This window comes from Panthera onca, chromosome D2 (genome assembly GCF_046562875.1).
Source record: "Panthera onca isolate mPanOnc1 chromosome D2, mPanOnc1 haplotype 2, whole genome shotgun sequence".
NCBI lineage: Eukaryota > Metazoa > Chordata > Mammalia > Carnivora > Felidae > Panthera > Panthera onca.
This window is the reverse complement of record NC_138349.1, coordinates 52517793-53480597: the sequence shown is the minus strand read 5'-3', so window position 1 is coordinate 53480597 and position 962805 is coordinate 52517793. Positions and strand designations below refer to the sequence as shown.

The following is a 962805-nucleotide window of genomic DNA, read 5'->3' as shown; positions in this document are numbered from 1 at the left end:
ACACACAGGGGATGCCTTAGTGGCTCAGTCGGTTAAGCGTCTGACTCTTAATTTTGGCTCAGGTCGTGGTCTCACGATTTGTGAAATCGAGCCCGCATCAGGCTGCACACTGACAGCATGGAGCCTACTTGGGATTCTCTCCCTCTCTCTCTCTCTGCCCCTCCCCTGCTCACTTTCTCTCTCTCTCTCAAAAATAAATAAAAACATTAATAATAATGATAATAAGTATTTGAAAAAAAATACAAACAGAAAAATCTTTGGAAAATAAAAGGGGGTACCTGGCAGGCTCAGTTGGTGGAGCATACGACTCTTGATCTCAGGGTTGCAAGTTCGAGCCCCACATTGGGTGTAAATATGACTTAAAAATAAAATCTTTGGGGCGCCTGGTGGCTCAGTCAGTTAAGCGGCCGACTTCGGCTCAGGTCATGATCTCGCGGTCCGTGAGTTCAAGCCCCGCGTCGGGCTCTGTGCTGACAGCTCAGAGCCTGGAGCCTGTTTCGGATTCTGTGTCTCCCTCTCTCTGACCCTTCCCCATTCATGCTCTGTCTCTCTCTGTCTCAAAAATAAATAAACATTAAAAAAAAAAATTTAAAAAAAATAAATAAATAAAAATAAAATCTTTAAAAAAAGAAAAAGTAGAATACAGAAATAGAGTTTTGTGTACGAGTTTAAAGGAAGTATGAGTCCTCTGAAATTTGTTTAGGTTGTAAAGGGAAATGATCAAGGTAAATGTTATGTGACCCAAGGTCCATGAAAATTAGATTAGTCTATGCAAAGTTTAGCAACTTAATAAAATCATTAATGGCTCATGGAGTTGGCTGAATTCAGCCAGCTCTCCTCAGAAGTTATTTTCCCAGATCCTATTAAGCCATCTTCTTATTCTTCCTGGTCCTCATCTCTTATTTTGTGGAACACAGAGGTAACTAAGTCTGGGAATCTAAAGAAACCACATGCTTGAAATAAAAATTAAAAATTTTTAAAAATAGGGGCACCTGGGTGGCTCAGTCGGTTAAGCACCGACTTCAGCTCAGGTCATGATCTCACAGCTCATGAGTTCAAGCCCCACATTGGACTCTCACAGCTGAGAGCCTGGAGCCTGCTTTGGATTCTGTGTCTCCCTCTTCCTCTCTGCACCTCCCCCACTCACACTCTGTCTTAAGAGAGTCTCTCAAAAATAAACATTTAAAAAATTTAGGGGGGTGGGGGAGAGGGAAAATGGGCGATGGGCACTGAGGAGGGCACTTGTTGGGATGAACACTGGGTGTTCTATGTAAGGCAATTTGACAAATTATATTCATAAAAAATGAAAATTTAAAAAAATGTTTTAAATAAAATATTGTTGTTCATTCCTATTGGGCTGTCACAGTTTTTTCCCCTAGTTACAGTGCTTTCTGAATACCACTGAAGTGCCCTCGTGAACCTTAGATCTTTTCTGACTATGCTCACACAGAACCAGCCATACTATAACTGCACCTTGTTTCTCCCACTTTCTTCTGGATTCTAACTTGGTATGCCATCCTTTCAGGAATCTGTAACCTTTGATTTATATATTCCTCAGCCCATTCTGGTGTCATCTGGAAACTTTTTGGCATGTTCTACTTTTGTGATAATTGGATAATCCTGATCATCCCAATCTCTAATCAGCTACACAAAGAGAACTAACACTAAGGACACCAACACCTACTTCCTAACCACTGCACACAATAGCTTCTTAGTTTTGCCCACATATGGACCAACACATGTGTTTGTGCATGATTGTCTTATGTACCATTGAATAAGTATGTCTTTGTATACACCTATGAATATGGTATTGTGGGTGTGGACATGGGTGTGGTATGTAAGCAACCAGAGCTCAGGTCTGGTCTTGAAGTCTGAATAATGAACGTTTAGTACTTGACTTTAATTAGTCTCTGTGCATTGTTAGCCTTAGTTTTTATCTGCCCTCAAGTATCAGAGGAAGAATGAGTTCATTTCTTCAAAGTTTATTGACTGTTACCAGTGGCAGAGCAAATTCCATAAAAGAGAAGGTTCCATACAGAGCAAGTTGGAGAGAAAGGATGCTTGGAGTGGGGACTTGGAGTGAAGACTGGAAAGGCAGATCTCTCCCTCCTTTTCCCCCTCCATTCTCACAAGGATACTGGATTTACAGTGAGGGCATCCTGCTTAACATTCTCTCTCCAAATTAGAACCTGAGAAGAGAAATTTAATTCAAAGTAGAGGAGGAAACACCTCACAGCTCTTCTGTTTCTCCATCCAAGGGGATGCCAATATCCACATTGTAGTCTACTGGCTCCCCAGAGCTCAGCCAGGGAATAGGGGTTCGATTAAAAGAAGGCCTGTTGGAGAGATTCTGGTTGTAAAGGACCAGGGGTTCACTCAGTAGGGGCCCCAGGTCAAACTTGGGCATCTGGAAGGTCATGCGTTTGGAGGCCTTCTCATATCCACCATAAGGCATTGCCGTCCTGAAAAGAGAAGATATTATTTGATTAAAAACCAGAACAAAAGGAACAGCTTTATCAGTGAGATGTTACCCTTTTTTGAGGATGGGGAAGTCTGTGAATTTTAATTTAGGTTGCTTCTGCACTCCTTTTTCTCCCTTAGTGCTCCATTCCCCATTCCTGGTTTGCTTTTTCTCCAGAGCTAATGAAGAGAAAAGGAGTCTAGTGGGGTACTAGATAAAGAGGTTCATGGATGTTGTGACTTAGACACTATAGACCCAAGGGTCTGAGACTACCTTAAAATACAATGTAGACCCCCCCCCACACACACACACACACAACTCCTACCCCACCTCCAGTGGATAGCACATGGCTTGGTGAGAGGAATTAACATTGCCTGGAGAATTCAGGCTTCTTAGGACCAAATGCAAAAGAATGGTGCTTCCCCATTCTGCTTTCACACAGATCTCCTGTTCACAGTCTAGAGAAGCCCAATTCCAAAAGAATAGATACTTAAGCCTTACTAGAGAATAAGGAAATAGAATCCTCCTACAGGGACAGTAATGAAATCCTAACCTTGAATGAAGGGAACTTCAAGAGTCCTTTAAACATGTAATATATTATTCCCATTTTAGAGCAAGGCAACCAAGGCTCAGAAGTAGGGTGACTGTCCCATGCCCACTCTGCTAATAAGTGGTGAAGTGAACTAAAATTCAAATCTTGCCTCACAGCAAATGTTTCCTCCATCATACTCCACTATTTCTCTGAGTTAGAGTGAAAAAAGCAAAGGCTTTCAATTTGGGTCCCCATATTCCTTCCTTCCCTCCTCAGCCTCCTTCTGAAACATTTGAACCAAAGTCTCCATTCCAACTAAGCACATTGTGCCACACACTGGAATGCATCTGGTTGCTTCCTCATACCCCTTACCTGTTGAAGGACTTATATTTGGGAAGCTCAGCTTTGGCCCCATAGGCCAGCAGGTCGATGCCAAGTTCCACTTTTTGCTGAGGGTCAACCCCCATAGCTCGCTCCCATGGGGAAATATAGGTCTTGAACACAGTGATATGTTTTCCTTCTCCACCTGTCTGGTCTCCTGGCAGCCATGGGAGAGAAAATTGAGTCAATAATAGCAGTTAGCAGCCAGTGGAAGTTAGTCTTACACCTCTGTACTAGGGAAGTTGCTGGGGCCAATCTTGGTAATTGTGCTAGTTTTGTGGAATCCTGACAGCCCAAGGGCAGATCTGTGACTGAAACTGAAAAGCCAGAAAGGTGACAGAAAGATCAAGCTCCTGGGTGAAATAGACATATTTTGGCATTCTCCTGGGGTAAGAGAGTCCATCTAGGTACCTCAGCAGGCCTCCCTTGCTCCCTAAACCCAGTCTAGGCCTCATTCCTGGGGATATCTCTACTCTAAGAACCAGATAACATTACTCTTGCATAAGGATACTTGCCTGTTCCTGTCTCGCCAACCCCTGCTGTTCCAGCAGTTCTTCCTTTGCCATTCTGGCCCCCAGGACCACTTGTACCCCCAGATCCAGACCCAGAGCCCTGATGGTGCTGCTGGTCAGAGCCATACTGTCTGGCAGAGCCACTTCCCCCTGCCTGGCCTCCACTGCTGCCTTTGCTGTAGGAGAATCCCTGACCAGCTGTGCCCAGCTGTCCCCCAACTGTGGGAAGGAACTTTTGGAAGTGATCCTGGAAAGAAAGAACAAAGTAAGGGGAAGGTTATGCAATGGGTATGGGAAATATACAAAGACAAAGGTGGTGTGCATAGCAAGGAGGAGATGATCAGAGAAAATGGCCAACCAGAAGACACTGAACCCTCTGAGATCTCCCCTCCAATAGGTGGATAGTGATAGTGGATAGCCTGACAGAGAAGAACTGAACTCTCCTAATGGATAGGACCCCCCCTTGGCTCAGTTCCTCCAGTTACACCTTAAGGTAGGGACAATTCATTCTCCACACTTTCCTTTCCCATCCTTACCAAGGCAAAGAGGACCAAGACTTGCACCCCACTATAATTTGAAAGGATGGGGTTGGGACAGAGAACCCAGGCTTAATTTGAAAAGCTAGAGAGATGTCTGCCTCTTCTTTTTCTTTATCTTGTCTAACAGACAGAACTCTCTTCTTTGTCTTTCTCTTCCTCTCCCTCTCTGCTCTTGGTGCCTGTTGAACCAGGACTTCCTGACCGTGAAACTGTAGCAGGTAGGGGGAAGGGTGACCAAAAGGGCAACCCTGGATTCAGCCCCAAAGCCTAAAAATAACCCCACCAACTCCTTCAGGAGGCTCTCCTAGCCACCCCACCATACACACCCCTATGATCCAACCAGTGTAACCAGACCCAGCCAGGGAGGAGGGCTTTTGGCCTCCTAAAGTTAGATATGACCGGCTCAGCATTTTTGCTCTGCTCCTACATAAGGGCCAATGACAGAAAGTCCTGCCTCTGGCCCCATGTAGGCATCTATTTCCACTTTCCCCTGGCTGCCCAGTGAAGGTAGAGGGGGAGGAAAGGTAATGGAGAAGATCCCCTCCTTCTCGGCTATAACATCTTGTGCCTGGCACCCTTCCAATCCCTCCTTCTCTTTGGAGAATGATTCTCACTAGAGAATTCTCACTATCTTAGAAGACAGTTTCAATTCCCACATCCAGAGTCCTTAGATCCTATAGATAAAAGAATGGCTCAAGAAGGAGATGTTTATAAAAATTCACTTAACTCATTGTAGGCTTACCAGATTCATCAAATAAAATAGGGCATCAGTTAAATTTGAATCTTAGAGACACAACGAATACTTTTTTACTATAAATACACTTCAAATATTGCATAGGACATATTTACATACAAGAGAGTATTCGTCACATATCTGAAATTAAAATTTAACTGTTATCTTGTATTTTTTAAATTGAACTAAATTTTTATGTCCCAAATACTTCATGGGACATACTTTACTAAAAAATTATTCATGCATATCTCAACTTTAAAATACAGGACTGGGTGTCCTGTCTTATCTGGCAGCCCTATCTTTAACACTTAGCCATACTGGGAAGGAATTTCCCCCCTGAGGGTGTGTACTCTTCACCCCCACCTCCCCTTCACTGGCTCTAAGATAGAGACTGAGTTTCAGAAGTGGGCTGTAACTCACCCTGGACGTTTAATATATCTGGGGACTTAATAAGCTTATAAATTTGCAGAGAGGGGAGGTTGGTGGTATTTTGGAGATTCAGGGCCCACCAAAAAACTGTCAGAAGAGGCACTAGGCTGTGAGAGTTATAAAGTTCCGAACTCACCATTGAGCTGTCAGAGAAGACATCAGGGTGGTTCTCATAAATAAATTTCTCTACCCTCATCTGCCGCAGTTTGAACATCTTGGAGCCCCTATTAGTGAGCAGCGACAGCTCTTCCAACATCACATCCCTTGGGACACTGATCTTCTTGCCCAGGTTCAGGCCTGAGCTCTCCTGTCGACCTTCCAGGGAGGTGGGGAGGAAGAGACAAGGAGAAAAGTAAGGTTTTCTAGGTTCAGAATACAGATGCCAACCACAACTAAGTGTGTGTGTCTCCTGCAGAGATCCCAGAGGTAAGCAGATACTGTCTGATGAAGTTCTATGTAGTTTGTGAGAAATTTTTATTTCCTGGGTTTGGAGTTGGAGACAATGCACAGGAACTGGGGTGCAAAGTGGAATCAGTATACCAGAGTGGAGAGAGTAAATAAGGCAGAAGGGGCAGAGGCATGAGGTGCAGGGCAAAAAGACTAAAGGAACATCATAGATGGAGACCAATGGGGAGACTGTAGCCTGGGGGAAAGCCCAAAGGCCAACACTGTGTGGAGTTGACCACATCTAAATACAGATTTCTGTCTTAACTACTTTCCTTTCTCTTCCCCTCAGTGAACCCTGGCTGCAGACAGACTTTGGGCATTGGGAGAGCTCTTCATATGCATATACTCCTACCACCCCCCAGGAAAAAAAAAAAGTCTAAGTATTTTTCCATTTTATGTGTTTCCACAGGTTCCCTAGCACTGAAGGGGTGGAGGGAGGAGAAGTAAGGAAATTAACTATTTACTGAGACTTTACTCTGTGCCAGTCTCCATCATATATATTTTTTTCCTCAAACATACCTCATTGACCTGTGAGTCCTGTTGTCCTGGACCTGCATTGGGTGATATGGCAAGGATATTATTGTCTCAGATTACAAGGTGAAAAGGGTGGAAGGGTGTGTGATCAGTGTTGAATCCTTTCTCCACCTTTCTCCCTGCCCCCCCCCCCCCCCGAATTTCTCTTGTCTCTTCATATCTCTTCACGTTATTTAACTTTATGATTTTTCTGGGACTTCTGAGGCTGAGATGCTCTTAACAAGAAGTCCCTACACTAGGTAGGTGCAAATATGCCATACCTCCAGTTAGTTCCATGATCAGCTTACTGGATTTCCTCTTCTTGTTTGGGGCTGGGGTTCCTGAGAGTGGCATTGTGGAGGCAGATTCAGCCTGAATAGGGTGAGAAGGGGGAGTTGGAGCATGGACAGGGACTGGAAGGTATCTGCAGTAAGGTAGTACTTCTTAACTTGGGGTTAAGGGCTTCAGGTTAAGGGTGTGTGTGTGTATATATTATATATATATATATATATATATATATATATATATATATATAATATACATATATAATAAACGTATATTTTTCCCTAAAAAGGGGGAAAAACAATGGGTGAAAACCCATTGTTCTAGGGCTTCTCCTTTCTTGGAGGTGAGGAAGAAAGTATAGATGCACCCTCTGCCCCTACCTTCTATAAACCTCCTTTCTACTGTTAAAATAGAGCTGGTGCAGGGATTAGGAACACGGTATGTGTTGGGGGCAGTGAGTAAAACAAACAAATAACACACAGGCTGGGCACTGCACCCAGGTTTCATTGGCTTGGCATGACTTCAAGTTTTTATTTTCATGGGGATCTCAGATTGGGGCTGTCATTCCCAACTCTGGGTCTTTCCTCAGTCTTCCTCAAGCCCTGGCAGGGGCGCAGAGGGCAGTGGCACAGAAAAATATTCTGCCAGGGTCAAGGAGATTCGGCCCAAAACATTCTCCATAGGAAGGAGAGGTTGTTGCTCCTCTATTGGGCCAGCTGGAGTGTGGCCTGGGAGGTCACAGCAGTGATCCTTGCTCCCTTTCAGTAGCTCCCGCCCCAGACCCCAGAGCTGGGGTGGAGAGGAAGGCCGGGGGCATTTGAACCTTGATGCACATCAATTCAGCAATATCATAGCGGTAGGGAATTGAGGGGGGATAGGAACATAATAATAGAATCTGGCAGTGGAGGGGGACAAGCTGGGAAAAGATGCAGACTCCAGCCCTTCCTTAACAGAAGTTGGCACTCAGCAAAACACTGTCTTTCTGCTGAGTCCTATTTCACAACACATCTGCATTTCTACTAACTTAATGGGGTATGCTGAGACAAGACCCCCGGAACTGATAAATGGGCATTTACTATACTTTTTTCAGCCCTAACTAGGTTCTTTTTCCCACCCAGCCTCTCAGATCCCCTTCTTATTACTCCAGTGCCTCCTTCAACATCTCCATTTCCCCCACCCTCCTAAGCCCCTCTTCTTCCAACTCTGTGGCTCCCCTGAACTGGACAGCTGAGAGCAGAGCATAGACAGGGGAGGGAGACAAGTCTCCCAGGATCAAGGGTCACTCTTGCAGACACAGACACAGCAGTCAACAGAGTGGGCTCCAGCCCCTCTGGCGATAGAGCTGGAACTTACCGGCTGCAGAGGTGGTGGTCAGCTCTCCTGGGGGTCCAGCAGCTTTGGAGGACTGAGCTGCTGTGACTGGAGAACCCGAGCTGGGCAGGCGTGGGGGCAGCACTGGCAGTGGGGGAGGGAGGGTAGTTATTAATAGAGATGATGAGTACAAGCAGCTCAAATGGCACTGGGGGTACTGAGACCCTGGAACCAAGATCCCGCCCTCCTTGCCCAGAGGCTCAGGAAGGAGAGGAAAAGCCTTTGGGATTCTCCCACTAAGCTGTCTGAGCCAGGGATCAGTCTGCCCAGAGACTCCCCTTTCTTGGCATCTAGAGTCTGAGATCCAAAGAAGCATTCAGGGAAAAATTGAAAACTGTGAGGGAAAGAGGAAGCAAACAGAAAACCGTGGACAAGAATTTGGAGAGCAAGAATTTGGAGAACATGTCTGGAGAGTCACTCAGAACCAATCCAGGCTGGAGCTGGAAGGACTATATGGGTACATTTTGGGAGTGGGAGGGCTTAAGGGGCTATGTTTGGGGAAAGGAAATCTGTTCAGAATGTTTTAAAAGTTCCTCGATGAGTTGATCTTTTCTCTGGGAAAGCTAGATCTTGGCAGGACAAGGGACCAAATTAACCAAATCCAGTGCTTCCTATGCTGTCAGAGATGAGGTGGGGAAGACTTGACCAATTTCTCCCTTTTCGTCCCCATTTGCTGTTGGGGTGCTCAGTTCAGCCTGTTTTGCAGGATAAATGTTGGTGTCTGAGATGTACAGGTAGGCTTCTAACCTGCCAGGTCCTTACTCTCTAGGGTTTCCACTTGGGATTTTCCTCAAAAGGAGCACACACCCAATAGGATCTAGATTGTCCCATTCATACTATTCCAGAGGAGCCCTTGGGCAAGGGTATAAGTTTGAGAGCTTCCTTAAAAGAATCCTGTCGGGGCGCCTGGGTGGCTCAGTCGGTTGAGCGTCTGACTTCGGCTCAGGTCACGATCTCGCGGTCCGTGAGTTCAAGCCCCGCGTCAGGCTCTGGGCTGATGGCTCAGAGCCTGGAGCCTGCTTCCGATTCTGTGTCTCCCTCTCTCTCTGCCCCTCCCCCATTCATGCTCTGTCTTTCTCTGTCTCAAAAATAAATAAATGTTAAAAAAAAAATTAAAAAAAAAATAAATAAAATAAAAAAAAAGAATCCTGTCATTTGCCCAGTCCCTTCCTCAGTAGCTGCATGAACATCCTACATCCTCTTCCACCTCCTGCTCAGATTCTGGAACCAGCTGCTGCTGCATGCTGCACCTCTGTTGCAGCCACCACCATCCTATTGTGGCTGCTTTAGTAAGTGACTTTCCAGCTTCTGGAATGCCCTTCTGTCACTCTGTGAGTTCTCCACTCTTCCTGATCTTGTCTTTTCCTGTCCTGAACTTTTCAGGCTCAGCCTAGGGGCTGAAAGATCATCCTACTCCCCTCTAGTTGGCCTCTGCCCAGACCAGTTTAACATCCAGATCTCTCTCATCTTTTGTCCTCCTTCTCCATGCCCTCCCAACCCAAAGAAGCAATTAGAAGAAAAAACATGAACGGCAAACTTGTGATTTTGTCATCACCACCATCCTACTCTCAAAAACAAACAACAACAACAACAAAAAAAGAAAACCCAAAATTTTTGTCTGCTATGATTGAGTACCTAGAACTATCAGGTGGATGAAGACAAAATTCAACCTATGCTCACTGGGCCCTTCCTTTGGAATTCTAAGACTGTACTTGGGAGCATCAGGGTCCTGGGCCTGGTTATTTGCACAAATATGCCCCCTGCTGGAGTAATGGCACTTACCTTCTCAGAAGTCCTTAATTTCTAGCCTACCTCTAGTGCCTTCTGCTATATATGAAACTCAATCCACACTGATCCACCCTCTCTTCTTCCTTTTCCCATCCCATCTTCACCTCCAGGCATTGCTTTCCCATGGAAATATCATCGTTTCCTCCAGAGAGGTAGGACATGATGGCAAAAGCTCGGAGGGACTTTCCACTCCTCTTGGTTCTCAAATTGTGGCCTTGATTGGGAAGTATGGAGCAGGAGATGGAAAAGGGGAGTATCTGGATGGAGAATGCAGGCAGTGAGAACCAAGGGGAATGGTGGAGGTGGCTAAATTGGAGTGGGACAGAACTGGTTAAAGAAGAGCAAAAGACTAGGGGGTGAAGGGTAAAGGATGAAAAATAGGGCAGGAATGGAGAAAGAGATCAGGAATCAGGAGATCAGGGTTAGAAAAGATGGAAGAGAATTAGGATTTAGGAATAAAACCAGAAGAGATGACAGCAACAGAAGATTTGGAGCTTAAGTTTATTCTTGTGCACAAACCAAAGTACTGTGACTCACACCCAATATGCAAAGGAAGCGATCAATCCAGATCAAGCAGCAAACGTGATTGACTGGTGGTGGTCGTGGTGAAAAGGGAGTCCATACCCATCTAGGATCAGAGATCAGGACCAGAAGCTGGAAAGGAACAAAAGCTAGGGTTCGGGGTATGGGGTAGGACTGAAAAGAGGTTTTGGCTCTGGGTATTTCCTTGCCCTTTCCCAGGTCATCATGACAAGTTGCAGAAGGCAGAAGGCCAGACTCAAAGGAAGTAGCACAGACACCACGTATTCCTCCAACACTCAGTACACACTCTCACATCCCCCTACCATCATCCATCTTCACTCTGACAAATGCATTCTTCTCTCTCAAATTTTTCCCCAATCCCCCTCTTGTACACAGTGAGTTTCTTGAAACCCACCTCTACTGTCTCTCTTTCCCTCCCCATGCTCCTCTCTGTGGCTCAATTAATTTCATTCATTCTGCTCTGCTCCTGGTTTCTGCGTCACTTCTCACACCATGGCACTTTTCTCCCTCCTTTCTGTCTTAGGTGCATGAGGCAATGAAGCCAATGATTTTTTTTCATTCTCAGAAGAAATTCTTTGTCTTTCTTTTCCACTTCCTGGATCCTTATAGCTTAGTATGGGTCTCTTAAGTTGCTCTTAAATCCTGATGAATAGAATTCGGTTTTTTTTTCAAGTTTTTTATTTATTTAAGTAATCTCTACACCCAATGTGGGGCTCAAACTCATGACTCTGAGATCAAGAGTTGCTTGCTACTCCAACTGAGCCAGCCAGGCACCCCCTGATGAATAGAATTCTTAATTCTATTCCTGGTCTAGCTGGTATAACTCAGCCCTTACAAACTGCTCTGGCCCTTCAAGTCTTCTCATAATCTGTGAGTTTCACAAGATGCTGTACCCCTGCTACAGACACTGATCTTTGAGTCCAGTCCATCTTTCTCCCCACTATCTGGCTATCTGACCATTCTTTCATCAATACAGGGGGAAGACCCAGATTTGGTCTTTATTTAGACCTCTCCTCTTACTCTTGCCTCAGACATAAGAACACATCTGTGCTCACACACATTTGCACATACACAAATGTACACATACATGCCTAGATATATGCCAGCCAAGCTTGGAAAATGAGAGGGAGGAGTAGAGAGCGATTTAGTGCAGGGATCAATTTAGTCCTTTTGAAGCCTGCCTGATGGTAAGCTTGCTTGAGGTCTCACTGGTAACTTCTCTGTGTGCTTCTCATTGAATGTTAAAATGAGGCTCACAGAGAAAAGCACAAATGTAGAGAAAGAGAGACCAGTGGAGGAGTGTGGGTCGAGAGACTGAGATAAAGACAAAGACCCACAAAAGGAGCTACAGAGACAAAGGGAAGCACAGATAACAAAGCAGAGATAGTAGGTTGGAAAGCAGCAGGGAGGTTGGGAGCCAGGAGGATGGGATACCAACTCCAAAACTATCTCTGGCAGGAGGGAATTTAGCCTCCGGATGCCTGAGAGAGGGCATGGGATAGGTTGGAGAAGCAACTTTATGAACAGGATGTTCCACCTCTCCTTGGTCCTGGGAGCTGTACCCCACTCAGTGGTGGCCTGCCCCTGGCCTCCACACATGAGCCTGCAATCCAGTTCTGGTGGCTGAGAACCGAGGCCTGGCTACCTGGAAGCCACAGGAGCTAGGGGAAGTTCCAAGACCCCTGGGAGACTCTGGAGGAGGGCCTGGGCTAAGAACAGGGGCTGAGGCCAGCTCTGACCTCCAGATGGGCTCATCCAATGTAGTGGCTGCTCGTGGGGCAAGAACAGTGGGGGCCAGGGGTTCTGCAGTGGGCTGGGGTGCTGGAGTGGAAAATCGGCGGATCTCCTGGACTCGGGCAGTTTTGGGGGGCCCTGAAGAGGCGGGGCCAGGAGTCTGGGGAACCTCATCAAAACAGAACATGGCAGTTTTAAGTTGGTAGGGCTGGTGCCGCATGAAATCCAGAGCCTTGATACCCTGTTTAGGGGTTGCCCGAGGACCCTGGGATTGGGCCTTATTAGGGAGAGTTCGAGCACCCTGGGGGAAAAAGGGTGATAGCAGTGGGTTGTAAGCAATAGGAGGTGGGGCACGGATGTTGGGTGAATATTTCCAGGAAGAGGGCAGTGATGGTGTAGGGGAAGGGCTTCTGGGCCTAGGGCCAGGGCTAAAGCCAGGACTAGGTGTAGCTTCTACCACATACCTGTCTGCTCGGCTCTGCCGCTTGGCAAACAGCTCCCCACCCCTGCCCTGAAGCCTTGCTGGTTCAGGGATTCCAGCCGAATGGGCTGACCCATTCACTAGCCCATCAAGGAACCCACGAGAAGGGGGCTTAGGAGCCACTGGAGGTGGAGTCTTAGGAGTCATTGGGGGCGGCGTCTTGGCAGCCATTGGAGGAGCGGTTTTAGGCGTCACGTGAGACAGAGCCTTGTAACTCCTGCCCCCTGGTGGCTGCATGAAATTGCAGGCTTCAGCTCCAAGGCTCAGAGCATCTTCCTCTGGACCAGATTCCGCTCCCCCGGCTCGGGGTTTTTCATCCAGGTTCTGCACCAACGACAAGAGCTCGGGGTTGGGCGAGTTCTTCGTCTCCTCGTTTCCCGACCGGAACATCTGCTTCCGGGTCCCCCGTCGCCGGGCCTCCTGGAGGATGCCAGTGCGGGCAGCTGGCACGGAAATGCGCTGCTCCCGAGCGCTGGGTGGCTCAGGCGCCCCGGGGCCTGGGGCGGGAGCCTCTGGACGCGCAGCTGGTCTCAGAGGTCCCGATAGGAAGATAGAAGCGGTGGAGGTCATGGCAGCGGCACTAGGGGGAGCGGGGGGCTCCGAGGCTCCGCTTGGCGTTACGGGACGGTTGGGGGCTGGGATGTACAGGGAACTTGTAGCTGTCACGGGGCCTGAGGTGCGTGGAGTGCTGGGGGAACCGGAGGCCGGCACGTGGCTGGGCAGAGGGGTGGGCCCCTGAGAGGACAGGAAGGGCGGTGCGACGGGGCTGAGACCTCCCAGGCTTTCATTCACCCTCTTGGGGGCTAGGGGTCGAAAAATAACCGAGGTGGTACCTGGCCGCTGCCCTTGTAAGCCTGGAGTAAAGGGCCTAGCTGACCGGTTAAAGATGTTTGAAGCCGGGGTTGGAGCTCCACTGCCTGGGAAGAAGGGGGTGGGGCTGGCTACAGGGGCTGGGGAAGGACTGGATGCGAGTATAGCTGCTTCCGGAGGAGCACTCTGGGCCCGAGGTGGTGATTGCAGGCCCTGCCCATTGAGCACGGCTGCTGGACCATCCCGTGCCAGCTCCTGGGTGCTGGAGGCTGTGCGCTGGCGCTGCTGTTCAAAGAGCTGGACCCCTCTGCCGGAGGCCTCACTCAGCTGCCCTCCCAGCCCCCGGCCCTGGCCCTCTCCTGCAGCTGAGCCTGGCCTGGCCAGCTCCATGTCCAGATAGGGGCTGTCCCAGTCGCACTGGTTGGTGAGGCTGCGGGCGTCGGAGAAGGCCTCTTCGTCCAGCTCCGACTCGCTGGTTGGAGGAACCCCGTCTTCTTCCTCAGCACCTGTCCCAGCCGCAGCCCCAAAGCTCACTAGGGTGTACTTCTTGGCTCTCTGCCGTCGTTTCTTAAACATAAGCACCCCCTTGGAGTGGGGGTTGGGGGCTGCAGTTAGAAGGGATGCGATCGTGCGGCATTTGGTCTTAGCCTCCTTCACACTCTTCTCTTGGAGGCTCTCTGCCCGTTGGAGTTCTGAGGAAGCCAGGAGGGAAAATGGTCAGTGAAAGTCTTCTAGTCCTATTCCCCACACCCCAGCCAGTTTCCTCAGCCCTCCCACCTACTCTCTTTTCACTGGCCTGATCTACAATGTCTTTTGTCTGTGGCAAAGTCCTCTGACTTGGGGGCAGAGTGGTAGGTGAAAGGTGAAACCAAGGACAGTTGAAGGGAAGGCAGATTCTGGTTGGCTGTCCTCACACCGCTCTGACCACATCTCTCCTATCCTCTCTCCCCTCTACTCTGCTTCTATTTTCCTGGAGATGAGCTCTTACCCACCCCCCACCCCCACATTCTTCCCCTGCCTCCCACCATTCCTGGCTGGCAATGGAGGTGAGGGACAGTCACTTCCCATGGCAGCCAGGGAGATGAGGCAGGTCCCAGGAAGAGACAAAATGAGAAGGGACACTTCCTTCTACTACAGAGACCATGTTAGGGAGCTTCTCAGAAACTTAGGGACTTATCTCCTCTTCTTACCCCTACCCCTATGGTAGGGACACAAAGGACCCTTAGGAACAAGGATCTTCATTCACATTTCCACCTCCATTATGTAGTCCACATCATACACATTCATAGAAATAACCACCACACATTTCAGCAAGAATGTGGGTCTAGTGAAGGCCAGCTATGGGCATATTTTCTCATATGTACTCTTCTCTCTCATTCGTATATACCCCAGCTTATGTATACCCTAGTTCACATAAACATATGTAAATACACATGAACCCACACAAAAGCACAGTCACTCAAATACATTCACACACATGCATATTCCTTCTTCACAGAGCTCCCCCTGCAGAGACCCTGTTACTAGTAGTTTGGACAAAATTTTAGAGCTGATATTGGCCTTCCAACCACCAGGGCACTATTCTGTGCCTCACACCCCTGATACTCACAGCCAGGGATAGCCTCACATCTGAGATGCAGGAAAAGCCAGAGTGCTGCTCACCAAGGCAACCCTCCAAATCTTTAGGATACCTCGAGGTCATCCGCTAAATATATCCTCCCCCCACCACCACCACCCAACTGTGGTGGGAGTGGGGTGGGCTTCTTTGGGGGTCAGCCTTGTAGGTAGAGAGCTCAGGCAGTCACTAAGAGGCAGGCACACAAGGACTATGTACTAAGGGCAACCTGGGCAGGGCTTCCTATGCCATGTGGGGCCCAGGAGGTGGGGCCAGGAAATGGGAGAGGATGCCCTGCTGCTACGACCCTGCCTTGGACACAGATACACTCTGATCCATGATCCCCAGTTCCTCCTGAAAAATTCTTGAAATTCCATCCGCTTTCCACTCAAGATACCAAGCTTCTTTCTAATTAGGGCTTTCATTCCACCCATCCCAACGTTTATACCACAGAATAGCACTGTGCATGAGAGATAGGCACTGGAACCAGAGTTCAGTTCAGGTTTTTGGTTCTTGGGAGAGTTACTTCATTTCACTGAAGTTCAGTTTCCTCATCTGTAAATGAGCATGATAATGGCTATCTCATAGGATTGCTATGAGGATTAAGTGAGATAGTGTAGGTAAATTTAGCATTTAATGGCAGCCCTAAGGCCCACTGTGAGTAACCATTACTATTAAAGCCTTCTTGACACCAGCTACACATGTATACAGACACTTTTGTGTTCACACATATATCCTCCCATGGACTCCCATATACATGCCTTCATGTATTTATAGATTACTCATACTTCTTTCTTTCACACACATTCCCTCCCCATGAGTTTTCTAAAGCTCATGTGGTCACAAACCCCTTTGACATGTAGCCATAGCATCAGCCCATTCTGAGAAAGGGGCAGTGAAACTCTCCTGAGAAGAGAAGAAAGAAGTCAAAAAGGAGGAAGGAATAAGGAATAAGACCTTTCCCAAAGACACCCCTTCCTAAGCTGTTGATGTATTCCCTTCCAGTCTAGATCCCAGAACTCTCTTGGCTATGGGAGGGTAGTACCTGCGTAGAATGGGTCCTGGAGCTCAGGAGTTGGGTCTGGGGCTTTGTTGTAGCTGGCTTGGCTGAAGGGCTCTTGGCTGATGGGCTCAAAGTTCTCCATGCTGAGAAATGCAGTGTTGGCTGGAGCAGGACCAGCTTGAGCCACCCCCCACGCCTTTTAAAGCCCCTTTGTCTTGTCCCTAGAGCTGGCAGCTGAATGAGCTCACTGTGCTATTTTTTGAGCCTGGCCCCCTCCCTCCCTTCTCTCTGCTGCCCCACAAGCCCCGGTGTGATGGACATGGACACCTGCCTACCCTTCCCCCAACCCCACCCCACTGGACAATGAGGTCTGCTTGGCTAAAAATATCTTGAGCCACTAACTGCAGTCTAACCCAGCATGATAGGAAGGGAGGGGTGCTAAAATGAGAATTGGGGATAAGCATGGGATCCTGGGCATGCATCTGGAATTTCTTTGTGGGATATTGGACATTCTCAGGGATGTCAGTCTCTATTTTATCAATGTCCTTAGCCTCTGTCCCAGACTGAGGCACACAAAGTTCTATGGACCAGGAATCAGAACGGTAGAGGGAAGAAATGAGAGATGAGAACTAGAGGGGTAATCCTAGATTTTCAAGGTGACAACAAAGGTCTCTGGGGTAGAGGCACGGGACAGGGAAAAAGCTCACCCTTAGACCTTGTTCTGTAGCTCACATCAAAAATAGCAAAGAGCTTGAGATAAGTGGAACAGGCTTTTTCTGCCCAGGCCCACATTCTTGCCTGAGATAAGGAGTCGAAGATCCCTCCCTCTGCCACTTCCTAGGGATCTCATGACTATCCCATAGTCTCCCAGTCCCAGGAATCCTAACTGAATTTACAAATGTCAAAGGTGGCTCTGATGTTATGCCTGGAGTTAACACTGAAAAGCTCCTGCCCTGCTTCCAGATACTCCCCTGCATCATGTCTTCACTCTGCCCTCACCCTGTCTGCCTGACACTTAGCAAAATCATAGCAACAACAACAACAACAACAACAACAACAAGCAAACCCTTTGTTGATTTCATGTCCCTTTCCAGCTTCCCTACTTTGTTCCTGGGTTGGGTTGAACCACCTGCACATTTTGCCACACTGGTTCGAACAGTAAAAATAATGGGGACTATGAGAATAATTATTTTTCCCTCCTACTCATCACTCTTCTCCACTTGTCCCCAAGCCTATATCCAAAAGAAGCATAAAGCATGGTTACGGAGGGGTAGATTTAGGGTTCAGATTGAAGGATTCTGGCTAGGGAAAAAGGGTTCAGGCACTCACTGGCTTGCTTGGCCTTCTGGGTGTAGGTGGTAGTGAGGTCTTCTGCCACTGGGTGGGGAACAGGCCCCACCATAGGGATAAGATGAGGGCCAGGCCTGAGGGGGCCATGGGGCAACAGCAGGGCCTCAGCTGGGGGTGGCTGAAGGGCTGCCCCATCCTCCCAAGATGGGGAGCTCACGCGGCTGTCACCATGACTGGGAGGGCCAGCTACGGCAGGCGCTGGCTCTGCAGGGCTGTCAGATAGGTAGACCTCATCAGGTAGGGCTCCTGGAGGGGAGGGCCTTGTGGGGCCTCTGCGGCGGGGTCGGCGGGGTTTCTCCTGGGTGGCAGGTCCATCAGCATCACTGTCTGTCTCTCCGTAGTAAGCCTCACTGTCAGGGGGTGAGAGGAGGCTCCCAGGTTGAAGAGGCTGGGGAACTGGAGCGCCAGGAGGCTCAGGACTCAGTGGAGATAAGGGTGACAACACTTGAAGCTCACCCGGGGATGGAGACCGCACAGGCCCCTCATCCTCTACCCTGGATGGAAAGAGGACAGTACTTAAGAACTGGGCTGGATAACTGACAGCTAGAGAGATCTAGAGGGGATGGGAGAAGGAAGGAAAGGAGGAGAGAGGTGACTGGCCTATAGGTTGAACGAGTGGGCTGGGAAGAGTGGGGATATGAAGACAAACTGGGAGGCATATGTGCTTGAAGGGCTGTAAGTGGACAGGGGCTTAGAGGGAGATGTGATGACGAGGAGACAGGCAAGGGGTTGAAGTAGGCCTACACACTCAAATACCTGCTCGACACCCCCATCCCTTAATTGCAGATACACTGGAGCCCTCTGGGAGGCATATACAAACATTTATACTCCAGCCCAGACTTACAAGAAGTGGGTACTTAATAGTAGCTGAAGCCAGGGCAGTGAGACACAAAGCTGGGATAGACATTGGAAACCCTGGACTAGGGGGATGAGGGTGGGCTGAGGTGAGAGGGTTCCATACCGCCGCACAGTGAGAACAAGCTGATTCCCTGAGGCATCAATGAGGCTCATGGCACTGGCATGAGAGAGGCTGGTACAGGAGACCCCATTGATGGCCAAAAGCTGGTCCCTCTCTCGGAGTCCTGCTCTGCCAGCCTGGCTCCGTCTTCGGATCTGAGAAGGTGTTGGGAGGAGAGATAGCAGATGAGGGAGGGCTCCAAGTGGGAATAGAATGAAAGGAATCAGGATAGGAAGGACCTATGTGTGGAGGGGATATATTTTGCAGGGTAAGAAATGGGAGGGGTATGGAGCTATAGTTGAGGAAGCCTATCAAGAGGGAAGAAGGTGCAGACTGGAGGGAGTAATACATCATATTACTCCATCAAAGAGGCTGGGGGCAAACTACAGAGGGGAGGTACTGGGAATGGCAGTTGTATCACCTAAAGATTTCCCTCCAAGGGCAATATCTTTACTAGCCAGTAGTTCTCTTCTAGGCCTTGGAATCTCAGGGGCCATTACCTACATGGTCAAGATTTTAGAACAGTGTTCCAGATTGGAGGGAGTCCAGCAGATTCTGGGAGAATGTGGTTGTGTATATGTGTGCCATGCGTGCACACACATGTACATATGTGAAAATAATAATACTAGTAATAATGGCTATCATTTATTGAGTGCTTGCTAAATGTTAGGTATGGTGCCAAGCACTCCACATGTGTTATTGCATTTAATCCTTAGAATGAAGTAGGTACGTTATTACCCACATTTTATGGTTGAGAAAACTAAGCCTGTGAGGTGAAACCAAACAGATAACAGCTTCATCTGACAGGCCAGATCATGCCATAATCCTCCTAGCACCTAAAAAGTCTTGCATAGGGAGAGAAAGGGTCTGGTGAAGGGAAAGAGGGGCAGTGAGGGCCTGGGCAGGGCAGGGTAGGGCAGGGCAGGGCAGGGTAGGGTAGGGCTGGGTAAGACAGCCTCAGCTCGTCACATATCAATTTAAAGAAAAATTAGAACCTTCCCTATATTCCTGGAATTTGGAGTAGAGGCACAGACTCAGGAGAGCAAAGAGTGGATGGTCAGAACAGGACCTCTGCTACTATGGTGCCTCAGGAACTTTCTTTTTTTCTGCTCCCAGAAACCAGGAATTCTTTTCTAGTAGCCCCCTACAAGAAACTTGTGCTCAGACACTACTCCTCCCACCAGATGAGCATGCTTCCCTGCCCACCTGCCCACCTGCCCACCCCCACTCCTCTTCTTCACAGCCTCCCACTTCTCCCCTAAAGGCCACCACACGACACTTCCCACATTCCCCTGGGTTCCCCTTTCCCTGAAACCTCAATAATAGGGGCTCTCCCTTACCTTGGACACCTGTAAAGGTTTCCTCTGCTCGGCCCCCCCCTGAAGTCGGAAGCCCCAGGGGGCTCCCCCTGACAATGTGACCAGCACCTCCTCCTCAGCACCCATCGCTCAGCTTGGCCTATGGCCCTCGGAGTTTGGACAGTGTCCCAGGGAGAGAAGTCGAGGCGCTGGTACCCCGTCCGGCCTGTCTGTATGGCTGTCCTGCTCCTGCTGCCCCAGGCCTTCCCCCCCACACCACACACCACAGGCAGGCAACTTGGCCCTGGGATCAGTACAGTCCAGTACACGTGTCCTGTCAATCGGAGCTGTGCTCAAAATAGTTGCCGGCTGTACTCCCATCCCTCCCCCAGCTGTATTACTCCCAAAGCTAATTATAGTCAAAACTTATGCCCTCACCTTTCCCCAGTTCTCCTACATGAGCCTTTTACTCAGGACTCAGAGTACTAGCTCTAACTAATATATACACTTTCAGGGACTGTGCCTTCCCTAATAGGATCACGGACTAATCCCAACTGCTTTCCTCCAAAGCTCATTTTCAAGTGGCAGCAGCAGCGTGGGCTTCAGTTCCATGGCGAGAAATGGCTGGGCTTGTTCCACAATTTCACAAGATCCCCAGAAGAGCGCCTCCTTCATCTTGCTGTATGAATTTACCTGTTAATCAAAATGGAGATCCATATCCCGTTGCAGTGCTGAGGGCAATGCAGCTTTTTAAAACTAAAACTACTGGTTTCCTAAAATAACAGGCAGCATATAGGATTAGATGATTGTATAATGAAATAATCTATTAACGTATATATATATAATGATTCCCAGGCCTCAGCTTTAGGAATTCAGATTTTATTGGTCTGGTACCTAGTATTGTCATTTTATTTTTTTCCCCACTTTCAGCAACGGTTGCAATTGTCCATTTTGTGATTCCCTGTTCATTTAGCCCCTGAATTTTTGGGACTTGCCAAAACTTGGAAATAACTGTCTTGTCTAGTGTAAGCCAAAATATACTTAAAAAATTTTTTTTAATGTTTATTTTTGACAGAGAGAGAGAGAAAGAGAGACAGAGCATGAGTGGGGGAGGGGCAGAGAGAGGGAGACACAGAATCCGAAGCAGGCTCCAGGATCTGAGCTGTCAGCAGAGTCTGATGCGGCGCTCGAACCTACCGACCATGAGATCATGACCTGAGCCGAAGTCAGACACTCAACCGACGGAGCCACCCAGGCGCCCCTAAATATACTGTTTAAATAAACAATCAGGCAAGAATGTTTAGACAGCAAGAGTTTTACAGAACAAAATACAATGCTTATGCCATACCTTTATTTTATGTAAACCAGTACTACAAAACACTAAGATGGTCTAATAATGGGTTCTGAATGCTCTATGTCTATGCTTTTCCATTTCTTTTCTTTTCTTTTTTTCTTTTCTTTTCTTTTCTTTTCTTTTCTTTTCTTTTCTTTTCTTCCCTCTCTCCTTCCCTCTCTTTCTTCTTTTTTTCCTTTGGTGTAGCCAAGCAGATCCAGACTCTGACTAATGTCTGGGAGGCAGACACAGAGGCTTTGCCAACCTTCCTACTCCAGGCTCATGCTTCCGGGGTATCTGGTTCTTTTTATAATCCCTCTTGGGGAGGAACGATTGGTAGTGTAATACTGAGTCATAACTCCAATGCCTCACTCAGGGCAGGCTCTCTATTCTTTAATAGCAATGTTAAACAGGTATACTTTGGGAACACAATTAAAAAAATTTTTTTAATGTTTATTTATTTTTGAGAGAGAGAGACAGAGTGTGAGCGGGGGAGGGTCAGAGAGAGACGGAGATACAGAATCCAAAGCAGGCTCCAGGCTCCGAGCTGTCAGCACAGAACCTGACACGGGGACGTAAGTCACAAAGCACAATATCACGACCTAACCCGAAGTCGGCTGCCCAACTGACTGAGCCACTCAGGTACCCCTGGGGACACATTTTTTTTTTTTTTACAGCATCTTTGCAAGGATAAATGTTCCATTTTTGCAATATTATTAAATATATCTTGGGCCTGAAAGAATCTTACTGGCATTTTTATTGGTATTGTGAACTTTACAGATTAACATAGGGAGAATTGACATATTTTTGATGCTAGGTTTTGCTACCCACTGGAATATTAGTTCCTAACTGGCAAGGATTTCTCTGTTGTGTTCAATTTTGTATCTCCAAAACCTGGAACAATGCCTGGCATATAGTAAGTGCTTGGTTTTTATTGAATGAATGAATGGAATGCCTTTAGACTTGTTTTGATCTTATATTCCTCAGAAGTGTTTTAAAGTTTCTTTGTATAAATTCTATACATTTTTCTCTTTTTTAAAAAATGTTTAATTTATTTTTTTGGTTTATTTTTATTCTAGTATAGTTAACATACAGTTTTATAATAATTTCAGGTGTACAATATAGTGATTCAGCAATTCTATACATTACTCAGTGCTCATCATTTCATCTATTTCACCTATTCCTCCACCCACCTCCCTTCTGACAACAATTATTTTGTTCTCTATATTTATTTTTGAGAGAGGGAGAGACAGAGCACGAGCAGGGGAGGGGGCAGAGAGCGAGGGGGAGACACAGAATCCGAAGCAGGCTCCAGGCTCTGAGCTGTCAGCACAGAGCCCGACGCGGGGCTGAACTCACGAACCATGAGATCATGACCTGAGCCAAAGTCCGACGACGCTCAACCGACTGAGCCATCCAGGCGCCCCCAGTTTGTTCTCTATATTTAAGAGTCTGTGTTCTTGTTTGACTTTTTGTTCTGTTCATTTATTTTGCTTCTTTTTTTTTTAAAGTTTTTATTTATTTATTTTGAAAAGAGCAGGGGAAGAGCAGAGAGAGTGAGGAAGACAATCCCAAGCAGGCTCTGTGCTATTAGTGCTGAGCCCATTGTGTGGCTCAGTCTCACAAACTGTGAGAGCATGACCTGAGCTGAAATCAAGAGTCAGACTCTGAACCCACTGAGCCACCCAGACGCCCCTGTTTCGCTTCTTAAATTCCACATATGAGTAAGATCATATGGTATTTGTCCTTCCCTGATTGACTTACTTCATTTAGCATTATACCCTCTAGATCCATCCATGTTGTTGCATCTAGTATTGCCATTTTATTTTTTATTTTACTTTTAATGTTTATTTATTTTTGAGAGAGAGAGCGTGCGAGTAGAGGGGCAGAGAGAGAGGTGGACAGAGGATCCGAAATGGGCTCTGCACTGAGATTAGAGAGCCCAGTGTGGGACCCCAACTCACAAACTGTTGAGATCATGACCTGAGCTGAAGTTGGATGCTCAACCAACTGAGCCACCCGAGTGCCCCTAGTATTGCCATTTTAAAAAGCACCACAGATGATTCTTAATGTGCAGTGCTGGGCAACGTAGAGGAATTCTAATTTCTGCCCATCTCTCCACTTCCTTCATATAGAATTAATCCTTCCTTCCTTTGGCAACATATGTACCTTGTTCATATATTTTTTTAACTGCATTCCTCAGCCAATATTGTAGTTTGTTTATATGCCTGTCTTCCTCATAGACTGTGAGAAATTTGAAAGGACTATGTGCAACAGTCCGTCAACAGTCCAGAGAGCAATGCCTGATGTGAAGGGTGCTCAATGAATGTTGGCTAAATTAAATAACGTCTTACAGTGCACAGGTGGTCATGGAAAGATGGACAGATAGTGTGCATAAACATGCCAACACATGTTAATAATAAAATCTCTACTTATTTTTAGGTTTCCATCGTATGAATGTACTCTAAGAGATCTTTTTGTTATAAATCATAACATTACGGTGGTGTAAGAATAGTTATCAAAGGCTACAGAGTTTCCTGGAATAGCTGTTCTACTCACGTGCTAAATGCGGTTTGCCCTGGTGTATGATGTAGTCATAGAAAACACTGGGATTTAGTGTCTAAAATGGACTTGGAATCTTGTTTCACCATTTATTAGTTGTGTGATCTCAGGCAGATACTTGACCTCATCAGTAAAAAGAGTATCTAAAATATCCTTTCACTCACTATTCAAATACACTTATTGAGTGCTAGCTACAAATCAGCCATTGTGCTATACCAGTGGCTTTCAATTAACCTTGAGTGCACATTAGAATCATCTGGAAAAAAATTTTTTTAAAGATTTTATGTTTAAGAATCTCTACACCCAATGTGGGGCTTGAATTTACAATCCCAAGATGAAGACTTGCATGCTTTACCGACTGAGCTAGCCAGGTGCCCCTCACCTGGAAAAAATTTAAAGCTACTGGTTCCCTAAAATAAGACAGTAGGATTAATGATTGTATATGAAATGACCTACATTTATTTACTTATTTATTTATGATCTATATATAGTAATTCCCAGGCCTCAGCCTTAGGGATTATGATTTTATTGCTTTGACACCTAGTATTGACATTTTATTTATTTAAAAAAAATTTTTTTTAACGTTTATTTATTTTTGAGACAGAGAGAGACAGAGCACGAACGGGGGAGGGTCAGAGAGAGAGGGAGACACAGAATCTGAAACAGGCTCCAGGCTCTGAGCAGTCAGCACAGAGCCCGACGCGGGGCTTGAACTCACATACCGCGAGATCATGACCTGAGCCGAAGTCGGACGCTTAACCGACTGAGCCACCCAGGCGCCCCAGTATTGACATTTTAAAAAGCACCAGATGATTCTAATGTGCAGCCAATTGAGAAACAAGAGTGGGGACACAGAAACCAGTATAATGCAACACATCAGCCTCTATCCTCAAGAAACTATGGATTTAGACTTTACCACATACTAGGAGTGCAACCTTTTTTTTTTAAGTTTAATTATTTTGAGAGAAAGAGAGAGAGAGAGCGTGAACAGGGGAGGTGCAGAGAGAAAGAGAATGCCAAGTAGGCTCTGCACTGTCAGCACAGAGCCCCATGTGGGGCTTAAACTCACGAATCATGAGATCATGACCTGAGCCAAAATCAAGAGTCAGATGCTTAGCCAACTGAGACACCCTGGTGCCCCTGGGAGTGCAACTTTAAGCAAGACAGAAGATACCTCCTTTCCTATGTTGGTATGAGAGTTGGTGTCAGAGGATAAATTTTGTGAAAACACTTAGTAGAGGGCACAGCCTAAGACAAGGTGCTCAACACATGTTAACAGAATTTGGCAAATGACTAATCTAGATTAGTAAGTCTCAATCTTCAGTGTGCTATGGAGTCATTTGGAGGGCCTATTAAGCCATGGCTCACTGGGTCTCACCTCCAAAATTTGATTCTGTATGTCTAAGGCAAGTCTGATATTTGTGTTTCTAACAGGTTTCCAAGTGATACTGATACTGTTGATCTCAGGATCACACTTGGAGAACCACTGACCTCAACTTCTGAGGACAAAAACAACCTTCCTGTTTATTAAAGCATGCTCAATGCCTAATATAGCTTCCAGCACAGACTATAAGTGCATTTTTTTCAATGAATGAACCACTCCCTGCTTCAGAATAGCTGTTATTTACTGTCAACAAGAGAGCAAGAACTTTTGTTCACTATGTAGTCCCAGAACCAAGAACATGGCTTAGTACACAGCAGTGCTAAAAAAAAAAAAAAAAAAAAAAAAAAAAAAAAAAAAAAAAAAAATTAAATGAACTATTATTGAAAGGATTAAGTGAGGCCACATATATTTTTAAAAACCCTACAAGTAGGGATGCCTGGGTGACTCTTGATATAGGCTCAGGTCATGATCTCGCCTTCATGAGTTTGAGCCCCGCTTCCGGCTCTGTGCTGACAGTGTGGAGTCTGCTTGTGATTCTCTCTCCCTCTGCCCCTCTCCCACTCTCTCTCTCAAAATAAATAAACGTAAAAAAAAAAAAAAAAAAAAAAGTTAACTGGGGCACCCGGGTAGCTCAGTCAATTGGGTGTGGGACTCAAAAAAAATTTTTTTAATTTTATTTATTTTTGAGAGAGAGAGCGCGAGCAGGGGAGGAACAGAAAGAGAAGGAGACACAGCATCCAAACCAGCCTCCAGGCTCTGAGCTGTCAGCACAGAGCCCGACGCAGGGACGCAAGGCTTGAAGCCACGAACTGCGAGATCATGACCTGAGCCAAAGTCGGACGCTTAACCCACTAAGCCACCCAGGCGCCCCAGATGTGGGACTCTTGATTTCAGCTCAGGTCATGGTCTCACCATTGGTTAAGTTTGAGCCCTACATGGGGCTTTCTGCTGTCAGCACGGAGCCTGCTTCAGATCTCTGTTCTCCCACCCTGCCACTCCCCCCCTCATGCTCTCTCAAAATAAATAAACATAAAAAAAGTTAACTAGTAATATCTGACATTTACTGAGTGATTGCTATGGTGCCAAGCAACCTGTGTGACGTGTCTAATTACATTCTCTCAAGAAGCTATTAATATAAGGGCATTCAGTATTCTCTCATTTAAAAAATGAAAGAAACTAAGGCAGAGATAGTTGCCTAAGCTGGTCAGCAGCTAAGCCAGAACACGAACACATGAAGCCTGAAAGCCGAGTTAGAACTCTTTACCATAATAGTTCCGCACATCTTATGACCAGCGAAAGTCATAAGAGCAACTTCATAGACGGAAATCAATAGGGCCAGGGGTCAGCAGGAAGTGACTGCAGGATCTAGATTAGAGGTCACTAATGCGTCACTCTCAATCGCATCTCAGCTAGTGGGACCATAACGTGATCAGAACCGGGAGCGGGGTAAAAAGGCAGAAATGCACTAGAACCTGCGGAGGCTCTCAGGCTGCAGCCACGACGGGAGAGGCCGTGGCGCATGCGCGGCATCCGGGTTCTTGCGCGCGCATCTACTGCAGACGTGGCAGAAGGAGTGTCCGGCCCTGGAGCGTGGGGGAGGAGCTTCCGGGGGCGACGCTCAGGCCCCCTCGGAACCGGAAGTTGGGCCTGGGATCCTTGACGTTAGGAACGAAGTCGAACCTGGATCTGGAGCCGGGTGAGGAGTGGCATCGGGAGGTTGGTGGGTAGGACAGCAGGGGAGAAGCCGGGGTATCACTGGCCTCATCGGGGTCCCGTCCGAGAAGGAAGGGAGGAGCCTGGGGGCGGGGCACGGAGAGAGACCCTCACCTCACGCATCCACAATCCTGAATCAGTCCTAGACCCTCCCTTCTCTCCTCCTGGCCCAGATTCCGGCTCCCGCTTCCTGCCCCAAGCCTGTTGAAGGGCGCGAGACGCTCGATCTCCATGCTTAATGGACCAGCCCTCTCGTCGTGGCCCGAGAAGCTAGCTTGACTTCTTGGTCTTGATTCCCGGCGCTCCCAGCCTCCACAGCTCGACTACCTTCAGAGTTCTAGGAAGCTTGCCCCGCCCCCTGGGTTGTCACCCTCGGCTGTCTACCCAGAATGAAGTCCAGACTTGAGCCTTACTCCAAACTCTTGGGTGTGAGATTATTTCCTGGCGAAGAAGCTCCTTTCCTCCGCTCCCCGCCCCCACACTGATTTAGGAAGATACAGGGGCAGGGGACATCTGTCAAGCTTAGTGTTTGTGACCTGTGCAAGGTTTAGGATTTGGAAGAACAGCTCCTGAGATGGGTTTAAGATTAAAGAATTCTAGCCCAGGAGCAGCTCAGCTTTTCTATTATCAAGATGACCCTCTTTAGCAAATGGGAGAGGCCCATTGTTCCACTACAGCATCTGTGAACTCTCCTGCTTCCTGTGCCCCATCTGTGTATAGGGTAGTTGAATGAATGATAAGGCGTTCAGATGTGATCAGATAGTCTTGTTCTTGGAAGGACCCCGGAAAGGCTCTCACATTCATTCCTCTGTTGCTGGGTGAGATTGTCATAATTTTAGTGGTGGCCTATATTCATGACAAACACAAGGAGAGCAGAAACGGGATAGTTGGGAGAAGTGATGGGATTTGGAATACTCCAAATCTGCTTGAACTCCCTCTGCTTGAAGGATAGGTGAATGATCTTTTTACATGAAATCTTTGTCATTGATCCTTGAACTGTTTTCCTAGGTTATTGTGAGAAGTTTTTGTTCCTGGCCTGCACTTACTGGTGTCTGTTACCTTGCTAGAGTTTTGGGTGTCCTTTGCATTTAATGATTTTAATGCTTTAGTTTTCAAATCCATACATTCTTTTGGTGGAAAGACGGGATGGAGTAGCATTTGAATTATTGCAGTTCAGCCAAAGAATTTATTTCTCTGATCAGTTACTCTAGAATTTGTCTTTTGAGAAGGAGGGAATTTAACTGATCTGTTTTGTATGTGTAGCCTGAGTGATGGAAAATGACTAGCACTTTAGAGGGTATTCAGTGTTTGTTGAATGAATGGATGCTAGGGTGAATGAATGGAAAGTGGGAACACTGTTTCATTTACTTATAATATCACAGTAGTTCATCAGTGGCAGGACTCCTTGTGTGACTAGACACTAGAAATCATACCACTGGGGAATGCAGGCTATTCCCCATTCCAATGGGGCCTATCTGAAGTTGAAATTTATACCATCCTGGCAGTGACAAAGCATGGGGTTCACAGTAACAAATCCTTACTTTGAGGAGGTAATGTGGCTACTGGCTGGGGCAGAAAATTACAAAGATCTTGTAGTAGTATGGGAACAATTAGGCTGATAACTGCCTGATAAGGTCAGTCCTTTTTTTATCTATACTTTCTACCCTGAATAGTTGTTCTCTCTTTAGGAAGTTGATTTTGACTAATATCTCTCTTCTCTCTCATCTATTAGGTGAGACCAAGTTGGGGATGCACTCATAATGAACGTCAACCAGTCAGCTCCACCTGTGCCGCCATTTGGGCAGCCCCAGCCTGTCTACCCAGGGTATCATCAGTCTAGCTATGGTGGGCAACCAGGGTCCACAGCACCTCCAACTTCCTATGGAGCCTACAATGGCCCAGTACCAGGCTATCAGCAAACACCTCCCCCAGGTATGTTTCCAAGTTTCCTTTGAGCTTAGGAGGGGAATCAGTAGTGTTCAAGCTGGGTGGTATTGCCTTATGGAAGCTGCCTAGAGAGTTGGGATGACTGGGATTGAGGAACATGCCTCTGGCTCTCAGTTACGAGAACTCTGTGGGCAGTCTTCCCTTCCCTGTTTTTACATAAGTTCTGCCTTAAGACATCTAATGGAAGCACATCTTCCAGATTCAGTGGCAGTTCATTTCATGTGAGTGTCATCCTGTATGTATAGCCTCAACTGGCTGCTTTGTTCACAGCTGGATGGAAAGGTTGTGGTCACAGCTCTTTCAGAGCCTGTGACCAGGATTGAATATTTCCTGTTGACCTAAAGTCTCCCTGAAATCACTTGTTCTTCATGTATATTGGTAATACCTGTCATTGGATTAATGGTTCTATTTATAAATGACTCTGGGACATGGGAAACTAATTCGTGGATAAAAAGTGTGGTGTTTGTGTGTCTAAATTTTGGTGCTTCTCATATCTTTCTGTTGATACCATTTTTTGCCTTTGCTTGAGTTTCCTCTGCTTCTTAGATGCTCTGTAATATCAGGACAATAAGAGAAGACTAATCTGCTGCCTTAGGATCAGTGTTTGCCTTTTACATTGCTTTTTCAAGAAGAGCAGCTGGTACTCTACAGACTGTCCATAAGGCTTTTTGGAAAATGGTTAACAGCAGATCTTTGGTTAGGCTAGCTGAAGAGTTAATGCCAAATGCTTTATGCATAACTTTTTAAGATAGTAAATTCCATACAAGGATATGGGAAAAAGAAGGCACCGAGAAAGCATAGGTAAGATTTGGGAAATGAATGAAGTATTACCGTTTTAATTATGATTTTGAGAAAAAAAAATTGTCAAGTGGTGAGATTAGGTCTCAGGTCTTTGGAAGAGCCTTATTCTGGGTTGAGACTTTGGCTGGACAGAGTCCACCTCTGATCTGTCATTTCCTGGCTTATCAGGATGGAGTTTGGCATTGCCTCAATGGGAAGTTTTATTATTGAAAGGAAAACCTATCTGGTTCTGGGATGGCTAGTGAACGGGTTCAGATTAATTAACCTGTAGGCAGGTTCTAAATTGTCTAATTGTCTAATCTCTATTGAGTAACAAAGCAAAAGAAAAACAATTGTTTGAACAGGGGTCAGCAACATTTCCAAAGTGATGTGCCGAGTAACTAATTCCCTGCATTTCATGTGGGAAGGATGGTTGGGGATAGTATTCAGAAAGGATGGTCGGGAGTAGTAGAAATAGCTTTGATAGGAGCTCTGAGGAGCAAAAGGGCTGGGGTACAGCTTTTGTGAAGACAAAGGTGGCAGCACTAGTGAGATGGCAAGTCAGCTGTCCTGACTGAACCACTGGGCAGAATCTCCAACCTGAGATTACTTTCCTGAGCCATGTAATATTGGGAATGTCAACACTTAGAAGTGGATGGTTAGGATAAGTAGAATATATGAAAAAGAGGTTGGCAGAATAGTCTCTCCAACAGGAGCCTGTCTTTACAAATTAGTTCAGTTTATTACTTGATCACCTTCTGTACTACCTTTCTCATATGTTCAAAGTTTCTGAGTTCTGGAGTAGGATCTTTTCCTTAAAAGAGTTGACTTTTTGGGGCACCTGGCTGACTCAGTCAGTGGAGCATGCGACTCTTGATCTTGAGGTTGTGACTTTGAGCCCCATGTTGGGTATAGAGATTACTTAAAAATAAAATCTTTTTTTTTTTTTTTTTTTTAAAGAGTTGACTTTTTGTCTAGGGCAAGAACATTAGACTGTCCTGGATTGTATGAAAGTGTATGGTGATTGCAGGAAGCCCTTATGTTCTTGTGGCTCTAGTTACAGCTTCACGTATAGTATATCTGTCTAGAAGAATGGAGACTCTCTGACTGGGCGTCCATGTTCAGAATCTGCTGTAGCTGGAGTTGCATGTTCATGGTATCCTTTTGATATCAAAGCTGTGGCACTGGGCCAGTGAAGCTCTGAGCTTATTAATTCTTGCTTTATATTCCTTGCTCAGGGTGGAGAAGAAAGTTATTTCCCAATTGCTTAGTTTCTGTCCTTTACCCTCAGGTGTGTCAAGAGCCCCACCTTCTTCAGAGGCACCTCCAGCCTCAACAGCACAGGCCCCTTGTGGCCAGGCTGCTTATGGCCAGTTTGGCCAAGGAGATGTACAGAATGGGCCGAGCTCCACTGTTCAGATGCAGAGGTATGTATTTGGGTCAACCTAAAATCGGTCTGATGAAATTAGAAGGATTAGGAATGGATGAGGGCCTGTTTCTTTTTTCTTGACTTTCTCTTAGATCCTTTTTTCTCTTCCCTCTACTTTTTTGTATTTTGTTTTCATTTTTCCAGATTATGGGTGCTGCTGTTGTCTCCTCCATAGATCATTAACCCATCTTCGTACCTGAGTTCTTTTGTATATTCTTTCTGTGAACTTGAGTTTTTTTCTTGACTAGACATATATCTTCAATAATTGTTGCAATCATACTGAGCCTGCCCTCAGGGAGAAACAGGAAGAAAGGATCTCAGAATTATTTATGTCTCTTCTGACTTCTCCCTTTCCTCTAGATCAGGCAATTAGTAGGACTTACTGGATAAGTTTGGGTGTGACCAGTTTTGAAAAGAAAGATACTCAAAGAAAAACCACATAAATGATAAAAACTTTGGTGGTACATGATCCAATAAACACCTGTCTTTGTATGGAAGTCCATTAAGGGAAGGCAAGTCATCTCTGTTGGACTATTGTTTGTTTCTTGGTAAACAAAGGATAAAGTATAACTGCAAGTAGGGTGTGTGGTAATGGAAGTCACTTTCTGACATTTTTATTGGGTGTCCAGAATATACATTTTTAGCATCAGATGTTAGCATCAGAAAGACCCTGGGAAGTGCTCCCTAATCTTGTGTGTTAGAAAACACTGAGAAGCAGTATAAGAAATTCATTCATTCATTCAGCCACTCAAAAATATTTATTTTGTATTATTATGTGTTGGGTGTTGTTCTACAGGTTGGAGATAAAGCAGCAAACAAAACAGACCGAATCTCTGCCCTGGTGGAATTTATAGTCTAGTGGAGTACACAGAAGATAACAAGTAGACAAATATAAATAAATAAAACAGAGTAAGGATATACAGAATGTCTGGTGAGGAGGTAGGGAGCTGTTTTAAATACATTGGTCAAGGAAAGCCTCTCTGAAGTGATGTTTGAAACTTCTGTGAAATGACTCAGGGAGCTATCCAAAGATCTGGGAGAAGAATGTCTTGGATAGAGGAAACAAGTGTAAAGGCTCTGATGGAGAAATTAATTTAGTGGGTGTGAGAAAGAGCAAGAATGCCACCGTGACCTGAGCAGAATGGAGTGTGGAGGAGATAAGGTAGAAATATAGTCAAGAGCCGTATCATGTAGTGCTTTGTAAGTCATAGTAGGAAGTATAAATTCGATTTTAGTTGGAGTGAGAAGCCATTGGAGAGTTTTAAGCTGGGGAGTAATACATTTACATTTATTTGTTTGTTTATGCAATAGGTCTTTTCATTATAATATAAAACACATACAGAAAAATCCATACAAACAAATGTATGGCTTAGGAAATTACTGTAAAGTGAATACCCTTGTAACTACAACCCAGATGAAGAAATAGAAAGAACTCTGCCACACGCCCCAAAAGCCCCTTCCACGTGCCTCAATTCAGTCATAACTCTCTCCTTATCCTCATGAGTAGTGATTATCCTCTTATAGTAACCACTTTGTTGTGTTTTTAAAAATAGTTTACACCCAAATATACATCCCTAGATACCACAGTTTAGTTTTGCCTGTTTAAAAAACCAAAAAAACAATTTGATGTGTCTTTAAGTTGATAGGTTCCCTTTCTTTCTTTCTTTCTTTCTTTCTTTCTTTCTTTTTCTTTCTTTCTTTCTTTCTTTCTTATTTAGAGAAAGAGCAAGCGAGGGAGGGGCAGAGAGAGAGGGAGATAGAGAATCCCAAGACTTGGGGCTCAATCTCACAAACCATGAGATCATGATCAAAGCCGAGATCAAGAGTCAGATGCTTAACTGACTGAGCCACCCAGGCACCCGCCATCCTCCATCTCTTTCTTTTCTTTCTATTTATCTGTTGAAGAACTGAAGCCAGTTGACCTGAAGAGTTTCCCACAGTCTTGATTCTTCTGGTTCCAAATTCATATTACAGTTCAACATGTTCCTCTTTTCTCTGTATTCTCTGCAAATTGGCAGCTGGATCCAGGGACTTGCTTTCTTAATATCTTGTCTTTTTTTTGTAATGTTAGCAATTGTTGGAGCTTAATACATATGTATATTAATTCATTGGGTTTTCAAAATGGTGATACTTTTGAATTCTTTTGTTTTTCATTTAATTGTTTGAATACTGTTACAGTTTTCCTCTTGTGTTGTTTGGTTACTTGTGCAGCTCATATAGGTTAAATGCTTGCTTCTTTACCTTTATTTCCAAGTTTATAAGGGAATGAATTGGTCCTTTGTTACCTACTGAAGGTGACCTCTTCTTTTTTAATGTTATTTCGAATTTACAAATTTAAACATACATATTTTTATTTATTTAAAATGTTTATTCATTTTTGAGAGAGAGAGAGAGAGAGTAGGGGAGGGGCAGAGAGAGGGGGGGACCAAGGATCTGAAGCAGGCTCTGTGCTTACAGCAGCCCTGTGCGAGCTCTATGCTGGGCTCGAACTCGTGAACCATGAGATCGTGACCTGAGCCGAAGTTGGACGCTTAACCAACTGAGCCACCTAGATGCTCCTAAACATATATATTTTTTAAAGTTTTTATTTATTTATTTTGAGGGAGAGAGTGAGGAAGAGAAAGAATCCCAAGCAGGCTCCATGCTGTCAGCCAGAGCTGAACACGGGGCTCTATCACACAAAACATGATATCATACCTGAGCCGAAATCAAGAGTGAGGTGTTTAACCAACCGAGCCACCCAGGCACCCTGAATTTAAACAAATTTGATGGGTTTTGGGGCACTTGGGTGGTTGAGTCGGTTAAGCATCCCGACTTCAGCTCAGGTCATGATCTTGCATTCATGAGTTCTGCACTGGTGGCACAGAGCCTGCTTGGGATTCTCTCTCTCTCTCTCTCTCTCTCTCTCTCTCTCTGCCACTCCCCACTCAGGTTCTTTCTCTCTCTGTTTTTCTCAAAATAAACTTTAAAAAAAACATATTTGATGGGTTTCAACCCACTGCAATTATCATCATTATTGAAGTTTAGAGTGTTCCATCTTTGACCAATGGGAGCTTCTTCAAGTTGACTCCTGAGTACTTCTGACATGGCCCTAGTAGTCTTTGGGAATGATAAGATGTCTTAGGATTGTCTTACACATTTTAAGCCCCAGACCAGGAATTAGGCATTTTTCCAAGAAATCCTTTATTTTGGTGGTGATAAATGACATTTTGTGCCCGTAATCTGGGCACTAGGCATGTTCACTGATTGGTCACTCCTGGGCCTTTACAGTAAGCATAGCTAGGAAACACATATCTACATATCTATAGATATCTACATATACATGTTTAAATTTGTACTTCCAATTCAAGACTACAGAGCCTTTACTTAACCTATTATACCTGTATCTCTTCTTTTTCTTAAGGCTATGGGGATGATGGAATTAGAATACTGAAATATGCCATAATTTCTCATTTACTTTATCCCTTATTGTACACAGCAGTCTCAGTACAACAATACTAACACTATCACAAATGTGATTACTAAAAACAGTTATCTTTTTAAAATTTTGCATATACTCTCCTCATTCTGTAATAATTTAAAAACATATACTATATATATTTATACTAGATATATATATATGTCTTTCTTTCAAAAATAAAAATAAACATCAAAAAAAATTTTTTTAATTGGATTCTGGTGATGGTTGCACAGCTCTAAATTTACTAAAAATCGTTGAATTGTACACTTAAAAGGAATGAATTTAATGGTATACAAATTGTGTTTCAAAGCTTTTTTATTTTTATTATCGTTATTTTTTTAATGTTTATTTATTTTTGAGAGAGAGAGAGAGAGAGAGAGAGCATGAGAGGGGGAGGGGCAGAGAGAGAGGGAGACACAGAATCTGAAGCGGGCTCCAGGCTCTGAGCTGTCAGCACAGAGCCCGATGGGGGGCTCACACTCACGAATCATGAGATCATGACCTGAGGTGAAGTTGGACGCTCAACCTACTGAGCCACCCAGGTGCCCCATGTCAAAGTTTTTTTATTTTATTTTATTAAAAAAAAATTTTTTTAATGTTTATTTATTTTTGAGAGAGACAGAGACAGAATGCAAGTGGGTTGGGGCAGAGAGAGAGGGGGGCACAGAATCTGAAGCAGGCTCCAGGCTCCGTGCTGTCAGCACAGAGCCTGACGCAGGGCTCTAACTCACAAGCTGTGAGATCATGACCTGAGCTGAAGTCGGACGCTCAACCGACTGAGCCACCCAGGTACCCCTTTCAAAGCTTTTTTTTTTTAATTTTTTTTTTAATGTTTATTTATTTTTGAGACAGAGAGAGACAGAGCATGAACGAGGGAGGGTCAGAGAGAGAGGGAGTCACAGAATCTGAAGCAGGCTCCAGGCTCTGAGCCGTCAGCACAGAGCCTGACGCGGGGCTCGAACTCACGGACTGTGAGATCATGACCTGAGCCGGAGTTGGCCGCTTAACCGACTGAGCCACTCAGGTGCCCCTCAAAGCTTTTTTAAAAAATGTCATCTTGGGTGGTGATATCATTGGAGTATCTTCCAGAAGCAAATGTGAAACAACCACACTCCCTCAACCCAGGCTGTAAAGGATTCTCAGAGAGAAAAAAAAAAAAAAAATTGATTAGACTAAATAGAGAATATTAAAAGAGAGCAGATAGTAGACTAGTGCCTTGAAAGGACTAAGGGAATGTAATTGTCAATGTAGAATTATGTACCTGGCTAAGAGAGAGTACAAATACAGACATTTACAAACTGACTGAGAGTTTACCATGTATCGACCTTGGATGAGAAAATTATCAAGGGATAGACTAAGAAAAGAAAGGAAAATTAACCCAGAAAGAAGAATCTTTAAAGAGAAAGGGAATAGGAACTAAAGACATGGAGATAGAATATAGACCAATTCTTTTGTAATGCTTGGCTAAAGAAGGAGCAAAAGCTTGAGGGAGGTCTGAGGTTTTAGTGCAATTTTATTTGATTGCATTTTTGAAAACAATTGAGATATAATTCACATATCATGTAGTTCATCCATTTAAAGTGTACAATTCAGAGGCATCTGGGTGGCTCAGTTGAGTGTCTGACTCTTGATTTCAGCTGAGGTCATGATCTCACAGTCTGTGAGTTTGAATCCCCACATCAGGCTATGCTCACAGCGTGGAGCCTGCTTGGGATTCTCTGACCCCCTCTCTCTCTGCCCCTCCCCGCTTGTGCTCTCTCTCTCTCAAAAATAAATAAACTTAAAAAAAAAATAAAGTGTACAGTTGAATGGCTTTTAATATATTCGCAGATAATGTGCAACCATTACAATTTAGAATATTTTCATCACCTCAAGAAAAAACACCATATCCTTTAGCTCAGTAGCTACCATTATTTAGCTATTTCTTCAGTCCCCCACTCTCTCAACCTTAAGCAACCATTACAGTAGTCTCCCTTTCTGCAATCCAGAAGCAGATGATCCTCTTTCTGACATACTGTCAGAGGGTCAATAGTAGCTCAATACTTCTTCACAATGCCTACATCATTCACTTCACTTCATCTCATCGCGTAGGGACTTTATCATCTCACATCATCACAAGTAGCGTGACTACAATATAAGATATTTTGAAAAAGAGAGGAAACATATTAAAAAGCTATCCAACCTCATAAATAATGAGAAAAGTACAAATCAAAAGCCGTAACAAGATTCTAATCTATTATGTATCCATCAAAGTGGCAAAATTAAAAAGTCTGAGAGTCCCAAATATTGCTGGACTATCAGAATAACAGGAACTCTTTTTTTTTTTTTTTTTAATTTTTTTTTTTAACATTTATTTATTTTTGAGACAGAGAGAGACAGAGCATGAACAGGGGAGGGGCAGAGAGAGAGGGAGACACAGAATCTGAAACAGGCTCCAGGCTCTGAGCTGTCAGCACAGAGCCCGACGCGGGGCTCGAACTCACGGACCGCGAGATCGTGACCTGAGCCGAAGTCGGACGCTCAACCGACTGAGCCACCCAGGCGCCCCAGAATAACAGGAACTCTTTATCCACCGGTGATCAGATGCAAATTAGAACAACTACTTTGGGAAAATAGCTTGGAATTATTTGTTAAAATTAAAGATAACAGGGGTACCTGGGTGGCTAAGTTGGTTGAGTGACTTCAGCCCAGGTCATGATCTCACAGTGTGTGAGTTTGAGCCCTGCACTGGGCTTTCTGCTGTCAGAATGGAGCCCACTTGGGATCCTCTGTCCCCCTTTCTGTACCTCCCCCACTTGTGCTCGCTTGCTCTCTCTCTGTCTCTCAAAAATAAACATTAAAAAAAAATAAAGATATACATACCTTATGACCCAGCAACTCATTCATAGATACATGCCTTAGAAAAATTCATGAATATATATATATGAAAAATTCATGTATATAAACAGGTATATGAGTGTTCATAGCAACATTGTTTGTAATATTAAAAAATTAGAAAAACCTAGATATCTACATTAAAATACTTAAGTAAATCATGGCATATTTATTTAGTGGACTAACATTTAGTGATGAAAGGAAATGCTACATGCAACAGCATAGATGAATTTCATAATCATGGTTGAACAAAAGGAGCAAAACTCAAGGAGTATATGTGAAGTGATTCCGTTTACAAAAGTGTAAAAAAGTGACAGAACTGGTACCTGGGTGGCTCAGTTGGTTGAGCGTCCAACTCTTGATTTTGGCTCAGGTCATGATCTTGCTGTTTGTGAGATTGAGCCCCATATTGGGCTCTGTGCTGACAGTGTGGAGCCTACTTGGGATTCTCTCTCTCTCCCTCTCTCCCCACCCCCCCCACCCCCCACTTGTGCTCCATCTCAAAATAAATAAAATAAATATTTTTTTAAAAAGTGACAGAACTGAACTATGTTGTTTTAAAGACAAGGGAATGATTATTAGGAAGTTAGGAAAGTGGTTACCTCTAGGAGAAGAGAGAGGGAGGGCTGTGATGGAGGGGAGGAGCACTGGGCCTTTGGGTGCTAATGTATTCTATTTCTTGACCTGGTTTTTAGTTACATTGGTATTTGTATTATAATTATTTAACAGTAAATACTTGTTTTATGTTTTTTTTTTTTTTCCTATTTATGTTACACTTCATAATTAAACAGTAAAGTACATTGAACTAAGATCAGGTCTGGGCTCTAGTTCTAGCCTAGTTTGCCACTTATACTCTTCATGTCTTACTTTTCTATCTGCTGTGTCCTCATTTTGCTGTGAGGATTACATTAAATAAAGCACTTAGAGATGCTTTATAAGTTGTAACGCTACTTAGAGATAAGGTGGTATTTTATTATTACTCAGGCATGTGATGGAATAACATTGGGTAGTTGATAGTATTATCCATATTAATGGAGTAGTAACCATGAAATATAATTATTCTGACAAGGATTTATGGGCTTAGGCTATGGAGCTAACAGTATGTTTGGTGCTATAGAAGACAAAAAGTGCAGAGCCCAACAAAGGACAACAAATGCAGAGCTCCTCTCTCAGGGAGATAAGGTTCACTAGCATAACACTCAGAAAATAGTAGTTGAATGAATGAATGAAAGAAAAGTGTTAAACTACAAGACTAATATAATAAATATGTTATATTTATTATACAAAATATAATAAAGTACAAGTTGTTTAGTAGAGACAAAATAAGCAGGAAGAATAAATCAGAATTTAAGTGTAACTGATTATTGTTGTGAAGAGTTTGATTCACTCTTGAAATCTCATATGGGGCTTTTATGTATAATCTATGTTGTAGATTTCTGCAGTAATATCAACATAAAACACCACTTTAGTTACTAGTTGATATGCAATGCTACGGGAATGATTTTGTATTTATATTTTAATGTGCCATCTGATACCGTGGGAATGTCCAGTGTCGCTATCCAAGTAATGAGGCTTTGCTAGATAAACCTGGCTAGAAGGCTCTCTGGTTTGTGTCCTGTTTTCCTAGTCCCTTTCTGGTAGAGCAGGCATCATCTTTCTGATTAGTACAGAATGTCAAACTCAGATGACTTACTCTGCTCTTAACACCTTTAGCCAGGATAAAGTAATAAGTACTTTGATTGTTTAACTCTGTTGAGTCAGAGGAGGTGATAATCTAACTAGTAGAATAAATAATACCTGATCTGAGGGTGCTTGGCATATGTTTGTGGAGTGAACCTAATGGAAAACAAGATTTTCCATGAATAATCATAGTGTGGATCATCAGGAATGTAATACATCTACAAATATACAAAAACATGAAGCCATAAAAGAGCCCAGGATGACAGGAAGATGCTGTAGAACAGTATAGTTTCCTGTATGATGTGGAGCTCCTGCCAACTTTGAAGGGTCTCCCGGCCTACTTGTTACCTCTGCCTTCCTTGTATTTACAGGTTCCCTGGGTCTCAGCCATTTGGGTCAGTCCCATTGGCCCCTGTGGTCAGCCAGCCAGCTGTGCTTCAGCCCTTTGGCCCTCCCCCGACAAGTGCACAGGTGACTGGTCAGCTGGCAGGAATGCAGATCAGTGGTGCTGTGGCTCCAGCCCTTCCCCCTGTGGGGCTGGGCTATGGTGAGTACTGATGACCCCAGGATTGTTATTTTCCCCTTCTTTTTAAATATATATATATTTTTAATGTTTATTTATTTTTGAGAGAGAGAGACAGACAGAGTGTGAGTGGGGAGGGGCAGACAGAGAGGGAGACACAGAGTCCAAAGCAGGCTCCAGGCCCCGAGCTGTCAGCACAGCCTGATTTGGGGCTTGAACTCACAAACCGTGAGATCATGACCTGAGCCGAAGTTGGACACTTAACCGACAGCCACTCAGGTACCCCTACCTTCCCCTTCTTTTTAAAAGCATCAGACTCTGGTGTATACCCGAATCCCTTTTATTTCTTGTGCTTCTGAGGGCCAGCTGATAGGAGTGGTCATTCCTGCCCCTCTCATGTGGAAAGGGGAAGGCAAAATGACTAGGGTTCTGACTGTATCTCTTCTACTTCTCAGGCCCACCAACATCGCTGGCCTCAGCCTCAGGAAGTTTCCCCAACTCTGGTCTGTATGGCTCCTATCCTCAGGGCCAGGCTCCTCCCCTTAGCCAGGGCCAGGGTCATCTTGGGGCCCAGCCTCCCCAGCGATCTGCCCCACCACAGGCCTCCAGCTTCACATCCCCAGCTTCAGGGGGTCCTCGGATGCCTTCGATGACTGGTCCACTCCTGCCTGGACAGGGTTTTGGGGGGCCCTCTGTGAGCCAGCCCAACCATGTGTCCTCACCTCCTCCTCAAGCTCTGCCTCCTGGCAGCCAGATGACTGGGCCCCCAGGACCACCACCACCTATGCACTCCTCCCAGCAGCCAGGCTATCAGCTGCAACAAAATGGTAAGTTTTTCCCAAGGTCTGTCTAGAAGCCAAAGGCTTCAACTATTCAGGTGTTTTTGTTTGTTTAATATTGCTTGCTAAGCGGTGAACTAGATGGGTAGCTTCAGGGTATTATTACTAGGATGCAGGATTTATAAGACATTCTTTTTTCTTTTAGTTCAGATAGTGTGGTCTTTCTCTGAATGGTCATTACCTCTATACTTATAGGAGTCTAGTCATTTCCCTGAGGCCTTAAGAAGAGATCGGGGATTTTGAATTTATCAACCTGTGCCCTTGTCTTTCAGGTTCCTTTGGACCAGCCAGGGGCCCTCAGCCCAATTATGGAAGTCCCTACCCAGGAGCATCCACTTTTGGCAGTCAGCCTGGGCCTCCTCAACCACTGCCTCCTAAGCGCCTGGATCCTGATGCCATCCCAAGCCCTGTAAGTAGATACTTATGTGGTCCTAGGCAAGGAGTTTGTGGCTGCCAGATAAGTGAGTCAACCTAGATGAGATGTTTGCCTAGCGTTTTCTGATTATTTTCCCTTTTCATTTATCTTCTGTTAGGTATAGAACCTAGATGTAATTTTTGATTCTTTGAACTGGAACTTGAGGCCCCAGAAATCTTTTGGGGGCACTTTTACTCTATAGCTGGGCAGGGAAGAAAGCAAAGCTAAGAGTGATCAGTAGTGTCAGTAGACAGCTGGGTTGAGTACTGCCTTCTGTCACTATTGGACATGGCATGGTAACCTCTACCCTTCTGTGGAGTAGTAGCTGGGTCCAGGTCTTGTCCTTTTAGATTTAGTAGGATAGCAGTCTTCTTAATGGGTAGATCTGGTAGGAATTCTCTGATGGTAGGTGTTAAGAGAAGGAAAGCCTCATTGGTTTCTCTGTGCCCCTAGTTGGACAGTGTTTTAGGAAGAAACCTCCAGTACTTTTGTTGGCTAGAATCCTGCTGTGTGGATGGGGGAAAAGTGATCTACAGTTTATAAGGGCAGTGTGGGGAAGCTGCTTCTCCCAGGAGGGGGGTGAATTTCACTCTTAGAGCCATCATCAGAATCCTTAGGGCTTCCTTGTCCTACTTGGAATAGAGGCTGGGACTGTACTCCCAAGTGGGGGCTATTTTATAGTTCTGTCTGCAACATTTGCTATGTCAGTTACCTCACCATGCTTAGCCATTGTCATATTCCATTCTGTTCTCTTTCCTCTTCCTTTGGGGAATTACCATGGTGAAGGACCCTTTTGGCTAAGAGCGACCCTAGAGGATTAAGCAGCCCCTCCTTTTCGTCTCCTTCAGGGAGAAGTAGAATCTGGGTTGGATGTGAGGAAAGGCTTCTTTAAGCATAAGCACGGTCCTTAGATGGGAGTTTGGCCTTTTGGGGGGAACATCCCTCTTCTTCCTTCTTAAGATTTCTCCCATTCAGCCCCTCTCTCTAAAACTTGCTTCCTATTTGCCACTTTATCTTTCTACATCATAGTCTGAGCCATTAAAGCCTCTGTGTTGGGCCAGAGAGCCCTGGAATTTCTGACCTAGAGGGGGCCTGATTTCAGCAGTATGAGCTGGGCTCCAGCTATTCATGTCTAATTCATCTGGGTCAAGAGAAGTAACATCTGCTTCTTGTTCTTTTGTCTCCCTCCCTGTATTCCCCTGCTGCCTTTATTATTAAAACACTAAAAGCAACTCAATGAGCTGCCTCCTCAGCAGAAAACCAGGCACAGAATAGACCCTGATGCCATTCCTAGTCCAGTAAGTGCAGGGGGTGGTGTGTGTGTGCGTGTCATCCCTGTGTTAATGCCACCCATGCATGCCTGTGACCTCATCTTCACCTCATCCACCATGTCCATCCCTCTCCACCCTCTTCCCTTAGTCCTTCTAGACCCTCGCTTTTACAAACCAGAAGGATGTGCATGTCTCAAGTCACCATGTAATGAAATAACAAGCTGTTTGGCAGTGCCTTGAGTATGGGGTGGTAGAAGACCAGGCTGTAAGGTGGCATGTTAAGCTTTGATTTTAGTTCTGCTGGGTCCTCCAGGAGCCTGCATGTGACATTTGAAGGAACAGGACAAAGTTGAGTAGTAGGTCCTTCCCCTTTGGGACTGATATGTCTACAGCTTGTGGAAAAACTTTGGGTAGGTGACTACTAATGTACAAGTTTGGGATACTGGTATTTCTCACAGGGGAAGAGACTACTGGTTTGGGAAAGTGTGGGCCACTTTCTCATCTGGAGAATCTATTTGATTCTGATATATTTCTAAGCTTCAACTCTTTCTCCTATGTAATATGGAGTCTTATTCTCCCTTTACTTTTTCTGGTTTTACAAACCATCTTGAAGTACTGACCAAAGGTCATCAGCCTACACAAAGATCTGATTACCAGCTTTGCAAAATCTTTTTTTTTTTCCTTTCCTTTGCTGGATCTGTCAAAATGTGGGGGACTGAGGATTGGGTTTGTAAGGATTGGGTACTTAATCCTCTTCTCCCATATTTACACACGGATGCTTACCTGAAAATAAGGCAGCATCTGCTTCCTCACCTTACCTGTTCATTTCTGTTTAATCCTCTCCTCACCCTGTCCCTTCTACTTTCATTGAGTGTAGAGTCATTCCAGGTAGATTTCATTTTTACATGGTTATCGTTGTCTGTTTTCCTGCTCTGACTCAGAATGTGTCTTGGTGAGAGGAGTGGGGGGGGGGGCATGTAATGTGGGAGGGAAGTGAAATCTGATATATTTGAAGGTTTGTGATGAGAGCTGGAACTTTCCTGGAGTGGGGGGAATAATGGGGTGGTCACCACTGATTGGGGGTCAGGGCAATTTATATAGAAGCCCTTTCTCAGTGTTGACTGTACAGCATCTTGCTACTGATTATAGAGCGGAAGATTGGCATTGTAGCATTTTATGTGATCTCCAGAACGAGAGCAGGCCTGGTGCATGAGGTGTTCTTAGCAAATTACTAGTTTCTGTGCAGTAGCTCTAGCCTTTCTTTCTCCTGGTTTTCTAGGACCTGGTACTTCCCTTTCTTGTGTCACCCTCACTCATTTCATTTCTTCCCTACAGATTCAGGTTATTGAGGATGACAGGAACAACCGGGGTTCAGAGCCATTTGTTACTGGAGTACGGGGCCAGGTGCCACCCTTAGTCACCACCAACTTCCTGGTGAAAGACCAAGGTAAGAAGGGTATTAATTCCTTCCTGTGAGGGCCTTTTCTCCAAGATTATCAGCTTATGGATAGGGCTTCTGTTAGTCTTTAATCAGAGACCAGTCCCTCTAGGGGAAAAGCCGCCATCAGCTCTAGCATATGTCGGGGTGATGAGGTGGATCAGCAATGGAGAGCTGGTGTCTAGAGGGATTCTGTGATCTGACTTAGGTTTTCTACCTCCTACTTCAGGGAATGCAAGTCCCCGATACATCCGATGCACATCCTATAATATCCCTTGCACATCTGACATGGCTAAACAGGCCCAGGTGCCTCTAGCAGCTGTCATCAAGCCACTGGCAAGGCTGCCACCAGAGGAGGTGAGTCAGGGAAGGGACTGGAGTATAATGAAAGGGAGGAAGAGAGGGGGGAGGAAAAGAGGGGGCATAAGACTTCTTCCTGAAGGTGATTCTAGCAGTCACAATGAAAGAAGTCCTGGTTGGGCAGGAAGGGAGAGTATCTCAATAGCTTTCTACCCAAGGGCCCATGCCTGATGGGTGTGGTTGTGATGAGAGTAAAAGCCCAAGAAGTTGTTGGGTGGGAGCATGGTCCATATGGGAAACAAACTGAAAAGAGGCAGGGCCAACTTGTAGGGGAGGAGACAGCTGAATGCAGAAGCCTTACGGTCATCTCCAGATGATTACAGGTACATTATTCTATTTTTATTCTATACTGTCCTAACATCCCTGGTGAGTTAGGGAATGTTAGAAATCATATAAGGGAAAAAGGTAGATCAGGGTCCAATAGTCCTTCTCTTATCTGGCTTGGGCCCTGATTTTTCACCTCAATACCTGAAATCAGCAAGAAAAGAGAGAGAGAGAACTTGTCAGCTGCTCTGCCAGGCTTTGGCAGGAAAGTCTGTTTATGCCTGGCTTAATGAATTTAGAGTGGATTTCTCTATAACTGGCTCACTTTACATCTTGCTTCTCTGTCTTGCTCTGTGTTCTCTCTCTCTGGATCTCAGTGGGGATGGTTAGACATTTAGCTGCTGGTCTCTTATCTGTAGCATGGCATCTAGTTGAGACACTGGTAGATGTCACAGATATCCAGGGATGGGGAGGATCAGTGTCATAAATACCTGGTTGGGGAAGGAAGCAGAGTTAAGATCCCTAGGGCAAGAGTGAAGAGAATTGAAGATAGGGCCTGAAACGAGAATCCTAGGGAATCTTTGGCTTTCTCCTTATATGCTTATAGCAGCCCCTGATTTGTTAGGGCCACTTTCACAGTTCTCTTTCAAGAAGGGGAGTTGTGGAGATGAGGAGTAAGAAGAGGGGACTATAGAATTTGAACTCTTAGGGACATTCCTCTGCCTGGTACCCTCATCGTTTGTCTTCATTCCCTTTCACTGTATTCCCTCCTCAGGCAAGGTATCTCAACCATGCCCTTCTCCCCTCCAGTTGTTCTTCTTCATCTACTGCCACATGTCTCAACCCGCTGTAGCTTTCCTTTGTCTGAGCCCCTTCCCTTTGCTCCTTAGGCTTCACCGTATGTCGTGGACCATGGGGAATCTGGCCCTTTGCGCTGCAATCGCTGCAAAGCATATATGTGCCCCTTCATGCAATTCATTGAGGGAGGGAGGCGCTTCCAGTGCTGCTTTTGCAGTTGTATCAATGATGGTATGTTCATAGAGGCTGGGATTGGGGGGGGGGGGGGTGTTATGAATTGCATCTTCATTATTCTCTTTCTAGTTAGATAGGTAAGGTTCCCTTATTCAGGAACTGTGGAAGTAGGGCACATATGGGGATGTGGGGTGGTAGAGTGAGCTTAGCCAGTGCAAGACTACTAAGATTGAGAGTGGATATTTGAGTAATATTCTGACGTACTCCCCACAGTTCCCCCCCAGTATTTTCAACATTTGGATCATACCGGCAAACGTGTGGATGCTTATGACCGTCCTGAGCTATCGTTGGGCTCTTATGAATTCTTGGCCACTGTAGATTACTGCAAGGTAAGAGAAAGTAGCATGGGGAGGAGAAGTGGGTGGAAGACAGTGAGACAGCTGAGAATTGCTGTGTTCATTTTCCTCACCCTTTCATTGTCCCCTCTGATATTGACTTCTCTGTAGTCAACTAGCCTGCTTACCAATGCCCTTCCCTCCCCAACATTTCCTTCCTTTGCAGAACAATAAGTTTCCCAGCCCTCCTGCCTTTATCTTCATGATTGATGTCTCCTACAATGCCATCAGAAGTGGTCTTGTTAGGCTCCTCTGTGAGGAGCTCAAGTCACTGTTAGATTTTCTACCTAGGTGAGACTTATGGAGCCAGGGTTCTTTTTTTGGATAATCACTGGGGTGGGGGTGGGTTCTGGTTGACTCAGTAGGTGGAGAAGGTGGCCAAGTGTGTGTGGGTAACAATGTTACCTTCTACAGGGAGGGTGGAGCAGAAGAGTCAGCAATCCGTGTTGGCTTTGTCACCTATAATAAGGTGCTCCACTTCTACAATGTGAAAAGCTCACTGGCCCAGCCACAGATGATGGTTGTATCGGATGTGGCTGACATGTTTGTGCCACTGCTGGATGGCTTCCTGGTCAATGTCAGTGAGTCTCGGGCAGTCATCACCAGGTAAGAGCCAGATTGTGGGGATAAAGTGAGAATGGGGTAGAGACAATCAGAGAAAGTCAGTCGAGCAGAGGGCTCCGCAGATGGACAGGGACTGTGCCTCAGGAGTTTTCAGTCTGGGGTAGGGGGAACATGATTCTTCAGTGAATTGAGGGCTAAGGCATTGAATCTGGATAGCAATTTTGATTGCCTCCCATCATCTATCTTTTCAGCTTATTGGACCAGATTCCTGAAATGTTTGCAGACACAAGAGAGACAGAGACAGTATTTGCTCCAGTTATCCAGGCTGGGATGGAGGCTCTAAAGGTAAGGCTAGAACCCTGGCAACTTCTCTGCCTCACTTTCTTCTGACCATCTTACTCCCTGGGATATAACTTTCTTTAGTGATTGATGACTGCCCAATGAGTCAGCGTATCTGACATAATTGGCACCAAATAAATGATGAGGGAAGGGATGAATGAATAGCTGAATAAAGGAAAGAATGAACAAGTAGTCCTCTCTTTCCTAGGCTGCTGAGTGTGCAGGGAAGCTGTTTCTGTTCCACACCTCCCTGCCCATTGCAGAGGCCCCAGGGAAACTGAAGAACAGAGACGACAGGAAGTTGATCAACACAGACAAGGAGAAGGTGTGGGATTGGGAGATGGGGGGAGAACTTTCTATTACAGAGGAAGGTGGTGACTCTTCATAATGTAGTACTTTTTTTTTTTTTTTATGTGTATTTATTTTTGAGAGAGAGAGTGTGAGCATGAGAGGGGGAGGGGCAGAGAGAGGGAGACAGAGGATCCGAAGATGGCTCTGCGATGACAGCAGAGAGCTCTACATGGGGCTGATGCTCACAAACCATGAGACCATGACCTGAGCTGAAGTCGGACACTCAGGGGCCCCCACAATGCAATACTCTCAACTTTCTTGAGGGGGACTGGGATGAGACACTCTCCCCTTTCACATGTCAGGTCCATGACTGCCAACCTTCTCCAGTGCTCCACACCTCTCTACCCCATCTCATCCCAAAGCGCTCGATAGATTCTTCTTCTTTTTTTAATGTTTATTTATTTTTGAGAGAAAGAGGGAGACAGAGTGTGAGTGGGGGAGGGGCAGAGAGAGAGACACAGAATTTGAAGCAGGCTCCAGCTCTGAGCTGTAAGCACAGAGCCTGATGTGGGGTGCAGACTCATGAACCATGAGATCATGACCTGAGCCAAAGTCGGATGCTCAACTGATTGAGCCACCCAGGTGCCCCTTGATAGATTCTTCTTTTTAAGAGAATGTTCTACTACTACTGCAAATGCTTATGAGGTAGATCTGAAGTCTTACATATATTTGAATATCCCATATTAAATATACAGTTTTCAAATAGGGTAGAGCTGAGATATTCGAATGTTTTCTCCTGTTCCTCCCCAGACTCTGTTCCAGCCTCAGACAGGTGCCTATCAGACCCTGGCCAAAGAGTGTGTGGCCCAAGGCTGCTGTGTAGACCTCTTCCTCTTCCCTAACCAGTATGTGGATGTGGCCACGCTCTCTGTTGTACCCCAGCTCACTGGTGGCTCTGTCTACAAATATGCTTGCTTTCAGGTAGGGCATGGGACTCTGGGTGGCAGGTGGAAGCCGGACAGATAATGTCTGCCTACGTGTGGAGCAGCTCTTTAGCTGCTGACTCATTAATAGGAATACTGTTGGAGGAGAAGACCCCATAATGTAAAGAAAAGAGTAACAAGGGTAGTGGTTAGGAGCATGGGGTTGGAATCAGTCTTCAGTTGTTATTCTGGCCCTCCCAGAATACTCACTATATAACCTAGGAGAAATTACTTATTTTTTGTTTGTTTCTTCATCTGTGAAATGGGATTTCTATCCAACCTCCCATTTTTCTGAGCGATAGAGAGGCAAATGGAGAGGGAGAGAGAGAATCCCAAGCAGGTTCCATGTCCAGCGTGGAGCCTGATGCAGGGCTCAATCCCATGACCGTGAGGTCACACCCAAGCCAAAATCAAGAGTCGAGCCCTCAACTGACTGAGCCACCCAGGTGCCCCTATAAAATGGGATTTTAATACTTAAGATTTATTATCAGGAATAAGTAGTTATATGTAAAATACTTAATGTAGTACTGGGCTTGTAGCAAATGCTTAAAAGCTATCATTATTATCATCGTCACTGTTACTATGATTCAGCAGCTTGTAGAGTGGAGGGGATGCAGGGAGATAATCTGCAGGGTGTTATGTAGTCAGTGATGTGACTCTGGGCCTGGGGGGGCTGCAGGTGGAGAATGACCAGGAACGGTTCCTGAGTGACCTGCGTCGGGACGTACAGAAGGTTGTTGGCTTTGATGCTGTGATGCGTGTTCGGACAAGCACTGGTCAGTCCTGGTTGGAGAAGAGCAGATTGGGGGCTAAATCTGGAAGGGAGGCAAGTGGCACCTGTCGTATTTGTAGCCCTGACTCTATCCATGTGGCTTCAGGTATCCGTGCTGTAGATTTCTTTGGGGCTTTCTACATGAGCAACACAACAGATGTGGAGCTGGCTGGGCTGGACGGGGACAAGACGGTGACTGTGGAGTTCAAGCATGATGATCGGCTCAATGAAGAGAGTGGAGCCCTCCTGCAGGTAGCAGGCAGGCAGGGGTTGGGGAGGAACTGTCAAGTTCATTGTACTGGATATAAATAGGCTGCAGGGAAGAGGATAAGAGGTGGGTGGAGAGGACTAGAAGAGGCTGGGGAAGGGATGGCTCATGTCTTTCCTCTATCTTACTAATATAGCAAAGGAGCAGTTTTTCAGAGGGCTTTGGTGAGGGAGGGGTATGAATTCTCCTTTTCTCCCTTCTCCTAGTGTGCTCTGCTCTACACCAGCTGTGCAGGGCAGCGACGGCTCCGCATCCACAACCTGGCCCTGAACTGCTGCACCCAGCTGGCTGATCTGTATCGAAACTGTGAGACTGACACACTCATCAACTACATGGCCAAGTTTGGTGAGGGTAGAGGCAGGGCGAGGGGGGGATTGGGGCTGAGAGAAAGGTGGTTGTCGGTGATTCAGCATTCCCGGGTAGGTGTGATGGTGGGAAAGCACATGTGATGGGGTGGCTAGCCAGTGACTGTGCTGTCTCCCTTTCACATCCAGCATACCGGGGGGTCCTAAATAGCCCTGTGAAGACTGTTCGTGACACTCTCATCACTCAGTGTGCCCAGATCCTGGCCTGTTACAGAAAGAATTGTGCCAGCCCCTCCTCTGCAGGACAGGTGGGACAAGCATGTTGCAGGAATTGTTAGGACAAATTTTTGCATTTGGGAGAGATTTCTCATGATTAACTTTACTTTGATAACCCCTGCAGTTGATCCTTCCTGAGTGCATGAAGCTACTCCCAGTTTACCTGAACTGTGTGTTGAAGAGTGATGTCCTGCAGCCTGGAGCTGAAGTCACTACTGATGACCGTGCCTACGTCCGACAGCTGGTTACCTCCATGGATGTGGCTGAGACCAATGTCTTCTTTTATCCTCGGCTCCTACCATTGGTGCGACTAAGGGCTGGGGTGTGAGACGTTGCACTGAGAAAGGGGCATCATAGAAGGAGGAAGGGAAAGGTTAATATTATCTGTGGTTGACTCTAGTGAATTTGTTTCTAACCTACATTATCTGATGTAATTTTCACACTGAAAGAGTTACTGATTTAGCTTTCTGAAATTTCATGTGTGTGTGGTGAGGGGCAAACTTGTCTTATGGCCCTTGGTAAATAACCTCTTGCCCCTTCCTTTTGTCTAGACAAAGTCTCCCATTGAGAGTGCCACTGAACCACCAGCAGTTCGAGCATCTGAAGAGCGTCTGAGCAATGGGGATATATACTTGTTGGAGAATGGGCTCAACCTCTTCCTGTGGGTGGGAGCAAGTGTCCAACAGGGTGTTGTCCAGAGCCTCTTCAGTGTCTCCTCCTTCAGTCAGATCACCAGTGGCTTGGTGAGGGCAGGAAGTCAAGGGGAATATGGGTGTGGAAAAGCATTTTGTGATATAAGTGGGAGTCAGTAAAGTTTGTATGCTAGTCCCCTTTAATAGCAGGGAATCCTTGGAGGGGATGGGGGATGCTGTCATTATTCCGAGGCTTGTTTCAGATAATGCATAAATCTTTGCTGCCCCATTTTGCCTTGACTCAGAGAATTTTACCATAAGGATAAATGAATTTTGTATTGCAGAGTGTTCTGCCAGTTCTGGATAATCCACTGTCCAAGAAGGTGCGAGGCCTCATTGATAGCTTAAGGGCACAGAGGTCACGGTACATGAAGGTAACACTGATCTAAACTCTGCATTTCTTACCTTGTTCAGTCCTCCCCTGGAATGGGGGGTGGGAGTAAGTGATGGGATAATGGGATTTTAGGGCATGTTTAATTCCTTTTGGCCCTGCCTCATGACCCTGTCTTCTGGCCATAGCTTATCGTGGTGAAACAGGAGGACAAGCTGGAGATGCTGTTCAAGCACTTCCTGGTGGAAGACAAGAGCTTGAGCGGGGGAGCATCCTATGTGGACTTTCTCTGTCATATGCACAAGGAAATTCGGCAGCTACTGAGCTAGAGCAAGTGGGTAAATGGCATAGGGTCCCAGGCCAGCTTCCAGAAAGTACACCAGGATGGCAGAGAAATTGGAACAGTTCCATTATCTTATAAGTCATGTAAGCTGACCTCAATCTCTCTGGGGGGAGGGGGAGGTATAAGGAGACACCTTTCTGGAATCAAGTATCCTACCACTCTGTCATGTCCTGCTGATGGAAGGTGCCCCTATCCCCTCACTTTACCCTCCTTTTCCTGCTAATCCTGTCGTAATGAATGTAGTTTCTCAGTTCACTGTATATGATTCGGTATTGGGGGATTTGGAGGCACCCAGACTCTGGCAATATTATGTGTCCCCTTAGACCAGCCTCCAAGAAGAGAGGGGCAGGCAGGAAGGAGTGGGAATCCCAGGGGTACTATGCGGGGGTGGGTAGGGGCTAATTCAGCTCAGTGTCATCAAAAACTTCCTATATTAGGGACGAAACATTCAGGTGCACAAGAGCTGGGGTATAGACCATAGATGGTGGAGAGAAAAGTGGTTGGTCAGTCCTTTTTGGGCCTGGAAGTCAGCAGCCAAGTCAAAGTTGGAGAGTGGTTGATTAGCTCTTCTGTCTCCTGCAATGATTGGTGATCACTAAGTGGATAGAGGCACATTGTCAGGGATGAATGAGCCTGGGAAGTGAGTTGCAAAGAATATTAAGACCTGGGAGAGGTAACAGCCTCTTTCCCAGCTGGAAAGGCTCCAACACTGGATGGTTCTGTTGGGAGCCTGGTCATCAATTTGCAATACCTCACAGAGCCAGCCCCATCCCACTCTGAGCTCCCACTGGAAACACTGCTTCTCCAAGCTGGGAGTTGTTGAGAGGGGAGAGGCAGAGGTGGCTGGAGCTCTGTTCTCTCCTGCCGGGACACCACTCAAGCTCTGGTATTGACAGAGTGGCCGACCGTTATCTTCCAACCTGAACTGGCTGGGGCAGGACAAGGGCTAGGCTTGATGGTGGCCAGGCTTGCCTGCTCCCAGCCTGGGATGCCCCTGCTCCGGACCTCTCATTTCTCTTCATTGGTTTATTTTTCAATGCATCTTTAATTTGTAAAGAAATAAAATAAATTAAGATGTAACAATTAGCCTCATTTTTACTTGTGACTTACCATTTTCCGTCCCATTTGTTGCTGCTAGGCCTAGCACTTCCCAGGAAGTGGTGGGCTGAGCAGAACTACGCATGCGCCACACGCACCATGGGCGTAGGACTTCGTCAGGTCGCTACTCCCTGCGGGGCGGAGGCCTGATGCTGCCGGGAGGGGAGCGGGGCAACTGCCAGTGGACATGGCGGCGTGCAGCAGCGGGGCTGTGCTCGCTGCCCTGGGAGTGCTTAGCATTTGTGCGGTCAGCGGCTCTGGGCCCATGGCTGAGGGGGAGACCGGCGGAGAGGCGGGCTGGGCAGAGCCGTGGGATGGTGCAGTTTTCCGGCCGCCCTCGGCGCTGGGCGCGGTGGGGGTGGCGCGCAGTCCCGGGCCCTCGCAGCCAGGGAGGGAGGAGGCCGTGGACTTGCCGGTGCTGCTGTGGTGGAGCCCAGGGCTATTTCCCCACTTCCCGGGCGACTCAGAGCGCATCGAGTGCGCGCGCGGCGCGTGCGTGGCGTCCCGGGACCGACGGGTGCGAGGGCACTCGCGGACGCGCGCGCTGCTCTTCTACGGCACTGACTTTCGAGCCTCCGAGGCGCCGCTGCCGCGCCTGGCGCATCAGAATTGGGCGCTCCTGCACGAGGAGTCGCCCCTCAACAACTTCCTGCTGAGCCACGGGCCGGGCATCCGCCTCTTCAATCTTACTGCCACGTTCAGCCGCCATTCCGACTACCCGTTGCCGCTTCAGTGGCTGCCCGGGACCGCTTATCTGCGCCGCGCGGCGCCTCCGCTACAGGAGCGCGCTGAGTGGCGCCGACGCGGCTACGCGCCGCTGCTCTATCTGCAGTCCCACTGCGACGTGCCTGCGGACCGGGACCGCTACGTGCGCGAGCTGATGCGTTACATCCCGGTGGGTGGGGCCGGGGCGGGCCTGGGGGTTGAGGGGGGCGCGCGGGGCGGAGGCCAGGACCCCGGGTGTCCAGGTCGGCTCGCCGCACCCACTTCACGGCGGTATTCTACCCCGAACAGGTGGACTCCTACGGGAAATGCCTACAAAATCGGGAGCTGCCCACTCCGCGGTTACAGGACACAGCCACAGCCACCACCGAGGATCCAGAGCTCTTGGCCTTCTTGTCTCGCTATAAGTTCCACTTGGCCCTTGAAAATGCCATCTGTGACGACTACATGACAGAGAAGCTGTGGCGCCCCATGCATCTTGGTGCTGTGCCTGTGTATCGCGGCTCTCCCTCTGTGAGGGACTGGATGCCCAACAATCACTCCATCATCCTCATTGATGACTTTGAGTCACCTCAAAAGCTGGCAGAATTTATTGATTTTCTGGACAGGAACGATGAGGAATATATGAAATATCTGGCGTACAAACAACCTGGGGGCATCACCAACCAGTTCCTTCTGGATAGTCTGAAGTATCGGGAGTGGGGAGTGAATGATCCTTTGCTGCCTAACTACCTCAATGGCTTTGAGTGTTTTGTCTGTGACCATGAACTGGCTCGGCTGGAGGCCGAGAAAGCACACGCAGCCTCTCCTGGGGACATCCCTGTCCCTGAGCCTCACATTGCCCAGCCCTCACACATGGACTGCCCAGTGCCCACACCTGGATTTGGCAGTGTGGAAGAGATTCCTGAGAATGACAGGTAAGGATAGCTGGGTCCCTGTGGCCATCAAATCAAGCGATTTACTTACTTGCTCACTGTGGGCAGTGAAGTAGCAGTAGGTGCTGAGGGGATTGTTGTATAGGGAAATTATGACATGGGCTTACTCTGCCTTTAAAGTGTCAAGAGTCTAATTGGGAGAGTCTAATTCCTGAAAAAGCTCAGGAAAAGATGCAAAGTGGAATTCAGGGCAACAACCTATGAAAATCAGCTTATGTGAGCAATGTTTGCAATAGTGATTCAAAAAAGGCTTCAACCAGAGCAGAGGGGGCCTGTTTAGGGAAGTGATGAGGGAGAGACAAAGTTGGGCAGATAAACTCGGGCCAGGCTATACATAGCCTGAATACCAGGCTTAGGAGTTGGACTGTCTCGAAAACCAACTCAGCTGTTTATTTAGCACCTTTGAAATGTTGGGGTTGGGGATGAGCAATACATGGATGGGTATTTTGAGAGAGGTTTGTCTGCAGTAGGGTTTGTATCTATTAACCTGGCACAATTATTAATAGTACCTCCTTTCACTCTTTAATTTTTTTTTAATGTTTATTTATTCTTGAGGGAGAGAGACACAGAGTGTGAGTGAGGGAGGTCCAGAGAAAGGATCCAAAGCAGGCTCCAGGCTCTGAGCTGTCAGCACAAGAGTCCGACGCAGGGCTTGAACTCATGAGCCATGAGCCGTGAGATCATGACCTGAGCTGAAGTCAGACACTTAACTGACTGAGTCATCCAGGCGCCCCATATAGTACCTCCTTTCACTCCTAGAAGTACCCTGATTTGGGTGATAAATTATATGTTCACCCCAAACAGAATGGAAGGAATGTTTTCAATAGATAGAATAAACACTGCTGGGCAGTGTGGATTGGAAGAGAAGTGAGGAAGCTACTGCAGTAGGTGGCAGAAAGTGGTGCATTGGGAAACAAGGTCAGCACGGGAGGTGGGGTGGGAAAATGCTGAAGCCACTTGCAGCAAACCACACCTGTTTGGGGAGAGGTGATAAAAGATTATTAAGCTTCATAAAGCAAGACTGCTAGAATGGCCTGCAGAGACTAACTTGCACAGTGGATGGCAGCAGAGGGCTGTTTATATATACTGCTGGCACAGTTTGATTCTGGGAATGGAGTCTTCCATCAAATAATTTGTTTCTAGTTTATGCTGAACATATTATGATTTACTAGGAAAAAAAGTGTAAAACGTTAAAAAAAAGAAAATGTGTTTTATCTAGACTTTGGATAGCACTGCACCTTCATTTTGATTATTGAAATTGCAGCTTATAAGGTAACCATCTAAATATTAGACTACTTGGTTCCATAGTCTGCCCCACTGCCCTGCCTTCTTCTAAACTCCCACCACATTTGGGAACCAGGAGCGGGCAAGTCAGGAAGTTTAACTCATTGGGGGTGGGATGTGTGATAGATTTGTGTTTGCAGCTGTCACCTGTACTATTACTAGACTACTAGATTTACTTCACATTCCCTTTCCTTCAAAGCAGAGCCCTGTCTTAGCCAGAGACTGCTATATCTGCTTAAAATTTCAGAAGGCAGGACTTGTAGCTGTGCAGAGGTTCCATAATCCAACTCCCATTTTGATGTTTCAGCTGGAAGGAGATGTGGCTGCAAGATTATTGGCAAGGTCTGGACCAGGGGGAAGCTCTCACTGCCATGATCCACAACAATGAGACAAAGCAGAGGAAATTTTGGGACTACCTACATGAGATCTTCATGAAAAGGAACCAAAATCTCTAATTATCCTTGCAAGAGCCTTTAAATTGGTAGAGTTAAGGAGATGGAAGTCCTTATTCTACCATGGGACATGAGGGGCATCTACTGCATATCCCTTAACGAACACTGTCTTATTATGAGTTCAAGGAATTCCAGTTATATCCACTGATATTTTACCCTAATGATGTGTATCCAGTGTCTCAGTTTGTGGTATTAGGGCCTCTCCTCAATGAGAGATGGAGGCCTCTAGTTCTTGGATTAATGGAAAACAGAAGCCTGAAACACCCACTTGTTTTAAAGTGCTGATCCAACAGAATCTTTAAAGAATTGCATCTTTCTCTAGCCATTTCATCCTCTTAACTGTGATTGGAACAACACCTTGGTACTTGGCTTAAGAATGAGGTAAAATGGACCACGTTTAGTAGGGTCTTAAAATTTCCGTGCTCTTCTTTAAACTCTTTATTATTCAGTACCTTTCCTTTATTTATTTTTTTTACATTAAAAAAAAATTTACTTTGAGAGAGAAAGCACAAGTCAGGGAGGGGCAGAGAGAGAGGAGAGAGAGAGAGAGAGAGAGAGAGAGAGAATCCTAAGCAGGCTCTGCATCGTCAGTGCAGAGCCCAAAGTAGAGCTCAAAGCCATGAACTGCAAGATCACCACCAGAGCCGAAGTCAGACACTCAACTGACTGAGCCACCCAGGCGCACCTATTCAATACCTTTCCTAATCTCTTTTCATCTCCTGCTTTATAAATGGTTACATTGGTGGTGAAGCAAAACTCCTGGTGGGTTGTGTTATGGTTCTTTGGAATTGCATTTTTTATATCATTTACTTGCTCTTGATGTCAAACTTTTTAACTTTTTTTGGTTCAGGTCATGATCTTGTAGTTCATGAGTTTGAGCCCCATGTCAGGCTTTGTGCTGACAGCTTGGAGCCTGAAGCCTGTATCCGTTTCTGTGTCTTCCTTTCTCTCTGCCCCTCCCTGCTAACGCTCTGTCTCTCTCTTTCTCAAAAGTAAACATTAAAAAAAATTGTTTTAATGGTTTTTTCTTTCCTGGTTTTCCGTAATCTGACGAAGATGCCACCATCCCCACATTCATTCTCCTCTACATTAAACTGGCTGTAGATTTTTGACAGCTTTGCTTACTGCTGGTTTGCTTCTTTTTTAGGGAATAACTGTAATTCTTTCTCATCTCATGAACAGAAAGATCCGATGGTTAATATATACCATGTCAATTTAATGAATTGTCCTGCTCTATTTTAGGTTAGAGATAGAGACTATGGCTGGAAATGATGGCAGAAAAACAAATTTAATATTTAAATGATTTTTTAAATGTTTTTATTTATTTTTGAGACAGAGCATGAGCAGGGGAGGGGCAGAGAGAGAGAGGGAGACACAGAATCTGAACCGGGCTCTAGGCTCTGAGCTGTCAGCACAGAGCCTGATGTAGGGCTTGAACTCATCAACTGTGAGATCGTGACCTGAGCTGAAGTCCGTCGCTTAACCGACTGAGCCACCCAGGCGCCCCTAAATGATTTTTAAATGTTAAAATAGACCAGGGTGAATCAAACTGCAGGTTTTAATAGGTCTTTGGTCTTTTCTGTCTGCCTAATGAACTCTTCTCTATATTTTATTATTTAAAAAAATTTTTTTTTAACGTTTATTCATTTTTGAGAGACAGAGACAGAGTGCAAGTGGGGGAGGGGCAGAGAGAGGGAGACACAGAATCCGAAGCGGGCTCCAGGATCTGAGCTGTCAGCACAGAGCCCGATATGGGGCTTGAACCCACAGACCAAGAGATCATGACCTGAGCTGGAGTCGGCTGCTTAACCGACTGAGCCACCCAGGTGCCCCTATATTTTATTATTTTTAAATGCTACAAAAGTCCTATTTCCTCCATAGAGTCATGAAAATTACGTTGGAAAAAACAGCCCAGCAATAGTTGTAATAATTACTTCATACTGTGGAACACTTTTCAGTTCCTGTGGGATGAATATTCCAACTTGACTCATTCTATTACTGATATCCTTCTGTTCAACTTTATAGTACTTAGTGAGACTACATTTTGATGGAACATACCTAAACTCAAGGGGCTGAGAGGTGAGGCAAGACTTATGTTGGTGGTGAAGCAAAACTCCTGGTGGGTTGTATTATGGTTCTTTGGAATTGTATTTTTTATAACATTTACTTGCCCTTGATGTCAAGGGGCTGAGAGGTGAGGCAAGAGTTAGCCACCACAAGTGGCTGGTTCAGTAAAAAGCTGTTAGGCAGATTTGGGGATATAGCCAAACCTTTATATTGCTGTGGCTTGAAAATAAAGCTTAAAGGGCAGGGAGACCATTAGGTTTTTCAGGGCCAGTGGAACAAGAAATACCTTGGACCTTAGAGCTACTCTGGTTGTAATGTGTAGTATTAATGAATTATCACTAAAGAAGTTCTATAGCTTATCAGTGTATCTATAAATTAATATGTATATGTACTTATATATATACACATACATACACTAATTTACAACCAGATGTGTGTGTGTGTGTTTATGTATGTAAGGTGCTTCAACAACTAGGGTCCCACACTTAATATTGTGACATCTAAGGATGTGGCCAAGGAGAGCTCTAATTTAGACTGGATTTCACGGTCATAATGGTTCTATTTTCATTTTATTTTTTAGTAAAAAATACCCTCACAACAGCATGGAAAGTTTGCTTAACGTGTTTGGGCTTTTGCAGAAAAGCACAAGAGGGGAAGATAGACCTTCAAATATACTATTAAAATTGGGTATAATGTAGACCCACAAAAAGAAGTCAAATTCAGGACTCTGATTTCTAAACTTGAAATCTATTTTTTTTTGGAGTAGTTTTTGTTTTTGTTTTTAACGTTTATTCATTTTTAAGAGACAGACAGAGTGTGAGTTGGGGAAGGGCAGAGAGAGAGAGGAAGACAGTCTATGAAGCAGGCTCCAGGCTCTGAGGTATCAGCACAGAGTCTGATGTGGGGCTCAAACCAATGAGTCGTGAGATCATGACCTGCACTGAAGTCGGGCACTCAACCGACTGAGCCACCCAGGTGCCCCTAAACTTCCAATCTACTTAAATGCAGGTGCTGATTTATAGTGCAAAATACACATTACTCAAATGCAAACTAAGGTTAGGACTCAAGTTTATGTGCAATAAAAAGGGTAAGTGATGGTTATGCAAAATGTAGAATCATCCTTACTTCTCCTAATTACACCAGTTCAGGTTGGCATTCCTTTAGCACTTTTATGTACAAAATGGGCCAATTGTTTGTGAATGGTTGTGGCTGGAGACTCAGGCCTGCTTTGTGGACAGGGCTTTTTAGACGTTCTCCTTTAATCCTATTACCATAAAAGTATTCGTAAAAGAGCAAGATAAGCCAGGTGCTACATTTCCACAAGAGCAAGCAGAACCAATATGAAGAGAAAGCAAACAATGTGAATTTTCTCTGGTTTGGGGCTCAGTTTGCTCTGTCAACCGCAGCAGGCTTGGGGTTATTGGTGGTAGAAGTGCTTGATTAGGAATCTGTTTTATTGGACTGGGGGTGGAGCATGGGGCTGATGCCTTTATTACTCCATGTGTTGCAATATCCTATAATCTCAGGTTTCATTTTGTATAATAAATGGCTTCTTTTTAAACAGTGTCTGCTGCTTGATTATATTTCTGGGCTGAGTATGATACACTTGGAGACTTGGAAAAATATGTGAAACACTTGTTCACTTAACAAGTATTTATTATCACTATTCTAGGTACTAGGAATTCAGTAAGACAAGGTCCTGTCTCTCATGGCACTTACATTTTAAATGGGTGTCGGTGGTAAGTGAGGCCATAAACACACATTAAATGAACAAGTTAATTCAGACTGTGATATGTGCTATGAGGAAAATAAAACAGCTTGATAATGGAGAGATATGGGAAGTCAGGGAAGGCCTCTCTGACAGGAACTGAGAACAGAAGAAGAACCAGTCATGCAGAGATCAATGGGAAGATTAAACGTCTGTGATAAATGATTTTAGCACACTAAATTTTACACAACCAAATACATATTGCTCCTCCAAAGTAGTCATCTTATGAACTAAAAGCTTGCTCAAGTTATGCTTCCGTTACCAGAAACATTTCTTGAAGTTGTTATAAATGCCTTGAGAATCCTTGGCACATCTTTGAACTGAGTTGTTTGTTTCTTTTTGAATGTTTCATTTATTTTTGAGAGAGGGAGACAGAATTTGAAGCAGGCTCCAGCCCAATACGGGGCTGGAACCCACCAGCCATGAGATCATGACCTGAGATCATGAAGTCAGAGGGTTAACCAACTGGGCCACCCAGGTGCCCCTAAAGTGCCTTTTGTAAACACCTAAAAGTCACTTAGAGCCAAGTCTGATGAACCTAGGCATCACAACTGAAGAGCCAAGTCTAATAATAGGAATGATACCACCAAGTATCTTCACAGGATTGGAAAGAGTCTTAAATTAGACAATGAACGCCAAAGCGCTTAAACTTCACCCTACCCAGTGAGATCATTACAAAGAAGAAACGATATGTAAGTGGTCGCTACTGTTTATATGAGCATAATTTTTCTTTATGGCTTCGGGGTGGTTTTAAAGGTAGTAAAATCCAACAGTTCTTGAAGACTTATTAAAAACATAATAATAGTCTGTCCCAGCCTAACATCTTAAGGTCTCATATTTTGATTCGGTCCCATCCTCTGCCCTTGCTTTTGTCAATCACCCTCGAGTTCGGCCAGCTACCACGATAATTGAGTGTCCATTTATCGGGCCCTTTCTTGGATGTTTCCGGCCTAAGACCGGAACTTCAGGGCCTGGAACGGCCTAGGTCAGCACACGAGCCCCAAAGACTCTCCTCCCAACCTGCACACAGGTCTTGAACGACCGGTGCCCGAACCCAGCAGCCGGGTTACGAGGCGAAGAAAAGCAAGCACGCAGGCAGCCGAGCTTTCGGCAGGCTGCGCGCCAAGCCTCGTCGAGCTCTTAGGGGTCACGCAGGGTCACGCACGGTGACGCAGAGCCTGCCGGGAGCTCGGTGCGTAATGGCGACGCCCAGCCTGCGGGGTCGGCTAGCGCGGCTGGGAAACCCACGGAAACCTATACTGAAGCCCAACAAGCCGCTCATCCTAGCTAATCGTGTCGGAGAACGACGCCGGGAGAGAGGCGGTGAGCAGTTGGAGCCAAGGAGGCTCCCAGAGCAGAAGTCCGAGGGATGAACGGGGCGGCTGGGTGGGAGGGCTACAAGATAAGGTAAGGGTGACTGAGGGTCTTCCCGTTCTGCTCCTCCAGAGGCAACTTGTATCACAGAAATGTCGGTGATGATGGCATGTTGGAAGCAGAATGAATTCCGCGACGAAGCGTGCAGAAAAGAGATCAAGGAATTCTTCGATTGTGCTTCGAGGGCCGAGGTGACAGAAGGCTCTTAGGGTGTCATCTTGGGAGAGAATGGGGGTGAGGGGATACAAGCAATTATACAAGGCAAGGAAAGTTGTGGGAGCGATTTCACTAACGCCCAAGTGGAAAAGGTTATGGTTTTGAAGGCATTGTGATCTTGAGCGATTTGTTTCACTGCTCTAAGCTTTAGCTATACCAGTTGTAAAATAAGGTTAATATTAATACCTTACAGAATTTTGTATTACATAAAGGGAAATTACATGGGAAAAAATCACTTGGTAAAATTTAACGTGCTGCTCAAATAGATATTATTGTCTGAAATAGAACTAAAGATAGATAGTGAAAGGCAGGTTGTTTGGATTTTAACCTAGAATTAATTGCTAGCTGGCATGGTAGCTTCAGGTCATACAGTCATCTGTAGATCTCAAGTCCCTTTGTTGAAAGGGGACTGGGAAGATGACACAGCTATTTCCAGGCTGGTTAATGTATTAGTGTGCTTTGTGGTATTGTGAGAACTGTTGGCCTAGGTCAGGACAAACTTAAGAGCTGTCATTTTTGTTTTTGTTCTGTCTTTTCAGGCAGCGCGAAAGATGAGATCAATCCATGACACGTTGGGAGAATCTGGGGGTTTATCCCCCAAGAAACTGAATAAATTGTTACAGAGGTTTCCTAACAAATCTCATGTCAGTTGAAAATGAAGAAGCATTTTCTATGACTGGACTGTTAGCTACTGAGAACTATGTGTAGATGTTTTGGAAACGTTTGCACTGCCATGCACTATTTGCAGGGTGAAAGGAGGCAAGACACTTTTTCATCCTTTGGAATCATTGTCATGGTGGAAGTTATGCTTTATTTTGAAATAAAATCCTCTGAAGATAAATTGGCCTTTGTTGTAGATTAGGTTCTCCCTCCATACTTGAACTCTGTATCCTTCCCTAGATTCTGGAAGTTCTTTGCTTCTTGATTTGCCTGAGGATCAGGATAAAAACTTTCATCTTGTTCTGCCTTTGAAGTCCTTACACCATTTAGTGCCCTTGCCTTTGGATGCAATAAGGATGTTCAAGTCTGCCTATATGCAGAGTTTTTCGGTATCATCTGTATTTAGTGACTACCCATTTTGTGCAAAATAGTCCCTGCAAAATGCTCACAGAATAATCAGAAGTTCACAAACTGATGAACTGCAGATGTATTTTATTTAGCCAACACAATTGGAAATTCGTTTTTAAATTAAATGATCACCTTCAAAAATATGAAAAATGTCATTTAAAAAAAATCCACTTTTTAGCTTTCAATTACAAAAATAAAAGGATCTGTAAACCCCAGTTTCTTATCCCTGCATGGCAATAACCAAGTAGAGCTGATTATCTTTTGTCTCCATTCTCTAGGGACCTGGCCATTGGCCTCTTCCACATGGTGAAACTGAAACTTATTTGGCAGTTATCTTCTTTGTGTATCACCTGTTCACTTCTCTCATTAAGTTATCCACCTAGTTGCTGAAGGCATTAACTTTTGTGACCCTTTGATATTAGAAACAGTTGTATGGCATTTTATATATACTCTGCCCTTCCAGGTTTAATTCACTTAACCTTTTCTATATACCTTGCAGCATTAGATAGACAAAGATCAGTGGGGTTTCTAAGGCTCCAGTGGGATAATTATTAAGATAAAGAAGTGGTCTTGCCTCCCTGACCCACACAGCTACTTCTTCCAATAGTCCTCAGACCTCATGGGTAGAGCGCTGGGCAGTTGCCTTGTTCTGAAAGCTGAGGCTTTTAGTTACAGGAAGAAGCTCAATACCTAGGCACTTTGGACTGGACTTAGGAGTTCTTAACCTAGGGTCAATAGATTCTCAGTAGGAGGTCTGTGGACGTGGATGGGAAAAATTTTTTATCTTTAACCACAACTGAAATTTAGCATTTCAGTTAGGACCATGGAAAACAAACCACAGTATCAATTAGCAATACCTATATGAGATTATAATATTTTCATATAGTAGGTTGCAGGTACCTCAATATCCTTTATACCCATCACTAGCTTCAAAATTATGGTAGTTACCCTTGCTGCTGGACTTTACTTAATGTGTAAATAAAGCAGTATTACTACGTTACAAATTTGTTAATATTTTGATAATCGTATTTCAATATAATTCATTTCCTTTGTAAGTTATATATTTTGTGCATTTATAAACAATCTGAGAAGGAGGTCCAGGGACTTCACCAGGCTGCCAAGGTGCCCGTACCACAAAAAAAGGCTAAGAACTCCTGGATTCAAAGGACCCACTGACAAAACAGTACAACCATTTCCCGAAATCAAATGCATTCTTTTCAGGGTGCTTTCCTGATCAGATCTTAGAAAAAAATCTAATGGAATGCAGGCTTCTGGACTACAACTCCCAGAAGGTGATGCGGCCCCAGGGCCTATCCGGAGTTGAGACAATGACTCCACCCAGTTGTCCTGTGTACCGCTTGACAGCCTACGATTCCCGGCATTCATGGCGGCTGTTTATTCCTTGGGGACATTATGGACGCCGAGTTATTGCTGGGATTTGTAGTCATTTCATGTATCGCTGGTAGTCGGTTCCCTCTTACAGTATCTGGGGTGGCTTCGAGAAAAAAGAGGCAGGAAATGTAGCAATTAAACAAACGGGTCCTCTACATCTGCCGGTACCGGGTCTGGTTCCCAAGCGCGTGAGGCGGAAGTGGTGGTGGCCGGCGCGGCCGGAAGTTCAGATCAGCTGATGGGGGAGGCGGCGCCGCAGCCGCGGAGAGGCCCCGGCTGCCGAGCGCTTCGTCCGGGCCCAGAGTCTCGGATACTGGCCACGATCCCCGTTCGCACCTCGCAGTTGGGCGAGGCCCGGTCCCATATCCCTTCCAGGCTTGAGATCCTCGTCCGGCACGGCCGCCCTGAGCGCCCCGGCCACCCCCAGCCCCGGCTCGCCCCTCAGGCCCCGGGCCTCCCCTCAGCCCCCGGCCGGCGGCCCAGGCCCCGGATCCGCGGGGGGGGACCCGGCCCCGGGGGGTGCAGGCCCCATGGAGCTGATGTTCGCGGAGTGGGAGGACGGAGAGCGCTTTTCATTCGAAGATTCGGACCGCTTTGAGGAGGATTCGCTCTGTTCCTTCATCTCCGAGGCCGAGAGTCTCTGCCAGAACTGGCGGGGATGGCGCAAACAGTCAGCGGGGCCCAATTCCCCCACTGGCGGCGGTGGCGGAGGTGGCAGTGGCGGTACCAGAATGCGAGGTAAGGGTGAGCTGGGGGGAAGGGAACGGGCTGGCTCTGCTCAGGCCTTGCTGGGGAGCTGTCCCCGCTCGGGAGCTGTCCCGGACCGCGAGCTGTCCCGAGCAGCTTGGAACGGACTTCTGGACTCGCTTTTCCAGTCTTCCTGGGGTTGGCTTCTCCACATCAGCGTGTGTGTGTGTGTGTGTGTGTGTGTGTGTGTGTGTGTGTGTTGGAGTGATGGCTGGGAAATTCTGGGTTGGATACGATTAGCGACAGAAAGTAGATTTTTTTTGTGGTTCATTTGCCTTAGTAATGGAATAGAAGAAAAAACTCCTCTGACTTGGGAATACTTACCTAGTTAAGCCCGCGGCAAGCCAGAAAATAGAAGAGAAGGAGGGTAGGGAGTGGATTGTGAAGAAGGGACCACTTGAGGCGTGTCACCCCCATTGCAAAGTGCATTGGGAGCTTCTTGTTAGGGGTGATGATGATCTCTGATTCTGGCTACACCAAGAAGGGATTCCACTCATAGGAAAGTGGAGGTGAACTGGAGATTCCATAGTCACATAGGTTCAAATCAGAGGCTTGTTTCTTGTCCATATTGAACAGCTGTCAGAAGCTGGGACCACTGGATTAGAGCCTTAGATTTCTATCATCTGGGGCCTGGGGAAGAGTGTAGGAAACTGTCTCTAGAGTCTCCTTATGAAATGCTCTTCCTGCTTTGTACTGTGAGTTTCTTTCATCCTGGGGTCTTTCAGTGAATTAACTGATTAGTGCTGTGAATAATTTTGCTTTTATTAAAGGGGATTGAGGGAAGAGTGATGATAAGTGAAGCTCCACAGGCTCAAGACTTACCACATCCTTTCCCTGCCTTCCTCATGGCACAGTTTTTGTTCTGGGCCTCAATGCAAGCTGACCTTTTTCAGCAGTTGGGATTGTGATTGTACTCCGGCCATTCCAAACTCCCGTTTTCCAAACTTCCCTGCAGAGATTTCTAGCACCCTTTTGGGACAAAGAAAAGTGTACAAATGTCACTTGTTAGGAGTGGTAGTGTTCAACTTCAGTTGGAGAGGTAGCATATGTTCTGTGCACATACACCCACACATGCACAAAGATCATAGGCAGTTTCACTGTGGGTCTTCTGTGGTCTCTTTGCTTTTTCACATTTGCATGTGTGGGTAGCCTTGGGGCTTAGAGCTCCTTCACTTTGAGGGAAGTAACTGAAGTAATGTCGGTGAAAATTTTCAACATACTGGTATCTTCCTGAATAGGTTAAAATCTAGAAAAGCATGTCATTCCCCAAACCCGCTGCCATCCCGGGGTACTCTCAGTCTCTCACTTGTAAAATAAGGAGATTAACTTTTTTTTTAAAAAAAGAGGTTTCTTTCAGCTCCATGATTTTCTGATCTGTCTTCTAATTTGACTAGCAATTTGGTGAGATATGTATGCAGTCTGTCGCGTTTCACCTTTTAAAAAATTTATTTATTTTTGAGAGAGAGAGAGAGAGCAAGCAGGGAAGGGGTGGAGAGAGGAGAGAAAGAATCCCAAGCAGGCATCATGCTGTCAGTGCAGAGCCTATGTGGGGCTCGAACTCACGAACCACGAAAATCTTGACCTGAGCTGAAACTAAGAGACGTGTAACCGACTAAGCCACCTGGGCGCCCCTCACCATTTATTGATTAAAACAGTGTGGGAAACCTTGAGTGGTAACTCCATCCTACTCCAGGTGTTTTCAGGAGCAGCAGCTAGGTTCCCTTGGGATAACCCATCTTCCTCCCCATCCCCCTTCCCAGGCTTCCAATTGTAGGAAGCCAAGGATCAGGTGTGCCAAGGGACATGCAGCCTCTCTTGCTACTGGAGGTCCCTCTCTTAACTCCTTTGGGCTCTGGCCTGTCTCCTCTCCTTAGTTAGAGGCCTAGAATAATCTAGAGAAAAAGGGATAGTAAAAAGCAGTTGGAGAAGAGAATGTCAGGGGAGAGACATTAACAATGTAATATAAATCTAAAGTGCTAGGTGTAAGGGAAATTAGATGCCAAGCCATGTGAGAGGGTTGCTTGCTAGGATCCTGGAACACACCTGTTTGGCCAGGAGTTTCTGGGATATCTGTGGTATCTTCTGTTCTAGACCTTAGGTAGCAAGTTATGGGCTGCAGTTGGTTAGCTCCCCTCCCCCAGATGAAATCTTAAGAGTTAATGTATCCTAACAGGAGGGTCCCTTGGTTTTTCATCCAGATCTCCCTTTTCTTTCATAGTGAAGGTGGGGCCCAAGATGTTAGGCGCTGGCATTGGTGCCAGGTAATCATGACCCTTTTCATTTCCCCTTCTCTTTACCCTCACCTAAACCTTTGTTTCCAAAGATGGACTTGTGATCCCATTGGTGGAGCTCTCAGCAAAGCAGGTGGCATTTCATATCCCATTTGAAGTGGTGGAGAAAGTTTATCCCCCAGTGCCTGAGCAGCTACAGCTCCGAATTGCTTTTTGGAGCTTCCCTGAGAATGAAGAGGATATCCGGTGAGGCTAAAGGACTGATGGTGGGGAGTGGGTCCTGATATTCCACACTGTGTGCTGGGTTTCCTCCAGAACAAAGGAGCTACTGTGTTTGGGGTTGTGGTAAGAAGAAGACAAGGGGAGGAGTGCCTGGGATTTTCCCCAAGAGGGAGCGACACTGGGGAGAGCGTGTCCAGGGCATTATGGTCTCTGACAGGTTATTTGCTGAGTTGTGGCTGTGTCCTCTTCTTCACTCCCAGGCTGTATTCGTGCCTGGCCAATGGCAGTGCCGATGAGTTCCAGCGAGGGGACCAGCTGTTCCGCATGAGGGCTGTGAAAGACCCACTGCAGATAGGTAAGGGTCCCATCATGCCCTGTGGCACCCCCTGCTGTGCCCATCCCCTGTGTTATGAATTAAGGACCTACTGCAAGAAGCTGGAGCAGGTTGTCGGAATAACTGCAGGGCCAGGGTTGAGGGCAGAGAATTATGTCTTGATGGCTCTCCCTGACCATACCCATGTTTCTCCCCAGGGTTCCACCTGAGTGCTACAGTGGTGCCACCTCAGATGGTCCCCCCCAAAGGGGCCTACAACGTGGCTGTGATGTTTGACCGCTGCCGGGTCACTTCCTGCAGCTGCACCTGTGGGGCTGGGGCCAAATGGTGCACTCACGTCGTGGCACTCTGTCTCTTCCGCATCCACAACGTGAGGCCCTCCCAATTTATCCTGGCCCTATCCTACGCTCCATCCCCCCCTTCTCTGCTGCATGCCTGGCCACAATGTGAGCCTCCTCGCCTCCCTTAATCTGCCTGTCTTTCCCTTGCTCCAGTGTCAGCAAACCTTTTCCAGCTTGTTCTGTTTCTCTCTGTTTCTCCTTCAGGCTTCTGCAGTCTGCTTGCGTGCCCCAGTCTCAGAGTCCCTGTCTCGGCTGCAGAGGGACCAGCTGCAGAAGTTTGCTCAGTACCTCATCAGTGAGCTCCCTCAGCAGGTGAGTGAGGTTGGGACACCCTTCTCCAACTCTAAGCTCCAGGACTGCATATTAGTCTTCATGTTAGTCCAAGGCCAACTTGGGTCACTTATGCCTTTGTCCCTTTCCCCCTCAGATCCTCCCCACGGCCCAGCGTCTTCTGGATGAACTCCTCTCTTCCCAGTCAACAGCCATCAATACAGTGTGTGGAGCCCCGGGTGAGTGTGGAGAGAAGGAAGGGCAGTCGGAAGGAAGAAAGCTGGTGGTGCAGAGCACCACTTACTAAAAGCTTGCTGTTGTCAGGTGAATCCAGGCCCCTATCTCTATGTAACTGACTACCTATCATCCCCAGACCCCACAGCAGGGCCCTCTGCCTCTGACCAGAGTACATGGTATTTGGATGAGTCAACACTCACTGATAACATCAAGAAGACACTACACAAGTTCTGTGGACCCTCGCCTGTGGTCTTCAGGTAAATTGGATCTCTCTATGTCTGTGTCTGTGGTGGAAGGGAACAACCCTCAGGCTGTTAATCGATCCTTTGCTCTGTTAATACCTGTTCCTCAAAAATTTTTGTCTCAGACATCTTTTGTCTCCTACACTCTGTATTTTGGGTCAGGGTCTCTTTTGTGTCAAAGCCCTGGTGCACTTTCACCTGTCGTATGCAGCCCCATCTCAGAGTAATCATTTTCCACTCCATTACCTTCACAGTGATGTGAACTCCATGTATCTGTCTTCCACGGAGCCTCCAGCTGCTGCTGAATGGGCATGTCTGCTGCGCCCTCTGAGGGGCCGCGAGCCAGAGGGTGTCTGGAACCTACTTAGCATTGTGCGGGAGATGTTCAAACGGAGAGACAGCAATGCTGCCCCTTTGTTGGAAATCCTCACTGACCAGTGCCTCACCTATGAACAGGTAACCCTCCAGAGTTGGGTAGCCCCACTGTGGTTCATTTTCCCCTTCCCTTAACTTCATTTACCTCTTGCTGACAGGGACACTGGGGAGGGCTGCTCTTCCTTTCTCTAAACTATTAGGTGCATCTCAGAGCTCTCTGTTTCCAGATAACAGGTTGGTGGTACAGCGTGCGCACCTCAGCCTCACACAGCAGCGCCAGCGGACACACGGGCCGTAGCAATGGGCAGTCAGAGGTAGCGGCCCATGCATGTGCCAGCATGTGTGATGAGATGGTCACACTGTGGAGGCTAGCTGTTTTGGACCCTGCACTCAGCCCCCAGCGGTGAGTCTCCCCCTAGGCTCATCACAGCACGGATATTGGGCCAGCCCAGGACAGTCCAAGGCCTCATATCATGTGCACATAGAAACGTACTATTCTTCTAGTCCTAGGGAAATGGGAGGTACTGAGCGTTAAGGTTACCAGTGATTTAGGCGTCCTTTTTCTGAGAAGCTCTCTTCCTTTCCTCCCTTAAATAGCTCCCACTTTCCCAAATACCTGAGTATTGGAGTGATGTGTATGAGCTGGCTCAAGAAGTTCCTCCCTGGGTCCCTTCCTGTACCCTCCTTCTGGGGGTTATGCCTGCTCTATCTCCTTCCATCCCTTCTCAGAGAGCAGAATGTAGCCCCCCAGCAACCTCCCCCAACTTTGTTCCCACAGCCGCCGGGAATTGTGTGCCCAGCTACGCCAGTGGCAACTGAAGGTGATTGAGAATGTGAAGCGGGGACAGCACAAAAAGACCCTGGAGCGGCTCTTCCCTGGCTTCCGGCCAGCGGTGGAGGCCTGCTACTTCAACTGGGAAGAGGCCTATCCACTCCCTGGTGTCACCTACAGTGGCACCGACCGGAAGTTGGCACTGTGCTGGGCCCGAGCCCTGCCCCCTCGGCCAGGTGCCTCCCGATCTGGGGGCCTGGAGGAATCCCGGGAGCGGCCCCGATCTCTTCCTTCTGAGCCAGCTGTGCGGCCCAAGGAGCCTGGGGCCAAGCGCAAGGGATTGGGTGAGGGGGTCCCCTCATCGCAGCGGGGTCCCCGCCGCCTCTCTGCTGAGGGGGGAGATAAGTCTCTGCATAAGATGGGTCCAGGTGGGGGCAAAGCCAAGGCACTGGGTGGGGCTGGCATTGGGGGCAAGGGATCAGCAGGCGGTGGGAGCAAGCGACGGCTGAGCAGTGAAGACAGCTCCCTGGAGCCGGATCTGGCTGAGATGAGCCTGGATGACAGCAGCCTGGCCCTCGGTGCAGAGGCCAGCACCTTTGGTGGATTCCCTGAGAGCCCGCCACCCTGCCCTCCTCCTGGTGGCTCCCGTGGTCCTTCCACCTTCCTTCCTGAACCCCCAGATACTTATGAAGAAGATGGTGGTGTGTACTTCTCAGAAGGGCCTGAGCCTCCCACAGCCTCTGCTGGCCCCCATGGCCTACTGCCTGGGGAGGTCTGTACCCGGGATGACCTCCCTTCCACAGATGAGAGTGGCAATGGGCTCCCCAAAACCAAAGAGGCAGCCGCTGCAGTTGGAGAGGAGGATGATGACTACCAGGCATATTATCTGAATGCCCAGGATGGGGCTGGAGGCGAGGAAGAGAAGGCTGAGGGCGGGGCTGGGGAGGAGCACGACCTGTTTGCTGGGCTGAAGCCACTGGAACAGGAGAGCCGCATGGAGGTGAGGGGACTCTGAGGGGACACTGAGGGTGCTCTTTCGCTACAGCTGGGAGAGGGGCCATCTAGCTCTAATTGGGAATGTCAGGACTGTAGTGAGGCTGTTAGAAGCCTTTAGCGGCTCCTGTCTGGACTCCCTGCCTACAGTCCATTCTTTTCACTGCTTCCATATTGATATTCCTGAAATGTCTGATTGTGTCCCTCTGCTGCTTAAAAGTCTTCAGTGGTTTCCCACTGCCCTTGGCATGACCTGTGAGGCCTCACTTGGTCTGATCTTTGTATGCTTTTTCAGCCTCATCTAGGCATTCTGCCCTTTCTACTACAGTCAGTCGAACCATTCCTCTAGCTTGCCATGCTCTCTCTCGCATCCTTACATTTGCACAGATTGGCCTGTCTGCCTAGAATCTTCTTCCCTCACCTTTCCTGGCTAGCTTCTGTTCTTTCTGCAGGTCTCAGGTATCTTAGAGATCACTTCCTCTAGGAAGTCTTCCCTGAGCTTGCCCCTTTGCCCTAGGTCCCAGTGAAGTATCTTACTCACTTATGCCCCTCTTGGTCTTTCCCAGTGGTAGCTGGCTTCACGCTGGTTTGTGTGTTTGTGTGTCTGTTTCTCTAATCAGACTATGAGTTCCTGTGGTATACCCAGGACCAGCATAGGGCCTAGCATATAGCAGGTACTCATGGGATGTTTGCTGCTTGAGTATGAATATGGTGTCCTGCCCCTGGAAGTTGGGGCTTCAACCTGTGTGGTGCCCGTCCTCTCCAGATATTGTTTGCCTGTGCTGAGGCCCTGCATGCGCACGGCTACAGCAGTGAGGCCTCCCGCCTCACTGTGGAGCTTGCCCAGGACCTGCTAGCCAACCCACCTGACCTCAAGGTAGAGCCGCCCCCTGCCAAGGTGAGAGACCCCCCATTCCCCTCTCCCCCCATTTATTGCTAACCCTCTTCTATGCCCCACCCCAAGTGAGAGCCTCCTCACTCCACCAAGATGAGTCAGACTCATATGTCTGCTTCCTTGTACTTCCCCTCTTTAGGGCAAGAAGAACAAGGTATCTACGAGCCGTCAGACCTGGGTGGCTACCAACACCCTGACGAAGGCAGCTTTCCTGTTGACAGTGCTAAGTGAACGCCCAGAGCACCACAACCTGGCCTTCCGAGTTGGCATGTTTGCCTTGGAGCTACAGCGGCCCCCAGCTTCTACCAAGGCCTTGGAGGTCGGAGGTTCCATCAGCCTTGTACTGCAGTCTCCTCAGAGACTCCTCAGAGACTTACAGCTTGATCTCTACTGAAGTGTTAGGGGTCTGAGCTTCTTCCTGTATTCTTAGGTGAAGCTGGCATACCAGGAGTCTGAGGTGGCTGCCCTGCTCAAGAAGATTCCTCTGGGTCCAAGTGAGATGAGTACCATGCGGTGCCGGGCAGAGGAGCTTCGGGAGGGGACACTCTGTGACTATCGGCCCGTTTTGCCTCTCATGCTGGCCAGTTTCATCTTTGACGTTCTCTGTGCTCCAGGTATGGTGCATGACTCTACTCGAGTGGGGATCTTGGGTAGGAGTAGTTTTCTCTAAGGAGAAACCAAGAGGCCCAAGGCTCTGAATTATCCTTAGGACCCATCAGGCAACTTCATGAGTGGTCTGGAATGATGAGGGTCTTGGGTTGCCTACATTTCATTCTTTCCAGTGACACTTCTTTCTGCCTGACTTATTCCACCTTTCATCCAGTGGTTTCTCCCACGGGTTCCCGGCCACCAAGTCGTAACTGGAACAACGAGATGCCTGGGGATGAGGAGCTGGGATTTGAAGCAGCAGTTGCTGCCTTAGGTGAGTCTGGAGTATCTTGAGCACTTCTGTGAGCTAGTTGGCCCAGGCCTTGAAGGGCATGAGACATGGTCCCTGTTTGAAGGGGTGGTATGGTAGTGGGACAGCCAGAATGTGACATGTTTGAACCAGGTAGTACAGTCAAGAATTTAGGGACAAAAGGTGTGCTATGGCACACAAAATGTAAGAAAAGGATTCAGGAAGGGTATAGAATACGGAATGTAGGTCAAAAGATCAGTTAAGTTTTTGGTAAGGGGACAAAACACCATGAATAAAGACAGGGACCATCAAGTCTTAATGAGGGCAAGGAGTCAAACTTCCTTGAAGTGATGGGTATGCCATGAAGGTAGAGTGGGCCAATTATGAAGGTCTTAAAAAGCAGATCAGAGCTAAGGCCGGATGTAATAGGCAATTGGGACCTTCCACGGGGGATGTGGGTTGGACCAGGAGAACTCCTTATCTCACATATGCTGGTGGCTGGGCAGCCCTGGCCTGTTCACTTTTGCTGTCTTGGGAGTTATGGCCATTCTCAGTCCCTATGAGACCCTTCTTCTCACAGGTATGAAGACAACAGTGAGCGAGGCAGAGCATCCCCTCCTGTGTGAAGGCACACGTCGGGAGAAGGGTGACCTGGCACTGGCACTAATGATCACTTACAAGGATGATCAAGCCAAGCTCAAAAAGGTAGGGACTGAAGTACTAGGATTTTGACAGGCAGAGAGCAAAATTTTACCCTTTCTCAGAGGATTGCAGTCCAATGAGGAAAGGGCTATACTGCCCATAGGGGATAAGTGGAAAATCTTGGGGACACCTGATAAAGAATAAGACCAATGGTTCTCGTAGGAGTGCTTGGGCAGGGGATGAAAGAAAAGAAGCAGTTACTCATTTATTTCAATATTTACTGAATATCAATTTAGTCAGTCCTGTGTTAAGTGTTAGGATATCAAGATACGTAAGCCGGTGCCTATCATCCAGGAGGTTCTCCTATGGTTGTGACTGGGGAAGGCTTCCCGAAGAGGTAGTATTAAGCTGTTTCAAAGAGAAAGTAAGGTAATAGAAATAGAAGTGAGGATATAAAGGGCATCCTGTCACTGCTTCTCTCTTCTTCAGATCTTAGACAAACTCTTGGACCGAGAGAGCCAGACGCATAAGCCCCAGACACTGAGTTCATTCTACTCATCCAGCCGCCCAGCCACAGCCAGCCAGAGGTCTCCTTCAAAGCATGGGGGCCCATCTGCCCCAGGGGCCCTGCAACCCCTGACCTCGGGCTCTGCAGGGCCTCCTCAGCCAGGGAATGTGGCAGGGGCTGGGCCAGGCCCCACTGAGGGCTTCACAGAGAAGAATGTGCCTGGTGAGGTGGGGGCACTGGGCAGGGGGGGATGAATGGTATGGATTCATGTTGGGGTCCCCTTTCCTTGGCTTATCCCAATGTCCTATTTTCCCCACCTAGAAAGTTCCCCACATTCTCCCTGTGAGGGCCTCCCATCTGAGGCAGCTTTGACCCCAAGGGCGGAAGGGAAGGTTCCCAGCCGCCTGGCACTTGGCAGTCGTGGAGGCTACAATGGACGGGGTTGGGGCTCCCCAGGGCGGCCTAAGAAGAAACACACAGGTATGACAGCCTGTGGGATGACATGGAGGGAGGGATTTCCTGAAGTGTGAATTCTGTAACTTCTAGCTTCTGAGACTGATTTGTCTTGGGGAGTTAGGCATGGCCAGCATTGACAGCAGTGCCCCTGAAACAACATCGGATAGTTCTCCCACCTTAAGCCGGAGGCCACTTCGAGGGGGCTGGGCCCCCACCTCCTGGGGCCGAGGACAGGACAGTGACAGCATTAGCAGCTCTTCCTCGGACTCTCTGGGCTCCTCATCCTCCAGTGGAAGTCGCCGGGCCAGTGCCAGTGGAGGGGCCCGGGCAAAGACCGTTGAAGTTGGCAGGTCAGTGGAAGAAATACTCCTCTCATCTGGCCCACCCTCAGAGTCACATCCCTGGTGTAATCCAACTATTGTCCCCCCAGCGACACCACTTATCCTGCTCTTTTCTGCCTACCTGGACACCCATTTCAGAGAAACCCCAATCCCCGTCCCTACCCCATTGCCCCCTCAGGTACAAGGGCCGCCGTCCCGAGAGTCATGCCCCTCATGTACCCAATCAGCCATCAGAGGCAGCTGCACACTTCTACTTCGAACTGGCGAAGACGGTGCTGATCAAGGCAGGGGGCAACAGCAGCACTTCCATTTTCACACATCCATCTTCCTCAGGGGGCCATCAGGGTCCTCACCGCAACCTGCACCTTTGCGCCTTCGAGATTGGGCTTTATGCCCTTGGCCTGCACAACTTTGTTTCTCCCAACTGGCTCTCACGTACTTATTCTTCGCACGTTTCCTGGATTACAGGTAAACCCAGTATCTTGATTTGGGAATGGGTTGGGGATTAATTGATAGAAATGAGAGTCTTATCCTTGTGGAGTTACTGATCTGACAGAAGACACCATACTAACCACCACCCCCCCCTTTTTTTTTTTTTTGCTCCTTTCCTTGAAGGTCAGGCAATGGAGATTGGTAGTGCAGCCCTGACTATACTGGTAGAATGCTGGGATGGACACCTGACGCCCCCTGAGGTTGCATCCCTGGCTGACAGGGCATCACGGGCACGAGACTCCAATATGGTGAGGGCAGCAGCGGAGTTAGCCCTAAGCTGCCTGCCTCATGCCCATGCATTGAACCCCAATGAGATCCAGCGGGCCCTGGTGCAGTGCAAGGAGCAGGTATTTCTAGGGGCAATCTGGGGACTTGCTTTCAGGTATCTAGGAAGGGACATGGGGAAAACTAACAGCCCAGCTCGATTTCCAAATCTTAAAGTTCACAAATTTTCTAGTTTGTGCTATTATGGTGACACTTGACATATTAATGCACTTTCACATCCATTACTTCTTTTGCCTTACGACTCTGAGGTTAGGATTATTCCTGTTTTATAGATAAGGAAATGGAGATCTATAGGTTAGGGACCAAGGTGGTCACCAGGTTGGAATACTTGGGGAAGGCCTTGGGGAGATAGTGGGAACTGGATGGGAGGGAGTGGCTAGGTTAGTTTGGAACTGGGACTGTAAGTAGTTTGGAACTGGTCACCAAGTGTTTGTTCAGTGTGTGAGGCATTCATTGCTCTGACTCTGACCTCTGATGCCTCCCTGGGAACCAGCCAACTCAGAGGGAGATGTTGGAATGTCATTTACAACCATGCTTGAGTAAAGCCCCTCCCCTTAACTTCTGTGCCCCTTCCTTCCAGGATAACCTGATGTTGGAGAAGGCCTGCATGGCAGTGGAAGAAGCGGCTAAGGGTGGGGGTGTATACCCTGAAGTGTTGTTTGAGGTTGCTCACCAGTGGTTCTGGCTATATGAGCAAACAGCAGGTGGCTCATCCACAGCCCGTGAAGGGGCTACAAGCTGTAGTGCCAGTGGGATCAGGGCAGCTGGGGAGGCTGGGCGGGGGCTGCCTGAGGGCAGGGGGGGCCCAGGCACTGAGCCGGTTACAGTGGCAGCAGCAGCAGTGACAGCAGCAGCCACAGTGGTGCCAGTCATCTCAGTGGGGTCCAGTTTATATCCAGGTCCAGGACTGGGGCATGGTCATTCCCCTGGCCTGCACCCCTACACTGCTCTACAGCCCCACCTGCCCTGCAGCCCTCAATACCTCACCCACCCAGCTCACCCTGCCCACCCAATGCCTCATATGCCCCGGCCTGCCGTCTTCCCTGTGCCCAGCTCTGCATACCCACAGGTGAGATCAGTGTTTTGTTGGGGAGTTGGGCACGTGGGAGAACATTAGGAGTTCATGTGGGGTTGGAGTGTGGGGTACTCTGGGAGAATAATAGGACTGTCTTGGTGAGGTGGTGGGGGTCTGGGGGGACTCAGGCCAACCAAGATAAGAAATGTAGGGATACCCACTTGTGGGATGAAGGGGGAGAACCACATCTTAATATAATTTCCTACACTCTTCCCTGTCTCTAGGGTGTGCATCCTGCCTTCTTGGGGGCTCAGTACCCTTACTCAGTGACTCCCCCCTCACTTGCTGCCACTGCTGTGTCTTTCCCCGTCCCTTCCATGGCACCCATCACAGTACATCCCTACCACACAGAGCCAGGGCTCCCACTGCCCACCAGTGTGGCCTGTGAGTTGTGGGGACAGGGAACAGGTGAATGGAGGGGAGGTACACTGGGCAGGGGAGATGGGGGGAGGAACCCTCTCCATCCCTCTTTGGGCTGTGAATTCCTCATATAGCTTTCATCCCACCCTCAGTGAGCAGTGTCCATCCAGCATCCACGTTTCCAGCCATCCAGGGTGCCTCGTTGCCTGCTCTGACTACACAGCCCAGTCCTCTGGTGAGCGGAGGGTTTCCACCACCCGAGGAGGAGACCCACAGTCAGCCTGTCAACCCACACAGCCTACACCACCTGCACGCTGCCTACCGTGTTGGTGAGAAGTCTTTTTTTTGTGCCCCCACCTGCAGTTGTGCCAGAGGCTCTTTAGTGATGCCTCCCTCCCCACGGCTCTTACTTTGTTTGTTGTGGGGTCCGATGTACCAGATTGAGGTGCAGGGTGAAAAGGATGTACCTTCACCATGTGCCCACCCTTTTCTCCCAGGAATGCTGGCACTGGAGATGCTGGGTCGCCGGGCACACAATGATCACCCCAACAACTTCTCCCGCTCCCCCCCCTACACTGATGATGTCAAATGGTTGCTGGGGCTGGCAGCAAAGCTGGGTAACACCTCCCCTCCCCAGGACCATTGTCCGCCCCCACCCACTTTCCCCACCTTCCTGTCCCAGACCTCCTTCCTAGCTCTTGCTCAGAGTTGAGGCCTTGGTCGGGTATGTGTGCGTGCGCGGGGGGTGGGGGGTTACCTCAGCTCCTGGGGTGGAGGGAGGCTCTCTGCCAGGCCAGAGCTGAGAGATAAAAGTTGGGTCCCTAGGGCAGAGGTGGCCACCCCCGTCTCATGCCCCTCCCCCTGCCCCCCAGGAGTGAACTACGTGCACCAGTTCTGTGTGGGGGCAGCCAAGGGGGTGCTGAGCCCGTTTGTGCTGCAGGAGATCGTCATGGAGACGCTGCAGCGGCTGAGCCCTGCTCATGCCCACAACCACCTGCGTGCCCCGGCCTTCCACCAACTGGTGCAGCGCTGCCAGCAGGCATACATGCAGGTGACAACCCTGGAAGTATGGAGTAGGGTGGAGCACCTCCTGGGCAGGCATGGAACCGATTACCCCGCATGCTAGGGAGGACGGGCCTGGTTCTGTGCTTAGTGGCTCATCCTCTTCCAGTACATTCACCACCGTTTGATTCACCTGACCCCTGCCGACTACGACGACTTTGTGAATGCGATCCGCAGTGCCCGCAGCGCCTTCTGTCTGACACCCATGGGCATGATGCAGTTCAACGACATCCTGCAGAACCTCAAGCGCAGCAAACAGACCAAGGAGCTGTGGCAGCGGGTCTCACTCGAGATGACCACCTTCTCCCCATGAGTCTGGCCCCTCTACGGTCCTATACAGGGATACAGGCCTGTGGCTATGGGGGCCCCTCACACAGAGGGAGTGAATCTTGGCTGGACAGATCATCCCCACTCAGTTCTCTGGTAGCCCAGACTGGCAGCTGCTCTTGGGCTGTAGCTTGGGGCCAAGATGTCTCAAACCCTAGAAGCCTAGGGTTGGGGGAGACAGCCCTATCTGGGAGGGGGCATTGGGTGGCCTCTGGTATTTATTTGGCATTTATAAATATATAAACTCCTTTTTTACTCTAGTCTGCCTGGGCCTTTGCCTTCTTTCCCTCCATGTGCAGATGAACTTTGAACCGGGGTGGGGGAAAAGACTGATACTTCCTTTATTCTAAGTTTCTCCCACTCCAGTGAGGCAGACAAAACAGAAAAATAAGGATGTTTATTAAGGACATTTCTAGCCCACAGCTAGGGCTCATACTCAGCTCTATGAGCCACTGTCCGGCCTCATCCCCATTCAATGTGAATGACATTAGGGAGGCCGGGCCACAGGTAGATCCCATTGATCCCACAGTAGGGGGGGGGGTCCCTCCCATAGCCAGGTATAGATAGATATACTGCTGAGAATGAAGAGGGAAATCACTGGATTAATAAGTTCCTCTACACCTTGCCTGGACCCTTTCATTCTCACCCACCTTCAAAGACCATGGGTTGAAGGTGCCTAGTACCATGATGTGGGGTATCAAGGGAAGCCCCTTTATAAGACCCTAGAGGTATGGGAAAGGACTGCCCTTTCCTTCTCAGCCATCCCAGGCCTGGGGGCCACTGAGGTAGAAGGGGCAGGGGCTGGGCCACTCTAATACCCCTTGTGGGCCCTGCTCTGGGCTTGCCCTTTAGGGTAGTGGGGCGCTTTTGCTGGTACAGGAGGCCTGGACATCAGCCCAGACTGGAATGTTGCAGTTCTTCCCGAAGCCATGAGGGCACTGGCTGTCCAAGCCGGCTTAGCAGCTTCGACAGATCCAAATTGTGGTTCCGGAAAAAATCCATAAGAAAAAGGCGGGACTGAGAGGAGAAAAATGGAGGCAGAAATGGTAAGGAGTGGGACGTAGGATGAGACCTCAGAGGTAGAGAGGGATACCTTGTCTGAGGCTTTACTCACCTCAGTGTCCATATCCGGATACCTCCGGCCTTTGCTTTTGCCCAGACAACGAGTCTTCCCACCTTCAAGTCCCTGGCACCAGAATCCCTTATCTTCATCAAACCTGCTCAATAGCAAAAGGGCATTAATTGGTAGGGAGAAAAGAAAATTCAAGCCCCATAAATGTATATTACCTCTCCCAGCTCACAGGGACACATGTCTCTTCCAAACAGACATGGTCAACCTGTTTCCCCATTTCCCCGATTCCTCCTCCCCTGGGTCATGCTCTCCCACCTGAGGGTCCGTGTGTAGTTCAGAAAGGGTGTGATACCCAGGAACTTCTGGATGCTCTCCATTGAGGCAGCTGGGTTGGTACGCAGCTCTTGCCCATCCACAATCAGCAACTAAAGGGACAGAGATGTAGTTCCCTCTGTATTCCTTAGAAGCCTCTAGGCTGAAGGGACAAAGAAGGGAAGGGGGACCCCAACAAAGGCTACTGGGGGGCATGTACCTGTCCAGAGGGGTAGTAAGTCAGCCAGCGCTGCAGATGGGTGGAATAGTAGCCAGGGACAAGACAGCGGTTCTGCAGGGAGCGAAGTGCCAGAGGGGCCTGAGAGGAGGCTGAAATCACCTGGTAGAAAGTATAATTCAGAGCAGCTGGGTCTCCATGTGCTCGCTGGTGCTGAAGGACAAGGAATAGGAAAGGATGGGTGATTTGATAGAATTATTCTGCCCTACTCTTGATCTGATGAATACACAGCATAGGAATCCCACACCAAAGCAATCTAGTTTCCCTACCCTCTTCCTTTCTGTCTCTAGCAGTCACCACCTCCCTCACTTAAGCCCTAATGTATCCCTAGCTTCAGGCTCACCTGATACCAGGAGTAGGCCCTGTCAGCAGGGTTGGTGAGCACAGTGATGATCTTGGCTCGTGGCAGAAGGGCAGCCCCCCGACGTGGTACAACCTCTGAGTCAAAGTAGGTGGCACTTTTTTCAAAGAGAAAGTCAGTGCTGGCATTGGAAGGGACAGGGAAGAAGTCCATGTACCTAGGAAGTAGCACAGAGGAGAGGCAGAGAATTTGCAGCATGAAGGGGCCAGATACCTGCACTGGTGGAAGCTGGAATGAGGATTTGGAGGGAAGGGAATGTTCCTCTGAGAAGCATTACAAAGGGTCCCAGTCTCACCAATCAATACCCTTGTGGTAATTAGGGCCGTTGAAGAACTGAATCTCCTCAAAGGTGCTGGGGCTAGGGAAGCTGCTAGTCACAGCTGGGTGCAGGCTCAGGAAGAAGTGAATAGCTGTGGTCCCTAAATGGGAGAGAAGGTCGAGGCTATTTTGGGAAAGAAGCCAGATCAACAATATGAATTTTAAGGAGGTGAGAAAATAACCACTCTGAGTAGTAATATCCCCTTTGGACAAACTAGAGTGAGAGAAGGAAAAGACAGTGAGACCCAGGGAAGTTAAAATAGTTCTCAGCCTTGACTGCATCAGAATCACTTGTGGATCTTTAAAAAAAACAAACCACAGATGATTCTGATTCAGGATTAAGAATCACTGTCTCAAGAGACTGGATTAAGGAGAGGTGGGTATGAGAAGGGAATTCCTTGGCCAAAGAATCCTTTGGGCTTAAGGCAGGGCAAGAGAAGTTGGCTAAGGACGATTCACCTGTTTTCTGGGGTCCCACAATCAAGAACTTGGGTAGCCGATCACAGGTTTTCTCCTTGGACCAGATATCTTTGTGCCTCTTGTCATCACAGGGATTCTGAAGGTGAGGCCAAGAATCAGATGTTTCATCTTTTCTTCAACTCTCTCCACCCCCATCATGTCTCTGGTCAGCCTGAGCTCCAACCATACCTGCCAAAGGGGGCTTCGCTCTTGAGGGAACAGTTCAAAGTACTTTCGTGCAAGAGGGACAGGAGGAAGGGTCTGTAGGCGCAGCCGTGTCCAGCATTGAAGGAAACGCACCAGGCTCTCAAAGGTATACAGGCCCAGCCGATCATTTCCATAATTTGACAGATGGGTCATAAAAATGCTGATCTGCAAGAGGGAGCCTGCGTGTCAGAATTAGAGAGCCTACCCCACCTCAGAATCAGGCTTGGTGAGCAAAGTTCCCAGCCTACATACACTTCAGCTCTCCAATCTTCTAGCCCTTCCTCTCAGCACCTTACCGGATTAAGCAGCACTGTCAGAAAGAGCTCTCCACCTCGGATGCTCCGGTCTAGTTCACGAGAGCCTCCAGGATATTCATTATAGAAGATTGTGTGAGTGAAGAGTCCACACGTCTGCCGTGGTAATACCTAGAAGAAGGAAAAAACAAACTAACATGAGATTTGAAAGGCAGAATGAAAAATAAATAAGGGACAAAAGACCTAAGGCATTAGGATTCCCTGGGTTTGTAAAGTACTGAGTTACACCAATAAAACTCTTACTATGTGCATTATGACTTTTCACCCCTTTACCCCCTATTATGTGAACTTGGACTGGCAGTTGAGAGGACACAGGTCAGTGCAGGTTGGTGGCTGTCTAAATGTAGGAGTTTGATTCAGGTTTGTATCAGGGGTCCCTCACCATAATGCCATTGTGAATGAAGCCACGGCGGTAGCGGGCAGGGCGGAGATGGGGATATTCCTCAGTGCTGGTCACCTGGATGCCCCACACAGATTTCCAGGCCTCATAGAGTTGCGTGTGGATGGGGTATACACCCGAGTGGTGGGGGGCCACAGCATACCCCAGATCCGTGGGAATCCCATGTTCCTGGGAATGGCATAGATTCTCACCAGGACCTGGTGAGGTTCAGGGAGTAGAGGGTAAAGAGGGTGGGGATACCTCCACAGAAAGAAAAATGGAAAGGGTAGGGAAAGGGCAGCCCATTAGGGGAAGGTTGAAAAGGAATCATTATCTCTGGGAAAAAGTATGGGGAACAGATCCAAGGGTCTCACCAGAGCAAACTGTTTGTTGAGCCTCATCTGGTCAGCCAGCACGGAGCGATTGTGGAACAGGTGTGGCTGCATGTGGCTCCACATGTGGGGGAACCACCAGAACTCTTTGCGGTGCTTCAGCAGCATGTCGTCCCCTGCATCCTCCTCCTCTGTCCCTATGACCACACACTGACCACTGACCACAGCCAGTCAGGCCCTGTGCCCTCCTCTGTTCTGTAACAACACTGACCATCTTCCATTCTTGGGATAAGATTGCTGACCTCTGCCCACCTGAGACTATTTTGCCCCACTGCTGACTTGCTCTTCAGCCACCCATGCTAACCTAAGTTCATATCCACCGCTAGCTCCTCACCATATTTTGACCCCAAACCCTGCCCCTTTTCTCCAACTTGCCTGCCCAGGAAGATGAACAGTGAAGGAACAGTCCAAACTAAGACAGATATGCTGAAGGAACAGGGGAATACACTCACCAGTATGATAGAACTTGCCCGAGAAGCCCAAGTTGAAAGTGAAGTTGGGGACTAAGGTCCTGAGTTTGTTCTGGGTGGTCAACAGAGCCTGGGAAGAGTAGCAGGAACACAAGAAATCATGAGAGCAGACTGATCAGGAGAAAAATGAAAAGTAATGTTCTTCCTGCCTGAAAAGGGCAGGGAGTATACCTATGACAAGCTCAGAATCAAGGGAGTCTGATAGGACAGAGCTTGAAACAACTTCTAAGGAAAGAAATTTGAGTCAGGAAAAAGACTGACCTCAACATCAGCCACCTTCATGCGGGTACCTTCCTTGCCCACAAAGATGTCATCAATGTCTACCAAGATGTAGCGGTCAAGGTCTAGGCAGAGGCGCTTGCCAGTGAGGTATGCAACAGCATCAACAAAAACAAGTTTGTGGAGCCAGAAGGAAAGGCCATGGCCAAAGAGCACCCGCTGGATGCCATCATGAAGCCCCAGGTCTTGTACGACAGTGGGAAGCCGGGTCCGGCGAGGCACTGGTCCTGGCACAGGGGATTCAGCTGGCCGAAGGCTGGCAAGAAGCACTGGTTCATATGTGCTATGATTGGATTGGAAGATGGTCCAGTCATCACCAGGCAGCGGCCCAGGTTCCAGGCGGCTGGGGCGTGTGAGATGCAGTAAGGGGGCAGAAGGATTCACTTGGTAGTCCCGGAGCCCCAAGTTTGAGTGTAGGAAAAGGGGAAAACCCTTGAGCTGGGCACTCAGTAGGCTATGTTCATGGGCTCGGAAAAAGCCAATGATGCCCACACCGTACTCCACACAGTACCGGTCTAACAGTTCCCGACTCCAGGCATCCAGGTTGACATACTTGAGCAGGTTTTCATAAATGACCAAGACATAGCGGCCACGGGTATGATCAGTCAGTGTGGGCATGTCCCCTCGGCCGGGTGCTAGCTCAGTGCTATAACGAAAACGACTAGACTCCAAGATGGCCACAATCTCCTGCCCCAGCTGTGAGTATGCACTCTCCACAAACACAAGGACCACAGGTTCAGTTCGAGCTGTCTCTGGTGGCCTGGGGGGCCGTGGTGGGACTGGTGGACGTACAGGGCCAGGGCCAGCTGCTCCACCACTGCTGCAGTCTCCCAAGGGCAGGGGCAAGGGTTCCTTGGCCTTGGGGCTGGTGGATACGTAGTAAGCCAGGAAGCCCATGGAGCCCAGACTGAAAGCGATCAGCAGCAGTATGAGGCGGTGCAGTTCCAGCTGCCGAGCTGGGCGTACCACCTTCCACAGCTTGAGCATGGCGGGGAAGGGGAGGCAGGGATGGGGTCTACCTCAGGGGATGGGAGGTAGGAGTTCTATAGGCTGGGCTCTCTTAAGAGGGTAGGATAGGAAAGTAAGGGAAAATGATTTCCTCAGGGTCAGTTCCCTGAAAAGTTGGAGCCAACTCCCCTTACTTTAGGGTAGGGGAGTTAGAAGGGGCAACGAGGGGCAACTGGACACAGTCCACTGGTCTCAAGTCACCATGGCCCCCTGGCCCATGGCTTCAGGATGCAAATCTAGCCAGGCTCCACTCTTGGTCCTGCTGAGCTCCTCACATTAGAGGTCAACAAAGTTCATAATCCCTGCCCTCACTATCTGTAACACAGAAAAATCAATGGGTTACTTCTCCACCTGAAAGTGTATCATTAACCCATTCCCCTCTTCACCCATCTCTCTTACCTCCTGCTCACAGGATGATTTGTTCTCCAAAAAAAAAAAACTCCTGTAGAAGAACAACACAATCTGAGTCTCATATCTTCACTTCATAGCTTGTTGCCTTTCTTAGAATATAAATTCTCCTTCCTGAGCTAAGCTCAGAGCTAGAACAGTATATTCAAGGGCTGGAAGGGAACAAATCTCCCATCAAAAGGAGACCAAACAGCTTAGGAGGGTGAAAATGAACCTGCTCTGGAAGAAGTTCCCAGCCCACGACTAAGCAGTTGGCCAGCCAGCAGGAGCTCTGGTCGTTCTGTGAGGAAGGGACAGAAAGCCCCACAAGTCCCGTGCTCCAATGAAATATCAGATAAGAGGAAAGTCATGAGTCTGTTAATCTTCCTCATCAATCAAACCCAACATCACAAGCTAGAAGCACTAATGAACTTGTAGTGAGGAGAACACTATGGTGGGGGGTGGGGAGATTCGAAAGGTAAAAGAAATGGTGCTACCTAATCATTCGATTCACTTCCAAACCCAGAAACTCTCTTTTCTATTACTTGTGAAAAATTACTCATCCCCTGTCCTTCATCTCACCTGCACGAGTGTCAGAGAGTGATAAAAATGTAGCCACATCACTGGGGCCTGAGAGAAGCCAGAGGGCTGAGTCCAGTCTGTCTTCCTATCACTTCAGTTCACCTTCCTAACTTAGCCTAGGTGATACTATATCCTCATCACTGAACAGCTCAGAAGGGTCCTGAGCTAGCCTATGGAGACATGAGGGATTGAATCCTGTTACAAAAAGATAGCAAACTTAGTGGGGCTGGATGAGAGCTACAACAGCTTAAGTCATACCCAACCAGTAAGAAAGGGGTAAGGACAGTGTGATCAGAAAACAGTTTCAGGGAGACCTAATTTTGGAGACTGTTTTCTTAAATATATGGACTGCTTCTAGAAGCTTTATTGTTGTTCTCTCCAGCTTAGCCATTCCTAGTAAGGCCAGGGACTGGCAATCCTTCTCTGCTATTCACTCCCAGGCATATACATCTCAGGGGTGAGATCAGGCAGAGACAGGGTTCCTCAGAATTGAGAGAGATGATTTAAGAACAGTTCAGCTTTGGCCTGGGTAAAATTGACATGAAAAGAAAGCTGGGGAGAGGACTGAAATAGTGATGGGAAGGGGTGAATCCTAAGAATTAAAGGAAACTCTTTAGGGAAAACACAGTAGTGAGAAGTCCTCACTGACACGAAGTGGACACTCAGGGTGTCTCCCCCATTACTGTTAAGAATAATTGTAAATAGTGAGAGCTTACTCTTTGTCAGACATTCTTCCAAGAGCTTTCCATATATTTAATGCTCACATCAGCCCTGGAAGGTAGGTAAGAGGCAGACACTATTATTATCCCCATTTTACATGTGAGTAATTTGAGGTCCAGAGAAGCTTAGTCACTTGCCCAGGATCACACAGCTCAGTCAGTCAGTGGAGGAACTGGGATTCAAAGTCAGGCCTGTCGAGCTCCACAGCCCGGGTTCTTAACCACTGCATGTTGGCTTCACACCTAGAAGAAGCAGCAATATTTAGGGAAGGGGTGCTGAGGGAGCTATTGGGGTCGAGTGTGGGATGGGATGACAGATGCCGAAGTAGGAACGCGGGGAAAGGGTTGCTGTACGTGTGAGCAGCAGCGGGAGGTTTCTGAGGCAGAAACCAAAGGGGTCCCCCAGGCCTGGGCTGGGCGACAGCACTAGTGAGAGGAACCAGGGAAGGCGGGGAGACAAGTGGTGCAGATGCCGCGGGAGGGGGGGGGGGTGGGTGGTGGCTACCGAGGAGCGAGCGACGTGGGAATGTGGGGCTGCCATACCAGGAGTCACGGGTAGAGGGTCCCTGCTGAGGGGGACATGGGGTCACAGGTGGATATGAAGGGAGCGCCAGATGGGGACCGGGCAAGGGACACGCCAAGGAGAGCTTGGGGTGACATCGAGGCAGGCATTGGGCTGGGAGAGCCCCGAGGGGAGGAGGAGCCCCCTACTGAGGGAAATGAAGCAACTAGGACGGAGACTAGTGGAGGGGACGCAGGAGAGGGGAGCGCTGGGCCGCGCTGAGGGCCGCCCGGGACAACCCCGCGGGTGGTTATGGTGGCAACACTGAGGGGAAGTCTGTGAGGGGAGGGACTGCGGGCGACCGTGGGTGGGGGCCACCCTCTGAGTGGGGGGTGGTTACCCTCAAGGGCGGCTCACCCGGCGGACTAGGCGGCGTCCCCGCTGTCCCCGGGCTCCGCCGCGTCCCGGGGCTGCCCGGCTTCCCAGCTCTCGGGGCCTTGGGCCGCGTCGCGGCGGCTCCGCCATCTCCGAGAGAACGCTCTGCCGCAGCCGGGCCCAACCACCGCTCCCACCCGGGGTGGGGGGAGGCGGCTCGCTGCCGCTCGTGACGCCCCTCAGGTCCCCGCAGAGTCCGGGCCTGGCAGCTGCACTGCCGAGGTGCTGGGCGGCCGAACAGTCCTCCGTAGCGCTCGGTCGAGCCTCGGCCTCCGAGACGGCGGGCTGCGCGCCCCGCCCGCAGAGGCGCACCCCCTCCTCCCCGCCCGGTGGCACAGTCTGGCGAGCGTCGGGCGCCGCGGCTCCCGGGGTAGGGGCGGGCCCAGGGTTCGGGCTCGTCCACTCAGCCCTGCGAAGGGGGAGCCGAGTCGGGCCACTGAGGGGCGAAGGGGGCGGGGCAGCCCGTGACGCGGGCGGGGCCCGGGGGCGGGGCGAGACCCCTAGCCCGCCAGCTAAGGGTCCACATCTTTTCTCTCCACCCCAAACTCGCCTCAGCAGCCCAGTGGACCAGTTGGAGGTTGATGAGTTTGAGGAAGTTTTATTTTAAAGTGGGCCCAAAGGGAGTGGGAGAAGCTACTTCTCCTCATCTGAAGGCTTGTAACCCAGGCTGCTCAAATCAGCCTTTGGCCATAAGCTTCCAACAGCAGTAACACAATGGACTGTTTAAAGGTTATTTTATTAAATATCTTCAGTTCAAGGTTTCATTGTAACAAAGCTATGAAGGGTCTACCAACATTCAGAACAAACACTAACTATTTTTAAATTATTTCTATGTCATCATGCAAAAATTCTGCATCAAATGCCTTCCATTTCCTGTTTAAAAGGTGATTTTTTTTTTTTTTTTTATAGTCTATTGTCTATAGATGCTGACATTAGCCCCAGAAGAGGAATAAGAATGCTAAGAAGTGGGGCTGGAGCAGCCATATGAAGCTATGGGTCTTAATGAACTCTAAGACCATTTGTCTTCAAGCCAGCAAAACCAAACCCTGTGGTGAAGGCGTCTGCGTGCTGGTACTGCAGGCTGCAGGGCAAGAAAGGGCTGGGGCCCAGGGGCTGAGGCATGCATGAGGTGCTCAGAGGAGCCTGGCTAAACCCAAGCACCAGCACCTGTGAGTCTGCTCTCTTCTCAGCTGGCTCCAAGGTAAACCTGTAGCTCTGCCTCTTCTCCCAGCTCCTGTGCCTCCTGAAGATAGTTCAGGAAGCTGGGATTTACCCACCTTTCCCCCAATAGTGCAGATATTTGTGCAGATAAGTCTGCATAGTTGTTCTGGGGGAAACCAAGGCCATGACCAGTTGCTCCTCCATTATCTTCTCTGCTATCTGCTTAGGGTATAGATCTTTCCTTCCTGGAATGGAACTCCTTGAGCACAGAGAGGGACAATGAATGTAGGAGCCTTGGCTCTGGACACCTCTTTTGGGTACATGCAGGTGAGGGGGGGTGATGCCCATGCAGATTGTCCAGCAGTAAGTCATATACTTCAGTTGGTCAGTAGAGAGGCCTCTTTAAAGAGAACATCTCTTCTTGCCAGAGCAGTCAGGTCAATCTCAAAGACAGGTAAAGAGATGGGCGTGCAGCAAGGGAAGAGTAAGAAGGGAGGCAGTCCTGAGGGCAGCCTGAATGCATAGAAACAACCATCAACTCAATCCCGCTGCCTCACTCCTCCCATCCCACAGGGGCACTTGGCAGAGGGCCCAGGCCCAGATGAGGGTCAGCACGGGGACCACCACAATGAAAAGTCAAGACAAAGATGGTCCAAATCAGCACAGAAACAGAACTGCCAAAGGCAGCAAGGGGAGCCCTGACCAGGGCCTGGCTCTCTCCTTGCTAAGTTATAAGAAAACAAACACAAAGCAAAGCAGCAACCCCTCCCCTTTCCCAGCTGCAGGTATTGGGCCTCAGTATCAGGGCCCACGTGCATTGTGCATCCTATAGAAATGGATGAGTAAGTGAGTACATGTCAGACTAACACGAGGTTTCTCAACAGCTTTGTGGCGGACACACTTCTGCAGCACCAATTCTCTTCCTTTCTACACTAAATGGAACAGTACAGCAATGTCCAGGCCCTCAGTCCCGAGGCCACTGCTTCTCAGCTGCCTCCACAGCAGGCTGGGAGCTCTGTGTTCTCTCACAAGTAGGTCTGATGGCCACGATGTTCTCATCAGCCTCATTCTAGGCGCTATGCAAGTTCAGAAGAAGTCCATTCCTAGACCTGGGGCAGGCAGGCCACCTCAGGGGCTGCAATCACATCATAGCCCCTAAAGCTCTGTCAGAGTTCTTGCCTGGTCCCCTGAGTCCACGGAGGCCAGAGGCCGAGCTCACCTCTTCAGGGCTGGTGGGTGAGCCAGCTGCTCATGCCAGGATGGGTGTCACACAAACTCCTGCCTTCTTGCCAGCCCAAGGGCTATCGGTGGTTTTAAAACGCATCATGGTATGGATTCCATTTTTTTTTAAACAATCTTTTTTTCTTTTTTTTTCTTAAATGTAAAAAACACCTCGGTACAGCAGAGACAGACACGAAGGGCGGGCGGGAGGGCTGCATGCAGGGGCGTGCATTGGCTGCTGCCGCTTTGTAATTTAATTGTTTTAAACCTCAAACGAACAGGACTGCCGCTGTCACTCAGGCCCTCCAGAGCCACTGGCTGCGAAGGTTTGACCTCCGGCTGGGATCTCCTAATGCCCCTGTCAAAGAGGACAGACGTGGTAACAGAACAAAGGACAATAAGCACACAGATGAGTTCCAGGGACTTAAACACACTAGACACGTGGCCAAGTCTGCCTGAGAAGGTGGAGGATGGGGGAGAAGCTAGCATTTAAATATAACATTGCTTCACATTTGCTAAGCAAATGCTTTACTTCTGAGTATCTTATTTAATCCTTACAACTCAATGAAGTAGGTACCACTCTTTCTCTCTTTTTTGACAGCTAAGGAAACAGGCTTAGGGTAGGGAAGTAACCTGTCCAAAGTCACCCAACTTAGAGTCCTAGGGCCAGACACAAGTCTGTCTGACAGCCTTTGCCACTCCCCTGGGATGATCCATATCTCTTCCCCTAGTGCCACTTCTCAACCTCCTCTTCCTCCTCTGATCCCATCTGTCCCCCTCCTCACCCCCCCCACCAGGTGCACCTGTGGCTGAGCTCACTGCAGCGGTGCAGCAGGGGCTCCTGAGCAGTGATAGTGGACATTGAGCCACTTGCCATCCCGGCGGTGCCAGACCCGGGTCTCCTCCGACTGGCTGGTGCGAGGCCGACCCTGCCCATCGATGTACTGGGTGAGGCGGATGTAGGCGATGCAAGCTGCGTCCTCCCCAATCACGTGGACGTGCGGGTTCAGGATGGTGGTGTGGATGGGCTTGCTGTTCTTGGATAGAACTGCAGGGGGCAAGGCAGAGTGCAGTAGGTAGGAGGGCATCAGGCCTGGGCACTGACATTTTCCTCCCAGCCTGCTCTTCCAGGTCTCACCCTCTTTTCCAGCAACCGTTCTGGGAGTCCCTAAGTCCCCCATACACCAAAGGCCAGGAAACCCCATAACAGTAGTCTCAGTTATCCAAATGGAAGAAAGAGGTGGAGAACAATGATAATAGCAACTACTACTTTAATCAGACATTGCACTAGGGGTTTTACATACATAAACTATTATTTCTTGGTCAATATTATTTTCTTTATTATGAAATAATGAAGCAGGCTCAAGGAAGTTAAGTAATTTTCCCAAATCACACAACATTTGAACTCAGGACCATCTGACTCCTAACTAAAGCCTATGATCTTTCCATTCTTCCAGGCCGATGTTTAGATTTCGTAAGGGTTGGCTTGTCCCTAACTGGCTGCAGAGCAAAATCAAGAGCTTAAGATTTCAAAATTGATTTGTGATTTGGAAAAAAAAAAATGTCCAAAGTTAAAATAGAATCACCAAAGCACCAAGCTCAGGATATTCCTAGGGTTCCCAGATTCTGCTGCGGGAAGGCCAAAAGAAGTTGGATTGCCATTATCAGCGAACACTGTGAACTGTGTTGCTTTTAATGAGATTCACATTTTAATTCATTTCAAATGTTAGACAGGGTCTACCTGAGACCCTCCCTAGGGCTTCTATAATCTCTGAAACTGCTTCTGGCTAACAGAATTACTTAGATAGCCAAGGGTTTACATTTGCAGCCGACATGGAGAGGATGGTAGTTAGTAGAAAAAAACTGTGACAAAAAAAAAAGCCACAAAAAAACAAAAAAAACAAAAAAACAAAAAAACAAAACCTCAGGGCAGGATGGGGGAAGGCCCAGGATAAAATGGGAAAGAAAAGAAAAAAAAAAAAAAAAAAAAATAGGGAGGAGGAGGGTGCTAGAAAGTGGAGAGAAAGACAGGAGGAGGTGGTGATTCATCTTCTTATTCCCTGGAACTTCCACGAACTGTCCAGAGTCCAGAGTGTACAGCCCCTCAGCCAGGACTACTTCCCTCCATATTCAGGAGGCCCCTAGCCACAACTTCTGATCTCACAAATCACCCACAGTGCCCTGCTACTTGCTTGTACATTCTTATCCTGGTTTTAATTTCCTCTACTGTGAAATCTATACATACAGAGCTTCATTACTACTTGCTGACGTCATCTCAACCTAATTTCAGTGGTTTCCAGTCATTGTGGAAAGAGGTGAGGCTTAAAGAAATCGTGACCCTGATTGTGCCACAAAGCAGCTGCAGAATGACGGGGCACGTGGGGCTCTGAAGCAAGTCCTTCAAAGGTGTCAGTTTAAGACTATCCTCAGGGCACAAGGAAGCAAACACATAGAACAAGGTGCAGCCAAGCAGGTCAAATAAGGGAAAAGCAGGCAACTGGGAAGAGGAGATGGTGAGCAGGGACAGAGGCAAAGGGGGTAAAGGGTCAGGCAGGAGTATATCAGCAGCACGAACCCACTCACGATTCTCAAAGTAAAACTTATGGAAATCCATCCCCTCCACGAGGTTACCAAGGGCCTCGGGTTCAAAGGAAGTGAGGCCTGGATCGCAAATCTTCCTGCAGAAAAAAAAAATAGCCTGTCAGTCTCCTATAGGATTACTTGTCTTTCTTCCTTGTCAGTGATGTCTGTCCTGCAGCATGTTAGCTGCGGGCTAGGTCTGACAAGATGGCTAAGATCTTAGGGTCTTACCCTCTCAGCCCACCACCAAGACACCATGGCAGGGGTGGGGAATGGGGGTGGGTGGGGGTGGGGTATTATCATAGGGTATCTATCTGGGAGGGATTCCAGCCCAAGGGCCTGGTATTTAATTCAAGCATTGTGTCCAAGGCCCAGCCTTCCCTTTTCCCAGGGTCCAAGCTGATTTTGGGGAAGAGGGAAGGCTTCTAGAGTTGACTTGGGTCTCAAGGAAATGGGTCTCTACTCACGTGTAGGCTTCAAAGTCCCCATTGTTGATGGCCTCAATCAGTTGTTCTGTGATCTTAATGATCTCCTGTTTCCGCACTGCAGGGGGGAAAAATCCAGCAATTTACCTGCACGGGATTGAGGAGCTCCCAAGTGACAGAGAACCCTCCCCAATCCTTCAGAGAATCCCCTGTGATCTCTGTGACAAAGACATCCCTCTTCTCTGTCTTTAACATTAAGGCCCTCTGCAGAAGAGTGAGCCCACTTTTCTCTTCATTCCTTCTCTGTTGTCTGTAGAGCTAATGGCCCCCTCCTCCTGAAGCCCACCCACTGGTTATGGCTCCCTGGCCTTTGTCTCCCTCTCCATCAACAACCAGGATGCAAAAAACACTCTTGTCTTTTACAGTTGAGGAGCCTAGCCATCATGAATACTCTGACCAGACTCTCTACCCCATCCCCAGCACATTCAGCCTAAGAAGCATCTCCTGATATGGCTGTTTCCACCACCCACTTACTTCTCTCACCTGAAGGGGCTCAGTCAGGTCTCAATTACCACCACCACTACACCACCCCAGCCCTCATTCAGTGGTCCAGAACCTAGTCGTGGGCAACAGCCAGCCTGAGAGCAGAACCTAGCCAAGGATGAGGGCTCCACAAGGATGAACAGAGCCCTGGGACAGATGCTTAATTCTCTTTACCCTGCTCATCTCCTCCACAGGGCTTTTCTGGGATAAAGGATCTTGGAACTATAAACACTCTTTTTAAACAGAGCCTCTCACCAGAGAGATGGCTCCATTTACCCTGGACGAGCCTTAGAATAGCTCTAAATCTCGTACCAGCTCTCATGCCAGGATGCGTCCCCCAAGAAAACTGAGACGAGGTTCAGAATGACAGCAGGCAGAACTGGTGCCCAAAGAGCCCCCCACCTCCACCCTATCCAAAGTCAAGGGACTTTTGGTGGCATCCTACACTCACAGGCAGCTCACTGACAGGGAGCACCACTATCAGCAGAGGCCACCAGGGTAAGAGAGGGCTCAGGCTGAGCTCAGGCCAACCCTGACCAGAGCCCCGGGCTGGCCCAGGCCACAAGCCTTTCCTCACAGGAGCGAGAGGCTGCAAGACAAATGCGAGCATTAGAACAGCACAGCCAAGAGGCACAGCTGGGAGAGGGCAGTGCAGCCAAAGATACAGCTAGGTGGTGGCCCCATAGCCACCAGTACTGTCACGGAGGCAGCTCCAGGTGAGTAAGCAGCATCTTAGGGGAACAAACGAGCTGTATCCACTTTCTAGAGGCAAGCAGGTATGTGAACACACACACACACACACACACACACACACACACACACACACACTCATACACACCCCCTCTCCAACCCACCAAACCCATTTGCAGGACCTGACTGGGGCCCTAAGGGTGAAGAGGATTGTGTTTAGAAACTTTAAAAGGACAGATAATAGAAGGAAAAGAAGCAGACAAAGGCATCCCCTACACAGACACAACTTAAAAATATGAGCTACCATTAATCCAGCAAGGCATCATATCAAGACATTCTACTATCTCATTTATTTTCATAACAGTGCTATCAGGTAGGTGCTATTTTATTCCCATTATACAGATAAAGAAGCTGAGGCTCTGGGAGGTTTAAGCTACTTCACACATTTTGAAGCTGGGATTTAAACTCAGTCTGTCTCACTCCAAGCCTCATGCTCTTAATATGATGTGCTGAGCCTCAGGAAACACCAAATCCCAACACGGTTCTTGGCTTATGGCAATTTCACCATCATCCCCGCTCCCACCACCTTTGACCTGATTTCTGACTCAGCCTTTCTTCCTGGCTCGTTGCTGAGGCAAGGCCCACTGAATATCCCAGTGGCTTTCTATTCCTTCCCACAATGCCATGTTCTTCCACCCACTCTTCTTTATGTCTTTGGGCCCTGGTCCCAGGGGCCCCTGCCTGGTATTAACAGCACCTCCAATCAGCTCCCCCACCCAGCAGAGGCCGAGCTCCCCAAGCTTACTAAGACAGATAGCTGGGCTGGGCTGACAGCTCTGGGGGGTATCCCTGAGGGGCTTCAGGACGAGCCAGGGAGACAGAAGCCAGATTGTGCCTCCCTCACACTTACTGGCTGAGGAGCAGAGAGAAGGCTGGGGCTGCATGCCTGCAGAGGGGGCTGTTCTGTCCCGGGAGCTCCGTCCTTCAGGCACCGAGCTGCCATTCCCAGTGCGGAGCGGGGCAGCTAGCCAGCCAGGGCAGGGCAGGGCAAGGCAGAGCAGCCAAAACAAACAGAACAAGGCAGGTGAGCGAGCAAGCCAGACAGGACCCAAGCCCGTGGCACTGCAGAGCCGGGGCAAGGCAACGCCTCGGGCTGCTGTGGACACTGGACCACATCCCACGCTGCCGCCTCTGCCAGAGAGGCCTCCCAGCTGAGAGCCCCGGGAAGGTGCACAGACTTGGGCTTGTGGCTTACAGAGGAGCCTTCAAACAGACTGTACAAGGACCCCTGCTCCCAGGGAAGATGTTCTAGGGCGCTAGGCTACAAGGTCAAGAGCCCAGCAGTGAAGGAGCCACTGACTCCACCAGCATCACCAGAACTGAATTGCTCTGGCCTTAATCCCAGCAGCCCTAGAGGTACTGTTGTTTATTGCTTTATACATTTATGCTCTCTATTTTTTTTTTCGTTCCCAAAGGTTTATTGCCCCCTTACTGCTCCTGTGTGTGTTCTCTTAGCTCTGTCCTGCAGCATTTCTCCATCTTTTCTGAGAGCCTGGCCTCAGGCCACTTACTGTGGCAAAGGGAACAATTCCAGGAGGCCAAACCAAAGAGCAGGGCAGAGATTCCCAGGGGTCTGGCCTGCCACGCCCTCCCACACCCCGTGGCCCTCCTGGCCAGGCCCAAGCTTAGGGTGGTGGTCCTCACAGGACCACCTGGATATGGCCAAATGTGGTTCTGGCTCCATCATTCATGTCAAGACTTTGTGATGAGAGTGACTGATCCCAACGTGCCCAGGACCGTTCTAGTTTTAAAACTGAAAGTTCCACATTCTGGGAATCACCTCAGTCCTAGGGAAATTGGGACCATTGGTCACCCTACTAATGACTCACTATATTTAAGGGCTACTTCTGCAGGGGCTCAGGATGTCCCTGTACAGCGATGTCACATCATTATCAGCAACAGGAACAGTTCTCTGAGCCCTGGCCCTGGAAAGGCTTAGGAAAACCTCTAGGTTAGCTATTCCAGACCTGGGGTCAAAAAAGAGAAGCCTCTTGCCTAGCCCAGCCAGGCCAGACAGGGACCTCACAACCCACAGAGAGTAGCTTTTATTCCAAGCCCTCTCCTAGAGTCTAAGGAGTCACCATTCTCAGTTCTGGGGACAGACAAGACAGGTGCCCCACTGGAGCCAAGGTACCAGGGACACTGCTAGGGTCCCTTCCCAACCCTGCCAGCACCTACCTTTGAGGTCTTCATCTTCTGTGGTGGTGTTGCAGCTCTCTGTGGAGCCCTGTAGGCCAAAAAGAACATGTTTCTATAACACTCAGGCCCTTGGAAACCAGAGAAACTGAGCAAAACAGAAGCAGAGTATGTGCTCCTACAGGAGGTACAAGGAAGAATCATAGGAAGTTCTATTTTCACCCTTGCCATCTGACTTTTATAACACCCTGGGTTCCCAGATCCCCTCCCAAGTCTTCCCCAACTCAGTAAATGACAATATCTATCTTGTTGTTAAAACCTACAGTCACCTTCTAGGTTTGATTCTAGGTTGAATCTTTGCTTTCTATTTTTTTAAAATGTTTATTCATTTATTTTGAGAGAGAGAGAGAGAGAGAGAGAGAGAGAGAGAGAACGCACAAGTAGAGAGGGGTGGTGAGAGAGGAGAGAGAGAATCCCAAGCAGGCTCTGAGCTGTCATGAGCTGTCAGCACAGGGCCCGATGCGGGGCTCGAACTCACAACCCCTGAGATTGTGACCTGAGCTGAAATCAAGTAGGAAGCTTAACCAACTGAGCCACCCAGGCACCCCTCTTTCTCTTATATCTTAATTATCCAATCTAAATTCAAATCTCTTAGTTCTACCTCCAAAGTAAGTCCTGTCTCTTAACTCTTCATTTTTTTTTTTTAAAAGATTTTATGTTTAAGTAACTCTACACCCAATATGGGACTCGAACTCACTACCCCAAGATCAAGAGTCACATGCTCCACCAACTGAGCCAGCCAGCCTGGCACCTCTACCCCTTCTCTTTAAATGCACAGCTACTATTTGATTCCAAGTTACCAACATCTGGGACCTGAACTACAATAGCTTCCTGGGCCCCCTGCATCCATACTTGCCTACCTCCCTAAAGCTCTTGCCCATAACACAGCCAGAGGGGCTTTTCAAAGTGTAAATTACACTATATGACTCTCCTGCTAAGAACCTCCAATAACTTCTCCTGACTGCTGGAATAAAATGCAAACTACTATGAAGTCCTACGAAGCAGGCCTGCCTGCTTCTCCAACATCATCACCCTGCCCCCCTTCCCCCTGCCCCTGCCACTCCCTTCCCTCTTCCCTGTGCCACCCGCATCCTCCGCCCCCCCCCCGCCCCTTCCCCCCCTCCCCCCCATGCCACTCTCCCCTGGCTCCATGCTCTAGGCTCTGCTTCATTTCCTCTGTTCTGCATACATGCTAAGCTCCTACACTTGCAGCCTGCCTGTCTAGGGCATTCTGCTCCAGTCAGCCCAGCTGTCTCCTTCCTATTGTTTAGTTTTTAGCTCAAAAATCACCTCTTGAGGGAAGTTCTTCCCTGACCACTTAATTAAAGGCCTTGTTCACCCCCCCTTTTTTTACTTTGTATCATTTTCTTCATAGCATTTACCACTACTGGATTTTATCTTACTTATTTGGTTTTTGGTTTATTATCTGCCTCCCCCACACCTGTGGAGAGAGATTTTTATCTTGTCATGAGTAGTGAAAATAAGACAAAGTTACTGAGGGCATAGAGGGGGAGGCAATGGAGGATGTTCTAAGGGTCTGGTTATACTCTAGTCTGTTTTTCTAGCTAATTGCTGCCATTTAAGCCTCACAAGTCATGGAGTAAGATTTAATTATTATTATCCTCAATTTACAGAGAAGCAAATTGAAGTGCAGAGCACCAGAGTGACAGTGGCCCCAGATTCAAACCCAGGCCTGCCTGACTATAGAGCCTGAAGTATACTGCTGTCCAGGAAACAAACAGATGCACGGTATTCCCAGCCTGGACTCCACACATACTGTGGCCTCAAGGTGTGGCCTGTCATCTGCCATCTGCAGGACCCATAGACCCTGTGATCCAGCCCACCTGTTTCCTGCTGATCCATAAAGCAGGAGACCAGCTCAGGAGCCACTCACCTTGATCCCATCTGTAGCATTGTGCACCACGGTGGTTTGTGGCTCCTGTGAGAGAAGATGAAAATTACCCTCTTGACCTCAGGACAGACCTACAGCTTTTCCCTGAGGGACCCTATCCTTATCCCATCACAGACCCTATGATGACCACTGAGGCCTGCCCACCAGCCATTCCCACAAGACAAAATATCCTGGCTCAACTGGGTCCCAGACAGCTGGGAAACCCCAGATTTAGGGGACAGCACTGGCTGAGAAAGAAGGAGAGGCCTGGCACTTAACAAAAGCAGGTACCAGGGAAGCTGAGAGGTCAAGGGCCTCTGTCCCTGATTCCTTGATTCCTGCTAGATCTGAGTGTTCTTTCCCACGGGACAGGTACACTGGAGGAGCTGTGGGGCTGAGGGTCCAGGCCAGGCGCTGCCAACAGCATTCATCAAGGAGTATGTAGGAGGAAGGGACACAGGGAGAGTAGACTAGTCTCCCAGAAAGACCCAGGATGGCCCCTCAGCAAGCTGAGCCCAGAGAGCTGCTTGCTTTACCACCTTTCCCCAGAGTTCCTGTCCCTGTTGTGCCATAAGGCAGCACGAGGGTCCGGGTCTGCAGGCACAATTATCCCTCCTTCTCTCCCAGTCACCCCCCATGCTAACTCTCTAGTTAGCCACCACTAGCAGAAGGTGCTCTGGGAGCACACAGTGCCCCCAGCATGGGGCTCTCCAGGAACTCAGAGACCTCAGCACCATCCAGAGGTAAGGGACCCCAGCCCTCCTTCTTGTTCAAGGCTTTGCAAAGGAGAAGCCGAGGCAGATTTTACAAGGAGCCTCTAAGAACCGAAGTGCAGGTCCGAAGAAAGCTCCTACCCTCTTCTTTTATAAGCCACTCACCTTCCCGGCTCCCACAGCAGACCCATGGGGGCCCAGCCTGGGGCTGAGAGGTTTAGCTGAGAGCCCTGACCACTCTTCCCCCCCCGAAAAGCGAAAGGAGCAGGAGCAGCAGTTGTGCAGTGCAGGAAGGAGCATGGCCACATGGGACAATGAGGGGAAGGGGCCCACAGGGCAGTACACAAAGCAGCCTGCTCTATAGGGACTAGAAGGAAAGGGCCAAGGAGGCCTGGGAGGGAGGGCAAGAAGAGGAAGGGAGAAGGAGCGGGAGGCAGCCAGGGGCAGGGGCGGAGAAGCCGTAGTCAGGAGGTACCATGGCCGTCTGCAAGGGCGCGGGCTCTTGGGCTGGGCTTACGAGACTGTTTTTGTTGTTGCTCTGTGGCTGAGACAAGAAAACAGATGGTTTAGTTCCTCTAGAGTTACCAAAGCTGCTCAGGTTCGACTCCCAGACCTCCCTTGCCCCCCGGCCTGGCCCGGAGGAGCTAGGCCTGAGGTGGCCTCCATAATACTATGTGGATGGGAGCAATGGTCGGAGAGATGATCAATCCGAGGAGGGGAGTATTGGGAGAGGCCCAGAGACCTAGCTCTGGAAGCATCCTTAAGGTGGGATTAGCCCAGAGGCTTGTTTTAAAGCATCTCTCCAGAAATCTCTGCTTATGTCAGATGCCACGTCACTGCACAATCATACTTCGCTCAAAGAAATTCAGGATCTTCTTATTTTACAGGGAAAAAGAAGGGTGGTTTATAAGAGAGCAGAACAAAATTCAGAAACTCTGGGTCCCCTATCTGTGGGCAGTCTCCTGCTGCCCTTTCAACCTGCCACCTGCATTTCCTTTCCCTTAAAACATCAGCTCGGAGCCTGATCTGAAAAGAGGAGGAACATGAAGAGAAAAAAAAAAAACCTCGCCTAGAAGATGGTGGCGAGATTTCCTCGCCTAGAGGAAAGGGGGGGAATGTGACTTTGGATACAGAATGCACCCACTGCCCCCAGGGAGCAGAGACAAGGCTATGCAGTTGGCACAGATATATTTTCTGCCTGATAAATCTTGGATTTGCTCAACTGGGAGTGAGAGCAGAACTCCAAGGCAGGGCAGGTGAATCCAGGGTGGGTGGCTGTGGCTATGGTCCCAGAACCCAGCCCCCGGGAGAGTAGGCTGCCTAGCGGGCCAACATTCCTAACAGCAGCAGACCACTGGGATATCTCCTTGCCTTTTGAAATCTTATACTGAATGGCACAGCAAGGAAGGTGGGGGAGGATGGTGAGGAAGGAAGGAGGCTGATCTCCGGGGTGGGGGAGCCATATCTATAAGAGGCTCTTTTGCCTCTTACAATCCCCTCTGCTTCTTATGATACCCTCACCAATGTACTCAGTATCACTGGGAGTCCCAGTGGAGCCAGTGGCCACCAAAGAGCAGCCTGATGCCTGCATGTTCTTCAAAAGACAGAGAGACAAACATGTAGCTACCATCTCTGTGCAGGGCACAAATGAGGACACATTGGCAGTTAGGATGTGCTTCTTCCTTCCTAGGACACACACAGAAAGCTAGCAAGACTGTCCTACTTCTTCTTGACTGGAGGCTTCTTTTATGGCTCCTTAGACCAGACCTGAAGGCATCCAACCCTAGCTTGCTGTCAATGGCTGACATGTCCCCAAACCCAGTGCTAGGCATGGAACCTTAAGCCAGGTACCAAGTACTACCAGACTCCACTGAACTCTGCAGGCTGGAAGAGAGGGGTCCCAGGAATAGTCAGGACGTGGGTCTAAACTCACATAAACTCTGCTCTCTTCTATTCCCCACCCCCCTAGCTCAGCTACTAAGTCTGACCTGTTTGGGACTCATTGGATAAGGCTGCCCTCCCTGCAAAGCCTAGCTGAGACAGAGATCTTGGCAGGGAGCAAGAACTCCAGGGTGCCCTTAAGCCTGCCATATCTGCAGAAGGCTGAGATGTCACCCAGGTGGACCGACCTCTGGCTTTAATGGATGGTTTCATAACAATTCAGGCTGCTGTGCTCCCTCCCCTTGGTGGTCTGTGTCCCATGAGAAAGAAAGGTACGCTCTCTGGATTCTTTCAGCTGCTCCTCCTGAGGGGTGGGTGGGGAAGGATGAAATGTTGGGCACAGCCTGTTAATGGGCACTTGCATAGGGGAAAAGGCCGAGAGTAAGGCTCAGGGCTGTGAGCCTACAACCAGGTCCTCTGCCCACCACACAGATGCCCACCAGCTGCCAGTCTGTAGCAGGAGGCCCCAGTGAGCAGGGCCTCTCCTCCTGAGCAATAGCGAGTGAGGGTCTCTCCCTGTGACTGCCACCTGGCTCCGAGTCCCTCCTAGCTTCACTTCCTGCCCTGGGCTGCTGGAGGCAGTCCAAGCTCTGCAGCAGGGGGTGCCATACCATACATTCCGATGCCCGTTTTTTAGGTCACCGGGAAACCTTGGGCAATGGCCCCTGCTTGGCAGGACAGGCCACACTTGCCCACACAGCACAGACATGCAGTGAGGATGAGTGAAGCACACGCACATGGCAGAATGGGTTTGCGTGGCTGGCAGGCGGGCACGCAGGCAGCATGGAGGAGGCAGATGGGTGGGCAGGCAAGGCTCACCATTAGGTGCACGCTGGAACTCGACTTCCTTTTCTGGACACACCACAGCGAAAGGGAAAGAGAAGGGGAAAGAGGAGGTAAGAAGAGAAGCACAGAGACGCCGCAGGTTAGTGCAGCAGCGCGGGCTCTGCCTCAGGAGGAAAGAGTGGAAGAAGGAGACCTGGAGCCCAGCACCAGAAGGATTAAAACAGCACCTAGACCACCAGGCACACAAATCCCTCCAGACCCTGGGAGAAGACCTCCTTTGCTGTCAGGTTCACAAACACAGATTTAGTATATTCTAAAATGTCTCAGCATTGCTCAAAGCTTTGTGAAGAGATTAACTCACAAGTTTATGAAGGTAACATTTTGCTGCAAATTGATAGGTTTGGGCTTACAAGGCTGGCTCTCCTATAAGGTTATTTATTTTCTCTCATTACTAGGTCTGCCCAAAATTTGGGCAAGCAGCTACCAGGTAAATAGCAAAAGCCACTCGGGGCCATCCTCAGCTTTAGAGACATTATACTTCTGAACCTAGTTTTTTTGTTTGTTTGTTTGTTTTTTGCCGCACCCCTATACTGCTTTTCAGATAAAAATGTTGAGCTTCTGAAAATCATCTGGTAAACAGTGAATTGGTAGCATCCCTTTCTTTGTCAGTGTGGCCATGCTCATTTATAAGACTACAGTATCTCACTGCATTTTGGAATTAGTGGGAAATGGGAAAATAGGAGTGCTGGTGATTAAAAGTGCGGTGATGACAAAGACATCAAGATGTGAACCAGGGGGAATGTTGAAAGCAGTGATTCTTTAGCCCTCAGCCAGATGCTCATGGACTTTATGCTCAGATGTGAAACAAGAGCATAAACATAAAGACCACATGGAACACTGAAAGTACATCTCAGAAGGCTGTGTCTAAAAGGTGAAAGCACTTTATAATTAGCTTGCTGGGAGACAGAAGTACCCTTGGAACATGTCCTATCTGTTGTCTGACTACTATTCTAGGCACAGTGAACATGTCAGATAAATGCTCCTTTCCTCAAAAGCCTGCATTCTACTTTAGAAGACATCTTCAGGACGGTATTAAATTGAAAAGAAAGGGACTACAAGTATTGAAAAGAATTGAAAATTACATCTAAAGGAAAAGAAAGCCTAAATATAATTGGGCTGCTTCTGTTTCTTTTTTAAATTTATTTTAAATTAAAAAATTTTTTTTAAGTTTTATTTATTTATTTTTGAGAGAGAGACAGAGTGAGTGAGTGGGGGAGGGGCAGAGGGAAAGGGAGAGAGAGAATCCCAAGCAGGCTCTGTGCTGTCAGCACGGAGCCTGACGCAGGCCTCGAACTCACACACCGTGAGATCATGACCTGAGCCGAAACCAAGAGTTGGACTGTTAACTGACTGAGCCACCCAGGGGCCCCTCTTCTTCTTTTTTTAAAAAAATCATCTCTGTGCCCAATGTGGGGCTAAACTCACGATCCTGAGATCAAGAGTTGCATGCTCTACTGACTGAGCCAGTCAGAAACCCCTAATTGGACTTCTTTTGCATTAGTCTTTCATTTATGCCCAAAAATGAGATTTTACTTCCAAAATTATTCCTCAAAAAGAGGAAGGTGCGCTACATCCATACTTATCCTTTTATCCAACTAGAGTGTTTACAATGTGAGGGAAGGTCCATCTTTTTAATCTCCTCTGCGCCTAGCAAAATGCCTTAAAGTTAGCATATGATCAACAAACTTTTGCTGAGTTGAACTGGGTTTGTGGACACTGGTTTCTCCCAGGCTAAAGCAGAGCACAGGTTTCTAACTTGCCCAGAATCACTGGAGTGAAAACTGCAGGAACACTGACCAGGCCTAATCTTGGTTCTTGTGATTTTCAGGAACATGCTGTCAAGCTTTCACCTGGACTTCACCTTAGGTAGAGCACTTTCTATTGTCTGCTTCACCTAATGGGGAGTAAGTTCTCAATTCCAGCTGCCTCTCTTTTTCCTAAACTGTCCTGCAGGAAAACCTAAGATAATCCTCTTCTACCCAAGGGCTAGTTTCTACTGGGTTAGTAGACTTCTTTCAGTTCCTCTCTCCATCCTTTCAGGGCTTTGCCCTCAACCATGTATAGTTGAGCTCCTCTCAACCAGCACACTGCAGCACTGTTTCTTTTTTTTTTTTTTTTTTTAATTTTTTTTTTCAACGTTTTTTATTTATTTTTGGGACAGAGAGAGACAGAGCATGAACGGGGGAGGGGCAGAGAGAGAGGGAGACACAGAATCGGAAACAGGCTCCAGGCTCCGAGCCATCAGCCCAGAGCCTGACGCGGGGCTCGAACTCACAGACCGCGAGATCGTGACCTGGCTGAAGTCGGACGCTTAACCGACTGCGCCACCCAGGCGCCCCTGCAGCACTGTTTCAATACCAGATCATTTTTAAAGAATCACATCTCACTTTTATTTAAAAATTAAATATTTATTTAAAATTTGAAATCAGAAAAGGGTTCAAACCTACTTTCCATACTTAAACAAATATTCAAATAGTACTTAAGGAAATGGCTATATCCCTTGTTTTTTTCTTTTCTTCCTTTATTTTTTTAAAGACTGGATGGCCATTCTGGCCTTGGGGCTAGTCCTCAACTAGAGGCCTCTCAGGATCTGAGAGTTTGTGCCCTCCCCCACCCCAGAGTCTTGTCCTCACAAGTGGCTGTCATTCTTCTACAGACCCTGGGTCCCTATACCACTATTAAATAAGTCTAACCAGAACCTGGGGTCCCTAAATTCAAGAAGAGTCGATGCTCAAACCAATGCTAATAGCTCAGCATCTTGTGAAAACTTCTGGACAGTGAGAAACAAACCTCTCTACAGATCTTAAACACCAGGAATTGGGAAGGGGAAGCTGGGAAAGAAAGGTGGGTCTATAAGAGCCCAGGATGCTCACAGGTCAGCATCTTTTGAGCAACTTCATAGGCCTCCCTCATATACACATGTGGTGACCTTGACCTTCAATAGAGTCCAGAAAAGTTGAACCCCGCATATCTTGTGTTGCCCTCCCCTCTGCCTTTGCCAGTACTTCCATCCAGCCACGCCATTCATTGTTATATACACGTTCCTGATTCTAAAAGGTCTGTAGCCACATTATAAGCAACTTGGAAAACAAAGAAGGAAAAAAACCCACCTAATCCTATTTGTCTTGCTAGTCTTTTTTCTTACACAATTAAAAAAAACATCATTATAAGCTACATACAAGTTGATGCCTTACTTTTTGAAACAAACAGTATTTTGATTTTTACTCTGATTATCAAAGTAATGCACGGTCTAGGTAAAACAGGTAGAAAACACAGAAAAATATATAAAATAAAAGTTTCCCAAATTCCCATCATCCAGTAAAGTTACTATTAATACTTCATGGGGTTTCTTCCAGTTCTTTTTCTATCCACATGATATATACCAAATATAATAAAAAACATATCACTTTTTCAAACAAAATTTAGATGATAGTGTATGAATTGCTTTATATCCCACTTTTTTTCACTTAATATAAAACATTATATAGTCATGAAAATTAATAACTTTGTAAAGTCTAGTAAATGGATTTCTTGTAATTATTTGGTCATTATCTTATTGACTTTTGAAATTGTCTCCAATTTTTTCAATTACAAATGTCATGTTGAACACCCTTCCACTTTCAGTTTTTTTATTTTGAATTATTTTTTTTTCTAAAGTTTATTTATTTTTTTTAGTCATCTCTCCACCCAGCATGGGGCTCAAACTCACAACCCTGAGATCAAGAGTCATACGCTCTACTGCTCAACCAACTGAGCCAGCCAGGTGCTCCTTGAATTCTTTCTTTAGGACAAATTCCCAGAAGTAAAATTAAAGGGTAAAAACAGCAGGAACATTTTTATGGCTTTTGACATGCAGACTGTTTCAGAAAGGGCCACTGTTATTTATGCTACTATCACAAACTTAAGAGTCAAAAAATGGCACCTCATTTCAACCTGCATTTCTTTGTTACTAGCAAGGCTAAACATCCACATTTATTAACCAGTTCTACCTCCTCTTTATGGGGTTGTCAGTGCATCTTCTCTGACCACTTATTTACTGGATTTTAGGGGGGATTCTTATTTGTTAGAGAAAGCTTTTTTGTATAAAAATAATATTAACCCTTCCCATCATACCTGCTGTGAATATTTTCCTCAACTTGTTGCTGGCCATTTAATTTTGGATGATTATTCCCTTCTTAAACATTTGCATCTTTGCCTCTGATCCAGCTACTATATTCAAAGTCTTCTCTCAAGCACAAAACTCATGTACTGAGCACATAGCAGGATCAGGCACTGGGTTCCCCACATACGTTCTCATTTAAAGCAATTTATTTAACGATTTTTTTTTTTGCCTAGCCCTCCTCCTTCTCAGTGCTCTGTAAGGTCAGACATTGTTGTACACATCTGTTCTTCTCCCACCTCTTCTGTGTTTTCTGTTTCCTTTGATGATTCCTCTTCTTCCAGCCTCTCAATGACAGATAGCCCTGAAAATATGCATTTACTGAACTTTTAAACCTTCATGCGCTTTAGATTCATATGGGAGAAGGGGAGTATTATTAAATTCAGATTCCACCTCCCACCCAAAGCTTCCTGAATCTGAATTCCAGGGTGGATCCTGGAATCTATATCTTTTTAATTAGCTCCTTAAGCTAATATTACAAGGCTATGCCTAACACTCATCCTTGGAGGCAGCCATCTAGAAAGTTCCATCAGAAACCTGTCCTTCAATGTCTCCTTTATCCATCTTTTCACTATCACCTCGGCTGTTACTGCTTTATTTCAGGTCCTACGTCATGCAATCACTTTTTCCTTCAGGCTTTCAGAGCTACTGAAGTTCCCAGAATCACCATACTGTTTCAAACCTATACATCTTGTGCTATTTCCTCTGCCTGGAATATCCCCCCCATCTCCTGCCCACTTCAACCTAGCAAGATCAAAGGAGTTCTTCAAACTCAGGTCATGGGCCATCTCCTTCAGGAAGATTTCCTGTTTTGGCTCAGATGCTGGCCTCTGCTCCCCCAGAACCTGCCCTATATACACCTCCCTCATAGACCTTACCAGACTATGGGCACTGCTGGTTTCTCTGTCTCTCTCCAACTCTGAACACCTTACAGGGTGGACTATGGTGTTATCTTCCCAGTTCCTGAAGCACAGAATTTGGCTGAATGAGTGAACTCCTGTGATTCACTCATATGAGCCCTATCTGCAGGTCCAGTACTGACCTCTTCCCTGGGCTACCCCAGGTACTTCCCAGCACCTTAAAAGTCCTCTCCACCCAGATCTTCACCTGTCTCTCAATCTCAGTGTGGTCAAAATAAAACTCTGGCCATCAAAATGGGCATTCCTTCACAATTACTCCCATTTTTAGCAGAGTTACTACCAATTCTTCCAATCTTCAAGGAACTGTGACATTATCTTTGATGGGTCCTTTTTAACATATTCAGTGTCAACTTCCTTTGAAGTTGGGGCAGCCAACCTCTAATCACAGCCTCCCATTCTTGGATACAGCTGGACCAATTATCTACAGGCACTGCCTATTCTTAATATTTGTTTATTTTTGAGAGAGAAACAGAGTGTGAGTGGGGGAGGGGCAGAGAGAGAGGGAGACACAGAGTCCGAAGCAAGCTCCAGGCTCTGAGCTGTCAGCACAGAGCCCGATTCAGGTGTCGAACTTGTGAACGGCAAGATCATGACCTGAGCCAAAGTCAGATGCTTTACCAACTAAGCCACCCAGGTGCCCCTAGGCAGTGCCTATTCTGATTAGTTGGTGCCTGTGCTCTTCTGGTAGTTAAGTATTTTCAATATTAGCTCTTTCTATTTCTAATCACCTTTTCTTCACTCTATGCCCAGATCATTCTAATTGATACCTCTGTGTCTAGTTCCCACCCTCTTCTATTCATCCTTATACCCTTAGCCAAATCTTTTGAAAGCATAGCTCTTGCTGTAGCTTCCCTGCTCAGTGGCCTATATTTCCTGTGGTCTGACACACAAACCTCTAATCCCTCTGCCCAACCAGACCAGTCCAGCTGTATTTTAGATATCCTTCTACCACAAACCCCATGTTCCAGTTGAGCAGAGAACATCAATATGCATGACAGAACCCATACAATTACTTTGTTGTTTTTAAGTTATAGAAGGAATGCCTTTTCATTTTAAGGAAAAATACATGTGTACAAACTAAAAAATGAAAGATATGTCTTTCCACTCTGTCCTCACCACCAATACCATTCACTAGAGGCAATCAGTGACTGGGTTCCAGTCTTCCTACATCCTTTAAGCTTTCTCCAATAAGCTTTTGCCCAGAAGCTTCTTGGACTGAACCATGCAATGCAGGGTCCAGAATCAATACCATTCAGTGCCTAGCTGATTTCAGGTATGTCCATTTTCCTATTCTATTAACTTTGCAACTTCTCAAAGCTAGATGAAAACTACATCACCCCTTCTATCTCTTGTGTGCCCCTAGAATTGAGTACAGCACTGGGCCTCTGATAGGTCCTTATTAAATACTTTGCAAAGAACAATTGATTCTAGCTTCTTTCCCAGATAGAAATATGCAAACTTTCTCTCCAACTAAACCTTCCACCTTTTCCTAACTTGGCTCCACCCATCCAGTTCATGTCCCTATAACTGGGGGACTGCTGGTCACCCCCAACTCTATGTCAGCAGGTGTGTGTGGAGCCCAAGATCCCCTCCTCGGGGCAGAAGTACACAGAAGCAGGCATGCAGAGAATGAAAAAGAAGAAGGGGAGGGGGAGGGAAACGGGGCACACATATATATCTCAGCGGGGACATAAGATCCAGGGGAAAGGCCCAATTTAAACTTTTGTTGGAATTTAAGTTTGGATAATTTCATAGTTTGAAATACCCTATGGTGTAAATTGGTAGGCTTCAGGATAGTATGAACTCCTGCCCCAGCCCCAGGACCTGTTCTGCCCCCAAACATTTACAGAACACTCTGGGACCTGTGAAGACCTCTAGCCACCTCTCTTCCACCTTTCCCAAGCAGCCACTCCCACTAGGGCTTTCTGCTGGTCCCTGTGGCCCCCTGTTCTTTTGCCACAATCCCGTAGGGAAAGCTCCCTAAATGGGAACAAGCTGTGATACACCATGTCCTTCATCTGTTTTCTGAGGAGGCTATGCCCTCAAGAGAGTACAAGACACTTTCACTTAGCGGTATTTGAGCTGGGTTCTGGAAGTGCTTTGGAGATAAGGACAAAAAACTAAAAGGATAGTGGCTTCCAGTTCCAAGCCCTGGTACCCTGAGTTAACCAGGCAAACTTTGCTTTCATTTGTTAAAAAGGATCTGCACTCTAAAAAGAAAAAGAAAATGAGAAGACTGACCCAAATGACCTAAAAAAAAACCCTGAGAGTCAAGCCATGGAGATGAGGCATGTGTCTGTAGTCAGGTTCAGGATTCAGCTTTAGTAAACTATAATTTAGATCACTTCCTCTGAGTCTTCATGATCAAACTAGGGTCAAAAGAAACACATCTTCCTCCTGCCCTCTCAGGCCAATGGAACCTGCTGTTCTGAGCACAAAGGTTTCCGGTTTTAAAGCAGAAAAGCAAGGATAGGAGGGTTTCTGGGAAAGGAGGAACAAAGTGCCAAGAACCCCCCATAGAGACATTGGGAGAGAGACCAGTCTCAGGCCAGAGGGGTGGAGACACCTACCTTGACACCACCGTCCGACTTCTTGTTCAGTAGGCTTTTGGCAGCTGTGAAAACAAAAAGGAAAATCAAGTCTCCTGCATTGTACTCTCTCCCTAACCTGAAGTCTGGCAGCCGGATCCGCAAGAGTCCGCTGTGTCTGACAAGGGGGCCAGGAGTCTCCTGAAGCCCCTGGAAAAGGGCCCTCCTGGTAGCCTCAAAGCAAGAAGGGCATCTCAAGCTGCGTCAGACCCTCAGGGTGGCACCCTGGGATCTCTTCTGCCACGGAAGTGGGCTCAGCAGAAACAGGGACACACTGCACTTAGGAGGAGAAACCACATTCAATACTGGAGCTGCCTGGGGTACTAGGAACTCTGCCTTCAACAACTTCACCCAGGTCTGGAAGCAGAGTGCCAGGGTGAAAGGTGAGGGCTCCGTCCCTAGATGCCATGAAATTCCTCAGAACGGCCAAGCTGGAAGGATGCAAGACATCTCCTGAGAGCTCTTAAGAAACAAGAGTGTCACAGTTCACAAAGGAGACCAGACGTGAGGACAGACAGACACAGACACAGAGACCAGGACCACCTACAGGAGGGTTTTGCCAGGGGGTTGAAGCCTTGACTGGGCAGGTCCTTACCAGGCTTACTGGGTCCTATCTGCCCCTCTTTCCTCAGTCTACTCTCTGGACCCACTGAGCAGGAAGGAGTGGGCAGAATAATGAGGTATTAAACAGATTCTAGCCAGGCACAGGATGAGGCTCAAGGCTGATGAGCTTCATGTAGGAAGGCTGGTGATGCCTGCTGGTCACCAAGGCCACAGGAAGGTAGCAGACAGTGGATGGCAGAGTCTGGGAGGCACAGGGGGATGGAATCAGCTGTCTGATCCACCATGACAACTGGCTCTCCCGGTTGCTACCTGTATGACCTTGAGTGAGTTAACCTCCCTGAACTTCAGTTTCTTCATCTATAAAATGGGATAAAATAGGGCCTAGGTCACAGGACAGTGGTGAGGATCTAATGGGACCATGCATGAAAAGCACTAAGCAGAGTCCTTGACACATAGCAAGTACTCACTAAGTGTAAACCATTGTCACTGTTACTGCTGCCATTCTTCCCTTCAGGTGGCCACCCTAGTTGGGTCCCATCTAAGACTAGGGATCTCTCCATCACAAGAATTCTGACGTCCCAGAAGTGGCCTATGGTCCTATCTCCATGCTGGGGCGACTTAAAATTTATTTATTTTTCATGTGTTTACTACTATGCCCGACCACCTACTGTGTTAAGTGCTTTATATACACCAGAGTTTTCAACCCTGGCTGCCCATTAGAATCACTTGGGGAGCTTAAAAAAATCATTATGCCTATCCCCTGCCTAGGATTCTGATTTTATTTGTCTGGGGTGGGGGGTGTAGGCATCAGGGTGTTTTACAAGCTGTCCTATATAGGCAGGGTTGAAAGCCTTCGACATACATGATCGGAATCATCGCCACGTGATTTATTATCCCCACCAGAGAAATGAGGAAACTAAGGCTGGGAGGGCTGACATGACTTGTTCAGGATGTGGCAGGGCTATCATCCAAAACCAGGGATGGCTCTCTCTACGGCTTCTGCACTCTACAGCCTTTCAGACCTGGAGGCCTGCAAATGCCAGACTTCACAATTTTGAGAGGCATGGCTTCCTCTGTGGGGTCTGCCAACAGTGCTGACAAAGCCTAGTTCTAGCATTGGGCAGCTCCAGCCATGCCCGGGACTATCTCTGGGGGCTCCCGCTGGCCTTCGCCCTCAGGCAGGCCAGGCTCTCAGCCGTCTGGAGGAAAGCCTCCTGCTGCCCAGCTCCACGTCCCCAGGCTATTGCCTCCTGAGAGTTGGCAAGCGCCCAGCATGCACGGCTGGTTAGGGGGCTCTGTGACACCAATGCGCTCGCAGATGCCAAGTTAGGTGGTCCGTCCGGCATGCCCATCTCAGCCCGCAAGCATGGGACTCGCCTCCCTGGTGAGTGGGCCTGGCATGCTGGCCCTCCTGGTGGGGTGGCAGGGAGCCGAGGCAGGCGGTCGGGGGACTCATGCCACGTACCTTGCCCGGCCAGGCCGGCGGCGCTCGCGGCAGGCGAGGCGGGGGCGGAGCTCTGCCTGCCAACTGAGGGGATACAATCTCTCAGTGCACAGAGCTGCCGCAAAGCCACAGGGGCCAGTCAGCAGCGAGCATGCCCCAGCACGAGGCGCGGGAACCGCTGGCCGCCCACGCACAGCAAGGCCCAGGCGGCGTGGCCAAGCCAGCCGAGCTGGGGGAGCGAAGGCGCCAGGGGCAGGCTGATGAGCAGGTGCAGCCAGCCCTGCAGCAGTCTGGGGATCTGAGAGGACTGGGTTCGGTCAGGGTGTGGGGATTACCACAGCTCCAGCACCTGTCCCATAAGCACCTCAGGCGAGGGTCTAAAGCCTGAATCGGTGAGAGATGGTGTCCTTTCTGAGGCAGCCGGGCCCTCGCTTGAGGCTGTTGAGGAAACTGAGCCTCACCTTCAGACCTTCCCTCCTTAGGGGACTTACATGAGGATATTATCAGAGAGCCCTTTTCCTCTGGCCATATTCCAAACAGGAGGGACACTGGCACTCGGGGCCAGGGGTGGGTGCATGGCCCTTGTGCAGCTCGGTTCACTGATGGGCCCTAGCTGCCTATCCCTCTCTTATTCCTCTAGCTCCTTAGAGACACAGGTTGCTTGCCCTCTTCAAGGGAGGCAGCCAGCTTTTCTCAGCCTGTATTTCAGTATTCTGAGGGTGAAGATGCCCAAGAAATGAGCCTCAAGAAAGAAAACAAAGGCTGCTGAAGCAATACATTCTAGAAGCCCTGATTCCACTATTAGCTAACCTGCTAGAGTCTAGGGCTAAGCTGCACCCTCTATTTGGGGTAAATTCAGAAAATGGCCTAGTTCATGCCCAAAAAAACACACAGGTGCCCTTCCTTCTTGATTATACCTGGTGACACCATTTTCTGCAGCAGCTTTTAGAGACAGGCTCTATCCCCAGATGTCCCAGAGTCATACTAGAGTGCTTGCAGCACTTTTTTGGGTCTCCTCTGACCCAGGGCAAAGTGAGCTCAAAGGCTGACAAGGTCTGGGCAGCAAGGACAGGAAGCTCTTTAGGGATGAGTGAAAGTGCTCTGTCCTAACAGAGAGACCAATTTCCTGAAACCAGGATACCAATTTTCTGAAATGGGACGGGGGAGGGAGGTTGATGTGGAGGCCTTGGGACAGGGCACATGCTACTGATTTCCTGGTCTAGAAGAAACGCAGTGGCCTGTCTTCACATTTCTTCTACTCGGAGAGACAACAGATCACCATTCTAGGTCAGCACAGAAATGCCCTTGACCGTCCTCCAGAAAGCTCTCACACTGAGAAAGTAGAAGCTTCAAGTAATTGGAAGACAAGAAGCCTGATGTGGAACTACAGGTCCATCTCTGTTGGAGGCAGCCAAGCTGTGCTGTCCTGCTCTCATTTGTGAGAGTTGAATCCAGAACCAAAGTCTTCCCTTTATGGATATCTACATAAGAATGAGTCCCAAACCAGCAACACAGGGGATGGGCCTGAGGTGGGACACTTCCCTGGTTCACTTTCCAGTCCTGACCCCCCCAGGGCCCTATGGCTCTCACTTGGATAGAGCTCATGAAGACCCAGGACTTCCCACCTGCAGTATCCTCAGACTCAGGGCCCTTAGGTTATCCTGAATCAGCACAGACAAGCCCCTCCTGATCAAGGGGGCAACCCTGGCCCAGAGTGGCTGTCTACAGGAGTGCTGCCACACAACTCTGTCTCCACGTCAGCACAGGAAAGCAAGGGAAGGAATCTTTCTATGAGAACAAGAGAAAGGGTCTTCAGCCAAAACAGTGGGGCTGGGGGTTGCGAGGCTGTGGAGGCCGGAGGGGAAAAGGCAAGCTGGGAAGAGACCTTCTTTCTTCAGTTAAGTTCTGACATTAACCTTTTCCTCACAGAAAGCCACTGGGCTTCCCCACTGAGGGCAAACAATGATGGGGTTGGGTTGGGGTGGGGTGGAGTGTCTTGCATCTTAAAAAGACATGCCAAGTGTGATTTACAAATTACTGGTCCCAACTATCCCAATTTCTCAGGCAAATTTAAGCAAGTTGCTTTCCCTTCATCCTGCTGGTCTCTATTTCTTTACTTTTACACAACTAGTATCACAGAGCATATTTTAAGCACAGTCTCTACAAAATGTTTAAGCATCTGGAAAAATTTCTATTAGTCATCCCTACTTAGACACAATAAAGTAGAGATGGTCCCAGTAGGCAAATTAATGGTGGTGATTGAGAAGATTCACTACATCTCATCTCTTTCTTTTCCCCAGCACATTGTCCAATACCCTAGTGACTGGCTAAAAGCTTAAAGTGCTAAGAGTCTTTAGAGAACTAAATAAGAATCCCCAGGGACAAGGTAAATGGGAGGCTGGGCAGTTTACTCTTTGGGAGGGTTTAGGGAATAGAATTCGTAAATGTGAACCCAAGAGAAGTCCCCCAGAATCTCATGTAATAGGACCCAGCAGCAGCAGCCCCTCAAAACAGGGTCATCTTCATATTGGTCAAGGTATTGCCTCAGACACCCACCACTGGGATGACAACACCCTGTTCTGACCCACTCACCTCAGTGGAATTAAAGTGCACGGCTGGGAAAACATACCTGAGAAGTTTCTGGAGACAAGCATGGTCGTGAGGATGGCACCCTGGGGAAAGAAGAAGGGCCTGTCAATTCAGCTGGAACTCTCGAAAAGCATAGCCTGGTCTCAGGCAGAGGGCAGCTGCTGTCCAGAGCCTCAAGGCCTCAGGTCTTTGGGGCTTCCCAACATGTACAACTTTCACAGCTCAGCTCCAGCCAGAAGGGGAGCTTCCTTTTTGATGGGGTAGGACAGGTTTTTGTCCTGTCAAAAGCCATGATTCCAGGATGCTGGCAGCCTGGAAAGGCAAGACTCACCTTCAGTTTTCTCCGTGCGTTGAACTTGCGCAAGCACTCCACAGTCTCTTGACGATGCATCATGGACGCCACCGTGGATCGTTGCTGGAACCCAAACAGACAGGCCTGTGAGCCCTCCTGCCAGGTCCTCTGCCCCTCACCCTAGTCCTAGCACTGTTGGCTCTGTGCTCAGCCACCCCTGAGTTGATCTGAAGATAAAATGAGGTCATAGATGTGAAATGCTTTTACAACAAAAGCACTATCCCGAACTCAAGGTTATATAAGGACAAAAATCCGAACATGAAAACATCACTGATAACTGATGCTAGATTAGGAGGGTGCATGAGACAGCACTCTCCCCTTCCTTGGGAAATGGGAGGCTACGGAATGGAAGAGAGTATCCTGTGTGTTGTGATCCTCATGCAGTAACTCCTTCAGCAACTGCTGGCTGAGCACGTACTGCACTCCTGAGCAGTGAGAGAACAGGCAGTGTTCCTGCTCTCTACAGAGAATGTTCATCCCTTCCAAGAGCCCCTCTCATCACACCCCCACAAAGACCTGAAAGCTGATCTGAGAAGCTAAGGGTCTTCACCTTGAAGTATCAATTCTTTTCATCATTTTGGATGGTAATTTCTCTTCAGTGTATCACTGCTAACTTCCTTCCTCCTTAAAGAGTCCACTGGAAATGATTTACAATTATGATGATTTACAATGATTTCCTTGATGACTCAGGGTCATCAATACAAGCATCAATTATTATGTAATATTTTAATAGAGTGATGTCCTCAGGAGCTACTGAGTTATATAGGATGGTGGAGGGTGGGGCCTATGAGAATGACTCCCAGGACATAGTATAATCCCCAGTTCTTGAGTATCTGTTTTAAGTTGCTCACTGCCCCCCTCCTCCCTTTGCTGTTGCTGTCTTGGCTAGTCTGCTAGAAAAATAAATCCCACAACATGCAGCCTGGTGCCCCTCCATGGGGCTGCCCCATAATCCTTCCCCTCATCCCTGGCCCACTCCTTTTCCTGGTTCCCAAAGCAAGTCTGCCAACCTCCTCTTCCCTTTCCTGAGTCTTATAACTTCACTTCCTCCTCCACAGCATAAATTGTTCCACAAAGAGAAATGAGAGATCATCACACAAGAACTCCTTCAACTTCAGACCCCCATCCACAAAGTGATTTTCATCTGATATCAACCTCTTTTTACTAGCCCAACATTTGCTTCTTCAATTAGTCAATATTTTTAATCCTTTATTCTAGACTATATTCTTCTCTATACATTATACTCAAGCCTCTCCTTAAACAAAAATATAAAACTCCCCTGACTCATCATCTTCTGTATACAGTACCATTTCTTTCTCTCCTCACCCTCATTCCCTCTTCCCTCACTGAAGAAAGGGTTCAGTTTCTCACTCCACTGCCTCTGTCAGTGAAATAATGAAACAATGGCTTCTGATTGGTCAGAGTATATGGATTCTTCTCCATCTTTATCATGGACTCTCTGTGGCAGACCATCCCTTATTGAGACCTCGTTTCTTAGGATCTCCTGCTCCTGAACCTCCTTCGGCCACAGAAGTTCTCATTCCCAGCCCTCTTTGCTGGCTCCTCTAACTGTGTCTTTACTTGCTGGTGTTCAGTGGCCATCTCTTTTCTTATCGAAGCAAATACAAGCCATAATGGGAATTCGATCAGCATTGAAACAATCCCATTTATTTCAACACCACCCACACAGAAATGACTGCAACCCGCATTTCCAATTTTTAACTTCTTTTCTAATCTTTGGAACCACATTTCTAACTACCCATCTGATGTCTCCAGCTAGAGGTCCCCAGACACCACACTCAACATGTATAAAACTAACATCATCATCTTTTCTCACAAACTGGCTCTTCCTCTGGGTTTCCTCTGAATCAGTGAATGGTACAACCCTCTGCTTATTACCAACTCAAAATCTGGCAGTCCCCATAGATACCTCTCTCCTTCACTCCCTAAATCCAACTGCTCACTTAATCCTTTTGATTCTGTCTACCAAATATCTCCCAAATCTGTGCACTCTTTGCCACACCACTCAGTCTCCTATCATTACCCTTAGCTAAGACCTCATCGGGTCTTGCTTAGACAATTACGACAGCTTCCTGAGCTCTCTGCCCCAGCCTCCTTTCTTCCTCAATTTCATTTTCTACAAAGCTTCCAAAGTGACCTTTATTAACTGTGTACTTCATTGCCTCTTTATTTTTTTGTAATTTATTGTCTTCAGATTTTATTTTTTTCTAAGCAATCTCTACACCCAACATAGATCTTGAACTTACAGCCCTGAGATCAAGAGTCACATGCTCCACTGACCAAGCCAGCCAGACGCCCCTTCGTTCCCTCTTTAAATCCCTTAAATGGTTCCCTGTGCTCTCAGAATAAAATCCAAACTCATTAGGCAGAGACGTGTATGTCATGGAATCTTTTTGGCCTTGTTCTCTTGCATTTTTGTAGGCATATCTTCATCTACAACCAAACTACTTAACATTCCTTAAACTTGCCACAATTTCCCATGGCCTTTCACCCTGGCCCATGCTAACCTCTGTCTTCAGGTTGTTATCCTGAGGAACTCCCAGCCAGCTGTCAAGAACCAGGACAGAGGTCACCTCCTCCATGCAGCCTTCAGTAACCTCACTACTCACCAGACAACAAGAGTTCCTGTGCACTCATTAGATTTTTTTATGTACTTGTCACATTGCAGAATGGCTGCTGTTTGAGTGCCTACGTCCCCAGATAATTTTTAAGATCTCTGGGGGGAAGGGACCATGCTTTACTCATCTTTTTATCTTCAGTACCCACACAGTGACTGGCACTGAAGAGGCACTCAGTAAACACAGGAAAAGCAAATACATAAATGCACCATGGTTGTCAGGAGGCCTAACTGTACCAGATCCTCTTCTTTGTTTGAAAACAGATTTCAGGGGTGCCTGAGTGGCTCAATCAGTTGAGCATCCAACTTGGGCTCAGGTCATGATCTCACGGCTTGTGGGTTCAAGCCCCGCATCGGGCTCTGTACTGACAGCTCAGAGCCTGGAGCCTTCTTTGGATTCTGTGTATCCCTCTCTCTCCTCCCCTCCCCCGCTTTCACTTGCACTCTCTCTCTCTCAAAAGTAAATAAAAATTAAAAAATATTAAAAAAAAGAAAACAGATTTCAGCTTTATAGAAGTGTTCATGGAAAAAGAATATGTTGATCCACATTGACAGCCAGGAGGCTCTCCTAGCTTTATGACTGAACTTCAAGATGCTCTTTTTAACTGCCCAGAGGCCCCTTTTGTTTATTTGTTGGGTCTTGGTCACATTTCCATTAGAGTTGTGTGACAGCTGAGAGCTGAATATGCACCCTAAGCTTGGTAATTCACTTTGGGTTGTGCCAGCTGCTTTCTACCATCAACTCTCTAGAGTCTGCAAGGGTCAACCTAAGCGTTCATTCAAGATCAGAAATCACACCTGACAAGTAAGTGGGGGAGAGACAGGTTGAAGCCAATTAGGCCACTGCCTCCTTGAATCCCTCCTGGGCCCCACCCAGTCCCCCTCCCTCTCTGCTGGGTCTTTGCTCAGGGCCCAGAATTATTCTTTGTTCATAAAAAGGAGGGTGAGGAGAGTACTAAGGGCACATTGAGGGCTGACATCTCTGAGATCCTCCACCCCAGGCGAAGACACTTACGCAGACCCATGGATGCTTGAGAGCCTGGTCAGCTGTGATGCGCTTCGCAGGGTTTATGGTCAGCATCTGGTTGATTAAGTTCTTGGCTTCAGGAGTCACCGTGTCCCACTCTGGTGATGGGAACTAAGCAGGAAGAGGGAAAGGAGACATATGAAATCTGTGAGCCCCACACTCTGAAAGGGAGGCTCTGTGTTCGTTCCAACGCCTATAAATGGGATATTCTGTGCTATCTAAACCTCCCTGGCAGAGAGATGGAGAAGCCCTGGGGCATCCCAGCACCTGTGTCAAAACTTAAACACTAGGAGAGGAAGATAGAATCATGGTTAGAATGCCAGGATATCAGATCAGAGTGGGAAGGGGATTCCAGCAATCCCATCTCCTGGTTCAACCCCATCTCCTTACTAGAAAGAAACAGTGGCTCAACAATGTGCCCAAGGCTGCACTGCAGTGGACACTTCTTGTCCCTATGTTATGTACCACATCACATCTCTCAGGCCATTCTCTGCAAATAACGGATCAAAGAGCTTCCATGCGCTCCTCAATTTTATAACTACCAAGAAAGGCTGTGCAAAAAAGTTGTTCCTGGGATAGGGGGTGGCAGGAATTGAGACCTGTATGCCCATCCTTGGGTCCTCAAAGTCCCCAGACACTCCCCATATCCCATGACATACTAAACATGTCCCTTCCTGTGGACAGAGCCCGAGGGTCATGAACAAACCAGTCCTTACATCATAGGCCCCAGCCTTGATCTGCTGATACAACTTGTGCTGATCCTCATCCCAGAAGGGAGGGTATCCCACCAGGAGGATATACAGGATGACCCCTACGAGACAGAACACAGGTCATCGGGGTCACTCACCTACTTCACTGAGGAACCAAGAAAAGCCACACAGGGCTCAGCCACGCAGAAAGTCAAGGTTATATCAGAGATGGAAGTGGATGGCAGACGATAATGCTGTGCCACTAGCCCCCTCCTGCTATCCTTCGCTCCCAGTGTCACCGCCCACATCAGGGATTTCTTTAGGCATAAGCCATCCTCTAAGGCGTGGGTAAATCCCTCTTCAGGAAGAATGCAGTATAATCCAGGAAGTACTTGGGGAGGAGCGAGTGATGAGAACAGCCATCCCAGGGGCACTAGAGCAAACACCGTGATTTCACACACACCAGACACTTGTGGGGCCCACGAGGAATAGCGATGCCTCTTTCTCACCATCACTGGAAGTTGAGGGCCCTTAACATCAAAAAGCTGAGAGTGTGGAATGGGCTTACCGCAGGCCCAGATATCCACAGGTTTTCCATAGGGATCTTTCCTCAAGACCTCAGGGGACAAGTAACCCGGGGTGCCAGCAAAACCTGTAGCAGAAGAGAGGGCAGAGGCACACTGAACCCACTTTCTCTCTCATTAAAACCACATCAGCAATTTCCCCCAAGTCCCTTCTCATTCCTGCTGCTTTTGCTACATAAGCTCTCAGCACGTGGGCAGCAAGAGATGGCAGGCTGGGTTTCTTGTAGTGCCCAGAATAAAAATCAGAGGGCAACTCCGTGTGCCTACCAGGAGCTCCCATTCCTCCCCAGAGGCAGCAAGAATGCTGTGCTGACAACAGCTAGACTCACTGTACTGAGTCACGTAGGGCCAGGGGGACGCTCTGTACCCTCCCCCTTCTCCAGTCTCTGAGGAGACCAGGACCATTAAGGGTCTGGCTTCTAGTTCTGAAAGAGGAAAGCAGATCAGGAAGAGGAGGAAGGGCGGGGGCCACATTCCAGGAAGACAGGGTCACTCTTACCAAACCAAGCCTGCTGCTCTCCCTGTACTTCAATGGCTAGGCCAAAATCAGCCAGCTTGACGGCGGCACCCTTGCATTTACTCGCCAGCAGCAGGTTTTCAGGCTGTATAAGGGAAAAAAACCTTATGAGGCACCCACCCTCTGGCCCTGAGGAAGCCTTGTTTGGGTCCTCGCAGTACCACACCCTGGCACCAGGTGGCGCCTATGCTTCACAAGCAGAAGGCAAAGGGGGAGCCTGGGTAGTAGTACCTTCAGGTCCCGGTGGACGATGTCATGCTGGTGGATGTGGTTAACACTCTCCAGGATCTGATGTATACAGTGGCTGTAAAAGCACAAGGAAAAGAAATGTCAGTGCAGGGTTAAACTACTCATCCACGACCACACACTACAGATTAAAGCATGTAAGTCTGGGTTACAGATTCACAGGGAATCACTGAACAATAGCTAAAACCTTGGACTCTGGACATCATCTAGTTCAACCTATTTTACAGAAGAAACTGAGGTCCAGGCATATTAACAGGTTTGTCCAGGGATTCCCACTAGATAATGGCAGACGACAGACCAGAACAGAGTCCACCAGGCCTCCCTAGACTGCAAAGGCCCAATACAACCAGTCCATTTCCAGGAAATTGGGGACACTCCTGAGAAAGAGAGACCATCCAATCCCTTCCTTCTTTTTTCCCCCTATAGAAACTCTGTTCTTGGAGAAGAGACTTGTGGTGGCATCTTAGGAAAGCTAGTACAACTATACCTAAGTTGTTTTGTTGGAGGTACACTCACTCATTTAAACATTTATTGACAACCTACAGGCACTGTGCTTGGTAGCACACAGACTATAAAGATAAAACCCAGGACGCAGACACCTTTAAGAAATGATGTGCTTAACTACTGGGCATTTATCCAAGGGATACAGGTATGCTGTTTCAAAGGGACACTTGCACCCCAATGTTTATAGCAGCACTATCAACAATACCTAAAGTATGAAAAGAGCTCAAATGTCCATTGATGGATGAATGGATAAAGAAGATGTGGTATACATATACAATGGAGTATTATTCAGCAATCAAAAAGAATGAAATCTTGCCATTTGCAACCACGTGGATGGAACTAGCGGGCATTATGCTAAGTGAAATTAGTCAGAGAAAGACAAATATCATATGACTTCACTCATATGAGGACTTTAAGACACAAAACAGATGAACATAAGGGAAGGGAAGCAAAAATAATATAAAAACAGGGAGGGGGACAAAACAGAAGAGACTCTTAAATATGGAGAACAAATAGAGGGTTACTGGAGGGGTTGTGGGAGGGGGGATGGGCTAAATGGGTAAGGGGCATTAAGGAATCTACTTATGAAATCATTGTTGCACTATATGCTAACAAATTTGGATGTAAATGAAAAAAGTAAAATAAAAAAAAAAAAAGAAACGATGTGCTTAAGAAGGTTCCAAACAGGGCAACTGAGGAACATTTCTGGTGATGATTTTCCACAGAAAAAAAACAAACTAACCCAGAGTCACCTTCACCTACTATTTCTTTTCTTTCTTTTCTTTTTTTTTTAAATAAGGTCCACGCCCAACATGGCGTACTCAACGTGGGGCTTGAATACATGACCCTGAGACCTCAAGAGTCTCATGCTTTATCACTGGAGCCAGCCAGGCACTGTAACTGCTATTTCTTGAATCAGGCTGTCCACCTTCCAAAATATCCTGCCACACTTGCAGTCAAACTCCTGACAGAGAGCATTGGTGATCTAGAGCAATGGTGAAAAGTGGGGGATGATTTTGCCCACAGGGGACATCTGGTAACGTCTGGAGACATTGCTGGTTTTCACAAGCCATCCTCTAAGGTGTGGGTAAATCCCTTTTCAGCGGGGGGAGATGCTACTGGCATCTAGTGGGTAGAGCCCAGGGATACTTCTAACATGCTACAATGCACAGGAGAGGCCCTCACAACAAAAAATTATCTGGTCCCAAACATCAGTAGTGTTGAAGTTGAGGATCACTGGCCTAGAGAATGAGACCCCAGCCAGCCGGGAGGTACCACCAGGTATGCAGAGCAGGCTTGCAGAGTGTCGGGGGGTGCTGGTCTGATGTCCTGGACTTCTTATTCCTTCCTCTAAAATCTGATTCTGGGGCTTCCACAAGAGCCAAGGGGTCTTACCAGGCTCCTGGAGGCTGAGGCTCAGGCCTCCCTTCAGGACACAGCCCATGAGTAGGCCAAAGAGACTTCAAGACTGAGCTGAAGAGGCGAGTCTCCACAGAAATGTATAATTAGAACAGAGCCAGGCTAGCAGGGAGAGCCTTCTGGCCAAAAATGGCAAAAGTGCGAAGTGTCCCAGCAGAGCCAGGCCAAGCCCACTGGTACAGTCACACACAACCCCTCCCCTCCCCCTAGCCAGCTCTCCCTCCTCCCCGTCAGGCTCCCAGAGCTATCACCGCCTCCTCCTGCCCCAGAGTCTGGTCCTCCCCTGCTGGCACTGGAATTCATCTCCCCACTTGAGAATTTTTCCCCGAGGCCGAAGCATCTGAAATTGATCAGCAAACGCTGGCCTCTCAGGGTTGAGAAATTTGTGAGGAAGCTGCACTCCCCCACTCTCCAGAGGCAGCCAGAGCTGCCACAAATGCCAGATAAACTGTAGGCAGGAAGATCAAAACCAGGTTGTATGGACATCACCCTCAGAGAAATCTCAGGGCTGGGGGAGGAGCCAAGGCAGGAAATACAGGTCACACAAGCACCTAAGAGCTTTGTGGGCTTCCGTGGGGGGGCGGGTGAAGGCTGAGGGATATGACCAAGGAACAGTCCTCCAGCCTGAGGAGCCCCACATCAGGGCTGGTCATGGTGGTCAAGAGACTAAGTGATCCAGGATGGAATCTCTGCCAAGAAGGTTCCTGGTTGGATTATTAGCCCAGATGTTTACACTCCTTCAGAACACAAGCCATGTTTCCGCCATCTCTGGATCATTCCCAGGATGCCTTGCACACAGTAAAATTCGTCAAAGGAAAGAAGCAGGGTAGGGAGGGCCCTTGGGCAGACTTGCAAGTACACAGTAGTGCAAAGAAAAGGTATTTCCAGAGTGAAAGGATAAAGGAGACTTGCAAATGCTTCGCAAAAACACAGATCTGGGAGTATTGAACTTTTAACTTCTAACATCACCTATCAAATGCAACCCAGGTCCAGCTTACAGAATCTCTGTCCAGATAAGAGCTCTTCTGATCTTCCCCAAAGACTATTCAAATAGGCAAAATGCCTGCTCCCCCTAACGTGGCCAAGGCTCACACTGAACTCTAGGGCGCCCATCTCACCTGGCATCAGCTTCACTATAGTACTCTCTGGCCACGATGTCTTCAAACAGCTCCCCGCCGGTAACACTGCAACCAACAGACAGAGAGAGTCAAAGGGGGTAGGTCAGTTGGCCAATACCAGCATCCAACAGGTAACAGGTCACACCAAGGAACAGCTTTTAAAGAAATCCAAACTCTACATGCATTTCATCTGAGAGCCCAGAACATGCTCGATCCTTCAATGACATGGGGCTTCACCTTGGGGTAATGTGGGCCCTCCTTTTCTCCAGCACATTTGTTTCTATAACCTACAGATTAGTTAACACTCAGGCAAAGAAGAATATACAGAGATCTAAGAGAAAATAATCAATCTACTCAGAAAGTCATAGCTTTGAGACCAATATGAATACTAAGATACACAGCTACCCAAGAAGGACAGACCTATTCTTAAAGTTGAAGAATAATGAGACCAAGGACACAGAGACCCAATCCTGAAAATACCAGAGAGGCATTTCCAGGAGGTAAAGAGCCACTTTTAAGATATTAAACCACAACCAAAGTGGAGGAGAGACCAATTGGAGTCCAGTTTATGACTAATAAAAGCCACCTTCAATTTCCGAGAATTTTTAAGGTCATGTGAAGAGCTGTATTCTATTTCTCCACTAAGGACAACACACCAAGAAACAAGAAAAAAGCATTTGCACAAGGTGTGCTGCTGAACAGAAATGCAAGAGTAATGCCATCCGGGGGTTCAGAGCCCTGGGGAGATACTGAGTGAGCAATGAGGTCCCCTGAGCAACCTGCCCATTACTAGAGGAAGTTCAAACTCAAACCCTTTCTTTTGGCTAAAGGAGAGGGACTCTCAGCAGAGGCTGAAGACCCAGTTTAGGTCTTTTTCCAAGCCTTCATCTTGAGCCAGCTGGAGGGAAAGGCCCCCACACCCTCAGAAAGTGGAACTTACAGGTCAAACACGAGGTAGTGAAACCCTTCTTCAGAAATACTGTCATGGAGGCGCACTGCAAGAGAGGAGATGGGGACAGAGATTAACAGAGAGAAACCTTGGAAACCTACTCCTCTCCTCTTCAGCAATCCCACCCCTGTCCCAGCCTGTCAGCCTCACTGGACGGTCTTCTGAAGGAGTGGCAGTAAGAAGTGGCGACATGCCCATCACCCCCCAAGACCAGGTGACACAGCCACAGAACAGAGAAACAACCAGACCTCAGGTCCAGTGCTCTGGCTGCCATCTCATACTGCCTCAAACATAGGCAAGAGATAGAAGCTTTGTGGCTAAGAAATAAGACAGAAAAGCAGGAACCTTCCCAGAGGTGCTAGTCCCAGAGGAGGTGGTCCTGGGATATGATGCGTGACAGTGTAACATAGAGCAAGAGCAAGGACCACCTGGGGATGCTGACCGCAGAGGAACAAAGAATGACAAGATGGACGAGCCCGAGAGCTCTTTTACGGGAGTAGATGGGAAAAGGGGAATTAAAGGCAAGGGGAAAAGCTGGAAAGGTAGAGCCCAGCAGGAAGGCACGTGGAGGAGGCTAATGGATGGTAAGCATGGGAGGCAACATGCAAACTCAGGCAATGACAATAATAATTGTTTATTAAAGTGCTTATTACATGCCAGGCCTTGGGTTAGGCTCTTTGCATACATTACGTATTTCTACAAGCATTCATTGAGTGCCTACTATGTGTCAGATTCTGTGCTGGATGGTGGGATTTAGGGACATAGCAGCTGCCTCCGAGGAGTTTATTCTTCTGGACAACCACTCCCATTCTACAGATGAGGACGCTGGAGGCTCAGAGATGTTGTATCTTACCAAAGGCCAAAGATATAATAGGTCAAGATGTAAATCCAGCTCTTTCTGAGTCCAAAGACTGGTCTACACCACTGCTTCCCATAAGAGATGCAGTGTAGCCCACACAGCCAGGCAATAGAGCAATGGAGACTGTGAGAGAGACTACTCGCGAACGCACTTATGACAGCAGCATAGACGGGTCCAGGAGGCCACTGCAATGAGCAGACTAGGGCAACTCACCCGCTGCAGGAAAAGGCTGGCAAGCAGAATCCCTTCCCACTTCCCGCCTCCAGAGCTCCTGGGCAAAAAACCAATCTAATGTCTTCTGAGGTCTCCTTTTCAAGCTTCTGCCCACAAAGCCACCTGTGGCCTAAATGCCAACCCCTGAGCACCATTCTAATGCAAACACAAGGAGATGCTTTGGCTGAATGTCCCAGATGCTCCCGTCCCTTCCCTCACCTGATCTCTCCTGATGGGGAACCTCTGTCTGACCCTTGCCAATCCTCGGGGGTTTCAGGAGCAACTCGCAGAGCACGTTAGGAATGGCCTGACACCAAACCAGCCAGTGAAGATCTTGGATACACAGAAGTCATTGTGTCTCTTCCTTGGTGGCTCCATGTTGCCAACCACCCCAAATGACAGATTCCACTTCCAGTATCAGACTGTTTCCTCAGGGCCAAGGGGCTTCCCTACATCCTCTCCCACCACAGCAAGATCAGCCAGAACATAAAATATAGGCACTTAGCCGTTACTACAGCTCTGTGGTTCTTCTCAGTTGACAAATGAGGACACAGACCTGCCAGAGCCAGATCCAGGGCCCAACAACTGTCATATCGCCTACTTTATTTGATCTGATCCGGTTACCCAAAGTTCTACCCCAAACTCAGTATCTCTGTGATTTACCAATGGGATCAAAGGCAGGTGGTACTACCAGGATCCCTCCTCCTCCAACTGCTCCCTCCTGTACTTGGGCAAACAAGCTCATACTTCTCTAGGCCCCCAGATGACAGAAGGAAGGAGCTACAGCCAGACCCGTTCTTCCCTCCCACGCTATTCAACCCAGGCGTGCTCAAGTGAGCTCCCCCAAAGCCCAGCCAGCCCCCTCCTCACTTGTGCTTCTCTGGTCTAAGTTGGGACTGCACACAAAGTCCTGCTGCAGCTGCTGCTCCCTTGCTTCCAAAAGGACTTTCCATTTAATTAAAAATTCACTATTAAAAAGCATTAAATTGTGTAATACAAATAATCCCCTGGAAATCAGCTGTCCCAGAAGCTAAAGACCAGCTTCATTAGGGAGGTGACTGACAGTAGCAGGACAGTAAGCTAATAGTACAGCAGGTACGATGTTAACAACCACTCCCAGGGGAATCCTGCCACCCGGCCCTGCCTCTCCCAGCCCCTGGCCCCTGTGCCTGCCTCTTAGACTAGCACAGCAGGGCTGAGAATGGGGCAGAAAGTACAGGCACCCATGCCCATGCTGAGATATGGAGGCACTGGCGCTTGCTCTTCTCCAGGAAGGCCACACACAGAGCCCAGGTGGGAGGAAGCAGGGGAGGGGAATCAGAAGAGAAGAGCAGTAATGGAAAATTAATCCAGCCCAGAGAATGGCTTTGATGTGTGCCCCAGAGCAAGGTACCACTGAGACAAGAAGGGACAGGTGCACAAGTCCCCATACCTGAACGAGATACTTTTTTTTCTCTTGCAAAGAAAATTAGGAGAACTGAGAACGAGGGAAAAACTTGACTGCACAACTCTAAGTGCCTCCCTAGCAGAATCTTGATAATAACGATCCAAGTTATAACAGCTAATATTTACTTGGGCTGTTTCTATGTGTTAGACATTGTGCAAGTGCTTCACATATGTTATGTTATTGAACTCTAAGAAAGGTACTTTTACTACCCCCATTTGACAGGCGAGAAGACTGAGGTTCCGAAAGGAACTCATCCAAGCTCATACTAAGTGGCAGAACTGAGACTGGAAGCCAAAACAAACTGACATCAAGATTCTTGACATTGTAGAATTGCCTGCAAGAGAGTCACTTTTTCTGTCCTCTTAGGCTAAGGAGCTCCAACCTGTCCCCACTAACTCCAGCCATTCCGACCTGCTCCCCTGAAACGGGCATGGCTGAACAGGCCATGGATATGGCTGTGAGGAAGAGAAACCCAGCCATGCTGCTGCAGAGCTTCCAGGCCAGTGGGGAAGACGGGTGTTAAACCAGCACTTACACAAATATGTAACTAAGCACTACTGTGTTAAGGGCTATGAAGTAGAAGTAAAGGACGCTACAGAATAAAATAATCACCCAGCCCGTTCCACAGTAATTAGATGGTCGAAGGCCAAGGAGGGCTAGACTAAGTCCACAGACGGGAAGACCTGGAAAAGGACTATAAAGCATTTACTGCATTTCAGTGATATAAACCTAATTACTGCTTTTTAAAAACTGCGGAAAGAAAAAACAGCCCAAACACCTAAATACCTTTACTTGATGTTTCGTACCTCCAAGCACTCACAAAGCCATAACCCAAGTGCTGTGGCTATTTCCAATTCCTTAAAAACCACCCCAAAACATGCCATATTTTAACTAGCAAATCTTGGCTTGGATAAAGCGTCACTGTTAAAAGTGTCTGCAGCAACAGCAGAGTGGGAAGGAGGTCCTGCTTCCCGGGGGACTGATGGGAGACTCTGGCTGCCCTCCCCATCTAGGAGCAGGTGGGCAAGAACCCCCTTGGAGCAGAGATTTAGGAGCTGCTTGGTCATGATGCAATGTTTTCTTCTTTTTCTTTGCACCTGTTTTTGCCACACTTCCTGTTAGCTAAATGGCCCTGGGTCCAAGGTAAATGGCAGCCTGGCTTAAATAATCTGCAAACTGAACTGGGGCTGAGGATTTAGGGAAGATCACTCCTGGGGGCTAGAATCCCCATTTTCATCACTTCCATTTATTTCCTAGGCCTCCTTTGCTCACGGAGCCCTCTCACAACTCCACGAAGAGGCACAGATAACAAAATGGAGGTGCAGGCAGGCTAAATAATTCGCTGCAGGTCACAGCTACAGACCAACACATCCCAGATTCAAACCTGGAAGACATGATACCAAAGCCACACACTTTGCTTCTCCATATATGGTTCACAGACCAGCAGTGTGGGCATACCCTGGAGACTACACACACGAGGAAGCTCAGGTCCACCCCAGACCTCCTGAATCAGAATCTGAATTTAACACGATCCCTCGATGATTCATGAGCACATGAAAGTTTGAGTAGTGCTGCTTTAAACCATAATCCTAGACTGTGATTGAACCTCCCAGGGCAGCTCAGCACGAAGGAAGACAGAGTCTATTCATTAGAGGAATTTAGAGCAGGGAGCAAGCAGATCACAGGTAGCACACATTCCACTCAGACTAGACAGTACTGCTGCCGGCTCCTCCTCTCAACTCCACACCTCTGGCCACTCTTCCAAAGATGTTTTAGGTTCTGCAGTTAATGCCTCATAACCAACAGGCTTTTTTTTTCATCAATAAACTTTATTGTTTTGAGCAGTTTAGGGTTCACAGCACAACTGGGTAGGAAGTACAGAGAGCATCCACATACCAACTGCCCTACACACTCATGGCCTCCCCTACTGTCAATATCTCCCACCAGCACGGCACATTTGTTATCATCGATGAGCCTATACTGACACATCATCGTCTCCCAGACTCCACAGTTTACAGTAGGGTTCATTCTTCCAGCAGGCTTTTAACCTCTGGGATAGAATATCTATTAGGGAGGAAAACTGGGGATGCCTGGCTCCTTGCACCAAATATCCTTCTGAATTCAAGGGTCTCCGAGTCTGACAGCAACCAGAGGGTGATCATGTGCTCTCTGTTCTCAGCATCCTCAACTCTGCACCACTCTCGGGCTGGTCCACTTGTATCCCTGCGGGATGGAGTTAAAGAGGCTGGAGCCAAAAGGGCCAAAGCTCTGAAGGAGGGGGCAGCGAAGAGAGGAGAAGAATAGTGAATTAGGGCACAAAACTGCCTCCTCTCCCGCCACAAGCCAGATCAGGATCCATGGCAACCCCCGCCTCCTGGATCCACAGTTCCACCACATCTCTAGCAGCCCTGGTTCCCACCGGAAGCCAGAGAGCCTGGCCAGCCAGCTCTGCCAGGACACCATCCTGACTCACCCTTCCCTCTCCCTGCTCTTGACCCCAGAATAAGGCCTCAGACCAACATCCCTCAGGATCTGGGAACATTAATGACACGAAGCACAATTCTAGGCAATCAGATGCTGATGAAGTGAGGATGCCTTTCCTGGGTTGGGTCTCGCTGGCCCCCTAACAGAGCAGATGGCTGAGGCAGACGGTCTCCAGGTAGAGCTGGGGGCAGGTAGATAAAAAGGAAAGAGCTACCAAACCAAAGTAAGGTCTAAAAGGTCAAAAGTATATATTTCATTTCTAGAAATGCATAAAAAGAAGGGTATGACTGTTTTCAGCTAGAATCCCATTTTTGTCCTTGGTCATTTCTCAATTGTCTTCATCTTACCTCAACCCTTCTAGGGTCAACCAGGTCAACCAGGAGGTGGTTCCGCCTCCTGCCTCCTTTATCCCACCCTATATTCTCCTCCCTACATGAGAACAGTTCATCATTACTCTATGAGTTGGTCACAAGTAGCATAAGGAAAGGAAGTGGCTGTCCTCAGACCCTGAGACCTGGGACTGGAACATCAAAATGCTTCTGTGTTTGTGGATGGCTTTAGCTACCAACACACTTTTTCTTCCTGTTCTGGAACTTCTAGGTTAGAGGTCACAAGCTCAAAAGCCTATGGCAATCAGTGAAAACATGAGGTACCAGAGAGTGGCAAACGACGGTGACCAGCAGGCTCAAGAGACAGCCGCTGCCCAGCCCGAGCAGATGGAGGCTCAGGAGAGCCACAATGTCTGATTCGAAAGACTGGGAAACAGAATTTTTTTTTTCTTCAAAATGTAAAATCTCGTTTTTAAATATTGGCAAATAATGAAATATTTTTAGACCACTGAGCTGGCCAAACAAAACACGCCTGAATTTGCGACTGCTGTTCTAGTTATTCCTCTCATTGTCTCTTCTCTCCTACCCAAGGTGATACATTGGTCCCAACTGTGCTGTTTTCAGGTGAGGGTCTAACATGAGAGCTCACCCAGGGAGCTCCAGTAGTTCCAAGCCCAGGACCCATCAGCTGAGAGGTGTTGGCTCGATGGAGCACACTGCACCAGCAGAGTCGAGCACCGGCTCTGCCAATCTGCTTCAGGTGTAATCCAAGCTGCCGATTGCGATCTGTAAAGCCCTGCATGGTTGGAGTTCTGGTTACCTCAGAGCTGCTCCTCTCCCCCTTGGGCCGGAGTACGACCTCGGCTCTCCCATGTAAGGGCTCACGTTAAGCATTCCAGCCTGAGGTCTGGGAAACCAGAGGCTGGGTAGCTCCGGAGGAAGCATCCAGCTTCGGCATGTCACCTCACAGCCCCGGCCGCCAACAGAGCAGAGGGGGAGGCCTCCGGGGCACTGTGGGAGCCCCGATATTTAGGCCATGCCTGAGGAGCAGGGAACACGTGTTGTTCTTTGTGATGACTCAGGGCTTTCAGGGAAAACCTAGGAGATGCTCCCTGCTCTGCCTCAAGTCAAGACTGGGGTTTCTGCTCAGATGCTGCAGCCAGCCCAATTTCTGTCCCCTCTGCAAGAAGCACCAAATCAGGGCCAATGCTTTTGGCAAAGGCTATTTCAGCTGAACAATATAAAACTGAGCCGGGGTGGGTTGTGGCAGGCAAACCTCCTCAGGCTTTAGAACAACCAACAATGTGCTCTTGTCCCCCAAGTTGGGGTGGGAGCAGGGAGAAATCCTCTTAATTTTTTCTCCTTCCCCATGAGAGTGGCCCCTGCCATCCCTTCTCCAGAGAAGCCAGGCGGGTGGGCAGCTTGCTTTCCTGGCTCTGGGGAATACAAACGGGAGCACCATGGAAACCCCCAGAGTGTGCATGACACCGTTAACAGGAACAAAACTCTTTCAAGTCCAGGAACAAAATCCGGACCCTTTTATGATGGCTGTGGAAGGCCCCTGGTGAGGGATGCTGGCAGGCTACTAGCCCAGTGCCTCACACGCTGAGGATCCTGGACCTCAGCCCAAAGACGGAAGGAGAAAGGGAAGAAAGGGAGTCCAAAACCTGTTCCAATCCTCACATCCTAGCCCTGAAATAACACTGCAGGGATGGAGACCCTCAGGTCTCTAAACTAGAACGCCCCAGAATTCTTAGCAAGACACAGTTGCTATCCCACTTGGACAAAAAAATTACACCAGGCAAAGGCCCAGGGGCAGAAGTGGTTTCATACACAAAAGCAGTGCACCTCTGTTCTCCCTGCCTTCTACAACATGCCCGGTAAATACCCTAAGCACTTACCAATGTTTGGATGTTTCAAAAGTCGGCATATCCGGGCCTCACGTTCTAGTTTTTGGTGATCTAAAAGCAGAAGAGAGGAAACAAAAACCATCAACCATCCATTCTCTTTGTGGCCACCTTGCTATTCACACTCTTCCAACTATGCACTTTTTACAATTTGCTGAATTAATGCAGCAAGTCACAGCAATCCCAGGGATAGGTATTATGACCACTTTTTCCAAATGAATTAATGCTCTAGGAAAGCACCTTAAGTTAGTGAGAGGTGGAGTTGGGATTTGAATCCAGGTCTTCAACTAAAACTCTGGTACCCTTTTCACTATAGCAGGGATTTCACTGGGCCAGGGTGTCCAGAATTTCTTTCTTGATAGAAATACTAATAATAGCTAAGTTTTATTGAACACCTACTATATGACCAGGCACTGTGCTAGGAGTTTTACGTATATTCTCTAATTGAATCTTCATAGCATCCCTGAAACATAATGCTGCTGACAACCAAGATGATGATGAAGATGATAATGATTTGATAAAATAATCATAGCTAACATTTCTTGAGAGTTTACTTCTACACCAGGCAGAAACAGCTTTTAATTGATTCTCGTAACAACTCCATGAGGCTGGCACTATTATGAGGCCCATATTACGGTAATCCTGCTTCTCCCCAGGATCTGCTTGGCCATACACTGCTATGAGCTCTCACCTCTTCACACTCAGGCACTGGGGTTACTCTGCTTTGGTGAAATGACCAGGGTCTAGGAGATCTCAGATGCAAGCAAGCAACATTGGTCAATTCCTTCCATAGGAAGGCAGAGCTCCAAGAAGTAGAAAGAGAGGATGTTACTATGCAAAGCAAGGTGGCCTAGAAGCCCTCTCCACCCCACCTGCTGGAATTCTGCCAGACAGTCCCCTCCTACACAAAGTCTCCCCTGTTCCTCTCAGTAGATGGGACTTCTCCTCCCCCTGACCATCCCCCCACCTTCCACTGCACTTCTTATAATGTTCACATCATACATTATGTCCACCATCTTTTGGTCACAAGCTCTTTAAAGGGTGGGATCTTTTTGAGTGATGCTTCCTAGAGTTCCTTCCATAACAGAGGCTTCATAAGGGTTTATCAATAGCATCAATAGTAGTAACAACCATTATTTACTAAGGATTTACTATTTGCCAGGCAGAGGCATAGATTATCTTATGTCATCCCCACCAAACCCCTATGAAGTAAAGGATCTGATTAACTCTATTACATTACAAGTGAAGAAATGAGGAAACTGAGGCTTAAAAAGTTGAGGGAACCTGCTCAAGGTCGCAGGCAGTGGATGCAGGTGGTCTGAGCCTAGAGCCCTTTCTCCAGCATGATGCTATGATGACAGGATAAAGAAAAGTAAGAGCAACCCGTAAAAACTCCAGGCTTTGTGGGGGCATAGCTCAGTTCACCTCGACTTCTCCAGGCCCAGGCAGGTGACTTCACATCTCCATCTGCCAAACAATTCCTGCCTCCCTTGGTAAGGGCTTCTCCCCACCCTACCTCTACCTTAATAGCAAAGAGCCTCTGTAGAGCTTGCCATGACTCCCACAACCATCCTACCAGGTAGGTGCTATGACGGTCACCATTTCACAGAAAATGACACTGAAGCCCAGAGAAGTTAAATAACTTGCCCGAGATCACACATCTGGAAAGGGAGGAACTAGGATTCAGACCCAGGCCTGCCAAGATAATGTAGTCTGTGATAATGCAGGGATTATAGACTAAAAGGAATTCCTAATTGTTGTTTCACCAATCACCCCTAGTTTTGTCCTAAACGTTCCCTCTAGCAACAGCTCTGCTTTGTGGAAAAAGGAGGTGGGGACAGGCAGAGATTAGTTCCTGCTGCCCAGGCTAATCCATCCCAGCTGCCCAAAGATCTGGGTCAGGCCCTCCTTCCTATCCTCAGGTTTGGCATTACCTCTAACCGGGATGCAGCCAGAAAACCACAGGTAACCCCACACTCCCACATTACCTGGGACCCATCAGTCCCAGGGACTTTCAGACCCTAGAGTTAGTTGAGAAAGTAGTGCTAGCCCAGCCCAGTTGGCAGGGGGCTTGCTTTTTCCAGATATGGCTGGAAGGATGTCAGGGCTACCCCACCTTCCTCTCAGCCCCTGAAATTGGGATGGGAGTACCCAGCTAGCCAGCCCCAAAGCTTCCCTCTCTCTGACCACTTACCTCACCACCCTCCAACCCACAACCCTTGGGCATGGCTGCCCAGGCAGGTGCAGAGGAACAGCATCTTGCAATGCGGAGATGACTGCTAAGGGGAAGGCCTGTAAGATTAATGTTTATCTCCTCCCATAAGTCTCTTACTGGCTAATGGTTCCAGTCCCACAAGAGCAACAGCACTAAAAATAAGGGTGCTCTGGCTTTACCAGTGACTCAGAAGGAGGAGAGACACAGATTCATCCTTCCAGCTCCTTGAAGGAGCTTCCCAGCGTCCAGAGGGTCCTTGTTAGCCACTTAATTCAGCCCTGTCTCCAAGAAGCTGAGTCCCCATGTCTTCTCTGAACCCCAGGCTGCTCCTTCGTCTTTGCTCTGATCCTTAGCCATGCAGTCCATCCATGAACACAACAGTTCTGGAGCCAGACAGCCCCGGGTTGAGTCCAAGCCCTGCTATATCAGGTAAGCTATTAAACTCATCTGAGCCTCATTCATGCATTCAAAAAAATATTTACTGAGGCCTTCTATGTGACATGCACTGTTCTAAATGCTGTAGATACAGCAGTGAACAAAACAGGACAAAAATCCCTGCCTTGATAGAGGTGATATTCTAGTGGGGCTGGGTTGGGGGAGGGACAGACAATAAGAACTAGATGGCACATTAAATGTCTTGGCAAGTGCAATGTAGAAAAATAAAGCAGGGAAGGGGAATAGTACATATCTAAATAGGATGATCACAGAAAGCCTCAGCAAGGAAATGACATTTGATTAGGACCTAATGGAGGTGATAAAAGGAGCCAGATAGATACCTTGGGAAAGAGTGTCCTCACTTCTAAAACAGAGGCAGTCAGGGGCGCCTGGGTGGCTCAGACAGTTAAGTGTCGGAGTCTAGATGTCGGCTCAGGTCATGATCTCGCGGTTTGTGAATTCCAGCTCTGCATCCACACACTGCCAGTGTGGAGCCTGCTTGGGATTCTTTCTCTCCCTCTCTCTCTGCCCCTTCCCAGCTCACACTCTCCCTCTCAAAACAGTAGATGAATAAACTTAAAACAAAGAAAGAAAGAAAACAGAGGCAGTGATATCTGCAGATTAAATGAGGTAATCAGGTAAATGCTCGGCACGGTGCCTGGCACATGGAGAACCTCAGCCGTGGCTATCACCAGAGACACTGAGAGAGTTGGACCCATTCTCTCTCAGCTCGGGCACCCAGAGAGTCCACAACACACCAGCGGAGCCCTCTGACTCAGCTCTGTTGCAGCCCCCCTGGGCATCGAGGTATTCCCTCCTGTTTTGGTGGGGCCCGCCTGTGTCTACAGCCTGCAGGTGAAAGGTTAGCAACAGGGGCTTCTCAGAGAGAGGAAAGCCTAAGGAAGTGCCACTGCCTGCAGGATCCCTCCTCTTCCTCAGCCTCACCTTTGTTGGCTGTGGCGTCCTGCCATGCAGAAGCTCTGCTCAATGAACCATGTGGTTTTTGCCAACCATTCTCTCTCTGCCTCCTCACACCATACACAGCCAGCCGGTACCCCGGCCTCTCTGCTATTGTCTCCTGTCTCTTTCCTCCACACACCTCCTGGCCTGTAGTCCCCTCCAGGACTGGTCTACGTCTGGGGAAAAAGCAGAGGGCTCCACCCTAGCAGAGGCTGTGGTATTTCAGGAACAAATATGGTTTGTAGAGCATCTTTCCCAATTGCAAGGGCTGTCCTGGCTAACGCACAGTATCACAACCCCAAAGGAGGTGAGGCCACTGAACTGACTTGGTCCACAGTGGTAGGTCAAGGGCCTGGCTGGGCATCCTAAGGTGACAACACACCAGCTGGTGCTCTTGTCACAAAGGTGGCCTTCTCCCTTGATACACCCCTCCTCCCACTGACCATGGAGCTCACTGTTCCTAGGCCTTCCAAGGCTGACCCTCTTCCCACCCACCTTTCAAGCGGGCTATTCCCCGCCCCCTCACGTGGCCCAGCCCCCCCTTCCTGTTTGACAACAGCCACTTCCCGCTTTTGCACAGGGCCACTTCCTGCCTGCCTGTGTGCTGCTGCCATGGAGAGACCCACCCCTGCCGACCTTCAGCCCAGCTCCAACCACATCTCTCTGCAAAGTTCTCCCCCTCAATAGCAGAGGTAGCAACAGGAGCAGAAAGCAGAAGTGGCTGTTATCAGGGATCTGCTTGGGCCTTCCCCAACAGCCCCTCCAGACAGAGCCAGGCCCGAGAAACAGGCATCCCTGGAGGCTCTGCCTCTCCTGCCTTTTGCCCAAGTATGTCCAGACCTGGTCCCGGCCAAGTACCCATCACAGGAAGAGCAGCAAGGAGTGACCAGAGGGTCAGTGCCAAGCGAGACAGAAAAGAGGAAGCAGTGAGGAGACAGCATACGGCAAAGGGGAGGCAGAGTTCTAGAACCACCTCTCCCCTAAACCCAAAAGAGAAGCCTACTCCAAATGCACTTTCCTTCCATCACGGGATCAGGGGCCAGGGAAGGCTGGCCATTGATCCTCCATGGCCCTGTAGGGATATGACTGATTTAGCGACTTTTCTCTATAACCACAAGTGCCAGCACTAATTTAAAAAAAGATTTTTTTTAACGTTTATTTATTTTTGAGAGAGGCAAAGACAGAGTGTGAGCTGGGGAGGGGCAGAGAGAGAGGGAGACACAGAATCCAAAGTAGACTCCAGGCTCTGAGCTGTCAGCACAGGGCCTGATGTGGGGCTCGAACTCACGAACCGTGTGAGATCATGACCTGAGCCAAAGTGGGAAGTTTAACCGACTGAGCCAACCAGGCACCCCGCCGGCACTAGTTTCACATAAGATCCTATTGCCACCTAAATACACAACCCTCTATCATGGAAAGGACACAGAGCCCTACTCTGGCTATGAGAACACTCTCCAAGTTCCAATCCCAATGACATCCTTGACTTTTCAAAGGGTATTTCAAGGGTCTGTGCCTATGATCCCAACATGAACGATGAGAAGATTCCTACAGTTTCCTAAAGCCCAATTTCAGATGCTTCAAGTGGAATGTCTCCTCTTGCTGCCCTCCTGAGTGCCCTCCTCTTCCTTACTAAGCAGCAGAGACCTCCGTCTGGCCTCTGGGGCATCACCTGGAGGAGAAGAAACAAGGGCACCAGAGGGATCTGGTGTCATCCGCATTTCCAGCTGCTTATTAACAGTCCCTGGCCTTGGGCACTGACCAGTGGGAATCCCAAGTCACAATCCCATTGACCTCATCCTGACACTGTGATGCCACATCCCTTCCTGTTTGAATCTCACTCTAAAGGTGCAAAGAGTCTCCAATTAAGAGCAAAGTCCATCCACCATGTAAGAGCAGGGGTCATGGCTTCCAATTCCTTCACACTCACACACCCGGGACCAGCTGAGGGCTATGAGTACAGTGGGATAGGCCCTGAAATGTGCTCATGTGAACCTCCAAGGTTCTGTCCCTTAATCTGGTATTCTCCCTTTCTCTTCAGTCCTAACTCAAGCAGGTTTAACCAGGTGACACAAAAAGCCAAGCCCTACTTTGCCCGTTGTGTCGTAAGATAAGAGAAGCTTTAAGGAGGGAAAGGAGAGAGGAACCAAGAAGTTGTTCCATAGCAAAGGTCTCCCAAACCAGCTTGGGTGGAGAAAATCCCCATGGGGTCACTAGCAAGGTCAAAGAAGGCAGGGCTCTGCCTCTGGACACTCTGGATGCTCTCAGGGCCAGAACAGGGTCAGCCGCTGAGTTCTCCATGCCCCCGGCACGGCTCTGGGTGCCTGCAGCCTTTGCCCACTGTTTTGGTGACATTTCCTTCATGGTAACCAGCCCCAAGTAAAACATCCCAGGAAGCAGCCCCTAAAAATAGCTCCTCCCAGGGCAGCAGCAAGCGGGGGGGGGGGGGGGGGGGGGGGGGGGGGAAGAGAGAGAGGAGAAAAGAGGGGAGCAGATGGGAAGCTGTTGCTGCTGCTGATAGGACCCAGGAAGCAGAGACGGTGTTGGTGGGGAGTGGCTGGAAATGTCCCCACCACAAAGGGTCTGTACCCAGAGAGGGGGGGTACAGATGAGACCGAGGCCTCAGCCAGCAGAACGGAGGGATTTGCTCCACTGGGCTTAGAGCTCTGGGCCTAGATGGAGGTGTGGGGATGATATATCAACATTCATCACAGGAACAAAATGCCCAGAATCTGATTTAAAGGGAGGAGCCAAGTGAAGACCACACTGCTTGAGGATGCTGGGGTCTGAGCACTAGCAAAATCACGGCATACCTACAGCTCAAAAGAAACAAACCAACCTTCTGTGCCTTGGTTTCCCCACTGGCCCTGGGGCAGATCTTTTCGGCCCTGGGAAGATGACAAAGGCCTCTGCTAAGAGGCACTCAAGAGGTGCAAAGTGCCCATCTCTTCCTGTCATCACCCTTTTGGCACCCATGGGATCAGGCCCTTGTTGGCCTGCCAAGGCTGTCCAGAGAGCGAGCACAGAGATGGGGACGGGAGCCCGTCATACCCACGCCTCCCCTTCCCTGCCTGTAGCCTCACCAGAGAATGGGGTCAGCCACTCACCTCTAGGGTTTCAGCATAGCCTCAAAGCTTGGAACACAGCTTCTGACAAGAGACCAGCGCAAGCAGCAGGAAGAGATCAAGGATGGGGCCACCTTCCAACCTCCATCCCCACCCCATGAGGCCAGCACCCGAAGTCACTCTGGGAAGGTGGACAGGATGGCAGGGTGACAGGCCAGTGTTGTATGAACTAAGCCACACAGCTCACAGCGTGACTGTATGACAAAACCGGCCCAGCATAAGCCTTGGCACAGAGAAGGGACCTCCAGGCAGTTTTCTCATCCACTTAGGGGGACGAGTCAGTGGAGCTCAGTCACTTATATACAGGATGCCCATCTCTCTGTCAACAGAAACTGACTGGCCTATTATCCTCAGGAGGAAAACACAGTTCTGCATACAACCTCCTTAAATGCTTCCTCAAGTCGCAGAGTCCTGGCATTCCAGTGCTGCATAGATCTCTCTTCCTTCTACCCCTCCCGCACTGCTGCTTCACCCTCCTCTCTCTGCCTCCCCTCACTTCACCCAGATCCTTAACAGGAAAGTCTCATTTGGAGATACCACAGGGGACACAAATGTCATGGGGGCTACTCAGGCCAACACTAAGGGGGTGGGGACTTACAGCTGGCACCACCCAGGGGGATCCTATTTCAGTCCCCAGAGCCAGCTGGACCCAGAAAGGGACAGCCTTTGCCCTTCTGGTGGCCAACATGCCACAATCTCAGCCACTCAGCTTGCCACAGGCTTGGACACAGACTGACACCTCAATCTGGGGGCTCAGAAGGAGGCCCCTAATCACAGAAAAGCCCATGTGCACAGATGGCCACATACGGGCAGAGATGCCACCTAGAAAAGGCTGGGCCAAGGTTTGTCTGGTAATCTCGGAGAATGTGGCAAGAGTGATTGTTGATGCTGTTACTGATTTTAGATGGCATTTCTTAAAGCATGGCTGAGGGACCACCTGCATGAAATTCACTAGGGCACCTGTGTAAAATTTAGATTCTGGGACCCAACCCCAGACCTTCTGTGGATGGAGACTAGGAATCTGTATTTTTTAACCAGTACTCAGGTGATCCTTACACATACTAAAATTGAAAATTGTGGCTGAGAGGAAGTCCCAACATTGCCCTATAAGGTCATTTCTGAAGGGAAGAAAGAATCATAAGCTACACTATCTTCCTACATCGCCCACCTACCATACATGCCCCAAGCACGGTCTATAACTTCATGTGTCCTCTCCAACAGTCATGTCAGGCTTACAGCCTGGCTCCATGGATTCACAAAGGGGGAACCCAAGCCAGCCACAAGGTACGAGGGTTCCTACAACTTGGCTCCGAGTTTCCTGACAGCCAAAGCCAAGAAGCAACCATGACCGGTTATGTGGTCCTTTGAATCCATTCATTCAACATGTATAGGCTAGGTATGTGTCAGGCACTTTGTTGGGCCCTGCCTGCACAGAAGTGAAGACATAGATATGGTTCCTACCCTCACTTCACAGGTCCTCAGGAAGAGGAAAGCTTGCTTACATTTAGCCTCAATAGAAATTTCTTCACGGGGGTAGGGGGTATACAGACTAAATAAATAGACATAGCAAGTGCTATAACAGATTTCAAAATACTGTTTCTGGTAGCATCTCTTAGTAAGGCCAAGTATCCACTGTAGTAAAAGCAACTGGAATCCAGATAAATGGTCCAAATACAGAGATTTCTTATAATGCTAACTGTTCCAAGGATAAATCCTAAACTACAGAAGAAGAAAGGACCATTTGCCCTTCAACTATAGCAATATGGGGAAACGCTTTGGATGTAAGCAAGAGAGCAGGATATAAAATGTTAGGCTCCACGAGGTGAAAATCTATATGCATATGAATAAAGATAAGAAGGGAATATGAAGATTTAAAAATAAAAAAAGACATAAGGGCTCAGGCTCCTTGGGGGGTGCTCTTAAATCTTAAAATAACGACTTATCATTGCCATCACCTGGCCCACTAGCTCCTGCATCCAAGCCTATTTTAAATGCCTCCTTCAGCCTAGTGGAGAGCTAAGCTTGGAACCACAGGCTCCCTTCAGAGCCCCAACTCCACACCTATCACTGTTCCAAGCAAAGGGAGTGACGTTATGTGACTTCCAGTGACTTTATGCAGACAGGCCAGCAGACAAAGACGGTGCTCAATGCACAGGCACACGCACGCCCTACCTTGTAACACAGCTATGAACATGGGCCTCTGAAGCCGCAATGACAAGAAACAACAGAGCAAAAGAAGGATTCCCATCCAGATCAGATCCCCCATACGACCAGGTGATCTCTCCCCATGCCTCCTGAACACTTCACCATGGATGCCAAGGAGAAGCAGCTTGATACCCTTTTCTTTCCTTTCGACTTACAGCACAGAAATCACAAACAAGAAAGGAAAAGGCAGAGAGACTCAGCAAACAGAGCAAGCCCCTTCGGACCCTCATGGATGACTCCAGTGGGCCCACCACATTCCCAGACACAGAAATCCAACACCTGCGGAGCCCTAGACAGACAGACAGTGACGAGTGAAACCCAGCCCCAGCTGCTGCACCTTTATAAAATATACAGCGTAAACTGAGAGGCTGCAGGGAAGCCATGGCCTTCACTCCCTAACCCCATGGGCACCAGCCTAGTGGGCACCCTGGCCCAACTCTCCACAAGCTCACATCCCCTGTGCCCACACCTATAGCACAGCCCCCAGCTTGGTCCCTCCATCTCCAAGACAACACCCTCCCACTCTCCCACCTCCAAACGGTACTGGCACCGACAGATTCCTGACCCGTCTTTTTGGCACCTGTGCCTATCAGCCAGGACCAGGCCTCTGTCCCTAAGTTAACCTGGCACGCATGCCATACAACAGAGCCCCAGTCTTGGCATAACCATCTCGAGAGAGGGGGAGTTGATGTCTGAAGCATATGATCTTACACAAGAATCCTTTTCTTGAGGAAAAAAAAAAAATCAAAGAGAAACCAAACCTCATCCAGTTTGGGCAGGGAAAGAAAGATGTCAGTCAGAAAACCAAGACAAGGTTGAAAGGAGGTGAGGAAGGGAATAGAACATGATGACACAGGTCAGGAAAGTTCAGGTGGGTAGGAAAGGAGAAGGAAATGACAACCAAAGGCAGGCAGCTCCACAAAGTCACCACAACAGCTATCTTCACATCCTAGAGTTTGGTTCCTAGAGTCCCTCCCTCTCTTACGCCTGGGTCGGAGGACACTGGTGAGATGAGGAACGCTAAGCATTGCATCACTAACTGGAGACACCAGACACCAGCCCCATTTCTGATGCACCAGGGCTATGCTGCGTGGGCACAGGGAGGTATCCACTCTAGAACTGTCGTCTCTGCCTGCACCCTGCACCCTTGGCCAGAGGATGTCTGCCGAAGAGCCCAGCCCACTGTGTCATCCCCTACCCCAGGGGAGGAGGGCATCTGACTGCCCACATATCTCTATGGCAACCATCGCCTCCGACTCAAGGTACCCAGAGAGAAAGAAAACAAACAAATAAGTCAACTTCATAGCCAATTAGAGGAATGGCAAGAAGTGGAAGCTGGGAAGGAGACAGCAAGACAAGCTCTGTTTTGGGGGATAAAGAGAAGCCCTCCCAGCCAGGAGGCAGACACAGCCTTGGTAAACAGGTCCCAGAACAACTGTACACATAACAGAAGCCCACTGTCATCTCTGTGGAATTTAACAGCTTCTCTGATGCTGAGGGACATTTACTGTATCTCTTACCCAGAGACGCCTGGGTCACTATTAACCACAGTCCTCACCTTCCCCAGGGTGTTTGTCCTGGCTCCTAATATATTTGTGGCATCCCATTGCCCCATACTAATTCCTTTCTCTGAGTCTAATAACCTTTGTCGCCCTCGATGACAATCCATCCACATTACCTCTGTACTCACTAGACCTGTTCACATAGCACTTCACACATTGCTGGGTCTATACCTATCAGATGAGGTGAGTTTGGCAAGCACCCAATACAAGGTTCAGGGAGTGTAGGTTCGAGGTGTGAAAGACAGGGCCTCACCCTCCTGGCCTCAGGTACTTGGGAGGATCTCACAAAGCAGGCTCCAAGGCCTGGGCCTTCACAATCCTCAGATCTGGATGCAATGCTGCTCCCACCCGGGCCAGGCAATTGAGATTTCCAGACCATGAGGCATCACCCTCTCCCCAGGACAGGCTGCATCTGCTGCTGCACCACCAACTTTGTAATTTGATCAAAAAAGCAATCAAGTTCATCTGGCAGGATTTGTTCCCGAGAAGCCCTCGCCAGTAGCAGCCTCCCCTGATGTTTACAGATTCCCTTCCCTTGGGAGTCTGTTCTGCCGCCTGGTGGGCAGGGGGAGGCTGGATTTGTCAGAGCTGTTCACTTACTGCATTTCCATCCTAACTCACCACTGGGGCACAGGGAATAGGACAGGCCTGGGGTGGCTACCACTACCCCCAACACAGAGACTCCAAATTTAGAGCTCCCCATTCCATGCTACCACCACTCCCCACATCTCCTCCTCCCTTAAAAACCAAACTCCCTTGAGCCTTCAGGTTCTGTTCCTTCTCATAGCTATCTCCATGTCTTACATCTTTCTCATTCTTTTCTACCTGAGCACTTCTGGTTCCCCATGCAACTCCTTGCCTGGCTTCCAAGTCAACCAACCCTGAAATCTCAATTCTTCTGCAGGGGCTAAAATGCACAACTCCTAATTCCTGGAACATCTTCAGAAGCTATAGCCCTTCAAAGCAGTCTAATGAGAGGCCAAGATGGGGGAACACTCACCCCGGGCAGATAACTTCTTGGTATTGATGATTTTTGCTGCATACTCTTGCGTGGAGGTTTTCTTCACACACCTGCGGACCACAGAGAAAGCACCCCTGGAGGGAGAAGGGGGAAAGAACTGGGACACGGAGCAGAGCAGAGTGACACAGACACGCTTCGGGTCTGAGAACAGCGATGATCGCATTACCACCCCTTTAGTCAAAATCACACACACCAGCATAGTGACCATCGCCATCCAACGTGGGGCAGAAGGATGAGGCCACTGCATGACACTGAACAGATGTGACGGAGGACCACCACATCCCACTCCCACATCTAGTCACTGGACAAAGCAACACCCCAACCTCAGGCTGTACATCAGGAGCTGGTGGGCAATGCTTAAAACACACACCTGCTGCATCTCACAGACAGCTCTGCAGTCCCAACCAGGAGAACCAGGAGAAGGGACAGAGACCCTGCCCTTCTCTCAGCGGGAATAGTTGAGGGTAGGGGAAGGGAAGATTAGACAGAAGGTATAATCCGGAGAGGGAAATCTCCCTCAATCATAGGGGAAGATGAGGAAAGTGAGCCCCCACAACTGGCTTCATCCCACTGCATCCCGGCTCAACTGACAGCACGGAAAGAGAGGATCTCAGACATCAATAGCTCCCCAACCCTATGATATTTTCCACTACTTTCCCCCCAAATGGGAACTCGCACTCTCTAGCTCTGGAAACGTCTAGGGGGGCGGGCAGGGCGGGGGCTGCAGTGGCCGGGCTCGGCGCCGCGGGTGGGGGTGGGGGGGGCCGGGGCTGCTGCAGCGGCCAGCTCAGTGCAGAGGGGAGGGGGATGCTGCGGGCTGCGCGCGCGGCTCCCGGGACCACTGCAGGGATAGGGGGAGGGGATAAGGGGGTGCTGCAGCACTGCCCAGAAGCGGGGCTGGGATCCTGGAAGCATCACTAGCGGGGGGCGGGGCCGGGCACCAAACATCCCCCCCACACTCGGGCACCGCAGCGGGGTTGGAGCCGCAGGGCCAGGGAGGGTCCTGAGTGCCAGGCGCGTGGGACCTGAGACAGGGTGCTGAGTGAGCTCTTGAGTAGGGTGAGGATGGGGCGCGGCGAGCAGGCGGGGTCAGAATGGGGGGCGCCTGATGGATGAGGGAGGGGCGGGGCTGGAGGGCTCCGAGGAGCGGTCCGGGGGCTGCAGTCCCCGCGACAGCGCGGTGTGCAGCAGCCTGGGCAGCTGCTGCAGGGCGCGGAGGGGGCTGCGGGGCAGAGAGCTGGGGACGAGGGGGCCCCGGAGGCGGCAGGCGGGAAAGGCTGGGGGTGGGGCGGGCCGAGGGGGCGCTGCAGCGGCCGGTGCAGGGCCGGGGGGCGGGGCGAGGAGCCGCATAGCGCCCGGGCGGCGGGGACAGGGTGGGGGGCCGCGGCGGGCGGCGTGAGGGCCGTACTTGCCGAGCTCCTCGAAGAGCTGGTAGTCGTCGGTGAAGCGGGTGCAGGTGGCTGTGGTGGCCATGCTGGCGGGCGGGCGGACGCGGCGGTGCAGCCCGCGCCGACGTCGGTGCACAGTCACCGCCGCCCGGCTGAGGGAGCAAGAGGAGGAGACGGGGCTGAGCCCGGCAGCACCGCGAGACTTTACCGGGGAGAGCGAGGGAGGGAGGGACACCCCCGCGCCCGCCCGCCTGCCCCGCCCCCAGTCCCGCCGGCCCCCCGCCCGGCCCCTGGACCGCCTCCGGGGAGGGGCCTCCTGCCGCCGGCTCCGCCCCGCCCCGGGAGCCGCCCGGGTCTGGCCGCGCGCTCAGGGGAGCAGAGGGGAGCAGAGAGGAGCGGGGGTCCCAGCCCCAGGCCACCTCGAGGGAGCCGAAAGCCTCGCGACCTGTGGGTTTGTCCCAGGGCAGACCCTGCAAGGGCTCGGAATGTGCGTGCTATGTGTGTGTTTTGGGAATATGTACCGGTCTGGACCACCGAGTTTTCTAGCAGTCTTTAGCCCCCAGACCGGCTCATACGACGTGGAGAAGAGGCCAAGGTCAACAAGTCGGCGTCAGACTGCACACGCGGGCGGCGCCCCCAGCCTGTGCAGAGCCAGTGCTCTCAGCAGCCTTCCCTCTGGAAGCTGATAGTCTAGACTTGTGTAAGCATCAGGGCCATTATTAGATAAAACCCTTCAGGCACGGTTTGTTCAGGGAGACCAGGCCAGAGCCAAGGATGCAGGTGGAACTTTGCCTTCCTGCACTCCAACCCTGGAGATAAGACAATGTTCTCTCTCAGGCTAGTAACGGCAGGGATGAAGTGGGAATGATTAGAAACGTTTTGTGCGGTTGTGGGCTGGAAGAGCAAGTGGAAGGAAGGAGAAAATATCCCCATTTTCTTTCAGCACACCCTGTATTTTTATTTTATGGCATCCATCACAATTTGTAATGATATATTTACTGCTATGAGAGGCAGTAGAGCTAGAATGTGGTTGTCTAAAGAGTGAATTCTGATGTCAGACCGCCTGCTTGGATTTATGGGCAATTCATTGACCAGCTGTGTGATGTTGGGCAAGTCACTTAATCTTTCTGTGCTTCAGTACCTTATCTGAAAACTGAGAAGAATAATATTATCTACCTCGCAGGGTTGTGAGTATTAAATGGGCTAAATCACATAAAGTACTTTGAAGAGCTCCTGGCACCTAATTAGAACAGAGGTAGCTATTATTATTTAATATTTGTCTTCCCACTAAATTGTAGGCTCCAATAGGGCAGGGCCCCTGCCTCCTCTGTTCATCATTGTGTACTTAGCCCCAGACCCTCAGGAAATATTTGTGGAATGAAGGAACTACTTAGGGCTGTGGTAGGGGGAGGGAGCTACCATTCCCTCCTCTGTCCCCACTGTCAGAGGAATGGTAGGACTGAGGCACATAACTGTCTCAGTGGAGGAGAAACACACTGGGCAGGTTCCCGACCTGCCCTCCCCGGGCAAGTGTACCCCAAGTCCTGGGCCAGCCCCAACTGGGCAGGATGGAGTTGGGCCAACTGCTGCAGTTCAGTCTTGATTACAGCAGGACGCCCACTGGGAGTCAGGCCTCCATTGTCAGCAGGCTGGCTCACAGAGAAGGCAGCTGAGAGGCTGAGAGGCTTTCCAGTCTCCCTGGCTGCCTCCCTGAGGGGTGGGTGGAGCAAATCTCCCAGGGAGGGCTCCCCTCCTCTCCTTAAGCAACAGCCCTGGGAGCTGAGGAGAGCCAGACTGCCCAGTGGGGGCGATTTAAGGAATAGGAGAGGAAAAGCATTAACAGATTGTCTAGGAAGGGGTCAGAGAGGGCCAGAGGAAAGGGCTGAGGTGACAGTACACCATGCTCCACCCCTCCCCAGGGCAACAGGAAGTAAGGCGCTGGGGAGTAAGGCCACTTCCTATCTCAAAGCACTGGGGTGAAAGCCAGGTTCCAAGTCCCGGCGTGGGACTTGGGCAGGGCAATGCAATGAGATTATATATGGGGATGACAATCAGTCCTGAGTTTCTGTCATCTACCTTAAATGCAGAAGTGACAGCTAGTCTGCACTCCAGAAATAGGGGCTGCATATTAATCATCAATATGCCCTTCCCGAGCCCTCAGGACAACTTGGTTCCTGACCTCCTCATGTTGAAACTTAATATTCATTAATATAAGGTGGAGTGAGAAGATGGAGGGAGATCTGAACAAGCACAGACTAGGGCTACTGGAAAGTCCCCTAGGGTATCCCAGGAAAAAATGTTAAAACAGCACTACAACTGCCAGGTACCTACTGTGAGAGTGGGGGCTATCTTCTCCACTGAGCATGAGGGTTCTACCCTGGATATTTGAGGGTAACCATATAAAGCACTTTGCAATGAGCCTCTGGGTAAAAGGAAGAGTGATGAAAAAAATAGTGGGGGGAAGCCTTGGGGATGACTCACAGTACTGTGTAAGGGGAACTAGCTATCTTTCAACAAATGTTTATCAACTGCCTACTATGTGCTTGGCACTGCTTCTCATTTTGAGAAACATCCAAATAAAGTGGAAAATTAGACTTCACAATCAAAACAAAACTCAAATCATTCTCTCCTTTTTCCTTTCTATGTTTCTCTCTCTCTCCTCCTTCTCTCACTACTTCTGTCAACAAGTCAGACTCTGACATGGCCAGAGTGGCAATTCGGAGCCTATAGACACCTTTGTGTGCACACACAAATACACACCCTCATACACACCCTCCTGATTCCCATTGCTGTAGTACCTACGCAACCTCCAGCTACCCCACAGAAATTAGGAGGAAGATACATATAAATAATAACGAGTTCACCAGCTCCCTGCGCATCAGTATCTATGGCAACCTCATGGGGTCCTCGAGCTGTGCTGTTCTGGTTGCAGCAAGTCCCCTGGGCAGCACCAGCACTCAGGCTGTGCCCACAGCACGGGGAACAGGGAATTACACAGGAAATTGATGCCCTGATAATCACCAGAGGGGTTCCACTGGGTGGGACCCTCTGTCATTCCTCTGCTCTTTCTCTTTCGAGGCTCCAAAAATTGCACCATGGGACTTGCTCCCTGAATGAGAGAAGCCTCCCTTCCTAATTTTGGAATGCAATTTTAGAGTAGAAAGGTACTTATTCTTCAGACCTGAGGAAAATGGGGCAGTTGAAAGTGAGGTGTTTAAATGCAAGGAGGATGACACTTTTGGAAACAAACAATAGTTACCTACTTGTTGGGGGATGTTGTAAAATAAATTTGGAGAGAATTTAGCCTTGTGCCCATGAGGAGTTTTCAATCCATATTCCACAGAAATGTACAGGTTACATGGTCATGCCACAGCAGCTACTCAACATATATATTGAGGTTCAATGTAAGGTTTTGTTGAAGAAGAGTCCCTGGTTTAAAGACGTCCCTGAAAGAAGTTTGAAACTCACTGGACCAGTGGCTTCCGAAGTCCCCTCTAACTCTAAGATTCTATGGCTAGTTTTGGAGAATTAGGGGTGATGAGGTAATGGTCTCTCTCCAAGGACTCTGAGAAAATTATTAGTGGTGAGGTATTTGAACCAGTGACAACATATGAAAATGGGGATAAGAAAGAGGGAGAAAGACAAATGAAAACATTTAAATAAACAGTTCCTAAGCTAGGGGGCCTGGTGAGGGTTGCCCCTCTCTCCTCTGGAAGACACATCAAATCACAACAATGCACAGAGTAGTTGCAACCAACCTCAGTAACTACTCCTGATAGCAATCGTCCTTAGTAGGAGTGTTTTCCCATCCCTGCTGTGTCTAAGAACTGAAAAAAGGGTTAGGAACCACAGATTTAACCAATGACTACAGTATTTCTTAACAGAGGATCTGAGGAATGTAAGGTGAGGGGCTGAGCTCTGAAGGATTGGCCACAGGGGATGAGATTTTGGAGGGGATGTGATATATATAATGTGAGGAGCTGTAGTATTTGGAGTGAGGGGCTGAGGGACTGGCAGGAAGGAACTCCCTTCCATTTCCCAGCTAGAGGGCTGATTCCAAAGGACAATCTGATTTCCTTCTGCCTTCCCACCCCCAGTCCAGGTCAGGGCTCTCTCTCACCCCTCCACCATCCTCCTAGAGACTATGCATTCCTTGAAGATAGAGGGTACCTGATCTTTCTCCTCGTATCCTTAACACAGAGCACAAAGCCTGGCATATAGTAGGTACTCAGTAACTATTTGTAGAATGAATGGAGTATTGGGGGCAGGAAACTGAGACATTTAGGATGAAGAGGGAGCACAAGAGGAGAGGTGACAAAGCTGTTATCAGAGACGGAAGGGAGATACTGAGGTAAGGGGCCGGCTGCCTGCACCATTGGGGATGGATGGTCAGGGCTGGAAGAGTGGCATGTGGGGCCCCCTGGTGGGCAGACCTGAGGCACACAGGATGCTAGAGGGAGGGGATGGAGAGCCAGAGGCCTATGAATGAGAAAGAGAGGTGTGGTGACAATAATAAAACCATAATTGTAGTTAACCTTTAGGGAGAGCTTGCTACCAGAAAGTCATAGGCACTAGGTACTCTAACCTATGCTATTCCATGTAACCCTCACCACCACACTGTGAGTGTAGGGGCCGGGCCATCAGCCCCATTTTATAGAAGAGGAAACTGGAGTTTAGAAAAGCAAAGTAGGGGCACCTGGCTGGCTCAGTTGGTAGAGCATCTGACTCTTGATCTTGGGGTCTTGAGTTCAAGCCCCATGTTGGGTGTAGACATTAGTTAGAAAGAAAACAAGGAAGGAAGGAGAGAGGGAGGGAAGAAGGAAGGGAGGAAGAGAGGGAGAAAGAAAAGGAAAGTTGCTTGCCTAGGAGCAAACAACTAATATGTTGTAGGGGATGATGTGACTGAAGAGAAGTGAAAAAAAAGTGGGTATTGAGGTGGAAGAGAAGTAAATGGCATGCAGGGTTCAATATAGATATGATCATACTAGCAATGGGATCCAGATTGGAATCTTAAACCCAAGGTGGATTTATCCCAATCTAATCCTAGTCCTGAATCCAGATACTTACTCAGAGGAGATACTCATTCATTCATTCATTGATTCATTTCTTTAATCTTGTTGCTCACTATTCTGTTCCAGTCACTTGGGAACCTAAGAGAACAATCTGACAAAATTCTTGCCCTCATGGTACTTACATTGGACTGTAATGTAGTCCTGTATGGACTGTAATGCAGTCTGTACTGTTGGCAAGCAATTAGCCTAGAAAGTGGTCCCTTTAGACTGGAGTAAGTTCCACAGAGAAAATAAAATAAAGCAATGGGATAGAGTGAGGGAGGAATGGAGAATTTCTTTAACTGAGGTACTCAAACATGGATACTGGATACTCTTGGAAAGGGACTTTTAAGGGAGACCTAAAGGATAAAGAGGCAGTCATTTGAAGACGTGGGGCAAGAGCATACCTGGTGGAAGGAACTGCAGCAAAAGGCTGAAACAAAATTGGTCACGATATATTGGAGGAGTGGAAAGAAGGACTGTGTGGCAGGAACAAAAGGGCAAGTGGGAAGCAGTAGGTTAACAGGACCTGGAGACCCCAGTAAACCCCACTGTCCTGGTACAACTACCCTGGTGCTCCTTCCAAGCTGTGGGTCACAGGTAGTCCTCAGGGGCAGGCTGCCTTCATGCTCACAAAGGCATGAGACCTGAAACCCCAGCTCAATGCCAGAAGATACCTTCATCAAGAGTGGACATGAAAATGGGCCTGAAGCTGGAGATGATGCTGTTCCTTATTTACCACAATAGAGGGCGGTGAAGGGGGGCTCAGGGTGACCTCTTAGTGCCCCTGAGGTTTTGAGGATGTTGTGCTGAGGGGTTCTGCACACAGCCAATGTCCTCAGTTCTGCTGAGGGGTTCTGGGACAGCCAATATCCCCTCAGTCCATTTAGACAATATCTTACAGCCCTAGGTAGGCATCAGTCCTAACTCTTATAGGGGACAAAAAGATGGGCCAGAAGTAGGCCCTGCCTCGAAGGAGCTTTACTCACTGGAGGCAAGAAGATAATAAAACAATGATACAACAAAAGATAAGTACCATAGTACAAATGGCTACCTGCATCACATTTCCCTTCCCTTGCCTAACCTCCAGTTCTCTGTTCAGGTGCCACTTTCTCCGAGTAGCTTTCCCTGGCCTTTTGACTACATCAGATCCCTGAATGGCAGCCGCAAAGTTCCATCCACCACTTCTTCAAAGCGCTTGTCCCAAGTGTAATCTTACATGTGTTTGTGTGACTACAGACTTCATGAGGGTAGGGTCTGTGTCTGTTTATGTTTATCCTGTATCCTCTAAAGTGCCTGGGGCATTGTAGTTACTCAATAATAAATGCATGGGGGATAAAAAGCAAAGTACTATGGGATTTTAATGGGGGAGCAATCAGATCAGTTGGAACAATTGGAAAAGCTGGATGAGCTAAAAGGAAAGGAAGGATGTTGGCAGATGGAGTTGTAGGTGAGGGGTCATTGCTAGTAAAAAAGAGAGTGTGAATCAGACCCTGAGATATTGAGTGCTTGGCAGGTGTTTGGGAAACTGGGTGATCAGGTGAGCTGGAGGGGAGGGTGGAGTGGAGGAAAAGAACATAAATCTGGGGACCAGCAAGATGTAAATAGTATCTGGCTCTGGGCCAGGCAGGCTAGGCCTCAGGAAGGACCAATGTCCAACTGTCTGACCAGACCAACTCCAGAGGGTCTTAGATCCCAGATCTGGGCTAGAGATGATTACTTACCAGATAATTCCGCTTGAATGTCTTGCTGTCCCCTCAAATTTAACATGATCCATAGCCAAATTAATCAGATTGAGAGAGAGTATAACATAGTGGTTAAGAACAATAAAGTCAAATAAATCCTGGCTCCTCCTCTTACTAACTATGGGAGTCTGTGCATTTTGTGACTTCTCTCTGCCTCAGTTTTCTCATCTGCAAAATAGGGATGATGATAGAACTCACCTCACAGGGTTTTATGAGGAGTACATTATTTGTACATGAGAAAAGTAAAACAGTGCCTTTCATATTAAGGGCTCAGTAAATATTAATTATTATAATTACTTCTCTTGCCTTGACCAGTTTTTCTCTCCAGTTCCTTTGGCTGTGACAGTGACATGACTATCCTGCCAATGACCTATGTTCAGAATCTTGGAGTCAACTTTGACTCATCCCTTATCTCACTTAGAGGCAGTGTGGGTGTGGATTCTGCCACTTACTAGTTGTGTGACCTTGGGCAAGTTTCTCAAAGTCCCTGAGCTTCATGCTCCTTCCTGGTAAAATAAAGACGTCATAATTTTCACTATAGGGTCCTTATAACAATTTAATGATAATATTTGTAGGTTAATGGCTCAATTCCTGATGCTAAATAAATGGTAGTTATTATTATTTTCATCATGTGTGTCATCAGGAACCAGCACCAGTATATTTCACCCTTTAAATGTCTTTGTGTCTATTCCTTCTTCTGCATTTCCCTCCCACCACCCTAGACTTGGCTTACCTCACCCTCCAGAGTTACTTCAGTAGCTCTCCTACCTTTGTCAACTTCATTTTATATTTCACTTTTCTTTCCTTCTCTTTCTTTCTTTTCTCTTCCTTTCTTTTCCCAGTGCTGGGGGTAGAGCAGTGAACACAATAGAGGCTATCCTTGCCCTCAGGAAGCCTACCTTCTTGTGAGAGGGACAACCTATAAACAAATAAATATTTAATATGTCAGGTGGCGATAAATACTACAAAGGAAATCAAAGTAGGGGAAGGGGATGGAGGTGCTGTTTAATGTAGGGTAATGAAGTAATGTCCCTCTGATAAGATGAACATATGTGCAGAAATCTGCAGGGAATAATATCGCTTTCATTAGGTCACATCTTGGCTGAAATGCTGTTTCCTTCAGAATTATGTATGAATGCTTATGTATAACTTCTTAGCCAATTCTAGCCAATCTTGTGATTTCATACCACTCACAGAATGCCCCTGCTTCTGTAGACATGCTGAACACATTAAGAATGTATATCATTGGATTAATAGTACTCTGATCATGATATCAGTGTGAACATTTTACTCTTCCTTAAATGTGCTAAGTTTTTTATGATGAACGTAGATTACTTGAATAAGAGCAAGAACAATAACACCATATTTTCTCCTCATCATCTTATTATAAACTTCATGTAACTCTGCAAGGTAAATTTTATATCCCTGTTTTACAGATGGGAAAACTGAGGCACAGAGAGGTTAAGCTAAATCTCTGAATTCAGCTCTTGAAATGTTTGGCACCTGATTACAGGCTCGCTGTTTGCTTACTTTAAATTTTAGTTTTGCCTTCTTAGAGCATAGGTTTCTTAAGGGCAGAGTCCTTGCTTATTCCTGTATCTCCTTCTTCCCCCTCCTCATGCTTTTATGTACTGTACATAATGGGTGCTTTTTTTTTTTAATGTTTTTATTTATTTTTGAGACAGAGAGAGACAGAGCATGAACGGGGGAGGGGCAGAGAGAGAGGGAGACACAGAATCGGAAGCAGGCTCCAGGCTCTGAGCCATCAGCCCAGAGCCTGACGCGGGGCTCGAACTCACGGACTGCGAGATCGTGACCTGAGCTGAAGTCGGACGCCCAACAGACTGAGCCACCCAGGCGCCCCTAATGGGTGCTTTTTAATGGATTGGCGTGTTTGATGTCTCTTGTCTATTGCTGTGATATGGTTCATTATCTTGCTGATTGTGCCATGGTGTATACTCTTGACCCTGGGTCCAAGGATGGAGAACCTGAAGCTCCTGGTTTCAAAGATGTGAGGGAGCTGGACCTCCACCCCAAAAGGGTAGTGATTCTGCTTGTCCACTAGGGGCCGCAGTAGGCCTGGGTTTAGAGAGACATCAGGGCTGTGGATTACTCAGCAGACCCCACCCCAGGAGTCATTTCCAACACCAAGTCTGTCCTAGAGCCCAAAGCCCCAGAGACAGCCTATCAGTGTACCTGGCTTCAGTTTCTTCCAATAGACCATCAGATTCCAGGACCTGGAATGAGTTAGCTCCAGAATAAAAGCTGCTGATGGCAGCTAGATAGCAGGAGTATGCTGGCAGTTTCCAGATGCCCCTCAATTAGCCAAATCAAGAAACATGCATGGAGCACACTACTGAGCGCCTGCTGTGTACCACGTAGCATGCTAGACCCTGGGACTAGCTTGGTCAACAAAACAGACTCTTATGATCCCAGCTCTTATGATCTAAGGAGGTATGCAGACAAGCCTAAAAATATTGTATTGTGTGATAAGCTGCTAACATGATTTCTGTTCCAGGGTTAGTTAGCTCTCCTTGGGTCTCATTTCAAAGTAGGTTATCCCATGGGATATCTACCTGCTTTAGAGAAATGAAATAAATAAAGATGAGAGACAGAGACAAGAACCTTTGTCCACATTTGGAGAATCACTGTGGAGTCCCCTCCTCTCTCAAGGTGGAATGGTTCCCAGTGGCTCCTGGGAGATCTGAGGGTGTCTGGGGTTGGGGTGGGTGCTGGGGGAAAGGAAGTGCCAAGCCACCTCTCCACAGCTTTTTTGCTCTCCTTTCTCCAAGTGGCCTGGGAGCTTTGCTTAGGAAGGAAAGATTCCCCAGATTTTGAGGTGTGACCCAGACTGCTGGTTTTCTCACTGATTTCTCTTTGCCTCTTTCTTTCCTTTGCTCCTTTTTCTCAGATGATTTGTCAATCAATGTATTTATCAAATGAATGTTCTGTTTAGGGTACTCCTTTTTATCCAGAAACATTAGGTCAAGGAAATTACAACAGTTAGAGAAAGAATATAACTAGAGAGGTAAAGACAGACACCCATGCAATGCAGCATTTTGACAAGTGCAAATTGGTAGCCACAGACACTCATCCCTGGGGGCTATCCCTGGGGCTGATGTGGTCTTGAGGAGACTTCCTTCCTGGACAAGGTGACCAAGACCTTCCAGGATGAGCCTTCAATCTATTCCAGTGGGGTTTCTCTGGGAGAGATATCCTCAGAGAACAGAGGGGAGGGTAAAACATCCCCCACACCCCAGCTGTTCCTTGTTCATTCCCTTGTGCCTGGACAAGGGGCTCAGAGGCCCATGTGCTCAACATTCCTGAGAAGCAGCTTCTGAGTCAGAGCCCCAGAAACAGCTGAGGCAGCTTCAGGCTGGAGTCTTGGCTCTCTTTTCCCCTTTTCGGTCCAAAAGCAACTCCCTCCCTAGCTATTTGGATGTGACCAGAAACCCAAGCAGGGCTGTGGGGTAGCAGCCTGGCTCAGCCAGTCTATAAAATTTATTTGGTCCCTGAATCCCCTTTGAGACTGTGGCCCTTAGGTAAAGGTGTATGCCCAATGCCACCTATGCCAGGAAGTCCAAGGGGTGAGGAAGACTCACCCATGCCTACAAGTCAAAGCTCCCCATGTGGCCATTGTTGGGCTGCCTCTGGGAAGGGGTCGTAACTAGGACTTGGCTTGAGTTAAGACAGCAGCATTCCCCAGGCAGTGTGCCAGCACCTCCTTACTGCCTGGGCGTGGGGCCCAGGACATGCCAGGGCAATGCCAGAGAGCTGACTCAGGGGGCGGCATAAGGGGAACAGAAAAACCCTTCGCACCCACCAGCTAGGAGAGGAGAGGAAGCTGCCCTGAGGCCTGCTGTGATTGCCCTATAGTGTAGACCACCAACAGGTTCTGTGGATGGGTCTGTTTCTCAGCCACTGATCCATGAAGTGCCACATTTCCTGGGGCCACCAGCAGAAGGCCAAGGCTCTCCCACTTTCCCTGAGTTCCTCTCTTCCTACGAAGACCTCTAGATGTGCAAATCTAGGTTCCCAAACCCCTTTATGCGATTGATTCAGGCCCCACCATTGTCACTTTCTTAAGACTGTGATCTTGGGCAGGTCACTTACTTTGACTTTTGTGAGTCTCAGATTCCTTCTATTTAAGGTGGGATGGGTAAGACCTGCTTGTCCATAGGACTGCAGTAAGGATCAAATAAGATCACATCTATGAAGGTAATGTATATACTCTAAAGTACATTTATAAGCAGGTATTATTAATTGTCATGGTTATTCCCAAGATGGGAATGATAGCTGCTAGCCCTTGAAACTCAAGGTCCTCCTCTTTGCCTATTTCGTCAGACAAGTAGCTCTGAAGCCAGTGCTGGAATCCTAACCCAGTCCTGGGCCTCAGAAGAAGCTTTTCTGCCTGGTGCTATGGTGCCAACTCAGGGAAGCAACCTCCACCAGCCCAGCTCTGTTAAACCGGTTCTTTCTCTCCTAATCAGACTCCTCCAGTCCAGTTTGCCTGCAGTGATGACAAAGGAACCTAAAATAGCACAGGCTCTGCAAACACCGCTGGAGATGGCTTGGGGCATAAGGTGTTGCCTGTCACCCGTGGGCCTGTCTGGGCATCCCAGCCAGCTGCAGCCCTCTACCCTCCAGGGCCTGGTGTGTCTTCCTCTATGCAGCAGAGGATGACAGTGCCTCCTGTCAGCACTTTAGGTGGCTGAATTGGATGACTACTAGAAAGTTGGCTTGGCTAGAGGTGCCAGTGTGGGGAGGGGGACTCACAGCTCTCCCCACCCCCCACTGACTCCTCGAACACATACTCTGGGGGCCCCTCCTTGCACCAAGAGGCCAGGTGAACTGGGCTCAGATCATGCAGAATAGCAGCTGTCTTGCAGTTTTCGGAAGGGTTGCTGACTGGGAACCAAGAGAGTCTCACTCTGAGGACCCTGCAGCTGCAGGCCCTGGCTTGCCACTCTTGCTGCAGAACCAGTTTGGTACAGGCAGCTGCTGGGTCTGCCTCTGCTCTGAGACTTCGCATAGGACGTTTGTGTAACTCAGGTGGGAGCCATAACTGCTAGCTGCGAGGGGGCTTGCAGCAGGGAACCATGGGCAGGAGCTGCCAACCTCGCAGTAGCATTCATTATTGCTGAGGCCTCTCTAATTCCCCATATTTTAAGCAGTCATTTTCCCACAGCACTAGTCTCACTCTTAGAATTTTCTCATCAGACTCTTCCTTAAGCACTTTTTCTTGACATGTGTATTCCTTTCCTGGGTGATTGCTATAAGAAAGATGAAGTCTTAGTTAATGTCAGGAATCCTAAACTTATGGTCTGTTGGCCAAATCCAGCCCTTAAACCTGTTTTTTTGTTGACTTGCATAATTTCAATTGGGAAGTTTTAACATTAAAAAAATCCAGATTTCAGACATTTCTTAACATTTTGTGTCCTACATAGGTTTCTCCCAGAACAAGTCTTCAGTTGCAAGTAGTTTATTTGGAAGGTGATCCTAGGAAACTCTAGTTAGGGAGTGAGGGAGTCAGACAGGGAAGGGATGGTAGAAGGGCAAGGTTACCCAGGAAGTTACCATATGGGCATCTGGAGCTTACTTATGCTGGGGCATTCGGGGAACCAGTGTAGAACACGCGTCTCACAGTTGTCTCACCTGAGAGGCAAAAGCATTAGCATATTTATCCACCAAAACCAGCAGTTATTGGCTGGGAGCTGCTACAGTGTGGGGGAGAAGGGACAATGGTGGTGTTAATGCATAAGGAACATCCAGCCTGTTGTACAGCAGAGAAGAGTGGGCTCCAAAAGCCAGAAGACGCTGGAACTGACAGCATCTGCCACAATATGGAAGATTTAGCAAAACTGCTCCTCAGTTCTCACTTGGCAACAATTGGCAGGAGCTCGATGGCAGGTGCCCCTTTAAACAAGATAAGAGCTCTCCTTTCTGCCATAGTCGTTCCACTCCCTTCCCCACGTTGTCCTACACTCAGCCTGCTTTACTCTTTATGTTACCTACTTAGCCTCTGGGGTGTTGGCGTTTGTGACCCCTGGTGTATGTCTAGTTATAGCTGTGAGTCCCACTGACTCTGTTTCCAATAACTTCTTAGTCTTCTTTGAATCTCACAGGGCAGCTAGCCCAGTGATTCCAAAAGATGTTGACTGATTACTTCTGTTTCTCTAGCCCTGTACTCTGAATTATTTAATTCTCTGAATTTCAGACCATCTTCCCTCTCTGCTTCCGAGCGTGTAGAGTAGGTCTTCACTTTGTGGACTGGCTTGGGGAGGCCCTTTCTTATCTTTTTAACATCAACCTAATTGGCTTTCAGTTTCTAAGACGCATGAAGCTCCTTCCTGCCTCATGTCAATATCCCTGCCTGAAAAGTTCTTTTTTTTCCTTTATGACAGGCTAACTCATATTCATCCTCTAGGACTAAGTGTCACCTCCTCAGTGGAACCTTCCATATCATTCAGTCCCTTACAAGGGTTATGTCCCTCTACTATACATTGTCACAGTGCACTGTATTCCTCCTTAACATATTTATAATAATAATTACATATATATTGGTATAATTTGTATTTACACTGGAGTTCCCTCATTAATGCAGTTATCTTATGCAAACCCGACTATACACACTCAACTGAAAGAGAAAGAAACAAAGAAATTCCTTTATTTAAAGCATGCTCTTCCCTCAAAGCCAGATCTGGACATCTACTGTCTCAGGTGATACCTGAAATGCTAAGAGAAATAGCTGTTATTTCTTGGTTTTTGTGCTTCTAAATGCCAAAGTCCTGGTGACTTAACATATTTTCAGGAGTAATTTTGCAATCTTTGGGGCGTCTAGGTGGCTCAGTCAGTTAAGTGTCCAACTCTTGATTTCGAGTCAGGTCATGAACTCACGGTTTGTGAGTTCGAGCCCCCTGTCCGGCTTTGAGATAACAGTGAAGAGCCTGCTTGGGATTCTCTCTCTCCCTCTCTTTCTCTGCCCCTCTCCTGCTCGTGCTTGCTCACTCTCTTGCTCTCTCTCTCAAAATAAATAAATAAACTCAAAAAAAGAATAATTTTGCAATCTTTGCCTTTGAACTGATTTTAGAAACTGCCTCCACTCACTAACACACACAAATATAGAAGATTGAAATTTCAACTGCATTATCTGCCTCTCCGTCTAGACTGAAGCTCCATGAGGACAGACAACATTCTTGCCTCCATCATTATTGCATCCTCAGGATCTGGCAAAGTGCTGGACACATAGTGAGTATCCAATAAATCTTTGTTGACTGGATGATGATGGGTAGGTAGGTGGTGGATGATGGAAGATGTGGAGGGATGATGAGAGCCGTGAGGACCAGCGCTGTGCAGGACACGCCTGGAGATGGGATGGTACTTAATATGACAGCTCATTAGGGGGAGAAGGATGAAGGAGATGAGGTCACTGAACTACTGCAGTTGACTATCTGCCTAAAGGCCTACTCTTCTATAAGTCTCTCGGGATTTGTTAAATCCTGCATTCTACTTTCCCCCAAACCAAATTCTCTGGATTAGTGCCTTATCCCAGGTAGTGCAGCCGCCTCTGAGTCACTGCACAGAACTGCTGTATCCCTCAGGGCTCAGACAGAGTGCACCATCCGGCCTGAATTCCTAGCCCAAACTAAAAACTCCACCCAACTCCCTACTGTGATCCTGCTCATGACTCCCTCCCTATTTTAGCCCAAAAGTTTATTTTGACCCCTAAGGCCAACACTCATCTTGATCAGTTTGTTTTTATTTTAAGTTTCTTTATCTATTTTGAGGATGGGGGAGAAGGGGCAGAGAGAAAGGGAGAGAGAGAGTCTCAAGCAGACTCTGTGCTGCTGATGCAGAGCCTACTTGGGGCTCTGGCTCACAAACCGTGAAATCATGACCTGAGCTAAAATCAAGAGTCAGCCGCCACCCAGGTGCCCTTATCATAATTGTTTTTTATAGCCCTCATGCCAATCCCACCCTTGATTCCCATCTTGACCCTAACCTTGGCCCTGAAATAGGCTTGCTTCTGATTCTGAGTACATTACATACATCCATGCTTTTTGGTTGTTGTTGTTATTTTAAAGCCTTTACAGATAGTATTTGATTTGAAATTTACAACTCTATGTAATCATCCCCATCTTATAAATGAGGAAACCAAGAGTATGGAAAATGCCCAAGGTCACACAGTTAATAAATTGAGGATCCCAGATCAGATTCAGGTCTTCCTGCTCTAAATCCAGGGTTACAGGCGTCTGGATTACTGAAGTTCCAGAATAAGGTTCCATTGCCCTTGGGGCAAAGCAATCCTAGATAATCAAAGACCTCAGGGTACTAATAGTAGTGATAATAATAATAACCTTAACTCACTGAGCAATTTCTTTGTGACAAGCAAAGTGCTGAGAAGCTCTTTATACATGAGCTCATCTAATCCCCCCACCAAGGCTACAGAGCTCCATAGTTGCATTTGACAAGTGAAGAAACCATGGCTTTCAGAGGTTTAAGTAATTTGCCCAAGGACACATAGCTAGTAAGGGGCAAGACAGAATTCAGACTCAAGTCTCTCTGATTTTAAATGTAGCTCACTTCAATCTTTACAAAGAAATGGAATAGCAACAGGAAGCAGCTTGGAGCCTGGATCTTGCAACCATATACCCACCATACCTTTTGAGCCATGGTGCCAAATTCTAGAGTATTGTGTTTGATTACTAAAATTGGGTCAAAAATGAGTCAGGTCTTGGTAGGACTGACTCACTGTGGTGTCTGTCAGCTCTAAAAGGAGACAGGAAGCCTCAGAGGGCAACAGCCAGCAGACCACTGCAGAGTGGATGAAGGTCCAAGAAGCATCTACCACAAGCCCTGCAGTGGTTAAACATGGAAATCCACGTGCCTGCCAAAGAAAAGACCCAGACTTAAGACTCATTTTGAAAATTAAACCTGCCAAACCCCATTTCTTTCTCCATACTCAGCCCTACTCCCTAATAGGGCTCCATTTTGGTCAACTTCTCTGTCTTTCATCTCTGATTCTCACACTTTATCCTTCTCCTTCATGGGCAGGGCTCTTTGTCTCCCTCCAAGTCCCCATCCCCATCTCAGCTCATGACTCTGAATATCATTGCTGCCACCTTCCCATGTCCCATTTCTCTGAATCTTACTCTCAGTGCCTGGTAGATCCCCGTGTTATGGGATCCCCCCTCTTTTTTAGTAGAATATACATAACATAAAATGTACCATTTTAATTTCATTTATTCTTATTATGGTAAAATATGCATAATATTTACTTTTTTAACCATTTTAAGTGTACAGTTCAGTGGCATCAAGTACATTTACTTTGCTGTATGACCATCATCACTATTCATTTTCAGAACTTTTTCAACATTACAAACAGAAACTCTGTTCCCATTAACCAATAACTCTCCATCCCCTCTCTCCTCAACCCTGGTAACCTCTATTCTTAACTTCCTGTCTGTATGAATTTGCCTATTTTAAATACCTCACAGAGGTGGAATCATACAATCTGTGTCTGGCTTATTTCACTAAACATAAAATTTTCAGAGTTCCTTCATGTTGTAGTGTGTATCAGAATCTGATTTCTTTTTAAGGCCGAATAATATTCCGTTGTATGTATATGCCACATTTTGTTTTCCCATTTATCTGTTGGTGGACGGTTGGGTTGCTTCACCTTTTGACTTCACCTATTGTGAATAATGCTGCTGTGAACATGGTGTACAAGTCTCTTTTTGAGTCCCTGATTTCAATTCTTTTGGGTATATACCTAGGAATGGAATTGCTCAATCATATGGTAATTCTATGTTTAACTTTTTGAGGACCTGCCAAACTACTTTTCATAGTGGCTGCACCATTTTATATTCCAACCAGCAATGCACAAGGGTTTTAATCTCTCCACATCTTTGCCAACACTTATTATTTTCCACTTTTTTGATAACAGCCAAACAAATGGATATGAAGGGGTGTGTGAAATCTCTTTTGAATACAGTGTTCCAAGCATTCCTGATTCCCAGGGTCTGCTCCTCCCTCTGGACTCCCCATGCACCTCTCCTGACTGTGAGGGTTGGCATTTCCCTGTGGCAGAGAAACCATCATCACTGATGAGCAGTCACCACCCTTTTTTCTCCCTGTACTTTCTGGTCTTTCTTCCAAGTTCTGGCAAGCTGCTGCCCATCTCTCTGCCTTTTGCTTACGGAGAGTTGGACTGAGAAATAATACAGGCTTTGGGAAGAATACAAATTCAATATCATCAGGCCCACAATTTTCTGAGCTCTTTTATTCATATCGTCTTCCAGACCAGAGACCATAGGACTCCACGGGGACCAATTTTATGGCTTTGACCTGCCACTGACCTCAGAACTAGAACAGCATCCAGATCCTTAGGCAAAATTGTTTCTTGGTCTCATCGGAACCCAAGGGAACAGCTTATATTCTAGTTACAGCGCTCTATTTGCATCAAGTCCTTTCCTTTGCTGAGGCTCATATTTGGTGGTTTAGGTCTCCAAGACAGATCCTGGGTGTGGTGATTCACCTCCTGCATGAGCCTCATGACTCCTTCAGGGGAACTTGGAGACCTGGAATTTTGGTTGGGATTCCCAGTTCATGTTCCCAGAATCTAGACCCTCTGGGGCAACATTTGTTTGTACTGTTTAGTACTTACGTCCTCTCCATGGACTTCTGATGTCAAGAGTAAAGTGTGTCAAAACCGGCCCCCATGTTGTCATACGTTCTGGGCTTTGCTTCAGCCCAGTCCTTACCTGTTTGCTTAAATTAGGTGCCTGATGTAAATTTCTTTTTCTTCTTGTCTTTTCTGTCTTCCGTGAAAGCAGGTGGAAAAAAAACGTCCTGCATTTCACAAAAGAGGAGAGAACTATGGAGGGAAGTGATTCACCTTGGTGCACAGATGGACTCAGCAATGAAGCTGGGAATGGAACTCCATTCTCTGACTCTGAAACCACAGCCCTCACCATGGGCAGTCACCCTCTTCTTCAAGAAAAAGCTCTTGGCTTATGCTCCAAGATATGGCCTTTGTACTTGACAGGTGCCACTGGGATTGGGTAGTGGGGCTCTCTACCCTCATTATTCCCACTCCAACCCATGAGACTATTGTATTGACCTTCAAATATGGATTTCATGGTATAACCCTTGAAAGGAAATTTCTAAGGCTCTTTTTTTTCAAGTGTATTTTTGAGAGAGAGAGAGAGAGAGAGAGAGTGAGAGCAGAGGTGGGGCAGATAGAGAGGGAGAATCTTTTTTTTTTCAATATATGAAATTTATCGTCAAATTGGTTTCCATACAATACCCAGTGCTCATCCCAAAAGGTGCCCTCCTCAATACCCATCACCCACCATCCCCTCCCTCCCACCCCCCATCAACCCTCAGTTTGTTCTCAATTTTTAAGAGTCTCTTATGCTTTGGCAAGACAGGGAGAATCTTGAGCAGGCCCCGTGCTGTCAGTGCAGAGCCCTATGTGGGACTCGAACTCACAAACTGTGAGATCATGACCTTTGCCGAAATCAGGAGTTGGACGCTTACCCAACTGAGCTACCCAGGCGCCCCCTTTCTAAGGTTCCTTCTAAAGCAAAACATATGACCTCGCAAGTTTGGAAAAACAAAAGCTCCTGAAGAATAAGAATGGAGGCAGCTGTAGGGGCTCTCCTCTATTCCCTTGAATTGTCACTTCCCCTCTGGTGTCCTCTCATTTCATTTCTCCCTTCCGCTACTGCACCCAGCTCTGGGGGGTATCCTTCCCTCATTCCCTCCAGCCCAGGCCCATACACAATCTAGGTCACTCTCTTTTGCTTCTCTTGTTTCAATTGAGATTAGTAGGAACTTTCAGCTTTACTAAAAACCTTATACACATCCTTGTTTAAGAACTTATAGTGCCTTTCTGGAGTCTATGGTATCATGTGGTTTTTAAGAACTTTTACAACCAGAACTCATCCTACTTAGCTCTACTTTGTTCTCACTACTCGTCAGTGTAAACTCTTCTTAACTGCACCAGATTTCTCACTCTTGTATACACGTGTACACATGTATACACACAACCACACACATGCATACACACACCACAGTTAAGGACATATAAAATTTACTCTCTCTAAGATATACAATGTTTATTCCAGCTTCTGTCTTTTTCCAGGACTCTTGTTTGGAACTTCTTTTTTTCTCTGCTCTTACCAATCCATCATGACCCATCCCTTAAGATTTGTTCAGGCCTAGGAAATCTCTAACTTCAGTGTGCCTGTTCTCTACTTTTACTGTAGTTTTGGTCAGTGGTCAGACTGATGTTAACTTTTTTTTTAAGCATTTTGACTTTAAATTTTTTAAGCTTGTTTATTCATTTTGAGAGAGAGAGAGAGAGAAAGAGAGCATGAGCAGAGGAAGGGGAGAGAGAGAGGGAGGGAAAGAGAAACCAAGGAGGCTCCCCACTGTCAGCACGGAGCCCAACGTGGGGCTTGAACTTACAAACTACAAGACCATGACCTGAGCTAAAACCAAGAGTCGGATGCTTAATCAACTGAGCCATCTATGCGTCCCGACCATTTTTTTTAATGATAGTAAAAACACATATAAAACTTACCATTTAACAATTTTTAAATGTACATTTCAGTACTATTAAGTATATTCCCTTTGTTGTGCAATAGATCTCCAGAACTTCATCTTGCAAAACTGAAGCTCTATACCTATTAAACAATAACTCCCCCATTCCCCCTTCCTCCTAACCCCTGGTAATTCCCATTCTCCATTTCTATGAATTTGACTACTTTGGATACCTCTGTATCTAAAGATATATGTAGAATCACGCAGTATTTGCCTTTTTTGTTCGTTTGTTTTTGGACTGGCTTATTTCATTTAGCATAATGTTCCCAAGATTCATCCATGTTGTAGCATGTGATAAGATTTCCTTCCTTTTTAAGACTGACTAATTTCCATTATATGTATATACCACATTTTGCTTATCCATTCATGTCAGTGGACATTTAGGTTGCTTCTACCTCTTGGCTATTATGAATAGTACTGCTATGACATGAATGTACAAATATCCCTTTGAGACCCTGCTTTCAATTCTTTTGTATGTATACCCCGAACTGGTATTGCTGGATCATATGGTTGTTCTATGTTTAATTTTTTGAGGAACTGCCATACTGTTTTCCATGGTGGCTGCACCATTTTACAATCTCACTAGCAGTGGAAAAGCGTTCCCATTTTTCCACATCTTGCCAATGCTTGTTCTTTTCTTTTTTCTTTTCCTTTTTTTATAGTAACCATCTTGTTTAATAGCATTTTAATTGTTTCATATAGATGCATTTTGTCTTCCTTACCAGATTTAAACTTCTTCAGGACACAGATCACGTATGTTCTGTGTGCTCTTAGGGTCTAGCCCAGCACTAGGTACACATTAGGTATTTGAAAGTAATTTTTGGTTGATTGTATGAAATTAACAGCTTGAGTTGAACTTAATTCTTTTATTTTTGAACTTGGGCTGGAATTTGCTTTCCAAATAGAATAAGCTGACTGCCATGACATAGACTGAATAAATCCTAGGACACTATGCCATGGAGCAGAGAGTCTGTTCAGGGAGAATGTCACTGTTATTTCCTTGTTGACCAAAAATGCAAACTTTGTGGTTATCCCACAAGCTGCTGGGCCCACTGTTTCTGAGGGTGGTTCCTACCCTCCCTGCAGAGGGAGAATGCTCTGGAAACCCAGTTTTACTTAGAAGATCCTAGGGGGAAAAATTAAAAAGCTCAGAAGGGTGCCAGCACAAGAACTGTGAGGAACTATCACAGATGGAAAGTAAGTACAGATATTCTCAATTCTGCTATCTTCTCACCTCTACCCAGCTTCTCCCAATTTTCCTGAACCTTAGGGAACCAAATTCTCATCCACTGCTGTGACTTTCAGGGTTACTCTCATTCCCCAAATTCTTTCAATTTCTGTACAGAAAAGTCCCTCCATTAGCCAAACATCTGACATTTTTAAAATGGAATTATCACTAGGATCTAAAAAAAGAACAAGTACAAAAGTGCCGAAGCAATTAGCTTTTTTGAGAACAGATTCTTCAGGAAAGTCGCCTCAGGGTAGCTCGGTTTGCACAAGACTCTCAGGTGTACATTCCCTTCTTGATTCATCCCTGTCTGAGAAATTCTACGCAAAAGTTGGCCTTCCAGCCCTGGATCTTTCCCACTTCTATACTGGTCCTTATTTCAAAGGAAAGGGTTGGAGTAGAAGACATAGGAAATAGAAAGTTTGTGACTTAACTGGGTATTCCCACATAAAAAAGTAAACCAACAGTCCCAATTATGCATTAACTGACATTTTCCCCAAATTGTTTAATGGTAAGAATCTTCTAAGATGCATATTAGGATTCAGATTCCTAGGCCCCATCCTGGACCCAATGAATTAGAATTTCCCCAGAAGTAACCTGACATTCTGTATTGTTTAAACCTTTAAGTCAGGTGATTCTTATCATCAGACAAGGTTAGATAACATAACAGGGAATATTTTTTTTTAGTTTTTTATTTTAGAGAAAGAGAGAGAGAGCACAAGTGGGGAAAACAGACAGAAAGAGAAAGAGAATCCCATGGGGCTTGAGCCCATGACTCTGGAATCATGACCTGAGCCAAAATCAAAAGTCAGACACTCAGCCAACTGAGCCACCTAGACGTCCCAGTGAATGTTTATTATTACAATCTCCTGGGCACCTATTCAACAGGGTGCATTGTTTCCCTTGGGAAGGGTAAAGCAACAACACTATCGTAGTGATAATCAGCACAAGTTTTGGAGTGAGAAACTGAGGTTTGACTTGCCAGGTATCAGCTTAGCTTTGTAACTTTAACTTCTCAGAGCCTTGGTTTCCTTATCCATAAAGTAGGGATGATATTGCATCTCCCTCATTGAGGATTAAATAGGATAGTGCACATGAAGCTGTTACCCAATGCTTGCTAAATAAAATGCACACTCAGTAAATAGAAGCTATTGTTATTTCCCTACAGAAGAACTCTTGGGCATCCCCATTACTTAATATGGTTGAATAATGGTTGCAAAAAGGGAAGACTGGCCATAGATGGTTCCAGAGATCCACTTAGATATAATAAACATAGCCAGAAGACCCAGTGATCACTTCTTTGACTAGACCCAGTTGTGGCTGGTTATATTAAATAAGAGGAAGAACATTTTTATTAAAGTCTGGCTGAAGCTAGGTAGTCAGGAACCAATGCAGACAAGACTTGGACAGCTGGGGCTACCCCAGGATAGCATCCGTGGTTAGAAGTGGGAAGATTCCCAGAAAAAAGGACAAGCACCCCCAAAACCCTCACCTTCTTGACAGAATGCATTACTGCCTCAGAGATAGTTCTCCACATTCTGGAATCAACCAGGTGTGAGTATAAATCCCGAGTCTACCATTTACCTACCTATAGCGTGACCTTGGGTAAGCTGCTTAAACTCCATGAGCTTCAGTTTTCTCCTTCATAATGGTGAAAATAATAGTACCTTCTTTCTCATCAAAATAAAAAGCTTCAGGGGCGCCTAGGTGGCTCAGTCGGTTGAGCGTCCGACTTCAGCTCAGGTCATGATCTTACAGTCTGTGGGTTCGAGCCCCGCGTTGGGCTCTGTACTGACAGCTCAGAGCCTGGAGCTTGCTTCGGATTCTGTGACTCCTTCTCTCTCTGCCCCTCCGCCTCTCACGCTCTGTTTCTCTTTGTCTCTCTCTCAAAAATAAATGAACATTAAAAAAACATTAAAAAATAAAAATAAACAGCTTCTGCACAGCGAAGGAAACAATCAACAAAATTAAAAGGCAACCAACCGGATGGGGGAAGATATTTGCAAATGACATATCAGATAAAGGGTTAATATCTAAAATCTATAAATAAATTATCAAACTCAATACCCCAAAAACAAATAATCCAGTGAAGAAATGGGCAAAAGACATGAATAGACACTTCTCCAAAGAAGACATTCAGATGGCCAATCGACACATGAAAAAAATGCTTAACATCACTCATCATCAGAGAAATACAAATCAAAACCACAATGAGATACCACCTCACACCTATCAGAACGGCTAACATTAACAACTAAGGCAACAACAGATGTTGGCGAGGATGCAGAGAAAGAGATCGCTTTTGCACTGCGGGTGGGAATGCAAACTGGTACAGCCACTCTGAAAACAGTATGGAGGTTCCTCAAAAAATTAAAAGTAGAACTACCCTATGACCCAGCAATTGCACTACTAGGTATTTATTCAAGGGATATAGGTGTGCTGTTTCAAAGGGACACTTGCACCCCAATGTTTATAGCAGCACTATCAACAATAGCCAAAGTATGGAAAGAGCCCAAATGTCCATCGATGGATGAATGGATAAAGAAGATGTGGTGTGTATATATACAAAGGAGTATTACTCAGCAATCAAAAAGAATAAAATCTTGCCATTTACGACTATGTGGATAGAACTAGAGGGTATTATGCTAAAGGAAACTAGTCAGTCAGAGAAAGACAAATATCATATGACTTCACTACAGATGAACATAAGGGAAGGGAAGCAAAAATCATATAAAAACAGGAAGGGGGACAAAACATAAGAGACTCTTAAATATGGAGAACAAACAGAGGGTTACTGGAGGGATTATGGGAGGGGGGATAGGCTAAATGGGTAAGGGGCATTAAGGAATCTACTCATGAAATCATTGTTGCACTATATGCTAACTAACTTGGATGTAAATCAAAAAAAAAAAAAAGTACCTTCCTTAAAAGTTGTTGCCAAGATTGAAAAAGAATTTTAAGCAAATAAAAATTGGTTCCTATCATCTATTTTTAACAAAGGATAGATTATAACATCTCCTTGGGGGGAACAGCCTTCCTCTTCCTTTTTTTTTTTAATGACTTTTTTTTTTTAAGTGTCTTTCTTTCTTTCTTTCTTTCTTTCTTTCTTTCTTTCTTTCTTTCTTTCTTTCTTTTAATAATCTCTACACCCCATGTAGGGCTTGAACTCATGACCTCAAGATCAAGAGTTGAATGCTCTTCCAACTTAGCCAGCTAGGCACCTCCAGCTCCACTTCCCACCATCCACTGCTTTAATTCTAGCTGCTGTCTTTAACTGCTGTCTTCTTTAACTGCTGTCACACTTCCCACCATCCACTGCTTTCAGAGTAAAGAGAAGCCTCCTGGTTAGACTACCTGCATGCTGTTTTTCCACTCACTCTGCAAACACACATATCTCAGGGGCTCCCTGCTGGGTCCCTGCTCCCTCCTCTCACAGACTTCCATACATTTCGTCCTGTGTGCCCTCTGAAAGGAAACTGACCTCCCCCCAGGGCTTGGCTGCCTCATCACACTAGTATCAATCACTGTTTGGAGAAAAGAAGCACCTTCAGAAGACAAAGAGACTGAGGGTGGGGATTGAGGGTGGTCAGGAAGGGAAGCGGTGAGGATTCAGAATAGGAGGGGAGAGGGTGGAAATGTGTCATGAGTTTCCTCAAAATCGGTGAATTCTGAATCTCATCATTTTCAGTGAATGAACTCAGATGATTCACTTCCCTTCATTAGCCCTCTATTTTCCTCTCTGTGTAATGGAAAGGGAAGTGCTTGTACTTGCTTTACAGACAGAGAAGCATATAGAAATCATCTCGGGAGAGCCATGAGCACATGATATTATACATCGTATGGGCTATGGATGCTATGTTGGTTTTCTTCTGAGCAATGTTTTTTTAATATACTAGCTCCTGGCTTAATGTATTTCCTTAAACATCATCGACTTCTTGGTAGTACCCACCAGTTTCCAGTTTCCCTTTCCAGTTCTTTCTTCCCAGGTATCCCCTTACCTTCCAGTTAAGGAGCCATTGCCATCCAGCACAGTAACTTAAGCAGAATTTCTAGGACCTAGCTTTAGTTCTTGGAGGGGACTCAGAATCTACGTCTAGAAAGCCGTGACCAACACTCCTTTAAGGTCACAAGTTCCTGATTTAGGAAGTTAAAGAAAGATTTGGGTTAAAGATGAAGAAAAATTTGGCCAAGGCTCAAAATATTCACGCAGAGATCTGAGCTAATTGACTTCACCGGGGTAGGAATTGGAACAGAAATTGTGAGGCGTAAAGGGTGAGAAAGAGTAGGGGTCAGAGTCTGAACTGGAGGGACCAACGTGGCCTCTCTGTTCAGGGCATTACTGACGACAGACTATAACCTCAGGATGCAGCCCCTGGGCTCTTTGCTTTCCATGAGTAAGGAAGCAAGTATGTGGCTTCCTCTGCCCCACTCTTTCCACAGGCTGCTGGGGGCCTAGCGGTTCCAGAAGCTCCCCTATCATGTTTCAGTGCATACTGCGACAACAGCGTCTTTTCCCTTAGCTCTAAACACACGTGGGAGTCCTCAGACCCAGGGAAGCTATGTGACTGGCATTCAGTGCCTCCTTCCCAGAACTGCAGAGGAATCTGTCTGCCCTGGGTGTAGGGGAAAAAGAGAGGAGCTTCAGGCCACAGACAGCAGAGAAGTGGGGGAGGGAATGGGAGTCAGGGCTATAGAGGGTGAATAGCACATGCAGCTGGCCAGCTGCTGGGAACTATTGGCTAAGGACACGGTATCCCCACTTAACTGGAATCCTGGGACAGACTCCAGAGAATTGCTGGTCTTCTGGCCCAGTACAGCCATAGTCAGGAAGGCAAGGCAAGCACTCAGGGTAGGAATTGTAGTTTACAAAGTTCATCCCTCTATCTCTAGTATCCAGAACTGTCCTTGGCATTGGGTCCATAAATAAAGGAATGAACAAACACTTCCACACACACAAGCATGATCTCATTCAATCTGCAAAGTGAGGAACAAGAGCAGGCATTGCCTCATTTTGCAGCTAGGAACTGAGATGAAGAGAGTTAAGTGTCTTGTCTGAGGTTATTCAGCCTGGATGTGGCAGACCTGAGGCTAGACGCTACTCTCTATGTAGTACCATGCTGAACATTCTTTTTTTATTATTATTATTTTCATTTTATTTATTTGAGAGAGAAGTGCAGAGGGAGAGAGAGGGGGAACCCCAAGCAGGCTCCACGCCCAGCTCAGAGCCCAACGCAGGCCGTGACCTGAGCCAAAACCAAGAGTCGGATGCTCAACTGACTGAGCCACCCAGTCACCGCCATGTTGAACATTTTTGGTACAGCAGACCAGGAATACATCCTGTGCCTTGATGTGAGCTTCCCTTTGGTTCCTGCTGGTCAGAAAATAGCCATTTCAGGGGCCCAGTTTCCTGGACATAGTCTCAAGGCCAAGTTTGGACATCCTGGTTCTTCTTGCGCACCTGGCATCTGCCTGCTCTTTTATAAGAACCTTTGGGAAAGGGGACCCCTTCATTAGTCTTTGTTGCCACATCTGACTTTGAAGTTTGGTCTTCTGAAACACAGAGGTGGGGGCAGGTGGTGTGACTCTGGGAGTCAGGAACAGAATGAAACCATATACATTATGCTCCTTATTCTCTTACCCTCGATAGAAACTTCAGATAGCCTAGACCACCAAGTTAGTTCTTAGAACTCAGGCAAGCAACTAACCCATACTACAGTGCAGACTTTCCAAGAACTAGGGCCCCATAGCCCAAGGAGAATTCTGGAAGGTGGTCCCAAAACCAGCAAGAGGGCTCCCCTGAGCTGGAACATTGTACATCATCTGACGCTCATCTTTGCAGCATTCTGTCTTATTCCCTTCTCCATGGAGGCAGTGAGGTATAGAACATGGGAATAAGGATCAGAAAACCTGGGTCCTACTGCTGGCTTTGCCACTCATCAAGTGTGTATCTTTTCTCCACCTCATTTTCCTCATCTGCAAAATGGACACGATTTCCAGCTATGTCATAAGGCTGTTAAGAGTTTAGAGAGGAATAGTTTGGGGGCAACTAGGTGGTCAGTTGGTTAAATGTCTGACTCTTGATTTTGGCTCAGGTCATGATCTCATGGTTGTGAGGTCAAGCCCCATGCACCAGGCTCCGCACTAGGGGTGGAGCCTGCTTAAGATTCTTCCCCTCCCTCTATCCATCCTCTGCTCGCAGGCACAGGCGTGCGCTCGCCCGCTCTCTCTCTCTCTCTCTCAAAAAAAAAAAAAATTGTTTAAAACAAAAGAGGAATAGTTTGTGTCAAATTGCTTTTTAGCACAAGACAGAAACAATACCAGTACTATTTTTTCACTGCAAGAAAGAGAGTAGGAAAACTTTCAGGGTGCCCCAAAGCTTTCTATTGCCACTTGTTTACTGATCCATTCCTCATAAAACACCTACATGAACAGGGCATGTACCCAGGGTTGAGGGAGAGACAAAGATGTTTAAGATGTGGTCTCTGCCCTTGAAGAATTGAAAAGACTAGCACAGGCTGTGCACCAAAAGACGGACACAGAGATTTCAGGGAGCATCAAAGATCATACAGTGGAAAGATAGTAAAGAGTTGGAGGCTCCAGGATTGTTCAACCAGGTGAAGGCACTGCAGGGGGAAGAAAAGGGAAGAAGTGTCACGCTGCATAACGGTCTCCAAGCCTCTTTGTCCAGGAGGAAATGAGGTCATCCTGCTCTCAAGAATCAGCATGACAGCCTCCAGCCAAGTAATCTGGAGTCATGAGAGCTGCTGGGGGTGCTCTGTGAATCATGACAGTGTGCTGGGAATTTCCTGATACCTAACCTAGTAGTTTCGGGGTAAGTCCTCAGGCTGCAACATCTCTGTTTACATTTTGATCACGTTTATTTGCAATTAATGGGTTCTAAATCCAAACAAAACATATTTCAGTTTTCTAGAGGAAGTAGCCAGGCCAGCTCTGAAGCCTCTAGCACCTGTGACTCAGTCCATTCCCTGAGAGCTGGCAGCTCAGCCGGACACAGAAAAACTCTCTCCAGAGGATGATGGGTCACCTTCCTCACGAAAGCTGAATGGCTAACTTGAACTTCCCCCAAGCAGAGGTTGGCATCTTGAGACCTCTGGCTGGAGCAGAGCAAAGAAGCTTTCCTCCTTCCTACTGGCATTCTCCCTGCCTTCCTCCTTCCCTTCTCAAGTGGATCCAGACCCAAGGTTCAGGTTTGCCAGGCAACAAAATGTTGTAGGCCTAGGCAGAAAGAGGGACCAAGCCTGGGGCTTGGCTTTAGGATGCTAATGAGTTACAGGGACACTGCCCTCTTTCTTCCCATTAAAGGGACAGTCCCTCTGGATAGAAGGAAGTCACCCCAAGCCATTCCTTCACGAAGGTGTTGGTTCCCAACACCAGGGGAAAGGGAAAGGGTTGACTGAACCTCAGAGTCCCTGCTGTGCTCCTTCAGCTATGCCTGAGAGATATGTGAATGTGCATGGCTATACAACTATGTATGCTTGCCTTCGGGCAGGTAAAGCGGGTGGAGTCCTTTACACATGGCCTGTCTTTCTGGAGGCCAACCTTGTTTGATAAGCAATTATTTTATCTCATTAGAAACAAGGCTTTATGGTGAAGTCTAGAATACTAAATACATGTGCATTTTTTTAAAAGTTTATTTATTTTGAGAGAAAGAGAGTATGAGAGCAAGTGGGTGAGGGGCAGAGAGACAGGGAGAAAGAGAATCCCAAGCAGGCTCCACAATGTCAGGGTACAGCCTGATACGGGGCTCACCAACCGTCACCTCATGACCTGAGCCAAGTGAGCATATGCATTTTTTAAAGTTTATTTATTTATTTTGAGAGACATAGGGGTGGGGGGAGGAGGAGGGGGAAGAGAGAATTTCAAGCAAGCTCCAAGCCCAGTGCAGAGCCCTATGAGGGGCTGGGACCCACCAACCGTGAGATCATGACCTGAGCCGAAGTGGGATGCTTAACCGACTGAGCCACCCAGGCACCCCAATACATATGTTTGTTTGTTTGTTTGTTTTAAATCTATGATTATGGGGCACCTGGGTGGCTCAGTCGGTTAAGTGTCCCACTCTTAGTTTCTTCGGCTCAGGTCATGATCTCACAGTTTTGTGATTCAAGCCCTATGTTGGGCTCTGTGCTGGAAGCAAGGAGCTTGCTTGGAATTCTCTGTCTCCTCTCTTTGGCCCTCCCCCCCCACTCATGCTGTCTCTCTCAAAATAAATTTTAAAAACTTAAAAAAAACCTGTAATTATATTTTTGGAATGGGTGATATAAAGGTATGTTTTCAAAAGTTGAAACAGTGCAAAAAGGCATAGAGTGAAAAACAAATCTCATTCTTGTCCTCCAGTTCCCCAGTTTCTCTCCTCAGATGTGAAAACAGAACTTCCTGCCCCTCCACAGCTTAGTGTCTACCTTAATAAGGCTTTACATTCTATTGTCTTTATTAACTGACTATACTCTGGCCCAGGCAAATAAAGGGATTGTTTGTTACAGGAAATTTTTGAAAGATCCATCAATACTTTAATAGAAAGCATCAACAGTTTGTGCCCTTAGACTTTGTTCTCACAATCCTATAATAATATATCGTGTGTGATCCTTATGCAATCCTTACCAAGCCCTCACTCTGAAAGGCTACCCTTAAGTTAAACCAAACTCTAAATTCTCAGTAAAATCCGATCTTGCCTACCCGCTGCTCCTGCCCTTAGGACGGTAAGCAATAAACTCAACTTTGTCTTATCCACTGGTTGTGTTGATGAATTTTGGGGAGCTGCTATTCAACAGCTCCTGTTAGCAGGAGTAAGCAAGCATGTGTCAGGTGCATTTTCACGTTGAGAAACAGACTTAGCTCTCTGAGCTGCGGACTATGACCCCACACCCAGTGGTCCGAATCATTCTCCCAGGCGTTTGGGGCCCAAAGGTGTAAAGGCTGGAGAAGAGCTGTTTAGGGGATCTGGGGAGAGACATCAGAGCTGGACGGAGAGTCTCCCAAGAGCAATTCGGAGGCCCCATGCACTGGGATGGGGCCCAGGACAGGTGAATGGGAGGAGAGGGCGAGGAATTTAGATGCCTCTGTGTCTCTGTTTTCAGACCTCGCACGTCCCCTCCCCTGGGGACCGCGCAGCCCCTCACTCTCAGACAAGGTTGAGGAAACACACTTCCCCAGGGAAGCGGAGAGAAGGGAGGGGTTGGGGAGATCCCAGGCTGGGGCGGGGCCAGGGCTGGGGCGGGTCCTGATATAGAGCCCGGCGGCGGGCTAGCAGCACAGCGCAACTGCTGGAGCCCCAGAGCCCCTCGGATTTCAGTGTCAACCTGTCCCTGCCGTCCCGGCGCCGAGTCCCTCCTGCCGCAGCCGCCGGTGAGTGCAGGCCACCCTAATTGCGCAGGGCTGCTCCTGCGGGTTTCCCTTCCCCCTACCCCGGCTGCCCCAGCGGCCCGGCTCCGCAGCAGCAGAGTCCGAGTCACCGCTCCCGGTGCCTGTGCATCCCCTTCGGGTGCCGGAACCCCTGAGCCTCCAGCGAGGAGAGGCGGCGGGGCCTGGGAAGCCTGGTCACCGCAGGCGCGCCTCTGGGGAGACCTTGGGATTTCTGTTCTGAACTGCGGTAACCCACCCGGCACGCCTTCTCTCTCCTCTGCTCCTTCCTCAAGTTGACTTCTCCCTCCTTTGTAGAGTGCTGTCTAGAGCCCCAGCCTGGCCACCATGAGAGTCCTGATGACATGCCTGCTCCTCTGTGTCCTGGTGGTGAGCGACTCCGAAGTAAGTGGCTTCCCCGCTTTGACTTACGGCGGCGGGAGGGGGCTTGGCAGGACTCCTGAACAGCGTCAGGGGAAGGAAGGAGAGCTGAACATAGGGAGCTGGGGTCCTCTGGATTCCATCCATCTACGGGGGGCTAGCCTCTCAGGAAAATAGGACAGGTGTGGCTGTGGGGGCCCTGAGAACCAAGGGAGTTCACACCTTCAGCCAAGGGAAGAAACTGCAGAGACTGGCCTAGCTCTCTTGCACCCTAGCTTGCTTGGATCAATCCATTTCTCCCTGCTTGAAACCTATGATCTTCCATTTGAGGGCTAGTTAGATATGAACAAGGTGAGGAGAGAGGGAGCTGGAGGAAAAGGTGAGATTTGGCAGGAGGCCAGTTTGTCTTTCCCCTTGGGTCCCAGGAGCATGGGACCTTTGATGAACTTTCCCATCCCTCTCATCGTTTCCAGGGCAGCCATGAACTTCATCCAGTGTCTGATGCATGTGAGTATCCACCCCTTGCATAATATCTGGCCGTACAGACATCTTGGAAAAGCCTCAGGGGGCAGCCCCTCCCTGACCCTGTTGCAGGGCTGGCTCCCCCCTTGCCTCCTCCCCACACTCCTTGCTTACCCCTCCACCTCTGTGCTCTCCAGCAAACTGCGGCTGCCTGAATGGAGGAACATGTGTGTCCTACAAGTACTTCTCCAACATTCAGCGATGCAGCTGTCCAAAGGAATTCCAAGGAGAACACTGTGAGATAGGTATGGATATCCTGACTCTAACTGGGGAGTAGGGGATACCAGAGATTTGGGGACAGGGTGAGATGGGTGGGATGTCAGAGCAGGCAGGAGTTAAGGACTGGAGGTAGAGTGGAGGACATCTTGATCCCCATGTGATGTACACAGACACACTGTCTCATGAATCTGTGGCTGCACAAATGTGGGGTGGGGACAGAAGGAGATCCTTTCTAGTGTTTTCTGCCAGGTCTGAAATCATGCAAGGCCTGACCGGATCTCTAAAACGCCTGTCTGAATTTCCTCCTCTTTCTAATATCTCTCATCCTCACATTCTTCCTTAGATACATTGAAAACCTGCTATCAGGGGAATGGTCACTCTTACCGAGGGAAGGCCAACACCGACATCATGGGCCGGCCCTGCCTGGCCTGGAACTCTGCTGCCGTTCTTCTGAAACAGTACCATGCCCTCCGATCTGATGCCCTTCAGCTGGGCCTGGGGAAACACAATTATTGCAGGTGAGGTGGGGCAACAAAGACCCTCCCGTAGCCACACAGGAACCTTTGGTACCATCCTGTGTTTCAAGAGTACTGATCATAGCATGAGAAAAGCAAGGCCTCTGGCTGAGTTTTCCCTGGAGGGGGAGGAAACGTATTCTGGGTTGGAATGACACCCCCCCCCCCCCCATCTTCCCCTCTGTGTTACCAGGAACCCGGACAACCAGAGAAAGCCGTGGTGCTATGTGCAGGTTGGCTTAAACCAGCTTGTCCAACAGTGCATGGTGCACGACTGCTCTTTTGGTGAGTGTCACTGACCTATTTATGACAGTAGGGTGGAAGGGGACAGCCTCATACATCGCCTTATTCCATCAGGAGAGTTGAGGACTTTGAAAAACTGGGAGGTCAAAGGACAAGAGAGGGACACTATCCTACTTGCCTCCCCAAGATATCCCTCTCTTTCTCCTCCAGGAAAACGTCCCCTGTCTCCTCCAGGAAAACGTCCCCTGTCTCCTCCAGGAAAAAGTCCCCTGTCTCCTCCAAAAACAGCAGAGTTTCAGTGTGGCCAGAAGGCTCTGAGGCCTCGCTTTAAGATTATTGGGGGAGAATTCACCACCATCGAGAACCAGCCTTGGTTTGCAGCCATCTATAGGAGGCACCGTGGAGGCTCTGTCACCTACTTGTGCGGAGGCAGCCTCATCAGTCCTTGCTGGGTGGTCAGCGCCACACATTGCTTCATGTACGTCCCTCTGTCTCTTCTCCCTGACCCTCCTACCTTACCCCAGACACATCCCATTCTCCTTCCCAGCAAAGGATTCCGCTTAAATTCTACCCCCTTAGCCCCTCTCCATGTGGCCCATGGCCTTGGGGACAAGTCATGCTCTGAGCTTGCTGTGGAGGGGAAGTGACAAGATCTCATGAGATCAGACTATCTAACAGGTCTCCCCTCCCACAGTAATAACCCGAAGAAGGAGGACTACATTGTCTACCTGGGTCGGTCAAAGCTTAACTCCGATACACTTGGGCAGATGAAGTTTGAAGTGGAAAATCTCATCTTGCATGAGGACTATAGTGCTGACACTCTTGCTCACCACAATGATATCGGTGAGTAGAAAACCCTTATCTGCCATAATGATGATGGTTGGAGGAAGAGGGGTCCAAAAAGAGAACCAAGTGGGAGGTTGAGGTTGTAGGGGAACTGAAAAGCCTACTTTATATAACAAAAGGACATATGTGAAGGGCCTGCTGCTCCTCTGCAGAGTCTTTAAATTTTCAAACATTTAGCCTCCTATGGATGGCAGTGACCCTGTGGGCATATGGCTTGGGCGGGGAGGCCCCTTCTTTTGTTGGATACAACCTCTGCCTGTCCCAGGATCTGCAACTTAGAGCATTGGGCTGAATTCAGCTCATCTACATCAACCAGAGCTGTTCACAGAAAACAACCATATGGCTGTATACAGCGGCTCTGGCTGGCCAAGCTCTTGTCGGCAGCTGTAACAAAGCCCTTGAGACATGGGACAGGGGAGACTTGTTTCAGGTAATAAGCTACAGGCAGACTTTCCAGGATGATCTCTGACCCTAACCGATTTAGGGATAGACAACCAGTCCTTCAGCATTTGGAGGCGAAACATGGTGACCAACTAACCAGGTGGAGATCTTTCCCCCTGACCTCTCCTGCTTCCCTCCTCCCCCAGCCTTGCTGAAGATCAGATCCAACACAGGCCAGTGTGCACAGCCATCCAGGTCCATACAAACCATCTGTTTGCCCCCATCGTACGGTGATGCTCATTTTGGCACAAGCTGTGAGATCACTGGCTTTGGAAAAGAGAATACCAGTAAGTGACATTTGGGGCTGGCTGAGAGGGTTCTGAGGGAGTGTTGTAACCTGGATGTGAACTCAACTTGATCAAGAGAGGACCATAGAGATAGAGATGGGAGCATTGTGGAGGTAGCAGATGGGTCCAGGGATGGAGTAGGGAGCACTGTTTAGGGAGTAATCGGCCATAAAGGTAAATAGATGGGGGGGTGAGGGGCTATACATGGAGTAAAGGCTCAGATTTGGGTGGAAATGAATAAAGGTTTTCCCTGGTGAGGACACTTTTTGGTCCTCACTCCAGCAGAGAGTCCCAGTGGAAAGAGTAGACATATACAGCTTAATGTAAACTTCTTGTTTCCTCCCTCCAGCTGACTATCTCTATCCAGAGCAGCTGAAAATGACTTCTGTGAAGCTGATTTCCTACCAGGAGTGTCAGCAGCCCCACTACTATGGCTCTGAAATCACCACCAAAATGCTGTGTGCTGCTGACCCACAATGGGAAACAGATTCCTGCCAGGTGAGAGTTCTAGCTTCTCTCCCTGTCACCCCCAAACCTCCCCAGGGCTCCTGGGCCTGTACCTGCCAGCTTTGGGGAGCCTCTGTGCAACCAAAGCCCCAAGAAGCCAGTATTAGGAGCTTAGGTCTTAGACAGTTTAAACTAACCCTTATATGTTTCCCAAACATTCGCTGTGAGCCTGGCTCTGTGCTAGACACTTTGCACTGGGGAGGGAAAGAAATAAGACCACAAGAAAGAGGAAAACAATAGAAAACAATACAACTCAGTGCTCAGGGTGTAGTATGAATTGTAAATGATTAGATGTTTGGGAGCAGAAGGTGAGTGCCAACTGGAGGGAAGGCTTTAAAGAGAATGTGACTCTGCAGGGATTTGAGGAGGTCTAGGGAAGAAAGGAAAATGTTCCAGTTGAAAGATACAAAAATGGGTGAACATGGCATAGTCCAGGATGGGGAGGAAAAGGATCTGAGAATGTAGATGGAATTGTGGCAGATAGTAGGGCTTTGAAAAACAAGCAGAGCATTTTAAACTTTATGTGGTAGAAAGTGGGGAGTCACTAAGGATTTTGACTCTAAGAAACTCCCTTCTCTCTCTCTTGCGTATGATTGGGTGATTGGATCAGATGGCCTCCTCCTCACTTCTCCCTGGGCTTACCTTTTGTGTCTTTGGCTTAACAGGGAGACTCTGGGGGCCCTCTGATCTGCTCTATCCACGGCCGCCTGACTCTGACTGGGATTGTGAGCTGGGGCAGCGGATGTGCCATGAAGGACAAGCCGGGAGTCTACACAAGAGTCTCAGGCTTCCTGCCTTGGATCCAAAGGCACACTGGGGAGCAGAATGGCCTAGACCTCTGAGGCTCCCCAGGGAGCCAAGGGAAGAGAAGGGTACCACCCACTCCCATGCTGTCGTTTTTGCAGTAGAACCATCTGCATCAGCTATATATAAGGAAGAAACTGAGGAAGATAGGCTCTGCAGAGATGGTTTTGCATGTGCCGCCCGCCAGGGTGAGCAACAATAGCTTTATCCTTAGATACAGGCCTGGGTGCTGAGTGCCCAGATCCCCTGTGGCCAGGATGGAGGGCTGGTTCTGACCCAGGATGGTATTGACCAGTAGTTTGTCTTTTTCGGAACTAAAGCCTCCTGGAGTTAAAAATGCCATTTCCTGTGCACAGCTAGAAGGAGAGCCAGCTCCCCCAACAGTGGGCATTCATGAGGCCCACTGTTGGGGAAAGGAACAATTTCTCAATTAGGAAGTAGAACAGAACTGAGGTCTTTTGAGTGAGCTCGGCCACTGTGGAACAGTGGTTTGGGGAGTAGAGACACTAATGACTTAGGGAAGGGCTCTGACATTCCATGAATGTATCAGGAAATATTATATATGTGTATGTATGTTTGCATACCCGTGCACAGGCTGTGTCAGTGTGAATGAGTAACAGCTGGTATTCCTGTGTCTGACTGCAAGTCTAGATATTTCCCTAAACTGAATGGACTATGATGCCACATAGAATGGTCTGTCTGGAGAGGTCATGGACTCCTATGTCCTTTTGGGTCTCTCATGTGATGCCTATGAATGTATCATTCTGGGGCATGGCCCGTGACCAGCACTAAATTTTCACTTTCACTTTTACATAGATGTTCTTTCTTGGCCAGTTATTCCTTCTGACCTTTCAGCTGAGTCTATCCAATCCTCACTGGGTGAAGTGAGGACCACTCCTATACACTGAATATTTAATAATTATATTCTGCTATTTTTATTTATATCTATTTTTGTAATTTTGAATAAATATGATCAAAAAATGTGATTTTTCTGAAGACTTTGGTTCTTTCTTGGTACTTGTTTGGGAGGAAGTTGGGGAGCATAAAAAGTGGAAAATGATGATGGCGGCATATACCCCAGAGTTCCTTGGGGGCTGAATCTCCGGACTTAATGGCACTTTGAGAAGTAGAGGCTAGAATAGGTCCTGCATAGCATGTAAGGTACAGCCTAGTGTGCAGATTGGATGTCTGCCCTCAATTCCCTCCTTAGCCTGATGCCTTTGTACAACGCACATCTTGTACGGGTGTACACAGTGATCCTCTAGGATAAGTCCCACCACGTTCTCTTTACTCTGCCCATAACAATCCTGGGGTTGACCTCAACCTAGGAGAACACTGGCATGAGTGAAAACTGCTGATTCAAAACCCAGTCTGGCTTGGGTCTGTGTCATTCAGGGAATAGAAAACAATTTCCATCATCTGTGCGAGGGGCTGGTGCTGAGTTTTCTCAGTGTGTTAATGAAGCTCATGACCAGCCACTGCTATCCCTAGTATCAGAGGACTCAGAATCTAAACCTAGGTGGTATCCTAATAGAGGTGACCACATATTTTGAACCAAACATCAGTTTCTGAAGAAGTGGGGAGATATAGTTGGATGCTAAAGTGTTGGGATTTCCAACCTATGTAAATGGTTTTTAGCAGTGTTTCTTAACCAAGTCACATGAAAACCTTTTGAAAAATACATACATGACCATGCCCCCTCCCCCGCCCCCCCCCACAGATTGTGATTCAGGTCAGGACTGGTGCCAGGGGTTGTGATGTTAGAAAAGTTTCCCAGGTGTTTCTTATAAGAACTCCTGATGGAAATCCTTTGGGGACAACTGGCCAGATTATGTGAAGGGCTCAGTAAATTCAAGATTTGTCAGCATGCATTCTCTGCATGAGCAATCAGTTTTCTGAGTGGGGTTTGGGGGTGCAAGGTCTCCTGGGCTTCCTGTTCAGAGGTTCCCTAGATCATGGGCCTCTGGAGGTCAGGGACCCAGAGTATTTCATTTTTAGTCCCTCTAATCTGGCATGTTGTTTTATTATTATGATCCAGTGGTTCAGAGCATGGATTACAGAGTCAAGTGGTCTGGACTAGAACCCTGGCTCTGACACTAGCTGTGTGATAAGGGAAAGACTCTTAACCTCTCTGTGCCCCAGTTTCCCCATCTGAAAAAAAGAGATCGTAATATCTACCTCCCAGGAATGTTATAAGGATTCGTGAGTTCACAAATTTCTTAGTATAATCCTGGCACCTAATAAAGGCACAAAAATGATGGCTTATACCATAAAACTATAGATTGAGTGGGAGCCCCCTCTCTTCCACCCCAGGATTGCATTTGTGGGTTTTGTGGGAGCTGAAACTTGCCAGGAAAGAAAAGGCATGATGTGAAGCTAAGGGACCCAGCCCAGGCTGAGTTGCTTCTCAGCTTCTGCATTTCCCCTGAGGGGCCAAGAAAGATCTTGTTCCAACATGAGCAGCTACAGCATCTGGGCTCACAGACACTGAAAACAGGAAGTGTGAGCCCCACTGGTGGGATTGAGCAATGACACTGCTCTTTTCAGACCATTTCCCAGCCACCACCCTGACCTGACTCCCCCCTTCCCCTGCCAGCTACTATCTCTTCCCTAATCTCTCTCTCAACACTATCAGGAACAGCCACTTCTCCAGCAACCAGTTTCAGGGTTCACAGGTTCCTAACCTGTCACTCACCTTAGGGACTGCCTTCTTCTAGTCCTCACTATGTATTAGACACTGTTTTGTTTTTTAATTTTTTAATGTTTACTTTTGAGAGAGAGACACACACAGAGTGTGAGCAGGGGAGGGGCAGAGAGAGAGGGAGACACAGAATCTGAAGCAGGCTCCAGACTCTGAGCTGTCAGCACAGACCCTGATGCTGGGCTTGAGCTCACAGACTGCGAGATCATGACCTGAGCCCAAGTCGGACGCTTAACCGACTGAGTCACCCAGGCGCCCCTTGTTTTGTTTTTTAAAGTAAGTTCTATGGCCAACATGGGGCTTGAACTCATGCCCCGAGATCAAGAGTCACATGCTCTTGATGACTGAGCCACCCAAGCACCCCTGTATTGGACACTGTGTCTGGTTTAATCCTTACAACAGTCCTATGAGGAAGGTGCTATCATTGGCCCTATTTTACAGTAGAGAAAGTGGAAACACAGAGGGAGACTTGCCGGAGGCATCACAGCTGGTAAGTGGCAAAGACAGGGTTCAGCTGGCTTCCTATGACCTCCTGGCAGGGCCCAACCTGGGAAAAGGAGAGCAGCCCCCTTTCAAGCTCCCTACTTCGGAGATGCTGGGGTTTCCAGGCTAAGTGTATTAGTATTTCCACCCCTGCCTATATTATAACTCTTTTCTCTTAAAAGATTCCCAGGTCAAATGAGGAGACCACACTCAGCCACTAGTTTCAAAGTAAAATTTCACTCTTCTCAGCTAACCTCATCCTTCTTTTTTCTGAAACCTGATTTCATTGAAGTGGTTTCCGTTTACACCAGAAGCCCTCCTTCTGAAATATTCTGTGGCCCGTTCTATTAGGAGGACTCAACTTGATTTCCACTTATGCTCTGCCCTTCCCAAGCCAACCCCCTACACCACACCCCTCATCTGCCCCTCCACACTCACCCCCAGTGTGTCCATCTTCCTCCCCAGCAGCAAACATTTGAACCTTCCCTTTCAATCAGATACAGTGGGAGAAGTTGCTGAGGTGCTTTTTAAATAACAATACTATAGAGGCACCTGTTAAGCGTCTGACTCTTGATTAGGCTCAGGTCATGATCTCATGGTCATGATCTCACAGTTGTGAGATCAAGCTGAGCCCCCTGTGGGGCTCCCCATCCCCCACCCCAGAACTGGATGTGGAGCCTGCATAACATTCTCTTTCTTTCTCCCTATCCCTCTGCCCCTCCCTAGCTTGCACAGCTCAGGTGCTCATGCATGCTCTCTCTTAAAACAAAAAACAAAAAACAAAAAAACCTCAAACAAGCAAACCCAAACAAAAGCCACAAATAAAATAATGAAAAATAAATAATAGTACTATTTCATTTTTTTTTTAACATTTACTAATTTTTCAGAGACAGAGCGCAAGCAGAGAAGGGGAGAGAGAGGGAGACACAGCATCTGAAGCAGGCTACAGGCTCTGGGTTGTCAGCACAGAGCCCAATGCGGGCTCAAACTCACAAACTGGTGAGATCATGACCTGAGCCAAAATGGGATGCTTAACTGATTGAGCCACTCAGGCACCCCAAAATGTGTTTTTAAATTTATTTTAGAGAGAGAGAGAGAGAGAGAGAGAGCTGGGGAGGTGCAGAGAGAGAGGGAGACACAGAATCTGAAGCAGGCTCCAGACTCTGAGCTGTCAGCACAGAGTCCGGTGCAGGGCTTGAACTCACTAGCCGAGAGATCGTGACTTGAGCTGAAATCAGATGCTTAACTGGCTGAGCCACCCAGGTGCCCCATAACAGTAGTATTGAGATATAATTCACATACTATACAATTCACCCCCTTAAAATGTACAACTTAATGATTTTTATATTCAGAGCTGTGCAACCATCACCATAATCAATTCTAGAACATTTTTATCACCTCAAAAAGAAGCCCCATGCTCATTAGCAGTCACTCCCTTTTTCTCTCCATCTCCTCAATCCCCTAATCTACCTCTGTCTCTGTGGGTTTGCCTATGCTGGGCATTTCATATATATAGAATCATATAATATGTGGTCTTTTGTGAGAGACTTTTTTCCCCCAGATTTTTGTTTTTAAGTAATCTCTACACCCAAAGTGGGGCTTGAACTCACAACCCCGAGATCAAGAGTCACATGCTCTACTGACTGAGCCAGCCAGGCACCCCTTTTGTGACTGATTTCTTTTGCTTGCCATAATGTTTTCCACTTCCATCAATGTTGTAGCATGTATCAGGACTGTTGCTGAGCTTTAATTTTTTTTAATGTTTGTTTATTTTTTTTGAGAGAGAGAGTGAGCACGAGAGGGGGAGGGTTAGAGAGAGGGAGACAAAGAATCCAAAGCAGGCTCTAGGCTCTGAGCTGTCAGCACAGAGCCTGACGTAGGGCTTGAACTCATGAACTGGGAGATCATGACTTGAGCCGAAGTCGGACACTTAACCCACTGAGCCATCCAGGTGCCCTGTTGCTGAGTTTTAAATAGAAAATTGGGAGAAAAGATAGTCTAGGGCCCCCTGACCTTGCAGTCCCATTGGCAGTCATTCAACAACCTTTAAAAAAAAATTAGTACCTAGACACCAGACATTGTTTTAGATGCTGGGGATACAAGAATGAGTGGGACATAGTCCTCAAGGAGCTCACAGCTTTGTGAAAGAGACAGAACCAAGACTGCAGTTCAACATGATAAATGCTATAATAAAAGTATGTAGAAAGTATATGGAACAATGATAAGGAAACAATTCTGCCTCGGGAAGTCAAGGAACACTTTATAGAGGAGGTGATATTTTACCTGGGCCTATAAAAATGCAAAGAAGTTTGCCAAACAAGGAGGAGAAAGGCATTCTATGTATAGGGAAAATCGTGAAGACATGAAAAGGCAAGGCATTCTCAAGAAATGATGAATAGGGGCACCTGGTTGGCTTAGTTGGTGGAGCATGTGACTCTTGATCTTGGGGTCATGAGTTCAAGCCCCATGTTTGGTATAGAGATTACTTTAAAAAAGGGAAGAAATGATAAATAAATCACTACAGTAGACAGAAGAGTTTGAGGGTTGGCAATGAGCAGGCAGAGGGCTGGTGGGGGCATGGGGGGAAGGAGCTAGTTGGATCCAGTTGGTGAGGACCCTTAAGCAGGGTTGATAATCAGAAATAGCTGTTTGAAGACCGCTTCCATGTGGCCTCCTGCTACCCAGCCTCTTTCCACTTCATGATCCAGCAACCATAGGGCATAGGGCCTCTGACACCCCTCCCTCCTTTAGCTACCATCCATGTGTTGGGGCTCTGAAGTCCTACTAGTTAAATATTTTGAACATCACCTCTTGCCCTCAAATACTATTTTTCAAAAATCTAAAAAGTTAATTAAGGTCAAGGAGCCATAAGAAGTTTTTTTGCCCCTTAACTAAAATTTTCTACCCAATTATAAAAGTAACTATAAAAGTAAAATGCTTCCATAGCATTCCATAGTTGCTGTTAACGTCTCTGGTTTCTTGGGTTTCCTTTGCAATCAACCTCCTCTACTTGGCCCTGAATATTGGGTTCCCTAAGTTCTCATTCTAGACTTTCTCCTGTTCCCAACTTTCTCTCACACAGTTTCATTCACACACAGGCTTAAATTACCACCAATAAACAGTTGACTTATAAATGCTTATACCCAGCCAGACCTACCCTCATTTTCTGCTACTTTACACCCCCTTTTGGTTGTCACACATAGGGCACCTCAAACAACCTGCCCCAAATGGGTCCTGTCTTCAGGCCCCAACCTGATGAACTTCTTCCATCACCCTCTGTCTCAAGGGATGGCACCACCTCGATTCACATCCAGAAACCTAGGAGCCATCTCAATGCTTTTCTCCTCTTGCTCCCCTCATCCCATCCTGGCAATTTGCTTCATAGCCCTTGAAGTCACCCATTTCTCTCCATTTGCAGCACCACCATTTCTTGAGCCTAAGTCACCATCAGCTCCTGCAAGGACTGCCACAATAGCTTCCCAACTGGCCTCCCCCATTGACTCTATTTCCCCCTCCACTCTCTCCCACACCCCACCCATTCATTCTGGAGAAATCTTTTGAAAATGCAAGTGTGCCTAATGACTCTCATTGTTCCTGGCTGGCTGGTTTGGGCAGTGTCTGGCCCCTACTTCCTCTCTAGCTCCACCTGGCACCACCCTCTCCCGGTCTTGCTCTACTCAACCATTCTCTTACTCATCAGTCTCTCTCTTACCACAGGGCCCTTGTTCATGATGTTTCTTCTGCCTCGGACTTTCTTTGACTAGTCAAATTCTTCCTTGTGCTTCAGAGATCATTTCTTCAAGGAAGTCTTTCCTGGACTGCCTATAACTGTATAAGATCCCTCTATTTTGTCTATAATCTCATGGTAACAAGTACCACCTCTTTGACGCACTTGTAACTGCTGCAATTTTACCTTTACTGCATCATTCGTTATTTGATTAATGTTTGCTTTTCCCCACCAAATTGTAACTTCCATGAGAGGCGATATGTTTTTGATCACTACTATATCCCCAGCACTTAGCACAATGTCTAGAATATAGCAGATATTTAATAAATATTTATCGAATGAATGCATTCTGATGTATTTATTTCCTTTTTAAAATATTTGCTTCTTCTTTACATAGTTGTGTTCACATTCTATGCATAATTTTGTATCTTGCTCTTTTCTTTTGACTACTTTGTCATAAGCCTTTTCTTGGGATGTTACAAATTTCTCTAAGTGTTGTATGTACCATGTAGTTAATAACACTCATCCAACCTACCTTTCTGGTTTCAGGCATCATAGATAAAGTATGTGAAAGTTCTTTGTAAACGGCACTTACATATGAGGCAGTATTATTTGCATTTAAAAGGAAATGTGGGTAAAGTTTGTTTTGTCTCTGGTGCCCTCTCTACCCTTGCCTTTATACCTCCTTTCCTTGGGCACCCATGCGTGTGTGTGTGTGTGTGTGTGTGTGTGCCCTTGTTCTGCCTGATCACCTAGTTAATCTAAAATAACTCATTAACTTTAATATGCTACCAGCCCAAGGATGTTTGCATTTTTTAAAAGGACTTTTAAAGAAGGACACTCAGGGCAATTTGATGAAGTTTGGGGCCTGGGCAAGGACTCAAGATATTCATTGATTCGTTGATTTATTTTTCATTCATTTATTTAACAAACATTTACTGAGAGTTGGTTGTAGGCCTGGCACTGTACTGTGTACTGGGTATGGAGGTAAAAGCCCCAGTCTCAGCTTCAGTGGAATAAAAGTCAGGTGGAAAAACAAATACGCAGATGAATGGAGTACAGTGAGAGTGAAACTATGAGTCAGATGTGCAAATGGGCATGGATGGCTAAGAGTGGAGTCTTGGAGGGCAAATACAGAAGGGAGAAATGACAATCTGAGCAGAGGAAACAGCATGTGCAAAGGTAAAGAGGAAGGAGAAAGCAAGGAGCACTCAAAGAACTGCAGGTCGTTCAAGTGGATGGGGTATAAAGCCAATTCTGTAGAGGTGATTTGTCTGCTGGGATTGGTGAGAGCTGGCACCTAAGGTCCTAGGCGACCATGCCTGCTACAGAAAGGACTTTGGACTTCATAATGATGGAGAATCATTAAAAAGTTTGGGGCGTGTGGCAACAGTGTTAAAGATTAATTAAAAGAAGATTCTTGGGCCTAGATGATATTACGAGCAGGGAAAACCAGTTCAGAGACCACTAAACTGAGCTTGGTGGGAACTGAAAAAGGTCTGAACCAGGGCAGTGGCAGTGTGGTGTGAGGAGAGGGTGCAGATATGGGAGATTTTGTGAAGATAGGATTGACTTGGTGCCTGGGTCGGGGGTGAAAGAAGGTATCATTTGGCTTAGCCTCCTGCCTTTATACAGATAAGATACTGTATACTTTTACAGCTGACGTTCTACCATAAGTGATTTCCCTAAAGCCATATCTACCAGGCACATGAACAAACTAGAGTTATTTCTGGTGGAATTTGGGGGATCAGTATCTACAGGGCAAGCTAGACCTGCTGATGGCCTCTGTGACTCTGTCCAAACCTGCAGGGGTAAATACCCCAAATCTGTTTAGCCTTGTGACTGTGGTTCTGACTCTAGAAACTTCTCCCAAACCTTCCAGTCCTGTGATTTACTGTCAGTGAGTTAGTAGATGGGCCTATACTATGTATAAAGGGATCAGCAGACTGGATCTAGCTATTTGCCTTCTGGCTTCCTAAAACTGAGACGTGACTTCTGGTGTTTGAGCAGGGCATGTGAACTTAGCACATAACCAAATTCTGCATGCAGAGTGTGAAAATAAAGTGGATTTTGTAAGAACTTTGGCTGGTTGGGTTCTCAGCCCTTACATCCCCTTGCCAGTTATGGCCTGTCAGTTGCCCTTAATTTTTCACTCTCTCTTAATAAAAGGACAGGGAATGACTTTCCTCTCTCACCTGGCTCTTCTCATCTTTGCTCTTTTGGTTTCTTTAGCTCTCCTCTCCAGAGCATGTGTATAAGCTGAGGTCAATACCACTGATGAACAAGACTCTATAGCTTCAGCTTGGCTTTCCCCCTAATTACTTTGGTGACAAGGGTGACCTCAGATTTTCTCTTATTACTCACTATACCTGCATAGCTTTTACTATCACAGGCTGTGAGGCTCTGCCAGGGAAGCTCTAAGCCCTTGAGTCCCAGTGGGGCTGGATGTATATGTGGAGTTAACAGCTATTGATCATATCATTTTTATTTTCCACTGGAATTTGGCCACCATGGAGACTGGCCATGAAGAGCTCTTAGATTTATCCCAGGATGCCCCTGTGGTGAGCTTACCAGAAGTCCTTCCCTAACAGCCCCTCTGTAGCCCCCTCAAGTCAAGAGTCTCTTGGCCACTTGCCTTAGCCCTTTCTTTCTCCTTGGCTAGACTCTTTCATGGCTGAGAGAATCAGGAGAAAGGATGGATAGAGACACATGGTGAGATCAACACTTTGCTTAAAACGTCAATCTGAAGTGATGGTTCTCCAGGGTACCTGGCTGGCTCAGTCAGTGGAGCATGAGACTCTTGATCTCTGGGTCATAAGTTTAAGTTCAAGCCCCCAAGTTGGGCATAGAGCTTACAACAAACAAACAAACAAACAAACAAACAAATAAATAAAATAAAGTGGTGGCCCTCCAAGTGTTCTCAAATCAGCAACTTGAGTATCACCTGGCACTTGTTAGAAATGCAAATTATCAGGCTCTACCCCAGACCAACTGATTCAGAAATTCTATAAGTGCAACCAAACAATCTGTGTTTTAAGAAGCCCTGCAGGTGATTCTGTTACATACTCAAGTACAGAATCACTGATTTGAGGCATTGATTCTCAGACTTCAGCATGAACCAAAACCTCCTGGGGAGCTTGTTAACCATAATCTGGTTAAACAAGACTGGATTGGTGTCTGAGAAACTATTTTTAGCAAGGTCCCTAGGTGATTCTGATATTCATCAAAGATTGAAAATCATTGATCTAAGGAATTCATCTTATCAATTAGCTGAGTCTTTTGGGGAAGGAGCAGACAGAAGGCTGTGGAAATGTCTCTCCAAGTTCCAAATGCCACCTGCATCTGACCCTCTGAGGAGCTTGTTAGAAGAGTAGGATATAAGTATCTAATGTATTGAACCAGACTCTCTAGGCCTTAGCCCGTGGCGTTTACATTCAGAGTTCTCTAGGTAGTTCTTATGCATGTGAAAGTTTGATAACCCTGGAGCAACATGTAGACAGGTGTTCTCAATGACAGTATGCACAGTAGAATCACTTGGGGGAACTTTAATAATGACATACCTGAGAGCCTGCTTTAATAGGTATGGGCTGGGGCTTCAACATTTTTTACGAGTCTTCCCCCTCCCCCACTCCCATCCTCACGCCACCTACCACACACAAGTGATTTTAATGTATAGTTAGGGTTAAACCAAAGGCTAATGCAGACCTGGGAAGGGTCAGGAAACAGGAGAAAGCAATGGAACGCCAAGGAAACAGTTGGTGGAAGCCTGTGGGGGGAATTAGTTATAAATGTCAAGTTGGAAATCTACAGGAGATAGAAAGGTGGAAGCAGCCTCAGGTGGAAGATTGAGTAGGTTGGCTTGAGTGGTATGGAGCTTGGTGAATGAAAAGGGTTAGCTTATGAGTTTCCTATTGCTGCTGCAACAAATCACCACAATTTAGTGATTTAAAATACCACAAGAGCACCTGGGTGGCTCACTTGGTTAAGTGTACAACTCTTGATTTCAGCTCAGGTCATGATCTCAGTTCGTGTGGGGCTCTGTGCTGACAGTGAGGAGCCCGCTTAGGATTCTCTCTCTCCCTATCTCTCTGCCCTTCCCCTGCTTGTGTGCACACACTTGTGCTCTCTCTTCATCTCTCAAAATAAATAAACATTAACAAACATAAAATAACACAAATGTATTATTTTTATAGCTCTTGAGGTCAGAAATCCAAAATGGATCAGCAGGGCTGCATTCCTTCTGGAGGCTCTGGGGAGTAGAATCCACTTCTTTGCCTTATCTAGCTTCTAGAGGCTGCCTACATTCCCTGGCTCATGAATCCACATCATCACATCTCCTTTAAGTCTGACCCTCCTGTTTCCCTCTTATAAGGATCCCCTTGTAAGAGATCCAGATCTCTTAAAAATCTAGAATAATCTCTCCATCTCAAAATCCTTAACTTAATCACATCTGTGAAGTTCCTTTTTCCGTGTAATTAACATATTCACAGATTCCAGGGATTAAGATGTGGATATATTTTTTAAAATGTTTATTTATTTATTTTGAGAGAGGGGGGTACAGACAGAGAGGGAGAGAGAGAGAATCCAAAGCTGGAACCAAGGTCAGCACAGAGCCTGATGTGGGACTCGATCTCATGTACCATGAGATCATGACCTGAGCTGAAATCAAGAGTCAGATGCTTAACCAACTGAGCTACCCAGACCCCTCAAGAGGTGGATACTCTTGAGGGTCATTATTCAGCCTACTACAGTCTGCCCTCCAGACCCCAAAGATTCACATTTATCTCATATACAAAATATACTCACATACCTATTCCAACATCCCTCAAAATCTCAACCCATTAGAACATCGACTCAGTCTAAAATATCATCTAAATCTCATCAGCCCAAAATCCTCAAATCTCATCATCTAAATATTCTAAATAAGACATGGGTGAGACATTGGATACAATCCATCCTGAGGACAATTTTCTCTCCATCTGTGAACCTACGAAATTCAAGAAACAAGTTATCTGCTTCCCAGGATGGGCACTGAATACTAGTTATAGATATTCTCACCCAAAAAAAAAAAAAAAAAAAAAAAAAAAAAGGGAGAAAATGGAATAAAAAGGAAGTCACTGGTCCTAAGAAATTTCAAAATGTAGCTGGGCAAACTCCTTTAGGTTTCAAGGCCTGAGAATAATCCTGTGGCTTGAGACTCTGACATCTGGGCTTGCCCCTCCTCTCTCAGTTGTTCTTCCTTTTTCTTGAATAATTTTATTTTATCATCTTGTTTCTTGCCTGTAGAATGTTGAGAGTCTGGCAACCTTCTTTCATTTTGTTTTTCTCTATCCCTTTTAATCCAAGTTGACAGTGTTTCTGCCAGTATAAAATTCACAAGAAACTTGTGGGTCTCCCATACATGTCATAGGCATTCACTCCATTAGACAAAAGTCTCCTCCATAGATTTTTTCCTAGATGACCCAACCTCTATTTCTGGATTCTTTTTTTTTTAATGTTTGTTTATTATTTTGAGAGAGACAGAGCATGAGTGGAGGAGAGGCAGAAGAGAGGGAGATACAGAATCCAAAGCAGGCTCCAGGCTCTGAGCTGTCAGCACAGAGCCTGATGCAGGGCTAAAACTCATGGACTGCAAGATCATGACCTGAGCCAAAATCGGATGCTTAAATGACTGAGCCACATAGGCACCCCTATTTCTGGATTCTGCTGAGATGGTTGTGGGGATACATGAGTCACATGCCTAATATTTTCTAAGAATCCACTGAGAAAATGAATACTCTGACCTTTTGATCTTTCCAAGGCATTAACAAAAGGTTATCTAGTCACACCTTTGGCTTTCTTTCCAGAGAATTCTTTCCTGACAGTGAATCTCCTAATTTTAGCATCCTTTCCAATCTGGATAGGCTGAGAATTTCCCAAATCATTACTCCTGCTTCCTTTCTTTTTCTTTCATTTTTATTTATTGGGGGGTGGGGAGAGGAGCAGAGGAGAGAGAGAGAGAGAAAGAGAGAGAGAGAGAGAGAGAGAGAGAGAGAGAGAGAGAGAGAGAATCCCAAGCAGGCTCCACATTCAGTGTGGAGCCTGACATGGGGCTTGATCCCACAACCCTAGGATCATGACCTGAGCTGAAATCAAGAGTCAGGCACTCAACTGACTGAGCCACCCAGGCACCTCCCTTTTTGTTTATAGTGCTTCTCTCAACTTATCTCCTTCCTCTCACATGTTACTATAAAGACAAAAATAAGCCAGGTTGCACCTTCGATACTTTGCTTGGAAATATCCTAAGCTAAATATCCAAGTTCACTCCTCACAAGTTCTGCTTTCTATATAACTAAAGGATGCAATTCAGGTAAGTTTTCCATCACTATATAACAAAGACCCCTCCCCTCCTTCCTCCAGTTTTCAATAAAATATTACTACCTTCTAACCCCTACCAGCATCACCTTTAATGTCCATATTATTACTAATATTCTGTTTATGATGATTTAGATATTCTCTAAAACTATATAGGTTTTCTCTATTGTTCTCCTCACTTAATTCTCATTCCTCATTAGCAGAATTTTCACCTTCTATAGTTCTACTAACAAGTCTGTTCAAGGGAACCTAGATTTTTTTCTATCACACTTAAAATTCTTCCATCCACTGCCTACCGCTCAATTCCAAAAGCCATTTGGCTTTTAAGGTATTTGTTACATCAGCACCCTTCTCCTAGTATCAGAATCTGTATTAGTTTCCTACTGTTGCTGTAACAGAGGACCACCAAGTTAATGGCTTAAAAGAAAACAGATGTATTATTTTATTGTTCTAGAGGTCAAAAGTCCAGAATGAGCCAGCAAGACTGGAGGTTGTGGGCAGAATCTGTTTCCTTGCCTTTTCCAGCTTCTGAGGCTGACTATATTCCTTGGCTCATGGTCCCATATCACTCTGACCTCTCTTTCCATCAAGACCTCCCCCCTTTTCACTCTGGTTCCTCATTTCCCTTTTGTAAGGACCTTTGTGATGACACTGGGCCCACCTGAATAATCTAGGATAATCTCCCCATCTCAAGATCCTTAACTCAATCACATCTGCAAAGTCTCCTTTGCTATGTAAGGTAGAAATATAAGTCCTAGGGATTAGGATGTGGACATCTTTGGGAAGCCATTATTTAGCCTACTACAGTTAGTGCAGCTTAATAGGAGTGGAAATAGTTGTCAAGGCACAGTGAAAGTCATGCCAAGGTGAAGATTTCCAGTATAGAGTCCAGCTTCTCCCAGGGTTTGGTTGGTCACCTCTGGCCAGCTCCAGGAGGCCCCTGGCATGGTTGAAATGTTGGTCAGGCGCTGAGGCTACTTGTTGGGATCAGTATGCTCATTGGTGCTCCTCATGTCCTGGACTTTCTCCTCAACTCAAAGAGGAGAAGGGAAATAACATTTTTGAAGGCCCATAACGTGCCTGGGACTTACCTCTGTCCTCTCATGGAGGTTGTGGCTTTGCCTACTAAGGTACTAGGAGCTGAAGGCCAGGTTGGCTAACCAGCCATGGGTTCCCCATGGGTGGAGGGGAATGAGAGGGAGAAAGGAAAAGGTGTCAGATAAGGAAAGGAGCCTTAATTCTCTACCCTAAGTTTGTGCCCTTGGCCTGGAACTCCAAAGTCCTTCACAGAATAGTATGGGTTCTTAGCATCTAGGGTCAGATTGGTCCCCACAACCCCCAGTAGCTAATGTCCTTCCTGGGCAAGCAGATGTGTCATATCAGACAGCACCTCCCCCTTGCTGGCACCTGTATGGTGACTCAGACCCCCAGGTAAAGCCCTACCCCATGGGAAATGACTAAGCATTGAAGTTTGCTTCCTCTTAATGGGGAGGGAGGAGGAAGCTGGAAGCTGGGCCTGACCTTCCCCCTCCCTCAGATTTCTCAAGGTAGCAAGAAAGGGGGTGGGGCTTTGCAGGCGACAGTGCTCCTGGGGATGTCCACTAGAGCGTCCAACTTCTGCTTTTATTCTGGGTATGTGTACGTATGTGCGTGCGTGTGTAGACAGTTTAGGAGACATGGAGGTGGTGACCATGCTGGGATCTACCAGATTTCTCCCTTGCTGTCATCTCTGTCATCTGCCATCTCCTGTCTTGCTGCCTTTGAAGAGGGTCAAAAGTTTGTTTCCTGTCCCATTGCATCCATTTTCTTGAATATGGAAAGTAGGATTTGCAGAATGGGGAAGACTCATGCTGGTTGCCTGGACTGGAGTCCTAACAGTGGGATAGCACTTAAGAAAGCCCAGTACTAGATTACAAAGGCTCCATTTAAAGTGCATAGTTGGACATCAATGAAAGGCTGCATGGTACTATAGTGGCCTCTAGGAAGGAAGGCTAGGTAGCTGGAGGATGGGAAAGGAAGACTTACTCTTCTCCATATCTATATATATATATATCTATCTATATATCTACATCTATATCTATCTATCTTTTTAAAAAATAGGTAATACCTTTATTTTTTTAAAAGTAAGCTCTATACCCAATGTGGAACTTGAACTCATGACCCAGAGATTAAGAGCTGTATGCTGTACTGACTGGGTCAGCCAGGTGCCCCATTCTCCATATACCTTTTGATAACTCAAATTTTGTTCCATTTTCAAATATTACCTATTCAAATGAAAAGAATAGTACATGGTTATCTGGAAAGGAGGAGAAAAAGAGAGGGTTTTTTTTTTTCATATTAGTGCTGAAGCAGTTCATAAAGTTAGTTATTGATTGCGCAAACATTACAAAGTCCCTTTTGGACGTCAGGCACTGAGCTAGGTTCTGGATACTCTGCATAGGGCAACGTACTATCCCTTGCCTCATAGATATCTGAGTCAGGGGAGCAATTCAGATATCCAGCCAATGATCATGCAAGTGTCAGAAGCATGATGACAGGTAAGTAGAGAAACCAGGGAGTGCAAAGGAGGCTCTTCTGCCCTGACTTGGGAGGTGAAGCCTTCCTGGGCTTGGGGCTGCCCACATGGAGATTTGAAGTGTATGTAGCAAGTTAGCCAGGGGAAAGGAAGAGGGTACCAGGCAAAAGGAACAACATATGTGCACAAAGACCACAGGGGCCATAAAAATCTTGGCTGCTTACCTGGAATTGCAAGGAGTCAGTAGGTCTGGAGTGTTGAGTTTGGGGTGATGTTGAAGAAATGAAGTTTGAGAGGGAAGGTCAAACATCAAGATGTTTTATAAGGCGGTTTAAGGTCAGTTAGCAGTCACTTTGAAACAGGTATAGAGCCCTGAGGGACAGGGGTAAATAATAACCCACAGGTATTGGAATGTTCTTTTGTGCCAAGCACTGTGATCTTTTTACATAAATTATCTCATTTAATCCTCCCAGCAAGCCTGTGAACTATGTATTATCATTTTTCTCTATTTTATGAGGAAATTGAGGATCAGAGAGGTTAAATTCAGCCAGAAATATTATAGGGTCCTATCGGAAATAACATAGATTCTAGGCATCCAGCTAGCCTAGGGCAGAACTGGAGTCTAACCCAGACATTCAGTTTGCCATGCTACCTCCTCATTCATATAGAGAAGTGGTTCTCAACAGAGGGAGGTGATTTTGCCCCTCTGGAAACATTTGGCAGTTTTGATTGTCACAACTGGGGGGATGCTACTGGCATCTAGTAGGTAACTAACATCTTTCAATGCATAGGACAGGTACACCCAGCAAAGAATTATCCGGCCCCAAATGTCAATAGTGCCAGGATCAAGAAATCCTGAGATTGAGAATAATCCATAGAGGGCAGGCACAGGGAGGTAGCCAGAAGGTGAGTGTGAGACTTTTGGAAGAGACATTTTTAAAAAGGCCTTGAACATACTGCACTCACAGCAGCAAGAGGCAGGGGTCAGCCACAACAAAGCCTGCAATGGATTTGGCACATCCTTTTCCCAGTGTGCTCCTGCTTACTCCCAAGCACCAGCCTTAAAGCTCAGAGAAAGCCATTAATGAGTTATCCTAGAGTTACTCACTAACTCTGAAGAGTTTCCTGACACCTAACAGACCCAGGACTGCTAAGAGGTACTAGCCAAGATGGCCATTCCTCGCTAGCATATTGTGACAGGCCAGAGTCCTAGCTCTGGCCCTATTGACACGTGGTACCTGAGCCCAATGTTTTTTTACCAATGTGTGATTTCAACGAATGATAACATTCAGCAGCCAGAGACCGGAGATACAAGAAGTATATTGGAAGTCCTTACTGCCTGAATCTGCTATTCTTATAAACCCCTTAGTATCCCTTCCACCTGGGTCAAGAGAGGACATTAGGTGGGTTAACTGCCTATTCACTGATTTAACACACCAGCCAGGAGTTTCACTTATCTTTATACCTTTATACTTTTATACCTTTATACTTTATACTCTAGAATGGGTGAATCTTTATAGGAGGCATATAAAAACTCATAGGATGAGGCAAAAGTTGCCTTAGTTTCCAGGATGTGTGTGTGTGTGTGTGTGTGTGTGTGTGTACTTGGATTCCTGAGTGCTTTAAATTTTGCATGTGTCTTGATATCTGATCTCTAGCTGAACTTTTACCTGTTTCCCTCCTGGTTCTTGTCTGGTTCTCTGGTTTGACTCTTGACATAGGTGTTTCTCCTAATTGGGTTTTCTAGCAGGCCCTGTCCCTGTCCCAGGCCCACATGAGTCATCAGAGTCTTGCCTCAGTCTTCCTTATTCTAGTTTTTTGTCTTGCCCATAGTGTTATCCCTGAGAATAAGGAAAAACTATCCCTAGGACCTAGGCTCTAAAAGCTTTCAGGAAGATCCACCTTTTCCTATGTCTGAGAATCCACTGTTAGAGAGTTAAATTCTTATGAATATCCCATGTTTCCTAGTGTCCACATGGAAATTCTTTGAGGTATTAATAGATATCAAGTGGAGCAAAGAGTTTTGTAGCCAAATATGTTTTGGGAGTACTCTTTATGGTTCGTTTCTTGTCTACAATCTTTCCAGAGCCTTGAAATGCTATAGATAGGATAAATTAGGGGATTTATACAGTTCACAATCCAGGACCCAAAACCCTTGGGGCCAGATGTATTCAGAATTCAGAATTGTGCATATTTTAATAAGATATTATAATGAATGTACTACTTATTCCATAGCATCCCCAGCAGAGTGGATCACATACTTATCACCTATAATCACATACTTCTGCAGATAGTCACACTAAGTAGGTTAAATAAAGAATCTGAAAAGAATCAGGACTTTGTTTTTACTTTAACATTGTGGATAAAGGATTGTAGATCTGTATATGATGTCCCCTAAACATATTTGACCACGAACCCCATTTTCCTGGAGCATCCAACAGAACTAGTGTTGCAGAGGCTCTTTAGGATACCCTGAGCTATTAGTCTATAATATAACCTTCTCAGGAGAGGGAGCAAACTGGGGGCCTTGCCGGTCATTCACATTTGCCTTATCATCTCCCCTGACAACCAGAGAAGATGGGGATTCTGACAGCTGAACAAGGAGGAAGAGGTTGAAAATGTTGAGCACCAGAGCAGAAACCACAGATCTTGGGGAAATGGGGAGGGGGGTCCATGGTGCTCAGCCTCCAGGTCCCAAGTGAGAAAAGAGACATGAAGACAAGCAGCATTGTGGAAATATGGGTTGTTATTTTCTCTTCATCGGCAAGAAGTTGTTGTTCTGACTGTTGCTGAGGAGAAGGTGCCCAGGGCACTCGGAGGGCAAGTGCTAGGTCTCTGGGAAGATAATTTCCTGTTGTTTGGGCCTCTTGGCCCAGCCCAGAGAGGAGGTGGGGTGGGCGGGGTGGGCTGCACGCCTGAGGCTAGTGTCCCCTGGGTAAGGAGGAGGATGTTGGATTCCTGGAGAATTTCCAGGAAGATTTCCTGCTCTGAGAAAAACAGCACAACCACAGGAAAAGGCTCTGGGACCTATGGGGTGGGAGTAATGGCCCAGAGTGGAGGTTTTGGGGGGTAGAGACTTGTACAGAAAACAGCTGGGAGCAGAGAAGCTTCACTCTTGCCATCCATCTATGTTTCTCAAGCCTGCTGGGTGCATTTTTCCACCTAAGGGTGACGGATTGGGAGCTGGAAGAGGGGGACCAGTAACTTTCACAGCTCCCTCTTCTCCATTCTGTACTTAGTGTAATATTTCACTGTGGCCTGGTCCATGGAGGGTAGGGATGGATAGTAGGCAGTGGACTAGAAGGGCCATTTGGCTAGGGTCTCACATTTATGATGGGCCTTAAGTACGGATCTGAAATGTGGGGGTTATGTACGCATCACAGAGCTGCACTCAGTCTCACTCACTGGATGCAGAAAACATGCATCCCAAACCTGTCCCATTACCAGATCATGCCAACTGTAGTGTGCTATAAAGTATTTTCATACAGCTTGTGAATTGTACTATTATGTTGCAGTGTGTATGGGTGGGGGAGGATATCATGAAGTTTAATTTTCTAAGTATAAACTTTTTAAATAAACCACAATTTTAGTAATTTTGGGGGGCGTTAAAAATATATCAGGAGCCATAAAAATGGAAATACTAAACATATTTCTTAAAATAATAAAATGGAAGTACTCTGGCCCTGTCTTCACTTCTGAGAGGGATGAGGGGAGCTCTGAGCAGGAGGCTCAGAGTGCCTGTCCCAGCTAGGTGCTTGGACTGAGAGCTTCTGAAGTATAGGCTATTATGCCAGCCCCTGGGCCCTGTTGGCAGCCCTTCTTTTACCATTCCCGCCAACTCTGGCTCCATCTGCATTACTCTAGCGGCCTCTGCTGGGCTGGGGGTGAAAGTGACCAAGGATGGGGAGGCGCCCAGAACTCTGGCTGTGAAGAAAGGCTGGGAGGGATGGTCTGACGGGCAGCGTGTGGACCTTGCTGTCAAAGGAGTCTCAGAGAAAATAAACTCTGACTACCTCAAGGTTGTTTATGCCATGCTCTGGGTTTTAGAAATTGTTCTGATATTGGGGCTGAGGAAAGAGGCAAGTCTAGGTCTGAGGGCAAGATGGCTTAGCCCAGGGAGACAAATGGTCTGTTGCTGCATGGGGATTAATGACTCCATTTTTTTCTCTTCCGATTCCTGCCTCCATATGGACCATAAAGGGCCTGGCCTCTCTGAGAAGGGCAGATATCCTCTGTGCAGCTGGTTGGGTCATGAACTCTCTGATTCAGACAAAGGGAACAGGAAGGCTTGCTGAGGCCTTTTGGTTACAGCTGAGTTCTCTGACCCAGCTTTTACTAAAGAACCTTGTTCCAAGGGCATGCAGAAGCCTTACCCAGCCAGTTACTAAAAATGCTTCTTCTTGCCATGGGGCATTCATCCCTGTGAGGTAGATGGAAGCATTCAGGCTCCCAAACACTTCTGTGCACATACTGGTGACCAAGTGGGTACTAGTGAGTATTTGGGTTAAAAATAACACATGGGAGCCCACAGCTTAGTGCAGCTGCTGTGGCGTGTGACAGAAGCTGGTATCAAGTTATTGAGAAAATAGACCCTTTTAGGTTTAGCAAAGGTTCACTTCAAACAGACAGAGGTTTTAGTCATCATGAATAAAGCAGTTTATACCACCTCAGCTTGCTTTCCCCCCTTCACCCTGTTTCTCATCCAATATTGCAGATGGAAACTTTAAAGAAAAAATAGCTTAGTTTCATATGGATTAAGAACACTTATGTGTGAAGTTTGGGGCCATTAGGTTGCTAGTGGTAGAAGCCTCCCCCAATTCTGTCCTCCTTCTCATTTTGTGTATATTTTTAAAGTTTTTTTAATATCCATTTTTGAAAGAGAAAGAGTGCAAGTAAGGGAGGTGCAGAGAGAGAGGGGGACAGAAGATCTGAAGCAGTCTGACTTCAGGAATCAAATTTGCTCAGACTCAGGATTAGTATCTGGAATATGCAGAAAACTCCTGCAGATAAACACGAAAAAGACCAGAAACCCAATGGAAAAGTGAATGATAGATAGATCAGGAAATCACAGAAGGGAAATCAGAATGGCTTGCCAGTGTGTGAAGAGATGCTCAACCTTAGAAGCGTTCTAAGCAATGCAAATTAAAACTTGTTATCACTTTGTGTTAATTAGACTGGCAAAAGTTAGACAAGTCATCTATTACCTAACAAGTGTTGGCAAGGATGTGGGAAAGAGGGAACCATGGGTAGAAGTATAAACTTATAGAACCATTCTAGAAGCCACCTGACTCTATTTCACGAATTTAAATATACTCTACCCAAAGAGCCAGCAACCCCACATCTGGGTATACTGCCCTGGAAAAAACTCAAACAGGTCCCTAATGGAACATAAACAAGCATATTTGTCAGAAGATTGTGTGCAGAGGTAACTTAGGTGTTCATCACTAGAGAAATGATGAAGTGAAATGTGTGGATGCATGCTTTGCAGTACTGTGCAGAAGTCAGACGCAATGAACCAGATGTACTTAGAGCCACACAACAATATTAAATTATATGTCATGTAAGGAAGAAATACACTAAAAGTTTTGGTATAATACCATTGATGGAGGCTAACATCACATCTATCCACAAAAGAACACTATGTATACCGAAGGATATGTATTAAATGCATTATAGAGATTTCCCCTTATGAGGTGGGAAGAAAGATGAATGAGTAGGGAGATGAAGCGGGGGGGGGGGGATAAAAGAAGCACCTACCTATTGATGATGAAATAATGTACCATGAACTGAAGAGATTTGTCCAACTTTCTGTACCAGAGACAAAAAAAAAAAAAAAAAGCTACCACCCCAAAGTTGGTCAACAATAAGGGCATCTGGAGCTTAATGATTAGAATAGTTGGTGGCTATATAAAATTTAGATAGACATTTTAAAGGAAGACCCATTACATTACAAAATGTTTCAGGCATCTTGGAGGCATTTTAAAGTGACATAGGGATTGTACGAGTGAGAAAGCAGGTAAAGGCTTAGGCTCCCAGGTGACATACTCAGGGAAGTCATGGGGTGGGAATTACAATGGAAGGCATAGGGAAGATGCACACTGAGAGAAGCCAGAACACAGTGGATCCAGGCCAGTCCTGGGTGAGATGCCTCCTAACAGGCAAACCTCCTGGCTGGACTTACCCTACTCAGAGAAAAGGCAGTGAGCAGGATTTGTCCGACCAAAGGAGTCTTCAGAGAGACCTTATAACTATGGGGTCCTCCAAAGGCAGTCTATGGAGAAGCACATGAGAAAAGTAAATAACCTGAAAGCAAGGAGATAAAAAAAATGAAGGAAGGCACTCTGACCTGATGTTAGTACTACATGTAGTAGTAAAAGAAGAGGAGTAATTTAAGAAGCAGGTGGAATTTATGAAAACTTATTTGTCTCAATGCATTGTGGTACCCTGGAACACAAAAAGGACATAAGTGGAAAAACTGGTAAAATCTGAACAATGTCTAAATTTAGGTTAATAGTACTATACTGGCATTAATTTCTTAGTTTTGACCATGGACCACCTTTATTTTTTTTAATGTTTTTATTTATTTATTTATTTATTTATTTATTTATTTATTTATTTATTTTTGAGAGAGAGAGAGAGACAGAGCATGAGCTGGGAAGGGTCAGAGAGAGAAGGAGACACAGAATCCGAAGCAAGCTGAAGGCTCTGAAATGTCAGCACAGAGCCTGACATGGGGCTCAAACCCACAAACAATGAGATCACGACCTGAGCCAAAGTCGGACACTTAACTGACTGAGCCACCCAGGCACCCCGACCGTGGACCACCTTTAGGTGTATGTAAGGTGTTAATATTAGGGCAAGCTGGGTGAAGGTTATACAGGAATTCTCTGACTCTCTTTGCAACTTTTCTGTAAATCTAAAATTATTCCAGGGGCACCTAGAGGGCTCAGTCAGTTAAGCATCTGACTCTTGACTTTGGTTCAGGTCATGACCTCACAGTTTGTGAGTTCAAGCCCCACATCAGGCTCTGTGCTGACAGTGTAGAGAATGCTTGGGATTCTCTCTCTCTCTCTCTCTGCTCCTCCCCACTCTCAAAATAAATAAATAAACTTAAAAAAATTATTCCAAAATGAAATGTTTCTTTGAAAAAATGAAAGTCAGTTCCAGTCCAAAGGCATATAAAAAGAAACAAAAATAGGTAAATATATCAATCAAATATGTATTGTATATATTTGCATACATATGTGTTTATAGATGTGCAAATTATAAAGTTTAGAAAAATGTATACCAAAATGTTCTTATCTCTATACCATATTATTACAAAGATGTGAGCTATAGGTTATTGGTTCATTTCTTTGTACTTTTTTGTATTGTCTAAATTTTACAATAAAAATATGTAAATGTTATAATTATGAGAAAAAAAACCTTGTTTGGGCCTCCCTAAGAGAACAGGGTGCCAGGCTCACAGGACACCCTCCCTGGATGTCTTACACAGATTCCAACCTTCACTGGGTCCCAGGTTCATCCTCTCCCAGGGTCAGGTTTGAGTAAATCTCCTAGAGATGAACAGCGTTCTTCTCCCTCTGCAAGGTCCACCCTGAATGAAAATGTGTGGCCCTGTGGATGTTCAGGAGAAAGCGTGGATACTATTATTGGTGGTTAGAGAGCTCCGAACATGTTTGCATGCCTGGTTGTTACTGTGCATGTATGCAATTGCACAGTATGGACTGTATATATAGACTGACAGTATTTATTCTTCCTTTCTTTTTTATCTTTAGTATTTCTCAATTACCAAGATGGTTAATATATACGTGCAGTGTAAAAAATTTGGAAAACATAAATGTGTAAATAAAAAGTTAGAAATCCTCCATATATGGCTCAAGGACGTTTTTTAAAATAGGCTTTTAAAAAGAATATTTTTAAGCTCACAGCAAAACTGAATGGAAGGTACAAAGATTTCCCATATACTCCCTACACCCATCCATATACAGCCTCCCCCACTATCAACATGCCCTGCCAGAGTGGTATATTTGTTACAATTAATGAATCTACATTGATACACCATTGTCACCTAAAGCCCATAGTTTATGTTAAGGTTGACTCTTGGTGTTGTACATTTTATGGGTTTCAACAAATATGTAATGGCATGTGTCCATCATTTTTGTGTCATATAGAGTAATTTCATTGCCCTAAAAATCCTTTGTGCTTCATTTAGTCATCCCTCCCTTTACATTTTTCATATCAGTAATAGATACATATTTGTCATTCCTTTGAATGGTTACATAATATTCCATTGAATGATGTACCACATCAGGCATTTTCTAAACCTCTGCAATACAAATGATGCATCCACAGACACACTTTGCACCTATGTCTTAGTGCAGTTTTGCTATTTCTGTAGGATAGACTCTTTCAGTAGGATGGCTGAGTCACACAGTATCACATTTACAATTTTTATAGAGACTCTAAAAGCATTCACTTATTCAACACATATATATATTGGGTGCAATTTTGTGTCAGACATTTATGAGACCCTAGGAACTCGGTTATGAACAAAATGACACAGATTCATCCTATGTCACTGAATGGACATTATCACTAAACAAATAATTACATGAATTAATATATTACTGCGATTAGGGTTACTTCTTTGAAGAAAAAGAACAGGGTTGTCAGAGAATGTAGACAGGGGAACCTAATTTATACTAGGGGTTTAGAGACAGCCTCCCTGAAACTGAGAATTAACAGATGAATAGGAAGATTAGAGAGACTGAGGGTCAGGAGAATGCCTGGGGAAGAAGGATCTTTCCAGACAAGGTAGACCTGTGTAGAGGTCCTCAGGTGGACAGTAGGCTGAGCTGGAGGAATACCAGGGCCAGTGCCAGGGAGAAAATCTGGAGTTGAGGCTAAAGAGGAAGGCTGGGCCAGGCCACACTTGGCCCTCTAGGCTGCCTGATTTACAGTCTCCCCAGCAGAGCATGAAGGGTTCCATTTCCTGCACCTCTGATACCAGCAATACTTTGAAGTGTTCTCCTCCCTCCATTCTATTACTGTATGAACATTCCCTGATTGCTGTCCTTGCTTGATTTTCAGTAAAAGTCTTTTTGAGAAGTGAGGAACAGCTCACGTTGAGATTGTCAGATTCAAAATGCACATCAAATTTACTTCACAATGTTAACCAAGTTCCCTAATTCCCTGTGCATCCCAGCATATTTCTTCTATTTTAGGACTTGAAGTATGAGAGAAATTTCCTGTGTCTGCAAAATCAATTTGTTCATCTAACGCAAACTCTGCTTGCTCTATTCAGCTCATGTTCTGGAAGCTCCCTCTGGGGGGTCCTGGATCCTGCCTTGTTCTAGCCAATGAGATGCAAGGCCTGGGTGGGAGGGAGAGTGCTGGGAAGCTGAGCTTTTAGATTCATACTTGCTAGTAAATCCTTGATGCTACTAGGTGCAGTCAAATACGTGCCTCCCAGCCTATGCATCTCCTCTAGGCTCTCGCAGCATCCTGGGATAAACCTGCCATTGTGAGCTCAACACTGCTATTTATTTTTTCCTATTAGTGCTCAGTAAGTATTTTTTCAATGGATATATTGTATCAATAAAGGGTTAGGAAACATCTAAATCATGGCACACCATTCAATGGAATACTATGCAAGCATAAAAAGAATGAGGTTGGGGCTCCTGGGTGGCTCAGTGAGTTAAGGGGCCGACTTCAGTTCAGGTCATGATCTCACAGTCTGTGAGTTCGAGCCCCGCATCGGGCTCTGTGTTGACAGCTCAGAGCCTGGACCCTGCTTTGGATTCTGTCTCCCTCTCTCTCTCTGCCCCTCCCCCACTCACACTCTGTCTCTCTCAAAAATTAATAAACATTCAAAAAGAATGAGGTTGATATATACTTATTGATCAAGTTGTCCATGAGCTACTAAGTGAAAAAACCAACACTTTTTTGTGTAGCTATGGATGTACAGTACAGTCTTCTTTTTCTTCCTAAAAATTGTGAATACACATACACACATACATATGTGGAAGATATCTACCTATTTATTTATACATTTCTGTATTGTATGAATTTGTTACAGTGCACATGTGTTACTTTTGTAATTAAAAGAACACAGGAATGAATGAATAAAGGACTTTTTAGGTTTCCCAGAAGGGTGGATGGAGAAGGAAACTCTGTCCTTAAGTTTCTATCCCTGACCTATTTACTGAGTCTGAGACCTGTGCTTCCAACTTATATTTCAATAATAATGGGAAAAAAGAGACATTTCTAAAGGGTGTTCACGATGTAATAAATAAAAAACAGGTTCTGAACTACATGACCCCATTTTTGGGAAAAGAAATTGTATACATATAGAAAAAGGTCTGAAAGCAAATTGCTGATAGGGCTGTCCCTCGGTGTGTCATAGACTGGGGGAAACTTCTGCGTCTGTTGCTTGAATAGTTCATCATATGCATGTATTTCTTTAACTAATGGAGACAGTGCTGAAGGTTTGCTTTCCTTTTTGTTTTTTACTATTAACATATTTCCTTTTCTTTCAAGATTTATTCATTAATTCAGTATATGTTTATTGAGCAACTGCTATCCCATGACTGCCTGACACAGTGCTAAGAGGTTTTCTCCTTAAGGAACCCACAGTCTGATGGGGAAGACTCACAAGAAAACAATGTGATGTGAGTGGATGTATAACACCAAGTGTTATGAGGCCATCCATCTGGCTAGGAGAGTCAAGGAATGATCAGGGAAGACTTCACAAAGGAGGTGTTGCTCATGCTGAGTGTCAGAGAATGAAGAGAAGTTTGCTAGTTGGACTAGGTGAGAAAGGGTATTCCAGAGAAAAGGAATACCTACATAAAAGCACCTTGTATAAAAATGTGGAGGAGTAAAAGAAGACATCCTGCTCATGAAATTCAAATAGGTCAGTGTGGTGGAAGCATAGGGGTCATGGGGGAAAGATGAGCTGGAAAAAGAGACACTCTAAGAACAGTAGGAAGCCTTTGAAGAACCCTGTGCGAGATAGAGTGCAGGCATTGCTGCCCCATTAAATAGTTTACAAGACTGAGTCACAGAAGGTTAAATAACCTGCTCAAAGGCCACATTAGGGGATGAAGTCAAACTACAAAATAGTTCTAAGATTTTTATGCTTCGGGCTACAGTGCTTCCTGGGCCAGGACATCCTTGAGAGCCTTCTGATGTTCTGGCTTGAACCACTCCAAGTTGTTAGCAGCAATGAACAGGCCCAGCCTCACAGTAGGCTCTGACCACATTGGCCACACACTTGGCACACCCTTGTACCAGAAGCCACAGGAGAGCTTTCTCTAAAGGAGCCTTTCCTAGAAAATGGCATGTGCACACTCAATCTTGACTTTGATGGGCACACCTCAGAAATGATGGAGGAGGCAGATGTCCTGGCACGTAGCTGTCCTGGAAAGCCACTTTCCATTCTTGCTGCCAGCATGTAAGTGGTACTTAAGTGGCTTTTTCCTACCCAAGACCGAGAGCTATGGATGTAGCAGGAGCTCTATGATACTGCATAGGCTTTGGGATGGGAAAGGGCTGATTCTCACACTCATTTTAATGGCTAAAATGAAGACCAACAATTCCATGTATTAGCAAGGATGTGGAACAACTCAACTGTTTGGAAGTATTTAATACTGTATTAAACATTGGCAGTATTTAATAAAGTTAAACTCACTACTACCTAAGAAAAATGTTCATGGCAGTGTTATTCGAAAGGGCCTAAAACTGGAAACGACCTAAATATTCAGCAACAAGAGGATAGATAAAAGTAAATTGGGTGGTATATTCATAAAATCAAATACTGTTCAGCAGTAAGGAAAGGAAAAAACTGCTGATACATACAACAAGGTAGACAAATCCTGGACACACTCTACTGGGCAAAAGAAGCCAGATATGAATATGATTTCATTCATATGAAGTTCAAATGAATCTATGAGGGTAGAAGTCAGAACATTGGTTACCTTGGAAGTTAGGGGGAATGGGCATGGGGGAACTTTTACGAGTTATGTAAATGTTCTAATTTTGATCTGAGTGGTGGCCACATGGCTATATACATATTAAGTGTATGTAAGTGACAGTTCAATAAAGTACTGAGAGAGAGAGAGAGAGAGAGAGAGAGAGAGAAGCAAGTCTTGATTCTAATTCCCAGTTCTACCACTGTGACCCCTGGGCAAATTAACATTTATGATCCCCTTACCTCATCTATAAAATGGGGATAATAATAGTACTGTTCTCAAAGGGTGGTTTTTATTTTTTTATTAAAAGTTTTTTTTAATGTTTATTTTTGAGGGAGAGAGACAGAGCATGAGCGGGGGAGGAGCAGAGAGAGTGGGAGACACAGAATCTGAAGCAGGCTCCAGGCTCTGAGTTGTCAGCACAGAGCCCAAAGCTGGCTCAAACCCGCTGACCCCAGGATCATGACCTGAGTCGAAGTCAGATGCTTAACCAATTGAGCCACCCTGGTGCCCCTCAAAGTGTGGTTTTTAAATTTTTTATTTTATTTTATTTTTGAGACAGAGAGAGACAGAGCATGAGCAGGGGAGGGACAGAGAGAGAGGGAGACACAGAATCTGAAGTAGGCTCCAGGCTCTGAGCTGTCAGCACAAAGCCCGATGCGGGGCTTGAACTCAGAGCATGAGATCATGACCTGAGCTGAAGTTGGATGCTCATCTGACTGAGCCACCCAGGCACCCCTAAAGTGTGGTGTTTAAATTAAATTTGTATTTTTGTTTTACTGTAGTAATAACACTTAACATGATATCTATTCTTAACAGGTTAAATAATTTTTTAATGTTTATTTTTGAAGGAGAGAGAGAGAGAGAGAGACAGAGCATGAGCGGGGGAGGGGCAGAGAGAGAGGGAGACACAGAATCCAAAGCAGGCTCCAGGTTCCATGCTGTCAGCACAGAGCCCAATGTGGGGCTCAAACTCATGAACCATGAGATCATGACCTGAACCGAAATCAGACACTTAACCGACTGAGCTATCCAAGCGTCCCTAAAAAATTTTTTAACGTTTATTTATTTTTTGAGAGACAGAGTGAAGCAGGGGAGGGGCAGAGAGAGGGAGACACAGAATCTAAAGCAGGCTCCAGGGTCTAAGCTGTCAGCACAGAGCGCGACGTGGGGCTTGAACCCACAAACCATGAGATCATGACCTGAGCTGAAATCGGATGCTTAACCGACTGAGTCACCCAGGTGCCCCTGTACTTAACAGATTTCTGTGTACAACACAGTATTGTAAGTTATAGACACAATGTTGTACAGCAGATCTCTAGAACTTATTCCTTTTGCATGACTGAAACTTTAAACCTATTGATTAGCAACTCCCCAGGCTTCTCCTGGCAACCACTATTCTATTTTCTGCTTCTATGAGTTTGACTGTTTTTGATACCCCATATAAGTACAATCATATAGTATTTGTCCTGTGACTGGTTTCTTTCACTTAGCATAATGTCCTAATGTCCTCAAGACTCAATCATGCTGTCACATATTTTTAAGGTTTCCTTCTTTTTAAAGGCTGAATAATATTTCATTGTATGTATCTATACATTTTCTTTATCCATTCATCCTTCAATTGACATTTAGGTTGTTTTTACATCTTGACTATTGTGAAACGTGTTGCAGTAGACATAGAAGTTCCAATATTGATTTGTGATCCTGACTTCAATTATTTTGGATCAATACCCAGAAGTGGGTTTGCTCGATGACACAACACTTCTATTTTCAATTATTAAAAATTTTTTATATAAATTCCAGGGGTGCCTGGGTGGCTCAGTCAGTTAAGTGTCTGACTTTGGCTCAGGTCATGATCTCACAGTTCGTGGGTTTGAGCTCTGCATGAGGGTCTGTGCTGACAGCTCAGAGCCTGGAGCCTGCTTTGGTTTCTGTGTCTCCCTGTCTCTCAACCCCTCTCTGACTTGCACTGTCTCTGTCTCTCAAAAAATAAAAAAATTAAAATAAATAAATAAATTCCAGTTAGTTAACATACAGTGTAATGCTAGTTTCAGGTGTACAGTATAGTTATTCAACACTTCCATACAACACCTGGTGTGGTCACAACAAGCACACTCCTCAGTCTCCATCACCTATGTGACCCATCTTCCCACGCCTTCTCCTCTGCTAACCGTCAGTTGTTCTCTATAGTTAAGAGTCTGTTTCTTGGTTTCTCTCTCTTTTCCCCCTTTGTTTGTTTCATTCTTAAATTCTACATATGAGTGGAATCATATGGTGTTTGTCTTTCTCTGGCCGATTTATTTTGGTTAGTATAATTCTCTCTAGCTTCGTGGCCAAAATGAACAAATCAGGAGACTATAGATGCTGGAGAGGATGTGGAGAAACAGGAACCCTCTTGCACTGTTGGTGGGAATGCAAATTGGTGCAACCACTCTGGAAAACAGTGTGGAGGTTCCTCAAAAAATTAAAAATAGACCTACCCTATGACCCAGCAATAGCACTGCTAGGAATTTACCCAAGGGATACAGGAGTACTTATGCATAGGGGCACTTGTACCCCAATGTTTATAGCAGCACTCTCAACAATAGCCAAATTATGGAAAGAGCCTAAATGTCCATCAACTGATGAATGGATAAAGAAATTGTGGTTTATATACACAATGGAGTACTACAGGGCAATGAGAAAGAACGAAATATGGTCCTTTGTAGCAACGTGGATGGAACTGGAGAGTGTGATGCTAAGTGAAATAAGCCATACAGAGAAAGACAGATACCATATGGTTTCACTCTTATGTGGATCCTGAGAAACTTAACAGAAGCCCATGGGGGAGGGGAAGGGAAAAAAAAAAAAAGAGGTTAGAGTGGGAGAGAGTCAAAGCATAAGAGACTCTTAAAAACTGAGAACAAACTGAGGGTTGATGGGGGGTGGGAGGGAGGGGAGGGTGGGTGATGGGTATTGAGGAGGGCACCTTTTGGGATGAGCACTGGGTGTTGTATGGAAACCAATTTGACAATAAATCTCATATATTGAAAAAATAAATAAATAAATAAATAAATAAAATTCTCTCTAGCTTCATTCACATCATTGTAAATGGCAAGATTTTTCTTTTTTATCGCTGAGTAATATTCCATTATATATATATATATATATATATATATATATATATATGCACATACATATACATATAATATATACATACCATGTCTTCTTTATCCATTCGTCAGTTGATGGACACTTTTCTGCATTCCCAGCAACAGTGTACAAGGGTTCCAGTTTCTCCACATCCTCACTATCACTTGTCTTTTGCATAGCACTTGTTTTAAGAGTCAAATAAGATAATGCACAAAAATCGTAGTCTAAAAGCCTGAAAAATACCAAGAGTCTGGCAAAAATTGTTCTCACTCATGGTTCCTCACTCACCACCTACGAGGAACAGGCCCCTGAAGACTCACCCCCGCCTCCCAAAAAACAGTTCCACCTCTGGTTAGCAGCACTTCCAAGCCCCACATCACAAAATGCTGTCATGCTTGCAGAATCCATGAGGCTCCAGTGACTAGAAAGAAGTTGCATTGAATTCTGAACAGGAAGTAGCAATGGCAGCTGATAATCTGTGACCTGAACATAGCTATCCATTATCTCACTGTGGTTTCTTGTTTCTCTGACAGAGGAAACACCCACGACTTTCTTGAAGTTATTCTAAACACTCAGTTCCTTGTTTAGCTCTGGCAGGATAATGTTACCCCTGGGCACTCCTGTGCTTTGGGCTGTGGCCTCCCTGCCAGCCTGCAGCTCCCAGCTCAGCAACCAACCTGTAGAGTAACTATCCCCTCTACTTGGGGGGCAGTGATAGGAACAAACCAGGAATGAGGCCAACAGTATCTATAGCTGTTGGAAGGGGAAAACAAACAAAGCAAGAAACCTTAACTACAACATCCACTTTTTTTCTTTTTCAAGAAGCCAGTCAGGCATAACTGACATGCTGGAAGAGTATGTGTTACCAGCTTCTTCTCATCATCACTAGTTTCTAGAGCAGATTTTTTTTTTTTTATCTTTTAATGTATTTTGCTTTTTAAATGTATGTTAAGTAGGCTCCATGCCCTACTTGGACTTGGGGTTTGAACTCATGACTGTGAGATTGAGAGTCACGTGCTCTACTGACTGAGCCAGCCAGGCACTCCAAAGGTCATTGGTTTCTAAATTGCTCTCCATCTCTGGATGCTTCTCTCTGGTTCTGTTCTCAGGGAAGCGAATCTGTCCTAGAGGGTCCACCCTCTTGGCGAGTAGCAGAGCTCAAGCCCAAGTCTCAGGTTTGAGCAGAAAAGTGTTGTTGACTCTTGGTTTTATAAAACTCAGAGTCCTGGAGACTCTTGGCCAAATCGTATAGTAGGGAGTTTGTCTTTGACTTCACCTCCTTCTGTCTCCTGTCCAGCCTGCTCTCTTACCAAAGCTTTTGTCACTTACTACTACATCTGGGAAATCATTCATTCTGAAGAATTATGTCATGTGTTGCCTCTCTCAAGAGTACTTCTATTTTAAAAAAGAACTCTCAAGACAGTAATGCTTAAATCAAAGTACTTCATCTCTAGACTTCAGGGGAGCAGTGTTTGGCAGGGCAGGGAAGACCTTAGGACTCTCTTTGGCCCCCTGGTGGCCATCACTTCTTAGACAGTTCTCCGGATGTAGATTACACAGCATGACTCTCATTTTAAAAGACTTTTCTTTTTCTGAAGAGGAACAGAAAGGTGGAACTCCTGTAATTTGGTCAGAACAGAATGGGGAAGCTGTAAAAGCAGGTGGCTGAAAAGCCCAGGAAAATGTGTTCAAAAGCTGTTCTCACAGGCCCAGAGCTCATGCTCAGAGTTGGAGGGCCCCCAGAAAGCTGGAGGAGTAAAGGGTCACTCAGGGATTCTGAGACACAGTGGAAGCAACACCACACTGGCGTGAATGAAACCAGATTTCTGATGGCTGGGCTCTGCCACCTACCAGTTGAGCCCTGAGCAGTCCTTAACCTCACCAGAACTCATTCTCTTCAATGAAAATACTCCAGGCAGGAAAAATACAGACTGAGATGTTGACAGTGGTCCACTCGGGGTGTGGGATTACAGGTGAAGTCTGTTTCTTCTTATTGCCTGTATCAGAGTTTAATTAGAGATGCATAACTACTAAGAATGACCTAGAATCAGTGGTTTATTATAAGGGATTTGAAGTTATGTAATTGTGGGCGCTGGTTAAATAGCTTATGTGCACTTGCTGCTTATGTTTCTCGCACTGGGCCTGAAGTCAGGAGGGTAGCAGCTAGGAAGAATGAAGAGACATGAAGTATGGGAGAATGAGGGCAAACTGGAACTTGCAAGAAAAATGTGGCACCCTGAAGGGTGAAGTGGAACCTGCATCTGTCTCCCACTGCCTCCACAACCTCCAACCTCAGTGATGTCAGTGACCTGCAAAAGGAGCTGGGACCTTTGGCATGGAGCTAAACACACATTTGGACCAGGAGTTGAACAAGTTGAAGGACAAGATGTGGTGGGAACTATGAGTCCAGTTGCCTTCCCATGCCAACAGGTAAACCAGCAGATCTGAGACATGTATGAGTTGCAATGGTGCCTGCCTTTATGCAGACCTTCTGAACATAAACATGGCTGCTTCACTTCTGCAAGTCTTATGCAAACTTACTTTTTTTTAAAGTTTACTTATTTATTTTGAGAGAGAAAGAGAGAAAAGAGAGAGACAGCATGAGTGGGGGAGGGTCAGAGAAAGAGGGAGATAGAGACTCTCAAGCAGGCTCTGCACTGCCAGCACAGTGGGGCTCCAACTCATGAAACCACTAGATCATGACCTGAGCCCAAACCAAGAGTCAGTCGCTTAATGGACTCAGCCACCCAGGCACCCTTTATGCAAATTTTCTTGTGGCTAAATCTAGCCTGGAATCAGATAGGGAAAAAAAATTCTGAAAAACGTAGTTCCAATTTAACTAAATTGACGTGTACAAAGCCACCACGATTCCTTTCTGTATTTGACATACCTTCTTCAATTAGCATGTATTACTTTAATAACCAGGAAAGCAAAACCTTAAAAAAATTCCTAGAATATCCAAATGGTTAATAAATATATGAAAAATACTCCATTCACTAATCAACAGGAAAATGCAAATTAAGAGCACAACAGGATATCTGTTCACATCACACCAGAATGGCTAAAATAAAGAAGACAGACAACACCAAGTGTTGGTGAGGATATGGAGCAAACAGAACTCTCACACATTGCTTGTGGGAGTGTAAATTGGTTACAACCACCTTGGAAAAATGTCTGACAATATCTATCCAAGCTGAACATGTGCATACCCTATGACAGCAATTGCATTTCTAGAAAAACATGTTCACTAAAACATATATACAAGAATGCTCATAGTGACACTATTTGTAATAGCTAAAAACCAGAAACAATTCAAATGTCCACCAACAATAGAATGGATAAATAAATCATGGTGAATTCATATAAAGGAGTATTAGATCACAATGGGAATAAATAGTCTATAACTCTATACAATAGTAAAGATGAATATCATAAATATAATGTTAAGTGGAAGAAGCCAGACAAAAAAAGAATATATACTTACAATTCCATTTATGTCAAGTTCAAAAACAGGAGAAGTTAATATATGTTTTTAATTTATGAATAGGAATTACCCTTGAGAAACTAGTGACTGGAAGGTGTGCTAGTGACATTCTGTTTCTTCATTTAGGTTTTGGTTATATGAAGGTGTTTGCCATTTGAAAATTTATAGAACTGTATATTTATGATTTGTGCACTTTTCAGTGTATATGTTATACTTCCACAAAAAGCAGAAAGAAAAAGAAAAAATTAGTAATCCCTCATTTAGGAAACTCACAAATTATATCACAAATTGAGGTGATTCAAATGCAATAATGTGGATTACAGTGCTTGGATTACAGTTCTGAGGAATACATAGACATAGGAATAAGGACAGAGAATAGAATATTTAACCTAGGTTGGCTAAATATGATTCTTTTTAATCATAGTAAAATACGTATAACATAAAATTTACCCCTTTATGGCTTGGGGTATTTTTTAAGAGAATATGTGTGGTTGTATGTGTGGCAGGGGGAGGTAGTGGTTAGTGAGAAGTAAGAAGGAAAGACAGGTTTCCTGAGTCCCTGATTAGCTTCTGTCATACTTGCCTCAATTTGTTCTGCTTGCTCAGCTGAGGTCTCATGACCAAGCAGGGTAATTCACCGCCCCTTGAAGTCAGTCCCTTCATTGGCTGTGGGGGATTCTCCAGCCCCCTGAAGTCAGGCTAGAACTATGACAGGAGCTCCTATGAACTCCAGAAGAGCCATTGAATCCCACTCTGTTCTCCTCACTACCCCCAACACACACATTTCACCTCACCTGTGACTATCTCTACCCCTGAAGCTCTTCTCTTCATCAGCAGTCATGAGAAAGACCAGGAGTACAAATTCAGCAAAGGTTTTAAAGGGTAGTCCCAGAACAGTAGTCATGGTGTCAATTTTGCTCTCCAGAGAGATGACATGTATGTATTTCCAGGCTCACTTGGGCAGTTGGTTCTTTATCTGGCTCCAGCACCAGCACCAGCACCATCTAGAGAGGGAAGGAATTCACAGCTCTTTTTTTTTTTTTTTTAAAGAGGTGGGGAGGGTCAGAGAGAGAGAGAGGAAGAGAGAGAATCCCAAGCAATCTCTGCACTGTCGTCGCAGAGCCCAAAGTGGGGCTTGATCTCATGAACTGCAAGATCATGACCTGAGCTGAAATCAAGTGCCAGATGCTTAACTAACCGAGCCATCCAGGTGCCCTGAAACTCACAGCTCTAAAATACTTACATTGGAGTAGAGGCCAAGAATAACAGAAAATCCTGTTCCTGATAATACCACTGGAGAGAAACAACTGAGTGCCTACTGTGTGCTTGGCATGATGCTTCCAGCAAGATACCCATGCCTCTTGGAAACCAGCAGAGGGCTCAGGACTCATCCAAGTGCAGGTTGTTTGAGCTAGAGCTTTTTAAGGGGAAGAGAAATCTGGATAAATTACAGTGGGTGACTCATTCTCCCTCTTCCTGGAAGTCCAATCAACCCAGATTTTATTCTACTAAAATCAGATTAAAATAAACACCACACACACTTATGTAAAGAGAGGTCTGGAAAGATAACACAGTAGTTACCTTTGAGTGGTGGACGAGGGTTGATATTTCCCTCTTCCTTGTACTTTTAAGGAAGCCTGTGCATTATTTAAGCACATGGCCTTAGGACAGAAAGCACTTGGGTTCAAATCTCAGCCATGTGACTTTGGGCAAGTTACTTCACCTGTATGAACTTTAATCTTATTATCTGTAAATGGGGATGATAATAAACCTACCTGAATAAAATGATGCACATTAAGTGTTTTCGTATAGTGTCTTACACAAAGAAAACACTCCATAAATGGGAGCTGTTATTGTTATATTTCCATATTTTTTGACATTTTTTTATCAAACACATTTTAAAAATTAAAAAAATAAAGATTTTTTTTTTTTTAAAGAAGAACAAGGACAGTCCTGAAAAGGAAGAGAGTTTGTAAGAAGACATGTGGAGACTTAGGAGGTGTGGGCAAAAGGAGGGAGTGGCTCAGCCATGGAGTGGGGGGTAGGGGTTGAATTGGACTATGAGCCTTTCTTTTTTGGCTTCCAGCTGAGGATCTATGTCTTTCTGCCCTGGGTTACTGCTCCCTGCACCCTAAGCTCAGACACAAGAGCAATTGCCCCAGTTAGCTCTACTCTGGAAACATCTCTGATACTAGAGAATCCTGGGGCACACTGGCTACTAGAGAGTTTCTTGCCATGATCTGGATACAGTGACCTGACCAGCTCAGCACAAGGCTCCTATCATTTCATTTCTTGTTCTCACATGCTGTGTCTGTGAGTACTGCTTTAAAAACCTCTAAAGGTTAGCCCTTTGAAATCACACCTCTTAGTCCCTGAGGCTGGCAAGGATTTTACTGGTTTTTAAGTGCTTATTTATTTATTTTGAGAGAGAAAGAGAGAGAGTGAGTGCGACAGCACAGGTGAGTGCACGAGAAGGGAGGAGGGGAGGGGAGAGAGAGAGAGAGAGAGAGAGAGAGGAGAGAGACAATCACAAGCAGACTCCTCAAGGTCAGCGTGGGCTCAAACTCACGAACTGTGAGATAATGACCTGAGCTGAAATCAAGAGTTGGACGCATAACTGACTGAGCCACCTAGGCACTCCTACTTTACTTTTAATAAGACATTCACTGCTATGACATCATCAAAATAACTCTAGGAAAGGGACACAGTCCTTAGAGGAGGCATCCTCCCACCACTTTTCTGGGGTTGTTCCTTTTCCTTTAAGTGAATACTTGCTCTGCCTCTCCACGCCTGGCCTGGCATTCAGCACACACTGTGGGTTTTGCCTTTTGTCACACTGAGCATGCCTCCTGCAACCGTGGCTGGGGCACACATTCTCCCATATTTGGGAGTAAGCTGGAGACTTGGCGGCGTGTGGGTTTCTGTTTAAAATTCCAAAGCCAGCGGGGCGTATATTATCCATTTCCTCAAATCCAACATGCTGTAAAGCATGAGTCAGAGTCGGATAAGCTTCTTCCCAGGGGAAGTTGTGTCAGTTGGTTAGTGAATGTAATTAAACAAGGATAATGTTCACTGGCATTAGCTGCAGATTAATGCAGAGAAAAACAAAATCTCCATCTTGAGTTTACAATCTTCCTGCCAAGATAGGACAACTTCCCCAAGTGTCACTGATCAGGGAAGGCAATCCAATCTTAATGTAATTTCAGGGGCATAGGAAGACCCCTCCATCAATGGTCTCCTTCCACATAAATAAATAATGTAGATATTAGGAACTTTTGGGCACTTGGGTGGCTCAGTCGGGTGAGCGTCTGACTCTTGATTTTGGCTCAGGTCATGGTCTCATGGTCATGGGATCAGGCCCACTTGGGGCACTGCAATAACATCTCAGAGGCTGCTTGGGATTCTCTCTCTCTCTCTCTCTCTCTCTCTCTCTCTCTCTCTCTCTCTCTTCCCTCCCCTGCTTGTGCGCTTGCATGTGCATGTGCACGCTCTCTCTCTCCCTTTCTCTCTCAAAGTAAATAAACTAAAAAAAAGATATGAGGAACTTTGGAAGAGGGATGTATATTCGGATTATTTTTAAGTTATTTTGTGAGGAGGGTTACATGTTAGGAAATCTCAGTGAGGGTTATTTTATCTGATTTAATCCATCATCACGCAGGGCCAGGTGGTTGAAAGCAGACTCTGAGAGAATGGAATATAGGACAGATAAAATTTGATAAGCACTGGGAATGATATTCAGCTTATTGTGCTTTGCACACTAATGGGTCTTCTGGGAGGTCCCTCCAGGAAGCCAGGAAGCAACACCAAGGCCCTGGGCTCCAGAAGGGCTGAGGGTTTAAAGGTACCAGGAGGGAAGTTAGGGAACGAGGGGTGTGTCTAGAGGTCATTGGAAACCCATGGTTTCTGTTGCACGCTTTAGCCTCGACAAGCCCTTTCCACAATCATGGAAATCACAAAACAGAAAGTCAATTCTGGAAAGGTTATTGGAGGTCATTTAGTCCAACTCCTCTTCAAAGAAGAGCAAAATGAGGTCCACCCAGAGAGGTTAAGTAATTTGCCCAAGTTCACCCAGCAGCAGGGTTGAGACTTTAGTCTCCTCTTTTCATCTTTCTACCAAGCTGCTCCAGGAACAGCAAGAGCTAACACTCAGGCCGACCTCATTGGCCCATCCTGAAAATATCCACTTAGTCCCACCTTTTCAAATATAACCTCTGCGTAGGAGAGAAGCAATGCTAAACCCCATCTGAGAAACTATAGTCTCCTGCCATTCAGCTCCCTCCTGGCTTCAACAGCAGTTTCAAAATGTATTTTTTCTTCATTCCAGTAAAAAGTGTGCTAAATTTCATATAACTGAGATACAAAGCTTATTGCTAACTAGAAGAGCTTCTGGGGTTAAAGCAAAAGGGTTTTGTGAATGTTCTTTCTTTTAACTATCTGATGAAGCATTCCCCACCCCATCCACATTCCCCCACCTTCCACTTGAGCAAAGTATTTAGAAATATACTTGATCTTTTTGTCATTTCTCTGTGTTTTAGTGTTTTCAAGTGCCCCTTCTGATGTAGGTCAAAGCATTTTGTTTTTTTTTAAATGTGAGATTGTATTCTTTCTGCCCAGATAGGATGGAAAGGACTTTTCCAAATAAGGAAGTTTTGCTGGAGTGTGTGGCTCAGGCAGCAGCAGTTGTTACCATCCTAACTTAGCCAGATACAGTAGGTCCTCTAAGCCAGGAAGACGGAGCATTTAAGGACTCATTAGCATTTTTGCACCATTGGGGGTCAGGGGGTGCTGCCAGCAGGTGGTTGTGGCAACCGGGGACGTGAAAAAAATTTGTAGAGAAGGCAAAGTTTGGTTTCGGCACACCTCTACTCTCCACATTCCCTACTTCCCAGCCCCAGAGTTCTGCAAGTATTTGTTCTCTCTTCAGGACAGAGAGTGGATGCTCTGGTTTTTTGGAATCAGATAGATATGAGTTAAAGTTCTCACATATAATTTGTGTGATTTTCAGTAAGTTACTTAACTTTTTTTTTTTTTTAGCCCTTTTCCTTTCTTTTAAAGTAAAAATGGGGGCAACTGGGTAGCTCAGTCGGTTAACCGTCTGACTTCGGCTCAGGTCATGATCTCCTGGTTCCTGAGTTCGAGCCCCGTGTCGGTCTCTGTGCTGATGGCTTGGAGTCTGGAGCCTGTTTGGGATTTTGTGTCTCCCTCTCTCTCTGCCCTTCTCCCACTCATGCTCTTACTCTCTCTCTCTCTCAAAAGTAAATAAACATTAAAAATTTTTAAAGGAAAATGATAGTACTTATCTCATGGCATTTTTATGAGCAGTAAATAACCTACTAAATGTAATATATGTAGTGTGTCCCAATTCCCCTTTTTAGGCTCTAAAATTACTTGTTTTCTACCTTTTTTAAAGTACCTCCTCTACTACCAGAACATCTTAGTCTGTACTTAACCAGGGGTTAAGAGGAAAGTGTGATTATTAAAGTAATTTGTGCTAAGGTGTGAGTGACTACAATAAAAAATTTATTAGCCCATATGAATTTCTGACTTCCGAAACAAGATATGTTGTTGTAAGCGAAATGAAGAATTTCCTTGCAATAATGAAGACATATTTTCTTTTGTAATGCTCCTGAATTTATGCAACTATGCCTTGCTCCACGTGCCCCTAAAGTCTACTCAGCCTTTTAGGGTGAGAAGAGTCAAGTGCTCCTTAAGAGTCTATATGGTTCTGGAAACTTGATAAACAGGATCTTTTTTTTTTCCCTAGAGAGAAGAATGCTAATCATCGTATTTTCAAAAATGTTGAAAAGCACATACTTTTTTAGATTGTTAAGTTCAGATCATAATGTAGTGAAAGTCTTTGACAGAAGTTTCTTATCTGAACAGCAAGGGCCTGTTTCCAGGACCATACCCAAATGGAACAACAATTAACCCAAGACCAAGTAGATCTTAAGAGAGCCTTGATGTAAATCTGGCAGTTTCTCAAAAGGTTAAACACATGGACCAGTAATTCCACTCTTACGCATACACCCAAGAGAAATGAAGACATATGTTTACACTAAAACTTGCACATGAATGTGCATAGCAACATTATTCATGATAGCTAAGAAGTAGAAACAACTCAAATGCTCATTAATTAATGAATGGATAAAGAAAACGTGGCACATCCATACAATGGAGTATTATTCAGCCATTAAAAGAAAGGAAGTACTGATACACACTGCAACATGAACTTTGAAAACATTATGATAAATGAAAAAGTCTGACACAAAAGGCCACATATTATATGCTGCCATTTATGTGAAATTTCCAGAATAGGCAAATTCAAGGTGACAGAAAGTAGATTAGTAGTTGCCTAGGGCTGGGGTGAATAGGGGAATGTTTGTTTGTTTGTTTTGTTTCTGTGATTCTTTTAATTATTTTAACAGTTTTAATGTTTATTTATTTTTGAGAGAGACCTAGAGACAGAGCATTAGCAGGGGAAGCAGAGCGGTAGAGAGAGAGGAAGACAGAGAATCCAAAGCAGGCTCCAGGCTCTGAGCTGTCAACACAGAGCCCAACGCGGGGCTTGAACTCATGAACCACGAGATCATGACCTGAGCTGAAGTAGATGCCTAACCGACTGAGCCACCCAGGCACCCCAATTTTCACGATTTTAGATGCTGGAAAATTCTATATCTTCTCACTTTCAATCCTTTTTGTTATAAAATATAAATTTCCCAAATTAAAAAATAGGAGTCCTTAAAAATATTCTTTGCACAATTTGAGATAGGACAAAACACAATTATAGAATTTAAAAATTAGAACACTGCACAGTTTGAGCTTTCCTTTTAATCTGTCCTTTTTGCTTTAGTAGGATAAATTTAAATACTTTTTTTGGTGAGCTTTGTTGTCACTATGTGGAAAGGGGAGTTTTGTTACTGGGCATGGGGTTTATATTTGGGGTGATGAAAGTGTTCTAAAATTCATTTTGGTGATAATTGCACAACTCTGTGAATATATTAAAAATCAATGAGGGGCGCTGGGTGGCTCAGTTGGTTAAGCATTGACTCTTGATTTCGGGTCAGGTCATGATCTCAGGGTCATGAGATCAAGCCCCACGTTGGGCTCTGCACTGGGTGTGGAGTCTGCTTAAGATTCTCTCTGTTCCTTTCCCTCTCACAAGCCCCTCCCCAGCTTATGCACACACACACACACACACACACACTCAAAAAACCCAAAACAAACCAATAAGTTTTACACTTTAAATGGGTAAATTGTGTAGTATATAAACTATACCTCAATAAAGCTGTTACACACACACACACACACACACACACACACACACACAGACACACAGAAAGATAGCCTTGAGAAAAGTACTTGTTATCTTGTAGGTACTTACAGCTTGGCTGGTGAAAGGCTATAGGACTCCTGAGGTCTGGAAAATGGCTCTGGTATCCATTTGGATATGCTAGTGAGTGGCCACTTGTTTGAATCCAAGCATGGGTGGGAGGAGCCAGGGTGAGAACCTCATAAGCTCCTCATTCTGCATTCCAGTTCTTCTGACCAGAAACACAAATAAAGCAATAAAAAACAGGACAGAAAATGGCTTCTAGAATACATTTTAACAGTTATTTGTAGTATTGCTGCTGTTTTCTCTTAAAAATCAAATTTCTCTTTAAGGCCTATAAATAGAACAAAGCTTATTAAAGGGATATCATTATTTAAGATTGGAGTCACAAGAGAAATCATATAATTACTAATTCCACAGGCAATGAATTAAAATGGAATGCTCCAATCTACCAAAGGGAGATGAGACAGGATCTTGGAAAAGATGCTAGATTATTAACAGAGTTCTTTCACTCTAAAACAAAAAGCCTTAGGGGTCAACATGAAATTTAGTTGGAATTGCTTTGTTTCAAAGATCCGAATGACCAATAGAATACTAAGGAACTCCTTGTAGATTAGGAAATTCAATGTCATTAGTAGTTGTTTTAGGAACAATTTTGGTAAAAAAGGTACCACAACTTCATGAATTTTTGTGCCCGGGAAAGTGCCCCTCCTTGATTTATAGAATGGAAAAGAATAACTAAAGCACAATTCAGACCTTAAGTGAGCAGTCTCCGTTTCCTCTGAAACACCAAGAAAGCAGGGCAAAATTCCTATTTTGCAGCTTAACGCATGACTTGATAATTTAAGAATGCATTTGTATTAGTAAACGCTCAAAATTAAGGTTGACTTCACACATTTAAAAATTGTTTTTACAATTTCAAAAATGGGGTTGTTCTGTTGGTTAAGTGTCTGACTTCAGCTCAGGTCATGATCTCACGGTTCGTGAATTTGAGCCCCACGTTGGGCTTTGCGCTGACAGCTCAGAGCCTAGAGCCTGCTTCGGATTCTGGGTCTCCTTCTCTCTCTGCCCCTCCCCCGTTCCTTCATGCTGTCTCTCTCTCTCAAAAATAAATAAATATTTTAAGAAGTTAAAAATAAATAAATAAATAATTTCAAAAGCAATGCATTTTCACTATAAAAATGTAACTATGCAGGGTTGCCTGGGTGGCTCAGTTGGTTAAGCATCCCACTTTTGGTTTCAGCTCAGGTCATGGCTTATTGGTTGGTGGGTTGGAGCCCTGTGTCTGATGCCACAGCACAGAACCTGCTTGGGATTCTCCCTCCCTCTCTCTGCCCCTCTGTTGCTTGCCCACACACCCGTGCACATACACACACACAAGCACATGGGTGCACTCTCTCTCTCTCTCTGTCTCAAAATAAATAAATAAATAAATTTTAAAGGTAATAATGCAGCAGTATATAAATTATTATTAATAATTACTAACAATTAATACATATTTACAAAGTGCCTAGCGTTAGGTTTGGAGGCATCTGATTTAATCATCACAATCATCTAATAAGATAGTTATTATTATATTTTCCTCCACTTTGCAGATAAAAAAGCTAAAGCTCACAGAAGTTAAGTAACTTGCCTAAGGTCATACATCTTGTGAATGGTAGAATCAGGATTTTAAACAACGCAGTTACGTTTCAACATCTAAGCTTTTAAATGGGTGGCTCAGTTGGTTGAGCATCTGACTCTTTTTTTTTTTTCCTTAACGTTTATTTATTTTTGAGACAGAGAGAGACAGAGCATGAACGGAGGAGGGTCAGAGAGAGAGGGAGATACAGAATCTGAAACAGGCTCCAGGCTCTGAGCTGTCAGTGCAGAGCCCGACACGGGGCTCGAACTCACAGACTGCGAGATCATGACCGAGCTAAAGTAGGACTCCCAACCGACTGAGCCACCTAGGTGTCCCGAGCATCTGACTTGATTTGGGCTCAGGTCATGATCCCAGGATTGTGGGATCATGTGTTACATGCTCAGTGTGGAGCTTGTTGAAGATTTTCCTTTTCCCTCTGCCACTCTCCCCCACTGGTGCACACAAGTGCTCTCTCTTGCTCGCTCTCTCTCTCTCAAAAACAAACAGAAAAATCAAATTCATTTACCCTTTTTTTATTTCTAAAATAGTTTTTTATTTATTTTATTTTTTAAATTTAAGTTAATATTTATTTATTTACTTATTTTCGTATTTATTTATTTAATTAATTAATTTACATCCAAGTTAGTTAGCATATAGTGCAACAATGATTTCAGGAGTAGATTCCTTAATGTCCCTTACCCATTTAGCCCATCTCCCCTCCCACAACCCCTCCAGCAACCCTCAGTTTATTCTCCATGTTTAAGAGTCTCATATTTTGTCCCCCTTCTTGTTTTGTATTATTTTTGCTTCCCTTCCCTTATGTTCATCTGTTTCATCTCTTAAAGTCCTCATATGAGTGAAGTCATATGATTTTTGTCTTTCTCTGACTCATTAATTTCACTTAGTATAACACCCTCCAGTTCCATCCACGTAGTTGCAAATGGCAAGATTTCATTCTTTTTGATTGCTGAGTAATACTCCATTGTATATACACACCACATCTTCTTTATCCATTCATCCATTGGTGGACATTTGGGCTCTTTCCATACTTTGGCTATTGTGGATAGTGCTGCCATAAACATGGGGGTGCATGTGTCCCTTCGAAACAGCACGCCTGTATCCCTTGTATAAATACCTAGTAGTGCAATTGCTGGGTCGTAAGGTAGTTCTATTTTTAGTTTTTTGAGGAACCTCCATACTGTTTTCCAGAGTGGCTGCACCAGTTTGCATTCCCACAAGCAGCGCAAAAGGGTTCCTCTTTTTCCGCATCCTCACCAACATCTGTTGTTGCCTTAGTTGTTAATGTTAGCCATTCTGACATGTGTGAGGTGGTATCTCATTGTGGTTTTGATTTGTATTTCCCTGATAATGAGTGATGTTGAGCATTTTTTCATGTGTTGGTTGGCCATCTGGATGTCTTCTTTGGAGAGGTGTCTATTCATGTCTTTTGCCCATTTCTTCACTGGATTGTTTTTTGGGTGTTGTGTTTGCTAAGTTCCTCATAGATTTTGGATACTAACCCTTTATCTGATATGTTGTTTGCAAATATCTTCTCCCATTCCGTCAGTTGGCTTTTAGTTTTACTGATTGTTTCCTTCACTCTGCAGAAGATTTTTATTTTGTTGAGGTCCCAATAGTTCATTTTTGCTTTTATTTCCCTTGCCTCCAGGGATGTGTTGAGTAAGAAGTTACTTAGGCCGAGGTCAAAGAGGTTTTTGTCTGCTTTCTCCTTGAGGATTTTGATGGCTTCCTGTCTTATGTTTAGGTCTTTCATCCATTTTGAGTTTTTTTTTATTTAAAAAAATTTTTTTAAACGTTTTATTTATTTTTGAGACAGGGAGAGACAGAGCATGAACAGGGGAGGATCAGAGAGAGGGAGACACAGAATCTGAAACAGGCTCCAGGCTCTGAGGTGTCAGCACAGAGCCCAACGCGGGGCTCAAACTCACGGACCGAGAGATCATGACCTGAGCTGAAGTTGGCCGCTTAACCCACTGAGCCACCCAGGCGCCCCATTTTGAGTTTATTTTTGTGCATGGTGTGAGAAAGTGGTCCAGGTTCATTTTTCTGCATGTCTCTGTCCAGTTTTCCCAACAGCATTTGCTGAAGAGACTGTCTTTGTTTCATTGGATATTCTTTCCTGCTTTGTCAAAGATTAGTTGGCCATTATGTTTGTAGGTCCATTTCAGGGTTTTCTATTCTGTTCCATTGATCTATGTGTCTGTTTTTGTGCCAGTACCATACTGTCTAGATGATTACAGCTTTGTAATACATCTTGAAGTCCAGAATTGTGATGCTTCCATATTTGGTTTTCTTTTTCAAGATTTCTTTGACTATTTGGGGGTCTTTTGGGGTTCCATACAAATTTTAGGATTGTTTGTTCTAGCTCTCTGAAGAATGCTGGTGATATTTTGACAGGGATTGCAAATTCCTTTACCCTTAAAGTAAAGGTCCCATCAACTTCTCTAATCATCTTCTTCCAAATTAACTATTATTTACTGTTAACTGGGGATTAGAAAGATAAAGTTTAATAACTGGAAAATAACCTTTAGCTTTCTCATAAAAATATCAATGAATCAGATATATTATAGAATACATAAAATTAATTAAATGTAGAAATGTAATTAAATATAATTAATTATACAAAATTAATAAATATATAGAATTAATATATTATAAAATATATTTAAATATTCATGGACCAGATATCAACCCAAGAGAAATGAATACTCATGTCCATATAAAAGCATGTATTTGAAGGGCGCTTGCCACTTTTAGTCAACTAACTTGAAAAATGGAAACCTGAGTATGGTAGAAGGGCCCACAGAGACTCCCTAATGAATACAAACAGGCCCATTAGGCCACCCACCTCACAATATCCATAAGGCCTAGCTGACCAATGAGTTACTTATACCTGGACATAGGTTCCAAAAAAGGAAAATTCCCATACCTTCTCACCTTCCCCCTTAAATACAGCTTCCCCACCCCCCACCTGCTGCCTCCTGGCAGGCATCTCTCCTTTGCTGTCCTGCCCATTGCTCCCTTGTGGTATAGTCAATAAACTTCTCTCTCTTTTGTTCTGCATTGGGGGAATTCTTTCACCGGCCTCTGATCAGGTCATCCCACAGAGATCATATGGAGAAGTGACTTAGAGACCAGGTAGAAAGGGAGAGACCCTGAGACTGCATGGGCAAAGAGGCCCCAGCCATCTCAGTGGCCTATTTCAGCCCTCTCCCTCTTCTAACCAACCTCAGCAAAGTTCCAAACATGTGAGTGTGCCATCTTGGATGTTCAGCCTAGGGGACACCCAAATGACTGCAGCTTCATCTGCCATCACAAGGAGCAGAACTCCCAACTGAGGCCAATCAATCCACAGAATCATGACAGATAATGCAATAAAGCCACTGAATTTTGGAGTGGTTTTATTATGCAGCCATAAATAATTGAAATGAAACATTTTGTTTTCTATTCCTCCAATCTTTTGGAGGTGTTGATGGGCTTTGCTATTCTTAGAGTTATTTGGGGGAAGAAAATGCCATTGTCTGTTTTTCTTTCTTTCTTTCTTTCTTTCTTTCTTTCTTTCTTTCGAAGCATGCGTGCAAGTGGAGGGGGGGGGTGCAGAGAGAGAGAGAGAGAGAATCCCAAGCAGGCTCTGCACTGTCACCACGGAGCCTGATGTGGGGCCTGAACTCACGAACCTTGAGGTCATGACCCGAGCCGGAATCAAGAGTTGGGTGCTTAACCAACTGAGTCACCCAGGTGTCCCTATTGTTTTTCATTTTTAATTTTTTTAAGTTTATCTATTTATTTTGAGAGAGAGAGAGAGAGAGAGAGAGAGAGAGCAGGGAGGGGCAGAGAGAGAGAGAGAGAGAGAGAGAGAGAGAATCCCAAGCAGACTCTGCACCATCACCACAGAGCCTGATGTGGGGCTTGAACTCATGAACCTTCAGGTCATGACCTGAGCTGAAATCAAGAGTCGGACGCTTAACCAACTGAGCCACCCAGGTGCCCTTTGTTTTTAATTTTTAAAACTTTATTTGGCAATAATTTCAAATCTACAAAAAAAGTTGCAAAGTAGTACACAGAGCTTCCGTATACCTTCCATCTTGATCCTCTACTTATTTCTCAATTATTTGAGAGTAAGTTGTAGACACAATGCCCCATTACCTTTAATATTCTAATTTGTATTTCTTGAGTGCAAGGATTCAGTATAACAATCAAAATCAGGAAATTAATGTTGATCCAATAATATCCAATCTATATACCCTACTCAAATCTTATGGTCTCAATAATGTCCCTTTTAGGTTCAGGATTCAGTTTACAATCATATATTGCGTTTAGTTGTGTCTCTTTAGTCTTCTTCAGTCTGGAACAGTTTCTCAATGTTTAATGATCTTTCATGATCTTGATAGTTTTGGAGAGCCCAAACCAATTGCTTTTGAGAATGTTTCTCAATTATGGGGAGTTGTCTGATGTTTCTTTATAATTTATGCATTTTGGCAGGAATCTTACAGAAGTGATGCTGTGCTAGTCTCCAGGAATCATACGAGGAGGCACATGATGTCAATTTGTTCCATTAATGATAATGTCAACTTTTATTACTTAGTTAAGATTATGTCTGCCAAGTTCTCTATTATAACATAATAAATTATTATTTTGTAGCAAGACTCTTTGAGATCATTTGACTATCTTGTTTCTTAGCAAATTTTTACCAGTTTACCATCAGTTAATGATTCTAGCTTGAATAAATTATTATTCTGATGATTATGAAATGGGAGTTTTCTAATCTTGTCATTCATTCTAGATTAGGTAGGATAGAGCTTTCCTTTCTCTCCAATTAATTAATCAATTAATTAATGTCAGTATGAACTTAGGATTTGTCTTTTACTCACAGGGTTACAATCTGTTATTATTATTTATTTTGATACTCAATTTGTCCCAGACTTACCAGCGGAAGCCACCTCAAGCTGGTTACTGTGTATTATACACATGCCCCCATAATTTTTCAAGCATTTGTTTTTAACCTTCTGGTGTCATAAAATGTTCCAAATACATACATCTTATATTTTCCTTGCTCTAGTCCTAGAGTCATATTGTGGCAAGGAGACCTGGTTCTTTTTAGCAGATAATGTTATCTAGAAAAAAAAAGATCTAAATCGGTTCATTGTTATCAGAATGCCATTGCTTCTAGACCCTCTTAGTGAACAGAGCTAGAACACACACACACACACACACACACACACACACACACACACACACACGCTTATATTTGTCTATCTAATCAGGCCATAAGACTGATATCTCCAGTTCCTTTGCAGCACTCCAGGATATATTCTGGACTTCCTAACTTCCATAGTTGTAACTCCTTTCTCTGATAGTGAGAAATCTGTATTTATTTATTTGTCTAACCCTGGACATGCCAACTTCCATCCTTTACTGGGTACCAGTGGAAAGCTCAGCCCTAATGAAGGGAAAGAGGAAGAGAAAAGAAAAGTCCTTTTTTTTTTTTTTCTATGTGTCAGAAACTTGAGCAACATATAGCAGACATTTATGTATATTTAACTTTTGACCAAGCAGTACACAGACCATTCACGTTTTTAAATAACACAAAGGACAAGCAGGTTTGCTTAAAGATCCATATATTATCATTAGCAAAGATTTTGGCAAACTAGATTTTCAGTGGCATCTCAAAAAGCAACAAAAGATACTAGATTGTGAACCAGAAGGAACTTGGTTTAATTTCTGTCTATAAGAGTCAGTGAAGCAACCGTTGGTAAATTTCTTAATTTCTCTGAAATGCAGTTTCCTCTTCTTAAAATGGAGATAAATGAAAGACATTATTCTGTTTAGGATAAATGAGATAAAATATATGCAGTGGCTTGCCTTGGTAGAAACTGGATCTTGAGCTTTTTTTTTTTAAGCCAAATAAAAACTATTACTTAAAAATTATAAGCAGTTCCTTCTTGCTAACAAGTGAAGATTTGGATACATATTGAAAGTTGGCCCCCCCTCTGTTCTGGAAAAGCCGTGACTGATTTAAAATTATGCAAACAAGTACACAGTATCCACCCTTTGTTCTTAGGAGAATATTGAATAAAATGTAGTGGTTTTCAATCAGGAAGTTATGTGTTTGATCATGTAAATTGGGTGTATCTTTAGTGTCCTTGAAGGGGAAACTGTTCTTTCTTCCATGAATCTAGGCTGCCCTATGCCTATAATTGTTACTCATTCTTGGGTAGTAGTGTAAAACTTTTTATTTGTTTGTTTGTTTTTTAGGAAGGAACGCTGAGGACTGCAGGAGAGACCACAGACATGAACTTCACCTCACGTTGGAGGAATGACTGTACACAATGATAGCTCTGGGCTATTATTGCCCTTCACATTATAATTTTTAAGACTGAATAAACCAGAATATATTGATACTGATCTGTTAGTTCAGGTCCATTGAAAAGCAAATCAAGATGCTATTAAATGTGCAACAAATTTATTAGGGAAAATGCTTGTGAGACAAATGGAGAGACAACAAAGAGAGTTTGGACAGTTATTTTCCAGACTATGGATGAAAAAGTAAAGTAATTCAGACTACAGAGGGTGGAGAATGAAGCAGATGCCCAGGAGAACAAGGGGCTCCAGAAGAAGGCACAGAGAAGATACCTGCTATTGTACTTGACTACTCCTGGATCCCTTTTGTTCTGTGTCTTATGAGGCTGGGCTGCACATCTTATCCTTGGATTGTGTCAGATACTCTACTATCTATGCAAAACATGGCTTTTTTGTTCAAGTCTTTTAAAAATATTTTTAAAGTTTATTTATTTTGAGAGAGGGAGAGAGCACAAGTGGGGGGGGGGGGTAGAGAGATTAGAGAGAGAGAATCACAAGCAGGATTCACACTGTCAGCGTAGAGCTGGGCACAGGGCTTGAATTCACCACCATGAGATCATGACCTGAGACGAAATGAGGAGTCAGCCACTTAACCGACTGAGCCACCCAGGCATCCCTGTTCAAGTTTTGATTCACACTGACCTGCCTGTACTCCTAGCAAAACTTTTCCAACTCTGGGACACTATGGATTCTGGGTTCCTCCTCCCTGGCAATGAGCCAGAGCAATTGTAAAGCTCCCACTGCTTGTTTCTCTTCTTTCAGGTGTTACTACCATGCACTGCCTATTGGCTAATGTTTGAAAATGATTGTTTCAAATGTTTTGTGTGGTTTTTCTTTAGTTTTTAGGTAAGAGGGTAAATCTGGTCCCTGTTACTCTGTCTTGGTCAAACTTGGAAGTTAACTTCCTATTTGTTTATGCCAGTCTTAGGGTTCTATTATTTGTAGCTAAAAGCATTCTTAATGGATACATGCCTCATTGAAATCATTCAGGTGACTAATTTATATTCTGACTAAAATATAATCTTTACTGTATATCAAACAAAGAGTAAAATGATATTAAGTGGTGACATACTAAGGTAATTATCATTAAAAAAGAGATGACTATCAACATCACTAAATTGATATATTGAAGGTTGTAGCTAATGCAATAAGATAAGAAAATAAGATGGAAATGCAAGCTGGTGCAGCCACTCTGGAAAACAGTATGGAGGTTCCTCAAAAAACTAAAAATAGAACTACCTTACGACCCAGCAATTGCACTACTAGGTATTTATCCAAGGGATACAGGCGTGCTGTTTCGAAAGGACACTTTCACCCCCATGTTTATGGCAGCACTATCAACAATAGCCAAAGTATGGAAAGAGCCCAAATGTCCATCGATGGATGAATGGATGAAGAAGATGTGGTGTGTATATATACAATGAAGTATTACTTGGCAATCAAAAAGAATGAAATCTTGCCATTTGCACCTATGTGGATAGAACTAGAGGGTATTATGCTAAGTGAAATTAGCCAGTCAGAGATAGACAAATAGCATATGACTTCACTCATATGAGGAATTTAAGAGACAAAACAGATGAACATAAGGGAAGGGAAGCAAAAATCATATAAAAACAAGGACGGGGACAAAACATAAGAGACTCATAAATATGGAAAACAAACAGAGGGTTACTGGAGGGGGTGTGGAAGGGGGGATGGGCTAAATGGGTAAGGGGCGTTAAGGAATATACTCCTGAAATCATTGTTGCACTATATGCTAACTAATTCGGATGTAAATTTAAAAAAACATAAAATTTTTAAAAAGATAAGAAAATAAGATATACAGGAATAAATATTGCAAATAAAGTGGCAACATGAATTTGATTTTTCAGATGATATGATTACATAACAGGAAAACCCAAGAGACTATCAAAAATACATCTTATTCACAGCCAATAAGAGAATTTATCTTACGGTAAATTTAAAAATAGCCTTTCTTTAAATTATAAATAATTTCCTAGAAAGGGTAATTTCAAAAGCTGTTCCAGTTATCAACATACTACGAATACCTAGAAATAAATTTAGTAAGATAATACCTCTTTGTGTGAAAAAAGCAATACATTTTATTGAAGGAATACAACACAAAACTTTCATAATTATCATATACAAAATCCTTATTTGCAAATACCATTTCCAAACATTTCTGAGGGTGGGGACTTGAAGATTTTCTCTCAAAGTCTTCCCTACCATTTTAGATCAGCTAAAGTTTGATAATGATCAAATAATTAGAAACTTCTGCCTGAGTTTCCTAGATTTTGCTTTGGTGCCCAGCCTAATGGTGTTCAAGCTGCTGTCCTTATTAGTGGCTTTTTGCACGTTTGAATGATGTCTGTTATTGATTGGCAAAATGCTGAATTGCCAAATACTGTACAGTGTTATATATTATGTGTGTATGTTAATACATACAGTTAACAGCTTAGTTGGTAAAGATGTGGATAAGATAGAAATTTGAAGAAGATAGCAAAGAACTCTTAAATGGTCTTAGCTGAAAGGGGATGGGAAGTGCATGGGTGCCATGCTTTGTGTGAATATTTTACCTAATTTATAAATTCCAGGATTTCTCTTAAGTGAATTTCTGAAAATCATGGCATTCCTGTACTAGCCAAAGAAGTTTTATTTATAGAAGCATAGAAATCCATACTGTATATTGTTCTTACAGATGGAATCGATAGTTTTCTAGATTAGTGTTTATCAAATGCCAGATCTTGTACTGATTGTGTCAGAATCACCAAGGGACCTTACTAATAATACATATTCTTTGGCTCCATCAACTGAGTCAGAGTATTTTGGGCAGGGTCTAGAAGTTTGTATTTTGAAAAAGCTCCCTTAGTTTATTCTGAGGTGTACCCACATTTTAGAAATAAATATCTGGAAGACTCCATACCACCTAAATGTTTTGCCTGTTGTCCTACCACAATGTCTGAAATTCTCATGTTATATTTAAATGTTGAAGGCTGTGATTGATGCATAAATGTTATCAATGTGTATTAAGCAGTGTTCCTTCACTTGTCAGGGACAAAGACCGAACTTTAGCAAACTGGCTAACACAACTGAGAAGAGGGAGGAGAGATTTTTTCAGTCCTGGCTTGCTCCAATAATTCAAATGATGTCATCAGGGATTGGGGCTTTTCATTTCTTAGAAGGCTGCCTCCACTTAATGGGGAAGAAAGTTGTTTTTAGGCTTTCCTAAAACATGATTTGCAACCTGGAGGTAGAGAGGGAAGACAGGGAGTGAGTGACAGAAAGAGAGAGACAGGGGGAGAGAGAGAGAGAGAGGGAGAGAAATAATTTTCTAATAGCTCAGCATGAGAGTTCCCAAGAAGCTCTAGGCAATCATGCATCACATGCATATCACTGGGTGAGAAAGGGGTGTGGTCAACTTCATCTCAACCATCTTGAATAGGTTCTCTTTAGGAAATAAGGGTTTTGTCACCAAATAAAGATGAATGTGATGCTGAGAAGTCAAAATAAAAGATGGTTTATACAAAGTGATATGATAGGGGCAAAGAATGCATCAGCACAGACCAGTGGTTCTCGTAGCATAGTCCAGGGACTGCTTTGAGTGTCTGAGATACTTTCAGGAGGTCCACATTATTTTTCATAAAAATATATTATTCTGGGGTGCTTGGGTGGCTTAGTTGGTTGAGTGACTGACTCTTGATTTTGGCTCAGGTCATGATCCTAGGGTCATGGAATCAAGTCCCACATTGGGCTCCATGCTGAGTATGGAACCTGCCTGGGGTTCTTCCACTCCCTCTGTCCCTTTACCCTGCTTGCAGCTCTCTCTCTCTCTCAAATAAAAACAATTAAAATATGTTATTTATGTTAATGCATGATGGGTTTATCATTATTTTTAAAAATTAATTAATAAATATATAAAGTTTTATCAATTTCTTTAAAGCAGTAAATACTGATAAGTATAATCACATAAACAAAAGATATTTGGAGTCCTCAATAATTTTTAGAAATATACAGAGGTCCTAGAGATGCCTGGAAGGCTCAGTCGGTTAAGCATCCAACTTCAGCTCAGGTCATGATCTCGTGGTCGGTGAGTCTGAGCCCCGCGACGGGCTCTGTGCTGACAGCTTGGAGCCTGAAGCCTGCCTCAGATTCTGTGTCTCCCTCTCTCTCTGCTCCTCCTCTGCTCGTGCTCTATCTCTCTCTGTCTCTCAAAAATAAATAAACAACAACAACAAAAAGAAATATACAGAGATCCTAAAAAAGAAAAAAGTATATGGAGATCCTGAGACCAAAAAGTTTGAGAATTGCTGGCATATGCAAAAATTAGCCATTCATCAATTTTGTTATGTAGTAGTTTTACTCACAGCGCAATTCTTGGATCTGCAAAAATATTGCTGAAAGAAGTTCTCTGTACATAAGAATCTAGGAGGACTGAAAGTTCTTTTTTGATGGATTACAAAAACCCATGGGAATGAGGGAGATAGGAGGAACCCTTTCTCCACACAGCTAAGAAAACAATGTCCTCTGATTATTCCTTTGCCATTATAAGTAGTTAAAATTTACAAATTAAATGTTGTTTGGAGGGGCATCTGGATGGCTCAGTTGATTGAACATCTGACTCTTGGTTTCAGCTCAGGTCATGATCTCAAGGTTCATGGATTTAGGCCCCATGTTGGGCTCTGCACTGATAGCATGGAGCCTGCTTGGGATTCTCTCTTTCTGCCCCTCCTGTGCTTGTGTGCACACGTGTGCTCTTTCTCTCTCTCTCAAAATAAATAAATAAACTTAAAAAAAAATAAAGATTGTTTGGAAATGTTTAAAAGATAAGGTTGAGTTTTCAGTCATTTTCAAAAGAACAGCAGGAGAGGCTAATAAGTAAAATATCAGAGTAAGCAGTAGTATAAGAAAGTTGGAAGCAAGAAATATTACTTAAAAATTTTTTTTAAAACATTTATTTATTTTTGAAAGAGAGACACACACACACACACACACACACACACACACACACACACACACAGAGTGTGAGTGGGGGAGGGGCAGAGAGAGAGGGAGACACACAATCTGAAGCAGGCTCCAGGCTCTGAGCTGTCAGCACAGAGTCCAATATGGGGCTCTTGGATGCTTAACCGACTGAGCCACCCAGGCATCCCAGAAATGTTACATTTTAAAAATGGCTTCCACGGGGCACCTGGGTAGCTAAGTGGGTTAAGCATCCAACTTTGACTCAGGTCATGATCTCATGGTTCCTGAGTTCGAGCCCCACATGGGGTTCTCGGCTATTACCACAGAGCTTGCTCCAATCCTCTGTTCCTCCCTCTCTCTCTGCCCCTCCCTCACTTGCATGTGCTGGCGCTTTCTTTCTCTCTCAAAAATAAACATTAAAACAGTTTTTCAAGTGGCTTTCAAGAAAAATGAGTATATATGTGTCCAACCAAAAGACATATATGATTGTTCATAGAAGTTTTATTTATATAGTCAAAATGTGGGAAAAAATTAAATTTACACCAACAGTAGAAAAGATATATTTTGGTATATTTATGAAATAAAATACTATACAACAATAACAAAGAACAGACTATTTCTAGATGTAAGCATATGGTGAATCTCACAGATATAACAGTGAGTGGAAGAAGCCAGGAACAAATGAGTGTATCCTGTATGAATTCAATTACATAAATTTCAAGAACAGGTAAAGCTAACTTATGATGATGATAAAGGTCAGATTAGTGGATATGTTTGTGGAAGGGGCCTAGTACACATCTATTCCTGTGTAAAAAAATACCTGAAATCTTAATGCTGTGAAACAACAAAAATGGTTACTATATCAGATAAATATCTGTGGGTCAAGGACTTAGGAGTAGCTTATCCAGGTAGTTCTGGTTCAGGGTCTCTCCTCTTATGAGGTTGTAGTCAAGATGTCAACCAACTTGGCGGTCATCTGAATGTTATCTTTTAATACCATTTTTACAAAAAAACACAACGGTTTGGAGGCAATTGGCTGGGTTAGTCGGTGGAATGTGTGACTCTTGATCTCAGGGTTGTGTGAGTTTGAGCCCCATTTTTGGCATAAAGATTACTTAAAGAAATTTAAAAAAAGCAGTGGTCTTCCTACATATGTTGCTAGACTGGAAGGTCTGTCTTGCTGTTTTGGTGCACTTGGCACAGTCTGGCACAGAGTAGATTCCCTATATCAATGTAGCCTTTTTGGTTGCAAGTGAAAGAAAACCCAAATCAAACTGTTTTAAACCACAAGAGGGATTAATTTGCTCAGTGTGCTGGTTAAATTGGTGTCAACTAGCCTGGGCCATGGGGTGCCTGGATATTTGGTCAAATGTTATTCAGAGTGTTTCTGTGAGAGTGTTCTTGGATGAAACTAACATTTAAATTGGTAGACTCAGTAAAGCAGATTGCCCTCTAATGTGAGTGGGCCTCATCCAATCAATTGAAGGCCTGAATGAAGCAAAAAGAGTGACCCTCCCCCAAGTAAGAGAGAATTCTTTCTTTCCTCACTAATTCCAACAGGGACATTAGCTTGTTTCCTGCCTTTGGACTAAAAGTGAAACAGGTTTTTTTTTTCTGGGCCTTGAGCCTGTCACCCTTTGACAGGAATTACACCATCAACCCTCCTGGTTCTCAGGCCTTCAGACTTAGACTAGAACTAAAACATTCCTCTCCTGGGTCTCCAGATTGCCAATCATCCTGCAGATCTTAGGACTTGTCTTCCTCTATAATGGCATGAGCCAATTCCTTATAATAAATCTCTTTGGTTCCTACTTGCTCTGTTTCTCAAGAGAACCCTGACCAATATATTCGGTAAATGAAAAATCCTGAGGTCAGTCTGGCTTTAGGTGAGGATTGAGTCCAAAATAAAAATTTCACTGAAGACAAATTTCTCTGTCTCTCTCTCACTTCTTGGTGTTGCCTTCAAATTCAAGCTCCTGTGGTGTTCCCCAGAGCTCCAAACTTTTTCCTAATGAAATAAAAATGACTGCAGATGCTTCCTGCTTTCATATCATGCCTTGAAGGAAAAAGAAAGCATGTCTTTGGTAGCTCCTACACCTGAGACCTGAGAGTCACTCTTTCTCATGTTGGGCCAAATTGAGTCAAATACTTATTCCTGAACCAAACACTACGAGCAGGTGGATAGACAGTATTGATTGGCCCATGCCTGTCAAGAACTATCCCTGGAGCTATATTCTTGTGTATCAGAAAGGGGCAAGGACTTACATTAGGAAAATGGAAGCTTTACTAGATCTCTTAGCTTCGTTTCATTAAGGCAGAATTTATCACTTGGCTATCCTAGCTGCAGGAAAGCTTGGGTAATTTAGTATGTTTAGCTGGGTTCTGATAGGAGGAAGGATAAATACATTTTAGGTGGACAGCTAGCAGTGTCTTTTATACTAACAATAAAGAGTGGGATTACCATAATTGGTTTAGACAAAGCATAGTTCATCCCTTAGGTTTGGGTAGGGTTCCACCTTCTCTGAGCATTTTTGCTTTTCTGGCAGGTTAGATTTTCCAAATGTCTCCTTAAATGTGACTGATACTTTTACATCAAGGAAGAAATGAGGTCCATGTTCCCTTTCTGAAATCTGGGTGGGCCTATCTATGTATGATTCAGGTGGGAGATGATATTTGTGATTTGCACGGCTAAGTTAGAAAAGGTGATACAGCTTCTGCCTAGCTCTTGATCTCTTGAGAGATGTGCTTTTTGAAGTACTGAGTCCTATATAAGAAGTCTGGCTACCCTGAAGTAAGCGTGTTTGAGAGATAATGGTGAGGGGACCACATAGATATAGAAAGAGATTCTCTCTCTTTTCTTTCTTTCTTTCTTTCTTTTTTTAATTTAATTTTGTCTTAAATTTATTTTTGAAGGAGAGAGAAAGGGGCGCCTGGGTGGCGCAGTCGGTTAAGCGTCCGACTTCAGCCAGGTCACAATCTCGCGGTCCGTGAGTTCGAGCCCCGCGTCAGGCTCTGGGCTGATGGCTCAGAGCCTGGAGCCTGATTCCGATTCTGTGTCTCCCTCTCTCTCTGCCCCTCCCCCGTTCATGCTCTGTCTCTCTCTGTCCCAAAAATAAATAAAAACCGTTGAAAAAAAAAAAATTTAAAAAAATTGAAGGAGAGAGAAAGACAGAGCATGAGCGGGGGAGGAGCAGAGAGAGAGGGAGACACAGAATTCGAAGCAGGCTCCAGGCTCTAAGCTGTCAGCACAGAGCCCGTTGCAGGGCTCGACCTCACAAACTGTGAGATCATGACCTGAGCCGAAGTCGGAAGTCGGACGCTCAACTGACTGAGCCACCCAGGCACCCCTCTTTCTTTCTTTCTTTCTTTCTTTCTTTCTTTCTTTCTTTCTTTCTTTCTTTCTTTCTTTCTTTTTTTGAGAGAGAAGATAGAGCATGAGTGGGAGATGGGTCTAGGGAGGCAGAGAGAGAGAATCTTAAGCAGGCTCTACACCCAGCACAGAGCTTGATGTGGGGCTTGATCTCATGATGAGATCATGACCTGAGCCAAAATGAAGAATCCTATGCTTAACCAACTAAGCCACCCAGGTGCCTCGAAATAGAAAGGGATTTTTGAAAGGCTCTACCATGTAAGACCCCAGTTTTTCTAATCTTCCCAGTCCAGGCATCAAACGTGTGACTGAAGGAGCTTGGAGATGACCCCAGCTGACTGCAACATTATGAGAGACTCTAAGCTAGAACTTCCCAGCCAAGCCACTTCCAAATTCCTGAACCATAGAAAACATGAGAGAGAATAAAGGATTATTTTGGAGTAATTTATAATGTTTATTTCTTTTTGAAGGAGAGAAAGACAGAGCATGACTGGGGGAGGGGCAGAGAGAGAGGGAGACACCGAATCTGAAACAGGCTTCAGGCTCTCAGCTGTCAGCACAGAGCCCAACATGGGGCTGGAACTCACGAGCCATGAGATCATGACTTGAGCCAAAGCCCGACTCTTAACTGACTGAGCCACCCAGGTGCTCCTGTTTCGGAGTAGTTTATAGACAGCAATAGATAACTAATACACCTCTCCAAACTATGAGATTCTACAAACTAAGGATGAAGGAGAGAATGTCTATTGGGTAGGCAAACAGTAGCATTTGCCCCTCTCATAAGTAAAAATGTGTTAAAACAATAATTCTATGTCTATAAAAATAAAAATACAAGACTATTTTTCAAAGGATTATTTACAATAATGAAAAGTTGGAGACAACTTAAATGTCCAATAAGAAGATGTTTAAATAAATTATGATTCTTGCATACTTTAAAATGGCTATAAACTCTAAAAAATAAAGTTTTGGAGAATATTCAATGTCATGAGCACATGTTCTTGATATAATAATGTTGAGGTGAAAATAGCAGGAATAAAAATTGAACACTATACTTTAAAAGGGTAAATTTTATGGTGTGTAAATTATCTCAGTAAAAAATTTGTGTGAGAAAAAAATGAACACACACATAAAAATATATATGGGCAGAGAAAAGCCTGAAAGGTAATATATTAAAATGTTATTAGTAGCTATCTCTGGGAGCCGAAATTTTACGTAATTTTTAATAACCTTCTTTGTAGCTTTCTCACAGAGTAGAAGGTTGAAGTGCAATAAAAAAGTGAGAACACTGGAAAAATGTGAAGCTGAAAATGATTTAAATCCATACTGAATTTTTAAAAAATTGGTGAATAAAGGAAAAGATCAGGATAAGATAGTTCTATTTTTTATTTTTTGAAGAGCCTCCCTCCTGTTTTCCATAATGCCTGTACCAATTTACATTTCCAACAGGGAATAAAGATTCACTTTTCTCCACATCCTTGCCAACACTTACTATTTTTTGGCTTTTTGATAATAACCATCCTAACAGATGTGAAGTGATATTTCAACGTGGTTTTGATTTGCATTTCCCTGATGATTAGTGATGTTGAGTGCCTTTCCATATACCTGTTGTCCGCTTAGATATCTTCTTTGGATAATGCAATCCCACTTCTGGTTATAAATCCAAAAGACATGAAATCTACATCTTGAAGAGATATTTGTACTCCAATTTTTTAAAAAAGTAAAAAAAAAAAAAGAAAAAGAAAAGAAAGAAGCGTGATTACCAGGGGGTGGGGGGTAGTGGGAGAAATGGGGAGATGTTTGTCAAGGGTACAAACTTCCAGTTATAAAATGAATAAGTTTTAGAGATCTAACATACAGCATGATAACTATAGTTAATAATAATGTATTGTATATTTATAAAGGGTAGATTTTAAGTATTCTCACAAGAAAAAATGTTAACTATGTGAATGTGTGAAATAGCTTGATTGTAGTAATCATTTCACAGTATGAATATATATCAAAACACTACATTGTATAGCATATATATGTGTGTGTGTGTGTGTGTGTGTGTGTGTGTGTGTGTGTGTGTGTATGTTTTGTTAATTATACCTCAATAAAGTTAAGGGTAACAAAGAAGAAAAGAGAAGAGCCCTGCTGTTTTCAAAGTGATGGGGGAAGTGGTTGTGGTTTCGGGTGGGGGTGGAGGGAGGAGTGTGGTGTACATGTAGCATTTGGGGAAGAAAGAAAGAACTACTGATTGAGCCACTGTGTGGTTCTGATGTGGGGACAGTGTGGGGAAGAGGTTGGTGAGATGGTATAAACAGAGAAGGTACATCTGTGTGAGTTGGGGGATGCAGTGTGTGCGTGTAAATTGTAGATTTACCAAAGTGGGCGTGAAGTATACTAGAGAGTATTGAGAAGGTATAAGCCAATCCTCAGGCCCATAACTGACATAGAGCAGTCCGAAAACTAATTAGGAGAGCATAGAAACTAAACTAAACAACTAAATACAGAAGACTTAGATTTTATACCCAGCTCTCTCCCTGATTAAAATTTCCACATATTGTATTCATACTGACAGTTGCTACTATGTCTCAATTTCCCAGTCTGTGTAATAAAAGAGAGCTGTACTTCCTGTTTTTCACGTAACCTGGAGAACTGCTACGGACTTAGAAGAATTTAAAGCTTCCCATGCTATGGGGCACTGTGTGAAATAATTGCCATCATCAAAAACTCTTCCCCTGGGGCACCAGGATGGCTCAGTTAAGCGTCCGAGTCTTGATTTTGGCTCAGGTCATGATCTCACAATTCGTGAGTTCAAGCCTCGTGTCCAGCTCTGCACTGACAGTGTGAAGCCTGCTTATGATTCTCTGTCACCCTGTCTCTGCCTCTCCCCCACCCTCTCTTTCAAGATAAATAAATAAACATTAAAAATAAAACTCTTCCTCAATTATTTTTTACCGAGAAATGCTAAATTTTTACATATCTTACAATGTACCCTGTCATTAGTGGCCTTCAGACTAATTATATGGCAGAGCGATGTTGAGCCAGCTGTAACCACGAGCAAATGTCACACAGTCCTTAACCTCTGCAGGTTATAATCTTGTGGAAATTTATCTTTTCATTCTTATCTTTGAGCCATGTGAACATTCACTTTAGTCTGATGACACTAGTCCCCCTCATCCAAAGCTTCAACTTGGGGGCTTTCAGTGACCTACAGTCCACCGTGGCCCCGAAGCAGCTGCTCTTCCTTCTGACAGACATCAGAAGGGCAATAGCAGCCTACACTTCCTCACAGCACCTATGTCCTTCACCTCATTTGTCCCATCATGCAGGCATTTTATCATCTTAGAGCATCACAAGAAGAAAGGTGAATATCGCATGGCAAGATATTTTGAGAGAAAGACCATAGTCACCAACTTTTATTATAGTATATTGTTGTAATTGTCCTCTTTTATTATTAGTTATTGTTGTTAATCTCGTACTGTGCTTAATTTATAAATCAAACTTTATCATAGGAAAAAAACCAGTGTATATAGGGTTCGATACCATCTGCAGTTTCAGATATCCACTGAGGGTCTTAGAATGTACTCTCCTGTGCATAAGGGTAGACTACTATAATTTAATCATGTCCCAGAACATGCTGCCACCTCTAGGTGCCTTCCTAACCAAACATTCTTCCTTTGCAGCTACACTGATTTCACTGTCCCATCAACTCTTTTTTATCCTTAGGTCCTTATCGTGATCTCTTCCTGCTTGGTACATGACAACATGGTCTTCACCACATTATTTGTGACTTAGTTTCTTAGTCTAGTGTAGGCTGTGAATTGACCTTTGTTAATGTTTTCCTCGTGCTGACTTTGTGCTAAGCCCTTTCCATTAAAAAAGGTCCAAAAGATTACTATCCCTATTTTAGAGATGAGAAAACCAAAGCTTTGTAACTTGCCATGTGTCAAATTGGAACAGTGTGGCTAAGTGCCCAGCTATAAATCTGGGGTTCTATTACTGTGGAGAAAGAGCAGAACAAGTATGGGGGACATTTAGCAGTCTCTGTAATAGGAGAGAAATGTAAAGTGGTCATGTAATAAAAGGGCAATTGTGATAAGTTTTAAGAAGGAAAAAGGGTTTGTATAAATAGTTCATGCCAGCGTTTTGTGGTAGGAAGTCATATAGAAAGGACTAGTAGACCTTGGGGGCGCCTGGGTGGCTCAGTCGGTTGAGTGTCCTACTTTGGCTCAGGTCATGATCTCACAGTTCATGGGTTCGAGCCCTGTGTTGGGCTCTGTGCTGACAGTTCAGAGCCTGGAGCCTGCTTCAGATTCTGTGTCTCCCTCTCTCTCAGCCCCTCCCCTGCTCACATTCTGTCTCTCTCTCTCTCTCTCTCAAAAATAAACATTAAAAAAAAAAAAAAAGAAGTAGACCTTGAAGGTAGGTGCATTAGTATTCTATTGCTATGTAACAAGTTACCTCACAACACTCATGTTCATCTCACAGTTGTAAAGGTCAGATGTTTGTCCTTTATGGTGTGGCTGGGTTCAGTGTTCATTATCACATTCTGAAATCAAGGTATCCAATGGACTGAGTTCTCATCTGGGGGCTCTGTGGGAAAATCTGTTTCCGAGATCACTCTTCTCCTCCTCCTCCTCCTCCTCCTCCTCCTCCTCCTCCTTCTCCTTCTCCTTCTCCAGAGAGAGAAAGAGCATGAGCACGTGAACAGGGCAGGGGCAGAGAGAGAGAGAGAGAGAGAGAGAGAGAGAGAAAGAGAGAAAGAGAGAATCTTAATCTTAAACAGGCTTCACACTGGGTGTGGAGGAGGGGCTCAATCCCATGAGCCTGGGATCACGACCTGAGCTGAAGTCAACACTTGGATGCTCAACCAGCTGAGCCACCCAGGCACTCCCCCAAGATCATTCTACCTGTCAGAATTTAGTTCCTTGTAGCTGTGGGAATGAGGTCTACGTTTTCCTGTTGTCAGCCAGGGTCTACTTGCAGTTCCTAGAGGCAGCCTGCATTCCTTGACATGTGACTTCCTGCATCTTTAATCTATCGACAGCTTGTTAAATCCTTCCTGTGGTTCTAATCTTTAACTACCTCATGACCAGCTGAAGAAAACTCTTTGCTTTAAAGAGGCTAATATAGGCACCTGGGAGGATCAGTTGGTTAAGCGTCCAACCCTTTTTTTTTTTAATGTTTATTTATTTTTGAGACAGAGAGAGACAGAGCATGAACGGGGGAGGAGCAGAGAGAGAGGGAGACACAGAATCGGAAGCAGGCTCCAGGCTCTGAGCTGTCAGCACAGAGCCCGACGCGGAGCTTGAACTCACGGACCGAGAGATCATGACCTGAGCTGAAGTCGGACGCTTAACTGACTGAGCCACCCAGGCGCCCCAAGCGTCCAACTCTTGATTTCAGCTCAGGTCATGATCATGGTTTGTGGGATCAAGCCCCAAATTGGGCTCTGCACTGACAGAGCAGAACCTGCTTGGCATTCTCTCTCTTTCCCTCTCTCTGCCCCTCCCCTTCTCGTTTTCTCTCTCTCTCTCAAAATAAATAAATAAACTTAGAAAAAAAGGACTGATGTGATTAGGCCAGACTTGCCTGGATAATCTCCTTATTTTAAGGTCAACTGTGCTATATAACATCACCATGTGTAGATAAAGTCCATTACATTTGCAGTTCTGAGGATTATACCAGGGATAGGAAATCTAGACAGACATCTTAGAATTTTACCTACCACAGTAGATAAGACTTAGACAACCAGAGAGAGGTTTTAGTTGGAAAAGAAATATAGGCAAAAGCTGAAAAGAAAAATTCCACCGGCAATTTTGTGACTGTTGTGACTGCTGTAATCATAGTAACAGCTCCCTTTTCCTGAGGGTCTCCTAGGTGCTTTACACAAATTCATTTAACAATCCTTACATCAGCTCTATAAGGGTGGTATCATTCTACTTTTACAAAGACAGAAATTCAGGGAGAGAGAAGAAAAGCTACTTGTCAGAGTTCTATCCCAATCGAATTGTGAAGCTGGGATTATGGCTTGAACTCTAGATGACTCCAGCTCTTTGCACTATTTAACCCACCTTTCTGTGGGTCTGGATGAGGAAGGAGAAGGCAAGGAGGTTGGTCTGAACACAGACTGTGGAGGACGTTGACGTTAACATAGGTTAAAAGTTGCCATGGAAGATTTTGGATGGTGTGCATGAGTGTGGGGGAGGAGGTGGACAGACGTGGACACGGATGTGGATGGAGGGGAGCATGTGGCTTGGACATCCCATGTGGTATTTTAGGGAGGTTAATATGGTTAGTCTGGAGTAGCCGGGAGTATAAAATTGGAGGCAGGGATGATATATTACAGTTAGAAGTCTATTGCATGATTAAGTCTCTGAGTCTTGCTGCTGATTTGCAGGAAATACATGGGCCAGAAGAAAGTGTTAAACTACACTTAAGTATATAATTATTAAAGTGGGGGCAGAGTAAGGATTACAGAAAAAAGATCATATGTAATTCCATTGCCCATATATTACTATTACTACGTGAGATAAGCAGAGAAAACAGCTTTGGTAGCTGTGGTAGACTAGACAAAAATGTTATTAGTTTTGAAGAGAGGATCCATCAGGCAAGGGAGTTCCTGCGAGCTGTTTAGTAATCAAGAGTTAGTCATGGTCAGACTAACATGGTTACTAGCTGTGTAACTAGGGTGAGGTTCACAGGCCGGGGTGGTTGCACAGGGCCCTGCACTCATAAGAGCTTCACATTTGAGGTGTAATGCTCGTGGGTTATTGTCTTAGTTTTTATAGTTTTATCTTTGAGGGGCCTCTGGGTGGCTCAGTCAGTTAAGAGTCTGACTTCGGCTCAGGTCATGATCTCATGGTTCGTGAATTCAAGCCCCATATCGGTCGTCAGCGCAGAGCCCGCTTCGGATCCTCTTTCCTCTTCTTTCTCTGCCCCTCCCCCACTCGTTCTCTCTTTCTTTCTCTCTCTTTCTCAAAAAATAAAAAAAAATAAAAAAAAAAACCCAACTTTATCTTTGAGTTTGTATTTTAGAAGTCCAATGAGACAATGGAGCATACATCGGGGGTTTGGAATCTCCACTTTTGCACGGTCCTGTCTCTCACCACCTCCTGTGGATGGGTTTTAGGTAGCCTGCTCCCCCAGCCTCTTGGTCCCCTGCCCCCACTAACCTTTTCTTTCCCACTCCTGTCCAGTGACCACAGCTGGTTTCTGTTCTGCCTTCTGCCTTAGGCAGGATTCCATGTGGGCTCCTCATAGCATCTAGAGGTGAGGGATTATGGTGGCCATTCCCAACTCAAGCTATCAGGGCCACAGCATGTTTGAGAGCTGTTAGGTGGCCATGGGTCTCTTTCCCTCCCTTGATGCAGTTACTTAGTGAGTCTCAGTGTTGAGGTAAGCATGTCTTTTGAGGTCACCCATCTGCTGAGGGTTGTGGAAGAAGGCCTATTGGAAGGGAAGATGCCTGGCTTGGTTTCCTTACCTTTAGCCGGTCCTAGGTGAAACTTTAGATGAACGACAGAGCTTCAGTTTCCTTATCTGTAACATGGGGGAGAATAAAGTAGTATAAACTGCATATACCTCAGTTTGAATAAGGGTTTACACAGTGCCTAGAACTTATAAAGTATAAATAAATGTTAGCTTAAAATAGATATAGAATTCTGTTACCTATAAGGATATGGAAGTAGTAGCCAAACAGTGACGACATTATGAGAAGAAAAAAATGCAGGATTTGGCAACATGCAGAGTAGAAATAGGGGATATATATTACCAGACAAAAATAGCTTCAAAAATTGCACAGGAAAACACACATAGTTTAGCCTCTTGGAAAATGTGGGACCTTGAGAAATAGTTTCATTTGACTTGAGGAATGTCAGCTTGGTGGTATTAGTGAAAGTGTTACCTTGGAATGGGAAAGTTTGGGTGAAAGAGAATCAGAGATATATTCACAAGATGTCTTTAATATAAAATGTGCTGTGAGAGGAATAGGTAATTTGGTTGTATCAAAATGTAAAACTTTTGATAAAACCTTTTCATTTTTACTTCCTTTCTAGGTTTCTGTCCTAGATATTTACACACGTGCACAACACAATGCTGGTCATGCAGAATTGTTTTTTGATACTGACAAACAGAATTTAATCTAAATGTCCACTAGTAGGAAATTGGTTATATAAATTGTTTGATTTAATGCAATGGAATACCATGCAGCCATTAAAAAAGAATGAAGTTAGACCTATATTTATCAATGATGAAAGATAACCAGGGGGTTTTAATTAAGGGGAAAAATATCAAATTCCAGGAAAATGTTTAATCCCACTTACTTAGAAAATATACATGTACAAGAAAATGAATACCCAAAAGTCTAGAAGGCTACACATTAAACTATTAACAGTGAAAATCTCTGAGGAAGGGAGTGGGTGGAGTGTGTGTGTGTGAATGAATGGGACACTCATGTTACATGTGCATTCCTGTTATATGAATGTTTTACCAAAAATATTTCCACGTATTACTGAGAGGAAATGGAAAGAGTATTTTGAGGGAATTGTGCGAAGGGAAAAGTTGAGGAGGGGGCGGGGAGACCCTGATCTCTTGAGACTCCCGAGCCGCGGGAGGTGAGGAGACCCCGCCCCGCTGAGGTGATTCTGCAGAGGGGCGGAGCTCTGCAGAGCCCTGGCGGGAGGTGGCTCCTGGGGGCGGGGCTGCTGATTCCAGCCGCACGCTCCGCTCCCACCATGCCCTTATAAGGAGCGCCCCGCGTTAGGTCTCCGGAATCCGGTCGCAATCCCTGCGGCGCAGCCCCAATCCCAGGCCCCTCCCTTGGGAATGGGGGCGGGGCGGGTTCTTGGCGGCGCGGTAGCGAGGGCGGAGCATCTTGAAGTGGGACCAATAGGAGTGGCGGACCCGGTCTAAATGGTGCTGCCATTGGGCGCGGCTACATGAGAGGGCGGGGCGCCCGCGGGGCTGGTTACGCCGAGGGAAGCCCCGACTCCGTAGTTGCTGCTCGCAGTCGGTCTCTTTGCCGGTTCCCGGCCCAGCCGTTCCCAATTCTCTGTAGCCAGCGGTTCGCCGCCTCCTGCTTGCCGCCGCGATGCCGGTGTTTCATACGCGCACGATCGAGAGCATTTTGGAGCCGGTGGCGCAGCAAATCTCCCACCTGGTGATCATGCACGAGGAAGGCGAGGTGGACGGCAAAGCCATCCCTGACCTCACCGCGCCGGTGGCCGCTGTGCAGGCGGCAGTCAGCAACCTTGTCCGGGTGAGCGCGCTAGGCCTGGAGTGGGGAGCGGGGTGAGGAGACATTCCAATGGCTCCCCTTTGCCGGCTTGCTGCCTGTGGCTTTGCGCGTGGGTTCTGCAGCCAGATGGCCGTGGGTTCGAATCCCAATTCCCCCCACTCTGTGACCTTGAGCGAGCCCCTATGCTTCTCTGGGCCTCAGTTTCTTCATCCATAAAATGGGGGCAATCATAATAATGCCTGCCTTGCGGGTTTGTTGTGAAGATTCAGCGAGGTGGTATTTGTAAAGTGCCTAGCGCAGCTTGTGACCCACAGTAGGCGCTCAGTAAAGGATAGTTGTTAGGGTGTCTGATGGCCCCTTTCACTCAGCAGGCTGTCGCCCCTCGCGTTGACAGTCTTGCTCTCAGTTCCTTCTTAGGCCTCCCCAGTCTGGCCTATGTGCGGGCGCGCTCCCCTGCCTTTCCTTCGAGGGATTCTTATTTGAGCGGCCTTGTTCACCTTTCTAATACTTTTGCCCCTCACCCGGAGACCTCCCTCACCCACCACCCTTCCCCCCCGCGCTCCCCGAGTCGGGCTCTTTTGTCTACTTGTCTTACTTGCCACTCGTCTCTCGGTCTCCTCCTTCCTTCCTAGGCATTTCTACTTCTGCTCACACCTCTGGCACTCTCAAACACCGGGTAATTTCTTTATATTTCTTTATGCAATAATTCATGACCCCGAGTCCCTTTTCCACTTTTGCTTCACCCTGCGGCCTTTCATTTTATTCCCTCCCGTGGAGATTTCCACCTGGCTTTACCTGCTGTCAAACGGGTTCCTCCTTCTGGGGCCTTTCTAGACTTGGGGGCCCTCCTCCTCCGCCCCTCCTCCGGGCAGGAAGCAAGATGGAGTGTTGGGAGAGGCCTGTGGAATCTGGGATCTGCGGCCCCTGCCGGAGAGAGGCCCCTGCCGGAGAGGAGAACGGGGCGTCTCCTCCCCAACCCACAACTTTGCTGGGTGGCTGAGTGGCCCTGCAGACCTCTGTAGCCCACAGCTGTGACTAATAACAGAGGTGGTTCTTAGGGGAGGCGGAGCTCACTTCTGAAATGGGAAAAGAGGTGCTGTGACCAGTCTCCTAACACTTCCCTGACTAATATCACACTTCTTTCCCACCCTGGGTGGGTGACTCACTCAGACCCCTGCTGCCTCTAAGGGACAACTTTGGAAAAAGTTCATACTGTTCCCCCACTGAGCTGTGTAAATAGTGTATGTCAGGGTAGTTGGCAGCTTGGGAGGCAACTGTGGGTCTGGGTGGGGCTTGGTTTACTTGTCTGATTAGAGCACTGTAGTGCACTAGTGGCACTTTAGCAGCTGAAAGTCTACCTCAGTCTTTAGGGGTCCTTCTCAGCCAGTTCAAGAGACTGATAATTAGGAAGGGGGGGGGGGGACCCCACCGACTAAATTCCTCAATTTCGTTCTGTATAGATTTAGTAAGAATCTATTCAGTAAGAATGCAGTATTCATTCAGAATATCTAGTTCTATATTGTTCTTGTTCTTTTTGTAACTAATTTTAATCTAAGACTCCAGAGTACATTCTTAAGTAGTGTTGTCTAACATGGCTGCATTCCAGACCTCCATTTTTCAACAAATAGGAAACAATGTAAAGAGGCAGAGTAATAGTGTCCCCCCATGGAATACTTCAGGAAATGAAATCTTAAAACCACATGTTGCACTTGGAACAGAGCTAGTTTAGTCTAGGGGTTGATATCTGGTTAGGCTATTTAGAGAAAAGTTATTTATGAGCTTCATTGTATGAATTAATAAGAAGTGAATGCTGCCTAGGGAGCATTGTAATAAATCAGTGGTTCTCAGGTTGGTGTGCATCAGAATCACCAGAGGGGTTTTTAGGAATAAAGTTGTCCAGCTCCCATCTCAGACTTAACTGAGGAGCCTTTCATGGGGTAGTCTCAAGGCCTTTGTATTTTTCAGAAGCTTCATAGGTGGTTGTGATACACCCTTAGTTAGGAAACACTGCAAAAGTGTCGTGAGACAAATACAAAAGAAATAAGGCCAGTCATGAGCTGAAAAAAAAACAAAACAAAACATATAGTTGCATCCCAATACATACAAAGAAAGGGACTTGAGGTTGGTGGTACATCTGAATTAGCAAAGAGAAAGTTGGGAGGATTGTGCTGATAGTTAAAATGAACAAAGGTACTGGTAAGTCATTTCCAGGTTACAACAAGCATATTGTCTGGACTAGCTCAGGAAGTAAGTTGGAGAGAAATTAGAGACGAAGTCAGTGTATGACATATGGCAGTTAAACAGAAGGCCTTATCCAATCATCTTATCCAAGATGAACAAAGACAGTGGGAGGGAGGAGTGGATGAGAATAGTTTTTGAGGGAGACTGTATAGGTTGTGTTCTCTGGAGGCCAGGGGACCTACCCATTGCGTGGAATTCTCAATGCCAACTGTGGCCCTTATATATATGCTACTGAGTGTTGTGATGAATCGTGTACATGTGTCAAGTTCTCAACTAGGTTGTGTCTGGAGAATAGGCCTCACAGGATGGCCCAATAAGTATTGCTGAAGGAAAGAAGGAACTGTAGGAGAGGAGATAAATTAGGAGAACTTTTAAGTTGGCTGGTCATGAAAAAATTGAGGACCTGGACTTTGAGTGTGGCAGCGAAAATGGAGAAGGAGTTAACTAGAAATACAGTAGAGGAAAGTTAGTGGAACTTGATACTAGTGCCCTCAGGTTTTGCTAGGAAAAAACGTTGTGTTATTATAAAATAATGAAACTGATTTTTGAACAAATATTCTGGAATCGATATAATTCAGGCTTCTTTCAGTTACCTTGGGAAGTTATATCTTTATTCCAGTGCTTCTGTTTGAGAATTTCTCTCAGATTATTTACATATATGTGTCAAATTAGTCCAGAAAATTTTATCTGCGGTGGGCATTCCTTAGCCCTACTATTTTATGTGTCGTTCTTGAGTCCAAGTGCCTTTTGGACATTTCCACAATGAAAGTTTACCAGATGAAGATGAACTTCTTGATTGTTAAGCATAGTCACTCACTTATCAAACAGGTGTTTATGGAGACTCCCTTTTAATGTCAAAGCAGTAAGTATGATTCTGGGCAGAATAAGTATAATACTAGATTGAAAGTCCCAAGTGACACTAAGGAAGTGAAGTACTGTGGAAGTTCAGAGGAAGGTGAGGTTACTTTCGGTGGGAGAATCGGGAAGGCTTCAAGGAGGATGTAGCATTTGAGACAGCTGGAATTTGAACATTTAAACATGTGGTAAGAAAGCATCCTAAGTGGAAAGAATGACCCAAACAGAGGCATAGAATTATTGAGAATCTGAGGACCAAGTTTAGACTTAGGGCATCATTAAGGTAACTACTTTTGGAGGGGTAAGACTCATTTGGAGTTGTAATTTCAAGTATATTTGTTAAACAGAAGTAGTCCGGTCACTTTTTATACATATCTTATTGCAACTGAGTTATCATTTTTACTCCACACTTAGGGAGGGGTAAGATGGGAGTATTTATTTGCATGTCCTTTTTTTCAGGATCCTGAGGAGGACCATGTTTTAAAAACAGTTTTGTTGAGATGTAATTCACATACCATACAATTCCCCCATTTAAAGTGTACAATTAGGTGTTTTTTAAATATATTGACAGAGTTGTGTAACCATCACTGCAATCTAATTTTAGAAAGTTTCTATCCCGTCAAAAAGAAACCTCGTACCCATCAGCAGTCACTCATTCTCTCGATCCCCCACTTTCTCAGGCCTAGACAACCACCAGTCTACTTTCTGTCTCTGTGGATTTGCCTATTTGGACATTTTGTGTTAACGGAATCATAAAATATATAGTCTTTTGTCTCTGACTTTTTTGACTTTGCATAATGTTTTCAAGGTTCATCCACAGTGTAGCATAGTATGTATCAGAACTTCATTCCTTTTTGCTGCTGAATAATATTCCATTGTATAGAATAAGGCCATTTTAAACATAGAGAGTGATTCTAATGTAATAAACAAAACAAGGAAGAGGTGCTGAGACAAAGAAGGGTGGGAAACGAAAAACAGAGGAGGGGTAAGAATTTCCAAGGGTGGGATTCAATGAGCAGTGTGAAAAAGTCAGAAGTCTTAGACTGCCTGTTTTGTAGCATGGCATATAAATTTTTCTTTTTTTCCCACTGAAGTGGCCCATAGAAATCTGTCAGTCTTTGTGATCATATGGTCATGGTAGTTTTATTAATGGGACTTCAGACACTTTGCCTTCTCCATTGCATCTGAGGGCATGTGTTGTAACTCCTCCTTGGGCTCATGAAATATTTATTTTGGGAGTTTTTGTGGCCTTGACTTTTATGAGCCTCACCCATATATTATACCCTGTTGAGACCAGCTGTGGTACAAATAGCAGGATTGTCTTTACTTTAAACTGATACATGGGAAAGGCCGTTCTGCTCTTAAAAAAAGATCAGCAATTAATTTTGTCATTTATAAATTATCATTAACATCCGAAATTATTTTTGCTCTAATTTTTTTTTGGTTGATGTTAGATTTATTTCAGTTAAGATAAATAACGGGGGTGCCTAGCTGGCTCAGTTGGAAGAACATGCAACTCTTGATCTCAAGGTTGTGAGTTTGAGCCCCACATTAGGTGTAGAGATTACTTGAAAAAAACAAAATCTTAAAAAACAACAACAATAATGGTGATAGGCCTGTGGGTGATTTTTTTCTTCTTCATATTTTCCTGTATTTTCCAATTTTTAAAATGAGCATATAATTCCTATATTAAGGAAAAAATAAAGTGAATAATAACATTTGTGTAATCCTTCATAGTTAATAAAATACTTTTTTTTTTAATGTTTATTTATTTATTTATTTTAATTTTTTTAACGTTTATCTATTTCTGAGACAGAGAGAGACAGAGCATGAACAGGGGAGGGGCAGAGAGAGAGGGAGACACAGAATCTGAAACAGGCTCCAGGCTCTGAGCTGTCAGCACAGAGCCCGATGCGGGGCTCAAACTCACTGACCGCGAGATCATGACCTGAGCCGAAGTCAGAAGCTCAACCCACCGAGCCACGCAGGCGCCCCTTAATGTTTATTTTTGAGAGAGAGTGAGTGGGGGAGTGGCAGAGAGAGGGGGAGACAGAGGCTCTGAAGTGGGCTCCGCGCTGACAACAGAGTGCCTGATGTGGGGCTCGAACTTACAAACTGCAAGATCATGACCTGAGCTGAAGTTGGACGCTTAACCGACTGAGCCACTCAGGTGCCCCAATAAAATACTTTCATATGCGGTATCATAGTAAATCCATTAAGGTAGGTATTGCGATGGTCCTGGTTTTATAGATGAGGATACTATATAGATCAGAGAAATTAAGTAACCTGCCCACAGTGGCACAGCTAGTTAGTGGTATAGCTTGAACCCAAACTCTATTTTTCTTCCTCTGTATCCTTTGCTTTCTCTACTCCACTATTCTGTGTCCACTTAGAGCAAAGTTGTTAAATATCAGTGGAAGTTTTCCACCTAGAGTCTGAAACAATGAGAATGCTGTTAGTCATAGAGTTTCCGTTTGTCCTGGGCCTGGCAAGGTTATCTGTTTAAAACCTTTCTTTGGCATGGCCTGCATGACGGGCCTATGTGGAAAGAATGATGTGAAGGTATGGTTCTGTTTCACAGTAACATTTGATTTTGTAGCATTTCTTTAAAAAAAAAAAAAAAAAAGAGTAGATATAGATCAGCACAGAAGTATTTATGCCTGCAAAACAGATAAAGGCTTTTTATAGTATATATGCCTGCTCAGATTGAAAGCCTATTACAACTAATAGTATTTAAAGTAGTTTTGTAGGATTTCTGTATTTAAATAGTATTTGAAGTAGTTTGTGGACTCTTTGGGGAATCATGAACTTTCATTTGAAAAATGAAGGGGCGTCTGGGTGACCTAGTCAGTTAAGCGACTGACTCTTGATTTTGGCTCAGATCATGATGTCACAGTTCATGAGTCTGCACTGGGCATGGAGCCTGCTTAAGATTCTCTTTCCCTCTATTGCTCATACTTTCTCTCTCTCTTTCTGGGAAAAAAAAAAAAAAAGAAAAATGAAAAACTATGGATCAAAAGAGATAAATGGATGGGACAGGTTGTGAACTTTGTTCCAATAATACTTAACATTTACTCATGTGATTGAGAGAACTGGAGAGTTTTGAAGATTATAATGTTTCTACAACTATGGTTTTAATTTTAATAGGGCCTGAATTTAAATATTTGTGTATCTATGTAGTAGAAAGTTGGGCCTTTTTTTTTTTTTTTTTTAAGTTTATTTGTTTATTTTGAGGGAAAGAGAGAACATGAGCAGGGGAGGGGCAGAGAGATAGAGAGAGAGAGAGAGAGAGAGAGAGAGAGAGAGAGAGAGAGAATATCCCAAGCAGGCTCCACTGTCAGTGCAGAGCCCCTTGCGGGCTCCATCTCACAAACCACGAGATCATGACCTGAGGCAAAATCAAGAGTCTGCCGCTTAACCGATTGAGCCACCCAGGTGCCCTGAAAGTTGGGTTTTTCTAAAGCTTTTGTATAAATAGCACTGGTATAACTCTAAGTGGACAGAATAAAGGTTAGAGTAAAAGTCCTATGGTATTAACCACAGTGTCTTAAGTTGGCTTCTTCTGTTACAGACCAGGAATAAGGGCAGCATTAAGGCAACTACTTTAATGGGGATGGGACTTATTTGGATTTTAATATTTCTTGTATATTTGTTAAAAAAGTGGTTTCATCATTTTATATACTTATTTAATTATTAGCCACTTATACACATATAAAATGCTTATGCTTCATATGTATCAAAACTGAGAAGGTCATTTTTATTCCTGGTCTTCTCCTCCAGTTCAGCATGGCATGTGTATACTCTCCTGTGACATTCATCATACTTAGTCAGCGTTTGTTTTCTCCACTAGATTATAGGTTCTCCAATGGCAGGGACCATGTCTGTTGTGTTCATTACTTTATTTCTAGTGTCAAGCTGTGACATAGGTGTGCAATATAATTTTCTTTTAACTAAGTGAACATGTACATAGCATTTCTTTTTTATGTGAAAAATATTGTAATAAAAATTTTGTGCAATGTATATTTTTCATCCCCAGCTTTGAAGCATCTGATGTAGCCAAATTTGAACAGTTGCAGTGAATTTATAGTGGGCTTTGTCTGAAACAAGTAGAATATGTATAAGAGGAAGGAACGAATGGCTAGCTGCCCATTGGTTGAGATAACAAAAGTGTTCAGGCTATTTTGGGTTGTGGTTCTCTGTTTCAGAGTCATTTCAAGTACGCAGGCCACTTATTAAATTCATAATGTGAGAACATGTTCCTAACTGAAAATGGCATTGGGATCTTGCATTCTTTTTAAACTGCAATGTCTTTTTAAAATTTAACAATTTAGACCAGGTATTGATATATTATTTGGAGGCCTGCAGGTTACAGCATAGTATCATACTATGAGTCATGAATTCCTCTGTCTTTTCTCTCTACTTCAAACCAATTTGCGTTTCCCTGGATATAAATACAAATTAAACTATATATAGATGCACCAGTTCTTATTGTTTTTCACCATTAAAAGACAAACAAACAAACAATACCTCAACTCCTTTAATTCACTTTCCTGTTTAAGAATTTGCGAGGAAAGGGGTGCCTGGGTGGCTCAGTCGGTTAAGCGTCCACCTTTGGCTCAGGTCATGATCTCACAGTTCATGGGTTCCAGCCTTGCATTGGGCTCTGTGCTGACAGCTTAGAGCCTGGAGCCTACTTCAGATTCTATGTCTTCCTCTCTCTGCCCATTTCCCGCTCATGATCTATCTCTCAAAAATAAATAAATGTTTAAAAAAAATTTGCAAAGAAAAGTGAGGAGACCTAGTCTGTTACAATATCCCAAGACTTTGTCATGTACCATTGAAGAGCCATGATGTACTTTACTGCTTGTTTCAGTAAGTGTGGAATGAGATGACTTTAAAATAATGGGCTAGATCCTGAAAGAACTAATCTTGACATACTATTTAAAGATATGGGGGCTTTAGTCTGATTAAATCTATTTAGGTATGAGCAATATGTGCAGACAAAGAGATAGGTAGGGTATGAGAGAGTAATGGATAAAAGGGAACTTGTATAATTAGACATAGGAAATTGGGGATTTGTTGCTTTCTTTCCAGTCGCTTGGTAGATTTTGTGTCCTTGTATATTGGGTCATCAGTCTGATGATTGATTTGTGGTTTTTCTTATCCCTCCCACCTGCCCCGCCCCTTCCCTTAGGGTATTTCCTTTAGATTGTTGGTTTCTGGAGGGCAAGAATGGGGCTATATTCTTGGTATTTCTGGTGCTGTTCTTATCCTAGTCCCTTGCTCATGGCATTCCTTCCACAAGTGTGTTGTGCTTTGATAGTTGCTATCCCAGCTAGTCATTCTAATGAGGATAGCTCACTATCTTTTGCCTCCCTTGGAAGGCATGGTGATCCTCTTTTCTTGCCTTCAAATGTTGCTATATACAAATGGCTATGTAATCAAAGAGAAAAACAAAGGTTCATAAATGATATATTCTGTTGTTACGTGTTTGGACTTTTAGATTTCAAAAAATTTTGTTACTTCTACTAGAAGTCAGCTTATTGGATTGGTATGAGTGTGGGATTTTTATGTGTATAGAGGATGAGAGGTAGTGAATCTTAGAACTAAAAATGTTTTACAAATATTGTCAAGTTGCAGAAAATAGAATCTTTGGCCCCTAGAGAATTTCCCACCGATAAGATTTCCAGTCAAATGACTTTTAAGAGGAGAGTGGCTGAATTTCATTGCAGCTGGCCACAATCCAAGTAAAAGTCATTCCTTCTTTTGAAATAAGTTTACCTTATTCCCACAAGTAAGCTTTCTGTGAAGAAAGAGAAATAGCACATTTGTTCTTAGAGTTGAGAGGTGAGGGACCTCTATTACCTAGCTCCCTATATTTTAAGCCCTCTTTCTTTGTTCAATGCATCTCTGAAGAATTGGTTTTATTTAGACAACCTGTTTTTATTCATACAGTTAAAGTGGATAAGGATATATGAATGGCGGCATAATTCTTACACAGAAAAAAATCAAGACTACTAACACTTAAATATCTTATCTTTGCTTTTCTCCCCAAAGAGCAAAATTATTTATCAGACCCTTGCTATGCACCTTGCTAGGTGTTCTGAGTGATAGTAGGATATGTAAGATATGGTCTCTGGCTTCAAGTTGTTGAAATACAGATGAAATTTATAATCTTAGAAAATATTTATCTTATCCATGTCCTCTCCACCAGTAAAATTGTTTGCAGAATTTAAGTTACCCATTTTAAGGGGTTGTGCTCTAGTACTGTAAATGCTTTATTTCTTGGAGCCACAGAGAAAATATGAGTGGACCAGCAGCAGAGTGAGCAGGTGGTGGGCCTCATAGTGAGGAAAAGACCTTTGAGCATTGGCCTCAGCTGTTGTCTTCTTGTGGTACTCCGGACACACTGGGTTTTCATTTCCTCCAAAGCACAGTGCTGTTCCTCTGCTTGAACTACTTTTCAGTGCTTCTTTATTTGGGCAATTTCTACCAATCCTCAACTTCCATATTAAATGTCAGTGTTTTAGGGACACCCTCCCTGACTTTATCTCCAGAACTAAGTTAGGTCTGTCTATCATATGATTTCTATACTTTTTTCCTTATTTTGCTTATCACAATTGTAAGTAATTATCTGTGTGATGCTTAACATCTTTCTCCCCACTAGAGCCTTAAGGAGCAAATACTGGTTCTACTGTGTTTGCCCCAGAATTTTCAGCACCCATCATAGTGCTTGCACATAGTAGAGTCTTGAAGAATACTTGTGGAATGAACAAATGGGAAGACCATGTGCTGCTTCCCTACCAAAACTGTTTTATGTTTTTTTGGAAAAATATATATCATGCTGTGGGTGAATCTTGGTGAGGTTTAGCTGCCAATTAGGAAAGTAGCTGTAAATTTCTGCTTAGCACACAGCATTGTATGTAGTAGGACCATCTAATTCCTGTTTCCTGAATGAATCAATTCCAGGCATAAAGTCCTGGGGTGAGGTGGGAATAATCCTGTCCAACATAGGAAGATGCAGAATTTGTTAAGTGTAAATAAAACTATAACATGGATTTGAAATTCTCTATTAGTTTTGATGCTTTGCAAATAAACAGAATAGACAAGTTTGGCAAAATGCATCTAGTATGAGTTAGCAAATACCAAAGTCAGACTTTAGATAAAGATACAAGGTAAATCAGGATACAAACTTGACAAGAATCTTGGAAAGCAGTAGGGTATAATGGTTAAGAGTAAAGACTCCAGAGCTAAACTCCTTGGTTCAAATCCCACTATTGATCGATACCTCTGAGGTATGTAAATTGGGGAAATTATTTAATCTCTATTTCTCATGGTCCTCCTCTGTAAAATAAAGCTAATCATAATACTACCTGACTCATCATGTGTTATTGTGAGGATTAATGAATTCATAAAAATGTTTAGAACTATGCCTGTCATATAGTTAAGAGCTCAATGAGTGTTAGATATATTAAGATATTTTCCATAATTTTTAAGTCATATTTTAAAATGTTAGTCTAATGAAAAGGCAGTGTTGATTCTTTTTTTTTTTAATGTCTAAGCATAACTTCTAACTTTTGCTTAACAAGGCAAAGTGCCAGTGAAAGCTTTCAGTAGAATTCCATATGTTGTGGAATATACAGTTTTACCAACTGTGGGGAAAATATCACTCACAGTTTAGGTGCCTGAGCTTTGATTGCCATTTCCTCATGATTGAATCAAACATCTAAATTTTTGATTGATAACTCCTTTGGAGCAATAGCGAAGGGAAAAGTTAAGTATCCCCCCCCCTCTATATTTGTCCCCCCAATTTAGAATCAAGAAATGGAGCTTAGGATTTGGGATTTTATCCCAAGCATTCATTGTCCCATTTTCTAAAAAAGAAAAAAGATGAAGGGATAGTCAGGCCACTCACTAAAATAAGTAAGATGGGATCAGCCTTCCAGGTAGAGTTGAGAAGTGTAATGCATTTGTAAAATAGAATTCATTTTATTCTGGAACAGCCAAATTAATGTAACAAATATATAATGACTACATACTATGGTAGGTACTGGGTGGGCTTAGTATCTCTTATCTGAAAGGAGGGCTAGAATCTCTTTCAGATGTCCTATCAACATGGGGGTAATAGAGTCAAAGAATATGATGGCCACACTACTAGTTTAGAAGGTATACTGTTATTTCTAGTCTTATGGTGGTTTTCTGGAAATTTTTTTAACATGTGTATTTAATGTCAATGTCTTAAATTAGATAGCATTTTTACTATCTTCCTGAGTAATATAAAGATTGTAAAATACTTCTAGTTCCATGATCCCTTTACTTATGGTTGTGTAAAATTTTGTTTCTGTCTTCTTTTTTCACCCCATAAGTTAGATAGTATTGTTGTCTTATACTGTTGCTTTTTTCCCCATTTACCCACATTTATTATTTTTTTGAGATGTAAGAGAAGTGATGAACAGACCTTCCTTCTAGGTATATTTCTCTACTTCCTGAAGTACACCCTACACTAGTATCTTTTTTTTTAAATGTTTATTTTTATTTTTGACAGAGAGAGAGAGAAAAAACACACACGTGGGGGAGAGGCAGAGAGCGAGAGGGAGAGCCACAATCTGAAACAGGCTCCAGACTCTGAGCTGTCAGCACAGAGCCCAACGTAGGGCTCAAACTCACGAACTGTGAAATCATGACTTGAGCTGAAGTCAGACGCTCAACCAACTGAGCTACCCAGGGGCCCCTATGCTAGTATTATCTTTAATGGGGTCTTTGGGCAGTATACATTCTAAGTTTTTATTTGGCTGAAAATGTCTTTCTTTTGTCTTCTTTTTTGGAAGATAATTTCATTAGATATGCTAATCAGGGCTGATAGTAATTTTTTTCCAGCACTTTGAAAATATTATTCCAGTGTTTCTGTATTCACATCAGCCAATTGTTGTTTTGCTGCAGGTTACGACTTTTCTCCCAGGGGTTTTTAAGACCTTGTTTATCTTTCTTGAGATTTTTTTTGGGCTCCCTGATTTTTGAGGATTGATTTCTTTTATCAATCCTAGATAATTCTTAGCCATTATCTTTTTGAATTTTTATCTCTTTCCTCATTTTATTTTGTCCCTTGGGAACTCTAATTAGAAAAATGTTGTACTTTATCACTCTGTGCTTCATATTTCTTAGTAGTTTGTGTTTTACCTTTAGTAATTTCTTCATTTCTTCCAGTTTGCTAATTCTCATGCAGCTGTGTCTGTCATTTAGTTCATCTACTGAGTTTTTAATTTAAATGACAGTATTTTTTACTTCTAGAATTCTGTTTGTATCTTTTTCAAAATCTGCCTGTCAGTTTTAATAGTCTCTTGTTCTTTCATCAGACCTTTTAAAAAAGATTATATTCTCTCTCTCCCTTTCTTTTTTTTTTTTTTTGGTTTGATAAAAAACATCTTGGAGTGTAGAAACTATAAGAGCTTAATACCAGGATGAGAATAGAAAGGTACTTTTGAAATCTGAAGGAATTCTAGGATAATATTACTGTCATGAGACTGTGGAAGTCTCTGATTCTTTTCTTTCTTTCTTTAAAAAAAATTTTTTTTTATTATTGCAGGAAGATACATGTAACATAAAAGCTACCATTGTAGAGGCCCCTGGGTGGCTCAGCTGAGCGTCTGACTCTTGATTTTGGTTCAGGTCATGATCCCAGGATTGTGGGATTGAGCCCTGTGAAGGGCTCTGTGCTGAGTGTGGAGCCTACTTAGGATTCTCTCTCTCTCCCTTTGTCCTTTTTAAATTTTTTTTTTTTTTTAACGTTTATTTATTTTTGAGACAGAGAGAGACAGAGCATGAACGGGTGAGGGTCGGAGAGAGGGAGACAAAGAATCTGAAACAGGCTCCAGGCTCTGAGCTGTCAGCACAGAGCCCGACGCAGGGCTCGAACTCACGGACCGCGAGATCATGACCTGAGCCGAAGTCGGCTGCCCAACCGACTGAGCCACCCAGGTGCCCCACCGTTTGTCCTTTTTACCCCACTTGCACTCTCTGTCTTCAAAAAATAAAAAATAAAAAAAATAATAAAAAGGTGTCATTTTAACTATTTAAAAAAAAATTTTTTTTTTTTAATGTTTATTTATTTTTGAGACAGAGACAGAGCATGAACGGGGGAGGGTCAGAGAGAGAGGGAGACACAGAATCGGAAGCAGGCTCCAGGCTCTGAGCCATCAGCCCAGAGCCCGACGCGGGGCTCGAACTCACGGACTGCGAGATCGTGACCTGAGCCAAAGTCGGACGCTTAACCGACTGAGCCACCCAGGCGCCCCAATTTTAACTATTTTTAAGTGTACAATTCTGTGACAATAAGTACATTCACATTGTTGTGTTACCATGATCACCTTCTACCTCTAGAACCTTTTCATTGCCCCTAGCTGAAACTCTGTACCCATTACACACAACTTCCCATTTCTTATTCCACTGAGTTCCTGACAGCTATAATTCTACTCTCTGTCTCTTTGAGTTTGACTTCTCTAGGCAACTCATATAAAGTAGAATCATATAGTATTTTTCCTTTGGTGACTGGCTTATTTTACGTAACATAATGTCTTCAAGGTTCATCCATGTATCTTATGTCAGAATTTCCTTCCTTTTTAAGGCTAATAATAATACTCCATTGCGAGTATGTACTGCATTTTGTTTATTCATCTATTGATAGCCACTTAGGTTCCTTCCTTTTGGCTCGTGTGAATAGTGCTGCTGTGTCATCACTCTTTTTATTGCCTTCTGAGGTCTGGACTTTGCATCTGAGGGGTAGAAGCTTCTGATGGATTCAGGTAGGACTGTGAACCCAGCCATGTTTGCCAGGGATCAAACATGTAATCAAATTAGGCCAAAGGCCCTTTTGCAGAATATGGCAGGAAGACAGGAGGGGAAGTTCATTCCATCCCAGGGAGCCAGTATTTGAAGCACAAGCAAGTTTGTCAGCCAGAGAAAAATGGAAAAGCCTTCTGTGCAAATGCAAAGATACAAGAGTGTAAATGTGCAGTTAGGGAGTAGGGAAGCTTTAGTAATGAGACTACCAAGGTAGATTGTGCTAGTTTGGGAAGGGACTTATATGCCATATTAACCAATCAAAAAAACCCAACCAAAAAATATTATATGCCATATTAACCAATCAAAAAATCCTTTAATTTTTGAATAAGTAAAAAATTCACCTGGTTTGAAATTTGAAAGGTTTGGGATTTAGTAAACAGTCTCAATCCCACCCTTGAACATCAGTCACAGTTTCAATAGGAAACCAATAGGGTTCCTCCTCATAGGAAACCAATGGACACAGGAAACCCAATGTCTTGGGTATGCTTCTAGAGATAGTTTATGCATATTCAGGCAATATATGTTCACCTTTTATATAAGTGGTTACCTATCATTACTGTCCTGTTCCTCGATTTTTTTCCCTTGAAATACTTTGAGAACATTTCTTAATACATATTGAACCTTTTGACAGTTACATAGTAATCCATTGATGACTGTAACATAGTTTATGTAACTAGGCCCTTATGGAGGGACCTCAGGTTATTTGTGATCTTTTGCTATTTCAGACTGTGGCAATGAGTGACACAGTTAAGTCATTTTATGCCTGTGCAAGTACATTTATAGGATAATTTCTAGAAGGGGACCATTCTAAGCACTGGATGTGAGGCAGTGGAAGGATTTTAAACTGAGGTATAACATGGACAGTTTTGGGTTTGGGTAGGATAACCCTGGTAGTGGTGAGGAACATAGACTGGAGAGTGAGACACACATTGTTGGAAAGCCATCCATCCAAGAGACAGGGAAGGCTGCCTTCAAGCACTGGGGGAGTGCAGATAGAGAAAGATGGGGCAAATTCTAGAGAGTTCTTTATTACTTCATTTACATTTGGAGTCACCGTATTCTCAATTTCAGAAATGCACCAGTGAAACAAAGTGGTTTTAAAAATTACTAATTATTTTATTTATCCTTAGGGCAACACTATGTGGTTGTTACTCCTATTTTATAGATGAGGAAACTAAGGCTCATAGAGCCCGGGGCTAATAAGTGGCAGGGCCAGAACTTCAGTATTTTATTTATGCAAATGAGCTCACTTTGAAATGCAGGACCAAAAACCTAAAAGGTGTCAACAATGGCTATATTGAAGTTGTATGTTAAATAAGTCATACCATACATACCTTTTTGATTTCATGTGGAAAAAAGAAAAATTAAATACAGTGGCTAGTAGCATGGATCTACCTATAGAGATCTTGGAAGGAAAGAGAAAAGAACAAGTTGAAGTGGGAGCTCTAAGGAAAGAGCTATACTTGGCCTTCAAGTCAGGTAGGCCTGTGGTTTTTAATCACTCCAGTAAGATGTTATGCAAAAACCAGTAGGGAGATATGTTTAGAATGATCCCGTTTTATATTATCCTATATGTGGAAGAGCATATACTAAAATGTGGTGGGATTTCAGGTTAAACTTTTTTTTTCTTACCAAAATTCATGTTTTTCTCCTAAAAATGAAAATGTACCACTTTCGAAGTAAAAAAGATACATCCAGTATTTTCTCATATATTTTTCTTGTTATTGTTTGTGCTATTTTCAATGCTTGGAATCACCCTTCCAAGAGTTAAAATGGGCCCGATGTTGATCTCACTTTCTCCCTGAAGCTTCTTTCCAGGCGGCTCAGTTGAAATTAATCTTTCCATAAGGCTTGCCTATGTTTCTTACAAGATACTGTCATGAATTAGAGCTACTTGAGTATACGTGTTTGTACTCTGTCCTCCGACCTCACCCACCTTACAAGTTTGAGTTCTGGAAGGCTTGTAGTGCTCTCGTAGAGTGGGATTGCTTGCACTTGGTAGATACTGTAATGCTGAATCAGTTGTATTTGCAGCACTGCAGTTTTCTCTCTGTCAGAGGAAGAAGAAATAGAGATAAATTCCAAGTCACAGTCAGCAGAGTGATTTTAAAATTCTAAGCGCAATGATATTATCTGTGTACACCAGATGAATACTCTTTCCTAATTTGCGAAGGCTGCTGAAAAGTCCCTGGAGAAAAAGGAGCCGTAAATAAATAAACATCGTCTCTAAAACTGCCATATCTATTGCGTCTCTAACACCTAAACATGAATGCTACATTTTACCTAATATACCAGGAAACTATTATCTTTGAACTGGAAGCTCCAAATTGGCTGCTTGTTCTAGAGTTTCCAGAAACAGGCAAATTCCTCAGTCTCCTGTAGTCGTATACTGATGGCACTGAGGAATGGGAGTGCAGAATCCCCTTCTTCCCCCTTCTTGTCCAGAAATTGACCCCTTTTATTATGTTTGCCAGATAAACCTTTTCCTCTTCTTTTTTTTAAGTAGTGTTCTGTTGATCTTTCCTTCCATATCTTTTTTCTTCTTCTCCTTCTTCAAAGCTACCAGTCTAGATTAGACTTTAATAATGTCCCTCCTTGGGGCGCCTGGGTGGCTCAGTCGGTTAAGTGTCCATCTTGGCTCTAGTCATGAACTCACCATTGGTGCGTTGAGCCCCACATCGGGCTCTATGCTGGCAGCTTGGAGCATGGAGCCTGCTTTGGATTCCGTGTCTCCCTCTCTGCCCCTCCCCTGCTCACGCTCTGGCTCTCAAAAATGAATAAACATTAAAAAAATTAAAAAAAAAAGAATAATGTCCCTCCTTGATAGTTACCTATTAGCCTCTCACTCCCATCCATTACTGCCAATTTACTTATTAGTAAATCTAAGTACAGTTCTGATCTCAACACTTGTCTTGCTCAGAAGTCTGTACCTCCTCCTATTGTCTTTTAAATTAATCTAAACTCCTTATTTTAGCTCTTGAGGGCTATTACACTTCACGCCCCCCCCCCCCTTTGTTTTTATTTCTCTATGGAGTGGAGAAGTCAGCAAACTATATATATAGCCTGTGGGCCAAAATTTATACTGCCCAGGAGCTGAAATAGTGTTTATATTTTTAAATGTTTGAAAAAAAAATCAAAAGAAGATTCCATGGTGCATGAAGTTATATAAAATTGAAGTTTCAATATCCATAAATACAGCTTTCTTGGAACAGCCCTGCCCACTCATTAACATATTTTCTATGACTGCTTTCAGCTTACAACAGTGTTGAGAAGTTGTGACAGAGGCTATATGGTCCATAAAGCCTAAAATATTTACTATCTGGCCCTTTATAGAAAAAGTTTGCCAATCCCTGACCCAGAGTCTTAAGATTTATAAAGTTGGGAATAGACCTCAGAGATATTCTAATCCAACTCTCATTTTTTTTTTTTTTTTTTAAGTAAACTGTATGCCCAATGTAGGGCTCAAACTCACAACCCCAAGATCAAGAGTCGCATGCTTTACTGACTGAGCCAGCCAGATGGCCCCAACTCTCTCATTTTAAAAATGAGAAAGTGGGGGCACCTGGGTGGCTCGGTTGAGGGTCCGACTCTTGATTCGGCTCAGGTCATGATCTCATAGTTTGCAGGATCAAGCCCTGCGCTATCAGCACAGAGCCTGCTTGGGATCTCTCTTCTCTGCCCCTTCCCTGCTTGCACATGCTCTCTCTCAAAATAAATAAACTTAAAAAATAAATAAATAAAAATGAGAAAATGTATTCTCAGACATGATCAATAGAGTCTCTGAGGCAGGTACCTTTGACAGTGGAAAAGCCAAAATCAGAATCTGCTGGTCCTACCCCAGAGTAGGGCCCCTCCCTCAAAGCCTGCACTTAGACCCCATGAGACTGCTTGGCATTTCATGAACACATTCCAGTCCTTCTCAGTTCTGTTTCTTTGCATATGCTGTATTTCCTTCCATCTAAGATACCTTCTTCCCTCCAGAAATTATATCCATGCTTTAAGGCTTAGCTCAAATACTGAAGACTGTCTTAATCTCAACAGCTGGTTGCACTCTGTGTCCACCTACCCCCAGTAGTGCTAAGTTCTACTTCCCTGTTGGCCTATACACAGCAGGCATTTATGTAGTTCTGATCTTTTCCAAGCCTAACTAACTATAAACTGCCTAATTGCATCTTTGTATCACTTGCACACTGCCTTACAAATGGAATTCCTAGGACATAATTTAAAGAATAAATTAACTAAAAACATCAGGATACAAAAGATACCTTCAACATCTCTAGTTTATGTCTTATTAAAAAAAGGGGGTGCCTGGGTGGCTCAATCGGTTAAGTGTCCAACTCTTGATTTGGCTCAGGTAATGAGCTCACCATTGTGAGATTGAGCCCGTGTCGGGCGGGCAGGCTCTACTCCCAGCGTCCTCAAGATTCTCTCTCACCCTTTCCCTCTGCTCCTCCCCCACTTGTGCTCGTACTCCCTCTCTCTCTCTCAAAAAAAAAAAAAAAAAAAGACAGACAGAAAGAAAGAAAAAAGAAAATACAACACCACTGAATAATATTTTTGATGGTATTAGCTATATAGAAGAATCTACCTCACAGTCGATGAAGTATGTATACCCTAGGGAGAACTTGGATATGTCCCAAGGAGGATCATCTAATTATGTGATTATTATTTAAGACTTGAGTATATTTATTGATTACTAGGCTTATAGAAACTTCCCTGCTAAGGTAGGAATTCACACTCTAAATTCAAATTCAACAGTGATAATCTTATACATTCTCTATCTACAGGGATTCTCTGTTGTTATATCTTCCATGTAAATTCAATTCGGGAAGGTTTCCATTTATGAACCAAATACAGACTTGTGTTGTTCTGTAATGAATCATTAGGAGTGAACTTGATATTTAGGGCTGACTGAAGATAAAAGGATTGTAGTTTAGTGTATAGGTGCTTTGCCAGCATTGACTTTTGATACTTTGCTTGAAACAACATCAACAATTAAAAAAAAAACAACAAAAAAACTAGATAGATGAATAGACCCTCATGATAATGTAATCCTCTCAGTTCTAATTCTCTTTCTTTTCCCCAACTGGGAATAAGTTATGTAAGATGGTAGAGCCAGAACTTAACTGATGGGTTTGGTTATCTGTGGCAGCTCTTCAACATCTAGGCTTGTGGTACTTTGTAGTAGTAAGCAGGTGAAACAAAAGGAAATAATGTCCCTGTGAAAGTCTTCTAATTAAACCAAGGTTGTGTCTGATCTATTAATGTTACATGAAGAGCAGTGATGAAATATAATCGGCAAAAGGCACAAACACAAATAGTATAGCTGGGGATGGTTGACAACAGCTTTTTTTCTGTCTGTACATCTCGGCCAGTTTGGTCTGGATGTGCTGCAGCTGTTCTCTTATTTCACTTTTCAGCAAGTTTAGAATTGAGTCTTGCTTAGCCCATGTGTAGTCGCACTAAATATGTTTGTAGTCATTAAGAAGAAAAGGTAAAAACGTTAAAAACAAAAGCCTAAAGGTAAAACTTGGGGGTTTTATTTAGTTTAGGTACCATTAAACAAATCTTTTTTATGGGCGTTTGAAGTGAGCAGCCTTAACCATTTGTCATATTAGTATTCCCAAACATTGGATTTCTGGTTCTGGCTGTTTATAAGAAATGTGTTTGTAGCTTGAGCTGAAATAGAGTAATTCTGCTTCTGGCCCTAATTTAATGGGTCAGAGTGTCTGTTACAGCCTGGAGCCAAATTTAATTACTAAACTGTAAAAGTGACTCTGAATGATCTCCAGTTAGCAAGCAGGATGGTTCCCAACATTAGTAAAGACACTCAAAGACATTTGTCTTTGGGTTACTATTTCAAATTTTGACCACACCTGTAATTAAAAAAAAAAAAAAAAGTAAAAGGCTACATTATTGGTCAATCCTGGTTCAATTTTAAAAGCTAATTGAGGCCAGGTTGACTCAGCTGATCATTCCTAAGCAAGTAACAGTTATGGAGCTGAAGCAGCTTTATCCCTAGTGAGCCTGACCTGTCCTGGCTGTGGAAACCTTCCAGCTTCTGGGAAGGAAAATCAGAACAATTGGATATGAGTTGATTAGACTGCAGCCTGGTGGTTTATATATACCCATTGTGGGCTTGAAGTCTTTCTTATCCTTGCCGTCTGATAGCTCCATAGAATTATAGAATCATGTGATGTAACAGCAGAAAACAATCCATATCATTGAATCCTTTTCCCTCATTACACACACACATACACGCATGCACACACACACCCACACACACATACACACACAAACACAGTAGAGTGGCTTATTTTATTTGTATTTTTTAAGATTTTGTTTTTAGGCAATCTCTACACCCAACATGGAGGTTCAAACTTACAACCCCTAAGTCAAGAGTCACATTCTCTACTGACTGAGCCAGCCAGGCACCCCTGGGAGTGGTTTAGAATTAGAGCATGGGTGTGCTGAAGTCAACACCAGTATCTGAGTAATTTTAGGCAGATCAAGGAACCTATCTTTGCCTCTGTCATCTGTAAAATGAGATTGTAATGGTACCTACCTCATAGGTATATTGTTATAAAGATTTAATGAAGTAATAAAGAGCTCCTGATTTACAGCATGTGCGCAGTTAACAAAAAAAAAAAAAAACTTTTTTAAAAGGAGAAAACAGAAGTCACAGATGAATACCACAATGGCAGAGGGAAAGAAAAAAGGACTAATGTTTATTTAGCACCTGTTATCTTCCAGGCCCTGGAAGATACAGATGTATTAGGTGATTTACATATGTATTACATTCTTTAGCCTTGAGAGAGATTTTACTTTTCCCATTTTGCTGGTTAGAAGAGTGAGAAAGAGATTAAGTTACTTGCCCAAGGACACGGTATTAATAATAGCAGAGTGGAAGGAGAGATTCATTCCAAAGCCCCAGTTCTTTTCCACTACCCTGTTACCTTCCATGAGGTCCCCAGTTTTCCCCACATAAAAATGGGTTGCATTTCAAAAATTCATTTACAAATTCATTTGAAGTTATTTTTCCATAAGGACAAAGTTACAAATGGTGGTTATAGACCCAGACTTATCTGCAAGAGCTGCATTGTTACTGAAATTATGCACATTTGTGAACTAAAACTGTCAGGAAAAAAATGCATTTGCAATTTTGGCTATTAAACAGAAAAAGTGTATTTTAAATTCTGTGGAATAATAGTTCTTTGAGAAAAGCAGATTGGTTAGAGAACAGTAAGAAGATGGAGACTGTTTTGATGCTGGTGGGGCCTTTGGAATACTTTAAGGGACTTAACATTTATAGCACGGAAACAGTCTATGTTTGATGACACTTTGATGATGTACAAAGCACATTCTTATTCATTACAATCATGTATGAGACACGTAGGATAGGTAGTAGAGTTGACCTAATTTTCCTTGGCAATAGTTAGCTTTTTTTCCCCCATCATTTCATCCATGATTTTTGTTTTTTAAAGGAGCCCAGCTAGTCACTTTAATACTGAAAGGATTAGTTTATAGGTATATTGAAGAATGAATGAAAATAAAAGAATGAAGGTCTTTGATGTAGAAATGTTGGGGCTTGGAGCAAGCGGTCAAGAAAGAATTCTTGAGGCCTCTTTGGTGCAAAAAGGTGGCTTTATTAAAGCATGAAGACTGGACCCATGGTCAGAAAGGGCTGCACTGGGATTGTGAGAACAATTGATTACATACTTTCAAGTTGGGAGGGGTTAGGGATAGTATAAGTCTCTAAGGAATTTGGAAGCAAAGTTTCCAGGACCTTGAGGGGCTAGCTGTTGTTAGGATAGGTCATTTACTACTGTCTAGTAAAACCTTAGTCATAAGACCCTTCAGATGTATATCAGTGGGCCATATGCTTGGAGGATGATTGCTAACATATATCTTGCGCGGGGCGGGGCGGGGCGGGCGGGTAGAGATAAAGGAAGTTTCCAAAGGAATTTTTATATGTTAATGGAGACTTAACAGGGCCCTGGAGGTTGGGATGTTAAGCCCTTAGCAAAGTATTAACATCCAGGCAGTTGAGTTCCTAGAGGAAGGTCACTCTGCCTGTTTCAAGGACTTGTCACTGGGCTCTAAGTTGTAAGGAAATTTAATTTTTTTCTGTTGCTTTTGTTCCCCATGTCAGTCTTCCTGAGTTAATTGTGCCGAAATAGAAGGAATTAGAATGGAGTAAAGGGTATATGTGGGCAGATAAGAAAATGGTAGAATTAAATGTTAACTGTTTTTTTTTTACTGTCTTTAATATTTTCTTATTTTAGTTGGCACTGTTTTCTGAGCACATTATCAGTCATTGTGTGTCAAACCTGACCCCAGTGGAATCTGTTCTTTACTTGAAGCATCTGCTAAAGATTATATTCAGATCATGCAATGATCTTTTCCTCCCCATCAGTATTTATGAATATGCGATAGTTATTTAATTATAAGACTAGTGGGACTAGTACGGAGTTCCTGTTTAAGTAATCTTTTTAATAACTAAAAAAAATTAGAAAAAGTAAAGCAGATTGAATGAAAAACCATCCTTTTATTTTCCTGTAATTATTGCTTGTTCTCCTCTTACTAAAGGCAGGACTAAAGGGTGAGAATTGGGGGAACTTAATGTGATGTAGTATTTGCTTATGCATGTTTCAAAACAAAAGGGAAATCCCTTTAAGTAGGATTTGATATGCTGTAAACGAGTGTAGGAATATTTGTCACTTAATGTCTGGCTTGCAAGTTAGGAAGTATACCTGAAAACACAGGAAATGGAGCCAAGATGCTTGGATTTACATTCATGTTCTGCAACTTCTTTAGAGAAATTACCTCCCTGACCCTCCTTTTTAAAGTGATGCATTTAGGGTAGATTGCCAAAGTCTTTTTTACTCTGAAATTCTCTGTGAAATGGAAGGAGCATATTTTGTGTTTATTTGAGACGGCTGGGAGAAAGTGGGTGGTGGCGAGAAGTTCACTGTGCTGGAGACCTGCTTTGTTGTTAAATTAGTGGCCATCCAGAGTGCAAGTGTAAGTATTTGTGACATGTACAGAAGAGTACTGAGTTGAGGGAGAGAATCTAGTATTTGCCAATTGGAAGCCTGCCCACAGCATCTTCATAAATATGAATCTGGTGAGCAGGCTGCTCTGTTAACATTTATCTAACCTTAACCGATACAGTCAATCTTAAATTGGGTTAGAATAAAAGGCTGCTGCCGAGGCAGCTTAACACTAGTTCTAAGGAACGTATGTTGCATCAAATAAGCCTGCTTGACGTTAGAACTTGCCACTGACATGGTTCATCTACTATTTATCCCATGTGATTGTGTTATCATTGGTGTACATTTAAATTCAATTTTCGGCAGTTGGTCAAAATATGAACCTTTTAGGCACTGGTGGTTTCTCATTACTTTATGGATTATTACTTGCCAGGAATATTTTTTTAAATTTTATTTATTTATTTTTAGAGAGAGAGTGTGCGGGCAGGGGAAGAATAGAGAAAGAGAGAGAGAGAATCACAACCAGGCTCCACAATGTCAGCACAGAGCCTGATGCAGGGCTCCACCTCACAAATGGCGAGATTATGACCTGAGCCAAAATCTAGACATGGATGCTTAACTGACTGAGCCACCCAGGCGCCCCCTTACCAAGAATATTGTTGACACTTTTCATTTTATTTTTAAATGTTTTATTTATTTTTGAGAGAGAGAGTGCAAGCGGGGGAGGGGAAGAGAGAGAGGGGGACAGAGGATCCGAAGTGGGCTCTGCACTGACAGCAGTTAGCCCAATGGGTGCTTGAACTCATGAACTGTGAGATCATGACCTGAGCTGCAGGTGGATGCTCAACTAACTGAGCCACCCAGGTGCCCCTGTTGACACATTTTAGAAATTTAGTTTGTTTTTCTGATTATAGAGGTAATGCATAGTCATTTTTTAAAAATCTGAAAAGTACAGGAAAAGATTAAGAAGAAAAGAGAAATCACCTGAAATTCTACTTTCCATGCTGTTTCCTTCTAGTCATTTTTTTCTTTTTTTTTGAGGTAGCTATGTGTTTGGGGGAGAGGGGGATATTTCTTTAGTGAAACAGCTGAGGCATAAGTAGAATTTCCCATGACACTCATGATGTTGGGAATCTTGCCTTGTGTACTGTGCTAATTAAGAACTGAATGATTTTGTCTGGGGCACCTGGGTGGCTCGGTCAGTTGAGCATCCTGACTTTGGCTGTGGTCATAATCTCACAGTTTGTGAGTTCAAGCCCTCTCCTGTCAGCGCAGATCCTGCTTCAGATCCTCTGTCCCCCCGCCCCACCCCCATCCCTCCCTCACCGATACTTTCTCTCAAAAATAAATAAATACTAAAAAAATACAAGAACTGAATGATTTTATTAAACCAGGTGGCACAAACTCAGATGCCTGCACAACCAAATGTGTAAATGTGTGAATCAGACCAGTTAGAGGACACTGGGGAGTGGTAGGGACTGTGGTAAATTGAAAAATGTAGGACCTGATTGAAGAAGACTGCTACTATCTCCAGCTTATTGTTGCCATATGGAAACAGAGTCTTGTGTTACCAGATCTTCCTGATATCCAATAAAATCTGGACATCTGTATTTCTTTTTAATGTGAAGTTTTCCGTTTTAAAAAAATACCGTGCCTGTCAAATAGGTCTGTAGATTACACCTGGCCCATACACTGCCGTTTTGTCATTCCTGACATAAATACTTCCCTCAGTCTTTCTCACAGCTCTCATAAGAAGAGCACTTTTATAACAAAATATTTAGAGGGGACTTGCATAAGGAATTTCTAAGAGTGGCTTCAGGAATTTTCACTCTGTGTAGACACTGAGAGGGTTGCCTAATGTGGGAATGATAAACCTAGATATCCACAGAGACCAGGAACTGACATAAATGAGTGAAATGGCCTGGATATTAAGATTATAGGGAATGGTACAGAGAGTATATTCCCTGTATAGGATATTTGGGTTCTAGCAAATTGTTTCTTTGCTGAAATGCAGATCTGATGTGGCCAATCTTCTAGTATGTCAAGAGTTTCATAAATTTGTATCTTTATGAAATTTCTTGACTTAAAAACAATGTGGATGAAACATAAATTACCGTTGGTCCAAATCTGCACAAAGGCCACTAATTTGTAACTCGTGGCCTAGATGACTGTTTTCCTAAGTATATCCTACAAATCCCAATTCCATCATAGGTTGGTAGGTATTAAGAAATTGGAAAGTGGTGGATTAAATTAAATTAAACAGATTTCCTGACTGAAAGTTATCTTAGATCCTTAAATAAACTGTTTGTAAATTCCTAAGAAGATATAGGTCATAGGCCCCACAGTTACAGTTAATGTCTCTGTCTTCACTCACCATCCGTCTTGTCTCTGAGGAAGAGATGATTTCCTCCTGGTAAATGTTAGTGTCTCTACCTGTTCTCCAGATTCTGTCCCTGCCTCTTTAGAGACCTTGCTTTATAATCAGCGTCTTGTTTCCTGCCTCCTTTCCTTCAGCCTATCAACATGCTTGGTTTCTTTAAAGAAAATAATAACCATTTTCTTAGCATACACAAAAATTAACTTCAAATGGATTGTGGACCTAAAATGTAAGAGCTAAAACTATAAAATTCTTAGAATAAAACATAGGAATAAATCCTCATGACCTTGGTCATGCAAAGCCTTCTTAGATACTATACTAAAAGCACAAGCCACAAAAGAACAAATAGATAACTTGAATTTCATCAGAATTAAAAACTTTTGTGCTACAAAGGACACCATCAAAAAAGTAAAAACAAGTCACAGACTGGGAGAAAATATGTGGTATAACCATATAATGGAATATTATTTGACAATAAAAAGCAATGAAATACCGCTATATGCTCCAACAGGAAAGAAGCCAGTCACTAAAGGTTGTATCCTGGGGCGCCTGGGTGGCTCAGTCAGTTAAGTGTCCGACTTCGGCTCAGGTCATGATCTCATGGTTCGTGGATTCGAGCCCGGCATCGGGCTCTGTGCTGACAGCTCAGAGCCTGGAGCCTGCTTCAGATTCTGTGTCTCCCTCTCTCTCTGCCCCTCCCCCACTCGTGCTCTGTCTCCCTCTGTCTCAAAAATAAATAAACATTAAAATTTTTTTTTTAAATGTTGTACACTGTGTGATTCCATTTGTATCAAATATAGGCAAATCTGTAGAGACAGGAAGTAAATTACTGATTGCCTATGGCTGGATGGGGTGTAGAAGGTTTGGGGATAAATACAAGGAGTGACTGCAGATGGTTTCTGTATGGGATGATGATGATGTTCAGAAAATGATTATGGTGATGGTTGCACAACTCTCTGAATATACTGAAACCATTAACTATGGCAGTAGACACTATTGATTCTTCTTTCACATTCTTGGAACTCTGTATTTCTTTAGCTTTCATGGCATAGTTCTACCATTCCACACATCCTGTTTTCAGACATTTCCTTCTCAGCTCTTTTCACCAGCTTGCTTTTCTACCAGCTCTGCTCTGTTTCTTCAGCCTAGGCATGTAAACTGAGGAACCATCTCTTCAGTTGCTTATTGAGCAAGTGCTTATCTCCATCTCAACATCCCATAGGTAGTCATGATTTTCTTTCTCAGATCTGGTTTTCTCTTCCTATATTACCTATACTACCAAGTCCATTTGAGTCAGGAGCCTGAGAGTCATTCCAGACTTCTCCCTTACCCTCCACATGGAATGTCACATAGATGCACCTCTTAAATCTGCCTTCATATCCATATCCATACTGCTGCTGCTTTTAGTTTATCTTTACTTTCACTAAGACTCTAAGCTCTGTGTGATTAGGGGCCACATGTGTTTTCTTCATTACTGTCTATAATACCTGGCACATGGTATGTTATATAAATATTTGATTGAGTAAATGAACTAACAAATGAACTGATCATTCTAGTTTTTTTGTTTTGTTTTATTTTATTTTTTTTACCTTTGTTTTATTTTTGCTGCTGAATTTTTCTTACTGAAATGCAAACCTAATAATGTCTTTTGCTTAGGACCATTAAATAATTTCCCATTGGTTAGAGAATAAAGTCTAAGTCCACTGCACACAAGGCCCTCCCTAATGTGGTCCCTTTCTGCTTCTCCAATTTCCTATCTTCTTTATATCTCCTCCTTGTGGACCTTAAACTGGCCATACCTTCACATAGCTGCTCCACTGCTGGAAAGCTCTTTCTTCCCCAAATCCCATTACTCCTGGAGAAGAGCTCTTATCAGCCTTTCTAGAGTTTCTTTTCCTCTGTGAAACCTCTCCTACATCACTGATGCAGAGCTGAAGCTTGGATGTGACTCCGTTAGAGCATGCATTACACTGTGTAACAATGATTAGTTTAAGCATTTGTCTTGTCTTTCTGTGAAGGGCAAGGACTGAATCCCACTTATTTTTATATTGCCATCGCACACAACGTTGTGCACAGTGCCTACCACATAGGAAGTACTCAATGAGTGGTTGATTAAATGAGTGAGTTGGAAATCAGAGTAGGTTAGAGAGTCCTTGTTTTTCTGGATATATGGCTTTTTAAACACCTGACTCTAGTATATCATCTGTGAATAATGCAAAAGGTACAGTGAGGGGTGGGTGGATCAGAAATCCATCACCACTGCAGGAAAATAAGCAAAAGTGTTGCTGATGGTGGGCATATACATTATTATTGTTTTATGACATAGACATGGTACTGGACACAGCTGCATATCAGAATGGCCCTTCAGGATAATGGATTGATCAGCCTAATAGCTATACTACAGAAACAGAGATTTGAGCCAAACTAAGTACAGGCAGAATTGTGCACATTCCTTTGTCTGGTCACAATCAGTTGGTTTCCATCAGTTGGCTCCATGGCTGGCCTACTGTAACTTTAAGTGTACATTTGGCTTACATTTTCATTGCATTTTCTTGTCTAAATACATTAGGGGAGCATCTGGGTAGCTCAGTCGGTGAAGCATCTGACACGATTTCAGCTCAGGTCATGGATCTCACGGTTTGTGGGTTTGAGCCCCGATCCAGCTCTGCGCTGACAAGGTGGAGCCTGCTTGGGATTCTCTGTCCCTCTCTCTCTCTGCCCCTCCCTCTTAGCTCTCTCTCAAATAAAAAAAATAAATAAAATAAAAATAAAAATAAAATACATTAAGGACTTCTGTTGATTACCATCTCCCTGCACCCTTTAAATCTGATGTTCTATGGCTACCACTTATACTGTGTAAATCTCTAACACAAATTCTCTTATGTGTTTTGTCTTTCTGTTTTCTTATATTTAGGCTAGCTAAGGGAGACCTCTACATTAACATACTTTTAGTCTGGGTAATGACTTGAACCAGCCAAGTTGTTTTTTTTTTTTCTTTTTCTCTTTCTTTCTTTCTTTCTTTCTTTCTTTCTTTCTTTCTTTTGCTGGAAAGAAACCAAATCTCTGTACATTACTGAACCAAATTGAGTGGGTCGTGATGAAAGGAGTAATAATAACAACAGCAGAAGACAAAAGGCCTCTCACATAGAATTTTGAACTAAAGTCACATATTGAACAAAAGATATTTAAATTAACTACTGAACAAAGTAAGAGCTCTTCAAAAGAAACAGGGCTTCCCGCCAAGCCCCCTGAAAATGCCCCCAGGCCTCTTACTCATTCACTACCCTTATTTCATTTTATCTAAGGATGCTTTATTTCTTATCTCATTCTCTTCCTACCACCTAGCGGACACATAGTTGGCACTTACTGCCTGTTTATTGAATTGAGGGAATTGGGCCTCAAGAGTTAGAGGCAATTCTCTGAAGAAGAAAATAAAAGAGAAATAGTTTTAGCAGTGAATAGAACCAACAAGTCTGAATTTCAGCAATGGAACAAAGCTTGGAAGTAATAAAATATATTTACTATAAAGTTAGATTACTTTGAAAGGGTTGTTTTTAAATGCTCACCTGGAAAACCTCAGAACTTATAATTAAGACCTATTTGGCATTCTGGCATTCTTTTCTCTGCTTTTTTTTTTTTTTTTTAAGTACCCTTCATGCCCAGCATGAGGCCTGAACTCACGGCCCTGAGATCAAGACCCAAGATGAGATCAAGAGTCCGATGCTCAACTGACTGAGCATCCAGGTGCCCGTCCCCCGCTTTGTACCCTTTAACTATGGGCATTTATTTTTCAGAGGGAATATGATTTATTTTAAGGTTAAAAAATCAGACATCAACTTTAACCTCACAATCATAAAATGTATAGATAAAATATACAGGAAGTGAGAGCTTTTAAATTTTGCATTTATTAATCATTTCATACCTTGCCTTGTTCCTAAAAAGAATTTGAAGTGGTAAATGAAGACTGAAGGTAGAAAAGATAAACTTAAAGGTAAATTTCCTTTATCAGAGAGCTAAAAGGTAATTGGGTCAACTACAGTAGACAAGGAAGGAAAGAGATCACATAGTTGAGAAGAAATATTTGAGTAATTATATGATTCATTTCAGGTCACATACATGACCATATATTTATTTATTTGTTTATTTTTAATGTTTATTTTTGAGAGGGAGAGAGACAGAGTACAAGCAGGGGAGGGGCAGAGAGAGAGGGAGACAGAATCCAAAGCAGGCTCCAGGCTCCAAGCTGTCAGCATGGAGCCCAACGCGGGTCTTGAAGTCACGAACCCTGAGATGACCCGAGCTGAAGTCGAACCCTTAACAGACTGAGCCACCCAGGTGCCCCCATACATGGCTATTTATTAGCTAAGCTGTAACTAGAAACCAAGTCACTAAATTCCTGTGCATGTGCTCTTAACATGTATGTAGTAAAAACATTTGGCTTAACTAAAGTAGTTAAGTGTTTTGATGACTGGTGCTGCACAGGTTCGAGAAGCATTTGTCCAAATTATTACTGACCTGCTTGTTTGTAAAGTGTAGCTTGTATTAGGAATCATGTGCTTCCCCACAGTAAGGCTGAGGCCTCCAGGAGAAATGTTTTCCACAAGCCATGAAGATTCCTGCTAGTTAACAAAGAGCATTTTGTGAATTAATCCCTTTCTTAATTGTTCTACTCTTTTTGTTTGGAAAAGATGGATGCTAAAAAAGCTGTTTTGTTTTGATAGTGTGGGGAAAGAGAAGGAAAGTACATTTCCTGGTTGATGGCCTAAAAAATGTGAAGCTTTTATCTTGGCTCTCCTAGATAGACTTTGCCAGCTGTTCACAAATAGAAGATGCTTTTCTGATCCTGCATATCTTTAGAAACTGGCTTCTTTGGAACTTCTTGACTTGATACTTCAGTGATACAACACTGAATTGGAAAGATCTAGAACAGAGGATGACAACCTTTGAATAAATGGGCAAGTTAAGTTACATAATCTTCTCTGTCTTTGCTTGGCATACAAAGCCCTTCCCAAGGTGACTGGAGCTTCCCTTTCTAGCCTCATTTCTTTTGCTGAGGCCACACCAACCTGTTTTTCTTGTCTACTCAACCATATGCTCAAACACATCGGAGCCTTTGCCTGTTCTCTCCTTTCTGCTTGGACTGCCTGATCCTTCTCTTCTCCATCTAGCAACTCTGTCTTTGCAGACCCAGCTCCTTTGTTTTGTGAAGAGACCATGCAGCAAAGGCAAAAATGAAGGTTAATCTAGCAGCTGTGTGAAGAGTGAATTAGAAGATGGAAGTCTAGAGTCAGGAAGACCAGTTTTAGGAGACAGTGAAAGTCCCATAGACCTGAGCTGTGCAATATAGTAGCCACTAGCCACATGTGGCAATTACAATTAAAATTAATTGAAAGAAGCCAATCGATAAAGGTTACATACAGGATGATTCTGTACGACATTTTAGAAAAGGTAAAACTATGGAGACAGTGACATGATTAGTGGTTGCCAGGAGTGAGTTGTCATGTTGACTATGAGTTTTGGGTGATTATGATGTAGTCAATGGTAGGTTTATGGGTAGTAACAAATGTACTCTCTGGTGTGGGTTGTTGATAATGGGGGAGGCTGTTGTATGGAGCGGGGAGTGTATGGGAAATCTCTGTTATCTTCCCCTTAGTTTTGCTGTGAACTTAAAATGCTATAAATGAAAAATAAAATCTTAATTAAAAAAATTAAGATTAATTAAAATTAAATAAAAAGTAATAAGTTACTTCTTCAGTTGCACAAGCCATACTGCTCAATAGGCATATGTGGCTCTTGGCTACTGTATTGGGTAGGACAGTTCAAAAAGAACATTTCTATCATAACAGAAAGTTCTATTGGACAGCATTGCTAAAAATCAATTCCTCAAGTGAAAATGACATTTATTCTACACAGTCATGCTTTATGTGTTTTGCCTTAAAAACGGGAGCATTTATTTATTGTACCTAATTTAATTCTGGATTGAGTATATTGAAGATTGGAGTGACTGTGGATACTGTCACCACAAGTATGAATGCAGCTTAGAATAGTAAATTAAGGGGTGCTTGGGTGACTCAGTCAGTTGAGTATCTGACTATTTCAGCTCAGGTAATGATCTCAGGGTGGTGGGATTGAGCCCCGCATTGGACTCTGTGCTGGGTGTGGAGCCTGCTTAAGATTCTCTCTCTCCCTCTGCCCTTCCACGCCATCTCCCTGCCACCAAAAAAGAAGAGCACAGGCTCTGGAACCACATGCCTTTTTTTTAAAAAAAAATAGCTTCTGGATAAGTAGCCTTTGAGTATATTTTTATTATCTACTTTTCTTTCCCCACTTACCCCTACCCTTAGAAAAGAGAAATAAAATATTTAAGTAAAATTCATTCATTCTTTAGTAATTACCTTCACCAGGGTCAGATTATTGGCTGTTCGTAAAACTGTTTTAATGGTTTTGCTGGGTGTACTCATGATTGCTTTATTTTTAATTTTAATTTTTATTTTTTTTTTAAAAACAGATTATCTTAATTTTTAAAAAAAAATTTTTTTTCAACGTTTTTTATTTATTTTTGGGACAGAGAGAGACAGAGCATGAACGGGGGAGGGGCAGAGAGAGAGAGGGAGACACAGAATCGGAAACAGGCTCCAGGCTCCGAGCCATCAGCCCGGAGCCTGACGCGGGGCTCGATCTCACGGACCGCGAGATCGTGACCTGGCTGAAGTCGGACGCTTAACCGACTGGGCCACCCAGGCGCCCCCAGATTATCTTAATTTTTAAATTTAATTTTTTTTGAGAGAGACAGAGAAAGCATGAGTGGGGGAGGGGCAGAGAGAGAGGGAGAGAGAGGATCCCAAGCAGGCTCCCTGCTGCGTGGGGCTCAAACTCCCGAAACTGTGAGATCATGACCTGAGCCAGAACGAAGAGTTGGACAATTAACCGACTGAGCCATCTGGGTGCCCCATGATTGTTTTATTTTTTGAGGGTAAATCTTTGCCATATATCAGCCTTCCAGCATTGCTGCCTTCAAAGACCTCTCACCTAATTGATCAGAAGTCATTTCTGATTTTTCCCCCCCTCGGTCTACTCCCCATCCCCCACTCCTTGCAGTCCAAGAGCAAGTCCTATTAGTTCTTCCTCCAAAAGAGCTAATTCTCCATTTCCACTTTCATGTCTTATTTTAAGTTACTGTCCTCTCTCTGCTGGATGACTGCAGTAGCCTCCTAACTGGTCAGCCTGCTTCCCCTTACCCACTAAGATCACTTGGCCACATCACAGACAAAAATGTCTTTTTAAAAAGAAAATCAGGTCATTTCAATCTCCTGTTTAGCAGTCCTTCTTCTTACTGTATTTAGAAAAGATTCCACACATCTTAACCTAGCCTAAAAGGCTCTTTGCCATCTGGCCCTTGCCTTCTTATCCAGCCCTATCACCACCACACCTTCTCCCCTCACTGAACTTCAGCCACTCTGGCCTCCTTAAGCTTCCTTGGATATACTCAAATTTTCCTGCCATAGGGTCTTTGTCTTGTTTCTCCCTATGGAGTGTTCTTTCCCAGTTCTTCCATGAGGCTTCCTTCTCAGCTTCAGAGTCTCAACTCCAGTGTTACTTCCTCAGGGAAGTCTTCTTTATCCACTCTTTAAAGTAGGAACCCTCTACTCCTACCCTATAGTCTATATAGCATCATCCTTACCATTATCTGGGGTGACTTTGTTTGTGTATTTATGTACTTGTGCACTTTCTGTCTACTCCTACTAGAATATAAGTTCCATGAGGGCAGGAGGCTTATTTTTACTCTCTGCTCTAGCCCCAATACCTAGAACAGTGCCTGGCTTATGTAGTTGTACTCAATAAATGTTTCATAATGCTGAATAACAGCTGAATAACTGAATGTTTTCTAAAGGAGATATAAGAGGAACTCACTCCTCTTCTTCCCTTGCTGTGTCTCTGTGTGTGTAAAATAAAAGAAATCTCCATGTGTCTAAATATGAATATCCTTCTAGGCCCTTATACTCAGTATGAACTAGTGACTTTGTTGCTGAACTTCATTTTTTATTTCATGAAATCATGGCCCACAGCTTTTTGAATGGTTGATTTTAGTTGGAAAATATAGTGAACAATACATCTGGAAATATTCTGTCATGTTTTGATCTGAGAAACTCTAGAGAACCAGCTGCTGATTTGAAAGGCTTTTATTATGATACAGGCAGTCTATTGTCTACAAAAGCACTGGCTATTACACAGTGGTATATGTGTTTTTGCTTTTTTCTGAGCTATTAACTTGAGAGAAAAAACTTGTATTCATTAACTTATGCATGACTTGTATTCCCTGAGAATAGTTTATTGTATTATTTTCTTTAGCTGATTTACTGTGCACTAAGGGATTTTTCTTACTTGTTTTTTTTCTTTAAACTCAATCAAAAGTTAAACAGTTAAATGGTAGGATTGAGATACTTTCCATTCTGGATTTAAAAAAAAATTACAGATTTCTGCATTAAACTGTGGTTTATATTTATGATTTAGCACTTTTATGTAGCTTTATATTGGTAAAATGGGTGGGTTTCACCATTTACTATATTCAAGTTTACCTTTCTTTAGAGTACTTTAGAGTATGTGATATAGCTGTAGTGAAAGAAAAATTGACATCCAAGCCCTACAGAGGAATAATTTTGAAGAAAGTGAGTATGTGTACCATTTGTGATATAATAAATATGTGTGCACATAATCTGGTTAGTGTGGCTTTTAATATTTTGATATATTTTGATATTTTTAGATATTACTATTTGGAAGATTTATATGAAATGACATAATTACTACAGTTATTAGGTAGGAAATAATTGCATCTAAATAACCCAGAATAACATTTTAATATTACTTTTTAAATTATAAAAATTGTATATTCACATTTCAGAAGATTAGAAAAGAGGAAATACAGATACAGAATTTCCTAAGCATCATTATAATCACTGTTAACATTTTGTTTTGTATTCTTTCAGTGTTTTGCTTCATACATATGGATTTTTCTGGTTTGTTGTAATCATAGTGTATTTATTATTTTTATTCTTCCTTTTAAATGAAATATAATGTCAGAAAAATTTTTATGTAGTGCTGAGTCTTTATAACCATTGTTTTAATGGCTCTGTAGTACTCTATCTTTATCCTAATTTACTTAGCTGTTCCTTGTTGTTGGATAAGTTATTTAAAAAATGTTTTGGCTTTTATAACTACCATGATAGTGAATATTTTTGTGAATCTTGTTATTACCACATTTGGTATTATTGCTTATAGTGTATATTCTCTTTAAGTGGAATTCCTAGATACGACTTTTCATATCTCTTAACACATACTAGTAAATGCTTTTCCAAATGGAGTATGCCAGTTTACATTGCCATTAGAAGGGTATAAAACTATTCTATTGTAGCATTAAGCATTATATATTATTTTTTAAAAAGTTGATCTATAATTAGGGGAAAAATCGTGTTGCTTTAGTTTGAATTTATTTATTTATTTTTAATTAAAAATTTTTTTTTTTTAGTTTAGAGAGAGCATGAGCAAGGGAGAGGGGCAGGCTCCATGCCCAATGCAGAGCCCGAGATGGTGCTTGATCCCAGGACGCTGGGATCGTGACCTGAGTGAGCTGACATCAAGAGTCAGATGCTCAACTAAGCCACCCAGGCACCCCTGGTGTGAATTTATTTGATTAATGGTGAAGTTGTGTATTTTCATATGTTTGGTTTCTAGTTTCAGCATCATAATTGCTTTATACTTTTTTTCAGTTCCAGTAATATGTTTTTTTCCCCCCCTGTATAGACATTTAGCTTACTTATCTTGATTCATTGTACTTCATGTACTGTATTAGAGATATAGGGGTACGTGACTAGCTCCGTTGGTGGAGCATGTGACTCTTGATCTTGGGGCTGTGGGTTTGAGCTCCACATTGGGTATAGAGATTACTTAAATATAAAATCTTAAAAAAAAAGATAAAGTAGTTTGTCAATTAAACATATATACATATATCTCAGAGATGAGTTTATCTCTTTTTTTTACTGTGCTCCGCGGTGCCTTCAAATGAATTACTCTGAACAAGGGGTGGTACATTGTTTGTATCCCATATTGTTATCCAAGTATATTGTGGAAGGATATATGGGAACTGTCTTGATAATTTCAAAAATCCAGAAATTTTCTTTGAATCCAGAAACTTCAATGATAAAGTATGTGTTTCAATATGTTTAAGTATAAGTTTTTAAAAGTCTGAGAATTTATTATTGAATTGTGAATCTTTTTCTCCTGTAGGTTGGAAAAGAGACTGTTCAAACCACTGAAGATCAGATTTTGAAGAGAGATATGCCACCAGCATTTATTAAGTGAGTAAAACATTCTTCTCTTGCTAAGCAGAATAATCCTCTTGGTAGGAAAGAAAATTGATTCCAGGAGCAACTTTTTTTTTTTTTTTTTAATATAAAAGTGTTTACAATTGAGATTTTGACTTTTCATCTTATAACACTGTAGTTCCTACTGTTGATTGTATTCATTGCTATTAGGCATTTTTGACATAGTGATTTTTAATGAAAGTTTGACTTCTGAGTTTCATTATTTGGAATGGAAAAGATTCAGAAACATTCTGACCTTAGCAGGCATGAATCTGAGTTATATGCTAAACACCTTTGCTTGGAGATGAGGGAATAACAGTAGATACAAACTTAAAAATTTATTGCAGTGTTTTTTCAGTAACATTTTAAATTTAAATTATATTTACTTATCACCCAAATTCCTACAAATAATTTGCAGGTGTTTTGGCCTATCCTGAGTAAAAGCGGAGATATTAACTTTTGATTAGTTAAAACTTTGTCAAGTTTGTCTTTGCTCAGTGATTTTGTTCTATGGCAGTCAAGACCTAAGTAAATGTAAAGGTTGGTGCATAGGACAGAAAAAAAGTGGAATCTTTACTTTTCAAAAGTCAAAAGTAAGGTAAGGCTATTCAGTTACAAAAAAAAAGTGGCAAAGGATTTGAATAGTCACCTCAAAAGAGGAAATCTAAATGGCCAATAAATTATGAACAGGTACTCTATCTCATTACTCATCAGAGCTGTGCAAATTACTCCATTATAAACCCTAAATTAAGAAGTGTGATAATATTAGTTGTTGATAAAGATGTGGAGCAATTGGAACTCTCATACACTCCTACTGGGAATGTAAATTGGTGCGGCCACTTTGGAAAACAGTTTGGTGTTAGTAAAGTAGAGGACAGACAATTCTCAGAGAAACTTATGCCCATGTACACTAGGATCCATATATGAAAACATTGATATCAACATTGTTCATGATGACTCCACTGGTCTGTTTATTGTAGAATGGATAAAAACAATTATGGTATAGTCATAAATTGGAATACCAATCAATAATGAAAGAGAATTTTTCACTTCAAAATGGTTGATTTTATATTATGTGAATTTTACTTCAATTAAAAAAATGAATGAATCTCAAAAATAAATGAGAGAAATGAATGATAGATACATAGGTAGTCTCCATTTATTTAAACTTCAGAAACATGTAGAAGTAAACTGCCTTAAAAAGATGAAGATAAGTAAGGAAATAATGATTACAAAAGTCAGGGTAATGGTACCTCTGGGAGGAAGGAAGAGGGTTATACTCAGGGTGAGGCCACACAGGGGCTTCTGAAATGGTAATAATATCAAAATAAACAAATAAACGGTAATGTATTTCTTGATGTAAGTGTTGAGTTATATGGGTGATTGTTTTATAACTATTCATTATATGTATGTTTTATACAAATTTCTCTATGTATGTTATATATCACGATTTTAAATAAAGTGAGAAGTATTCTTTTATTTTTAACCTCCTTATGTTCTATTTTCATTGAACAGATGCAAAATTTCACCCATGTTGATGTCTTTTTATTTCTAACTTGAGTGGGTGCTTCTACATAATGGTGTTTCTGTTAATTCTGCAAAATGTTCATGTGTCAGGAAGTAAGGGGCCAGAAGCATCTGTTTTTTGTAGTGCCTGTTTTGTGGGAGTATCTTTTCTGATTTGCCTCACTGGACTTGATAACCTCCAAGGTTTCTTCCAGCTCTAACCAATATGAGCCTACTTTGTTTATGTGCCATTTCATCAGCATGGTAATATTAAGAGGAGTCCTATGCTGTCAGTTAAACATTATAATTAAACTTATATTTACCTTACATTAAAAACACAGATCTTGGGAATGCAAGCTGGTGCAGCCACTCTGGAAAACAGTATGGAGATTCCTCAAAAAACTAAAAATAGAACTACCCTACGACCCAGCAATTGCACTACTAGGCATTTATCCACGGTGTGCTGTTTCGAAGGGACACGTGCACCCCCATGTTTATAGCAGCACTATCCACAATAGCCAAAGTATGGAAAGAGCCCAAATGTCCATCGATGGATGAATGGATAAAGAAGATGTGGTGTGTATATACAATGGAGTATTACTCGGCAATCAAAAAGAATGAAATCTTGCCATTTGCAACTACGTGGATGGAACTGGAGGATGTTATGCTAAGTGAAATTAGTCAGAGAAAGACAAAAATCGTATGACTTCACTCATATGAGGACTTTAAGAGACAAAACAGATGAACATAAGGGAAGGGAAACAAAAATAATATAAAAACAGGGAAGGGGACAAAACAGAAGAGACTCAAATATGGAGAACAAACTGAAGGTTACGGGAAGGGGTGTGTGGGGGGGATGGGCTAAATGGGTAAGGGGCACTAAGGAATCTACTCCTGAAATCATTGTTGGACTATATGCTAACCAATTTGGATGTAAATTAAAAAAAATAAAAAATAAAACAAGTTAATACAAAAAGACATTAAAAAATCATTTATAGATTCACAAAACAGATTGGTAGTTGCTAGAGATGAGGCAGAGTGGAGTGGGGGGCCAAAATGGTGTAGTGGGTCAAACGTACAAGCTTCAGTTACAAAATAAATGAGTCTTGGGGGTTTAATATAAAATTGTTAAGAACATGAATTTTAAAAGTTATCATATGAAAAAATTAAAACTATGGATGGCAACTAGTCTTAATTTGGTGATTCTTTCACAATATATACACGTTTAAAATCATTTATACATCTGAAACTAATATAATGTTATATGTCCATTATACCTCAATAAAAAATAAAAAGAGAAAAAAAACCACATAGATCTAGCTCATACCTGTTTGCCCCTCACTCCCTGGAAAGTATAGAGCATGGTGAGATAATGCACAAGGGGTTTTCAACATCAGGTGGGTATTTGAACTAGGTGACCCTACAGAAATTTCCTTTCAACCCTGACATTCAAGTCTATGAAGATCATTTGACTGATTAATGATTTTTTTTTCAGGAAACTAATTTCTGCTCATCCCCAGAAATATATCCTTGAAGTATGCTATGTGCTCTCACAGGCTTCCTTGGGGACTTAGACAAATTAAGGAGTGTGTCCTAGTGATATTTTCCAAAAAAATAGGTAACTTTAAACCAAAACAAAACTTTAGGGGTACCTGTGTGGCTCAGTGGGTTAAGCATCTGACTCTTGATTTCAGCTCAGGTCATGATCTCACTTTTGTGAGTCTGAGCCCTGCGTTGGGCTCCATTGGGCTTCTTCTCCCTGAGTGTGGAGCCTGCTTGGAATTCTCTCTCTTCTTCTTTCTCTGCCCCTCCCCTGCATGCTTATGTGCTCTCTCACTCAAAATAAATAAAATAAACCTTAAAAAAAAACACCAAAACAAAACTTCATTGATTATCCTTAGTGGTAAGTAGTACACCAGTTCCCTACTCTAGTAGGTTATTTATTTGTTTATTTATTTATTGGTAATTGGCGATTTAAAGAAAAAAATTAAGATTTACCTTGCCTTTCCAGAGGTTCTTCAAAAAAATTAAAAGTAGAACTACCATATGATCCACAGTTCCACTTCTGGGTATTTATACAAAGGAAACAAAATCACTACCTCAGAAAGGTATCTGCACACCCATATTCTCTGCAACCTTACTTACAAAAGCCAAGACACGGAAACAACCTAAGTGTCCATCAGAGAATGAATGGATAAAGAAAATGTGGTCTGTTTGTATGTGTGTATGTATACAGACACACACACACTGGAATATGGGGGAAATGAGTGAAGGTGGTTGAAAGGTACAAACTTTCAGTTTGTACAAAGTTACCTTTGTAACTTTCAGTTATAAGATATATAAGTCCTAGAGATGTAATGTACAGCATGGTGGCTATAGTTAACAATATTGTATATTTGAAAATTGCTAAGAGAATAGATCTTAAATGTTGTCTTCACCCACACACACAAAATTGTAACTATCTTGCCTTCCCTGTACAGACTTTATCTCAGAGTAACCGAATAGTCCTAGTTGATGAGGGGAATTTTAGCCAACAAATGTGAAATTAATGACAGAATTAGGAAGTCGTAATTATGCAATTTTAATTAGGAAGCAATTGATTTAGGTAAAGATCATTAATGGATTTAGGTAAACCATTCATAGGTTTTAACCTTTATTGCATCATGGGGAAAAATCCTGGTCTCCATGGGGAATAAAGGAAAAACACTATGTTATGATCAACTGAAAAACTTACTGAACAGTGTTTTTTTTTTCTTAATGTTTGTTAATTTTTGAGAGAGCGAGCAAGCGCATGAGTGCGGGAGGGGCAGAGAGAGGGAGACACAGAATCTGAAGCAGGCTCCAGGTTCTGAGCTGTCAGCACAGAGCCTGACCCGGGGCTCGAACTCACAAACTGTGAGATCATGACCTGATCTCAAGATCAGGAGTCAGTCACTTAGCCAATTGAGCCACCCAGGTGCCCCCTGGGTGGCAGTTTTTTATTGGGACATTGTTTAGGCCAGTAGCCAGGCTTACCAGAAGTGTGACAAGCTCTTGGAGGGGGCTTGGAGAATGTTTAGGTTGAGCCAGCAGGGTAAGACTGAATAGCTCCAGTAAGGGCAGTAGCCTAGTAAGCATGAGATCGTTTTTGATCTCTTTGTCTCATTTCCTCTTTGATTCCTCCTGTCTGTTGTTAAAGACCCTGAAGGCCAGGTCCAGTAGTTCATATTGAGGGGTTTGAGGGCCTTTATCCAACTTTTGAGGTTTCTTTCTAATGTCTGAGGCTGACTGGGAGATGAAATGCATAGATAGGCAGGATCGATTTTCCTTTGTGAAAGAGAGAGAGAGGGTGCAAGTAAGTGAGGGGCAGAGAGAGAGAGAGAGAGAGAGAGAGAGAATATCCCAGGGAGGCAGAGAGAGACAGAGACAGAGAAGCAGAGCTCACCTGATGTGGGGCTCGAGGTCATGAGTTTGTGAATTTTTAAAGAGCTTCAGTGAGGTGGGTGAGAAAAAGGGCAGAGTTTTCATCTGATCTGTGCGTGCTTTTTCTTAACCTTTCATAATTGACCTGTGTAGAAGCTGCCCGCTACATGCCTCTTATGAAGCCGGTGGTCCTGTGGTTGCATTTGGCTTTGTCTCCAGAGGAGGGCTGGTAATTCCAATTGGGCTCAGCTAAGGGAACTGCTGCATTGCTGGGATCATGTTGTACAGGCTCTCTGCAGTTTAGATCATCGGCATATTCAGTAGCCTTGGACCAAATTCTGTTTTTCTCTTCTGGGGTGGTACAGGTGGAGAGAATAACATATAGGTCCCTCCACAATAAATCACAGGAAAGAGTGAGATATTCAAATTCTTTAGTGAACCTGGAGGAATCAGTTGAGAAAGAGCTAAGCTTAAATTCCATATGAGAAAGATCTGGCATGAAGGAAACGTGGACCCAAACAATGCCCCCTGCTGTAGCCACTTTGCGAAGAGGGAATTGGGTGGTGAGAGCATCAGGAGGTTGTTAAGAGTGATCAGAGCGAGAGTGGGCAGGAGAAGGATTGAGAAGTGGAGGCAAGGGCTTAAGGGGGGAAGGAGGGTGCTGGAGGGCCTTGAGGGGAAGGAGGGTACTGGGGTGTGTGTGGAGGTGCCAGAGGATCAACTATGGGTAAGTGGAAAGGTGGAGGTTGGTCAGCAGGGTCAAATCCAAGTTGGTAGAACTGGGGAGATAGAAGGAGCATACGACAGGCAGTGCGAAAGTCAGGATGACCAGCGAGTTCAAAGAAAGCTTGGACATAAGGAACCTCACCTCATTTACCCAGGCCATGACAATATAAACTCAATTGGAGGAGAGAATTGTGGTTAAGAGAGCTGTTCTCTGGCCAGCCCTTCTGGTCATCTAATTAATATTGGGGCCAGGCTGCATTACAGTAGAAAATTAAGATGTTTGGGCCAAATACCTTGTTTCAATTGGAGGTTTTTGAGATTTTTGTAAAAATGGTTTTTATCTATTTATTTTGAGAGAAAGAGCACGTGAGCAGGGGAGTGGTGGAGAGAGAGGAAGAGAGAGTCCCCAGCAGGCTGCAGAGCCAGACATAGGGCTTGATCTCACGAATGGAACTGTGAGATCATGACTTGAGCCGAGATCAAGAGTCATATGCTTAACTGACTGAGCCACCCACGCACCTGGAGGTTTTTGATATTTTTTTAAGGAGGCATCCCAGAGGGGAGTCCTTGGGAGGGGTGGACGAGGTATTGCCCATCTGGAAATCTAGGAGGAGAAAGGAGATTTTGAGGACCAGGAACAAAGGGAAAAACTGTGAAGGGAGACATCTTGACTCAGCGTTCCAGGAAGATGAAACCCTGACCAGTGTGGAGCCTGAGAAAGGGGCATCCCCCCAAACTCAAGGGTCTGTGTGAAGGGAAGGGATTGAGGATCCCAAGACTGCAGAAAGACCCAGAGGAGGTGTCGCTCCAGTGGTGAACTGTTGATTGTTGACTGAGCCCAGTACTGGGGCTTGAACCTTGCCGTGGGGGAATTGGCCAACACCTGGTGGGTGATTGCTGTCAGTGCTCAAGATCTCAAAGCGCCCTCCTGAAAATGAAAATTTGACTCACCTGAGATAAGTTGAGAAGGCGATCTGGTTGAGATGGATTCCGGTCAGTAGGTAATGGCCAGTCTTCTTACGGGCCACCAAAGCTGTTAGGGAATTGCACAAAGCATGTCCAGACAAGCAGGACAGAGTTTATTCACTCTCTAAGGGAGGAGAGGGGCCAGACATCAAGAGAGATGTCGGCCACAAGTTTCTGTCAGGCTGAGCCTTGTAAGGAGTTTTAAAGGATGTTGAGAGGGGACACAGTGTGTGGAGAGAGGGTCGACTCTCGGCCAGGTAGAGTAGAAGATGGCGTGTTTTTCAAGCTGCTCTGTCTGGGGCTCCTCCAGGATGTGGGTTGTGGTCCGACTAGAGAAGAGTATGTTCTGTAGTTGGGGTCTGTTTTCTGAGAATATAGGCCCTGTGACCTAAAAAAGCAGAGTTAGGACCAAGTGCAGACACCTGTGAGTTTTACCTGTAAGCTTGGCTGGGAGGTTGGGGGGACTTTGAATAGATTCCTTTCAATTAACTTAATATGTTACTTGAAAATAGCACAGGGTACAAACAACAATATGGCTGTGGCTGTCAAACAGATTTGGGGGGGCAAATATTCCACAGTTTAAAACATTATAGCTCTTTATGCTTTTCTTGCTTTTCTTTAGAATGCAAACGCAAAATGAAGCAGAAAATTTTTGTAGATGCCTTGACTTGAAGGGGGAGGGGACAGAGAGAAGCAGATGGAAGCAATTAATGACATCCTTGGAACTGTTGAGTAGGACATTCTTTTGGGCTGTTTGGTTGATGTTTGGAGGTTTCCAGGGCATGACAGAGCTTCCTCTGTCATCTACTTTTACAAGCACTTCTAATAGTGTCTGCTTAGGCAATACTAAAGAATAAAAGTTTCAAAAATTTATTCTTGGATCTATTTCTACTCCTAGAATGGTAGAATGTCAGTACTAGAGAAAACAGAATGCTCTTGGTCTGTAGATAGATTTATATCTAAGCAGTCTGAAATATGTTTAGAGATTTTTTTCGGGGCAAGATACGATATTTTCAGGATTTTTGGCATTTTTAGGATTTGGGGGTGTCAAAATCAAATCATGGTCTTATTTGTGTGACTGGCAATTAAGAGCATGTTGACATGTTGGAGAAAATATTTCATATCAGTTAAAATTATATATCTGAGTTATAATTCTCAGTGAGGGACTTCTAATGCTTGAGCAATTCCTTGCTGTAAAAGCAAGAACATTTTAATACGGAGCAAGATTTGCATTGTTACAGGAAGTCTTTCTCTTGGGTGGAGTAAGAGTTATCTGATCTTTAACTGCACTAGCAGAGTTTACAGTTTACTAATTTTACCCAAGATTGAAGTAATAGCCACACTGTTGCACAGGACGTGTGGGATTGCACGAGGATTGCCATAGAAACTGTCTCAATCTTCATAACTTCAGGGGTATAATGTCCCTGCTGTACTGTTATAATATTGGTTAGATTTGCCCTGTAAGAAGTCATGTGTTCCTGTAGAGACTGTCAGGAGAAGAGTATTTTGCATCATCGTCAATCATCATCCTTATCAGGCAGCAGCAGCAGTAATATTTATGTGTAATTGATTGATTAATGGGCTGGACACACTAATTGGTTAATTAAGTATTTATTGATCACCTTCTATTATGTGTAGCACACTAATCACTTGTATGATGTATTGTAAGTTATTTCTTAGTAGTAATAAAATAGCCACATTTGCAAATGCTTTACTTGGGGGTATGTCATACATGTGGGTTTTATTCTTCTGTGTTATCATGGAGGAACAAAGGTGGAAAGCTGCTGCAGAGAAATTTTTAAAAAATGCTTTAAGAAGGGGGCACCTGGCTGGCTCAATTTGTGGAGCATGTGACTCTTGATCTTGGGGTTGTGAGTTTAAGCCCCATGCTGGGTGTAGAGATTGCTTGAAAACAATCTTAAAAAAAAAAAAAAAAAAAAAAAAAAAAGTAAAAAGATGCTTTAAAAAGTTTGAAATTAAAGAGCTGTAATGCAGACTGACTTTCACTATATAATAGGAATTCAGAGAAAGTGCTATTGTTGTAAGTAGGAATAGTAGAAAGAAGCTTCCTGTGGGAAATGGAACTTGGTAGGATGGATGTGGGGAAAAGGAAAATACTCTGGGTGGAATGAATTGCATGAGCAAGTCATGGGGCCTGTGAGGAGAGGGACAGTCATGTTGGGAGTAGTAGGGGCTGAGCTAAGTTCTGCCAGGTGATAAAGGCCCTTGAAAGCCAGGCAGAGGAACTTGGAATTGAGTAGCAGAGAAGCTTTCCAGTTCTTGAGCAGTAAGATGACAAGCTGGAAGTGGTTTTCCAGAGTTCATAGCCAAACACTGGATGAATAATAGGTGCTAGTGGAGGAAAGAAAGTAAGCTATGTGAACCTACCAGATCCATTTTCTGTCAGTGTGGATTTACTTCAGATGGATTCCTTATAGGTAAATGTTTATGGCAAACTATTTTATTTGCCTTGGAAAAATTGCTGTTGTAGTGTGCATGGAATTTCATTCTTATTTCTGCAATGGAACAGAAATGAAAAGGAGGGGCACCTGGGTGGCTTAGTCGGTTAAGCGTCCGACTTCGGCTCAGGTCATGAACTCACAGTTTGTGAGTTCAAGCCCTGCGTCAGGCTCTGTGCAGAGCCTGGAGCCTACTTTGGATTCTGTGTCTCCCTGTCTGTCTGCCCCTCCTCTGCTCGTGCTCTATCTCTCTGTGTGTCTCAATAATAAATAAATGTTAAAAAAATAAAAAATAAATAAATGAAAAGGAAGGCAGTTTATGGACCCTGTATAAGAGTGTTCAGTATCTGAATGTATCAAAATGTGTCACTTGTGAGGTGGTCTAGTGCTATGAACTCCTTAAAAAGGGCATCAGTGGCTTTGTTTGTTGGCAGGCAAATGATAGTTTCATGTAGAACTGTAAAGTGTTGCCAGTTTCTGTCTCAATGCTGCTCTGAACAGTCTGCTTGAAATCATTCACCAGCTTGGATTATTTTTGAAACATATTGTGATGTCTAGGCCTATTGAATAAAAGAATGTTTCTAAAATACTGTGTGAAAGGGCTTATGTACTGTTGACAATCTGCATGATTAGCATTAATCATATTTCCTAGAAAATTGCCTTGTTTTAACTCTTAAAAACTTTATTAGTTAAGCACAATTTTACCTTGGTTGATACTCATGTCCTACAAAGAAGACGTTTGAAAAGGATTGAAACATGCTTACATTTAATTTAGATCTCTTTGACCTAAAGTAGTAGTGTCATATTTTTAGATCACCAGCCTGTATATTTAGCTTTTTCTTTGCTTATGATCTTGAACACTCAAAATAATCTGTGATGAAATTTGTATTTTTAAACGTTCTTCTCAATGAACGTGCCCTGAATATCTCTTTTTAGAATTAATTCTTTGATTATACCACTCAATGCACTTTGCTTATCTGGGCCTAATGTGCGATTCTAATGCTTTATTTTTTTAACTTGAGTTTTTGTGTGTGTGTGTGTGTGATTATTTCCATTGCTATTTAAGAGAAGATTTGTGTTTCAACATAGATGACCAAAGTTCTGTGAGACTATTCACATCTGCCAGCTGACTTGCTTAATTTTTGACCTAGAGCAAACACCCAAACTTTAAATAGTTCACCTTTGAACTTGCCATATTAAACATATTTGGGTACTACTGTTTTTCAGGGACTTTTTTTAAAAAAAATGTTTTTTAATGTTTATTTATTTTTGAGACAGAGACAGAGCATGAACAGGGGAGGGGCAGAGAGAGAAGGAGACATAGAATCTGAAGCAGGCTCCAGGCCCTGAGCTGTCAGCACAGAGCCTGACATGGGGCTCGAACTCATCAACTGATGAGATCATGACCTGAGCCGAAGTCAGATGCTCAACTGACTGAGCCCACCCAGGTGCCCCTTCAGGGACCTTCTTAAACAAAAATGGTTTAACTTTTGAGTCTTGTCAATGATGAACTCTGAGTCAGTATTATTGATTTGCAGAAGAGTTCTAAACAGTTTGGCAAAGATTTGATCCTTGGTTTACTTTGTATACCCTTTATGATTAAGAAATCATACACAATTTTAATGTGTAATTCTTTGACTTCGATTTCTAGAGAGTAATCAAAATCATATGATTGAAAGGAACTCAAGGGACCAAGGGAACTCACCTTTTTGAAAAGCATATTATTGGGCCAGGTACTTATGTATTTTCATTTTCTTATGTAATTCTGAGAACATCAACTTCAGGATATTAATAAAATAATTCTACAGGTAAAAAACTGAGGCTTGACGAACTTTAACTCACCCAAGGTTGGCTCAGCTTGTATGTGGCAGGACATGTTTCCTATTGGTGGTTTCATGGCTTCTTCTGAATCCACGGTCTTTCCACAATCTGACCTTCCATGAGGGTCATGTAGTCCATCTTCCTCTCCAAGGCAGTGCTACTTTTATGCCACTCTTAGAAGATAACAGTTTACACTTTTCCTAAGTATTTCCAGAGAAGGAATATTACACGTGTAATTTGTGATGTATTGTGATGTCTTGCAACTCTTAAGCTATAAAGAAGTTAAATTCATAACATTTTAAAGTTAAAAGGAATCCTAGAGATTATTTAATCCAGCTGCTTTATTTTATAGATGAATTGAGGTCATTGTCTATGTCAGCCCTACTGCCCCAAGCCAAACAAACACTATAAATAATTAGACACAGGTATTCCCTTAATTATTACCTTGACTGTCCGTATATAGGTCAAGTCCCAAATCAAGAAGTTCTCAAGATTGAAAATTTTTTTCCCACATCTGTTTAAAATCTTTATTGCTCTTTCCTTAGTACAGCAAAAGAACCTTATAAAAATAGCTCCATTTCTTGAGCACCTTTTGTGAACTGGATATTTTAAGTTGTACTATTATGATTTTTTAATGTTTATTTTTGAGAGAGAGAGAGTGAGGGAGAGAGTGCATGTTCATGTGGAAGGGGAGGGGGGAACAGCAGAGAGAGGGAGAGAGAGAATCCCAAGCAGGCTGCAGAGCTTGACCTGAGCTGAAATCAAGAGTCAGATGCTTACTGACTGAGCCATCTAGGTGGCCCTAAGTTGTATTATTTAATTCATCTCATCTTGCAGTTGAGGAAGCTACGACTCGGAGAAGCTCAGTAACTTGTTGCAAAGTCACCCAGTACATCAATGTCAGAGGTAGGATTCAAACCCTGGACTGACTCCCAGGCTGTGCTCATTCCGATATGCTAAGACTCTTTTTCTGTCTTTATTATAAGAACTTCTTATAACATAATTACTGTGATGCTTAAATGTATGAGATAATGAATGTGAAAATACGTGGGGGAGGGGGGAAAGACATTAATGATTATTACCCTCCTTCCTTGGCTTCTCAATCTTTTTTTCTTACTCATTTTCTTCAAATAAAGTTAGTTGCTTTTTAAACTTTACTCAGAGAAAAATTTCCCCTCATTTATTGTTGCCTGTAGTAAGGTCTTTTAAAAAAAACCCAAAAAACTAAAAACATGATTGCTTGTTTTTATTTAAAGTTTTTTCTGTATCTATTGAGATGATAATGCAATTTTTATCCATTACTTGATAAGGTAGTCTCTGGTCTACTGCATGAATATCAATTTTCTGCGATAAACCCTGCTTGGTTGTGATTTAAAAAAGAAAATGCAGTGCTAAATTCAATTTGCTAATATTTTTGAAAGATATTGCTTCTTTGTTCATGGGGTGTCTTGACCTATAATTTTCTTGTTCTGTTCTTATCTGGTTCTGGTGTCAAGGTTATTTTAACTTCATGATATAAGAGCTTTTTCTAGTCTTTGAAACAGTTTACAGAAAATAAAGATTATCTGTTTTTTGAAAGTTTGGCCAAACTTACATGCAAAACTCTGGGTCTAGTGTCTTTGAGAGAAAGAAACTTGATTATTCATTGTCTCTTTTTTTTTTTTTTTTTTGTAACTCAGGTTTTAAATTCATTTTGAGTCAACTTTGGGCTTTTTTTTGTTTTGAGTCAACTTTGATAATCTGATACTTTTCTAAGAAATTATCCATTCACCTAAGCTCACAAGTTTATTAGTATGAAGTTCATAATAACCTATTATTATTTTTCATCTGAGTTACATCTCTAGTTATATCACTTTTTTTGTTCAGTATTATTTAGTTCTGCCTTTTTTCTTTATTTATCACTCATTTAGAAATTTATGTTTTATTATATCCCCCCAGAATTCTTCTTTCATGTTTATTATTTACTTTAAGCTTATTATTTATTTTTTATTTAATTGAAGTATAGTTGACATATGATGTTATATTAGTTTCAGGTGTACAACATAGAGATTTGACAAGTTTATCCTTTGTGCTTGCTCATAAGTGTAGGTGCCATTTGTCACCATACAACACCATTGACTTTATTTCTTATACTATAACTTTTATTCCTGTGACTTATTCATTCCATATTGTTTATTATTTAAATGCCTTATTTTCAATATTTCAGTCTTTATGTTCAGTCTTCTTGTTTTTAAATAAATATAGTTTAGATTCTTAATTTTGTTCTAAGTTCTACTACAAGTTTGGAAGCAGCTATAGGTACTTTTTGTTATTCAATGTATTTAAACTAAAGAAAAAGATAAAAGCAGTTCACCCATTTCTCTCACTCCCAAACCCTGCCTCTGGCAACCACCAATCTCTTCTCTGTATCTATGAGCTTGGCCGGTCAGTCGGTTGGTTGGTTGGTTGGTTGGTTGGTTGGTTGGTTATTCCTCCGTCCATCCATCCGTCCGTCCATCCGTCCATCTGTTTGATTTATTGCTTTCACATGTAAGAGAGGTGATGTGGTATTTGTCTTTGTCTGACTTATTTCACTTACCATAATTCTCTCAAGGTCCATCCATGTTGTTGCAAATAGCAAGATTTCACTCTTCATGTATATTTCATTTCATATCTATATTTCACTCACACACACACCACAGTTTCTTTATCCATTCATCCATCAATGGATACTTAAGTTGTTTCCATATCTTGGCTATTGTAATAAGTAATACTGCAGTGAACATGGTGCATATATCTTTTCAAGTTAGTGTTTTCATTTTCTTTGGGTAAATACCCAGAAGAAGAGTTGCTGGATCATATGATAGTTATATTTTTAATTTTTTGAGAAACCTCCATAATGTTTTCCAGAGTGGCTGCACCTGTTTACATTCCCACCAACAATGTACAAGAGTTCCCTTTTCTTTACATCTTTGCCAGCATTTGTTATTTCTAGTTTTTTTGATAATAGCCGTTCTGTCTAGGTGAGGTGATCTCTCCTTGTGGTTTTGATTTGCATTTTCTTAATGATCATTGATACAGAGCATCCTTTCATGTGCCTGTTCGCCATTTGTATGGCTTCTTTGGAAAAATGTCCATTCATATTTTCTGCTCATTTTTATTTGATTTTATTTTTTATTTTTTTCTTCAGCCCATTAAAATTTTTTTTTTAATGTTTATTTATTTTTGAGAGAGATAGCACGCATGGGGGAGGGGCAGAGAGAGAGACACACAGAATCTGCAGCAGGCTCCAGGCTCTGAGCTGTCAGCACAGAGCCCGATGCGGGGCTTGAACCTCACAGGCTGTGAGATTATGACCTGAGCCAAAGTTGAACACTTAACCAACTGAGCCACTCAGGTGCCCCTCTTCTGCCCATTTTTAAATTGGATTGTTCGTTTTTTTGTTCTTGAGTTGTAGGAGTTCTTCATGTATTTTGGATATTAGCCCCTTATCAGATATATGATTTGCAGATATTTTCTCCTGTTCAGTAGGTTGCCTTTTCATTTGGCTGATGGCTTCCTTTGCTGTGCAGATTTTTAGCATGATGTAGTTCCACTTATTTTTGGTTTTGTTGCTTTTGCATTTGTTGTTCAGATTAGAAAAATCATTGCCAAGACCAGTGTCAAGGAGCTTTACCACTTATATTATCTGCTAGGAGTTTCATGGTTTCAGGTTTTATATACAAGTCTTTGATCCATTTTGAGTTAATTTTTGTGAGTGATAGAAGATAGAGGTCCAGTTTTGTTCTTTGGCCTGTGGCTGTCCAATTTTACCAACACCATTTATTGAAGAGACTGTCCTTTCACCACTGTATATTCTTTACTTCTTTGTCATATTGACCATATATGTGTGGGTTTATTCTGGGCTCTCCTGTTGCATTGATCTGTGTGTGTGTTTTTATGCCAGTGCCATACTGTTTTAATTACTGTAGCTTTGTAACATAGTTTGAAACCAGGGAGCGTGATGCCTCCAGCATTGTTCTTCTTTCTCAAGATAGCTTTGTGTACTTGGGGTCTTTTATGGTTCCATACAAAGTTTAGGATTGTTTGTTCTATTTCTGTGAAAAATGCCACTGGAATTTTGAGAGGGATTGCATTGAATCTGTAATTGGTTTGGGTAGGATGGACATTTTAACAATAATAGTTCTTTTAATCCATGAGCATGGAACACCTTTCTGTTTGTGTCTTCTGTTTATTTCATTGATGTCTTGTTTTCAATATATATATAGGTCGTTCACCTCCTTGGTTAACTTAATTACTAGGTATGTTATTCTTTTTGATGCATTTGTAAATGGGATTGTGAATTTTCCAGCTATAGACATTTAATAGTTGTAATTTTGGTTGTGAATTCATCCTTCATAATATGCTTTATTCAGGAGTATATTTAAAAAATTTCAAAAGTCTTTTTACTATCTTTTTATTGTTCTATTTCTAATTTAAATTGCATTTGCCCAAAACATGAATGACATAATATCAATTCTTGGAAATTCTCTTGTGATATAATATGCGGTCAGTTTTGTGTGCTATGTGTGCTTGAAAAGAAAGTATATTCTCAGGGAGCCTGGGTGGCTCAGTCGGTTAAGCATCCGGCTTTGACTCAGGTCAATATCTCACAGTTTGTGCATTCAACCCCCATGTCCAGTGTTGTGCTGGCAGCTCAGAGCCTGGAGTCTGCTTCAGATTCTATATCTCCGTCGCGCTGTCTCTCTCTCTCTCTCTCTCAAAAATAAACAAACATTAAAAATTTTTAAAAAAGAAAGTATATTCTCTTTTGCTTGGGTTAGGGTTTTCTTTATATCAGTTAGGTCAGTGTATAAAATATTATTATTATTTTAAGGTTTTATTTTTAAGTAATCACTACACCCGAAGTGGGGTTTGAACCCACAACCCTGAGATCAAGAGTCGTGTGCTCTACTGACTGAGCCAGCCAGTCACCCCTAAATATTATTGATCAAACTGTTTATAGCCTTACTATTTTGTTTGTCTGAATTATCAGCTTATGATGATGTATCTTGAAATCTATAGTAATTGTGGGTTTGTCAGTTTTTCTCATAATTGTCAGTTTTAGCTTTATATATTTCAAAGCAATAGAAGTAAGTGGTTATAGGTTATAAGGTTATATGTAGTAAGTGGTTATAAGGTTATGATTCTCCTGGGTCCTAAATTCTGTCAATTATTTTGTTATTTATAGTCCTTTTTTGAGAATGACTTTTGGCTGATGTTAGTCTACTGTTGACTTGTTATCTCAAGATTTTTAAAGACCATATCTTAGTATTTGGCAGTTTTTTTCATAAGTAAAAATATTCTCTTATTGTGTCTATTCCACCTCATTTTGTGTTTAGGCATTTATACCTCTAACTCATTCATTACATTGTGCTGTAGAACAGTGACTGTCAACTTTTTTAGTGTAAGGACCATCAAATAATAATAGACTTTTGTTATTATTTGATAAGGAGTGAATAAGAACAAAAGGTGAAGTGATTTTATAATGTTTTCTGTATTTATTTTCCCCCAAACTCCAGCTGTTTAATAACAAATGCTTCCCCACCCTCACCCCATCACAGCAGCAGGAAAATCACCCATCCAGTTGTGGGGGGGAGGGGTGCACTGCAGAAAGCAGGGAACAGGGAGCAGCTGGTGAAGGGCTGGTCAGGCTCCTGCCCCCCATGTCACTGACTCTTGGGAGCATCAAGTTGGGCTGGCACAGAAGCCTTTCCTCTGCCCAGCCACCAGCAGGGAGCTCCATCTAAGGGAGGCTGGGTCTCCAGCCAGAGAGCTTGAGAGGAAGCCAGGGCCGGCAGCGGGAGCAAGGGGATGAAAAGGGAAGAGACTCTGGTCTGCCACCAAGTCTGGGTCTTCTGGCTTGCCTGTGCCAAGTCCAGCTGCCAGGGGCGGGCCTTGCCCATCAAGAGGCTGCTGCCACTCACATGGACCTGGCCTCCCTGGCCTTCCTCTGAGACCTCACAGCCTCGTTGTGGGCTTTATGCTTCTCTGCCAATTTGGTGTCCTCTTGGATTTTGTGCCTCTTGCCAAATATGATCTTGTTATAAAGGTACTTCTCCTGCTTCATCATCCTGATGGCCAGGCACTTGGCTTAATTCTCCTCCTCTTGGGCCAGCCGCTGCCTGTCCTCCAGCTTCACAGTGCGTGCCATCACTCTGGGCTTCTTCCCCTCCATCCTCTGCTCCTCCAGGGCTATCAGTCAGGCCTCTAATGTTTTAAAATAAAGTTTTGTTTTAGTCATCACAACAGCCTTAAGATACATTAAAAATCTACTGGTATCTGTAAGACACGCTTACTTCTATGTTCATCTGTTTCTGCTGTAATCCTAACATGAGAGAGAGGAAGAGCCATAGGAGCCAAAGGACCTACAGGTAGCAGATTTCTTGCCTGAACTTTGTAGGCTTGGAATCTCCTCTCCCTTATCAGATGTCAGATTTGAACAGGGGGTGAAGGCAGTGGGGAGAAAGACTATGACTAGTCATTCAGGCTTTAAAGGATTCAGAGGGTATGACTCATACTCTACCTTTCAAATAAGTGGCCTACCAAAACTTGAAGAGCATGTGGCTTGGACAGAGGTGACACTTCTCATCCGCCTTGCCCACGTGCCACTTCCTTTTCAGTTATCTGTTGGCTCTGGCAGAATCTGTTTTGTTTGAAGGCGAAGTGAAAACTGGTCGCATACTCTCCTACTCTCATCTGAAATAAAAGAATTTAGTGAGCCTGTGGTGTTGGTATCTCAATGTACATATTCTAGCAAAAAGAGGTTGGTGTGGCCCTTGAAAGGCTTTGAATGTTTTAAGTATGATTCACTGTGGTTTTTAATTTTAGTTTTGGGTGTATACATGCAGTGTCCTGTGCTATCACTGAGTTAGGAAAGGGATAGGAATAATTCATGGATGAGGCCTGTAGGATCTTTAAATCTGGGAGCACAGGGTTGGAACAGCCTGTTTTAGTGTTATCACACAGTGTACACGTGGGTGAGTGGCTGCTGTGTACTTGCTACATGAACTAGATTAAAGTTTGTCATTGTACTCTGTGTTCCTGACTCCCTCCTAAAAACCGTAACTATTCTTGTGGCCTTCACTCAGGTTTCTAGATGACTAATGGCTGAGGATCCTTGACCTTTCTCAAAATGGTAACACTGGGACCAAAGCATATTGGCTAGTCCTAGCTCTGGGATGCCACAGGATGAATCTACTTTTGCTATTTCAAAGTAAAATTTATGCCAAATGGCCAGTATATAAAAGAAAAGTTTATTTTCACACAACTCCCTGAGTCTTTTGTGATCTTCACATTATTTTTATTATTACTTTTTAATCCTATGTATATAAGATCTGAGGATGAAATGAATGGATTATAGAGGCAGTACTTCCTATTGGAGGGATACTAGAAAGGCTTGAACCGCCAGTTGCTGATGCCTGGAATTTCACTGGAGCTTGTTCCTCAGGTTAACAATTTAAACGCTTAAATGCCTGGTGAAGGGAGAATTTTTGACGCCTCAGCAGTCATTTTCACTCATCATACTTGTGGCTGAGACTAGGCTCTAAATATGGGAAAGCAGAGAGAGTTTGAGAGCCTGACCCTTACCCTACCCCCTGGCATCTCTCTCAGGCCTGGACTTTAATATTCCTTTCAAATGAGACCATATATATAGTCATAGAGAAAAAGGAGCCTTAAAAGGTGTTTTTCATGCAATTAAAATTATTAAATGTAAACACTTAAGTCTATGCCAACCATTTTTATGACCCTGTTTTGGCATTTCTTCATTTTTAAATATGATGGACTTCTCAAACTTGGAAGTGATCTGGGCCTTTCTTGACCTCTGAGAGACACTACCTAGATGGCAAGGAAAGGAAAGCCTCAACAGGGATTAAGATGAGAGAAGGAATAGTCTTGACAGGCCGTTTTGCCTGCCAAATACTTATGTCAAGGCTAACCTGGTTGGTAATGGCAGTGATGGAGGTGCTGGGCGCAGTGGCCACAGTAGGGAAAGCCTCGCTGACCAGTTGATTGTGTTTTCTTTCTTTTGTCTGTTACCTTCCCATTTTCCAAATGTTGTTTTGTGCGATTGGACATGCTTGTGGCCTAACCATCTCTCTCTCTTGAAAGGATAAGACCCAAAATGTATGCTTCTTTGGGTGTGCTCTAGGGTAATCCGACTTCCATGAAATCAAATTTTCAGGTGTTCTTCTCCATAGCACTTCAGTCTTTGGCAAACAGAATGCATTTGTGTGTGTGTGTGTGTGTATGTGTGTGTGTGTGTGATAGTATGTATAACCTAAACCTAAATGGCTGTACTTACTAAGTTCAGATTAAAAAATTTTATTTTAAATATTTATTTATTTTGGGGGGGGGGGGGACAGAGAGAGAGGGAGACACAGAATTCGAAGCAAGCTCCAAGCTCTGAGCTGTCAGCACAGAGCCCGACGCGGGGCTCAAAGTCATGGACCGCGAGATTATGACCTGAGCTGTAGTCGGACACCTAACCCACTGAGACACCCAGGCACCCCAGTTCAGATTTTATCAGTGAATTTGATATAGGATTGTTCCCCCCCACACCTGACCACCCCAACATGTTTTTTTGAGGTGAGGTATAGTTTCACTTGTTGAATGTTTCAGAGAGGTTTTCAGTTAAAAAAAATTTTTTTAATGTTTATTTATTTTTGAAGGAGAGAGAGACAGAGTGTGAATGGGGCGGGGCAGAGCGAGAGGGAGACACAGAATCCAAAGCAGGCTCCAGGCTCCGAGCTGTCAACACAGAGCCCAAGGCAGGGCTTGAACTCATGAGCTGTGAGATCAGGACCTGAGCCAAAGACGGACACCCAACCGACTGAGCCACCCAGGCACCCCATTTAGTTTTATATTATGGAGCGGTATATGTCTAAATAGGCCTATCAGACTGTCTCCCTGACATTATTTTGTTCCAGGGCACTCTCTTTTTCCCTCTGCTGAATCAATGAGCTGGGATTTGCTGGTTGATTTTTTTTTTTTTTTACAGAAGCAGATGGGAGATTGTTTGGTTTCAGAGTGAATGAGTTACCTGTACTTAGTGATAGTAGGCTGCCCTCTCTGGTCAAACCACACTTATGGCAAATGCATGGTATTTTTCACAGAAAGAACTGTGTGTGTGTGTGTGTGTGTGTGTGTGTGTGTGTGTGTGTGTGTGAGAGAGAGAGAGAGAGAGAGAGAGAGAGAGAGAGAGAGGAAGGGAGGGTAAGAGAGAGAGGGAATATTATCCCATTGGAAAAACAACTCCCAAGATGCTGTGAAGAGGATCATCTTTATAAGTAGTGCTGAGCTTCTGAGGCAGGAGCAATGTTGTCTCCACCTTCTCTATCACCACTTTCCTAATTTCCCAAGTAAAAAGGACTACTTCTACTTTTATGTCCCCTTATCCTCTGCTGGAGGTACTTCTAAATACTAATTTATATTTGTTTGTTTACATGTATGTCTCCTCCTACCAAAGTTGTAACCCCTTAAAAGCAGGGACTTAAAAATACTTTCTTTTTTTAAAAAAAATTTTTTTTAACGTTTATTTTTGAGAAGAGAGAAACAGAGCATGAGTTGGGGAAGAGAGAGAAGAAAGAGGGAGACACAGAGTCTGAAACTGGCTCCAGGCTCTGAGCTGTCAGCACAGAGCCCGACGCGGGGCTCGAACTAACGGACTGCAAGATCATGACCTGAGTTGAAGTCGGACGCTCAACCGACTGAGCCACCCAGGCACCCCTTAAAAATACTTTCTATTCCTGGGTATCTTATAGCATGTAGTAGGTCCTCAATATGTTAGATGAACAGATGGATGAAGAATTAAATTCAAGTAATTTAAGAGTGGATGCATTCTGGTAGAAGCTTTTAAAAATGACTTAAGGTAATCTTTATAATTTCTGGATCTGTTTTTCTCTTATATTTCTTAAATTAAAAATTCAGCATAAACTTAAGCTTGATAAAGTGATCACTGAAATCACATGGAACTGAGTAGTTTGGGATCTTTATATATCTTAAATTGTATCAAGTTATATCATGTGTAATTCTGGAGAGAATGGATTTAGTAGGTTATGAGTGAACATATTTTGGGTCCTGTGAGGCTGTCATTAGTCCATTGATCTAAAGCATAAGAATTTTCTATGCTTTAATTTTCTTTCAATTTATGTTGAAGACTCAAAGGCAGAGACAAGTTTTAACTTGTGATACACTTGATTGATTTAAAGTATCTAAGTCAATATTATTAGGATAGAGTCAAGATATATAATTATTTAGGAAACAGACCTTTTTCCTATTGTCATTCTCTGAAATGCTTTTTAAAAATTTTGGATTTGTGTTAAAAAGGAGATTGGGGCACCTGGGTGGCTCAGTCGGTTGAGCATCCGACTTCAGCTCAGGTCATGATCTTGTGTTTTGTGAGGTCAAGCTCTACGTGGAGTTTTGTGCTGACTGCTTTGGAGCCTGAAGCCTGCTTCCTAATTCTGTGTCTCCCTCTTTCTCGGCCCCTCCCCCACTTGCTCTCTGTCTCTCTGTCTCTCAAAAATAAAGAAACATTTTTTAAAAATTAAAAAAAAAAGACTTAAAAAAAGGAGATCACTTTAAGAAGTGAGGCAGCTTGAATGTTTAAAATCTCATTTTCCGCAGACGAAACAGACTTCTGTCTGTTTCTGACTACTGGTTAGTCATGGTGGGATTTGTTTGGCTTTTATGAATGCCATTAAATTTTAATGTACAGATCAGATGTCTTATTGTAGAAAAATGGTACAGTGTCTGTTTTAGACCTATCAGTTTACCACACAAGGGAACCATTAGTGGAGAATCAAATTGATTCCTGCAAAGCCTTTTGATTTCATCATCTTTTTTCTGTTTCTTTTCTCCATGATGGTTATTCCTTTCATTTATTTATTTTTCTTTTATTTTTTTCCAAATTTGAAACACTTAGGCAGTAATCGAATCCTTGCAAGTAGGCGTAGTACAACAGTTGCATTCTGTGATTCTTGTTTGTTTGCTTTAATTTCATCAGGGTTCATGTCACCTGGGAACAAAACCAAGTTTTGTGACTTTTTAAAGTTAATGATCTCTATGGGTGAAAATTCCTGACTGCCTATACTGGGTGAAAATTCATTTATTTACTCATTCAGCAAATATTTACTGAACATTTGTTATGTGTTGGGCATTCTCTGAAGACATTAATGAACAAGATAGACAAGGTTCTTAGCCTTGTTGAACTTAAAGTCTTGTGGGAAATAGAGAAAACTAAACTGAGAGGGTGTGAGCAGTCTCATGGGAGCACATAGGAGGTGTACTTGTAGATTTGGGATGGTTTCCTGATAGAAGAGTCATTTAAAGGCAGGGTCTAAGAGAGTAAGTAGTGGTTAGGGGGGAGAGAGGGGGGAGAGAGAGGTGTTTGAATTCGAGGGAATGGATATGAAATATCTTGAAGCAAGATGCCAGTGCTCTTTAACTAAATGTCTTCAATGAGTGGTTGGCTGTCCTTAAAGGTCTTTTGAAATATTTCTCTTGAATATTTTAAAGTTTTCATTGAAACATTTTTATTTATTTTAATTCCAGTGTAAACATACAGTGCTATGTTAGTTTCAGGTGTGCAATGTAATAATTCAACACTTCCATACATTACCCAGTGCTCCTCATCACAAGTGCACTCCTTAATCCCCATCACTTATTTCACCAATCCCCCAACCCACTTCCCCTCTGGTAATCATCAGTTTGTACTTAACAGTTAAGAGTCTGTTTCTTGGCTTCTCTCTCTCACTCTTTTTCCCCTTGCTCGTTAGTTTTGTTTCTTAAATTCCATAAACATTTAAAAATAAGTGTAACTAGTTTTACAGCATGTATTTTCTGCCATGTTGTGTATTATATACCTGTCTTAAATGTTTCCATGTAATTTGGCTCATTTGATTTATGGAAAGCATCTGCCGTTAATCATTGGCAAAGCCAGTTCTCACTGTCTATCTAGCCAGCTGGATCAAATTTACTTTTTTCAACTTCACTTTTAAAATAGTTCTTGCTTTAGTCAATTGTCTTTTAAACATATTTAAATAATACAATTTTTAATATTTACTCAGTACTTAACATTTTGTTATTTATAACCTCTTGTCTTTTGTTAGTTGTCATTTTTTTCTGTGAGTCCAAATTTCCATCTGGTATAATTTTCCTTCTTCCTGAAGGATTTCCTTTAACATATCCTATAGTTCAGGTTTGCTGACGATGAATTCTTTCAGCTTTTATATACCTGAAAAAATCTTTATTTCACCTTAATTTTTGAAATGTGTTTTTTTTGGGGTGTAGATTTTTAGATTGATGGTTTTTTTTTTCTTTCAGTACTTTGCTTCACTCTCTTATGGCTTGCATTGTTTCTAGCAAGAAGTCTGTTGTTATTCTTTGTCTTTTTGTATATAAAGTGTCATTTTTCTCTGACTACTTTAAATATTTTCTTTTCAACCTTGGTTTTGAGCAATTTCCTTATGATGTGTGTAGTTCTCTTCATGCTTTTTGTGTTTGGCCTTTATTGAGCTTCTTGGACCTGCAGCTTTATAGTGTTCATTAAAAAAAATTTTTTTATGTCATCCTCTCTTCAAATACTGTTTTCTCTTTCCCCCTTTTCTCTCCTTTGGAGACTCAAATTGCACATGTATTAGGCTGCTTTGAGTTGTACCACATCTCACTGATGATCTGTTAATTTTTTCAAGTCTTTTTTTTCTGTTTAATTTTGGGTAATTTTACTTGCTATGACTTGAATTTCACGGATCTTTTTTTCATGCAATATCTTATCTGTTAGTAATTTATAAAGTCTGTTTTTGTATCTGAGACACATCTCCAGTTATTGAGTCTTGTTCTTATATCTTTTATTTATCTATTTAATGTACTCAATCTTTCCTTTAGCTTTTGAGCATATGGAATACTGTTATAATAATGGTTTTAACGTTCTTGTCTATTAATTTTGTCATATGTGTCATTTCTGGGTTGTTTTTGAATGATTTCTTTTCATTGTGGGTGGTGTTTTCATGCCTATTTGTATGCCTGGTAAATTTCAGTTGGAGGACAGTGTTATATTACTGTTGTAACAGACACAACATTATCTTCCAGTTCTGGAGGTCAGAAGTCCAAAATGGGTTAATAGAGTTGTGTTTCTTCTGAAGATTCTAGGAAATAATCCATTTCTTTGCCTTTTCCAGCTTCTGGAAGCTGCCCCAATTTTTTGGCTTATAGCCCTGCATCTCTCTTACTTCTTCTGTCATTATATCTTTCTGCTTCTGCTGTTACATCATTGTGAAATAATACCTTCAATGTGCGATAAAATAGCTGTCAACCTAGAAATCTGTACTACAGAAATAGTCTTTGAAGTAGGAGGACAAAATAGATATTTTCAAACAAACAAAAATGGATACATATTGTTATCAGCATTCTCTTAGTAGAGAAAATTCTAAAGAATGCAATTCAGACAAAGTCAGATGATTCTAGATGTAAGGCCTGAGATATAAGAGGGAATGATTAACCAAAATATGGGACAATTTGTTGGTAAATATAAACAAACTTTGACTTACATAGTATAACAATGTAATATCTAATGAGACATAAAGGTTAAGATGAAAGATAGGACATATTATACATGAAAACAACATAAACATAAAACAAAACTTGGAAACAGTAGCATAAAGGTCAGAAAGGGATGATTGGGAATTAAACATGCTAAGATCATTCTTTGGGAAGGAGGTAGAAATATTGACTCATTTTAGATTTTCACGAGACTGAGGCACTGCCAACTGTGCTAAGAGGACAGCTTTTATTTTAGATTAAAAAAAATATTTTGGGGGGGCACCTGGGTGGCTCAGTCGGTTGAGCGTCCAACTTTGGCTCAGGTCATGATCTCACGGTCCGTGAGTTCGAGCCCCGCGTCGGGCTGTGTGTCGACAGCTTGGAGCCTGGAGCCTGTTTCGGATTCTGTGTCTCCCTCTCTCTCTGACCCACCCCCGTTCATGCTCTGTCTCTGTCTCGAAAAAATAAATAAACATTAAAAAAAAAAAATTAAAAAAAATTTTTTTTAACGTTTATTTTTTGAGAGACAGAGTGTGAGTGGGAAAGGGAGAGAGAGAGAGAGAGAGAGAGAGAGAGAGAGAGAGAGAGAGTGAGTCACAGATTCTGAAGCAAGCTCCAGGCTCTGAGCTGTCAGCACAGAGCCCGAGGCAGGGCTTGAACTCATTAACCGCGAGATCATGACCTGAGCCGAAGTTGGATGCTTGACCAACTGAGCCACCCAGGCGCCCCTGTTTTAGATTTTTAATGTGCCAAGTATGCATGCTAAAATATTTAAGGTGACCACAAAAAGGACAGAGTATATAACCTTTAAGGGAATAAGAAAAAGATAGAAATAGCTAGCAACCCCCCCACCCCCGCCAACAAAAGATAAAATAAGGAAAAAAGAAAAAAAATGAATTAAAATTACAGGCCATATAGAAAATAAGTAATAAGATATGAAAATAATCCTAAGTATATCAGTAATATTAATGAGTTTAAGTGGGCTGAATTACTAAGTTAAAAGTTCCTAGCTGGATAAAAAATCTGTAGCTATATGATATTTATAAAAGACATCTAAAACATAATGACAGTGGGGCGCCTGTGTGGCTTAGCTGGTTGAGTGTCCGACTCTTGATTTTGGCTCAGGTCATGATCCCAGGGTCATGGGATCGAGCCCTGAGTGGGGCTCCATGTTGGGCATGGAGCCTGCTTGTGATTCTTTCTCTCTTTCCCTCTGCCCCTGCCCCGCTTGCACTCCTTTTCTCAAAAAAAGAAAAAAAAGAAAAAAGAAATTTGTATATGAATGTTAGCATTATTCATAATTCCCAAAAGATGGAAACAACCCAGATGTCCATCAACACATGGATGGATAATCAGATTTTCAAAGCTGAATAAAATAGTATTCAGCTATGAAAAAGAGCAAACTAGTAACGCATATACTATGACCTGGGTGAACTTTGAAAACATTTATGCTAAGTGAAAGAAGCCAGACACAGAAGGTCGCATAGTACATGATTCTTTTTATATATCCAGAATAAGTAAATTCATGGAGATAGAAGGCAGATTAGGGGTTACCAGGGGATGGGGAAAGAGGGAAATGGGGAGTGATTACATAATGAGTTCAGGCTGCATTTCTGAGGTGATAAAAGTTTTGACCCAAGAGAGGGGTGGTAGTTGCTCGGCATTGTGAATATACTAAATGCCATTGAATGGTACTGTTTAGAGTGACTGATTGTATGTTATGTGACTTTCACCTTAATAAAAAACTATGTTGTGATCTAATTTTGGTCTTTCTTTTTTTTTAAATTTTTTTTTTTTTTCAACGTTTTTTATTTATTTTTGGGACAGAGAGAGACAGAGCATGAACGGGGGAGGGGCAGAGAGAGAGGGAGACACAGAATCAGAAACAGGCTCCAGGCTCCGAGCCATCAGCCCAGAGCCTGACGCGGGGCTCGAACTCACGGACCGCGAGATCGTGACCTGGCTGAAGTCGGACGCTTAACCGACTGCGCCACCCAGGCGCCCCTAATTTTGGTCTTTCATATTGATGAAGATAAACTTAAGTTTGATTATATACCAAGTTGTTGAGACTGTGAGGAAATAGGTACTCTCATCTATTGTGTTAGGAATGTAAGTAACTTCTGTGATTGGCAATATGGCAACATTTGTCAAAATTTTAAGTGTCTGTACCTTTGACCCAGCAATTCCATTTCTGGATTGTGTCTTACAGATACATACATTTTAAAATGATATTTTTCAAGGTGATTTATTGTAGCAGGCTAATGAATTATGGACTAGTTGTATAGTTATATTAAAGAATGAGGAGGCTCTTTATGTACTTTTATTAGAACATTTCTCAGGTAAATTAGGTGGAAAAAGCAGAATGCAGAGAGTATGAATAGTATGATCCTATTTGTATAAAAAAGTAGAAGCCTGTCTTTGTTTCTAGATGCATAAATGTTTTATTTTAAAGAATACAGAGGAAACTTGTAACATTAATTGCAAGTAGATGGAATTTGAATGTCTGGGAGATAGTGGAAAGAAGGTGATTTTTCACTGTCTTTCATATATAGGACTATACATATTCTATATAACTTAAAGTTAAATTAAAGATTTAATTTAAAAGTTAAAAAGGAACAGTAAACAACCAGGCCTCTAAGAGTGATCCAAAGCCACATCAATGAGGCTCTGTTCTTCATTGATTTCATTCATTCATTCATTCATTCATTTATTCTGTATGATCAGGTTGTCTATGTTATTGAACTGTTTTAATATTAAACTATCAATAAATGGCTCGGTTATTAATGCTAGTGGCCTTTTAATTAACAACATAGTGTTAGAGGGCTCTTTTCAAACAGTCCAGTGGATTTGTCAAATCCTTTTAGCTAGATGAATGAGAATTTATGCATTACTTCATACTTTTTGTTTCCTCCTAATCCTTTGTGTTATCTGATTATTAAATTTCATTTAACACAGTGCTTTGGCATTTTAATTTACTTTCAGATATTAAATCTGAAACTGTTGTTAAGGATTTTCATTCTTTGTGTGGTGTCTTTTAACGGCAGTGTCTATGGGGTGAGGAAGAAGGAAACAAAGGAGTTGCAGAGATATATAGCAACCTAAACTGAAAGGTCTAAAACATTTTGTCATCATTTTTTGTTGCCAGGAAATAACAAAGAACAAGGGCTTAGTGAAGTGAATGAGTGAATGTGTGAATGAATGAATGGATGGATGGATGTACCCCCTTAATTGTAGATTTTAAAAGTTAAAATCTTAAAATCCTATTGTAAATTGGTCTTGGCAATTTTCCATGCAGTAAAAAAATGTGGATATGTCCCTTCATTCTTTGCATTCCACGTGATATTCTTCTGTTTGGTTCTGCCAGTGAATTAACTCCAAGTTCCTCCCCGCAGGGTGGAGAATGCTTGTACCAAGCTTGTTCAGGCAGCCCAGATGCTTCAATCAGATCCTTACTCGGTGCCTGCTCGAGATTATCTTATCGATGGGTCAAGGGGCATCCTTTCAGGCACATCAGACCTGCTCCTCACCTTCGATGAGGCTGAGGTAGGCAATCTGAGGCCCATGCAGACCTCTTCCAGGCAAAAGTCTTAAAGATAGTCTTAAAGGTAATAATGGAGGATTGATGATTGTTGAGGATGGGAAGATGTCGAAGAGCTACACATCTGAATTAGCATGTTTTCTACTTATTGTTCACTCATTTGACTAAAATATGAAATCTATTTTCAGGTTCGTAAAATTATTAGAGTTTGCAAAGGAATTTTGGAATATCTTACAGTGGCAGAGGTGGTGGAAACTATGGAAGATTTGGTCACTTACACAAAGAATCTTGGACCAGGTTAGTCATGTCCAGTTTTTATAATAAAGAGTTTTGAGAGATTGTCCAGTTTGATCAAGGTGAAAGGAGTACTCCCTCCTGCTTTTTGCCCAAGATTAGTCATGACACGTTGGGTTTTGAGGTATCTGTACTCTGCTGATGGAGCTGACACTGTGTTTCTACTGAGGAGATATCATTGTCTCTGAAAGCTGAATCTGCTTTCTACAAATCCTGGCCCTGCCTAATGAATTAAACTAGACATTGTAAATGTTGCTGGAGAATATAGGAAATACTTTTCTATTACTGTAATGCTTAAGGCCACCCTGAATTCTGACCCCTCCATTCCATATTATACAGCATTCCTTCACTGTCTGCCAGCTGGCCTGTAGCTCTTAATGACCTCGTATCTTGTTAATTAGCCTGCCTACTATTATGGATTCATGCCCTAGCCCGAGGCTGCATAATATAATCAGACCTGGAAGAAGAGAAGAGCTACTGTGACTAAGTCTCATTTTGAAATGATTGTTTAGTCACCTGAGAATTGAATATTCAAAATACATGAACAGATACCAGCTTTTTCTGTTATAGGCATATAACATGAACTTGAGGGTCCTTAAAGTATGATTGAGACCAATGACAGGACAACCTCAGATGTTCAACTTATCAGTAGTAAAGATCACATACCACCTCATAAGAGTCTTTTGCCTTAGGTGAAATGATTTTTAATTCACAGTGTGTTCATGAGGTTCCGATATAGTCATTCTGTAAACTTATGGCAGTTAAGACTTTCTCTGAGCCATCTTTGAAGATCACCAGGAAATGCCTTTAGAGCAGTATTCTTTAAACTTTCCCATAGCACTGGGAAAATAAAGTTTATTTCTTCAAATAAAATCTTACACGGAATCCCAACATATAAAAGACAAAAATGGAACTATTCTGAATGAGGCAGGGGCAACCCCTCCTTTCCTACCCCTCTTTGGTATCCTTTGATGATCTGTGAAACTACTTAAGAAATCTTAAGAGCAGTTTGAAAACCAAAGCTTGAGAGAATCACATAGCACCTTTGAATAATAACCAAAGTAAACAAAAAGTGCTAGCAGGCCGGTTCCAAAACACCAGATGCTTTTGATTGCTGTCCTTAGTATAATTATTTTTATAATATTTCTATTTGTTTCTAATTATAAAAATAGTACATGCTTATTTTGGACAAATCGGAAAGTACAGAAAATATAAAGATGAAAACAAAACACATTATTGTAATTCTTAAGATTTTTTCAGCCACTAGATTCTCAGTACTAAGCTCGCATGAGATTTTTTTTTTTTTTTACTATTTTTTTTTTTTTTTAATGTTTTTACTTTTGAGAGAGAGAGAGAGAGAGAGAGAGAGCATGAGCAGGGGAGGGGCAGAGAGAGGGAGAATCCAGAAGCAGGCTCCAGACCTTGAGCTGTCAGCACAGAGCCTGATGTGGGGCTCGAACTCACTAACTGCGGGGTCATGACCTGAGCCAAAGTCATACGCTCAGCTGACTGAGCCACCCAGGTGCCTCAGCTTGCATGTCATTCTTTTTTTTTTTTTTTTTTTTTTTGCATGTCATTCTTACATACGTGCAGTGGCCAGATACATTATGTGAACCTGGTATGTGTAGTAACCAGGCAAAATATTTTTATTCATTTTTTGCAAATACATATTTGTTTTTCACAAATACGTTTTTATATTTTATATACATATAATATATTATTTATGTTATAATTATACATTATATTATATATTATTTATATTATTTATAATATATATTATTTATATTATTTATAATATATAGATATAATATATTTTATATGTCAACCATGTGAAAATTATGTCATAGTTTGGATTTACATTTAACAAATTACTTTTAATGAAATGAATAAAGTTGCATTGTTACAGCTGCCCTGAAAAATTTTTATCAAAAATGCTACAGTTCAGTGACAGTATCTGTTGTTTAAATAAGCCGACAATCAGTTTGGACTTTTGTAGTCATTCGTAATGGATCTAGGCTCAGAAAGTGAATCTGGATCGTTTCATGACTCACCCTGCACAATTTATTCCTTATGCCCCAGGAATGACAAAGATGGCCAAGATGATTGATGAAAGGCAGCAGGAACTGACTCACCAGGAGCACCGAGTGATGTTGGTGAACTCCATGAACACTGTGAAAGAGTTGCTGCCAGTTCTCATTTCAGGTATTTTCTGCCTATACATTATCTTACAGGAAAAAAAAAGTCACTATATTCTAAACTCCTGAAGCTCATTTTCTTTTGCTGCTCGGTTGCATGTCCTTCAGGCTGGGTAAAAATGAGACCTGATAGATTGGGTGTTACTTGATGGCTGTAGCTGATTGGCTAAGAACCAGTATTCATCTTCTGTAATGTCCTCCTTCTCCTACTCTTTGTTTGAAGCTGCCTTTCCTGTTGCCCAGCTCTGTTCTCATAGTTCTACTAGGCTCCTTTTCTAGGAGGTAGAATGTCTAGAAACTTTAGTTATGGGCATATGAATATTGACACTTTTATTTGTGTTATGAAAAAAGAATTAGCTGGAATGGATATTATAGAGTACTATATGACAAAGAAGTGAACCCAAAGTCCACAGTTTTTCCTAAAATAAATTGAACTGTACAGAGCTAGTGTACCAGATGGGACTTCTTTTCCACTGGGTAGAGCCCAGAAATGCAAACATGGTGGCTGCTGTCTCAGCTAGCAAGAGGGAGCTACACTCATTGGGTGTGTAGTATGTACCAGATACCTCATGGTTCACATAAGTTATCTTAGTCAAGTTAAGGGTTAGTTTAACTGTCAGAGGGCAGCTCTATAGTCTGTCTTTTTTTTTTGTTTTGTTTTGTTTCCTATTTTCAAAATCTTGTAGGGCATGTCCTGGCACCCCCAGATCCTGCCTTCCTGCTTTGGCATTTCAGGTAGTAGCTAAAAAAGGAGAGGTGAATGTAAGAGCTCAGAAAGCCCTTATATGAACCAGAAAACAAAACATTTGTGAGTAGAATCTTACCATCTCCATGGGAAATGTTTTTGAGGCCAGCTGTTCCATGTGATAGAAGAGTTTTGGGAGCAAGATTTCTTTCTGATCTGGGTAACTCAATAAAGTGTTGGTTAGTCTTTGTCTTCACAATTTTAGTTATTTTATGGGAAGATATTCTCTTTCTCTAGTGCTTCAAATTATCAGTACTTTCTTGTACTTTCGGGGGTTAAAAGGTTCCTACTACATGTTGAGAGAAACTCTGAAAGATAAACTCAGTATTTTGGGATCTTCATTAGGATTGGGTGCAGGAGCATACTCCAGTTACAGTTGTACTGACTATTTTTGTCTTGTCCTATTGGGTGTGCATTAGATGGGGCACAGTGTTAGGGCTGTGATGATAACTGATTTAGAAGGATATTGGACATTTTGGGATTATAGGTCATCTATATATGCATGTCAGATTAGCTCCCTGATCATTTGTAGTGATGTCTTGTACCTTAAGGTTGCTGATATTGGAACTTCATTGGCAGCCTTCAGTGTTTTGTTTGTTTGTTTTGTTTTGTTTTTAATGTATTCTTTTTTTTAAGATTTTATTTTTTTAAGGTATGTCTACGCCTAATGTAAGCCTCAAACACACAACCCGAGATCAAGAGTCTCACGTTCCATCAACTGAGCCAAACTAATATATTCTTTTTAAGATCTTAGAAACCCAAAACATGTACTAAAATATGGAATATCTTGTGTGAATGTTGTCATACAGCAAGATTAAATTCTAAGCTTAGTGTCTGATCATTTATTTTTACAGCTATGAAGATTTTTGTAACAACTAAAAATTCAAAAAACCAAGGAATAGAAGAAGCTTTGAAAAATCGCAATTTTACTGTAGAAAAGATGAGTGCTGAAATTAATGAGATCATCCGTGTATTACAACTCACTTCTTGGGATGAAGATGCCTGGGCCAGCAAGGTGTGTGTTCTCAGAGGGGAAATAAGAAAACTCCTGAATTCTCCCCTCACATTTTATCTTGTAATTGTGGGTGGCGTAAGAGTACTCAGATTTTATGAAATAATTTCTACTTCACTCTTCATGGGTTTCATGGGTTACTTGCTGCTTTTGCAAATTTACTTTGCCCCAGACTAGAACAAAGAAATGGGTATGTGGGGTGAATGGCCAGTTGAAGGCTCAGATGTGTAGTTTTTTCTTTAAGCTGGACCCTCGCTGGTCTGGTGGAGGAATTCTGATGTGGTGTCTACTCCCCTGGGTGGGAACCCTCCCTTTTTATGTGGGTGGTTGTTGCTAGGTGACTAAGTAAGATACAGAATATGCCTGTGACTGAATTTTATGGAAACTTTTCCTTAACCAACCTTTGAACTAAGAAATCTACAGAGGAAACTGTTGGCATTTCTAGGTGTGTCCCTTCAGCATACCATTTTCCTTAAGGAAAGCTTAATTAAAATATTAGTTTGCACATTCGTGAAAACCTCGTTTGAGGGTCCTATTCACCCTTTATCTAGAATTTCTTCCTGGACTCCAAAAGAGTTGGTGGATTTCTTCTAGAGCCTAGTCGCGGTGGTCTTGTGTTGCTGCTACTGTGGTCTGCTTCTCCCTGTCTAGTGACTCTCTGGGAGAATAGGGGCACTTGGGTTTACGCTTTCCTGGGTAGAGCCCAAAATACAAGCAGTGGAGGAAACACACTCCAGGATCCAGTTTCCCCACGTGTGACTCAGATGGTGTTTCCAGAGCCCCCAGCAGGCTAGTAGCAAAGAGGGGATTTGTAATATGACTTCCACTGGGTGCGCAGTAGGGCTGTGTTTATCCTCCAGGACACCTATAAGGTAAGGTCAAAGCTGCGGTCTTAAAATCACCAGCCCTCTCTCTTGTTGCCCAGAAAGTGAATCTAAATATGCAGAAGGAAATTAGCTTATCTTAACTATGGATTTGTTTACAGAGGCACAAAGCTCTTGAACAAGTTCTAAGACTGTATTTTAAATCTATATGGTGAAATCATTTTAAGTCTTTGATATTTTACTTAATTTTGCTTTTGCATATTTGACAACTTTCACTTCCCTGTTATGACTTCTTTATGCATCTTTTTTTTTGTTCTCTTGTTTGTTTTATTCTTTTTCTCACATTTAGAAGGTAAGCTTTCTCTTGCCCTCTAGTTTCTTTTTCGCTTAAAAAGAGAAAAAGCATGTCTGTGAGGTTTTCTCGTGCTGTGTGCCGTGCCTTATTCCGTGTGCCGGTGTGTAACACTGTGTCCGAATGTGCGTCAGAATGTGGTTTAATCTGGGACTTGGGGCTGTGTCTGGCAGACTGACTCTGGCTCGTATTGAGCTATTTCTTTGGGGAAAGCAAAAGAAAATACATTACTATGGGATATCAGACTTTCTGTGTTTGGTGGGTGCTTTCATCTTTTTGAACAGGCTCCTGAGAACTGTTTTGGCCTGGTCATTCCTACTGACTTCATTTGAGGGGCAAGTTTCTCCAAGTAGCCGGGTGACCTCCAAGTTACCTGTGGACCCTGCTCTTAGGAAAGGAAACTTCTAGCAGATGCCATCACTGTATTTGCATTTGCTACCAGTCTTCTTTGCAGGCTCCGGAATTTTGCTTTAGGAGATGTGTCGCTGAGATTTTAACCATAATGGAAATGGGTAGGCTAAGGAGTTTAGATGGGGCACCTGCCCTTCACAATAATCCTAGCCTTCAAAATCTAAAGGGAAAAAGTTAAGTGTATCTAAAGTTTTTCCTAACTTCAGTTCGTGGTTCACTGCATGTCCTGCTAAGCTGTGAATCAGCCATAGTTCTCCATCACCTCATGGTCCCCTAATCTAATCTCTTTCCTTATTCTCTCTCCTTTGCTTCTAGCAGATGAGAAATAGCAAAAAAGAGGAGCAGGCATTACGACTTTAATGGTTTTCTATTTTTGGAAGGGAAAAGTTATCCATCATTTAGTTAATAAGTGTTATTAAGCTTTATTTTGTGCAAGTTCCATTGAGAGATGCTTCTTTTTTTTTTTTTAAATGTGGTCAGTGGAGTTTTTCAGGACAAGGATTAGGCACTTGGGGAAATATACAAGGGAAACAGACCTGGTCCCCACTGTGTACATTCTTGTAGATGTTTTAGTCTTATGCTGATCTGGAAGGAACCAGACTGTTAGAGTACTATCCAACTATCAGAATGAAAGAAAGTAAATAAAATTAGTTCACCTGAAAGAAGCTCAAGTATATAATCACATCAGAATGAACAAGAAATGTTTATTTTTAAATCTCATTTTGCTTTTGTTATACATTTACCTGGTTCAAAAATCAAAATGCTATAAAAAGATGTACATGACAAATCTTACTTCCAACCCCATCCCCATTCACTCTACTTCGCCCTACCCCTTAAGTTTGATTGTTTCTATTAGTTGCAAGAACGCTTAGAAAAAAAAATTTCACCTTGAGAATGGAAATTGGTAACTAGAATTTTGGTTATTTTTTTAGTTTGGTAGCATTATGCATCTTTCATTGCTCAGCTGTAAGCAGTGAGTTAATCAGACCTTATGTCTGTCTTTGACCACTGGCTCCTCATTCTATTTACATATATCTTTTACCTCCTCTCGACCCTGCCAATAAAGAATTAACTTTGTCTTACCATACTTGTTTCATGCTTCCCCATTGGTGCAGTTTTCTCCTGGAAAGTGATGGTTCCTCTAGAAAAGTGGGGGAAGAAAGTAAGTGGAAAAAATTCTTGGTAAAAGTGCGTCTTGCCAAATAAGTTTTTAAAGAGGCAATGCGATAGCTAATTATTTTACCTTTTATACCTACCTTCAAATTACAGATTTACAAATTTAAAACTACTTTCACTTTAAACACTTTATTTTATTTTGAAAGTAAAAATTTTCCCCTCCTGAAATCAACAGTCATAGTGATCATTAAAAATTAATTTAGTATACATTGTGAAGCAAAAGAATTTGTGAATTAAACACAATCATAATCCTACCCTTTGTAAATTTAGCAGTTTATACCTAATCTCTTTTTTTTTTTTGTATTTATGTTACTTGTTTGTTGATGCATGCTGAGAATCAAGAGGAAGTGAGAAAAATTTTAAAAGCTAAGAGTTTTTGAGCCCTACATAGGCGCTCCCACAACTGCTCCTTGAGTCATTAGATGCTATTATTCAGAACTAGTTCTTGTAGTGGATCTCCTTCTGTGGGTCTAGGCTGGTCGTGAGTAAATGTAGTGACTGACTCAGATGTCTTACACCGAAGATTACTTTATCCTACCAAAGAAGGAAATAGTGGTTAGAACATGTGATCCTATAATACTTGCTGTTAAATACAGACCATTGAGATTTAAGGGTTGATTTTTATATCATTTTTGAAAAAATAAGGTTGTATGTGAGGATTTTTTATATTATTATTAGAATGTCTACTATGAAAATGAAACATGATTTAAGATTGAATCAGTTAATTAAAATGATTCCATTATAGGTGTTTTATTTTTATTACTGAGATATAGTTGACATATAATGGTATATTAGTTTCAGGTGTACAATATGATGGAGCTTCTTAAGGAATCTTAGAGTGTTTTATGTTAGCAGCAAATACAATAAAAGACTTATCTCTTGGAGTTTGAGATAAATAGTTAATTAGGCATTTATGATATTTTAGCCCCTCCCCTCTAAAAGGAGAAAAGCCCAAAATGTTAAAGCAATTGAGATTTCCCTTCTGATCCAAGTGATCTTGTAGTTGCTACCTCTGATTGTGTGCACATAGGGTGGCATAGAATTTTAGAGCTGGGAAGCTATTCTTTTTTATTTTGGTGATAGGGAGGTATTCTCAAAGATGGGGAACTGAAGTCTGGGAGAGTAACTTCTCTGAAATTTCAGGGGTAGACAACTTTCTCCCACCACTTAAATGTAGTTTGTAAAATTTTGTTCTGCTCAGTCTATGCTTTCCAGAAACATCTTTGTTTAAAACACTAATTTAAGGGTGGGGGAGGGGAATGCCACCAGGAATGGAACAGAGTGGGAAGGGAAAGGTGGGGAGGGGAAGTGTCAGTGGGAAAAGGGAGAGTAGGTTGGGCAGTGAACAAGAGGGGGTCCTTAGTCCCATACTGCAAATTTTCTGGAACATGGCATTGTAGGACCTCCCTTTTTCTACTACAGTTCCTCTTGATTATTTGTAGGAGGAGCTCTGGTTCTCAGTTCTAGTCAGTGTTCTTTAGATCTCACTTTGTATTACATTTCAGGAGCGTTTCAGTTCCTGGGAGGGTGTGCAGAAAGGAGTTCTTTTAAGGTTGTCCCTCTGCTTTCTGGTGTGTGACAGTGCCCAGCCACCGTGGTTTTTTCATTTAAAAGTTGAACTCAGAAGAGTTTTACTGTAGAAGGGACCATAGCGGGAGGTGACATGCCAGCTGTCCCCAGAGTTGCACACTTAGATCTGGTCTTTTTAAAAAACAGTCACTCTTTAAAAAAAGAGAGAGAGAGAGAGAACAGGGGACCTGCGTGGATCAGTTAGTTGAGCTTCTGACTTTGGCTCATGTCATGATCTTAACAGCCCAATGTCATGATCTTGCAGTTCGTGAGTTTGAGCCCCACGTTAGGCTTTGTGCTGACAGCTCAGAGCCTGGAGCCTGCTTTGGATTCTGTGTTTTCCTCTCTCTTTGCCCCTCCTGCTCACGCTCTGTCTCTCTCTCTCTCTCTCTCTCTCTCTCAAAAATAAACAAACATTAAAAAAAAAAGAACAACAAAAAAAACCAGAAGAAATTGGTGGAGACTTCTCTCTTTCCCAAATTTGAGATTTTGCAGAGAAAATATTCAAATGAGGTGTGTTTTTTTTTGTTTGTTTTTGTTTTTGTTTTCCCTTCTATTTAATATCCAGATTGTACTTGGTATTTAGGCTTCACATGGCTTAATGAAAACTCTGTGGTACATAGTATGGTTGACCACAGGGTTATGGTTATTTTCCCCCTTTATAAATATATCTCAAAATTGACTTCTGGTCCTAGGTGTTCAGTCACTTGGTTTATATCATATTCGATATTAATATACTTCTTATGTTGCTTATGATAATTCTTTTAATTCCATAATAAATACTGCCCTTCAAAAGAAATATATATGGGTTTCTTAGAAGACCAAAATATTTGTTCCCATGGACATTTTTTATTTTAATAGATATGACATTAAAATGTAATATGTTTAAATGTTTATTCAAAACTTGCTCTGTTCCAGAAAGAACTTAAGGTGGTCCTTTCAGTTATTGTCTTAAACACCAAAATTATCTAAAATTCAGGCTATTAAAAACTTTGGTAACTAATTGAAATTCCCAGTTTAAAATTGCAGCTTCATTTCAACTTTGCTGTAGATGCTTTTTAGGGGAAAACCAGCACCTCTGAATTTTAATTTATTGATGCCACATCATCTTCCACTCAGGAGTCAATTACTCACTTCCTGAGAATTAGATTCTCTCCTTCAAGAGTGGTGGTCATTGATGCTTTATTAGGGAGGAAAAAACAATTAGTTTTGAGGGTACTGAGTAGAGCAAAGCCACTTTTTTGTCATTATGTTTCAAATCTTTTTTGGGCAATGGAGAATAAAATAACTCCTTTAGGTTAGTGAGGATTATGATTTTGATTTCTAGAGCTTATTTTCTGGACACTATTAACCCAAGCCAACATCAACAAGGCAAGGACCTGCATAACATAAGGTTAGTAGTAGAATCTTTGGCAGCTCTTTTTGGTAAAAGGAAAAAGTTCATGGGTTTGATGTCAGCAAACCTGAGATCAGTTGGGTTTGTAGGACTGAGCCCTTGTTTCTTAATTTGTAAAATTAAATTATATTTATTTATTTTTTAAATGTTTATTTATTTTTGACAGAAAGACACACACAGAGTGCAAGTGGGGGAGGGTCAGAAAGCGAGGGAGACACAGAATCTGAAGCAGGCTTCAGGCTCTGAGCTGTCAGCACAGAGTCTGACACGGGGCTTGAACCTACCAGTGGTGAGATCAGACCTGAGCCAAAGTTGGACACTTAACTGCCTGAGCCACACAGGTGCCTCATGTAAAATTAAATTATATTTAAATTTGAGGTTCAATAAAGAAATGAAGGGAAGAAATACCTAAAACAACTTGACTTGCAAGAAATCCTCAAAGTTAGTTTCCAAATTAATCTTTTTAATCTTTTGTTTTTTAATCTTTTTTTTAAGTAGTCTTCATACCCAACGTGGGCTCAAACTCACAACCCTGAGATCAAGAGTTGCATGCTCTACTGACTGAGCCAGCCAGGGAGCCCCAAACTAGTAGCCATTAATGCTAGAGTAGACACACACAAAATGTGATCTTTGTTCCTGTGAATTTAGGTTTTTGAAATGCAATAAATCTCTGATTTTATTTCACTAAAAACATAGTGTGTTAGGGAAATGGTTATGAAGTATTTTTACGTGGATATGATTTCTCTTCAGAGTGTGTGCATATTGCCTCGGTCAGAGATCGTGATTTTTTTTTTTCTGTATCCAGATGAAGTCCTATAACTTATATTAGACACTAACGGCTATCTAATTCTCTGAGGTTGGGAGTTGCCCGAGCCTCTCTAAACAGGTATTGATTTGGGCCTTGCTAATTTGGAATCATGCTAATGCTGACTTTTAAAGGCAGGCTTTGCCGTAGAACAAGATGGAGGAGGAGCAGATATTTAAGCCATTGAGAACGAAAGCACTTAAAAAATGCCATTTGTCTGCTTGTACTAATTACAAATGGATTTCGAAATACTGTCATGACACTCTCTGCCTTCTGTTGATAGATAGCCCCATAATTCCAAATAACTTAGAAATAGAAAATATTTTCTTTACATTTTTTCAGTAATTTAGTTCACTTCTCATTCATTGCTGTGGCTGAGAATTTGCTATTCAGAGTCTTTGATAGCCAGGGTTAAAACGGAGAGCAGTCATTATCTGTTTAAATGGGGAAGGAAGAAATCCTAAAGCCGAGAGTCCTTATAATGTGAGTAGGTACTTTGGAAAAACTGTGGTCAGGCTGCTGACCTTAGGCCTGTGAGCGTTGTCAGCACTTACTCTGTATTAGTATACTGTACTAATTCTTGTTTGAATTAAAAGTTGGGGGGGGGGGGGGGGAATGCTCCTTGTGCCCCCGTGTGGAAACATGGTGATACAACATGTTTTGCAGGATTGGAAAGTGAAAAAAAGTTAAGGATTCAGGGCATTGCCCAGAGCTTCAGAGGTTAAATCCATGCTTTGATGGATGAACTCTCTAAGAGCCAGTTCCCTAGAGCAAAACTTTGATGAAATTTTAAAAACTTCATCAAACTATAGGTATAGTTTTAGTCTGTTTCAGCTTCTCATGCCATATCCTGGGAGATTTTATGGTAGTTTCATGCTAGCCATTTTGAATCCTGATTGTAAGCAATAAATTGAGACACGCTTTATTTTATTCTGCCTCTCCTTCCAGGTTAGGATGGTAAAGGAACGAAGAATGAGGAGGGTGAGGAGGATGGCAGGGAAGGCCAGAAAAACACTTTTTTCTTACATTACATTCAGTGGTTTATTTGTGGAATTAAAACTAAATTGCTAGATTAAAATTTTCAGTTTTTTTCCAACCAGTAATTCCAAGTTTTTCAGATTAATTAAGTATAGTGAAGCATCATCCAGTGTTTGTGTATTTCAAAACAAGATGTAAAAGAACTGTGATTTGTGGCGCTACATGCTAATGAGGCTTCCCTGATGCAGGGAGGGCTTTGCCAGGGTTGCGCTAGATGAGTGGAAAGGCTGATAATGAGGCATGTGACAACAGGGCTTTTTCCTGCTGCAGACATTAAGCATCTTTTGGCTTGAGTGATTTTACCAGTTTTCACAGTCTAGCAATAGAGAAACCAGAAAACAAAATAGAATTAACTGAAGATTTGCATGCACAATGCTGCATTTTGACAGAAATAAGCACTCTGGTGTGATGAGAGTATTTTTAAGGCTGTTTTAGGACTACATTAGCTATTGTATGTTAAGTGCTGTAACTTTTTCTCTGTCTTACTTTGTATCATAGTATCTCAGTTTTTGCAAAGAAAATAATTGTGGTGTTTCTCTTCAAAAGGACACTGAAGCCATGAAGAGAGCATTGGCCTCCATAGACTCCAAACTGAACCAGGCCAAGGGTTGGCTCCGTGATCCCAGTGCCTCTCCAGGTAACCCACTGGTTCTACTTTTCTGACAGATACAGTAAAAAGCGAAAAGTCAAGCAAACAAACAAATAAAGAAAGAGGGTCTTTCCATAATCTCATAATTCTGAGATAACTACTGCAACATTTAGGGGCATACTCCATTCTCTGATAGTTTTGACTAATTGAAGCATTACTGGTCCTTAAAAAGATGAACGGCATAGGGGCGCCTGGGTGGCGCAGTCGGTTAAGCGTCCGACTTCAGCCAGGTCACGATCTCGCGGTCCGTGAGTTCGAGCCCCGCGTCAGGCTCTGGGCTGATGGCTCGGAGCCTGGAGCCTGTTTCCGATTCTGTGTCTCCCTCTCTCTCTGACCCTCCCCCGTTCATGCTCTGTCTCTCTCTGTCCCAAAAATAAATAAAAAACGTTGGAAAAAAAATAAAAAACAAGATGAACGGCATAGACTAATCACCTCTCATCATGGAGGAATAAACCAAGCTGAAGTGGGCATTCTCTGCCAGAATATTGGCTCACTTCTTCCTTGAATCAGAAAGGTAATTATTCTGAATAAAAACTCTTGTCTTGGGGCATCTGGGTAGCTCAGTTGGTTAAGTGCCCAAATCTTGGTCTCAGCTCAGGTCATGATCTCATGGCTCGTGAGATTGAGCCCCAGATTGGGCTCTGTGCTGACAGTGCAGAGTGTGCTTGGGATTCTCTCTCTCCTTCTCTCTCTGCCCCTCCCCCATTTGCTTTGTCTTTCTCAAAATAAATAAACTTAAAAAAATTATTTAAAAAAAAAACACCTGTTATCTTTAGGGGAGTCTGGGTGGCTCAGTCGGTTAAGCACCCAACTACAGCTTGGGTCAGGATCTCGTGGTCCGTGAGTTCAAACCCCATGTCAGGCTCTGTGCTGACAGCTCAGAGCCTGGAGCCTGCTTTGATTTGGTGTCTCCCTCTCTCTCTGCCCCTCCCCCACTCATGCTTGCTCTCTGTCTCTCAAAAATGAATAAATATTAAAAAAAAAAAACCCAAACTCTTCTCTTTCTAGTTCCCATTGGGCAGATTTCCATTTATGTCAAAAAAGTATTTAATTAAGCAGATTAAATGATGCCAATAAGAATTGGAAAGAAAATTTGACTTACGTAAAGACCCAAATGGGTTATTGAGCTGGATTTTATGGATTTTCTAATCTAATATTCAGTTTTAGATTAATATTTGAATGAATGTGAAAAGCCTAATGGAGGTTAGAGGTGCTAAGTAGTATTAAATTAGTAGAGCTTATTTTCATCATCTGTATTCTTACCACAAGCTGCTTATCATCTCCAGATGGATATGGTTCCAAGTATTTTTTTTTTAGAAGTATCTGTGGTTAAAACCTCACCCTCTGCTTATAAGGGCACTGCTTGGCTGTTAGCTATCGGATGTATTGCCTTCTATTCACTTGTCTTCAAAAAATCACCCATTCCTTCATGAATGAAATGACTTGTAAAGTATCCTTTCTAAATAATTAATATGTCAACAGTGAGGATATTGAGTATCTCTTTATTTTAGGGGATGCTGGTGAGCAGGCCATCAGACAGATCTTAGATGAAGCTGGAAAAGTTGGTGAACTCTGTGCAGGCAAAGAACGCAGAGAGATCCTGGGAACCTGTAAAATGCTGGGGCAGATGACTGATCAAGTGGCTGAACTCCGAGCCCGGTAAAATTGCTCTACTCTTACCCAAGTTAGGTAACAGATCGTATCTCACTCCTGACAAAGTAATTCAGAGACCAAGTCTCTGCTAATTTCCCTGTGTTATTTTTGACTAATGGACAACACAGATTTTATACTCTATTAATTCTTTCAAGATTGAAGTGAACTTCTCCTTTGATAAACTTTCAAAGTAGCAGATGCTTTGTAGCAAGGTTGAAATAGAAATAGAAATATGGTATCTTAGTTTCTAGCCATAGGCTTAGAAAGAATAAGGGACAGTGGTGAAGTCTGGCATGGGTAGCCATATCTTTTATGAAGGATGGGTAAAAAGAAACAAAGAGTGAAAACACTAGAATTATTTCATGTTATTTTAAAATCCAGTTAAATAGGTTATCCTGTAAGTTGGTTATTTCTAGACTTTTGAGTCTCTATTTCGTCATTATTCATTTGGTTTCATAATTCTTTTACTTCCTTTAAGACTTGACTGTTAGAACTTTTCCCCCTGTAAACTAAATCTATATAGTTTACTGTTAAGAAAACTCAGTATAATATAGGCTTCTTTGAAACTCAGCCATAGAGTTAATGCAGCTCTAAAAGATTATCCTCATTTTTATGGACTTTTATAATATCAGCATTGAGGAAAAATTGAAATATGAAATACTAGTGTAGATGAAGTTTAATTTGGCTTCAAGAAAGTCATGAAACATCTTGAGATAATTGGAATATATAGGGTCTCCATACAAACAGGCCTCAGAAATAACCCCTTGACATGTTGTACACCATTACACTTGGTTTCAAATGTATTAACAGAATAAACTTAAGAATACAGTTTTTTGGGGGTGCCTGTGTGGCTCAGTAGGTTAAGCAGCCGATTTCGGCCCAGGTCAAGATCTCACTGTAAATTCAAGCCCCACGTCGGGCTCTGTGCTGACAGCTCAGAGCCTAGAGCCTGTCTTGGATTCTGTGTCTCCCTCTCTCTCTGCCACTCCCTCACTCATGCTCTGTCTCTGTCTGCCTCTCAAAAATAAACATTAAAAAAAATTAAAAAAAAAAGAATACAGTTTTTTTAAAGTTTATTTATTTTTTGTAATCTCTGCACGCAACATGAGACTTGAACCTATGACCCTGAGTTGAAGAGTCACACCCTTTTCCGACTGAGCTAGCCAGGTGCCCCAAGAATACAGCTCTTAAAGGAGTGCTTCTTAACCTTTTTTGGATCAAAATAATTTTTATAATCTCATGAGAGCCATTAATCTTTATGTAAAAAGTTGCACATAAACTTGCCCCTATAGTATTATGTATAATTTCCCGAGGATCGTGGATTCACTGCAGTCCTGGGAACTCCAGAGGTTTCAGGTTTAGGATCTCTACCTTGTAGGGGAGAAGGAACTGCATAAATAAATGTGATCTCATTGAACCCAGTGAGCCTTTTTCTCCTGCTGTGGAGCAGTCTCCCCTGTCATGAGCATGACAGGAACTTTACAGAAAGGACAAAAAGAAGTTCTGTTCCCATTCGGAGAAATGCCAATGCAGTTTGACAAGATTCTTGGCTCTTCTAATTTCTCACTGCTGGCTCTTTTGTCTGCAGCCTTTTCACAGTGTGGTAGACAGTTTTCACTTGGAATTCTCAAATACACAGTTGTATGTGTTCAGAGAAAGATGAATTTGAGCAAGAGAACAAGGTGGCTGCTGTATGGGATCGGCCATAAATCTGTAAAGAGAAAAGGCTAGAACAGGGAAGGGAGCTCTGGGTCTTCTTCACACTGGAGTCTGCAATATCCTTTCCTGATGAAAGATTAGAAAGCTATCCCCCTGTTAGCTTTTCTTAAATATGCCTAGCTATTTAACATTTTAGTGGCTGAAACTCAGTAACAATTTCCTCATTGATACTCTTCTTTTCACCTAGGGTTTCTAGGTTGTAAGGATATATTTTTCCTCTCATGGGGCTCAGTAAACTTTTTATTTTGAATGAAAAATTATGTAGCCCATCAATATTTTTACATTTTCACAATTGGACTTTTATACTAACATGGTTTCTCATCATGAATTACTAGATATGAAGGAAAAAAGCAAATTAAATCCCCAAAGTCTTCCACTCCTCTGCACATAAAAGGGAAGCCTCAAGTACAAATAAAAGGTATATATATCTTTTATATACCTGGCAATAAATAGTATTTGAGTTCATTACTTCACATATTGGTTTAGATGAAAAATAAGGATGAATTTTTTTTTTTTTTAAGTTTATTTTATTTATTTTGAGAGAGAGTGTGTGAGTGGGGTGGGGCAGAGGGAGAGAGAGAGAGAGATAGAGAGAGAGAGAGAGGGAGAGAATCCCAAGCGGGCTTTGCACTATCAGTGGGGCTTGATCTCACGAATCATAAGAACATGACCTGAGTCGAAATCAAGAGTTGGGCACTTAACTGACTGAGCCACCCAGGTGCCCCAATAAGGATGAATTTGAAAAGATAGATAAATGAATGACAGATCCATGCTACTATAAAGGGGAGCAAAGATGTTTTGGAGTTCATCCTAAAATCAGAAGCTCAGGTTAAGAGGATAAGCCATGCCATTATACCAACTGATAAAGTTGCCACCCCATCATTGAGTTTACCAGACCGAGTGGATTAAAAATACCTGAGGGGCGACTGGGTGGCTCAGTCGGTTAAGTGCCCAACTCTTGATTTTGGCTCAGGTCATGATCTCACGGTTTGTGGGTTCGAGCCCTGTGTCGGGCTCTGTGCTGACAGACAGAGCCTGCTTTGGATTCTGTGTCTCCCTCTCTCTCTCTCTGCCCCTCCCTTGCTTGGGCTCTCTCTGTCTCTCTCAAAACTAAAAAAACATTAAAAAATTTAAAAAATATATGAGCTTATAAAAATGTGGCAAATCGTATTTTGTTATGACTTGGAAAGTCTCTTACAAAGAGAAAACAAGTTTCTAATAATGCTCATCATTTTTAGAAGTGTATCACTTTTGGGAGAGGAAAATAGTAAAATTAGTTCTTTAAGAATGTGATGGAAAACAACAGTTTCTTGTCACCTCAGTGACAACTGGTTTTGATATTTATAGATTGCATAGGAGTAGAAGGTAGACTTGAAGATTATTATTAGGTTCATTTTAATAATCATGACAATTTAATAACAGTAGTAATTATATGTTCGTACTTTATTGACATAGTGTTTTCAAGGTTTTTTTTTTTTTTGCTTGAAGCCACTCTGTTAGGTAAGCAGGGCAAGTATTGTTACCTGCACACCCCTCATTTTATAAGTTACAAAGCTGAAGCCCATTGTAAACAAGGTTCACAGGTCCCAGGAGCCAGGATTTGAACACAGATCTACTTGGTCCTAGTGTCATGTGCTTTCAGTAATACTGTGCTTGCTGCTTCCTGAAACATTTTCAATGTATACTTGCCCATAAATAAGACAATCTAATGGGATTTTTTTTTCTAAAGCACACATTACTATGGTAACAAAACCCTTGTAGCAAGAAGATCACAAGCACGTTTTCCCCCTGAAGTTCAGACTTGATTATGTAATCACCATCAAAAGGAGAATCATTATTATTGAAATTTGCAGGCTGGTCTCTAAAGTGGTTATGCTGTTCCAGGAAGCTAATGCATATTTTTAAAAGCCAAAGGAGAAAGTGGATGGTTTGGGTGTTTTGCTTTATCTCTTCTGTTTTCTTGTGCTATCCCAGATGTAGTAGGGGAAAGGAAAAAGACAAGCATGTTAACAAAAATGACATATTAGTGCTTCTCATGATATTTTGCCAGTAAGTATTTGAGAGAGTACAATGACAACATCTGTTTTGAGCAGAGGACAAGGAGCCTCGCCAGTGGCCATGCAGAAGGCCCAGCAGGTATCTCAGGGTCTGGATGTGCTAACAGCCAAAGTGGAAAATGCAGCTCGCAAGCTGGAAGCTATGACCAACTCAAAGCAGAGCATTGCCAAGAAGATCGATGCTGCTCAGGTAGTAATGATGGTTTTAAGGAGGGATGGGAAATAAAAGAGAAAGGTTCCATAATTATCCTGCATCTCTCTCTCTCCCTCCCCCCGCCCCCCCATATATATATAGATGGGTAGATAATGGGTGTTTCTAAGTGATGACTGATTCCCAGCAATTACCAATGTTAACACTTCCTCTACTACCACAGGTTTAGACTCATGTTAACTCTATTTTGAAATAGAGATCTTAATTTTGAATACTTTGATTAAAGGAAGTACTCTGGGGGGATCTGGGGGGCTCAGTCGGTTGAGTGTCTGACTCTTGATTTTGGCTCAGGTGATGATCCCAGGGGTGTGGGATTGAGCCCTGCATTGGGCTCTGCGCTGAGTGTGGAGCCCGCCTGGGTTTCTTTCTCTCTCTCTCTCTCTCTTCCTCCCTCTGCCCCTGTACCCTGCTTGTGCATGTGTGCTCTCTCTCTCTCTAAAATGAAAAAATTTAAAAAAAAAAAAAAAAAGAGAAAGTACTCTGAGCACTAAGAAAATTCTAGTTCCTGGTATATATCACAGTATATAAAAGCTTTTCTTCATCTTAGAATTCACAACTGTATTTGGTCATAGCAATGTTAAAGGGTTAAAGTTTTCTGATGCCACTCTCCTGTAAAATGATTTTCAAGCAGTTCACAGAGAAACAAATGTTTGAGAAATTGAAGAATTAGTAAGGTGTGATTAAAGCAAAGATACGCTTGTGAAGATTCTCTTTTTTAAAATTTATTTTTATTAAAAATTTTAACGTTTATTTTTGAGAGACAGAGACAGAGTGAGAGAGAGGGAGGGGCAGAGAGAGAGGGGGAGACACAGAATCTGAAGCAGGTTCCAGGCCCTGAGCTTTCAGCACAGGGCCCGATGTGGGGCTCAAACCCATGAACCATGAGATCATGACCTGAGCCAAAGTTGGACGCTTAACTGACTGAGCCACCCAGTCGCCGCTGAAGATACTTACTCTGATGGGGAAGGAAAAAAATCACTTTTAAGAAGATGGAGGATTGATTTGATTTTGCCCGAGCTAAGAACCTGTTTAAAACAGTAAGAATCAACATTGTAAAAGCGATCACTGGTGTGCCTTGTGATTACTTTTGAAATATTTCTGATGGCCTTGTCAGTTGAATGAAATGTGGTTTATGAGGAGATCACAGTGTGCTTTTTTTCCATTTTTATGTGTTTAGAATTGGCTTGCAGATCCAAATGGTGGACCAGAAGGAGAAGAACAGATTCGAGGGGCTTTGGCTGAAGCTCGGAAAATAGCAGAATTATGTGATGATCCTAAAGAGAGAGATGACATTCTACGTTCTCTTGGGGAAATATCTGCTCTGACTTCTAAATTAGCAGATCTACGAAGACAGTATGTATTTAACTTCTGACATTGCCTTTTAATCTCTCTCTTTTTTCCCCCAAGTGCATATATAGTTGAATGCTATAGGTTAAATGCACATGTGATGCTCTTTCACTGTATTCTTGTTGATTCTGTGTGACATGGCTAGGTCAGGTATTACTTCTGTTTTATTATTGACATAACTGAGGTTTAATGGTTTATTGCTGATCGCATGGTTTTAAATTAATGTATTTAGGATGCTAAGAACTCCTTTTTTGAGATCCACTTTTTATTTCTAAGCTAGGACTTTTCCTGCTATATCATGTTTGTGGCATAACTGTTTCCCAGGCACAAGAGGGAAATATTTGTGGCTATCTAAGAAAAGATACTGTGGACTGTGGACAGGGGGGAGGGGGAGGAGGCATAAGAAGATGCTTTCTTCTCTCCCCAGCAATGTTATTTCTTATGTAACAGTTATAAAACATCCTTAAATACAATGTCCTCACCACAGCTACTGCTTTTAAAGGCTTTCATGGCTTCTACTTTGATTATATAAAGAGGTGTTGCTTTGTTCCTTTGATCAGTATTTTTCTCTCTTAAACAAACTGCTAAAAGAACATTAAAAAAGAGGACAAAAGTCGCTTCTTCTCCACCTCAGGCCTCCAGCCACTTCTTCAGGGATAACCATAGTCAAGTATCTTGTGAGATTTGGCTTTTCATTTAACTTGCATGTTTCATTTCCTGTTCTTCCGTGGGAGAGTACCTAACCTTGTCTCAGTGACTTGTACTTTAGAATTCTTTCAAGTCTTGTATTGACCAAGAGGACAATACTGGCTAAGAAAGCACACTCCTGCCTACCATGAATAGGAGATGGGTGGGAGCAGGGTAAACATACTTTAGGCAGGAGGTTGTGATAGAGACCAACTTAGCAGCTCAAGTTTGATTATATATCAAGGTTGATCATTTGGGAATCACTGTTTTATACCCCAAATCTTGAGTTGTTTAGGTAGAGAAAATAATTTGATCATTGTAAAATATAATGTCTATACAGTTAGGTCTATGTTTGTTAATATTAACCCATTAATATAATCTGTTTACATTATCACTAGTTTAAAATACTCAAAGGAGAAACTGTTTTAAGGACCAGAACACGATTCCATATACATATCAGGCACTCATTAATGTTTCTTAATGATGAAGAGAGAATTGATGCTAATGGTGAGAACAGCAAACCTTCCTGTGTGGTCATATGCCATCATAACTTATTAGTATAACATATACATATCCATAGCTTCCTGACAGTGGGAGTAGCCACGATCAGAACCAAAGTAAATACCTTCTTTGTCCAGCTTTATAATGGAGAAGGTACTGAAATTTAAAATCACAAAGAAGTTCTTCAGAGAATATCTAAATTAGTTGTTCTGGCTGGTAGGCTAACATTTTCATTTTTACAGGTGAGGCAGATAAGATTAACCTGAAGTTTTCTCTAGGTGGACTTGAGAAATAAAATGTGTTATATTTTTTATATGTTCATAATGGTTAGAATCTGAAGTCTTTGGAGTAGGGTTTTGGGGGCAGAAATCTCCCTTTGTGATACATAATTGTGCTTCTCTTTTTATTTCTGTATTTGGTTACAAGAAACTCAAGAAAAAGTGGAGGTCAGAAATGTGTAGTGGCATCTAATGTCTAATGGAACTTAATAGTTTGAAGTATGGCCAGGTCTGGTGGCAACTGGAAACTACTCCCTCTGTTTATTAGTAGCTGTATGGCATGCTGTCTGCTTCAGTCTGTGTGTTGATTTTGTTTATTTGGGTTCTTTGTCTAGCTTTGCCCTACCATGTCCCAGGCTTTCTAGTTCCAGACCCACCACTAGTTGACTATGCAGTGTTTTTGAAGCATGGGCCAAGGACAACATACCTCAGAACCACCTGGGAATCTTGTGGAAAATGTATAGCCTGGACCCCACTGTGTTTGCAGTGGGGTGTACTTAATCATAATCTCTTCTGGTGGTGCATTTAAAACTAAGATCCCAGATGACTTTTATGCACACTGGAATTAGGTTCCTTGCTTGACTGTGTTCATGTTGTCTTTGAGTTAGATAACCAGTTCAATCGGTTATGGCAAGAATTGGAGAATTATTTTGATACCAATGTAAGTAGCTAAGAGTGAGGACTCTGAAGTCATAGTGCCTGGGTTTGAATCCCTAGTCCACCAAAGTAAGTGATAGGATCTTGGGTAAGTTATCCAACCTTTTGGTACCTCACTTTTGCTTTTTGAATAATGGGGATAATACTGGTATCTACCTCTTAGGTTTGTCATGAGGATTAAATAACATAAGAGTGCTATTTACTATCAGAGTTGGGACTCAAAAAATTGTACTACTTACTACTAGTTCTATAACTAGTACTGTAACTGCTTCAACTACTGCTATACAACATACATGGCTACTTGGGCCCACCTAATCCCTGAGGGAACTAGTGTTTTCCTTGATGGTCAACTGAGGGGTCAGCCAATGTAGTGATTTTTTTTTTTTTAATGTTTATTTTTGAGAGAGAGAATGAGCGTGCGCGTGTGCGTGAGCACGAGTGGGGAGGGGCAGAGGGAGAGAGAGACACACAGAATTCAAAGCAGGCTCCAGGCTCTGAGCTGTCAGCACAGAGCCTGACACAGGGCTTGAACTCACAGACCATGAGATCATGACCCGAGTCGAAGTCGGATCCTCAACCTACTGAGCCATCCAGGCGCCCCCCCCCCCTCCCAACTTAGTGATGTTTGATTGAGCTCAGCTAACCAAATGGTTGAGCTTGATTGAGGTAGATTGACTCAAACTCATATTTAATGTTTTAACTGGGATAATGCAATCTGAATTTAAATGATCAATTTCTTACTTTAGTGCCAAATAAATAAACCACTCTCCTTCCAAACTAAGCTAATAATAATCATTAGCAATTTGGCATCTCATTAGCATTTGTGTAGCAATTAAAATCCTCTCACTGTAAATAGTGTCTATGACAGGATGGCTTTTTTTTTTTCCTTTTCAGGGGGAAAGGAGATTCCCCAGAGGCTCGAGCATTGGCCAAACAGGTGGCCACGGCCCTACAGAACTTGCAGACCAAAACCAATAGGGCTGTGGCCAACAGCAGACCCGCCAAGGCAGCTGTCCACCTGGAGGGCAAGATTGAACAAGCACAGCGGTGGATTGATAATCCCACAGTGGATGACCGGGGCGTTGGTAAGGCCATGAGTGCACTTAACCCTCCATAAACTGGTCTTAGTGAAAATAAGCAAGTTGTTGATAGAGATCCTGTTCATCTGAAATTAGGTGCAGAAGGGGTTCTTCAGCTACTGGTGAGTAAATCATCCTACAGTGTGACTCCATTTCCAAATATAGCCCATAAATGATACCTGTGGCTTATTCAAAAAGAATTTGTGAGTAAATGATTTTGCTGTGGGCAAATAGAAAGGTCCTCAGGTTGGAATCGAAACTTTGAACTAATTATTTCCAGTCTATGTGTACTTCCATTCTGTTGTATTTCTATTACACTCATTGGAAAATACCCAGCTAAATGTAGTTTTTGAAAATAAGTAAGAAGCACTTAGCTACAAAGGTTATTTTCATTTTTGAGGGCTCCTGCATTACACAGTCACCAGTAGAACTGAAAACCTAAAATTTTGATTTTGGGGAGTTTTTAGGGATGAATCTATAAGAAGTTAGGTCATATTATGATAGCAAATCTGCTGAAGCTGAAAGATCTGTTTACTTCATTTACTATTTTTGTTGAATAAAAAGATTAATTTTTAAATTGGTGATTCCCAGTTTTGGGAAGTCAGACAGATGTATAATTTACTGCGGGAGGAATAAACTGGTATAAACGTTCTGAATGGCAATTGAGTATTACATATTAAAAGCTTTAAAAAAGTTCATACTCATTGACTTAGCAATTTGACTTAGAGGAATTTATTATAAGAAATAATTAGACATGTTTCTATACAGAGTTACATATGAGAATGTATATAAACAGTATAAATGTTTAATAATAAATGATCAATAATTATGGTTAATATGATAAAATATTACATAGATGTGTAGATCATGATTTTTTAAGAATACTCAATGATGCGGAAAAATGCTCCCATTAAATAAAAAGAGGCAAGGAATAAAAGTTAATGTAAAGTACAATTTCAGTTTTGTAAAAGAGAAATGTGTATTTGTATAGGGACATGTAGTGCATTAAAAAAACACTGAAAGATTTGCAATAACATGGATGGATCTAGAGGGTATAATGCTAAGCAAAATATGTCAGTCAGAGAAAGAGAAATTCATATTTAGAATTTAAGAAATAAAACAAATGGGCAAAGAAAATAAGACAAAACAAAAAAATAGAGAACTTAGAGAACAAATTATGGTTGCCAGAGGGTAGAGGGGTGGGAGATGGCTGAAACAGGTGAAGGGGATTAAGAGTACACTTATGGTGATGAGCACTGAGTAATGTATAGAACTATGGAATCACTACATTGTACACCTGAAGCTAATATAACACTGTAAACTATACTGGAACTAAAATAAATAAATAAATAAATAAATAAATAAATAAATAAATAAATATTAGTAGAATAATTTTTAAAAAGACTGGTAGGAAATGTTCAACTGTATCAGTCTCTGAGGATTATGGGTGGATTATCTATTCTTATTTATACTTTCCTGTATTTCCTAATTTTTTTTCTATTGTTAGGGGAAAAAAAACCCCACTAAATGTTTTTATTTAAAAAAAACAACAGGCATAGCTGGGTGGCTCAGTCACTTAAGTGTCAGACTCTTGGTTTCAGCTTGGGTCGTGATCCCAGGGTCAATGGGATCGAGCCCCGAGTTGGGGCTGACTTGTACGGAGCCTGCTTGGGATTCTCTTTCTCTTTCCCTCTCCTCTCCTCCCCTCCCTTCCCCTCCCTCCCCTCCCCTCCCCTCCCCTCTCCTCTCCTCTCTCTCTTTCCCTGTCTCTCTGCTTCTCCCCTATGCATGCGCACATGTGTCTCTCTCTCTCTTTCAAAAATAAGTAAACTTTAAAATAAAACAAACAACAACAACAGCACAATAGTTTACCACAATGGTACTGCAGTTGCCTTCTCTGGGTCTCTGTAAGTTACAGTGCTTTCCTCTTGATCCAGGTCAGGCTGCCATCCGGGGTCTTGTGGCCGAAGGGCATCGTCTGGCTAATGTCATGATGGGGCCGTATCGCCAAGATCTTCTTGCAAAGTGTGACCGTGTGGACCAGCTGACAGCCCAGCTGGCTGACCTTGCTGCCAGAGGGGAAGGAGAGAGTCCTCAGGCGAGAGCACTTGCATCTCAGCTCCAAGACTCCTTAAAGGTAGAACTTTGGAGCACACATTATTACATTTCTATGCTTACTATTATTGAAAAATGGGAGGGGAGAGATTTTTAAAATATACAATTTCTTGAATCCAGGGAAAGTGAAGAGTGTGATCAAGGAGCATATAATGAAGTCTAGAACTTACTAGGAAAAAGCTCACCTGTGTTTGACTGCAGCTGAAGTTGTTTTCCAAGTCTCAGTCAAGCAAGACCTCTTTTGTGATATTTGTTCTACCATATGTCCTCTGTGTTTATTTATTTGGTCAATATTTTTCTTAAAATGGACTCCCTTTTTAAATTTAGGTGGATTTATTTAAAAGACAACTTTATAATAATCATGAAAGCATGAGCTTGATGTGCTAGTTACATTTTTCCTAATATTCTTTAGAAGAAAACACATAATTATCAAAATGAAAACACTGTTCTATCTAACACCTAACATCATTTCAGGTATCGTGAGTGTCACCCACTTTGAGAAGCAGTGGGAGTGACTGAGACTTCTTTCTATAAATCCAGAAAACTTAGATTGGACTAAGTGTGATAACTATGAAAAGGAACCTTTTCCGTGACTTATAAGAATCGTCTTTAGATTATGTTAAGAAATGGGTACATATATTGGTTATCAAGTTTTTCTAGAAACTTAACTGAAAAAACATGTGTCAGAAAAATTTCCCGTTCTTAATTTCTTTACTCTTAATGTAAGAAAATGCTTAGAAATATGGCACTGCATCTGCCAAACAATCCTTACAGCTTCTGTGGCCATGATTAGGCTCCTCCAACATTGGGAGTGGCGAGGAACTCTGTTTACATTTCAGGGTCTTCTATTCTACCCCATGAACCTCAGTACCATTTCTTAGAAGCCACCAAGAAAGGAAATAAGATTTCTTGTTTGGGTGGAGAATGTGGGTGCTGTCTTACCTCTCCTACTAGACATGAATCTCTTAGAGGGTAGGATTCATATCTTAGACCTGTTCCATGCTGGTTCAGTGCTTTGTACATAGTTATAGTAAATACTTAATGAAAGATTAAATGAAGGAATGAATGAATGTGTCACTAAAGTAAGGATATTGGCAGATGTACCTTTTGGACATTTTTGGTAATTTTTATTTGTGAACAATGTTTTTAAGGATCTGAAAGCCCGGATGCAGGAGGCGATGACTCAGGAAGTATCAGATGTTTTCAGCGACACCACAACTCCCATCAAGCTGTTGGCGGTGGCGGCCACTGCACCTCCTGATGCTCCCAGTAGGGAAGAAGTGGGTATCTGGAGTCTTCCTTTTCTTCTGTTGGCCAGCCACACACACACACACACACACACACACACACACACACACCCACACACACGCACGCATGCATATTTATATATATTTGGATATTTGTAAAGGTAAAATTTGATTTCAGTGTGCATCAGAGGCAGTGGTTGGGAAATTGTGGGTGAAGGGTGGAAGGGCAGAAGAGGAAAGGCCTTGCTAACTCTTCTTTTAGTTATCAGGTGTGTCAGTTAGTAATGTCTTTAGGACATTTCTTGAGTTGTAAGCTGTAGAAGACCTGACTATCAGAGAAGAAAACAAGTGGGTTTTGTTTTTATGGTGTAACAAGAAACACGGACATAGGTAGCCCTGGCATTGGTTCAGCAGCTTGACACTGTGACAGCTGGCATTTCTGTGATTTTTTTTTGGTCTTTTCCTAATGGTGTGAGATGGCTCTTGTAACCCTATGCATCATGTTCAAGGCAGGAAGAAATGAGGGAAAGGGCACTCCAGTCACAACTGTCCCTTTTATTAGGGCATTTTATTCTCAACGCAAAAGTCAAGGTAGTCCTTTTAAATGATTTGGTGTCATTCTTCTACTCACCCCCTTCCGATGACTCCCTCCTGTCCCAGAGGGAAGCCAGGATCCTTACAATAACAGTAAGACCAGTGATGTGCTGGTAGACTGGCACTCTAGGAAAGAAAGCCTAAAAACCAAAAAGCCCTGATTTGTAATGTTTGTTTGTTTCCATGATGTAAATATTCCCGTTGTGGCTGTTTCGGTGGGGAGTCACTGAAAGAGGTTGGGAAGAAATGGGTGCATTTGCCTCTTATGAGCTGGTGTGAGTGGTTACGGTGACTTCACACCACTGCATCTGGTTCCCCTCTACCTCTCTGACATCATGTTGTACCACTCTTACCCTGCAGGCTGCTCTGTCTACACTGACTTCCTTGTGTTGTGTTCCCAGCATGCCATGTTTATATTTTCCATGTTTGAACCTTGGGGCTGTTGCACTTGTTCTCTCTGTTCCTCCCATAGATAATTACATGTATTATTTATTCTCTTCCTTGAGCTTCTACTGAAATACCACTTTTGGGTCACTGCCCAAGATAGCATCCCTACCCCGCCCCCAGTGATTTCCTAATCTCCATATCCTATTTTTCTCCTCAGCATTTATCAACATTTGACATGTTTGCCTCATTTTTTGTTTGTCTGTCTCCCTCACATTAGCATGAAAGGCCATGTAGGCAAGGAATTTGTTTTGTCATACTTTATTCCCAGTTCTTAAAACAATGCCTGGGACATTGTTGGTATTGAATGAATGAAAGTAAAGGTTTTCCCAAAAAATCCTCCGGGTGGCTTGCTTATGTTTCATTGACTCCATCATATGGCTGCTCCAGCTGTAGAGGCATCTAGGAAAGCAAATATTGGCAGCAAAGAAGAAGGGGTTATTGGGTCAGGCACCCAAGACCAGGTAGCATTGGTGGGTTGGAGGTGTGTGTTATTCTTACTTGCTGATGACCCCCATTTTCTTTCTCTGGCCTGGGTGTAGTTCAGTTCATGGTCCCCTTAGGCTAAGATGATTTGCTATGTTTTTCAGTCCAGACTTCTCTGAGTTTTGACGAGTAGATCAAGTCTCTCCTGGTTATCCCCAATTTGATGCTTCGTTGGGACATCAGCATGTGTTGTCCTTTTCCTATTCTCTCTCTCTTGGAAATTTGGGAGTTGCCATTGACTCTTCTCATACCAATAAATAACTTAAGGCAAGCTAATTTGATCTCACAAATATTTCTTGAATCCTTTACGTTTTCCATTCACATATTGCTGCAGCTCTAGCTCTGATCCTTGTCCCCTGCTGCCTAAATGACTGCACAGCTGTGACTCGTCTTCTTTGAACCTGTCACCAGGCCACCAATAAAATAAAAACAGAGATTTGACCTTCTTATCCTACCCCTTCAGTGAGTCTTTCCTTTCACATAGGATAAAGTAGCACTGGGATCTACTTCTAATACTCTCTCTAAACCTGTTTCCCACAAACCTCTGCCTCTCAGTTCATGCCCCAGCAGTACTTAATTTCTTATGGTTTTCGGCATACTCTCCCCGTTCTCCCTTCTATGTCTTTGTTCTTTTTGTCTCTGCCTAATTATCTTCCCCTTTTTCTTTTTTGGCTAATTCCTATATATCTTTTGTCCTTTAATCTTTTACTTCCTGGATAAGGTTAAGTGCCTTTCCTTTTGCTTGCATGGTATCTGCTTAGTTTTATGATTGTACATAGCACACTCTATATAAGTATCTGTTTATGGGCCCTTTTTAAATCTGAAGGATTTGAGCTTCTGAGATGCAGAAATTGTGTCTTAATCATTTTTGTATCTTTAGCACCTACTCCAGGGTCTGGCACATAGTAGGTGCTTAGTAAATTTTGATTGAGTGATACAAAAAGCAGGCTAAGTGGCCAGTTAAGTCAGAGGGAGCAGCAGACAAGGCTGGAATTGAAATGACTGACTAGGGTAAGCAAAAGCCCTGTAGATCCAGATTATGGGAGACCAGCCAAGATAAAAGGACTGAGGCCAGGAGAAGGGGACTAGGAAATCAGAGATTTAGACAAAGATTCTGAGCATTAAATGGCAAGAACCAGGTGGCTGAACCCACAAGAGGCCATTATGGGGAAGAGACTTGTGTGGGTCAAGACAGCACCCTGGCAAGGAGACTGGAGTCTGCTGTTGAACCGGGAGGGCTTGAGGGCTTTACAGGTGGTCTGCCCTGGTCCCTGTGTATGGGCAAGTAGACCCTCAGGAGGAGGCAAAGGAGAGGATGGATTCTGTCAGGCAGTTTCTGATATGCTCTGTGTGGAGTGTAAACCTGACCCAGCACTGCTTGGTATGCCTTGCTTCTTCTCAAAGCATTGTTATCTAAGCAAGTGACAGAAGAGCTTTTGTTATTTTATCTAAGTTAAATAGTCTACTTCATTGTATGCAACTTTGCATAATATCCATGTCAACAGAAAAGCTAACTTTTTTCAAATTTGAGAGCTGAATGGACAATTCAGTAGATAGGTTTTTTATTTGGGATAATAAAAATCAACCTTCCCTGCCCTAGTGTTAGGCCCCATTGTGAGCACCAGCTATCATTTTTCTCATGGAGGTCAGGGGCAGAGTTTTTACAACATTAATGGTAATGGATATGTGAGCGAATCTGCCTTGAGGAGGCTGGAGTTCGGGTTAGGACTGTGGATATTCTTGGCTCTTAATGCACCCAGCCACCTGCACTGGAGCCTCGAGTGGGTTTGTCTCTCTTCTTCAAACTCCAGGATAAGACTTTTGGGAACAGGGATTTTTGGTCTTCACCTTCTGTGAAGTCCTTGTTGTAGACTTCACAGTGCTGTGTGTTCTGTCTGCACTTGGTAAGCATTGGTTGAGCTGAAATTCAAGGGTGTGTGGGTGTGCGGGTGTGCGCATGCACGCACATGATGCCTGTGGCCAAACCTCTGAGGAGATAGAGCAAGGCCAAGACCTGGCGATTGATTGTTGTCTTATTAACTAGGGTTTGATGTCATCTGTGAAGTCTTTGCTTGAGTGGTTGCTGCCTCTGCTTAAAGTGAGAATTTTTCTTAGGCTTCCTGACCCATTTGATTGAAATAAAGTTTCCTAATGTTTTTGTTTTTTTCTCAAGGTATTTGATGAGAGGGCGGCAAACTTTGAGCACCATTCGGGAAGGCTTGGTGCCACGGCGGAGAAGGCGGCTGCTGTTGGAACTGCTAATAAATCCACAGTGGAAGGCATTCAGGCATCAGTAAAGACAGCTCGAGAACTCACACCCCAGGTAAAATTATGCTTGCTTTTTATTGTTTCAATATTCACCCTACAGTGTTCAGTAAAGGTCAATTATAGAACAGTTTCTATACATTTTTGAACACTTATTGTAAATTGTCGTGAAAGAAACACACTCATAGTCTCAAAATCATTTTTATATTGTTGTAGTTTTCTGTAATGATCATAGATTACTTCTGAAAGTAGAAAACTAGTAAAGTGACCCCTCACCCACACTCATAATTAGGGAAATATTTGGATAATCTTCAGAGGTTAGTCTTTGAATTTTAGAGCTTTTGCCTTTCCCTGCATCTCTTTGAGGATATTTTTTAAAAATTCGGTTGTGTTCATAACTTGTTTTCTTTTTTCTACTTCATTATATAACCAAGTTATAGCCAGTATGCTGTGAATAATATAGTAATCAAATTATAGGAAACTCATCTTTTTAAAATTGATTTATTCAGCAGATATTTATTGTGTACCTGTAGTATATTAGGAACCATGCTAGGCTTTACACATCTGTGATACTGGCTTTGGTGGGAACATGCAGGGAGAGATTTAAAAAAAAAAAGCACACCTTTATATTGTTTATCTTTTGCCCACATGGCATGTTAACAAGTTAGATTCTCTTGAAAAATCATACATGTCCAACTTCTAAAAAACACTTCCATAAAATATGAACATGAGTAACTTTCTTTAAAAACTTCCATAAAACATGGAACATAAAACAGGATTTCTGCATAAAAGTGAGATTTCTAAAAAAGAGAAACAGAAAACTAAAGATACCAATGATGGAAAGAGTAAGGATTTTGGAGACAGATCTGGACTTGAATCTTCTGTGACCTTGAGTTTCCTCATCTGTAAAATGGGGAGAATTCCTTCCTAGTGTATCATTTGGAGGATTAAAAGGATATGCGTACAGCCTGTAACTAACCAAATACTCAGGAAATGTTAGTTCCTTCCCCAACTGCTATACCTGATTAACTGGGAGCTCTTGAGCAAGTCATTTACATTTTGCATCTGTAAAGTGGAGAAATTACCTGACCTGTCTCATAGGGTTGTTGTGAGGATTCAGTAAGATAATAGATGTGAAAGTACTTCTTTAACTGTATATAGTTACTTTTTAAAAAAAAAAAAAAAAAAAAAAAAATTTTTAACGTTTTTTTTTTTTTAATTTATTTTTGAGACAGAGAGAGACAGAACATGAATGGGGGAGGGTCAGAGAGAGAGGGAGACACAGAATCTGAAACAGGCTCCAGGCTCTGAGCTGTCAGCACAGAGCCCGACGCGGGGCTCGAACTCACAGACCGTGAGATCATGACCTGAGCCGAAGTCGGACGCTTAACCGACTGAGCCACCCAGGCGCCCCTATAGTTACTTTTTTAAAAATAAATATTCATAATCAGTTTTAAGTAATTTTTAGTATCTTTCTTGGTGATGATTTTTAAGGTGGAAGAATCTTCCCAAGGGCTTAAACATAGGTCAGTTTGGTGTATGTTTGGAAGTACCAAGTGAATGCCATTTACTTTGTCATTTTATTACCTTCCCCACATCAGGCTGTGACTGTAAAATCTTCTGCAGGGGCCCATTTGGGTGAGATGTTTATGAGACCAAATCTAATGTGTTCAGCCTGAAAAGAGACTTACCCATTTTTGGCTTTCTAGCGCCATCTGTAGGTAGAGAGGGGAAAGCTTTGCTGAAAGTTTGTATTCCAGCGGGAGGGTGCCCTGAGGTTTAAAGGTTGTTTTGTCATTGACAGGTCGTCTCAGCTGCTCGCATCTTACTTAGAAATCCTGGAAATCAAGCTGCTTATGAACATTTTGAGACCATGAAGAACCAGTGGATTGATAATGTAGAAAAAATGACAGGTAGAGCTGTGTGCAGAGTTCTTACTGTCTAATCCTTGAGGAATGAGTTCTGAGAAACTCGAGTAGGACTGGTTATATTACTTAGCTGTAATTGGATGAAGGGACGGTCATGTGCCCGACAGTGTACTTGGCCCTGATTAAGGCTGCTGAGCAGCGGCGGCTTCTCATTCAAGCCTTGCAATTTTGTTTGAAGAGAGGCTCTTTGAGTCTCTTTTATTTTAATGCTGCCCTCCCTGTGTGATGTTTATTGTTACAGCTCCTATCTTCTCTTTGAATAGTGCTTTTGCTCAGTCTGAACCAGAGTTTGGTTTCAGAGGCTGGGAGGCAGTGTTTGTGGATACAGTAAGTGTCCCTGTCATTTTCAGTGGGTTCACATTTCAAGGAACCACAATAGCTACCATTTAATTCAACTTGTCTCAGAGTTTCCTCCAACTTATCAAGTACGTAGTTTTAAAAAAAGGAGAAACCAACCGCCAACAAACCTGTGTCTGTGCAATTGAAGTGGCACCTCTGAATCTTCATTCTCTGTGGAGGGAGGGATGGGAGAGGAGGGAAGAAATGAGGAAGGCAGGCTCTTCGGCTTCCCTGCAGAACTTGTTGGGACAGGGTCCGTAGCAGCCAGAGATGAAAGTGGAGCTCCTGAGGTATCGTAAGAGAGGCAACGGAAACAAGAAACAGGTGGTTAAGGTTATTAGACTCCTCTGAGTGGCTCATCTTGGGCACTACAAGCTGCCAACAAGCAACAGATGGCTGGGGAGTGAGGCAGAAAGGGAGAAAATGTTATTAACACAACGTGGAGATGCGGTAAAGGCTTGGGACGCAATCCTTGTTTCCTCCTGATGTCGTTGCAATTCTGGTTGTCTGTTGTAGCCACAGGAAGGCCAGTGACCACGGTGGTACGAATGCTATGACTCTATATGGCCCTCCCGGTCTCCATCTTCACTTTTTTTTTTGAACTAAGGTATTCACCTGGAAGCTTCTGATTGTAGAGGAAGGGCTTAGAGCTGAAGGAGAGAATTCTGGGTGTTAGAATTTCACGTGAGAAACTTGAGTGGACAACAGGGTTTTTGAGTCTCTCTTCTAAAATAGAAACTAAATTACATTCCTTTTCTCCTGACAGGGCTGGTGGACGAAGCTATTGATACCAAATCTCTGTTGGATGCTTCTGAAGAAGCAATTAAAAAAGATCTGGACAAGTGTAAAGTGGCCATGGCCAATATTCAGCCACAGATGTTGGTCGCTGGGGCAACCAGCATTGCTCGCCGGGCCAACCGTATCCTGCTGGTGGCTAAGAGGGAGGTGGAGAACTCTGAGGATCCCAAGTTCCGTGAGGCTGTGAAAGCCGCCTCTGATGAATTGAGCAAAACCATCTCTCCAATGGTGATGGATGCAAAGGCTGTGGCCGGAAACATTTCTGACCCTGGTAAGCAATTCATGGTGTGGTTCACCTCACTTGAGAGGTTAACTCAGGAAGCCGACAGAGTGGTAAGACGATATGCACCCACCCGCAACCACCGCATACAATATCTGGGAGCCGAAACTGCAGATACTTAGTTTGAGAGTGCTAGATTAATCTTTTCATGTCCAAAAAAAAAATATTGCACAGACTAATTTCTGCAATATTGCAGGTTTGTTGCAAGTTAGTTTCTCTGGACCAACTTTTCTGTGCTTGTCTGATTAGATACCCCCTGGTCCTGTTTACTTGTTGTTTTGGAAATTGCCCAAACGATGCATGATAACCAATGCATAACTTCTTTTCTGCTTTTCTTAAAATGCTTTTACTCTGTTAAACATTTTCTGTTTCTGTCAAATTGGGAGGGCTTAAGTTGATGTGTAGATCTCCTAGGTGAGTGTCCTCATCCTCTACTAAAGAGTCTGGACTTTCTTTAGCTGAACTTTGAGCACGTTTTCAGTATTACTGAAGATGTTACCACTCCTTTGGTTAGAAACATCTGAATTCCTTCCTGTTCTGAGCATCCAGTGTGTCTAGCCTTGTCTGTGAGTAGAATGCAGTCAGTGTAAGGGAGTGGGTAGGAAGGGCTGCCCTATTCATCCCTAGCCCAGACAGGATCTTTCTGGTATCTCGAACCCACCATCACTAAGGACACGCTCAGGTTCCTAATTGGAGTTTCTAGTAGTTTGAGGAGAATTCTTTAATTCCCGGTGACTGGACACTGTAGCAGCAGCAGCTCAACAGAGAGGGTTAATACACTTAATGCCAAGGTGAGCAAAGAAGTAGTGAGAAAGATGAGACAGACTCCAGGGAATGTATGCCCAATCTGAAACTGACATCTCCCCTGTTCTGAGTTAGGCAGGCATATCTCTTGACTGGTTCATCATAAAAGAGGTGATGAGCACCACCTGAGCCCAAAGTGATCACGCCCAGGAGTGTCTTGAGTACTTGTTAATTGTACAGGCAAGAAGGCACCCTGCACCACTGGGAATAGCTGGCTGTGACCCTTCTGACTCTTTGTATGCCTCGCGGCTTCTGCCCTGCCCTTACCTCCTTTCCCCTTCAATCACTGCCTGTGATGCTTCCTGGCAGCTACACATCCAGCTTTTGTTAATAGAAACCAGTTCTTCTGCTGGACAGACAGTGCTCCAGGGTGCTGACCTGCCCAGCTGAAAGTGAGGGCTTCTTATGTTTAGGCCTGCAAAAGAGCTTCCTGGACTCAGGATATCGGATCCTGGGAGCTGTGGCCAAGGTCAGAGAAGCCTTCCAACCTCAGGAGCCTGACTTCCCGCCTCCTCCGCCAGACCTTGAACAGCTCCGTGTAAGTAAATTCAGAGTGATGGGGAGAATTGAGCAGAGGGTGTTGGGACTCTAACAAGGGGGAGGTTGGCTGTGTTCTGGAGCCTCAGTTGCCAGGGGTCTTTTTTTAACTTCTGCTTAAAGCCTAGTTGGATGCACAAGTTGACTTTCATCTTTCATTCTGAAATTAGTGGAGTCCTAACCCCATGGTTCTGCATGGGGCGTGCTGGGTAGGTGGGGGTCTGTGGGGTTGGCCTGCTGTGTTGCGAACTGATTGGAGCAGAGGAACTGGCTTTGGTAAGTATGCATGTGATGAGTGATGAGGTAGTAGTAAGTTAATGAAGAGTGGGAAAATAATCTTGCGGTGAGATTTTCTTGTGTTCCCAGTTGACAATGGCAAACTGAAGTGGGTACACTCTTGTGTGCATTCTTTGTTCCTTTACTTGACTTTTTTTTTTAGTAACAAAGTAATACAGTCTCTTTGTTTTCAAGTTTATTTTTCCCCCAACTATCATGTAAACTCTTTTGATGCACCCCAAAGTACCATAAATTTATTCTTCCATAAATCAGTGGTTTAGAAAGAGGCTTAGCTGGGCAATATCTTATAGATACAAATCCTAGAATAGGAAATAGTGATTATTCTAACCAAGTATTAGAAATAGCTGGACTTTGGGAATAATTTATCAAGGCAATACTTTGATTTACTCTTCTTGACTTACTTTGCCATGTTTAATGTCGATAAAAGATGTAAATTTCTAAGTTGTTTGAGGATACAACTGGGTCATTTTGCCCAAACTAAGACACAGTGCTTCCCTAGCCTCCAGTGCCTCAGCCTCATTTGATTCTTTATAGCTGGACTGTTGGTGGGTTGTTAGGGCCAGGGTGGGTGGGGGCTATTCTGGCAAATGGCTTTTTATGGGATCAACAGATTTATGACACGCAGAATCAAGATCTTCGAGGCTTGTCTAGCTACCCCTTATTGACAGAGGAGGAACCTGAGGCCCAGGGGAGAAATTATTTGCCTGTGCATCTTCCCTTCAACATAGTCAGGGCCACAAATTAGATCTTCTTTGGGAATCCTTGGTCCAGTAGTGCGTGCGTGCCTCCCCAGAATATGTCCAAAACTGTAGCTGCTGGCTTTTTGTGGAGAACAAGGAAGAAAATATGCATCTGTTGAGATTGAAGCAGGTGGTCCTTGCGCTCAGTGTGGGTGGTCTTATATGGAATGAATGTGGGTGGCTTTTCTGGGGATGCTTTTTAGAGGAAAGGAAAGAATTCTAGAGGGGAGTAGTTCCTAGGGTTTTACTTACAACCCAGTAATTCTTTCTTAGCTGACAGATGAGCTTGCTCCTCCCAAACCACCGCTGCCTGAGGGTGAGGTCCCTCCACCCAGGCCCCCACCACCAGAGGAGAAGGATGAAGAGTTCCCTGAGCAGAAAGCCGGGGAGGTGATTAACCAGCCAATGATGATGGCTGCCAGGCAGCTCCATGATGAAGCTCGCAAGTGGTCCAGCAAGGTAAGTAATGAAGCTTTTCTTGTGGAAAAAGGATGAAGAACTGTACACACAGCCCAGGAAGAAGAGTCTGTTTGGAAAGTTACCCTCTGTCTGCTTTGGTTCCTGTTGTTGTCAATAGCATGTTCCTCTTCTTACTTGTGGTTTAGTAAGATGCTTCTGGCGCCTGATGGCTTCTCCTTCTATTGTCATCTAGGCTGCCTGTGATTTAAGAGGAGGGTTCCTGTCCTCTGTCCATGCAAGGGTCAGCTGCTGTGACCCTGGACATTTGGGGTCTTTGAGAAACTGCTTCTCTTTCTTAAGATTGCTGAATGTTTTTAGATGCTTTCTTGCTAATTATCAGCACTCCAAACATGAAATAGTCTTCTGTGGGCTCTGCTAGAGCTAGGTGAAGTGTTTGCATTTTCCTTCTGTTTTGCATAAAGGCAGTTAGATTGGTGTCTTAAAAGCCATGTGCTTTGTCCTTTCCTTAGAATCATCTTACCCCTTGGTTCAAGACAGCTCCAGGCTAACTCCACCTCGACAAATCTGAAAGTGTAACTATTAGTGTGGTTGGTGAAAATTTAGATGCTGGCAGTAGTCATGCCCTGGGAATAACTTTTGCCTATTTTCCCCTAAATGATGGAAAGTGAGTGGAAGCTTTTCTAGATATAAGCTAAATGTTATTGCTAACCTTGCAATGAAATATAGTTCTAAACTGTTCGTGATATGACCCTTTCTTCTAGATCTTTATTCCCACCATTTATTTGCCTTTTTACACCCTCAACTGTCTCAAGCTCTTGTATTAAATGTAGTTCCCCAGGGACCTTCTGCACGCAGCTGATCTTGGGTTTTTCCAGCCTGGGAAATTGACCTTGGGTTTTTAATTCTGTATTTTTCTGTGCTGTTAGCTGTGAGCCTAGGTTCTAAGAAGGAATGAATAGTGTGACCTTGCTGGTGTTGGGCCTGACCATGGAATTATTTATAATTGTATCTTTCTAACTAGGGCATGCACACCTCCAGGACCTTAGCAGAGTCCCACTGCATGTGGAGAGTGGGATGGAGGTGACGATGAAGGTTGGTTTTACTTAAAGATTTTAAAGGAAATTTAAGCTTTATTACAGTAAACCCAGATATACTGTGCAGCAGGACACAAAACATACATGAATTATAAACAAACTTAAGGGGCAGAGAGCATCAGCCTACATATTTTTCCGACTCTGCCATTTGTGGCCAGAAGTCTTTAGGTCTGACTATCCCTGGAGATTTGGAACATTAGGAGATTGCCAACTTTGAGCTGTGTGAAGTCAGGAGCTATTTGAACCGTGTGTATCTGGGGGATGGGTGTGTTATGTGTTTGTGTATCTGTCAGTCTGTTTTTGCACATTTTGAGACTCTGAACCCCAGTAGCAGTGAGCTGGCTTCTCTTCTAAGGAATGGGGATGAGTCCTACTTGAGACAGAGTTTAGGGAAAGAGTTTAGAATGTACCTGAACCCCTTGTTTTCCCTGAATTCTCCAACTCTGTCATCAACATTTGGAGACATGTTTCCTGTACAGGATAAGAATTTTAGGAGTGATAGCAACCTCAGTTAAACTTCCATGTAAACTCTTACTTCCTCTTGGTTAGCGATTTTTTTTTTTTTTTTTTTTTTAAGTAGGCCCCATGACCAGTGTGGAGTCCAATGGAGCTTGAATTCATGACCCTGAGATCAAGACCTAAGCTGAGGTCAAGAGTCGGACACTTAACTGACTGAGCCACTCAGGTGCCCCACTGATGTTTGATATAAAAAAACCTGTGTTCAGGAGCACCTGGCTGGCTCAGTTGGTAGAGCATGTGACTCTGTATCTTGGGGTTGTGATTTCGAGCCCCACAAAATTCTTAAAAACAAAACAAAACAAAAAAACCTGTGTTCACCATTCTTCATATACATGGTTTGCCTTCCTTGAGGCAGTTCCTTTTATTTTCTTTCCCCTCAACCTATTTCAGCATCTGATCACACTGCTTCTTGCCCTGGCCTTTCAGAATCCCCATCCCTGTTATTAAATTCATTCTTTCCCCTCATGGGTCCTGTTCTCTCGTGGGCCCACATTTGGGCTTCTCTGAACCCAGCCTTGATCAGTTGCCACGTTCATGTGTTATCTGTGAAGTATGTAAATTAAGTTTGGGATGAGAACCCTAGTTTGCAACAGGAGAGATTTAGTTTGTACCCAAGGAACAGCTTTCTGAGTCAGTACTAGCAAGGGATGCAATATGAGATTGTAGAAGTGTTGGCCCTGAAGATCTTGAGAGAGAGAGAGAGAGAGAGAGAGAGAGAGGTGGTCTGAAGTGTGGGTTTTCCCTAAGATGGGAAGCTGGATGAGGCATCTTCTGGAGACTTCTTTCAGCTGGGTGGTTGTGGGGTATTTGATAAGTCCTCTTCAATCACCATTGTGTTTGGTTTTTTTGCCTCTTTCCTGGTTTCATTATCAGTTGCCTCTGATGTATCATTTTAAACTCTGGGACTTTTTAATTCCTGAAGGAAATAATGATCTGTGTCTGGTTACTGCAGAGCTGACCCAACTCACTTCCTGTGTCCAGGAAGATATAGAATAGTGTCCTTATGAGCCAGCAGGGAGTACTCACTTTCTTCTGTTCAAAGCAAGTTGTGTGGCTGAATTTACTTTTTCCCTCTGGATTCCTTTTAAAGGTAATCAGCTACTATTGTTTGGTTGTTTGGCTCCTCAAAACTATTCTGAGAATTACTCTTGGCAGGTTTACCTTTGGTGGTGAGTGTATGTAAAAGGAATTGCACTTGCTTCCTTGGTATGACTTTTTCTCTGGAAACCCTTCGCCACTGGAGTGAGGCTCTTTCTTTTACTCACTATGAACAGGGCGGCTGGGATTGGTGCTGGAGGCTGAGAATTCCCTTTCTGTGAGTTTGGTTCATCTGGCTTCTGGAGAGTCTGCCGTTTTCTTTCCCATCCTAGGCAAGCTTTGGTTACTAAACCAGCTGATGCTCAGCTTCCCCAGTCCTACTGCTCTTACTAACACTGTCCCTGTTTCTCATCCTTCCTGCCATCGACAAAGCGGGGTAACCCAGCCGCTGAGGTGGGTATAGGTGTTGTAGCTGAGGCAGATGCGGCCGATGCTGTTGGGTTCCCTGTCCCCCCTGACATGGAAGACGATTACGAACCTGAGCTGCTGTTAATGCCATCCAGTCAGCCGGTCAACCAGCCCATTCTGGCCGCGGCTCAGTCATTGCATCGGGAAGCTACCAAGTGGTCTAGTAAGGTACTGATTAGCACCCCCGGTTGGGGCTGCTCCATATGCATCCGGCCATGTGCAGCCTTGACACATTGCATCACTCATGATCTGTGCGAGTCCTGTGAGTCTGAGCAGGGCGGGCATCTGTCTGTCTGCACCTTGTTGTTAGGACTGGCTTCACAAGTTTGATAGGTCTGCTAATGCCAGATTAATTGGATTGCATTTATGTTTGGGGGTAGAGATGGGGTCACTTTTTGAAAGGATTTCTTTTCTTACCTCGGGGCCACAATTGGAACCTTAAAGCCCTTGGGAAGCCGTGGATATGTCTCTCAATGACTTGCAGGTCTGGAACCACTGTAGACCATTAAGAGGTCACCTGGCCTGACCATTGAGCTTTGCCTGCCACCCCCTTCTCTGCTGACCTGTCACTGATGGCTCAGGCAGAGTTGATCAGGGTGAGAAGCAGCTTTATACGGCAGGGTCTCTGGGGTGGACTGCTTGTGGCCCTGCACTTGGCTGCCTGGCAGATGCTGGCTTCAATGGGAACCCACAGGGAAGGGGGCTTTACTGACTGCTTGTCCAGGTATTTCAGTGGGAGGGGCTGGGAGTGGGGAACAGTGGGTGCTTCAAGGCTGTAGGACAGGCAGCCACAGAGCTTTGACCTTGGGACTGAACCAACGCTAGTTTGGGGAGTAGGGAAGAGGGTGATTATTCTTTTTTCCTTTTGAAGGTAGCATGTTGCAAGAAGAAAGGGTTTGAAGACTGATGGGTAATAACTAACCCTGGCACTACACTGTCTTCTAATCAAGGTCATAAAATCCTGGAATGATACCAGGTCTACACTGGAAGAGATGGGCCCAGACAGCCTTGTCTAACATGCCCCTATTCTCCTGACTACTTCCCATACCTGCATTCTCTCTGGCCTCAATTACTGCCTGAGATGTTCCACGCCTCCCCCCATAGTGATCAGCCACTTCGTGATGCCTGTGGGGGTGTCTCACATGGTGCCCTGCAGTGGCATGGTTTGTGTATGCTTCACTGCCTTGTATAGAAATTGAAAAGCATGAGGGGAAAAATGAGTAGGGCCTGACCTTTTAGGTAGTTTTGAACATTGCAGTTGTTATTTTTGGTTTTTATCAGTCAAAAGAGAAACCTTTTGAAGGCATAAATTACTTGTACATTTCTTTATTGTGACCCATGGGGTTTTAATGAACCCAGATGCCAAATCTCAGATAAACTGCTATTTGTTGGAGTGGGGGTTCCATTTATAGCTTTGACTCATGATTTTTATTTTTCTGGTGCCTCCGCGGCATCCTCTTAGCTGAAGGTTTCTTTAATTGAAGCCACTTAGCTGAGGGGACAGAAAAATTGATTCTTGGCCTTTTAAAAAGTGATAAATTAAAATACCGTGTTCCTTTAGGCTGACAGGACAAATAAGAGGCAGTAGAGGGAGGGCAGGAGCAGTCTAGGTGAGAAAATACATCTTGTCTCACCAATGCTGATAACAGTTACTTGGTTTAAATTCCAGTTCAGCAGCAATGGTCCTTGGCTGCTATTTGTAACAAGGGTTAGGATGAAGAGGATTTCAGCATCTGGAAAGGCTCCTCTGTATTTTTCCCCTCAGGCCAGCTTACTGCTTTCCCCCTATAGAAAGGAAAATGCCTGTTTAACCAACTTCTTGACCTCATCCTCATTTTTATTGCCATGATTAACTTGGAGATGCTGAAGTGCTGTGTTCAGTGCTATGCCAGGGGTGCACATGTTGCCCTTCCAGACTAATATTTTACCTGGTCTTCCTTTTTTTCAGTTGGATAATCTCTTTCCCTCTCTGTCTCTCTCATTCAGTCCTGGGAGGAGTGCCTTGGATCACTCTTCTCTCTGTTCTCCTGTACCATCCATGTCACTCAAGAGTAGTCCTTTTATCTTCTTCCCACCCTTCCAGAGGGCCACTGGAGCAGCAGGCTCCCTCCTTTCTTCTCTGTGCTTCTCCTTCCTTCCCTAACTTGGCCAGAGTTGGGGCTGAGCTCACATTATGTCTTTGCTTCTCTCTAGGGCAATGACATCATTGCAGCAGCCAAGCGCATGGCCCTGCTGATGGCTGAGATGTCTCGGCTGGTAAGAGGGGGCAGTGGTACCAAGCGGGCACTGATTCAGTGTGCCAAGGACATTGCCAAGGCCTCAGATGAGGTAACGCGGTTGGCCAAGGAGGTTGCCAAGCAGTGCACCGATAAGCGGATCAGAACCAACCTCTTACAGGTATTCAAGAAAAGTGTGCGTGTGTGTTGGAGTGGGGAGGATGGGAGGGAGAAAGCAAGAGAGAGAAAACTGGATGAGCAAGGAGGAGGAGGAGCTTTAGGAGTGGAAAGAAATGGCAGAAAGGGAAATACATATATGTACATTTGGGAAAGGCAGAGTCAGGAAAATTTATTCCCTGATCAAATGAAAAATGTTAATGCTTCCTTTCTGAACAAAGGGACTATATTGGTCCTAGGGAGAAAGCAAGTGGAATCCTGCTGGTAATTTATTGAATGCCTTCTGTATTCCAGCCCCTAGGAATACAGAGGTGGACAAGTCTTGCCCTCAAGGAACTCGTGGGTAAGAAAAACATTAGAAACATACTAAATTTTCTTTATAGGTATGTGAGCGAATCCCAACCATAAGCACCCAGCTCAAGATCCTGTCCACCGTGAAGGCTACCATGCTGGGTCGGACCAACATCAGTGATGAAGAATCTGAGCAGGTATGTGTCTGCTGCTGCTGATGTCGTGCCAGCAGCTTCTTTGCCAATTATAGCAACTTAATTCAGCTTTGGGTAAGTTTTACCCATGATTTGAGTATTCAGTATGTGGAATGGAGTTTCTCCGAAGGGCATCTGGTTGGAGAGATGCATCAAAAACTTCGAAGGGGAAGTAAAAGTCTTATGCAACTTTGGTCACTTTACAGATGGGAAGTTGAGGCCTAGGGTTAAGCGTTGGTAGCAGTTGGGACTCTGCTCAGTTCTTTTTCTCCATGGAATAGGTTTGGCGATCTTGAGGCCTCTAGTCTGTTCACTCCTGCCCATTTTGACCTTTTTGACTGGAGAGACTTTCTCCTTCCTAGCTCACTGGGTGATAAGTACCCTGGGGAGGTTGAATAATGTAGGCTTTTCAGGGGCGTGTGATGAGGCTGAAATGACAGCTCAAAGGAGGTGCTTCTCTGTTTCTTTGACAGCAATTGAAATAAGGATGATGGGAGGAGGGTTCTCTTAAGCGATGGCAACCACTTTTTGGAGTTTGTCCTCTTTCACTGCCTCCTGGAAATGTGGCCCACGACTATTCACAAAGTCTTCATCTGAGCACCTGTTTCTCTCCTTACCTCCTCTCTAGTAGGCCCTGCTGTAAGCCAGACTTCCAGTGTCATCTTACAGTAGGTAGCACAGCTTTTGTTGAACTGCTCAGACAGGCTCATCGTACATGGGCATGCATGTGGCACTCACTGTATTAAGCACTATGAAGGGGGTTTGAAAAAGTCAGACACAGTCCCTCTCCTTGGGGAACTCCGTCCTTGATCTCTGGGCCAGGAGACAGAGAACCTACTCCCCTAGTGCCAGTGGTGCTTTCACTACCATATTTCAATCCAACAGCTCTCACCCTGGCCTTCCTTGTGCACCAGAGGAATTGGATCTTCTCCCCTAACTTCCATGTAATCTAGGCAGGGTTTGGGCACTGGGTTGTTTCCTGTCATGTGATCTCATCTGCCCCCAAGAAAAGGAAGTAAAGAAAACAGGGAAGGGAGAATAGGACTCATAGTTTCAGACCATATCATTTAACCAACAAAAACATATTCTGGGAATATCTACTATGTTCCACCTAATATCCCAAATAAAAAAGGTAGAAAGTGACAGGGTGGTAGAATGAAAAAAAACACAGGACTGCCAGGTCAGAAGTTTTGAGTCCTCATCCTGATTATTGTGTGAGTTTGGTTGGCAAATCTCTGAGCCTCTCTGGGCCTTGGCCTCTTTGTTGACAGGCATGAAAAGATCAGCTGACCAGGAATTTAAGCCCATAGTTCTGCCTCTCAGAGCCGATGAACCCTCAGAAATTGCATGCACAAATTTTATACACACGAGCATTTTTCGGGGAAGAATCTTTAGACTTCATGAACTCCTCAAAGGGTCTGTGGCTCAAAAATAGTTTTGTGGTTTTGTGTGTGTGTGTGTGTGTCTCAAATAACAATTAAGAAGTAAATTACTGAGCTAATAGATTGTTAGTTCTCTGAGTTTCTATGGTGGAGTACTAGTGTTATCCCAGTCCTGTAAGTTTGTGTTTAGATTTACTGATTTAGATTTTCATCGATTTATATGATGATGGGTTTGTTCATTTGGTTTTTTCACTCCTTATTAGAATTAAATATTTATGAAATATCTCTTGTGCCAGGCACTGTCCTGAGACATAGCAGCGAACAAAACTGAAAAATATCACGGTCCTTATGGAACTTAAATTTTAAATCAGGTAAAATATCAGATAAAATGAACAACTTAGGTAAAACATACAGTTTATCAGTTAGTAATGATGGGTTCTGTGGAGAAAAATGAAGAATTGGAGGATGAAATGCTGTCAGTGGGAAGGTCTTTGTGATTTAAAGTAAAGTGAGCAGGGAATGCCTTACCAAAGATCAGAGCAAAGATCTGGAGGTGAGGGGTGAACCATGAGGGAAAAGCATTCCAGGTAGAGGGAACAGCAGGAGCATGAGGCAGGAGCTTGTTTGAAGACCAGGAAAAGAGTATGTGCTAGAATCTATCTGCTGGTATAGTACACAGTGATGGCCTTTTTTGGGTTGTTTTTGGTGATTCCCCTACACCACCAGTGATATGACAAGTGGGGGGACGCCAGCTGCAGGCGGGGTAAACTGCAGTCCACTCCTAGCTTAAGCCAGTCTTGGAGGTTGGACTGCGTCAGGGACTGTGAGTAATGGAGAGTTCTTGCTTTCCTTGCAGGCCACCGAGATGCTGGTTCACAATGCCCAGAACCTCATGCAGTCAGTGAAGGAGACTGTTAGAGAAGCTGAAGCTGCTTCAATCAAAATTCGAACAGATGCTGGATTTACATTGCGCTGGGTTAGAAAGACTCCCTGGTACCAGTAGGCACTTGGTCAAACTTGGCTGGCACAGAAACCCCTACTAAACAGAATGAAATGATTGGAGTCCCAGAAGATGATGAAAATTGCTTAGGGGTTAAAAGCCACATCCTGGCCTGACGTAACAGAAAGGAATGAGGCCTCTTCACTTTAGAAATCATTTATACTCTTGTCATGGACACTTTGAAATATGTCTCCGTATAAAGCCTGTATTCTCAAACACAGTTAATACTTGTGCACACTCTATCCCAATAGGAAGACTGGGTTTATAGCCCATGGACTTCACATAAGCTCAGAATCCAAGACTGAACACTAGCCAGACACCTGCTCTGCCCTCATTCCCTAGGGGACAGTTCCTTCTTTGCTTCATTCTCCTTGTTCCCCTACCCCCTTCTACCTGCTAGGCTCCCAAGACCCAGGGCCCAGACAGCTTAGTTAAGAAGGAAATCACTGTGCCTCCAAAATTTGTTTTGGGCTTTCTATATTGCTCCTGACCCTGGCTGTGTACTATCTGGGTCCTTTTCAGAGTGAGCTTCGCTGCTACAAGGGAAGATGGCCTCTGGGAAGCCCCAGTAGGTGGAGCCTGGATTTACTTCTTGCCCTTCCCCAATTTAATCCTTCTAATTTCCCACAGTACAAAACCAAATTTCACTCTCAGGAGGAAATCACAGAATCACATGATTCTGTCTTTACCTTGCCCCTGAGCAGTGTCTGTGCTAGGGAAAATTCCTGTCCTATATCCGGCCTCGGCCTGTCAAGGTAGCCACCCCACAAACACACTGTGTGTCCTGGTGCTTTCTGCTACTGGAGGGGCAGAGTAGCTGGGGTGTGGCCCTGCCCATCTTCCCAGCAGGGTCACTCCCAGGAGCTTCATGCTTTGTCACTGCCTGCAGAGGTCTGTGCTGAGGCCTTATCATTCATTCGTATCTCTTGTTCTGAGCTGAAATGCTGCATTTAATTTTTAACCAAATCATGTCTCCTGTCCTGGCTTTTGTATTCTACCCTCACCCCCTTCCTAAACAGGATTTTAAAGATATGTGTTTGTTCATTGTAATTTTGAAAGAGCCTTTTTATCCTTTTGAAATTGTCCTAAGAATTGGTGCTTGCCTCCGGGATTGTTTAAGAGAAAGGCAGTCCTGTCTGAAGGGCACTTCCTAAGGGAGATTGGTACTTGCAGACTGGAATTCTGGCACTGTTGGGAATGAATCAATCAGAAATAGTCCTCAGTATGTTCCTACCTCCCGTAACCAAGACCCTGTATCCTCTCCTCCCTCCCAAGTATGAGTGTCCAAGAGAATAATGGGTATAATATTTAATTATCACCATAAATTTCCTATTAGCAAAGTGAGAGAAGAACTTTTCCTTTTTTGCACTTATCACTGCTGTCTAAGCATTGCCCAGCACATGAAATCTTATTTCTTCCCAAAGCCAGAACTGGATGAGTAAAGGAGTAAGAACCCTTGCCTGAATGTCCTTTCTTCTCACCTCCAATATATGTTAAATCTCAACATCGAATGTGTAAAACTTAAGTTGGTACTGTACACTCAGGCTTCCTCTATTTTCTTTTAACTGATGAATATTATTTTTAAGGCCCTCAGCATATTTGTAGTTGCTTACCTGATATAAATGCAATATTAATGCCTTTAAAGTATGAATCTATGCCAAAGATCACCTTTTGTTTTACGAAAGATTACTTAGAGGAAATAAGAAAAATTATGTTTGCTCTCCAAGTTCTTCCAGTGTTTTGAGACACTGGTTTACACTTTACGCCAATGTGCTTTTCTCTTAATATCCGCGCTCAAGACACAGTGAAGCAAGTTAAAAAAAAAAAAAAAAAAAATCCCTGAAGACTGATTAGAGACATCACCACTAAAAAACTACATTTATAAGCTAGGATTTGTTATATGCAAATATTTTCTGCCTCTTCTTTTGTTCTGTTTAAAACAATAAAGTGCATTTGTATAAATAATGATTTAAATGATGGATATATTATTTTAGCAAAAACGTTTAGACCAGCTTTCTCCTTTGTTTTGAAAAATAGCCAATGAAACTAATCTTCAGGATTTGGCAACTAAAGACTTTTATTTAATCCAAATGTACTGGATGAACAACATACTACTGTATAGCAGTAGTATATTTACTTAAAGATCTGCATAATAAAGGGCAGGTTTGGGATTATACACTAGGAGGTGACAAAGGTTAACAATAGAAAGAAAGCAGCCAGTTGATGTGGATCATCCTGTAGTCTGTCTTCATCTAGCAAGCTGTGGAGACCATTGCCTCTAAGAAGCTGAAGCTGTTACATGTGCAGGAATATCACATGCCTATTTTTTGAATTTCAAAGCCCAATACAGAACAACAGGGCTGTCAGGGATCCACCAGGGCTATAAGGCAGATAGCTAGCTTTTGGGGACATTCTCCTTTTGTTTGAGGAAGCACTGACTAAAAGTAGGAACAGGTACTTGGGAGCAGAGTGGGCACATCACTGTTTTTGCCTGGTTTTCTAGATCTGAAAGGGGAGTGTGAAAGGGGGATAGTGCTGCAGACTACACCTATTGCCGATTTAGAAGTGTTGCTGACTAGGGAGGCAGATTCCAGACTCCTGGAGTTGAAGAGAAATATCCAAGGCTACAGAATTAGCTCAGCATCTGAAAACAGTATTCATGGTCTAATTTTTGTTACTCACCATATGTTCACTGGTGCTGCCTTCCTGCTGCATCATATTTTAGTTGTTTTCTCAAATCAGAGGACTCTAAGGACAGTAAGACCAGCATCTTCCAAAGGTTCTTCTGTAGCACCACTTTAGGAATGAACCCATCACATGAATACTCTTTGAATAAATGATAGTAACTTCCTTATACAGAGAATGAGCATCTAACTTCATTTGCTCTTAGGATGGCTCCTTTAAGAATTTATAAAATGGGGCAATTCTGGGATTAGCTGGATTTCTGTATTTGAAAAATATTCCACTAAGTATTCATGGATCTTTGTTACTTATTAGTAGTTGGTGCTGGTGGTGGTGGTAGGGAGAGTAGCTTTGATCACTTACTGCTCAGTCTCTGGCCATAGGGTGATGCTTAGAGAAAGTACACACATGGCTGTTAACATACTGAGGTTAAGAGACGAGCACCTGGAAGTGCTCTGCAGCAACCCTTACACCTTATGTGATGATACAGAACAAAATCTGATCATGTTTAACCTCCTCTGATACTGAGGCATGCCCATCTGAGAATGCTCAATCAACAGTCAAGTTAAAAAAAAATCAATTTGTTGCTTCGTCTTTTTATTGACAGTAAAGCCAGGTTAGATAAAGGACTTACTGGATTCAAATTAATAAGTACAATAATTTAATTATAAAAGGAAACTGTCTACTTGGAAGTTTTAGCAGAAATTGCTAAAGACAAGGGACTCTTGGCATATAATCTGTTTATATATGAGAAGATAGCACAGAAAGAAAACTGGACATTCGCGATATGGATGGTTGAGATTAGGGATTCTGCAGAAAGAAAAGCCAAGGTACTGACTGCTCTTTTAAGATAGGGCATTAAAAGACATTAAAAATGAAAAGCAACTGAACTGGGTAATTAACCTCAGGCAAAGGGAATAAATATTTGGCAATGCCCTGATTTTAGCTGCCAAACTGATATCGGTTACCCAGGAAATTCCAAATTTGCAAAAAGTGCCATTTCCTATTAGATGAAAGGCAGGCTGGGTACCCTAGGCAGGCAAAGGTAAGAATGCTACTGTATGGTGGGCTCTGTGTACCAGCATCAACCACTAGCCCTTGATAGCACAATGTGATGAATTTAAGGGTCATTCTTAGCATGATACAGAAAAGGGAGTTATAAGCAGAGACGAATGAAGAGAATGGAGTCAACAAGGAGAAGAAAACTAATACCATAAGCAAGAACATGTGGGAACCATGATGAACAAGCACTTACATCTTTCAGCCTATCTCCATTCTTCGTATCTCATGAGGCAAAACAACTGGGCAAGGACTTCAAAGCCAATAAAGTTGAGTGAAGTGATACAACTACAGACTGACTTGCCAACCATGAGGATCAATATGGTTTCATCAGTGTTGGTGAAGGTTTTGTTTCTGCCTCAATATAATGCACATCCAAGTATTTTGTCAGTACAGTAGACACATTCAAGTAATAATTCTGAACAGCTTCAGGAAGGAACCTACTACCATAACCTTGGGAAGCACACAATATGAAAAGGGGGTTCCCCTTGAAGACAAGGGATGCAGGTAAATTCAAGACCTTAAGAACAATAAAAAAGATAAAAGGTTTAAAAGACTGATGATAGTGAAGCAGGCACATTTTCTTCCTTTTGCTGAACTAGGGCTTGAGGCCTTTAGGCTAACTATGGTTTAAGTGGTGTTGACAAGTTTTATAGAACACGAAGGTGGCAAAGGTTCACTGAAGTTTCTCTTTTACTGCTTAAATTTGCTTCAAATCTCAAATGCTTGTGCTTGCAATAACTTCCTAAAAGCAGAAGTAGTGTTCCCTTTTATGACCTTAATAAAGCATTTGCCCCTTTGATACAAATCATTTTTACTATGCTATCTAAATGGCTGAACCAGTGGCACAAAACTGAGATGGTACATACTGCAGCCAAGGTCCCTGTAAATCAAAATCTGAGCTTTACATAAAAATCTTATTTATAAAAAATACAATACCAAGTATAGTGAGAATGAAGCATGGAGCAGTAGTGCCCCCTGCCAGGGCCATGTGGAAGTGGCTTCTGCTACAGTGCTTGCTTAATGGCACAAGTGAAAAGCTGAATAAGGCAAACACTTGAAGAGGCAGTTTTCTGTAAACTTCTTGGGGGTGGGGAGATTTCCTCTGTTGGGACAGTTGCTGATTTGGGATGGCTAAAATCAGGTGTGACATTTGGCTGCACTTGATGCATCACATTACAGATTAAGACAGCTCCTGCTGGCTGAGACCAGTTCACTTGTTTTAGGAAACAGGTGATCACTGTAGACTTTTGCCTTTACTGTTACAACGTGCAGCCTCTAGCTGATGCCCCCCATGAAGGAAATCACCTCCAGAATCTTCCTAACTGAAACGATACAAAATAAGCTAAGTAATTCAAAGTTTCCTTAGCTTAAAGCTCCTTAAGAACCCTACATTGATTACTAAGCAACTTCGTTAGCGGTGTGTAGCTCAACAGGGATGCTTTAACTAGAATATGTATTCCCACCCACTTGGTACCTAACAGTAATAAACTATAATGACACTAGGAAAACAAACAGATCTTGAGGAATTTTGGCTTCTTCTCATGTCCTCACTTGGAACTTTCCAGCTTTCGTGACATATTTGACTCCTTTAAATGGCTTGTATTTCTCCCCATACATGTCCAAACGGTTTACTTTTAAGCCTGTGTCAAAAAGAATAGGTAAGGAAAGGAACAAATTATTATCCTGGTCACACCAACCAACAATATTTGTTTAGCAATGAATACTACACAATAAATCTGACATTAACCAAGAGTCCCTTTTATCATTTGGAAGCAATCTCCTTTCTACTGCTCATAAATTATAGCACTGTGGAAGGATGGTTTTAGTTTAGATTCCCATGTGGGCAAGGGATGTCTTTTCAAGATGATTCTTTCTGTGAGTATGAATGACTCCTTCTTTTGTGCTTGGAAGGGGGTCTGGTGAAGGAAGTTAAAGGGCTCTCCAAAATCACTGTACCTGAGAGGAGGCCCCATAGCACAGTGTGAAAGGCAGGCTGGAGTTAGTTCTTTTTAAAGAGGGAATGTTAGTAGCCTTCTAAGCAAAATTCAGTTAACCCTTAAACACAAAACTTATCCTTACCAGAAATAGCAAGCTGCTGGATCTTGAATTGTATGTTGAGACTTGGATTCTCTTCTGGCTTGGGTGCTCCAGACTGTAAATTTACCAGTCCTTTAAGACTTGGGAGCTTTTGTGGAGTAATTTTTCCCACATCCCATGTTAGTACCTTAAAAGACATAACAACCAAATACAACCTGAACTATTTACTAAAGACAAATGTTTAGAGACAAGGTTCAAAGACACCATAAATTTCTGTACAGAATGGAGCACAGTGTCTTGGAAACAAGAGACCTGGGATCTTCGGTGACTCTGAATGGTGAGCACAGAGAACCAACATTTGTAGACCATCTACTTTTGGATACAGTATTGTGCTTAGCACTATTCACACATTATCTCAAAGAAGCCTGGGGGCGCCTGGGTGGTTCAGGTGGTTAAGCATCCAACTTCAGCTCAGGTCATGATCTCATGGTTTGTGGGTTTGAGCCTTGTGTAGGGCTCTGTGCTGACAGCTCAGAGCCTGGAGCCTACTTCCAATTCTGTGTCTCCCTCTCTCTCTATCCCTCCCCCACTGGCTCTTGCTCTCAAAAATAAACATTAAAAAAAAAAAGCCTGTGATGCAGATTTTATCTTCTTTTTATCAATAAGGAAACTGAGGCTCAGGGGTCAAATGACTCGCTCAGGGTCACATAGCTAGTTTAGAGGCAAAATTGGGATTTGAAGGGGCGCCTGGGTGGCTCAGTCGGTTGAGCGGCTGACTTCGGCTCAGGTCATGATCTCGCGGTCCGTGAGTTCGAGCCCCGCGTCGGGCTCTGCTGACAGCTCAGAGCCTGGAGCCTGTTTCAGATTCTGTGTCTCCCTCCCTCCCTCTCTCTCTGACCCTCCCCCGTTCATGCTCTGTGTCTCTCTGTCTCAAAAATAAATGTTTAAAAAAAAAATTGGGATTTGAACCTAAGACTGATTTCAAATGTTGTTTCTGCTATATTGCCTTCACTGTGTCTCTGGGCCTCAGTTTACTTTTCTTGTAAAATGAGAAAATGGACCTAAACTGGTGTTTTTTAAACTTTTAGCTTTCTTTGTTCAAATGAAATCTTTAGTGTGGAAGCTCAGTAACAGTCAAGAAAGTGAAGCTGTTACGACTGAAGCCAAGGTGAAGGGCCAGGGATCTGGAGCTCCCCCTTCATTGCTCAGCCCTGTGTAGTATCCGGGGAGGTTCTTCAAATCCTTAGGACTGGATTGGATGATGATTTCATTCAAAAATATGCCTTTTCACTTATCAGGCAGTACAATAACTGCCACTGAAAAGAATCATATTTTTTACCCAAGAAGGAAGCTGACAGAAAATCATCTTTTATAGTTTCTCTGAAAACCCTCTGCTAGAGGCACATTTACGTATAGTGAGGAAGCAGCTTTCCTAGCCAGTACTCACTGTGGAAAAGTGTGAAACAGTGCTTTTAAATGAAAAAGAAAGGTCTTACTGATCAATTTCTACAGAAAATTTAACAATAGACTACAATACTATCTTCTTATATCCAGGTAATGCTTCTCTCTTTTTAAAAAGCTTTTTATATCTTCTTCCTCATTAGTGAGTGGGTCTCTAGATGATCAGTGGATGAGAAAAAGACACACTCTGAGGGAGAACAGAATGAGTCTCAGTTTTCTGTTCATTTCCTCAGCAGCAGATGTGGGTTCCCTCCACAGCCAGGGGCAGGCGCATAGCACAGTATGCTCTCTAGGTTTTGTTAGGAACTTTAGTTTTAACCAAGACATTAAACCCTTCCTTCTGCCCTCCCTGCCATCACAAAATAAAGACTGCAGAAACACTTGCTTACTCTTGATGAGAGGTGGCCATACCTTGGTAACTGGATCAAATGTATAGCTGCCTTGTGTTGGTGTCAGGTTCATATTCAGTACAACTTTTGGCATGTGAACTGTTACTGTGATTCCTTCAATAGTTTTCCCCATATTCTGCTTTGGTCCAATTGTAATATCGAATCTTCCACAAGAACTGTTCTCCTTAAAGCTGATGCAATGTTTCACATACACTGGTATTGCCACTAGACTGAAAAGAGAAAGACAGACTCAACCACAAACATGATTAATAGTGTGAGACAGTTCTAGAGGTAGCCTAAAAACCTCAGTCCAGAGTGTCCTACCCTGCCTTTGACTCCACTGTGGGACCATATACCCCCAGAAGTGGAGATTCAGCATCTGTACCAGGGGGTTTGAGTACATCAGGGTTCCAGCATTACTGCACTAAGACTCATACAATTTCTGAGCAATACATATACAAGTCAAGATAGTATAAACAATTGGGGCAAATAGCCCTAGTTTAAAGAAATGAATTAAGATACCATAGAAAAGATAATTTAAAATTATACTAAATAAAATAGTCTCTATGTGGTAAGAGCCAAGAAACAACTCCTCTGCTTTTAAGTCCCGTCTAATATTACCCGAATACCTTCTGACATTTTCCAGGGACAAACCAGGTACAACCCATAATGCTAATTCATTCATTTGAACCTCAGTACACAAAAGAGTGTTCTGAAGCCAGTTAGTTGGGAGATACCCTGGGAAGCTGGAGATATGTGTGTCCTTTAGTTATGAAGCCTAAAGACCACAGTAAAATTATGGCATGGATTCAAGGTTTTGCCCAGGTTACACAATTCCAAAATGCTTGTTCTCAGGTATATATCTTACTACTCTCATTTACTACTATTTTATACTTTCAGATTCAAGGTACACTGATTATATTAGACACATATTTTCACCAGTTCTTCCTGAGTCTCCTGCTGGGCCATGGCTAAAGGGAGCAGTGATGAATTCAAGTATTTAACTGTCAAAATGGAAAAGGTAAAGCGAATTCTACCCATCACACTGATCTACGATGGTAGATTTCTGGTTGATGCACCGACATACTTTTGTGAGCTGACACGATATGATATGAGTCGGAAATTTCCATCTGGAGGAATAAATGACAAAACTCTTTCAGATTCCCAACGCTTGAACCGGATGCAGGGGTGGAAGCTGACATCATCTAGAAGCCGTGGGTTCTGCCAGGAAAACAAGATAGCAATACTCATAGAGTGCAGTGAATATGGCAACTCTACTCAGATATGAGAAATTAATAGACTCCCTAAAGAGAGTCATGTTAAGAGTTGGTTACTATGACCACATTAACAATCTTAATGGATATTATTTTATTTGAATTTCAATAACTATTAAGTAGAAAATACAAGTAGTATCATGTCCATTTTATAAATGAAAAAACTGAGGTTTGAAGAAGTCAAGGTCAGGACAAGACAGCATCAGAACTCTGTTCTCTTGATTTTCTTAGTAGTGTATCATGCTGAGTCTAAAATGATGAAAAAGATCAATGCCCTTTCATCAGCAAAACAAATAATTCGGTTAAGTGAGACTACACATTTGCAGAAGGCAGCCAGCCACTTAAGCCACTTCTGGCAAACTCAGGAAAAGACCTCAGCCTTTTCATAAAGGCCATGCTCATCAAAACACTGTCTTGGGAAGCTGTACTAAGATATTACTGAGATAATCCTTATAATCTAAGATACAAACGTCTCTCAGTATTTATCATTTCATTTAGTACTTCATATGTATTAGGCATGCAAAGAACTACAGGGCAGGAGAACTTACCATGAAAGAAAGAGAAAGGTCAGGCATTCCAGATAGCTTAATGCAAGCATCAATGACCCCCTGAATTTCTGCAAAGACTGTAGATCCTGAGGAAAGAAATAAAGTGATAACATCACTGGAATCTTAGTCTTTACTAGAGCTATCACTGTATCTGAAGTAATGGAGACACCTCCTGAGTGTCAGACATAATGAAACTTGCACATCTTCTAACAAGTTTAGTGGACAAAGGATCTATTACACCAGTTACAACAGCTTCTTCACTAAGTGCCATGGCCCACATCTAACTCTGGTAGGTAATTCTAAGGAATATCAAACCTGACTCTATCTTGATAGTGAACCTTGAAAGACTGCTGGATATGAAGTTAAAAATTAAAAAAAAATTTTTTTTCACGTTTATTCATTTTTGAGAGACAGAGCACGAGTGGGGGAGGGGCAGAGAGAGAGAGGGAGACACAGGATCTGAAGCAGACTCTAGGCTCCGAGCTGTCAGCACAGAGCCCAATGTGGGGCTCGAATCAACGAACCGCGAGATCATGACCTGAGCGAAGTCGGATGCTTAACCAACTAAGCCATTCAGGTGCCCCTGAAATTAAATATTTTTAATGGAATTTACAAATGAGGCAAGTTTCTCATGAAATGGACTAAACTGTTAACTTTAAGAAATAGGCATTATTCTGTAATAATACAGTTATTATTCTGTAGGATAGAATTTTATAATGAAAAAGAGCACTCACTAAAGAAAAGATATTGGTTGTAATTCGTAATAACTCATTTTCACACGGCAACTAGCTGTGTGACCTTAAGCAGATTACTAAGCTCTTCTGAGCCTCAGTCTCCTTATGTATAAAATGTGAGGGTTGGACTAGATGTTTTAAATAAAACTTTATGATTCTAAGACAGTACTGCTGTTTTTTGGGGGGTTGTTATTAGAAGTACTGCATATAGGGGCAGCTGGGTGGCTTAGTCAGTTAAGTGTTTGCCTTTGGCCCAGGTCATGATCTCACGGCTCAAGAGTTCAAGCCCCGTGTTGGGCTCTGTGCTGACAGCTCAGAGCCTGAACCTGCTACGGATTCTGTGTCTCTCTTTCTCTCTGCCCCTCCCCGGCTGGTGCTCTGTTGCTCCCTCTCAAAAATGAATAAACATTAAAAAAAATTCTACATAAAAAAAAGAAGTACTGCATATTAAAGTGGTAGCAAAAGTATGATGTATGGTAGATATACAATAAATGTTTAAATGAATAAACGGCAAAAGGCAGAGGCATACAGGGTAATAACTGGCTTAACAAGGCAGCATGAGATCTGATTTATAAGGTTTGGCAGACCTAAACTAGTGGTTATGAAAATTATATGTAACCTCTGGGCAAAATAAACAGATTTTTAAGCTATTAGAAAGTGAATGCCTTTCCACTGAAGCCATACTGCCAAAGGGTTTCAATTTTCTGTTCAGCTTATGTCAGCTCAACTGTTTCTTCCCAAATAAGATTACATGCACACAATTACCTGATTTATCTATAATTGCATCTATTTCTTCAACGACATCAAAATAGGCTTCATTGTTTGTGTACTTTACCCCTGCCCGTCGCCATGGGATGTTGGACAGCTGCCCAGTGGGGAGTGTGTCCCCAACATTACTGCTGCCTAGAAACCGGAAAAGGAGAAAGCAAAGGTAATGCATTAAATAGTCATCAGAAAAGCTATTTACAAGGGCACCTGGCTGGCTCAGTTGGTAGAGTGTGCGACTCTTGACCTTGGGGTTGTGAGTTCAAGCTCCAAGTTGGGTGTACAGCTAACTTGAAAGGAAGGAAGAAAGAAAGAAAGAAAGGAGAGAAAGAAAGAAAAGAGAAAAAGAAAAAAGAAAGAGAGAGAAAGAAAAGAGAGAAAAAGAAAGAAAGAAAGAAAGAAAGAAAGAAAGAAAGAAAGAAAGAAGAAGCTATTAACCAACAAAACAAAACCAAAAAACAAAAGAATGCTTTATTTGCTTCTTTACTGTTTGGGTTTTACTTCATTGAAGTATTTGAAGAACCACTTGTGGATGGTTTCCAGAATTGTCGGAGATATATTCATACCAACATGATCAAATTTCTAGAAGACAGAAGTAGACCATGTGGTCCTCTATGTGCCAAACCAGGTTAAATTCACTTACTTATCTTTTGCTTTCTTCATGTTAACAGTAACCTAACCTGATTCCAGTGGCTCAACAACGGAATCTCATCCTGCTGCCACTGATGAAGAAAAGAGGCTAGTTGTTTTAAAACCTTCTGCTGATAAAATGTCTCCACTGAGAATACAAAGTGATTAGTAGGCCCTTTGGTATTCAGCTTAAATTCTACATGAGATGCTGCCAAGCAGGCCTCAGTGGAGTAACTGGATGAAGAACACACTCTAGCCTTCTCCCATTTTAAGGTCAGACACCCATATGGCTGCAATATCGCTCATGTTTAATGTTTGGCTTTTTTACTGATAAACTGACATATGTCTGAAGAAAGTCTGGTTGTCCAAAACATATCCTTGAGCTGTGACATATTTAACATTTTGGTTAATTTACATTTCCAACATACAAGTAGTACATGCTTAATAACAACAACAACACATGTGAAGTTCAGAAAAGTGGCTAAAAATATCTATCTTCCTTTTACCAAAATACAACTACCATTAACATTTTGGTATATTTCTTTAAACATTTCCCTCATAAGTAGGTTCTACTTATTATTATTTTTTTTTTTGTATTTTTATAATTTTGTTTTTTTTACATATAATTTTACAGTCTCATTTGATTGGTGTTAGTGTCTCCAACCTTTTGCCTTCCAAAATTTTTGAAAAACACTGCCTTAATCTTCCTGTTCAAAACTTTCAATGTTTCCACACTGGCTTTGTGGGGAAAAAAAAAAAAAAAACCCAAAAAACCCCCCAAAACAAATTTAGCCTAGCATTCAAGAATTTCCTCAACTTAACTCTTTAATTTTATCTCTCACTACTCAGCTAAAAAACAGCTCTGCTTCTGCTAAACAAATTAATACAATTCAAGGCTTTTCACTTTGTGTGTGTTTTCTCATATCATTGCATCTATAGAATGCTCTTATTCTTCCCTCTCTCCCTAAATTCTGTTGCTTCTCTAGGGCTCTGCCCTAGGGCCAACCAGTATAATTCAGAAGGAATTATTTCATCCACTGAACCATTCTCTTGAATTTTATAAAGCACTGCCTTAATAGCCTATATACTGTCATTCTATTATTTTAGTAATTATAAAATACATGTTCATTTTGGAAATTAGAAAGTATAAGGCAAAAATAAGGATAGTATGTAGTTCCTTAGTTGGAGATGGTCATTGAAAACATTTTAGAGCTTTTTTGTCTGTATGAATGTTTATGTATAATTAAGATAATTAAATAATTTTTATGGTTTTGTGTTTTTTTTTCCATTTAATATTATATCCTGTGTACCTTCCAGTGTCACTGCATTATCTATAAAGTATGGAATTGCCTTTTACAATCTTACTATTATTTATGTACTTTATTTTTTTTTTCCCAATCTCTCATCCAGAGTTTAAATTTTAGGCACACAGACACTCCATCTTATCTTTCCTTGAATTTCTCCTAACACTCAGCCTTGTATAGAGGATGAATAAAGCTTTCTTGCAAGCCTCCCTTGCCCCATTTTTTAGGTCAGTACATTTGGAGAGGGGTTTATAATGGTAGACATTATAGCTGGTGTGGCATGTAACATTTCACAGAAATCTTTCTCTAGAAGACTTCAATGCTCTCAAAAAAAAAAAAAAAAAAAAAAGCCATCATCTGGATGTACCTAATTTCTAGCTACACTCAAGAAATAAACCAAAATTAGAAACTTACAAAACAAGTACAAGGCCCACATTGCATGAGATCTCACAAATAGACTAATTTCCTATCTTTTTGTTTTAATAAATCTTCTGCATGTATAAAACAAAGACTTGGAAGAGACAATATGTACTCTGTGGTGAGGATCTTAAATTTTCTATAGTCTAGTAATTTGGGTTTTATATATTTTATATATAACATAATGCCAGTTTTATAATGCTATTTTTGCCAGCTTTTATTGAGATACAATTGACATATAATATTGTGTTAAGTTTAAGTGTATAACATGGTTTGATATACTTATACACTACAAAATGACTATGAGTATAGTATTAGTTTATATATTCATCACATCACATAAAATAATGCTATTTTAAATACTACAATGCCAGTCTGTACATAGATTGAATGCTCTTCTACGTAGCCTTCCCTTTTCTATTGGCTTCTTTAGGATTAACTGGGAAGTTATTCAGTCTTATTATTTAGTGTTAAGTAACAGTAATAATGTTATTGTGGTCTTACAGAAAAATCTATAATAAAAGAATAAAAACCAAAAGTTTTCTTTTTCATTTAAGACCTAGCCTCTTCCCATGAAAAGAAATACACATCTATTTTCGCAACAGCACTAACTTTAACTCTGGGCAAGCTGTACTACCTTTATAATCTGTCAGATCATAAACAAGATTATAAACAACTTGTTTACAAAGTTTTATTTGCTCAGTTCCTACGTTTTCACCTTACCTGTAATAGAGTTGACGACAGAACGTAGAATTGTTGGTGGTTTAATCAGTTCTTTCAAAATATTAGATTCAGTAGCCAGTGGAAATCCATTGTCTAACATTTCTTCCAAGAGCTCATATACAATGACCACATTATCCTTAATTGCAGCTTCCGAACACTCACCAAAGTAGTCCTTAACAAAATGTACATAATATTGCACAATGGAAGACATGAAGAAAGGCTTGCTAGATACTCTTTGTTCAGCAGGATAAACTTATAGTAGCATAATTCATTGTTTAATATGTTGAAAATACATAAATCAGAAGGAAAAAAACCCTTTGTAGTTCTCTACATTATTCTTGAATAATTTTCTTAATATTTTTAGATTGAACTGAATTCCTATTACATATTAAGCCAGAGAGTACACTGAAACATTAAACTAGAATGTGAACTATAAACTTCACTTGCCTACCTCCAAAACACAGGTAAGTTTTCAATTATTTGGTACATTTAGCAAGATAATAAAATGTAAATATTAGAAGACTGCATAACCAATAAAAATCCTGGGACCATTCAGAGAACTGTATGTAGAGGACATTACTGTTTCCTGATGACATAATTTGTAATACATATAGAAAAATAACCTTCTTAAGTGATATTGTTTTTTGGGGGTGCCTGGGTGGCTTCCATGACCATGAGATTACTGTGTTCTACTGAAACAATGAATACAACAGCCATGTATACTGCTACACAGCCTACAAAAAAGGGTTTATGAATTTATTCTTAGTTGAAAAGGAGAGAGAGAGATAGAATACACATACAAAGCTGGATAATTAAAGAATATCATCATGTGTCCTACCCCTAACTTGAGTAATTTAAGTTCAAAAGATTTGATGAATAACCAACCTGAAAAGTGTCAGCAACTCGATGTAGAAACTCAATTACAAATAGAGGTGGCACTTCAGTCTGTATGACAGACACAAAGAAGAGCTTATCCCGGTAGATACTGATGAGGTAGTGATGAGGTGTTGAAATGACAGGTGGTACATTTTCAACATCAGCAGCTTTCTCTTGAGCTTCAAAGAAATAATCACAGACAGACTGGCTCACAACACTCTTCCAGTGCTTCTCTAGAAATATGTCACCGGAACAGTTTATGAGAAATAGACTGTGAATCATTTTCTGGAGGGAAAAAAGTTTAAACAATTTAGTGTACATCAAAAAGTACCCTTGTATTATCCTGACAAAACCAGACAAAGGCAATACAAGAAAATACAGACCAATATCACTTAAGAATAGATGTAAAAATCCTCAACAAAATGCTAGCAAATTGAATCTAGCAATATATACAGAAGATTATACACCTCAGCCAATAGGATTTATTCCAAGAATGGAAGATTGGTTCAACATATGAAAATCAATCAATGTAACACACAACATACATAAAATAAAAGACAATAAAACCATATAATCATTTCAAAACGTGCAGGAAAATAATTTGACAAAATCTAGCACCTGTTTATAATAAAAACACTTAAAATAGAAAAAGAAACTTCCTAACATTGATGGGGCATCTATGAAAATCCCATAGCTAACATTATATTTAATGATTACAGATTAAAACCTTTTTCCTTAATATCAAGAATAAACAATGTTGTCCACTCTCACCATTTTTTTAAAATATATTTTTTAATGTTTTTATTTTTGAGACAGAGAGAGACAGAGCATGAGCAGGGGAGGGGCAGAGAGAGAGGGAGACACAGAATCCAAAGCAGGCTCCAGGCTCTGAGCTGTCAGCACAGAGCCCGACGCGGGGCTCGAACTCATGGACCGTGAGATCATGACCTGAGCTGAAGTCGGATGCTTAACTGACTGAGCCACCCAGGCGCCCCAACTCTCACCATTTTTATTCAGTATGTACTGGAGATTCTAGCCAGGGCAATTAGAAAAATGAAACCAAAGGCCTCCAAAGTGGAAAGGAAGAAAAAAACTACCTCTATTTGCAGATGACACAATTTTATATATGTAAAGTCCTAAGGAACACAGACGTACACACACACAAAATCATAGTTCAGCAAGCTCCCAGAATACAAGATTAATATAAAAAATTATATTTCCTTTTTATTAAAAAATTTGTTTTAATGTTTATTTTTGAGAGAGACAGACAGAGTGCGAGCAGGGGAGGGGCAGAGAGAGAGCAAGACACAGAATCTGAAGCAGGCTCCAGGCTCTGAGTTGTCAGCACAGAGCCCAATGTGGGGCTCGAACTCACAAACCATGAGATCATGACCAGAGCCAAAGTCGGACGCTTTAACCAACTGAGCCACACAGGCACCCCTAGAAAACACTTCTATTTTTACACATTAGCATTGAATAACCTGAAAATGAAATTGAGAAAACAATCCATTTACAAGAGCATCAAGAAGATCAAAATACTTAGGACTAAATTTAACAAAAGTACAAGACTTGTACATTGAATAGTACAGAACATCACTGAAAGAAATTAGAAATTAAAAATATCTAAAACTTGGGAAGGTATTTCATGTTCATGGATTAGAAAACTTAATATTGTTAAGATAGCAATACTCGCCAAATTGGCCTAAGATTCAAAGCAATCTCTACTATAATGCCAGCTGTCTTTTTTGTGGATACTGACAGGATCATCCTAAAATTCATACAGAAATGAAAGAGAGATAAGGATAGCCAAAACAATCTTGAAAAAGAAGAACAAATTTGGAGGACTCACACTTCCTGATTTTAAAAACCTACTACAAATGTACCATGCGGTACTGGCAAAGGGATAGACATATAGATCAATGGAATAGAACTGAGAGTTTTGAAATTAACCCTTACATATACAGTCAATTGATTTCTGATAAGAATGCCAAAACCATTCACTGGGAGAGAGAAGAGTCATTTCAACAAATGGTGCTGGGACAACTAGATTTCCACATGCAAAAGAATGAATATGGACCTCTACCTCATGTCATATACAAAAATCAACTCAAAATGTATCAAAGACCTAAATCTAAGAGCTAAAACTATTTAAAAACTCTTATAAAAAACCATATATGCATTAAGTTGTCAGTACCCTGGGTTAGATAATTTTTTTAGATATGACACCAAAAGCACAAGCAACAAAAGAAAAAACAGATAATCTGGACTTATATCAGAATTAAGAATTTTTGTACTTTGAAGGACATTATCAAGAAAGTAAAAAGAGAACTCACAGAATGAGAGAATAATTGCAAACCATATATTTTATAAGGGACTACTATCCAGAATATATGAACACTTAGCAACTCAATAATAAAAGGACAACACAATAAAAAAAATGGGTAAAGAATTTGAAGACATTACTCCAAAGAAGACAGACATACAAATGGCAAATAAGCGGAGGTAAATGTGCTCAATGCCTTCTCAGAATGTAAATCAAAATCACAATGATGTATTATTTCATATCCATTATAGTAGATATAATCAAAATGCAGACAATAACAAGTATTGACAAGAAAGTGGAGAAACTGGAACCCTCATCAATTGCTGATAGGGATTTAAAATGGTATAGCTGCTGTGGAAAACAGTGTGAATTCTTGCAAAAGTTAAAGACAGAGTTATCAAATGACTCAGAAATTCTACTCCTAGGTATACAACCAAGAAAACTAGGAATGGATGTCCATACAAAAATTTGCATACAAATGTTCCTAGCAGCATTATTCATAATATTCAAAAAGTGGAGACAACTCAAATGTCTATCAACTGATGAATGGGTAAATAACAAATTTTCAAACAATGGAATATTATTCAGCCATAAAAAGGAATGAAGTGATACATGCTATTAAATGGCTGACCATGAAAACATTATGCTTAGAAGCCAGACACAAAGGTCACATATTGTATGATTCCATTTGTATAAAATGTCCAGAATAGGCAAATCTACACAGACTGAAAGTAGATTAGTGGTTGCCAGAGGCTGGGTGGAAGGGGAAGAATGTGGAGTTAGTGGTTATGGGCTTCTCATGTCTTAAGGTGATAAAAACCATCTGGGATTAGAGATAATGATTGTACAACTTTGTGAATATACTAAAACCTACTAACTTGTATACTTTAAAATGTGAATTTTATAGTATGTGAATTATATTTCATTTAAAAAATATTCTTAATAACTGTGACACACAAATCTCCTTCCAGGTGGATTAAAATGTGTACAAATGTGCACCCAAAATATGTATAAAAATATATTGTTATGGTGAAAACCTGCAACAACTCAAATGTTTATTAATAGTGGAATGGAAAAATAAATTACACAATATTACTAAAATGAAAAATTGCACAGCAATGAAAATAAACTTGTTACACGAAGCAAAATCTTAAAATCTGTTTGTAAGATTTGTTTGTTTATTGAACAAAGCCAGAAGCAAAAGGATACATACAGTATGATTCTATTTATGTGAAGTTCTAGAACAGACCAAAATAATCTATGGTTTGATAAAAATGCTTTTATGGAGGAGAGTGAGGGTAGTGACTAAGAGGAGCATGGGGGTGGTTTAGGGTACTTGTAACATTTTATTTTTTGATATAGTTACAAGTTGTATTCATTTTGTGATAATTCATTGGGCTTTATGACATATAATTTTCTGAGTGTTAATTATGCTTCAAATAAAAACTGTATTATCCTTGCAAATAGGGGATGGTGGAAAAATATCTAATTACCTTAACATGTTCCTTCTTTTATATGGATAACATCAGTTATCAGGTGTTTAGTCTGGTGGTCCATTAATTCAAAATTATACTACTGTAGAAGTGTAGCCCAACTGTAAAAAATTTAAAATGAATAGTTTCTCTGCATGAAGATAAATCCCAAAGAGGAAAGGAAAACTTTCCAGAATGGATACATTCATTCAATTCTGTTGACACACAAAACAATGACATAAACCTGAGCAGTTCTTTTAAGATTAAGTAATTAATTTTATGAAAGCATCTGACATTTAAGGACTAATTGGTGATGATTTCCCCTTCCCGTCTGGCACGTTTAGAAGTTTTTAAGTAAATTACTAATTACTAAGATGTGTTTTAATAATTACTGTATTAATTATTATGCATAAAATAAATGCTGTTAACAGTTCCTGTATTAGAAACAAATACGTTTCTTTGTTCAAAGCCATCTCTACTTAGCAAGCAACCAACAGGACAATAAACCCTGACACTTCAGGCATTGGACCTACTAAATTTTTCTAGATTAATACTGCAACCTGCTCATTTTTATACTTTATCTAATCAGATGCTTTAATAGGTTTGTTTCATGTCAGCTTTATATTTCTATTTGGGTGTTAAATAGTGTCATTAGGGGCACCTGGGTGGCTCAGTCGGTTAAGCATCTGACTTTTCGTTTTGGCTCAGGTCATAATCTCATGGTTTGTGAGTTCGAGCCCCACGTTGGGCTCTGCACTGACTGTGAAGCCTGCTTGGGATTCTCTCTCTCTGCCCCTCACCTGTTCCCACTCTTTCACTCAAAACAAATAAACTTAAAAAAAAAAAAAATTAGTGTCATTGGAATACAGACTTGCTATATAGAACCTACTGACTTTTAACTATCATCTGGGCTAATACACTTAAAAAAAACCAAACAAACAGGAATATCCAATGAGAAGATCTGCAACTAAACTTGTATTATGATACATTTCTTGGAATAAAATCTTCATCTGAAATATAAAATGTAGCTTAAAGGAGAACACTGTAATTCCCTCAATGAAGACTCCAATTTGAGCACTTCAACCGAGCCAACTTTGGAAAATGGTACCCTTTGCAAAACTAAATTTTCAGCTCCAATTTTTCAGCTCCATTTTTCAAATTTTATTTGAAAAAATAAATTTTCAAAGCGTTTTATTCATTAAGGGTAAATAAACTAATAATACCTAAAATGTATTCAGTTACTAACTGTGGGCCAGGCACTATGCTAGGCACTTATCTACATTATCTCACTGAATCTTCACAACTCAATGTTATAAATATCGTGCTTATCCCCTTTTTACAGATAAGATGATAAAGTCTTAGAAATGTTAAGTCAGATCCTACAATAAGTATAAGAGCTAAGATTCAAACCCAGGTCCATGAATCTTGGGCTCCCTTTCTCACCTGGCTCCTAGAGACTAGTTATTAGGAACATTCTCTAAGGCAGCACTGTCCAATAGGATTTCTTGCAATGATGGACTAGTATCCATTGGTCACACGTGGCCATTGAGTACTTGAAATACAGCTAATGTAACTGATGTACTGAAGTTTTAATTTTAACTTAATTTAAATTCATATAACTACATGTAGTTAGTGGTTGCCATACTGGACTAGGCAGCAAATGGATAGCAAATGTGCTCTTTGAGCTTATAATTTAAGAAAAAGAACTGAAGGATGTGCTTCTTATTTAGAAGCCAAAATGTGTTCTAATAAATTATTTTGAGCAAAAATTATATTTAAAAGATCTGACAGTAAGTTATATTCTTAAACCAGTCACCCTATAGAAGGTATAGGTCTGTGGTACTTTGTTGTCACAGCACACCCCAGAAGAGCTGCTTGTTCTCAAAGCAAGTGACTTCATAGTTCCTTTATTTTAGAGGCCACATTCCTATTCATTCTCTTAAACTGGTGAAAAATTCTTTCCAGGAAAAGTTTCCACCAAAGTTGTTTTCACTGGCAATAGTTCAAATCTCTGGAGAATACTGTAAGTTAAACCAGCCATCTGGATTTATTGTTATCTTTAATGCTGAGATGAAAGCATAACACTTGTGGCTCTCATCAGTGCTTAGCTTTAAAACCCACCTTACCCTTCTATTATAAAAGAAGAGAGCTTATTTCTTCTATTCATATTATGAACAAAAGCCTAATACATATAACAATTAAATAAATGCCACACATAGCAGTGTAAGTTGTCTCTTTAAAAAATTTTTTTAAATGTTTATTTTTGAGAGAGACAGACAGAGACAGAGAGAGAGAGAGACAGAGAGAGACAGAGAGAGAGAGAGAGAGAAACAGAGCATGAACCGGGGAGGGACAGAGAGAGAGAGCAGACACAGAATCCGAAGTAGGCTCCAGGCTGTCAGCACAGAGCCCGACATGGGGCTCGAACTCACGAACTGTGAGATCATGACCTGAGCCGAAGTGGGACCCTTAATGGACTGAGCCACCCAGGCGCCCCTAGCCTGTTTCTTTAGCTACTTATTCTTTTAGCAGCTGCAGTTACTTCTTTCATCATTTTAACAAACTTTCTGGGAAATTTATACACGTACCGCAACTATAGCCATCTTTTTGTTATTAGTGACTTTTGAATCAGAAAACAGAATGCTACCAGCTTATTTTAAAGCCACATGAGAAACTGTTCAGAAACAGTTCTATCAGAGCTTTGACTGCAGCTTACATACTTCATAAATCCTCTTTACCAAATGAACACTCAACCTGATGAGTCACAAACAATGCAAATATAAAACACACAGTTCCTGACTTAGGATGGTTTGACTTAAGATTTTTCTAATTTACAATCATGCAAAAGTGATATGTATCCATTAGAATCCGTATTTTGAATTTTGATCTTTTTCCAGTAGAGTGATACCATACTCTTGTGGGATGCTGGCCAGAGGCAGTGAGCCACAGCTCCCAATCATCCACATGATCACCAAAGTAAACAAGAAATACACTTACAACTATTCTGTTCTTCACTTCAGTATTCAATAAATTACATGAGATAGTCAACACTTAATTATAAAATACGCTTTGTTTAGATAGTTTTGCCTAACTGTGGGCTACTGTTGAGTGTTCTAAGCACATTTAAGGTTGGCTAGGCTAAGCTATGATGTTCAGTAAATTTAGGTATATTAAATGCATCTTTGACTTAAAATATTTTCAACTTACAATGGGTTTATCAGGACATAACCTCATCATAAATAAGTCAGATGTGGTGACTTAAATAAGTCATAAATAAGGAAGATGTGTAGCCAAATTTCTATTCTTGGAATAGTGTCTAAAAAAGAAAATGTATTCCTTCTACATATAACAGAATGGGGGCATAGAAGGGCCTATATGCAAGGTAAGAGAGTGAGATCAGAAAAGAATCTAGCTCCTCTGATTCTCAGATAATACTTAGACCATTTATTCATTCAACAGATAGTTCGGAATATGTTTTATATACAGCATGCAATGGAGATAAAAGGGTGAACTAAATAAGTCCTTGAACTTAAGAGTGTTTAGACTTCAGCAAAGACGGCAAACAAAACAGTAAGATGTAATTTCTATGACAGAAGTCCTTCAGAATTTCACCAATCTTTAAGGTGACAGAGAACACAAGTAAAGAAAACCAGCACAAATTTAGCAACTTTAGGAGGTGAGGTGATGTGGTGAGATGTGACGGGGAAGGAGATAAGCAGAGACTGGTTCACTTAGTTTTTAGTGCAATGTAAAGTCATTTTTTATGGTTTTAAGCAGGGAATTCATGAAATCCAATTTATAGTTTTAAGAAAAACCACACTGTGGAAACTTAGGCAACTGGATATTGTGACACCGGCTGAGAGATGAATTATGGTGGTGGCCTGGACTAACAGAGTTGACAGCAGGGACAGAGTATAATGAAAAGATAGGAGAAATGCTTAGGCTTGAGCAAAGATTAGGTGGATTTGGGGGGTGGAGATGAGAGGAAAAATGAGGCAGTTAGCCCTGGTCCTGTATACTGACCCAATTCTGGATATATTTGACCTAAATGGATATATTCACAAGACCACTGCGTGTGTAGGTTTGGTGCTTCAGCGAGAAGCTGAGTTGGAGACATGCTTATGAGTAAACACGACTTTTTGTTAATGGGGATTATAGCTATAAGAAGAAAAAAAAACAACAACAAAGAGAGAATGTGCATAGTAAGAAAGAACCTATGGATAGAACTCCAACATCTGAGTAGGGCCAAGGAAATGGGCCTAAAAGAAGACTGAGAAGATGTGGCTGGAGAGCAGTGTGTAAAAAAAAAAAAAAAAAAAAAAAAAAAAAAAAAAAAAAAAAGTAGGAGGGAGGGTAACAATTTTTAGTAAATAGAGTGTTAGTGTGTATCCAGAAGAATATATATAGTACAACTATATAAAGTATAATATATAAAGTATATATAAAGTATTATGGTTTTTTTGTCCCTATTGAGAATTTATGATTTAACACATAGAGGGCATTGGTGACTTTAGTAAAAGTAGTTTTTGTGGTAGTTCAGTGGAATGCTGGAAACAAGACACGATGAAATAGGCTGAGAAATAGCTCAAAGTGGAAAAAACAGAGAAAGGAAAGTAGATGATATACTCAAGAACTCTAGCTGTGAGGATGAAAAGACACAAAAATAAATGGGACTATATCAAAATACAGTTAAGGAAGAATATTTCTAAATGCTTAAGGGAAGGTATGAGTAGAAGGCAAAAGGCAGATGATGTAGGAGAGAGGAAATAACTGGGGAAAAAAAAAAAAAAGAGGATCCTGATTAGGAAGGAGAGGATGGTACTGGGAGACTTCAGAGATTTGTTTTCCTTAAGGGACACTTTTCCAAAAATCACATGACTTCACTCATATGAAGACTTTAAGAAACAAAACAGATGAACATGGGAAACAAAAATCATATAAAAACAGGGAGGGGAACAAAACGGAAGAGACTCATAAATATGGAGAACAAACTGAGGGTTGCTGGAGGGGTTGTGGGAGGGGGGATGGGCTAAATGGGTAAGGGGCACTAAGGAATCTACTCCTGAAATCATTGTTGCACTATATGCTAATTTGGATGTAAATTTTAAAAAATAAAAAAGAAAATTTAAAAAAAAAAGAAAAAAGAAGGGACACTTTGTCTCTTTAAACAAAAGGGAAGAAGGTTTGTACCTTTGGTTGTAGCAACATGATCGCTTCTGTTTTCTGTGTAACAGAAGAGATCATTTGTTGAGGGAGAGAGAATTCTTCTCTACAAATGTCATTTGCTACTCAAGCATTTACATATTACTGAGCTACTTAAACATATCTAATCTAGAGGGAACTCCAACAGTATAGTATGTTGAATGTTTAGAAATACCATAAAAATCCTAAGATTCAGGTAAGAAAAACTAACCTTACTGCAAAGAGAACTTTCCTACCAAAGATATGTAAATTTCAGGTAATTCCTCACTCAACTCATTCCCCCACTTTTCCTATATTCTTAAAGAGTCCTCCTTTCTCTCCATAACTGATCGTTCCATTTGTAATTTTGATCCCATTTCCTTCTCTCTTTTCTTAGATTTGTATCATACACATTGGTTACTTGCTTTCTGCCCCAAAATATGATGTGTCTTGTATTTTTTAAATCAACCCCCAGAGGCGCCTGGGTGGTTCAGTGGTTAAACGACCAACTCTTGATTTTTGGCTCAGGCCGTGATCTCACAGTTTTGTGAATTCCAGCCCCAGGTCGGGCTCTGTACAGAGCTTGCTTGGGATTCTCTCTCTCTCTCTCTCTCTCTCTCTGCCCCTCCCCTGCTCGCGCTCTGTCTCTCTCAAAATAAATAAACTTAAAAAAATTTTTTTTTAATAAAATAAAAATAAACCCCAATCCTTACAGGGACTGACACCCGCTCAATAAACTTTTGCTTCATGCTCCAAACGATGAAGGTTTGATTAGTCTACACTTGCAATCTCTCCTCTCAGTAATTGACTGTATTCAAGCAGATCTTTTAACTGGTCTAATGACTTCCTAATCATCAAATCCAGCTACCTAGTCTCAGACTTCAAATTCCTCCTTTGAACCTTGCAGCATTTCATGTCATTGATAACTTTCTCCAAACCAAAACAAAGACTTCTTATTACATGAAACTTCACCTGTTTGGTTATCACCTTGAAAGTTTCTTTTCGGCTTACTTCCCAGCCTTTTCTTTTTCCCCCTTTTAATCTTTCTACCATCCACACCTAAGCCCCTGTTTCAAACTCGGTATATCCCAAGCTCCACAAAATTCCTTCTCCTCACGTATGGGCTCCTAATTTTAGTGGCACCACCTTCATAATCATACAGGTTATAAACTTCAGCTTTAGGTACAAGCCAAACCCAACAAATCCAACCAGCCACAGTGCTCATCACTTTTCCATACTCAGTTTAGATTCCCGTCACCTCTCTCCTGAAGAACTGCAACACCTTCCTCACTGTATTCGCCACCCCAGGCTCATCCAGGCGCCACCCTCTAACAGGACGTCCGTTCAGGTTAGTCAGGGGGATTGCCTTCCAAAGCAGAAGGCTACGGCTGAGGTCCGAGTTGTTGCTACTTCAGCTCACCGTGGGTGACAAAATCTTTTTCCTGCGCTGAAGCACGGAGAGGGACCCCAATGAGCCTGAACCTCTTGGGCGTGGGACCCGAGAAGGCCGGGCTGCAGGTGCACCTCTCCCTTCCGGCCCTGCCGGCAAGAAAGCCTGGAAGGCCGAGAGGGAGGCCTGGTCAGCATCAGAAATTCTCCCGAAGCCCAGGCTGGAGTCCGGACCCCTAGCTATTCAGCCTGCCCCCCAGTTTTCGAGCTGTTCCCTGTCCGCAGACTCCCCGCCCCTCACACTCACCCCGACACCTGGGCCAGCCAGTGATTCGGCGCCAGGTCCACTCCGGACCTAGGCTGTGGCAGCTGAGAAGGCCCCGAGGACCCCGCAGGTGGGGTGCCCAATAGATTGCCTGACTAACAGCTTCAAAGAAACCAACTGGGTCTACAGTATTGAGAAGATTAAATAAGAAGAAAAACGTTGAATGAGAAGAAGGACGTCTCTTGGGGTTTAGGATCTAAATCTTCTAGATCACCCAGAACCTAGAAGAAAGTGGGTTTCACACCATGTGGACTCAGGCGCTCATACGCAGCCCAACTCAGTCTGGGGTCCCCCTACAGCCGGGGGGCGGGACCAGAAGGGAGCTGAGCCAATGGCTGTGGAAGGAAGAGACACCGAGTGGAAAGAGTTAGGAGAGGCGGGGTTCGGGGAGAAAGGGGCGGTGATGAGATAAGGGAGGTGGGGCCAGAGAGCAGAAGGGGTGGGAGTTCGAAGATGGCTGCGACCGAGGAGGAGCCGAAGCCGAAAAAGCTGAAGGTGGAGGCGCCGCGAGCGCTGAGGTGAGCGCTCCTCGACATAGGGTGGAGGGTGACGGCGTCTGCAGCTAACCAGGGCCCACGTAGGGTTTCACGGCCCTGGAGCCGAATGGTGTCCTCGCTGTCGGCTTGGGGCCAAAGCACACGATCGGCAGTTTACGGAGCTGCCCGCCAGGCTGCGACCCTTTGCCCCGCGCCCGCCCAGTTTGGCCGAGTCGCCGCCTGCTCCGGAGCGGCTCCGGCTGCTCTTGGCCAATCAGGACACTGGCCGGGGAGAACCTATCTGGCGAGGTGCACGCTGCGGGCGCCACGTGGGAGCTCCCCCCGGCTGGGCTAGTGGGACTTTGGATGACCTGACTCGTCCAGAGCAGAGTCCAACCCTGCCACCTCCTATTTTCTGGGTGATAACGAGGAGGAGGTCCAGCGACTGCTCTACCCTTGGGCAAAGACAGAATTCTTAGGGATTTTTAGTAGTGTCGCGGAAGGGCGCCTTGACCTTTCTTTTTTGTGCGCACTCTGAAAGTTGACATCTTTGAAGACCTTTTGCAGGCTTGGCGGGACGGTATTGGGCTGAATAGATAGGAAATACTGATTTTTCTTTTTACTTTTTGGCAGCAGTGGAGATAGTTTTGCCCCTAACACCTGCCTCACATGATGTTGTAATTTACTTGTAAAATGTTGTTTGTTAAAATATTCCTTCCTGATAAGTATAAAGTGTAACATGCACAGTCCTTGATGATTTTGAAATGTTTATTGGAAGACATTGATTTTTATATGTAAGTATAGACAAATTGTTTTAAAACTATTGGGATATTCCTTGATTATACAAGACAAGTCTCATTTTTTCCAAAATCATCCTTCACCTCCAAAAGAATGAAGCATTTGTAAATGAAAGGAGAAGGTCAGTTAGAGGCCTGATACGGTTTTCACGCTGTTTTGGATGGATGGTGGCCATATCTCTGCCAGTGCTTTAAAAAAAATTTTTTTTTAATGTTTATTTTTGAGACAGAGAGACAGAATGCGAGCAGGGGAGGGGCAGAGAGAGGGAGACACAGAATCTGAAACAGGCTCCAGGCTCTGAGCTGTCAGCCCAGAGCCGGACACCGCGGGGCTCGAACCCAAAAACGGCGAGATCATGACCTGAGTGGAAGTCTGATGTTTAACCCAGTGAGCTACCCACGCATCCCTCTGCCAGTGCTTTTAATGTATTCCTACTACCCCCAAAGGATTAGTTTGCAAAGAAATAAACTTATTTTTTCTTTTGACAACTCAGGATGTTCTCAATTAAAAAAAAAAAAAATGTTTATTTATTTTGAGAGAGAGAGAGAGTGAGAGACAATCCCAAGCAGGCTCTGCGCTAATAGCACAGAGCCTGACCCCTGAGTGATCCCACTAACAGTGAGATCATGATCTGAGTGGAAAGCAAGAGTCGGATGCCCAATTTACTAAGTTACCCAGGTGCCCTAGGATGTTCTCTTTTTATGTTAAGCTTTCAATCCATAGATTGAAAAAAGCATCGGCTTTTTGAATCAGACCTACCTGGGTTCAAGGGCATGTGCTTTCCCTACTCTATCCATTACTAGAGTATTTTTTTAAAAGGTACCTCCTTCACAAAGTTTCCTCTACCAAATTGGAAGACAGATGCAACTTTTCCTTTCTATCCTACTAAACATATGGTCCTTAGATTTTTCTGTTATGCTGACACATTTTCAAGGCATTTTCCTATTTTGCAGGTGAGGAGATTGAAGCCCAAATGAAATAATTAGTTAAGGAACTGAAATATGAATCCAGAGCATCTGGATGCAAGTCCATTGTTTGATTCCATTGTCAACTTTTTTTTTAATTAATTTTTTAAAATATTTGAGAGAGAGAGAGAGAGCAAGAGTGAGTGGGGCAGGGGCAGAGAGAGAGGGAGTCACAGAATCTGAAGCAGGCTTCATGCTCTGAGCTGTCAGCACAGAGCTGATGTGGGGCTCGAACTTACAAACAGTGAGATCATGACATGAGCCAAAGTCAGATGCTTAACAGACTGAGCCACCCAGGCGCCCCCAGTGTCAACTTTTATATAGCCACCCAAGAAACACTACTGTCTGCTATGCAGCCTTAAAAACAATGATAAATAATAATATTTAACATTTAGTATATATGTATCAGGCACTGTTTCAGTAGTTTACCTGTTTTAACTCATTCAATCCCACAACAGCCTTACAGGGTAGATACTATAATTCCTTTACTGAGGAAGAAACAGGCATAGAGAAATTAAGTAAGTTGATCAAGGTCACCTATCTAATAAGAGATGGGGTTGGGATTTTAATCCAGGTAGTCTGATTCCAGGCTTGTGCTCTTAATTACCATGCTGTATACTTATAACTTCAAGCAATTATCCAAAAACCCTTGAGAACTGTTAACTCAGTTTTTGTTTCTCTATTTTTGCTTATTTTTTTTTGTTAATGTACATAACTTTTTATGTTGTTGCAATATATAGGTGTCTCCTGCTTAATTCTTTTTTTTTAATTTTTAAAAAAAATTTTACATGCAAGTTAGTTAGCATATAGTGCAATAATGATTTCAGGAGTAGAATCCAGTGATTCATCCCCTACATATAACACCCAGTCCTCAACCCCACAAGTATCTTCCTTAATGCCTCTTGCCCACTTAGCCCATCCCCCCCATCCTACTTAATTCTTAAATATATTGAATGTATCTTATATGTCATTGTGTTTATTTAAAACTTGTGAAAGTACTTGGGCTCCTAGCTGGCTTAGTTGGTACAGCATGTGACTTTTGATCTCAGCGTCATGAGTACAAACCCCATGTTGGGCATAGTGCTTACTTTAAAAAACAAACAAACAAAAAAACCCACCCCCAAATTGTACAAGTCCTTAGGCAACTAAAAACTCACTTTATATAATAACCTATTTAGTGCCACTTGTAGACATGAAGTTAAAAGATTAGACACTTGAGTACTTGGATAAATCTCTTAATTTTGTGTGAAGACCTTTGGGGATTGGCTATTCCTACTTATATTAATTTGGTTTTAAGGGTTGCAGTGTGATAATGCACTGATTGGTTGGATTGCATGCATTATCTATGATGACTGGTTTGACAGTTAAGAGGCTAGCTACCCATTTTGGTTAATTTTTCAGGAGAGTGGCTTATAAAGCCTAAGCACAATTTAATGTGTGGAATTAGTGAGGAACGAATGTATGATATATGTTTGTAGGTGTCAGGGAGAAGAGTTAGAACTTTGAGAATTTCAGTTAGCTCTGGGGTAGTAGTTCTCAACCAGGGGAAATTTTGCCTCTTAGGGACATTTGGCAATGTCTGGAAACATTTTTGGTATGGAGTGCTACTGACACCTAGTTAAGTAGAGTTCAAGGATGCTGCTAAACATCCTACAATGTACATGAAGCCCCCCTACAACAAAAAAGAATTATCTAGATAACATTAACAATAGTGTTGAGACTGAAAAGACTACTCTAAGGGAGAGTATTTGACAAGTCTAGCCTCCCTTTTTCAAATATCCATTATTTTTCTAGGTTGGATTGCTTGTCAGGTTGTAGCAGTTACTAAAGCTGCAGAGAAATAAGCAGGCTTTAACATGTTTTCATGTGGGGTTGGGGAACAGAAGGGAATATTAATTGAGTGCCAGATATTATACTGGGTGCTTTATGTATGCTATCTCCTTTAATCTTCCCAGCAGCCTGTGAGGTAGGTAATACTCCTTGTGTCACCGATGAGGTATTTGGGGCTGAAGGAAGTTGAGAACCATTTTTGGGAACTGATCCCTAGTTGAATATATTCCACGATGAATACCTATATTTAGGACCACTCATTTTCTTTCCTCTCCTTTGGAAATCTCATCCAAGTTCATTTCTTTAGTGGTCATCTCTAAGAGGATCCTGTTATTTTGAAAGCTTATTGAACATGTGCCAAGTCTGGTTTTTTCCAATCAGTCTTTAAGTGGCTGCTATTTTAGGAATGGTACTAAATATTAGGTGCTAATATGTAGAGAGGTAAGACCCAGGCACCATCCTCCTGGTGGGAAATGAGTAAGGGTTGGGAAAATGATACCTGAGCATTCTGAAAGATGACAAGGAGTTAACCAGGTATGAAGTAGGCTTGGCTTTATAGGAAGGTTTGTTTGGAGGTAGAGATGGGAGAGAGCTGCCTCTGTAGGGGAACTACAGATGGTTTGGTCTGACTGGAGCAGAAGGTAGAGGGCATCCATACTTTGTAGTGGACATGTACTGGATCATATTGCTATTGCTAAGTCCTTAAGTTGTCAGACCCTAATTTTAACTATCTGCTGAATATCTTCTGAGTGTCTTGCTGGCTCTTCAAAGTCATGTATATCAAGCTAAATCTGTGTCTTGTCCTAAATGTGCACCTTCTTAACATGGCTCCTACATCTGTTAATGGCATTACTAATTCTTTCTCCACAGTTTGGAACCTAGGTATTTGCTTCATTTTCCATCCACATATGATTATCAAAGTTGATCTTTTCTTCTTCAGTAATGTCTCATAAACACCTTTCCTTTTCCATTCCTGCTGCCACAACTCAAGTGTAGACTTTATCTTGCTTACATTTGTTGGCTTCCTAACTAGTCTCTCCACCTCCGGTGTCAAGTTCTTCCTAATCTTCTTGAGACATAGCTGTACTTATTCATCATAGCAAATATTTGTAATTTCTGAAGTTGATGTTAGGAAGGGTTGAATCCTAAGAGCCAACATCATAATTCGCTGACATTAGCAATTAAAGATTGTTCCAGGTCATGACTTTTAGTAACATTAAAAAGAAAACAAACTGCAATTCTCCAATCAGCAAATATTGAGCTTTTCTCAAATAATTGCTTCCTAACCATTTCACTTCCATGGATTCCTTTTATTCTTTCCCTCTGTGTCCTGCCTTACTAAGGACCCTGTGTTTTAAAAATTGGATAGTAAATATAGGGAGAAAAGGCTAAGTATCTTAGGTGACCAAGTAATAGTTTTAATAACCCTTCTTCTAAAACACATTTTTTTCTCTTTCAGAAAATTCTCTGGAAGATTAGTTTACAAACTGAGCACACTGTTCTAGGAGCGTTCTGTTGTGAGGATTAAATGAGGAAAATATATGCAGACTGGCAAAGAGAAAGGGTGATTTGTACGTCCTTAGTGTGTTGCACAGTGCCTAGTCCTTAGGAGTGATTCAATTAATGTTTGTTGAATGAATTATTAGCACAGTATAGAGTGGCACTGATAACCTTCACTTTTTTAGACTTTATATTTTTAATAATGCAGCCTAAAATTGAAGATGGCTCTTTTTTGGATTATACTGCATGCTGTTCACTTATATTCACAAATGTAATCCTTTAAGATTAAGGCTTTGGGCTATGAAGGAAAATGGAAAACAAAAGTCTTCTGAGGTACTTTGTATGAATGTCCTAATAAGGTGCTTTCCTGGGCATTATATACTAGGACAGAGTGAGGGAGGTGGAGAGAGAGCAGGGGCAAGCCTGCATGGATGGTCCTGGCTGTCTAGGGGCAGGTACATGGGAAATGCTTAGAGCTCAGGGAAAGTGGGAAGGGCTCTATGAAAAAAGATAGGCATTGAAAACCGTGTTTCTGATTTTAGGTATAGGCCTAGACTGAATAACACTAAATAAAATATAAGGCTGATATACTACTTTCTACCTGGAATACAGCTCCACTTCCCTTCCGTCACTTAAGATGCTGCCTGTGTGCAAAATGTTCACAGTTAGGTGGAATGAGAGAGGGAGAGAGAGAGAGAGAAAGAGAGAATCAGAATTATAAAGTGCATTTTGATCGGGATGGAAGGCAGTATAGTGATTAAGAGCATGGTCTCTGGAATCTGATATCTGGTTTGACTCTTGGTCCTTATTAGCTGGTGATCTTGGAACAGTTGCTAACTGGCCTTGTGCCTGTTTTCTCACCTATGAAATGGGTATAATAATAGTACCTACTTCAAAACATTGTTAAGAGGATTATATGAGAAAATAAATATAAAATTGGCAGTCCATAAGTATACAATAAATGTTAGCTGTTATGGTATTGTTTATCCTACTGTTGACTCTCTGCTCCAAATGCAGCAATTACAAAATTTAAAAAGAAAACAGATACAGCTATATTCAAGAGCAAGATAAACATATGCAGGGACTAAAATGGGAAGGAAGTATACAATTAGACTCTGGGTTCATGAGCTGGTGGAAATAATTGTGTAGGGGAAGTGGTGTCATAAAGTGGATGAAACTGGGAGCTGGGCTGGGCCTGGACGAAAAGAAGGCTGAGTGCCTTTACTCCTGGCTGTTGCTTTAAAAAGCTGTGGACCTAAAGTGGCGGCACAGAGACGGCTGAGCTGCCAGATGGCTCAGAATTGGGAATTGTAATTTCCCCACTATCAAAAACATGTTATGAATCAAAAATTAATAGATATGAAATAAATAGCTATGTAAAAGAATAAATGGAGTTATTGAAGTTAAAACAAAAAATAGGTTGATCAAACTCTAGACCAAACATATTTGAAGGGAAAATTAGTGAATTGGAAGATAGTACTGAGTAATTCACTCAGATGTAAAATAGAGAAATAAAAAGGAATTAAGAGATACAAATATCAATTGAGAGGCAACAACTTAACATCTAACTGGGTTTTCCAGAAAGAGGAAATAGTGTGAATGGTGGAGAAGATATATTAGAAGAAATGATGGCTGACAATTTTCCAGACTTTAGGACCAGCATCCTCAGGTTGAAAGGGTATTCCAGGTCCATAGTAAGATAAAAACAAAAATCCGCACTAAAATTATGGGGATTTGATCCTAATTATTAATGTGTATAGAAAGAATCAGACAATTTAGACAACATCCCCAATTTTTTTTAATGTTCATTTATTTTTGAGAGTGAGAGAGACAGAGCACGAGTGGGGGAGGGGCAGAGAGAGAGAGGGAGACACAGAATCTGAAGCAGGCTCCAGGCTCAGAGCTGTCAGCACAGAGCCCGAAATGGGGTTTGAACTCATGAACTGCAAGATCATGACCTGAGCTGAAGTTGGACACTCAACCAAACTGAGTCACCCAGGCACCCCAACAACATCTAAAATTTAATAGCTGTTATCTCTGTGGAAACATTGTGGGTTATTTTTGTGTATTTATTTATTTTTTTTGTATTTCCAACTTTTTTACACTGCACGTGTATATTAGGACTCTGCATTTTAAGCTGGAGAAACTTGATGTGCACTGAATACATATTTTGGGTGGGTGCTGAGTAGCTAGATATCCCCATTACAGAATGGAACTCTGAGATACTAAGTAAATCTGAAACTTTATAAAATAAGTAGTATAATGGTTTTATTACAGGTTGTAATCTTTTTGTCTATATTTCTGAAATCCCAAAAGCTCTGAAAACTGGAAGTTTTAACTTTTTTTAAAAAGTTAATTTTTTTAAAAGTTAATTTGGCAGCACAACTTGATATGAGGCTCTCTGTAATATTTATCTGCCTTATACAACTGTATATGTTTTGTTGTAGAAATATTAAGTTTGTTAATGACATGCTTGATGAAACTGTGGGTGGTTTACAAAGTACATAGTACATACAGTATATTATCTTCCTAAAAGCCGTAAAATTTAGAATCTCATAAAATTGTGGCCCCAAAACATATCTTGCCCAAAAAATTCAACAAAAGGATTGTGGACCTTTATTAAAATTTTAAATTGGTTTTAAAACTTTGCTATTGTGCAGAAACATGAATTTCTTATCAGTTGCTGCATTTTTCCTGAGGTTCCCATTCAACACATCTATGACTTTAAGTATTTCAAAGATCTCTTTTGTTTAGCCCTACCACAATACTGGTCATGTATGTCATGGGGCGCCTGGGTGGCTCAGTCGGTTGAGCGTCTGACTCCAGCTCAGGTCATGATCTTGCAGTTCGTGAGTTGGAGCCCGGCGTTGAGCTCTGTGCTGACTGTTCAGAGCCTGGAGCCTGCTTCGGATTCTGTGTCTCCCTCTCTCTCTGCCCCTTCCCTGCTCATGCTCTGTCTCTCTCTGTCTCTCAAAAATGAATAAACGTTATAAAAAAAAAAAAATACTGGTCATGTCATTAAGTTATTAGTCTTTTCTTCCTGTAAAATACTGACTAAAGTAAAGATTTTTCTTCAACTTTTGGATCTCAAGATTTAGAAGGCTTATTTCACTGAAGTGGTCTTTACACACCGAAGTTTCACATGCCACTTGAAAAGATACTTTTTGAATATTTTCCAAAGCAGATTTAAAGTTGTTACTTTCGCTTACATGTTTTATTTCTGATGTTTTTGCTTGAATTGTTTGTACTTGTGGCCTCCTATGATTTGTGTTCATTTAGAAAGCAATGTAATTAGCTTTCAGCATAAGAACATCTGAACATGTGAGTTTCCATTTGCATTTTGGCTTTCATTGCATGCATGCTGATTTCAGTGTCTTTTCTAGAATAGAATAAGAAAATATGTACAGCATTTGTCTATGGGGAAAATTCCTTCAGAAGTAAATATACTTCTACGTAAACATTTTATTAAGGCCCTGTGGTCAGTGTTTTCTTTTTTATTAAAAAAAAATTTTTTTTTTTTTAACGTTTATTCATTTTTGAGACAGAGAGAGACAGAGCATGAACAGGGGAGGAGCAGAGAGAGAGGGAGACACAGAATCTGAAACAGGCTCCAGGCTCTGAGCTGTCAGCACAGAGCCTGACGCGGGGCTTGGACTCACGGACCGTGAGATCATGACCTGAGCCGAAGTTGGACGCTTAACCGACCAAGCCTCCCAGGCGCCCCCAGTGTTTTGTTTTTTAAATATAAAATTGCTTATCTGGTGGAGGAATACATTTTCTGAAAGAGTGCATTTACAAAAAAGATCTCAGTGACCTATCAGAATGATTAATCTTTTTCCTGTGGGTTAGCAAGTCCTTAATTAGTGACCCTATTTGCAATGTAATTAGACCTCTAAAAACATTGAGGATTAGCAATACTGTTCTTAATTTTGTAGGGTACTGTGTAACATAATATGCTGTGTAACCAATGGATAATACCACAAAATGGTCTTTTAAAGGAATCTGTCTCTGTTGACTCATCCAAGAGGGGTCACTTGGAAACAAAATATAGCTGAAGAATCAAATTCAGATGTCTTGGTTTTCTCAAATTCCTTTAGGCTTGATATAGCAATAAACTGTTTTACTCTTTGAGCCCTAGAGCTGAAGTCTGAAAAACCATGTAAGTTTTTGAGTAAACAAGTTGAAATACAAGAAAATTATTTCCTTTAAAAATAAACAGTTCAAATGTGTTGTCTTTGAAGTTAATCACATGAGAAATTTGAACATTTTCTTGTTTTGTAGGCGTGACTGAGGGTAGTCTTAGGTTCCTCCTAAAATAGAGTTTTTCAGAAATTGTTTTTCCTAAATGGAGATGAAACCATAGTTATCATTTTTAGTTTAGTTTTGTTGAAGATTAAAGCTGTTAAGCTGTAGAAGTGATGCAGGCTTACACCCTGGGTTATGTCTCTGTTCTTACACACTCAAGATGAAGTGACTCTAGTACAGATGGCTTGTTGATGCACATGAAAGTATACTGACAAAATTCTACTTGTTTGTTTTACTTAGCCGTTGCTTACCCAAATGTATAGAACTGGGTGGTTTAGATTTGAAATAGTACAATAAAAACAATTACAATTACATTATTTAAAGTTTTTTAATTTTTTACTTTTTGTGTTTTGAGAGAGTGATCAGAGGAAGTGCGGAGAGAGAGGGGAGAGAGGGAGAATCCCAAGCAGGCTCTGCACTGTCAGCTCAGAGCCCACTATGGGTCTAGAACTCCAGAACTGCAAAATCATTATCTGAGCTGAAATCAAGAGTCTGATTGAGACTGACTGAGCCACCCAGCTGCCCCCATAGTTACATTGTTTTATTCAGTAAGTAATATTCAATGTTTAGTATTAAAAATAGTATTTTAATAAAAAAAGAAAGGAAAAGATTTGTCTTTTTTTGGGGTGGGGAATACAAACCTGTGTTTGAATGTTGTAAGGGTGCTGTATAGAGAAATACATACATTTCTAGACTTAAACTCACACATCTTTAGTTATCTTGGTCTACCCTCCTCCATTAGGCAGCAATTCCTTCTTTAGCACCCATTTCCCCTGTGTGTGCACCATTCCTCCCCTAGGTTCAGCACAAATAAGGGAAGAGGAGTACATTTTTCTACTAATGGAAACACTCGCGGGCGCGCGCGCGCGCGCGCACACACACACACACACACACACACACACACACACACACACACACACACACACACACACACACACAGACGAGACCTTTGACTTATGTGAAGCTTGAATAAACTACATTCCTGAGAAGATTTGTTAATATCCGGTAGATATCAAGTCCAAGCCAGAGCTCCTTAAATGATTTGTTGGCCTAGATGTTGAATCTTTACACTTATAAAACAGATCTGTATACTCATAAGCAAGCTGTCTAGCCATTCCTTTTGAGCAGTTTTTCCAAAGACTGCCGGGAAATGCTGGCGGGAGTGGGGGTAGGAACAGGGGTGGGAGGAGATGACTGGGTGCGAATTCTCTGGTGGGGTGGGACCTCACAGAGCTGAGGTTTTCTGCAAATTGTGGAGTTGGGGTGTGAAAACAATAGCATATTTCAGCCAAGATGTGCCTTTGAAATTGTAATTTACAATTTCATGTGATTTTTAGAAACTTTTGAACATATTTTAGAACCGTTAGATTGTTAGTGCCTTAAAATCAGTCTAATATTTACATAGTAGAGGAGAGAATTGAAGCCCAAAGAGATTAAGTGGTATCAGTCAGGTAACACAGCTAGTTACTTAAAGCAATTAAGTATTTGAGTTGAGATTTGATCCCAAGTCCTATAACTTCCCATTGTATTTACCCTCCGGAACAAGAAACGAAGTGCCTGTTTTCTTTGAAGTTTGTTCCTTTTGAGATAAAATAACATATTTAAGGATTATATCATGTGCTCTCACTTACCTTTTCTTACAGATCCTCACAGGAAGGGCACCAGATAATTGACTTCAACTGAGGAAATAGACCCAGAGAGGTTAAGACTCCCTAATTAGTGAGCTCTCAGTTCACACCCAGGACCTACAACTCACATTTCCTGCTGTTTATATTACATTTATGAAGATACAAATTGAGAACTTGTCAAAGTGAATTCTGTGTGTCCTAGATAATCACACTATTTAAAGAAATTCGGTGGCACTGTGTTTAGTAATCTTGTTTAATTTTTGTCTTTCAAGTTCTCTTATTAACAAAACATATGTAGCCCTTCCCCCCAAGCCCCAAGAGTAAATAATACTGTATTCCCTTGTGGAATATACTTCAGTTGGTTAACTCATTGAACTTGACTTTTGAGCAGATTTCCAATTAAAAAGCCTTGAGCAAACCCAATTTTGCTTATGTTTAAGAATTAAACTGTTCCAGTTAAGAGAACAATTTCTAATAAGTTTTAATTTACTTTGCAGATTTTAGACTTTCCCCTGATATTAATAATTTGAATCTTATGTCCCAAATGTTATTAATTATTATAATAATATGAAGTAACTTATTGTTTAGAAAGTGTAATATATGCCCAAGATTACACAGTGAGTGTCAGAGATAGGATTCAAACCTGAATCTGTCTTATTAAAGATTTTTAATAATTAGCTATAATATTCAGATACTATATAAACAACAACAGGAATCAACAGTGATTTGTATGACTAAAAAATTAAGCACACCCTTTGTTTCAAAAAGTATTCCTATATTATAAATGAAACAATTACTAGTAATCGTCTGAAAAGCTGTTAATCTTTTAATACTATTAGTAATTTCAAATCCTGTGAAAATGTTCTACCAGATCTGAGATGGCAATGATGAGAATTTTTTTTCATTAAATATCACCTATAGTCATAATTAGCCTTGGATCTCATACAAATAATAAAAAGCAACCTTTTAATAGAAATGATGAAATGTTCAGTTAACCTACTTTTAAGAATAGGACTACAACATTTCATTAAATTCATATAATATTTAAAACCTCAATTCCATAATGCTTGATAATCATAGAAAAAAGTGGGGGAGGGAAATAATAGCTCTGTGAATAGGAAGGGGGAGGTAAAAGGAAGTGATAAAAAAGAGAAAGGCTCAATTCCTCTTAGCTATTTCTGATTTCTGTATAATCTCCAGCCTCAGACACCTCATCTTTTCAGCTTTTCACTCAGCCCTGAACTGTGTGAGTTTGTGAGAAACTTCTTGTTATGAACTGGGTCCTAATAAGGTTTTTGTTTAGCTTTGTGTATGTACCTGTGAAGCTAGTAGTATAAATTAAAAATGCTTTTCAAACTACATCATGAATCAATTTAGTTGTAGCATAACTGGTATTTTATAAAAGGAAAACAGAATAGAAAGTATCAGTGCATTGAATATGGTAAGTGTTAAGTATTGCTTTGTGAAACATTGTTCATTTAGGTATAAGTATAGTATATTAGGTTGCAATGCAAAATGTATTTTTCACAGTGAGTGTGGCTTTCTATCCCAAAATTTAGTGGCTTAAAATAACAACCATTTTATGAGTTCATGATTTTGTGGGTTGGGAATTCAGACGTGGTTTGACTGGTTGACTCTTCTGCTCCATGTGGTACTGACTAGGATCACTTGGAGGTATTTAGCTGACCACAGGTCTGGTCTGGAGTGTTCAGTTTGTCCTTACATGCTTGATGCTTCATTGAAGATGGCTGGAAAGCTTGGCTCAACTTGCTTCTCTACCTCTCTGTGTAGTTTGTGATCCTCTCCATGTGGTTTCTTCAACCTCTTTGTTGGGCTTCTTACCTGGCAGTTCAGGGCTTTAAGAGACCAAGACAGGAACTGGCAGTCCTCTTAAGGCTAGTCTGGAATCTGTTATAGCATCACTTCATATACCCTATTGGTCAAAAAGTTCTAGGGTAAAATTCAAGGGGAGGGGGCATAGACTTTTGTCTCCAAGAAATTGAGGCCATTTTTAATCTGCTACAATTATGGTAAAGTAATTTTGAAAAACATGACTGAATTATATTTCCAAGCTTTTAATCTGTTATTGCCCTTTGAAAGATGATTACTCTAATAGTCTTCTCCTCCCCATTGGGAAATATTATGTCTATTTTTGTTTCAAAGTTCAGAATTTATGTATATTATTTTTCCACGGAATACTGATTATTTTAGGTTTTTGGAGAAATGATTTAGGGGCGCCTGGGTGGCTCAGTCGGTTAAGTGTCCGACTTTGACTCAGGTCGTGATCTCATGGTTTGTGAGTTCGAGTCCCACATTGGGCTCTGTGCTGACAGCTTGGAGCCTGGAGCCTGGAGCCTGGAGCCTGCTTCAGATTCTGTGTCTCCTCCTCCCTCTGCCCCTCCCCTGCTCACTCGCTCTCTCTGTCTCTCAATAATAAACATTAAAAAAATTAAAAAAAAAAAAGAAATGATTTAAGGTTCAAAAATTTCTGTGAAGTCTTAATTTTGCTACCTAATACTTCCTAAAATGTCTGTTTGGCATGCAAAAGGAGCTGCCTTCTTACAATGCCTAAAGATTACATTTGGATTTAATAACTCCCTTCACATACAGGCAGTTTGAGGTTCTTATGTTTTTGTTGAAACCAGAATGAGTGAGAAATCTGCTTCTGTTTCCCACCCCCCTTCAGTAAAGAAAACAAAAACGTTGAATAAAAGAAAAGGTTAGAGGGGCACCTGGGTGACTCAGTCAGTTAAGTGTTAGACTTCAGCTCAAGTCATGATCTCACGCTTAGTGAGTTCGAGTCCCATGCTGGGCTCTGTGCTGACAGCTCAGAGCTGGAGCCTGCTTCAGATTCTGTGTCTCCCTTTCTCTCTGCCCCTCCCATGCTCACGTTCTCTCTCTCTCTCTCTCTCTCTCTCAAAACTAAATAAACAAACAAACAAAAAAAAACTTAAAAAGAAAACATTACAAATTCGTTCCATTATTTATAAAACAACCAAATAGAAATGATTATTTCTTAGGATATTTTTCAGATAAAACTGCATATTCAATTTGAGACTACATTTATTTTTACTGTTGTAAAGAAAATGGTAGGGACTAGGACTTAGAAAAAGAATGTACTAAGGGCTATCTAAGTTAATTTATTTTTACATTGGAACCTTTTGTGAACATTTGTGTTTTCAACTCCTGAGTCTTGAAAGATTTTGATAAACAAGGCCTCAATAAGGCCTAAATTAGATTCATACAGCTGAATGTCTAGGATGGGGGATTTACTTAGCTTGGTAGTAAATTTAGCCACTTGCTACTCCTTGTGTACCCCCTAAGTTCTTGCAGAGTGGTTAAAAATGTTTTTGTCAAAAACCACTCTTGTGATTTTGACAGAAATGAAATTTTGAAAAATGAAGAGGTCTAAGAAATGATTCTTGGCTTTAATTAGTCTTGGTTAAATTAAAGATTAAAATGGCAATTCATTGGCTGCTCAATCTATTTAAGCATATATAGGAACAAAGGAAGCAATTTCTGAAAATATTTCATATGGTGCTCTAGCTAATCAGAAAACTCACTGAATCACTGCATCTTGTGGGTGAAATCATGGTGTGGTGTTCTAAAATTTGGATATTTGTAAAAGTCTCAGACTTTTGGGTTTACTCTAGTGACACTGTGTATAGTGGTAATGAGCCCCAGTTCTGCAGTCAAACTACTAGAATTTTGATTTCTGTTTTGTAATGTGTGACTTTGGGCAAGTTATTTAACTCTTTGAGCTTCAATTTCTTATCTGTAAAATGACAATAATAAAATATCTCCTGCTATTTGAGAGGTAAAATGGGATAGTACTTGAAAGATAGATAGCATGGTGTCTGCCACAAACTATGCACTCAGGAAGTTTTACTTCTTATTCTACTTATGTGTATACCTATGGCTGCTAGCATTTGACTCCAAGGATGGTTTCTTGTGGTGGTGTTCAAATGAAACTGCATATACAATTCTGGACATTTATTTTTAGTCTATCAATAGAAAACAGTAGGCACCATGGAGTAAGAAAGACTAGAAGGAAAAATATGTTTCACAAGTCTCTATCTCCAACCCTGACCTCTCCAAGAGCTCCAGTCTTCTGAGCTTATCTTGTGCTTTCTCCATTTATCTCAATAAACAGCACCATTTACCCAGTTTAGTCCAAATTTGCCCAGTGTGATCTAAAATCTAGGAGTTGCTCTAGATTCCTTCTTTTTCCTTAGTCTCTCATGTCTAGTCCACCAGCAAGCCCTGTCATTCTGTCTTGAAAATGCCCATCTTCTTTTATGTCCGCCACTATTGTTTGTCATCTATATTACTATAATAGGCTTCTAATTTGGTCTTTCTGCTTTCATGTAATCCATTCTCTACACAATAACCAAGGGTGATTTTTGAAAACAAAATCAGATCATGTTATTCATCCATTTAAAACTTAATTACTCCTCCTGTAGTCCATTCTCTACACAATAACCAAGGGTGATTTTTGAAAACAAAATCAGATCATGTTACTCATCTATTTGAAACTTAATTATAGTGGTTTCCTGTCATGCTTATAACAAAATCAAAACTTCTTAGGCTCATAAAAGCTAAGATGATCTGCTTCTTGCTCTGACCACAAACATTTCTTCTCTCCCTTGCCTTTTTTCATACTGGTCTAGGCATCATTTTACTGCTATCAGTAATGGCCTGCCTCCACCTGTCTTTGTCTTGTCATTCATTTCTCTCCTGCTGGAAGCTTTCCCTGACCATCTAAAGGAGCCTGTCTCTACATTGAACTGCTGGTTTTAATTCTCTGCATAGCACTTATGATCATTTGATGTTCTTACTTGTTTGATTATTCATCCATATCCCCTCGCTGGAATATAAGGGCAGTTCACGTTCTTAATTGTGGCTGAATTTCTAGTGTCTTGAGCAGTTGAGTAGGTACTCAGTAGATATTTGTTGAGTTAATGATGAATAATTCCGAGGCACTTGGCTGGCTCAGTCAGTGGAGCATAGGACTCTTGGTCTCAGGGTTGTGAGTTCAAGCCCTATGTTGTGCAGAGAGATTACTTAAAAATAAAATCTTTTTAAAAAAATGTTTATTTATTTTTGAGAGAGACTGAGGGACAGAGAGAGGGAGACACAGAATCAGAAGCAGACTCCAGGCTTAGACTCCAGGCTCTGAGTGCTCAGCACAGAGCCCGACGTGGGCTTGAACTCATGAACCGTGAGATCTGACCCGAGCTGGAGTTGGACGCTTAACTGACTGAGCCACTCAAGCGCCCCAAAAGTAAAATCTTAAAAAAAAAAAAAAAAAAGCTTGTTTGTAAGTACCGTATACCAGATCTATAGTGAAATAAAAATGAGAAAAATTTGGTGTTTTTTGTTTTTTTGTTTTTTTGAGAAATAGAGCACGAATGGGGAGGGGCAGGGGGGAGAGCGAGAGAGAGAATCTTAAGCAGGTTCCACACTCAGCGTATATCCAGACAGACAGACTTGGGGCTGTGTCTCACAACCCTGAGATCATGACCTGAGCTGAAACCAAGAGTCAGTTTCTTAACTGCCTGAGCCACCCAGGTGCCTGAGACTAATCTATTCTATAGAAACTATACTGTATAAGATTCTAACAGTACTTTGGGAAGAGCTGTTCTTTATTTTGTGATGTGTTTCATAATTTTTATGTTAAGATGCCCTTTCTTTAATGAAATGGTAGTGATACTCAATTGCATAATTTAAAAATGTGTTCTTGTCAGCATAAATAATTGGGTAGCACTGTTGCCCTCTACCTTTAGATTGGAAGTTTTCTTTGAGTTTCAGAGATTTGTAGTTCACTGGAAATAAAGAAGCACTGTGTAGGTGTTCCTGGGAGGGAGGTTTGCTAAGAATTCTTACTAAATAAAGTTCAGTCAATCAAATGTTATTATATTCTTCAAATTCTCTTGGGAAATAAATCATCAGGTTCCATTTAAAGATTATATTGTTTGAATATGTAATGTTAAAGTGAAATGTGACATGATCTACAGATAGTCATTAAAAGAAAATAAAAATAATAGGCCTTTTTTATATAATGTCTTTTGGGGAAAAGAGTAAATACATTTAGCAGTGTTTCTGGGAATAATCTTGTCCATAATGAAAGATGACTAAAATTGCCTTAAATTGATCAACTCTTTAAAAAACAACCGAAGTTGTATTGAGACACAAGTGAACTTTTTTTTGTTTGTTGATCAATAAAAACTGAAAGGGATTTGAGATGTCACCTATAACAACCTCCCTTGTGTTTCAGGTAAGAAAACTGATAGGGTTATACTGTTTTTTGTTAGGTCCAGGATTAGAATTCCCATCTCTTTTTTCCCAGGCTCCTGAAACTTAGGCTATAGCATACTACTTATTTTTAGGAGAAAGTCTTTGGAGTAGGATATAGATTGTTTTAGAAATATTACTTTATTAGCATTTTCATTTATATTAAATGAAGAGATGTGTTTTTAAGTAATATGCAGGGAAGGCATTCCACATTCAGTGTTGTGATAGCTGGCCTCATAAGGGCTATGTAGAACTCTAAAAGTGGTATTAATGCTTTTAACTTTTGTCAAGGTAAGATTTAAAATTAACCAAGAAAATCACACAGACATTTTTGTTATTCCTGTTTTAAAGAATAAAAATGAGAATAAAATAAGCCCAGTTCCTCTAAAAATAAGGGTATTTTTGATGAGTTGTGATTTAAAAAATACATTTTAAAAAATGGAAAGAATAAGTTGTGAATTTTTAAACCATTTCAGAAAGATAATTAAAATTTAACAATAATTACAAAAATTTTACTTTAGTAAAACCAATATATAATAGAAAGTTTATAATCAGATCAGTATGAAAAAGAAAGATTACACATAATCCCACTCTCCAGAGAAACCCATAATGACATATTGGTATTTCTTTCCAATCTTTTTTCTTTGCATAATGGCATGTATTTTTTTTTTTTAACATGGTCAAGATCACACTTGACATTCCTTTTTTTATTTTGCTTTTTCATTTAATATATGATAAATATTTTCGTACATCCTTAAAAAGCCTGTGAGGGGCGCCTTGGTGGCTCATTCGGTTGTGTCTGACTCTCGATTTTAGCTCAGGTCACGATCTCCATGGTTTGTGAGTTCGAGCCCCACGTCAGGCTCTGCACTCATAGCATGGAGCCTGCTTGGGATTCTCTTCCTCTCTCTCTGCTCCTGTTTCGCTTAAGGGTGTGCACACACACACTCTTTCTGTCTCTCAAATAAATTATAAAAGTGTCTGAAAACATTTTGCAATAGCTCTATAACATTCTTCTGTAATTTATTTAACCATTACCCTATTTTTTGTTATTTAGAATATCATAAATTTTTTTCTATTAATGCTGAAATGAATAACTGGGTGTACAAATCTTTGTTCACATTGTTCTATTTTATTTATGGTAGTTGCCTAAAAAAGGAATTGGTGACATATACTGCCAAAAAGCTTTCTAGAAATGTATTAATTTATACTCCCACTAACAATGTATGAAAGTGCTTGTTTTATTGCACCCTCAACAACAAACTGGTTGTGTTTGACGAGAACTTGGCTATTATTTTGAGGTTTGAAGCATTTGTTGAAAAAATTTCGGAGGGTGGGTCTACATACTGTATTTGTTTTTACAGTGGCTGACTAACCACATGGTTAAATAAAATAGAGTATTTACTTACCTATCTTTCCAAAAGCAAACTATTCTGACCCACTTATCTTGATGCAACTATTTATTTATTGATGCAACAATTTAAATTGTAAGGTTAGTGAAGGTTAGAAATTTCAGTTGGCCATTTTTTTCCCTAAAGTGAAAAGAATACAGTTGAAATAAGTTACTTAAAAAATTGATCAGGGGGCACCTGGGTGGCTCAGTCAGCTAAGTATCTGACTCTTGATCTCGTCTAGGGTCTCCATCTCAGGGTTGTGAGTTCAAGCCCTGCATTGGGCTGCATGCTGGGCTTGAAGCCTACTTAAAAAAAAAATTAATCAAAGAAGTTTAAATAATAGTTACTCAGTAGCTGCATGTAAAGTGTGTGTGTGTGTGTGGGGGGGTGCCGGGGGGTGTGGGGAGATGGGGGGAGAGATGGGGGTGGGGGAGATCGGAAAGGTTGGGTGGAAGGGAGGGTAGGGAAAGATTAGAAAAAGAGTGAAAGAAAGGCCTAGGAGAGAAAGAATAAAGAGAACTTCTGCTTTTGCCTGGAAAAACTTGTCTTTACTTTTGTCCCTACCTTATTGACTCAATCACACAGGAGCCCTTTTGCTCTAATAACATTTTTATGCCTATACCTGCTGAAATGAACTGGTACCTAAATATGTTTTAAAAGAAATTTTTTGAAAGTTGTGTAGACTGATTATGAGTAAAAAACATTTAAAGTTTTGATTGTTAGATGAGAATGTGATGTAGCTTTATTTTGGTGAAAGATTTGGATAGCACAGACCCTTATCTTTCCTTAATGGCACAGAATTTAGTATATTTTTGTTAAGTAAAATTTCGAATCTAGAAGCTTAAGAAAATTAATATTTTAAAAAACTTTATTGTTAAAAATCAAGAGCGGGAATCACTGAGTATTTTAGGCATGAGGAAAAGTGCATTTTGTTTTTCACAGGGCTACGTTCATGTTAGCTTTCATATAATGCTTCCCAGAGATGTAATTTTAACCAGTGTGATTATAACAAAGTAGTACTTACCCATGTACCAAGGACTCTAATAGATACTTTACTAGAATTAAGTTTTAATTTTCACAATGCCCTGAAAAACATGAGTGGGTAAACTGAGGGACCGATAGGTTAAGAACCAGTCCAAGGTCATGCAGCTAGTAGGGAGTCAAGCAGGGGCTCCAAATCTTGCCTGTCTTGCTACCTTTACAACCTTACTACTTAACATGGCCCACAGACCACAAGCACTTGATGAAATCTGAATGCATAAAGAACTGGCAAAATGTTGGCCACAAGACCTATTGAGTCAAACTCTTTATTTTAATAAGATCTGTCAAGTGATGTGTATGCATAATAAAGTAGCACTATACTACATCCCATATAAAAATTACATTGAGGTTTTGAAATCCTTTCCAAGGATTATTCCTGATTTAACTTTAGTTCATGTGGGCTGTCAACATTTTCCACTTCAAATTGCTATTCTGTTGCATCTTTGATTCAGATCTTGTTTAATCCAGAGGAACAATTGATTTGTTCTGCTTGTGGACATTTGGTCAAAGTCTGAATCAGCCAAGCATAGTTCTGGTTTTAACAGCCTTTAGTCCTGGACTGAACGCACCAGATTTATAGTCCATGGGTTCATCCTGGATATGCATTTCCCAAATTAAAGAGAACAATGCTTTAAAAAAGCATTTTAGAATGAACCTTGAAGTCTTTTGAAATATTTGATGTTTTAGATGGTTACCAAGGAACCACAGATCTGAATAAACTGGTCTGCCTACTAATTTCATTTTGTGAACATAATTATTCTGTCAGAGGGGCAATGATAGGTAAGAGAAGAAGGAAGCCTAACTTAGAATATCAACGTCCAGTAGAAATATAATGCAAGACGCATGTAATTTTAAGTTTTCTAGTTGCCACGTTAAGAACGTGAAAAGAAACAGCTGGTATTAATCTTAATATATTTTAGCTCAGTAAAGCAAAATATTAATGCAACATGCAATCAGTATAAAAATTATTACTGAAATATTTAATATATTTCTTTGTACCAAGTCTTGAAAAATTTGGTATGTATTTTATATTTACAGTGTCGCGATTTGGGTGCTAAATTTTCAACAGTTAAAAAGTGAAATGTAGTCCAATGAAAACAAAATTGTGTTTAATGGAAAATATTTTACATTGCTCTGCTTTTAAAATTTAAGCTAATTAAAATTAAATAAAATTAAAAATTCAGTTCTTTCGGATACATTAGGCACATTTCAGTATCACATGTTGGGTTGTGTTTCTAATATAACTAATTTCAGACCTATGGCATTGATCACACCCTGTATGGTCAGTAGTGAATGCCACACTGGAGGCTGTAGTGAGTTAATATAAATATTACTTTACAGAGAATAAAGAGGGAATAAAGAAATGCTGTTTAGGTCATAAAGCCTGTATTGATATTACTCCCTCCTATCCTTACCGCAGTTGAAATTTACCTTTTATTAGTGGTTCAGAATCAGTTTCTTAACCCTTTAGCCCCACTAAATTGTAAGGTTAGGGCCCTGAGTTAGGGTCCTTCCAATTCCCGCCCTCCCCACCCCCCCCCCCCCCCCCCCCGCCTCGTGGCATTAGTTGCTTGCTTCATAGCTCTGAATACTTTTCAGAAAATTGTGGTAATCCGACAGTTAAGTGTGGCAAGCAGTATAGTATGAGTAGGTTAATTTGACCAGAGGCTTTATAACTATATATGTACCTGGATTACCTGCGACTTGCTAAAAATACTAGTATCTGGACTCCACCCTTCTAGATTCTGATGCACAAAGTTTAAAGTGGGCCCTGGAAACTTCTATATTAAATAAGTTCTAAGTGTTTCTGAAGTCCGAGAACGTTTGGGGACTGCTGGACTCAGCAAATGATTCTTAAAGGCTGCGAGTTCGAATTTAACACATCATGCTGCTGTTGCCACACATTCGAGTTGCCACGCATTCGATTTTCCCCGGGCTGAGGTTTCCCAGGAGGTTGCTGCTTTTCTTCTGCACGTGGGTTTTCCAGGCTGTTAAATCCCATCCCCGAAGATTGCCCTGACAGCGTCCCTGTCCCAAGTCCTGTTAAAGCGACCTGAGCTTGTAGAGGTAGACCGGGGCCATGTGACTGACAAACCAGTTGCCAGTTTCGGGCGGCCATTTTTGAGGCGGGCACCCAACCTCATGCCCCATAAACCGGGTATAGGGGGAACGCTGTTACCAAGACTCAAGATGGCCACCGCTCCCACTAGCCACTCGGCTAGCCAGTGGGCCAGGCAGCCGGCACGAGACGGCGCGGGCGGCTCGCCTTGGCCGGAGGCGCCCCCGGCTCATCTCCGGCCACCGGCCGTGGGCGGAGTGCCCGCCTCCTCCCGGCGCGGCCAATCAGCGCGTGGGGCCGTCTCGGCTGGGGCCGCCGGCGTGCGGGGTGTGTGAGGACGCGCTCCCGGTCGCCGAGTGCCTGAGCAGAGGAGCAGTTGCCGTGGTACCTGCTGCTGCTGCTGCTGCTGCTGCTGCTGCTGCCGCCGCTGCTGCCGCCGGTGCGGACACAGAGCTTCGGACGCGAGCGCTGGTGCGTGGGGCAGGAAGGTGAAGCCATGACGTCCGTCAGGTAATGAAAGAGGGCGGCAGTCTAAAGTGCTCGCCTGCTGGGCATTAGCCTCCCGACTGCCGAGAAGTGTCTCCCCTTCTCTTGAGTGGTCTGGAGCCTCCCCGTGGCACGGGTCTCCCACACGTTGCAGCTTCTCTGCACTTTTCAATTTGGTCATTTCTGCTCTCAGAAGTTTTTGGGTTTTTGGCACATGGAGGAGCCCTGTAACTAGCCGCACCGCTGAGGTGACCCTCGTCCAGATGCCGGGGTCTGAAGCTTGCTTATGTGTGTAGGATTTCTCATGAAAAAAATGTAGCTATCTTTCCCCCCTAGGGGTGACCCAGCGCCTGAGGAAGTGTGACGTGCACGGTGTGTAGCTATGCCTGCATGTCATGCGTTCTGACAACTTCGTTTGTGGCCATGAGCAGACCTGTATATTTGGCCCTTCTCTGATGCAATTAGATCGCCTCCCGGGCTGTGAAATTGTGTGCCCCTAAAATGTTTGCTTATGACTGGAATTAGTACTCTGGCCAGGTACCATATGTTTACTTACTTTTTTCCGAAATTCACAAGTGAAATGACTTTTGTGAGATAGTAGATATATAATGAGAGCGCTGAACAGATTAACCCCCAGTTGCTCTTCCAAAGTTGTGATGCTTTCTTGCTTTCCCTTCTTCTTCTTCTTCTTCTTTTTTTTTTGGTTAATGGTGACGGATTAATGGGCCACTCCACTTTCTGCGAGTAGCATTCTCTGAATGTTTAACTATGCTAATGTGACTACTTATAAAAAGAGATAAATTGCCGTATTTACCCAGTGTTCTGAACTGCCTCTTTTAAAGTAGACCTTGGCAAAAAAACCCAAAAAACATCAAAAAAACAATAAACAAAAAACCTTGGCGATCGTTGTCCCAGAGAAAGGGAGGCCCTAGCACAAATATGAAGAGAATAAAATAAATTAATGTTTGGTCTTTGAGCTTCCGGCAGCCTAAGCCCTGGTGATTTAACGGTTTCTCAGTGATAATTTTGAACTACACGATATTTAAGAGATGACTTGAGAACCTCCTTCAGGTAAGATAAGGTAAGATGCAACTGTGCTGAACTCGGATACAGTTTCTTTAATTGTATAATTTTATACCAACATAGACAAAGAGTAATTACCTCATTACGCAGAAGAGGAAATTCAGGTGCTAAAACTTGGAGACCCACATGGGAAGGTTTCACAGTAAGTTATACTGTGACATGAGAATCTAGCTTTTAATGTTAGTATTTTAGGATGTATTAACATTATGCTGTCAAACCAAGTTAGTCCCCCCCTCACCCACTTCCTTTCCCATCCTGGCAGCCTGCTGCTAATTAGGAGTGTGGGTCAGATACTTTTATGTTAAGCATCAGTTCTTATGTGGACTTAATTTTAATTGACCGTTGTCTTCTGGCTACTCTTGAGTGGAGAAACACAAATCTAAAGCTTCTGTTGGCAAGTGACAACAGGATGCATGTTTTAATGTAGAGGTTGAAAGGTTGTTCTGTTCACAAGACTGAATTAAAGGTTGACATCAGCCTTATTTGACTTATGGAAGGATTGATAACTGCTAATAGTTAAATTTATGCTTGTTTCTTCAGATGTTAGTTGCATTTTATATAGCCTTGAATTATAGTGGTGACGCAAAAAAAAATTTTTTTAGGTGTTATCTAAACCAGATACCACATTTACACCTGAGGAAACAGACCAAGAAAAGTCGAGTGCCTTGTACCAAATCATTTAGTGGCAGTTAGGAATTGAATCCAGACATCCATGATCTAGTGCACTGCGTGATGCTTTTATAGGAACAATATACTACTTAAATTTCCTGAAAAAGCTGCTTCTGTGAACAAAAATTGTCAAGTATTATGAGAGACAATTATAGCAACTCTTGCTCTGCTCTAGTCCTTTGAGGAACTTGATAACTTAGAATGTAGGTTTAGAAGTAGGCAGGGAGCCTACTGAAGTTGAAGCAAGTCTGTGTAAGTGATGGCAGTTTTACATGAGTTGGTAATCCTACAGATGCCAGCCACTTTCCACTGAGGACTGCATTCAGTGCAATTTTGTCAGCCTTAGTTTTCACAAACATGGTATTAGGCTTGTTCCCATTTTGTGCCTAGTCTAACAGTAGCCCAAAAGATAGGTGTTACTGACTGGCTTTTACTGGTGAGGAGAGTGATTGAGATCACAAATTATCTAAATCTGCGTTTATGTCCAATGTTGTTTTTTATACCACACTTAAAATAATCAATGCTAAATGTAGTAATATGTAGCTTTTTGCAATGACAGAATATAAGATTAGAAACCAATGAGGACCAATGATCAACATACCTGGGTTCCAGGAGTCATTTTTTTTTTCTTAGTTAACTGATTTCCCTCTTTTCTTCTCTGAATGTTTGTTTAATGAAATACTCAGTGACGACGATACTAATAGGTATCCCACAGTGTTGTTGGGTAGGTATGAAAGTGCTTTTAAATTTTATGGCATTTTATAAATGCAGTGTTCTCTCATTAAAGCAATTTGAACCCCCTAGAGAATAGTGTTATCTGAGAATAATTGTTTAAACTTTAAAAATTTTAAATAGAAAGCAAACTAACCTATTTAATTCCCTCATTTTACATTTCAAGAAACGAAAGCTAAGAGATGTTGGGATTTGTGTAAGCTCACACAAATAGTTGCAGATCTTGAACTAGAATCCAGATCTCTAGACACTTGGTTCAATGCCCTTTATAGTGTAGCATTCAACTATTAGGAATTCATAAACAGTGATTTAAATTAAAAAAAAATTATTTATGAGAGAGAGACAGAGTGCGAGTAGGGGAGGGGCAGAGAGAGAGGAAGGCACAGAATCTGAAGCAGGTTTCAGGCTCTGAACTCTCAGCACGGAGCCTGATGAGGGGCTCGAACTCATGAACTGCGAAATCATGACCTGAGCTGAAGTTGGACACTCAACTGACTGAGTTGGCAAGTGACAACAGGATGCGCGCCAACAATGATTTAAATTAAAAGCATTTTTAAAGTTTATTTATTTTGAGAGAGAAAGACAATGCGAGTGGGGGTTGGGCAGAGAGAGAGGGAGATAGAGAATCCCAAGCAGGCTCCGTGAGGTCAGCATGGAGCCCGATGTGGGGCTTGATCCCATAAACCGTGAGATTATGACCTGAGCTGAAATCAAGAGTCAGTCGCTCAACTTACTGAGCAACCCAGGAACCCCAAATTAAAAGCATTTTAAAAAAAAACCTTAGATCTTTGAATGAATTTGGTGGAGATACTGTTTCTTTGGCTTACCATTTGCATTCTGCTCTGCTACATCATTACTGATGAAGAGTCTAAATTTATAGCCTCTAAAACCAGTTATCCTTGAAGAATAATGTTTGTCTTTTGTTATATGTATCAGATTCCAGCTGGGCTTTATTTGGAAAATGATAGAACATATCTGATAAATTGATGCTTTTGTCATTTTTAATTGGCCCAATAGGAAAGTTGATGCTTGAGTTAAATTCAGGAGACGGGAAAATGTGCAGTGTCAGGACTAGATGAGAATCTTAGAGGGCATTTTACCTTTTCCTTTCTCTATACTGGACCTTGAGGCCCAAAGTGAAGGGTATGTCCTAGTTAGACAGTGGTAGAGCTTAGGATCGAACTTAGGTTTTCTGACTCCCACTTTTTGTACTTTTCACTGAGCAATACTGTTTCGAAATACTGCTATGAATATTGCTTTGTTTTCCTAACATCAGTGTCTAGTCTGGTTTTGGGCATTGCTTAGAGCTGGATTTTGTCCCAGGGAAGACTAGGAAAATGAGGTAGGGAGATAGGGAGAGTGTTTGCTGTAGAGCTGAGGAACCCTATTCTTTGGCCTGCCCAGACAGGTCAGATTTGGTTTATTCTGGGACTTGACATGACTGTGCCCTACGTGATGATTATGGAACCACTTTTGTGGGTTAGGCCTACATTGGAAAATTTATGTGGGTTGTGGGTTGGGTCCTATGGTGTTTTTCTCCTAACACTCAAGTCTTTTGAGATGCGTCCAGTAATATCTGCCAAGCCACTCAGATGGCGAACATTCATTTGGAGACTAAAATCTGGCTAAGAATGAAACTGCCTTACTTTGTTGAGTTGGTTTCTTTGGAGCCTTTAAATAGAATTTTCAAACTCATTGCAGGACTTGTGTCTTTTATAAGAATTATAAATTTCAGATTTACATAAACTTTTTTATGCTATGGGACTTCTTAGTGAGACAAGTGAGCTTTTAAATTAAAATGAAATTGTTTCATTTATGAAATATTCTGAAGAACTAAAACAGAAACCCTTCTGTTACAGAACTGTGCAGTGTTGTCACTTGTTAATGCTCATATTTGTAAATAGGTCATCTTTCCTTGAAAAAGCATACAAGGTTTTCTAACTACAAATCTTTCCAGCCACAGTATTGCTACATTAAGAAATGTCAAAGATAAAAGGGAACCAAAATGATTGCCTAGACTGTTTGAATGTTAACCCTTTCCTGTAACATTGTTAACATTCATATTTCTTTATCTCTTCATACCTACTCAGTTTTAAATTATTTCAAAAACGTTATAATAAAACATAAGTATGGATTTTTATTTTCAAAAAGCAAAGCTAACTTATAAATAGGGTGACCATATGTTCCAGTTTGCCCAGGACATTCCTGGATCATACAGTTATCCTGGCATAATTATTAATAGCTCTTCCTTTATTCTCAAAGATGTCCTGTTTGGGTGATAAATTATCTGGTCACCTACTTATACACTGTAATAATTTTGTTGTAGTAGATTTTGGTCATTGAAATGTTACTTGAAATAGGACCATACAAGAATGGAATATTAGCCTTTTGGGGGGGGGTATATTTGGATGTTTTTCATTGGTCAGGTATTTTTATTGTACTGAGAGTTCTGGATGTCTAAATCTAGTATTTTAAACATGAAAGCATATGATTTGAAGTTGGGAATCATTTATTTGTTGTCTGACTTTTGGCAGGTTTTAAAACGTTTTAAACCTTGTGTTCTTGTTAAACAGAGGTAATTGCAATACCTATCCTATGGGGTTATTGTGAAGATTTAAAGACAGTAACATAAAAAAATAAAGACAACATATAAAAATGCTTAAGCTCTAAATAACTGTGTTAGCCTTGTCACATATGTGCTTCTGAAAACTGAATTTAAAACGAACAATTTTGGGGTGCCTGGCTGCCTTACTTGGAAGAGCATGCCGCTCTTGATCTTGCGGTTGTGAGTTCAAGACTCACATTAGGTGTAGAGATTACTAAAAAAATAAATAAAATGAACAATTTTATCTAGATTAAGGGAATTTACTATTTAATAGAGCACTTCTGTAGAAGTGTTTTACTGTAACAGGAACAGGGACTTAATAGCAGTTGAAGATATATGTGTGGGTTTTTTGGAAGGAAAGGGCTGAAATTTCAACATATTTGTATGCTGAAAAGAATGATGCCATAGGAAGCAAAAACACAGATGATGCTGGAAAGAGGGAATAGATCATTTCTTTTTTTTTTTTTTTTTGTCAAAAAGAGATTTATGAAATAAGTGTATCATTAGGGAAGTCTATAAACTTTATTTTTTATTTTTTTTTGTCAAAAAGGAAGAGCTTTATTAAATAAGTTACTGTATCAGAGATCATTTTCTTGAGAATGCAAGGAGGTGTATTCAAAATACAAATGCAAGGATTGGCCTTACAGAGCCCAAGGGACACAAATATTTCCCTATTTGTCTATTCACTTGGCTAGTGAAAAAAAAAATGCCAACAAAATAATTTATATACAGTAAAATCAATGATCATAAGTTCACTGAATTTTGAATATGAATGTCTATGTTCATATTCATATTCATATAAATACAACTCAGGTCAATATATAAAACATCTTCATCTCCCCTGCCTCTTTTCAGTCAATCCTGTTATTTCCTGTTGCATCCAGGCAACCATTTTCTATCAGTAGTTACTGGTTTGCCTGTTGTAGAACTTCATATAAATGGAATTATACAGTAAGTACTATTTGTGTCTCTTTACTTTTATCTGTTTACTTTTGTTCAATAATAATTTTGAGATTTATCCATTTTGATGTGTATATCAGTAGTTTGTTCCTTTTCATTGCTGAGTAATATTCCATTATATGGAACTGTTGGTGGACTTTGGGTTGTTTCTAGTTTTTGATTACTCTAAATAAAGTTGCTGTGAACATTTTTGTTTAAGCCTTTGTCTAGACTTGTGTAAATACCTGGGTGTGGAATTGCTGTGTCCTAGGATAAATGTCTATTTAACTTCAGAAACCACCAAACCACTTTTAAACCACTTTTTTAAAATGGAAAGCTAAACACATTTGACATTCCCACCAGTGGTGTTATAAGACTTCCAGTTATTCTATATTCTTAACAATGTTTGGCATTTTTTATTTTAGTCATTCTGGTGGGTGTGTAGTTACATTTCATTGTGGTTTTAGTTTGCAGTTCCTTGATGGCTAATGGTGTTGTGATTATACACTGTTTGCTTATCTTTTCTTTTGAACTGCCAGTCATTTCAAGTCTTTTACCTATATTTTGACTCAGTTGTCTTTTTATTGCTGATTTGTAGTTTTTATATTCTGGATACAAGTTATTTGTCAGATTATATATACACACACTCTTAAACACACTTTGATATGTAGCAGATGTTTTCTCCCCATTTTGAGCCATGCCTTTCCATCTTTTGGGAGCAGAAGTTTTAAATTTTGATGAAGTCAAATTAATTGATTTGATTTATTTGTTAGTTATTACCTATTGCGTTCTTAGAAATCTTTCCTTATCCCTGTCACAAAATTGTGAAACTATTCTGTTATGTTTTCTTCTAGAAGCTTTATAGTTTTAGTTTTCACATTTAGGTCTATGGTCCATCTAAAACTAAATTCTTGCTATGGTGTAAGAGTTTCTCAAAAAAGTCCTCAGTCAATTGATTAAATTGGTGTATGTTTTTCCTAGGACTTACTATTCTGATCCATTGAACTATTTGTATATTGCTCTGCTGGTGCCCCCTGTCTTAATTATTGTAATTTTGTAAGATTGATATGGTTTCTTTAAATTTTTTTATTGAATTCAGTAATGAAGCTATCTGGGTCTGAAATATTTTTTTGGGTAAAACAGAAAATTTTAAATTACAAATTCACTTTCTTTAACTGATACATAATTAGTCAGATTTTCAATTTTTTCCTGTGTCAGTTTTGGAAAGTTGCATTTTTAAGGAAATCTGTTCTAATTTATTGAGTTATTACACAGTTGCTCATAATATTTCCCTAGTATTCTTTTTTTTTTTTTTTTAATGTTTTATTTATTTTTGAGACAGAGAGAGACAGAGCATGAGCAGGGGAGGGGCAGAGAGAGAGGGAGACACAGATTCTGAAGCAGGCTTCAGGCTCTGAGCTGTCAGCACAGAGCCCAACGTGGGGCTTGAACCCACGAACCGTGAGATCATGACCTGAGCCGAAGTTGGACGCTTAACCACCTGAGCCACCCAGGCACCCCCCTAATATTCTATTATTGCGTGTAGTGGGGGAGATCAGTCTTATAAGGGTTTACCAATCATATTAATCTTTTTAAAGACCCAGATTTTGGTTTTGTTAAATTTAAATTTCTGTTTTGGTAATATGCTTTCTATTTCATTTATCTTTGGTCTCATCTTTTCCCTTCTACTCTTTTGGAGTTAATTTGCTCTTTTGCTAGGTTTTTTTTGTTTTGTTTTGAGTCAGAAGTTTAGATTATTGATTTTAATTAAACCTTTCCTGTTTTCTAATATATGTACTTCATATATGAAATTTCTCCCACTAAGTACTTCTTTGATTACATCATACAAATTTTTTTTTTTTAACATTTATTTATTTTTGAGACAGAGAGAGACAGAGCATGAACGGGGGAGGGGCAGAGAGAGAGGGAGACACAGAATCCGAAACCGGCTCCAGGCTCTGAGCCATCAGCCCAGAGCCTGACGCGGGGCTTGAACTCACGGACCCTGAGATCGTGACCTGAGCTGAAGTCGGACGCTTAACCGACTGAGCCACCCAGGCGCCCCAACATCATACAGATTTTTATATGTGTGTTCAATTCAAATTATTTTCTAATTTTTATTGAGATTTCTTGAATCCATGGGTCATTTAGAAGTTAGTTTCATGGCCTAGCTTATAGTCTGTTTTGCTGAATGTTACATGTGTTTTCAGTCTTTAATTTCAGTCAGCAGTATTTTGAGGTTTTCAGTGTAGATGTTGTGCACATTTTTCATTAAGTAAATAAATATTATGGTAACTGGGTATAGTGTCCTATAAATACCAGTTAGGTCAAGTTTAATTCGTTTACTTCATTGTTATTAACTGTTATTTAATTGAGATATAATTCACATACCATAAAATCTACCATTTTAAACTAACTGTACAGCTCTTCGGGGTGCCTGCGTGGCTCAGTCGGTTGAGAGTCTGACTTCAGCTCAGGTCATGATCTCACAGTTTGTGGGTTCGAGCCCCGCATCAGGCTCTGTGCTGACTGCTTGCTCACAGCTTGGAGCCTGCTTCAGATTCTGTGTCTCCTTGTCTCTCTGCCCCTCCCACCTCACGCTTTGTCTCACTCTGTTTCTCAAAAATAAATAAATGTAAACTGTACAGCTCAGTGTTTTTTAATATATTTACAAGGTTGTACGACTATTACCACTATCTAATTCCAGAACATTGTCATCACCCCAAAACTAAACCTCATACTTGTTAGCAGTCACTCACCATTTTTTCTGTCCATCCCCTGGCAATTCACTAATCTACTTTGTCTTTGTGGTTTGCCATATTCTGGACATTTCGTAAGTGAAATCATAATATTTGGCCTTTTGTGTCTGGCTTCTTTCATTGAGTATAATGTTTTCAAAGTTCATTTATGTTGTTGCATGTATCAGTATTTCATTCCTTCTTGTGGCTGAGTAATCGATAGTATGTATATCCTACATTTTATCCATCTTTTGATGGATATTTGTATTTCCACTTGAGTATTACGAATAACGTTGCTATAACCATTCATGTGTAAGTTTTTGTATTGTCACATGTTTTTATTTCCCATACTTAAAGTGGAATTGCTGGGTCATATGCTAAGTTAATGTTTACTTTTTCAAGAAACTGTCCAACTCTTTTTCAAGCTAGCTGCTCATTTCCAACAACAATGCACGAGGATTCCGCTTTCTCCACTTGTTGCCAATACTTGTTATTGTCTCCCAATCTTTGCTGAGAGGCTCTGTGTGCTTGTTGAGGCATACCTTTTAACATTCAGGCAGGCTTACAACTCTGCCATAATCTTTATTTCCTGATTGTGCAGAGACTCATGGCTCAGAGATGATTGCTTAGGACCTTTTCAGGTCTTGAGCACGCCACAGCTCTGGGCACATGTGCATAGCTTTCTAGGTCCTCAGGAATATTCAGAACTTTTCAGAGCCTTTTGTGGATGTCTCCTGCCTCCATTTTTCCTTTTAAGTTTTTTGGTTAGCTTCTTGTGTGTGCCAACTGCTTCAGACAGCTGGGAGGTTAAACAATTGCAGCTGATTGTTTTTGACAAATGCTCCTGGGGAAAAGGGTGTTAGAGCTGGGCAAGCTCGGAGTCAGGTCAAATAATGAGAAGCCTCAGGAGTGGGGTTTTTCAGGGAACTGCCAGTAAGCTTAAATAATAGCAGTTCTCTGAAGATAGGGCTTTGAAAGAGCTCCAGTCCTGTTTGGACCTGTCTAGCAGCTGCTAGGCTCCTGGTTTTCACTGTGTGTGTGGGCTTTTGCTTTTTAAGGCTACCATGGAGCTGGGAAGAGGGGAATGGGAATAGAGCAAGTTAAAATGGCACAAAACTTGCTGTTTAAAAAAATTTTTTTTAAATGTTTTATTTATTCTTGAGAGAGAGAGACAGACAGACAGACAGAGACAGAGCATGAGTGGGGGTGGAGCAGAGCAAGAAAGGGACACAGAATCTGAAGCAGGCTCCAGGCTCCGAGCTGTCAGCACAGAGCCCGACGCGAGGCTAAAACTCACAAGCCGTGAGATCATGACCTGAGCTGAAGTCAGATGCTCAACTGACTGAGTCACCCAGGCGCCCCCAAAACTTGCTGTTTTAAATGAGATTTGGCCTTTTTTAGAAAATGCCCCCCAGATTATTGTAAGCCTTTGGTTAGTATTTAAGATTCTGAAAAAGTTGATTTTGACATTTTTTTTTTTGCCAGTGTTCTTGTTGCTTTTATGGAGAGACAATTTTTGGAGGCTCTTATTTTGCTATTCCTCATGATGTCATGATGAGGACATTTTAAGCTTTTTTGTTATTGTAACTTTTTAAATATACTTTTCCTTTTTGTTATTTTAAACTTTTTAAATATACTTTTTCTTTCTTTTGAAATACTTTAAAACTCACAAGAAGTTGCAAAAATAGTACAGAGAGATCCTGTGCACTCTTCACCCAACTTCCCTTAATGATACAGGATAAGTTGACCACAGATATTACTAGAATGTTATCAGTTTTCACACATACTGTTTTTTTATTGGTGTGGTGGTGGTGGTGTATAGATCTGCGAAGTTTTATCATGTCCAGATTAGTGTAACCATTAACATAGTTAAGGTACTAAACTGTTGTATCATCACAAAAAACCTGTTTTGTGTTATCCCTTTATGGTCACCTCCCCTCAACCTTAGCCCCGGCAGCTACGAATCTATTCTTTAACAATGTAATTTTTCTCACTTTGAGAGTGTTATATAAATGGAATCATACAGTATGTAACACATAAATAAGGCTTTTATATTCACTCAGCATATGTCTTCGAAATCCATCCAAATTGTATCCTAGTTCATTTCTTTTTATTACTGAGTGTTAGTCCATTGTATGGGTGTACCACAGTTTACCTGCTCACTTGTTTGAAGGACATTTGGTTGTTTCTAATTTTTTTTTTACTATTACAGATAAAGCTGTTATGAACATTTGTGTACAGGTTTCTGTGTGAACTAAGTTCTCATTTTTCTAGGATAAATATCTCATAGTGTGATTCCTTTCTTATTTTTGTGTTTTACCAATTACTGAAAGAGGGGTGTTAAGATTGTATATTTATCTAATTTGTTTCTGTCAAGTTTCTCCCCCGCCCCCGCCAAGTATTTGAAGCCATTTCTTTTCTTGATGAAATGATTTATTTATTTGAAATCCTTTTTATATGGTGATACTCCTTGTTTTAAAGTCTACCTAGTCTATACAGCATAGGGAGTAAAGTTAATGGTATTGTAGTAGCATTGTATGTAGACAGATGGTAGCTACACTTGTGAGCATAACGTACAGAGTTGTCAAATCATTATGTTGTACACCTGAAACTAATGTAATGTTGCATGTCTACTATACATTAATAAAAAAATAAAATCTACCTTGGCTGATATTAATATAGCCACTGAAGTTTTCTTATAGTGTTTGCATAGTATATCTTTCTATTCAGTCTTTTATTTTCAAACTCTCTGTGCCTTTATATTTAAAGTGTATCTCTAGTAAATAACATTTAATTTGCTTTTAATCCAGTGTGATTATCTTTTAGTTGGAGTATTTGATCCATTGACATTTAATATAATTACTAATATGGTTGGTATTAATAATGTTTTCCAATTATCCTTTATGTTGTTTTGTCTTTCATGCCTTTTTTTTCTAAGTTGAGTATTTTATAGTTTTTCATTTTATATCCTCTATTGGATTTTGTTGTATTATCATTTAGCGATTGCTCTAGGGAACACAACATTCCTTTTTAACTTATTAAACCTATCTTGAATTAATGATCTGTCATTCACCTTTAAAATCTAAATTTACTCTAGACTCAGTCTTGATCTTTGGGAGCCTGAGAAAAGCAGCAGTCTATTGATAGAAAAGGTCAGAACGTAGAATTGCAAAATTGCTCAAAGCCCTTGTGATTATCATACGCTAGCCGTTGAGAAGACAAATATAATTAAGATTTAAAAAATTATTTCACCTTTTATGTCTCGCTGATTGAGATCAATTAAGATAAAATACAAAGTAACCCCTAAAATCAGTTAAAAGTTTATTAAAGAACTTATAGAACCTAGGGGGAGAGAATGAATAAAACTTTGGGAGGAAGGGCAGCAGTACTTAACACAGAACTCCAGAAGCTCTCATCCATACTGTGAACATCAACTTGTGCAGCTTTACATGAGAACCTTTTGGTAGGAGTTAGGTAGAGAAGATTTTCTAAAAGGTTGCATATGAGAAAATTTTAAAAAGATGAATGGGAATTTGCTAGGCAAAAGAAGTAGGGGAAGGACTTTTAGTCTTTCTTGGGGAACAAGGGAAGTGTTATGATCAGCAAATGGATTGTGTGTATTAGAATGGTAAGTGATAAAGTGAAAGACGCACTGTATTTCAGTGCTTTTTTTTAAATTTTAATTTATTTTTTTATTAGAGAACACATGTGAGCAGGGGAGGGACAGAGGGAGAGGAAGAGAGAGAATCCCAAGTAGGCTCCATACTGAGACAATGTGGGGCTCCATCCTGTGACCCTGGGATCACAACCTGAGCCAAAACCAGAAGTTGTGTTTCTATTTAAGAAACTAGCCATTTTAAAGAATTAGTGTTTTTAGCAAAGTTTTAATTTGTCATATTGGAATGAAGTCATATTAGTTATATGATGATGGAGAGTAGTTTAAATTATTTGCTTTTGGAAATAACTGTATAATTTTTGTTAAGTAATCTCTATTCCAAACATGGGGCTCAGACTTACAACCCAAGATCAACAGTTGCATGCCTTGCTGACTTGAGCCAGACCAGGTGCCCTAAGAAATAATTGTTTAATTTTAACTTACTCTATGAAGACTTCTCTTTTTTTTTTTTTTTTTTGAGGGTTTTCTAGCTCTTATGAAGACTTCTCTTATGTACTATTTTAAATTTTGTTGCTACCTCTTACACTAGCCACTGTTGCAGCAACAGGTTCCACGTGGGTTTCGGACAATTACAACCTAATAGCATTTCTCATCAGGGCCATGCTGCATACTTTTTTTAAGGGGAGATAGTAGTCACCATATAAATTCTCTCTCTTTTGTCCTTTAGACAGGGATCTCTGAGTTACATTTCAACTTTTCCTGAAAAGTTTGAGCCACAATCACCTATAGTGATGGGATTGAGTGATATCATCTGTAATCATGGCCAGCTCAGTAACACATCTTCATAGGCTTTTCCTCCTTTCCTGTTTCAGTCTCTCATCTCTTGCCTCTGCTTCCTGGAATCACTTTTCAAATAAGTGCCCTGTTTATAAGTCTTTGTTTCAGACTTGCTTTTGGGAGAACCTATCCCAAGACACCATCTTTTTTTTTTTTTTTTTTTTTAATGTTTGCCTATTTATTGTATTTTTAATGTTTACCTGTGAATGTATACTTGTTTATCGTTACCTGTTTATCATAAAGCATACAGACAAATGGAAAAGATGCATAGGGCAAGTGCTATGTGTGGGTTTTCCAACACCACCAAGCAATTAACTCAATTCTGACACTATCTACATGGAGATAGTGTTAGATGCCACAAGTTAAGAGCTCAGTTCCACAAGATTGTCCCTTCCCACACTTCAGATTCTGGATTCCATCTGTACTTTTTTTTTTTTTTTAATGTTTATTTATTTTTGAGAGAGAGACACAGCCATGAGTGGGGGAGGAGCAGAGAGTGAAGGAGACAGAATCCAAAGCAGGCTCCAGGCTCTGAGCTGTCAGCACAGAGCCCGATGCGGGGCTCGAACCCATGAATCGTGAGATCATGACCTGAGCCAAAGTCGGATGCTTAACTGACTGAGCCACCCAGGTGCCCCTCCACCTGTACTTCTGACCAACCAGTTCGAGATCAGAGATTCCCATGACCCCCTACTTGGGTTCATTTAATTTGTTGGAGTGGTTCATAGAACTCAGAGAAGCATTTTACTTACTAGATTATGGTTTATAATTGTCAGATGACAAAACAAACAATTTAGTGATGAGTTTCATGTCCTTTATTCAAGGGAAAAACTGTGTGGATTTGGGGTGTACAGTGCCTTAGAAGCAGTGGAATACTCCTCCCAAGGGATTTTGGGCAAGCATGTATTTTGTAGAGTGTTAGAAGGGGCAACGTGGAAATGGCATGATTGGCTAGGATTGCATATCTGACTTTATTTAGAGACATCAAGGAACAAGCAAATAAGTATAGAGTTGTCTGGTGTTAGGGGAGTAGCTGACTGGATATACCACATTTCTGGTCATTCTGACCATTTACAGGAACACAAAAGTTAAAAAAATTTTTTTTTAATGTTTATTTATTTTTGAGACAGAGACAGAGCATGAAAGGGGGAGGGTCAGAGAGAGAGGGAGACATAGAATCCGAAGCAGGCTCCAGGCTCTCAACTGTCAGCACAGAGCCTGACGCGGGGCTTGACTCACGACTTGACTCACGACTCATGGACTGTGAGATCATGACCTGAGTGGAAGTTGGATGCTTAACCGACTGGGCCACCCAGATGCCCCGGAACACAAAAGTTTAGTTTGCTGATGATGCACCCTGGGCTGGAGATGGCTCCATCTTAGGCTTAGAAATTTATTTTAACGTTATAAAAGGATATAACTGAGGAACAGCTGGAAGGAAGAGATGCATAAGCCAAGGTATGTGAGAAAGGACAGGAACTTCATGCTCTGTGAGCCCCTTTCCCCAAATCTCCAGATATGTTCACCAGTCTGGAAGCTCTCTGAAACTCATCCTTTTGGATTTATATGGAGGCTTCATTACATAGGCATAGTTGATTAAATCACTCCCTGGAGGTGGGGGGACTACTAATCCTCTAGTCCCCTGAGGTTCCCCTTGGAATCACCCCCATCCTTAGGTTACCTAGGAGTTTTCCAAAAGTAACCTCATTAATATAACAAAAGATACCTTTATCCCACTCCTCAGAAATGCCAAGGTTTTTAGGAGCTCTTTGCCAGGGATCCAGAAGAAGGCCAAACGTGCATTTCTTATTCTAAATCACAATATCACAGAAAGGTATGGGAGTGGGGGGATTGAACTTCTGTGCACTCTGGGCGGTACCACCTTCCCAGCAGTTGTGTTCACCAACCCAGAAGCTTCTACACCATCTTAATTTATTATGTTTTTAAGATTTATGTTAAAATTTTGATTGGTATCTGCTAGTATATTTATTGAGTTACTCTTGGGGAGGTAGTTTAGGTGTATAGTTCGAGAATTAGAAATAACTTAATAAGACACAAGGCAGCCTATATATGTGAATAAGTGGAATTTGTTTAAATGCATAAATCTATTACCGTCTGTTGGAGATATACAAAGAAAATCTCAAATCTTGGTTGAACATATTTTTTCAAGCTCCATGTTTCTGTGACAGTAAAAGTAAAATCCATATAACCTGTCTCACAAAGGCAAGGGAAAGAAATCCAAGAGATCTGCTGAGAATTAATTAAGACTTTAGCCTCAGAGGAACTTAAATTAATGAACATGGATTCATAATGCCAATACTAACAATCTTGTCTATATTACAGCTTTATAATAAAAATGAATTATAAAATATAACAAGGTTACAAAATGAAATATGACAATTTATGTCTATTAGTAACAGAAAATGAGTCTGAAATTGTAATCAACAAAATAATTAACTTACATGTAATCAAAAGTCCAAAGAGGATATAGGTTTCAAGCGAAGCTTAATAGGTCCAACAATTTCATCAAATGACCCAGTTTCTCTGTGTCATGACTTAGTTTCCATTCTGCCCTCTGTGATGTCAGATTTACCTCAAGGCAGCCACCTGGGAACCTTGAGGTACTTAAATCTTCCAACACCTTCTGCATTTATACTCTGGAGGAAGATGTTTTATATATGAGCATTCCTAGAAAGGAAACCTTGGCGTCCTTTTTGATTTGACTGGTTTAGGTTACATGCCTATCTCTCAACTGATAAGTATGGGTAGAGAAATGCATTGTGCTGATTGGTTTAGACTTTGCTGTTCCTCCAGGTTAAGCCAGTCAGACTCACTCTCTCCATGAACTGGAGTAGGTCAGTTCCACCCAGATCTCTTTAGCATGTACCTTTGGAGTGAAAGTAGGAGGATGACAAGGAACAGATGACAAGCACACAATTCTGGTTTGTTAGAGAATGTCTTCAAATGACCTTAACTGAATTGTAATATTATTTGGCAATAACAAGGCAAATATTATGGTTATCTAGTTTATTAACAATAAATAATAAAAGAAAAAATTTCCAGTTAAATTTTTTCCTGATCACATTTCCCCTCCTCCTCCTCCTCCTCCTTCTTCTTCTTTTTAAATTTTATAGAGAAGAGAGAGAGCAAGAGTGCAAGTGGGGGAAGAGGGCAGAGAGAGAGAGAGAGAGAGAGAGAGAGAGAGAGAGAGAGAATCTTAAGCAGGCTCCATGCTCAGCATGGATTCCAACTTGGGGCTCGATCCCACGACACTGGAATCATGACCTGAGCCATAATCAAAGTCAGACGCTAAACCAACTGAGCCACCCAGGCGCCCCAACAATCATCATTAATGATATATAAAAAATTTCTTCCAGTATTACATTTGACCAATTCAGTTCCAGTATATTCTTGCTCTGTGTGTAAATGTATTCGTGTCCATTTGCATTCAGGAAAAAAAAGTCTTGCTAGACAGATAAGTTTAGGAATATAAGTTTAAACAGGGTTCTGTGATTCATTCTGCTCATCTTTTTCCCCATATTTCTTAGAGTATAGAAACCTTAGGCCCAGAGAGGGTGCATTGGTTTATTAATACTATACTAAGTTTTCAAATGGAGTGCAGTGAACTGTTTTGGGAATGCATGAGATGTTCAAAGCTTTGGCTTCTGAAAAAGAAATATCACAATTATTGTCCTAAAACTAAGAGGGGACAAGTTGGGGTGGAGCAATTGATACGAGGGTAGCAGAATATTTTGTGGTGTTAGAAATGTTACATATTTTGATTCTGGTGGTGGATTCATGACTGTATGCATTAAACCAAACACTAAAAAAGGGTGAGTAAAAAGAAACAGCTAAGCAGCCCAGTAACATCCCATGCTTTTTTTTTTTTTTTTTTTAAAAAGCAAGTTCTAGGAGTTTTTATTGTTTGAATAACAATACAAAAATCAGGCAGAGAAGTTTCTAATAAAATGATGGCCAAGTTTTAATGTATCTGCCTGTTGATCCTTTATCTTCTAAGTACTTAAGATATTTTCTTTTTATATTAGATTTTTTTTCTGATTATAAATGCAACTTAAGTCTGAATAGATAATTTTATTTTCTTTTAACTCTCCCTCATTCAGCTTTCTTTAAACAGAAAAAAGGGGGGGCTGGCGCCCGTGTGACTCAGTCAGTTAAGTGTCTGACTTCATCTCAGGTAATGATCTTGCGATCTGTGGTTTTGAGCCCTGCATTGGGCTCTGTGCTGAGAGCCTGGAGCCTGCTTTGGATTCTGTGTCTCCTTCTCTCTCTGCTCCTCCTCTGCTCATGCTCTCTCTCTCTCAAAAATGAATAAACGTTAAAAAAAATTAAATTTATAAAATAAAAAGAGAAAGGGGAGAGAAAAAAGAACAAAGGGACAAATACCTCTTTGTTATGTATTCAGCCATAGTTGCCCAAACTGTGGTTTTAATGTGATACTGCAATTCAGTCTTCTAAATCATTATAGATTATAAGTGTAGGTTATATTTCATTCTCTTAAAGAAACTCTGGGGTACCAGTAGTATTGATATTACTGATAGTCTCCATGTGATGAAGATAGAAACTGGTTTGGAGGCAACTGGAAGAGGTCTTCAGCAAACTGGAGACCAACGGGAGATTACATAGAGGCAAATTTCATTGAAAAACCTAGAAGAATGCTTCCCACTGAGGCTGACCCAACCATGGCCACTGGTCCATTTCTTGCTGTTAGTTGGGCTTCTGTTTAAGGCATCTCTTGTGGTGGAGTTGTAGCTTTCTCTTGGTTTTGAGCTACACTGGGATCATTGTGGAACATAGACTTCTTTGAAGTCTGTTAAACGTAATTGAAAATTTCACTATCTGTGATACTCATTGTGTGGGTCTCACCACATTCAGTTTGTCCAAGGTGGGGCTTTTGGCTGGACTCCTGGAGGACTTGCTGTAACCTCCCTAATCACTTTTGGTAGTTGGGTATTTTACTAGCTAGATAAAGTTAATTATCTGTCATGTTTGTTTGGTATAGAACTTTTGTTATGATAGAACTTAAAAAAACAGTCTAATTAGCTTTGGTCATTAGCTGTTGAATATTATGAAAAAAGATCACATGATCTGGTTTCTTCTATTTGATCCAATTTGAAAGTCATCCTCCTTTCTAAATAGCTTATGCTACCTCTAAAATGTTGTCTGAAATGTAAAAAGCAAATCAAAGGTTTAATAAACTAGCATGTTAGGTTTATTTTTGAGGTAAAGTGAAGATACATATTTTTATATTTGTGTGCATTTTATACATCAGCTTACTTTTAGAAGTATTTCTAACTTGTGCTTGCATTTTTGTGTGTTTTTTTTTAGTGAAAATATTCTCTTTGGGATGGGAAATCCTCTTCTTGACATCACTGCTGTAGTGGATAAGGATTTCCTTGATAAGTGAGTATTAAATTCTTCGTATGTACTATGTGAAACTTATATCAAAAGAAAAACTGTTGAAGACTTTGGACTCTAATACTTTCAATTGGAGGAAAACTCAGGAAATTTAATGTCATTAATAGTAAGTTGCACTATAATTATTTATGAATTGACCACAGTTTTCTCTGGGAAAACTTTAGGTACATTTGTTCAATCCTGTTGCTAGTTTCACTTGAAATTAATTAATTAATTCAAGTTTATTTTTGAGAGAGAGAGAGAGAGAGAAACTGCATGCACGTGCATGGGTGCAGGGCAGAGAGAGAGGGGGTGGCTAGAGGATCCGAAGCGGGCTCTGTGCTGACAGCAGAGAGCCTGATGTCTGGCTTGAACTCACGAACTGTGAGATCATGACCTGAGCCGAAGTCACACACTTAACTTGATTGGGCAACGCAGGTGTCCCTGAAATTTATTTTTTATTCTGTGCAAGGAAGAAGTATATATGATTTACCTAATGATTTAGTTCCCAAATTTTTAAATTGTTATCAGTGAACTACATCTGTCATGGTGCTATAACATAAATGGGAGAAGAAATAGGATTAGAGAGGACAAGAAGAGTATGCAGGACATAATTCAGAGGTGATCATTCTATATTAATTCTCCCTTAATAGTAACTTCTGATGTTTTAAATTTAGCTGAGAAATCAGTTTGTGTTTGTTTTTCTGGCTGTTTGACACCATTTGGTACAAAGAAAAAATTAAGTAGTAAAAAAGGGATTTATAATGAGGAAGCAAGTTCTGTCTGTGCCCAAGGGCAGCCACTTTTTTTTTTAATTGAGGTAAAGTTCACTTAAAATTTATAATTTTAACACTTGTAAAGTGTGTAATTCAATGACTGCCAATACATTTTTAGGGTTGTACAACCATCACTGCTATCTAATTCCAGAACATTTTCATCACCCCAAAAACAAAACTGTACCCAATGGATAATCATTTCACTATCCCTGCCTGCCCTTTCCCCACCTCTGCTCCATGCTCTGATCTCTTGGGACCTACCATTCTGCTTTCTGTTTCTATGGATTTGCTTATTTTGGCCATTGTATTTCATATAAATGGAAACAGTTTGTGGCCTTTTGTGTCTGTCTTATTTCACTTAGCATGATGTTTTTCAAGGTTCATCCAAGTTGTAGCATGTATTAGTAACTCATTCCTTTTTGTGGCAAAATAATATTCCATTGTGTACACACACACACACACACACACACACACACACAACACACACTGTATTGGTTGATGAGCACTTAGGTTGTTTCCTTTTTTGGCTGTTGTGAATCAAGCTACTATGAACATTTGTGTACGAGTTTTTGTGTGGACATGTATTTTCATTAATCTATGGTATTGGTATCTATTGGAGTGGGATTACTGAGTCATGGTAATTCTGTGTTTAACTTTTTGAGGAACTACCTAACTTTTCTACATGGTTGCACCCTTTGATATTCCTACCAGTAATGTATGAGGATTCCATTTTCTTGCCAAAACTTGTTCTTTTCCCTTATTAATTAATTAATTAATACTTATAATTTTTTTTATTTTTGATAGAGAGAGACAGCATAAGCAGGGGAGAGTGGCAGAGGGCGGGGGCGGGGGGAGAGAGAGAGAGAGAGAGAAAGAAAGAAAGAAAGAAAGAAAGAAAGAAAGAAAGAAAGAATGAATCTTAAGCAGGCTCCATGCTCAGCATAGAGCTGGATGCATTACTCAGTCCCACGACCCTTGCATCATTACCTGAGCCAAAGTCAAGAGTCAGATGCTCAACCAACTGAGCCACCCAGGCACCCCATTTTATTATTTTTAAATATTTTATTTTTTAAGTAATCTCTGCACCCAACATGGGGCTTGAACTCATAATACCGAGATTAAGAGTCACATGTTCCACTGACTGAGCCAGCCAGGCACCCCTTCCTTTGTTTAAATTATAGCCATCTTAGTGGGTGTAAAGTGATATTTCATTGTGGGTTTTGATTTGCATTTTTCTAATGACTAAAGATGTTAAACATCTTTTTCATGTGCTATTCATGTATATTAAAGTCCTTCACCCATTAAAGTCCTTCACCCATTTCTGAATTTAGTTGTTTGTCTTTTGTTGTTGAATTGTAAGTGCTCTTTATATATTCTGGATAATAGACCCCCTTATCAGATAAATGATTTGTAAACATTTTCTCCCTTTCTTTGGGTTATTTTTGCTTTCTTTATAGTTTCCTTTGATGCACAAAGATATTTAATTTTGATGAAGTTCAGTTTATCTATTTTTTCATTTGTTGCTTGTGCTCTTGCTGTCGTATCTGAGAATTCATTGCTAAATCCAGAATCACAATGTGTATGTGTTCTTTTAAGATTTGTTTTAGCACTTAAATTTAGGTGTTTGATTTGTTTTTAGTTAATTGTTTTATTAGTTATGTGTTAAGGGTTTAGTTCATTCTTTTGCATGTGGAAATCTGGTTATTTCAGCATCATTTGTTGAAAAGACTATTCTTTTTCCCATTGAATGCTCTTGGTACTTCTTATGAAAATCAATTGCTTATAGACTTGAGGTTTAATTTCTGGATTCTCAATTCTTTCCACTGATCTTTATGTCTGTCCTTTTGCCATTACCACACTGTTTTGATTATTGCAGCTGATTATTTCAGTAGTAAGTTTTGAATTAATGTGAGGAAGTGTGAGTCCTCCAACTTTGTTGTTTTCTAATTTAAGCTTGTTTTGTCTATTTAGGGGGTGCCTGGGTAGCTTACTCGGTTAAGTGTCCCACTTTGGCTTAGGTCATGATCTTGTGCTTTGTGATTTCGAGCCCCTCATTCGGCTCTTTGCTGACAGCTCAGAGCCTGAAGCCTGCTTCAGATTCTGTGTCTCCTCTCTCTTTGCCCCTCTCTGCTCATACTCTGTCTCTTTCTCTCAAAAATAAACATTAAAAAAAAAAGATGTCCATTTGGAATCTTTTGAAATTCCATATGAATTTTAGAATCAGCTTATCTATTTCTGCAAAAACGGCACTTGGCATTTTGTATGGGACTGTACTGAATTTGTAGATCAGTTTTGTAAGTACTGCCATTTTAACAATACTAAGTCTTTCAGTTCATGAACAGGGGATGTCTTTCCCTTTATTTAGGTTGTCTTTAAGTTGTTTCAAAAGTGTTTAGTAGTTCTCAGTGTGTAAGTCATATTTTCTTGGTTAAGTTTAATCCTAAGTATTTCATTATTTTTGGTGTTACTGTAAATAAAATTGTTTTATTAAGTTTATTTTTCCTTGTTTGTTTTTTTCCACAGTACTTGTTAGTTGTTTATTTATCAAGAGAAACTATTCCATAGTCCAATATTCATGTTTCATAGTTCAGGAATACAGGTCAGTGACCAACTTCCGTGGAACCAACCGAAAGAAAGTCACTTTGCTCTCTGAAAGATACCAGCCTTCATCATTTCCTCAAAATCTTTTCCGGGAATCATAATTTCTGTAGAAATCTATATAAACCTTCTTTCTGGTTTGTCCACAGCAAACTTTTAGGAAGCTGGAACCCCCAGGGTTATAATGAATGTTGCAACAATACGAAATTACAGATGCTTGGCCAGAAGGCCTTGCATCTGAAGTTTTAGCAAAGCACTGGAAGTCACGGTATTTATTCTCCTCAACACCATCTTCAAACCCAAACTTAATTTTACTTTTGGATTATTCATTGCTAGTACATAAAAATACAACTGATTTGGTGGGGGGACAACCATTGTTAACAAATTGTATTTTTTAATGCCCTGGAAACTACCCCTATAACTCTTTTAGGTAAACTTGTATGTCAAAGGATCAGGCAAGAATTTATAAATGTGTAAATTTGGCCTATTGTAATATAATAAGAAATGGCTCAGATCATGATCCCAGGGTCATGGGATCCAGCCCTGTGAAGGACTCTGTGCTGAGCATGGAGCCTGCTTAAAATTCTCTCTTTCCCCTGCTTGCTCTCTCTCTCTGTCTCTCTCTCTCACATTCAAATTTATTTATTTATTTTTAAATGTTTATTTTTGAGAGAGAGAGAACACGTGCAAGCAGGGGAATGGCAGAGAGAGAGGGAGATAGAAGATACAAAGTGGGCTCTGCGCTGACAACAGAGAGCCTGATGTACGGCCCAAACTCATATTTATGTCTCTATATAGACTGATGTCTTGCCTATAGACTTGTGGGTTAATTTCTGGATTCTCAATTCTTTCCCATTGATCTTTATGTCTTTCCTTTTGCCACTACCACACTGTTTTGATATTGCAGCTGATTATTGCAGAAGTAAGTTTTGAAGTAATGTGACAGAGTGTGAGCCCTCTAACTTTGTTGTTGTCTTTTAAGATTGTTTTGTCTATTTAGGGGGTGCCTGGGTAGCTCAGTCGGTTAAGAGTCCCACTTTGGTTGTGAGATCATGACCTGAGCCGAAATCAAGAGTCACATGCTCAACTGACTAGGCTACCCAGGAGCCGCTAAGATTTTTTATTTTTTAGGTAATCTCTACACCCAACATATGATTAGAACTCACTACCCTGAGATCACACGCTCCACTGACTGAGCCAGCCAGGCCACCCTGCATTTATTTATTAAAAAAATTTTTTTTAATGTTTATTTATTTTTGAGAGACAGAGAGACCAAACATGAGCAGGGGAGGGGCAGGGAGAGAGGGAGACACAGAATCCGAAGCACCCTCCAGGCTCTGAGCTGTCAGCGCAGAGCCTGACGCAGGGCTCGAACTCACAAACCGTGAAATCATGACCTGAGCCCAAGTTGGAAGCTTAACTGACTGAGCCACCCAGGCGCCCCAGGATATTTGTTTTTAAAAGTTCATGCAAATGTGATCAGAATGGTTGTGATCTGACAGCTGTGTGCTGATACTACAGAGAGCTCAAGTCGCTTCTTTGTTTCATTAGCAGCTCATCCTAAATAAGCTGAAACTTAGTATTTTTGTTTTGAGTTTTAATTTTTAAACTTGATTTTTGACGTCAGTACTTGGAGATAAAAAGCAAGGTTTTGGATCCTAATCGTAAATGTAGAGACTTTCCTATTCTTATGTTCCAGGACATTTTTTTCCAAAATACACTTTGAAAGCATTCCTTATTATTTCACTAGACTGTGTTTAATTTGCATTTCAGACCATATTTAGTTAAGTGTTTTTTATATTTGAACTGTGTAAAAATAAATTTTCTGGGAATAGTTGGGTACTAACCAAATGAATAAATATATATTTATTAGTCTCTTACACTGTGAAAACGAGTTAACTATCAAAATTTTTTGGATAGAATTTGTTTTCTGATTCTGATTTTTTAAAAAAATATCTGGCCTTGGGGCATCTGGGTGGCTTAGTCAGTTAAGTGTCCTGCTCTTGATTTCGGCTCAGGTCATGATCTCATGGTTTGGGAGTTTGATCCCCAAGTAGGTCTCTGCGCTGACAGTGTGGAGCCTGCTTGGAATTCTCTGTCTCTCTCTGCTCTTCCCTTGTGCTCTCTTTCTCTCAAAATAAATAAATAAACTTAAAAAAAGGTATCTGGGGGGTGCCTGGGTAGCTCAGTTGGTTGAGCATCCAACTTTGGCTCAGGTCATCATCTCACAGTTTGTGAGTTGGAGCCCCACGTCAGGCTGTGTGCTGATGGCTCAGAGCCTGGAGCCCACTTTGTGTCTCCCTGTCTCTCTGCCCTTCCCCTGCTCATGCTCTGTATCTCTCTCTTACAAAAATAAGTAAACATTAAAAAGAGAAAAAGTATCTGGCCTTTTGAATAAAAAATACTTATCAATGTACAACTACTGCTAGTTAAAAAGTAAACTAGTCTAAAGGTTTATTGTTTTTAAGTTCATTTATTTATTTTGAGAGAGAGAGAGAGAGAGAGAGAGAGAGCAAGCAGAGGAGGGACGGAGAGGGAGGGAGAGAGAGAATCCCAAGCAGGTTCTGTGCTTTCAGCATGGAGCCCAACAAGGGACTTGGTCCCATGAACTGAGACCATGACCCAAGCCCAAATCCAGAGTTGGACACTCAACCAACTGAGCCACCCAAATGCCCTAGTACTGAAAATTTTTAAGGAATAATGTTAGTCCTTTGCTGCATCTTCCACCTCTCCCCTTGCTTTTACCCTATATCCCAAAAGTGCTATTTTTCCAAAAGAAACCATTTCTAATTCTTAGCTGTTCTTTCCTGGTATCCAATTGTTTCTAAATAATACACTAATATTGCTGTATGTGATTTTTATAAGGCTGGTTGATTGGAGAGGCAAAGAATAAATGTTCCTTTAGTGTAGGGAAAGGATACAAGAACACGATTGCATTAGGAGGGTTTCCTGAACAGAGGACACAACACTCCGTGTGGAGGGGCACATTTGATCTTCAAGTTCCTGTGGGAGGATATAACCTAATCATGTTCATGAATGTTAGTGGAAAGGATTTCCTCTGGCCTTCTGAGAACTTTGCTTTTGCCATTTTTTACCAGGAATTTTTATAATTTCCTGGTGTTTAATTGTTGAAGAGTCTCTGGTTACTTATCTCATTGTTGTCCAGGTTCTAGTAACTGTTAAAAACTGCTGTACATTCCTGAATGTTTACTGTGAGAGTAGGCGAATTGAAGGTTAATTTCTCATGCATACAATCTGACTAGCAATCCCAAGCTTAGGGTCTGTTTGAGGTCTGTATTACTAGGTATTTCTTAGGTTTGTCAGTTTTTATTTATTTATTAAAAATTTTTTTTAAAATTTTATTTATTCTTAAGCACTACCCCCCACCGTAGGCTTGAACTCATGACCGCAAGATCAAGATTCACATGCTCCATCTACCAGCAGAGTCAGCCAGGAGCTCTTTGGGTTTGCCAGTTTTAGATATGTATTGACTCCCTATTGTGATAGCTAAGGATTTAGCTCCTTTCACCTGTTACCGTTTCCTCTTCATCTTCCCCATGTTATTAAATTATGTTAAAAGCCAATAATCATTGTGAACAAAATTGTGGACTATGGTTACTTATAAAACTTTTTGTTTTTCTTCCAGTGACTTATTATATCCTGTATTCATTTGTACCATTTTCTATACACTTACTGAAAATTTCAAACCACTGTTAGATTTAAATCTGTCATATGCCTACTAACCTCTTCCCTTCTCCTCCCCCTCTGCCTCCTCATTTCTTAAAAATCAGTAAGGGGATGCCTAGGTGGCTCAGTCAGTTAAGTGTCTGACTTCAGCTCAGGTCATGATCTCATGGCTTGTGAGTTTGAGCCCCGTGTTGGGCTCTGTCTCTCTCTCTCTCAAAAAATAAATAAACATTAAAAAAAAATTAAAAAAAAAATCTAAGTCTGTCAACATCTTTTTCTCTGGTGACCTCCTTTCTAGAGTTCTCCATCTTTGTGCTCAAAATGAACAGGTTGTGCTATTAGACTTTTTTTTGTTTTTAAGTTTATTTATTTATTTTCAGAGAGAGGGAGAAAGCGAGAATGAGCAGGGGAGGGGCAGAGAGAGACAGAGGGAGAAAGCGAGAATGAGCAGGGGAGGGGCAGAGAGAGACAGAGGGAGAGAGAGAATCCCAACTAGGCTCCATGCTGTCATGCCAGATCCTGATGCGGGGCTCAACCTCAGGAACCTTGAGATTAGCTCAGGAACCTGAGCTGAAACCAAGAGTTTCCATTTACTCAGAGTCAGGCACTCCACTGACTGAGCCATTCAGGCGTGCCCCCACCCTTTAAAACAGCAGTTTGCCTTGAACTTCCCTCTGACTTTCTCCTGTTTCAGATTTCTTGTTTCCCATACCTTATATATGCTTAGTTGGTTTTGTGTGTGTTTGTGTGTGTGTGTGTGTATAGCATAGCCTCAGTAGCTTCCTAAGAGAAAGAGTGCATGAGTACATGTAATTTTAATCCTTGCATATGTGTGACGATCTTTAAAAAATTTTTTCCTTTGCACCTATTGGTTGGTTAATAGGGTTTTTTTTTTTGTTTTTTTTTTTGCAAATTTGAAGGCATGTGCCATTGTCTGCCATACATCAAATGCATCTCCTTCCTTTGTAGATCACTAGTCTTTTTCTCTGTGAAAGCTTTTAGTGTTTTTGTTGTTGTTGTTCCTGCTGTTAGTAAATTATTATTATGTAACATTCTGTTGTGTTATGGATGTAGTCTTTTTCTCCTGTCTAAACATATTAATTAGAGATGGTTTTGTTTGTTTTATGAAGGTTTCTCTTCTGTTTCCTGCTTTATCTCTGTTTTCTGTGGATTACTCTTATTGTTTACTGTGGCCTTCACAATGGAGACTTTCTTTCAATATTAGTTGATTTTTGGCTCTCTGTTCATATTAAATGGTAAGACATTAAAAACCTCATTCCATTGATTTGTATAGGAAGAAGAAAAAATACAAAAGGATATGTTCTAAGCTCTAACAGTTGTGGGAGGGTAGGTTGGCTAGGGTAGGTACCTTTTTTTCAACATTCTGTACAGTTTAAGATTTTTATAACAATTTTGAATTGCTTTTATAATTTTTTAAAAAAGCTTTGATAAAATTATCTATTGCTATGTAACATGTTACCCCCAAACTTGGTTGCTTAAAGTAACAAACAAGTTTAGCATCTATCATGGTTTATGAGGGTCAGGAATTTGAGAGTGTGGCATAGCTGAGTCATTCTAGCTTAGGGTCTCTGGTCAAGTTGTAGTCAGTCTCTTGGCCATGGTGGTATTCATTTCAGAGCTCAACTATGGCTGGAAGATTTGATTCCCAGATGACTCATTATTGGCTGTCCTCACTTTCTTAAAACCTTTTTTTTTCTTAAAGTTTATTTATTTTGACAGAGAGAGAAAGAGAGTTAGTGAGTGAGCATGAGTGGAGGAGGGGGTTGGTGCAGAGAGAGAGGGAGAGAGAATATCAAGCAGGTCCCATGCTATTAGCAAGGAGCCAGTGTGGAGTCCTACCTGGGCTCGAACCCATGAACTGTGAGATTGTGACCTGAGCTGAAACCAAGAATTGGATGCTCAACCAACTGAGCCACCCAGATGGCCCTCTTAAAAGCTTTTGAACTGAGGATATCAGTTTCTCATCTCATGGACCAACACATGGTAGCTGTTTGCTCTCTTACTAGTGATTTGAGAGAGGCAATCATTTTCCCTAGATGGAAACTGTAGTCTTTTTTTATAACTTAATCTTAGAAAGTGACATGCTATCATTTTTGCCATATACTGTTGATCATACACACCAAGCCTGGTATAATGAGGGAGGGCACTACACGTGGATGTAAAAAACAGGAGGCAGGGATTACTGGTGGGGGACCAGAGTGTACACTTTGGTAGCTTCCAAGATGGCTCCCAGTGATCCCTTCCTCCTGGTATTCCATTGAGTAGTCTCATCCCAACTGTACTAGGACTGATCTATATAAGGAATGGCATACAGTAGGAGTGTTGGTATGCTACAGATTAGGTTGTAAAAGACTGTGGTTTCCATATTGAGTGTTCTCTCACTTGTTTGTACACACACCTCTTTCTTTCTTTTGGATTACTAATTCTGGGGGGGAGCTAGCTGCCATCTCTTGATATTCAGGCACCCTATGGAGTGGGAGATAAGAGGCCTCTGCTCTACAGCCTTTGAGGAACCGAGACTTGCCAGCAACCATGTACATGAGCTTAGAAGTGGATTCTCCATCCTCTGTTGAACCCTGAGTTTACTGCAGCTTTGGCTGACAGCTTGATTGTAACCTCATGAGAGACCTTGAGCCAGAATCAGTTAGCTAAGCCACTCCTGGGTTCCTGACCCTTAAAACCTGTGTGGGATAATGAGTGTTGTTTTAATCTGACAAGTTTTGGGTGAATTTGTTACATAGCTGAAGAACACTAATAAGTTAAGCAAAAAAAAATTTTTTCACACACACACACACACACACACACACACACACACACACCATACACATTCAAAACCTCATTGGAAGGTTGGTATGCATAGGTTGGGCTTGTTGAGTAATGGAACTTTATTGTGGCTTGATTATATTAAAAGCCTGTTTTTATGGGCTGACTCCTAATATTGGTATCTGGAAGTCTATTCTCTGAGTCTGTTTAGTTTCTTTACAGAAAAGTCTTTGAAGCCTGGTTGCTTTATTCTTAGAGCTGGACAGGGTAAGGGGGCTAAAGTTACCATAATTAAGTAGGTGGTTTGATCTGTCCCTTCCTATTTGTCCTGTTTTGCCTGTTGTCTCTCATTTCAGAGATGCTTCTGTTTGGTTTCTTCAGACAATAAATCTCTAATTTATTTTAGGAATTGTAACTTGTCATGGTGAGATGGTAGTCAGTTTCCCTACTTTTAGCTCCATGCCTTATCCATTTCCTCTGAGACTTAGGGCTTCTGCTAGTAGCCTTGGCTTGCTTATCATAATGTAGCCTTTTTCTGTTGCAGTTGAGATTTGTTTTTCCAGCTCTGGTAAGTTCTTCATTCGCTCTTCTTTCTTTCTTTCTTTCTCTCTCTTTCTTTCTTTCTTTCTTTCTTTCTTTCTTTCTTTCTTTCTTTCTTTCTTTCGGATTTTATTTTTTTAAGTAATCTCTATAACCAACCTGGGGCTTGAACTCACAGCCCTGAGATCGAGTTACATGCTCTATTTACTGAGCCAGCCAGGTGTCTCTCCCTCTCCTTTAAAAAAAAAAAAATTATCATTTTTTTTTAAGATTTTAATTTTATTTATTTATTTTTAAAGTTTATTTTGAGAGAAAAAGAGAGTACTTGTGCACAAATGGGAAAGGGGCAGAAAGAGAGGTAGAGAGGGAATCCCAAGCAGGCTCTGTGCTGTTAGTGCAGAGCTCCAACTCAGCGCTCAGACTCACTACCTGTCAGATCATGACCTGAGCCCAAATCAAGATTTGGATGCTTAACCAGTTGAGCCACCCAGCAATTGGTGGGTAAATAAATGATTATCTTACTTTTTTCTAGGTTCAAATCTTTTGTTGATTCCTGGCTTTATTTTTTAAGTATTTAATAATTTATATAATTTATGTGATGATCTTATAATTTCTCAAACAAGCAGTGTTTAGAATAAAAGAGAGGGTTTTTTTTCTTTAATTTATAATTTCCTTTGATTTTCTTGGCTCTCATTTATTTATTCTCTTCCGCTTTTTAATCTCTTACTTGAAAGGATGCTAAATTTTTTTTTTTTTGTATTAGGTTTATAATTAAATATACATAGTATAAACCTTGCATGCAGGGTTTATAAACATTGATGGAGAGAGACAATTCGGAAAAGTATCTTTGTAAATCTGTTATATATACAGTAAACTCTTTGTATAAAGGAACTACATTATGTTTTTGCTATATGATAGTATCGCGATGGATACATGTTAGGTACTTGGGAGATAGCATCTGACTGAAAAATTTTTTTTTATGGAAAGTCCTTTTTAAAGTGGGATTTTAGGGGCCCCTGGATAGCTCAGTTGGTTGAGCATCTGCCTCTTGATTTCGGCTCATGTTATGATCCCAGGGTCATAGGATTGTGCTCTGAGTTGGGCTCCACAGCTGAGCATGGAGCCTGCTTAAGATTCTCTCTCTATATATAAAATAAAAAAATTGAATTAAATTAAAACATAAAGTGAGATTTTAAGTGTTCAGTGTTTAAAATGTGAGAATTGATACTTTCCTTTTTTGTCTTTAGATACATATTTTTTCTTTTTTTTTAAGTTTATTTATTTATTTTGGGGGGGGTTAGGGGCAGAGAGAGAGAGAGAGAATCTTTGGGGGGGGGGTTAGGGGCAGAGAGAGAGAGAGAGAGAGAGAGAGAGAGAGAGAATCCCAAGCAGGCTCCTTGCTGTCAGCACAGAGCCCAATGTGGGGATTGATCTCACGAATTGTGAGATCATGACCTAAGTCAAAATCAAGTCTTTTGCTCAAACAACTGAGTCGCCACTGAGACGACTGGGTGCCACTCAGAACAGGTTTTTAAAGAATCAGAGCCATCATATGCTAATAGTCTTGACACACTGGACTGATGCACCACAAAGAGTGGAATGTAAAGAAGGGCCATGGAAGATCCATCTGAAAAACATTCAAGAATATATGAGAAAAAAGAATATAATAAATTTTAAGAATTGTTATCTGATAAAGATAACATTTATTCAGCATGTATTAGATGTATACGGTATCAGTTTAGTCCTCTTGGCAACTTTATGAGGTAGGTATCTCATAAAGAATAAGTTAGATCTTAAGAAATTTGTTGATGTCCAAAAAGCATCAATCATTGAGCAGAGATTTGAAATATAGATTTGTTTTAATTGTAACATTTGTATTATTTATTTTCTGCGAACTTACTATGGAAGTATTAATTTGAAATTAATTATATGTCCAGACTTTGGCGTAAATTATGGTAGATATGTAAAGGTTTATAAACTTAGTGAAATTGTGTTTTCCTTCAATTATAGGTATAGTGTAGGTGAGAAAAAAATGTGTGTAATTTGCTCTAAAAATTGTTAATATTTAGTTTTAATTGGTACATTAGTAGATGAATAAATCCTGTATGAGAGATTGAAACACTCAACAGTTCTTCTTGACTAAGTTTTCAAAACAATACACTTCTTGTATTGACAGTTTCCAGGATAGAACAAGCATTGCCACTATTCAGAAGTGTCAATTAGATAATTATTTGATATTTAAAAATTAAACTTCTTCTAGAATATACTAGTTTGTTTAAAGATTGTGAAAGCCAGGGGCGCCTGGGTGGCTCAGTTGGTTAAGCGGCCGACTTCGGCTCAGGTCATGATCTCACGGTCCGCGAGTTCGAGCCCCGCGTCGGGCTCTGTGCTGACAGCTCAGAGCCTGGAGCCCATTTCAGATTCTGTGTCTCCCTCTCTCTCTGCCCCTCCCCTGTTCGTGCTCTCTCTATGTCTCAAACATAAATAAACATTAAAAAAAAAAAAAAAAAAGATTGTGAAAGCCAGTTTTTTCCTGGAGTAAGAAAAATGTAGGATCTTTATCTAATTGAAAGAATTAAGTTAGTCAATTTTGATGTGTCCAATTTGTCAAAATGTAGTAACTGAAAATACGTAGGAAAACTTGAAACAAAGTAGGCTGTTGAAAATAATCTTTTCTAGCATATTGAAGAGTTACAGTGGGTATGAGGAGAGATAAAATGTGGAATGTATAATAACTGCCAGATGAGTGTTGATCTAATTATGGAGAGTAAAGGAAGAGGTTTATACAAAACAAAGTGGAGGAATATATGACAGGTTTGTTTTGATTTTTCCTGACACTAGGTAAATACTATAGAAGTAAAGGTATGAAGAGAATTAATGTCATGGTAATTGGGAAGTAAAAATCCTCATTAGAAATGAAAATAGTTTTAAGAAAGGAAGCTAGAGTAGTTGAGGAAATATATTTTTCTTATGAATCCAAATCTATAATAATGTAATCATACAAACCTTAGGTAAGTCTTGATTAACGTAAGCATGCATGAAAGACATTACTTAATGTTTACTCCAAAAATTCTCAAAGTAATAATAGTTGGTTGTAAATTTCAGTGCTGATTATTCAATGCCAAAAATTTACAGCTGGATTATTTGTATAAATCAAGATGAATTATTTCTGTAAATAAATATATATTAGTTTGAAGTAAAACAATATTTGGAGTATCAAGTGATACTCCATATATAAGGTTAAAAGGCTATAATTGTTTTGTTTCATTATTAATTTTTAAAAAAAATTTTAAAAATGTTTATTTTTGAGAGAGAGAGAGAGAGAGGGAAACACAGAATCTGAAACAGACTCCAGCTGAAATTGCACACTAAACTGACTGAACCACCCAGGTGCCCCTATAGTTAATTCTTTATAAAGCTATTTTTCAATATTTTCTTCTCCATGTTTTAATATTATGGTTTGTATATTTAGGTCTTCAATTGACTTGAATAGATTTCTGTATATGATGTGAAGTGGGGATCCAGTTAAATTTTTTTTTTTCCTCAAGTGAAATCAAGTATTCTATCACTGTATTGTGATAGTCCCAATCTTTACCCATTGATCTGCAATGCCAATTTTTATTTGTCTATAGCTTGGTTTCTAGGTTTTCCATCCTTTTCTGCTTGTCTGTTTGTCCTTGAACTAATGCAGCTTTATTTTTATTTTGTTACAAAACTTTATAATAAATCTTGATGTTTGATAGGACAAGTCCCTACACTTTGTTCTTATTCAAGAATTTTCTTAATCTTGGCTCTTTCCTTTTGTGCATAAATTTTAGAATGAGTTTGTCAAGTACTTAAAAAATTCTTTTTGGGGTTTTTGTTTAGGATTGCATTGCATTTTTAGATTAATTTGGAAAAATGAGATCTTTACCATATAAGTTTTTCTATTTATGCATATATATTTCTATTTTTCTTCTAGCTATTTTGTATATTTTAGTAACATGTAGTCTGTAAGTACATTAAATACAGGATTGCAAAATGGTTAGGTTTTTTTTTGTTTTGTTTAAAAATTTTTTTTTTAATTTTTTAAATGTTTTTATTTATTTTTGAGACAGAGAGAGGACACAGAACATGAGCAGGAGAGAGAGGGAGACACAGAATCCGAAGCAGGCTCCAGGCTCTGAGCTGTCAGCACAGAGCCTGACGCGGGGCTTGAACTCACAGACTGTGAGATCATGACCTGAATTGAAGTCGGTTGCTTAACCAACTGAGCTACCCAGGTGCCCCTGTTTTGTTTTAGACTTCCACATCTTATGGTAGTGATCATTGCTAAGTTTGTTAGGTTCAAAAATTATAAAAATAATTGTGTTTGGGGAAAAATGCAAACCATGCAGAAGTGATTAAAAGAAAAATCTGGGGCAAATTATTATCTCTAGAGCAATACTGTCCATTAGAATTTTCTGTGATGATGGAAATGTTGTATGTCTGTACTGTTCAATATGGTAACCATTAGTCACATTTAGTTTTGAACATTTGAAGTGTGGTTAGTGCAACTGATGAATTGAATTTTAAAATTTTATTTGATTTTAACTAAGTTTTTAAAAATTTATTTGTTGTTTTTAGTAATCTGTACACCCAACGTGGGAGTCGAGCCCACGATCCCGAGATCAAGAGTCATACTCTCTTCTGATATAGTCAGCCAGGCACCTCTAATTAATTAAATTCAAATAGTGATATGTGGTTAGTTGTTACAATATTAGTGCAGCTTAGGTCTTACTGCAGTATTGTACGGTTTTCTTCTAGGTGTACATTTTTGGTGAGGTTTATCCTGGGTATTTTATTTTATTTTATTTTTATTAAAAAAATTTTTTTTTAACATTTATTTATTTTTGAGAGGGTGGGAGACACAATCCGAAGCAGGCTCCAGGCTCTGAGCTGTCAGCACAGAGCCTGACTCAGGGCTCGAACTCACGGACTGTGAGATCATGACCTGAGCCGAAGTCAGACTCTTAACTGACTGAGCCACCCGGGTGACTCCCTAGGTATTTTAAAAGTAAAGTTATTGCTATTGTGAGTAGAATATTTTTTCAGTAACATTTTTTCGATTATTGCTGGTATTTGGAAATGCTCCTGAATTTTGTGTATTTTCTTTAACTTGGTTACCTTGTTACCTGCATTAAAAGAAAGATGGTCCTTGGCTCTTCTGATTCTCTCTTTCAGAATTCCAGATTCTTAGATTTTGGGATAAAGCAGCATTAGGGATGTTGTTGAGGGATGGTGGTGTTGAGGGATGGTGACTTGATTATGCAGTTTGGAGAAAGTTCAATAATATTTTACTGTTATAAAGGTAAGTTTAATGATTGATTAATGAAGGGGGCAAAGGAGTCAGGGATGACATTCCAACTTTTGGTTTTGGTGGTATTTACGATTGAGTTAGGGAGTATGAGAGAATGACATGTTAGAGGGAGTGGATAGATTGAGTTCAGTTTTGTTCATGCATGAGATGCATATGTGATATTCAGGTGGATTCGATTTATGTTTCTGGTGGGTAGAGGATTCATGGCTGGAGGGAAGTATAATAAATAAGCATTATACTTAATTTTACCTTGATATAATGCCATTCAATGAAGGTTAGCTGTTATTATACTATTATCAACATCATCATCATCATCATCATCACCACCAAAATTATTAAATAGGTGGTATTTAAAGCAACCAATGGGGCACCTGGCTGGCTCAGTCAAAAGAGTGTATGACTCTTGATTTGGGGGTCATGAGTTTGAGTCCCACGTTGGGCATAGAGATTATATATGTATGTAGGTACATACATATGTATAAATAAAAAATAAAAGCAACCAATAGATAAGCCTTTCAGAGAAAGGGTAAAAGTGAAGGCAGCGGGTTGGAAGATAGAACACTGAATAAATGGATAATGAAGAAGAATTGATTATGGAAGAGGCTGAAGAAGAAATAGTGAGTTTTTAGCAGAACTAAAACAGGGTCTCATGAAGTACAGTGAGTTTGTATGACAGAGTGGTTAATAGTATCACACGTAAGAGAGATGCCTAGTAACATAAAACCTACAAGAATTTAGTGGATTTGATAATAGGATGTCAGCAGTGACCTCAGGTAGGTAAATCACGGTGGAATGATAAGGGCCAGAAGTCAAATCGAAGAGTGTAAGAAATAAATGACAGGTGTGATGTAAAGTGGCCCAATTTTGTTGATATGGCCCAGTGGCCAGGCAGTAACATCTTCCAAGTCAAATTTTAAATTTCCTTTAATGAAAATACGTGGCTAGTCATTTTGAATAATTATCAGTGATTTTTAAAAATAAAAACATAAGTGGGGTGCCTAGGTGGCTCAGTCAGTTAAGTGTCTGACTTTGGCTCAGGTCGTGATCTCATGGCTGGTGAGTTCGAGTCCCGTGTTAGGCTCTGTGCTGGCAGCTGCTTTAGATTCTGTCTCCCTCTCTCTCTGCCCCTTGCTGCTGTACTCACTCTCTCTGTCTTTCTCTCTTTCAAAAATAAACAAACATTAAACAAAATTAAAAATAAATAAAAATAAAAACTTAAGCAAAGAAAATTTAATAATATAAAGAGTGTAGTTCTATTTAAGTGTAAATCTAGTTTCTTTTTCTTCAGCCTTCTGTAATTGAGTTTTAATCCTCATTTAGTTTACTAGTGAGAATTTAAAATGTTATTTTCATAAATCTTGTAACTTTTTGCTATTATTTTCATTCTAATCCAGTGGTTTACTTTTTAATCTGTTTCTTGGTAAGCCTCTTAAAACATTGCTGTGGTGATTAACACTTTTGGCCTCTCTTTTTCCTTTCCAACATGTTTTGATATGTTTATTTTTTAATTGCTAGGGGTAATTAAACATGTTTAAAATCTTACCATACCCATACTATCTGATTGATTCTACCAATTCTATAAAATTTTGCATACTACTATTAGGATTCTTTGGACCATGTGGTAGTATTTATAGATTTCTTCAAATTTTACTTAATTCTTAGAAGGCAATCTTAGTTGCAGGCATTTATGGAATATTTTATTGTTATACTGCTGTGTAAGCAAGTCTTAGTTTGGTGTTACCTATTTGTGTGATATTGAGTTGGCCATTTCATTTATGACTGGGCTGTCTCTGGACTTGACAGTGTTTTTAAGGACCTTTGTAGGTCTGAAATTTTATGTTATGCTTATCTTCAGGGAAAGCACATTTGAATAAACAATGTTTGTTTCAATCTTAAGGCCCTACCTGTGTTTCATTACTGTTAGTTGCACACTGCTGCTGATCTAGCATATCTTAATAGTTATCTATCATGTATTAATACATTTTATTTATGTGTTCTGATATTTAATTATAAACCTAAATAACAGTGCCATTTTCCCATTGCCCATGATGGGAATGCCATGATGGGATTTTATTCTTTTGTGCTTCCTTTAATAGCTCGGATAGGGTTGAAGGAAAGTACTCCCCCTTGTCCTCTCCTACTTCTTGCCCTCCTCCCTTCTTTCTCTCTTTTCCCTCTTCCTCCTTTCCTTCCTTCTCTCTTTTTTCCTATCCACTTGTCACCTGTTGCTGTCAATATTTATACAATACAAATATTTAAAACAAATTTATTTTAAAAATTTTACACAAGAAAAGTTTGAACTAATCTTCGGAGGCTTAAATGTTCATTGGTTGAAAAATTTAAGTGAAAACTACATCCAGAAGAATATTATGACCCCATTCTAAAGTATTATATCTATTTGTTTTTAATGTGATTTTTCTAGTTTCAAAAGTAAAACATGCTAATTATTTACATTTCGAAAAAGCACAAAGAAGAGAATAAAAATAATCTGTAATGCTATATAACATTTTGGTGTTATGTTTCCAATTCTTTTTGGGAGTATATTGCCATTTTTCCTTTTTTTTCAACTTAATGCTGACCTGCTCCCAGTGGTGTTATAACTTACTCATTATAAATCTACTTTCTGGATAATATTTGCTTACACTTTTCCTTAAATAATGCTCGCATTGACATCCTTGTACCCAACTGTCTGATGTCTTAATGGAAATTTGTAGTTATGCAATTGTTTCAAAATGTGAACGGTTTCAACTGCTTTCCTTCTCTATTTAAGCTAGATGAATTAGTCATTTTATTGAGGTGCAAGCATTACAGGAAAGGGAAGAGAGGTGAGTATTGCATGTAAATGTGTTGGCACCTCTCATGTATTATCTTATTTGATCCACATAGCAACATGAGATAGGTAGTTTTATCCTTCTTAGAGAAATTAAATGGCTTGTGTACTTCCAAAAGCTAATTAATGGCTGAATCAGGACAGTAACACAGGTCTTAGACTTGCAATCTAATGTTCTTTCACTTAGAGGTTCTCTGCAGAGGCTAGAGGCAGGATAAAGTCTGTGCTTTCGTGTATTGTCTCCACCTTCCTTATCTTCTGATAGGAGTAGGCACTTGTCTTTATCCTCTGGCAAATTCAGACAGAAAAAAGGTTGAGAACTACCAGTATACCATTTTGCTGTCTCTGACTTTCTAGGGACCATGTTTATGTTTGAATTTAAGAAATGAATATAAAAACAGAACATCTATCTAATCATGTCTTTTGGAAACAAAATCCAACTAAAAAATAGGCTGTACTTAGTATCATTTTAGGAAAGATATGGTAGAAAGTAGAGGTATGTACATTTTAGTGAGAACTAGCTCTATTTCATTAGTAGGGGTTATGGTCCTGATGGTATATTTACCTTTATATTTATAATTTATACTTTGCCTACTTTCAAAATGAATGTGAGGCATTTGTTAGTTAACACATAATTTTTACAATTATAGGTTTGTACTATTTTTTTGTGTACATTTTAAAGGTGTTTTGGAAAGTTTTTGTTTCCTTAAAAATAACCATCTATATAGAGTTTGGTTGTAGTTTATGAGCTTTGGAAATATATTTAAATTGCGTGGAGGAACAAATAATCTTTATTAGTGCCTTTTTTCTAATTTGCAAATTAAATCAGTGTTCCATTTTAAAAATTAGAATAATTTTCAACATAATTATATATGTATATATATATATATATATATATATTTAATGTTTATTTATTTTTGAGAGAGAGGGAGAGAGACAGACAGAGTGCAAGTGATGGAGGAGCAGAGAGAAAGAGAGACACAGAATCCGAAGCAGGCTCCAGGCTCTGAGCTGTCAGCACAGAGCCCGATGTGGGGCTCGAACTTAGGAACCATGAGATCATGACCTGAGTCAAAGTTGGTTGCTTAACCAACTAAGCCACCCAGGCGCCACATAAAATTAGAATAATTTTCTTTTGGGCGGGTAGATAATTAATAACAATAGGTTATTCTGGTGACTTTTCATATAGTTTATTAACCTAACTAAAATTAGGTAAAGTGAGTATAAGGGAGAGTTTTATGAAAAATGCAGATCTAGATGGAAGTTTATGAATATACACATCAGTATATTTATGGACATATGTAAATAAATAAACACATACATAGGCATATGCGTAGTAAAGAATTTGGCCTTGTCCAAAGAGATGTCTGACCTTTGGCCCCAGCTTCTGAGAGGTAATCTACATCATACCTGATAGAAGTGTCATTTTGTTTAGGACAGGGCTGGCCACACCCTACAGAGTGACCAGTTACGTGATTTAGGGTTAAACTTTGGGTCATATGATATCAGTTGACCTGAAGACTGAGTTAACCATTGAGGCAGTCAGTTGATCAATCATGCCTATGTAGTGAAGCCCCAATAAAAAATATGGATATTGAAGCTTGGGTGAGCTTCCCTTGTTGGCAGTACTGCATACCTTATAGTCACATATCAACAATGGTCTATATGGTCAACATACCGATATCAGGACAGACTTTCCATTTGGAACCCTCCCAGACACTGCTCTATATGTCTTTTCCCTTGGACTTTGACCTGTATCCTTTTCTTATAATCCATAACTGTGAGTGTAATAGTTTTCAGGGTGTTCTGTGAATCCTTCTAGTGAATTATTGAGCCAGAGGGTGGTTTTGGGAACTTCTAGAACTTGCAGTTGGTGTCAGAAGTGATGATAGCCTTTTTTTTTTTAATATTATTTTGAGAGAGTGAAAGCAGGGGAGGGACAGAGAAGATCCCATGCAGGCTCCATGCTCAGTGTGGAGACCTCCACAGGGCTTGATCTCATGACTATGAGATCATGACCTGAGCCAAAATCAAGAGTTGATTGCTCAACTGACTGAACCACCTGGGAACCCCAGAAGTGAGGATGATCTTGGGTACTGTTTCCTCAAACCTTGCATTTTGGCTAACTCTAAAATGCAGTGTGTAAGAGTCAAGGAAGAGATAAGGAAGAGAAAATTGAATTAAAAAAAACCTAGCCTGGGTGGCTCTCTTGTTTAAGCATCTGACTTTTGATTTTGGCTTAGGTCATGATCTCACAGTCATGAGATCGAGCCCCATGCTGGGCTCCATGCTGAAGCTGAAAAATTAAGGCTTTTGAGATATGATAAAAGTTACCTGGTTTGGGGTAGGAAGGAAATCAGATGAGAGAAAGAAATGATACGGGAAGAGTAACTACTTTGAAGTTTGTTTGGAATTAGAGAACTCATTTGCTTGGAGAATAGTTCAAAATGAATCTTGTACATTTATTCTTGAGGATCTGGAGATGTACTCAGTCCATTGAGAGAGTAAAATTTTGTTTGCTGATTTAATCAAAATCAGGTCTATCCTTCCTTGCCTGCTTCTTGCCTATTTGGACTCCATTTTTTTTTTTTTTTTTCTGGCCTCCACCATTTCCTTTAAATTCTTATCCTGAGACTTTAGAAGAGAAGGTTTTGTTGTTTTGTTTTGTTTTTTAATAGGAAAGGAACAGAGAAGAGAGATGAAATGGGGAAGGAAGAGAAAACAGATAAAAGCTCTCCCTTTTTTTTGACTCTCTTAGGAAGGAGACTTTCTACTGTTTTGTTTGAACACTGTACATAGCTTTATCATAACCTTATCACACCACATTTATTTTTATTCTTACTCATTTACTGCATTGTGAGGTCCTTAAGTGCAAAAAATATTTGTTATTCTCTATCACTAGCCAGCTGGAGAAGGAAAATAACATTAATTGATTTGCTATTATCTATGTACAAAACACTTTGTTGAGACATAGATATCATCAAATCCACTAGTTTCAAACTTTTTAACTTTCATAAAAATGTTTTAATAAACATTAATAAGTTTCCTTACTCATTAAGTTAATATTTATGATTTATAATGCTAAATAAAACTGATAAATCACTCTTAATGGACTCTAAATACCATACGGCTTTGATACCTACCATAATCCATTTATTTAAAAAAATTTTTTTACCATCATTCATTTATAAAAAGACACAAACAAGCTCTTTTATTTTTTTTTTAAACATTTATTCAGCTTTTGAGAGACAGAAAGAGACAGAGAGTGAGTGGGAGAGGGGCAGAGGAAGAGGGAGACACAGAATCCAAAGCAGGCTCCTCTGAGCTGTCAGCACAGAGCCTGATGTGGGGCTCAAACTCACAAACTGTGACATCATGACCTGAGGTGAAGTTGGCTGCTTAACGGACTGAGCCACCCAGGTGCCCCCAAACTGTTTTCTTAACATTGAAAAATTTTATATTCCTTTCTCTATTTAAATTTATATTTGTATTATACTTTTTCCTGCCAGATTTTATCCTTATGTAATGTATTTTTGTGCATGAATTATATTTTTATGTAATATGCATATATTAGGAAGGTAATACATTTTTATACATTAAAGTCTTTTGTGCATATTAATCATCCTATCAGGTCTCTGCCACAAATATATGCCTGTAAATTGAATTTAAAGATATCTCCTAGGGGGCTCCTGAGTGATTGAATTGGTTAAGCGTCCTACTCTTGATTTCTGCTCAGGTTGTGATCTTGCCATTTATGAGATGGAACCCTGTGTTGGTCTCCATACTGACATTGCAGAGCCTGCTTGGGAGTCCCTCTCTCCTTCTCTCTATGCCCCTCTCCTGCTCACGTGCATGTGTACACTCCTTCTCAAAAAATAAATTAAAAAACTTAAAAAAAAAATCTATTCATTAAATTGTAATTAACATATAGTTAGTAAAATAACGTAAATGTATTAAAATGTTGAGTAATTATTAAACAAGAAAAAATCTTATTGGAAATGCATCTTTTAATGAGGTGGATGAAGCTAATCTAATTTTTTTCTTTTAGTTCAGCCTTTCTTGGATAAATAATGCTCATTGCTGCAGTTAGACAATGTTCAGCATCAATTTTATTTTCCTTTTTTCTTTTAGAGATGTGAAGAGGTTCAGGATAGGCCCCCCTCAGAATGTGCCACTTTGGCATGTGGATTATTTTGAGCTGAAGACACTTAAAACCCGGTGGGCTCAAGAGGAAGTAGTGTCCTTCCCTAACCACATGGAAGAATCTACACTGAGAGTCTTTCCAAGAATAAGGGTTATTAACAGAGATAAATTTTATCTAAGTGACCCATCTATATGGTAGGGCACACATCTAATTACCAAACATCTCTTATCACCCTTTGAAGTACATTCCTTTCCTTAAAATCCCAGACCCTTACTCCCTCTCCTTAGTTCAGAATGACAGGTATACCTCATTTTGTCTGACCGACTTTGGAATTTCCATGTCTGTGTGGATTCCCCGTACATATACCTATTAAAGTTGATATTCTCCTGTTAATCTGTCAATTTGATTCTTAGTCTGGCTAGAAGGACCTTCAAGGGCACACAGGTTCTTGCTCCCTGAGAAGGGAATGAGGAATTTTTGCTTCCTGACAGGTAGAAGTGCTGAGAAATGTGTTCACATAATTAATTGGATGGAAGTAGACAGAGCTTTGTTTCACCAGCATCACTTAATTGTTTGAGCATCTCTGTCATCAAATGGTCTATCATCAAAAATTATTTTTATTTGTCTATCAGCTGATAATTTGATTAGGTCCTTCAGTTTTTTTGAAAGCAAAGAATTAGAAACCACCTGACTTCCAGTTATTAGAGTCACTAGAGACATGCAGTTCTGGGAAATGCACCAAAAAAGACTTTAGTACGTCTTCTTAAATAGCTAGTAATCATATCTATTAGTGTTTTACTTATAGGTGTATGTTTACCTAAACAGTTTAGGACATGCTGGGGAAAGTTAAATATTGTTAATTTCAATATACCTATGTCAAAAGGATTAAAAATATTTTTTTAATGTTTATTTATTTTTGAAGGAGAGAGAGTGTGAGGGGGGGGGGGGGGCAGAGAGAGAGGGAGACACAGAATCTGAAGCAGGTTCCAGGCTCTGAGCTGTCAGCACAGAGCCTGACGTGGGGCTTGAACCCACAAATCGCAAGGTCATGACCTGAGGCCGAAGTCGGATGCTCAACCGACTGAGACACCTAGGTGCCCCAAAAGGATTTTTTTTTTTAATAGAATGTTTTTATTGAGTGCTTTAAACATGTTTTAGTCAAAATCATTCATTCAGTTGAAGGCCACTGTCTGCCGTGGAACGATTGGTAAAACTGTTCTTCATTGTCAAACAAATCAGATTTGCTTTCATGATAGAAAAAGTCTGGCTTCAGTTTTCAGTTCGAATAAATGATTTGATTTTTGTTTCTTTGACAACCATGTTCTGATAGTTAATCCTCAGTAGATAAATGGAAGGCAAGGAACCTTGTTTAAAATTATTGCTTGGAAGAAGTAAGTTGACTCTTGGTTTTTTTTTTTTTTAATTTATTTTAATGTTTATTCGTGTGTGTGTGTGTGTGTGTGTGTGCGCGTGCGCGCGTGTGTGTGTGTGTGTATGTGTGAGAGAGAGAGAGAGAGAGCATGGGGGGTGGGGGGAATGAGTGGGGGAGGGGCAGAGCGAAAGAAAGACACAGAATCCGAAGGAGGCTCCAGGCTCCAAGCTGTCAGCACAGAGCCCAATGCAGGGCTCGAACCCACAAGTCGTGAGATCATGACTTGAGCCTAAGTTGGATGCTTAACTGACTGAGCCACCCAGGCGCCCGAAAAGATAAACTTTTTAAAGAAAACTGTAATCAACTTGTGTCCTATTCTATAATATACCTGAAAATAGAACATCCTATGACAGATAGTTCCCCATTGATAATTTGTGGCTTCATTCTTTACAGAAATAATGTATAAAACAGGAATTCCTGTGGGCAGTTTATGGTACTTTACTTACAGAGGCTTTGAAGATAAAAATATTATGAACCATTTCTTGTTTAGCACTTCAGAGGTTTTTATACCCCAGCCAATGTAGTACAGTTCTATTTAGGATGTGTGAGAGGTTTGCCATTCTTTTCATAAAGTGGGTAAAGGGACTTGTGAAAGGGGAGGCAAGAAAGGAGACTCTACATGCATGACCTTTCCACTTAAACCCCTGACCCATTGTCAGGCAGCTTAGTTTTAGGAAAGAATTGAACGCAAGTGGGAATTGAAGACCTGGGAAATGCCATCCAATGTTTATTTTTTTCTGTATACTCCTCAGAAACAGTTACCTTTAGCAGTACAAATTATATGGTAATTTGAAAGATAAATGTTCTAATATTTATCGCAACTTCTGTTTTATAGACAGGGAAAGTGAGACTTAAATAAATGAAATGATTGCCTATGGTCATTAAGCTAATAAATAACAATTTATTTTTCCTCCTGTGTCATGCCACCTAGGACATAGTCTGGTGCATAGATGTTTACTGTATATTTAATGAATGAAAAACTGCTTATTGTTTTGTGAACTTCTAAATACTTATTGTAGTAATTTCTTGAATTTTGAACTACTAGAGGCATGTAACATTGCAGATTATTCACTACAGAAGAATATTGAAGATACCTTGTGTTGTCAAAGGTCAGGTTGATCCTACTTCAGTTCTTTGGATGGTGTCTGTGGCAGTGACTAATAGAACAACAAAGAACTTAGGTATTTTTCAATGTTTTATCAATGAAGACAGAGGACTGTAACAGTGTAGTAGTGCTTATTTGATAGGAGTTAACTCATTGTATGTTGATACCACAGTCAGATGTCCATGAGGCAAAGGTACTTATATGTTTATATGGTGTATTTTTTTGTTTCTGTGTTACAGGTATTCTCTTAAACCAAATGACCAAATCTTGGCTGAAGACAAACACAAGGAATTGTAAGTACATTAAACCCTAGGTGGTACATAGTTTATTCCTCTATGGAGGTGTATGTAAACAATCTGAGTTTTCAAATGATATAAAATATAAAGATGTAATTAACACTATTACCTTAATACTAGTAAGATTAGGATAATTTACATTACATAAGATTAACATAGGAAATAATTGTTTCTGCATGCGTGTTAAAACATGTAGTATTGCATCATCTAGACTAAGGGCATATTGGGAAATAGATAATTTCATTTTCTTTCCCCAGATAAAATATTAAAGTGTTGTTAATTTTACTCAATTGACTTCCCCAACCTCATTATTAAGATGACAAAATGTAATTTTGTTTCTTTTGTTTCTTTATGAAAAGGTAAGTGGCTAGTATTGATTGGCATAAGGAAAAACACTTTAAAGTTTGGTATATGAACAAAATTTTGTTCCTTTTTAAAATTTTAATGTTCTTAGGGTTCTTTCAGGTAAAAATAACTTGAACATATGATTCTGGGATATCTCCATTGCTATTTTTCTGCTCTGTTATAGTATAGTATAGTATAGTATAGTATAGTATAGTATAGTATAGAATAGTATAGTATAGTATAGTTCCTCACAGGAACTTTGAGGTTTTTAGTTAAAAATGATAGGTTTGGGAATTTTAAAATTTCATCTTAATCTTTTTAGTGTCATTGTCCAAAGGAGACAGCTATAAAATAATTTATATGCTTCTATTTTCTACTTAGTCTACTTTATTTTTCCCATTGTACCATAAGAAAGTTCTGGTAGCCTTAATTATTATGCAAACACTTCATGTCAAATAATACTGTGGAATTAAAAATTCGAGGAATCTGTGGCTGGCTATACACCTTCAGGTCGGACTACACTTATTCTAGATATCCTTATTAAGGTTCTATCCTTTAATAAATATACTCATGAATTTTACAAACTTCCATCAGGATTTTCCTGATGTTTGACACTCCCTAATGTTAAAGATATTTTAACTTCTAACTCAGGTCCCTTATGGTTTAATTTAATGCAATCTTCAATTTGTATATATCTGTATGAAGAATAATTTTTTGTAGATAGAGTCCTTCAAGACTATTATTTTTAGACTCAGCATCAGGAATATATTGATACTGTAATAGCTTTATGTGGTGACAGATGGTAGTTACACTTGTGAGCATAGCATAGCATGTAGAGATACCATAGCTATACTATGTCGTATAGCTGAAACTAATGTGAAGCTTTGTGTCACCTATATGCAGATAAAAAGTACACACACAAAATATTTTTTCTCAAGGTTATATAGTGATTTTTCAAAACAATTTTATTGTATTTTTTAATGTTTGTTTTTGAGAGACAGAGACACAGAGTATGAGTGGAGAAGGGGCAGAGAGAGAGAGAGGGAGACACAGAATCCAAAGCAGTCTCCAGGCTCTGAGCTGTCAGCACAGAGGCTGATTCGGGCCTGACTCACCAACTGACTGAGCCCCCCAACCACCCCAAGGTATAGCATTTTAAATATCATGGGTATTTTTATGGCCCCTTAATCAGGGGCCATTTTCTTTCATGTCTTTGAAATTATAGAACTTTGATTCTAGAAATGAGCCCTAGAACTAATATCCATTTTTTTTTTATAATGAATTAGGAGGGATTTATATGATAAATGACTTGCTGATAAATGACTTATACTGCTACTTACTGACAATACTGGACCAGAATCTGTTTCCTGATTCCCATTTAGGTGCTTTTTCTGTGCACCAAGCCATTCCCTAAGTATATAGTGATTTTTTTAAAACAGTGATTTTTTTTTTTTTAAATTAAAAGGGTCAATATCCATTGCAGTACTCAATAACTGTTTATAATGACTGTTTAATTTTATAGTATTATATTATGGTTTTAGAAACCAGCTCAGACCAATAGCCACTTATTGAGTGTGTTAAAGAAAACTTAGTCAAATATTATGTATGCCTGATTCAAAATGCAAAGCTCTTCTCATTCTTCCAAGGAAAGGGTGTAATACAAAGCTTTTGATCAACTTGGTCCTAAAAGTTTTGAGAGATGTTTATGAAATAAGTCAATTTTATAGCTATATATAATTTAGTTTATTTACACCATACATTTACAACCATATACTATGTGAAGTAATTAAATTAATTTTTTTTCTTTTTTACTTCTCAGTTCTTTGAACATTCACAATCTAACTACATTTTATGTGAAATAATTTTAAAGTACTTTTTTCTTTTTTTACTCTTTCTTTGAACATTCAGCATCTTTGTCATCGACATCTTTGTCACCACTAGAACCTTTTTCTCTAGAACACATTAGTCTTCTTTGACCTAAATTGTTTGATTCCATGTATGATACTTTCATTGGGCATTTCATCCTAAGGTATAAATGCCTCTTACATGAGAAAAGTATTTTTTTTTAATTGATTTTGATATGTGGTCATTATCTTTATAAGCTGTTTACTATATTGATTTTTAATTAATTAATTTTTAAAATTTAAATCCAAGTTAGTTACATATACTGTAATAATGATTTCAGTAATAGAATTTTGTGATTCATCACTTACATATAACACTCAGTGTTCCTCCCAACAAGTGCCCTCCTTAATGTCCATTGCCCCTTTAGTTCATCCCTCCACCTGACACCCTGTCAGTAACCCCCAGTTTGTTCTCTGTATTTAAGAGTCTCTTATGGTTTGTCACCCTCCCTGTTTTTATATTATTTTTGTTTCCCTTCCCCTGTTCATCTGTTTTGTTTCTTAAATTCCACATATGAGTAAATCTTACGATATTTGTCTTTCTCTGACTGACTTATTTAGTATAATACACTTCAGTTCCATCCATATTGTAAATGGCAAGATTTCATTCTTTTTGATTGCCGAGTATTATTCCATCATATGTATATATATATATATATATATATATATATATATATTCCATCACATATATATATATACACACATACACACACACACACACACACACACACACATACACATACACATACACATACATATATAGACACACACCACATCTTCTTTATCCATTCATCAGTCGATGGACGTTTGGGCTCTTTCCATACTTTGGCTATTGTTGATAGTATTGCTATAAACATGGGGTTCATGTGCCACTTAGAATTAGCATTTTTGTATTCTTTGGATAAATACCTAGTAGTACAACTGCTGGGTCATAGGATAGTTCTATTTTTAATTTTTTGAGGAACCTCCATACTGTTTTCCAGAGGGGCTACACCAGTTTGCATTCCCAGCAACAGTGCAAAAGGGTTCCCCTTTGTCTGCATCCTTGCTAACATCTGTTGTCTGGGTTGTTAATTTTAGCCATTCATCATGATGGGTGTGAGTTGGTATCTCCTTGTGGTTTTGATTTGTATTTCCCAGATGATGAGTGATGTTGAGCATCTTTCTGTGTGTCTTTTAGCTATCTGGATGTCTTCTTTGGAAAAATGTCTATTCATGTCTTCTGCCCATTTCTTCACTAGATTATTTGTTTTCTGGCTGTTGAGTTTGATAAGTTCTTTATAGATTTTTGATACTAACTTTTTATCTGATATATCATTTGCGAACATCTCCCATTCCATTGGTTGCCTTTTAGTTTTGCTGATTATTTCCTTTGCTGTGCAGTAGTTTTTTATCTTGATGAGGTTCCAATAGTTCATTTTTGCTTTTGTTTCCCTTGGTTCTGGAGATATGTCAAATAAGAAGTTGCTGCAGCTGAGGTCAGAGAGATTGTGGCCTGTTTTCTTCTCCAGAATTTTGATGGCTTTCTGTCTTACATTTAGGTCTTTGATCCATTTTGAGTTTATTTTTTATGTATGGTGTAAGAAAGTGATCCAGGTTCATTCTTCTGCATGTTGCTGTCCAGTTTTCCCAGCACCACTTGCTGAAGAGACTGTCTTTATTCCATTGGATATTCTTTCCTGCTTTGTCAAAGATTAGTTGGCCATATGTTTGTGGGTCCATTTCTGGGTTCTCTATTCTGTTCCATTTTTCTGTGTACTTGTTTTTTTTTTTTTTTGCCAGTACCATATTGTCTTGATGATTACAGCTTTGTAATACATCTTGAAGGCCAGAAATGTGATGCCTCCAGCTTTGGATTTTCTTTCAACGTTACTTTGACTATTCGGGGCCTTTTCTGGTTCCATACAAATTTTGGAATTGTTTGTTATTTTGTTAGGATTGCACTGGATATGTAGATTTTTTTGGGTAGTATCGACATTTTAACAATATTTGTTTTTCCAACCCAAGAGCATGGAACGTTTTTCCATTTTTTTGTGTCATCTTCAAAAAGCTTTTTTTTTTTTCATAAGCCTTCTATAGTTTTCAGTGTATAGATTTTTCACTACTTTGGTTAGGTTTATTATTAGGTATTTTATGGTTTGGTGCAATTGTAAATGAGATCAATTCCTTGATTTCTCTTTCTGCTGCTTCATTATTGGTGTATAGAAATGTGACCAATTTCTGTACATTGATTTTATATCCTGCGACTTTGCTGAATTCATGTATCAGTTCTAGCAGTTTTTTGGTAGAGTCTTTTGGGTTTTCCACACAGGAGTATCATGTCGTCTACAAATAGTGAAGGTTTGACTTCCTTCTTGCTGATTTGGATGCCTTTTATTTCTTTCTGTTGTCTGATTGCTGAGGCTAGGACTTTAAATCCTATGTTGAATAACAGTGGAGAGAGTGGACATCCCTGTCATGTTCCTGACCTTAGGGAGAAAGTTCTCAGTTTTTCCCCATTGAGGAGGATATTAGCTGTGGGTCTTTTGTATATGGCCTTTATATGAGGTCTAAAATGAGTCTCTTGTAAGCAGCATGTAGATGGGTCTTATTTTCTTATCCATGCTGATACACCCTGTGTCTTTTGATTGGAGCGTTTAGTCCATTGACATTTAGAGTGAGTACTGAAGGATATGAATTTAACACCATGTTGCCTGTTGAATTGGTGTTTCTGGTGATGTTCTCTGGTCCTTTCTATTCTTTGTTGTTTTTGGTCTTTTTATTTTTGTTTTGTCTTTTCTCTGCTCAAAGAATTTAAGAATTTAAGTATCCTCCTTAAAATTTCTTGCAGAGCTGGTTTAGTTTTTGTTTGGGAAACTGTCTTTCCCTTCTATTTTGAATGACAGCCTTGTTGGATAAAGAATTCTTGGCTATGTATTTTTCTGATTCAGCACATTGAATATATCCTGCCACTCCTTTCTGGCCTGCCAAGTTCTGTGGATAGGTCTACTGTGAACCTGATCTGTCTTCCATTATAGGTTAAGGACTTTTTTCCTTTGCTGCTTTCCTAATTTTTTCCTTTTCTGTGTATTTTGTGAATTTTACTATGGTATGCCTTGGTGATGGTCAGTTTTTGTTGAATCTAATGGGGTTCTCTGTAATTCTTGGATTTTGATATCTGTGCCATTCCCCAGATTAGTAAAGTTTTCCACTAAAATTTGCTCACATAAACCTTCTGCGCCTTTTTATTTCTCTTCATATTCTGGGGCTTCTATGATTCAGATGTTATTCCTTTTTAATAAGTCTCTGAGTTCTCTAAGTCTTGTATCATGATCTTTTGCCTTTATTTCCCTCTTTTTTTCTGCTTTGTTATTCTCCATAATTTTATCTTCTGTATTGCTGACTCGCTGGTCTGCTTTGTCCATCCTTGCTGTCATGGCATGCGTTTGAGATTGCATCTTGGTTATAGCATTTTTAATTTCAGCCTAAATTTTATTTCTTTTATCTCTGCAAAAAGGGGTTCTCTGGTTTCTTCTATGCCTTTTTCAAGTCCACCTGGTATTCTTATTATCGTGTTTCTAAATTCTGGTTCAGACATCTTACTTATATCTGTGTTAAGTCCCTGGCTTTCATTTTTTCCTATTCTTCTTTTGGGGTGAATTCCTTTGTTTGTCATTTTGGAGGAAGAAAAAAATTAATAACATTAAAAATAAAAATTAAAAACAAAACAAAAAATCAAATAAAGGAAGCTAGATTCTAGGTATGTTTTGGTCTGCTTGTTGAAAGAAGCTTGATAGAGAAATAAGGGAAAGGTAGGAAAAAATTTAAAACTTAAAAAAATTATATAATAAAATAGAAAAATTAAATAAACAAAATAAAATAGAATAAAGAAGTAAAGAAATAAAAAATAAAGTAAAAAATAAATTTTTCCTATTCTGTATCCAAGAAAGGAAAAAAAAGAAAGATAAAAGAAAACAATTTAAGCAAAAACAGAAGCAAAGAAAATGAACAAATAAATGAACCAGAAAACAGAATGAAACTCAAATGAAGTTACCTCCAGTTTCCCCTAGAACTCAAGCTATGAAGCACTCTATAGTTTGAACACTAAGCAGATGGAGTGACTTGTGCTGGTATTCCTGTAGGATGTGCTTGGAGGGTGGAGTTGGGCAGGGCTTGGTGTAATGGCTCTGTTCTCCATTAGGTGGCGCTGTTTAGCTTACTGGGGTGGATCAGTGTGCATGCATGCATTCATGGGAGATGTGGAAATGAATGGCTTCACCCAGCTCCGTAGTCTGGCGCAGAAACTTCATACTCTCACCGACCTACGATCAAGCTCCTTTGTCTGAGCCCTCCATCCACTCCCTGCCTGTATCCTGCCTGTGTCCAAGCTGTCTGTCTGCCAGGCAGCACTTCCTTCCAGAATTTTATCTCAGATGGTGTTTGAAAACCCCACACTTCAGGGGCGCCTAGGTGACTCAGTCGGTTAAGCGTCTGACTTCAGCTCAGGTCATGATCTCCCGGTTCATGAGTTTGAGCCCTGCATTGGGCTCTGTGCTGACAGCTCAGAGCCTGGAGCCTGCTTCAGATTCTGTGTCTCCCTCTCTCTCTGCCCCTCCCCTGCTCACACTCTGTCTCTCTCTCTCAAAAATGAATAAACTTGGGGCGCCTGGGTGGCTCAGTCGGCTCAGGCTCAGGTCATGATCTCACAGTCTGTGGGTTCGAGCCCTGCGTCAGGCCCTGTGCTGACAGCTCAGATCCTGGAGCCTGTTTCCAATCCTGTGTCTCCCTCTCTCTCTGCCCCTCCCCCAGTCTCACTTTGTCTCACTCTGTCTCTCAAAAATAAATAAATATTTAAAAAAAAAATGAATAAACTTAAAAAAAAAAAAAAGCAAACCCCACACTTCAGAGACCCATGCCAGCTCTCTTGGGGAGGGTCTTGCTGAGCAATGGCTGGGTGCTAGTTTGCCCCAGATAACGTTTGTGTGATTGCGCGGTGGCAGAGGTTCAGAGATTACGGCAAATCACAACACACATCTGGCACCAGGTTTTGCTGAACTGTGGTGTCTTTGTTCCCGAACCAGTAAATGTGGCTGCTTTCTGGGGTCTGCTGGGACCTTTGCCTGTGGGGAGGCCATATGGTCTCTACCAAATGCATTCCAAGCAGGGAAACCACTTCTCCCAATGTAGCACACAGACCCCTCATACCGTGCTGCCTGCTCCTGGGGATTTGACCTACTTCCTCACCAGAACACTATCGGGCACTAAGCTCTGAAACTTCGGACTCTGTGCTCCACTGTTTATAGAATCCTGGTGGTACTGAAACCCTCTCCTTTCTCGCTGTCAATGGTTTTGGGGAACAGATTTCTTGTTCAGTTCCGTGCAACTGTTTTCACTTTCTCTTTCTCCAGTTGCTTTGAGGGGGAGTGCTTTTCTTGCACGATCTGGATGTGCAGTTCTCTTCCCCTTCCTTTTTCTCTCTGTCCTCCCTCTATGAAAATGGCTCCCTACCCTCCACGGCTTTTCTCTCCCCTGTTCACCTCTCCACACCACGTACCTGCTGAGTTCTCTGGCTCAAGTTAATGCAGATCATTGTGTTGTTCCTCAGATCAATTTCTTTATGTGTTCAAAATGGTTTTGTGCAGATCTAGCTGCGTTTCAGGGATGAGACAAGCTCAGGACTCCATGTTGCTCTGCCATCTTAACTCTTCCCCCTACACTATTGCTTTTTAAAATTGATCTTTAAAAAAGCTGTAACATATACCATTTGTGCTTGCAAAGCTGTGCCTCCAGGAGTACCTTGTAAATGTATGTTAGATTTATTTTGCTCATTTTTTAAACCAATACCATCAGGTGACTTCTGTGAGAATCTCAAATGAACATTGATCGAATTTATTTCAGGCAACCACAAATGGTTCTCACCTTCTCTGTGACCAGAGTTTATCCTGTTTGGTGAACTTTTGACTGTGCTCTCACTTTAAAATTCTAGGATTTCATAGTTTCTTCACATCTGTTGTTATACCTGGATCATGAAACTTCTGGAATATTTGCTTAAATATTTTACTATTTCAAAGAAAATTATTAACCCTGACATAAGAAGAACTCATTATAAGAGATAATTTTGGGATTAAACTTGGATTTATATTCATGTATGTATGATGGATGAATGAAAAATATATGTCATTATTGGTAAAATCTTAAAACCTTTAAAGGATTAATCCTGGGCTCCTGGGTGGCTCAGTCGGTTAAGTGTCTGACTTCAGCTCAGGTCATGATCTCCTGGTCCTCACGGTCCATGGGTTCAAGTCCTGCACCAGGCTCTGTGCTGACAGTTCAGAGCCTGGAGCTGCTTCAGATTCTGTGTTTCCTTCTGTCTCTCTGCCCCTCCCCCTGCTCGTGCTCTCTCCCTCTCTCTCAAAAATAAATAAACATTAAAAAGAAAATTAAACTAACTTGCAATTTTCTGCTTTTGAAGAAATGTGTACTGCCTTGGACTTAGCATTAGAAGAAATTTATGTATGAATTTTGTAATAGATTACAACCTTGGTGTATCAGTTCCACTATGAGTGTTAAGAAATAAAGGAATTTACTGTAGGAATTAAACCTTGTTCAGTTGTGGAAGAAACTAGGGAAGTAAAGGCTCACAAAGAATCAGAGAAAAGTCCAGTCCTGGTTCAGTTTCATGAGTTGAAGCTTTCAAAAATCCACCGCTGGAGTAAACTGTAAAGGAGGCTGGTAGGTTGTTGGCTCTTTGCAGCTACCACCTCTCAAGTTTCAGTGGAGCATCTGGTTTTAGTGCTGGTACTGTTTGGGAGGGTGAGCTGGGGTGGTATGGGGATAAATAAGGGCAAATTGGAATTCTACCCATACTTCTCTGTCTTTCACTACCTGTGACCAATAACTACCTTTGGAATAAAATGGCTGCTGCTTCGCTTGCACCCTCCACATTGTACACAGAATTGTTTTGTGGTTCGTCCTAATCTGAAACCATATAGGAAAGGAAATTCTGGGAAATATAGTTCTAGTTAGCACAAGTATAAAACCTATCACACTTGGATTAATCATTTAATCTTCTGAATTTAATGTCTTTATTTATAAAATGGTGAAAATTTCATGTTTGAATAAGTTTAAGGATGGTTAAATGAAATTATGTGAAAAAGTTTCGAGCTATGGAAAGGTTATATAAAAGTTACTTGTGATGTAGGTTTTTGTGAGTCTGATGATGTTTATGAAAACTCTCTCAACTGGCTTCTGCTCTTGGAGTAGTTGTCTCTCAAATATCCTTGTGGGATTAGATCAGTACTCTGCTATTTTATAATTATCCATTAAGCAAATGATTTGTTTAGTTACCTACTTCTCTTTTAGTCTATTCAGTAATCCTATTGGGTATAGTTTCTAAGTTTCTAGCCTGAAATTCTTCAGGCAAAAAATGCTAATGGACTTCTTTGTTCTCTCTTTGTTGTTTTAAATTGACTATTATTATTATTAGTAGTAGTAGTATATTGTTATTATTATTTTGCTTTCTCTCTCTTTGATTTTTCACCCTGGGTGGAAGGGTGAGGTGTTTTCTGAAGTTTTATTCAGTGCTTTTCAGTCCCAGTGTAGTTCATCAATCCTTTGTTACAAATTTACTTGACAGTATTGCAGTATGTGCTATCAATGGGAATATTCATCAGGGTCAACATGGAATAAAGAGAGCAGAAACTTCTGATTGTTGAATTCTTTTTTCCCTTGGCCTACAACAAACAGGAATATTTTGAGAATGAAGCTATGACAGATTTCTGCCTGAAAAACACTGTAAGGGTTATGCCAACACTATCTATATCCCCTTGAGGACTGAGTCGGAAATTTTGGGAGTAATATGGATTTGGGAGTTTTGGGGAACTTTTAGCATCTATTAGCAACTAATCTAATCCTTGAAAACATGTTCTTTACTAACTGTAATTATTGATTTTTTTTAAAATTTATTGAAATTTTTTTAGAAAAAAAATTTATTAAAGAATTAAATAATACTTATGTATTAAAAAACAAGGAAGGAGATCTTTATGTCAGTTACTTTTGTGCTCTAATTTAATTCTCATAGCAACACTAGAATGTAAAAATTATAATCATTCCCATTTTATGGGAAATAGGCTTGGAGCGATTACATAACTTATCTTCTATTAGAAAAGAAATAGATTGTGATTTGATTTCAGATTTCTATTTATTGCTTTGTACTTTTCCTAAATTCAGTGACTTAGAGAAAGACTATGTTTTACTTTTTTTGGGAGGGATAATAATATTTATTTATTTTATTTATTTTTTTTCCTATAGTTTTTTAAAATCTTTATTTATTTATTTTTAGAGAAACAGGGATAGAGAGCGAGCAGGGGAGTGGCAGAGAGGGAGAGAGGGAGAGAGAGAATCCTATGCAGGCTCTGTGCTTGAACCCACCAACTGTGAGATCATGACCTCAGCCAAAATCAAGAGTTGGATGCTTAACTGACTGACTGAGCCACCCAGGTACCCCAGGAGAAATAATATTTAAAATGAATGTACCTACTTCACAAACTGTTTAAAGTTACTCATGGTAGATATTACCTTTAATAAGTTTTAACATGGTTTAATAGAAATATGCCATAATATGTAGGTAATACTGTATTTTTGGGGGATTGTTAATATCTAGGGTAAAATCTTAGAAGATAAACTGAACTCATGTTGGTGAATGGAAATCCAATTATTTCTAATAGACTAGGTCGTTTCTTGAAGTCCAGTGTAGTATAAATTTGTTCTTTGTGATGCTAGCTCCCTCTGTGGAACTTCATTGAGATTACAACTTGACTTTTTCGATTATTTAGCTAAACGATTGAACATTTAGACTAGATTTTGAAATTTTCTGTAAATTTTACTTTGTATGCTAATAATTTCAATTGTTTTTCTTGTGAAAATGTTATTTTATAAAAATGTCTCACTTTGTAGATACTGAATTTTAATAGCTTGTGTGAAATGAAACCCACTTCCTCAAACATTGCAACAACTTTTATGCTTTTTTGTTTGGGAAGGCCAGAGATACCAATTCCTAGGTCTGCAACACTGTGTTAGGTTAGACATAAGGAGATAGATAAAGCCTAATGGAAGATTTGGGGGGAAAAAAAAGGTTTTGGAATTATGGTGTTTTTTTTTTTTTTTTGAGTTTTTTAATGTTGAATTGGGTGGGAAAATGTTCATTGAAGGATTTTGTTTGTTTGTTTTATTGAAACAGACAAAATTTCTGCTTGACAGAAAGAGGAGAGAGAAATATCTTAGCAGGATCCCAAAATTCAACAAAGAAATGTAGAAAATGTCTTTTACACGTATAATTTCCATAAATTTATGCTCTTGTAAAGAAAATTCTTTGTTATCAAATCCTACTACTGATTTCCCTTTTACAGAATGTGTATATTTTTTTCACCCCCACTTTTTTTCTCCTTTGTCTCCCAAACTAGTTTATATTTAAATATTAAATTGTGTAATTAGTTTTTAAAAATATTTTCCATTCTAGAATGAGGGCAGAGGGAACGTGACTGGCTTCCACGATAGAATTTAGCAAAATGTGCAAACCAATGTCAACCATAAAGCTAGGGACTAAAACATAAAAGATGAAGATAGGAAAGAGCTAAAGTGTATATGCTCTTTGAATTTATAAAAATTTGATTTTAGTAGGTCATTGTTAAGATCATACATGAATAAGCTTTTAAACAATTTTGTAAGATAATTATTTTGAGCCCTTTGTTAATACTAAACATATATTATTCCCTTAAAATATAATTTACACAAATACAGGCATGCATTATGGTGGCACAAAGAAATTTGTTTTAATATTTTTTAACCTTGACTAAATTTAGATTAGGTAATTCTTTAAAAGAATAGAATTGAACTAGTTTTATTTATGTAACAATCCTATTCTTTGTTATCTTTAAAACATATTATATCCTTGATATAGTAATAATGTTTTCTTATATGAGTAAAAACTTTGAATCAATATATAAATATTTTCCTGGGGTTCTTATAGTTTTTATCTTTTAGTCAGTTATTTTCTCACAATCTTTAAGGATAATTAACCCATCTCCCATTAGTCTTTGAAGAAATCTAGAGTGGACTTCCTTTATATTATTGGCTACTTAAGTTCATGTCATTTTGAATTTGATTTAACCTATGTGTCACATGTATAGTAGTGCTTTCCAATGTTAGTACTTCATGTATTATTTAAAGTTTTCTCAAAAACTGTGGAACCTCTTTTATTCTCCTTGACTAACTCCTCTTCACCTTTTGAGGCTTAACTCAGATATTCTTTCTGGTAGTCTTCTCTATTGTACACTCTTCCTGTACTCTGGGGTTAGTTTGGTACAAACCAACAGGCAGACCAGAATTAAAATCCTGGTTTTGATAATTCCTACTTGTGAGACTTGGGGTTACTTATCCTTTTAAATATTTCCTCATCTAAATTATGAGAGTGATAATCCTTAACGTTACAGGATTATTATGAGCATTACGTATATTTAATGTACATGTAGAGAATTCCATGATGCCTGGCATGCAAATAACTACTTCTGCTTTTATTTATTTATTTATTTTTTGTTAATATTCTTTCTAGACTCAGTACTTTGAGCACAAGGTTCATATTTTATTCATCTTTGTATCCCCAGTGGCTGGCACATGGTAGAAACTTAGTAAATATTTGTGAATACTTAAAGACTGCTTTAGTCCGCAGAGTATCTATGATGGTTTCAGTTCATATGTTTATTCGTGTATTTTATCATTAAGTGGGTTTATTCACGATAATTTTGGTTATTCTTGGTTTCACTACAAGGTTGATGATTAATTAAACAGCTTTGTTATCCAAGTTTTGTTTTCATGAATGTAATCAATTTTAACAGCAGGCTCCTTATGAAAATCAGAATCCTGAGTTAAAATTAAGTGCCTCTCTCATTATTCCTCAAATATTATCAACCTAAGTTTCCTTAGTAGAGAGCAAACAAGCTTTCTTTTTTCTTCAACATTTGGATTGACTTTGTATATAAGTGCCTCTAATTCTAGTAGGCAGCTGGTGTTGGTGATTAAGTTTGGAATGATTTGTGTGACTGCCCCCTTAGGTTTGGATTCTGAGAGAATTTTTTTAATGCCAAATTTAGTTTTTTTTAATTAGAATTTTTTTCTTTAAATATGTGACAGATGAGAGTATAAACTTTTCCAGAACTAATTGTCTCCAAAGTCAGGATATTTGCATACTATTTGTAGGTATACAGACACCCAAACAAAGTAACAGACACCCAAAACAAAATGACTTAATCTATAAATACGATAAATTTGGAGGTAAAGACTGGTTAATTCAGTGCTTCAGGAACATCATCAGAAGCCCTTTCTGGATGTAATTTGCAGACTTTTTCTCAATTTGATCCTCAGCAACCCAGCAGGACAACTTTAAAAATAAACAAAACAATTTACTGTCTCTAAACCAGAGAAGGTAGAAAAATGTATTCAGAAGAATGGTATACAGTATAAGCTGTTGCTTTGGTGAGTGCTTTATATTTGAAAAGAGATGCTGCATATTTTTAAAGGATCACAGTGGGGAAGCTGATCACATTTCTGCTGCCTCCTGAAAACCTGATTTATGGTATAGTTTTTCGGTGGGGGGGCAGAGTTTAAAGTCTTAGTACTTTGGGGGATTTTATTCTAGACTAGTATAAATCATTACTTAGTAACTTGTTTAGAATTGTTTTACTGAGTCATTTAACAAAGGTAGGATTAGATCTTCTCCATAAGAATATTAACTCACATGCAAAGAGGTATAGATTAGTCATTGATGAAAGCAATGACTTTGGGTTCAGTCCACCTTGAAGAAAGAATAAAAGTAGAATCAAATCTCTGGAAAAAGCAAGATGGTCTGTCATATTCTAGTACTTACTATATGTAAGAATGTTTAATATTAGTAGGTGATTGTATAATTAAAATATTCTAATTTATGTATCTTTAAATCAGTTTGTAATAGCCAAACCACAAAAATTCAATTTCCCTTGCATGTGAAGAACTTTTTAAGTAGAAAGCTCTGCCTTAATTTTCATGTCTGTATATATTTATGCTTTTCATTTCTCTGCAATGCTTTTTTTTTTGTTAAAGTGAGACTTGGAAGATAACAGTAATAATGTTTCAATTCCTGAGATGTGGGTAATTTTCATCCCCTCTTCAAGACTTTCATATTATCTTTATAATGTTTTTATTTTTATTTTTTTATTTTTGAGAGAGAGAGAGAGACAGAGTGCGAGCAGGGGAGGGACACAGAGAGAGAGGGAGAGCGAGAATCCCACGCAGGCTCCAAGCTCAGCGCAGAGCTTGATGCAGGGCTCAGTCTCACGATGGTGAGATCACAACCTGAGCCAAAATCAAGAGTTGTACGCTTAAGTGACTGAGCCACCCAGGTGCCCAAGACTTTCATGTTATTTTTAAGTGTATTGTTATCATTTGCATGTTTCTTATTTCCTTTGTTGATTCTAATTATGCCCTCAGGAGTTATCATAGTATAAATTTATTTATTTATTTAGAGTATAGCTGGCACACAATGTTACATTAGTTTCAGGTGTATAACATAGTAATTGGACAACTCTATATGTTATACTGTGCTCACCACTAGTGCCACTGCCATCTGTCACCATATAACATTATTATGGTACCATTGAGTATATTCCCTCTGCTGTACCTTTTATTCCCATGACTTATTTATTCCAAAACTGGAAGCCTGCAAGCATATTATAAATTTATTATGTTTTCTATATGACATGTCATCAGATATTTAAAAGTGATTAAATATTTTTTAGGGGTAGAAACTTTCATTTGTGTTTCCAAGACTCAGTAAGCCATTATATTTGTTGACTGACCTGACTGAGAACTTAATGTTTATCAATATTTCATTGTGTTCCAACAGTTTGTGTAATGAGAGAATTTTTTTTTGTTCTTACCTTAGATTTGTAGTCCATAAAGTATACTCTAATAAAGTTACGTATTTATTTTCATAATTATTTTACCTGGGCCTGCATAAATGAAATATTTTTTTAATTGTAATCATTTAACCTTGTAAATCCATTGTTAAGGATTTGGAAAAACCAATATTGTATGAGATGAAACACTTTTTTTTTTCAAAGATTAGTAGAGGAAGCACTTCTTTTTTTGTTCATTTCAGATTACACTGGGAAACCCCTATGTGAAAGTTCTAATAACTATCCCATTCTCTTTGGAATGAGTTATTGATATTTGTAAAACAAAATTTATCAGTAAGACTGTAAGATTCTGTTGGATTCTGGGGATCATGTCATTGACTTTGTTACTGGTATTGTTGACAGCATTATCATTGTTATTAGCCATTAGCCATTGATGTCCACATTTGTATGGCAGAGTAAATAAAGCTATTATATAGGTTGATTACAGGAATGACTTAGCATACAGTTTACTGTCAATCTTTAGGAATTTTATTTAGAAATTTTTTTAAAAATTTTTTTTTTAATGTTTATTTATTTTTGAGACAGAGAGAGACAGAGCATGAACAGGGGAGGAGCAGAGAGAGAGGGAGACACAGAATCTGAAACAGGCTCCAGACTCTGAGCTGTCAGCACAGAGCCCGACACGGGACTCGAACTCACGGACCGTGAGATCATGACCTGAGCTGAAGTCGGACGATTAACTGACCAAGCCACCCAGGCGCCCCTAGAAATTTTTTTGTTAAAGACTTAGGGTGTTATGGCTCTAAGCCTCTCTGCTTATGGCCATTTTTATGTACAAAAAACTTTAGGGTGGTAAAATTGTGTTTTATCATGAATGATTGATTTAAAATGAATGATTCCATTTCCCACCCACAAAGTTTTTCATAAGGTATTACTTAATGTTTAAGTTATGCCATTCTCTTACAGCAGTAATGAAAATGTCCTCAGGTTCTTGAATATTTTCAGCTATAGAAAACATTTAGTGTACGATTCCTTTATTTTTGGTAAAGAATAAACTGAGGCATAGAAATCATAATTGGTAGGGAAGACTGGTACTCAGGTCTTCTTTTTTAGTCCATTGTTCTTAGCATTTTACCAAATTGTAGTCAATTTTCCAGTATATACATATGGAAACATTGGGTGTTGAATTGATGCCCTTTCAGAAAGCAGCAGATTTGTTCTTTATTTTTGGACTGTTGATTTTTAGTTTGAATACAGGTTACATAGTTCCATAGTTATTAAGTGATGTATCCCTTATTGTTATGACCTCTTTTGAAGTTATAGTAGTATTTCATCCTATGAAGAATAGGCGACTAGAAATTTTTTTTTTAATTTTTTTTTTTAATGTTTATTTATTTTTGAGACAGAGACAGAGCATGAATGGGGGAGGGTCAGAGAGAGGGAGACACAGAATCTGAAACAGGCTCCAGGCTCTGAACTGTTAGCACAGAGTCTGACGCAGGGCTCGAACTCACAGACCGCGAGATCATGACCTGAGCCGGAGTCGGCCACTTAACCCACTGAGCCACCCAGGCACCCCTAGGCGACAAGAAATTTAACATACTTCTTCAAGGTCACAGTGTAAGTGTTGAATCAAGAGTACTCTGAAATCAATTGTAGCTCTTTGGCTTTTTTGTCACCCTTACTTTGTATTGTTAATTTAAGATAATTCGTGTGAATCATCTAACTCTTTCTCGTGTGTGGGGACACTCAAATATGCACATTATTTATATTTGGCCTATTATAATTTTTATAAATGGAAATCTGATCTTGTTTCTTCCAGGTTTAAAACCTTTCAATGACTTCTCTTTGCATGATGAAACCTAAAGAACTTTCTTTGCTTTTTAATCCCTAATTCTAGCATCTGTTTGCAATTCATTGAACATGTCCCTCTTGTCCATATAATTGCACATGCTGCTCCCTCTAAAAACCTCCTCCTTGTAGGTCTCCTCTCACTACCTCAAATCCTTTTCAAGATTCAGAATTTTATCTGGGAAACTTTGATCTCTGTTAAAAAGCAAAATTGATCTAAGTAAATTTGAAGATCAAATTAGCTTTGTTTGCTCATTTATGAATCTGGTAGCATTCCATCTGATGAAGGCTGGCTGGGTCCAAGGACTCAGAGGAGGGCCTGTAGGACCACCCAAGAGAGTCCTTGGCTTTGTGCAAGGTAGAGATCAAAGGTGAGCCAAGAGGAAGTGAGAGCAGAGTTTATTGAAGATATAGAGTGTAGATATGAACAGAGCATCAGGGAGATTCAGAAAAGAAAGAAGAGTGATTCTTGTCTTTGCTGGGGTCATGGGGTTTTTACTGAGGAAGGTTGTTGGGTGGTCTCCATAATCCAGGAATAAAGAGTGTTTAGGTGTCTTGATGAGTCCATGGTCTTGGAAAGTTCATGACAACCCTGCCTGGTCACTCCTTAGATTATCTGTTGTGTTTGTTGGGAGACTCCAAAGAAATCATTGTCCTCTCCAAGGAGGACATACATTGTCTGTTCTATAACATGTGTGTATGTCCTAGCAAAAGTAGAGGTGGGAAAGAAGTGGGAAAAAGAAACAAAGGAACAAACAAACAGCTGTTCATGGCGTTCCTTTAGTTCCCCTATCTCATATGTGACAATAGAAGGGTGTCCCGTTGAGCTGCAGGAAAGGAAAGGTTTTTAAGGATAGATAGGGAATGGAAAGAAGGAAATTATTAGCAAAGAATCCTGATCAGCACTACAAGGTAATCCAGTGATAGACCTTCTGTTCCCCTTACAAGTGTTGCTGGATCGTGGAGTGCAACAGCCAAGAAAGAACTCTTGAGAAGTTGTATGGTGCAACTTAGTTTAGTTTATTTAAGTAGCACAGGGACAGGACTTGTGGGCAAAGGCTGCACTTTTGCTTTATGAAGCTTGTGGTTATATGCTTAGAGTTTCAGGGGGGAGGGACACGCAGGGAGTATTAGATTATAAATGTTTTCTTCGAATTTCTACTTGTAAAACTATTTTTGTAAGATTTCTCTGGTGCTTATCGTTCAGTTCCGTATTAACTATTGATGAAATGTACAGGCAGTCATGAGACCCTTTAAGAATGTAGCAACCAGCACTTATTTGATCCTTATCAAAATTATGCAGGCTATAGGTCAGCCTTCTGGGTTAAAGGTGAACATTTTTCTGCTTCTATCCTGCATCAGGAGGACAACTTTGCCTAAAACAATGCAAACTACAGGTTAGCTGGCTAAAGGTCACATTCTTGGCCTGGTGGAGGGGGCAAGGAAGGATGTTGTTAAAACTCTAGTTAGGTTCTGTATTAAGTCTTGGTTTGCTAATGTGGTGGCTTAACATAAGTGACTCCAAGCACCTGGGTGGCTCTGTCAGTGGAGTGTCCGACTCTTGATTTTAAGCTCAGGTCATGATCGCAGGGTTGTGGGATCAAACCTCACATTGGGCTCCATTTTGAGCATGGAGCCTGCTTGGGATTCTCTCTCCTTCTGCCCTTTTACCCTCCTTGTGCATGCACACTCTCCCTCTCTCTGTCTTAAAAAAAACAAAAGGCTATCCAAGGAGCTGTACAAAATGAAAGATTTTTATAGGCAGGAGGGAGTAGGAACAAGACAATTTTACTAGGCAAAAAGACAGGTTGGTTTTTGCAACCAATGGCAGGGGTCTAATCAGGCAGATTTGCTAAACTACTGCTGATCAGGCTGTTCCTGATGGGGTTAAATATTTCATTTCTGGGAAAGCTAAAACTGTAATTAAATCTTGCTTTGGTGATGTCACTTAACATAAGTGACTCCAGGTTAGGCTTGTTGTCTGTTTTTAACACCTAAATCTAGGTTTTCTGCAGATTTTATGTCAGAGGAATTATTAGATCATTTTGTAATTCCCTGTTTTCTTTTGTCTTTTCTAGATTATGAGCTAAAGGCAAGCGTACTTTTATCTCTCTATCAGGGCTTGGCACTATACCAAACGTATTCTAGAAACTCAGTACATTTTAATGAATATATATTATGTTTAAATGTCTCCAATTCTAGGGGCACCTGGGTGGCTTATTCAGTTGAGCATCCAATTTTGGCTCGGTCGTGATCTCACAGTTTGTGAGTTCAGGCTCCGCATCAGGCTCTGTGCTGACAGCTCAGAGCCTGGAGCCTGCTTCAGATTCTGTGTCTCCCCTTCTCTCTGCCCCTCCCCTGCTCTCGCTCTCAAAAATAAATAAACATTAAAAAAATGTATCTCTCTCTCTTAAATGAATATTAAAAAAAATATTTTTTTAAATATCTCCAACTCTATCTGTTCTTTTTTTTTTCATAGTTCTCGCCCGGGATGTTACAGTAGCACCTCATATAACTGTGCCTCCAGTCTCACCCCTTCTCCTGTCCTTACTTTACATTCTTCTTTTAATGCTTTTTGTACTTTTGTTTGTTTCTGTCCTACTGATTGTCCATCTTTCTAAAACACTAATTTGTCCCATCACTTGACCATGTTATTAAAACACTTTAATAGGGGCACCTGAGTGGCTCAGTCGGTTAAGTGTCTGACTTTGGCTCAGGTCACGATCTCGCGGTCCGTGAGTTCGAGCCCCGCGTCGGGCTCTGGGCTGATGGCTCAGAGCCTGGAGCCTGCTTCCGATTCTGTGTCTCCCTCTCTCTCTGCCCCTCCCCTGTTCATGCTCTGTCTCTGTCTCAAAAATAATAAAAAACATTAAAAAAAAATTAAAAAAAAAAACAAAAAAAAAAACAAAAAACACTTTAATAGTTCTCCCATTGCCTACAGGATGAATTTTAAGTTATTAAGCATGACTTTGGAAGCAGATCTGAATCTTGCTTTCCCCTTTGGCACTATTCCTACCAATAGCCTTCTACCTTTAGCCCTAGTAAGAATTAATTGCTTATTTTTGTATCTGTGCTTTTGCACGTGCTGGTCTACCCTTCTCGAGTATTAGCTGCCTGATAATTTCAAAACTTAGCTGCTTCCTCTTCACCTCTGATAAATTTGTTTCTGTTATACTATAATTTGTCTGTGTTATCTTTTGTATTAGACTAAACTTCTTGAGGCCTGTGGCTATTTCATATTCAGTTCTTCTTGTGTGTAGTACATAGAACACTGCTTGTTGAATGCTGTTGAAGTGAATTAAATGCCTGTGGATTATAGAATAAGTATTACTTGAATTAAGAAGGTGGTGCTTCATGGGGTGCCTGGGTGGCTCAGTCGGTTGAGCATCCGACTTTGGCTCAGGTCATGATCTCTCTGTCCGTGAGTTCAAGCCCCGCATCGGGCTCTGTGCTGATGGCTCAGAGCCTGGAGCCTGTTTCAGATTCTGTGTCTCCCTCTCTCACTGCCCCTCCCTGGCTTACACTCTGTTTCTGTCTCTCTCTCTCTCTCAAAAATAAACAAACAAAAAAAATTACCAAAATTAAAAACACAACCTTTTTTCTGATTTTGTCTTCTGTTTGTTTGTATTCCTTTCCATAGTTGTTACATGTTTATTTGGCTCACTAAAATTGGGAGTTAATTTATGTTTTGACACTTATCCAGCATATTGTTAGTACTCAGAAAGCTGTTATTGTTAATAAACCTTTAGATCAGCCTTATTAATTTCAGCTGATAATTTAGACACACCCACACTTTTGAGGATGAGCACTGGGTGTCATATGTAAAAGATGAATCACTGGGTTTTACTCCTGAAGCCAAGACACTGCATGTTAACTAACTTGAATATAAATAAAAACAAAATTAACCCTAAAAATAAACAAATAACAGACAATTCTACTTTTTGTGAGGATTATTATGTTCGCATCTCATCCTTTTCTTTGAATAGTATAGATGTATAATATGAAAAATATAAATTATTTTTATATTAAAAATGTCTTTTTTATATTAGTCTTTTTTAAACTAAGACCACAAGGTTAAGTTCTGAGGAGATTTTATCCTAAATGGCATCATAGAAAGTTAACTTCTTAATAATTAAGAAACAGTGCTGCAAAGTTGGCTTGATTTTAAAGTGTACTTTTGATTGCTAATTAAGCTACTTTTCATCATTAATTCATAGTACTTTAAAATGATTCCCTATTGTTATGCAGTTTTTTCAAAGAAGCGTTAGTAAGGTAAATGTAGAAAATTATTTTAAAACTAAAGTGATACCCACCAGATGGTGCTATTTTGCCTGTTTTGTTTGTGCAGATCAGAGGATGAATGAATACAGAACTTTTAAAAAGAGTATGGGAGATCTTCTAATATTTTTAGGGCATAATATTTTGGGGGTGGAGGAGCTCAGTGGAAAATATTCAAATGTAAACTTATATTCAGTACTGAATTTTATCTTAAAGGTAGAAACTATTGCTGGTTACATGCCAGAGAAACTTCTATATAGTCTAAAATTCAGTAGATATTTTTAAGTTTGACATAATGTAAATCCTATTGACTGTCATAATTCCACATGCATGAAAAATGTAGTTATTTCTAAAAGGAATTGTGTATTACTAAAATTTATGTTTTAGTTTTCTTTACATTTTCAAGTAAACAATATTACTGAGTTACATACTTATAAATTAAGGGAAACATTTTAATTATTTTATGTGTTCTTGAATATTTCCCAAATAAAGGAGAGAAAATTAGGCTTAAATTCATTATTTTTACAAATGAAAAGGATGCTCATTCTAAATTAATTTATGTATTAAATTAATTACATAATTAAATTAATTATGTATTAGAAAGTAGTATGTGGTGCACTGTTCGTTTAGATGCTGAAATTGAATGTTCATTATAGTTAAAAATGGCTAGCTAATGAAATACATTTTTCAGTGAAGTATGAAAGATTCAGCCAGTATTTCTAGGATTTTAATTTACTTAAAAATTTATTTATTTATTTTGAGAGAGAGAGAGAGAGTGCATGCACACACGTGAGTGGGATGGGGCAGAGAGAGAGGAAGAGAGAAAATCCCAAGCAGGCTCCATGCTGATACAGGGCTTGATCTCATGACTCTGAGATCATGACCTAAGCTGAAATCAGGAGTCCAATGCTTAACTGACTGAGCCACCCAGGTACCCCTTACTTTATTTACTTTTTCTGATCTTATTATCACTTGTTTTTATTTGTGTCTGGCCATGAGATTGAAGCATGAAAGTATGTAGATGTCATTGTAACTATTTCCCAAAGTCATTGTTGATTATACCAACAATTACTTTTTTGCGATGTGTGAAATTAGAGATTGAAGTTGCTTTTATTTCTTTTTAATTTTTTTCATGTGTATTTATTTTTGAGAGAGAGAGACAGAGTGTGAGTGGGGCAGGTTCAGAGAGAGAGAGGGGGAAACACAGAATCCAAAGCAGGCTCCAGGCTCCAAGCTGTCAGCACAGAACTGTGCTGTTCTGTCCATGAAGACAGAACTGTTTTCAAAGTGATACTTAGACATTGTTTGCCCTTTCCATTCTCATTTTCTCACTAATGTAAGTATTTTTCCAGAGGTTCCATGATATGTGATATTGATCAAATGCATAAGAGAATCTAGCTGTCTTCTATTAAGCCAGACATTAATTATAAAACAATATTACTCTTCTCACTCAATTTTTAAAATTTGGAAATAGTTATTTTTCATAACATGTTATGTATGTTAACATTTAATGGTTCTGTTTAAAAAAATTAATAAACATTTAGAAATTTTGTTTTAATTTTAATATGGTCACCAGGGATAGATATAAAAGCTCTTTGAAGTACTCAATACTTTTTTTAAGTATAAAGAGGTCCTGAGATCAAAGCATATGAGATCTTCTGATCCTAATTCTTTATCTTCATTTTACCAGTGAGGGTACTCTGAGACTCAGAGGGGGTTAAATGGTTTAATCATGTATATTCAACCATTTTTGGCTTAGCTGATAACTTCCATCACGGACTTCTGACTCCTTTGATTTAACTGTTTCACGATTTAGATATTTCCAACCTTGCACCAACTCTGAGCTCCTTCAACTATTTTTTTCGTGTGATATTTTAACTAACTTTATTAAGTGCATGAGCAAGTTAGGAACATTCACCTGATTCTTCAGCTACAATAAAATGGTGTCTTTTTTTTTTTAACGCATAAAATATCTAGTATAACTTTGCTATAAAGTGTGAACTTTCTAGCAGGAAAAGGGAATTGATACATGAAATAGTGTAGCCTTAGTGTCAAAAAAAAAATAAAGTTGAGGGCAAAGAGGTAGCCTCTCATATTTTAGAGACTCTTTTATTATCTTCTTTACTTCCCTCCTACCCTGGCCCCCCATCAACAATAAAACATTGGATACAAGCTTCCCTGGACATTTATGGCAGTCCACTCATAGAAGAACAAAGTATTCTATCCTTAGGTTTCAAACAGTAAGAGGATAATAATTCTATATTGCTCTTTTGTTAGCCGTATATTATTTCCCATGTTGAAACTCATGATTGAGAGGATAGATTCTAAAACCATCCCCCCTTTTTTTAATTGTTGAAGGAATTTAAAATCATGTCATGAAAATGGATTGAAAACCATTGGTAGTTTTAACTTAGAAGAAAGAAAACCAGGATATATATGATAAGCCTCCTTCTTCATTTGAAGCACCTTCTTTATGTGCAAATGAGATTAGATCTATTGATTTATTTGTGAAACCTCAAGGATAGAACAACTAATGAGTGGATGGTATAGACTGAATCATTTTAGCTCAATAAAAGAAAACTTTCTAGTAGTAAAGAAATGCAAAAATTGAATAAACTTGTTTTGGAGGTAATGAATTCCCTTTCTCAGGAGGTGTTATAGACTGGATTACTTGGTAGGAATTACTTGGTTGTCACACGAATCAAGAAGGTATAGTTAATTGGATTAAATGACCTTTTAAGATTCTTTGTTTTTATATGCTTGGTATATTTGTTGAAAATAACTTTTAATTATAAGAATTTTATTTACTTTTTAAATAAGAGTTAATTTTAAAAGGACAATTGGTTTAGTAGATATATTCCACCCTTATATCAACTAGTCAATAGACCTGAAGACTTTATGGATCTGTGGTCTTGCCATGAGCATTAAAATTGATTTTCTTGAGTGTGTGTTTTATTTATTCCTTTCATTGCAAGCCATTTGAAGAGATGATTGATTGGTAGCAAAAATTTGGAAGAGGAAAGGATGATAAGCATTAGAAAGGAAAATAAAAGCCATTTTGAAGATGTACATTGATTTGATATTTTGGGGTTTATTTTCTAATTTGCTTATGATCATAAATATTTTCTGCCTCTTATTACCACTCTTTTCTGTTTCTTTTCCATATATTCCAAACTATCCATAACCAATATTTGTGTGAAATTGTCCTTAATTGTAGGTGGTTTTATAAGTAGTAGAGTCCGTTGTAATATAATCACTAAAATGACGACTGCATTAAAACATGTTGTATAACTTCCTAATTTAGCAGAGTATTTTGGGAGAAGAGGAGAAATGGGTCTACCCTAATGTTTCTAACTCTTTTTTTCTTGGGGTACTAGAGGGAAATACATACTCTTACTATTACTAGAAATAAATGGATAATCACAAAATATTTGGCTTTATTTTCATTTGGGAGTAGGTATTTGTATTTCTGTATATAAGCATGTATCTTTATATATCACATATATTTTTAATACTTCCAAAAAGAATTTGAGATCTTATAATGTGTTATTTTGTACACACACACACACACACATGTGCACACTGAGTTTTATTTGTTCATCAGAGAAGGCCTGGCATAGGATTTAAGTTAAATTAGCTATAGGGTTCAGGTATCAAGTGAGTGAGTAAAATGAGCCAGTTTGAAGCAATAGATATTGATTGATTGATACATTATAACCTCTTTTCAAAGGAAGATCCATGGCACTGTAGAATCTTGCCTTCAGTTATACAGTGTAAATAAGATTGCCCTATGTGATATTTAAATAGTTAAGAAATTAGACCAGAACTGAAAGAAAGGGTTTCCTGTATAATCTGCTGTCATTAGACAAATTAAGTGATTGTTCCATTCTGCAGGTATAGTAAGGTTGTGTTTAATTAATTAATTAATTTAATATTTATTCATCTTAACTATGTGTAAAGCTTGACTTTAGACATTGGATACAGAGCATCAGACAGTTTTCCTTCACTTATAGAGTTCACAGTCTAAGACAGATTTGAATATTAAATTTCTTATTCAGTAAGTATTTCTAGTAAAAAGCTTATAATATGGAGTCTAATGACTTAAGTTCTTATTCTGCTACTTTTTATTTATTCATTCAGTTAACATTAGTTATAAATGCTTATTATATATCCCAGAAATGTAGAGATTAGTAAGATATAACCTTGCCTTAAAAATTCATTCTCTTCAGGGGTGCCTGAGAAGCTCAGTTGGTTGAGTGTCCGACTTCGGCTTAGGTCATGATCTTGCAGTTTGTGGGTTTGAGCCCCACGTTGGGCTCTGTGCTGGAGAACTCAGAGCCTGGAGCCTGCTTCAGTGTCTCCCTCTCTATCTGCCCCTCCCTCGCTTGCTCTCTCTCTCTCTCTCTCTCTCTCTCTATTTCAAAATAATAAACATTAAAAAAATTCATTCTCTTCAGGAGTATTAAACAGGCAATAACTAACTATCATACAGTGTGATAGATAACTGCTATGATTAAATTATGTGTCAAATCCTATAAGAGAAGTAGATTCCTCTAGCTGTGCAGGATGCAAGAAGCTATCTCAAAGAGCTGATATTTGAGCTGGGACTTGAAGAATGAGTAGAAATTAGTTGGGAACAGAGGAATCAACATGAACAGAGGATTAGTTAATCTATGTTAATAGGTTCTGCATGAACCCACAGTATAGAGTGATCTGCATGAAAACACAGAAACACGAGTGAGTAGTGTATTTGGAGAATGATGAAGTATTGTTTAGTTTGGTTAAAACACTAGGTATGTTGTGGAAGGAGTGGAAAGAGAAAAAGCTACACATGTAGGTTGGGGCAGATTGTGAGAGGTCTTATATACTGGGCAAAGGTTTTAGGTTTATATATGAGAGGTATTTGGGACCTGTGGAAGGTTTTTAAGCAAGCAAACATGCTTAGTTTGCATTTTACAAAGACAGTTGATAGAAAATAGGATGAGGTAGAAATTGAGGCTGGAGGTGCGTATACTAATTTGAAAACTGTTCGTAATAGAAATGAGTAAGATAATGAGGATCTGTTATAGGGAGGTAGTAGTGACTTTAGAACAACACAGGGGATGGATTCAAAATATAGTTCAGAGGTTTGAGTTGATGGGATTTAGTGACTGGTGAATGAAGAGAGAGGGCATCCAGGAAGATTTTAAAATTTTGTCTTTGACATCTGTATAGATAAATAGTGATGCTATTATCTTTGAAAGTAAAAGCAATATGATTTGGAAGAAGTTATGAATTTGGTTTTGTAACGTTGAGTTTGGAGGAATAAATCTAAAGGAATGTTGGAGGTGCTTAAGTTGCAGGTGGAGGAAATGCCTCTCCAAGAGAAGAGAAGAATTAGGAGAGAGGTAGTAATTGTTAGGTATATCTCAGCCTGTTATTTATAGAATATGAGACATAGAATTATTTTCTGATATGGAAATGAGCAATGTTTTAGTTATCTTAAATTCTAATTTCGTAGTGCAAAAATCACAACAATTATGTATATTATAGGCCAATAATATTAATTAAAATTTATTGAGTGCTTGCTATGAAGCTTAGCTAAAATGCTAAGCATTTTACATTCATCATCCTTTAATCTCATAGCAGTGTGACTTAAATATTACTATTATCTGGATTTTCAGAAGGGTATCTTGACCAAGATTTTATAAGTGGCCGAATGGGTTTTCAAACAAATGTCAGTGTGACTTTACAGCCCAGGCTCTTAACCACTATGCTATTTGTACGTCTTGTAGAACATGAGAGCTGAAATGGATCTAAAGACATCTAGCCCTACCCTATAATTAAATATATGTCATAGCTGAAATCTGTAATTTTGGTTAAGATTACCTATTCAGTTTACTTAATAAAAAGCTTACCCACCAACCATTCATTACTCCTGTTGTCCTTGTGGCAGATCCTTCTGTGTGTGTGTGTGTGTGTGTGTGTGTGTGTGTGTGTGTGTGTGGTGTGGGTAGGCTGACCCCTCTGCCATGTGAGTTGCCTTATCAGTCTGGGTCAATCTTGTTTGTCCCATTTTTTGTGCTAGTTAGTTAAGAGATGAGCATGTGACTTCTGTCTGGCCAGTGAAACATGAGGGGAGGCTTGATGAGCTTCTGGGAAAGGTCCTTAGCCTTGCATTTCTGGATGTTATCCATATAAGTGGGTGCTTAGAATTCTGAAAGCTACTTTGTAACCATATGAGGGCTAGTTGAGTGTAAAATCAAAACACTACATAGCAGAGTGAAAAGATGGAGAGAACCTGGATCCTTAGTGATATTTTAGAGCTGTTAAATTACCCAATTCTAAAGCCACCCTAAGTCTTATGTGAAATTGGAGGAAGTTTATTAGGCCACTTTAAATTGGATTTTTTTTTTTTTTCATATTTACCAATGAAAGGAACTGAACTATGGTCTAAAGTATCTACCCTTCACCTGAAGTACAAAAAAAGCCATGGTGGGGGCACCTGGGTGGCTCAGCTAGTTAAGCATTCAGTTGTGGCTCAGGTCATGATCTCGAATTTTGTGTGTTTGAGCCCTGCGTTGGGCTCTGTGCTGACAGCTCAGAGCCTGGAGCCTGCTTTGGATTCTGTGTCTGCCATTCTCTCTCTGCCCCTCCCTTGCTCATGTGCGTGCGCTCTCTCTCAAAAATAAATAAAGATAAAAAAAAAAAAAAAGCCATTGCAAGGCTTGCATTACTATTAAGGTAAGCTTGAAACTGGAACCGTTTTTGTGTCAATGTTCAGTTTTAGTGTCTACACCTAATTTTATTGGGGTAGAAGCTAGAAATGCTCGTGTTCTAGAAATTAGATGTTATATGTTAAAGTAGCAAAATGTCATTGAGGAAATAAGATTGATTATTTTGATAATAGATAAAAGGAATAGGAAACTGCTCTTCAAGTTAGGGTAGGAAATCGATATGGGTTTAATTTGTAGTCAGTTAACAAGTTTCAGGGTTTCTCTCATAGACCCTTCCAAGTCCCTGAGAGGATCCTAAGCAATGTGTTTACATAGCTATATTTTGGGGGGATAAAATTGTCAAAAGTTAGATATTTTAATCAGTTAAATTGTTATTTATTTTCACTTTGACTTACTAAGTGGTTAGAGGCATTTCTGGGATCTGGTTATGGGGAAGTATAGTATGGGATATGTTTAGATGGAGTACATGGGGGGCGCCTGGGTGGCGCAGTCGGTTAAGCGTCCGACTTCAGCTCAGGTCACGATCTCGCAGTCCGTGAGTTCGAGCCCCGCGTCGGGCTCTGGGCTGATGGCTCAGAGCCTGGAGCCTGCTTCCGATTCTGTGTCTCCTTCTCTCTCTGCCCCTCCCCCCTTCATGCTCTGTCTCTCTCTGTCTCAAAAATAAATAAACGTCAAAAAAAAAAAATTTTAGATGGAGTACATGGTTTGCAGTTATTTCTGCATATTGTTAAGTTCTTACTAGCTGTTCTGGCATAGGTATGACTCCCAGTAATATTCTTACTGTCCACTGTGCTGATGGCTTTGTGATATATAGATGCAAGGGCAGAGGTCTTAAAGCAATCTAAACATGTTCCTTGAGTCTGGTAGGAGAAAGAGGAAGGGAAATATCGTTTAAATATATGGACTCAGAAGCTAGTCTGGAAATTTTTTCTAAATCTTAGAATTCATATATGAAAGAAACTTATTAGGAGTTTTCCTGAATCTGACAACAATCTTAACAGTGTTTATGACTTTATCAGTAATAACTTGTGAAACTGATAAAAACTTTTCTAAACTATCAAGAATAAAACCTGAATCAAACACACTAGCAGAAAGACTGAGTTACCTTTTTGTTTTCTTAATATTATAAAACTTTTATATGAAAAGGAAATCAAAAGTATGCAGTCAGAAATGTATGAAAATAAGAGCATATAGAGGTTGGTTAAATAATTGATAAAAATATGCCAATCTTGGGGTGCCTGGTTGGCTCAGTCAGTTAAGCATCTGACTCTTGATTTTGGCTCAGGTTGTGATGTCACAGTTCATGAGATCGAGCCTTGCATCAGACTCTGCGCTGACAGTGCAGAGTCTGCTTGGGATTTTTCTCTCTCCCTCTCTTTGCCTCTCTCTCTCTCTGTCTCAAAATAAATCAAATAAACATTAAAAAATGCCAGTCTTTCTTGAATTTATGATGTTTGTGGTATTTTGTTACCTTTTAAAAATTTGTAATTTATATTTGCAAACTGAATCTAACAATACATTGAAAGAATTACCGCCACAATCAAGTGGGATTTATTCCTGGGCCGCAGGGGTGGTTCAATATCCAAAAATCAATGTGACTGATCACATTAATAAAAGAAAGGATAAGAGCCACATGATCCTCTCAATTAGATGTAGAAAAAGCATTTGACAAAATACAGCATGTTTTCTTGATAAAAATTCTTGGGAAAGTAGAGATAGAAGGAACATACCTCAAGATCATAGAGGCCATATATGAAAGACCCAGAGCTAATATCCTCAATGGGGAAAAACTGAGACCTTTCCCCCTAAGATCAGGAGCATGGCAAGGATGTCCACTCTCACCACTGTTGCTCAACGTAGTATTGGAAGTCCTAGCCTCAGCAGTCAGACAACAGAAAGGAATAGAAGGCATCCGAATTATCAAGGAAGAAGTCAAACTTTCACTCTTTGCAGGCAACATGATACTCTACGTGGAAAATGCAAAAGACTCCAACAAAAAACTACTAAAACTGATACATGAATTCAGCAAAGTCACAACATATATAATCAACATACAGAAATCAGTTGCATTTCTATACACCAATAATGAAGCAGCAGAGAAATCAAGGAATTGATCCCACTTACAATCATAGTGAAAACCATAAGATACCCAGGAATAAACCTAACCAAAGAGGTAAAAGATCTGTATGCTGAAAACTATAGAAAGCTTATGAAAGAAATGGAAGAAGACACAAAGAAATGGAAAAACATTCCATACTCATGGATTGGAAGAACAAATATTGTTAAAATGTCAATACTACCCAAAACAATCTACACATTCAATGCAATCCCTATCAAAATAACACCAGCATTCCTCACAGAACTAGAACAAACATTTCTAAAATTTGTATGGAACCAGAAAAAAACCCTGAGTAGCCAAGTAATGTTGAAAAAGAAAACCAAAACTGGAGGCATCACAATTCGGGACTTCTGGCTGTATTACAAAGCTGTAATGATCAAGACGGTATGGTACTGGCAGAAAAACAGGTACATAGATCAATAGAACAGATTAGAGAACCCAGAAATGGACCCACAAATATATGGCCAACTAATCTTCAACAAAGCAGGAAAGAATATCCAATGGAAAAAAGACAGTCTCTTCAGCACATGGTGTTGGGAAAACTGGACAGCGACATGCAGAAGAATGAACCTGGACCACTTTATTACACCATACACAAAAATAAACTCAAAATGGATGAGAGGCCTAAATGTAAGACAGGAAACCATCAAATCCTGGAGGAAAAAACAGGCAATAACCTCTTTGACCTCGGCTGCAGCAACTTCTTGACATGTCTCCAAAGGCAGAGGAAACAAAAGCAAGAATGAACTATTAGGACCTCATCAATATAAAAAGCTACTGCACAGCAAAGGAAACAGTCAACAAAACTAAAAGACAACCAACGGAATGGGAGAAGATGTTTGCAAATGACGTATCAGATAAAGGGTTAGTATCCAAAATCTATAAACTTATCAAACTCAGCAACCTAAAACAAATAATCGAGCAAAGAAATGGGCAGAAGATATGAACAGACATTTTTCCAAAGAAGACATCCAGGTGGCTAACAGACACAAGGAAAGATGCTCAACATCATTCATCATCTGGGAAATACAAATCAAAACCACAATGAGATACCACCTCACACCCATCAGAATGGCTAAAATTAACAACTCAGGCAACAATAGATGTTGGCGAGGATGCAGAGAAAGGGGAACCCTTTTGCACTGTTGTTGGGAATGCAAACTGGTGCAGCCACTCTGGAAAATAGTATGGAGGTTCCTCGAGAAATTAAAAATAGAACTATCCTATGACCCAGCAATTGCCCTACTAGGTATTTATCCAAAGAATACAAAAATGCTGATTCAGAGAGGCACATGTACTCCGGTGTTTATAGCAGTGCTATCAGCAATAGCCAAAGTATGGGAACAGCCCAAATGTCCATCAATTGATGAATGGATAAAGAAGATGTGGTATATATATATATATACAATGGAATATTACTTGATGATCAAAATGACTTAAATCCTGTTTGCAACAAAATGGATGGAACTAGAGTGTATTATGCTAAGAGAAATAAATCCACAAAAGTTAAATATTGTATGATTTACTCATGTGGAATTTAAGAAACAAAACAGATGAACCTAGGGGAAGGGAAGGAAAAATAAAATAAAAACAGAGAGAGGCAAACCATAGGAGACTTTTAAATACAGAGAACAAATTGAGGGTTGCTGGTGGGTTGTTGGGTGAGAGGATGGGCTGAATGGGTGATGGGCATTAAAGAGGGCACTTGTTGGGATGAGCACTGAATGTTATATGTAAGTAGTGAATCACTAAATTCTACTCCTGAAACCTTTATTACACTATATGTTAACTAACTTGGATCTAAATAGAATAAAAAAAATTTAAATAGAAATTTGTAATTTAACGAGGCTTATTTTCATATTTTAAATACATATTTCACATCTAATTTGTGTCCTTTTCCTTAAAAAGAGTTCCCCAAGTTGTAGAAGTTACTGGTCCATAAAACCTGGATCCACTCTTCAAAGGAAACACAAGCTAAGATTTATTTTGTGGGGGGCACCTTGGTGGCTCAAAGTCGGTTAAGCATCTTACTCTTGATATTGGCTCAAGTCATGATCTCACAGTTTGTGAGATTGAGCCCTGCATAGAGTTTTGCACTGGTAGTGCAGAGCCTGCTTGGGATTCTCTCTCCCCTCTCTTTCTCTGCCCCTCCCCTGTTCATGCAACCTCTCTCTCTGTCTGTCTCTCTCTCTGTCTCAAAATAAGATTTGTTTTGTGTAAGTGTTGAAATAGGTACTTCAAGTGACAGTTAAGGGAGTCTCATGTTTTAGTATTATGATAGATAATAAAGGTAAAAATTTTGAAAGATTTGGGGTAGAATGGAATGTAGCTGTTTAAACATCTACAGTGGGTTAGAGTGATAATATCTTCCCTTAAGTTTTGTCAGATTTTTCTAGTACATGGTTATGGCAGCTTTGATGATATTTTCTTCATTAATGTTTTTCAGAAATTAGAATGGGGGAGATTTGATGAGGGGAAAGAAGGCCTTTACTGTGTGCCAGCTAATGAAAACAGACAGAATCACTCCCTGTTGTATAATAAAGAATTTGGTTTTTACCCTGGGTTCCTGGTACAGAGCAACTAAAACCCATGGAATATCCCAAGTGACAGAGTGTCTTTGCTGTTTATGAGCTACTAGGATTGCTGTGCTATCACTGTCATTATTCTAATGAAGTGACTCATGGTGGACCCCTAGCTCACTTCTGGAGGGGGGCTGATCAACCAGGAAGATCAAATCATGTGATTATTTGGAGGGTTTGGACTTAGAGCTAGCCCACCTCTGGGAAGGGGGTTTGGAGATTGAATTCATTCATGTGGCCAATGATCCAATCATTGTAATGACATCCCAGTAAAAACTCTGGACAGTGAAGCTCAGTGAAACTTCCTTCTTAATGAACAAAATACTTTGCAGAAATGTGTTGCGCTCTGATTCCATGAGGCGAGGGCATGGAAGGTCTGTGTTTGGGACTCTTCTAGACCTCGCCTTATTTGTCTCTTCATTTGGTTGTTCTTGAGTTGTATTATTTACAATAAAACTGTAATTGTAAATACAATTGACCCATGAACAATATGAGGATTTAGGGGTGCCGATTGCCCATGCAATTTAAAATCCATATATAACTTTTGATTACCCCAAAACTTAACTACTAATAGCCAACTATTGTTGATTTACACATATTTTGTATGCTATACGTAATATATACTATATTCTTACAATAAAGTAAGCCAGAGAAAAGAAAATGCTGTTAAAACTATATGGAGGAGAAAATACAGTACTGTAAAAAATCTACTTGTAAGTGGACCTGCACAATTCAAACCTGTGTTTTCAAAGGTCAAACTGTATAGCACTTTCCTCAGTTATGTGAGTCATTCTAGTAAATTATTGAACCTGTGGGAGGGTAATAGAAAACTCCAAATTTGTATGTAGTCAGAAGTGTGGGTGGTCTGATGTGAGGGAAACATGCTGTGAACTGTGTCCATTAACTTGTGGGATCTGTGCTAACTCTGGGTGATTAGTACCAGAATTGAATTGCAGTACACTAGTTGAGGTTGAAAGAGAATACCTACAGGAAGACAGATTCTAAAATTAATTGCCAAAATACTGAATCCAATTTAGGACTTGGTAGTGTGTAGCACTAAACAAAATACATGGAAAAATTTCATATGAAGATGTTCAACTTCATTCATAGAAGGTAGAACATTTTAATTTTTGGCCTCTACTGTGTTCCAGTGTTTCATTGTCATGTTAATTCACTTGTTGTATCAATTAGGATTGAATTTGCATATGAGAAAGTCCAAAATTACAGCAACAGAAGCAAGATAGAATTTAATTTTTCTTTCATGTAATAGAAGTCTAAGTTGGTAGCCCAGGTTGGCTTGACAGCTTTACAGTCAACAGGAACTGAAGCCCTATCTTTACTATGCTGGCTTCCATTTTTAGGGTCCTCTTATAGTGACTATTACTTTAAGACATGTTAGGTCTTATACTAGGTCTTGTCCTTAGTCTATAAAACAGACCCAGTCCCCAACCTCATGGAGTTTTTAATGTGTGAAGAAGCATCCTGTAAAACAATGTGTAGTAGGCTTCAAATAGTAGCTTCTCCTTGGGAAGGATAGAGGTGATTTCCGAATAGGATAGATTAGTAGCAAAAATAACAATTATGATGATATAATCAGAAAACTGTGAGTGAATCTGTTAACCTTAAAAATAAAACTGCCAGTTATTTTATCAGCAAAAGTGGGTTTGTTTGGGAATAGTAGAGAATTGCAATTAGGGACAAGCAAGCTGTGGCAAAACCATAGACAAGTCCAGCAAATAAAGAAAGTTATGCTCTTTTATAGGGGAAAGTGGAAATTAGGAAGACTTTTATAAACAAAAAATCCATTGGAGTAAACTGGGAGTTCGAGTACAGTGACTTTCATTGGGTGAGTTGTGACAGTCTCTCATTGGCTAGGCTGTTGCCTGGGGACGAGGAGAACCTTTCTTCCTCCTGCTGAGTTAGTAAAGCAGTAGCTAAATAGTATGGATTTGCAAGATTCATCTCTTCTGCTGGGTCTGCATTTGACCACCAGTGGTAGGGTGCTCCCCATCTGTACTCCTGGCTCCATTTTAATGAGGTTTCTCTTTGTGAATTTTTACAAAATAAGTGGTAAGATAATCATATAGTATGCTAAAGGAAATAATAAAAGAATCTGTATAAGATACAGAGGTAGGTGCGCCTGGGTGGCTTAGTTGGTTAAGTGTCTGGCTCTTGATTTCGGTTCAGGTTATGATCTCACAAGGTTTGTGGGTTTGAGCCCTGCATTGGGTTCCCACAAACCACGCCCCCCAACCACCCAACCGCACCACCCCTGCTCTACAACAGCTCAGAGCCTGCTTGGGATTTTCTCTCCCTCTCTCTCTGCCCCTTCCCTGATTGCACTCTCTCCCTCTCTCAAAATAGATAATAAAATAAACTTTTAAAAAACCTTAATGAAAAAAAGATACAGAGCTAGAGGTAATGATTAACTTCCAGTAGTATCAGTATTGAAAATTAACAGGATAGTCTTTCAAATGAGTTGAAAACCCCTATCTGGTTTCCCTCTGAGCCTCCTTTTTATTCACACTTTAGTTTTCTGGTTAGCCCCAGAATTTCTTGGTTGTGTCCTGCCTTCAGTGCTTACATAATTTTCTCTCTGGAAGTTTTTGCTCTCCACAAGAAGCTAACTTTGGTTTGCTTTGAAAATTCAAGATTCCTTAAAAGGTTATCTGAGAGCCTTCTTGATCTCCATCATGCTAATCTTTCCGTTGCTCACATTAGTACTTTTTGCACTTTACTGAAATTATTTTTGGTTTGCCATTTCCTTTAAATTGTATATTATTTGAAGATAGAAACTGTGTTTTAATTCTTTCAGCGCTACTGAAAATAAAATATTTACATGAAAAAATTTTTTTAGTGTAGTGTGCTTAACCGCATATGTGTTGTGGGATTGTTGAGTGTAATGGTCAAGAAAGAATTCTTGAGACATTTTATGGTGCAACTTAGTAAGTTTATTTAAGTAGCATGGGGTCAGGACCTGTGGGCAGAAAGGGCTGCACTTTTGCTGTATGAAGCTGGTGTTACATGCTTAGTGCTCAGGGGGGCTGGGGACATGCAAGGAGTATTAGATCATAAATGTTTTCTTTGAGTTTCTACTTGTAAAACTACTTTCACAAGATTTTTCTGGTGTTTATTATTCAGTTTGATATTAACTATTGGTGAGATATACAGGCAGTCATGAGACCCTTTCAGAATGTAGCAACCAGTGGGTGGTGCTGCCCTCCTGCCCCACAGCCACCTGCTGCTTGGCCACATCCGCGCCTGCGCAGTGCTCAGAATGGCTGGCAAAGCACAGAGGCTAAGTGATGAGGAGAGGAACCAGCTGCTGCCAAACCTGAGAGCTCTAGGGTGGAACGAGCTGGAAGGCAGAGATGCTATCTTCAAGCAGTTCCATTTCAAAGACTTCATTTGGGCCTTTGGCTTCATGATGAGGGTGGCCCTGCAGGCTCAGAAACTAGACCACCATCCCGAATGGTTTAACATGTACAGTAAGGCCCACATCACCCTGAGCACCCGTGAATGTGCCGGCCTTTTAGAATGGGACATAAACCTGGCCAGCTTCATTGAACAATTAGCAGTGTCCATGACATAGGCCCTGCCCTTCTTCTTTGAAATCTTTGGGGGAAGTGGAGGGACTGATTTGGGAATCCAGGGAGGGAACTGGGGAGCCCTGAGATGTTCTACAGCCAGAATTGCCAAGTGGACTCCGCTGCCTCTGTTTAGGGGAGAGTCCTTGCTGAGGTAAGAGGAGATGCCAGCCTCACTGCTGACCACTCTTTATCCCCAGCGCTCTGGCACATGTATGCTAATCGAGTACTATCTTCCCCTTCTGTGGGACTTCCCAACAACAGTAATGGTCTTCTTGCCAGGCTGTGTCTTGCTCCTTTTCTAATTCATTTCCCAAGAAGCTGTGTCTAAGATGCACAGTCTTATCTTAGAAACCAGGACCCTAAAGTCAACCCCCTGGTATGTGACAGAAACACGTGTGCTTTTATGTCTCAAATAAAACTATTGTTTCAATTGGGGGAAAAAAAAAGAATGTAGCAACCAGTGCTTACTTGATCCTTATCTAAACCATGCAGGCCTTCTGGGTTAAAAGTGAATGTTTTTCTTTTCTGTTTCTATCACTATCACTCTTTGGGCCTAAATATATAAAAAACTGTAATTTTTAAATGTTTGGAAGCATTCCTTTAAAAATCTGGGGTTTGGGTCATTTGTTCCACTTAACTCTGTTATATAATTTTATAAATTTTATTTTATTTTTTAAGGGTCTTATTTTTAAGTAATTTCTATACCCAACATGGGGCTTGAACTCACAACCCCAAGATTCAGAGTTGCATGCTCTACTGACTGAGCCCGCCTGGCACAGCACCCCCACACGCCTTTTTTCTCTAAAATTTATTTTAAGTGCATTTGTACTGAACATGTACGTGAAAGTTTTGTTATATCTTTGAAAAATACTAATATAACTAATAAAGTTACTAATACAGGGGTGTCTGGGTGGCTCAGTTGGTTAAGCAAACGACTCTTGATCTCAGCTCAGACCTTGATCTCAGGGTTGTGAATTCAAGCTCCACATTGGGCTCCACCCTGGATGTGAAGCCTACTTAGAAAATGAATGAGTGAATGAATGAATAAGTGAATGAATGAATGAATGAATAAATAATAAGATAACTAATATAAACTCTTAACAGCTTTTTTTCCTGGAGGCTGTAACTTCAGTAAACTCTTAGTCTATTTCCTATTTTTTAGTTACTATAAATTATAATTTCAAAATTATAAAATTCACCCTTTTTTGGTTCCATGTTCCTTTTTGGTTCATGGTCCTTATGAAAGACCAAAGTGATTTATAAATATATAGAAAGCAAAAGTTCCCCACATATGTTTTCCAACATTTTCTTTAAAGAGTATTTGATATAGACAAAAGAATATGTATCATGTTTTGAAGCATACCAATGAAACTAAACCTCATGAACCTATCACCCAATTGAAGAAATGTGATATTATTAATAGCTTCAAGACTCCTTTCATACTCTGCCTAGAGTCATTCTCCCAAATCCTCCACAGAAGTAACCATACTCTTGAATATAGGTTTGGTATTTTTTTTTAACATAATTCATTTTCTTTATAATTTAATTGTGATTATGTATTCCTGAACAGTATGTTTTTTAGTTTTGTTTTTAAACTGTATAAAATTAATACATTTTTGTATATATCTGTGATTTATCCTCGTTGATACATATAGCTATAGTTCATTGATTTTCATTATTCAATAACTAGTATTCCACTGCATGAATATGTATCATTTTATTTGTTTATTTTATTCATTTATTTTTTTAACATTTATTTTTGAGAGACAGAGCATGAGTGGGGGAGGGGCAGGAGCAGAGGGGGGAAACAGAATCTGAAGCAGGCTCCAGGCTCTGAGCTGTCAGCAGAGCCCGACACAGGGCTCAAACTCACGGACCGTGAGATCATGACATGAGCCAAAGTTGGATGCTTAACCAACTGAGCCACCTAAGTGCCCCTATTTGTTTGTTTGTTTATAATTTATTTATTTTGAGAGAGAGAGAGAGAAAGGCAGACAGGGAGGGAGAAAGAGAACTCCAAGCAGGTCCCACACTGTCAGCGCAGAGCCTGACGTGCAGCTCATTCTCATTGAACTGAGAGATCGTGACCTGAGCTGAAATCAAGAGTTGGATGCTTAACCGACAGAGCCACCCAGCCCCCCTCATTTTATTTTTCCATTCACCTGTTGATGGACATTTATGTCATTTCCAGTTGTTTTGTGACTATGAACATTCTTATATTTGCCTCTTGTACATACGCAAGAATTTATTTAAGGTAGTAGTTATCAAAATACTGTCAACTGAAACTAACAGCAAGACTTCATTTACATTGAAGTGGGCATATAGACACACACACACATATACATACACATGCTCCTCTGATTGAAACATTTCAGGAAATAGTCCTTTTACTAAACATTATATAAATGTAAGAAAGTTAATAACAAATACAGTTCAACAATCTCTAAAATGAGCAATACAGACATGAATATTTAGAAATGTTTTGGAAATATTTATACAGTTTTGGAAATTTTTATGAAGTGTATTCTTGTCTACTCATAAATTCATTTTAGTTCACAGCATACAAGAATAATGCCGTATGTTTATTTGGTACACTGTTGAGCCTGTTGCTTTTCTGTTTTTCATTAATCACAGTTAAAATCCAGTTTATACTAGTAGGTTGTTGCCTATAGTAATATACTCTTTCTATTTAGCAATAGAAAGTTTTAAACCTTAAATAATTCATTATGTTTGGGCACCAAATTTAATATTATTATTAATTCATGGTCTAAAAACTGGATCTTTTATCCAAATATTTTTCTTTAATGTTTCACATTTCTCTTTCAGAAATTGTGAAATGTTTCGCAAAGGGAAGTTAGAAGTTACATATTGTATTTATCATTTAGTTCAAAACTATATTTATTAATAATGTTCTCTTCATTAAGCTTGGGAACATAGAGTAACTAGAGTTTTTAATTTTAAGTCTTACTGACTATAATGATGTTTTTTGGTATCCTTGGGTATCTCTGATGTATTAAAATAAATCATTATTGCCTGTAGTTTCACATTTATTTCTTTTAGAGTGTTTAAAATAATCAATTAAATATGCCTATTTTATCCCCCAATTTTTCAATATTTGCCAGTTGAGATTTTTATTCACTTGAATACAAAAGTATCCTATTCCTGCATTTCATACCATCTCTGCTTAGCATTCTTTTTCCTCAACAACCAATAAATGTACTTCAATATTGTATTATAAATGAGTATGGTTAGTTCCAGTGTCTGAACAAAATACTTTAGAAAGTCAGCTATTCAGTGAGCTTCCTTTCATTACATTAACAGTTTTTATTACATTTTACCCATGAGATCTGGTAGAATTTCTATGCTAAAGCTTTATTATATAAAACAATGATTCTAACCAACTTTAGTAATCTCCTAATTTTTAAGAATGATTCTGCTCTTTCCCAATCATATTTGCTGCTCTATAACTTATAATTCTTGTAAATTTTTAGTTGAATTTATATTGATCAGCAGTGTACTTCATAATTCTATAAATAAATGTAAGCCAGTTATATGAGAGGTTAAAATTTCTACAATCAGAAAATCTTATATTAAATGGTCTTCCCACATGTATCTGACATAAATTGTAAAGTTCCTATCAAGTTAGGTTATGAAATTTATACCAGGCTACAATGAGAAATAAATATTTTCTTGTTATTTCTGCAGTAGTACAGATTTTATGTAATAGTATATCACCAAAAGATACAGCTTTTAATTTATTAGTTCTTTTATTAAAACAAATGTGCTCTTAAAAAATACATTCTCTGCACAATGCTAAACACAAAAAAATGTTCAGTGGCTATGTGAGTCACTTTGTTTTGCCAGTGTGTTAGGCAACTAAATGGTGATAACAAGAATGACTAAGTATTAGGCTGATAACTTTGCCTTTTTTGTTTCTCTGAAAATATTTCAGGAATGTAGAGCATGCTGTTTTTCCAAGTGTCTTGTTACTTTTAAAGATTCTCATCTTTCATTTATAAGGTATCATTACAAATAATACTTGGTTTATAATTTTTATTAATGTTTTTGTGCAGCATTTTCATTATTTACGCTTTCAGATCCAGCAACTAAATTTGAGCATGCCTTCATATTTTTTACTTACTCATTTTGCTTCTAAAAGTAAAGTCATCTATTTTAATGTCAATTTGCTCTTGTTTAAGTAAAGTCTTTAATATGAACTTGAATGACATTCTTCTATAATATACTTCAAAAAAAGATTTTTAAGCTAAACATAGTTGATACTCTTGTGATCAGTGGATGATATTTGTTCCAAACATTTTTTTTTTTAATGTTTATTTATTTTTGAGACAGAGAGAGACAGAGCATGAACGGGAGAGGGTCAGAGACAGGGAGACACAGAATCCGAAACAGGCTCCAGGCTCTGAGCTGTCAGCACAGAGCCCGACGCGGGGCTCGAACTCACGGACCGTGAGATCATGACCTGAGCCGAAGTCAGACGCTTAACCGACCAAGCCACCCAGGCACCCCTGTTCCAAACATTTTCATAACTATAGTGAATTTTGTTAATATAAAATTACATTGTGAAGTCTTAACCCTCCTCATACAGTGATGGTGAAGTGAACTGTCAAAAAATTAGATGAGACATCAGTGAGCAAAATATTGAACTGACCTATTTAAAAAAATTTTTTTTAATCTTTATTTTGAGAGAAAGAGAGAGACTCAGTGCGAGCAGGGGAGGGGCAGAAAGAGAGGGAGACACAGAATCCGAAGCAGGCTCCAGGTTCTGAGCTGTCCTCACAGAGCCTGACGCAGGGCTTGTACTCATGAAAGCAAATTCATGACATGAGCCGAAGTCAGATATTTAACCAGCTGAGCCACCCAGGCGCCCCTGAACTGACCTGTTTTTGTCTGATATTGATGACAGTGTCTCAGCTGACCCTTAATTAATGCCATCTCTAGAACCTCTACAGTTGGCATTCAGTAAATACTAGTTGAATAAAGTAAAGACTGGGGAACGATGAAGGAAAAATGAACTGAGTGTCACGCAGCTTTAGGTTAATTTTATCAGAATTGCCCCCAACAAACTGACTCTGTGTACTAAAAGGAACTCATTGAGCAAACTTATTTTCGTAATTATATCTTCATGAACTGATAGGACAGTTATTCTTCATCAAAGCATGTTGCTTTCCTTTAAGATCATTCATTTGAGACTATGGGCTTTTAGGTATTTTTCTAGACATTTATTTGTTGATTAGCCAGTAAATGTCAGGTGCTGGGGATTCAGAGGTAAATACAATAGTGTCTGTTTTCAAGGAGTTCATAATCTAGTGTGTAGCCAATGAACAATCATAGTGGAGATGTGGAATCAGTGTTAGAGTACAGTACTGGGTGTTGGGATCAGACTCAGGTGAAGCTTCACTGTGGAGATGGCCTAAGCTTAGTTAGAGGAAAAGTAAGATTTCATCAAGTGGAGGTGGCAGAGAAAGCATTCTCACATGGGCAGCATGTAAAAAGATTTAGTACAGTATATTTATTAGATTTGTCTTCCTGGAGCATTCTGTACATTGTATTGAATATTCTGAGAAGACAGAAAAACAGGCCAGGATCATTTCATGGAGGGTGATGGTAAGAAGGTCAGAGGATTTTAGGTAGGTGGTCTGTTCAAATGCAGTTTTGAAAGTGTGCTTGATATTAGCCTGGTTATACTTTTGGCAGATTTGGCAAGAACAGATTGTTGTGATATGGTAGCAAAGTAATACAAAAAGGAATTTGATATGCTATTTGTATTCAAAGTCCTTTATGAACATTATCTAACCTATCTTCATAACTGACTTTGTGAAGTTGATGTCTTTGAAAAATTTTTTTTTCAAGTTTTTATTTAAATTCCAGTCAACACACAATGTAATATTAGTTTCAGGTGTAGAATTGAGTGATTTGTCACTTATATACAACACCCAGTGCTCATCCCAAGAGAAGTTGTTTTTTTGTTTTTTTTTAATTTTAGAGGCATGTGCCTGGCATAGTTGGTAGAACATGTGACTCTTGATCTCAGTGTTGTAAATTGGAGCCCTGCAGTGGGTATAGAGATTACCTAAAAATAAAATATTAAAAAATTTTTCAATATTTAAACTTTTTCAGGGTTTTACTTTCCCAGATAGTTAATTGGGTAATGAATTATGAGCAGAAGTGAAATTGTTTTTCTGGGTTGGAGCGTTTAATGACCAGTGCAAGACTGTCCAGAGCTCTCTTTCCATCTGCTATGATGACTGGTAGAATTTGAGGTGATGACTGCTCCATTATCTTGGGTATTGAAATGAAAAGACATGGAGTAGAACCCTTAGATGATGCCCATGGGCATCTAGTGTAAATGAGAAAAAGACCTTATTGTTTAAGCCACTGAGATTTTGTAGTTGTTACGTGATAAATATTGCCTGAACTATACCTGACCTGTCTTCATTGATACGACTTGCATGTTAAAAGTCTTAGCTTAGAAATCAAGTTATTTTAGAAGGAATCAATGTATAAGTATAAAAATTATAGAAAAATTTTTACCTAATTTGATTTTGAGATATTGAAACCACAATAGTTCATGTATATAGTACCAAAATGAGTAAGTTATTGCAAGTATCTATAAGAAGGTCATTTTGAAAGAGATTAAAATTACCTTTAATTTGTTGACATAAATACAGCAAGTGTGATATGAATCCATTCCCAAACTGGGTAAAAATTGAAGACAATTGCAATTGTATAGGTCCCTGAATTTAATCTTACACTTGATATTATTTTACAGTAAGTATTTACATGGTAAGAAACCTAAGTGGTTCATTTGCACTTTGATATTCACACTCTAAAATAATCTATATGTACATTTTTTATAAGGAATGTGGTGATAATACTGTTTATTTGAAAATATGAATTACTAAAGTAATTTAAAATTTATTGACATCAGCTAAGTGTTTTGGGCAATCATCATTATCCAATATCATTAGAATAATCATCTATATAGATACAAGTACCTTAATCTTTCTATAAGATATTCTTTTGATGTTTTGATTATTATCTTAACTAATTACGAATAATGAGTAAGAAATCACACTACAAATATACAAACCAATGTATGCTTAAGATTGTTACCGTTTACTGATAGTAAATTAGATTTCCATACTAAATGGTTCCTGTTTATCTAGGCAATAAATTTAAACTATAGAAAAAATGCAGTGTAACTTGTACTGTAAATAAACTATTAGCGATGAGCATCGCAGTGAGAGCTGGTAGTATATGAATTATTCACTGCAAACTTATTATCTCTGTGTCATTAGCATGTAAGATAATGAACCTAATTACCATGGCTTTAAACTCGGGGGAGTTAGCAATTTATGTGTGGAACTTTCTGGGTTGCAGTTACCACCCACAAGGGTATTGAGAGAACTGCACACATTATTTCTGTGTTTTGTTGCTGAGATGCTCTTTCTCCTTACTTGCTTCTTTGTTGGTAAATTAGTTTTTATTTATTTTTAGGGTAAGACTTATAGGATTTTTCTCTTGCTTGAATACCTTTTAAAGGAGTTATGGGAAATATTCAAGTATTTTAGTATGTGTTCTTTTTAGTCTATTTTAGTGTTGTAGGTAGACAAAATATTATTCGTATGCTTTTATTCACTCACATAAATTAGCATCACCTGTTATAATAGATTACCATAAATAGTGTAATACCTTGAAAAATCTAAGCTAAAAGGTTAATAATCAATTTTCCTCTGTTAAAGGATTTTGGACTAAAATGATTTACTTTCAAAGTGCTTGGTATTAGCATATTGCCCTTTCTAATCTATAATATTGTATCTCTGATCTTAATTTAAGGTTTTGATGAACTTCTTCATTCTATTTTCTCTCTTAGAGTGTAAATTATCTGTAATAAGCCATCCTAATTAAAGTTGGTAAATCTACAACTGCTTCAATTATACACTAATCAATTATACACTAATTTAATTCTACTTATCCGGATGCAGTGCGTCATTAATTGGTTTCAGCCTTAATACAACAGATTTAGAAGTGATCAAAATTTGAAGCATTTCATTTAGCTGGGAAGAGTATAGGATCAAAATGTCAAGTAATTCTTAAATCAACTCTGATAAACTAAGAAATTCATTTTTTTTAAAAATGAAGTTGTGTGTCTGCCATTTATGTTCATTGTTGAGTGCTGTGGGATGAGGTGGTGATTGTACAATATCTTTAGATATTAATAATATAATTTTTATTCTACCTTTTCCCTAAATTTTTACTTTTTAAAAAAAATGTTACCGGGGCACCTGGGTGGCTCAGTCGGTTAAGCATCCGACTTCAGCTCAGGTCACGATCTCGCGGTCCGTGAGTTCGAGCCCCGCGTCGGGCTCTGGGCTTGATGGCTCAGGGCCTGGAGCCTGCTTCCGATTCTGTGTCTCCCTCTCTCTCTGCCCCTCCCCTGTTCATGCTCTGTCTCTCTCTGTCCCAAAAATAAATAAACGTTAAAAAAAAATTTTTTTTAAAAAATGTTACCAAATATATTTTCTAAAGCATGGTTGTATATATAATATCATATGGATATATACCTTCATTCATTGCTTTTCAGCCTTTTCCTTGTCATGGCTCATGCAGAATATTAGTATTTGTTTTGAACATGTAAACACGTGCTCAGGTGTATTTTTTTCAGAATTATAAAAGGTGATTAGATACAATTAACTTAAAAATCTTTAGCAAAGTGATCTGTTGTTAAAGTTTTATTCTTGTTGAGATGTGGTGACTTAAGTGTGTTTCAGAATTCTTAGGAATGAGTTACGAACTCAATGTGACAATATTTCTGCAGTAACTGCTCATTGAATTAAATGGTTCAGATTAAATTTCATTACTCATTCTTTCTCTGCACATTCATATTATTGGGAATACTCCTTGCCTTGCCGAGCTTTCTTCCCAATAAAATAGTATTCCTTTGTTAACCTGTCTTATATTTTTTTTCAGAAGGAATTTCTTTTTAAGTTTATTTATCTATTTTTCACACACACACACACACACACACACACACACACACACACACACACGGAGTGCACAGGGGAGGGGCAGAGAAAGACTGACAGCATGGAGCCTGACATGGGGCTTGATCCCACAAATGCAATATCATGACCTGAGCCAAAATCAAGAGTCGGACACTTAACCGACTGAACAACACAGGTGCCCCTTGTATTTCTTTATAAGAATATTCTATATAGAGTTTTTCTAGATTGTGTGAAGACTATGTTAAATCCATTTCACCCTTTTGAGAAAGTTATTCTTGATAATAAGTTTTGGGGAACCCCATGGACTTTTGATCCATTATATCTCAGGGCCACTTTTTAAAAACTCAAAGGTGATATATGTATATCATTAGAAATCAAATAGAATAGATGTATAATAAAAAACAAAAGAAATCCTGTTCCATGTTCCCCTGCCACTCCCCTAAGGCAGCCACTTTTAACTAACTCTGTTTTGAGTGCTTATTGTGGTTATTTCTACGTATAGTAGGATTATATAATACTTCTTGATATTTCTTCTTTGTTGTGTTCCTTTTTGATTAGGTGCATCTTCATCTCACACCATTTTTACCTTTTCTTTACCTTGCTTCCATCATTGTTTCAGTTCCTAAGTTGGTTATTTTACATGTCCAAATAATATATTTCATGTTTTATTAACTGTTTTGCCTGTTTTCTGTCTCTCAGAGTCTTTTAATTTTAACATCATCAAAGTTGATTATACTAGGAACATTTTTTTTTTCCATGCAGCCCCAAAGGGGCACAAGAATTTTTTTAGTTAAAGTAATTCTTGCATATGGGTAAAAATTTGATTATTGCCAAAAAGTTTACAACAAAATATAGCAGTCTCCTGCCCTTTTGTTAGTGAGCCCTCTTATTCAACAATAGACCTCAACAGCTAAAACCAGAAATAGATAAGACTGCTTAACTCATGCTCCAACTAAAACCTTTTGTTCTTATTTCTTACCTCATTTTCTTGAGGCACTGATGAAGATGTTTTGCAATGACTGGAACATTCCAACCACCAGAAAAGCCCCAATAGTAACAGAATGTCTAGAAGACCACACCTGCATATCCCCTGCCCTGCCCATAGTCTTGGGCTGAACAAATACCAACCCCCACCCAGGATCATGTGCCCTCTGCCTGCTTTCTTGCATGTAACCCTCAATGTCTCCTCATAAAACTCTGGGTGTCCATCTTGCCAGCAGAGAGGTTGGTTGGTAAGGCTTGAGCCTGCTGGCACCTGAACTAAATTTCTCCCTTTCTCTCTTACAAACTTTTGTCTCTTGAGTTATTGGCTTTTCTTGAAATGAGTTTATCCTTTGTTTGGCAACAGTGTTGGCAGACCCAGCCAGGAGCTGTGCTTTCAATGTGTCCATCCCCCTTGAGATTCCCCAGGATGGAGCAGTTGGCCATGCCAGCATTCTAGGGCTTTATCTGGCTTTACCTGAGTTAGGGGCTGTCATGGATCGTTCAGTAACACTCTCAGTTCTCTAGAAACAACCACTTTTAATCCTATTAGGTTATTCTTTCTGATACTACCTTATGTCTAATAATATGCTTATTCAGCTTTCCTTGAACCAATTTTAGATGTTATCTATTGACCTTTTTATGGCGATTTGGGATTTAGATCATATTGTATACCTACTCCTGCTAAAATTTTGGGAAGTTATATGATAATTTTGCTTAAATCTATAAACAACCTATACTCAATATTTACATTATAATGACCATGTAAGTATTGAATAACATAATGCATTATATTACACTTACTTACTTAAATACATTTTTTTGTCCTTTTCCCCATCCCATATTATTTGTCTTGCTTATTCAGTTGCTTAGTTTCCTATGGGCTAAATTACTGCTTTCCCTCTTTGTTTCAGCAACTCTCTCAGGCATCGCTCATTAATTTTTTTTTCAAATGCTTAAATATAGGTCCCAAAGTTCCATTAATATTTTTATGTCAACTTCTTTCCTCACCTTCAATTCTGCTTCAGTCAGGTTTTATTTTGTTTTGTTTTATGTTTGTTTTTTACTCTCCACAGTTTCCCTTTGTTGCTCTTGTGTTGGAGAAATTGCTTTTTTCCCCCCTCTTAGTAGTTTATTCCCTCGTTTTGCTGAAGCATAGCATCCTCCAGATATTGCTGAAAAAAGAAAGGGTGGAAAATAAAACTTTTGAGTACTTGCAAGCCTACAAAATGTCTTTATTCTACCTTCACATTAGATTGGTATTTCAACGAGGTATAGAATTGTAGGTTGCAAATGATTTTCTCTTAGAAATTTAAAGGTCTTTCTCCATTAGTAGCCAGCAGTGCCCATGAGAAGACTAATTTCTGAACTTTTATATGTGATGTTTTTTGTCTTTGGAATCTCTTAGACAGAATCTTTTTTTCCCTTGGTATTTTAAGATACCTTTATGTGATTTTTCTTAGTATGGCTCTTCTTTTTTTCACTGTGCTGAGCATGTGATTGGCCCTTACAATCTGGAAACTTGATTGTCCTTCCTGCCATTTTTGTTACTCATTTTAGATAATTTCCACTTCACCATTTTCTCTGTTCTTTCTCTCTAGAACTGTGAATTATTTTTATTAATTAGTCCCGACTAATGAATACTTTGGGTTTTTCTAGTTTTTCACTACCAAAAACTACTCACATTTATAATCTTTTTGTATATACTTTTACAAAATTCTGCCAGTTTTGTGGGGGGGGGGGTTCTGCTAGTGTTTTTAATAAGATATAACTAAAAGGAGTATACATTTAACTTTTGAGAGATACCAAATTTCATAAAAGTTGTATCAATTACTTATGATAGAGTACAATAGTATTTATTTATTCCTGCTACCAATGTGATAGGTGCAAATGTGACATTTAATAGTTCTAGTAAGCTTTGTTTTCTCTGATTATTGGTGAGGTTGAAAGCATTTTATTGGCCGTTTGTAATATATTTTGCAAAGATCCTTTTGTATTCATTCTGCAAACAGAACTATTTGGCCATTTTCTCCTACGTTCATATCCTGATACTCGTTTTTCTAATCTTAGCATTCTAATGGGGAAGACATAGCATGAGAGAATCAATTCAAGGAATAATGTGTCAAGAAAAAGATCTCTTTTCCTTTAGGCTGACAGTGATTGGCTTAAACTATGCACTCCACACCTTTTTCCTGGCTTTGTCATTTTGTAGACAGAGCCAGCCAAATGGAACACTGGCCTTGCCATAAGACACCAGATTTTAAACTTAAAATTGGGATTTAGCCTTCATCCCGTTTATCAGTATTTCCTCTGAGAGATGGAAAGTGGAATTGCATTTAAGGCAGAGGGAGAAGAGAAGCTTTGAGGTTTTCCTGCCTGAACTTCAAATTCTGGTGTGAAGCTCCAACATTTAGAATTGCTTTTTTATGCAAGTTTATTTCCAGTTTTTCATTTTACTTTGTCTTACTAAGTCGTGATGTACAACAAACCAACATGGAACATATTCGATACTGATGATAAATGTAAATAGGTGGTTTTATTCATTGATTCTTCACTTATTCATCCATATGATGTTAATCTTTGAGGATATGGTGTATACTATACTTGCTCTCATGGAACTTACAGTCCCAGGGATTGGTAGAAGTCTAATTGATAAAACATATTTTTTGTACTTCTCAACAACAGGATTGAGTAATTCAAGAAAACTTTTGAATCCAGAGACAGGCTTTCTTTAAAGGGAATGCAATGTTTATTTTTGTTTTCATGAACACGTTTATTAGCTTTTGATTTTTAAAACTAGAAGAGAGCAGAATGTTTTGGCAGAAGGACCTAATATGTGATCCTTATGAGTTCTTCAATTGTTGCAAAACATAAACTTTCAATAAGGGGTTGAGCAAAGTAGATTAAATGTTATTTAAAACATATGTTCTAGTTGACCTCATGGCTAAATGGCCTGGTTCAGGAATCCATGAATTATCCCAAGGGTATTTCTTATATAGCAAAGTTTTTTGTTTTGCTTTTTGCTTTTTGTTTTTTCATGCTTAAATACTTGATTTCCACAAATACTACACAAGGGAATTGAATAAGAAGTCAAAAAGTCAAGGAAAAGAGAAACCTTGCATTTTTTCTGCTTTTACTACTAGGAAGCAGAAAACATTTCTGGTGACAAGCTATGCTTCATCATGAAAATACAGTTGGGTATTTTAGGCCTTCACAAATTTGATTTCATTGTGTTTAGTAGTGGATCTTAGTTAACTGAGATGGGGAGAAATTAAAGAATAAACTGGAACTCTAAAACTTCAGGTGGTTGTGTTCTACAGTTTGGAGCATGGATTTTCTTGTTTTTAGTCTTTCCTTATGAAATATTTTAAGTATACAGTAAAATTTAACAATACCAAGACACTCACTTACCCAAAGTTTTAACACTGTGCTATAGTTGAAGGTTTGAGTGTGGTTCTGGGAGGGAATAAAACATTACAGATACAGTTAGGGCCCTCCAGATTCTTCTTTGCAGTCTGCAATCCCATTCTCCTTCCTGTCCCAAAGGTGACTGTTATTTTTAGCTGTTTTTGATGTTTTTAACTATAATACTTTTATTAGTGCTTAAACTGTATTTATGTGTATCTATAAACAATATGAGGGATTGATTTGTAGGTTATGTATGTTATGTAAATGCTTTTTACTCTGTCTATCCTTCACGTTTTTTATGCAGTATTGTATTTTTGAGATTTATGTATGTTAACAAATTATTTGTGTATATAATTTATTTTTCCCATATATTACTTATGAGTATACCAATTTATTCTGTTGAGGACTTACAAGTATTTCAGTATTAGGAACACTGTTGCAATTAAGATACTTGTATTTATTTCTGTATGCATATGTGAATGATTTTCTAGGGCTGTATTGTCCAATATAGTAGCCACTAGCCACATGTGGGTTTTTTTAACTTAAGTTAATTAAAATGTAATACAATTAATTTTGTTTCTTGGTTGCACTAGTCACATTTGCAGTGCTTAATAACCACATGTAACTAACAGCTAATGTATTGGGTATTGTATAGATAAAGGACATTTCTGTTATTCCAGAAAGCTCTATAGGACATTGCTGCCTGGGATTTTTATGTGCCTATGGAATTGTTTGCCCCACATCTCTTACATCACTAGATTGCTAAATTGTTCTTGCCAGCAATATCTGGGCATTCCCTTTCTCAATTGTTTTGCTAAGAATTGGTATCAGTAGAAATTTTAATTTATTTCTAATTTGGTACATGTGAAATGTATCTCACTGTTTAACTTGCACTTTAAAAATGTGATGTTGAGGGGCACCTGGGTGGCTCAGTCGGTTGGGTGACCAACTTCAGCTTGGGTCATGAACTCACTGTTGGTGAGTTCGAGCCCCACCCCCCACCTCAGGCTCTGTACTGACAACTTCAGAGCCTGGAGTCTGCTTCAGATTCTTTGTCTCCCTCTCTCTCTCTGCTCCTCCCCCACTTGCACACTCTGTCTCTCAAAAATAAATAAGCGTTAAAAAAATTCTTTTTAAATGTGAGGTTGAGCATATTTCCTATGTTTGCCTAAAGGTTCCTGCCTCATGTCTTTGCTAAAATTTTTTTCTGTTGGAATATTTAAAATAACTAATTTATAGAAGTTCTTTATATTTTATGGATACTAATTATTTGATTGTGTTTGTTACATGTATCTATGCCCTCTGTGTGACTTGCCTTTAACTTTGTGGTATCTTTTGTTTCAAGTTTTACAATTTGATGTAATAAAATTTATCAATCTTTTTCTTTTATGCTTTTTATGCTTTTATGCCTTAGAAATTCCTTCCTACCCCTAGAGTCAAGGAATTTTTCTGTATGTGCTCTGCAGAGTTTGATCTTTCATTCAGCTGAGTATAATTTTTGTGTAGAGATAGAGTTTTGAGACTGAAATTCTTTGCATATGGATAACCAAATATCCTGGCATTTTTTTTGAACAGTCCACTGTGATATGTTGAGATTTCTATATGTGTATGAGTCTGCTTCTGGGCTGTAATTCTGTTCCATTGGTCTATTTACCACTATCCCATTATTTCATTTGAATTTTCTTAGAAGGAACAGTAGTGGTTAGGTCTAAGTCCTCCCCCCCAGATTGATTTAACTGACGATAAGCTGGAAGATGAAAATTCATAATACAACATATTACAAAATGATATTAGTGTAACTAGCAGATGTGAACAAGAACATTGATGGTATTTGAGGAAAGCTTGGCTTAACTTTGAAAGAGTGAAAAAAATGGATATTTACTTTTTAAAACCAGGGCTTTTTATTTTATTTTACTTTATTTTTGTCTGTGCCCAAGGACAGAGGAATTTGTTCCTGGTCCCTCAGGACCATCCTTCCCCACTGCTGTTTGCAGCATTGGGTATGGGGGTTCCTGGAGACTGTGTCTCCATCTCTCTTGCTGTTCTCTTGCCATTCTGTCTTTGGTTGTTGAGAAGCTGTTCAATCTGGTCTCATTTTTTCTTCCTGAGAAATTATTCTATAAACAGGTGTAATTTCATATGTTCCTTGAGGGAGATGAGTTAATGGTCTTCCTATGTCACCATATTGGACCAGAATTGAATGATTACTTTTTGGGAAAAAAAAAAAAAGTGTTTTGGCCACAGTAAAAGATGAAGAACTAAGAAAAAGCAGCATGAGCCTTATGAGTAGTAATTAAGAAAATGAGTTTTAAAATCACATTGCCTATCCAGTGATCTGTGAGCTTTTGTATGTGAATGGGATACTACTTATAGTAGTAACTTCAGAAAGTGCTTGTAATAACTTACGTTAAGCACCAATTATCTGGCAAAGATCAAGGCCAGACTAATGAGTTGTTTCTAAAGTAACTGGACAGTTGAGAGAGGCATTAGAGGAGACAGGACAGTGTGTATGTACAAATGAATAAGAAAGACATGGATTTGGGGGAAGAATTATTCATGAGAACAACAGTGAGAGACTAGCTTGTGTTCCTTCACCAGTCAGTAAAAGGAAGTGGAAGACAGTGAGTCTGATAGTGACCAGTACAGGACACTAGGTGGTGCCATTAGCTTAGGCTGCTTATTTGATATGGCTGAATAGCCTCAGGGTAGATAGAAAGGCAGTCAGAAATTACGGGGTTAGTCAAGAATTGCTGATACATTAAAGATGTGAATTGTATTATTATTTCAAAATAATATGATAGTTTTTCATATTTTCCTCTCCAGTGATCATTTTGAAAAATTTCCTGTCTTAAAGCAGTTTATCCATCAAATAAAACAGTATTTTAAAATAACAATGTTTCTAATTTAAAAATAAAGATTATGTATAAAAAACGATTTCTATTTAGAACTTATTAAAACAAGATAACTGAAGTTTTCATATTGAAAAATGATTGAAATGATGTAGTCAGAAAGAACTTAGTGTTTTATTAAGCTTTAGAGGCTTTATTCCAGGTCTGTGTACAACTCCATTAAACTTGTGAAATACTGAAAATAGTTCCTTGATTCCTGTTAAAAATGTTTTTCAGGTTCTAGATTGAGAGTAATTAAGTACAGCATTTGATTTCTGCAGATGATTTATACCATTAAATTTTTATTAATAGGTACATTGAACAAGTGACAGAAATCCTCCAAATAAGCAAATGGAAATTTATTGGGGCACGTAATTTAAAAGATCATGATATGGCCAATTTCAGGTGAAGCTTGATCCAGTGGCTCAAATAATGTTTTTGGACCCTCTTCAACTGTTCGCTCAGTTTATCTTGGTTTGGCTCCTTTTGCAAATAGGCTCTCCTTTTCTGGACATAGGGTAGCTGCCAGCAGCTATAGGTTTACATCCTTCTTACTTTTTTTGTATTTGTTCTAGTGGCTTCAAGAAAAGTTGTGGTATTAGATCATGTATTAGGTCTGTTTAGCTTGGCTTGAGCTACATACTCACTTCTGCAGTTGGAGATAGAATTAGCACTGCTGGAAATATATGGATCAAGAATGTTGGACAGAAAATCTCTTAACAGAAGGAAAAAAAGAATGTTGGAGAGATGGTTCCCTAAAAACAAATTTGGAGTCTTGCTTTGGGAATAAAGAATGGTTGTAAAATGACAACCAGTTATTTAAGAAAGTTATCTTAAAACTATTTTCATTCTTTTGATTTTATGTCACTAGAATTTATGTTTACTTTGATCCCATTCCTACTACTTACTAGTTATTTGACTTCTCAGAGTCTACTTCATTATTGACTAATTGGGGCTATAGTTATTGTGACGATGAAATAAGATAATGTATGTGAAATACCTAGCCTAGTGCCTGGCACCTATTAGATCTTCTAGAAATGTTAATTTACTTCTGAGCATGATTATGAGCCAGCTGTTTTTGGGTTTTTATCGACACTGCTATGTTGTATATTTGTCTATAATCTGTCAATATTTCAAATGTAGTTTTTTTAATAATTAAAATAATTTTTGATTCCCTTTCAGTGCTTAAATGATAGTTGAAAGATACTGTTCTATTCATGACTTACTTGTATTTTTTACTTATATTGAATGTGTAGATTTCATTCATACAAGATTTTTGTAATAAATCTATGTTGAGAAATATAAATTGTCTTTAAAAACAGCAATAAATACAGTGAAATTATGATAAATGGTTTTATTGTTTGGGGAAATAATATAAACAGCTTCATGTATTTGAGGAATAGAAGGAAGTTGGCAGCAAGAGAGAAAGATGAATGATTAAATATTGTTTAAATTTGTTTTTTAATTAAGGTACTTCATTGCTGTGTACATATTCAGAAATATATTTTAAATGTAACATTAATTTTTCACTTACCATTTATCTTTATTAGAAAATACTGCTTATATTTATCATAATTTTTTCACCAATTATAAAGCTTTTATAATCCATTTAAGTTAACTGGTATGAAGTCTCAAGGAAAGAACCCCTATAATGGTTTTTAAACTATTTGAACGTTAGATATTTGGTAACCCACATCTCCAATAACTAGCAATACACATGAAACTGTTGATAGTGATGGAATAGAACTATTAATTTTACTTATAAAATAACATAGTACATCATTATTTGACTTACAGCATATTTAAATGTGTTTAGCTACAAGCTGTGTTATACTGGTATCTTTCATTTATAATTGATAAATGTAAATGTAAAGTGTAAAAAGTTCTTTCTACCAGATTTCTTTTTTTAAATTTTTTTTTTTTTTCAACTTTTTTTATTTATTTTTGGGACAGAGAGAGACAGAGCATGAATGGGGGAGGGGCAGAGAGAGAGGGAGACACAGAATCGGAAACAGGCTCCAGGCTCCGAGCCATCAGCCCAGAGCCCGACGCGGGGCTCGAACTCACAGACCGCGAGATCGTGACCTGGCTGAAGTCGGACGCTTAACCGACTGCACCACCCAGGCGCCCCTCCAGATTTCAACATATAAACATTTGTAAACAAAATAAAGCCACATCAGACCAAAGGATGTCATAAACAGCTGTGGCCCTGTGATTTTATTGTTGGTTATTGTGTTTTTTATTTTGTACTATGTTTGCTTTGTGTTTTAATTGCAATTTATTTTTAATTTTTTTTAACGTTTATTCATTTTTTGAGAGACAGAGCAAGGGTGGGGAAGGGGCAAAGAGAGAGGGAGACACAGAATCCAAAGCAAGCTCCAGGCTCTGAACTGACAGCACAGAGCCCGACGCAGGGCCCAAACTCACAATCCATGAGATCATGACCTGAGCTGAAGTTGGATGCTGACTGAGCTGACCGACTGAGCCACCCAGGCACCCTAATTGCAGTTTATTTTTACTAATATTGTATTTGTGGGAAAGCAGTAGGAATATGAAATATTAATAAGGAGAGAGGTATCAATCTGATGGTAATTAAAAGCAGAAATTTTTTTAAAAATTGCAAATGGTGAATAATTGGCTTATGCAATAACAGGAATTATTTTGAAGACAAAACCAATGATTAAAACATGTGTAAAGTAGTGTGCCTATGCTCCAGAGGTATTGCTTAATGGCTTATATATTTTGATATTTACCATATCAGAAATTTAAAAAGGGGTGCCTGGCCGTTTCAGTTGGTGATGACTCTTGATCTCACGGTCATGAGTTCAAAATCCATGTTGGATGTAGAGTTTAGGATGTAGACTTTACTTAAAAATCTAAAAAAATTTAAACATTTAAATGGAGACATTTGAAAATATTTATTAATACATTTAAATATAATTGTAATAAACCCATTATATGTTAACATAAGTAACATTTTTGTGAAAAATATCTATATTTTCCAAAACTAAAAATATTGTAAGAAGAGTGGTATTGTTTTACATTTTTGTAAATTTTTTTAATGCCTGACTTAATTGAAAGCAGATGGAGTCTCATTTGCTTCTGCATTCAGTCTGTTGCAATATATTGATTGAAAGATATGATATAAACGTATATGTTGAAATATATGAATGAAATATTTCCTCACACAGATACTTATGTATTTTTTTTATTAAAATTTTTTTTCTTAATGTTTATTTTTGAGACAGAGAGAGATCATGAGCCAGGGAGGGGCAGAGAGAGAGGGAGACACAGAATCCGAAACAAGCTCCAGGCTCTGAGCTGTCAGCACAGAGCCCGACACGGGGTTCAAACTCATGGACCATGAGATCATGACCTGACCTGAGCCACCCAGGTGCCCCAGATACTTATATTATAGCACATATAGCTAGTAAGAGGACAGTAGAAGTTCAGAGAACAAATTTAATTAATCTCTGAAAACACTCATATTAATACCCTAGATATATTGCCTGAAAAATTTTTCAAAACAGAACAAAAAAATACACAAGAATCCATTCCATTAGCCACCAGAATGTTGTTATTATGTTACGTAGCTTCTGGAAAACTTCACTGGAGAGTAGTACAAGAATGACATTGAAAAAAGGCAGTTTTAACCTGTGGATTCCCTGCAAGAAATTTAGAGACCCATGTGATTTATGGACCATGCTCTGAGAGCTGCTAGTCTGTGCAATTGAAAATAATCAGTAAGAAACATTGGTAGAAATTCTTTTGAATTTACAGGAGAGTCTGAGAATCATTGTCAGATGTCTATTGACTTTATGTTAAAAGACAAAGCATTTGAGAGTTTAAAGTTTAAAGCAGTGTGTAGATGCTGGTGATCAAACTTATCACAGCCAGAGATAGTTCTATGGGGCTAAGGCCCTTCAAATCCATCAATAACCAAGTAAGTGTCAGGGGAGCAACTGCGGATATGATAGCTGCTAAAATTTTCTTATGACACTTCTGCAGAGATCATCAAGAAGAGAGATTATCTCTCACTGTCAATTTTTAGTGTAGACAAAACTTTAATATTTTGGAGAAAGAAGCCTGGAAGACATATGTACATTCAAGTTAGAAGAGAGGATAACGTTGTAATCTTCCATTTGATAGGACTATAGGTAGGGACTGGTTATGTTAGGTTAAGGAACAAATGAGACTTATTAGCATACTTATAAATAGGGCTTCTGTATTGGGAATTTTTCATAGTATAACATCTATTCACCCTGACATCAAGTTGTGGGTTTTCTTGGTACCTCCACCCTGGCAGTTGTTAATAAGAAGCATGGAGACAGTATACAGTATCTTGTAGTAATTGTCCTTTCTCATGCTGGAAATTTTAGGTCTTACACTATTGATATCATACTTGAGCCATTTACGTTTTCATGTTTAGAGATTAAAAAGTGTTTGTTTTAGGTGCGCCTGGGTGGCTCAGTCGGTTAGGCGTCCGACTTCGGCTCAGGTCGTGATCTCGCAGTCCGTGAGTTCGAGCCCCGCGTCAGGCTCTGTGCTGACAGCTCAGAGCCTGGAGCCTGTTTCAGATTCTGTGTCTCCCTCTCTCTGACCCTCCCTCGTTCATGCTCTGTCTCTTTCTGTCTCAAAAATAAAGGTTAAAAAAATTTTTTTAAAAAGTGTTTTATACTTTCATTCAGGTATATTTGAAGACAGTTTTGTTTTAAATATATCATTTATTTGTTCTGATAGTGTTTATCAAAATTGTAATTATTTGGTATGACAGAGCCACTTGGTATTGTCATATTTAGCTTAACCTTCTCTTTGATAAGTCCAGCAAACAAATAAACAAATGCTTGTTTTATTTTTTTTGTGTAGAAACCAATGAGACTGCAAATCCATTGATATTACATTATTTGCAGAGATTTAACTTGTAGGTAAAGCTTAATTATTCAGAATATACTTATGCTATGTAAATGTTTACTGTTTTTAATGTGACTCGATCAAAATCTATGTAGATAATTTGCATCAGGGGGAAGTGTTGCTAATATCTTTTGCATTATTGAATGTTACATGTGAAGGTACTTTTCCTTGTAAGGGATATATGATATTTTTCATTCTTTCATTCCGTTTCTTCAATTTCTGTGAAAATGTAGACTTATCTTTTTATAATATAAGGGAGTAGAACAAATGATTGGAAGCAAGATCTGAAAGTGTTTGCTTATAAGCTCTCAGTCACAAGCATTTTCATAATTCCCTAACGATAAACAGCAATAAACAGATTAGGTAGGAAGAAGGGTTATTGATGCTGACATTGAAATTTTGAGTAGAACTCTTACCTCCTGTAAGAGTACCCTTGTTCAAAATGTTTCAGTGACACCAATCTTTGTTTTGTTACTTCCTTCAACAGATACTCATTCCTACCTTGAGACCTTTGCATATGTTGTTTCCTCTTTTTGGAATGCTCTTCATTATGGTTCTTTTGGACTTCTTTTAGTTCTCAGTTTAAATGACACATCTCATAGCACTTACTCATATATGAAATGACTTTATTTCCTTGTTTTAAATATCCATGCTGTCAGCACAGAATCGGATGTGGGGCTCAATCTCACGAACTGTGATATCATGACCGGAGATGAAATCAAGAGTCTGATGCTCAATCGACTGAGCCACCCAGGTGCCCCTGTTTCCTTGTTATTATCAGACTCCTCTAACTAGAATGTAGATGCTCCTTGAAGGCAGGAGCTTTGTCCTGTTGACTTCTGTATCTCACTCCTAAGAAGCAGTTGTCTCACAGTGTGAACTTAAATGTTGTATGAAGGAAGGTTGTGATTAAATGCAATGTATGATGAAAACATTAAAAATGTGCCTTATTTTCTAATTCTGATTATAATTAAAAAGATAGTATTATAAATGCTTAATTTTATAGCCCCCAAATAGTGATCTTTTACTGCTCCTTATTGTGATGGGTAAATTACAAGCCATCCCATGTTTAATTCCAGTTTGGTTTGGTGGAAAAGTCATCTACTTTGTTTGCTGTTGGACCATTTTGTGAGTTACTCCTATCTAATTATTTCATTAGCAGCCTTAGTCAGCAATTTACAAATAAACTCAGAGTTCCTCAGAGTAGGGCCTAAATCTATATCCAGCTCAGTATGACCATGGTTTGTAGTATACCTCTCGGCGAGGTCTTTGCAGTGCACATACTTAGCTACAAATGCTTGGGTTTCTGCCTTACCAAAGCACACTGGTATAATAAGAAGTAGAAAAGAGTAGAAGTAGAAAGTACAAGAGAGGAGAGGATTTTTAAAATGGAGAAAACAGGTTCCTATGTAAAAGTGTGGTAGACATGGAATTGCACAGCCCCGATCCTCCTTCAAAGAGGAATTGCAGCCCGGCTGTGGGGAGGAAAGTAATCACAAAGCTTTCATCTGTCAGCTTCTTCAAGGTCTGCCTCTGCTACAGAAAGCCTCCTTGCCTAAACCCCAGCCTTCCCAGGGCAGCTCTTGTCCTACAGCTGATCAAGATGGAGTTATAAGGGCCCAGCCATTTTGTTCATACCTGAGACAACTCTGACAAGGAATATATTTCCAGAGATCCCTGCCAGGTTGCCTGAGGCTTTGTGAGGTACTGTAATTTGACTTCCTGCTTTCCAAACCTACCCCCCCCCCCCTTCTTTTCACAGGGGTTGATCCTTAATAAATATTTTGCACCCCAAACTATCTCAGTGTCTGTTGTTAGACAATCCAGATTGCAATAGGGGAGTATATGGGCTACATGTTTTTCTTGAAACTTTTGTAAAATTCTGTGCAATTTTTTTTTCTTTCCTGTGGATGTGCATTATTCTGAGAAGGTCTATAGCTTTCGCAATATTCTTAAGGATAGATTGAAAATGACAGGTCTTTCTCATCAAGGACTTAAAGAAGGAAAGGCTTTTGATTTTTTGTTTTGATGCAGGGTCAAACTAAATATTGTAAAATTTTGATTTTGGTTAGCATTCAAGCCAAAGCTCTGTTGATATGGGAGCATTCTTCAATGACACAGCAATTAACTTCCTGGCAAAGGCCACTGGAGCTGGTTCTAATATGCTGCTGTGATGGCTCTTGGAAGTTTGGAAAAAGTGATGGCCCATATATATTAAATGAAGTACAGGTATCAAGGCTGCTTGGCAGATAGTAGAGCAAGGGATCAAAAGGCTCAAAGAAGTGAGCATGCCCGGAATGGATCTAGTATATTAAGATGAGAAAGACACTTTGTTTGTCAATAATGCAATAAGGAAATGCAGAGCGAAGGGAGCACCAGCATCATAGAGAAGCCTCAAGAGTGGCTGTTTACTGTAGACGGAGGCTGATGGTAGAAGATGCCTTTACAGAACTAGAGTCTCTAAATAGTGGTGTTTCAGCCTATGTCTAATTTGTATTTTTTAACAAGTGAAGTTGAAGATCTTATTTAAAAACCATTTGCTTTTCTCTTTTTATGAAATGTTTGTTCATATCTCCTGCACTGCATTGACTTTTTTAGGGGAATTGTTGGTCTTTTTAGTGTTTCTGGGAGCTTTTTGTATGTTAGGAATGTAAGTCCTTTTGTGATATGAGTTGCAAACATTTTTATGTGATTATAATTTGGATTTTCTTTTGCTAATTTCATTTTTATTATATAATGGAATTTATTAATTATTTTAAGACTTCTTTACTCTAAATTATTTGATCCATCTATAATTTGTCTTCACACACAGTATGGGGTATGGGTCCTGTTTTAATTTATTAAAAAAATTTTTTTTAACTTTATTTATTTTTGAGAGAGAGAGAGCGTGAGCGGGGGAGGGACAGAGAGAGAGGGAGACACAGAATCCAAAGCAGGTTCCAGGTTCTGAGCTGTCAGCACTGAGCCCGATGTAGGGCTCAAACTCACAGACCCCGTGAGATTGTGCCCTGAGTTGAATGAAGTCAGACACTCAACCAACTGAGCCACCCAGGCGCCCCTTGTTTTATTTTATTTTGAAGATTTAATTTTTTAAGTTTATTCGTTTATTTCTGAGAGAGAGAGAGAGAGCGAGAGAGCGAGAGCAGGCACACAAGCGGGAGGGGCAGAAAGAGAAAGGGAGACACAGAATACGAAGGAGGCTCTAGGCTCTTGAGTTGTCAGCACAGAGCCTCACACAGGGCTTGAACTCACAAACTGAGATTGTGACCTGAGCTGAAGTCAGATGCTTAACCTACTGAGCCACCGAGGCACCCCCAAAAGATTTAATTTTTAAGTAACTATCTAACATGGGGCTCAGACTTAACAACCCTGAGATCAAGAGCCACATGCTCTACCAACTGAGCCAGTCATGTGCCCCTATTTTATCTTTTATTGTAGGTAATTTGGTTGTCCCATACTGTTTATTGACTACTCCATCTCTTTCTCATTATTTTGAGATATCACTTTAAGTATATGTTACTGTTATATCTCAATTTACATGTTTATAGAGTTTGTTTGTTTACTTTTTCTCATGTTCCATGGATATGGCTCATTATTGTGTGCCAGTTTAATTGTTGAAACATGAAAGTTTTGTTCTCAATTGGGCTATTGTCTCTCACTTCATTATTTTTTTAGAGCATCCTTATTTATACTTACTTTATCAACATTTTATCACGTCTCATATGTACCATTCTTCACACAAAACCAAATAAAAACCCCCAAAAACCTGAAACCTGTTGCTCTTGATATGGTTATTATGTTAAAATTAGAAATTATGTTGGCATCTTAATATTGAGTCTTCCTAAGCCAGAGCATGGTTTGTACTTTTATTGCTTCAGGTCTTCTGTTAATGACTTCAGGAGTGTTTTAAATTTATTTTCTTACATGCATTATATATCTTTAAAGTTTATCTCATTGTTTTTGTGAATCAAGATCTTTTTAAAGTGGTTTTGGTTTATATAAATGAAAGTTACTGACTTTTTTGCATTATTTTTCTTACCCATATACCTTACCCAACTTCTCTTACTGTTTGTAAGTTTTCTGTTCATTTTTATTGAGAATTTTTTAAGGTGTGTAACAATAACAGTTTTAAGTAGTAATAGATTTATTTCTTGATTCCCAATATTTATACCTTTAATTTCTTTCATTTTGTTTAATAGTGTTCACTAGTATTCCAGTAGGATAATAAATGGTGGTGATAGTGGAGGTTCTTGTCTTATTTCTAACTTGGCAAATTAGTGGTATAGTTATTCATTTCATGGTAGTCCCCTCACTTTCAAAAAGTATGATTTCATAGGCTCTTTTTAGTGAATTTCTACCACTGGACCCTCGTGCCACTTTTTACTTTACTTGCTACTGCATGGCAGCACTTTTGACAAGCCATCATTGATTATTCCATCTTTCCCTCATTAATTTGCAATACCTCCTAACTATGTCTCCTAATTTTACTGAAAATAAAGTGCTATTTTAATTTTCCTTGATTTTACATGATTTCCAGTACAAGGAAATATTCCATGAACATATTAGATGTTCTCAGAAATTTCAAACTTAAAGTTGGAGCATCCTGAATTGAACTACGACTCCATTTTTCTTTTTCTCTGTGTACAAATGAAATATTTAGAGTTGCTCAGATTTGAGTGATCATATTCCTCTCTTAGGGTTCTGACTACTGTAAAACCAACTTATTTATTACTTAAAGCAGACATTTTTTGTGCAAGCCTATTTTAAGTCTCAGTAGTTAGTTTCATTTTTGCTTTATTGTCAAAATTGTGTTTGTATTTCAAGGCAATGCTCCATTATCTGCTAGCTTTCAGTGTTGCTGTGGTGAAATCTGATGCCCTTCTGTTTCTTGATCCTTTGTTTGAAACATTTGTTTTATTCTACAAAAAGCCTTTAGGCTCTTTGTACTGATAATGTCTTTGTAGGGGTTTCTTTTCATCCATTTTGCTGGACACTTTGGTGATGAATTCTTTTGACATGGATCATGTCCATTAATTCAGAGAAATTTTCTTGAATTATTTATTTGATTTCTTCTTCTTTTCTTTGTCCTCTCTCTCTCTCCTGTTTTTTGAACTCTAATTATTTGGTTTTTGGACGTCTTGGACTGGTCCTCTAAATTAATCTTTTCTAATTTTATATTGATTTTTGAGAAATTTTGATTTTTACTGTCATTTTTATTTCAAAGTGTTATTTATTTTAATAGTTTTTTTTTTTTTTTTTTTTTTAGTAGCATCTGTTCTTGTCTCATGGATGCAGTATCTCCTGGCATCTCTCTGAGGATATTAATAATAAGATAACATTTTTCTCAAGCTTTTCCCCTATCATATGTATCCCTTTCCTCCAAGCTGTCATTTACAATTTTTGTTTATTTTGGCTTCAATCTTTCACAGTAGAGATTTTCTTTTTCTTTCTTTCTTTCTTTTTTTAAATGTTTTATTTATTTTTGAGAGAGAGAGAGAGAGAGAGACACACACAGAGTGTAATCTGGGAAGGGGCAGGGAGAGAAAGAGACATAGAATCTAAAGCTGGCTCCAGGCTCTGAGCTGTCAACACAGAGCCCGATGCAGGGCTCAAACCACAAGCCATGAGATCATGACCTGAGCTGAATTAGGACACTTAACCAACTGAACCATTCAAGTGCCCCATAGAGTAGTTTTCTAGTGAGATATGCAATTGATCAGTATTGAGATATTAATGGTTACAAAAAGAATTTGCCACATTGGTATATATAATGTTCATTTGAAGCATGTAAAAGAAATGATTATTATGTATTATTATAAACAGTGTATGAAAATAACATTGATTTGATTCTTCACTTTTAATACAGTTAATTTGAAATTTCAGCTTTTACCACTCACCAGATACCAATATGCTTTATGGGAAGCTGGGTTCTTCTTTACCCTCAGGGGCTGAATCTGAATTAATCTAAGCCAATCATGGTTATTTCATTCCCTTTGTGCCAGTGATTGATTTAGTAACAAGTGGGCAGCAACAGTTGAGAAGTTTAATGGGAAAGTTTTCCTTTTATTTATTTATTTTTTTGCTAGACATACAGAAGGGGCAGTCTTTCTTCAGAACTTTGGACATTAGGTAAAGTGATACTTGGAACTATGGTAGCTGTTTTTGAACCATTAAGGAAGAAAAGCCATCACACTAAGGATGACACAGGGAAAACATGATAGAACTGAGGCCTCAAGTGATATTGAGTTGTAAATTAATCCCAGAGCTGTTGTAGCCCTGCATGTTTTGTTATATGAGGTAATAATTCCTCTGATTGTCTTTAAAAAAACAATGAAAATAAGTATTACTTATATCTAGCTAAAAAATATTCCTAGTAAACATTCTAAAGTTCAAATTATATAAATATTAAAGCTTAAAACTGCAGTTTTCTGAGAAGTTAGTGATTATTGTTTTTGCTAAAATAAGCTGAATTGGATATTTATATCATGTTCTTTCATTATTGTTATCTTTGTCCATAACTTATGTGGATCTGACATTTTAGCTGTTTGGTAAAGCTGATGATTTTAATCTTTTGTTTTGGTATGATTCAGGTTGACCTGACATTTTAATAAGTCTGGCCCTTAGGACTGATTAAAGAAACATCTTATTTGTTGAAGTATGTACATTTTCTTCATGAAATTGGTTTTTCTTTTTATCTGTGACTTGTCTTTCCAAAACTTTGAAGCATATGTTTTTGATACTGGCATTACATTTTTAATTAATATTTTAGATGCAAAAGGTGACAGTTTAAAAGATTGTTTTGTTAGTGGTTTATCCTTAAAAGCAAGTGGCATTTGGTTTTATTTTACAATAGAATTTAATCTTATATGTTTTTTGTTAAAGTAATGTTAACCAAAAAATCTCTTATTGAACTATTTGTGGTGAGCTTTTTAAGGATGTTTAAGATTTCACATGGAGTTTAACTGATCACAGATGAAGTTGTAAATTAATACCTCATGAGCGTATTTGACTGCAGGGCATTGTTTGTGAATCAAAACTGCTTTGTTCCTGTAAACTGTGAAAGAGGTTTAAGCATATGGATTAAAATTGCATGGTGATTCCAGTGTACTTATGAAAAGACACTGTAGTTGGATCATATAAAATGTACTAAAATATTATCAGTGGCTATAAATTGTAATAATTCCCTTAAGCTTTTAAGGGTTGTAAGATTTAGTTTTATTCCTTTGTTGGATTTAACCACCTTAATAAGAAATTGTTTTGTTGTTTTAAAGCTGTACATAGCAATAAGAGTAATCATTAATGTATAATTGTAACACAGTGAAGTTTCCCAGAAAACATGTATTTTTATGTAAGTGTTCACAACTATATCAAATATATACATGGTTTTTTTCTTGTTTTCATTTAAATCATTCTCTTACCAGAAACTGTGGAATGAATAATTGTTCATTGATAGCTTCTATTATAAGATTATTAATGTGTTGTTTAGTGTCAAATCAGACTTCTTTTGCTGTTATTTTTGTTTTACAATATATGAAAGTCACTGTATTGTAGAAAGTACTCTCTGGCCATGACAAATTGAAGTTTCTATTGAAAAAAATAGCAGAAAATTAGGGAAGCCTTGTTCTGGAAGACAGTGATAAGTTAGAGGAAATAGGATTGTGCTTTAATTAACTTCTTAGGTCAATAAGGCAAACACTAGATCATACTTAGCAAAGGTTTGAGTGTCATCCTTTTAGACCTCTTCACATTCTTTGAGAACTTTGGTACCTGTTTTACAAATACTCTTTTTTCTTGTATCTTCTTAACTTTCCTGTGGATATTTCCAGCACCAGTTATCACACTTCCTTAAACTCCTCTATTATAACTACCCTTATCTCCATTCCACTTGAGCAACCCTCTTTCCACATTCTGAACCTATTCCCTGCCTCAACTGCTTTAAAAAATTTTGTATCAGCTTCCTGTTTAGTTCCTTTGTATTTTTACTTTATTCTCTTTATTTAGCCTGAGTGGCATGGTCAGTTGCTTCAACTACATTTTGCCATTGCCTTCAATTCTCTCTCCCTTTTGACCTTGTCAGTTTCTAAACCTGGGTCAGTTTAATTGCGTGCCTTGCTTCTTGACTTTTTGTCACAATTTATTTTGCCATACTAGAGGCTTTCAGTCATCTTTGATCCTATTCCCTAAACAAGCAGATTGTTTGCTAGCTCTTATTTACCATTTGAAATGTCTTTCAAATCTCACCCCTTTTTGCTACTCTCCTGTTTATTGCCCCTGTCACCATCTCTTGCATTGAATCTTGTAGCCCTTTCTTCTCTGGCTGCATTTCTCCAGTGTTTCTTTCTTTTTTGCCTTTTCTGTCCCATCAACACATGAGAGATTGGATTCCCATCCAACCACTTCATCCCCATCTTAATTAAGAGAAGCTTCTTTAAGTAGTAATTCTCAGTTGAAGCACCAAATATTGTGAGTCTCTGTGTAGTGTGTATTTATTTAATTTTCAGAATACCTTAAAAGTGATTTTCTTCCTTCTTCCTGAGGTCCTGAAGGATCTGTTGCGGGACTTCTCAATTCCACCTTCTATAGTGCTACAGGAGTCATCCTTCTGAAATGTGGATTTGTTCACTTTACAAATGTATAGCAACTTACTTTTTGCCAAGTACTGGAATAGCTGCTAGAGTACAGAAGATGAATGCTAAGGTGTTTGCCTTTGAGAAAAGTATTAATGACATAGTACATCTGTCATTTACTAGAACTTTTATTAAGTGTTAGGCACTTCCTAGATATGTTCCCCCCTCCCCTTGGATTTATTCTTATAAAAGTCCTTCAGTGTAGATAATATTAGTAACTGTACAGGTGAGTGAACTGAATCACATAGAATTCTGAGCAATCACACAGCAAGTAATTCTATAAACAAGTGATAAGTGTTATGACAATTACTTGAAAAGGGACCTTTGAGAACATATAGGAGAGATACCTAGTTTAGGGTTGGAATATTAACAAGGTAGGCTTCACAGAGAAGATGATGCCTTAAGCTGAGTCTTTGAAGACAAGTATGATGCTTATGAGAAGAAAATGATACACAGATAGGAAGGTATGTATGTGGCATGGTTGTGCTTGTGAACAGGCTTTGCAAAAGACATGCAGACATGAGAAAGCATTTTGTGGGAACACCTCAATATGACTGAATCATAGTGCCTGAGTTGGGGAACTGAGAGTGGTTTTAGCAGATGTAAACACATTAAACCAGGTTGTATTACGTGTATGCACTGATAAGAAGTTTAGATTTGTTTTTAGTGGGTGATAGGGATGATGTTAAATAGGAGAGTTAACTGATTAGACATTGTGAAAAATGGATTAGAGCAAAGCCTTTCTGGAATCATAAAGGCCTATCTATTAGTCTGTTGGAATAGCCCAATAAGAAATAGGAGGTTCTGAAATGTGTCAGTAAAATTGAAAACAACAACAACAACAACAACAACAACAACACAGGTGCAACACAGGCTCTTTGGGAGGTAGAATCAACAGACTTAGTGGTGTAAAAAGTGAGTGAGAGGAATGATTTCTCAGGGTATCCTCAGCTTGGGAGAGTAGTTATGCCAATCCAAGATATTTTATGCTTGTATGTATGTATGTATTTAGAAATATGTTCTTTAAACACCTTGGCCAACTGTGAGCTTTGAGACCTTTTCATTTATCAAGGCTTCCTTAAAAGCCCAACAGCTCAGTTATATCCTGCGTCCTGGGAGGGGGCACAGTGGAAGTTCTAGGACTTGCCCATCTAGTAGAATCTCTTGAGTTTAAATAGTTTTCAAACTTTCAGTTTCCATATTTTCCAGTACAGAAAACAAACTTTGCTAGGGGTCATGTAAATCAGTATTGTGGTTTAAAAAACAAGTGACCATAGTATATGGAAGTAAACTTTAAAAACTTGGCTATAGAATTCTTCACCTAAATATCATTGTTTTTTGTTTTTTGTTTTTTGCCTATTTATCAACTATTAAAATATTATAGTGAGTTTGAGTTACTGGAGGTATCTCTTTACATACCTTTGGTATGGAACCTTGATAACTAATACAGTGGAAAATGAGATCAAAACAGGGTAACATTGTCATCTCACTTTTCTTTCTTAATATCCATGGAAGTTATTTTTTCTTAAATTATTTAAGAACTTATTTATATGAAAAGTAAGTAATGTTTTTTAACCCTGTATTGTAGTTGAATGGGGGGAGGATGGTTAGTTTGAAAATTATGTCATCTAGGAAATGAAAATATCATAATGAAATAGTTTATACTTCTTTGTTGAATTGAACCATGATGTTGTGTAATAAAGCCTGGATTAAACTTTATTGCAACTTAAAAGATATAAAAAATAATAAAAATAGAATAAACTTTATTGCAGCTCCGACACCCCTCACACACACACACACACACACACACACACACACGCTCAAATACACACATACCTATACTATATAAAGACTGAAGTTTGTGGCTTCTTTCATGAACTGCGTATCATTTTGTTATGATACTTAGCTTTACACATAGTAGATATTTGATAAATATTTGTTGAAGTGGACTGAATAAACATTTCACTCTCAAAACTATGTGAAGATGAAGCCTAAGTAAATATGTGCTTTGAGCCATAATGAGAGTTAAAATTACTTAAAATGTAGTCTTATTACAAAATAGCATATTTCTTTCTGATTGGTAAGAATCTGGAAAACATGTAAAATAGAATGAAAAATATGAAGATCATCAGTATTTCTAATGAGAATAAAATACTCCTATTGCCTATTCTTTTGTAACTAATTTTTCTATCAAAAACAGTACTGCATTTTTTAGAGAGGGGAGTACTTCAGGAAAGTTGCTATCAGTTTACTTTCTTAAATTGGTGCTTTTCAAAAAAATTGGCTCTAAAGCGGTCTCCTGTAGTGAATCTTCTCTTGATGATTTTTAAAAGACCTTCACCTCCTAAAATAAAGGGGAAAAAATTCTCCTTTATGGAAAAAGGAGAGAAGATGAAATGTATGGTGTCATAATACACCTGAAAATTGATATATTTCTGTAGATACGTGGACAATTAGTAGTTTACTTGTTCTTAAAATAATATTTCTAAACTCTATTAGGATTCTTGGCTACATGTGACAAGAAACCTAACTAGCACTAGCTTTGGCTAACAAAGGAATTTAGTAACTCAAGTCACTGAGGTGCACTCACACAAAAATGTGGTTACAGTTGGGCCTTAGGGATGACTAAACTTCTAAGGACTCAAAAGCTGTCAGATTGTTCTTTCTTCAGTTCTTCTTCCCTTTGTCTGTCTCAGAGTTATCTTCAATTTGTCAGACTGCCTTTTTTTACTTCCATCTTTTTTTTTTTTTTTTTTTTTTTTTTACTTACTGTGTTTTCTTGGTTTTGTGCTAGGTTTTTTTTTTTATTGCTTTTTTGAAAAATTAAACAGTAGTATTTATTAGTAATTTCAGATACCGTTTTCACATTTTAAACTTATATGCAAGATAAATATCTAGAAAAAATAGTTTGGTTTAATATTTTTGTAAGATTTACAATGTATATCACTGTTCTTTGTCAAAAGAGTAATCTCAAATGAAATATCTATGATAGGATTCTCATTTGTTTAATGGCTGAAAAAGCCTTTCAGTTTACACTAGGGACGAGTAGATACATTTTAATATTTGTGACCAGTGGTCATATTCTAAGGTATTAAATGCTTTTATGATAGAAATGTGTTTTTACTTATAGTAGGAGAAAAAATTCATTTTTTTGTGATTTACAAAGTTTTCCCCATTTTTGCTGAATGCTTTTTTTAAAAAAAATTATACATCATTCCAGGCTTTTCTTCTTGCTGATCACCTAAAGTGCTAAATGTGTTTTGTTAAGGTGACCCTTGAAGATTGCTCTTATAGACTAAAGAGAGGCACTGCATTTTCTAATGTTGTGAAAGAGGTTATATTTAGCTATTGGTATTTCAAGTTGGAACACTTCATTCTACTGTGACTTTTGTTAATGAGTCATCTGGAGAAAATGGGCTGCCTCTTGCTTTTAGGAAGAGTCTGCAGCAAATAATAATAATAAGTTAAACACTGTGGGAGATTTTCTGCCAAATAACGAACTTAAAATGGAAACTGTTTTGTAATACATTTTATTGCCCGTATGTAAAATATATGCTCAAGGATATAGAAATATTTTGCTCATTATTATCTTCAGCTGATAAAAACAAATAATAATCCTGACATCACATATAACAAAAAGAAAGCATTTTCTACCAAAGCATCGTGTAGGTTGTTATGAGTTATAGGCAAGTGGGAAGCTAGCATATTTTTTTAAATTAACTTATTTAAAATTTTTAATTCCAGTATAGTTAACATACAGTGTTTTATTAGTTGCAGGTGTACAATATAGTGATTCAACAATTCTATACATTATTCACTGCTCATCAGTTTAATAACTGTACTCCTAATCCCCTTCATCTATTTTACCTATCCATCCACTCATTACCCCCTGGTAACCATCAGTTTGTTCTCTACATTTAAGAGTCCATTGTTTTTTTTGGTTTCTCTCTTTTTTTCTTTGTTCATTTGTTTTGTTTCTTAAATTCCACATATAAGTGAAATCATATGGTATTTCTCTTTCTCTGACTGACCTATTATTCACTTAGCATTATACCCTCTAGATCCATCCACGTTGTTACCAATGGCAAGATTTCATTCTTTTTATCACTGAACAATATTCCATTATATATAATCACATCTTCTGTGGTCGTTCATCTGTCAGTGGACATTGGGTTGCTTCCATAATTTGGCTATTGTAGACAATGCTACAATAAACATAAGGGTGCATATATCTTTTCAAATTAGTGTTTTTGTGTTCTTTGGATAAATACCCAGTAGTGGAATTACTGGATTATATGATAATTCTATTTTTTATTTTTTGAAGAACCTAGCAATGGTCAAATCTTAATGATAATTTTTAGTAACTGGGGAAAGTATTGCGATTATTAAAGTATTGATTTTTTAAAAACGTATTTTTATATTTGTTTAACTTTTCCCATTTTTTAATTTTGGTAAAATACACATAACATAAAATTTACCATCTTAACTATTTTAAGTGTAGGTTTAGTGGTATTAAATACATTCATACTCTTGTGCAGCTATTACCACCACCCATCTCATAACTCTTTTAAATAGCTGAATCTCCATACCCATTAAATTATCTCTCTTCTTCCCCTCTTTCCTCTATCCCCTGGCAACCACCATTCTACTTGCTTTTTCTATGATTTCGACTATAAATGGGATTATATAGTATTTGTCTTTTTGGTGCCTGGTTTAGTTTACTTAGTATAATATTCTTAAAGTTCATCCCTGTTGTAGCCTATGTCAGCATTTCCTTCCTTTTTAAGGCTGAATAATATTGCATTGTACATAAACACCATATTTTGCTTATCTGTTTATCCATCAGTGAACACCTGAGTGGCTTCCATGTTTTAGCTTTTGTGAATAATACTGCTATGAATGTGGATGTACAAATATCTCTTTGAGACCTTGCTTTCAGTTTTTTGGTGTATATACCCAAAAGTGAAATTGCTGGATCATATGATAATTCTATTTTTAATTTTTGAGGGAACCACTGTACCTTTTTTCACAGTGGCTATACCAGTTTACATTCCCACCAACTGTGCATAAGGGTTCTAATGTCTCCATTTCCTTGCCAACACTTGTTATTTCTAGTTTTTCAATAGTAGGCTTCCTAATGGGTGTGAGGTACTATCTAATAATTTTGATTTGCATTTTCCTGATGATTAGTGATGTTGAACATCTATCCTTGTGCTTATTGGCTATTTGTATATGTTCTTTGGGGACATGTTTATTCAAGTCCTTTGCCCAATTTTGAATCAGGCTGTTTGTTTATTGTTGTTGAATTTTAGGAGTTCTCTATATATTCTGGATATTATTTCCTTATTAGATAAATGATTCATAAAGATTTTTTCCCATCCTGTGGGTTGCCTTTTTATTCTGTTGATGCTGTCTTTGATATACAAAGGTTTTTAATTTTCATGAAGTCCAATTTGTCTATTTTTGTTATTGCCTATGCTTTTGGTGTCATATCCAAGAAATCATTGCCAAATCCAAAAAGCTTTTTGCCTTATGTTTTTTTTTCTAAGAGTTTCATCGTTTTAGCTCTTAAAATTTAGATTTTTAATCCATTTTGAATTAATTTTTTCTATATGGTGTTAGATATGGATCCACTTTCATTCTTTTGCATGTAAATATCCAGTTTTCCCAGCACCAATTGTTGAAAAACCCTATTTTCCCACTGAATGGTCTTTGCATTGTTGTCAAAAATCATTTAACCATGTATGTGAGGGTTTATTTCTGGATTCTCTGTACCATCCCATTGGTCTATATGTCTTTTTGCCAGTACACACTGTTTTGATTATTGTAGCTTTATAGTAAGTTTTGAAATCAGGACGTGTGAGTCCTCTCACTTTGTTCTTCTTTTTGAAGCTTATTTTGGCTATTTGGGGGTCCCTTGAGATTCCGTATGCATTTTAAGGTGGCTATTTCTTGAGATTCCATATGAATTTTAAGGTAGATTTTTCTTTTCTGCAGAACAGATCACTGGGATTTTGATAATGTGCTAAATTTTTCATAGGTTTTGTTGTTGTTACCACCTCACATTTAATTTAGTATTACACCTTTACAAAATTAGAAATTCTTTGAGAGTGGATAGTTGGCAAGGGGTATGAGAGATACGAGTTCTAATATTAGCTACCTTTATACATGTCACACTGATTGCATACTTCATTTTTCTTATCTATACAATAGTTTTTTCCTCATGACTTTTCTTGCAGGAATGAAAGGAGACAGTGTGGAATAATTAAAAATATATCATACTGATACTCTGTTTTTTCTTCAGATCATATAAATGTTTTGCCTTTTACTAAAGATTTCCTTGGAGAGGAACGATTCTTAGTGTTTACCCAATTTTTTGAGGCCTTGCGCTTGCAGGGCTTACTAATAATAATAATAAGATATATATATATATATATGTATATATACACACACATATATATATATATATATACACACATATATATATATATATATATATATATATATATATACACACATATATATATATATATATATATATATATATATATATCATACTGAAAAATATGAAGATCTTAGAATTTGTATTTTTGATGCAAGTTGTCTTTTTTGAGGTGAATTTGCCAAGTCTTTCTTAGACACTGAATGACTATATCACTAGTCATGAACTATAATAGCACCATGAACTATGGGATTTTTTTTTCCTTTTTCTCAGATTTATTTATTTATTAAATATTTATTTATTTATTTATTTAACATTTAACATCTATCTGTCTGTCTGCCTCTCTCTCTGCACTTTCTTTGTCTCTATCTAGAACTCTTATGAGCTTAGTGTTGCCTGCTATACCAAGAATACCAGTTCTTTACTCTTTTTTTTTTTTTTTTTAACAAAGATCATGTGTAATATACTGGAGGGGAATTTGGGCCTTTGGTTCTGCCTTAGGAAAGCCTGCATTTTCGTTCTTTTTATACATGGCAGTCAGGCTATATAGGCCAGTTCCTGCCATGGAAGGATAGTTTCTTTTGTGAAGTTTTTCCTTTTTGTGGGTCTCACAGAATCATTTCTTTGTAGTGAAGTAGAGTGTATGTTATGGCATAATTCTTTGTGTCCTTACTCATCGCAGTTTTGGAGTATTGGGGAATCAGTAGTGTTTGAAAGATTGACTGATTTCCAGCATTTATTTAATGAATGCACTTGGATTTTTTATAGTCTAAACTCAACAAATCCAAGCTGAACTCCTAATTTTCCCCACTGCCCCAAACCTGTTCCACCTACAGCCTTCTCTGTTTCACTTAATGGCAACTCTGTCCTGGTTGTTTAGACTAAAAACCTTAAAGGTATTCTTGGTACTTCTCTTTTTCTTATAGCACATATCCTGTCCTTCACACATTTTACTGAACCACCTTTGAACTATATCGTGAATCTAATCATTTCTTACCATCTACACTGCTGTAGTCATCTGTCCTATGCTTTGTGCCACCATTATCCTTTGCCTGAATTATTACAATGGCCTCTTAACCTAGTTTCTCTCCTTCCACCCTTGGCTGCTTTCCTCATATTCTCAGCCCAGCAGACAAGGTTGACTTTTTAAAAACAAAAGTCAGACCATAATACTCTGATAAAAATACGTTAGGTATAAAAATGGTAAAGAAAGGAAATGCTATTTGCAGATGAAAGTACTGTATTTTTGTAAAACGAAGAAGTGAAAAATAATTAGAAACCAACATTTACTTGGTGGGTAATTACAAAATTAATACACAAACATACATTTTTAATACTTTACCAGATACAAAGAGCCACAAATGATAAATTAAGAGCAATATAAACTAAATACAGTGATATATCAAGAGACTAGTAGTACAAGTAGGGTTTATTCCAAAATGAAAGGATAATTCAGAATTAGGGAATCTATTAATATGATTTTACCCTGCTCTCCAACTGCTTCTCAGAGGGTTTCTGTTGTTTGCTTAGTAACCCCAGACCAACTAAACCAATGAACTCTACTATCTGGTGGCTGACCCACACTTTCTCAAAAGAGGTCTGATCCTTCATAAATTTTTCCTTCCTTGGGTACTTTTCATTCAGCCCTAGAATACCATATGGACCTTTCTTTTTTTATCATAGTTAATAATTCTTTATGTTAAAATTCCGTTTAACTTACTATGTGGTTTTAATCTTTTGATTGGACCCAGATTTGATTTTACCATTTAATTTTTAGAGAGATTTTAAATGATTATTTTCATAGATGCTAAAAATGCATTTGCAAAACTCAACATTCATTCTTCTTTTATTAACTTTTTATGAATTGAAGTATAACACACGTAAAAGAAGTATACAAATCATAAGTGTACAGCTGAAAGAATTACCTCAAAGTAAACATACTTGTTTAACTACCAACCAGTTCTAGAAATAGAACTTGGCCAGAAGCCCAGAAGCACCCTTGGCCCCTCTCCTTCCCCAAAGGTATCCACTATCTTGACTTACAACACCAGAGATTAGCTTTGCTGTTTTGAACTTTAAATAAATGAAATCATATAGTGTATATTTTTTTGTTTATGGCTTCTCTGGCTCATCTTGGTTTGTGTGATTTATCCACATTGTTGCATATAGTAGTGCTTTCTTCATTTTCTTTTCTCTATCCAATTCCACTGTACAAATCTGTCTCAATTTAATTTTATACTCTACTGTTGATGGGTATTTGGGTTGTTTTGGGTTTGGCTTTGTTACAAACAATGCTAGTAATGAACATTTTTGTATGTGTCTTTTGGTGTTCATGTACACACATTTCTGTTGGAATTATAAATAGGAATGGAAACATTGGGTGACTGGGTGTGCTTGTCTTAAACTTTACTAGATACTACCAAAAGAGATTTCCAAAGTTTTATATTCCCATCAACAGGACTGAAGTTTCCATTTGTTCCACTGGTATTTTCAGTCTTTAAAATTTTTGTTTTAGCCACACTGGTTGGTGAGTGACTAGAGGTATCTTATTATAGTTTTAATTGTATTTCCTTGACCAGACCACTAATAAGGTTAAGCATATTCTTATTTGTATATTGACTATTTAGATACACTTGCTTTGTGAATTGCAAGTTTAAGTTCTTTTTTCCAGTTTTCTATTAATAATTTTTAGCAGTTAATAGAAATTCTCTGTATATTCAGGTTATGACTTATTTTAGTTGGTAAATGCCAGCTCTGACTTGGCCTTTTCACTATCCTCATGATATCATTTCATGAATAGATATCTTCATTTTAATGGGGATACTCTTTGGTGTTCCTGTCCTTTTTTACTCTTTGTACAATTGTGCCTATGGTTTGCCTATGCCTTAAATATTTGGCACAATTCACTGATAATGTGATTGAGACCTTGAGTTTTCTTTGTTGGGAATATTGCATTAAAAAAGTGAAAGACTGGGGCGATTGGGTGGTTCATTCAGTTAAGAGTCTGACTCTTGATTTTGGCTCAGGTCATGATCTCATGATGCTGATACTGAGTCCTACATTGGACTCTGCGCTGAGCATGGAGCCTGCTTAAGATTCTCTCTCTCTACCCCCCTGCCCCCCTCCCACACTCGTGCTCTCTCTCTTCCTGTCTCTCCTCTTTAAAAAAAAAAAAAAAGATTCTCTCCTTCTCTCCTTGCCCCTCCCCTGCTCGCATGCACCTTCTCTCTCTTCTCTAAATAAACAAAGTGAAGGACTTTTTAGATTTTTTCACTTATTCTTATGTCAGCCTTGATTAAGTATTTGTACATTTTTGTCTGAATGTTAAAATGCATTGGCATACTCTTGTTCATAATATCTTTCTATGACCTTTTAATATTTATATAGTCTATGGAGAAAAGTATCCTTTTGCATTTCTGTAATGGTTATTTGTTCCTTCTTTGCAAGGGGAGTGGCTCATTAATTTTGTTAGCCTTTTCAAAGAACCAACTTTGGCTTTGTTGTTTCCCTATAGAGCATGTTTGTTTTCTCTTTCTACATATTCAGCTCTTTCTTATTTTCTTCTTTCTACAGTCTTTGGGTTTAATTTCCAATTCCTTTTTGGTTTTACATTCTTGCAGTGGATGAATGCCTATATTAAAAATATTTTTTAATACATGGCAAAAAGTTTGCATAAAGTCAGAAGCCAGTTTACCAACTGATAAAAATAATTGCCAACTACATCACAGTCCAAGATATTTCTATGTAAAGAGCTTCTAGAAATCCATGAGAACAACAATTATATATTAATAATGAGCAATGTCTGTGAACTGTTGCTGGGTAGAAAAGTTAATAAAATGGTGTGTAAACATATGAAAGTATGTTCACCCTCAATCATAGGAAGAATGAAAATAAACCTGTTACGATAATTCTTACATGGCAAGGATTATAGGGAATAAGCAGTTTCATATTATGGTGGGACTATAAGTCACCACAGCCTTTTTGAAGGAATCATTTTATTTATCAAGTTTATCAAATCGTATCAATATTTATCAAATCAATATTATTTATCAAAATCTTATGTCTTAAATGCTCTTGGATCTATGAACTGTATATGTGTAAGGATGTTTGTTTTTAATTTTTTTTCTTTTATTCATTATTGTTGAGAGAGAGAGACCAGGCTTGAATGAGGGAAGAGCAGAGAGAGAGGGAGACACAAAATCCAAAGCAGGCTCTAGGTTCTGAACTGTCGGCACAGAGCCCGACACGGGGCTCGAACCCACAAACTATGAGATCATGACCTAAACTGAAGTCAGACGCTTAACCGACTGAGCCACTCAGGCACCCCTGTTTTTATATTACCTGTAAAAGCAAACAAAATTAGACAAAACCTAAATGTTTATTGTAGAGATTAAGTTGTAGCTATACAATGGAAAACTATGAAGCTACCAAAAAGAGATAGAGTGTACTTGCTGGCTGTATGGAGGAAGTCCCAAATAAGCTGGTTGCTGAAATAAAACATTAAAAGAGTTTGTGGGTAAAGTGTTTTTTTTTGTATCCATAGTGACTTTCTGAAGTGCTTGTTTGTTTTGCAGGTAAATGCTTAGTGTTTGTTTTTTATCTTTATGGAATTGGATTGACTGCCTGCATAAGTACATTGAATGTTGTGCAATCAATATTTTGTGAATGCAAAATAGAATTAGTTGATACTCATTGTTTTATAGTTTTAGAACCTGTTCACGTATGTTTGATGATCCTTTTCATTTTCCTCTGTGGTAGATAGGTACAACAATCATATTATTTGCATGTGACAGAAGAGTGAGCTGAGCCCAAGAGAATAAGTAACTTGTTTAAAGCAGGGATGGGCCAGATTTGTCCCACCACTTGTTTTTGTGGTCTGTAAGCTAAGAATGGTTTTTATATATTTTTAATGACTGGTAAAAAGAAGAATAATATTTTATGATGTGAAAGTTATATGAAATTTAAATTTCACTGTCCATAATTAAAGTTCTATCTTACTAGAAGATACTCATGCTCATTCATTTATGTATTGTCTATGGCTGCTTTCCCACCCCTACGGCAGGGATGAATAGTTACAGCAAAGATTTGATGTGGCATTCTCATTGTTTCACACTGCTGCTTGGCATACTAACATCCCAGTGATAAAGTAATTCAACACTGTTTTAAGTGTCACATTTGTTACTGTGGCATAACACTTTATTTTTTATTTCTAGTACATACCTATCATGTCAAAACAAGAAAAAGAGAAAAGGGGACTTTGAATCCCATTTTTACAGGATAGTGAACTATGGGTTATTTTATTAAATTAGATGATGAGACATTGTGTTTATTAAGCTCTATTAAAAGACTATTGTATACATTGCCATTATCAGGCTAAGCACTTACAGTATTCCAAACTCAAGGAAAGCAATTCTTATACAAGTTAGAAAATTTAAAGTATAATAGCTTATCACAGCAGAGGTTTTTCACACATACAAACAAAAAATCAAAATGAGGTTGCACCCAAAGTAAGGTTTGGGAGTATATAATTTCTTAGCTAAACAGTGAGAGCCATTTACCAGTGTTGAGTGAATTAAACTGTGTTTTGTTGTATTAGCCAAAGAAATGTGTTTAGAGAAAATAAATTTAAGACTGTCAGTTTTTTGGTGGCAATAGTTGCTTTAACAGTTGAGGACATTGGTAGCAACATCAGTAGTCAATTAAAGAAAAAGAATGATTTTGAGTGGTTTTCCTTAGTTTTTGGTGAGTCATCAGATATTTACTGACAGTAATCAGTTGTTTTTTTTTTTAATTCACAGAAGTGATACTGAGTTTCAAGTGACTGGACAATTAATTAGCCTTCATGAAAAGTCTATCAAACAACTGTAGGCAAGAATATTTTCAAAAAAATTAAGAAAACACTATTTCAGTATGTCTGAAAGTATAATCTGTTAAGATGTGTGACATATGAAACAAAATACGTATGGAACAAAAAAAAAGAGTTAAGATATTTATAAAGTTTGTGAAAATGTAAGGTTTTTAAAGCCTGTGGTTATTCATTGTATTATTGTAATCACAAAATTTTGTAAAATATTTGAATCTCTCATTTATTATTGAACTAGTAGTATTAACAGTGAACTTCATTTGATCTCATGAAGAGATAGTTCCATAAATTTCTGCCTGAAATTTGAGCTATTTGACTTGCCCTGCCATTTGATTACTACAGTTATTTTGAGTTAAGAATATAGATTCAGAGTTTTCTAGATAAGACGCTCCATTAACTAATTATTGTAGCACATGGAATGGCTTTGAAAATTAACTTTTATTTCAGTCTTTATATTGTTTCTTAATGATACTGATATTGTTTCTTAATTGTGAGGCCTATATAGCACTTACATTTGAAACTTAACCATGGTAGTCATTTGACAGCAACTACTGTAGTTTGAATTGTGACAAATGTCAAGCTACTTTATGTATGTCTCATTCTGTCAGAAGTTAAAACAAGAAGTAGTATCTCTATTCTTACACCCTTTATAGCAGATATATTTTTCAGGCTGAAACAATAGTTCCAGGAGTATTTTTCAGACCTTGATGGCAGTGCAACGGATGCTTCCTTATTTTAAATCCTTTAACAACGCAGTTGACGACCCTTCGTCTAATTTTGAGTTGGAAGTGATTAATCTATAAGGTAGTGACATTCTAAAAGACAAATATCAAGAGACTCCTGCAATAGAATTTTATAAATGCCTTCTATGTGATGAATATATTCAATAAAAATCATATGCTTGTGGATTGGTATCAATATTTGGCAGAATCTATTTATGTGAAAAGACTTCTTCAAAGTTGAAATATGTAAAATCTCATAATAGATCAATGTTAACAGATGAACATTTGCAGTCATTTTTGATGATAGGGAACAGTAACTTTGAACACCAATTAAATGAAATGTTATTCTCCCCAAAAGAATTATATTCTTTTTATTAGTAGACTGAATTACAAAACAAACTGACAAGCAAAAAACAAAACACTACTCAATTATATTTTTAATTTTATTAGCAAACGTACTTTTGGAAATTTGCTAATCTCTTGTTTTCCAACCACCTAAAAAATATCCTTGAGTTTTTCTTTTTACCCACAAAGTCTAAAATATTTACTACCTGGCCTTTTATAGAGAAAGCTTTCTGACCTCCCCTCTTGTCCAGAAAGAATATTATGTCTAATTAGATATCAGTTCTACATTAGATTAATTGTCCTTTATTTTCATTTTAGAGTTCTTGCATTTATAAAATACTAAAAATGTTCAAATCTGGTTTATTATCAATATAATATATATTTAAATTGCATACTTTGAAATTGGGAAACAGATTTACCTATAAATTATATATCAGTATAGCCTGTAGGATATACTGTAACACTCTTTCTGTAGTAGCTAAATAACTGTGGAACCCAGGGCTTTGTCATTTCACCTTGCTTTTGTTTGCTTTTGCTTCCAAATTGGTGGATGTTCGAAGTTTTTACTTTTGAAATTCAGTATGTACTGAAAAGAATATATTCCACATTGTATTGAGTCCAGTGTTGGTGGTTGTTTTAAAAATAGTCTGAATACCCTCTTCAGTTAATAAGCTTTATGGACAGTTTTATTGTAAATTCTGTAAAAAAAATTATGAGTTTTAGGGGCACCTGACTGGCTTAGTTGGTAGAACATACAACTCTTGATCTTGGGGTCACGAGTTCAAGTCCCATGGTGGGTGTAGAGCTTACTTTAAAAAAATATATATGAGTTTTAGGATCTCATGTATCATGTCTTGATACATTCTATATCGTGTATTTGTAAATGCAAAGTTTATGAAATAACTTTTGCATTAATATTAACTTGATGTAAAAGAAAGATACATCTTCAGTTTTTAAAAATATAAATTATCCCATTTATTTCTTACATTAGCTTTCTGAGAGTTTATTGTTATCATATGAGAATTCATAGCTGGAGAAACATCTTTACAAAAGAATGTTTGTAATCTGAACCCGTCACCCAGTATTCTTCAGTTAGCAATTACAAAGGTTTATTGACAGTTACTTTCTGGTTGCTAATATCCTAAAATCATTATATTCTCATGATTATTTAATAATTAAGTTCTTTTTGTTTTATAATTGAGCTCTAGTGTTTATTTTTAAAGTTTCCTTTTATGGAGCATTTTTGTCTCTTGGCACATTGCTTTAGAATTAGAGTTCTTTTTTCTTTTTCTTTTTTTTTAAGAGTCTGTTTATATTCAGTGGGATTAAAAACACACTTCCACTTTTAGAGCAGATTTATCATCTACCCTTCAGGCTGTTCTTTAACATGGAGCTCTTAAGAATGAATATCTCAAGATACTCCCCAGATGTTTTAAACTTCAGCAAAGTTGTGGTTTTCTTTATTGGAATCTCTGTTTGTAGTGTTCGAAGATGAAAGAAAACATCTCTTTAGTATCTAAACACTTTTCATATTGGTTTTAATGTCTTTTGCTACAAAGGCGTGCATAAGATAAAACTTCTATACTGATAAATTTTCAAAACTTTACTTTTAAAAAGTAATACCAAATTGAGAATTTCATTTACAGTAATGTAAAAAGTAGTATTGTGTGCTATATGTGCTTTTGAATCAACATTGATGTTATGTGGTTAGTATGTAAACTTTGGATATGCAATAGATTTTATTTTTCATTATTTAATGAAGTAGGGATTGAGACTGTTATGCATCAGATATTTTCCAGGATGTTGAGAAGTTTGAATTTAAAATTGTAAAGATGTCAATTATTTGTGTTTTTTAGATGGTATCCAAATTGAACATTCTCTGCAAAATCAGCAAGTTATTCTTCCCCAGTTACATAGATAGTTGGTATCATTTATTAACTGTTTACTATGTTTAAGGCACTGATATAGTCTTCACAACAGAGTGGTAATGTTTTATATTAATTGAAAGAAAGATAAGGAGTTATTAAATGACATGAAAGAGTGAAATAGTACACTGCACGTGCATACACAGACACACACATGGACACACACACTTTTTTTTCATTCTGAGCCTGGTGTAGGAGGAGCAACTCAGAACACCCTAATCTAATCTCAGTTCAGAAATAATTTGATTTTGTTTTTTCTCACTAGATAACATAATGTCTACTTATTAATCTAAAATCTGTCTTATAGTTAAATGTTTCCCTAATAACAATTTTCTACATTCTTATTTTTTTTAAGTTCTTTTGCCATAAGTTTTTATTTAGTGTCCAGTAGGTATCTGAGATAGAGGGAAAATTCAAATCAATGTCAAAGTTTTTTAAAAATGCTCAAGAAAAACTTAATTTTGTTAAAATGTGTACAGATTGATCGTCTGTACTTTCATAAAAATCCAATAGCAACAGCAATAGTAAGAAGACGGTCATTTAATCCTTCCGTAGTTCTTCTATCCAGCCAAACATTCTTTTGTTTATCAACTTTTTTGGCATGTATGTACCTAATATCTGTTAGGTACTATACTTAAATATGGTAGAATGCAAAGACAGATATGGTCTTCAATACCATGTTTTACAAATGAGGAAACCTAATCTCAGGGAATTTAGGTTACTTGTGCTATGTCATAATTAGATGAACATGAAATTAAAGCCAGGTCTGTCTGACACCAGAACCTTTGCTCTAAACCAGTAAGGAATGCTGCCTACCCTGATGACTTGAAATATGAAATCCTTTTTTGGATCATATTGTTATCAGATTTGCCTTTAATGTTCTTTAGTAAGGAATTTGACTCTGCTGGATACTTCTTCCTTCCTTCTAGATATCTTTCTCTCTCTGGGCACTCCCTCTGCCCCCTTTGGTAGGTCAGTGCTTCCCTTCCTCTCTGTTGGTCCTTTTCCTCTTAAATATTGATATTCCACCCAGTTCCACTCTGGATTCTTCTCATTTGTCTGGGCATGGATTTCCATGAGTTTATACTGTTTGGGCTTTCTGAACTTTTTGAGCCTGTAGGAGTGTTTCTTTAATCAAATTTGGAAAGTTGTAGACTCTTATATTTTTGAAAATTTCCTTCTACACTGTATTTTTTTCTCTTCATCTGGTACTCTGCTGACATAAACTTTAGATGTTTTAATAATATCTCATAGATGTCTGGGTCTTTAATCATTTTTTAAAAATAATTTTTCTCTCTGTTGTTCAGACTGGAATATGTTTATTAATCTGTCTTCAAGTGTACTGAGTCTTAATTCTGTCTTCTTCATTTTGCTATTGAGCCCATCTAGTGAGCTTTAAAATTTCAATTACTGAAATTTTCCTTAGTTTTTTTTTTATATCTTCTATTTCTTTGATTAGTCTTTTGTATTTTCCAGATGTGTTAAGAGCCCTAGTTCTTCGTGGTTCCCTGGAATTCTCCTTTTGGTTCTCTAGCCAGAGAACCGGGGCTTTATTTTCCCAGTTGTTCCACATCCTTCTGTGACTGATAACATGTCTGTGGCTAAGTAGGAGGAAGATTCAGAGAGAATAGTTTAAATTTAAACTTATTCATGAATTCTGTCTTTTTAAAGTTTTAATTACAGTTAACATGCAGTGTTATATTAGTTTCAGGTCTACAATATACTGTTTCAACAATTCCATACATCACCCAGTGCTCATTATGACAAGTGCATTCCTTAATCCCTATCATCTGTTTCACCCATCCCCCCTTACCCACGCCCTTGTGGTAACCATCAGTTTGTTCTCTATAATTAAGAGTCTGTTTCTTGGTTTGTTTCTTTCCCTTTCCCCTTTGCTCATTTGTTTTGTTTCTTAAATTCCACATATGAGTGAAATCGTAAGAATTTGTCTTTCTCTGATTTATTTGTTTAGCATTATACTCTTTAGCTCCATTCATGTCATTGCAAATGTCAAGATTTCATTCTTTTTTATAACTCAATAATATTCCATTGAATACGTATGTGTGTGTGTACACACACACATACATAGATATGTACCACATCTTTATCCATTCATCAATTGATGGACCTGTGGACTGCCGCCATGATTTGGCTGTTGTAGATAATGCTGCTATAAACATAGGGGTGCATGTCTCATTTGGAATTAATGTCTTTGTATTCTTTGGGTAGTGCATTTTCTGGATCATATGGTAGTTCTATTTTTAATTTTTTGAGGAATTTCCATACTGTTTTCCAGAGTGGCTGCACCAGTTTGCATTCCCACCAGCAGTACAAGAGGGTTCCTTTCTCTCCACATCCTTGCCAACACCTGTTGTTTCTTGTGTTTTTGATTTTAGCCATTCTCACAGGTGTGAGGTGATACCTCATTGTAGTTTTGATTTGCACTTTCCTGATGGTGACAGTGAGCGTCTTTTCACGTGTCTGTTGGCCATTTGTATATCTTCTTTGGAGAAATCTCTGTTCATGTCTTCTGCCCATTTTTTCATTGGATTAATCGTTTTTTGGGTGTTGAGTTTTTCTTTTTTAATTTTTATTTCTGAGAGAGAGCGTGTGTGCATCAGTGCAAGTGGGAGAGAAGGAGAGAGAGAGAGAGAGAGAGAGAGAGAGAGAGAGAGAGAGAGAGATTTCCCAAGCAGGCTCCATGCTGTCAGCACAGTGCCCAACATGGAGACCTGACCCCACAAACTGTGAGATATGATCTGAGCCAAAAACAAGAATCGGATGTTCAACCAACTGAGCCACCCAATGCCTTGGGTGTTGAGTTTTATAAGTTCTTTATGTATGTTAGATATTATTGGATAAGTCATTTGCAAATATCTTCTCCCATTCTGTGGGTTGCCTTTTAGTTTTGTTGATTGTTTCCTTTGCTGTGAAGAATATTTTTATTTTGATATAGTCTCAATAGTTTATTTTTGCTTTTATTTCCCTTGCTTCAGGAGACATATCTAAAAAGAAGTTGCTACAGCTGATGTCAAAAGAGATTATTGCCTGTGTTCTCCTCTAGGATTTTTATGGATTCAGATCTCACATTTCGGTCTTTCACCCATTTTGAATTTATTTTTGTATTTGGTGTAAGAAAGTGGTCCAGCTTCATTCTTTTGCATGTTGCTGTACAGTTTCCCAACACCAGTTGTTGAAGAGAATGTCTTTTTTTCATTGGTTATTCTTTCCTGCTTTGTCAAATATTAATTGACCATATAGTTGTGGGTTCATTTCTGGGTTTTCTATTGTTTCTTTGCCCTGTGTGTCTATTTTTGTGCCAATACCATATAGTTTTGATTACTACAGCTTTGTAATACAGCTTGAAGTCCAGAATTGTGATGCCTCCAGATTTGGTTTTCTTTTTCAAGATTGCTTTGGCTATTCAGGGTCTTTTGTGGTTCCATACAAATTTTAAGATTGTTTATTCTAGTTCTGTGAAAAATGCTGTTGGTATTTTGATAGGGATTGCATTAAATGTTAAACTTATTCAATGAATTTTTAAACTATATCAAATTAAGTTCTAGATGTTTATTGTATTGTTTTCTTTATATATTTAATTCTCTGTTGTAATTCTCTATTCTTTTATCTAGTTTATCAAGTTTTATCAAGTTCTTTCCTTGTTTCCTTGAAAGTACTAATCATAGTTATTTTGAAGTCCTTTTATTTCCAGTGTCTGTATTATTTCTGAAACTTTTCTCTTGCTGTTTCCTTTTGTTTTTAGGCAAATTATTTTGCCTCTTTGCATAACTATTAGTTGTTTATTATTTATGTAAGAAATGTAGATCCTTTAGATTGTATTATCTACCAGTGTTTGCCCTTTCCTCTTTGGGACTGATATGGAGTGATGGGAGAGCTGATTGCCTTAACAAAATCAAGGATTAAGCTAGATCAAAGTTGATTTTCAGTTTTGATAGGGTTCAGTCTACCTTGTTTACCTCTGTTTCTAGAGCTTGATCCTCTTGGACTTTTAATTGAGGCCACTGGGTCTTTGTCTCATCAGCTCTGAAACATAGCATCAGAAGTGCTCTCAGAGATTTCCAGCTTCTTTATCCTCCAGCCTGATCCACTTCAGTGTTTGGCAAATATCTCAAGTGGGAAGCTGACCTTTTATTTTAGGTCCTCAATTTCCAATTTTATCACTTTAGTACTAATAGTGTCTGAAATCCCTATCTTTTTTTACTCCCTTGCTCTCCACCCCCATCCTAGTGTTCTGTTAAGCCCACAGTCTGAATTTTCAGCCTTTAGATATAACCAGTATAGATAGATGTCCTCTCCCAGTCCCCAGGGAAAAAGTGTCTGTGTTATCTTTAGATTTTATTCTCCATGCCTTCTAGGATTTCATTTTTGCCTGTTATGTTTTTAGTTCCTTTTCTGTTCCTGTCTTTGTTTTTTAAGCCCTGCCAGGCTGAGAGATCTTTCTGCTTTTCAAGTGATTTTGGTTAACCTTCTTAGCTTACCATTCAGTTTCAGAATTCAGCAAATGTGTTATGGGACAAACCAGCTGTGTGTTTGAGGTCCCCAAAATGTCAAATTTTCTCTCTCTAGCCCCATGCTACTGACTACAAATTTAGCCAGGTCGGATAATCATCTGCCAGTTCTAGCCTACCCTCTGAACAGTCCCCACTTCCTTGGAAATTTATTCATTTGATCCTTCTATAGCTCTTTGGTACCTTTAATGATTTATAATTTATATGACTTTTCAGATTGTTGTCAGTCTGAATGTTGGCTGTGACCTGCTATATGCTATTCAGAATCAGAAGTTCCATATGTTCTGTTTTGATAAGAGATTTAAGTGTTTGAGTGTTCCTGATGAGTGATATTTTTCTAAAGTTTGATAGAGAAAAATGATTAATTATTGCTTGAATACTTTCCCTTTGTATCTGTTACATATGTTTCTAGAATTTTTCTATGATCAGCGAAACTAAGGCCCCCTTATAAACCATGGATTCTGTGATAGAAATAACAGATGAACCAAACCAATACAGGAGGTAAAAAGTATAATTTGTATTTTGGAACTGCCTGTGGGCATATGGCTGGCACTATAGGTTTACCAGGAAGCTGCATGTTTCGTTTTGAGAACCACTGTCCTGCACTATTTCTCATTTTCTCATATGGCTTTTTTTTGGTATGGTTTAAAACTGTCAAACAGTTTTACTATTTAATGGAAATTGTAAATTGGTTTAGTCAAATTTTGTTGTGTTTTTATAATGGGTAGAAACCAAATACACATATCATGCATCTGAATTTAGGAATAATTCATTTTATTGTAATTATACAAAGTGCTTTCAAAGGTATATTTGATTATCTTACATGCAAAAAAAACCTTTCAGACCTATAAATGAACAGAATTAAACCTTTAAACCTTTAAACTTTTTAGTATTGAATAAAGGTTTACCTAAGCAACACATGGTTAAAAGTGTTTTCTTATCAAAGAAAATAAAATTAGAGCTTGGAGAAATACCTTTATTTTTTTATTTTTTTAATTTTTATTTTTGGGACAGAGAGAGACAGAGCATGAACGGGGGAGGGGCAGAGAGAGAGGGAGACACAGAATCGGAAACAGGCTCCAGGCTCCGAGCCATCAGCCCAGAGCCTGACGCGGGGCTCGAACTCACGGACCGCGAGATCGTGACCTGGCTGAAGTCGGACGCTTAACCGACTGCGCCACCCAGGCGCCCCGGAGAAATACCTTTAAATTACAATTCATATGAACTAATAGCTTAACCCTAGTTTTGAATGACTGTTATTTTTCCATCTTTAAAAATATGGTTAAATATAAACACATGTGGGAAATGTCCCTTTGGCTTTTATCAAACTGACATTTAAGCAAATTTTTTTCAACCTTACTAAACATTTGTGGTAAAAGGTTTCAAAGCTTTGAATCTTACAGTTTGCCTATGGATTTCCCTCCTTGCATTATTCTATTAACATTTGGTCTTAATAAGTATAATCTGTTTAGAATTACTGATTTTTTTTTCATTTATTATTTGTTTAGATGAGAAGTTTAGGAAAGAACATCAAAAACCCTAGTTGGAAGTTATGAATGCTTTCTTAAGGAAGTTAAACTTTTTTGAGTTTTGCCGTAAAGATTTTACTTGTCTTACTTTACTTTCTCTATGAAATGTTCAAAACTGTTGATGTTTGTTTCTATGCAATGGTGATACTAACACATTGTGAGATCTTTACCTCCTGATGTATGCCGATTTCTCTTTTTTTTTCTCCCAGGGGAAGGTAAAAAGAAGCTTTAGTTACTGTGAAAGTGGGAAGCAGTTACACTAAGTTAGAACTAGAAGTTGTAAAGGGTGCTTTTGTGGACATTTTCTTACCATATCTTATCATATCTTACCAATTCTTACTATATCTTATTTATAAGGACATTTTTTTCCATATAAGAATGACTGGTACAAGTTACAGGGTATAGTAATGAATTCTTTCACATTTCACCTTCATATCAGATAGCTAGAAAACAATTGCACATCAAAATTTAAAGAGCTATTTCTGTTAATTTCTCTCTCCCTTTTTCCTTTGTCATCATTTTCATTTTCTTTTGTTTTTCTGGCTTTATAGAATGCTTCTTTTGGATGCATCTTAAAAATAATTAAACCATGGGCACTTGGGTGACTCATTTGTTTAGGTGTCTAACTCTTGATTTTGGCTAAGGTCATCATCTCACTGTTGGTAAGTTCAAGCCCTGCCTTGTGCTCTGTGCTGACAGCACAGAGCCTGCTAGGGATTCTTACTCTCAAAATAAATAAATAAACAAACATTTTTTTAAAAGGAAAAAAGTAAGCCACAGCTACCTTTAATTAAAAAGAAATTCATTCAGTTTTGGGCCATAAGGAGTTTTATTCTAAATATTCTTATTTTTATCGTATGTGATTGTATTATTTTCTTAATTATATTGGATGAATCTCCTAATCCTGCATGCACCACTTAACAATTGTGAGAAATCCATCAAAAGCCACTTAAAATAGGCTTGGAGGATAATGACTCTGAATTTCTTCATCCTTAAAACAAAGGATACAAATAGAATCACATATAACCTGCACCTTCAGAATTGCTGAGAGACAGAATATACTAGAAATCTAATTTCTTATAAGTAGAGGAAGAAACATCATATTTCAGTAGAGCTCTTATTGCTTCTATAGGTGTGCACCTTTGGAGAGCAGGGATTTGGGGAGGGGGTGCTTAAGAGACTGTGAAACAGAAGAGAGGGATGTGGAGAATGTAGTTCAAAACAGACACAATCACTCCTGAAAAGAAAAAGCCCAGACACAGGTCCCAGACTGTTGTTGCTTTGGACTTAGAGCAGCATCAAGCAGGCCCTCTTACCAGTGCACCATCCCCAGTCCTTTCCAGTTAGATTTCTCTTTTTAATTTTTAATGCTTATTTTTGAGAGAGAGACACAGAGTGTGAGTTGGGGAGGGGCAGAGAGAGAAGGAGACACAGAAACTGAAGCATGCTCCAGGCTCTGAGCTGTCAGCACAGAGCCTAATGCAATGTTTGAACCCACAGACCACGAGATCACCACGAGACCTGAGCCTAAGATGGACGCTGAACCAACTGAGCCACCCAGGTGCTTCTAGATTTCTATTTTTTGCCCTTTAAGGGGCTTGTCCAGTATAAGTACTGAATTCTATCCTGGACCTCAGAGCCAAGGATCTAACTGGAGAAGAAGAGAGATACATAATGAGAAAAAGATAACAAAGAATGGGAGAAGACCATGGCTTTGAACTGTGTTAGATTGGAATTGGAGATATCCATATGAACGCATAAAATCAAATGATTTCACAGATACAAACTTCAACTTCTTAGGAGGTTTTCACTGAGATATTATAAATAAGTGCATTTTATACAATCTTTTTAAATGATTTGTGAAAACTAAATATGTATCTATAGAGAAAAAGAGAAAAATGTTAAAAATGTTAAAAATTGATGAATCTTGGTAAAAGGTATATAGGTATTCTCTGTATTATGCTTTAGTGTTTCCATAGTTTGAAGTTATTTCCAAATCAAAAGTTTAAAAAGCAAGTCACTAAGAGTCTAAATCTGAGTCTTAGAAAATTGGGATATTTGAATTCATCTTACTTGTCTCATAGGCTTGTTTTGAGTTTCAGATGTGTTTCACATGTATCTATGAGTGTCCCTGTGTATGTCTTTCTGTGTAGGTAGGTGATATGTATATATGCGTATACATACATGCAGAAAGAGAGAGACTTTTGGAATTTCCTCTTTCTTTTTTTCTAGATAGTATATTTTTCTTATTTAAATTGCCTATATATTTGCCATATCCAGAATGTCAAATAAATGGAATCATACTGTATTGTAGCCCTTTTATGCCTGGCTTCTTTCACATAGCATATTTTGAGATTCATCTATGTTCTTGAATGTATTATTTGTTTTTATTACTTGATGAGCTTGCCTTACATGGATATACCACAATTTGTCCATTCACTACTTGATAGGCATTTGGGTTGTTTTAAGTGTTTGGTGATTATAAATAAATAAAGCTATTCTAAATAGTCATGTATCTGAGTTGTCTGGTGACTGTATGTGTAATTTCCTAAGAAATTTCCAAATTGTTTCCTAAGGAGGGTGTGTCGTTTTTTATTTCCATCAGCAATTTATGAAAGTTTCAGTTGCTGTACATCCTCATCAGCATTTAATATTGCCACTTTTTTTTAAGTCATTCTAATAGATGTATTTCCTTATGGTTTTAAGTTGGATTTTCTTTAATGACCAATGATATTAAAATCTATGCTTATTTGTCATCTGTATCTTTTCTTTGGAAATGTTGCTATTAATTTTTTGCCATTTTATTGGATTTTTTTCCTCATTAATGAGTTTTGAAAGTTTTTAATATATATTTGGGATATTATATCCTTTGGAAAGTTAATATTTATAATAAATATTGAAAAGTCTTCTATAACAATAAGTATATTTTGAAATATTGGTCAATCATATTTAAGTCAGAAATTATGAACAATGCTTTGGTACCCTTATTTGCTAGACTCACTATGCAAGACTCACTATTCAGACTAAACATAGGTTGTCAGACTTGTCAGGAATTAATGTTATATAATATGAAGAATATAATAGCTTAGTAACAAAAGTCACCTTTTCAGGAATGTCAGAAAATAAAAAATTTATATTTCAAAAATTTCCTATTAAGTTTCTCACATTTATATAATTTTGCCATTGTTCTTGCCAACTTACAGTATTGTCTGGGTTATTTGATTAGGCTTAAAAAAAAGTTATTTGAAAGAAGTTTCTTAACCTAAAAACTGAATGAAGAAGATAGGAATTCAAAATACCCTAGATTTTGAAGCTTTTTTTGAATCTTCCAAATTGAACTGGAGCATTTTGATCCTTAGGTTACGGGAGTAAGGCTTTTTCATTAGATTTTTTTTTTTTTTTTAACATTTAATTTTGAGAGAGAGAGACAGAGTGCAAGTGGGGGAGGGGCAGAGAGAGAAAGGGAGGCACAGAATCCAAAGCAGGCTCGTTTCTGAGCTGTCGGCACAGAGCCTGACGCGGGGCTTGAACTCACGAAAGAGAATTCATGACCTGAACCAAAGTCAGATACTTAAGCAACTGAGCCACCCATGCGCCCCTCATTAGATTTTAAATGTATGGATCATAGTGGTATTAAGAGTCCTGGGATTGTTTTTCTAAGGTATAGTGAATATACACTGTTTCATTATCACCTTCTAAAAAAGATTGTCCTCCTTACCTTTCACACCCCTGATTTTCTTTACTCTTGTGTAGTGGGTATTCTTTAGTTGTGAGCGCTAAATTTTCTAAGCAGAGCGGGGTTATTGCATTGTATATATTGTGTGAGACTTTGTATGTATTTATGCTGTTATTAATCTACCTCTTAAAATGCATTGAAACATCAGTTACTGTTTGTTCCTCATTTTACAAAGTGGAAACTAGTTGGGGTGCCTGGGTGGTTCAGTCAGTTAAATGTCAGACTTCGGCTTAGGTCATGATATCACGGTTCATGAATTCGAGCCCTGCATCAGGCTCTGTTGTCCAGCTCAGAACCTGGAGCCTGCTTCAGATTCTATGTCTCTCTCTGTCTCTGCCCCTCCCCCGTTTGCACTCTGTCTTTCTCTGTCTCAAAAATGAATAAACATTAAAAAACTTTTTAAAAAAGTGCAAACTAGTTGGAAGTCTTAGGAAACAATGAGTACACGTTAATAATCAGCAAAACTAGCTGCTCTCTTTTCAGTTATAGCATCAGTTAATTTTGTTCCACTAAAATTTTCAGTTACTGACCTTCCCGTAACTTATCTGCTCATGTTGTACTTAGTACAATTACTGTTTCTGAAAAGGTGAATCTCTTTGTAATATACCTTCCCACATTTATTTCTATTAATAGTTGTACCTTGATACCAGTGCTAAAGGGATTTATTCTAATGGCAGATTATGTTACTTTGTTTAAGTTAGTCATTGAGTCACTTCCCAGCTTTCTACATTTACAAGCTGTTTTCTGCTGCTAGTAGCACGCTTATGATCTTCAATATTATTTTTATTTTTACAGGAAGTCAGTGCTATCTTTTAGTAGACTTTAAATTCCATATGTGATCATTTCTTTTAATTTTTTTTTTCTTTTGGGCAGAGAGAGTGATCATGATCGGGGGAGAGGGGCACAGGGAGGAAGGGAGAGAGAGAGAGACAGAGAGACAGAGAGAATCTTAAGCAGGCTCCTCACTGAGTGTGGAGCAGGGCTCTATCCCACAACCCTGGGATCATGGCCTGAGCCAACACCAAAAGTTGGATGCTCAACCAATTCAGCCATCCAAGTGCCCCACCATATATGATTGTATCATTTGATATCTTTTCTTGTGTATAGTACCATGCTGAGGTGGTCTTGTATCTCAGAAGATTTAGTATTAAACCCAGCATCAGAAGACTAGTGGTCACAGCTTTGCCTACCAAACATTAGTGTTTGAAAGTTTCTCCACTTCCTTGTATGTTACTTTTCTTCTCAAATAGCAAAACATATAGATAGCTATCGTATTAATTGTCAGGAATTATCAGTTGTTTATAAAGTAATAATATGTGATATGAGAGTGGAAAGCATTACTTAGAATTTCAGTTCTATTCATTATCGGAACAAGTACAAAAACTTCTTTAGGAGTATATGGCATATTGCTTTTTTTTTTTTTTCTTGAGGTTAGTCCACAAGAAATTCTGAATTACATTCCAGTGACATTAATTTATATTTAAAAGTTTTCTTTAATAAAACCACTTTCATTATAAAATGAATATAAGCACATGAGTAAATGGTAGGAAATATAAAAAAGGAGAAAGCTTATATAAAAAATACCTTTGGCATGTTAATGTATTTTCTTGTCATTTTTGTTAATAATTTCATTAAAAAATAATGAACATATGAAATGCATCTCTGATTGTTCTGAACATCCATTCTTTTGTTTTTTGTTAATTTGTCCATTTATCTGAGCCTTAATATTTTCATTTCTCTTCCCTATGAGAGTATTAAATTAACATTTTAAAAATTGAATTAATTTATTAAATTAATACCAAAATACATAATAATATCTTAAGATATTTTTTTAAATTATATAAAGTAAATGTAATAACCATTTTTCATATTGTAAAATTTCTTTATATTTAATTTGCTTGGATTTGTTTAATTTTGCTTTTATAGAGAAAAATTTTAAATATTTTTACATTATCAAATTTGTTTTTATTCATTTTTTACTTCCATTGTATAGAAACTCTCATCTAGAAGTTGGATAAGCACTGAATCCAGTTTTTCTGTAGCATTTTATTTAAGTAACATTCTCTCTGGAAGTTTTTAAACATTATGAAAGCTGTATATATTTTATTAATTTGGGTTTCACAAATAGGCTGCTAGTAGGAAAATGGATCAGCTATTGTTCTTTCACTTCTGTCAGTCATTTGATTGAAGTGTTAGATATGCCCACTCCATTTAGACAAAGAAGCTTAACCAAAAGGAGAAAGTAAGAATGAATCTATCATGTACTAAAATTGCCACTTTACTCCCTGTAGAAAAAAATCACATAATAGAAATATGTTGAAGTTTCCCATAAAATATAAAGCTTTTAAACAATTTCATCTCTAAACAACATAGGAAATACTTAATATTTTCACATAATTGATTAGATTATTTACCTATCAAATTATAATCATAGTTTGAAGTTCATTAATGTTTCAGCCTGAATTTATGGTTTTATTCATTAAAGATACATAGTCCTTCATCTTTTCATGGTATTTTCCATTGACTACATTGATAGTTTTGACACAAAGTAGACCATTTACTGACAGACAAAATTTTGTGTCAGCTAGAAAAGTATAGAGAGAAAATCTGGTTGTAATTTATGTTCCTAATCCCTGCAAGAGATAAAAAGAAACAAATCTTGCCTCCTTAGAATCACTTCCCTAAATAGAAATGTTTCTTGGTTTGTTTGTTACTATATAGGAATTCCCTTTGTTCCATACAATTTATTTTCTCTCTTGTATTTACCTTCTCAACATCATCCACTTGGTCATCCAAACTAGAAATCTCAGAATTGTCATCCCTCTACCACATCTTCTGCTTCCAGCTATTTATCACGTGTTATGTCTTCAACTTCAGAAATGCTTCCTTAGTTTAATAATTTCTCTCTAGCATCTTAGCTCAACATCTGATCTTTGGTATGAACTATTTGAAAAGTGGCAATCTGCCTGTCTTTATTCTACACTGTCCTCCAAACAGCGCTGACTTCATTAAACAACAACAAAACAAGTCTGTTTTTCACACTGTTGGCAAACAGAGTTTAGTAATTTCTCCTTGCGTACTGAATAATGTCTACATTTATTAGCGTGGCAGAGAGAGTTATGTTTGTCAGTTTTTACTACTTTGATTTTGACCTATATTTTAGTCTGTGTTTAAATTGTTTCCTGAATATGTCATATTTTTGTTTTACCCTCAGTCCTGAATATTTTTTCTCCCTTATCTGTCAAATTCAGTTCAAGTGTTAAATTTTTCCTGCCTCTTTCATTCAGAATCACTCACTTCTCTGCTCTATGTTTTATTCTGCTTTGTCCTATATGTAGTTCTTTTTAGATACTTATGTAGAAAATTGTTATGTTCTTCCACTATAAAATGAAGTAGAGTAAAAAGTGTCTTCATTACAAAGCAGTTTATTATGCTTATTACACAGTCGAAATAAATGTATACAAGATCCATAATTCCTCCTACTTTGGAGCTAACCAGTGTTAACTCCTTGGTTGTACTTTTCTAGATCCTTTATATATATTACATATTATTATTATAATCATATATTTTATATATTATTTATATATGTATATATACACACATATGTATATATTGGGTAATTTTGTTTGTAATATACACAGGTATATTTTAATTCTATTGGGTTGTGTTATACGTTTGAAATATATGGAAAATATCAGTAGATAGAGGTCTAACATTTTAAAATATTTAACTCTTTAGTAGAAGCAGTGCATACATACAGTAAAAATGAAGTGAAAGATTAAATACTTCCCTCTAAGACTTAGCCATTCACCAGGATTCATTAGGATTTATTAGGTCAAAGTTTGGAATAAGCCTAAGTTTGCCCATTACTATCCACTGTTATCTGTGCATGTTATGCTGGAGGTCCTCAGTCTTTGCACTAAGGCAAGAAAAATAGAGAAAAAATTGTCACTGTTCACAAAAGTTATGTCCGGCAAAAACAGATAATTATTGGAATTAGAGATATTAGCAACTTGGGTAGGTAAAAATTGTTATATAAAGAATTATATTTCTGAACACCAGCAACAAATAAAAACTAGGTTTAAACAAATATTACTTCTAGTAGTATTAAAGCAGGAAATAATAGTGACTTGAATAGAAGATGCACAAGATTTATGGCAAAAATTATGAAACTAATTGAGAAGTACTAAAGACCTAAATAAATATATTGTGATACACACTGTGATCAGGTATCAGTTTAATATTAGAAAGGTTATAACTTCCATATATATCTTTAATACAGTCCTAGTCAAAATCACTACAAGTTGTTATTTGGAAATTGACATCTAGTTGTACATTTATATAGAAGTACAAAGGACCAAGAATAATATTCAATGCTCTCATGACGAAGAACAAGATGAAGGTACTTGCTTTTCATTAAGACTTACAAGGCAATAGTAATTAAGACAAAATGCAGATTGTGCAGGGGTAGAAATGTACATCAGTGAATCAATTAAGAGCCCAGAGATGGTCAAGCGTACATATATCATTATGTCTGCCTGCCTTTCGATCTTCTATTTATTTATGGTGATGATGCCTCTGGCCATCACACAAAAAGCCCAACAATGTAACTTCCCTTCTTCTGCACTCCAGAGCTACAAATACTAACAGTTAATGTTTTTAGTTTATCATTATAAAATTTATATAATGTAGTTATATTCCTTAATTAACAAATTTACATGTCTATGGACTCTTCCTCTGGAAGATGAACAATATAGTGCACTTACACTATTTTTCTCTTTTTCCTTCCTCATTGCTTTCTTTATGCTATTTCATACATTTTAATCTTCCTACTGATTGATTTTATGACTTTAAACAGTGTACTTAAAATCCTTTTTGAAAATTTGATTATGAACATTTGAGATACTTATGAACTCTAACTGAAGGAGAGAAAATGAGAAAACTTTTTCTTTCATCTTTCCCTTCTTCCATTCAAAATGTCCATGTATATACAATGTTTTTATATTTTGTAAATGTTATTAAGTATTACAAATGTTTGCAATTGTAATTAAATGTTACATGTTTTATCTCAGCATAGTTTCTAAAATTGAAAACCAGACAAAAGGCCTTCATAACCAAATAACTAGGTAACTATTATTCTTTGTAGAACCACGTACTGTAGTGTATGTATGGATTCATAGAAGAGAAATACATTACTTTGTTATTAAAATATTTGCTACTTAAGGAAGAATTTTACATGTAATAAAATTTATTACATGTAATAATTTTACATGTAATGGTTCCTCCTTTAATTTCTTTTTGGACTCCTTTACTTTTTCAAAGTTATACACAGTTATCACTTTTTTCCCTTTTTTTTTGTTGTTGTTGTAAACCCATGCTATCTCCTTTCTTATGTTTTGTTTTGATTGTTACACCTCCTCCTTAGTAACTTTTCTTTTCATAATTGCCAGTACTTACATGTGAAGCTTGTATTTTCCCTTATCATGAGTTGATAATCTGAGTGGATATTGAATTCTATTTTGAAAATCTTTTTTTTTCTTCTAGCATAGAATATAATGTGGGGTTTTTTTGTTTGTTTTTTTGCTTTTTTTTAGCATCCTCTGTTCTTTAAGAAATCTGATGTACTCTGATTCTTACTCCTTTTCAGATAATCTGTTATTTTTCACTCTAGAAGTTCTTAAGGTTTTCTCTTGATATGAAGAATTCTGAAATTGAATAAGGTATTGTCCAAATATGGATCCTAGTCCCCTCCCTAATGGAATTGCTTCACATTTGAACAAATCTGAAGATTATATATTTTTTCTCTTTCGAAAACATTTTTTTCTAGAATTTCTTTCTTACCCTTCATTATCTCTAGTCTCCCCATCATTCTTCTTAAATGGATCTTGGGCTACCTGATCCATTCTCTGTGCTTCTTAATTTTTCTTTCATACTCTTCATCTCTTATATTTCCTACGGATTTTGGGTATTTTCCTGGGTATTTTCAGCTTTCTTACCTTCATCTTATTTTTTTATCCAAAGCCGTTTTTATCGCTCAGGTCCTTCACTCAACTATTGATATTTTTAAAAATTCAGAAGTGGTAAAACTAATTTATAGAAACTCTGTTATTTTTTAGTTGCTTCTTTTTCATATAATTAGGCAGGCAGGTTTTTCTGCATTTTCTCTGAGAAAAAAATTAAAAAGGAATGGAAAATAGTGCAACAGTTCTTCAGAAAGTTCAAAAGTTAAAGTTAATAGTTAAAAGTTAAATTGACCCAGTAGTTCCACTCCTAGGCATATGCCCAAGAGAAATGAAAATATTATGTCCACACAAAACCTTGTATGTGAATGTTTATTATGGTATTATCCATAACAAATCAAAAGATGAAAGTAATCTAAGTATCTGGGATGGATGAATGGATAAACAAAATGTGGTATATCCATATAACACAATGTTATTCAGCTAGAAAAAGGAATAAAGTACTAATAGATGCTGCAGCATGTATGAACACTGATAACATTATTCTAAGTGAAAGAACCCAGTCAACAAAATCATTCACATATTTATATGAAATGGCTAGAATAGACAAAAATACAGACATAGAAAGTGGAATAGCAGTTATTTAGGGTGGGGAAGGATGATGGGGATATTCGGTTTTGGTAACTAAAGGTTTGTGTGTTTCTTTATGAGTTAATGAATATATTCTTGATAGTAGTGATGGTTGCACAATTATGGATATATTTAAAATGATTGGATTGTAGACTTCAAATGAGTGAATTGTATCTCAATAAAGCTGCTACCAAAAAAAAGTTTAAAAAAAAATTTTTTTAACATTTATTTATTTTTGAGACAGAGAGAGAGCATGAACAGGGAGGGTCAGAGAAAGAGGGAGACACAGAATCTGAAACAGGCTTCAGGCTCTGAGCTGTCAGCACAGAGCCTGACGCGGGGCTCGAACCCACAGACCGCGAGATCATGACCTGAGCCGAAGTCAGACGCTCAACTGAGCCACCCAGGCACCCCAAAAAAAGTTTTTTAAAGAAAAAAAAATTTTCAGGTAGGCTAGGAAGCTACACAATTATTTGGGATATGGAGGACTTTCAACAACAAATTGGAACATGTAAACAAATTGTACTCTTGTGGGTAAGGTAGGAGAGGCTGGACAGTGTTCCAAATGGAGTGTTTAAAGGAATTACTTTTTTATGTCTCCTATCACTGCTTTGTCAATTCTATTATGTTTTCTTTCTGTAAAGTTAGTATTTATTATTTCTTCAATTTGTGGTCTGTGTTTGGCCTCTTTGCTTGCTTTGTGGTATTGTTATACGTTTTTTCATATATAGGTAAATATATAAATATATATGTATAAATATATATAAAACATGTTTTTTGACATCTGGTAAGACTTGGGAAAGTATGCAAACATATGCATCATCATCCATCTTGAAATACGAGGTCCTATAATTTTTATACTTGAACTAATTCCAAAAGTAATATTAATAAACAAAATTTTGGTTTTTATAGAAAACTCTCTTTACTGACTGAAATGATAAAAAATATACCCTGATTTGTGTGTATTTGTAATTAATTAACAAGTAATTTTGACACTGCAGTTCTGATTTTGACTCACCAGTGTGCCATATGTGACCTCTGGCAATCTACTCAAACTTTATGTCTAACTTTTCCCTTTTTTTAAATTTTTTATCTTTTGAGAGAGGGAGAGAGAGAGAGAGCGAGGGAGACAGACAGACACAGGCAGACAGAGAGAGAAGGAGATGATCCCAAGCAGGTTTGACACTGTGAGCACAGAGTCCGATATGGGGCTTGAACTCATGAACTGCGAGATCATGACCTGAAATGAAATCAAGACTCTGACGCTTAGCCAACTGAGCCACCCAGGTGCCCCATTTCCCATTTCTTAAATGAAGGTGTTCTTTTAGGTCCATTTCAGCTCTAGAATTGATCATGTTTACTCTGTTTATTTTGTTATTGAACTTTTCCAGCACCTCCAACAGTACTTTTTTGTAATAAAGGGATATTCTTTATTTGTGTATGACTTTGATAGCCACTATTCACACGTGGCTGCTGAGCACTTGAAGTATGGCTAGTGTGCCTGAAGAACTGAATTTTAATGAGTTAGTTTTTTAATTTAATTTTTTTTCTTTTATTATTATTATTTTTAATGTTTATTCATTTTTGAGAGACAAAGAGAGACAGAGTGCAAGCAGGGGTGGGGCAGAGAGAGAGGGAGACACAGAATCTAAAGCAGGTTCCAGGCTCTGAGCTGTCAGCCCAGAGCCCGACACAGGGCTCAAACCCACAAACTGTGAGATAGATCGTGACCTGAGCTGAAGTCAGACTCCTAGCTGACTGAACCACCCAGGTGCCCAAGTTAGTTTTTTATTTTAGAGAGCATGCAAGTAGGGCAGAGGGAGAGAGAGAGAATATCTTAAGCAGGTTCCACACTCAGTGCGAGCCCAATGCTGGGCTCTGTCCACAACCCTGGGATCATGACCTGAGCCAAAATCAAGAGTCAGGTACTCAACCAACTGAGCCACCCAGGAGCCCCTGAAGAACTGAATTTTAAATTTTATTTAACTTTATTAGTTTAAATTTGAATGTCTGTAGCCTTCCTTGCCTCTTCCAGCTTTTGGTGGGTGTTGGCGTTCCTTGGCTCCTTATCACTCTAGTCTTTGCCTCCATCTTCACATGGTCTTCTCCTTTGTGTCTTTTCTTCTGTCCATTATGAGAAGACTTCTTACTGAACTTAGGCCCCTCCTGGGTAATGTAGGAGGGAAGATCTTATCTCAAGCTCCTTAACTTACTTGTATCTCCAAAGCCTTCTTTTCTAAATAAGGTTACATTCACTGGTTATGGGGGAACATATCTTTATGGAGGCCACAATTCAACCCACTACAAATACGATCCAAAACCTTTGGAGGAATTGGCTTTTGACAGTGGAGGGACCTCAAATGAACCTAGCAATTGATCACTGTATATTTACTTTATCCATTCACTCTCCCTTTCTTCTCCAATCTCTAACATCACGCTTAGCTGATATCTGTCTAGTTCAGAAAGTAAGTAGAAGAGGGGCACCTGGGTGGTCAGTTGGTTCAGCATCGACTTCAGCTCAGGTCATGATCTCATGGTTTGTGGATTCGGGCCCTGTATCAGCCTCTGTGCAGACAGTGTGGAGCCTGCAGCCTGCTTCAGATTCTGTGTCTCCCTCTCTCTCTGCTGTCCTCTGCTCGTGCTCTTTCTCTTTCTCTCTCTCAAAAATAAATAAGCATTAAAAAAAAAAAAGTACCTAAGTAGAAGGGAACTTCCCTTGAGCTACTGCAGCTATCTACCTCTGCATCTGTGCCTATATATTTTGCCTTTTCTTCTGTTATTATTACATTGGTATTATTAGTGTCATACGAATTCTGCTGTCAAAATTCTGGGCAGGTTTGCTAGTTGTGTTTATTGTCATCTCAGTGTTTTACAGATGGAATCCCAAGGTAGTTGGATGTATGGGAGTGGGTATAACTCCATTTTTCCTATTCCTAATATAACCATATCTGTATTTGTCTTTTTGGTATTTTGAGGTTCTGTGAAATGTTTCATTTTAGTGAAAGGATCTACTTCTGTATTTTGTTTTTAAAGTTTTGAAAATACTTGTCAATACTGAAACCTTCCTTGAATATTCTATTCATATCCCAATCTCCCTTTTTTGACCAACCTCCTCTAGCACTTGCTGTCTACATTGCATATATTCTGTTTTTTGATAATTTGGTGGTTTCTAATTTTCTGTATTTTCTCATGTGTATTCATCCTTGTCTCCCTCCAAAGCTTCTTAGTCCTTTGAAATTAAAGTACATACTTACGCCCCTTGGATATCTCTAACATGCTAAAGACATGCAGTAAGGAATATTGATTTGAAATCCAGATTAATAAAGGCCATCTAATTTGAGATTTATTCAAATCAGTGTCCGTAGTTTTTTGCCTGGTACATGAAAGTTTCATGTATAGTGGATGTATGTATTTTCCTGGAGAGAAGTTCTATAGCTTTTATCAGATGCCAAAATAATGGCTTTAGATATTTAGATATTTAGATAAAGCTTTAGATCACTACTGTCTGTGTCTTTATATGGCAGATACAGAAATTATGTCACCAAGCAGCTTGCCTAGAATCATACCCCAATGTGTGGTTTCCCAGTTCTTTACATTTTAAACTAATTGTCTTTATGATATCTAAAACTTTTTAAACTTACTAGAATTTACATTTGTAAGGATTCTAGAGGTCAACATTTAATATGGGAAAATATGCATTGCTTATAAGTAATAATTTATGAATTTGTATTTTTACCTTTTTAGTATAGTGGTTAATTATGGACAGTTTATATATTTTAAATTCTTATTATTGTACATTTGTAGAAAAATTTTCATAAGTACAAATTCAGCATGCTTGTTTTTCATATATATTTTAATTCATTTACTCAACATAATTATATAATTGAAAATATTTTACTAATGGTGATTCAGTGTGCTTCTAATCAGAAAAATTTGCATTGTGACAACTGACAGATGCTAACTTACTTTTTTCTACTGTGATTTTCTTGTAGGTTTGATGAACTTGTAAAAAAATTCAAAGTCGAATATCATGCTGGTGGTTCTACCCAGAATTCTATTAAAGTGGCACAGGTTGGTTAATTATTTTAAAAGTTACAAAGAAATAGATTCGAAATGATTCTAGATTTATGGTCATTGTACATAATTGTTCCAATCTATATTTTATTGCTACAGAATAGTTTTGTTGGTTTTGAATTGGAATTTTAGCAATCATTGTCCATCTAATCAGCAAAAATTATCTTACTTTAATTGGGATTCCTTTGATTATTGGTAAGCTTAAACATGCTTTAATATGTTTATTGTTCACTTATATTTCTTCTTAATTACTTATTGAATTAATTCACTGTTTATTTTATAATTTTTAATGTGTTAATGACTTATGGAAATACTTTATATTTTATGGAAATTATCTGTTGAAAGTAATTATTATTCATACTTAAAATCTGCTTGTGGTGTATTTTACTGTGCCAAAGTTCTTAGTTTTTTAAATATAATTAAACTTTATGGCTTTTCTGAATTTTCCTTATCTTAACAAAACTTAAATTTACCCATTTATGGACAGGAATTGTGGCTCTCCTCTACTTAAAAATACTAATTAAAATCTAGCCCTCAGTTGAAGATTTTGTTTGCTTTTCAGTTCCCCTAATATTTTGAGAGTACTTTTTCTTTCCATCTGACTGATAATCCAAATACATAATTACCAAATTATAATTTGTGTCTAGGATAACCACAGTTTTCAAAAACAGCACTTTAGAAGTACTTGCCTTTAGAAGGACAATTTCTCAGATTTTCCTTGAAAGTCAGTAATAGGAGGAACTGATTCATTTGTACATAAAGCACATATTTATTGAGCTTCTGGTATATGTGCTAGTCATTGTGCTAGGTAACTTAAGTTCTCTTGTCTAAATTTTAAGAAAAATCTGAAAATACAGTTAGAACCTTAGAGTGGCTGATCCTGATATGGTCTTAGTTATATCTAATTCTGATATGGTCTTGTTGAATGAGGACATTGAGGTTTAGTTTAGAGTGGTCTAAAAAGTATAGGCAAATACACTAGAAAGGAGTTGACAGGGATACCCACCAGGGAAAGTACTGGGTTTTGGTTTGTATTAATGTGTTTGATTGGTTGGTTCGGGATTTTTCTTTCCATTCGAGTTCTCCTTCACCCACAAAACAACTTGATTATTGATTTCCATTTTTTCTATCACTCTACATTATTAAAGAAGCATGTACTGGGCAGCAACTATAAGCCCCATAGACCTATGCTCACAATGTCTGCCAGATTCTGTGAACTGGAGATCTAAAATAGGATAAAATATATGATATGGTAAGAATTCAGGGATCATCTATTCACAGACCACTTAATTCTACATATTTTTTGATGGTATATACCATGTGAAATATATATTTTCTGTATCTATGTGTTTTATATAATACATATTTTGAAATATTCAGTTTTTCCATTGAAATAAGAAAAACAGGGTGGATAGGATTCATAGATAATAAACTGGTAGCTTATAAGATTGAGACAAAAGTCATGGGATTTTTTTTTAAGTATAGATAGTAAATAATCAAGTAGTTTGGGAAATAGGTGAACATTCAGCTAGTTGAGGTCCTTTATAACTTGATTGCATCCTAAGGTGTTATACTGTGAGTGTTAACTTAACCCCAGCTTTTCCCCTTGCTTCCTGCTGTTTGTTTTAAATGAATAAATGTGTAACGTAAGCATCATGATTTAGTTGGTAGGCCCTTTTTGTTCTTTGCCCTCTGGAATAGCTGGCGTATTTATGTACGTGGAGGTACATAGTGCTTCAAGGTAACTTCCCCACACAATACCAAGGTTAGGTGAATTTCTCCTTGTTCTGTGGTTTAATAATACTTTACGTGGTAGCTGTGGAAAAATATGTCAAAGGGAAATATAATGAAAGGGAGCATTAATTTGCAAAGATCAAAACTCCTATGAAAGAAGAACTAAAAGTCATACAGGGAATAAAGTTTAACATTTCACAGTCAATATAGAGCTCATTTTGATGGATCTAAGCAACAACCACACTTCGACATATCCATCGATATGGCAAATCATATCAACAAGAAAATGTTCCGTTTAGTTCTTAGATACTTTGATTTGTTAAGTCCGTTAAATCATATTCTTAAAGATTTTAGTGAAACCACAGGCAACATAAAACAAGATTGTTGAGATGTCCAAATATAATTCTAGACTTTACTCATCTGTGTATTTGACAGACAGTGCAAATTTAAATTTTGGACAATTTCATTCAGTGTAATTTTTTTAAGAAATAAAATAAAAGATCTTATCTGCAAAGTGTTTTGCGCCCTTTGTATATAGCACTGCTAAAATGTGATGTGATTTGCTTACTTCTGATATTGAAGCTTTCATAGTGAACATTTTAGGGCACTTTTCAATGTTCTCAATATGTACAGGTACACTTAATGTGATTTTTGACTTTAAAGAAATGGAAGGAGATAGCCTCCTTGGACATGTGCCTAAAGAATGGCTATAATTATTGTTGGACTTAGAAAAGATATCCTGCAGTAAAATATTTTTAAAGTGTGAGACAGGAAGAATGTCCTTGTCTAATTTGGCAATACATTGAGGATGAGAACGGAGAAAAAGATTATACTAAAACAGAAATTTTTATGCCATTTCTCCAAAAATGTTTGATGATATTTGAAGAAGCCATAAGGAGACTAGAAAAAACTTATACAACAAACAAATGTCTCATTTTTTGTGTAACATGACTGCTTCCTAACTCAAGGTGGAGAAAAAAAGTCACCACAAAAGGACAGCCAAGTTAAATAAGATCCTCTCAATGTCTTTACTAAAACTGTAACTCATTTGGAATGCAACTTTGATAGCATAAATTGAAATTACTAGTGTGCTTCTGAAATGATATTTATTTTACACATGGAAAGCAAAGATAATTAATCTATCAATGCAAAAGACATGATTGATTAACAGTTGGAATACCAAAACAAGCATTTAGATTCAAAATAGATGGATGTTTTGCGGAGTTTGAAACAATTTCTTACATATCTAAGTACCTGCCATTACTAGTAATTATAATCCTAAGTATTCTGTGCTTATTGAGAGGGTATTTAGCTTGATATCATCACAGGACTGACACCAAGAATATGGACTTGATACAAGCAGAGTGGTCAAAGTGAAATTTACATTTAACGATACTCAATTTTACCACACTAAAAAGAAGGGTTCTACTCGGTACAGGGAAGTGTTATTATTGGAAAGGAGACACAAAGCATAAAACTATTTTATTTCATGGGACAAAAAGAAACATGTCGTTGTTATTTTTTCTAAATACTGGTAATATTTGTTTAATCCCACTTTTTTTTCTCTTCTTTTAAAAAATCTTAGGGGGCACCTGGGTGGCCTCAGTCGGTTAAGCGTCCGACTTCGGCTCAGGTCATGATCTCGCAGTCCGTGAGTTTGAGCCCCATGTTGGGCTCTGTGCTGACAGCTCAGAGCCAGGAGCCTGTTTCAGATTCAGTGTCTCCCTCTCTCTCTCTGACCCTCCTCTGTTCATGCTCTGTCTCTCTCTGTCTCAAAAGTAAATAAACGTTAAAAAAATTTTTTTTTAATCTTAGTTACATTTATATATATTAAGAATATAAAATGTGGCCTATAAAATTTAAATTCCAATAGAGTTAAAAAAAAGATAAAATAAGTTGCTGAATTTATCAAAAGAAACATAATAATGATTATTATATTTTCTCACACATATTTTTTGATTAGTCCTACTTTTAATTTTTACTGATTGCCACTGTTAATTGTTCCTGTTGTTTCATTTAAATAGCACTCATGTTACAGAAAAGTAAATAATGCAGAATAATATGTTCTTTCAAATAGGTACTGTATTGGTTTACTCAGGCTGCCATAACAGTACCACAGACTGAGTGGTTATCCAAGAGATATTTATTTTCTAATAGTTCTGGAGGTGAGAAGTCCAAGACTGAGATGTCAGCAGCTTTAATTTCTTCTGACTCCTCTCTCCTGTTGCTACCTCTTCACATAATTGTAATTCTGTGCATACCCCTGGTGTCTATTTGTTTGTATCTAACTTTATAAGGACAATGGTCAAATTGGATTAGGATCCATCATAAGGGCCACATGTTAACTTTTTTATCACTTTAAAGGCCCTTTCTCTAAATACAGTGCATTCTTAAATTCTGGGGCTTAGGGCTTCAACATATGAATTTGGGGAGGACACAATTCAGTCCATGTCAAGTACTCATTTGTATGTTTTTTATTTTTGGTAGTGTACCATTTTGACTTTCTTATTTTCTTTTGTGTATGTGTTTTAGTTATTTTCTTAGTGGCTACTTTGGGGATTGCAATTAACATACTAAACTTATAACAACCTAGTTTAATTACTACCAACTTAGTTTCAGTGGCATACAAACAGTCCCTTCCTTTGAAAAGTCCCTTTCCATCCTCCCCCTTTATATTGTTATTGTCAGTAATTACATCTTTATACATTGCCCATTAATATAGATTTATAATTATTTTATTCATTTGCCTTTTAATTCCTACAGGAATAAAACAGGAGTTGCAAACCAAAAGTGTGGTAATACTGGCTTTTATATTTACCTATACAGTTACCTTTACCAGTGTTCTTTATCTTTTGTTATGTCTTCAGTTTACTATCTAGTGTCCTTTCATTTCAGTCTCAAGGACTCCTTTTAAGCATTTCTTGCAAGACAAGTCTACTATTAACAAACTCCTTTAGCTTTGTTTATCTGGGAATGTCTCAATTTCTCCTTTATTCTTAAAGAATAGTTTTGCTGGATATAGAATTGTTGGTTTACATTTCTTTTAGCATTTTAAATATCATCTCACTGCTTTCTGGCCTCCGTGGTTACCGATAGTCAGCTTTTAATCTTATTTATCCACTTCTGTCTCTGTTTTTAAGATTCTTTCTTTGTCTTTGATAGTTTGGTCAAGTCTTAGTATGGATCTCTTTGAATTCATATTCCTTGGAGTTCATTGGGCTTCTGGATGTGTAAATTCATGTATTTCCTCAAAATTGGGAAGTTTTAGGCCATTTTATTTTTAAATATTTTGTATTTGCCTGTCTCTTTCTCCTTGGATTTCCATAATACGTATGCTGGTCTGCTTGATGGTGGTGGTTGTCGTCGTCGTCTTCTTCTTCTTCTTCTTCTTCTTCTTCTTCTTCTTGATGTTTCTGTAGAACAGGTTTTGAGCTGTCTACCAGTTTCTTCCACAGTTATTTATCATATTAAAAATTTTTTTTTGTCTGGTATGTTCATTCTTGGATTAGCATTCTAAAAACTTGCTTACTCTACCTTAAGACCAGTGGCTTATTGTTTCATATTCCCACACTGGAGCTATTGGTTTTCTTAAACCTGGACTACTTACCTCTTTGCAATCCTTATTTTATGCTACTGTGTACTCTCTCAAAACCTAGATCCTCACAACAACTTAGGTGATAGACCAGATGATGTCTTCGTTTTAGTGATAAGGAAGGATTCTGATTAAATAAGATAGACAAAAATATGCCACGATAAGTAACTAGGTAAAGCAGAATTTAAAACCAGGTGTTTTAACTGGAACTTCTGATTTCTCTCCTTACTGGAGATTTTTCTCTCTTCCTTAGAAGACTTCAGTTTTGACTCGTCTATATGTGTGAGGTTTTGAGTGTTTTCATAAACCCTCTCCACTTCTTCCAGTCAGCTTTAATTTTGAAAGAATTGGAGGTTGTCAGGGAAAATCAAGTATCCATCATTTTAAATGTAGTTCTGAGTAAACCAACTTGTTCTTTCATGCTTCTTAGAGACAGCAATTTTTCTTGATGTTTAGATACCTTTTTGATCCTTGGACATTTATGCTTTTTTCTGAATAATTAAATTTTTTAGAAGCCTGATGACCAGGTATATGAGGTATTCCAAAGTATTTCTATGTTGTTTTAAGTTATGTAGGTTCACTTGTTTTTTATGTTTCTTGGAAGTTAATTTACTGATTTTTCTAATGTTCTGTAGTCGTTAAAAGTTTGTTATTGTTCTGGGCATCTAATCAAATATTTTAAGTTTCTTCTTATCCTTTGTTAACTGAACTATAAGCAGATCATCATTAGAATTGTTGAACAACAAAACTCAACCAAGTAAATTTGAAGCTCTAATTGGCTTCTTTAAATGATTTGTGAGTTAGGCAGCATCCTATCTCACAAGTAGAGGAGAGCTCTGTTGAGCTGCAGGAAAGGAACAGTTTTTATTTTATTTTTATTTTATTTTATTTCATTTAATTTTTTAATTTTTTTAATGTTTATTTTTGAGAAACAATGCAAGTGGGGGGGTGGGCAGAGAGAGAGGGGGACAGAAGATCTGAAGCAGTCTCTGTGTTGACAGCAAAGAGCCAGATGCAAGGCTTGAATTCCTGAGTTGTGAGATCATGGCCTGAGCTGAAGTCGGATGCTTAACCAACTGAGCCACCCAGGTTCCCCAGGATCAGTTTTTAAAGGCAGAAAAGGAATAGAAAAAAAGGAAACTATTAGGAAAGAATGTTGCCCTCCTAAGGGGAATGAAAAGGGTCTATCAGTACATTTCCCAGTGCTGACCAGGAAATTTCATATTGACTGGTTAAATGTTACATTTTTGGGGGTACGGAAACTGCAGTTAGGTTAGGTATTAAGTCTTGATTTGCTCACGTGGGGCTCTTAACATAAGTGACTTCATTTGGGCTTGTGGTTTTTCTTTTTAACAGAGTAAATTATTGTTTCTCTCTGTTATCCCCCAAAATGTTGAGGCTATATGAATTTTTATGACTCTATTCAATAATTAAGAGTAACCATTTTTCTATTATTTTAGTACCTGCCATCTTTGTAAATAAAGCATATTTTTCTCTCATTTGAAGCAGAGATCTTTGGGATGAGTGTAATGCCCCTGATTTCAAATCCGAGAGACCACCAAGGAGCCGATACCGATGCAAACGCACGAGGGTTTATTTGCAAGCTCGAGCTTGGGCCCAAGTATACCCGACACAGCGGAGCAGGGACTTGGTCCCCTAGGTTATGAGGTGTAACAGTTTTATGGGGGCCAGTGGCCAATGAGATTGTAACACACACAGAAAGTTGTACGTTCATGTCAGTCCACACGCAGGTGGCCATTGAATTACAATTTACCCTATAGTAACTGTTTGAACTAGCCTATCACTCTGGTCAGAATTGGCGCGCAAGTTTGGCGAGCAAAAGGCGGGGTTTACATTCTTTGGCGGTTAGAGGTTCTGCATTCCTAAATGAGCCAGTTTCCAGTAAGGGTGTGCTCAGCGGCTTGACTAGGGTGGGGGAGTGTCTTAAGCAATAAGTAGGTCATGTGGGGGTTATACATGAGATGGTGGGTGTAGCACAAAATGGAGTTAGTCTTGCTCTGCTTGTCCAGGGGCAGGGGATTTTTGTAAAATTCCTTGGGTCCCACATGAGATAATACTTCTTTATTTTCTGTAGTCTAAATCATTTCATGGAAACTACTAAAATTGTATATGTTCCTTACCCCTCTTTCTATTTGTCTTTCGTTAGTAGCAATGACACCTCTCATTACAGATGTTGTTCCTTGATCACATGTATAAAACTATCAGTAATAAATCTGGATTTTTTCTTCACATAAGCATTAAACATTTAACTTGGTCTCTTCTTGAATTCTTATATCCTTACCTCTGTCTTTTAAGTCCTAACCTGGTTCTCTGATCATCAACTTTCTGGTTTTCCAGTTTCTCCTCTCGTTCCCAGTTAGATAAGCTTCCGTATTTTTATTTAGCTACTAATGAAAATTTCACCAAGTTTTGTTTAACCAAGTTTTTGTTTGTTTTTAATTAAATTTTGAGAGAACTAAGTACCAGGATGTTTATATTTTTATACAGGATTTTACCTGGAGGAGAGAGGAGGAGTGCTTTGTTTTTTTTTCTTTGATGCAATGTCATGTAATGAACCAGCTTTCAGAATTATGTTTTAAAGCCCAGACTACGTACATTGAGTTCCTAAAAACATTTTTTTTAAGTTTCAAAAATTACATTTGAATAAACAGAAACATGTTGGGCCAAAAATTGTAGAGCTGGTATTTCAAGAACCGTGTCGCATCTCCAACTAAGTCCCATAGTATTTAGAAATTAAAAGTGATGAAAATCAAGAGCTTCATACTTCTCTTCTTCTTAAAAAAAAGCAGTTAATCTGTGTGTTTTTTTGTTTTAATATATATTTCTGATTATCTCTTTTTCTTGTGACCTATTTCACCTGAACAAACCAGTTAGAGATTAAAAGGCTTTTTACTAGACATACCTCTGGGAACCTGAGAACAGTCCAGACTGCTTGTATTTAAAAAGAAGAAATGACTTTGGAGTGATCAAAGAGAATTCTCTATTCTAATGTCTTACACCTGGAACAGTTGTAGAACCATCAATAGCACAACTGTATTTATAAATATCAGAGCAGGATGTGGCAGATGGTGATGCAACACAGAGGCTTGTCAAGCCTTATGTCATTAAAAAGGAGGTTTTTGTTGGTGCCAATTTTAAGATAAATGAATAATTTTAAGTAATTTGGTTCTTACAAAGTAAAGTTGACTATGCAAAGCGTGATTTCTCCTTGCAGTTGAAAAAACTTGAAATGTGAATTAACACCTTTTGTTGTTGAATTAGATTGTGAGAGACTTTAGTAGCTAAAATAAAGTGAAGAAAGCAGTGTTTTGTTTTCTGAAATGATATTTTTAATGGGTTTGTGACATTTTTCTAAGTTACGTGAGGTTATTTATTTATCTATTTTTAATTTTTTAAAAATTTATTTAGCAAAAATTTGTTTATTGGGATAGTTTCCCACTCATCTTGATTCAGGGTGGTTTTAGTGCTGCTTCCGTCTGAAGGAGCATCCTTCTGTAAGCCTTGCTTTTCCTCCTGTAGGCTGGCAGAGGACAGTGGAGCAGCCAACACACAAAACTACCGTTTGTGCATAGCTAAAGATGGTGGTGATTTTGTAGAGTCCTGGGCACCTCACGTCCATGAAGTAGGAGGTGGGGATCTGCAGCAGTCGCTGCTTCTTATGCTTCCTCTTTTCTTCCAGGAATGGGTACAGGGGTCCTTTTTGAGGGGCATGTTCTCTTGGGGAGGTGGTTACCACAAGAAAAGATGTCAGGTTTTTTTAATGTGAAGCAAAACGTGTACATCTTCTTCCTTCCTCTCTTCCGTACCCACTCAATCCTTCCCTTTCTTCTTTATTCTTCCTTTCTTCCTTTTTTTCTTTCAGATTTTTTTGTCCCTTAATTATACCTTCTATTAAGAGATTCTGTTACCACTATATACCTTATAACCTTTAATGTGGTACATTATTCTATGGTATGACATTAAACATGGGTACAATTTGAGATTGTGTTTCTGCTGCTGCCTAAGAGCAAAACAGAGAGAACTTCAGTAAGAAATACTACAAATGACAGTATCTAATTTCATCTAGGGGATAAAACTCTTGCCTTGGTTTCATTCCTTTTCATTCTTTTTTTGGAATTAGAATTCAGAAACTATTAAAATAAATGTCTTATGGATAATGTATTCATTTATTTGAACTGAAAAATAAAGTCAGAGCTCTCTGGGGAGAAAAAAGTCTCATTTGTTTAGTTGGTTGGACAATCAGGATGGTCTTTGCCAATTAAATTATCTAGTGGAAATGTCAACTGCCATCTTTTTTAAAGAACAGGTTTTCTAGGGGGCGCCTGGGTGGTTCAGTCAGTTAAGCGTCTGACTTCGGCTCAGGTCACAATCTCACAGCTTGTGGGTTCGAGCCCCGCATCAGGCTTTGTGCTGGCAGCTCAGAGCCTGGAGCCTGCTTTGGATTCTGTGTCTTCCTCTCTCTTTGCCCCTCCCCTGCTCACACTCTGTCTCTCTCTCTCAAAAAATAAATGAACATTAAAAAAAAATTAAAGAACAGCTTTTCTAGAGTATTTCTTTGATCTTTGGTACTTTTGATGGTGAGATACTTGAGATAATGAAGTAAAAAGCAAAATAGTCTAAATTTTAGCAAGGCATAGTGATTAGGGGTGTTGAGGATGTGCTGTGGAGTTAAGCAAAGCTGGGCAAGCAAAAACTTGGACAAGTCAGCTAACTACTTCAAGTTTCAGTTTTTTTGTTTGTTTGTTTTGAAAAATGGGAATAATACTAGTAATTTACAGCCTAAAAATTTTAAAAGAATAAAATTATGACTCTCATAGAAAATGAACAAATGTCAACAATTTTAACTCATAATTAATGAGTGAACAGGTAAGTATAGTTGACTTAAAAGAAAATTCAAAGTCCAGAGACATGTTTGGTCTGTGAAATCAAACTACAAGTATTACAAAACTGACTTTTTGTTGGGGTGGCAGGTTTCACTTCTCTCTGTAGGATCACATTTTATTTACTGATTTAGAGACAAGAATTATTACTAAGTAATATATAATTTATGTACTTATAAAATAGCTCAAAGGTGATAAAATGTATCAACCCCATAGAATCAGATAATCTAGAAGGCTATGCTCTAAAAAAAAAAAAAAAAAATGCATAGGCTTCTATTAATACCTGCAATCTTTTTGATCCATTTCAAAATCTTTCACAATTTTTTTCTTTGGTGGTGCTTAACTCAATATAGTGTGTTGTTAGAATTAAATTATAAAATATGAACAATATAACTCAGTACTTATACATAATGAGAGCTCAATAAATTGTAGTTATTATTACATTCTGAAAAATGTATATGGTGGGCATTTTCCATTAATTGAATTAAACTTAAGCTGTAATTCCAGCAATTTGATAAGACTGTATTTAAAGCAATAAAATATACCAGATATTCATTCCTTCACACCTTTTTATCTCTCAACAACTTATTTCAAAAATAGAAAATAATGCAATGGGGCCTGAAACTGGTTAGTGGATTGGTTCTTACAAGGATTAAGAAGTTGAATAAAATTTGAACTTGTTCTAAGCTCCTGAATGTTTACTTGGTTAGCTAGATTGTTTTGGTTACTGACTTGGAAATTCTTTGTTTACAGCTTGGAAGATTTGTTGGTTGATTAAAATTGATATAAGGATTGTTAATCGATAGTTAATTGAATGCAAAAGAAAAGAAATGTTAGTCTCTTGGTATTTGAGCATGGTACTTAAATAAAGACGTAGTTTAAATTCATTTTATGTTAAATATAAACACTCTAAGTTTTTATTTAAGGAAATTAATAATAAATTCCTTTGTAAAACAATTTTTTAAAGAATGAGATAATAGTCTCTAATTATTGCACCTAAGTCAGTTTCATAAATGTTTATCTTCCATACCACATTCCTAATTCCACAGTCTTTATTCAGTAATTTTCCTCACATTTTCTTAGGTTTCCATGTCTGTATTTAAGCTAACTAAACATCACAGAAAGCTCAGAGCATGTTGTCAAAACCAGTTTTTTATTACAATCAGCCTCTTTTTGTCCCATGGCCTAGGCCACTACAAGTATATAAAGAGTGCCTTGATGCTTCTGGATGCCAGTGAATCAAGAATCACTGCAAACACCACTTTTTATCAAGTCCTGTGAACCTGTTTGTTCTGTTTAGTCTTAGAGTTAGATATTTGTTAGTCTTCACCTTCCCATGTGTACTTTCCTTTGCCTAAAATGCTTTTTACCATGCCATTTTTTCTCTCATCCCTTCTAAATATACCTGTCATTTCCAGAAATAAATGCTTTTTCTGACTTTTCATTTCCCTATGTTAGAAGTTCTTATAGGAACATATATATCTCTTTATATAGCTTAACCCAGCTAAGTCTGTACATTTGCTTGTGATATCCTGTCATTAATTTCATCTTTCCCTTTAACACCATGCAAATCATTGGTCATGGTTTTTCCCCCCATTTATTCATTAATGGATTAATATAACCCAATCAGTACTTACCATATAATGGGCAAATGAATGAATCTCTGTTCCCTTTTGTGTTATTTATTTGACCTTCTGATCATGAACACTTACACCTCTAGTCAAGTAGATCCTAGATTATCCTTACTTTTACACTTTATTCTCTAAATCAGAATTAGAAGTGGCACCTGGGTGCTCAGTTGGTTAAGCGCCTGACGTCGGCTCAGATTATGATCTCATGGTTCATGAGTACAAGCCTCGCATCAGTCTCTGTGCTGACAGCTCAGAGCCTGGAGCCTGCTTCAGATTCTGTGTCTCCCTCTTTCTCTGCCCCTGCCCTGCTATTGCTAAATCAGAATTAGAGCCTTTTGCTAAATAAAAACAAATCCGGAATCCTGTAAAGGAAGAGTTTATTCATAAGGATTATTTCAAGAGTGGAGAAAGGAACCTTTGCAATAGGGGAATGGGAACTATTGCAATAAGGAAAATGCTACCATTGTAAGAATCTGTAAGTGTCTTAAAAGTCAGGTAGAAAAGGGGTGCTTGGGTGGCGCAGTTGGTTAAGCATCTGACTTCAGCTCAGATCGTGATCTCTAGGTCCATGGGTTCATCCCTACTTGGGACTCTGTGCTGACAGCTTGGAGCCTAGAATCTCCTTTGGATACTGTGTCTCCCTCTCTCTCTGCCCCTGCCCTGCTACTGCTAAATCAGAATTAGAGCCTTTTGCTAAATAAAAACCAGATCCAGAATCCTGTTAAGGAAGAGTTTATTCACAAAGGTTATTGTAAGAATGGGGAAATGGACCTTTGCAATAGCGGAATGGGGACTATTGCAATAAGGAAAATGCTACCATTCTGAGAATCTGTAAGTGTCTTAAAAGTCAGGTGGAAAAGGGGCACCTGGGTGGCTCAGTTGGTTAAGTGTCTGACTTCAGCTCAGGTCGTGATCTCTAGGTCCATGGGTTTGGCCCCACTTCAGGCTCTGTGCTGAGAGCTAGGAGCCTAGACCCTGCTTTGGATGCTGTGTCTTTCTCTCTCTCTCTCTGCCCCTCCAGCTCCCATTCTCTCTCTGTCTCTCTCAAAAATAAATGAGCATTGAAAAAATTAAAAAAGAAAGGCAGAAAAGGTTTTTCTTGTAGAAGGAAGAGGGAATATTCTAGAAAGAACCTGTTGTATGGAAGTGGAATGAATAGATATAGGTGGGTAGAGGTGGAGTGATTGGATAGTACAGAGAATGTTTTACTTTGAGATCAGTCTGTTCTTAGGAGGGGCTGTTAGGTTGTATGCTGGTTAAGAGTGGGGGTGGGTCAAAGTTCAGGGGTCTCAGGGAAGTAGAGAAGCTTTGTAACTAACCTTTGGTTAAGTCCCAGTAACAGATATTTTGTTGAGATCATTGGGTACAAATAGTTCAAGTAATCATTTTTGAGCAAAGAATGGGAATTTGGAACGTCTGTGTCTAGCCTTGTCATAAGGGAAACAAGGGAGTTATCTGTGAATCTTTTCTAGTCACATGAGGAAGAATGATTCCTTGTAGTAAACTATTTCAGGAACACAAAGGGGTGGGGGATTTCTTTAACTGTCTCTGGTTACTAAGATTGTAGGGCTTGAGGTAATTAACATTGAGAGAGGAAACTGGAAACATGTTTTTAATACAGTTATCTTGGTCACTTCCTCCTCCTCTTTATCTTCAGCCCTGTGCCCGCCCCACCCCCCCCCCCCCCCCCCCCCCCCCCCCCGCGCGCCTTGCCCCCCCAGGGAAGAATTAGTAATCCGTATCTCTCAGATTCAGAAACCTTTAAATTATTGCTAAAATATTTAGTCCACGTAGTTGTACATTATCTTTTCCACAAAATTTTATTTTCTATTTTTAGTCTTTCCTCAGAATGATCTTTAGAATAATTTTATCTGTATTTTGAAAAAATCCTCCTGTGGTTTGATGGGAATTTTGTACATGTTCTAAATTAATTTGGGGGTAACAGACATTTTTATGTTGTGTTTTGATGTAGTCAAATGACATTAGAATGACGTATCTCTACTGAGTCAAATGTTTTTTTAATCACCCAATAGTTTTATAATTTTTTAAAAAGATCCTCGTACGTTCATATATGTTGTAAATATCATGCAGTGTGATATCATTCTTATTCTTGTTGTTATTCCTACAACTTTAAAATGACATCCTTTTTTTTTTTTTTTTTACCATGCTTTCCAGGTGATTATTGCTGGTATAGGAAGAGATATATATTGCTGGTATAGGAAGAGTTATTTTATACTCAGATACAACATTCCTTTACTGATTCTGTTACTTTTTTAGCTAATATCTTCCTTTGAGTTTCTAGATAATTATTCATGTTCCCTGAAAATTGCATTTGTTTTTTCTTCCTTTCTTTTGTTTATCCCTTTTTCATATGCTATTGCAGTAACAAGAATTTGAAAACTCTTCGGAGAACTGTAATTTTGATTTCTGAAGGTATGTGCTCTGTGTCAGGGAAGAATTATTCTAATCCTGGTATTTTTACAACTTAGATTAAATGGCTGTTGAGGGGCACCTGGGTGGCTCAGTTGGTTAAGTGTCTGACTTTAGCTCAGGTCATGATCTTGCTGTTGTCAAGTTCCAGTCCTGCGTTGGGTTCTGTGCTGACAGTTCAGAGCCTGGAACCTGTTTCAGATTCTGTGACTCCTTTCTCTCTCTGTGTCCCTCCCCTACTCACACTCTGTCTCTCTCTCAAAAATAAATAAACATTTAAAAAAAAAGTGACTGTTAAGTTGATTACATAATTTATTTTTAGTTTTAGCTTATTGTTAAAATATAAGCATTATGATGTCAGGCGCTTTGTCAGTTTTGTTCTCTGTTGTTTACCCTCAGCATTTCCAACAATCTCTGTCACTTAGAAGACATTCATTGAACATTTTTTGAGTGATTTAGTGAATTAATAGACATAACCCTGTATAAACAAGCTGTATTTTTCTTTACTGTTTGATTATGTGATTTGTATTAATTTTATTTAATTTTTTGACGAGTCGAAACATAGCTTTTTGTTTAAACATGAATATTTCCTTTAATCTACTTATTGATATTTTTTCTTTGAATGCCATGCATTATACATTTTGACAGGCAGTATAAACAAAGCAATAAAGAGTATAGACTTTAGAAGCAAAGACCTGGATTCCAGTCCTGGTTCTTCACTTACATACTGAGTGATCTGAAACTCTTTGACTAATAGTTTCTTCACAAGTAAAATGAGAGAACTCATAACAAAGCCAGCTTTGTAGTTTAAGGGAGTTAAATATGATAATACCATAGATTACTTAGAATAGTACCTGGCACATAGTCAATGATCAAAAACGCTTAGCTGCGTTGTGCTATCATTGCTTTAGTTGTGTTTGATTTTGGTTGTGTTGTATCATAGAGTTGTAAAATCTTATTTTCTTTATGTAAAAGCAGTTGTTTCAATGATATCTAAAAAATGTGTGTGAAATCATCATTTCTGAGTTGTTAGACTCATCCCTAATTAATAGATATGTAAAGTAAAATGTTGGGCTGTCATGAATACCCTTTTATAAGTTGGTATTTGAGATGTTCACAGAACAGAAAATCAGTATACAAAAATCTGTTGCATTTCTATACACTAATAATGAACAATCAACAAGAGAAGTTAAAACAATCTCTTTTACAATTGCATCAATAAGAATAAAATACTGAGGCACCTGGGTGGCTCAGTCAGTTGAGCATCATGTCATGAGTTCGGCTCAGGTCATGATCTCATGGTTTGTGAGTTCGAGTCCCGCATCAGGCTCATTGCTGTCAGCTTTGGAGCCCACTTCGGATCCTCTATCCCCACCTCTCTGCGCCCCTCCCCCAACTCTCAAAAATAAGTAAACATTAAAAAAATTTTTTTTTAAGAATAAAATAGCTAGGAATAAACTTAACCAAGGAGGTGAAAGACCTATATACTGAAAAATATGAGATATTAATGAAAAAAATTGAAGAAGACACAAATGAAAGATATTCTGTGATCATGGATTGGAAAAATGAGTATTATTAACATGTCCAAACTACCTAAAGGGATCCACAGATTCAATGCAATCCCTATCAAAATCTCAATGACATTTTTTACAGAAATAGAACAAATCATCCTGAAATTTATATGGAATCACAGAGACTCTAGGTACCCAAAGCAGTCTTGAAAACGAAAAATGAAGTTGGAGTCACCATACTCCCTGATTTCAAACTAAAATTACAAAGCTATGAAATCATAACAATATGCTGACAAAAACAGACACATAGGTAAATGAAACAGGATAAGAGCCCAGAAGAAGTTTATGCATATATGGTCAGTTTACAACAAAGAAGCCAATATACAATGAGGAAAGGACAGTCTCTTCAGTAAATAGTGCTGGGAAAACTTGACAGGCACATGCAAAAGAATAAAACTTGATGAGTATTTCATACCATACACAAAAATCAACTCAAAATGTGTTAAAGACTTGAACATAGGATTTGTAACCACAAAACTCCTAAAGGAGAATATAGGCAGTAAGCTCCTTGACTTTAGTCTTGATAATGATTTTTTGAATCTGACAGCAAAAGCAACAAAAGCAAAAATGAATGAGTGGGACTATATCAAGCCAAAAATCTTTTGCAAAGTGAAGATAGTTATTAAAATGAAAAGCAACCTACTGAATGGGAAAAAATACTTGGAAATCATATATCTGATAAGACGTTAATATCCAGAGCACATAAAGAACCCATACAACTCGGTAGCAAAAATAAAAACAAAACAACAACAAAAAAAACCCAGTTTGATTTAAAAAGGGTAGAAGATTGCAGGAGACATTTTTCCAAAGTAGACATACAAATGTCCAATAAATGCATGAAAAGGTACTTAACACCACTAATCTGAGGGAAATGCAAATCAAAACCACGCTTCGCATATCACCTCCCACCTGTTAAGAGTGGCTATTATCAAAAATACTAGAAATAACAAGTGTTGGTGAGGATGTAGAGAAAAGGGAACTGTTGTGCACTGTTGGCAGAAATGTAAAATAGTGCCCCCTATGAAAAACAGTATGGAGATTATCCCCAAAATAAAAAATAGAACTAGCTACATGATCCACCAATTCCACTTCTGGATATTTATCCAAAGAAGATGAAAACACTTCTTTGAAAAGTTACATAGAACCTTCATGTTCTTTGCAGCATTATTTATAAAATAGCTAAGATGTGTATACAACCTAAGTGTCCACTGATGGATGAATGGATAAATTAGACCTGTTGTATTATTCAGCCATAAAAAAGAATGAATGTTGCTTTGTGAACAACACTGATGGACTTCCAGGGCATTATGCTAAGTGAAGTAAGTCAGAGGGAGAAAGACAAATAATATGTTCTCATGTGTGGAGTCTAAAACATACACATACACAAAACCAAGCTCAATAGATACAGTAAACAAATTGGTGGTTGCCAGAGGCTGGTTAGGGGAAATGCATAAAGGGGATCAAAGTATGGAAGTCTTATGACAGCCTTCCAGTCATAAAATAAGTCATAGGGATGTAAAATACAGCTTGGTAAGTATAGGTAATAATAATATATTGCGTATTTGAAATCACTGAGTCAATTTTAAAAGTTCTAATCACAAGAAAAAATTTTGTAACTATGTATACTGATAGACATATACTGATAGATACTAGACTTACCGTGATGATCATTTCCCAATATATACAAATTTTGAATCATTATGTTATGCAGTTAAAGCTAATAATAGTGTTGTATGTCAATGATACCTCAGTTGAAAAAAAATTCTGCCTCTTACAACTTGCACTATGTCTTACTATTTCATATTTTAAATACAAAAACTCCAAATGGTCACACAAACAAAAAAAGATTTTTATGTTTTATTGATCACGTGCTATCATAAGATATTCACCATACCTAGGAAAATAATGTCCTGAATTATTTTGTTACCTAGGACAGTGGACAAATTAGCTCATTTCTGAGGTTTAAGCCAAAGGTTTGAATTTTGCTTAACACATTCTGTGATAATGAAGTAGAAATTTAAAAACATTTCTAGGATATACTCACTTAAGGTCATCATTAAGCCATAGAATTCACATGATAGTATCCATGACAAACTGTATAGGAAAATTGCAAAATTTTCCTGTGATTCCACTGAAGGAGAAATTCTAAGTATATATTTTAACAAGTCCTTACAGCAGAGCTTTTTTTTTTTTTTGTAACTGTACTTTTGATTAGGTTTGAATGTAATAGCTTATTGATAAAAATCTTGACTAGTGAATGAATTGTGCATCTTTTAAAGTATTTAGGGTTTCTCTTAAATGTTGGGAAATTGCTCTTCATTCTTCATCGATATAGCCTGGGTTTTATAGTATAATATCAAATTTTGTAATCTATAATAATAAATTATCTAATTCAGAGTGTGTGATATTACTTTTCCAAGTTCTAGTATTTGCCTTGCACTCATCTTTAACTGTGAGAAGGTGAGGTAAAATATTAGCTTCCTATCCACTACCCTGTGCATTGCTGCCCAGAGGTGACCAAATACTCAAAACCCCCATCTCCCTTTTCTTGTCTCTCCTTTTCCCCCTCAGAGGCATTGTTGCCTTCTATTAGAGTCAGTGACTTCCTATTTTCTAGTTTTACTCCTTTAGCAGTCAAGAGTCCCATTCCATCATTGGCATGTTTAAGAGAATGTATTCACATTGATTTTTAAACTTATTTAAATATGTACCTGTTTAATATTTATATTATTATGAAATGAAAGGCCTGGTTGTTAATAGAATTTGAAATAATTGCAAATGTAAAGTAGGCTAAGATACTTATCTCTGGTTTTGAAATTAAACTCTGGGCATGTTTGGACCTAAAGATAAATATGTGCACATGTACATATAGTACGTTGTAAGGCGAAGTGAAGAATTGGCCTAAGGAACCCTATTACATTCTTTGCTTCTTTTTGAATCCCTCACATAAAAAGCAATATGCATATTTACAATATGTATATAGTGATATAATTTTGGGCCCATTTTCATAGGTTTTACCTGGTAGTAATTGTTTTTCATTCCATCATGGACCAGAATTTTCTTCTTTCTTTAGAAGTCTCTACATGAAAATTAGCAGCTATGCAGCAGACTTGAAATAAGGGAAAGGAGATTGGCTGAATGGGTGGATGTTAGCTAACCATTGAGAAACTCTATTCTTGGTAGGAGTAGCAGGTGGGTTGTAGATGGTGTGTAGTTAAGTTAAAAAAACTTTGCCATTTACTATTTCTGTATTTAGAAGTGATTTAACAACATGTAATAGAAACTGAAAATATTGAGAATTTTAGAAATTAGAGGTCTGACAAAATAAGAGAAACTTAGATTTGATTTTATAAAAGCAATGACAATTCAGTCATTTATGAATATGGCATACCATTTATGCAGATATGAAGAATTACAATAATATATTTTATTAAATAGATCAGATTACTTTTCAGTTCTGTTAAAAATAGTAATTATTCATATTTATTTACCACTAGGGGTTTGTGCTTTGTGTAATAGTTGTTACCTATTCTATATTAAAAATCAAATGAAATATTCTTTAGGTAGATTAGCATAAGTAACATAGGAAACTAATATTTGAAATGTGTGAGTTATTTAAAAATACTGGGGAAATGAAAAGTAATATCTCTGTGAAGCATTTATATAAATGTGTCATGTGCCTTAAATGATGAAAAATTTTAACTTTAAATATGTAGAGCACTTCTTTAAATTATTTAAAATGGGTCATTTTCCCATCCCAAAACTTACAGATTTAATCCTAGCCTGAGGAAAATTTTACTAAATGTGAAAGATCATAGTCAGTAATAATGTAGTTAGTGTTGCAATTTTTTTAAAGAAGGAACTGTCAATTCTTAACCATCTCCTTTAGGTCCGTGAGAGATGAATCTTAATTTTGTAGTCATATTGGCTGTGAGTAATGTATAGAACTTGGGACATGTACAAAGCTTCTGACTTCATGGGACTTTTATATTTTAGAGAAGCTGTGTAGTAGGAAGCTGTTGGGGTCATTTATAGGAAATTAAACCTGGCATCTCAGAAGTTGTGGCAAAAAAAAAAAAAAAAAGAAGTTGTGGCAGATTTGCATTTTATCCTTACACCATCATATATGTAGGAGTTCTTAAATTTTTAACTGGTTTTAATTGTTAAACTTATAACATGTTAGAACATTGAAAGTAAAGAAAGGAAAAAATGGCAATAATCACTTTTTTTGTTTTCTTCAGTTGTATCTGAGACAGTGTGTGTATTTGTGTAGTTCCACAATTTTATATTTGGCGGAGAAAACATGTTGCTTTTTTTTTTTTAAGTAAATTTAATTCACGGCATATAGTTTTACAGAGCCATCAAAACACAATCTTAGGGAAAATAATGTAAAGACTAAGTACAATATATTTCTTGACTCTGGTGCTTAGTTCTGGGAAGCATATAATTAAAATATATGACAGATTTCTTACTTGCTACATGTGACCTTGGACAAGTTTACATAGCCTTCCTGTGCTTCACTTTGCTCATTTGTACCCTGTAAAATGTATACTGTACATTTGGGGCAGTGTGGGTAAAGTATAAAATAAGGGTATGAATAGTAGGTACTTGTAGGTAAAGTACTAGCACATAAAAACTTTGTCATGATAGATGTTGATGTTATTAGATTTCAGTGTTATCATCATCAAAGATTATATGATTTAATTCCTGAATATTTTCACAAAATATTTATATGAAGTAGGTAGTGTATATTGATAAATTGTACTGGACAAAGCCAGTTTCAAAATAGTCCTGTGTTCATATTTCCAGAGACTTCTAAAGTTATTTTTAGTTGTATATTTATTAAATTGCTGCTCTGCCTACTGTGACTTCTCAGAAGCACATATTATGGGTTGAATTTTAGATGTCAACATATGTTCATCTTGGATTGAAATGTGTGTTATCATTTCTTAAAAGTCAGAATTCTCAGTCCTCTCCATCATCCTTTTAATTAGTGGTAAAAGCTTGTCTTCAAGAATATTAAGTAAATATTTTTACTTAATTTCATAAAACTATTATATTTGTATTTTCCAAAATGTGATATATACGTTTTGGTTATTTAAACTATGTTCACACATTCTTCTACATTCTTTCATTTAGAAGGTGGAGCCTAATTTCCCTTCTTTTGAATATGGGCCAGATTTAGTGACTTGCTTCTAACAAATAGAAAGTGTAGCTATGATGGTGTGCTATTTCTGAGGTTGGATCATGAAGGGCATTGTTACTTTCATAGTATTTTCTTTTGGAACGCCCATAGAGTCAACCACCATGTTATGAAGCCTATGGAAAGGCCCATGGAGGGAGGAGCTAAAGTTTCCCACCTCCAACCAGCACCAAATGCTAGTCCTATGAAAGAGCCAACCCTACTCAAATTTTCAGATGATTGGAATTCTGTCCAATTTATTCACTGCAGCCTAATGAGATACACTGAGCCAGCACTGCTCTGCTAAACCACTCTCAAAATCCTGAGCCATAAAAGCTATGTAAGATTATATATCTACTATGTTTGGCAGCAACAGATAGCTAATAGGCACAAAATGCAAAATTTTAAGTGAGTGTATAGTGAAAAGTAGAGGTTTTTTCCTTTGTCCATACTCTACTTGCCCAGTTCATTTCATAATACATGATTCCTGTAACAAGCTTTTTGTATATGCTTCCAAAAATATTCTGTTCCTTTACATCTATGTGTGTCTCTATTAATGTGTGTTTTATGCATATATTAAGCTACATAAATAGTTTTATATCTTGTGGGTTTTTTTCTTACTATGTATTAGAGATTGCTCCATATCAGTACAAAATAGATCTGGCTAATTCTTTTTAATGGCTATAATGGTCCATTCTGTGACAGCATTATCATTTGTTTAATGAATCCTCTATGTTTGGACATTTAGATGGCTTACAAAGATGCTTCAGTGAGTACTTTAATACACATGTCATTTTCCATTTGTGTAAGTATAGCTTTATCATCACTTCTTAGAAATAGAATGGAAATAGAATTACTGCCTGAAGTTGCTAACTTTATCCATGTAAAAATTTTACCAATTACTATTCCACTAGAACTAAATGAAAAAAAAAAAACATTTAATACATCCTTACAAATTCAGAATATTTTTCAGAATGTTCTTTATCAGTGATATGTGAAAAATAATATCCCATTGAAACTTTACATTTACATTTCTATGGATGAAATGAAGTACTTGGATGGAGTGAACTATTGTCCAAGAGAAATAAATTGCCAAAACCAACTCTAAAAAGAGATGAAAAATCTGAATGGAATATACCCATACAAGACACAGAGCAGGCTATAAAAGAACTTTCTCTCTACAAGAGTTATAGTCCTAGTTAGTTTCATTGGAAAAAATTCTGACAGATAATTCTGAGACAATTCTAAATAATTTGAATTATTAAATAAATGAATAGAAAGAAAAATAAGTGAGCATAAAATTAAAAGTATGGATTAATTCTATTTGTGAGTATTGTAAAAATTTCAAAATATTTGGAAAGGGAATCTAGTACTGCATTAACAATAGTGACCCATTTGGGAAGTAGGGCTAATTCTGGAATGCAAGGATGGTTCAGTAATACAAAATCTATTATTTTGGCCATATATCAATAAACATAGGAGAAATGGAATCTTAGGATGCTAAAATAGCATCTGTTGATGATAGTAGATCTAGGATTCTTTAACATGATAGAATTTATCTCTCTTAATTCCAATGCCAGCATTATATTTTACAAATAAAATGGGGAAATAAATTAATACTATCTTTGTTGATTCTTTGGTGGAAAACCCCAGTGGAATGAAATGAAAAGTTATAAACAGAGAATCAATAAGTTAGTTGGATTTAAAATTAAAGTATTGAGGCACTGAAGTTAATAGATTGTATATGCAAACTGTAAACCTCATTCACAATAGCAAACAAAAGATAAAATACCTTTTGATTTTTTTTTTTTTTTCAACGTTTTTAATTTATTTTTGGGACAGAGAGAGACAGAGCATGAACGGGGGAGGGGCAGAGAGAGAGGGAGACACAGAATCGGAAACAGGCTCCAGGCTCCGAGCCATCAGCCCAGAGCCTGACGCGGGGCTCGAACTCACGGACCGCGAGATCGTGACCTGGCTGAAGTCGGACGCTTAACCGACTGCGCCACCCAGGCGCCCCGATAAAATACCTTTTGGATAGCTATTATTATTTTTATCCCTGTTGTCTGCAATCTCTGCCCACCCCCTCCCACTTAAATTTCCTATTTAAACTTAATTGTTCTTGCCTTTTGTTTTATTTCTTTGTTTTTTCTATGTAATTTTATATATTTGTTGTTTTGAGCTATAAGAATAATTTAATACCAGAAACATCACAGATTATATAGTACAGCGAATATAGAAAATACAGCTTATATTGTACATTAGTAGTGTAGCTTAAATCAACAAGTACAAATTAACTAACTTTTGGCTCTATGGCTAACTTTATTTTTTTACAGATGCATGGAAGTGCCTAAAATTTAATTCTATATACCACAATGTGTTTTAAAATTTTTGAATCATACTTCTAGTTTTGCAAACAACTATTGGTTTTTATTTCTCACAAACATTGTATTCTTAAATAACTGGACTGATAACTGATTATACAAGATGTTTTACTTCAATTGAAATAGCATGGGCAGAGTAATTTAATTAAGTTTTCCAGAAGAATAACAAAATAAAAGTCAATGATAATTCTATATTAACATTAGCTTATATATGTATTTCTATTTCTTTAACTTCAAATCATTTGTTGCTGTTAGCTGGATCATATTTCTTGAGTTTAACTTTAATAGTAATTTTGCTAATGTAAATATCATATAATAATGTGTTAGTAATATCATAACTCTCTCAAGCTGATGCTTTCTTAAAAATTGTTGATGATAACAATGTAAGATGAGGGGCATATAGTTATGAAAGACCCTAACATGATTGTATATCTTTTTATTTAAGTACAAAGTATAGTCATATTGTTTCTATCACCAGTATTTTTTTTTAATGACATTGCACAAAGAACTGTATTATGGTGGGGAGACTATGAAAAGGTAAATTTATGGTTAGCTTCCAGATCTGCTCTAGAGTTTATTACCATCTGGTCTCTTTGGAGACTATTATAATTATTCATGGGAATGTTTTCAACACAAAAAAAAGCATGATTTGTGTATTGGCAGAAAGTAAAAAATACCAGTGGTTTAAACCATATGTAGTTTTCTTAGAGTTAGGCAAGGGAAATGAACTGAAGAACTAATTGAGAATCATCAGTAGTGATGTGGTTTGCCTCAATTTTGTCAGAATCTATTCATAGTCAACAAAATATTGCAAAACAAGAAAAGCTAATGGTACTGTAAATACAATAATAACTCCATTTGGTCTATTATTTTTCCTTCATTTTAATCAGTGAAATGTAAGATAGACTCCAATAAATCTTTGTGTAAATCTTAGAAACAAAATGAGGAATATATACTAAATTTTGAGAACTTTTAAAAATGAAAACAAAAACATTCAAGTTAAAATAATTTTAGGGTTGAACACTGGAACAATGCTTCTGTGAAAGGTATTTGTTATAAATTTAATGCAAACATTATTTTAAATAATTTTACATGTGTCATGGACTAGTTTAAAATTTTTCTGAAGCTTAAGTTGATTTAATAGTAAAAGCATAAAAACAAATATCTTTTCACTTTTGCATTCTGAGAGTTGGAGAGAGGTCTATAAAAAATGAGATGACAAATCAAAAAATAGAAATCATCTATTTTTATTCAGCTGTTTTAAAACAAAATGCCTGGTGGGCTGGGAATATACAGGAAATTTAAATTTGTGATTGAGAATAAGAAACGCATTTGTGGTTTAAAAAAGAAATACCAGCATGTCACATTAAAGTTATGATATCCATGGTATTGTGCAGTTAGCAGGAAAATGTATTACATCAGGGGGTATGTTGCACTTTAGAGAGCTAGTGTGGGGCTGCTGAATGAAGAGAATAACTCCATAGAAAGCATGAACATTAATAATCCAGTCAGAGAGGAAGAATTTTGCTGTCTCTCATGTAACATAAAACAGATGTTACATTCTATTAAAAACCTTCTTAACTAAAATGAATGTTTAGATCATTGGTCAATAGGAGAAACATGAACAATGGCAATTTAATGATTTTCAAATTTATTCTGTTTGTCAGTTAATATTGGTGGTAGGAAGGATGAAGGGAAGCTTGCCAAATGTTACTGTATTTTGTATATCTTCATTTAAAAAGTTGAAAGGCAACAGTAAACTATATTACTACTTTATTTTGTTTTACAAATCTAAGCTATTTTCTTTGTCACGAATTGTTGTAAAAACAAGAGATTTAGAAACTGTGTCCTGATTCAATAAGTTTGAATAGGTGGTTTAACTATATCTAAAAGTATATAATTAACTTTAAATGAACATTGGAAACATTAAGCAGTTGGCAATTAAAAGACATACAGAAAGGGCTGCTTGAGGATGTTAACACAAGTTATTAAGTATCTTTTCCTTTTTTAATTTTTTTATATTTACTTTTTTTGTATTTTTTCCATGTAAAAACTTAGGTATAATTTACATACAGTTAAATTGACCTTTTTAATGCACAGTTCCATAATGTTATGATACATGCACGCAGTCATGTAGCCACTACCAGAAATAAGATACAGATTAGTTCCATCACCACAGAATTTCAACATGCCCCTTTGTAGTCAACCTTTCCCCCACCTCAGCTCCTAGCAATCACTACTCTGTTTTTGTTGATAGAGATAGTGCTCCTTGGTTGGTGTGCCAAGACTAAGGCTCTAAGTGTTCTTTTTCCTGGAGGATTTCTGAGCATTGTTGATACAGCTGGTGGACTTAAGATATGGGGTAACAGACTTCATTACTGTTTGCTGTTAAATTGGTGGATTCTCCAAGCTTGATGTTCCTCACCTGCCAGTGCAGACCTACTGCATACATAACATCTATCTGAACCTTATCATCTCACCCCCAAAGGACTTAGGGGAAGCGTAATTGGTGCAAATATGCTTATGTTCTTATGCATTGCCATGAGTAGTAATGTCTTTTGTGTTTGACTCAGGAGTCTCGTGTCTTTTGCCTTCATCTATGAATTTAGTAACAGACTTTTTTGTTAGCTTTTAAACAGGGTCAGATCAAATCCCGTATCTCATATGTTTTTGTCCCTATGGTTCTGCCTTTTTCAGTGTTTCATACTGAGGAATCTAGCTCCTGGCCAAAAACCTTTGTGTGATTTTTCAGGTCCAATTATAGGCATTTACAAAGGTTTCACCTAGCCTTTTTTTATTTTTTAATTTACATCCAAATTAGTTAGCATATAGTGCAACAATGATTTCAGGAGTAGATTCCTTAGTGCCCCTTACCCATTTAGCCCATTCCCCCTCCCACAACCCCTCCAGTAACCCTCAGTTTGTTCTCCATGTTTATGAGTCCTTTCTGTTTTGTCCCCCTCCCTGTTTTTATATTATTTTTGTTTCCCTTACCTAGCCGGTTTTAATCGGAAAGCTTGGTATAAAGCCAGTGCTTTGCAGTTTCTGAAGGTAGTTTCAGTCAAGGACTAATCTTCCTTGGCCAGCTATGTTCTTGCATATATCTGCACTCCTAGCCCATGCATCTTCGTTTGGGGGCCTTTTTTATCTGGGACTTTCAGTGAGGCTTGCCTCTGTCAACACCTTCTCATTGGGGAAGTGTGGGGGACTTTGAAGACACTTTTCTCTGGTGACTCTGTACTCAGGACTTCCTCTCCTAGCTTTTCCCTCTCTATCTTCCATGGGATCTAGTATCAAAAAATTGCAGGAGCCTTTTATTGGGGTCTCCCTGGACAAAGAGGCAACCCTTATATCTGTGCTGGTCCTTGAGGGAAAAATGGAACAGTGGAGAGTTGGCACTTCTTCTGGGTTATCTTGTTGTTGTATCACAGTAAGTGATACATTTTGTCTTGTCTAAATTGACTACTACAGAATCTGGCAGCTCAGCTCTCTCCAGCTCACCTGAGTTCCTAACGCATATAAATGGAGTCATACAGTGTATAGTTTTTGAATCTGGCTTCTTTCACTTTGCGTAAGTGCATCTGAGATTCATCCATTTGTTATGTGTCAGTAGTTTGTTTCTTTTATAGCTAACTAGTATTCTATCATATAGATGTGCTGCAGGTTGTATATTCATCTCCAGTAGAGGAATATTTGGAATGTTTTCCAGTTTCGGTGATTGTGAATAAAGCTCCTATAAAAGTGTTAACACTGTGTTATTTTCATTATTACTGAGTTCTCAGAGTTCTTTATGTATTCTGAATACAAGTCTTTCATTAGATATGTGATTTGCAAATACTTTCTCCCATCTGTTCTTACTTTTTCATTTTCTAAACAGTGTCATTTAATGAGCAAAATTTCTTAACAATTATCAGTTTGGTTTTTATTAATTATGCTTTTATGTGATAGTTAAGAACTCTTTGCCTAATCCGGGGTCAGAAAGATTTTCTTCTATATTTTCTAATAAAAAATTTATAGTTATACTTCTTATATTTATGTCTCTGATCAATTTTGAGTTAATTTTTGTGTGTGTAAGATGAGATATGGAACAAGGCTCCTCTTTTTCTCACACTTTGGCATATAGATATCCAATTGTTCTGATCCATTCCCTTTCCTGAAGTTTTTAAAAATTGTTTTAATTGCCTTTGTGCTTTTTCTCAAAAATCAATTATATGGTTGTATTTCTGTACTCTGTATTCTGTTCCATTGATCTGTATGTTTATTCTTTCTCCAATATCATGCTGTACTGATTTCTGCAGCTTTATAGTAACCTTTGATGTGTTTGGTTTTGTGTTTGGTCTCTATAATCATTTTAAAATGAGCCTGAAAGTTGAAATTAATACATTTTAAAAGTTGAAAATATATTTATAGTTATCTATAATTTTTCACTTTGGATTTTGATGTAATATGCATGTTAGAAAATATGTCTTCAATATGCATAGGAAAGTAATGTCAACTTAGTTGACGGGAGCTTTGAAATAATAGGACTAATAAGAAAAGGTAAATAAGGAATAAAAATACTAATAAAAAGGTAAAAGGAGAGCTTATACACCTTAATTGTCACTACCTTTTTGTTTTAGGTATTTATCTTAAAAGGAGACGTATTTTGTTCTGGTGAGTTGTTTGAGTTTTATAGGTATTTCCAGCAACAGAACCTTGGACACAGATTTTAGAACAAAGGGTCTATATGAGAGATGTAGGTAACACTGGCAGGGGTGGCAGGAAGACAATGTAACTAATAAAAAGCAATTAAGCCAGATACCATGATAGGTTGCTGGAGCTTTATTCTGTGTGGAAATTTGGAGGACAACCAGTGTCAAAATTGCTTTCGGAATTAACTGACAGAAAGTGTGAGTGTATCTCCTATTAATAGCTGTTGAGTGCAGTCCAGAGAATTGTTCACCTGCCTAGCACTCAGCTTTCACCAGTTCAAGAGAAAAGCCCTTAGGCATAGAGAGGAAGATACTAACTGTTACCTGGAGCAAGGGCAAGTGTTTAGGTCCAAAGGATATGAGATGGTTATTGACAGCATTAGGTGCATATCCTTATGACTTTTAAGTGGCTTTCCTGGATTATTATAATAAATAATGTTATTCACATTATCCTTGTAATGGTATTTTGTAAATAAATTAGATTATTTTTTCTATACTTATGCTTGTCTCCCCCTTTTATTCATACAGCTTCATTAACTTTTTGTATAGTTATCCCTGTTGTCATACTATTTAATTACCTAGAAGAGCTTCCTAACTGCACATTTAGAGATACTAAGACATAGTCCCTCTTCAGATCATGTATTTTAAAATGTTAAATGATAAGAGGATATATAACATCGCAGATAAGCATATAAAATGTTTTCAATATCTTCAGCCATCAGAAAAGTATAAGTTAAAACTACAAGGGGTGCCCAGGTGGCTCAGTTGGTTAAGTGTCCAACTCTTGGTTTCGGCTCAGATCTTGATTTCATGGTTCATGAGTTCAAGCCCTGCATTGGGCTCCACACTGACAGCATGGAGCCTGCTTGGGATTCTCTCTCTCCCCCTCCCCCTCTGTCCTCTACCTCTCGCTCTCTTTCTGTTTCTCTCAAAATAAATAAACTTACAAAAATATTTTAAAAACTATAAGAAATCCTTGCATATATATTTGAATAACTAAAAATTTAAAATGCTGACAATAAGACATCCTGGTGAGCATGTAGAATGACTGAATCTCTCATACATTGCTGGTGGGAATGTAAAATGACATAGCTACTCTGGGAAACAGTTTGGCACTTCTTATAAAATTAAACATACATTCCATATGACTCAGAATTCTTGAGTATTTATCAGAGGGAAATGAAAACTTATGTTCACACAAAAAACTTGGTACACAAATATTTATATCAGCTTTATATGTAATTGCTCCAAATTAGAAACAATGCAAATAACCTTCAACAGGTGAGTGGATAAACAAACTGATACATCTATACGATAAAATACTACTCCGTTTTAAAAAGAAAGAAAGTGCTGATACAGGCAATAATTTGCATGGATATTAAGGGCATCACTAAGTAAAAAAAAAAAAAGCTGAAAGGGTTGCACTCTATATGATTTAAATTATAAGTGTTCTTAAAATTTTTTTAATATGTATATAGTTTCGGAAAACAGAACAATGATTACCAGAGACTAAGTATGAAAGGGAAAGGAGGTTAGTGTGACTATAAAGTAGTTGTATGAGAACAGTTCTGTATCTTGATTGTGATAGTGATTTCACAAATCTATATAGCTGATAAGATTTCATGGACTGTGAACACACACAAGCAAGAATGCATATAAAATCTAGTAAAATCTGAATGCATTCAGTAATTGAGTATTGTACCAATCCAGGCTTCTGCATTTGAAAATGGGCTATGGTCATATGTATGTTATTAGGGCAAGTTGGGAGAAGGTGAGATGGGAGCTCTCTGTATTATTTTTGCAACTTCTTGTGAATCTGAAATAATTGAGTAAGTCCTATTTATTCATATCCTTTGCATCTTATATCTAAGCTAATTCTTTTTTTAAAAAAATTTTTAATGTTTATTTATTTTTGAGTGAGAGAGAGTAAAAGAGTGCAAGTGGGGGAGGGACAGAGGGAGAGAGGAAGACATAATCTGAAGCAGGCTCCAAGCTCTGAGTTGTCAGCACAGAGCCCGACATGGGACTCAAACTCACAAACTGTGAGATCATGATCTGATCCAAAGTGAGACGCTTAACCAACTGAGCCACCCAGGTGCCCCTAAGCTAATTCTCTCTCTCTCCATGACAGAATAACTACATGATGTGTGTATTTAAAACAAAACAAAACAAAACAAAACAACAACAGCAAGGGCTTGAAAGACTACAAAACTAACTGCATGAAAATAAATTTTGTAAACTGTTTTTCCTTTGTATATTTCTTGACTTCCTTCATAGAATTCCAGAGTTACAAATGTAAAGAAAATGATCTACTTTATATACTAATCTAGAAGACCTCCCGATTTCTAAGGAATTCTACACTTAGATAAATTGAAACTTTTGGTGGTCACCTATCTCATTGGCATAAACATAAAATCTCCTCTGCTTATAAAATTATTTTCCTTCATTTGACCAATTTGTACCCATTTAATATGTCTCAAGCTTAAACATCACTTTCTTGTGGAGGTCTTACCATTGACACTCCTCTTTCCTTCAAATCTATGTTTAGTGTCACTCATGCTCTTATACAAGGCTGGATTCATTTTACAGATGTACAAAAATGACTAAATAATGGGCAAGTTAATCACCCAACTGAAACAGTGGCATTCAGTGTAAAACTTGAGAGTACATCCTAAATCTTAAATATACAAATAAATTATTCAAAACATGAGGCCACCCAACCCATTCTAGTGATATTTAACAGAGATATATTTGTAACTGGTAGAAGAAGAATCACTCCCTAGGTACAAGATCAATTGCTGTTCATTTTATTCACCTGAATATAAATCACTTTCACAGATTTTGCAGACTTCTCCTTTTCCTGAAAAAAATGATTTATTAAAGTGGAGGTTTCCTTCTTATATCAATGCTGGCTTACCCTTCCCTTTATAATACTTCTGTATTGACGGAAGCCAGAGGCCAATAGTAGTCTTCTCTGTTCTGATCTTTATTTCATTGTTATTTAAAAACTCATTGATGAAACTCTTTTCCATTTTGAAGGGCTATTTTTCTCCTACAAATGAGAGAATTTTAAATATTTGAGCTGATATTAATGTATTCTACTACTATAAATTGTGTTTAGTTTGATTTTGAAAATACCTACTGATTTATATTCATTTAGCATAATTTTAGGATTCAACTCTTTTGACCAGAAAAATAGTGCTTTTTGGGTGAGTGTGAGGGGAAGGAAAAAGTATAGAATACTGGTTAAAAGTCTAAGGAAATGTTTTCAGTGTTTCATCATGTATCTACATTTTGCATTGTTTATATTTTTATATGAGAAGAACTCACTTGTTTCCCTGTATTCCCATATACTGTTTGACAGTTTGGGTAATGTAACAGTTTTCATTTTTGCACCTAGTGACTTTTCATTCTTTTTTTTTTTTTAATGTTTATTTGTCAGAGAGAGAGAGAGAGAGAGAGAGAGAGACAAAGCTCAAACAGGGGAGGGGCAGAGAGAGAGGGTGACAAAGAATCCGAAGCAGGCTCCAGGCTCTGAGCTGTCAGCACAGAGCCCTTTGGGGGGCTCAAACCCATGAACTGTGAGATCATGACCTGAGCCGAAGTCGGATGCTTAACCGACTGAGCCACCCAGGCGCCCAATGACTTTTCATTCTTAAAATATTTTCTAAACTAGATTTCAGATCATATACTTTGATTTCTAGTTTGGGTAATTTTTTTTAAGTTTATTTATTTATTTATTTATTGAGATAGAGAGGGAGGGAGAGAGAGAGAGAGAGAGAGAGAGAGAGAGAGAGAAAACAAGTCTGGAGAGAGAGAAAACAAGTCTGGAGAGAGAGGCAGAGAGAGAATCGCACCAGGCTTCATACTGACACTGTGGAGCCTGATGTGGGACTTGAACTCACAAGCTATGAGATCATAACCTCAGTAGAAACCAAGAGTCAGATGCTTAACCAGCTGAGCCACCCAGGCGCCCCTCTAGTTTGGGAACTCTTAATGTTACTATTCAAAATCAGAAACCAGTAGATGTTTTGTGAAAATGGGGGGATAGTACTGTATGCTTTGATAAAGTGAATAGAAGTTTGGACTGTTCTGGAACATTTAGGATATGTTTTAATGTGTATATATCATCTGGGCATACAGATTGACAGATTAGGGGATCATAGTAGAGTCAGGAAATAAACATGAATAGAAATGGAAATTCAGTAAGAATATACGAAAACTGGCAACCGGTGTACAAAAACTGAGGAAATGCTATTTGTAGGAAAATTATTTTCTACTCAATGTGCTTTCTTACTGTTTTAATCATTTTTATAACATGCTGTGTATTATCAATTTAAATAAATACATGATTTTGAAAAATTGAAATGGCTGATATATTTATACAGGAGCAGTTTGTTTAATCAATCTTTAATCATTGTCAATTTGCAAAATGTACTGGTAATCATACAATAGTAGAACATTGGGTAGTGCCTTTTAAATACTTTTAAAGAAAAAACCATAGACTTCTTCCCTAACAAATATTTTTGAAAATTTTTTTTAAAAGTTTGTTTATTTTGAGAGAGAGGGAGGGGAGGAAAGGGAGAGAGAGAGAATTCCAAGCAGGCACAGAGCCTGATGTGGGGCTTGAACTCACAGACCATGAGGTCATGATCTGAGCCAAAAACCAAGAGTCTGACGCTTAACCAACTGAGCCACCCAATTATACCCTTAATAAATATTTCTTAGTTGATTAACATTAACTCTTGGTCATTCAGCAAGTCCTATCTTTCACACTCTTTGCATCATATAACTAAGTTAATTCAGACATACACCATTTTCCTTTATGTCAGAAATTTAGAGCAAGACAAATTTTATGCTTGCCCTTATTTATGAACACTTGTCATTTTCTTGTGCTATATATAGCCTTGTGATATCAAAACTTAGTTTCCTATTTAGAGTTATATTTCTTCTCCTTGATATGCACTACCACAAGTATATCCAGTGATGTCCTGGATTTGTTCCTTTCACCTTTAAATTCATTTTTACTATGATTTCACTAAAATTTCTTATACTTACCAAGATATATTGTATACATTGAATGGACTTTTATAATCATTACCCTTGTTTCTTGCTGTCTCTGTTTCGTTTTCCTTTGCTATCTACTGAATAGCTTCTTCAAAGGTTTTTGTTTTTGTTTTGTTTGGTGTGTGAGAGCAGGAGGGGCAGCGAGGTGAGAGAGAGAATTCCAAGCAGGCTCTGCAGTTTTAGTCCATCACAGAGCCTGATGCAGGGCTCGATCTCACAAACTGTGAGATTGTGATCTGAGCCAAGATCAAGAGTCAGACGCTTAACCGACTGAGCCACCCAGGCATCACTTCAAAGTTTTTTATGTTTGGATGACTTCAATCTAAAATCCACCATGTGCTGGCTCTCATGTAGTTGCTTACATAATACAAATAACTATTTTTGGAGTTTGTATATTTATTTGGCTGTCTTTGTACTGAAAATTGTTTTGACAGTTGTTCATTTTTGAACTTTCTTAGTGCAGAAATATGCAATGCAAGAGCAGCATGCGCAGGCTTGTGCTGTTGTGGTTAATTGTTGCTATATGTGTATTTTCAAATTTTTAAAGATTTTAAAAATGTAAAGCATATACTTAGCAGAAATGTCACCACTCCTTGGTACCTTCTATAAATGTCCTTCCCCTACAGGAGATTAAACTGCTGTTTCAGTTAGCAAAAACACTTTCTAAAATAGGTCTTTCATAAAAGTGAAGTGGTGTAACACAAACTTATATATCTTTTTCTATCCTTTTACTTTCCATCTATTTGTAACTTTTTAATCTAAAGTATGTCTTCTGTAGACAAACATGTATGTCTTTTAGGTATAATTATCATAGCTATTAATATCTTCTGGCATGGAGATATAAGTATTAAATATAACATTTTAGTTAAATTTATGTGCCATTAGATTTATCTCTGTTAGATTAAATTCTTGTATTGATAGTTTATTGCCAATTTATCAACTGTAAATTGTTACATATTAGAACTGTATGCTGCTAATGATATTGATAAGTGCTTTACAGTTATAATGTAATTATAATATGGGTGGGCCTCATCCACTTTAGTAATTAATTAGCATATAGTTAATGCAAACTCGTCTAAATTTATACTGATTTCTAGTTTCTAATCAATCTGACTTGAAGTAATATTTTTTTTTATTTTTGAAAGAGGGCGCTTGAGCAGGGAAGGGGCCGAGAGAGCAGGAGGGGGCAGGGGATACGAAGCAGGATCCCCACTGACAGCAGAGAGCCTGATGCGAGGCTTAAACTCACAAACTGTGAGATCATGACCTGAGCCAAAGTCAGACACTCAACTAAGTCACCCAGGTACCCCATGAAGTAATATCTTTTGTATTTTGTTTTCCCTTTAAAAAATCTCTTAAAAGTAGAAAAGAAAATACTAAAATTATTCAAATGAAAAGCTAAAAGTATTCCATAATGTAAAAAAAAAGTAATCATATTTTTGAAATGTTCAGTTTATTTGATTTTGTGTATAAGAGTTCCTTAGGGATTAAAAAAAATACTTTTCTGAATTTAGAAAAAAAAAGGGAAGAACAGAAATAAAGCTTTACAAATGCTCTAAATTCTCTTGCATTAAAAAAGGTTTTCATATTTTAAAAAAGCATCACTTTAAAACAGCACTTAAAAATATGTATTCAACAAATTGGTGTATGGATTATAATATAGGCAACTAAATCTCTGGCTTTAGTTTCTCTGCTGATTACTGCTGTTGAGTAGAAGTTTCATATGGGAATAGGAAAAAGTGAACTCATCATTCCCTTGAGCATCTGGAATAAGTTTCTGTCAGAGGCAAGATAGTAATTTTTATCTTCTTATCAGTATAGCAAACCCTGTGTTGCCCTGAAATGAATTACATGCACAGACTCATTGACTCTGAAATATTTCAGTGTTTGTATGATTACTTTTGCATGTCTTGACTCCTACACAATTCCTTTATAAATAGTAAAAATTTCCCCATGACACAGTTTTTTCAATTTTAACATTCTTTGATAATTATTCATGAAGTCCTTCAATATTATTATTATGTTACTATTATTAAAACATTTATTGTTTTGAATTAAAATTACCTCTAGAATTCTTATAATGTAAAAACATGAAGTTTACTTCAACTCTTTTGTGGCTATTTAGATGAAGACATCTTTTTTGCATAGTCTTAACGAAACCTTTATAAGCCTAAATGATAGAAGCAGTCATAGCAAGTGACAGGTATGGTGGGAGCTCACAAGGTAGAAGGTCTTCTCCATGCTCTGACATCAGGTAGGTGAGTGATCTTGTGCAAGCTTTTCAACTTCTTAATCTAGTCACTGATTATTATAGTCTTTTATAATGACTAAGGCTCATGATAGTTCCAAAATTTCATGGCATCTCTCCATTTTTAATTACACTGTTTTATTATCTAAGTAAAAAAATGCATATTGGATTCAAAGGGAAAGTTCTTTTTTTTTTTAAATTTTTTTTTTTTAACGTTTATTTATTTTTGAGACAGAGAGAGACAGAGCATGAACAGGGGAGGGGCAGAGAGAGAGGGAGACACAGAATCCGAAACAGGCTCCAGGCTCCGAGCTGTCAGCACAGAGCCCAATGCGGGGCTCAAACTCACGGACCGTGAGATCATGACCTGAGCCGAAGTTGGATGCTCAACCGACCAAGCCACCCAGGCTCCCCGGGAAAGTTCTATTAGTACTTAAATTAAATTTGAGTTGTGAGATAATCTTACTGCATCTCACTTTTCACTCACTGCTTCCACTATGTGTGATTATGATTATTTAAGCCATATGCACTTTATAGTGCATTAAATCCAAGCAGAGGACTGTAGTAAATCACTAAAACTTCATTACAAATCTTTATTCATTCTGTGGATTTGGTTGTACTGCGGTCAGACTTTTTTCTAATTTTATATGCATATCTTAAGAGTTTGTTACTTGGCTGAGCTCACATGGCTAGTTACTGTGATAAGTAAGGCTACTTGTTCAAGCTCAGCTTTCCTGACTAAACTTATTCTTACAGGTTAAACCACCTATTAGTTAAGGTAGTTGCTTTTTCATCATTTTGCTTCTTAGAATTGTTAACAAAGTATGTATATGTCAGCTTTTTCAAAACTGTGTCACCTGAAGTAATAGCAAAATGACCTAAAGGAAAGAAGAAAAACATTTCAATAATATATGAAGTATATACTCAGTCCTGTGCAATCGAGAATTAATGATATAATGTCTATGAACTAGGCTTAATTTGTTTTATTATAAGCCCCTTCATGGTAGTGGTTGTTTAATACGGCTTTTATTTTATTTTATTTTATTTTATTTTATTTTATTTTATTTTATTTTAGTGTTTATTTATTTATTTTGAGAGAGACAGAGGGAGCACGAGTGGGGGAGAGGCAGAGAGAAAGAAAGGGACAAAGAATCCCAAGCAAGAAGGCTCCATGCTTAGCATGAAGCCAAATGCAAGGCTCAGTCTCACAACCTTGAGATATGTCCTGAACAGAAATCTAGAGTCAGATGCTTAACCAACTGAGCCATCCAGGCACCCCGGCTTTTTGTTTGTTTGTTTGTTTGTTTGTTCATCTATCCATCTATCTATTTATTGCTTGCTTCCTTGCTAGAAATGTAGGGTGTGGGGCCAGTTGAGTTGGGGAAGATTTTTAGATAGAACCTTCAGAAGCTGAACAGAAAAGCATATTGTCCTTAGAATTATTAGAATTAATGTTATTCAAAATTTTCAGTAAGATATTTAGCTCTTCTCACTCAAGACCATCTAATTTTTTTTTTCTTTTGCAAGTTAGTTCCTTTTATCTTGTCCTCAGTTCAAATTGGACAATTGGCCTTTAGCCTTTCTAATTTTCATTATGTTTAAAACTGAGATTTCCTCAATTTTATTTTCTTAAGCATTTATTTGTTGGTAATGTGAAGCACTATTTATAAATTCCCAATTCTTGATTATAGTGCTACTTATTTAGCTTACCATATAACTAAATACATATGTCTGCCAGTCCACACTAAAATATCCAGTTTTCATCACTTGTAAGGATGCCTGTGTGTATATATTTAATTGAAATTTTTCATTAAATAATTTTACCCTTAATACCTTCCAGGCACTTTGATTTTTATTTCGTTCTGTTCTGTTAGATATAGAAATGATGACTGGGACCAATTACAATTATTATCATCTATTAATGCATCACAGACCACTGCTTGAAAAATCACTGAAAGAGGTTGATTAGTATAAAGGGAGGTATCTTCTCCTTGTTTGCATAGTAGATACTAGTGGGTTATTTTATAAAATACTCATTTCATAGGATGGTTTGTTATCTTATTATAAATACTAGGGTTTTTCCATTTTTTCATTTTGTATCAAGTGAATCAAGAACCCTACTGTTCAGTATATCTTTAGCAAGGCTATTTCAAGTCTTTCTGTCTCAAATACTTACTCTATATGCTGGTCACTTTATTAGGCACCTTACGTCTAAACCTTATAATACGTCAGGGGCTCCTGGGTTGCTCAGTTGGTTAAGTGTCGACTCTTGATTTCATCACGATCTCAGGGTTTGTGGCAGTGCAGATCCTGCTTGAGATCCTCTCTCTCCCTCTCTCTCTGCTCCTCCTCCGCTCTGTGAAAAATAAATATATAGGGGCACCTGGGTGGCTCACTCGGTTGAGCATCCAGCTTCAGCTCTGGTCATCATCTCGGATTCGTGGGTTCGAGCCGAACATCAGGCTCTTTTCTGACAGTGCAGAGCCTGGAGCCTGCTTCAGATTCTGCGTTTCCCTCTCTCTCTGCTCCTCCCCTGCTTGCTTACATTCTCTCTCTCTCTCTCTCAAAAATAAACATTAAAAACAAATAAATAAACTGAAAAAATACCTTATAATACTTCAATATAACTTCATTGTATCTGTTATTATCCCCATTTAGAGATGGGAAACTGAGTGTTGGGAGATAGTTCATGGATTTTCCACGTGCCTGCACAGTCTCAGCCTTCTAAACAAAGACATTTACTGTGCCAGTGTTTTCTATAAGGGAAATTCCTGGATAGTTAAACTAGTAACATGTCCCTCCTTGGAGACATCCCAAAATTAAAAATAAAAGCCCTCATCTTTCCCTTCCTGTAGGAGATATGCTTATCTACTAGCGTAATGTGTAATCTTTCTTTCTGGAGCAGAGCAGAAACCCATAGAAGATCAGAATTTCTTAGTTTTGGGATTACTCTCCTTTGCTGTTCTCCACTGCATGTGCCAGTAAAATCTAGCCTTCACTGCATTGCCCCATGAGGATTGGAACTCAGGGAAATAGCACTAAGTTACTGCTCTGGCTGCTGTATTTGCCATGAGCAATAAATTGTCTTTGTCTCTGAGCCAGAGGTCTCATGTCCTCCTGTCACTGCCTGTGTGCATGTGTGTGCACATGTGCATGTAGGGAAAAAAGAGAAAAGAGACAGGTAGACATTGGCTAATTTGCTAATGTAAGTAGGATTAAGTATCAGACCCTTGATGGTTTCTGAATTAATACTTATTTATAGGATATGCAGGGCTACACAGTAAGTAGCAGAACTGCAGTTTGGCTTTAAGCTTTACTTCGGTGGATAACATAACTAGAAAATAATAGTCCTAATGACTAGAATTTGGCATAAGCAGATAACATATTCCTATCACATTTGCATGTTTATGATCTATGACTCTGAATATTTTTCTCTCTACCCCTATATGTTAAACTAAAGAAGTAGTGGTGAGATTAGAATATCTATTCATGAAATTCTATTTACATGGATAAATTTTGTATAAATATGTACCTATATTTCATAATATATTGAAAAACAAAAGTATAATCACCTTTAATACTAAAATAAATTATTCATTAAAATAATCTACTTAATGCCCAGAGAATAAAAATACTTCTAGAATTTTTTAAATTAACATTTTTCTCAGTAGTTAGAATTAAAATGTAAACTAAAACCTAGACTTAATTTACCATTTATTAATAATAAAAGAATCGTGATAACTAATTTATCACAATTGTGACAGATGCAAAATTAGAATATATCTTTATACTTGTTATGGAATTGCCTCATATCCATAAATATTGACTTCAAGTGACAGTACTTATATAATATTTTGGTATTGTTAATACTGTGTTTTAAGGAGTAATCATAATGTAAGTTAACCTTGTGGAACATTTAAAAGAAAGTCCTTCAGAATTCATCACCACTAAACCAGCCCTACTAGAGATCCTAAGGGGGATCTTGTGAGACAAAGTACCAGAGACATCGCTACAAGCATGAAACCTACAGACATCACAATGACTCTAAACTCATATCTTTTTATAATAACACTGAATGTAAATGGACTAAATGCGCCAACCAAAAGACATAGGGTATCAGAATGGATAAAAAAATAAGACCCATCTATTTGCTGTCTACAAGAGACTCATTTTAGACCTGAGGACACCTTCAGATTGAAAGTGAGAGGATGGAGAACTATTCATCATGCTACTGGAAGTCAAAAGAGAGCTGGAGTAGCCATACTTATATCAGACAAAGTAGACTTTAAATTAAAGGCTGTAACAAGAGATGAAGGAGGGCATTATATAATAATTACAGGGTCTATCCATCAGGAAGAGCTAACAATTATAAATGTCTATGTGCCGAATACGGGAGCCCCCAAATATATAAAACAATTACTCACAAACATAAGCAACCTTACTGATAAGAATGTGGTAATTGCAGGGGACTTTAACACCCCACTCACAGCAATGGGTAGATCACCTAGACACACGGTCAATAAAGAAACAAGGGCCCTGAATGATACATTGGATCAGATGGACTTGACAGATATATTTAGAACTCTGCATCCCAAAGCAACAGAATATACTTTCTTCTCGAGTGCACATGGAACATTCTCCAAGATAGATCACATACCGGATCACAAAACAGCCCTTCATAAGTATACAAGAATTGAAATCATACCATGCATACTTTCAGACCACAATGCTATGAAGCTTGAAATCAACCACAGGAAAAAGTCTGGAAAACCCCTAAAAGCATGGAGGTTAAAGAACACCCTACTAACGAATGAGTGGGTCAACCAGGCAATTAGAGAAGAAATTAAAAAATACATGGAGGGGCGCCTGGGTGGCGCAGTCGGTTAAGCGTCCGACTTCAGCCAGGTCACGATCTCGCGGTCCGTGAGTTCGAGCCCCGCGTCAGGCTCTGGGCTGATGGCTCGGAGCCTGGAGCCTGTTTCCGATTCTGTGTCTCCCTCTCTCTCTGCCCCTCCCCTGTTCATGCTCTGTCTCTCTCTGTCCCAAAAATAAATAAAAAACGTTGAAAAAAAATTTTAATAAAAAATACATGGAAATAAACGAAAATGAAAATACAACAATCTAAACAATTTGGGATGCAGTGAAGGTGGTCCTGAGAGGAAAATACATTGCAATCCAGGCCTATCTCAAGAAACAAGAAAAATCACAAATACAAAATCTAACAGCACACCTAAAGGAAATAGAAGCAGAACAGCAAAGACACCCCAAAGCCAGCAGAAGAAGAGAAATAATAAAGATCAGAGCAGAAATAAACAATATAGAGTCTTAAAAAACTGTAGAGCAGATCAATGAAACCAAGAGTTGGTTTTTTGAAAAAATAAACAAAATTGATAAACCTCTAGCCAGGGTTCTCAAAAAGAAAAGGGAGATGACCCAAATAGATAAAATCATGAATGAAAATGGAATTATTACAACCAATCCCTCAGAGATACAAGCAACTATCAGGAAATACTATGAAAAATTATATGCCAACAAACTGGACAACCTGGAAGAAATGGAGAAATTCCTAAACACCAACACACTTCTAAAACTCAATCAGGAGGAAATAGAAAGCTTGAACAGACCCATAACCAGCGAAGAAATTGAATCAGTTATCAAAAATCTCCCAACAAATAAGAGTCCAGGACCAGATGGCTTCCCAGGGGGGTTCTACCAGACGTTTAAAGCAGAGATAATACCTATCCTTCTCAAGCTATTCCAAAAAATAGAAAGGTAAGGAAAACTTCCAGACTCATTCTATGAAGCCAGTATTACTTTGATTCCTAAACCAGACAGAGACCCAGTAAAAAAAGAGAACTACAGGCCAATATCCCTGATGAATATGGATGCAAAAATTCTCAGTAAGATACTAGCAAATCGAATTCAACAGCATATAAAAAGAATTATTCACCATGATCAAGTGTGATTCATTCGTGGGATGCAGGGCTGGTTCAATATTCTCAAATCAATCAACGTGATACATCACATTAATAAAAGAAAAGGTAAGAGCCATATGATCCTGTAAGTTGATGCAGAAAAAGCATTTGACAAAATTCAGCATAAGCTCACCAAACTCCACACCAGAAAAACAAATAATCCAGTGAAGAAATGGGCAGAAAACATGAACAGACACTTCTCTGAAGAAGACATCTGGATGACCAACAGGCACATGAACAGATGCTCAATGTCGCTCTTCATCAGGGAAATACAAATCAAAACCACACTCAGATATCACTTCACACTACTCAGAGTGGCCAAAATGAACAAACCAGGAGACTATAGATGCTGGAGAGGATGTGGAGAAACAGGAACCCTCTTGCACTGTTGGTGGGAATGCAAACTGGTGCAGCCACTCTGGAAAACATGTGGAGGTTCCTCAAAAAAATTAAAAATAGACCTACCCTATGACCCAGCAATAGCACTGCTAGGAATTTACCCAAGGGATACAGGAGTACTGATGCATAGGGGCACTTGTACCCCAATGTTTATAGCAGCACTCTCAACAATAGCCAAATTATGGAAAGAGCCTAAATGTCCATCAGTGGATGAATGGATAAAGAAATTGTGGTTATATACACAATGGAGTACTATGTGGCGATGAGAAAGAATGAAATATGGCCCTTTGTAGCAATGTGGACCGAACTGGAGAGTGTTATGCTAAGTGAAATAAGCCATACAGAGAAAGACAGATAACCATATGTTTTCACTCTTATGTGGATCCTGAGAAACTTAACAGAACCCATGGGGGAGGGGAAGGAAAAAAAAAAAAGAGAGAGGTTAGAGTGGGAGAGAGCCAAAGCATAAGAGACTCTTAAAAAATGAGAACAAACTGAGGGCTGATGGGGGTGGGAGGGAGGGGAGGGTGGGTGATGGGTATTGAGGAGGGGATCTTTTGGGATGATCACTGGGTGTTGTATGGAAACCAATTTGACAATAAATTTCATATATTTAAAAAAATAAAAGAAAGCCCTTCATTCAGTATTAACATAGGTTTCAAAGTGATGTATAGAACGATTGATTTAATATTAACATTTGTGTCTAATAAAAACCTATTGTGCATTTACTTCAGATTTATATATATACATAGAATATAAAATGGTTTATTTAAAAGCATATGAATTACTTCTTTATTAACATAATTTTATATTAAAAACCCCTTCACACTCACTTAAATGTATATATAATTTGTGTTATATATTTTTCATAGTAGGAGACAAAAAACAAGACTAAACTTTCTATTCTCAGACTTAGGAATTCTTTATCCTATGTTTGACTACATGGGGAAGATGATGGTATTTTTGTTTTGCATAAGCAATCATCAGCAAACACATTACAGATATATCAACAGATACTTATGACATCTCTACAGATTCATTCATAAAAATAGCCACATTTCCTGAAGTATAGCTAGAACTGTCTAACATGGTTAATTATGAAAAAATTTAGCAACATACATAAAGATTGACTAGTTACTTATGATATTTTGAATCATAGTTATTCTAAATTGCATATCATGCCAGAAGAAATCCAGATGATAACGGAATAAGTGGTTGGTACAGACTTGCATAAAATCATGCTGTTCATACAGAGGCAAAGTAACGCGGTTTTCCAGACTGAGTTGGGCCCTCGACCTTTTTTTTCAATTCTTTTTACTTTCAGTCATCTTTCTCATTTCCTTCAGAACTTGCTTGAATGACTTATTCCTGTCCCCAAATTGCTGCCCAATTTCCTATCCTTTTATCAGGAGGCAACTTCTCATCTTCCACTAACAATTATTTTAGCCATTAAGAAATGTTCTCAATGTCTGAACCCTCTGTTCTTTAAATGCAGTTAGTTTTTAATCTTTGTACTAAATATCCAGTACCTTTTGAAATTTTTCGTATAGAACATTTCGCTTAGCAGTTTGTCATACCCTAATATGTAATTATAGAAAGGGTGTAATTTCCTTTGTCGATTAACTAATAACTGTTGTTGGTTAATGCTGAAGTAATGATGAAAACAAGTTTCTCTGTAGTTGTTCTCTTTTTAAAAAATACTAGGGGCGCCTGGGTGGCGCAGTCGGTTAAGCGTCCGACTTCAGCCAGGTCACGATCTCGCGGTCCGTGAGTTCGAGCCCCGCGTCAGGCTCTGGGCTGATGGCTTGGAGCCTGGAGCCTGTTTCCGATTCTGTGTCTCCCTCTCTCTCTGCCCCTCCCCCGTTCATGCTCTGTCTCTCTCTGTCCCAAAAATAAATAAAAAATGTTGAAAAAAAAAAAAATACCACTCACTTTCTTGTTAGTACTTTACAAACATTTACCAAGTTAATGTGTCAGTTGTAAAACAGACATAAAATAGTTTTTGAAAAAAAGAAAAAGAAGACAATGTTAAATGAAAGTTTTTGGCAGTCAAACTTTTTCTTTGAGAGTAAAGGGATACTAGATTACAATCAACATTTTTAGATATTTCATATGTAGAGAACCAAAGAAATTTAAAAAGTTGATATAAATATCAATGTGCTATGAAACTTCACACTTTATATGTTCACGCCCCCAAGTTCGAGTGTTTTAAGAAACATGAAGCCTCTCCAATTTAGTTTATGTATTGCTTTTCTGGTTATGCTTTATAGATTTTTAAAAATAATAACTCTGCAACAAAGGCAAGGAGAATTTGCTTTGAAAGAGTGAAAACTGCAAATGCATTTTGTACTCTGACACTGTTTATTATATCTAGCTGGTGAGCTGTAATCATTGTTGTACTAGGCCTTCAGAAAATGTAAGCCAATAGGTACAGCGATGGCTTTTTGTAAATATGAAGACTTAAACATTAGTTGAAATCTAAAATAGTTATCAACAGATGCCTTAAAAATTTGCCTATAGCCTTTAAAGCTGGTGTTTACAAAATTTTTTCTTTACATTTATTTGTTTTTGAGAGACAGAGCACAAGCGGGGAGTAGCAGAGAGAGACACACACACACAGAATCCAAAGCAGGCTTCGGGCTCTGAGCTGTCAGCACAGAGCCCGACATGGGGCTCTAACCCACGAACCGTGAGATCGTGACCTGAGCCGAAGTCGGATGCTTACCCGACTGAGCCACCCAGGCACCTCATAAAGCTGGTTCATGGATTATGAGTTGGAACAAATATCTGTTTATGGACCTATAGAAGGTCCATACATCCACTAAAATTATAATTTTTATTTTATTTTTTATTTTCAATAGAGAGCACACAAGCGAGAGAGAGGAGCAGAGGAAGAGAGAGAGAATCTTTTTTTTTTTCTAAGTTTATTTATTTTTGAGAGAGAGAGCATGTGACAGAGAGAGAAGGAGACAGAGAATCCCAAGCAGGCTCCACACTGACTTCATCTCAGGCTGGTAAATCCTCAGCCTGATAGCATCTATGAAGAACCAGTGGTAACATTTTATTTGTTGTTGAAAGACTGAATGCTTTCCCACTAAGATTAGGAACAATACAAGAATGTGTGCTTTCATCACTTCTATTTAACATTGTAGTGGAGGTTCTAGCCAGAGTCATTAGGCAATAAAAAGAAAAGCATCTAGATTAGGAAAGCAGAAGTAAATCTGTCATTATTCATCAATGATATGATCATCTATGTACATTACCCTATAGAATCTACAAAAAGGTCCTAGAGGTAATAATTGAGTTACGCACATTTATAGGATTGAAGATCAGTGTTTTCAATTGAGTATATTTTTCTCTGGCAATAAAAATTTGAAATTTAACAAAAAGCAGTGTTTACCATAACATCAATAATATAAAATAGGGAAAAATCTGGCAAAAAAAATGTATAAGACTTGTATTCTTAAAACTATAAAACTTTACTTAATGAAATTAAGTGGACAGATTTCTGAGATATGTCAACAGTAGAAGGATCCAAAAAGAAAAAAATTGATTAATTGTACATTGGGTATATACCTGGCTCAAAACTTACATTATTTTGTATCTTAAATTTGCACAAATAATTTTGCATCATCTAAATGTCTGTAAAGCTATTAAAACAAATCTACAAATAGAAAAACTAAAAGAACTTGAGACTACATAACACTAAATGAGTTGTCTAAAATCAACTCAAATTTTTAATCACAAAATGATCTCTAAAAATGACTGAACATCACGGAACAAAAATTATGAGTGTGGTATAGATTATTAGATATCAGTTAACATTATTTCTTTGAAAACCAGAACTAGCTTAAGTATTCATAGGCTTGACCAATTTGCTTACTTGTTGACTATATTTGCCTACCACAATGTTTGGATTAGCACTCCAAAATCTGAGCAACATCTTTTGAACTATATTCTAAAATTTCTTCTGATAAATAATCAGTCCAGTAGATCATGGTTACAAGTGAGTATGGGTTATGTGTGTTTAGGGTAGAAAATATTTAAGAATTATTTATTATTAAGAATCTTTTATTAATATTTATAAAAGTCATGTAGAGTAATTTTGAGGTATTACTAAATATTCTTGTAATTTTTATTGGCGAGCTGAGTTAAACTGTTAGTTTCAGGGTAGCATTACTGATCATCTAGTACATTTTTAATCATAATGTTTCCTTTTCAAATAATATATGATGATAAATAATAAATTCACAGTGAAATGTATGTATTAGCAGTTGCAAATTTGGGGTTTGGAAAAAAAAGTAAAAACAGCCATGTTTACATATTAGAAAAATTATAATCTAAATGTTGATGCCCTACCCACACCAAAAGATAAAGTCAGTTCCCCTCAATTTTCTGAAATTGTTTAGATTTCTAACGTATGTATTTTGAAAGGATGTATATTTATTTTTTACTTATATTCAGGAAATACTGGGAGTTTTAGCCATAATACTAGCCTATCCATTGGTAATCAATGTATGAAAGAGATTGTTTTTTTGCAAGAGAGAATTTATACATTCGATTATATGTTTTAATTATGTACACCTCTTGGCTATCAGGGAATTTCTATTGTGTAGCAATTATTTCCTAGAAATGAGTAGTTATCCTGGAATTGAAATATTCCATTTTTTTTAAGTTTATGTATTTTGAGAGAGAGAGTCAGAGAGAGAGAGCACAGTGGGGAAGGGACAGAGAGAGAGAGGATTCCAAGCAGGCTCCACGCTGTCAGTACAGAGCCTGATGCAGGGCTCTATCCCACAAATTGTGAGATCATGACCTGAGCCAAAATCAAGAGCTTGACCAACTGAGTCACCCAGGCATCCCTGAAATATTCTAGTTTTTTGTCTGTCTTACAAAGTAGTAGTTTCTCTCAATAATAGACTTTTTGTGTCTCTGGTTTTTTTTTTTTTCCCCCCCCAATGTTACTTATTTTTGAGAGAGAGAGAGAGAGAGAGAGAGAGCGAGCAGGGGAGGAGCAGAGAGAGAGGGAGACATAGAATCAGAAGCAGGCTCCAGGATCTGAGCTGTCAGCACAGAGCCCAATGCGGGGTTCAAAACCATGAAGCAGGAGACCATGACCTGAGCTGAAGTTGGATGCTTAACTGAGTGAACCACCCAGGCTCCCTTTTGTGTGTCTATTAATAACTTGTAACTTTTGGGGTGCTTGGGTGGCTCAGTCAGTTAGGCTTCTGACTTCAGCTCAGGTCATGATCTTATGGTTCATGGATTCAAGCCCCACGTCAGGCTCTGTGCTGACAGCTCAGAGCCTGGAGCCTGTTTCAGATTCTGTGTGTGTGTCTCTCTCTGCCCCTTCCCCGCTTGCACTCTGTCTCTCTCAAAAATAAATAAACATTAAAAAAATAAAAATAACTTCTAACTTTTGATACCAGTTGACTCCTGGAGGTCCATATATTGTTTACAGCTCTAAAAGTGAACCAAATGAGGGGCTTCTGGGTGGCTCAGTCGGTTAAGCTTCAAATCTTGATTTTCTCATAATAAGTCAACTTAAAAAAAAGTGAACCTACAAACAGTGGACAGTGAACAAAACTAAAAGGCAACTGATGGAATGGGAAAAGATATTTGCAAATGACGTATTGGAAACAGGGCTAGTATCCAAAATCTATGAAGAACTTATTGAACTCAACACCCGAAAAAACACAATGAAGAAATGGGCAGAGTTCATAAATACACATTTTCCAAAGAAGACATCCTGATCTCCAACAGACACATGAAAAGATGCTCAATGTCATTCTTCATCAGGGAAATACAAATCAAAGCCACACTGAGATACCACCTCACACCAGTCAGAGTTGCTAAAATGAACAAATCAGGAAACTACAGATGCTGGCAAGGATGTGGAGAAACGGGAACCCTCTTGCATTGCTGGTGGGAATGCAGACTGGTGCAGCCTCCCTGGAAAACAGTGTGAAGGTTCCTCAAAAAATTCAAAATAGAGCAACCCTATGACCCAGCAATAGCACTACTAGGAATTTACCCAAGGGATACAGGAGTGCTGATGCATAGGGGCACTTGTGCCAAGTTTATAACAGAGCTTTCAACAATAGCCAAATTATGGCAAGAGCCCAGATGTTCATCAACTGACGAATGGATAAAGAAGACGTGGTTTATATATTCGATGGAATACTACTTGGCAATGAGAAAGAATGAAATCATGCCATTTGCAGCAACGTGAATGGAACTGGAAGGTATTATGCTAAGTGAAATAAGTCAGTCAGAGAAAGACAGATATCTTATGTTTTCACTCATATGTGGTTCTTGAGAAATGTAACATAAGATCATAGGGGGAGGGGAAAGGGGAAAAATTTTACATGGAGAGAGAGAGAGAGAGAGAGAGAGAGAGAGAGAGGCAAACCATAAGAGACTCTTAAATACTGAGAACAAAATGAAGGTTGATAGGGGGTAGGGGAGAGGGGAAAGTGGGTGATGGGCATTGAGGAGGGCAGTTGTTGGGATGAGCACTGGGTGTTGTATGGAAACCAATCTGACAATAAATCATAATAAATAAGTAAATAAATAAGTCAAACTTAAAGGATAAAAATAATCTTTATTTCCTATATCATCTTACCCTACTCTCTCAGAAAAAGACTTCATATCCTAATCTATAAATATAGTAGAAATCATTAGGTTTCATCTTCTTCACCTTCTCTTCCCATTATCTTCAAACTTGTTTATATACTTTTGTCTTGTTAACTCTCTTCTGTTGTCTTTTTCATTCTCTAGAACCTCAAAATGTTATCCTCTTATCTCCCATTTCCTGGAATTTTTTTATAGTTTTAGATTTCACATTTAGATTTTGATCCATCTTGAGGTATTTTCATTTATATTATGAAGAATGGGTTGAATATTTTTTTTTGTATATGACTATCCAGTAATTCTAGCATCATCTGTTGGAAAAGTGATTCTTTCTCCAGTGAATTAGTTTTGTTCCTTTGTCAAATTTAGTTGTCATAGATTTAAGGGTCTAGAAATTCATCCATTCATGGTCAGTTGATTTTTGACAAGGATATCAAGACAGTTCAATAAGGAAAAAAAATGGGCTTTTCAACAAATGATACTGAGAAAACGAGGTATTTACATACAAAAGAGGTGAGTTATACCCCTCTCACCATACACAAAAATTTTGGTGAGAATGTAAAAAATTGTGCCGGTAGGATTTAAAATAGTGCAACTGCTTTGGGATATAGTCTGGCAATTCTTCAAAAGGCTAAATAAAGATACAGTTACTATAAGACTCAGTAATTCTGGTATATACCCAAGAGAAATGAAACATGTGTACATAAAATCTTACACATGAATGTCAATAGCATTATTTGTCATGATAGCAAAAAAGTAGAAACAACCCAAATGCCCATTAACTGATGAATGAATAAATAGAATGTCAAGTATCTATCTGATAGAATAGTGGCTGTAAAAGAAATGAAGCCCTGATTCATGCCACAATATGGATGAACCCTGAAAACATTATACTAAGTGAAAGAAGCCATTCATAAAAGTTCACATATTTTATGATTCCATCTCTGTGAAATGTCCTGAATATGCATATTTTATGCATATACTGACAAAAAATACATTAGTGGTTGCCCAGGGCTTCTGGGGACAGGGGTTTGGGTGTGATGACTAAATGATAAGGGGTTCTTTTGAGAGTGTTGAAAATATTCTGAAATTAATTTAGTGATGCTTGAACAACTTTGAATATACTAAACGCCGTTGACTTGTATGCTTTACATATGAATTATGTTGTATGTGGACTGTATCTCAACAAATCTGTATGTTGAAAAAAATCTTTTAGTCTATATTTAACTCTTTTGTCCATACATAACTTTTGCTGCGATGCCTTTGGTCATTTGCGAAGTTTTTGTCTATTATGCAGATCTTACAAACGTTGTAAAATGTCTCATTTGTCAATATCACTACCAATCTCAAGAAAATGGTCTTTTATGTATTGGGAATTGGTGTATGTGAGTTTTCCACAATTATAATTTTTAGTTGAAAGCTCAAATTTTATTATTAGCAGTATTCCTGACAGTTATTTTTTTAAGTGACAGTCTTGCTTTTTTTCATTTTCAAGAAAATGTCTGCCAAATACCCAAGTCTGAATAACTATCATTTGCCTGTCAATCATTGTTTCAAATAAAGAGTTTTTTTTATAAAAAGAGCAGTTCATGTAGAAAGTCAACTGCACAAGTGCTTTTCCTCAAGAAATCATTGTACTTCGTTCATACTAACCATTTCCATACATAGAGAATTAGAAAGATGAGTACTTAAGTCATTGTTTAATAAAATTTAGTGATTTTTTTCTGCTTCCTCAAAAAAATTCTTAAAATCAATTGGTATCTTTTTAATATGAACACAGGGTTGTGATAAACTCAGTGACTACTAGTACAAGTTGGTTCTATTGCCATTTTTTGTTCTTAGGTACCAGCAGTTTCATACACCATTGAATTTGTGGTATAAAAGCAAATGTCAACATTGTAAAAATGCAAATAACATCTCAATATTTTGAAAATTTACAAAAATTTAAATTAAAAAAGTTGACTTTGTGGATACCCTGACAAGTTCTCAGGGCTACCAGGGGTCTGCTGACCCTTTTTTGGTAGCTGATTCTCAATGATTTTTCTCCATTCCTGACCTCTTTCTGGAACTACAAACCTAATTTGCAATAATCCAGTAGGTATCTCTACACTAATATACTTTTAATTCTATATGTTCAAACTTTATTCACAGCTCTCTGGCTTTTAACATTGCACTTGCTCCTTTGTTCTTATATTTTCTTTTCCTGTTAATGACATAACCATTCATCAGTCATCCAGTGAGAGACATTATAGTCATACTCAACCTATATTCTTCCACACCTCCCACATTTAGTCAGTCCCAAGTCTTTTCCTTTTTGCCTCTAAAAAATGTTTCTTGCATCTTTTCCTTCTTTCCTTATAATTCTTAAAGTTGAAATCTTTGTTTCTTTTCCTGATACCGTATGACTTGTTAATTGGTCTTCCTATGTCCTGCTCTGGTCTCCTCTTGTTTGTCTACAACAGTGAAATGTCTTAGTTTTTACCCTGTTTGCAAGCTAACAAATTAGTCTTCCACAGTTTCATAGATGTTGACAGAAGACAAGAGCCTACTGTGTCAGAGACAAATGAATTTTTCTCAAGGCACAGCAGGCAGCATGAGTTTCAGATTCCCATTGGTTCTGCTTGTCTCCCCAGTCACTCAGGGGCAGTGTGGAGACTCCCCAGTCACTCAGGGGCAGTGTGGAGACTGACCCAGGTGGAAGCTGTATTCACCGTTTATATCACAGTTGAGTAATCTTGAATTTAGGAAACCCCAATCTTTAAAGGTGCTTTTTGGAAACTTGCCCTACCTTTACCCTGTGACAAAGTCACTATCTTTATCTTTTAAGGCTGTTTGCTACTTAAAAAAAAAAAAAAAGCAAAATTTGATAAAGACCTATAGAGACATGATAGACCCATGGAGAATGTCTCCCAGCATTTTTTTGGTTAGTTCTCTGAACACTGTTACAAAAATTATCTACCTGAAATACATTTTTATTATGTAACTCTGATCCCAGCCTGCTTTTCAGTGTTATGGATAACTAGTCTATCATAAAATATGCTATTAATGCACCCTGTGTTTTACTAATTCCCTGAGTAAGCTTTGAACATAGTATCCCTCTTTTTTTACACATATTTTTTTCTGTGTGTAATTTACTTTTCTTTTACTTGTTCTCAGCCTGGTCAGATCTTCAACCTTCAGCAACCAGCTTGTTATTTTCTCTTTGACGTTTTCATTACTCTCAAACTTCTTGGTGCTCACAGAATATTTTGTGCATGTCTCTCTTGTAATGCTTATTGTATTTTAATTGTTTCCATGCTGCCTCTTCCAATAGACTGTGAACTCCTCAAGGTCTTATTTGAGCTTGTATTCCCTCATAGAGTACTTTAGATATAATAAGAGCTTAATAGAAGTTTATTGGATAATAAGTATGTAATTCCATGGTGTGTGCCCAGTAACATTTTTATTCTGATGATGTTATAATTGAGCTACTGATACGATTCTCCTTGAATTCTTCACATGTAAATCTTTTTCCTAAAAGAACTCTATACATTTTAATTGTCTGATGTTACGTGTAATTATCTGATATTACCGTGCAAAAAAATACATATGAGTATTGTCCATTGCTTTTTGTTTTATTGTAAGAATAGATATAGGCAGGCTGAAGTGTGGGCCCACCAGAGATATTGTCCTTTGATTCATCTGGCCTCACAAATTAACACTTGGCATTATGGTTATTACCACTTATTTACTCTTGGTGGCCAGGCAGGCTCAAAACTAAAGTCTCTTAGATTCAATCAGGACAGGACAGAATGGCATAGACACCTTAGCAGTTAGATGAGAAAGGCAAAGGGAGCTTCTTGAGAGACCTATGGCATCCTCACTCTGAACGGGAGGAAAACACATCAACAAATCCTTAATACACATTTGAAAACCAGTGACTTGGCTTTTGTATTTGTAAAGTGCTGCAGTTTTTCTATGTATAGCTCTTTCTCGGTATTTTAAATGCTTCTATTCTTTACCTAAATTAAAGGAGTATGTATATTATTGCCTGTGTCTATGGTCTGTACTTTCCCAAGCACTGCCATCCTTGTGACAAACTTCTGGATCTTTTTCTTAATGATTTCTCAGAGTGTTCCATACATTAAGGATACTGACCTCTTCCTTTGCTCCCCATACTCCCTGCCACATACACAACCTTCTTTTTCCTGAGCAGTGATCTTAAGTTTATATCTAGTCATAACTGACAGTATTTTCCTTTATATTATTTGGCACACATTTCTGTTTTTTTTACATTTTTGTTTAACAGGTGACGGGGAAGGATTTCCCCCCCTCCAAATGACTGTATACTTATCCTAGCTCGATGTATTAAATAATTTGCTCTTTTACCATCTCTTTGAAATGTTATTTGTATCCTATACTGTATTGCCATAGGTAATTGCCATTGGGTCTGTGTTTGAATTCTGTCTTATTGTTTTCTTTCTCTGTCAGTACTAAATTCTTTTAATTATAGTTGCCAAATAATACATTTTATTTTTATTTATTTATTTTTTTAGCACAGCAAGGATTTATTATGCATGAACCAATTCCATTTTTTCAAATAATACATTTTAATACCTGGTAGTAAATTCTTCCCTGCCCTCTCTACTATCTTTTTTTTTTTTTTTTTTTTTTTTTTTTGTAAAGTAAACTCTACACCCAACGTGGGGCTTGAACTCCCAACCTCAAGATCAAGACTCACATGTTCTACTGACTGAGCCAGCCAGGTGCCCCTCCAATAGAATTTTTACTTATTCTTTCCAGAATGTACTTTCTTATTATCCCCTCAGGTGAATTTAAGGATCATATTGATGTTTTCAAAATATCACATTGGTATTTATAGGTTCAATGGAGAGAAATAACATTTTTATAATAAACTTTTTAGAGTAAATGTTTGTCTTTTTTTTTGTACTACATCAAGATTTTCATGTTAATTTCCTACTTTGTCTATATATATAATACATATATATAATCTTCCTCTATGTATATATTACTTTGTATTATAGAAAATTTCAAACCTACTCAGTAGTAGAATAGTATAATGAACGCCATGTACCCATTATGTAGCTACAATAAGTATCAGCATTTGGCCAAACTTATTTTTTCTCATATGAGGTAAATCCCAGTTATCTTGTCATTTCATCTATAAGGTTTCAGATTGCCTTTCCAAAAACTTTAAAGAAACCATTTTACCTTAAAATGTTAACTTCTTAATGTTATTTAATACTCATTTCAGATTCAAATTTTCATAATTGTTTCAAAAATATACATTTGTGATAGGTTTATTTGAATCAGGATCTAAATAAGATTTCAAACATTGCATTTATACTTTGTATAATTCAGTTAGTAATCCTGCTTCCCCCATAAAAAAAATTTTTTTTAATGTTTATTTTTGAGATAGAGAGAGAGACAGAGCATGAGCAGGGGACGGGCAGAGAGAGAGGGAGACACAGAACTCGAAGTGGACTCCAGGCTCCGCACTGTCAGCAGAGTCCCAACGCGGGGATTGAACCCAGAAACTGGTATCATGACTTGAGCCAAAGTCAGATGCTTAACCAACTGAGCCACCCAGGTGCCCCTTTTCAATTTTTTTAAAGAGAAACTGGGTTATTTGTAAAATATCTCACTCTTTGGATTGCATCAGTTGTTTCATATTTAGTATTTGCTTATAGTTAGAGTTGCAGGTTTGTTTAGATGCACCTTTGTTTCTTTAGGCAAAAATCTTAAAACTTGTACTCTATTATTTTTATTATATCTCATTTGTAACACATCACATCTTTTTGTTCTGCTTTTAGTGATAGTAATATTGATCAGTGGGTTCAGTGTGGTTTCCAATAGGTCATTAATGGTATGTGAGAAGGTTTTCAAATATACATTTTAGTAACTAAACATCTTACTAAACTCTCTTCGCTATTTCTAATAATTTTTTAGTGGATCCTATTCAGGGGTTATTATAGAATAGGGGTTTAAACTTGGGCTGTGTTTGTAAAATGTCTGGATTCAGTCCTCAGGAGGTTATTTACACTTTCTGTGCCTGTTTCTTCATCTGTAAAAGGGAGGTTATAAGTTTACTTACCTCATATGGTTTATAATGAAGAGTGGGTTTGTTTTCCATAATATACAGAAATTAAGTGGTTTGTAAATTTTCCTTTTCTTTTGCAGATTGTGACATTACCCTTTACCTTTTCAGTGTTTTTATTGCTTTATTTAATTTTATGATATAATCATAGTGGTTATAAACCTTAAATAATTGCAGTGATAACATGCATCCTTCAATAATATTAATAGGTGATGTTTTTGGAAGCATTATTTTATTCTTGTTTTAAATATGCTGTTGATCTCTCTTTTGCTATCTCTTGATTTGTTATTAAGATCCAGTTCATCAAATCCTATTGAGTATCTACTGGGAATGCATTGGTGAGCAAAACATGAAAATTGCTGCCTTCATGGAGCTTATATTCTAGTGGAAGGGAGAAATATAATGTATGTAATACATAAAGAAATTAGAAGGTGATAATGAATAGGGATAAAAAGTAGAATGTGGTATTGGGAATGTTGGAACAAAAGAAGCATTTTACAATATTAAATGGGGTGTGTGGGAACAGTTTCCTTTAGAAGATGAGATTTGACTATAGACTTTCAAGATGAGGGAAGAGCCATCTGGCTAGCTAGGGATATCCAGTCTATTAGAGATGTCAGCAGTTGCTAAGGGAGAGCATGCTTGGCATGTTTCAAAATCCTCAGGAATTGAGTTTGTTTGGAGCAAATATGACAAGTGCAGGGAGTTGAGCTTAAAGAGGCAGCAGGAGATAAAGGAGAGTGACTTGATCCTATAGGGCCTCATAGACTAAGAATTTTTGCTTTTTTTTGTTTGTTTATTTTGAGAGAGAGAGAGAGAGCGAGCACAAGCAGGGAGGGCAGAGAGAGAAGGAGCAAGAGAGAATCCCAAGCAGGCTCCACAATCTGCGCTGAGCCCAATGTAGGGCTTGATCTTACAACCATGAAATCATGACCTGAGCCAAAATCAAGAGTCAGATGCTTAACCGACTGAACACCCAGGAACCTTATTTTTGCTTCTTAATGGGTGATATGGAGGGTATGGCAGGATTTGAGCAAAGAAATGGCATTCACTGACATTTTAAAAGGAAAATGTCAAGGATGGAAGCAAGGAGATTAGGAAACTATTGAAACAATCCAGACAGGAGACTATGATAACTTAGATGGTTGGTAGCAGTAGAATTAATGAAAAGTGGTTGGAAAAAAAGTAGTTAAAAACTGGAAATAATACAAGGATAGAACCAATAAGCTCTTTAAAAGGACTGGATGTGGGATGTGAATAATACCTTTCCTTTACTTTTATATGTAATATAAAATCCTTCTGTATATAGTAGCAAAAGTGATCCTTAAATTAAAAATTTTGCTTTTTTGTTTAAAACCCTTCAATGACATCCTGTTGCACCCTGAATAAAATTTATTCTCCTCCCCATAGCCAATAAGGTGTGCATGATCTAAGCCTGCATATTTTTCCAAACTTAGCTACTCTCCATCTCCCTCACTGAGCTTTAGCCACACTGCTTTTCAATTTTTTGAATATGCCAACCTCTTTCTTGCCTCAGAAGATTTTGCACTTGTTATTTCTGTTTGAAAAATTCTTCAGCCCCTAAGCTCACTTTATCTGATTAACTCATTTGCATATTTTATGTCTCAATTTAAATGTCCTTAGACAGGTCTATTTAAAGTAGATACCTTCCCTTGCTTCTCTCTCTCACCCATTGTACTTCTCAGTCATTTGTTTTTTCCTTCATAGCATTTCTTACAATTATTTTTCTGTTTAATGTTTTTGTTTTACGTTTTGCTTTGTGTGGAATCTCCATGACAGGGACATGTCTGACTTGTTTAATTTTGTGTTCTAGTGCCCGAATGGTGCCTGGCCCATAGACCCATTCAAAATAGCTTTAGATCTATTAACTGATGGCATTAATGAACAAATGAATAAAGAATATATTTACATTATATGCTAGGGTAGCAGCCCTTGACATTACACCTAACATTTCAGTTCAGTCTTGTTATTTTGATATTGTCCATCTTTAATAAGCAGTAAGCAATACTGCTTATTGTAAGGTTTCTTTATTGCTAGAATGTTTCCTTATTGAAATTCATTTGGTTATTTTCTATGTAAATTCTTGTATTTCAGAAGACAACTCTACTCAGACAGTTATGCTACTTGTGAGGGAGATGTATCAAAGGAAATCTGAAACAGTAGCTTCAAAGATGTCCCCTACCCTCACCCTGTTTTTTCCTTATCCTAAAGTAAGAAAGGGAAAAAGAGAAATCTATGGTGTGAGTTCAGGTTTACTACCATAAGTGTTTAAGAAAGGGCCCTGTTACCATGACAACAAATGCATGAATTTCAAGAGGAAAATTTTCAGCATATGGTACTGACAAAATTGTAGCATTCCTATTCTCTTAGTATAGAATTGCTCTTTGTCAAGTTAAAAAATATATTCTGAAAACCCCTATTAAAATTTTTAAATGTTTCTGATACTGTTTTCAAGTCATGTATTGTGTACTTAAAATTATACCAAAAGAACATACTTTCATAGTTCTGCCATGCAGAAGATTAAGTATATGATTTGACATTAAAAATTATTTTTTAATCTGTACTAGATCTTTGCTTAAATGATAAATAAAATGGTAAACAGTTTAATGTATTGAGACTTTTTGACAATAGAAAATGACCTGCCACTTTATAGATTCCTTTGCCTTAAATGCTTTCTAACTCCAGTGGAGGAAAGCTGTTAAGCTTTAAGTGCTCTGTCATATTTGCAGGCTTTTATAGTAGAAGAGAACAGCAGTGAGCAATGATGATGGAAAACGATGGCAGGTAGACTTAAAACACCATAAAGCACAGACGATTGTGTGTAATGCCTTGAATTGAATCCTTTTTGAATGAAATGATCAGCCATATGTGCCACCCTTATGGACCCTGTAAGAAGAGGAGAAGAAATGTGCCCTAATGCTAACTGTGCATGAAATTGCAGTGTTAGGAGATATTGACCAGATGTTTCAATCTCAACAAATAGCTTGTTATGTGACTGAGTGAAAATATCTTTGCTGCTTTGATCACATACACCTTGAAGGAAGGGGTAATTTAATAGAGGCTGTCATAGTTCATCATTGTCAATAAACTTTGACTTGACCTTTGCCTTATGTTTTTGATGTTGCTGCTGATAGGTGTTGATGGGCAGATGTTTACTGCCTTGAGGGATTTTGCTTTTTACAACGTGTATGTTAGAAAATAAAGGAAAAGGATTTTTCTCAATTCTCTTTTTGCTCTTTGGTTGTTGGCATGCTTCTCTGTGGATTTTGTAGAATTTCTGGGCAAATATATCTCATTGACATTCTTACTTCTAAAGACCACTGTGCTTTCTCTCTACAGGTTTCTTACTCTCCTCACCTCTCTGTTCCAGTTTTAATTGGCCATGATAAAGTTCTGTTTAGATTTTTTCTTGATGTATATACAATATATTCTTCAGTTCTTTTCATAGCTTAATGTGATGGATCTTTTAGAGGATCGCTATAATTTTCTGACTTTTACAATTAAGGACAATAATAATCAGACCTTCTGCAAGGTCATGCAGTTAACTCTTTTTCAACCCGGTTCTCTGTCTGAGGTCTGATGACAACACCCATTCCATGATTTTCTTCTCTTTCCTTTCTTTCCTCATATCTAAAACCATGCAGACTTGAGTTTTGCCACTGACCTATCATCTCTGCTTCCTCACCTGTGAATTGGAATAGTATTTACTTCATGTGTGTTCGTTAAGATTAACTGAGAGATAACTTAGTAAGTAAAGAAGTAGCTTAATGGCAGAAATTAGTAAGTACTCACTAATTTAGCTCTTGACTATATTGTTTTTTCTAATTCACCTTTGGCTAACTATAGTTTTTTAAATTAATTTTTGGGTTATATTTGGTTTCAGTGCAGTTTTTCCTAAGTTGCTGGGAGAAATATTTGGAATATATGCAAGAAATTATAATATGATTTTAGAAATTAATTTTAAGTTATAATAAATATATGGGTGAAAAAAATGTCCTTTAAACTCCACAGCACCTATTCTTACAGTCTCCTTTAATTTGAAGTTGCTTCAGGGTTAAGGGAGGAAAATGTATTCCTGGACCCTTTTAGGGTCCCTGGCTGGGTCTGAAAATTAAACTAATAAAGGATACAGATTTATTTAATATAAGTTTGATGTGACACAGAGCCTTCATTAGGAAATGAAGAACCGAGGAAACACTTTGACCTGAGTGTTTTTATGCTACGCTTGATGAATAATGGGAAATTTTGTAGAAATATGATAGGTCAGAGAGAATGAGGCGAATGTAGTAAAACTGGGACAAATTTAGCAAGGCCTTTTTGTTGAGAATCTTCTGGTATCTTTGTATTTGGAGATGAAGATGTTCTTTTCCTGCAGGTATAGGGAGAGCCTCTCTCACGTGAGGGTTTTATGACTTGTTTCAGGGAAGAAGGGGAGGAAAGTCAGAGTGACCGTCCTGCTTCTGCTATTTTTTTAAATTCCTTCAACCAGAGTGCCATAGCTTGGAGTAGTGTGTCCTAAACCCCATCATCATATTGCCATATACATTTACAATATCATTTCATTATATAAGGGTATTTAGTAATTTCACTTAATGTTGTGGAAGTGCTATATTGAGTTCTGTTTTTAAAGACATTTTCCAGGTTTTTTTTTTTAAAGATCTGATTATTCCTTAAGAGATCTCTTTATTCTTATATAAAAGAAAGATATTATTGTGTATAAGCAAGAAATCAAAGGAAAAATACACATGATTTGTAAAATCTTAGGAGAACATAGGTTAGAATGTATACTATCCATTTGTTAGAAATCTTGTTGCTTAAAGGCTTTTGGTGAAGGTCAGACTGAATAAAAACCTGAAGCCTTTTATAACATCATATTGCAGGCACTGTTATTTTTTTATCACCTAGTTTTGAAGACCTTTGGAAATAAATCTAGGCTACTTATTTTTGATTGTTAAATTAAATGAGTAACAGTTTCAGGTAATATGTTATTTTAAAAAAATCATAATGTATACAGTATTTTTTATTCTAGATTAATAGCTTTGGATTAAATGGTTTTCTTGGTTAATTTGGTACAATTTTATAAATGTGTTACTCTTCTGCTTAAAAAGAAAAAGACTTCCTCTCTGTAGTTGTGTTTTCCCTGTATCTTCCCCCCATACCCTCCCTGTTAGCGTGAGTGGCCTCGTCCCTTTTCGGAATCTTATGAAATCTGTGAATCCTTTCCTCTGAAAAATACATCAAAGTTTCCTTACAGTTTCTGGAAGTTCATAGATTACCCCTTCCTCCCACACATGCCTTCACCTGATAGGGGCCCATGAACCTCAGGGAGGCTGCAAATCTCTTTAAAAAGTAAAATTCAAACTCCTTAGTATTCTAAATATTTAACAATTTGTCTTAGAAATAACCGTAACAATAGTGTTATGTCAATATAATAATTTCAATAGTAGTTATTGTAATAATAGTCAAAATTCATTCTGTGCCAAATTTGTCAGGCCCTATGCTGAACCTTTAACCTAGATTAATGGTTATATTAGTAATGATATCTCTGTGGAATCTATTAAGTATGCATTTATTACGTGGTTTAGAAAATACTGTATCTTTAGAATACAGATTTAAGGAGGAGATTATATGCATTTTGATTCTAAGATCTTTTTTTATTCATCTTCATTCATTTTATAAGGTACCCAAATCTTTTTGGAAAACTGAATTTACTTTCAGTTCTCTACTGCCAACAGTCTCCTTTTTGCTTCTGTCATATTTATTTTTGTAAAAATTAGCTAATCTTCCCCAAGACCTACCACATCCCTTAATTCGTACAAGTTTCAGCCTGGACATAGTTTCTTGTATTTCCCTTAGGAAATCTTTGGCCACTTCCCAAAGTCAAAGTAGGTGCTACTTCCATGTGCTAAGTAGCGTCCGCGCACACTCTATCATATTAAATAGTGATATAGTTTTCTTATTGAAGTATAATTGACATAGAATATTGTATTAGTTTCAGGTATACAACATACTGATTCAACAATTCTGTATACGGCTCGGTGCTTACCACAAGAAGTGTGATCACCATCTGTCACCATACAGTGTTGTATCAATATTATTGCCTCTTTTCCTTTTTCTGTACTTTTCATCTCCATGACTTCTTTATTTTTATACTGGAAATTTGTACTTCTTAATTACTTTTATCCATTTCACTCATCCCTTCACCCTCCTCACCTCTGGCAACCACCAGTTCTCTGTATTTAAGAGTTTTGTTTTTTGGAGCACCTGGGTGGCTCAGTCCAGTTGAGCTTCTAACTCTTGGTTTCAGCTCAGGTCATGATCTCATGGTTTGTGAGATCTAGCACCGTGTCAGGCTCTGCGCTGACAGTGTGGAGCCTACTTGGGATTCTCTTTCCTCCTCTCTCTCTTGGTCCCTCCCCTGCTTGCTCTCTCCCTCTCTCTCTCTCAAAATAAATTAATTAAAAAAAAAAGAGTTTTGTTTTTTCCTTTGTCCATTCATTTGTTTTGCTTTTTAGATTCTACATATAAGTGAAATCATATGGTATTTGTCTTACCCTGTCTGACTTACTCACTTAGCATAATACTCTCTGGATCTATTCATGTTACTGCAAATGGCATGATCTCATTTGTTTTATGGCTGATTAATACTCCATTCTGTGTATTTATATCCATTCATCTATTGATGGGCATTTGGGTTACTTCCATATCTTGGCTATTGTAAATAATGCTGCAATAAACCTAGGAGTGTATATATATTTTTGAATTAATCTTTGGATAAATACCCAGTAGTGGAATTACTGGGTCATATGATATTTCTATTTTCAACATTTTTAGGAACTGCCATACTGGTTTTCACAGTGGTTGCACCAGCTTACATTCCCTTTTCTCCACATCCTTGCATGAGGATTCCCTTTTCTCCACATCCTTGCCAATTCTTCTTGTCTTTTTAATACCAGCCATTCTGACTTGTGTGAGGTGTTACCTCATGTGGTTTTGATTTGCATTTCCCTACTTAGTGATGTTGCACATCTTTTTGTGTGTCTGTTGGCCATCTGTGTATGTCTTCCTTGGGAAAATGTCTGTTCAGGTCCTCTGCCCATGTTTTAATTGGATTGTCTAGGTTTTTTTGGTGTTGAGTTGTATAAATTCCTTATATATTTTATATATTTTACATACATCATCAGATATATCATGTGTAGATATATTCTGCCATTCAGTAGGTTGTTCTTCTTGTTTTGTTGATGGTTTCTTTTGTTGTGCAGAAGCTTTTTATTTTGGCATAGTCCCAAGAGTTTGTTTTTCCTTTTGTTTTTCTTGCCTGAGGAGCCATATCCATAAATATGTTGCTAAGGCAAATGTACAAGAAATTACTGCACTGTAGGGCAGGGCTTGCTCCCTGTACATAGGCTAATAGGCTCAGTTGCAGAAAGTGTGGGTGCAGTGTTGTGTGGGCTTATCTTTTCCCCTCTTCAGGCCAGGAGACACTTTGGAGTGGAGCCTATCCTTGCTGGGGTGTCCTGCAGTGTGTCGTGGGGCAAGAGCCACCCTGGAAGGACTAGCTCCACAGGAGCATGCTGGATTGGGCACCAAGGCTAGTCAGGTAGATGGAGGGTGTTGGCTCTGGCTTCTCTGGGCACCCAGCCATCCAGGCTGAGGGGAGGAGATGAGACATGGTGCCTGGGAGCAACCTTCTGCAGATCCCTATCTCTGAGGCACACATTCTAACATTAGTCAATGTATCTCCTTCAAGGTGCTTTTTAGACTGCTTCTTCTGTGCTGTGTCTTGGGCTGAGTTATTCAATATACTGGCTCTTCAAGGGTGCGGACTCAGTTTCCTATTGCCCTCTAACTTTCCTGGAGTTAAGGCCCACTGGTTTTCAAAGCCAGGCGTTATGAGGAGTTGTCTTCCCAGTATAAGTCCCCAGTGCCAGGGGTGCCTGGTGTGAGGTTTGATTCGCTTACCTTTCTGTGTTTGTAATGTCCCTCTCATTTATGGCTAGTCACACAGGAGATTTGGTAACCAACATGTCTCCACCTCTCCTGCCCTTTTCAGTGTGGCCTTCTCTCTGGTATCCTTAGGATCTTCCTATTCCACCATCTTCCCCCAAACTCCTCAATGATAATGTACTTTTTTGGGTAATTTTTGTATAACCCTAAACTATAAGCTAGAAGAAGACGGATTATACCTTCATTCCTTTGTTTATGTGACAGATATTTAAGTATACAGAATGTGGAGGCACTCTTCTGGATGTAGAAATGTACTCTATAGGCCTTTCAAAGAAGGCAGGGAAACAAATGTGTTGAACAGGAAATTATTATTAAGTGGCATTGATTTTATGATGGGATTGATACACTTTACTGTGACAACATAAAACATGGGCTTACCCAAGAAAGTGAGACTTGTAACCTAAGCTAGAAAGAACAAGAAACAAAATATGAATGGGATGAGAATATGAATGGAGTGGTACTGGAACATTGCATTCCAGAGAGTGAATACCATTACATGAACCTGGAGAGGCAGTTGATGGTTCATTCATAAAATTGTTTATGCTTGAACTCTGTTCAAGAGAAATGGGTAACTATTGAAGGACATTTTTGAAAGAGAACTCAAAATGTAGTGAATTGGAGGGAAGCAGTACTGAAGGCACTTATATTTTACCCATGAAACTAACATTAACACTATTAACTGAAATTAAAATAAAACGTAAAAGAAATAATAAAATAAATATAAACACACACACAAAAGAACTGAAGGCAGGGAGATGAGTTAAGGAGCTTTTGCAAATGGTTGTGAGAGTTGGGGTGGGGAGAAGAATGAGGCATGATTGCTAATGGAAATAGGTTTTCTTTTGGATTGATGAAATGTCCTGGAGTTAGATAGTGGTGGTGGTTGCACAAACTTGTGAATATATAGGAAACAACTGAACTATACTCTTTAAAGTGGTAGCTTTTATGGTATGTGAATGTATTTCAACAACAAAAAAATTTTTAGAGAAGTTTTCACAGTAGTCTAACTGACTTTAGATGATGGGCTTGCACTAAGGTGGTGGTAATGGAGATAGAAGTAGAAATGTGTAGATTTAGTGGCATAGACATTTGGATATTCAGGTCAGTAATCTGAAGACAGGTCTAAACTAAAAATAGAGGTGAGGAGTCTCAGCATATAGATGGAACTTTAAACCGTGGGGATAGATTAGATCAAATTCAGAAAAAGTGTACGGTGGACAGAGCAGGTAATCCTTGGATCCAGCCCTGCAGAACACCAAGGGTTAGGGAGAAGAAAAGAAGCCTATAAAAGAGAGAGAAATGCTGCTTTATCCATTATTTACTATAATAATGTCCAACAACTGGTAGGTGATCACAAATATTTATGGAATGAGTTGAATGAAAGTAGACTAAGAGTTTTTTTGTTTTTTTGTTTTATCATTCTCAGTGCCTGCCCTGTTATTACCATCATCATCAATACTGCTTAACAGGCACTACTGTACGCAGTTTGCTTACATTATCTTATTCAATTCTCACAATAATTCTGTAAAAAATAAAATCTCTGATAGAGTATGTAATTTACTGTCACACAACTGGATGAATTTATATGTATCTGAGTCTAAAGTTTATGCTTTTTTCTTATGTAGGCCAAAGTTTCCTAAAATCTCTTCTGAGAAATAAATGTTAACAGGTATTTAACGAGAAAAACAACTAAATATTGTGGGGGATAATAGTAGGACTCTCGTGAATCAATTTTTATTAATAGAACACCTACCAACAAAGGAAATGGCACAGTTTTGTCAGGGAAGGAGTATAACATACTAGTTATTGAGGGAGAATGGATTCTTTAATAATATTTATGAAAATTTTGAGGCACCTGGGTGCCTTAGTCAGTTAAGTGTCCAACTTCAGCTCAAGTCATGATCTCGCAGTTCGTGAGTTCAAGCCCCACGTCAGGCTCTGTGCTGAAAGCTTGGAACCTGGAGCCTGCTTCGGATTCTGTGTCTCTCTGCCCCTAACCCACTTGCATTCTGTCTCTGTGTCTCTCAAAAATAAATAAATATTTAAAAAATTTTTTTTAATATTTATGAAAGTTTTGTGTATCACTGTGTCACTTGGTAGCATGCCAGTGATCTGAGACATCAATCCTTTAAGCTCTGTGACATATGCTGTGTTCCTAACCAACTACTTCAATTTTGATTTCCTCATAAACTTTGCAATCTACTTGTTAACAGTTCCTTCCCAGTTTGACATTTAAATTCTTTTCGTTTCCTGAAATTCCTCATTGGGTTTTCTGATATAAAATTGCTTATCTTTGGTTTGTCCTGCAACTATTTTAGTATCATTATTTGAGTGTCAGTCTTCATTATTCTGTTATGAATTGAATTAAAGTGTATAGCATTATCTTAGACTGACACTTGAACATCATTGTCAGTTATATTGTCCTAAATACTGCATTAGGTGGCAAAGAGGAAATTCATCTGGAAGGTGACATTAACAATACTAGAAGTCTTTCTGTATGTTGTTAAAGACACTTGATATGAAACTTAATGCATCATTTTTCAGCACCTATTTAAATTCAGTTGTAAATTTTCTCCTCCTGCTTCCTTACCTTAATGAGACATCATCTCTTATCATCTCATTCCTTTGTTTAAAAACCCTCATGTGCACCCTTCTACCTATAGAATGCTGCCTCAACTTCTTAAAGTGACATTTAATGATCTGGCCTGGATCATCATTTCTCATTAGTCTTCCCTCCCACATAGCACTCTGTCATTATACTCCTAATAGTCCTTCATTTCTCTTTTTCATTGTTTTTGTTAACACTGTACTCTTGTTTCCCCATCTGTGTGCTAAGGCCTCTTGGGTGCTTTAACAAACCCACATTGGGTCCAGAAGATATTTTAAATTTTCTAGCAAAACAGTGACATCTATCAGAACATGAACTGCTAGCTTCAGATATTTCTGTTTTAACATCAGATTGCTGCATTTCTTTGGTGGTATCATATACTTTATAACACTGGGTTTTTGATGGTGAAAAAAACAAAAACAAAACAAAAACAAAACAAAAAAACCTAAGTACTGCACAAGAATCAGTGTGAAACAAGAAATGGGGTTGGTGGCAATCAGTCTGATTCCATGGTTTGAGAATTTTATAGTGCATGACATGTGCTAAATTGTTAGGAAATAAATAACTTACTAAGTTTTTTGGAATGAACTACTTAATAAACAGAATTTCTTTTGCCTTAGGGACACCATGATAAAATTCCTAAGATAGGAAAGGAGGCATGTGGTCTATGTCTCTACTTTCTTTCCAGTTTATAATCATTTTTGAATAATATACCCATTCTTCACAGACTAATTGATTATGTCACCTGATTCTAGATGCCTTTTCTGATCCCCTCATCTACAATTAATCTCCCTCCTGGGTCTTTTCTGTTGACATTCTGCCTTTACTATTGCTTTTAAAATTGAACTCAACTAATTCACATATTTATTTAAAGTTACCAAATAGGGGGGCGCCGGGGTGGCTCAGTCGGTTAAGTGTCCATCTTCGGCTCAGGTCATGATCTCACCATCCGTGAATTTGAGCCCTGCATCGGGCTCTGTGCTGTCAGTCCCGAGCCTGGAGCTTGCTTCGGATTCTGTCTCCCTCGCTCTCTGCCCCTCCTCCACTCATACTCTGTCTCTGTCTCTCAAAATAAATGAATAAACGTTTAAAAAAATATTTATTTATTTTTATTTTTGAGACAGAGAGAGACCTAGCATGAACAGGGAGGGGCAGAGAGAGAGGGAGACACAGAATCGGAAACAGGCTCCAGGCTCTGAGCCATCAGCCCAGAGCCCGACGCCGGGCTTGAACTCACGAACCGCGAGATCATGACCTGAGCTGAAGTCGGACGCTTAACCGACTGAGCCACCCAGGCGCCCCCCAAAAAATTTAAAGTTACCAATTAGGGCCATGTCTTTCTTTACTTTTGAGAGAGAGACAGAGACAAGAGTGCAAGTGGGGGAGGTGCAGAGAGAGAGGGAGACAAAGAATCTGAAGCAGGCTCCAGGCTCCGAGCTATCAGCACAGAGCCCAACCCGGGGCTTGAATCCACAGACTGCAAGACCATGACCTAAGCCAAATTCAGACACTCAAACAACTGAGCCACCCAGGTGCCCCAGGGCCACGGCTTTCTTGATCTCCAATTAAGTGTACTTATTTAGAGCATAGTGTGAGCCCTTTCATTCTTTGTATAAAAGAGATCTAACTGGGGCGCCTGGGTGGCTCAGTCGGTTGGGCGGCCGACTTCGGCTCAGGTCATGATCTCGCGGTCCGTGAGTTCGAGCCCCGCGTCAGGCTCTGACAGCTCGGAGCCCGGAGCCTGTTTCAGATTCTGTGTCTCCCTCTCTCTCTGACCCTTCCCCGTTCATGCTCTGTCTCTCTCTGTCTCAAAAATAAATAAACGTTAAAATTAAAAAAAAAAAAAAAGAGATCTAACTATAATAGTATCAATTACTGAACTAAATTGCATGTTTTGTTAGTCTGTTTCTAATTCTTGAAATATACTTACAAGATCATAGATTATATTATCTACATTTTAGATTTGAAAAAATTGGGATTTAGCAATGTTGGCTTACTTCACCCTGACATACCTCCCAACCATTGGCTATTCTTGTTCCCTTTCCTTTACTGCTGATTTATAGAATTAGCTTTTTGTTATCTTTCAGAAATCCTATTGAGATACTGGTTGGAGTTGCAACAAATCTAAGAATCAGTTTGGGGAGAATTGCTATTTTAAGAATATTACGTTTTGTAATCCATGCATATAGTAAAGTTCTCCATTTATATAGGTTTTCTTCCCTCCCTCAGCAAACTTTATGGTGTTTTATGTATAGGTCTTGCACACATTTTCTTAAATTTTGTCCCAGTATTGTTTCATTTTTTGATTCAATTGTAAGTGACAGTGTTTTCCTAACTTTAATTTTCAACTGTTCCTTGATAGTATGTAGAATTACATTAGATTTTTGTATATTGATACTGAAGCCTGAGACCTTGATAAACTCACTTTTTAAATCTAATGCATTTATGTAGGTTCCGTGTGATCTCATATATTCCTTAAACATGCACAGATTGGAATTCAGCCAGAGCCTCAAGAGTTAACGACTTTAGCACAGTACTCTGAAACTCTTTTTCACAGTTTCTAATCTCTAGGCTTTCCTTGAACACTTATCTCTGTACCCTCATTTCACTGAGAATACCTTGCTCTGTTTGGTTTCTTTCTCCCTGCTCCACAGTCTAGAAATTGCCTACTGGCAGAGAACCTACATGATGTAAGGGCTCACCTTGTTTCTTTTCTATCAGAGATCACAGTCCTGCTCTGCCTGTTGTCCAGTGTCTGTAAATTCTGTAGTTGTTTCCTTCTGGTTTTGTTTTGTAGTTATTCACAACACACACGTAATTCTAGACCCTGTTACTCTTTCAGGGAGGTAAAGATAGGTGTTTAAGGATGTACTATACATACGTAAACAAAGAGAAGCTGGGCAATTTGTTTTAGCTAAAAGGAACAGCATAATAAGAGGTTATAAAAAGGGTTGAATGTCTTTTCTGGAGAATCTGAAAATGTAGTGGTTGTGACTATTAGGGACACTATAATTTTCATCTTATCCTCTAGTAGATATGCATTAAATGTTTTTGACTGGATGTCAGAATGGTAAGAAACCGTTTGGTTAGGTATTGGTAATACATTGTATTTGAGATAAAGTTAGAGAAGTACTAAAATATTAACAAAACTCTTAACAAATTAAAACTTTTAAAAATTATTTTTTATCTATTTCAGCTTTCTGATGATAGCATCTTTAATTACTCAGCTAGGTTATTAAGTGCTTTGAAACAGTGAACCTGGCTTCTATTTGTTCTGTGTGTCTACTTCAGCCTAGTAAACTCTCACTTTGGATTGATGGGTTTAAATGGAAATCACTGATCAAGAGTAAAGCTCTCACATTTTGTCAGTGTCCTGATATACTAATATCATAAATAGTCAAATGTCCGCTAGTTTCCTGTGATGAAATATTCAATAATAGAACTATAACAAAATTGCTGAATATTTTATTATTTTTCATTTTTGTCTTGCAGGTTTAAGTAATATTGATTGGTAATGGAGACATTTCAATTCTTCTAAGTCCTGATTATGAAAGAATTATAAGTCAGATTTAAGCCTGGTCGTTAGTTGATTTTACCCCTTTTTCAGACTATAGTTTGAACATGTAAACTTTGATTTAATTAGGCTTAATTACATTATAATGGTTTCATTTTCAATGAATGAAGTTTGCTATTATTTTGATGGCACATCAAGTTATTTAATCTTACTAAAATTTGTTATTGGCTTTGTTTTTGTATTTTACTGCATAAAAGAGGCATCGTTGATTATTTAACCGTGCTTTCTACATGAATGAAAGTAATGTATATATCAATTCAACCACTAATGGTTGCTTCTATATATTAGCTATTGTAAATAATCCTGCTATGAACATGACACTGCAGATATCTTTTAGAGTTACTGTTTTCATTTCTGCTGGATATGTTCCCAGAATAGAATTGCTAGATCATAAGGTAGTTATATTTTTAATATTTTTTTTACTTTCCTTTTTTTTTTTTCTTTTTTTTTAAAGTAATCTCTACACCCAATGTAGACCTGGAACTCATGAGAAATCAAGAGTCGCATGTTCTCCCAACTAAGCCAGCCAGGTGCCCCCTATTTTTAATTTTTTGAAGAACTCTGAACTGTTTTCCATAGTAACTATACCAATTTACATTCCCACCATTGGTGCATAAGGGTTTCCTTTTCTCCACATCCATACCATTATTGTTTTATCTTGTCTTTTTGATGGTGGCCATTCTAACAGGCATGAGGTGATATCTCATTTTGGTTTTAATTTGCATTTCTTTAATGATTAATGATGTTGAGCATTATTTCATGTACCTATTGACCATTCATATATTTTCTTCTGAAAAATATCTATTTAGGTTCTTTGCCCATTTTATTTTTTTTTTTAAGATTTTTTTTTTTAAAGTTTATTTTTGAGAGAGAGAGCGAGCGCACAAGTGAGGCATGGGCAGAGACAGAAGGAGAGAGGGAATCCCAAGCAGACTCCATGCTGTAAGCACAGAGCCTGACGTGGGGCTCAATCCTGCAACTGTGAGTGAGATCATGACTTGAGCCAAAATCAAGAGTTGGATGCTCAACCCACTGAGCCACCCAGGTGCCCATGTCCTTTACCCATTTTAAATTTGATTATTTGAGGGCACCTGGGTGGCTCAGTCAGTTAAGCGTCTGACTTCGGCTCAGGTCATGATCTCACAGTTCATGGGTTTGAGCCCCTCATTGAGCTCTGTGCTGACAGCTCAGAGCATGGAGCCTACTTGGAATTCTGTGTCCCTCTCTCTCTCTTTCTGCCCTGCTCCCACTCACATTCTGTCTCTCTGTGTCTCTCAAAAATATTTTTAAAAAATTTTTAATAAATAAAAAATAAATTTGATTATTTGTTTTTCTGCTGTTTTGTGGGTTCTTTATATAGTTTAGATGTTAAGCCCTTATCAGATATATGGTTTGCAGATATTCTTTTCCTATTCCATAGGTTGTTTTTTCATTTTGTTGATTGTTTCTTTGCAATGCACAAAATTTTTAGTTTGATGCACTCCCACTTGTTTGTGTTTGATTTTGTTGCTTGTGCTTTAGTTGTGATTTAAAAAAAAAATTACCAAGACCTATGTCAAGGAGGTTTTTTCCTATGTTTTCTTCAGAGTTTCATGATTTCAGGTCATACATTTAAGTGTTTAATCCATTTCAAGTTAATTTTTTGAATCTTGTAAGATAGGGGTCAAGTTTCATTCTTTTTACATGTGAGTATCGTATTTTCCCAGTACCATGTATTGAAGACACTTTTTTTCCCTTGAGTGTTTTAGCTTCCTTGTCAAATATTAGTTGGCCATGTATGCTTGGGTTTATTCCTGGGTTCTTGATTCTGTTCCATTGGTCTGTGTCTGTTTTCATGCCAGTACCATGCTGTTTTAGTCCATATAACATGAAATCAGAAAATGTGATGCCTCCTGCTTTGACCTTCTTTCTCAGGATATCTTTGGATCATTTGTTCCGTATATATTTTAGGATTGTTTATTTCTGTAGAAAAGGACATTGGAATCTTGATAGGGATTACACTGAATCTATAGATGGCTTTGGTAGTATAGACGTTTTAACAATATTAATTGTCCCAATCCATGAACATAGAATATGTTTCCATTTATTTGTGTCATGTTGATTTCTTTCATGAATGTCTTGTAGTTTTAAGAGTAGAGATCTTTAACCTCCTGGATTAACTTTATTCCTAAGTATTTTATTGTTTATTTGATACTGTTATAAATGGAATTCAGTTTTTTTAAAATTTTTTTAATGTTTATTTATTTTTGAGAGAGACAGAGCATGAGCGGGGGGGCGGGGCAGAGAGAGAGAGAGAGAGAGACAGAATATGAAGCAGGCTTCAGGCTCTCAGCTGCCAGCACAGAGCCCAACGCAGGGCTTGAACCCACAGACCGCAAGATCATGACCTGAGCCGAAATTGGTCACCTAACCGACTGAGCCACCCAGGCACCCCTGGAATTCAGTTTTAAAATTCTTTTCCAGGAAATTTGTTGGTTGTTAGTGTATAAAAATTTTACTGATATTCTATCTTGTATCTTGCAACTTTACTGAATTGATTGATTAGTTCTAGCTTTTTTTTCTTTGGTTATTATTTTCTATATGTACAAAATCACATCATTTACAAATAGAGATGATTCTACTTCTTCCTTTCCAAATATGATGCCTTTATTTTTCTTGCTTGACTGCTCTAGCTAGGATTTTCAGTACTGTGTTAAAAGGAGTGGTAAGACTGGGCACTCTTGTGTTGTTCCTGATCATAGAGAAAAGCTTTCAGTCTTTCACTGTTGAGTGTATTGTTAGCTTTGGGCTTGTTATATATGGCCTTTATATTGTTGAGATGTTTTTTTATGTTTAATTTTTTAAGTGCTTTTATCATGCACAGATGTTGAATTTTGTCAAATGCTTTTTCTGTGTCTATAAAGATGATCATGATTTGTTTCTTTCATTTTGTTACTGTGATGTATCACATTGATTCACTTGTGTATGTTGAACCCTCCTTGCATCTCACTTGATCATGATGAATGATTCTTTAAACGAGGTGCTGAATTTGATTTTTTAGTATTGGTTGAGAATTTTTGCATCTGCATTCATCAGGGATATTGGCCTGCCATTTTTTGTTTTGTTCTGTTTTGGTCTTTTTTTTTCCTAGTAGATTCCTTATTTGGCTTTGTATCAGGATAATGCTTGCCTCATAAGAATAATTTGGAAGTGTTCCCTCCTCTTCAAAGTTTTGGAAGAGTTTGAGGGGGATTAATGTTAATTTTTACTTAAATCTTTGGTAAAATTCATCATTGAAATCATCTGGCCCTGGGCTTTTCTTTATTTAGATAGTTATTGTTACTGATCAGTCTCCTGGTACCTGGTGGAATTGATTTATTCAGATTTTTTATTTCTTTCCAATTCAGTCTTGGTAGGTTTTATGTTTATAAGAATTTTTTCCATTTCTTTTAGGTTGTCCAGTTGGCATATAATTGTTCATAGTAGCCTTTTATGATTCTTTTTATTTCTGTGGTATCAGTTGTAACGCCCTCTTTTTTGTTTATAATTTTGATGATTTGTGTTCTCTCTTTTTCTCCCCCCTTTGGTTAGTCTGGCTAAGAATTGTGAATTTTCCTTATCTTTTCAAAGAATCAGCTTTAGTGTGGTTAATCTTTTCTATTATTTTCTGTTCTGTATTTCATTTATGTTAGTTCTAATCTGTGTTATTTCCTTCATCTACCTTTGGGATGTTTGTTCTTTTTCTAGTTTCATAAGGTGTAGTATTAGATTGTTTATTTAGAATCTTTCTTATTCATTAATACAAGCAGTTATTAGTATAAACTTACCTGTTAGAATTGCTTTGCTGCATCCCCTAAGTTCTGGTATGTTGTTTTTCCATTTTCATTTGGCTCAAGAAAAAATTTTTTTATTCCCCCTTTAATTTCTTCTTTTATCCATTGTATTTTCAAGAGAGTGTCATTTAATTTCCAGATATTCATGAATTTCCAGATTTCCTCTTGTTATTGATTTCTAGTTTCATGCCATTTTGGTCAAAGAAGATACTTGGTATGATTTCAGTCTTGTTGAATTTGCTAAGACTTGTTTTGTGGTCTAACATATGAACTATCCTAGAAAACACTGTATATACCCTTGAAAAGCATGTGTATTCTGCTGTTTCTTCAATATAATGTTCTATATATGTCTGTTAGATCCATTTGTTCTATGGTTTTATTGTAATCTGCTGCTTCCTTATTGATTCTCTGGATGGTCTATCCATTGTTGAAAGTGGGGTATTAAAATCCCCAACTATTATTGTATTGCTTGTCATTTCTCCATTTAGCTGTTGTTGTTTTTTTCTCATATATTTAGGTGCTGCAATGTTGGGTCCATAAATATTTACAATTGTTAAAACTTATGGATGGATTGACTACTTTTTTATTATATAATGACTTTCTTTGCCTTTTTTTTTTTTTACGATTGCTAGTTTAAAATCTGTTTTGTCTGATATCAGCATAGCTACCCCTGCTTTACCGTTTCCTTGAATGTCTTTTTCCATCCCTTCACTCACTATAGGAAGTGAGTCTCCCATAGTCAGCATCTTAGATGGATCTTTTTTTTTTTTTTTTTCCAGACATCCTGTGTCCTTAGATGGGAGAATTTAATCTGTTTATGTTTAAAGTACATTAGTATTCCCCTCACCCCTAGTCCACAGTTTCAGTTACCTGTGGTCAACCATGTTCTGGAAGCAAATAATCCTCCTCCTGTCATATCATCAAGATATCAACAGTAACATAATTCCATGTGTCACAGTGCCTGTTATTCACCTTACTTAATCTCATGTAGGCATTTTATCATCTTTCATCATCCCAAGAAGAAGAATGAGTAAAATGCAATAATATATTTTGAGAGAGAGATATTCACATAACTATTGCTACAGTATATTGTTATAATTTTTCTATTTCATTGTTAGTTACTGTTAATCTCTTGCTGAGTCTAATTTATAAATTAGTGTTTATCATGGATATGTATGTATAGGAAAAATCATAATATATGTAGGGATCAGTACTATCTGCAGTTTTGGGCATCCACCAGGGATCTGGGAACATACACTCTGCAGATAAGGGGAGACTACTATAATTATTTATAGTTAAGGACTTACTGTTGGCATTTTTGTTCATTGTTCCTTGATTGTTTTGTAGATATGTTGTCCCTTATTTCTTACCCTGCTGTCTTTTTTCATGTTTTGATGTCTTTCGGTAACAGTATACTTTTGCTTTTTTATCATGTTATTTTGTGTAGTTGCTACAAGTTTTCCCCTTGTGGTTACAAAGAGGCTTATATAAAATATGTTAAAATTATAATGCCCTATTTTAAGCTGATAACAACTTCACTTCATTAGAATTGCTAAATTGTACACTTCTCCTCCCTGCACACTTTAGGTTATTGCTATCACAATTTACATATCTTTATATTGTGTAAGTAATAACAGATTATTGTGTTTATGGTTATTTTTACTACATTCATTTTTTTAAACTTAAACTGAAGTTGAAGTTGTTAAGTAAATTATGCACCACAATTACCATATTACAGAATCTAACTTTGATGGCATAGCTACCATTTCCAGTGAGTTTTATGCTACCTCCTTATGTTATTATGATGTTAATTAGCATCCTTTCCACTCAATGAACTCCATTTAGCATTTCTTATAAGCTAGGTCTAGTGGTAATGAACTTCTTCAGCTTTTGTTTCTTTGGGGGAAAAGTCTTTATCCCTCCATTTCTGATGCACAGCTTTGCTGGATACAGAAATCTTGGTCAACAGGTTTTTTTTTTCTTTTAATATTTTGGAGGTTTCATCTCATTTTCTCCTGGCCTGCAAAGTTTCTGTTGAGAAATCCACCCATAATCATATGCGCTTTTTCTTGTATATAACTTGTCTCTTTTGCAGCTTTTAAAATTCTTTATTTGTCTTTTGACAACTTAATTATAACTTAATTATAATGTGTCTCAGTATAGCCCTATTTGGATTCAGCCTGTTTGGGTCTTTTTGGGCCTCGTGGATCTGAATATCTATTTCTATATCTAGGGTCAGGAAGTTTTCAGCCATTTATTGCTTGAAGTATACTTTCTGTCCTTTTCCTGTTCTCCTTCTGGAATTCCCATAATTCAAATATTTTTTTTTCATTGTGTCCCATAAGTTCTGTAAGCTCTCTTCACTCTTTTTCATTCTTTTTTTTTCTTTTTGCTCCTCTGAGTGAATAATTTCAAATGGTCTGTTCTCCAATATTTTTGGTTTTTGTTCCTTTATATTAGTACATTGAAAAGTAATAGTATGTTGAAAGTTATTTGCGTTTTTCCTATGGGGTTATGTTACAATTTGATATTTTCTTTAATTTCTTTGATTCTGTTGTATTCAACTTTATCATTTTTTTCCAAATGAATTTCAAATTCAAATTGAATTACATTTTCAAGAATGTATAATTTTAACATTTCAAAAGGCCACTCTATGTATAGTGTCACATTCAGAAGAGTCTTTCTTCTGTTTCTATTTCTTTTTTCCATTCCCACTCACCCTGATAGAAAACCATTTTCTTTAGTTTATGGTTTGTTCTTCCTGGTTTTCTTTTTCACAAAATAAGCAAACTTAAAATTATATGTAAATTCTAAAAGAGTATGTGTATATACTAAAAGGATATGCAGTAAAATCTTGGTTTTAGAGCATAATTCATTCTGGAAATATGCTTGTAATCCAAAGCACTTGTATATCAAAGGAAGTTTCCCCATAGGAAATAATGGAAACTCAGATGATTCGTTCCACAACCCCAAAATAGTCATATAAAAATGATTACAGTACTGTAATATAATACAAAATGATAAAATACATAACGTAAAAAATAAACAAATTAACTTGCCCTTACTTTTGAAAACCTTCGTGGCTGGTGTGAGGGAGACAAGAGAGAGGAGGGTTATCGTGCAGGATGACTTTCACTATCACTAACAGAATCACTGCTGTCTATTGGCTCAATGGAATCGATTTCTTTTCATGCAACTTTAACAAGGAACCTATCCAATGACACTTGCTTTTGCCTCCTTTTAAGGATTTCATGGAAATGTGACATTGCATTGTTGTTAAACAGATTCATTGCTTGCACTGCTACAGCTTTATTCAGGTGGTTCTTTCCTACAAAATTTTGCAGTTTCCCACATTTTACACATCTCCCTAATCTCATTTGAAGTAAGGGATTCCTCTGCCTTTTTCTCCTCTTCCTCTGTAGATGAGATCTCCTCCATAACCTCTTGCTGTTCTTTGCGATTCAGATCCATCAGTTCGTACTTCTCAATGATTTCCTTCTTAATTTCCACCATAATCATCTCCTTCTTCTTACTGCCTTTCTTTTCAACCTTCTTGTGCATGGGGGCCATTGTATACATTTGCACAGATGTTGACTACAGTACAGTATCAATAGACTCTTGTGATATCCTATATTTAGTGTAACTAGCAATAAGGCAGCAGAGGAAAGCATTCCTAAGCATTCAAAGCATTCCTAAGCTTAGTCTTGTATGGAAAAGCAAAGGACTGTCTGTAGGTGCTTTGAAGTGACAAAAAGAGTGTGAGTTGCGAGCACCTTCCATCGTCCTGAAAGGTCACTGATTTCTGCCACACTCCATGGCCTGAAACTGAGCATCGGAATATGGGAGACAGTCACCCACAATCCCACAGTGAAGGGGGGAGAGAGAGAGAGAGAGAGAGAGAGAGAGAGAGAGAGAGAGAGAGAGAAAAGAACCATTGGCTCAGTTGTGATCATGTGAGGTTTGGCATCACATACTGTTCATCTTGCAGAACACTCACAGAACAAGTTATTCACAATCCAAGGTTTTCACTGTATATGATTTTAGTTCTCACTGTCTCTTAAAACATACATATACACATACAGACCCACACTTTTGAACTCTGCTCTTTTTTTTTTAATGTTTATTTTCAAGAGAGAGAGAATGTGTGTGAATGGGGGGTGGGGGGGAGGGGTAGAGACAGAGAATGACAACCCCAAACAGGCTCTGCATTGTCAGCACAGAGCCTGGCATGGGGCTGGAACTCATGAACCATGAGATTATGACCTGTGTTGAAGTTGGGCACTTAACTGACTGAGCCACCTAGCTGCCCCTGAACTCTGCTCTTTTTTTTTTAAATATTCACAAAATATCCTGGCAGTTACTCCATATAGATGGATTACTCTGCATAGCTTTTCCTTGTTTGGTTATTTTTTAAGTTGCTGTATGGTGTTCCATTGAGAGGATTTATCAGTTTATTTAACCAGTTTTGTATGGATGGGCATTTAGCTTATTTCTCACATCTTGGCATTACAAGTGATGTCTGAAAGAGTACTTATGCGTATGTTGTTTCATATTATACATGCATTTGTTTTATACTTCAAATATTTGGCAATGTGTAAAATTTTACTGTCTTGACTTTGTACATGGGATTTTTTGTTTATATTGGTGTTAGAAACAAAATAGATGGCAGTGTTAAAATAGATACTATAAGTATTAGAAAAATCAGGAATTTGAGCTAATTATGAAAGATGACAGTTCATATCAGTGGAAAACATATATTTTAAAAGCAATCCATTGTCATTTTATGGCAAGGAAATTAAAGTTAGAGACTACTGAAACTGAGATATTAGAATTTTTAACACTAGTTTTGAATTTTTAAAACAATTAGACTTAATCATAGTTTAGCTTAATTTATATATGAATTAAGTATGAAAATAATAGTGACCGCAGCTAATATATATCTTTTACTATGTACTGGGTAATGTGCTCAACAATGCATAAACTTAAGTTGTTTATTTGTCATGAGGTGTACCTATAATTATTTTTCCATTTATAGGTGAGGAAAATGAGGTAAAGAAATGCTAAGTGACGAGCTCTTACTTAGACAGGTAGTAAATAGCAGAAGCAAGATTTGAATCCAGATAGTCTTCATTATAGGGCCTGGGCTTTTAATGACAATGCTACTATACTTCTATTGGGACTCACTATTACTTTTCTATATCAAGTTAGCACTGACCGAAAATCTTTATGACTTTAGATTCTGAGTTCTTAACTACTGTGTTCTATTTTTTCCCTAAAAGTAGTATAAGATATTATGTGGTTGTTACATCACATTTATCATAAGCATTAGTACAGGATTGGAATTCCATTCATAACAGCCACAGCATCTAACAGAGCATCCCTTCTATGCCACCATTCTATGTGTACCATATTTTTGAGCCATTAAAATTATTTATGTTCCTGTTTTTCAGTGGATGATTCAGCAGCCACACAAAGCAGCAACATTTTTTGGATGCATTGGGATAGATAGATTTGGAGAGATCTTGAAGAAGAAAGCTGCTGAAGCCCATGTGGATGCTCATTACTATGAGCAAAATGAGCAAACAACAGGAACTTGTGCTGTGTGCATCACTGGTGACAACAGGTCAGTGTAATTCCAAGGGAAGGTTTGTACTAATTAGATATTTAAACAATAGTAAAATCTGAATTCCAATCTGAATTTGGAATTTAGATCTCATGAAACTTGAATGTTTTAATAACTCTTCTTCCTTGGGGCACCTGGGTGGCTCAGTCGGTTAAGCCTCCAACTTCAGCTCAGGTCATGATCTTGCGGTTTGTGAGTTTGAGCCCCGCATTGGGTTCTGTGCTGACAGGTCAGAGCCTGGAGCCTGCTTCACTTTTGTCTCCCTCTCTCTCTCTGCCCTTCCCCCGCTCACGCTCTGACTCTCTCTCAAAAATAAATAAACATTTAAAAAAAAAAACAACTGTTCTTCCTTATATCATTTTCTTTAAAAAAAAATGATCCTTATTGTACCTGCTTTTGTATTCACGAGGAATATAGAATGAAAAATTTTTTAAGTTTATTTATTTATTTTGAAAGAGAGAGAGAGCATGAGCAGGGGAGGGGCAGAGAGGGAGGAGCAGAGAGAGAGAGAACCCCAAGCAGGCCATACACTGCCAGCATAGAGCCTAATGCAGGGCTTGAACCCACAAACTGTGAGATCATGACCTGAGTGGAAGTCAAGAGTCTGAAGCTCAACCCAGTGAGCCACCCAGGCACCCCCGGAATGAAATTTTTGAGACTATCAATTTCAGTCTCTAATTTTTATAATTAAGATCAGAAAAGGAAAATAAGGAAAACATTTCATTTAATGTCTTGTAGCTAGTTTCTTGCTGAAACTGGGATGAAAAGAATGAATGATCTTTTCACCATATCCTTAGATTGGAATATTCAGATACATAGACATATAGACACATGTATTTTGCAACATATATAAAATACTCCATTATATCCAGTGTCCTACGAACTAGGTCATCTAAAGCATTTCTGGCAAACAGTCATCTATCCATATCAAACAACTTCAGTCATGGATAACGCACCACTCAGAAAACAATCCATTACATTTTTATGCAACTTTTTAGAAAATTCTTCTTTCTATGAACTTGAAATAGATCTCTCAGGAACTTCCCATACATTAGTTGTATTCCTGCCTTTTGCAGCTACACAGAGGCTTTTCTTCAGTATATCCTTGCATTATTACCATATTGCTCATCAGCATCTTTTCTCTCCTTTGCAAGGGAAAAGCAAAATAACTTCTCTAGCTGTTATATTCTTAAAATCAGCAACAATGATCTCTTTTTAAATAATGATTTACTAGAAATTTTACTTTCCTTATACCTAGAAATATTTAGTGTGTCCTCCTACATTCCCTGTCTCCTTTCTTACCCTTCTTTCCCTCCTTTCTTATTTGCTGCTTGTCTTCCTATATTTCCTCCCTTCTCTCTTCTCTTTGCTCCCTTCTTCCACTTTCTTACCTTTGGTTGTTTTCTGTTTGTTTGTTTGTTTGTTGTTTGTGTATTCCTTGATCTTTAGCAAATGTATGTGAAGGACCTGACAGTTTTATGTCCAGTAGTTATTGAATAACTAAAAATATAACTTTTTAAAAACAATTAGGGTCCCAAAGCCATGTTTAAACTTTTCCTATAATTTTATTTTTTGTGTGTAGGAGAACTTGATCATTTTAAGGTTTTAAGAAATAAAACCATTTATTGTTCAAACATTGAAATATACTTATTTATACTTTTTCCCTTTTCAGTTTTCCTAAAGACAACTTTAATATGCAGATACAGTTTTCTCATTAGTGAAAAATAGGTCAGATTTTGCCTTTGATACCACTTGGGGTAGTATAAAATTGCTGAATTGTTTTTGTATGCTAAATTGGTATTTTAAAGAGCAGTTATGATCATATTAGCTCTCCCAGATGTCAAAAGCTTAATTAATATACTAATATTATGGTTATGGTGATCAGTAATGTTCAGATGATGTTAGAAGTGAAAAACTAGGGGGAAACTCTCACTATCAAACTTATTATCAACTAAATTGTAGAACCTAATATGTTTAGATAAATTGTTTTAGATAGGGCTGGTCACTCTTAATATCACTATCCAAAACCCAGGAACCAAAGAATTTGGATAATGCAATATTCTTCTTTATTCATGTTCTCATTCTCCAAACTCTGAACCATAGTCACTTGGATAGTGAGAGTACTTATATTTTAGAGAAATAGTGTAGTTTACTATCAAAGAGTAATTTTATTATCAAAATAGAAGTTAGTAACTGGTACCACAAGTGTTTGCTTTTTATTTTTATGTATAATTATTTCTGTCAAAATTTTGCTAAAGTCATGACTACTAGAATATGTTTTAGGAGTGCCTGGGTGGTTAGTTAAGCAGTCAGTTAAGTGTCCGACTCTTGGCTTCAACTCAGGTAATAATCTCACAGTTTGTGAGATCAAGCCTGGTGTTAGACTCTGCATTGACAGTACAGAACCTGCTTGGGATTCTCTTTCTCCCTCTCTCTCTGCCCTCCTGCTTATGTGAGTGCATGCTCTCTCCCTGTTGAATAAACTTAAAAAAATAAGTTTATTATTTTAGAGAGAGAGTGAGAGAGAGACAATGCAAGCAGGGAAGAGGCAGAGAGAGAGGGAGAGAGAGAGGATACCAAGCAGGCTTCACACTGTCAGCGCAGAGCCTGACATGGGCTCGAACCCATGAACCATAAGATCATGACCTGAGCCGAAACCAAGAGTCAGATGCTTAACTGACTGAGCCACCCAGGTGCCTCTAAAATAAAATATTTTTTATAAATTGGGCCTAATTATTCTTAACTTTGTAATATAGTAATATTTGCATATAAATATATTGATTCATACTGTTATTATTTTTAATCATTTAATCGGGCATAAATTAGAATTGTGTATCCTGAAGTAGTCAATTGGCATATGGATGAGTAGAAATATGTTTTGGATGGGAATTAGTTTTTTTTTCCTTAGCAGAAGAACCAACCATTTTATAAAAATCTCAAGTGATGAAATGATATGTCTATTTTTTTTAACCATAACTGTTCCCTTGTGAGAGTGAAAAAAATGGCAAGTTATTTTCTAATTCCAGAGTCAGAATGAGGAAGAAAATATTTTTATTGATTTGTATTTAACATAAATAATTATTCTATTAACTGTATTTGTTGTACAATAACCAAAATTACTCTCTGGCACTTGTAGCAAGATTTTAAATGCAGTGTCCTGCTTAGATTCTTCAGCTGCAAAACTGGACCAGTATAGGGAGTTTTCGTCTAGAGAAATTAATTTGAATTTACTCCAATCTTTAAAATGTATTGGTTTGCAAATTAATATGTCATAGTAAATAGGGCCTACATTTATATGTGTGTTTTGTGAAATTAATCCCATACCTGGCTTTTAAAGCATTAGGTTAAATAATGTATATAACATGTTGATAGTTAAAAACTGAAGTTTTTGTATATATGTACATATGTTCATATGTCTTTTTTTGCATAACAACATAGTTTAATTTCCTAACTGCATTTTAAACCATTAAAATATAGGAAATGGATAATGTTATCATTTCAGTACCAAAGGAAACAAATTCCAGTTTTTCAAAATAGGTGGTATTAAAACAAGGATCAGTATCTCTATTTATCTCAAAGGTAACAGAGAAGTCTCAAAAAGTGCTCAAAACTAATTTTATTTACATTTATAAAATCAATGTGTAGCAATTAAAAAATTAAGAATTATGGGAATGAAAGCTGGTGCAGCCACTCTTGAAAGCAGTATGGAGGTTCCTCAAAAAACTAAAAACAGAACTACCCTACGACCCAGCAATTGCACTACTAGGCATTTGTCCAAGGGATACAGGTGTGCTGTTTCAAAGGGACACATGCACCCCAATGTTTATAGCAGCACTATCTACAATAGCCAAAGTATGGAAAGAGCCCAAATGTCCATCGATGGATGAATGGATAAAGAAGATGTGGCGTATATATACACACACACACACACACACACACACACACACACACACACACACAATGGAGTATTACTCAGCAATCAAAAACAATGAAATCTTGCCATTTGCAACTACGTGGATGGAGCTGGAAGGTATTATGCTGAGTGAAATTAGGCAGAGAAAGACAAAAATCATATGACTTCATTCATATGAGGACCTTTAAGAGACAAAACAGATGAACATAAGGGAAGGGAAACAAAAATAATATAAAAACGGAGGGGGACAAAACAGAAAGGACTCATAAATATGGAGAACAAACTGAGGGTTACTGGGACGGTTGTGGGAGGGGGGATGAGCTAAATGGATAAGGGGCACTAAGGAATCTACTCCTGAAATCATTGTTGCACTATATGCTAGCTAATTTGGGATGTAAATTAAAAAAAAAAATTTAAAAAAAATTAAAAAAATTAACAATTAAAATGTAAACCAAAATTTGCAAAATGTGTTGTTAATTAATTTTATAGAAGTACATGACAACTTTAACTATCGTATTACAGCCTAATTGCTTTTTGTTGTTGTCTTAGGTCCCTTGTAGCTAATCTTGCTGCTGCCAATTGTTATAAAAAGGAAAAACATCTTGATATGGAGAAAAACTGGACATTGGTACAAAAAGCAAGAGTTTATTATATAGCAGTAAGTATTTACCTAATTCAAATTTCTGGTACATATTTACACTGTTAAGTATAGTTTTTTAGTGGATATACGTTTTTAAATAATTGTCTTTTACTTATCCTGCAAATTATTAGCCCATGTCAATGCATATATCGGAATCATTATTATAAATACAGAATAGAAACATGATCATTCCATGGTAACATTATTTGTATTACTTACATTCAAGTCTACCTCCTTTTGGATACATTATACATAGATGTGTCTTAGGTAAGTATCAAATTCCATATTAAATCAGTTTCTTAAGATCTTTTGAAGTAATTCTAAAAATTTACATTTTATATTTTCAGGCTGCTTGTTGCGAATGATGCATGCATTGTGTGGGAAAATAGTAGTAGTATAAATATTCACTGCAAACAGAGCTTATTTGCCTAAAAAAATCTTAATTGCTGTTTATTCCATAGTAATTACTATGACATGTTTTAATTTAATATTTCAGAAACATTGATCGTGACAAATCTCTTAAATCTGGGAATAAGGGCAGCATGTAATTGGAATTATTAAATATTCTGACATAAAAATAATTGGTTAAGAGTTCATTTCTAAAATAAGATGGTACTAAAATTTCCCTGAATTAATCACCCCATGAATACCTTGTTTTTATTTAATATGAGTTAAATGTGCCTGATCACAAATAAGTAGATACCTACGAGAAATTAGAAGTACCTCATATGCATATAATATATGGTTTTGGTATAACAGCTGCTGCCATTCACTACCTGAGCTGTGAAACAGCTGCAAAGACGTGTAAAAAATTGATTATCCAGTAGTAACATGTTTATTGAAAATATAATTATTTCTTTCAGTCTAGTGTTAATGTCTCCTACAACATGTTTATGTTCACTGCTTTAGGCTTTACAAGGTTATTATTGATTCCTCTATAAGGCAAATCGTACCCCTTTATAATGTCAAGTAAATTCTTACGTTGAGAGGATTATATACAGGATGTTAGCTCTTTTGACAGTGTGTGAGAAAACATTTCAAAAATTAAGAAATTTTCCCTCTTCATTATCTTCTATTTTATTTTTCTAAAGGGCCTCATTTTTTTGTTACTATCTTGGGTGCCTGTTTTGTAGTGTGGTTCTTGAAGGGGAATTTATATGCTATTTCAAACCATCATGCATTTGAAAATCTGATTTTCATAGAACACCTGGTTTAAAATTTGGCATTATTTATGTTATTTATATTGGCTGTTAAGTATGATAATACATTATGGTGGAAAACTACATTTAGCAAATAATTATAATTCTATTTTGATATAAGCAATTGGACTCCAAATTATGAGTGGAAACACTCAGTCTTAAACAGTTATGTATATTTAACATAGGCCAAGCTTGGATGAATGGAATTTTTATGGTAGTATAGACCCAACTTGCAAACAACTTAGAGTTTTTAATAATTATGTACCATAGTGCATGTAGCCAACTTTGGGCAAATTCAAATTTTTATAATATTAACAATTTATATAAGTCCAAGTTTATATAAAATGTAGAGCGCTCAGTTTGGGTCAAATTAATAAAGAAGATTGAATTATTTTTAAAACTTGTTAAAAATAAACAGCCAGAAACAAATACCAAAAATGGATTCCGGTTGATATCTCTGAGCTGTTAGCCCTTAGTTTCTATTTCAGCAATTTTGTAAAAGGAATGCTGTTTTACATTGCCAGGCAAGTTGATAGTTTGCTGAGAGTTTGGCTATTTTAAAATAGTTCTGAAAATATAAGAGTCATAAGGGATACCTGGGATGCTGTATATTCTACAACTATTTTGTTTTTTACTGTTTGTTTATAAATGTTTATTTTTAAGAAAGATAGCATGAGTGGGGGAGGAGCAGAGAGAGAAGGGGCACAAAGGATCCAAAGCAGGCTCCACGCTGACAGCAGAGAGCCCGATGTGGGGCTTGAATTCACAAACCGTGAGATCATGACCCAAGCCAAAGTCAGAAACTTGACTGAGCCATCCAGGTGCCCCTGTTTATTTATTTTTGAGGGGGTGGCAGAGAGGGAGACAGAATCCCAAGCCTGCTCCATGCCGCCATTGCAGAGCCCGACACAGGGCTTGAACTCCCAAATGGTGAGATCATGACCTGAGCTGAAACCAAGAGTCAGACACTGAACCTACAGAGCCATCCAGGCGCCCCTCTACAACTATTTATTTTGATATTAACTAAGTACATAATGCTTATTCATTAAAATCTGTGAAATCTCTTCTGAAATGTAATGTTATGTGTACAAAGACATTCTGCATTTCTTTTATTATTTTTTAAATTAATTAATTTTTTAAGTTTCAGTTATTATTTAAATCCTAGTTAGTTAACATACGGTGTAATATTAGTTTCAGGAGTAGAATTTAGTGATTCATCACTTAAATATAACACCTCTGCAGTTCTTTTAATCCTTTAGTTTCCTTCAAGGTCCAGACATCCAGGATAGTCTTTTCCTAGCATATCCTCAAACCACAAGTTTAGATTGAGTAGATACATCTATACTTATTTCAACAAATTAGGTGGGCTCCTCCATATTGGTTCTGTAGGGTCAGCAGTCTTCTCACATTGTCATTATAAATAGCTGAGGTTTAACAAGTTGAAATTCTGGGAACTCTTTCATTTCAAAATTTCTTGGCCTGAGGAAGCAGCTCAGTGTATCTATTCAACGAATTTCCATAATTAAGACATCTATGTGCATTATGTAAAATAAACCAGATCTACATACTCGGCTCTTCTTTCCACTATTCCATAAATAAATAATGCTCATGAGCATTAAGAAAACCCAAAACCTTGATTGTCTTTTTCTTCACATAATTCAGTGAACTTAACAATGCAGAGTTCACATCAGAAACTTCACTGATAAAAGCTAAAATGGAATACGCATATACCAACATTTTCTTTTGGTTTAAGTAAGTGTTTACATCTTTTTTTTTAACCTTCGTAGGAAGTGTTCCATTTATGGCATGTAAACTCAGTTTTTCCATGTTTAAACCAAATTCCTCAGTTCTTTCCTAGTATGTGATAAGGGATTACAGTTATGGTGACAGTTAATTATATTTTTGAAAATGTAAATTCCAGGTGCTGTTCACCTTAACATCATATTCTCTTGCAAGAAATACTTCTTACAATAGCCTTTTTAAGGCTATGATATTTAGGAAAGATTTATGAAAAAAATTAGGAAATTGGAGCTATTCATTTTTCTAAACTATGGATTTCCTTTTTAAAACAATATTAATGTTATGAAAAATGAGAAAATTAGCCCACAGCATTTTATCCTGTTCTTGATTTTTTATACTTATATTTTTATTTTATTTTTGCATTTTTAGTGTTTTAATATTTGCATTCTATTCTATAGCCATAATACTTACAGTCTTGTTTCTATATTTAAATGAGTTAAATGCTCAACCACCACCAAGTATTTTACTCCATCCTCCTATTTCTTTATTGTTTATTTTGATATCCCTCATTTGGCTGCATTTTGTCATTTTTATCCCAAGGAAGGACTCAGAGCTTCTCTCTCTCCTTGAGATTTTATTTACTTCTTACTGCTTTATATAAAAATGACAACTTATTTGGTGTAATACAAAGTACTTCTTTGTAGATATTGCTTTATTTCCTAGCACTTTCTATGGGAAACCTGAGTCCAGGTTGGTTTTTATTTCTGTTCTTTATTATTTCCTTATTTTTGCTTACTTTAGATTTAATTTGCTCCTCTTCTACTCTTCATCCTTCATCCTCACCCCCCATTCGTACTCCATCTTTGCTTTCTTTCTCAAGGTGGAAGCATAATTTATTGATTTGAGACTTTTTGCTTTAGACCTTTAGTGCTATAAAATTTCTCTGTGAGTATTGATTTGGCTGCCTCCCACAAATTTTGATATGTCATGTTTTCATTTTCATTCAGCTTGTAAAACTTTCTACTTTCTCTTTTACTTTCTTCCTTGACTTGAATTATTTAGAAGCATATTGTTTATTTTCTAAATATGGATATTTCCCAGAGATCTTCCTTTTACTACTATTATGGATTTGTATATTCCTCTTTGCATTTCTATCAGATTTTTCTTCAATGTGTTTGAAGCTCTGTTATTAGGTCCATAAGGATGTAGGGTTAATTATATAACCCATTTATTATTTGAAACATTTAATCCTGGTATTATACTTTGTCCCCACTAATTATTCTGTCTGATACTCTGATATTAATATAGCCAATTCAACTTTTTTTTTACTATTAATATCTTGGTATATCTTTTTCTACCCTTTTGCTAATAATCTATTTTGTGTCTTTATTTTTTAAGTGCATCTTTTGCGGTGCCTGGGTGGCTCAATTGGTTAAATGCCCGGCTCTTCATCTTGGTTCAGGTTATGATCTCACAGTTCCTGAGTTCAAGCCCCATGTCGAATTCTCTTTCCCTCTCTCTCTACCCCTCCCCTGCTCACACCCTCTCTTACTCTCTCTCAAAATAAATAAATAAACTTAAAAAAAATAAAGTGCATCTCTTGTAGACAAGATTTTGTTGGATCCTATTTTTTTATCCAGCCTAAAAATGTCTGTCTTTTAATTGGGATGTTTATACCATTCCCATGTAATATGATTATTGATATGATTAGATTTAAGTTCATCATCTTGGTGTTTGTCTTCTGTTTGTCTACTTTGTCCTTCATTCTATTTTTTTTCTGTCCTGCTTTCTTTTAAGTTAATCCAGTATTTTTATTTCCATCATTGGGTTAATATCTCTTACTCTTTATTTATTTATTTTTTATTTTAGTGACTGCATTAGGGCTGATAGTATACATCTTCAACTCATTACTATCTGTGTTCATTTTTTTTTTTTTTTTAATTAAGTAAGCTTTGTGTCCAGTGTGGGGCTTGCACTCACGACACTGGGATCAAGAGTCAAATGCTCTCCTGACTGAGCCGTGTCTTCCTTCAAATAATACTATATCCTGTCACATATAGTATAAAAACCTTACAATAGTAGACTTCAGTTTCACCTCTCCCAAGTCTTTATGTTATCACTGTCATGCATTTTCCTTTTTTAATATTTTAATTGTTTTTTTAACATAGCTTTACTAATATATAATTGACATACCATGAACAGACAAATTTTATTTTTATTCATGTTATAAACAGTGTAACATTATTTTTGTTTAAATTGTCAAATATCTTTTAAAGAGATTTCAATAATTTAAAAAACCTATTTATTCATTTAATTACCACTTCCAGTTCTCTTTATTCTTTTGCTTAGAATTAGATTTCCATCTGGTATAATTTTCCTTCTGCCTAAAGAACATTTTTAGCATTTCATATATTTGGGTCTGTTGGTGATGAATGTTTTCAGTTTTTGTATGTTTGAAAACTTCTTTTTTTCACCTTTATTTTTAAAAGAGATTTTTGCCAATTCTACTTTGACAGTTTTTTTGTCTTTCAGTACTTGAAAAATGTTGCTTTACTATCTTCTCTCTGAATTGTTTTTTTTAATAAGAAATCTGACATCCATACCTTTGTTCCTTTGGATGTAACATTCCACATACCCACAACCTTGGCTGCTGTTAAGATATTTTATTTATTACTGGGTTTGATCAGCTTGATTATATTGTGCCTTAGTGTATTCTTTTTTATATTTCTTGTGCATGGGGTTTGTTTAACTTCTTGCAGCTGTGCATTTATAATTTTTATTATTTTTGGAATGTTTTCAGCCATTATTTTAAATATATTTTCTGCCCAGCTGCCTTCACCTTTGGGTCTCAAATTACCCATGAAGTTGTCTCCGTAGCTCAGTGATGCGACCCTTTTCGTTTTTTTGGATACTTTTTTTTCACTGTGTGTTTCACTTTGGATTGTTTCTTTTGCTATGCCTTCTAGTTCACTAATATTATCTCCTATATCTGAATTGTCATTAATCCCATCCAGAGTATTTTTCATCTTATTTGTTGTTTTCATATCTAGAAGATTGAATTGAGTCTTTTATCTCTTCTTCGCCTCTACTTTGGATACATAAAATACAGTTAAAAGAACTATTTTGATATCTTTCTCTATTAGTCTTTACATCTTTGTCAATTCTGGGATAGTTTTGAGTGGTTAGTTATCCTCCTTATTAAGAATTGTGTTTTCCTTTCTCTTTATGTGTTTAGTTATCATTAGTTTTCATTGGTAAATTTTATTGAGGTTTATTCTGGGATGCAGTTATGTTACTTGGAGCAAATTCAATATATTTGGGTCTTGCTTTTATGATTGGTTAGGTGAGTCCGGAGTAGTACTCTTTTAATGGCAATGGTTTCTTAACCAGGGACAATTTTCCCCCTTCAGGACATTTGGTAAAATTTGGACATATTTATTATTGTGATGAGTGAATGTTCCTACTAGTAAATATAAGACAGGAATGTTGCCAAGCATCCTGTACTGTATGAGACAGCACTCCACAATAAAGGATTATCCATTTCTAAATATCAGTACAGCCAAGGTTAAGAGACCCTGGTCTAAAGCTAAACATTCCCTACTCATGAAGTGAGACCTTCCTGTGCTCTATGCAGTGCCACATTAATTATGTTGTAGATGGTGGAAACAGGCACTATTCCCAGAATTATGTGTGCCCCAAGTACTGTTTCCTCTAATCCTTTTCCCTCTAATTCTTTTGAATGACTCATTCCCAGGCTCTGATCTGATGAATGTTGATAGAGAAATCCACTGTAGGTTTCCAGTATTCTCCGTCAAGTTTTCTCTTCTCTGCTATTCTTGCCTCTGAACTCTAACTACCCAGTTCTTCCTACCCTCCACTCTATCTCCTTAACTCCCTGGGCTCTCTGTCCTTTCCAGTTTCTGCTTATTGTGCTGTAGCCTGGGAACTCTCTCAAGGCAGTAAGCCCATTCTGTGTTAGGGCTTGCCTAGATTGTTTTGCAACTCTCAAAGATCACTGTTTTTCATCCTTGATGTTCATGGTCTTAAAAACTATTGTTGAATGCATCATGTTTGTTTTTGTTGTTGTTTCATGCTTGAGGATATATCCAGTTCCTGTTTCTCCACTGTCTTCTGCCTTGAATTTTTTTTTTTAGAAAGGAAGTCATTCTTACCATTGTTTCTCCTTATCTATCTTTTTTCTTCTAACTGCTTTTAAGATTTTCTCTCTGTCACTGGTTTAAGCAATTTTATTATGATGTACCTTGGTATAGTTTTCTTTATGTTTCTTGTGAATGTGGTTTGTTCAATTTAGAAAATTTTCTGTAAATATTTTCTCTTCCCACCTCCATCCACTTTTGGAAAGTCCATTTAATATTAAGCCACTTGAAATGTCCCTTACCTTAGTGATACTCATTTCATTTTTTCTCTCTATTCTTCATTTTATATAATTACTATTGCTATGTCTTAAAATCATTTCTGTTACAATATGCCATGAATCACATCCAGTGCATTTTTTATCTCAGGCATGATAGTTTTCATCCCTGGAAGTTTGATTTGGACCTTCTTCACTCCTGCCATGAGTATATTACATACTCATGTTGCCATCTGTCATTTTTAACTTAGGTAATGTAGTTATAACAACTGTTTTAAAATCCTTGTCTATTGGGGTGCCTGGGTGGCTCAGTTGGTTGAGTGTCTGACTCTTGATTTAGGTTCATGTCATGATCTCACTGTTTGTGGGTTCAAGCCCTGTGTGGGAATTTCTCTCCCTTTCTCTCTGCCTGTCCTCTGCTCGTGTTCTATCGCTCTCAAAATCAATAAATAAACATTAAAAAAAAAAAAAACTGCGGAGCACCTGAATGACTCTGTTGGTTGAGCTTCCAACTTCAGCTCAGGTCATGATCTCATGGTTCATGAGTTCGATCCCCGTGTTGGGCTCTCTGCTGACAGTTCAGAGCATGGAGTTTGCTTCAGATTCTGTGTCTCTGTCTCTCTTTGCCCCTCCCCTGCTTGCTCTCTCTCTCTCTCTCTCTCTCTCTCTCTCTCTCAAAAATGAACATTAAAAAAAATATTCTTGTCTATTAATTTTATTGCATGTGGTTTTTTTTTTCTGGTTCTTACTTTGATATTGGGTTGTTTCCTTATGCACATGGGAAACCCCTACAGATCTCCAGAGTTCTCATTTCATACCTATTCCTTCTAGCAGCTCTGGTCTGTCCAGTATCTGTCCTTGCATTTGCTGGCCACCTTGGCCTCCCCAAATGGAGACGAATGACTCTCCATAAGGCTCTCTCTGTCTGAATTGCAGTTTGGAAACTCTCTTCAGGGAGTAAGTTTGAACAGTTGTAGAAGTCACGTGATTTTTGTCCCCTTTTTGATTATTATTCAGTGTCTGAAAATTGTTTCATATGTTTTTTTTTTAAACCATTTTTATAATTGTTTAAGATAGGAGTATAAATCTGTTCCCCCATTTCTCCATCTTGGTTGGAAGCTGCAATTCCCAGGCTGATTTTTCTTTTACCTTTTTTAGATTACTCTTTTTTTCTATAAGAAGCCCTAACTTTCTCTTTGAATTTGAACTTGTTAATAACTTAACCAGGATTTATCTCTGTGTCCATTGTTATATACTGACTTTTGTGGAACATGTTATTTATTTCAAACTGCAGATTTAGTTCTCAGTTAACCCATTAATTTTTTTCTTTCCCTGTCTCCTAATTTCATTTTTCCTTCCTTGAACTATTTGAAAGCCAGAATGACAAAGCCATCATTATAAGGAGTAATCAAGTAACAGCAAAAATTTCAAGTTTTGCTGAGAAATAAGTTTTAAATTGGGTTTGAGGTTGATTCAGCCTAATAAGCTTCTCAGACTATTATTCTAGATTCTATAAAATTCTTCAGTTATCATTTTATCAATTAAAAATAATTTTTAAAGTTCTCAGCTAATAAAATAAAGCTGTTCAACTGTGTATAATTACTAATGTTGTAGTAATTTTTTTCTATTTTCAGTCAGCCCTTTATAGTGTTTTAAACTATATTGTTAATACAGTGTGATTTTGCATAGAAATCATGCATTATTTCTAATAACATTTTTTTTTTGAGGAAAGGTTCCAAGTTTCAGATACTAATCAGCTTGCAAATTTAGGCTTATCATGGGAAAACTTTTAAATTCAGAGATTAACAGATATTTAAGAAATAGGTTTAACAAAAGTTTTCAGTACCTTTTCTAACTTACTCTATATAAATTTAGCTAGATGTGTGCCCCTTTTTACTGACTGAAAATTAAGCACTTTAAATGAAAGAATAGTGAATCATACTTTGTCAATCATTAAGAATATAGAACTTGTAGTTTCAATTTTCTTTTGGCAACTATGTTTATTTCCTTCTTTCTGTGATTTTTCCACTTCCCATGGCTGATTACAGATCTTTCTTTTTTCCTCTTTATGTTTATTTTATAACTCTGTCTTGACCACTTGTATCTCTTTTCAGCCTAGAATCATACCATTTTGGGAAACAGGGTTTTTGTGAGAGTAGGGTGTTAAAAGGAAGTGTTACTAATGTTTGCTTCTGGAATAAAAGGAGGTCTGATTAGAGATGAGTGGAAGAATCCTGGTTTGGAGAAGTGTACAACCATGGAAGAAAGAGAGTTCATATTTGGAAAGAAATAGGAGTATTTGTATATAAAATACAAATAATAATCAGTAACAGTTATTTGGGTTTTATGTCTCTCATTTTGTTTGGCCTGATTCAATTTTTTACTAAAATTTTTAGTGATGCCATGAGTAATAATTTATCTTAGTGGAACTGTAATTTAGACTCAGTTACAATTAAATATCTTTGTCAGTTACTTGAAAGCAATAACTAATGTTCTTAAAATGAGTTATTGTGATAATTTGTAAAAAATCTAGTCGAAGAGATCATATATTTGCAATTTTTCATATTAGAAGTATTTCTATGAATGTTGGTTGACAAATTAGAATGAATGTATAATAAAACATAATTGTTATTTTTTTAAGATTTTGTTATCCTTTGGTAATATTTACCAAAAGATATGCTTACAAGTCAAAATTGGTTGAAATTTTTAAATTTATTTTGATTATGCTCAAAATGTAGTATGTATCATCTGATATTCATAGCTCTGTTGTGAAAAGATTTGAAAAAAGTTCTAGTGAAAGTGAATGAATTTTTCTTATAATGGTAACCTAATAGAAACTGGAGTAATGTAAAAAGAAATGAAAGATAACTATTACTTTAAATATATGTTTGAGATTTATACTCTCCCAACCCCCCCCCCCCCCACCAAAAAATCTGGACAGTTGAAGATAGAAAAGTTTTACTAACTTATGGACAGTAACTTAAACTCATTGCCTTAAATCTTACTATACCATGGAAAAAGGCTTTGTAATGTTATCTTTTGAAAGTTGTACTGTTATAATGAATATATTTTGGCAGAGTAAGTAAACTAATGGAATTAAAAAAAAATTGAAGCTATTTTGTAAATGACAACTGATTTAATAAGTCACAATTCTTAACGAAACACTTAGAATTTAAAACACTTTTTTGGAATTTATTAATCTTTACAATATTCTTCTGAGATTATTACATAAGAAGATAGGATGGTTGAACTACCATAGACTTTTCATTTTATCTGTGTTCTAAATGCAGTTTTTCAACTCTTATGTATTGGAATTCTCATTATATTGGTCAAGTCAGTGATCATCATTTGGATTTGTTCCTGTATTTTTAACCATCCTGTTCTGTACTTCTTCATTAACTTCATTAGAGGTTACTATGAATTGTTAAGTCTTTATTTGAAAACAGCTTTGCAGGTGACCTAAAGTTTTATATTTATAAATTCAAAAATAAAGCAAAGAAATATGTGGAGGTTTATTTTCCCTCTTTTGAGCATTTCATGTTTGTGTATAATTCCCTGACATTTAGTATACCCAAATCTTTATCATAACGTGGTTTAAAATTTTATGTGCCAAATTGTATACTTTCGAGTAAAGTCCAAAACTGTGTGGTAAATAAACACATTTTTCTTTAGCTCAGATATAGTGTAGAGAGATGCAAGAAAAAGACTTATGTTGCTTCTTAGGTGTTAGCATTAGAATTTAGTTTTTAACTTTATAAAGAATTCTTCATATATCTATTAATGTTCAGGGAGCTGCCCAAATGATTAATGTTTTTACTTCTTCCTTAATAGGGATAGTCTTTGATTCTTGATAGAAAATTTTTCAAATGAGAGTGTGATTATAGAAATTCTATTTGTATTCATTTCTGATTTCTCTAGAATTTTTTTGAGGGGGTATGTTAAATGCTAAAAACAGTATGAGATTTTTAGACTAATGCTTTGTGATTTTTATAGATAACTATATTCTCCAAGTTGTACGATTTACTCTTTTATTCCTGTTATTTTTGTCAAGTCTTATTTTGGCAAGTTATCAAATGTAAAACTCAAGGAAAGGGAATCTATAGGATATTAAACTAAGATTATTTTGGGGGCTTCTGGGTGGCTCAATCAGTTAAGCATCTGACTCTTGTTTTTGGCTCAAGTCATGATCCTGTGGTTAGTGAGTTTGAGCCCTTCATCAGGCTCCATGCTGCACACCTGTGCAGAGCCTGCTTGGGATTCTCTGTCTCTCTGCCCCTCCCCCACACTTGCTCCCCGCTCCCCAAAATAAATAAACTTAAAAAAAATTAAAGTAAGATTAATTTTAGTGAAGTAGAATAATCTTTTCACTTTGTAGAACTAAGATAGTATTGGTTAAAGAAGTTTTGAGCTCTAAAGATAAATATTAGACATTTTTGTGTTTTGGACTTGTGGTGTTATAATGAAGCCCTGGAGTTTTATGTGAAGTTGGAAACCACACTATGTGCTAATTGCCTTAGAATGGTAAGAAAATAAACATGTGTATAGCACTTAGTTGTTAAGACAGTAGACCCTTACACAGAGCCCCAAATGAATTAACAAACCATCTACTGAAATGTTTCCACTTCCATTTACTTTATTTATATATTTCAGACCAGTCAGCAATTGCTTGGGAAGATGGAATATTTACTAAATCTCTTTAATAAATATGATTAAGAGAGGGAAAATTTATAGACATTATGATGGCAGTGTACATTTTTATGTGTTGTCATACCATTGGAATTGTGTATAACCTGGACATAAACAGTCTAGTATCTGTATGTATAAGTGTAAATGTTTTTCAACATACTTTCTGTACACATAGAGGCTTTATAGCTTATATGACTTAACCCATATGTTCTGTTGTCACTATTCTAGATAAATAAAATTGGCTTTAATCTTTTTATAATAACTTTATGAGATATTTATATACCATAAAGTTCATCTGTTTAAAATGTACAATTTGATGATTGTTAGTATATTTACAGAATTCTGCAACCATCACCATAATCTAATTTTAGAGCATTCACATCACCACAGAAAGAAAGAAACTTTGTACCCATTAACAGTTATTCTCCATGGCCCTTGGATTCTGTCTTATTTCTACATCTGTCATAATAATTTCAATGATATTCAGGTATTATGATTATAAATGATACAGTTGTTCCTAATTAGACAAATAATTTAGGTCTTTGTTTTTTGATATATGTAATGGAAGTCATAATAAGTCTATTTTGATTTCTTGCTGCTACCTATTTCTCTTTTGCAGACACTTTAAAGAGGGTCTTTCAAGCTTTTGTTCTTACTTATTTGTTCTAGATACAATATAACTATGTTTTGGGGCCAGTTCTTTAAAATACCAATTTTTTGTTTGAGTGGATGACATATAGTAGATGAAGTTTTTTAAAAACTTAAAAATGTGGTAAAGTGGGATGAAAAAGAAAAAAACAGTTTTCTTCCTTCCAGTACTTATTCAGGAAGGCAAGTTCATATATAAATTTATATTACTGTTACTCAAGTTCAGACCATACAGGTTTCACAGCTCTTTAATATGGCTCATTTTACTCTAACATCTTGTGTCCATCATGTGTTTTCTCTCTACCCCTTGGAAATAGCTTCTAGAAGCTGGAGGGAATCCTCTAGACTTCTAGGATATATCCAGACTGTCTTTTTCTCTGACATTGTCCTGACAGTAGCAAATCCCAGATAGTTGAAGATGTTATGAATGATAGATTGCTGCTTTTCCAAATTGCATTCTTCTTCTCTATACAGATGAATGGCACAAATTTTTCTAGTCATTTTTTATATTCCTTTTTGAAAGTATTTCTTTCTTCATTCTATAAAGAATTTAAGACCACACTGTATTATTATAGTATTGTTAAGTTTAAAGGATATGAAGAAAGTCACAATCAAATAAAATATAAAATGTAAAATAACACACCAAAAATTTCCTGGTTCAACTTTTCCAGGAAAATACACATATAGTAAAGTAAAAGAATGCCATATATTTCATTATTCATTCCTCAAAAATATTTTTACACATACATGGTTTCTTACAAGGTTAACATTTATTTTATTTGACAGCTATAATAAACTAAATTCAAATTTAAAACAATATTTTACTTGTGAATATAGCTAGCATTTCTCTGGTGGCTTGATATTCTTAGAGTAGTGGTTTTTAATCTTTTCTTAGTTTTGAACTCTCCCAGAAAAAATTATTTACTCACAAATTTTTCATTTAATTTTTGAAAGTTTATAGATTTCAAAAGACTTTTTGCTAATTCTTGGAGCCCAAGTCAAGAAACTCTGTCATAGTAAATAGTGAATTAAATTGATATTTATTCTAGTTACAGTTCCATAATTAAAAATGTCCACTCTGAATTTCTAAAACTTTTCTGATTGTGAATATATATTTACTTTCTTATTTCAACTAAGAATTGATTTTTGTAAAAATATATTAAAGTGGAGAGTCAGACTCAGTAGTGAGATGATGTGGTTTCAGGCCAGTAATAAACAGAATTCTGTAACATCATTTAAATATCTGTAATTTGTTTTCTGTCTTCTAAAAATGTGTGTATATTTTAACTACCTTAATATAACAAAGACCTTTTAATTTTATTGCTCCTTTATAAATATTCCCTACTGTCATTTTTATTTTAGTCTGTCATGGTGGTCAGTGTGATATTTTCATGTAGACTAGCATTTTCTCTTCCTCATGTGAGCTGAATTGGGACTGTACTTTGTGGGAAGTTTTTTATAAAGTGTGTAGACATTGGTAAGAATCGGAATGTCCACTGACTTATTAGTTTCACAGATGCTTCCATAATACTTAGTGTACTCTTGGGTATATTAAATTATCATATCCTGACAGCAATCCTGAAACATGCCATTCTTATATAGCCATTTTTCTGAGAACTAAAGCAAGGTATCAGCGAACCATATCTGACATGCCATGTTAATTTCCATAACTATTATTACTGCAGTTGGTAGTATTTCTAAGGCATAAAAAAATCTTAATAAACCTACCAAGTAAAAAATGGTAAAATACCTACCTTATCATTAGGTTTCCAATTATGACTTCCTTCAAGCTCAATTGACTCATTTCAAACATAATTGTAAATATCTATATCCTGCTATCATTTTTCTAAAATAGTTATTTAGGTATACAGTATATCAAAACACAGTGTTTTGAATTATTCTGTTTTCATTATGTGTAGTGTTCATATTGTGAATGAAAACCTCATTCTGCCATCTCATATTTACATATACACATGATTTTTGCCTTAAGTAGAAAAGAAACAGCTGACAGATACATAGGTTAATTTGCTTTTTAAAATTACAGCAAGTTGTTCTGTGATTCTTTTGTGTGTTTGGGGCTATTTTGTAAAGAAAGAATTTGTCAAGTAACATTTAAGGGATGTTAGCCTTTTCCACCCCTTTCTAAATAAACTTAAACAGAAATCTGTCAACTCAAGAATAAAATATTTCTTTATAAATTCTCACCTGTAAATTATTGATAATGCAAGGAGCACCTTTTTAATCCTTATATCCCCCTTCCCCTCAACACAGCCTTTAGATTGTAGATAAACTTCCCAGCTCAGTAATTAACTGAGCTCAGTCATTGCACCCCATATCATGTGATTTTTTTTTTTCCAGTGGAATACATTATTAGAGCACTTACACAGCCAGTCTAGCTGCAGCAGCCCAGGCGGCAACAGCAGTGCCATTTTTCACAAAGAAAATGTTGAACAGGAGCCAAATGTTTGGTGGCAGTCTGTTGCTAGGAAATCAAGGTCCTGAGGCGATTAATGACAAAGCAAGCAATAACAAGAAGGCAGAATTACAGATTTAAAAGAGAAAAAAGTGGTTGGTGTTATAATTACCCAAAGAAATCCGCACTCATTAAATTGGCTGTTTTTATGATTGACTTTAATTGGAGGTTAGCTCAGATATTTAGCTCCTTTCCCACCCCTTTAAACACACACAGGCACATAATCTGTAGAACTGCAGACTTGTTTTTCTAAGCATTGAGAGGAGCTTGCCCTGTAATTTGATCCCCACTGACAGATGCATTTTCTATGCTGCCATTTTGAATTAACCTATTGTAGAACAATTTTCTTCAGCCCTGTTGAATAAAACATCCAGTCTGATTACCTCCGATGGATTTGATAGAGTAAAAGAATGTACTTCTCATTGAAGTAGATTGTTTTCATGGACTCTACTGATTTTGAACTTTGCCAATAAGCACAATCATTTGTAATAAATTTTCAAAGAAATTTGTGGGGAAAAGGTAATGAGAGTCACCGTTTTATAGTTTAATGTTTGGGCACCTGCATTAAAACAATACTTTTTTTTTACAAGATTGTTTTTTTTCCAATAAGATGTTCAGAGGCACTGAAAATTTTTTTTCTGAATCTCCATTTAAACTGTTGATATTTTTAGGAATAGAATCTTCTATTTATGTGCTCTAAAATGATCATTTCCTCCCCACCAACAGTATTTTAATTACAGGACTCAATGTGATTCAAAGCACTCAATTGTAAAAATATTTTTCTTACATAAAATATTTAAAATGATATTAAGATCTGCCTATTTCAATCAGTCTTTGATTTGTTAAAAAAAATAATTCCTTTATTTAAATTTTCTGGGATTTGATAAAGCATATTACCAGAAAAGCATTGATTCGTTTTCATGTACAATACCAGAAGAAGCATCACAATTTATTTACCTTTCAGAAGCCTTAAGAATAGTTACATGATGCCACTGCTTTCCAGATTTCTAATCAAACCCTGGAACAAAAGAGCCAAGCACATTCTATCTGACAATACACACACTGCTAATCAGATGCCAATGCCAAGCTGTCTGCTTTGTTAAATACTTAGCTTCCTAGAGGCAGGAAGACAGCTGCTGTAAGTATGATGAAATTTGGTAGTTCAATCTATTTTTACTACCCTTGGGCTACTAAGATAGTGTTAATTTAGACCACCCCAATTGGTACACTTTAGGGAGTTTTTTAAAGAGTTTGTAATTAAAATGATAAAACATCATTATTACATTGAAGACCTTCTGTAAGTTTTACATTTGGCAGTTACCTACTGAGATAACCCCAGCATGTAATTTACAATGATGTAATGGTTGTAATTGCATTTTGGAAAAAAAGGGAACTATAGGAGACAAGTACTTCCTTCAGAAGTGTTTTGATATGGGATTCGATTTCATTTAAATCTACTTCTGTCCCAAAATTGCTTACCTATAATTGGCTGGAGCAGCCATAAACATTAAGGTACTATACAAATATTTTTTTTAATGTTATCAACACAGACACTACCACCAGGGGGAGAAAGCTAAACTTAAAGTCCTTAACTGATGTTACTGCTAGCAAGTAGATTGTGCTGCTTAGACCTATATAGTTAACCATCTTACCAGATGACACTGCCTTTGGGGACATGATTCTAAAATTGGACATGAAATCTATACAAACTTACCACACTATGTAAGTGTAAATAAGATGGAAACTTTCATACCTCGTGTTTTTGTTTGTTTTTTTACCAGAGAGAGTACAAATAAGCAGTCTGAAGATTTTTATTGTTCTTGTATTATCTGTCAATCTATTTGAGGAAATGCCTTTCTGAAATTGAATGCTTTAGATCTGTGATACTGGGCAGCTATCAGAGCATATCTATTAAGATAAAATAATCACAGAACTGATATATCACCACTGAATAGGTGGTAACATAGTTTTCTAGTTTATTATCATTTCCATATAATTTTGCATTTTAATATTTCTCTAGTAAACCATTTAACATTTCAATCCTAAACATATGAACATACGTGTGAACAAACATTATGGCTTTTTCCCTTAGAGAACATTTTATAAATGCAGAAAATACTTGCTTGGGATTAGAACCCAAGTCTCAGCCATGAACAATGTCAAAATTGATCTCATAGTCTTACATGTTATAGCAACAGCATGAAAAAGCTAATTAAAGAACTTAGGTGACAAATGACTACCTCTATTGCAAATACATGACATTACCTCCCTGAAAGGATGGGAGGAAAAAAAGGAGCTGACCTGAGTAACTTTGGAAAATGGTGTTCTGACTGGAAAATGTTAAGCTGAAGATAAAAGAATGTTACAGAAGCACTATATTTTAGTTGGCAAATTTGTTTCTTGTAAGGATGTGGATTAATAATTTTGAACCTGTTTTGCATGTATACTAGGGTTGAACAAATATCTAAAAATGATGAATATTATTATTTAGGTTTCTGTCAGAGAGGGAAATTACAGATAAACAAGATAAGCAAAAGGGAGAGCTAGAATAAAACCCTGTGGTACTGGATTAGAGTTGGAGTACTCTTAGGAACTTATGTATAAAATGGGTAAATGCAGATATAATTACAGATATATGTTTATACATGGATTATGTACATAAACATATTTCCTAGTTCTGTCCACTGAGAAGGCTTGGAAGCAGTGATTCCCCAGTAGTGACAAACATACACCCAGATCTGGGTTGTTAATTCCATTCTCCAGTAAAAGGATCTAGGGTTCTTTAGAGAAATGTCTAATTCTAGGCCTGGGGTAGGGAAAATGCAACATGAACATGGAGTATTCTTCCCCCAAACCCATCGCCCTAATCAGACAAATCCAAGCAGATGGACATTGTACAAAATACCTAAAGAATATTCCTCAAAACTGTCAAGATCATAAAAAAACAAGGAAAGACTAAGAACTTATCACTGACAATAGAAGACTAAGGAGACATGACAGCTAAATACAAAGAGGTTTTCATGGATTGGATCCAGAAAAACAAAAGGGATATTAAAGTAAAAACTAGTGAAATCTGAGTTGTCTAGACTTCAGCTAGTAGTAACTCAACAAAGTTGTTTTCTTAGTTTAGACAAATGTACCATGGTCATATAAGGTGTTAATGTAGGGCAAACTGGTGTATGGGATCTCTGTTTATTATGTTTGGAGTTTTTCTGTAAATCTAAAATTACTCCCAAATAAAACTTTATTTTTTTTTTAAGTTTATTTTTTGAGAGAAGGAGAGAGAGCGTGAGCAGGGGAGAGGCAGAGAGAGAGAGAGAGAGGGAGAGAGAATTCTAAACAGGCTCCACACTACAGTGTGAGTCAGACTGTCATCGAGAGTAGGACACTTAACCCAGTGAACCACCTAGGCGCCACAAAACTTTTATTTTAAATATATTTTAAAACATATTAAACATATGTTTTAAACATTTAAAACATATTTAAAAACATATATTTTAAAATGAAAAATATATGAGGGGTGTTTGGGTGGCTGATTCGCTAAGCTTCCAACTTTGGCTCAGGTCATGATAATTGGGTTCATGAGTTGGAGTGCCACATTGGGCTGTCTGCTATCAGCATAGAGCCTGCTTCCGATCCTCTGTCCCCCTCTCTCTGCCCCTTTCCCACTCGCGAAATTGCACACACATGCACTTTCTGTCTCAAAAATAAACATTAAAAAAATTAAAATAAATGAAAAATATGTCTACCTACCACCTGTCTTAAGAAACAGAACATTTATTGGTATCTTTGATCTCAGTGTGTTCCTTGTGATCCCATCTGTTTCTCCACCCCAAAGATAACCATTATCTTGAATTTTATGATTCTTATTCCCATACATTTCTTTATAGCTTAACCACATATGTATCCCTAATCATTCTGTCACTTCACCTCTTCACCTCTTACATAGTTACCATATCTTTGTCACATTCTTGATACTTCCTCCAGATCTACTTTATCATGTTTCTGTCTGTCTTTAGTGGTGTCTAATGTTCTATTTTATCTGCCCATTGAGTTTTAATATACATTTCTTTTTTTTTTCATTTTCATTTCTTTCTCTCAAACCTGCTTCTTTCATTTTGATAAACTCTTCATTGCTTTCTCCCATTTATAATCCTTTTGTTTTTTTAAGTATATTAAACATTTTCTATTTTGTGCCTAACCTTATACTTAAAACTTTTGCAGCTCTGATTTTGTTGTCGTTTCTGCTACCTCATATTCAAGCTGCCTGTTTTGTGTGTGTGTGTGTGTGTGTGTGTGTGTGTGTGTGTGTGTGAGCTCACGTTCATTATTTGTGGTAATTTCCGAGGCTGACATGAAGATATGTTTCCAAAGAGAGGATTTGCATTTGAATCTGCCAAAAGCCTGGGGATACTGTCAACCTGGGAACATGCTGAAATAAATTTCAAGCTTAAAGTTTTGTGGGCTGCATGGGTAGCATGAGTTCCAGATCCATAAACTTTCATGAGGGTGGGCTTCTGGTTAAATTTTCAGGGAAGATATTTTTACCTCCACCCAGCAGCAAGTTTGAAACAGGCAAATTTCCTTGCTGATTCTTTCTGTGGGGTAAACATTGTTCTACTAAGTTCTACTAAGCATGCAGCTTTATATGGAGATCTCCAATTAGACTCTCTATGTTCAGTATACCTAGGATTTCTTTCCTCAACCTTGGGCTCAGTAGATGCTGATAAATATTTTAAAACTAGTTCTCCAGAGGAAAAAAAATCCTGATTTGTTATATTTTTCAATTTTATATCATGGCTGATTTCAAGCTACCAGTGTGAAGCCACTGAACATGAATTTGGGGAAAAATATGTATACTTAGCTTCACAAGCTGGCTCCAGCATACCACTGCCAGCTCTCTGTACATGGCTGTGAAAACTGAAGCTCAGTTCATGGGTTTGGCATATCCTCTGAATGAAAGACATTAGAGTGTTTGCTTACCTCCCTGGATTTCCATTTTTACTTTGTTTTAGCTTTCTGAGTATTCTGTGTCAACCAAGCAATATATTTAAAACAAGAAAGATTCTTTTGTTTTCTACTTTAAGTTATCATTTGTTGTTGTTTTTAGCAAAAGGGCTGTGTTATACTACCTAAGTCAGCTTTACTGTCAGAAATAGAATTCCTCCTTCTTGTTTGCAAGTACAATTTATTATTTTTATTTTTTAATTGTAAACATAATACATGATGATTACATTAAGCTTGAAAAATATAAAAAAAGAATATTAAAATCCCTCACATCCCATCATACATGTTTATATTTTGCAAATACATGTGTCTTTTTGAGTTTTTACACAATTTGCATTATACTATATCTATTTCATAATACGATTTTCTTTTCTTAATATTTAATGAATGTTGGCTCATGTCATTAAATATTCCTCCACAATATCCCCCACACCAATTACACAGGACAGTAAAAACAAGTCTGCACAGATGAGAATTAATTTAATCCAGGAGTCCAATCTTTTCAGAATATAAAAATAATTTTCCTAAGATTATATATTGTAGCATATTAATAATTGCAAAACACTAGAAACTATATAAGTGACCAATCATAGGAGATTGGTTGAATAAACTATGGTACTACATACAATAGAGTACTGTGGAGTGGTTTCCAGGAAATACTACATGCAGAGGAAAGCACAAAAGAGTATATATAGCATATACCTTTTGTGTAAGAAAAAGGAAAAATAAAACATGCATATATGCAGGAAGGATAAAGCAGAAAACAATAAAATCAGTAATTTCATGTGGTGGAAAAGAAAGTGTAGTGACAGAGATACAGGAGGGCATGACACTTCCTAGAGTATATTTTTTGGTAATTTTGGTAGCATATTAATAACCTACCTATTCAAAGGTTAAATAAAAATGTTATCAGTAAGATATGGGACCTAAAAGTGTAAGCAGACTGAAACAAATGAACTTAATTAGCAAAAGTGAAATGAATACTATACTCATAATGAAGATAAAAAAGACAGGAAGGAAGAAGGGAAGACTAATCCAAATAATTTATGAGCACGGTATTGAACTACATATATCTTCAGTTTGGGGCAGAGTAGCAGAAGAGGAAAGTATTACAAAAAAAAAAATCCTGAACTCTTTTTAGTACATTTGTTTATTTTAGTGGTATGGCCAAACTAATTCTGAAACTATTTTGAGCACATGAGTAGATGAGTTAATATCATTAGGAACTTGTGTTCTCACTATGGAAAAGGAAAAAAAAAGGCATGCAATGTGGAGTGGGAGAAGACAGGGAAGAACCCTGGGAATGGATTATATTAGGGTATCTGTGTAAATATATACATTCATGTTTATATGTGTGCATATTTGTATCCGTATGTATGTGTGTATATGTAAATAAACTTACATATACATACATACATTTCCTGACTCTATTGTCAAGTGAACCAAGTAGCAAAGTCACTCAAGTATTAATGATACAGCTAGCACCATTCCACTCTGTTAGTTTTCTAGGGCTGCCATAACAAATTGCCACAAACCTAGAAAAACAGAAAATTTTTCTCACAGTTCAAGAGTCCAGAAGTTCAAAATCAAGGTATTGATAGAGTTGGTTAATTCTTGGAAGGGCAGAGGGAGAGTCTGTCCCATTCCTCTTTTCTAACATCTGGTTGTTGCCTACAGTCTTTGGTATTGCTTGGCTTGTGGCAGCAAAACTCTGGTCTCTGCTTGCATTGACACATGGCATTCTCTGTGTGTTTCTGTGTCTACATTTTCTTTTTCTTATAAGGATGCTAGTCATTGGATTAGTACCACCCCAATGCAGTCTTGATTATATCTGCAAAAGCCTCATTTCCAAATAAGCCTACATTCACAGTTATCTTGAGTTAGGCCTTAAACATACCTTTTTTGTGGGACACAATCAACGCACAACACCAGAACTCCTCATTGAAATGGCTGGCTCCAGGTCTAAGGCCAACTAGATAGAAGATGAACATCTTGAAATAATAATTCAAAAAGATATATGCAGCCCTATGTTTATTGCAGCAGCATTTACAATAACCAAATTATGGAAGCGGCCCAACTGTCTATTGATAGATGAATGGGTAAAGAAAACGTGGTATATATACATGGGAATATTATTCAGCCATAAAAAAGAATCAAATCCATTTGCAGCACAATGTATGGATCTAGAGAATATAACGCTAAGTGAAATACGTCAGTCAAAGACAAATAGCTTATGATTTCACTTATATGTGTAATTTAAGAAACAAAACCAACAAAGGAAAAAAGAGACAAACCAAAAAACACTCAACTATAGAGAAAACAGAAAGATAAACATCTTGTGTACAAAGAGAAGTGCTTAAAACAATGATGGGAAGTTTATCGTAACTATATGGGAGCTACCTTGAAGAATCTCCCACTGGCCAAATCTGGGACAATTTGAGCATGAAAATAATTGAAAAAGTAATGAAATATAGACCACTGGGAAAAAAAAGTTATATGCGGCTGTAACAATGATAGATGGGAGAAGAAAGGAAGGGGAAGGAAGATGTCTTGCTCACAATAGAATGCTGATGTTTAATTGGCAAATGTGGAGTGTGTGCTTGAGTTGGAAAAACAAAACAAAATATTATTTTGGAGTCATTAGGGTGAAGATTAAATCAGGCAAAAATCATTAATGGATGCAATATTTAAGAGGACATGTTGATGAAAAGCAAGATATTTGTATAGCCTTAAAATATCTTTCTATAAAATGTTTATTACTTGTAAGGGAGCAGAAAAAACAGCAATAATGCAGTGGAGAAGTCAGGAAACACTGACCTGGTGATCAAAATTAACATCACCAGTGAGAGTGAGATGGCCCAGGTGTGCCTCCTGATAAGGTTCCCTGAGAAGGATACATCACCTATACAGTATTCCGACTCAGAATGCATAATCTCAACCTAATAAAAATATTGGAATACACATATATATAAAGAAAGAATGCTAGCAAACACAAATAATAAAGCAAGTGAGGTAAAAAAATATTGTGTTCCCTGTACTATTTTTATTTTTTGAAACATTTTTTACATTTGAAATAATTTCCAATTCAAAATTTAGATAAATTGTCCTTTAGTTGCAGAGGAGAAATTGAGAAAAATAGGTTAAAGTGGACTCAAAATGGAGAGTCCCAAATGACATCTAGCCAGTCTTTTGAGGAGAGAATAGGGGGCAGAATTACTCCTTTAAATGCTTTCCAGTAACTAGAATTTTAATGGCATTTTTATTTTGCCTCCTATTCCATTATTTTTTTTTTGTTGAGGTACAGTTGACATACATTATGTTAGTTTCAGGTGTACAATGTAATGATTTGAGACTTGTATGCACTGAAGTGATCACCTTGATAACTCTAGTCACCATCTGCCACCGTAAAAAGTAACAAAAATATATCTTTCCTTGCATAAGAACATCCAAGATCCAATCTCCTGGCAACCTTCAGATACGTGCCTTAATACCATTGACTTTAGTCACTATGCTGCACACTATATCCCCATGACCTAGTCACAATTGAAAGACTTTATCCCTGCCATCTTTTCATTTATTTGTGTCTTCAGTTTCTTTCATCAGTGTTGTCTTAGTAGTTCAAGTGTACAGGCATTTCATCTCCTTGGTTTAATTTATTCCTAGGTATTTTAGTGTTTTTGATGCAATTGTAAATAAGATTGTTTTCTTAATTTTTCTTTTTCATAGTTTGTTATCATTGTATAGAAATGAAACAGATTTTTGTATGTTGATATTCTATCCTCCAATTTTACTGAATTTTCCTTAGAGTTTTTTTAGTAGAATCTTTAGGGTTTCAATATATAATACCATGTTACCTGTAAATAGTAACAGTTTTACTTCTTACTTTTGGATTTGGATGCCTTTTATTTCTTTTTCTTCCTAATATCTCTGGCTAGGATTTTCAACACTGTTGAACAAAAGTGTTGAGAGTGGATATCCTTGTTTTGTTTCTGATCTTAGAGGAAAAGCTTTCAGCTGTTATATATGGCCTTTATTGTGTAGATGTACATTCTCTCTATACCCACTGTTGTGAGAGTTTTTATCATAACTGGATGTTGAGTCATGTCACATGTTTTTTCTGCATCTATTGAGGTGATCATGTGATTTTTAACCTTCATTTTGTTAATATGTGTCATGTTAAATGATTTGTAGATGTTGAATCATATTTGCATCCCCAGAATAAAACCCACTTAATCATGATGTATGATCCTTTGAATGCCATGTGGAATTTCATTTGCTAATATTTCAGTGAGGATTTTTGCATCTATGTTCATCAAGAATATTGGCCCATAATTCTTTTTTTGTGGTGTTCTTGTCTGGGTTTGGTGTCAGGGTAATGCTTGCCCCATAAAATGAGTTTTGAAGCATTTCCTTCCCTTTAATTTTCTTTCTTTCATTTTTTTAACTTTGAGAAGGTTAGGTATTAAATCTTCCTTAAATGTTTGGTAAAAGTTACCATTGAAGTCATCTGGCTATAGACTTTTATTTGATTGATTGCTGATTCAATCTCCTTACTAGTAATTGGTCTATTTATATGTTCCATTTCTTCATGACTCAGTCTTGTAAAATTATATATTCTAAGAATTTATCTGTTTTTTTCTAGGTCCAGTTTGTTATCTTATAATTGTTCATAGTAGTTTTTCATAATCCTTTTGATAACCTATGGTTTCAGTTAGAATCTCTTTAATTTCTGCTTTTATTTATTACAGTCCTATAGCTAAAGGTTAGTCAGTCTTTTTTATATTTTCCAAAAACTAGCTCTTAGTTTCATTGATATTTTCTATTATCTTTTTCATCCATTTCATTATTTTTAAGTAATCTCTATGCCTAACATAGGGCTCAAGCCTACGACCCCAAGATCAAGAGTCACATGCTCTACCAACTGAGCAAGGCAGCCAGACACCCCTCATCTGTTTCATTTATTTCCACTTTGATCTTTGTTATTTCCTTCCTTCTATGAACTTTGAGCTCATTTGTCTTTTTCTATTTTTTTGAGTGTGAAGTTAGATTATGTGATGTTTTTGTTGATCAAGAGGTAGGCCTGTATTGCTATGAAGTTTCCTCTAAGAACTGCTTTTCCTTCATCCCATAGATTTTGGAAGTTGTATTTCTATTTTCATTTGTCTGAAGGTATTTTTTTTAATTTATCCTTTGATTTCTTTGTTGACCTATTGTTTATTCAGTAGTGTATTATTTAATCTCCATGTATTTGTGATTTTTTTCAATTTTTTTCTTGTAACTGATTTCTCCTCTCACATCATGGTGATCAAAAAGATGCATGATATGATATCAGTGTTCTTAAATTTATTTTTTTTAATTTTGTTTAATGTTTATTTATTTTTGAGACAGAGAGAGACAGAGCATGAACGGGAGAGGGTCAGAGAGAGAGGGAAACACAGGCTCCAGGCTCTGAGCTGTCAGCACAGAGCCCGACGTGGGGCTTGAACTCATGGACCACGAAATCATGACCTGAGCCAAAGTCGGACGTTTAACCGACTGAGCCTCCCAGGCACCCCAGTGTTCTTAAATTTATTGAGACTTGTATGGTGGCCTAACATATGATCTATCCTGGAGAATGTTGCATGTGCACTTGAGAGAAATGTGTATGCTACTTTTGGATGAAATGTTCTGTGTATACCTGTTATGCCCTTCTGGTGTTATGTGTCATTTAAAGCCGATGTTTCCTTATTGATTTTTTGTCTGAAAGATCTATCCATTGATTTAAGTGAAGTGTTGAAGTTCCTCATTATAGTATCCCTGCCAATTTCTACCTATAGGTTGTTAATATTTGCTTTTTATATTCAGGTTCTCCTATATTGGGTGCATAAATATTTAAAAATGTTAAAAATGAGTCACTGGGTGACTCAGTCAGTTAAGGGTCTGACTTCAGCTCAGGTCATGATCTCATAGCTCATGTGTTTGAGCCCTGCATCAGGCTCTGTACTGACAGCTCAGCCTGCTTCGGATTCTCTCTCTCTCTCTCTCTCTCTCTCTCTCTGTCTCTCTCTCTGCCCCTCCCCCACTCATGCTCTGTCTCTCTCTCTCTCTCCCCCTCAAAAATAAACACTAAAAAAATAAATAAAAATGTTATATCCTCTTTATAGTTATGTAATGCCCTTCTTTGTCTTTTATTATAGTCTTTGTTTTAAAGCCTATTTTGTCTGATATAAGTATATATAGCTACTCTAGCTATCTTTTGGTTTCCATTGACATGGAACACCTGTTTCCATCCCTTTACTTTCAGTTTGTGTGTGTTCTTACATTTTAAGTAAGTGTCTTGTAGGCACCAAAAAATGGAGTTTTGTTAATCCATTCAGCCACTCGTTGTCTTCTAATTAGTGTATTTAGTCCATTTACCTTTAAAGGTATATTCTTACTGCCATTTTGTTTATTGTTTTCTGGGTGTTTTATCATTCCTCTGTGTTCCTTTCTTCTCTTGCTATCTTCTATTCTAGTGATGACTTTCTTCAGTGTTATGCTTAGATTCCATTATATTATGCTTTGTGTCTCCACTGTAGGTTTTTGCTTTGTGGTTACCATGAGGCTCACCTATAACAGCCTATATACATAATAAGTTATTTTAATTTGATAGCAGGTTAAGTTTGAATGTATTCTCAAACTCTGCATTTTTATTTTATGATTCTGGTGTCATGTTTTACGTATCTTTATTTTGTGTATCCTTTAACTGATTATTATAGTTATGGTTATTTTTACTACTTTTGTATTTTTACCTTCATAATAGCTTTATAAATGATTAATCCCCTACCTTACTATGTATTTACACTTACCAGTTAGATTTATACTTTTATATATTTTCTTATTACTAATTAATGCTTTTCATTCACCTTAAGAAAGTCCTTTTATCATTTCTTGTAACGCCAGTTTAGTGGTAATGAACTCTTTTAGCTTTTGCTTGTTTGGAAAACTCTTTATCTTACCTTTAATTCTGAATGATAACCTTGCAGGGTAAAGTATTCTGGGTTGGAAACTTTTTTCCCTTCAGCACTATGAATATATCTTGCCACTCACCCTAGTCTGCAGTATTTCTGCTTAAAAATTTGCATATAGTCTTCTGGGGGTTTCCTTGTATGTAACAAGTTATTTTTCTCTTGTTGTTTTTTAGATTCTCTCTTTATCTGTAAATTTTGACATTTCAATTACAAAGTGTCTTGGCATGGGTTTCTTTGGGTTCTTATTTGGACTTCTCTGGACTTCCTGGGTCTGGACATCTGTTTCCTGCCCTGGTTAGGGAAGTTTTCAACTGTTATTTTTTCAAATAAGTTTTCTGCTCCTTTTTCTCTCTTCTCCTTCTGGGACTTCTATAATGCAAATGTTACTCCACTTGATATTTTCCTTAAACTTTCCTCACTTTTTTAAAATTCTGTTTTCTTTTTGATATTCTGAATAAGTTCTACTGCCATGTCTTCTAGATCACTGATCTTTTCTTTTGTTCCATATAGTTGATTTTTCAGCTCAATTATTGTATTCTTCAGCTCTGGTGAATTCTATTTGGTACTTTCTTATATTTTCTGTCTCTTTGTTGAAGTGCTTACTGTGTCCATTCATGCTTCTCCCAAGTTCACCGAGCATCTTTAAGACCATTACTTTCAACTCTTTGTTGGTAAATTACTTATCTCCATATCATTAGGGTTTTTTTTTTGTTTTGTCTTGTTTTTTGGTGTTTGTTTTTTTTTTCTCTAAAGTTTTATGTATTTCTGTTGTGTGGAACATAGTGCTTTGTTTCCTCACTTACTTGACTTTCTGTGTTTGTTTTTATGTATTAGCTAAAATAAGCTACCTCTCCCAGTCTTGGAGGAGTGACTTTGTATAGGAAATAAAACTTATCTTTGAACCTTTCCGTAGCTCATAGTTGTCTCTCCAGCCTCTATGATGGTGTAAGCAACCTGATTTATTCTTGATAAGTTCCAGTTGTTGAGGATGTGCCAAGACCTGTCAGTGTTCAGAAGGGAGGATCTCAGTCAGGTCCTAGACTGGAAGCCAAACCCTCAGGCAGCAGCTGTGAATGTATGCAATTAAATACAGTCCTTTGGGACCACAGTTATAAACTCTGTTGGCCTCCAAAACAGGGTCATCTAGAGGTGTCCCCTGGGTGACAGTTGCAAAAACTGTGACTTTAGACAAGTGTATAAATTCCTTTTGGTGAGATACCAGCAAGCCAAGGGAGAGTGAAAAGATGGGGACCCCTGGCCTGTATTCTCTGAGAGTACCTCCATAACATCTAGATGTGTGGCAAACCTGAAGCCTGCCCCTCAGGCTAAAACTCCATGGCAAGTAAATAAGCCTGTTTCACAGAAAGATTGTGGATGTGTTTCAGTCTGTGTAGTGCCTGTGTGTGGTAGCCTGCCAAGAACTGTCTCTCTGATTGTTATAGTCCTGTGGAACCCAGGAATACAGGTGCCCACCCTCCCACCCCTGCCCCAACCACCAGACCAGGTGTTCAAGGAGTGTTCTGTGTGGTCTGCTCATGCCTGCTAGTTTTAGTGAGACAGCAGTAAAGTGCAGGGCTTAGACTCACCTGCTGGCTTTCTCAGTGCTGCAGGAGAATGCAGGGCCAGGATGCACTTGCTGATGCTATCTTATAGAAGAGCACAAAAATGGCACCTGCCAGAGCCTCCATCCCAGAGAGAATCCCAACAGGCCCCTGCCCTTCCAACAGACACTCTGAGATTAGCAAATGAATCTCCTTTATATATAATCTACTTACTTTGAAACTAGTGCTTTGCAGTGGTCACAGGAGCAGGTCAGTCTGTAGGAGAGCCCATTAAGAGAAGTATCTAAGTTCCTTATAGCCCTTCCTTATATGTCTCCTGGACATGAATACCATTGGTTTTCAAGGCAGGTATTTTGGAGACTCACCTCTCCTTTGTAGGTTGCAGGCATTGGGATACCTGATATGGGGCACAAATCCATAGATCCTCACAAAAAATCTATATTTTTGATACTCCTCTCAATAATTGGTTGCCACACCAGGGGTAGGATTTTTGGTGAGACTGCATCTCTCCCTTTCCTACCTGTCCCAATGTGTCCCTTTACCATTTGTCGCAAAGAAGTTATACAGCTAGTTTTCAGGTCTTTTTCACGGGATTGTCTATATGCAGCACCACATGCACATTCCATATGTAGTTCCATATGTAGATTCAGTGTGTCCATAGAAAAAGGTGAGTTTAGAATCTAATTATGCCACCATTTTTGTACACTCCCCTCCAGCCACTTCTCTAAGAGAATATTATTCGTGCTGTTCAGTTAGGAAACTGATAATTGTGAAATGTCTTTTTATATTGACTATATGTTTCTTATAGTACCAAATTATGTTACCTAGAATTACCTTCAGAGTTAAAACATGGTAGTAGTTTAATATGTGGTTGTATATATAGTTCATATGCATATTATATTTGTATGTGTTTGTGTATGTATATATATGTTCATATGTGTGTGTGTATATATATATATGGTTACATAGTGGTTTATACATAGTTTTATTTATATAATTGTATCTTCCAATAAAATATGCGTTTTCTTTACATTAATTCTGAACTCTTTTTTATATGGATGCAAAATAATGTTAGAATTACTTGAAGTTACCAGCAAATTCTTCAGACAAGTTGCTTGATTAGCATAATTCATATCTGTAGGTAGAAGTAGGGAAGGAAAAGATTAAAAGTATATCTGTCAGCTCTTTTAGTCATGTTGAGTTTAATACTAATGTATTTTAAGCCAAGAAAGTTTTCATGAGAAGGGAGGAAAGAAGGAAGAACTCTTTAATACAGAGGGAAATTTTTGTTTTCAACTATAATCAATTTTACAAATATAAAAAATTTTATCTATAGGTGTTCTTAAACTTGTAGATTAAGAAGAGTGATTTTGTCAATATACTAAAGGCAAATACGTCTCAAGAGCATTCATTTGTTTGTTCCACAAATATTTATCAAGTGCTTATTATGTACCAGGTAGTTTTAGGCAGTAAGAATACAGCTGTGAATAAAGATCATATATTTTAATGGACAATATAACAGACATCATTTTCTAAAGAATTGTTAATAGTAGATATTTATATAACACTTACTCTGTGCTACATACAATTCTAATATTTTTAAATATATTGATTTACTTCAAAATAACCTTATTAAGGTGGGAAATACTATTGCCTCCATTTTATAGATGAATAAACAGAGCCATAGAGATGTTCATTAACTCGTTCCAGATCTCACAGCTGGTAAGCTGCCAACCCAAGATCTGAACCCATTCAGTTGGCTCCTGTGTTCAATCTTTTTTTTTTAACTAAATTTTTATTTTGAGATAATTGAAGATTCACATGCAATTGTAACAAATAATACAGAAAAATATCATATGCCCTTTACACAGGTTTTCCCAAAGGTAACCTGTACAAAATTATAGTACACTATCACAACTCTTATATTGACATTGATATAATCCAAATACCAAACATATCCCTTACAAGGATCCCTCATTGTCTTAGTTCAGGCTACTGTAACAAAATACTGTAAGTTATGTGGCTTAAACAATAGAAGTTTGTTTCTAACAGTTCTCAAGTTTGCAAAGTCCCAAGATCAGGGTGACAGTGTGGTTGAGTTCTGATAAGGGTTTTCTTCCTCACTTGCCAAGGAGTATCTTTTTACTATAGCCCTACATGGTAGAGAGAAAGTATCATCTCTCTTGTCTTTTCTTACAAGGGCACTAATCCCATTCATGAGGGCTCTATTCTTAGGACCTGATTACTTTCAAAGACCCCTCCTTAAAAAACATAATGTTGGAGATTGGGACTTCACTATATGAATTTGGAGAGACACAAATATTCAGTCCATAATACTCATGTTGTCCCTTTATACCCACTTCCCTTCTGCCCCAGTCCTCCCGCCCCCCAACTTAATCCCTGGCAACCTCTAATCCTGGCACTTCTCATCCTATTTTGTTGTTTTATGGTTGACTAAAAGACAGTATTAATCTCCCTTATTTCCATTTTTTTGAGGGATGTCTCACATTGCATCCTTGTACTGGCGATAGTAATAAATACCTATAGACAATTTTTTTTAATTGGGGTAAATTTAACACTGCTATTAGTGTTATTGAAACATTGTTTAGTGATATTCATTCCGAATTGTCAAGGACATTAGTGAATCTTAAACAAAATATTGAGTGGAACCTTCTCTACATTCTGTTCTTTTGGATATAGATGTAGCTGTAAATGTTTCAAATTCATTGTCTTCTTTCATCAGTTCTGTGAATATAATCAGTTTTATTCATGTCTAAAGATCATCATTTACAGTATCTGTTATTTATTGGGCATTTATATGGTCTATTCTATGGTACATTTCTTTCCTTTTATTTTAGTTGACTCCAAACTGCTCTGTCTTTTGAATGCATATAGATATTTTGTAATAATTTTACCACTTCTAGAGCTGGTATGTATCATCACTAACAACCTTCTTTTTTTATTATTTCTAATTGTGTAGGATATGAAAAATCTTATTAGATAGGTATCATTTTTAGAAAAGATTAAGTAAGTCAAGTACTAAATATTTAAGTGTTTGACTACCCTGCAACCTTTTCTGCTTCCTGAGCCTCATTTGTTCTCTGCCTTCCTGAGGTTTCCTTTCATTAACTGTAAGGCTTTATTCAACAAGGTGACGACTCATCAGCAGTTGTTCCATGTATTTTTTACTTGGAAGTCCTTTGGTTCAATGCAAGCAAACACTGCCCATTAATTAGCAATCCAACATAGAATTATTCTGTTGATGAGAAAATTAGCAAAATAGATCATCCATAAGTGTTTATACTGCAAACAGTGAATCGAAATGTCATAATCTCATTTCATTAAGAAATTTACATACACATCAGATTTTTGAGTGCTCATTCATGATGAAAGTCTACTTCCACACTGTTTGTGTTTGGAAACATTCAATAGCCAGTCTTGAATTTAAAAATTTAATTGAATGCTTAAAGAATTACAAGTGTTCCTTTCCTTAGCTCTAATGCTAACCAGAGTGCTTTTCTAAACTGCTGAGAATGGACTGAAGATTCTGCTGAGGGCTGTAGATACTTATCTGCCTAATTGAGCCATCATTTGTTGACATGAGAAAAACCACGTGACCTGCTTTAATGCATTTCTCAGTAACAGCAGGAGGCTAGAATGTAGTTCATCCAAAAGTAAAACCAGCAGCAATATTATTAGACATGTGAAACTAGCATTGATTATGGATGGTTTTAGTAAAAGAATAGTAATATAAAAGCATATAGTTATATAAACGGTATAGAGAGTGATTTTTATTCTCAATTATTTTGAATCTAAATATTTTAATCATTTAAGTTAGTCATTTATTCAATAACTATGTACTAATGTTTATAGTTGCTTGATATATTAAGGAAATTTTTGGCTTGTCAAAATTAATTTGTATAAGTTAGTGATAAAACTTGAAATTAGTGATGTGTCATGGAGTACTAAAGCAATGAAGTATTTTTTAAAGTTTTTGAGTAGGTAGGGAAATAATAAAATCAAAATTGTGCTGGCTACATTAACCTGTCCTGGGATGAGACAGATTATTTACAGGAACGTTATTACAGTAACACTAAAGTGCTTTAATCTACTTAAAGGTAAGAGAGAGAAGGATCTTAACTAAGATACCAGTAAAAAAGGAAACAATGCAAGAGCTTTTGGAAAGGAATGTGTGTGGCAGACTAAAATAAGTTAAAAGTTATGGTCTTGGATAAGTTGAGAAAATATGACTCCATTAGTAACTCCAGAGGAAGAAATGATTATCTAGATATATGAGTGTGGTTTAGGATATGTTGAAATAGAAATGCCAATCAGGGGTGCCTGGGTGACTCAGTTAAACATCCAACTTTGGCTCAGGTCTTGATTTGGCAATTCACGAGTTTGAGCCACCCATCAGGCTCTGTGCTGATAGCTCAGAACCTGGAGCCTGCTTCAGATTCTGTTTCTCCCTCTCTCTCTCTGCCCCTCCTCTGCTCATGCTCTCTCTGTCTCAAAAAAATAAATAAACATTAAAAAAAAAAAAAAGAAAGAAAGAAATGCCAGTGAGATACCCAGAGGTAATCTAAAATGTAACCCTTGGGTTCTTGGGAAAGGAGTCAGAGTTAAAGGCTCAGATTTGGAAATGTGCTATAATGATGGATTTTGTAAAGCTTTGAAAGTATTGAGATTATCAAGAGAAAGAAAATAGAAGGAAAAATACCAAGAGCAACACCTTGAGGGATGTTTTCTAAATGGCGAAGAAAGAAATTAAAACCACCAGAGGAGGTAGAGAAGGATGGCTATGAAAGAGAAGTTAATTACTCAGTGAACTAAGTAGTAGACCTTGCTTATACCAGTATTGACAGTTAAAAAAAAAAAAATCACTAGACCAAAGTGCACTCTGGGAAAGATTTGATCCCAGTCTACAGTGAGTTAAATACAGAAATTGGGAGTAGTTAGAAACTTTTTAGCAAGTTGACATTGCCCCCACATCCAGGTGCATGATCACTGGATTCTTTATTGAACAGGAAATGGACAACTTCAAATGATAGATAACACCTGTGATGAGCTTCTTGCGGTATAATCTATAAATGAGTCATGAACAGAAGCACCATATATGGGTCCAGGTTGGACTGAGTTAAAATAACCAAATTGTCCTTCACCACAGAGAAGCACTACATCAGAGAGATGACCATAGTAGACAGATTACATAGAGCTAATTACTGTTGGTGAGAGGGAAGTTTTGCTTAAAGACATAAGAGATTGGAGTTTGTATATTGGCTGAAAAAGATATGATAGAACAGAGGAGTATGATGATACAATATAGAATGTGATGATTAATGGATGAAATTAGACCAAAGACATATAGGTAAAGGTTTCATCCTTGAGGGAAAAAAATGTGCACTTATTCAACATTTTGTGTGTTATAGATATCATTTAGTTTGATCTTCACAGGAATCCAGTGAATTACATGAAGTATAATTGGTATAATTTATCCCCCTTTACATGTAAAGCAATTAAAACAACAAATTGTAAGTGTTTTATCCATGATCACATGGTTAGAGGATGGAAATATTTTATGCATAGTTCTATACTGTATCTACTATGATGTCTGGTAATAAGGACAGAAAAATATTTGAGGAAATAATGACTGAAGACTTCTCAAACTTATTGAAAAACATTAATCTACACGTCTCAGAAGCTCAATGAATGCCAAGTAGGATAAGTACAAAGACATATAATAATCAAATTTTTGAAAGACAACAGAGGGAATCATGAAAGCAGAAAGGAAAAAAAGCCATCACATTAAAGGGAACACCAGTAAGATTTTTAGCTGACATCTCATCAGAATCAATGCAGACTAGAAGGCAGTGAGATGACATATTTAAAGTGCAAAAAGAAAAAAAAATCATCAACAAATAACCTTCTGTCCAGCAGAAAGATCTAAAAATTGAAGACAAAATACTTCCCTTGATAAGCAAATCCAAGAGCATTTGTTACTAGCAGATCTGCCTTACAAGAAATGCTGGAGAGTTTTTCAAGCTGAAAGGGAAAATAGTGATTCACATTTATACACAGCTAACAAAGAGTACCGACAAAGGTAATTATGTAAATAATTATAAAAGATAGTTTCATGCATATTTTTTCTCTTAACTCATTTAAAAGCAAGTCATACAAATATATATTTATAAATTAAAATATATAAACATAAAATTGTCTTCTTATCTCTATAATATATCAGAATGTAATATATATAACAATAACAGCACAAAGGGGGTAGGTGGCAACAAAGCTGTATTGAAGTAAGAAAATGACATTAGATGGTAACTTAAATCCATAGGAAGAAATGAAGAGAACCAGAATGATAAATAAGAAGGTTGGTGTAACAAACTCTGTAAATACATATTTACAGAGCCCTCTTTTCTTCTCTAAAAGACATAAAATTATATAAAATAATATAAAAGGAGTCTGCACATACACTTTTTTTTAATTAAGGTTTTAAATATTAATTCCAGTGTAGTTAACCTGCAGTGTTCTATTAGTTTCAGGTGTACCATCTTGTGATTCAACAATTCTGTATGTTACTCAGTGCCCATCATGATTAGCATACTCTTTAATCCCCATCACCTATTATTTTACCCATCCCCCCACCACCTTCTCTCTGTTAACCATCAGTTTGTTCACTATAGTTAAAAGTCTGTTTCTTGGTTTGCCTCTCTTTTTTCCCTTTACTCATTTGTTTTGTTTCTTAAATTCCACATGTGTGTGAAATCATATGGTATTTGTCTTTGACTAATGTATTTCATTTAGCATTATACTCTCTAGCTGTGTCCATGTTATTGCAAAAGACAAGATTTCATTCTTTTGTAGGGCTGAATAACATTCCATTATATATATGTATATATATAATGTGTATTATTATTATTATTATGTATAATGTGCATAATGTGCATATGCTGAGTAACATTCCATTATATATATCATATGCATATATATGAATATATATAATGTACATAATTTGCCTATTGTAAATAACACGGCAATAAACATTCGGGTGCATGTATCCCTTTGAATTAGAGTTTTCGTATTTTGGGGGGTAAAGGCCCAGTAGTGTGATTATTGGGCCGTATGGGAGTTCTATTTTTTATTTTTTGGGGAACCTCCATGCTGTTTTTCATAGTGGCTGCAGCCGTTTGCATTCCCAGCAACAGTGCAAGAGGGTTTCTTTTCTCCACATCCTCATCAACACTTGTTTCTTGTGCTTTTGATTTTAGCCATTCTGACAGGAGTGAGATGATATCTCATTGTAGTTTTGATTTGCAATTCCCTGATGATGACTGATGGTGAGCATCTTTTCATGTGTCTGTTGGCCATCTGTATGTCTTTGGATAAATGTCTGTTCATGACTTCTTACTTTTTAATGGAATTGTTTGGGGTTTTTTTTTGGTGTTGAGTTGTATCAGTTCTTTATATATTTTGGATACTAACCCCTTATTATATATGTCATTTGCAAATATCTTCTCCCATTCAGTACATTCCCTTTTAATTTTGTTAATGGTTTCCTTTGCTATGCAGAAGCTTTTAATTTTGATATAGCCCAAATAATCTATTTTTGCTTTTATTCCCTTGCCTCAGGAGACATATCTACAAAGATGTTGCTATGGCCAGTGTCAGAGAAATTACTTATTGTGCTCTCTTCTAGGATTTTATGGTTTCCTGTTTCACATTTATGTCTTTAATCCATTTTATTTTTGTGTATGATGCAGGAAAGTAGTCCAGTTTCATTCTTTTGCATGTTGCTGTCCAGTTTTCCCAACACCATTTGTTGAAGAGACTTTTTCCCATTGCATATTCTTACATTCTTTCTTGATGATCAATAGACCATGTAATTGTGGCTTTATTTCTGGGTTTTGTATTCTGTCCTATTAATCTGTGTGTCTGTTTTTATGCCAATCCCATACTGTTTTGATCAGTACAGCTTTGTAATATAACTTGAAGTCTGGAATTTGATACCTCTAGTTTTCTTTTTCTTCTTTTTCATGATTGCTTTGGCTGTTCAGGGTCTTTTGTGGCTCTACACAAATTTTAGAATTGTTTGTTTTACTTCTATGAAAAATGTTGGTAATTGCATAGGGATCACATTAAATCTGTAGATTGCTTTGGGTAAAATAGACGTTTTAACAATATTTGTTTTTCCAGTCCGTGAGCATGGAATGTCTTTCAATTCTTTGTATCATCTTCAATTTCTTTCATCAGTGTTTTATAGTTTTCAGAGTACAGGTCTTTCACCTCTTTGTTTATTTCTAGGGATTTTGTTATTTTTTGGTGCAATTGTAAATGGGATTGTTTTCTTAATTTCTCCTTCTGTTGCTTCATTATTAGTGTTTAAAAATGCAACAGATTGCTGTACATTGATTTTGTATCCTGCAAGTTTACTGAATTCATTTATTCCAGTAGTTTTTGGGTAGAGTCTTTTGGGTTTTCTATATGTGGTATCATGTCATCTGCAAAGAGTGCAAGTTTTACTTTTTCCTCACCAATTTGGATGCTTTTTTTTTCTTTTTGTTGTCTGATTACTGTGGCTAGTACTGTGTTGAATAAAGGTAGTGAGAGTTGACATCCTTGTCTTGTTCCTGACATTAGGGGGAAAGCTCTCAGTTTTCCTCCCATCAAGTATGATGTTCGCTGTGAGTTTTTTATATAAGGCCTTTATTATGTTAGTTATGTTCCCTCTAACCCTACTTTGTTGAGGATTTTTATCATGAATACTGTACTTTGTAAAATGCTTTTTCTGCATCTATGAAATGATAATATGGTTTTTATCTTTCTCTTATTGATGTGATGTATCGCGTTGACTGATTTGTGAATATTAAACTACCTTGCATCCTGGAAATAAATCCCACTTTATCTTGTTGAATGATTTTTTTAAATGTATAGATGGGTTCAGTTCGGTAGTATTTTGATAAGGATTTTTGCATCTATATTCATCAGAGATATTAGCCTGTGGTTCTCCTTTTTAGTGGAATCTATCTGGTTTTGATGTAGAATAAATTTGGAAGTTTTCCTTCCTCTTCTGTTTTTTGGAACAGTTTTACACAAATATGAATTAAATCTTCTCTAAATGTTTGGTAGCATTTATCCATGAAGCTGTCTGGTCCTGGACTTTTGTTTGTTGGGAGTTTTTTGATTACTGATTCAATTCCATTGGTAATCAAGCTGTTCAAATTTTCTATTCCTTCCTGCTTCAGTTGTGGTAAGTTATATGTTTCTCAGAATTTATCCAATTCACCTAGGTTTTCTGATTTGTTGGCATATAATTTTTCATAATATTCTTTTACAATTGCTTGTATTTCTGTGGTATTTGTTTTTATTTCTCACTTTCATTTGTGATTTTGTTCGCATTTTCCTTTTTTTTTTTATTTTATGAGTCTGGTTAGAGATTTGTCAATTTTGTTGATCTTTTCAAAGGACTTAGTTCCTGGTTTCAGTGATTTGTTCTATTATTTTTTTTTTAGTTTCTATATCCTGTATTTCTGCTCTAATATTATTATTTCCTTTCTTTGGTTAGTTTTGAGTTTTGTTTGTTCTTCTTTTTCTAAATCCTTTAGATGAAGGTTAGGTTGTTTATTTGAGTTTTTTCTTGATTCTTGAAGTAGACCTGTATTGCTATAAACTTAAGTCTTAGAATTACTTTTGCTGCATCCCAAAGATTTTTGAACTGTTGTGTTTTCATTTTCATTTGTTTCCATTGTAACATTTTATTTCTTCTTTGATTTCTTGGTTGACCCATTCATTGTTTAGTAGCATATTATTGTGATGTTCACTCTTGATGCTGGTTCTGTTTCATATCTAATACATCTCTGTCTATGGTATCACTGTAGGGCTTGGGGCTCTCTGGTCAAACCCTAGTAGTCCTTCTTGATTATTCTTTTTCCTTCAGGAAGTCTTGATCTTTAAAGTATATCTGGAATGTATTTTTTCTTTTTTTTAAATCAACAATTATTATTCTATTATGAGACATTACTATTTTATTCCTGGCCTACTGAATTAACTGGTCTCCTTGCTTCTATTTTTTAACTCTTCCATACCATTCTCCGCAGAATAATTGGAGTGATGTTTTAAAAATGCAAATCACCATAAGATACTTTGGTGTTAAAATCTCTTGCATAGCTACCAGTTGCTCACAGAATAAAGTCCATGTTTCATGCAATGATGTATAAGACCCTAAATGTCTTACGTCTTTTTCTTACAAGTCATATCATCTTATTTCGCTACTTCTGTCATTGACAGTTCTTAAATATCCAAGATCTTTTCCTACTTAAGTCCTTCACTCTTATTCCTTCTTCCTAGAATGAACTTGAACCAAGTTTTCTAAGGGATGACTCATTGAAACCCTTAGGCTTTCAACTCAAATATCCTCTCAGCAAGACTTTTTCTGGTCACCTATCTAAAATTGCTTATCCTGCTTTCTGTGAACTGTTGTCATTGTTCACTTTAAACCCACACCACCTATCACATAATCATGCAAGTTGCCATTATTGAGTTATCTCATTTGGTATTACTTTGTCTAGTCCTTCCTCAAATACTAGCTAGATGAGAAGGTAAAGTAAGTCCTTTCCTGTCTTAAAGACCACATAGCCTGTAGCACTTACTATAGTGCCCAGTATTTAAAGTACATTCAATATGCATCTGTAGATGCTTTTCTTTTTGTATACTCCACAGTGCTGAATGTATATATGCTCATGTTCAGGTACATACCAATAGTCAGTATTCTTTTCTTCCTACTTGTATGTCTTCTATATAAAATTTTCCTCTTCATATCACAATCACTTCTTTAAAAGCCATTTTATATGTTCCACATAATGCCCCCCCTTTTTTTTTATGTTAAGTTAGACTGCCCAATAAGTGTTGACTGGATTTGCTACCTTTGATACATGTTCTAAACCAAAATTTAATTCTAGACCTTGGGGGTCAGCATTTTTCCAAGTGTGTTGAACTGTAATCCTTTATAAAATGTTGTATGTAAAATAGTGAGCAATTTTTTATGTACTAAAAGCTGAGAAAGTTATTACTTCAGCTTTCACCATGATGACTTTAAGAAAGTTTATCAAAAGGATTATAGAAAGAACAGATTTATAACAACTGTCTGATATATAACCAGAATCCCCATGTTCAACTAAAACAGACTTGCCCTAGGCTTTCTAGAGCATAATGCCTTTAGCAAGTAGCTTTCAACAGCTTTTTCAGGAAGCAATATTTTCCTTCAGTAAAAGGGTCACTGTACTGTTTTTCTTTTTCCTTCTCCTGTCTTATCTTTTGAATTCAGGAAGTACTTTAAATTTACAGGCAGCTTTGAAGGCATGAAGCAAGTTCAGCCCCAGAAGTATTTCCTGTTATGGCATTAATCTAATTCCATGAAAGTAGAGCTGATTTTTCATCTGTAAAGTAGATAAAGTGCCTAGAGCAGCCGACCATTATTCTGGGTTATCATGATAAAGAGGCTTAGTTTTGACATGAAAGAGTTTATCAGCCTAACCAGTGGAAGATTTCATCCTTTTTGTTGAAAGATATATTAATGGATTATAATCTATCTTGGCTTCCAAAAGAAAGTTTGTCTTTATTTTAAAAATGTTTACTTAAATCAGTAAATGTGGTTTTCATGTTTATAAAATGTGTAACATACAATGAATCAAACAAACATACTAAGGGCATCATATAAAATTAAATCTCTAATGTTGAACCATTTTATGTTCATTTAACATTCAAATTAATGTCCCAATTTGAAATAATCACAAATATGCTTTACAAATCAACATGGCTAAATTTCAATATATAGACACATGTTATTTTCTATAAGCATATATGTTTGGTATTAGTGACCCATGTTATTAGGTCATATAATATACAAATAGCTTTTTCATAACATGATATTTCTTTTAATAATTAAAGCTGGGGTGCCTGGGTGGCTCAGTTGGTTAAGCGTCTTACTTTGGCTCAGGTCATGATCTTACCATCCATGAGTTTAAGCCCTGCATCAGGCTCTGTGCTGACAGCTCAGAGCCTGGAGCCTGTTCAGATTCTGTGTCTTCCTCTCTCTCTGCCCCTCCCCTGCTCATTCTCTGCCTCAAAAATGAACAAAAACATTAAGCAAAAAATTTTAATAATTAATTAAACCTATTTGTTTTGTTGACTAACTTCAATATATAATATATGCAAATAATATGTAATTGAAATAGTAGGGCTTTATCTCTTTCCCATATCTGTCACCTAGTTCACCACCAAGCTAAGATATTTAGATTAACCCTACTGACTTAGTATAGGTTAAAGAATTTTTTAATTTGGAAATGGATTCCATATTCGACATATAGACACTATTTTCTTGATTAATAACAGTTTATTTCAGTACATGCTTACTATATACTAGTACATTACATATTTAGTCCCTTCAGTAGCCCTCTGAGTTAAATTCTGTTTTCCAGTTTAAAAATGCAGAAACTAAAGTTCAGAGAGGTTAAATAATTTGCTCAAGGTCACTCAACTCATAAGTTATAGGTTTGGGACTAAAATTCAGGTCCTCATTATAGGTTCACTGAAGTAAACCAGAATTCCCCAATTTTGCCTTTATACTTGCAAGGAACAAAAGACTCTATTGATCACTTATTTCACAATAATAAGAAAATTAAGTTTATCATATTTTAATGAGATGGTATTTTTCATTTTTTTAATATATCTGAACTACTGATTCATGTTCGTAAACCAAGATAAAGACATTGCTGTATCATAGATATGAATATTTTAAAAGCTAGATCATCTGAACATGGAGAGTCTCTTGCCTAATCAAAAGCATATGGAGTGGGGCGCCTGGGTGGCGCAGTCGGTTAAGCGTCCGACTTCAGCCAGGTCACGATCTCGCGGTCCGTGAGTTCGAGCCCCGCGTCAGGCTCTGGGCTGATGGCTCGGAGCCTGGAGCCTGTTTCCGATTCTGTGTCTCCCTCTCTCTCTGACCCTCCCCCGTTCATGCTCTGTCTCTCTCTGTCCCAAAAATAAATAAAAAATGTTAAAAAAAAAAAAAAAAAAAAAAAAAAAAAAAAAAAGCATATGGAGTACTAAATTTAGGATTAGGAAATTTGGAGTTTTATAATGGTCTCACTAGTTGAAAGCATAATTATTTATGATCATTATTTTCTAAAGGGGATAGACTACTACCAGTCCATTCTATCATAGGGATTTATAAAAATAATATGAGATCAGATATTAAATGTATTAGTTTAAACATCATTCATTGAGTCTGCCTACTCTGTGTATCCTGTTAGGTAATGTGGCAGATGCAAACATTAAGGAAACATGGGTTCTGTCTGTATTGAGCTACCAGTTTTTTTAGGAAGGATAAGCTCATTACAATATAAATTAGAATGGTAAGTGCTTACTTAGTATATGTGAGGGTCTCTAAGCTAAGCTGTCACAGGTGACAACTATAATTTCATCACCTTTGTACTAATTTTATAGCCTTAGAAACTCAAGACCTTACATCTGCTTTCTGAAACACACATGTATACACACATATAAAACAGAAGTGTTAGTAAGCACATGAGAAGATGCTCAAAATCATTAGTTATCAGAGAAAAGCAAATCAAAACTGGAATGTGATTCAAGTTCACCCTTACGGATGGCTATAAACAAAAAGATAATAACAGGTGCTGACAAGGATGTAGAGAAAGTAGAACCCTCATGTACTGCTGGTAGGAATGTTTACAGTTCCTCGAAAGGCTAAATATAGAGTTACCATATGACCCAGCAATTTCACTCCTAGGTGAAATGAAAGCCTGTACCTACACAAAAAATTTGTACATGAATGTTCATAACAGCATTATTCATAATATCCGAAAAATAGAAATGTAAAAGGATGACTGCATATTTCTGTGAATATACTAAAAACCACTGAATTGAGCACTTCAAATGTGTGTGTTGTATGGTATATGAATTAGATCTCAATTAAGTTGTTATTTCAAAAAAAGGTGGTATTACAGAACTTTTAGACTACTTAGACTGCTTGGCATCCATAAAAACAAAGCATTCTAGAATTTAATATTCTGATATTTATCTGTAGTCTTATAATGCATGAGTTTAGAGAGGGATACCTTGATGATATTTATAGTGTAAAAGTATTATACAGCTGTTCTGTTATCTTTATCAAACATCATGGAGTTAACTTATTCATGTCACCATGGTCCTTATTGGTTAAATATATTCTAATAGTTAGGATGAAACTCAAATGTTGGTAATCCAGTGAAGAAGAACTGATATTAGAAATTTATACATCCTCTATCACTTGCCTCTCCATTTCAGGTATATGCAACTGACCTAACAGTTAACATGATTATTTCTTTAGCACTTCATCAGACCATCCAGTGTGAACAAATGAGCAACATGCCCAAATTAATTTGTAATCTAGTTATCTGAGCTTAAAATTCATTTCCCCACAGAAATTAACCCCATGTACAAATGTGGGTTAATTTCCCACAATACTCTGTAAACGCTTAACACTTAAACGTAGCTAAATTGATGCATTAATTAGGTAGGAAGCAGTGGATCTGTAGTCAAAGCAGAGAAGGAGAAGTCTCTTTCTTGATGGTAAATCCCGGTCTAAGGTTTTGCACTTTTAATGGGGCGTATTTGTCCATTTTGTGATAAACACATATTTGGGAGTTAGTAGACTCACTAATCTTCTCTTTGATCATGATCATATAACTGATAGGAACATTTAAGGAGTAAAGATTTTTAAGTTATTCTTTACCCTTCCCTGGTAAAAATAAAGAGGTTCTTACTTTCTGGAGTAGTTTGAAGTGTTTATTAAAGTGAGTAGACATGGAAAGCAGTGAGGGATGGAGGGAGTATCTTTTAGGCAGCTTCTCCTCTGGCAACATCTCTCCTATGACTATAATGTAAACATATAATTTATAACGTAGGAAAATGAAGATTTTGTCTTTTAAAGAACCATTCCTTTTTAATTCAGCCTTAAGGCTGAAGGGGTTTAGATTCTTTTTCTTCAGCATCCAGCAATGAGTTTAGGGGTGGTGGTCATTAATATCTTGATCTATTACTTTCTGTAAAAAATACAATTTTTTCCTCTAGTGGTTCATTTGTCTGATTGCTTTATTTCTTGCGAGAAATCACAAAATCCATTTCCTGTGACAGTATAATAATTTTCTCAACATCTGATTATACTGCACATACACTCAGAAGATTAAAGATTTAGGCTAGAAAAGGATAAGAAGACACTGAGAGTAAACATTCTGGTAGAATTTATATTTTAATGTCATAATCACTAATTTAGAAAAATAAATATAAATAATGGACCATAGTTTGTTCAATATTTTCATAAAGAATTAATTCATTATATGCACAATTAGTTTTTATACACATTACCAGTAATTTTTTTCAAAAAATTCTTTTCTCTCCCTATTCTCACATGAAATTTACTGATGGTTATACACAGCCTCTGTTGAAAAGATACGCTGTTAAAATCAGCTACCCCTAGACTGACAAATCTTGAGTACTTAGTTGGTTAACATGTTAATAACAGGTGTGACTGTCATTAATGTAGATACAATTTCATTATTAACACCTTATGTTTCTTTAATGTTTATTTATTTTTTAGAGAGAGAGAGAGAGTGTGAGGTGGGGGCAGGGCGGGGTGGTGGAGGGCAGAGACACAGAATCCGAAGCAGGCTCCAGGCTCTTAGCTGTCAGCACAAAGCCTGATGCAGGGCTCAGACTCATGGACCGTGAGATCATGACCTGAGCCAAAATCAGAGCTTAATGGACTGAGCCATCCAGGCGCCCCAGGGAAATGCATTTTAAACTTTATTTATTTTTGAGAGAGACAGAAACAGTGTGAGTGGAGGAGGGGCAGAGTGAGAGAATCCCAAGCAGGCTCTGCACTGTGAGCACAGAGCCCCATGTGGGGCTCAAACTCATGAAACTGTGAGATCATGACCTGAGTCGAAACCAAGAGTTGGTGGCTTAACTGACTGAGCCACATAGGTGCCCCAACACCTTAAAGTTTCTTATTCTTTCCTTAAATGGAGAATTTTCTAGTTAACTAAGCAATTATTATGTAATTTTTATTTAATAAAGAATAAAGTGCTGCTCTGACAGTAATAATAATTCCTATATTTGTTTATAACTTGCTTTCATATCTATTCTTTTATATATTTTTCTATTATTAATACAACACTTTTTAAGTGCCTTTGAGTGAAAGAAAGTGGTTGAAATGTAAAAGAAGCTTCTTGGAATGTCAGTAGTATCACATGTCTTAGTATGTTTACACCTGCTTGAAGGAAAGAGTAAATTATTTCCTGAGAACCCCACAGCTATATAGCTAGTTCCACCTCTGATCTGCTCTGAGGCATTTAACCTCTCTTAACCCTGGTTTCCTTATTTAGAGGAAGTGGCTGTTGAGCCTTACCTAAATCATAAAGTGAGTGCAAGTAATTGTTTACTGAGAATTCTAAGAAAGGGTAATGGAAAATGTCAAGTATAAATGAAAGAGTTATAACTGCTCTTGTCTCTCAAAGGAATTGCAATTCACTCAATGAACTTTTATCATTTTTAAAACTTATACCTTTTTAAAAAAAGAACTGTTTAAATATGAATACATAAATGAATAAATATAGGATTTTGGTTTGTTGCTTCAGTAGTGACTTTAAATTAATTAAAGCATACATCTTAAGTGTATTTTTTATTACAGTTAAATAGTAAGTTATCCAAAACTCAGTAAATAATTTGGCAATAGATCTGCCAGGTGAATGCTAAAATAGTTGGTATGTACTTTAAAGGGCTTTAACTTTTTCTTTTGTGCTGAATTAAGACTGATAATTTACCTCCTAGTAATTGCTTGAACTTTGGCAGGGGGAGGGGGTGGTCTGCCACTAATTGTATAACCCTTGTGTAATTTACTTATTTTCTCAGAAATCCTTCCAACCTGCCCCCTCCCCTTAATAGGCTGATGTTCATTTTTAATTTCCCAGAAAGAGATATGATATGCAGTTTTAAAAATCTATTTGCCACTCAAGTTTTTTTTTCAGAGAACTTATGGAACAGATTGTGAAATACTAAGGCTAGGTTGCATGTGGAAAAATGGTAGCAGATGGTGGTAGAAAAGTAAAAAAGTCAGAATGACCTTATACTCCATGCTTAGAAGTATAAACTCTATACTTTAAGCAGTTGGGAACCATAAAATCCTCTTAAGAAAGAGTGTGATGTGAGACTGTAATTTGGAAGAATAGGAGTGAGAGGATGGGTAATTGTACATTTGCATTTAACCCTTTATGCCAGTGGTTCCCAGGTGAATGAAATATGGAAGACTAAGATCTTCATATAATCTTCAGTTTTTTGTTACTTTTGGTATTTTGAAATATGTTGAGACAATTGTAAACTTGTTTCATCAACTGTATTTGCTCTAGTTTACAAATTACACTGATTTTAAGCAAATGTCTACATTGATTTTTGAAAGTCAAAATATATATGATTAGTCTTAAAGTAACCCATGTTCCTCACTCACTGATTTTTATTGAGGAAGCTTTGGGTTTTGGGTTTTGTTTCTATAATGGTTTACTGAAAGACTTCAAAGTCTTCTACCATTCCATTCATAATTTCAAACATCTTTTATTATGTTCATACTGATTGTTAAATTAGCAGCTATAATATTTGCTATAGTTACTTAAATATCCTTCCACTATCCTATTCCCCCAGAAGAAGGTAAATTGGCTATGGCCTACTCTCAGATACCAGGGCACTGAATTGAGATAACTCTTAAGTTTTGGCTAATATCCTACAATTCTGTGTCAATTTCCTACCTCAGTTCCCTCATCTATAAAAAATAGAGGTTATGATAGTATTTGCCCCAAAAGGTTGTAAAATGTCAACAAAAAGTGCAACTTAAATGCTTAATAAAATGGTCTAACATCATCAGTGCTCAAGGAATGATTCCTTATATTGTTAGGGAATCATTTCCTTCTAAGAGTCTATGATGCAGATGAAAAAATTGGAGCTTTGGAGTTAGATAGGCTTGTATTCAAGTGCTGACTTGGCTATCTATTAGCTATGTGACCCTGGACAACTCTAAGCCTCAGCTTTCCCAGCTAGAAATAGAAATAATGTTTGCTTCACTTAATTATGAGGATTAAATAAGGCAGCGTATATATAGTACCTGGCATATAATAAGTATTACTTATATGTCACCTCCTCCTCCATATAGACTTGCTTGCCCTCTTGCCTTGGCCCAGGAGGTTAAACAACTTTTACATAAAACCATGTCCTCTTTGTTTTTGACACCAGCACAAAGATCTTGAAGATCACCAGCAGGCTTGAACTCCATAGGCAGAGGCCAAAACTGTCTTATGTGGGTAGAATATATTCTAACAGGGAAACCTTGGCTATGATTTTAAGGCCTTCCAACTGATCAGTTTGTCCTTCCAGATTATGAAGAATACTCCTTTACTAGATGTCAACTAATTAGGGGTTTTAACTACAGCTGAAAAATACATTCAGAGTAACTGCTAGATTAGAGTTTGATTGAATAACTGGAAGTTTGTAGCCTAGCCAAGATACAACATCAAAAACATCATTACAGAGGATAAATTTCTGCGAAATAAAGTAGTAAGTTCAGCGTATTTGGTCTTTATTTTTATGTATTATGCATGTTACATCATGTTGGATTTTTTTCTAACTCCTAATTTTTTAAGAATCTAGAAAACTATATAGCAAGTTTTTTGCTAAAAGTTTAAAAGGAAACAGAAGGCATCTTAAGTTTTTTCCAAATCTTAAATCTTAGTTCATTCAAACACTGCCAAAATCATTGTAAGGATTGATAGAAGAGGTAAAACTTGAATCATAAATATAGTTGGATTGACAGAAATGGAGTGATCTGTTCCAGTGTGTGATTAAGCATACATTGAGGCGGGGAATATGTTGGTGACTAAGAGGATAAAAAGATGATAATATCAAGACTACAACTAGACTGTGAGCTTACTAAAAGCTGGTGTTGTGTGTTTTTTATCTTTGTATTCCCCTCACTTGGCACAGTACCCAGAAAAGAGTGTACAACAATTGTTTGTTGTTTAAGTGGATTAAATAAAGAATAAAAGCATAACTTAAAACCTGTCTGTGTTATAATGTGAACCATCATATGCATTCAGAGGTGATTGTACTTGAAATCAAAGCCCCGTATTTAAGTTAGTTAAGAATCAATACAGTCCCATTTCCTAAATTGGAGAAAGCCATTTTCTAGCGTATCCTCCCTCACAAGAATGTGAACCATCTGAGGACAAGAATTATTATGCTGTTTGGGATCTCTTCTTAGTGCTTTATTGCTTTGCATTTAAAAGATACTTAATAAATATTGCTTGTTGAATTCACTAAAAATTACATACAGAAGAAATCCAAACTTAGTTTTGTAATACATCTCCTTTGAGCTGAGAGAAACCAGAATATTTGAAATGTATCATGTAATCGAATAAAGAATAGTAAGCTGATTTTTTAGTGTTCCTGTTTTTATATATTTAAAGTTTATGTTCAATTATTTTGCCTTAAAGAATTATAAAATTTCTCTGAAATTTTCCACAGTCTTTCTGTGGAACAAGACAAAGAATATAAAGGAAAGTTGTAGTTTTATCCTGCTGAGTACAAATATTTGTTTGGGGATTAAAGGCTTATGAGATAAATGGTGTAAAGATTAATTAACTGTGCTATCTTTTTACCTTCCTGTCTTATTTGTAGGTCAGTGGTCTGTTAATACACATAAATTGCTTTATTTCCCATTGTGTTTCCACTTCTAAGTATTAGAAAAATGTCAAAGGAACAACTGGATATCCTTTCTCTTTTTTTGTGCTTTTAAAATTTGTAAGAATTATGGCTCTACTGCTTTTTTCCCTAGTTAAATTAATTTTTCCTGGTATTTTATCAAAAAGTTAAAATAATAGTTCTACTTGTTTTATGATTTTTTTTCAATTGATCCTAATTTTGTAGTACCAGCCCAGTAATGTACAGACATTTCCTTGTGTGGAATGGGAGGGAGCAAAGAATATCTTACTCTGATGGCTTCTTAGTGATTTTATTACTAGAAAGATAAACACTGCTTTATTGTCTATTTTCACCAGTAAAGTTATCTGCAAACTAGGTAACAAAATGCAGAGCAGTGTATATACTTTCTCACTTTTTCCCAAAGAGACGATAAAAGCAGTGTTCCTGTGGAACAATTGGGTAACTGTACTTTTTCTTGGTGAGTACTGGTAGCTTTTATCACATGGTTATAGATAGAGTGAAAAATGCTAATGATGAAAGATGAGTATAATATCTATTCCTTGAAATGTGACTAAAAATTTAGAAGTGAAATCTATTTTTCTGAGGTGACATCTAGATTAGCAGTTCATTTTCATTAGATGCCCTGATTCATTTTTCCCAGCATTTCAGTAAAAAAGATGGGGGCGGGGGGGTAGAAGGGCTAATGTATAGCAAAGCTACTAAAGTGACTATTTGGGTATTTTATTCCATCTGTCATTAGCTTCACTGGGAATAAGAATTTGGCACAAACGGATGTAATTCATTCTCTTTTTATAAAGAAGCGAATGATAAAACAAAACTATCCTAAAATGAAGGAGTAAAATGAGAGAAAGAGTGAAAGGAAAAAAAAATACAGGATTCTTTGGAAAAATATTAACATAATTCTTAATGTAAAATAATGATTATATTAATGATTATTTACTTTTTTCTGTATTTGGTATTTAGGGGAAAGAGACATGAAAGAACTTGATCAGAGCCAGTATGTTGATTAAATATCTCAATTGCCTGTTTTGCTTGTTCATGATGGACCAGCCATAATTAATTTTTCATAGTGTAGACATGGTGTGTTCCACAAAAATTAAGTTACATATAATCATGTGTGATTAAAAAATGATATACCTTATTTGAACAAAAATATTTTAGTGAGTTTGCAACTAAGACAATAGATTTGGTTGACAAGAAAACATGATAGATACATTTTAGATACATGAATTTAAAATTTTGAGATTAACCTTTTATCTGCATTTGGATTATCTCATTAGCTAGAATATAGAAATAGACATTCTTTCTACTTATAGACTGCATCTGAAGTACTTACTTATGGTAAAAAGCTTTGTGGTTCTGCCTTCTTTAGAACTGTTAATGATTTGCTATTTCTTACAGAATTTTTAAAATCAGTTTGTAATTGATCAATACACATGAATGTGGGAAGAAATGAAATTAGATATACAAGCTTTGTATTTAAAACCATGTTATAAAACCATGAATTTATAAATATAGAAACACAATCCTTTGATATTTATCAGGAAATTTATAAATGAGAGCTTCATATTACCATGGAACAGAAATAAGAATTTTATTCTGGTGTTTTTGAGAACAGTCTTTCATGGCAAGTTGATTCTGGTTGAACATTTTCCTTCTAGTTTATGTCATGATTGACCACAAATTCTTAATATAGATATTTGATTTTAACTGCCTTATATGCATAGTGGTTATAATTAGAATAGCTCTTAAATGAAGAAATTCATTTGGAACAAGTAATAGACAAATTTCTGGTTTGCCTCTTGCCATAGACTATTAAGAATTTTTTCTCTTTTTTGGGTTATGATAACCACTGAAGTTTTCAACAGTGATAGTGGTAATATACTCATAAAAAAAGAAATGTCTAGGTTTTATTATAATAAAAATTAGAAAAACTTACATCAGCTTCATAACTTTATAGGTGCTTATACACAGACACTTAATCAGATGTATTAATTTTAAATTGTCTTCATTTTGCTGTTATTTTAATTTCTGGTTATTTACACAAATCATGGCTTAACATATGGGCAAGTCATTAGTCTCATGGTAACAGAGATAAAATTCCAGCAGATCTTATAAATCTTTCTGAAAATCACCCAAACAAGATGATTTCTTAAAAGGTCAAGAAGTTATTAAATTTTAAAAGTATGAACACCTGGTACCATGCAGATGTTTTATTGAAATTTTTTAAAAGAAAAATCCAACTGGTGAACAGCTAATTTGCTCATTTAGGATGCATTTCTTAGGAGCAAGAACATGCATCCCATCCCCTTGACTATGGCTCTAATTACCTCAGCTTGGGCTGATCAATATTTGATCTTTTTCCCACCATGCAAACATGTTACTTTGACTGTCTCTTTCTCTTCCTTTTGGATAATTTGCAGCCATGTGAGAATGGTTCGTTTTGTTTGTTCTCTCTGGCTAGAGGCCAGGGGTCTCTTATTAGTATAATGCAGTTCATTGATGTGAATTTGTTGATCTCCTGGGTAGTTTTTCACAAATTTAAGGCAATTAAAAGCTTTTATATGGCATTTTACTTGAAGTTATTAGTGGTCTTTCAGTGATTTTGCTTTTAAAAATTACTTCATCATTTTATGATTATTTCCTTTCCTTCTCATTTCTCTCCCCTCCCCAGCCTATAAAATTCTAGAAAAAAGGACTGAAACAACCATTTCATTGATTGATTTCATAAAAAGTAACAACTCATGAACTTGTAATTTAATAACTTAATATTTTAATTAACACAGTTTTAAAAGAACTAATGAAATTTTTGGCTTTGTTTTATAAGACCTGTTATATTCATGATAGAAGCCATAATGAATTTGGAAAACAATGACAAGAATTGAATCTAAAAATTATTTAGTAACTGCCAAAAAACTTTAAAATCATATATATATATCATGTATATATATGATTATATATATATACACATATATATGTATATAATTTTTCTTTTAGTGAGGCAGAACACTTTGTAAATTGGAGTTTTACTAAAATCTTAAAATTTTCTCATAGGTAGCAGATGTCCATGTTTCTTTCCTTAACTTTTGCAGTGAATGGACCTTTCTTTAGCACATCAGAAGTAAGAACGTTAAATGAAGACCACCTAAGTCTTTGGGGCTGCTGCAACACTGATTAGATAAAAATTGTTTGGCTTTATTTATACATAGTAAGAATCATTGGTGCCATTTCTTTATTTTTTCCCTATAAAAAATTGATTATTACAATTGTTTTCTTGGTGTTTGTTAATGGCATAGGTTCAATTACAGTACTTGATTCAATTTGTTTCATTAGTATACTTGATTATTTTGAAAAAACCATCAGTAGAGTACATTTGAAATAACTCGGTAAAATTTTTAAGTTATTACAATGAGTATATGAAATGTAAATTACTTATGGAAATATTCTTGATCTTTAAGATATATGTCAATATAATAAATATTTATTAGGATTTATTAATATTTATTTATGCTATATTAAGATAATATTGTATTGGTTAAGAGGGTATACCTTGGAGTTAAACTATCAGGATATAAAATCAAGTTTCAGTATACTACCTGTATAACTGGGAAATTAACTTCTGAACCTCACTTTTTTCATCTGAATAAAGAAGATAATAATACCTACCTTGTAACGATAAAATGAGATAACATGTTCATATTGTCAGAACAGTGCATGGCCTACAAGAAACACCAAATGTTTTCTATGAAGATATTTTTGTTATTTGCCAGACTCTGTGTTAAATTTTATATATATTTATTCCAAAGTTAAGTAAAAGGAATGCCAAAGAGAAAAGTTGGATCCCAATAAAAAGAAAATCTATATATAAAAGAAATAACACATTTGAGTAGTAACTTTTTTGGTATAATAAAGACAGTTCTTTATAGTTCACTGGAACAGAACAATGTACAAAGCAACCTCACAGTTTAGAAGAGGTGGTTAACTTTTGCATTTATGGTTAGAGTTCTATTGAGTAAATAGCATCTGTCAATTCCTTGGCTGTTTAGGAATACCTTAGAGAACTAACATTCTCATTTATACCAGAAGTAGAGTGATTTATTAATTCAAGTGATATGATCAGAAGCTCTAGTTTTGATTTTGTGATTCTTAAGTGACTTTTGTTTGTGTAATATAGGGAATATTTAACTTTCTTTTCGAAAAACATTGCTTCATCTAAATTATGTGAATATTTCTGTAATGATTTTTATTATCATACATTGCAATGGCGTGGCTTTAGGACATGCAAAACTATTCGCTGCCTCTTCCTCTAAGCACACCTTTAAGGGAGAATTTAATTTAAAATATTTTGGGCGTTCAATGGGTTAAGCAGTTAAGCATACGACTTAAGCTCAGGTCATGATCTCAAGTTCGTGGGTTCGAGCCAGCATCGGGCTGTGCTGATGGCTCAGAGGCTGGATCCTGCTTCAGATTCTGTCTCCCTCTCTCTACCCTTCCCCCACTCACACTCTGTCTCTCAAAAATAAATGAATGTTAAAATAAATAAAATAAAATCTTTTGACTTCCAAAAAAAACCTTTCTTTGTCTGGTTTCTACCTGCCTGCCTTCATACAGTGTTCTCCCAGCTCTAGTCACACTGGACTTCTAGATTTCATTCTTCTCTGCTAGAACAACTCTCATATTCCCACCTTCCTTTACCTAGTTAACTCTACAGTTCCCTCAGATTTTGTCTCAATCATCACTTCCATACTGGCTCACTTCCATTTAATACACTCTCTCTCCAAATCCATGTGGCATTCACAGTTTCAACAACAAATATTAAGTGAGTCCATATTATTTGTGGATACCAAGTATACTGCAGAAACAAAAATCCTTGCTTCCAGGGACCTTTCATTCTAGAGAGGCAGAGGAAAGGAAAGGAGTAGGGTGTAACAAATAATTATATAGTATATATTTAGGTGGTAGTAAGTATTTTGTAGAAGAATAAACCAGGGAAATTAGAACTTAAATTTTTTTTAATGTTTATTTTTGAGAGAGAGAGAGAGCGCACGAGTGAACATGGGGGAGGGGCAGAGAGAGAGGGAGACACAGAATCAGAAGCAGGCTACAGGCTCTGAGCTGCCAGCACAGAGCCTGACGTAGGGCTCAAACTCATGAACTGTGAGATCATGACCTGAGCTGAAGTCGGATGCCCAACCAACTAATCCACCCAGGCACCCCATAAATCAGCTAGAATTTAAATGGCAGGGAATAGGGGTGCTCTCTTCTAAACAATGTTCTTGGAAGATCTCTTCAAAGAAAGGACTTCTGGCAGAGATAGAAGTTATTTGAGGGGCAAGGCATGTGTGTGTCTAAAATACCAATATTCACCCAGGCAAATGTAACAGAAAGTAAACAATGTTTGATATTTTTGAGGACCAAGAACTGTTTGTGATGAGAGGAGAGAGAATGTTTTGTGGCCCTAAAAACAATGGTTAACATATAACATGTGATCAAGTACATTTTTATTGAATGACAGACTGATAACTTGAAATATTGGCCCAGATCGTTGTTATTCTCTTGGCAGAACAAACAAACTGTTTATTTTTTAACCATTTTCTTAATCGGCCTAAACCCCTGCCTTTCAAACGGGCTGGAAAAATATCAGGGGTATACCACATTTTCTTGAATATAAAATAAAAGTAAGTAATTTTTAAATTTTGCATGAAAACATTTTAATGCAGTATTTCCATGACTTTTAAAAATTAAAATTTATTCCTCAGATCCATCATGTTCCCACCACAGCCCAATTTGAAGTTACTGCTCTTTTCCGTCATCCAGATGTGGGTACTCTGAGACTATTCCAAAGAAAAATTGTATATTCTCATTCGGTTTGGCTTTGGAAATCTTTTTATTGCTCCATACTTCTAGTAAGGTGGAGACCCAGTTTGGTATAGACATTGTATACATGACCACCTGTACTACCAGCTCCCACTTGTCTCAGTTCCCCAAACAAGTAATAATAAATAGCTTTCTTTGCCATACTGCTTTTGGAAATACTCCTCTATCTTACCTTTAGGACCATTTAGTGGTTCTTCCCTAACCATAGGGTTCTTTTTTTTTTTTTAATTAATTTTTTTTGAAGTTTATTTCTTTCTTTTGGGGAGGTGGCGGGGGGAGAGAGAGTCCCAGGCAGGCTCCATGCTGTCAGCACAGAACCCGGTGCAGGGCTGAATCCCATGAACCATGAGATCATGACCTGAGCCGAAATCAAGAGTCAAACACTTAACCAACTGAACCACCCAGGCACCCCTAACCACAGAGTTAGAGTCTTTTGATCAGATAAAGTTTAATATGGGATAGAATGAGAAATTATTAAAACTTGATTATTTTCTTTAAATATATACATGTATATACTCTACCTTAACATATGGTTTAAAGTAATTTTTTTCCATATAAAGTAATATATTCCATGAGAAAAGAATTTCATTTCCAAATTAGCTGGCAAATACAAGGTCAAAAATTGAACAGATTTCTTTACTGGAGGACAAAACCCTTTTTTTCATAGAATATCTTTTTGCATCTCAGGGGAGACTAGAAGTTAGCAGGACACCATTTGGAACATACTCATACAAAAAGTCAGCTTTTGTAGTCAGGAGTCAAACATTTTCACTGCTAAAAAATAAGGCCGCTATATTTTTTTTCTCCTTGCTTAATTGCTATGCCAACCTTTATTGGTTATTTCTTGTCTCCCAGTGATTTAAAAAGAAAAAAATATCTAAATATGTTCCCACCCCCAACACCACCCCCATGATCATTTTTTTTGGTTATAGCATCCCTCTAAGAATATTTCTCCTCATAATTACACTTAACACTTTAAGAAATACAAGACAGTCTGTTTTGTTTTTAAATTTCAAATTAGAAAGAGATTTGGGTTTGGAAGCTTGTTTCTCTCTATGGCTACCTAACTGTTCCTCTACTCCAAGGGGAAAATACTGTGAAAGAACACCTGCTATTGAGCACTCTTTGAACATTATTCTCTCAAACTTACCCCAGATAAAGCAGTTTTTGATAGAAAAACAAAAAAGTCCTTGTGATACCTCTATGTACCAAAAGGTCCTTTTGACATAAGCTATGTGATACTAACACACACACACACACACACACACACACACACACACACACACACACACACACACACACACACCCCAAACTCATTTCGGTTGCTGGGGGTAGTGGGGAGGTGGTGCTTATTTCATTTATTGTGCTTATGCGTCTGCTGTTTTGCAATTGTGAAATTCCAGACATCAGTATATCCAATTTGTCAGTTGTATTTTTATTTCTTGTCTCACATGTATAGTATTTTTGCTTTAAAAAAATTACATGAATATAAAAAGATTGTAGTTGTTTCATATGTTTGTTAATTACATTTGATTTTTTATAATACAAATAATGGAGAGATTCCTGTTCAAAGTTGCTTAGTTTTTCCTGAAATTTCAGTTAGGATTTTATGTTCATGTAACGGTTTCCATCTTACACAGAGTGCCAGGTTATCCTGTTTCTCTTATCCGTACTATGTACAATTTATATACTTTGTTGCAAACACTATAGGATAAGCGCAATTGTCCCTAAAAACATGAAATCTGCAGAATTTTTGTTTATTGTGCCTTTTCCTCTGTGAAGTTATTCCTTCAGGGTGACATGATGTGACGTAGATCTTCTAGTGAAGTGTTCCTTTTATTCCATTAATTACAAACAGCTTAAGATAATATTTAAAATAAAACTATAATGATTAGTCGTTGTAGTCTCTACTTTATGAGAATGCCTTTGTCAGAAATTATGTCATCACAATGGACTGTTAGCCAGGAAGTTCTGTCTAGCAGATGAATGAATTAGGAGTACTGAGTTTCTAATAAAAGACACTATTGTAATATTGAAATACTGCTGATGTGGGTTGCCAATTTTCTGTCTTTAAATTTACAGAACATCTTCTGTGATTAAACTGAGGAATACTTAGAGTAAGTCCTTAGAGTAAACCAACTATAAACTTGAGAAGCCAGAAATAGAAAATGATATTTCCTTTTAACAATGCCATTTAAGTTCCTAACTTTTCTTGGTTCAGCTGCCAGACACTTGTTCCTTTGTCTCAAAAACTGTTAGCAAAAACCCGTAAATATACTTCTTCCTTTACCCAGTTAATATCTGATTTTATCTGCACATTGATTATATTTTTAAAACTTCTCACCTTCCTAATCTGAATGGCTTATATAGCCCTCTGTTGTCATAATTGTCAGAAAAAAGACTTTGATTCTTTATTTTGGAAAAGAGAAAAGTCCTAACAATACTGTTTGCACTTGTTTTAATTATTTCCTTCCAATTTAAAATGTGGAAAATTTAAATATCTCTCTAAAATCTATTCTGTATGTCAATGCTAATTTTTTTCGTAATTACCACTGCAGTGGTCTTACAAATATGCATTCCCTTTATGACTGACATAGAGCTTTACATATAGTAGGTATTCGGTATAATGGATGATGTATGGAACACATACATTTTCAAGGCAAATATAACTCTGCTGTTGTTTCATCAACTTTCTTAGCTGGATTTATTTTAACAGTGCCTAGACTTCATGACTTTTTACAATTAATGGTAAATTCAGTATGCATTATCTGTAGTAAACATAGAAAAATGTTTCTGAAACATTGCTCCCCAAGTCTTAGCTTCCTTACTAATAAAATATCTTATCTGTACTAGGGTTTTATTGTACAATAATTATAGCATTTTCATGTGCTGTATCATAACCTGTTAACTAAAAATAAATGGGTACTTAAAATGGAAAATGAAATTATCCTGTTGCTTGAAATATCTTAACTCAGGTTTTATTACAGGTTGCATATGGTATCTGTTAGAACTTTGAACCTATCTTGGTTGTTGAATTATTATGTGGATTAACTGTTGTATTTGAGAGTTCTTGACTTTAAAAACATGTCTGTTTTAAATCTTATACAAATGCCTTACAGGTTTTGAGAACAGTCTAATCTCTTTGTTGTGTGTCTTTTTTGTTTGTTTGTTTTGTTTTTATACCAGAACTCCAAATTCTAAGCACCAGCCAATTTGTAACATTACTTTGGATAGTTTTATGATATCATTAATATATTTTTAAAATTAGATAAAATCTATCTAAGTTATTGACCTATTGTAAGGAACATGAAAATGTTTTTAACAATTTGGAAAACTTAGAAGCATATTAAGAAAAAACTCACTTATTATGGTACTCCCACAAAAAATACAACCCTTTTTGAAGAGTACATTTGAAGAGCTTTTCTAAAATTCTGTAGATCAATCTGTAAGAAAAAAATATAGGAAGAAAAGTTTTAAAAAATGTAGAGAGACCACGTTTTCTCCTAAAACCAACTATTGAAGTTTGGGGAAATAATTCAATAACTAATGTATGTTTCATATCTAATTTTAAAAATCCACATAAATTTTGTGTTTTCACCATCAGGTAGAGTCTTACAATTTAGCCTTAGCTGAGTCATCCACTTCAAAATGAAAGAACAAGATAGTTCATTGCCATTCACAAATTTAACTTTTCATAGCTTGGCTCACATTTGCCATGATCTTAAGTAATGAATGAATCTAATCAACTGTTTAGCATCCAGTGTGATGCTTATCAAATAACCATAGCTCTTCTGAAATGTTAAGAACTTGGATTCTTCCTGAAAAATAACCTTTGAATAAGAAGAGAAAGTTGTAGGGGGGATTAAAAAAAACTGAATAGCTTTATATATAAAGGAAAGAGGACTCTCACATAGGATAAAAACAGAAGTTTTAATTAGCATATCCACAATTCATGGATGTAAAGTTGTGATATTTCTCAAAGCTTTCTTCTGGAATTCCAAGATAGTGATGACTCAGATATCATCAGTAAACGTGGGAAGAAAAAAAAATTAAACAACTAAACAACAATGAAAGTTCTTGAGGAATTTCTAGCTAATGCAATTATTTTATCTTTGTATATTTTTTAAGCAAAGAACCTCCATGTACTGTTTTACTCTTTACCCAAATGCCAGTCTTTCGTACATTTTCAGTTGTATCTCTGTGTTTTTCCTTTTTCCCACAGTTAATAGAAGGCTAAAATAAAATCTCTGTTGTGTAGCTTATGGCACGCATTTAAGGTTTTATTCTGTTTTCTTCTTTAACTTTTAGTCATGGTGTTATCTTTTTTACATCCTTCTAAATCAACTTTATCCTCAAGGAATTAGGCAAACTGTAAATAAAATACTAGTAAAACTCAAGGAAATGTTCCTAGATTGTTATTTGAGAACACATAGATCCTAAATGTATTATAAGAGAAAAATCATAAGTGAACTTCATAAAGTGGTGTTTACTGAATTAGAAAGGACTGTTGCTTTTATGATTGATCTGAATTGTGTATTCTTGGACACCCAAGGATTCCTGTACATATGTGTTACTTATGCTTCCAAATTTCTACACATAAAGCATTTGTATTCATGAACAAGACTATGAAGAAAAACTTTGGGAATATACATAAGATATGTTTTATACACAGCAATCAACTTTTCCTCTCTCTGGAAATTTTTACCTTTATGAAAAAGGGTAAGAGTGTGCTGTTAGTTAAAATAAGAATCTATAAATACATGAAATAATGATATTTACTGTATATTTGTTTCTGTCATACCCTGAAAGAATATTTCATGAGTTTTTAATCACTTTTACTTAAGAGATACAGATGAAGAATTCAAAAGATAACCTTTAGAAATGTACTTAAATTTAAATGTTGTTTTGTATGCCTAATTGATTTCTGTTAAAGGTTTACTATGTGCCTTGTGCTTTTCTAGACGCTGAAAATATAGGAGTAACCAAAAACATTACAAATTGCTACCCCCAAGGAACTAACATTTTAGTGGGTAAAGACTTTAAATAAAATATCTAGTATATTATATGATAGTAAGAACTATGGAGAAAAATGAAACAGAAAAGGAGGCTAAGGAGTCCTGGGGCTTGGAGAGAGGGGTTGCACTTCTGAATATGACTGTGAGGGGAAAAATCTCACCCAAAAAGCTAACATTCAAATAAAAATTTGAAGAAGTACAGGGTGCCTGGGGCTCATTCAGTTAAGCGACCGACTCTTGGTTTCAGCTCAGGTCATGATCTTATGGTTTGTGGGTTCCAGCACCACATCTGCCGGTGCAGAGCCTGCTTGCAGGCTCTTTCCCTCCCCTGCCCATGCTTCCTCTCTCTCTTTCTCTCAAAATAAATAAAACTGAGAAAAAAAATTTTTGAAGAAGTTAAAGGAGCCAGTCATGGACATATGAGGGAGAAAAACAATCTAGACACAGAGAATAAAATAGCAAGTACAAAGGCTCTATGCCAGAAGCATAACATATTTAAAAAACAAGGAGGCTTCCTAAAGCCATTAATACACTATATGTTAACTAACTGGAATTTAAATAAAAACCTTGAAACAAACCAAACAAACAGACAAAAAGAAACAAGGAGGCTAATATGGCTAGAGTGGAGAGAGCAATGGGAAAAGTAGCAGGAGATGTAGTTATGGAGGGAAAGAGTTGAGGGGCATGTTGAATAAGACTTTATAGGTCATTGTAAAGACTTTATTTTTTTTTTATTCTGAATGAAATAAAAAGCCTTTAGAGGGTTTTGTGTAGAGAAGAAACATAACCTGACTTATATTTTAGTAGGGTGATTCTGGCTTCTTTGTGGACCAGGAATTGAATGGGGAAAATATAGAAATAGGGGGATCAATTTGGAAGCCATTGCAATAATCCAAGTGAGAGAGATGGTGGATGGATTAGGTCATTAGCAATGGAAGTGGTGAGAAAGAGTGATTAGGTTCTGAATATAGTTTGCAGCTAGGTATAAAAGAATATCTTATTGGATTGGAAGTAAGGTATTCGAGAAAGAAAGAAGTAAAGATGGGACTTCCATGAACTGAAATGAGGGAAATGGGGAGAATTTGGTCTAGTTTTATATAAATTATGGAAACTTTTAGTCTCATAACCCAGTATCCTGTGGCTAATGTATACTCCCTGTCCATAGTGAGTGATAGGTTTGACTAATTTAATATTTCTCTTTGCCTCAGACTTGATTTGGACTTATACATTGATACACTTCTATGTTTATGATGAGTGAATTGATTTTTTTAAATTCACTGATTTCATTATTTATATTTTATAATGGATTATGAAGCACATTAATGGGAATACAGCTTGAAGTTCTTTTCTTTCCTTGCTAACATTTTTAAAAAGCATATATAATGTTTTTGTCTCACTAGCATATTTATACACCCTCCCCCTTCTTGGCAAACTTGTTTGAAAGTATAGTGTTACACGTTATGTCATGGGTATACTGGAGCACATGTGTTCAATGCAGTTCATAAATGGAAGCAGCTGGTTTCCTGTGCAGTTAAGAGAAGGCATGCACACAGCTGAGATCCTCAAACTTCAGAATTCATTGGATTCAGTTTCTATCCTGTGTAATCATGCTGTGATTTCAATTAATACAAATGTGTAACAAGCTACCTTAATGGCTTAAAAAAATTATTTTGTTTCAATAGTTGAACTGCTAAACCTGGTTAATGTTCTTTCCCTCTGCCTTGTCTGGACTCACCTATCCTACCTCTTAAAAGAACATTACACCTATAGTCTTAGTTTTATACTCAATTCTGAAAAGACCTTGGCAAGGGAAAAAAAAAAGAAAGTTATCATCTCAAAGGGAAAAGCTGAATTCATACACAGGAACTGCAGGATTACTTTGGCGTTTTACTAGTCCCTTGTAACACTAGCAAGTCCCATAAATACCTAATGGAAAAACAGCAGAAAATGAGATCTGCAGCAGCCTTTTGAGATCGAATTTATGTTACTGAACATTTTTTTTGAGGTTGAGTGTAAAGGTCAGAAGAAAGTGGATAGATTAAAGTTGCTGATTTTTGCAAACTTAAGGCCACATTTAAAGGTTTCTCTTTCCATAACAAGAAAATTTCAAGATAAATGGCTTTGCTTCATTAGCTGAAATGTCATATCTTCATTTAATATGTTACATGAGACATTTAGTGATTTAGTAGTATTTACATGCAACAAATAAAATCCTCAATCCAATTTAACAAATCTAGATAAAAAAATTAATTTATGAAATTGCAGATCTTTCCAAGAAGAGTAAAATAATAAATGAATATATATGGTTGTATTACTCTGTATGTATGCATTTTAAGATAATTAATTTTAGATACTTTTGGAAAATATAGAAGGAAATATATAGATCGAAATTTTGTCTTTGTAAGTATGGATTATTGATTGATCCAGCAATGTAATTACCCACCTCTTTTTTTTTCATTTGTCTTATCTATTAAACTATTTCAGTGAATGTAAATGACCTCAAAGAAGGAACAATGGCTATCTTTTAGCATTAAAGTAAAATTCATGGGTACTTTTATTGGTGCCTTTCCCTTCTGAATAACTCAGCACTATATCAAAGAAACTGAGTCACTAGGGTGCTTGAGACTTGCACTGTGATAAACAATGAACTGCCATTTCAGGACACCTGTATCTTGAGTTGATAGTACATAAAATCATAGCAAGTGTTAACCTGAAGTTATAGATTATTTATATCTCAGGGCTTTCCTTGTGTCTTTGATTTCACAGTCCAGATTGCCAGTTAGTACTACTTAGAATCCAAAAGAATGAGGTAGTCTTTTTTACTTACTACATTCAGTGCTGCACTAAAGTAAATGGAAATTATCCAGATAATTTCATAGTAGAATAATAATATACTAAATCTTTTCTTTTATATGATACTTAACAGTCAGTAGTAAAACTATTCATTTTTATCTCTAGGAATTAGGCTTATAGATAACTCTTCATTTTGTTTTTCTCTATTTGAATTTTTCATAACAATTGTTTCATAAGGACAATGTTAATTTTCATTATTCATTTTTTGTTTACAACTGTTAAACATTTTCTCTTATAGTGCCTCAGAATCATAATTTATATGAAAAGTTATTTTTGCATGATAGGTGAGTTTGCAATATCAGTTTATTTCAATTAAATAAGGTAACTGTCTCTTTATGAAACTAGACAGAGGTCATGTACCTCATTAGTCTCTGACAGCCAGTTTCAAGCTCAGGTACTACCCCATCTTTTTCCCCATATACCACATTTCCTCATTAGTTCTCACTACACTGTATAGGCAATTTCCTCCTCTTAACTTTTTGTATTTTATTACACTGTTAAAGTACAACTATACTTCTCTTCTCAAGTGCCCTTTTCCATTCAGTACTGTTTCTATTCAAGGGTCCCAGGTGGTCAATGATTCTGACTGGGGAGAGGGAGAAGGTGGTATTATAGCTAGTGGTATTAAAAGGCCCTTAGGAAAGTAGATGGATGTACAGTTATGACTCTTAAAGAGAGCCTCCCCTCACCTTCTCAGACTAAGGCTGTGCCTTAACTGGCCTATTGCCATTCTTATTTTTGAGGCCACCCAATAGTGATGTCTTTGGAGTATTTTTTATTTTATTAAGGTGAGGAACTCAAATAAAAATGAACCAAAAGATCCTTTAGTTGTTTTCTTCTTTATTGACGGCCTTAATTTACTTTTATTTTTAGTTTTTTAGTTTTTTAGTTTTTATTTAAATTCCAGTTAACATACATATAATATTTTTTTTAAGTTTCTTTGTTTTGAGAGAGAAAGAGAGAGAGAGAGAGCAAGCAGGGGAGGGACAGGACAGAGGGGGAGAGAGAGAGAGAGAGAGAGAGAGAGAGAGAGAGAGGATGAATCCCAAGCAGACCCCATGCCATCAGTGCAGAGCCTGATATGGGCTTGAACTCACTAACCATGAGATCATGACCTGAACTGATCATGATGCTTAAATTGTCTGAGCCACCCAGGCACCCCAACATACAGTGTTATATTAGTTTCAGGTGTACAGTATAGTAATTCATCACGATTTTAATAAACTTATGTTTCCCAAACCTTCATAAGTAGTAATATCTAGTGATTCTTTCAAATCTGACATTGCTGTCATGTGATTTTTAATGATAATTGTTAACGGGATGGTTTTTAATATTTAGCTATAGAGGCAGTCAGTAAAATTTATGATATGTATTCTATGTTCATTGATAGAGCTTTCATGAGGAGTCTGTATTATGTATTAGAGCACTAGATAGGAAGTAAGGTTTCAAATATTAATTATAGTTTTGCTGCTAATGTTCAAATTTAATAAACTTTCTGGACTTACATGTCTCCTCCTAAAATTGGAAGATGAATAAGGTTATTTTTATTATTTTTTAATTAATTAATTAATTTTAAAATTTACAACCAAGTTATCATATAGTGCAACAATGATTTCAGGAGTAGATTCCAGTGAGAATAAGATTATTTTTAAAGTCTCTTCCAACTCTAGGGGCACCTGGGTGGCTCAGTCAGTTAAGCATCCAACTTTGGCTCAGGTCATAATCTCATGGCTCATGAGTTTGAGCCCGCCATCAGGCTCTGTGCTGACAGCTCAGAGCCTGGAGCCTGATTCAGAGTCTATGTCTCCTTCTCTCTCTGCCCCTGCCCCACTCACACTCTGTCTCTCTCTCAAAAATAAACATTAAAAAAAATTAAAGTTTCTTCCATCTCTAAAAATCTGTAATTTTTTGAACAATTATGGAAAATATGAAATAATAAAAATACATAGAATAGCATATTGAACCCCTGTGTACCCATTACCCACCTTTATATATATTACCACATTAAAAACAGGTAACTGTGAGGTGACATATATATTAACTAACTTTATAGTAATCATTTCATAATATATATGTAAAATCACATCATGCACCTTAAACTTCCCCAATGTTATATATCAATTATATCTCAATAAAGCTGGAAAAATTATTTATATCAATATGGATAATAGATATTTATCTCGTTTGGGAGTTAAAATCCAATACTCCATTAATTTTATTGCTCAGATATTGGCTTTGACTATTGGGAGCTTTTTCAGGCCAGCTTCTGTATCCTTCTGACAGACCTCCTACCTTTTTTACCTTCTGGTGCTTCTTTACCTTCTGGTACTTGCCGTACCCCAGCCTATTTATTTCTCCAATGAACTCTGGTTCCATTAATTGAAGAATGGTATTTAAAAACTGACATCTGGACATTAGATGTGCTCATTGCTACTAGCTGTCATTGCTTCTGGGGTCCCTTAGCAAATATAGCTAGGAAATATATATGTACTGGCTCATGCATTCACACACAGAATATTTATTCCTGTGTGTGTGTGTGTGTGTGTGTGTGTGTGTGTGTGTGTGTGTGTGGCATTTCTTTCTGTTTATTTGTGACTTTTTTCTTTGATAGTGAAAAAGCTGGTACTCATTATTTGACATGCATTTACTTACTTGCTCAACCCTGGTGTACCTGCAAAGTAGTTTCAAAATTGCTAAATCATACTCCCCTGATAAACAAATTTACAAAAAGTACACTGTTTATATATAGTTCTTTTTGTCTTTAGCCAGATGGTATCTAAACAAAGTACTTTTTTGTACAATTTAACTCCTTTCTTCCCTACCACCTTCAGTAAGATTGTATCATACAAATGTAATATGGTTGGACTAATTTGTCACAGTTGGCATTCCAGCCTAGGTTTTCCCAGCATCATAACTGATATTTTAACATTTGCATTCCCTAAAAGTAACTCATTTTGGCGTACATTTCTCTACATTTTAATAAATAGTTATGGATGCACCAGTGCAGAACCATACAAAGTAATTCTTCTATCACCCTAAAAATTCAAGGGTATGGCTCTTTTATAAATAAAGTCTACCCGCATCCATAGTCCCTGGGAAACAATTAGTTTTTCATCCCTATAGTTTTGTATTTTCTAGAATGTCATTTAAATGGAATCATCATACGATATAGCCTATTGGATCTGTCTTCTTTCACTTAGAAAAATGCATTTAAGGGGCGCCTGGGTGACTCGGTCGGTTAAGCGCCGACTTCGGCTCAGGTCATGATCTCGCGGTCCGTGAGTTCGAGCCCCGCGTCGGGCTCCGTGCTGAAAGCTCAGAGCCTGGAGCCCGTTTCAGATTCTGTGTCTCCCTCTCTCTGACCCTCCCCCGTTCATGCTCTGTCTCTCTCTGTCTCAAAAACAAATAAATGTCAAAAAAAAAATTAAAAAAAAAAGAAAAAGAAAAATGCATTTAAGATTCATGGTGTACAAATCAAGAGTTCATGTTTATTATGTGAAATATATATTTCGGGGCTGAATTCTGTCATTTTTTATTATGTTTTCTGTTTTATAAGGGATTTCTGTTTCTATCTTTCACAGTGCTCTCCCTTTGGTTTATGTATGTGTTTCTTCCAGTAATTTATAAGGCTTGCATTTTTATTCTAATGACTACCTTTAGATCTGTAACTTTATATAAAATAAAGTTATTTTTAAGATAATAACTAATGATTCTTGCGAGGAATTCTTCATTCCTTTTTCTTGCAAAATATTTCTTTCCGTTTGTACTTTTGAGTATACTTAGACTGCAATTATATGATTTATCACCTTTTCAGAATCTCTTTGACCCCTGGCTATAAAAGATAAATCTCATACTCTCTCACCTTCCTCTCTCAGCTACTGTATTTTATATATGTCTTTATTGCCCTGGTTTATAACATTTACACTCTATTCTATAACCATAGCACTCTCATCTACCCACACTTTTTTATCTAATTCCTAACAGTTAAAAACCTTGATTGCCAAGCTTTTTATAATTAAGTCACTTCATCTCTGTTTTGCTAAAGTTTATTCTCAATGATTTCTTCAGAAAGCCACATAAAAACTGTATACCCCAAGTTCTTTTATGTCCAAAAGTTTTATTTAATTTATACTTCTATGATACTTTAGTCAGATATAAAATTCTTAGCTAGACTTCCTTGAGATGACCAACTGCTTCATTGTCTTGTGGCTTTACGTGATGCTTTGAATAGTCTGAGCACTCACGTATGTTTCTTCTCTCCTCGTTAGTAACTCTGTTCTCTTATCTAGCTTTACTTTTCTACCATGTGATATATATATTCCTTGTTTTATTTCTTTGTTATCTGTTTCTGTCTAGCCAAATGTCAAATCAATAATAATAAAGGGATTTGGTCTGATTTGTTTACTGCTGAATCCCAAGAGTCTGGGTTAGCGCTCAAACTTCTACAAAGTTTTCTCAAAGTGTATCTTTACATCAGGATTTCAACTTCTGGGTGGTTTTTTTTGTTTGTTTGTTTGCTTGCTTGCTTGCTTGCTTGTTTGTTTTTTGTTTTTACCATTGGCCTGGTTTATCTTAATCCATTTTAGCTACTTTGAGTCATTCTGTTTCAATGTGTCTTTGCTATATAGCAGAAAGCTGAGTTTATCTTTCTGAGGCAATTTGAAAATTGTTTTCTTTTAATAGGCCACTGATGTGCTTAGCCTCAACTCTGTCAAGTTGGGTTTTTTTAATTTTTTTAATGTATATTTTTGAGAGAGAGAGAGAGAGAGTGCACGAGCAGGGGAGGGGCAGAAAGAGAGGGAGACAATCTGAAGCAGGCTTCAGGCTCTGAGCTGTCAGCACAGAGCCCGATGCAGGGTTCAAACTCACAAACCGTGAGATCATGACCTGAGCCAAATTCAGACACTTAACCAACTGAGCCACCCAGGCATCCCTCAATTCTCTCATGTTACTCTGTGTGATAATTACTGAACGTTTGATGTGTACTGTTTTTCTATGTGGTGTGTTGTCTTTGCTGTTTTTATTTTGTAAGGTTTGTGTATCTTTTCTAGTGTGAACTTTTATTTATACATTTTATAGTACCCTTATTCCTCTTTTTTCATAACATTTTACTATCTAGTCTACCTGTTTTAAATGGTATCCCTTGATCACCTATACAGTAATCATTGATGTAATTTGACTTCTTTCCCCCTTCTCTCATCTTTTAAATTACATTATTTCTACTTTATCAGAGTATATAAAACTTATAGTCAATCCTTCCTTCCATCCTTTTAATTTGTAATTATAGTTCTGTAATTACATATAGTGAATCCTTATCAACAGTCCTTAGAGTTTTCCCCAGTTGTCTCTTGCCTGATTGAAGCTTATCTTTTAATAGATTACTCAGGAAGGGGCACATCTATATACTACATATTCCTATTTTTTTTTTCTATAACTTTTATATTTGAAGGACAGCTTGGCTGGATACAGAATCTTTGACTTTATCTCTTCAAAGTATTATTCTTGAGAAGTCTAATACCAGTCTAATTTATGAATCATTTTATATTTTTGCTTGGAAACTCTGCAAATATTTTATCATTAAAATCTAGTCATTTTACCACGATATGTCTTACATTTTATTTTTTGTGGTCAGTTTTCCCAGGTGCACAGTAAGTCTTTTAAATATGTAGATAATTGTCTTTAACTTTGGAAATTATTCTCATATTTGAAATGTTATTTTTATCCAGTTGTTTTATATTTCTTGGGGCTATAATTGTGCATATGTTGGATCATCTTTTCCTGTCTTCCATTTCATCCACTTATCTCTGGTCCTTTTTCTTTCTTATCTTATTTTTATTCTCTTTGTTGTTTGCTTTAATTTCTTCAGTGTTCCATATTATATTTTTCATTTGAATGTAATCTCTCTTGGACATTTTGTAATTTATTTCTAGAATAGTTTTATCCTTTTTTTTTTTTCATGTCTTCCCAGAATTCTTCACCTTACTAAAGCTGAAGAAATGGTCATATGTTGTTTTATTTGCTCTCCTCATTGTTATTGTTGCTTATTGGAAGGATATGAATAGAAATTTAGGTGAATGCTGTTATCTCCAAATACATTTTTGACTATTTTTATGTTTTATTTTATTACTCTAAGAATATCATTACGTTACCAAGGATTTACTTGGTTTTTGTATCCATAGTTTTTCATAAATTCTGCACTTATTTATTTGGAAGATTTTTCTTTTTTTAAAGCAGTTTTAGGGGTGCCTGAGTGGCTCAGTTGGTTAAGTGTCCAACATTTGATTTCAATTCAGGTCACAATCTCACAGTTTATGGGACTGATCCCCACCATGGGCTCCACATTGACAGCACAGAGCCTGCTTGGAATTCTCTTCTCTCTCTCTGTCCCTCTTCCCTCTCACACTCTTTCTCTCAAAATAAATAAATAGACATTTTAAAAAATACAAAATGAATGCAGTTTTAGGTTCACAGAAAATTGAGAGGAAACTACAGAGATTTTCTATAACCCCTTGCCTTCACACCCGTATAGTCTTCTTTTATCCACATCTCCTAGCAGAATGGTTCATTTGTCACAATTGATGCACCTACACTGACAAATCATAATAACCAAAATTCCATACTTTACATTAGGGTTCACTCTTGGCGTTATATATTCAGCGGATTTGGACAAATGTATAATGGCATGCATTCATCATTATAGATCATACATAGTATTTTCACTGCCCTAAATATCCTCTTTGTTTTCTGTCATTTTCTTAGTAACTTATTTTATTACTTTCATTAATTCCCAAATCATTTTGCTTACTCTACCCAATCCTGCCTCTATTTCATTTATCACATTGTTGCCAATGTCTTTTGTCTGTTTCTATTCTGTCTTTATTTCTTTTACATATCTCTTTGAACACTTGTTAATATCTTTAATTATGTCTTTTGCATGCTTTCCTTTCTCTGATTAATAGGGATCTTTGCTTCATGAAATTTATCTATATGTATTCAGTTATGAATTCTTATATGTTCCATTGCTATATATATCTGTTAAATGCTTTCATGTGTCATTTATTTGGAGAGTTTACTTTTTCTTTTATCTGTGTACAGGCTGGTCGGCTTTTGATTTTTCTATATTTGGAGAAGGTATGTTTTTCTAAGCCATTTTACAGGAAGTTCATATAAGGAAGGAGTTAGGAATATGTTCCATTCTAGCAGGAATTTTCCTTATCATACATATGCATCAGTTTACTTAATGGCCTGAATGCAATAGCATACAAATACAAAGTACCTTTATGTTTTCTTGTCACTATCCTCAACCACATTATATCACATTTCCTTTTCATTAAGCTTTGGTGACATCTAAGGAAAATTTGCCATAGTTTCTAGTGACTTTCAGCTATTAATGACATGCTGTTATTTTTGTTTATTAAGTTTTAGTTCCAATATCAAAAATATCATTCTTATCACATTCATAAAGTGAAAATTACAATGTCATTAAAAGTGTCAATTCTCCCTACACTTAGCCATAAAGTGGCATTGGAATGCCATTCCAATGAACATGCAAAATAAGATTCTTGGGAACTTTACCATTAGTTTCCATGGAATGGCAAAAAGCCAAATAATTAAGATACTCCTGAAGAAGTACAATAAGGGGAGGTAGGACATATCCTACCATATGTGCAAATATTTTACAATTGTGTTATTTAGACAATGTGCTTTTGACACAGTGGTAGACTACTGGAGTAGATAGGACAAAGAGACACTCCTTATACATAGTAACTTGGTTTATGAAAGAGCTAGTATTGCAAGCTCAGTGGTACTGTATAATTATTTTTTTTATAAAGAAATAAAACAAAACTGAATTCCTGTTGTTATATCATACATAAATCGCAATTTCAAGTGGACTGTAGATCTAAATCTTAAAAGTAGCAGAGCTTCTAGAAGGTAGCAGTAAGGAAAAGACTGTTTTAAGGCTTAACACTTCCAAATCCTGCCCAGGATTAAGTTTAGTAACTCTTATATACTTTGGAAAACACTATTTGATTATTTGTTAAAGTTGAAGATATGAATTCCCTACAGCCCAGTGAATTTTGTTACTTTTGGACACTAATTGTATCTGATATCTGGAACTTTATCTCATGAGTCATATACAAGAGCTCTGTACAAAAAATTATATACATAATGAAAAATTTTAAACGCAAAACTTAAAGAAAACTTAAATAAACAAAGGTACATTTTTAAGATGTTCGTGGATTAGAAATCCCAATCTTGTAAAGATTCAGTATCAGTTCTCAAAGTGATCTGCAGATTCAATGGAATTCTGATAAAAACCCTGACAAGTAGCACTGTGTATATGTAAATTGACAAATGGATTCTTAAATATTTTTGGAAATTCAAAGGATCAGTAGTATCCAAGACCCTCTTAAAGACAAACAAAATGGAAGAAGTTAATTTCCTGTATCTAAATAGTAATAAAATTCAAGTAATAAAGTAATAATAAAAGTAATAAAGATATTGTGATCATGGTGCTACAGTAAATAGTGGAAAAGAGTAGAGAATCAGAAACATACCCACACATAATTGTCTTCCATTTTGATTAGTGTGTTGAAGCTAATGATACACATTTTAAACATAGCTGCTTTCAATAAATTTTTCAAACTTTATCATAAATACGTATATATACATATGTATATATATATAGTTTTTTTTTAATCAAAATCTATTGCCTTGAGAGACAAAGTGATATGGATTATGGCCTTTGAAGGTTAGATCTGAGTTTAGGTCCCAGTTCAGTCATGCACTTACTAGCTACAGAAGGCAGTTATTTAACCACACTGGTTCTTAGTTTATCTGTAACATGAAATAATAAATTTTCCTCTCAGGACTTTGATGACAATTAGAAGTAACAAATGTAATCCTGCCAGCACATGCTATGCCCTTGTTAATGCATACTTGTTAATATGTTTCTCAGGAAAAATAAACACTTTTTATTCCTGATAAGAATTCACATTTCATAAATCTGTGATACATTATTATATATAAGCTTATCAAATTGTGTCTTATGTCATGGTTGCCATTGGTACTTTTTTGTTTTATTATTATTACGTGGAACTCTTTGTTCAGAATGCTTCCTTATCAGGAATAGTTTTTGCAGTTTTAGAAGAGCCCTACTTTTGCCTTGTATTCTTTTTTTTATACTTTTTAAATTAATTTTTTTTTTAGTATTGTTGACCTACAATGTTGTATTAATTTCAGGTGTACAACATAGTGACTTAACAACTTTATATTGTGTAATGCCCAAGTGTAGCTACCGTCTGTCATCACACAACACTATGACAGTCTCACTGACTATATTCTTTGTGCTGAGCCTTTTATTCCCATGACTTATCCAGTCCATAACTGGAAGCCTGTATCTCCCACTCCTCTTCACCCATTTGGCCCATCACCCCAAGCCCCTCCTCTCTGGCAACCATTAGTTCACTGTATTTACAGATCTGATTCTACTTTTTGTTTGTTTATTCATTTGTTTTTGTTTTTTTTTATAGATTTCACATATGAGTGAAATCATACAGTATTTGTCTTTCTCAGTCTAACATATTTCTTCAGCATAATATCCTGCAGGTCCATCCATGTGTCCCAAAGTTTTGCCTTGTATTCTTGAAGTGGTTTTGTAAACATCACTTATCATAGCATGATGAAAAATTAAAAGCCCTCAAAATTATTAATATTCTTTAAAATAATTCAGTTAAGTGTAGAAAAGGGCTAGGTATAAATATTTATAGTAAGCCTCTTTTTTATAGTATTTTATATTAATTAAACTGGAACTTAATTTTTGGACATGCTAAAGGTATATTTGCTATTAAGAATTTTTTCTTGTGTGAATTTATGCTTCAGTTTAGGAATGAATAACTGCTAGAAAAATAACAATGTGACTAATCTTATAGGCTGAGATTGTCCAGATTTATACCCTGATCCCACCACTTAGCAACTGTGTGATTTTGGATGAGTCATTTGACATATCTGAGCCTTACTCCCTAAATATCAAATGGTTTATTCTTCTAGGAGTGTTATGGTTTTAAGCCTCACATTTAGGTCTTTAATTTTATTCTGAGTTTATTTTTATGTATGGTACAAGAAAATGTTCCAGTTTCATTCTTTTGCAGGTAGCTGTCAAGTTTTCTGAGCACCATTTGTAAACTGTCTTTTCCCATTGTATTTTCTTGTCTCTTGTTGTGGATGAATTGACCATGTAAGCAGGGGCTCTCTATTCTGTTCTGTTGATCTATATATCATTTTTGTGCTGGTACCATACTGTTTTGATTACTGTAGCTTTGTATTACATATTGAAATCTGAGATTGTGCTACCTTCAGCTTTGTTCTTCTTTCTCAAGATTGCTTTGGCTATTCAGGGTCTTTTGTGGTTCCATACAAATTTTTGTATTATTTGTTCTAGTTCTGTGAAAAATATTGTTGGGATTTTGATAGGGTTTGCATTAAGTCTGTAGATTGCTTTGAGTATTATGGTCATTGTAACAATACTGGTTCTTCTAATCCACGATCATGGAATTATCTTTCCATTTGTTTGTGTCATCTTCAATTTCTTGCATCAGTATTTTATAGTTTTTGGAATATAGGCCTTTCACCACCTTGGTCAAGTTTATTACTAGATATTTTATTAATTTTGGTGTAATTGTAAACAAGATTATTTTCTTAACTTCTCTTTCTACTGCTTCATTATTAGGGTATAGAAATGCAACACATTTGTGTATATTAATTTTCTATCTCGTGACTTTACTAAATTCACTTATGAGTTCTAGTAGTTTTTTTGGTGGAGTCTTTTAGGTTTTTCTATATAAAGTATTATGTCATCTTCAAATAGTGAAAATTTTACTTCTTCCTTACCAATCGTATGTCTGTTGTTTCTTTTTCTTGTCTGATTGCTGTGGCTAGGACTTCCAGTACTGTTTTGAATAAAAGTAGTGAGAGTGGACATCCCTATCTTGTTCCTAATCTTATATGAAAAGTTCTCTGTTATTCACCATTTAGTATGATTTTAGTTGTGAGTTTTTCTTATATGGACTTTATTGTGTTGGGGTATGTTCCCTCTAAACCTACTTGATTAAGAGTTTTTATGATGAATGGCTGTATTTTGTCAAATGCTTTTTCTGCATCTATTGAAGTGATCATATGGTTTTTATCCTTTCTTTTGTTAATGTGACATACCACATTGATTGATTTGCAAATATTGAACCACAGTTGTATTCATGGAATAAATCCAACTTGATATTCGTGAATGATTTCTTTTTTCAGTTTATTTATTTTGAGAATGGGAGAGAGAGAGAGAGAGAGAGAGAGAGAGAGAATCCCAAGCAGGCTTTGTGCTGTCGGCAGAACCTGATGTGGGGCTCAAACTCAGGAACCATGAGATCATGACCTGAGCTGAAACCAAGAGTCAGACGTTTAACCAACTGAGCCACCCAGGTGCCTGGTCAGTGATTTTTTTAATGTACTTTTGAGTTCAGTTTGCTAACATTTTTGACGATTTTTGTATCCGTGTTCATCAGAGATGTTGGCCTGTAATTTTCTTTTTTTGTAGTGTCTTTATCTGGTTTTGGTATAGGGTAATGCTGGCCTTATAGAATGAATTTGGAGTTTTCCTTACTCTTCTATGTTTTGAAATAGTTTGACACAAATAGGTATTAACTCTTCTTTAAATGTTTTGTAGAATTCACCTGTGAAGCCATTTGGTCCTGGACTTTTGTTTGTTGGGAGTTTTTTGATTACCAATTCAATGTCATTGCTAATAATTGTTCTGTTCAAATTTTCTATTTCTTCCTGATCCAGTTTTGGAATGTTATAGGTTTCTAGGAATTTATCTATTTCTTCTAGGTTGCCCAATTGGCATATAATTGTTTATAATATTCTCTTATAATCCTTTGTATTTCTGTGGTGTTGGTTGTTATTTCTCCTTCACTTCTTTTTTTTGTTTGTTTTCAAGTTTATTTTTTTTTTTATTTTTTTTTTTTTACGTTTATTTATTTTTGAGACAGAGAGAGACAGAGCATGAATGGGGGAGGGGCAGAGAGAGAGGGAGACACAGAATCGGAAACAGGCTCCAGGCTCCGAGCCATCAGCCCAGAGCCTGACGCGGGGCTCGAACTCACGGAGTGCGAGATCGTGACCTGAGCTGAAGTCAGACGCTCAACCGACTGAGCCACCCAGGCGCCCCTCAAGTTTATTTTTGAGAGAGAGAGAGAGAAGGGGAGAGGCCAAGAAAGAGGGGGAGAGAGAATACCAAGCAGGATCCATGCTCAGTGTAGAGCCCAACACAGGGCTCAATCCCACAAACCATGAGACTACCACCTAAGCTGAAATCAAGAGTCAGACACTGAAACCAATCGAGCCACCCAGGTGCCACTCTCCTCCTAAATTTCTGATTTTATTTACTTGAGTTCTCTTTCTCTCTCTCTCTCTCTCTCTCTCTCTCTCTGTCTCTCTCAATCTCTCAGTCTCTCAATGAGACTGGCTAAAGTTTATCAATTTTGTTGATTTTTTTTTTTTCAAAGAACCAGTTCCTGGTTTCACTGATTTGTTCTGTTGTGGTTTTGGTCTCTGTTTCATTTATTTCCACTCTAAACGTTATTTTTTTCTTCCTTCCAGTGAAACTTGGGGCTTTATTTATTCTTTTTCTATCCTTTAGGTGTAAGGTTAGGTTGTTTGAAATTTTCTTGTTTCTTGAGGTAGGACTGTATTGCTATAATCTTCACTCTTTGAACATTCTTTGCTGCATCCCAAAGATTTTGGAACATTGTGTTTTCATACTCATTTGTCTCCATGTATGTATTTCGTCTTTGATTTCTTCATTGACCCATTCATTGTTTAGTAATATGTTATTTAACCTCCAGGTATTTGTGTTTTTTCCAGATATTTCCTTGTGATTGATTTCTGATTTCATACCATTGTGGTCGTAAAATATGTATAATATGATTTCAGTCTTTTTTAAAATTTATTGAGACTCATTTTGTGATCTAACATTTGATCTGTTCTAGAGAAGGTTCCATATGCACTAGAAAAGAATGTGTATTCTGCTGGTTTTGGATGAAATTTTCTGAAACTATCTATTAGGTTAGAAAATAAGCAGTGATTTCTTTGACATCAGCTGTAGAAACATTTTTCTAGATAGGTCTCTTCAGGTGAGGGAAACAAAAGCAAAATTAAACTATTGTGACTATACCAAAAGAAAAAGCTTTTGCACAGCAAAGGAAACCATCAAAACAACAAGAAGATAACCTACTGAATAGAAGATATTTATAAATGATGTGTTCAGTAAGAGGTTAATGTCCAAATTTTTTTTCTTTTCAAATTGATTTTATTTTTTTTTTGATATATGAAATTTATTGTCAGATTGGTTTCCATACAATACCCAGTGCTCATCCCAAAAGATGCCCTCTTCAATACCCATCACCCACCCACCCCCTCTCTCCACCCCCCCCCCCCCCATCAGCCCTCAGTTTGTTCTCATTTTTTAAGAGTCTCTTATGCTTTGGCTCTCTCCCACTCTAACCTCTCTTTTTTTTTTCTTACCCTCCCCCATGGGTTCCCAAAATATTTAAGAACTTACACAACTCAACTCCAAAATGGGCAGAGGACCTAAATAGGCACTTTTTCAAAAGAAGATATACAGATGTCCAACAGACACATGAAAAGATGCTCAACATCACACATCATCAGAGAAATGCAAATCAAAACTACAATGAGATATCCTTTCATACCTGTCAGAATGGCTAAAATCAAAAACACAAGAAACAATAAGTGTTGACAAGGATATGGAGAGAAGTTGCACTGTTGCACTGTTGTACTGTTGGTGGGAATGCAAACTGGTGCAGCCACTGTGGAAAACAGTATGGAAGTTCCTCAAAAAATTAAAAACAGAACCACTGTATAATCCAATAATTTCACTACTGGATATTTACCCAAAGAATACAAAAACACTAATTCAAAACTATATATGCACCCCTGTGTTTATCACATTATTTACAGTAGTTGAGATATGGAAACAACCCAAGTATCCATCCATAGATGAATGGATAAAGAAGATGTGGTGTGTATATATACAATGGGATATTACTTGACTACAAAAAAGAATGAGATATTGCCATTTGCAACAACATGAACAGACCTAGAGGTATAATGTTAAGTGAAATAAGTAAGTGAAAGATATATCCTATATGTATTCACTTGTGGAATTTAAGAAACAAAGAAAAAAGAGAAACAAAAAAACACTCAAATACAAAGAACAAACTGATGGATGCTAAATGGGAGGTGGGTATCAAGAATATACTAACCTTAATGAATACTTTGTAATATATAGAATTTTGTAATATATAGAATAATATATATATAGAGAGAGAATTTCATAATATATAGAATAAAGGGTATCTAGAGTATACTAATCTTAATGACTATTTTGTAATATATAGAATTGGTGAATCATTATACTGTCCACCTGAAACTAATAAGTACTGTATGTTAATCATACTTTAATTTTAAAATTATCAAATAGGGTAATAATAGTACCTATCTCTTAGAGTTTTAGTAATGATTAAATGAGGTAATATATTTGGAACACTTAAGAAAGAGCCTGGCACATATAATATTCTAAAAAGCATAACTGCTGCTATTGTTATAGTTCTCGTTCTTGTTCTTGTTACCTGGATCTTTGCTAAGTGAGTAACAATGTAAGACTGAAATGCCTCTTGAGTTCACAACATAATAGTTTGACTCACAGAGAATGTAATGACACATTTTATAATAAAAGAGTTCACATAGAACACCTTGCTTACATGCTTAGTCATCTTTTCAATCAGATATTGAGTTCTACAATATAAAAGGTTGGGGCACCTGGGTAGCTCAGTCGGTTGAGCATGAGACTTTGGCTCAGGTCATGATCTCATGGTTCATGGGTTCGAGCCCCACACCGGGCTCTCTGATGTCAGCAAAGCCTGCTTCAGATCCTCTGTTTCCCTCTCTCTGCCCTCCTACTGCTTATGCATGCACTCTCTCACTCTAAAAAATAAACATTAAAAAAATTTTAAGGTAGATTTGAAGTCAAAAGATACATTAGCATATACTTAGCAGAAAGTTTATATGATAAGCATCAAAAGAAAATACTACTCAGATAAATTCAGCAAATTTGTATCAGTAAAAGAAGGTCATCAATTTTGGGAAGAGATTAGAGAAATGAGGAAAGGAGACTTATTCCCAGTTGGGACAATGACTTGAGGAGGGGTACAGATACCTTTAGTGTACATGTAGTATATAGACTAAACTGTGTGTTTGTACATATATGAAAAAATCTTTGGCACGTTTAAATTTTAATTAAATTGTGATTTTAAGAAACCATTTTCCCTCTGCACCCTGTTTTTGACAGTATTCTTTGAAACAGGGATATATCTGGTTCTAAAAATACTGCCCTTATTGTGCCAGACTCAGAGCAGGATGGGATAATTTTCTGATTATTTTTCAATTGGATCACAGTGTGATGGCTCACCCTGAGTTCTGTGCATAACTACTAAAGGCTAACTCACAGAGTTAAACCAATTTCCATTTTATCCAGTTAAAATGGAATGCACAGAACTTTTTTAGACCTAAGATACAATATTATATCTAATTACTGAAACCATTAAAATCAGGTAGAGAAAAGTCTTGTGTAAGTAGGAATAAAATAGTAGGGTTTGAAATGCTCTTTTAAGAAATTCTTTAAAATCATATAAAATGATTTCAGCTTTATAACTTTGTTAAATCACAAATAGCCCACATCAATTTTAGCTTAATGTAATAATATTTGAACCCATATTTTAACTGGTAATTCTGAAAATAAATCATTTTTCCAATCCTAATCTATATACTTAAAAAAATTCCTTCCCTTTATTCTTTCTTTTCATGTCTATTCTTTTTTCTGAATTTGGAAAATATTTCAGCAAATAAAAAAATAAACATGTTTTAGAAAAGACTTTCCAAATTAGATAAAAATGTTTGAGGAAATAAAAACCTCTTTATGCATTCATTACAATATTGATTTTATCAGTATGTTTCTTTAAAGATATTTATATACTAACTCTGCATAGGTTCAACATATGGTATATATTATGTAATTAATGATAACATAGAACTATGGTAGCCCACAAAATATTGCCAGGGATTTACCAACAGCCACAAATTCAATTATACAAAAGAAAATTGCAGTTGAAAATGTAGTCTTTTGTCTTTTTATATTCTCTCTTTATAACTAGATGGTACCATATTATATCCCAAGGTAGCATATGATACCCAGAATGCATTGCCATAATTAAAACAAAGCTTCAGAACCTAACTTAAGCCTTCATGGTTACAGTAATTTCCATAATGCTAGAGAAAAATAAATCTTTGATCTAGTGTCCTACCTTCAATCTCCTATTTCAAATAGGAAGTTTTGATCCAAAGGCTAAAGATTTCAATACCTTTCATCTCTGTCTTATCACAAAGTTCTTTGTTTTTGTTTTTGATCCTTGGGCAAGTCAGTTGGTTGATGTTTGTCTTAGTTTTCTCCTGGTAGGATTCAAGAAGATGATCCCAAAAGTTTCTTCTAGCTTGAAACTTCTGTTGATTTTTCTCTTAGTAACTTACAGATTGTGCCTCAGGGTGGAAATAGTGTTGTACACACTCCGGCATTAGACGTTAGATTAGGTTTTTATCCATATATCTGTGATTATTTTAATTTTTATTTTTTTATTTATAAGAAGAATTATATATATTTCTCAGTGGAGAAATGTGGATGGAATGTGGTCTTTTTATTTCAAAAATGTGATACATTGAGTCACTAAAATAATGACCCTATGAAATTCTAATAGTAAAAATTTGATAATGTATAAGTATTTCTCAATTAAATATTAAATACTGTATCAGCTCAAAATGGACACAAGAAAAATCTGTTACTACTTAAGCTATTTATAAAAGTCTTGTTGGTTTTAATTTAAGATAAAAATCATACAGTGCCTTTTTTCACTATCATCCTGAAATTTGCTTCATCTCTGATCTGTGTTGACTACTTGTTTCCAGAATCCCATGGATTCTTCCCTAGTTAAATTCTTGTTTTGAAGATACACATCCTCTGTTAACTTTCTGAGAGAGAATACAAGAGAGATAAATGTTTAGAGACCTAAATTTTCAGAATATCACCATCATTTTCTCTCATTCTAGATGAATAGTTTGGCTGCATAGGGAATTCTAGGAAGAAAAATTCATTTAGAATTGGGGAATGGCTCAGTCGGTTAGGCTCCCGTCTTCAGCCCCGGTCATGATCTCGCGGTTCGTGAGTTTGAGCCCCGCATTGGGCTCTGTGCTGACAGTTCAGAGCCTGGGGCCTGCTTTGGATTCTGTGTCTGCCTCTTTCTCTGCCCTCTCCCCACTCACACTCTGTCTCTCTCTCAAAAATAAATAAACATTCAAAAAATTTAAAAAAGTTGGGGAATGATTGTTGTATTATATTGTAACCTCAAATGTTGCTTTTGAAAAGTCTCTTTTTTTCCTAAGCCTTTGTATGTGATCTGATTTTTTTCTGAACTCATTTTATAATCTTTATCTCTGATTTTCTAAATTTTCCTTACCAATAATGTCTTTTCATTTGTTGCATTAACTACCAGTTCCTATAAATCTAGACAATAAGGAAGTTCTGGAGGATTTTTAAACGTTTCTTTTCTAATTTCTGTCCTACAACTTTTCTGTTCTTTCTTTTTATAACTTTTGTTAGTAATTTGATTTCTTGGATCAATCCTCTACTTATATTTCTTTTCATCATTTTCTCTGTTTTCTGTCTCATTGGGATTCCTTTTCTGTATCTTCACTTTTTGTTAGACACTCTTCTTAAATACATGGTAATGCTAGTTGTCTGTTTATATTTTGGAGTGATGCACTGAATACCTGGTTAGACCAGGCACAGCTTGAGACATTTGGACCTCCTTGGAGTATTCAAGTAAAAGACAGCTTTTTCATAGGAGAGATAACTTGATTTTCTTCTTCAGGACTAGTTTCTCCAGAGAAGATTGGATTCTCCAGTATTCTACTCAACTGAACTTAAGCCAGAGTGCTAGTCAGGAAAAGGGGTGGGCTGACTCTTGGCATCAGAAATGCCATCTTAAAACCAGCTCTACATCTTTTAATTATTTCTCATTAAAATCTATCAATAGTTTAATAAGTTTTCCTTAATATCTGACTTTTAAATAATTGAATGCATTTAAATAAATATTGAAGAATCAATAATATTTTATGGTATGAGATAGGTCCTATTCTATTTGATTAGAGCAAAAGTGTGGCATTTCTTTGAGCAGCATTTCTAAATAAAAATAGGATACTGGCAGCATCTGGCCAGAAATAAAGATTCATCTCATTTCATATACATTTTTTAGTCACCTACTATTTGCCAGAAACAATAATACTTGTTGCTCATTGAGCATCTATAGTCCTTAAAGAGAAATGACTTTTTGAGTGTTACCACTCAGTTCACTCATCAAGTTTGCTTGTGAAAAACACAGTTTTGGTTTTAAATTTTAAAAAAGTGTTTTGTTTATGTTTATTGAGGACAGTTTATATTTTTGTTTTAGTGGTTACCATTATGCTTACACTTTTTAAAATGATCTTTTCTAAGTCCCCTGTTATTTTATTTAACCTTTTACCATCTGGTTTTTCTGTTTGGGTTAGTATACTTTAACTCTCATCTGTTGTGTATATAACAGCCCTTCATCTTACTCTGTTTCCTTCTCTGTCCATCATTTTTAGTTTTGTTTACGTACATTATTTCTGCTTTTCCCAACATGTAAAATTTGTACGTTACTGTTTTACCCTTGTCTCTATTTTTATTTTAGCAATAGATGTACATGTATATATTTTTAAATGTTTACCATCATATCAAAACTCCTCCTCTAATAGACTCTTCAAAACAATTCATGGGGACAGAATTACCTAAAATCTATGTATTAATATTTAAAGGAAAGTTCATCTGGATATAAAAATAATTGGTTTACTCTTTCAGTGAATTTTTAAAATTTTGCTGCTCATTTGTTGCCTTGTTTTGTATGTTGGTTTTGGAAAAGTCTGATACCAGTCAAATTATTTTGACTTTATAAAATATTTGGTTGTTGGACCTGGAGGTCTAGAGGATTTTGTTTTTATTCTTGAAATATAATAGTTTCACCCTGATACATCTACAGGTTGCTCATTTGGGGATTATTTCCCTAGGTACCCAGTGGGCCATTTCATTGTCAGGCTTATTCTTATTGTTAAAAAGTTTTCTGGGATATTAGTTTTAAATATTAACTTTGTTCCCTTGTATTTTGGGAGAAGAGAGGGATTCAAACAAATATTATTCCTCCCTTCCCTGTCTACTGTTTCCATTATTCTTCTCTGACTTTTTACCTCCTAATTATTTTCATTTTCATTCTCTTTTAGTTTCCTGCCTTTATTCAGTGTCCCTTATTACATTTGAATTTCTCCTTCCCTGAGCACCCTATAGTTTATTCTTCATTTCTGAGGTGATTTTATCTTTGTCTTCCTTTCTTGTTGCTGAATTCAGACCATTCAGTTTTTGTGGTTTTCGTTTATTTCTGTTCTTGGTTTTGGAATTTTAGATTCATGATGGGTTTTCATATCTTCAAATGTTTGTTTGAATATTTTGAATTCCATTTGTGGCATTGCCTTGTTACTTTCTTTTGTATTGGGTTGATTTTCCTTTGGAGTTTTCCTCAGTTAATATGTATTAATTCTCATTTCTGATGTTTGTTAGCTATCTGCTACTCTTTCTCTTGTTCGGTGTGGGAGGGCGTGTGTGTGTGTGTGTGTGTGTGTGTGTGTGTGGAGGGGGGTGGTATTATATTGTTTTAAATGATTCCTAGTAAAAACAACATGCTCTCCCATCAGTGAATCAAAATGCAGATTTGTAAAAAAAAAAATTTAAGTTTATTTATTTTTGTGAGAGAGAGAGAGAGAGAGAGAGAGAGAGCAAGTGGTGGGAGATGGGCAGAGAGCTAGGAAGAGAGAGATCCCAAGCAGGCTTCCCACTGTCAACTCAGAGCCCACTGTGGGGTTCAAATTAACAAACCACGAGATCATGACCTAAGCCGAAACCAAGAGTCAGACACTTAATTGAGCCACCCAAGTGCCCCTCAAAGTGCAGATTCTTCAGTGGATTTGTTTTGTGGAGAGGGATAGGAATTGTTTTCAGTATATTTTTCTTCTGGGATAGGTTAAGGATTGTGAGTTCTCCAACTTTGTGCTCTCTTTCAAAACGCAAAAATTGCCCCTTTGCTTTTTTTATCTTCATTTCCTTCTTTTTTATCTTCAAGCCAAAGGGGCTGCTTTTGTACCTTTTTACTCTCCCTCGGGAAATGTACATTTCAAAGAATGCTCCTTTAAATTTGTGTACTTTTAATGTCTTCCTCTGATCTGCTTGGATACTTGTTTCATATTTTTCATGTTTAGGATGGATATCATCTTTCTGACAGTAGTTGTAGATTATTTTAGGCCCAGTTACCAACTTCTCTTTACCCAACAGATTTTCTTAAACTACCTTTGCTCTCCACAGGGCCTTAGGATAGAGTCAGGGTGAGGCATGAATGTAAGAGATCTAACTATGGACGTTGATGGTTTTTCTCTTTTTAATTATAGGTATTTTGCTCTTGGGCATTCTTTTTATCACCAGGTTATGCTGAGGACATGGTGTTCGTATTATTTTTCCATCCTTGTTCTGTATTGTCTTGGAGAGAAATAAGACTTAGGTGGCAACCATTGCTTCAGCTACCTGGTATTTTTATTAATGTGTTTTAACATTATACCATCTCTTTTTCTGCTCCTCTGTCCAGTCTAAGTAAATTCATTCATTCAAAAAATATTTAAAATTTTTTTCTAACTACATGCCAGACTTTGCTCTGGGGATGCAATAATGAATAAAACAGATGTTCTTGCCCTGCTAGATATTAAATTCCAATAGTACAGAGAATAAATAAAATAAATATGTGAATGTATAATATAGTATTAGGTAGTGATGAATGCTATGTTTAAAAATAAATAAAGCCAAATCAAAATGACAAGTACACTGAGTACTTGAGTACACTGTAGTACTACCTAGAATTGTTGGTGAAGATCTCTTTGAGCAAGTGCTATTTGAGCAAATTGTGTTATAGAGTAGTGATGTAATTTCTTATAGTAAATCATAAAGATTTTACCACTGAGCAGATTTCCATGACAAATAAATTGATTATTCTTCATGTAATAGAGTGGGTGGCATGGTATTATGGAACATGTACCAAATAAGAAAACTCTTAGAGAGTACAACCTCAAATTGTACTCTCTGTAAATATTTTCTCATCCTGTTTTAGAGAATTGATAATGATAGAGGATTATTTGAGGAACAGATAGTCTATCCTTTTCTCTAAAAACTCCCAAGTTTTATGTTTGGATATCAGAGAACTATTTACTTGGCTTTTTACTCCCACTTGCATTGCTTTCACTGAGTTGTTTTGATATCAGGGCCATAGTCTTTCACTGAAGAATGGCACAATAAAGACTGAACTTGCTAATGAGAAGTTGTTAGAGATAACATAATCTTCTGTATCAATCAGTGTTCAATATGTCAAGCATAATATGAGAAGTATGTTTTAGAACCAAATGTTCCTCATACAAAAGTGTTACTTTCTCTTCAAGAATGAAAGTCAGGTAACTGGATGTTTTACTTTTTGCTTTGACAGTCAAGAAACTTAGAACCAGATTCAGAGTTAATCCAAGACCCCTGTGCTATGTATTTCATTTTATCCCCTAAATTAACCTAATCTGAGTTATATTCTCCCTGGTAGTTTTTTGTTTTTTTAAGTTGTCTTATTATTTATGGAACATGGCAGGGGTGTATATAAACAAGTAAGCAGATATATGAGACAGTAGATTGGAATTCTAGTGCCTCCTCAAATCATTAGTTGCGTGACCTTGGACAAGTAGAGCAACCGCTCTGAGGTTTTTTGTTTTTTGTTTTTTAATTTTATTTGTTTGTTTGTTTGTTTTTAAGTAGGCTTCATGCCCAGTGCAAAGCCCAACACAGGATTTGATCTCACGACTGTGAGATCAAAACCTGTGCTGAGATTAAGAGTCAGTCGCTTAACAGACTAAGTGACCCAGGCGCCCCCTGAGGTTCAATTTTAAATATTTTAACTGCAGAACCCTTGTTTCATGGGAGATAACTTGGATGCCCATATATGAACCAAATAATAGCAGAATGGCTGTGTTCAGGCCAATGTCATAGTTACAGGCAAACTAATCCTATTTTTTAAAAATTTTTTAAATTTGTACTTTAATTACAGTATAGTTAACATAGAGTGTTATATTAGTTTCAAGGTGTACAATACAGTGATCCCAGAATTCTATATATTACTCAATGCTCATCAAGATAACTGTACTCCTAATCCCCTTCACCTGTTTCACCCATTTCCTACCTCCTCCCCTCTGGTGACCATCTGTTTGTTCTCTATAATTAAGAGTCTGAGGTTTGTTTTTTTTGGGGGGGGAGGGGGTTGTCTCTTTTTTTTCCCCATTGTTTGTTTGTTTTGTTTCTGAAATTCCACATGAGTAAAATGGTATTTGTCTTTGTCCGACTGACTTCTTTTGCTTAGCATTATACTCTTTACGTCCATCCATGTTGTTGCAAATGGCAAGATTTCAGTCTTTTTAATGGCTGAATAATATTCCATTGTGTATATGTACCACATCTTCTTTATCCATTCATCTATCAATAGACACTTGGGCTGCTTCCATAATTTGCCTATTTTAAATAATGCTGGTATAAACATAAGAGTGCATGTATCATTTTGAATTAGTTTTTTCATATTTGGGGGGCAAATACCCAGTACTGTGATTATTGGATCATACAGTAGTTCTATTTTTAATTTTTTGAGGGACCCCCATACTCTTTTCCACAGTGGCCACACAAGTTTGCATTCCCACCAAGAGTGCATGAGGGTTCCCTTTTCTCCACATCCTTGTCAACACTTGTTGTTTCTTGTCTTTTTGATTTTAGCTATGCTGACAGGTGTGAGGTGATATCTCACTGTGGTTTTGATTTGTATTTTCCTGATGATGAGTGATGTTGAGCATCTTTTCATGTGTCTCTTGGCCATCTGTATGTCTTCTTTGGAGAAATGTCTGTTCATATCTTCTGCCTATTTTTTAATGGCATCATTTGTTTTTTTGGTGTTGAGTTGTATCAGTTCTTTATATATTTTAGATTCTAACCTTTTATTAGATACGGCACTTGCAAATATCTTCTCCTATTAAGTAGGCTGCCTTTTAGTTTTATTAATTATTTTCATTGCTGTGCAGAAGTTTTTTATTTTTATGTTGTCCCCAGTAGTTTATTTTTGTTTTTGCTTCCCTTGCTACAGGAGACGTATCTAGAATTAATTCTAATTTTTTATCTAGATAATGTTAGAGCTACTTCTTGGAACAAAAAGTCACAGTCTGTTTTTCCTTCACTACAGACAGTTTTTATATTTTGTAGTGGGTCTCTTTTTTGCCATCTTCATGAAGATTTTTAGTTTCTCTATGCTGGATAGGGTCTTAAGGATAATGAATGGATCTTTCATTATTATAGACCAGTGGTTTTCATACTTCTAACATATGTCAAAATCACCTGGAGGGCTTGTGAAAACAAATTGCTATGTCTCACCCACAGTTTCTGATTCATTAGGTCTGGGGTGGGACCTAAATTTTTCATTTTTACCAAGTTACCAGTGATACTATAGCTGCTGATTCAGGAGTTACACTTTTAGAACCACTGTCCTAATATCAGTAATAAAAATACATGTTAGTCATTCTTATCTTAAAAATTATATCAAATCGTATAACTTACTAATAGCCAGAAGACAATGTCTAAGTAATATATGGTCTGAAAAATAATATTTCATTTAACATGCAAACTTTCAGTGTCATACGGTTTTCATAGCTAGTGTCTCAAGATAACTCTTGAGTGCAAGATAACTCAAGGTAACTCTTTAGCTCTTGCCTGTGTTTAAAGTGCACTTTTGACATGTACATGTGTATTATTTATTGCTTCTAAAAATATTATGGGGGCGCCTGGGTGGCTCAGTCAATTAAGCAGCCGACTTCAGCTAAGGTCATGATCTCGCGGTCTGTGAGTTCGAGCCCCGCGTCGGGCTCTGTGCTGACAGCTCAGAGCCTGGAGCCTGTTTCAGATTCTGTGTCTCCCTCTCTCTGACCCTCCCCCATTCATGCTCTGTCTCTCTCTGTCTCAAAAATAAATAAACGTTAAAAAAAATTAAAAAAAAAATAATAATATTATGAAAAAAATGAATTATGGAAATAAGCTAAATATCCCTAACCAGATAGATGGATAAACACATTGTGAGATGTGTTTGGAATGGAATATTTCTCAGCCATAAAAAGGAATAAATATACAACATACTACAACATGAATGAACTTGAGAAGTTTTATGCTAAGTGAAAGAAGCCAGACATAAAAGATCATATAATGCATGATTCCGTTTATTTGAAATACCCATAATAGGTAAATTCATAGAAACAAAAAACAGATTAGTGTTGCCAATGGCTAGGAGCAAATTTTTAATGAGTAGAGGGTTTCTTTTTTGGCGTGATGAAAATGTTTTGAAACTAGAGGTGATGGTTGTACAACATTCTTAATGTACTAAATTACACTGTATTCTTCACTTTAAAATGGTTAATTTTATGTTCTATGAATTTCACCTCAATTAACAGTTAATTTTAAACCTGTGTTCTACTTTTGTTAATGCCTCCTTCATTTATTTTTTCAAGTAAGCTCTTTACCCAATGTGGGGCTCAAACTCACAACCCCAAGATCAATAAATAGTTATATATTCTATCAACTGAGACAGCCAGGCATCCCTGAATTCTATTATTTTTGAGATGGAGGGCCTCTGAATATTATCCACCCAATCTTTTGTCTATTTTTTGTAAATGAAAAAACCAAAGCTCATCAAGATTAAATATATTTATCAAATGTTTGAAAGTAGCCTGTCTAAAACTTAGACCAGAATTTCTAGTCCAGTTGCTTCTTTAACTATCACATGCTACTCTATTATCTGTTACTATTTTTTGTATTTTAAGGGGACATACTACTCCAGTTTTTACTTCTACGTAAAAATAAAGACAAAAAAAACATAGCTCATTTGTGCCACTCGCTTTTTTAAAATGTGGGAATAGCAGTGTTTATTTCAGTAATTTGCCAAAAAGTAGGCCAAAGTTTGAATTAGAAGAGCACTTCTCTCTGTAATACCTTGACAATCAAAGAAGCCACCATATATTTTAATTGTAGTCTACAGTTGCCTGGTTTGTAAACCTCAAACTTCTATCATGATTATGATTTTTTTAAAAGCAACCTCTGTGCTCATTGTGGGACTTAAACTCACAACCCCAAGATCAAGAGTCACTTGCTCTACTACCTGAGCCAGCCAGGCACCCCAATTATCATTTGTTTTTAAAAATTCAAAACTTGTCATTGCAAACATTTGTTAGCTTGATTAACACATTCCACCACTTCCTCTACTAGGGAGAAGCACTGAGGGGGATTGAGGGGTAGGGATGGGGAGCAACAACAACTAAAATAAGATAAAACAGTATCCTATGGAAATTGGATGTGATAGTCAAATGTAAGTGAATTGTGTTGTCTTGGTGCTAGCTAGAAAATAGATGTTCTCATTTCAAGATAGGACGTTAGGAAATGTAATTATAGTTTTATTCTCTCTCTAAATACACCTTCAATTTCTTCATGCTCTTTATTATTAAGAGGAAGCTAACTCTCATTACTGCCCTACATTGGATTTCCTGTCAATGTTCTCTTCAACATTCTTTTTATCTGAGTAGTTGTTTTCATTTCCACTTAGTAGTGTATATTTCTTTTTTTTCCTTTAGTTCAGGAGTAAGCAAAGTATGTCTCTTGGGCTGGATTTTGCCCACTGCCTATTCTTGTGAATAAAGTTTTATTCAAACACAGCCATGCTCATTCTTTTATGTATTGTCTATAACTGCATTCGTGCTACAACAGCAGAGTTTAACAGTTGCAATAGAAATCATCCGACCCACAAACCTAAAATATTTTCTTTTGGGCCTTCAACAGAAAACACTTACAAACCTTGCTTTTGTTGACCAAGTGGAAGGTAAAGAACAGATTCTAGTGAGTGAATAAATATCACCAGCAAATGAAAGTATATAGGAAAGTATAGGATTTCTACTTAGGCTAGCTGGAAGACCTATGTGGTCAGATATTATATATCCATAATATAGGTAATACCTCTATATTAATCATCAGAGGTAATGTAGGAAAGATAGATTACTTTAGAGGATTTTTAATGCCATGTCAAGAGCTTAAATGTCTTGTTAGGAAATGAGCCATTTAAGGTCTTGGAGCAAAGAAAGGAAACTGTTCCAGTAGTGTTTACAAAGTAATGAGGGCATATTAATGGGAAATTCATACTAATGTTGTATTAATGAGAAAGATGGCATAGTTGGAAGAGTTACTAAAGAGTTAAAAATTGATAGGGCATTAAACATTGGATTTGGGGACAAAGATAATAATAATTCTTAAATTTACACTTTATTGAGCATAAAAATGAAAAATTATTTACACATATTTGGAAGGTGAAGAGCTAATTTTTATAGAAGGGTTAGGTTAGGACAGAGGGATTATAACATTACATAGGATAGAAAACAAATGAAAATTGATGACTAGGTATCACCATTACCAAAGTTATTGGGGCATCCCAGCCACAGGCAAGTTTTCATTGGCTGTGTTGTACTTTCAGGATATCCCGCTGCCATCATCTAGTCAGGGGCCATCTCCGTAAAATCCTCTTAGCTCTGCTCCCCAGAATGCCACCTGTACTCAGATTTACTTCTATTGTCTCATGCATAGTAAATTATTTCCATTTTCTAAATACTCTGAATCATACCCAAGAAGGACTTTAGCTCGTTCAAGTAAAAATGTTTATCACATTATTTTCTTCAACTAGAGCCATAGTTCCCAAGCTGTACACTGAGAGACCCTAGGGTACTGCAGCAAATTCACAAGAGTTCTGTACTATATTTATCTCAGAGTAATGCACAGTTTCAACATTAGATAGCGATACATTCCTTTGGGATGATATCCTATCTTTGGGATTGGTTACCATGATTAAAAAACAGCAAGTACCTCCTGAAAATCAGTGCAGAACAGGAAATGAGGATTACACTATTCAATTCAAATCCAAGGCTTAAAGAGTTGTGCAATGCGTAAAAAGTATTTTTTAAATTTATATGTATGATTTTCTCAAGCCAGCTATTAAGTTGTTTCTTCTCAGTACTTATTAGGTTATTTGGACCTGTTTAAAAAAAAAAAAACAAAAAACCAAAATAAATAAAAATAGAAACTAGAACTGTTAGGCATGTCTTAGAGCACCATAGGGAAAAAAAAATCACTTATAACTTAAGGGTGCTGGGAGCTGAGGAAGTTTCAGATCCTCTGAACTAGAGAGTTGTCCAACTCTAAAATGAATATAATCTTCTCTTAGGATATGAAAATGCAGCTGTCCTTTTTCCTTTTCTTTTTTTCAAAATAGCATCTCAGTTACATGGGAATCTAGGTAGAGTCTCAGTAAAAATTTAATCACATATTTTTAAATTATTTGTACACCATACACACTGCTTTGTACTGGAGCCAATATTTTAAAGTATACTTGCACTTAAGGTTACAGTCGGGCAAGGGAGGCTAGGCAAATGTAAGTTGTTTAAAGATAAACAAAATAAAATTGTCTTAGTTATTTATTTCATAATATTACATATTATGGACGTTCAAAGAGGAATGACTACATCTGTTGTTGAACAAAGACTTTGGGATGAAATTTAGATTTACACAGACCTTGATGAAGGAGTAAAATTCAAACAGGTAGAGGTAGTGGATATTTCAGATAGAGGGAACAACATAAAGATTCAGAAGACTTATTTCAGGAGAAGGAAATCATTCTGTATGATTGAAGCAAGGACATATGTTGTGGAGTAATAGAGGTTACAGCTGGTTTACTGTGTAAGTTGGAGTATTTTGTGGAGAGTTTTGAATGCTGGGGTGTGAGGCATTTGGATTTAATTTGCTAGGAAAAGAAGAGTGATTAGGGTGATTAGTCTGTCAGCAGGATATAGGATGATTAAATCAAGGAAAGAGAGGAGGCAGACAGAGCTTTTGGAAAGGCAGTGATGGATTTTGTTTTATGTATTTGTATTTCAAAGGAAATACCAAACTGTATAAGGATGTTTAAGAGCATACTTCTTGTTTAGCATTGTAACTAACAGCTATAAGGTAGAATTCACCATTTGTGCAAAAACAAAATAAAACTTTCTAATGTTCTTCATAGTACTACAGAAATAATAATAATAAAATGGAAATATATGTGAAACACATACAACATGCCGAACATTGTATTAAACATTCATTTAATTCTTACAACGACCTTGATAGGTGTTACTATTCCCATTTTTCAGATGAGAACAGTGAGGCCTCAGGAAGTTAGATAACCCCAAATCACAGTTAAATAATAGTCTGATGGACAAAACTGTTAAAAATAAGTATACTGTTGGGGTGTCTGGCCAGCCTAGCCTGTAGAGCACACAACTCTTGTTGATCTCAGGATCGTGAGTTCAAGCCCCATGTTGAGTGTAGAGTTAGTATACTGGTTTGTTTAAACTCGCTCGTGCTGAGAATTGAGTGGATCCTGTCAGATTATTTTCATTTGGCTTAGACATGTCTCCTCTCTTATTATTTTATTTTTCATATTATTCCTTATCCCTAATCCCATTCCTCTTCTCACCATGGGATCTCTAACGTGTTTGATATGAACTTTATATCCTTGAAAATGTATCATTTTTTAGATGCATGTTTACAATATACACAATATATAAAAGTATGAACTATATAGCTTGTTCAATCTGATGTATATATTTCTAGTTTATTGCTTTTAATCTCTATATAATAGCGTGCATTTACCACATTTTCCTTATCTTTTCCCCTAGAAATGGACTTGCAGGATGCCTAACACTGCCTTTCACTTTCAGCAAAGCTGTGATTAATATCCTATGTATGTCCCCCTAAAACCTATCTTCTTTCCACTATGTCTTGCTGCCTCCTATTACATGCTTTTTCAGGGGATTATTTCAGATAGAAGAAAAGCTAACTTCTAGGCTCATGGAATAGTTAAGATTGCAGGTATTCTAATCCCTAAAAAGATTAAAATATATGTGGAATGAGTGATCTCATTGATGCTTCCAAAAGGAACCACATAGGCAGGAAGACCTAGGTAAATTATTTTGTTCCTTTGAAGCATTACATTGTCAGTGCTAACAAGTATTTGCTAGTGTATTTGTTCTGGCTTTTTCTTTTACTGATTCCACTGCTGTCATTGGTAGGAAGTAGTATACATCATAACTCTGTAATTGTAAACAATTTACACATTGTCTTAATGGTTGTCAAAGTCAACATTTTCCTTAAAAGCACATAGGAACTGTGCTTTGTCATAATTCATATTTGATCTTCCCACCCCTATAAGGAGATACATTTTACACTCTGGGAGATTGATAAAACATGTAGATCCTTTGAAGAAGGAGAAAACATACTATGTGGTTGGGGTGTGTGTGTGTGTGTGTGTGTGTGTGTGTGTGTGTACACTTTTTTTTTTTTTTTTACTTCTCATTTATTCATTCTTTCAACCTCATTCTCTGACAAGTGTTACTATGGCACCTCCATCCTGCTATGGAAAACAGACTAAATATGTTCTTTAGAACAGACAACAGTTATATGTCTTGAGAAACAGCATCTGGACTCTGAGCCCTCTCTTATCATTGGTAGTCTAGGTTGGGGGCACTCTTTTGGTTGTCTAAATATTTTTCTGTTACCACACATCCTTCTTACTTTCTCTTTTGCTGTTATGAATGGTGATTTATATTTACCAAAGTCACTAATCTCATATTTAGTTTTTTTTTCCTTTTTCCAGCCATCTACTTGAAGAAATAAAATGGACTTACTTCTAGCTATTTATCTGCACTCATTCTTATTTACTGAATTAAGCTTCTCACCATCTATAAACAACTCTTGTTTGTGTAGCAATTTACTTCAAATGACAAAATATTTTGTATTTTAAGTAGTTTTTATCAGAAGAGAATTGAACAGCATCACCAAAATTTGAAAAATAAAAAAGTATTAAAATTATCCATAATTTTTTCTGCTCACATTTAACCATTTTTACTGTGGGTGTATTCTCTTCTAGTTTTGTCCTTTTGATTTAGTGTAGTTTATAACCATATTTTGTACACACTATTTGTATGTCTTATGTTTCATTTAACATTTATCTGATGTAAACATTTTCCACTTTTCTACTTAGTTTTCATAATCATAATTTAAAAATTTTTTCATATTATTCTCTGGAGGAGCATTGTCCAATGGAAATAGAACAAGTCACATATAGTTGAAAATTTTCTAGGAGCAAATCGAAAATGTAGAAAGAAACAGGTAAAAATAACATTAATAATGTATTTTATTTAACTTAACATATCTAAAATATCTTTCATTTCAACATGCAATTATATAAAATTATTATATTTTTGACATTCTTTTGTTCATGCTAAGCCTTTGAAATTGTTGTCTATCTTAAATTTACAGCAATCAATTCAGTCACTAAATTGTCAATAATCAAAATGAAATGTAGCCCTACCAAAACAATAAAATTGCTTAGCAGAAAAATATTTTCCACTGCTTCTATTTCTAAACTTCAATATATTAAATTAAAATTTAATTTCCACAGTTGGACTAGCCACATTGCATATGCTCATTAGCTACATGTGGCTTCTTACATTTAAATTAAAATTGAATAAAATTTGAAATTCAGGTCTCCAATTTTACTAGCCACATTTTTTTCTGAACTAGCCACATTCTAAATGATCAACAGCCAGGTTTAACATAGGTATATATGCCAATTCTTTCTTGGCTATTTGTTCCTCTTATCATTAAGCATTTACATTATTTCCAGGTTTTCAGTAAAATAAATAGTATGCTGATACGTTCATAAATGTGTATTTTCCCATATTTTGGATTGTTTCCATAATGTAGACTCTCATAAATAAAATTATTGGGTCAAAAAGTATGAATTTGTTTATGGTTCCTCATGTGTATTCAAATTATTTTCTGAAAAACAGTGTCAGTTGTCCTTCCACCAGCAGTATTAGTATATTAATTTCACCAACCTTTCTTCATCATTGAAGAACCTTTTTTCACCATGTTATTTCTTTAATTGCTAGCGAGGAATACTTGTCTATGTATTTATTTACTAGCATATTTATTTTAATGGAATGCTTTTTGATGTTCTTGGCTCATATTTATTGGTGTCCTAATGTTTGTTTAATTTTTAATCTATTTTTAAACTTCTTTATGGACTAAAGATATTAACTCTTTGTCATACTTACTCTAGACATTTTTCCTGGTCTTTTGTGTGATTTTTTTTTTAACCCCTCCAAGGATTGGAAGAGAATCAACTGAAAGTCTTAATTTTTCTCTAGCAAATCTTTAGATAATCTTCTCTTTTTAGGCTCAAAAGTCAGTCGTTCCCACTCCAGAAGTTTGATATTTACTTCTGTTTTATTGTAGATTGTCTATGTTTTTTAAGAAAGTAAAAGAAAACTCTTTGATCAAACTAGAATTTATATAGTTCTGTATTTGCAAGAAAGGAAACTAAATTACACGTTTTTAACCTTTAGTCAAAATCCAGTGTTTACTCATTATTTATAGATCAAACTCTGACCTACATCTACTACTACTACTACTACTGTGTTTGAAATTTTATGCATATATATATGTAGATAGGTTTGAATAGATTGTTTTGAGTGTTTCAAAATAATATGATCTATTTCTGCCCTGTTCTATTCTAATTAGAGTATTTTTCTAAACAAAGGGTCTTTTTTTCTCCCTGTATTCACAATTGATAATTATAAGGCATGGTTACTCTGTGTAACTTTAGTCCATTTTTAATCAATATTTTTGTATTTCCAAGAGTTACACATCCTTAAATTTTACAATGTACATGCATACGTGCACACACACACACACACACACACACACACACATCTATTCCTCAGGTAATTGTTAATGGAAATAATAAAAATAAATTTGTGCACTTAGGTAAGGACAATTAAAAAGAGCCCCAAATGATTGTCCTGAATTAAGGTATGTACTGGCAAAGAGCAAGAAGAGCAATTCCTTTCCTTATCTTATAGTATATAAAACAGCTTAATTTCTTACGCTCTCTTTTGTAGTAAACTACACAGAGAAATTCTTAGAGTAGTTGGATGACAAATTTATGTACAAATGATTCTTGAAGAACGCAGGAGCTGGGGGGTGTCAACCCCCGATACAGTCAAAAATTTGTGTATGATTTTGACTCACCTAAAACTTAAGAACTAATAGTAGTTAACTACTGTTGACTAAAAGCCTTACTTATAACATAAACAGTCTATTAATATATATTACAATAAAGTAAGCTAAGAAAAGAAAATGCATTAAGAAAATTATACTGGGCACTTGGGGGGCTCAGAACATCTGACTCTTGACTTTGGTTCGGGTCATGATGTCACGATTTGTGAGTTTGAGCCCCAATTCAGGCTCTGTGTTGACAGCATGGAGCCTGCTTTGGATTCCCCCTCTCTCCCTCTGTCTCTCCCCCTCCTCTGCTGGCTCTCTCTCTCTCTCTCTCTCTCTCTCTCTCAAAATAAATAAATAAACTTAAAAAAAAAGAAAATTATAAGGAAGAGAAACTACATTTATAGGACTATACTGTATTTATCAAAAAAATCCACGCGTTAGTGGACCCACACTGTTCAGTCACACGTATTTGAGATTTCTAAGCATTAAGTTTGGCTATGCTAAAATGATTCTTTGGCTCCACCTTTGTCTTTTGCCATCCCTCTCACTCCTGCCTGTTTGTTCTGTTTTCTTTTCCATTTTAATGGATAAAATCGTCTTGCTTCACTCTCAATACTGATTAATATTATCAGATTTCTTAAATGTTATAATCTGCTTTGCTTTTGGTTGCTCATAGGGACAAAGAGTAATAGGATTAACTTGTATAAACTGAAATGCCTAATTAGAAAAATCATAAGATTTTATTGATTATACAGAGTATTTTTCTAAACTCTAGCCATATAAACTATTGGCCTGTTTTTATTACAAATCTGACACCTGAAAAAAATTTTTTTATAATGGCACTGTTTTTATATTTGGTGATAATACAGTCTAGAACATATGGCCTAGCAAAGGATATAAATCAAGGAAGAAAAATTATGGTTGGCATCAGTTTTAAGTCTTTGCACTATAACAGAACACAAATCCTAAATTGTTTAAATACTAAATATTTACTTAAAGTAAAACAAGAGACTATTCAAAAATGGAATTAATTTAAATTGTGAATTTTCCTCACTTACAAACTGATAGTTTTTTGTATATTCTTTATAAAATTAACAAAATGTAAGTTATATTGTCCACATCACAATAATCTTGTGTTGCATTTTAAAGTAAAACACACATACAACATACACACTTTTGGAATGAGGCCAAATTTAGACTCCAGAGACATACTGTTCAGTACCTTAAATTACAATCAGATGTATTTTAGCACAGATCAAATTTTCAGTCTGAAGTTGGTGAGAAGCCTAATTATTTGACCAGGTTACTATTTGTGTAGACCATTCTATGGCTGTCTGTGGTTAATCCACAGCTGGCAGAATGCTAGCTCTGGGAGGTTTTTATTTCATGCTGGAACAGTTTGGGGAGAAATGGGAGGGGGGTTAGCTTTAAACATTCCTCATTAAATGAAAGACTAAAAAGCAAGTACATACATATTACTATGGAGACAAGATGCTATATAAACTGTTCATTTTAATTCTCCAAGTGACAAAAATAGCAAAGGAAACAGCTTGGATGTTCATAGATTGCAAGTGACATGGTGGTTGGTTAAAAAAGTAAAGTGAAAACATTCAAAAAACAATGTTACCTAAGACTAAGATTTGTTATCTTTTAGAATAGTTGAATATTGGTAAAGAATTAATGAAATGGGATTTTTAAATAATATAAAAATATGTTATAATAGGGAAACATTTTTATTAGAATTTCATTAGCAATACTTTAATAACAGACAATTATACTATAAAATTCTCTCAATACCTCTGAGTTTATCAGGGCAATAAACCCTTCAAATTCAAGTATACATGACTCCTGCCTCAAAATTAATTTTTTAATATTCTTTTAAAATTCTAATTTTTAATTAATAGAAAAGTGTTTTTTTCGTTTTAAAGTATTTAAAGTTTGCATGATGGAAATGGTTAGTCCTTCAGTTGTAGTTGAGTATTTCAGTAGCCTTTTTGTAAGTTTGCATGATGGAAATGCTTAGTCCTTCAGTTGTAGTTGAGTATTTCAGTAGCCTTTTTGTAATTTTAAAAGAAGTTTCCGTTACATTTTCAAGGTTATTTCTTCCATTTACAAGCTAGCTCTTCTTTCCTTCTTGTTCCCATTGCCCTTACTTCCTCTGGTTTCTTGTTCCTTTTAATCATCCTCCCTATCTTGCTTCTTCATCCTTCTGTTTCTCCCATAGATCCTTCTTGTTGAAGAGCAAAAATGCTCAAACTTTCCCTATTCTTAAGAGCAACTCTTCCAGTCTTCTTCCCCCCACTAAAATGTCTTTCTCCTCTTTTCTTTTCTATTACCTATTCAAACTAGGGATATTATCTCTGGTCATTTGAATCTAAGTACCATCAAATATAAGCTGTCCTGGGGGACATTAATTTTGCTTACCTATTTTGCCTGTGTTTCAGATGAATCTATTATTTTTCATTGATAAACCTTCCAAAATAATTTATAGCCTTAACCCCTGCTTTCTTATCATTCTTTCTTTAATAGCTTTTTTTTTTTAACCTTTACACCATAAGCACTTAATCATCAAATCCAGTGACTTTTGCTCATACTTTCTTTCTCTACCCACTGATAGCTTTGGCTACCTTAAAGTATCTTCTTGAAATTTTCCTTGTTGGATTTCTCTGTCATCACTTCTGCTGACCTCATTTGCCTTCCTCTTGTTCTCTCCTTTACGATTTTCTGTTTGTCTTAACTGTTGTTGTCCAGATTAACTTTCCTTTAAATTTTTGTACAGGCTTGTTATTCCTTTCTTTCAAGGAAAACATCATTACCCATCATCTGTCCCCATGCCATCTAATAGACTCCTGACCTGCCACTGAAGGCCTTTTGTGTTCTTAACTCAGCTGGCCTTTCCGACTTTATCTTCTGTTGCTCTTTGTGTATTCCTTCACTCAGTTGTGCATCATTCAAACCAATTTCCTATGTAAGCATCCATGTCTGTGCTTATACTTCCTTTTATGTAGAAAGCATGACTGTATTTTTTAATTAAAATATTTTTCTGTTATTACTGAATTATTTTCTCATTACTTGAAAATTCTAATTCAGAATCTTCCTTAAAAAAAAAAAAAAACCTGTAGGTGTTTCATAAGCTAACAAGCTATGATCTTAGGAAACTAATTTTATTTTTTAATAAATATAATGTCACTTATAAGAATCCAAACTGTTTCTAAGAAGCTACAAGGATCCAGTCTGCCTTCATTACTATTTTTCTATTTTAAATGTAATTATTATATTGAATAAGGGCTTTGAAATATTTTTTTCTTATGTGGATTCCCAGGATTCTTTCCATATTTAGTATACAAATCTAGTATGCAATAAGTTATGTGTTATACTCTGACATAATGGCACATATTAAGCATATTGTACTCATATGATAGTTTTTTTTCTTCTAATCAGATGTTGCTGTTTTCTGCCTTGCATTTTATAACTGCAGTTTAAAGTTTGTATTATGTAGACTTTTGCATTTTTTATAGATTTCTATTATTCTGACTGAGAATGACTCTGGAGATGACATTTTTAATTTCCCCTCCTTTTTTTCTTTATCCAGGGCTTTTTTCTTACAGTTTCCCCAGAGTCGGTATTAAAAGTGGCTAACCACGCTTCTGAAAACAACAGAATTTTTACTTTGAATCTGTCTGCACCATTTATTAGTCAGTTCTACAAGGAATCATTGATGAAAGTTATGCCTTACGTTGACATACTTTTTGGAAATGAGACGGTGAGTTACTTTTTTAAAAAAAGAAGTACCTGGTGGTTTTTCGGGGTTTTTGTGCAGGTGGTTTTTTTCTCTTTTTTTTCTCTTTTTGGTTTGTGTATAAGTTTAGAAATATATCAATAAAAACTGAAGTATTTGCATAAATAGAATTGAAAATTGCACACCAAAATGTCTTGAGTTTGTAATTCAGGATTTTTAGTATTTCCTCTGGTATATATTAATTTCTATCATAATAAAAAATTGTCTCTTAATGGGTTAGATTATTGAGGTTTATAATTTACATATAGTAAAATTAAATTTTACTGTACATTTGTATGAGCTTTTGAAATGCATGCCTGACATGTAGCCATGACCACAATCCAGATAAAAATCATTTTCATCACTCCTTTCGGTCATCAACTTACTTGTTTCTGACCAGTAAAATAATGTTTTCCTCTGAAATTTTCATGGATTAAGGTAAGGGGCATTTGGCCTAAAATTAATATTTTATGAATTTAAGTATTTATTCAAAGTGTGAGTCTATTTAATAGATTATGGGTAAATGTTGGTATAATTTGTATTAAATTTTTATTAATAATATTATTTTTGCTAATATTTGTATGTTGTATTTGAAGGTAATAAAATGGGGTTTAATTTAAACTTTTACAGCTCTTTTGTTTACTAAAATTATACTTTCTTTCATTCTAAATTAGTAGAAAATAGGTTTTTTTGCTCATTTAGTACTTACAGATTTTGTTTAACCTGTAGACTTTAAACATCCATAAAACAGGGGGGAAAAAAGAGAGAGAGAGAGACCTTCAGTATATCTTCTTGTGACCTGGGCAGTATCACTTAACTTTCATGAACCTCAGGTTTTTATGTGTAAAGTGAACATGTTGTACTAACTAGTCCATTTGGATTTGAATTCTATAGTTGTAATGTAGTTTGATTATATTCACTGATTTTGTACCTAAATAAGATAACTGTTGTCTGTGTAGAATAAAATAAATTTGATGTGGAAATAATTTATGAGATCCCCTTGGTGGTTTACAGAAAATGATATGGTATGAATATCTTCAAAGACACTTTGAAGGGAACTACTGCATTCTTTTTTTTTTTTTTAATGTTTATTTATTTTTGAGACAGAGAGAGACAGAGCATGAACAGGGGAGGGTCAGAGAGAGAGGGAGATACAGAATCTGAAACAGGCTCCAGGCTCTGAGCCATCAGCACAGAGCCCGACGAGGGGCTCGAACTCACGGACCATGAGATCATGACCTGAGCCGAAGTCGGCCGCTTAACCGACTGAGCCACCCAGGCGCCCCTGGAAACTACTACATTCTTGATGATTCACAAACTGATATAATGGCAAGAAATAGTGGTAATAGCCTTGAATGGTGTATCTGCTAGAAGTTTCACTTGGTTAAAATCTACATTTCACATTTCCTTTATGGCTGATTTTATTTTCTGAAGGATTAAAGGAAGTAATTAGGAAAAGTGTTAATCTGGCCTTTTAAATTAACATGGAAGAATTGGTCATCAGTATGGTTGAGAATCCTTGGGAGAAATTGATATTTGAACTCAGAGTTCTTTGTAGTCAGAAAGATGAGACTGGCAATTTTTAAATATATGCTCTGTATTTTAAGAAGAAAAATTTCTTAAACTTTTTAAAAAAATAAATATCATCGCAAAGAATGAGATTTTAGAATCAAAGACAACCTGAGATGATTGAATACCATCAAAAATTCAGTTCTGATTTTATAATATCAAATGACCATAATTAGGAAGAAAATGGGGAGGAGCCTTAAAAACAAACATTGCAGAGCACAGAAAATTCTTTAATAAGAGCTCACATTTGTTAAACACGTGTAAAAAAGATGGAAAGCATTTATAGAACCAGAGAACAATGCCAAACGTTTGGCATAGACATAGAAGAATAGAAAAGAACAGAGGCCCAAGATTATTAGGTTTGCAGAAAATGCTGATGATATCAAAATGGCCTTCACTTAAAAAAAGAAAAGTCTCCAAATGTTCAGCAAGAACAAGACAAAATAATTGGACTTCATCAAAATTAAAAACTTTTGTGCATCAAAGGACAGTATCAAGAAAGTGAAGTCTAAAGCCAGCAAAAGGAAGGAAATAATAAAGATTAGAGCAGAAATAAATGATACAGAAACTAAAACAAAATAATAATAGAACAGATCAACGATCTGGTTCTTTGAAAAAATAACTAAAATTGATAAACCTCTAGCCAGACTTATCAAAAAGAAAATAAAAAGGACCCAAATAAATAAAATCACAGACAACAGAGGAGAAATAACAACCAATACCACAGAAATACAAACAATTAGAGTATGATGAAAAACTATATGCCAATAATAATTGGACAACCTGCAAGAAATGGATAAATTCCTGGAAATGTACAAACTACCAAAACTGAAACAGGAAGAAAGAGAAAACTTGAACAGACCGGTAACCAGCAAAGAAATTGCATCAGTAATATAAATAAATAAATAAATAAATAAATAAATAAATAAATAAATAACCAACCAACCAAAAAACAAAAATCCAGGGCCAGATGGCTTCACAGGCAAATTCCACCAAATACTTAAAGAAGAGTTAATACCTATTCTTCTCAAACTATTCTAAAAAATGGAAAAGGAAAGACGACTTCCAAATTCATTGTATGAGGCCACTTTGAAGTGCTGAATCACTATAATGTACACATGAAACTAATATTATATTACACTGTATGTTAACTAACTGGAATTTAAATAAAAACTGGAAAAAATTTTAACAAAGTGAAAGCCCATGGAATGAGAGGAAATATTTGCAATGATATATCTGGTAAGGGATTAACATCCAGAATATATATCTCAACAAGAAAACAACTCAATTCATAAATTGTCAAAGGACTTAAATAAACACTTCTCCAGAGAAGATATACAAATGGCTAATTAAGCACATGAAAAGATACTCACCATCACTAGTCATTAGAGAAAACCAAAATGAGATACCACTTGATACACATTAGGATGGTTATTTTCAAATATATGGAGAGGAAAAAAATATTGCCAAGGAGGTGGAGAAAATGGAACCCTTTTGCATTACTGAATGGAATGTAAAATGCTGCTGCTGCTGCTGCTGCTGCTGCTGCTGCAGAAAACAATTGGGTGGTTCCTCAAAATGTTAAACATAGAATTATTACCATATGATCCAGCAGTTCCACCGATAGGTATATACCCAGAAGTCCTGAAAGCAAGGATTCAAGTACTTGTATGTCAATATTTATGGCAGTGTTATTCTCAATAGCCAGAAGTTGGAAACAAACAGAAAGTCCCTCAACAAATGAATAGATAAAATTTGGTATATACATAAAATGGAATACTATTCAGCCTTAAAAAGAAATGAAACTCTGATACATGATACAACATGAATAGATCTTGAAAATGTTATGTCAAGGGAAATAAGCCATACATAGACAACTGGATTTTCCTATAAAGACTCCACTTATATGAGGTACTTAGTCAAATTCTAGAGACAGTAGAATATTGGTTGCCAGGCACTGGAGGAAAGGGGGAATTGGGAGGGGTTTTTTAAATTTTTTTTAATGTTTATTTTTTAGAGAGAGAGGGAAACAGAGTGCAAGCAGGGGAGGGGCAGAGAGCAAGAGAGAGAGAGAGACAGAATCCAAAGCAGGCTCCAGGCTCCTAGCTGTCAGCACAGAGCCCGATGCGGGGCTTGAACTCACGAACCGTGAGATCACAACCTGAGCTGAAGTTGGACACTCAACCGACTAAGCCATCCAGGCGCCCCAAGGGAGTTATTTTTAATGGTTGCAAAGCTTCTATGTGAAATAACAAAAAAGGTCTGGAAATGGATAAATGGTAATGGTTGCACAGCATTATGAATGTACTTAAGGTCACTGAATTGAACACTTAAAATAGAATGGTGAAATTTTATCTTACATATATTTTCCCACCTTGTTTAAATAATTAATGCTACCAACTAGTAAAGTTAGACTAGGACTTATAGACTAGTAGAGACATTATACTGTTATAATCTATATATAGTATAGATTATTAAAAGAATCATTTTTCCCTACCTAGAAGAGGAAGTTGTAAAATGACAAGCTACAAGTCGTGTCTGGATAAATTTTTACTTTTTTTTTATGTTTATTTTTGAGAGAGAGAGTGTATGCATGTGCACAGGGGAGGAGCAGAGAGAGGAAGACAGAGTATCTGCAGCAGGCTCTGCACTGACAGCAGAGAGCCTGATGCGGGGCTCAAATTCACAAACCATGAGATCACGACCTGAGCCGAAATGCTTAAGCAACTGAGCCACCGAGGAAAATAAATATTGGATATGAGGCAATTAGACATATTTGGTGTTTTCTTGAACCAGTCTCAAAAAGTCTGCTGATAAATAAATAGATTTCTGGTGATAACACTTCAGTGTTTACTCTGAGCTTTGCTCAGCTATCAACTATTCAGATAAAGCTGTATTTGCAGAGAATGCAAATGCAGAGAATGCAGATAATGCAATACTTTAACAAATATCAAGTAAGTTGAATGTCAAAATGAGACTTTTGAAAACTTTAATAAACTGGAGATACCAGTTGAGTGATGAAAGTTAAGGATAAGATTCCATATTTGATTATAAAAAACAAGTGTGGCATTGTTTGTTTTTTCCTTTAATCTCATCTCTCATTTTTCTCCTTGAATACTTTAGTAATAAACTATCTTTAAGTTTCCAGGGGAAAAAAGGGACATTGTATTTCTATTTTTTTTTAATGTTATTTTTGAGAGGTGGGGGGAGGGGCAGGGGGAGAGAAAGGATCCAAAGCAGGCTCCACGCTGTCTGTGCAGAGCCTGATGCAGGGCTTGAACTCATGAACCGCAAGATCTTGATCTGAGCCAAAGTCGAAAGTTTAACTGACTGAACCATCGAGGTGCCCCAGGACAAAATGCAATGAAGTGTAAAATAGATTTCTCAGGGCATGCAAGTAGGTTTGTTTTATCTTTCTTTCTCCCTCTTACCCCAGAAACAACAATCAAATCTGTGCTTACTGTAAATTTTCAAAATGTCAACTGTTAGTGGCAATCAAAAGAATGAAATCTTGCCGTTTGCAACAATGTGGATATAACTAGAATGTATTATGCTAACCGAAATTAGTCAGAGAAAGACAAATATCATGAGTTCACTCATATGTGAAATTTAAGGTACAAAACAGGTGAACATAAGGGAAGGGAAGCAAAAATAATATAAAAACAGGGAGGGGGGACAAAACATAAGACACTCTTAAACACAGAGAACAATCTGAGGGTTGCTGGAGTGGCTGTGGGGGGGATGGGCTAAATGGGTAAGGAACATTAAGGAAGACACTTGTTGGGATGAGCACTTGGTGTTATACAAAGGGGATGAATCACTGGATTCTAGTCCTGAAATTATGATTGCACTATATGCTAAGTAACTTGGATGTATATTAAAAAAAAAAAAATTAAAAATAAATAAATAAGTTCTAGTTCTTGAGTAAGTAAAAAAAAAAAACGTCAACAGCAAAAACAAAACACGCTTGGCTCTCATTTTCAGAAGGTTATACACTATTAATGATGCTTTAAAGCTTTTCTGATAACTTTAATATTAAAAATTTTTAAATGCCTTGTCCACCAAGGTTCTCTCTTCACATTGATCCTTGTGAGACCAGAAATAAATGAGGTGATCCCTATGATTACTTAAGCTTACTGCTTGGAGAGAATTTCCAGGCCACTATATGACCTAGCTATTCCACTCATAGGTATTTGCCCAAGAGAAATGAAAGGATATGTTCATATAAAGAATACACAGGGGAGACTGGGTGGCTCAGTCGGTTGGACATCTGACTCAGGTCACGATGTCACGGTTTGTGACTTGGAGCCCTGTGTCAGGCTCTGTGCTGACAGCTCAAAGCCTGGAGCCTGCTTCAAATTCTATGCCTCCCTCTCTCTGTGCTCCTCTCCTACTCAGACTTTGTCTGTCTGTCTGTCAAAAATAAACATTAAAAATTAAAAGAAAAAGAAGACGTACGCAAATGCTTATAGCCATTTTATCTGTAATACCCAAAGTCAGGAAACAACCCAAATGTCCATCAGCTGGTGACTGGATAAACAAATTATTATCTATCCATACTGTAAAATACTACTCACCGTTAGAGGTGAATTATTTATACATGCACCAACATGGATAAATCTCAGAATATATATGCTGAGTGAAAGAGGAGATGCCAGACAAAAGTACACTATATATGATTCAATCTAAATTAAATTCTAGCAAATTCAAAGTAATTTGTAGTGACAGAGTAGATCCATGGTTGCTAGGGATAGAGATGTACTGTGAGGCAAAGATCACAAACGGATGTGAGGAAACTGTTGGAAATAATGGATGTGTTCATTATCTTGATTGTAGTTATAGTTTCAGGACTTGATACATGTGTCAACACTTACCTAATTATTAACTTTTTGTTTGTACAGATTATTAAATGACAATTATATCTCATAAAGCTATTTTAAAATAATGTATACTGTGTGATTCCATTTATAGAAATTTAAAAATAGGAAAAATTAATCTAGAGTCACTCAAATAAAAGTCACTCCAAAGAACCAATGTTAAAATGAATAAATATCAACTTATTTTTTTAACTATGTATCAAATTTCTATTATTTCCATGAAAGATTTCCTTATATTTCAATAGTATTATCAAGCCAAAGGAGGAGTACTTGATAGTCCTGCATTTTAATCCTGACAGACTATTAAATATTATCATACACCACCATTAAATAATGCTTTAGAATTAAAAGTGTTTTACACAAAAACCATTTCATCTACACAATCTGCGGCTGATTTTCTAATGCATGTACGGTTTCAGCTTTACTCATAGAGATTACTCCATTTTTGTTAGGTGGCATTGGTAGTGTTACTAGGACTGTTGATCCTATTCCTCTCTTAATTAAGTTTTACTTAACTAACTTGCTTAGATAACATGCAATCCTCATTCTTTTGAAAAAACTTAACAAGCAGTCTATGAAAACGAAAAAACAAAACAAAACTTAACAAGTAGTTCCAAGTAAATGAGGGAGAATTCGTGGATATTAGGCTCTTCTCTGGTATACCACCTTACTTCTTTCCCCACAAACTTCTTTGTTTACCAGGACTCACTTTATTTGTTCCTAAACCTTTTTAATGCAGTTTATCTTCATCATATAATTATTATATAATCTCACAAAATGAGAATGCAAATAGAATAAGAATTAGCTTAATGAATTAAAAAGTTGCTCTTGAATTAAATGTGGGCATGAAAATGATAAAATATTAAAAGAAGCAAAAGCTATAAATATCTACACTCAGGAATGGCTTGATAAATGTCTGTGAGTTTTCATTCTGCTTTAAAGAACTGAAACTGAAATCATAAACTATGAATTATGGATCTGGTTCTATAAGAAAGACTCTAGAATATCAGCAGACACACACTCAAAATTTTGACCCTACTTTAAATATTAGCAAATGATATATATTTATATATTAATAAAATGCTTAGATTTTTTTCTTAATATAATCAATTTGCTGATTTATTAGGCAACTACTATTCCTTTAATTTCCTCATTTTAAAGTGATGGATTTGTGTGGAAATACTAAAGGATCCTTTAAATTTTTTCTTACAGCTTAAAATTTAAAAAAAACAACTAAGGATTCATTTTCTCACACATTCTAATATTCAGTAAAACTGACCTAATTTATTCTAAACCAGCAAAGTCTTTGTTCTGAAATCTAAAATAAAATGCCTACCGTATTTTAAATAGTTATTCTTTTTCATTATTCATTTCACAGACTCGACTGTAGCACCTTTTAAACTAGACTTTTCCCATTTCTCATCCCCACTATTTCTTTTCTCAGATTTGCCCAGGGAAAACAATATTCTTCTCCAAGGAATATTTGCAAATATTTGGTTGGGCAAATCCAGATACAAAATAGAAGTGTCCACAGGAATAACATTGCTGCATTAATGTGTTAAAAACAAGGTATAATTATTAAGTGATATAATTTACTTTTTTTCTATTTTTTCTTTCATTGTGGTAAAAAAAAAACAACAGAAAATTTACCATTTTGAAGTGTACAATTCAATGGCATTAAATAAGCCCTCAATATTGTGCAGCCATCACCACTGTCCACTTACAGAACGTTTCCATCATCCAAACAGAAGCTGTATACACATTAAACAATAACTCCCCATATCTCTAATTACCACTATTCTATGAATTTGCCTATTCTAATTTCCTCATCTAAGTAGGATCACCAAATAGTTGTCTGTGTATGACTTATTTCGCTTAACGTAATGTTTTCAAGGTTTATCCATGTATCAGAGTTTTGTCTTTATTTAGTCATCTGTTGATGGACATTCAATTTGGTTTTGCCTTTTGGTTTTTGTGGATAATGCTGCTATGAACGGGTACAAGTATCTGTTTGAATACCTGTTTTCAGGACCTTTATTCTATACCTAGAAGGGGAATTTGCTGGATTGTCTGATAACAATTTTATGTTTAACTTTTTGAGGAACCATCAAATGGTTTTCCATAGCAGCTGCACTATTTATATTCCCTCCAGCAAAACTCGGTAGTTAACAATTTCTCTATATCCTTACTAACATTTATTTCCCCTTTTTTTGACAGTAGCCATCTTAATGGATGTGAAGTAACATCTTTTTGTGATTTTGATTTGCATGGCTTTTAACAGATTCAGAAATGCACAGAATCAAATTTCTCTGTTACCTCAAAATTTTTGGTGTCCTGTTACAGTGCATGTTGTACTTTTAAACCTCACATCTGAATTTGGCAATTTCTTCTTAGGGTAGTTTTGAAACTACTCTAATATATAAGGCCTTTAAATATGACATTGTATTTTTTTGTTTCTGACATCCTCAAAGTTTAAAATACTTCCCGTCAGCAACAACCATTTGTTAGCTGGAATCACGTGTAATCAGCTCAATAAAGGACATTTTACATGCAGGTAATTATATCCATTGATGCCTGCTAATGCTAGCTGCTTTGTGGTCATTATCTAGCAATACATGACTAAAGAATTTGATTATTCTTCTTGTTTTTCATTTTTATTAAATTAAGAAGTTTTTTTGAATAGTGTCATTTTGCAAATGGTTCTTAGGAGTAATACCTTTCAAGGCTCCATAATCACTAGATAATTAACCTGCCAGGATTAAGTACACTCAACTTTGCCTCAGGATGCTTAACTCTCAAATAAGGTCAGTTATCTCATGATAATAACTGCTTTGTCAATAATTAACACTTAATTCCACAGTAAAACATCACATCACCCATAGAATGCACTTTAAGATAGTTTAAATAATAAAATACAGCTTGAAAATTGGGCAGAAGATTTCAGTTTAATTATTTCAGACAGATTAAGGATGATAATGTTTTAGATAAAACTCCCTCACATACCTAGTGTTTTGAATCTCACAGATGATTTCTATTTAAAGGTTATTTGCTACTCTGTTTCATCATTTTGTTGGCAGTATGCACATACTGTACATTATCTTGCAGGGAGATCTATTTTAAACCTCTTGACCCTACAGAGAGGATTCACTATATTAAAAATCTCTAGTATAGATCAGGAAAACTGAAATTACGCTTTCCTGAGTGATGGTTTAACTTTTTAAAAATGTATCTATTTTGTCAATGAGTGAGTTACAAAACAGTGAATGAAATTCCACAGTTTGTTGATGTGGTTGTTTGTTATTGCTGAGTAGCTCTTCAATCATGTTTAGCACAGTGATATGCAGCCGAACACAGGAATCTATTTGCAAGAATACATCAGGACATTTTTAAGGAAATGTAAAATTGGCTTTAGGTATTTGAATCCATGTTTTCTAAACCTGAATAATGGCTGCATCTCCTTATATATAAACCCTTATAATCTTTTTACCAAACCAGATGGAATAAGTTAGGTTTTTCTTCTCTGTCTACCTATTGAAGGGTGGAGGCAGGGAGGTGATTTTATTGGTATTTATTGTTTACATGGTTAAATCCATTTTAATAGCCATTGATTTTTTTTTAATGACAAAAATCATTTGAAAACAATGGTGCTTTTAAGTATAAATAAACTTTGATTAACTCTATCTTATCTGAAGTATTTTGTCAGGTTTTGTATATCTGTAAAATAGAACTTATTTGCTATTTCAATATGAAAATCTGTATAAATATAAATTAGATGTGCCACATATGGTAAGTGGTATACATGAATATATCTTCATTCAGATGATTTCTTTGTTTAGGAAAACTTCTGTTCTTTGTAAAGGTATTATTTTTAATTTTTGGAAGTTCTGTGTCTCTTCAGTCTATGCATATTTTATTCTAAGAGGATTTTTTAAAATTTTTATATCTTTTTGTCAAATTGAAGTCCTGAAGATACATGATTTCCAAACATTTTCAGAGAGCCAGCCTGTCACCAGATCCATATTCTGACAGAAGAGATGGGTTTTTCTTTTCCTCATATCAAGGTATTCCCATCATGTATGTGGGTAATAGGACTGTATCTAAAAGTAGAATTCTTCCTTGCTGAAGAATTGCCTTGTTTCTTTCAAGAAAAAATGGTCATTACCTTCTTGAGACTGTTCATACAGATCTTTCCATTCCTCTTTCTTTGCTATAAGCAGTGAGAGGAGCCTTTGATATAGACAAAATCTAAGGTTATTATAAGATCAGTCAAGGGGCACCTGGTTGGCTGAGTCCATTAAGTGTCCCACTCTTGGTTTCAGCTCAGGTCATGATCTCAAGGTTTCATGCATTCAAGACCCCCATCGGGCTCTGCTCTGGCAGCAGGGAGCCTGCTTGGGATTCTCTCCCTCTCCCTCTCTCTCTGTCCCTCTCCCACTTGTGCTGTCTCTATCTCTCTCAAAATAAATGAATAAACTTAATGCAAATTTTTTTTAATGTAAAAAGTAAATGTTTAAAAAAAACAAAAGATCAGTCAAGGAAGGTGGAAAGAGCGTCCAACTTCAGCTCAGGTCATGATCTCACAGTTTGTGAGTTTGACCCTCACATCAGGCTTGGGGCTGTCAGCACAGACCCACTTTGGATCCTCTGTACCCCCTCTCTCTGCCCTTCCCCTGCTTGTGTGCACTCTCTCTCTCTCTCTCAAAAATAAATAAACATTAAAATAAATAAATAAATACTTATGGTGCTCTTATAAAATTCTGACATATTTACATTTCCTGCTAAGGATAATGAAGTTTCAATTAAGACAAGGGTATGGCACCATAAGATTGCTATTTAGCTTCTGGATTTGACTTTCTCCTTAGGGTCTTTCTAATAAATATATCTGGTCTGGGAAAAAAAAAAAAATGAGATTCACTGTAGCACAAGGGAGGTTCCTAACATCAGTGGTATGTTGTAAAGATGTGCTATGGGAAGGATTCAGAAAGAGCCAAAGGCTATGTAACTATGTGATTTGCATCTCTCTTCCTTCCTTTCTACTTAACTCCTTTACTCCTTTTCTGTTTGGATCCCCACCGATATATCCTTCCTTTCTTACCCTCTTTCTCTCCCTCCCTTACCAACTACATTGCCTATCCAAAGAGGAAGTTTTTTAAATCCTTCCCAGACTACCATCCATTATTGATAAAAAAGCCCAATAACTTGAGAGAGCTTGAATTGCTTTGGAGACAATCATATTTTATGCAATAATGCCATACATACCATGTTACTTAGTATTTCAATTAATCTTTTTATTTGCTTGTTTCAGTTACTGTACTACAAATTTGTGACTCTTATAATATTACCTATCTAGTATGACATGATATAAAAGTAATGAGTTACTATTTAAAGTTCTTATTTAATACATTTTAAATGTCATATTAAAATTATTAAATAAAATCGACGTATCCCTGTACATAAAAACTGTAGATTTAGGGATGCCTGGGTGGCTCAGTCAGTTAACCATCTGACTCTTGGTTTCGGCTCAGGTCATGATCTCATGGTTTCATGGGTTCGAGCCCTGTGTTGGGCTCTGCACTAGCAGCACAGAGCTTGCTTGCGATTCTTTCTCTCTCCCTCTGCCTCTCCCCCATCTGTGCTGTCTCTGTCTCTCTCAAATAAATAAATAAACTTAAAAAATATTTTTAAAAATTTAACAAACAACTAAATTTATATGACAGTGGAAGGAACACTGGACTTTATTCAGAAAATCTGGTTTTTGGCTCAGCTTGAATTTTTTCTGTGCCTTTCTTCTTTGACATTAGGAGCCTGATTAGCAAAATTTAAATAGGTTCTGTAGATTAGTAATAGTGTTTTATCAACAGTTATTTCTGAACTTTGATGATTCTATAATGGTTATGTAAAATCTTCACCTTTGGAAAATTCCTAATGTCTTTTGTCTGGTTCACACCCAAGCTAGGTTCCTACATTGCATTCAGTTTTCATGTTTCCGTAGTCTCTTTAATCTGGAACAACTTCTCGGTTTTTCTTTGACTTTTAGGAATGTGACTCTTTTGAAGAGTACTGGCCTGTTATTTTGTAGGATGTCCTACAGTGTAGGATGGGCTAATAGTTCCTCTAATTAGTGAAAATTTTGGCTAGAATACCTCAGAAATGCTGTTTTGTCTTTTTGCATACTGTATATCAAGATTTCAACATTTCTCATTACTGGTCATATTAATTTTGATCACTTGGTTAAAGAGATATTGACCCAGTTTATGCACTTTAAAGTTACTATTTTTCCTTTTGTAATTTAACTAGTAAGTATCTGGTGGGGAAATACAAGAGACTATGTAAATATTTTGTTCTTTCATTATATTTTCACTCACTACTTTTAGCATCTATTTGATGGTTCTTGCTTCCAGTAATTATTGTGGTATTTGCCAAATGATGATTTTTTTTCATGTAAGGTAATTTTTTTGTGCTTCATCTTCTCCTCCAATTATTAATTTATTAACTTCTTTTCTTCAGTATAACTTATGGATATTTATTTTATTCCATGAGTTCCAATCCATTGCAGTCATTGTGTTGTTTTTCCAATTGTCCTGACTTTGGTCATCCGGAACTTCTTCATGTTGGCTCCTTTGTTCTTTTGATGTGCCCTCATTAATTTTGAGCACTCTACTTTCTGGTGCCACAAGTTGTTCCAAGTTCATCTTATATTTTCTTTCTCTTAACCCTGGCGTCATCCTATCTGCCTATCTGACTGTATCTCTATTTATATTTAAAAATGTGACACCAGGGGCTCCTGAGTGGCTGTCAGTTAAGCACCTGACTCTTGATTTCAGCTCAGGTTGTAGTCTCACGATTAGTGAGATTGAGTCCTGTGTTGGGCTTCAACCTGACAGCCCAGACCCTGCTTAGGATTCTCTATCTCCCTTTCTCTCTGTCCCTCTCCTGCTCATGTGCATTCTCTCTCTCTCTCAAAATAAGTAAATAAATTTATAATAAAAAACATGACACCGTAATAATACCTCAGATTGCAATCCAACACCACAGGGTTAAAGCTAACCTTCCTTTTTTCCTTATTCATATTTCCTTTCTTCAGTAAGAAACCTGGCTTTCGTTATCTGCAATTTAATGACTTATTTGCTCACATCTAAAGTATATATAAAGTAGTTTCAGAATTGCAAACCCACCCTTAGGAGAAGGTGAGCATTATTTGCAGGTAGGAGGGATATGAATTGTGGGCTAGAAGACAGACTGTGATAGGCAGTCTATAAAATGTCCCTCATTGATTCCCTTCCTTCCTCCTAGTGTTCACTATCTTATGTAGTCCCCTCTCCTTGACTGCGGAGCTGGGTATAGTGACTTGTAACAAAATGACTATGACAAAAGTGATAAAAGTCATTTCCAAAATTACATTACAAAAGTACTGTGATTTCTGTCTCACTTTCCCTCTCTTGTTCTCTCCCTGGGAGCCCTCACTTTGGGGAAAGCAAGCTGCCATGTTTTGAGTAACCCTAAAGAGAGACTCACATAGCAAGGAACTCTGGTCAGTAGCCAAAGAGGGCCCGAGGGCTACCAACAGCCATATGAATGAGCTCCCTTAAACATGAGATAACTGCAGCCCTGGCCTATATTGTGGTTGCAGCCTTTGGAAAGACCATGATTAAGAGACACCTAGCAGGGCGCCGGGGTGGCTCATTCAGTTGAGAGTCCAACTCTGGATTTTGGCTCAGGTCATGATTTGATAGTTCTTGAGATCCAACCCCATGTGGGGCTCTGCACTGACAGTGCCTAGCCAGCTTGGGATTCTCTCTCTTCCTCTCTCATTCTCTCTCTCTCTCTCTCTCTCTCTCTCTCTCTCTGCTCCTCCCCAACTAGTGCTCTCTCTTTCTTAAAATAAATAAAATAAACTTTAAAAAAAAAAAATAGAGGCACCTAGCTAAGCCATCCCTGGATTCCTTACCTATAGAATCTATGCGATAAGTGTTTGTTGTTTTAAGCCACTAAATTTTGGACTAATTTCTCATGCCATAATGGATATCTAATGCTTGCTATGCAAAAGAGATTTATGAACTAGATATTACTATTTGTGTAAAGTTTTCTTGTCTTTAGCTTTCATTACTCAATACTTTTTTTTGAGGTGACTTAGATTAGTTCTTTTTTTTTTTTTCCACAGTCCCTCAGGGTGGTTATGTCATTTAATTACAGTTGTATCATTTATTGCTATTTGCATTCTATTAAGATTTCCCAACATTTTGAATTACTTTAATTTTTTTTAAGTATGTGAAACATTTACATGGTTTTAAATGCCAGAACTATGCAAAAGAAGCTTACTTATAAGTGTCGTTCCCAAGACCTCATTTCTCATCTGCTTCTTTCCTCCTTCTCTCATTCTTCCTACTGTGTTTCTTCCCACCTACCCTCTGTCCTGTAGGTAATTTTTAATTAGTTTCTGGCTCACATCCTAAATTTCTTTTAGCATAAATTAGTGGCAACATGTATATTTTCTTATTTTCACATATCCCTTTTTTGTTACATGAAATGTATTACACTGCAGGTTCTCTGCATTTAGCTTTTATTTGCTGTTGTTAATTTTATCTTGGAAATCATTCCATAAAAGCTCAGAGAGATCTTCCTCACTTTTTTTAATAGCTGCATTGTACCTCATTGTGTGAATGTACCAGAGTTTATTCAATCACTCTCTTTTATGTGGGCATTTAGGTTGTTTCCAGTATCTCGCAGTTAAAAGCAATCTTTAATGAATAACTTTATGCACTCATATTTTTATGTTGTTAGAGATATTTTTTCATGGTAAATTCCTACAAGTGGGATTGTTGGGTCAAAGGGTAAGTGCTTATGTGGTTTTGTTAGATGTTACCAAATTGCTCTCCAAAAGAGTTATAACTGCTTTCATTCCCAATAGCAATGCATGTGAATGCCTGTTTCTCATGTAGTTATTTTAATGTTTGGTTATCAGCTGTTTGTAAGACTTAGCCATCAAATAGAATTCACTAAAAGGGTAAAATTCTAGTCTTATGTCAAAGGGGCACTTGGCTCGCTCAGTCGGTAGAGCATGTGACCCTTTATCTCAGGGTTATGAGTTCAAGTCCATGTTGGGCACAAAGCTTACTTAAAAAAATTATTTTTAGTTGCTGCAAGAATTAAACTGAGCTAAGACTAGTATGATTTAGCCCTACTAGCCAATTCATTTTAGCACCGTAAAAATAATCCAAGAATTAAAAAGTGAGCATCCTTTAAGGTACAGACTTTAAAGACTTATTCATTCATTTTTGCTTGTTTGTTTAAAAACATTAAATGAATATGAATGAATCCCTATTATACAGTTTAGTTTCATTTTCTGGCCCTTTATCTATATGTATCCCTTAAGCTCCTCTTTTCTCCTGTACTATTTAACTATTTTCCAGAATGCACTGTGGTCACTTTTGTTTTCATGTCCTTTCAGCTTTTTTTAATGTTTGTTTATTTTTGAGAGAGAGAAAGAGAAAGAGAGAGCATGAGTGGGGGAACGGCAGAGAGAAAGGGGGACAGAGGACCTGAAGCAGGCACCTTGCTGACAGGAGAGAGCCTGGTGCAGGGCTGGAACTCACAAACCTTGTGATCATGACCTGAGCTGAAGTCGGGTGCTTAACCTACTGAGCCATCTAAGTGCCCCTTCATGTCCTTTCATATGCCACTCCTTTTGTCATTATCCTCACTCCTTTCCAATTCTCTCTGGTAAACTTCTACTTATCCATTAACACTCAGTTCATATATTGGACCGTCTGGCTGACTCAGTCACTAAAGCATGTGACTCTTGATCTTGGGGTTGTGAGTTCAAGCTCCCCATTGGGTATAGCGATTACTTAAAAATAAAATCTTGAAAAAAAGAAAAAAAGAAAGAAAGAAAAAAACTCAGTTCAGTTATTGAGCCCCACGTCTTAGAATTCTCTCTCTCTCCCTCTATCTGTCCCTCCCCTGCACACACACTCTCTCAAATAAATACTACCTCACTCACACCTTCCCCCTCCTTCTCTACCCCCTCCACTACTGCTCACCTAGTCATTTTTAAAATGTGATCTGTAATATTTTGTTTGTCATTATAATACTTGCATTGTTTAGTAACAATATGTTAATTGGTTTTTTTACACAAGAATGTGTTCCTTCACAGCAAATTTTCATTCTTCATTACAGCCCTCCTGCCTAACAAATATGTATTTATTAAATATTTAGTAAATGAGTGAATGAATTTTTTCCTTTGTAGGGAGAGTTTGAATCTTTGCAAATTATAGACAATAGTTATCTTTATAAATATTTATACTCCAGGGGCACCTGGGTGGGTGGCTCAGTCAGTTGAACTTCCAATTCTTGATTTCAGCTCAGGTCATGATCCCAGGGTTGTGGGATTGAGCCCCGCATCAAGCTCCATGCTGAGCGTAAGATTCATTCTTTCTGAAGATTAAGATTCTTTCTTAAGATTCTTTCTTTCTCTCCCTCTGCCCTTCTGTGCTTGTGTGTGCATTCTCTCTCTCTCTCTCTAAAATAATAAAAAAAAATTATATTCCTATTTAATCACTACTTTCAATCTTAGATCTAAGATTGATCTTACCAAAGTGAAATTTATAACTACTTTATATTATATTTGACAACAGTTAAAATATTTTCAGAATAAAATATTGACCTTAGTTTTTGATAGTTTTATGTATGCTACGTAACATAATAATGCAAAATTCAAATTAACCAGTACCTAAATAAACCAAATGTTCTCTTCACTGCTAACTCATACTTTTCTTTTCCCTTCATAAGATATAAAGTTGTACATTACATGGACTATTTGGTTGGCTCTTGAATTTGAATGACAACCCTAAAATTTATAACTCTTGGAACAGTGTGAAGAAATATTTTGTAGATATGTATAAAGTAAAACTGAAAAATACTGAGCCCTATTATTTCTATAGTTTAATAATGCATAAGGATGCCTGGGTGGCTCAGTCAGTTAAGTGTCCAACTTTGGTTCGGGTCATGATCTCACGTTTCGTGAGTTCAATCCCCCCATCAGGCTCTCCGCCCCTCCCCTGCTTGCTCTCTCTCTCTTTCTCTTTCTCTCTCTCAAAAATAAACATTAAAAAATAAATAAAATTTTTAAAGATAAAAATGCATAAATTTTTCTTGCCCTCTAGGCACTAGCACTGGGTGACAACATGCGCAATGTATACTTGCATACTTTGCTTTTCCTTGATCATTACTCTTTACCTTAGTTTTGTTTCCACAGCAACTGGGTAGAAGGCAGTTGAATTCTGACAGTAACTACCCAGATTTAGCATCAGACTGTACAGGTTTAAGGGTTCAATTCTCTAAGTCTGCCCTTACTTAAGGCTCCAGCTGAACTTCGGCCACCTACATTTCTGACCAACTTGGCTACTAGTTCAGGGATTCCCAAAACCCTCTCAGGTTTGATAATTAATCTAGATGACTCACAGAACCCAAGAAAGCACCATACCTACAATTACAGCTTTATTATAAAGATACAACCCAGGAATAGCTAAATGCAAAGGTACTTAGGGAAGGGTATGGGAGGATTTTAGATGCAGAGCTTCCATGACTCTCCCCTTAGACTCCAAGCCTAGCACCCTCTTACCACATCAATGTATTTTGCCCACCAGGAAGCTCCACTAAGCTTCAGTGCCCAGAATTTTTATGACGGCTTCGTTATATAGGTATGGTTGATTACCTCATTTGCCATGTGATTTAACTCAGTCTCAAGTCCCCTATCTTTGGGGGATGGGTGGACCCAAAGTTACAACCCAATCTTGAAGCTGTCTATGGACCCACAATGTGTCACTTTATAAGAAAGACACTCCTATCAGCCAGAAAATTCCAAGGTTTTCTGAAGCTCTGTGCCAGGAACCTAGGACAAGGACCAGATACATTCCTTATTATACAACATTAAGGGTATGATGAATAGATTATTATTTGCACAAGCTTTATAACTGGGGTAGGGGAGTACAGGATCATATGATCTAATCAATAAAAAATGAGATAAAGTACAAATACACAAAATTTGAAATGACAGAGGGAAATAATGAAAACTGAGAAATTTCTAAGAAAGTTTATTTTGAGACCACAACCTTGGTGCTAGGGATGCTCATTGCTACAAGATTGCTTCTTTATTGAAATAAGAAAACAATCTCATTTATAATTGCACCAGAAATAATAAAATACCTAGGAATAAACCTAATCAAAGAGGTGAAAGACTTGGACTCTGAAAAGTATAAAACATTGATGAAAGAAATTGAAGATGACACAAAGAAATGGAAGGATATTCCATACTCATAGATTGGGAGAACAAATATTGCTCAAATGTTCATACTACCCAAAGCAATCTACAGACTTAATGCAATCCCTGTCAGATTACCAACAACATTTTTCATAGGACTAGAACAAATGATCCTAAAATTTGTATGGAACCACAAAAGACTCCAAATATCCAAAGCAGTCTTGAAAAAGAAAAACAATGGGGCACCTGGGTGGCTCAGTCAGTTAAGCATCTGACTTTGGCTCAGGTCATGATCTCATGGTTTGTGGATTTGAGCCCAATGTTGGGCTCTGCGCTGACAGTGTGGATCTTGCTTGGGATTCTCTCTCTCTCTCTCTCCTTCTCTCTGCCCTTCCCCAACTCGCACTTTCTTTCTCTCTCAAAATAAATAAATAAACTGGAAAAAAGAAAAAAAGGACAAAACTAGAGGTATCACAATCCCTAATTTCAAGATATACTACAAAGCTGTAATAATCAAAACAATATGGAACTGACACAAAAATAGACACATAGATCAATGAAACAGAATAGAAAGCCCAAAAATAAATCCACAATTATGTGGTCAATTAATCTACAGTAAAGGATACAAAAATATGCAGTGAGAAAAAGTCTCTTCAACAAATGGTGTTGGGGAAACCGGACAGCTACATGCAAGAGTGAAAGTGACCACATTTATACAAAAATAAACTCAAAATGGATTAAAGACCTAAACAGGAGATCTGAAACTGTAAAAATCCCAGAAAAGAACAGAGGCATTAATTCCTTTGACATTGGCTGTGGCAACATTGTTCTAGATATGTCTTCTGTGGCAAGGGAAACAAAAGCAAAAATAAAACTGTTGGGACTGCATCAAAATAAAAATCTTCTGCATAGAAGAAGACACAATGAACAAAACTAAAAGGCAGTCTATGGAATGGGAGAAGAAATTTGCAAATGACATACCCAGTAAGGGGTTAATATCCAAAATATGGAAAGAACTGATACAAAAACCAAAAAAGAAAACAAATAATGTGATTAATAAATGGGCAGAAGACATGAGTAGACATTTCTCTAGAGAAGATATACAGATGACCAACAGACACATGAAAAGATGCTCAACATCACTCATCATCAGAAAAATGCAAATCAAAACTACAATGAGATATCACCTCACACCTGTTGGAATAGATAAATCAAAAACACAAGAAACAAGTGTTGGCAAAGATGTAGAGAAAAAGGAACCCTCTTGCACTGTTGGTGGGAATGCAAACTGGTGTAGCCACTCTGGAAAAAAAGTATGGATGTTCCTCAAAAAATTAAAATAGAACTACTAGGGCACCTGGATGGCTCAGTTGGTTAAGCATCTGATTCTTGGTTTCATGTCAGGTCATGATCTCACAGTTCATGGGATCAAGCCCTGTATGGGACTGTGTGCCGAGAGCATGGAGCCTGCTTGGGATTCTCTCTTTCCCTCTCTCTCTGCCCCTCCCTTGGTCTCTAGCTCTCTTGCTCTCTCGCTCTCTTGCTCTCTCTCAAAATAAATAAACTTTTTAAAAAATAAAGGGGCTAATGTGATTGGGTCAGACTTGCCTAGATAATCTAAATTCTCAGGAACATAGTATGCACACTTTTTCAGTACATAGTTCTAAATCTTTTTTCCCCAGGAATATTTTCTTAAAATGTAGCTTTTGGTATTTGTTGTTTTCTTGGCTTCAGTTTTCTTTTTTCAGGCACTCTTTTTATCCACATACTGGATCTTCTTTGCCTGCTTCAATATTTGTTTCTTTAACTCAGTTTTTATGTGCTTCATATATTTTTGTTTTTAAATTTCCTCTTTTTGTCTTCTTTTTCCGTTAAGACAAAAATTGTTGTATTTAATTCTGTCCATTCTAGTTTACTCTTCATTTCTGAAAATTTTTTAGTTGTAATTCTTTCCTAAATTCTGTTACTTTATTTCTGCATTTTTATCATTCTAAAACATTTTTGTTTTATGGTTTATATAATTTTCTTAATCTCATTTAGCTTGTTTTGAAATAGCAAATTACAATTTTACTCTATTTTGTGAAGTCTTTATGGCATGCTTTCTTTATACATAGAGATTCTATTCTATTCAGTCATGATGCATCTTCTGATGAAATTATACTACCACTTATGTAAGTCTTGGGATAAACAAAAACAGACTTGAACCTTGATCTATAAATTCACCAACTCTAACTACCATGGTAAATATAAGAGGCAGAGAAGCATGTTAAATGAGCACACAGAGATGTATTCAACACAGTTTAGACAGAGACATTCTACAGGACAAATAACTCATTTTAAAAGAGAAAATGTGTAGGTTATAAGAAAACTAACAGATATATCAACCAATGACAAGGCATAGACTTTGTGTCCTGATTCCAATTGAAGCAAACTGAAAAAAACACACAAACATACAATACAATGAGGGAAGTATTTGTATTATTTGTTGTTACTAAGGAAATATTGTTAAATTTTTTAGGTGGGTAGTGGTATTGGTTTTAAGTAACCTTTATTTTAGACACGAAAAATGTATCTAAAAACATATATTTATATGTGTAGGATGATCAAAGCACATCTCACTGAAAAAGTAATGTTTGAGCAGAGATCTGGAGGACATATATCTGAGGGAAGAGCATTCCAGGCAAATGGAATCAGTGAAACCAGAGTGGCTTGAAAGGGAAAGTAGTACGAGATGAGGTCAGACTGTATGGGGTGCTAGAGTATTCAGGGTCATGGAAGCCATTTAAAGGCCTTTAACTTTGGGGCACCTGGGTGGCTCAGTAGGTTAAGTGTCCAACTCTTGGTTTTGGCTCAGGTCATGATACCATGGTTCGTGAGTTCGAGCCCCGCATTGGGCTTTGCACTGACAGCATGGAGCCTACTTGGAATTCTCTCTCTCTCCCTCTCTCTGCCCCTCCCTCACTTGTGCTGTCTCTGTCTCTCAAAGTAAATAAATAAATTTTAAAAAGGACTTCAACTTTTATCTAGATAGGAGGGAAATGGGTATGGTTTTAAACAAAGGAGTGAAATGGTAAGATTTACCTTTTTTTTTTTTAACTTCAAATTAGGTACCATAAACTGTAATAATGGTTTCAGGAGTAGTATTTAGTGATTCATCACTTACATATATCACCCAGTGCTCATCCCAACAAGTGCCCTCCTTAATGTCCATCACCCATTTAGCCCATCCCCACCCAGCACCCCTCCAGCCACCCTGAGTTTGTTCTCTGTAATTAAGAGCTTCTTATGGTTTGCCTCCTTCTCTTTTTATCTTATTTTTCCTTCCCTTCCTCTATGTTTATCTGTTTTGTTTCTTAAATTCCACACATGAGTGAAATCATATGATATTTGTCTTTGGCTGATTTATTTCACTTGGCATAATACATTCTAGTTCCATCCACGTTGTTGCATATGACAAGATTTCATTCTTTTGATTGCTGAATAATATTCTGGGGTGTGTGTGTGTGTGTGTGTGTGTGTGTGTGTGTACACACCACGTCTTCTTTATCCATTCATCAGTCAATGGACATTTGGGCTCTTTGCATAATTTGGCTATTGTTGATAGTGCTGCTATAAACATTGGGGTTTGCTATAAACATTGCATGTGCCACTTTAAATGAGCATCCTTTTTTTTTTTTTTTTTTTGTATCCTTTGGATACGAAGTTTTTTATCCTTTATATAAATACCTAGTAGTGTGATTGCTGGTGGTAGGGTAGTTCTATTTTTAATTTTTTGAGGACCCTCCATACTGTTTTCCAGAGTAGCTGCACCAGTTTGCATTCCTATTAGCAGTGCCAAAGTGTTCCCCTTTCTCTGTATCCTCACCAACATCTGTTGTTAGCTGAGTTGTTAATTTCTGGCCATTCTGACAGGTGTGAGGTGGTATCTCATTGTGGTTTTGATTTGTATTTCCCTGATGATGAGTGATGTTGAGCAGGTAAGATTTACTGCTTAAAGGGATTACTCTGGCTGCTGTGTTTATTAATTAAACAAATACTTTTTTGAATGACTATTAGTAAGTGCTAAATTCTGAGAATCAAAACACAAAAATATTCACCTTCCTACACTGATACTTCAGTAAGAAAGAATATACTAGAAAGGCGGCAAAAGCAAAGAGACTCATTATTATTAGGTTATACCACTAATCTAAGCAAAAAGGATGGAGGTTTAGACCAAGATAGTCGTGGCAACAGTAATGAGAAGTGTTTAAGTCTGGATATATTTTGAAGATGGAACCAACAGGATTTACTAATAGATTGAAAGTGAGATTGGAAGAAAAAAGTTAAAGATGACTACATTTTCTTATTAAAATGTCATATAAGGTAATTAATATCTGTGACTAGGATTTTTATATTATTTTCAGTTGTCACCTTTTCAAAGTTAGAAGGATATCATGAAGTATGGTATGGGGCTTGCTCATCTGCATTGGACTTGAGTTCAACTACAGACAATAGATTTTCCAGTTTTTATCATTTTCATTTACCCTCTTCCTCAAGAGCTAATGGTATAGATGCACATACTGATGCTTTATCTCTTTGCTAGATGTACTCTCCAGTACGATAGGGTTAGTAGAGTGCTTACCTGGGAGTCATGGAATCTCTAATCTGTTAGCAGAGTAAGCTGTCTGGCAATGACAAGTCCATGTAACTTTTCTAGGCCTTTATTTTCTCACCTGAAAAATGGTAATAAGCATACTCCAGTTTTGTCAGTATTAAGCATACTCCAGTTTTGTCAGTAAAATGTTAATATGATTTCAGAAATACATGAGGAAATACACATTTTCTTTCTCTCAGCCTGGTATTAATTAAAAAATGACCTCTTCAGAGGTGCCTGGGTGACTCAGTTGGTTAAGCATCCAGCTCTTGACTTCAACTCAGATCATAATCTTAAGTTCATGGGTTCGAGTCCCAAATTGGGCTCTGCGCTGGCAGTGCAGAGTCTGCTTGGGATTCTCTCTCTGCCCTTCCCCTGCTCGTGAGTTCTGTTTGTCTCTTAAAAACAAAACAAAAAAAATTTTTTTTTAATTAAAAAAAAATTGAACTCTTCTAGGAGGAAAATTCTGCTTACTTCCTTCATAATCAAACCACCTTTGTTATGCTAAAATCAGAGTTTATATTTCTTGTTATATAGATATAGAAATGCACCACAAGGAATACTGCAAAATAAATTAGCAGAATTTTTGCTTATTGTTGAGGACATATCAACAACTATAAAATGGGTTTTAAAAAAGCTGTAAATTCACCAAACAACATTTTCACAACTGAATGGTACTTAGTACTATTTTTCAAATAACAAATAGAAGAAATTGAAGATTTATGAGATCTTTAAAAATGTGATTTTATGGGGCACCTGGGTGGCTCAGTCGGCTAAGTGTCCAACTTCGGCTCAGGTCATGATCTCAGTTTGTGGGTTCAAGCCCCATGTCAGGTTATGTGCTGACAGCTCAGAGCCTGCAGCTTGCTCCAGATTCTGTGTTTCCCTCTCTCTCTGCCCCTCCCCCCCCCTCAAAAATAAACATTAAACAAAAACATTTTTTAATGTGATTTTATGCATTAATTCCTATCTGGCAAGGGCATAAGAGAGGTAGGCCTTTTCTAAAAATATTCTCATCTCCATTTTTTGTGTATACTCTCAGATTCATATTAACTGACCTCAGGATTTTTTTTTTTTCTAAGCAATCAGGAAAATATTCCCAGGACATTGCTGATTTTAGTTACCAGATTTACTGTGTCTCTGTGTAAGATTAGTAAAATGAGTACAGGGAATATTTTGGGGAAGGTTGCTTATACCTAGACCAATTTCAAGTTAGAGCCTTTTAAAATTGCCTGTATTGTAAGACAGTAGAATGTTCTGGATACTGGGGTAGGAGACTTATTTCAGTAGATGGACAAGCTTTTGACATTTACTTTTTGGTACCTCTAGTTCTTAGGAAAGCAATTGAAAATACATTCAATCTTCTAATGTAATTTATGTTATCATTCATTTGGGTTTTTTTATTTTTTTAATGTTTACTTATATTTGAGAGAGAGAAAGAGAGCATGAGTGGGGTGGGGGCAGGGAGAGAGGGAGACACAGTATCTGAAGCAGGCTTCAGGCTCTGAGCTGTTAGCACAGAGGCTGACACGGGGCTCGAACTCGTGAACTGCAAGGTCATAACCTGAACCAAAGTCAAGAGTTGGGCACTTAACCAACGGAACCACCCAGGCGCCCAGCATTTTTTAGTATCCTTAATTGTTCTTTCAAGTGTCATCTTGGGTGGCTATGTATTATTTATTTTCATTAGTTTTGTATGGGGCATTTTTACAGTTTCTGATTTTTTTTTAGCATTACAAATACAGTTAGGAAGAATGTCTTATAAATAAATCATTGTAATTTAAATTTCTGAATACATCTATCAAGTGTTTGTTAAGTGCTTACAACATGGAGCAACAAAACAAAAATCCTACAGAAGACAATAATTAAATGTTAATCTCTATGATTCTGAATATAATTAGAATGGAAATTTGGAAACGGGGGAAATTACCAGCTAATGAGGTTGCCTGATTTAGCAAATAGAAATACAGGATATCCATTTAATTTTGAATTTCAGATGGGACACACAATATTTGGGACATCCACTAAAAAATTATTCGTTGCATATCTGAAATTCAAATTTAGCTAACTAAGCATTTTATATTTTATCTGTCAACCCTACTGGAGGATTGACTTTCAGAAAAACTTCATGGTAGAGGTGATGGAGGGGAGTAAAGACAATGTTTCATAGAATGAATGGCTTGATATTGCCACTGAAGCAAGAGTGAGTGTAGTTTATATGAAGTATAGTCTATAAGGATAAAGACTTTGTGTCTCATTCACTGCCATATCCCCAACCCTTTAAACAGTGCCTGCACACGTAAATATTTTCTGAATGAATAAATGAATTTGTATTCTGAATAAAACCAGGCCTTTTGGAACAAAAGTTACCTTTGTTGCAACTAAGTTGTGAAGAATCAAGTTTCCTTGAGTCTAGAATACCTAGCAGAAGAATTTGGACTTCCTACCTTCCTTTATTCATCTGAAATAGAAATGTGAAATATAATGATTTTTTTTAAAAGAAATATAATTTATTAAGTGTCTACTATGTATCAGATGCTGGGGATACTTCCATGAATAAGAATAGACATGACTTCTACCCTCATGGAGTTTACCGTCTAGTGGAAATGACAGACATTATTTAAATAAACCAATCATTAATTTATAATTACAAACAGATGCATGTTCTTAAATCACATAAAATGAGAGTGTATTCTTAAAAACCTAAGTTGAGGTTGGGGGTTGTGTTGCGTCCTTAAGAATAAATCCAGTTTCCTATGAAATTTTCATTCATTCGCTGATTTTCCCCCCTGAGTTTATAGAATACTCTTTAGGCTATCACACTTGGTTCTCATACAGCTTTGGTTTTTTATCTTAATAGATGGGTGATTTAGTAGATTATATATTTTTTGAGAAAGGACAGGTTAGCATAGGCAAAAAGGTGGTTAGATTTATCTTTATCACCTGTAGTTTTATGTATATGATAGGGTAAGTTATTTGTATATTGACTCATTAGAATTGTGTTGGAGCTTTTGATAGCTGTAGATATGCCATGTACATCTAAGAGATTATTTCTTGATTCTTTGAGCATCTCAAAGCAATTTATGGTGTCTAAATGTCATTCTTAGTTTATAGTCCCTCAGTGGCAATTTTAATTCAGGGATAGATGTCCAGTAATTTGCAGTCAGGGAACTCGGACAACCATTTTCACATATTAACTTTAATCAAAGCGGTTGCTTTTGAATCTACCTACCTTCAATATATATTGAAAATCTGACTTCTTACCACCTCTGTTGCCTTTCTTCTGGCTCCTGACGCTGTTACCACTTACCTGGATTATTGCAGTATACTCATAATTGCTCTGCCCCAGTCTTGTCCCCCTTGTAGCAACAAAAGGAGGTTTTTAAGCAGTGGTGGTAGCAATACAAGCTCTGTGCTTTGACATAGGCACATTGTGTTTAATAGATTGGAATAGAAGCATGGTAAATGTGTGTTGATTTGCTGTACCAGTAGGAATCAGGATAGTATGTATAATCAATTCTTAAAGACTTCATGTTCTTGCTACTGCTTATCGGTATAAGTACAGTAGACCCTTGAACAAGATGGGGTTACAGGCACTAACCTCCCTCATACTGTACTTTTGTAAAATGTAAATAATACCTTAATAAAGCTACTTTTTTTTAAAGGACAGTATTGACATAACAAATAAGATTAAGAGAAAACATTTACAGTCCATGTATCTGACAAAGGACTGTATATAGAATATATAAAGAACTCCTACAAATCAGTAAAACAACAAACAACACGATAAAAAAATTGGGGAAGGGGTGCCTGGGTGGCTCAGTCAGTAAAGTATCTGACTCTTGATTTGGGCTCAGGTCATTATCTCAAGCCTGTCATCAGGCTCTATATTGACAGCACGGAGCCTGCTTGGGATTCTCTCTCTCCCTCTCTCGCGGCCCCTCCCCTGCTTGCTTGTTCTCTCTCTCAAAATAAGTAAATAAATTTTATTTTAAAAATTGGGTAAAATATTTGGACATGTCACAAAGAGAACTAATATAATGTCCAATGAGCACATGAAAGGGGGCTCAACATCATTAAGCATGAGGGAAATACAAATTAACACCACAGTGAAGATACCATTGCCTACCCACTTCAATCATTAAAGTAAATAGGGCTACCAAGTGTTGGCAAGGGTATGGAACAACTGGAGTTCTCTCTTTGCTGATGGGATCACAAATTTGGAAAACTATTGGGAGTTATTTTGTTTGTTTTATAAAGTTAACCATACATCTGCCTTATGACTCAGCAAGTCATTTACCCAAGAGGAGCAAAAACATGTCCACAACATGTGTCCACAAAGACGTACATAAAAATGTTCATAGCAGGAAACAGGATTGTCCATCAACAGGACAATTTTTCAGCAAATTATAGTATATTCATATTATAGTACACTAGACAATAAAAAGAAATGAACTACTGATAGCCCAACCACAATGATAGATCTCAAAGACATTATGTTGAGCAAAAAAAAGAGTCAGACGCAAAAGAATCTTTGTGTTCTGGGGTGCCTGGTTTGCTCAGTCAGTTTGGCATTTGACTCTTGGTTTCAGCTCAGGTCGTGATCTCACAGTTTCGTGAGTTCAAGCCCCACATCAGGCTCTGTGCTGGCAGCATAGAGCTTGCTTAGATTCTCTCTCTCTCTCCCTCTGTCTCTGCCCCTCCCTAACTTGCACTGTCTGTTTCTCTCTCAAGATAAATAAACTTAAAAAAGAAAAGAATATCTGTGTTCTATATTTCATTTAAACATATGGAACAATCTATGATGGAAGTCAGAAAGTAGTTTCTTCTTTGTTAAGGAGGAATAGAGATTGACTGGTGATGAATAGTGGAGAACTTTCTGGAATGATAGAAATATCCTGTATCTTGTCTGGATGAACATTTAAGGTCTCTGCATCATATTGTACATATATTATACCTCAATAATAAGAAGATACAAAATATTATAAATAATAGCTAGTTGCAAGCCAACCAAGCATCTCTGTTCATGTCTCACCATTTTTTGTAAGAAAAATAAATCCTGCTTCTCTGTTTCCAGAAAAAGAAAAGAGAGTTTTATTCAATGCTATTTTTATATACTTCTATGTAGCATACAAATTATGAAAAGATTATCTAAACAGACTAACTAAAGATCACCTGTGGAAAAGGGTGAATATTTTGCCTTACTGCATACGCATTTATATTGAGGAAAAAAAGGTGATTTCCCATGATAGGCTGTTGTACTCTATTCTCTTGCCATTTCTTTTGGTAAGATGTGAACTATGATGTTCTGACCATGGAAAACACTATACAGTGATGAACTCTTTTTCTTTTCTCTTGTATTTTTTCTTTTTATAATGAAATATTTATATGGAAGAATATATGTAACACTTACATGTTACAAAGCAGATGCCTTTGCCTCCCTCTTCATTTGAAGTATTTAAAGCTCTTACCAATCCATTGCAGAGCTAATGCCTATTCTGACTTTTGTATTTTCATTTCCTTGTGTATGTATGTATATCCCTTGCATATGTACATATATTTATGTGTCTACATGTATGTGTATATATATACATATATATTCTATACAATATATTATGTGCTTCTTTTTTAGCTTTATAGAAATGGTGTATTATGGTATTGCTCTTTTTATTCAATAATAGGTTTTGGTGATTCACCCATGTTGCTGTATGTAGCTGAATTTACATTGCTATATAATTTTCTATTGTTGAAATATTTTTTGGTCCCATTTCCTTTCTCATCCTTTGACCTGACCGGTTGCAGTAGTTAACTCAGCAAAATCATCAGTGACTTCACAAGTATGGAATGTTTCTAACAAAGAGTTGTAATTATGACTTTGAAATATAGATACCATTAGAAATTCCTTCTATTCCTACAAGCATAGTAAGCTATATGATTTGCATTTTTATAGTGGGGTATGAATTATATAGTTATAATGACAGCTGCAGGATAGAAAGTTTTAACACACTGGAATAAAATGTATCTTGGAGACATTTTTGGTATCTGAAGATCAACATGCCCCATATGGTGCCACTGAACCAATGAGTTTCAAGAAAATATTCTTACTGCTGAAACAGCACAAAGTACGAATTACTCTTTTTTTATACAATTTTATTGTCTTTCCAGCTGAATGTCTGTATGAATAATTATATGTATAAGATATATTGATTGTAATTATAATGTGCTTTATTTAACATATGATTTTCCTCCACATTTCCAATAAAATAATACTATATTTTCTAAATTCAAAAGCTGTAACAAAAAAAAAAGTTGCAGGTCAAAGTTGATATCAAGTTATAAGATATGGTAAAGCTTAGAACATTGTCATTCACTATAAAGAATAACCATAATTCTGATGGGTTTTTAAATAAAACAGTTTTATTTTAAAACTGTTGTAGTAAAACAGTGTTTTATTTCTCACAGAATATGGTCCTTTATAAAAAAAACCTCAAAGTATTTATGTAAAAAACATAATTTTGTGTACATGCAGATATAGCTTATTTTATACATAACCATAGTGTTATAGTCATTGTGGTAAGCCATTTTATTAATGTGACCACAGGCTTAAGATAATATGAAATTTGGTATAAATTTAACTTCTAATATAATTTGTTTTAAGGGCTGACTTTTCATTACATTTTTAACACTTTGTTTTAAGTCATTGATGTGAAATCCCTTTAGCTATTCCACAGATCAGAATCCTGGATCAAAAGAGAGGGAACAGTGGGAGGGATTGGAAGAGAGAGAGAGTATTGTCAGAGAAACTTGTTATGATTTCTGTTCCTAAATGGCATCATACAAAAAGTTTAAAATTAAATATATAGTATTATAAGTATCTCATTAAAATGCAGTACAATCAGAGACTGATCTAAAAGTAATCAAAGATAATCAAGTCTTAGGAGGATCTTCTTTCTAGATTGTGCTGGTGAGCAAGCACATAGAAGTGAAATAACTCTGATGCCAAATTAGAGACTTTTCCCCCCTAAATCAACTTAAAAACCTGACTGAGTTGGTCCAAACAATAGACTCAAACCCCTAGAGAAGATAGAGCATTTTTCCTGTTGACCAAAGCTGAGACTCCATTCATCGTTATATAGTACATTGCACATACATTTTTGGAAGCCTAGATCTCCACTAACAATAACAATAGTTTCCTATGAAGCAATTGAAACCCTGTATGAAAGGCATCATGTATTCATTTTTTTAATGGGGAAGGCGTTATAGGGAGTGAAGGCTTATTAACCTCATTAAAAAAAATAGAAGGGGTAGAATTTTATTTTAATAAGTCATACAACAAGGAAATTTAAGTTATTGCAGCTCTGGGGTGGCAATTACTTATATATTGACAACTTATACATGTTTTACATGCCCGTTTGCTCTCCTGTTCACTACTGAAATGTAGTTACCATAGCAATGAACGCATCACATGGTTCCTGTGCTAGTTCTAAAATAGAGAACAGCAATACGCCATATGAGCCATGCTTATTTTCTACATAAGGACTGCATATACAACTTGAGGCTATTCCATACCCTTCTCAGTACAGATAGCTTGTCATTGATTTAGAAAGCTTTTAAAGTAAAAAGCAATTGGCAAGAGTACATATCAAGTCTCCAACCTTTCTTCTACTATATGATATATATTCTTTGCTACTGAGCTAAAAGAACAGCTTTACTAGCTTTGACCAGCAGGGACTCTACTATTATATTTTTAACCAGTATCTTCTACTAGAATATCAGTACCACTCAGGAGATTAGAAGGGAGGGGCATATATAGCATTCATGGAAACATTTTCTCAGTCTTATTGACCAATCCTTAACCAATCTTAGCTTTTCCCCTACTGTTTCCTTTTATGTATCAAGTTTTAAAAAATAGGATTCTTTTGAGAATTTGAGGAAAGGAGGATGCCAGGCACAGTTGGAGACATGCTATTAGTTCCCTTTTAGGACCATTATTGCGCTGTAAGATTTTAAGCATAGGTTACACAGCAGTGTATCTATAGAAAAGGACTTCAGATTTCTCTGAGTGGTGTGTGGGTCCCCACTTCTGCCTTACTGTTACATTCTTTCAGAGTATGTAGTAGACTGTCAGACCTCAAGAAATACAACAGGAGCATACCCCTATTACTGTGGATCTTACATATTTACTTGAAATTGTCCAAATGCTATGACATATTAGACAATGATGCTACTCTGTAGCTATTTCTAGCATGTATAAAATAAGGAAAATAAATTTCAATTTGAGCTGCCAGTTATACTATACCAATTGTCACTAGAACTACAAAATAAAAATTTTAAATATTGTTTATTGAAACTACTAGAAACAGCTATGCTATAGATAGTGGAGGACTCCGGTGCTTTATTTCCTCATTACCTTCTATTCTTGACTGAATTTTGTAAGAGGTGAATCACAGGTCTTCAAACACAAATCAGTAAATTTAAGAAACTAAATAGGCATATATATTTGACTACTACTGATGAGGGATATATGTTGATTGTTTAATATTTGTGTTTGCTTTTTTACCCCCTTTATAATTTAAAAAACATATGATTTAGTATTACATGAACTATGTAAGATGCATACTTTTATACCCAGATAATTTACAACAAAGATCAAATGAACAGAGATGTCATTATAATCTTGTACTGGAAGCTTATTTTTTTCTTGGTCATTGTTTAAAAATTGTACACTACAGGGACGCCTGGGTGGCTCCGTCAGTTAAGCGTCTGACTTTGGCTCAGGTCATGATCTCACGGCTTGTGGGTTCCAGCCCCGCATTGAGCTCTGTGCTGGCAACTCAGAGCCTGGAGCCTGCTTTGGATTCTGTCTCCCTCTCTCTCTACCCCTCTCCTGCTCACATTCTCTCTCTCTCTCTCTCTCTCTCTCTCTCTCTCTCTCTCTCTCTCAAAAATAAACACTAAAAAAAATTTTTTTTAAGTTGTACACTACAGAGGGACACCTGGGTGGTTCAGTTGGTTGAGCATCTGACTCTTGATTTTGGCTCAGTTCATGATCCCAGAGTCATGGGATCGAGCCCCATGTCAGGCTTTGTGCTGAGTGTGGAGCCTGTTTAAGATTCTCTCTCTTTCTCTCTCCCTCCCTCCCTCTCCCCCACTCATGCTTGTGCTCTCTCTCTAAAAAATAAAAATAAAAAATAAAAGCTCCTTAAAAAATTGTAGACTACAGAAATAGGTAATGCAGAAAGGAAACTTGTAATCCCACATCTCATAGTGAGATAATCTCTGTTATCACTTTTGGTTGCGCCCTTCCAGATTATTTTGTATTGTAAAAAGTATTGAAAACATTTATTTTAATGAGAGCATATTATACTTATGCTTTGCAACTTTTTTTCCCCAAAGTTTATTTATTTTATTTTGAGAGAGAGTGAGGGAGAGAGAGTGTGAGTGGGGAAGGGACAGAGAGAGAAAGGGAGAGAGAATCCCAGGCAGGCTCCACCCTGTCAGCACAGGGCCCTGCTCTAGGCCGGAGCCCACGAACCATGAGATCAACTGACTGAGCCACCCAGGCGTCCCTACAGCTTTTTTCCAAATAAAATACCTAGATCACTTTTCTTGTTAAAATAGACTTTGTCTTCCTTATTTTTATAATAGTCATATGATTATACCATATACCATTATATGATTGTACCATATAGTTTGTTCTCCTATTGAAGGCTGTTGGGATGTTTTCTGGGTTTTGTTATTGTAAAATAGTGCTGTGTTCTTTGTATAATTTTTCTATAGGCTCAGTCTCTAGAAGTATAACTGCTGATTCTTAGGAAATGAATATTGTAAATTTGATAAATTTTGCCTATTGTCCTGAGAGTTTCTACCAAATTTATCTCCAATTTAAATGTGTTTTTAAGCTTTGCTAAAATTTTAAATTTTGAATGACATCTCATTGTTTTAATTTGCACTTCTAGAGTTGTTGAAGTTCCACATCTTTTCATATTTCCAAGCCATTTGTATTTTCATCTTCTGTTATCTCCTTAATTCTTCATCCATCTTTCTTTTGGATGGTTTGTTTTTTTTCCTAACTTTTTTCTTGTGTGTTTCCTTTTCTTTGTTCATTAGAAAAAATTCCTAGTTGACTTGTAAATATTTTTCCCAGTTGTCTTTTCTCTTTATTTTTGGTGCTTTTTGGTATGTGGAAGTTTTATATATTTATATATACATTCCTTATATATTTTATATATATATATATGTATTTATATATATATATATATAATTTACATATAGTCAGATTTGTTAGTCTTGTTTTTTTAGCTTCTAACTTTCATGTATTAATATTGAATTGTACACTTCTTATGAGTCTCATTTACATATTCATTCACGCGTTTACAGAATCTAACCATCTGAGTCCTATAGTATATCAGATGTCTCTTAGATGATGGGTCACTATTGCACATACAATCTAAGGATGTAATCCTGTTTGCAACACTGTTTTGCATAGCAACAGATCAAATTCTCTAGAATGGTTAGCAAATACTTCTGAATATTACTATAAAGCAAATTAACATAGAATATGACCAAATTCTCTAGAATTATTAACATCTACCTTTGAATATTACTATAAAGTAAAAGTAACATGTAACATATAAGGCAAAAGTAAAAAGCTACATATGACAAACAGGTAGTCCTTTTTTGAAATTTACTCTTTTATGTGTCTTAATATTTACTGTAAGTTTTATGGCTAATATATCTACACCTTCCCTAGTATTATTATAAAAGGCATGACCACTGGCATTTCACACAGAACAGAAAAAAAATTCCTTTACATAAAAGCCAATAATCCTCATTCTACATACTTTTCTCCATATTATTAAATCAATAAATATTTATTCGGTGCCTGTTTTATTGGGTGCTCTTACAAGAAAAAGAGGTGGTGGAACTTTTTTTTTTTTTTTATGTAATCTCTATCCCAAATGTGGGGCTTGAACTCACAACCCTGAGATCAAGAATCATATGCTCCACTGACTGAGCCAGCCAGGTGCCCTGGAAGTTTATTATTATTATTTTTTTAATTGTTAATTTGTTTATCTTAGAGTTTATGCTGGAGAGGGGCAATGAGAGAGGGAGACAGAGACTCCAAAGCAGGCTCCACTACTGTCAGTGCCAAGCCCGACATAGGGCTCAAACTCACAAAACGTGAAATCATGACCTAAGCCAAAGTCAGACACTCAACCAACTGAGCCACCCAGACACCACCCCCCCCTTTTTTTAATGTATTAGTTATGAACCTATCTTCAAAGAGCTCATGATCTAGTTTGGAATACATAGATAAGTATTTTAATTCTTTTTTTATTTGAGAGAAAGCGTGAGTAAAGGAAAGGGGGAGGGAGAGAGCGAGAGAATCTTTTTTTTTATGGTATTATGTATTTTTATTTTTTTAATATAATTTATTGTCAAATTGGCTTACATATAATACCCAGTGCTCATCCCAACAAGTGCCCTCCTCAATGCCCATCACCTACTTTCCCCTCTCCGCCACCCCAATAAACCCTCAGTTTGTTCTCCATATTTAAGAGTCTCTTATGGTTTGCCTTCCTCCCTCTTTGTTTGTAACTATTTTTTTCCCCTTCCCTTCGAGAGAGAGAGAATCTTAAGCAGACCCCACATCAGCTCAAGTTCAACATGGGGCTCAATCCCACAACCCTGGGATCATGACCTGAGTCGAAATCAAGAGTGGACACTCAACCAACTGAGCCACCCAGGCGCTCCCATAGCATAAGTATTTTAAAAGTTAAATGATAAAATAAATTATAATTACCCAATGATGTATAAAGACCCTTTCCCAAAGCCAAAATAAAACAACAACAACAAAAATGTCTCTCCTGGAGCAGTATTATCTGTTAAGAAAATGTTACTGGTGTGGAAGATTTGGCTATAGTCATTTCCAGAATGTAAAATGAAGAAATCCTAGGGGCACCTGGGTGACTCAGTTGGTTAAGCCTTGGACTTCGGCTCAGGTTATGAGCTCATGGTTTGTGGGTTCAAGCCCTGCGTTAGGCTCTGTGCTGACAGCTGAGAGTCTGGAGCCTGCTTCGGATTCTGTGTCTCCTTCTCTCTCTGCTTCTCTCTCTCTCTCTCTCTCTCTCTCTCTCTCTCTCTCTCTCTCTGTCAAAAATAAACATTAACAAAAATTTTTTTAAATGAAGGAATCCTAAAAAGCCTGTATCTCCCACTCCCCTTAACCCATTTTGCTCATCCCTACCCCTCTCCCCTCTGGCAACCATCACTTCTCTATATTTATGGGTCTGTTTCTGCTTTTTGTTTTGTTCATTTGTTTTGTTTTTAGATTCCACAAATAAGTGAAATATGGAATAAAAGGTACAGCATAAGGAATGTAATCAATGATATTATGATAGCATTGTGTGGTAACAGATGGTAGGTCCACTTGTAGTAAGCATAGCATAAAGTATAGACTTGTTGAATCACTGTGTTGTACATGTGAAACTAGTGTAACATTGTGTGTCAACTAGCACACGGTACTTATACTTTCATTTTAATAAAATGGTATTTTAAAAGAAGAAATCATAAAAAAAACTGAACATGGCCAATTTACAAGGAGACAGAATATGTGGTCACCTGAGAGTTTGTGAATTTAAGTCGCTAATTCTACCACTTTCAGTTACTCTTTTGTGTTAAAGCTTCTTTTTTTTTTTAAATGTTTGTTTATTTTAGAGAGAGAGAGAGAGAGAGAGCTTGAGCAGGGGAGGGACAGAGAGAGAGAGGGAGACAGAGACTCTCAAGCAGGTTCCATGCCATCGTCAGGGAGCCCAACACAGGGCTCAAACCCATAAACCGTGAGATCATGACCTGAGCCAAAGTCAAGAGTTGGACACTCAACCAACTGAACTAGCCAGGCACCCCAGAGCTTCTGCCTTTACTGATGTAGAAGTACCTTCTGGAAATTTTAGCATACTAAATGTTGTCAAGTATTAATACCACAGTGTAAATAACTTTAAGATCCTTTCCTTATCTCAATTTTGGATAGGGAAGGAAAGAGACAATGAGAAGACTAGTAGTCTGAGGTAAGGGGAGAAAATGAACAGTGTGAATCTGGGGATAGGGCATCAAAGGTAACCTTTGAATACCTCAAAGTTGCCTCTGAACATAGACTTCATCTGCCCAGTATACATGTGTCCACTCCTCAGATCCATTCATTTTATTGAATTTGACTGAATTGTTAAAATATTTTAAGATGTCCCTTGTCTATAGTTTATATAGCATCAATATATGAATCAGAGTTAAAACAGAGAAGCAGAACCAGTAGACATAGATATAGAAATTTGTTACTAGGAATTGGCCTGTACAGTTTTGGAGACCAGCAAAGCAAACCCAAAATCCAGTCAGGAAGGGAAAATCATAAATAAGTGGAAACCCAATGGGCATACACTGGTTGGTCTCTCAGCTCAGGGAAAGCCTAAGTTCTCTATAGCAGGGCTCACCTAATTAAGTTAGGCCCACCTGGGATAATCTCCCTTTGATTAACTTAAAGTCAACTGATTAGGGATTATAATTACATTTGCAAAATTCCATCACAGCAGCAATTAGATTAGTGCTTGATTGAATAACTGGGGAAGATAGTTCAGCCTAACCAAGTTGACACATTTTTTAAAAGCCATCATAATCTTTTAGACATCATTTAAACAATAATTCTTTTCTTGATAATTCACAAAATTATGATCCCTACAACTTCCCCTACAAGTAGTAACCCCACAGATCATTTTCATTTAATATAATCATACTGTAGCAATCCCAGTCACACTCAGAAAATAAGCTTTGTCACTGACCATAAAACAAGGCTTAGAATTAGAACAGTTCCCTTAAGAGGCCATCCAAATCTATCCCTTCATTTTACAGTTATAAAATCTAAAGCCCATAAAGGCTGTCAAATTTATTTTTGTTTTTTAATGCCATAAAAGGAAATACCTCATTCCAGAATATATTTTAGCTGCCTTAGTCTTTCATTGAGGCCCTATAAAAATTACATGAGAAAACAGGTGGAACACTGAAAGTACTCCATTTTCAGTTCATTTACATTAGTTGCCACTTTTTTTTCATGTTTATTTCTATTTTTGAGACAGAGAGTGAGAGAGAGAGGGAACAAGCGAGGGAGGGGCAGAGAGAGAGGGAGACACAGAATCCAAAGTAGGCTCCAGTCTCTGAGCTGTCAGCACAAAGCCCGACGCGAGGCTCCAACCCTCGAGCTGTGAGATCATAATCTGAGCCAAAGTCAGATGTTTAACCCACTGAGACAACTAGGCACCCTGCCACTTTTTTTCAATGTTTATTTATTTATTTTTGAGAGAGAGAGAATGCAAGTGGAGGAAGGGCAGAGAGAGAGGGAGACAGAATCCCAATCAGGCTCCGTGCTTTCAGCACAGAGCCCGACATGGGGCTGAAACTCATGAACCATGAGATCATGGCCCGAGCTGAAATCAAGAGTCGGACACTTAAACGACTGACCCACCCAGACGCCCCAAACCAGTTGCCACTTTAAATGGCTGTTATATATGAGAAATCTCGGTATGTAGAAATATGTCTCTTAGGTACAAAACTGAAAATCCAGATATTTAATGAATTTTGTAGAGATGGCTTTTATTAGAATGAATTTTGTACCCTTTGGAGGGTTCAAAGCATGTTCTGTGAGATCTCGTAAGGATTAGTGACACAGTTTTAGTATTTTTCCATTGCCTTGCTTCTGAACTTTACCTTATAATTTTTTACAATGGGTCCCTAAAGTTTGCCCTTTGATACTGTAGTCTAAAGTTAAGTTCAGCTGACATTTGGAGGTGAGGGTTTTTTGGTGCTTAGTCGTTTATATCTGGTGTTCTTGAGCACTTGCACAAACTTCTCGCTACTAAAGGTCCCTAAAAACCATTTATTAATTCAAAAAATATTTAAATGCCTGCTATGTGCCAAGAATTTCTCCTGATAAAACAGTGAGCAAGATAGTCTAGTAGGAAATTGAGACAGGGAAACACCAACATTAATTGTGGAAAATATTACAGAAGTATAAGGATATGATTCATGTTTCTTCTTTATGGCCCACTGCCTGACACATAGCACATACTTAATAAGTGCTTTTTTAATAAATAAGGCCTATATGACATTTTTAAAGGAATATATACTTTTAAAAAATATGTCTATAGGGTACTTTATATAGAACTAGGTTAACTTGAGCAGGTAGAAAAGCAATGAAAAGTTCTGATTTGGGGATGGATTCAAGGACTAGAGTATATCTCAATGGGTGCAAATACATCTCTACTGATTAACAATTTGTTTCATTTTCTTTAGAGATAGTCTTATTCTCCTTGTTCCTGACCTTTAACCTTTGTTTGAAATTAGTGCATCGGTTTGTACTAATTGGAATCGCCAGTGACCAAGTGAATATGACATATCTATAAAAGAACAGAGAAAATTAGGTTCTTATTATGTTACTGCATCACTAATCCAGGCTTCCAGAGAAATGCCAGAATATAAATTAGATCCCTTATCAAATGTGGCACATAAAAATTTAGGATCCTTTTTAGTGTAGTACATGTGCTTTCAATAAATGCCTGCTTTGGCAAGAAATTAAATCAGTGTTCTTTGTGTCAAGTATACTTGCATTATGTTTTATGCTCTATAACTTTAAAACTGTCCTTGCAAACCAGGTCAAGGGCACAATTAAATTTGATTTCTGGATTTAGTTTTACATTCAACCAATACCATTTTTTCTTTGGTTATATTGTGTTATGGGTATTTGCTTTATTTTGTTTTTTTCACTTAGAAGAAAATCAGAATCCATAACACTGTGTCTCCACTAACTAGTCTCCTGCCACACTGGCCTAATTTCAGTTTTAAAAACCATTGAACTCTTTTTTCTGTCCTTTCAGACTCTTTGCAAATGCTCCTCTTCTGCCTTGACCTATTTTTACTCCATTATTCAGTATTATTCACCCAGTTAACTCTTACTCATTCTTTAAGCCTCAACTATCTTCTCTTAGAGATTCCTTCTTCATCTATACCATCTATCAGTTAGATCCCCTTTAATAGTCCCTCTATATTACTAGTCCTTAACAGTCCCTGGCACATAGTGGGTGCCTGTTAAGTGAAAGGATAGATTAATATATTGAGTACTTACTATGTTCTAGTCACTATAAAATCTCTTCAAGGAACTTTCTGAAGTCTGAGTTCCAAAAGCCCATGTTATTTTGTAAATGATATACTTACTTAGTTTCACTTTAGGGGACTAAATTAGCAATTCTGAATGAAAGATCTAAGGATATACATTTATGTAAGTGCATGTGTACCTGTTTGTGTGTAGCAAGTTGCAAAGTAAAGTGAATATTCTATGTGGTTACTGTCAGGAAACCTTAAATACTATTACTTTAGTGAATATTATTGTATAATAATTTCCTTACAAGTATGTCTAGAAAAACAACCAGTTTCACATAACAGCTTCTCCAAGCATCTCTCTGCTGTCTACATCTTTGACTTCTTACAATTCGTTGCTTAGGGTCAAAAGTCAGAATCTCGACATCTCCCAGAAAAAACCATTTAAATTAAATGAGTCCATCAAGATTTTGGAGGAAGGCCACTTGAAAAAAAAGAAAATATATTACATTTTACTTTTAATTTTCGAAACCTGAAAACTAATGGTATTTCATCTATTCTTTTTGATGGCCCATGTGCTCCAGTCCTGTGATTTCCTTAGCATTCTGTAATAGTTTTTACTTTTATGCTTTCTACTTTTATGTATTTCTTCCCAAGATGCTCTTTGAAGCTCCAACACAGAATTCCTTTTTCTCTAACAAACTTTTCCTGACTAACCCTATTCCATTTTTTCTGAACTCTGAATTTTTTCACCATGTTAGTATATATATATTTCTCAACTTTTATACACTGTACTATCATGTACTTGGTCATATGTACATTAGGTTTTCATTGTGAATAGCCTGTGTGTGTGTGTGTGTGTGTGTGTGTGTGTGTGTGCGCTGTGTTCTTGCTCCTTGATTTCACATGACCCCCACACACAGCCCAGGTCGCTTTAATCTTATTTTCCTTGAATTAAGTGAAATATGGTTTTAAATCCCTTACCTGGAAAATGAAATATAAGTCATTACAGGGGTACTTCCCTTCACCTCCTCAGGGTTCTCACACAAACTAAAATATTCAGGGAATTATGCCCCCCACGCCCCATCTTCTGTCCCCATTGGTTCTACTGAGACACCACTGTTCATCCTTAAAGTCCAGTGGCTCTGCCTCTTATTAGGGCATAAGAATCTTGGCCAAAGCTGGTAGCTGTAGTAGCTTAGATCTAACTTCCTATGTTGGGTATTTTCTGTTGGCCCTTCAAGACTGACATTTTACTCTTCCTTTCCTATTCTGCCCTTGAGCGCCCGAAGAAATCTTCTTAGTAGCATGGAGAAAAAAGGTATATAGACCTTTTGGGGCCCTAAATTATTTAAAATACGGTTTTAAAGCCCTGGAAGCCTGAAGGTTGGGTGAAAGTAAAAGGATTAAGAAAGGGGGAGTTAGAGCCTGGAAAGTCAAGTCACAGGTCTTAGAATTCATCCTCTCCCCAATCATGCTCCAGGAAAATTACTGTACCTTAACACGTGCTTGTTGAGTTGATGAAACAATATTTGCATAACTATTCCCTAACAACTGAATTAAAAGAGTTAAAGACTTTAACAATTCAAGATTGCTGCCTGTACTGCTGGGAATTTTTTAAACAAGTGGTCATATCAAAAATAAAACATAAACCTTGCTTTTAGTAAGAGGAACAATAGTGTAAGAACCCACTTGCCGTTCTAGTTTTCAAATCAATGAATATGATAAAACTAAGATGGGATCAAAATTTTAGAAGACAGTTAAATAAAATCCAAATTGGATGTGGAATAAAGGCCAAATTGTTATTTTCAGTCATGTGGTACATATTTCCATATGTTCTGAAAATCCTTAAGAACTTGGCACAAAGTTCTGCTGAAATAATTTCTGCTTCTTAAATGACAGGTGCCTCATTTTTTATTGTAGTATTAATTCAGAATCCCAACAAGTAAGAAAATGCATAACATAAAAGATAAATTTATAAGCATTTGCCTAACTTTAGCCATGGAATCATTACTTTCATTCACTTTCAGTGTATTTCTGTTTCCTTCCTCTCTTTCACCTTCTGGCCTCCTTATGTCTTCATTTTCTCCTTTTCATTTTAACCACAATCATTTGTCTATCAGATGGTTCTTGTTTCTACTTCTGAATACACTTAAATGCCATTTATAAAATCATAAATACTTATTGAATTTGTTTAAAAACCTAATGGGATTCAACAGTAGTTTGAAACTGCAACATAATTATTAAATGTGGGTTTTAACACCAGTGATGATTCACATTTTCCAGGCTCTATGTTTTACAATTTGTTTTTCTTGGCAAGGGTTTAAGTATCCATGAATAAGGCAAAAGGTTTCTTGAATTTTGGCTTTTAAAGAAGGAATACATCTTTTCCTGTCTTCTAAAAAGTTACTTTACCTTTTACCAAAAGACATCAGCCGTAGAAATGATAGATATTTAAATCTACTCACTGATTTAGGCTAGTCATTTCTTGTTAAAGTCACTGGGTTTTTTGTTTATGAAACCTTCCCTAATAGGAGACTGTCTGTGGTTGTTAGGGACCTTCCAAAAAATCATTTTTATGGTCACTGAATTTTATAATTAGAAGGACTTCAGGAAAGGGTTAGAAACCTCTCATTTTTGAGATGAGGAATCTGAGAAAGAGAGTTTGTGTCTTGCCCAAAGTCACATGATAGGTAAAGTAAGAGGCAAAGTACGAGTCAGAATACAAGTTTCTTGATTCCAAGTCTAGGACCATTTTTATACCATTGTTTCATGAGCATGGAAAGCAAGCTGATTGTTCACCTAAAATTCATTATATTGTGTGTACCTTAGAACTTGTCGTTTCTATACTTTATTCTTTGAGTTAAAATATTTTGTATTTATCATCTGTTTTCTGATTTGCCATCTAAGAATCTTCATTTGTCTTCCCTTTTATATCCAGTCTGCATAATGCTACTAGGTAAGCTAGTCTTTTAAAATGCAGTTCTAATTATGCCACCTACTTGCTCAAAAACCTTAATATCTCTCACCTTCTCCATCTACCTACCACATAGTTAAATGAACTAAATCCACTGTCCTAACTCATTAAAGACTAACTCTACCTTTCAAATCTTAGTGCTTTCTGCTTCTCTACTCATCCCTTATGATCCAGCCAAATTGAACCATGTGCTATTTTCAGGATACACATTTCATTGTCCATACCTCTGTGTCCTTTCTTATTATATCTTCACCTAAATTTTTACCTATCTTTCTAGATTTATATCAAATTCTGGGACACCTGGCTGCTCAGTTGGTAGAGCATGCTTGATCTTGGGGTTGTGAGTTCAAGCCCCACATTGGGGATAAGGTTTACTTTAAAATTTTGTTTTAATTATTCTTATTTTTGGTTAATCAGATGAGTTTAGCAGAATGCCATATAACTATGGAAATAAGTGATATCTAATATGTTCTTTGGTTGCTAAAATTCTTGAAGCAGATGGAAGATAGTTATTACCTTTTATTCCTACAACAGATAATAAAAAATCTGCCCAGACCATCACAACCAAGAGATGCCCTACAACTACCATGCCTATCTAGCACTCAATGGTATCTGAGTAACATTATCACAGTAGTTACATGGAATCATTAGAATTCAACTAGATCTATTAAATGCCTGCTCTGAACCTATTACGGTTACCAAATCTTTCAATTTAGTCAGTACCTGTAGATTATACAATGTATATTTTTTACTTTGGGGCTACTAATGAAAGTGCATATTTTTTTAAACAAGTACACAGAAAATTATGCCATTTTTAGATGTTGCACCTGATAACACACTCAATAATTTAGGATGCTTTTGAAAAACCTTGGATAGACCTTGACACTGTTGGCATTTTTTCATATACACAATTTATATAGCTTTCTTCTCAAGAATGTGCCATTGCTTTCTTGACCCTTCACTTTCCTCGCCATCCTTTCAAAATAAGAAAGTAAATTACCATCACCTGTTGATTAGTGATGAGGGCTAATGTGAAAGTAGCAGAGCAGAAAGAAAAGTTACTGATAATTGAAAATCTCTATAATAACAAAACCACTGCCAAGAGTTGATTGTCCATGGTAAAGTTATAGTGACTTATTCTGATTGAAGTAGAGTTGGAAGACAAAGTGCCCTCCCCACAGCAGTCCATTCCTAAATCCAGGCTCCTTGCCTTCACCTCTGCTACTGCTAATCCAATACTGACTAATTACCAAGCTCTACTGGGTTGGTGAATACATCTCCGGCCCCTGTTGTGTCTAAACCATCTCTAATCTACTCTAGCTAGTCAAGAATTGACTTTCCTTGTTTGTGGGGTGCAGTGCATGTTAAGTAGAGATGTAATTCACATCATTCCTTTCACCCCAAGGTTTTTAGGATTGTTATCATTGCTCCTGGCTTCTATTTCCAAGGGGTTCACTCTGAATCAGATCTCATTATTGAAATACTTGACATAAGATCAACTTCTTATATATAATATTTTCTTTTGAAATAAGAAAATTTAGCAGTGGGTCTTGAGCTACACATGTGGTAGTGTCTATAATGATACGTGCATTGGCAGTGAAAAAAAAATGACATAGATTACACTGGGTGTGTATTAGCATTTATTTGCTAGAGGGAAAAAAAGGCTTCATTTTAAAGTTGTGAAGGGTACCATTCACTTCAACCAGTGACTTATTGCTGGTTATAAGTTCATTTAGACTTCTGTTTTTATCCCACATGCTATAAATCTTTTAATTTATCTTGCATGTCAGCAAAGCAAAATAGTTGCTTGTCATAAAATTGCTTAGTTGGTAACTTACCAAGTACTCAAACTGAATTCGGTTTACTCTTTACCCCTGTTATTTAATCTGTATGTAAGGTGTTTTGTGGTTTTTGTTTAGTTAATCTGTTGGTTTGTTTTTTGCTATTCTTGCTACTTCTATCGTAAATATTTTGGCACTTATTCTTATATTGTATTCTTTGATACCCAGTTTCTGCCAGTGATGTCTGGACGCTATATCCTTGAAAATATAATTTTACAATTCAGAATAAAATATTCTTATAGGAAAAACTATCACCCTGATTATTTGTGTAATATTTGGAAATGAGGCAAATGCCAATATCTTTTATGGTAACTTTCCAGGGCAGGACAGCTGCAGATTTGGCCAAGGTATAGATTGCATAAATACTCTCACAGAACACAGACCAGCAGTTTATTAAATATTTAGACAAATCTTAGATCTCATTCTTGAAAATCTCAATACAGATGGGTACAAGGATCTTTTGCCTTTTTTAATAACATTCTTTTAATCAGTTTAACGCATTCAGTGCACATTTATGTATGAGGCACAGTTCTAGGATAAGATATAAAAACCAGGTCTCAAGAAGTTCATAAACTAGGGAAGAAAATAGGCCACGTAAATAAATTATAATGCAATGCAAGAAATAGCGTAATAGAGGCATATACACAGCACTAAGTCAGTGAACTCTGATCCAAAAAATAAAGTATAAACCGCAAGAAATCAAGTCAATATAAATCTCCCAAGGAAGTATTTCTTCTTTGCTTAATGTTGGCAAGTGCTTTGTCTTTATCATTTGGTAAATCAACAAGGATTTATAATCTATTCTGTGCAGAGGAATATGTTAGATGCTTTGAGGATACAAAGTGAGAAAGAGTTTCTGCACTAAGAATTTATAATCTAGTAGGAGAGATAAACTGTCTGTACAAATAAACTGTGTTTCCAGTCTGCACATAGTTGTCATAAGGGAAACCTTTATAAATTGAGCAAAACTCTTCTGCAATGCACAAAGCCACTTCTGGAGATAGGGAAAAGAGAGACCATGAACAATTCAAGAAGGCTTCCATTAAGCAGAAGATGGCTGAACTAACCCTGGAGGGATTAGTAAGATTTTGACAAGGGTGGTTGAAGGGTATTCTAATTCATTTAGTGCCTACATGTGCAAGGTAGCATGAAGGCAAAAGAGCCTGGGGCATGTTCAGAGAATAGCAAGTATTCTAGTTTGAGTGGCATCTGGTACATGTATAAGGGAATAGTAAAAGATCAGGCTAGAAAGGAAAAGTAGAGGCACTTTATGGAGGACCTTTGAAAGTCAGGCTATGGAACTAGGACTTTTATCAAGAAGCAGTAGGTAGTTTTTTGAGCAAAGACTAATCGAAGTTGATATTTAGGAAGGTGACTCTAATGGTCACGTGCAAGGATGGATTCAAGCTGAGTGTGATTGTTACCAAAGACTGGTTAGGTGACTATATAGGCAATAGGTAGTACAGGCCTGACCTAGGGTTGTGTTGGTAGGAATGGGAACAAGGTTACAGATATTACAGGCCTCATGTTTATAAAAGGTACTTGGCAGAACTTGGAAGCTGTCTGATGCAAAGGGAAAGTGTCAAAGGGACTCTGGAAGTGAGGCAGGATATCTGGTGATGATATCAAATAAAAGGAGTATAGGAAACTACCCCCCAAAAAATGTAAAGAGAAAACAGATCAGAAAATTGGAAACTGAATTCTAGAGAAAGACTGTCATTAGAGAATTTAACAAATGAGAAAGAAGCTAAGCAACAGAAAAGTGGGAGAGAGGGGGAAAGAAGATACTCAACACAAAAGTAGGGAGGGGAGTTTCTAGGAGAGGTGAGAACATTCAAACTCAAAGTATCAGTTAAGTCTCACTTATTAAATTATCCATTGGAATTGGGAAATCCAAACAAAGGAGCTTGAATGTACAGGGAGTTGAATGTACAACTTTGGGGGAAATTGCCCAAAGGCCCAAAGGAGGGAAAATATTTACTCAAGAAATGAAGAGTAATTTACGATGCAAAGAAATTTGGAGAGAGATTGAAACTAAACCTCTAAAAGAATAGAAGGAAATGAGTACTCATTTTATTTCTTAAAATAATTATTCCTAAATTTTATACTATGCAGAAATCCTTCTTCCCTCAAGAAAAGCAATTAAGTCCTATTCAAAAAAGTCAAGAGGAAAGGCTAAGATTGGTGAGAACACACTCTCTGAGATGGATGTAGGTAGACTCCAACTTGTAATACAATGTACAATAAGTCAAAATTGCTGTTAACGAAATCCCATCTGTTAGCCCAGTCACATTATACTGTTCAGTAGAATAAAAATGCCAGTATTTTTGCTACTAGCTCTCTGCTGTATTACCTTCGGTTACCAATGTGCTGTTGATATCTAATGAAAATTCATCCTTTGTCATGGAGACTCCAAAACTCCACAGGTAAGCACTAGGATTGGATAATGTGTTCAATCCGATTCTGATTCAAGGTTTGTGAGGTAGAAAGATAGACATTTCTTTAATTCTAGTTTTTAGACTAAAATGATTGGCTCCCTGGCTCCCATTTCATTGTCAAATGCAATATGAACTTCTCAGAAATAGTATCTTTTCAAACCTGTTTCTTCTTCATACAGCAAGGGTAGGTGAAATCACACTTTCCATCTAACATTTATTGAGTACCCTACTACATGCTCTGTTGGGTGTTTTCTACTATTTTTCTGTTATTTTTTTAATAGCCTGACTTGTTCATTTGGCTAATTTCTTTTTTTTTTTTTTAATATAATTTATTGAGCTAATTTCTTTATCATGCATATCGGATTTTTTTTCTTTGACTTCTTTGTAGTTTTGTTTTTTGCCTGAAGAGACCTGTGTTGATCATTACTTTCATGGCTATTCTTGCTACTTCCCACTGGCCATTGTGAAAATTTTAAGTTTGTTTCTATAATGAGACTTGTTTCTAAAAGCATTATAGGAGCACCTGGGTGGCTCAGCCAGTTCAGGCTTTTGATCAAATGCCATGTCAGGCTCTATGCTGACAGTGTGGAGCCTGCTTGGGATTCTCTCTCTTCCTCTGTCTCTGCCCCTCCCCTGCTCACTCACACATGCTCTCTCTCTAAAAATAAATAAATAGGGGCACCTGGGTGGCTCAGTTGGTTAAGTGGCCAACTTCGGCTCAGGTCATGATCTCCCAGTTCGTGAGTTTGAGTCCTGCGTCGGGCCCTGTGCTCATAGCTCAGAACTTGAAGCCTACTTCAGATTCTGTGTCTCCCTGTCTCTCTGCCCTTCCCCAGCTCACACTCTGTCTCTGTCTCTGTCTCTCTCAAAAATAAACGTTAAAAAATTTTTTTAATAAATATAAATAAATAAACTTAAAAAAATAAAAGCAGCATTACAATACACTCTGTACATAATTATTATTAACCAGCTAGTAAGAAGGAAGGAAATAATACAGGTTATTGGTGATATTTGAATGTGATGTGTTATATACATATCTATAGGTTAAAATTCACACCTGGGGAGAAATTACCTTTTTATTGTTTGGGTTTTTTTCTACTAGAGATAGGAGACTAGATGCTTTTCTGTTTTTACTACATTTTGTTATGTTATTAAATCACAATGTCCTATAAATTCTTTTCTTTATTTAGTACAGTAATATTTTAGACTGAATATTACTGGGATTTCCAATTCTATTTCCTCTTCTCCCTCAGAAGACCAAGAGATCTAAAGAATAGGGGAGCTTTTGTGAAAGGTCTGAAGTTAAAAGTCAAAACAGCTAGAAATTGGTGATCTCTGTAACATCCACTTTCCTCTGCCATATTTCACACCTTACCCTTCTCCCTTTGCTCACAGGTAGAGTTGTGCTCTTGTCCATCTCTGAATTTTATATACAGTTTTCATTTTATTTTTATCTTATTTTTTAAAAGTTAATTTTGTAAAACTTCCAGGCTAGAATAGGGTCATTAGAGTGGCCCTAAGGGGCAGGCTTCATATTGGCAGTAGTATCACACATTGACAACTTGGGAAGGATCATGCATGAATATGGAAAATATAAAGGACATTGGTGTACCTTTGAACTGAGAAAAAGGAATCATTAGGTAGTTAATAAGAATCTCTCTCCATCTGAGATCTTCCCTTTCTCTAATGCTTAGCAGTGGTCCATAATGCCTTTCTGGTTGTCCTGCATACAAATGGATCTAAATTCATAAGAATTGGTTATTTATCTTTACTGTCTTTTTTTTTTAATATAAGTGATTTGGTTTTTAGATTTTTTTTTTTTATTTGTGTGTGTGTGTATGTGTGTATGCTCCAGTGAATGAAAGAAATAAGATCTGTCAAAAGATACACATTTTACCTATCTTAAGGCTAACAGGCTGGAGCCTGCTCTCCATAAGGGCTTCAGAAAACAATCTGTTTTAAAATTTATAAATATCCTACTAATATCATACTTCAGGGGTTGGCAAACTTTTTCTGTACAAGTACAGTTAGTATAATCTCTGTTGAGCTAGTTAACTCTGCTGTGGTAACATGAGCAACGATACGCAATATGTAAATGAATGAGCATTGCTATGTTCCAGTTAAACTTTATTTATAAAAACAGGCAGTGGGCTAAATTTGTCTTGCAAGCCACTGACCCTGGGCATAATGTATTGATCATACATTGTAGTAGAGCCCTCTGTTGGTTGAAAGAGATGCCCAGGGAAAATTTTTTATCTAAAAAGGAAAGGTGTTACTACTTATCTGGAGGTTTCTAGTTGGTAGGACAAAAAGCAAGAAAATGACAAGTATATAGGATATGCAAAGTAAAAAAGGGTTTAGAACTAATTAGAGTTATTCTTCATAGGGTTTCAAATGTAATTATTGATAGAGTGTTTATGATTTAGTGCATCAGCTACAGGAATAGGAACTGTATCCATTGTATAATAAAATGTAAAAAGCAGTGTATGATATGCTTAAGATAAATGATCAATCTGTTTTGTCTTTGGCTTGATCATAAATGTTTTTAACCAATAAATAGGGAACTACAGAATTGTTGAACGTGCCAGGATATTTTAGGATCTGTACTTCATGATGGACCCACATTGAACTTCTGCTGGAAGTAATGAAGTAAAAGAGACCAGATTTATCTTCCCTCCTTAAACAATATAAAACCAGAGAAAATATATAAAACAGTAGTCTCCAGGCATTAAACAACAGGCAGTACAGGATGGTGATCCCTGAGAGAAGATGAACAAATGAGAGAATCCCTGCAATTGCCATAGCACTCTGTTTAAACAAAGTTTCCAGTCTACATTGTAGGAAGGGGAGTCCCAGACCCCTTTCATTAACTGAAACAGAGTTAAGAACTGAAGAAGGCCAAGATAGGTAGACTTTACAAGAGGGAGTACCAGAGAAGAAAGAGTTGCACAGAGACAAAGTGCACATACTAAATATCTGCAGGGGGTTCCCTGGAGTCTTCAGCTTTTCAATACTGACCAGCATATGTGTATGAGGAAAGTATTCAAGGTAAAGGATGAAACTATTGTAAAGACGCAAACACAACATTCCCCAACTTCACACAGGTTGATAGTAGTTTATGTCCCCAATAGCCAGAGTGGAGAAACGTATAATAAAAAGGCTTTTTTATTTAGTACTCAAAAAGATAATTACATCAGTAGGATTCCATATTTGCTCTAGATTAAAGGCTGCTCTTATTTCACCTACCAAAGCTTAAAAATAAGCCTAGAAAAGATCAAAATGTTTCCTAGTAACCTAACTGAATTTCAGAATAAACCTCAAAAATGTGTAAAGTAATACAAAAAAATCCAGCACCTAAAACATACAATTCATAATATCTGGCATCCAGTCAAAATTATTGAGCATGCAAAGATGCAGGAAAATACAACCCAAAAAAGAGGGGGAAAAAAATCAGTCAGTAGAAATGGATTTAGAAATGGCACAGATGTTAGAATTATTTGACAAGGATTAACATTTCTAAATATATTCTGTATTTCAAGAAGGTAGAGGAAAGCTTAAGCCTGTTAAGAAGAGATATAAAAAATATAAAAAAGATTGAACTTCTAGAGAGGAAAAATGTACTGGATGAGAATAGACATTGCAGAAGAAAAAATAAGAATTAGTGATCTTTAAGACACAGCAGCAGAGGCTATTCAAAATTAAACACTGAGAGAAAAAAATAGACTTTGAAAAACAATAAACCGTGCATCAGTGAGCTTTGGGACAATGTCAGGTGATCTAACATACATACTTGGAGTACTGGGGAAGAGGAGAGGAAATGGAAAATATTTGAAATCATAATGGTTGGAAATGTTCCAAATCTGATGAAAACTATAAACCCACAAATCCAAGAAGCTCAACAAATCACTAGTAGAAGAAACAAGGGGAAAAAAACAAACCAAGAAGCATCATAATGAAAATGCATAAAATCAGTGATAAAAATCTTGAAAGCAGCCAGGTTTTTTTTTTTAAAGCCACATTATATACAGAGGAACAAAGATTAGAATGACAGCAGTCTTAGCATCTGAAACAATGCAAGCTAGTCCATAGAGCACTGAAAGAAAAAAAAAAATCATCAATCTAGAATTCTATACCCAGCAAAAGTATCTTTCAAAACACCCGAAAATGAAACAAAGATTTTTCAGACATAAAAACTGAAAGTTTATCAGTAGGAGACCAGCACAAACCATTTAGGAAGACTCAGGTCCAAATGCTACCTATATCAATTACTGCTATGTGCTCTTGGTCATACTTTAATCTCTTTGAACCTTCAGATACTCATCTGTGAAATGAGAAACCTATTTTATGGGATTTTTATGAGGATCAAATGAGATAAGGAAAATAATAGACATTTGTTGAGTGTTTCCTTTGTGCCAAGCATATGTTATCTCATTAAAAATGAAATAAAATACCTAATAAGATGCACTGGTCTGAGAATTTTCTTATGCTACCATCTCTCCTCTTTCTTCACTAACTGAAAACCTCAGGTTATTCTAGAAGTTAGCCCACATAGCTAATCAGTCAAATTTTGTTGAAATACTTTTCCTAACTTTGTTTTCTTTTAGTTACCACCATTAAATATGCTCAAAGGTGGGAATGAACAACTCTCCTTGCTATAATAGATTCATTAGCTAATAAATCACTTTTGTGAAAGGATTAGATATGTCCTAAGCTAAACCTAATATTTTGGCTTGTGTTTTCTCTGCCTAATGTTTTTTTCAGTCCAGTTTATTGAGGTCTAATTTATATACTGTCTATGTAACTTTTATTATAAACCTATTGGATAGGGGCCACAAATATCTTTATAGCTTATACTTTGCCCCACTGAGTTTTTGGCACTCAATAAACATTAAATAATATTTCTATTCAGCATTCTGCAGACAGGAAGCATATGGTAATAAATGTCAGAGCACAGGTTGAAAGTCCCCAAAAAGTTATGTGTTATACTCCTTGGAAAAGCCAGTACAGATATTTTTTCTGAATAAAATCTATTTTAAAAAGCAGTTTCCAGGCACATATTTTACCTAATGATTTTTCTCTACCCTTCCTTCACTTTATTTTCAAATTAAAGCTTTTCCTCAGGGACACCTGGGTGGCTCAGTCAGTTAAGCATCCAACTCTTGATTTTGGCTCAGGTCACTCACAGTTTGTGAGTTTGAGCCCCACAGCATCAGGCTCTGCACTGACAGCACAGAACCTGCTTAGGATCTTCTCTCTCTGCCCCGCTCTGCTCATGCTCACCCTCCCTCTCTCCCTTTCAAAATAGACAAAGTTAAAAAAAATTTCCTCATAAGAACTAATATAATATTAAAAATAATACTAATACAGTGTCATAAAAACTATATAAGTGATCTTTTTAAATAGCATAAAGAAATTCTTAGTCTGAAGGACAGCATGAGGAAATATTTAGAAGCTTAAGCAACATAAGTTTATGATGTATTGTATGAAAGGAAATAAACAGCAGTTAGTTCTTTATCATTAAATATCAGTATGACTTAGAAGTATATCACTGCTATAGCTGCCGCAGACCTTATAATGGTATTAGACTTTGGCTCAATAATATTTTTCTCATCTGAGGATTCTGGCACTACTTAAATATCTTACTCTATTCTCAGTAAGGTAATCATTACTTCCAAATAATGAAAGACATTTTAAATTGAAGCTAGATGCCAAAAACAAATTTTATGCAAAAGATAATATATCCCAGTTTATCTGTATTGAAGAAATGGTTAACCATAATCAGTTAAACAAAACCATTTAGATAGCATGTATCTAAATTATCTTTCCATAATTTGCTCACCCTGTGATTGACCTGTTGACCACACTTAATTTGATTTGATTTTTGTGAGGATTTTTCTAAAGATTAACATAATCTGAGTGAGAAAATATCTTAATTGGGCCATGTTACATAACCTAAGGCTTAGGATTCTCATATATAAAATGTGGATAAGGATTCCAGACACAGCTTAACGTGATGCCTCTAACTCAGAGTCTCTCAAAAGGCTGTAATCAAGATGTCAGCCATGGCTGTAATCATATTACTACTGGGGGAGAATCTCCTTGCAAAATCACTCATATATCTGTTGCCAAACCTCAGATCCTCACCAGTTGTTAGCCATGGGCCTCTCCATAAGTGTACTTGTAACATGGCAGCTTTCCTCTAGGGCAGGAGCTGAGAGCATGTGAGCAAGAGAATAAACAAGGCATCCCTTCACTTTTGTCATATATTTTTAGAAGCAAATCACTAGGTTCAGCACACACTCAAGGAGAGAGAATTATACAAAAATTTGAATACCAGCAGTCAAGGATCATTGGAAGCCAGTTTGGAGGCTGTCCACTACACATATGATCCACAGATAGGACAAATCATTGAATGTCCTCTGGAGGCTCTGGAACTTGTTTAAACTATCCTAAGATCTAATTAAGAACCTGAATTCAATAGGCAAAATGATTTTAATTTCACATTAAATATTCCATTGATTCCTAGCAACAGTCTAATGAAACAGGTATTATTGGCATCAATTTTATTGATATAAACTGATACACTGAGTGTCTTGCTCAAAATTACATAGCAAATGAACTATAAAATTGCACCCTTAGTGTAGGTCTTATGATTCTAAGCCCTGTACTCTTTCCATTTAGCTGTAACTGCTTCCTGACCAGTACTACCTTGCACTTAAAGCCATTCAAAAAGAACATTATGCATCTAAATGTATACATAAATATGTGAATTTTTTATATACAGAGAAAAATATATAACATTCTTAGACTCTCTACACCATAGCATTTAAGATTCACAGTATTGTTTCAAATATTATTGAGTCCAAGTCCAATACCATCTAAGGTTTGCAACAGCTATAGCAGTGATACATCTCTAGGTTAATAGTATCTGTTAGTCTGAAAGTACACATGGGAGGACAGGGCGCCTGGGTGGTTCAGTCAGTTAAGCGTTTGACTCTGGATTTCAGCTCAGGTCATGATCTCATGGTTTGTAAGATCAAGACCTGTGTCGGGCTCTGTACTGACACAGTGTGGAGCCTGCTTAGGATTCTTTCTCTCTCCTTCTTTCTGCCCTTTCACCTCTCTCCTTTCTTTCTGCCCTTTCACCACTTACACACATGTGAGCACTCTCTCGCTCAAATAAACATTATAAAACTATATATAGGCAGTAAATACTTATTGAATGGAGAGATGAACAAAGTAAAAACAACAACTGGTTTGGTGGCTCCATTCACCCTTGGCTTTTCTAAAAGCTCTAGACTCCTGTGACTTGAGTGAGGACCATGGGGGAACGCTTCAGTGAATTTTCTTCTTCCTCCTTGCACTGGAGCAACAAAGTAGTTTGTTTTGGATGGATAAGCAGCTTTCTGTGGATAGTGAGAAATTACCTTTCTTTGGTCCTGAGTTTGATATTCTTCCTTTTTGTTTCATTCCATGAAGTTTCAGCCTATACCACGACCCCTCATATCCGAGATCAAAAATAGAGTGGTAACATTAGCAAGCAGTTAATAGTTCTAACTGGGTTTGCAGCCTTCAAGTGCAGAGCAGGAAGTGTGAGGGCAAGGGTTATGAACTCTGGTGGGGGTGGTAGTCATACCCTTCAGATCACCCTGGAGAAAAGAGAGGTGAATTTTGTTTTTAAAGGTCTTTGCCCACTTCTCAAAATAACTTTGTGGTATGTTTAATAAGAATGTAGAAAATTACCTTTCTTGGGGCACCTGGGTGGCTCAGTCGGTTGAGCGTCTGACTTCGGCTCAGGTCATGATCTTGCGGTTTGTGAGTTCGAGTCCTGCGTCCAGCTCTGTGCTGACAGCTCAGAGCCTGGAACCTGCCCCATATTCTGGGTCTCCCTCTCTCTCTGCCCCTCCCCCAATAACTCTCTCTCTCTTTCTCTCTCTCTCTCCTTCAAAAATAAACATTTTTTAAAAAATTTTTAATGAAAATTACCTTTCTTTATAGAAGCAAAACAATAGTTCTTACAACAAAGAAGTAAATTTCACAAATCAGAGGATACAAGGTCAATATGCAGAAATCATTTGCATTTCCTATATAGCTAGTAACCAATAACTTCAATAACCATAATTGAAATAAGAATATGGACAAGTTACCATTTTAATTTAATATTGATTACAGGTCATTCTACTTTATAAATTAAAACTGGGGTGTTATCAAACTATAAAGAAAACAGTTTTTTTCCTCAATTGAATAAAAAGGAAATAACTCTTTGATACACACAAACATGCTCTTGAGTTTCTTCTTCCTTTCCTGTATAATCTGAGGATTGTGCTTTTTAATAGTGGCTTGCTAATCCTTTTTAATAGCTCATAAAGTAAGTATTCCATAGTTTTCATTAACCTTGAATTTCAGCCTCTTTTTTTCTTAAACCTCAAAACCTACATATTTGGTTGCTGTTTGACTAGCACCCTTTTAGCCTGGTCGATGAAGCAGCAAGCCTACTGCAAATCCTAAATAACGTGGTGTAGATGAGAGCCTGAGACTTTAATTACATGTCATTTTACTCACAACACTCAATTCCAGGAAGGAAAAAATGACTTTGCTGTTGTAAAAGACATATTATGTGAGTATCATTCATTGTAAACCAAAAATGATACTGTATTAGAGCATAGACAACAATGGGAACTAATTCTGAAAATGTGACCTGTCTGGGAAACTGAATAATAGTGAAAGTTATCAAAATGGAAAGAAGTGTTAATGTGAAATCCAGCCTTCTCAGAAATACTCTTTCCTGGCCTGTTTGGTTTTGCTTTTGTTGCTTGTCATGCATGAATGAAAGTGCTACATACACTCTCAGGGGAGTAGGAAAGCCTCTGTCGGTTGTTTATTTCCTTAATCCCTCCTCCTTTGTGATTTTTGATGTCAGATCTAAAATGGAAAGCCTGTAAATATAATGATTATCACATGGATAATCACCTGCATTAGGAACCGCCCTGCTTCTCTATTCTAACCCTAGCTGTTCTCCACACGTCACATCCACTCTGCGGTTGGATTTTAACCTGACTGCTTCATTAGATTTGTGAAACTCAGTGCGTGGCGCCCTGGGGCAGCACAGATGGGGACATGCTTGTTTTCTTTTCTCACTTTCACTGCAAAGACACACTAAAAAGTCCTTTTCAATTTAGTGTGATCAGTTCACTTGGAATTAACCCTGATATTTGGAACCTGCCTTACTCTTCTGCCCACTGTCTATACCCCTTTTTCCTTCCCTACTTTCAGACCTACTGCCTTTTCTTTTTGTCCTTCCATGCAGTGAATCTGAGGACTAAAATTCTGGTTAAATTCTGATTGGGTCAAACTGTTCCCCTGTGTTGTTTTATTTGTTTTGCTGGGAGGGAAAAACAAATGTTGTTCCATCATTGTATCTGCAAACACCTTCAAATCAGAGGTTAGCTGTGGGAAAAGTCTGCAGTGATGTGAGCCAGCTGCCTTCTCTAATGGACTGACTGGGGGCACCAGCTCAAGATCAAAAGAAGGTGGGAGGAAGTCAGGAGATAAGATCTTTTTAAGCCATAGAACAAGTGCTTAGCTTTTCAGTGATAGGGCACAGCTCTGCAAACCTGTATGAGGGGGTGCTAAGATAAAAAATTGAGTTGACTTTTTTTCAGCATGTCCTTCCTCAATCAGAATATGTTGGCGCTTTGAATAGTTTACAGATGTGGAAGTGTCCTAGGGCCTTGTTTCTTTAAAGAATAATGATCTGACATTTATATATGTGTCTTCTTGCAATTAGTTCTACTATACCATAACAGATCATAGTTAATTTCTTCTTATATCTGTGTGAGCAAAACTGGACATTAAAAAAGCAATTTAACTACTATATGTTGAATTTTGAGTTTTATGCCTTAGTGCAGTTTTAGTCATACGGATCCTTTTATTATTATTTTAGAGAAAGAGAGCACGCACACACATGAGCTGAGGAGAAAAGCAGAGGGAGAGAGAGAATCTCAAGCAGGCTCCACACTCAGCACAGAGCCCAACGTGGGTCTCAATCCCACGACCCTGGGATCATGACCTGAGCTGAAATCAAGAGTCAAATGCACAACTGACTGAGCTACCTAAGCACCCCCATACAGATTCTTCATATTAATTTTGTCTTATAGTTCTCTGGGCTTCTTTCATGCCTCTGATGAAGATCTATATAAATGAGTCGTTGTAGCAGAGCTTTCAGTTGTCTTTTTGATAAAAGAATTATCTTGGTTAATTCTTGGATTGGACAGCTTGGAAAAATATTACGTTGATATCATTTGAAACTTCTTTTCCTTGACAGGCCAGCAAATATTATCGACTGTGTGGTGTATAAGTACTATTATAACTAAATTGTCAAAGAGGCTTGCTTGGACCAATTGTTAAGTTCATAATTCAGTTTTTTTAATCTACCTCACTAAGGCTAACTCAATCAGCTTTATGCTTCCCTAGCGAACAGCCTAAGGAATTGTACTTTCAGCCTATCACTTTCTGTTAACTTAAGTGTTTAGCTTGTAGTCATCTATTTCAACCTTTTCAAACCCTCAAAATGGGTCTTCAAATCTATATGTCATTAGTACCTCGGACCATAAGAGTGCATACATACTTCTTTTCCCAGTGTTTGCCTTAACATGTAGATAGTACCCAGATTTGTGCTAGAGACACTGACTTACTTTCTGCCTTACATGGTTTGGTGCGGCAGTCGCTTCAGTTGAGTTGGATCTGCTCACTACTCAGGCTCAAATCCCATCCTTCTATTAATATCTTTTGGCAAAGATAATTTTGGAGGAATGTAAGTTAAGATGTAGAGGCTCTTGACAGTTGTCTGCAGTTTTTTTTTTTTGTTTTTTTTTTCATTTTCAAGAGGGAAGTTAAGTTGAAAAGTAATATTGCTTCTATTTTCTGTATCAGTCCTAAAATTAAAATATATGCAGAGTACAGAAAGAGAAAGGGTTTGGTTACACAGATGTGTTTTTGTAATTTGATAGCCTGTTTTAAGAGCATTAGTGGTTATAGTAATGTTCATCAGATTATGCCCTTAAGATATTCAGGAATCAAGAAAAACATTGTGAATTTAAAATTTTTAACTATTTTTTTTAATGTTCAACTTCTGTCACCCTGTCATCTATATAAAAGAGAAATTGGGGAGGAGGTAGACTGTTTGCTATAAAAGTTTTTAAACAGACAAAGTAAAAATACTGAATACATCTAGATTTAATCATTGTTAACATTTTGCCATTTTTACTTCACTTTAATTTTTTAAAGTATTATTAAGTAAATTACACATATCATGTCATTTTATTTCTAAATGCTTCAGAATAAACCTCTAAAATTAAGGACATTTACCTTATCAAATTAATAATTCCTATCATTATCGCCATCCTGTTTCACTATCAAATTTCTCTAATTGTCCCCAAAATGCCTTTCCTGGATGGTTTGTTCAAAACAGGATTCAGTTAAGGTCTGTACATTGCTCTTGGTCATTTTTCCCCTCCCCAGGTTATCATAAGATTGATTTATTGAAGAGACCAAGCTATTTGTCTTATAGAATGTCCTACTTTATGGATTTTTCCATTTGCTTTCTCATTGTATCATTTAACTTGTTCTCCTATCCTCTGTATTTTCTGTAGACTGCTAGTTATTGAATTAAAGTTTTGAGTAATTAATGTCACAAATGAGGTCAGAAAACTTTATAGGTGATGCTGTGTCCTTTATACTGCATCGTAACAGAAGGCACAGAATATTTGGTGATTCCACTATTAATGGCAAAAACTGATAGGATTGATCACTGGGATAAAGTGATGACAGCTTGATCCTCTCATTATAAAGTTATACTTTGCTCCCCGTGACCAGCATATAATCTGTGATATTTTGGTTGCATGAAACACCCAGCTTCCTGTCATCCTTTCACCTAATGAATTTAGCATCTATTGATGATCCTTGCCTGAATAAATTTCATTAGGGATTGCAAAAAGATGATTTTATGAATCTATACATTTATTAGTAGACATTCTTCTCTACAGAAGAGCTTTCTGAAAGGTATTGTTTCAATTAAAAACACAACCACCAGTATGTTCCTTAGGTTTCAAATGATTGTCTTTCTTTGCTGGGGTCAAAACACCTGAACTCACTGTGACAGCTACAGTAAAAACACGCACTACATCTTCTTTATTCCAACTTGTGAAGTGTGTTGACATTATGCTGCCTTTTTTTTTTTTGTCATGCCAAGGGAAAAAGAAATCTTTTTTGGCGTAAGAATAAAAATTGAACTATGTGGGTATATTGAGATAATTGTGTAAAAAGAAGACTGTATGAATGAGTTTCAAAATGGATTATTTCTTCATTACCTAGCACTTTATAATTAACTGTTCTTTTTTTTTTTTATTTCAGGAAGCTGCCACTTTTGCTAGAGAGCAAGGCTTTGAGGTGAGTTAACCCACAATTGCACACTAAACAGATCCTAAAGGTTTTTTCTAGCTGATAATGAAGTTCTTTTGGACAGTGATTGATGTGCTATTATACTCTCAGAGCCTCGCAGCAGTTGCCATGGAAACTTGGCAGTCGTCATGGTTTCTTTGTTCTGCCAGCACAGTGTTATGACGCACTCTGCTAGGTCTGCACCCAACATCGCCTACAGATGTTATTTATTGAATTTTGAAAAGCCTCTTGGGAAGCCAAGAGGTTGGGCACGGTTTCAAGCTGCCTCTGCAGATATGGGGCCTGTCAGTTTGTTCAGTTAAAAAGCTACCTCATTAGCTGTATTACATTTCATAAGGATTCACTGCTAAAGCAGTGGTGGAGCAAGACTAAATAGTGAAATATAATGTCATTTAAATAATTTCACCCCTACCACATGTAGATTATCATTATGCAAATTAATTTCCAAAGGTTGTACTTAACAGTTGTTAGGGACTGATTAATTTAAATCCCACTCATATAAACTTCCTGTTTTAATCTTTTTTCTTCTCTCACTCTCTCTCTCTTTTTTTCTTGCATAAATGTATATAAATTTTCTGAAACCAAATATCAATAATTGGTTTTAATTTCTAGGTCCTAATTTTGTTTTCCTAGTAGAAGTATTAGCTGTCAAGATTCAAAACTCCATGTGGTTGTTGTTGGCAAAATTAAGACAGATAACACCATGTTTTTATCTATATAATATCTATCTTCCAGTTGATTATTAGAAAACATTGACTTTAATCTGAACCCAGGTTAACTGACAGAGAATTAATAAACTGAGTTATAAGTTTTATGACTCTCCTATGTATTGAGCCAGAACTATGTAGAATGCTGTGTTCTGTACAGCAACTTGGAATGTTGCATGGTAGTAATTTTAAAAAATTAAACTATTTACATGCTCAGTATTGTTGACCATCTAGAAAACCTGTGAGCATTGATTGGATGTATCAGTAATCTCACTTTGGACTGTTCAGAGAAAAATGTTGTATGAATTTGTGATGGAACAGTTATTTAAATGTACTAAAGGAAGATTCATTATCGAGCAACAGAGTAATACACATGCATGTTATCCATGTCATACATAGGACTTGACAGCCAGACATAAAGCTTCCTCTTCTTGGAGGAAGACATTGAATTTGTGGTATAAGTATTCTATGAAAAAACTAGATCCTATGCAAACTAACTTTTTCTGTTTTCTACTAACTGGCATCATATTAACCTTTGCATTAATTCTTATTTACTGATTCTAGAATTGTTTCTTTTTCCCATAAATCTGCCATAATTGATTACAGCATATAAACCAAGTGATGATGTTTATAATAGTATATCTTACTACCTTCTAACATAGCAAAACTGCTCTGTTGGTAATGTTGACAGTAATATGTTAGATTAGATAAAGCACACCATGTCTTGATGTGTCCCTTCATGAGTTTCCTAAAATACTCCAAGCATTGTAGAATATATAAGAGCCATGAGTAGAATATTTTTGTTAATAAATATAACCCATATATGGAATCCTATCTAGAGGAATTCAGTGATTTTAAAATGTCATTAAATTTTCCTTAGTCCATTAGACAGTAATAGAAAGCATAAGTTTGAAGTTTGGTGTTTTTAAAGAATCGAAAAAGAATAAATCACTTTATCTTAACACTTTAATATCTATAGAATTGCTTCTCAGCCTTTTGGCTAAGATCAAGTGTAATACCTATAGAAATGTGTCAGTGCTCTCAGGTCTACTGTGACAAACTAGACAAAATCTGCATTTTATCCCTCTCAACTTTAATTTTACCTCTAAACTGGGGCACGAGTGAGGAAAGAAATGAAAAGATTAAAAAGAAAGGTGAGCATTTTTTTTTCTACTGGCTCTGCTGTTCTACCATCATTTCTATTATAAATCCCAATCAGTTCCCAAAGCCACTGAATATTGCAACTAGTGATATGTCTGTTAACAGACCAGTCCAAAAGCCTCTAAAAATAACCAGTATTTATTCGTCAGGAAATATCTTCAGTAGCATTGTTTATGATATTCTGGTTAGCTTCTCTGCAAATTTTAGATAATCTTTCTTTTTTAAAAAATCTTTAATCTTTAAAATGAATTGGGCAATTTTCAGTAAGAAGAGGCAGCTTAGGAGGGCACTGGAGAATGAGATAAAAACTGGAGCTGGGCAAAGCACAAAGCAAAAGAGAGAGGATATATATATATATATATATATATATATATATATATGATGGAAAATTGCATAGTGCCTGATTCAAATGACAGACCTGCTAAGAATTTAAAATGACAATTCTTGAGGTAAAAAGTTTCATGAGGCCTTTTATTATTCTGGGAAATCAGTTCAGACTGCAATGTGTTTTTAAATCTACTTTATCTTGAACTGAACCAATTAAAGGTTTATATTTTTAGAACCCAAATAAAAATAAGATACTTAAAAATATGTTTCATTATTAAACCTTTTAAAAGCAGTATTGAAAATTGATTTAAATTAAATAAAGAAAATATCTCCAAAACTTAAATATAATATTCTTTGTATTTTCATCCTTTGTGCAATAGACTATGTGCCAAATGATGAAAATAATACATACCTTCTCTGCTGAGTCATTTATTCAGTTTTACTCCAAGCAATGAATTTTAGTTTTATTTTAGATCTCTAAGATACATTACTTCTGACCATAGAGAAAACAAAGCAATTGTTTTCCCTTTTCCAACTTCCCTACAGCCCCTGACTCTATCCAGAGGATCCTAGGCTTGTAATCTGTATCTAACCATTGATGACTGTATGATCTTATACCACTGAGACAGGAAAGTTTTGAATTGTGCTATCCAATACAGCATCTGTTAGCCACAAAATTAATTAAAATTAACTAAAATTTAAAATTCAGTTCCTAAATCTCAGTAGACAGATTTCAAGTGCTCTCTATAGCCTTTGTAGCTTGGGACTGCCATATTAGTACAGATATAGATCATATCTACCATCACAGAAAATTCCATTGATCGGCATTGGGTAGAAAGTCCATAGAGTATTCAGGAGGTATTGATTCCCAAAGAATTCTCCAAAATTTTTCTGAGGTTCTTGTGTTTCTCACAAATGCAAAGGATACAATGAATGATCACCTAGAGTTTCTGAAAATAAGACACTAAGTTAGGTCCTGCTGGCTAAGAGAGTACAATGCAGTTTTTCTAGGTGACTAAGTCCCCAAAGAGGACAGTTTTTTTTTTTATTAAATATATTTTATCGTCAAATTGGGTTCCATACAACACCCAGTGCTTATCCCAACAGGTGCCCTCAAAGAGGACAGTTATATTTTTTTTTTTATTTTTTTTTAACGTTATTTATTTATTTTTGAGACAGAGAGAGACAGAGCATGAACAGGAGAGAGGCAGAGACAGAGGGAGACACAGAATCGGAAGCAGGCTCCAGGCTCTGAGCCATCAGCCCAGAGCCCGATGCGGGGCTCGAACTCACGGACTGTGAGATCGTGACCTGAGCTGAAGTCGGACGCTTAACCAACTGAGCCACCCAGGCGCCCCAAAGAGGACAGTTTTAAAACAGTAGATTAACAGAAAGAGATAAGATAGTCTTTTAATTATCTTCATTTAATCATTTATTCATTCAGTAAATAGTTACTGAGCACTAACTCTGGGCCTAACACTCCGATAGACCCTAAACACAAGATAGAAGTGACCAGAGAGTATACTGTGAAGGAGAACATGGGAGGGGTTCTTATTTTAGATATGATAGTCATAGAATGACTCTCTGAGGAAAGTAAAACTTGAAAAATATGGATATCTAGCATTGACAGAAAAAAAACAAAACAAAGAAACAACAGGGAAACAAATTTCAAACAGAGGGAACAAGAGTACACAGGCCCCCAAAGGAGAAGGAGCATAATGTACTGTGTAGTCCAAGAGCTGAGAGAAGGCCAATGTGCCTGGAATGAAGAGAGGAGAAAGAGGTAGTAGGAGATAAGACTGGACACTGACACATCATGTGAGCACCATAATTATTATAGGAGTTTCTATTTGGAAAACAAAAGAATGTGATATGGTTAAGTGAGGCACTGTGGGAACCCCACAATTGGTATTCTCTAGGAGTAGGTAGATTGTGACAGTATTAACATGTGTATCATCAGCTTGTTAAAAATGGAATGAAGAGGGTATATTCTTTAATTTGGAAGACAATGATAAATTTAAGGTGTGCGATCACCAGTGACAATAAAAGCATAATTTAGCATTTATAAAATGCTTCACAGTTTATGAAACCTTTTCCAACATATAATTAATACATTTAATATTCACACAAGCCTTTTGGGGTTAAGTGGGGCATGTATTGCCCTATCAGTTCAACAGATGTAAAAATAGGTTACATGATTTGTGCAGGATCACACATAGCTAATATATAATGGAGCCAGAACCAGAGCCAGCTCTTTAAGTCTTGTACTCTTTACTGTACAAACTACACTTCTTTCTTTCTCACATCCTAACATATTGGAGGAGGAGATTAGATTTCCAAATGACCTTAGAAAATGAAAAGTGTCTTGAAAGTTAAAAACTGAAAATCACTAGGGTAAAATACAAGCCAGGATAATTAAGAGGAAAAAAATAGCAAACTTAAATACAGGATCATCAGTGACTTGTGCATGTGACAGAAAAATGATTTCAATTGAACATGCTATCATTTTGTGATAACAACAGAAAACACATTGCCAGAATTCAAAGAAGCAGTATAATCTGTGGAGCATGGAATCTTGGTTAAGGGTATAATTTCTGGAGTCAGGCTTTGTAGGTGCTAGCCCTGGTTGTACCACTTAGAATATTTATGACCTTAAGAAGCTTCTTAACTTCCCCATGACTCAATTTCTTCACCTACAAAATGAGGATATAGTAATAATACCTACTGCCATAGAAGTTAAGATTTAATGAGCACTTTAGAGCTACATACATGGCTCATAACTAAATTGTATGAGCTTTCTTCTACTCTTCCCCCTTTTTCCTTTTTCTCCTCCCTTATTAGATACTATAATTGAATTCCCAATACTCAAAACTCTTGAGGTCCTTTCTAGAGATTTTGGGGCAACCGCAGGATATGAGTTTGGGAGAGTATTAAAGATGGTTATTAGAGGAAAGAAATGAACATTTATTAAGTACTTAGCACTTGTTAAATATGGCATTAAGCTCTTTCACTTACCTTCTTTCATCCTCACAACAATTATTTTCAACTTTTTATTTTGAAATAATTCTAGAAATAATTATAGACTTAGAAAATTTGCAAAACTAGTACACTCAGCTTTCCCTAATGTAACATCTTACACAGGTGAAGGTATATTGATCAAAACCAGAAAATTAACATTAGTGTGATACTGGTAACTGAACTACAGTCCTTATTCTGATTTCACCAGTTTCTTCTTAATTTCTTTTCTCTGTTCAAGAATCTAATCCAGGAAAACAAATTGCATTTGTCATGTCTCCTTTGTCTCTTCCTATCTGTGACAGTTTCTCATTCTTTTCTTGTTCATGATCTTGATCCTTTTGAAGAATACTTGTCAATCATTTTATAGAATATCCCTCAATTTGAGTTTCTCTGATATTTTCTGTTAATTAAGATGAGGGTATGCAATTTTGCCAGAAATACCACAGAGGTGATTTGCCCTTCTCAGTGCATCATTATCAGGAATATGTGATGTCCCATTGTCTTACTTATTTGTCTTACTTATTGTTGGTGACATTAACTTTCGTCACTGGGTTAAGGTGGTATTTGTCAGCTTATTTTTTGTAAAGTTACTATTTTATCACTGTATTTAATAAACATCTTGATGATATTTGGGGACTGTACAAAAATCTTGTTTCACCTACTAATGAAAATTTGTAATAAGTATCTTAGGGGAAATACTTTGAGACTATGCACATATCCTGATTCTCTTCAAATTTTTGCCCACTAATTCTAAGCATATTTCTTTCTTTTTTAAAATGTTTATTTATTTATTTTGAGAGAGAAAGAGCAAAGGAGAGACAGAGAGAGAAGGAGAGAGAGAGAATCCCAAGCACTCTGCATGGTATCAGCACAGATATCAGAACTCGAACCCACAAACTGCAAGATGAGCTGGAACCAGGAATTGGACACTTAACTGTCTGAGCCACCCAGGCACCCCACTTCCCAACATCTTTTAGCATAAATATTTTCTTAGTTTTATAGATGAGGAAGTGCAGCCTCACAGAGGTTTATTTACCTACTCAAAGTACACAGATCTAGGTGTGTCACACTCTCAAGTCCTTGTAATTTCATAATTCTGTTAAGATGCTAGCGCAAGTATAAAAGAGAAGAATCTATGGGGAGGTGGGGGGGGCTGCAGAACTAGGAATATATAACTTTGAGAAAACAAAATTGAGGTTTTAAGAAAAGTTTCCATCCTAGATTGGGCTCAACTATTGAAGCCAAAGCAGTGGCTCTTCGAGGCACAGTAAGAAATTTAGATCTGGTATTACTGACAGTGATTCCAGAGTGACAGAAGGATTTTGTATGAACCGTGGACATGGATACAATTAGAATAAAGTTTAACCATTCTGTAAAGATTTGTGTTTTATATATGGGAAATTTATTTCAATCTTGAATTGCCAATTTTATAAAATTTAATTTGAGACATAAGAAAGGTTTCTTTGATTAAGTTACTCAAACTCCCATAAAATATATGTATCTTCCCATTGGCCAGAAGACAACTGTGGAATCTCATTCTTAATTTATTCCTTATACCACATTGAAGAAAGACCTCTATTTAAAAAACATCTACTACATACATCGGATTCTGATGATGATTGATTGATTGAATGTGGCTCTGGGCTTTGCCCCTTTATCTTTATTAAATATGAACTGTACCCAATCAAGCAAAAATCCAACAGTAGTAAAACTTAAGTGTGCTAAGGAGATTGGGAAAATATATGTCAGTCATTTTAATTAATGTATACATTTATTTGAGAGAGTGAAAATGTCATTATGTGGCTTTTGTTTTTCTTTTTTTAGTCCTTTCAGCTGTTACTAGTCATTTCTGATAGTCTTTCCCTAAAACTGAGGGAATTCCTTTTCTCAGATATCAGAGTTCAGGCTTAGTTTTGTTCTAAAATAAGCAACCCAAAGTGAAACAGTCAGCATGTTTGAAAGGTCAGCAGCATTGTCTTACCATACGTGGCTGTTCTTTTCAAAGACAGCAGTCGTCCGGAATCGTCATGTTAGGTGCAGGAGAAGCTTGGATTCATGTATTATCTGGAATTTCTTAAGTATGTAGTGAACAAACAACATAGAATATTTCACTAAAGATTTTCATACCTTTAAAAATGTCATAGTTGCTGATGTTCTTTGTAACCATTATGACTTGTCTACCTTGATTACCTAAATTTTTCTGTCCTGTATATTCTAATTCACTTCCTTGATACCACTCATATATTTCTCCTCTAGTATGTGTTTCTCTCTCCATAACTGTTTGAAACTACACACAAGAGAGTACCAAAAAGGCCAAACCATGCATGGTTTAGAGGGCCACTGAATTTAGACATGGATTTTTTAATTATTTTAAAATTGATGAAAACATGATTCTAAGAATCCTACTGATAATAGCTCAAGAGTTAGATTTCAAGTCAGAACAGTTAAGATGTAAAACTTCATGGCCTATGTGATGTGAAAAATAGCATCAGTTTTCTAGAATTAATTTGTTATTTTTTTAACTTTATCTTCTTTAAATAAAATTAAGTCTATAGGAAATAGCATCTCTTTCATTTTTCTTTGAAAATGTTGGCATTTTAGCAACATTATTTCCAGAGTCAGCATAATTCTGTAAACCTCTAAAATAATTCAATATTCCTTTTTTATTTTTTACAAATCTCTCTTTAATTTGAAATTTGAATATTGGCTATTTGCTGCTATTAAGAAATTATTAATTTAAAAAAATATACTAGTATGTGGTTATGTTTAAATCATTACCTCTCAGGGATACATAATAAAACATTTATGGATAACATTGTTTTGTATCTGGGATTTGCTTGAGAATAATATGAAAGGCAAGTGGGTAAAACTATAGATAAAAATTATCACAAATTTAAAATTGTTGGGGCCACCTGGGTGGCTAGGTTGTTTAAGGGGCTGACTCTTGATTTCAGCTCAGGTCATGATCTCACAGTTTGTAGAATTGGGCCTAGCATCAGCTTGGGATTCTCTCTCTCCCTCTGTCTCTCTGCCCCTCCCCTGCTCATGGTCACGCTCTTTCTTTCTTTCAAAATAAATGAATAAACTTTTTAAAAAAATAAATAAAATGTTTTCAACTTGATGGTGGGTTCCTTGGAGGTTATTGTACTATTCTATTTACTTTTGTATGTAGTTAAAATTCTTATAGTAGGGGTACATATCTCTCCTATTTTGAGCATGAGAAGCTAAATCCTTAAACTACTAGTAAGTTTTGCTTTATTGTACTGGTTATGAGAACTTTTTCCTCTTCTCTATTAATAGACTGAAGACATTAAAGAAATAGCCAAAAAGACACAAGCTCTGCCAAAGGTGAATCCGAAGAGGCAGCGAATCGTGATTTTCACCCAAGGAAGAGAGGATACTATAATGGCTACAGGTACATGTGGAAATTGTATGAGAAACCCAGTATTATGAAGATTAATTGTAACAAAATTCTATATTCTTGATATTATAATTTATTTGAAAATAGCATACTTTCTTTTCTGTTTTTTTACCACCTTCATGCATTTCACTGACCCCATCCCCACCCCTGCCTTTGGCAAACACCTATCTGTTCTCTGTATTTATGAGTTCAGTTTTGGGGTTTTTTAATTTTTTGTTTGTTTCTTTGTTTTAGATTCCACATACAAGTGAGGTCATACAGTATTTTCTTTCTTTCTCTGAGTGATTTCGCTTTGTATAATGCCCTCAAGGTTCATTCATATTGTTTAAATGGCAGGATTTTCTTCTTTTTTTTTATGGCTGACTGATATTCCATTGTGTCTGTGTCCATTGGATACTTAGCTATTGTCTTAGCTATTATAAATAATGCTGCAATGAACATGGGGGCATAGATTTCTTTTTGAGTTAGTGTTTTTGTTTCTTTTGGATAAATACCCAGAAATGGAATTGCAGATCATATGGTAGTTCTATTTTTAATTTTTTGAGGAACGTTCATACTGTTTTTCTATAGCGACTGCACCAATTTACAGTCCCACCAACAGTACATAAGTGTTTCTTTTTCTCCGTGTCCTCACCAACATTTATTTCTTATCTTTTTGATAATAGGCATCCTAATAGGATGAGGTGATATCTCATTGTGGTTTTGATTTGCATTTCCCTGATGATTGCTGATGTTGAGCATCTTTTTGTGTACCTGTTGGCCATCAATAATAATGATCTAGTTTCATTCTTTTGCATGTGGCTGTACAATTTTCCCAGCACCATCCATTGAAGACTGTCCCTTGCCCATTGTATATTTTTTACTTTTTTGTCATAAATTAATTAATCATTTAGGGATAGGTTTATTTCTGGACTCTCTGTTATGTTCCATTGATACATGTGTCTGTCTGTTTTTATGTAAGTACCATACTGATTTGATTACTAGATCTAATATAGTTTGAAATCAGGAAGTGTGATGCCTCCAACCTTGTTCTTCTTTCTCAAGATTGCTTTGACTATATAGGGTCTTTTGTATTTCTTTTGATGGTTAGTTGGTTGGGGTTCTTTTTTACTATTTTTACCCTCCCCTCCCCCCGCCCAGACTCTTTTTGTGGTTCTGTATAAATTTTAAGGTTGTTTGTTCTATTTCTGTGAAAATGTACCTTTTGTAGTGTTTTTATTTTAATTTATTTTAAGTTTACTTATTTATTTTGAGAGAGAGAGAAAGCAGGAGAGGGGCAGAGAAAGAGAGGGAGAGAGAGAATCTCAAGCAGGCTCTACACCATCAGCATGGAGCACATGCGGGGCTTGAACTCACAAACTGTAATATCATGACCTGAGCCGAAGTTGGACACTTAACCCACTGAGCCACCCAGATGCCTCTGTTCTTATTCTAATAAGTAAACCTACCTTCTATCTCAGTAGAAAAGATTTCATTTTCAAGAAGGTAATTTATTAAAATTCAGTTGAGTAAATCCACTTTGATTTAGTTTATTTACTTTAATATTTTGGGAATATTGTCAGTCTAATAATGTCTCTCCTAAAAAAAAAGTTTTACTTAGTAAATTCCTGTGCTTGCTTAAATGAATTTATCCAATTATGAACAAATAAAATCCACAGATAAGTTACTTCCTCAGTTTTAAACTTCAAGAAGAAAACCTCACTTATCTTACAGATATAGGAGTTTCATCTAGTAAACAAATATTTTATTGGTTAAAATGATTAATATCATCAGTGTGATGAAAACTATTAAAGCCAAATATAAACCTGTTAATTCTGTGTGAACCAGTAAGATTAAAACTTGTCAGTTAACTAATAATTATTATAAACAGTAGCAATTATTACCTTTGTGTTTTTTCAATATACTGCTAAACAGAAATTCAAGATAAAAGCCTTAAACATCTAACTAGGAAATAAAATTAATACACATAAAAATATAAATACAAAGAAGTAAAATTACACTTATTCATTATTGGTACAGACTATATGGGTTGTATTGACTCAGAAAGGAGACTGATCAATAAAGCCAAAAGAAAGATGTTATAGTGAATTTTTCTTGAATTTAATATTTAAGCCTGAAAAGGGTCAAAAAAAGAAATGAGTGTCAATTTTGGGTAAGAAGGGGCCTTAGAATTAATTCATTCCAACTTTCTTACTTTAGAATTGTCAAAAACAAGATTCAAATGCTTACTTAAAAAATATTTATTTCAGGGGTGCCTGGGTGGCTTAGTCAGTTGAGCATCCAACTCTGATCTCGGCTCAGGTCATGATCTCACAGTTCATGAGTTCAAGACCCACGTGGAGGTTTGTGCTGACAGCACGGAGCCTGCTTGGGATTCTGTCTCACTCTCTCTGCTCCTCCCCTGTTCACACATGCTCTTTCTCTAAAATAAATAAATAAACAAACAAACAAACTTAAAAAATATATTTATTTCAAAATAATCCAGTGAGTGACAAATAGTGGAGTTATAAATGAAATGATGATGGGTATATGTGGGGTGGTCATTATGTTATATTACTTCCACTCGTGTATATATTTACAATTTTTCCGTGATTAAAAGTATAAAAAACAGAAAGACAGAAAAATAAAAACTAATTTTCAATCAAGATCAAAGATACTAAGTAATTTTCCTAAGATACATTGATATCCTTGCTAAGCCTTGAATTCTAGGAAGGATTTAAAGCAAGGAGAGCAATCTAGTCATATGAGTGAAGAGGACCATATGAGCAAAGGCATCAGGTACCATATAATCTTTAATTGTTGTGACAGAAAAAGCCACGCTGTTAATTTGTGCAAGAGAGAAAAGAAATAAATCATGAAAAGATACCCCTGCATTGATAATAACCATCTGGATTGTCTTCATGTAGTAGGTGGCCTGTTCCTGTCTTAGCAATGAACACTGCTTGGAAAAGTGAAAAACATGGAGACTTCTTATCTTACAGGACTGTAGTACTGCCTTCAGATTCATAAAATGCTACTTGGTTGCTCTTTCTGGAGATATTTATTTTAAGGCTTTATATATTCTAGATATACATAGTGTACAAGTGTCTTCCTCATTGTGAATTTATACAATTTCCCCAAAACTGAAATCTTTAAAATTAGTCCCCCCTTCCTGTGACTCAATTTCTTTGTCAACTCATTTTGTTCTTTATGAAATCTATTAAACCATTCTTAGGAATACTTACTGGCAAGAATTTATTTGAGGAAAGACATTGGCTAATCTTTACTCTTCATACTATATGAAAATGAACTTAAATTAGAGGATGCACTATATCTGCAATGCATGATAAATACAAGATGGATAGAGAATCTGTTCAGCGGTGTCAGCTACAAAAGCAAACATGATAAATGTTAATGCAGTTTTGAGCCCTGGGATAAGCTATTCAGAGCACAAGCATAGCTGAATCTCTTTGCTATGTTGTTATTCATGGCAGCCAAATAAATGTCAATAATAAAAGAGAATTAAAGATTTTCATTTCCCAGAGGCAGTCCTCTAATACGGCTTGATCTTTCATTTCATTTGTAATTCGTTCTCATGTCAGGATGCAATCATTCGCCAGGCTCTGGGTGTCATGTTAAGTCATTTAATAATGATTAAGAACATAAAAATGCTTGGCCTGTGGGGCAATTCACAGAAAAGATGCCAATTTGTTATTGTTTTTCCTCCTTTGCTCTTGAATATGGATCAGCTTTCTCCCACCTCCTAGCATTAAAATACTAATGGAGAATGGGGAGGGAAAGTATCCCTTAATTTACCATAAGTGACATTCCAGAATGGCACAAGGCAGTGCTAACACACTTATTAAAACACTAATTAGGAATCATTGTTCCTTAAACCTCACAATGTGGAGTATTTTTAAATGATCACTGCTAAGTTTGTGTCATTTAGCAATTATGTAACAAAGTCAGTTTTCTTGGTATTTAATTCTAGAGACGTTTCTCCTTTTGAGATATATATGGTGTCTATAAGCCACTTCTGTTATTTTATACATGTAGTTCTTTGAATTCCTCTTTGCTAAATTGTCTGTGAATCTAAAGTCTTTAACATCCTGTTTGGTCACCTCTATTTCAGTTGAGTCTCCATTTTGTATATCCATCTGCCGAGAAGTTTTGTCACATATCAACCATTGTATCATTGCTTGCAGGCTAATTGAGTTCCAACCTTTTTTGGGGGAGTGCTGGGGTGGGGGTGGCAGGGAGCACTGGAAAGTAATAAGAGTAAGAAGCCAGGAATGACAGGCAGAAAAGAAAATATGATTCTATACACTTTGAACCTTTTAATAAATGTTGAATGAACCTGTTAGGTAGCACAAAAGTCAGGTCAAGGAAGTCATTCCTGTGTCTATAAACTGTAGAAAAACTAAGACTATAGATTTTTATTTCCTACTGGACAGCAATTACTAACGAGATCTTCATATATCAATACCTTATTATATTAACAATTGTAGTAAAAATAAATATTTTATATACATGCATATATACAGAATACATACACATATACAGACATATATTTCTCCAGGTTTCTGTACTACATATATCACTAAAAATTGGAAAAAGCAATAGGATTTTTATTCTAAATTGAAAATAATGCATTTCACACTTTTGCTCTTATGTGACACAATGAAATAGGTCCACTCCAGAATAAATTGTAGACTTTTCTGAATACTTTCAGAATTCTTTCTGGTCTGTTTGAATTTTGATTTTTGCCAAACGGAAGAAAATAGATTAGGTCAAAAGTTTCACGTGGAAGACAGGGGCTGCCATGTCAGAATGACCTGGTGGGCTTTTGATAAATATAGCCCTGCCTTCATAGAAGTATGTTCACTTCAACTTGATACATCCGTATGAAGAGTAGTAGAATATACATCCTTGAGAAGATGTATGAGAATGGGGTTTGTAGAGTGTGAGGGAAGTGGAGTATAGGGTTGTGTATTGTTGTAAAGATCCTTTAGGTAATACAGCAATGCTGTCTGTCCTTCATCTCTCACTTTGAAACCTTTGGATTAGGTGATTTGATAATGTTGCCCAAGTTTATGATTTTGTAGGATGATAGAAACAGAACCTTTTAGTAGCTAAACATCTAGTATTTGAATAAGTCAAGCCTTGGTGAATGCTTCTTTCTCTTGATAATTCACAAAGTGTCATGTACTCATCTACTATTACTAGCAATCTACATATATTATTTTAAATAGCCAAATTCATTTGATTAGTTTATAATTTAAGGTAGTCTCATCATAGTGCCCTTTGTCATTTCCTTATAAGTAAGTGAGGTTACTGAAGCTGCTTGTCTTCATGTTCCTGAGACCTTAAAGAAGCTTGTCACCCCATTTGCTAGTTAAGTTTTCATGTTCTTTAAAAATACTCAGTGCTATACATTATAAGAAAAGGTCAATGTGTTTTACAATTCTTGTAGACATAAAGTACAGAAAGTGTGCAATAGAAAATGCAGACTCTAAAGAAAACAACTTTAGCAGCTGGAAGGATAATAATGTCAGCACATCATCACAACTCCTACTCCTACAAAATATTGTCATAAATCATTTTGGAAATGTTATCTATACTACAGCCAAACCAGTTTTAAATGATGATCTTGTTGGCATACATTGCTGATGTTGTGAATAGAACAAATTAAGTGGCATTCTTTCAGAGTGTCTATATATGATATTCATGAAAAAAAAAGTTCTTTATTTTTAAGAATATCCTTTTTTGAGCATTATATTACTTTTTGACAACATAAGATGCTCTAGTTTCTTGTATTTTCCCTGGTTCCGTCCTGGAATCAACTACTTTTTCAAGTATCCCTCTTTCCTTTAATTAGCAAATGATATTTAGAAACCCAGATCTGGATGCAAGATATGCTCATTGCTAATTGAGAATCATTGCTTTGGGACCCTTTTAGCAAACAGATTGGCAATATATGTATGTGTATTAACTCATGCATACATATCCTTCTATATTTATTTCTATATTTATCTACTTAAATTACATGGTTTGAACCTGCTGGTAACTTTGATTCCAGTCTAACAACAGAATTCATTCTAGCCTTCACCCTTTCATTCCTTTTAACTTCCTCTGACATTGGAAGTTCTGGCTCTCATTATCCAAAATATATTTACTTATTGTTCCATCCTAAAGTACTTTCAAATTACCCATACCCTTGTGAGAAAAGAACATATTTACTTCCTAAAGTGTTTGTTTACAGTTCTTTTTATCTGTAGCCCTCTACAGTCTAGTCAAAATACTGTTATCTAAAGTCACTTTGGGTTAGTTCTTTTATTCCATCTACTTCAATGTGGTTACATTACTTATTTGTAATACAATTAGGTTTATTTCTAAGAGTTTGTATTCCACCTTGGTTTCCTTTCATATCTAGGCTGGTTTTTTTAATAAGTACAATTCATTCCTCATGGTGTCAAGGTTCTGTGTGCTTTGACAAATGCATACGATCATGCAACCACTTCTATGGTTATAATACAGAAGAGTTCCATTTTTCACTTCTAGTTTTCTAAAATGGTGTTACCAATTTATATGCCCACCACCAGTATATAGAATGGCTTTTATTTTTCTGTATTTTCATCAGTATATTCTACTGTCCATTTTTTATTTTAGCCATTCTGGTGAGTATGCTCTAGTTTCTCATTGTGTTTTTTATTGGAATTTCCTTAATTTAGTGAGGTGGGGCACCTCTTCGTTTGCTTATTAGTATTTAGATATCTTCTTTTGTAAAGTTGCTATTGGAGTCTTTCGCCCACATTAGATTGTCTTATTGATTTATAATTCCTTTTGCAGTCTGCATACAAGTCTTTTGTTAGATAAATGTATTGTAAATATATTCTCCCACTTTGTGACTTGCCTTTTTATTCTCTTCATGGTATCTTTTGATAAGTAAAGCTCTTAATTTTAATTTAGTCCAGTTAATAATGTTTTCCCCTTATGGGTAGTATTTTTCATATTCTTTTAAAGAAAATCTTTGTGTATCCCTAGCTCATTTTTATTTGTTACTCTTTATTTGTCACAGTCTGTCTAGAATTAGAATTAATTTTTATATATGATATGGGTTAGAGGAAAAATTCATGTCTTTTGCCTATATGAATAACCAGTTGGCCCACCATCATTTATTAAAAGAAACATCCTTTCCCTTACTGCAATAAATTAACACCTTTGTCACATTTCATATTACCTGATATCTGTGAGTCTTCTTCTAGACTATTCTATTCCATTGTTTTCTTTATCCTTGTAACCAGTTTACACTCTCTTGATTACTTATAATTAGTCTTTTTATTTCATAATGTCAGAATTCCAACTTTGTTCTTCAAGCTTGTCCTGGTGTTTCTTGACCCTTTGCATTTCCACACAAATTTTAGAATCAAATTGTTAACCCCCTGAAATTTTTAATTCTTACTAGAATTTTTTTGAATTGAATTATATATTGGATCCAGAAATCAATTTGGAAAGAATTAACATATTTACAATATTGTGTTTTCTAATCCATAAGAGTATCTGTCTCTATTAATTTAGGTGGTCTTTAATTTTTCTCAAACTGTTAGTTTTTTCAGTGTAATGGTCTCACATATATAACTTTTATAAGATACCTAGATTTTATAAGATTCCTATTATTTGTTTTTTGTATTTTTTTTAAGTAAGCTCTACACTCAACATGGGGCTTGAACTCACAACCCCAAGATCAAGAGTCACATGCTCTCCTGACTGAGCCAGCCTGGCACCCCTCTTATTATTTTTGATGCTATCCTTTTTTTTAATTAATTCTGAGCTGAGATCAAGTGTAAAAACACTCATAATTATAGAAGTCAGTAGTAAAACCTTTTCATCATTGCTGAGAACTGACTAGTCTTTCATACACACACATATCTACTTCCAATCTCATTCCTCCATCAATAAGTCCTCAGTTATCCACTGTCACTTTTTTTTTTTAATTTACTTTGAGAGAGACAGAGACTGTGTGAGTAGGGGAAGGACAGAGAGAGAGAGAGAGAGAGAGAATTCTAAGCAGGCTCTGCACTGTCAGCACAGAGCCCAATGCAGAGCTCAAACTCACAAAACCGTGAGATCATGACCTGAGCCAAAACCTAGAGTCGGAAGCTTAACCAACTGAGCCACCCAGGAGCCCCTCTACTGTTCATCTTTATACACACAGATCCACACACACCCTCACAACTCCAGACACAAGCCCTTATTGTTTTAAATTACTTTTGCTCCTCAGAACTACAGAGATCAGGGGCACCTGGGTGGCTCAGTAGGTTAAGCATCCAACTTTTGATTTCAGCTCAGGTAGCACAGAGCCTGCTTGGGATTCTCCCTCTCCCTCTCTCTCTGCCCTTTCCCCTCTTGCGAGCACTCTTTCTCAAACATAAATAAACTTAAAAAAAGAGAGAGAAATACAGAGATCACGCATCAGAGACACTGGAAAGTCTTCTGATGCTTCGATTTATCTATTCTCATCATTGATCCATTTAGGTAAAGAGCAGATCTCGGAATGATGCTATCCATTTGTAAATGGCATCTTTTTAGATTTCAGTTTCTGTTTGTATTTTACTGGTATATAAATTTTTTATAATGACATTGTTTTCATTTATTAATTGTAATAATAAGTCTGTTGATTCTTTTGGATTTTCTATGTATATAATGATATCATTTGTGAATAATGACAATTTCACTTCTTTCCCAATCTTGGTATTTATTTTATTAATTTTTCTTACTGCACTATCAGCACAGTGAAGCACAATGAATATGAGTACAGTTGAAATGGTTGTAGTGAGTACCTTTGTCTTATTCCAGTCTCCTGTGGGAAGCCTTCAGTATTTCATCAAAAAGGATGCAGTTTGTGGTAGTCTCTTTACAAATACTCTTTAACAGATTAAGGAAGTTTCCTTTCATTAATAGTTTGCAAAGAGTTTTGTTTTTGATGATGGTAAGATATTTTTAGTCATGAAAGGATGTTGAATTTTATCAAATAACTTTTCTGCATCTCTTAAACATTACTGTATAATTTTTCTTCCCCTCCCTCCCCCCTTTTTAATGTGTGAATCACAGCTTGATTTTGGAATGGTAAACCATCTTTGCATTCTTGGGATAATCCCAATATAGTCATGGTGTTCCTTTAATATATCATCAGATTTGATCTGATTATATTTTTCTTAGATTTTTGCAGTGTTGTTATGAAAGAGTTTGTTTCATATTTTCCTTTCTTGTAACATCATTGTTAGTTTAGGTATGAACATTATGATGACCTTATTAAGTGAATTAGGAAGTACCCTTTTTCTGTTCTGGGAGAGTTTTATAAGCTTGAGGTTGTTTTTATGTAAAAATTTAAACAAGCTCACCCATCAAAATATCAGGGAATATCAAGAGAATAGTTCATTGGATGGTTTTTCATTACAGATTCTTTTAATTGAATAGGAATGTTCATTTTTTTTCTTTTTCTTTCTATGTCAGGTTTTTAAAAAAAATTTTTTTTAATGTTTTTATTTATTTTTGAGAGAGAGACAGGACATGAGTGGGAGAGAGGGAGACACAGAATCTGAAACAGGCTCTGGGCTCTGAGTTGTCAGCACAGAGCCCCATGCAGGGCTCAAACTTGTTCAACGCAAGATCATGATCTGAGCCAAAGTCAGACGCTTAACAGACTGAGCCACCCAGTCATCCTATGTTAGTTTTGTAAAGTTGTATTTTTCTTGGAATTTGTCTCTTTCATCCAACATAAAATTATTTATAATATTCTCTCATCTTCTTAAATACTGGCAGATCTATAGTGATATTCCCTTTTTAATTCTTAATCTTGGAATTAAATTTATGCTCTTTCTCTTTTCCTTGATCACTCTCCCTAGAAGTTTATTTTAATTTTAATTTTCAAAGAAGTTAATGCCTAGATGATGTTAGATTATCAAGAGATTTATTGAAGGAAACACCTGTAAGGCAAGATAAGTTATGGGCCAGAGGAAGCAGGGAGACCTGTCAAATTGTGGTACAGGTCTGACCCCTGTGTTGCAGTGAAGGAAGGTTGGGCAGGAAGAGGCATAGATTACAATATGGTTAAGTTTTGACAAGGCCAGAGAGGAGTCCTCAAGCCAAAGTTGCCCCATAAGCAAAGTTGCCCAAAGGAGTCCCACATATCTCCAGAATAGGTCTCCATACTGTTTCGGTTGTGCTCCTGGCGAATGTGGCCTCAGTATGAATGCAGTGGTGAATTTCAGAGCATAGCTCCACCTGGCACATCTGAGAGGCAAATTTTCATGGCCATGACAAGGTTTATCAATTTAATAGTCTTATAAAGAACCAACTCTAGGGGTGCGTGGGTGGCTCAGTTGGTTAAACCTCCAATTTTGGCTCAGGTCATGATCTCATAGTTCATGGGTACAAGCCCCGCGTTGAACTCTGTGCTGACAACTCAGAGCCTGGAGCCTGCTAAGGATTTTGTATCTCCCTCTGTCTCTGCCCTTCTCCTGCTCATGCTGTCTGTCTCAAAAATAAGTAAAACATTAAAAAAAATTTGTTTAATAAAAAATAACCAACTCTGCCTTTGTTGATTTTTTTTCTACTGAATATTTGTTTTTTACTTTTTAAATTTTCAGATACTTTTTTTCTTCTATTTTCTCCATGTTTTATTTACAAATTTTGGTATGTCTGTTTTCATTATATTCAGTTCAAATTATTTCCCATTTCCTATTGTGATTTCTTCTTTAATCCATATGTTATTTAGGAAGTTTTATTTAATTTTTAAATATCTAGAATATATTTGGAGATTTTCTAATTATCTTCTTGTTTCTGATTTTTGGTTTAATTCCATTGTGGTCAGACATGCAGAATGATTTTAGTTCTTCAAAATTTATTGAAATTTTGTCTTACTGCACATCATATGGTCAATTTTATCCATCTTCTTTGTGCATTTGAAAACAATGTATATGCTGACATTCTTTAATATAGTCTTTGTATATACAATAAGGTCAAGTTTGGTAAGTTTGTGGTCCAGATCATTTATATTTTTATTTAGTTTTTGTCTACTTGTTTTATCAGTTACTGAGAGACATTAATTAAAGTGTCCTGCTATGATTGAGATTTGTATCTATTATTAGTATAACTATACAGGCTTTATGTTGTTTTAGTATTTGCATGGTTTTTCCATCCCTTTACTTTCAAACTTTCTATGTTCCTAAATATAAGATTTTTTTTGTAATCAAAATGCACTTTTTATTATCTTTTAAATTCATTCTGGCAACTTTTTAATTGGAATCTGTTGATATTTAATATAAGTTACTCATATAATTGGATTCATATCTCACATATTACTCTTTTTTTTTTTTCTATTTGTCTCACAAGTTTATCTTCTTTTTTTTTCTTCTTTCCTGCTTCGTTTGGATTGATCAAGTATTTTTTATTCTCATTTCCTTTTTTATTTGCTTGGTAGTTGTATATCCTTTTGATGTTCGCCCTAAAAATTACAAAATGTATGCTTGACATATTGGAGTCAAATATAAACTATAAGGCTTGCCACTTCTCATACAATGGTAGGTCCTAGAACATTTCAATTCCATTTAAGACTTCCAACCTTTTGTATTATTGTCAGTCACATTAATTATTAATGCCTTGTAGTGACAAAATATTTGTGCAATTGAATTTTACTTTTTCCATTGTTTTTCTTCTCTTCCTACATTTCCATGTTTTTATCTGAATAATTATGAATTATTTTATCATTTTTCTTTTGCCTACACAAATGTATGGTTGATGACTCTTATTAGTTTGGGAGATTTTCCAGCCATTATCTCTTTAGATACTGCATTCCTCTCCTTCCAGTTGGGACACCAGTTACACAAATCTTAGGCCTTTTTTATTGTGTCCCATATGTCATTTATGATCTTTTTTTGTATTTTTATCATTTTTCCTCCAGTTTCAGCATATATATTTGTGGGGTTTTTTGTTTTTTTTGTTTTTTTGTGTGTGGGGAGGGTTTTGTTTTGTTTTGTTTTTGGTGCAAAAAAGTGATTCTTATTAAAGCACGGGGACAGGACCCATGGACAGAAAGAGCGAGCTGCACTGGGGTTGTGAAGAATGGCTGGTTATATACTGTGGACTTGGGGGAGGTAAAATCAAAAGGGAGGTTGCTAAAGAGATTTTCATATGCTAAAGACTCACAGATTACTGGAGGCCTACCTATTGTCAAGCTAAGGTTGTTTTTCCCTCTAGCAAAGCATTAACATTAAGATGTAGGGAGTTCCTGGACTTCGGGCTATTGATGGGATTGCCTTTTTCTTGTAAACTGGTGTACACTCTTATCAGTTTAACCATTTGTTTTTTGTACTTTCTTGGGTTTTTTTGGGTACCTGAGAGGGTCCGAGGAATATCACACATATCCCACCTGGAAAGGAGGGGTGCTAGCTTGTACTTTGCCCTCAGCCTGCCTATGCTCCCTCATCATAACGCCCCTAAACAATTTTGACCCTTAAATCTTTAAGGTTGTTGAAGGTTAAAGATCTCATCTTCTGTAGCATCTTCCTGCTGAGTAAGGACATAGAGACGTCCCTGCCTATATGGGTTAATATTGGTCAGTTTGGGAAGGCATAGGGGAGTTACAAAAGGTGGAGGCAGCTAAATCCAAGGTGGGCAACATACATGAACCTCCTTGAGTTCATTAGTATCATTAGTTGGTTTGAAGTTGTAGTGATGGAGTCTTGGTACCAGGCGGAGATACGAGGGAGAAAACAGCAAAACATAATGAGAATAAAGAAACCCCAATAAAAGTCCTTTGGTATTTGACAATAATCCTCCAGTCCAGGAGTTAAACCACTCACTAAAGGACGGAGAGGGATTGTTTAAAGCACCAATTCGAGTATTCATGTCAGTTAGAAATCTGGAAATATTGTTGTGGTAATCTGGAATGTATACACAGCATTATTTTTATGAGAACACAGGTTCTGCCTTGTGCAGCAGTTGAAACATTTAATGCCATTTTATTTTGTAGAACTGTTCTATGAATTTGACTTTTTTTTAGTATTTAGTAATGTAATGTTATTGACAGTCACTGAAGGTATTAACAGTATAACAGGTGGTGTATAGCTATCATATAGACTCTGTTCAGTAAGCAATCAAGTAATTAATAAGAGGTACTTTTATGGAAATAAGAAAAATATAGGTTAACGGTTAGAGCAAATTACAAACCCAGTGTCTGTCAGTGCTGCCAGTGAGAAGATTTTTAGATGTCAGGCTTGAAGCATCCTCAGATGGAATAGGAACAGGCAGCAGGAATCAGATGGATTTTTCTGGTTTATAATTTAAATGTCTGTGGTGATCCTTTTGAATGACCCATTTTAAGAAGGAATTGTCAGTATAAATTGAGGAAAGGAGAATGAAAAAGAAAGGTACAACCATAATGAGAGGAGTTTGAGGTCCTCCACAGGTTCACAGGAATAAGAAAGACACATTAGTTTGCTTCTTGGTTTCCCGCGAAGGAGGTATGGGTTTTACTTTAGATATAGAAGCCCATGAAGAGTGCCTCTATAACTTTACTGCTGTGGGAGTACATAATATGACTAGGGGCCCTTGCATTTTGGATTAAATCCCCTGGTATATTAGACTTTAACTCCTTTAAATAAACCAGGTCTTTTGGGTTTATATGGGGTGGGTTTTTAGGAACTGTCAGTTCAAGTTTAGGAAGGATATGGTTTGAATATTTAGAGATTTATGAATTAACCCAGTCTTAATTGAATAATTTAATAAAGCACTATAGTCTTTATCTATTGATAAGTCTACAGTGAAAAAAGACTTTTCATATACAATTGTTGGGGGAATCCATCCCATTTTCCAGTTGTTTAAATAATCATATGTCCATGGGGTCCTGTTATTATTGCCACAGAATAACAAGCAAGAAGATTGTCCATACCTATGCTATGGTGACAATTTTTCTAAAGTTTACCTCAAGTTCTTCAGCTTACACAAACAACAAACATTTAAAGACAATCAGAACTAGGACTTAGTATCCATAAAGGTGTGTTACTAAAGCATAGTTTTTCTCTCTGGAATCACCTCTGTTTTTGAGGTAGCCAAATCAAGACTAATTCATTTGTAAAACAACTACAATTTTTACCTTGACCTAATTATTTACATAAGTACAGCAAGAACAGCTATTGGTCATATAGATCTTTTATAATTGCTTTGCTGGCACTTTTTGTAAGGAATCTCTAGATTGACTTTTAGTAGTCTCTGTAGGCCAGAAGCCAAGCCATGTCTGCAATACCTACAGATTTGGGAGAATTCCTCTTCTCCAGGTCCCCAAGATATCCTGAGGTTTCTTAAGAAGTGACATTCTTTACTCACCTGGTAAGGATGCTGGGAACTCTATAAGCAAGGTATCAGGCCAACATTTCCAAGGGGCTTGATTGGCTCCATGTTTCATAAAGTCAACCTTAGTTCCTTAAAGCTGTATAGTCATATCTGAGTCTATGCATGTTGCTCTCAAATATGACATTCCAGTCAAAGTTTTGTTAAAATAACCAGTATTTCCATTGAACTTATGCAAGTAACTGTAATTGGCATGAAAGAAAGAACACTTGTTGAGAGTTTGTGAATTTCAGAGGGTTCAGGTAGAAAAGTTAAATGCTTTAGTTTGTTTACAGAGGAATACTTTATCCTATTATTGTATATCATGGGTATCTTAAGAGAATGTTTCCTTAATCTGGAAGGGCAAACATTAGAGAACCAGCAATACTTCAAAACAAAAGTCACAGAACTATAACCATCTTCTTCAGTTCATTTAGTCCCATGTTACTAATTCTTGTTCAATTTGAATGCAGCTTTTTAGTTCTGGAAATTTCTAGCCATTTTAGTATTAATCATAAAGATGTCAAATACCTATATTTGTCCTTAAAGCCCTTAAAGATGAAACATGTTTTGCTAAAGCATCAGAACAATTAATTATAAATGATAGAACTCAAAAATGGACATGGTTAACAATGTGATATGAGTCGTTGTGATGCAATTGACAAGGTAATCCAGTTATTTCTGTGACACAGAACACTTAAATACTTAGAATGTTAAGTGAAAACCTTATACCAGAACATATTAAAATTTTAGGAATTGCATATAATCCCTAGAATAGTTATGGCATTTACCCAAGCAGTACAGCCTAAGGTTTATCATTATTTGTTTGACAGGGCTTACAGAGTAACATAACATACCAAATAAGCAAGCCTTAATTGGTCAAAGACTTCATTACAATTTAAATCCTGGGAAGTTAAAACCTTAGAAAGTTATAAAGGACATCCTAAATAGGATTACAAATCTTATTTATTTAACCAAGGTGGCAATAGGAAATTCCAAAGGCAAATATGTAGGGTTATATAGTTGTTACCAAAACTTAGCTCCTTTGACATTGAGAAGTTTTAACCAAGAAACCAAAGACCAAATAAAAGCATAAACTTAAATATTTAAAACATAAAGCTTTGGTTTTCCTGGCAGACAAGAGAAAAAAATACCTTTGCTTATTATTATTATTGTTGTTGCCGTTGTTGTTTTTATAACTTTTTTTAATGTTTATTTATTTTGAGAGAGAGACAGACAGAATCCAAAGCAGGCTCCAGGCTCTGAACTGTCAGCACAGAGCCCAATCTGAGCTGTCAGCACAGAGCCCAATGCAGGGCTCAAACCCATGAACTGTGAGACCATGACCTGAACCAAAGTCGGCCGCTTAACCAACTGAGCCACCCAGGCACCCCCTATTATTATTTTTTTTAATCAAGAGCAGAATAATCCAAGAAAACTTTATCTTTTGAACAGAGAGAAAAGCAGAATTTTAACCTCATACCAGTGTACTTTTATTTATTTTTTTATTTTTATTTTAATATGAAATTTATTGTCAAATTGGTTTCCATACAACAGCCAGTGCTCATCCCAACAGGTGCCCTCCTCAATGCCCATCACCCACCCTTCTCTCCCTACTAACCCCCATCAACCCTCAGATTATTCTCAGTCTTTAAAAGTCTCTTATGGTTTGGCTCCCTCCCTCTCTTTTTTTTTTCCTTCCCCTCCCCCATGGTCTTCTGTTAAGTTTCTCAGGATCCACATAAGAGTGAAAACATTTGGTATCTTTCTCTGTATGACATTTCACTTAGCGTAACACTGCAGTTCCATCCACATTGCTACAAAAGGCCATATTTCGTTCTTTCTCATTGCCACCTCGGTATTCCATTGTGTATATAAACCACAATTTCTTTATCCATTCATCAGTTGATGGACATTTAGGCTCTTTCCATAATTTGGCTATTGTTGAGAGTGATGCTATAAACATTGGGGTACAAGTGCCCCTATGCATCAGCACTCCTGTATCCCTTGGGTAAATTCCTAGCAGTGCTATTGCTGGGTCATAGGGTAGGTCTATTTTTTATTTTTTGAGGAACCTCCACACTGTTTTCCAGAGCGGCTGCACCAGTTTGCATTCCCACCAGTGTACTTTTAAAATCCATTCATTGCAACCTTAGTCTGTCCTAACCACACAACCTAACCTTTCCAAAGATTTCCCTTCAAGAATTTCTACAACTTTACTTTGCCTTCACATTTTGTCCCAAGCCATTTTTCTTCAAACAACCAGTCTCATTTAGGACAAAATTACTTTCTTTTTCTTTTACCTTCCACAGAAATCTATTTCCATTCCTTATATCTTTCTTACACATCTCCTACTTTTTTACATACAGAGTTGCTTTTCTTATTTCCATCAGTCTTAATTATATTTAGCAGAATTTTAACTCTTAGAAACCTTAGTCTCCAGTGAAAACTTAGTAGTAACCAATTGTGAACTGTTACACCAGAATTCTTTAGGTGGCAAACTTATGAACCACTTAAGCACAAAGCATGTTTACCAACAGACCAAAATAGCCTTAGTTTCTCTGCAATAAGAAGTCAAAAGCAAAATCTGTTTTCATTAATTAATGTTTTAGCATTCCATTCTATTTGAAAAAGACCTAGATGTTCAATGAATTCAATCCCATTTATCATGCACGCAAAACTTTAAGTTTCAGGTTACCAAAGACTGAAAGCTATCTTAACAATTACCCTTGAAAACTTTGAGACAGACAAAATTAACCATTATTTTAAGTCATTTTTTTGGTAACAAGTTGCAACAGAGATAACATGAGCTTATTTGACCTTTACAAACCTAGGTAGAATAAAAGTTTCATATTTAATGCTGATAACCCAAAGACATGTCTATCTTAATTAAACCAACAAACTTAAATTAGCTTAAACACCAAATATGTTCCACCTGAATCCCCTTAAAAGTCAATCAGTTGTTCCCCATTGTCAGTTTTTACCTGGGACAACAGTGGGAAAATCAGCAGCATATATATTTGTACTGATTTGTAACTTAACTGTCCTCTCTCTTCTACTTTGTCCAATCTGCATTTCAACACATCTATTGAGTTCTTTATTTCAATAGTCAAATTTCTTATTTTTTTATGTTACTTGATTCTTTTTTATTGCTGCCAGTTCTATACGATGTTAATCTACCTTGTCATTTTTTTTGAACCTGTTAATCACACGTTCAAAAAAATAATAAATTTCATGTCCAAAAACTATGATATCTCAGTCGTCTGTGAGTCTAGTTTTTTGTCTTCTTGGGGGGGGGGGGGCTTATATTTTTGTTTGCCTGATAATTTTTCATTAAATGCTAAATATTGTCTGTAATAAATTATAGCATTTCTGTTGATGGTATTATCTTTTTATACAAAACAGCTAGAGTAGATATATCAAGGATTGAGCTGACTCAAGGTTGGGTTACAGTTTTTGTAAGGCTTCTAATTTGCCTCCATTCCTATACTATAGCTCTCCTGAAATCTCAACTGAAATCCTACAGTATTTACTAGGGTCCACACTCCTTGATAGGTTGTTGTTGGCACCATACAACTGCTAAAATTACTACTCTACCTTGTAGAGGTCTTTTGCTTAGTGTCTTACATTCTTGTTCTGTAACATTACAAATTTGGCAAATATCTCAAAGGAGAAGACCCCTGAGTGTCAGACTTAATCCATATGTTCCCTTCTCTTCACGAATGTGGCACCTCATTTCTTACTGCCTTGGCAGCCCCAATCTCCAATTTTGTCTCAGCAACGCTGGAGATTGTCAAAAGCTCTATTGGCTTCTCTGCCTCTTCTTAAGAGCCCTTTACCTAGATTCTCAACCTCTAACCCAGCCAAGAATTTGCAAATGTCCTGAAGGGAAAATCAACTTTTAAAATACCAGCCTAGCTTTTTAAGGTTTTCTACGTCAGGAATTTTATCTCAAGTCTTGGCTACTTTGACAGCTCTCTCATACCTTCATCTGTTTATTTATTTTGCAACTTTTCTGACTGTTATAGTATAGGAATTGGTTTATCATAAGCTATGGCATTAGAGTCTAAATTAAAGCCCCTAGTCAATATTTTTTATTATAAAATAGAAAGGGGCTCCTGGGTGGCTTAGTCGGTTGAGCGTCCAATTCTTGATTTCGGCTCAGATCATGATCCCAGGGTCATGGGATCAGGTCCTGCGTTGGGCTCTGCACTGAACATGGAGCCTGCTTGGGATTCTCTCTCTCCCTCTGCCCCTCTGTCCCGCTCATGCTCTCTCTCTCTCTCAAATAAAAAAAAAAATTAGAGGTGCTTGGGTTGCTCAGTCAGTTGAGATGCCGAGTCTTGATTTCAGTTCACTTCATGATCTCCCAGTTCATGGCCTAAGAAAGTTAAGTGGATTCATCTGTCATATAAGGCTCTTAGATGATTTAGCAATACTGCCATCCATAACCTACTTTGAGAATGGCTGGATTCGGTAATTTACCCAAGATCCCAAAGTCAGAGCCAAAAAGCCTGGATCAGAACCTCTTAAATCCCAGTCTAGTCTAATCTGTTTTATATTACATTGCCTCATTTATTTATAGCAGTGATTGTCAACTAGAAGCATTTTTTTCCCCTCACTTTTGGTTGTCGCCACTGGGTGGACAGTAGAGAATGGGGGGATTCAACTGGTATCTAGTAGATAGAGAACAATCCTATAATGCATAAGACAGCCATCCATGACAAAGAATTATCTGGCACAAAATACCAGTAATGCCAAGGTTGGGAAAAACCTGGCTTATAGTGTATCTCAGAATGTGTATATTTAAAGGATTACTTTCTGCTCCTTCATTATACTTAACCATTAGATCAATACCAATAGATGTTAGTAAGATAAATCTTCTTATAGGAATACATCCAGAGACCTTTTGGCTCAAGAAAAATCCATGTATGATCTAGTAGATATTTGGTTAACTGTGTTTCTCAGAGCTTCAGCCAAATAATTTCCAATTTTAAGACTTTTCGTTAGAATTTTTTAGAGCTGGATAAAACATTCTCATGTGGAAGTATGTATATGTATATTATAAATGCATTATGTATATGTGAATGGATATCTAGATGATATAGCTACATTTACCTACACATTTATAGATGTATATGTATGCATTAACTTAAATGGTTCTTAGAGAATGTATCCATCTTCTTACAAAACTCCAAATAATCAATTTCTATAATTTAAAGCAGTTGAAAATATATTATAAATGGATATTCATCTAGGAAGTATATTACCAAATGTTTTTCAGAATAATTATTGTTTGTACCCAGTGAGTGATTCTTCTGAAATTCAATTAGACTCCAAAATTTATTTTTCAGAGCATTACAGCTTGGCGGCAGAATTTTATTTTGGCTGAAGCACGGCATGCATGTTTCTGGCTCAGATAAAAATCTTTGGAGGTGTAGCAGAAAAAATCTGATTCAGATAACTGAAAAGTTAGAATTTTCTTTGGTTAAAAAGAATAAAACAGTTGCTCATTGGATATTGAAAACTGTACTTAAATGAAGACTTAATTCTCGCCTTATTCCTTTAAGCCTTAGCCAAGACAGTTTATCCTAATTAAACTTCTTTAGAAACTTACATCATTTTTGATGCTTATTGACCCTTGAAGTAGCACAAATAGAAGCCACTATTCCTGAGGATTTTCCCCTATTGTTTTATCTTGGCCCTTCAAGTTTATTTAGCTTTTCTCGGCTTCTATTGAGGCAATGTGGTCTTGGCTTCAGGAGTAGAACCCCAGTGATTTATCTCTTACATATGACACCCAGTGCTCATCCCAAAAAGTGTTCTCCTTAATGCCCATCTCCCATTTAACCCATCCCCACACTCCCCTCCCCTCCAGCAGCCTTCAGTTGGTTCTCCATATTTAAGAATCTCTTATAGTTTGCCTCCCTTTCTATTTTTATCTTATTTTTCCTTCCCTTCCCCTATATTCATCTGTGAGAGAAACTATTAAGCTATTTTAAGTTCTTATATTCAGTGCCTTTCTGTTTTAATAAGCAATCTAAAATCTCAAGAAAATGTCCTAGTTTTTTGTCAAATTGATCATTTTGCACTTAGCCACCTATTCAATTTATTTATATTAAATTTTCCCTGTACTCTTTTTTTAAAATGCAGTCTTTCTATTTTTAAACATTTATTTTTATTTCTTTGAGAGTGAGAGACAGTGCAAGCAGGAAGGGGCAGAGAGAGAGAGAGAGAGAGAGAGAGAGAGAGAGAGAGAGAGAGAATCCCAAGCAGGTTCTGCACTGTCAGCACAGAGCCCAATGTGGGGCTCGAACCCACAAACTGCGAGATCATGACCTGAGCTGATATCAGAAGTCAGACGCTTAACTAGCTGAGCCACCCAGGCACCCCTAAATTTTCCTTGTACTCTTAACTATTTCATTTAGTCCTAGAACTCTATTCTCATCTACCTTACAAAGGAGAAATTTTTTTTTAATGTTCTATGACTAGGCAGTACATCCACATGGTTCAGAATTCAAAGGATACAATAATTAGGATTGTTCAGCTATCCAGTACTTGTGAGAAAGTACATCAAGATGACCATTATTAAGATGACCATAACATTTATCAACAAAACTTCAATACTTTTGAGAGTGAGAGTGAAAGTGGGTGCCATTATTTATTCTTGGGCTATCAGGAGCAAACCAGTCCATATTGTCATGCCTATTATTATAGACAGTTAAGCAAAGGTATTTAGTAAAATGAATTCTGTATTGGCTGAGTTTTTGGACTGTACTATTTCTAACATTTCTTCTAACTCAAAGATTCTTGATCATATGCTAAGAATATGCTGGGTAATATAGAACTTAAAGAAATCTGAGAATCGCTAATAGGACAAGTCAGAGAGGCAAGATACAAAGAGATAAAACAGTAAAGTAACAGTACAAATGAACTCAAATCAGTATGGTTTTACTGAGTGCCTACTATGTGTCAAGAATTGTGGTTTTAAAGATAAATAAGGCAAAAACTCTATTCCTTGAAATCTAGGAGAGACATAATCCACTAACACAATTTGAAAAGTAGTATACGACTTTTATGAACTGTTTATAGAACAAAAGGCTCAAGATTGGGAAAAGTTTCACAAAGGAAGTGATATCTTAACTAGGCTTTGAAGAATATAGTTCATATTTGGCAAGTTGAGATTACAAAGGAATATAAATTAATGGAATAAGAAGATCAATAAGCAAAGAGACCATAAAAGGTATGATGTATCACAGAGAATATCAAATACTGGGGAGAGAGTTGTGGGTAGGCATGAATGGTAAGTTGTGATAGGCCTTTGAATGCTATGCTGGGCAGTACATGATTAAGTGCTTAGAGTACATACAGAGAGAGAAGCAATCATTTGGGCTGAGAAACATCTTGTGGTCAGTTTATCATAATGCACTTCTATTTGTTTATAAAGCCCTGTTTCAGAGGGATCAGCAGATACTAAACATGAAGATTTTTTTTTTTATTAAATGCCAGGAATAAAAGCTGCAATAATCCCTCTAAAAGGTATTAGTAATGAACAAACCCATGGGGTTAGAGTGAGACAAATTTGATAGGGTTTGGAAAATTGTAGATAGAGAAAAAGAGCCATATATAAATCATGGTAAGAGCACTAGGGAAAATGCCTTAGAAAATTAATAAAGATTGGGTTGGTTTAAAGATGATAAACAAAGACTAATGCAAAAGGGTAATGAATTCAGTCATGGAGACATTTCATACTAACGTGCTTTCTAAAAGAATTGCTGCTGGACTGGCTTTATTAAGCTTTTTTTCCCCCTTAAATTAAGGAAAAAGAGTAAGTAACCCATTAATAAAATTTGCAGTTGGCACTAAATTAGGAGATAGTATAGCTGTTAATAAAATTACACAAATATTGATAGTAAACACTGGAAGCTAGGAATAGAAGTTCAAAATAATGTTTAAAATAAAATAAACTATATTCACTCCATTTAAAAATCTATATAGAATCAGCAGATAACAGAGAAATGTCTCCATTTCCAGGAGATATTCCTGGTTTAGGGTTTAATAAGTAAATGATAAAATAGGAGCAGTAACAATATGTCTTCACTAAAGAGTCTACATTTATAAGCTGTATAATGTGATTATATTCTATGATTCAAGGTGAATTTTTTGTAAAATTTTTCTTATACATCTTTGTCATTGAATTTTCTATTGAACAGTGTTCTTTCTGTGACTAATATTTTAATGAAACTGTTTTAAAATGGTCTTATGCCTTCTAGGTGTAGCTTAAATATCTAGAATGTATCTAGGTCTTAAGGAAGATTGGATGAGGAACAATGAGTGGAGGCCTAGACTAAAAGATGTAGTTCCCTGAAACAGTTACACAGATCCCAAGCAAGGTTCATATTTCTGTCTAAACTGCTGGTTAATCTGAATATGCCCATGAGTTCTAGGAAGTAAACCATGGCCTTGACTTTCTGTGTCTTGCAGTAGGATTAACCATTATATTTCCACCATAAATTACAGATCGTAGCATGGTTATTGTGAAAGATCAACAGTGTTCTTTGTTATGAGCAAATAAATAGTTTTACAGTCAGCTGTTCTGGAATCTGCTAAAGCATTTAAAGCATAAACCATTATAGCAAATCCGTATAGATTTAAAGAGCCTCGGCTCTAGCTACTTTGAGAATTTGACACAAAAGGTAATCAAAAAAGCTTTATTTTGAAATAGCCTTAGACTTTATCCATTTGTATCTTCACATTCCTCTATAAAAGATATCTACATTTAGATTTTTTTTATTGGATGTTTTATAAGTACAAAGAACCATTTAGGGGAAAAAATGTTATTATATATAATAACATATTTATTAAATATATTAATATGTTAAATCTATATTATATATTAAATGGATATATTAGTATATGTTCAATAAATATATTAAACCTTAACTGAACATTCAGCTGCAGTAAACTTTTAGAAACCTGCTTGTTGGTATGTCAGCATAAGTAGATCATAATGGGGGTCATTAGGTTTCTTTCACACGTGATAACAACAGCCCAACCCACCGTCCTACTTGTAAGCTTATCTATAAAGCATAAAAGCATTTGTCACCATTGACAGTACTGACATTTAATCTGGGATCTCTTTACAGCTCCGTTTTCCATGTGTTACTATGTATTTGGTGGTTTCTTTTTTTTTTTTTTTTTAATGTTTTATTTATTTTTGAGAGAGAGAGAGAGAGCGAGCAGGGGAAGAGCAGAGAGAGAGGGAGACACAGAATCTGAAGCAGGCTCCAGGCTCCAAGCTGACAGCACAGAACCCGACACAGGGCTTGAACTCACGAACCGTGAGATCATGACTTGAGCTGAAGTTGATGCTTAACTGACTGAGCCGCCCAGGCGCTCCCGTATTTGGTGGTTTCAATTCAGCTTCAAAGCATACCTAACTTTTCCCTTCCAGTTATTCTGAATTTTACCTAAACAGAGGAGAATGGAAATATTAAGTAGATATTATTAGGGTGATAATTTTTCTCTAGATGAATCATGCCAGTCAAAAAAGTTCTGGGTGTTGACCTTTTGTGCTGTTTCTATAGTTTACAAGCTTTGATAAGGTAGATTATATAGTAAGTTAGATTAATGTCCAGGAAGGAAGCATAGCAGATCAGTTAAATAGGAAACTCAGGAAAGCAGAGCCATCAGGGACTGGGAAAAACTTAACTCAGGTGCGACAGATATTGCGACAAAGTGTGTGGACACAGGAGTTGGTAGGAAATCTGGCACTAAGTCATTTTAAGTACAATCTCTGAGGGTACAGCAGTCTCGGCAATTCTGGTATGAACATACCAAGGTATTACATGAGCTAGAAGTGGTGGTGGGAAGAGGAAAAAAGCTGTTTTTCAGGAGGCAATCAGTATCATTCAAAGAAGTCTATTCTTTTTTTTTTTTTTATGTTTATTTTTGAGATACAGAGTATGAGCAGTGGAGGGGCAGAGAGAGAGAGGGAGGCACAGACTCCGAAGCAGGCTCCAGGCTGTGAGCTGTCAGCACAGAATGCAGGGCTCGAACTCACTAACTGGGAGATCATGACCTGAGCCGAAGTCGAATGCTTAACCAGCTGAGCCACCCAGGCGCCCCCACAGAAGTCTGTTCTTATATAAAAGGAGCTATATTGGTCTTCTGAAAGGAAAGATTGCCAGGAGCAAGCAAACACTAAAATCCTTAGTAAATGCATTGGAGTTAGAGCAATCTAGTTTTTAGAAGGTGGACTCTAGAATGTTAGGAAGAATAATCACTCAGGGCTAAAAATAGACTATCTAGACTGATAAGGCAGAAGACAACTTACTAAGGTAAAACAAATCTTTGCCTTGGATGGACCATGATAGCTTACATTTGGAGGTCTAAAGTAATTCCGTGCCCTACTCTTGATTCATATCCTGCCCTTGTTAGGACTAGCTTAGAGTTGGTACCCAACTCTGCTAGTACATCCTGAACTATAAAGACCCAGGAAAGATATAAGGAGGGCAAAATGAAGAAGGAGCTCATCCAGACATATAGGACTTGAAGTATCAACCAATAAGGTATCTGAATATGTCTATGGCAAGAAGCAAGTAGCCACTCGACTCCTGCAGTGCTGAATTGAACCACTGCTACATATAACATATACTGTGGTGGGGTAACATTGGAAGCAAAGATATATGGCCCTTCCTTCAAAGAGTTTATACTTAAATAAAACAGGTGAGATATACACTAGAAAATCATATATAGAAAACATTATGTGAATTTTACCAAGAAATGGGCTGTAGAAATAATGCAAACATGAGTTCACTTTACACTAGTAATCAGGAAGACAGTATATTTTTTAAGTGACATATAAACTGATTTATGCACTATATGTGAGATTTTGATGCAAATAAGAACTAGAAATGACATTAGAGGTCATCTGGTACCCCTTGGAAATTTGAAAAGTAATTGAGACCCAGTACTGATGGGAGAAATTTTGTACAGCTTTCCTGGGTGACAGCCTGAGAATATGTATCAAAAGCCTTTAAAATATGCATATCCTTTGACTCAATAATTTTCATTACAGGAATTAATCCTATGGAATAATTTAGCATATGCACAAAGATTTACATACAAGGATACTCCTAACATCATTGATCTTAAAATTTTAATATTCTTATCTTCTCATTTTGTAGCAAAGAGGCTGCAAAAATAGCAGAGATCTTCCATATATCCTTCACCCAGCTTTCCTAAATACTAACATTTTATATAACCATAGTATAATTATCAAAACCAGGAAATTAATATTAAAAAATACTATTAATAAACTACAAACCTTATTCAGATGTCGCCAGTTATCCCACTAAATGTTCTTATTCTGGTCTAGAATACAATCCAAGACCCCACATTGCATTAGCAGTTAGTCGATTTCTCTTATTCTCTTGCATTCTTGTATAATTCTTCAGTCTTGCCTTTATCTTTCATAACTTTGACACTTTTGATGAGTACTGTACAGTTACTTTGTATAGTTTCTTTTTGGGTTTGACTAATGTTTCCTCATGATTAAATTCAAGTTATACATTTTAGGTACAAAAATGAAATTATGCTCTTAGTGTATCATATCAGGAGGCATATGATACCAGTAGTGGTGATACTAATTTTGATCACTTAGTTAAGGTGGCGCCTCTCATAATTCTCCATTGTAAAATTAGTATTTCTCCTTTCTTAATGAATAAATACCTTGTGGGAAAATACTTTAAGGTTATGTGTCTTTCTTTCATTTTTCTTTATCTCATCATACTTTTGCTCTAATTTTAACATCTATTGATCAGTAATAATTATTACTGTGGCGTTAGCCAAATAATGATTATCCATTTTTATTATTCCTTATATGTTTATTAGAATTCTGTCAGGAGAGCTTTCTTTTCTGCCCATTTGTTTAGTCATTTACTTATTTCTATCCTATGGACTTGTGGGTATTTATATATTCTATGATTAAAATTCATTACTATTATTTTTTTATTTTTTGCTCAGATTGTCCTAGATTTGGCTATTGAAACTGCCTTCAAGTTGGCTGCTTTACTCTTCTGACATATTGGCATCATTTTTTGACTTATTTATATTCTGGCATGAGATGCTCCAAGTTTTTCTGCCCTATGAATGGAATCAGCCATTTCTCAGAATTCTGGTTCCTTTTGGAGTGCCTGGCTGGCTCAGTCAGTAGAGCATCTGACTCTTGATCTCAGGGTTGCTCTTGATCTCAGGGTTCTGAGTTGGAGTCCCACATTGGGCGTGGGACCTACTTTAAAAAGAAAAGAATTCTGGTTCCTTTTCTTGTCAGTAGCTGTTCTCATTGCTACTGGCTTGTCTTTACTCTTAGGTTTCTCTGTGGGTAGAGTTAGGAAATATATGAATATGTGCACACACCTGTGTGTGTGTGTGTGTGTGTGTGTGTGTGTGTGTGTGTGTGTAAAATATGGGTTCATACTGACATTGCCTGCTCCAGTGCAACACAAAAGAGTTTACCCCCACATCCTAGTTAATTTTAATTTTTTTAATGGTATATAGAAAGTTACCATGGTTCTGTAGATACCATAGTATCTATTTATAAAGATATACTCAGTGAAGTATCACTCTCCCCACATCCCTACTTCTCCTTTGCCATTTTCCTATTCTTTCATCCTTTTCCACCTATTTCTTGGAGGCAGCAGAACTCATTAGTTACTGATTTATCCTTCTTGTATTTCTTTTTTTTTTTCTTTTTTATAATTCTCATACCCACTGCTCATCACAAGTGCCCTTCTTAATACTCATCACCCATTTGGCCCATCCCCCTGCCCACCTCCCCTCCAGCAACCCTCAGTTTGTTCTCTATAGTTAGGAGTCTGTTTTAAGGTTGGCTCTATGTTCCTATATTTCATCTTTTTTCCCCCAAACAGCTTTATTGAGATATAATTCTCATACCATACAGTTTACTCATTTAAAATGTATAATGCAATTTTTTGGTATATTCACAGAGTTGTACAACCATTACCACAATCAATTTAGAACATTTTTATGTTCTAAAAGAAACTCTCTCCTCAGATTCTCTAACTTCTCCCAGTCCTTTCCAACCACTAGTCTGTCTCTGTACATATGCCTATTCTGGAAAATCACAAAAATGGAAACTTACAATACATGGTCTTTTGTATAAGCTTCTTTCATTTAGTATACTGTTTTCAAGGTTCATCCATATTATAGCATATATCGATAACTTATTCCTTTTTATTGCCATGTAATATTCCATTGCATGGCATAATAACAACTTACTACAAACAGGGGGCCTTAAAACAACATAAATTTATTCTCTCAACAGTTCTGCAGGCTAACAGTCTCCATAGATCAGTATGTAGAGTGATCAGCAGGGCCATGTTCCCTCTGAAGTCTATAGAGAAGAATCCTTCTTTATATCTTCCTAGCTTCTGGTGGTTCTTGGCAGTCAATCCTTGGCATTTCTTATAAGTCTTTGGCTTATAGATGTATCACTCCAATTTCTGCCTCTGTCTTCACATAGCCTTCTTCCCTATATCTATATTCTCTCTCACTTCTTGTTATAAGGACACTCTTTTTTTTTAGTATTTATTTATTTTGAGAGAGAGAAAAAGTACGAGTGGGGGAGGAGCAGAGAGAGAGGGAGAAAGAGAGAATCCCAGGCAGATTCTACACTGTCGGCACAGAGCCCAATGCAGAGCTCAGACTCAAAAACCATGAGATCATGACCTGAGCCAAAGTCAGACACTTAACCAACTGAGCCACACTGGCACCCAGGACACTCTTAATTAATTCCATGTGCAATTACATCTACCTTATTTTCATTTTTATTTTTTTGAATTTTTTTTAAATTTTTTTAATATATGAAATTTATTGTCACATTGGTTTCCATACAACACCCAGTGCTACATCTAGCTTATTTTTAAATAAGGTCACATTTTGAGATTCCAGGAAGGGCATGAATTTTAGAGGGACATTATTCTACCTACTACATATAAATATTCTATTTATCCATCAACAGTTCATAGACATTTCATTTCTAAATTTGTTTATGCCCAAATGAGCAGATATGTGAATATTTTTCTATTTACCCTTTCTTTTTATTTGAAAGATGGCACACTGTTGGTACTCTTTTGTACTTTGCTTTTTTCACTTTGTAACATATCCAGGGACTCTCTCCATATTACTTTGCAGAGACTTTATTCATTCTAGTCTACATATTCAACCACAGAGAATTTATTAATATATCCGTAAGATGGAAATTGATTAGTCAGAAAAGTATTTTATTAGCATGGGAAGATATACATAATATATTCATATGTGTTTTTCTATGAATTTGTTTTTAATATACATTTACAAAGTATGAAATTTTTCTTCCTAATCTTACTCCTCATCTGTTCAGTTCTTTTCCCCAGCATCAATCAGTGCTTCTTTTGGAAGTCAGCAATGCATATTTTTCCACACCTTTTTCACTTAATATATCTTAGAGATCATTCCGTATTTTTATGACTGCATAGTATTCCATTTCATTAATGCACAACTTAGTTTACTAATCTTCTGATGTACATTTGGTTATTTGGTTTATTTCTAGTCTTTTGCTATAACAAATATAGCAGTACTATTTGTAATGACCAAAATAATTAGAAACAATACAATGTCTATAAACAGTAAAATGGATACATTAGTGATATATTAATACAGTGGAATATGGAATGAAAAGAGAATGAATGAAGGAATATAACATAATTTTGAGCAAAATCAAACCTGAAAGAGTGAATCCTGACTTCCAACTTAACAGTAAAAATAGGTCCTATCAGCCCATTCTTTCCTCAGGTAGCAATTGAAATGCTATACAAAATATCATAAAAGCAACTACCTGGGAACATTAAAAAAACAATGAAAATTAGGCGGAAACTGAAGGGGCATCTATATTTGAAGGAAGGGAATGGTCTTAAGTTTCCTCTCATGGCTTTTATCTCTAGGGCAAGCCTAAGTTGGCATTAAGTGGCATGCCTAAAACTTGATAGAAAGCATGTAGTCTGACTGACAGGTTAGAATTTGAGTCTAGCCAAGTTTAACTGCCTATTTGATTAAAAAAAAAAATTAACCCTCTTTGTGGAAACATAGTTGACTGGTCTCTACAATAGGGTTAGCAAACTTCTTAAAGGATTAGAGATTAAATATTTTAGACCTTATAGGCCAAGTGGTTTCTGTTGCAACTACTCAACCATGCCATTGTAATGCAAAAGCCTTTACAGAAAGTTCATAAACAAATGGGCATGACTGTGTTCCGCTAAAACTTTATTTACAAATCAGGTGACCTGCCCACTGGCTGTAGTTTGCCAACCCCTACTCCGCATCTCATGTACAATACTCAGAATACAATCTAAAATTATAAGACATACAAAGAAACATGTATACTGAAGAACAAAAGAAATCACTGGAACTGGGTATCTACCCAAAGAAAACAAAAACACTAATTTAAAAAGATTTATGCAGACCTGTATTCATTGTAGCTTTGGCATTATTTACAATAGCCAAGATGTGGAGGCAGCCTAAGTGTCCATTGATAGACAAGTGGATAAGTAAGATGTGGTAGACAGACAGACAAACAGACAGACACACACACACACACACACACACACACACACACACACACAGTGGAATATTGCATAGCATAAAAAAGGATGGGATTGAGGCACCTGGGTGGCTCTGTTGGTTGAACGTCCAACTTCAGCTCAGGTCTGATCTCACCATTCATGGGTTCGAGCCCCACATTGGGTTCTGTGCTGACAGCTCAGAGCCTGGAGCCTGCTTCTGATTCTGTCTCCCTGCGCCCCACCCCCCCGCTTGCTCTCTCTCTCTCTCAAAAATGAATAAACATTTTTAAAAATGTAAAAAGAGAAAAAAGGATGGGATTGTGTCATTTGTGACAACATGGAAAGATCTGGAGGATATTACGCTATGTGAAATAAGTCAGACTGAGAAATACAATACTATATAATTTTATTCATATATAGAATCTAAAAAACAAAACGAATGAACAACAAAAAAAGCAGAATCAGGGGTAAAAAGCTGAATCAGATCTATTAATACAAAGAACAAACTAATGGCTGCCAGAGGGGAAGAAGGTGGAGGATGGGCAACATGGGTGAAAAGGAGTGGGAGATACAGGCTTCAAGTTATGAAATGAGTACATCACAGTAATAAAAGGTATAGCATAGACAATATAGTCAATGATATTATAATAGTGTTGTGTGATGACAGATGTAGCTATACTTCTGGTGAGCATAACATAACATATAGAGAAGTTGAATCACTATGTTATACACTTGAAACTAGTATAACATTGTGTGTCAACTATACTCAAATAAAAAAGCTCAAAAGGTAAAAAATTTTAAAAAAGGATATCAGTAGAGACCAACTCTGAAATGACTCTGATGTTGGAATTAGCACACAATTTTAAGACAATTATTTTAACTGTACTCCAAGATGTAAAGGGAAATTTGCTCATATGAATGAACATTTAGAAAATCTCAGCAGAGAAATGGAAACTTTAAAAAGTGGAAATTGTAGAAATGAAAAATACAATCTCTGAAATAAAAAATTCAATAGATGTTCTTTCAGCAATTTAGAGATGACAGGAGAGCCAGCAAACTTAAATACAGAGCTATAGGAATTATCAGGTGTGAAGAATGGAGGGGAAAAAAGATTGAAAAAGAATGAACAGAGCTTCTGTAACCTGTGGGACAATATCAAAGGGCTCTGTAATTGGAGTCCCAGAAGGTAAGGAGAGAGAGAATGAGTCAGGAGAAATATTTGATGAAATAATGACTGAAATTTTTCCAGTTCTTATCAAAGACCTGAACTTTTAGATTCAGGATGCTCAGTGAGCCACAAACAGAATAAATACAAAGAAAACCAAAACTAAACATATTATAATCAAACTACCAAACCAAAAAATAAAAAGAAGATATTGAAAGTTGCTAGAGCAAAATAGCACATCACATACAAGGGGAAAACTATATGAACAATTACAGATTTCTTATCAGAAACAATGGAGGTTAAAAGAGAGTGGAACAACATCTCTAGAGTGCTAAAAGTGGGGGCATCTGGTTGGCACAGTCTGTAGAGCATGCAACTCTTGATCTTAGGGTTGTAAGTTCCAGCCCTACATTGAGTGTAGAGATAACTTAAAATAAAATCTTTAAAGTGCTGAAAGAAATCTACCAATCCAGAATTGTATATCCAACAAAATTTTTCTCCGAGGATGAAGGTAAAATAAAGACATTGCACATTATGTGAATTTGTTTATATAAACTCAGTGGAAATAGAAGTCAGGTTACCCTTGAAGGGGATTGGTAATTGCAAAGAAGGGAGTATTTCAATGTAACCAACCACCCCACAAATTAGTGGCTTAAAACAAAAGCAGTTTTATATTCTCACAATTCTGTAATCAAAGCTAGACTCAGGCAGGCAGTTCTTCTAATGGTGTTCATAGTGGTCACTAGTATGGCTGTAGTTAGCTAGGTGTTGGCTGCAGGCTGAACTCATTAGGCATGACTAGAACCTTCTCTGTCTCTCCATTTAGTCTGAGTCAATACTTCAGGGTCAGGCTTCCAATTTGTACACTTTTCTGTATATGTGTTATACCTCAATAAAAAGTCTACTTTGAAAATAGAGAACCTATTTTTTAAAGAATAATGTAGCAAAAATAAAGACTACAAGATGGGGCGCTTGGGTGGCTCAGTCGGTTAAACGTCCGACTTCGGCTCAGGTCATGATCTCGCGGTTTGTGAGTTCAAGCCCCGCATCGGGCTCTGTGCTGACAGCTCAGAGCCTGGAGCCTGTTTCCGATTCTGTGTCTCCCTCTCTCTCTCTGACTCTCCCGCATTAATGCTCTGTCTCTCTCTGTCTCAAAAATAAATAAATGTTTAAAAAATAAAAAAAATTAAAAAAAAAACTACAAGATGTTCCAGAAAATGTAAGTACTTCTATATGACTAGTATAGAGTTTGTGTAAGGAAAATTAATAGATGATAAAGTAAATAAAATAAAATAAGATAAAACAACAACTTAGGGTTAGATTGCAGTGATACTTGAATGCTTGATTAAAGAGTTGGGTCTGAATTTAAAGAAGTGGGAAGTTATTAAAGGGTTTTGAGCAGAGAAATTATATGATCCAAAATAGCAGTTTAGGAATATAATTCTGTGCTAATATACAAAATCAACTGGAAGAGGCAGAGGTTACAGTCAAGCAGACCTATTTGGAAGCAAAAATTTGGATAATGCACCAATAGGGATTTGAATTAGAATGGTGGAAAACTCACAGAAAAGAAGAATTTATTTAACCCATATATAGGGACTGAGGGCCTACTGTGTTCCACGCTCTAGTAATGTATAGGATATGTGGTGGTGTCTATATTCAGGGAACTCAAGAGTATATGAAATAGAGATGTGTGAAGAAATAATCACAATTTCTTATAATAAGAGCTGTAGTAGATGAATGCTTAAAGTGTTAAAGACCTAAGAACAGGGAACAGTTAATTGCACGGAGGAGTCTAAGTGATTTATACAAGAGTTAACATTGGATGGGTAGTTGAGGTTTGCCAAGAAAAGACAAAAAAAAAAAAATCTATGCAAAAGAAACAGCATGGGCAAAGAAAAGTCAAACATCATGCACTGGGGGACATGTTTCATATGACTATAGCGCAAGCTAAGCATAAGTACCTGGAAAGATAAAGGATCACATTACTAAAGGCAAAAAGACATCACGGAAGAAGGTTTAATAGGATTTAGCAACTAAGAAGACAAAAATGACCAAAGATTTTGAATTGAAGTGACTAGAAGCATGATAATACAAAAAAGTGGGAACTCAGTATTAAGAATTACATACCCTAGATATTTTTCATCTGAATCGACAAAAAAATACCTAGGAGGTCTTTTTTAAGTATGTGTGAAGAGTAACAGTAAATCAATGAAATTCTGAATATCAGATATTCACACAGGTTCTTAAAAAAGTCAACCGACAACCTAGAATTGATCATTGTGCCAGTTGACCATTGGAATAATCACTAACTATAAAAGAAAAGAAAAATTACCTGAATGTATGTTTTTCTTAACTCAGAAGAAGAAGAAATCTTCAAATACATATAGGATAACTGAAGAAGAAACAGAATTGCTATGAATGTTTCAAAGGTTTCATTCTAAATAATCAAATTAATTCCTCTTTCATTTGTTTTAAAATACTGTTGTTTCAAGAACCACCAATTATCAGCTAATGCTGGAAGTCTGTAATTATGTGGTAATATATGACGAGGCTGGCAATCTCCACAGAAGACTGGCACTTAGCAGAATGCTTAAAGCTGCTGTTGGTTCAATGAATCTGTAGCTCCGAAATTTTCCTAGAAAGTAACCTCTGTTGTTCAAATAACATATCCATTTATGGAGAAAAAAACCCACTGAGTACAGGCGGTGTTACCTGAATCATTACAGAGTAACTGATTAGAAACCCAAATCAAACTTTGATACTGTGGATCCAGATGAGTGATAGCTTGGGCCGTAGAGGATAAGAAGAGGTAGCAGCTTACTGAGAAGCACAAAGAAATTTTTTGAAGTGATGGATGTGTTCATTACCTTGGTGGTGGTGATGGCTTCATGGATGTATACATATTCAAACTTATCAAATTGTACACTTTAAATATGTGCAGTTTATAGTATGTCAACCATACGTCAATAAAGCTGTTAAAGAATTTTAGAATAGTCAGATATAATATTTTTTTAGTCCTGCACTGTTATCCATATAAAAAAAGTTAGCCATTTTTAAATATATATACACAACTTAAAGAGATCTAGGCTACCTGAGTTATGATGAATTGAGTGTAGTGATTTTTAACTAGAGTCTTAAATTATTACACTTCATTAAGCTGTAGATTTGTGTATATATGTTTGTGAACCTGTGCTGATTCTGGGTGATTAATTTTCTTGAGTTCATATCTATGGACTGGATGTTAGACTGGCTTTTAAGGAGCTTTTAGAATACATCAATATCACATTAGTTCAGATATTTTTTCCTTGTGAGAGATGCAGAGCGATCAATGTTTTAGGTGCCCCAGAACATAATAAACACTTTTAATAAAGCTTTTCTTTTAGAATCAGACTATTAGTGCCTTTCTCACAATGTCATCCTGGCTCTGATTGAGACCAGTATGAACTTGTTGTTAAAGATTAATTTTGTGGGGGCGCCTGGGTGGCTCAGTCGGTTAGGCGTCCAGCTTTGGCTTAGATCATGATCTCACGGTTTGTGGGTTCAAGCCCACAAACCGTCTGTGCTGTCAGGGTCTGTGCTGACAGCTCAGAGTCTAGAGCCTGCTTTGGATTCTGTGTCTCCCTCTCCCTGCCCCTCCCCTGCTCTCTCTCTGTCTCTCTCTCTCTCTCTGTCTCTCGCTCTCTCTCAAAAATAAACATTAAAATTGTAGGTAGAACCTAGATATGTTAGAAAATATAAGGACTTTAATAAAGAAGTTCAAATTGGGATATGTGATATAAGAGAAACTTTCAAAAGAATTGTTATTTGATGCTTGGAGTGTGGTCAATCAGATGCCCTTATAATATTGCTAGAGTATAAATAGTGAAAGTATTTATACCCTTTTATACGATAACTTCAGTTCATGGAATTTAAATAGCTAAAAATATGAGCACAACTACATGTGAAGATATTCCTGTCATTTTTGCATATAATAGTAAAAATTTAAAGAAACTGTAATATAATGGGTAAACTGTTATTTATTCATGCTACCATTAAAAATAATGCAGCAATTTGAGACTGTATGTACATTAGATGAAAAATAAACCAAAACAATGGGTTCATTCATTTTGTGAAATTTAGTTACTTAAAATTTGAGAACTTTTCTGTAAATATAAAAAAATCAGAATATAAAATCCATTACAATCAAAATAGCAACAGTGATTATGGTAGGGAGTAAGATGATAAATACTGTGTGTTTTCCATATCTTGCTTTTATTTTTTAAATTATCAGTCCTTTTTAAAAGAACATACTCCTTTTAATTAACAAATTTAGCTACCCTAAAGTAACATAGACAACTAGTGGCTGAAGCTCTGGGGTTTCATTACTACAGTGATGACTTAATTAACAAATCCTCTATGAACAAAACCTCTTTCCCAAGACTGGCCTTGGTGCAGCAGGCATGAGGGAAGGATCAATTTTCTCTGAGCTAGATTGGTGGCAGCAGGGACTAATGAGGCAGGGCCTTGAAAGTGGCTCTCTCTCAGATCTAACTCCTCAGGGGTTGGTTAGAACTGATGCTGAGGGCACTGCTGCACTCCTGGGACCTACACAGCCTGGTTACCCAGGTGTTGAAAAAACAATTTCTGTGCCAAGACCATATGTGGCTTTTAAGAGACTCTGCAGGACTCTTGCTTTAGGCAGAGCATTCCTAGTGTGGAATGAGTAGGCTAGAAAATAGCAAAGACAAAATCCCATGTGCTAGGATGCTTCCACTTGTCTTCTGTGTGCTCACTGTACTGCTTTTTCAATTGTCTAGGCTTCATTTTATTCTACTGTAAAATGAAAAGACTGACACCAAACTATTGTATTAAATTCTCTGCAATAGAGGAACCCTAAGCTTTCTTGATTAAGGAAGGAAATGGTGTCTACAACACTTATGATTTGATTCTTTTTAAGTCTTCAAAATTCTTTGAACCTACTAGGACAGAATTTCAATGCCTGTTAATTTTGTTTCTGATAAAATCAGCTAAATCAGTCCTTTCCCGATAATGTGGGCTGCAGACCCTGTGTGTATATCTGTGTGTATGTATGTGTATGTGTGCTTCAGAAAGGGGCAACTGCCATGCTTGGCAGACTTCAGATCTCCATCTGTCTTGCTTGGGTTTTTATCTTGGTCTTAAGCTACCAGGATTCTAATGCAGAAATTGGTCCGTCTTCACTTTTGAGACCTATATTAGTTCTCCCACATCAGTCCTCAGCTAATCTACTTTGTCTAGTGTATTTATATCAAATTTTACTTCTGTTTGGTGTAACAACAAAGCAACCATAGGTTGAGATAATTAATTCAGGCCTATTATTACACGAATGGATCAGCATGGTGACATTTTATCTGCCTAGAGAAGTCTAAAATATTGTTTGCCAGCTTGCTTTCATCTAAGCAAGGATCTTTACTTTTTAAGCTGCAGAGCATTAATTCCTTACTGGCCTATCCCACTAAACACAGATGTAAAAGCACAACAGAACTGACATATTCTTGTACTTACAGTTTATCCAGAGTAGGCAGGTCTACCATTTCAGCATGGTGACAACTATAACCTTACTTTAATGCAGCAGTTTGCAAAGTATAGACCCATTGGAGGTCTCTGAGACTCCTTCAGGTTGTCTCTTCCGTTAAATCAAAGGTATTTCACAATAGTATTAAAATATTATTTGCTTTTTTGACTCTCAATTTTGGTAGAGTTTTCCAGTCTACATAATGTGTGATATAGTAACAAATTGAATACTGAAACAAATATGAAAACTCAGGTGTCTTTTATTATAAGACGTTGAAGAGATTAGCAAAAATGTAAATGCTATTCTTTTCACATTTTTGTTTGGAATATTGTTATTTTTCAAAGAAATATGTTAATGTGTAGTTGGTTCACAAATACATCTTTTTAAATTTCTGTTTTAATTTCTAATATAGTAAATATTGATAAATATAACTCACATAAACAAAAGCTATTTGAGGTTCTCAATTTATATGAGTGTAACAGGAGTCCTGGAACCAAAAAGTTTGAGAATCCCTACTCTAATGTATTACTCTTATTTGCAATTCTCTGATCTCAGGGCTACCAATACCATCCGCAGCATATGACCGTAAATAAAATATCCACTGACGTATTCCCAGAGGTAACAAATGTTAAAAATTTAGTGATTATCCTTCCAGACCTCTTTCTATTGAGTGCTTCCGTGCACAAATTACATAATTTTAAATACTGTACTATACTTTTCAAAACTTTATCTCATGAGACACTTCTATTTAATAAATAAGTCTCTGAATTCTTACAAAACCCTAAGGTCTTGAAAAGGGAATAGAGATCATCTTATCACCAAATCAATTCAAGAATCCTCTTTAAAACACTCACTACATGGGGCACCTGGGTGGCGCAGTCGGTTAAGCGTCCGACTTCAGCCAGGTCACAATCTCGCGGTCCGTGAGTTCGAGCCCCGCGTCAGGCTCTGGGCTGACGGCTCGGAGCCTGGAGCCTGTTTCCGATTCTGTGTCTCCCTCTCTCTCTGCCCCTCCCCCGTTCATGCTATGTCTCTCTCTGTCCCAAAAATAAATTAAAAAAAAAAAAAAAAAAAACGTTGAAAAAAAAATAAAATACTCACTACCTAGCAGATTTATTCATTTCAGTTTTATAAACCCCAAATTGTTAGAAACTGTTTCCTTCTGTTGAACAGAAATTTTTCTTTTTATAACTTCAGTCCATTGGTTCTAGTTCCACTTTCAGAACCCTGTAGGATATATCTCACCTATCTTGGCTGTGCTGCATTCTGGATATTTTCTTCTGATCTATCTTCCAGTTAACTAATTCTTTTCTAAGCTGTATCTAAGTCTATTGTACCTGTCCACTGAATTCTTATATTCAATTTCAATTTAAGCCTATCAAGTTCTTAATTTCAATTTCAGTTTTTTATACTTTAGAGTCCTCTGCTGAAGTTCTCAGTTTTAACATTTGATCAGTAAGCATAGTTATTTCAAAGTTTCTGTTTGGTAAGTTCAATACCTTAAACTGTTTTGGGTATTTTCTGTTATATAATTTATGCTGGTTTTAATTTCCTTCCATCCTTATATTACTGTTTATTTACTGTTTATTTTTTATTGAGCAAGACTGTGTACTTGGAAAATTCTTTGCAGAAACAATTTGAGGTATAGGATAATTCATATTTACTTTTGGCAGGTACAGAAACACTGGCACACTAGAGTCATCCTAAGTTTAGGATTTAGAATTGGAAACTAAGCTATAGTCCATTGCCTAGGCCTGTCTACTTCCTATTCACCTTTAATGAAGCCCTTTGAGTTCCCTTCCATAAGGAGGTTTTACCAGGGGCATTTCTCTTGACAGGCTCTAGATTCCAAATCTTGTCTTTGTAGCAGTATCAAACACCAGACTCATCTCCCTGGGCTCTATCATCCTTGATATCCCATTCTGGTAAGTCTTCACTCTTTGTTTAGGCTGTCAATGCCTTCAAGCACATTTTTAAAATACATTTTGCCCAGATGTTCTCATTGTTCTTCTTGAGATACTTGTTTAAATTATGTAATCTGCCATTATCAAAAACCTCTAGAACCTACTTAATATTAATACTTCTCTATTCTTCTGGGATACTTAGGAAACAGGGTTAGGATGTCTTACCAGAGCATCCTCTTATGCACATCTTATCATCTGTACCACATTCATAAGTGCACTTCTTGAATGTTTAGTCTGATATTATACTTGTTTCAGACAAAGTGAAAACATTATCAAATTCAAATAAGCAGTTACTCTGTTGCCTCATAATTTCCATTTGTTTGGATTAAAAATCACAGTGCTATCTTTTTTTATATGTTTATTAACCAGATTAGGCTAAGGTAGTAGCCTAACAAATAACCCTCAAAATCTTAATGACTCTTTTTTTATGTTTTTAAGTTTATTTATTTTGAAACAGAGAGTACACACACATGAGCAGGGACAGAACAAAGAGAGAGAGAGAGAGAGAGGGAGAATCCCAAACTGACAGCATGGAGCCCAACACGGGGTTCAATCTCACAAACCATGAGATCATGACCTGAGCTAAAATCAAGAGTTAGACGCTTAACCAACTGAGCCACCCAGGCACCCCTCAAAATCTTAATGACTTTCAATAATAGATATTTATTTTTCTGTTACATTCTTGTTCTATACTGAGTTAGCTGAGGCACTATCCGTGTTTTATTTATTCTAGGACTAAAACTGAGGGGAAGCCCCAATCCAGAACATGCTAGTTGTATTAGAGGTGAAAGGACTTGATGAAAGAACTACAGAGTAGTTCTTAGAGCTCTTGTATCACTTCCCCTCACATTTCATTAGCTGAAGCAAGTCACATGGCCAAGGCTGATATTGATCAGGTAGGAAGTACAATTTTTAACAGATCACAGTTCTCTCACAGGGATAATCCCAGTAGGGGGACAGTGAATACAGTGTACATTGGCTCCATTTTCGTTTACAGGGTTATATGTATTCTTGTCTTCTCATTTTAAAACTAATGCTTAGAATGAAAGGTCTTGTTGTAATTTAGAATTTAAACCAACTGAAAACAAAACATCAAAACAAACTATTGTTTAAACCTTGAATTAAGCTAAAGAATTAGATTTGTTTTAGAAACCACTCTAGACTCTTTAAAATATTAATTCTGTGTGTGCAGTTTCTTTCATCTGGTATTTCTCTAAATTCTTTTATACCATCTCTTATCCCACCAATCATATGGGAATTTGCTCTTTGGGGAGTTCAATCTTCAGCATTGACCTCTAGGTATTACTGAATGTCCCAGTTGTATTTTCCTTTCTGTATTACACTTTCCTGAGCACTAAATTTTCCATATTAGTTTTTCTAGGACTTTTTAAAAATAATTTTGTTTGTTTTAACTTTAAATTACATTATTCCCACTTATTTGCAATTCTTCTCTCTTCTCCTAATTGTTTAATTGCTCACCCACCAAAAGTACATTTACTGTCTCTTATCCATTCATTCATTATATATGCCCATAAATTCTAAACTCAGAGTTCTCTCTTATAATTGTGGTATTTTTCTAGCTGCTCTCCTATTACTTGTTTAATATGTTTTTAGGATGTATTAGGATTTTCTTCAGTGTTTGAGGTTTTCTAATGTGTCATTTTTATGGATCAGAGCAATTCTTACTATTCTTATATGGAGTGTCCTATATAATGATTTTTTTTCATGAGTAAAGTACAATATTAAGTAAAGTACAATATTTCATGAGTAAAGTGCAATATGGAGCTTGTTAAGATTTTATTATTTCTTGATCTAAAATATAACTTATTTATTTAATAATGAGATGAAAGAATAGGTTTTGTGAAATGGAGAGAGGTATGCTCCAAATAGAATTCCTGTGTCAAAAAGCAGCAAATGCTACCACTGTTTTGTGACCCCTGAGTGATGCTGCCTTCTTTGTACTAAATCTAAAAGTAATTGATCCCAGAGAAGATCACAGAATTCCCCATTGTTGGCTTTAGAAATGCATTGATGAGTAACCTTGTTTGATGGGATAAAAGCTTCAATAAGTGATGCCCCCACCTGAGTGGTTAATTTCAAAATATTGTTTGTCTAACATATTGTTGTCAGTGACAACTGAACAAGAACTTGTAGGAGCAGTTGGCTGTCCAATAATAGCAAATTTCAAGGCTATGCAAATTGTGCCAGTTCAGCCCCACTCTTTTCTCTATTATCATATCAATTGAGTCAGTTCATAGTAGACAAAGCAAGGTTATGGGAACCACCTAGAGCATCATGCACCATTTAACATCAATGCAGCATACATGAACATCTGCAACTTCAGTCTTATTAACAGAGGATAGAATAGAAGGCAATAAACAGCTTTCTTCATCATTTAATTGCAAAATAGTATTTCCTAATGTGTGCATTGTTTATCAACAGGAACTTCATCAATAATTGTATAATTATGGTTGCCTAGATTGCAGTGCTCTCATGCATCTTGTCATTTTTTACAGAAGTCTAAATTTGAACACATGATTTAAGACTAATAATATAAGTCCTTTGAAATGTGACTTACATAATACAGATATTTTGTATAGCGGGAGAATGGCAGTTTATGATTCCTCAGTCACTTTGAGGATTAAGTTAACACAGAGAAAAGAAAGAAAGGCAGCAAAAAATGAGAGGAAGCCACTAGTTAGATTCAAACACAGACCCATTGAGCACAAGAGTAGGTTATGTTCTTTAGAATTAATCACAAGTAATTAGATGTTTGCTTTAGGCCAAAACTGGGCTGAATTAAAACACGATTATTATGCTGAAGTCTTCTCCTCAATCTCTCTATTTAAAGAGAGAAAATGGCAGAAAATTACGAGTATAGTAAGGTATGGTGGCCAAAGTTAGAAATTCCAAATGCAAAGGAAAGTCTTGACATACCTGTTCATTCAGCCTTTACCTCTGTTGCTTTTTTAAAGCCTCATAATGCCATTACTCCTTACTAGAAAAATGTTAGCATTTACAGTAAACAGCCACGTACATTCTTCAAGCTCTGTGGCAGCAGAGTTCCTTTTCAGCCTACAGTGCAAAATATCCAAGAAAAATGAAGGAAACTAATATAAGCTCAGTAACAGTTATTGGTATGATCAGTGGGAGTTGTCTCACAGTAGATCAGGAATAGGAAAATATGAAAAACAATGGGTACATCTAAAACAAGTAAAGCAAGAGGGCTGTTCTGAAAAGCTTATCTCATTTAAACATGAAGATCTCATATTTTTATTTAAATTCATTTTATAAATTATATACATAATATGCATATGTACATATACATATGTATGTATGTGTGTATATATAGTAAAACCTTGGATTGCAAGTAACTTGTTCTACATGTGTTCTGCAAGATGAGCAAACATTTCTATTAAATCTTAACTTGATAAACAAGCAGTGTCTTGCAATATAAGTAGTACATGACACCAAACATCACATGATCACAACTGAGCCAATGGGTCTTGAAATTCACTTTGATATACAAGTGCTTTAGATTACAAGCATGTTTCTGGAATGAATTATGCTTACAAACCAAGGTTTGCATCTATATATATACACACAAACACACACACACACACACACACACACACACACACATTTTTTTTTTAGAGAGAAAGAGTGCGAGCCAGGGAAAGGGACAGAGGGAGATAGAAAATCTTAAGCAGGCTCCATGTTCAGCGTGGAGCCCAACATAGGGCTCAATCCCACAACCCTGAGATCATGACCTGAGCCAAAATCAAGATTCAGACACTCAACTGCCTGAGCCACCCAGGCACCCTAAATTTATTTTATATTTAAGGAAAATCTGAGGCCTGTTCATGAAATCGTATTTGAAATACTTTTTTTAGGATTTTATTTTTAAGTAATCTCTACACCCAACATGGGGCTTGAACTTAGAACCCCAAGATCAAGAGTCACATGCTCCACTGACTGTGGCAGCCAGGCAACCCCCGAAATACTTTTAATTGGTGATTAAGATTCTTCTACCTCACAGAAAATTAAGTCTTAAATTGAGTGAGCCCCATTTGAACTGAGCTGTTTCTTCCCAAATGATCAATATAGTTATTTCCGGGGGGGGGGGGGGGAACAACTCTGGAATTAGAATATTTTCTCCCCCCCCCCCCGATTAGTCTGTATTTATGCCTTTAATAATTCTCCATTGATTTTTCTTGTAGGAAATTTTTCTTCCCTTCTCAGATTTTTTTAAAGATGACAGAAGGAAGTGGGGGGAAAGCTGCTATATAGTAAAGTATCAAAGAGTAGGGGAACATAGTTTTTGCCCCCTTTTTTGTGTTTTTTGGTTATGATGAAACAGAAGCTTTTTTAACGTGATAGTTAACCTATCATTTCCTCTGTCTGAGGGATGCTAAGAACTGGTTTGTTAGAGGAAATAGTTTGACATGTAATTACTTAATATGGTGCTAAAAGACTTTTAAAGTAGTTGCAGCCTTTACTATAAACTTGAAAAAGTTCTTGCACTGTGAAGAATGAGGGTAGAGATTTTATATACATACATATACATATATATGCCTCTCACCTGAATATCTCAGAGAACACATTTCTATAGGTTGGGGCTTTCCTTGCAGTAAATGTCTGCAGTACCAATTCTGACACATATATACCTTTACTTTAAAGAACTTATATGCAAACATTATTCAGGAACCCTTTCTAGGAGCTATGTATCAAAACTGCTATGATAATAACTTTGTCCTAATGAGTCCCAGTCTCTGTTTAGGGAGTAATCGATAAACTACAGATTAATGTTCCATAATTCACATTACAATGCACATGTAATTATTTTGAGGTGATGCAAACTCTGTGCATTTAATTTACAGCTGTAATTAAGTACACTCATTTGACACTAATTAGGTGAGCCTAGAAGGATCATAGGTTTGTGTATTTAATTATCGAAGTATAATCAGCAACCAGTTTTTGAAAAGCTTTCCTAACTTGAGCTCAACACCGAGCTTTGACCACAACTTTATCTTATCTTCTTGGACCTTCAGCATACTAAAATGCGTTATGAATTGTGGAGCATCTATTTGGTAAGTTAGTTTTTTGGTAATTATATTTGTAATTTACCACCTGAAAAAAAAAAGGGCTTTAAGAATGCAGAAGTTCTAGATCTGACAAAACTGCCCATCAGAAGTGAAAGTAAAAATTAAGACATTTCCAGTTAAACAAAAGCTAAAGGAGTTCAGTACTAGTAGACCTGCCCCATGAGAAATTAATGAAGAGAACCCTTCAGGCTGAAATGAAAGAATGCTAAACAGTCACTCACAACTATATGAAGAAATAAAGAACTCCACTAAAGGAAACTACCCTGGTAAATGTAATAGCCAGTGTTAATGTATTTTTGGTTTATAACTCCTCTTTTTTTTTTCAAGTTTATTTATTTATTTTGCAAGAGAATAAACATGAACACAAGCAGGGGAGGGGCAGAAAGAGAGGGAGTGAGAAAGAATCCCAAGCAGGGTCTGTCATGCATGGAGCCCAGTGCAGGGCTCGATCCTACAAGCCATGAGATCATGACCTGAACCAACATCAAGAGATGGACACTTAACCAACCAAGCCACTCAGGTGCCCCTGTAACTCCTCTTTTATTTCATACATGATTTAAAAGATAAATACATTAAATAGTAATTATAAATATATGTTAATTGGCACATCTGTATAGAGATATAATTTATAACAACATAAGTGGGGAAGGAGCTATAAAGGAAAAAAACATTTTGTATGCTGTTGGAGCTAAGTTGGTATCAATTCAAAGTAGACTGTTAGATACTTAGGATGTTAGTTTTAATCCCATGGTATTCACTAAGAAAATATCTAACGAATACAGAAGTTTTCTCTGTTTTGTTAAAATAGTATATGAATAGAATACAGTTTATTAGAAAATGTACTTGAATGCTGCCTTAGAATTAAATTCTACTGTCAATCACCGAGTATTTTTTGAGTACTTAAAAGAATGGGCTTTCTTCTAGCTTTTAATAATTGTCCCCATTTCTTCCCACTATATGTATAAATGTAAACAAGAACGAAGAGTTATCTGCTATCTCGAGTAACTTCCTAGTGTTGGGATATGCTAGATTAAGTGTTCACATTGTCATATTTTCCAGCCACATGTATGCTGTAAGGAACATGAAAGCTTGTGCTCATGATTCCCTGAAGGGATAAAAGATGTTTCTCTCTCTGTTCTTTAAAACCAAGACACCTGGCTGTAAAAGAAATAGAAGCCACCTGTGTGGTCAAGTATATGTTTCCTTCACTCTCAAAAATATTTAGGGTACTACCATCACTATCAGAAAATGTGAACCTTACCCTCAGACTCTCAAATTCTGGGCTTTGGGAATGAGCTAACCATAACATGGTTGTTGTTTTTTTTCCCCCTTTCCTTAGCAGCCACTATAGTAAAATAAAAAGTAGTTACAGATACTTTCATTGTGCATTACAGCTCACATAGAATATTTACCTGTATTATCTAAAATGAGGGGGAGGGGCGCCTGGGTGGCTCAGTCGGTTAAGCGTCCGACTTCGGCTCAGGTCACGATCTCACGGTCCGTGAGTTCGAGCCCCGCGTCAGGCTCTGGGCTGATGGCTCAGAGCCTGGAGCCTGCTTCCGATTCTGTGCCTCCCTCTCTCTCTCTGCCCCTCCCCCGTTCATGCTCTGTCTCTCTCTGTCTCAAAAATAAATAAACGTTAAAAAAATTAAAAATAAATAAAAAATAAAAAAAAAAAAATAAAATGAGGGGGAGAGGAGAAAATGGGTGATAGACATTGAGGAGGGCACTTGTTGGGATGAGCACTGGGTGTTATATGTAACCGATGAATCATGGGAATTTACTCCCAAAACCAAGAGCACACTGTATACACTGTATGTTAGCCAACTTAACAATAAATTATATTCAAAAAAAAAAAAAAAGAAAGAAAGAAAAGAAAAGAGAAAATGAGGTAGTAAAACAGATGAGCAAATTGGTATCTGACCTGTGAGGCTGTTATTGCTTCTTTTACTTCTTTGGGGCTACTAGACTTTGTTCTTTTCAAAGAATTAACTAGCACAGCACAGATTTCTTCTGCCCAGATGTAATCAACATCAAAACTTCATATACCACACAATTAACGACACCAGCCTTGCTGCACTGACTTCTGCCTGACCAATTTGTACATTGTCTCTGGGTCATCTAAGAAAGTATAAATAGTATTTGTCATCTATGAACAGGCCAAATCTAGCAGGTGCCACTTACTAGAGTATAATCAGCTATGTGTTATAATAGCTATATTTGTATAATGTGGTGTTACTAAATTGAATTGTCTGCCACTTTCTCCCAGTCTGAGAAACAAAGATACTGATTCTTGTATTTGATGGAAGAACTCTTAGTAGTTCAGTATAACTAGCAAAGTGTAAAGACTTGACACCTAATGGCTTCTCTTCTCTCTGAGGGTGAGAATTATTTGGTGACTTGAGAAAACATTTAAAATAATACTTTCGGGAGGGAAATGGAAGCACCAGCTAAGGATCATTAGTAGGACCAATTCTGAGGAATTAGCAGTAATTGGCACAGTGTTTGCATGACAAATACTGTCTTGCTTTGACACGGGGTCTTTATAATTTTTTAAATAGGGTTATGCAATTCGTCCTAATCTCCTGACGGCCATGTGTATGACCCTTAAACTATTCCTGCAACTTTTTAAAAATCTGATGCTGAAACTTCTATTCATAAAAAACGATGAGGAAGGAACACAACCAACCTTTAAAAGCATTGTAAAATATGGTACTTGAGAGGGTTTTTTTAAAAACAGGTAATTAACCATACGTTTACACATTTTAATCTACTTTTAAGTGCAAGAGAGATTGGCAAATGACTCAATAAAGGAAAGTATTCTGTTTAAATTGGGTAAAATGGTTGTTTACTGGTGTTTATCTCTATACGGCAAGTAGTCAAGTTATCTGTGATTCCAATTTAGTTTATTGGACAATAGTACTCATCACTTTTATCTGTGTTTGTCAGGGCACCCATTGAAATTGACTCCATACTTTGGGAAACTTTAACTTAATTGTACAGTATAGAATATTTTAAAAATCTCTTTCTTTCGGCATAAACCTATGACATTACCTTGAAGCATTATCATCCCTGCAAACCAGATTGCACTAAACATCAGCATTGCTTTCTTGCTCTAAGATTTCTTGCTCTAAGATTTTTTTCTAAGATAAAAAGGCAACAGTGGTCCCCTCATATCTGATGCACCTTTTCCTTTGTAAACTTCATAAAATAATTGCCATTGTGATTATCAACAATTCAAACAGAAATCTTACTGATGGGAAGTCCATAATTAGAAGTAGTGGCATCAATAGCTTTTCCTTTAATAACAGAGAACAACTTTGCATATGCATATTGTTTTGAAAATCTTTAGTTTTGTATTCTGAGAGAAATGCATGACATTAAAGAGTACATTTAGAATATCAATAATGTTCTATATCTTCCTACTGCAATGATTAGGACTAAACCCCCCCCCCCCCCCCCCACACACACACACAATAAGAAAGCCGTTGATGTTTGGTCACTCAGTTTTTTTCATAACCATGATACCTTGGTTCAATTATGTAACATATGCTTATTCCTGTTCTTCTAGTTTTAAGAGCCTATGGTTTCTTTATAAGGAAGGATCACATATATATAGATGTTGGTTGGTAGCTTCATGAGGTGAACCCCACCCATGTCACTGTGATCCATTTGATTGCCCAGGTTTGTTCCCATCTAAGAGTTAACTCCCAAGTCCCCATATCAGAACCTTCTATATTTAGAGAGGATCTGAACCTAGGTTTATTGAATAATAAAAGCATCTTCATTTCAGAATGATGAGAAGCAACTTGCTTGAAGGTGCCAATCATATATTTTTATTATTTCTCCTAGGATATCTTCAGCACAATTAGATCTGGAAAGGTTTTTAGAACAAGTTGTGCCGTGTTGAATTTTTGTACTATTAAAATAGCATATTACCTCTGATTTTCAAGTAGTTGTTTGACTTCCTTTCATACAAGCATTTAGAATGCTAGATTAAATCCTTATAACTCTAGAAAGCAGGGTCATGGACAACTAGAACCCTTAGTTTACTTGGTTCACTAAACTAACCTAGAGAAGTATGTTATAATTATATGACACTTATTCAGAATCATTCAGAAAAAAATATAGTGTGTTCATACCCTACTACATGAAAAAGAAGCCAGTCTTAAGGAAGTTAAAATCTAGTAGAAATTTGTTCAGTAATAAATGCTTATTGAACACCTGTGCACTAGGTATAGAACTAAGAGCTGGACTATGATTAAGTCATGATTCCTACCCACAAAGAGCTCATAGTTTCGTAGAGAAAATGCTTCCAAATAAGTAAAACTATAAATGTGATAAGTCTTTTCTTAGAGGTATGTGAAGCTTATAAGTGATGGCATAAAAGAGGAAGGAGTCAGGGGCACCTGGGTGGCTCAGTCGGTTAAGCGGCCGACTTCAGCTCAGGTCATGATCTCGCGGTCCGTGAGTTCGAGCCCCGGGTCAGGCTCTGTGCTGACAGCTCAGAGCCTGGAGCCTGTTTCAGATTCTGTGTCTCCCTCTCTGTAACCCTCCCCTGTTCATGCTCTGTCTCTCCCTGTCTCAAAAATAAATAAAACGTTAAAAAAAAATTTAAAAAAAAAAAAAAAAAAAGAGGAAGGAGTCAGCTCTGCTTCTAAGCAGAACCCTCAGAAGGCAGGGACTACATCCAAGAAGACAGTCTTATCTAGTATTTGGGCTGATAGTAAAAGACAATCTGTGCAATAAACCTGGTATGTACACAGGTATAAAAAAAAAAAAGCATGACACACTTAAAAAATATGAGTATGACAGAGGAGCAATCACAGCTCAGGAAATGGCAAAAGATGAGGTTTAAACAGTAGGCTCGATTCATTCATGTCCTAGAGTTAAGACTTCAATAAAGAACCATCAAAGTGTTTTTAACACAGTAACATGATCAGATTTGTACCCATGAAAAATCAATCAATCTGAACAGATATTTACTGAGCACCTATTACGTGCAAAGCATAGTTCCAGGTGCTAGCAATCGTCAAAGTGACTTTCCTGTATCCCTTTTTACCTAAGTTAGCCAAGGTTTGTGCCAGGAACCCTAGCTTCTTCCCTGGGTATTACTGATTGAATCAAGGCTAGGAACCTCAACAAGGTTAGACAGTCTATAGATAGCCAGTGACCTATGAGCTAAGCCAGCAGAGGAAACCAGTTTTTATAGATACAGAGAATGGAGCAAATGCATAGAAAGAAGCAGAGAGAGAACAGGTTGAAATGAACTGCTTTATGTAAGGTTAAAGAGATATGCTTTACTAAAGTGCCTGGGTGGCTCAGTCAGTTAAGCATCTGACTTCGGCTCAGGTCATGATCTCACAGTTCATGGATTCGAGTCCAGTGTCAGGCTCTGTGCTGACAGCTCGGAGCCTGGAGCCTGCTTCAGATTCTGTGTCTCCCTGTCTCTCTCTGCCCCTCCCCTGCTCGTACTCTCTCTCGCTCAAAAATAAATAAACATTAAAAAAAAAATTTTTAAGGGATATGCTTCATGTAGTGAACCTGTTAAAGGTATCAGAAACCTCTTAAAGAAAAAAAGTATATGTATATACACATATGTATATACATTAATATACACACATACGTCAAACATAAAATTTTAAAGCACTAATTTCATTTATCATTGTTTTCTCCATTACTTTTCTATGGAAAACTATGTTCATATTCAAAGCAAACACTCCTGTACTCTCTTACCTATCTATATTCAGCACTGAAGATTTTAACAGGCATTTAATTGAAACGTTTGTAGAAAATTCAAAGAAAACTTGAACAAACTGAGAGGCTTTACTGCAAATAATGATAGTAGTGCTCCATGTCAAAACCAGGCTTTCAGTAGCAGCAATTTTAAGTGTAATCTGCATCTCCTGTACCCAAAAGTCTTATTTTAAGATTAATAATATTCTTGTCCATGTATTCATTAGATGCTTACTATGTGCCAGCTTTTGCTTTAAGTGCTTTGCATGTATTAACTGAGTTAGCCTCATAAAAACCCTATGAGAAAGGTACCTGGGTGGCTCAGTTGGTTAAGCATCTCAGCTCAGATCTTGATCTCAGGGTTGTGAGTTCGAGCTCCATGTTCAGCTCTGCACTAGGCATGAAGCCTACATCAAAACAAAACAAAACAAAACAAAACAAAACAAAAAACTATGAGATAATTACTGTTATTGTCCCTATTTTACACATGAGAAAATTGAGGCATAGAGAGTTTGACTTGGTTATAAGCTAGTAAATGGGACTTTACTAGTAATTGAGAATATGAACCCCAGCAGTCTGATTTATATTCTTAATACAATATTATACTGCCTCTGTTCTCTGTGGAGTATTTATCTACTTAATTTGGTAAAATTCAGTTATCAGTACAAGGCTTAGAAAGGGAATTTAAATGTCAGTTAACTGCTGTATAATGTGTAATCAAAATGTGGGTGTTTTTTTTTTTTCCATGATCAGCTTTTTTTCAGAAAAAATGATAGCAACATTGCTCAAATGGCAACTTTGGAATCACGTTTTACTTCTTTCTCTTTTTTTTTTTTTTTTTTTTTTTTGCCCAAAGTCCTGCTTTGCCAGAGGACCCTGAGCAGTTGACAACCTCTGTGAGGGTCAATGTCTTCATTTATAAAATCAGGTCAATAATACCTAACTCCTAAGCTTACAGTGAGAAATACATGATACAAAGTATATAAAGCACTTGCTGTAGTACTTGATGAATGTCACTTTGTTTACTCAAAAACCTCAATTGCATCCCATTGTTTGATGTATAAAATCCAAAGGTTTGTCTCCTTAAAGAGGGCTGGACCCCACCCATCTTGCATTATTTCTTTTCCTTATGTAACATACAAACTTCTTTCTTTCTTTCTCTATGTCTTCTGGAATATGTATATCTTTATTTCCTCTCCTCTTCACTATCTACATCTTCAAGACCTAGCTTAAGTTCAGTCTTCTCCATGAATCTTCTCACATTGTTTCTTTCCTTCTTTGAACCCTTGTTTCAGTTATAATAAATATTACATTATATGATACTTCACAAATTCTTTCACATGTGGTAGATTTCTCTTTCCATCTAGATTGTAAGTTCTTTCAGAAGACAGATCATGTCTTAGTATTTTTCCTATATCTCCCCCAAAGGATCTAGCAGAGTATGAGGAGCTCATGGCAAGTGTTCAACAAATAATTGTTACCTGATTGAGGAAAATAAGCTCCTAAGAACACCTTATAAAATTGTGTAGCAATATATAGTGATATGTATTACCTTTACACATATAAACACATAAATAAGAAGGTGAAAACTTAGCGTTTGCATTCTCTATAGCCTCCACAGAGAGATCATAAGCAGTGAAATCTTGGTGTTGTGGTATACAGAAATGAAGAGTATTAAACCATATTTAAGAACAAAAAAAATTTATAGGGCTTTATATTTGACAGGATGCTTTCATAACATTGTTAATACTTAATCCATGTAAGAATCACAGAAAATAGCTAGCACAAGTATTATTCTCATTTTCTAAGTATAGTAAAACTAAGATTAAGTCACGTTATGACTTGTGCAAGGTCTTGAAAAGTAGTGTCATTGAATCTACTCCCAACCTCCACCATTCTGTCCATTCTCTTTTTTTAAATTTTTTTAACGTTTTATTTATTTTTGAGACAGAGAGAGACAGAGCATGAACGGGGGAGGGGCAGAGAGAGAGGGAGACACAGAATCGGAAGCAGGCTCCAGGCTCTGAGCCATCAGCCCAGAGCCCAACGCGGAGCTCGAACTCACGGACTGCGAGATCGTGACCTGAGCTGAAGTCGGACGCTTAACTGACTGAGCCACCCAGGTGTCCCAATTCTGTCCATTCTCTATAAGGCTGCCAGAATAATCATTTTCTAATAATTTTTTTTAAAGTTTATTTATTTATTTTGAGAGCAGGGAGGGGCAGGAGAGGAGAGAGAGAGAGAGAGAGAGAGAAAATCCCAAGTAGGCTCTTCACTGTCAATGCAGAGCCCAAAGTGGGGCTTGAACTCACAGACCACAAGATCATGACTGGAGCAGAAACCAAGAGTCGGTCACTTAACCAGGTTGGACTGAGCCACCCAGGCGCCCCCAGAATAATCTTTTTAAAACAAAGATGGGATCATGTCACTCCCCTGTTTAAAACCTTCCAGTGTTTTCCCATTTTGCATAGAATGATATTCTACCAACCCCCACCACACACACTCACATGCACACATATACACAGCCACACAATCTTGATACCCTCACTATAGTCTGGTTACAGTGGTCTTCTTAACTTTAAACAGGCTTAGCTCACCAAGCTTGTTGCTAGCCCAGAGCCTCTGCTCTTGAATATCTTGCACCTGTATCTTCACAAGGCTGACTCCATCTTGGTATTGAAGCCTCATTTCAAACATCCCCTCTGCAGTGAAGTAACACCCATCTAGATTAATTTGCCCCTCTAGTCATACTTTATCACATCATCCTGTTTTATTTTCTTTATGGCACTTATTATTATCTCAAATTATCTTGTTCATTTTTTTGTTACTTGTATATTGTCTATCCTCACTAGAATGTAGGTCCCATGAGAGCAGGGTTTTTGTCTGACCTATTCACATCTGTATTCCCAGTCTCTGACTGCCTGACACATGATAAGCTCTTAATAAGCATTTGTTGAATAAAGTAGCTGAACCAACACCAGACCAAAACCATGGGTCTTTTGAGACCTAATCCAGTGTTCCTCCAACTATTCCATTTATCCTGCCTTTTGTGAAAGCACTTACACCTTTGGAACTACAATAAGAATTGATATTCAGAATAATGACATTAACATGTGCTGTAGGATTCTCTATTATCAAAGAAAATTTTCATTCAGTTCACTAAACTAAACTAATTAAAGCAGGGATGTCATGGTATATTATTATATTAATACATATAGAAAGATTTCTAACTAAAAATTAGACTTTGTGCTTTTTCTTTAGTTAACCAGGAAATTAAATTAACCCAGCTCTCTTCATTCCCCAAAACTCCTTGTTAATTAGGATTGTTCTATAAATCTCTATTATTAGTAGAATTTGTCATCTGTTTCATTACCCTGTTTATTAGGGCAGTCTGAGCAGGGTGTCTTTGCTCATATCCTGGTATGTGTATCCTAATGAAAAACAAAAGCATTTCCTGGATTCTCACTTTTTTTCCTATTCTTTGACACAGGCATATTTCATGTTCTTTGTATAACAACTTAGTTTTCTTATGTCAGCCCCCTGTAAAAGAAGGAATGAAATTATAGACTTGGCTTTTAAGTACAATAATTAAATTTAGGGTCTGCCTAAAATAAAAGCATTAGTGTTTTGCAACATTGTATGTAATAACAGAAGACTTGAAAAAAAACAACCTAAAAGTCCATCAATAGAGGACTGCTTAAAAAAGTTATAGTATATCCATTCAATGGACTATTATGCAGCAATTTAAAAAAGAAGACATTCTCTGCTTACCAACATAGAAAGATCTCCAAGTGAAAAAACATGATCCAGAGCAGCCTGCATAGTGTGATACGTTTTTGTTTAAGAAGAAAAAAAGAAGAATATGTTTGCTTGTGTATGCATAGAGAAATTCTGGGAGGATATATAGAAAAACAATAACAGGGATAACCAGATTGAAAAGCAATACAATTAGAAACTGGATACATAGGAGATAAGAGGTGAGAAAGAGTTTAATAGCATACCTTTTCATAAATTTATATTTTTTAACTATATGTGTGCATTACCTATTCAAAAGTTTAAATTAAAAAAGGAAGGAAGGAAGGAAGGAAGGAAGGAAGGAAGGAAGGAAGGAAGGAAGAAACACAACTAGAAGTAATATGTGATTCTAGACTGGATCCTGTAGTGGATGAAAAAAATTGGTGTAAAGGACACTAGGACAATTAATAAAATTGGAATATGGAATACAGATTAGATAAAATAACAAGTTTTTTAATTTATTAATTATACTGTGGTTACTTAAAAGAGTATCTTTGTTTTTAGAAATAAACACTGCATTATTAAGAAGTAAAGGGCCTTATATATGCAATTTATGCTCAAATGGCTTGAAAGCATAAATTATATATATATATATATATATATATATATATATATATATATATATATGGAAGGATTGATAAAGAAATTTTGGCAAAATCTTAAAAACTGGTGAACCTGGATAAATGTTCCATGGGAGTTCTCTTTCTCATCAAACTTTTCTGTAAGTTTAAAATTATGTCCAAATGAAAGGTTAATTAAAAACAAGCAAACAAAAATATTAATATTCTCGAAATTACCTCATTATAAGGAATGACCAAGGTAGAGGAACCTCTTTTAAGAATCTTAAGAGTTTTAGTTTCTAACCTAGTTAAACTTTTCACTTCATGGTGAAGATTTTGCCATCACTCTTCTGTTTTTTCCATACCTGGTGATGCTTAGAGACAGTGGCAGAGGTGGTGACTATAGTCCACCTTGAGATTGAAAACACCTCATCCTGCTATATATCTTCAACAGTTACATCTTGCTCACAATTTAGACGTGACATCAAAAAATGTATAACAAAACATGACATTTTAAAATACCTTGAACAAAATTTTCAAAGGATATTATCATGAGGTTGTATGTATACAATGGTAAAAATATATAGTTAATTTACTAGTGGTAAAGCTACAAAAACATGTAATCTAATTGTTTGGCATTGAGTGCCTGAAGTTTTTATTATTTTTTCAGTTAGATATTGTGGCATTTGTATGAACTTGCCATCTCTACTATAATTGACTTAGCATTACAAACATGTGGAGATGTTTTGATTCTAACCAGAGTGTGTTCCTAAGTGATTAGGTAGTGAAGTTTATGTCAAAGTAAAGTGAAAAGTAAATTATTTGTTTATATAAACTGTCCAGAGAATGTTTGAATTTTATTATTTTATATTTTAAGTAAGCTAAATTTCATCGTTCTTAATGAAGGTACCCTGAGGCTCTTATCTAATAAATGACACCAAACAAATCTGATATCAACTGACTTGTTCTTTTCTGTTTCCTGTCTGCTTGGAGAAGCTCATGATTTTGTGGTTTTATAGAAGGAAATCTGGAAAATAGAAATAATAATTATTACATATTAGTAATAATTAATCCTTTTCCTTCTCACTTTAAAAAAGTTTGGAAAGATTTGAGGAGCAATGGCTCTGACTTACCTTTTTTTTTTTTTTTTTTAAATATAAAAAAATGTTGGAGCACCTGAATGGCTCAGTCAGTTGAGCATCCAACTTTGGCTCAGGTCACGATTTCACCACTTCTGAGTTCGAGCCCTGCATAGGGCTCTCTGCTGACAGCTCAGAGCCTGGAGCCTGCTTCAGATTCTGTCTCCCCCTCTCTCTCTGCCCCTCCCCCACTCACACTGTGTCCCTCTCTCTCTCAAAAATAAGTAAAAACATTTTTAAAAGATATAAAAAAATCTTTTGGGGCACTTGGCTGACTCAGTTAGTACAGCATGCAACTCTTTTTCTTGGGGTTGTAAGTTCGAGCCCCCCAAAAGGGCTTTGTTAAAGATTTATTAAAATCTTTAACAAAAAAGTCATAAGATATAAAAAATCACTAAATCTTTTTATTAGTAATTCCATGTAGTATTAATAATATTCTCCCACATATTATATACTTCTAGTTTTTAAAACTTTTCTATCTGAGAATAATTGACACACTGTGTTGCATTAGTTTCAAGTATATAACAGAGTGATTCCACAACTCTATACATTATTCTGTGCTTACCACAAGTGTACCTGCCATCTGTCACCATACAACACTATTCCAGTTACCATTGACTATATTCACAATAGCCAAGATATGAAAGCAACCCTAGTGTCCATAGATATATGAAGGAATAAAGATGTGGTGTGTATGTGTGTATACACACACACACACACACACACACACACACACACACACAATGGAATATTATGAAGCCATAAAAAGAATGAGATCTTACCATTTGCAATGACATAAGTGGACCTAGAAGGTGTTATGCTAAGTGAAATAAGTCAGAGAAAGGCAAATATCATATGATTTCACTTATATGTGAAATCTAAAAACAAAACAAATGAATAAACAAAAAGAAGGATCAGACTTACAAACAAAGAGAACAAACTAGTGGTTGCCAGAGTGGAGGGAGATAGAAGAATGAGCAAAATGGGTGAAAGGAAGTGGGAGATACAGCTTTCCAGTTATTGAATGAATAAGTCGCAGGAATAAAAGGCTCTAATTTATCCTAAGTACTTGATCAGAACTAACAATGTCATTTTTCTACAACTCAGACAGAAAGCTATTTTTTCTACTTCTTCCCACAGCTACTCCAGGCCCATGGCACACCTAAGAAAACTAGGTCCAAGTGAGTCATGTGAATGTCCTGGGCCTCATTAGCTGAATAATGTTCATGCCTATAAGTGTGTCTTAAGATTTAGTGAGGTATTTCATGTGTTCATACAGTAAATTGTCTAGAAGGCTATAGAATAGGTCATGCTAGTAAATACTGTCTAGTTAGTTGTGTGGGGAGTTAAATAGCTCTATAAACTAACTTAGATCATTTCATTTCAAAAAATCAGAATGTACCAACAATATAATTGAACTTAAATATTATTAAACATTGTTTAATCCTTCTTCAGTAATTTAGAACACATTTCAAGGTCTTACACATTTTCAGGGTCATTATTTTGAAAGGAGCTCTCATAATATAACTCTAGATACAGAAGATAATAGAGACTGGACTATATCCGTACCAGTTTATGATAGTTCTTTTACGGTCTTGATATTCTTACATATTTATTTCCATTAATAAGTAGAAAAGGTGAAAAATTCTTTATATTACAAGAAATGAACTCTATGACATCTAAAGATAAAGCATCTCAAGGATCTACACATATATCCTGAAAATAGTTTTCATTTAGAATTTTCAATACTTTAGGGGCACCTGGGTGGCTCAGTCAGTTAAGCATCCAACTGTGGCTCAGGTCATGATCTCATGGTTCATAAGTTCAAGCCCCGCATTGGGCTGTCAGCACAGAGCCCACTTTGGATCCTCTGTTCCCTTCTCTCTCTGCCCCTCTCCCACTTGTGCTGTCTCTCTCAAAAACAAATAAACATCTAAAAAAATTATTTTTCAGTAGTTTAGATCAAGAAGTCATGATTCTTTTTTTTGTTTTTTTTTTAATGTTTTATTTTATTTTTGAGAGAGAGAGAGACATAGCACGAGCAGGGGAGGGGTAGAGAGGGAAGGTTACACAGAATCTGAAGCAGGCTCCAGGCTCTGAGCTGTCAGTACAGAGCCCAATGCAGGGTTTGAACCCATGGACCGTGAGATCATGACCTGAGACTGAGTCAGATCCTAACCAACTGAACTACCAGGCACCCCAGAAGTCATGATTCTTAAGAACAGAGGTCAAAATCTCTCCCATCTTGAGTTAGGTTCTATTCATAATAAAGATTTATCCAACCAAAAATCAATGACTTTTTCAAACAAAGAACTCAAGGAATTATATCTAATTATGGCTTACTTACCATTTGTATGTAATTATTTTAAAATCTATACTCCAGTAATTAATTCTTATATTAATACTTGCATTACCTTAAGTGTTTTATAGACATATTTTATTATTACACAATGTAACCCTATTATAAATGGTAATGGCATCATTAACTTAGCCAATTTTACTTATTTAGTGGCTGTTTGTTCTTACTTTACAGTTGTTAATTCTCTTTATAGTATGACTTGTACTTGGAAGTAATAAAATCAGATTTCTTTATAAATATTTATGGTATAGTCCTTTTGCCTAAATCAGATTGTAGCCCTTTCCTAATTATTTCTAGTAAAGTCTGCTTACTTTTTTTTTCTGCCTTTGTAGCAATATATACTACACACTCCCTAGAAAATTTAATCCTGGATATTTATGCCTTAACTTCTAATTAATCAAAATGTTGTTAACTACCATGTTGTCCTGGTGTTACAAAATGTGGAAAGTTAGTTACTTAAAGAGTTTAAGTAGATGCTTCTGATATGGAGTGTTAGTATCTACAGTCATATGGTCAAAGGGATCACTAAGCGAAGAATCTTCATCTTGAAGATTATCATATCTGAGCTTATCTCTTGTTGAAAGTAACATTAGTACCAGGTAAGAGAAGGCAGACAAAATATGCTTTTTTATTTTTAATGTTTATTTATTTTTGAGAGAGAAACAGAACATGAGCGGGGAGGGGCAGAAAGAGATGGAGACACAGAATCCTAAGCAGCATCCAAGCTCTGAGCTATCAGCGCAGAGCCTGATGCAGGGCTCAAACTCAAACCAGGAGATCATGACATGAGCCAAAGTCAGATATTTAACCAACTAAGCTACCCAGGTGCCCCCAGAACATGCTTTTTGAGATTCTTAGGTTCTTTATTAAGACCCTAAGGTGTTCAATATCTCTTTTTCCTCTCTCTTAGGTGAGAGTGAAGTGTACAAGTCTTTGGCCATATTTGTCCCCATAAGGGATGCAAATTTTGTGATTTCAGAAGTTCAAGCCACCAATAAAAAGCACTATCCAATTTTTTACAGATGTCCTCTGGGCCAAATTTCATCACAAGTAACTCCATTCCACTGTTAAGGGCCAAGTTTAAAGTATTAGGTTACGTTATAGTCAAAACAACCAAGCCCTGGTTCAGACTGCTGTAAGACAAGAACCCATTGCACTGTCCCTTTTGTCCTACCCAAGCACTCAGTGGTAGCTTTCCCTTTTGCTAGTTGACATATAGTTTAAAAGAAATAGGAACTCCTTTGTAAAAAGTAACCAGATTAGGTTATTTGTAATGAGCCCACTAAAATCAGAAATTCTTAACATTGGCGTGAAGTATCATAACGGAATAGTACTTACATTTTTTATTATACCATTGTGATTATCTGTAGAGAAACACCCAAGACTCATTATTTATATATTTTAAATTTACAGCTCTTTAACTGTATCCAAGATTTCACTGCCAAGAATGCAGTCAGGCTTGAAGCTTTATTAGAGATCCATGATCCAATCCTTACAAACACTTTCTTTTGCTCGTAGTTTCTGTTCAAGTATTTATACTGTCCAGAAAGGTACTGCTATGATATACAGTCATTCCCAAAATATGTGAACTACCCAGATATAACACATACAGCATGTATATGCTGAAAAGTACCCCAGAAAAGCATTGTTTACAGATGACTTTGCACCTTGGTTCCCAAGTACTCATGTACAGAATATGGAACTCAGGTTCTGTCTCTCTGTTTGATAATGAATGGTCAAGGAGCTTCAAACTTTACTAGGTGAGTTTGTATATTGAGTGTTATAAAGAGAAGTCAGTCTGCCTTTCTTTGGCTCTACTTGCAGAAAATGAAGTCACCGCGTTTGCTGTCTTGGATCAAAACCAGGAAGAAATTGTTGATACCAATGGAGCTGGAGATGCATTTGTTGGAGGTACAGACTCATTTATTTCATACTTACAAGTTAAACATTTCCTTTAACCCTTGCCTCTACCACTTAGCCAAGATTTATGAATTTAATAACTTAATTTCTTCTTGTAAATAATTAACTCCTAATGTTCTTTCCATATGCTACTATCACTGTGAATATTATAAGGTATTTTACAACAGGAAAAATACTTATTTTTGGCTTAAAGATAATTTTCTATTATGCTGTACCCCAGTCATTTGTGTGTGAGAATATTGCTTAAACAAGCTGCATCAAGTATAGTATATAGTATATTCATAGTCCTTCAGGCTTAAATGTCAACACATTGTTGTTCTTCTAAACAAGTTGTGGTGAATTTTAAACAGTATTCTAATAACTAAGGATGGTGTCTTTAGATTGTATCATTTGGTTAAAACATCTGTTTTTAACACAGTAGTTAAATGTTTATGATATACTAGGAAGGGTTAAATTTTTGTCTGATTCAGGCTTAGTAAGAACTGGCACAGGGCACCTGGGTGGCACAATTTGTAAGGACTAAATCATTTTTAGAATGAATACTCAAAAATAAGTTGAAGACAGTTGGAAGATCCTTTGCTTGATGACTTAGATTGATCTAAAATCTGGTTCAAAGGTTCTTTTCCTATGTCTAAACCCCTTCTAGTTAAGTGTAGTTAAGCTAGACTTTGGTCTCTAGAAAGCTTTACATTCCTGACTGATAATCCAGAAGAGTCCCTCCTGATCTCTGTTTATAACATCAGGCTTGAACAGGGACAAAAAAGGCAAATAGAGTTGACCATTGTCCTCCTTTCCTTGGAAGATAATTTGAATCATGGGAAACTTATCTCAAATTATGTAGTATTGTTTAAAATATAGATATTCTTTTAATGATCTTTTTCACCAACATAAATTTCTCATGTTTCCTTCTTTGAAAATATTCATGCCTACTCTTAAATGAGCTGTTAACCAATAGACTCATACATGCCCCAATGCATGTCCTTTTCTTTGGAAAGAGTACATACCACACATAATATTCTATTTTACTGCCATGCTTGTATCTTTTGTGTCTATGCTCTGAGAGTCTTTATCATTGATTAGAGTATTTTGCAGCTATTTTTTCTATGCCTTATTTCTTCAGAGCTGTAAATCCATGTAGGCTAAAAATATCTTATCCAAAATTGGGCTAAATTCTGTAATACATTAAAGAAGCACCATGGATTTCTCACTTAAAATTGGTTAAACCGGAATATTCGTACATAACTTTTTTTTTTTTTTAATTTTAGAGAGTGTGCACATGAGTGGGGAGAAGGGCGAAGGGAGAGGGAGAGAGAGAGAATCTCAAGCACATTCCATACTAAGCGCAGAGCCCAACACAGGGCTCGATGCAGGCCTCGATCCCACAACCTCAGGATCATGACCTCAGCCTAAATCAAGAGTTGGATGCTTAACTGACTGAGCCACCCAGGCACCCCAGTACATAACTTTTAAACTTATACCTTGTGTGTGCATTATTTAAGTACTTTAAATACTTAAAACATTAAGTGTTCTATTTTTTTTAATATTTAGTAAGGTACCATCATATTTAATAGTGACCTAATTAGTCACTACCTTCAGTCCTGGGCTGCCCTACAAAAACAAACTCCTTTACAAATACCTACCTATAAGTTCCCAGTACTGGGTAAAAACATAGGGACTTTCTGAGGGTGAGAGAAGTCATTCTTAGGGTACTGAAGCTACCCATTTGTATCATGGTAAGGGTAATAAATGAACTACCTCAGGGTGCCTGGGTGGCTCAGTCGGTTAAGCGTGCGACTTCGGCTCAGGTCATGATCTCGCAGTTTCTGAGTTCAAGCCCTGCGTTGGGCTCTGTGCGACAGCTCGGAGCCTGGAGCCTGCTTTGGATTCTGTGTCTCCCTCTCTCTCTGCCCCTCCCTGCTCATGCTGTCTCTCTCTGTCTCTCAAAAATAAATAAATGTTAAAAAAAAAATTTTTTTTAAATAAATAAACTACCTCACCAAGACACTTGGGCTCTCTGTTACAGGATTTTCAGCCTCTTTTTTATTTCACTCTACCTACCTATGATTTATTGTTGGGGTACAGTGAGGTAAGTGGTAAGGGAAGTATGTTGAACAGGGATCCACAAACTTTTTTTATAAAGGGCCAGAAAGTGAATATTTTAGGTTTGCAAGTCACATGCAAGCTGTATTACATATTCCAGTTTTGTTTGTTTGTGTATTTGCTTTTTGTTTTGGTTTAGGTTTTTTACAACACTCTAAAAATGTAAAAACCTTTTGTATCTCTCCAGTTACACAAAAACAGGCCACAGGCTGAAATTGGCCCTCAGGCTCTAATTTGTCAACCCCTTGTGTAATATGTTGGCAGCTTCCTCACTTTTTTCACTTTCATCATACCCTGGATCCAAACAGTGGATTTCACTACATGCTGTTGAAATCACTATAGAGAAGGTGGAAGGCAGGCTGACAGTAGGCAGGACTTTACTGGTACTACCTCAATGAGGTAGCCATGTTTCTCACTTTAACCCTACTCTGATCAATTTCCAGGATAATCAGATCCTGACAGATTGAGTCATGCAATGACATGAACACTCCAATGTCATTTTAGAACTGAAATACTTATCTGGGCATGTTTAGCACATTCTGTGTAAGTCAAACTATACAGTATAACAATAGGTAACATTTATACAGCACCTACTAGCCAATCAGCATCTTAAGCATTTTACAAATATTAATTCATTTAATGTTCATAAAATCTCACTGAGGTCGGTTATTTTTAACCCCATTTTACTGATGAGAAAACTGAGATACAGAGGGGTTAGGTAACTTGCTCAAAGTCTCATAGCTAGAAAGTAATAGGGACAAAATTCTCATCCAGGCAGACTGGCTCCAGAGTCAGTGTCCTTACTGCACTCTTGCTTCTCTAAACTTTTAGAGGAATCTCATCATTAGGACTGAAAGCCACAGACCAGCCTTACTAACCAAAGCTGTTTTTTTGCCAAAGAGAATCTTTCTGTTATCTGAATAGATGATTTCGTGTATTGAACAGGAGCTTTTGTTATCTGATAGGAATCATGAGGACTCTAGGGTAAGATTGTTGCAGAAAAGAAAGAGAAAGTGAAAGGGAAAATAATCGAAGGACTATAGTCCCTGGTGAGTTTGAACCAGGAGCTTTTTGCTAAGCAGTAGAATCGATTGCACTACAGAGATACAGAAAGATCGTAAACTTGCTGGGTCAGCATGGAATCTGAATACAAGGAGTTATATGAATCAACCATTTAATAGCACCAAGCTAATGCATTCCATTTTACAATAGAGATGGTCTTGTTAGTTGGAAATACTAAAACAAAAATCTCATTGGTTAAAAACCCCTACTTCCATCTCTACACTAGGGAAAGGCTTTCTACTGGGATCGGAAATACTCCAGCTGTTGAAGCTTACTTCTCTACCTTGAATATGAATGGAGAGGCAATAGCAGCTTTTACATTTACTATGTAGTTTCTTCTTCTTTGCTCTATTTTATTGCCTGATTAACATATCTCCTCTGACTGACACATTCTATCCTTAGATAGTTAATATATTCCTCCTATTACTTTTGAGTTTTGTTGGCTTAAGAGTATTTCTGTCTTTTGTGACTTTGCATTACTATATTCCAGTCCCAGTTTCTTAGATGAAGCATCACTTCATCTACCATGTGCTAATTACATATCCCAGTCCCAGAGTGCCATGTGTTCTTATTAGCCACATAAGAGATATATAACTATAGTACATCATAGATTTTCATGTATAATTTTAAAATGAGTACCCCAAATGTATATAAATTAAATTCATAGTTCCATCTCAAGTGTTCAGTAACAGTGACAATTCCCTCTAGCCTCTACAAGCATGCTTCCTTGTTCTATTTGGAGATCTTAAGAACTCTGTAACATTTGCCCTTTATTTGTCCATAGCCAGGCCTGATGGAACTACCCTTTTCACATTCTCCCTCAAAAGCCCAAGTGCTACGATTGTACCCTTGGAAATGGAGACAATTCTATAATCTCTAAGTGTGATTTCCTAATTTCCCAGGTCAGGAGAAAATTTCTTCCTGTTGTCCTGCTGTGCTTTGTCACAGCAGGTCTGCCTTTTCATTTGGAACCCTCTTTGTCACTGCCATAGTAACAAATGGAAACATTGAGAACATTTTGTGACAGGCACTGTCATTGTTCCTGGTGAAATCTCTTCCCCTGTGTCATCCCGGTAAATGAAACTGAGAAGAAAAATCATAACAAATAACATGAAAGGGGACCTAATCAATATGTTCCCAGTGGGCTGTCAATACCAGCCTGTGTTAATCTAATATGATTTAGTTGTAAGTTTTATGGCAGCTGTAGGAATATGGACTAGACCTACAAATCACTAAAAGTGAGTACACCTTTGACAGATTATACCCAAGAACATATATATATATAGCTCTCAGATAAAAGACTGGAGACCTCACCCAAGGACCAACATTCTTAGGATTAAAAAAGCTTCGTTAAATGTAGTTAAGAGCCATATATAGCTTAGAACAGTTTCTTTTGAATGACAGTAAAGTAACTGTGCTAACCTCTAATACTTTTTATTTTTAAGTTTCTCATGACAGCTTTAGCAGAGAAAATATATCACCCTAAAAGATATTACCTATAGTATACAAATGACTATTAAATGCACTTAGCAATCACAATGTAAATAATTACCCTATTTCCCATCTAATAAGAAGAAACATCAATTTTACTTTATAATTCATTTTCAAAAAGAATTTTGGTTAAGAGAAAAAGGTTTAAGTTTCTCAAACAAGGATGCTACTTCCTTCTCAAGTAACACGTGTCTATACGTCTGAGAGTCATGGGGATTTTCTAAATTATCTTCGTATTTTCTATTCTCACCTTGTTTATTTGTTCCCAAACGTGAAACTTGCTCTCCTGTTCTTAATTGCTGCTAAATTGTGCTATGCAAAGAAGTGGCACAGAATTCTTGTGATATTTTTTCTGCACTACCTCTTTTCTTAGCTGTCCAACTCAGAAAATTAGAAAATAACTTAAATATGTCATTTCTCACAACAATTCACTCAAGAATCAAAACTTTCATATAGCACTCATTGTATGCAGAGGATTTATTGGATGATGACCAAGATACGAGTTGCATACTCCTACTCACCCCCACACCCACACCCAAGGAAACAATAATACCTTTCCCTGTCTTGTAACTTCAGTAGGACATCTTTGGTATTTTATTTCTTTTTCTTTTTTTTTTTTTTTAATGTTTATTTATTTTTGAGAGAGAGAGACAGAGCGTGAGCAAGGCAGGGGCGGAAAGAGAGGGAGACACAGAATCCAAAGCAGGCTCCAGGCTCTGAGCTGTCAGCACAGAACCTGATAACGGAGCTCGAACTCATGAGCTGTGAGATCATAACATGAGCCAAAGTCGGATGCACAACCAACTGAGCCACCCAGGAATTTTATTTCTTAGGCAGCGGTTTTCCTTAAAACCATCAAATGCAGTATGAAATTGACTTCATCATTCAGAATAAGAAATTCACCATGGACAGCAGCCCAAGTTCACAGTGGGGGAGGGGGGATTCATACCTTGCACAGTCATAGGACACTTCACGACATGCTATTCTAGTGCTGATGTGGGACCAGGAACAAGTTTCAAGAACAATTGCCTAAAGTTATTTAAGCCTTTGTTGGCTTAAAGAGGTAGATGATTCTGAAGCCATGACAAAAAAAATAGAAATAACTAGTTCACATGGAATACTGGATAATTTTAGGTTGTAAAGTCTGGGGGCGCCTGAGTGGCTCAGTTGGTTAAGAATTCGACTTCGGCTCGGGTCATGATCTCACAGTTCATGGATTCGAGTCCAGTGTTGGGCTCTGTGCTGACAGGTCAGAGCCAGGAGCCTACTTTGGATTCTGTGTCTCCCTCTCTCTGTGCCCCTCCCCTGCTCACACTCTGTCTCTCTCTCTCTCTCTCTCTCAAAAATGAATAAACATTTAAAAAAATAATTAAGTTGTAAAGTCTAGAATTTCTCACAAACATGAATGCTTCCTCAAAGAACTAGTATCCTGGATGTCCTCCACCTAGAACAATTATAAATAGATAATGGAATTCAAAGGACTTTGTCTTCTGGGAGATTTCAATAAGACAGATAGTCTGAGCCATGTAGACTATCAGACCCTGAAGCTCAAATATGAACCTAAGTTTTCTAAATTTGAAGGTTATTGAGAAATATTTATTCTAAGAAAACAATGTTGATATTTATAAGATTGTATTTAGTGACAGAGGGCCAGAGGAAATGTCAAAAGCAACATTTCTGAAGTTAATTTTCTTAGATAGAATTGTGAAATGGCAAAATATATGCGTATCACTTTCCTGGTCTTGAATATTTACTAGTCAAATGGAACTAATTTGAATTCATTAGTGGACCCAACTGCTATTACATGGACTTGATCAATCTTACCTACCATATCTGTCTGGTTCATATAACATGTATTAGTTGTATACATAACAAACCACCCCCAAAACTTCGTGACCTAAAACAACAACCATTTATTTAGCTCCACAAGTCTGTTGATTGGCAGCTAGGCCAAGGCTCAGCTGGGCAGTTCCTCTGTCTCAGAGGTGGAAAAGATCAAGTATGCCCAAAGTCACAGTGAAAACCAGGATTCAAACTCAAAGTTTGACCCCAGAGTTCTTAGCACTAATTATTTTGTTATACTCTGTTCCATTAGTATATCATCTTATCTTCCCCTCCAAAGGAGGAGAAATAGCCAAAATGGTTTTCTAAACACAAGTCTATAGACTGATGCCTGTCTATGACCTAACAGATTTTATCAATCAATAAATACCAAGATTAAAAAAAGTAGGAGCAATATAATAAGTTTTCATGAAGCTAAATGTATTCAGTTTTAGATCTTGTCTTAATTGTGTTTGAATTTGTTACAGTGTACCTTCATTGGCTTTGTAATTTATATAAATAAAATAATTAAAGTCATGTTAATAGTGCTGATGCATAGCCTGGCTAATCTTGGGACCTAGCAGAAGTCTTAGTCATGGTAAAAAAGTGATTAAAAACAACTTTCCAAACTACTTATATGAAAATTTGTATGAAACAGAACCTCTGATGTTGTAAAGCTGCTTACTATCAATAGTCTGAATAAAACATAAATTACACAATTACTAAATTCACAACTGTTCTCACTTCAGATATATGAATTCCCAAACCTGGGGTATGAACACTGGCTCTTAATTTTTTTTTTTTCATTTAATTATCCAGCTAACATTGACCTTTTATAGAGATGAGATATGTTTGGTTTTTTTGAAGAAATTTTTTTAATGTTTATTTTTGAGAGAGAGAAAGACAAAGCATGAGTGGGGGAGGGGCAGAGAGAGAGGGAGACACAGAATCTAAAGCAGGCTCCAGGCTCTGAGCTGTCAGCACAGAGCCCGACACAGGGCTTGAACTCATGAACTGAGAGATCATGACCTGAGCTGAAGTCGGATTCTTAGCCAACTGAGCCACCCAGGCGCCCCGAGATATGTTTGCTTTATTTCTAGTCCATGAAATAGATGGCAAATTAAAAACCAGTTTCTATCATCAAACACTCTTAAAATTTTAGAATCACCCTCTGGTAAGAATTGTCAGCTGAGCAAATGAAGGTTTTTCAATTGAGTTAAATAATATTAGTTGTCTTGCTTATGAATTCGGGCATAAATATGCTCACATAAATAAGTTTTCTATCATCTTATTCTGGCAGCTGTGACCTTCCTTGTCCTGATGAGCCTTTTTGTTTTTTAACTATATTATATGTTAGTGCTGAAAGGGAATACTTTTAAAAATCACATTTCCTGGTTTTCAGGTTTTCAAACTGTTTACAGTCACCAAAGTATGTTCAAATGAGGTCTTATCTGAATCAGAATGAAATGAGATTAAACAAATCCTCATTTGGTCTTATTCACATTTTATTTGGTGGCTCATAAACAACTCCCTGGAACGAGTCGATGTTAGGTATGAAAGCCATGGTCTGTTCAGAAGTCCCCATTTGATGGATGAGGAAAGTGAATCCCATAGAAAGGGACTTAATTGCAAATATGTAGTACTAGGAGACAGATCTCCTGACTCATTAATTCATGGTTCAATAATTACACATGTTAATAACCCAGATGAAAGTTTTTCATTAAGCAGTCTGTTATATAGGCCTCTTAGAAATATATAGGTCAAGGCAAGAGTCAATATCCCAAATAGATAGAAGTCTTTGATGTACATTTTCTTGGCATATGGATATCCAAGATGTTTGACTTTAACTATAAACAAAAGCATATGCTAAAACTCTTATTTTGGGAAGAACCACAACAGAGATCACGCATTAGGTTTAAAATTCAAATTCTAACCTAATCTTGCACATTTTTGATTCATAAGGAGGAATGATCTTTAAAGCAGTATTTTGAAAGGGGTTGGGGCAGAAGAGCAACTTAACTATACAAGTAAAACATATGGTTTAGTGGTCCTCTTCAGGATCTTGCCTGAATTGGGGGCATTTAAAAGGTTTTTGGTTTGAGTTTTGTTTTGTTTTTTAATTCAAATGCAGTATCCCATGCCATGTTAATAGAATTTGACAGGTTTCCATTTTCAGTCACCAGAAAGAGGAAATAAGTTATCCTCATAGTTACAGCACTGGCCACTTGCCCATATATTATACCATGCTGCTCAGTTGCTCATTTTGTGTGGGAGGATGTGTGGTGCTAAGCTATTATAAAGAAACCTTTGCTCTGAATTGACTTCCTGTCCATGTCAGTCACTTGCCCATCTGACACTACTTAGGCTTTGGTTTTCATTATACAAATACCTGCTAAGTCAGACCTTTCCCTGGCAGGCAAAGTAGCTTTTTAGGTTGTTTCAAAATTTAATGTTTGTTGATTTTCTTTTTCCAGAAAACTATGTATTTTCTAGCATATATATGGATCATAACTTGTTACTTGAGTTCATGACTAGTTGGTAGTCAATATGAAATCAAAACATAAGAAAACAAAATTTTACTAACTAGACTACATAGAAAATGAAAGAAAAAGAGTTCACATCTGAGCACTTTTCCCTTGAGGGAAACCATTACTTTGTCACATCTGGGTAGTCTAAGCTAGCCAAATTGAAGTGGGAATTTCCTGCCAGATGTTAGTCCTTTGAGCAACCTGTGAAACTCTAAAAGAGGGTATATGAGATCTTATTTGGTAGGGCTATAGCCACTGTGGAAGCTCACTCCTAATAGGTAGCAGACATTTTTATGTACTACCACTAGTTAGGAGGTTGTGTGGCCTATCTAAAGCTAACACTGTTTGGTCTTGTTAAATACATAAATATGGAAGGCCTAATTTGGGAAGTACAACATCAGGTCTCACAGATATTCTAGCAAGAGTAAGTACTGCATTGCAATGACCTCCCAAATGTACATGACAAAAGTTCTGTTTCATTAAGAAAAAGAAGGTAAGACTGAGCCATCCAGGTACTCCATATAACTTGAATAAGGTCATTTTACAAAGGCACTGAACCAAAATAAGCCTCTAAATATGAAGGAAATTAAGAATCTGAAATGGCAGGGAAAATACCAAGTATTTACATCAGCTTCCTGTTCCACATGCACATGGGAATTAGGAAGCAAAAATTTCATTCAGAAGAGTTGTGCACAAGAAGTAGAAATGCTTTTATCCAATTGAAACAAGAAACATTTTTAAGGGGGGGACAAAGACTTTCCACATGATCTCACTGTTTTTGTCATCCTCTTAAAGGAAAATATTGACATTTACCAGACTGTTTGCTCCAGCTTTCTGATCTCCTGCAGTTTATTTTTATAACAACCTTATCGATGGGCCTCTTACCCAGCTTTCTAGGTTTAACTGAGTTGAGTCGATTTGTTACCACAGCTTCAAGTAGCTGTTACAGAACAAGCAAGACATCCTAATAAAGCTGTAAATGTGTTTACTCAAACAGAGTATTGATTTAACTTGGAGAGGGAGAAACCGGTGCTTAGCACAGTGTCAGGGTGGATGAATTTCACTGCAGCTTTTCATTGTCATCTGTCATGGTTGTGAAACACTAAGTAAAGCCATCAGAGGATAATTAGAAGTACCAGAAATTTAGCCCCTAAAATCAGTTAACCACTTGGGAGTTTTGTAGCTTAATTAGCTTTTATTAAAAATTTCCTCCAGTAATAATAGTCAAGCACTTTTAATGGTGTTTTCAGATAGAGCAAGATTTCCAGGTTGTGACTTGTTAAGTATATGAATTTAACAGGTAAAAGTTTTCCAGAGTTTTTCTCACTAATTAGGCTAACACCAGAACACAATGTAAAGACACCGTGATCTGTACTCAAACCAGCAAAAGTACATGATTTTTCTGGAAAATCCATTTCAAAGGAGTAGTAAAACAATTATAAAATATTTAAAACACATGTTGTTGTAGAAAAACTACCCTGTTAACATCTTTATTAAATGTAAATGTTTAATACATAAAACTACAAACATAAATGTTTAATACATAAAACTGTCAATACCACCCTTGTTTCTAGATACCTTTTTTTTTTTTTTTTTTTTTTTTTTCAGAGAGAGAGCACAGGAGCTGGGGAGAGGGGCATAGGGGGAGGGAGAGAGAGAGAGAGAGAGAGAGAGAGAGAGAGAGAGAGGAGAGAGAATCTTAAGCAGTTCCATGCTCAGCATAGAGCCCAACAGGGGGCTTGATCTCAAGACCCTGGGATCATGACCCAAGCCCATATCAAGAGTTGGATGCCAAACCACCTGAGCCACCCAGGCACCCCTAGATACCATTCTTCATTTTTTAAATGCTTATTTATTTATCTGGGGGGAGAGCAGAAAGAGAGGAAGAGAGAGAATCCCAAGCAGGCTGTGCATTGTCAGCACAGAGCCCAGCATGGAGCTTGATCTCACAACTGTGAGATCATGACCTGAGCTAAAATCAAGAGTCAGACACTTAACTGACTGAGCCACCCAGATGCCCCACCATTCTTCATTAAAAAAGAATCTAAAATATTCTGGTTTGGGGCGACTGGGTGACTCAGTGGGATAAGCATCCGACTTCAGCTCAGGTCACGTTTGTGAGTTCAAGCCCTGCATCAGGCTCTGTGCTAACAGCTCAGAGCCTGGAGCCTGCTTCGGTTTCTGTGTCTCCCACTATCTCCACCCCTCCTCTGCCCTCTCTCTCTCTCTCAAAAAATGAATTAAAACATTAAAAAAATTTTTTTAAATAAAGTAAAATATTCTGGCTTGCTATAAGTTAGTCATCATCTTAAAGATTAAAAAAGTTGATGTGGGGCACCTGGGTGGCTCAGTTGGTTAAGCATCCAACTTCAGCTCAGGTCATGATCTCACGGCTAGTGGGTTCAAGCACCCTATGAAGCTCTGTGCTCCAGCTCAGCTGGAGCCTGCTTAGGATTGCTTCCTTCTCTGTCTGCCCCTCCCCCACTTGTGCTCTGCCTCTCTCTACCTCAAATATAAATAAATATTAAAAATGATTTTTTTCAAGTTGTACACCTGTGTAAAGAAAAGTTCAGACTGAGGAGTTGCTTACCTTCTATAGAAATTGAATTAGCTATTAAATTTGATAAAAGGTATTCATATAAACACTCTACCCGCCCTCTTGCAAATGGCTTCAAAAATGTCATCGTCAAAAAAAATCACCTAGGATGATGAACACAAAACTGAAAACTTATTTAAAATAAGTTTGGGATGCCTGGGTAGCTCAGTTGAGCATCCAATTCTTGATATCAGCTCAGGTTATGATCCCAGAGTCATGGGATTGAGCCCAGTGTCAGGCTCCACATTCAGCATGGAGTCTGCTTAAGATTCTCTCTCTCCCTCTGCTCCTCTCCCCTGCTCATGCTGTCTCTATAAAATAAATAAAATAAGGGGTGCCTGAGTGGCTCAGTTGGTTAAGCATCCGACTTCGGCTCAAGTCATGATCTCACAGTTCATGAGTTCGAGCCCTGCGTCAGTCTCTGGGCTGACAGCTCAGAGCCTGGAGCCCACTTCAGATTCTGTGTCTCCCTCTGTCTGCCCCTCCGCTGCTTGTACTCTGTCTCTCGCATTGTCTCAAAAATAAATAAACATTAAAAAAATAAATAAAATAAAATAAAATAATCATTAGATTTAAAATTAGTCTTCCTCTCTTACGTATAGTCATTTATTTACTACACTATGGTTGAACTTCTCATGCCTTCTGGTACTACTGCTCACCTGCCTAAATGACTTATAAAAATGATGATAATCTGAGGGATGACCTCTTCTGAAGCCTGGAAGCAACTGTCAAAAAGGACAGTGAAAGATTTTGGGAGAGCGTTCTTTGCCTTTGAAATGCTATGTAATGATAAGCTAAATTCTACCCTGAGTTAAGTCATTAAGCCATGAAATAGCAGATTATAAAGTTTTGTTACATAAGAGGGCACCACCAGAGCTCTTTCTTTCAATTTTTCAGGAGATAGAGGAAATTGGTTTTCTACAGTTATGTATGTATGTATGTATGTATGTATGTATGTATGTATTGAAGTAAGCTCTAGGCCCAACATGGAGCTTGAATTCACAACCCCAAGATCAAGAGTTGCATGCTCTACCAACTGAGCCAGCCAGGTGCCCCTTCACAGTTTTATTTAAATCTTTATTCTATATTAAAGTATTCAAAAGCAGAGGGAAAAGAAAAGATATGGATTTATAATTAGCACCCTATTTTTACATGTACATTTTAAAATCCCTACAGTACAGCTATGTATTTTGTTCTATTCAATCTTCTTAAGAATGACACTATGTGAGGGACCTTGTTGGCATGGAAGGGAGGGTAAGATATAGTAGGTAGCCATACTTTGGGTTTAAGCCTCTTTGAACAAAAGGAACAGAAATCCATTTTGTTTAGCTAAGGATAAGGAATTTTTTTTTAAGGAAGCACACAAGCATTAAGGAAGACATTGTAACAGAGTGGTTAAGACAATGGGTCTCAAGACATAGGTGTGAATCCTAGTACTGCCATTAACTAGTTGTGGGACTACGGACGAGTTACTTAACATTTCTAAGCCTTAGTTTCCTCATCTATAAAAATGAGGATAATGAGTGCCTCTATCACTTGGGTTATCATGAAAGTTAAATGAAATAATGTTTGTAAAACACAGTGCCTGACACATCATAAGGTATTACTACGTGTTAATCTGTTATCAAATGAATCTCATAAAAGAGCCCAAACTGGACAGGTTTTCACATAAAGTGGAGCCAGATCGTAATTCTAGATTCAAATCAGTTCCAGGGACCTGAATAGCAGATATTCATGGATCTTCACTCCAGTACTCACGCATTAATGTTGGTCAGCTGTCATTGCCTATGTGCATCTTCCTACCTCACAATCAACTTCCTGGTCTCTCTTGGCTTCCCATTCTGGCTCCTTAAAGAGAACATTAGGTTAGCTCAATTTTGTGCCATTCATCCGTAGCACACTGGCAGAACCATAAGTTGTTTGCTCTTGGGTCAGATCCCCTCCCCTGGGTTTGGTTAGTAGTAAGAGTTGATTTACATGCACAAAGTGTATCAACCAACCCCCTAACCAATGCTAGAGGGGAGGTGACTTTTCTTAAAAGGATAATGGATGGATAAGCTCTGAATGTGTATGTTGGTGTGCCTGTCTACACCCTTTTTCTCATACTCATGGTTCTTAAAATGTTCCCTACAGCACAATCCATCTATAACACAACACACGGAACATCAAATACCCTGAATCTCAAGCTGGAAACCTAGGAGTCATTTTTTTAATTAAGTTTTTATTTTAATTCCAGTTAGCTAACATATAGTGTTATAGTGGTTTTAGGTGTACAGTGTAATGATTCAACAATTCCATACATGACCTGGGGTGCTCTTCACAAGTGCCCTCCTTAATCCCCATCACCTATTTCACCTGTCTCACTCACCCACCTCCCCTCTGATAACCATCAGTTTGTTCTCTATAGTTAAGAATCTGTTTCTTTGTTTGTCTGGGTTTTTTTCCCCTTTGCTTGTTTGTTTTGTTTCTTAAACTGCACATGAGTGAAATCGGATGGTACTTCTCTTTCTCTGACTGACTTATTTCACTTAACTTTACACTTTCTAGCTCTGTCTACATTCTTGCAAATGGCAAGATGTCATTCTTTTTATGGCTGAGTAATATTTCACTGTATATGTATATATACCACATCTTTTTTTTTAAGTTTATTTATTTATTTTGAGAAAACAGAGAGAGTGCAAGCAGAGGAGAGACAGAGAAAGAGGGAAATCTTAAGCAGGCTCCGTGCTGTCAGCTCAGAGCCCATTCAGGGCTCAAACTCACGAAACTGAGATTATGACCTGTGCTAAAATCAAGGCTTGGATGTTCCACTGACTGAGCCACCCAGGAGCCCCAATACTACATCTTCTTTATCCATGCATCTATTGATGGACACTTGGGCTGCTTGCACAATTTGGGTATTATAAATAATGCTGCTATAAATATAGGAGTATATGTATCCCTTTGAATTGGTGTTTATGTATTTGGGAGTAGTACAATTGCTGGGTCTTAGGATAGTTCTATTTGTAACTTTTTGAGGAAACTCCATACTGTTTTCCACAGTTACTGCACCAGTTTGCATGCCTACCAGCAATGCATAAGTGATGCATTTCTTTCCATGTGTCCATACCTTCAGTGAGTTCTTTTGAGTCAATTTTTAGAATAGATCTCATATCATCTTTCCTCACCTTCATCCACTTTTCTCCCATGACCTTAGCTTAGGCCTGTTTTCTACTTACTACAGCGGCTCCTAACTTATTTTCGTACTTTCAGTCTTTCTTGCTCTCCTTTCCATTTTCTAAACCCTAACCAAAATAATCCTTCTAGGAAGAGACTTAATTACTTCACTTCCTTGCTTCAGTGGCTTCTAGTTGCACTTAGACGAAAAATCTAAACTCCTAAAAGATCTGCCCTAAAAGATCTATACCATCCGCTATCTGTGAATCTGTATTTCATGCTGCTCTCTTTCTCAGCTTTGCTTCAGCCCTCTGATTATATTGGCCTTCTTCTTTTAGGCCTTGGACACATGGAGCTCCCTTGGCCTAGAATTGTCTTTCCCTGCTCTTTACATGGCTATCTCTTTCTCATCCTCAGTTTCAACTTAAAGGTCACCTCTTCTCTAATTATCCTATCTACTGTGGGTCCCTTCACTACTATTCTCTACTGCTACACATAGTTATTTTCCTTAATAGCACTTAACATAGTCTGGAATTATCTTTTTTTTTTTTTATATATTTTTTAATGTTTACTTATTTTTGAGAGAGAGAGAGACAGAATGCGAGCGGGGAGGGGCAGAGAGAGAAGGAAACACAGAATCTGAAGCAGGCTCCAGGCTCTGAGCTGTCAGCACAGAGCCCGACTTGGGGCTCAAACCCACAAACTGTGAGATCATGACCTGAGCCAAAGTCAGACACTTAACCAATGGAGCCACCCAGGCGCCCCTCTCTGGAATTAATTTATTTACTTATTTATTATCTTAGTTATCTTAATTACTAACTTATTACTTCGGATTTTTTTTTTTGTATCTTCCTCATTAGAATATAAGCTTCAAGAGAACCAGGGACTCTGTGTGTCTTATTCACCAAAGTATCCCTAGGAACCAAAAAAGTCCCTGGCATAGAGTAAATACTCAGTAAATATTTTTTATGTGAATGAATTAATCAGTCACATGGCCAGCTGAAAGCAAACTTGCACCCTTCCGTCAAATAAAAACCATTCTAGTGAAGAAACTTGTTATCACAGGATTTTGTCAGAAGGTATGGAATGAGTCAGGAAATAGTAAAGTAGGCCATACTTTAGTATAGGGTCGCCTTGATTTAAGATACACCTATGCTAAGGGTGTCTGGGTAGCTCAGTTAGCTGAGCATCCAACTCTTGATTTCGGCTCAGGTCATGATACCAGGGTCATGGGATCAAGCCCAGCATCAGGCTCCACACTGAGATTGGAGCCTGCTGAGGATTCTTTTTCTCTCCCTCTGCCCCTCTCCCTACTCATGTTATCTCTCTCTTTCTCAAATAATTAAAAAAAAAAAAAAAAAGATTAGCCCATGTTAAAAAAAATTTTTTTTAATTTTTTAAAAAAATTAAAAAAAAATTAACCCATGCTGAGGCACCAGGGTGGCTCATTTGGTTAAACATCTGACTTTAGCTCAGGTCATGATCTCACGGTTCATGGGTTCAAGCCCTACATCGGGCTCTGTGTTAACAGCTTGGTGCCTGGAGCCTGCTTCAAATTCTGTATCTCCCTCTCTCTCTCTGTGCCCCTCCCCTGCTGATGCTCTGTCTCCCTCTCTCTCAAATATTGATAATAAAACATTAAAAATTAAAGAAAAAAGATTAACTCATGCTAGTATGTATATGTAACTAAGCCAATGACAGAGAGACCGATCACAGATCTCTTTTTCCTACTGTTACTTAAAATAGAGGTAAGTTTAAAAAAAAAAAAAAAAGAGGTAAATATGGAGGGATGCCTGGCTGGTTCAGTTGGTAGAGCATGTGACTTGATCTCAGGGTCATGAGTTCAAGCCCCTTGTTACACATAAGATGACTTTTTAAAAAATAGAGGTAAATCTGGAGAGAATGCATGTGTTGAGAAAGAAGGCAACATCTAATATCAATTGTCCTGAGTATTTATAATACAAATAAGAAAACTAATTGTCAAGATCATAAATCTGTACATCAGTTCCTGTTGTAACAGGCAATGGCATACAGATCAGAGGCTCCAGTCAGGATTTCACAGAATATGTTGAAGTTTTCCTGTAGTTATTTAAATTTGGTTTGCCAGAATGCCCAGTGAATGTCCAGCGCATTAAATAACAGCACACCTGTACTGTCCTACCTAGGACCTTTGCTGGTATTCCCTCCACTGACAGGTGGGAGTGGAGTAAAGGGTAGGTCCTCCCCAGAGAAAGCAATGATCATCTCTAGTGAAGAGCACTCGACGTGAACTGAGCCTGGTACATAACCCATGTTTCATTGTCCACTCAGCTTCCTAAGCTTTAGCCACAGAATGGTCCTTAACTGTTTACATTTTCATCAGCACTCACATCAGATCACTAAACCTATTTTTTCTACTTCCTCACCTTATTATCTATCACCTAGGATAGTGTTTCTCAAACTTGAGCATGTATAAGGACCACCTGGAAGACTCATTAAAAGACAGTTTCTGGGCCCTATCCAGGTTTTGATTTGGTAGGTCTAGGATAAGACTTAGGTGATCTAGAGACCACAGTTTGCAAACCACTCCTAAAGTACTACAGTAGATTCACATTTGATCTCTCTGCCAACAGTCTCTTTCCTAGTAAGTTCATGCTTCACACTTCTGCCGGGATTATTTTTAAAGTATTTACATAGCTTTCTCTCCTAAAACTATAAAATTCTCAAAGACAAGCACTATGTTTTATCCATCTTTGAGTCATGATGTCTAGTAATGGTATAGGCATTCAATAGCTTTTGGTTGACTGAATAAATCAAAATATTTTTTATAGCATTCTGGGTTTTTACTTTCTTTTCATTTGCTTCTTATAATAAAAAATCAAGTATAGGAGTGGTAGTAGCATGGGTCCAATAAATTGAGGATTATACTAGTCAAAGTTTTAGTATATATCTTATTCTCTAAAGCAACTACATGTAATAAAAATACAGCCTTAAAGTTGACTGTCTCATATGCCATGTGGCAACATGTATCTGGTAACTATTGGTATAGAGAGTATAGCAGGCCAGTTTAAGAAAGCACATAAATCATTACCAAAGTGTAGATATTTAAGAAAGGTGGAAAACAAAGAATTGAAAGATCAAATTGACCCAGAAATGACTGAGAGCACATTTTTTACATGGAAGACGGGGAATATAGAATTCAGCACTGTTAGTTGCTGTAAAATATTACATCAGGTTTGCTTTAATTACACAGTAATGTCTCAAAGAACAAAGGTAAATTACATGATAACTTATGTTACTACTCCCACATTATCTCTTAATAACTATGTAATTAACTTGTCACTATATAAAGTGTATAGTTTGATATTACTCATGTATAAAGAACATTGATAACTTAAATGAAGGAGCTGGGGTCGGGCGAGGAATGGAGGCAGTAGGAAAATCATAATATTATAACAACCAGGAATTTAAATGATTCATTAGATCATTGACCCAGTCCTCAATAATCTGAGCCAAAACCCTGGAAAGTAACAGTGGAATCTTAGGTGAACCATGTAGCTTTCTAAGACAAAAAGCATATAATAAACTAAGTAAATTTACCAAACAGTGAAATAGATAAGTGAGGTTGGTATAATGCGTATACTTTTAAACAGTCCATTTTGTTTAGAGAGGTTCTTCTTTTTAAGTAAACGTTTATTTTTTTTCATGGAAAAACCATTCTTTCACTCATATCATTTTACCAACTTCTTGAATTTATGTGTATGGCCCATGTGGTGAGAATGTGCAGAACCAGGAACTCTCTTTCATTGCTGATGGGAATGCAAAATGGCACAGCCACTTTGGAAAACCGTTTGGCAATTTCTCACAAAACACACTTTTACCATATGACCCAGTAATCATGTTCCTTGGTATTTACTCAAATAAATTGAAAACTTATGTCCATGTTACAACAGATGCACATGGATGTTGACAGCAGCCTTCATTTTAATTGACAAAACTTGGAAGCAACCAACATGTCCTTCAGTGGGTGACTAGATAAACTGTGATACATCCATGCAATGGAATATTATTCAACCACAAAAAGAAGTGAGCTATCAGACCATGAAAAGACACAAAGGAAACTTAAACACATAGTACTTAATTAGAGAGGCCACTCTGAAAAGGCTGTATACTGTATGATTCCAACTATATGGTATTTGGGGAAAAGCAAAACTATGGACACAGTAAAAATATCAGTTGTAGTCAAGGGCTTGGGTGGGGAGTAGGGAGGGATAAGTTGGTAAAGTACAAGAGTTTTTTTAAGGCAATAAAACTATTCTGTATGATACTGTAATGGTGGAAAACAGATCATTATATATTTTTCAACTCTTAAAGAGTGAATAGCACAAAAAGTGAGCCCTAATGTAAACCATGGACTTTAGTTGTTAATAATGAATCAATATTGGCTCAGCAGTTGTAACAAATGTACCACACCAGTGCAAGATATTAGTGATAGGGGAAACTGAGGGATGGTGGGGGTGGGGGGGGGAGGTCAGGGATGAGAGGGTATAAAGGAACTCTGTACTTTCCATTCAGTTTTTCTGTAAATTTAAAAATGCTCCAAAGAATAGAGTTTATTAATTTTTTTTAAATACCAAAGTGTTTGAAAAACTTTTCTTCTACCTATCTCATTTTACCAGTATCTTCAGTATATGTGTGAACCCTATGTTTCCCAGCTTCATCAGCGTCCTGTGGTGCTGAGTGTCTTATGGCCAGTTACCTCACAGTTTTTACCAAAAAGCTTGTTTTCATTGATATCACATAATAGCCACTCTATCCAAGTACAGTGATCCTTTCTGCTTAATTCTGTCAGGAATTTTCCCAGCAATCCCTGCTAAGGAAGCATTGGCCCTTGAATTTCCATTTCAAAAGATGCAGACTGATTTACTTGGCATATAGTTTCTATAGATGAAGACTTCATTCGAGAAAGAAAGACTGTGCTTAAGTCTACTCAGAAATTTTGTAAGATGTTCCCTCTCACATTACCTATGTTTCCCTAAGTATAAAATACAGAAAGTAGTGAAGATCTTTATGTCCTTGAGGAATCTTCTAAGAAGAGTGACCAATTTCATTGTACTTACACTGATTTACTTTGTGGAAAGCTGTATTCCCAAGTGACTACAATTATTAATGAACTCTAAAGAAATAAGTGGAAAACTGTTAAAACAAAACATCACTTAGCTGAAATTTTTGAATGAGTTATTCATAACTATCTATCTGAATAGTTAAACATCCCAGTGTTATTGTTTAAAATAATATTTGTTGGGTTTTTTTATTATAAAAGTAATACTTCTTATTATAAAAGTAATATTTCTTATTATAGAACATTTACGAAATGAGAAAAGCAAACAGAAAATAAAAAATCATCTTTGAAATTAGGAAATGATGATGTTGTCTTTTTAAACACACATAAAATTTGCTTTTTTATTGTTTTGAATAAAAATGTTTCTAAAGTATATTGCATTGATATGACCAAAAAGTAAAAATGAAAGGAAACACATATAGAAATTTAATAAAGTCAGGATGGGTAAAATAGCACTCTGTAATATCCTTGCAGTTCTTCTGTAAATGTAAAATTATTTCCAAATAAAATGTTTAAAAACACTTGGAACAGGATGGATTACTTAAGGCATAGTGGTGGAACAAAAATATAGCTTTTTGGGAAAAACAAAGGTTAATTACTACCAATCACCATACTCAAAGAATTTCCAGATGGAATAAAGAGTTAAACGACCACAAATGAACTAAAAGAAAATATAGCCTGATGTTTATTCAATCTCATGCTGTGGAAAACCTCACTCAGCCTAAATTCAGTGGAAAATTTATTAAAGAAAGATTAATATATCTACATAACAATAAAAATAAAAGGCAAATGACAAAGTAAGGAAAAGTGTTTGCAACATATATAATAGATAAACTGGGACTGTCTCTTAAAAATCAGTAAAAGAAGTATTCCAATAGAAAAATAGATAAAAGTTGTCTTCAGTTTATAAAAAGAAATACAAATGACTAGGAGGCATATGAAAAGTGTTCAACCTCCCTAAACGAATAACTGTAAATTAAAACAAGATTCTGCCTTTTACTTTTCAAATTATCAAACAGAACTTTTTAATAGCAAGAATGCTATTGGGAATGTACATTAATGAGATCTTTTTGAAAAGAAATTTGGCAGTATGTGTATAGAGCCTGAAAAATTATTAATTACCCTTAAAGAAACTTATCCTAAGGAAATTAAAAATATGCACAATGATTAATGTCATAAGAATGTTATAAAGATATTCATTGTGGTGTTATTTATATTTAAAAAAATAGAAACAGCCTAAATATCCAATAATGGGATTAAGTCAATTATGCTATATCCACATTTAAAAAGCATGATTTCTAGGAGTATTTAAAGATATGGCAAAATGATCCTAATAAACTTTTATTGCAGGAATAATAGGAAGTAGAAAATACAATAGCACATAAAGGATATATACATATATAATAGAAGTAATAGATACAATGAAAAGTAAGCATTTCTCCTACCCCAATCCTCTAATTCCCCTCCCTGAGGCAGCTTTACTTGCTAGTGTTTGTAAATCCTTCCAGAAGTAACCTGCACATATACAAGTTTGTGTATGTACACATATCCCAGTTTTTATCAAATGTGAATAATATATACTGTGTTTACTGTTCTGTACCATTGATTTTTCATTTTCTCATATCTTAGAGATTGTTTCATAGCAGCATATAAAGATCTACCTCATTGTGGCTGTTTTGTATTATTCCATTCCATGGATTTAATCTCTCTCCTTTACAAATTGATGGATTTTACTAAGCATAAATCATATAACTTTTTAAAGAAGAAACATGGTAGACATTACCTTAATCAAGTGATGAAACTTAACATCACCGAGGATGGAACAAACCAACACCATGTACCCTCAGTGAAATACCCTAAGAAGGGTACAGCATCATTTCTGTGATACTCCTGCCAAACTTGTTAAACCTGAATGAATCTAATCATGAGGAAACATCAGACAAACCCAAATTGAGAGATAGTGTGCAAAACAGCTTAGCTGGACTTTTCAAAAATGCCAGTTTTGAAATGTTGAATGAGAGGGGATTCTTTTCTAGATTAAAAGAGACTAAAAGGAACATGACAACAAAATGGAACTATGATCCTGGATTAGATTCTGAAGCAGACAAAAAAATCTATAAAGGATATTACTGTGACATGTGAGGATACTTTAATATAGACTGTATATTAGATACAGTATAGTATTAATATTAAATTGGTCATTTTTATTACAAACAATGCTGTAGTAGATGTCCTTGTACTTACGCTTTTGTACACATATATGCATATATATAGCTTAGAGGCCACTTCGAATTTTTAGAAGTAGAATTGCTGAGCTTGAAGGCTTTGTACACTTAAAGTTGTTGTTTGTTTATTTGTTTGTTTTTTAAGTTTGTTTTATTTAAGTAATCTCTACACCCAACATGGGGCTCAAATTCACGACCCCAAGATCAAAAGTTGCATGCTCTTTCAACTGAAGCCAGCCAAGGCACCCCTGTGCACTTGTAGTTTTGATAGACACTGCCTAAGTGCCCTTCAAAAAGAGTGCTCATTTACACTCCAGTATATAATTATGTTCACTCTCTTTGATAATACAATGTATTAACTATTTTTATCTTTACTAATCTCTTAAGTGAAAAATGGTATCACGTTGTCTAGATAACATATTTTTAGTGAAAAAAGGCTACATGACAATATCTAATAGTATGATATCAAGATACATATGTATGTATATATACACTATATATACACACAGGGACACATATATATGCATACATGTGTATACGTATGTTTATACATCTTGGCAGATATACAGAGAAATGTTAAATGTTGTTATTTACTAATTTTTTTAAGTTTTGAAGTGGCACATTTTATAAAGTAATAGATAAAATGTATAATCAAATACAAATAATAATAATATGAAGAGGCCTCTACCTACAACCCAGCTGAGAAAGAGAACATTTACTAATACCTTTGCCTCTTTACTGCTAATATCTTTAAAGCCCCTGTATACCTCACCCCAATTTGGTTCCCCTGCACCAGAAATAAGTATTTACTAATTGTTTTCTTTTATTTTAAATTTATGATATATTAATATATTCCTAAACAATGTGAGAACTTACCTATGTTCGCATACATACTTTATTGAATTCCATCATAGGAATATGCTATGATGAATTCAGTTTGTAGTTAATGGACACTTTAGTTGTTTCTAGCTTTTAGCTATTATTACCAATGCAGCTATGAATACTCTGATACATGTGTCCTACCTAACGCAAGAGTTTCTCTAGGATGTATACGTAGTTGTGAAAATGCTTGGTCACCTTTACTAGGTAATGCCAAATCATTTACCCAACTCACTCCTCCCAATTTTAACTCCTATCAGCTTTGTACAAAGATTACAAGGCATCATCATCAAGTGGTATAGTCAAACTTTTAAGTTTTTGCTAATCCAGTGGATGTATAGTAGAATCTTTTTGTTGTTTTAATTTGCATTTTCCCTCATTACTAATAAGGTTGAGCATCTTATGTTTCCTCTAGAAAAGCTTAAAGTTTATTTATTTCGAGAGAGAGAGAGACAGAAAACATGAGAGGAACATACAGAGAGGGAGAGAGAAAGAGAGAGAGAGAATCCCAAACAGGCTCCAGACTGTCAGCGCAGAGCATGATGCAGGGCTCGAATTCACGAACTGTGAGATCATGACCTGAGCCAGAATCCAGAGTGCTTAGCTGGCTAAGCCATGCAGGCACCCCTTTCATACAGATTTTAGAATCAACTTGTCAGTTCCTCAAAACCTTGTTGAGACTGTGAATTTACATTAATCAGCAGTGCCTGTGTGGCTCAGTCGATTTAACGTCCTACTTCGACTCAAGTCATGGTCTCAGGTTCATGAATTCTAACCCCGCGTTGGGCTCAGTGCTGACAGCTCAGAGCCTGGAGTCTGCTTCATGGATTCTGTGTCTCCTTCTCTCTCTTCCCTTCCCCCACTCGTATTCTGTCTCTCCCCCTCTATCTCAAAAATAAATAAAACATTAAAAAAAAACAAAAAATTGAATTTGCATTGATCAATCTTCTAATCCGAGAACCTGGCATATCTCTCTATTTATTTAGGTCATTATAATGTTTTTTGATAAGGGCTTATAATTTTCTTCATTTGAGACTGGCATAATTTGTGTTGCTTTTGTATCTTTTTTCAAATTTCTTTTGTCTTTGTGTTACTGATATATTTTTCTCATAGCCAGCAATCTTCCCAAAGTCTCTTAAGTCCAATAATTTATAGACTATTTGGGGTTTTCTATATACAATATTCTTAACTGAAAATAATGACAAGTTTATTTTGATTTTTACACTTTTTAATTTTTTTTCTTAGTCTTATTACTCTTGTTAGGCTCTCCATGCTATATTAAATAGCAATGATTATTCTTTATAATGGGACTATGTGTGTGTTTTATTTACTTCTTAATTCTGCTGGGGTTTTTTTTCTACTTTTTCTACATCTGTTGGTTATTACTTTTACAATCAGGAAAAAAAATCTTTTTCCTTGCTTTATTAAACTAAATAGGCTCGTAGTGAAGTCATGAGGGGTGGTCATTGTACATGTAATATGCATGACCATGGCAGCTGCTATTGCTTGAAGTCTTGTGCCTGAGATAATACTCTGTTTCACATGGTTAGTGAATTACATGGCTTAAAAACTACTTCAAACACATATACATTTGTATATATTGTCAGGTAAACAAAGTACTGTCTAAATGTGTAAGAATTTAAACTTAGCATAAAATGTGATTTTTAAAGAAAATTATATATATTCTACAAATGCTTTAAAATGTTTTACTCTCAGGGCATCTGCGTGACTCATTCAGTTAAGTGTCTTACTCTTGATTTCGGCTCAAGTCATGATCTCACAGTTCATGAGATCAAGCCCTGCATCAGGCTCTATGCTTTCAGCACAGAGCCTGCTTGGGATTCTCTCTCTCCTTCTTTCTCTGCCCCTCACATCACACCCCTCTCAAAATAAATAAACTTAAAAAGAAAATGTTTTACTCTCCAGGGTGCCTTGGTGGCTCAGTCAATTAAGTATTCGACTCTTGATTTTGGCTCAGGTCATGATCTCAAGGTTTGTGGGTTCAAGCCCCCATGTCAGGCTCAGGGATGACAATGCAGAGCCTGCGTGGGATTCTCTCTCTCTCCCCCTCTGTCTCTGCCTTTCTCCCATTCACATGTGCATGCTCTCTCTTTCTCTCTCTCTCAAGATAACTAAACTTTTTTTTTTTAATGTTTATTTATTATTAAAAGAGAGTGAGCAGGGGAGGGGCAGAGAGAGAGGGAGACACAGAATCTGAAGCAGGTTCCAGGCTCTAAGCTGTCAGCACAGAGCCTGACGCAGGGCTCGAACTCACAAACCGCGAGATCATGACCTGAGCCAAAGTCGGACGCTTAATCGACTGAGCCACCCAGGCGCCCCAAGATAATTAAACTTTAAAAAAATGTTTTACTCTCCATACACATATTGTGGTCTACTATATATTAAAAGTCTTTGGGGACTGTGCAAGAAGTAAAGAGATAATCACTGATATGTACTTATGCAGTATCATTGGAGAAGCAATTTGAGAATAATATAAGATGCTAACACTTGTAAAAGATGAATTATTAAAAGTTCATTTTTCCATCATAGTCAGAAAAGGTGCATGATAAGATTTTATTCTTTTTGTATTTATTGAGACTTGTTTTGTGCCCAAACATGTGATCTGTCCTGGAGAATGTTTCATGTGCACTTGAAAAGAGTGTGTATTCTGGTGTTTTTGGATGAAATATTCTGTATATACATTAGGTCCATCTGGTCCAATGTGCCATTCAAAGCCACTGTTTCCTTGTTGGTTTTTGTCTGGATCTATCCACTGATGTAAGTAGAGTGTTAACATCTCCTACTGTTACTGTATTATTGTCACTTTCTTCCTTTGCATCTGTTTTTTTTTTTTTTTTTCCCCTCTTTGTGTCTGTTAATAGTTGCTTTATGTATAGATGCTTCCGTGTTGGGTGCATAGGTATTTACAGTTGTTATATTTTATTCTTGGATTGTTTCCTTTATCATTATGTAGTGTCCTCCTCTGTCTCTTGTTACTGTCTTTGTTTTAAAGTCTATTTTGTCCAATATAAGCATTGCTACCCTGGCTTTTTTTTTTTTTTTTTTTTGCTTCCATTTGCATGGTAATTGTTTTTCCATGCTTTCCCTTCCAATCTGCATGTGTTTTTAGGTTTGAAGTGAATCTCTTCTAGGCAGCATATAGATGGGTCTTGTTTATTTATCCATTCAGTCACCCTATGCCTTTTGACTGGAGCCTTTAGTCCCTTTACATTTAAAGTAATTATTGGTAGGTATGTACTTATTGCATTTTGATACTTGTTTTCTGATTGTTTTTTGTAGTTCTTCTCTATTCTCTTCTTCTTCTCTTGCTCTCTTCCTTGTAGTTTGATGCCTTTTTTTTAGTATTATGTTTGGATTCCTTTCTGTTTATTTATCTTTTCTTTATTAAACATAAGAAAAAATCCATAAAGAGCACAAATACATACAGGCTAAATAACATGCTACTAAACAGTGAATGGGTCAACCAGGAAATCAAAGAGGAAATGAAAAAATACATGGAGACAAATGAAAACAAAACCACAATTGTCCAAAATCTTTGGGATGCAGCAAAATCTGTTCTAAGAGGGAAGACTATAACAATACAGGTCTACCTCAAGGACTGAGAAAAATCTTAAGTAAACAACCTAACCTTACACCTAAAGAAACTAGAAAAGAAAGAACAAATAAAGCCCAAAACCAGTAGAAGGAAGGAAATAATAAAGATTAGAGCAGAAATAAGTGAAATAGAGACTTAAAAAACAATAGAACAGATCAATGAAATCAGAAGCTCCATCTTTGAAAAGATCAACAAAATTCATAAGCTTTTAGTTAAACTCATCAAGAAGAAAAGAGAGGGGACTCAAATAAATAAGACCAGAAATGAAGGAGAAACAAAGCCAGCACCACAGAAATACAAAGGATTTTAAAAGAATATTATAAAGAATTATATGCCAACTGGACAACCTAGAAGAAATGGATAAATTCCTAGAAACATATAAACTTCCCAAACTGAATCAGGAAGAAATAGAAATTTTGAACAGAGTGATTACTAGCAATGAAATTAAATCAGTAATCAATCAACAGGGACGTCTGGGTGGCTCATTCAGCTAAGCGTCCAACTTCAGCTCAGGTCATGATGTCACAATTCATGGGTTCAAGCCCCACATCGGGCTCTGTGCTGACACCTCCGAGCCTAGAGCCTGCTTCGGATTCGGTGTCTTCCTCTCTTTTCCTCCCCCACTTATGCTCTGTCTCTATCTCTTAAAAATAAATAAACATTAAAAAAATTTTTTCTTAAACAAAAGAAAAAAAAAAAACAAACTTTAATTCTTCCAAGTTCATAAAGTCTGTGTACAGCTTTCTTATTTGATGACAACCAGAAAAAGCTAAGTCATTCTTTTTGTTGTGAATGAACAATATTGTTCAACATTGTTGAACATTGTTGAACATTGAATATTGTTCAACATTGAACACAATTCAACATTATTGTTGAATGAACAATAATGGAGTCTACTGGGCTTTTAGTTTTACCCACCATGACAACTATTGGTGAAGGAACTATATATGAAAAAGAAAAAATTGATTTACAGACTTTGTTCATTTCTTTCTAAAATATCCCTAGCTCTTAAGTCTCTTGATTAAAGCTTTCTTACCTACTGACAATATTTATCACTTTTCTGTAAAGACACTGAGAAAATTCTAGGTATTATATCTCTTCTACAGTAACTACATGAAATGGACAAATTAAGGTAGGAAATTATATTGCCTTTTGCCCATACCAGCCATCCCACCTCTCTGTGCTTTGACGAAACCAGCTTAGCGCCTCCTCTCTGCACAGTTTAAGCCCATGTTGTGGGTCTCATCTCAGACACTACATTCATTTATGCTAAAATGGATTGTTCTCCTTAACATCAGGAAAAGAAAAATCCAAATGAAAGTAACCAGAAGGTAATAAGCGTTATTAATTGCTAATGGACAGAGGTTTATTCTGATAGCTCTGGATCTGTGATTGTTGCAAGATTCAGAGCCAGCCAACACTAGCCCTAGGAACCAAATTCATTGTCAGTGAGAAACCTTCACCTACCATATGCCTCAACAGCTGGAGACCTAAGGTCCACGAAATAACCCAAATTTCAGAAAAGTCCAGAGGTCATGGAATAAGCCTTCTAATCCATAAAAGGATTAGAAAGGAGTTATACAGATCCCAGAGAGAAGGAACCAAAGTAGAAAGGCAAGAACAACTGGCTCAGCATATGAGTTCCTGGTTGGAAATCTATGTTGATATTTCTTATTCTTCAGTGTTATACCTCCTGTTTCTGTTCTCTTGACTATGTTGGAAGGCATATATACAGAACCTTACCCTTCATTATCAAGATAATGTACTGATAAGGACCATAAGAACCAGAAAAAGGCACCAGGAAAAAGGGCTCCTAGGGGACTTTTCATGTGGAGCATACATGCCAAGTCAGCTATTTAAGATTTTCTTGTTGAATTCCTGATAGGCCCAAAGTCTTTACTAAAAGAGAGGAAACTTCTTTTTTGATGTATATCTGCAAGCCATATTTATCTGCTATAGTGTGTGCCAACCACACTCTAAAATTCACCACATTCAGTGAATAAGATATGAATAAGCATTTTAGTTTCCTTGCTGACACAGTATTTGTATATATTAATAGCATACTGTTATTGTTGATATTTTTCCCTTCCTAAGAAAGGGAAGGGATATTATTATTAAAATAATATCCCCAAAATGTAAATAACTTTTAAAAGTAACAGAAGACCAAAAGTCCTTTAGAAGAATAGGAAAACAACAAACAATTCAGAGAAAGGGATTTGTTCTTTAGACGTGTAAAAAGATGTTCAGGCGTGCTTGGGTGGCTCAGTCACTTAAGCATCCAACTCTTGATTTCGGCTCAGGTTATGATCTCACGATTTGTGAGTTTGAGCCCCATGTCGGGCTGTGTGCTGATGACGCAGAGCCTGTTTGGGATTCTTTCTCTGCCCCTCCCCACTTGTGTGCACGAGCTCACTCTCAAAATAAATATTTTTAGATAAGTAAGTAAATGAATAAGTAAATACGTGGATGTTCAGCCTCACTCATAATAAGAGAAATGCAAATTAAAATTACACTGAGATATCATTTCTAACCCACTGGCAAAAATTCAAAAGCTTGACAGCACACTCTGTTGGTGAGGTTGTGGGGAAACAAGCACTCTTAAACATTGCTAGTGGAAATATAAAATGGAGGATTTGGCTGTATCTAACAAAACTGCTTCCATATTTACTCTTCTACCCAGAAATTCCACTTCTAGAAATTTATCCTGAAGATACACCCCCCTACACCAACACAAAAATATCTACACAAAAAAATACTGTGGCATTCTTTGTCATTGCAAAGCATTGGAAAGTATATGAACATCCAGGTGATCAAAATTAACATCACCAGTGACTAGCAACTGGACATAATGTGCTTCAAAATATAATACCCTGAGAAGGACACAACATAATTTTGTAATATTCTGACCAGAAATGAATATGCTAAATTAAATCATGAGGAAATATCAGATAAACCCCAAATGAGAATATATGCTTCAAAAATGTCCCTGTCTCATAAGTCAAAGAAAGACTGAGGAAATGTTTGAGATTAAAGAAGACCAAAAGCACAAGAAACCCTATACTAGATTATATGCTGGAAGGAAGTACAGTGCTATGAAGAACATTATTGGGGGGCACCTGGCTGACTTAAGCAGTAGAGCATGCTGCTCTTAATTTCAAGATTGTGAGTTCAGTCCCCACCGTGAGTGTAGAGATTACTTAAGAATAAAAAAAAAATCTTTAAAAAAGAATATTATTGAGTCTTTGACAAAACTGGAATATGGAGAGTAAGATTAGATAACAGTATTCTAACTGTGTTACTGAAGTTGATAACCGTAGTTGTATATGAGAATAGCCATATTCTCAGGAAAGAAACACTGATGTATTTAAAGGTAAAGAGCCATGATAAATGCAACTTGCTCTCGAATGGAGAAAGTTTATATAGGAAAAACCTATATAAAGAGAGGGTATATATCCACAAAGGAGCAAAATGTTAACACTAAGTGCATCTGGGTAAAGGATATATAGGTGCTATTCACATTATTTTTATTCTTGCAATTTTCCTGTGAATTTGAAATTATTTCCAAATAAAGGTTTTTATTCAGAATATACTTTAGGTTAAGTAATAATTAAAAATTCTAACTTAGAGGGGCGCCTGGGTGGCTTAGTCAGTTGAGCATCTGACTTTGGCTCAAGTCATGATCTCACGGTTGGTGGGTTCGAGCCCTGCATCAGGCTCTGTGCTGACCGCTCAGAGCCTGGAACCTGCTTCAGATTCTGTGTCTCCTTCTCTCTCTGCCCCTCCCCTGCTCACTCTCTGTCTCACTCTGTCTCTCCAAAATAAATAAATGCAAAAAAAATAATAAATTCTAACTTAGGGGCACCTGGGTGGCTCAGTTGATTGGGCATCCAACTTTGGCTCAGGTAACGATGTTGTGGTTTGTGAGTTCGAGCCCCGCGTCAGGCTCTGTGCTGACAGCTCAGAGCCTGGAGCCTGCTTTGGATTCTGTGTCTCCCCCCCTCTCTCTGTCCCTCCCAGGCTCATGCTCTGTCTCTCTCTGTCTGTCAATAATAAATAAACATTAAAAAAAATTTTTTTTAATTCTAACTTAAAAAATTATATTCAGTGGAAATGCAAACTGGTGCAGCCACTCTGGAAAACAGTATGGAGGTTCCTCAAAAAACTAAGAATAGAACTACCCTACAACCCAGCAATTGCACTACTAGGCATTTATCCAAGGGATACAGGTGTACTGTTTCAAAGGGGCACATGCACCCCAATGTTTATAGCAGCACTATCCACAATAGCCAAAGTATGGAAAGAGCCCAAATGTCCATCGATGGATGAATAGATAAAGAAGTTGGGATATATATATACAATGGAGTATTACTCGGCAATCAAAAAGAATGAAATCTTGCCATTTGCAACAACATGGATGGAACTAGAGGGTATTATGCTAAGTGAAATTAGTCAGAGAAAGACAAATATCATATGACTTCACTCAAATGAGGACTTTAAGAGACAAAACAGATGAACATAAGGGAAGGGAAACAAAAATAATATAAAAACAGGGAGGGGGGCAAAACATAATAGTCTCTTGAATATGGAGAACAAACTGAGGGTTACTGGAGGGAGTGTGGGAGGGGGGATGGGCTGAATGGGTAAGGGGCACTAAGGAATCTACTCCTGAAATCATTGTTGCACTATATACTAACTTGGATGTAAACTAAAAAATAAAATTAAATAAAAATTAAAAATTAAAAAAAAAAAAAATAGAACTACACTATGACCCAGCAATTGCACTGCTACGTATTTATCCAAAGGACACAAAAATGCTAATTCAAAGGAGCACATGCACCTCTATGTTTATAGCAGCAGCACTATCGACAATAGCCAAAGTATGGAAAGAGCCCAAATGTCCATCAACTCATGAATGGAAAAAGAAGATGTAGTATATATATTCTGTGGAATGTTACTCAGCCATGAAAAAGAAATGGAGTCTTGCCATTTGCAACAATGTTGTTGTAACTAGAGTGTATTATGCTAAGCAAAATAAGTCAGAGAGAGACAAATACATGATTTCACTCATATGTGGAATTTAAGCTACAAAACATGGGGCACTTGAGTGGCTCAGTTGGTTAAGCGTCCAACTTCAGCTCAGGTCATGATCTTGCAGTTCACGAGTTCAAGCCCCAAGTCAGGCTATGCACTGATAGCTCAGAGCCTGGAGCCTGCTTCAACTTCTGTGTCTCCCTCTCTCTCTCTCTCTCTGCCCCTCCCCCACTCGCACTCTGTCTCTTTCTCTCTCTCTCTCTCTCTCTCTCTCTCTCAAAAATAAATAAACATTAAAAAAATTTAAGATACATGGGAATGCAAGCTGGTGCAGCTACTCTGGAAAACAGTATTGAGGTTCCTCAAAAAACTAAAAATAGGGGCGCCTGCGTGGCTCAGTCCGTTCAGGTCATGATCTCACGGTCCGTGAGTTCGAGCCCCACGTCGGGCTCTGTGCTGACAGCTCAGAGCCTGGAGCCTGCTTCTGATTCTGTGTCTCCCTCTCTCTCTGACCCTCCCCTGTTCATGCTCTGTCTCTCTCTGTCTCAAAAATAAATAAACGTTAAAAAATTGTTTAAAAAAAGTAAAAATAGAACTACCCTACGACCCAGCAATTGCACTACTAGGCATTTATCCAAGGGATACAGGTATGCTGTGTCGAAGGGGCACATGCACCCCAGTGTTTATAGCAGCACTATCCACAATAGCCAAAGTATGGAAAGAGCCCAAATGTCCATCAATGGATGAATGGATAAAGAAGTTGTGGTATATATATATATACAATGGAGTATTACTTGGCAATCAAAAAGAATGAAATCTTGCCATTTGCAACAACATGGATGGAACTAGAGGGTATTATGCTAAGTGAAATTAGTCAGAGAAAGACAAATATCATATGACTTCACTCAAATGAGGACTTTAAGAGACAAAACAGATGAACATAAGGGAAGGGAAACAAAAATAATATAAAAACAGGGAGGGGGGCAAAACATAATAGTCTCTTGAATATGGAGAACAAACTGAGGGTTACTGGAGGGGGTGTGGGAGGGGGGATGGGCTAAATGGGTAAGGGGCATTAAGAAATCTACTCCTGAAATCACTGTTGCACTATATGCTAACTAATTTGGATGTAAATTATTTTAAAAAATTAAATTAAAAATTTTTTTTAAAAGAAAAAAAAGCAAAAAAAATGTTAAGATACAAAACAGAGGGACATAAGGCAAGGGAAGCAAAAATAAAGTAAAAACAGAGGAAGACAAACCATAAGAGACTCCTAAATACAAAGAACAAACAGGGTTACTGGTGGGGTGTTGGGTTGGGGGGGGAAGGGCTAACGGGGTGAGGGGCAATAAGGAGGACACTGGTTGGGATGAGCACTGGGTGTTATAAGTAAGTGCTGAATCACCAAATTCTATTTCTAAAAAAATAAATATATTTTGATTAAAAAAAAAATTCTATTGAGAAACATTACAGTAAGTCAAATAAGCCAGACACAAAAGAACAAATATTGTGTGATCCTATTCATATGAGGTACCTAAAATAGGCAAATTCATAGAGACAGACAGTAGGGGAGCAGTTGCCAGAGGCCAGAAGTAGAGAATTATTGTTTAAAGAATATAGAGTTTCTGGTGAAGTGATAAAAAAGTTCTGAAAATCGATAGAAGTGATAGTTACACAACATTGCAAAATAATCTTAATGCCATGAATTGCACACTTCAAAATAGTTAAAATGTTAAATTTTAGGTTATGTATGTTGTACACAATAAAAAACTATCTTAGAATATTTATCCATGTGATAAAATGATTCCCTATGATTCATAAAACCGAAGTTCTCTTTATTTAAACCATTCTACATAACTTTTAAGATTCACACACACAAAAAAAGATTCACATCAGCTACTTTATGAAGGGTCCACTTATAATTGATTATATAACATCTGTAGTTCACCTCAGTTGGTTTTTCTAAATAGATTATTGAAAACTGTTATTCACCCAGGGCAAAGGTCTTAGCTTTTTTCTGCATCCTGGCTTTCCACTTGTCAAAGCAAATGTCTCTTCAGAGTACTTCACTTCAGTCATCAACTAGCTATTCTCTTAGAAGGAGGATGCTGGTGCTTATGCTTTACAAAAATATTTCATAAACATAAGCTTTCCTTTTTCTCACAAAGATCATACCAGAAGGAATGAGGAAAACAGATGTTGCTTATAAGGCTTCTAATAGACGTGTTTCCATTGTAAGCTGATCTGACTCTGAATTTGGCGTCTGCTCCATTCACTGTGTGGGCTGAGCATTTTAGCCTCGCAGCTTGGCGGAAAGTTAATATTGACCTTTGACTGTTACCTGAAAACTCAATGATAAAATACTCTTACTAAACCTCTTGAGGGAGTGACTTCACATTCTAAGCAAATGTCTTCAAAATATATCACTCCATTAACCAAATTAACTTTATTATTTGGTTGGGAATACTTATTTTACTAGATACAGAGCATTCCCCACATCTAACAGGAAAAAAGCTTGTGTGGTCAGAAAGGTAGAGAAGAAAGGACGTAAATCTCTTATAATGCTCTCTACAGGTCTTTATACCACAGCTTCTCAATTAATCTTCACCCCCACCAGGCTGCCAGGGCCTAGGGAACAGCCTGGAAGTCTGGCTACAGAACAGTTTCTCATTATCATCCATTCTTCTGAGTATTTGAGTCTGCTACAACAGTTCAGGTTTCCTCTGGAGGGAAAGTAGCCCCAGATTCTTCTGTTCTTGACCTATCTTATTTGTAACTACAACACTTTCTCTTTTTTTTTTTTTCATCTTTTATAGTTTTATTGTACTATGGTATACAGTAAACTGCACATATTTAAAGTGTACATTTTTGCAAATGTTAACAGAGGCATACACCCATGAAACCATCACTATAGACATATCCACTACCCCCATGCTGTTTTGTAATCCTGCCTTCCTGCTTCTTCTCATCCACATCTGGATCATTTCCAGTTTGGGGAGATTACAAACAAAGCTTTTGTGAACATTCACTACACATCTTTAGTGTGAATATATGCTTTCACTGACCTTGGGTTAAATACTTAGAAATAAAATGACTAGGTCAAATGGTAAATGTATGTTTAACTTTTTAAGACACTGACAAATGGTTTTCAAAGTGGTCTTATAATTTTATGTTCCCACCATCAGTATATGAGGATTCCAATTCACCCACACCATTGATAACACTTGTTATGGTCAGTCTTTAATTTTAGCCATTCTATCAGGTTGGCAGTAATATATTATTTGGCATTTGTTCATCTTCTTTGCTAAAATGTTAGTTCAACACTTTTGCTCATTCTTTATTGTGTTGTTTCTTGTTATTGAAGTGTAAAGTGTTCAATTTGACAAAGCGCAGTTATTTTTTCCTTTATAAAATTTTGTACTTTTTATGTCTTACTTAAGAGATTTTTGGCAAATTCCAAATCACTAAGATTTTCTATGTTTTCCTCTCAGAATTTAATAGTTTTACCTCTTACATTTAGATCTGTGACCCATTTCAAATTAATTTTTGTAGATGATGTTAAGTAAGGGTTGAAGTGGTTTGTTTGTTTGTTTGTTTTTTCAAATATGCCATCCAGCTGTTCTAAGAACATTTGTTTAAAAGATTATCTTTTCGGGGCGCCTGGGTGGCTCAGTCGGTTGAGTGTCCCTTCTTAGGTTCAGGTCATGATCTTGCGGTCCAGAGTTCGAGCTCCGCATCAGGCTCTGTGCTGACAGCTTGGAGCCTAGAGTCTGCTTCAGATTCTGTGTCTCCCTTCTCTCTTTGCACCTCCCTCACTCATGCTCTCAATCTCTCTCTCTCTCTCTCTCTCTCTCTCTCTCTCTCTCTGTGTGTGTCAAAAATAAATAAATTTTTTTTTTAATGTTTAAAAAAATGTTTAAAAAAGATTATCTTTTCTCCACTGGATTGTTTTGATAGTTTCATCAAAAATCAGTTGATGATATAGAAGTAGGTTTATTTCTGGACTCTGTGCAGGTGCATTGATCTGTTTGTTTATCCTTATGCCAATAGCATAGTGTCTTGATTATTTTAGTTCTGTGATAAGTTGTAACTAAAGGAATCTTGTTTTTCAAAGGTGTGTTTTGACTAATCTTAGTCCTTTGCATTTCCACATAAATATTGGAATCAGCTAACAGTTTCTATAAGAAAGGCCTGCTGGAGGGGCGCCTGGGTGGCCCAGTCATGTAAGCACCTGACACTTGATTTCAGCTCAGGTCATGGTCTCACAGTTCCTGAGATCAAGCCCCACGTTGGGTTCTGTGCTGACAGCATGGAGCCTGCTTAGGATTCTCTCCCTCTATCTCTGCCCTCCCCTGCTCACATCCACATGCTCTCTCTCTCTCTCTCAAAATAAGTAAACTTAACAAAAAAACTTAAAAAAAAAAAAAAACGAAAGATAGGTCTGCTAGAATTTTTATTGGTATTACATTAAATCCATAGAAAAATTTCTTAGAGCTGTTAACAATATTGAATCTTCTGATCTACAGACACTTTATATCTCTCCATTTATGTAGGTTTCTTTCCTTTTTCTTGGCATTGTTTTGTCATTTACAGTGTGCAGGTCTTACACTTTGATCAGGTATTACACATATTTGATAGTATGTTAAAAGGGATTTTTACTATCAATTTCTAATTGTTCATTGCTGGTATATCTTGCTATATATACACACACAGTATGGTGTGTATATAGTATGGAAATTCAGTTGATTTTTGTATAGTGATCTTGTACCCTGCAGCCTTACTAAACTCACTTAGTAGTTCCAGTAATTTTTTTCTAGATTCTATAAGATATTCTACAAAGGCCAGGAATTTCTCAATCTCAGCATTATAGACGCAGTAAGATATTTAACAGCATCCCTCTTTCTACTTATTCGATACCAGCAGCACCCTCTACCCTAGCTGTGACAACCAGAAATTGCCAGACCTTACCAAATGTCCTCTGGTGGGGGGCAAAATTACCCCCATTGAGAACCATAGACATAGACAAACATGCCGTCTGCAAACAAAGACAACTTCCCTTCTTTTTCCATCTTAATGCTTTTTTTTTTTTAATATGGAACACTTCACGAATTTGCTTGTTGTCCTTGTTCAGAGGCTATGCTAAGCTTCTCTGTATCGTTGCAGTTTTAGTATATGTGCTGCCAAAGCAAGCACTTGATACCTTTTATTTATTTATTTATTTTTCTAAAATGTCTGTTTAGGGACACCTGGGTGGCTCAGTTGGTTCAGCGTCCGACTTCGGCTCAGGTCATGATCTCGCAGTCTGTGAGTTCGAGCCCCATGTCAGGCTCTGTGCTGACAGCTCAGAGCCTGGAGCCTGCTTCGGATTCTGTGTCTCCCTCTCTCTCTGCCTCTCCCCCTCTCATGCTCTATCTCTCTCTCTGTCAAAAAAAAAATAAACATTAAAAAAAATAAAATGTCTAAAATGTCTGTTTATTTATTTTGGAAAGAGAGAGCAAGGGAGGGACAGAGAGAGAAAGAGAATCCCAAGCTGGCTCCATGCTGCCCGCTCAGAGCCCGACACGGAGCTTGATCCCACAAATCATGAGATCATTACCTGAGCCAAAATCAAAAGTCCAACACTTAACCAACTGAGCCACCAGGCGCCCCAACTTTTATTTATTTCTTTTGTTTGCCTTAGTGTACTGGCTAAAGTGTTCAGTACAGTACACTGTTTAAGAGCAAACATTTTTGTCTTGTTCTTGATCCTAAGGGGAAAACATTCCACCATCCACCATTAAGAATGATTTTAACTGTAAGTTTTTCCTAAGTGCCCTTTATCAGGTTGAGGAAGTTCCTTTGTATTCCTAGGTTGCTGAAAGTTGTTATTAGGAATGTATTTGGATTTTGCCAACTGCTTTTTCTTCTTCTATTAGATGATCTTATGGTTTTCTTAGTTATGGTAAATTACATTGATTGATTTTTGAATGTTACACCAACCTTGCATTCCTAAGATAATAATAATTTATTATCTTTTTTAATATACTATTGGATTTGCTTTGCTAAAATTTTCTTTAAAATATTTGCATCTTTTTTTTCTTTTCTTTTTTTTTTTATTTCTTTTTTTGGTATCAGAGTGATGCTAGCCTCAAGGAATAAGTTGGGAAGTATTTTCAGTTTTCTAAAGAGGTTATTGTATAGCATTGATACTATTTTTATTCCCTAAATATTTGGTAGAATTCACCGGCGACAACATCTGGACCTGGAATTCTCTTTATTGGAAGCTTTTTAACTATAAAATCAATATGTTTAGTAAGTACAAGACTAGTCAGGCTATCTATTTCTTCCTGAACTTTGATAACTTGTGTCTTTCCACAAATTTGTCCAGTTCATCTAATTTACCAAATCTATTGGCATAACGTTGTTAATGTTTCTTTGTTATTCTTTTAGTGTATGTAGATTCTATAGTGACATCACATCTCTTATCCTCAATAATGTCAACTTACATCTTCTCTCTCTTTTTTTCCCTGATCAGTTTGCCTATTAATTTTGTCCTACTTAGACTCCCAAATCCATCCTGTCAACTCAATGAGACTGTTGAACTCTCCCTAGGTTGTTGTTTCTTGTGTTGTGGCCTGGTAACTCTCTCTAGGTGGTAAACTAGAGCAATTTTATAGTTTACCCCATTTGTTTCCCTCCCTTCATGAATCTTTTACGGTATTTGAAAAACTTTCCTTCATATACTTTGTCTTTAATGTTAGTAGTTTCTGGAAAAGGATAAATCTGGTTGCTTTTATTTTATTTCTTTGTGGTCAGAAACAGAAGTCCTTAACACTATTTTCTACTTTATCACATTTATTTTAATGTCAACTAGTCCATGGCACTTGACTATAGAAATTATTTCACAGTTGCTTCTGGGAGTAAAAGGGAGATGTAAGGTCCTTTATAACTTTTCAACTCTTAAATTTGTACTTGGAGAGATATCCATACGATAGAGTTTTGTGCAAAAGCATATGCTAGGAATAACAACACAGAAGGAATCCAGAGAGATGGAGTGAGGGAATAACTAATACCTTCTCAGCTGTAAAGACCCAAGATAATATTATTTGGCCGGTATTTCTTACTCACAACCTCTTAATCTCAAAACTAAAGGAAAGTGTGATTATACTTTTGGCTTACAAAGACTAGAATGACTTGATGGTGAATTGTCATGTCCCAACTTGAGCTCTTTAAAAGAAATGTTGAGGAGGGGCGCCTGGGTGGCTTGGTCGGTTGAGCGTCCGACTTCGGCTCAGGTCATGATCTCACGGTTCGTGGGTTCGAGCCCCACGTCGGGCTCTGTGCTGACAGCTCAGAGCCTGGAGCCTGTTTCGGATTCTGTGTCTCCCTCTCTGTCTGCTCCTCCCCTGTTCATGCTCTGTCTCTCTCTGTCTCAAAAATAAATAAACGTTAAAAAAATTTTTTAAAAAATGTTGAGGAAAACCTATGATGTTTGGGGGAAGAATTCTTCCACATGGACTCTAACACTTGGAGTTTAACACTTACTATCAAGACTGAAGAAAGAGATAGGTACATAGACCACTTTTTGGCCTGACCCAATATGACATTTCTGACGCTATTAGACAATACTCATGTTCTTCCCTTTTGTCTGTGTTCCAGGTTTTCTGTCTCAGCTGGTCTCTGACAAGCCCCTGACTGAATGCATCCGTGCTGGTCACTACGCAGCAAGCGTCATAATTAGGCGGACTGGCTGCACTTTTCCTGAGAAGCCAGATTTCCACTGATAGAGATGCAGGAAATCCAAGCCCAGTGGAACAGATACTGCCCTGATTGCTTCCTGAGAATTCCCATATTAATAAAGAAGAAAATTATCTGCCATCTTTTCCTACTATAATAATATTCATTCTTAATTTGGAGGGTACAGTAATTCTCAGTAGAATCTTTATTCTCTCAACAACCTAAAAAAATAATGTCTATTTCCATAGTTTGATAGTGCCACTTAAATGTTGATTAAACAGGAATATAACATTTCAATGGAAATTTTTATTTCATTTTCAATTACTTTGTAAATTCATGTGTATTTAGCAAATTGATCAGTTTTTTTACATTTCTGCTTTGAATGCAGATGTGATTTAATATAATAGATTTTTAAACAGGACTTAATTCTAAAACATCAATCTTCAGCTTTTTATACGAGTATACTTAATTTAGGAGTATGTGTATGTATATATGTATGTGTGTATGTGCATACATACATATATGTGTACCACATATATAAATGATAAGTGGTCAAATAAGGTACAGAAGAATTTATCTTGCCAAGTTATGCCAAATAACCTCTTTAGTGCATACTCAAACATGTAATAAACTTTGGATAATTAAATAATTTGCCAAATTATAAGTTATAGTATTCAAATTATAATCTTATATTTACCTATGGTACTCTGTAATTTGATACAAATAAAAACTTGTCATATAGGAATTTCCTTATGTCTTTGCCCTGTTCTCAACAAGATAAGGAGGTTAAGATCATTATTTAATACTGGGTCCTGAAATGATATCTAATTCATTGATGGTGATAGAAAGAAAAACAACATAATACATTGAAAAATAACTTAGTACTTGAGACCAATAAGTCACTGTTTTAAGGAAGACAAAATTGCATAATAGAACCTCTGGAGTCAAACTTAATTGCCTTTATATAACCTGGGGCAAATTACTGAGCCTCTTTTACCTTCATTTTCCTTTCTATAAAATGGGATAATAACTCCATGTACAAGATCATTGAGATGATTTGAGAGAAAATACCAAGTATAAAATGCTTGCTTGCTGCCTGCCTAGTAAGTGCTTAATAAGTATCTGCTATTTTTATCATTATGATTATTATTGTTGAAGAAGAAAAAGGTAATATTGATAACATTGAATTCAAGCCATAAAAAAGTGTTCAAGTTTTTGTTTGTTTTATGTTTAGGAAAACTTTAAGGTATGCTATGCTTGCTTGTCTTTTTCTTTTTTTAATTGAGATATAATTCACATACCATAAAACTTCCATTTTAAAATGTACAATTCATTTCATTTTAGTGTATTCACAAAATTATACAACCATTACCATTTTTATCATCCCAAAAAGAAACACTGTATCTCCTGATTCACCATACTCCCCATCCCTTGGCAACTACTAATCTATTTTCTGGCTCTATAAAATTTGCCTGTTCTGGACATTCATAAAAATGGAGTCAGTATAATGTGTGTTCTTTTGTGTCTGGCTTCTTTCACTTAGCATGTTTTCATGGTTCACCCATCTTATAACATGTATCAGTTATTTTTTTATTTGCCAAATAATATTTTATTATATAGATATACCATATTCTGTTTAGCCATTCATCAGTTGATGGACATTGGGTTATTAGCACTGTTTAGCTATTATGAATAGTGTTGCTATGAACATTCATATACAAGTCTTTTGTGTTTTTGGTCCTTTGGGATATGTACCTAGGAGTGGAATTGTTGGGTCACATGGTAACCCTATTTTTAACTTTTTGAGACGCTGCCAAACTTTTTCCAAAGGGACTGCACCATTTTACATTCTCACCAAGGTTTGAGGGTTCAGTTTCTCCACACCATGGAATATGAAGGGATATTTCATTGTGGTTTTGATTTGCATTTCCCTAATGACTGATACTAAGCATCTTTTATATGCTTATTGACCATTTATATTTTTTTCTGTGGAAAAATGTCTATTCATATTCCTTGCCCATTTTTTAATTGAGTGATTTGTACTTTTATTATTGAATTATAAGAGTTCTTTGTCTATTCTAGCTGTGTCTCATCAGATATATGATTTACAAATATTTTCTTCCATTCTTGTGGGTTTTTACTTTCTTGATGTGTCCTTTGAAGCACAGATGTTTTCAATTTGTATGAAGTCCAGTTTGTCTATTTGTTCTTTTGTCATTTGTGCTTTTGGTTTCATGTCTAAGAAGCCATTTGCCTAATCCAAGATCACAAAGACTAACACCTGTGTTTTTGTCTAAGTTTTATAGTTTTTGCTCTTAGATTTAAGTCTTTGATCCATTTTGAGTTTATTTTTGTATATGTGTAAGGTAGAGGGCCTAAATTTTCTTGCATGTAAATATTCAATTGTCCCAGCACCTTGTTGAAAAGACTGTTTTCTCCACTACTGAACTGGCTAGGCACACTAGTCAAAAATCAATTGGCCATAAATGTAAGGTTTTGTTTCTGGACTCTCAGTTCCATATGTCTATCCTTGTGCCAGTCCAGACTGTTTCAATTATGGAGCTTTGAGTAAGTTTTGAAGTCAGGAAGTGTAAATCTTCCAACTTTGTCTCTCAAGAACAATTAGTTTAAGTGCTAAGGTATCTTTATCATATTAAAACTACTACAGAATGTCTTTCTCTTAGGAAGGACACTGATAAGCTTTCTCTACTCTTTTTGATGAGAAACTTTCTTATCCCAAGACTATTGATCAGGTACCACTCACTAGCTAGGCCTCTGACAGGCACTAAAGGAGGTGACAAAGTATGCTATTTGGTAGCACTTAACGTGCACACAGAGCACATAACTTTCTTATAATAAAAAATAGTCATTGGGATATGTGTATTTTGTCCTTGAGTTGATGACACTTTTTTTTTTAGTTCTCTGTTTTGATAAAGGGCAAAGGAGAAATAATGGCTAGCCTAACAGACTTGGTCTCAGGAAATCTCTGACTGGTTGTTAACACATTCCCCACTGTGACCTAAGTTTTTGCATCTTGGAGTGGGGAATAGTTAACCTACTCTCACTTTATAGTATCTTGGTTTAATAGATATTTGGGGGAGGACATGCAGTATGGGAGAAGAATAATGAAGTTATCAAGAAGACATGAGCCCTGGCCCCAGGTTGGCTTCAAATAGCTGTGTGACCCTCTTATCCGAAGTTATTCACCAGATATAGATACTTTACTTGTGACATCTCTAAGTATAATTATATTGTGGACCAGTGTTTTTAATAAAGTTGCCTCCCTATACGTGGGGAAAGGCAGTTCTTACCGGAGTAGTGATCCAAAAATATAGGCCATTTATTTGTGAGTCACAGTTGGGCAAGTGAGGTGGGAACAGAAGACTGATCATTTGGTGGGGGAGAGGGGACGAAGCTTGGTGATCTGGAGAACTAGAAAATTGAGGTCGTCCTAGTCTCAGCAAGTGATCAAGGTTGCCAGAAAACTGCTTTCATAAGATTGGAAAAGAAGATGGTACAAGCATTTAAAGATAGGCTGGGTGCTCAAGTATATAACAGAGTAGGAGAAAGAGAAAAAAAAGAATAAGAGTAGCTACAAGAGTAGTTGATAATTTTAAATCTGTCTTCATTATATGTACCTTTACTGCTTTATTTCTCTGAAAAAATCAGAGAAAAAAAATTTTTTTTTTTTTTTTAGATCAGGGTGAGGGAAATACATTCTTAAAGTTCAAGCAACTTTGGCTAAAAGCTATTATTCTTACCAACAAGCAACTTTGGCTAAAAGTTATTATTCTTACCAAATTTTGCAAAGCAATTATTATAATTTTTTACTCTTTCAAACCAAAGATACATAATATAGAGATTGCTTTAGACATACATAAGCCTACAAAGGAAGCATGTGTTTAGCAGGCAGTCTAAAAATACCACCAGTATTAAAATATTAAAAAATTCATGATTCACTTCTCTCACTACATCACCTTCAGAAAAAGTGTCCATTTAATAATATTTTCATGGGATGAAATAGGCTTAAAATAAACAATTTTTTTTATGATTCAGTTGTAGTTCTATGGTCTAGTCCCCAGCTTTTGTCTCGGACAAGTTCTTGAACGGCTGTGAGCCTTGGTTTTCTCAACTGTAAAATAAGGAAAACATATCCACCACCACCACCTCCAGTGAAAGAATGTTAAGAGAAGGTAAAAGGAAAACATAAAGATTAAATAAATTTAAACATGAAGTAGTTTGATATTTTACAGAAGTACCAAAGCAACTCAGTGGGAAAGGAAAGTCTTTTCAACAGACAATGCTATACCAATTTGACATCTATAAGAGAAAAAATGAACCTTACCTCACACCATACATAGAAGTTAGAGATGGATCATAGCCATAACATAAAAGCCAAAGCTATTACACTTTTAGAAGAAGACATATGAGAATATTCTCACAGCTTGGGGGTAGGGAAAGTTTCTTAGGGTTTTGAAAGCACTAACCATGAAAGAAAAATATTGATAAATTGAACTCCCAAAAAATTTTGAACTTTTTTTCATCAAGACACCATTAAGACTATGTATAAACCACCAGCCAGGATAAAATATTCACAGTACATGTATCTTGATAAAAACTTGTATTTAGAATATATTAAAAACTCAACAATGGAAAGGCAGATAACCTTACAAAAAAATATATATATATATGAATGGCCAATAAGCACATGATAAAGTAGTCAGCATCATTATTCAGAGTGAAATGAACATTAAAATTTCAATGAGTTAGCTCTGTACCAGAATGACTAAAATTTAAATGACCACACCAAATGTCAGGGAGGATGTGAAGCAACATTGCTAGTGGAAGTGTAAAATGGAAGAACCATTTTGGAAAAGGGCCTGGAAGTTTCTTATAAAATTAAACACACCTATTCTTTGAGCCAGCCATCCCACTCCTGGTATTTACCCAAGAGAAATGAAAGCATATGTCCACAAAAAGACTTGTATTAGACGATTTATAGCAGTTTTTATTCATTGTTGCCAAAAACTGGAAACAGGATCGTTGTCCAACAGCAGGAGAACAGATAAAAACTGGTATGTTCAAACAATGGAATAATACTCAGCAAAAGAAAGACATTAACTACTGATGAAACAACAGGAATCAATCTCAAAAACATTTTACTGAGTGAAAGAAGCTAGATATGAAAGAGCACAAACTGTAAGATTCCATATATATGAATTTCCAGAATAGGCAAAGCCAACCTATAGTGAAAACAAAAAACAAAAAACAGAGATTGGCTTTGTGGAAGAGAGAAGTGGAAACTAGGAAAGGAGATGAGGGGAACTTCTAAGCTCACAGTGTGATCCATGTCATAGTAGGGGATACACAGGCATATGCATCTGTCAAAACTCAGAGAATGTCCTATTTATGTTCCATGATTATTTAACAACACAAAGAACCCTAAGCAAATAATGAACTCTATTAATGAAATACATACCAATAGAGATGAAGTGTGTTGATGTCTTCAGCTTACAGTGAAGGGCATCAAAAAATAAGATGAATGGAAAGAGGGATGAATAGATAAGTGGTAAGGCAAATATGGCAAAATGCTAATTGTAGAATCTAGGATGTTTGCTATATAATACTTTTCAACGTTTCTATATGGTTGAAATTTTTCCTAATGTTGAGGAAAATATAAATTTTGTATTTTTATCTAAATAGGAAAACCTATTAAACTTGATCAATAGCAGCATCTGATGAAGAAGATAAAACAATACATACAATACATAATCATACAGAGATCTTCCAACAAACCCACTGTAAGTTGAAAATATTTTAAGTCAAAAATGCATTTAATACATTTAACCTATTGAACCTCATGCCTTAGCCTAACTTACCTTAAATGTACTCAGAACATTTACATTAGCCTACAGTTGGACAAAATCATCTAACAAACCATATTTTATAATAGAATTGAATATCTCTTGTAACGTATTGAATACTGAAAGTGAAGAATGGTTGTATGGGTCCAGAATGGTTGTAAATATTTCAATTGTTTACCCTAGTGCTCGGGAGGCTGACTGGGAGCTGCAGCTTGCTGCCTCTGCCCAACATCACGAGAGAGTATTGTACCACATACCACTAGCCCAGGAAAAGATCAAAATTCAAAATCTGAGGTACAGTTTTCTACTGAATGTGTATCACTTTCACACTATTATAAAGTCAAAATCATAAGTCAAACCATGATAAGTTGGGGACCATCTGTATATTATTTACTACAAAGTGTAATTTTTACATGAATTCCATGACAAAATTAGCCCATGTTGGGCTACTGCAGGGTTTCTTGGGGCTACCAAGCTCCTCTTCTGAATATGGAATACCCTCTCCTCATCCCCCCAGCCCACCTGACAATTGGATATTTGATGAAACACCCTTGCAAACATCAACCAGACATATTCCCACCCTGACCCCTGAACCCATTGCTTTCTGCTTCTGCCTCCTCTGAAGCATCCCTTCTCCTGATCACCAGAACATTTCTAATTGTCCAATCCAATGGCTAATTTAATTTCTTAATCTACTTCGTCTTTTCTCAGCACCTGACTCAGAGGCCACACTCTCTTGAAACTTCTTATTCCTTGGCTTTTACACAACCACTTTTTCCTCATTATCTTGCCTTCTTTATAGCCTCTTACTATGCTTTAGGAAGACATCTCTGTTCAGTGTCAAGAAGCCTCCACCCCAACAAGCCTTTTGTCATTCTCTAAACTCCAAGGTGACCAATTTGACTCCCACAATTTCATCTATCACCTAATTACTCTCAAATCTCTATTTCTTTTTGTTTGTTTGCTTAATTTTTTTATTCAATGTTTATTCTTGAGAGAGAGACAGAACACGAGCAGGGGAGGGGCAGAGAAAGATGGAGACACAGAATCCGAAGCAGGCTCCAGGATCTGAGCTGTCAGCACAGAGCCTGACACGGGGCTCGAACTCACGAACTGTGAGATCATGAGCCTGAGCCTAAGGCTTAACTGACTGAGCCATCCAGGCGCCCCTCAAATCTCTATTTCTAACCTTGATCCCCCTCCAAGCTTTAGGCTTGAAACCTACAGGTCAGCCCCTTGGGATGTTCTGTAGACACACTGATTATCAAAACAGCACTCACCTTCTCTTGAACACCCAGGCCCAGTTCATTCCTCCTACTGTTTAAACTCCTTGACCATCCACCACTTAACCACTTCAACAGCCTTCCTACTGCCATCCCTCCTTATAACCCCTTCATGCCAGCCCAAACATACACCTATGCTCATGCCTCTATCTGGATTACTATTTTCCTTCTATAACAACTCAGTTGTAGATCCAGTCCAAAAGTCAGGTCCTTTAAGAAGTTTTCTCTACACCTCCCAGGTTAGTTGCTGCTCCATTCTTTTTTTCTCTTAAAGTACATTGCATATTTCCTTACTGTAGCTTATACAATTATAACTTATCATGTAATTGTTTACTGATGTATATGACTTCTAAGGTTGGATCATCCACTGCCACATAGTGGATGCTGAATAAATGTTCACTCAGTGAAGGCCTCTCTCACTTCTCCAGATCCCCGCGGTGAGTTGGAGACTTTGGGATGGCAAAGTCACCAAGGATTTTAGCTGCCAGGACAGCCATAATTGTTCATATTATCTGGCTATACTTCTGATCACATTGTCCACACTGGTACCCTCATTTCTTCCCTATTTCTCTTCATTCTTAGAGGTCTGTTACCAAAGTGGTCAAGAGAAAAGGGAACCCAGGGTGCCACAGCTGAACCACCTTCTCTCCCCAACCCAACCACATAATCTACATGCACATAAATGAAGCATGATCATGTGATATAGTGTAAGCTTTTATCCTTTGTGACTTCTTGATCATTTCCCATGTGACTTCTTGATCATTCCCATTTCAAATTCTGTGTCTCCCTCTCTTTCTCTGCCCCTCCCCTGCTTGTGCTCTGTCTCTATCTCTCAAGAATGAATAAACATTAAAAACAAATTTAATAAATTTTTTTTTTAAATCTGACTCTTGATTTCAGCTCAGGTCATGATCTCACAGTCGTGACATCAAGTCCCACTTCAGGCTACACACTGAGCGTGGAGCTTGCTTGGGATTCTTTCTCTCCCTATCCCTCTGGCCCTGTCCCCCTTCAAAATAAATAAATAAATAAAAGTAATAAAATGATTTTTTATGAGACATTTGTAAAGACCTAGCACAATGTATAAAGATGCAGGAGTCATTCATTCATTCCACAAACATTCACTGTTTTTTAAGTGTCAAGTAATGTGCTAGGTGCAGGTATATAGCACTCAATAGAATGTGAGGTTCTTTTCTTGCAAGTTTTGGACTTTCTTATGTTTCTAATATTCTATATAGTGCTGTTTCTTCCCCACCCTGTTCTCCTTTGGTCAAAATAATTTTTCTCTGAATTCCTTCTTTAAGGCCTGCTAAGTAGCATTGAGTGGTGGTTAACAGCATGGGCTTAAGCCAGACTTACAAGGTTTGAATCCTGGCTCTGCCACTTTTTAGCTGTGAGACATTGGGTAAGTTGCTTAATTTATTGGTGTTTGCTTTCTGCATCTTTATTTTATTTTATTTTATTTATTTTATTTTTTGCTTTCTGCATCTTTAAAGCGCAATAATACCTACCCCCATTAGGTTGTTGTAAAGAATAAAAACATTAATATATGTAAGTCTTCAAATGTTACCTGCATTAAGTAAAGTGGTAGTTATTATCATTTGCTACCTATGGTTCATTGAGTACTTACCTTGCCATGAGATCAATTCTGTCCCAGGTATGAGAAAGCAGTTAGATTAAAGACCTTGTTTCTTATTTATATTTTTTAAATAATTTTAATAAAAATATTCTTATAGACCAACACTGTCCAGTATGGTAGCTACTAGCCCTATGTAGCTATTGAACACTTGAAATGTAGCTAATTAGAAGAGTAGTGTTGCAAGTATAAAATAACTCAGATTTTAAAGATTTAGAAGAAAGGCATCAGTGAAAATAATAAAGAATTGTCAAAAGTCCTTCTGCCTGTAAGAGCAACTAAAAACTCTCAAAACTTGTGAGAATCAACTTTTTCAGAATTCTGGACAGTAATAAAAACCTTGAAGCAACTTGGGGAGTATTTTTTTTTTTTTTTAAGAAAAATGGCTGCATCCATCAACTATACTCAATTTTTTTTTTTAATTTTTACATGGCTCCATCTTGATAATGATGCACTTTGTGGCATTTTACTATGCCCTAGTGACATCCCCCACACTCAAATGAATGCAAAAAAGAAGAAAGTATTGCCTATACATAGGGGAAAAAAGCAATCAATATAAAACTGCTCTGAGGAAGCCCAGACATTGGACTTACTGGACAAAGACTTTAAATCAGCCATTTTAACTATGTTCAAACAGCTAAAAGAAAGCACACCTAAAAGAAAGCATAATATCTCACCAAATAGAGAATATCAATAAGGAGACAGAAAATATAAAAAGAAATCAAATAGGGGCACTGGCTGGCTCAGTTAGTAGAGCCTGTGACTCTTGATCTTGGGGTTGTGAGTTCAAGCCCCATGTTGAGTGTAGAGATTACTTAAAAATAAAATATTTAAAAAAAAAAAAAGAAAGAAAGGAATTGGGGCACCTGGGTGGCTCAGTCAGTTGAGCATCTGACTCTTGGTTTTGGCTCAGGTCATGGTCTCACAGTTCATGGGTTCAAGCCCCGTGTCAGGCTCTGCACTTAGAGCACAGGGACTGCTTAGGATTCTCTCTCCTGCTCTCTCTGCCCCTCCCCTGCTTGCATATGCATGCATCTTCTCTCTCACACACACACAAAATAAATAAACTTAAAAAATATAAAAATTAAATTAAAAAAAATTTTTTTTAACGTTTATTTATTTTTGAGACAGAGAGAGACAGAGCATGAACGGGGGAGGGTCAGAGAGAGGGAGACACAGAATCCAAAGCAGGCTCCAGGCTCTGAGCTGTCAGCACAGAGCCCGACGCAGGGCTCGAACTCACAAACCGCGAGATCATGACCTGAGCCAAAGTCGACCACTTAACCGACTAAGCCACCCTGGCGCCCCAAAATTTAAACAAAGGAATCAAATAGATACTCTGACATTGAAAATTATAATAACTCAAGTGAAAATTCACTACAGGGCTTCAACAACAGATTTGACTATGCAGAAGAATCAGAGACCTTGAAGGTAGATCAACTGAGATTTTTCTAATCTGAGGAACAGAAAGAATAAGAAGACAAATGAAAACTCATGGTACACCATCAAGCATACCAACATATGCATAGTAAGAATCCCAGAAGGGGAAAAGAGAGAGAAAGAATATATGAAAAAATAATAGCTGAAATCTCTGCAAATTTGATGGCAAACGTTAATCTACATATCCAGTAAATCAACAGACTCCAAGTAGGATAAACTCAAAGAGATTCACAATAAAACACATTAAATCAAACTGTGTTTGATCAGACAAAAACAAAGGGGCGCCTGGGTGGCTCATTCAGTTAAGTGTCCAACTCTTAATTTCAGCTCAGGTCATGATCTCACAGTTTGTCAGATCAAGCCCCATGTTGGGCTCTACGCTGACAGCATGAGCCAACTTGGAATTCTCCTCTACCTCTCTCTCTGCTGCTCCCTTGCTGGTGCGCTCTCTTTCTCACTCTCTCTCAAAATAAATAAACTGTAAAAAAAAAAAAAAAATAGACAAAGACAAAGAGTCCTGAAATCAGCAAAGAAGAGGTGACTCTCACATACCAGGAATCCTCAATAAGATTAACAACTGATTTCTCATCAGAAATCTGGAAAGCCAAAAGATAATCGGTCAAGAAAATGAGAAAACAAGCCACAGACTGGGAGAAAATATTTGCAAAAAACATGTTTGGTAAAGGACTGTTATCCAAAAATATACAAAGAACTCTTAAAATTCAACAGAAAGAAAATAAACAACTTGATTAAAAAATGGGCCAAAGACGTGATCTCACCAAAGAAGTTATACAAATGAAAATTAATTATATTAAAAGATGTTCAACATCACATGTCATAAGGGAATTTCAAATTAGTACACTTCATGCCTTTTATAAAGGCCAAAACCCAGATACTGACAACACAAAATGCTATTGAGGATGTGGAGTAACAGGAACTCTCATTCATTGATAGAATGCAAAATAGTACAGCCACTATTGAAGATAGTTTGGCTGTTTCTTACAAAACTAAACATACTCCCATCATATGATCCAGCAATCACACTCCTTGGTATCAATCCAAAAGAGTTGAAAACTTACATCCACACTGAAACTTACACACAGATGTTCATAGCAGCTTTAGTCATACTTGCCAAAAGTCAGAAGCAACCAAAGATGTCCTTCAATAGGTGAATGCATAAACAAACTGTGGTACATCCAGACAATGGGATAATATTCAGTTCTAAAAAGAAAGAAACTATCAAGCCATGAAAAAATATGCAAGAAACTTAGATGTGTATTTCTAAATGAAAGAAGCCAATCTGAAAAGGCTACCTACTATATAATTCCAATTATATAACATTTTGGAAAAGGCAGAACTATGGTAACAATAAAAAAGTCAGTGGCTGCCAGAGGTTGAAGGGAGGTGGGATGAATAAGCACAGCACTGAGAATTTTCAGGGCTGTGAAACTATTCTGTATGATACCAACAGTGAGCCCTAACGTAAAATATGGACTTTTGGTGATATGATATATCACTGTAGGTTCATCAGTTGCAACAAATGTACCACTCTGGTGTGGAATATTCAGAGTGGGGGAGGGTGTGCATGGAAGGGAGGCAGGGAGTATATGGTGATTCCCTGTACTTTGTATTCAATTTTATGTGAACCTAAAACTGCTCTAAAAAAATATAGTAAAAATTTAAAAAGCTGCAGGATAACATATGCAAAGTGCCAACAGAAAAAAAACTATTATCCAAGAATCCAGCAAAAATATCCTTCAGAACTGAAGGTGAAATTGAGATATTCCCAGCTAAACAAAAGTTTAGGTGTTCATTGCTGGCTGACCTGCCCTGAAAGATATGCTATGTCCTTCAGACTGAAATGAAAGGACACTAGCCAGTAGCTCAAATCCATGCAAAGAAATAAAGAATGCTGATTAAGGGTGACTATATGGATAGATCTTTTTTAAATAATGTATTTTTATTGTAACTCTTATCTGATTTAAAAGATAATTGGATAAAGCAATAATTATAAATATATGTTGATGGGCATACAATGTGTAAGGATATAATTTGTGAGAGTAACAACATATGATACAGCAATAGAGAAGGTAGGACAAAGCCCTATAGGAGCAAAAATTTTGTATATTATTGAAATTAAATTGGAATAATTTGAATCACAAAGACAAAAGGTGGATTAGTGGTTGCCAGGGACTGGGAGAATAGGAGGAACGGGGAGTGACAGCTCCTGGTTATCAGGAATTTCTTCTTGGGGTGATGGGAATACTCTGGAATTAGATAACGGGAATGGTTGCACAGACTGAATGTATTAAAAATCACTGAACGTTACGCTTTAAAAGGTGACTTTTATGATATATGAATGATATCTCACTAAAAATTACTGTGAAACAAATAAAAAGATAACATGAATTGCCATCTATATGGTAAAGAAATGGAATTTGTAGTCTAAAAAGGCTTCCCACAAAGAAAACTCTAGGTCTGTATGGCTTCGCTCATGAATTTTATCAAACATGTAAAGAAGAAAGAATACAATTCTGCATATACTCTTCCTAAAAAAATTGAAGACACAGAATTCTTCCCAACTCATTCAATGAGGCCAGTGCCAAAAGCAGATAAAGACATTACAAAATATATATATATATATATATATATATATATATATATATATATATATATATATATCTCATGAACATTGATGAAAAAATTCCAAAAAAGAATGTTTTCAGGGGTGCCTGGGTGGTTCAGTTGGTTAAGCGTCCGACTTTGGCTCAGGTCATGATCTCACAGTTAGTGGGTTCAAGCCCATGTCAGGCTCTCTGCTGACAGCTCAGAGCCTGGAGCCTGCTTCAGATTCTGTGTCTCCCTTTCTCTCTGCTCCTCCCCCACTCATGCTCTCTTTCTCTCTCTCTCTCAAAAATAAATAAACATTAAAAATTTTTTTTAATGTTTTCAGCAAATTGAATCCAACAAAATATTAAAAGATTAATACATTATAACCAAGTAAGGTTTATCACAGGAATACAAAGTTTGGTTTAACATTCAAAATCAATCAATGTAATTCACCATATTAACAAACAGAAAAAATATGATCATCTAAATAGATATAGAAAAAGCATTTGACAAAATCCAGTATCCATTCCTGATAAACACTCTCAGCAAATTTAGAATAGAAAGGAACTTTCTCAACAGAAAAGGGAATCCACTGTGGCGCCTGGGTGACTCAGGCAGTTGAGCATCCAACTCTTGCTTTTGGCTCAGGTCATGATCTCACAGTTTGGTTTGTGAAATCGAGCCCTGCTTCGGGCTCTGCGCCTGCTTGGGACTCCCTGTCTCCCTTTCTCTCTGCCCCTCCCCTCCTCACTCTAGAGCAGTTTCTCTCTCTCTCTCTCTCCCTCTCTCTCTGAATAAAGAAATAAACTTAAAAAAAGAAAAGAAAAGGGAATCTACTAAAATCCTACAGCTAGCATCATACTTAATGGCAAAAATCTGAGTAATTTCCCCAGATGGGGAACAAGACAAGGATATCGGCTCTCCCCATTTCTATTCAACATTGTACTGGAGGTTCTGGCAACTGTTATGAGACAAGGAAAAGGAAACAAGCAGCCATTGAAGAAATAAAACTCTATTTTCAGATAACACAATTGTCTGTGTAGAAATCCAATTGAATCTAGAAAACAGAAATGAGAACTAGTGAGTTTAGTAAGGTTGAGAGATACAGGATCAACATACAAAAATTAATTGTATTTCACAATTCTAACAGTGAAAATCAGAAATTAAAATTAATAAAATGTTATTTATAATAGCATCAAAAGTATGAAATACTTAGGAATAAATCTGATAAAATATGATTTTGGTTAAGCATCCAACTCTTGATTTCAGCTCAGGTCATGATCTCACAGCTCCTGGGATCAAGCCTCACATCGGCATGGAGCCTGCTTGGGATTCTCTCTCAACCTCTCTCTTTCTGCCCCTCCCCCACTTGTGTGTGATCTTTCTCTCAAAATAAATAAATAAACATTAAAAACAAATAAAAAGGGCGCCTGGGTGGCTCAGTCGGGTGAAGCGTCCGACTTCAGCTCAGGTCATGATCTCGCAGTTTGTGAGTTCCATCCCTGTGTTGGGCTCTGTGCTGACAGCTCAGAGCCTGGAGCCTGCTTCAGATTCTGTGTCTCCCTCTCTCTCTGCCTCTCCCCTGCTCACGCTCTGTCTCTCTCTGTCTCAAAAATAAATAAAACATTAAAAAAAATTTTTTAATTAAAAAGACATCAGTTGTCCCCAAATTGATCTATAGATGCATGCAATCAAAATAAAAATTCCTTGCAGGCTTTTTTTGTGAAAATTGACAAGCTGATTCTAAAATTCATATAGAAGCACACAGCCTACAACAGCCAAAACAACTTTGAAAAAAGAAGAGCAAAGTTAGAGGATTTACATTACCTGATTCCAGATATATTATAAAGCCACAGTAATCAAAACAGTGTGGCATTTGCATAAAGAGAGACAAAGTAGAACAGAATAGAGTTCAGAAATATAAATGACACATATAAATGACAACTTTAATAGCTTTATAAGACATAATTTCCAAACCATACCATTTACCCATTCCAAATGTAAATTCAATGTTTTTTAATAAGTTCACAGGGTTGTGCCACAATCACTACAATCTACAGATCATTTTTGTCCACCCAAAAAGAAACCTCGTACTTATTAGCAGCCACTCTCCATTCCCCTATTACCCTTCCTCAGCCCTAAGCAAACCTAATCCACTTTCTTTCTCTCCAGATTTGCTTATTCTAGACATGTGGTATAAACAGAATTATACATGACTTGGCCTCCTATGACTGGCTTCTTTCACTTAGCATAACTTTTTCAAGGTTCATCTATATTGTGGCATGCCTCAGCCCTCCATTCCTTCCAGTTGCCAAATAATATTACATCATAAGGATATAGCACATTCTGTTTATTCATTCATGAGTTGATACACACCAGGGTTTTTCCCACTTTTTGGCTACTATGAATAATGTCACTATGGATATTTATGTAAAAATTTTTATGTGGACATGTTTTCATTTCTCTTGGATAGATATACAGGAGTGGAATTGTTGAATCATATTAAACTCTGTGTTTTACTTTTTAAGGAACTGAGAAACTATTTTCCAAAACAGTTTTACATTCCCACCAGAAGCGTATGAAGTGTCCAATTTCTCCACATCCTTGCTAATACTTGTAATTCCTTGTCTGTTTGATTATATCCATTCTAGTGAATGTGAAGATCTCATTATAGTTTGTTTTTTTGGGGGGGAGGGGGTGGTAAAATACATGTAACATAAAAGATGCCATTTTAAGTATGCAATTTAGTGACACTAATTACATTCACAATGTTGTGCAACCATTGCACAACCACCACTATCTAGTTCCAAAACTTTCCATCACTCCAAGTAGAAACTCTGTACCAGATAAACACTAAAGTTCCATCCCCCTCACTCCCAGACCGTGGTAACCTCTAATCTACTTTCTATACCCATTCTAAATATCTTGTGTAAGTAGAATCATATACTATTCATCTTGTTGTTTCTGGCTTTTTTCAGTTAGCATAATGTTTTCAAAATTTATCCGTGGTATATATAGCCTGTATTGGAATGTCCTTCCTTTCTATGGCCGAATACTATTCCACTGTGTTTATATACCACATTTTGTTTATCCATTCATCTGTTGATGGACACTTGATTGTTCCACTTTTTGGCAATTGTGAAAATGCTACTGTGATTATTATGATACAAGTATCTGTCCCCTGTTTTCAGTTCTTTCAGGTATATACTTAGGAGTGGAATTGTGGGGTCATCTGGTAATTATATTTTTTAACTTTTTTGGAAACCACCACTGTTTTCCAGAGTAGCTGAACAATTTACATTCCCACCAGAAAATGTACAATATTTCTAATCTCTCCACATCCTCAACAACATTTTTGTAAAATTTCTGGCTATTGTTATTTTGGGCTTTGTTGTTGTTGCTGGTGTTGTTATGGTCATTCTAGTAGGTGTGAAAAGGTATCTCATTATGGTTTTGATTTGTATTTCCCTAATGACTAATGATGTTGAGTTTCTTTTTATGTACTTTTAGTCATTTTTATATATTCTTTGGATGAATTTATTTTCATAAATTTCATAAATTTTCCTATTTTTTATTTAAATTCTAGTTAGTTAATGGGGCACCTGAGTGGCACAGTTGATTAAGTGGCCAACTCTTGATTTTAGCTCAGGTCATGATCTCATGGTTCATGAGGCTGAGCCCCGCATCAGCCTCTTTGCTAACAAGGAGGAGCCTGCTTGGGATTCTCTCTCTCACTCTCTCTCTCTGCCCCTCCCCCGCCTCAAAATAAGTAAATAAACTTTTTTTAAAAAAATAAATTCTAGTTAGTTAACATAGAGTGTAATATTGATTTCAGGAGTAGAATTGGGGTGCCTGGGTGGCTCAGTCGATTAAGTGTCGAGCTCTTGATTTCAATTCAGGGCATGATGCCACAGTTTGTGAGCTCAAGCCCCACACCAGGCTCTGCACTTACAGAGCAGAGTCTGCTTGGGATTGTCTTTCTCCGTCTCTCTCTGCTCCTCTCCTACTCTCTCTTTCTCTCTCTCAAAATAAACTTTTTTTAAAAGAAAAAAAATAAATGTATAAAAAAGGAGTAGAATTTAGTGATTTATCACTTACATATAACACCCAGTGCTCATCACAAGTGACCTCCTTAATTCCCATCACCCATTTAGCCCACCCCTCTCCCACCTCCCCTCCAGCAACCCTCAATTTGTTTGCTATAGTTCAGAGTCTCTTACGGTTTGCTTCCCCCTCTCTCTCTTTTTTTCCCCTTACCCTATGTTAATCTGTTTTGTTTCTTAAATTCTACATATGAGTGAAATCATATGGTATTTGTCTTTCTCTGAATGACTTACTTTGCTTAGCATAATACACTCTAGCTCCATCCATATCACTGCAAATGGCAAGATCTCATTCTGTTTGATGGCTGAGTAATATTCCATTGTATACATATACCACATCTTCTTTATCCATTCATGAGTTGACCGACATTTGGGCTCTTTCCATAATTTGGCTATTGTTGATGATGCTGCTATAAACATCAGGGTCATATGCCCCTTAGAATCAGAATTTTTGTATCCTTAGGGTAAATGCCTACTAGTGCAATTGCTGGGTCATAGGGTAGTTCTATTTGTAACTTTTTGAAGAAACTTTATACTGTTTTCCAGAGTGGCTGCACCAGTTTACATTCCCCACCAACAGTATAAAATTCCCCTTTCTCCACATCGTCACCAACATCTATTGTTTCCTATGTTGTTAATTTTAGCCATTTTGACAGGTGTGAGGTATTACCCTGATGCTGAGTGATATTGAGCATCTTTTCATGTGTCCGTTGCCTATCCAGATATCTTCTTTGGAAAAATGTCTATTCATGTTTTAGTTTATTTTTTTAAGCTTATTTATTTACATAACTTCTACACACAATGGGGGGCTCAAACCCATAACCCCAAGATCCAAAGCCACATCCTCTTCTGACTGAGCCAGCCAGGCATGCCGTTAGTTCATTTTTTTTTTTTTATTTTTTTAATGTTTATTTATTTTTGAGAGAGAGACAGACAGACAGAACACGAATTGGGGGGGTGGGGGGAGCATGGAGAGAGGGAAACACAGAATCTGAAGCAGGCTTCAGGCTTCAAGCTGTGAGGACAGAGCCCAATGCAGAACTCGAACCCACAAGCCGTGAGATCATGACCTGAGCCAAAATCGGATGCCTAACCCAAGCACCCCTTTAGTTCATTTTTTAATTGGGTTGTCTTGTTACTGTTAAGTTGTGTTTTTATATATTCTGAATGGAATTCCTTCACAGATATATGATGTGCAAATATCTTCTCCCATTCTTTAGGTTGTCTTTTTACTTCCTTGGTGGTATCACTTACAGTACAAAAGTTTTCTAATTTTGATGTAGTCTAGTTTATCTATTTTTTTCTTTTTGTGACTAGTGCTTTTGTTATTATATCCAGGAAACCATTGCCTAACCCAAGGTCACAGATATTTACTTCTTAATTTTCTTCTAAGTGTTTTATAGTTCTACCTCTTATGTTTAGGTACACAAGTTATTTGAATTAGTTTTTTGGTATGGTAGTGAAGTAAGGGTCCAACTTCATTCTTTGGCATAACAGTCTAGTTGTTTTAGCACTATTTGTTGAAAAGACTACTTTCTCCTGACTGAATTGTCTTGGTACTCTTGTCAAAAACAATTGATCATAACCATATGGATTTATTTCTGAAATTTTAATTCTCCAGCAGGTGACTTTCATTAAAAATCCAAAACTAATTTGGTGGAGAAAGGATAGTTTTTCAACAAATGGTGCTGTAACAAGTGGATAGTCTTATGTAAAAACAAAACAAAACCAACAAAAACTTCAATCTTTATCTTACTATCTATATCCTGCATATCTCATATTAAAAAGTTGTCTCAAAATGGATCATACACCTAAATATGAGCCCTAAAACTATAAAATTTCTACAAAATAAAGAGGACAAATCTTCGTAGTAAATTAGACAAAAAAATTTTAGATATGACACCAAAAGCACCATCCCAAAAAGGAAAATTGATAATTTGGATTTCATCAAAATTAAATGCTCTGCTCTTCAAAAGATGCTGTTTTTTTAATGTATTTTAATTTAGTTTATTTTTAAAGTTTATTTTGAGAGAGGGAGAGAGTGGGGGAGGAGCAGAGAGAGAGGGAGAGAGAGAAAGAATCCCAAGCAGGCTCCACACTGTCAGTGCAGAGCCTGATGCGGGGCTTGAACCCATAAACTGTGAGAACATGACCTGAGCTGAAACCAAGAGTCGGGCGTTTAACCAACTTAGCCACCCAGGTGCCCCCTTGAAAAGGCACTGTTAAGAGAATGTAAAGATAATCCCCAGAATGGGAAAATATATTTGCAAAACATAAATCTGATAAAAAAGAACTTGTATCAAGAATATATAATGGGGGTGCCTGGGTGGCTCAGTCGGTTAAGCATCTGACTTCAGCTCAAGTCATGATCTCGCAGTTCATGAGTTTGAGCCCTCCATCAGGCTCTGTGCTGACAGCTTAGAGCCTGGAGCCTGCTTCAAATTCTGTGTCTCCCTCTGTCTGTCTGCCCCTCCCCCCACTCATACTCTGTCTCTCTCTCAAAAATAAATAAATGGTTAAAAATTTTTTTTAAAAAGAATATATAATGAACTCTGAATACTCTATTTTTAAAATCCAGTTTTATAAATAGATTTGAGCACATACTTAACCAAACAAATACATGAAAAAGATGCCCAGTATTATTGGTCATTAAGAAAATGCAAGGTACATTATTCACAATAGCCAAGATATGGAAACAACCCAATGCTCATCAATAGATGAGCAATTAAAAAGATGTGGTACATATACACAATGAAATATTACTCACCCATAAGAAGGGAGAATATCTGTCCATTTGTGACAGCATAGATGGAACTTGAGCATGTTATGCTAAGTGAGATAAATCAGACAGAGAAAGACAAATACTGTATGGTATCACTAGTATATGAAATCTAAAAAAGGTAAACCTGTACAAAAGAGAGTAAAATGGTGATTACCAGGGTATGAAGTAGGGGAAAGATAAGAGTGATGGTGTTTAAGGGCACAAATTTGTAATGAGTAGTAAATAAGCCATAGAGAGCTAATACACAGTATAACAAATATAGGCATAATTACCATAACTATGTAATGTGATAATTATCACCACACCGACAATCATATATAAATGTATGAAGTAACATGTTGTACACCTTAAACTTAAACAACATTACATGTCAAATTTATTCAATAAGAAAATACAAATTAAAACCACAAAGTATCTTTTCACACTGATTGGAATCAATGCAATTAAGTTAAGTTAAATTAAATCAAATCCAATTAAAACTGACCATATCAAGTGTTGGTGAGGATCTGGAGGAAATGGAACTCTCTTACACTGCTAGCAGGTTATAAAATGGTAAGACCACTTTAGAAAGAAGTTTGGAAGTTTCTTAAAATATTAAATATATACCTATAACATAATCCAAATACTCCATTCAGGTATTTAACCAAGAAAAATGAAAGCATACATTCATACAGAGACTTTTGCATGAATGTTTACAGCATCTTTATTTATAATAGTCCTAAACTGGAAACAACCCAAATGTCCATCAACAGGTGAATGAATAAATAAATTGAAGTATACATGTACAACAGAATACCACTCATCAACAAAAATAAATAAACTACTGATATATTCAATAACAAGGATGCATCTTAAAATGATTATGCTCAATAAAAAAAGCCAGATGAAAAGGAGTACATGCTGTGTGATTTCATTTATGTAGAATTCTAGAAAATCAAACTAAACTTTAGTGACAGCAGTTCAGTGGTTGCTTGGGAACAATGGGGTGTTAGAGAGGGGAGAGGTGGGAAGAATGGATTTTAAAGAGGCACAAGGAAATTTTGGAGTGATGGATATGCTCATTGTCTTGATTGTGGTGATGGCTTCACAGGTATATACATATGTCAAAACTTACCAAATCATATACTTTATATATGTACGTTTCATTATATGTCAGTTATGCCTCAATAAAACTATTTTTAACATTACATATATTAGTAATATAAAATAGTACAGCTTTTATAACAAAAGCTGGGCCTTTCCTCAAAAAACTAAACATGAGGGCACATGGGTGGCTCAGTCAGTTAAATGTCCAACTCTTGATTTCAGCTCAGGCCATGATCTCGCAATTCCTTGATTCAAGCCCCATATCAGGCTCTGTGCTGGCAGCACAGAGTCTGCTTGGGATTCTCTCTCTCTCTCTCTCTCTCTCTCTCTCTCTTTCCCTCTCCCTCCCCCTCCCCCACTTTTGTGCACTCTTTCTCTCTCAAAAATAAATAAACTTAAGGGGCGCCTGGGTGGCTCAGTCAGTTGAACATCCAGCTTTGGCTCAGGTCATGAACTCATGGTTCATGAGTTCCAGCCCCACATCAGGCTCTGCACTGACAGTGCAGAGCCTGCTTGAGATTCTCCCTCTCTCTCCCTCTCTATGCCCCTCCCCCACTTGCACACTTTCTCTATTTCAGAATAAATAACCTTAAAAATAACAATAATAAAAATAAATAAATAAACCTTAAAAAAACTAAACATGGAATTATAAATAAATTTTTATAAATTTTATAAACTTTTATAAATAAATAAATATTTATAAATAATCCTAAAAAAAAGAAAAACTAAACATGGGTTATCATCAGACCCAGCAATTCTCCTTCTACATATCTACCCAAGAGAAATGAAAAAACATGTCCACACAAAGAAACTTGTACATGAATCACCATAGCAGTATTACACATAATAGCCAAAAATCAGAAGCAATTCAAATGTCCATCAGCTGATGAATGGATAAACAATTATGCTATGTCTATATAATGGAATGTTACATTCAGACATAAAAGAAATCAAGTACTGATACATGGTACAATATGAATGAACTTCAAAAATGTTATGCTGAGGTGAAACAGCCATCACAGAACACCACATGTTATATGATCCCATTTAATTTTTTTTTATGTTTATTTATTTTTTGAGAGAGAGAGACACACACACACAGAGCGCAAGTAGGGGAGGGGCAGAGAGTGAGAGGGAGACACAGAATCCAAAGCAGGCTCCAAGCTTTGAGCTGACAGCACAGAGCCCAACGCAGGGCACCAACTCACAAACCATGAGATCATGACCTGAGCCAAAGTCAGATGCTTAATCCACTGAACCACCCAGGTGCCCATATATGATCCCATTTATATGAAAAGTCCAGAATAGTAAAGTCTATAGAAACAGAAAGTAGATTAGTGGTTGCCTAAGCCTAAGGGTAGGGGAGAATTGGAAGTGGCCGCTAATGGATACAAGCTTTCTTTTGAAAATGTTCTAAAATTAGATTATGGTGATGGTTGCCCAACTCTATAAATATACTAAAAACCATTGAATCATATGCTTTACACAAGTAAACTTAATGGCATGTAAATTATATGTCAAAAAGCTGTTAAAAATTACATATATGGTTGGAATTATATTTTTATTTTATACTACTGTTTCAGAGAAACACAGCTTGGTGAAAAATATGGGCCAGAGTAAGTAGGACATAGTCGTGCTCATTATATGCCTCCCTTGCATATAATAAGCACTCCATGGAAATTTGCTCATTATTAACATAAGACAAATGTTGCAGCCAATAAAAATTATTAGAGGTAATTTTTTGACCCCAGGATTTATAAAAATTATCATGTGTAAAAGATTTTAAATAACCCGTTTACATTTGCTAAATAATAATTAAGCTCTAAAGTTAGCTTTAGTGTACAAATTACTTTCAAGTCTTAAATAGGTTTTGTCTTTAATGATTTTCATTCAATCACTAAGGATGCCATCCCCCACTCTGCTCCATTTACATCAAAGCTTTCTTTCCATCTTGTCAGATTGCTTCCTTGGGAAAGTTCAGGCAGAAGCAAGTTTTCTAATCAAATGCCACCTAATGGTGTGTCAATATTTGGCTGTCTCAAATCTTTAAATCCACCAAATGAATTTTACTGAGTTTGATTCCAGAATCAAATAACTTCATGGTCATAAACTGAAAGCATGATGTCTGTGTGAGTTTTGGGCATGATGATGTCTGGCAGTTTATTTTTTCTAAAAGGATGGAACTGTCTTCCTCTTCAAAGGAAAAGATTATCCTAAAATATCCCGGACGGAAAATAAAGAAATGAAAGCTTTGATAAGCATAACAGTCCCACAAAGATGTCCATGCCATCATCCCTGAAAACTATGAGTATATTATGTAACATGACAAAAGGGACCTTTGGAGACGTAATTAAGGTTACAGACTTTAAAATAAGGGGATTATTCTGGACGATCTGGGTAAGCCCAGTCTAATCACATGAACCTTTAAAAGAAGAGAAACTTCTCCATCAGAAAGCAGGAGAGATGAGCCAGTAGAAGTCAGACAGATTTGAAGCATGGGATGGACTCCATGAACCATTGCTGCTTGGAAGATGTAGAAGCAATGTGAGAAAGAATATAGGAAACCTCAAGGAGCTGAGAGGGGCTCCAGGGCTTCAGGCTGACAGGCAAAAATGAAACGGGACCTCAGCCCTACAACCACAGGGAATTGAATCTGACCAACTACCAGAGTGAGCTGGTTTGAGGATTCTTCCCCAGAGCCTCCAGTAAGAAGCAAAGCCCTGAAGATAATCTCGATTTGTATATTGTTTTGAAATCTGAAGGGAAGTGCCATCACACTTGTGACTACAGAACTGAGAGATAGTGAATGGGTATTGTTTTAAGCTTCTAAATTATGCCAATTTGTTACATGGCAATAGAAAGCTAATACAAGAGTTCTCAGGAAAAGATTTCGGAACCCCATGTGCATAAAAATTCTCTGTCAGGGAAGTTAAGGGGAGTGGGGCTTACATTTTAAAACTGGGAGGCACATTCAGGGATATGAATAAAAGTATTATAAGAGGGATTATATTATATCACAACAACCAGGGCTTTGGGCTCACAAGTTGGCTCTGACATTGGACTCTTCGGCAGACATAGGAACTGGCCTGATAGATTTAGCTACAGTTGTACAAATTCAGAAAGATGCAGAGGATAAAGACAAGAAGTGGGAGATACTGAACTTTTATTTGTGTCCGACGTCTGCAGGTTCTGTGAGACAGGAACAGCACTGTGCTGCTTTTTGCCACCCTGCTTGCCATCTCTGGAGTTTTCTACTCACCTCATACAAAGCCAGTTGGTCACCTCAAGTCATCAGTCCAGTCTTATGCCAGCCAAGAATATTGAAAAGCTCTAGAATGGGGGCATACTTGGTGTCCTCCCTGGGAAAAAAAAAAAAAAAACCCAGTCCTTTCAAGAAGTGAACACACAAGGCCGCTATTCCCCAGAGAAAGGGCAGGACCAAACCATGAAATACATCTCTTGTCTTCTGGCTTGTTGTTTAAATCTTCATTTTGTCTCATTTCCATAAATTCTTTCGAAGGTCTGAGACTCAGGAAACCTGGGACCTTTTCCCAATTTTAGTCTTCTAGCTTGAATGTAATGATTTAATGTGATTATCCAGGAATAAGAATGAAACAGTTCCAATTCTATATACACTATAGAAATAATGGTGAGGTTTCCAATTTATTTTATAAAGTTAACATAAACAAATATACACACACATACACACATACACACATGCACAGACGTACACACACACACCCCACAGGCTAGACCGGATTAGTTTGACTTAAGTTATTTATATGGAATTTATAAACTTACATCCTAAATGGAATACGACTAAATCTAACCTATCAGTACAATATATTAATAATATTCCATTACCAAGAAGGGTTTGGCCCAGAAATGCAAGGATGATCAATATTTTAGAATCTATTAATACTATATGCAATGTCTGTTTGGTACATAGTATAGTCCTAGTATCTAACACAATGACTAGCATGCAGTAGATAATAAGTATTTGTTGAATGACTAAATGAATATTCATTATCCACTATCAATAATCCATTTGAAAATAAAATGAGAAGATCCCATTCAAGTAGCAATTATAGCAATTCTATGTAATTATATAAAAATGCATATGTGTGTGTGTGTGTAGGTACATGTATATGTATCACCCAGGAATAAACCTAACAAAATGTATTTAAGATCTACTTGAAGGAAAGAGCAAAATTTTACCAAGGTACGTAAAAGGAGATAAATGCATGTACAACAATGTGACTATAGTTAAAAATACTATATTGTATACCTGAAATTTGCTAAGAGAGTAGATCTAAATGTTCTTATACAAAAAGAAAAGAAAAGAAAATGTTGACTATGTGAAGTGATGCATATGTTAACTACCTTCATTTGGTGATAATTTCACAATGGATATGTATATCAAATCATCAAGCTATACACCTTAAATATATACAGTTTTAAATGGTCAATTCTACTTGAGTAAAGATGGAAAAAGAAAAGAAAATATCTCCAAAATGATCCTGAAAACAAAAAATAAAACATGTAATGTTTTTTTCTTTTAATTCTTTTTTTTTAATTTATTTATTTTGAGAGAGAGAGAGAGAGAGAGAGAATCCCAAGTAGGCTGGGCACTGTCAGAGCAGACCCCTATGCAGGCCTCAGTCTCATTAACCATGAGATCATGACCTGAGCTGAAATCAAGAGTCAGACACTTAACCAACTGAGCCACCCAGGCACCCCAAAACATATAGTATTAAAAAAAAGATAAATACATGAGAGACATATGCAATATTATAAAGATGTCACTTTTTCTCAAACTAATTTATAAATGTAATACAGTTCCCATTAAAATCCAAAAGAGATTTTGGGAAAGGTGAGTCAGTGAAATTTTTTGTTGTGGGGGTTGGGGGGGTGGGCAGAAATAAGAGGGGATATTTGCATAATTAGGTATTAAAACCTATTATAAAGCCAGAGTAATTAAAACATCAAGATTTGGCATAAATCAATAAAATACAATTTAAAACCTTCCAACAGACCCAAATATATACAAGTATTTAGTATATGATAAAAGTAGCATTTACTTTTTTTAGAAGAACCTCAAACCTTATTTTTGAGAGAGACAAAGAGACAGAACATGAGTGGGGGAAGGGCAGAGAGCGAGGGAGACAGAATCAGAGCAGGATCCAGGCTCTCCAGCACAGAGCCCAATGTGAGACTCAAACCCACAAACCGTAAGATCATGACCTGAGCCAAAGTCAGGCACTCAACCGACTGAGCCACCCAGGCACCCCTAAAGTATCATTTAAAATCAGAGGGTGAAATGGGTGAAGGAGGTCAAAAGGTACAAACTTCCAGTTATAAAATAAGTAAGTCATAGGATAAAATGTACAGCATGATGACTATAATTGAGAATGCTATATTGCACATTTGAAAGTTGCTGAAAGAGTAGATCTTAAAAGTTTTCATCACACACTATATGCTAACTAATTTGGATGTAAATTACTTTTAAAATTTTTAAATAAAAGAAAAAAAGTTTTTATCACAAGAAAAATAATTTGTAACTAGGTGACAGATGTTAACTAGACATATTGTGGTGATCATTTCACAATATATACAAATATCAAAGCATTATGTTGTACACCTGAAATTAATATAATGTTATATGCCAATTATAACTGAATAAAAAAAATCAGAGGGGGAAAATATTCTAGCAAATAGTGCTAGGATATTTGGTTTCTGCTTGGAAAAATTAAACTTGAGTTCCTACTACATGCCAATCATCAAGGTAAAGTTCCAAATAGATGAGTTATTTTTTAAAATACCTTAAAATAACTGGCCAATACACAAAGTGTTTATATAATCATGAGTCATAAGTGTTTTTCAGAGCATAATACCTAAAGCAAAAATCATAAAAGGGGGCACCTGGCTGGCTCAGTCAGTAAAGCATGCAACTCTTGATCTCAGAGTTGTAAGTTCAAGCCCTACATTGGGTGTAGAGATTACTTACAAATAATTTTTAAATCTTTTTACAAATCATAAAAGATGCATAGATTTGTCCATATAAAATTTTAAAACTTACATTTAATTTTTTAAAAATGAAAAGGCAAACCACAAGCAAGGGTAAAATATTGGCAATATGAAAGACAGACAGTCTTTTTATCTTTAATTTGAAAAACACTCTTGCAAGCAGAAGGAAAAAGAAATACAAACTAGATATTAGAATAAAATGAACAAAAGACAATTCACAAAAGAAGAACACAAATAAAAAAAGAAATGTTTATCCTCACTAATAAACACGAAAATACAAATCAAAAGAAGGTATCTTTTTATACCTCCCAGACTGGCAATGATTTAAATAATGATAATATAACTACCAGGAAGCAAGGACTTCATATACTGTAGAAGGTGGTTAAAAGCCATTAATATATGACCCAAAAATGCTAGAATCTAGAATTTTTTCTGAAAAGATCAAGCAACTTATGTGAAAATTTGTCTTCAGGGACATTCATCATAGAATTCCTTAAAATATGTTTAATGGAAATAATTGAAACATTCTGCAATAGAAAGCTTCTTTGGTAAGTTTTGGTCAGGAATATGATGGAATAACACAGACCCTTAAAAATCATGTTGAGGGGCACCTAGGTGGCTCAGTTGGTTAAGCGTCCAACTTTGGCTTAGGTCATGATCACGCAGTTCATGAGTTCGAGCCCCACATCAGGCACTGTGCTGACAGCTCAGAGCCTGAAGCCTACTTCAGATTCTGTGTCTCCCTTTCTCTTTGCCTCTCCCCTGCTCATAGTCTGTCTCTCTCTCAAAAATAAACATTAAAAAAGTCATTTTGAAGAGGGGTACCTGGCTGACTCAGTCGGTAGGACACACAACTTTTATCTTAGGGTCCTGAGTTTAAGACCCACATTGGGCTGAGAGCTTACTTTAAAAGAAAAAATCATCTTGAAGAGTATATTCTGACTTGATAAATATCAGAATGTTCAGGCCATTGGGCTCTGGAGTCAGACTTGTATTCAAAACCATCTCTTCCCAATTTTGTGTCATGAGGCAATCTGTTTAACCTCTCTCAACTTCAATTTCCATACCTACCTTTTAAAGTTGTTGTGGGGATTAAATAAATCATTTTCTCTGAAGTGCTTATAAACACAGTCCCTGGCATTCAATGAGTAGTCACTGCTCATAAATATAGTGTGATTGGATTCTAAATCTTGAAGTCATACAAAAGACATTTAATAAACATCTTTTAAAAATAAAATATGATGGGGGTGCCTGGGTAGCACAGTCTGTTGGGCATCCGACTTCAGCTCAGGTCATGATCTCATGGTTCGTGAGTTCGAGCCCTGCATCAGGCTCTGTGCTGACAGCTCAGAGCCTGGAGCCTACTTCGGATTCTGTGTCTCCCTCTTTCTGTGTCCCTCCCCCACTCACACTCTGTCTCTCTCTCTCAAAAATAAAGATAAAAAAAATTTTTTTAATAAAATATGAATATGATAGGGGGTTGACTGAGAAAGCTATCCTTAGGTTTTAAAAAAAGATGTGACTATAAAGTAATGACACGGGTTTTATTTTATCTTATTTAAGTATTCTCCACACCCAACATGGGGCTTGAACTCACATCCCTAAGACCAAGAATCACATGCTCTACCAACCAAACCAACCAGGTGCCCTCTCCCCCACTTTTTTTTTTTTTGGACACTGGTTTTATATGACTTAATTAAAGAACTCAGGAGGAAATGCTAAAAAGAGAGCTTTCAAAAGTTTTGAACAGTAGCAGGATATTGAAATGAATATATATAGCCTCAAAAGGTGAATTCTTTAGGAGACAAGATTCATTTCGATATCAAAGTTCTGTTAAAGTGTATGTTGTTTTTTTAGTGCTGTGACTTCAGAGCCTTTTCTACATGGTCCACATCAAAATACCTTTAGTAGTTGATTCATTCAATGAATACTTTCTGAGAACCTAGTGTGTGCTAAGCACTGCCATAGGTTCAAGGTCTTTGCCTTTGGAGAGTGTTTTGTTGTGGTTAGATTACATATTCTCACTGCCCTATAGGCACTAAAGTAGGTTAACAGTGCCCAGGAGAGCCTGGTGCTGGGTCACCCAAGAAAACCCCAGGCTTACCTCCTGGGGAATAAGGAGGCCCTGGCTCTGCCTGCCACACACCCAACTGTGTAACCTTGAACTGCCTTGTAAGTCTGGACCTCAACTTCTCATCTATAAATGAGAGTGTTAGAAGGATGACTTTTGATTTTTTTCTTTATGCTACAAGCAGAAAGAAACTACTCATGGCCCAGTACACACACATGCACACACACACACACACCTGAAAGCCATTTCATAGATGCCAAGGCCACATCTAGCTCTGTTTTTCTAGTGGAAAAAGGTCTGGTAAGGAAGCAAGAGCCCCGGTTGTTGGTGGCTGCCAGCCTTACTGGTTCTTAGGCAAATTCTCTCACCTCCTCAGTGAAATGGGGTTCTTGGCCTAGATGATCTCTGATATCCATTTGCATTTCTGAAATTGTTTTGTGATCACTCAATTCTATTCAACAATCATTGAGTACTCTGTGCCAGACACTTTCTAGGCCCAGGGGAATGACTCATAGTCTCCAACACTTAATGACTCACTATCGTATTGAGTGAGACAGGGAGGGTAGCACAGAGATGGAGGTATGTGTATGTTTGTCCCAGAGTTGGTTTACAACATGCTTTAAAGTCCTGAACAAAAGGCCATGATCTCTGCCTATCTCCTATTGGCCTCGTCCATTTTTTATGGGCGTTGAATATATTAGGAGTCATTACTTATACTTTCACTGCATTTCTGTCCCCTACTTTGAAGGAAAGGTGGGAGCCTCTGTCCATTCTCTGTGACCAGAACCAGCTTATGGCAAGCTCTGATGACGAGGGCAAATGCTCCTTATGCTGCACGTGCTGCGTATTATGAAGGACAAATACAGAATACAAAATACAGCTAAATGCTGAATTAATTATCTAAGTAAAATCTAAATGTTGTTCTGCAGCCCACACTCCCCCACTCTGTGAGTTGTTTACTTTTATCAGTTAGATTTTTTAAATCGATATCATGCAAAACATAATTATATTGGTAGAAATCCAAAAACGTTTCCTTATTTGAGATCCACCGTCATCCATCTGACCACTTTCCATCCGAAGACACTCTTTGAACCATCAGCTCAAAAGTTCCCACAGCCCAACAAGGCCAAATGCTAACACACACACAAAACCCCTCCAAGCCAATTGACTTTATTTCTAATGCCAAACACAGCTTTGAAATACTGGTTTAGACAGCACGTGAACTGCTAGTGAATAATTGCTTCAACAGGATCAGCTCTTTAAGAGCCAAAGGAGTAAACATGATCTTCCGTGTGAATAAAATGCAATGGCTGTATACAGATGAGATATATTAAGGGTTTACCTTCAGCTGCGCAATCAGAAGTAGACTCTTTCCTTGCTCAAGTGTGAAAGCCCGTCTATAAACAGCTTTAACAGCTCTGTGGTGCCAGACAATTGGACCATTGAAAGACAGGACTGGTAAGTGCTACCCATTTCCAGGGATTATTCTGCACGGCTCCATAGAAATAGGGCGCTTTGTCCTGCTTTGCCTTTATGTGAGTAAGCGTCTCATTCTTCCAGGAGCCCCTGCTCCTGCTCTGTCTCTTGCTGTCATTGTTTAACATTAGCAGCAGCAAGGAGGCAAAAGGTAGAGGAGCCAATTGCAAAACAGGCCCATTCCGGTGCCGGAGGCGTAACCTTCTCTTCCTAGGAATTGCTGTTTGGCCACAGACCCATTACTCAGAGTGGAGCCTCAAAATGGCTTAGGGTATACTTTTTCTGGGAAGCAATAAAGCCACCCAGAAAGCCATAGTAAACTACCCAACCCAAAAATGTTCATTGAGACCTAACATACACCAACAATTTCCAGGCCTTGGGGAAAGAGCTCTATTTATGACCAAGTCCCTGCTGTCATGGAGCACCCATTCAGTGAGGCAACAGAGATAATAAATAATTACATCATATGTCAGGTGGTATTCAGGGCAAGAGAGATAAATCAGGACAAGGGGAAAGATGCTATTCTAGATATGCTGCTCAGGGAAGTTTCCTCCAACAAGGCAATATTTGAATGAAGAAACAGACTGAGTCATGCCCTTATCTGAGTCAAGAGAGTTTCAGGCAGAAGAAAACAGTAAGCAAGAAGTCTCTGGTCAGGGTGTGCTTGGCATCTTGAGGACCCGCAGGTGGCACTTGGAGGAGCTGGTGACAGAAATTCCTCCCGCACAGCCTCTTACAGGAGATACTGATGTAGATGAAAAATAAGGAGCTTCCTTTTATTTTTTTACTTTTTGAAGTTTTTGTTTTGAAATATGTTTTTAAGTAAGCTCTACCCCCAATGTGGGACTTGAACTCATGACCCTGAGATCAACAGTCGCAAGCAAGATCAACCAATTCAGCCAGCCAGGCACCCCAGGAGGATCCTTTTAAAATTGCTTGTGATGGTGTCTCCATGTGAACAGCGGGTTGATCCTGCCCATAACTGGAGCTCATGTGTTCTAATTCCTTCATCCAGTCTCCTCAACACGTGTTGAGGGGCCACAGCTGCTGAAATCCAAGCAGTCTTGTGAGACTGAACAAGAAAAATAGGCCAGTCTTAAAATATTCATAAAGAGGGGCTCCTGGGTGGCTCAGTCAGTTGAGCATCTGACTTCAGTTCAGGTCACGATCTCATTGTTCATGGGTTCAAGCCCTGCACTGGGCTCACTGCTGTCAGCGCAGAGCCCATTTCAGATCCTCTGTCCCCCTCTCTCTCTGCCCCTACCCCACTCTCATGAGCATGTGCACATGTGCACACGTGTGTGCTCTCTCGCTCTCTCTCTCAAAAATAAATAACCATTAAGAAAATATTCATGGGGTGGCTGGGTGGCTCAGTCGGTTGGGCATCCAACTTCGGCTCAGGTCATGATCTCTAAGTTCGTGGGTTCGAGACCTACGTCGGGCTCTGTGCTAACAGCTCTGAGCTTGTAGCCTGCTTCAGATTCCGTGTCTCCCTCTCTCTCTGCCCCTCCCCTGCTCACACTCTGTCTCTTTCAAAAATAAACAAACATTAAAAATATATATTCATAAAGAAAAAATAAGTCTGATTAACTTCTGTTGATCATTTACTAAGTTACAAACACTTTATATAATACCCTGTATGTAAGTGTGGTTATCGACATTTTACATACAAGTCCCCTAGATCAGGATTTGAACCCAGGCTGTCTGACTCCAGAACCCGTGTTCTTTCCTGCTGCACAGCATCTTCTCCTGTGTACTGCAATCATGTGCATTGGATACAACAGACCCCTGGCTATCCCACTGGCTACAAAGTGTTGTCAGGGAGCAAACTTCCAGATTTGGTTTGAGACTGCACAGGGACCCCTGATAACTAGCAAGTTTTTGTATACAGTGGCTGTGACTTAATTTCTTACCACCTATGTTTCTCCCAGATGTATACCATGTCTTCATTGCAAGTTTGGCCATTTCACAAACTGAAGGGGTAGCAAAATGCCATCTTCAACCCAACTCACATCCGAAGGACCACAATGGGCCCTCGAGTGATGAGCCTGAGGCAGGGAGGCCTAAGCTTTCAGAGATTTGCCAAATGCTTTCACAGTTAACCAGTGCTTTCTTCCAAACGAGTACCATATGTGTATCTGTCACACATGAAATGCCACAAAGAGGTTAATATTCATTTCCCTTTCTCCAAAGAGACATCTATCATGTGGAATCATGGAAAGTGAGGGTCAGAATGGACCTGAAGTTCTTTGAGACCAATCGTCCTCTGATCGTTCCTGTCTACTACTCCATATTTTTGCCAACTGCTCATCCTGTTCATGTTGGAACACTCTAGTTTCCAGGGAACACACCATGTCCTGAGCAGTTTTCTGTCTCTGGGCAGCTCTGGGAAGCTTCCTTACACTGTGTCAATATCTGGCCTCCCTCAGTCTCCACCCTGTGAAATTAATGTGTACTCTTCCCGGGAGGCTATGCAGTACACCTCTAATCCCTGTTAGGAGGAAGCCAAACATTTGCTATATACTTCTGTTAATATAGCCTATAGTCACAGCTTTTTTGACACTTACATCATACTGTTGACTCACATTGGGTTTTTCATCAACTAAAACTTGTGGGGTTTTTTTTTAGGTTATTGCTGTTAAGCCATATCCCTGTGTCCCCACTAGTACCCTTGATTTAATGAACAGTTATAAGACTTTATATTTATCTCTATTAAACTTTCACTAGATGGACATCTGTTGATTAAATCTTTCTGGATCTTGATGTTATCCATTTTCTTCTATTCCTCCCACTTTCACTTTACCTATGATTATTTAGGAAAGCATCTGCCAACAGGCTTTCAAAATCAAATATCTATAGAGACCAAGGAGGTGACATGAATAGATCAATGAGGTGTAAGTGCACACTCTGTGTGAGTGATGTGGGCTCTGTGAACAGGGGAGTAAAGCCCCTGGGCATGGGCAAGGGTCAGGGGACAGCTGCTGCTTTACTCCAGTAGACTATTGCCCTGCAGAAATGCAAATGTACTCTTGCCAGTTTTCCAAATTCCATAAGAGAATTTAGAATGAATTTTTTTCACATCACTTGATTTTTTTCAAATCACATTGACCCTATGTTTTTTATAATAGCATGTGGGACAAAAATATCTGTAGAACAGATATTCTATGGACCACCAGTTAGCAATCCATTCATTCATTCACTCATTCATTCATCACTAAGCAAATTGAACTGTAAGGATGGTGGTCAAAACCTGTAACATGCACTAGAAACCACCTTCCAAGGCAATCTGAATTCATTCCCCATCACCCTCTGGATGTGGTCCTTCAACCACTTACTAAACCACCTGCTTGGGTGGAAATCCAGCATTCCATTTACAATCTTGCCCAGATATCCTGGAACTGCTCCATAGAGAAAGCAATTCATCTCAGAAGAGAATATATACAGGGTAGGAGGGCAGAGTTCAAGCCCTGGAGTCACACAGTACTGGGTTCTCATCTTCCCACTGCCATGTCCTGTCTGTGTGACCCCAGGCAAATGCCTTCACTTCTCTGTGCTTTAGTTTTTCTTATCTGTAAAAAGGGAGATACTAATAGTATCTACTTCAGACAGTTAATGTAAATATTTTACAAAACCATGCATGTAGAGCACTTAGTTGAGGATCTAACACATAGAAACTAATCAATAAATTTAACCTATTCTTATTTTTTATGGCTATCATTATTATGAATCACATTGTTATCTCTGACATCTACTGAAGATGGTAACTGGATGAGAACAGCCCAGTGAGCACAGAAGAGATGCTCTTGGAAACCCAGCATTTTTCCTTCACTCAGGACCCCCTTATCCTGGCAACCTCAGAACACTGCTAAAGCTCCTCTTAGAGAAAATACCTCCAACAGTGAGAGCAGAAATCCCAGTTTGGACTTCATTTGACACAGACCAGATCATGCCACTCCTCTCCTTAAAAACTTTCAGTGAGGGCTTCTGTTTCTTATTGAATGGAGTTCAAACTCCTTTGCCCATCATTCGAGGTCCTCTCCCATGTGGCCTCTGCCCACATCTTCAGTTCTTCTCTCCAGAGAACTTTCCCAGGAGCCCCAACCTTAGGAATTCCATGCCTGTGGGTAGCCACTCTGTGGACAGGCCCTGGATCCTTCCATACCCATCCTGTGCCCTCTTCTCCCAGGTGAGGTGCCCTCACCTTGCTCTTCACTGACTGAATCCTATCCATCCTTGAAACCCTGTGAAGGCCACCAGGAAAAATGTTTCCTTTGAAATTCTTCAGCATTTTCTGTTTCTACTACTTATTTGGTATTTAGCATATTCTTTTTAAAAAAAAGAAAGAAATATCTTTATATTTTGTTTTTTTATTTTTTTAACTTTTTAAAAATGCTTTATTCATTTTTGAGAGAGAGAGACAGAGTATGAGTGGGATAAGGGCAGAGAGAGAGGGAGACAGAATCCGCAAATCAGGCTCTAGGCTCTGAGCTGTCAGCACAGAGCCTGATGTGGGGCTCAAACCCGTGAGCCATGAGATCATGACCTGAGCCAAAGTTGGATGCTCAACTGACTGAGCCACCCAGGCACCCCTTTATATTTTATTTTTTAAAACATTTTATTTTTAAGTAATCTCCACACTCAATGTGCGGCTCAAACTCACAACTCTGAGAACAAGAGTTGCACACTCCACCACTGGGCCAGTCAGGCACCCCTACATTTAGCATAGTCTACTTTCTATTGTTGTTCAACTGGTAAATCACAGAAGAGAGATTTGTTCTTGGCCTTTTTTGTGACTCTCCTCTCAACACACACACACACACACACACACACACACACACACACACGCTTCACATAGCACAAGGCTGAGAACACTGAGAATGCTCAATAAAGAAACATTTTTGGCCTGAATGAATGGCCTGAAGGACTATTCCTTTCAACAATTATGGCCCAATAAATTATACTGGCATTGCCTCCTGGAGGGAAAGGCCACACCAAGGCTCCCGCAGATGGAGAAACTGCTCTGTCTGCCAAAACCCAGATGCAGGGCAGCCTTGGCCCTGTTTGGCTGTCTACCTGAATCTGGGTTTAACAACTTGGCCTGTGATTTTACAGCCTGAGTCACCAGGATCAGCACAACAGCATGAGTTCTTTGTCCACATGCTGGTGCCAGGTGCTAAAGGAGCTGGATATGGTGGGTCACCCAGCTCAAGGAGACTTGCAGGCAGAGGAGGGGGTAGCTGTACCCCAAGCCCTGAGGCCACAGGACTTATCTGCAAAAGGAGCCTTTATCTGAACCCTAAACAGGAAAAAAATAAATGAGAAAAGTTTATAGCATGAGGATTCTAGTCTGGATACTGCTGGAGGATGTGCACTAAGTTGGAGGTTGAGATGGGGGGGGGCGGGATATAGAATCATCTTTAAGGTCAAATGAACTGGAAAAACCTGAGAAAAAGGGCCTAGGCTCAGATTTTATTTCCATATTGTAAGAGCTGTGCTCCTAAGAAGGTAAAAAGATGCAGGAATCTATCAAATGTATCCAGTTGTTTTTAAGTTTATTTATTTATTTTTAGTAATCTCTATACCCAACATGGAGCTTGAACTTATAACCCTGATATCAAGAGTCACATGCTCTACCAACTGAGACAGCCAGGCACCCAAGGAATCCATCAGATTTAAATTTTTAGACTTAAAAAAAATAAAAAAATAAATTTTTAGACTTGAAGTTTCATATCTTAAGGGCCAAAGAAATGCAGTATCTGAACAAGCAATATAAGGGTTGAAAACTTCTGTGAGTAGAGGTTAGAAGGCCTCTGGCTTTGGGAGCATTCCCTTTTTGGGTTATAGAGTCAATGGTACAGCAACTATAAATAGGGTTCATGGCAGTGGTATGTTGGTTAGGATTTAACAACCAGTTCTCCAAAAAAGTCCTGATTTGTAGCATTTGCAGATTTCCATGGTGTTAATACACCCACCATGGCCAATTTCAAATTACTAACACAAGGCCCAGAATGTAAGGTTGGGAAGAGACTGTACAGCCAGCTCTTGTGATCCTGGGTAAGTGGCTCTGACACACACGGATTCCCCACATCCTTGAATCCTGTCAAGGTCACCAACAAGAATCTCATCAGCAGCCCACTTCTCTTTTGCAACCTTAAGTAAGTCAGTGCAAAATTATATGAGAAAATAACTCCAAAAATTTTGTGAGATAATATAATTCCCTTAGTGGATAATTAACTTGGAATTAAGTATGGAAATGTTGAAAAGAAGAAAACTCATAGCATTAATATGTTCAAGTTAAGATGTTTGTACTTATTCAGTTTTTTATGTACTTATCAGGCTTAAAGGAATTTGGCCTGTTAGTGTAACAGTTTTCAGCCTTGTGACTGTAATTTCAAATATGCAGTCAATCTCCTCCTCTTCCTTCCCTTCCCTTTCCTTCCCTTGTCTGTCTGAAAACCATTAGGAAGGCAGAGCAAAATAGATTTGTAGTTGACGCTCATTATTTGTGGATCTCATATTTGCAAATTCACCTACTGACTAAAATGCATTTGTAACCTCAAAATCAATACTCATGGTACTTCTGTAGTCATTCACGGATGTGCACAGAGCAGCAAAAAATCTGAGACACCCCAGGAACACCTTCCTGGCTGAGGTTGAACAAGGTGATGCCCTGCCTTGTTTCGGCTCTCATACGTAAACAATATTTTCCTTTTCTTGGTCTACATGGTGCTGTGTCTTTCTATTTTTTTCTCTATTTGTTGTTCCATTTATTGCTGATTTCACTGTTTAAGATGGGCTCCAAATGTAGCCCTGAAGTCCTGTCTACTTTTCCCAAATGTAAGAAGGCTGTGATGTGCCTTACAGAGAACATATGTGTATTAGATAAGCCGTGTTCAGGCATGGGTTACAGTGCTGTTGGCTGTGAGTTGAATACTAATGAATCAACAATATCTATTAAATGAGGTGCCTTAAACAGAAATACACATAAAACAAAAATGTGGCCAGAGGCTCTCAGGAACCTAGCCCTGTATTTCCCTTAGGAGCAAAGATTTGGTATTCACAAATTCAGTGTTCGTGACAACTTTATAGAATAAAACTTCCTTGAATGAGAATCATCTTCAGAAAGAGTGAGGAACTGTAGTGGACCAGGGCAGAGTGTCAGATCTCAGGCAGGATGAGGAGAGGATCCATGCAAAGGGAAGCTCAGAATAGAGATAATCCAAGCAGGGAAAAGAGGGTGACTGTCCAGGTGGGAGAATAATTTACTAATTAATACATAGCAATTGATCAAATAAGTAAATATATGAAAGGTAATGGAAGTCAATTTTCTCTCTGTTTCCTGTCCACTGGAAGGACCTGGAGCAGCATTACCCCAATGGCAATGAGCATACCTTAAGGGAAGGTCCTGGCTTCTAAATAGTATTCTTCATGGCTCCTTGAAGTAATGGATGATTCTAGGGCTAGAGCAGGGAAGATGCAATATAAACCTGAAACATCGTATTTTGCCATGAAGCAAAAGAATGCCCAAAAAATTAGAGTCATATCAAATGGAAAAAGCCAGTTTGATTACAGGTAATATGAGAACCAAAATAAAGAATAGTACTAACAGCTGGGGTGCCTGAGTGGCTCAGTTGGTTGAGCCTCTGACTCTTGGTTTCAGCTCAGGCCATGATCTCATGGTTGGAGCCCCACGTCAGGCTCTGTGCTGACAGCATGGAGCCTGCTTGGAACTCTCTCTCTTCCTCTCTACCTGCTCCACCCCCACCCAGGCATGCTGTCTCTCTAAATAAATAAATAAGCAAACTTAAAAAAAAAAAGAATGGTAATAATGGATTATAAACCATTGAAAAAAATGGGAAACATACAGACATAAACAAACAAATAGTTTTATAAAAGCTTTTACAAAACTGGGATATTTACATAGCTTCAAAATACTGTTAAGTTACAAAGACCAAAAATAAGTTTACAGTGAAGACTAGAAGACACCACCTTAATCAGATCAAAGTGAATATGATAAAGGAATGAGAAAAGCTGAAATCACACACCAATTGGTAGAATGCAATAAGAAGAACACAACATTGCTTCTGTAATATTCCTGCCCAAGATACATAGTCTAAACCTACTCATGTGGATCAAACATACCCAAACCAGGGGGATGTTCTGCAAAATAATTGGCCTACAACCTTCAAAAATATCAAGTACAAGAAAGTCAAAGAAAGGCTAAGGAACTGTTCCAGACTGAAGGAGAATAAATAAACATGACAAATAAATGAACATGTGACGCTGAATTGTATCCTTTTGCTTATAAAGTTCATTGTTGAGACTAGAGACAAAACTTGAATGGGTCTGAGAGTTAATAGTAGTATCAGTGTTAATTTACTGATTTTAACGGCTGTGTTGTTGTTCTATAAGAGAATGTCCTTATCTATAGGAAAGCACACACTAAAATATTTAGAGGTGATGGGGCATCAGATTGGCAACTTACTCTCAGATTGTTTAGGAAAAGGTCTTTGTAGTGTACTCTCAACGTTTATATAAGTAAAAGAATTGCTAAAATTTTCTAGACTTGGGGCATCTGGGTGACTCAGTTAGATAAGCATCCGACTCTTGCTTTCAGCTCAGGTCATGATCTCATGGTTCATGAGATTGAGCCCCGGGTCAGGCTCTGAGCTGACAATGAGGAGCCTGCTTGGGATTCTCTCTCTCTCTCCCCCTTTCTCTCTGCCCATCCCCCACTCATATGCATGCTCTCTCTCAAAAATAAATAAATAAACATTTAACAAATAATAATAAATAAAAATTTCTAGATTTATAAATACAACAGGGTCCCCAAATGAACTTAAAAGTCTAATGGATAGTAACTTGTAAAAACCAGAATAAATACAAATAGTTTTTTTGTGGGTATTATATATTTAGCAGTTAACAAGCAGGGCTTCCACACCAGTTTTGTGCCTAGATATGCTAGGATAAAGAAGAAATCCAAAACATAATCTATGACCTGCTAAGAAGATGATAACTATTCGGTGCCATGAGATAAACAAATAGGAGAAAAACACAAATAAAACAAGATAGCAGGTGTCAGAAACTGACATGTGGCATATCCTTTCCTCGAAGGCAAAATTCCAATCAAGAGGAAAATGAAGGCAATTATAATATTCAGTTTTAGGGTGCCTGGGCGGCTCTGTTGGTAAAGCCTCTGACTCTTGATTTCAGGTCAGGTGATGATCTCATGGTTCTTGAGTTTGAGCCCCACATCAGGCTCTGTGCTGACAGTGCAGAGCCTGCTTGGGATTCTTTGTCTCTCTCTCTCTCTCTCTCTCTCTCTCTCTCTCCACCTCTCCTGTTCTCTCTCTCTCTCTCTCTCTCTCTCTCTCTCAAAAATAAAAAAAAAAATTTTAACATTTTTAAAAAGGTTTATTATTCAGTTTTACTACTCAGGATGGGATAATCTACACTACAAGAACAAACAAACCTTAAATTCTCAGAGACTTAACACATAAGCGTTTGTGTCTTGCCCATGCAAATTAAATGCAGGCCAGTAAGGATCCAGGAATGTTTCATGTCATAGCTCCATTATCTCATTGCTTCCAGGGTTGCTGCAACAGGGAAAAAAGAAAGTGGAGAACTCACACCTGCTCTTAAATACCTCACCCTAGAAGTTCCAGGCTAGAAATAGTAATATAGTCCCACCTAATCAAAAAAGTTCTGAGAGGGTGTCTGGGTGGCTCAGTAGGTTAACTATCTGACTTCAGCTCAGGTCATGATCTTGCAGTTTGTGGGTTTGAGCCTGACATTTGGCTCTCCACTGACAGCTCAGAGGCTGGTTCGGATCATCTCTCTCCATCTCTCTCTGCCCTTCCTCCACTTGCTCTCTCTTTCTCTCTCTCTCTCTGTCTGTCTCAAAAGTAAATAAACATTAAAAAAAAAAAAAAAAAAGGTCTGGGAAATGTAGTCCTTCTGTGTGCCCAGAAAGGGAAGAAGACCTCAAATCTATTTTCTACCACAACCACGTATTTGGAAACGGAATATACTTAGGAACACAGGTTTTGCAGTCGGACCTGGTTTGAACCCAGATCTGCACCGTTAAAATAACAGTGTGACTTTGAGCAAGTAAGTTCTCTGTAAAATGGACTTATAATAACTATCTCAGATGATTGTTGTAAGAATGGAAAGGAGACGGTATATCCTATCTCGATGTAAAAGCTCAAAAAATAATGGTTTTTGGGGTGCCTGGGTGGCTCAGTCCGGTTAAGTGTCCGACTTCGGCTCAGGTCATGATCTCGCTGTTTGTGAGTTCGAACCCTGCATCAAGCTCTGTGCTGACAGCTCAGAGCCTGGAGCCTGCTTCAGATTGTCTGTCTTCCCCTCTCTCTGCCCCTCTCATGCTCATGCTCTATCTGTCTCTCAATAATAAACAAATGTTAAAAAAAAAATAATGGTTGCTGGTGTCACCATTATTACCAAGTCATCCACTAACTGAACTTACTACTTAAAAAGCAATGACTTTCTGGGGCACCTGGGTGGCTCAGTCAGTTAAGCGTCTGACTTCGGTCAGGTCATGATTTCATGGTTTGTGAGTTCGAGCCCCACGTCTAGCTCTGTCCTGACAGCTCAGAGCCTGGAACCTGCTTTCGAATCTGTGTCTCCCTCTCTCTCTGCCCCTCCCCCAGTCATGCTCTGTCTCTCTCTGTCTCAAAAATAAATAAACGTTAAAAAAAATTAAAAAAAAAAAGCAATGACTTTCCTTTTACCTTGAATGTACCCAAAGAAAGACAGGCCTGCAATTTCTTCAGAATCCTGTGGGAAAGATTCAAGCTTCAGAGAAGGGGCCAGTCTAAACCTGGAAGGATCTTTCACAGAGATCCTGTTCTATTTAAATGCTCTAGAAAATGAAGGAAATTGGGGCGCCTGGGTGGCTCAGTCAGTTAAGCGGCCGACTTTGGCTCGGGTCATGATCTCGCGGTCCGTGAGTTCGAGCCCCGCGTCGGGCTCTGTGCTGACAGCTCAGAGCCTGGAGCCTGTTTCAGATTCTGTGTCTCCCTCTCTCTGACCCTCCCCCGTTCATGCTCTGTCTCTCTCTGTCTCAAAAATAAATAAACGTTAAAAAAAATTAAATAAAAAGAAAAGAAAATGAGGGAAATTGGTATGAAGTGGAGGAGCCATGGCCACCATCAGAACTTGCCTGAAGAGTGACTCCTGATCAAGTGGGCTCAAAGGAAAGGGAAACATGGAGTCAGAAGGTCTGACTTGAAATGGAACATTATTAAGAACCTGTGTGCAGGGGTGCCTGGGTGGCTCAGTCAATTGAGCATCAACTTAGGCTCAGGTCATGATCTCACAGTTCATGAGTTCGAGCCCTGCATTGGGCTCACTGCTCTCAGTACAGAGCCTGCTTTGGATCCTCTGTCCCCCTCTCTCTCTGACCCTTCCCCACTTGCGCTCTCTCTCTCAAAAATAAAATGTTAAAAACAAACAAACAAAAAACCTGTGTGCAGAGTCCCTGGCTCAGTCGGTAAAGCATGTGGCTCTTTTTTTTTTTTTTTTTTTAATTTTTTTTTTTTAACTTATCATTTGAGAGATATGCTTTTTTCCAAGCAGGCTGCACACTATCAGCACAGAGCCCAGTGTGGGGCTCAAATTCATGAACCATGGGATCATGATCTGAGCTGAAACCAAGAGTAGGATGCTCAACCAACCGAGCCACCCAGGCACCTCTAGCATGTGACTCTTGATCTTGGGGTCATGAGTTCAAGTCCCATATTGGGGGTAGAGATTACTTTAAAAAAAAAAAAAAGAATCTGTGTGCTGTGGTTTGTTGTTTTTTTTTTTAATATTTATTTAGTTTTGAGAGAGAGAGCATGAGCAGAAAGGGGCAGAGAGAGAGGGGGACAGAGTATTCAAAGTGGGCACTGAGCTGTCAGTACACAGCCCAATTCTGGGCTCAAACTCATGAACTGCAGGATCATGACCTAAGCCAAAGTTGGGTGCTTAACCTACTAAGCCATCCAGGTGTCCCTGTGTGCTGTTATTTCAACGAATGATGCTGGGATTACTGGATATCCACACACAAAAGAATGAAGTTAGACCCCTTCCTCACATGCACCATATACAAAAATTAACTCAAAATGGACCAAAGACCTAAATGTAAGAACTGAAACTATACAACTTTTATGTTTTTATTTTATTTTATTTTTTTTAGAGAGAGATAGAGTGAGCAGAGGTAGGAGTCAGAGGGGGAGAGAGAGAGAGAGAGAGAGAGAGAGAGAGAGAGACTTTCAAGCAGGTTCCACGCTCAGCTCAGAGCCTGATGTGGGGCTGGATCACAAGACCCTGGGATCATGACCTGAACCCAAATCACGAGTCAAACATTCAACCAACAGAGCCATCCAGGTTCCCCTGAATCTATAGAACTTTTAGAAGGAAATGGAAGTGTAAATTCTTTGTGATCTTGGGTTAGAAAGTAGTTTCTTAGATATAACACTAAAGGCACAAGAAGCAAAAAGAAAACTGACAAACTAGACTTCTTCAAAACTCAAAACTTTTGTGCTCCAAAGGACACTATCAAGAAAGTGAAAAGATAACCCCCTGAATGGAAGGATATGTTTCCAAATTATATATCTGATAAGGGTCTAGTATTCAGAATATATAAAGAACTCTTAAAACTAAATAACAAAAAGAAAAACAACTCAATTTAAAAATGGATCAGAATAGTCATTTCTCCAAAGAAGACACGAATGGTGAATAAGCACATGAAAGCGACATCATTAGTCATTAGGAAAATGCAAACCCAAACCACTGTGAGATGCCACTTCACACTTACGAAGATAACCATATTAAAAAAGATGGACGGGGCAGCTGGGTGGCTCAGTTGGTTGAGCATCTGACCTTGGTTCAGGTCACAAGCTCAGGTAGTGAGTTTGAGCCCTGAGTCGGACTCTGTGCTGACAGCACAGAGCCTGGAGCCTGCTTCGGATTCTGTCTCCTCTCTCTGCCTCTCTTTCTCTCTCTCTTTCTCTCTCTCTCTCTCTCAAAAATAAATAAACGTTAAGAAACATTTTTTTACATAAGAGACTCTTAAATATAGAGACCAAACAGGGTTGCTGGAGGGGTTGTGGGAGGGGGGATGAGCTAAATGGGTAAGGGGCATTAAGGAATCTACTCCCGAAATCATTGTGGCACCATATACTAACTAACTTCGATGTAAATTTAAAAATATTTATTTTTAAATAAATAAAAATACTTTATTTAAAGTATTAATAAAAAATAAAATAAAATAAAGAACTATATTTCATTACCAAAAATCCCACATTTTTGTAGTTAAAAAAAAAAAAATCACAGATGCCTGGGGCACCTGGCTGGCTCAGTCAGTAAAGCACACAACTCTTGGTCTTGGTCTCAGGTTTTAAGTTCAAGCTCCATGTTGGGTGTGGAGATTACTTAAAAATAAAAAATCTTTAAAAAGAAAAATCACAGATGCCTGACCCCACCCTGTTCATTCATTCAGCAGATATTTATTAAGCATCTTTTTTTGTGCCAGGTACCCTTCTGTTTACTTGGGATACAAGACTGACCAAAAAAAAAAAAAGACAAAATTTCCTGCTTATGTGAGGCTTGTGCTCTAGTGGAGAAAGAAAGAAACAACAAACACAATAACCTAGTAAATGATGTGGATGATACAGGGAGGTAAGTGCTGTGGAGGAAAAGACATAAGGCCAGGGACATGAAGAGCCTTAAAGAAGGTGAGGGGAACTGGTTGCAATTTTAAACCTAGGGGTCAGGATTGGCCTCGTTGCAAGGACTACATTTGAGCAGAGGCCTGAAGACAAGGGAGTTAGCACACCAGCTTCAGGCAGAGGGAGCAGCCTTTGAAGCTGAGGGGATTAATTCTATTGTAGGATATGCAAGGACTGGCCTTGCCTGGATCCCAGGTGTCTATCCTCTGCCACTTAGAGGTGTTCCCACCTGGTTCCCATTTCTCCATCCTGAGGTTTGAGAAGTGGGTATGTGACCACAAGAGGCACTTCTAACTTGAAACTCTGGTGGCAGGTTAGAACAGGGAGGAGAAAGACTGGAGGGGTCGACCCCAGTGGAAATACCACTTCTGTCTTGTCAAAGTGAGTGACAATGGAAATGAAGGAGCCTGAGGCAGCCACCACTTGCTGGGTCCTGTGGACGGAGGAGAGTCAGCATTGAGCAGCAGAGCAGGTGTGGTGTGACGGCAGAGGCACCGTGGTTAAGGCGAGTTCAGCAGTAAGTGTTGTCCCAGCCTAACTTATTTGCTCATTAAATGTGCTCTATAGTCTGATTTTACCCAGTGTACGTTTGGATAAATATGCGATATTAATGTGTATATATTTTCAACCATTTATTTAAAGAGAAACTTATTGGGGCGCCTGGGTGGCGCAGTCGGTTAAGCGTCCGACTTCAGCCAGGTCACGATCTCACGGTCTGTGAGTTCGAGCCCCGCATCAGGCTCTGGGCTGATGGCTCGGAGCCTGGAGCCTGTTTCCGATTCTGTGTCTCCCTCTCTCTCTGCCCCTCCCCTGTTCATGCTCTGTCTCTCTCTGTCCCAAAAATAAAATAAAAATAAAAAACGTTGAAAGAGAAACTTATTGCTTTAGGGTATTTTATCTACAAAGTTCGTGGAAATTGATATGTCAGCTATTTACTTATAAAAATCAGAGGATGCATGTTTGAAATATTAAAGGTGCTAAATATGGCTTCATTTCACACTGGTAGGATGCTGGTCAAGAGAAGATACATTACCAGCAACCTAAACCTCTGTGGTTCATAACAAAGGTTCATTTCTCACTTGAGCTACGTGTCTATCATAAGCTGGCTGGACCACTGCTCCACATCTCCTCATTGCAGGGCCCAGGCTGGGGAAGCAGCTGCCATTGCAAACATTGCCAGTCCCCATGCAAAGGGAGGGATCTCAGAAGGGTCTTGCATTCACAATTAAATGCTTCAGCCCAGGCACAGCACTCACACTCAGGACTCAAGAGCTACAACGAGCTACATGGCCCCACCAAGCACTGGAGGGCTGAGAAATGCAATTCTACCATGTCCCATGTTCCAGAGAGCTAGAAGTATTTGGTGAATAGCAGGAATGACCACCCTAAACTGTCATCACTGACTGGTATTCAGACAACTGGCGACAACTGAACAACCAATGGGAGCTCAGCCCACAGTACCCCCTTGGGGTTGTTGTGCCACATCTGAGAAGTGAGTATTAGCGGAGGCTTCTTGATGTAGCACAGTAGAAACACTTAACTGTGAATAGAGAAAAATAATCAAATGGCATGGTTGTACTTGTCACAAAAGAATGTCTAATTGGGAGAGAACATGACAAGGGTAGACTTTGTATCGGTTATGTGTAAAAAGATAAAAGCAAGTGGCATCCTGCCTCCTACAAGGTTCCAGCCTAAAACCTTTAAAGAATAACCATGATCACTTAAATGTCTTAGGAGCAGTTACTCAGAAGAAAAATACCACGTTCTGTTCTGGATGTGCCAGGATTTGAGGATACAGCATAATGTCTGTAGAAGGCTGGACCCAGAATGCAGGTAGCAATGTATTTCAGGTGAGAAAACAGGGCTTAGAGACACACATTGAGAAGTCATCTGCATCCAGATGAAGGCCCAACCAGGAAGAAAGGGGAAAAGGTCAGGAAGAAAACCTTGCCAATGCTGTCGGACCCTGAGAAAAAAAGAGCAGAATGTCAGAGGACCAAGAGGGCAGCCATCTTGAAAACTGAAAGAGGAGACCACCTCGAGGAGGAGGGTTTGGAAGGGATGGAACCATATGGATTTGCTCTCAGGGGTTGAAGAGAGTACCTCCAAGCAGAGGGAATACACAAGCAAATGCCAGGGGACTCAGCTTAGACATGGTAGCCCTGGAAACCCTCCCTGACTTCCCTAAACTGCCTCAGTGGTTTTCTCTTGCAGTGTGCCCTTCCCCCTCTCCAATCCCTCCCCTTAGACTGGGGCTTCTTGGCACCTGGGACAATGTTTTGCTCACTGTGACCTCCCCAGTGCCCAGCCCAGTGCCTGATACTTGAAAGGCACACACAAATGATCAATGAATGAAGAGTTGGATGATTAGAAAGAGAAGGTATATCCAGAAACTAGTAAAGACTGAAGCTAAGGGCTCACATGGGGGGAAAAATAGAAAATAAAGAAGCAAAGATAGATGCAATTTGACGTAATTCAATGAATAACATACTCAGCCTCTCTGTGTGGTAGGAGTGGATATAAGATGTGAGATGACATAGGTCCTGTTTTCAAGGTTCACACAGCCCAGATGGCAGGAAGAGTGAGGAAGCTCTAGGAGAAACACACAAAGTGCTATGGATGTTGAAAGTAGGGAGAGATGGAAAAGCAACCTGGATGGTTTGGCATTTGAGATGGGCAGTTAAAAGCACAGATGATTTTCCAGGTAGATGAAACAGAATGATGAAGGGGACCAGCCCAGGAAACTGCAGCCTCCCCGACATATAAGATGTTAACATCTAGAGTTAGAAGCAGGAATCGCTGGTATGTGAACAGTGGAGAGTGAATTCTTCTTCATAGGAATGATTCTGTGTGAACATGAAAATGTGAGCACATGGGAATGACTCAGACTGAAGGCAGAGTGTCTGCTGTTTGTGTGGTCACTGAGCTGCTGTCACAGAGGAACAAAAATGTTCAAAAGAACAAATGCAAACAGAAGGTGTCAAAATGCACCTTCCTTCCCCTTCACACCCACTTAAGAAGACCTATGCAAAGGAAGTAAAAAACCACTTTACCATTGACCTCAATGGAGCCCTACAAGAAAAACTTCTAGCTAATATTCTTTCAGAGAGTTTGGATGCAATTTTTAGACTTTATATTTTGAAATTAGTGGCTGTGATTTATTTGCCAGTCACCTGTCAGTTGGGGATACTGGGGAATGAACCAGTCACTTGGATTGGCCAGAGGACCTGTCCCTCTCACAAGAACCCCTAAAATTCTTCTAATCAAATTTTGCAGGAGGCTGGGACCCAAGATATGGGAGTCAGGCCTGCCAACTCTTGTGGCTACTTCATGTCAGGGCTGAACAGTTGTGATCACAGCCACGGAACAGGGACAGAGCTAGGAGTGGGACATTAGGGGGCCTCACCGGCAGGTGGGAGACACACCTGCATACAGGCTCTGGTTGTCCCCTAGTAGAGCACAGAACTGGTTCCCAGCTCCCTGTCACCTGGCAGTTCTGTCCCTCAGCATCCAAGAAGGAAAAGGGCCTTCTAGTTTTCAGCATTGCTTTACAAGGCAAACCTCCCCAGTTTCTCCTTATAAAACAGCCTTCTATAGCTGTGGGAAGTGGCAGGATCAAAAAGTATCTGTACCTTCTCCAAAAATAAGTCAAAATCCCTCCTTGATCTAAATAAAGTGACTTAACAAGTTTTCACTTAATTTAGAGAGAGGATTTGCATCCAATTCAACAATCTACCTGCCAAAAGGCGCTTTATGGAAACTAAAGCAGAGTTATGAACCTCTCAGCAAACTTGTTTATAATGGAAATTACATATCAGTGGCAATGATATAATTATGAAGGCTGTTTTACAAAAAAATAATTCTCCTAGCATGTTCACAGATACTTTATGTTCCATTGCATAAAAACCAATCCTGGGCCATTTGGAAACCATGACGTGGTATGTGATAATGACTTGTCTTTTTCCTGGTGGGTCTAAGTATTCATGTGGGCCCTTATCTTGATCTTCTAGGGGAATCAGATTTACAAATCATTAAAATCTAATGCCTTGTACTCAACAGCAGGTCATGGCAGTCTCACCCTAGAGAGGGCACCACAGGGACGCAATGAATAGGAACAACGAAGGGCAGCAGAGTGCAAACTGGGGCACCAAAGCCTGGTGGTCTCTGCTGGGTCATCCTGAGATGACCCCAAATAAGTTAAAATTAAACCAAATAAATTTATCTTTTCCATAGGACAGCATCTCAGCCCTCGGGAAGGCAAAGGACAGGGAGAGATCAAATTCCCACATGCCAAGTAAATGGACAGCATATTGGGTGGGAAGGGTGCCGAATGAGAAGTGGTATTTCCCAAAGCATGGTACCCAAGATCACTTTAGGAGATACACAAAGGAATCTTTTTGACGTTAATAAACATTAACATGTATATCTTAATGAATAAAGGCAAGTGATACTGGCTTTTCTACTTAGGATATTGATATAAAATTTCTGTTTTGACTCCATTTAAGTAAAATAGCAGTTCATTTAAATAAAACTTTTTCACAAATAATAGTACAGCTCAGCCAATGATAAGACAGTAATACCCCATTGTAAAGTCTGGGAAACACTGAGCAGAGATAAGTGTCCTGGGCTGACTGGGCACTTTTTTCTGTCCCAGGGTGTGAAGAGGTTCATTCATTGATTCCTTCATTTGACTATTAGCAAATATTTGTTGGGTCTCTCTAATGTGCCAGACACTGTCCAAGGCCCTGGCATTGACATGGTTTGTGCTCTTGAAAAGCTACATGTTAGGAGGCAATACAAACAGAGACAGAGAACATAGGCCATGGAAAGTGGAAAAAAAAAAAGGATCAGGACATGAAGTAAAAAAAGTAATAGATACTTTGAGGGGTGCCTGGATGACTGAGTTGGTTAAGTGTCTGACTCTTGATTTCAGCTCAGGTCATGATCTCATGGTTCATGAGATCAAGCCCTATGTTGAGCTCTGCACTGACATCATGGAGCCTGCTTGGGATTCTCTCTCTCTCTTTGCCCCTTCTCTCCCATCAAAATAAATAAATAAACATTTTTTAAAAAAATAGATGCTTTGAAACATTGGATGGTAAATTATACAAATATTTAATCTTCTGAGAAAAGGAAACAAGGGGTGCCTGGCTGGCTCAGCGAAAGAGCATGCAACTCATTTTTCTTTAATGTTTACTTATTTATTTTGAGAGAGAGAGAGAGTGAGAGTGGAAGAGGGACAGAGAGAGAAGGAGACAGAGATTCCCAAGCAGGCTCCATGCTAAGAACAGAATTCCATGCAGGGTTTGATCTCATGACCTTGAGATCACAATCTGAGCCAATATCGAGAGTCAGACACTTAACCAACTGAGCCACCCAGGTACCCTGAGCATGCAACTCTTGATCTCAGGATTGTGAGTTTGAGCCCCATGTTGGGTATTGAGATTACTTAAAATCAATCAATCAATAACTTTAAAAAAGGAAACAAAGTTGATAATATAGTCATAAGAGAAATGATGTATAATATTATTTTTTAAAAGATTTGATTTTTAAGTAATCTCTATACCCAGTGGGGGACTCAAACTCACAATCCTGAGATCAAGAGTTGCATGTTCCACCAAGTGAGTTAGCCAGGCACCTCAATATTATTTTATTAATGAATAATAGCTTTCAATGATTAGCATTTTCCATGTGCCAATCTTTGTATATATTATTTCATTTAAATCTTCACCATAACATTGCAAGTTAATTCTTATTCAATCTATTTTACAGGTGAGCAAAAAGAAAGTCTTGTCCAAATGCACACATTGGTGGTGGGTTTCAAACTCAGATCTTCTTGGGGCCAAAACTTGAGCATATTCACTAAGTAGCCACATTAGAGCAAATGTCAGAAGAGCAAGGGAGAGAAAGGGGAAGTGGAAAGAAAGTGTAGAGCAAAGAGTGGAAAATAGGGAAAAGAGGAAAAGAAGTAAGGGGATGGATGAGGGAATAAGGAAGCAAGTGAGGAAGGAGAAGAAGGGAGATGCAGGAAGTCTATGTCTCTGAGATGGGGGAGGGAAGAAGAATAACCTGATTACATTTAGGCAGTGAGTGGCCTGGATACAGTGATCAGGCCAAATGCATTCTAGAAACACTTAAATTGAAAATATGGAACATTCACAACAGATAATTATATAAAGAAAGAGAATTGGGGTGCCTGGGTAGCTCAGTTGGTTAAGAGTTTGACTCATGATTTTGACTCAGGTCATGATCTCACAGTTCATGGGTTCAAGCCCTGCATTGGGCTCTGTGCTGAGAGTGCAGAGCCTGCTTGGGAATTCTCTGCCCAATCTCTCAGCCTCTCCTCCACACACATGCTCTTTCTCTCTCAAAAATAAATTAAATAAACATTAAAAGAGAGAGAGAGAGAGAGAGAGAGAGAGAATAGATTTGTGGTTGCCCATGGCTGGGGTTTTGGAATAAATGGGAGGTGACTGCTAATGGATACAGGGCTTATTTTCCAGTGATAAAAATATTCTAAAATTAATTGTGATTGTTGCACAACTCAGTAAATACACTAAAACCATTGAATTGTATACTTTGAGTGGGTGAATTATATGGTATATAAATTATATCTGAATACATTTGTTATAAGAAATAATTTTTAAACTTGAAGATAAATCAATTGAGTTATCCGGTTTGAGAAACAGAAAGAAGAGATTGAAGAAAAAGAACAGAACCTCAGAGACCTGTGGAAAACTTTCAAGTATACCATCGTATGCATAATGAGAGTCCCAGAAGGAAAGGAGAGAGAAGGAGCCAGAAAGAATATCTGAAGAAATAATGGCCAAAAACTTACAAATTTTAAGGGAATAAAAAACAATCTACATATCTAAGAACCTCAACAAAATCAAGGTAGGATATATGCAAAGAGACCAAAAACTGGACACATCATAAACAAACTGTTGAAATATAAAGATAAAAAGAAAATCTGGGGGGCACCTGGGTGGCTCAGTTGGTTAAGCAACCGACTTCAGCTCAGGTCATGATCTCATGGTTTGTGAGTTCGAGCCCCACATCAGGCTCTGTGCTGACAGCTCAGAGCCTGGATCCTGCTTCGGATTCTGTGTCTCCCTCTTTCTCTGCCCTTCCCTCATTCACGCTCTGTCTTTCTGTGTCTCTCAAAATGAATAAACATTCAAAAAAAAAAAAAAAAAGAATCTGGAAAACAGCAAGACAGAAGCAACACATCACATACAAGAGACCCTCAATAAAATTAACAGCTGACTTTTTATCAAAAATCATGGAGGCCAAAAGGCAGGGGGATGACATATTCATAGTCCTGGGGTGGGGGTGGGGGGAGGGGGACCTGTCAACTAAGAATTCTATATCCAGTAAAACTACTCTTCAAAAACGGAGAACTGAAAAGATATTTGTATGCCAATATTCATAGCAGCATTATTCACAATAGACAAAAGGTGGAAATAACTTAACTGTTCATTGACAGGTGAATGGATAAACAAAATGCGTCGTATACATGCAAAGGAACATTATTCAGCCTTGGAAAGGAATGCAATTCTGATACATGCTATATGGATGAAAAGTAAAGACGTTATGCTAAGTAAAATAAACTAGACACAAAAGAACAAATTGTATGATTTCACTTATATGAGGCACCTAAAATTGGGCAAATTCATAGAGACATAAGGTTGAATGGTAGTGCTTACCAGGTGCTCACTAGAAGGATATGGGGAGTTGGTATTTAATAGGTAGAGAGTTTTAATTGGGGAAGATGAAAAAATTTTGGAGATGGATGGTGGTGATGGTTGCACAACAATTTGAATGTTCTTACTGCCATAAACTTGTACACGCAAAAGCAGTTAAAATGTACTTTTATGTTCTGTACATTTTACCACAATAAGAAAAAATACAATATTAGATAAGAATAGCAAAAGAAAAGGAGAAATTAAGAGATTCCCAGGTAAACAAAAACTGAGAGAATTTGTCAATAGCAAACCTATATACTACAAGAAGTTTAAAGGGAGTTCTTCAAGCTAAAATGAAAGAACATTAGGCAGTAACTCAAATCCACATGAAGAAATAAAGAACATTGGAAGAGCTAACTAAATAGGTAAATACAAACTATAGTACAAAAGAAAGGGTAAAGGAATTGAACTATTTTTGTCTATTTTTTGTGAACTAAGTTTTGTCTATTTTTTGAAATGTCTTTTATAATTTTTTTAATGTTTATTTATTTTTGAGGGAGAGAGACAGAGCATGAGCAGGAGAGAGGTGGAGAGAGACAAACACAGAATCTGAAGCAGGCTCCAGGCTCCAGGCTCCGAGCTGTCAGCACAGAAACTGACCTGGGGCTCCATTTCACAAACCATGAGATCATGACCTGAGCCAAAGTCGGACACTTAACTGACTGAACCACCCAGGTGTCCCAAAAGTTTTGTATATTTTTGAAATTAAGTTGACATCACTCCTAACTGGATTTTTTAAAGTTAATTAACTAATTAATTAATTTGTTTGTTTGTTTTAAGTAATCTTGATACCCAGTGTGGGACTCAAACTCACCACCCTGAGATCAAGAGTCATATGCTATACTGACTGAGCTAGGAAGGCGCCCCACCAAACTGGATTGTTTTAAGATGTGAATTGCAATCCCCAGGGGACCACAATGACTTATACATAAGACAATGACTCAAAACACAGTAAAAGAAGAAATGACAATGAAATTAGAATGCTACACTAGAAAACATCTACTTAAAAGAAAGTGGCAATGGAGGAATACAGAAATAAAAAAGACTTAAGACACAGAGCAAACAAATAGCAAAATGACAGATGTAAATTCTATGTTATCAGTAATTAAATTAAATGTAAATAGATTGAACGCTCCAATCAATAGGCAAACATTTTGGAAAAGATAAAAAATAATCCAATTATATTTTGTCTACAAGAAACACTTTTTTTTAATTAAAAAAATATTTTTTTTAACGTTTATTTATTTTTGAGACAGAGAGAGACAGAGCATGAATGGGGGAGGGTCAGAGAGAGGGAGACACAGAATCCGAAACAGGCTCCAGGCTCTGAGCTGTCAGCACAGAGCCCAATGCAGGACTTGAACTCATGGACCGCGAGATCATGACCTGAGCCGAAGTTGGCCGCCCAACTGACTGAGCCACCCAGGCGCCCCTAAAAAAAATATTTTTTAATTTAAGTAATGTCTACATTCAACATGGGGCTCAAACTCGGCCCTGAGATTGAGTCACATGCTGTTAGGGGCGCCTGGGTGGCTCAGTCAGTAAAGCGTTCAACTCTTGGTTTCAGCTCAGGTCATGATCTCATGGTTCGTGAGTCCAAGCCCCTCATCAAGCTCTGTGCTGACAGCTTGAAGTCTGGAGCCTTGAAGCCTCTGTGTCTCCCTCTCTCTCTGTCCTTTCCCTGCTCATGCTGTCTCTCTCTCAAAAATAAACATTTAAAAAAAAAAAAAAAGAGTCACATGTTGTTCCAACTGAGCCAGCCAGTTGCCCTTATAACAGACATATTTGAGATTCAAAGACACAGATTGGCTTAAAGAAAAGATATGAAAAAATATATACCATGCAAACAGTAACTGAAAGAGAGCTGGAATGTCTATAGAAGTATCAGACAAAATGTACTTTGAAATAAAAATAGCTACTACAAAATGATGATATAATTATAGAATGGCCAATATATTAAGAAGACAAAACAACTATAAAAAGTATCTATGAAGAGATAGATATAGATGACATAGATAATAGGAATAGATATATAACAAAGCCTCAAAATATATGAAGCAAAGACAGTCAGAATTGAAGGGAGAAATAGACAATTCACTAACAATAGTTGAAGACTTAATATCCTATTTCAATAATGGGTGGCATAACAAGATGGAAGATCAACAAGGAAAAAGAAAAATTGAACAGCACTATAAACTAACAGACATCTATAGAATACACTAACAACAGCAGAATATACTTTTGTCTCAAGTGCACAGGGAATATTTTCCAGAGTAGACCATATGTCAGGCCATACAACTTTTTCAATAAATTTAAAAGGATTGAAGTCATACAAAAATGCCTCTGATCACAGTGAAAAGAAAGTACAAATCTATAACAGAAGGCAATTTGGGAAATTCACAAATATGTTGAAATTATACAATATACTCTTAAACAATGAGTGGGTCAAAGAAGTCACAGGGGAAATTACAAAATACTTTGAAATGAATGAAAATGAAAACCCAACATACCAAATATTTTGGAATGCAATGAAAGCAATGCTTAGGAGGAAATATATGGCTTTAAGTATTTATATTAGAAAAAGAAAGATCTCAACTTAATAACTTAAACTTTCATCTTAAGAAATGAGAAAAAGAAGAACAAACTAAACTCTAAGCAAACAGAAGAAAAGAAATAATAAAATTCAGAGCAGAAGTAAGTGAAATAGGGAATAGAAAGACAAATAGAGAATATTAACAATCCAAAAGTTGGTTCTTTGAAAAGATCAACAAAAATTGACAAAATTATAATGAAATTAGCTAGACTGAGAGTGGGAAAAAAAACAATATTCAAATTATTAAAGTCAAGAATGAATTGCTAGTTGTACCCCCCAAAAAAGTATTCTATGAACAGTTGTATGCTTACAAATCTGACAAACTAGGTGAAATCAACCAATTCCTAGGAAGAATAAACTACTGAAACTGATGTAAGAAGAAATAGAAAATCTGAATAAATCTATAATAAGTAAAGATACAAAATTAGTCATCAAAAATTTTCCAACAAAGAAAAGCCCAGGCCCAGATGGCTTCACTGGTAAATTCTACCATATCTTTAAGTAATTAACACCAATCCTTCACAAAGTCTTCCAAGAAATAGAAGAGGAGAGATTACTTCCTAACTCATTCTATAAGACCACTATTACCCCCAGACCAAAACCAACATAAAGAAAACTATAGACCAAAATCCCATAAGAATATAGATACAAAATCCTCAACAACACACTGGAAAACTAAATTTAGTGACATATCAGAATTATCCTCCAAACCAAGTAGGAATTATCCCAGGAATCCAAGGTTGGTTTAACATACAAAACTCAAAGTAACTCACAATATTTATAGAATAAAAGACCAAAACAAATGATGGTCTCAGTAGATGCAGAAAAGTTTTGACAACATCCACCATTCTTTCATGATACAAACACTCACCAAACTGGGAACTTCTCACTCTGATGAAAGGCATCTATGAAAAACTCACAGCTAACATAATACTTAATGGTGACAGATTGAAAACTTTCCCTCTTATACTAGGAACAAGACAAAGATGTCCATTCTTGCCACTTGTATTCAGCATTGTAATGGAGGTTTTAGCCAAGGCAATTAGGCAAGAAAGAAAATAAAAGGTATCCAGATTTGGAAAAAAAGAAATAAAACTATCTCTTTCATAGGTGATATAATCTTGTATATAGAAAATCCTATGGAATCCACAAAAAAATATTATTATTATTGATAAACAAGCTCAGAAAGATTGCAGGATACAAGATCAATATACCAGAATCGATTATATTTCTATACACTGGCATTGACCAACCCAAAAATGAAATTAAGGAAATGGATTTGCAACTTAAAATCTTATTCAAAAAAACAAAATACTTAGGATTAAATTTAACAAAGAAGTACAGCATGGTACATTGAAACTATAAAATATTGTTAATTTAATAATAAAAAATAACGTAGTTAAAATGAGCAAAGGTCTGAATAGATATTTCTCCAAAAAAAGATACACAAATGGATGATTAAGCACATATAAAGATGCTTCACATCATTAGCTACCATGGAAATGTGAATCAAAACTACAATGAGATATCATTTCACAGCCAGTATAATGGCTATAATAAAACAAATGAACAAACAAACAAAAACAGATACTAACAAATGTTGGCGAGAATGTGGAGAAGTTAGAACTCTTGTACATTGTTGATGGGAAATGTAAATGATACAGCCACTTTACAAAACAGTCTGGCAGATCACCCAAAGGTTAATCATAGAGCTACCATAAGATACAGATATTCTTAGGAAGAAAGCAAGAAAAATGGGAATATATGTTCACACAAAAAAACTTGCGCAGAAACTTTATAAAGTATTCTTCATCATACCTAAAAGCCAGTTTATGTATTTAGTGTAGAAAAATAGTGCTCTTTATGTGAATGTTTCATTAGCATTGCCTATAGCATGAGTCTGTAAGCCCCACAAATGCAAGTACCACGTCTGATTTTGTTCATCATTGTATGTCATCCATTTAGCAGAGGGCTCAATTCAAGAGAGGCAGTCTTACAAATAGTTGTTGAATTAGTGAATGAATAACTTGCAAAGAGGGGTCCTGGCTGGCTCAGGGTATAGAGTGTAGTGATTCTTGACCTCAGGGGTCATGAGTTCAAGCCCCATGCTGTGTGTGGAACCTACTTAAAAAAAGTCAGTCAGAGAAAGACAAATATCATATGATTTCACTCATATGTGGAATTTATGAAACAAAGCAGATGAACATAGGGGAAGGGGAAAACAAAAGAGAGAAGGAAGCAAACCATAAGACACTCTTAACTATAGAGAACAAACTGAGGGTTGGTGAAGGGGAGGTGGGCAGGGGATGGGCTAAATGGGTGATGTGTATTAAGGAGGGTCTCAACACAGGGCTTGATCTCATGAACCATGATATCATGTCCTGAGCTGAAATCAGGAGTCCAACACTTAACTGACCGAACTACCCAGGAGCCCCTGTATCTGGCTTTTTTGGGTCAACATTTACCTATGGTGCTGTATGTAGTTGTAATTAATCTTCACTGTTGTATAGTACTCCAGTAGGAATACACTGCAGTTTATGTATCTGTTCTCTTGATGGACATTTGGGTTGTTTCCAGTTTGCAGCTATTATGAATAACGCTGCTATGAATATTGTTGTCTTTTGCGGTCTTGGATATGTATTTCTGTTCATTATATCCTTGAGAGTGAAATTGCTGCATCATAGGACATGATCTGTTCAGTTTTAATGACACTGACAGTTTTCCAGTGGGTATGCAAGTGCCAATCACTCCACGTTGCCAGCAGTCAGTAGCCTTTAATGGCTCAATATTTCATAGCTGATAGCTTCCTTTCAGAATAGGATGGTCTTAGCTAAAGGAGCTTCAATGATTTCCTGGTGGGACAGCTTCTCTCCAAGCTCTTGTCCTTGTATAGATTAGTTGAGCTAACTTAACTTTTTAAAAATTCATTTATTATTTTTTCCTCTAATGTTATGGAATATTTCAAGGCTATACAAAGAAGAGAAAACACTAGGAACTATTTCCTCAGCCTTGCCAAGTCTCAAGATTTTGTCATATTTGTTTCAGATCAATTTTTTAAGATAAAACATTACAAATCAATTGCAATCCATGCCCCTCGCTCTCAAAATGAGAGATGATCACAATCCTAAATTTATCATTCCCTTAAGCTTTTATACTTTTACTATAGGTACACATATATATGAGTAGTATTGTTTTACATATCTTAAAACGTTATATAGTATGATATCATACCATAAATATCCTTTTGCATCATGATTTTATTGCTTAATATGATTTTGAGATTTAGCCATGTTCATTCATTCTTGGTGTTTGGGCTATAGCAGTAAACAAAGCTGACAAAGATCTCTGCCCTCATGCAACTTACATTCTACCAAGGGAAGACTTAAAGTAAATATTAAATATTATATGTGAATTATATTTTATATTTGAAAGGAGATCATGCTAGAGAGAAAGGAAAAGCTGAACAGAGCAGGTGGGCTTCAGCACCCAAGGGAGAGGCATTTTTTTACTGTAATTTGTAATTGTAGGTTGTTAAGTTGAGTGGTTGGGGTGTTCCTCACATTAAAGGTGACATCTGAGCCAAGACTTGACAGCAGGAAGGAGGGAGCTATGGAACACATTCCAGGTAACGCCAGAAAAATGGGATAGCATGGAGGATGCCAATCATGGAGAACCTTGTGGGCCACTGTGGGGATTTTCCTTTTCTTATGATGTGGGGAGGCACTGAAGTGTCTGGAGCAGAGGAGGGATGTGATCTGACTTACATTTTATTAATAATGTATTTTTTTAACATTTATTCATTTTTGAGATACATAGCATGAGTGGGGGAGGGGCAGAGAGAGAGAAGGAGACACAGAATCTGAAGCAGGCTCTGGGCTCTGAGCTGTCAGCACAGAGCTCGAAATCAGGGACCGTGAGATCATGACCTGAGCCAAAGTCAGAAGCTTAACTGACTGAGCCACCCAGGTGCCCCATCTGACTTACATTTTAAAATGTTGACTCATAGGGGCACCTGGGTGGTTAAATTAGCTCAGGTTACGATCTCAAGGTTTGTGGGTTTGAGACCTGAATTGGCTCTCTGCTGTATGCATGGAGCCTGCTTTGGACCCTCTGTCACCTCCTCTCCCTGTGCCTCCACCCCGCCACACGCATACGTTCACGCATGCTCACTCTCTCTCTCTCTCTCTCTCCCTCTCAAAAATAAATAAATAAAAATAAATAAAATGTTGACTAATATATTTGATATTTATTGTTACACCTGGTTCATCTTAATTTTTGCATGGTGTTCTACTGTAGGATATACTTATTTATTCACTCTCCTACTAGGTTAAATTGTCTCCATTTTTATTATACACAATGCTACAGTGGACATTTTTTTTTAATTTGTCCCTTGGAACACATGTGGGAGAATTTTTCTAGAAGAAATTAGTGGATTGTGGGGTATTTGCCTCTTAAATGTTATTAGCTTTTGCCAAATTGCTCTGCAAAGAGCATGTCCCACTTTACATGGCCATCAGTGTATGTGAAGTTTCATTTGCTGCCTAGCCTCCCCAGCCCTTAAAATATCTCTCTGTGGTTTTAATTTGCATTTCTCTATCCTCGGTAAAATTGAACACCTTTTCACACATTTATTTGTGGTTTGGGCTTTTCTTCTAATCACCTGATCATGTCCTTTGATCAATATTCTAAGAAGATATTTCTCCCTTTTTTAAAAAATTGATTTTTAAAAGATCAATATCTAGAATATATATACTAGTATTGATCTTTTGTCAATGATACACAATCTGTTGTTGATTATATGTAATGTAAATATCTTCTCCCCTCTCTGTCATCACTTTTTTTAAGACATCTTTTGTTGTACAGAAGTTTTTAATTTGTATACAGTTGAATATTTGAATCCTTTTCTTTTAAGGTTTGTACTTTTTGTGACTATGCCAAAGTCATAATATTTTCTCCTATCTGTCCATCCCTTATATTTGTTAATACAATCAATCTGATTAGTATTAAGAGGGGAGGGGAAGACTGATCTGTCCCTTTAGAGGTGACTCTGTATCTTGCCTGGATTCTTTAATGCTGATTTCATGGTTTAACTCTCGGTGGGCAATTCCCCTCATTTCTAGGCTCCAGGGAAAGCTTTACTGAAATATCCAAATCCTAGGTGGATTTTTATTTAGTGGGCCGAAGGTGGGGGTCCTGGGGTCTGTGTTTTGATATGCAACCCAGGTGATTCTGATGCAAGAGGTCTCCTGTTAAGCCATTAGATAGTGTTTAATCACCCTTCCAGGTGTCTGGCAACTGGGGAATAAACCCACTTTTTCCTAGCTGATGATTTAGATTCTCTCTGCCTCTGGTTCCTCTTTGGTGAAAGTCCCTCCCTTAAGAATTCTTCCACGAATGATGAGCCCCATGATGAATCCCATGTGTCAAGGCTTAGTCTAGGCCTGGCTTGTAGAAAGGCTCAGTAAAAGGCGGATATTCATTAACCCGAAGGTCTCAAGCTCTGGGGTGAGCTGGCCCTGCCTCCCTCCTAAACTTATCTCCTACCATGCTCCCCATCTTGAGCAAGTCACTTAACCCCACAGAGTCTAGATTTCATCATCTGTGCACTGGTATTAATCTCTGCTTTAGAAGGTTATGGTAAGGATTAGAAATGGAATGTAAAGTGCCCAGGACAATGCCCAGCACGTGCTGTTCTTACAGAGTCTGTGCAAGCTGAACATTCGTGCTTTTAGTTCAGGGGAAGCTGAACTTGAAGTTCAGAAGCTGTTCTCATTGGCCTGCCACAGACCCTGAGCGGTGCTGGGCCATCTCCTGTATCCCCTTCCAGTGCCTCTAACAATCCTGGACATACAGGCTTTCAGTAAAGCTTTGGTAAATGAATGTTTCTTTCCAGTGTAACACACAATTCTTACATTCTATCAATACCTCCAGAGAAGCCACAAAACTGGAAAAACATTTTTATTATTTTAACAGGTGCTTATACAGAATTTATGCTAGGTTAGGCCCTATTCTAAGTGCTTTATATGAATTAACTTATTTAAACTTAAACTGATCTAAAGGGCAGTACTCTATGGAGTGCGTTGACTCCCCACCCCCGCAGTGTGCTGCATTCAGTGTGGTGGGGTCAGGCACCTGGAAAGAAGGTGACTCAATTGCTGGTCCTTTCCCCAAGCTTTCTGCCTCTGATTGAGGTGCTTTATTACAAGGGGAAAGAACCTTTTGAATTGAAAATCATATATCCTTGAGCAATATTAGTTGTAAATCAGATGTTATATTTTAAAATCTATCCTGCCACTTCACACCCTCTAGGATGGCTGCTATAAAAACAAACAAGCCAACAACATAGGAAGTGTGTCAGGCTTTGGAGAAATTAGAACCCTTGTGGTTCACTGTCAGTGAGAATGTAAAATAGTGCTGTTCCTATAGAAAACAGTACGGTGGTTCCAAAAAAAAAAAAAAGAATTCCCATATGATCCAGCAATTCCACCTCTGGGTATGTACCTGAAGACTTGAAAGCAGAGATTCAAAGAAATATTTGTACACCCATGTTCATAGAAGCATTATCACAACACCCAAAAGGTGGAAGCAAGCTAAGAAAATATGGTATATGCCTACAACAGAATGTTCATTCAGCCTGAAAAACGGAAAGAATTCTGACTCGTGCTAAAACATGGATGAATCTAAAGGACCATATGCTAAGTGAAGACACAAAGACAAATACCATATAACTTATCTGAGGTACCTATCTTATCAGAGACAGAAATAGAATAGAGACAGAAAGTAGACTGGTGGTTGCCGGGGGCAGGAAGGACTGGAATAGGAAGTTATTATTGAACAGGTACAGAGTTTTAGTCTTGTGAAGAATGAATGTAAGGAATACCTAATGTATACTTAAAAATGGTTAGGATGGTAAATTTTATATGTATTTTACCACAACAACAATAACTTTTTCTAAAGAGAAAAACAAAACTAATTATGTGATGGTGGGAAAATGGATGGTAGTCTCTAGAAGAGCAGTGACTTGTCTATTCTATTCATCATTGTGGGTACTCAAACAATGTCTGGGCTTCTTGTGGGCATTTAAAGACACTAGATGAACAGGGGAACTTGGGTGGCTCAGTCAGCTGAGCATCTGACTTTGGCTCAGGTCAGGATCTCACAGTTCATGAGTTTGAGCCCGGCATCGGGCTCTGTGCTGACAGTTCAGAGCCTGGAGCCTGCTTCGGATTCTGTGTCTCCCTCTCTCTCTGCCCCTCCCCTGCTCATGCTCTGCTTCTCTCTCTTTCCCTCTCAAAAATAAACATTAAAAAATTAAAGAAAAAAGACACTAGATGAATAAATGAATATTAAAACACAAGACAACACACACACACACACACACACACACACGCACACACACACACATAACTCTCTGGCTAACTCCTATAGCCAAATAGGGAATCCTACAAAAAATGAAAAATGGTGCTGGGAGGAATATAGAAGAAAAAGTGGAATGAAGGTAGTGGTCAGGTGTTCAAGCTCCACTTAATCCAGGTAAGAGCCAGCTGAAAGGTAGCTGGAGATGCTGGGACGTTTTCCTGGGTGGGTGATGAGGGGAAAGTGGATGGAACATGGCATTAAAAAAACTTATGTGTATCTGGGTCCGTTGATGGCCCCACCAGCCTCCCAGGTCCTTTGGAGTAGGACTGAGATGTTACTTGGGACTCCTCTCTCACCTCACTGTCCCCCAACAGTCACCATGACTTTTTTTTTAGTTGTTGTTTTTTTTTTTTTTAACTAATTTCTGCACCCAACATGGGCCTTGAACTCACAACCCCAAGTCATGGTCACATGCTCTTCTGACTTAGCCAGCCAGGAGCCATGGCTTTTCCATGTGACTCCATCCTACCTCTGACTGACCCTTCCTTTCTAACCTTTTTGCCTATAGCAGACTGATTTATAGTCAGCCTCCTCACCCCTAATCCTTCTCTTCAACCTGAAGTAACTCTTAAAAGTAGACTTTCTAAAAATCAGTTTTCATACTTTTAAAAAGTCAGTAATAAACCTCATTCTCTACCTACTAAAATCTAAACTTAGATGTTTAAAGAACTCTGTAGAACTCTGCCCTTTTGCAGCTGACATATAGGCTGTGCTTGCTCTTCTCCCACCAGCCCCAGGTTTTATTGTGTGTGGGCTTTTATTTATTTATTTTTTTACTTTTTATTATGAAATATTCCAACATATATAAAATTAGAGAATACAAGGAATGTCTATGTACCTACCCCTCCCATAGCTTTAGTAGTTGTCAGCATATGCCAGTCTTGGTGCGTCTGGAACCTCACCAATTCCCTGACCCCATGCACTACCATTTTTTTTTCACTCATGGGTTTTTTCTCCCCTGGTTTTCAAATAATATTTCTTTTCTTCCTTCCTTCCTTCCTTCCTTCCTTCCTTTTCCTTTCTTTCTTTCTTTCTTTCTTTCTTTCTTTCTTTCTTTCTTTTAATCTCTATCCCCATTGTGGGGCTTTAGCTCACGACCCCGAGATCAAGAGTTGCATGCTTTAGTGACTGAGCCAGATAGGCGCCCCTCAAATAATATTTCTTTTTTTTTCAAGTTTTTTTTAATGTTTATTTATTTTTGAGAGAGAGACACACACACAGTACAAGCTGGGGAGAGGCAGAGAGAGAGGGAGGCACAGAATCCAAAGCAGGCTCCAGGCTCAGCACAGAGCCTGACGTGGGGCTCAAACTCACTGAATACAAGATCATGATCTGAGCCAGAGTTGGACACCCAACTGACTGAGCCACCCAAGCACCCCTCAAATAATGTTTCTTATAAAAGTTTTAAACATCACAAATGTGCAGAACAAAGACTGTGAAAGCCTCCCATAATCCCACATTCCTGAGATAATCATTGTTTGTAATTTAATGTAGGTTTTCCAGATTTTTTTGCTATGCATATATTAAAATATAAACTAATGAATATTCTCACAATATTAATAACCATATCTAATCTGTTTTGCAAATTTTTTTTCCATTTAACAATATATATTGGACATGTTCCATACATATTAGATCATGCAGATCTACCTCATTCTTTCAAAGCCAATTGACAACAAATTGTATCATCCTATATGGTGTGCCATAGCCTGTTTAATCAGCCCTTATTGGTGAACAGTTGAGTGAGCAGTTTCCATCTTTTCATTATTACAAAAAAGTTACAGAAAGCATGTTTTTTTCTGCACTCGTGCAAGTATTTTTTATAGGAAAGAGACCCAGTGTGGAATTGCTTGGTCCACAGGTAAAGACATCTTAAATCTATTTATTATTTTTTTTAATGTTTACTTACTTATTTTGAGAGAGAGAGAGTGAGAGAGAGAGAGAGGGCATGCAGAGAGAAAATCCCAAGCAGGCTCTGTGCTGTCAACACAGAGCCCAATGCAGAGCTCAATCTCATGACTGTGAGATCATGATCTGAGCCAAAATCAAGAGTCAGACACTTAACCCACTAAGCCATCCAGGTGCCCCAAAGACATCTTAAGTTTAAACAGATGCCATAAATGTGTATGAAAGTGTATAAAAGTATTTTTTGCCACATTCCTGGGATATAATTAATCTATCTAATCTTTGCAGGTCTGATCAATTTAAACTGATATTTCATTATAGTTTAAATTTGTTTAATTTTCTGTGAATTTGAGCCTCTTTTCATCTATGAATCAAACATCAGAACTTGAGGGAGGAGTGGAGAAAAGGAATAATGGAAACAGGCTGGGCTTGGAGAGGTAGACCAACTCTAGCAGGCTAAGTGCCTTGAGCTTTAGGCAGACGTGACTATGAACCATACTACAAGTTAGAAGGTTCAAACTAAGGAGTGACTGAGGTCACATTCTCTGCATTCAGATTTGGTGTCTTTCAGTAGAGCCTGAAAGCCTCCAGCCTGTCTCTGCCTGTATTTCTGGTTTCCTCAGAGAAACTCTGCTGCTGACCAGCCAACTCCCCACCCCCATCAGCAGCCTTCCCTTTTCAAATACACTAGTGCTTAAGTAGGGTTTCAGTCAAAGATGGTGGGCTTTGGGCTCATTGGAAGATTGAAATACTTAAATCGTTAGTAGAAGAAATTTTTGTAAAATTGTAATACATGAATTCCTATATTTCTCCATGTGTACAGTTAATAGACAAAACCATTTCCTGCTTGGGACCTGAATTCAGAAAATTCAGTGTTTAGCCTCAGAATTAATTCACTGAGTCAACCAGTGTTTCCAAAAGGCTTCCTGAGTGTTACCAGGTATTGTTGCTAGACACAGGGATGCAAAGGAGAACAAAAGAGACCTGGTCTGGGGAAAACAACTTTTTTATTTTAATATAAACTGTCAATATCCAAATATTATAAACAGATGCAAAAAATGACTGACAAAAAAAGAGTGAGCTAGCAAGAGAGACACCCTGACATGTGTTTAAATGAATAAACACAAGGATCACAAGGATCACCTGGCTGACTCAGTTGGTGGAACATGTGACTCTTGATCATGGGGTGGTGAGTTCAAGCCCCACGTTGAGCATAAAGGTTACTAAAAAAAAACAAATCCAAAACCAACAAGAAAGAATACACACTAAGTGAAAAAAATTTATTTTACCGTGTTTATTTTTTTTAATTTTTAAAAATGTTTATTTATTTTTGAGAGGAAGAGAGTGTGAGCAGAGAAGGGGCAGAGAGAGGAGACACAGAACCCGAAGCAGGATCCAGGCTCTGAACTGTCAGCACAGAGCCCAATGTGGGGCTTGAACTCACTGTGAGATCATGATCTGAGCAGAAGACAGATGCTTAACGAACTGAGCTACCCAGGAACCCCTATCATGTTTAAAATTTACCAAGTTTGGGGTGCCTGGGTGGCTCAGTCAGGTGAGCGGCCGACTCTTGGTTTCGACTCAGGTCATGATCTCACGGTTTGTGGGTTCGAGCCCTGCATTGGGCTCTGCATTGACAGTGTGGAGCCTGCTTGGAATTCTCTCTCTCCCATGCTCTCTGCCCCTCCCCCACTCTCTCTCTCTCTAAATAAATAAACTTAAAAAAATAAAATTTGCAAGATAGTACAAATATATAGAAAATAGTGTATTAGAAAGTTGCAAGTGAATATGAACTATAATGAAAAAATTCATCTCAAAATGTGACTCACTTGATTTTGGTTACAAATGCATGCTGGGTGCCTAGATGGCTCAGTAGATTAAGCATTCAACTCTTGATTTCAGCTCAGGTCATGATCTCACGGTCGTGAGATAGAGCCCTGAGTGGAGCCCTGCAATGACAGTGCAGAGCCTGCTTGGGATTCTTTCTCTCTCCCTCTCTCTCTGTTCCTCCCCTGCTCGCGCTCTTGCTCTCTAAGTAAATAAATAAACCTTTATAAAAACAAAAAGAAGAAGAAGCATGAGCAATCAAAGGTATGTTTATCAAAAATGCATAATCTGAATCTAATCATGGGAAAACATCAGAAAACCCAAACTAAAGGAAATTCTACATAACAACTGGCCAGTAACCTTTAAAAACATCAAGATCATAAAGACTAAATTGAGGAACTCTTCCAGTTTAAAGGAAATTAAGAAGACAAAACAACTAAATGCAGCCACGATTAGATCCTGGTCTGGGAACAAAAAAAACTATTAAGGGCTTTATTGGGACAATTAGTGAAATTTGAATACGAACTGTAATTTAACAATGTTAGATTTTCTGAATTTGATAATTGTACTATAATTATTTAAAAGGCTGTCCTTAATGTTAGCAGCAAAGATAGAACTATTTAGGGGTAAAAGTCCAAATTTGCTCTCATAGTTCATTAAAAGGATCAATAGTATATATTGCATATACAGAGACAAAGCAAATGTAGCAAAAATAATGGGTGAATCTAGGTGAGGAGTGTATTTGTTGAATTGTTTTTGCAACTTTTCTGTGAATTTGACATACTTTTCAAAAGAAAAACCTTGAAATAAGGCTTTAATATGTGCAAAAATATAAAAATAATCTCTGATATCTCTGGTCTGGTTGGAGTCATAGTTTAGAGGGGTTCTTTCTGGGAAGAGGGGGCTAAACCACGTGAGTAGAGCAGATTGGACGCCTGAACACAGCCCTCCTTGTGTCACATGGGTGTCCCTTGCTCATGAAATGTGGGTCTTACAAAAACGGTACTGATGGCTAAGCTCCAAAATTCAGTCAGCTGTGAGGACAAGTTTTAATTTCGTACGTCTGCCCAATTTTGCTCCTGATCAGCAAGCAATATATGAGACCTTGGCAGCAATACCTAGCCTGGCTCACCTCTGCTAAAGCCTGAAAATTGTTCTGTACTCTCTTCCTCTTCCTTTTTTTAAGTTTGAATTTTCTTAGTTCTTCCTGGTGGGGCCAGGAATGCTCCAAAATCTCCATAGATTAGGGTTAATCATTTGCATGACACAATCTGAGCCACCCTGTTCTCAGTTGTTTTAGAAAGGGACTTTCCTTTTTCTCCCAGGCCTCTGAGAAGACAAGTTGAAGAAGGTCTTCTGAAGCTCACCCAGGCTCTGTGGGTGGGAGTGTGCCTGTCAGCCTGCTCAGTGGGGACCCAGAGCACAGTGAGTCTACAAGGGGCTGAGCTGGGGGTGAGGTGGGTGGGAGGCTGGGGGTGGATTTGTCAACTCATGTGTCCTTGAATGTTGAGGCTGCTGACTCTCTGAGGCTGGGATAATACTGTGAAAATTCGCTACATTTTGGTCACAATTTTGTCACGTGATTATTTCATGGCAGTGGCAGAAGTTGATAAAAATCGAGAATGTTTTCTTTGTGTTCTATGTAAATTTACCTGCAAGACCACAAGTTCTTGGCACTTAACTCAAGGTGGGACTAGTGTCACTGAACAAGTATCTTGTGGGTGCCCACTGGGGCTTCACAGGGTGAACTAGATGGTGGTTATTGTCCCTGCCCTGAAGGAGCTCCGAGAGAAGTCAGTGGGTGCGGTCAGTCGAGAGTGTTACAGCACAGAAAAAGCAATTGTTTAGAACCTAGACAATGTGCATTTTTAAAAAACAAGGTGAATGGCAAAATCGCCAAAAAAAGTTTTAAAATAAGTGATTTTTAAACTGGAGGAAAATCACATTTGTTTAAGTGTCAGCCAAAGTGGTAAAACAATGCAAAATAAATAAATAAATAAGACCCACTACCCGATAGAAACTGAGGCCAATGGTACTTGAGCCAACAATTCAGTGAAAAGGAAATACAAATGGCTCTTAAACATATGAAAAGGTGTTCAACTTCACTCATGATAAGAGAAATGCAAATTGAAATTTCAATAGGATGCCACTTTCACCTTGACCAAGAATCAAAGGTTGATAATATTGTTGTGGAGAGCTGGGGAAATACCGAGAGTGTGCATTGGAGCCCCCTCCCTGTGGGGCAAGTTGGCCATAGCTTTCGAAATTTAAAATGTACATCCTTTGACCCAACAATTCCAATGCTAGACACTTACCCTGCAGACACGCTTAAAACTTGCAAAATGTCGTACTATTAAGTGAAAAAAAAAGCAAGATACAGAACAGTGCATATCATATGCTATCAACAGAGTTTATATATAAAACCATGTAGCTATACCATAATTTTCTTAACTTTTCCCCTAATGCTGGGTACATGGTTGGTTTCCATGATCTTATGATTATAAGCAATGCTAGATAGACATCTTTTGTGCATGAATCTTTCTTACATCTCATATTATTTCCTTGGAACAGTCCAGATTACTGGGCTAAAGAGAATTTATAACAACCATTGCAGCAACCATCACTATTTGTTAAGCAGCCTTTATTTTTTCTCTTCATCCTGACGACAGCCCTGTGAGGTAGGGAGGAGCAGCCCCACTTTCCTCATATTTGAGGAAAGGGATTTAAAAGAGGCAAAGTGACTTGTCCTAGAGCACACAGCAGTAAGGGTGGGTGGTGAGAACTCATATCTTGCTTGACTCCCAAGCCCCTGACTTAGAGCCCACTCCTCTGAGTGGAGTATTTTTAAGGCTCTCGATAAACATTGTCAAATTACTTTCCGGAAGTCTCACACCAGCTC

At 38.6% G+C, this 962805-nt stretch overlaps 12 protein-coding genes, 1 long non-coding RNA gene, 4 other non-coding genes and 2 pseudogenes across 59 annotated transcripts; 9 read left to right on the top strand and 10 right to left on the bottom strand.

Annotated features, from left to right (window-relative positions):
• Window positions 1–1966: 1966 nt before the first annotated feature.
• Window positions 1967–8287, bottom strand: MYOZ1 (myozenin 1). Its single transcript, XM_060642410.2, has 6 exons — window positions 8186–8287; window positions 6829–6919; window positions 5724–5902; window positions 3890–4133; window positions 3366–3531; window positions 1967–2462 (listed from the first exon to the last, which is right to left on the bottom strand). Exons 2-6 carry the CDS (start codon window positions 6899–6901, stop codon window positions 2231–2233), a joined length of 894 nt encoding a protein of 297 aa, XP_060498393.1. The 5' UTR covers window positions 6902–6919; window positions 8186–8287; the 3' UTR covers window positions 1967–2230.
• A 2186-nt stretch (window positions 8288–10473) lies between these two features.
• Window positions 10474–20097, bottom strand: SYNPO2L (synaptopodin 2 like). Its single transcript, XM_060642408.3, has 4 exons — window positions 19826–20097; window positions 18489–18640; window positions 17507–18021; window positions 10474–14251 (listed from the first exon to the last, which is right to left on the bottom strand). The coding sequence occupies exons 1-4, from the start codon at window positions 19928–19930 to the stop codon at window positions 12102–12104; spliced, it is 2922 nt and encodes a 973-aa protein (XP_060498391.2). The 5' UTR covers window positions 19931–20097; the 3' UTR covers window positions 10474–12101.
• A 6461-nt stretch (window positions 20098–26558) lies between these two features.
• Window positions 26559–51672, top strand: SEC24C (SEC24 homolog C, COPII component). 4 transcript variants are annotated; one of them, XM_060643097.3, is made up of 25 exons: window positions 26559–26758; window positions 26949–27201; window positions 28508–28707; window positions 30794–30929; window positions 39317–39492; window positions 39924–40295; window positions 40580–40716; window positions 41952–42020; window positions 43329–43440; window positions 43661–43788; window positions 44946–45084; window positions 45301–45416; window positions 45589–45713; window positions 45837–46028; window positions 46238–46331; window positions 46534–46650; window positions 47427–47597; window positions 48279–48375; window positions 48478–48623; window positions 48846–48984; window positions 49134–49252; window positions 49345–49524; window positions 49772–49963; window positions 50197–50286; window positions 50432–51672. In XM_060643097.3, the coding sequence occupies exons 3-25, from the start codon at window positions 28536–28538 to the stop codon at window positions 50570–50572; spliced, it is 3360 nt and encodes a 1119-aa protein (XP_060499080.1). In that variant the 5' UTR covers window positions 26559–26758; window positions 26949–27201; window positions 28508–28535; the 3' UTR covers window positions 50573–51672. The 4 variants fall into 4 exon arrangements, with proteins under 4 accessions (XP_060499080.1, XP_060499078.1, XP_060499082.1 ...); XM_060643095.3 differs by lacking the exon at window positions 26949–27201 and having other exon boundaries at window positions 26560–26758; XM_060643098.3 differs by lacking the exons at window positions 26559–26758; window positions 26949–27201 and adding an exon at window positions 27241–28409.
• A 199-nt stretch (window positions 51673–51871) lies between these two features.
• On the top strand, window positions 51872–58711 carry POFUT4 (protein O-fucosyltransferase 4). The gene is made up of 3 exons (XM_060643130.2): window positions 51872–52579; window positions 52699–53324; window positions 54934–58711. The coding sequence occupies exons 1-3, from the start codon at window positions 51872–51874 to the stop codon at window positions 55079–55081; spliced, it is 1482 nt and encodes a 493-aa protein (XP_060499113.1). The 3' UTR covers window positions 55082–58711.
• A 1360-nt stretch (window positions 58712–60071) lies between these two features.
• On the top strand, window positions 60072–61344 carry CHCHD1 (coiled-coil-helix-coiled-coil-helix domain containing 1). The gene is made up of 3 exons (XM_060643145.2): window positions 60072–60236; window positions 60360–60478; window positions 61043–61344. Exons 1-3 carry the CDS (start codon window positions 60113–60115, stop codon window positions 61154–61156), a joined length of 357 nt encoding a protein of 118 aa, XP_060499128.1. The 5' UTR covers window positions 60072–60112; the 3' UTR covers window positions 61157–61344.
• Window positions 61345–63051: 1707 nt separating this feature from the next.
• Window positions 63052–77328, top strand: ZSWIM8 (zinc finger SWIM-type containing 8). 4 transcript variants are annotated; one of them, XM_060643088.3, is made up of 26 exons: window positions 63052–63701; window positions 66034–66187; window positions 66424–66518; window positions 66695–66867; window positions 67043–67150; window positions 67266–67347; window positions 67482–67602; window positions 67842–68043; window positions 68190–68365; window positions 68741–69734; window positions 70494–70625; window positions 70762–70941; window positions 71053–71236; window positions 71446–71544; window positions 72101–72225; window positions 72652–72892; window positions 72992–73150; window positions 73248–73476; window positions 73646–73935; window positions 74083–74306; window positions 74825–75313; window positions 75544–75727; window positions 75832–76008; window positions 76177–76296; window positions 76620–76730; window positions 76851–77328. In XM_060643088.3, the coding sequence occupies exons 1-26, from the start codon at window positions 63494–63496 to the stop codon at window positions 77309–77311; spliced, it is 5718 nt and encodes a 1905-aa protein (XP_060499071.1). In that variant the 5' UTR covers window positions 63052–63493; the 3' UTR covers window positions 77312–77328. The 4 variants fall into 4 exon arrangements, with proteins under 4 accessions (XP_060499071.1, XP_060499072.1, XP_060499073.1 ...); XM_060643089.3 differs by having other exon boundaries at window positions 63053–63701; window positions 75544–75703; XM_060643090.3 differs by having other exon boundaries at window positions 63053–63701; window positions 76552–76730; window positions 76851–77055.
• A 117-nt stretch (window positions 77329–77445) lies between these two features.
• Window positions 77446–84809, bottom strand: NDST2 (N-deacetylase and N-sulfotransferase 2). 5 transcript variants are annotated; one of them, XM_078434417.2, is made up of 16 exons: window positions 84704–84809; window positions 84563–84617; window positions 83277–83319; window positions 81852–83192; window positions 81573–81660; window positions 81103–81257; window positions 80732–80917; window positions 80332–80460; window positions 80018–80200; window positions 79829–79925; window positions 79347–79470; window positions 79034–79208; window positions 78673–78843; window positions 78456–78565; window positions 78183–78285; window positions 77446–78085 (listed from the first exon to the last, which is right to left on the bottom strand). In XM_078434417.2, the coding sequence occupies exons 4-16, from the start codon at window positions 82854–82856 to the stop codon at window positions 77960–77962; spliced, it is 2652 nt and encodes an 883-aa protein (XP_078290543.1). In that variant the 5' UTR covers window positions 82857–83192; window positions 83277–83319; window positions 84563–84617; window positions 84704–84809; the 3' UTR covers window positions 77446–77959. The 5 variants fall into 5 exon arrangements, with proteins under 5 accessions (XP_078290543.1, XP_060499085.1, XP_078290542.1 ...); XM_060643102.3 differs by having other exon boundaries at window positions 84563–84798; XM_078434416.2 differs by having other exon boundaries at window positions 81852–84617.
• Window positions 84810–86219: 1410 nt separating this feature from the next.
• On the bottom strand, window positions 86220–142446 carry CAMK2G (calcium/calmodulin dependent protein kinase II gamma). Of its 22 annotated transcripts, XM_078434420.2 has the most exons (23): window positions 142244–142446; window positions 140815–140909; window positions 129310–129369; window positions 122068–122122; window positions 121128–121193; window positions 118072–118144; window positions 117823–117925; window positions 117308–117391; window positions 116767–116861; window positions 116039–116161; window positions 112365–112448; window positions 112074–112116; window positions 109466–109528; window positions 107419–107462; window positions 99743–99775; window positions 97458–97526; window positions 96273–96317; window positions 94361–94409; window positions 93033–93146; window positions 90932–91007; window positions 90468–90562; window positions 88688–88932; window positions 86220–88242 (listed from the first exon to the last, which is right to left on the bottom strand). In XM_078434420.2, the coding sequence occupies exons 1-22, from the start codon at window positions 142306–142308 to the stop codon at window positions 88700–88702; spliced, it is 1767 nt and encodes a 588-aa protein (XP_078290546.1). In that variant the 5' UTR covers window positions 142309–142446; the 3' UTR covers window positions 86220–88242; window positions 88688–88699. The 22 variants fall into 22 exon arrangements, with proteins under 22 accessions (XP_078290546.1, XP_060499095.1, XP_060499091.1 ...); XM_060643112.3 differs by lacking the exon at window positions 93033–93146 and having other exon boundaries at window positions 142244–142375; XM_060643108.3 differs by lacking the exon at window positions 97458–97526 and having other exon boundaries at window positions 142244–142375.
• Window positions 142447–172107: 29661 nt separating this feature from the next.
• On the top strand, window positions 172108–177415 carry PLAU (plasminogen activator, urokinase). 2 transcript variants are annotated; one of them, XM_060643133.2, is made up of 11 exons: window positions 172108–172219; window positions 172532–172618; window positions 173068–173101; window positions 173254–173361; window positions 173679–173853; window positions 174044–174135; window positions 174328–174571; window positions 174788–174936; window positions 175527–175667; window positions 176017–176165; window positions 176840–177415. In XM_060643133.2, exons 2-11 carry the CDS (start codon window positions 172562–172564, stop codon window positions 177014–177016), a joined length of 1326 nt encoding a protein of 441 aa, XP_060499116.1. In that variant the 5' UTR covers window positions 172108–172219; window positions 172532–172561; the 3' UTR covers window positions 177017–177415. The 2 variants fall into 2 exon arrangements, with proteins under 2 accessions (XP_060499116.1, XP_060499114.1); XM_060643131.2 differs by having other exon boundaries at window positions 174304–174571.
• Window positions 177416–220951: 43536 nt separating this feature from the next.
• LOC132685648 (uncharacterized) lies at window positions 220952–286797 on the bottom strand. Of its 3 annotated transcripts, XR_009613238.2 has the most exons (4): window positions 286488–286797; window positions 260111–260224; window positions 242488–242543; window positions 220952–222808 (listed from the first exon to the last, which is right to left on the bottom strand). It is a non-coding gene; the product is annotated as an uncharacterized LOC132685648 (long non-coding RNA). The 3 variants fall into 3 exon arrangements; XR_009613237.2 differs by lacking the exon at window positions 220952–222808 and having other exon boundaries at window positions 240775–242543; XR_009613236.3 differs by lacking the exons at window positions 220952–222808; window positions 242488–242543 and having other exon boundaries at window positions 258216–260224.
• Window positions 243985–354061, top strand: VCL (vinculin). 2 transcript variants are annotated; one of them, XM_060643093.3, is made up of 22 exons: window positions 243985–244260; window positions 279826–279896; window positions 307735–307885; window positions 308069–308177; window positions 310254–310376; window positions 311969–312129; window positions 320244–320334; window positions 321858–322005; window positions 325812–325965; window positions 327164–327339; window positions 330351–330541; window positions 332473–332672; window positions 333802–333930; window positions 337595–337744; window positions 339491–339599; window positions 340720–341022; window positions 342249–342373; window positions 343683–343868; window positions 346913–347116; window positions 349142–349345; window positions 349725–349829; window positions 352065–354061. In XM_060643093.3, the coding sequence occupies exons 1-22, from the start codon at window positions 244093–244095 to the stop codon at window positions 352209–352211; spliced, it is 3405 nt and encodes a 1134-aa protein (XP_060499076.1). In that variant the 5' UTR covers window positions 243985–244092; the 3' UTR covers window positions 352212–354061. The 2 variants fall into 2 exon arrangements, with proteins under 2 accessions (XP_060499076.1, XP_060499077.1); XM_060643094.3 differs by lacking the exon at window positions 346913–347116 and having other exon boundaries at window positions 243986–244260.
• Window positions 354062–354260: 199 nt separating this feature from the next.
• Window positions 354261–377893, bottom strand: AP3M1 (adaptor related protein complex 3 subunit mu 1). Of its 3 annotated transcripts, none has more exons than XM_060643134.3 (9): window positions 377783–377893; window positions 367120–367395; window positions 366235–366406; window positions 363161–363298; window positions 361662–361747; window positions 360927–361060; window positions 359862–360069; window positions 358032–358176; window positions 354261–357592 (listed from the first exon to the last, which is right to left on the bottom strand). In XM_060643134.3, exons 2-9 carry the CDS (start codon window positions 367390–367392, stop codon window positions 357492–357494), a joined length of 1257 nt encoding a protein of 418 aa, XP_060499117.1. In that variant the 5' UTR covers window positions 367393–367395; window positions 377783–377893; the 3' UTR covers window positions 354261–357491. The 3 variants fall into 3 exon arrangements, with proteins under 3 accessions (XP_060499117.1, XP_060499118.1, XP_060499119.1); XM_060643135.3 differs by lacking the exon at window positions 377783–377893 and adding an exon at window positions 377507–377772; XM_060643136.3 differs by lacking the exon at window positions 377783–377893 and adding an exon at window positions 377345–377471.
• A 294-nt stretch (window positions 377894–378187) lies between these two features.
• ADK (adenosine kinase) lies at window positions 378188–895051 on the top strand. Of its 6 annotated transcripts, XM_081790525.1 has the most exons (12): window positions 378239–378318; window positions 414620–414694; window positions 419142–419216; window positions 444684–444737; window positions 546563–546641; window positions 624652–624824; window positions 629287–629395; window positions 727703–727873; window positions 787034–787069; window positions 795595–795709; window positions 854889–854975; window positions 894229–895051. In XM_081790525.1, exons 1-12 carry the CDS (start codon window positions 378254–378256, stop codon window positions 894351–894353), a joined length of 1164 nt encoding a protein of 387 aa, XP_081646651.1. In that variant the 5' UTR covers window positions 378239–378253; the 3' UTR covers window positions 894354–895051. The 6 variants fall into 6 exon arrangements, with proteins under 6 accessions (XP_060499122.1, XP_081646651.1, XP_060499125.1 ...); XM_060643139.3 differs by lacking the exon at window positions 414620–414694 and having other exon boundaries at window positions 378188–378318; XM_060643140.3 differs by lacking the exons at window positions 378239–378318; window positions 414620–414694 and adding an exon at window positions 400403–400600.
• On the top strand, window positions 480454–481482 carry LOC132685646 (pterin-4-alpha-carbinolamine dehydratase pseudogene; annotated as a pseudogene).
• Window positions 517174–517289, top strand: LOC132685707 (U5 spliceosomal RNA). The gene has a single exon (XR_009613276.1). It is a non-coding gene; the product is annotated as a U5 spliceosomal RNA (small nuclear RNA).
• On the bottom strand, window positions 555414–556033 carry LOC132685647 (small ribosomal subunit protein eS27-like pseudogene; annotated as a pseudogene).
• LOC132685684 (small nucleolar RNA U2-30) lies at window positions 803522–803591 on the bottom strand. The gene has a single exon (XR_009613269.1). It is a non-coding gene; the product is annotated as a small nucleolar RNA U2-30 (small nucleolar RNA).
• Window positions 804143–804222, bottom strand: LOC132685685 (small nucleolar RNA U2-19). The gene has a single exon (XR_009613270.1). It is a non-coding gene; the product is annotated as a small nucleolar RNA U2-19 (small nucleolar RNA).
• On the bottom strand, window positions 891677–891783 carry LOC132685723 (U6 spliceosomal RNA). Its single transcript, XR_009613292.1, has one exon. It is a non-coding gene; the product is annotated as a U6 spliceosomal RNA (small nuclear RNA).
• Window positions 895052–962805: the final 67754 nt, after the last annotated feature.

What these genes read in the sequence shown, in the direction of transcription:
- MYOZ1 (XM_060642410.2), bottom strand. Translation starts at nt 6,901, where the DNA reads ATGCCACTCTCAGGAACCCCAGCCCCAAACAAGAAGAGGAAATCCAGT. An exon ending in TCTTCTCTGACAGCTCAATG is followed by an intron (nt 4,134 to 5,723) that starts GTGAGTTCGGAA and finishes CTTTCTTTCCAG; the next exon opens with GATCACTTCCAAAAGTTCCT. An exon ending in AAATATAAGTCCTTCAACAG is followed by an intron (nt 2,463 to 3,365) that starts GTAAGGGGTATG and finishes TTCTCTTTTCAG; the next exon opens with GACGGCAATGCCTTATGGTG.
- SYNPO2L (XM_060642408.3), bottom strand. Translation starts at nt 19,930, where the DNA reads ATGGGTGCTGAGGAGGAGGTGCTGGTCACATTGTCAGGGGGAGCCCCC. An exon ending in CTTGTTCTCACTGTGCGGCG is followed by an intron (nt 18,022 to 18,488) that starts GTATGGAACCCT and finishes CTTTCCATCCAG; the next exon opens with GGTAGAGGATGAGGGGCCTG. An exon ending in CCAGAAGGCCAAGCAAGCCA is followed by an intron (nt 14,252 to 17,506) that starts GTGAGTGCCTGA and finishes TGGCTTCCTCAG; the next exon opens with AACTCCAACGGGCAGAGAGC.
- SEC24C (XM_060643097.3), top strand. Translation starts at nt 28,536, where the DNA reads ATGAACGTCAACCAGTCAGCTCCACCTGTGCCGCCATTTGGGCAGCCC. An exon ending in CAACTACATGGCCAAGTTTG is followed by an intron (nt 48,985 to 49,133) that starts GTGAGGGTAGAG and finishes TTTCACATCCAG; the next exon opens with CATACCGGGGGGTCCTAAAT. An exon ending in AGAGGTCACGGTACATGAAG is followed by an intron (nt 50,287 to 50,431) that starts GTAACACTGATC and finishes TTCTGGCCATAG; the next exon opens with CTTATCGTGGTGAAACAGGA.
- POFUT4 (XM_060643130.2), top strand. Translation starts at nt 51,872, where the DNA reads ATGGCGGCGTGCAGCAGCGGGGCTGTGCTCGCTGCCCTGGGAGTGCTT. An exon ending in AGCTGATGCGTTACATCCCG is followed by an intron (nt 52,580 to 52,698) that starts GTGGGTGGGGCC and finishes TACCCCGAACAG; the next exon opens with GTGGACTCCTACGGGAAATG. An exon ending in GAGATTCCTGAGAATGACAG is followed by an intron (nt 53,325 to 54,933) that starts GTAAGGATAGCT and finishes TTGATGTTTCAG; the next exon opens with CTGGAAGGAGATGTGGCTGC.
- CHCHD1 (XM_060643145.2), top strand. Translation starts at nt 60,113, where the DNA reads ATGGCGACGCCCAGCCTGCGGGGTCGGCTAGCGCGGCTGGGAAACCCA. An exon ending in ACGACGCCGGGAGAGAGGCG is followed by an intron (nt 60,237 to 60,359) that starts GTGAGCAGTTGG and finishes CTGCTCCTCCAG; the next exon opens with AGGCAACTTGTATCACAGAA. An exon ending in ATTGTGCTTCGAGGGCCGAG is followed by an intron (nt 60,479 to 61,042) that starts GTGACAGAAGGC and finishes CTGTCTTTTCAG; the next exon opens with GCAGCGCGAAAGATGAGATC.
- ZSWIM8 (XM_060643088.3), top strand. Translation starts at nt 63,494, where the DNA reads ATGGAGCTGATGTTCGCGGAGTGGGAGGACGGAGAGCGCTTTTCATTC. An exon ending in TACAGTGTGTGGAGCCCCGG is followed by an intron (nt 67,348 to 67,481) that starts GTGAGTGTGGAG and finishes TATCATCCCCAG; the next exon opens with ACCCCACAGCAGGGCCCTCT. An exon ending in GCACGCTGCCTACCGTGTTG is followed by an intron (nt 76,009 to 76,176) that starts GTGAGAAGTCTT and finishes CTTTTCTCCCAG; the next exon opens with GAATGCTGGCACTGGAGATG.
- NDST2 (XM_078434416.2), bottom strand. Translation starts at nt 82,856, where the DNA reads ATGCTCAAGCTGTGGAAGGTGGTACGCCCAGCTCGGCAGCTGGAACTG. An exon ending in TCATTCACAATGGCATTATG is followed by an intron (nt 80,461 to 80,731) that starts GTGAGGGACCCC and finishes TCCTTCTTCTAG; the next exon opens with GTATTACCACGGCAGACGTG. An exon ending in GGGCCTACTCCTGGTATCAG is followed by an intron (nt 78,844 to 79,033) that starts GTGAGCCTGAAG and finishes CTTGTCCTTCAG; the next exon opens with CACCAGCGAGCACATGGAGA.
- CAMK2G (XM_078434420.2), bottom strand. Translation starts at nt 142,308, where the DNA reads ATGGCCACCACAGCCACCTGCACCCGCTTCACCGACGACTACCAGCTC. An exon ending in TCAAGCATCCATGGGTCTGC is followed by an intron (nt 112,449 to 116,038) that starts GTAAGTGTCTTC and finishes TTTGGGTTCCAG; the next exon opens with CAACGATCCACGGTGGCGTC. An exon ending in ATGCTACAGATGGGATCAAG is followed by an intron (nt 94,410 to 96,272) that starts GTGAGTGGCTCC and finishes TTTGGCCTACAG; the next exon opens with GGCTCCACAGAGAGCTGCAA.
- PLAU (XM_060643131.2), top strand. Translation starts at nt 172,562, where the DNA reads ATGAGAGTCCTGATGACATGCCTGCTCCTCTGTGTCCTGGTGGTGAGC. An exon ending in TGGTGGTGAGCGACTCCGAA is followed by an intron (nt 172,619 to 173,067) that starts GTAAGTGGCTTC and finishes CATCGTTTCCAG; the next exon opens with GGCAGCCATGAACTTCATCC. An exon ending in AGCGCCACACATTGCTTCAT is followed by an intron (nt 174,572 to 174,787) that starts GTACGTCCCTCT and finishes CCCCTCCCACAG; the next exon opens with TAATAACCCGAAGAAGGAGG.
- VCL (XM_060643093.3), top strand. Translation starts at nt 244,093, where the DNA reads ATGCCGGTGTTTCATACGCGCACGATCGAGAGCATTTTGGAGCCGGTG. An exon ending in ATGCCACCAGCATTTATTAA is followed by an intron (nt 279,897 to 307,734) that starts GTGAGTAAAACA and finishes TCCTCCCCGCAG; the next exon opens with GGTGGAGAATGCTTGTACCA. An exon ending in CTCGAGAACTCACACCCCAG is followed by an intron (nt 337,745 to 339,490) that starts GTAAAATTATGC and finishes TGTCATTGACAG; the next exon opens with GTCGTCTCAGCTGCTCGCAT.
- AP3M1 (XM_060643134.3), bottom strand. Translation starts at nt 367,392, where the DNA reads ATGATTCACAGTCTATTTCTCATAAACTGTTCCGGTGACATATTTCTA. An exon ending in TGCAATTATAGATAAATCAG is followed by an intron (nt 361,748 to 363,160) that starts GTAATTGTGTGC and finishes TTCTTTCCTCAG; the next exon opens with GATCTACAGTCTTTGCAGAA. An exon ending in CCAGCAGCTTGCTATTTCTG is followed by an intron (nt 357,593 to 358,031) that starts GTAAGGATAAGT and finishes TTTTTGACACAG; the next exon opens with GCTTAAAAGTAAACCGTTTG.
- ADK (XM_081790525.1), top strand. Translation starts at nt 378,254, where the DNA reads ATGGCTGCGACCGAGGAGGAGCCGAAGCCGAAAAAGCTGAAGGTGGAG. An exon ending in ATTCTATTAAAGTGGCACAG is followed by an intron (nt 546,642 to 624,651) that starts GTTGGTTAATTA and finishes CCTGTTTTTCAG; the next exon opens with TGGATGATTCAGCAGCCACA. An exon ending in CAAGAGTTTATTATATAGCA is followed by an intron (nt 629,396 to 727,702) that starts GTAAGTATTTAC and finishes TTCTTTATCCAG; the next exon opens with GGCTTTTTTCTTACAGTTTC.